The following is a 1,153,433-nucleotide window of genomic DNA, read 5'->3' as shown; positions in this document are numbered from 1 at the left end:
CTCTGCTGTTTTTATTGCCACCACCCCTGAAAAAAATCTTCTGAATGTAATTGATAATGGTGTGTCTGTTATAATGAAAAGTAGTTTATTATTATAAAATATTTTATAATAATAAACTACATATGCTTTGCACAATGAAGGCTACATTTTTAGTATGAATTATGAGAAATGTTTTAATAATATATGTCCAATGATTTTGGATTTTTTTTAGCAAAATCCATCACAAAGGTAATGAATTTCTGAGGCAAGCAAGAGTGCATCAGCCTATCCTGGATTCAGCTGTAGGTAATCTCATGGCACAGGCAATAGCAATCAACCAAACAGTTTATGTACCCCAAACAAAAAGAGGGTGCCCATTTTAAGCAAAGTCTCCAGAGCATGTCCAGGACAAACAAGAAGTAGGTTATAAAAATAGCAGAGGCTATGTTTGCCAAAAGAAAACCATCCCTAGATGAAAAAGCTTCAGTCATACACTGAAGCTCTTAGACACATCTGTGAGCACAGCTGTGTCAGTTTGAAAAGTCACATTAAAATAGGAAGGCCAAACATCAACTATTACAGGAGGATTCTAATAGCCAAATATTCTGAGGGGCTGTTCTTGTGTTTGAGATTTCAGGTAACATTTTGGGAATTGTCTTTTATAGACTTATGAAAAACACAAGGTTGCTCAAAAGGATAATCCTATATTGTAAGCATTTTTCCGTTTTCATATTTGAGAATGCTATTTGGAACTAAACTATGCATTCTACCACTGCAGTATTTAGCTATCTAGTCATTTTTCTAATTTGGATTTAATATGAATGTGACCTAACAGTGATTAGTATGCTTTGTTGTTAGAAAAAGTTCCAAAATAATTCAGTTAGATCAATATTTAATAGAAGCTTCCCTGAAAATCAATCTAGTTTACCAGTGGAAAAATGTTGAATAAATCATTTTACTTTGTTTCATTGTGAAATATATGTATAGGAATGTGTATACAATTATATGACTTATATGTAAAATCTAAAAAATATTTATGTAATATCTTATAATGAAATATAATTATTACAATCATGGAAATGCTGCTGCTGGATGCCCAAATTATACAAAACTGATGAGTGGGAATCCTTCAGGGTATCTCCTATATCCTTTTAAGATGTCCAATTCATTTTTTTTTTTTTTTTTTTTTTTTTGCAGTACGTGGGCCTCTCACTGTTGTGGCCTCTCCCGTTGCGGAGCACAGGCTCCGGATGCACAGGTTCAGTGGCCATGGCTCACGGGCCTAGCCGCTCCGTGGCATGTGGGATCTTCCCAGACCGGGGCACAAACCCGTGTCCCCTGCATCGGCAGGCGGACTCGCAATGACTGCGCCACCAGGGAAGCCCTCCAATTCATTTTTTTAAACACAACTTAAGACATCCAGACTCACCTTATATTTTCCCTGCCTCAAGCATGGAATTAGCCAGTAGCTCTGATTGTTTTTAGTGAAGAGTGATATATAGAAACCAAATAAGGGTGCCAGTTATACCCATTGCCACTAGCAGGAGATTGCTCCCTGAAATGTTCAGTGAACTCAGCTAGAAGTATACTTATACACACATACATATTTAAATATCATAAGTTAGTTCTGATATTTTCAATTCAATTTTAATATGATGTTTATGTTTATATTTTTATTCACTGAATAATACTATTTCTAACAGCATTAACAAATTTACTCATATACTTTATCCTTCCTACAACACAGGATTTTCAAATGTTAAAAATGGTTTTAAAATTACAGTATCATTATTTCTGTTAGCAATAACAACACTAAATGAAATTTCAAATATCTTTGCACTTTTTTTATAATTAGACAGTTTTTGGTCCTTTTAATTTGTTTAATTTGTTTTCACTATGTAAAACATTACATGATTCAGAAGCCAAAATTAATATAAAATGAGAGACTCCATATTCTCCCTTCAATCCCCCATACTGTGAACTCCCCACTCTCACTTTTTTTTTTTTTTTTTGCGGTTCGAGGGCCTCTCACTGTTGTGGCCTCTCCCATTGCGGAGCACAGGCTCCGGACGCGCAGGCTCAGCGGCCATGGCTCACAGGCCCAGTCGCTCCGCGGCATGTGGGATCTTCCCGGATGGGGGCACGAACCTGTGTCCCCTGCATCGGCAGGCGGACTCTCAACCACTGCGCCACCAGGGAAGCCCCACTCTCACTTTTTTAAAATAAATTTTTAATATTAAACCAGTTTTAGATTTATGAAATAAAGCCCAAAGATAGTAGAGAGTTCCCACGTGTCCTAAACCTAATATCCCTTACTGTAACACCTTACATTAGTATGACACATTTATTTCAATTAATTATTTCAATTAATATTTCAATTAACTACTAACTAAAGACCATAGTTTTTTCAGATGTTCTTTGATTTTTATCTAATTTCTTTTTCCTGTCCCAGGATCCTGTCCAGGACACTACATTATATTTAGATATTATATATCCTTTGGCTCCTCTTGACTGAGAAAGTCCTTCAGACTTTTCTTGCTTTTGATGACCTTGACAGTTTTGAGGAATACTGTTCAGATGTATTATATAATGTGTCCTGCAATTTGGATTTGTCTCTAATCCATTTTGAGTTTATTTTTGTATATGGTGTGAGAAAATGTTCTAATTTCATTCCTTTACATGTAGATGTCCAGTTTTCCCAATACCATTTATTGGAGAGACTGTCTTTTCCCCATTGTGTATATTCTTGCCTCCTTTGTCATGGATTAGTTGACCATATAAGTGTGTGTTCATTTTGGGACTTTTGTGTCGATTTTTGTGTCAGTACCATACTTCTTTGATTACTGTAGCTTTGTAGTATAGTTTGAAATCAGGGAGCATGATACCTGAAGTTTTGTTCTTTATCAAGATTGTTTTGGGTATTTGGGGTCTTTTTAGTTTCCATACAGATTTTTAAATTATTTGTTCTAGTTCTGTGAAAAATGCCATTAATATTTTGTTAGGGGTTGTATTGAATCTGTAGATTGCTTTGGGTAGTATTGGCATTTTAACAATATTAATTCTTCCAGTCCATGTTCCCAGAATATCTTTTGATCTGTTTGTGTCATCTTCATTTTCTTTCATCGGTGTCTTACAGTTTTCGGAGTGTAAGTTTTTACCTTCTTAGGTAGGTTTATTTTAAGTATTTTATTCTTGATGTGATTGTAAATGGGATTATTTTCTTAATTTCTCTTTTTGTTAGTTAATTGTTAGTCCATAGAAATGCAATAGATTTATGTATATTAATTTTGTATCCTGCAACTTTACCGAATTCATTGATGGGTTCTAGTAATTTTTTGGTGGTGTCTCTCGGATTTTCTTTGTAGAGAATCATGTCATCTGCAAACAGTGACAGTTTTACTTCTTCCTTTCCTATTTGGATTCCTTTTATTTCTTTTTCTTGTCTGATTACTGTGGCTTTGACTTCCAATACTATGTTGAATAAAAGTGGTGAGATTTTGCGTCCTTGTCATGTTCCTAATCTTAGAGGAAATGCTTTTAGCTTTTCATCATTGAACATGATATTAGCAGTGGAATTATTATATATTGGCCTTTACTATGTTGAGGTATGTTTCCTTTATACACATTTTGTGGGGAGTTTTTATCATAAATGAATGTTGAATTCTGTCAAAACCTTTCTCTGCATCTATTGAGATGATCATATAATTTTTATTCTTTAATTTGGTAATCACATTGATTGGTTTGCAGATATTGAACTGAACTTGCATCCTTGAGATAAATCCCATTTGATCTTGGTGTATTAACCTTTTCATGTATTGTTGAATTAGGTTTGCTAATATTTTGTTGAGGATTTTTGAATCTGCGTTCATCAGTGACATTGGTCTGTAATTTTACTTTCTTGTGATCTTTGTCTGATTTTGGACTTTTTGTTTTCTGGGAGATGTTTTTTCTTAACTAATGCAATTTCGTTACTGGCAATTGGTCTGTTCATATTTTTTATTTCTTCCTCACTCTGTCTTGGGAAATTGTACGTTTCTAGGAACTTGTTCATTTCTTGTCAGTTGCTCATTTTATTGGATTATCATTGTTCATAGTAATCTCTTACAATCTTTTGTATTTCTGTGGTGTCAGTTGTAACTTCTACTTTTTCTTTTATTGATTTGTGCCCTCACTCTTTTTTTTCTTGAGGAGTATGGCTACAGGTCTATCTGTTTTGTTTATCTTTTCCAAAAACTATCTTTTAGTTTCATTGATCTTTTCTAGTCTCTATTTCATTTATTTTTGCTCTGATTTTTATGATCTCTTTACTTCTACTAACATTAGGTTTTGTTTGTTCTGCTTTTTCTAGTACCTGGTTGGTGAGTCTGGGTCATGGGCCCTCTGGTGGGGTGGGGCCATGTGCCAGGGCTCCTAGGGTCTCAGTGGGTATTAATGCAGCAGCCTGCTGCTGGGCAGGTGGGTCCAGTCCCAGCACTAATAAGCTTTGGAGGGTTCCAAAATGGCGTTTACCAACACTAGTGTCCTCATGGCAGAATGAGCTCCCCAAAATGGCTGCTGCCAGTGTCTTATCCTCAGGGTGAGCTTCAGTTGCCTACTGCCTCTCTGAGAGGCTCTCCAAGATCAGCAGGTGGGTCTCACCCAGGTTCCTTTCAAATTACTGCTTCTGCCTTGGGTCTTAGAGTGTGTGAAATTTTGTGTGCACCCTTTAAGAACAGAATCTGTTTCCTACAGCTCTCTGGCTCTCTTGAAAGTAAGCCCCACTGGCCCTCAGAATCAAACGTTCTGAGGGCTTATCTTCTCAGTACATGACCTCCAGGTTGGGGAGCCCAATGTGGAGCTCAGATTCCTTGAGACTCGGGGAGAACCTGTGCAATTGTAACAGTCCTCCAATTTGTGGATTACTCACCTGTGGGTGTGAGTCTTGACGATCTTCTATCTCTGCCCCTCCTACCCATCTTGTCGTACTTTCTTCTTTATATCCTTAGTTGTAGAAGATCTTTTCTGCTAGTCTTCAAGTCTTCCTCATCAATAGTTGCTCTGCAAATAGTTGTAATTTTGGAGTACCCATGGGAGGAGGGTGAGCTCAGTGTCTTCCTATTCTGCCATTATGGTCACTCCTGTACATTACAGTATTTCTTTACATTGCACTTTGTGCACATTACAATACACTTACATGTTTATTTAGAGTCCTATAGGATGATATTTGGATTTACAATGGAATGGGTGCTTTTTCGATTAATCAGTAAAATGCATTACTGTTCAAATTTTTACTTTACTCATATTCAAAGGAAATTACATGTATATAGTATCTTCCTAACTAATATTTAGGATTCCTAAAGAGCAGCTATTGGTTTATTCTAGAGACATCATTTGAATTCAAATCTACCACTGTCTTTCTATAAAAAACAAGGCAAAACAAAAAAGCCCAAACAACAACAACAACAACAAAAACCTTGCAAAATATAACCATGGCTTATATATTGTCTTCTTTACGATGAGGAATAATGGGACAGCTGAAAATTGTCTCAGCCTCATGACAAAGATGGGAGATTACTTTATGGTTTCTAATTATACTAGCTAGAACAAACATGTGAATTGTCCCTGTAATATTCTAGCTTTTGCAGAGCCTATGCTTGCATCTTTTAAACACATTTCCATTGTTGTTGAGTAATTAAGTGCCCTTCATTTTGCATTTTTATTCCTGTGATATTTACATGACAATGGCAAAGTAAGATAGGACCAGAATAGCACAGTGATGTCCCAATATCAGTTCATTTTAAAAGAACAAGTACCTTATAGTTAAAGTAGGCAATAGCACTGGTTATTAATCCCCTTTCAACCCTTTTCATCCTGTTCCTGTGTCATTTGCCCTTTGGATATGACTAAAGAGGGAATTGGCAGATGGTCAGAGGGCAGGAGGAGAAAAAGTTCTATATTCCTCAGATTGCCTGTCACCAGTTAACAGTAGTTGTGCTGCTCCATCTACACCCAAGGCTCCTGTTGGGCAACCCCTCTGTTACAGCTGTAGCTCTCACAGGTTCTGGCGACCACTTACCCTCTCTGCTTCAGGCCTTGCAGCGGTAATGGCTTTATACTGTTGTATTTCTTTATGCTTCATGTTTTCTTGTTGATTCCCTTAACCTGACCTCCTGCTTTCTAAATAGTCCCCTCATTAAACTCTTTCAATAGCCATGCTCTCTACACCATTTGTTTCCTGTCCAGGTCCATGATTCATACAGTCATCTATTATGTACTGCATCCTACAAAAATGGTAAGGATGAGAATAAGTTATAGTTTTCCAACTGGCAAGTCTTTTTAAAATCATAAAAATGAGAATCAATTAATCTAGCCTCTCTTTCTAGTAGACTTGACACGTTCTTTTTTTTTTTTTTTTTGCGGTATGCAGGCCTTTCACTGTTGTGGCCTCTCCCACTGTGGAGCACAGGCTCCGGATGCACAGGTTCAGTGGCCATGGCTCACGGGCCTAGCCGCTCCATGGCATGTGGGATCTTCCTGGACCGGGGAACGAACCCGTGTCCCCTGCATCGGCAGGCGGACTCTCAACCACTGCACTACCAGGGAAGCCCACATTTTTCTTTTTAACAAACAATATCAACAAAAGACATTAGAAGTGATGACTTCTAAGGTGTATAATGCTGCTTTTATAAATTCAATATATTCTGGACTCTCTGTAGGTAGTAATCAATATTATTTTTTCTTAATTATTATTTTATTTCCTAGTCTTGGAATTAACTACTTTCTCTGTTCACCCTTTTGACCTTCCTTCCTTTGTATTTTTTTTTTTGTATTCATATTGTCGACTTTTCTTGTACGCCTATAGATTCTTGGGTTTCTGTTCATATTTAAGAGCAAGGCAGTTGAAAATTTGATGGAGGCTTTGGTTTACACAAATGGGCATTGTTAATTGGCAGGAATAACTAAGGGAGAAGTAGATAAACTATCCCATTAGTTGGGGAAATTTTAAATGATTGAAGCCAGGTATCTTTGAGTCAGGGCACCAATCCACACAGTAGTTGAACTACTTCATCAAACGGTATATTTAGTTATTGCTGTGTATTCTTATCTTAGGAAGAAGAGAAGATAAGCACTATGCTCAAGCCACTATCTAGGAACAATTTATATAACACCTATTAACATTATTTTAGGAATTGATAGGCTCAAAGGATATAATTCTAAAACTTGGATTTGGCCTAAAATGAGCCCATACTGTTTTCTTGTTGTTAAACCAAAATCTATTTTCTTACTGGAAACCAGCTTGTTCTCTAGTTTTTATAATACTGTTTCCATTAGTGGACCTACTATATCCCATATTCAAACACTTGAAGTTGTCCTTGGATCCTCATCTCTCTTCTAGAATTCAATTTAGTGATTTAGCTTGCATCCGTTCCTCATCTCTATTTCTCCTGGAGCCACCCTTTGCCTGGACTTCTATAAAGTTCTTTTTTTTTTTTTCTTTGCGGTACGCAGGCCTCTCACTGTTGTGGCCTCTCCCGTTGCGGAGCACAGGCTCCGGATGCGCAGGCTCAGCGGTCATGGCTCACGGGCCCAGCTGCTCCGTGGCATGTGGGATCTTCCTGGACCAGGGCACGAACCCGTGTCCCCTGCATCGGCAGGCGGACTCCCAACCACTGCGCCACCAGGGAAGCCCTATAAAGTTCTTTTAATAAATAAATTATACTCATCATGAATGTGTCCACACTTGAAGGAAGATAGTGTATATACTCTAGAGCCAGGTAGAACTGGGTTCAAATACTGGTTTAGTCACTCATTATCTGCATGAAATGAGGAACTTATCCTCTGTAAACTGCTATTTCCTCTTTTATGAAGTTGAGATAATCATAATTCCTACCATAAAAGGTTTTGGGGAAGATTAAACAAGATAAAGAACATAAAATACTTCATTCAGTGCCTGACACATAACAAGCACTAAAAATGTTATGTATGGTTATTTTTAATATCTGTCAAAATTTAAATATTATATTTAATCCAACATTCTTAACACATAAAAGAAGAACTATAGTTATTTCTTTCAAGTACTTTCTCTTTTCTATAGCAAACCCCTTCTAGATTCTTAATGACAAATCAATGACTTCTGGCATTTTGCTTTTTTAAACCACTTACAATCTATACCCTACTTGCAATCTAAAAATCACAGATTCCTATAATGACTTGTTGCATGTCCACCTCATACTGAGAAATCTTGACTTTCTTCAAATTGCCTGGATAATAAAGCTAAGATGTCTTAGCTAATATTCAGGGTGCTTTCCTATCTGGTCTCTACCTACTTTTGATACCCTGTTATTTCTGTATAGGAATGAACCATTCATTCCAGCAAAATTCATTTGTTTATTGTATGCAAGTATACTGTTATATATTCCTATCTTTTTTTCTGATCAAACGATCTAAATTATTCCTTGAATTCACAATTCCAGATTCAGTTCCTACTTTAAGTCTGAAATTTTGGTCCTTACTTTCTGCATCATAGTTTTTTCACATTTTTGACATGCTATGTAGTACTTATATTAATCTTTTTTATAAATATGAAAAATCTCTAAACATAAAGTCAGGCACCAGATATAGTTCACTATTATCAGTTAGTAGATGGTAAATAAGGAGAGGAAGGCTATTTGTAATAGAGTGTTTAAAAAGTATACCCCTTGGGCTCCCCTGTTGGCGCAGTGGTTGAGAGTCCGCCTGCCAATGCAGGGGACGCAGGTTCATGCCCCGGTCCGGGAAGATCCCACATGCCGTGGAGCAGCTGGGCCCATGAGCCATGGCTGCTGACCCTGTGCGTCCGGAGCCTGCACGTCCGGAGCCTGTGCTCTGCAACGGGAGAGGCCAGAACAGTGAGAGGCCCACGTACGACCAAAAAAAAAAAAAAAAAAAAGTATACCCCTTAAATGCAGCCAATCCAGTCGGCAAAATCTAGAATGAAGAATAACCCAAAATGCAGAAACAGTGTTATGCATACAGATGTTCAGGATGAGTTTGTTTACAATTGCAAAAATTTCAAAATAACCTAAATGTCTAACTATAAGTAGGCCATTAAAAACATCCCAGTGCATTCATTTGGTGAAGAAATATTAATATATATTGTTAAAAATTAAGTAGCAATCTGTCTGAAAAACAGGGAAATACTTCTCATATTCTTTACCACTTATTGAATACTTACCCTATGCCAGAGTTGGGTTAAGAGGTTATACATCCATTAATTTCATTCCCCCTATATCACCTGATGAGGTTGGTATTACTACTCTTTTGCTATTTACCTATTTACAGCACTGTAGCCACTACATTTGCAAATACTCTGGAAAGCTTGCTGACAGTATTCATAATAATCACAGGACCTGTCTATCAAACAAAATATGGAAAAGTAGAGCTCTACCACCATTTTGCATTTTGATCATTTTCGGAGGGTCTTGTCTTCATGGGTTTAGGCTGTTATAGTCATAGATAGAAGTAAGGTTGAGCTTCCATATCATTGCCAAGATAGGTGGCCTGGAGTCATTATCTTGTTATGGGTTCTAGCTTCCTCTAAGGGTAGTCATCCATCTGCAGAACAGATGATCTTCATAATGTTTACAAACTAAAACAGCATGGACATTGACCAATCAGAACAATGCCACAGCCAATGAGAAGGTATATCTGCACAAGTAAGCAGTAAGACTATACCTGTGCATACTGGGTGAATATCTGCCCTGTTGATAAGAAATTAGAGAGTTACTTATGCTATCCTGTGACCTTTCAGTCACACTTCACCAGCAAACCCAAAACCATTAGACTCATAGGAATCAACTTGTGCTTCCACAGATGGCTGAGCAAAGTTTTAATGAGATGCTTCTCTAACACATTGAAAGCAGTTTCCTCATGAAATGGCAATAACCAAGATAACGTAGGGTTTCCAAAAAGTTATACTGGGAAATCTGTACAGAGTTCTTAGTGATGTGGCAAAGATAATTACAGACTTCTAATTAACTACTTAATTGCTATGAATTAGTAAATCTCCCAGGTTGGATCACTTTTACTCAGTTTTGTAGTTGAAAAAATACATTCTCTTCGACGTTCTTCTTCTTCTTCTTTCAGTGTAATTAACTATTTCCTTGAACCACTGACCTTTCTAAGAGACACTTAATTATTGTTAATCCATAGCTCTTTTTTTTTAAAGGATTTTTTTTTATTTTTTGCTTTATAACAACTTTAATCACTTATACATATACATATGTTTCCATATCCCCTCCCTTTTGCGTCTCCCTCCCACCCTCCCTATCCCACCCCTCCAGGCGGTCACAAAGCACCGAGCTGATCTCCCTGTGCTATGCGGCTGCTTCCCACTAGCTATCTACCTTACGTTTGGTAGTGTATATATGTCCATGCCGCTCTTTCACTTTGTCACAGCTTACCCTTCCCCCTCCCCATATCCTCAAGTCCATTCTCTAGTAGGTCTGTGTCTTTATTCCTGTCTTACCCCTATGTTCTTCATGACATTTTTCTTTCTTAAATTCCATATATATGTGTTAGCATACGGTATTTGTCTTTCTCTTTCTGACTTACTTCACTCTGTATGACAGACTCTAGGTCTATCCACCTCATTACAAATAGCTCAATTTCATTTCTTTTTATGGCTGAGTAATATTCCATTGTATATATGTGCCACATCTTCTTTATCCATTCATCCGATGATGGGCACTTAGGTTGTTTCCATCTCCGGGCTATTGTTAATAGGGCTGCTATGAACATTTTGGTACATGTCTCTTTTTGAATTATGGTTTTCTCAGGGTATATGCCTAGTAGTGGGATTGCTGGGTCATATGGTAGTTCTATTTGTAGTTTTTTAAGGAACCTCCATACCGTTCTCCATAGTGGCTGTACCAATTCACATTCCCACCAGCAGTGCAAGAGTGTTCCCTTTTTCCACACCCTCTCCAGCATTTATTGTTTCTAGATTTTTTGATGATGGCCATTCTGACTGGTGTGAAATGATATCTCATCGTGGTTTTGATTTGCATTTCTCTAATGAGTAAAGATGTTGAGCATCCTTTCATGTGTTTGTTGGCAGTCTGTATATCTTCTGTGGAGAAATGTCTATTTAGGTCTTCTGCCCATTTTTGGATTGGGTTGTTTGTTTTTTTGTTATTGAGCTGCATGAGCTGCTTATAAATTTTGGAGATTAATCCTTTGTCAGTTGCTTCATTGGCAAATATTTTCTCCCATTCTGAGGGTTGTCTTTTGGTCTTGTTTATGGTTTCCTTTGCTGTGCAAAAGCTTTTAAGTTTCATTAGGTCCCATGTGTTTATTTTTGTCTTTATTTCCATTTCTCTAGGAGGTGGGTCAAAAAGGATCTTGCTGTGATTTATGTCATAGAGTGTTCTGCCTATGTTTTCCTATAAGAGTTTGATAGTGTCTGGCCTTACATTTAGGTCTTTAATCCATTTTGAGCTTATTTTTGTGTATGGTGTTAGGGAGTGATCTAATCTCATACTTTCACATGTCCCTATCCAGTTTTCCCAGCACCACTTATTGAAGAGACTGTCCTTTCTCCACTGTACATTCCTGCCTCCTTTATCAAAGATAAGGTGACCATATGTCCGTGTGTTTAACTCTGGGCTTTCTATCCTGTTCCATTGATCTATCTTTCTGTTTTTGTGCCAGTACCATACTGTCTTGATTACTGTAGCTTTGTAGTATAGTCTGAAGTCAGGGAGCCTGATTCCTCCAGCTCCATTTTTCGTTCTCAAGATTGCTTTGGCTATTCGGGGTCTTTTGTGTTTCCATACAAATTGTGAAATTTTTTGTTCTAGTTCTGTGAAAAATGCCAGTGGTAGTTTGATAGGGATTGCATTGAATCTGTAGATTGCTTTGGGTAGTAGAGTCATTTTCACAGTGTTGATTCTTCCAATCCAAGAACATGGTACATCTCTCCATCTATTTGTATCATCTTTAATTTCTTTCATCAGTGTCTTATAATTTTCTGCATACAGGTCTTTTGTGTCCTTAGGTAGGTTTATTCCTAGATATTTTATTCTTTTTGTTGCAATGGTAAATGGGAGTGTTTCCTTGATTTCACTTTCAGATTTTTCATCATTAGTATATAGGAATGCCAGAGATTTCTGTGCATTAATTTTGTATCCTGCAACTTTACCAAATTCATTGATTAGCTCTAGTAGTTTTCTGGTAGCATCTTTAGGATTCTCTATGTATATTATCATGTCATCTGCAAACAGTGACAGCTTTACTTCTTCTTTTCCAATTTGGATTCCTTTTATTTCCTTCTCTTCTCTGATTGCTGTGGCTAAAACTTCTAAAACTAGGTTGAATAAGAGTGGTGAGAGTGGGCAACCTTGTCTTGTTCCTGATCTTAGTGGAAATGGTTTCAGTTTTTCACCATTGAGAATGATGCTGGCTGTGGGTTTGTCATATATGGCCTGTATTATGTTGAGGAAAGTTCCCTCTATGCCTACTTTCTGCAGGGTTTTTATCATAAATGGGTGTTGAATTTTGTCGAAAGCTTTCTCTGCATCTATTGAGATGATCATATGGTTTTTCTCCTTCAATTTGTTAATATGGTGTATCACGTTGATTGATTTGCGTATATTGAAGAATCCTTGCATTCCTGGAATAAACCCCACTTGATCATGGTGTATGATCCTTTTAATGTGCTGTTGGATTCTGTTTGCTAGTATTTTGTTGAGGATTTTTGCATCTAGGTTCATCAGTGATATTGGCCTGTAGTTTTCTTTCTTTGTGACATCCTTGTCTGGTTTTGGTATCAAGGTGATGGTGGCCTCGTAGAATGAGTTTGGGAGTGTTCCTCCCTCTGCTATATTTTGGAAGAGTTTCAGAAGGATAGGTGTTAGCTCTTCTCTAAATGCTTGATAGAATTCGCCTGTGAAGCCATCTGGTCCTGGGCTTTTGTTTGTTGGAAGATTTTTTATCACAGTTTCAATTTCAGTGCTTGTGATTGGTCTGTTCATATTTTCTATTTCTTCCTGGTTCAGTCTCGGCAGGTTGTGCATTTCTAAGAATTTGTCCATTTCTTCCAGGTTGTCCATTTTATTGGCATAGAGTTGCCTATAGTAATCTCTCATGATCTTTTGTATTTCTGCAGTGTCAGTTGTTACTTCTCCTTTTTCATTTCTAATTCTATTGATTTGAGTCTTCTCCCTTTTTTTCTTGATGAGTCTGGCTAATGGTTTATCAATTTTGTTTATCTTCTCAAAGAACCAGCTTTTAGTTTTATTGATCTTTGCTATCGTTTCCTTCATTTCTTTTTCATTTATTTCTGATCTGATTTTTATGATTTCTTTCCTTCTGCTAACTTTGGGATGTTTTTGTTCTTCTTTCTCTAATTGCTTTAGGTACAAGGTTAGGTTGTTTATTCGAGATGTTTCCTGTTTCTTAAGGTGGGATTGTATTGCTATAAACTTCCCTCTTAGAACTGCTTTTGCTGCATCCCATAGTTTTTGGGTCGTCGTGTCTCCATTGTCATTTGTTTCTAGGTATTTTTTAATTTCCTCTTTGATTTCTTCAGTGATCACTTCGTTATTAAGTAGTGTATTGTTTAGCCTCCATGTGTTTGTATTTTTTACAGCTCTTTTCCTGTAATTGATATCTAGTCTCATAGCATTGTGGTCAGAAAAGATACTTGATACAATTTCAATTTTCTTAAATTTACAAGGCTTGATTTGTGACCCAAGATATGATCTATCCTGGAGAATGTTCCATGAGCACTTGAGAAAAATGTGTATTCTGTTGTTTTTGGATGGAATGTCCTATAAATATCAATTAAGTCCATCTTGTTTAATGTATCATTTAAAGCTTGTGTTTCCTTATTTATTTTCATTTTGGATGATCTGTCCATTGGTGAAAGTGGGGTGTTAAAGTCCCCTACTATGATTGTGTTACTGTCGATTTCTCCTTTTATGGCTGTTAGTATTTGCCTTATGTATTGAGGTGCTCCTATGTTGGGTGCATAAATATTTACAATTGTTATATCTTCTTCTTGGATCGATCCCTTGATCATTAGGTAGTGTCCTTCTTTGTCTCTTCTAGTAGTCTTTATTTTAAAGTCTATTTTGTCTGATATGAGAATTGCTACTCCAGCTTTCTTTTGATTTCCATTTGCATGGAATATCTTTTTCCATCCCCTTACTTTCAGTCTGTATGTGTCTCTAGGTCTGAAGTGGGTCTCTTGTAGACAGCATATATATGGGTCTTGTTTTTGTATCCATTCAGCCAATCTGTATCTTTTGGTGGGAGCATTTAGTCCATTTACATTTAAGGTAATTATCGATATGTATGTTCCTATTCCCATTTTCTTAATTGTTTTGGGTTTGTTATTGTAGGTCTTTTACTTCTGTTGTGTTTCTTGCCTAGAGAAGTTCCTTTAGCATTTGTTGTAAAGCTGGTTTGGTGGTGCTGAACTCTCTCAGCTTTTGCTTGTCTGTAAACGTTTTAATTTCTCCATCAAATCTGAATGAGATTCTTGCTGGGTAGAGTAATCTTGGTTGCAGGTTTTTCTCCTTCATCACTTTAATTATGTCCTGCCACTCCCTTCTGGCTTGTAGAGTTTCTGCTGAGAGGTCAGCTGTTATCCTGATGGGGATTCCCTTGTGTGTTATTTGTTGTTTTTGCCTTGCTGCTTTTAATATGATTTCTTTGTGTTTAATTTTTGACAGTTTGATTAATATGTGTCTTGGCGTATTTCTCCTTGGATTTATTCTGTATGGGACTCTCTGTGCCTCCTGGACTTGATTAACTATCTCCTTTCCCATATTGGGGAAGTTTTCAACTATAATCTCTTCAAATATTTTCTCAGTGCCTTTCTTTTTCTCTTCTTCTTCTGGAACCCCTATAATTCGAATGTTGGTGCGTTTAATGTTGTCCCAGAGGTCTCTGAGACTGTCCTCTGTTCTTTTCATTCTTTTTTCTTTATTTTGCTCTGCAGCAGTTATTTCCACTATTTTATCTTCCACCTCACTTATCCATTCTTCTGCCTCAGTTATTCTGCTATTGATCCCATCTAGAGTATTTTTTATTTCATGTATTGTGTTTTTAATCGATGCTTGATTCATCTTTAGTTCTTCTAGGTCCTTGTTAACTGTTTCTTGCATTTTGTCTATTCTATTTCCAAGATTTTGGATCTGGGAAATAGAATCTTGGATCATCTTTACCATCATTATTCTGAATTCTTTTTCAGGTAGACTGCCTATTACCTCTTCATTTGTTAGATCTGGTGGGTTTTTATCTTGCTCCTTCTCCTGCTGTGTGTTTTTCTGTCTTCTCATTTTGCTTATGTTACTGTGTTTGGGGTCTCCTTTTTGCAGGCTGCCGGTTCGTAGTTCCCGTTGTTTTTGGTGTCTGTCCCCAGTGGCTAAGGTTGGTTTAGTGGGTTGTGTAGGCTTCCTGGTGGAGGGGACTAGTGCCTGTGTTCTGGTGGATTAGGCTGGATCTTGTCTTTCTGGTGGGCAGGTCCACGTCTGGTGGTGTGTTTTGGGGTGTCTGCGGACTTTTTATGATTTTAGGCCACCTCTCTGCTAATGGGTGGCATTGTGTTCCTGTCTTGGTAGTTGTTTGGCATAGGGTGTCCAGCACTGTAGCTTGCTGGTCGTTGAGTGAAGCTGGGTGCTGGTGTTGAGATGGAGATCTCTGGAAGATTTTTGCCGTTTGATATTATGTGGAGCTGGGAGGTCTCTTGTGGACCAGTGTCCTGAAGTTGGCTCCCCCACCTCAGAGGCACAGCACTGACTCCGGGCTCCTCAATTTGGGATGATGTGTTGTCTATTCATGTATTCCACAGATGCAGGGTACATCAAGTTGATTGTGGAGCTTTAATCCGCTGCCTCTGAGGCTGCTGGGAGAGGTTTCCCTTTCTCTTCTTTGTTCTCACAGCTCCTGGGTCTCAGCTTTGGATTTGGCCCCGCCTCTGCGTGTAGGTCGCCGGAGGGCGTCTGTTCTTCGCTCAGACAGGACAGGGTTAAAGGAGCAGCCTCTTCGGGGACTCTGGCTCACTCAGGCCGGGCGGGAGGGGGGGGCACGGAGTGCGGGGCGAGCCTGCAGCGGCAGAGGTCGGCGTGACGTTGCACCAGCCCGAGGCGCGCTGTGCGTTCTCCCAGGGAAGCCGCCCCTGTATCCCGGGACCCCGGAAGGGCGGTGTGGACAGTGACCTGCGCTCGCACACAGGCTTCTTGGCGGCGGCAGCAGCAGCCCCAGCGTCCCACGCCCGTCACTGGGCTCCGCGCTTTCAGTCGCGACTCGCGCCCGTCTGTGGGGCCCCTTTAAGCAGCGCTCTTAATCCCCTCTCCTCGCGCACCAGGAAACCAAGAGGGAAGAAAAAGTCTCTTGCCTCTTCGGCAGCTCCAGAGTTTTCCCGGACTCCCTGCCGGCTAGCTGTGGCGCATTAGCCCCCTTCAGGCTGAGTTCTCGCCGCCAGCCCCAGTCCTCTCCCTGCGCTCTGACCGAAGCCCGAGCCTCAGCTTCCAGCGCCGCCGGGGCGAGCAGACAAGCCTCTCGGGCTGGTGAGTGCCGCTCGGCACCGATCCTCTGTGCGGGAATCTCTCCGCTTTGCCCTACCCAGGTATGTGGGGAGTTTCTTGCCTTTTGGGAGGTCTGGGGTCTTCTGCCAGCGTTCAGCAGGTGTTCTGTAGGAGTTGTTCCACGTGTAGCTGTATTTTTGGTGTATCCGTGGGGAGGAAGGTGATCTCCGCGTCTTACTCTTCCGCCATCTTACCCGGAAGTCTCCCATAGCTCTTATTTTTAATCATCCAAAAAATTAATGGCTTTAACAGCAGTAAAGCACCTTAGCTTAGAACTGGGTCTATGTAAATTATAGAACATTGAGTCACATGACTTTGGGACTAATAAGCCTATTTCTTAAATAGATAAGAAGCTATCCCAAACATCAATTACCAGGAAAAGGAAAGCATTAGCTAATATTTTATGATACATTCTTATTATGTGTTAATGCATTTCTATTCATCATCACTTTTTCATTATAAGATAAAGAAGTGCATTGTAATGAGACAGTTGAGTTTCACCTTTCATTCAGGCCGATGAGGGGGAAACATTAAGTATCTACTTCAAAACAATCCTTTTCACTTACTGGACTTATTCACAGAAGCTTGACACAAATACCTATTGACCCTTTCTGCTGATTGTAGAAATAAAGAATCATAGAGCAGAAATGAAATTTTAATTCAATGTGCTGATAGAGGAAACCAAGAAATTTTGTCATATTTAATATGTACCATATAGTGTATCTTATCACATAACTGTCCTTCCTTCATCTTGTACATGGGATAAAACATTCTGTTGACTTCCACTTTCTCCCACTGGTTACTCTTATTAATTATTGTACCAATCTGCTCATCTATTCTTATATGATTTTATTTGTTTTAAAATTATTTTTATTATTAATTTTTTAATTTTAAAGTAAATAATTTAAAATAATTAAGATATATTGATTTATTATTTTTATTATTTATTTATTTTATTTAATAATCCTGTTATCGCCTGGATTATCGTTTGTCCAAAGGGAAAATGATAGTTCCTAACCCATTATGAATGCTCTCAATGAAAATCCATCCCATAAACAATCCAAATGAGATAGACCCCTCTCGGACTCACTTTAATATGATGTAGCAGGGAGGGTATAGAGGCGACCAAAGTTGGAGAGGGGTCAAAGATAAATTGTGTCTGGGAAGACCAATCAGTTAAATAAAAATTAGGAAAGTCAATTAAATATGTTTAAGACTGATTAGTTTGTCGGTTTTTATATATATAGATATATATATAGATATATATATAGATATATAGATAGGTAGATATTAGCTGCTATGTTCTTAGGCAACATAGAGGAAATCAAAGGGGTTAAAGATGTGAGGGAAATATTAACATTCATCTTTACTCTCAGTGTGAACTTGGGAAAACCATTTGACTTCTTTAGACCTCAGTTTCATCAGTGATTATTTCTGCCCACCTAATAGTGTGGGTAATAAATAATGCATATATGTATGTATGTTTAGTAGAGTGCTCACCATCCAAAAGGAACTAAATAGATATTATCGGCCAGTCTGATCTAAGTTCTGAATTGAACTAGCTGCTTCTTTCTAAAAGCTACACTCCACACAACTTCAGGGTTCAAAAAATTCCCAGTGAGGCAGAGAGGAACAAAATATGTTGGATTTTTGGGTGAACCCTTTCCATCATGCCTCTAACAGAGCTCACCAACTCCCAGGTCTGCTGCAATGTGGCCTTAGCTACCACCTACTGGACTGAGCTGGCAGTCTTGCCCCACTGAATTAGTGTGCTGCCTGGCATTTACATTGAGCTGAGGGTTGGAGACTTCTCAAATATAAAGCTCCGTGACTTTCTCTGAGGGAGAAAGGTGCTTGGCATAGTCACAGCAGTGCCATAGGATGTTCTTTCCAAGGTACAGCTGCCTACATACTCTGCAGTAGCCTCGTTACCCAAGCCATGACCACCTCCCCCTCAAGTCAGCCTCAGCCTCAGCCGTGTAAAGTCAAGATAGAGGTCTGGTTTGTCAAGCCGCATGCGATATCCTCATGCTGAAGTCCCTGGGATTTAACAAATGTTAAGCTTATGCAAACCTGAGAAATATGATCTTGTTGTAGGTTCTAGGTTTTCCAGTTGCCTTGTAGTCCTCCATCTCCTGAGGTTTAGAGGTGCCATCAGGAGTAGAACTGTAGCCACATCCAAAATGCAGAGACCCTTCTCAACGCTGCCACCTAAGTGAGAGGGTTGACAGAAAGTCAGGACTGGTCATGGCCAAATTCTCCCTTTTTGTTCCAGGAAGCTCTAATAGGCCTGGAGGGAAGTGTTCTGTTTTCTGATCCTCTTGGGGGAATCAAAAAGGCCATAGGGATAAAAGAAAATCTTAAAGTTTTGGCGTCCTTTTTTATATTTCTAATGTGCAAAATAACTTTTAACTCCATAAGTTTCTATATTCAAAAAATTCATACACTATAGGCATGAAAGAATTATATAAAATCCTAGAATAAAATATGCATTAAACACAGTGTACGCTACAAATTCAGAAATTTTTACAATAGTTGCAGAAATTACCTTCTCGAATGAACATGTTCCTAAATAAGCTTATTATTGAAATAGCATTATAGGAAACACATAGACTTAGCCTATGTAAAAGCATATTTTTTTTCATAAGTTGAATACACTGTATATGGATGGCTTATAACCAATGAACTTTTGCATTCATTATTCAGAACTTCCACTTGAAAATAAATTTTAGTATCCTAAGACATTTTTTGGTTTTGTTTTTTAACATTTTAACTTCATTGCCCAAAATTTCTTATTAGGGTTAAAAGAGATTTTGGTATAATTTGATGGCATATATACATCTATGGTAGCTATAAACATACATACATATATATGATATTGCTGCCCTCAGTTAGCTTTAGGGAACAAGTCAGGATGACCATCTTTCTGTGTGTACCCTTATGCAATATATAAATAGTCACTGAAGTGTTGACATAGGTATGCATGTTCTAGAAAATGAAGACTAGGCAAGAATGAAGGAAACGTGTTTCTCTTCTATGACGTCTTCAAATGCACCCACATAAAGGTGTCTGACTGGGCAAATGCTATACCTATACATAAGGTACAACAGAAGCCTTCATTTACCCATTTCAGAAGAAGAACCTCATGGTACCACAAATTCTGGTCTCCAGTTTCACATATGAAATCTCATCCCATCCACTGGAAGTTAACTCAGTGAGGATAGGCACTGTCCTTTCCTTGTTCCCCAAGCATCCAATGCAGTGGTTAGTTAGGTGTTTAGCTAACCTCCCTTTGAAGATTGAATGGAAAAATCCTCATTCTCAGAAATTGTTCCTTAGGACAATCTGAGATCATCACATAGTGCCATGTGCTCTGCTAAGTGCTCTTTGGAGGTTCTTTTATTTAAGCCTTACAGTGATACTATGAGGAAGATATAATCCCCATTTTAAGGATGAAGAAACTGAGCTTAGAAATGCTAAGTGAAATATTAAGTAATGTATTCAAGCTTTCACATGTGGGGATGAATCTTAAACTTAAGTCTATCTGAATCTATGCTCTTATCTACTATTAAAGGCGACTTGGAAAAAGTGAAGGTAGAATTTCAGGGTGGATATGTCCTCGTGCATGCCTGCAAGGCTCCTTGCAGTTTGTGAAAGTGGGGAGGGGGTGGGGGGGGAAAGAAAGGACTCTGGATGGTGACTGGCTCTCCCAATGCCACCATGACCCAGTATGAAACATTCCAGTCAAGATTTCTCTTCTCTTGGATGTTGGAGGGGAAGAATCCCCCCACCGCCACCCCCTGCCAATGCCAAAGATGTCCATACCTTAATTCCTGGAACCTGAGAATATATTACATTATATGGCAAAGGAGAATTAAGTAGCAGATGGACTTAAGGTTGCTAATCAGTTGCCCTTGAAATGGGGTTATTGGCTATTATCCTGGATTATTGTAGTGGGTCCAATGTAATCACAGAGTCCTTTAAGGTGGAAGAAGGAGACGAAACAGTGAGAACCAGAGAGGTGGAAGTGTGAGTAGGTCTGGGACCCACGTTGCTGATTTTACACACAGAAGAGACCCAATCCTGCAGGTAGTCTGTAGAGGCTGTAATAGGCTAGGGATCGGATTCTCTTTTGGAGCCTGCAGAAGGAATACAGACCTGCTGACATCTTGATGTTAGCCCACTGACACCCATTTCATTTTGTTGACCTCCTGAACTGTAAGATAATAAACATGTATGGTTTTGAGCTAGTAAGTTTGTGGTAATTTGTTACAGCAGCAGTAGCAGGAGACTAATGCTAATACTAAAAGACGTCTTAGGGGCCTTAGAATGTATATTTTATAGTGGGGTGATCAGAGTTGCACCTTCCTGTTCTACGTTTACACAGGGGCATTCATCATTGCATTACCTATGTTGAGGAGGAAGAAATTCTCCTCTACCCTTTTTGGTTCTTCTGGCTGGTCTAAGAATTAAATTGATGTGAGACAGATTAACAGGAGAAAATCAAACCAAAGTCTAATAACATGTATACATGGGAGAGACTCAGAAAAACTGAGTAACTCCCCCAAATGGCTGAAACCCTCACCTTAAATATCATCTTCAGCCAAAGACAAAAGAGGATGTTTGGGAGTAGTTTGGGACTTCAAATGGGGAAGAAGGTAATTCACATGGAGATGGAAAAGCAAATGTTTGGTAAATAAATGTTTGCTGGGTTGGGCAGAGACAAAGGGACAGAGAGAGGAATTTTAACAGACTTTGCTAGGTTCCTCCCTGCCTACTTACTTAGTTCGTACCATAATTATATATGGTGGTAGCTCCCTTCCTGGAGTAGGTCCTCTATCTATTGACAGGTTCATATAAGCAGTTAGGGGGAAGGTCAAAGTTTTCTTCCTGAGTCTTTTGGGCCTTGATTGTTCTCAGCTCAAAATAATCAGCATGCCAAAGAGACACTTCGAGGTGGCAGGATTTTGTTCCCCTACAGCTAAAGGTTGTCTGACTCCAGGGGCCAACTCACATCCACGTATCCTGAGCACTATTAGTACCAGAATCAGCTCTGCCATCGGCTTAGCATAGAAGCTATTTTTTTTTTTTTTTTTTTTTTTTTTTTGCGGTACGCGGGCCTCTCACTGTTGTGGCCTCTCCCGTTGCGGAGCACAGGCTCCGGATGCGCAGGCCCAGCGGCCATGGCTCACGGGCCCAGCCGCTCCGCGGCATATGGGATCCTCCCAGACCGGGGCACGAACCCGTATCCCCTGCATCGGCAGGCGGACTCTCAACCACTGCGCCACCAGGGAGGCCCTAGAAGCTATTTTTGATGGACAGAAATTGTTTTCAGGTATGAAAAATGATTAAAAGCAAATCTGTTAGTCATTTTTGTCTGAACGCCTCCCTAAAATTGTTGTCAAATTAGTGTCAGAGGGTCACAATTTAGTTAATGAGACGTCAGGAGAGCATAGGTTTTTTGCTTGTGATTTTGACTATTGCACAACTGCAGTCGTAGTCTGAGTGTTGAAGGTGAGCCTAATTCTTTCTCTGTTACAGGTGGGGTACATTTTTGTGAGTCTGGTGTACAGAAAAAGTGTGCGTGTATGTGTAGAGGCAGGGGCAGGAATTTGATGTGGATTTTGATTGGGTCACAATTTCAAAAGCAAAATTTAAATACAAATGAATTACCAATACCAAAAAACGAAGATGCCAGAAATGGCCTATTCCGCCATTCATTATTTTCCCACTAGATGGCAGTGTAGTGTAAGCAAAAAGAAAACCAGGCTCCTTACCCTTGGCTTGGCTTGTTACTGGTAGCGATGCTTAATTGCTGTTTCAGGAGAAGAGGAAAAGCAGCCAGGTCAAGACAATCAACATAGAAGTGTAGGGCTAATCTAGACTGATTCCAGGGCAGTGGAGTCCTAGAAAGAGCATGGACTTTGTGGGTCTCAGCACCTGTAATTCCTAGCTGTAGGATCCCGGCAGATTACTTAACATCTCATGGCCTCAGTTTCCACATTTGTACAATGGGTGTGAATATTAATATCTTCCTTGTAGGGCTATTATAAAGAGAAAATGAAGTAATATAGTTAAAAATCTTAGGACATAATAGGCAGTCAATTACTAATTGTTCTTTCTCTCCCCTGCTTAGGGGAAAAAATGCGTTTAAATTTTGGATCTTAAGCTCATATAATCTCCAGGTATGGTTGTGAGAAGATGAAGGGTCTTGTAAAATAAGGAGAGAGGATTTATTCTTTACTCTGCTTCAGTTTGGCGAAAACTTTCCAAAAATCAATGCCATAACCTTTTCTTCATGCTCTCAAGTGCTGTAGCTCTATCTCATCTCGCCTTTACAGTTGAGGTTCATCTCCTGTGATAAGGTCTGTCAACTTTCCCTGAGGTCTACAAGGCTGGACTAACATTTCCTTCTTCCTGTGCCAGCAGCAGGTTGGCCTTTAATGTGTGGGGCTGCAAGAATGGTGTCCATATAAGCAGAATTGGATGGTGTAGTGAGTTGAATGGTGACTCCCAAAAGATATGTCTACCTGAAACCTGGGAATGTGACCTTAATTAGAAACAGGATCTTTGCAGATGTAATCAAGTTAAGGATCCTGAGATGGATCATCCTGGATTATCCAGGTGGGCCCTAAATCCAATGATAAGTGCCTTCAAAAAGGCAGAGGGAGATGTATGAGAGAGAGAGAGAGACAGAGAGAAGAAGGCCGTGTGAGATTTTATCGAACTAAGGTTGGTCCGCTCCGGTTTCAGGAAAGCATTTTTAAAGGCCAGGGGAGGGAGGGGAGTCGCGGCGTATGTGAGCGCAATTCTCTGATGGTTGATGATGAAGTAACAGGGTGGTGTCAGTCGTTAACATTATCAATTAACATTATCAATCCTGGGGGAGGGAGTTAACATTAGCATTCCTCAGGCTCTAGTAGGTCTGGGGGCTACTTGCTCATGGTCATCAAGTAGTTAATGTCTTCCATTTGGTGGGGGTTTTAGCATCTGTAAAACAACTCAGGAAACATGCATCAGATACTGTTATCTCTGTAATTCAGGGAGGAACTAAAGATTCTGTGACTGCCATATGGCTAATTTACTGCTTAAATTGTTGCCAGTTCTTCTGGCCCAACTGCCATTTTTGTCACTACATGTTCACAACCTTTTTTTTTTTTACACATCTTTATTGGAGTATAATTGCTTTACAATGGTGTGTTAGTTTCTGCTTTATAACAAAGTGAATCAGTTATACATATACATATGTTCCCATATCTCTTCACTCTTGCATCTCCCTCCCTCCCACCCTCCCTATCCCACCCCTCCAGGCTGTCACAAACCACCGAGCTGATCTCCCTGTGCTATGTGGCTGCTTCCCACTAGCTATCTATTTTACGTTTGGTAGTGTATATATGTCCATGCCACTCTCTCACTTTGTCACAGCTTACCCTTCCCCCTCCCCATATCCTCAAGGCCATTCTCTAGTAGGTCTGTGTCTTTATTCCATTTTACCCCCAGGTTCTTCATGACATTTTTTTTCTTAGATTCCATATATATGTGTTAGCACACGGTATTTGTTTTTCTCTTTCTGACTTACTTCACTCTGTGTGACAGACTCTAGGTCCATCCACCTCACTACAAATAACTCAATTTCGTTTCTTTTTATGGCTGAGTAATATTCCATTGTAGATATGTGCCACATCTTCTTTATCCATTCATCCGATGATGGACACTTAGGTTGCTTCCATGTCCTGGCTATTGTAAATAGAGCTGCAATGAACATTTTGGTACATGACTCTTTCTGAATTATGGTTTTCTCAGGGTATATGCCCAGTAGTGGGATTGCTGGGTCGTATGCTAATTCTATTTGTAGTTTTTTAAGGAACCTCCATACTGTTCTCCATAGTGGCTGTATCAGTTTGCATTCCCACCAACAGTGCAAGAATGTTTTTTCTCCACACCCTCTCTAGCATTTATTGTTTCTAGATTTTTTGATGATGACCATTCTGACCGATGTGAGATGGTATCTCATTGTAGTTTTGATTTACATTTCTCTAATGATTAATGATGTTGAGCATTCTTTCATGTGTTTGTTGGCAATTTGTATATCTTCTTTGGAAAAATGTCTATTTAGGTCTTCTGCCCATTTTTGGATTGGATTTGTCTTTTTGTTATTGAGCTGCATGAGCTGCTTGTAAATTTTGGAAATTAATCCTTTGTCATTTGCTTCATTTGCAAATATTTTCTCCCATTCTGAGGGTTGTCTTTTGGTCTTGTTTATGGTTTCCTTTGCTTTGCAAAAGCTTTGCAGTTTCATTAGGTCCCATTTGTTTATTTTTGTTTTTATTTCCATTTCTCTAGGAGGTGGGTCAAAAAGGATCTTGCTGTGATTTATGTCATAGAGTGTTCTGCCTATGTTTTCCTCTAAGAGTTTGATAGTGTCTGGCTTTACATTTAGGTTTTTAATCCATTTTGAGTTTATTTTTGTGTATGGTGTTAGGGAGTGTTCCAATTTCATTCTTTTACATGTAGCTGTCCAGTTTTCCCAGCACCACTTATTGAAGAGGCTGTCTTTTCTCCGTTGTATATTCTTGCCTTCTTTATCAAAGATAAGGTGACCATACGTGCATGGGTTTATCTCTGGGCTTTCTATCCTGTTCCATTGATCTATCTTTCTGTTTTTGTGCCAGTACCATACTGTATTGATTACTGTAGCTTTGTAGTATAGTCTGAAGTCAGGGAGCCTGATTCCTCCAGCTCCATTTTTCATTCTCAAGATTGCTTTGGCTATTCGGGGTCTTTTGTGTTTCCATACAAATTGTGAAATTTTTTGTTCTAGTTCTGTGAAAAATGCCAATGGTAGTTTGATAGGGATTGCATTGAATCTGTAGATTGCTTTGGGTAGTAGAGTCATTTTCACAATGTTGATTCTTCCAATCCAAGAACATGGTATATCTCTCCATCTGTTTGTATCACTTTTAATTTCTTCCATCAGTGTCTTATAATTTTCTGCATACAGGTCTTTTGTCTCCTTAGGTAGGTTTATTCCTAGATATTTTATTCTTTTTGTTGCAATGGTAAATGGGAGTGTTTTCTTAATTTCATTTTCAGATTTTTCATCATTAGTGTATAGGAATGCCAGAGATTTCTGTGCATTAATTTTGTATCCTGCTACTTTACCAAATTCATTGATTAGCTCTAGCAGTTTTCTGGTAGCATCTTTAAGATTCTCTATGTATAGTATCATGTCATCTGCAAACAGTGACAGCTTTACTTCTTCTTTTCCAATTTGGATTCCTTTTATTTCTTTTTCTTCTCTGATTGCTGTGGCTAAAACTTCCAAAACTATGTTGAATAATAGTGGTGAGAGTGGGCAACCTTGTCTTGTTCCTGATCTTAGTGGAAATGTTTTAAGTTTTCCACCATTGAGGACGATGTTGGCTGTGGGTTTGTCATATATGGCCTGTATTATGTTGAGGAAAGTTCCCTCTATGCCTACTTTCTGCAGGGTTTTTATCATAAATGGGTGTGGAATTTTGTCAAAAGCTCTTTCTGCATCTACTGAGATGACCATATGGTTTTTCTCCTTCAATTTGTCAATATGGTGTATCACGTTTATTGATTTGCATATATTGAAGAATCCTTGCATTCCTGGATTAAACCCCACTTGATCATGGTGTACGATCCTTTTAATGTGCTGTTGGATTCTGTTTTCTAGTATTTTGTTGAGGATTTTTGCATCTATGTTCATCAGTGATATTGGCATGTAGTTTTCTTTCTTTGTGACATCTTTGTCCGGCTTTGGTATCAGGGTGATGATGGCCTCGTAGAATGAGTTTGGGAGTGTTCTTCCGTCTGCTATATTTGGAAGAGTTTGAGAAAGATAGGTGTTAGCTCTTCTCTAAATGTTTGATAGAATTCGCCTGTGAAACCATCTGGTCCTGGGCTTTTGTTTGTTGGAAAATTTTTAATCACAGTTTCAATGCTTGTGATTTGTCTGTTCATATTTTCTATTTCTATTGGTTCAGTCTCGGCAGCTTGTGCTCTTCTAAGAATTTGTCCATTTCTTCCAGGTTGTCCATTTTATTGGCATAGAGTTGCTTGTAGTAATCTCTCCTGATCTTTTGTATTTCTGCAGTGTCAGTTGTTACTTCTCCTTTTTCATTTCTAATTCTGTTGATTTGAGTCTTCTCCCTTTTTTTTTGATGCATCTGGCTAATGGTTTATCAATTTTGTTTATCTTCTCAAAGAACCAACTTTTAATTTTATTGGTCTTTGCTATCGTTTCCTTCATTTCTTTTTCATTTATTTCTGATCTGAACTTTATGAGTTCTTTCCTTCTGCTAACTTTGGTGTTTTTTTGTTCTTCTTTCTCTAATTGCTTTAGTTGCAAGGTTAGGTTGTTTATTTGAGATGTTTGCCGTTTCTTAAGGTAGGACTGTATTGCTATAAACTGCCCTCTTACAACTGCTTTTGCTGCATCCCATAGGTTTTGGGTCATCATGTTTTCATTGTCATTTGTTTCTAGGTATTTTTTGATTTCCTCTTTGATTTCTTCAGTGATCTCTTGGTTATTAAGTAGTGTATTGTTTAGCCTCCATGTGTTTTATTTTTTACAGAAATTTTCCAGTAATTGATATCTAGTCTCATAGCATTGTGGTCAGAAAAGATACTTGATGCGATTTCCATTTTCTTAAATTTACCAAGGCTTGATTTGTGACCCAAGATATGATCTATCCTAGAGAATGTTCCATGAGCACTTGAGAAAAATATGTATTCTGTTGTTTTTGGATGGAATGTCCTATAAATATCAATTAAGTCCATCTTGTTTCATGTATTTTTAAAGCTTGTGTCTCCTTTTCATTTTGGATGGTCTGTCCATTGGTGAAAGTGGGGTGTTAAAGTCCCGTACTATGATTGTGTTACTGTTGTTTTCCCCTTTTATGGCTGTTAGTATTTGCCTTATGTATTGACATGCTCCTATGCTGGGTGCGTAAATATTTACAATTGTTATATCTTCTTCTTGGATCGATCCCTTGATCATTATGTAGTGTTCCTCTTTGTCTCTTGTAATAGTTTTTATTTTAAAGTCTATTTTGTCTGAAATGAGAATTGCTACTCCAGCTTTCTTTTGATTTCCATTTGCGTGTAATATCTTTTTCCATCCCCTCACTTTCAGTCTGTATGTGTCCCTAGGACTGAAGTGGGCCTCTTGTAGACAGCCTATATACGGGTCTTGCTTTTGTATCCATTCAGACAGTCTGTGTCTTTTGGTTGGAGCATTTAATCTATTTACATTTAGGTAATTATTGATATGTATGTTCCTATGACCATTTTCTTAATTCTTTTGGGTTTCTTTTTTTTTTTTTTTTTTTTTTTTTTTGCGGTATGCGGGCCTCTCACTGTTGTGGCCTCTCCCGTTGCGGAGCACAGGCTCCGGACGCGCAGGCTCAGCGGCCATGGCTCACAGGCCCAGCCGCTCCGCGGCATATGGGATCCTCCCGGACCGGGGCACGAACCCACATCCCCTGCATCGGCAGGCGGACTCTCAACCACTGCGCCACCAGGGAGGCCCCTGGGTTTCTTATTGTAGGTCTTTTCATTCTCTTGTGTTTCTTGCCTAGAGAAGTTCCTTTAGCATTTGTTGTAAAGCTGGTTTGGTGGTGCTGAACTCTCTCAGCTTTTGCTTGTCTGTAAAGATTTTAACTTCTCCATCAAATCTGAATGAGATCCTTGCTGGGTAGAGTAATCTTGTTTGCAGGTTTTTCTCCTTCATCACTTTAAATATGTCCTGCCAGTGCCTTCTGGCTTGCAGAGTTTCTGCTGAAAGATCAGCTGTTAACCTTATGGGGATTCCCTTGTGTGTTATTTGTTGTTTTTCCCTTGCTGTTTTTAATATGTTTTCTTTGTATTTAATTTTTGATAGTTTGATTAATATGTGCCTTGGCATGTTTTTCCTTGGATTTATCCTGTATGGGACTCTCTGTGCTTCCTGGACTTGATTAACTATTTCCTTTCCCATATTAGGGAAGTTTTCAACTATAATCTCTTCAAATATTTTCTCAGTCTCTTTCTTTTTCTCTTCTTCTTTTGGGACCCCTATAATTAGAATGTTGGTGTGTTTAATGTTGTCCCAGAGGTCTCTGAGACTGTCTTCAGTTGTTTTCATTCTTTTTTCTTTATTCTGCTCTGCAGTAGTTATTTCCACTATTTTGTCCTCCAGGTCACTTATCCGTTCTTCTGCCTCAGTTATTCTGCTATTGATCCCTTCTAGAGTATTTTTCATTTCATTTATTGTGTTGTTCATCATTGCTTGTTTCCTCTTTAGTTCTTCTAGGTCCTTGTTAAATGTTTCTTGCATTTTCTCTATTGTATTTCCAAGATTTTGGATCATGTTTACTATCATTACTCTGAATTCTTTTTCAGGTAGACCGCCTATTTCCTCTTCATTTGTTAGGTCTGGTGGGTATTTATCTTGCTCCTTCATCTGCTGTGTGCTTTTCTGTCTTCTCATTTTGCTTATCTAACTGTGTTTGGGGTCTCCTTTTCGCAGGCTGCAAGTTTGTAGTTCCCATTGTTTTTGGTGTCTGTCCCCAGTGGCTCAAGTTGTTGGTTCAGTGGGTTGTGTAGTCTTCCTGTTGGACGGGCCTAGTGCCTGTGTTCTGGTGGATGAGGCTGGATATTGTCTTTCTGGTGGGCAGGTCCATGTCTGGTGGTGTGCTTTGGGGTGTCTGTGGCCTTATTATGATTTCAGGCAGCCTTTCTGCTAATGGATGGGGCTGTGTTCCTGTCTTGGTAGTTGTTTGGCATAGGATGTCCAGCACTGTAGCTTGCTGGTCATTGAGTGAAGCTGGGTGTTGGTGTTGAGATGGAGATCTCTGGGAGATTTTCACTGTTTGGTATTACGTGGAGCTGGGAGGTCTCTTGTGGACCAGTGTCCTGAAGTTGGCTCTCCCACCTCAGTGGCACAGCAGTGGCTCCTGGCTGGAGCACCAAGAGCCTTTCATCCACACGGCTCAGAATACAAGGGAGAAAAAATAGAAAGAAAGAAAGAACGAGGATAAAATTAAGTTATTAAAATAAAAAATAATTATTATGAAAAAAATTTTTAAGTAAAAAAAAAAGGACAGACAGAATCCTAGGACAAATGGTGAAAGCAAAGCTATACAGACAAAATCTCACATAGAAGCAGACACATACACACTCACAAAAAGAGGAAAAGGGGAAAAAATAATCTATCTTGCTCCCAAAGTCCACCTCCTCAATTTGGGATGATTTGTTGTCTATTCAGGTATTCCACAGATGCAGGTACATCAAATTGATTGTGGATCTTTAATCCGCTGCTTCTGTGACTGTGGGAGAGATTTCCCTTTCTCTTCTTTGTTCACACAGCTCCCGGGGTTCACCTTTGGATTTGGCCCCGCCTCTGCGTGTAGGTCGCCTGAGGGCGTCTGTTCTTCTCTCAGACAGGACGGGGTTAAAGGAGCTGCTGATTCGGGGGCTCCGGCTCACTCAGGCTAGGGGGAGGGAGGGGTACGGAGTGCGGGGCGAGCCTGCGGAGGCAGAGGCTGGCGTGACGTTACACCAGCCAGAGGCTTGCCGTGCGTTCTCCCGGGGAAGTTGTCCCTGGATCATGGGACCCTGGCAGTGGCGGGCTGCACACGCTCCCGGGAGGGTCGGTGTGGACAGTGACCTGTGCTCGCACACAGGCTTCTTGGTGGCGGCAGCAGCAGCCTTAGCGTCTCATGCCCAACTCCTGGGTCTGTGCTGATGGCCACGGCTCGCGCCCTTCTCTGGAGCTCCTTTAAGTAGCACTCTTAATCCCCTCTCCTCGCGCACCAGGAAACAAAGAGGGAAGAAAAAGTCTCTTGCCTCTTCGGCAGGTCCAGACTTTTCCCCGGACTCCCTTCTGGCCAACCATGGTGCACTAACCCCCTGCAGGCTGTGTTCACTCAGCCAACCCCAGTCCTCTCCCTGCGCTTCGACCGAAGCCCAAGCCTCAGCTCCCAGCCCTGCCCGCCCCGGCGGCCAAGCAGACAACCCTCTCGGGCTGGTGAGTGCCGGTCGGCACAGATCCTCTGTGTGGGAATCTCTCTGCTTTGCCCTCCGCACCCCTGTTGCTGCGCTCTCTCTCCTCCGCGGCTCCAAAGCTTCCCCCCTCTGCCACCCGCAGTCTCCGCCCACGAAGAGGCTTCCTAGTGTGTGGAAACCTTTCCTCCTTCACGGCTCCCTCCCACTGGTGCAGGTCCCGTCCCTATTCTTTTGTCTCTGTTTATTCTTTTTTCTTTTGCCCTACCCAGGTACGTGGGGAGTTTCTTGCTTTTTGGGGGGTCTGAGGTCTTCTGTCAGCGTTCAGTAGGTGTTCTGTAGGAGTTGTTCCACGTGTAGATGTATTTCTGATGTATCTGTGGGGAGGAAGGTGATCTCTGCGTCTTACTCTTCCGCCATCTTCCTGGAGCTCCTCCTCACGTCCTTTCAGTCATTAATTCTTGAGCCAAACTTTTGTGACTCAGGGGAGGCCTGGGAAACTACAGCTTTTCACCTAACAAGAGGCAGGCAGAGGACATGGAGGGAGGGATCTGTCCCAGGAAGGCCCCATAGGGTCCTTCTCAGTTACAAGATGGAGGCAGAGATTGGGGTGATGCAGCCACAAACCAAGGAACAGCTGAAGTCGCCAGAGGCTGGACAAGGCAGGAAAGGAACCTTCCCTAGACTCTTCAGAGGAAGCACGGCTCTGCTGACACCTTGCTTTCAGACTTCTGGTCTCCACAACAGTGAGCAAATTAATTTCTGTCGTTGGAAGCCACCAAGTTTGTGTTAATTCATTATGGCAACCCTAGGAAATGAACACAGATTTATAGCAAGAAAATTCCTGTCTACAAATACATTTCCGCTGTTGTTAAAAAAATCTATTAACAAATTTATTCCTTTGGTTTAAATAGCAGCCTCTTTTAAAACAAAATTCATAAGGTCCCTTAGGAAAAGTAACATATTTCAGAGAATGAATTTTCACATTATGTCCTCTGTGAATGGAAAGCTTGGCTCTGCAGAAAAGCCATGAGTACTTGGAAGGAAGTGGTTCTAAAGAGGTGAAGGGAATTGGCTTTAAAAGACCTGCTTGACTTGCAAAGCCACTTCTCTGGCATTTGGCCCAGTGATTCCTCATTATTTCAATGGTTCTGAATGAGAGAAGCCAGGATTTGGAAAAATCTCAAGCAATATTACCATGTAAGAAGATCCCACTCTGTACTAATTGCAGTGTGCCCTTTGCTGCAAGATAAGGCCTCCATGAGGCCAGTGCAACATGCCCTCAGAACGGGCACCTGCCACTCCCAGACCATCATCCAGGTGCTCAGAATCTCAGAATTCATTGCACAAATGGCCCCCAAGCCCCTTTCCAAGGCCCACACAGCCTTCCTCTCTAGGTCTGCTCTCCCTAGGGTGGATCACACCATAGGCATGCACAGTCCTAGGCCTAGGGCGGTGAACATGAGAGGCCCTTCTCAGCACAGAATGGAGCCAGAAGTGGAGAGAAGAGGCTTACTGGGGCCCAGCGCCTATCTCTTTTTTTTTTTTTTTTTTTGTGGTACATGGGCCTCTCACTGCTGTGGCCTCTCCCGTTGCGGAGCACAGGCTCCGGATGCACAGGCCCAGCGACCATGGCTCATGGGCCCAGCCACTCCGCGGCATGTGGGATCCTCCCGGACCGGGACACGAACCCGTGTCCCCTGCATCGGCAGGCGGACTCTCAACCACTGCGCCACCAGGGAAGCCCAAGGACCTGTCTCTTTTGGCATCACCACATTATCAAGGAATCTGATCATTCTAAACTCAAACGTAGCCTTCCTGGTTATTGTAAAGGTATGCTTGTCAAGGTAGAAGGACTGAACATGTTTTATTAAACAGTTTGTTATCTTGGTCTATAAATTAAATATTTCGACACGTGGAATGTGGGCCTGCATTGATACTCTTTCCCGTGCCAGCAGAAGCCAGGGTTAGCCCTGACTCTGAGATGGGCAGGCTTTAAGAGCACTCTGGGAAGGCAGAGTAGGCAGCTAGCAGCAGTCCATAAAAGGCAGGGCATTCAAAACAGAATCATGGTGCTGGAAGTGCCACAAGGAAAAACAAAACAAAACAAAAAAGGAAAGGAATTGCTAGTAAAACCTAAGAATTGTACCAGGCATGCAAATAACTGCATGGTAGGAAGCAGATACAGTCTCCTCTGTCTCTCAGGTATTTGACTTTATAAAAGATTCTTAAAGGCTTTGAACTGTAGTTTCTTCAAATATAAAATTGGGATGATTAGACCTATGCCAGAAAGTATCTATGAGAATTCAGAAAAGAATAAACAAAAGCCATTGCTTTAATTGAGGACACATACTGAGTGCCATATAAATTGTAACTATCCTTATGATATTGATGATTTCTCTCATGATATCACTGGGGCTTGGTAGGATGAGACTTGGCATGTGACGCAGAGCTAGAATGGACACCCTGCTCCAAACATCATATATGAGGCAAACTCTGCTATCCACAATTGAGTTTTCTATGGACATCAACCTATGTATGGTGAAAGTCAGCTGCATAAGACAACATTGCAAAAGGGATTGCTTATCTGCTGTGCTCGCTGTAAGCCCCAGAGTCATAAGTGTGAGTCTTAAATGTGATTTTCAGTTTGGGTTAGCACAGATCAGATCTCTCTCTGACATAAGACAGGGAGAGTAATCATTGTTAATTTTTAATAATAGGGTACTTTATGAGAAAATAGATGGGCTCTTGAGAAATGAAAACTATATGTAGGTTATTAAGAAGTAACTTGAGAATAGTTACATATAGTAAACTAAAAATTATAAATGACACACTCTTACATTTCATTCTCTCTTTAGTCATATCTGGTGAATCTTTGGTCAGCTGGGAATGCTGATGGGCATGGCTTCTGGCTTGGTTTAGCTCAGAGTTCCTTACTTCTCTGAGCAGAACTTAATTTCCTTTGTGGGTTGCATCCCTCTGGGTCCCAGGCTGCTAAGATGATGGCATCCTTGTATCACAATGTTTATTGTAATTTCCGAGATATTTCCCCTCTATAGCTACAACCAGTGAAAGATTTTAAGTAACAAAGCCTTCACCAGGTGTTTCTAAGTGGCACTCTTTCTCCACTAGAGTCTGCAAAAAGCCAGCCTGCCTGCTGTGGGTTATTCAATGGCCAGGAGTGAATGGCCTCTTTTTCTGCTTTCTTGGGTCAGTGTCCTCATTCTCTCTCGGCCTCATGTATTTGCTCTGTGTTCTGCCCAGTTGACTCCATGTTGTTCTTAAAGCTGTGGCAGTGGGTAGGCTTTTAAGATCCATGAAACGTTGTTTTCTTTTGGTATGCAAGAGGAACTTTCCAATGAGATCATTACTAAATATTGATTCTCCACTCAGCAGAAACATAAATACCACTTTATTTCCTTTGTTAACACCATTAAATGTCCTCCCTGGCTATAGTCGTCCAAATTTTATGATGTTTATTATTTATTACCCAGTGGCCATTTGGCTGCTGAAGCACCCAGGATAGTGAAGAGTGAGAAAAAGAAGAGACTGGCCAATGTTCTATCACTAGGCATGAATACTGTAGCTTAGTGGTGATCGATGATTTCAATTCTAATTTTTAGGCACGATCCAGTAAGAACTTTCTTAGGAGCTTGTCAATAGCTTGATTAAAGATATTGTTAAATGTGGCAAGCTGGAAAAGGTAGCTAATACACAAAAAGTCAGAATCAGGAGACAAAAATATCTTGATGTTGGAATGATGAGGGGAAACCAAGAATGTCAAATGCAGGATGGATACGTGTAAATTCCTGCACTGAAGTTAGAAAACCTGCCATCCAGGTGCAGGATGGGGAGATGTGTCTTCACAGCTGGGCATTTACTAGAATTTCAGTCTCCCCGTCAGCATTAGAAGGTGGTGTGGTCTTTAAAGCACTATACACTCTGGTCTTTACCTTCCCGTCAGCCTCATATCTAATGACCTTTTCTCCCAATCCCACTCCCTTCACACAGGTAATGGGGAGGTAGATTTTAGCTCAATATAAGGAAGAATTTTCTAAGAGCAGAGCTGTCCAAAAATAGAATGAACTTTCTCCAGAAGCAGCCAATCCCCCCGGCAGTAACAGGGGTTCCAGCTGAGGCTTAATAACCTTTTGTAAGGTAATTGGAAAGGGGATTGAAACAGTGTAATTAAGAAAATAGACTTTGGAATAAAAAAGTTCAAAGGCTGTCTCTAAATAGATGAGTTATTTGGGGCAGAGTGGTGGTTTCTAGAGCTTGTTGGCCTCTTTTCAATACAGGTCTGCCACTTACTAGCTGTGTGACCTTGGCAGGTCATTAGAACTCTCCTGGTCTCAGTTATCTCATCTATAAAATGTAGACAAGAGTACCTCCTTTCCAAGGACTGTGCTCAGTGTTGTGTGAGGACTAAGAAGTCAACATAATGTAAAACTCTTGGAATATCATCTGGCATATAATAAGCACTTAAGATGTTAATAATGATTATTATTATTTAACTACTTAAACCTATGTTTTCTCATTGGTAAAAATAAAGATAATATTTATCTCATAGATTTCTTTTGAAAAAGAAGTGATGTATGATTAACATAATTCTTAACACACTGAACAGCTATGGTTATTAGTTTGATGAAATGTTTTGCAGTATATAATATCTAACATTTCTTATAAACCTGAGATTCTGTGATTAAATGACTCACCAATGGCCAGATAACAGGAATTTTCCCGGCATACTCTGTGGAGGCAGATGCCTGTAACTTGCGTATAGAAACAAAACAGTCCATCATTCCATCCAATACATGAATGATGAAAGAGGAAGAGAGGGGGAGAGAGAGAATATGAATGAATGAGGGAGAGGAAGAAAGAAAGAAAATGAAAAATCGAAGATTATAATCCTTATTCCCAATATTCCATGAAACAATATATGGACAAATTGGTACCAAAAGAGAGATTTAAAAAACTGCACTGGTATCATAATCTTTCTGATATGCAAGGTATTTATTTTTCCTCATTATCATTGTATGTTTATTGGGTTTGCAAAATATGCATTTTTTAGGCTGAAGGATGGAAACTGATTTTAAAATTCCAACATAATTTTTCAATTATATTCTAAAAACTATGAATTCCTTCTCAGTTTAATCACTTATACTGAACTGTCAGTATCAAGACACATGTGAATTGTGCTTCTCTGTGAAAAAATATTTTTAGTATATAGTTTTTGTCATTGTGGATTTAAAGTTATTTCTATCTTTTAACTTAGCTCTTCTATTCTGGCATTAAAAAGTTAGAATAGAAACACCCACTTTCATGGGTTGCAAGCTCCTATGAATTACAATTGAGCTCTTCCTCCAGCTGCTTTCAGTTGACAAAGGGAGTGTAAGATCTCATCCCAGATTCTAGTTTAATATACTCCAGCTGGGGTGGAGCAAGGGGGAGGAAATAAGAAGTGTGTCTACAAAATAGTTAAGTAACAGCACAAGCAGTTGGCTGTTTACAAGGTCGGCACTGTCAGTACTTTGGGGTTCAGAGATATCACTGGGCAGATGTGGGGAGGAGTTATCATTTTTAAGAGGTGCTTCTGCAGGGCAAGAGAAAATGCTGGCTCCTGACATCTGTGCTCTGTGTTAGTGGGCAAGATAACCTCCCAAAGCTTCTGCTGCTTCATCTACGGAATGTGCATAATGATGTCTCCCTCTTCTGTGGTGTAAGAACTAAAGATAATATACATATACAGTACACACACACATACACACACACACACACACACACAGGAATACTACTCAGCCATAAAAAAAGAATGAAATAATGCCACTTGCAGCAACACGGATGGACCTAGAGATTATCATACTAAGTGAAGTAAGCCAGATAGAGAAAGACAAATCCATATGCTATCACTTATATGTGGAATCTAAAATATGACACAAATGAACTTATTTATGAAACAGAAACAGGCTCACAGACATACAGAACAAACTTATGGTTACCAAAGTGGGAAAGGGGGTGGTGGAGGGATAAGTTAGGAGAATGGGATTAGCAGATACAAATTACTATATATAAAATAGGTAAACAACAAGGTCCTACTGTATAGCACAGGAAACTGTATTCAATATTTTGTAATAAACCATAATGGAAAAGAATATGAAAAAGAACATATATATAATTGTATATGTGATACACATATACATTTGAATCACTTTGCTGTACACCAGAAACTAACACAACATTGTAAATCAACTATACTTCAATTAAAGAAAAGGAACTAAAGACAATGTATGGATGATGCCTATCACATGAAAATAACCAATAACTATGAGTTTGGTATTTTTATCTTTGACATGCAGTGTGGCTAGGGTGCCAAAGGATAGGTAGAATTCAGACACATACCCAGAGGTTTGAGGGGAAAAGGAGTAAACAACAGGAGTAGAAGTTCCATGCTGACAGTCATGGGGTTGGGGAAATTTGGGACAAATATGTGCATCCCAGAAGAGAGGGCATTGAATCCCAAACTAGTTGTATTTTAAAAATATACATAATATAAGCAGGAGTGGATCTTTTTTTTTTTTAATCTTGAAGCTTATATAATTGGGTACCCTCATAAGAATTTTCATACAAAATTAGGTACGAAGTGAATGTGTATTTCAAGTGGGGAAATAAATCACAACATATAACAAATTTTTAAAGGCTGACAGATTTCAAAAACATTACAAAATTTAGGAAAATAACACAATGTGATTGTGAACCAAAAAGGATATATAGCAGTAAATTGGACTGAAGTGTATTCTCTAACTAAAATTCCTGTTATACAGATCCAAAATTGTCCCACTACTCCATCACCTCCTGACAGAAGGGGATGTGTCAACAGGGGAAGCCAAAGCAGAAAGACATGGTGGTCTAAATGGATTTGGATTAAAATATCTTACTTTTGCTAATTTTACAATAGCATATGACCACGTGAACATGGTGCTGGATTCCCTGCCAGGGAGTACCCTCAGCGTTACACCTCATTAACTTTGTGGCACATTCACCTCTGCCTAAGGAAAATGGGAAAACCACTGAAGTGAGTCATCAGGATTATCATTTAAGGAAGATGAATCTAGTGTTGTCATAGCTAGAAAAACAACTGAGTATGGAGAGAGCAACACTTAGAAGTCAAAAAGTGAGAGACATCAGGGAGAATATCAACACTTACTAGATGTCTGACAAGATACAGACGATGACAGAGAAGGAGGTGCCCAAAGTGACAGGAAGGTTGAGCTCCCATGACCGGGAGAATATACACTAGAGGGTTTAGCAAGGAAGCAGCTATTGCTTGTAAGAAAGTCTGTCCACTTTATATTGGCCATGGACCTCAGGAGGTAAGAACATCCAGTGGTTGAAGAAGAAGAAAAAAATGCCTTTTCTGGCCTGAATGACCACATCAAACATGGAAATAACATGACTAGTCATTCCAGTTCTTACTGTGGTTAGCAATCAGGAAAAGTATGCCATTCTCCTATGGCAGTACTATTTCCAGAGTCTAGGGCTACCCAACATAACCAAGACCCGGTTTTTAGAAGATCGCAAAGGAAAATACTCATAGCAAATAGAAGGTACAGTATTCTTGGCTACTGTGGGTATTCTTTGCCAGTCACTGAAAGAGAACTTTAGAAACTGGGATCCACCATGTGCAGAACTCCTTTTGCTCAGGTTAGAAGCCTTCTCCTTAAGTCTGTTCCTGAATCCCAATCCCAGCCATGATGGGGATGGAAGCTGATAGACAGCAAGAGAAAAAGTGTTTGCCCCTAGTGCCTCTGCTGAGCTAGCCCGTGCAGGAGCCTGGGTACTAGCCCCAGCTGGCTTCCGGGTGAGATGAAGAGTGAGCACCCAAATTAAGAGGGGGTAGCTGGCCAAACCCAGGTAAGATGACCACTCCAGCCATGGAAAGGAGAAGCAAGAAGGGGACCACATCCATGTGTTGTCTCTAGTAGGCAGCTGGACTCAATTTGCCATCTTCCTGGACAATGACTAACCTAGAGAATGATTCCAACTCCTTGGCAGCAAGTTTATTTTTTCATTTAATCCTCACATTCACTAACAGGCAAGCATTGTTATTCTACTTCACAGATGACCTAACAGGCTCCAAGGTCAGCTACTTTATCCAAGACTATGTAGCTACAAAGACAGCACCAAGCTAATCATAATTGTAAGTAGTTACGCTGTGTTAGCTCGGTTAATCATCACCACAGCCCTCTGAGGTGATGCTGTTATTACTAGCCCCTTTCCACAGGTGAGGCAGCTGAGGCATAGTGATGTCAGGTAGCTTGTCTGAGGTCACCAGCTTATGAGAGGTGAGGCTGGGATTTGAATAAATGCTTTAGGTTCCAGAACATACGATATTCACCATGTGCTATTCTGCCTCTCCAAGATTTCAAACTGTGACTTCTGATTCCACAGCCATCCTTCTTCAGCTCATTCCATCACCCTGTCCTTCGTTCACCTAAAGACAGGATAAATCTGTCCCAAGAATCAATAGGAGTGGTAGGAAGAGGAAGAAGCACTTGGAGGGAAGGTGATCCGTCCATTTTTGGAAATGTAAAATGGAGATGGGTGAATGTCCCCAAGGAAAAGGGGCCTGTAGGGATTTGTCCTAGAAATGCAGATCTGAGAGTCAGCAGCAGGAGGTAGTAGTCAGAGCCTTGAGATAGAATCTGCTCATGTATAATTATGTAATTAAAATAATGATACCTTAGAGTCATTTAGTATTTGATAATTTTCAAAACACTTTTCTATATATCATTACATTTAATCACCTGCAATGTTTTAAAATGTGATTCGGAACCTGCTGCATATTACAAAAATGTTTGAATATGTTTCTATTCCAGAGATAAAAGAACAGAATGATACAGGAGGGTGAGGAAAGCAGCATGTGTGGAACTCATGCTGTGTGCCAGGAAATGGGCAAAGTGTTTATGCCATTATCTTACTTAATCCAACAACAGATTAATGAGAGCAAATCATGTCCTCACTTTGCAGACAAGGAAACAAAGGCTCAGAACATTTAGGTCACTTGCCCAACATCACACAACTAGCAAGTGCTGGGCCAGGCTCTTTCAGGACTGTCATCTAGCAGATGACACTGCCCAAATATATATTCCCACTTTTGGTGCTTCATAGTGTTCATTTATGAAGTTCTCTTTGTTCTGGACACATATCATTCACACATTCATACAAAATAAATAGAATGAAGATTAGAAAATCTGTGTCAATACATCCCCCACCCATGACCACTAAAGTCCCTGCTTCAAGCCCAGTTCATCTGCTTGAAATTGTCTTCCACATGGACAGCCTTGTCTCTGGAATCAAGCAGTATCCCCATCGTTGCTATTTCTCATGTACCAAGACTTGCTGAATTAACACATTTTTATTTTCCTCTTCCTTTCCTCCCATATTCTTTACTGTCTGTTTCCCAGGATTTCTGTTGACCTTTAGAAGTCATCAGTTTTGACCGTGACACCTGCTATGTCTCCTGTAAGCTCAGTCCCCAGTTGACCAAGCCAGATTGTTGACCACTGTTGCTAAGAGATTTAGGGGTCAGGAAGATCACTCAAACAGCATGACATCATAGTAGATCCAGATAGAAAAAGACCATCATGCCAACTTTAATAAATGTGTTTGTTGGACCCAGTCTTCCCTGGGCCAAACCCTTTTCTGGGCAGTCTCTAGGCTACATGTTCAAAGCTACTTGTCAAGCACCTAGAGCAAGGAGTTCTGGGTAGGGGCAGTATGATATAGTGGTTAAGACTAACAGCTTTGGGGTGAATCTTGTGTTCAGATCCTGCCCCCATTCTTTACCTACCTTGTAAGTTTGAATCATGTTTTTTAAGATATTTGAGACTCAGATTCCCCATTTATAAAATTGAGGAATAATATCTACCTCAGGGTTGTTACATGAATGAATGAATGTGAAACACTTGTTGCCTATGAAGCACTCTGTGAGGCTGCAACCGCTACTATTACTTTTATCACTGAGAGTTACAGACATAAAATTTTTGAAAATTTATGGCCTGTTCGTAATGTTACTATAGCTGCCTAAGGAGCTAAGTGTGACATAGACCAGTGGTCCCCAAACTTGGCTGCATATTAGAATCACCTGGGGAACTTTTCAAAATTCAGATGCCCATCTCACCCTGGTTTAATCAGAATGTCTGGATAAAGGAACTAGGCATCCATAGTTTTCAAACATGCACAGGTGATTCCAATGTGCAGCAAAGTTTGGGAACCACTGATGTAGACAGAGTTGCTTTCAGTTCTTCCAACACCAATTTCAAGGACCAATGTCTCTCCATGCTCCCCTCCACAGCCCAGCAAGAAAGGGCAGTGACCCCGGCTCCACTGCTCTGGTCTGCCTTCTTCCCCTCCGTACATGTCCTCCATCAGTGGAACCATTGCTGAGCCTTCTTCAGTAAAATGGTGATGGCAGAAGAATGTGACATATTAAACAAAAAGCAGGTGGGGAGGTGTGGAGGCCACAAGTTCAGCAAAATCACAGATGAGGAATTTAGGGCTTTGGGGCTCCAAGATGATAAGAGCAGTTATTTAAATCCTAGTCTGTCCCTCTCTGGAGCCAGAGCCCTTTCAATGCCCCCAGGATAATTTCACTCCCACTTTTGCTCCTGCTAATGGCCTAAAATGGAAAAATGCAGAGGAACTAATGAATAGGGAAATTAAAGGCTCTAGAGAGGATATTTCTGTGGAGATTGTCAAAGAGAAAGCCAGACACTAGTTAGAAGTGTCGGGATAGCTTTTAATCTGTAGTAACTGTTGCAAAAGCAGAGTCCAGCATGAACCGAACCCAACTTCTGACTTGTGACTGGGTGTTTGAAGGGGAGGATGAAGGATTAGCAGGGGGTGAGGCGGGGCTCAGTAGAGTCAGTGGAAAATGACAACAAGCTAGAAGGGGCTGGTCCACGTGAAACCCAACTGGGTTTGCTAACTGGAGCTTCTTGAAGTTGGATTCCTGCAGTCCCACAGAGCCCAGGAGGCAGGGGCCAAATCTTCAGGTGTTGGCTGGAACAAACAGTAAATTCTTCAGCAGCCCTGAGTTTTCTTAGGCAGGCACTTTAATGGGAGCTAAGGTCACACTAGGGATGTGGCCTTGAGCTATTACAACCATGTTAGTGCTTGTTCAAGTCTTTATAGGCCAAGGTTGAGGTCTCATGGAGAAGACAGCTCAGAGGAGCCTAGCTGGCGTTTGGCCAAGGAGGGTCTTTGGCAAGACAGAGGATTGGTGAGTGTTGTTTCTTTCCTTTGATGCCTTTCTGCCATTCTGCACAAGTAAGGTTCAACATGTATGTAGCATGAGCTATGTAGCCCAAGCAAAACAAGGAGAAAGGGCCTGACACCTAATGAAAAAGGTTTGATGTCAGGACCTCCTCTTGTTCAGCACTGACTCAGACCCCTTGTTTTTCTCCGGTGTCTTCTCTGCTTCTTCTTATCAAACATATGGTTCCACTTGGCTTCTCTGCTCTTTTGGGGGAGAATATGCCAAAAGGAAAGTGGCAAATAGTCAAAGAAACTCTCACAGTAGTGATGGCCCTGGCCTTTGAGGTCTCAGCCCATTTGTCAAGATCCAGCAGCCCCAGGGCCACAGAAGCTGCACGTTGCCACGGCAACACAAGTACACTGACCTTTCCTGGACTCCTGGAAGTATTTTTTTTAGGATTGGAAAGGAAAAAATGCAGAAAAAGAAGAATGCAAGCCAGGTTATTCCGTAAACCACCACTACACATCCAGATGGGAAAAGCTATCACTTACTTAACCATTTGTTTTAAACATGCTATAGTCTGGTCAGTGCAAGTGCCATTCTCCTGAAACTGTGGCATGATGGAGAAGGATGTACGTGCTTGTACCAGACTCTGTGGGTGGCATTGCAGCTCTGCCACTTACTAGTTGGCTGACTTTGGTGATTGCTTCTCTCTGCATCAGCTTTCGATCTGTAAAATGGGATAATAAGCTTGTGATTATTATACAATTAATATGTATAAAGTAGTTAAAACAGTTCCTGACATATAATAAGCACCTTTAAGTATTTGTCATTGTTACCCCAAGGTTTCCAATACCCTTCCACTTGTGTTTCTCCCTGGCAAGAATTTACACTGTGAATTATGGATTTTTCTTGAAATTTATTTCTGTGACTCAGACCCACTTCTGTCTTCTGGTTTCCTCTCCTTCTCCATGTTCTTACTCTTTCCTCCTTCCCACTATCCACCCAAATTGGACTATCTCAACATTTTGTTCATGGCCATCTTTCTCTTGATTGCTATATGTTCCCTTCAAACAATTTCAGTTTCTCCCTGTAGCTTCTCTCATGATAGGGTAGGCAGGGTTTCTCTCTGTCCGTGCTTTCAGATGGAGCTTGAGATCTGGCCTTTTGCTTGGAACTTGTGTATTTATTTATTTAGTGGTTGATTAGCTTTGGCATCAGAAAGACTTTGTTGTTGTTGTTTGGGCTTTGATAGATGAACGGTATAATTAGCAAATCACTTAATTTCTCTAAGTCTTCATTTTTCTCCCAATAAAACAGGAGGTAATAATAATAGTTTCTAGTGCATAGAATAATTGTAAGCACTAAATGGATATTTTATAGCAGTTGCTTGGCAGAGTGCCTGGTGTACAGAACGTGCTCTAGGTATTCTGGTTGACTCCTCAAATCTCACGTGTCTAAAACCCAGATTATTGCCCACTTCTCACAAAACCAGCTCTTCTTCTAAATTTCTTAATACTCTTAATGATACTGTCATGTTCTTAGTCACCTGTTTTCATGAGTTGAGTCATCCTTGACTCTTCCCTGTTTTTCACTCCTCTGATGGGTCAGCAAATTCTGTTGACCTTCGCTATTCAGGTTCTTGCTAATATCTACACTCCCTCCCCCATTTTCATTGTCACTGTCCTATATCTTGTTTGGTGTAATTCAGTAGTCTCCTCAATTACCTCTTTGATTTCAGAGCCCCACTACCTATATTAGTATCAGCAATTGCTACTGGCAAAATCAGGACACGGAGTGTTAAAGGCCTGAACAGGATGAATGTGTGTGTGTGTGTGTGTGCGCGTGCACATGCGTGCACGCGTGCATGTGTGTGTTTACAGTTTTAACACTGAATGTTCTTTCTCTTTCCATTATGTCACAAACCCCACTACTTCCTTTACTCTTTTATTCTGTTTGGCGCTTGAAGATTTTTGGACTTGTAACATCTGTTAACCCACTTAATTCCAATCCTTTGATGATATAATAAGCAGAATTGCCCCAAAGTAACCCTGGCAGCTAGCTGGGACTTACGACCTCCATTGAAACTCAGCCTCCCATATGGTTTCCTCTTCCCACAGAGGATACAGCAACACCTCATAGGTCCCGAGGGCTCCAAATCCTGGTTATCTGCCTTCCCCAGACGCTTCCCATAAATAGCTGGCACCACAAATTCAGACTCAATGTGACTAGGCAATCTGAGCATTTACCCACTGTGATGCTTAATTTTATGTGTCAGCTTGACTGGGCCATGAGGTACCCAGATTAAAATTATTTCTGGGTGTGTCTATGAGGGTGCTTCCGACTGAGAAGAACATTTGAATCAGTGGACTCAGTAAAGCAAATGGCCCTCCCCAGTATGGAGGCATCACCCATTCTGTCAAGGGCCTGGAGAGAACAAAAAGGCAGAGAAAGTAGCAATCCATCCTTTTTGCTTCCTGCCTGATTGCTTGAGCTGGAGACATCAGTCTTCTCCTGCCCTTGGACCAGGATCACACCACTGATTTTCCTGGGTCTCCAGCTTGCAGATGGCAGATAATGGGACTTCTCAGCCTCCATAATCATGAGTCAATTCTTCATACTGAATCTTTATATATATCCTATGGATTCTGTTTCTCTGGAGAACCTGACTAATACATCCACTGATGAGCTAGTTTCCCATACTTATCCTGTAAGAAGTGAGAATAACAGAGGAAAGTAATCTGATGACTGGTGCATAGAAACTGGGCAAGTTCAGCACTGCCTTGACCCCAGTACAATTCTCTGAAGCATGAAAGGAGTACCAGGGACTCCCTGGCTTCTTTTCCCTTGCTTACCTTTGGCTTATTGAAGCTTCCCAACGACTCCTGTTCCTTAATCCATACCACGTGAAGCTGTGAACTTGGTCCTGAACCCGGATGTATTAGAGGAGAGAATGCAGAGGTGACCTAGCTTGCCACAGCTACCTTTTAGTCTATCATGTAGAGTTCATTATAACCCTGTGACCAGCTTTTCTCTCCAGATGTTTCCACCATTAGTCCTTCTGGTTGACCTTCTATGTACACTGAGGGACTTACCCTTTTAAATCACCAGCTTATGGCTCGCTGCCTCTACCCTTAGTAAGTTCCCACCCCACTCCTAACTCCTCCTACAGAAATCCTGCCCACGTTTCACCATCTGATTTAAAGGCTACCTTCTCTACAAAAGCTTCTCTTAGAGACTAGTTCAGGTAATCTGTCTTCCCTTATACATTCTTTTTCAGACCATCCTTGCGGGATATAACCCACACTGCCTTGGGTTGTAAATATTTGGACATACTTTTTTTTTTTGCGGTACGCGGGCCTCTCACTGTTGTGGCCTCTCCCGTTGTGGAGCACAGGCTCCGGACGCGCAGGCTCAGCGGCCATGGCTCACGGGCCCAGCCGCTCCGCGACATGTGGGATCTTCCCGGACCGGGGCACAAACCCGTGTCCCCTGTATCGACAGGCGGACTCTCAACCACTGCGCCACCAGGGAAGCCCTGGGCATACTTTTTTAAATCTCCTTATCCATCAGATATAGGACTGCTGGTGCTCCTCATTATACATCCCATAATCAGCACACACTGCTTTGCTTGAAGTATTCAGTAAATGTATGGTAAAACAGGACTTCTGTGTCATAGCATATATGAAGAAAAAGATGGGCCTTTGAAATGTTGGGGGCTTTCGAAACTAACACAGAGGTTTTCTTGAATTGTAAAGGCTGCACATGCCACTGCTTTACTGAATGCAAACTACAACTACAGCCTTTCCCTGCTATTCTGACTCACTGGAGATATGTCTTCCAGGTCTGAATGCCTGATAAGTACTCTGAAATTAGTTTTTATTTGTTGTCTTTCTTAGCTGTACACAGTGAATAGCCCTGATATTTTTATTTGATTGTGTTTGGCCTTTAAATTACTCTCAAGCAACTTGGCTGGATGTGGGACCTCATTTCCTAACCAGCCTACTTATCAATAAGCCAGCTGTTTTCTGAATATAGACCACCACACCTATTTTACTGTGTGACTGTCTTTTTTATTCAAATGTATTTCAAGTATGAGTGAATACTTGAGAGGAAATCTGCATGATAAAATACCTTTCATCTTATTTAAGTAAGGCTTTATCCAAAGGGTGTAAAACTTCTGGGTGTAATGTCAAAAGAATATAGGTGCTTGACATAAGCCCTACATCCTCTAAATATTGGCTTTTTTCTCCCACAAGATGTTCAGGATCCTTTAAAATAAATTTTTTAAATTTGTGATCTTTGGACTGATTTATTGTGGCCTAAAATAGGGATGAGTGGAAGGAAAGCAAAGCTATCTATACTTATGTTCTGACCAACAGCTAGTTTTTGACCAAAACCAAGTGGACATAACGTAACTAAAAATTGCAGAGGAACAACTTCCACTCCCAATCAAGAGTAGCAAGATTGAATTTCTCTCTATATGGACTGAATATATGTGTTTCACTAAAATTCATATGTTTAAGCCCTAACCCTCAATGTGATGGTATTAGGAGGTGGGACCTTCTTAAATGAGGTCATAAGAATAGAGACCCCCTGATGGGATTAATGTCTGTTGTAGGGCAGAGATATTGAATAATACTCTCCACACTGAGAAGGAACTTTAAGACTGAAAAAACGAAGTAGGCAACTCTGTAAAATGCAATTCTGAAATTTATTGTGGGTAACTCACATACAGGCAGGATCAGTTGGACTGCAATCTAGAAGCATTTACAGCTGTATTCTACACAACCAAAAGGGGTACAAGGGGATTTAAAAGGGCCAAAGCTAAAGACAGGATCTGACTACTAAGGGAGAATCATATTCACACCAGTGGGAACCAGGGGTTTTTCCTCCCCGGAGGTAGCCATCTGCATCAGCAAAAGGCATTCTTCCAGCTTTCATTTCAACTGAAGGCTCATTCCTTGTGAGTAGCTCAGTCATGCAGAAAGGGCAGGGGATAGGGCTGTGGGACCTAAGATGAAGCTGACAAAATGGAGTCAGTGAGGTTCAGCCACACAGTGTCCTTATAGAAAAAGGAAGAAGGACCAGAGCTTGCTTACTCTCTCTATCCCCACTATGTGAGAACAAAGCAAGGAGGCAGCTGTCTGCAAGCCAGGAAGAGTCCTCACCAAGAACTAAATACAGGGAATTCCCTGGTGGTCCAGTGGTTAGGACTCGGTGCTGTCACTGCTGGGGTTCCATCCCTGGTCAGGGAACTAAGATCCTGCAAGTCGTGTGGCACAGCCAAAAGAAAAAAACAAAAAACAAAAAACCTCTTGGCATCTTGATGTTAAACTATCCATCCTCCAGAGCTGTGAGAAATAAATGTCTCTTTTTGAAGCCATCCAATTTATGGTACAAAGCTAAGACACTCTCCTGTCTTAAACAACTAAAAAAGACAAAATATGTGAAGTGATACTTTTCAGATATTGAACAATAGAGAGTGCAGACCACAAAAGACCCTGAATAGCCAAAGTGATCTTGAGAAAGAAAAATGGAGCTAGTGGAATCAGGTGCCCTGACTTCAGACTATACTACAAAGCTACAGTCATCAAATCAGTTTGGCACTAGCACAAAAACAGACACATAGATCAATGGAACAGGATAGAAAGCCCAGAAATAAACTCACACACCTGTGGTCAATTAATCTGTGACAAAGAAGGCAAGAATATACAATGTAGAAAAGACAGTCTCTTAAATAAGTGGTGCTGAGAAAACTGGACAGCTACGTGTAAAAGAATGAAATTAGAACATTCTCTAAAACCATACACAAAAATAAACTCAAAATGGATTAAAGACCTAAATGTAAGACCAGACACTGTAAAACTTCTAGAGGAAAACATAGGAAGAACACTCTTTGACATAAATTGCAGCAGTAGCTTTTTGGATCTTTCTCCAAAGCAAAGGAAATAAAAGCAAAAATAAATGAATGGGGGACTTCCCTGGTGGTGCAGTGGTTAAGAATCTGCCTGTCAACACAGGGGACGTGGGTTCGATCCCTGGTCTGGGAAGATCCCACATGCCACAGACCAACTAAGCCCATGCTCCACAGCTACTGAGCCTGCACTCTAGAGCCTGCGAGCCACACTTAACTGACCCCACGTGCCCAGAACCCATGCTCCACAACAAGAGAAACCACCACAGTAAGAAGCCCACACACTGCAATGAAGAGTAGCCCACACTCGTCACAACTAGAGAAAGCCCACACACAGCAACAAAGACCCAACGCAGCCATAAATAAATAAATAAATAAATTATAAATAAATAAACTAATGGGACCTAATTAAACTTAAAGGCTTTTGCACAGCAAAGGAAACTAAACAAAATGTAAATACAACCTACAGAATGGGAGAAAATATGTGCAAACAATGGGACTGACAAGGGATTAAGCTCCAAAATATACAAGCAGCTCATACAGCTTAATAAAAAACAAACAACCCAGTCAAAAAATGGGCAGAAGATCTAAATAGACATTTCTCCAAAGAATACATACAGATGGACAATAGGCACATGAAAAGATGCTCAACATTTCTAATTATTAGAGAAATGCAAATCAAAACTACAATGAGGTATCACCTCACGCCAGTCAGAATGGCCATCATCAGAAAGTCTACAAATAATAAATTCTGAAAAGGATGTGGAGAAAAGGGAACTCTCCTCCACTGTTGGTGGGAATGTAAATTGGTACAGCCACTACGGAGAACAGTATGGAAGTTCCTTAAAAAGCTAAAAATAGAGCTACCACGTGATTCTGCAATCTCACTCCTGGGCATATATCTGAAGAAGACCATAATTTGAAAAGATACATGCACCCCAGTGTTCATTGCAGCACTATTTACCATAGCCAAGACATGGAAGCAACCTAAATAAAGATAAAGTATAAAGATGTGTTACATATACACAATGGAATATTACTCAGCCACAAAAAGAATGAAATAATGCCATTTGCAGCAACATGGATGGACCTAGAGATTATCATACCAAGAGAGTGCAGAACAATGATCCTTCAGAGAAAAGGTACCAACAAATATGAGTCCTATGATTGTCCCAGCCCACAGACTGGAGAGAATTTTCAGGCAATGATGTAGGAAGGGGAACCAAAATGGAGCCTGGCAGTCTTTCTGAGTTGAGGCAAACACATTTGAATTTCAGGTAGACCAAGACAACTAGAATTTATGGGGCAGAATACTAGAGACAAAATAGCTTCAGAGAGAGTTAGTTCTAAAGTTCTTCAGAGGCTTTTCCTTAGGTCTTTACCTAAGTACTGATTAGTACATGTGAAGGAACTAACAATACCAATCAAAGAATTATCAAAAAAGCAGCAGGAAGTATAATACTCAGAGCACATACAAGTCCAGAAATAGTTTGTTTCCAAGCAGCCAAAGTGGAAATATCTCCTAATATATGTGCCTCAAGAGGGGTCTTCAAAAGCCCCCAATTAAAGGCTATTTTATCCCCAACTAACACATTTAAAAGCAAGCCTCAAAAAGATAAAACAAGTGATTTAACTGCATCCCAGAACAGAGCTCCAAAATATTTAAAGAAATTGGAAAAAAAAATCAGACCCACCAACATAAAATTCACAACGTCTGGCATGCACTGATAATATCATGTATACCCTAACTCACTGGGGAAGGAAGAAACATACTACTTTTTGACTGAATGAAGAGAATGGCACTTGAGCTATCCTTTGCTAATATTTGATTGGTGAAGAGGATATGGTGGGGGAGGACTGAATTAGGTTTAACCTCCTTTACTTTCTGTCTCATAGTTTGTGGGAACCAATGCACAGCATGTGTTGTTTTAGCCTTGATTTGACATTGAACAATGCTAATATTTGCATCTTTGTCACTATCTCTGAATAATCTACAGAGAGGAAAAGAATATATAACTGCTTGGATTTCAGTGAACAACAGGGAAACAGTATACCCACTATTTATGCCGCTGATAAAATGCATTTTAAAAATGTCTCCTTTATATAGAATTTCTGAGTTTGGAAATTGCAAATAAATAAGATCTATTTATTGTGTTATTCTCTTATTTTGAGAAACAACATAATACAAACAAACTACAATGTTACAGCATTCAGTCTAAACCATTTAAAATCATTCAGCATGCTGTGAAGGAACTAGCAGATGATTTGAAGCCACACACATCCAGAGTTGGTTCTACAACTTATTAGTCCTATGACATGGACAATTTATTTAAACTCCCTGAGCCCCAATATATACCTTTATAAATTGGAGATAGTGACACCTAACAGAGTTATTGTGCAGGTTAAATGAAGTTATGCAAATAAAGAATCTCTCTCACTCAGTTCTTGGCACTCAGTAGGTGATCAACAAATGTTAGTCCTCTTTCCTTCCCTTCTTATATCATTCTTGCCTAAATATCTTAGTATAATTAAACATTTTCATCTAGTAATGAACAGATTCATAGTTTTATTCAATATTCAGAAAAACTAATTTGGTAACTTCCTAAGCAAGAGAGCAGCCTGAGATATATGGACACAGCAATCAGAAAAGAAAAAGAAATTAAAAGGAATCAAAAACAGAAAGGAAGAAGTAAAAGTGTCATTGTTTGCAGATGACACGTTGCTATACACAGACAATCCTAAAGATGCCACCAGAAAACTGCTTGAGCTCATCAACAAATTTGGTAAAGTTGCAGGATACAAAATTAATATAGAGAAATCTGTTGCAATTCTATACACCAACAACAAACTATCAGAAAGAGAAATTCAGGAAACAATCCCATTTGCTATCACAGTAAGATACCTAGGAATAAATCTACCTAAGGAGGTAAAAGCCCTGTACTCAGAAAACTGTAAGACACGGATGAAAGAAATTGAAGACAACACAAACAGATGGAAAGATATACCATGTTCTTGGATTGGAAGAATTACCATTGTTAAAGTTTTTTCACAGAACTAGAACAAATAATTGTAAAATTTGTATGGAAACACAAAAGACACTGAATAGCCAAAACAATGTTGAGAAAGAAGAATGGAGCTGGAGTATCACACTCCCTGACTTCAGAATACACTACAAAGCTACAGTAATCAAAACAGTATGGTACTGGCACAAAAAGAGGTACATAGATCAATGGAACAGAACAGAGAGCAGAAATAAACCCACACACCTATGGTCAATTAATCTATGACAAATGAGTCAAGAATATACAGTGGATAAAAGTCTCTTCAATAAGTGGTGCTGGGAAAACTGGACAGCTACATGTAAAAGAATGAAAATAGAATATTCTCTAACACCATGTACAAAAATAGACTCAAAATGAATTAAAGATCTAAGTGTAAGACCACATACCATAAAAATCCTAGAGAAGAACATAGGTAGAACACTCTTTAACATAAATTGCAGCGGTATCTTTTTGGATCTATCTCCTAAAGCAAAGGAAATAAAAGCAAAAATGAATTAATGGGGCCTAATTAAACTTAAAAGTTTTTGCACAGCAAAGAAAACCTTCAACAAACAAAAAGACAACCTACAGAATGGGAGAAAATATTTGTAAATGACTTGACTGATAAGGGATTAATATCCAACAAATATAAACAGTTCATACAACTCTACATCAAAAAAAATCTGATTTAAAAAAATGGGCAGAAGACTTGAATAGACATTTTTCCAAAATGGACATGCAGATGGCCAACAGGCACATGAAAAGATGCTCAACATCACTAATCATCAGGGAAATGCAAGTCAAAACCACAATGAGCTATCACTGCACACCTATCAGAATGGCCGTCATCAAAAAGAACACAAACAACATGTTGGCAAGGATGTGGAGAAAAGGGAACCCTCATGTACTGTTGGTGGGAATGTAAATTGGTGCAGCCACTGTGGAAAACAGCATGGAGGCATCTTAAAAATCTACAAATTGAACTACTGTATGATCCAGAAATTCCACTCCTGGGTATATATCTGAAAAAAACAAAAACACTAATTCAAAAAGATACATACACCTCAATCTTCAGAGCAACATTATTTATAACTGCCAGTATATGGAAGCAACCTAAGTGTCCATCAACAGATGAATGGATAAAGAAGATGTGTGTACACACACACACACACACAATGGAATACTATTCAGCCATAAAAAAAGAAATTTTGCCATTTGCAACAACATGGATGGACTTGGATGGTATTACACCAACTAAAATAAGTCAGACAGAGAAAGACAAATACTGTCTGATATCACTTATATGTGGAATCTAAAAACATAAACCACTGAATATAACACAAAAGAAACAGACTCACAGATACAGAGAACAAACTAGTGGTTACCAGTGGGGAGAAGGAAGAGGGGAGGGACAATATAGAGGTATAGGATTAAGAGGTACAAGCTGTCTTGTATAAAATAACGTACAAGGATATATTGTACAACACAGGGAATACAGCCAATATTTTTTTTTTTTTTTTTTTTTTCTGTACGCGGGCCTCTCACTGTTGTGGCCTCTCCCGTTGCGGAGCACAGGCTCCGGACGCACAGGCCCAGCGGCCATGGCTCACGGGCCCAGCCGCTCCGCGGCATATGGGATCCTCCCAGACCGGGGCACGAACCCGTATCCCCTGCATCGGCAGGCGGACTCTCAACCACTGCGCCACCAGGGAGGCCCCCAGCCAATATTTTATAATAGCTATAAATGGAATATGACTTTTAAAATTGTGAATCACTATATTGTATACATGTAACTTACATGATTTTGTACATCAGTTACACTTCTATTTAAAAAAGAAAAAAAAGAAAGAAGGGAAATTAAGGAGGAAAATTAATGAAGAAGGAGGAAGATAAGAAAATTTATAAGAACTAGAGGGAATCAGAAATGTTTAATTGAAGTATGAATGAAACAAGGTTGATACCTAGACACATCCTTGTGAAAGTTCAAAACACCAAAGATAAAGACAAGGTCTTAAATTTTTTGAGAAAATATCTCAATAGCAAATAAATGCTAGTTAAATTGGTATCAAACCTTTCCTTAAAAGTATTAGATGCTGGAATAGTAATTCAAAATTACTTTAAAAAAACTTAGACATGCATATCAAGCCCATATCAGTCAGAATAGGCTACATAATGGTGAGATAACAAATGATGCCATATGCTTAAGTTACAGGTTAAAGAGCTATGCTGTTCCACAATGTCTTCACCCCAGGATCCAGGTCTTTTTCTGGGTTATGGCTGTTCTGGGGAGCGGAAAAGCCAGTACAAAGAAGACTGACTAAAAGATGGAAGTGGCCTTATTCATCAAATATTACTACTTAAAAGTTGGAAGATTTCAGTGATGCTATAAAGAAAACATGATTTCTTTTAATCAGGAGAAGAGACACGGGACTTTTCCCTGGTGGTCCAGTGGTAAAGAATCCACCTTACAATGCAGGGGATGCGGGTTTGATCCCTGGTCAGGGAACGAACATCCCACATGCCGCAGGGCAATTAAGCCCGCGTGCCACAACTACTGAGCGCATGTGCCAAAACTAGTGAGCTCGCACACCTCAACTGGAGAGCCCGCGTGCCGCAAACTACAGAGCCCACGTGCTCTGGAGCCTGCGCGCCACAACTAGAGAAGAGAAAACCCGCCCGCCACAACTAGAGGGAAGCTCATGCACCACAAGAAAAGGTCCTGCATGCCTCAACAAAGATCGTGCGTGCCGCAACTAAGACCTGACGCAGCCAAAAATAACATGAATAAAATAAAAGATAAATCTTAAAAAAAAGAGAAGAAGCATGATTACAAACCATCAGACAAACAGAGATCTGTACAAGAAGGTCATGCTTGAAATATACAGCAAAGCAAAATGTGGCATGCTTTGAACATTGATAGAAAATTGTAAAAGATAGTTATTTTGATTAATGAGAGGCACATTATCTTTTCATCAACATATTCTACATGACGTTGAATTATATTTCTTTCTGTGGGTTCAAGCACACTACTTGGTTCTAAAATGAGTAGTATTTAGTCAAAATATTAATACTGTGTATTGGCATTCTGATTTTTAGAATCTCAAACTGTGAGATATCTGAATTTTGGTTTTATACTATAAAGTAAATTTCATAAGTCTTGAAACTCCAATAATGGTACAGGAGGAAAGAGGGTGTGGAGAGAGTAGAGTAGATTGTGTATGAATTTTCTTCTCTTTTTTAGGTTTAAAGTTGACGGAACAAAAATACTGGCCCAGGTATTTTATTTATACTTTAAGGAAGTGTGTAGAAGAACTAAAATAATCTCTCTCAAAACTTAGAATAAAGGGAAAGACTTGGTGGGTGGTGAACTGAATTTTTAGTCTTCAATAGCTGAATAAAAGATCACTATCCTAAGATGGTAAATCAAGCAATGGACTCATATCCATATTATTAAAATATGGTTAACCGCTAGAAATCTAAAAATGCAAATAGTTACAAGTGTGAGGTTAGCTGTGAGGTAAGTGAGAATAACAGTCATGTCATGGCTTTTTTCACTGCATTTTATACCATTATGTGTACGTATTGTTTTATAATGAAAATATTGATCAAATTCGACCAAATATGATAGAATTTAGACAATTTTAAAGTAGAAAGTGCCTGTAACCAATCATAATACTTACACGGCAAAGTTATATGAGGAGTAAATGGGTTACTGAATTCAGGAATGATTAGCACATAGTACCTACACATCCAGAAATTTATGTTGTATATCGTCTTTTCACAATTTATATGTGTCATCCTAGTTTTTCCATAGAACCTAGTTTTATTTATTTATTATAATCACTTTTTTTTTTTTGTGGTACGCGGACCTCTCACTGTTGTGGCCTCTTCCATTGCAGAGCACAGGCTCCGGACGCGCAGGCTCAGTGGCCATGGCTCACGGGCCCAGCCACTCCGTGGCATGTGGGATCTTCCCGGACCGGGGCACGAACCCGTGTCCCCTGCATCAGCAGGCAGACTCTCAACCACTGCGCCACCAGCGAAGCCCTATTATAATCACATTTATCTCCTCACAGGCCCTAAAGGAAACCATACTGCTTTTGACTATCATGTCTTTTGTTCACTTTTCTGAAACGATTGACAAGTTGATGTCCCATTTAACTAGAATATTCTTCTTATCATTCAACCATATGATAATTTTTTGGAGTACCCTTGAGGTGCCAGGCATCATTCTAGGGGCTGGTGATGGAGCCCATTTATATACAAAGGATATGCTGCCTTTGATGAGCTTACAGACCATCAAGGAGAAGGCAATTTCAGGACATTGTGGTAACTTCTAGGACAGAGGTAAAGGAATATATCTTAACAACACACAAAAGGGGTTTCCTGATCCAGCCAAGTGGAGTCTGAGAAGCATCCCAGAATAAATGATGTTTGAGTTGCTTTCGAACGGCTAGGAATTTGCGGTCAGTATAGGGTGAAGAGTTGGGTACAGCTTTCTAGGCAGAAGGAGTAGCAAGTGCAAATCATGGAGGCATCAAACCAAATGGGGTTTGGGGGTAACATTAAGTAGTCTGTAGCCTAATCCAGAAGTTTCATATGAGGGAATGGATGAGGATTAAGCCAGAGATGGCAATCGCTCAATCATGGCAGAGTTTATTCTGGCGCATTATTCTGGAGCCTCTGCTTCCTGGAATAATAACTGGATCTTACAGGCCAGAGTAATCACTCCCTACTCAAGCCTTTCTCTGCCACTTATTCAAGCTTTTATTCAGCTTGTCTTGCACTCATCAAAAATGTCATGCATTTCACTTTTCCTCTGCACGATTATATTCCAGGAGGCATAGACCGTGCTTCATTTGTATCTTCTCTTGAGGTTAGTATTGTTGTTGGTATACAGTGGCCCTAACTATATAGTTGTTGCATTAAAATGTTTAGGAACATATTTATTAAATACAGTGTGATCGATCTGTGACAGTCTGCTTCTTAGGATGTCAGCTAAACAGATAAACACAGTGTCATTGTAGATGTTTTCATTTCTTCCACATGAATTTTGGCACATCTGATTTTAGAATATTTCTCTTTTTTGGGTTGCTGAGATTGAATGAGAAATACAAATGAGATGCTACACTATTTTCTCAATTTATTTCTACACTCAAGACTTTCCTTAAGTTTAAAATGGAAATGCTCTCATCAGAATATGTCTACATATTCAAGAATAACATCACCATAAAATGAATGTTAAAAATAGCTTTTTGTTCTCTTGTCAGTCCAGACTGCCATAGTATTGTGGCATTTTTAGCAAAGTCTAGATCCTCATTTTCAAATGAGAGCTTGATTTTGTCATCTAAATTCTGGGCAGTGTATCAGTCAGACACCTCATTAAAGCCCAGCTTTACTAAAATAGAGGAAACAGCAACTCCTAGCATTGCTTCTATAATGTGCACTATCTATAACAAGCCCAACAAATAAAACTTGAATGGCTGTAGAGTAAGGAAATAACTGATTAGTGAGATGCATTATAATGAACTATGAGAAGTTAGAATATACCACCTGAATAATATAAAGCCAGAATGTTTTGTATATAATCACAAGGGAACCCTAGGAAAATACCATACTATTTCCAAATAATGTAAAACATTATTATTATTATTATTATTATTATTATCCCTATGGGAGAGCAGGTAATCAAAGCTATCCCTTTTACTTTTTTTTTTTTTTTTTTTTGCGGTACGCGGGCCCCTCACTGTCGTGGCCTCTCCCGTTGCGGAGCACAGGCTCCGGACGCGCAGGCTCAGCGGCCATGGCTCACGGGCCCAGCTGCTCCGCGGCATGTGGGATCTTCCTGGACCGGGGCATGAACCCGTGTCCCCTTCATCGGCAGGCGGACTCTCAACCACTGCGCCACCGGGGAAGCCCTCCCTTTTACTTTTGATTTAATTATCTCTTTTTATGCCATGGTAAATGAAACTATTGGGTTTTTTTAAATTTAATTTTATTTTTTATACGTAAATGAAACTATTGTTTATTTTATAATACAAAATAATCTTCCTCTACGACCGCATCTCTACTATCCAGACCATAGAAGAATATTCTAGTTAAATGGGACATCAACTTGTCAATCATTTCAGAAAAGGGAACAAAAGACATGATAGTCAAAAGCAGTATGGTTTCCTTTAGGGCCTGTGAGGAGATAAATGTGATTATAATAAAGAAATAAAACTAGGTTATATAACAAGTGCTTGGTAAATGTTGTTTGGTCCGAATTGAACTCCCAGATCCCCCATCTTCTTCTATGTATTTTAAAAAAGTTTTACTGAAGTATAGTTGATTTACAATGCTGTATTAATTGCTGCTGTACAGCAAAGCGATTCAGTTATACATATGTATTCTTTTTCATATTCCTTTCCGTCATGGGTTATCACAGGATATTGAATATAGTTCCCTGTGCTATACAGTAGGACCTCGTTGTTTATGCATCCTATATATGATAGTTTGCATCTGCTAGTCCCAAACTCTCAATCCAACCCTCCCTCCACCACCTTTTTCTGAGATGAAAGACAAGAAAGCCAAGTCAGAATAAATCCTCTTTTAAATTTTTTAAAAGATTTACCTCCCTGCTTCCCACCTTAACCTTTTCAGAGCTGCTTTGGGTCCACATCTATTAACTTTTCTAAGTGCCACATCATCTTCATACAGTTTCCTAAGTGGAATTGTAGCCTATCCCCACTACAAACCTCTTCCTTCTCAATTTTCTCTGAAGAAGTCCTCCAACTAGGCATTCACTGCAGTTATAAATTTGTGGTCACCAACCTTAATCAGACTGTCACTTCTACTGTGTTTCTGTACTCAACTCTGTCCCATTTTCTTTAATCTTCCAGCACTTACCTCTGTGGGACTCACAGCAGAAAATCTAGTCTTCTATTTCTTTGAGTAAACAAATGCTAACAGAAGCAAACTATTTCAACTTCTTATGAAAACCTCAAATCTCCCTGCCCCTAAACCCACCTGTTCTGCCTTGCCTTGTGTCAAAATGAAAGCAAAGTCCCTCCTCCAGTCTAAGGCCAGTCTTCCCTCTGGTACACTGATGCCTCCTCAGAACTGTCATTCATTTGATTATCTTCTTTCTTTTTGGTACCTTTAACCTCTCCTTCTCTACCAACTTGTACATACTATGTTTGCAATATGCTCCAGACTTCCTTGCTTAAAACAAACACACTTACCCAACTTTCACTCCTAGCTACTATGCTCTCTGTGCTCCCCTTCACAACCAAATCTTTTTTTTTTTTTTTTTTTTTTTGCAGTACGCAGGCCTCTCACTGTTGTGGCCTCTCCCGTTGCGGAGCACAGGCTCCAGACGTGCTGGCTCAGCAGCCATGGCTCACGGGCCTAGCCGCTCCGCGGCATGCGGGATCTTCCCGGACCGGGGCACGAACCCGTGTCTCCTGCATCGGCAGGCGGACTCTCAACCACTGTGCCACCAGGGAAGCCCCACAACCAAATCTTTTTGAAAGAGTTTTCTACACTGACTATTTTCAATTATTTAACTCTTGCTTATGCCTCAACCCATGGCAAACTAGCTTACCCTACTCTATGCAGAGACCACTTTACATCACCAGTAAGAGCCTTGTCACATTATTTAATCAAGCTCTTAGCTTCCTCTAGCTTTAACCTTCATAAACAACATCTTACCCTTTGACGCTGTGCAGAAAAGAGTTAACAAAACAGGTCTGACTGCTTATCCTTAGGAAGGCCTGTTTGCAAGGTTGGCCTTTGGGAAGCATCTGGGGAACTTGGATTTCAGGAGGGTTCCTACCACTCCCAGAACTAATATGAGTGGCTCCCTATACCTAAGCTGTCTGTGCAGACAACAGGATTTACGCTGAACACCTGCTTTCCTGCAGGGACCCTGGCATTTTGATATGCACCATGCAGAGGGTGCCTACCTTACCAGCCTCCAATAAAACCTCTGGCCGTGGAGTCTCTAATGAGCTACGCTGGTTGGCCGCATTTCACTAATGTGGTCACAACTTCTGGGGGAATTAGGCATGTCCTGTGTGACTGCTCGCAGGAGAGAACACTGGGAAGCTTGTGCCTAGTTTCCTTTGAATTTCATTCACGTGCCTTTTCCCTTTGCTGATTTTGTTTCATGTCCTTTCATTGTAATAAGTCATGGTCATGAGTACAGCTATATGCTGAGTCCTGTGAGTCCTTCTAGAGAATTATTAAACCTGGGGATGGTCTTGGGTGCTCCAACACAGATACATACCCCTTTTAAAAACTCTCTCCACCTCTGGAAACACACTTTTCTGGTTTTATTCCTGCCTCTCTGTCTCATTCTTAATTCACTTTTTAGATGCCCCTTTCTCTCCCAATCCATTAAATGTTACTATGCAGTGGGCTTTCTCTTTTGGAGATACTTCATTCACTACAGCACCATCAGTGACAGTTTTTAGGCCAATGATTCCCAAACTTGTATCTTCTCTCCAAGTCTCTCTTCTGAGTTCCAGTCTTTATATCTAACTGTCAAACATCTCCACTTTAGTGGCTCACAGATTTCTCAAATATGACGATTCCAACACTGTACACTTGCTTTCCTCTTCCAAGTCTTTCCTCTCCTTGGCTTTCCCACCTTAGCAGTGGCATCACCTCCCATATCCAAACCATTTACAAGTTCTCATGTTTCTACCTCTAAGCATTTCTTGAGTTCATCTACTTTTCTCTTAACACGCTAGCATTAATTGCTCCAAGGCACAGTCATGCTCCTAGCATACTTGTGTCTTTCCATTTCTGTTCTTGATCTCTAATCTTGTTATGGGCTGAACTGTATCCCCAAAATTCATATGTTGGAGTCCCAACCCCCAACATGACTGTATTTGGACATGAGGCCTTTAAGGAGATAATTAAAGTTAAATGAGGTCATAAGGCTGAGGTCCTAATCCAACAAGACTAGTGTTGTTATAAGAAGGGGAAGAGATACCAAAATTCTCCCTCTCTGCACATGCAGAAGGAAAGAAATGAGAGGACACAGCAAGAAGGTGGCCATCTACAAGCTAGAAAGAGAAGCCTCACCAGAACCCAACCCTTCTGACACTCTGGTCTTGGACTTCCAGCCTCCAGAACTGTGAGAAAATAAATGTCTGTTGTTTAAGCCCCCCAGTCTGTGGTATCTTGTTATAGCAGCCTGAGCTGTCTATTGGAAGTCAATTCCCCATACAGCAGTTAGAATAATCTTTACAAACCTAAAGCATAAAGGTAATATAGCAGGTCATGTAACTTTCTGTTTAAACTTTCAATAGCTTCTCATTGCTCTTCAAATGAAATCTAAAGCCTTACTGTTGCCTGAAAGTCATCTATGACCTGGTAAGCCTTCAACTTCACCTCCCGTCACTCTCCCTTCCTTTTACACTCCAACCACAGTGGCTGTCTTTCATTTCCTCATATTTCCCAACATATTTCTCTCCTCTGGCCTGTACATATATTGTTCCTTTACCTAGAATCTTCTTCATCCCACCCTTCATGTAGCTGCCTTCCTTCTTATCCTTCACTTATTAGCGTAAGTTATAATTCCTCAGAGAAATCTCCTACACCACCTTATCTAGGTGGGTTACCTGTTATTAATCACTACCACTATAAGAAGGTTTGTTTCTTCATTATACTGATAGCTGCATTACATATTTGTTTCTTTACTTATTTATTGTCCATTTCTCAACCTTCTTTGTAAATTTCACAAAGACAGGAAGTGTGTCTCTTCTCTCATACAAAGCTGGTTCCTGCTACAGTGCCTGCCACATAATAGACACTTAATAGGTATTTGTTAAAAAAGTGTGTGTATATATATATATATGCTTGTTTAAGCATATATAGGATAGATGAATGGGTGGAGAGCTATCTTAAATTTCAAACACAAAATCTAAATTCTTTAAAATAATTTATAAGACTCTCCACAACCTGGCTCCTAGTAACTAGTCAATGAGTGGCTGAACAAGAAAGCCTTGGTGTATGAATTGGACTCTGCTGAGAGGACACTGATCTGATCCATGGATATATTCACTGATAGATATTTTTTGAATAATTGTTTATGCTAGTTACTATGCTAGCTCCATCTCTCCCCCGTCTCCCTTTACCCTACTCTTATGTGCAAGTCATAGTGAACTCATTGTATTTCCACCAGGGTCAGTGCTCCCTTTCTCTTGCTTATCCTTCACACATACTATTCTTGCTGCCTAACACGCTTTCTACAGCCACTTTCACTTGGATCATCCTATTCATCCTTGTGGTTTTGGCTTTGATAAAAGAAAATTTCACATATTGAGATATAGGGAAGTCATTCTGGCTTATACATGAGTTAACTTGAATTTTATGCTAACTAAAACAGCCTGTTTGTGGCCTATCACACATACATTGTACATCTGCTTTAATTATTAGAGAAAAGCGCACACCAGAAGTAAAGAATGTCCATGTTAAAAATAAAGATGAGGGCTTCCCTGGTGGCGCAGTGGTTGAGAGTCCGCCTGCCGATGCAGGGGACATGGGTTTGTGCCCCGGTCCGGGAGGATCCCACATGCCGCGGAGCGGCTGGGCCCGTGAGCCATGGCCGCTGAGCCCGCACGTCCGGAGCCTGTGCTCCGCAACGGGAGAGGCCACAACAGTGAGAGGCCCGCTTACCGTGAAAAAAAAAAGATGAAATGCCCCTCTTCTTGGGACACCAATGCTGGTCCTCCTTCAATGATAAGACTCCCTTTCCAGATGCCAAGGTTGTACTGACTTGGTATGTATGTGCTGATCTTTTTTTGTTTTTTTTTTTGAAATCTTCAAGGAATGTATCCCTGACTTGTTTGATATTCTTTGTTATGAAAATATATAAAACTGTGCTGAAAACTCTGCTTCTCTGGAGCAGTTTCTAGGAGTTATCTGGAAAGCAGGTTTCCAGGCTAGTCCTCAGTTTGGCTCAACTAAAACTCTTTTCTATTCTTATTATTGATTATTAATTATTTTCATCAACAGCTTAAACATCAATTTTGAAAGGAAGGCTTTCTATGCTCCTAGATTAGTCAGGCCTCCTGCTGTAACTTTCCCCAGCCCCTTGAACTTTTCCATGCTGTAACTTTCCCCAGCCCCTTGACCTTTTCCATAACTCTCTTCTCACAGTGTCATTATTACTTGTCTTAACTGTCTGCCCTCCCCTTAGACCAACAGCTCTATGACATAATGGACTAGGACACACACTTGTGCCCTGCCAACCTCTAGGAGGTAGCACAGTGACTAGCAAAAACTGCCTGTGGGATTAGCTTGGTGTTCTCTAAGTTAGCAAAATTAGATTCCAACTCTAGGCTTTCTGGATCAACCATCCATCAACTGGTGGTTGTTAATATGAAGACCCTACTTACCAAATTAACTTCAGAACTAACAGGTTATAAAACTCTGCCATTAAACAACATGTCACAATGTTTTGTGATGGGGCAGGCTTTGTACCAAGGTACTTGACTCTCTACCCTTCATTCAGTCCTTCTTAAGTCAATGGTTCTGAAACCTTGGGTAATGAGTCAAACCCATTTCACCCGCCTTTAATAATCAAGGTCGTTTTAATTGTTGCCACAAAAGATTTGCATGTCTTCTGACCACTCAGAGCCTAAACAATAAGACGTTGCCTGAGTTGTTTTCCAGGAACTTGGAGTCAGCTGTGTCGAGTTCAAGCTGAGCTGGTTAAGACTGGATAGGACCAGTGACCCCTTAACTGGGCATGCGTGAGTGTCTGCTTGGTGACCTTTTGAATGTGCAGAGGCCTGTAGCTTAGTTACACCTGCGCAGAACAATGATTATCACACGTTTTTCCAATCACATTTCCCCATGCTCCCCACGCCTCAGACCACCCTGCTCCTTTATTCTTTATCCCATAAATACCCGAATCCCCTTGCCTTTGGGGAGGTAGATCTGAGGCTTGCTCTTCTGTCTCCTCACTTGGCTGCCTTGCAAATAAATCCTCTCTGCTGCCAACCTCGGTGTCTCAGCATTTTGGCTTGCTGTGCGTCAGGCAAAACGAACCTGGTTCAGTAACATTTCTACTTCAGAGGCAGTGATCCTTCAGCAACCAAGAGATTTTGTGAATGCTTAAATGAGCACAAAATGGAATAATCCCCATTTTTCTCTGTGTTTTAATTTCTTGGCTCCTTAAATAGGATTTAAATAAGCCCAGTGCTTCCCAGTGAAAGCAGGCTTCTGCTGGCTCTGGATTTTCACATATGATTGCAGTGTTAAAGAAGACTGGTTGGTACCCTTGTCCAAAGACAGACATTTTACTAGCAAACCAAGCATTGCATTGGTTCACTGAGGCTGGTTGGTGGAGACCAACATGCAGGAGTATAAGATCAAGAGGCAGAGACCTTGGTTACTGGGAACGTGTGGACTAGTACAACCTGCAAGACATCCACTGATTCACTGGATGCATTGGGTGAGTGGACCAAGCTGTGTGCCTTAGACTATTTCTTGACCTGTGACCTATCCTCAAATCGTTGTTGCTGACACATGTCTCATGTTCCATACCAGCCTTATCTTCCTCTGCTCCGTTTCTTCTACCTGTCCCACACGTCCTTTAGGCTCTCTTGTTTGACACAGAACCTTGATTACACTCTAGCAATGCTGCTTTCTTCATCTTCTAGCTAATTCCACTCTTTTAGTCCCTATTTTTTATTTTAAGTTTTGTATGATTTTAAAGGTTACTTTCCATTTACAGTTATTACAAAATATTGTCTATATCTGTACAGGATATTTTGAGCCTCTCTCACACCCAATAGTTTGTACCTCCCATGCCCTGACCCCTATGTTGCCCCTCTCCCTGACACTGGTTACCACTAGTTCTCTAGATCTGTGAGTCTGCTTATTTTAGGTCATATTCAACAGTTTGTTTTATTCTTTAGATTCCACATAAAAGCGACATAATACAGTATTTATCTTACCTGTCTGACTTATTTCACTTAGCTTAATGCCCTCCAAGTCCATCCATGTTGCTGCAAATGCAAACTTTAATTCTTTTTATGGCTGAGTAGTATTCCATTGTGTGTGTGTATATGTATATATATATATATATATGTATGTATGTATATATATATATCACATCTTTTTTTAACATCTTTATTGGAGTATAATTGCTTTACAATGTTGTCTTAGTTTCTGCTGTATAACAAAGTGAATCAGCTATATGCATATGTATATCCCCATATCCCCTCCCTCTTACGTCTCCCTCCCACCCTCCCTATCCCACTGCTCTAGATGGTCACAATGCACCGAGCCGATCTCCCTGTGCGATGCAGCTGCCTCCCACTAGCTAGCTATTTTACGTTTGGTAGTATCACATCTTCTTTATCCATTCATCTGTTGGTGGACACTTAGGTTGTTTTCACGTCTTAGAAACTGTAAATAATGCTGCTATGAACATTAGGGTACATGTATCTTTTCGAATTAGTGGTTTTGTTTTTTTCAGGTATATACCCAGGAGTGGAATTGCTGGGTCATATGGTAGTTCTAATTTTAGTTTTTTGAGAAACCTCCATACTGTTTTCCACAGTGGCTACACCAATTTACATTCCAACTAACAGTGTAGGAAGGTTCCCTTTTCTCCACATCCTTGCTAACATTTGTTATGTGTGTTTTTTTTAATTAATTAATTTATTTATTTATTTATTTTTGGCTGCATTGGGTCTTCGGTGCTACACGCCAGCTTTCTCTCGTTGTGGAGAGTGAGGGTTACTCTTCATTGCGGTGCACAGGCTTCTCATTGAGGTGGCTTCTGTTGTGGAGCATGGGCTCTAGGTATGCAGGCTTCAGTAGTTGTGGCAGGCAGGCTCAGTAGTTGTGGCGCCCAGGCTTAGTTGCTCCATGGCATGTGGTATCTTCCCAGACCAGGGCTCGAACCCATGTCCCCTGCATTGGCAGGTGGATTCTTAACCACTGCGCCACCAGGGAAGCCCCATGTGTGTTCTTTTTGATGATAGCCATTCTGACAGGCGTGAGGTGATATTCCATTGTGGTTTTGATTTGCATTTCCCTGATGATTAGCTATGTTGAGCATCTTTTCCTGTGCCTGTTGACCATCTGCATTTCCTCTTTGGAAAAATGTCTATTCAGTTTTTCTGCCCATTTTTTTAATTGGATTGTTTTTTTGATGTTGAGTTGTATGAGCTGTTTACATATGTTAGATATTAATGCCTTATTGGTCTTAACATTTGCAAATATTTTCTCCCATTCAGTAAGTTGTCTTTTCATTTTGTCGATGGTTTCCTTTGCTGTGCAAAAGCTTTTAAGTCTAATTAGGTCCCATTTGTTTATTTTTGCTTTTATTTCCTTTTGTACTCTGAGTAAAAGATGATTTATCATTTTACCTTATTATGTTTTAATACATCAAATATTGCAAGGGAGAGCAACACAATCTGAAGCAGCTTAAACAAACTAATAAAATAGAAGGCATTTATTGGCTTAGGAAGCTAGAAAGGATACCAAGATTTGAGGAAGAGCTGGAAGAACCAAGGCCTCACCCCACAGAATAACCCTGGGATTCAAATCCCATTTCTGGTTTTTGTTTTTAACCTTCACTTTGAAAATATCCCTCTAAGTGGATGGAAGACACCTTCCAACAGCTCCAGGTTCATACCACCAGTTTATTAATTCCTGTGCAAGGATGGCTTCATTTTCTCAGCATCTGCATATGCAAAAAAACCACAAAAAACAAAAGCTAAAAGTCAAAAAACAAAAAAGGAATGTCTATCTCTTGGACCAAATACTTGTTCAGTTAGAAGGTATATAAAAATTGGCCAGACTTAGAACATGTGCCCATTCCTATATCCTAAGGAAAGTAGATTAAGGAAGTGTGGTTCTCTGGAAGGAGTGGGAGAGACCTACATTGGGCACATCTGCTGATGTGCTGTAAGAATCCTCTGATAGTAAAGAGCTCATGGACTGACTCAGCCAATAACTAGCTGAGTGGCTCACCTTCCCTGTGTCTCAGTGTTCTCTTTTTCCATCCCACCCAGTAGATTTATTGCATTATGAGTGCAAGGACATAACAAACTATTAGAAAACTTTTTAGAATGCTGTACGTAATTAGGGGGTTGACATCTTCCAAATTTTGTGTGATAACTTTTAGCTTTTGATGGCCGTCATTTTTTTTTTTTCCTCTTTACCCTGGCAAATCCTGGCTTAGATGACTCCTGGGGTCATTTCACATCTGACCAATTTGAGTTTCAAAATAGGACAATTTCTGCTATGTTGTTGTAACAAAGTTGTATCATAGATGCATTAAGCCCCAAGTAGGCCTGGAGGATTGTCACTCTCTGCATGTCCCAGGAGAGGGCTGCAGATGTGTTCACCTGCCCTGGCTAGATAGTCTGCTGCCCGGTGGCTGTCTTGTAAGTTACTCTATCTTAAATCTGAGAGGTGCCCTGCATCCTGGAGGCTAGAGCATATCCTCAAATCAGACTAGGCATAGCAGTCATTATTCCACAAATCAAGTGCACTGAGACACCTACAGATACAAGATGACACAAACTGAAAGTTCAGGGTCATATCACTCAGGTGTCAAACCAGACAGCCAAGGAGGTTGAGAGAATATATTTCAGAACATGATCTTCCTGTTCCTATTCCTCACTTGTTCTGACACAATGATATCTCACTTTGAACTCAATCCATTTATCCACATCTGTATCTGAATTTCTTTTTTTTTTAAGGTTGCAAGCAGGAGGTGTAAACATGTTTCATTTGGCAACACAGCTCTTTCAAAGATACAGAGATATGAAGGGTAGCAAAGAACTTCAGTACTTCATCCAGATAATTTTTCAGGCTTCCAGCATTTCTAAGACCGGGAGGTAGGCAGGTCCTATGGCAAACTACAGAAATGTCTCAGAATTCTTCAGGGACCACACTATAGGCATATGTATTGCCTCATCTTTGCACCTATGATTTTATTTCCACAAGAGTGGAACTGATAGGCTCTTTGGCTACCATACAGAAGAGCAACGCTACTGAGTAGAATTTTGCCCCAATATATTTTACAGGCTGCCTTTCTTTCAAGCGCTAATCCATGACCTAATGAATTAAGACTAAGAGAAAAAGTTTGCGATTATACAATACATGAACCACAGTTATTCCTGCAACTTCTTTTCTGCAAAAGTAGCTGGGCTTATGGCAGGAACGTGAGGCTTCATTGTCTGGTGAACATCCTTTCCCTAATCTAGAAATTCAGACCTAATTTCCAAAGGGAATAGACCCAAGAATTTATGCATGAAATTCACTCCTTCTTTCACTCACTGAATGAATATCACTTAAACATTGCAGGTGCTGTTACACTCTGGAAATTGAAAGATAAATAAACCAGTGCCCTTAGATCTGGAGGAGCTTACAATTAAGTGAAAGAGACAGATATGTAAATTGTCATTGTAATTTAATATCCCAAGTTCTGTGAAAGATATACAAATAGAATGTTGTGGAAACACAGAAAGATGAGTTGAAAACCCTGGAGTCACTTCTAGAGGGACTAGAATACTCCAGTTATCCGTCTCCTAGAAGATTGCAAGAAGAGGAAGTAAAGGACTATTTAGAACTGTTGACTCCAAACTAAATCTTGAAATAAAGGTAATATTTTCTGCAGTTGAGTCCAACAATGATACATCCTGATATATAATGACAAGGATGACTATCTATCAGCTATCTATCCACCCATAAGCTGAGAAACCTGAGACAAAGAAGGCTCTTTTCAAAATTACCCAAGGACAGCAAGCATGTCTCAGGGTTTCTTCCACCAGATGCAGAATTGGAGACAAGTATTTGAAAATAAGCCACTTATTTGTGAGGTTCCAGGGAGCAGCAGTGGGACATGGAGGAACTAAGACAAGGACAGGAAGGAGGACAGTAGTAGATACACATCAAGCCAATTACCATTATAGTCATCGGGGGCCCAATCCCTCTGAGAAGCTCTAAAAAATCACTTTAGAATGTACCTCAGAGTTATCCCCCAAGGTAAAAAGTGTTTATTCTTCATTTTCCATCTTTCATTGTCTGAGATTCAGTCTCAGAAGCATAAACAACTATACACTCTGGCCCGCCTCTATTTTGAGCCAAGAGAAAGCCCTTACAGAGGAGAGTCCCAGGTGCCTACACTGGGACACCTTAGACATGGACTTGAATGTGACGCCAAAGTGTTATAGGTGAAAACCAATAGCATCTTCTATGTTAACTGAGATTGTCCCAGGCAAACTGGGACATATGGTCTCCCTACTGTTGGCCTCATATATTAGGAATATGTTTGTCTTTCCCTCCTTGAGCTGAATATGAACCTGAAGAGTTCAAAACAATTAAATTTGGGAGAAGTAAATAAAAACTTTCATTATTAGATTTCCACTAAGATCCTCTCCTGATACCTTGCTCATACAATCCACAACTATATAAAAACTCAGTGGCTTGCATTGCTGTGTTTCTTCATTCAATTACGTTTGCTCCATCTGTACTTGCTTGTGAAAATTCTCTAATTATCAAGCACACATTTAATTAAGCACCTTTTTAGTCACTTAGCATGAAGTTGTGAAAGTTGAAAAAGTGAGAGTCATATGAGATGAATAGCAAAAAGCATAATAGACCCACCTGTTCAAATTGGTGGGATAAAATGAGTGTGTAGAGTATTAAATATTCTGAGGAGCAACTTCCACTTTATTGTTTTGCAAAATGGCTCTTGAATCATCATTAATGTTCTTAGTAATTAATGAACACCAGATGGAATATGCATGACAGGACCACATCCATCAGGAGGTGTTTTCTCAGAGTTAAATGAGGCAGATCTTGGAAAGTTTTCTCCTCCCTTAGTCTTGGGTCAAGAAAGGTCCTTAGATACATTTTTACATACTTTGGAGGAAACCTAAATGCATGCCTTGGCCTCTCTGATACCCAGATATGAGACACTGCACTTTCCTGCCACCCATCTATTTCTAATACAGAATTCTGCGATCTGACTCCAAATGTCTTTAAGTAATTTTCCTTCTTTCCCACTAGGTAGAAAGAACAGTTTTGAGAAACTGCAAATGGGTAAAAGAGGAATAAAGCAAGCCATATCATTCCATGTGGCTAGATCATGAAATTGAATGAGCCAGTTTTTACTCCATGACTTAGGAAAGCAGGTGTACATCCACAGCTAAAGCATATTAGTATTAGTACTTCCAAATAGCAATAGAAACACAAGTTTTGAGGTTCTCTACGGTCCTGAAGGACAGGGTATCAGGGGCATCATCTAGTGAACTTCAACGTGCAGAGGACTGATTGAAGATGAGATATTGTGGGATTAGGTGGTAAATCAAGATGCAGTGACTATGCACCATAATACAAGAATGAGAAAATGATCTGTTCTTTAGACTTTTCTATAGTTTTTCTTTTATCTGAAACTTGGAGAAGTCTCAGAGAATAGAATGAACTCTTTAGTTCTAAAAATAAAACTTATTAGAAGAGTTTCTGAGGAATCTAGGTGGAAAAGAATCAGAGATGAAGCAAGGGAGGACGAGCTATAATGTAGGGAAGTTCTCCTAAGAAGTGAATAACACACAAATGTATATGGATAGCTTTGTTGATTATACTCCAGTTCCTGAGTTTGCTCCTTATCCAAACCAGTTAGAAATAGGTGCTATGTAAGTTGGAAATAGTGGTTAAAAATGAACAAATTTCTACCTTTCGAGAATAATGATATATTGAGCTGTTTCCTTGTTTGACCTTACCGTGCTCACTCTCAAATCTGGGCTCCTGGTCATGTAGTCCCCATTAATTGAATTATTGTTACCCATTATCTTTGCCCTTCCATCTATCTATATGATGGAACTACCTACCTTAAAGGCCCAACAAAAGTCTAACCATCTCTAGGAAGATTTTCTTTATCCTTCGAGTCCACTCTGATCTCTCCCTCTTCTGAAATATTTTGACTCTCATGATCTGTTCCACCCAACTCATGACTAAAATATAGTCTGTTCTATAATGCTTGCTATTACTTTATGTGAATAGCCATATATCTCCAACTAGACTATAGGTTCCTTGAGTCATGACTGTGATTTATACTTCTTCTGTATACCCATAGCACTGAACGTAGAACAACATGGATTCATGGACTGTTTGAGCTGAAATAGATTTAAGTTAAAGTCCTGTATTTAAGGATAAGGCAACTGAGACCCATAAAAGGAAAAATACTTTTCCAATGTCTTTTAAAGAGTAAGAGTGTCAAAACTTAGGTACAAAATTCTGACCCAAGTCTAATGCTTTTTCTTTTATACCAGATAGCCTCCAACATCTGATATGTATTGGGACAGAGTTAATTACTTTAAAGACCTGGAAATGCTTAGGGGCATTCTCCAAAACACAGGGATCGGAAGCCACCACTTCTTTTGTAGGCGGAGCATTTTTCAAAGTTGGCAAACTGCAGAGTTTCCATTGAAAGAACATTTAATCCATTTTGGTTGGAGCAGAGTGTTTTGGCTTTTCTCACCACTGTCTCTGCTTTTTGGTTCTATCTAATAATCAGCAAGAAGGAGAGTTAGTATCATTTAAAGTAAATCATCTGCATGACTATGAGAGCTTCTTTCTGTCTTCTCTAGCAGTTAGGAAGTCTGAATTTGGTGCCAAGTGACAAGTGGAAAAGGTCTAGCTCGAACTTAAGACTTCATCAGAACCCCGCCTGTCCCTTCCAGCTATAGATCACTCAGCATTTTCCCAGCAGCATATGAACTTTCTTCCAAACAAAAAGGAACAAACATGCAGTAAGAGAAGGAAGGAAGAGGGCAGACAAAAAGCAAAAGTGACAGAAAACACCAGACAGGTCTCTCTCTTGCAGAGATTATACTAACTGACCCCCATCCCAAACCTTAGCCACAGACAAGTATGTGGCAGCTGCCAGCCTGCAGACACAGGTGTGAGCTGCCAAAAAATGTACACTAGTTGGGTTTCTGAAAACCTGAAAGCAAAGACTAGCTTGATGGAGTTTTATAGGGACAGTGCACATTGAGCATAAGGACACAAGCTGCTTGAAAGTAGCAACGATGGGGATTTACAGAGCGCTCTGTGAAACTAACAATCAGTATACATTTCCCTTGAATCCTGAGCAAAATAGCTGAGCCTTAATCTTAGGGGAAAATGTTGGCCAAATAATTAGTCCTAGGCTTGGAAACGAAGTGTTGCTAATCAACTTACTGATTTTTAAATTTAGTTTGGACTAATTTTTTTTTCTCTCTGCTGGGCTAGGAAGCTATCAGAGCTGCCTTAAAATCCTCTCTCACATTTCATTCTCTTTTCAAATGCGTTCACAAAGTTGTATTATTCAAATGTGCCAATTTATAAAAATTAATTCACACAGGAGAGAAAACACCAGGTATCTTTTATGTTCTGAATATCTCAGAAAAATAATTGAGGCTGTACTGGACAACTAAAGCAAGTTAGAAAACATTTTATGCTTATGCCTCTTTGAAAACCACTCCTTCACCATACCTATGATTTTCTTTCTATTGTACTGAACCACAGTGGTTCCTGGAACCAAAGATAATAAAGGCATGTCCTACATGGTGTTGATTAATTATAAAATAGTTAGTTACTGAACTATATTTGTGTATGGTGTACACAGTTTATCACTGACTTATAGTACAGTTCACTACAAGTTAAAGCTGATATTTTTTCCAAGCTTCAAATGCTATTATATGTTTATAGCCAAATGTGATGATACTGTCGCAGTTCAGGGCCAGGACTAGGGAGAAATTCAGGAGACACTCTCAGAGCTGACACTGTATTTACACGACTGTCTGAGTGAGCACCTTCTTAAATTTTGCACCCTAGGAGTTTCACTGACCTCACCTTGGTTCCAGCCCTAGTTGCAAATTGTGTTCTTCACTCTTTGCTAATCAATGATCTGCCATATTATCTTGAACTGAGTATTGCAGTGTTGTCTTCCCTGATAGTCTCTCTTCTTATCACCTCTTTGTGTTCTAGTAAAGAATTTAGACCTATAAGTGTCTGATTAAATGGTACAAGGGATAGGCATGGATCAAAGGCCCAAAAGAGAGTATTGCACTAGAAGCTAAAATGCCAACTTCATGGTGAGTGAAAGAAATGGAGGAAACAGTGGTCAAATTCCAGAAAGTAATTGGGATGGGGGAAGAGTTTCGGAATTATTATTTTTTTGTAGACTTTTTTTTTTTTAATCTTTGAGATGTGCTGTGCTTTATTAATTGTGTTACTGAAATCCCATTGCACTTTATGTTTTCCTAGGTTGAATTTTGGAATTATAAGGAGCATTATAAATTTCTCCATCTAGGATTATTTACCAACAGTTATTTCAAGTGTAGCTAAAAGAAACTGTGGGTGGGAACATGTTCAAACATCAGGGGATTTGAAGAGAACAGAAGAAAAATTGCCAGTTTATGGATCTGGCAACCATCTCCTCAGAGACTAACCTATAGAAGCTCAGCATAGCCATGATTCAGCTATCTCTGGAGCTCACCATTTTGTGAGCGTCATTGACCTTGTTCCAGATATTTTGCTAGATATCCATCATAGATTATCTCTAATTTTCACAGCAACCCGTTTTACAGATGATAGTACTAAGTATCAGAGTGATTGGAGTAATTGTTTGCACCCATAAAGCTAGCAAGTGTCAGAACCTACATTTTAAGCCAAGTTCATCAAACTCCAAAGCCTTCGGTATAAACCAGTTTGTGTTACATGATTGTAAAATGTAAACAGACAAACACTACCATAATTAAAGAAGCCAGGATGATGTTATAATCCATTAGAATATATTGTGATTAGCGTTATGACTTGGGCAATATTTAAGCATCTCACCCTAAAACTGTTGCTGACACTTTGGCCTCTGCTCACTGGTGCTGAATAGAAATGCGGAGGCAGAGTTTTGGGTGAACTAGAAAGAAATAGCTTTATTGCTTTGCCAAGCAAAGGGAGCCACAGTGGGCTAATGCCCTCAAAACTGTGTGTCCCACCCTGGAGGGGGTAATGAGGAGACTTAGAGTGTTCAAGGAGCAGGGCCTGATCAGCTCGTGGGCATTCTTCTGATTGGTTGGAGGTGAGGTAATTGGGAGTCAGCATCATCAACCCTCTGGTTCCAACCGGTCTGGGGTCTGCATGCTTGTGGGCAGCACACATTAACTTCTCCCACCTGCTTGGGGTTTCAGTAGCTGCAAAACAGCTCAAAGGACGTGGCTCAGAATATTATCTATAGCCCTTAAGGAGGAACTAAAGGTCCTTGGCTTTGTTTAATGGCTAAAGTATTATTATTTTGTCTTCCTTGACTGTTTTCCTTTCTTTCTGCATTTTCTCATTTCTCTGATGAAATTTATTCTTTGACTAAAGTTTTTCTACAGACAGAAGGCAGGCAGAGGACATGGGTGGGGATCTATTCTGGGAAGGCCTCCTAGGGTCCTGCTCGGTTACAAAACCAGATCACTAGACTCTCTTTATTGGATGTATTCTCACTGGGTTTCCCAGTAGAAACACTGAACTACAGTGGAACACAGACTCAAACAGAAACATGTTTTTCTCATCTCAGTATGCAGAACTAAAGATCATCTTGCTTCCTCAGTGCTTTCTGGGTTAGTATAACCTTGCAAATAATCAGCTTCCCTATAAACTTTTAGCAAAGCGAATATCTCAGCCAACTGGCAATCACAGCAATGTTGTATGGGTTCAAGAAGATTAAAGTTCCTCATATTTTAGCATTATGAGCCTTAGTTATCAGTAGGAAAATTTTCATTTGCATTTGCTTTTCATGTATTTGAAGAGGAGCTGCTACATCTAGCGTTTACAGAGAGTGAAAAAAATAACGCTCTCCTTTACAAAGAACACATGTGCCTGACTCCATAGTTATTAAGATATATTTTTCTAAGTTGTTCCTTTCTGATTTGGAGGATACATTGAATAACTCCATCTATTCTCATACATGTATCACTATTTGTGTTAGAACAGGAAGTGTGTATGGGGGAGGGTGGGAATCTGTTAAACATCTTACATGTGACCTCCTGTTCAGCTCTTTACTTTGTTTTTCATTTCACAGTCACAAAATTTGATGATGCTCTATATTTTTCAGAACTTACAAGTGACAGAAATACAACTCAACATGGCTTAAGCAAAAAAAATGGTTTATAAAACAGGCTTATATAACCACAAATTCAGGGGCAGCATGACTACAGTCACAGGTGAATCTAGGGGCTCATATAATATCATCCAAATGCACTAATACTCTCCAACTCTGAAGTCTAAACAGTGTCATCTTGGTTCAGTTGTCCAGCAATCTCAAATCATATTAGCAAAATGTCTGCCAGCAGCTTCTGGCTTTTATCTGTATCTCATCAGCCCCAAGAGAAACCAAATTCATCTTTCAGAGTTACTTCATTGTGTCCCAGGATTGAGTCCACCTGGACCTCTTTGGGTCACATGACCAGCTCTGAGCAAGAAACAGTGACAAGGAGACTTTAGTGCCTGATTAGCCAGACCTGTGTTCTATTGCCTGTTTAGTGCTGAGGCAAGAAACTCTCTACAAGAAACACATGGGCTTACTTTGAGGGTTGGGTAGTTTCCCAGGGAAAATCAGGAATTCTCAGGGAATAGGGCGATGGGCGAAGCATAGGGTTGCTGGATAAAATGACAAGATTCTCATTTAAATTTGAATTTCAGACAAACAACGAATGTTTTTAGTATAGGTATGTCCCAAATATTGCCTAAGTTTTAGTATAAATAAGTCCCATGCAATATTTGAGACATTCTTACACTAAGAAATTATTCATGTTTCCTTGAAATTCAAATTTAAATGGATATCCTCTACTTTTAGTTGCTAAGTCTGGCAACCCTGAATAAGCAGAAACAGCAGAGGTCCACTACAGAGATCCTATTATTTACATTTTTCACATGAAAATATTTTAGCCCAGAGAAATTTCATAACAAGCCCCCAAATCATACACATATCACAGATCTTGACAGGATATTATCTCATGGCCACCTGGTTATAAAGCCCCTGTTTATTCTACTCCCAACCTTATTTATCCCAAACCCCTTACAATAAGAGGTACCAGGCACTCCCTGGAACTAAGGAACTAATCTTGGCATTGAGCTTAATAGTGCTTACCTGGGGTTCATTGAGATTAGCTCCTGACTCATCAACCCTAACTTCAGGAGGATCAGCAAACATTTGTAGCTTCACTTTTTTCTAAGAATTCAAATTAGCCAATATTGTATAAAACGTGCCTTTTCCCACTGGGTCCCTTGAAGAGAAAGATAATCTGGGAAGGAACACAGAGATTACACAGAAACTGACCTCCATCACACACAGCTTACTGATAAAGCCATAAAAAAGGGGTTTTTGTAGTGTTGGAGCCAAGAAGAGCTGACAACTTGGATTTTACAGAAGATCAGGAAGGTAAAAACCTAATAGAGGGCTTAAAGAGAAGAAAAATCTTGGGTCATTGGCTTTAAGTACATAAAGTAAACACCTAATTTTAGACTTAGTTTTATCACACCAGTGTTACCTGCTTTGCTGTCATTCAGGAAGAAAAATGCAACTGGTTCCATTTCATTTCCTGATATAGTAGATCCGTAGTTTTCTTTAACCACCTCACACAAATTGTATATTAAGGTTAAATGAACCTTTATTTTAACTACCGATCTTCTCACTGTGCTTACAAACGTCCCTCTGAAGACAAAGGACAAAGAATTGAGAATGTAGACAGGGAAAGAGCCAAGAGAATGCCTGCTTAAATGGATTTATTAGCTCATTCGGGTGAAGATTAGCCCCTGTCACTTACGGACACTCCGTCTAGATGAAACCAAAACAAGAGGTCACTTCAGACAAAATAGTAAGGAAGGTGTAGTAATGAAATCAGTAATTGGATTCGGTTAAGGAATAATAATTGGAGTCAGTTAATGATGACTGAACAGGTCATCCTGTTCAGTCCATCCGTGTTTCAAGAATTGAGATAGGCTGGTACCTGGAACCCTTTCCCAGAGTGCTTGCACCTGCACCTGGACAGATGTCTCCTCCAGCAACAGAATACAAAGAAACTAGAAGGGGCTAAAAGTAACTACACAAATATTATAACTACAGGCATGGGCGGGGGGGGGGGCGTCGGGGGGAGCAATTATGAACAAAAAGATACAAAAAGGGCACAAACTAACCGCCGCTTCTGAAGTCCTGGGAGCAAAAGCAGGGTACTCTGCACACGTAGCACCCCCAAGGGGGTGGGCAGACCACCTAAGCCACTCTCCAGCCCGACCCACCAGCCCACTTACCCTCACCCCATTTAAGGACCAGGGCACCCACTTCTTGTTTTTGCTCCCTCCTGCTGCCACACAAGCCCCAATAAAGCCTTGCCTGAATTCCTCCTGTGGTCTCCTATCAATTTCTATTGATTAAAGAGTCCAAGGACCCTAGTTGGTAACAGAACGATCCAGCACCACCAAGTTGACATAATCAGGAAGAAAACAATCATAACCATGACAACACCACCACTCTCAATGACGTAGACTCTAAATACTTGTATTAGCTTATTTAACATTTGCAACAATTACATGAGGTAGTTTTATTTTCACATTTTACAGATCAGGAGGCTGGGGTTGCAGGATTTGTAATGAAACTTGCTCAGTGGCAGAGCTGGGGTTTTAACACACAACTATTCAGTTTCAAAATCCATGCTGTTTACCACTGCACCATCCTGCATCTCTAGGTTGCAAAATAAGTATGAAAGCAAGGTCAGAAAAAGCTTTAAAAAATCTTTTAACAATGTTCGAAAGCATCTTTATTCACACACTGGCTACTCATCAAAATAGTGTAAGTAGATGACCTCTAAGATTCTTTTCAGGAAAATAATCAGGGAGTCTGTCTTAACTGTGGGACACAGAGCTTTTACCTGTGCTCTGATGCTCAGGGCTCTCATCTCAGGGCCTCACCTAGCACTTCCTTCCCTGTTTGGCACCTGAAGGTCCCAGCAGAATTCCCCCACCTGGAATGGGCACTGCGGCTCTTATTATGTGGAGAATCTTGGGTGGCTTTTTGTGGCTGACACCCCAAGCAGAAGGGGATGAGACACCCTCCTCAAACACCACATCCTGGGTCCTGTATTCTCAGCCCTGCTGCTCCTCTCTGCACCCCCTTTTATTTCCAGTCCAGGATGATCCACCAACTAGTTAATTTAAAAACTACTATTCTTCAGGATACAATTAAAGAACCATCCAGACATATATTTTGGAGGTAAAACTCATATAGGGGCTGGTATTCATTTTTCCTGATGCCCCCAAATTCCCAGCCTGACCCCCCACCACTTACTCAGCTGTTCAGACCACCAATCCTGATGGATTGGTCAGATAACTAATCACCTACAGCTGTGGGGTTGATAGGGTGCGTGTTAGGGTGAAAAATAAACCACAGCCATCTGGCTGAGGACTCACAACTTGTTTAACTCTCTGATCAGTTTTGTGCGTGGTTGTTACCTCTCAGATTAACTGTGCGCTCTTTAACAAGGACAATACGGAGTGACCTTAAACCCAGGAGAGTGAGTCCCCAATCCCAAGTGATGAGTACAGAAAGTTATATAAGGAGAACTGTTATTTTTTTCATACCTCAAGTCACACTTTCACATGTGGATGCCATTTCATGTTTATCCAAAGCCAACCTTAGCAAGGTTGAAGGAAAGAGCCTGTACTGGGAACTGAATCCAGAGACCCCTGTTATTATATTTGCTGCCACTACAAAGGGGGGGAATTTGGGGGGGAAAAAAAGCCTTTTAATCCCTTTAAGACTGATTACAGAATTGTAGAAGTTCTCTAGGACTTTGTCCAGATTGCTATGCTTTTATGATTCTATATAATCTAGTAAGAGGAATCTTTTTACCTAGAAGCATCTGAGTACTTGACTCAGTTCAGGCTGCTGTAACAGAATGCTGTGGTGCAATTGGGTGAGACCATGTCTCTGGTTTGCAGATGGCTGTGTTCTTGTTAGGACCTCATGGAGGCTGTGCGGAGGGGGTAGGTCTAGTCTCTTCTTTTTATGAAGGCATCACTCCCATCATAAAGGCCCCATTCTCATGGCCTAATCTAACCCTAATTATCCCCTAAAATCCTCATTTCCAGATACCTTCACACTGGCATCGGGGCTTCAACATATAAATTTTGGGGGGACACACATTTAGTCCATAACAATACTTTCTGTCAAAACATTATTATCATTATACTCATTAAAAAGTATTTAAGTGGGCTTCCCTGGTGGCACAGTGGTTGAGAGTCCGCCTGCCGATGCAGGGGACACGGGTTCGTGCCCCGGTCCAGGAAGATCCCACATGCTGCAGAGCGGCTGGACCCATGAGCCATGGCTGCTGAGCCTGTGCGTCCAGAGCCTGTGCTCCGCAACAGGAGAGGCCACAGCAGTGAGAGGCCCGCATACCGCAAGAAAAAAAAAAAAGTATTTAAGTGTCTGCTAATGTTTCTGTGCCTGCAAGAATTCCACAGACAGGGAACTTTCCTGGGTAATTCTTAAATAGTGCTTATTAAGCACTTGCTATGCTCCAAAAACTGTGCTAATACATGTTCTAATCTTTAAAATAACTCTTCAGGGTAAGCATTATTACTCCCTCTTTGCAGGTAAGAAGACTAAAGCTCAGTGAAGTTTGTAACTTACCTAAGGTTAAAAAAAGCTAATTGGTAGATGCAGTAAGATTTAACTCTAAAGAACCAGATTCTGCTTCTCAGCATAGGTATGAACAGAAAATTAGTATCCTTTCTGTATTACTGGGTTGATGAAAGTAATAAACAATCTAAAATAGGAATAGAAAAGATGTTTATTTGAGCCAAACTGAGGACTATAGCCCAGAAACTAGCTTCCCAGATTACTCTGAGAAACTGATGCAGAGAAGCATGGTTTTCAGCACAGTTTTATGTCTTGCCAGAAGAAAGAACAACATCAAACGAGTCAGGGATATATTCCTTCAAGGTTTCAAAAAAAACCAAAAACAAACAAACAACAGGTCAGCATGTACACAGCGAGTCAGTATGGCCTTGGCACCTGGGAAGGGAGTCTTATCATTGAAGGAGGAGCAGCATTGGCGTCCCAGGAAGGGAGGCATTTAATCTTTATTTTTAACACAATATTCTTTACTTCTGGTCTGTGTGCCCTTTAATAATTAAAGCAGATCTAAAATGTTCGATAGACCACAAACAGGCTGTTTTCATTAGCATAAAACTCAAGTTAACTCATGTATAAGCCGGAATGATTTCCCCATACCTCAATATGTGAAAATTTCTTTTATCAACTGCTAAGTGGAGTAAACTGGACAGAAAATGCAAGCGATGAAGGAATATCATGTCATTCCTCTGATGAAGTATAGCAGAGTCATTAAGGGATTGATAGTTCTGTAGCCAGGGTTCAAATTCTGCTTCTGTGTTATTAGGTTTGTGATCTTGAGTGTTACCATGTGTTTCTGATGTTCTGACATCTGAGACCCCTGAAGAGGCTGCCTCTCCCAGGCTTAGCCTATTTTTAGAAATATTAAAGGACTCACCTGGAAGTTCACCTTTTCCCTGCAAACCGACCAATCCAGAGCCTGTATCCTCAACAGCCTCCATTATGGGACTCCTACACACCAGGCCACTCTCCGCCTGCCTTAATCACCCCTACCGGACAGCTAAGGGCAGCCCTTACACCCTAGAGCCAGCTGAAATTGTTCAAACTAGCCAACCAATCCTAAGCCTGTTTACCCTGCCTCGCCCATTCCTTGTCCCAGAAGGAGAATAAAGGCTCTGCCCACGTCTTCCTCCTGCTACTTCTGCCTCCCGACCAACCCTGGTGCTTCTCTGTGTGGCCTTCCGTGGCGTGGCGTCGCGTCATCAGTGTGGTGTATCTCCTCCTCTCGGTAACCGTAAGAAGCTCTTTTTTAAATTACAGTCGTTTCCTGATCTGTTGGCTTTTCCATACCTGAAAGTTAATGAAATCTATGTTTTGAAACACCTTGGGAAATTCATTTAGCCTCTTTGAGCCTCAATGTTTTTCTTTTTCTGTGAAATTGTTGCTCCCAGGTTTCTATATGAAAATGTGCATGAAAGGCTCAGTACAGAGCCAGGCTTGTGGGAAGAATTCAACTGGTAGTATTGATATTATTCTTAATCAGATTATTAGTATTGTTACATAGTACGCCTCTGGAAAGCAGGGGCCAAATCTGGTTCACCTCTGCATGTATCTCTAGTAGCTGACAGAGAGAAAACACTCAAAAAAAGTTTGTTGAATTTTAAGTAAGTTAAGGTGTTTATTCTTCTCAGAGGTCCCTGTGACTGAAATTAAAGACCTAATTAAGCAACTCTGCCTTTACGAGCAGAGTGCTATGAATTAGCAGCACCTTTGCAGGATGGCTGAGCAAAACCGTTCGTTCTTGGGTATATGTATTTTAATTTATTTTCTAGGTAAACCCATGAACATAGCTAAACACACAAAAACAATAAAGTGACAGAACAGTTCTTCCACGTACACTTTTCTCAATCCTGCACTATACACTATTAAGAGTTTGGAATTCGGGATCTATCCTTTGAGGAAAATAATTTTTTTAAATGCAATAAATAATAAATGTTCTTCCCTCAGAGCATGGTGTCTGCCGGGGACGAATGATTGCCACCTTAAGTGGAAACAGCATGCATCCTTTATTAACAGGGCTCTTCTAAAACTGCTGCATCTTCCTTGTTTTATTCTGATTGTGAATTCCAGAGGCATAGCTTAGCAGGGAGTCCTGGTAAGTGAAGCGGAGCCACTCTCAGGAAGGCTTTGGACTCAAATGACAATTAGTGAGGAATGAGATGGTCTGAATTTCTGTCCCATATGTGCAGGCTCTGATCTGCCTCCAACATGGATTTCTTTGCTGTGCTGGGGAAACGTTATCCAGTGCGCCGAGCAGGAAGTGTTAAGAGCAGATACTGTTGTGTCTGGGCCATCATTTCTTGGAACCTAAATTCTCTATAATAATTTCAGAACTTATGGTGGCTATGGGGGAACAGGATATGAGAGAGAAAAAATGTGGTGCTGTGGGAAACTCCCCAATACCATCAGCGCTGATGCTGACTGACAAGGTGATTAAGCGGTAATAGCTCCAGAATGGCGCACGGATCCCCTTCTCTCCTTAATCTTGCCTCTCAGGTTGCCCTCTCTGTGGGCTGATGCGGATTGGTTTAAAAAGGAACATAAGTTCTCTTTTGCCAGGTCATAGAGTCTCCCTTCTTTTCTTGCTGTTTGTCTTTTCACTTGTGTTGCAACATTTAGCCCTTATTTCAATATATATTAGGGCAATAGACAAGTTTGGACCCATATCAAGAACACATACCTTCTTGAGAATTTATGATTTTTTAAAGTACTTCTAAACACTGATTTTACATGACCGAAATTGCTTTTTTTTCAACAATGGCTAACTATTAGGGTTGGCCTGGAAAAATAATCTATAAATAATATTAAAATCATTACTTACTGTGTGCTAGACACTGTGCCAAGTTTATTGCATTTATTACCTTTTATCATTACAAAAGTTCTCCAGGTTATACATACCCATGTTACAAACAAGGAAACTGAGACTCAGGTTCAGGTGGGCAGCAAAAGTCACTCAGGTATAAGTAGTGGCTTATAAACCCTACAACTTAGATATTTTTCTGTCTGCTCCATTTTGTGCTTCAAATCACTATCATTTTCAGTGAATTCCTAAAGTATGAAAAAAGCATTTATTTGGTTATTTAACATAGGCATTCACATTATTTGTGTCCTTGGGTAGATTAAGAAACAAGAAAAAAGGATAGATTTTCTGGTTGATTCAGATATGTCTAAGTCCATAGCATTTCTGAGGAAAGCTGATCTTTTCAGTCTTGTCTAGACTCCAAATTGTGTGTCTAACTGGATGCTTTTTGATTTCCTGTGGAAACTTTCTCAATTGTGAGGAGTCCCAGGAACGCACCAGGCCCCCTCCTGATGTCACAGTCCCCAAAGCTGAGCTAGGATGGCAGACATTACAGGATTTCATGAAGACCTGAGATTAGGTTGGCCTTTTGATGAGGCATTTAATTTGGAGTTTAGCTTTAGCACTCTTTCACACAGCAATTACTGCTGAGTGGTGGGTAATGCCTGGGGCCTAGGCCTTTAATCACCGGATGTTTGTTCTGTCTTGCTAGAGTGATTTCTTCAGTTTAGCATAGAAAACAATACAAATTATCAAACAAAGCTGCTAGAATGCCAGCGAACAAGCACTAAGATATAAGCTATGTCTGAAAAGTTTAATAAAAGTCGCCCACAAAAGGCTCATCCTAGGGATAAACAGGGAAATACAGAGGAAGGAGAGGGCTGAGTTTCTCCCTTCCCCCTGCCCAGGACCCAGGGAACCAAAGGGCAGCCAGCTTTCTGGTTTGTTCCCTCTGTTAGCACCCACATGAACCGAAGGCCATTGTGGCTGTGATATTTTTTTCCCCCATCTCTTTTTCTTTCCTTTGTTTTTGCTTCTCAAGTGTTCAGGGCTTAAAGCAGAGGGGGTTTGCTTGTTTTTTTCCCCCAACCTTATCAAAAAGTGTTAATGCTGAGAAACTGGAAACCTCTCAGGACTCATGCCCCTCTGTGGCTTCAGCTGTTCAGTGGTGACAATCCAAAAAGGCTACATACTGTACAATTCCAACTATATCGCATTCTAGAAAAGGCAAAAATACGGAGACAGTAAAATGATCAGTGGTTGCCAGGGTATGAGGGAAGAGAAGAGTATATAGGTGGAGCACAGAGGATTTTTAGGGCAGTAAAACTATCTGTATGATACTATAATGGTGGATATATGTCATTAAATATGTGTCAATACTCATAGAATATACAACTCCAAGAGTAAACCCTATTGTAACTATGGACTTGAGGTGATAATGATGGGGCAATGAAAGTTCATCAGCTGTAACAAATGTGCCACTCTGGTGTGGAATGGTGATAGCAGGGGAGCTTCGTGTGTGTGGAGAGGGGGACAGGGCGGATGGGGCATATATGAGAACTCTCGCTCTACTTTCCACTCCATTATGCTGTGAATCTAGAACTGCTCTAAAATATTAAAAATACACACAAAGATGACGTGTTAACAAAAATATAATGAGAGGTTTTTTTAATCAACAGTTGGATGTTATTTTCTAGATATCAAGATAGATGAATGATTTATAAATAGATGGATAAGATAAATAGATATAAGTACCTGTATAAAATTATAAAGTACGTGCTATTTTAATAACAAGGTATTGACTATTCTGGGCCTTTTGCCTCTCCATATATACTTTAGAACCAGTTTGAGATAGCTATAAAATAACACGCTGTTAATTTGACTGGGATTGCATTGAATCTGTAGCTCAAGCTGGGAAGAACTGACATCTTGACAATATTAAGTCTTCCTCTTCATGAACATGGAATATCTCTCTCTTTTTTAGTTCTTTGATTTTGTTCATTAGAATATTATAGTTTTCTTCATATAGATCTTGTATGTGTTTGGTTTAATTTATATCTTAAGTATTTCATTTTGAGGGGAGGTACTAATGTAAATGGTACTGTGTTTTTAATTTCAAATTCAACTTGTTCATTGCTAGGAAAGCAGTTGACTTCTGTACTCAAGCTTTGTATCCTGCAACCTTGGTATAATCACTTATTAGTTCCAGAAGATTTTTGGTCAGTTCTTTCAGGTTTTCTGCCTAGATGATCATGATATCCATAAATGAAGACAACTTTTTCTTCCTTCCTAATCTGTATCTCTTTTATTTCCCTTTCTTGTCTTATTGTATTGATTATGACTTCCAGTATGATATTGAAAAGGAGTGGTGAATGGGGACATCCTTGTCTTCTTCCTGATCTTAGTGGGAAAACATCTAGTTTCTCACCACTAAGTATGATGTTAACTATAGGGTTTTTGAAGATGTTCTTTATCAAATTGAGGAAGCTCCTATCTATTCCAAGTTTGTTAAGAGTTTTTATTATGAATGAGTGGATTTTGTCAAAGGCTTTTTTCTGCATCTGTTGATATGATCATGTAATGTTATTGATTTCCATATATTATATATTTTTTGGAATTGATACATTTACAGTCAATTTCTCTCTGACTGATTTAATCTTCACCCCACCCCTCCCAAAGATTGACTTTGCTTCTGTTATGAGGTTAGGCTAGGGCAGATTAATCCAGTCAGGAACTGAGCTAATTTGAAATTGGGTTTCTGTCTTTGAAAACTCCCTATTTCCATTTTACCTTTATTTCTAATGTGTGGCCCTCCTATTGTGTGGTCCTTTAAGTTTGGTTACAATTGGAAATCTGGAATACTTAACAAGGCTCTTTCTTCCTAGTGGTTCCTGAGCTCTAAGTTTTGTTGTTCATTCCTGTGAAATAGCCCAAATCCCTGCTCAGATTCTCAGTTTCTCTACCCTCTGCTCACATTCTCAAACTCTGTGCCACAACTTGGAACTAGCAAAGTTTAAAGTGAAAAAGTGGCACAAATATGGGCTTCACCTCTCTGGGATTCCCCTCACTCTATGCTTTTAGCCCTGGACTAACTTTTTGCTTTGTTTTTTTTTAAATCTCCAGTAGTGAATTTAAATATATTTAATAATATATTCATGTTTTTATTTCCTGAAGGAGAATTGGTCTGAATTGTTTGTCCATCAGTGCCAGAAATGGGATTTTTGTTCTTTGTTTTTGAAAGATATTTTAGCTAGGCAAAATTTTTTTGACTGTCTTTTTTCTCAGAACTTTGAAGTCATTGCTGTTGTCTCTGACAATGAGTAATGCTGGGAGAAATCTCAATCTAACCTTGACAATGGATTTGAGTTTTCTGCTTAGGTACCTAGCCTAGGTATCTAAAAATAACTTTTCTGTTCCTGACCTTTTACAGATTGCCTAGTGTATGTCTTTGTAAAAAGCTTTTAGGATACATTTTTCTTAAAAATGAAATAGAAATTTTTTGATATACAAATTTTTGTCTTTAGAAATTAAAGTATTCTTGCATTATATTTTTCCTATTTCTTGTAGTATTCTCTACCAGTTAACATTGTGGTATACTGTTGTCTGTTGAATTTCTTTAACTTATTTTTGCTATCTTTGTCTTTTTTATTTCTGTGTTTATATTGTTTTACATCTATGTCAGTAATTTGAATAACAGAAATATTCTGTTACTTTCTAATTTATTTAAATGCATAATGTTTTTGGTTTTCTTTCTCGTAACAATGGTTTTTGTACTAGTTCCCTTTTTATGCATCATTTTGTTTTAATATGTTGTCTTTTGAGTTCTTTTTGCACTAAGATTTTATAATTTGAAACAATGAGAGACATTTACTTCTAATCTTTGAATTATATTTTCATCTATCATGGATTTGTTTTCTATTATTTGCTTACACAGTGCATTTGTTAAGGTAATGCTAGCTGCCATAACAAAGAAATAAAAAATATCTAAAATGTTTCATATGCAATATAAGTTTATCTCTTATATGGGCATTCCTGGGAGTAGACAGCTCTGACAGGTTTCCTCCCAAGAACCCAAGCTCTTTCTCTGTTGTGGCTTTACCATTTTCAACAGATAATTTTCAGAGTCAACATATTTGTCTGTATCATGCTGGTAAAATGCAAACAACCATATTGTATCTAATGTGGAATTTTTGAATGGGCCAGTTCTTTCTTCCTTCTTCCTTTCACCCTCCCTTCTCTTTCTTTCTTCTTCTTTCATCCTTTCTTTTCCTTTTATTTTTTCTTTAGGCTAACCTAGTAGCCAAGGTTGCTTTATTTTCTATTTTGCTCCTTTTTGGGAGTCTGTATCTACACATTCTATTTCTTCTGATAAGTTGTGGTTAACTTTTAGACATGCCCCATAGAAGTATATCTTTGCTTTATTATTTTATTTTTATTTTTCATCATGAGCTATAGTGAGAGCTGAATATGTTGTATTATTTCCATTTTTCTGCAGCCTGAGGAAATGGCCAAGAAATGGGTAAAACTTAGCTGAGGTGGTGTGTATTCTTAGTTGGAATAGCTTTAATCTGTTCTCTCTCCTGAGACTTTCATAATGGAAATAATGAAGTAGTAACATTTATTACTGTGGCTAGGGTGAACTGGTTACACCATTCTGATGGGAATAGACCAGAGAGACTGGTTTTCCAGGATTCATTGCACTTAATCTAGGTGGGGGAGGGAGGGATGCACTATTTCCTTGGCAACATACCTTTATATAGCCCTCAGGCCTTTCCATCTCTACAAGAAGGTTAGTTCCCTACTTCACTTTTTTCAGTTACCTATTATAGGGATTTGCAGTCTTCTTTCCAGTATTCTTACCATTATAATCCAGAATTTCCAAAGTGTTCTCAAGTATGCAAGTTGTTCAGTTCCTCTGGATCCTTAGAAGCTAGAGTAAATATCCATTACCGTACAGTCACACAAAGCAAAATAAACATCACCTCATGTCCCCTGACTATAAACAGGGCAACAAATAATAGATTCCTGATAGATAAGAAGCCACCTTACTGTAAAAATAAATGTTCTACCTACATCTCTAATAAAGGAAAAGTGATTCCTATATCTTATTCCCTCTAATTAGGCTTTTAAATTATTTCCTTTTGCCAAAGCCACACAGAAAACTTAGGGCTCCCCTAAAGAAAAGATTGCCTTGGATAAATTGGATCTAGCCTGGCGTTAGGTGAGGGTTTCTACCTCAGAACTCCTTTTGGCAACACAAATAATATATTTAAGGGTAAGACAGTTATAGTCAATTTAGATTTATTAATGAAAAAAAAAAGAAACAACTTTTATGTTCCCAAATAGAGAAACAATTATGTAAACAATTGTAGTTCTCAATCATGGAAGGATTGTGATGCCTAAAAATGCTTAAATAGTTGTAAATGACATAGCAAAAACTGTGATAAAATGTCATACCAAGTTGTCAGCTCTGCAAAGTCAGATACATTGTCTGCTCTTCACCATTTTATCCCTATGCCTATTACAGTGTCTGGCTGTATAAATGGACTGGAGGAGCAAATAAATGAAAGGTCAGATCTGACTATAGTTGACGCTTGAACACGTGGGGGTGGTGGCACTGACCCCCACACAGTTAAAAATCTGCATATAACTTTAGAGTCAGCCCTCCATATCAAAGTTTCCACATCTGCAGATTCAACCACCCACAGACCCACAGATCATGTAGCACTACAGTACGTTTTTTTGTTTTTTGTTTTGGATTTGCTTTTGTGTATTGTGTTAACTTTTTCTGTGTAACACATTTCCCTAGAACTTTGTGGTAAAATTTATTATCACACACTTTCTGTGGGTCAGGAACCTGGGCATAGTTTAGCATGTGCCTCTGACTCAAGGTCTCTTAAGGGGTTGCAGACACACTGTCAGCTGGGCTGGAGGTCTTATCTGAAGACTTCACTGGTGAAAGATTCATTTCCAAGCTCACTCATGTTCTTGGTAGGATTCAGTTCCTTCCCGGTTGTTGTTGAACTGAGGGCCTCAGTTCCTCACTGGCTATTGGCCAGAGATGCCTTTAATTCCTTGACACATGGGCTCCTCCATTGGGTACAGTACGTATTTATTGAAAAAATCCACATATAAGCAGATCCATGTAGTTCAAACCCATGTTCAAGGTCAACTGTACTTTCCTGCAAGAAAAGGCCGATCAGGTGATAGGTGCTCAATGTAATCAATTCCAAGACACCACTTCCAAATAGAGGTACATATCTAAAGGACACTACCTAAGATACTACACAAATTAACTTTTTTTTTCTCCGAATGGAATTTGAAGTTTTTGAGTCTTAATGAATTCAGCCCATTTAAAAATCTCGAAAGAAATATACATCACATTGAAATTCTACCAAGTTCTAAGCAGCCACATTCTTTTTTTCTTAGCTCAGCTCCTAATTACTATAAAATTTTAACAAGCAGTTCACACATTCAACATTATGTGCTCTGCTCTTCAGATACCCCACATCCTTTAATCATCTCAGCACTGCCAGCTGTGTCAGCACAGAACCAGGGAGGAGTACCATAGCCAATGAGGAGTGGAGTGGCCCAGGGCTTCCTTCTTTCAAGCCTAGAGTAGCAGACAGGATGCAAAGTAAAGCACAGTCACAAAGCTTGGGTGCGTTTTTCAAAGACCAACTGAATATTTAATGAAAGGGGAAAGTTTTCATTAAGCTGAAGAATCAGAGAAACCAAAAAAGTCTGAGACATTTCTCTTTTAGAAGAGTCAGGAAATAGCAACTTTGAAATCAAAGAATGTTTAGCGTTTTTAATACATGGTCAGGTATTTTTAAAATACCGACTCTTCAAAGTTACCTGTAAGCGTACAAAGAAGGAGAACAGTATGACAGTTTTCATTTCTCAGCACTTCAAAGTTTATTCATCTGATCATCACAATTTTGTGAATTATTTGACTTATACTCAGTGAGCTAATAATTTATAAAAGAGATATGTTGTCCATTCATTCATTTATTTATTCATTCAGCAGATCAGTGTAGAGTTGCTTTCTAAGCACAGGAGAAAAATACACATCCAGACCATGTTGTGCACAGACAGACAAATGAACAGATAAGTAAGTGCAGTAAAATTCTGGCTGGCTATCAAGAAAAGACACATAGTTTGATCCCTACCTCATTCTGTGAAGTAAAGTAAATCCAAAATATTTGTGTGGCATTGCTTAAAATGCATCCAGAAAGACTCAGCTTAAATGTTTATGCCTCACCTTTTGAATGGTGGGAACAGATAAAAATAGTTAAGCAGGAAACATGCTATTATATGTAAAGACTTCAAGTTCTTCCAGCTTTTCTAGGGGCCAGCCAGCAGAGGGAGAAGAGTGTGATTACCTTTGTTTGCATACCAGCTCTGCTTCTTTCCAGCTGGGCGAACTTGGCTAAATTATTTAATTCCACATACCTCATCCTGAAATTTGAACAGTAATAGCACTTAGAAGGTTTGTGTGGGAATTACATCAAGTTAAGATACCTAAAGAACTTAGACTGTTTCCTGGCCCCTAAAAAGTGGTATATAAGTAAAGGCTATTATTACTCGAGATAACGTCATTTCATAAATGAAACACACAGTCTGAGCACAATAATGTAAAAACTATATATATTCATATATATAAGAAAAAGCACATATAAAACCATTTCTGAAGCATATAAATTCAACTGTTAACAATAATTAACTTTTGAGTGAAGACTAGGAGTGTGAGGAATTTTTTTTGACAATGAGAAGCTTTCCAATTGTCCCAGCAACATGTATTGAAAAGACTTATTTCCCCCACTGAATGTTCACGGCACTCTTGCTGAAAATAAGTTGACCACAGACACATGGGTTTATTTCTGGATTCTTGCTTCTAGTCCACTGATCTTTATGTCCTTATGTCAGTATCATACTGTCTTGATTACTCCAGCTTTGTAGTAAGTTTTGAAATGGGGAAGAGTGAGTCTTCCGATTTTGTTCTTTTTAAAGATTATTTTGGCTGCTCTGAATCACTTCCAATTCCATATGAATATTAAAATCAGCTTGACAGTTTCTTCAGAAATCATCTAAGATTCTAATAAGGATTACCTTGAATTTCTAGATCAATTTGAGGAATATTGTCGCCTTAATAATATTAAGTCTTCCAATCCATGAAATTGAGATGTTTTTTCCTTTTTATTTAGATCTTTAATTTCTATCAACATTATTTTGTATATATTGTGAGTATATATTGTGCACTTCTTTTGTTAAACTTATACCTGAGTATTCTTTGTAATGCTATTGTAAATGGAATTATTTTATTTGATTGTTCATTGCAAGTATATAAAAATCCAATGGCTTTTTTGTGTACTGATCTTGTATCCTGCAATCTAGTCAGACTCACTTATTAGTTCTAATAGTTTTCAAGTGGATTCCTTAAGAATTTCTGTGTATATAGTCATGTCATCTACAAGTAGATACAACTTTACTTCTTCCTTTCCAATTTAGACGCCATTTATTTCATGCCTAATTTTCCTGGCTTGAACCTCCATCACAGTGGAGGCAAGAGTGGACATCCTTGTCTAGTTCCTGGTCTTAGGAGGAAGAAACCAGTCTTTCACCATTTCGTATGATGACAGCTATATATTTTTCATAGATGCAGTGGATCAGGTTGAAGTTCCCTTCTATTCCTACTTTTCTGAATGTTTCTTTAATCATGAAAGAGGGTTGGGTTTTGTCAAATTCTTCTTCTGTGTTGATTGAGATGATCATGTGGGTTTTTTTGTTTGTTTATGCTTTTTTATTGATAATAGTGTGTTAATTTTCAAATGATAAATCAACCTTGCATTTCTGGGACAAATCCCACTTACTCATGGTGTATAATTCTTTTCATATGTTTCAATTTGGTTTGCTTGTATTTTGTTGAGGATTTTGATGTCCATATTCATGAGAAATTTATTTGTAATATTCTTTATCTGTTTTTGGAATCAGGGTAATATCAACCACATAAAACAAATTGAAGAGTGTTCCTTTCTATATTTTGGTATACTTCATGAAGCATTGGTATTAATTCTTTAAATGTTTGGTAAAATTCAGCCATGAAGCTATCTGTTCCTGGGCTTTAATTTGTTGATAATTTTTCAATTACTAATTGAATCTATTTAATTACTGTAGATTTACTTAGATTGTCTCTTTTTTCTTGCATCAGTTTTAGGAGTTTGTGGCTTTTTAGGGAATGTGTTCATTTCATCTTAATTATTTAAAAATAACTACAACTTTTCATAGTATTTAATTTTTTTGTGTTTCTGTAAGATCAGTCATAATATTCCCTCTTTCATTTCTAATACTAGTAATTTGAGTCTTCTGGGGTTTTTTCCTTAGTTAATTTAGCTAAACGTTTGTGAATTCTGTTGATCTTTTCAAAGAATCTGCTGTTGGTTTCATCATTTTTTTTTATATTTTGCTATTTTCTACTTCATTAACACCTACTCTAATCTTTAGTATTTACTTCTTTCAGCTTGGTTTAGATTTCTCTCTTTTTTTTTTTTTTGTTTTGATCAGTTGCTAAAGTGAAGGGTTATGCTATTAGGCTGAGATGTTTCTTATTTTTTAAAATAGAATTTCCCCTAAAGATTGCTTTAGCTGCGTCCCATAAGTGTTGGTATGTTGTGTCTTCACTTTCATTAATCTCAAAGTATCTTCTAACCTCTTTGTATTCCTGTGACCCTCTGGTTGTTTAGGAGTGTGTTTTTAAATTTCCACATTTTTTTTTTTTTTTTCTTTTTGCGGTATGCGGGCCTCTCACTGTTGTGGCCTCTCCCGTTGCGGAGCACAGGCTCCGGATGCGCAGGCCCAGTGGCCATGGCTCACGGGCCCAGCCGCTCTGTGGCATATGGGATCCTCCCAGACTGGGGCACGAACCCGTATCCCCTGCATCGGCAGGCGGACTCTCAACCACTGCGCCACCAGGGAGGCCCTCCACATATTTTTGATTGATCCAGTTTCCTTTCTGTTATTTCTAAATTATGCATATTTTACCACAAAACCAATAGACAAGATGGGATGAAATACTGAAAATATTCTATTAACTAAAAGACAACAGTAGTCAAATAGTGACATGTTAGACTTACACCCAATCATAGCAATAATTACATTAAATATAAATCAACAAAACACTTCAATTAAAAAGCAGAGATTATCAGATTAGATAAAAAGCAATATACAACTTTATGATGTTAGGTACTATAAATATAGATACTATAGGTATCATTGAATATAAAGACATTAAAAGTAAAGAACAAAAAATATATATTATGCAAATATCAAGCATAATACAGCCAGTATGACTGCACTAATATCAGACAAACTAAACTTCAAGACAAGGGATATAACCATGGAAAAATAAGGCAGTGTTGTAACTATAAAAGGGAAAATCCTTTATATAAACATGTATGCATTTAATAGAATTTCAAAATATATAAAGCCAAAAAAATAAAAGAACTAATAAGAAAATAAGCAAGTCCACAAATACCTTTGGATATTTTAACACTTCTTGCTAATTGATAGCAAAATCCAATAAATTATTAAGTGTACAGAAGATCTGAGTAACACTTGGATTTTTCTAAGGTTAGGTTTCCTGAGAAACAGACTCAGACAGATGTTAGTGCACAAAAATGTAATGAAGACTACTTTTGTAAACAACTTTAAAAAAGTGAAGCAGAATTGAACAGAGAACTAAACTGCTACAATATAAAATCAGGTATGGTCTTGGTGTAAGGATAGAGAAATATTACAGTCAGAAATGACTAATACATATACAGTTCAATAGGTAGCTGATGATGCCAGGATAACTCAATGAGAAAAGGATGGTCTTGCTGTCAAATGTGACTTGAAAATCTGTTTATCCATATAGAAGAAAATGAGCATAGATAAATATAGCATATTTTTATATCTGACAAAGGACTTTAGCATATCAAAACTATTATGAATCAATTTTAAGAAAATAAATTTAAAATGATAAGTCTTGAACAGGCACTTTTCAAAACATAAGAATGGCTTTAGGCACATATTGTTCAACTTTATTAGTTGTCAGGAAAATGCACACTGAAATCATAATGAAAAATGGAATCAAAATCAAAAAGAAATTTAATACATTACTTTTTAATTCTTGAAAAAGAAAATTAAAGATGAAATCTCAAATCAGAAATTGAAGCTAAGACACCATGGATGAAGTCATGGTTTAAAAAAAATTGAATTTTTAAAAATATAGAATTAAAATTAAATGATTGTAGAAATTATGGTCATGGTATAGAACATAAATTTTTATGTTTGATCATGAAAATATCATGCACATATTAGGATCAGAAGTGGGAAGAGAACATTAAACACTTTAATTTCATCAGCTTTTATATAAACGACGTTCTAGCTATTGTAGGTAAATTTTTGCTACAGATGTCAACTAGATGCTTATAGATATACAAGTAAAATACTTTCTGGTCAAAATTTTCAAAATAATAATTTTTCTATACATATATGAAATAACTGTAAATGTGATGAGGTAGCCCAAGGATGCATTTATGTTGAAGTACCATGCTCAAAATCATCATCAGGCTCAGTGATGAAAGGTGTGCCTTAGAGTCTGCAGAGGTTTCTCATGTACCTACATACGAACAAGTTCTGTCAATGAGAGAGCGTTTGTAAGTCCAATTTGTTCGTTAAGTCCAACAAAATTAGCCTAGGTACCCAACTAACACAATCAGCTATATAGTACTGTACTGTAATAGGTTCATAATACTTTTCACACAAATAATACATAAAAAACAAACAAAAAATAAAGAAAACATTTTAAATCTTACAGTACAGTACCTTGAAAAGTACAGTAGTACAGTACAACAGCTGGCATACAGGGGCTGGCATCGAGTGAACAGGCAAAAAGAGTTACTGACTGGAGGAGGGAGAGGAGATGGGAGATGGTAGAGCTGAAGGATCGTCAGCAATAGGAAATGGAGGGCAGGCTGCAATTTCACTCATGCCTGACATTGACAGTAAAGCACGTTCACATCTTTGAAAGTGTGGAACTTGAAGGTTCGTATGTAGGGGACTTACTGTATACGAAAAATGAATATTTAAATAAAGTAGTGAAACAAAGGTAGAAAAAAAATCCCCAGAAAGCTGAGATACCAACAACAAGGTTACAGGAGTATGTCACGTGTTTGAAATAAGCTTGGAACTGGCAGAAACTAAAGAATTTCTGCTAAACTCAGCAACATAAGTGTATGTGAATATTCTAAGAGTTTTGCCATCAGCAGTATAACTCGGCTCCAAACTCCCAATCGCTATATGCTTCTATTACAAGTTACATATTCCCTGAAGGAAAACGCTAATGGGCCCATCTTGGATCAGGATATTTGGCTGTGGACAAGAGGAGAGGGTGATATTAAGCAGACCTGGGCTAGTAGCACCCTCTCCAGTACTCTCAGAGAAGAGGAAATAGTTTTGAGCTAGGAAGACACACCAAGCTATGCATACTACATCAGATGTCCAGTTTTCTTTTATTATTTTCCATCTTTTATTCCCAATTTAGAACATTTGTTATTTCTTTTGTTGAAATTACCTTCTTGCATGTATCTCAGAAAAAGCCAGACAGGATTTTTTTTTTTTTTTTTTTTTTTTTTTTTTTTTTTTTTGCGGTACGCGGGCTTCTCACTGCTGTGGCCTCTCCCATTGCGGAGCGCAGGCTCCGGACCGGCAGGCTCAGCGGCCATGGCTCACAGGCCCAGCTGCTCCACGGCATGTGGGATCCTCCCGGACCGGGGCACGAACCCGTGTCTCCTGCATCAGCAGGTGGACTCTCAACCACTGAGCCACCAGGGAAGCCAGACAGAATTTATCTAGTTCCATGCAAGTCATGTTTCTCCAGTTGTTCTAATGGTGATAACAGTTTTCTTAAAACATTTATTTGAAGAATCATCTAGATCAATTAAATAAAAAACTAAAAATGAGACTTTTCACATTGTTTCTCTATGAGTCTTATATCATTAAATTAAAAAGCAGTTCTAGGCTTACATTGAGTAAGCCCAGTTTAGCTCTCAAATAATTACTAGGTAGGTCATGTGAAATTAATTTTTTAAAAGTTACATTATGAGGCAATTAATTTTATTTCAGTTACCTAGATTTGTCCGAAGAAATTCTTGAACCTTAATTATTTGCCACATACTGTCAAATTCAACAATTCTATAACATTAAATCAAGAAAGTAAACAACTTTAAAGATATACATATTAGGAGTAAAAATATTAATTGCAATTTATCAGTTTCTCATTGTTAATATTTCATTGCTGGCTTCATGAGGAAATTAGATTTAATAATCCATATAGTTTTCTCATGCTACCATTTATAAAAATGGTACAGTAGAAGGATCATTGGCTTTAGGACTAGACAAACTGAATTCACATCTTAATTCTCTTTTAGCAGGCATATAATTGTCTTCAATTTCCTTAACCACAGTGATCTGATTTGAGTCACATATAATAGAAAAATGATGTATAACATGATTTGTTATGAAATAAATTGATAATGAAAACATTAAGGCAGCACCTCACACATAGTGGTTGTTTCATAAATGGTTACACTTATAAGTTTTTCTTATAAGATATGAGAAGGAATGAACAGAGAAATGCTGACACATGGCTGAACATAAAGGATAGTGAATGAATCCTTGCTTAAGAAGGGGGAGGGGAGAGAATGAGAATGAATAGAGAGAATTTTATGATTAATATCAGGAGACATCAACAAAGGTATGGAATAGACAATCTTAAAAACAGCAAATGGAAAACAAGAAGAAAAGCTAATAGTTTTCTATTTCCAGAAACTGTATTCTTCTTCAAATATACAGAATCTGTGGCGCTTTAGAAATAACAAAATGCTCTTTGATAATTTTATCTACGTTCTGTGGTGATAAATAACCTTTCTTACTGCCCCTATGTCAGATAACTTAGACTAAGTATCAAATAACTCCCTAAATCTCAGTGACGTCAACAGAAGTTTCATTTTTGCTCAAGCTATATGTTCATTTGGGGTTAAATTTAACTCCTTTCTTCATTCTGGGACACAGGATGAAGGAATGGCCCCCATTTGGGACATTTCCAATCTCATGGCAGAGGAAGAAGGGAACAGTGACAGAAGGACATGATAGTTCCAAAAGCTTCTACTCATCAATAATACCCATCATTTCTGCTCACATTTATTGGGAAAAACAAGTTATGGATAAGACCAAAGTTAATAATTTGGGATATTTAGTCTTCCCACAGGAAAAGTAGAGAATATGTTGTGTAGTAATATGATAATCTAAAAGAGGCTCCATCCCTTTCTTCTCTTCCAAAAGATAAAACTTATGGATTAGATAAGTACTTAAATACTGCTATGGACGTAATTTGATACTTTGATTTTCGTTAGCAGTAGAATGCAGTATCCTTTCACTCTATGTCAGGTATATCCTAAACAAACAAGAATTCTCTCACATGTCTGGTGATGATCTCAAGATATATAAAGGGTTGAACACTGGCCTTTATCATGCTATCAAAATATTATCTTTAGCTGACATGAATTGTTATACTACCAAAATATTTAGAGAACTATTGAAACCCAATTCTAAGGAAAATTTCTGAAGTCTAAAACATGTAAGAGTTAGGGAAAAAAAAACTTTAGAAAGAAATAGAGAAAACTAGCCTTGTTAGTTCAGCAAGTTCATCGCTGACATCTACTGGATAGAAAATTAAGCAAAAAATTGAGTCAGCTTAGAACTGTTGTTCTGATTGGCATGTGTTGCATTAAAAAAAATTCTAGAATTGGCTATTAATTTTGGGGGGGACCCATCCAATTACACTTGGGAGTCACTCTTTTATGGTATTATGATAGTAGCTATGGCCAAACACCCCCCCCCATTTCACAGTAATAGTTTATTGAAAAATTTGACCAATCACTCTGTCAGTATACATTAAGCTTTCCTGTGTGCTATACATTGTGATATGCATGGGAGTGATCTCTAACAGCTTCCAGTATTAAGGTTACTCACTGTATTAGAAACTTGATTAGCTACCTATGTATAATGTTTCACCTTGCCTTATTGTCATGAATTCTGAAGGTTCTGAGATTTTACTCTTCTTGCAGACTAGCAAGTTAACCTGCCACAGTTTTATGGATGCTGGTAGATTACAGAGACTCCTGGTTCAGAAAAGGACTGTTTATTACTCATAGTGATAGTGATAGCTAGAGTAGTTCCCTTTTTTTTTCTTTTTGCATTGTGAGTCCAAATCCCAATTCCTATGTGGTTATGTGAAGAGGAACAGAAAGCACTTGTACATGTTTTACAGGAGAGAAACTGATTAGAACCCTAATATTTTGTAATAGAAACTAAGCATGCCTGTCCTTTGCTCCAGTGGGAAATGTTACTGTCATTATATTTGAGAGTAAGCATGTTTTCTCTTAGCTCTGGTGTGTGTGTGGGGGGGGACACTGTATTTTCAATGCTGTTCTCTCTACAAACATCTTTAAAAGGATCAGAATAAATGACTGTAAATTCCTCCTTTTATAAGACATGCAAAAATATGACAGGTCCCTGGAGAATTCTTTCCCAACAGTATCTGCTCCTCATTGGTACTCGTCTTCTGGTGAATTTCCCCATGAGTACACCACTGTTTTTCATGCTTATTGATCTGAACAATGTAGGCTGGGACCAAGTCCATTGACTTGCTTTATACGCCTTAGCTATTTACTGTAGTTACAGTTGATTTTATGTTTTTTTGTCTTTTAACCTTCATACTAGCTTTTTAAGTGGTCCATCCACTGTGCTTACCATATATTTGCCTTTAGTAGTAAGATTTTTTCTTTCATATATTTTCTTATTTCTAGTTATGGCTGTTTTTTGCTTAAAGAAGCCCTTTTAATATTTCTTGTAAGGCTGGTTTAGTGGTGATGAACTTCTTTAGGGTTTGCTTATCCTGGAATTCTCTCTCCAATTCTGAATGATAACCTGACCAGGCTGAGTATCCTAGATTGTAGCTTTTTTCCTTTCAGCACTTTAAATGTTATCATACTGAATGAAGGAGGTGGGAGAGCTGGGTGATATAGGTCAAGAGGATTAGGAGGTACAAACTACCAGTTATAAAATTATAAAATAAGTCACAGAGATGTAATGTACAGCTCTGGGAAAATAGTCAATAATATTATAATAGCTTTGTATGGTGTGTAATATATAAAAATATCACTATGTTTTACATCTGAAATTATTTGTTGTAAGTCAACTATACTTCAATAAAAGAAAAAGAATGCATCACCAGGACTCCAACTAGCAGGAGGCAGCCAATCTGCAATATTGACCATTCCCCACGGCTGGACTCAGCCAGCTGAATGAATTCCGTAAATCTTCAGGGTCTATTATAGAAATACAAGTGATTTTCTTAAAAATATGCATTGACCTTTCTACTTGGTCCAAAATCGTAATCCAGGTACAATAAAGGGCATCAGTGATTTCAAGTTTCATCTTGTCCCACAAAGAGGAAGTCTATGGCAATTCTATCCCATATCACAGTTCTGGCCATTGAGTTGTTGCTTACCTGAATGAATTTTAGAGCTGAGATGGTATTATTGATCATGTCAGCCAAGTTAAGGGCCAATTTCATACAATCTTTCCTAACTGTATATCTCCCATTATAAGAATAACTGCTCACAGGGTGTGTATAAATAATGAGCCATTTATCTCTCAAGAAATCTCCTGAGTAAGTAAGGGTGACCAAATTTGGGGGAGATTTCCACAGTCATCTGAAGGTTATATGGTCTACTGATAGTGTTTTCTTAAATACTTGAAGGTCTTCTGAGGTCATCGTGCTTTCAGGAGGGAGTCAAGTTAAAGCCTGACTTACACACAAGAAGCAAATGGACATGGTACCCTTGGGAATAAAGTGCTATTTACAGTTGTTGGTGCCCCCAAAGTAAAACCTCCATTGGTCAGGGTCACAGGTTAATAGGGCATCCAACATGGTCATTTGTTTAGTCGATAGATCTTAGGATCCTCAGCTCAGTTAAATGAGGACTTGTCTCAGTTATATTTGGAGGAACTGCTTGAGGGAAACTTGTCCCGTTTGTCTGTGCTACCAATTGGGAGGAATTAACCTCATGGGACTGAGAAAGGGCCTTAAGAATGGAGGTAGGAAAAAGATCCAGATGTGTTGACAGATGTACTAAATGGGAGATATAGGAGATGCTTTTTCCAATAGACTTCTCTGTGAGGTTAAGAAAGATGGTGATCAAATCATGGTCACAGATACCTGGTGGGGGATGGAGGATGGTACCTCAAGTGGTCAGTTCAAGTTAAAGCTCTTACAGCATTTTTGGAGGACAAAATCAGGAAACTTTCCTTTGTGAAAAGGCTCTAGAGGTAGTTCTGAAAAACAAAGATGGTTAACATTCCTCCCTTCTGGTGTCTGAGCCGTTTCTCGCTCAGCTCCCAGGATGTTGTTCTCTCTCCGCTGCCGCAAAATCAGTGTGCCCCATTTCATTATCAGTAACTTCACTTCTTTTTTTTATGATCATCCCCTACTCATAGCTAGACTTCTCATTGAGAAAGGCCATGTATGAGAAAAAAGGGCATTTTTACAAAATTACAGAAACCTATTATGTTCCCCAGTTTGGCCTGGATGGGCCACTACAGGGGGACTCAATGAGCAATGTAGTCAACCATTACCCTGATAAAGGACAATGTCAGTCCAACAAGAGAACTCAAGTGGTTGAACCAGAATTAAGCTTATGTCCTTTATGCCCCCTTTTGGTTGGGCTGCCATCCAAAGAGTAAACCAACCAAGCTGGCCTGGGCTTTCCCTTAGGGGAAGGTAAAAAGCTTCATGCCCAGGAATGGTAAGGGAGGAATCCTGAATTTTTAAAATAGGTTTGTATAACCTTCTACCCCATTGCTTTTGATCATTACCCAAGAAACAGCTGAAAGGAGATGATACTTTTCTGGGGATAGTTGCATTCAGTGTCCAAACTGCCTTACTCTAAGGTAGGTTGCAGCAGGAAGAAATGAGAAAGGTAGAAATAAAAGCTGACAAACAATTTCAGGGAATGATTTCTCAATGCACAATATCAGATATATGTGGATGGAAGGAAACATTGAAATTTCATCAAATATCTTGATAATCAACTCATTAAGTGATTTTTTGTGATAAAAAAACAATTAGACTGCAAATAATTTGGAAGACCAAATACATGACAAGGATTGGTTTCAAAGGACACAACTGTGGCCAGATACAGCTGATCATACAGGAACATCATAACAAAAAGTGTAAAGAGTAGTGAAATACCACTGTTAGCCTTCAGAAGGAGTCAAAGCTTTGATCTAGTCGAGCTATATGAGTGGGTAAGAGCTTTGCCTTGTCCAGTGTGGTTTCCCGTGCTACAAGACAAATGGGTCAACTTTTGTCATGAGTAACAAATCTGGCAAGTGGTGGTAACAGAAATGGTACATGGGACTTCCCTTGTGGCACAGTGGTTAAGAATCCACCTGCCAATGCAGGGGACACGGGTTCGAGCCCTGGTCCGGGGAGATCCTACATGCTGCGGAGCAACTAAGCCCATGTGCCACAACTACTGAGCCTGCACTCTAGAGCCTGTGAAGCACAACTACTGAGCCCACGTGCCACAACTACTGAAGCCCACGTGCCTGGAGACTGTGCTCCGCAACGAGAGAAGCCACTGCAATGAGAAGCCCACACACTGCAATGAAGAGTAGCCCCCGCTCGCCGCAACTAGAGAAAGCCCGTGCACAGCAACAAAGACCCAATGCAGCCAAAAATAAATAAATTAATAAATAAATTTATATATTAAAAAAGTGGTACATAAAAAATGGAGTCCTGGGCTTCCCTGGTGGCGCAGTGGTTGAGAGTCCGCCTGCCGATGCAGGGGACACGGGTTCGTGCCCCGGTCCAGGAAGATCCCACATGCCGCGGAGCGGCTGGGCCCGTGAGCCATGGCTGCTGGGCCTGTGCGTCCAGAGCCTGTGCTCCGCAGCGGGAGAGGCCACAACGGTGAGAGGCCCGCGTATCGCAAAAAAAAAAAAAAAAAAAAAAGGAGTCCTTGAAATTGTGCCCAGCCTATGATGGTGGCTGTGTTGCCCTATCTGGTATGATGCTGAATTCAGGCAGCAGTGATGGCAATCTGAATAGCACAAGCTCTAGCAGTCAGTCTTATCAAAGAATGGATCCTGACCATGGTCATTTACATGAGTAACCAAGATGGCCCCATGGGTTTCAGCTTAGGTGTGCCATCACACCAAAGACACACAGCCCAGGCAGTGTATTGAGAGCACAACTGGTGCAGTTGTGCTCTCAATACACTGCCTGGGCTGTGTGTCTTTGGTGTGATGGTTGCTTCAGACAGTGGAGTAAAGGATAAAGATTCCCCCAAAATGATAGTCGTCAGGTTAATGTAATGCCAAGTTGCTGCCCGGGACAGGCTTACCGATTCCATTTGGCAAGTGAGACTTGATGGGCCCTTTCACAACCTGTTAGCCATTGAGTCTAAACTGACCCATGCCAAGATGGGACTTTTGGGCTGGAGAGTCATTAAAGAGTCTAAACTGACCCATGCCAAAATGGGACTATCAGGCTGGAGAGTCATTAAAGCCGCCATAGGGCCAACATCAGTATCAGCAAGAACCCGATAGCAAGCCAGTAGCTGCTTTTCCTTAAGAATGTTCTTGGTAGCCATGGGAAGAAGTGGCAAGTCCACAACCCAAAGGAATGCCTGCAGATGGAGACTGTCTCTCTTTGCAAGGGGATCCAATCGACAGAATCACCAGTTACAGAGATTTGTAGCTTAAAGGGTCATTAGAGAAATCCAAGCAAGATGAATATAATGAAAGCTATACCCAGGCACAAACATAGCCAACCTGCTAAAATCTAGGGATTAAAAAGAAGTTCTTTAAAGAAGTAAGAGAAAAAGTGATACATTACATAAAGAATAATAACCGTAATAGCCAACTTCTTGTCAGAAAAAGGTCAGCAGAAAATGGAAGGGCATCTTTAAATTGCTGAAAGAAAAAAAATTCTTTATCTAGAAAAACTATCCTTCAAACCAGAGGTCAAAATAAAAACATTTTTAGATTTATAAAAAAAGTAGAGAATTCATCTCAAGCACATTGTGTTGTAAGAAATGCTAGAAAAAATCCTTCAGTCTAAAGGAAAATGATACCAGATGATAACTTGAATCTCCAGAAACAAAAATCATGGGAGACAGTAAATACAGATTACTATATGTATATATATCAATTTCTTCTCTTAATTAAAAACAACCATATATTTAAAACAAAAATTTAACACTGTATATGTTAATATATATGGATATGAATATATGATAGCACAAAAGGCAGGGTGTTAAATGAAAAAATTGTTACAAAGTTCTTATACTTTACACAAAATATATATTAATTTGAAGTAGATTGTGATAATGATTCACACTGTAACCCCTAGAGCAACCACTAAAAAAAGCAATGCAAGGAAGTATAGCAAAAAAGCCAAAAGATGACTCCAAATGGAATACTAAAAGTATATTTGTTTAACCTAAAACTGGAAAGGAAAGAAGGAACAGAGTGACAAACTGATGATCCAAATAGAAAAATATTAAATGGCAGATTTAACACATGCATATTAATATATAGGTGGGCATCAGCTCGGTGCTTTATGACCACCTAGAGGGGTGGGATAGGGAGGGCGGGAGGTACATGCAAGAGGGAGGAGATATGGGGATACATGTATACATATAGCTGATTCACTTTGTTATACAGCAGAAACTAAGACAACATTGTAAAGCAGTTATACTCCAATAAAGATGTTAAAAAATAATTTTTTTTTAAATGTGAAAGAACTTAAAGCAGAAATCAGACTGGATAAAAAGCAAGATGCAACTATTCTCACAAAGATGCATTTTAAATATAGAGTAATTTGTACTTGATATTCTCATTGACAATAGTCACACTATCTTAGCTAAACTTAAGTCTACAGTTTGCAAATATATAGGTAAAAAGTGTAGAGATTGAGAGAGTCAGACTGGAATTTATTATTGTTATTATTACAAGAGAGCAGTCCTAAGTCCTACAGAGAAAAACATGAAAATCTGAAAGACAAAAGAAGAAAAAACTGGATGGGGGACAAATTGGATACAAAATGGGATGAAAGTGTGAGAAATGACTTAGGACTTACTACAGAGGCATTTTGAAATTAACATTGAGCAGCGTTTTTTTGCCCAGTGATTTTAATGGTTAGCATAAAGAGTAAATATAGTTTTGTGCATTTGATTTCTTCTCCCTTTCCCCCCCTTTTGACCTCAATTAGTGACATATGTTCCAGAATGGGGAGAAGCTACTGTCTAAAGCCTTAAATTGTAAGAAATGGCAGAATTCAAGCAATTCATGACAGAAGAGAAATTAAGTTTCTACCAATTTTGTTCATAAAGGTGTTTTTTTTTCCCTCCTATCCCTCAGTTAAATTTCCCCTTCTAGTACTGTCAAAATGCTCAGCTATCTTTTTCTCCTTACTAATTCTTACATATGATCCTACATGTAATGGAAAAGCTTATCTTCCCCAGGAAGTAAAACTCCAGGTACATAATTTAGTCATAGTACAAAGAATCCATAGCATGTTCGCCATCTCAACTCAGTATAGAGACATGCACGTTATCACATTATGAGAATCCGAAGTGAATTCCATACATACAAACCTATTCAATTTCAGTATCTCTACCTTTTGAATAAATGATACCTAAAATCAAATCTGCTTTGGTTTTTCCATGAAGCAAAAATAGGATTCACCCTATAAATTCATCCTATAGGGTGAATCTTATTTTTGATCCTATTATAGGATTCATCCTGTAATCATTCTAGGAACCCGCCTGGAGGGTTGAATTGATTGGAGAGAATGTTGTGTTCATTACCCTTTATATTTGTTATTTTTTGGGCAAGTCTCATGGAGATGTTTTCTGAACAGATTTTTTGATTTTTTTTTTTTAGTGTCAGTGGTGCCCCTATGTTCAGATTAGTTTTATAAGCTCACAGCAGGATAAAAAATAGCCTCATGGGGAGAATATCCCTGAAGAAGAGACATTAATAATCCAAATAAACCCACTGTCCTGAAGAGATAAGATATGAAGAAATGAGTAGAAGTCTGAATGTAGATTGAACAAGAGACATCAGGTACACAAAAGACTATTCTAGGAAGGAAACTACCTAGTATTCTCCATTTGAATACACACAGTGTTAGACACTGATGTAGTGATTTACTAGAGCAAGCATTGCAAGGCTGATAAAGTTCCTGTATCTTCCAAAAGCACATACCCTAAGTCTTAAAACATATTGCATTACAAAGTCAGTTGAGAGAGCACCATATAAAGTAATTCTACAGTTTTCTTCCCTTCCCAGTCCTGCTGAGATGTCATCAGCTAAAGCAAGGAGACTTTGCATTCAATGGTAAATAGAAAATATTTTGGAATGTAAATCTGTTTCCATAGTGTTAAAAAGTACAGTCTTGGATAAAATATATATTTTTGGAGTAGTTAGTGATTTTGTGTCTTGGGCTATATTATTCATTTGTGTGGAGTGTACAGGACAGAAGCCTTTTTAGGACTGTGTTCTATACACACAACTGCTTACCTGTTCCATCCACTCAGGGCACCAGAGTTTTGACTCTAATTTTATAAGATGGTTTCCATTCAATCCCGTATCAAAACAGGGAGGGCTCTTTAATTTGGTAGTGTATGAGAGGACAAAAAAGGACAATAAGAACTACATAACATTTCATGTGCCTACATATAATGAACTCTAAAGTAATTCAATGGCTTTTGGTGTTTATTTGCTGTTCTAATTACCAGGGAGCTGATAATAATTTCTAACCATGTAATAGGGTCTAGTTCTGCTCTTCTCTGTGTTCTCTTTTTGGCTATGCTCAAAAAGAGAAGTCTGCTTCTTTCTTTAGGTTCTAATGCCTTATTTTGTTTTCACTTTTGCTCATGGGACAGCCTTTAGCGGTTGATTTCCATAGAAGCTGTATTTTACTCCCGTGCGTTCTGCTCAGTGCTAGCTTCCAATTTTTCATATTATCAAAAATAGCTGTGGGCTCTTGCAAGCTCCTCCCCTCTCCCTGAGGCCTGTGGCTGTGCTCTCTGTCATCTGTGTCCTCTCTGTGAGGTCAGTATTATCCTGGGTGCTGTTGAGATGGGAGGGGCATTTCAAAACCTCTTCAGTGGAGAAAGTCATTTTCTGCCCAGAGACTTTATAGAAAAGGCACTGCACTCTAGTTTAAGCCAATGTAATATGATGTTTCAAAATTGTGAGACTCTCTCTTGGTTGATACTGGGAAGTCTCCAGTACCTTGGAGGTGGTTGAGAGCTATAGGTATTTCCCTTACAGACTCACTGTGAGGTAGTAGGTTACAGTGAGAACAGATTCTGTTCTGCATATCAGGATTTGTTAGCAAGCGTGCACAAAAATAATCATGGAACATGTTCGGTAATATTGACGTGGTCCCAGGTCTCTGTCCATTTCACTGTTCCAACATCACCATATGTGATGACTAAAGGCAGATGTGACATCATTCTAGAGGCAGCACTGACTTAATGTTATAGTTGGGGCAGATGTCAAATTCTCTGATAGGTGATTATGATGGTTAATTTTGTATGTCAATTTGACTGGGCCATGGGGCGCCCAGATATTTGGTCAAACATTATTCTGAGTGTCTCTGTGAGGGTGTTTTTGGATGTGTTTAACACTTAAGTCAATAGACTGAGTAAAGCAGATTGCTCTCCCTAATGTGGGTGGGCCTCAGCCAATCAGTTGAAGGCCTGATGGAACAAAACAGCTGAAGTTCCCCCAAATAAGAGGGGAATTCCTTCTGCCTGAATGCCTCTGAGCTGAGACATGGGTTTTATCTTGACTTCTGACTCAGACTGAAACATCAGCTCTTCCTGGGTCTCAGACCTGCCTGCCTTCAAACTGGAGCTTTCACCATCAACTCTCCTACGTCCAGCTTGCCTCCTGCAAATCTTGGATCTTGTCAATCTCTGTAATTGCTTTAGCCTGTTCCTTATAACAACATAATCTCCTATTGGTTCTGTCTCTGGAGAATGCTAATATAGTGATAAAGTACAGGTCTCATTACAGAATCCTAAACCTAAGACAACATTCTGTAGGACTGGGTTTGCTGTCTCTTACTCTCTGTTCTTACGAAGGTGCTGGAGTGGGCCCTGCTGCCATGAGCAATAACTCTCCTCCACACTCATATTAAATGCCACTCAGTTCACTGATGAAAACACATTGTATCACCCAGTATGTTAACTTTGAAGGGCCCTGATGATAATTGGAGATAAAGACAGCTAAAGCCTCTGGACAGGAGAATACAGCATTATAGGCTGGTGTATTCCCAGTCAAGGTACTTTAAATGTTCACTCAGTGCCCCATAGTTATAGTAAAAATAACACACACACATATATTGTCTGTACTGAGGTATTTTAAAAGTACGTACAGACAGTATAACAAAATAGGCTTCTTATTGCCGGTACATGGGCAGCAGAACCCTTTCTACATAAGCTAGTAATTTCCTCTCAGCAGCGTAACTTGAGCCCCTCCTGTTTTATTCTACATCCTGTATTATGGGGCTTTGTGAGAAATACGGCATTTCATATTTTGTACAAGACCAAATCTTCAGATTCAGTTCTCTTATCAACTTTTAAGAGCATTTAGAGACAGGTGTCTTAATGTGACACATTCTCACAGGCTTGTATTCAGAATCTTAGCACACAGGTTTTTCTGAAGATAGGACATTTCATTGCCCAAGTATAAATGCATCTTGCATCATTTCACGGAAGCAAATTGCATGGCTTCTGGGTTCTTTTGAATACGTGAATTCACAGACACAAAACAGGTATTCACTCTATATTATCCCAGCCTCTCAGTTGGATAGCTCTTTCTTTAAAATGATTCCAGTTCCTACACACTTTCCTTCATATTCATATTCATTTCCTTGGAATAAGAAAATAATATACACTTCCCTATCTTTTTACAATGTTTTAAAAAAGAATACCTTAGGACATGGGGCTGGTGCTCACTACCCCCCTGTGAAACCCTGGCATATATGTGGGATTATCCAGGGACTAAAACCTCTTCTCTTTCGATAATAACCTTTGTACTTTAACATAGCCATTGCTGGTCACCTTCCAGTGTTGACTCAGCTTAGCAATGCCACCAACGCACTGATTATCGATAACCACTAGCTAACCCTGCTAACTGTGCTGGTTTTCAGCCTCAAATGCAGTGACCAATTTAAATTCCACATATATGAAAACTATGTGGAAATACCAAGCCAAAGGCGATATCAAATAAAATGTCTCTCCCATCAATTTGGTACTCAACACAAGAGAGCAACACATTGAGGGAACTTCTGCATCTAACCTGAGTGCTTCTGAGGAAACAGTTGGTTCCTTTCTCCTGGATCCTTCTCGAGTCTCATCAGGCCATCAGGAAAGCTTCAGCTCCATTTTGGGTTTTTCGGTATAACAACAACATACCCCTTAATTGAGCTCACAGCTTATAATTGGGGTAAAATATAGGCTGTTTCACTTGGATACAATCTGAAATGGAGGCATCGGGCCTGGTCCCCAGGTTCAGCCAACTAATGTGCAAAAATAGTTTTCACGATTCCTTAATAACAGGCCAATTAGCTAAAAGCAATAGGCCAGTGAGTTATTTGACCGAGTTACCCTGTTAATTGATTGAATTTAGCAGCCTGTTTAGTTAAAATAAGTAACCTGGAAATATCAAGTTAATTAAGCGGGGTCCTTTCTAGTATGTTAGAAACTACTAGCAATCTCTACGGCCTGATTGGATGGATTGTTATAGCACTTTCTAAATTCGATGAGGCAACCAGTGGGAGAGGAAACAGTGATTTCATGATTAATTTTGCTCTTGCATCCTCCTTCCCATCTCCAGAGTGATTTTGGAAGCCCCTGTGAAGTCCAGAGAAGCTGCTAGAGGCTGCAAATGTCAGATAGTTTTATTTTGGCAAGTTTTAGTTTTACTCCATGGACCTGAGTGCCTGGAGGGTATGGGAGGGTACAGGGCTGCAGCTTCTGACTGCCTTTGGGTCTCAGGTAGAAAAAGTATCTTGAAGCAAGATTTCAAGGGAAGAAAAAGAAGAGCATAGTGGAAGCTTATGTGGGTGACAGGGAAGAAGTACAGTGCAGAAGGCAAAGAACGTAATGACCTGGGGTGACTGGGCATCACCCCAGTCACCCCAAAAAGTGACACAGCTGAATTGGTTGGGAGGAATTAGAGCACCTGCATGGGCTGGGGCAGCAGAGTGAAGTGCCTATTTAATTATCAGACCAGGGGCTTCCCTGGTGGTGCAGTGGTTGAGGGTCCACCTGCCGATGCAGGGGACACGGGTTCGTGCCCTGGTCCGGGAAGATCCCACATGCCGCGGAGCGGCTGGGCCCGTGAGCCATGGCCGCTGAGCCTGCGCGTCCGGAGCCTGTGCTCCGCAATGGGAGAGGCCACAACAGTGAGAGGCCCGCGTACCGGGGAAAAAAAAATCAGATCAGTAGCTGCCTGTGCACTGCGATAAGGAAATGCAAATGTGACAGGGTTCAAGTAGGGGGGATAACGTACCATGTCTTCAACTGACAAGTTCTAATTGTCCTGTAGGGCTGGGAAAGGCTCAGCCTTCTAAGGAATGCACTTCTAAAAATACCAGGCAGAAACCTCAGGCCTTTCAGGCTGCTTAGATATCTGCGTGCCCTTTCAGTATCTCTCATTTAAGGGAGCACTCAGCCTTGCAGCGTTCAGCAGGTGGTAAAGCCACCGAAGGGGAGGAGCTGAACAAATGGGCGTACAGCAGGCTGAATTTCCAGGGCAGCATTTTGGAAGCCAGGGTTAAGACTGTTTTTGTTTTGTTTTGTTTTTCCTTAAAGCAGTGTTGGTAACTGTTCAGAAGAAAAGTTCTGGAGTCACGTGGATTCACATTCTAAGAGCTCTGCCACCTGCTCTGTGACCCTGAGTCGCTTATTTAATTTCTCTGCCTTGGTTTACTCAACCTGTAAAATGAGACTTATGTTGTTGGGAGGATAAAAGGGACGATGGGTATGGAGGGCTTCGAGGTACTTGGCACAAAAGGATTGATCAACCAATGTTCGCTGTGATCTCTCTTGGAGCCCACATCCTGTATGTGCCTCGGCTGAAAGAAAGCCTTTAGAATTCTATGCCTATCTATGAAACAGAAAGAGAATCATGGACACACAGAACAGACTGGTGGTTGCCAAGGGGGAGAGGGTTGGGGGAGGGATGGAGGGGGAGGCTGGGGTTAGCAGATGGATGCTTTTTTATATAGAATGGATAAACAAGGTCCTACTGTATAGCACAGGGAACTATATTCAATATCCTATGATAAACCATCATGGAAAAAAAATAGAATTCCATGCTTTCTCTTGACAATGAGAATGTGCATGGTGGCGTGGTCCCTTTCTGTGTGCCTTTTTAAGGGAGGGATTTGGGTGGTGATTAAAGGAAGGAAGCTGACAAAGAGACCTCCAGGGAATGGGGGTCTCCCTCAGAAGTCTGCTCAGAGGAGAGTGCCAGGCTCCCACACACAGACAGGATTGGGGGATTATTGCTGTTTTTGTTTTCTTTTCTTTCCACATTTAACTGAAGCAACAAAGCTTCTTCATGTCCATTCTCGGCATTTTCATCACATGCCTTTAGCTGGTCCCCGGTTTCACACTGGGATGGGTTGGTGGTGCTAAGCTATTTCCAAAAATCTGTTGGAAAACAGCTTTTGAAAGAAAAAGGCCAAGCACCTTATCCAGCTAAACTACATCACATACTGTGAGGAACCAAAACCTTTTGCTCAGTTAATGAAATAACAGTCTTTCACCTACAGCTTACATTGCCTTGTCAGTTCAATTTACCTTCTTGCCCATTTTCCCTTCAGAATGCAAGGCTTTCGGAACTGAGCTTCATTTCTTTTTGTGGAAGCACTTTTTATATTCATTTAGTTACTGTGTGACATTTTTCTGTCAGGAAGACCACATTTGCTGTCATGAAATGACCCTAACGTAATAAACCATGAATTATCTTTAAAACCTGGTAAAGGATTTTGAAGTTATAAACAAGTAATAAAATAATTTGCAGGCACTGTTATTTCCCCACCAGATTTCCCTAAAGAGGCTATTTTGTGGGCAAGATCGACTTATTATACAAATCATTGTAACGCTGGTTAATGGCTATTCCGATTTTCATTTACTTTACTTTCAAATTGAGAGAGAGCTGCGGGTGGAAGGTGTGAGGGAAAGTTCCAGTATCAGGTTCACTGAAGAATTAGAGAAATAATTTTAAAGTGAGTAAGCACTTTTAAGGTCTCACATCATGTTTAATGTAAGTATAAGAAATGGGGGAAGTTGCTTTGAATCTGGTATGGAATAAAATTTTAAATGTTCTTGTATATGCATACACATTGACACTTTATGACAGCAAGTGGTATGTCATGCTGTGAAAATTGCTAGGATCAAAGATGTACCAAGAGGACTTCTATTTTTCTTTTTTTTGCCAGTAATATGTGTTATCATTTTATAACAAAAGCTCTCTCCAAAGAACACTGACCAAGTGTGTGTGTAACACACACGTGTGTGTGTGTGTAGCTAGTTCACTGACACTGTTAGTCATTGTGTTTGCCTGCTAAACTATCTCCTCTTTTTATTTTCCAAAATTTCAGTACCAGAGGCATTTGGGACGGTGAGAGAGAGAGAGAGAGAGAGAATCAAATATTAACTGATTTTTCATAGTTGTGTATTTTAAAATGCATAAAATGGAAAAATAGATTAAAGAAGAAATGAAATGGAGGTGAGCAAGAAAAGATAAGAGAAAAAAGGCAAAGGAGAAAGGTAGAACAAGAGGGAAAGTAATGGGATATTGAAGAAAAAGAACTGGAAATCAGGGAAAGGAAGTGAAAAAGAAAGAACGAGGAGACACAAGTCTCTCAATTATCCACAAGTAAGAGGCTCAGAAATAGTTCCTTGAGGGAAGAACATCTTTATTAAAGAATGGGAGAAAAAGACAATAAGGAAATGACTACTGCCTGTCTCATGATTGAAGAGATAATGGGAAAAGGAAATCTTGCCAACCGTTTACTAAAAGGACAGAAAGCAGACCTGAAAACAGTTTTGAAAAATCATCATCTCTTATACTCCACCTCCTCAAGTACACATAATTTGCTGCCTTTTTATTTCATTTTCCCTGAGCCCTGTAACTATTAGGGGTTGAATTTGTTTGCCTGGCTTCCTGTCATCTAAACAAATTGGGGATTTATAGTCCACTCACACAAGAAGTCTGAAGCAAGGTACCTGCAGACATTGGTCCTGCTGCTAAAAGGTATCCACACCAGGTTTCTGTATCTCTCTTGGCTTTTCATGAATAGTTTTAAGATGACTATTGCAGCACCAGCTCTCAGTCTAGCACCAGGCAGGAGGGAAGGTGATGGCAAAGGGTAAAAGGGTGTGAATCCATTGCGACTATGCCCTTTAAAGAAACTTTTAAGGAAGATCTGTTAATTACTTGTACTTAGATCTAGTTGGTCAGAATTGCTCACTTGGCCATCACTGTTTGAGAGAGGGACAAGCTAAAGCAGGGGTTTTGGTTGTCTGTTTAAGCTTAGCCCTTTGTTGCTGCCCTTAAAATTGGGATGCCAGTAAAGAAGGAAGGAATGAAAGCTAGATAGACAGCTCTTTTCAAGCTACATACATTAAATATACTGATGTTAAAATAATAGATGGGGGCTTTCCTGGTGGCGCAGTGGCTGAGAGTCCGCCTGCCGATGCAGGGGACGCGGGTTCATGCCCCGGTCCAGGAGGATCCCACATGCCGCGGAGCGGCTGGGCCCGTGAGCCATGGCCGCTGAGCCTGCGCGTCCGGAGCCTGTGCTCCGCAATGCGAGAGGCTATAGCAGTGAGAGGCCCGCGTACCGCAAAAAAAAAAAAATAAATAAAATAGATGGGACTGGCCTTACCATTTTGTTGCTGATGATATAAAAGTATTGTATATTTCAGTGACTACTTATGTCTTAGAAAAAATGATTCATCCTAAAACAGAACTAAATGTTTACCAGTGGCTGCATTTTCTTTCCTTTTTAATATACTCCAGATAATCACTGGGTAAAGTTGAAAAATTGACTTAAATAAATGTAAAGGAATGAACTATCTACATGAATGAAATCAATAGGAATAAAAATTATGAAAGTACTTGTGTCCATGACATGGATGTCCACAAATCTTTGGAAACACTTGGGAATCATTTGTAAGCAAGATTCCTTATTTTAAAAATAATAACAAGCATGTTTGGCAGTTTCTAATTGGGTTTTATGATAAAATAAGTTAGGATTAGTTTGGCTGTATGAAATAAAAAAATAACAATGAGATAAAAACACGTAAAAGGAAGCTAATCCAGTCTCATCTGATGATTTCATGAATGACTCAGCCACCTCCTAGTTTTCTGTTCAAATATCTTCACTACAGGGCTTCTATTTTCAAGTTTGCTTCATGGACAAAGATGACTTCTAGGGTTAAGTCATCTTTATCTTCAATACAGACAATACACAAGTAGAAGGAAGGACAGAGAGGCTGTGGAGCTGAGTCAACTCCCCCCTAAGTAACTTTTGTGGATGTCCCATACCGCACCCTTGTATATGTCTTACGGGCTTTAATGTAGTCTCATGCCCACACCTTGTGGAAAAGAAGGCTGGAAAAAGTAGTAGAAGGTTGGTTATACTGTCACTCTAAATAAAAATTGAGTTGTGTTTTTATGGAAGAAGTAGAGAATGGATATTGGGTGGCAATTATCAGCATCTCTACTTCCAGCAGCTAGCAGGGTTCTTGACACACTGTGTACCTCAGTAAATAGGGCAGTGGCCACCCAGCCCAATGCATGCTTAGAAATAGCAACTTCATGGCATACATAATGCAACAATTACAGCAAAGCCAAAAGGTTTTGGTTGCTAACTGTAACATGTGTACCTCTGCAGCCTCTGCCCTGCTTGTGCTCATGTTCAGGCTAGTCTTAGCTTTTAGATAGCCGAACCCCCAAATCCCAAATATCCAACCTTGAAAGCTTTGCTAAATAATAAAGATATCAAGGAAACTTTGTGTGGGGAAAGAGATGTTGATCACTGCACATCATGCAGGAAATGTCCCTGGATGACACTTTAAACCACTTGGTCTTCCTTCATGGGTGTTTCCCTCTGGTAACATCTCCCCTCTCTTCCAATCCTTTCTTCAGAAGTTTCTCCTGCCTTCTGTTCAGGCCAAACTCTTACTCAAATTCCCAAAGCCTTCATATCTCATTTATGGTAACACCAACAGCCCGGAAGTCCTTCAAACAAGGACCAGTGTCCCTTATTTAATCTTATTATTAAACAGTTGTTAGCTAATAGATATGACAAGGTTCTGGATTCTTAGCAGAGTACAAATGTGTATAAAGCATGGTCACAGGGCTCCAGAAGTTTGAACTTTGGTATAATGTAGAATGTAAATTCCATGAGGACAAAGACTTGCTCTGCTTGGTTACCAGTCAGTGCTATGAGCATCAGTGAGAAAAATCGTGAACAAGGCTTTATTTCTAATGGGGCCCAACATACCTTTTCTGCAGCTAAGTATTCTCTCCTTGATGGCTTCTTTCAACGAACGTTATTCTGGAGTCATTTTTGCTCACGTTTTTCTGGTTGCTTTTGTAATTAACATTAGAGAAATTTGATTTATTTGTAACAGTAGAAGAAGGTGTGCTCCCCACAGGGCTAATAAACATAGCTATATTTATTACACTTTAATGTGTGCCAAGCACAGTGCTAGGTACCTTACAGACATAATTTCATTTCATCCTCTAAACAGTACATTGAGCTAAGTATTTTAAGCAGAGCATAACTAAAATACTTGAAGGAGACAGGGGTCTTGACTAAAATTTGGTAGTGTTTTCACCAATACAGAAAAAACTATAAATTGTGTTTCATAATTTATATGGATGTTGTTTTCTACTTTTGACGGTTTTATTATAATCTCAACGATTAAGATATTTCCTACCCAGCAATCCCTGACCTGCATTTTGGAGGTTGAGAGCAAGGTACCTGTCTCTGTTCTCTGTACCTGGACCACATATACCTTACCTAAGATAATTAACATATCTGTGAAGCATAGGTGAAGAAGCTGAAGCCTAGAGACATTAAATAACTTGCCCAAGGTTATGTAACTAGTAGCAGGACAGGGGTTTAAAGCAAGAAGTGATCAACCAGCAAGTTCATTCTCTTAATCATTATGCTATTCAGTTTTTTAGGTTCTTAATATTAGGGGGAGGCTTTCCCATAAACAAAGAATTAAACTTTTGGGGGTCAAACCTTGAATGACCAGATTACTCATTAAAAAGAGCATTCTGGTACATGTTTAATGACTGGCTGTCAAAGAAAGAAAACGAGCCCTGATTTTTAGCATTTGCCAATTCTGTGCCATAAATACCCCTCTCCTGGCTGATTTCAAGCAACCAAGGTGACAACATCCAAAGATGAGCTGGGAAAAGATGTACACAAGAGGCTCTTGTTAGCCAGTGTGAGCCCACATGTCACTGATCTATGATCATTAGTAACAATATCTGTGCTCTGCATTAACAATTAATTAGATCATTGACCAATCTGTGAACTAACAAAGGTAGTATGTTGTGTGGCAAAGGCTTAAACGGTTTAGCCAAGTCAGTCAGAATTGAATCCTGGCCACACTGCCAAATAGCTACGTGCCCATGTGATTGTGGGCAATTTACTCAACCTCTTGGAGCTTCAATTGCTTTATCTCTTACATGGAGGTAACACCACCTACCTCAGGAGATTTGGTGAGTTTTTAATGTAATAACATATGGAAATTGCCTGATACTGGGTGAGTGTCAAGTATATTTAGTTGCCTATATACTAACACTTATTTCTCTTCACTTATTTCATTGACAAGCACTAGTTGATTACTAAAAATAAAAGAATAATATTTACTGGCTTTATGAAATATTTTTGTTTTCTTAATCATATGAAATCTTATTTTACCTTTTATTTTCCAACTTTTCAAAGAGATGCTAATGTAAGAAGTATTTTACTTTCCTCTAATGCTACTATTAAACAACAAACAAAACAACACACAAAACTAGCACAGGTTAAATAGTGACTATTACCTTGGGCTCAGTAGGGAGTAGTGGGGTTTGCTCCATCTAAATAAAGCAGCAAATACTCAGATCCTGCCAATTATTCAATACTATGAGACAGGGGCTTCGCTGGTGGCGCAGTCGTTGAGAATCCGCCTGCCAATGCAGGGGACACAGGTTCAAGCCCTGGTCCAGGAAGATCCCACATGCCGCAGAGCAACTAAGCCTGTGTGCCACAACTACTGAGCCTGCACTCTAGAGCCCACGAGCCACAACTACTGAGCCCTCATGCTGCAGCTGCTGAAGCCCACACGCCTAGAGTCCGTGCTCCACAACAAGAGAAGCCACCGCAATGAGAAGCCCGTACACCGCAACGAAGAGTAGCCCCCCGCTCACGGCAGCTAGAGAAAGCCCATGCATAGCAACAAAGACCCAACACAGCCAAAAATAAAATAAATACATTTAAAGAAACTACTATGAGACAACGTGCAGGCTCAGTGTTGCCAGATCTTTCCATTTTGCTGAAGAACCAGGAATCAATCTTTTGGTGAAACCTCCTAATTTTTAAACATCTTCTTTTAAGACACTATAAAACCAGTACTCTGTAAACCAGCTCTGACAGATCAGCTACCAGTTTGTAGCTTCTGAATTAATGGATAAGGAGGGCTTGGGTAGTAGAAAAAGTGGAGAGAGAAGGCTGAACCAGGCAGAGAGGCAGGAATGATGAAGGGAGGGGCATACTCCAGGCAGAGTAGGGAGGCTGCCATGCTGGAGAGAAGCACTCTTGCGTAGATAAGCTTGGACCAGTACGTTTGGGAGAAATTGAGCCTAGTCTATCTAGTAGTCCAAGAAATAGGATTTTTCTTCCTTAAAAAAATGGAGAGGGCTTCCCTGGTGGCACAGTGGTTGAGAGTCCTCCTGCCGATGCAGGGGACACGGGTTCGTGCCTCGGTCCGGGAGGATCCCACGTGCCACAGAGCAGCTGGGCCCGTGCAGAGCCTGTGTTCTGCAACGGGAGAGGCCACAACAGTGAGAAGCCCTCATACCGCAAAAAAAAAAAAAAAAAAGATTTTTTTTTTTTGTCATGGAAAGTGATATAATTAAGCTGATAGTAGTTGGAGATGAATTCAAGAATGGGAAGCAGAACGTGTGTTTTCAGAGCCTCATCCTTGGTGCCAAACTTGGTGCCAAGTTTATATCTGGCTTAGCACTTTATAGTTCTGCTACAAATGGGGAAGATATTTTATCCCTCTGGGTCTCACAGTAATAAGACTGTTGTGAAGATTAAATGAATTACTGATTCTGAAGTGTTGAGGCAGTGCCTAACACATGGGAAGCATTCGAAACAAACTAAGCTCTTATTGTCAGTGTTCAAATAAAGGGAATGAGCAGCGCGAACATTAGTTAAGAGGTTGCTATAAATTGCAGGTGTAAATGGTTCGATGAAAGAAAGTCCTTTGTGGCCATAGATAGAGAAAGAAATGAAAGTGTACAAGTAAAGACAGTGTTTTTACATTTTTAAAAACATGGCTAGGGCTTCCCTGGTGGCGCAGTGGTTGAGAGTCCGCCTGCCGATGCAGGGGACACGGGTTCTTGCCCCGGTCTGGGAAGATCCCACATGCCGCAGAGCGGCTGGGCCCGTGAGCCATGGCTGCTGAGCCTGCGCATCCGGAGCCTGTGCTCCGCAACGGGAGAGGCCACAACAGTGAGAGGCCCGCGTACTGCAAAAAAAAAAAAAAAAAAAACATGGCTAATAAGAAAAATGTCCTACCTTGACAAATATAAGGACTTGTAAAGAAGGAATCTTATGATCATGGGAAGATGAGTTGAACTTGAGATGTGAGTAGAATTTGAGATAAAATATATATAATGTGCTATCAGCAGTTGTGTAGAGCAAGATAGATTGCACTTTAGATACGACACATTTACTGAAAAGGGAATGCTGTGCAGCACCTTGTGTTCAGTGCTTTAGAAGAAAACCACATATGTGAAATGCAATCTAAGTCCTTCATCAAATGATATGCATTTTATTTAACATGGCAAATTAGACAAGGACACACATGGCCATTCCACCAGTAAACGCTGAACAAATGGTGGCCACAAGTGCTCTGAGTGTTCACAGGACAGAAGGATAAAGTAAGTTGGAGATGGAGGAGTGTGGGGGACTAAGTCTTCCTATGGGATGTGTGACAACGTGGTGCAGAATCTGGAGGGAAGAAAGTAAGCTTGAGAAAAGATACACTGGGGAATATATAGGTACATTGGTTGGGGATCAAGAATCAGGTTAGTTTGGCTGGAATGTGGAGCTTTTTGGGTGTGTGTACACATTGTTGAAGCAGGAAAGATTGGTTAGAGGCCTATTAAAGAGGGTTGTACTGTCAGGATGAGGACTTCCCCCGTATAAGGTGAGGAGTTTGCACTGTGCATTTTGGCAATGCAATAATACAAGGAATCTCTGCTTTTGAAACATGGCCATTTGTCTATGGGACTGAGTCGACAGATGAGGCAAGTACATGAGGTACAATCTGCATGATTTTGTACTATCTGAGGGTACTTGGAGGAGGAGATTAGATATGCCTTTAAGAAAAGCAGCAAAGGGCTTCCCTGGTGGCGCAGTGGTTGAGAGTCCGCCTGCCGATGCAGGGAACGCGGGTTCGTGCCCCGGTCTGGGAGGATCCCACATGCCGCGGAGCGGCTGGGCCCGTGAGCCATGGCCGTTGAGCCTGCGCGTCCGGAGCCTGTGCTCCGCAACGGGAGAGGCCACAACAGTGAGAGGCCCACATACCGCAAAAAAAAAAAAAAAAAAAAAAAAAAAGAAAAGAAAAGCAGCAAAATTCTGCAAAGCAGCTGGTGCCCAGGAAAACATCTGTAATTCAGGAAAGAGAATGGGATTTAAATTGCAAATTTAATAATCACCTAGAAAGCATTGTTGAAAGCAGGAAGTAAACGAGATTTTCAAAGGAGCGTATTCAGAAAAAAAGAGATTCTGTGTTAAGAGCCTTGGGTGATACCCACTTGGAAGGAATGGGAAGAAGAAGAAAACTTAGTGAAAAGGACAGAGAAAAAGGGTCATTGAGGTGGAGGAAAAGCTGAGACAGGGCCCTGTTATGGAAAACAAAGATGCCAGACTGCTGGGCAGCAGACAGCCGAAATCATGCTTGGAGGTGAGTTCCTGGGGCACCTCCACTCTTCTCCCTCAAAGAAAAGAGGACCTGTGGAAAAAGGATAAGGGACCCCTGAGCTCAGCCAACTCTGCAGAAGTCCATAGTATTCCAAATTATAACTACAACTGCAATTGGATTTATTGGAAATTCATCTATGTGATATATGCCTATATAAATTAAACTTATTTAGATTTTATAAAGTTGCTTACTTTTAATGGAAATGTCTGGTTCTATGTAGACATATCTTGATAATGAAACTCCATAGCACTAAGGTAATAATTCCGTAGTTCAAGATCTATCAAACTTGGCACTAGTGACATTTTGGACTGGATATTTTGTGGTGTAGGACTGTCCTGGGACTTGTAGGATGTTTAGCAGTATCCCTAGCCTCTGCCCACTAGATGCTAGAAGCACCTCTCAACGGTTGTGACAACCCCAAATTTCTTCAGTAGCCAAATACCCTTTGGAGGGCAAGATTGCCCTCTTGCCCCTGCATTGGGAAGCACTGCTGTGGTGTAACTGTAGCCAAGGAAAGATTTTTCTTTTCTTTCTTTCCTTCTGCAAGGGGAGAGAAAACATACGTAGGCAATGAAGTTCTTGGAGTAGTAAAATTATAGTTACCATATTTGTGACATCAAGATCTTTATGTATATGACATAAACATAGACATAGACATATTCATATATTTGCAAAGAGAAAGTTATACTTTCGACCATGGAGAGGAAGAGGCTGAAGTTATAAAACCACAAAATAAATTATTATATCTAAATAGATATGCTAGAGGGTAGTATTTTCATTTAGTGGCAAATACAGTTAAACAGACATTCAGTTTGAAGCAAATAAAATCCTCCACGTATCTGGTGGCATCTTTATACTGATATAAGTTGCAGTGAGAAGCAATTTGTATAAATCACTATTATTCTAGAGAGAGATATATAGACCAAGTAAATCTAATGTGACAGATATTATAAATGTCATCATTATGGTTTCTCATTTCAATTCAAACAGTTCATAGACTTCTGATGGTATTAAATAGGGGATTGGAGCTTCTACTGTCAAAAAAGACAGTAGGCTTGTCACATAGCAACTTTGTTCAGGTTGAGCATTTTTACCTTTTTGTGGATAAAATGGGCTCCATTATATGGTCTTCAAAGCAAATACCTTAGATTCTCAGCCTATTCCTGATCCATCTGAAATAACAGATTAAGACAGAACAAGAAAGAAAATAATTCTAGTCAGTATGTAAACAATTTTTGATATCTATGTAAAACAATAGTGGATTTTATATTTTTCATATCAAAAATATTAAAATGCACGATACAGGGCCATATCAGTAGTTCACAGAGGTCTCAATTCTTATATTCAGAGAACATAAAACTGTCTTGTGCAGAAGTTGGCAGTTTCTTTTTACTCCCTCAAATGCAGTGGATGATGTAGAGCAGAATTTATGTGTCTATAAATGTAGGTTTGTAAGGCTATTTCATGAGAAATATTATTTCCCCTGAAGATCTTTCCTAAAACAGCAATATATGGCTATCTACTGGCTAGAGAGTCCATCTTCCATATTTGTGCATTTCTCATCTGCTGATTCAACCAACGGCAGATCCAAACGTGGTTGACTGAACTTGCAAATGCAAAACCAGTGGATACAGAGGGCTGAGGGTCAAGCGTATTCTTCGCACTATACCATTTTATGTAAGGGACTTGAGCATCAGGAGATTTTGGTATCCAGAGGGACTCCTGGAACCAATCCTCTGTGGATACAGAGGGAGAACTGTATATTCTTTTTTTTTTTTTTTTTTGGGGGGGGGAAGTTTAAGGAGTTTATTTTAGGATAATACAATTTAAAATATGTGACAGCATGATTTACTACTCTTTTTAAAAATTAACTGTAGTTGACTTACAATATTAGTTTCAGGTGTACAACATAGCGATTTGATATTTTTATACATTACAAAATAATCACTAGTGATTTAGTTACTCTGAGTCCAGTCACCACCTAGCAGCAAAGTTATTACATTAGTATTGACTACATTGCCTATGCTGTACATTATGTCACAGTGACTTATTTATTTTGTAACTGGAGGTTTGTATCTCTTAATCTCCTTAACCTATTTCACTTATCCCTCTGTGCCTCTCCCCTTTAGCAACCCCTAGTTTGTTCTCTGTATTTATGAGTCTGTTTGTTTTATTATGTTTGTTCAGTTGTTTTGTGGATTCCACATATAAGTGATATCATACAGTATTTGTCTTTCTCTGTCTGACTTATTTCATTAGCATAATGCCCTATAAGTCCATCCATCCCTTATTGGAAATATCATGTGCAAATATCTTCTTCCATTCAGTAGGTGGCCTTTTCATTTTGTTGATGGTTTCCTTTGCTGTGTAAAAGCTTTTAGTTGAATGTGGTTCCATTTGTTTATTTTTGCTTTTGTTGCCCTTGTCTGAGGAGACAGATCCACAAAGTACTGCTAAGACTGATGTCAAAGAGCATACTGCTTATGTTTTCTTCTAGGATTTAATGGTTTCAGATCTTACATTTGAGTCTTTAATCCATTTTGAGTTTATTTTTGTATACAGTGTAAGAAAGTGGTCTAGCTGCCATTTTTTTACATGTCCAGTTTCCCCATAAACATTTATAAAAGACTGTCTTTTCCCCATGGTATATTCCTGCCACCTTTGCCATAGATTAATTGACCATATAAACATGGGTTTCTTTCTGGGCTGTCTATTCTGTTTCATTGATCTATGTGTCTGTTTTTCTGCCAGTACCATCCTGCTTTGATTACTGTATCTTGGTAGTATAGTTTGAAATTAGGAAGCATGATACCTCTAGTTGTGTTCTTCTTTCTCAAGATTGTGTTGACTTTTCAGGGTCTTTCATAGTTCAGTACAAATTTTAAGTCTATTTGTTTTCATTCTGTGAAAAATCCCATGGGTATTTTGATAGGAGTTGCACTGAAACTGTACTTTGCTTTGGATAGTATGGACATTTTAACAATATTAATTCTTCTAATCCATGAACACATTACATCTTTCCATTTATTTGTGTCATTTTTAGTTTCTTTAACATCTTGTAGTTTTCAGAATACATGTCTTTCACCTACCTGGTTAAATTTATTCTTATGTATTTTATTCTTTTTGATGCAATTGTAAATGGGATTGTTTTCTCAATTTCTTATTCTGAGAGTTCATTATTAGTCTATAGAAATGAAACAGATTTCTTCACATTTATTTTGTATCCTGCAACTTCACTGAACTCATTTATTCTAATAGTTTTGGGGTGGAGTCTTTAGGGTGTTCTAGATATAGTATCATGTCATCTGAAAATGGTTGACAGTTTTACTTCTTCCCTTCCAAATTAAATGCCTTTTATTTCTTTTTCTTGTCTGTTTGCTATGACTGGACTTCTAATACTATTGTACATTGAATAAAAGTGATAAGAGTGGGCATCCTTGTCTTGTTCCTGATCTTAGAGGTAAAACGTTCAGTTTTTACTGCTGAGTATAATGTTAACTGTTGGCTTGTCATATATGGCCTTTATTATATTGAGGTATGTTCCCTCTATACCCACTTTGTTGAGAGGTTTTTTTTTTAAACCATAAATCGATGTTGAATTTTGTCAAATGCTTTTTTTGCGTCTATTGAGATGACTGATCATATGATTTTTATCCTTCATTTTGTTAATGTGGTATATCATATTGATTGATTTGTGGATATTGAACCATCCATGTATCCCTGGAATAAATCCCACATGATCATGGTTTATGTTCCTTTTAATGTATTGTTGCATTCAGTTTGCTAATACTTTGTTGAGAAGTTTTGCATCCATGTTCATTAAAGATATTGGACTGTAATTTTCTTCTTTTGTAGTGTCTTTGTCTGGTTTTGGTATTAGGTTAAGGCAGGTCTTGTAGAATAAGTTCAGAAGCTTTCCTTCCTCTTCAGTTTTTTGGAATAATTTGAGAAAAACAGATATTAACTTTTCTTTAAATGTTTGGTAGAATTCACCAGTGAAACTTTCTGGTCATGGGCTTTTATTTTGGGGGTAGTTTTTTGATTACTGAATCAATTTTACTGATAATTGGTCTGTTCAGATTTTTAAATTTCTTCCCGATTCAGTCTTGGAAGATTGTATGTTTCTAGGAATTTATTCATTTCTTCTACAAGGGCTATCCAATATTTTGATGTATAATTTGTATTTGTATTTTTGTGGTATTGATTGTAAATTCTTTCATTTCTGATTTTATTTATTTGAGCCCTCTCTTTTTTTCTTGATGAGTCAGACTAAAGGTTTGTCAATTTTGTCTTTACAGAGAATCAGCCCTTAGTTTCATTGATCTTTTCAATTTTTTTTAGACTTTATTTCATTTTTTTCTGCTCTAATTTTTTTTCTTTTACTAATTTTAAGCTTTGTTTTTTTCGTCTTTTTTTTAGTACATTTAGATATAAAGTTAGGTTGTTTATTTGAGATTTTGAGATTTTTCTTGTTTCTTGAGGTAGGCCTGTATTTCTATAAACTTCCCTCTTAGAACTGCTGTTCCTGCATCCCACTGATTTTGGAACATTATGTTTCCATTTTCACTTGTTTCCAGGTATTTTTGGATTTTCTCTTTGATTTATTTGTTGACACATTGGTTTTCAGTCACATGTTGTTTAGTCTCCACATGCTTATATTTTTTCCAGTTTCTTCCTATAATTCATTTCTAGCATACTGTTGTAGCCAGAAAAGATGACTAATATGACTTCAATCTTCTTAAATTTACTAAGACTTGTTTTGTGGCCTAGCACATGATCTATCCTGCAGAATGTTCTATGTGCATTTGATAAAAATGTGTATTCAAAATTTTGGGGTAGAATGTTTTGTAGATATCTATTAGGTCATCTAGTTTAATGGTGTCATTTAAGGCCAGTGTTTCCTTATTGATTTTCTGCCTGGATGATCTATCTATTCATGTAAATGGAGTATTAAAACCCCCTATGATCATTGTATTGGTGTCTGTTTCTCTCTTTAAGTCTATTAATATTTGCTTTATATATTTAGGTGCTTCTATGTTGAGTGTATATATACTTACAAATATTATGTCATCTTCTCCGATTGGCTCTTTTATCATTATGTAATGCTGTTTGTTCTTTGTTCTAGTCTTTGTTTTAAAGTCTATTTTGTCTGATATGCGTATTGCTACCCTGGTTTTTTTTTTTTTTAACATCTTTATTGGAGTATAATTGCTTTACAATGGTGTGTTAGTTTCTGCTTTATAACAAAGTGAATCAGTTATACATATACATATATTCCCATCTCTCTTCCCTCTTGCGTCTCCCTCCCTCCCACCCTCCCTATCCCACCCCTCTAGGTGGTCACAAACAACCGAGCTGATCTCCCTGTGCTATGTGGCTGCTTCCCACTAGCTATCTATTTTACGTTTGGTAGTGTATATATGTCCATGCCACTCTCTCACTTTGTCACAGCTTACCCTTCCCCCTCCCCATATCCTCAAGTCCATTCTCTAGTAGGTCTGTATCTTTATTCCCGTCTTACCCCTAGGTTCTTCATGACCTTTTTTTTTTCTTAGATTCCATATATATATGTGTTAGCATACGGTATTTGTTTTTCTCTTTCTGACTTACTTCACTCTGTATGACAGACTCTAGGCTCATCCACCTCACTACAAATATCTCAATTTCGTTTCTTTTTTTGGCACTACCCCAGTTTTTTTGTTGTTTTGTTTTGTTTCCATTTGCATGAAATATCTTTTCCCATCCTTTCACTTTTAGTCTTGGTGTGTTTTTAGATCAGAAGTGAGTCTCTTGTAGGAGGCCTATACAAGGGTCTCATTTTTAAAATCCATTCAGCTACCATATGTGTATGTATATATGTGTGTGTGTGTATATATTTTTTAATTGAAGTACAGTTGATTTATAATGTTGTGTTAACTTCTGCTCTACAGCAAAGTGATTCAGTTATACATATACATACATTCTTTTTTATATTCTTTTCCATTGTGGTTTATCTCAGGATATTGAATATAGTTCCCTGTTCTACACAGTAGGACCTTGTTGTTTATTCTATGTGTAATAGTTTGCATCTGCTAATCCCAAACTCCCAGTCCATCCCACCCCCACCCCCCACTTGGCAACCACAAGTCTGTTCTCTATGTCTGGAGCTCTGTTTCTGTTTTGTAGATAGATTCATTTTTGTCATATTTTAGGTTTCACATATAAGTGATATCATATTTGGCTTTCTCTTTCTGACTGACTTCACTTAGTATGATAATCTCTAGTTGCATTCATGTTGCTGCATATGGCATTATTTCGTTCTTTTTTATGGCTGAGTAGTATTCCATTGTATATATGTACCACATCTTCTTTATCCATTCATCTGTTGATGGACATTTAGGTTGTTTCCATGTCTTGGCTATTGTGAATAGTGCTGCTGTGAACATATGGGTGCATGTATCTTTTTGAATTTTAGTTTTGTCCAGGAGTGGGATTGTTGGATCATATGATAATTCTATTTTTAGTTTTCTGAGGAACCACCATACTGTTTTCCACAGTGGCTGTACCAACTTACATTCCCACCAACAGTATAGGAGGGTTCCCATTTCTCCACACCCTCTCCAGCATTTGTTATTTGTAAGCTTTTTAATAGTGGTCATTCTGACTGGTATGAGGTGGTACCTCATGGTTCTTTTGATTTCTCTAATAATTAGTGATGTTGAGCATCTTATCATATGCCTATTGGCCATCTGTATTTCTTCTCTGGATAAGTGTCTATATAGGTCTTCTGTTCATTTTTGAATTGGGTTGTTTTTTTGTTTCCAGCTTTCTAATTGCTGCCTCTGCACTTGGACTTGGAGTGAGTTTGTTCATGAGCCCTTTAAGAGCAGAATCTCAATTTACTACAGCCCTCTGGCTCTCCCAGACTGAAGCCCCATTGGATTTCAAAGCCAGTTATGGGAACTTATCTTCCTTGTGCCTATCCTCAGACCTGAGGTGTTTGATGTGGGGGTTCAAACCCCGTGCTCCTTGGGGAGGACCTCCATGGTTGTGTTGTCCCCTCCTGTTTGTAGGTCACCACACTGGGGTTTGGGTCCTGGCTAGATGGTGTCTCTGCTCCCTTTATCCATCTCAATGTGTTTTGTTCCTTTATATCCTTAATTGTAGAGGAGACGTTTGGCTACTCTTTAGGTTGTTCTCAGAGTGAGTTGCTCTATATATTGTGGCTTTTGTGTGTTTGTGGCAGGAGGTGAGCTTAGGATCTTCCTACTTAACCATCTTTTTTTTTAATTTAATTTTTATTTTTTATTGGAGTATAGTTGATTTACAATATTGTATTAGTTTCAAGTGTACAGAAGTGATTCAGTTATACCTATACATATATCAATTCTTTTTCAGATTCTTTTCCCATATATAGAATACTGAGTAGAGTTCCCTGTGCTATACAGTAAGTCCTTGTTGAATATTTATTTTATATATAGTAGTGTGTATATGTTAATTCCAAACTCCTATTTTATCCCCTGCCTCAACATTTCCCCTTTGGTAACCATAAGTTTGTTTTTGAAGTCTGTGAGTCTGTTTCTGTTTTGTAAATAAGTTCATTTGTATCATTTTTTTAGATTCCACATATATGATATCATATGATATTTGTCTTTCTCTGTGTAACTCACTTCACTTAGTATGATAATCTCTAGATCCATTCATGTTGCTGCAAATGGCATTATTTCACTTTCTTTATGGCTGAGTAATATTACTGGGTTGACAAAAAAATTCATTTAGTTTTAAGTAATAATAAAAGACATTTTTCATTTTCACAAAGAACTTTAATTGAACAGTGTAACCGAACAAACTTTCTGGCCAACCAAAGACATTGTATATATGTACCACATCTTTGTCCATTCCTCTGTTGATGGGCATTTAGGTTGCTTCTATGTCTTGGCTCTTGGGAATAGTGCTGGGATGAGCATAGAGGTGCATGTATCTTTTTGAATTATAGTTTTCTCTGGATATATGCCCAGGAGTAGGATTGCTGGGTCACACTGATAGTTCTATTTTTAGTTTTTTAAGAAACCTCCGTACTTTTCTCCATAGTGGTGGTGCCAGTTTACATTCTAACCAACATTGTAGGAGGGTTCCCTTTTCTCCACACCCTCTCCAGCATTTATTGTTTATAGACTTTTTGATGATGGCCATTCTGACCAGTGTGAGGTGATACCTCATTGTAGTTTTGATTTGCCTTTTTCTAATAATTAGCGATGTTGAACATCTTTTCATGCTATCTCACTGTCTTGATCCCATCTCTTAACCATGTAAGCTTAACAGCAAAATGCAGACTTTATTTTGAGAATATTTTCAGAATTATAAGTGTAATACTCATTATATGCATAAATATGTATTATATAATAGTCTTTATATGATTTATTTTATATCAAAATGCAGCAACATTAAAGATTATTCCTTTGACAGGGCAAGATACCCATGATATCCAAGAATCCTGAGTTTTATTCGATCTTATAGGCTGGATTGTGTCCCTCCCAAATTCATGTATGGAAGAAGCCCTAACCCCCCACTGTGACTCTATTTGGATATAGGGCCTATAAGGAATTAATTAAAGTTAAATGATGTCCTAAGGGTGATGCCCTAATTCAATATAATTAGTGTCCTTATAAGAGGAAGAGACATCAGGGTTGCACATGCTCAGAGAAATGGCCATGTGTGCACACAGTGAGAAGTTGCCATCTGGAAGCTGGGAAGAGAGCCCTCAGGAGAAACTTAATCTTTTGACACCTTGACCTTGGACTTCCAGCCTCCAGAAATGTGAGAAAAGTAAATTTTTGTTGTTGAAGACACTCAGTTTGTGATTGTGGTATTTTGTTATGGCAGTCGTAGCAGACAAATACACCAAAGAAGGGCACCTTTGCCTGAATTTCCCAAAAGTCCTATGCTCACTGCTACCATCTCTTAGACTTACAGGAACATACAGACTTTGAAAGATTCTGCCTCTTCAAACATCTCCAAAATTCCCTAGGAATGCATATGTTTATATCCACAACTGAGAATTTAGTGAGCCTTGCTATTCTTTCCCAGTAGAATAACAATGCATGTGTGCCTGTCAAGAGAGGATTCTACAAACCTTTGATTTAATGATGTTACCCAGGAAAATTTGGACTACTACCATCTTGTCCATTGCTCCACAAAGATAATCATATAAAATCTGACATAAATGCTGCTGTTCTTAACGGATTATCCTGGAAATTTCATTGCTGCCATGATATTCTAGATGTCAATTCTACAGAAGTGAATGGGGCTACTGCTACCACCTCTGTGGTATTTTTGGGACACAGATTTAAGAGCAGCAGGGGCAAAGCCCCTAGTCACATGAAGCTTGTAATATTGTGAGAGAAGCAGCAATTAAGTTATCTTGTAATTAAAATGAGAGAATTTTCATGTAACTGAAGTACCTAATCTTGGAAGTTGGGGAAGTTTTCTCTGAAGAAGCACCTTTAAGGCTGAGGCCAGAATGATGAATAGGGGTCAGCTACTTGAAGAGTTAACCAATGAAAAGAATTAATGAAGACTTGAGGAAGCACAGAGCTGGGGGAACCCAGGCAACAGAATACCCATATGCTAGACCATAGTGAGCATGCTCAATGGGGCTGGGTTGGCAGTGGGAGAAAAGACTGGTAATAATACACACTAGAGGAGGATGGGTAGAGCCCATGTGACATGATATCTTGGAAACCACTTTTTGTGTCTGGAAAAAAGTGAAATCTACTTTGTAATACTTCCAGGTGATTAATTTTACTACGCCAAGTAATCATAAAAGAAATTACCTTGAAGTGATGATTTACCATGTGTATTGGCAGTAACTGAGTGGTCAAGTGAGATTAATTCAATTAATTTCATTATGTGAGAGTATTTCTTTGGAGCTGGTGCAGAGACTACCTGTGTTGGATCTGTTGCTTGACATATATCTCTGTGGGAGGCATTTAAGGTGATGGAGACAGAGCTAGAGAGTGTGTTCACAGTATGTAAAAATTCTGACTCTTGATAAGAGTCTCCACTTGCCCAAAAATGAATGGGGTTGTCTCTTAGTTTGTGGCAGCCCCAGAAGCCAGCTGCCTGAAGACCTCTGAGACTAATTGTTTGCCAAACCAGAGTGTTGCCCAGACTCTGAGAATTGATATTGCTAGGGCCAGAACTCCACCTTTCTGCCATATGCTGTGTCTCCAGCAGGAAGGCAGAAGTGTGGGTTCCTTCTGCTGCATTAAATGCCTCAGTTAGTCTTAGATACGAGAACATTATCTTTTATGACAGGTCAACAGAGCTAGTAAGTTTATCCTCAGTTCACATTGTTAGTAGAGAAATACTCCTGCTTGCTTTAGAAATCATTTCTAAGTCAAAGTAGCTTTTGAAAGTCTTAAGCAGCAGGTGCCTCAGCCACAATCTGTTATAACGCAGCCTGATAATTTCAGCAAATGAGTCTTAAATGCAAATGGCTCAACAATGCCTTTAGCTTATAATTTATTTCTAAGACACTTACTGTTGTCTACTCCAGAGCTGTTGAAATTGTTTAAGCTAGAAAAATAGGGATGCCTTTAAAAATGAAAACTAAGTAATTAGGGATGGCCCTCACAATATCCCCTGGGTAATCACTGGATCCATAAAGCAAAGATAATTGGTGAAATAAGACTTTGTTTTAAGTATATGTCATTGTGGAACTAGTTGGTAGTCTCTAGAGTAAAGATTGGGACATTGTAGGTAAAAGAAATCTTGGTTTGCCCAAACTTTATTTTCACCTATTTCTCACTCAACCACTCACTGAATTCTTTTTTTTTTTAATCAATTGCTCCTGGGTCACATGCATGGCACAACCTAGCAACTTATTACTGAGCGCTGGCTGTACATCAGACATGTACTAGGGGCTGCCTGGGTATGACGGGGAAGATAAAGATAAATAAAAGCAACACTCTTTTTCCTTAGGAGAATAACACTTAATGGAAGACAGAGTAAGATGCATTAATAAATATAATACTGTGAAATGACAGGTACTAAAAGTGAAGAATGAAACGTGCCATCAGACCAGGGCTTTGGTGCCAGTTGATCATGAAATAAGGAAAATGTATAGAAATTTTTCATAAAGTTAAATATTTAATTGAAAGGACTTAATTCTAATGTAAATGTCCTTCCTGATTTTTTTGAGGTGAACATGATTCTTTATTTTATGAAAAGATGGTGGTATAGATGGTAACATGGGAAATTCTGTGATGGACTCAGTCTCTTTCCTTTAATGGATAAAGCAACTAAATATCTGAGATCCACTGTTTTGAGAGCTGAAGAGGAACCATTCTGTGCCTGTATTTAAGGATGTCTTCGGAAGGAGGTAGCTTTGAGGTGGGTCTGCCTTGAATGAACTACTCAGCATTCTATCTGATTTTGTTCTCTGCTGCCCACAATTCAAAACTAAAATGTTGTTGATAGAAGAAAAAATGTTGAACAGATCAATCTAGTCACCTTAGCATTCTGAAAATAGTGAAAATGTTCTTTACAATCAAGAGATGTAACTTATACATATTGTATTAGTAAAGTCTCTTTCATTAAAAGAAAAAGAAATCAGGTCAAGGAAAAATGTAAACACTAAATATAAAAACCCATAAGTATTCCCTAAAACTCAAAGTCAAGAGATAACTACAGCTGGGCCTCAACAACAACAGCAAAATTAAGCATAGCCACAACCACAACTACTAAGTTCACTTGTTCCAATTCAAGTTATGAACAGACACTAACCTGTTCTCTCAGTATAAATTCTATATTCCCAGGAGATCATCTGCTTAACTCAGCATGAAACAGTCAAATTAATTCCATCCTGGGATGAAGATGGAGAAATGGACACATGGGTTTCTGTAAAGTAATAATCATATGTCAGATACTCTCTTAAAAGCAGTACTTGTATCAATATTACTTAGTTACATTGAGGATCAGTATTGTATTTATTATTTAGTCCACCCAGCAATTCAGTGAGGAAGTATTATAATTATCATCCTCAATTTGGAGAAAGGTAACTAAGGCCCAGTAAGGTTAAGATCTTTGTTCAAGATCATATAACACTTAAGTAGAAGAGCTGGTATAAAAACTTATGTAACTTGGCTGTGGAGCCAGAGATTTTGTGACATAACTCCTAGGCTCTCATGCCTGTGGATGAGAAAGGAATTCCCTCAAAAATGGGGATCATTGTGAGCTGGAGAGTAAATATATGAGAGCTATTCTAACTGCAATCACTGAAGGATTCAATCATCCAAATGGCAGGAGGAGCTTTATTTTTTAAGACAGCTACAAATGGAAAGTTAATTTTTAGAATGTGCAGTTAGGATATGACCACAGATACAGCATATTATTAATCTTGTTCTCATTTTGATACAGTTATGTAAATATGTTCTACCTGACAGAGAAAAATCAATTACTCTGTATTAAAATAGGGGTAAGATAATTGTCATGCTGAATTCTTTCTTATTGAAATTACAATATTATATAATCTTAAAATTAAGAGAGAGAAGAACAACTTATGAATATTTTAGTATCCACACATTAATGAATACTGCTGCTTTGGACAGTAGAATATATCTTGACCATAACAGTTATAAATATCAAGTCATTTTAAGTTCCATGAGACAATGCAGGGTTATCATTGTGATAAAACACAACATCCAAGATGAGATGGGGATATAAATGTTATTTAAAAAGATAAGTTTGGGCTTCCCTTGTGACGCAGTGGTTGAGAGTCCGCCTGCCAATGCAGGGGACATGGGTTCGTGCCCCAGTCCAGGAGGATCTCGCATGCCATGGGGTGGCTGGGCCTGTGGGCCATGGCCGCTGGGCCTGTGTGTCTGGAGCCTGTGCTCCACGATGGGAGAGGCCATGGCGGTGAGAGGCCTGTGTACCGTGAAAAAAAAAAAAAAATTTGTGCAGTCCCTCCCATCAGGAAACTTGCACAAACCTCTTAGGTAGCCTCATCCACCAGAGGGCAGACAGAAGAAGCAAGAAGAACTACAGTCCTGCAGCCTGTGGATCAAAAATCACATTCAAGAAAGATAAGATGCAAAGGCAGAAGGCTAGGTACCAGATGAAGGAACAAGATAAAGCCCCAGAAAAACAACTAAATGAAGTGGAGATAGGCAACCTTCCAGAAAAAGAATTCAGAATAATGATAGTGAAGATGATCCAGGACCTCGGAAAAAGAATGGAGGCAAAGATTGAGAAGATGAAAGAAATGTTTAACAAAGACCTAGAAGAATTAACAATCACCTAGAAGAATTAAAGAACAAACAAACAGAGATGAACAATACAATAACTGAAATGAAAAATACACAAGAAGGAGTCAATAGCAAAATAAGTGAGGCAGAAGAACAGATAAGTGAACTGGAAGACAGAATGGTGGAATTCACTGCCACGGAAGAGAATAAACAAAAAAGAATGAAGAGAAATGAAGACAGCCTAAGAGACCTCTAGGACACATTAAATGCAACCACATTCGCATTATAGAGGTCCAAGAAGAAGAAGAGAGAGAGAAGGGACCCACGAAAATACTTGAAGAGATTATAGTTGAAAACTTCCCTAACATGGGAAAGGAAATAGCCACCCAAGTCCAAGAAGTGCAGAGAGTCCCAGGCAGGATAAACCCAAGAAGAAACACGCCTAGACACATAGTAATCAAACTGGCAAAAATTAAAGACAAGGAAAAATTATTGAAAGCAACAAGGGAAAAATGATGAATAATATAAAATGGAATTCCCATAAGATTAATAGGTGATTTCTCAGCAGAAACTATAAAACCCTGAAGGGAGTGGCATGATATATAGCTATATATATATATATATTTTGTGTGTGTGTGTGTGGGGGGGGGTACACGGGCCTCTCACTGTTGTGGCCTCTCCCATCATGGAGCACAGGCTCTGGACACGCAGGCTCAGTGGCCATGGCTCATGGGCCCAGCCGCTCTGTGTCATGTGGGATCTTCCCAGACCGGGGCACGAACCCGTGTCCCCTGCATCAGCAGGTGAACTCTCAACCACTGTGCCACCAGAGAAGCCCGGCATGATATATTTAAAGTGATGAAAGGGAAGAAGCTAAAACCAAGATTACTCTACCCAGCAAGGATCTCATGCAGATTTGATGGAGAAATCAAAAGCTTTTCAGACAAGCAAAAGGTAAGAAGATTCAGCACTGCCAAACCCGCTCTACAACAAATGCTAAAGGAACTTCTCTAAGTGGGAAACACAAGAGAAGAAAAGGACCTACAAAAACAAACACAAAACAATTAAGAAAATGGTAATAGGAACATACATATTGATAATTACCTTAAACATGAATGGATTAAATGCTCCAACCAAAAGACACAGCCTCACTGAATGGATACAAAAACAAGACCTATATATATATGCTATCTAAAGAAACTCACTTCAGACCTAGGGACACATACAGACTGAAAGTGAGGGGATGGAAAAAGATATTCCATGCAAATGGACATCAGAAGAAAGCTGGAGTAGCAATACTCATATCAGATAAAATAGACTTCAAAATAAAGAATGTTACAAGAGATAAGGACACTACATTATGATCAAGAGATCAATGCAAGAAGAACATATAACCATTATAAATATATATGTACCCAACATAGGAACATCTCAATACATAAGGAAACTGCTAACAGCTATAAAAGAGGAAATCGACAGTAACACACAAATAGTGGGAGACTTTAACAGCTCACCTACACCAATGGACAGATCATCATCCATACAGAAAATTAATAAAGAAACACAAGCTTTAAATGACACATGAGACCAGAAAGATATAATTGATATTTATTGGACATTCCATCCAAAAACAGCTGATTACACTTTCTTCTCAAGTGCACATGGAACATTCTCCAAGATAGATCACATCTTGGGTCACAAATCAAGCCTCAGTAAATTTAAGAAAATTGAAATCATATCACTCATGTTTTCTGACCACAGTGCTATGAGATTAGAAATCAATTAGAAGGAAAAAAATGTAAAAAACACCAACACATGGAGGCTAAACAATATGCTACTAAATAACCCAGAGATCACCGAAGAAGTCAAAGAGGAAGTCAAAAAATACCTAGAGACAAATGACAATGAAAACATGATGATCCAAAAGCTATTGGGTGCAGCAAAAGCAGTTCTAAGAGGGAAGTTTATAGCAATAAAGCCTACTTCAAGAAACAAGAAAAATCTCAAACAATCTAACCTTACACCTAAAGGAATGAGAGAAAGAAGAACAAACAAAACCCAAAGTTAGTAGAAGGAAAGAATTTATAAAGATCAGAGCAGAAATAAATGAAATAGAAACAAAGAAAACAATAGCAAAGATCAATAAAACTAAAAGCTGGTTTTTTGAGGAGATAAACAAAATTGATAACCATTAGCCAGACTCATCAAGAAAAAGAGGGAGAGGGCTCAAATCAATAAAATTAGAAATGAAAAAGGAGAAGTTACAACAGACACCACAGAAATACAAAGCATCCTAAGAGACTACTACAAGCAACTCTATGCCAATAAAATGGACAACCTGGAAGAAATGGACAAATTCTTAGAAAGGTATAGGCTTCCAAGATTGAACCAGGAAGAAATAGAATATATGAACAGACCAATCACAAGTAATGAAACTGTGATCAAAAATCTTCCAACAAACAAAGTCCAGGATCCAAAAGTCCAAAAAGTCCAGGCTTCACAGGTGAAATCTATCAAACATTTAGAGAAGAACTAACACCCATCCTTCTCAAACTCTTCCAAAAAATTGCAGAAGGAACACTTCCAAACTCATTCTATGAGGCCACCATCACCCTGATAACAAAACCAGACAAGATACTACAAAAAAGAAAATTACAGAACAATATCACTGATGAATATAGATGCAAATATCATCAACAAAATACTAGCAAACAGAATCCAACAACACATTAAAAGGATCATACACCATGATCAAGTGGGATTTATCCCAGGGATGCAAGGATTCTTCAATATACGCAAATCAATCAACGTGATACACCGTATTAACAGATAGAAGAAAAAAAACATATGAGCATCTCAATAGATGCAGAAAAAGCTTTTGACAATATTCAAAACCCATTTATGATAAAAACTCTCCAGGAAGTGGGCATAGAGGGAAACTACCTCAACATAATAAAGACCATATACAACAAACCCACAGCAAACATCATTCTCAATGGTAAAAAACTGAAAGTATTTCCTCTAAGATCAGGAACAAGACATGGATGGCCACTCTCACCACTATTATTCAACATAGTTTTGGAAGTTCTAGCCAAGGCAATCAGAGAAGAAAAAAAAGTAAAAGGAACACAAATTGGAAAAGAAGAAGTAAAACTGTCACTGTTTGCAGATGACACGGTACTATACATAGAGAATCCTAAAGATGCCACCAGAAAACTATTAGAGCTAATCAATGAATTTGGTAAAGTTTCAGGATACAATTTAATGCACAGAAATCTCTTGCATTTCTATACACTAATGATGAAAAATCTGAAAGAGTTGTTTAGGAAACACTCTCATTTACCATTGCAACAAAAAGAATAAAATACCTAGGAATAAAGCTACCTGTGGAGACAAAATACCTGTATGCAGAAAACTGTAAGACACTGATGAAAGAAATTAAAGATGATAAAAACAGATGGAGAGATATACCATGTTCTTGGATTGGAAGAATCAATATTGTGAAAATGACTATACTACCCAAAGCAATCTACAGATTCAATGCAATCCCTATCGGATTACCAATGGCATTTTTCACAGAACCTGAAAACAAAATATTAAAATTTGTGTAGAGACATAAAAGACCCCCAAGAGCCAAAGCAGTCTTGAGAGAAAAAAACGGAGCTGGAGGAATCAGACTCCCTGACTTCAGACTATACTAGAGCTACAGTAATAAAGATTGTATGGTAACTGGCACAAAAACAGAAATATAGATCAGTGGAACAAGATAGAAAGCCCAAAGATAAACCTGCGCACCTATGGTCAACTAATCTATGACAGAGGAGGCAAGGATTTACAATGTAGAAAAGATAGTCTCTTCAATAAGTGGTGCTGGGAGAACTGGACAGCTACATGTAAAAGAATGAAAGTAGAACACTCCATAGCACCATATAAAAGAATAAACTCAAAATGGATTAGAGGCCTAAATGCAAGACTGGATACTATAAAACTCTTAGAGGAAAACATAGGAAGAACACTCTTTGACATAAATCACAGCAAGATCTTTTTTGATCCACCTATAGAGTAATTGAAATAACAAAAATAAACAAATGGTAGCTAGTGAAACTTGTAAGCTTTTGCACAGCAAAGGAAACCATAAACAAGAGAAAAAGACAACCCTCAGAATGGGAGAAAATATTTGTAAATGAATAAATGGACAAATAATCTCCAAAATATATAAAGAGCTCATGCAGCTCAATATTAAGAAAAGAAACAACCCAATTAAAAAATGGGCAGAAGACCTAAACAGACATCCCCAAAGAAGACATACAGATGGCCAAGAGGCACATGAAAGGCTGTTCAACATCACTAATTATTAGAGAAATGCAAATCAAAACTACCATGAGGTATCACCTCACACCAGTTAGAATGGGCGTCATCAGAAAATCTACAAACACCAAATGCTGGAGAGGGTGTGGAGAACAGGGAACCGTCTTGCACTATTGGTGGGAATGTAAATTGATACAGCCACTATGGAGAATGGTATGGAGGTTCCTTAAAAAACTAAAAATAGAATTACCATATGACTCAGCAATCCCACTACTGGGCATATATCCAGAGAAAACCATAATTCAAAAAGACACATGCACCCCAGTGTTCATTGCAGCACTATTTACAATAGCCAGGTCGTGGAAGCAACCTAAATGCCCATGGACATACGAATGGATAAAGAAGTTGTGGTACATATATACAATGGAATATTACTCAGCCATAAAAAGGAATGAAATTGGGTCATTTGCAGAGACGTGGGTGGATCTAGAGATTGTCATACAGAGTGAAGTAAGTCAGAAAGAGAAAAACAAATATCGTATATTAACGTATATATGAGGAACCTAGAAAAATGTTACAGATGAACTGGTTTGCAGGGCAGAAATAGAGACGCAGATGTAAGAACAAACATATGGACACCAAGGAGGGAAGTGGTGGGCAGGGCATGTTGGTGGAATGAATTGGGAGACTGGGATTTACATATATACAGTAATATGTATAAAATGGGTAAGTAATAAGAACCTGCTGTATAAAAAAATTAATAAATTTCAAAAATCCAAAAAAAATTTAAAAACAATAAAAATAAAAAGATAAATTTGTGTATGTGTTTGTGTGTGTGTGTGTGTATGTGCGTGTGTATGGTAAATTTTCTTGATCCAGAAAAATAATATGATAAACTAGAATTTGCTCTGGAAAAACTATGATATATCTCAATGTCTTAAATGAATATGCAAGAAAAATTAATAAATAAACTGAAGGGTGGGAGAGGCCAATTATTCTTTTATATAAACATAAAAGTAGGTTGAAAATTAGATTAAATACACATAAATCATACAAAACAGCAATTTTTATTGTAAAATATTTGCCATAAAAAGCTGAAGAAGAATAAAAATATATTCATAAGGAAGAACAAATCAGGGTTAGAAAAGAGAAGAGTGGAATCCTCTATGTAATTATTAACTATTCAAATAAACATATATTGAGTATTTCAGATACAAGGTAACTGAATGGAAAATACAATTTCATTAAATTAATAGGTAAATGTTTTGATTTAAAAATTCTATCATGAAAATGCTATTTTTATAAATGTATTAAAAGTCTTGGGTAAACAAATAGTATGAAAAGTACACTTATTTTTAGTCAATCTAAAGTGAACATAAAGAGGTTTTTAACCCTTAGGAAGATGGAAATAGGAAAAAACAGCCCTATTTTTTCAGCCTAAAAAGGAGGTGGATTCCCCCTTTTCCTGTGTTGCAGGTCTAAAATCTAGGCCAGCTGATCCTACAGGTACTTCAGATTAGATGTGTCCCCAAATCATCTCATCATGTTTTTCCTCAAACAAGACGCACATAACTTTTCAGTTCATCTCCTTTTCATTTCCATAGCAACTTCCTCCTTGCCTCTATTACCCTGCCCCTGTTCCATGTTACTAAAATACAGATCAGAGTTGTGTTCTGCTTAAGTATATTGAATGGATCTCCAGGCCTTTGGGTAATTTGCACGCTGCTTATTATGCTATGGATAACTCTCTAGAATTCAACTCTTCTCTACTTCTCAAGAAATTCATTCTGTATTCCCACTTATATCTATGCTCCTATAATTCTGGTCTAATTATAGTTTCTAAATATTTCAGATATCCTATACCTCCATGGTATCCTGCCTCTGTTTTATTTGCCTGGAATGCCATTCCCCAGTCTATCCCAAAACTTAGTTCTAAATCCTTTGAGAAGACTTCTGATCATTCCAGGCAAATTTAGCATCTTTGGGCCTCTAATATATTCTGAACATGCTTTTTATAATGCTAAATATTTTATTGCTAAATGTTTTATTGTACCATACCATTCATGAGTCTTTCTTCCCCATAATAAACCATAAGTTTCTTGAGCATAGCATGCATATCTATTTCATCTTTCTGTCCCCCAACCCCTAATGTTGAGTAGGTGTGGTTACATACTAGTATCCTAGCAGTTGTGTCTACACAATGTCCTAGATAAACTAGAAAAGACAAAGACATTCTGGATTGTAATGATTTATGAGATTATATTATCTTTCTGAAGTCAGGACTATCAAAGGAGGTAGCAAACAGAACTCCCACGGCTATCTCAAAGGCATGTATTTTGACATACGTTTATATCAGAAAAAATATTTCTTCTCTCTTTTTAGTTATAATTTGCTTATGGATTTTGGCCTTTATATGTTAACAATGGCATCATTTTGAATAATGACAGTGCCTTTCCATTATTTGTCTTCTCTTACCACACGTGATAGGACGTTTAAAATAATATTGAATAGTAGGAGTCATACTGTGCACCCTTGAGTTACTCCTAATTTTCAGAAGAATACCTCTGACATCTCCATTAGCAATGATAAGTCATGTAGATGACTCAACGTTAGGCTACGGGTGTTCCCATTTATTGTTAGTTTGCTAGAAGTTGTTATCATTAATGAGTATTGAACTTAATCAAAAGCTTTTCTTAATTTTGAGATAATAGATTATTTCTGTTTAATTTCTAAATGTAGAAAGTTACACGTATAAATTCATTTTTAAATGTTCACCATCATTGTATTCTTGGGAAAAACTGATAGAGTCATGACATTTAAAAAAAATTTTATTTTGTATTGGAGTATAGTGGATTAACAATGTTGTGTTCGTTTCAGGTGTACAGCCAAGTGATTCAGTTATACATATACATGTATCTATTCTTCAAATTCTTTTCCATTTAGGTTATTACAGAATATTGAGCAGAGTTCCCTGTCCTATATAGTAGGTCCTTGATGGTTAATTTTTAAAATATAGTCATGTGTATATGTCAATCCCAAACTCCCAATTTATCCCTCCCTCCCCACCTTTCCCATTTGGTAACCATAAGTTTGTTTTCAAAGTCTGTGAGTCTATTTCTATTTTGTAAATTAAGTTCATTTGTATCATTTTTTTAGATACTGCATATAAGCAGTATCATATGATATTTGTCTTTCTCTGTCTGACTTACTTCACTTAGTATGATATTCTCCAGGTCCATCCGTGTTGCTACAGATGGCATTATTTCATTCCTTTTAATGGCTGAGTAATAGTCTATCATATGTATGTATCATATCTGCTTTATTCATTCATCTGTTGATGGACATTTAGGTTGCTTCTCTGTCTTGGCTGTTGTAAACAGTGCTGCAATGAACACTGGGTGCATGTACCTTTTGAACCATGGTTTTCTCCAGATATATGCCCAAGAGTTGGATTGCAGGGTCGTATGGTAGTTCTACTTTTAGTTTCTTAAGGAACCTCCACACTGTTCTCCATAGTATCTGTACCAATGTACATTCCCACCAACAGTGTAGGAGAGTTCCCTTCTCTCCACACTCTTATCAACATTTATTGTTTGTAGACTTTTATGATGGCCATTCTGACTGGTGTGAAGTGATATCTCATTGAACTTTTGATTTGCATTTCTCTAATAATTAGTGATGTTAAGCATTTTTCCATGTGCTCTTGGCCATCTGTATGTCTTCTTTGAAGAAATGTCTATTTAGGTCTTCTGTGCATTTTTTTTTTTTCCAGTACTCGGGACTCTCACTGTTGTGGCCTCTCCCATTGCGGAGCACAGGCTCCGGATGCGCAGGCTCAGTGGCCATGGCTCACAGGCCTAGCCTCTCTGCGGCATGTGGGATCTTCCTGGACCGGGGCACGAACCCGTGTCCCCTGCATCAGCAGGCGGACTCTCAAGCACTACGCCACCAGGGAAGCCCTTCTGTGCATTTTTTGATTGGGTTGTTTTTTGATATTGAGCTGCATGGGCTGTTTGTAGATTTTGGAGATTAATCTTTTGTCGGTCGCACCGTTTGCAAATATTTCCTCCCATTCTGTGGGTTGTCTTTTCATTTTGTTTATGGTTTCCTTTGGTGTGCAAAAGTTTTTGAGTTTAATTAGGTCCCATTTGTTTATTTTTGTTTTTATATTCATTACTCCAGGAAGTGGATCAAAAAAGATATTGCTGCGATTTATGTCAGAGTGTTTCCTGTAAGAGTTTTATAATATCCAGTCTTACATTTAGCTCTTGAACCCAGTTTGAGTTTATTTTTGTGTATGGTATTTAAAAATGTTCTAATTTCATTCTTTTACATGTAGCTGTCCAGTTTTCCCAGCACTACTTATTGAAGAGACTGTCTCTTCTCCATTGTATAGTCTTGCTTCCTTTGTCATAGATTAGTTGACCACAGGTGTGTGGATGTATTTCTGAGCTTTCTTTCTTATTCCATGATCTATATTTCTGTTTTTGTTCCAGTACTATGTTGTTTTGTTGACTGTAACTTTTTAGTATAGTCTGAAGTCAGGGAGTCTGATTCCTCCAGGTCCGTTTTTCTTGCTCAAGATTGCTTTGGCTATTGGGGGTCTTTTGTGTCTCCATACAAATTTTAAGATTTTGTTTTCTGGTTCTGTAAAAAATGCCATTGGTAATTTGATAGGGATGGCATCGAATCTGTAGATTTCCTTGGGTAGTATAGTCATTTTGACTATATTGATTCTTCCAATCCAAGAACATCTTATAACTTTCCATCTGTTTGTGTCATCTTTGACTTCTTTCATCAGTGTCTTACAGTTTTCTGGGTACAGGTCTTTTGCCTCCTTAGGTAGGTTTATTCCTAGGTATTTTATTCTTTTTGATGCAATGGTAAATTGAATTGTTTCCTTAATTTCTCTTTCTGGTCTTTCATTTTTAGTGTATAGAAACACAAGTGATTTCTGTGTATTAATTTTGTGTCCTGCATCTTTACCACATTCATTGATCAGCTCTAGTAGCTTTCTGGTAGCATCTGTAGGGTTTTCTATGTAAACAGTGACAGTTTTACTTCTTGTTTTCCAATTTGGATTCCTTTTATTTATTTTTCTTCTCTGATTGCCATGACTAGGACTTACAAACTTATGCTGCATAAAAGTGATGAGAATGGAAATCCTTGTCTTATTCCTGATCTTAGAGGAAATGCTTTCAGTTTTTCACCCTTGAGTATGATGTTAGCTGTAGGTTTTCATATATGGCCTTTATTATGTTGAGATGGGTTCCCTCTATGCTCACTTTCTGGAGGATTTTTTTTTTATCATAAATGGGTATTGACTTTTTTCAAAAGCATTTTCTGCATCTGTTGAGATGATCATATGGTTTTCATTTTTCAATTTGTTGATGTGGTGTATCACACTGATTGATTTGCAGATATTGAAAAATCTTTGCATCTCTGGGATAAATCCTGATCTAGTCATGACATATCTTTTTAAAGTAAATGTTTGGATTTGGTATGCTAATATTTTTAAAAAGATTTTTGCATCTATGGTCAAAGTTGGCCTGTAATTTTCATTTTACTTATTTTTGGTCTTTTATACTTTCTTTTAAGGCTTTAATACTTACATTTTCTATTGTTTATCTTGTATTTACACTACTGTTTATTAACTGTAAATGTGGTCATATTATTAGGGTTGTAGTTTTCTTTTTAAATGTGCCTAATTCTGTTGTTCTCATCTTTCCTTGTGTATCAGTTCTAACCTTCTATCTAAGAATGTAAGCACTATTGAGAATTTCTCCAAGATCTCACAAAAATATATAAATAGAAATATGAATATAAAATACATATTAATATGCATTCAAACATATAGAAGCTTTGGATGATTTTATAAAAATTGAATACCCTACACCATTTTCTTACATTTCAGCACTTTGCTTTATTCACTTGATACTTCACAGAAATATTGCCAAGTTAAATGATAACTCTAATTTCTTCTAATGGCTCATAATATCCACTATGTGCACATATCACTACTTATTAAACAGTCCTTACTGAAGGCCATTTACCTCTATTTTTTTTTTACTATGAAAAATGCTGCAATTAACATTATTGTATACATGTTGTTATGCACTGGTGGTCTAATTTCATGATTTCCTAGGAAATAGATTCCTGGAAACATGTAAATGTATATTTGATTCTTTCTCAGTAAACTTTTAATAACATACACCATACATACTGAATGGTGCACAAATCATAAATGCACAGCACATAGTTTAAGATACAGAAGATTAGTAGTACTCTATAGTTGAACATTACATAGACTCAGTATACACTCTCTTTTTTATTTCCTCTGGGTATTTGGGTTTTTTTCTTTTTAATTTAATTTTTTTTGCCTATCTTTAATATTTATTTTAACAAACATTTAAATGTATACATTTATTTGCAAATCTTTTAATGTGGAGCCAAGGCCTTTCCTTTGAGTAGGATCCAGTGATGGAGCTTCTCACTGTCTTTTAGGCATAAATAACACCCATGATACAATGTCAAAGATTCCCAGGTTTGTTTTCTTTAGTGAAGAGTGAAAATTTAAAGACACTTGTGAAGCAATATGAAAACAGAATCTGGAAGCTGCCCATATTTTATGATGTTCCCTAATCTTTTATAATTGACTCATCTTTATCCATCTGATAGTAATTTGTCTTTATGGAGTCTTTCCAAAGGTTTTCACGGAAATGATGGCTTTCTCTATTTTAGCACACACATTTCACCAGTTTTCATTCCATTTAATTAAATTATGCCAATCATAGTAACGAGAATACCACACATAAACAGATTTGGGAACAAAGTGCCTCTTGGTAAGCACTTAACTCAGTGATTGGACATCTTCCCCTTTATTTAATTTTTCTACAACAGGTTCTTATTAGTTATCTATTTTATACAAATTAGAGTATACATGTCAATCCCATTCTCCCAATTCATCACACCACCTCCAACCCCTGCCCCTTTACCCCCTTGGTGTCCATACATTTGTTCTCTACATCTGGGTCTCTATTTCTGCCCTGCAAACCAGTTCATCTGTACCATTATTCTAGGTTCCACATATGTGTGTTAATTTACGATATTTGTTTTTCTCTTTCTGACTTACTTCACTCTGTATGACAGTCTCTACATTCATCCACGTCTCTACAAATGACCCAATTTCATTCCTTTTTATAGCTGAGTAATATTCCATTGTATATATTTACCACATCTTATTTAATCCATTCATCTGTCGAAGGGGATTTAGGTTGCTTCCATGACCTGGCTGTTGTAAACAGTGCTGCAATGAACATTGGGGTGCATGTGTCTTTTTGAACTATGGTTTTCTCTGGGTATATGCCCAGTAGTGGGATTGCTGGGTTGTATGGTAGTTCTATTTTTAGTTTTTTAAGGAACCTCCATACCATTCTCCATAGTGGCTGTATCAATTTACATTCCCACCAATAGTGCAAGACGGTTCCCTTTTCTCCACACCCTCTCCAGCATTTGTTGTTTGTAGATTTTCTGATGATGCCCATTCTAACTGGTGTGAGGTGATACCTCATTGGAGTTTTGATTTGCATTTTTCTAATAATTAGTGATGTTCAGCAGCTTTTCATGGGCTTCTTGGCCGTCTGTATGTCTTCTTTGGATAAATGTCTATTTAGATCTTCTGCCCATTTTTGGATTGGGTTGTTTGTTTTTTTAATATTGAGCTGCATGAGCTGTTTATATATTTTGGAGATTAATCCTTTGTCCTTTGATTCATTTGCAAATAGTTTCTCCCATTCTGAGGGTTGTCTTTTCATTTAGTTTATGGTTTCCTTTGCTGTGCAAAAGTTTTTAGGTTTCATTAGGTCCCATTTGTTTATTTTTGTTTTTATTTCCATTACTCCAGGAGGTGGATCAAAAAAGATCTTGCTGTGATTTATGTCAAAGAGTGTTCTTCCTATGTTTTCCTCTAAGAGTTTTATAGGTCTGGTCTTACATTTAGGTCTCTAATCCATTTTGAGTTTATTTCTGTGTATGATGTTAGGGAGTGTTCTAATTTCATTCTTTTACATGTAGCTGTCCAGTTTTCCCAGCACCACTTATTGAAGAGACTGTCTTTTCTCCATTGTATATCCTTGCCTCCTCTGTCATAGCTTAGTTGACCATAGGTGTGTGGATTTATCTCTGGGCTTTCTATCCTGTTCCATTGATCTATATTTCTGTTTTTGTGCCATTACCGTATTGTGTTGATTACTATAGCTTTGTAGTTTAGTCTGAAGTCAGAGAGTCTGATTCCTCCAGCTCTGTATTTTCCTTCAAGGTTTCTTTGGCTATTTGGGCTCTTTTGTGTCTCCATACTAATTTTAAGATTTTTTTGTTTTAGTTCTGTGAAAAATGCCATTGGTAATTTGATAGGGATTGCATTGAATCTCTAGATTCCCTTGGGTAGTATAGTCATTTTCACAATATTGATTCTTCCAATCCAAGAACATGGTATATCTCTCCATCTGTTTGTGTCATCTTTGATTTCTTTCATCAGTGTCTTATACTTTTCTGAGTACAGGTCTCTTGCCTCCTTAGGTAGGTTTATTCCTAGGCATTTTATTCTTTTGTGGCAGTGGTGAATGGGAGTGTTTCCTTAATTTCTTTTTCTGACCTTCCATTGTTAGTGTATAGGAATGCAAAAGATTTCTGAGCATTAATTTTATATCCTGCTACTTTACCAAATTCATTGATTAGCTCTAGTAATTTTCTGGTGGCATCTTTAGGATTCTCTCTATATATTATCATGTCATCTGCAAACAGTTACAGTTTTACTTCTTGTTTCCAATTTGTATTCCTTTTATTTCTTTTTCATCTCTAATTGTCATGGCTAATACTTCCAAAACTGTGGTGAGAGTGAACATCCTTGTCTTATTCCTGATCTTAGAGTAAATGCTTTCAGTTTTTCACCCTTGAGAATGATGTTTGCTGTGGGTTTTTCATATATGGCCTTTATTGTGTTGAGGTAAGCTCCCGCTATGACCACTTTCTGGAGAATTTTTATCATAAATGCATTTTGAATTTTGTCAAATGCTTTTTCTGCATCTATTGAGATGATCATATGGTTTTTATTCTTCAATTTTTAATATGGTATATCACACTGATTGATTTGCATATTTTGAAGGGTGTTGAAAAATCCTTGCATCCCTGGGATAAATCCCACTTGATCATGGTGTATGATCCTTTTAATGTGTTGTTGGATTCTGTTTGCTAGTATTTTGTTGAGGATTTTTGTACCTATATTCATCAATGATATTGTTCTGTAATTTTCCTTTTTTGTAGTATCTTTGTCTAGTTTTGTTATCAGGGTGATGGTGGCCTCATAGAATGTGTTTGGGAGTGTTCCTTCCTCTGCAATTTTTTGGAAGAGTTTGAGAAGGATGGGTGTTAGCTCTTCTCTAAATGTTTGATGGAAATCACCTGTGAAGCCATCTTGTCCTGGTCTTTTGTTTGTTGGAAGATTGTTAAACACAGTTTCAATTTCATTACTTATGATTGATCAGTTCGTATTTTATATTTCTTCCTGGTTCAGTCTTGGAAGGTTATATCCTTCTAAGTGTTTGTCAGTTTCTTCCAGGTTGTCCATTTTATTGGCATAGAGTCTCTTAGGAGGCTTTGTATTTCTGCAGTGTCTGTTGTAAGTTCTCCTTTTTCATTTCTATTTTTATTGATTTGAGTCCTCTCCCTCTTTTTCTTGTTGAGTCGGGCTGAATGTTTATGAATTTTGTCTTCTCACAGAACCAGCTGTTAATTTTACTGATCTTTGCTATTGTTTTGTTTCTATTTCAGTTATTTTTGCTCTGATCTTTATGATTTCTTTCCTTCTAACTTTGGGTTTTGTTTGTTCTTTTTTTCTGGTTCCTTTAGGTATAAGTTTAGATTGTTTATTTGAGATTTTTCTTGTTTCTTGAGGTAGGATTGTACTCCTCTAAACTTCCCTCTTAGAATTGCTTCTACTGCATACCATAGCTTTTGGATCATCATGTATTTGTTGTCATTTGTCTCTAGGTATTTTTTGATTTCTTCTTTGATTTCTTCAGTGATGTCTTGCTTATTTAGTAACATATTGGCTAGCCTCTATGTGCCTCTGTTTTTTATGTTTTTTCCCATATAACTCATTTCTAATCTCATAGCATTGTGGTCAGTAAAGATATTTGGATATGAGTTCAGTTTTCTTAAATTTACTGAGGCTTGATTCGTGACCCGATATGGGATCTATCCTGGCAACTGTTCTATGTACACTTGAGAAGAATGTGTAATCTGCTGTTTTTGGATGGAATGTCCCATAAATATCAATTAGATCTCTCTGGTCTATTATGTCATTTAAAGCTTGTGTTTCCATATTAATTTTCTGCCTGGTTGATTTGTCCATTGGTGTAAGTAAGCTGTTAAAGTCCCCCACTATTATTGTGTTACTGTTAGTTTCCTCTTTTAGAGCTGTTAGCATTTGCCTTATGTATTGAGGCACTCCTATGTTGGGATGATAAATATTTATAAAATTGTTATATCTTTTCTTAGATTGATCCCTTAATCATTATGTAGTGTCCTTCCTTGTCTCTTGTAACATTCTTCATTTTAAAGTCTATTTTATCTGATATGAGTATTGCTACTCCAGCTTTCTTTTGATTTTCATTTGCATGGAATATCTTTTTCCATCCCCTCACTTTCAGTCTGTATTTGTCCCTAAATCTGAAGTGGGTCTCTTGTAGACAGTATATGTATGGGTCTTGGTTTTGTATCCATTCAGCAAGCCCATGTCTTTTGGTTGGAGCATTTAATCCATTCACGTTTAAGGTAATTATCGATATGTATGTTCCTATGACCATTTTCCTAATTGTTTTGTGTTTGTGTTTGTAGGTCCTTTTCTTCTCTTGTGTTTCCCACTTAGAGAAGTTCCTTCAGCATTTGCTGTAGAGCTGGTTTGGTGGTGCTGAATTCTCTTAGCTTTTGCTTGACTGTAAAGCTTTTGATTTCTCCATCGAATCTGAATGAGATCCATGCCGGGTAGAATAATCTTGGTTGTAGGTTCTTTATCACTTTAAATATATTATGCCACTCCTATCTGGCTTGTAGAGTTTCTGCTGAGAAATCAGCTGTTAACTGTTTGGGAGTTCCCTTGTATGTTATTTGTCATGTTTCCCTTGTTGCTTTTAATAATTTTTCTTTGTCTTTAATTTTTGTCAGTTTGATTACCATGTGTCTCGGCATGTTTCTCCTTGGGTTTATCCTGCCTGGTACTGTCTACCCTTCCTGGACTTGGGTGTCTATTTCCTTCCCTATGTTAGGGAAGTTTTCAATTATCATTCTTAAAATATTTTCTCAGGTCCTTTCTCTCTCTCTTCTCCTTCTGGGACCCCTATAATGCGAATGTTGTTGCGTTTAATGTTGTCCCAGAGGTCTCTTAAGCTGTCTTCATTTCATTTCATCCTTTTTTCTTTATTCTGTTCTGCAGCAGTGAAGTCCACTATTCTGTCTTCCAGGTCACTTATCTGTTTTTCTGCGTCAGTTATTCTACTGATTCCTTCTAGTGTATTTTTCATTTCAGTTATTATATTGTTCATCTCTGTTTGTTCTTTAATTCTTCTAGGTGTTTGTTCTTTAATTGTTCTAGGTCTCTATTAAATATTTCTTGCATCTTTTCGATCTTTGCCTCCATTCTTTTTCTGAGGTCCTGGATCATCTTCACAGTCATTATTCTGAATTCTTTTTCTGGAATGTTGCTTATCTCCACTTCATTTAATTGCTTTTCTGGGGTTTTATCTTGTTCCTTCATCTGATACATAGTCCTCTGCATTTTCATTTTGTCTATCTTTTTGTGAATGTGCTTTCCTTTCCACAGGCTGCAGGATTGTAGCTCTTCTTGCTTCTGCTGTGTGCCCTCTGGTGGATGAAGCTATCTAATTGGCTTGTGCAAGCTTCCTGATGGGAGGGACTGGTATTGGGTAGAGCTGGGTGTTGCTCTGTGGGGCAGGGCCCAGTAAAACTTTAATCTGCTTGTCTACTGATAGGTGGGGCTAAGTTCCTTCCCTGTTGGTTGTTGGGCCTGAGGCAACCCAGTACTGGAGCCCATAGGCTCTTTGGTGGGGCTAATGGTGGACTCCAGCAGGACTCATGCCAAGGAGTACTTCCCAGAACTTCTGCTGCCAGTGTCCTTGTCCCTGCGGTGAGCCACAGCTGCCCCCCGCCTCTCCAGGAGACCTTCCAACAGTAGAAGGGAGGTCTGATTCACTCTCCTGTGGGGTCACTGCTCCTTCCCCCTGAGTCCTGATGCACACATTGCTTTGTGTGTGGTCTCCAAGAGTGGAGTTTCTGTTTCCTCCAGTCCTGTCGAAGTCCTGTAATCAAATCCCACTAACCTTCAAAGTCTGATTCTCTGGGTATTCCTCCTCCCATTGCCAGACCCCCAGGTTGGGAAGTCTGATGTGGGGCTCAGAACCTTCACTCTAGTTGGTGGACTTCTGTGGTATAACTTTTCTACAGTTTGTGTGTCACCCACCCAGTGGTTATGGGGTTTGATTTTGTTGTGATTGTGCCCCTCCTACTGTCTCATTGTGGCTTCTCCTTTGTCTTTGGATGTGGGGTATATTTTTTGGTGAGGTCCAGTGTCTTCCTGTCAGTGACTGTTCAGCAGTTAGTTGTGATTCCAGTGCTCGCACAAGAGGGAGTGAGCTGATGTCCTTCTACTCTGCCATCTTGAACCAGTCTCTACACTCTTGTGTGTATAACTGCTTTTGCTTAATCTGTGTGTGAAATTAATCATTGTTGCAAGTAAAAATGTTTGCATCCTTCTCATTGTATGGCATTGATTGTGTTACCACATTTTATCCACTTCACAGTTTAACATTTGAGTTGTTTCTAGTTTAGGGTTATTAATAACAGTGAGGTTATACATTCCTCTACATATCTTTTGGTGCACATAGGTCCACACATACATATAAATGGAATCAATGAATCGCAGGATGTGCCTTTATTCCACTTCGTAGAAGTTTATCCAAACTCACTGTACCAGTGTACACTCCCAATTGTGTTGATAGTATATGAGAGATTTTATTATGCTACATTTTTACCAACATCTGGTACTATCCTTTTTTTAATTTTTATTTTTATTTTAGCCATTTGGCAAATGTGTAGTGATATCTATTTGTGGTTTTAATTTCAATGTGTTGAGGACTAATTAAATTTAGCACTTTTCCATTAATTGGCCATTTAGATATTCTCTTCTATAAATTGGTTTTTCAGGTCTTATTTTCCTGTTGTGTTGTCTTCCTTTTATGGACTCATAATAGTTTTTCATATATTCTGGATACATATATATCTTCTTCTTGTTTTACATTTTCTCTTTCTGTAATGGTGCCTTTTGATGAATAGATATTTTAAATTTTTATGTAGTTCATCTACCAATCTTTCATTTCATGGTTTATATTTCTATGTTCAGTATAAGAAATCTTTCCTAATCCCAAGCTTATTAAGATATTCTAACATATCTTCCTCCAGAAGTTTTATTGCTTTATCTATTACATTTTATAGCTCTTCTGGAATTGATTTTTGCATATGATGTGAGGTACGTGTCAAAATTAAATATTTTTCTATATGTATATCCAGTCGACTGAGCATCAATTATTGAAAAGACAGTTCTTTCCACACTGTATTACAGAGTCAATATTTAATCACTTGATATAAATCAAGTGATTATATATATAATATATATAGTATATATATAGTTTTTTATTTTTTATTTTATTCCTTTGATTTATTAGTCTGTCTTGCACCAACACCACATAGCCTTAATTGGGGGTAGCTTTATAATATGTTTTGATATCTGGTAATAAAATTCCTCCAACTTTGTTTTTCTCCTACAGATTTGTCTTGTTTATCCTTGGCCCGTTGCATTCTCACATATGTTTAAGAACCAGCTCATGATTCTCCACACACACACACATATTCTGAGATTTCGCTTAATTTATGGATCAATTTGGAGAGAATTGGTATCTTTACATCTCAAGATGGCAATTAATAAAGCTCCATTTACTTAGACAGGTCACCTTTAATTTAAGCATAGTGGAGAAAGGTGAAGGTTAAATCTTCAGGGACATAAGGTAAACATGCATCCGTTTTCTTCATCAGAATTAACTCTTCTCTTTTGTCCCCATACAAAGTCCCAACAGATAGCAATTCAGTCATACTTCTTTCTGAAATCTAAAACACTGCTCTTTGTTCTTTTTTGTGTGACTATCTATGACTTCATTGAGATAGCAAGAAAAATATACATTGCAGTTTTAATATCAGTTAAGTCATAGATAGTCGCAAAATCAATTGATCACCCTGTAACATTAAGAAAAAACAGATGGACTTTAAAAATATATACTTTTTATGCTACAGTAATGGACAGTATGGTACTGGCACAAAAACAGAAATACAGATCAATGGTACAGATTAGAAAGCCCAGAGATAAACCCATGCACATATGGTCTCCTTATCATTGATAAAGGAGGCAAGAATATACAGTGGAGAAAAGACAGCCTCTTCAATAAGTGGTGCTGGGAAAACTGGACAGCTACATGGAAAAGAATGAAATTAGAACACTCCCTAACACCATACACAAAAATAAACTCAAAATGGAGTAAAGACCTAATGTAAGGCCAGACACTATAAAACTCTTAGAGGAAAACATAGGCAGAACACTCTATGACATAAATCACAGCAAGAGCCTTTTTGACCCACCTCCTAGAGAAATGGATATAAAAACAAAAATAAACAAATGGGACCTAATGAAATTTAAAAGCTTTTGCACAGCAAAGGAAACCATAAACAAGACTGAAAGACAACCCTCCGAATGGGAGAAAATATTTGCAAATGAAGAAACTGACAAAGGATTAATCTCCAAAATATACATGCAGCTCAATATAAAAAAAAAACCCAATCCAAAAATGGACAGAAGACCTAAATAGATGTTTCTCCAAAGAAGATATACAGATTGCCAACAAACACATGAAAGGATGTTCAACATCACTAATTATTAGAGAAATGCAAATCAGAACTACAATGAGGTATCACCTCACACCGGTCAGAATGGCCATCATCAAAAAATCTAGAAACAATAAATGCTGGAGAGGGTGTGGAGAAAGGGCACCCACTTGCACTATTGGTGGGAATGTAAATTGATACAGCCACTATGGAGGTTCCTTAAAAAACTGAAAATAGAACTATCATACAACCCAGCAATCCCACTGCTGGGCATATACCCAGAGAAAACCATAATTCTAAAAGAGTTATGTGCCACAATGTTCATTGCAGCTCTGTTTACAATAGCCAGGACATGGAAGCAACCTAAGTGCCCATCAACAGATGAATGGATAAAGAAGATGTTGCACATATATACATTGGGATATTACTCAGCCATAAAAAGAAACGAAATTGAGTTATTTGTAGTGTAGTGAGGTAGATGGACATAGAGTCATACAGAGTGAAGTAAGTCTGAAGGAGAAAAATAAATACCGTATGCTAACACATATATATGCAGTCTAAAAAAAAAGGTTCTAAAAATCCTAGGGTCAGGACAAAAATAAAGATGCAGATGTAGAGACTGGACTTGAGGACATGGGGAGGGGGAAGGGTAAGCTGGGATGAAGTGAGAGAGTGGCATGGACATATATACACTACCAAATGTAAAACAGATAGCTAGTGGGAAGCAGCCACATAGCACAGGGAGATCAGCTCGGTGCTTTGTGACCATCTAGAGGGCTGAGATAGGGAGGGTGGGAGGGATACGCAAGAGGGAGGAGATATGGGGATATATGTATATGTATAGCTGTTTCACTTTGTTATAAAGCAGAAAGTAACACACCACTGTAAAACAATTATACTCCAATAAAGATTATATATATATATATATATATATATATATATATATAAACACACACACACTTTTTAAAGTCATCAGAGAGCTATGGGCACAAAGAAATCTAAATAAAATAATTTATAAAGATGGTAGCCCTTCAGAAATGAGCAAAGTCCATCAGCCTTCTTTATTTCCCAGTGCTGTTGCCAAGTGTATATAAACAACTGGATGGGAAAATAAGACTGTTCTATAATAGTCTTATGTTAAGGAGAAGAGATTCGCTGAGATTTTACTAGAAAATGGCTTACATGGCTGCTTACTGATTCTCCACATAAAGAATTTCTAGTGTTCCTAGAAAATTGCAGGCTGGTTGGAAAATAAAGAGAAGTTGCTTAATTTCTCTTTGATTAAATTTCAAAGCCCTGCTGGAAGCCAGGGCTTGATCTCACTATGGAGAACCAGAACACGAATCACATAAACTACTAATTAAATTGAAGTTATAAGCACCTAGCTGCATAACAAAGGAACAAAGCAAGTCCTTTCTGGAAGAATTTATTATCCACATGAGTCTCTACTGCTATTTTATACCCTAAGTACAGTGTATACACAAAAATCTAGAAGACATGAAAAGTAGCAGAATAGTGTGACTCAGAATAAAAAGTCAAAAGAAGCAGACCGTAGATGACACAAATGCAGGAAGTAGTAGGCTAAAAAATAAGAAAAAGATGGATGAAATGGTGTAAAGATGAAGAATTTCAGCAGAAAAAAAAAAACTAAAAAATTGTAAATTCTAGAACTGAAAAATGTTATATTTTAAATGAGTAATTCATTTGATTGGCTTAAAAGTAGGCTGGACACAAGAAAAAAAGGATTATTAACTTCAAAGAAGGTCATTTGGAATTATCTGAAGTGAACCACAGAAAAAGAAATAATAATTTATAAACAGGTTAGAAGCTCTTTAAGAGACTATAAAATGTTCTTAATTTATTAACAAATAATTAAAAAGTACAATTGTAAAGTGATATAATTTCAGCTCTCCAAAACATAAAATACTTAATAATTTTAAAGACCTATGTATAAGACCTATACATTGAAAATTGTTAAAAGAAATTAAAGATCTAAATAAATAGATTTACTAAGGTCATAGATTACAAGTCTGAGTATTAAGATGCCATTTCTCCTGAAGTTGATGTATAGATTCATATTTATCCCATCCCATTCCTATTCAAATTCTTTTTTAGAACTGGAAAGTTTATTTTTAATAAAAGAATTATAAAATTATCATATATAATTATACATTAATATATAATTAATGTAATAATTGTAGTGTATATGTTATACATTATATAATTATAAAACATAATACATATGTAAGTTTATAATGTATACATAAATACAGAGAAAGAAGAACCAAGGCAATCTTGAAAAAGAAAAATAAAGATGGAGGACTGACTTACCATATTTCAAGACTTAGAATAAAACTACGTTAATTGAGCCAATGAGATATTAGTAGAGACAGACAACCAGATCAAAGAAACCAAAAAGAGGGTCCCTGTAATTTATCTCTAATATCATAGCATTGTAGTCAGAAAAGATGCTTGATATGATTTCAATTTTCTTATATTTACTGAGGCTTGGTTTGTGCCCCAAGATGTGATCTATCCTGGAGAATGTTCCATGTGTACTTGAGAAGAAAGTGTTATCTGCTGTTTTTGGATGGAATGTCCAATAAATATCAATTAAATCTATCTGGTCTATTGTGTCATTTAAATCTTGTGTTTCCTTATTAATTTTCTGTTTGGTTGATCTGTCCATTGGTATAAGTGAGGTGTTAAACTCCCCCACTATTATTGTGTTACTGTCGATTTCCTCTTTTAGAGCTGTTAGCAGTTGCCTTATGTATTGAGGTGTTCCTATGTTGGGTGCATATATATTTGTAATTGTTATATCTTCTTCTTGGATTGATCCCTTGATCATTATGAGTGTCCTTCCTTGTCTCTTGTAACATTCTTTATTTTAAAGTCTATTTTATCTGATATGAGTATTGCTACTCCAGCTTTCTTTTGATTTCCATTTGCATGGAATATCTTTTTCCATCCCCTCACTTTCAGTCTGTATGTGTCCCTAGGTGTGAAGTGGGTCTCTTGTAGACAGTATTCAAATGGGTCTTGGTTTTGTATCCATTCAGTGAGGCTGTGTCTTTTGGTTGGAGCATTTAATCCATTCACGTTTAAGGTAATTATCGATATGTATGTTCCTATGACCATTTTCTTAATTGTTTTGGGTTTCTGTTTCTAGGTCCTTTTCTTCTCTTGTGTTTCCCACTTAGAGAAGTTTCTTTAGCATTTGTTGTAGAGCTGGTTTGGTGGTGCTGAATTCTCTTAGCTTTTGCTTGACTGTAAAGCTTTTGATTTCTCCGTTGAATCTGAATGAGATCCTTGCTGGGTAGAGTGATCTTGGTTGTAGGTTCTTCCCTTTCATCACTTTAAGTATATTGTGCCACTCCCTTCTGGCTTGTAGAGTTTCTTCTGATAAATCAGCTGTTAACCTTATGGGAGTTCCCTGTATGTTATTTGTCATTTTTCCCTTGCTGCTTTCAATAAATTTTCTTTGTCTTTATGTTTTGTCAATTTGATTACTATGTGTCTCTGCGTATTTCTCCTTGGATTTATCCTGCCTAGGAGTCTCTATGCTTCCTGGACTGGGCAGCTGTTTCCTTTCCCATGTTAAGGAAATTTTTGACTATTATCTCTTCAAATATTTTCTCGGGTACTTTCTCTCTCTCTCCTCCTTCTGGGATCCCTATAATGCGAACGTTGTTGCACTTAATGTTGTCCCAGAGGTCTCTTAGGCTGTCTTCATTTCTCTTCATTCTTTTTTCTTTATTCTGTTCCATGGCAGTGAATTCCACCATTCTGTCTTCCAGGTCACTTATCCGTTCTTCTGCCTTAGTTATTCTGCTACTGATTCCTTCTAGTTTTTTCTTTTTTTCAGTTATTGTATTGTTCATCTCTGTTTGTTTGTTCTTTAATTCTTCTAGGTGTTTGTTCTTTAATTGTTCTAGGTCTTTGTTAAACATTTCTTGCATCTTCTCGATATTTGCCTCCATTCTCTTTCTGCAGTTCTGGATCATCTTCCCTATCATTATTCTGAATTCTTTTTCTGGAAGGTTGCCTATCTCCACTTTATTTAGTTGTCTTTCTGGGGTTTTATCTTGTTCCTTTATCTGATACATAGCCCTTTGCCTTTTCATCTTGTCTATCTTTCTTGAATGTGGTTTTCCGTTCCCAGGCTGCAGTATTGTAATTCTTCTTCTTTCTGCTATCTGCCCTCTGGGGGATGAGGCTATCTAAGAGGCTTGTGCTAGCTTCCTGATGGGAGGGACTGGTGATAGTTAGAGCTGGGTTTTGCTCTGGTGGCCTGAGCTCAGTAAAACTTTAATCCACTTGTCTGCTGATGGGTGTGGCTGGGTTCCCTCCCTGTTGGTTGTTTGGCCTGAGGAGACCCAACACTGGAGCCTACCTTGTCTCTTTGGTGGGGCTAATGGCGGACTCTAGGAGGGCTTATGCCAAGGAGTACTTCCCAGAGCTTCTGCTGCCAGTTTCCTTGTCCTCATGGTGAGCCACAGCCACCCCCCCCCTCCCGCCTCTGCAGGAGACCCTCCAACACTAGCAGGTAGGTCTGGTTCAGTCTCCTATGGTGTGACTGCTCCTTCCCCTGGGCCCTGATGCACACACTAATTTGTGTGTGCCCTCCAAGAGTGAAGTCTCTGTTTCCTCCTGTCCTGTTGAAGTCCTGTAATCAAATCCCACTAGCCTTCAAAGTCTGATTCTCTGGGTATTCCTCCTCCCATTGCCAGACCCCCAGGTTGGGAAGCCTGACATGGGGCTCAGAACCTTCACTCCAGTGGGTAGACTTCTGTGGTATAAGTGTTCTCCATTTTGTGAGTCATCCACCCATTAGTTATGGGATTTGATTTTACTGTGATTGTGCCCCTCCTTCCATCTCATTGTGGCGTCTCCTTTGTATTTGGATGTAGGATATCTTTTCTGGTGAGTTCCAGTGTCTTCCAGTTGATGCCTGTTCAGCAGTTAGTTCTTTGTTCCCCTTCTGATGAGAGGTCTATTAGAAGCAATCAACCATCTAGTGCCTAGCTGGTTTCCTTGGAAATGGTGCCATTTGGATCTCAGTGTTGGTCTCTGTTATTAACAGGTTTTGCACACAATGAGTTTGAGCTTTGGTGAGAGAAATTTCAGGCTGCTGAGCTCTGTATAGCCTCTACCCCTCTATCAGGGGCTCATTGCACATGATCTCATTGAGCAAACATCAGAGTGCCTGCGAGAATGAATGTTGTGCATCTAATTATTGAGAGTGTCTGATGTGGATAACCTCTGGTGGGTATTTATGTAGAACATTTTTATACTCTGTGCCAAGATATACATCAACTTACTTCACTCTCAGACCTCACTGTCAACTTTTTTCAAGTCTGTAATTTATCAGCGAGCATATAGTGTCACCTAGGAATTGGTGTTAGTCTTTACCATGAGCCATCTCCATCTTATGTAAAGTGGAAAACCAACCCACTGGGAAGATACCCCATCACCACTCTCTTCCTCTTTTCTCCATTTCCACCTAGGACAGAACACTGTGTATGTACAATTAATAATGCAGATCTTTCCTTTTTTCCTTTTCCATTAACGGGTCTTACAGTATTTTCCGTGAGGCTGTAAGTTGGATGAGGAAGAGACAGTGAAACAGAAGGAGTAGGCACTGAAATCTGAAACACTTTGTACATTTTACCCACACACTCTGGATTGCTAGTGTTGGATTGTGTGCAATTTCCACTTTACAATGCAATGACTGCTGAAAATGTCCCAATTTTATGATTCGTAAATGTACAACACCAAGTACATAATAAGTGATTTAGATTGCATATATACTTGGTACCCTGTAGTCATGTATTCAGTTTTTCCTAGTGCCCAGTCAGCAGAGCAGAGGCTGCTTTCCAACTGGAGTATAGTTGTCAGATAAAGAAGGCCAGCAGGACATAACCCAGCTCCAGACTGTTCAGGGTCTGCACTGTGGTTCTTCTATGGGAGTTTGCTAGATGTTTTATTCAGCATCTCTCTAGCACAGATATTCCCAAAACAGTATGTCTACAAGTCCCAAGTCCCAAATGACAGGGCAGCATGCACTGCATTCTGTACTTGCTGCAGAGCCTTTTTGCTTCAAGGCCTCACTCAAAATCAGGAGGCTTTCAGTTAACACAGTAAACACCTTGAAACAGTGTGCTGGAATAAATGATAGTTATCTCCAAATTTAGAGTACCACTACCATTGGGTCTCTTTCTTCATTGGTGAGCCAGCAAAATACAGTCAGCCATCCTATCCACGGGCTCTGCTCTCACAGAATCCTCTGTGAGAAACCGTGCGGAACCCATGGATATGGAGGGCTGACTGCACTACACCATTTTATATAAGGGACTTGAGCATCCACAGATCTCGGTATCTGTGGGGATCCCGGAACCAATCTCCTGCCCATACCGATAGATGACTGTGTAGCAGGGTTTTTTTGGTGGTGGTGGTGGTTGGATTTTTGTTGCTGTTGTTTTGTGGTGTTGTTTTTATATTTTATAGAAGATTCTCCAGAGTATTACAGATCAGTGGGTCCAGAAGCCTCAATGTGGCAGGTCTCTAAATGTTCATGGGTATTTGGTGCCCACCTCTGGCACACATTTGTTAGTTCTTACTCATTAGGTTCAAAGAGGAAAATGTTATCAATATAAGGAGCCAGAATAATATTTTTTTGGCTATCAGGAAAATCAAGCTCCCTTTGGAATATATTATGGACAGAGAATAGGAGGGTTAGTATAGTTCAGTGACAAGATAATACTAGCATACTGTTGTCCAAAAGATGTGAGGACAAACAGCTTCTAACTAACTTTGCACATAGTAATAAGGGAAGAAATCATCAAGTTAATATCTGTATACTAGGTGCCAAGGAATGTGTTTTGTTCCTGAAAACTGCCACATTCACGAAGACCACTGTAATTGACATCATTGCCTCATTAAGTTTGTGCTGATGTACATTAGAAAACATGATGGCTTTTGCACTGTTCAGACAAGATAAAAGGGAATGAATGGCTCTCATTATGAGGGTCAGAAGATCATTTTTTGAGGACTGCTGACTTAGAACACCAGTTGGTTACCTGAACCAAAGAACAAGGGCTATTATGATAGGTAGGGTTCTCAAAATATGATGCCCAGACTAGAAGCATTGCTATCACTTAGAAACTTAGACATGCAGATTGATGGGCTCCATCAAAGCCCTACTGAGGCAGAGACTTTGGAGTTGGTACCCAGCAATCTGTGTTTTAACAAATCCTCCAGGTGACTCTGGTGTATGATAAGATTTGAAAACTACTGTTCTCTACTTCTTAAATCTATACCAAGTCTTAATTCTTGGACAGCGTAAATCATCACAGGATGTCTTTGAGCTTTTGAGATGGATTGGAGTCATCAGTCTACCTATCACCTGACCTCTGTAAGTCCCCTCTGTGATTTGTGAAACATATTAATATTTTCAGTACCTAGGGATTAGCATTAGTGACTAGCCAGTACCTAATTACATCCAGAAGGTCTGTGCATTTCTACTTGTGTAATGCACAGAAATAGTGGGAAATGGCCACAGGCATCCCTGGGTCAGGCTTGATCTATGAGTTTTAGTATACTGCTCTGGTTACATTGTAAGGTCTGCTTTTCTATCAAGGGATTCTAGGTCCCTTAAATTAGTTGAAGTCTGGGCATTTTATAAGAGGCCACATTTCTCTACTGTAGTTAGTCATATCTGTGCCACCAGACATAGATTCTTTCTCCCTATATATGTAAAGCACTGCCTTAATAAACTTTAATCTATTTTTTAATTGAAGTATAGTTGATTTACAATATTTGTTAGTTCCAGGTATACAGCAGAGTGATTCAATATTTTTACAGAATATATTCCATTATAGGTTATTACAAGATATTGGGTATAATCCCCTGTGCTGTACAGTAAATCCTTGCTGCTAATCTACTTTATGTATAGTAGTTTGTATCTGTTACTCCCATAGCCATACTTTGTCCACCCCGCCCTTTGGTAACCACAAGTTTGTTTTCTGTGTCTGTGAGTCTGTTTGATTTGTATATACATTCATTTGTATTGTTTTTTTAGTTTCCACACATAAATTATATCATATAGTATTTATCTTTATCTGACTTATTTCACTAAGCATAATATTCTCTAGATCCATACACATTGCTGAAATTGGCAATATTTCATTCTTTTTTTATGACTAATAATTTATGGAGATTTTATATATATATATAATCTCTACATCTTCTTAAGCCAATAACTTGTTGATGGGCACTTGAATTGCTTCTGTGTCTTGGCTATTGTAAATAGTGCTGCTATGAACATTGAAGTGCATGTATCTTTTTGGATTAGTGTTTTCATTTTTCCAGGATATACACCCAGGAGTGGAATTGCTGGATCATATGGTAGTTCTATTTTTAGTTTTTTTGAAGAAACTCCATACTCTTTTCCACAGTGGCTGCACCAATTTACATTCCCACCAACAATGTATGAGGTTCACTTTTCTCCACATCCTCTCCAACATTTGTTATTTGTAGACTTTGATTCTGACAGGTGTAAGGTGATATCTCATTGTGGTTTTGATTTGCATTTCTCTAATAAATAGCAACATTGAACATTTTTTTGTGTGTGCCTGTTAGTCATCTGCTTGTCTTCTCTGGAGAGATGTCTATTCAGGTCTTCTGCCCATTTTCTGATTGGGTTATTTTTTTGATACTGTGTTGTATGTATATGTTGGTTGCATTGTTTGCAAGTATTTTCTTTCATTCTGTAGGTTGTCTTTTTATTTTGTTGATGGTTTCCTTTGCTGTACAAAAGCTTTTAAGTTTAATTAGTTCTCATTAGTTTATTTTTGCTTTTATTTCTTTTGTCTTAGGAGACTGATCCAAGAAAATATTACTATGATTTATGTCAAAGAGTGTTCCACCTGTGTTCTCTTCTAGGAGTTTTATGGTTTCAGGTCTTACATTTAGGTCTTTAATCCATTTTGAGTTTATTTTTGTACATGGTGGGAGGGAATATTCTAATCTCATTGGTTTATAAGTGGCTGTCTAGCTTTCCCAGAACCACTTGTTGAAGGGACTGTCTTTTCTCCATTGTATAATCTTGCTTCCTGTGTCAATTAATTGACCTTAGGTGCACACGTATATTTCTGGGCTCTCTTCTGTTCCATTGATCTGTGTGTCTGCTTTTAGCCAATATCATGCTGTTTTGATTACTGTAGCTTTGTAATATAGTCTGAAGTCTGGGAGGGTTAAACCTCCAGCTTTTTTCTTTTTTCTCAGATTACTTTGGCAATCCAGGATCTTTCATGGGTCCATATACATTTCAGGATTATTTGTTCTAATTCTGTGAAAAATGTCCTGGGTATTTTGATAGGGATTATACTAAATCTGTAGATTGTTTTGGGTAGGTTGACCATTTTATTGATAATAATATTGATTTTTCCAATCCAAGAGCATGGGGTATCTTTCCATTTCTTTGAATCATCTTCATTTTCCTTCATCAGTATTTTATAGTTTTCAGAGTATAGGTCTTTCACCACCCTAGTTAAGTTTATTCCTAGGCTTTTTTATTCTTTTTGATGTAATTTTAAACAGGATTTTTAAAAACTTTCTCTTTCCTATAGTTCATTATTAGTGTATAGAAATGTAACAGATTTTTGTATGTTAATCTTTTTTTTTTTTTTGGTACGCAGGCCTCTCACTATTGTGGCCTCTCCCATTGCGGAGCACAGGCTCTGGACGTGAAGGCTCAGCGGCCATGGCTCACGGGCCTAGCCTCTCCGCGGCATGTGGGATTTTCCCAGACCAAGGCATGAACCCGTGTCCCCTGCGTCAGCAGGCGGACTCTCAACCACTGCGCCACCAGGGAAGCCCTGTATGTTAATCTTATATGCTGTAACTTTGCTGAATTCATTTATTAATTCTAATAGTTTTTAGGTAGAGATTTTAGTGTTCTCTATACACAGTATCATGTCGTCTGCAAAGAGTGACTGTTTTACCTCTTCCTTTTCAATTTGGATACAGTATTTCTTTTTCTTGCCTGATTGCTGGGGCTAGGACTTCCAAAAATATGTTAAATAGAAGCAGCAGGAATGGGTATCCTTGTTCCTGGTTTGGAGTGCTAAAGCCTGTTCAGGGCTTAAGGCAGCCCTGAGGGCTTAAGGAAGCCCTGAGGGTCAAGTTTGAGCAGGCTCTGTTCCCTTAGAGTGAATGTTTTTCCCCAAAGGAGGGGAGTGCTGAAATAAGTGAGGGTTGTGCACTCACTAAGGTTCAGCATGCTGCCTGTGCAGCTGTTCACTGCTCTGCTTTGATGAAGGCCAAGGTTGTGTCCCTTCCCCTGTTGTGGTTGTCCCAGATCTAGTACCAGACTGTGGCATAGGGTAGGTGAGGCTGACACATTTGCTAGGCTGGGGCTGGGGTTCGGGCCATCATGGCTGCAGGAATTGAAGGGGTGGCACTGCTATCAGAAGTTTGTGTTGCTTCTGTGGTGCTGATTGGGTATCAACACTGGCTGCTGCTGGCCCTCCTGGACCACACCCCAGGCCCCTGAGCCTCCTCTGCATCCCTGGATCAAGTCTTCTCCCAGGACCTGTCTGCCCCAGATCCCTCACCAAGCAGTGGTGTGGAGTGAGTAGAGCAGGGCTGTTCACCCAGCTTGGACTGGGGAGTGCAGCAAGGTGACAGCTGCCAGTGCAGAACTCTTTCTGCCCTGTCTACTTGCTAGATGGCACCCACACACTCCTTGCAAGTGGAATCTAGGCTTCTCCACCCCTTTTATCTACCCTTGTAGTTTTCCCAGCAACCAAGGGGGCTTGTCTCCTCTGCAGGGGACCCCAGGACTGGGACTCCCAGTTTGAGGCTCAACCTGCTGACTCCCCAGGGTGAGGATCTGCCCTTGCTGCCCTTCTTTTCCTTTCATATTCCTCCCAGGGTCACTGGTCCCAACATGATACCCCTTTTGTATCTACCTGGTTATGTGGAAATCTCGATTATATAGGAGTGCTGCTGGTTTCCAGTTAGTTTTCTGTAAGAATTGTTCTACATGTAGATGTATTTTTGATGAGTTTATGGGGAAAGGTGTGCTCCATGACCTCCCACTCCACCATCTTGGTCCGACTTCTCAATCTATTTTATTTCTAGGGAACTTGTGATCAATTAACAATCACCACAGACCCCTATGGGTCAGAATATTCTGATTATCACACTGTTCCTGTGAATTTTGGTGAATATTGTGCCAAAGTTTTGTTGCTGACTTTTCAGTATAACAACCTGCCCCTTCCCATGTAGAGTCTTATTATATTCTCTTTAAAAACAGGGATCTCAATTCCATTGCAGCATCCTCCAGCATTATCTCTGACCTGCAGAAGTTAGCTACCAGAGAACTTGTTCTGGAAGCTGGTGCTCTTTTGTCAATGTATTTCTTTTTAAATTTTTCTTTCAGTGTTTTTGAGATATAATTGACATATAACACTGTACAAGGTTAAGGTGTACAGTAAATGACTTGACTTACATATATTGTGAAATGATTACCACAATAAGTTTAGTTAACAGCCAACTGGGGGAGCCAGATGTCCACCCCGGGTTCTCTTTATCCCACCAGAGGAACTACCTGTAGGCTCAGGGGAGTCCTCTAGGTTTGGTGCTGTGCCAGCCTGGGGGAAGGGTGAGGTGGTCAGTGTGTAGCCATTATTGTTACCCTTCTAATGCTGTCCATCTCTGTCTCTGAGGTGCAGGATGTGCTTCAGCCACACCCCCATGTGCTAGGATTCTCAGTGTCCATAAATAGTTCTTAGTTGTTCTTGGAAGGGGAAGTGAGGTCAGGAACAACCTCTGACACCATCTTTGTGACATCACTCTCCCAATTTGCCAATGTATTTCTTTTTTTTTTTTTTTTTTTTTTTTTTTTTTTTTTTTTTTTTTTTTTGCGGTATGCGGGCCTCTCACTGTTGTGGCCTCTCCCGTTGCGGATCACAGGCTCCGGACGCGCAGGCCCAGCGGCCATGGCTCACGGGCCCAGCCGCTCCGCGGCACATGGGATCCTCCCAGACCGGGGCACGAACCCGTATCCCCTGCATCGGCAGGCGGACTCTCAACCACTGCGCCACCAGGGAGGCCCGCCAATGTATTTCTTAATGCATTTCTGAGCCTTCCATGAAGATAAACTTAGTGGGTGGCTGAGCAGCTTCAAAGTAGTTCCATTCAGACATCTCCATCTCCTTGAGCTTTTGTTCTCTTCTTCTAGAGTAGGTTTAATCCACCATTGAATCCAGGCTTAAATTAGCCAACCTAGATGTCTATTAATATGACTCCTAGATACTCAAGGTAACACATTAAATCATGAATTTGAGGTGACAATATAAACTCAGGTTAATAAAATCTTATATTGTTTTGCATTTTTGGTCTAACATCCCTAGAATCTACTCACATGAATGCTCCTCAGATTCCTGCCTAAACAAATTTGATGAATATTTTCATTTTTCTCACCAGGTCTATACTTGATATTGTGATCTAATTCTCCTATGAGCCTCTAGGAAGTAAGTAGTGATGATAATTGGTCCTGAGAAGAGTTGGCATCTTCTTTGATAACAACTTTCAAATGTTTCTATGGAGGGAGAAAGCTAGTTCCATTAAAAAAAAAAAAAAAAAGATGTGGAGAGGAGGTAGGTGTCTGTTTGGTAAAGGAGTCCTAGGGGTATTTGATGGTTTAAAGCAGCGGTCCCCAACCTTTTTGGCACCAGGGACCAGTTTCATGGAAGACAGTTTTTCCATGGATTGGGGGGATCAGGTGGTAATGTGAGCAATGGGAAGTGGCAGAGGAAGCTTCGCTCGCTCCCCTGCTACTCACCTCCTGCTGTGTGGTGGGGGTTGGGGACCCCTGGTTTAAAGTTCACAAGATTATTTTTGTCTGCTTAAATGCCCTGCCCCCATATCTCAGAGTCCCATGCTTATAATCAAGACTTGGGCTTATGTCTCAGCCATAATTGTCCGGATTCACCAGCTGGCATATAGGTGTTCTAATTTTTCACCTAAGTTCTAAATTGGCATTCAGGGCCTTTGATTTCTTTCTTTTCCTTGTTTGCACTCTCCTGCATCTTTTTAATCACTTTTGCCATCATAACAATGAAGAGTCATACATGATCTCTCAATGTGTTACATTTTATTTTCATTCCATGACACTTTACCACAAGTGTTAATCTGGGTATTTGTGAATCCATTACATTGTCATCAATTACTAGAGCAAGAAAGTAATTTGTGTTCTTCTTAAACATATGAGCAATGCAATACTAGAGTCCCGTTTCCTAGGGTCACTTGTACAAATTACTTGATCCCTCAGAATTTAAGCAGAAAAGAAGTATCTTACTCAGTTGATTAATTTGAGTTTAATAAAAATATTTTAAAGTAAGTGAGCAGGATTAAGGGAAACCAACAGTCACGAGCAAGTATCTCTCTTATGTCTGAAGGGGCAAAGGACAAGAGACAGAGGGAGTGGGAACCAGAACCAGGAGGGGGAATCTCTAGTCTTACGAGAGAGTCACTTGACAGAAGCTGTAGCCTTCACTAGAGGGATGTAATCAATCCATTGCAATCCAGCAGGGAGGTGGTTGGATGAATAAATACTCTCTATTTGCTCTCTGATCTCCTGCAGTTACCTCTTATTGGCTGATGTCTAACAGAATCCAGAGTTCAAGGGAGCCCATTATGCAGTCCATAAATTCAGTCTTCCAGAATTGGAGAAGAATTGAGAGTAGGTCTGGAGAAGTCATGGAAAACATCTAAGACAGACCCCCATTTATTTGAGTTTTCTTTATTGCCTCTAAATAAACTATTATCCTACAGAAAGGTCTTATATATCCTTTGTTGAATTTATTCCTAGGGATTTTGGAGGGGCTTACTCTTTAAAATGGCATTGTAAAAATTGCATTTCTAACTATATTTTTGTTGGTATAAGGAACTGCAGTGGACGTCGATATATTTTTGGTTTCAGGTGTACAACATAATGATTCGATATTTGTACGTATTACAAGATAATCACCATAATAAGTCTACTTGACATCTGCCACCATACATAGTTACAAATTTTTTTCTTATGATGGGAACATTTAAGATTTACTCTATTAGTAACTTTTAATTATACAATAATGTATTATTAACTATAGTCACCATGCTGTACATTACATCCCCAGGTCTTATTTATTTTACAACTCTAAGTTTTTACCTTTTGACCTCCTTCATGCATTTTACACACCCCCAAAACCCTACCTCTGACAACCACCAAACTATTCTCAGAAGCTATGAGCTTGTTTGTTTTACTTTGTTTTTAAGATTCCATATATAAGAGAGATCATTGGTATTTGTCCTCTGTCTGACTTATTTCACTTAGCATAATGCCCTCAAGGTCCACCCATGTTATTGCAAATGGCAAGATTTTATTCTTTTCTATGACCAAATAATATTCCATTACATAGTATACCATAATTTCTTTACCCATTCATTCATGGATGGACATCTAGGTTGTCTCCATTTCTTGGCTATTATAAATAATGCTACAATGAACATGGGGGTGCAGAGATGTTTTCAACTTAGTGTCTTCCTTTTCTTTGAATAAATGCCCAGTAGTGGATTGCTGGAATATGGTAGTTTTATTTTAAATATTTTGAGGAACCTCCATACTGTTTTCCATAGTGGCTGCATCAATTTACATTCCCACTGACAGTGCACAAGTGTTCCCTTTTATCCATGTCCTTGCAAACACTTGTTATTATTGTTTTATTGAAAATGGTTATTCTAGTGGGTATGTGATATCTCCTGGTTTTGATTTGCATTTCCTAGATGATTAGTGATGTTGAGTATCTTTTCACATACCTGTTGGCCATCTGTAGGTGATCTTTGGGAAAAAAGATCTATTCAGATGTTCTGCCTAATTTTTAATTGGATTTTGTTTTTTGTTTGTTATTCAGTTAAATCTATTCTTTATGTATTTGGATTAGCTCATTATCAGTTATATGATTTGCAAATATTTTGCCCCATTTGGTAGGTTGTCTTTACACTTTGTTGATGGCTTCCTTTGTTGTTCAGAAGCTTTTTAGTTTGATGTGGTCCCCCTTGTTTATTTTTGCTTCTATTTCTTTTGCTTTGATAAGAGATCCAAAAAAAAAAATCATCGGCAAGACCAATGTCAAGGAGCTTACTGCCTATATTTTCTTCTAGGAGTTTCATGGTTTTAGAGTTCCATGGCTACATTCAAGTCTTTAATCCATTTTGAGTTGATTTTTATGTAAGGTGTAAGATAGGGATCCAGTTTCATCATTTTGCATGTAGCTATCTGGTTTTCCCAACCCACTTATTGAAGAGACTTTCCCCATTGTATATTCTTGGCTCCTTTGTCATAAATTAATTTGCCATATAGGCATGGGTTTATTTCTGGTCCCATTGATCTATGTGTATGTTTTTATGCCAATATCATACTGTTGTGATTACTATAACTTGGTAATATAGTTTGAAATCAGGGAGCATGATGCCTCCAGCTTTGTTCTTCTTTATCAAGATCGCTTTGGTTTTTAGGGCCTTTTTTGGTTCCATACAAATTTTGAGATTGTTTGTTCTGTTTCTGTGGGTAATGCCATTGGAATTTTGATATGTATTGCATTGAATCTGTAGATTGCTTTGAGTAGTATGGGCAATTTAACAGTACTAATTTTTCCCATCTATGAGCACAGAATATCTTTCCACTTGCTTGTGTCTTCTTCAATTTCTTTCATTAATGTTTTATAGATTTCAGTATACAGGTCTTTTACCTCCTTAATTCAATTTATTCCTAGGTTTTTGTGTGTGTCTGTGTGTGATTGATTTGTGGGACATATGTTTGTCCATAATTTTTTTTAACATCTTTATTGGAGTATAATTGCTTTACAATGTTGTGTTAGTTTCTGCTGTATAACAAAGTGAATCAGCTATACATATACATATATCCCCATATCCCCTCCCTGTTGCATCTCCCTCCCACCCTCCCTATTCCACCCCTCTAGGTGGTCACAAAGCACTGAGCTGATCTCCCTGTGCTACATGGCTGCTTCCCACTAGCTATTCCTAGGTATTTTATTCTTTTTGATGCAGTTGTAAATGGGATTCTTAATTTGTTTTTCTGATTATTCCTTGTTAGTGTATTGAAATGCAGCTAATTTTTGTATATTGATTTTGTGTCCTGTAACTTTACTGAATTATTTTGTTAGTTCTAACAGTTATTTTGGTGGAGAGTTTAGGGCTTTTATATATATAATATATCATCCACAAATAATGAAAGTTTTAATTCTCTTTCCAATTTGGATGACTTTTATTTCTTTTTCTTGTCTAATTATTTTGGATAGAAATTCCAATATTATTTTGAATAAAACTGATGTGAGTGGGCATCCTTGTCTTGTTCCTGATCTTAAAGGAAAAGCTTTCAGCTTTTCACTGCTGATAATGAAATCATGCTAGCTGTAGCTTTGTTATATATGGCCTTTATTATGTTGAGTTATGTTCCCTCGATACCCAGTTTGTTGAGAGTTTTTGCATAAATGGATATTGAATTTTGACAAATGCTTTTCCTTCCTCTATTGAGATGATGATATAATTTTTTTATCCTTCATTTTGCTAATGTGGTGCATTACATTTATTGATTTTGTAGATGTTGAATCATCCTTGCATCTCTGGAATAAATCCCACTTGATCATACTGTGAATTTGGGTTGCTAATATTTTGTTGAGGATTTTTGTATCTATGTTAATCAGGGATATTGGACAGTAATTTTTTTCTTTTGAATTCCTTGTCTGATTTGATATGAGGGTAATGCTGGCCTTATAAAATGAGTTAGGAAGTGTTCCCTTCTCTTCTAATTTTTTGGAGACTTTGAGAAGAGGTGGTATTAATTCTTTGAATGCTTGGTAAAATTCACCAGTGAAGCCATCTTGTCTTGGACTTTTCTTTGTTGGGAGGTATTTGTTTACTGATTTACTCTCCTTACTAGTAATCAGTCTGTTCAAATTTTCTATTTCTTCGTGAATCAGTCTTGGTGGGTTGTATATGTTACTAGAAACTGATCCATTTCTTCTAGATGGTTGAATTTATTGACGTATAATTGTTCATAGTAGTCTCTTATCCTTTATATTTCTGTGGCATCAGTGATAACATCTGTTTCATTTCTGATTTTATTTATTTGGGCCCTCTTTTTTTCTCCATGAGTCTGGACAAAGGTTTGTTGATTTTGCTTATCTTTTCAAAGAACCAGCTCTTAGTTTCATTGATCTTTTCTATGTTTTTAATCTCAATTTTATTTATTTCTGCTCTGATCTTTATTATTTTCTTTCTTCTACAAACTTTGGTCTTTGTTCTTCTGTTTCCCTAAGGTGATTATTTGAGGTTTTTCATGTTTACTGATGTAATCATGTTTTCCTATAAACTTCCCTCTTAGAACTGCTTTTGATGCATTCCCTGTTTTGGTATGTTGTATTTCCATTATCATTTCTCTCAAGGTATTTTTTTAATTTCTCTTTTGATTTCTACTTTGACCCATTGGTTGTTTAGTAGCATGCTATTTAATCTTCACAATTTGTGAATTTTTTCAGTTTGCTTCTTGTAATTGATCTCTAGTTTCTTGCCATTGTGGTTGGAACAGATGTTTTATATGATTTCAGTCTCCTTAAATTCATTAAGACTTCTCTTGTGGCCTAATATATGATCTATCCTGGAGAATGCTCCATGTGCACTTGAAAAGAATGTGCTTTGGATGGAATGTTCTGTATACGTCAAGTTCATCTGGTCTAACCTGTCATTTAAGGCCAATGTTTCCTTATTGATTTTCTGTTTGGATGATCTAACCATTGATGTAAGTGGCACATTAAAGTCCTTTACTATTATTGTATTGCTGTCTGTTTCTCTCTTTAGGTCTGGTAAATTTTGCTTTATATATTTAGGTGCTCCTGTGCTGGGTGAATAAATATTGACAAATGTTATACAGTTGATCCTTGAACAATGCAGGGGTTAGTGGTGTTGACATCCCATGAAATCAGAAATTTGCATATAACTTTATAGTCAGCCACTTGTATAGATGGTTCCACATCTGTGAATTCAACCATGGATTGTGGAGTACTATAGTATTTTTTGAAAAAATCAACATAAAAATGGACCTTTGCAGCTCTCTCTCGCTCTCTCTCCTTCTCTGTCTCTCCCCCTTTCTCTCTCTCTCCCACCACCCCTCCCTCCCTCCCTCCCTCTCTCCTTTTGGGATCCCTATAGTGTGAATGTTAGTCTGCTTGATATTTTTTCATTAGTCTCTTAAGCTATCTTTACTTTTATTTTTAATCTTTTTTATTTTTTCTGCTCTGATTGGATGAGTTCAAATGCCATGTCTTCAAGTTCACTGATTCTTCTGCTTCATCTAGTCTGTTGTTGAACCCTTTTGGTGTAATTTTAGTTTGGTAGTTATATCCGTCAGCTCTGTGACTTCTATTTGACTTTCTTATATTTTCTGTCTCTTTGTTGAAGTTCTCACCATATTTATCTATTCTTCTCCTGAGTTCAGTGAGCATCCTTATGACCATTACTTTTAACTCTTTATCAGGTAAATTACTTATCTATGTTTCATTACATTTTTTTCTTTTGTTTCTTTCTGAGTTTTATCTTGTTATTTTGTTTGGAACATTTCCTTTGTTTCTTCATTTTACTTGACTCTTCGTGGTAGTTTCTATGTATTACATGAAACAGGTAACTCTCCCAGCCTTGAGGAAGTGGCCTTGTGTAGGAGATTAACCTTATTGTTCAACCCTTCCCTAGCTCTTGGTTATCTTTCAAACCTTTATGATTGTCCCAGCAGCCTATTTTATTTCTAATAGTTTCCAGTAGTTGAGTATTTGCCAGGACCTGTCAGTATCCCACAGGGCAGGATCTCAGTCAGCACCTAGATTCAGGCTGATGCAAGCCAGATCCTAAGGCAGCAGCTTTTAAAATGATCAAATATATATAGTCCTGTGGGACCACAAGTGTATGACTTACTGGTCACCAGAGCCAGGCCATCTGGAGTCATCACCTGGGTGTCAGTTGCAAAAATCCATGCTCCAAGCAGGTGTATAAACTCCTATCTGGGTGATACTGGGGAACTATAGCAAGGCAGAGGGAGAGTGCAAACATAGCATCCATTGGCCTACATTCCCTGAGAGCACCTCCACAGACCTCTCAGTGTGTGCCCAAACCTGAAGCCTGGCCCTCAGGCTGAAACTCCAGAACAAGCAAATAGGCTGCTTTCATAGAAAGACTTGGGGTGTGTTTCAGTCTGCTATCTGTGCAGTGCCCTGGGGGTGTAGCCTGCCAAGAACTGCAGGGGTGTTGCAGTCCCTGGGACCCAGTAATGCAAGCCACTTGACCACCAGAGCTAGGGGCTCAAGGGGTGTCCCCTGGGTGGCAGTCATAGAAACTGGGGTGCCAGATGCGTGTCAGAGCTCCCCTCTGAGAGACACTGGCGCTCAAGAGCACTACAGAGGGAGAGCACACATATAATGCTGACCCTCCAAGGTCTCTGGAAAGCATATACTCAGCCCTTAGATATGTGTTTAATTAGAATTCTGCTCCTCAGGCTGAAGCTATGATGAGAAACTAATAGGCCTCTTTCACAGAAAGATTGAGCTCCTGCGTCTATTGCCTTTTGCTGAGCCCTAGGAGTGGTTGCTCTTTAAGAATTATTTGTCGGTTGCTTATAGTCCTATGGGACCTGTGAGCATAAATCCCACTGGCCACCAGGGCCAGGTGATGTAGAGCTGTCCCCTGGTAGCAGCCACTAAAACTGGGGCACCAGACAAGGGTATAAATTCCTTTCTAGGGAATACTGGCAAGCTGGAGTAAGGCAGAGGGAGAGTGCAAAGATTGTCTCTACTGGCCTCTGTTTTCTGATAGCCCCTATGCATGCCCCTAGTTGTGTACCAAACCAGAAGCCTGACCCTCAGACCAAAGCTCCAGGATAAGCAGAAAGATTGGAAGTGTGTTTCATTCTGCTGTCTGTGCAGTGCCCTGGGGGTGGTAAACTGCCAAGAGCCATCCGTCCAATTGTTACAGTCCCACAGGACTGTCCCCCTGACCTCCAGAGCCAGGTGATCAAGGCACATGCCCAGGGTGGCCCCCACAAAAACCAGAGAACCACAGAAGAAACCAAGAGCACCAGACACATGTAAAACTTCCCCTCTGAGAGATACTGGCACACTGGAGTGTGACAGAGGGAGGGTGTGCAGGTGGTAACTGCTGGTTGGAGTGAGGCAGAGGGGGAGCATAAGGATAGTGCCGCTGGAAAGAAAAAAAAAGAGTGGAGACAGGAAGAGGGAGAGGGGAGCATAAAGATGCCACCCTCCAGGGAGTGAGGGGAAAAGCCTAGGTAGGGTTTTAGAAAAGAAAAAAAGATGGTAAGTGAAGATGGTGCCCACCAGCCCCTGACCCCAGAGATGATCCCATCAGCCCAGCAGACTTCTAGATGCCCACCCCTCAGGCTGATGCTTTAAGAGTAGCAAATGAGCTTCTTTCATATAAAGTCTGGGCAAGATCAGCTGTTTCCCTGGGGCAAGGGAGTACGAGTGTGTGAGCCCTTTAAAAGCCATTTCTCAGATTGCTATTGCCTTGTGGGTCTCATGGTCATGACCCCCAGTGGTTTTCAAAGCTAGATGTTTGGAGGCTCATATCTCAGGTGCAGGTCTTAAAAGTTGGGGTGCCCAATGTGGAACTCAAACCCTTCACTCTACAAGGAGAAGCTCCTGATGGAGGTCATTCATTACTCCAGGGGTGGGCTTTATGGCAAGATTGTGTCTCAGCTTCTCCTACCCACTTTATTGTGGGTTTTTTTGTAGTTCACTTGATGTGTAGTCATTGTTTAGCTAGTTTTTAGGTTTTTCTCAGAGGAAATTGTTCCATATGTAGCTGTAGATTCAGTGTGTCTGTGAGAGGAGGTGAGTTCAGGATCTTTCTATGTTGCCATCTTGAACCAATGACATCAATATTTTGATTTCCTATCTGTCTAACTTACTAAATTCTCTTACTTACAATTTTAAGTGTGTCTGTATATTCCTTTGCATTATCTATTGAGACAGCTGTTTATCTGTAAATAATTTTTTTTTCTGATTTCACAGTCTTTGTAATTTTTCCTCCCGTCTTTTTTGGTTTGTTTCTCACTGCCTTTTTGATCAGATCTTTATTCAAAATGAGCTGTCCAAAATGATTTGACCTTTATGGAATAAATAAATTTAAGTTTATGCAGCAGCCTTCTTCTGTGGATTTCTTTTCTGCTGGCTTTTCAGCTGGTGGTTTCTTGGTAGCAACAGCCTTTTTTTCTTTCCCTCCAAAGCTTTTAAACACCAACAGTCTTCTTTTCTTTCTACACTACCACTGGCTTCTTGCCTAGAACCCCCTTCTCATCTGATTTGGCTTCTAGTGCTGCCTTGTCTACCTGGACTTTGTGATTCTTGGCCTGTTGAGGAATGATGTTCCAGTGCATGGTTTTTGCATATGGGTTTAGCTTCAACATGATTCTCAGGTTTTTTTTTTTTTTTTTTTTTTTTTGCTGTACGCGGGCCTCTCACTGTTGTGGCCTCTCCCGTTGCGGAGCACAGGCTCCGGACGCACAGGCTCAGCGGCCATGGCTCACGGGCCCAGCCGCTCCGCGGCATATGGGATCCTCCCAGACCGGGGCACGAACCCGTATCCCCTGCATCGGCAGGCGGACTCTCAACCACTGCGCCACCAGGGAGGCCCGATTCTCAGGTTTTTAAGTGGATTCTTCTGTAGGAGTCTGTGATGAATCTTCTTGCGTGGTTCTTGGAAGGATCTTTGGATCTCTGGGCTTTTCAAGATTCTGTTAAGGTCTCTATTGAGCATTTTATGCATGGGAAGGTTGCAGTCATTCTTGAGGGAGGCAACTTCGCACCAAGTGCCATGCACATCACATCCTTTTGTGGAAAGTACTTTCAGTCCAAATGCAGAAACGTCCCACATGCCCACCAGGAGCAAGTTTCAACATGTTCACTTTGCTTATTTTAAGCAGAGTGATTGTAGGAATATTTCTGAAGTCCTTGATAATGCAGGGCCCCCTGTGCTGGATACAATTATAGCTTCTCATTTTGCTTTGCCAGCTCTCATTTGCTGAGAGGCATAGACCTTTTTGGTATCATTCCAGGCCCTAAGCTTCTTAAGAAGCAAGATAACCTCCTTGGTCTTCTGGTAGCCTTCAGCTTGATCTTCAGCCACCAAAGGAAGTTCAGAAACTTCCTCAGTATGATGACCTTTAGACAGGACCAGCACTGGCAAGGCTGAGACAGGGCACAGCAAATGGCACATCACTCCTGTGTTGTGTTCATTCTGTGGGTGCCAGTTGTGCCAGTGTTTTTGGTTGATGCCAACATGCAGCCCACAATACATATTTCCAAAAGCACCCTGGCCATAATCATGGGCTAAATACTACCTCATAAATAAAACTGTAGGTCACTTTGAAACTTTGTGGCATCCCTTCTGTTTTCTTTCTAAGACACACACCCTTATTGGACATCTCACTCTTCAAAGCAAGGAATGGACTTACTGGTTGTGGATTGTGGAGGTACCAGCAGCAAGGTCATGCTAGTCTAAAGAAGAGTGAATTTGTTGGCAATTCCAACCCAGAATTCTTGATGGCTATCTGGGGGACAGGTACCAACACTAGAACAAAAACAAACAAACATTTCTCAAAATTTGGGAACTGGACCAATGACCAGATGAAAAGCAAGCTGGATGTGCACGTGTTCTGGGATGGCTGCCTGAAGCCCAGAGGATTTCTGATGCATTGTCTTTACAGACAGGCATTGCTTGCTATGTGTATTGAGCTGGCATGAAAGTATAGCAGCAACTGGGACACACTGGCTTTTGTCTCTTAATCTGCAAGCCCATGGTTTTCTTCTAGTGGGCAGAATGGTGACAGTGTGATGATGATTTTCAGCTCATATGAAAAAGCTAATTCTTTATGGTAATATAAATCCATTAACCATGAGCTGAGCATAGCTGTGAAGAAAATTTGTCAGGTTAAGCAATTATAGCACCTTGGTAACACAATATTTGACAGAAACCACATTTCTGTTACATTAAGGCATCCAAGTTGATTTTTAAAGCATGACTTTCTCTTATTTTTTAAACTGTATTATTATAACATGTCACTTTTGAGCATCTAGCAATATACCATCCTGCCCTATTGCTCTTGAATTTGATATGAGTGATTGTCTGCCTTAACATGCTCACAGTAACACGTTCTTTGCTCCCCAGCCCCCAGGGAACAATATGTTTTAATTAACATATACATTATACAAATATCTGCTCATCTTGGCTTTCTGCATGAAAGGGATTGAAACTTATTCCACCAAAGAAGCAAAATCAACACACTCAAAGGCTGGGTACAGGTATATTAGCATTTCAGAGGCTCAAGTGTCATAACTGGTTTAACTAAACAAAACCATAATGTACATTTCAGAAAACTGCCAAGAAGGAAGATCAATTCTGTATTTGAATTGAATTCAAATAAATCCAGCACCATGTATCTGCACTCAGCATATCCCTACTAGGGTTTCTACAAATTATTTGCAATCAAAATCTTAAACTTGTTTGAAAAGAGACAAAACTGAAAGGTTTGTCCTTACAGAGTTATGGAAATATTTTGTGTCCTTAAGGGTGGTTAACGGTGACATGCTATTTTTCAATTTCTACCTTGGTATAATTATTAAAATTTTAAACTTTAATTATAAATATATTCATTTTGTTTGGGAGATGGACTAAATGAATAGATGGTATATAATGCCTAGAGTCAGATTGATCAATGGTAGTGAAGAAAGCATACCAAATATTAAGTCGTGTGTACATTTATATGTTTCTGCAAATTGATAGGAAATTGGTCTTTTAAAGGAAATCTAGGAAGCTAAGGAATTGGGATTACTATTTAGTACGTAAAAATAATTTTTCATCTATTCTAAATCTTAGGATGAGGCAAGATGCTGGTGTAGTGTTACGATATTTCAAAGATACAATGCAGATGAAAAGCTGACAAATTTAAGATCTGTTTAAAGAATAAAATCAACAAAACACAGTTTTTCAGGTTAAAAATAAATTTATAGGATTTCTTTTTTCCTTTTACTTCAGGTCTCTGTTTACTTGGCGCTCTAGTTTGTGTGAAACATTGTATCTTATTCTTCAGTTAAAATATAAAATATGATAAGTTTCTTTTAGAAATACTACAATTAGAGGCAATTATTCCACATGATGAAGACCACCAGAGCTGCAGCATTGCACAACTGCAGTTGGAATTGTTCCTATAGAAAACGGCAGCCCCACTGTGCAACTACTTGTGAATGGAGCTTGCCGGTGCTGAGCAATGCCCTGCAGCCTCCATGAGGGCTGTGAATGTTTCTCATCTTTTGTGTCAAGTACATCAAGAGGAGGACTTGAAACTCTTCACTAGTTTTCCACTCTCTGTCTCTCCCCCACTACTGACAGCTCTTTAAATTACCTGAGTATCTTCTCCATTCCCCTGGAGGTGATTAGCCTCATTGGCTTGTCCTGTTATTGTGTCCAAGGGAGATGCAATACAGAGCCCTTAAGAGAAGGGCTTCTTTTTCTGTTAAAGATAAAAGAATGGGAACAATAAACCAGGATTCTTCAGTGACCCTATGTAGAGCACAGCCACACGTTCTTGCTTGACATCACAGACAACTCTGTATGAAGAGATTTTAGTTTGCAACGTGATACCCAGCCATTCTTAACATTGGTTAGTTTAGGAGATTGCAGATCATAGCCTGTCTTGGTTTAAAGATTAATACCCTAAGTACTTGCAGGCCTATTCTAGTGGATTCGTTACAACTTATTGATGAAATCATGTTTCAAAGTACTTACCTCATCTGTAAAATGAGGATAGTTCTTTCTTGGCTAATGTAGTGACTCTACAATGTATTAATATATTAACTCTTGAATGGTCTCAGATCTCCTCTTGTTGGTCTTAAATTTGGTTCCCCCGAGGAAATGCGTACACACCTATGTATATGTGTGTGTGTGTGTATGTATATACACACATGTGTATCTATGTATACACATCTCTATATGTATTCTCAGACAATTTTAGTTATGAACAAACTTTCATAAGTTGTTTCTTGTGGCAATGGCTTTGGATCCTTTCAATTTATGATGTAATATTTAGTGATTGAAGATTTCTGTACATTTTTACCTCTTTTTTTTCAATATCTCTGCCACTTTTTGCTATCTTCTATCTGTGTTCCAATTGCATGTTTTGTGGTTTTGTTATATATAAGTACAATGATGTTAGCTAGGTATTAATCAGATATGTTTGGGTAAAGGGTCTGATAATAGAAAATTTGGGGGAAAGTGCATATTACTCCATTTTAAAGACACCCTCTATAAAAATAATGTCTGTACTGAACATATTTACTAGGGGTGAGTGATTACACACAAAAAGTCCTTTGACTGCTCCCCTTGTGCTTTTAAATATGCAGCAAATCAATAGTGTTTGATAGAAAGATATTTGGGAGATTTGAGAAATAAATTGAAGCTGTATTTTTAGTATCCAAAACAACAACAAAAAAATGAGGCTCAAGTGGTTATTTATCCCTGAAATGAAAAACAAGCCCATGGAAAATAAACATGCATATCTAAAACCCTAATGTATTCATGGCCCTTCAGAAACACAATTCTGATTGGCTGTGTATCAAAATCTCTTTGGGATTACATTCTCCAGATATTAAATTTATAAGGAAAACACTGCAAAATGCAGCACCTGTCAGATATGATGTGAACTACTAGCTTAAGGCAGTTAATATTTCTACGTTAGTTTGCACTCCATTTCTTTCGATGATGTCATTTCTTTAAGAAGCTGGGTTTTCATTGATTGTTCTGACAAAAAATAAATACTGAACAAAAATCAACATGGAATGGGAAGGAGGGTGGCAGCATCCAATCTGATGCCTTGATCTGATAAGTTCCAAGAGCTGGGGACTTCCCTGGTGGTGCCGTGGTTAAGAATCTGCCTGCCAGTGCAAGGGACATGTGTTTGATCCCTGGTCTGGGAAGATCCCACATGCCGTGGAGCAACTAAGCCTGTGCACCACGACTACTGAGCCTGTGCTTTAGAGCCTGTGAGCCACAACTGCTGAGTCCACATGCCACAACTACTGAAGACCACGTGCCTAGAGCCCGTACTCCGCAACAAAGAGAAGCCACTGCAATGAGAAGCCCGCGCACCGCAACAAAGAGTAGCCCCCGCTCGCCACAACTAGAGAAGTGCCTGCGTGCAGCAACAAAGACTCAATGCAGCCAAAAATAAATAACTAAATAAATTTATTAAATAAAAAAAAGTTACAGGAGCACAAATCCATTTAGTGTGTAACTGTGGCTATTTAAAAATGAAACATATTCTTTTTTCTTTTAATTTACATGTATTGTTTATTCAAAAGTTACTAAGTTGTTAAGACATACATTATTAAGTTGTCTGAACCTAACTACTTCATAAACAGAATGATTAGGTGTTGCTTTTGGCCTATCAAACGTCATGGAAATATTACTGAGACACTAAGTGTCTTGTAAACCAACGGAATCTGAGAACCTCTGAATTACAGTTTTGTTGTTTGACACTTGAAAACTTTGGATCTGTTGTTTTTCTTTGAAAATAATCAACAAAGGCCAAGTGATACTCTAGGAAGTTTTTTTTGGGGGGTGGGCGTATGATTTTTAGACTATAGCTAAATATTCCCCAGATCACTAGTCTCTAACTTCCAATGAATTGAAGTGGCGTTTTCTTATTTAGATAGTTTAGTAGCCTGTTCTACTTTCCACAACCCTCACTTCTGGTGTGAGACCGATGAGGCTGCTCCACGGTAGACATAGAAGTTCTTTACTAGGGGAACTCCTAGTGATTTGGTTCTGAGAAGCCCAGCCATAAGGAGGTGTAAATGGAAAACCATTTCACACTGCTCGATGAAGGAATTGTTACATCCAGGTTTGGGATTCATTCTTGGACCAACCTGAGAAAGTGAAAATTATTCTCACCTTGGTCCTCATTCCAAAGGGTATGAAAATTATCTTAACTCTACAGGGCAGCAATACGGAGCCAATTAGCAGCCACCTTTCCTCTACCTCATCAAAAAGTCTTCACTCTTCAGTGTTTAGCTCAAATTCCATTTTCTTCCTGAGCCTTGCCTTAATCCCCCAAATGAAGTTAGTCCAAGGCTTCCTTGGGTACTCATTTATATCCGTGTTCCTTATTGTTTATTTGTGCTTCCCCTAGTTTGTAAATTCATGAAAAATAAAATTATACTTAGGAAATCTTTGTCCAGTTGTCCTAATGAGCTTCATAATCTCAGCAGTAGCCACAGACTCAATGACTTTTTTTGTCTTTTGGAAAACAAGTATCATTAACAAATTATTATTGTCCATTGCAAGACTTCTTAACCTTCTGACACTCATATAAAATGATAATAATTCTATAACATATCAGGATAAATGGATAAGGGCATGACTGACTGAGGGGGAAGGCTCTGGTCACCCCCACTGTTGTGAGGCATTGATATCTCAGCGCACCTGTAACCCATGGATGGCACACCAGTGCACTCTGATATATTGATTGGTAAGCTGGGTTTTATTGTACTTTGGTTACAATAACATCTTTGTGTATTCTCAGAAGACAGCTTATAAACATTATAACAAATGTAATGTGTAAAACTTACAAAACTCCCATAAAATCTCTCTGTACCAAAATCATTGAGCTTGCTATTTAACGTTGTTATTGAAGTACTATGCAGAGCTTGCCAGTAAACCCATCTTTCCCTGGGGCTTTTGCCCACAGAGGGATGTTCTGGGGTAGAGTCATTGAACACTAGTCTTTTGAGATTCCATTACTGTAAACATTTCTCATTCATGGAGTATTTGCTGGACTAAGATCTGGAGTGTAAGTCAGGGAAGTAACACAGATGAATAGACCTGAGTCAATGCAGGGTAAGGAATGTAAAAAGTCATAAGACCATAGTAGTCTGGATCCATCATGTAACTCCACTGTTTAAAACCTTACAGTGACTGTCCCAAAATTTAGAATATAATCCAAATTCTTCACTACGATTTCCATGGTTGTATGCTGTACACTGCTTATTTCTCTAGCCTTTCAATCATTCTACAAATAGTCATTGAGTACCTACCATATTCCAATCACGTGGGATATGTATGTAAACAAAATTAAGATCTTCGCCCTCATGGTTTTAACATCTGAATGTAAAGAAAAAATAGACAATAAGCCATAAAATAAACATGTAAATAGAATTTTAGAGGTGATAGGGCTATGAGAAAAATAGCTGGGGAAGTTATAGGGGATTGAGAGTACCAACAGGAATGGGGTCAGCAATTTTTTGTGTGTGTAAAAGGCCAGATAATATTTTAGACTTTGCAGACTGTAGGGTCTCTGCTTATAACACAAAGACAGCTACAGATAATATGTCAATGAATGGGCATGGCTAAGCTCCAATAAAGCTTTACAAAAATAAGCAGTTGGCATGATTAAACTGATGGGCTGTAATTTGAAGACTCCTAGATTACAGTATTCAGTCACCACTCAGGAATGCATCATTGAGAAGGTACGATTTGGGCAAAGTTACTTTCTGTCCCATTGTCCTATACACTTTTAATCAGAACATTTATCATCACGTTAACATGTTTTACTAGGATGTTTGTTGGCAAGCTTTGTTTCTGTCTCTCCTAATGAGTATGTAAGTGCCATGAGAGCAGTGAGCTGATTTCCTTTTTGCTCAGCACCTAGAAGAGTGATGGCACATAGTAGATAGTCAACAAATATTTGTTAAGTGAATGAGTGCTGAGTGAATGTCATTCTAAAGAGAGCAGCCTATATTTAGTTCCAGCAAATTATAATCATGATAGATTGAGGTGTTTGTTACTAGATCTTCTGAGTTTGCAAGAGATGCTAGAGATCCAAATTTATATGTAAAATCTCTCAATTTCAAATGACTGCAACTTATAGAAAATATAAAAACATTTGCATGTCAAACTAAATATTTATGCAAATATTTATCCAGGACTTCTTCTGTATTCATTTATGGGGTGAATCAGTTGGTGTTTTTACTTGAGTATCTTTTCTACACTGTGTGGTATGAAAGGTGATTTAAGTGACTTGTGTAGGTCAATGGGTAGTTAGTAGCAGTATAAATTGCCCTCACTTCTTATGACTTCCTACCAAATATATTCTCTGCCGGTAAGAACTGCACATGTTAAAATCCCATAGATTTTGGTTTGTTATGTATTCCTTGTCATTTGTCTCTAGGTATTTTTTAATTTCCTCTTTGATTTCTTCACTGATCCATTGGTTGTTTAGTAACATATTGTTTAATCTCCACGTTTGTGTTTTGACAGTTTTATTTTTTCCTGTAATTTATTTCTAATCTCATAGCATTGTGGTTGGAAAAGATGCTTGATATAATTTCAATTTTCTTAAATTTATTGAGGCTTGATTTGTGGCCCAATATATATCCTGGAGAATATTCCATGTGTACTTGTGAAGAAAGTGTATGCTGCTGCTTTCAGATGGAATTCCCTGTAAATATCAGTTAAGTCCCTCTGGTCTAATCTGTCATTTAAGGCCTGTGTTTCCTTATTGATTTTCTGTCTGGATGATCTGTCCATTGGTGTAAGTGGGGTGTTAAAATCTCCCACCAGTATTGTGTTACCGTCATTTTCCCCTTTTATAGCTGTTAGTATTTGGCTTATATGTTGAGGTGCTCCTATGTGGGGTGCATATATATTTACAATTGTTATATCTTCTTGGATTGATCCCTAGATCATTATGAAGTGTCCTTCTTGTCTCTTGTAACAGTCTCTATTTTAAAGTCTTTTTTTCTGGTATGAGTATTACTACTCCAGCTTTCTTTTTTTTTTTTTTTTCGGTACGTGGGCCTCTCACTGTTGTGGCCTCTCCCATTGCGGAGCACAGGCTCCGGATGCACAGGCTCAGCGACCATGGCTCAAGGGCCCAGCCGCTCCGCAGCATATGGGATCCTCCCGGACCGGGGCACGAACCTGTATCCCCTGCATCGGGAGGCGGACTCTCAACCACTGCACCACCAGGGAGGCCCTCCAGCTTTCTTTTGATTTCCGTTTGCATGGAATATCTTTTTCCATCCCCTCACTTTAAGTCTGTATGTGTCCCTAGGTCTCAAGTGGGTCTTTTTTAGGCAGCATATATACGGGTCTTGTTTTTGTATCCATTCAGCCAGTCTATGTTTTTTGGTTAGAGCATTTAATCCATGTACATTTAAGGTAATTATTGATATGTATGTTCCTACTGACATTTTCTTAACTGTTTTGGGTTCGTTTTTGTAGGTCTTTTTTCTTCCCTTCCTCTTTTATCTTCTCCTGTGATTTGCTGACTAACTTTGGTGTTGTGTTTGGGTTGCTTTTTCTTTTGTGTGTGTGTATCTCTTGTAGTTTTTTGGTTTGCTATTCCCTTGAAGTTTTGATATAGCAGTCTATATATGTACAAGGTTGTTTTAAGCTGCTAGTCACTTTCCCACCTAGAGAAGTTCCTTTAGCATTTGTTGCAATGCTGGCTTAGTGGTGCTGAACTCTCTTAGCTTTTGCTTGTCTGTAAAGCTTTTAATTTCTTGGCTGAATCTGAATGAGAGCCTTGCTGGGTAGAGTATTCTTGGTTGTAGGTTTTTCCCTTTCATCATTTTAAATATATCATGCCACTCCCTTCTGACCTGCAGAGTTTCTGCTGAAAAAATCAACTGACAACATTATGGGATTCCCTTGTACATTATTTGTTGCTTTTAATATTTTTTCTTTGTCTTTAATATTTGTCAGTTAAATTAATATGTGTCTTGGCATGTTCCTCCTTGGGTTCATCCTGTATGGGACTCTGTGCTTCCTGGATTTGAGTGAGTGTTTCCTTTCCCACGTTAGGGAAGTTTTTGGCTGTAATATCTTCAAATATTTTCTCAGGCCCTTTCTCTTTCTCTTCTCCTTCTGGGACCCCTATAATGTGGATGTTGGTGCACTTAATATTGTCTCAGAGGTCTCTGAGATTGTCCTCATTTCTTTTCATTATTTTTTCTGTTTTCTGTTCTGTGGCAGTGATTTGCACCACTCCATCTTCCAGATCACTTATTCATTCTTCTGCCTCAGTTATTCTGCTATTGATTCCTTCTAGTGTATTTTTCATTTCAGTTATTGTATTGTTCATCTCTGTTTGTTCTTTAAATCTTCTAGCTCCTTGTTAAACATTTCTTGTATCTTTTTGATCTGCGTCTCCATTCTTTTTCTGAGATTTTGGATCATGTTTACCATCATTACTCTGAATTCTTTTTCAGGTAGATTGCCTATCTCCTCTTCATTTAGTTGTTCTTATGGGGTTTTATCGTGTTCCTTCATTTGCAGCATATTTCTCTGTCATCTCATTTTGTCTAACTTTCTGTGTTTGTGTTCTCCTTTCCACAGGCTGCAGGATCATAGTTCTTCTTGCTTCTGGTGTCTGCCCCCTGGTGGGTGAGGTTGGTCTAGGGGCTTGTGCAGGCTTCCTAGTGGGAGGGACTGGCACCTGTCCTCTCGTGGGTGGAGCTGTGTCTTGCCCTTCTGATGGGTGGGGCTCTGTCAAGGGTGTTTTTTGAGGTAGCTGTGAGCTCAGTATGACTTTAAGCAGTCTGTCTGCTGATAGGTGGGGCTGTGTTCCTGTCTTGCTGGCCTGGGCGTTCCAGCTCTGGAGCCTGTAGGCTGTTGTGTGGGGCCTGGTCTTGGTCCAAAATGGGGACCTCCAGGAGAGTTCACGCTGATCAATATTCTCTGGGGCCTCTGCCACCAGTGTCCTTGCCCCCACAGTGAGTTATGGCCAACTCCTGCCTCCCCAGCAGACCCTCCCAGACTCCTAGTCAGGTCTAGTGCCGGTTCATATGGACGTCTTGCTTTATGCTGGGTCCCAGTACACATGAGGTCTTGTGTGCACACTCTAAGGGTGGAGTCTCTGTTTCTCCCTGAGTGTGGAGCTCCTGCACTCAGGCCTCACTGGCCTTCAAAGCCAAATGCTCTGGGGGTTCTTCCTCCTGATGCCTGACCCTCAGACTGTCTTGGAGGGCTATTTTAATGTGGAAACATCCCTGTATAGTCTCTGTATGTTTAATATTTTTTGATGAAAGAGCTGTTTTATTTTGATTTATTTATTTATTTTTATTTTTAAAAATTTATTTATTTTACTTATTTTTGGCTGCACTGGGTCTTTGCTGCTGCACGCAGGCCTTCTCTAATTGCGGTGAGCGGGGGCTACTCTTCGTTTCAGTGAGCGGGCTTCTCGCTGCAGTGGCTTCTCTTGTTGCGGAGCACAGGCTCTAGGCACGCAGGCTTCAGGAGCTGTGATGCACGGGCTCAGTTGCTCCGCGGCACGTGGGATCCTCCCAGACAAGGGCTCAAACCCATGTCGCCTGCATTGGCAGGTGGATTCTCAACCACTGCACCACCAGGGAAGCCCAACAAGGGCTGTTTTTAGAATGGATGTCTGCTACCTCTTTTCTCAGCGTATGCTGGCCATTATCCCCTTGATAGGAGGTGTGACAATTGTAGTGGTGACCTAAGCCTGCAGTGGATATTAAGCGGGGCCTCCCCTTTGCTCAGTGACTGTTACTGCTCTGTCAGGGGCAGGGTCTACTCCCTCGTTGGTGGAGTAGAAGCCCCCAGATCTGTTTCTGAGCTGTGTTTCTGATCTGTGGTGTGAGCTAGGTGGGATTGGAGCGCTCCCACTGGGAGAGAAGCCACTGAGTTTTCCCCCTCTGGAGGTGTTCACCTGTGATTATACTCTGTTGTGTCACTTTTCACTCATTGTGCTGGCTCACAAATTACACTGTTGTTGGAACTGCTCTCAGCCCCACCTTAATCATGGGTATGAATTGATGAATTGGCCCTGGTGTCTCTCAGGCATTGTTTTCACCAGGTCACCAGCACAGATCCACCAAAGTCAGGTCCCAGAACTGCAGGAATTGTGTACGTGGACCTGGTGTGGGAGCTAGGGAGGCAACTCAGATTCTGGCCTGGTCCAATCCCTGCATATACATGCCCACAAAGCCCACAGCTGCTAAAGCTAGACCCCTCTCAGCTGCAGGAGCACTCATCCGTTCAGATACTCTACAAGCACTGAGTTTACAAAGCAGCATCAGGGGTGTATATTGGTGGTTTCTGCAGCCACAAGGAAAGATTTCAGCTCTTCTTCATTACATAGCCCCTGGTTTTCAGCTGTGGTTTCAGCCTCACCTCTGCCTGTGTTCCTCCCATGAGCATCTGCTTCTCTAGAGTATCTGCTTCCCTAGAGCATCTGCTTCTCTAGGCTGCCGTAGAGCACACACAGCTGCTCAGGCAGGTGGGGGCAGCAGCAGTGACGGGTGGGGGTGGAGGTGATGATGGGCAAGGCACATGAGCCCACTGGGCCTGGTGGGTCTGGAGGAGGCATTGGTGGGCAGGGCAGGTGAACCTGCTCAGGCACATGTCCCTCCTAGTGCCCACAGAGGCAGGTGCGTGGGGAAGGGGGCTGCAATGGCGGCCCTGCCTCTTATGCACCACTCAACAATGACACCCTGCTTCTATGGTGGCCTGGGTTTCTTCCACTAACATTCCCAGTTGTGGAGCTCCTTACTCCCATTCCTTCACTATGTCTCTTCACAGCCAACAGCTGTCCCCTTCCTGGGTCCACTCTCCAAACCCCATGTTCCAGCACCCAGCCCCACTTTGCACCAGCAGACATGACTCAGGGGCATGCAGGGTTGCAGCATGTACCATCTGTGTAGGTCTTATTCTGTCCTGCCTGCCACAGAACAGATGCTGTGCTCTCCTTTGAGCCCCCAAAGCTTCCTCTCTGTCCCAGTTCATCTCCCTGCCACTGAGGGGGCTTCCCTGAGAGGGGGAACCTCTCCTCTCCTTCAGCTCCCCACAACAGGGGTGCAGGTCCTGTCCCATTTCCTTTTTTCTTCTTTTCTTCCTTTCATCCTAGCAGGTTGAGTGGGGATCTTTCTTGTCCTTTTAGGTGTCCAAGGTCCTCTGCTAGTGTTCAGCAGGTGCTCTGTAAGAACTGTTCAATTTTTACATGTATTCTTGATGTAACTGTAGGGAGAGGCGAACTCCACGTCCTCCTATTCCACCATCTTGACTTTGCCCCCTAAAATCACATTATTAATCTTATACTTCTAAATGGTAACAGAACTATTAGTACATACTGGTAATTTTAGTTTTTCCCACATTTTTCTTTTTTTTTTCTTAATTGAGATAAAATTCACAGATAACATTAGGTTAACTTCAGGTATACAACATAATGATTCAATATATGTATATATTGCGAAGTGATCACTGCAATAAGTTTAGTTATTATCCTCTACCATATATAGTTACAAGTAATTTTCTTGTGATGAGAACTTTTTTTTTATACTGCAGGTTCTTATTAGTCATCATTTTTATACACATCAGTGTATACATGTCAATCCCAATCGCCCAATTCGTCACACCACCACCCCCATCCCCCCGTGGCTTTCACCCCTTGGTGTCTATATGTATGTTCTCTACATATCTGTGTCTCAATTTCTGCCCTGCAAACCGGTTCATCTGTAACATTTTTCTGGGTTCCACATATATGCATTAATATACAATATTTGTTTTTCTCTTTCTGACTTACTTCACTCTGTGTAACAGTCTCTAGATCCATCCATGTCTCAACAAATGACCCAATTTCGTTTCTTTTTATGGCTGGGTAATATTCCATTGTATATATGTACCACATCTTCTTTATCCATTCAACTGTCGATGGGCATTTAGGTTGCTTCTATGGCGTGGCTATTGTAAATAGTGCTGCAGTGAACATTGGGTTACATGTGTCTTTTTGAATTGTGGTTTTCTCTTGGTATATGCCCAGTAGTGGGAATGCTGGATCATATGGTAATTCTATTTTTAGTTTTTTAAGGAACTTCCATACTGTTCTCCATAGTGACTGTATCAGTTTACATTCCCACCAACAGTGCAAGAGGGTTCCCTTTTCTCTACACCCTCTCCAGCATTAGTTGGTTGTAGATTTTCTGATGAAGCCCATTCTAACTGGTGTGAGGTGATACCTCATTGTACTTTTGATTTGCATTTCTCTAATAATTAGTGATGTTGAGCATCTTTTCATGTGCCTCTTGGCCATCTGTATGTCTTCTTTGGAGAAACGACTATTTAGGTCTTCTGCCCATTTTTGGATTGGGTTGTTTGTTTTTTTTGATATTCAGCTGCATGAGCTATTTATATATTTTGGAGATTAATCCTTTGTCTGTTGATTCGTTTGCAAATATTTTCTCCCATTCTGAGGGTTGGCTTTTCATCTTGTTCATGGTTTCCTTTGCTGTGCAAAAGCTTTTAAGTTTCATTAGGTCCCATTAGTTTATTTTTGTTTTTATTTCCATTACTCTAGGAGATGGATCCTAAAAGATCTTGCTGTGATTTATGTCCAAGAGTGTTCTTCCTATGTTTTCCTCTAAGAGTTTTATAGTGTCCGGTGTTACATTTAGGTCTCTAATCCATTTTGAGTTTATTTTTGTGTATGCTGTTAGGGAGTGTTCTACTGTCATTATTTTACATGTAGCTGTCCAGTTTTCCCAGCACCACTTACTGAAGAGACTGTCTTTTCTCCATTGTATATCCTTGCCTCCTTTGTCATAGATTAGTTGACAATAGGTGTGTGGGTTTATCTCTGGGCTTTCTATCCTGTTCCATTGATCTATATTTCTGTTTTTGTGCCAGTACCATACTATCTTGATTACTGTAGTGCTGTAGTATAGTCTGAAGTCAGGGAGTCTGATTCCTCCAGCTCCTTTTTTTTTTCCCTCAAGACTGCTTCGGCTATTCAGGGTCTTTTGTGTCTCCATACAAATTTTAAGATTTTTTGTTCCAGTTCCATAAAAAATGCTACTGGCAATTTGATAGGGATTGCATTGAATCTGTAGATTGCTTTGTGTAGTATAGTCATTTTCACAATATTGATTCTTCCAATCCAAGAACATGGTATATCTCTCCATCTGTTGGTATCATCTTTAACTTCTTTCATCAGTGTCTTACAGTTTTCTGCATACAGATCTTTAGTCTCCCTAGGTAGGTTTATTCCTAGATATTTTATTCTTTTTGTTGCAATGGTAAATGGGAGTGTTTCCTTAATTTCTCTTTCAGATTTTTCATCATTAGTGTATAGGACTGCAAGAGATTTCTGTGCATTAATTTTGTATCCTGCAACTTTACCAAATTCATTGATTATCTCTAGTAGTTTTCTGGTGGCATTTTTAGGATTCTCTATGTATAGTATCATGTCATCTGCAAACAGTGACAGTTTTACTTCCTCTTTTCCAATTTGTATTCCTTTTATTTCTTTTTCTTCTTTGATTGCTATGGCTAGGACTTCCAAAACTATGTTGAATAATAGCAGTGACAGTGGACATCCTTGTCTTGTTCCTGATCGTAGAGGAAATGCTTTCAGTTTTTCACCATTGAGAATGATGTTTGCTATGGGTTTGTCGTATATGGCCTTTATTATGTTGAGGTAGGTTCCCTCTATGCCCACTTTCTGGACAGTTTTTATCATAAATAAAATGCTGAATTTTGTCAAAAGCTTTTTCTGCATCTATTGAGATGATCATATGGTTTTTATTCTTCAATTTGTTAATACGGTGTATCACATTGATTGACTTGTGTATAATGAAGACTCCTTGCATCCCTGGGATAAATCCCACTTGATCATGGTGTATGATCCTTTTAATGTGTTGCTGGATTCTGTTTGCTAGTATTTTGTTGAGGATTTTTGCATTTATATTCATCTGTGATATTGGTCTGTAATTTTCTTTTTTGTAGTATCTTTGTCTGGTTTTGGTATCAAGGTGATTGTGGCCTCATAGAATGAGTTTGGGAGTGTTCCTTCCTCTGCAATTTTTTGGAAGAGTTTGAGAAAGATGGGTGTTAGCTCTTCTCTAAATGTTTAATAGAATTCACCTGTGTAGCCATCTCGTCCTGGACTTTTGTTAGTTGGAAGATTTTTAATCACAGTTTCAATTTCATTACTTGTGATTGGTCTGTTCATATTTTCTATTTCTTCCTGGTTCAGTCTTGGAAGGTTATACCTTTCTAAGAATTTTTCCGTTTCTTCCAGGTTGTCCATTTATTGGCATAGAGTTGCTTGCTGTAGTCTCCTAGGATGCTTTGTATTTCTGAGATGTCTGCTGTAACTTCTCCTTTTTCATTTCTAATTTTATTGATTTGAGTCCTCTCCCTCTTTTTCCTGACGAGTCTGGCTAATGGTTTATCAATTTTGTTTATCTTCTCAGAGAACCACCTGTTAGTTTTACTGATGTTTGCTATTGTTTTCTTTGTTTCTATTTCATTGATTTCTGCTCTGATCTTTATGATTTCTTTCCTTCTGCTAACTTTGGGTTATGTTTGTTCTTCTTTCTCTAGTTCCTTTAGGTGTTAAGGTTAGATTATTTATTTGATATTTTTCTTGTTTATTTATTTATTTATTTATTTTATTTTTGGCTGTGTTGGGTCTTCATTTCTGTGCGAGGGCTTTCTCTAGTTGCGGCAAGCAGGGGCCACTCTTCATCTCGGTGCGTGGGCCTCTCTCTCACTGTCGCGGCCTCTCTTGTTGCGGAGCACAGGCTCCAGACGCGCGGACTCAGTAGCTGTGGCTCATGGGCTTAGCTGCTCCGTGGCATGTGGGATCTTCCCAGACCAGGGCTCGAACCCGTGTCCCCTCCATTGGCAGGCAGATTCTCAACCACTGCGCCACCAGGGAAGCCCTTTTCTTGTTTCTTGAGGTAGGCTTTATAGCTATTAACTTTCTTCTTAGAACTGCTTTTGCTGCATCCCATAGGTTTCATTTGTCTCTAGCTATTTTTTGATTTCTTCTTTGATTTCTTCAGTGATCTCTTGGTTATTTAGTAACTATTGTTTAGCCTCCGTGTGTGTGTGTTTTTTACCTTTTTTTCGTCTGTAATTCATTTCTAATCTCACAGTGTTGTGGTCAGAAAAGATGCTCGATATGATTTCAATTTTCTTAAATTTACTGAGGCTTGATTTGTGACCCAAAATGTGATCTATCCTGGAGAATGTTCTGTGCACACTTGAGAAGAAAGTGTAATCTGCTGTTTTTGGATGGAATGTCCTATAAATATCAATTAAATCTATCTGGTCTATTGTGTCATTTAAAGCTTCTGTTTCCTTATTTATTTTCATTTTGGATGATCTGTGTGTTGGTGTAAGTGAGGTGTTAAAGTCCCCCACTATTATTGTGTTATTGTCAATTTCCTCTTTTAGAGCTCTTAGCAGTTGCCTTATGTATTGAGGTGCTCCTATGTTGGGTGCATATATATTTATAATTGTTATATCTTCTTCTTGGATTGATCCCTTGATCATTATGTAGTGTCCTTCCTTGTTTCTTGTAACATTCTTTATTTTAAAGTCTATTTTATCTGATATGAGTATTGCTACTCCAGCTTTCTTTTGATTTCCATTTGCATGGAATATCTTTTTCCATCCCCTCACTTTCAGTCTGTATGTGTCCCTAGGTCTGAAGTGGGTCTCTTGTAGACAGCATATATATGGGTCTTGTTTTTGTATCCATTCAGCAAGCCTGTGTCTTTTTGTTGGAGCATTTAATCCATTCACATTTAAGGTACTTATTGATATGTATGTTCCTATGACGATTTTCTTAATTGTTTGGGGTTTGTTTTTGTAGGTCCTTTTCTTCTCTTGTGTTTCCCACTTAGAGAAGTTTCTTTAGCATTTGTTGTAGAGCTGGTTTGGTGGTGCTGAATTCTCTTAGCTTTTGCTTGTCTGTAAAGCTTTTGATTTCTCCATCGAATCTGAATGGGATCCTTGCTGGTTAGAGTAATCTTGGTTGTAGGTTATTCCATTTCATCACTTTAAGTATATCATGCCACTCCCTTCTGGCTTGTGGAGTTTCTTCTGAGAAATCAGCTGTTAACCTTATGGGAGTTCCCTTGTATGTTATTTGTTGTTTTTCCCTTGCTGCTTTCAGTAATTTTTCTTTGTCTTTAATTTGTCCCAAGTTTATTACTATGTGTCTCAGCATGTTTCTCCTTGGGTTTATCCTGTATGAGACTCTCTGCCCTTCCTGGACTTGGGTGGCTATTGCATTTCCCATGTTAAGGAAGTTTTCGACTATAATCTCTTCCAGTATTTTTCTCAGGTCCTTTCTCTCTCCTCCTTCTGGGACCCCTATAATGCAAATGTTGTTGCATTTAATGTTGTCCCAGAGGTCTCTTAGGCTGTCTTCATTTCTCTTCATTCTTTTTTCTTTATTCTGTTCTGCAGCAGTGAATTCCACCATTCTGTCTTCCAGATCACTTATCCGTTTTTCTGCCTCAGTTATTCTGCTATTGATTCTTTCTAGTGTAGTTTTCATTTCAGTTATTGTATTTGTTCATCTCTGTTTGTTCTTTAATTCTTCTAGGTCTTTGTTAAACATTTCTTGCATCTTCTCCATCTTTGCCTCTATTCTTTTCCTGAGGTTCTGGATCATCTTCACTATCATTATTCTGAATTCTTTTTCTGGAAGGTTGCCTATCTCCACTTCATTTAGTTGTTTTTCTGGGGTTTTATCTTGTTCCTTCATCTGGTACATAGCTCTCTACCTTTTCATCTTGTCTCTCTTTCTGTGAATGTCGTTTTTGTTCCACAGGCTGCAGGATTGTAGTTCTTCTTGCTTCTGCTTTCTGCCCTCTTGTGATGAGAACTTTTAATAATTTACTCTCTTAACAAATTTTAAGTATATAATACTATATTATTATTATTATTATTATTTTGCTGTACGCGCACCTCTCACTGCTGTGGCCTCTCCCGTTGCGGAGCACAGGCTCCGGACGCGCAGGCCCAGCGGCCATGGCTCACGGGCCCAGCCGCTCCACTGCATGTGGGATCTTCCCGGACCGGGGCATGAACCCATGTCTCCTGCATTGGCAGGCGGACTCCCAACCACTGAGCCACCAGGAAAGCCCTATAATACTATATTATTAACTATGGTTACCATGGTCTGGATTACATCTCTATGACTTATTTATTTTCTAACTGGAAGTTTGTAACTTTTGATGTTTTTACCCATTTTACTGACCCCTACAATCCCTACCTCCCAACTCTGGCAAACACCAAGCTGTTCTATATTTTTAAAGATTACACATATGAGATCATATGGCATTTGTCCTTCTCTGATTTATTTCACTTAGCAAAATGCCCTCAAGGTCTGCCCATGCTCTCATAAATAGCAGAATTTCCTTCTATTTTATGGCAGAATAATATTCCATTTTATAGATATCACATTTTCTTGATCCATTGATCTGTTGATGGAGGGAACAACTTAGGTTGTTTCCATGTCTTGTCTATTATAAATAGTACTGCAGTAAAAATGGGGTGCAGATAGCTTTTTGAGTTAGTGTCTCATTTCCTTCAGATAAATACCCAGCAATTGAATTTCTGGATCATATGGTAGTTCTATTTTTAATTTCTTGAAGAACCTCATACTCTTTTCCATAGTGGCTGCACCAGTTTACATTCCCACCAATAGTGCACAAGGGTTCCCTTTTTTTCCACATCCTTACTAACACTTGCTCTTTCTTGTCTTTTTAATAAAAGCCATTCTAATAGGTGTGAGATGATATGTCATTATGGTTTTGATTTGCATTTCCCTGTTGATTAGTGATATTGAGCATTTTTCATGTACCTGTATGTCTTCTTTGGAAAAAAAATTTTCAGATCCTCTCTACATTTTTTAATAGAATTGTTTGGATTTTTGCCATTGGGTTGTATGAATTCCTTAAATATTTTAGATATTAATTCCTTATCAGTTATGATTTGCAAATATTTTCTCCTATTTGGGAGATTGCTTTTTCATTTTGTTGATGGTTTCCTTTGATGTGCAGAAGCTTTGTAATTTGATACAGTTCCACTTGTTTCCTTTTGCTTTTGTTGCCTTTGCTTTTGATGTGAGATCCAAAAATATCACCAAGAGCAATGTCAAGAAGCTTATCACCTTTGTTTTCTCCTAGGAGTCTTATAGTTTCAGGTCTGTGTCCAAGTCTTTAATCCAATTTGAGTTAATTTTTGTGTATGATATAAAATAGGGGTTCAATTTAAATCTTTTGTATGTGGCTGTCCAGTTTTCCCAGCACCATTTATTGAAGAGACTATCCTTTTCCCCATTGTATATTTTTGGCTCCTTCATAATCAATTAATTGCCCATATGTGTGTGGGTTATTTCTGCGTTCTCTATTTGTTTCCATTGATGTATATGTCTATTCCATACCAATACCATACTTTTTTGATTACTAAAGCTTTGTAATATAGTTTGATATCAGCAAGTATGATGTCATCAGCTTCATTGTCCTTTCTCAAGATTCCTGTGGCTATTTGAGGTCTTTTGTCATTGCATAAAAGTTTTAGGATTGTTGTTCTATTTCTGTGAAAAATGCCATTGGAATTTTGATGGGAATTGCACTGAGTCTGTATATTTCTGCAGGTAGTATGCACAATCTAACAATATTCATTCTTCCAATCCATGAGCATGGAATATTTTTGCATTTATTTTTCTTCAATTTCTTTCATCAATGTCCTACATTATTCAGTGTAAATATCTTTCACTTCCTTGTTTAAATTTATTACTAGGTATTTTATTTTTTTTTGCAATTGTAAATTGGATTATTTTTTTAATGTCTCTTATAGTTTGTTATTAGGGTATGGAAACACAACCAATTTAAAAAATATATTCATACTGCATTCTCTAAGTTAACTTAATTTATTAATTCTAACAGTTTTTTGGTGTACTCTTTATGGTTTTCTATATATAATGTCATGTCATCTGTAAATAGTGAATTTTTATTTCTTCCTTTCCAATTTGGATGCCTTTTTTTTTTCCCCCTTCTTTTCCCCTAATTTCTCTGGATAGGACTTCCAATACTATGTTGAATAAAAGTGGCCAGAGTAGACATCCTTGTCTGTTCCTGATCATAGAGGGGAAGCTTTCAGTTTTTAATATTAAGTAAGATGTTAGCTGTGGCCTTCTCAAATATGTCTGTATTATGTTGAGGTACAATCCCTCTATACCCAGTTTTTTGAGAGTTTTTATCATAAATGGAGGTTGAATTTTGCCAAATGCTTTTTCTGCTTTTATTGAGATGATCATATGTATTTTTATCCTTTGTTTTGATAATGGGGTATATCACATTGATTGATTTATGGATGTTGAACCAAACTTGCATCCCTTGGATAAATCCACTTGATCATGGTGTATTATCCATTTTAATGTATTTGAAAATTCAGCTTGCTAATATTTTGTTGAGGATTTTTGCATTGCCATTAATCAGTGATATCTACCTGTAATTTTCTTTTCTTGTAGTGTTCTTGGTTTAGTACCAGGGTAATCCTGCCTCATCAAGTGAGTTTGGAAGTTTCTTCTCCTTTTCTATTTTTTGGAAGAGTTTGAGAAGGATTGGCATCAGTTCTTTAAATTTTTGATAGAATTCCCCAGATGAAGCCATTTGGTCCTGGACTTTAGTGTGTTGGGAGGATTTTGATTACTGATTCAATCTCCTTACTAGTAATTGGTCTGTTCAGATTTTCTGTTAACTGTTGTCTTTTAAGACTCCATTTCATTTATTTCCATTCTGACCTTTGTTATTTCCTTCCTTCTACTAACTTTGAGCTTTATTTGATCCTCTTTTCTGTTTCCTTGAGGTGTAAATTTAGGTTGTTTGAGCTCTTTCTTGTTTACTAATCTGGGTGTTTATTGCTATGAACTTCCCTCTTAGAACTGCTTTTGCTGAATCCCATAAGTTTGATATGTTGTATTTCCATTTTCATTTGTCTCAAGATACTTGTTTTTTTTTTGTTTTTTTTTGCGATACGCGGGCCTCTCACTGTCGCGGCCTCTCCTGTTGTGGAGCACAGGCTCTGGACACTCAGGCTGAGAGGCCATGGCCCAGCCACTCTGTGGCATGTGGGATCCTCCCAGACCGGGGCACGAACCCACGTACCCTGCATTGGCAGGGGACCCTTGGTTGTTGACCCTTTGGTTGTTGACCCTTTGGTTGTTCAGTATCATGTTGTTTAATTTCCACATATTTATGACTTTTCCAGTTTTCTCTATAATTGGTTTCTGTCAAAGACACCTGATATGATTTCAATCTATTTAAATTTATTAAGATTTATTTTGTGGCCTAATATCTGATTTATCCAGGAAAATGTTCCTTGTGTGCTTGAGAAGAATGTATATTCTGTTGCTTTTGGATGGAACGTTCTTTATATGCCTGTGATGTTCATCTGCTGTCATGCGTCATATAAGGCCAATGCTTCTGTATTGATTTTCTATTTGGATGACCTATATATTGATGTAAGTGGTGTATTAAAGTCCCCCTACTATTATTGTATTCTTCTTGATTTCTTACTTTGGGTCTTTAATATTTGCTTTATATATTTAGGTGCTCCTATGGTGGGTGCATAAATATTTACAAATGTATCCTCTTGTTGAATTGACATCATTATTATTGGACAATGACTTTATTTGTCTCTTCTTAGAGTTTTTTGCTTAAAATCTACTTTGTCTAATATAACTAAAGCTACCCTAGATCTCCTTTGGTTTTCATTTCTATGGAATATCTTTTCACTTTTAGTCTGTGTGTCCTAACATTTGAAGTGAGTCTCTTATAGGCAGCATATAGACAGGTTTTTAAAAAAAAAAATCCATATAGCCACTCTGTCTTTTGACTGGAGAATTTAGTCCATAGACATTAATGTAATTATTGATAGATATAGACTTATTGCCATTTTGTTAATTGTTTTCTGGCTGTTTTCTAATTCATTTGTTTCTTCTACTCTTGCTCTATTTCCTTGTGATTGGATGATTTCTCTAGTGGTATGCTGAAATTTCTTTCTCTGTAATATATCTGCTGTTGGTTTTTGCTCTGTGGTTAGCATGAGGCTTACATATAACAACTTATATTTATAACAGTCTATTTTAGTTCATATATCATCAATTTGAACACATTCTAGAGCTCTACATATTTACTCCTCCTCCCACATCTTATGTTTTTGAATTCACAATTTACATCCTTTTTATCTTGCATATCCATTAACAAACTGTTATATTTTTACTACTCTTGTCTTTTAACCTTCATACTACCTTTTTAAGTGATTAACTCACCAACTTTACCACATTAGATTATTAGATTATTCTCACTTTTACTATGTATTTGCCTCTACCAGTAAGATTTACATTTGCATACATTTTCCTGTTACTAATTAATGTCCTTTTCTTTCAGCTTAAGAAATTTCCTTAACATTTCTTGTAAGGCCTGTCTCGTGGCTTTTTGCTTCCAGACAGCTTTTGCTTGTCTGGAAATCCTTTATCTTTCTTTTAATTCTGAAGAACAACTTTGCTGGATAGAGTATTCTTTCTTGGCAGTTTTTTTCTTTCAGTACTTTGAATATATCATGCCGCTCCCTTCTGGCCTGCAAAGTTTCTGCTGAAAATTGCTGATATTCTTATGGGGTTCCTGTATGTAATGAATTGTTTTTCTTGTGTTGCTTTTAAGATTCTTCCTTGTCTTTAACTTCTGAAAATTTAAATATAATGTGTCCTGGTTTGGGTCTCTCTGTGTTCATCTTATTTGGAACACTCTGGACTTCCTGAATCTACACATCTGTTTCCTTCCTCAGGTTAGGGAAGTTTTCAGCCATTATTTATTTAAATAAGTTTTCTGCCCTTTTCTCCATCTCTTCTTTTGGAAATCCTATAATGAAAATATTGCTCCACTTAATTTTGTCCTGTAAGTCCCTTAGGCTGTCTTCACTCTTTTTCATTACTTTTCTTTTTGCTGCTCTGATTGAATAAATTTGTCTTTCTTGTTTTCAAGTTTGCTGATCTATTCTTCCACTTCATCTTATCCATTGTTGAACTCCTTTAGTCTATTTTCTAGTGCAGTTATTGTATTCATCAGCTCTGTGACTTCTGTTTATATGGTCTTATATTTTCTGTCTCTTGTTGGAACTCTCATTTTGTTCATGCATTCTCTTGACCTTGATAAGCATCTTTTTTTTTTTTTTTTTTCCGTACGCGGGCCTCTCACTGTTGTGGCCTCTCCCGTTGCGGAGCACAGGCTCCGGATGCGCAGGCTCAGCGGCCATGGCCCACGGGCCCAGCCGCTCCGCGGCATATGGGATCCTCCCAGACCGGGGCACGAACCCGTATCCCCTGCATCGGCAGGTGGACTCTCAACCACTGCGCCACCAGGGAGGCCCGATAAGCATCTTTATGATGATTATTTTGAACTCTTTATCAGGTAAATAATTTATCTCCCATTTCATTAAGGTCTTTTCTGAGGGGTTTTCTTGTTCTTTCATTTGGAACACATTGCTCTGTTTTTTCATTTTCTTTGACTCTCTTTGCTGGTTTCTATGGAGTAGATAAAACAGCCATCTCTCCCAGTCTTGAAAAAGTGGCTTTTTGTAGGACATGAACATTTGCATTCAAGCCTGACCTTTCTTGGTTCTCTCTCAAACCTCTTTGATTGTCCAATTAACCTACTTTGTTCTTAGTGGCTACCAGTAGTTGAGGGTTTGCCAAGACTCGTCAGGGTTCCAAATGAGAGGATTTCTGGTAACAACACCTAGATTCAGGCTGAATGGATGCTGGGTCCTCAGGCAGCCACTTTTAAACTCTGCAGATATACTTTTTTCCAGAAAAAGACTGGGAGATGGACATTTCTGTCTGTCCCTTCTGCACCTAGCCCTGGGGTAACAGACAGCTAAGAACTGTCTCTTTGTTTGCTATCATCATGTTGAGCCCATGAACGCAGGCTGCACTGGCCAGAGCCAGGCTCAAAGGATGTGTCCTCTAGGCAACAGCCACAAAAGCTGGGGTGCCAGACATGTGCACAAGCTCCTTTTTGGAGATACCAGTGACCTGGGGTGAGGTAGAGAGACAGCCCAAAGATAGCACTCACCAGCCTTTCTGGTTTCCAGAGAGGATTGCAGTTGGCTCCTAAATGTATGCCTGTGCCTCAGACGACAGCTATAAAGAAAAGCTAATAGTCCCCTTTCATGGAATGACTGGGCATTTCCGTCTGATGCCACCTTGCTGTCCCCTGGTTGGGGGGAAAGCTGGTTAAGTAATGTTTCTCTTATAGCCCTGAGGGACTAATAATGTATGGACTAATGTAAGCCCCACTGGCTACCAGAGTTAGATGTTCAGGATGCCCAGATGCCTGGGTGGCAGCTGTAAAAACTAGGGCACTAGATGTGTGAACAAGCTCCTTTCCAGGAGATGCTGGGGACCTGGGGTAAGACAGAAGGAGAGCTCCAAGATGGTTCCCACCAGCCTCCATGGCCTTTGAAGAGTATTTCAGTTAGCCTCTAGATGTGGATTAAATTAGATGCCTTCCCTTCAGGCCAAAGCTTTAAGATATGCAAAGAGGCCTCTTTCACAGAAATTCTGGACACTTTTCAGTTGGGTGCCTCTGTGCTGGGCCCTGGAAGGTGCCCACAATGAGTCCATGCAAGCTTTTTAAGAAGTTTCTTTGTTCACTGTGGCCTTGTGGGTCTTGTGGTCACAAGCCCAGTTGATTTTCAAAGCTAGATGTTTTGAACGCCTGTCTCTCAGGTGCAGGTCTTAAAAACTGGGGTGCCAAATGTGGGGTTCAAACATTTTACTTCTCAGAAGCTGGGGATTGTGTCTCCTGATGGAGGGTCACTGCACCAGGGGTGGGGCTTACGGAGAGAATGTGTCTCAGCCTCTCCTACCCATTTTGATGTGGGTTTTTTCTTGTGTGCCTGATGTGTAGGAGTCACTCGGCTAGTTTCTGGATTTCTTTTGGAGGACTGTTCCGTAGGAAGCTGTAGATTTGGCATGTCTGTGGGAGGAGGTGAGTTCAGAATTCTTCCGTGTTGCCATCTTGAACCAGACCCCCCTTTTACATTTATTGTTAATGTCTACCTTAGGAGGAAAATGATTTCATTATCTCACTCTGGGAGTCAAACAACTGAGGCAGAGACAATTTATCATCCTTGCATAGGCTCATACAGGCAGTAAAGGGCACAGCTAGGATTCGATCTCTGAAGCAGGATCTCTTGAATTATCATGAAGACTACTGAAGCTTTAGCTAAAGGGAACTAATAAAAGGACAATTCTAGGAGCTGTTTCCTCAACCACAGTATTGACATAAGCTATTCTCTTTTCATGTACTTTTTTCACTTAAAACCATGGTGCCATTGAAGAAAATCAATTAGTGTTAAAATGGTCAACACAAGTCTTGGTATAAGTAAAAACATCCTCTATCTTGCTCATCGTATCACATTTCTAACAAACAGTTCTATTTTCTCGGGCCTCTCAGTTCATTTATGTGTCAGTGTTTGCATTATTATTACAGCGGTTTGTTCTAATGTTAGCTAAGCTTTAAATATTCCTTCAAAGCTACTCTGTAATCATGCTTGGCTCCATTTCATAGTATAACCATTAGTGCTGAGAATGTGGGGTAAGAGTCCTTTTCTCTGTCAGCGATTTCAGCTGTCAACCTCTAAAACAGTGACGCAGGGAATCTGTTATTAAAGCTGTTTTCGTCAAAGCATGGGCTCTTCAGTAGGGAATAAGAAGTCTACAACAGTTAACATTTCAGTCTCTTGAGCACTTTATTTGTTATAAATACAAGTCAATACCACAAGATGGCACCGTCTTACTTTTCAACATCTACAATTACAAACATTGATCTTCATAAAATGGTTTCAGCTTTTTCATGTGTTGTTTTAGATATTATTGAAACCTTATAAAAGCAAGACTTGCTACAAACAGGATCAGCGTTCGATATATATTAAATGAGGTCAGATAATTAAATTCAAAAAAAGAATTTATAAATATTCAATAAGAAAATTGAAATTACAAAAGCAGCGTTTTTCATCATTAAACTGAATTACAACTGTGTGTGGTTAATGCTGTATGTACATGGCTAAGTTTTTGTTAAAATACAGTTTTAGTAATGAAATAATTTACCTCTTTCTCCAATATAACCACCTATTACTTCATTTGTACACCCTAACATTCAATACACATTTCATTCAAAACCACCTAGCTTTCATCTAGTCCAGCAATTACACACATTCCATTTGTTTTCAATAGATGCAACCCATGAAGTACCATCATCCCCCTGGCTACAAAACAAAATACAATTTGTAAAGGTAAAAACTCAGAGAATTGCTGAAATGGTAACCCATTCTCTCTATGTTCATGAAAATAGGCAATCCAATTTGAAAGTCTTTGAACCGATGTAAGCTCTAGAAAACTCAGTGTTGAAGTATGGGAAGAATAAGGATTTGCACTAACATAGTGCATAACAATGCAGTGTCAGGCGACTCATCATTTACAGTAAATGCCTTGATTGGACTTTCCTCCGGATTGTCGTCATGCTGCTAAGGATAAAGTTTATACTCGAGTCTGTGGGAATTCCATCATGTTTCCTTCTTCCCATTTCCAAGTAGGAAGAGAAGGGTTTTCAGGTTCCTTGGGAAAATCAAAGAATTAAACACTCACACCCACAAACAACTTGAAAGCAAAATGGCAGACAAAATAAGCCTTGACTCCATGTCCAAATGAAGTTGAGTCAATATTACTTTCACAATATTTGTATCCTGCCTCGTATAACGCATCATGAGATTCCTCAAAAAACTGAGAATTCTGAGAGCTACAAGAGAGAAAGCAGTTAAGGCAGTTGATGTCTACATTTGGATTTCCTTTTCAGGTTACATGTCTAAGTCTCCATCGTAGGCTAAGGTCAGAGGCTTCTGTTGGGGAGGTGTGCTTTGATGTGGTTTTGGCTTCTTGCTGTAAAGGGAAAAGAATTCCTGAGATAAAGTTCACAGAGCTCTGTTTCACCTGCCAAACACAATTGTGAGGTACAGAAATTCAAGTGGTTAGACAAAAGATTGATTTCTCTGGACTGGTGGGTTCCTTTTTGGAATATTGGTGTACTTTGACCCTTAAACCAGGAGAAGCCTTTGTTTTCTTTTTTCAGAATCTTAAAAATGGTTTAGTGGAAACAATGAATTTGGTAAAGGCTACTTTCCTTTGTTTATATGCAGTAATGCGAACATCTGTTGCTCACTAATTCCTGAACTACTATGACCTCCACAGCACAGATGTTTAACATCATAAGTAGCTAGAACAGCCAGACTCCCACGCCTTACTCTGCCCTTCTTTTCAAGTAAACACGCTTCTGCTCTGGCCTGAATCCTGACATCTAGCTGCCAAGTCACCAGAGCCTGTCAGGAAAATTTCACTGGTTCTGCACCAGGCAAAGCTATTCTCCCCGGTCTCTGTTCTCCTTGAGGTCAACAACGTTGCCAGATCAGGGAGGGCCGCCATTCCTTCTCACAGAGAGAGAAGCTGAACTTGAGTTACATTCCCAAATCACACAGTGATGCCCCAGATCTGGGCAAAACATGCTGCATTACGCTCTTAGATTCTCAGTATGCGTGAATCTCAGTTGATGAGTATTTATAGTTTGAATTCTACCACACAGTGCCCCACCTCCCTCCGTTCTGTCTCCCTTCCCTCCTCAGTGCCTTGGCTTTACTGTGACTTCAGAGCCCAGCTCTCTTCGGGTTGTCCTCACCAGCAGGGGAGCCATCAAGTGCCAAGCCCTGTGCTGAGGATTTACAGAAGGTATCTCAATACATCCCAGGACAGCACTGAGAGGGAGGCATTAGGATTACTGCTACTTGACAGAGAAGGACTAGAGAGGTTAGTTACCTTCCCTTACGTCACTGAGTGAGTGGCACAGCCTGGAATCTAAGTGCATCTAAAACACACAGGACAAATGCTTTTAACCCTTCAGTGCATCCTCCCTCTATCCAATTCATTAATTAGGCACTTGGTGGAAACAACTTTTTTGTCTGTATGTATTGATTTTTATACTTCGAGTGAATGTAAATTAAAAACAAACATTTCAGTGTGTACAACTGGCTGGCATTTCGAACACTGTGTTACAGTGTTGCATAACCATCACCCTAAAGGGAAACTGGTCCCACTACGCAGTCTCTCCCCGTTCTCTACTCTGTCCCTGGCAACCACATATCAACTTTCTGCCTCTGTAAATTTGCCTATTCTGGGTATTTCATATGGAATCATACTATATGTGTGGCCTTTTGGGTCTGGCATCTTTCACTTAATGGTTAAATTAGAGAATTGTTTGATATGTGAATTTTACCACAAAAAAAAAGATGTTTGATAACATGGCTGTAGGGAGAATCTCCTAGGTTAAAATACTCCGGTTCTAATTCAGGAGAAATTTTTTTTTTTGATGTTTGAAGCGATTTATAGATGCTACAGAGGTAAATTACAACTACAAGGAACCAGAGATCCTACTGTGTCCCTACCCGGCACCCAGCATGTAGCAGGTGCTCAGTGTATGACTTGCTGAGTGCTGGGCACTGGCTTCAGGCAAACACCTGCCTCTCAGCAGAGGGGAGGAAGAAATATGCTTTAAATTCTCTGCAGAGGCGTCCTCGGCCTATGATTTCCCATGTCCGTTCCGCTTCTCAAGAGCAGTTACTGCATAATTATCTGAGTAACATTCAACTTTATCTGTATTAACATATATGTATATTCCAGTGTCTCTAGTCATATTGCCAGGCCCAGGCTCCTTATCAGTTATCTACTTTATATATAGGAGTGTGTATATGCCAATCCCAATCTCCCAATTTATCCCCCTCTCTTTCCCCCCTGGTAGCCATAAGCTTGTTTTCTATATTTGTGACTATTTCTGTTTTGTAAATAAGTTCATTTGTACCATTTTTTAGATTCCTCATATGAGCAATATCATATATTTGTCTTTCTCTGTCATACTGAGCAAAGTAAATCAGACAATCTCTAGGTCCATCCATTTGCTGCAAATGGCATTATTTTGTTCTATTTGGCATTTGCTAAGGGCTGTTTGGCAGAGAAATGGGAAAGCTGAGTCCTGGGGCATGGGGAGGAGGGATAGAGATGGCTGGATCTTTACAGAGACAATAATATTTGGTTACCAAAAGGGATGGGGGGATGAGAGATAAATTAGGAGTTTACACACTACCCTATATGAAATAGGTAAACAACGAGGACCTACTGCATAGCACAGGTAACTCTCCTCAGTATCTTGTAATAATCTATAATGGAAAAGAATCTGAAAAAGAACTGGTGTGTGTGTGTGTGTGTGTGTGTGTGTATAACTGAATCACTTTGCTGTACACTTGAAACTAATACAACATTGTAAACTAAGTACACTTCAATAAAAAAATAAAATTCCAAAAGAAGAGACAATAATAAAGTTGACCAGCCTCTAGGACTGTGCCTGGAAAATTCTGCTCAAATATGAGACAGATTTTTATAGCAGTTTCTAGGTATGGAATTATTATGAACACTGTGTTCACCTCTAGGGAAAAAAGGGGGGTCCCAGTATCTAGGTCTTGGATTTTTGTGGCTTGTGGTGTGTGTTGGGATGGTTGTGATGAAGGCTTCATTTCATATGCATCTTTTCATACTGTGTAAGCTCTCAATAGACAGATACTAAAGTCACATCTATGAATGTGTGAGATCTGAGAACTTTTAGAGAGTTTAAAAGTTAGCAACCGCTGAATAAGGTGGTGATTTTGCTGGGGAGCTGTGGCTTTACAAAGCTTCCTGCCTGGTTAACAAGAGCCCTAAGAGGAAGAGCTGACTGGGAGGCTGCCCTCTGCACAGGCAGCAAATAGGAGACTTGTCCTTCGAAGTCCCTGCTGCCTTTCCTTTCTCCCTACCTGGTACTTTTAGGAAACTCATTTAGGAATCATTTTTTAAGTCACTTTCTCTCCTCAACTCTGGTATCGGGGAAGGTGTGACCACCTCACTCATACTAAATCAGGAGCCACCAATGCCTGGCCCGTGGGCCGCCGCCACCCCCGGGCATCCTGTACCCGTGGTGGACATCTCCCATCCATCACATTATTGTTTACTGCTGAGCCCAGGAATAGCCTCATAACTCTTCCTAACGGAGCACTCTTGACAGCCACCATCACTTTCAGAGTTGGCCCAAGGGAGAAAACCAGTATGCAACCCCGGCTGTAAGAGATCATTGATGGACACGTTTTAAAATCACCTCTTCCATGACCATTTGTGTTTTAGCAAAGGATAAACCCATTAAACCAGAAAAGTGAGCTCATTGTAAACGGGCAGGCAAGTGCTGGCACTTCTCAGCACTCTTGAAGTCAAGCCACAAGGACCCATCCCCAGACCAGAAGATATTAACAGGCAGCTACTCAGGAGGGCCGAGCCTCGGAACAAACTTTCAAATTTGAGAGCCCCTTTCCTGCGTTGTGCTGAGCAAGGTAGAATAGCTTCAGTTCTCCGAGTAATTTCCAGGCACTATGTCTAGATTACCTACAAGCTCACCCAGTGGTCGTCCCCACTAAATTACCTCATGAGTCTTTATTGCCAGGGGAGCTGGGCATCAGTAATATTATTTCAAAAACTCCAAATGCTAATGGCAGACGTGCAAACGGTCATATCTGAACGAAGCAGTCCTTGAGAAGACTATGTTTCTCTATTTTCTCAAAAACATGTCCAAGTGTTATCATAAATTTGCCTTCATCTAAAGTGTACACCTAACAACTGGCATATTTATTAGAGCAGCTCTCTTGTCCTAAGCTTTTTATTTTGGGGGAGAAAATATAAAATCTCCAAAACTGTCATCCTCTAACTCTTCTGTGAGCTATTGAATAGAAATAGATGGTGTGAAAATACCTATCTGGATTCTTTGGGTAGCTCCTATATAACAGTAAATGTTTTGATATCAATAGGTCTGTATCCAGGTCTGTAGCTTACTTTACTTGGGAAATGAAGAGCCCCTAAAAAAGGTGAAAGGTGTAGACACTACCTCGAGTCTGAAGAGTTTTTAGAATTACTCAAGGGAAAGAAACTACAGAGATTCAAAGTCCAGTGGAAAGAGAATATACATTTGGGGGTTAAGACAAACCTGGAGTTGATTTCACCAGGCTGATGGCCTTATGTAAGTTATTCAACTTTTCTGAGGATTACTTACTCCCCCCTTTAAAATGAAGGTGATATTAGCAACACCTCATTGGATTATTATGAAGACTGAATAAGGCAATCTATGAAAAGCACTTTGTTTGATGTATGAATATTAGATTTTTTTCCTGGCGGCCTGGGTGTGATCCCTGGTCAGGGAGCTTGATCCTACATGCAGCAACTAAAAAATCCCGCATGCCACAACTAAGACCTGGCACAGCTAAATAAATAAATAGGCCTATCAACACACCAGGGTATAGGGAAACAGTAGAGAATGAAGTTGAAAGAGTTCTCTGGGCTCAAATAGTGGGAGACTTTAATTGACTGGTAAGGCAGCCAGAACATGACTTTCATTTTGCTGTCAATGGGTGTCTGTCTGAGGAGGAAAGGGGCTGATCACTTAGCTATGTTTTAGGAAGATTAATCTGGCTACCGACTGCTGAAGGGAGCATTTGTAAAGAATCCAAATATAGCAGTAACTGCTACTTCCAACAGGGGATTATTAAGACTGGGCATTGAGGATGAAAAAAATAGGTATGAGAAATACTGTACATAAATAGTTATATAATTTGGCCAAAAAAAAGTAAGGGGCAATTCCATTGATCTTTTATAATAAAAATTTTCCAGAAGGTTGTTTGTCATCAGAACTCAGTGAGGTACCTAATTAATCCCCAGCACCTAGAATTATACAGAAAGGGCTGCAATAAATATTTATTGTTGAAGGAATGGATTAAGGGTAACACAATTTTAAGTTGAAGGAAATGGAGAAATGTAAAAGGGTGAAATTTATGACTTATTAAATTTTAATTTTTAATCTTTTAGATATTCTAGGGAAGAAGGAACCATAGAATCTAGAATTGGGGATGTGGCTATGAAGTAGAACACATCCAAGCTTTCACAGACTATTTAATAGACTAGCTGATTATCTTACACTGTATTGGGCCATTGCTTTGAGAGCACTGTCTCATCTGTCAACCCTTTATGTTCTTTGTTGCAATTTAAGACCTTTTCCTTCTTCTAATCTTTTTTAGTGGTGAATGCTTCCTATCACTCTCAACCTCATATAGGGCTTTCCACTTCACATTTGTTCACTAAGACAGGACCTAGACAATACTCACAAAACTTACCAATTCAAACATAATTGGTCAAATCATTTGATTTTAGGGTAAATGACTAACTGAAGGTGTTCCTTTTTGCTACAACACTGTGGAAATATTAGTTAGATAGAAATCCAACTTCTAGAAATTCAATTTCAGTCACTATAGGTGGCAGAAAAAATGAAAACCACTTTATTTTCTTCACTAACTTTCACTGACCAAGAGCAAAAATTTAAAAACCTGTGTAACCTTGGAAGTACAAGCTAGAAATACAAAGACTGGATTTGAATTGCAATTAAAACTTGGGTGAAAATTCTCAAGGAAATAGTTTGAGACAGATGATGAATATAAATATCTTGATTTAGAGAAAAAAAGGAACACTTTGATCTCATGAAAATTAAAATCCTTTGAAAATTATTCTTAGGAAGCTAATAAAATATTCTCAACACACTTGCAAACATTCAAATGTATTTACTTCTGTCTGGTTTCAAGACCAGCTCATCAAATAAAATATAGTCTATACAATAAGCTAATCATCATTTTCTGAGAATAACATATTTTTAGAAACTGGTCACTTACAAATTGGGGTTCCTGGAATGGATAGTCTGTTAAATTTTCTCTCATGGCTGATCAATGTAGATAAATAGCTGGCTCTACTATTCAAAATGTACTAATAGGTTGTTTGAACCAACAAGTCAATTTAACATAACTGGTCAAAATTGGTCAGTTTGAGAAGAAAATTTAAGAACTAGAATTATCTAGAGTGATGGTTCTCAGCCTTGCCTGGATATTAGAATTACCTGGGGGCACTTTTAATTATTCCTGCATGTGGTCAAGTTGTTCGGATGCTTAAATCAGACTCCCTGGGGCTAGAAATATCAGAAAGGGAATGTAAAAATACAATACCTTTTAAAATCGCACCCCCAAAATAAAATACTTAGGAATAAACCTGATCAAGGAGGTGAAAGACTTATATGCTGAGAACTATAAAACACTAATAAAGGAAATTGAGGAGGATTCAAAGAAATGGAAAGATATCCCATGCTCTTGGGTGGGAAGAATTAATATTGTTAAAATGGCCATACTACCTAAAGCAATATACAGATTTAATGTGATCCCTATCAAATTACCCATGACATTTTTCACAGAACTAGAATAATCCTAAAATTCATATGGAACCATAGAAGACCCAGAATTGCCAAAGTAATCCTGAAGAAAAGGAACAAAGCAGGAGGCATAACCCTCCCAGACTTTGGACAATACTAAAAAGCTACAGTAATCAAAACAGCATGGTATTGGCACAAAAACAGACATATGGATCAATGGAACAGAACAGAGAGCCCAGAAATAAAACCACACAACTACGGTCAATTAATCTTCAACAAAGAAGGCAAGAATATACAATAGGAAAAAGACAGTCTCTTCAGCAAGTGGTGTTGGGAAAGTTGGACAGCTGCATATAAATCAATGAAGTTAGTTAGAACATGCTCTCTCACCATACACAAAAATAAACTCAAAATGGCTTAAGACTTAACCATAAGACATGACACCATAAAACTACTAGAAGAGAGCATATGCAAAACATTCTCTGACATAAATCATACCAATGTTTTCTTAGGACAGCCTCCCAATGCAATAGAAATAAAAACAAAAATAAACAAATGGGATCTAATGGAACTTACAAGCTTTTTGCACAGCAAAGGAAACCATAAACAAAAGGAAAAGACAACCTATGGAATGGGAGAAAATATTTGCAAATGATGCAACCAACAATGGCTTAATTTCCAAAGTATACAAATAGCTCATATAGCTCAACAACAAAAAAACAACCCAATCAAAAAATGGGCAGAAGACCTAAATAGACATTTCTCTAAAGAAGATGTACAGATGGCCAATAGGCACATGAAAATATGCTCAACATTGCTAACTATTGGAGAAATGCAAATTGAAACTACAATGAGGTACTACCTCACACCGGTCAGGATTGCCATCATTAAAAACTCTACAAATAACAAATGTTGGAGAGAGTGTGGGGAAAAGGGAGCCCTCTTACACTGTTGGTGCAGCCACTGTGGAAAACAGTACGGAAAACTCTTTCTCAGAAAACTAAAAATAGAATTACCATACAATACAGCAATCCCACTCCTGGGCATATATCCAGACAAAATTCTAATTCAGAAAGATACATGCACCCCTATGTTCACAGCATCACTATTCATAGTAGCCAAGACAGGGAAACAACCTAAATGTCCATCAACAGAGGAATGGAAAAAGATGATGTGGTACACATATACAGTGGAATACTACTCATTCACAAAAGAGAATGAAATAATGCCATTTGCAGCAACATAGATGGATCTAGATATTATCATACTAAGTGAAGTAAGTCAGAAAGAGAAAGACAAATACCATATGCTATCTCTTATATGTGGAATCTAAAATATGATGCAAATTAGCCTATCTATGAAACAGAAACAGACTCATGGACATATAGAACAGCCTTGTGGTTGCCAAGGGGGAGGGGGTTGGGGGAGGGATGGAGTGGGAGGTTGGGGTGAGCTTTTATATACAGAATGGATAAACAACAAGGTCCTACTATATAGCACAGAGAACTATATTCAACATCCTGTGATAAACCATAATGGAAAAGAATATATGTATGTGTAACTGAATCAGTTTTCTGTACAGCAAAATTAACACAACACTAAATCAACTATACTTCAATAAGCAAAATTAAAAAAAAAAAGAATCTCTGGGACTAGGATTCAAATATCAGTCCCCAAGAGGTGCCAGGAAATGCCAGTGTGCCATCAAAGCTAAAAAGTACTGATCTAAATCAAAATTCTAAAATGGGAAAGCCCTGACTAATGACTTGCCTCTTATACCTTCTGATAGTATAAAGAATGTTATTTCAAACAAGGACAATAAAGATAGTGATTTCCCATTTCAACTATTCACCAATTCTACTGTTGATGATTATTTGTGAGTTCAAGGGTTCTGTTATAATGGCCAATGATCTTAAGTCTTCTTTTAGTACAACATGCCACCCATGAAAATATGGAATATTAACTTTTTACTAGTTAGTACTTACCAAACAAGGTAGGAAGTAAATACTAGGAAAATCATGATAAGAAAACCACCACCTGAAACGCCATAAACCCAGATTTTCACTCGGCCATCTGTTTAAAATAGAAAATAACAAGCTTATTAACAGAAGCTTTACTTCTTACCTAAATTAGTGTATTATTTATTTCTTAGCTGAATTCTGAGGTTTGTGTAAGTCAGAAGCATAGGTGGAAATACCCACATGTGACAGCTATAAATGTCAAAAAAAAAGGTGAAAATATAAAATGTAAGATAGTCTATCATTTCTTCACAATGCCAAACAAAGACCAGAAATCAGTACTTCATAAAATCTAACAACTGGCAGGATATTTTGATTTTCATTTATATATACTTCTAATACAAAAGTATTGCAAAACATATACATATGTGTACAAGTATATATTATTTTGCACTTATTATCTGCTGGAGTTAAAAAAATAGAACCAGTCTGATCTATTTTGTGGTTTTTACTGTGTGAGGTATACCCTGACTGTATGTATGGTGTGCGTGTGTGTGTATAAATTTGAGTTGTTTCTGGCAATCTCATGGTTTTTGCTGTGTTTTACATGAGCACATAGTTAACTAAACTTAGAATTGCACTGATAGTAGCAATGCCTTCGCATCTCAAAGGAACTATGTTCCTTTCTGAAAGATAAACACACAAAAGGTTCATTATACTACATGAAAGTAATTAACTGTGGGTCCAAAGAACGTATCAACATCTTATGCTAAAGACTTTCGTGAGATGAAAATCAAAATCTATTGTAAACAACACTTGTTTGGAAGAAAATCACAATTACTTTCAATTGTATTATGACTACCTATTACAATTTTTGCTTACAAGACACTTTCAAGCCTCAATCAGGTTTTAGAATGAGGTGTCAATGTAGTAATGATATATTTCTATGGTCATAAAACTTTTAACAAAGCTTTGATTCTTATCTCTTTGAAACACTAATGATGAAATCCCCTATTCTGATTTTTTTACATTGGCAATAAGAAAAAATAGTCTTTCCTGAGTGAGAATGCATCTGTCATCTTATTACCCCTAAACCTCACAGAGCTGAAGTATTGGAAGATACAGTGTTTTTCAATCCCTAGTACAGAGGTATGTGGTCCATGACCTTTAAGCCATGTTACTTAAGAAGAATCAATATAGCTTTTTATAATAGCATAATGGATAGGTGCAATGTTCAAACTATTAAAAAAAGATAATGTAGTGAAAAGTCAGTCTTCCTGCCACTCTCTCTGAGCTCCCTACCCAGCCACTACCACTGTAACCAGTTTGCTTGCAAACCATCTTATAGTTTTCTCTGCACATACAAGCAAATGAGTACAAACACAAAATACCTGCACTTTTTAAAAAAGACAGAAATGGTGTGTATCACTCACTTTGGTATTTCTTTTCTACGTCACAATATATATTGGACATATTTCCATGCTAGTTCATAAAGACAGGTCTATCTCATTCTTTTTGATACCTCTATGAGACACATTGCACAGTTGTATCTATTTTTGTTTTTCTGTTATTCTACTTATAGACATTTAGGCTATTTCCACTCATTTGCTATGTAATAAGCAGTCATATAATGAATATCATTTATATACTTCTCTTAGTATATGTGTGTATATTTGTACGATGAATTCCTAGGAGGAAAATTTTAGGTCAAAATGTATGATAGATTTTTGCCCCATTGCCCTCCAGAGAGGCTGCTCAAGTTTACAGTCTCATCATGAGAACCTAATGAAAGTTATTAACTCTCCCCAGACTAAATATATATTTTACATATATACTTACATACTATGTATACAATAGTGTATATATGAATATACATATATGTGTATTTATGTGTGTGTGTATCCGTATATATATACACACACACACATATGCACATACACGTATACTCACATACGTGCTATTGATGCTTTAGTGAGACCTCCAAAGGTTAAGGACCTCAAGTGTGGATTTGAACACTCATTTCCCTGGAACTTCACCCTAATTCTCTTCCTGAAATAGGGTCTACGAGCAGTGGGTGAACCTTGCTACATTTCATATCACGCTTCCCTCAAATTTAAGTCTATTGCTATGAATTAGCTAAATGTCACTAAACGTCACAAAATGAGTAAGATATTTTTGAATACCTATGGCATACCCAGACATACACAGGAATCAAAACTTGAGTAAGATATTGTGGTCATCCTTAAAAGTTAGTTAAGGAGTGTACATCTTGTTTCTTCCTCTAGATGTAGGGTCCTTTGTGCCTGGGCTCTAGTTTTGCTTCATTTAAGCATGTCATCAAGGCACTTTGGTATGGCCAACACCTAGGGTCTGGGAGGAAAGTTCCCAAGGTATATTTTGGCTGAGCTTTGTGTGTCTCTTCCCTCTCAGTGCTCCCTTCCCTCAGTCACTCACAGCATTTTGTTTTCTAGAAGAGGTACGTACAGTAGGCACAGAGAATTTTGCTTTCATTTTCTGCCCACATCACAGAGTGGGAAGTAGAGACCAGTGCTTTGTAAAGACCTTATTGGCCTGCCTTTCAAACCTTCCTGTCACTTACTGGTGGTGTGTCCTTGGTCAAATTAGTTTGCCAATTTTAGCATCCTAATCACTAAAATGGGGATAATGGCATCTCATTATGTGCAAGAACGTAATGAGTCATGCACCACAACCAGCATGGAACCAAAGGGTACACAGAAAGCATCTAAAAAATGTTCATTCTTGTCCTTAATACCCACTAATTTTTGAGTCCTGCAGGCCTGACAGTGTGCTAATACTCATGACAATCGTGCAGGGCAGGTGCCACTAGATTGATTCGTAGATGAGGAAACAGTTCCAGAGAGGTGAAGAAACTACAGTCAGTCACAAAATCAGTACCTTCTGAGCTATAATGCCAGTAAGGTCTGTTGGCCTCTGAAATTGATGCTCTTTACTATTTCACTGGTGTTTCTCAAACCAGATAGGGTCCCTGGACATTCCCCTAGGTACCTGCATGTTCCTGAGAATCTATTCCAATTTTTGCTTTTAATTTCAATTATATACACAAATTCACAGTTATAAAAATAAAGTCTTTGGCAGAGATAATTTACAATCCAAATATTTTTAAAGATAAATATTTTGGTTCCTTAACTCAGTGTCTCTTAAACTGGGATTGACAGACTTACCTTCAACCACCCCATGAGAACATTTTACACCACACAACACTCAAATTTGAGAAACCTTGAACTAGACCATGTTGCTTTTTTCCTTCTCTCCTCTTTTCCTTCTTCTCTCCATTCTTTCCATCATGAGCAGTGGTCACAATATGAACCCCAATCCCCCATAAGAGAATTTAAGTTTCTGACTTATAACCAATATGTACCTGGATCAAGGGGTTGAAGAGACCATCCTTTAAAAATATCACGTATTTTTGAATTCACAGGTCTGTTTTTCCCAGCAAGAGTTTTCACATCAGCTTTTTTGTCCTCTGAACCAGGTACTTTCATGCAGTAATCCAGGAAACCACTGGATCTCATGATCTCTGTATAGCCCTTCTCACAGCCGCAGACTCCACCCTATAGCACAAAAAAATGTTTGCGGTTACACAGTGAGCTGTGTAGGTGAAAAAAGAACGCTTTAACTGCTGGAGGCACTTAACATTCGCATGGTATGTCATGGCAATTTAGGGTTTTCCAGCACCAGACTTGCCAAAGAGGTGAAAATTTAATAAACAGTTCACCTTTTTGAATTCCAAAGTCAACCCTTAAATAAATCATCAGTTCTTTCTAGTGGTTTATAGTTCTTATACCTTCCAAATATGAAATCACAATTCTTTGTCAATAGTGGGCATTAACTACAACCTTTTCTCTCTTACAGAGATGTTTAAAGCATCTAATTAAAAATTAGCCTCAACTCTTCCCCCAGCTGTTTCAGATTCCTGCCCACTCACTCCAACCTGCCCTTGACACTGAGAAGCAAAGCAACAGGAATTATGTACATATCTTCTTTGAGTTTTGTGCTCTTTGAGGTCGATTTCTGCCTCTATCACTTTCTGCTATTGATCACTAACTAGTCGGAACTGCCTCTCCACTCAAAGGCTTAGTTCTTCACTCAGAGGAGACAGCCCAAGACTGTGGAGAAAAAAAGACTTCGCCAAAGGCACACGTCCAAGAGAGGGAGGAGAGAGAGAGATAGAAATATTGATATCTTGTAGTAATCTGAGTGTCACATCACATCATCACATTCCTAGTTGGCATCATGACAATATGACCTTCATATTTGTGGATTCCTGGTAATTTTCATGTACAATAAACCTCTCCAAGAAACTGATTATGATAAAGTATAACAGACAAGGATTTCTATCTGTCTCTGGAAGTGAAACTGAAAATAACTGCTCTTCCTTCCTTCAGCAAACATAAAAGCAATAGAAAAGAATAGAAAATAAGCATAAGATTATGAATCTCTATAACTCTGCTATTAGGGCTCCTCACATAAAACTATTTCTGGAATTTTCTGAACAGCCTTACATAGCCACTCACGTCAGTCCTTATGCATCAGCCAGGTTTACTTAGGTCATCAACTGTTGAACACATGATTTTGAGGAGCAACAGATACTAACACTAAAAATAGGGTACCACAATCTTCCACAAGAAGTAAAAGAGACTTCCCTGGTGGCGCAGTGGTTGAGAATCCGCCTGCCAATGCAGGGGACACGGGTTCGAGCCCTGGTCCAGGAAGATCCCACATGCCGCGGAGCAACTAAGCCAGTGTGCCACAAGTACTGAGCCCATGCACTGCAACTACTGAAGCCCACGCACCTAGAGCCCGTGCTCCGCAACCAGAGAAGACACCGTAATGAGAAGCCCACACACTGCAACAAAGAGTAGCCCCCACTCACCGCAACTAGAGAAAGCCCGCGTGCAACAACAAAGACCCAACACAGCCACACATACATACATACATACATACATAAATTTATTTTTAAAGTAAAGGTCGGAAAAGCATATAATTAATAAATGCCTACAGTTTAGGTAGCACTCATATTATTATGGTATTTCCAGTGGTTTTAATTGAAGACATTATTCAGTGTTTAATGGGGAGAACTAATTATGAAAAATTGGTATATGCTCAGCTATGAAAGCCATCTTTTCAAGATGCATCTCTGTTTAGTCTGAGTGAAAAGTTGTAATGGTAATTTTTTTTTTTTTTTTTTTTTTTTCGGTACATGGGCCTCTCACTGTTGTGGCCTCTCCCGCTGTGGAGCGCAGGCTCAGCGGCCATGGCTCACGGGCCCAGCCGCTCCACGGCATGTGGGATCTTCCCGGACCGGGGCACGAACCCGAGTTCCCCGCATCGGCAGGTGAACTCTCAACCACTGCGCCACCAGGGAAGCCCGGAAATTGTAATTTATGTTTTATTAAAGAGGGTATCCACAGAGTTGGGGGAAAGCCACACCTTCTATTTAGCAACAGCCTTAGCCCATGAAGTTGCTGCTGATCTCTTTTTTTCCAAACGGGAAGCTTAATCACTCACTCGTTTTTCTGTGGTAAAGAATTAACCTAGGGCTTAGAGATTTAGAGAATGGATTTAGAGAAAAAAGGACTGCTTTCTTGAACACATGCCCTGGAAAGAAATTCTTAATAGCTGTGATTACTCCTGCAAATGCCTCTCCGTGGTATCGTGGGCCCATGGAATTGCTACTTGGGCTGGAGGAGACTGGAAAACATCAGACAGCATACATATAACACAGCGATTACAATACTTGTCCAAGCCTCCAGCACATGACTCACCTGTGTACAGTAGGAGAAAGGTTTTCTGCAGGCCGGGTTACACTGCCGAATAGCAGCAGGGCGTGCCTGAGGGGAACAGCCTCCTACAAAGGAAATCCCACCATCATTTACAGATTTTTCTATGATGAATATTCATTTCTTTTCATCTCTGGCACTGGCTACCTTGTAACAGGATTATCTTTAAAAAATCTGTTTGCTGACAGTGTGGCCCAGTTTTATATGATTGATTACAGTACTCCAGGAAGGGCTGTTTGAGATGGGAAACTCTGCTACAGTAGAGAAGCTGTTTACAGTAGAGATTTTATACCTGCGCATTGGCAATGTGATTCTCTCATGTGGCCATGCTTGAGGGCAAAGCCTGTGTGTGTCAGGATCAGTAAAAGGACTGATGAAATCTCAAGTGAAGCTCAGGAGCAGAAAATATATAAGCGTGAAGATCTTTCTACATATTTTTTTTCCATCTCCCGCATACCCCAACTAGGCACTAGACCAATTCCCAATAACCAAACGGTAAAAGAATGCCACTAATCAATTCATGGGACCACAATATCAAACATTTTGGTAACATTTTAAATGTATTTCAACCAGAATACACACACACAGTCACATACATACTCCCACACCTATTTTTAACAGCAAATGTATACACTCCAGGAGGGATAGTCATAGATCTGACATAGTACTTGCAGGTCCTTATGAAATATTTTTGAGTAAATGGATGGAATAGTGTCTCTATAATCTGAAAATCACTTAATATTAGTCATGCCTTCCTGGATTCAAGGTACTAAGCAAAGGAGTCGGCATATTACTCAAGGGCAATATTTAAACTATATTTATATCCTACTGGTTGCATTTATAGATTCTAGCCTCTGCATTACTATAATTGTCAAGCAATTATAGTTTACGATTTTGTAACTAGCGAAAAGCTTTGGGCTTAAAGCTGTGTAGGGAATAGATCTACATTTACCCTAAGAATGAAACAGCTAAACTCTCACTGTTACTTGAAAAAATAAAACAAATAATCCTCACAGGAAAAACAAAACAAAACAGAACACCACCAGGATCCGGAATGAGCAGGTAGGTGTGAAATTGATCACGTGGGTGTTAGTGCTGCCAACACAGCCCCGTTGCTGCCAACAGAGTTTGGAGGGGGTGTTTTGCACTCAAACCAGGGATCGCCACCATGCAGTGTGTGAACCCCATGGGGAGAGGATCTCCTGGGAGTCGGGAAGAACATGTTAGAATTGTACAGTTTATCTAACATTTTAAATTTTAAGAATGAAATTAAGCTCAAATAATACTTAGCAGGTGACACTGGTAGCCGGAACTCATTCATCAGATGGCCCCGTGATGTACACTGGGCACAAGGTACTCCATACAGAGAATTTGATAGTGGAACCCTTACCAGTCCGTTAACTCTCAGCATATTGCAGCGTGTGATGCTTTCTGTGTTCCTGGTTAGGTAGATTTACAGTATATTAAGTTTTAACAGTAACTTACAAAATGGACGAGCAGCTTAAAATAAATTATTGTATGGAAAAGTTGTGGATTAAAGGGACAACCACTAATGCAAAAACAGGTAAACTAGAAAAAGGTGAAGCTAACAATCTTTCTACTCCAATAGAAAAATCAAAATTATCCTATTCTGATAAGCTCTTAGTCAGCCACAGTACTAAGTAAAAAGAATGACAATTTAATTTTCTTTGATAAGAAGGCATCAAAAAAAACGCCCTTTAAAATGATTGAGAAGACCATTTGTAGAATCAAATTGCATTCACTGTCATAAATGAAGACACCTTCCCTCAATCTATGGTCAGATATTAAATAACAATCATGACTAAAACATTGTTAAAAAGTGAAGCTTTCAGTACATGAACATAAGCATCTATAATTAACAGCAAAATGTTTTTTTACATCATTAATATATTTTAATTTTTATTATATCCTTATCAACCCTTTTAATTTCACTTTCTGTACATGTTTCATATCATGATACATTAGCACAGCAGTGAAGGATTTTAGAATATGTTGAGATCTGTTCTCAAATACTTTTTACTGAAAAGGTACATCTCTAAAAATTTTAGAGACCATTGTTTTAAACTAACATCTGTCTCTTTCAGTCTTTGTCTCTCAGATCATGATATTTAAGGAAATTTTATTGTGTTTCAGCTTATTTCTTTAAGTTGTCTGATATATGGGACTTCAAATAGAAGTGTTTGCTTTCTAAGATGCAAAGGTCTAACGGCAACTTGTCGTGAAGCTCATCTAAGGCCACTGCCCAGTCTTCCCTTGCTTATAATTTGTACGCTAATTCTTCTCACCACCAGCAACACTCAGAGATCTTTCTGAAGTGCCCACATGAATCTTAGGAATACCTGTGACGTTAATGCCATCTGAACGTTGGCACCATACAGTTCGTTCATTATTGTTCCAAAGACTTGCTTTCCATGTGTAGTGATAACATTTACCTCCTGCAAGTAAATATGATAACAGCGGTTCTATTATATGTCACATCAAAGCAGAATAAGCATTGATCAATCAACGCTAAGAGTTGAAAAGTGCTCTTGGTACCTGTACAAGGGCGTGTTTCTACAACCTGCTGGGGGCAACTGTCTTGGTTCTCAAAAGACTGAATTATAAATGTCCTTGACCTAGACTGACGACCCATAGTCTCGAAGCTTCTTCCATCGATGCAGGTCAGTTCACACGTGCTCCACTCTGACCATTCTGTTAAATGGCAGTCTCCTGGAGGATTGCGCAGCACAGAGCAGAGGAAAGAATGTGAAAACTGGCCCTTAACACCATTTACATGCACAGGTTCACAGTGAGATTTGTGTGGTGGTGCAGTGATGGGGTGGGTTCCAGAAACTATGCATTCCACACTGATACATTTTCTAATTAGAAAATACTAAGAATGAGGAAGTAATTTATGGTTTAATCTAGTTGAGCAAAAGAGCACCAAACACTAGACTGCCATTGTTTTGCTTCCAATCATGGCAGTTTTATCTACAGAACACTGTGACTACTAGTGATAGTAAATTTTTTAAAAGAAAGTGTAAAGATTACATCAACTCAGTTTTTAAAGAGCAGCATAACATCATAAAATAGATGTTCACAGAAATCATATAAAGGGAATAAGTCAGTTACTGAAGTGGAATATCTTTGAACTTAAAGAATGTTTAATAATCTAAACATACACACATTTATGTGTATACATTTATGTCTATATGTAGGTATGTGTTTTTACACACATATAACATGCCATGTTATAAGGATATATAAGGATATATTAAGCCACCTTAAACTCATAAGCTAAGCTGTGTTATTAGGATTAAAATAAATTCATAAATCTTCTGTAACTAATAATAACCTTCACGATTACATAGAACTTGCCTGTTTAACAGAGTGTTTCTGTGCACTTATAGCTTTACTTGTCCCCACCCATGTCATCACCCAGGGGTTCATCCACTCATGATTCCATCAATATTTTTTGAGCACTGGCCAATGTGCTAGGTGCTGTCAGGTCAGGTATTATTAACACATTTTCTAGATGGAGCAACCATTGCTCAAAGGGACCAGACTGTTTGTCCCAGGTAAAACACCAGTGAAGTGATACTGACAAGATTCTAACTTAGCTCTTAAATTTCCAAGTCCAGTGCTTTCCGCCCCCCCCACCCCCAGCCTACTTTGCCTCTGCTGAAGCTGTGAGGTATATTCCAAAGTGATAACCACAATGACAAATGAATTAAAGTTAATTAAAAACTTCAACTTGGACAAGAGAGAACTCAGGAAATTAATAGAAAAGAAATAAATAAAAAGGTCACCATGGAAGGCATTCCCGATCATTTAAAATTGCCTACCTGGGCAAGGCACAGAACATGGCTGCTTCAGGATGCTGTCTTGAAAGGGCATCTCTCCACACAGTGCATTGTCTACAGGTACAGTCCAGTGAGACATTGAACCATTGTGGACCACACAGGAGAGGCTGCGGATCTGGACTCCTTCCCCACAGTCTCCACCCTGTCAGAGGAAAGGATGCTGTCAGCATTACTCAAATCATGATCATCTCAAAGTTTTGGCTCCTGCCATCTCTTGCTCAAAAAAACCCTAGTTGCATATTTCGGCAGCTTCCTCCTCTTGAGAGTTATCTTTCAATTGTTGACAATAAGGCATCCCTGAGCAATTCTCCTAGAGCTGATAGAGCAACTAAAGTACAAATGCAAATCTATGCCTTGGAATTTATGCACTCAGCATATGACAATTCATTTTGGAACTCAGCCAGGATTGACTGAAAAAGAAAAACAATACCTAATTTGTCTAGGTGTATGTGATAAAATGGCCTAATCCATAATCACTCCCCCAAGAGAGCATGTACAGCCACAGAGCGTACATTTCTCTTTTGTTTTTCTTTTGTAGGGAATTCAGTACTTTCTCACATGGATTAGGTTTGGGTTTCCAGTAAAACGCTGATTTTCTCTATTGCTACGAGAAGTTGTTTTCCCAGAATGCCTTCTGTGCTGAATACTATTCTTTGAAGATATTTCATACAAGTCCCACTTATATTATTCTTGGTGATTAGGAAAAAAATTGTGCAGTGTCTCACAGAAACAGAAGCTTAGAATTGGAAGGCACTTAGTGGTTATCTAGTGCAACCATCTGCCTGATGAAAGATTTCCTACTGTAACATTTTTAGCAGATACTCATGAGATGAGTATTATCTCCTCAGTTTTAGTCAGGTGCTCATACTTCAAAAGAAGTCCACTGGCTATTTGGATAACTGTAGAGGGGTAGCTCTGTTCTTGCATAAATGCCTTAGAAAACAGAGCCTAAGACAAAGCTTCTATACTAAGGAGGTGAAATCCCGGGATAGCAAGAGTGAGGGCGAAAGAGCCATCGCAGGTATGGAGGAAAAGGAAATACAAGGTAGTGTGTTGTCAACTGGCCTATACTTCCGGGCAAACATAGCTGGTTTCTTGGTCAATCACAACATCTTCTAGACAGGCTATAGGGCCATCCATGAGGTGGGGAGGGAGGAAAAGGGAGAGGCATTACATGCCAGCTCCTCCTTGGATTCAGTCCTCATTGATCAACCTTCACCCCATGGAGTATTAACTCCTCTGTACTTCCAAGGTATGTTACTCAGCTCCCACTAAGTCCAGAAATTGGTGGAAGAGCTGGAGCTTTCATGACTACTACTGGTATGGATGGAGAGAGAGAAGGAGAGAGAGGATGACCCTCTGCACAGGCTCTGTTGCTGCAGATAAGGATGCTCCACGTTACAAGTCATTATTAGGTGACAGTCAGACAACTGGGCTCTGTACTGGGAAACTGAGTTTCAGCTCCTTCTTATTTCCCACCCCCCCCCACCCCAACAGAACCCAGAAACTGCATTGCTAGGCCTGGGAGCTTCTGTGGCCGTGGCAGCAGCAGGAGTGAAGAGGGACAGGGTGGGCAGTGAAAGCAGCCCTGACAGTGCTTCTGGGCATGCAGCAGGGGACCCAGGGGTTGATGGGCCTGCTGAGCACCAGCCAGGTCAAGGCCCTGCGGCAGCGGCTGCTGAGCATCAAGGGCAGGTTGTGGATGGACTGCCGGATGTGCAGGATGGTACAGAGTGGCTGCTGAGAAAAATTCTTTACAGAAGGAAGTTCAGATTCAAAGCCACACTGGCAGAAAGGAAAAGGTGAGACTTGGAGGAGACATTTCCTCTCCTCCTCCTGAGTTGTAGCAATGTAGGGCCTGATGAAACTGAGTAGACACACATATAGGAACCACCACCTCCTTTTCTAGAGCTGTCTTAACAAGAATTATGATTTGTTTATCTAACAATGGCAAGCCCCACACTGGATATATCAATACCTCATAACTGCTCTAATCATCTCTACGGTCATTGTGAAATTGTTTAAAACATGCACCCTAATTTTGAACCTAAGTGTACTTTTTTATGGAGAAGTAGAAGTTCAACACCAATTCACAGTATATTCATTCACACCAAATGTTCTGGTAAATGTTCACTCCCTGAAGTGGAAAATACCTAGTGTAAGTTAAATTTCTGTTTGGGGGAGGACTCTCTCTATCACTTATTATTCCAGATGATGGATCCATGGCAGAATTGTCTAAGGTGTATGTTTCGCTATAGAGTGTAAGAGTTCGTGAACTTGGAGTCTGAAGATACTGCAGCGTGTCTGAAATTTGAAGTTACTGCTCTCTGGAACCTCAGGCAAGAGGAGATGCAGTTGATTAGAGCTTTGTTTGACATTCCAGGAGATGGGGTGTGCAGAAATGACAGGAAACAAGTCTACATCAGGGATCACTTTAAAAACCAACACAAACAATAATACGCTCCTAGTATGTATCCATGATCAACCTTAATCTCATACCTTGACAACAACAGCTACTGTATGAAGAGAAATCAGCATCAGCATGATAGCTTCATGCATAAAGCAAGCATTCATTCAGTCTCACTCACGAGACCTCACACGCTAGGGCTTGAAAACAGAGCCAGGTTTCTTAGAGCCAGATGGTCAACAGCAAGGATTCTGTCACTGACTCTCTCCTGTCCAGATCATTAAGGGACTTTCTGTATACTCTGAATCGGCATCACCAGATGTGGATCAGCAGATGGTGCTAATAATCATAATCAGAGCTGTAATCAAACCTGTAACAACAACCTCAATTTATAGAGCTCTGAATTTATGTCAGATACTATGCTAAATATGAATTTGTCTATCCCTACCAAAATCCCCTAGCAAAACAGCTACTCCTGCTACCCTCCCCCCATGATATACATAAGAAAACAGAGGTTTGGAGAGTTTGAAAACTTGACAAAAAGTGCAGAGCGAGAAACTGGAAAAAATCTTGACCAAAATGAGGCCTGCTGCGCTCCAGAGTCTGAGCTCCTAAACAGGTTTTGCAGCATACGTGTGGATGCGTGTTATCAGCTGGGGAACTTGGAAAGAGTTAGGAAACCCTGAAAAAAAGTGAAGCCTGAGGATAAACATTTCCATTTGCAAATCTCTTTCCACATAAGATGGAGGCAGAATTGGCATATACACTGAGCCCTGTGCAAGGTCCTCTTATTAGGGTTTGGTATATTTGATGGCAATCAGCCACTTCAACATCTCTACCACCTCCAGTGAATGAGCTTTCAACCTGCATTTGGCAGGTCAGGATATATTACAGGACAAGGAGAAGCAGGACAGCTGTAAGAGAAGTGCGCTTCCTTTGTGTTTGGAGGCCCATGTGTATTTTAGTCAGTAATTCCCCAAACTCAGCTTACATAAATGTTTAAGAAAAGGCAACTCACTGAAAAGATACTGTGTTAATTTATCTCACAAAGCATTCACAAGTAGGCTTTGAAGAGCTACTCAAACTCAGGAAAAACTCAACTCAAATGTCATCAAGATTCACTTTCTCTTTTGCCTCTGCTTTTTTGTGTCACCTTTGTTCTTCTTGCTTCTAAGTGACTAACTTTACCTACAAGGTGGGAAAATGTGGCAGCTAAGAGTTCCTGAATATAGTATCTTTGAACAGCTTCAATTCCATTCCAAATTCTTGGGGAAGAATGCTGATTGGCCTCCTTTGGGTAAGGTGCCCACACAGGAATAATTACTACAGACTTGTTTTTTGAGAGCTTTGCCTGGATTGAGTCTAACAGTTGCCTCCCGACTGGAAGTGTCAGTGAGGGAATAACCTCATCTAGAAATCTGAGACACTTCTCAAATTTCTAGATACACCTGCTCTCGTGGTCTCCAGGGCCTCCGTGCCTGGGTATCTCCAATAGATGCCACAACGCCCCCTGTCTATCCCCACCAGCACTGCTACAGAGAATGTTCACAACCCACCACTCTGGCCCCTGTGGTTCTGGCTAAAGCTCAATACGTGACAGCAAAATGAAACATTACATTTGACATTTCCCGTTAATGTTCCTATGGGACAAATTGGCAGACATGTCTATTAAAAAAAAAAGGCTCCTGATACCTGAGAAGGTAAAAGGGAAAGTACAAAAGAACATGTGAGGTATAGTAGCAGTTGTATGGCTGGTAAGACATGGAGTGTGGAGTTTGTCTCCCATCCTTCCCCTCTTCTTCCTGTGTTTTCTCTCCCTTCCCCTGCAATGGGTTCCTGAATTCTTTGCATTTATATTCTCTACTTTCTCAACAATTATCAGGAGAAATCTTCCTTCCATTTTCTTAATTGTAATTCTAAGCAGCACTTAAAAAATTGTTGAAGGGGCTTCCCTGGTGGTGTAGCGGTTCAGAGTCCGCCTGCCGATGCACGGGACACGGGTTCGTGCCCCGGTCCGAGAAGATCCCACATGCCATGGAGCGGCTGGGCCCGTGAGCCATGGCCGCTGAGCCTGCGCGTCCGGAGCCTGTGCTCCACAACGGCAGAGGCCACAACAGTGAGAGGCCCGCGTACCGCAAAAAAAAAAAAAAAAAAAAAAAAAATTGCTGAAGGCTTAGGAAAGAGGGTTGTAGACACAGTATTCATATTTAAAGCTATTAGGTTACTATTTAATTAATTAGCATGGTTACCTTATTTTCTGTAAAAAGGAGACTGAACAAATGTACCACACATCTTTGTTCCTCTGGGACTTATTAAAATACATGGGCATTTAACTTCTGCAAGATAATAACGCTGCATGACAATGTCATCCTGACAGGAACACTAAACATCTCCATGAGAATACTCTGCAGATTTCTTAATGCATAATCAAAATTATTGTTACCTAATTAAAATCTGCTTTGGAATATGAACTGAAGGATAAACAAGTAAAATAAGAAAATAGAGAAAATCAACGTGCTTTTTCTTATACAAGAAGCCAGAGAGAAAAATGCTGTAGAGGATCTTTGCTGACCCAGCAAAAGTTCTGGGTATGTGATATATTATGATGTTACTAGGCATTTATATTTCAGGTCAATAAAAAGCAATCACTGAGGAAAATGTAGTAACCTTGGTTCGTGTAATAATGTTAAAATATAACTTACATACACTTTTGGTTTTCTGCCCACATGCAAGATTTTGTCTAAGCCTAAAAGTGTTTTTTTAGGAAATACAGTCTACAGCAAGCTGTGCATTTCCATAGCATCAGGGTTTTGCCTAATTGCATAATGCTTTGATATTTCCAACAAGCCAAGGAAATAGAGAATTTTTGAGGATGCCAAAGAGATTGGAAGTCCCCTGACCCAGCTTATTATAAATAGTGCCCAATGAACAGCTATTTATTTTCCTAGCAATATAACTCTGTGTGAGGTTAAGTCATTTGGTTCTTTTTTCCATGTTCTCCATTGCATAAAAATACACCTTGCCAGGCCCCTGGTAGTGTGAAATTTGTTCCATCAGCATATAGGTTTGACTAGACAAGTACTTTGGATATACTGAGAAGCATTTCTCTGTCATTCCATGACCTACCTCCAATTTACATGCAGACCAGTTGCTGAGGACCCAGCTGTAGCAGGGGGTCACTGGGCAGGTTTTCTGCTGGGTAAGCTCTGTGGGGCATGGCCGTCCTTCTCCTTGGGTTGGCATAATGATAAATCGAGTCCGGCTCATTCGACCTAAAATGATAAGGAAGATGTCAGCTTTTCCCTTAGAGTTTGGCTTGGAAAGGGAATTAAAGGACAGAATGTTGACTTACATACAAAAGCCTTCATTAAAACACACTGAACTTTGTCATGTCTAGGTTTCAGTTTTTCTGCCATTTTAATTTAGGTCTCTATGGAGACACAAGTTACCTAACGTCTGCATAACGCTTAAGGATCTAAAATTCTGTCTGTCTTCTACTTTAGCCAGCTTAAGTCCAAACTCTGTATTGTTGCCAAATAGACTGATCCCCATAGACACTGGCTGAATGTTAATTCAGTTAACAAATATTAATTTATTAAGCTTTAAATAATCCAAGCATCCTGCCTGTGCTAGGGATATAGTGATGAAAACGCCAGATGTACCTTCTACCTTCACAGACCTTATATTCCTTGCTAGGATTACAAATATTAAACAAAAATAGAGTTGTATCTTCTTTGTTAGTTTCTAAATCAGAAAGTAAGGTAAAAATTGCATATAATCCAAATTACCCTGGAAAATTCCCTAGGAAGGTGCCACCCTGAGGTTCCAATAGTGTCTCTCCATTAACTCAACATGCCCAATTTTCCTAGATTTTAGGACCAATTTCTTTCTTCACTGAGTACAAGATAAAATTGTTGACTTGTGTGAAGAAGCCATGTTGTTTGAAACACACGTGTTCAAATGCTGGTACTCCATTTCCTAATGAAAGGAAATTGGTTAATAAGAATAGCTCAAGAAAGAGTAGGGCTCCCATGTCATCTTATACCCCCTCCTAGGCATCAGGTCATAAGCTCATTAAGTGGAAGAGTGGATGGAATTTAAGTGTCTTTGTTTCTCTCTCTTCTCCCTCCTACTCCCTCTTGTCCTTACTCCTTTTTTACTGATGAGGTATGATGTGCATATAGTTTCATTACTATTAGCTATCTGTGAATTATCTGTGAATCCATGCCCTTCCATTGGTGTTATAAAGTTAATTATGTAATTGTATCTGTGATAAATGTTAAAGGAAAAACAGAAGGTTCCATGAGAGCATGTTATGGGGAGGCCGCCCAGTCTGGGAAGGAATCAGTTGAGCAGTTGAGCTTTAAGCAGAAATCTGAAGGAGCAGAACAGGTTTGAGGACCTGACAGGCCAGTGTGGCTGGACAGAAAGAGCTAGGAAGAGAATAGGTTGAGGGAATACTGTTAAAGCTATTAAAAGTGGGGTCTTTTAGTTGATGTCAAAGATTCTACATTTACCTCTTAAGAGAAATGGAAAGAGAGTAATGACTTCACTTCTGCATAGAATTCACTTGAAAACCTTGGCTAAGAATTCCCAGATGCCCTCAAGTTCAGGGAGAAGTAAGGGTAACTCACACCTTCAGTGAACTAGACCTCTTAGTGGCCACCAGAATATTATCAAAGATTTGGTGGTAAACTAATTCTCTCTGAGAAGACCCTTGAGGAAAACTAGGAAGTTCTAATCATTGGATTCTAAATTCCTTGAGGCCTGGGATTCTGTCCCTAACATGGTACTCCATATATATTAAGCACTAATTGAATATTTGTTTAATTCATATTTTCATAAATTGTCTATATGATATTATCTGGTATCTGAAAATGTGTGATGATATATCACCGTAATTATTTGGCAGATACCATGTGCTAAGAAATTTTCTAAATACTTTAAATGTACTGACTCACTGAATAATCATAACAACCCCGGAGGAAAATTCTATTATTTTTCCATATTATAGATAACATAGGCTTTGCAAATAACAGAATCTACCCATTCTGCCTCCTTGGGCCCTGGGAAGAACATGCTTTGGACAGATGTTCCTTCCCAGCATCACTCAAATCAAATCATACAGGTTGGACATCACCTTATTCATATGAAACATTGTCCCTGCTTTATGAACACATTTGGCTCAAGATTTCACATCAATTCTTGTTTAAATACTCTTCAGTTTTATGATAATCTTTGTTTATTCTCTTGAACTAAGTATCTATTACCCTAATGTCATTATCATTGCACTCTGTTCTCTGTCCATCTATGTAAGAATAATGACAATGTAGTATCACCTTTATCACAGCTAAAGAGGTTCTATTTCATTAAAACCAAATAACTTCAAGCTTGTTCTTAAATTGATGGCATACATCATGGCCATTACTTTAGGACTATTTTATTTATTTCCATTAAAGTGACAGATATTTTCTGCTGGACATCAAGGTGGGGGGAACCTAATGAAGTCAATGGAAAAAAAATGATGCTGTTACTTTTTGAAATAATGAAGTCTTACATCCACTCATTGAAAGCACATCCATACAATTTCTCTGCCTTTTGCTATCCAAACACCAAGATACAATTTTCAAACAATACCAACTTCTATCAAGAAGCATATAATACATGACTCTTTTTGAATTATGGTTTTCTCAGGGTATATGCCCAGTAACGGGATTGTTGGGTTATATGGTAGTTCTATTTGTAGTTTTTTAAGGAACCTCCATACTGTTCTCCATAGTGGCTGTATCAATTTACATTCCCACCAACAGTGCAAGAGGGTTCCCTTTTCTCCACACACTCTCCAGCATTTATTGTTTGTAGATTTTTTGATAATGGCCATTCTGACCGGTGTGAGGTGATACCTCATTGTAGTTTTGATTTGCATTTCTCTAATGATTAGTGATGTTGAGCATTCTTTCATGTGTTTGTTGGCAGTCTCTAGAGGGGTGGGATAGGGAGGGTGGGAGGGAGGGAGATGCAAGAGGGAAGAGATATGGGAACATATGTATATGTATAACTGATTCACTTTGTTATAAAGCAGAAACTAACACACCATTGTAAAGCAATTATACTCCAATAAAGATGTAAAAAAATAATAAAAAAGCATATAATAATTCTACATTTTGAAGTATATTATCATGTTTAATTGGCTAATATTAAAGTTCATAAGAAAAGTATTGCTAATGAAGGCATGAGGGTATAAAAGGTACCTACTGCACCTCAAGTTTCTTTGGGGTACTTGATATCTTTTAATAAGTTCCTTTTTCTAAGTCAGGGGTAATTCGGTTGTATAAATTAAATAATCAGAGAAAGTATCCCTTAAATTAGGCACTTTCCCCACAATTCCTGAAGTTGTAAATATAAAATCTAGCTACATGGAATACAGATGGTATAGACAAGGAGGCCCACCATTTCCAATGGTCCCTGGAATTCTAAGCATCACACTGCATGTAATATTCAACCTTGCACCTATCTCTCAGCAGTAATTATTCTATTATAAAAGGGACCTCTAACAACAGGAGACTTAAGGAATTGTTTTGTGATAGTGATTTTTCATGAGAGAGGGAAAGCAGGGGAGGATGTGGCCAAATGAAAGATATTTAAAAAATTATGATCTGATATAGAATATGAGAAAAAGAAAATTTTAAAATAGCTGATGAATGGCACAAAGAAACCTGGACTTGGCATCAAAATTCTCTAGTTGGAAACAGTTCTCTCAAATTAACAGCTAGTAAATGATGTGACTGTATGAAAGTACTTTAACTCCTCTGAGCATAAATTTCCTCTCCTGTAAAATAAAATTAAGTATACAGAGATTATCTGAGGATAATTCATGCTGGGGAAAATGCCACTTAACAATGAATGTATTTCAAATAGGAATTAAATTATTTTTAATAAATAATGAAAAATGTCTAAATGGGACTTTTTCTGCAACTAAAAAGTATGCAAGTGGGTTTATTTTATCTAATATCAACTACCATGCAGGTAATTGCAACTAGGCAGTTATTATTACGACAAAGAATAAATCAACCATTGATATTTTTTACATAATTTTATGATGACCCTATGAAAGTTTTATTCTTTTGTGACTGGCTTTTGCAGTTTGATCGTATAATCTTTGTTATTTGAGTCACTTTTCATCAATTTTCTCAAGAGCTCCGCTTAATCTTTGGTGTACAGATTGCTCCATTTTGTGCCCCTTTTTTTTGTGGGTAAACATTCCATTTGCAGCTAGAGATGGACCAACAAATACGTTGATGCAATGACAGGGCATGTGTGTTAATCCAGGGGACTCGTTGACTGGGGGACGGCTTTATAAGTGGTCAGTTCAACAGCGAATATTTTGGTAGTATGAGGGGTTCTGCTTCCTATAGATCTCACAGTTATGCTGATTCAGGTGAAGAATACTGAGATGATGAGGAATCCTTGGACTAATCTCATGTTGTATATGAATTTAAAAATACCATATATGAACTACCTTAACAACATAACTAAAATAGAGTAGGTGCTGGCTAAATCTTAATATTTTTAATCATTTATTTTGACAACTACTATTTCATATATCAATTCCTAGACCTGGCCCTGGAACAAACCTGTAATGGGTATATAAAGCATGCTACTTGTATTCTATTGGGCTTTTTAACATTAAATGCACACAGCTACGAAGTCCATAATGATTTAGCCTGGTCCCACCCAACCTCTTACACCCTAGCCTACACTCCTTCTGCCCTCAGAGTAAGAGTGAAGGTGGCTGCCATCCACATCCTCATGCTTCCAATTTAAGAATAAGAGAAATTTCTTGGACACTCTCCAGACAACTCTTGTTTGGTTTATGAATCTATTTGAAACCTGAATTCAATAGTTGATATAGACAATATGTTTAATGGGTAATACCAATGAGATATAGAAACTGATTCTCTTATTCATCTGCACTTCAGGCTATAAAAGAGAGAAAAGCACTAGCTCCAAAATGTTTCCCCTTGAATAAAGACCCAGATTACAGTAGGTTAAGTTTGCTAGCAATTCTCTCTGAAACGTTTCCTCCCCTCCCTTTAGGAATATTGGGAGCTCATTATAAGCAACAGTGATACTAGGCCTACTGTTAAATTAGCAATAATTTCTGGCATTGAAGGAAAAAGGATTGCATGGTAAGACTTCCAGAAGAAAATAGATAGTGGGGCACACTAGTTGTAACACACACACACACACACACACACACACACCCAAAGAAAGGCCAATACTGGTATCTGCATACAGGTTTAAAGCATATTGGACCAGATCACACTCCCATTGAACTCAGCAGCAGTCAGGCTTCACTGAGGCTCCACTGACAAAGGGGATGTGGGAAATTTTAAGCAGTAAAAAAAAACCCTCAAAACTCATTACATAGGGCTTCCCTGGTGGTGCAGTGGTTGGGAGTCCACCTGCCGATGCAGGGGATGCAGGTTCGTGCCCCGGTCCGGGAAGATCCCACATGCCACGGAGCGGCTGGGCCCGTGAGCCATGGCCACTGAGCCTGCAAGTCCAGAGCCTGTGCTCCGCGGCGGGAGAGGCCACAACAGTGAGAGGCCCGCGTACCGCAAAAGAACAAACAAACAAAAAAAACCCAACTCATTATATATTTGTCAATGTATACATTCATAAAAAAGAGATGGAGTCAAACACAATGGTTCTCTGTTCTGACCATACTTTCAGATCCAGGGAGCCAGCCACCAACACTGTTACAGTGATAGGCTCTACACAATGGTTCTTCTGTGGCCCTGACAGATGCTCATTGAATTAACTGAAAATCATGGTTTTGATAGCTCTGGACAATTTGAATACGACCCAGGCACACAATGCAAAGTACGTTTGAATGGGAAATTGGAAAAGGAAATATAAGAATAGAGCAATGAAGAACATACCTGTTTAATCTTAAATAGTTCATTAAATATCTGAGCAATTTATATGAACATACCTATAAACTCCAACGTACCGTAGCCATGTAAATACGAAGACAGTAGTATATGAAGTCACTTTGAGCTTATAGAATGTTATTTGAATATTACTATTACTGGTTTGCTTTCCACCTGGGAACTATTTTTTTTAACATGAGTTATATTTTCAAGGCATGTGCACAACCGTTGGCAGGGAATGGTCTTCCTGAGCTGACATCTGTAAGGGTTGGCCAACCTACACCACAAAGGATGATGTTCAGTGTCACTAACCTCAAAGTGATGATGGTCCTTCCTGATATGCACCAAAAAGTTAGGTTACTGAATAAAATGTTTCCACTTTTAAGTATTTGCTACTTTGAATTTATTCTTAAGCTTTTGGTGGCTGCTACCTAGTATGAGTCAGTTGAAAATACTAGCAGATTACAAAATAAATGAAAAAAGAAGCAAAGGGATACTAACAACCACCTTGTTAATAGCTGGTCAGGTCAATCTATTAATCAATTTTAATCACATATATCTCTGTGGTTAAGGCAATTTATTGTATAATACCTTTTGTCATTATAAAAGTATTCCTCATTATGGAGGGAGGGTGAATACAGTGTTCTAGGATATAGAGACGATATAGCATATTCTTGCTTAGTTCTGTTCCCTTCCTTATCCTGCTTTCTTTGCTTTTTTTCCCCTGAGAGCACCTGTTCTCCCCACCCGCCTCAAATCTATCACTTCAACAAGAATCCCAGTCTCATTTCATATGTGATAAACTGAAGCCCAGAGAAATTAAATAATTTGTGCAAAGTCACACAGCTAGAAGGATGGGAACAAAAAATTGGTTTTACTCCAAAAGCATCTGCTTTCCAACAAATCTCACCTGGTCCAAGTCAGGTATCAGATGCTATGCTGAGGTCATTAGGCCACTTGAACAAGTTTGAGAAGTACACTTAGGTCTCCCCTCTGCAATAAATGGGTTACCTGTATTCATACGTTTCATATTTTCCTTTAGAAGACACTACTTACAACTAGGGTATTAACACCGTACTCTGTGATAACTCTTTATTTGCTTTTGGGTACTTGTCAAGAGTAAATTTCTGAAAGCAGAAGGAAGTTAGATTGTCTATAAAATGCTCAGTTAATTTCATGCAGTTCTTTATGCTGGACATCTGTTTTTTACTTCTTTTAACACACATCATCTGGAATTTTTATCCAAGTTTATTTTTTAAGTGCCAAGTTTGTTGTAAATATACAACCTGGATTGACATGGATTGGGGATCAAGGTTATTTTCTAATATAACGGAGTGGAGAAAAACTATGATCTGGATCTGCAGCCTAAAGATAGATCTTCAGCATATGTTTGGCATTGCTGAAGAAGGAAGGTGCAGTAATGATTCTGCCTTCAGAGCTACAGTCCATGGGTTTCCCCTATGGAGGGACTCCTTGGTTGTCTAAAAATGGCTTCAGGCATCCAGACACATTTCATCCTAGAGAACACTCAAGTTAGGCAAGGCAAAGAGTCCATAAGTTTTTCAGAGTAAAATAGATGAGCCCCAGCCATGACCATCTATTTGGGGGTGGGGTTAGCGAAGTAAGGAAGTAACAAGACCACAGGTTTAGAGGTCAAGATAGACCATGGTATCACGGGAGTGAGATAGATCTTTTAAAGGCACAAGATTAGGCACCGTTGCCTTTGCTTGGAGATAGAGCTCCAAATTTCTCTGTGACAGTGCGTAAGCATTCTAGCTGCTTATTTTCAGTTCTATTCCCAACAATCACATTTCAGACCCATTAAGAGGTATCAAAACTTGACAGACCACTGTAAGTATACAGCAGAAATACCCCCAATGAGGCTCTCTCTGTGGGATGCAAGATGACAAAGTCACAGAGAGTGATTTTAGCAATCCTGGAGCTATCCTATCAGTCTCACACATTCCCTATCTGGAAGACTGGCTCCCTGCAGCTATATTCCAATTAGATGGAAGAGATAATAATATGCAACACTGCTAATTATGAGACAAGTATACATTTAGGAGGCTTAAAATTCAGAGAGACTTAAAGCCCTCACTGCACTTTGTGTTCCAATCTGAGATCCATTTCCTCTGCTTATTCTTAAATACACCTAAAAATTATGAGAATTTTTATAAAGTGACATAGCACCCAACCCAGGACCAAATACATAACATGAACATTTACATATACAGTGTCAGATGTAAAGGGGCACAGTGGAGAAAATGGGGCTTAGAAGACACCTGAACTTGGGTCCAAATCTTTCCTCTACAACTGACAAGCTGTGTGACCTTGAGCAGGTTACTTAATTGCCTGTCACCATACCTGTAAAGTTATGCCTATAATTTCATAGTACTCTTGTAAAGAGCTAAAATACTCCTGGTACCAATAATTGTGCCTTTGACCAATAGATATTAAAAAGTAATTATTCTAATATTTTATCTTTTTACTGATAAAAAATAGTGGAAGTGAATTCTGCAAAGCCTGGCTCAGTCTTACAACTGGCCATTGGAAAAGCCAGCTTTAAAACTGGATATTCTTCTCTAGTCTTTCTTTTTTTCCATTCTATAATTTAGCTGCTTGTTCTTTGTCATAGGAACTAATTACTTGATATAGTCAATAAGTTTGAGCTGTTATAACTATTGGACTGTGTGTGATCAAGGATATGACACTGATCATGTTTTATTCAGACACAAACTGAAGGTTACTGGCTTGCCTTTTAAAATCTTTAAACAAAAAGGAAAAGAAAAAAGCTGGAAAGCACAAACTTGTGGTGCTTTGGAGTTAATACAAAATTATTTTTTTCATTATGGACTAGAGTGGACAGAAAAATCAGATGCCATCTGTGAAACACAAGAGGCAGGCTGGATTACATAGTATAGAAAAATATTATAAACTCATACACCCTGAATTAAAAAATATGAAAGAGGAACAAATCATAATCTGGGATTAACAACCTTCTTGGAACGTTATCGCTTAAATAATAATTATGAATAATTCATGATATGCTAAATTTAGGGAGTTCTACATTCCACTGAACTGATGAAAATTCAACAGACAAAGATCATGACTAATCCAAATACTAAGCTCTTCTATTACATGCTTTGATCTTTGAAATCTATCTAAAAAGATCCCTTAGTGGAAGTCTAGAATCAGTCTCTCTTTAAGGTGAAATAAATTGGATTCAAGCTGTTCTAACCTTGAAATCTTTAACACAATTAGAAAGTATATGCCAAGCATCAGGTGTACATTAAAGAGACAACCCAGATGCTTGGAAATAAAAAAGAGCTCACTTCAAAGTTTCCCCTCAGACCAATGTAGTTCTGTGGGTTTGATGGGGAAGTGTGGCTATGGGGGAAGCATCCAGGACACCCAGCTTGCCAGGATTTGCCTCACAGCCCAGTGACTTCCTAAACGGAGACAACGGTGTGCATTTTGCTCTTGATAAAGAAGTCAGTGCAGGTGCTGAAGTCAGACTCCCGTGCAACTTGCTTGTGCACTTTCATGTGACTAAATAAACTCTGTCTCCTCTTGTGGTTCCTGCCTATTGCCATCACCACTTGGAAAAAAGAAAGCGGCTAGTACAAACGACAGCTGCGGGCCGCATAGCACAGGGAGATCAACTTGGTGCTCTGTGACCACCTAGAGGGGTGGGATAAGGAGGGTGGGAGGGAGACTCAAGAGGGAAGAGATATGGGGATATGTGTGTGTGTATAGCTGATTCACTTTGTTGTAAAGTGGAGGCTAACACACCATTGTAAAGCAATTATACTCCAATAAAGATGTTTAAAAAAAGAATAATAAAAGGTGGCAAACTTATATTAAAATAAACTGACTATGGAATAGCCCTAAATAAATATATTCTGAATTGGAAAAATAAAATAAAATAAAGTGATTATTGAAAAAAAAAGACAGCTGTGGGCACACCGTTTTAGAAGAGACAAGGCGCAGATGTTTTTCAATGGTAGTTTTCAACCTTTTCAGCACCAGAGTTTGGTCTCTTTTAAGAAACAAGTTCATCTGTGCCATATATTGCTGCATTTGATTATTTGCTGTTTGTTTTTCACTTTTAGCTTGTGCTGCATGAGGATTAAGGCATGATTTAAATGCAGAGTTGTCTCATTTTGGAAACAGTACTATCTGCCAGGGGGCTGGTGATCAGAAAAGAGCGGTGCTGGAAGATTGGAGCTGGAAGGCTGGAATATGGAAGGTATTGATAGTTTGAGGGAGGATAGGATAGGGTAGGGTAGGGTAGGGAAGGGTAGGATAGGATAGGATTGGATAGGATAGGATAGGATAGGACCACAAAGGCTGTCTCAGCAGTGTCCTGACGGTAGCTGCCTAAAAATTCAAGGAGGGTGTCCTATTCTTTGTACTGTTCATTTTATTTATTTTTTTAAAGATTAAGATTGGGCACAAATATAATTTTAAAACATTCCTTTTTATATTTTTGTTTGTAGTTCCTGATATAGAGCCTTGAATGCAACAGGTAGTCAAAAAATGCCTGTGAGATTGAACCCTGAGAAGCCCAGTAAAGAAAACACCAGTTACAAGAACTACGGCACCTTGTCATTCAATTCTGACATAAATATCACCTCCTCAGTGGGCTCTCTTCCCGCATCCCTCACTCCCTGTAAGACACTTGTTATTCTCCATCACATAACTTGTTTTTTGTTTCAACACAGCACTCATCAGTGTCTGTTACTTTTGTGTATATTCACTTGTCTATTTGCCATCTCCCTGTCTTGTCATCACCATCTAGTTTCCTACTAGAATGTTAGTTTTATGAAGTCAGGGGACTTTGTTTCCCTCGGATCTTATCCTTTCTATACATGGTGTATCCTCAGCTCCTGGGAGAATGCCTGGCTTTGGGAAACTTCCAGTGAGTATTTGTGAAATATGTGAGTAAACGTCTCTACAGCCCTGACTTCAAGAATAGAAGTCAAAATTGCAGGATCACCATATAATTTATTTTCTGCACTGCCACTTTTGACAATGAAAGAGTACACCAGTAGGTGTCAGGATAAGGATAATAGATGTAAACTTTATAAATCCTGGTTCAATAAATAAAGGAAAAATGGAATACATACACATTTAGATTCCTGGAAGATTTGCCAAATATCAGGATTATGGAATATTTTTTAAAAGGCATTATTACATCTTAATTCAGGAGATCAAGGCATCTAAAGGTCAAGAAAGGATTCTCAAGAACTTATCCTAGCAGACCCTTAGAAGCTAGCTAGAGGTGATTCATAAGTAGTGCTATTTATGTGCCAATGGAAACTATCAAATGACTTCCAAGTGCTTTACACAATTCGATTCCTCTATGTAGTTAACATCCCTTCCTTAGTCCTCTGTGCCTTAGGTCACACAATGACTTTCCTTAGGAAATTTTCGATCGTTTGTCTTGTTTATTATTCTAAGGATTAGAAGGAGTCTATGGATTAGAAAAGGTGAATTTAAGTTCAAACTCTAATTGCCTAGAAATCTCTAATAGTGGGATTCAGATTTGGAAAGTATTTTTCCTTGTTTGTTTTTGTTTTACAAGTAGACTAACAAGGTCTCATGAGTCCACAGCACTAACAGAACTGCTTGAAAAGTTAAAGTCATATTTTGTAATATTAAACTTACAATTGGGGGTCCTAGTTTCAAAGGTAGTGTATTAGCATAACATGGAGATCTGCTACATTTCACTGACTTTGTCCAGTGGCAGAATTAGGATATTTGGGGCAAAAATAATGATAAACAGATCTTCTGTCTCCTTGCATTGAACACATTCTTGAGTAATGATACTCAAGACTTGTGAGTTTAATTAGAGAGAGAGGAAAATAGCCACTGGCAGGGGTTGGCTGCCTTTGGGCTTATGATCCAGTCTGCAAGCTTTTCCCCTTCAAACTTTCCCCTATAGTCCAGAACCACCTGGGCAGTGACAAACGTTAACTGAGATTCCCCCCCATGTGCCAGGTACTGTGCTTCATGGGAACTAGAGGGATTCACCGATGACAAATCCAAACAAGGTCACTGACTCCTTAGACAGACATATTAAAATTGATTCAGGGACTTCGCTGGTGGTCCAGTGGGTAAGACTCCACATTCCCAATCCCTGGTTGGGGAACTAGATACCGCATGCATGCCGCAACAAAGATCCCGTGTGCCGTAAATATGACCCGGTGCAGACTAAATAAATAAATAAATATTTTTAAAAAATGCCATTTGAAACATTGTAAATGTTCATTGTAATATATCTATATTGACATGATGACAAAATAAAAATTATTAAAAAATTGATTCAATTTATACATAATTAAAGTATTAGAAGGTGATAGTGGGGATGATGGTGAGATATTCCACGGGAGGCAAGGAACCAAGGTGGAAGGAAGCATACACTCAAGATCGTGACTGAAATATACTATATCACAGCAGAGAGATCCAACATGATAGTGGAGGGTGATGGGGATAGAGAGGCAGGCATGGGGGAGATCCTGCAGGTCCTCGTGGACCATGCTCACAATACAGGACTTCAGCCCTTCTCTACTTTTCCATGCTACCCTTTACGGCTGTTCTCATAGCTGTAGGAGAGTCACACCTCCTAGCAGAGGCCCACGAGGACAAGACTGCAGTGCTTCTGGCTGTGGGATAACCAGAGTAGCTCACGCTGGACAGGAAAGCAACCAGTTATTCACATCACTAATGCAAATAACACCTCTAGTTTAATGAACTCATCTACATTTAATATTACCTATTTGTTTACTGTGTGTTGTCCCTCAACTAGATTGTAAGTGCCGTGAGAAGAGGGAAATTGTCTCCCCCCCCTCACTGCTTCATGTCCAACACATTGTACTATGACTGGCACATTAGTATTTGTTTAATGGATAAATGACTCTTAAGTCAATAGGAAAACAACTGTTTGGATTTGCATTTTCAAAATATTACTTAGACTGTGATTTTAATGTATGGACTTTGAGTGGGGCAAAAGGATGAGATGTGAGAGTGGACAATGAGAGGAACTGAGTCTATGGGATAATCTTTAAAAGATCCTAGGGAGTCTCTGATAACACTCTTTACTGCTGGTGCGTAGGAAGGTGGAGATGGAAATTAACACATAATAAACACCCATGCTGTGTCAGGTACTGTGCTAGATGCCTACATATACTTCATAGTATTTAATTCTCAAACCCCAAACAAAGCCTCTAACATGTGCATGAATTCCATTTTAGAGATGAAGATGCTGAGACTCAGATAGGGTAAGTTATTTGCCTAAGGAGCTGCAATTTGAAACTCGATTTACCCAACTTTAAAGTTGATGCCTAGCTGGAAACTATACATGCTGCCAATCAGAATATTTGAGAAACTAATATAGGCCAATCAGTCACTGAAATCTTGGTCGTAAGATTTGCCATTTGGTTTCCTGAGATGCTTTGAAGGCTCTCAATTGTGCAGGAAATGGCATGCTGTTATTTCTGGACATTGTGACTCCCAGATTTTCCTTTTGAGTGATGCTCTCTGTGGAAATAAATTTCAACTTCCTTAGCTATGTTTTTCTAAGGCATATACTGAGTACTGTTGTCAGCTCTGCCCTCTCCAGGATCTTAGAGTTGAGTTCACAGGTGAGCCCCTTTGCCTGCTACATCCTGCGTCTGCTCCTCAGACAATCCCAACTAAGGCAGAGAATTATGAATAGCCCCAGTATGCTCGTTTGTGAATAGCTTAGAAATGAGCCCATATCCTAGTTCCAGTGGTCCAGTCACAGAGCTTCTAAAAACCTTCCAAATATATTTGTTTGGTGATCAGATCCAGGTCTTTTAACCCCTTTCCCCATCAGATTCCATTATTCCTCCAACATGCAATTCTTCTTCCCTTTTCCTCCCCTACTTAGTGACTAACCATATAGCAGGATTTTCCCTAGGTCCCTATTCCAAATTTCTGACATTTACCTTGTGATAAGCTGTAACTCTTTTTCAGGATGAGAACCCTATCCTAAACCACAGCTCTGTGCTTTCCTGTTAAGCTCTCCTTGTTCTCTTTACATGGACACATGTTTTGGTCCCTACTTTAGCCTGATGGCTGGAGTGCCATCTATTGCTGCCATTTGCCTAGCTCCCGAGTAGCAGCTGCCTCCTGAATTCTTCGCCATTGTTCATTATTTACCCAGGAACTTATAGTATTAATAGCTATCTGTTCAGCAAAGATTTATACTCCCTTTCCTCCACAGGAACTGTTTCCTCCATAACACTGTTGCTAAGAAGCAACTGGCCATCCAGAAACTACATTTCCTACTCTGCTATCTTGCACTGAGCTGGAGAAGTGGAACCAAATTTCGTCCGGTGGAATATAGATAGTAGAGATATACACAACTTCCAATCTGGTCCATAAAAACCTCCACAGGACGAGCTGGATATCACCCTCCAGAGAAAACTGATTATGTTTAAGCAGTAGGGCCTCCATCAAGCTGTGTCCTTGGTTGACTTCGTGAAGCAGAAACTACCCCTTCCTTTATGTGAGTGAAAAATTAGTCTCTAACCTATGATATGAAGCCACTGTGACTGGGGGGGGGGGTTTACCTGATACAGGAACTAATTTTACTTATAGGATACATCTTCTTCTAAAAGCCACAGAGGCCAACATTTTTTGAATTGGTTGAACTTAGGACCTTTAAAATAAACACCGTCCCACGGGGTCAGCAGCCCCTCTGGGGTCTGCCACTGTTACTAGGCCAGTTCTTCACCCTCTGCCTCATTATAAAGGACTGATACTACTCAGCCATAAAAAAGAACGAAATAATGCCATTTGCAGCAACATGGATGCAACTAGAGATTATCATGCTAAGTGAAGTAAGTCAGACAGAGAAAGACAAATACCATCTGGAATCTAAAATATGGCACAAATGAACCTATCTATGAAACAGAAACAGACCTACAGACATAGAGAACAGACTTGTAGTTGGTTGCCAAGGGGGAGGGGTGTGAGGGAGGGAAGGTCTGGGAGTTTGGGATGAGCAGATGTAAACTAATATATAGGATGGATAAACAACAAGGTCCTACCGTGTAGCACGGGGAACTACAGTCAATATCCTGTGATAAACCATAATGGAAAAGAATATTAAAAAAAAAGAACGCCTCATATGTGTATAACTGAGTCACTTTGCTAACAGCAGAGATTGGCACGGTATTATAAATCTACTGTACTTCAACAACAAAAAAGAAACATTAAAAAATAAAAAAGGACTGATAGGAGACCAGGCTCGTTCCCTCTGCTCCCCTGGGTCAGCCTCATGTGATGTCCAGCTGGCCAACATGCCTTATCCCATGTGTCAAGCTATGGCATACAGAGAGATACTTAAAAACTAAATTGTCTGGTGGGAACCAACACAGGGAAGCCACATACCTCCATGGCCACAAGTCTGTGAGCACTCTGTCCAAGCCGTCCACCCCGAGAGCTGACAGTTGACCATGCATTCCACCAGGCAGTGAAGGCTCATCCTCTGGGGCTTCTCCAAGTTACGCTGCAGATGGGAAGGAAATATGATTGTACCGGAGAATTCACAGCAACATCAAATCAAATCACTATCCTTTTATGGGGTAATAATCTTTATTCTATGAGAATAATCTTTCTACATTTTTGTGGGGAAAAATATCCTGGCTTGTAGAAACTGATGGCAAGCCTAGAAAATGATGGCCCTTAATTCATGAAATAGAAACTTGTCAGCCCAAATTTTTTTTGATAAAATCCTCAACTTTAGAAGTAGATTGGAAGTTAAGGTACCAGGAAAGCAGGCAGTTATGTGACACAGAGATCTGTCCTGTCACTCAGCCAGCAAGGAACAAGGAGGATGCCTCACTGTTAAATTTAGGCTCCCTGCCCTCTGGATGGGCCAGTAGGACATAGCTCAAACTAATAGCTACCTAGGCTAAAAAAATAAACAGAAAAAGAATAAAACTCAAATCTACAAACCATCTAAAGTTTGTAAAAAAGACCAATTAGACTAAAAACAATCATGGTCTTAATCAAGGGAAAAGTTGATGATACTGTTTCTTTTCCTCTTATCCTCTCTGAAATACACATCTAGGCAAAATTACACATTTTCTAATGGCCAAGGTAGAAGAGGTCTTAGTGAAAGAATAAATCATCCAAGAAACACAGAAAGAATAATAAAAAATTCTGTTTTAGGAATCACACATTGTGTGATTGGGGAAATGCTAACACTCAATACAAGTTAAATATTAGCAATGTCCACAATGAGGTAAAATTAATGATTATAGAATGATTACTTGCTAAGTGGGTAAAATAGAAATGACCACATGGGATCTGTGATCCATTTGAGATATATAGGTATTCTAGGTAGGTTAATTTGGGACTTTAACATTCTTTAAATATTTGCTGGATATATGGGAATTTAGAAAGCAGAGAAACTGATTTTTCTATTAATGAATAGTTTATATTGCTCTTTGTATCAAAGGGAAAGATTTATTATGTACACTAAATGTAAGATTTTCACTTATTTGGAGTTGTAGATTGGTGATTTATTTGTCTTGAAGCAGACAACATCTTGAGAGGGAGATGAAATTAAACAAAATGTTAAAATAAATCACTGACACTTGGTAGACAGAACTCTGCCCTGTATTAGCCAGTCTCAGCATTTCATTAAATGGGATGTTCAATTTCAGATGGTCTAGTCTCAGGGGTGGTGTTGGTCCATGGTGATACTGTTGGTTTAAAGAGATGTTATGGAAATACTTAACAAGGTTAAATCAGGATCGGTGAGGAGGGTTTTGTTCTGATTTTAATTTCCACTTGTGGACTCTTCTTACTTAAGGAGAAATGGGACAACTTTTATTTTGCCGGTTTCCGTGGAAACCTGAGCTAACTGGCCCCACCTATTTACAATTATTCCAAAGATTGTTTTAGTGATTCTTTTTTTTTTTTTTTTGCAGTACACGGGCCTCTCACTGTTGTGGCCTCTCCCGTTGCGGAGCACAGGCTCCGGACGCGCAGGCTCAGCGGCCAAGGCTCACGGGCCTCTGCGGCATGTGGGATCCCCCCGGACCAGGGCAGGAACCCGCGTCCCCTGCATCGGCAGGCGGACTCTCAACCACTGCACCACCAGGGAAGCCCTGTTTTAGTGATTCTTATAATGGGACAGCATATGGTCATCTTTATTTCTATTAAACTGCCCCCATCGTGCATTTCACTTATACGTTGGGAAGGAAACGCTAACTTTTTGGAACAGGTTTGATTACAGTTTTTGTCCAAACTCCACAGATTTTGTCATAGGGAAAAAAAGGGAGCAATAAAATTACAAAAATTCAAAAGCCACTAATTTGAAACTTGGTAGGCAGGCATTTTGACTTACCTTGAGAAGAAAAATGCAACTGTGCGAATTACCTAGCAAACATTTGCTAAGCAAATTAGCAAAGTATTCTAATAGCAAGTGTCAGTATTCATCTTATATGCAAGGGACAGTGTTTCCTATTTAGGCAAATGAATCACACGCCCGATACAAAGAGTCATATTTAAATATTAGAGTCACCTGATGTCAATAGTTTGTTGGCAAATAAGTTCTTTAAAATAATGGAAAAAACTGTATTTTTAACGAATCCATTTCCCCAATGCAAAATGGCCTTTCCTGGTCATTTTAACTAAGTTCAAACTAGTGAGACATAACTGTATGATACTAGTACCTCTACTCTAACTGAACCTAAGCTGTGATGAGAAGAAATCAGACTGTCATTTATATCAAGCATTGTGGAGGTTGCAGACCAATATTAAAACAACAACAACAACAAACAAAGCCATGGGTGTGGGATACAAATATACACAACTCACCTGCTCGCATTGGTCCACACTAACAGGCTTGCCATCACTGCGCACACAGCTCAGAAGGCGGGTCCTGATGCCTTGCCCACAGGTTGCATTTTCATTCAGCTGGCACGTGCTCCACTCTACAGGCACAGGGTCACCACACTGAGTTTCAAAGTTATGACCATGTGAGCAAAGTACAACACACCTTTGATTCTCTGCATTGGTGGAGAAGGAGAGTGTGCACAGAATCCTAAAACCACTTTCAAGTGGCTTCTAAAAGCATCCTGCGATTCTTTTATTGAAAAACAATCAATCAGATCACCAAATAACAAAGTGAGCTACCTTCCCAAGTTTGGTTTCTTGAGGTCAAAAGCCAAATAATTTTTAGAAACCATCTCATAGTTGGCTGAGGTAGGAAAAGAGAAACACTAAGCATAAGAGCAAAGGAAAAGCAGTTTGGAATCATCTACTTGCTGGGGATAATTGAGAGAGGAAAAAAAACCAACAACAACCAGAAATGATGCTAGTCTTTGATGTAAACTTGAAGATGTTTTCAAGGAATACATATAATTTTCTAAATCATTTGGTATATTTGGTACAGTGGAGCCAAGAGAGGTACCCCAGAAGGGAAAGAGGGCAAGATATATGGACTATTTCAGGAACTCCATTTTAAGAAAATTATTCTCTCATGAGAGAAGTTTTTGTCAATTTGGCTAATTGTATTACAAACTGGATACCAGGAGTTAGAATAAACCATCCCATAACTAATTCTTTTTAAAAAATCTTATTTTGTTGTTGTGGGTAGAAAAAAAAAGATCCTAGATCATATACAGTAAGAACCTATCTAGGGAGATTTTTCATATTTGGTAGATGATCTAAGAGCTTAATAGGAAGAGCAAAGCCATGTATAGTAAAATCAGCATTTTAAAGACATGCTCTTCCAGTAAAGGAAATTTTACTGTATTTCTTAAAAAATTATTATGAAAACTAATGATCTGAAGGACCTTTAACTGAAGGAAAAGGGAAAATACACCAGGTCAATGTTCACCTATAAAGACAATCAGACAGCCCCATAGAATTCCCTAGGAGGTTCTCTACACGAGAAATCTTGGTAGTGCCGCTGTGTCCTCAGTGGGGAGTTAGTTTCAGGAAAAGGCTATTGTTTTGCCTCTGCAGGCATGTGGCCATTTGGTCATCAGTACTGAACTCGATGCTGAGACAACCGGTTCCACATTTCATGGCATTCTGTGTGTCTGCCGCTGCAGGGAATGGCAGGGAGCAGATCAATGTGACTACACAGTCCTTTGGTATCAGACACCGAGCCTGGTGGTGCCCAGGAGAAACCTGAGCTGTGTCTGAATGAGGAGGCTGTGGTGATTTTCAGTGCCTCTAAAACATCCCTATCCAGTCACCCCCACATTCATCCTTCGTGAGCCCCATAGAGCAAGTACATCACAAGCTTGAATTTCTTGAAATAACAAAACCCACGGACCAGCTCCATTCTATGACAGCTTGGTTCCTTGCTTCGTGGTTTTCAACCGTACCTGTTAGATTGTACTGGAACTGGAAGCAATTTTCATTGAGGAGGCAGGGCCGCACCTGTGAGTCTTCAGCGCACGTCCTTGAGCTCAGCGAGGGCCTCAGCAGATGGCGGGTTCTTCTCTGCGTTGTGTGTGGATCACACGACTATGAAAATCAAAGAGCAGGCAGAGTTAGAAAGGACCCTGTGTTTGTTGATAAATTCTATGTGCATATCTGTATACACGGAGACACACGTACAGCAGCCACAGGGTAGAGACTGTTGAGAGTATGAAACAGAATATTTAGAAAATAAAACCGTTATGGGATTCAACGTAAATAGTTTTTGGGGTTTTCACCTGACAGCTCTTTCTTGTTCTACATTACGATGAAGCCTACATTTCTATCTCCCATGTATAGTTAGGCACATGAGACTATTTTCATCCATTAAACACTATTCTAAAATTCGTCTGCCATGTAGCAAGAGATGAATGCATTTTGATGTTTCAATGAATGAAAAAAAGGAAGGTAATGTCCCTTGTGCCCTCAGATAGTCTAGCCCAATAGAAATAATCACACAGAACATTTTAATGAGAAAATCATTTAAAAAAAACCAGAGGGAATTATGAAATCAATATTGCTGATATACCAAAACTTTCCTCTTATTTGGGAGGCCCTCTGATCCACAGAAGATGAGCCACTGCATGCTGTTGCCCTTTCAGCAAAATAAATGTACAAATATGAACTTCAAAGATCTCCTGCAAAAATCAAAATCTACCCAGGGGTCTCACATGTCCTCTTAAAGCCTCAACTTATATGACATTCTCGAGCCAGGTAAAGCTACCTGCTACCTGTCATCCATCTGCTCTACTTACAGAGGGCCTTCAGAAGTTCCCCCCTACTGGAATAATCTCCTTTCAGGTGTCCTAAATCCTATACTATTTCTTCTTTAGAACACTAACCAAGGCTTCATCATTGACAGTCTTTCTCTTAAGAATGACAGATCCTTCTCTTCCTTCCTAAGCAACCCATGCTGAAGAGCACAGGCTTTGATTCTAAACATATACATATATGTTCCACCTGCCCTTATATGATCATTCTTTGTTTCTTTATTACTCCATCTCCTTTTCTTTATAAACTCTTTGAAGGCATGATGGATCATGATTTCTACTTCCCATATCACTCCCTGAAAATCTTGGTATACATTTTACCCACAGTGGTTGTTCAATAAACACCATTAAATATGGTCACAACATAATTCCAGACCCAGAAACCTCGGGCACATAGATGTTTAAGCCACAGGAAAAAGAAAAGTCTCTGAAGTGATGTCATCAAATCATCATTTCCATATTTGGGATGTTTTGTTTATTTTTTTATTCCTTTACCTTTTCAGATATTGTAGCAAGAACAACCTGTAAACTTAATTTTGGCTGTTAATCAAAATGATAATGTTGGATGGCACTGAAATATGCAGAAAAATGCCACGAAAGTCTCTTCTAATTTTAAATGTTTAGAGCCATTGAAACACATTTACTATCCTTGTGGCTTTATAGTTGAATCATCTGTCAATACTTTTAAAGTCATTTTATGTTTTAATTGTATCAAATTGTCTCTAGATGATCAAGAAGAGCCATTGAAATCAGGTAATTATTCTGAATTATCTGAAAAGGAATCGCATGCTAAATGCTTACAAATAATTTCTTATTAGTTCACCAATTTGTTTGTTCTCATGGGAAGGAATAATAATTTAAATGATTTACCAATGAAAGAAAATGAAAGTATCTTAAAAGATACTCCTGATTAGTGTTCTACTACTTTTCTACCTTATAAAAGTCAATTAATGTTTGAACCAAAGGAGCACGTGTAATGATTATGAACCTGCTTAGTCTAAATGATCAAATAAAGCAAAAGAGAAAAGAACATACACACACACAAACATGAACACACAATTGAGATTACTATGTAACCTTGAACAATTCACTTATATATTCTGTGTCTTAGTTCTTCATCTAGACCTGGGTGAGAAAGGAGTTTGAAGAAGACAGAGGCATAATTTGATAGTCTTGAAGAATACCTTCCCTCAGACCTCATAGCTTTTCAGTCTCTAAGTCTGCTGAATATGTTTTTAAGATGATACCCTCTCTCTGCCTGTCATTCATAGCCATGTAGACTTTAATTATCACTTTCTAGAAATTAATATACTGAAAACCAACACTGCAGCTAACTGTCTTACTAATGCTATCCATAGAAACAGGCAAAAAAGAGGCGCAGATGACTGAAATCCACAAACACAATCCAACCTAATCTCAGGTGATATTTGTACATTCCACCTTTTAAAATTGCCCTAGTGCTGCTAACAAGTCATAGATTGACTTATTGTGTTTCCTCACTCCTTTCTCTTCATTAGCTATTTATTGGAAGTTCATAAGATAATGGATAGGTCACTAGGGAGATGAGGGTGGGCTAAGAAAAAAAGAATGACAGAGGAGGCTTACACCCAGATGATTTCTTTATTGGATCAAGACTCTTCAAATATAAACTGGGATCTTTTCTCCCCTAGAGTATTTATACAAAGACATACTGTCAACTTCCTGAATAGAGAAGTGAGAAACTAATGTGTTGATAACTAACCGAAAGTCAACTTTGGACCAGTCTCATTATAAAGGACAAAGTTATATAGCTAAAGTTTATTTGCTAGGGAAGGAGATGACCAGTAAGAACCAGTAGAATCTGGTACATAAGCCCCTTTATGATACTAGATTTTTGAACTCAGAAAACCAGCACTTACCTTAAAGTTCAATCCTTCATTACGACACTGTGCCTTCACACCTTTTGTTCTCTCTAGCAACAAGGCCTTTACTCCTGGGCCTGACCTAAATATTTGTATTCATCTGTCAAAATTAAATCAGATATTCCCTCTGAGAGCCTCCACTGACTTCCTTGTACTCTTATAAATGGAATCACCACGTGTAGTAAACATGTCCACTGCACTAGTATTGATATGTGTGTATTCCTTCCAATGGGCTATTTGGAGAGCATGTGTCTTAATTTTCTTGGACATTGAGAGCCTTGTTCTGTGTCCGACATACAGTATATAAATCAAAAATATTTGGTGGTGTAGGATAATTTGGTTCTTTCTGGGCAATAAGATTGGATTTTTGTAAGCTGCCATTAGCAGACAAAAGGTCAACCCTCGGGCTTCCCTGGTGGCGCAGTGGTTGGGAGTCCGCCTGCCGAGGCAGGGGACGCGGGTTCATGCCCCGGTCCGGGAGGATCCCACATGCGGCGGAGCGGCTGGGCCCGTGGGCCATGGCCGCTGGGCCTGTGCGTCCGGAGCCTGTGCTCTGCAGTGGGAGAGGCCGCAGCAGTGAGAGGCCCGCGTACCGCAAAAAAAAAAAAACAGGTCAACCCTCGACTATGATCACACTGTCTAAATGTAATGGTTCCCCATAGGTCTGTATCTCTGATAAAATGAGAATATAATATTTTCTCTCCTTCCCATACTTTTTTTATAAAATCCAAATGGTATTTCCCAGAATAATAGTCTATCATTAAATTAATAAATTATACCAGTAAATGAGTTTTTAATTTACCCATATAAAATAACAGACAATTTAGATGATTTATCTTCAATAAATCCAACTAAGAATGTATAATTTGATATTTTTCTCACAACATTGAACTATTAACAATGACAGTTTAATAAAACTTGGCATAAATCCAGGTACCTGTGAATTGAAGTCACTCTGTAAATTTCTTGTCTTGAGATAAGCATGACTCCCCAAGGCCTGGCCTTGTCAGCGCCCATCAGATATTGAAACCCAAGGCCTTTACTCTGTTACAGGGTATCTATGATAATTCTGAGAGTGTCTCTCCCTCATTTAGCCAATTAGCCCCATTGTCAGTCAGTAGTTCTGCTTTCTCTCTTTCATGAGGCAAAAAAACCAAAACAACAACAACAAAAAAAACCATTGCAATGCTTTGTAAGGAAATTTTTGAATGAAACTAAACCCTGATTCTCAAAGGTTGATAAGAGAAAACCTCTAGGATAGAAAAATTGCCTGAAGAATGTTACTCATGCCTCTCTTGTTTAAAATATTTCTCAGAGATTGAGAAACTCATTACAGGCATAAAAAATAAACGTTCTTTGTATATCATAATGCAACAAAGAGAGCAAAGTCAAAACCATACAGACTATATGCTCAGTAAAATTAAGTGACAAGTTGTCTCCACAAACCTCAAACTATGAACAGGTGGGGACCAATGACCGAAGTTATGGAATCTGTGTGATATCAGCATCCAGCAGGAGAAAGAAGAAGGTAAAAATGGGGCATCTGACATACCCAAGAATACCAAACTGGAAGACTAAACCTGGGAGTAGGAGATTTTTACATTCTCCAAAAGCAGGTGAATATAAGGAATCCGTGGAGAGATCAGTAGGTGATTATCAGTTTGGGCAAAGTTTCTCCTTACAGTAGTACTTCCACAAGTAAATGAGAAAGGATGAAAGAATTGGAAGGTTGCCATTTAGCATTTCCTAAATGATAAAGAGTTTAGGCTTTGACCATCAATGATAGCCAAGCACATAAAAAGGGATAACCACACCCTGCGCGCCTCCTGAAAAAGAGCACATCTTCTATGAAGGAGTCTTGCCAAAGACCCGAATCTGATTAACTCTCTGCATCCAACTTCCAATTTACGGGAAATTCCAGGACAGAGGAACATGTTACACTTCACCACGGGGATGCAATATAAGAGACAGACTGGGAAATTCAATAGGAAAGGTGACCTGTTTCCTTACCAATAAATTGCTGGAAGAAAAAAAAGAAAGAAATGGAAGAAGCTAGATTAAAAGAGATTTAAAGACATACATAAAAACAAGCTTGAACTTAATGGCTAGCCCACACAGATTACAGATCTAAAGAAAAAGTAAGAAAAAAGATTATCATAGAAGTCTGTGCAGAGTTGCCTTTTGAGGGAAGTGAGGAGGTTATAACCTGTGAAGCTTTTTGTATGTCACTGGCAAGTTTCTATCTCCTAACCTGGGTGGCTACTTCAAGAGTGTTTACCTGATCATTAAACTGTACAATTTGTTTTACATGGTTTTCTGTATTTGTGTTAAAATTAGTATTTTAAAACATTTTAAAAAGTTATCTATCCTATCATCCTTGGAAAATTTAGGTTTCTTTTCATTATGGGATTTGATAGTCTCCTGATAGCAGTCTTTCCCGAAGTATGTCATTTTCTAGTGTGTTGTTAATAGGCGCCGAGAGAGAAGAGTTTCACAGTCAAATGCATTTAGGAAATATTGAGCTAAATAGTGCTAAACAAGGATCTTTGTAATAGATCTTTACTATGCTTTTACAGAGTCTTCTATTAAGGCATCAAAATCTATTCTCTCCTTTCTTCCAGGGCACAGGAGTAGACCATATATCCCAGCCTTCCTTGCAGGTGGGTGTGACCAGGTAACTGAGTTCTGACAAATGAAAGGTAAGTAGGAGGCTATGTGTGACACTCCACCTCTCACCCTAAAACCTCCCACATGCTTTCCTCCATGCTCTTCACCCTCTCCAGGGATCTGAAACAGTGATAACTGGAATGGCTTTGAAAGCCAAGCTTGAAGATGGCAGACACTCCATTAGCCTGGATCCCAGGATGACTGTGTGGGGCAGAGTGTCCTATCCCTACCAGGAAATCCCACTTAGGACTGTTTGCTGGGAGATAAATAAAATTTTATTCCATTTCAACAGTTAGAATTTGGGGTTGTTTTTTTGCAAATAATCTATTATTATACTATACATTGTGATTCTCTCAGAGTCTCAAACTTTTATGTATCCATTTAGCATTCCACATAACACATTTTGGGAAGCATGGACTTGCAGATTTGAAGATATAAATGAACAGGAAATTCTTCATAAATTACAAATTTATTAATTTATTATCTATATGAATCAATTGCTCTCCTTAAGAACTCTTCTAGTAAGGTTTCCTTTCACTATTTTTTTTTTTTTGGCCATGCCATGCAGCTGTGGGATCTTAGTTCCCTGACCAGGATAGAAGCCGGGCCCTCGGCAGTGAAAGTGCAGAGTCCTAACCACTGGACTGCCAGGGAATTCCCTCCATTTACTTTAAACAAATAGTTTTTGAGAAAACATTAAATGCAAGGCACTGTACCAATGAATAAAACATCATCTCAGGGAGGATTTTTCTTTTATGCTTTGGATTTCCAAGAGATCATGCCTTGTCTCCCCCATAGATTTACATTTTAAAAGAACATTTTAAGGTTTTAGAAGGAAATACAGTTTTTCATCTTCCCTATAAAACAAAGGTGTTTACTAAATTTGCCTCTGAGGAAGTTAAGTTTAATTTACTAATTTGTGTCTGTTGTAAGGTAAGGTAGCAGATGAGACCGATCTAGGTCATCTGAAGAGGTGGTTTTTGCAAACTTCAAGTTATGACATATTAGTGGGTTGTGAACACCCTATTAATAACTAATAATTTTATAGTGCTTACTATGTGCCGGTCACTGTTCTAAGTTCTCTAACTCATTTCATCCTCATAACAGCCTTGTAAGGTAGATATATTATTTTCCCCATTTTACTGATAGCACAGAATAGTTTAGTAATTTCATCAATATCACACAGCTAGAAAAGGGAAAAGCCAAGATTTCAACCCCATCAGTCCAATACTACAGTCCATGTGGACTATGTTCTCAGTTTAGTGGGTAAAAATCAGCACTTTTAAAACTGATAGAGCATAGCATGGAATATGTCTGTCATATACTCAGGGTGAGAATTATTTCATGAAACTGTTATTTCTGAGATATATATATATATATATATACATGTGTATATATATGTATATGTATACACACACACACACACATACATATATATATATATACAGAAGTAAGTGATGATGTATGTGATCATTTGTGATATAAAATGTATTTCTTACAGTGTGTCATGGTCGAAAATGTTTAAAAGCCACCAATCTAATAAAAAATGCTTATCAAAAGAACTTTTCGATTAAATAGACTGTCATGATCATTATTGCAAAACTGCTTTTTCCATTATGTAGGTATGTGGTTTTTATTTTGCAAGTATAAACTATTACTCTTTTTAAGAGGTGGATGTTCATCCTATTTTTCATTCTACAGTATTTCTATCAAAAAAACTCTTTTATTCTTTAAATACCAGGATTAATTTCAGGATAGAACAATTATTAAGTTTGTATCTATAAAACCCACATTTATTTTCAATTACATGGGATCAAAAGCACAAATGTGATTCTTAAATGTAAACCTGTAAGAAAAATGAATTTATTAAACATATCCTTTCCCATAGAAAATGGGTATGGGGGTAGGTTGATGCCTGTGCTCCATCTAGATAAATTGGACCTAACCAGAGGGAGAGCAAAGGGGATGCCTGAGCCAACTCTTCATGTATTAGAAGAGCACTTCCGTTCAGATTTATTCCCTTTCACAGGATTGTGACAGAATAAAAAGTGGAGTCAAAACTCAGAAAAAAACAAAAATCAAACAAACAAAACTCAGAAACCACTGTTCCCCATTTAGGCATGAGCTAATACACAGTGATCTTAGCCCTAAGGGTGTTCTCCCACAGTAAGGCACAAAGAACATTCCAGCACCTGTGATTTCACTCCTCTCGTCTAACGATCTGGGCATTCTCTTAACCTTAGCCAACCTCTTCTGCAGATACACCCAGTACTAGAGTAGTGGTTCTCCAAATGTAGTCCCAGTACTGTACCAGCTGCATCAACATCACCTGGGCACTTGTTATAAAGACAAATTATGGATCCCATCCCAGACCCAATGAATCAAAAACTCTGGGTGAGGGAACCCCCAGCAACACCAGGGGTGGGGTTCAGCAACGTGTGTTTTAAGAAGCCCTCCAGGTGATTCTGATATACTCTGTAGTTTGAAAGCCACTGTCTTTGAACCACTGTTTGAACTTTCTATGTATAACAAACTCCTAATTTTCCATACCCCAGCATCTTCCTCTAGTCTTTCCTATCCTTTTCAATGGCAACTCCAGCCATCCAGAGGCTCAGGTCAAAAACTCTGGAGTCAGCTTTGATTCTTATTTACCTTACACCTTATAACTATAGCCTGAGTAGATCCTTTCAGCTCTAACTTCAAAGTAAAATCCATGATCCAGCTGCTTCTCATCCTCTGCACCAATCCTACCCTGGTCAAAGTCACCATCACCTTTCACTTCGATTATAACAATAAGCTCCTATCTGATTCTGCCCTTCCCATTTGATGACTATGTTGAACTACGGCACCAGAATTATCCTTTTAAAATAATGCAAGTTAGATCATGTAACTCCTCTGTGCCACACTCTTCAGTGATTTCCCAACTTAGCCTGAAAACCAAGTCCTTTTCTCGGGCCTACAAAGTCCTGCCCAGTCTGGTGCAGCACTGCGTGTGAATGCTCATGGCCTTCTATGCTCCTTGTACATGGCTTCATAAACCACTTCCTAGTTGTTCCTGGACAGCTCCAAGCACTCTTTGTCTCAGGGCTTTTGTTCTTGCTGTTCCCTCTGCCTGCAATGCTCTTCCTCCCACACCTGCATGATTTGCCCCCTTACTTCCTTCAGGCCCCTGCACAAATGCTCCGCTACTTGAGAGGCTTTCTTTGACCAGGCTATATAAAAACATCAGCAACTCTTCCATATCACTCTTTGTTTCCCTATAGATTTTTTCTTCTCCATATCACTTACCACTACCTGATATGCTATATACTAACTTGGTGTTTTGTTTGTTTTTAATTATCTCTCTCCCTTGTATTAGAACGTAAGCTCTGTGAGGCCTGGAACTCTTAGAGGAAAACATAGGCAGAACACTCTTTGACATAAATTGCAGTAATATTTTTTGGATCCATATCCTTAAATAAAGGAAATAAAAATGAAAATAAACAAATGGGACCTGATGAAACTTAAAAGCTTTTGCACAGCAGAGGAAACTATTGACAAAATGAAAAGACAACCTACTGAATGGGAGAAAATATTTGCAAATGATATGACCAATAAGGCATTAATATTCAACATATGTAAACAGCTCATACAATTTAACATAAAAAAAACAAAAAAAAACCAATTAAAAAATGGGCAGAAGAACTGAATAGACATTTTGCCACAGAGGAAATGCAGATGGCCAACAGGCCTATGAAAAGATGCTCAACATCACTAATCATCATGGAAATGCAAATCAAAACCACAAGATATTCTCATTGATTACTGATATTTCCAGTACCTAGAATATGCCCAAGCCCATAAAAAATACTCAATAAATAGATTTCCACAAACAGTGTATGAGTGAGTGACAACCCACACCTTGCAAGGGCACTGTGGCCTTCTCATTGTCTCAAACAGAAAAAAACATTGACCACTTAGTCTCTCCAGGACTTTGGGATATTTAATGAGTCAAATGAAATTAATGAATGTAAGCATTCTGAGTTCTGGAAATTTTGGATTTTGCAAGTGCAGCGTACTCTTATTATTACTGTATTTTGCACAGGTCAAAAGCATACAACAAAGGAATATTTACTATGACATCATAGCAAACATGATCAGAAATTAAAATACTGTAAACTAAAATTACCGGTCAATCAGAAGGGCCACAGGTTGAATTCCTGGGTCCTACAATGATTGGCTCTGTTTCTTCTGATACTTTACCCTAGATTTGAGGGGTCCAAAGAGATATGCAAACCTATGTATAGCAGAATAGCCTCTTATAGCTTCTGCTTGTCTGTCGAGAGATTAAATGGATAATAACAATAGAGACTGAGACTATATTCTGGATGTGGCCCTATCCCCCAAATAATAGCAAAAGGCAACACTTATAGTATGAAGACACACCTAGCATTGTGGTGAACATTCCGTGAGATTATCTCCTTAAAACCCTTCAACCTCCCAATGATCTAGGTGTATTTTGAATATCCTTGTTTTTACAGATGATAACATTGAAGGTCAAAGAATAAAACAACTTTATAGTAGGTGCTCAAATCAGGATTTACATCTGGCAGGGCCCTTTGCCCCTCAGTCTCTTCAACTGTTCTGCTTGAGAAGTAGCAGTATTTGTGGACCATGTTGAGGTGGGGACAGTGGGTAAAACAATGCATCACAGTTTCACTGTGATTACTGTGGTTATACGATATGTGGTTGTTGTGACTGCTATTTATTTTAACCTGGAAAACATTTAGTATGGACAATGGTAATGAAAGATGGAAAGGAGAGAGAGAACAGACACAAGGAACTATGGCTTATAAACCAAGCAAAAAGCCAGGCAAATCACAGACTAAAGCATGGGAGAGTCAAGCTAAGGTTAGGACAATAAATAAGGCTTCCTGCCTGCCTTTGAGGAGCCTCTGGTTCATGAAAGATGTTCCCAGTCTAGAGGCTGGCTTGTCAGATTTAGGGAGTTAATTGGAAGGAGTGCCAGACACGTGTCTTAGTATAATGGGACTGACAAGAGCAGGGGCAGGAGCTACGATATCATCAAGATGATATAATGTTCCTGGTAAGGCTTTGCTGGACAATTGCAAAGAGGAAGTTAGGATGACACATAAATATCAGGAGATCTTTGCTTAGCTAAGATGTTTGGGTAAAAATTTTATAATGGTCAGGGACAACCCCACATAGTTCTTTCGGCTGGTATTTTATGACACCAAGGAGTTGTGAAGGTACATATTTATAATCCAATCAGAGGCCTTGGAACAGATGAGTGATGTATGGCATATCCAATCAGAGAATCCTACTGTCACCTATTTATATTATTGTTGGGGCTTGGGAATGAAGAAAAGAGAATGGCCTAAACACAAGCCAAAATACTTTCAAAGTCATGAAAGAGAAAGAAAGATGGAAGAGACTTAAAGAGATATGCTTAGTGAATGCAGTATGGTTTGGAGCCCATAATGAAAGGAATGTAAATGCTATAGAGGGCATTATTTTGACCATTGAGAACATGGGAATATGGCCTACAGATTAGCTATAAGTATTGTGTCAATGTTCTATTCCCTGAATTCCTTGACTATTCTGTGATTATGTTAGAAAATATCCTTGTACTTAGGAAATGCGTACTGAATTAACAATATTATGGGGTAAAGGGGCATGATGCCTTCCTCAAATGCTTAAATGGTTCAGAAATAATAATAGGTTGGGTATGTATGTACACATATACCATTATGTTTTCATGTGTGTGTGTTTGGGGAGCAGAGAGAGTTAATAAAGCTTAGGTGGCTAACTTAAAGATTGAGGTTATGAATTTTTTGTAAATTTGAAATATTTCTAAATAATTTTTGTTCAGTAAGAGAGAACTATAAATGGCACTGGCAGACCAATGTTCAGGAGACACTAATGAATGTCATAAATGAAGTTCAATTCATAGCCATCTCTATGGCACCCAGAGGATCCTAGGTGGCAACTCCTATTTGAATTGAGGGCAGATAAACTCCTAATCTCAATCTCAATCATTCTCCCTCTCCTTGCTTTCCTTCTCTCCTTCTCCTTCTTCCTTTTTAAAAAATTTTCCATGTGATGCTTACCTCTTTCTTTACTCTAAACCCCAATCATTCAAGGACCAAATAAAAAGACAAGCCAGACTAAGCAATAAACTGCACTGGGGCTCCTGGCCTATAATGGGCCCCAGGATGCCATCTGGAATGAGAATCCCAAGATAAAAGTTTTGGTCTCTGTCACCAGTGTAGGAGTGCCGGACCCCTCTTTCGACCCCAGAAAGACTGAATGAAAGTCAATTCTGTGATATTTTTGTGCCCCATTCCATTTCCAGTCCCCACCATAAACCAAAGAAAAGGGGTCCATCACTGCATCAATAGAACGTGTCAGGGATCTCATTCTCCACTTTTGCCTTTCCTCTCCCACAGAAGAGTACTGGGCCCCTTTCCTTTCAGACGAATCTTATTCTCTGGTAGCCAAAGTCATTTGATCTGCTAGAGGAAGAAGTGTTATTAAGTTCTGTACATGGGGCTGAAAACATAGAGGGCGCCCACATGGCACTCTGATCTGGGTTCATTCTTTCTAGTCATACCATTGCTCTAGGCTCTCACACACACTGAATCTTTTCTTGCTTTTTTCCCCTCCTTCCCCATCACTCCTCTCTTCTCCTTTGCCTAACTAAACCTTACCCATCTCTGAGGTTTCCTAAGAATGTTCTCTCCCTGGAAAACTTCCCTGATCCTCCCAGAGGTTAGAAAATGTGCCAACATATGCTCTCATTACACCCTTTGCTTTTTCCCTATTAACAGCTTCTACTCTGTTGAAATGAATTAGGAATTTTCTGCATTCCTCATTAGACTGGAGGCTCCCTGAGGACAAGGAATCTTCACTGCCACAGCCCCAATGCTTAACATAGCATTTATCACAGAGGAGGCACTTAATATTGGTATTCACATAATACTTACAATTTATTTTTGTACTTATATGCTAGACACTGTGCTAAATGAGTTACACATAGCAGTCACCACTCTAACTTCTGAGATGTGCATGCACTACTTTCCAACTATTTGACTTCCTGAGGTTAAATAACTTGCCTGAAGTGCCAGTACTAAGAAGGGAAACAAGGAGGAAAGAAAATACAGTGCAATGGGGATGTTTCTAAATCTCAGACTTATTTCCCACAATTGTTATTCAGCATTGCTATGTACCTAATGCTTGCCTTTCAACATGGAAATGAGGATCTCAAAAATAAGACATGCAACCAAATTGCATTTTATCTGGGCACCTCCTGGAATGGGGGAAAAATCTGTGGGAGGAGACTATGGTCTCCATAAAATCTGTAATTATAAACTAATTTTCAGGTTAAAAACACCCATAGTATTTCTACCTGCAAGTACTATTATTTTTCTCTATTACTACCATGTAGCGAATATAGTATTTTAAAACTTAAAAAAAACCCTGCAAATATGAAAACCTAAGGAATACTAATAGGATATGATGAATCTAATATAGTCAAACACATTACATCCTTCTTTAAGGAACCATAGTTCACTTGAAATTATTCATAGGGATTTTTCAAGGTAATATGTATATTGTAACCAAAATGGAAAGGAAGTTAAGACTTGGAGAGGAACACATAAATTTTAAAAAGCTGAAGTGTGTACAAAAATCAGCAAGAGACCTCTCTGTCCATTAAGACCCATCAGACATACCATTTTACAGAGAGGTTCCCTGGCAATCAATGCTGTAGTGCACCATAGGAGAAATTATTTTTTCACATTTTTTTCCCCATGTAACCAACCTGGGGGATTGAAACGATGCAAAGGAGGACTTGTAGGGTAACCCTCTGGTTCTATAAACACATGTTTAAAATTCAAAGTGAAAACCTGGCCTTTTCTTCTTGGACATGAAACATACATTTGGGATGGAATAGAAATCACAAGTAAAATGGAATACAGATCACCAACCTGAGTTCAAAACCATTAATACATAGTAGTTTCATAGGAAAGTTAATAAGCCATCATAATAATGAAATACCATTGACAGTGAAGACAGATGTCACATAGATCAAAGAGGAATTGAGTCATTTCAGAAAATTAAATTTTATATTTCACTATTTTAAAAAGTTGAAATAGTTGCTCTTTTCATACTTTTTGAAGAAAACTTTGTACCTACTTTCAGAAAGCTATGAGCAATTACAAATATTTATTATAAGTGAATTTGGGCTCTGCCTCTGATGTTTTTAAACGTTACTAATGCTTTTAAATATTACTAATTTTTGGTGTACTTGTAATGCCAATAAAATCATATTTGATACTCCAGAAAGCAGTTATTATACACACTTTTACAGACTAGTAAACAGAGCTTCAAAGAGTGTCAGCAGCCTGTCAAAGTGACACAACAGTAAAAGCAGAACAGAAATCATAATCTCAATATCCCCTCTTTGCTATCTTCCTGAATGTCAAGAACTGCATCAAGTACGTTTTTTTTAATTTGCTAACACCAACATATTCATTTATTAAACAAATTATTTTCATCAAGTACTATCTTTATATGCCTGTTTTATGAACAATGTTTTACCAATATTCATTCAATACCAAGAAGACTAATATTATTATTCTAACAGTGGCTAATTAGTCTTCATTCCCCCATTTTAAATTACATGGGTGACTAAAATCCTCCAAGTATACTTCAATTATCTGGATGCTCCTATATCAAAACTATCCTATAAAGAAAGATTTTTCAGAACCTATGTTAGCACATGGTGATTATGAAGCAGGCACTGGAAGAAGTCAATTTCCTTAAAAACCTGAAGTCATTGCCTCCAGAAATAAATAAATGTCATTTTCCTGTGTCTTTGTTTCTTCACTCATTGATTTACCCTATGTGTAATTCACAATGAAGTCAAGACAGTGAAATGAGATAAGATTGAGAGCACTTTGAAGAACAAAAAGCATTCTACAAATACAAAGTAGTGCTGTCTGCACTGCAACTGGGGGGCACTCAAGTGAGGGGGGAGCTCATTCTGGGCTGTGCAGAGAGAGAGCAGTTCAGCAAAGCATCATCTAAATGAAAACCAAGAGCTAGCAAGTTCCAACTCATCACCAATTACCTGAAGGTTGGAGCCACTCAATCAAGTGCCAACAGAAACAAATTGAAAATTGGTGGAGCACAAAACAGATGACAGACAGACCCTGGAATGTGAGTTAGTGAGCATGAGAAGGGCTGATGTCTGCTGAAGCAGTGTCTTTGGGGAGGGTAGACATACACGTGTGGTGTGGCACTAACAGACCCATTGCAAGGAATCTCTCTACTCCCTATTGCCAAAGACTCAGATATAAGCAATATTTTTTTCACATCTTTATTGGAGTATAATTGCTTTACAATGGTGTGTTAGTTTCTGCTTTATAACAAAGTGCATCAGTTATACATATACATATGTTCCCATATCTCTTCCCTCTTGCGTCTCCCTCCCTCCCAACCTCCCTATCCCACCCCTCTAGGTGGTCACAAACCACCTAGCTGATCTCCCTGTGCTATGGAGCTGCTTCCCACTAGCTATCTATTTTACGTTTGGTAGTGTATATATGTCCATGCCACTCTCTCACTTTGTCCCAGCTTACCCTTCCCCCTCCCCATATCCTCAAGTCCATGCTCTAGTAGGTCTGTGTCTTTATTCCCATCTTACCCCTAGGTTCTTCATGACCTTTTTTTTTTTTTTTCTTAGATTCCATATATATGTGTTAGCATATGGTAACTGAAACCATTTCCACTAAGATCAGGAACAAGACAAGGTTGCCCACTCTCACCACTATTATTCAACATAGTTTTGGAAGTTTTAGCCACAGCAATCAGAGAAGAAAAAGAAATAAAAGGAATCCAAATCGGAAAAGAAGTAAAGCTGTCACTGTTTGCAGATGACATGATACTATATATAGTGAATCCTAAAGATGCTACCAGAAAACTACTAGAGCTAATCAATGAATTTGGTAAAGTAGCAGGATACAGAATTAATGCACAGAAATCTCTGGCATCCTTATACACTAGTGATGAAAAATCTGAAAGTGAAATTAAGAAAACACTCCCACTTACCACTGCAACAAAAAGAACAAAATATCTAGGAATAAACCTACCTGAGACAAAAGACCTGTATGCAGAAAATTATAAGACACTGAGGAAAGAAATTAAAGATGATACAAGTAAATGGAGAGATATACCATGTTCTTGGACTGGAAGAATCAACATTGTGAAAATGACTCTACTACCCAAAGCAATCTACAGATTCAATGCAATCCCTATCAAAGTACCACTGGCATTTTTCAAAGAACTAGAACAAAAAATTTCACAATTTGTATGGAAACACAAATGACCTCGAATAGCCAAAGCAATCTTGAGAACGGAAAACGGAGCTGGAGGAATCAGGCTCCCTGACTTCGGACTATACTACAAAGCTACAGTAATCAAGACAGTATGGTACTGGCACAAAAACAGAAATATAGATCAGTGAAACAGGATAGAAAGCCCAGAGATAAACCCATGCACATATGGTCACCTTATCTTTGATAAAGGAGGCAAGAATATACAGTGGAGAAAAGACAGCCTCTTCAATAAGTGGTGCTGGGAAAACTGGACAGCTACATGTAAAAGTATGAAATTAGAACACTCCCTAACACCATACACAAAAACAGACCCACCTCCTAGAGAAATAGAAATAAAAACAGAAAGAAATAAGCAATACTTTTAAAGGATAATTTGCAGTGTATTCTGTCAAGAAGCCTGGTGTGTCTCTTAGCTGGGAGGCCCAATGCAACCAGAAAGAGGCAAAGGAAAGCAACAGAGGTAAACGTGGGAGGGAGCGGATCACTGCAAGTTTGGAAACTCAAGCACGTTAACAGAGGCACAGTTTCAGAGCATTCTACTGAATAGACATTATGAATTTTCATGAGAGTAGAAGAGCTTGCCATAGTTATGAACAAATAGGTCAAGTTGAAAGAACACAGATGCTGGCTTTTGAATTAGGCTCAATTTCAAATTCGGACTCTGCAACCTCAGGTATTATGAGTACAATTAGTTATTCTACTTCTGTATCTTTCACTTTCCTCCCTAATAAAAGGAGGCTATATTATGAGTACAATTAGTTATTCTACTTCTGTATCTTTCACTTTCCTCCCTAATAAAAGGAGGCTATATTATGAGTATTAAATGATATAATGCATACCAAATGCCTAGCACATGAAACACTTTTTATTCGCCCTTATTTACAAGAGTGATTCCAAGGATATAACTGAAATCAGTGGTCTATATTGTTTCCAAAGCTGAATGCCCATTTTACTTCTGACATGTCCTAAATTCTAACAAAATTGATGGCGTTCAGAGGAGACAAAATGTGTCTGCATTGGTTCCTATATGATAATGTGTGTGGAGGGGGAGGGAGGGGGAAGAAGGAGGTGGAGGGAGGAGAAGAAGAAAGGGGAGAAGAGAGAGCACAAAGGAAGCTTAAAGGCATTGAAAAATGGTTACCCCCTGTGACTACAAGCCTGCAGGGAATTCCCGAGTCTTCCAAGAAGGATGGCTTCGTAGGGAAAGGGCAAAAGGATACCTGAGTGATTGACCCAGTTGTGAACAGTGAGTCACTCCATATGCTTCTGGTGGATTCTTTCCTGTTATATATTAAACCCTCTAGCTTCTATTAAAAAGTAAAGCTTTATAAAAGCATTCAAAATGAATTTCTTTGAGCTAGATGTTTGTCGATATCATATGAGAAGGGAGAATATAAAAAACAAGAGAAAAGTCTCTAAGGTTTTCTTTGGAGGGTTGCAAATCATTGAATTATGAGTTACACAGATATTTACAAGCTTGGCCTAGGTAGAGTAGGCCAATAAATGCTGTGCAAGTGATTTATGGCACAACTGTTCTAACACATTAACAATAGCAGGAAATATATTTAATTTGTTCTCAGGGAGGCACATTTACATTATTCACAACAAGCCATTTACAGGGAAATGTGCAACCCTTAAACTAAGGTGAATGCATCTCTAGTGGGTTTTGAACAGTTATAATTGTCTAATAAATGCTTGTAACTTAACTTACTGTATAGCCAATGTAAATGTTCACTAGCTATCCTGTAAGCACTTTATTCTCTGAATTAGCAAACAGCTGTGGGACGCATGGCAGAATCTGTAATCTGATGAAGTTCTCTGAGTACTGAATGATAAAGAACCTACTTTCCCTGCTGAGATTTTGCTAAAGTGTGCAAAAGAAAACCATCTTTTATTCCTGATCCTATATTCTAGATTTGTCAGATGTAGCAGAATGATATATTTCAAGATTCTGAAGATCTCTAAGCATATTTGGCAACTGTCTGAAAATGTACCACATGGCAGACTACTATGGCATTGTACTGATTTGCATTCTACTGCACCAAGACAAAAAAGCATTAGGGGGCTTCCCTGGTGGCGCAGTAGTTGAGAGTCCGCCTGCCGATGCAGGGGACACGGGTTCGTGCCCCGGTCCGGGAAGATCCCACATGCCGCAGAGCGGCTGGGCCCGTGAGCCATGGCTGCTGAGCCTGTGCGTCCGGAGCCTGTGAGGCAGTGAGAGACTTGGGAAAAGGAAGCCCCGTGCTAAATCACCAGAGACTTTCATATGTCCTATCATTTTTTCTCTCAGGAACGCCTTGAGGTATAGTTACCTAAATAACTATGTTATAGATGTAAAAAGTGAGGACTGTATCGCTATAGATACTTTAATTACGATTTGAATAGTCAGTGTCTCACCAATAAACAGTATAGCCCTGATTTAAAGTAATTAACCTGTAACTGCCCAAACTGTGTACCCTTCTTAAGTTTCAACTGAGAATACTCAATGAAAAGAATGTTGCTCTTTTATAAATTTAGACAGCTAAGTTTTACAAAATGGAATTATATTGTGTGTTTGGAACATAATACATTTCACTGACTTTGTGTCTTGATGATGCTTGCAGTTTCTTTAACTATGTATTTTCTGTCTCTTGGCCACTGGTCACGTCATTCCTTGTCAACTATGCAAACGATTAAGTGAACTAGAAGCCAACTCTTCCTATGAGTCTGAGATAAATTTTATTTTATTATTATTATTTTAAAATTTACTTATTTATTTTTGGCTGCATTGGGTCTTCGTTGCTGCGTGTGAGCTTTCTCTAGTTGCGGCGAGCGGGGGCTACTCTTCGTTGAGGTGCGTGTGCTTCTCATTGCAGTGGCTTCTCTTGTTGCAGAGCACAGGCTCTAGGTGCATGGGCTTCAGTAGTTGTGGCACGAGGGCTCAGTAATTGTGGCTCGCAGGCTCTAGAGCTCAGGCTCAGTAACTGTGGCGCACGGGCTTAGTTGCTCTGCAGCATGTGGGATCTTCCCAGACCAGGGATAGAACCCGTGTCCCCTGCACTGGCAGGCAGATTCTTAACCACTGTGCCACCAGGGAAGTCCAGATTCCCAGATAAATTTTATTGCAGCCATATTATACCTACAAACAAGCACCATCTTTTATAAGACAATAGCTGTTTTCCCCTTCTTTTGCACACTGGACTTTCTTGGATTAGTAAATGACTTGAATAGCTCATACAGCTAATACATTTCAAATACAAAGACACCTGTGTTCAAGCCCTAAAAGACCACGCCCTGAGGCCTGATGGACATCTGAGAGTTCCATGGTCTAAGATTGTTTTAAGATCAGAGAATTATAACTCAATTTTATATGTGTTTGATAATACAGGCAGAATTCCAGTATTCTAAATGCCATTATGACAAAGATTGTATCCAACAATCTATTTCCCTGTACCATTCGACTGTCTACAGCAACAGTAATTTGTTGTGTTAATTACAACAATGCTCTATTGCAAAAAGTTGCCCAACTAAAATTTCAGCCCATTTCTTTCAAACCAGGGGTCATTCACAATGAGAATAAAGTGTAAGAAAATATATTAACTAAGTAATTCTCATTACTACCTCTCTGGAAAAGTAAAAGTCTGAGTTAGGGAAGAGCAGAGAAAAGGGCAAAGACTTCTTTATTTATTAATGAAAATGAAAGTGCTATATTGTATTTTATTAAAAATCTGCCTCAAAGTCTTTCACTAACCTCTTAATAGAAGAAAGAATCAGAATAAGTTAGTTTTGAAAATTGACTAGACCATAATTAGCTGTTGTACTCTGGCAATAACTACTTAGCTTTGTGTCCTCATATACGACATGGGCATGATCATATCTGTCCTAAGTTCCCCATAGTACGATCATATAAGTAAAGGTATGCAATTATAATAAATATATCACTGTGGTTTCCTCAGCACTCATCGACACATTCGGAAGAACTAGTTTTATTGTCTTGATATTTTTCTTTGGTGACTGTGTGTGTGTGTGTACGCATGTAGAATAATCAGAGGGAAAATACATATATATTATTGTGTCATAACATTTATCCTGTTTTTATAGCTCCTATATATCTTACTTTTTCAAAGTTGTGCTGAGATTTACTCTTAAACTACTCCTAACGTTAGGTACTTCCAATATACTAATCTCCATTCTACCAAATTTCAAAACCACACAACACATTACCTCATACTCATGATTTTGGAACGTGGACTACCAGAAATACTAGTTTCAAAGTTTTTTAACTTTTTTTGTGTGCAAAATACCATATAACAGCTTAAATATTTATGAAAGCAACAAACAAATGTTATATTCTTATATTCTATTGTTTTTACGGCAATGCACGTTCTGTAGCATCTCTGAAATTTATACATGCTCATCTTGCTTTTATGATTATTACCTCACTTCAAACCTTTATAAACAATGTCAAATATATAGTAATGGGGGAGTAAATGTACTGATCAAAACACTGTTACTGGACCATAGAAAATACCACACAGTGCTACCAATTGTGAAGAGAAATAAAGAAGAAGGTTCTTTAAGAAACTAAAAATAGAAGTATCATATGATCCAGCAATCCCACTCCTGGGCATATATCCAGAGAAAACCATAGTTCAAAAAGATACATGCACCCCTATGTTCATAGCAGCATTATTCACAATAGCCAAGACATGGAAGCACCCTAATTTTCCACTGACAGATGAATGGATAAAGAAGATGTGGTACATATATACAATGGAATATTACTTAGCCATAAAAAAGGATGAAATAATGCCATTTGCAGCAACATGGATGGACCTAGAGATTATCATACTAAGTAAGAGAAGTGAGTCAGGCAGAGAAAGACATATATCATAGGATATCACTCATATGTGAAATCTAATTTTAAAAAAGATACAAATAAACTTATTTACAGAACAGAAACAGACTTACAGATATTGAAAACAAACTTATGGTTACCAAAGGTGAAACATGGGTGGGGAGGGATGAATCAGGAGCTTTGGATTAACACACACACAACATTGTATACAAGATAGATAACCAGCAAGGACCTACTATATAACACAGTACTCATTATTCTGTGATAACCTATATGAGAAAAGAATCTGAAAAAAAAGAACGTATCTTTATGTATAACTGAATCATTTTGCTGTACACCTGAAACTAACACAACGTTGGAAATCAACTATACTCCAATAACATTTAAAAAGAAAAAAAAGAAAGAGGAAGAAGAATAATATGAAGAGGAAAAGGAAAGGAAGGAAGAGAAGGGGAAAGAAGAAGGGGGGGAGGGGAGAAGTCAGAAGAGGAGGAACAAGAGGAAAAGGGGGATGGGAAGGGAAGGAGAGAGAACAAAGAGAGAAGGAAGAAAAGAAGAAAAATAAAAGAAACTATACATGTTAGAAACTCATAGCACAATTCTAACATTAACTCAATTTGCATGCACTTTGATTAATGTGATTGAAGTCAGTTAATTTTATTTCAATGTAAGATAAGTACAAGTTGAGATACAGCTAGGAACTGTTTGATGCCTGATCAGAGTCTGTTTAACTATGAGGATAAGATTTTGGTTTCAGGAGCATTACCTGCTCATCTGAGCAATCAGAAAATGATGTCGGAACACAGCTAAATGAAGTGCCATTAAAGGAATATTTTTAATGGAAGTCTTTAAGAAGTGTGCAGTTTTCAAAACACATACTAATTCTATATGCTGGCAATTTAAAAATAATTCCTTAATTTGCCATGCAAAACCTTTGTTCTCTGTTCCCATTTAGATAAATCCCTGCAGTTTGTTAATAGCTACACCGTACTTGAGGTAAGACACATTCTGCCCTGTCCATGGAGGATGCTATATCATACAGTACGTATTCTTGCTTTTTGCCTGTATTTGATGACTTTATCATCTTTCTCAGCTTCTTAGGTTTACAATGATCTCATGACCCCACAATAAGATTTAAAGGCTGAAATATATTTGACTATTTTGTATTGTTCTCTGTTTTCGCCACTTGTACCATTATTCAATACTTAATCATTTGAATTTAAATATTAAATAGACATCTAATATAACCTTCCCCTAAAGGAGTTTGTAATAAATTACATTATTTTAAGAAGTTTTGTGTGACTAATACATCATTCATGATGGATCTATACCTATGTTCATTACCGTATGTGTAAATGTGTGTGTGTATGTGTATTTTTTAAATCAAATTCCTCATAAAGGACAATCAGCAAAAAGGGATATTAGCTTATATATAAAAGATCATTCATTGTGATCAAAGTGAAAGTTGAGTTCTCCGAAACCAAGCCAATATAGTAAATATTTACTTAAATTGTTCTGGATCAATATTTGAAAAAGTTTTAAGCTAAACTGATTTGGAAATATACAAACAAGACAACAAAAGTGTTAGGAATCAGAAAGCATTTTTATGTATTACATCACTCTCAGCCTTTTGAGCATGTGTGTGTCTTGGTTTTTAGGATGTGTCTCCTTTAGGGCTGCTTAGTTGGCCATATGCTATATATATGATATAAAGCATGCCAAGACTTATGAAATGCACCACAACAATCTTCTCATACTACTTTCCATGAGAAGATATGAACAGACTGACAAATAAAAGGAGCAGGTGTGACATTTTCATATCTTTTCATATCTCCTTTTAATTAAATATTGTCATTTGGAATAGATAAAGCAGTATAGGAAATGCATCAAAGAGGAGGATTTAGGTTTTGGAGACCATGATATATACTATGGTGATGAAATATAAGGAAAGGAGTCCATCTCATGAAGACTGGTAAGACTGTGTTTTCTACAGAAAAAACAGTGCTTTTAGCACTAGTGATTCTAGCATAGTAATGACATATAAGGTCAATTTTTGAAAATTAATGAACATCAATCAGCAGTCAACAATGGGAAAGTGAAAATAGCAATTTCATTTATAGTACTGAATAACAAAAAAATACAAAAACAGAAGCAATAAGTTAACATATGCAAGACGTCTATATTGAAAACTATAAAACATTGCTGAAAGGAACTAAAGAAGACCTTAAAATGGAGAGATATACCAGGTTCATGGATTGGAAGACTATTTTTAAGATATTAATCCTCTCCAAATTGATCTACAGATTCCATGCAATATCAATCAAAAGCACAGCAGCGTTGCTGGAAGAAATTGTTGATTCAATTTTAAAATTTATATGGAAATGCAAAAGACACAATAGGTATGACACTCTTGAAAATTTTAAAAATGGAAGATTTTAATTACCAGATTTTAATTCTTACTTTAAATCTATAGTAATTAAGACTGTGATATTGGTGTGTGGATACACAGATCAATGAAATAGAATAGATAGTCTAGAAATAGAAACATACATAACTGTCCACTTGATGGTATACAAAGAGAGGAAAAGAAGATCTCTTCAACAACTGATGCTGGAGAAATGAGCTATCTGTATGGATGAGGGAAGCATTCATTCTACGGTATATACTCTTAGTGCACTATTTAGATTACTTTGCATATTTTTAATAGTTCTGAGTACCCTTTGTCTCTGTTTCTGCATGCTTTGCTGCTAAGGACTTATAACCGAGACTCTCAGATGACTGCACTTGGACACTTATCCTACCTTTCTGAAACCTTAAGGAGAATCAAAAGTGCCTATAAGATTTAATACTCAACCCAAAAAGGCATCTTATAGTGGATGAATGACTAGTAGCAGGATACATGAACCTAGTTCTTTTGCCTCAAGAAGGGACAACTCTGTAGTGTAATTATGCTCCAGATCTACTTTCAAAATCAGGCTGAATCGTGGACTTCATTTGAAATGGCACCCTTGCTTGGCCTCTTTACCTTTTCAATTCTGCTTCGCCACTACCATATTGGTTTCTCCTTGGAATATTTCCTTAATAAATCATTTGTACTGAATTATTGGCTTAGGATCCAACTTTGGAAGAACCCAACCTGATACACACCTAAACCATGCTACACACATACAAAAAATTTTGAGGTGGGCCATAGATCTAAGTGTGAAAAGGAAACCTATAAACTTTTTAGAAAAAAATATAGGAGAATGCTTTTATGGCCCTGGGTTAGGCAACGATTTCTTAGGACAAAATAGATATGAAACATAAAATAAAACAATAAATTGGATGACATCAAACTAAAATCCTCTGCTAAAACAAAACAAAAACCCTATGGTAATGAAGGTAAAAAAGATAAACTAGAGATTGGGAGAAAATATAACATATCTATCTGACAAAGGATTTATATCCAGAATATATAAAGAACTTCTTTAAATCAATAATAAAAATAGGAGAGTGATGTCTGCAAGATGGTGAAACAGGTGGTTCCCAACTTCAATCCCCCTCATAGAAAGGCCGAATAGCAGCTATCCATAGACAAGATGCCTTTGTAAAAATCCCAGAACCTGGAACTAAGACTGAAGCAACCCCTTGGACTACAAAAACTGAGTAAAACAAACTACATTAGAAGGTAAGACAAATGATTTCACTTTGACTGCAATGCCCCAGCCCCATCTAAGCTGGCACACTGCTGCCTCCAGAGGGTCCCCCTGGGCCTACAGTTTCTCCAGTGGGAAAAAGAAAGCTCAAGGTGGGCATCTAGCTTCCCCAGTGTTGCAGGACACTTCCCAGAAGGCCCACTTAGGTCTTGCCTCATGGGGATCACTAGGAGAATAGGCAAGCTAGACCACTGTGGGTAACCTGGAGATAGAAAAGTGGGAGGGGGCTCACAGCAACCAGCACATAGATCTTGGCTGACTATGTTTCTGTTGCTGGTGGCACCCAATATACTCTGCCCATGTGCATAGCTGAGATGGTCGCTTTCTGTGGCCAGAGATCTCGATCTGCAGATCTGTCTGATTTGGGTCCCCAGAAAATGGGCCATCCTGGCCATGGACACCACTTTATAGCCCAATCTGGACAATGAAGCACATCAGCAGCCCTGCTCAACTACTAAGCATAGCCTCTAGTCCCACCTAACCAGGAAGCTTTGCCAGAGACCTCAGTCAGCCATGGAGTTCATCCAATGGCCAGCCTTAGCAGAGGACCAAGCCAGCAGCCCTAACAACTGTTAGGGAGAGCTTCCAGTCATGCCTGACCAGGGAGTCCAGCCAAAGACCCTGGGCAACCATGGAGGTTATCCTACAGCCCTGCTTAGGCAGAGAGCCAAGCCAGCAGCTTGGCCCAAATGCAAAGCATAACCTCCAGCCCTGCCTAAGCAGGGAGCCTGACAGTGATTATGGGCAGGCTTGTGACCCAGCCTACAGTACCATTCCACTTTGCAGCTCAGCATACCACCCCACCAAGAGAAAGAACCTGTCCTGTGGTCCTTCCCAATTGCTGAGCACAGCTTGTGGCCTCACCCAGGCAGGGAACACTGCCAGCAACACTGCCCAATTATGGAGTCTACCACATGGCATTGCCCTATCATAGAACACCACCTATGATCCTGTCCAACCAATGGTGATTGCTGAGCCCAGGTAGTGGCTCCATCTGATGCCAGAGCCCAACCAGCTGCCCAGCTTCACCAGTGAGCCCAGCCAGTGGTCCCATTTGAATGTGGAGCCTAGCCAGCACTCCCATGAGCTCAGAGCCTGGGCAATGGCCTGACCCAACTAGAGATCACAACAGCAAGTCTCATCTGTCTGCATACGTTACCAGATAACCCATCCAAAACACCAAACTGAGCTGACTGGTGAGGTCTTTCCTTGCTGAAGGGAAACTATAAAGCCTGGAAGAAGAGGCTGCTTCCTCAGATGCACAGATAACAATGCAAGGACATGAAGATCACAAAAATATAAGGTAAACATGACTATATATATATATATATATATATATATATATAAAGATCCAATAACTGATTCTAAATAAATGAAGATCTATGTACTGTCTGTGAAGAGTACAGAATGGTCTTCTTAAAATTTCAGTGAACATACAGACAGCTAAACAAATTTAGCAAACATTGCATGAACAAAATGAGAAGTTCAACAAAGATATAGAAACCATCAAAAGAACAAGCAGACAAACAAACCAAGAGCTGACATATACAATGACTGCACCAAAAAAATTCAACAGAGTTTTAACAGCAGACTTGACAAAGCAGAAGGAAAAATTAGTGAACTCAAAGACAAGTCATTTGACATTAACCAGACAGAGCAAAAAGAAAAAAAAAAAAGAATGAAAGAGTGAAAAAAGCCTTTGGTGCTTATGAGACAACATCAAACGAAACAATATATATGTTATGGGAATCCCAGAAGAAAAGGGAGAGAAAGGGATAGAAAGTCTATTTTAAAAATAATGGTAGGGCTTCCCTGGTGGCGCAGTGGTTGAGAGTCTGCCTGCTGATGCAGGGGACACGGGTTCATGCCCCGGTCTGGGAAGATCCCACATGCCGTGGAGCAGCTGGGCCCGTAAGCCATGGCCACTGGGCCTGTGCGTCCAGAGCGTGTGCTCTGCAACGGGAGAGGCCACAGCAGTAAGAAGCCCGTGTACCGCAAAATAAATAAATAAATAAATAATAATGGTAGAGGGCTTCCCTGGTGGTGCAGTGGTTGAGAGTCCGCCTGCCAATGCAGGGGACGTGGGTTCATGCCCTGGTCCGGGAGGATCTCACATGCCGCAGAGCGGCTGGGCCCGTGAGCTGTGGCCGCTGAGCCTGTGCGTCCAGAGCCTGTGCTCTGCAACGGGAGAGGCCACAACAGTGAGAGGCCTGCATACAGCAAAAAGAAGAAAAAAATAATAATGATAGAAAATTTTCCAAATGTGGGGAGAAAAATGAACATCCAGATTCATGAAGCCCCAAACCCCCAACAGGTTGAAACTAAAAAGAGTTAGAGCAAGACACATAAATAAATTGTCAAAAGTCAAATACAAAGAGAGAATTCTGCAATCACAACACAAAATATACATAAAAACATATGAATGTATAAAAATCACAAGTAAATATATAGTCAAGGTCAGATTCTCTAGTATGTATTGATGGTGCGTAAACTGAAATGGAGCAGGGCCCTATGGTCCTTCCCCCACCACGTCCTCTGCCTGCCTTTTGCCTGTGGAAAAACTTTAGCCAAAGAATAAGTTTAATCAGAGAAGTAAGAAGATGCTGAAGCAAAGGAAGGCAGTCAAACAAGACAAAATAATAATAGTTTAGTCATTAAGCCAAGTCAAGGACCTTTAGTTCCTCCTCAAGGGCTATAGATAGTATTCTGAGCCATATCCTGTGAGCTGTGTTATAGATACTGAAAGCCCCACCAGGTGGCAGGAGTTAACTACAGGATGACCAGGCTGTAGCCATAACATAAGCTGCCACCATTCCGAGAACTGGCCTCAAAAAATGGGAACAAACTGACCCTGGAACTGAAGATTAACTGTACCTAAAACAATCAAGATGACACTGATCAGACCACCAGATGACCAATTTCAAGAAGACTGTCAGAGTTCACTGTGCTGTTTCTGTATGTAGCCCCCTCCCTCGTCTATAAAAGCTCTTGCTCACAGATTGTCATTGTGGGGGAGTTGGCCTTTTGACAGGAGTCTGCCCTCCCCACCCCCAACCCAGGTTGCCAGCATCCAAAATAAATCAAACTTTCCTTTCCACCAACCTTGCCTCTTTATTGGATTCAGAGCAGTGAGAAGCCAGATCCCCACTTTTGGTAATAAAATCACTTTCAACTCTAGTTTAAAAGGTAAAATAAAGGTATTAAAAGTAACTATAATTACAAAAATTTGTTATTGTATATACAATATTAAAAAAGATGCCAATTGTGACAGCAATAGCCTAAAATGTGAGGTGGGGGAAGAAAAAGTATAGACTTTCTCTATACTATCAAAGTTAAGTTATCAGCTTAAAATAAGATATTACCACTATAAGGTATTTTATGCAAGTCCCATAGTAACCACAAAGGAAAACTCTGTAGCAGATACACAAAAGATTAAGATAAAGGAATTAAAGCATATCACCACAAAAACTTATCAAGCCACAAAAGAGGACAAGCAAGAGAGGAGGAAACTATGGAACTACCAAACAGAACACAATTAACAAAATGGCAATAAGACAACATATCGATAATTACTTGAAACATAAGTGGATTAAATTCTCTAATCAAAAAACAGAATGGTTTAATGGATTTTAAAAAAATCCAACAATATGCTGCCTACAAGAGACTCATTTTAGCTTTAAGGACACACAGAAGTTGAAAGTGAAAGGAGGGAAAAAGATTCCAAGCAAATGGAAATCAAAAGAGAGCAGTAGTGGCTATACTTATGGCAGGCAAAATAGACTTTAAGGTAAAAATAGTCACAAGAGACAAAGAAGGTCATTATATAAAGATAAATGGGTCAATTCATCAAGAAGATGTAACAATTGTTAAGTATGCACCCAACATTGGAGTGCCTGAATATATAAAGCAAATACCTACAGAACTAAAAAGAAAAATAAATAGCAAATAACAATAGTAGGGGACTTTAATACCCTATTATCAACAGTGGATAGATCATCCAGACAGATAATCAAAACGTAAACAGTGGATTTGAACAATGCCATAGACAAAATGGACCTAACAGGCATTTATGAACATTTCATTTAACAGCAGTAGAATACACATTATTATCGAGAGTACACAGAAAATTCTTTAGGAGAGATCATATGTTAGGCCGTAAAACAAGTCTTAACAAATTCAAATTACATCAAGTGTCTTTTCCTACCACAATAGTACGAAACTAAAAATCAATAACAGGAGAAAAGTTGGAAAATTCACACATACGTGGAAATGAAACAACACACTCCTGAATAACCAATCGGTCAAAGAAGAATCAAAAGGGAAATACAAAAATATTTTGAGACAAGTAAAAATGGAAACACAACCTACCAAAATTTATGGGATTCAACAAAAGCAGTTCTAAGAGGGAGGTTTATAACTATAAAAGGCTACATTAAGAGAAAAAAAGAAAAATCTCAAATAAATAACCCAACATTACACTCAAAGAACTACAGAAAGAATAGACTAAGCTCAAAGTTAGCAAAAGGAAGGAAATAATAAAGATGAGAGCAGAACTAAATGAAATAGAGAATATGAAAACAATAGAAAATATCAGCAAAGTTAAGACTTGGTTATTTTAAAAGATTTTAAAAATTACAAACATTTAGCTAGAATCACCAAGGAAAAAAGATAGAGGACTCAAATAAAATTAAAAATGAAAAAGAAGACATTACAACTAATACCAAAGAAATACAAAGGATCATAAAGGCCTACTATGAACAATTACATGTCAACAAATTAGACAACTTAGAAGAAATGGATAAATTCCTAGAAACATACAACCTACCGAGACTGAATAAGGAAGAAACAGAAACTCTGAACAGACCAAAAATCAGTAAAGAGATGGAATCAATAATCAGAAACCTCCCAATGCAGAAAACCCCAGGACTAGATGGCATCATCAGCAAATCCTATCAAATGTTTAAAGAAGAATTAATTCCAATCCTTCTCAAACTCTTCCAAAAAATAAAAGAGGAGGGAATACGTCCAAACTCATTTTACAAGGCCAGCATTACCCTGATAGCAAAATAGAGCACAAAAAAGAAACAATTAACAAAATATAAAGGCAACATATAGAATAGAATAAAATATTTGCAAACCATACACGTGATAAGTTTATTTGAAGAAAAACTCATACAACTCAATAGCAAAAATCAAATAATCCAATTAAAAAGGGCAAAGGACCCAACTAGACATTTTTCCAAAGATGACATACAGATGGCCAACAGGTACAGGAAAAGACGCTCAACATCTGTAGAGATGTTGCATCAGGAAAGTGCAAATCAAGATCACAATGAAATATCACTTCTTAACTGCCAGAATGGTTACCATCCAAAATACAAGAGATAACAACTGTTGGCAAGGATGTGGAGAATACAAGAGATAACAACTGTTGGCAAGGATGTGGAGAAAACCACTGTGCACTGTCATTGTGAATGTAAACTGGTACACCTATCATGGAAAATAGTATAGAGGTATCTCAAACAATTAAAAATAGTACTACTGGGCTTCCCTGGTGGCACAGTGGTTGAGAGTCTGCCTGCCGATGCAGGGGACACGGGTTCGTGCCCCAGTCCGGGAAGATCCCACATGCTGCGGAGCGGCTAGGCCTGTGAGCCATGGCCGCTGAGCCTGCGCATCTGGAGCCTGTGCTCCGCAACGGGAGAGGCCACAACAGTGAGAGGCCCGTGTACCGCAAAAAAAAATAAAATAAAAATAAAAATATAGTACTACCATAATATTCAGCAATCCCATATCTAGGTATATATCCAAAGGAAGTGAAAGTACTATCTTGAAGAGGTATCTGCACCTCAATTTTCATTGTAGCATTACTCATAATAGCCAAGACACAGAAACAGCCAAAGTGTCAGTCAACAAATGAATGGATAAAGAAAATGTGGCATATATATATGTACATATATAGACACACATATATAAATGTAATATTATTCAGCCTTTAAAAAGAAAATCCTGCCATTTGCCAACATGGATGAACCTTGAGGGCATTATGCTAAGTGAAATAAGTCATACAGAGAAAGAAAAATACTGTATGATCTCACTTATATGTGGAATCAAACATGTCAAATTCATAAAAACAGAGTTGAATAGTGGTTGCCGTGGACTAGGGAGTACGGAAAACGGTGAAATGTTGGTCACTTACAAGATGAATAAGTTCTGGGGATCTAACATATAGCATGATAACTATAGTTAACAATACTGTACTGTATACTTGAAATTTGCTAAGAGAGTAGATGTTAAACATTCTCACCACAAAACTTTTACAAAAGGCACTTATGTGAGTTGATGGATGTGTTAACTGACCTTATTGTGGAAATCATTTCACAATACATATGCGTATCAAAATATTACATTATATACCTTTAAACTTACACAATGATATGTGTTAATTATTTCTCAATAAATATGGGGGGGAGAAGAAAACCACCTCCCCTCCCGGCAAAATAAATCGATGCATTTAAAAAACAAACAGGTAAATGATTTGAACAGGCATTTTACAAATAAGATACCTAAATGGCCATAAGCCTATGAAAAGTTATTCAATATTATTAGTCATCAGGAAAATGCAAATTAAAATAACAATGAGATATTACTACAAACCCAATGGAATGTCTAAAATTTAAGAAGGAAAAGAAAAAGAGAAAAAACCCAAAACTCCAAACACAGGTGAGGTTGTATTAGAACTGAAACTTTCATATATTGCTGAAAGTAGTGTAAAACAGTTCTGTAACTTTGAAAATTGCCTGAACGTTTCTAATAATAAATATACTCCTATTTTATGACCTAGCTCTTTCACTCTTAAATATGCACTGAAGAGAAATGAGTGAATATATCCACAAAATGACTCAGAATGTTCACAGTAGCTATATTCATAATAGCCCTAAACTGAAAATGACCCAAATGCTCCCTAACAAGAGAATACGTAAATAAATGATGCCTACAATGAAATACTATTCAGCAACAAAAAAGGACAAACTACTGACCTTCTCAACAACACTCATAAATCTCAAAAACATTATACTGAGCAAAATAAGCTAGACACAAAAACATACTGTGTGATTCCATTTATATAATGTAAAAGACAAAATATTAAGCTAATGATTTCAGACATAAAAGAGTACATATTGCATTATTCCAACTATGTGAAGTTCAAGGCAGGCAAAAGGAATAGGTGTGAAACAAGTACAGAGAGTGACTAACTTGGGGCAGGGAACTATGCATATAAACTGAAAAGCAGCATTAAGGCACCTATAGGGTACTGAAATTAGCCTATATTTTGATGTGTTTGGTGCTTAATCAGATGTATAAAATGTAAAAACGCATCAAGTGGTAACCTTAAGATTTGTGCATTTTAATGTATTACATTTATACCTCATCAGAAGATTATTAAAAATTTCCTAGAATTGGAAAGGGAAAATGCAGATATAAAGACCTAAGCCATACAACAGTGGACCATAGAATAATGTAACACGGATAAAGAAGCATCTAGTAATAGGTGAAAATGAGAGGCAGTGTAGGAAAAATGGTTATAGGCTTAGAATACACTAAAACACTTGAACTTGAAATTTTGTTAAAATGAAGTAAAGAGAAACATGAGATTTCATTTCAACTTACTTGAGGTGATATAATTAAAACACAATTAAAGAGTAATGTGCTCTTAAAAGCAAGAATGGTCTAATAGGAAAAGAGAAAAAGATTAACATTTCCTATGTCAAAATCTACAAATAATATGTGATTATGTAAGATACAGAAACTGACAAAAAAATCATCTACCTATAATATCAGATTATATTGACAAAGATAGGAAGTTTTGGGAAGAAATAAAACAAGCTAAATATCTTTGATATACAGGGTTCATAATTTAATATTTTTCATAAGTTTAAAACAGAGATATATATTCAATATTGTTTATAAAAATGAAAGAAAGTAGTAATGTTAAATTATGCAAGTGCATAGAAAAATGAAAGCAAATGGAAACAGTCAAAACTTCAAGGATCCTTCTTTTAAAACATAAAACACAACAGATGCCAGTTTTAAAAATTAGAATAAATTTTAAACGGTCCTATGAAAAGCCAAAGAAAATGAACGTATACTTGTAATAGAAGTCTTTTTCAAAAGAAAATAGCATAGAAAAAATTGAGTGAAGATAACACAAATAAAAAGAAAGTAAAGTAGAAGGAAGACAAAATAGAATAAAAAGGCAAAGTTTTGATGAAAAAAGATCCATTGAAGCAAACATTTATGAAGTTGATTGTGCTAAATACCATGGTATCAAACTATAGAAATGAAACACAATTATAAAAGCAAGGAGAATCTGACAGAAATAGAATCATAATAGCATGCTCTAGTAGATCACTGTCAGTCTATAACTTTTCAAATAGCTAATGACAAATATGGACACAAGAATATTGAAAACTACAATAAATAAAGCTGAATTTTTCCATATATGTGCTTGCATCCTAAGAAAGGCAATAACTCATTTTTTTTCAAGCATAGCATATTCTTGAAAAAAGCATATGTCAATATTTGTTGACATCAACAAATACTGATCACACACAAGTCTCCTAAGCAAACCACATTTTTTTAAACATCTTTATTGGAGTATAATTGCTTTACAATGTTAGTTTCTGCTTTATAACAAAGTGGAATCAGCTATACATATACACATATCCCCATATCTCCTCCCTCTTGTGTCTCCCTTGCTCCCTCCCTATCCCACCCCTCTAGGTGGTCACAAAGCACTGAGCTGATCTCCCTGTGCTATGTGCCTGCTTCCCACTAGCTATCTATTTTACATTTGCAAACCACTTTTTTTTAATGGAAATAGAAATAAATAAAAAAAGATTAAATAAGTAGGAAAGCTTTTGAAATTTAAAAACGTAAACAGTTGTTTTACAAAGTATATGTAAGACACAGAACATTTGTATTTTGATGAGCTTTTTAGATAACATTGAAAATGAGAATACTTCATATCAAACTTAAGGTCAGAGCCAAACTCTTAATATTCCAGCTGGTCTCACCCTGCCCAATTCTATTATAAATAAATCCTATAATATCCTTGATATTAACATCCTTGAATGTTTTCATTACTACAAAATGCAGTATTAACACACATTAACAAGTGCTTTATTCTAGTTGGAAAAATATGCACCTTAACCCCCCCCCCAAATAGATTAAGTACAACAAACAAAAATAAACTAGAAAATATAAAGACTAGAATTGAGAAAAAAAAATCAAAACTAAAATAGACAAACTTCTGCCATATCTAACCAAAATAAATGAAGAGAAAAAAAATAAATGAAATGAAAATGAAAGGAGATACAATAACAGATACAGAAAGCCTCCTCCCCAAGGGAAATTTTAAAACTTATTGAAATATATGTATATGTATATTCTCACAATTAACTCAAGGGATAATATGGAGTGGAGACAAGCCCCCTTGGCTGGTTGGAGGACGACTGGGAATAAAAGAAGGGCTGTAAGAAGCCTGGACTCTGCTCATGAGGAATGTGTGGGGGCTGGCTAGCCCCCAAGGCAGGGTGGAGAGGGGTCTGCTTTAGCAGCTGCTGGTTTCCCTGGGCTGACTTGACACATGCCCCAACTTGAGTCAAATGGACACTCCAGCTCCACTCACTCCATGCTGTGACACTGGATTTGGGGTGGCCACAACCAGGGAAAGGACTTGACCATAGGACGCAGAGGCGACCCGATCCCAGGGAGAAGCCTGGGTGGGAGGCGGTGGCCATTGTTGGTGTTTACACAAGCAGTGCCTCAGCAGGAGCCCAGATCTCTGATGGCAGCTGCTCCACCACAGCTCACCTCCTGATATAAGCCAAGAGTCTACAGGGGCCCTGCCTACCCTGTGGAGCAGTTCCACAAAAGGGTAGGGGCAACAGAGGCTGGGGACAGTGATAAGCTCTGAGGGACAAAGTGGAGCCATGAGCACCTGTACAGGCAGTATATCTAACCTCTGTCTGCTGCTGACATGAGCCAAGAGCCTGCATGGGGCCCTCTTGCTTCAACACTCTGCACCTCTGAGGTAAGGGTCCTGGTACAGGGAGAGGGAAAAACATACACTTAAAGGGAAGAGAACCAGCTTGGGGCTGACCCTCAGAGCTTCTGCTCTAGAAACTTGGGATCAGACCCCACCCTTGACAGTGCAGTGATGACCATTGAGCAGAGGGGAAGTCCTGCCCAACATCTGGCACAAGCTCTAGCACCTACCCCCTACCAGGCAAAAGCTGCCAGCAGCCCTGAGGAAAGATGTGACTCGCATCCACATCAAATCCAGCTCTTCCACCAATGATACTGGGCACATGCAGTCTGTATAGGGGTGCTCCCACATAAGGACACCTTTCAAGACTGCTATATTCATTAAAGGCAGAGAAAGCTAAGCAAAATGAAAAGGCAGAGGAACTAGTCTCAACTGAAAGAGCAAGAGAAAACCCCTGAAAAAATATCTAATGATACAGAAATAAACATTTTACCAGATAAAGAATTCAAGGCATTGGTAATAAAAATGTTAACTAAATTAAGGAAAAGAACTGATGTACACAGTGAATATGTTAATAAGGAAGGAAATAGAAAATGTAAAAAAGACAAAATCATAAATGAAGAATTCAATAGCTGAAATAAAAAACACACAGGAAGGAATGAATAGCAGACTAAGCAATAAAGAAGAAGTCATAAAGTGACCTGGAAGCAGAATAATGGAAATCATCCAATCAGAACAACAAAAATAAAACAAATTAAAAAAATAAAAACAGGACTTTCCTGGTAGTGCACTGGTTAAGAATCTGCCTGCCAATGCAGGGGACACAGGGTCGATCCCTGGTCCAGAAATATCCCGCATGCAGCGGAGCAACTAGCCCGTGTGCCACAAATACTGAGCCTGCACTCTAGAGCCCACGAGCCACAACTACTGAGCCCGCATGCCACAACTACTGAAGCCGCATGCCTAGAGCCCGTACTCTGCAACAAAGAGAAGCTACTGCCATGAGAAGCCCACATACCACAGTGAAGAGTAGCCCCCACTCCCTGCAACTAGAGAAAGCCCACACACAGCAATGAAGACCCAACACAGCCAAAAATAAATAAATAAATTTATTAAAGGAAAATAAATTAAAAAAACAATTTAAGCAATCTATGAGATAACATTAAACATATCAAAATTCACATTATAGGGGTCCAGGAGAAGAGAGAGAGAAGGGGATCAAAAATGTATTTGAGGAAATTATGGCTGAGAACTTCCCAAAACTGAAGAAAATAGATATCTGGGTACAGGGAGCACAGATGGTCCCCAACAAGATGAACCAAAACAGACCCACACAGAGACATATCATAATTAAAATGGCAAAAGTTAAAGATAAAGAGAGAATTCTAAAGGTAGCAAGAAGAAAAACAAAGTGTCATATACAAGGGTATCCCCATAAAGTTATCAGCTGATTTCTCTACAGAAACTTTGGAGGCCAGAAAGGAGTGGCATGATATATTCAAAGTGCTGAAAGGGAAAATCCTGCACCTAGGGTACCCTACTCAGCAAGATGATCAGTTAGAATAGAAAGAGAGATAAAGAATATCTCAGACAAATAAAAACTAAGAGTTCATCGATCCTAACCTAGCCTAAAAGAAATGTTAGAAGGTCTTCCCTAAGTAGGAAAAAAGTAAGAATCTATAGGAAAGGGGAAATTCCACTAGGAAAGGCAAATTTATAGTAATTATTGAGGATCAACAACATAAATAAGCCATTATGAAGATTAAAAGACAAAAAAAGTTGTAAAAGCAACTATAACTACAAGAGACAGTTAAGGGATAAGCATGAAGATGTAAAACATGACATCAAAACCACAAAATGTGGGGGAGGGGAGTAAAAAATGTAGACCTTTTAGAATCTGTTTGAACTTAAATGATTATCAATTTGAAACAAGTAGATATAGTTAGAGGTCAATGTATATGAACTCCATGGTAACCACAACTCAAAACCTACAACAGTTAAACAAAAACTAAAAACAAAGGAACACAAACATATCGCTAAAGAAAACTATCAATCCACAAGGGAAGAAACAAAAAGAAGTCATGAACAGGAAGAGCTACAAAAACAACCAGAAAACAAGTAATGAAATGGCAAAAGTACATACCTATCAACAATTACTTTAAATGTCAATGGACTATATCTTCCAATCAAAAGACATAGGGTGGCTGATTGGATAAATAAAAAGGACCATTCAATATGCTGCCTACAAAAGACTCACTTTAGAGCTAAAGAAACAGACTGACTGAAAGTGAGGGGATAAAAAAATGAAAAGAAAAGAAAGCAGGGGTAGCAATACTCACATCAGACAAAACAGACTTTAAAACAAAGGCTATTACAAAAGACAAAGAAGGGCATTATATAATGATAAAGGGACAAATACATGAAGAGGGTATTATACTCATTAAAATATATGCACCAATTATGGGAGTACCTAGATATATAAAGCAAATAATAATAGTCATAAAAGGAGAAATTGACAATAATACAAAAAATAGAAAAATATTCGGGAATTTTAACACCACACTTACATGAATGGAGAGATCATCCAGACCGAAAAAAAAACCAAATAAAACAAACAAAAAAAAACAGCAATAGGACAACAGTGGTCTTAAATGACACATTAGACCATAGGACTTAATGGACATCTACAAGACATTACACCCAAAAACAACAGAATACACATTCTTTTCAAGTGCACATGGGATACTCTACAGAACACATGCTAAACCACAAAACATATCTCAACAAATTTAAGAGGATAGAAATTATATCAAGCCTTTTTCTGACAACAAAGTTATGAAACTAGAAATCAATTAGAGGAAGAAAAATGGGAAAATAACAAAAACATGGTGTCAAACAACATGCTACTAAAGAACCAATGCGTTAATGAAAAAAAAAAGAAGAAATCAGAAAATACCTCAAGACAAATGAAAATGGAAACACAATACTCCAAAATCTATGGGATGCAGCATAAGCAGTTCTAAGAAGGAAGTTTATAGCAATGCAGGCCTTCCTCAAGAAACAAGAAAAATCCCAAATAAACAACCTAACTTACACCTAAAAGGACTAGAAAAAGAACAAACAAATCCCAAAGTCGGCAGAAGGAAAAAAATAATAAAGATAAGAGAAGAAATAAAATAATGATTAAAAAAATAGAAAAGATCAGTGAAACCAAGAGCTGTTTTTTTTTTTTTTTTTAAAGATAAACAGTATTGATAAGCCTTTTGCCAGGCTCACCAAGAAGAAAAGAGAGGGGGACAAATAAACAAAATAAGAAATGAAAGAGAAGGAATGAAGAGTGATACCACAGAAATACAAAAAATCATAAGACAATACTACAAACAGTTATCATGTCAACAAATTGGACAACCTAGAAGAAATGGACAAATTTCAAGAAAGCTACAACCTGACAAGATTGAATCAAGAAGAAACAGATAATTTGAAGAGACTGATCACTAGTAATGAAAGTGAATACAAAAATTCCTAGCAAACAAAAGTCCAGGACCGACCAGAAGGCTCCACAGGGGGATTGTACTAAACATACAAAGAAGAAATAATACTTATCCTTCTCAAACTATTTCAAAAAAATTGAAGAGGCTGGAACATTCCCAAATTCATTCTACAAGGCTGTCCTTGCCATGATACCAAAACCAGACAAAGACACTACACACACAAAAAAAATTACAGGCCAATTATTCTGATGAATATAGATGCAAAAAATCCTCAACAAAATATTAGCAAAGCAAATCCAACAATACGTAAAAAGGATCAAGTGGGATTTATTTCAGAGTTATAAGGATGGATCAAGATTCACAAATCAACTAATGTGATACACTACATTAACAAAAGGAAGGATAAATATCACAAGATCATCTCAATAGATGCAGGAAAAGCATTTGACAAAATTCAATATTTATTCATGATAAAAACTCTCATCAAAGTTGGTATAGAGGGAATTTATCTCAACATAATAAAAGCCATTTATGACAAACACACGGCTAACATCATACTCAGCAGTGAAAAACTGAAAGCCTTTCCTCTAAATTCAGGAATAAGAGAAAGATACCCACTCTCACCTCTCCCCACCTCACCATTTAACATAGTATTGGAAATCCTAGACACAGCAACCATACAAGAAAAAAAAATAAATAAAAGGCATTCAAATTGGAAAAGAAGAAGTAAAACTGTCACTATTAGCAGATGACATGATACTTTTACAGAAAACTCTAAAATATCTACCCCAAAACTATTAAAATTAATAAATGAATTCAGCAAGCTTGCAGGATTCAATATTAATATACAGAAATTTGTTGCTTTTCTATATGCTAATAATGAACTATCAGAATTAGAAAGTAAAAAAAAAATCCCATTTAAAATCACATCAAAAAGAATATAATACCTATGAATAAACTTAACCAGGAGATGAAAGTCCTATACTCTGAAAACTATAAAACATTGATAAAGGAAGTTGAAGATGATATTAAGAAATGGAAAGATATCCTCTTGCTCTTGGATTGGAAGAATTAATATTATTAAAGTGGCTATACTACCCAAAGCAATCTACAGATTTAATGCAATGCCAATCAAAGTACCCATGACATTTTTTACAGAACTAGAACAAATAATCCTAAAATTCATATGGAATCACAAAAGACCTCTCATTGCCAAAATAATCTTGAGAAAGAAGAACAAAGCTGGAGGTATCACCCTCCCTGACTTCAGATTGTACTGCAAAGTTACAGGAATAAAAACATCATGGTGCTGGCACAAAAACATAGATCAATGGAATAAAATAGAGAGCCCAGAAATAAACCCATGCACCTACAGTCAATTAATCTACAGCAAAGGAGGCCAGAATATACAAGAGAGAAAAGACAATCTCTTCAATAAGTGGTGCTGGGAAAACTGGACAGCTACATATAAAACATGAGATTGGAACATTACCTCACACCACATACAAAAATAAACTCAAAATGGATTAAAGATCTAAATGTAAGACCTGAAACCATAAAACTCATAGAAGTGAACATAGGCAAGAACACTCTTTGACATAAATCATAGCAATATTTTTTTGGATGTATCTCCTAAAGCAAAAGAAATGAAAGCAAAAATAAACAAATGGGACAAACTGAAAAGTTTTTACATAACAGTGGAAACCATTGACAAAACAAAAAGACAACCTGTAGAATGGGAGAAAATACATGTAAATGATATGACCAACAAGGGGTTAATATCCAAAATATAAAAACAGTTCATAGAACACAATATCAACAAAACAAACCACCCAATCAAAAAAATGGGCAAAAGAACTGAATAGACATTTTTCCAAAGAAGACATACAGATGGCTAAGAGGCACATGAAAAGATTCTCAATGTCACTATTAGAGAAATGTGAATCAAAACCACAATGAGATATCACTTCACACCTGTCAGCATGGCTATCATCAAAATGTCTACAAATAACAAATGTTGGCAAGGATATGGAGAAAAGGAAACCCTTGTACACTGTTGGTGGGAACGTAAATTAGTGCAGCCACTATCAAAAACAGTAGGCAGGTTCCTCAAAAAACTAAAAATAGAACTACCATACGAACCACCAATCCTACTCCTGGTTATATATCCAGAAAAAAAAAAACCAACTAAAACAGTAATTCAAAAAGATGCATGCACCCCAATGTTCATATCAACACTATTTACAATATCCAAGATAAAGAAGCAACCCAAGTGTCCATCAACAGAGGAATGGATAAAGAAGATGTATTTTATATATACAATGAAATATTACTCAGCCATAAAAAAGAATGAAATTCTGCCATTTGTAGCAATGTGGATGAACCTAGAGAATATTATGCTTAAATAAGTCAGAGAAAGACAAATAATGTAAGATATCACTTACATATGGAATCTAAAAAATGATGCAAATGAATATACTTAGCAAAAGAAAAAAGACTCACAAATACAGAAGACAAACTAGTGGTTACCAATGGAGAGAGGGAAGTAGAGAGGGGCACGTTAGGGGTATGAGATTAAGAGATACAAACTACTATGTATAAAATAGATAAGTAATAAGGATATATGGTATAGTACAGGGAATTATAGCCATTATCTTACAATAACTTTCAATGGAGTATAATCTAGAAAAATACTGAATCACTATGCTGTACATCTGAAACTAATATAATGTGGTAAATCAACTAAACTTCTCTTTAAAAGAATGGCTCAAGCATCACATTATGATTGAAACCAGTAAAAAACTGAAATAATTTTTATTTGATTTTTAGCATTATTTAGAAAGTTCCTTCTAATAAAATATGTCCAGAAAAAAATGATGTAAATATCAAAAAGCTAGATAAAAAAGTTATTTGCAGATTATATGATTATATATAGGTTGTATGATTATATGATGAGGAAAACCTAAATACATGAACCAATAAAGAAAGCTACCAGAATTAATAAGAAAATTTAGAAAACATGCTGAATGCGATATATATATATATATATATATAAACATCCAATAGTTTAATTAGATATCAGATCAGAGCTCAAGAAACAAAATATTATCAGCAGTGCCTAAGCCCAGATCATGCTTTCTTCTAGTCACAAATCACTCTTAGACCTTGTGAATGTTACACTGTTCAATTTTTATTTTTTTTAATTAAAAAGAAATTTTTGTCTTCCATTTAAGTGTGTTGAAGTTTGTTCTGGCAGCCAGTAAAGTTACTGGTGGATCTCCTTGATCCTTCTAAGGTTTGTCTAAATTTCATTAGGGTAACTGTAGAGCAGACTTTACACTAGGGCTAATTTAGCCCTTCTTCTAGGGCATAACCCTTGTCAGGTCATTGTCAAATGGTCTGAGGGCTTGAAGAGGTATCTCTGAACTGACTCGGTAGAATTGAAATATCTCCCAGACTTATGTGACCTTCGGAATGTGTACACCTTGCAGCTTCCCAGGAGTCATTCTTTGTCTGAACTCAGGGAGCTTCACTCCATGCATGTGCAAATTAGTTTCAACCAAGGACTTAAAGGGACCCCTATATGGATATCTAGATTCCTTTCTTTGCCTAGCTCTACTCTCTTCAATAGGTTGCTCTTCAAATTTCAGCCTCCTCTACCTCTCAGACCTCTGATTTCTGCCGCTTCACTATATTCTTGTTGGGGTATCGTTCCTGGCACCATAATCCAGAAAATTCTCTATCCAGAAAGCCAGGGTGATTGTAAGGCTCACCTCATTTGGTTTTCTTCCCTTAGGATCATGGTTCCACGCTACCTATTGGCCAATGTCTAAAAACTGTTGTTTTATATATGTTGCTCTTCTTTTAGTTGTTTACAATGGGAGCATAAATTCAATCTAATCCAAATAAAACAACTGATATTCCATCCTTGCTAGTTCTCTGTCCTCTCCAATTCTCCTTGAACCTTACAATCATGCTGCTTTAATCATAAATGAGTTAATTAGTTTTTGACACTTTGTATGAGAGTCATGTTTTTAATTTTTTGAAAATCATCCTCCTACAAGGTGTAAAAAATACTGTGGTTTTTCTGTTGTCATTGTAATTAGTCTTATTTCTTAGGAAGATATATAAAAGTATTTATGGATGAAATGATACAAAGTGTGGGATATACTTTAAAGTCATTTATAGGAGAAGGGATAAGAACTGGGGAAGAAGAAATGAGTAAAATTGTCATATGTAGATAACTACTGAATCTGGGCAATCAATATTGAAGTTGGGTGATTAATTTATGGGGCTTATTACATATTTTTTTCTGAGAATTTATATTATAAAGTAGAGATAAAGACAGGTAGAGAGAGAGGGAGAGAGAAAGACAAGTATAGACAGAGACATTGAGAGCAATGGAACCCTTATTTTGTATTTCAAATTGGTGTTAGAGTCAGAAATTGTACTGCATAAAGAAGAATGATAACAAACATATTAAATTTTAAAAACTGGAGCACCTCAAAGACTGCTTTTATAGGACTGTCATTTGCTGTTAACCTGCATGAAATGAGATACCTTCTGTTATAGGACCTAATGTGGTTGTGGAAATAAGAATGGTTCTGAGTGATATGAAAGCTCACTGCACACAGGGGTGAAATACTCCACAAGTCCCTGAGTAATGAATTACTGGCTTCTGACAAGAGCCAGTATCAATTTAACAGAAGCAACCAGAATTTGCAATCCAGAATATAGAAAGTTATCATCTTTCTCCTCTGGCTTTCAGTTGTGAGTCAAAGGAAAGCACTGGGCAGCCTGAGGGTCGTGATCATTAGACATGCCCTCCAGAGACAAATAGAGGTTGTCATGTGCATGTTACAGACTGTGAGGAAAGGCTGATGAAGCACTTGGAGCTGAGGACTAGTTGTAAACATTGGGGTAAACTGCTTTCCTGGAAACATAACTTTCAGAGGTAATGCCAAGGTGCTGAAAGTGCTGAGTCATCAGCAATAGAATGTCCCTGTTGATAGCCCTTACCAAAAATAACACAGGAGCACCATGAAAAAAAAAAAAAAAGGTATTTTTCTTAACTTCAAACGCTTAATTCTGGAGCACTTATCAGAAAACTGGCATGCATTTCTCCTTCTCTTTTAAAGCAGTGTCTGTGTCTTTGCCTGCAGGAGTAATGGCAGTGTGTACATGCTGGTATATATCTGCACTGGCTTTCCTTAGTGTATGCTGCATAGATAAAGAATTAGAGAAAAGAGTAAAAGTATAGAAAAAATATGTATTTTGGAAGTACACTAAGACTATGATAGAATCTAGATTTGATGACACTTAAGCCCTATATAGTTTCTTTGCAAAGTTTCCCTTTGTGATCTTTCTCCAGAGGTTGTTCTGGTGATAATGCAAAGGTTTGAATCACTGTTTGATCATGAGGTTGCATTCGGACCACTGTTTAATGAGTCTCCAATTTCCACAGTGTGAGAGGATGCCCAGCTGTAGTTCTAGCCAGCCTTTGATGCATTCAGCTGGGAGTGAAAAACTGAAGCTCAAATACGTTTGCTAAACTTAAGTCATCTTTCTGGAGAGGGTTTGTGAAGGCTTCCTTCTGGAAAGTATACAGCAGCTTGGAAATTCATCTCCAAGACCCTCCTTGCTGCTTCTTATCAATACAATTGTTTAAGAAATTTCTTTGTCAAGCCTCCAAGGAGAATCATAAATAGGAACTCTTTAATACTCAATGGAGATTTTCTGTTGGGGTTGGTATCATAAATAAAGACAACCATGTATTCCTTCAGATGTGTCAGGGGCTGAGCAGTTTGTGAATTCAGAAATTTATAAACCTTTCCTGAAGATTCTGTGAATACTCATCAGCATAATTTTGAAGTATGAAGGATAAGGAATAAAAACTGGAAAAACATTAGGTAGATTAAAGAGGAATATTGGGTAATAAACAATGAACTATTAAATATATACATATATGTACTTATACATATATGTATATACATACACATGTGTACTTATACATGCATGCCTGTAGAGAGTGAACATTATTTCAAAAGGTTTTATATGTATAACTCCAGAAGCTTCCTTTCACATTAAAGCTTTCTACAGAAGTGAGCATATTGGAGTCAAAAAATATACATATATATTGATGTGTGTGTGTGTGTGTATCTTATGGGAACAAGAAAAAAACCAGAACATGAAAATAAGTGAAACACATAGTTTTCCATTTTCTTCAAATTCTGCTTTGAATTGTGTTTGTTTCTGCTTGATCCATTTACAGTCTCCAGTTCTTCCCAGGACAGTTAAAATGGTCCCATTACAATTTTTAATGCCTTTGTCTTGTTTCCTCTTCGTTATAGTTGGTGGTTGGCAGTTACTGTACGTGCAGCAACCCATCCATTCAGAGTTGTCATTCGGATGCCTTGCTTTTGAGGACCACTATTAAATTAGGCATAAGTTATTTTTCAGCAAAGAAGGTGACATTTTATTTCTGTAAGACCAAGTGTTAACTCATTTTGTGTGGGGGAAGGGATATTTCCCGTATGCCTTAGAAAATGTACAGCTGTCTTCTGTTTCCTGACATTATAAACAATGTAAGGGGGAACTGTGATTTGCTTCTTCTTCTTCTTCCTCCTTCTCCTCCCACCTCCTCTTTTTTTTTTTTAAACAAACTTGTATTAGGTAATACCCTGTGCTATTCATTTTATAGATATTATCTCTAATCCTTAAGCAATCTGGAAAAACAGCTGTAATTATCCTTATTTTTCTGATAAGGAACCTACAACTCAGAAGTACAAGTAACTTGGCTACAATCACATAGCCAGCAAGTATTTCAGGGCATTAGCTCGCACCCTCTGTCATGACTCCCTTCCTTTCCTTCTTTGGCAAACTATTCAAATGAAGTAGACTGTTAAATTTAGAAATATCTTCCTTCACAAATATAATAACCAAGTAAACCACAAAAGGAGACTACAAGTTTACAGGAAGTGTGGCTTCTATTTCTTTTGCAGTGGGTAGGAGGGTATATGGTCTCCTGTGCTTATCTAGTCACTGTGCCTCTTCCTGCTCTTTAAAAGCAAGAGGTTACTAATTTCTCTGAGACTCAGTTTCCTCATCTATACATTGTGGGGATAACAGTATCTATTTCATACTCACATTATGCAGATTAAGTGAAATAATAAAGTGCTAAGTACATTGTCTGGCAGGTGGAAAGCATCTATAAATATAAGCTAAGTTTCCACATAATGCTAGGTGCTTATTCAGTATTCAACAAAGCATGTTGTGTGACAGGAACTTACATAGTGTTGTAGGTCAATTATACTTCAAAAACAAACAAACTCATAGAGAAAGAGATCAGTTTTGTGGTTAGCAGAGGCGGGGGTGGGGGGAGAGGGAACTGGAGGAAGACAGTCAAGAGGTACAAACTTCCAGTTATAAGGTAAGTATGTACTAGGGATGTAATGTACAACATGATGCGTGTAATTAATATGGCTGTCTGTTACATGTGAAAGTTGTTAAGAGAGTAATCCTAAGAGTTCTCATCACAAGAGGAAATTTTTTTCTATTTCTTTAATTTTCTATGTATATGAGATGATGGATGTTCACTAAACATACTGCCGTAATCATTTCACAATGTATATAAGTCAAATCATTATGCTGTATACCCTAAACTTATACATTATACCTCAATCAACGTGGAAGAAAATAAATTTTAAAAGTGCCAGTTCCCCCAAAAATGAATAAGTAGAATTATGCAAAAAATTGTAATTCAAATGAGATTGAGAAAGAACATGACTTAGAGGTAATGACCAAGAGCCTTGTGAGTGGAAAGGTGTCTCCAGAATAGCAGAATCAGCATCCCCTGGAAAGTTGTTAGACATGGAAATTCATGGGAACCACCCCAGGCATGCTGACTCGGAATTTCCGGGCTGGGGCAGAGGATCTGTGTGAAAATCACGGACCCAGAGGTTAGAAAAGTCTATTTTTAGTTAGTTTATACAGTGCCTACCATCTTATTAGGGAGCACTTATTCAGTGTGACTACTGAATCCTTTGCTGCACCTATACAGTATGTATTTATAAAAGATACTGAGAGCTGTAAACGCCTCGATGCACTGATAGTCTGGTAGACATGTTTGGCCTCAGACGGTAGGACACATACAGGAATTCAAGAAATAGTTTTAATTAGTTAATTGGTTTTGCTGAGTTTCTTTTCATTAACTGCCAAATCGATTTACTTAACCATGTTTAAAAACATTATTAAGCTTATGTCACAATAAATAATGTTTTTATAGCTAAATCAAAATATAAATTTCAGAGCATTTTGTGGATATATAACAGAAACATATTTCTGTCTCAGAAATATTGGTGGGGTTTTTTGGAACTTATTTTTTTTGTTTGTTTATGCATTTGGCTCTAAAGAACTGTCCTGGGGAGAAAAAGAAGAAGAAAAAATAACAGTGAATTGGTTTCATTAACATATGTCACACTGCAGACTATCAAGGAGAACTTGGTAAAATAATGGCCAATATTTAGAATCCATGAATCCGCACAATTATACAATAATTGTTTCCTTTTTTCTCAGGAAATGCACATTGAAGTGCTAATTAAACTTCAGGCACGCAGATCCAGCTTGCTAACTTTGCTATAATCATGACCATGATCACCATCAAGCACCTCTTAAGTACCCATGATGTTGGGGCATTATGCCAAGATGCTGCAATTTATTAAAGTGATGCAATATATCTGGAGATAGAGAAAACAATCAGGCATGAGTCCTGATTACCTTTTTTTGTTTTCCCCATTCTAAAGTCTTTATTTACACTTGAGAGCAGTGTGCATCTGAGAAAGAACGAGGCCATTGTGGTCGGATAGACCTGAGCGACCATAGATAAGTGTTCTGACATCTTAGCAAAGTGTAGTTATGAAACTTCAGCACGGTGTCAGTTACATAAGATGTGCTCAATGACAGTATTGTTGTTGTTCTCAGAGCTATTATTATTACTATGTAACGAAGAAGGAATATAAGCAGTTTAAAAAACAACCTTCTCACTTCATGCTGACAGGCAAGTAACTGTCTGTGTCATCTTCCAGACACATGAAAGGAAGTTAAAATATTTTCTCTAGCTGCAATTTCTAAACACTCCAAAAATAAAGTGATTATGTTTAGAGAAGCAGACCTTAAAGAAAATTGCCTCCAAGAAACCTGAAGAAGCAAGCACAGAATGCCAGGACCATCACAACATTGTATAAAATGCTCCCAAGACAAATATGTTAGCTCAGTGGCCAGATACCTTGACTTAAGGGGGCAACGTTTTCATGGCAAAGTGATTACAACTTGATGGAGTCTTCTGTGAGCAAATTAGAAAAAAAGAAGTGAGGAAGATAAAGACCTCTCTAATTAATTAAACTTCTTCAGGTTGCTAATTCTTCTGCAAGTTGATTAATAAAGAGTATATGTTGCCACACTTTCTAAAGTGTGAATGTATGTCCTCACTCATGGAATAATCATACAGACAGCTCAAACAACTAGCTTTGTTCTTAAAATAAATGTTGCATCTTAAAGAGAAGTAATGAGTCTAAACCTACCTTAATTCTTCTAAGATAAGTGAGCCAAGAATTTGAGATCAAAGGCACTGGCTCCATCAGACAGAATACAGCTCATCCCCAGCTCCGTCACTTAGTAAATGTGAAACTTTGTGAAAGCTACTTAGCCTTTCTGAGAATCAGTTTCTTCAGTTGTCCAATGGGACTTGTAACAGTATGTACTTAGTAGGATTATTGCAAGAGCTAAAGGGAATCATTCTTACACATGCCTTGCACAAAATAAGTGCTCATGAAATGTGAACTTCCATTATATTCAAGTTATACACAAAATAAGTGACTTAGCGGGACGAGCATTCCACTCCTACAAATTATCCTTTATTGGTGCCTCTTTATCTTAATACTGTATTGTCCTATCCCCAAAGAACAAGGAAAATCTCTTTCAGGAATAGAATTATAGAAACATCAAAGAAAAATTTGCAATAATTAATAAGGAATCAACAATTAAAAACTGAAAATATAAGGTATTAACTAATTTCAAAAATATTTTCCAGGCAAAACATTCTCTGATGTAAATCATGCTGAAGTTTTATTAGGTTACTCTCTCAAGGCAATAGAAATTAAAACAAAAATAAACAAATGGGACCCAATCAAACTTACAAGCTTTTACACAGCAAAGGTAACCATAAACAAAGTGAAAAGACAACCTACAGAATGTGGAATGGGAGACAATATTTGCAAACAATGCAGCTGACAAGGGCTTAATTTCCAAAATATACTAATGGCTCATACAACTCAACAACAACAAAACAAACAACCTAATCAAAAAAATGGGCAGAAGACCTAGACATTTCTCCAAAGAAGACATACAGGCAGCAAATAGGCACATGAAAAGATGCTCAACACCACTAATTAATACAGAAATGAACATCAAAACTACAATGAGTTACCACCTCACACCGGTCAGAATGGCCAACATTAAAAAGTCTACAAATAACAAATGCTGGAGAGGGTGTGGAGGAAAGGGAGCTCACCTACACTGTTGGTGGGAATGTAAATTGGTGCAGCTACTGTGGAAAACAGTATGGAGGTTCCTCAAAAAACTAAAAATACAGAGTTGCCATATGATCCAAAAATCCCATTCCTGGGCATATACCCAGATAAAACTATAATTTGAAAAGATACATGCACCCCTATGTTCATAGCAGCACTATTTACAATAGCCAAGACATGGAAACAATCTATATGTCCATCAACAGAAGAATGGATAAAGAAGATATGGTATATATATACAATACAATATTACTCAGCCATCAAAAAGAATGAAATAATGCCATTTGTAGCAACATGGATGGACCTAGAGATGATCATACTAAGCAAAGTAAGTCAGAAAGAGAAAGACAAATACGATATGGTCACTTATATGTGGAATCTAAAATATGATACAAATCAACATATCTGTGAAACAAAAACAGATTCACAGATATAGAGAATAGACCTGTAGTTGCCAAGGGGGAGGGGGACTGGGGAGGGATTGATTAGGAGTTTGGGATTAGCAAAGGCAAACTGTTACATATAGGATGCATAAACCACAAGGTTCTACCGTATAGCATAGGGAAATATATTCAATATCCCGTGACAAACCATAATGGAAAAGAATATGAAAAAAATATATATATGTGTAACTGAGTCACTTTTCTGTACAGAAGAAATTAACACAACATTGTAAATCAACTACACTTCAATAAAATTAAAAAAAATATTTTCCATTTTCATACAAAGATTTTCCACAATCTCCCCATAAACTGTGAGTATCACCACTGAAATCAAAGTATCCTAATTCTTTCCTTCCCAACATTTGGAGCCATATAATATGTTCCTCATCCTCATTTTCTTTTTTAGCTTTTTAGGCAGAAAGGTTAAGTCTAAAATATCCAACGTTATCTTCTGAGATTATTAAGTTGAACCATGCTACTTGAAGAATATTTTGCCATACTCCTGTTATGCTTCCATTTTTTTTTGAAAAAAAAAGAGGAAAAAGGCAAGTGCTTTAGACTTTTAAAAAAGTGTGTTTTTTTTTTTGGTCAGCTTTGGAAGAAGAACATGGCAAAAGAACACCTCATTTTGGGAAAACAGCACAAGGCAAAAACAGATCATCACTAACGGAAGCTAAATCACACAGTGGAGTTAGGCTACTAAGATATATTGATTCTGCAAGGGCAAAAATGGATTAGAACCAACAGATTATAATGAGGATCATTTTGGTACCAAAGAAGCCCCTTTAACAATGGGCGTGCATTCGAATCCTAGTGTGATCATTACAGGCTCATTTTCCTTGTTCGTGTTCCCAGGATAAAGGCCTTAAAAGAAGCACTGGCATTTTAAATTGCTCAGTTTCACTTGCTGAAATTTTTTTTTCTTTCTTAGGCAAAATTATTTTCCCATGTTATGAGAAGAATGCTTTGGAGAGCAGCACTGTGAAAGTGCAGAGAACAAAAGTGATGGCAGCCCTGGAGGATTAGGCAATTGACAAGGGAAAAGAAATTACCTGTGGGCATTTGCTCCAAGGTCCCCACTCAGACATGACACATTCACTGGGACACAGAAGAGAGCAAGACTGGGTTTCTGAGGGAATTTCATCCTGGTTGCAAAGGCTGTTATCCACTGTTCCCCCTTCACCATCGGCAGCATTTACGCATCTGCAAAGCAAGATCACAAGATAGCTTGATCGCTTAAAACAGTGGGGAGTAAATTTAAAATAGCTGTGATGTGTCATAATTACTTACCCCTCAGAGATAGTTAAACATAAAATAAGACCAGCAGAGAAACCAGGAAAAAAAATCCTTTCTCAGCCAGTCCAGCTTTATTGAGTGATAACTCAGGGCAGAACCCTTTATTCGGCAAAGCAGAAGACAAGGGACAATTGTCATCTTTGAAGAACTCTCCATCTAAATAGAACTATCTACAATATATTTACTCAGGTCCCAGTACAGAGAGAATTATTTTTTTAATTGTAACAAATCTTGAAGACTCTCCTCTGAATAAATCCATCACTTTGATGGACCTTTCACAGTTCCCGTGACTCTCTTAGACCTTTCCTAGACTTCTCTTTCAGAGCATCTAAGCTTCCTTAGTTTTTGTTTAGTACAATTAAGGTCATAGCAAAGCAATGCAAAAAATAATTGAACATATTTTTCTTTCAGGTATTTTCTGCATTTCAGTAAGGAATTTTCGTATCATAAACCAAAGGGCAATTAGCAAGCATTTTCATGCAGCAATTGAGCACATGCTATATAGATGCACATATTATAATTGCTCTGAGATAAGTGCTGATTAAGATGAGATAAATAATCATGCTATTGATTTAATCAAATTAAAACCAAAGTGTTATACTACTATATACCCACCAGAATGGCTTAAATCAAAAACATGGAAAATATCAAGGGCTGGCAAGAATGTGGAGCAATTGTAGCTCTTCTCACTCTGCTGGCTGGAGCATAAATGCTTTGGCAAACTAGTTGGCAGTATCTGCTAAAACTAAACATATATATACTATGTAACTCAACAATTTCACTTCTATTTATATACACAAGAGAAATGTGTACAAATGTGGACCATCCCCCCAAAAAAAAACCTGCCTGAAAATGTTCATAGCACCACTATTTATAATCAACCAAACTAGAATCAACAGTAGAATATCTACAATATTTAGTCAGCCACAGTAAAATAGAGAAATATATTGTGATAAACTCATTGAATTAAATGCTATAAAGTAATGAGAATTCATAAACTACTGTTGCATGAAAGAGCATGAATGGAGCTCACAACCATAATGTTGAACAAAAGAAGCTGGACACAAAAGAGTATAGTCTGCATGGTTCCATTCATAGAAAGTTAAGAAATAGGCAGTACTCATCTATGGTGTCAGAAGACAGAATAGCAGTTATGCTTGGTGGACTGGTTGATACATAGGGGCCTAGGTAGTCCTGGTAATACTTTGTGTCTTGGCCTCTGGGTTGGTTACACAGGTGAGTTTATATTGTGAAAATTCATGGAGCTGCACCCTATGCTGTGGGCATTTCTCTGCATTTATATTATATCCCAATTAGAAGTTCATATTTAAATTATTTTCTCAAAAATGTTTAATAAAGACTTGCTATATATAAGCCTCTTTTGCTAGGTGTTGGGAAACAAAGATATTTATTAATAATGATTCATTTCATAAATATTTTGAGCGGTTTACTCTGCACCATGCCCTTACTTGGGTGCTGGGGTACAGAACTGAAAACAAACAAATAGGGACAAGATCCCTTCTTCTTCCAGTGATAATGATCAAAGTAAAGGTGAAAATGACAATGATGATGAGCTAAATGGTGCCATTTACTGATCTGGTAATTTCTGACACAAAGCCACAGCCAAGGAATAAGCATTTTAAGAGGGCTGCACTGGAGAGCTTTTGGTGCTCCCCAAATCATGCTATGCTGGAATGAATTATCCTATACATTCAGAGTTTCTTTTATACAAACATATTTTTTTTTGATTCAGGAAAACTGCAAAGTAGTATATCAGCTGGTGCAAAATAAAATAAACTTTATGAGGTGCTAAGTAATAAAATTTTAGATATTGTATAAAGCAGGTTAACAGAGAATGGTAAAAGGAGAGAAAATGTCATGCCTTCTAATATAGGGAGGCAAAGTACAGAGTCATCTATGGACTTGAATTTCTTTTGTGGTAATAGTCAATAGTGGAAGGAGGGACCATGAAATGGCTTTAATGTCTTTCCCTGGGCAAACTTAAAAGCTGAAAATTGCTTGCCTTCTTGCCTGCACACTCTCAACTGATGTTCTTTTATGAGTTCACTGAAAAAGAAGAAGTAATACTTCTGGACAATGGTGTCCAGTTGAACATATGCATTAGTCTTTGTTCACTCCCAATAAGCCACAAAGACAATAGTAAAGGAATTTATTACAAAAAGACTAACAAAACAAAACAAAGGAGGGAGGGTAAGGCAGTATCGTACAAGGACAAAGAACATGGGAGAGGACAAAGGCAACAACGGAAAACAGATGGGCTAGTGGTAACTGACATAGTACACCAAGAAAGCTGATTACTAAGCCTTCAAAGGAAAAGAAGGAAAGTAACTCCATTTACACATCAGAACACATGGAAAATTCAGGAATTCACCTTTGGAAATGTGAATGAAGGTGAGGTAGAAAAACTGGAGGATTTATTGAAAGTGTGTTTAAGAAGTACCTAAGCTCTCAAATCCCAATTCCCCAATTCCCAGAGCTAGGTGATGGCCCCAGCCCTGCCCCTGCAGGTAATTGAAGGTTTATTATCTGGAGAGGTTCACAAAACAGGTCTTTGGATTAGAGAACACATGGCCCAATTAAGGATGGGAACATCATATTGAAAACAGGGTTTAAGGAGAAGTTAACATATTGAAAAAAATGACTACTACCTTAGTGACTTAAACAATGCACATTTATTATTTTTCAGTTTTGTAGTATAGGAATCCAACGTGGAACTCACTAGGCTAACGTCAGTGCTCTGGCAGAGCTGCATTCCTTTCTGGAGGCTCTAGAGGAGAATCGTCTCCTTACCTCTTTCATGTTCTGGAAGCCACCCACATGCCTTGGGGCCATGGCCCCTTTCTCTGTTTTCAAAGTCAGCAGCCTTGTATCTCTCTGGGTCTTGCTTCTTTAGTCACATTTTCTGTTTTTCCTTTCCCATCTCCTCATCCACTTTTAAGGACACTGGTGAATAAAATGTTCCCATCCAGAGGATCCAGGACAATCTAATCTTTCCATCTCAAGATCTTTAACTTAATCACATCTGTGAAGAATCTTTTGCTATTTAAGGTAACATATTCACAGATTTCAGGGGTTAGAATGTGGATATCTTTGGGAGCCATCATTCTGTCTACCACATCAGCCTTTTTTCATTGGGTTTCCCAAATACTGATTGCTAGGATTATCTATTTCACATGTGATTTAAGAAGAGAGTCTTCTAGGGGTCCTGACAAGCAGAAGAGTAAAGACTTAAAAGACTGAAATTGAAGGTGTTCCCAAATGAAAATGCCCCTGTAGTTACATATCCTGCATCATCAATTTCCTTGCCATATCTCCCTTTGATCATCACCTTCATTTGCACTCAGGCTCATTACAAAACTGCTTTAAAGCATGTGTATATTTTCTATCTCCACGCCCTCCCTCCTCTTCCTCCATTATCACCTCTTGGACTTACTTTAATCACACTTTTACTATCATTCCAGAGAAAACTCATATCAAGATCATCAACAGAGTCCCCTTCGCCAAACTCAATAGCCAATTCTTATCTTAGTAAACCTCTCAGAACCATTTGAAACAACTGATTACTCTTTCTTTTTTGAAAAACTCTCATCTTCCCATTTTCTTGGTTTTCCTTCTAGTTGACTGGCTCTTTCCCAGTCTCATTTGTAAGATCTTTCCCTTTGCTCTAATCTATGAATATCTGTGTTCCCCAGGGTGAAATTTCTTTCTTTCTTATCAATATATATCAGATTTATAGCTGATGCCTAATTTATACCGCCATTACTCTCTGAACTCCAATCTGTCACTCCAAGCCTTCTCAGTTGGAAAGCTAATATCTCAAATTTATTGTGTTCAAAAGCTAGCTTTTGATTTTCTCTCTCAAATTTGCTTCTAATATTTCTCATCTCAACAAATGGCACCACCATTCTCATGATTGCTCAGGCCCTAAACCCTAGCAATCATCTGTGATACTTCTCTTTCTTCCACATTCTACAATCACTTTATAAGCAAATCCTTTCATCTGTACCTTCCAGATACAGTCCAAATGTGACCACCTCACCACCTTCACTTGTACAAAACCTGTCTAACCATCAGTCTCTCTCACCTGGAATTCTGGGATGTCATTCAAACCTTCATCCCTGCTGCTGCTTACATACCCCAAAATTCCTTCTCCATACTCCATCTAGCAAGGTCCTTTTCAAACGTAAATAAGAGCATGTCATTCACTCTGTCACAAACCTCCCATAGCTTCATGATGCTGTTAGAAAAATATACTTTAACCTTATTTTAGAAGACTATACAATTTGAGTACTGGCACCAGCCATATGGGACGTGGTGTAATCCATCTTGTTATAACAAGCCAAGAAGTTTCCTGCTTTGGAACTCCTTCCCCTTGGAATTCTCTTAATATAGATCTTTACATTCATTCAAGTCTCTCACATTTTTCAGGTCTCTGCTTAAATATTTTGCTGACCAGCCTCTCCAAAACAGAAGGCTCCATCACACCAATCCAATTTTACTTTTCTTCTTGGCATTTCATAGCAAAGACATTCCATTATATAGTATTTTATGCATTTATTTTTTTCTCTGCTGCTCTAAGTTCTTTGAGGACAGTAACTTGTTTTGTTCACTTTTGTATCCCCAGTGCCTGATACATAGAAGGCAAATATTCATAAATACTTTTTGAATTCATAAATGATTGCTGTCATGTATGAACCATGAAGATGTCCTCTAGTTTGGAGGTTTCACGAAAGATAAACGGATAAACTGTTTCATTCATTATAACACCATTTTATTAAGGCCAAAAATGGTTTGGAATGCAAGATGTCTGGAAAACCTGCTTCAGATATATATAAAGTGTGTAACACAGTGAGTTTGCATTAGTTAGCTAGGGCTGCCATAACAAAATATCACAGACTGAGTGGCTTAAACAACATGCATGTAAGGCTTGAGGCTGAAAGTCTGAGATCAATGTGTTGGCAGGGTTGGTTTCTTCTGAGGGCTCTCTCCTTTGACTTGTAGATAGCCACCTTCTACCTGTATTTTCACATGGTTTTTTCCTCTGTGTGTGTCTATGTCCTAATCTCCTCTTCTTATAAGGACATCAGTCAGATTGGATTAGAGCCTGCCCCAGTGATCTCATTTAACATTAATTACATCTTTAAAGACCCTGTCTCCAAATACAGCCACATTTTGAGGTACTGCGGGTTAGGACTTCAATACATAGATTTGGGTCGGGGAGGGGGGGGATACAATTCAGCCCATAACACATATCTAGTAGTTGTGTTATTTTTATTATATAAGGCTTCATCCATTTGAGCTGAGAGGTATGGCTTAAAGGCCCTCTTGTTCAAGTGTGTTTTTCCTCAATCAACCTGCCACAATTCTGCCACTAGCAATTTATTCTCTTAAAGCTTTCCTTTCTCTCCTGAGACTTTGCTTTAATACTGCTAAGAGGCCTGGCTGGGATGAGAGTGAGAAGTGCCACAGCTCATTTACACATATTACTTGATAAGCTAGCCTGGTCAATCATTTCTCAAAGCCATGAGAAAATAGGACGTAAGAGACACAGATTTACCATATGCTAACACATGTATATGGAATCTAAGGAAAAAAAAATGTCATGAAGAACCTAGGGGTAAGATGGGAATAAAGACACAGACCTACTAGAGAATGGACTTGAGGATATGGGGAGGGGGAAGGGTAAGCTGGGACAAAGTGAGAGAGTGGCATGGACATATATACACTACCAAACGTAAAATAGCTAGTGGGAAGCAGCCGCATAGAACAGGGAGATCAGCTCGGTGGTTTGTGACCACCTAGAGGGGTGGGATAGAAAGGGTGGGAGGGAGGGAGACGCAAGAGGGAAGAGATATGGGAACATATGTATATGTATAACTGATTCAGTTTGTTATAGCAGAAACTAACACACCACTGTAATGTAAGTATATTACAACAAAGATGTCAAAAAAAAAAAAAGACACAGATTTTGAAGAAAAAGAGGTAGATGCCCAAGTTTGGCAGCCTGAGCAACTAGCCCCCAGGGGAACAGGCAGTGAACAAAGGGAAGGAAAGATGATTTGTCTATTAGCCCTTTGCCTGGGTTGGTGATCAGGAGCACCTCTACAATTGTGCTAGCAGCTATTTATTCCAACATGCTTACCAGTGATTTTGCAACATTGGGACTAGGTTAAGACTCAGAATTGGTGGGTATTGAATTACTGAATCAAGTAAGTTCACTGGTGTTGAATAACAATAAACACATAGAAGTAAGCTCTGCCTTGGCAACTGACTTCATAGATAACTTGATAGGGAGTTACCTGCTTTGGGCACCGTGTGTCCACTTGAAATGGAACTTCCTAAATCTAGCAAAATGATACACTATGCTCATGCAACTGAACAGTTGACCACACTGGGTTTTCTTCTTGATTTTACATACTAAATCATTGTTTACGATTAATATTTTGGCTTTTGCTTATTCATTCTCTAACATTTATTGCCATTTTCCTCAGTTGGTAATAAAATTATCCTTCTTTCTTCCCAAATCATTTCTAAATAGACTTTTTCGATGAACTCAGGCCAGCTGTTTCCTTTGCACCACTGCTATATTTACCAAACAAAAATGTTAAACAAACTCCCTCAGTAAATAACTGAGCATTCACTAAATTCTTTCAGAGCTGTGTTCTTTTTATATTAAAATATATCATTACTGTTCATAGGTATTCTCATATTAGTTTCCAAGGCTAATAGTGGAAATTATTAAAGGCCTTAAATTGACCTTTCAATGTACTGACATCCAAAATTAAGATAATGCCCATCAATTTTACTAACACAGAGCAAAAGAGAGACATGGCATCACAGTCAGAATCACCTAATTTGTTAGCAGTGATGGCCATGTATCACTGCAGGGATGCGGGCGTGCTCCATGCAGTTGGTTTTTCCACTGATATCATTTGCAGGAAATGTTAAGGATTGTGGCTGCAATGCAGATGTAATCCCACAATATACATGGAAGCTCAAGGCACATATACTTCCAGGGATACTTAAAGATGACCAAAAGCCAGAGGATATTGTGTGAAAATCAGAGTGTACTTGGATAAGCAACACTGTTGTTTGTATAAAAATATATAAATTCCACTGCCACATTTCCCCAGTGTCTCCATTTCTACACACCTGATTTTCCTAGACTGCATTCCTCCTCCACAGCGCAGGGACCTCAGCTCATTGTGGATTTTGCATGGAGACCAGTGTTCTACAACCCAGGAATACTGATTGCACTCACTGTAACACGGGACTGCCTCATGCACCTGTCAAGAACAGGAAAGGAAAAGAAAATTATGTGGCACTATCCAAGTTATGGAAAAATAGCATATCTTTTAGTAAAGTCAGCTGAACAGAACCCAAGAACTATACTCTGGCCCCAATAGCCAAATTGCGTTCCTCAAAAGCAATATATATTTGGCTTCTCTGAAATTACTGACTTACCTAAAGAAACATACAGGGGAAATCAACTAGAATATGATGGCATGCCTTTGCAGAAGAGAACAAAGGACAGTCGTTACCTACTGCCAAGAACCAGAATTCCATTACCTTTTCATTTCCTCAAAGAGCTCACACAGCATCTATTATGATGGTCCAGCTCTCAATTATATGGTATACTGTATTCTCAGATGTACTTTACAATGTCAATTGACACAAATAGAGGTAAGGCAAATTTACTCTTGAATATAAGGTTCTTAGAATGCAAAAGGAAAGTGGTATTATTTGTGCCAGAAATTTATTTTTATGTCCTCAAATGATCAATGCTAATAGGCAATCATTTAGCCTTCTGGGCATTGTGGCTTATATGAATTTAGCGACGTGTAGGATGTTTTCAGAGCATAGCTAAAACACACAGACACACACACACGCAAGACAAACACACACATGTTAGAGGCTGTGCATGATTACTGACTGTGAATATATATAGATTTATAGTAGAAACAATAAATACAGTCAATGAATTCTTAGGTTACTTCCTATGCATTTATTTGTGATGATTTTCTCCTGAAATTTTATACCATTGGGTGGTCAATTGAGTTTGCCTCTTCAAGACTGAATTTAAAAGGCATTACTCCTCCATAGTGAACACAGCTTTCTCCCTTGGTAAGAAAAAAAATTGTTTTGTCATATGATATGTTACTCTAGATCACAAAGATGGCTCTAGTGTAGCATGCTGATGAGTAGTGATTCAACCTATTACCAAAATAGTTAATTAGTGCTTTTCATTTTAAACAAGAACTTAAGCCCCATGCCTTTCCTCCCCTTGCCTTTCCAATTCCATAAAATTGTAAATGATGACTAGGCTGTGCTATCCAAACAGAACCATTACTTGCAAGTTTCCACTAAATGCAAGGGAAAGCACTATGTAATGGGATAACCAGAAAACAAGACTGGAGCACTGTCAGCATGTGAGATGGAAATCAGATGAGAAAAGGTTATTGGCGAGACTACATCTTAGGAATCACAAATAATGTCAGAAACTATTTTTAACTGTGGGGTTCGATTTGGCTCTCTCATGTAGAGCGTACAACAATAAGGGAAACTGCAAAGTGAAAAATATGTGAGGGCAAAATGAAAGAAGATGGGAAAATAGAAGTGGAAATGGGTGTGAGGAAAGGAAGGAATTAAGTAATAAGAGAATCACATTTCATGCTGTGAATGCTGACAAGAATGGAATGAAAGGGTCAGAAGCAGTGCCTACATTAGAATAAGGAAGTAATAACTTGGAAAGGAAAAAAGTCTGCCCCCTAAAACTCATAGAGGTAAGAGAAAAAAATCTATAAAAATGAAAAGACGCGACCCAAATCTAAGAGACACCAGGGAACTAAGCTGATGACAGTTGAGGGTTTAGCTGACCCAGCTTCACCATGGAAATTAAGCTGTCACTGAATTTACAGGTTTGTTCTATAAACTCTTCAATATGTATCAGACAATTTAAAGAAAGCTTTTTGGCTTTCCTATGAGATATAAGAAAGTCTGCTAAAGCACTTTGCACAAATGGGGGAGATGAAGAAATTAATTAAAAAAGTAATTTTTCCCACAGCTCATGCATGAATCTGAGAGCAAGTGGATAGGATAGACTCTGAGATGGACCTATTTTTCTAAAGCTCTCAAAATACTAAGCAGAGCTTACACTTTCCCCCTCCCTCCCGTATAAAGCCCCAAGGTCAGATGGAAAATGAAAAACTGTTTAGTTGCATGTACCTTTGATATACACACTTGAACACCTGGTCATGTATTGGTTTACTGTTTTTATTCTCTATGCTCCAGTGATCTACATCTGTAGCAGAGTCACTAACCTCATCTCCAAGCTATTGGAAGGCAGGGGGCAGGTCTGTGTAGGGAGATGTTGACCCACCTTCTTGAATAATGGTGTAAAAACGGGACCTCTTGAAGAAGATTCTCCATCACATGGATTTACCTGATTTTTTCCACAATGTGTCTGCCATTTTAATATCGCTTATACTGTCACTTCTGGCTGACAAATCCCTACCTTCATTCAAAGTCCAAGGGAATCCCACCACTTCCACAAGGCCTTTCCCAGGACTCCAGTTGGCATGTCTTTGGTACTCAGTGAGACTTTCAGTTTTAAGCAGATTTGTAGCCAGATGATAATGTCAGGTGCCATGTGCAAGGCTGGGCCAGTGGTGGCCATTAGGGCCACATTGTGTGGAGCTTGGGGAGGAAACACATTCAATGAAGTCATCACCTTGACTCCTCTCTGTGTCTCCTATTCTCTCATCTACTTGAGCTTTTTTGCTAACTTTAGTCTTAATGTCTCCTTTGTACTGTAAATGATACTTAAAGAATATGCCAAGAGAAACACAATTTGAACCCTCTACTCATAAATACGCTTCTGGTTTTAACCAAAGTCAGACCCGGACTCTCAGTGTTTGTTTATATGACTACCTGAACAAAACTTGTGAGTCTTAGGAAGGCAAGGACTATGCTTCTACGATGTCTGCATTTTGTAAAACATTCGGAGGAGGGGGTGATGCCCAATCAGTATTTGTTGAATTGAAACAAATTTTTGAAGGGGCACAGATTGCTAAATGACCCTCACTTAATTTTCTAGAGAACGCAGGCTCATAAATGGAATGTATAAGGGGTGTTTTACAAAGCTCAAAGGACAATAAGAGGGAACAAAAATGAAACCCTTCCCTTTCCATTATGGGGCTTTGGTGAAGAATAGCCATCATTACATTAGCAAAAGGTGCTGCCTGACGATTTTTGTTATGGGAAAGAAAGGCTGTCCCTAAAGAATTGTGAGAGTTGTTTGTTTAGAGACCTTGTTCATCAGGCAAGGAATCTTACCTAGAGGATCAAAAACACCCACAAGAGGCAAAAAGGCAGCAGGCCGTCAAGAATAAAAATTTACTATCCAGATGCCCAATTTCTTCTCATGTCAGTCCTCTATGTTCTGGCTATTTCATATTGGTATTTGGTTGGTGCTTATTATACTTCCATAACGGAAATGTGTTAAAGCATGGACTTTATCAGGGAATCATGCGGAAATGTTCTGAAGGAGAAAAATGAGCCATGGGAAAGTTAAATGAAAATCATTTCTAAATGGCACAAATTAGGAAGAAAATAACAGGGTTTAACAGGGCCACCAATGCTAAGAAATGCCACTGAAAAATCTAAATCCTCTGAGAGAAGTAACATTTCATTCTCCTGGTAATGAGTCCTATCTAATACTTCTTTATTGGGATATTGTGGTTTTTGGGGTTTTTTTTAACATCTTTATTGGAGTAAAATTGCTTTACAATGCTGTGTTAGTTTCTGCTTTATAACAAAGTGAATCAGCTATACATATACATATATCCCCATATCTCCTCCCTCTTGCGTCTCCTTCCCACCTGTCTAGGTGGTCACAAAGCGCTGAGCTCATCTCCCTGTGCTATGCGGCTGCTTCCCACTAGCTATGTATTTATCTATTTTACACTTGGTAGTATATATAAGTCCATGCCACTTTCTCACTTCGTCCCAGCTTACCTTTCCCCCTCCCTGTGTCCTCAGGTCCATTCTTTATATCTGCGTCTTTATTCCTGTCTTGTTCCTAGGTTCTTCAGAACCATTTTTTTTTAGATTCCACATATATGTGTTAGCATATAGTATTTGTTTTTCTCTTTCTGACTTACTTCACTCTGTATGACAGACCCTAGGTCCATCCACCTCACCACAAATAACTCAATTTTGTTTCTTTTTATGGCTGAGTAATATTCCATTGTATATATGTGCCACATCTTCTTTATCCATTCATCTGTCGATGGACACTTAGGTTGCTTCCATGTCCTGGCTATTGTAAATAGAGCTGCAATGAGCATTGTGGTACATGACTCTTTTTGAATTATGGTTTTCTCAGGGCATATGCCCAGTAGTGGGATTGCTGGGTTATATGGTAGTTCTCTTTTTTGTTTTTTAAGGAACCTCCATACTGTTCTCCATAGTGGCTGTATCAATTTACATTCCCACCAACAGTGCAAGAGGGTTCCCTTTTCTCTACACCCTCTCTAGTGTTTATTATTTGAAGATTTTGTGATGATGGACATTCTGACTGGTGTGAGGTGATACCTCATTGTAGTTTTGATTTGCATTTCTCTAATGATTAGTGATGTTGAGCATTCTTTCATGTGTTTGTTGGCAATCTGTATATCTTCTTTGGAGAAATGTCTATTTAGGTCTTCTGCCCATTTTTGCATTGGGTTGTTTATTTGTTTTTTTTTTTTTTTGATATTGAGCTGCACGAGCTGCTTGTAAATTTTGGAGATTAATCCTTTGTCAGTTTCTTCATTTGCAAATATTCTCTCCCATTCTGAGGGTTGTCTTTTTTGTCTTGTTTATGTTTTCCTTTGCTGTGCAAAAGCTTTTAAGTTTCATTAGGTCCCAATTGTTTATTTTTGTTTTTATTTTCATTTCTCTAAGAGGTGGGTCAAAAAGGATCTTGCTGTGATTTATGTCACAGAGTGTTCTGCCTATGTTTTCCTCTAAGAGTTTTATAATGTCTGGCTTTACATTTAGTTCTTTAATCCATTTTGAGTTTATTTTTGTGTATGGTGTTAGGGAGTGTTCTAATTTCATTCTTCATGCCTGTGCCCATGGCAGACATTACTAGTCACGTATAGTGTTCTTTTTCAGCATTTTTTCCTACACTGAAGGCCAGGCAGCCACTACCAATGGATTGCAGTACATGTGTGCAATCCTGATCAATGTATATTAGAGAGAGTGGGCAGCTGGACCAGTAAGACATCCCTATGACTCCAGATGGGGGAAGGGGTGTATTGCTACAGACCCAAGGAAATAAAATTTTATAACATCAACTTAGGTTTCCACACCTTCCAAGAGAAATTAAGGAAACACTTCCATTTACCATTGCAACAAAAACAATAAAATACCTAGGAATAAATCTACCTAAGGAGATAAAAGACCTGTATGCAGAAAACTATAAGACACTGATGAAAGAAATTAAAGATAATACAAACAGATGGAGAGATATACCATGCTCTTGGATTGGAAGAAACAACATTGTGAAAATGACTGTACTACCCAAAGCAATCTACAGATTCAATGCAATCCCTATCAAACTACCAATGGCATTCTTCACAGAACTAGAACAAAAAATTTCACAATTTGTATGGAAACACAAAAGACCCCAAATAGCCAAAGCAGTCTTGAGAAAGAAAAACAGAGCTGGAGGAATCAGGCTCCCTGACTTCAGATTATACTACAAAGCTCCAGTAATCAAGACAGTATGGTACTGGCACAAAGATAGAAATACAGATCAGTGGAACAGGATAGAAAGCCCAGAGATAAACCCACACACATATGGTCACCTTATTTTTGATAAAGGAGGGAACTGTGTTTTTATAATTCTGTAGTTCCAGAGTCATATCATAAACTCATTCATTTAGTCAGTCTTTTAATATTTATTAAATAAGCCTTTGCTCACTGTAACTGAGCAACTTAATTAAGGACTGTTTTCTGAAATTACTCTCCACCTATGGACTGGTATAAACTTGGAAGCAGGGTCTCATTAGGGTTCAGCAGGTATCATTATTGTACATCAGAGTCTTAGGGTTCAAGGGCTCAAATAAAGCAAATAATCCAACAACCAAAATTAAAAAAAAAAAAGAAAGAAAGAAAGGAAAAGTCATGGCCCCCAATTTTCTACAGAATAAATTTTTGCTCCAGTGAAGCTGCCAGTCAAGACCCAGGTAGGAAACTTCAGGCTTGAGACCTCCATGCTGGGCACTGTGCTACTTGGAACTTGAACATGAGTTCAAAGGTCCAATTGGCGGCTTCCCTGGTGGCGCAGTGGTTGAGAGTCCGCCTGCCGATGCAGGGGATGTGGGTTTGTGCCCCAGTCCGGGAGGATCCCACATGCTGCGGAGCGGCTGGGCCCGTGAGCCATGGCCGCTGAGCCTGTGTGTCCGGAGCCTGTGCTCCGCATTTGGAGAGGCTACAACAGTGAGAGGCCCGCATACAGCAAAAAAAAAAAAAAAAAAAAAGGTCCAACTGGGACTAGAGATTCCTGCAAGTCACAGCCAGGGTCTGTCCCATTGGAATGTGAGAGGAAATGGTCTCTAGGAGTGGTAAGATCGGTAAAGCACTAGGGGCTTCCTTCTCCCACAAAAGGTTGTGAGTTCTCAGCCAAAAGTACAGAAATTTGCCTCTGATTAGGTCTACGATTCTCATCCCTTAATTCAAAGAACTTCCCTGCTAGTCCTTTTCTGCTGGTCTATACTTTCTTTCTTCCTCCAGAGCTTACGCTTTCCTTCCAGAAGGGTCCTCTAGGCTACACCTTCCTTCAACTTACCAAATTCTGTCCCTTTTCTTATTCAATCAGCCGTGAAGTTATGCTCTCCTCCATTACGACTTGTCTGACTGGCCGGAAATTATCACATTTACACAAATAATCTTTTGGTTCCATTTTTGTTCATCATGCATTTATAATTTGTTTGTGTACAATGTAGTGTGTACATTCAATGTTAAAATGTTCAGTCCTAATTCAACTGCAGCCGCATGCTTTACAATGAGCCCATCCATCACTAGTCCTTGGTCATCAGTGGTTACACAATAACACTCTGTGGATCTTTATGGCTTATACAAGACACTCCATGTCTTAGGTCTTGATCATCACAATCATTTGAGTTAGAAAATGTTGGTGTGATCCCTATTTACAGGTAAAAATGACTGAAATTTGAAGAAGCTAAGTTAGTCATTTATGGCTTATAAATGACGAAGCTGGTGCTTAAACTGAGATTATTTGAGAATCCAACCCTCGTGATACCAAGAGTTCACAGGCTCTGCCTGTTTAGCTTGTACAAGCACATCACCATGCTTCAAGAGCCAGTCAATATCTTTTCAATGATGAAGATAATGCTAACATTTATAAATTCCTGAAAAAGGAAAACCAAGAGCTGAATATTCAAAGATGTCTATACAGTAAATGATGCATATTACTTTATGTAGAAAATAATATTACCTAACCAATTCATTCCTAGTCTTTAGGTATGGAATCTCTTTTCACAATTTCAAAAATCCAAAAAATGTCTCAGAAAACTTGCAAATTTAAAGCAAGATTAGGCCTGTGTCTTTTGAATGGTTGCAACTCTTTGTGTGAAGATGATGGGTTAAAACAATATTCCACGAATGGTTTTAAATTGGTATCTGTGGGAAAATCATTATGCCTGTCATTTTGTGCTATGAGTTGCTCAGAAGGGCAGCACTTGGAGTCAGGATTTTCTGGAGATCTGGAGTCTGATGATCCATAATATAGGGTGTGGGTAACTGTCAGTTTTAGCCCAGACGTTCAAGTCTGAGGCCCTGGCTAACCTCCTCTTCCCAGATGTTTTCCCACACTACCTCCTTAGCTTCCTGAGAATTCTCTGAGCTTACCATCATCCCTGGTATGTAAGATTCACCATTGGTTTGTGTTATTTATTTATTTTATTCTTTTGGCTGCATTGGGCCTTCGTTGCAGCGAGCAGGGGCTTCTCACTGTGGTGACTTCTCTTGTGGCAGAGCACGGGCTCTAGGCACATGGGCTTTAGTAGTTGTGGCACATAGGCTCAGTAGTTGTGGTGCATGGGCTTAGTTGCTCCACGGCATGCAGGATCTTCCCGGACCAGGGCTCGAACCCGTGTTCCCTGCATTGGCAGGCGGATTCTTAACCACTTCACCACCCAGGAAGCCCTCACCATTGGTTTTAAACATGCATTATATATTTTCTTTTCAATTTTGATGTTAAAAAAAATCTAAAAATGAACTTAATAATGCTGAATGAGTTTTATTTGCAAGATTTATTGACAAAGTGTTGAACTTTAAAGCCAATGGGAAGTTTATTAAAATAATGACCATGGTAGTTTCATTCCCTATTTCCTAAGAATAGTGGTTTCCAAGCTTGCAGACCTGGAGAACTGTCGCATTGTTGCAAGGGGCCCATGAACGCATTCTCATTCCAAACTTTTTCTGTAGTCTCAATGAATAATATAATCTCATAAATGTTAGTCCCACCACTTGTCAAATGAAGGCAGGGAATGTGATTTAAAAGTTTTAATTTCATTTGAAGGAACTGCTGAATTTGAAATCACTCATTAGGAATTTTCTCAACCCAGGCTAACTAAGAGCACAAGGTCCTCATATCAGACACTCAGGGAACCACTGCCTTTACATGTAAAGAAGAGAATAAATAAACTGAAAAGGAGGCTATGCCCTACATTGTTTATATTTTGATAAGATGTTATACAGAGCAGACCTCTTTCTAAAAGTGAATATTGAAATAAAATTTTCCTGAGAAGTTCTAACCTCCAGATTCTTTACTTTTTATTTTCCAGTGGTCTATAATACTGAACTCCTTCCCTATGGTCTGAATATCACTGCTGACCTTTTAAGCACAGGGTCCTCATTATCAAGACCAACACCCAGGCACAGCTAAATTGTCTCTACCATCCATATAGTCTTATTTTCCTCCCCCCATGGCAGGGGGTGGCGGGATGGGAGATGGGAGAGCTGGGTACTGAGACTGAGTAAATGTGGCCTCAAGCCATGCGTGTACTTCTTTCCCTTCCTCATGCTTCCTTCCCATTCAAGGATGTCACACATGGGCCACCCATTACAGAGGGTATTTAAAAGAGGAGAATCAGGGCTTCCCTGGTGGCGCAGTGGTTGAGAGTCTGCCTGCCGATGCAGGGGACATGAGTTCGTGCCCCGGTCCGGGAAGATCCCACGTGCCATGGAGCGGCTGGGCCCGTGAGCCATCGCTACTGGGCCTGCGCGTCCGGAGCCTGTGCTCCGCAACAGGAGAGGCCGCAACAGTGAGGCCCGCGTACTGCAAAAAAAAAAAAAAAAAAGAGGAGAACCACAAAGCCCTCATCCAGAAGGCCATGGTTAAGCTCAGTAATCTGTGCTGAGGTAATGTAGATTATTCATAATGGTGAATAAGCAGAAATGCCTTAGTTTTTTTTACTGCATAGCATTATATTTCTCCTTTGGCAGATTTACATTTCTTATTTGTGACATTTAAGCAACTATAAAAATAAACCATGGTCTTAAAGTGGACTACGTGGTAAGGGACATCAGCAACAAGAGTTGTCATTGTGCAGATCCCATAAAGCACAGGATATTCTAAAGTGTGTGTGTGCACACACACAAGCACTAAACAGAATCCCTCTGTGCCTGGTATGGATACAGAACTGGCGGAGCATACTGACACAGGCAACTTGGGGCAAGTTGAACTATAAAGCCCACTCTCTGTACCACAGCAGTGTAAACAATCATAACCAATAGAAAGAGAGAGGGAAACTCACTCCAGAGCCTGGACTGCCTTCTCCAGTCCCCTGGGAGATGCTGCCCACTGCCATGCTGTGATATGAGAGCAGATGGAATTTTGTAGATCGCTCACAGTATACCAGGGACTACTGTCACAGTGGCCCTTTGGATTTTCATAGAACAGATTGCACTTATCAGTCAAGCTCAAGTGGGAAAAAACAAAAAAACAAAAAAAAAAACCCAAAAGCAATCCCATACCATCTATGATCGATACTTCCAGAAAACTCTGGAAGAGTCAAACACGTAACCCTTCAGAAAAGAGGTTATGGATGAATCTTGAGGATATTATGTAAAATAAGCCAATCGCATATGGATAAATACTGTATGAATATACATATATGAGGTATATCAGATAGTCAAACTCACTGAGGCAAAGAATAAGATGGTGGTTGTCAGGGGCCGCAGGGAGGGAAAAACAGGGAATTGCTAATCAATGGGCATAAAATTTCACATGAAAAGTTCTGGAGGTCTGCTGTACAGTACTGCCTATGGATAACAATACTGTATTATCCTCTTAAAATCTGTTAAGGGGGTAGGGCTATCTTATGTTAAGTGTTCTTACCACCATAAAATTAAAAAGAGTTACATGTCTCAGAGGGGGTTTTGGATTGTACCATGGAAACGTGACCAGTGAAAGAACCTTTCTGCTCTTAGCATCTATAAGATGCTGTCTAGGGGTCTAGTGTACAGATTAGGTAGATAGATAGAGAGACAGATACAGACAAAGTAAGTCTGGGTCAAGAATATGACCACCAGAAATCAGGTAAGAAAGGAAAACTTTCTTACTCTGTTGCAATACAAAAGAGAGTCTGAAACAGAGACTACTTTGGCTTCTGGCAGGTAACGAAAGTTTTACGAGTTATAGGTGTAAGGCAGTGCTAAAGCAGAGATTAGTGGATCTCAGTTCTCACAAACAGATGCCCAAAGGATAAGTCAGAAAGGTATATGGTATTGTTTGAGGTTTATCAAGAAAGGGAGGAGAAGGGATTTAAGCCCGAGACTTGCAACTCATTATGTAAGTGTCCAACACAAGTGAAGGCTTTGGGGAAAACCGTTACCTTCCTTTGCTGGGATAGGGTCTTGTATAGCTCTCACTCATTCTCAGCAGTTGAGAGCATCATGCTATCCTTACTCTAGGATACAGGCAATTGTCTCTGCACTCGAATGTAAGAAGCCTATTGGAGCATGCTTAGGAAATCAATGTAATTTGAGTTATAAAAAATGTACTTGTGTAAAGAAGCAGTATGATCTAAGTTGCACATTCCTTGGGCAAAGAAATCCTATGTTTCTGTGGCTGAACTATCAGATACAAATGGACAAGGATGGGTAGCCCTAGTTGGGATTAATCTATTATGACCTACTTCAGATGAGAGATTTGTCAATTAAGCAAACAAACCAAAATCTAAATCTAATTCTCACAAACTATACACAAGGCCATGATACATACAGGATGAAGCTTGAAGACTGCAGCCACCTGGGGTAAGAAAATGGGAAATTTGAAGAGGTAGAATTTAATTGGTAGATAATGGGCACGTGCCACTAAAACTTCTGAGATTTATATCAAGAGACATATTCCAAATGAAGTTTAGGACATGTAAGTCATCTTAAATGTGAGGAAGATGAGATGGGAATGTGTGAGAGCACTGAGAAAGGTGAAGTGGTCCCAATATGAGGTTACGGTTATGAAAAAATAATCATTATATCTACTATTTTCACAAAGCTTCCAACATAACAAGGAAGAAGAGATACCAAGATTTGGTGGTGAAAATGAAAGAGACAAGTAAAACCTTAATGCTACTTTTTGAACTCATTTAAGATTAGCATATTCTAGAACCTAGTGATGCATTAAAGTTTCCTCTTTTTTACCAACAGAATTGGAAGAAAAAAGACAAGGCACCAGCTTCCCCAGTGCCCTGAATTCCAGGGGGTATTGCTAATGAGCAGAGCGGCAGAAACTTGGATGTTTGCCAAGAAAACTTCTTCATAATGCTTTTACCATCTTATTTCATCTTATTTGGCTTAGTTGGGCTAAATCTGAGACCATGTGTGACCTGAAAAGCAATCTAGCCTTTGGGAGGTTTGCTCAGAACTTCCCAATATTCACAGTAGGCAAGCATAAAACTGGTTTCTAGGACCAAGTCCAAAAGGAAAGCCCCAAATTGGCAAGAAACGACTTTTCACATGTTTCCTATCATGCAGTGAGAACTCTGGGCCCACCATGTTACCGTCTCTTAATCATTGCAACAAACAAATCTTTCCTACTCTGAAATGCATTGGTTCTCATCTATCACTTGCTCCAAAGTCTATCAAGGAGTTAGAGAGAACAGAACAAAAGAAGGAGCCATCAAAAATGGCCTTTATTCTGCCTAGTAGAAGGAAAAATATAAGAATTGCAGTCTGCAAACTTCATTCCTAATTTGGCTAATTTCTAAATGCTCCTGCTATCACAAAAGGCAGGAGAGGAGAACAGTGTATTTTTCACCCAAGAAAAAAACAGATAATTATTATTTTCATATAGTTTGGGGCAAAAAAGAAAGAAAATAAAAAATATTATAAAGAGACTTTTTGCACAAAGATATTATGTGTCACACACACACACAAAGTAGTTTTTTTCTTCTGCAGATAAATGCATGAGGAAGCAGTTCTAAGGCTGCATTGTGCCCTAACAGTTCTCCCAGTTAAAATACAACGCCCGGCACAGCACAAAATGGCTTTTTAAAATATGAACTCTTAGCGTGAGTCCTTCCATAACAAACCTGAGGTGTCTAAGACAAAGTTAAAGTGAAACAGAGCCACAAGTGATGTTTTATAACCAAGGATGGCACAGCCTGACCTTTGCAGAAATGAGAGGCAAGATTGATTGGCTAATGGAATCCCTGCCATTCACTTACATGGTGATAAATTGCGATCCTGGCTCTGATTTCCACCCTAATTTCATCAGTTGGAGACTCTTATTAGGGACTAATTGAAAGCTGCTTCTTTACAGAATAAAGAGTATTTTGTTGGAAACAGGCTTCCCTTGAGGCAGAAAGTGAAGAAGAGACAAAGACTGATACAGACCTTTTAGGCCCTGCACAAGACAAAACCAGAAGATGACTGATTAAGGAAAATGCTAGTTTAAGGCAGACCTGTTCCTGACCTCCATTTTAGTAAATTTTGTTTTGACCAAAGGAAAGACACCTGATGGTAAAGTAGAAGTCATGTCTAACAAGCAAATATCACTATATACAACATAAATGATGAGCCTATTCCTGGGTACTTGCAAAACACAGTATGTATTTGAAAACCTTGACAAAGAAGTTCTTAAAATGTGTTATAGGATGATCAATTAACCCATTTACATAAAGTGGGCAATTTTCTACAAGCCTGGACTCAATAAAAAACTAAAACATGAATACATAGCATGTGTGCAACCAGTGACAGCTTTTCTGAGACATTTACTGAGAACTAAGATTTCCAGATACCATATTTTCTATAAACAATCCTTCCTCCACCTCCACCCCCCAAATAAGAGAACTTATGCACTGTGTCCCTGGGTTATACTCTGTGCTCAATAGATATATACTGGTATAAATATGAACAAATGACTACAGAAATATTCTAAGCATGTTCCTAAAAAATGTACATAGACCAAACCATGATGCTGGTATGACCTGGAGTTAAAAGTTGTGCCCTCTTTGTAATTAACTTTACAGGAACATTAGTATTATGTATCAATTATTCAAATCTAATTGCTTGTAACTGTACTCTGGTCCCAACATTTCAAAGCAGATATCCAAATGAATTCAGAGATTTCTATTTCTTAGATTTTATTATTTCAAAATTCTCTCATCTCTGATTTCATTTTTGATTTCTTTGAATATAGATGATAGTAATTGGACAGTGTAACCCCACTTCCCCATCCCAATCATGGATGCCTTGAATTAATTATGAAAAATACAAGCTCCTAAAAGGACTTTTTCTTTCCCTGAAGGCAGGTAATATTTGAGGCGTCCAGGACTCAACATGTCTGCTAACTAAAAGCAGACCCTGCTGGTATGAGGGAACCAGGCTCACAGCGACCACTGGATCTCTCTGAAGGCAGGGACCATCTCTTGCACATCTCTTATGTTGCACTTAGCATCTGACATGTGCAGGGCCCATAATAGGCTCACGATAACTGCATGTTGAACTGAATGCTAGGAAGTATAGGGCTTATGGTCCTAGATCTGAGCTGGCATCTCACTTGGCGTGTGTGTGTAGGTCTGTTAAAATAGTCTTCCTGGGGCTTCCCTGGTGGCGCAGTGGTTGAGAGTCCGCCTGCCGGTGCAGGGGACACGGGTTCGTGCCCCGGTCTGGGAAGATCCCACATGCTGTGGAGCGGCTGGGCCCGTGAGCCATGGCCACTGAGCCTGCGCGTCCGGAGCCTGTGCTCCACAACGGGAGAGGCCACAACAGTGAGAGGCCCGCGTACCGCAAAAAAAAAAAAAAAAAAAAAAAAAAAAATAGTCTTCCTTAGCAGGAACCACACTGCTTTGGATTGATGACATGGCATCCGCAGAGCAATTTAGGAGATGGGCAGCATCAAGTACTTTACTTGGATTGGATTCCTGTCCTCCATTATTGGATCCCTTGGTTGGATCCTATTAAGTTGATAATGAGTTCCTCTGTTGGGGTGGCTTTATTTCAGTGACGGGTGACGTGATCCTTTATACTGTGTTAAAGATTATCTGAGGTCTAGTCAGCATAGGAGTATGAAGAGAGCCATGAGAAAGGGGTTATGATTCAGGTTCCGCCATTGATTCCTGGCAGCTCACTTAAGGGTCTCTTGGGGTCTAGCTTTTCTCTTCATAACCTGACATTAATACTTATTCTCAAGAGAAGTACAGTAATGGTATATGAGCTTTAGAAAGTTTGAGAGAGTTCACTATAAGAAGTAATGTTTGTTTTGAGTAAGATTAGCACCGAGGCATGGAGTTGAAGAAATTTGGGGGCTGGAAGTAAACTGTATGATCATCTATTCCAACTGCATTATTTTCTTCATCAAAAATACACCTGCACTCTCATCTACATTAACCTAATTAACTTTGAATAGTTATTAACACTGCACCCTCAAAACTTGGGAGATGTGACATATTGAAAGAGACAAATGTCTTGGATTTTTATCCTTCCTCATCCTCCACATCACCTAATACATTAAAGAGAAAAAGAGATGCCCAATCAGTAACAGCTAAGCCAGCAAAACAACCTGGATCATTCTAGACATATTATTATTTCTGATAAAGATACAAAAGACTATTTACAATTCCATAGTCACATCAATTTTTGACATTTCTCTTGAGCATGAAATGATTCCTTCTAAAAAGGAAAAGTCTTTAATTTTATAGCTGAGACATAAAACGTGCCCTATGCTGAAAGTTTTAATTTAAAACTATTAACAATTTAGGGATCAGTTACTACATACAAGGTAGAGATTAAGGTATTGATTAGAAATAGAAAGAAAAGAGTATGAATATCATGAAAATTATTCTTCACTAAAGATAAATGTCATGTGATAACAACAGTTAAGGATCTTTTAACAGTTGGAGCTTTTAACAGTTGCAAGCAGACCTCGTGTACTTACTTTTTTGATAATGCTTTAATTCACCAGGGCTTTACTGATTTTCTACTGTGTAAAACCCAGAATCTCCTTAGACACTGGACAAAGAGCACACAAATTCTTTTCTCTTGTGTTGGTGTTGGAAAATTATGTCCATGGGTCAAATTTGGCTTACCACCTACTACTTTCCTTCTTTATTAAAAAAATGATATATAATTTATATCCCATAAAATTCACTGTTTTAAAGTATACAATTCTGTCACAAAGTTGTGCAACCATCATCATTATCTCTAACTTTATAATATTTTATTCACCTCAGAAAGAAACCCTTTATCTGTTAGCAGTCACTACCCATTCTCTCCTTCCCCGTCCCCCTGGCAACCAACCACTCATCTGCTTTTTGCCTCTATATGGATTAGCCTATTTGGACATTTCATATAAATGAAATCATAATACATGGCCTTTTGTGTCTTTTTACTTTGACTTAGCATAATTTTTTCATAGTTCATCCATGTCATAGCATGAATAAGTATTTCATTATTGTTTATGAATGAATAACATTCAATTTTATGGATATACCAGATTTGTTTATCCATTCTTCAAGTTGATTAACATTTGTGTTGTTTCCATCTTTTGGCTCTTATGAATAATGCTGCTATGGATATTTGTGTACAAGTATCTGTGTGGATATATATTTTCAGTTCTCTTGGTTATTTACCTAAGAGTGGAACTGTTGTGTCATGTGGAAACTATGTTTGCCTTTCTGAGGAACTGTCCATGAGTTTTCCAAAATAGCTACAACATTTTACATTTCCACCAACGATGCATGAGGGTTACAATGACTCTCTCTACATTCTTATCAACACTTATTATTGTCAGTTTTTTGTTTTGTTTTGTTTTGTTTTGTAAGGCCAGACACTACAAAACTCGTAGGGGAAAACATAGGCAGAACACTCTATGACATAAATCACAGCAAGATCTTTTTTGACCCACCTCCTAGAGTAATGGAAGTAAAACAAAAAATAAAAAAATGGGACCTAATGAAACTTAAAAGCCTTTGCACAGCAAAGGACACCATAAACAAGATGAAAAGACAACCCTCAGAGTGGGAGAAAATATTATCAGTTTTTTGATTATAGGCATCTTAGTGGGTGTGAAGTGACATCTCATTGCGGTTGCGTTTTGTACTTCCCTAATGAATACTGATGTTCAGCATTGAGCATCTTTTCATGTGCTTACTGGTCACTTGTATATCTTCTTTGGAGAAACGTCTATTCAAGTCCTGTGTCCATCGATTAATTAGGTTGTTTGTCTTCTTAATTTTGAGTCATAAGATTTCTTTATATATCCTGGATACTAAATCCTTATAAAATACATGATTTCCAAATATTTTCTCCCGCTCTGTGGGTTGTGTTTGCACTTTCTTGATTACGTCCTTTGAATTGCACAAGTTTTTTATTTTTTTGAAATCCAAATTACCTTTTTTCCCTTTGGTTACTTGAACTTCAGGTATCCCCTGCCTGATCTAAGATTACAAAGATTTATATTGGTGTTTTCTTTTAAGAGTTTTACAGTTTTAGCTATTACATTTGGTCTTTGATCTATTTTTAGTTAATTTTTGTATATGCTGTGAGAGTAGTACAGATTCATTCTCTGCATGTGGATATCCAGCTGTCGAAGCACCATTTGTTGAAGAGACTATTTTCTCTTCATTAAATTGCACTGACATCAGTGTTATGCTGAACAATAGCTTCACCATGTCCAAGTCCCTGAGGCTAGTGAAAGTTACTTTATATAGCAAAAGGGACTCTGCAGATGTGGCTAAGTATCTTGTGATAGAGAGATAATCCTGGATTATGAGGTGGTCAAGATGTAATTAAAAGGGTCCTTATAAGAGAATCACAGAATGGTCCAATACAGAGGGTGATATGAAAATGAAGCAGAGGTTAGACTGACGTAGCCATGAATACCAGCAGCCTCTAGAAACTGGAAGAGGAAAGAAACAGAATATCCCTTGGAGCTTCCAGTAGGAACTAGTCCTGCTGACACCTGTGAGACTTATTTTGGACTTTTCACCTCCTGCACTGTAAGACAATTTATGTTGTTTTAAATTTTATCACTAACTTTGTGGTAATTTCTTACAGCAGCAATAGGACACTAATGCAACATCTTCATCAAAAATCAACTATCATATCATGGTACATGTTTAGTATACAATATGATTATTTTAAAAGATGTAACAGATCCATATTTTCTGGCATAAAAAATGTCCAAGGTATACTGTTGAATGAAAAAATAGTCACAGAAAAATATATTATATAACATCCATATTAAAAAATATATACACACTTAAATATGTCCTGAATATAAATATCAGTAACTGTGATAAAACATTCTGAAGTGATAGCTATAAAACTTTAGGGACTCCTCCCCCCACCAAAAAAAATCAACTATCATAAATGTATGGTGTATTTCCAGATTCTTGGTTCTATTCCATTGATCTATAGGCCTGTCCTTATGTATAATACAATATACTGTTAATTACTGTAGCTTTGTAGTAAGTTTTGAAAATGTGAAGAGTACTCAAACTTTGTTCTAAGATCGTTTTGGCTATTCTGATCCCCTTGCACACTTTGTATGATTTCAAGCCACTTAAATTTACTGAGATTGTTACATGCCCTAACATAAGCCTATCCTGAAGAATGTTCCATGTGTAATTGAGAAAAACGTATATTCCAATATTATTGGCTACAGTGTTTTGTACTTATATGGTTTTCCTTTACCTTTACCAGTACTCTTTATTTCTTCATGTAGATTTGAATTACTGTCTAGTGTCCTTTCATTGTGACATGAAGTACTCCCTTTAGCATTTTGTGTAGGGCCAGTCTGCTAGCAATGAATTCTTTCTGCTTTAGTTTATTTGGGAGTTTTTAAAGTTTTCCTTCATTTTTGAAGAATGATTTTACTGGATATAGAATCCCTGGTTGAATCTTTTCTTCCCCTCCAAAATGTTGAATATGTCCTCCCACTGCCTTCTGGTATCTGATGAGAATTTAGCTGTTAATCCTGATATTGATGATCACGTGAATATGATGAGTCACTTCTCTCTTGTTGTTTCAAGATTCTCTTTGTGTTTGACAGTTTTTATTATGATGTACCTATGTGTAGATCTCTTTGACTTTATCCTACCTGGATTTGTTGAGTTTTTGAATGTGTAGATTAATGTTTTTTTCACCAAGTTTAGGAAGTTTTGACCCTTATTTCTTTAAAAATTCTTTCTGTTTCATCTTTCCTCTTTCCCTGGGACTCCCATCATGCATATGTCTGTATGCTTGTCAATGTCTCACAGATTTCTGAGGCTCTATACATTTCCCTTCATTATTTTATTTTTCTTTTCTTCAGGCTGGATAATCTCAATTGACATATCTTCCAATTAAATGATTCTTTTTTTCCACCTGCCCAGATATACTGTTTGGTCCCTCTAGTTAATTGTTTAATTTCAGTTTTTGTACTTTTAACCTTCAGATTATCTATTTGATTCTTCCTTATAATTTCTATTTTGTTATTGATATTCTCTATTTAGTTTGACATCATGCTTGTACCTTCCTTTAGTTCCTTAAATATATTTAATTAAAATAACCAATTCAAAATCTTTGTCTAATAAGACCAACTTCTCAGCCTCCTCAGAAACAGTTTCTATTGCCTGCTTGCTATGTATGGACCATACTTTTTCCTTTTCATGTCTCATATTTTTTGCTGAAAACTGAACACTTAAAATAACATAATATGGCAACTCTGGAGACCAGATTTCCCCCTCTCTCTAGTGTTTGTTGCCGTTACTATTTATTATTGCTACTGTTTGTTTGTTTAGTAGCTTTTTTGAAGTAATTATGAGAAGTCTGTGCTGTTTGTCATGTCTAATGATGTTTCTGTCTGACAGAGATTCCCTTTAATGGCTGGCACCAATAAATCTTCTAGTCTTTGCTGAGGGGCTCTATGTGTTGGGGCACACATTCAACACTCAGCTAGGCTATTTACAGCTTCACCTTTGTCCTCACTTTCTGCTTGCACAGAGACTCAAGGTTAGCCTGAGGAAAGAGGGTCTTGCCAGGGCTTTCCTAAATATGTGCGCTGCCCCATGCTTGTGCATGGCCTTTTACTTTCCAGGAATATATTGGAGTTTTTCAAAACCCCTAAGGACATCTCATCCCCTACCCTTTCCTTCTGAGCATTTTTTAAAAATTGAAGTATAACTAGCATATAGTATTATACTAGTTTCAGTTGTACAACATAGTGATTCAATGTCTATATATATTTCTAAATAACCACAGCAATAAGTCTAGTTACCATCAGTCACCATACAAAGTTAATACAATATTATTGACTATATTCCCCATGGTTTATATTATATCCCCATGACATTTGAGCATTTAGATGAAGCTTAGCCACAACAGGAGTTATGACATCATAAAAGTCTTTGGATTTGCTACCTAGCCCCCAATCAACAAAAGACTGGGTAGGTCTGGACTTGCACACTTTATACCCTCCCCAGTACATGGAATCCAAACTACTTAGCCATTTTATTTTTCCTTAGTCCTTGTAAAACTTTGCACATGAAAAAAATCTGGATTCTCCTGTGACTGACAAACTCACTTTAGCTGCACTTAGCTCCTGGTCCCTAAGGCAGCATAAACATTACTTTAGTCTACTACACAGGTAGCCTCTGAAAATATTACTGATTTTTTTTTTAATACTGATGTTTTTGTTCATTATATGACCAACAATATTTCAAATAAAATTGTGGTGGATGGAAATAGCATGTGGATTTATTAAAACTATAAAAGTAAAGAACCTGAGATTTATATGAGATATTGATGTAATCTTGAAAAAAGATTAACACCTTTAAAAAACAAGAAGAGACAGAGATTGAGAGAGAGAAAGCTACTGATATTCTGAAGACTATTTGTTAAGAATTTGGTGAGCCTAGAATCAGCATCTTGATAGGAGGCTACGTATGGAATTCTCAATACTAAGTCTGGAGCTACAGAGATCATGCACAATGCTATCTAATATTACTCTGAAAGTAGAAGGTTAATATCAGAAACCTTTTCAGTCTGGTATATTCTGCTGATTCTAAAATCTCAGAGCATTGTTTTCTTTATATCATAAAATAAGCCAGGCATGGCCAATTCAAGAAGATATAAATCCGTTTTCTGGATTTCTGAAATAGTCACTTTGCTGATGTAAAGGAATTTATTCAACAGCAACATATACGTAACTAACTCTCCTATGGGAGGATATTTTTCTTCCATGTGTGAACAATGTTTTGATCAGGATTTACAAAGAGAAAAAAAGCTGATTTGTGAAAGAAAACATCAAAGCTTCTTTTCACTAAATGAAAACAGTAAAGATCAAAACAGATTGCAACACCAACCTGAGCCTTTGTAGAAATCCATGTTGGCAGTGCATGACAAGCAAAAGGGAAAGAAAATTATATATGCATTAGTTGAGCTGCTATTATAATGCAAATTAGAAAAAAAGTAGAAATTCTTTCCCTTGGTTATTCAAAATTAACGGCTTACACTTTAGCTTGAATGTGAATGTTTCCCTCCCATTTTTCAAGCAAAATACCCCCTCTAAGTGGAAATCAAACATATGATCATGTGGAAAAATAAAGAACACGTGGATCTGAGAAGGTTGGGCAGATTTCCTCCAGCTGTCCTCTGGTTATGATAGCTGATTCCTAAGACCAAGGCTTAAGGAAATACAATAAAGCTCTGAAGCTTATCCCAAACTCCCTAAGAAGTAGCACAAGTATCACAGTCACAGCTTATTAATCATGGCAAAGAAAGTAAAGAAAAGAAAAAAATACATAAGACATTATTTTTGAAGGTTATAGCACACACAGACCAGACTAAATCTCAGAATATGGATTCCATGACACTTGGTTCTACTGCCCACTCACCCCCACCATGTATTTTTACTCCTCAATCTTACCACAATTATAATTTTTAATTTACTTAAGTGGTTATCTAATTACTGTCATCTCTACAAATAGACTGTATGCTCCCTGAGGGCAGGGCTAGTATCATTTTGTTGTTGTTCATCAGTGTATTCTCAATATTTATCCAGTGCTTGGCATTGAGTAGATACTTCAAAAATATTTGTGGGGGGGCTTCCCTGGTGGCGCAGTGGTTGAGAGTCCACCTGCTGATGCAGGGGACACGGGTTTGTGCCCTGGTCTGGGAAGATCCCACATGCCGCGGAGTGGCTGGGCCCGTGAGCCATGGCCGCTGAGCCTACGTGTCCGGAGCCTGTGCTCCGCAATGGGAGATGTCACAACAGTGAGAGGCCCGCGTACCGCCAAAAAAAAAAAAATTTTTTTTGGAAAGGTGAATGAATGAATGTAGTCCCAAGGCAATATAAATTATAAATATTTAGATTTATCTAAAAATTATAAACCAAATCAAAAATTCATGTTCAATTTGAATTCAAGTTTTACTCTTTTATGTAATAGATTGGAAATCTTAAATTTACAGAGTATTTCCACAGGAACTAGGTAGGGTAAATTGATCAAACATCCATTTACCTGCATCTTGGGAATTCTAATCACATTTAAATCAACCCACCATCATCACAATGTATAACTAATGATTGTTTACACCTAGAAGTCACTGAACCTAAAGGGCTTCACAAACTTAGCAGGAGGCCAGACTTAACTATCACTACTTCAAAAATATTATTAAAATTGATACATTTGCCAGCTATAAATTATATAGGTTAATCAAAAGAAGAATATCTTTGGCTTTAGGGATAGATATTAAAAGGCTTAAAAGTTCTTAAAGATAAGAAGCTCAGGAAAATCTCTGACCTGAGAAAATGTCTGTTTTCACGATAATAGCTAGATATAATTAACTCAGAGTTAAGTGCTCAATGAACAATGTTCGCAGGATTATTTTATTGCACATTAGTATCACATCTTATGGAAATGATTTATGGACTCTTTTAATATAACTGTCAAATCTTGATGACTATTGCCCATGGATGGACTTAAATCAATGAACCAGGAAACTTGGGTGTATTGCCTCTTTCACTCCTGTTTTTGTGTAGACCTCCTACACATTTTGGACTGTCCAGAACTTAGAGTTCTAGGTATACAGCTCCATGGTTCAGGGATTGCTAAAACTATTTAATTTCAGTTCACTGCACTTCTAGAGCAAATATGTACAAATATGTGTAAAAAAGCCAAACATATTACTAACATTAAAGGCCAAGAATTCTCTCCATGAATAATAGTAGGTAATTTCCTTGATACAGATGGTTAAATTTCTACAAGGAAATAAATAAAGGCAATCAAAAGTATCTCTTTTGTTATTCCCCAGGATACATACTGAAGAAGCTTTCCAAAGCACTGATAAACATGTTGGATATGGGAATCTGACTGTACTTTGAAGAACTAAGCTCTCCAGAAACTACATTTATTACTTTTCCTTTTTCTGCCTTTTAAAAAATCTTGGTGCCATAATTATTTAATTTCTGGTTAAAATGTATAAATTTTGGATAAAGATTAATCCTCTATCCTCCTGGCTCAAAAGTCTTTTGAGATATTTCAACTCCTTTACTTCTATATGCAGCTTCCATTTTTCTCTTTGGCTTTAGTCAAACTGCTTTTTGGCTATTTCTACTTTAAATACTACTATCATATAAATATACGTGCTTAAATAGACCCTGCTTAACGTTTCCTACTGGGCCTCCATTTCCACATGTCTAAATACTATTCTTTCTTTAAGATCAATTCAGGTCTTAATTTCTCTTACCTTAAATTTTCCCAAACCTGGGCTTCCATACTCCCCTAATTTCCTGAGGCTCAACAGATAGTTCCACAGATGTGGTTTTTTATACATATGTTCTATCTCCCTAGATGAAGTCCAGGTGTATTTTGAGACTGGGATCCATAGCATATCCATTAGACAAGTTCAGACCAATTCACTTGACTACTCAAAACACTGCAGGGCTCCTATCACACTTAGAAACATATCTGTGGTTCTCTTCCTCATGGCCCACTGAACTTTAAGTGATCCCACCCTGCCATTTGCCTAAAAGTATCTCCGACTTTTTCCCTGTAGCTCATTTTCTCCAGCCACACCACCCTTCATGCACATAAAATTTCCCCAGAAGTTATGCATTTATTTGGTATTTAGTGGATGGTGGTAAGAATGAATTAGGTATTATATACATTTTCCAATTAAAGATAGAAAAGTTGAACAACAGACACAACTCAAACATGCTTCCTCTTTCCTTAGAGCACCTGTTTTTTGCTGTCTCCTCAAAGACGAAATGAGAAAAAAAAATGCATTGTCCCAGAATCTCATCAATGTTATTTTTCAAAGAGTACAACTGCTAGTTGGTCATAATATGCCATTCTATGCCCACAATCACGTAAAAGGGATTGCTACACACTATTTAATAGCCTACAATGACTTCTAAAAAATAGATGTACTGCTGCTAGAACCCTGGTTCTCATTAATCCTTTGAAATCCTCCAAAAATAGGTAGGAAGGCAGAATAAGAAATGACTATTTCTATTTGATGGTACAGAAACTAAAAATGGAGGAATAAACCTGGATCAAAGGCAAAAGGGGAAATGGAAGGATTAGGAAAATAATCAGTGTTTCAAACTCTGTGGAAAATCAAAGTTGGAACAAAACAAGCTCGTTTGCTAACACCGTTAACTGTGTGTGTGTGTGTGTATGCATGCACACGCATGCCCATGGGCACATGTGCGAACATGTGTGCATGGCAGAGTTATTTAACATACACTTAAAAAATAAATTTATTTATTCATTATTTATTTATGGCTGTGTTGGGTCTTTGTTGCTGTGCGTGGGCTTTCTCTAGTTGCAGCGAGCGGGGGCTACTCTTCGTGGCGGTGTGCAGGCTTCTCATTGAGGCGGTTTCTCTTGTTGTGGAGCACAGGCTCTAGGCACTCGGGCTCCAGCAGTTGTGGCTCGTGGGCTCTAGAGAGCAGGCTCGGTAGTTGTGGTGCACGGGCTTCGCTGCTCCGCCACATGTGGGATCTTCCCGGCTCAGGGCTCGAACCCGTGTCCCCTGTATTGGCAGGCGGATTCTTAACCACTGTTCCACCAGGGAAGCCCTAACGTACACTTTTAAAATATTTGAATAAACAAGAGTGATATTGGAGAGAGAAAGCTCCTAAGATTGGAGCTGATAAATCAAGTGTTTAGTCAAAGTTTTCATTGTGATTCCATATAATAAGAGAACCAGTCAGGCAGTCAAACAAACAACATTATCAGAGGCAAATTGCTGGATCTAAGAGTCCTTTAATCAGATGCAACTTGCTGAAATCTCAATAACCTAGAAAGCCCAGTGGCAGCCAAGGCTAAGGGCATGCATGCTATGACTACATTAAGATAAATATATTAATCTATCTAGGGAATCATTACTTTCTTCTTTTGCAGAGAGCTATTTACATAACATTTGAAATATGCTGCTTTGCATATCACTGGACTAAGTTACTAAACAAAGCCTTTGTTGGAATGGGAGATCCAAAACAAACAAGGCAAAATCCAAAACAATAACAACAACAACTAATGCTCCCACAGCTTTGCTTAACTTCTTGCTATCTATCAGAATAGCAAGAATCTTTTTCTTAAAGTAGGGAGTTGAGATGAAGGATGGGTAATAGAGTTACTGGATTAAGGTAAGTCTGATAGCTATAAAGTAACATGACAGAGGAGTTTTTATTCATGTGCTTATAGAGAGGAGAGGTAGGTTTAACCAGTGTAGGAATAACAGGTTTTACTCTGTATTTTACTTATTTTCTATGAGACAAAATTCTGGACAGTCATGTTATAGGGAATTGGAACATTCCCAATACTAAAGGAATGAGTTAGGAATAACGCATTCTGAAGAAACTAAATTAGCAATAGGGAGTCATTTATACACAAAGCAATTTCATGAGTTAAAATAAAACAAATATATTTTGTCTTCTCCATCTAATATTTCTAAGCTACATTGTTAAAATTATGCTATGTCACTATGCATTTCTGTATCACTATGTATTTATATATAAATATTATGTATTGTGTCTATTACATAAGATATATTCAGTATTACATAGATATGTATATATACATAGATATATACCACAGATATACCAGATATCTATACCATATACCCATATCTATCTTATCTGAGCAAACAATGTGTGGGTCAGATACTCACTGCCCCATTTTTCTAACCCAAATATTTTAAGATGTATGAATTAAACTTTTAATATCAAAACCATGGCTTATCCACTATTTTGATTCATTATTTGTCATAAAACTTATTTGTCCTAATGACTGTGATTTTATTCCTACAGTCACTAACAAGATTATGGACTTGTTTTCATCATGATCAGTTATTATAAAATTTCTAGGGCTTCCCTGGTGGCGCAGTGGTTGAGGGTCTGCCTGCCGATGCAGGGGACACGGGTTCGTGCCCCGGTCTGGGAAGATCCCACATGCCGCGGAGCGGCTGGGCCCGTGAGCCATGGCCGCCGAGCCTGCGCGTCCGGAGCCTGTGCTCCGCAACGGGAGAGGCCACAACAGTGAGAGGCCCTCGTACCGCAAAAAAAAAAAAAAAAAAAAAAAAAATTTCTAAATCACTCATCATTAAAAAAGAAACCAGAAGTGAGATCATAAAACCCTGCAGATAAGAGCAGAGTCAGAATAAGAAACAGAAACGAGGATACAAGGAAAAAGCCAGCCATACTCTGTATCTGGAGACAAACTCTGAGGGATATGAAAAATGTATTTAGTCTAAATTCCATAACCAAGCAGTTCAATTGTTTATAGCAAAGCATTTAATTTCTTGCACCCTCTAATAAGAAAATCTTACCTCTGAGATGTTAATTTTTCCCCAAAGGCTGTGATCTCATCAAATTAAATCTAAATTAAATGTATTTTATATAGGAATTCAGTAAGTTGTAAAACAAATAGAATCAGAATAATCTAGAAAATTTCTATTTTTTCCTTAATCTAAAAGTTTTGCCTTTTCTATAATTAGATTATCTCTAGTTTCTTCAGTGATTAGTAATAGCAAAGATCTAAGAATTTCTCTGTTAGACACTAAGTCAGTAATAGCTTCATCTGTTTAGAAAAACATCCTTTACTGGCATTTGATATGCAGAGAAACTAGCAAAGTACATTTGATCAAGATGGTTCTAATGATACCCCAAGATGCAGATTCAAAATGGTCCTATAGTAATTGCATTCACCAAACATTTATTGACACCTACTGTGTTCTCAATATTGCTAAACAATTACCTTGGTAAATCAGAGCTTCTAAACTCACTTCTTGAAGATTCAACTCCAAAAATACAATTAAAATGAGTTCTTCCTTTCAAGTACACCTTGCTCTGTCAAATACACTCCCTCTGTTTATTTTATAAAAGTTAATCATCTCTATTTGGCTCTGAGCCCTAGATTAGGGCTCTTTTCTTTGCCCTAGATGAGGGCTCAAGAAAGCACTGCTTCACATTCTGTGAGCAAAATACCACAACCCACCCAAAGTCTCCATGTCACTCCAGGAAGACACTTTACCTACTGAGAATTTAAAATAATGCTAAATTAAGCATAAGATCCTAGGTAGTGGCAGAAAGCACACAAGCACTGAGGGGAAATAGTCACACAGGCTTCTTTTTCTTACATGCACCTTTAGCCCTTACACATAACTGCAGGGGTACAAAACTGCATGCAGATATAACTGCACCTGAAATTAGCTGACTGCAGGTGTTAACTGGTCAGTTGTACCCTCCCAAGTGAGTCTTTGGTTAATTATGCCAATTATTAGCTAATTATAGGTATAATTATATGAAGTTCCATGTAATTTTATTGCTTAAAAAACTCTACTGCAGAAACTCAGATATGAACATAAGCTTTCATAAAGTTTTTCATTAAGTGAGAGCGCTTCTGGGTTTGAAGTGCTTAAGAACTGAATTTCCCACTAACAGTTCTTAGTCTGGGGGCCTGCCTGTGTAGGCAATCATTGTTTACTTGAATCATACCCACAGGTTTGCCAGCAAAATGATATGGCAAGGGCATCCGTGACAGGAGATTTTCTTGGGCTCAGTGCCTAATGGGCTCTTGCCTAAGTGCCAACATTCATTGTAGAAAACATTAAACTCTGATAAGACTGCTTTACTGATCTTCAGAACCCAAGCAATGTAAATACTGTACAGTCCAGTGCTGTTGTCAGAAGAAAGCAGGGTATGTACCTCACCAGGTCAGGCCTTACTGCTGTGAGATAGAATGTCTATACTCCCCTAGTAGACTGGGCTTGCTCATTGTGATTTTATTTTCTGGCAGTGGAAACAATGAGGTTGCAATCTTTAAACCCACCTTTTAAGAATAAGATCCAGGCTACAAAAATGCTCAGTACTGGGACTCCCCTGGTGGCGCAGTCGTTGAGAATCCGCCCACCAATGCAGGGGACACAGGTTCGATCCCTGGTCTGGGAAGATCCCACATGCCTTGGAGCAACTAAGCCCTCGAGCCACAACTACTGAGCCTGCGTGCTGCAACCACTGAAGCTGGGGCGCCTAGAGCCTGTGCTCTGCAACGAGAGAAGCCACCGCAATGAGAAGCCTGCATACCGCAACAAAGAGTAGCCCCTGCTCGCCGCAACTAGAGAAAGCCCGTACGCAGCAACGAAGACCCAACGCAGCCAAAAATAAATAAAGTTAAAATGAAAAAAAAAATGCTCAGTACTGATAGAAAATCTAACCCAAATCTAACCCGGTTTGAGAATGGATAAATCTAGCTGGTTATACAGCAAAATTCAAAGACCAATGGTGCCTCTCCTCCTGTGTATTCTAATTCCATCTACTAAGCTCTTGCCATATTTCTTGTGGGACCATACCCTATCACTTATCACAATTCTAATCATAGGTCCTATTCTTGTTCCTATATGCTTTAGTCTACTCTGTGCTTTACAGAGCCCTGTTTGCTCTTTGCAGGCCTCCTGGAGTCCTGCTTCTGCATCCTGACCCCCAAAATCAGACCTATAATATCAATCACCAGGACTCTCCTTAATGCTGCCTTTGGACCTTCCAATTTTGCCCGCAGCGGTGTAACTCATCTTCCTGTGTGAGTAAATGAAAGAGCCTAGTGCTAAAACAGCATCATTAACCAACCAAGGCCAGCGATCAAGCTGACTTGAAGCTCTATCTTGTCATCATTGTAGGGGTCATCTGACAAGTCCAAGAAACACCACTTCTATTACAGTTCAGTCCCATTTCAGTTGTGCTCCAACAACACCGTTTTCAGGGACGACAATATAAATAGTGCACTTTGTCACTGAGAAACATGGTGAGGCCTGGCAGGTCTTTTAGCCACGTGCAGCAACATCCCCACGCAAATCTCACAAATGGCTTCACAGGTCGGATTGCAGCATCTTTGTGGTCAAAGAAAAAGCTGTACATCTGTGAAACATTCACAATCTCTGAAAAGGTATGCAGTCAAAAATATTTGTGAGACATTGCATTATATATGTATGTCACCTTTCTTTCATAATGTACATTTATATATCAGAAGTTCTGAGACTACCAGAGAGAAGCAGTTTTAAATTTGTTAAAATTCATGTTTTTCAAACTTATTTTAATACAGAATCCTTTTGGGAGCAGAATATCTGATAATAGCCTTTATCGCATCCCTGGGACATGCTCTGAAAAACATTGTTCAAAAGTTCCTTTTGTAAACATGGCTCACTCATTGTGGATCCCTAGAGCTTCTTCTTTTTTTTTTTTTTTTCTTTTTGCGGTATGCGGGCCTCTCACTGTTGTGGCCTCTCCCGTTGCGGAGCACAGGCTCCGGACGCGCAGGCCCAGCGGCCATGGCTCACGGGCCCAGCCGCTCCGCGGCATATGGGATCCTCCCAGACCGGGGCACGAACCCGTATCCCCTGCATCGGCAGGCGGACTCTCAACCACTGCGCCACCAGGGAGGCCCCCCTAGAGCTTCTTTACTCACAATTTAGTCAACAACTGACTACTGCAAAGGGTAGAAGAGATAGATGCATCTCTATACTAATTGCAAGAGCAAAGGTAGGATGCTAATTTTTTCCTACAGATTCGCACAACTTTTTTTTTCTTTTTTTTGCGGTACGCGGGCCTCTCACTGTTGTGGCCTCTCCCGTTGCGGAGCACAGGCTCTGGATGCGCAGGCTCAGCGGCCATGGCTCACGGGCCCAGCCACTCCACGGCATGTGGGATCCTCCCGGACCGGGGCACGAACCCGTGTCCCCTGCATCGGCAGGCGGACTCTCAACCACTGCACCACCAGGGAAACCCTCGCACAACTTTTAAGTTCTAATCCTTCCAGGTGCTCTACAGAACACACTGCATTACTAACAGTAACTTTTTCAGTTAACAGTCAATATTTAGAGGGAGTAGTAAAAAAAACTTTAAAAGGCTCCTTTCCGCTTAATTTTCCCATGCACTACTTAAAAGGCACTTTCTTCCCTTTTAATGTTAATTGACTGATCATCCACTTGTCACTCAAATTTCAGTTGCATGCAGGACACTTCTCTAAGGGCTGCCATGTAGTTATACGGCCACACTCTAAACCCACATGTCTCTATTCTCACCTCTCGTCTCAATCACAGCAAGAAAAGTGTGATATCTAAAGGGCAGTGTCATTCTCCTGAGGGTTAAAAACATCCCTCGCTAAAAGCTTCAACTTTCAATTTGAATTTCTGAAGTCTCCTATGGTTTCTCTCAGCACAGATGCACTGAAAATGAGAACAGACCTGTGGTTGCCAAGGGAGAGGGGAGGGAGAGGGATGCACAGGGAGTTTGGGGTTAGTAGATGCAAATTATTACATTTAGAATGGATAAACAACAAGGTCCTACCGTATAGCACAGGGAACTATATCCAGTCTCCTGGGATAAACCATACCAGAAAAGAATATAAAAAGTGAACGTATATATGTGTATAAATGAGTCACTTTGCTGTACAGCAGAAATTAGCACATCACTGTAAATCAACTATACTTCAGTAAAAGAAAATTGGGGGAAGGATTCTAAATTCCTTAAAAAAATTTTTTTTTTTAATTTTTGTCTGCATTGGGTCTTTGTTGCTGTGCGCGGGCTTTCTCTAGTTGCGGCGAGCATGGGCTACTGTTCGTTGTGGTGCGTGGGCCTCTCATTGCGGTGGCTTCCTTTGCTGCGGAGCATGGGCTCTAGGCGTGAGGGCTGCAGTAGCTGTGGCTCGCGGGCTCTAGAGCGCAGGGCTTAGTTGCTCTGCAGCATGTGGGATCTTCCCAGACCAGGGATCGAACCTGTGTCCCCTGCATTGGCAGCCGTATTCTTAACCACTGCACCACCAGGGGAGTCCCTATATTCCTTAAAATATCCAGACTCCTTGGATATTCTACATTACACTTGCCTGTTTTTTACTGCTTGTTTATTCTTCTCCTTCAAGGCTCTTCACCTTCTTTATGAGGCCTCCCTAAGCACAGTGAAATTATTTAGCCTTTATCTTTCAAACAACAGTTAGTCCCTTAGCACGTGCAGGCCTTATCTTGTTAGATAAACCTTAGGTGAAAGAGCTAATTCCCCAATTGCACTGAAAATCCTCACTTTGCCTGTATGTCATTGTATTTCTAATGCCTGCTACAATGAATCATTCATTCTGTCTTTCATTCATTTATTCAACACACATCTATAGAGGACCTCATTATATAATAGTGATCATATCTCAATTACTCATAGTCCAGTGGAGAAAATAAGGGAGGGGAGGTGACAGTCACGTGAAAACAAATAATTCATAAAAGTGAAAAGGGTCTTAGAAAGAAAAAGGACTATCTCTGTCAAAGTGGGGGAATCCTGAAAGATTTCACTTAACCTCTCTCACTAGAGATAAGTAGGAATTTGCTAAAGAGTGAAGGGAAAGATTTTTCAGGTGAAAATGATCCAAGTATGAAAATTTAATGACTAAAGATAATTGTATCCTCAAGGAATGCCAAGAATTTTTGGTGTGGCTGGAATGTAGAGGTTGGAGGAAGAACTAAGTGGTAGAAAGATGAGTCTGCAAAGTGCCAGACAGCTGAGAGCTTTCTGTGCCATCCCAAGCAATGTGACCTTTACCCTGTGGGCCAGTAGGTCTTGAACTTTGGCGTGTACTTCAGAAACTCCTAGGGATTCTAATGAAGGAGGTCTCCAGTGGAGTCGAGGAATATGTATTTGTAACATCTCTGGCGATCCAGATACAAGTTGTCCACAGATGACACCTTGAGAAAGGCCATGTGTGTGCAATAGGAAACCTAAGGGGGTTATGATACAGGCAATGTGGAGGCCAGATTACACTGGGGAGTTTAATTCTCCATTACTTCGAGGCTTTGGCATTAGATCAGGCAAGAGGTGTCAATTTTAATGATATTGATTATAAACAGATTTATTTAGTTAACTCCTTGCTACTATTCTTGCATAAGACAAGATTGTACATGAATGATCTACAAGTAAAGGCACTGAAATATCTTTTGTTTGATTCACAATATTCCAGCATCTATCACTCTTCTCTTGTTATACAATGTGCTATCCCACTGAAGCCTCATAAAAACCCTATGAGGTAGTCATTGCTGTGTCTGACAGATGAGAAAACAAGGGCTCAGGGAGTTGAAATGACACGCTCAGTGTTACACAATACATACATAATAGGAATGTGAATTAAAATCTATGTCTATCTGACTCCTTTTCCTAGCCATGTTGCCTTCCCAAATAACTGCAAAGTAACTTCCAAAGTATGCCATGAAATGCAACAGACATCAATTTTGTGCACGACAAAACTGCACATGAATTTGATATTACTAAAGGTTAAAAATGTAGGTATCCAGGGAATTCCCGGGTGGTCCAGCGGTTAGGACTCAGCACTTTCAACTGACGGGGCCTGCGTGTGATCCCTGGCCAGGGAACTAAGATCCCACAAGCTGCACAGCACGGCCGAAAAAAAAAAAAAAAAAAAAAAAAGAACAGGAAAGAAAAAATATAGGTATCCAATTAGCTTGTAACAGGATTGTCCTTACGGCAAATGGCAAAAACTTAAGCCCAAAGGGTTTAAGCAAAATGGGAATGCATTGATCCTTAGGGCTGAAAAGCCCATGGTAGACTCTAGGTATTACTTGATTCAGGGAACTAAAAAAATGACTCTAGAAAGCAGTTTCTCCCTCTGCATCTCTTGACTGCTTTTTGTTATCTCTGTGTCCAGTTCCACTGATCCTGGCAAGATGGCTTCCTCCAGAGCTCCAGCCTCAAATCCTCCAAAGTTCAAGTCTAATGGAATAGAGTGCATTTTTTCCCCAGCAATCTGTCAAAGGTCAATTGCAGTTCTTATTGGGTCACGTGTCCACCCCTCAGTCAACCCCACACCCAGGGCCACTCAGTGCTCTGATTCTCCATGTGGGAGTCTCCCGTTTACCTGTGGATCCAGCATAGAGTCAGTACCACCCAAACATCACAGACTACATGTGGGGGAAAATGGTTCTTCAAAGTAAAGTTGGGGTTTCAACCTGGGGACGGCAACACTAGCAAATATCCACCTCATTCAGCTAAAGAGAAGAGCAAGATAACTGACCACGGTTTTATATTTTTATGACAGAATCAATTAAACTCATTGATGAATTAGATAATACTTCCCTAGATTGGCCTATTTCCTTAGTATAACACACCACCAAAATAAATAAAACTTTATTTTAACAAAGAATATGTTTTTTTGTTTGTTTTTTTCACACACACTGTATTTTATTTTTACAAGAGATGAATCAACTGACACCAAGCAGTGTAAATGGATGACCACAACAAAAGCAACAATGATTGCAATTACCAAACACGAAACACACTCACACTGTGTCATAATATTGACATTCAGTCCAGGAATCTTCCACTGTAACAGCTCCTTTATATCAAAGAATATGTTTTAGATGGTCTCTACACACACACACACACACACACACACACACACACACACACACAGATTTCTACAAGACTCCACTGTTGATATGAATTGAATCCATAAATAAGATTACTCTGTAAACAACTGACTGAATTCTGTCATTTCGTTTTCAAAATAACCCACTGATCAAATGAATTCAAGCACTTAAAAAAAAACACTTTAATTTGTGTGCACACAGAGCTAACATCATTCCTCAGTCAAAATACATTGGTTCTTTTAATCCTTTAATCAATACTTCCTTCCAGCAATTCATATTTCTTTACTCCCTTTCCAAAACCATTCATTTCTCTAAAGAAAGTAGAAGGTTTTTACTGATCCATCTCTTTGGTGGTTTGTTTCAGATTGGAGAAGCAGTACAAAATTCCTGGCCGTTTTCCTGTTTGGTGATATTTTATGTACCTTTGAGTGTATGTGTTAATTTTCAACCTGCTAATTCTTCAAACCACCGTTCAAGCCTCTAAGACACCACTCCTCTATACTGATAGCCCCTTATTTCAAACATTTAGCCCAGTGGGTCCCCATTATTAAGTATTCATACCATCATAATAAAATTAATTACACAAATAAAAGTAATTTAATTAAACTAAAAAAAAATCAGTTTATTCCTGCATCAACTGAAAGCTCATTGAGGCCACAGCCCTGATTTTTCAGCCTCCAGTGTGGTGTCTTATAAATAATAATGGTTGGTTGAATGAATGAAGATATTATACGCAGTTATATGGTAACTGAGTATTTTGTATTTTCAAAAAGTTGAGTTTGCTCCATCCTCCTGGATGAAAAGGTTAGAAATGGAATATACCCAGGAGCCAGGAATTCTATTCTTGCAAGGCAGAGGCTGGTAGGGGACATAGGTCTATCCCTGCCTCTCTCTAGGCAGTAAGTGTATTGACACTGGGGAAAGGAGAGAGAAGTGAGTCAGAGAAAACAGGTCAAATAGCTTCCAGATTGGGAGGAATTGGCTCCGTGCAAATATCTGGAGCTGAAATGTCAGACAGAGCTGGCAAGCAAAGACCCAGGGGCAAGAGAGGAGATACTTACAGACTAAGGAGGAAAGGGGCTGGCGGGCACTCTGTGATGGGCTGGGTGAAGCTGGCTCTTATGTGATCCCTAAATCGGGATGTATGACTATATTATGAGCTAGAAACAGAGGGAGTCATTTGGTTACAGACACTTATCCAGCCCCCTCTGACTCATTAGATACTTATAAATGTGTGAACTCACCAGCAGTGCTTTACTCTTCAGCTTTGCTTGCCATTAGTTGCTCCTTTCCGACTGTAAGATTTCCATTTGTAAGCATGGCACATCATGAAATATTGGTATTAATGATATTTAAACACGTTAAATTGCACTATTATTTTTGCCAAGTGTGGCCCACATCGATCAACACAACAAATTACAAATGTGAAACACTACTTAGGCTGCATAATGACAGCATATTTTAAAATCTGTCCCTGAGTAGCAGAGAGGAGTTTCAGGAGAAGAGAGAAGAACTGTAACATGTCTGGGAAATGGATAAGTAAGTAACCTCTTCTTGCAAAAGGGTTTGCCTCATGCAATGTGTGCTCCAAAAGCATACCAGTAAGCTGCCTGCAAAGTGAAGAGACATTTGCTGCTATCAGAGCAGTGAAAGTTCCCACCCCAGCCATCATCTGGGGCGGTGGTTCTCTTTTGCAATGTTAAGTATTAGAACAAACTGAGATGTCTGGGGCCAGTCAGAGAGAGTGCTAGAAATTGTGCATGGTATGTATTTTATTGTCTCTTTAGCAGTTCATGCTCTGGAACTATCGACTGGAGAAAAATGCACAACCTAAAAATTGCCAGTTAGGGGAGCTTACAGAGGACTAGAGCCTGGGAGACAGCCTCTCAGATGCTCTGAGTAACTGCTCCAAAGAGGTAAGGGAAGAGTCAGGATACGTGGGAGTTCTGGGCTGGAAAAAACCAAAACAAAACATGTAGTCGAACATCAAAAGATTACTGCTAATCACGAAAACAGACATCTCAAGTTAATGATTTTAGCACTTTTCTATGTATGGGAAAATGCAAGAATCTGAGCTCAATGAAATTATTCCTTAGATATGCAACTTAACTTTCTAGGGCCAGTATCCAAAGCGCATAATAGGTCCAGTTTTCCTCTATCCTGAATTCCCCTAGGGCACACTGTGAAGGGGGGTAGCTGATGGCTCGATCCTTTACTGGAATGGCAGGCAACATTGCTTGTCCACAAAGCCATCCGTTGTAACAGTATTGCTCGAGTGAACAGAACAGGCATGAATGATCCCACTGCTCTTGGTACTTTGAACCTCCTAACCAAACAATAAATATTTATTTCATACTAAGTACCAAGGATGTGCCAAGCATATGGGAAATATAAATCAAACTCAATCCAAGGAACAAACAAAAAGTCACACCAACAACAAACCCACAAAACATTCAGTGCAAACTCCTCTCTGTCTTCAGTCCTGGTTGTTGTCACTCATGAAAAAGAGGAAGCAGCAAAACACCAAAAAATACTATCAATAATTCAAGTGAATAAAAGTTCTAGAGCAGTAATGATATTCAAAATACTTCAAGCTGTTTGGCTGTGTGACATAAGAAGAAATATATATTTAGTTTGTCCCCTGTCCCTGACCCAGAGCTCCTAAATCCTAAATCCCTTGGAGTTTCCTGGGTGATAAGAGCATCCTTTGTTCTAATGAGGCAACTCCTGATGGTCTCCCAGATAGCTTCAAGATGTGGACTGGTCACCAGGGAGACCAAGCCATGATTAGGAGCCTGGATTTTTCAGTCCCAACCTTTGACTTTCAAGGTGGAGAGAGGGGCTAGAGATTGAGTTAATCAACAATGACTTATGATTCAACCAACCATGCTTATGTAATGGAACGTCCATAAACTCTAAACAAAGGGGATTCAGAGAGCTTCTGGGTTGGGGAACACATCCATGTGCCAAAGGATGACACATCCCACCTCCAAGAAGAAGAAGCTCCTTCATACGGGACCCTTCAGGACCACATGCTAAGCACCTCTTCAACTGGCTGTTCATCTGTATCCTTTATAGTAATACCCTTCATAGTAAATCAGTGAATGTAATAAACAAATAAATGTTTCCCTGAGTTTTGTGAGGTGTTCTAGCAAATTATCAAACCTGAGTGGGGGAGGATTGTGGGAACCATTGACTTTATAGTCAAGTCAGACAGAGATGTGTGGCACCTTGGGGGCCCAATAGTTGTGACTGGCATCTGAAGTGAGGATAGTGAACCCTTAAGCCTGTGGGATCTGAAACTAACTCTGAGTAGTTAGTATCAGAACTGAATTTAGTTATAGGATATCCAGTTGGTGTCCAGAGAACATGTCTGTTCTAAGAGGATGGGCTGCCCCACTTAGGAACGACCTAAGATTGGAAGCTCACCTCAAACCACTGCACATGGACTTCACGACCTTATGAATGCATATTCTTTTTCTGCACACTCAATGCCTAAAAAGCAGAATCTAAGCTCTTTGTGAGTTGGCACTGTTTCTTATTCAACGTTTAATGCATGGCGCTTGACTCTCTAACATTGCTTTGGCAAACAGAAACAAGGAAACTGGAGGCACCTATTAAAACTGTAGATACTTCTGTTCTGGATTGTGTGGGAAGCTGAGGAGGCACATTGTGTTCCAGAATACCCTGGACCCAAAAATGGTAGTGAGCAGGAAAGAAAGCAAAATCTACCATGAGCTCTAACAAGCATGGGCCCCGTCGTGCTGCCCACCAAGCAGCAAATTCCAGTAGCCAATGGCAGGGATGGGGAGGAGGGGGTTCCACACAACAAACTCCTTCATGAGTTGGAAAATGTCTCTTAGGTGAACTGCACAGCCTCCCCAAGCAGGGCTGGGATTTTCCAGTGGCTTACCGTACCTCAAGGCATTCTTTTAAAATGAGCTTTTGATGTCAAATCTTTTTATATTTTGACAGGCTACAAAACTCAAAGCAGCAGGAATTTCCGTTTGTTGCTGTTGTTTGGGTTTCAAGGCAGTAAACACACATACAGTTTCACCCAGTAGACTGTAAATAGAGCTGGATGAAATCCAGACATTGATTAGTAGACTATTTTAATGGGGGAAGAAATCCATAAAGAAACTACCTTGATATAAAATTAAATCCCCTCAATGTATTTTTTAACTAAGAGGCACATGTTGAGAATGTATTTGTTCAAATGTGCTACAGCAGTGGTTTTCCACCATGGCTTCACATTTACAATATAAAGTAATCCTTAAAAAATGATGGTACCCTATGTCAAACAACTAGCAAGACAGGAACACAAACTACCCATTATCAGAGAGGCTGCCTAAAATCATAATAAGTTCACAGACACCCAAAACACACCACCGGACATGGTCCTGCCCACCAGAAAGACAAGAACCAGCCTCATCCACCAGAACACAGGCACCAGTCCCCTCCACCAGGAAGCCTACACAACTCACAGAACCAACATTACCCACTGGGGCAGACACCAAAAACAACAGGAACTATGAACCTGCAGCCTGTGAAAAGGAGATCCCAAACACAGTAAGTTAAGCAAAATGAAAAGACAGAGAAATACACAGCAGATGAAGGAGGAAGGTAAAAACCCACCAGAACAAACAAATGAAGAGGAAACAGGAAGTCCACCTGAAAAAGCCTTCAGAGTACTGACAGTAAAGATGATCCCAAATCCTGGAAATAGAATGGAGAAAATACAAGAAACATTTAACAAGGACCTAGAAAAACTAAAGTGCAAACAAACAATGATGAACAACACAATAAATGAAATTTAAAATTCTCTAGAAGGAATCAATAGCAGAATAACTGAGGCAGAAGAATGGGTAAGTGACCTGGAAAATAAAATAGTGGAAATAACTACCACAGGGCAGAATAAACAAAAAAGAATGAAAAGAATTGAGGACAGTCTCAGACCTCTGGGATAAAATTAAATGCACCAACAGTCGACTTATAGAAGAAGAAGAGAAAAGGAAAGGGACTGAGAAAATATTTGAAGAGATTATAATTGAAAACTTCCCTCATATGGGAAAGGAAATAGTCAATCAAGTCCAGGAAGCACAGAGAGAACCATACAGGATAAATCCAAGGAGAAACATACCAAGACACATATTAAGCAAACTATCAAAAATTAAATACAAAGAAAAATATTAAAAGCAACAAATAACATACAAGGGAATCCTCATAAGGTTAACAGCTGATCTTTCAGCAGAAACTCTGAAAGCCAGAAGGGATTGGCATGGCATATTTAAAGTGATGAAAGGGAAAAACCTACAACCAAGACTACTCTACCCAGCAAGGATCTCATTCAGATTCAACAGAGAAATTAAGACCTTTACAGAGAAGCAAAAGCTAAGAGAATTCAGCACCACCAAACCAGATTTACAACAAATTCTAAAGGAACTTCTCTAGGCAGGGAACAAAAGAGAAGGATAAGACCTACAATAACGAACCCAAAACAATTAAGAAAATGGTAATAGGAACATACATATCAATAACTACCTTAAACGTAAATGGATTAAATGCTCCAACCAAAAGACATAGACTGGTTGAATGGATACAAAAACTGCTGCCTACAAGAGACCCACTTCAGACCTAGGGACACACACAGACTGAAAGTGAGGGGATGGAAAAAGATATTCCATGCCAATGGAAATCAAAAGAAAGCTGGAGTAGCAATTCTCATATCAGACAAAATAGACTTTAAAATAAAGACTATTACAAAAGAGAAAGAAGGACATTAAAATAATGATCAAGGGGTCAATCCAAAACTAAGATATAACAATTGTAAATGTTTATGCACCCAATAGGAGCACTTCAATACATAAGGCAAATGCTAACAGCCATAAAAGGGGAAGTTGACACTCACACAATCATAGTAGGAGACATTAACTCCCCACTTTCACCAATGGACAGATCATCCAAAATAAAAATAAATAAGGGAACACAACCTATAAATGATACATTGAACAAAGTGGACTTAATTGATATTTATAGGACATTACATCCAAAAACAACAGAATACACTTTCTTCTCAAGTGCTCATGGAACATTCTCCAGGATACATCATACCTTGGGTCACAAATGAAACCTTGGTAAATTTAAGAAAATTGAAATCATATCAAGTATCCTTTCCGACCACAGCACTATGGGAATAGATATCAATTACAGGAAAAAAACTGTAAAAAATACAAACACATGGAGGCTAAATAATACACTACTAAATAACCAAGAGATCACTGAAGAAATCAAAGAGGGATCAAAAAATACCTAGAAGCAAATGACAATGAAAACACGATGACCGAAAACCTATGGGATGCAGCAAAAGCAGTTCTAAGAGGGAAGTTTATACCAATACAATCCTACCTTAAGCAACAAGAAAAATCTCAAATAAACAACCTAACCTTACACCTAAAGCAATCAGAGAAAGAAGAACAAAAAACCCCCCAAAGTTAGCAGAAGGAAAGAACTCATAAAGATCAGATCAGAAATAAATGAAAAAGAAATGAAGGAAACAATAGGAAAGATCAATAAAACTGAAAGCTGGTTCTTTGAGAAGATAAACACAATTGATAAACCATTAGCCAGACTCATGAAGAAAAAAAGGGAGAAGACTCAAATCAAATTACTTCAAGGAGAAGTAATAACTGACACTGCAGAAATACAAAGGACCATGAGAGATTATTACAAGCAACTATATGCCAATAAAATGGACAACCTGGAAGAAATGGACAAATTCTTAGAAAAGCACAACATTCTGAGACTGAACCAGGAAGAAACAGAAAATATAACAGACCAATCACAAGCACTGAAATTGAAACTGTGATTAAAAATCTTCCATCAAACAAAAGCTCAGGACCAGATGGCTTCACAGGTGAATTCTATCAAACATTTAAAGAAGAGCTAACACCTATCCTTCTTAAACTCTCTCAAAATATAGCAGAGGGAGGAACACTCCCAAACTCATTCTACGAGGCCACCACCACTCTGATACCAAAAGACAAAGATGTCACAAAAAAAGAAAACTACAGGTCAAAATCACTGATGAACATAGATGCAAAAATCCTCAACAAAATAGTAGCAAATAGAATCCAACAGCACATTAAAAGGATCATACACCATGATCAAGTGGGGTTAATCTCAGGAATGCAAGGATTCTTCAATATACTCAAATCAATCAATGTGATAAACCATATTAAACTGAAAGAGAAAAACTATATGATCATCTCAATAGATGCAGAAAAAGCTTTCAAAAAAATTCAACACCCATTTATGATAAAAACCCTCCACAAAGTAGGCAGTGAGGGAACTTACCTCAACATAATAAAGGCCATATATGACAAACCCACAGCTAACATCATTCTCAATGGTGAAAAACTGAAACCATTTCCACTAAGATCAGGAACAAGATAAGGTTGCTCACTCTCACCACTATTATTCAACCTAGTTTTGGAAGTTTTAGACACAGCAACCCGAGAAGAAAAAGAAATAAAAGGAATACAAACCGGAAAAGAAGAAGTAAAACTGTCACTGTTTGCAAATGACATGATACTATACAAAGAGAATCCTAAAGATGTTACCTGAGAACTACTAGAGGTAATCAATGAATTTGGTAAAGTAGCAGGATACAATATTAATACACAGAAATCTTTTGCATTCCTATACAGTAATGATGAAAAATCTGAAAGAGAAATTAAGGAAACACTCCCATTTACCACTGCAACAAAAAGAATAAAATACCTAGGAATAAACCTACCTAGGGAGACAAAATACCTGTATGTATACAACTATAAGACACTGATGAAAGAAATTAAAGGTGATACAAACAGATGGAGAGATATACCATGTTCTTGGATTGGGAGAATCAACCTTGTGAAAATGACTCTACTACCCAAAGCAATCTACAGATTCAATGCAATCCCTATCAAACTACCACTGGCATTTTTCACAGAACTAGAACAAAAAACTTTACAATTTGTATGTAAACACAAATGACGCTGAATAGCCAAAGCAACCTTGAGAAAGAAAAATGGAGTTGGAGGAATCAGGCTCCCTGAGCTCAGACTATACTACCAAGTTACAGTAATCAAGACAGTACAGCACTGGCACAAAAACAGAAATATCGATCAATGGAACAGGATAGAAAGCCCAGAGATAAACCCACGCACATATGGTCATCTTATCTTTGATAAAGGAGGCAAGAATATACAATGGAGAAAAGACAGCCTCTTCAATAAGTGGTGCTGGGAAAACTGGACAGGTACATATAGAAGAATGAAAGTAGAACACTCCCTAACACCATACACAAAAATAAGCTCAAAATGGATTAAAGACCTAAATGTAAGGCCAGACACTATAAAACTCTTAGGGGAAACATAGGCAGAACACTCTATGACATAAATCACAGCAAGATCTTTTTTGACCCACCTCCTTAGCAAACTGGAAATAAAAACAAAACTAAACAAATGGGACCTAATGAAACTTAAAAGCTTTTGCACAACAAAGGAAACTATAAACAAGACAAAAAGACAACCCTCAGAATGGGAGAAAATATTTGCAAATGAAGCAACTGACAAACGATTAATCTACAAAATACACAACCAGCTCATGCAGCTCAATATCAAAAAAACAAACAACCCAATCCAAAAATGGGCAGAAGACCTAAATAGACATTTCTCCAAAGAAGATATACAGATTGCCAACAGACGCAGGAAAGAATGCTCAACATCATAAATCATTAGAGAAATGCAAATCAAAACTACAATGAGGTATCATCTCACAACAGTCAGAATGGCCATCATCAAAAAAATCTATGAACAATAAATACTGGAAAGGGTATGGAGAGAAGGGAACCCTCTTGCTCTGTTGGTGAAGGTAAATTGATACAGCCACTATGGAGAACAGTATGGAGGGTCCTTAAAAAACTAAAAATAGAACTACCATATGACCCAGCAATCCCACTACTGGGCATATGGCCTGAGAAAACCATAATTCAAAAAGAGTCATGGAGGGGCTTCCCTGGTGGCGCAGTGGTTGAGAGTCCGCCTGCCGATGCAGGGAACACGGGTTCGTGCCCCGGTCCGGGAAGATCCCACATGCCGCGGAGCGGCTGGGTCCGTGAGCCGTGGCCGCTGAGCCTGCGCGTCCAGAGCCTGTGCTCCACAACGGGAGAGGCCACAACAGTGAGAGGTCCGCATACCACAAAAAAAAAAAAAAAAAAAAGAGTCATGTACCACAATGTTTATTGCAGCTCTATTTACAAGAGCCAGGACATGGAAGCAACCTAAGTGTCCATCGACTGATGAATGGATAAAGAAGATGTGGCTCATATATACAAAGGAATATTACTCAGCCATAAAAAGAAATGAAATTGAGTTATTTGTAGGGAGGTGGATGGACCCAGAGACTGTCATACAGAGTGAAGTTCGTCAGAAAGAGAAAAACAGTACTGTATGCTAACACATATATATATGGAATCTAAAAAAAAACAAAATGTTTCTGAAGAACCTAGGGGCAAGACAGGAATAAGGATGCAGACGTAGAGAATGGACTTGAGGACACGGGGAGGGGGAAGGGTAAGCTGGGACGAAGTGAGAGAGTGGCATGGACATATACACACTACCAAATGTAAAATAGATAGCTAGTTGGAAGCAGCCACATAGCACAGGGAGATCCGCTCAGTGTTTTGTGACCACCTAGAGGGGTGGGATATGGAGGGTGGGAGGGAGATGCAAGAGGGAGGAGATATGGGGCTATATGTATATGTACAGCTGATTCACTTTGTTATACAGCAGAAACTAGCACACTTTTGTAAAGCAATTATACTCCAATAGAGATGTTAATAAAAAAAAGAAAAAAATGATGATGCCTGAGTCCCACCCTTGAGCTTACAAAGAGATCTATAAGTAGAGATTGTAAGAACTGGGTCATGGGCTGACTCTAGCAGCATCATGGAATAACCATGGCTTGCTTAGACCATCTTGATAAACTCATTGGAGCTGAATGTATAATTGACTGGACACATTTGGGTTCTATAAGCATGAAGAAAGGAATGGAAAGAAGAACGGCTATTGGCAGTTAATCGTTGGGTGGGCAACCGACTGTGTCTGTCATATAATCTAAGTATCTCAATTGGTTCTTTGAAATTTTCATAGTGAGATGAGAAACTTACCAGAGCATAGTTTGAAAATAAAGTAGTTATCATATCAATTCTTCTAGTACCCTTCCTGTTCTGTGTGAGGGCACAAAGTAATTGACAGTGGCTCAGGAAACTATGGATTGGATTCAATAATTTCTAAGCTTCTTGTTACCTCTAAAAGCCCATGATTCAAGATACTACGGGAAATTCCAAATGTGAGAAGAGCCAGGGCTTTCTGGCATTGAAAATATGATGATCTCTTATGGAGATGTAACATGGACACATGGAAAATATTTGAAGACTACACTGACAAATGAAATTAATGTAGCAAAACTTGAACTCTGAATTAATGAAAGAAAAAGCGATTAAAATAACAAACACAACCTATAATAAGAGCACTGACTATCCTCACAGTCCATTTCTGTATCCGTGAGTCTGAAATGATATTTATAGCATTACATTGGCCTAAAGAAAGTACATCACTCCTTGCAGATTTTTAGATTGTGGCATTTACAATGTCAAACACTAATCCTCCAGCATATTCACTCAAAACACATGTCTGTTTAGTAACTGCTATGTGGAACATCCTCCACCATGTGCTAGGGATATTTAAAGATGAGTAAGATGTGATCCTTGCCATCAGACAGATAAACAACTAGTTTGAATGCAATCACCCAGCACAAATGGTAGTAACTGGCAGAGTATTAAATGCAGAAATGATCTATCTGGAGTAAATATATATTGTATCGCAACGAATAACTCTAAGTGCTCCATTCTGCTCTGCTGAGAGATTTCTAATCAAAATCTGCTTTGTTCTCATTCAAGCAGCAGGTGGGTTTACTACAAAACTTTGCCGTCATGAAGCTGGGTTTATAACGTCAATGAAATAACACAAAGGAATAGAAAGTGCAGAGCCAGAGGAGTTGCAACTAAGGTTTCTAACTGCTACGGAATTCCACTGTTACCCCATCCTTATTCTTTCCTCATTTATTAAAAAAAAAAGCCACTTGGAATTGCTTCCTTTCCCTCTCCTGAAAATCATTCAACAAACCATTCATCAAGTCATTCCTACATGGCCAGAAATATGCTAACCACAGAGAAGAAAAGTAAGCATGAAAGGCAGTCACAACACTGTGGAGTTTCTGGGTTGTTATCATTCTGCTTTTGCGGTAAAGAACTGACCTATGACAAACTGACCTATGTTACAAAAGAAACACACACAAACTTAGGAATTAAGCTTAGGTATTTTACACCTAGATGCTATTTATTCAGAGCATCCATGGGGATGCTGTGGTTATTGCACCAAGAGAGGGTTATCTGAGCTGGTCCAAACCTCAGAAGAAGATGGCCCAGCCTATACAGTCCTCAGGCTGAGTTCAGAAGAAAGGGACATTTATCTCCTTGTAGGAGGCAGTACAGGTTTACGGAGGGCAGGGCCAAGGAGGACTGGGACTGTGCTTTATAACCTCCCCAGGGTTGGGGGGTGAGGTGGGATTCAAGCACTGGGTATCTCATGCTCAAAAGTAACACAGGACATGGGCTGAGGTTACTTAACAGACCAGGGATACCTGCCAGGGATACATGCCTGCTCAGCCATGTGGATGTCCTATAACTGACAGGCCCTCCAATGCTCTGCCATTTGACACGGTGGCCACATGCTAAGGAGCACTTCCTGCTGTACGGGAAGCCAAATTGTCAGAGAAGTCTCAACAGCCAGGCCGATGCCAGCCTGGCATCCCTCTACTGTCCCTGATCTTCCAACAACAGCCTTGCCAGCTGGCATCTCCACCCCCTCCAACCATGCTCTGATCACAGACAACAAACAGGGCTGAGACACTAACAGCTCTATTCCCCTGTATCAGGACAGCCTTGCCGGTGAGGGATGAATGCATGGGCCAGGGAAGGGGTCCAAAGAGAGGGCAGAGAGGCAAGGGGTGAGTCTGACTGTGCCTTCCTCTGGGCTTCTTTTCCTTAGACAAGCCTGCATTGCACTTTGCATGACCCATTCTAATTTATCCCTTGAGTAGTCCCCCCTACCCATCAGAGTCCCAGCTTCTTGGTGACAGGGATGGTCTCACGGTGCTCAGTGGTCACAGCTCCTACCTCGCACGATGGCTGGGACAGAGTGAAAGTTCAATAAATATGTTTTGGGTTTTTTTGGTCAAGAATGATGCTGTGGTGATGAATTGAGATAGATTTCCTTCCAAACAAGGACTGTGACATTTCCATAAGGTGGGACCCTGAGATCCCAGGAACAGCTCCTCTTACCCAGAAATCCATACAAGTTACATGTCATTCCACACACTATGCCCAAATGCCTAATTGCCTCTAGAGCAATTTCACCCCTGTGCCAGCTATACTGCCAGGCAGCAGAAACAACCAACACCACCACAACCCCACTCCAGGTCAGATAAATGACTGGAAATCAGGGGTGCTAATATTTTACTTCTGTCTGACCACAGAGTTCACCCACAACAGTTCACTAGACATAATTTTCAAACAATTTGGAGATGTGTTCAAAGTCCAAGTGCTGATGATTTTTATGCACTAATCATGACTCATCGAGCATATTAAATTATCAAATGTAATTCTGTAGAAATTATATCACCCTCAAGCATTATGAAAGCAATAATATATAATTGCAATTTAATGTGAAGCATCGCCCTATTTACTGGTTTCCTAACATCAATACATATAGTGTGCTGAAGTATAAAGACACAAAGATGCTGAAGATAAAGTATCTTATACCAAAGAACAGCACATGACTGGACTGGTAAAAAGGAATCAAGCATTAAATGACCTTACCATTGTTCCAGGTGTTCCTGCTGTAACAGTGCCTACCTAGGAGCCTTCAGATGTAAAACACATCTAGTATTTACAGGCATCTTTCTCCTACACATTCAATGCTTTTACCAGAGAGTTGAAAATTAGTTTCAGTTCTGGATTCAGCTGTCTTCACATAAGCAGGGTAACTAGTTCACTTCCTTATACCAAATTTGCTCCTCTGTTAAATAGGGGTGCTTCAAATATATTAATTAGGATGATTATTTTATGTACAGAGTGTATAGTCTAGTGTCTGGCATATGGTTAGCTAGAATTCATAACAATTAGATTCTATTAGTTATAGAGTTTGTCCTCCTCATCATCATCTTTGATGAAACAGAACAAAAAAGCTGGACAAGACCTTAAGAGATTTAATTAATCCAAGCTCTCTTTTTTTCTCCAGAGAAGAGAAAGCACACTGTGTTAAACAATATCGTACACCAAAATCATCCAACAAAGCAGGGAGAAAAATGAAAATAGGAATGCAGCCTAACTCCAAGTCTTGAGCTTTTTCATACAACTGTTAAGTGACATGTTTTTAGGTTACTAAGGGCGTTGGAACAGGAGGTCTCTATCTGTTAGCATATCTTTTGCCAAGTTTCTGTGACAATGCTTCCCATACCTCAGGGCTCTCTGTCAGAAAGGAAATGGCAACAGGTATTGAAAACTTTTTATAGTTTTTTGCTAACATTCACTCATTCTTTGACGTGTGTTTCCTTTTAAACGTCTCAGTGACCAAGTAAAGTTATTGTTTCTACATTTTAAGTATTATAAACTGTTTCTAAGAAACCATTTTTAAAGAAGACTTGAAAGACATTATAAAAAGGTGTAAATGTATAAAAATAGGACCGCTAAAACTCCTACCTTATGACAGATGCTTTAGTTTTTGTTTCCTTTTAATCTGTGAGACATTTACCTATTACCTTTCAGCCCCAAACTTGTGCTTCTAGGTTGACCTTAAACCTGCTAGGGCTAGAAGCCTGCAAACTGCAATTTGCAGGGTTCCTTGCTAGCAAGTTTCTGGTTATATTCTGTCACTTAGAATTACTCCTGCCGAAGTGGAAATCAGTAAGAAGTCAGACATTCTGTTTCTGGCAGACAATCTCAGAAGTGGTAGCAACAGCAGCAGGATCAGCAGCCCAAGTTCCACTAATGAAGCATTTGAGAAGCAGGAGCTCCATCAAATGAAGAGACAACGGCTCCCGCTCACAGCTACCTGCTGCGGTTTCAGCAGCACCAAACGTGGCAGTTCTAACAATTTTGGGGTCAAGAATGCTCTTATGGGTATGGGCCTGCAGATGGTAGTGTCTACGTGACATCTGGGTAAGGTCTTCTCCTTTTACTTCTCCAGCTCTTCGGACTCTTTCATAAGCTTTTCTATTAAAAAAATCCTTCTCTGGCTTAAATATCAGATTGGTGTTGATTTCCTAACTGGACAATGATACTGGATTAAGATACACTTAATGTTTACAATGACTTTTACAAATTTAGAATGACTCTTCAAGTCCATATTTCTATCTCCACTTTACAGATGAAAAAATAATTCTTAGAAAATTTAAGTGATGTGCCCAGGGTGAGCTGGCTAACAAGTAAAAGAATTAGAATTGGAACTATAGTTTTACTGGGCTCAGACACCCTCATTATTCAATGTTAAGTACTACCTATTTAAGCAGGTTATGAACACTTTAAGTGTATTTTATTCTAATTTTCAAACAGTCCATAGTAAATTTTAAAAACTTGGAGTAAAGAAGAAATAAACATTGCCTTTTAAGTCTCCAAATGAACTGAGCAGCTCTCTGATCATTTCCCACGGACCTTTAATTGATGTGATATACAGTATAGTATATTTCATATACCTGTCATATATATCAGTAGTAAGGGAGGGTACAAGGTCAATTTTAAGGCATTTCATCAATTTTCAGTTGCTGTCCAGTGAGAAAACACTATCAATAATGAAAAGAGACCATCACCAGAGAAAGGGGGAGAAAAAGAGAAATACAGTGAGGTATAGAGGTTGAAAACAACTGAATTACTACTTTGAGACACATAAAAATTATATTTAACAAAGGTAAATGGAATGGTATAGTCAAGCTCTGTGTCTGACACAATTCATGTACCCTCTCAAAGCCTCTGGATATGACGTGTCTCCTAGTACTCAGGCTTTGTCCATAAAGACTCCCACCTTCCACCACTGCCCCATCTGCAAACTCTACTTGTTGCCTGGACAACCCCTAATTAAGCATTTGGTTCCAGAACACCCCTCACCATTCTTCCTCTAGATGTGTGCCAGTCTCTGTTTCCTAGGGTACCCTGAATAAGACAGAAGGCAAAGAAAATCATTCTTAATGAAAAATTTACCTATTTGAGTTAAATTACAATATCTTTGGTCAAATTCATACTACAAGATTCTTATTGGGTTTAGTATGTGACTATATACATTATAAGTTATTAAAAGTTTGAAGTTATCAATGTACACAATGTATTTGTGCCTACCTGCAATATTTGGATCATAGTTTTCTGACTATAAATTAAAGAATTTTATTTTCGCTTTTCTGCTCTATTTATCAAGTCTAGATTTTTATGTGAAGCTGAATCCTATACTCTCTATTTCCTCCCTCTCCAATTAAAACATCAATGCTATAGAGATGTCATGAATTTTTCAACAATTCTCTTTATTTTGCCCTTTCAGATACATGTTGCAGCAAAACCTCCTATCTTCCCCAAATTCTTTTTTTTTTTTTTTTAAACCCACATTTGTTTATTTATTTTTTGGCTGTGTTGGGTCTTCGTTTCTGTGTGAGGGCTTTCTCTAGTTGTGGCAAGTGGGGGCCACTCTTCATCGCAGTGCGCGGGCCTCTCGCTATCGCGGCCTCTTTTGTTGCGGAGCACAGGCTCCAGACGCGCAGGATCAGTAGTTGTGGCTCACGGGCCTAGATGCTCCATGGCATGTGGGATCTTCCCAGACCAGGGCTCGAACCCGTGTCCCCTGCATTAGCAGGCAGATTCTCAACCACTGTGCCACCAGGGAAGCCCATTCCCCAAATTCTTGACCTCAAAAAATTCATGCAGAATGGCAATGCAACCTACTGCATATTATTATTTCACTGGTTGACAGTACTAAGTATGGGGTGTTAGAGAAATAAACACCATTGTTAAAATTATGATGAATATGTCCCAATGGCTTAAAGAACCTTGAATTTTTCTATGTGGGAAAGCTTTAGGGAAATATCAGAAATCTATACTTTCACCCTTCTGAGGTTTTCAGTGGTGTTGCTTGGACATTTTCAGCTTTTTTTTTTGGTTAATTCAACCAATGTCAAAAGGTGAATAACAGTCTTTGAGAACTTCTGATATTATGTCAGGTTTGTTTCTCTAATATTATGAAAGAAGAGATTGCGTATGATGGTGATTATTCCAGAATGCCTGAATTTGAACTCTCTCTGTCATTTAGTAGCTGGGTGGTCTTAGGCAAGTCATTTATCCTGTTTGTGCTTAGTTTACTCATTGAAAATAAGGATAATAATAATACTCCCTCATAGGAGTGCTGTGAATATAAAATGAATTATTATAGGTAATGAATTTAGAATTGTGCCTGAATTAAGTTAATCTTTAGGAAGATTGGGATTGACATATATATACTAATATGTATAAAATAGATAACTAATGACAAACTGCTGTATAGCACAGGGAAATCCACTTCGCTGTGCAGTAGAAACTAATACAACACTGTAAAAAAAACTATACCCCAATAAAAATAAATAAATAAATAAATAAATAAATAATAAATTTAACCTTTAAATACATGACATCTTTTATCATAGGCTTTTCAAGGACCTTTAAAAGTCTCTCATGCTCTTTGAAAAGAAAATAAAACTTATGTACATACAGATTCTATGAATGATTTAAATAATCTATGGAAACATTTAACATAAAGTTAAAAAAATTTAAATTGGTCAAAATTATTAAAAATAATCATTTCAGGACATTGGAATATGACCAAAGGTAAGCAACTTGAGAATTGTTTATTTGTGAAACACTGCTAACTCATTCATAAGACTAGTGATTTTGTGGCCATAGTGCTGGACACATTTCCTTTCCCTCACCTCAGGTGGCACAATCCTGTAGCTTTACCAACTGGTGTTTGCAGACTCAGTTCAGGGCAGGTGGCAAAGCAATGAGAAATTTCAGTGAGGAACTTTGGAAGTGAGGAAGATATAGAAAGCCTGGAAAAATAAACTCTCCACACATCCCTGGCTTATTCTTAAACTATACATGCAAGTAGGACACACCAGGGATCCAAGTACAAACTGAACATCTGGGGAGAATTGAGCATTTGTCATGCCTTTGAGACCATTTGTCAAGCAGCACATAGTTCAGGTGACAGAGGATGGAAATCTTACTGGAGCATAACGTCTGCATATATCACTGGTTGACCATGAACTCTACAAGGGATCCAAGCTATCAAACACTGAGCAAACACATTAGAACTGTACACTGTAGGGCATACAGATATTGCAGCTTAAATCCAGGAAATCTAACTGCCTGTTAAAACAGCATAACAACCCTCAGAATAAAAGGACACTGACATAAAAGGAATGAAAACATATCATCTACATGGTTCAGCTTCTCACAAAGTAAATTACTAGACATGTAAAGAAACAGGAAAGTTACCAATGCCCAGGGAAAAAAGACAGTCAATAGAAATTGACTTGAAGTGAATTTAGCAGACAAAGACTTCAAATTAGGTATTCTAAATCTGCTCAAACTTAAGGAAAATATATACAAAGAACTAGTGGAAAATACATTCAAAATATGGAAATAATAATCAAAGAAATAAATCTGAGGACAGATCAATATCTCATTAAACAAACAGAGAGAAAAAGTGCTTAAGAGAAATGAACTAGAGTCTCAGAAATCTGTAATACAGTATCAAGCATTCCAACACTCATATAATTGGAGCCCCAGAAGATGGTGAAAGCAGGAAAGGGGATGAAAAATATTTTAGCACTGATGGCCAAAAAATTCCCAAATTGGTAAAAAATATTAACTTATGCACCCAGGAAACTCAACAAAACTCCAAGAGATTGCACCGACGTACATGATAGTCTACTGCTGATATAGACTATCATAAAATAAAGAGACTATCTTAAAAGTAGCAAGAGAAAAATGACAAATCACATACAAAGGAAAAACTATACAATCGATGGCAGAATTTTCTGCAGTGGAAGCTAGAGACATTGGGATGCTGTTCAAAGAGCTAAAAGAAATCAGAAAAAAAAATCAATGAAGAATTCTATATCCAGCAAAATCATTCTTAACTTCTTTAAGACTTAGACTTGTATAAAGCAGAATTTATATTATACTTGGGGGCTTAAAATAATACAGATGTAGCATACTTAACAGTGCAAGGATGGGGGAAATGGAGCTACACCTGTGCAAAGTTTCTATAATTTATTAGAAGTCAGTGTTATTTTATGTTAGATTATAATAAGCTAAAGATGGTATTAGAATCCCTAGAGCAATCACTTTAAAAAGTAAAGGAATACAGCTAAAAAGTCAATAGAGGGTGAAATTATTAATGTATATAAATGAGGATAGAAAGGAAAAAATAGAGGAATGAAAAATAAATGAAAGAAATAGAAAACAACTAGCCAACTACCATATGTAAATCCACCCATATCAATTATTATATTAAATGTGAATTTACTAAACATATAAAATGGCAGAGATTTTTAGACTGGATAAAAACCAAACTCCAACCATATAATGTCTCTAGGAAACATGCTTTAAATTCTAAGACATAAATAGGATAAAGGGTTAGAAAAAGTTAAACTAAATAAATAATAAATAGGAAAGAGATGGGATTGCTATACTAATACCAGACAAAACAGACTTCAAGAGAAGAAATATTAGAGAAAGTATTAGAGAAATACTAGAGAAAGGAATTTCATATTTAATGATAAAAGGAATAATAAATCATAAGCCTATAACAGTTACAAAAGTAGAAGTATCTAACCAGAGGAGTAATTGCAAAAGGGCAAGAGGGAAATTTAAGGGACAATGGAAATGTTCTAAAACTTGATTCTGGTAGTGGCCAAAACTCGTCTCACAGTATAGTTAGAATGGCTGGATTTTATTGTACATAAAGAAAGCTAAAGAAAATAAAGAAAAAATGGAAGAAACACACACACACACACACACACAGAGGAAGGTGACCTTAGACTACATAGGGCTGTCATAGGGGTTGCAAGTCTCTGGGCAATTATTTTTGATGGCACTCCTGTCTCCATAAATGAGTCCTCCAAAATCAATGTCAGCACTCTTCTGGAAGCCTGATCTCATATGATGCTGAAAAAGAAATATTGCTCTGGTTGGCAAGAATAATTCCCTCGCCAGGTTTTCCTTTAAGAACCAGAACTTGGCCATCATACACTAAGACAGTGGTGAGTCTTGGGAAAGCTTGGTTAACCCTGCACAGAACAGAGAGTCAAAGATTTCTCTGAGGCAGAAAACAAAACAAAACCCCAAGTAGTTCAGGTCTAGTTCTGGCTCAGGACCCCACCCAGACAGCACTGCTGATCCTGGATGATTCTAGGCTCAGGATATTTTCTATCAAGGAGGGCATTCCAAAAACTCAAAGTCCTTGAGAAGGTACAGAGGCCCTGCTTTCCCAGGTGTAAGGGCAGCACTGAGACTACACTTATGCACATAAATTCACTGAAACTAATTCACTTTCAAAATTATGTCTTTCAAACCACTGAAATCTAAACTCAGGTCAACTCAGCTTGTCACTTTTCAAATAATACTTTAGGCATCTTTTTATTTAACAAATACAGTGATGATCATATGCCAGTCAATATTTTAATTGTTTTGCAAATATTAACTTATGGTATTATAACAATCTCGTGAAGTAGATACTGTTTTTTCCCACTTTAAAGATGACAAAACTGATGCACAGAGAAGTTGAGTAACCTGTCCATATTTACACAGCCAGTTAGTGGGAACAGGATTTAATCCCAAGGAGCCTGGTTCCATAATACCTGCTCTTAATTACTATGGTATGTTAATTAAAGCCTATATATGCAGAAAACCTATTGTTTGGGGTAATGCTTTCAGCCCAAACCATCTTTCTAAAAAAATCTATTTCATGCAATATTTTTTTTTTAAAGGAGGGAAAGAAGGAAGGGAGGAGAAAAGAAAAGAAAATGGATCTGAACGTAGCAAGAAGCATTCAGGTTTGAAATTAATCTACTACTTGAAGAGAAATTATAACTTTTCAAGGAGCTTGGTTTCCATTTATTACCTATTTCAGGCCTTTATTAAAGTCAAGAGGGAGGAAGTGGGGATTTATGACTTCATGGAGGTTAAGCCACCTGCCCAAAGTGGCAAAATAGCTAGTAACAGAGCAGATCTGATTCTGACCCTACCAAGTTTATTCCATCAAACGGCACTCCAGAATTTTTAAATCACAAAACTCCGAAGTCAGGGGAATTTGTTGCTGAGGACTTTCTGGTATGATTTATATTCTGAAAATCCCAAATTTACAACGTGTAATTGATGTTTGACCTCCCCTGGGGCTGGCAATTCTTGGACTTCGTGTTGAGGTGGCCCTATTTCAGCGGTTTGAAGAGACGCCTGAAGGTAGGAACGTTACCTGCTGGCACTGGAGTGAGACCCATTTGTAACTTCCCTCCTACTGCTGTCTGTCACTGTAAGATGATGGTTGAGAAACAGGCCAGATTTTGGATGAATGAGAATACTCCATTCCTGGAGGGATTATCTATTTTCTTTACAAGGATATAATTATGCACTGTGCTGCACTCCCAAATACCTTCAAGCACCTCAAGTTTGCCAGCTGAGCTTCTACTGTTATTCTAAAGTAAACGCTACTTTCTTCAGAGAACACCAACTATGATTACGTGATTGTTATGTTTTGCACGCCTCTGGGAATGAGTGTGTTTGCTTAGTTTAAGGTTGCCAACTCACCTTTCTTTAAATGTGCTGTGCAGGACTCCTTTCTGATGCAGAGATTTTTACTATTTGCTGCCTCCTGAGCCCAAGAGTCCAGGCAACTCGCCACAGTTTCCAGGACATTCCCAGACAACAAAGGCTTCAAGTGCATTACCACTGAATTGGGTTTTCCTCAGGTCATCACAAAACTTGAAAGGACATTGTAAAAGAGATAGTTCTGGAGAGAAAGATGCCACTCTGAAGCTTTATTTGGTGGTAAATGCTAATGTATGAGTCTCCCTGTGGGCCTTCCTGACCCTCCCTCCTGAGTGTTTACTTTCCACTTCCCCTTTGTTCTCCACAAAGCAATGTTTGAAACTCAGAACTACCAGAAGTCAAAGGAAGGTAGATTCAGCCTTCTTAGAGAAATAAAAGGGTTATTTTAATTGACATTAACTGATATTTGTATAGAAGGAAGGATTCGCTTAAGTTTTCATCCAGGAGTATTAAAGAAATCAAGAGGAGGGGTAGAAAATGCTTATTCTGACTAGAAAGTAGTTCTCCCAAGGGCTAACAAACCTCTAGAGCAAATCCCCCCTTGAGTATAAGTGAAAATGCTTAGGATGAAGAGGCATCTAAGGGCTTTTTCTGCCCACAAGTCACTTCTGAAACAAAGCCCCTGGCTGTATTAACCACAGTTCTAGCTTCCGTAAATTTGATACTTCAACATCTAACCTACATGCATATGCTGGACATCTCTAGTTCTGGACAATCTGACAATATTCCAGAGCCACCTTGCCATGGCCTCTTGACTCCCTCATCCAGCCCCACCACTCCTCAGGAGGAATCCTTTTTCCTGGGGATGCCCTTTTCAAACACAAACCAATCAATCCAGAGCCCACATTCAACCATCTCCGTTATTGGGCTCTCACACTCTGGGCTACTATACACCTGCCCTCATCACCCTAGGGCCAGATATCAGACAACTAGAGACAGTGTCTATGTCCAAGAGCCTGCTGGAATCATTCAAGCCAGTCCATCCTAAGCATGCTTACCCTGCCTTGCCTGTTGCTCCCTGTGGAAATGACAATAAAGACCCTTGCCCACCATCCCCCCACCCCTTCCCTCTACCTCCTGCCAACCCTCGTGCTATCCAGTGTGGTTCCCCATGGTGTGATGTGCCCCCTCCTTTTGGGATCAGTGAAACCATCTTTCCCAAAGCAGTCATTTTCCTGATCTATAGGCCTTCTAGACATCCAATTTTCTATTCATTCACTGAGTGCTCTCTACCACTGAAACCCAATGGTGGGCCTTGAACCAGTGGATTAAGCAGTTCCTGGGGGCTAGTAAGAGCTGCAAATCTCAGTTGCCTCCAAAGACCTCCTAAAACAGAACCTGCACTGTAATGGAAATCCCTAACTGGTTTGTATGCTCATTAAAGTTTGAAAAGGACCACGTGTGGTAGTCATGAGAATGAGTCTCTCAGTACCCCAAGCTGCTGAACTCTGAAATCCTTCACTGTGTTTGCATGGAGGCCAAGCTTCCCATAGGCTGCTCCCAATCTATGACTGATTGCAACAGGAATACTATGCAGGCCCATTCTTGGGAAATGTGGGCCTCCCCTGACAGGTAAATTTGGCTCAAGGACTCTGGTGGCCTTGGTAAATTTTCCTTAGAATGGCATTCTAAGATGTTGGCCCCATCCTTCCTTCCTTCCCTCTATCCTTCACCCAGGGTCAGACCTGCATGGTGGTCCAATGGCTCTCTCAACACACTGCCATTCCTTCTCACTGCCATTGCCCCCAGTAAATTGCTTAAGACTTTAATTCTGTCTTGGAGTCTGCCGTTAGGATTAACACACAGGTGTATACCATTTCAAATGGTAGCTTTCCAGATCTTCAGAGGTTACAAAACTGACATAAAGAAAGAAACTGGTTGGAGTTGCAGTTACATGATTAAGGCGATATATATATATATCCCTAATGATGCCTCACTAACTATGCAACCGTCTTATATATCCCTTCCTGAGTTTATGATCCAAGATTGAATATTGGATACATGTTGGACCCAAGATGACTATGCAGAAACGAGCAAAACACCTTGTTGGGCCCAAGATGACTATGCAGAAATGAGCAAAAAATGAGCAAGATGACTATGCAGAAATGAGCAAAATATGTAGTAAGACTCCTACATATGAACAAGTTCCATTCCAAAAGTGTGTTCATAAGTACAATTTGTTTGGAAGTCCAACAAAGTTAGCCTAGGTACCCAACTAACACAATCGGCTATACAGTACTGTACTGTAATAGGTTTGTAATATTTTTCACACAAATAATACAAAATAAAATACAAAATAAAAAACAAACACAAAAAATAAAGAAAACATTTTTAATTTTACAGTACTGTACCTTGAAAAGTACAGTAGTACAGTACAACAGCTGGCATACAGGGGCTGGCATCAAGTGAACAGGTAAGAAGAGTTACTGACTGGAGGAAGGAGAGGAGGTGGGAGATGGCAGAGCTGAAGGTTCATTAGTAATAGGAGACAGAGGGCAAGCTGCAATTTCACTCAAGCCTGATGTTGATGGAACGCATGTTCGCATCTTTGAAAATCTGCAACTTGAAGGTTCGTATGTAGGGGACTTACTGTACCAAATCTGCAATGAGGATCTAATTTTTGTTTGACTCAATTGTATTTGTATTACATCAATAGCCATTTTAAGTAAAGAGAGTAATAAGTATCCTTGTTTAAAGAATAGGTGTACCATGGAGAACAGTATAGAGGTCCTTTAAAAAGTAAAAATAGAGCTACCATATGATCTGGCAATCCCAGGCCTAGAAATATATCTGGAGAAAACCATAATTCAAAAAGATACATGCACTTCAATATTCACTGCAGCACTATTTACAATAGCCAAGACATAGAGGCTACCTAAGTGTCCATCAACAGATGAATAGATAAAGAAGATGTGGTATATTTATACAATGAAATATTATTCAGCCATAAAAAAGAATGAAATAATGCCATTTACAGTAATATGGATGGACCTAGAGATTATCATACTAAATGAGGTAAGTCAGAGAAAGACAAATATCATATGATATCATTTATATGTGGAACCTAAAAACATGATACAAAGGAACTTATATACAAAACATAAATAGACTCACAGACATAGAAAACAAACTTATGGTTACCAAAGGGGAAGGGGGTGTTAAATTAGGAGTTTGGGATTAACATATGTACACTACTATAAATAAAATAGATAACCAACAAGGACCTACTGTATAGCACAGGGAACTATACTCAATAGTTTGTAATAACCTATAATGGAAAAGGATCTGAAAAAATTAGATATATGTATATGCATAACTGAATCACTTTGCTGTACACCTGAAACTAACACAACATTGTAAATCAACTATACTTCAATAAATAAATAAATTAATTAATTAACTAAAGGACAGGTGTTGGAGTTGCTGCAGTTATTTTGGGTTAGCTCATAAAGAAAAAAAATTAGTCTATGTGGATTAGATGAGAGGGAAATAATCCAACTCCAACCTTAGACCCTGAGCTCTCAGCAGCACAATAGGAGTTAAGGGAGAATGGCTAGGACATACTTAGATTAGACAGATGTAAGAAAGACTATCATCTTCTTAAAAACACACAGGGAAAGGCTTTTTCCTATTACACTGTATTCCATGTATGAACATATCTACTTCCCATGAATTTCTGAAGTATTCTAAGAATGCTATAAATTCAATTCATCATCCTGAACATAAACATTACAAACCATAACCCATGGAGTTAGAGATACTGTCCAGGGTTAAGACAGACCAGAAGTGGTCTTCAGAGTAAAAGTAATTTGAGGATAAGATATGGCTTAGCACCTTAAATGTGACAATCACTGTACTGAGTGAATCATCCATGGGATCTCATTTACTCTTTTGTATTCTCTATAAGTAGATGTCATCTCCATTTAACAGGAGAGGAAACCAGGCTTCACAGAGGTTATGTAACTTGAATAAGAATGATGCATCAAGCAAGTAAGTAATCTGGAATTTGAAAGCACTGAAGCCCAGTACTGTTTTTATTACTCTCCATCTGCATTGGTTAATATTCTTCCCATGAGAAAGGTATAAACATAAAATTAAAAAACTGTAGTGTCTACATGTACAACTTTGAAAATACTCTCATATGTCTCTGTCCCCTAACACATAGCATGTTTATTAGTACTGAATATGAAGACAAGCTTAAAATGGGGAATATCTCTGATTTTTAACCATATCATAGAAACTGAAGCAAGAGTGATGGTGACTGAAAAAAGGGCATGAGGAAACCTTTTTGGGGAGGAATGTTCTATATATGGATTGGGCTGGTAGAAGTATTTTGCATTTCAACTGGGGTGGCAGTTACACAAGTGTATATGTTGGCCACAACTCATTGAGCTGTACTGTACACTTAGGAATGAATTTCATGATATATAAATTAAATCTCTAAAGTTGATAATATGAGTAAAAAAAAAAAAAAGTCCCAGGGTTACAATAATGGTATGCTTACAGATTATATGTACTTTTTGGATACATGATTCTCTGCAAATAGCAATGACAGAATGAAAGTTTTACTTAAAAATATGCATTTTCCCCTGCTATTACTTTGAAAAGATTTCTTACTGTTTATGGCCTGCTATTATGGAAAATATATAATATATAATAATGACTATCGTCTTCTAAAAATGACACAGGGAAAAAAATTTTTCCAATTGCCTTGTATTTTATGAACATATAAACTTTGCATGATTTTCTTCAGTACTCTAAGAACATAAATTCTTCAGCCTGAAAATAAACATTCCAAACCATGATCAATGTACTCAGAGACATCATACAGGGCTGAGATTCACTAGAAGTAGTCTTCAAAGTAAGGGTAATTTGAGGACAAGTTGTGTCAGTGAAACCGAGCAGGACCGTGTGGGGCTCCTGGTACAGATCCTTTCTGTCCCCCATTTCCTGTTTGTAGGAAATGGGCTTCAGTCAGCCTCTGTGACCTTCCCTGAGTTCCAAAGGGCAGTTTCAAACAGCTGCTAATCAGGGAAGGGAAGGAATGCAGAAACAAGGGAGGAGCAGTCAAGAAACAATAGTGTGGCCTTTGGGCAGCGTCCTGGTTCCTCCTCAAGGGATGTATAGAACAGTATCTTTGAGCTCTTCTGCAGAACTCAGGCCCCAACCCAGGTGGAGGATGGCAACTTCAGGCTGAGCACAAGATTCCTGGAGCACCGCCTTGCTACCTCACCACCAGCCAGTGAGAAGAAAGTCACACATCCTGCAGCCCTCACCCCAGATATTGCCTATGAAAACTTTTCCCCATAAACCACTGGGGAGTTCAGGGTTTTTGAGCATAAGCCACCCATTCTCCTTGCTTGGCCCTTGGAATAACCCTTTCTCTGCTCCAGACGCTGATGTTTCGGTTTGTTCGGCCTCACAGTGCACACGGTACACCAATTTCATTTGGCAGCATCAGCTCTGGATTAAATACAGTGGGGTTGTCCCAAGGTGTAAAAATCCCAATTCATTTACATTTATCCAGCTAATATTTATTGCAGCCATGATGAAAATTTTAGCTTGGCAGTCAGCTGGTTTCACCACATTTTAGTCTTAATCCACATGAAAGGTAGTGCTTTGGAAGTGTTTACTTAGTGCCAAGGGTCAAGTTTAGCAAGAAGCTAGACTGTATTATTTTGCCCTTGAAGGTTTATTAACAGAATCAGTGCACTCCCTTTCAAATGTCAGAGTTGTTTCCTCTCTTTCTCTGGGTCTCTGTCTCTCCTTCTCTAGATGTATGTACATATGTACACTAATACATATACACAAATACATGTATGTATGTATGTATCTAGTTCTCTATCATTAGGATTTATGTTGCATAGTGAACTGCTAATCTGATTTATTCTCTGACTTAGTAAAAGAACTGCTAAAGTGCAAAATCATTATGATGAAAGAACATTAATATTGGAAGAATAATAAATACAAGGATCCTATCCTTAATGCACAGAACCTGACTTCATCATTATTGGTTTTATTAGCTAACATAGTTTCAGATTACACTAAAACGTTTCACTATGCATCATTCATTGGTTTATGAGTTTCTTGTATTTAGGATTAGGATAAACACTGAGAGCTGACAAATCAACACTTTTAGCTTATGCATTGATCATCAGTGCCCATTTAATCCTTTCCTATTTAAAATTACTCAATTCATTAGCCAAACCACAGTCACCAAGACACTTCCACTTGCATTCAGGGGAAACTCAATGTTCTTCATTGAGGGAGAGCCCAGTTTAGATTTCTATAACAATTTCCCTTACAATTAGCTGCTGATTTTAACTTATCTCTGCTCTTCTGTGGTTTCAGAGATGTTCATTTCCGTACTAACTCGCATTTAGAGGAGTAAAGCATAGGCAATTTTCTTGAAGAAATCTTGAGTGAAATGCAAATTACTTGAGTGATTCCCATAAGTTCAATCAAATTGTTAATGCACTGATGACCCTTTGTGTGTGTTTGGAGGGGGCAGTTAGGGTGCAGAGGATAGGGACCGTATGTCTCTTTTATTCTACTTTAAGGAAAGTTTCCCATCTCTGAAGCAACTGAAGAGGCATCAACCAATATGAGTAAAGCAAAATAAACAGAGGAATGGATTAATTTTCACAATGTCATAGAGTAAAACCCAATCAAAAACTTTTTTTTGAGATTAAGTATTTTGACCTCTGATAAAATACCTTTATCAAATGTATTTTCTTTTAAAAGATAGATGCAGAACACCTCCATGTAATACTGACGTGATCCTAACATTAGGAATAAATTCATTCAGCATCCCACACATAATGGGCTAGCATTTTATTAGATACTTTGTGGGGAGAGATATACCCACATATTCTATTGTAGGTGAACCAAATTCTGCCACCTCGAAGTGTCTCTTTGGCATGCTGATTATTTTCAGCTGAAAACAATCAAGGACAAAAAGACTCAGGAAGAAACTTTGACCTTCTCTCTAACTGCCTAAAGAATGTAGATAGAGGACCTGTTCCAGGAAGGGAGCTATCACCATAGATAAGATAGTATGAACTAGGTGTATAGACAGGGAGGAACCTAGGAAAGTCTGTCAAAATTCCTCTCTGTGTCCCATTATCTCTTCACGCCCCAGCAAACATTTGTTTAGGAAACATTTGCTTTTCCATCTCTATGTGAATTGCCTTCTTCCCCTTTGAAGTCCCAAATCACTACCCCCAACATCCTCTTTTGTCTTTAGCTGAAGATGGTATTTAAGGTGAAGGTTTCAGCCATTTTGGCAAGTTACTCAGTTTTCCTGGGTCTCTCCCATGTATATATGTTATTAAACTTTTGCTTGATTTTCTCCTGTTAATCTGTCTCATGTCAACTTAATTCTTAGACCAGCTAGAAGAACCTAGAAGGGTAAAGGAAATTTCTTCCTTTCCCTGACACTATTCTATCAAGAGAGGTATTTCTATTAGGAGAGGTAATCCGTCCCCCACCCCTTTGCTAGATTGTGGAATCTCTTCTTTGCAATATATGAATACCCTTCAATGTTGATTCCTGTTGCCCACTAAAAACTGTCACTTGCCATCTGGTTCTACAAGAATGAAGTCACTAGCCACTGAAGTTACTGACCTTCAACACACCCTGAAAGGAGTTCAGGGCAGAGATCAGGAATGAGGCACTCTGTGCTCTGGGAAAAACTGGCAGAACAGGCCTTCAGATAGTTAGATATTTTCAGAAGAAGATTTTATGAGCCCAATTTTTTGCATCTTCTCATATCTAGAAAGGCACTAAAATCATTAATGGAGACATCTGCTCCTCGTGACTGGCAGCAATCTTCTTGAGATTAGCAGCCAGCCTCTGCCAAAATGTGTACTTGACTGCATGTACCCCCTTCACCCAAATCACGTACATACTGACCTCCTCCCTTGCTTCTTTGGATCAGTTCCTCAGAGCTCTCTGAGATGCCATTACCTGGGCTATAGTCCTAATTTTGCCCCAAATAAAACTTAATTCACAAATCTCATGACGTGCATTTTTTTTTTCAGTTGACACTGTTTCCCTATATCAATGGTATCTAATTCCAAAAGGAAGGAGGTCTTAGTTCTATGACTTTAGAAAAGGGTGCTAGGTAAAGCCCTACAAGAACTGCCCTTTTAAAGTAAATGTCACAATTCAGGCAGTTGATTTTACTCTTGTGTGAGGCACTAGAATGTTTAATCTTACAAATCTAACAAAATTGGAAGATGTTCCTGTTTTTCTTTACTTTTTTTTTCTTCATAATATAAGAAGCCACAAAATCTATAAGGTCTGAAGGTTAAAGTCAATGCTCATTTTCAGTAATTCTTTCTTGTGTAACTGCCATGATCTAGGCTGTAGGTGAGGCTGCAACAAGGCACCAAGTGACAGACTTAGTGGATATATAGCATCCACTTCTCACGTGTGCTATAGTACTTAGAAATACCCCAAATATGTTTTATGAATGTGTGTATAAACAAAATGATACACATTACTATGAATGCTTGCTGAATGTCAGATTCCATGTTAGAAAATGTACAAACATATTTTGCTTAATCCTCATGGAAAACCTCGGAAATACATGATATGTATGCCTATTTTACAGATTTAAAGAATAGCTTCAGAGAGTGTAAGTGACTCTCAGGGTTGCACTGTTAGTAAGTGACTGAGCTGTAAAGCAAACAAAAGTGAGCCTGACTTAAAACTTAGATCTTTCTCATTTGCTTCCTTTGCTCTGTTGGTGAGTCAACTCTATAGGCCCTGGAAACTTGACAGAACTGTGGCACATATTGAGCTGAAATGAGAACGGAGTCATCAGACTAAATATGCACACCTACAATATCTAGATCTTTGCTATTGAGTCAAAAAGATGTGTCTCTCAATTACCCACATAATTGCTTTAATGTATAATTCCTATGGGAGATCTAAACATAGAGCCAAAGTTTATACTTTTGTTAGGTTGTTATGATATTATCTTATGCACTCACCTAAGTTTTGTTATTTAACATCCTTTTTTCTGAGATTTCAAAATGAATATCTTAATTAGGTCAGGATTTCACTAGTGAGTGATGAAAGAATGGGTTTTTCAAAGAACAGGGAGACTTTAATTGGAATTGAGAGTTTTTGTCTCAACTCTATGCTGAAACAGTGGGTGTCTTGAAATCTACATGCTTTTGTTAATTTTTCTCTATATTATCAGGGATTAGACACCACTCTAATTTTTTATTATCCTGATTTTCTTCATAAGCTGCCTTTTTTTCTTAGAAGATTTTACCCTCATCTTTTCCCCTAGGATTTGTATAGTTTCAATATCCTCCTCATTGATTCTAGATCATACTGTATTGCCTGATCTCTTGCAATGTACTCCTTCTCCGAGAATATCTGACAGTCTTCAAGGCGTGGAGCTACATCTAGCCACTTTCTTGTCATTCAGCTACAGTCACCGCATGGTACTTCTCAGTCAGTCAGTCCTCTCCTGGCCCAGCTCATGTTCCCCATTGCCGCTGTGCTCTGTTCGTGAGGCCACCTGAAGAAGCTTCAATTGTCATGGCTCATCGTGCAGCTGGAGAGAACACTATTATCCATTGATGGACATTGGTAAGAACTTAAGCAATTTAATACTTGTCATATGTAAATAACATTTGGAACATATGAAATCCCTTCGGTGCTGTTGGCTGGTAATCATTGCTACAAAATGTTGAAAGAACATAAGAAGATGAGATGGATCCTCCAATGCAAAATTGGGAATGAGTGTAAAATTAGAGAATTTGTGAGAAGATGATGAATGTTGCAATGAGGAAATTTTTTTGTTACTTATGCAAGCATTCATTAGAATATACTTGTGCCTTTGCCAGGCTGAAAATATCCATATGCTTTTCTCCCAATACATATTCAAAATTTCTCAAAATTCTGCAGGTTGGACAGGTCCCTGCAATCTCTATTTTACCTTATGTTTACAATAAACAATTGAGTCTAAAAGAGAAATTGGATCCTGGAATAGAATAGCTTGAAGTAGCAAATACTCTCTGGATCCTACTATTACATACATATAATTGGTCCCATTACACTAATTATTGAGATTTCCTGATCTTGCCTCATTTGCTCCCAACATACCTCCACATTTACCCCTCTCCTAGAAGAGGTTCCCCAACTACCCCCAAGTTTCCTATAGTTCTGAACAGGAGTCTGCAGATGCTTGTGAGTCAGACTCTCAATCATGATCATATGCAAGAGCTCCAGAACCTCCTTGCCCATATTCTGTGCCCAGGAAGTCACCAGAGGTAGGCTCAGTACTGCCCCTACTGGTGGTCATGGTCATGCTCACATCCATGTCAAATGTTCACTCTGTCTTGATCCCTCAGAGGTAGAACACCACTGTATTCTCGGCAGAACTGGGGAGTGTATCCCTTTCTCCAACATACCACAGCTCACTCTCATTTGGGCCCTGGGATAGTTTTGCTCTCTCCTAGAGTTTCACAAAGGCTACCATGAAGATCATTTTCTTCAGGTTATAATACTCATCTCTCTACCTTCTTACTCACATCTAATCCAGGTGGCCAATTCCTACCCTTTCCCTTTGTGTCTCCCTTTGTCTCTGAATGATTTCTATAGGTGACTACAAAATATCCAAAAAACCATTAAAAGCCTCCTTCTTCCACCTTTGACTTCTCTCCTCAAAAATAAAATACCCCCATAGAATATATCCAATGCAGGTCACTGGCCAGTAAACTTTATAAACTCTGAGCTTAGTTTGAGATTGGTAGGACATCTGTTCTAGATTATTCAACTTGAGAAGATACATACGATCACCTGGTCTGATGCTTTCATTTAAGGATAAGAGACTGAGATCTCAGAGGCATACCCAATGTCTTAGAGCTACTTGGTGATGAACTCAATTAAAATAATCCAAATCATGATAATAAACTCTGCACGTAAACCAAGATTTCACTCTCCCTTTACAGAGATGTGATATACTAAACTCAATAGTCTTAATTTTTTTTTTTTTTGAAGTGGACCACTTTTAAAGTCTTTATTGAATTTCTTACAATATTGCTTCTGTTTTGTGTTTTGGTTTTTTGGCCACAAGGCATGTGGGATCTTAGCTCCCTGACCAGGGATCAAACCTGCACCCCCTGCATTGGAAGGTGAAGTCTTAACCATTGGACCACCAGAGAAGTCCCTTAAATTATCTTTTTATTCCCTGTGCCTAACAAAATACCTTGGCATACAAGGAGTGGGATGGCTCAAAAAATACCAGTGGGGGGCTGCAATATAGGGGTGGGGGAGTGGGAGGTTCAAACTATTGGGTTTAAGATAGGATACAGGGATGTATTGTACAACACGGGGAATACAGCCAATATTTTGTAATAACTGTAAATGGAGTATAACCTTTAAAAATTATATTAAAATACATTAAAAAAGAATGAAATCACAATAAAAACTATGTTCTCAATGAAGTCAGAGAAGGTAGTATAATCTCTAAATTAATTTCATTTCATATTTACCTGAAAATATTTAACAAATCACAAGAAACATTAGCTATCATACTACCATTTTATATCTGGCTAAGTTCTTTATGCCTTAGATATTCAAATTGCAGTGGTAGTGAAGCCAGTATTCTATGGTACAGTGAGTTCTCCTATGGTGCTTAGCATCCAGGATTACAAGAAAAATAAATGACCATCGAATCTATACTCTCGACAGGAAGGTTACATTTTGTCTCATCTTGGTAGAAAATATTCCCTTGAGACTTTTGATCCTTAAAATGAAACCAGCTTTCCATGAAAACTAATATTAGTTTACTCTCTTAAAGTTGAACATGTGTGACTTTAAAAATGGGAGCCACTGAAGGAGTCACGAAACCTTCCTGCTATTTAATAATGCCTTTATTTCATAAGGGTAATTTTAGTCAGCAGCCTCTGGCAGTCGGAATTAAGTTATACTGCTGTTAGAGATTTTTTAAAGGAGTCAACAATTTTTCCTCATACTTCCAGGGGAAATTCTTCATTCAGGTAATTTTTTTTTTTTGCTATATTCTATCACAGAAAGATTATATGTGATTGGCACATTTGGAAATGAATCTAGTCTCAAAACAAGGCTAAAATAACCATGGTTAATAATATGTTGATCATGGGTATTGATACAGTTTACCAAAAAGTTGAAAAAACTTTTTTCAACTCAGGATCTCAGATTCTTTTGCCAGGAAGTTGAAAGAGAAACTAATTATATTAAAAGTAATTGTATCATCAATGTTAATAAACAGACCTTTAGGCAAGGGTTGGCTTGAATTAGTATTTCTTAACATTTTTTTTTTTAATGAACCTTTGAAGAACCAAATGAAAATTATGGCTACTTTCTGAAGGAAAAAAAAAGAATAAACAATCACATAGAATTTTTCCTACAATTTCAGGTGGTTCACTGATCCCAGAAGAACAGATAATTGGAACCTCTCAAGGGCAACCACTGAGTGTATTAATTTTTAAATCCTTAAGGTCAGGTACATTGCATACACTCAAAAATTGTGACTAGATTAAAAATTATCTTTATGAAAAAAATTAATGAGAAGTCACAACTCTATGTCTATAAATTATATCCAATTTTTAAAACTGTCCCTACTCAGAGTATTTACAACATAATAATAAGTAATTCTAATCACTTTAGAATTCTTCCAATTATAAGAGTTTATCTTATAAATAAGTGGATCAGAGATTTATGCTGCCAGAAAGATCAAATACTGCCCATGGTTGTTTAAAAGTACAGTTGAAAGAGAGAAGTTATTGATGTAATGGTAATTATAACTAGTAATAACTTAAAAGAGCTGGCTACATCAATGAAATCTGTATATAATAAAAGCTGGCCATATTTTTGGGACTGAAAAAAACTGTAAAACAAAGAGGACTCAAAGAGGTAAGAAATGGGCCTATGGGTGGGAGGGGACAAAATTTTGATAGGGAGCCTGATTAATACACCTAGACTTAAGTTTATCTTTAAAATGTAAGAGGAGACAGACCTAGATTAGCCAGAGTAGAAAGTGTACTGATTTGATTGTCAGGAGACCAACAAATCCGTTACTCTTTGGCTACAGAAGGAGACCTCAAGAAAGTCACCTAAGAGCATTGGGTCTGGAATCTATCCATTACTACTTGTAAAATGAGGGGGCTCATTACCTGAGCTTGAAAGTCTTTGGTAGTTTTAAAAATTAACTTTCCTTTTTTTTTTTTTTTTGGCCATGCTGTGCAGCTTGCGGGATCTTAGGGATCTTAGTTTCCCAACCAGGGATGGAACCTGGGTCCCCTGCAGTGGGAGCGCAGAATCCTAACCACTGGACTGCCAGGGAATTCCCCCAAATGAACTTTCTTTGACACCTCTTTACTTACAGAATTTCAAAGGATGGCTTAAACTACAACTCACCAATTTCTTTTGTACAAAAATTATTTAGGAAGCAAAATATATCTTAAGAAAAAAGTAGATACAAGGTAGGAAAAACATGCAGGAAGAGTAAAAAGCGTAGTGAGGAGGGATGGTCAAGTGCTGTTTAATAAATGCATATGCTTCCTAAGGAAGACGAGATTTCTATTTTGCTTTTATCTGCTAAACTAGATCCTTAAAAAGGGCAGGAAAATAAGTAGCAGATTGCATTCCCTGTCCAAATATCACATGATCATTTCTGGTTAGGGTACAGAATGAAACCAGAATGTATAGGATCTCAACTAAATAATATCCGCATTTTTTTTTCTGTACTTAACTTCCAGAAATAAAGACATATGAAGAAAAATTAGCAATAAGTACCAATTGATATTTTTAACAGAGTAAATTACAAGGAATATATTATAGTTGATACAACTTGCTTGCCTATATCTTATGAATTATCATCTACTGTGCTCTTAGGTACAAAATGATGATATTAAGGAAATATAGGGATACAATTATCAGAGAATATTCTATTCATTATATCCAGCATACATCAGATAATATTCTATTCATTACATCCAGCATAGTATTTAATAAGGCTATGAAGTAGAATAATAATTTGTAAGCTATTCAACAGTAGAGATTAAATTAGTACCTTTCTGTTAACCACAGCTTTAAAATATAATAATAGATGTCCTCTCCTCATGCATCTTGGTTAATCAAGAGGCAGGAAGATTGATTTCTCTCGGGAAAATGATATGCTATTCTTCAATTTACTTACTAGTAAAAATGTATAGTCAAAAACATCATGCATCAAATTTAATTACTAAGCAGATCATTCCATATAAAAAAGCGTAAAGTAATATGAAGTGTGAAGATTTAAGTTGAACTTTTAACACTATCATTTTCCAAAATGATGCAGAGAGTATAACATCCAATGGTAGGTAGATTTTCCTGAGTATTCGTATCACTCTTCTTAAAATACATCTTGATCAAAATGAAAAATTAAAAAATACTAAAGTAGGAGCAGGGGATAACACTTCCATTATGTTACTATTCTTTGCCTTTTAGAAAATTTCAGGTTTTAAAGGTTGTCAGCATATTGCCTTACATTTGTGTGGCTTTGTTCCTCTATGATCCAGAAACCAAAGGTAAAATTAGACTAATGAGCTGACCTTTACCACCAGCCATTTTATTATTTGAAGATGATAATGGATTTTCCTTATGGTGGAAGTTGTGAGCCAAGAGTGCCCTCACTTAACTTACTGTTCAGGCGTGTGAAGTGGTGATAGCAGTGGGGAGCAAGAGGAAGCAGCTCTTAGGACAACAGAAGCCAGGCATAGCTGCATCATGGTGTATTAGCCTCAGAATGTTCTCTGATTACATATAATAAAGTTAATCTCTTGCTGACATTTAACCTGCATCTTTGTGGCTAAAATAATAAGACCCATTCTACAAGCTGTTAGAGAAAGCAATTGTTAAAATTATAAAGGAAAGCCCTCTGTGAATTTGGCTCCTAGCTTCCTATAAATCTCTATCCAGAAAAACAAGAAAGATTCAAAGAATACTATGGATATAACATTAAGAAGAAGAAAAAAAAAAGAACTGCTGTCCAAAAATATCTTCCTTAGTTTATTGCCACAGTACTTAAAATTGCACCATTTCTAAGTGCTAATTTTTGTATTATTTACTAACTGCAAATTTATATCAGACACTATGCTTGGTACTTCAGATACATCATCTAATTTAATCATAGCAAGATTCCTGAAAAGTAGCCATTGTTAAACCTTTTTACAAAGGAAACTGAGGAATAAATGTGGCTGGAATGACTACTCAAGTGTTCTGGACTCCAAATCTCAAACTCTTTCCATTAAGCCCTTCTACCACCTCTTTACTTAGCTTGAATTGGGAATTTTTCTTTTGCAAGGCAAATTATACTGGGAAGATGACAATACTATGCCTATCAGCCACTTACTCAGTTATACTATAGTGTGACTTGTTTCATGTTAGATGATTTCCCCCCTAGAGTTGGTTTAGTTGATGTAAGAGTGGGAGCAGGGAGGTACCAAAATAGAGAGAGATGATAAGAGGCTCCTAGCAGGCACAGGGACACAATGGATATTTGGTAGATAGGAACACTGAATCCTGGAAAATAGCTGTAAGATGGAATCAAAAGGAAGTTTTAAAAATATTAATCATTTTGGTGTTAGCCAGCCCTACTTAACTAGGGTTAAAATCTGTTCTGAAAATTGGAAGATAAAGTCTTGTAGATAAGAAGAACAAAGAGTGTCACTCATCATCCTGTTATATAAAGGGTTGTTACAACCCTCTGAAGTTGTCCAATGACAGTGCACCCTGAGGGGAATTTGGGAGGGGAAAAACAGGATGATGGCTATAGGGGCCCCTACATAATGAAGATACATATCCAAGGAAGAATTTCAATGATCCCAGATTCTTACATCTTCCCATACATAGAAAAGCAGTAAAATCATTAACTTGAGTTATTTTTTCCTTTAGCAGCAATCTTTCACCAAGGTGTATCCTTGACAACATGTATTTCCCAGGGAAAATATTCATATATATATGTACTGGCTCCTCCCCTACCTCTTTGGGGCTACTGAGAGGCTGTTCCCAGTGCTATAGTCCTTAGTAAAGTCCCTGAATAAAACTTAACTCATAACTTTTACATGGTGCATTTTGCTTTCATTCAACAGTTTTGGAAACCATGAAGGGACCCAAAGCAGACTTTTCTCCCTCACTTGAACTCCACAAGGATCTGGAGCTTTGTTACCAGCAAGGGCCCCTTGAGCCCATTCACTATCTTGGTGAATATGTCATAGGCTGGCCTGACATTTTTCCTTGAATTGACTACTCTAACAGAGTTTGTTGGAATAAAAGTGAAAATACCATATGAAAGCTCTCAGCTCCAAAGGTGAGGGATACAGCTCCTCCTGGCTGGTTATGGCTTTCTCAGGCAACTGAGAAAATTACAGTAGTGGTAGAGGCAAGCCCTCACACTATGCAACAGTCCCACAGAGAAATCCACTCATTAATTTAAAGAAACTTGCTCATCCAGAAGCACATACATAAGGATTGGCCATCCAGTGTTCCAAGTGCCTGTGGTGGTTTTAGACTGCTAGAGGGGGAAACCAAGACATGTCAAAGAGCTGAAATGACTCTAGGGTGCCACCTAGAGGAGTGAAGCCCACAAACAGCACACCAGCCCACCACACAGTCTTCAACAGTAATTTTATCCTGACAAACTGACCCTGCAATGGAAAACAAAGCTTTCAAAACAGAAGAAAGAGGGATGCTAGAAAACTAACCTCCAACTAACACCCTGGCCTGGTTTATGTACATATAGAACTTATACTTGCAAGTACTTATTTAAATGGGGACTAAGAAAATCTTGCCCTTGAAATGGCCAAATGGGGGCACTTTTGACATTCCCAAACTGGAGAGAACAAAAGTCCTTCTAGGAGGATCTTGCATTTCTCTCCCTGTGCCTTTGAGATGTAAATATTCTACCAGGTCAGGGAAAACTTATCTAGATCATCTCCAATTCCAGAGATTAAGGGAAAAAAGGGAAAAGAGGTCTTTTTAAACTCAAGCAAGGAAACTTAACTTATTCCAACTGTTACTTATAAACTAGTGAGTTTTATATTGTAATACCTGATTCCTAATAAGTTTTAACATAAAGCTATGAGGTCTGTGGTTATGATTTTCTGCTTTTATATCTGTGTGTACATTATAGATATGTTATATCTCTACCTTCAGATGGTATTATCTACACTAATTTGTAAAAGAGCTCTATTTAATTAACTTAAAAGTTCTTATAGGGCTTCCCTGGTGGTGCAGTGGTTGAGAGTCTGCCTGCCGATGCAGGGGACACGGGTTCGTGCCCCGGTCCGGGAAGATCCCACATGCCGCGGAGCGGCTGGGCCCGTGAGCCATGGCCACTGAGCCTGCGCGTCCGGAGCCTGTGCTCCGCAACAGGAGAGGCCACAACAGTGAGAGGCCCGCATACCGCAAGAAAAAAAAAAAGTTCTTATAAATTAATTATTTCTAAATATAGTAGAAACTAACCCAAATGAACTTCAAGTTCACATGGTCTGGGAAATGTTCAGTATTAAATTAACGTGATATTAAAGTTTGTTGGTTTAATTAGTACAGATATGTTTTACTTCTATTGCACATAGGTTTACTAAAAGTCAAATAAGATCATATTATCTCTGTTACAAAATATATCAGCAAGAAAAATAGCCTGGGGTGATAGCTGACTTGGTCTAATGTCTCATGAAGTTTTCGTGGGTAATCTAAACATAATTGTTGGAAACAAGTGAAGTAAATAAATACAAATGGGGTAAGAGCTTTGAAGTGAATTTTTTTTTTTTTTTTTTTTCTTTTTGCGGTATGCGGGCCTCTCACTGTTGTGGCCGCTCCCGTTGCGGAGCACAGGCTCCGGACGCGCAGGCCCAGCGGCCATGGCTCACGGGCCCAGCCGCTCCGCGGCATATGGGATCCTCCCAGACCGGGGCACGAACCCGTATCCCCTGCATCGGCAGGCGGACTCTCAACCACTGCGCCACCAGGGAGGCCCTGAAGTGAATTTTTTAAGAATAATCATGCTTTATGATATTCTACTTCAAAATAGTTTCTTCAGATTTTTGGTAACTTGAAACTTTAGAGTTTTGCTAAATTAAGTTAAATGATAAAAAATTATTGACTATGTCATTTCCAAATAAGATAAAATACTGAACCACTAATTATGAAACAGGCTTCCTTTTACAGAGAAACTAAAGATATTAGTAAGTATGTTTGGTGCCACACTAAGAGATTTTCTATAAGAAAGCACATGTTTTTAGAAACTATAAACAGTATTTATAAGTTTGCCAATATATTGGGCTGGCCAAAAAGTTTGTTCAGGTTTTTCCGTAACATCTCCTGAACGAACTTTTTGGCCAACCCAAAGGCAATACAAATGTTAATGTAAAAGAGAGTTCATAATTGCTTACTTCATAGTTTTCACTAGAAAATAAGGTTTTTAAAGGTTAAGGCATCTAATTAAAATATATAATTAAAACCACTAAAATTAATAAGGAAAACATCTTTGTATGCACAGGAAAAGAAGGCATAAGGAATTGAAATGCATTTTGCTAAGGGAAAAGAAAGTACCTTTGTCCAAGAGAGAGGTTAAGAGAGAGAGATGGAGGAAGGGAGGGAGGGAAGGAAGGAGGATGGGGAGGGGGAGGGAGAGGGGGAGAGAGAGAGAGAGAGAGAAGAAAGTCATAGGACAAAATCTGAAGTTAAGGAATTTATAGAAGGTTATGGAAAAGAAATCCTGGGGAAAGAGTTTAATGGGTGGTCAGGCCTGGCTAAAAGTAGAATAAATTTAATTGAGTAGATAAATTTTTAATATTAAAGGTAAGGTAATACAAAATAGAATTAGGTTTTCTTTCTCTGTTAAGAGGACAAACTTCTCTTGAAATATTGATGTGCTTCTGATAACAGATTGTAAAGTTTCTTTACCTTTTAAGCAATCTTGTTATAACTATAAATATTTGCTTTTAGAATATTTTACTGTCACTTTGGTTAAGTGAATAAGTATTGTTTCACAGTGACCTATGATCCTATTTGACAAAGTGTTTTAAAACCTTTTGACAGCTTTGAAAAACTTCCTCAAATCATATTCTAAATGAAGTTCTTTTGATCTCTAGCTAACTTTGGGATGCTTCAGAGGGCCCATGAAACATCTCAAAGAGAGATATTAAACTAATTAGGCTTATTTGGTATGTTGAATTACATGGTAAACATTGTCAAATGAGTGATGATAAACCTTCTCAGGTTATACTGTACAGCTAAATGGTATTATAAAAATTATTAAAATTTGGATATTACTAACATATGTCCTGGTATGTTATCAGTCATATTTCTAGTTATTATCTTAAAATGTTGTATGTCACAGAAATAACCAAAATTCCTTGTCAATTATATTGTAATCAGATCTTTAACCATGCCATTTAAAGCCTTTTGTCATTTCTAGACAGGTATTATTTTACTCTAATACTTTTATAAAAATGGTTCATCTTCAAGAAGTTTCATAGAAAGGACTTTTTGACATGTATAGATTTCCAGAAACATTCAGATCACACCTCTGAACTGGGTAAGAAATTAGAGAATTCTAATGGAAAACCTGATGGCTTCATAAAACTGTTAACAGAAGATCAAGATTCACAAAAGTTAGTTACATAGGGCTGAATGATAATTTTTATGGCTTTCTGTCTGAAATATTCCCGGCTTTAGATCTTTGTTTTCAAGATATGAGAAAAACCTTTCTCCCTTGGGCTAAGTATAACTTACAGCAATTAGGTAGATTATACCTTTGTAAACAGAATTGAAACATTTACCTTTGCTCGCTACCTGATCCCTCCAGAATTTGGAGACTTTTAGTGGATATTCTTATTTTCATGGCAATACAGTTATTTGCATAAGTTCAGTAAGAATCTGTTCTCCTTATAACAGGACATAGTTGTTATATTACCATGGCTCTGACTAGAATGTCATATTTGAGACTATGCATAGAATCAGATATGACCAGACAGCTTCAAAGAACTAAGATAGACTTTATGAAGCAGTAAAGTCCCTTGGAAAAACAACCTAGTACTTTGCTTAAAGGTCTCCTAAGCAGCCTTATCAAGTGAATAAGGAAGGCTACTTCCTGGAAGGTGCAGAAATGTCAAGATATATTAGGGACCTCAAGAAGAGAGGAATCCACCCAAATCTGTATGTATTACAGGCAGAATGTGATGACAAGTCCTTGGCATGGCTTTCCTGGTCTTGAGAGGCCTTCTATAGTTCAATCTGAGATACCTTATGAAAAGGTCCACCAAAGTTAATTTAAAAGAGCTTATCTGATCAATTACAACTATGTAAATAATCAGGCCAAGTTTATTGAAGCCAGACTTATTTTGCAAACACAATAGTCTTAATTTGCCTATATTTGGTAAAAATGAGGGTAATTTTAGAGAGAAAAATTATGTTTCAGTGGATATTAAGTTCTAGTATTGTTAACTGTATTTGAGGTTTGGTGTTTACTACCTAAGACTCACTTCCTAGATGGTTCCTTGTTACTATTTTGCATTATTGTAAGGTTTAACTGAATTATTAAAAGGACATCCTAAGCTTGTTTCTGGAGCTTATCACTGTAATCTATCTTTGGATGAAGATCAGATGTCCTACAACCAGGAGATTATGTATACTGGAAAAGACACTGTTTAAAGGACTATCTCCAACCTAGATGGAAGGATGCTTATCAGGTACTCAACCAGCTCAAGTGCAGCAAAACTGAAAGAATTGACTTTTGGACTCACATTTCACACTTAAAAATACCAGAGTCACTTACAGAGAGGACTGTTGACCACAAACTCACCTTAAAACAATGCTCTAACAGAGAAGAAATGACACCTATGCCAAGACAAGAAGACAGCATCACAAGTAGACAACTATCTTAAAAGGCTAGACCTTACCCATATGATTATTCATAGTGTTTTCGTGAATTCTTGAACTTTTGCACAGGAATCAAATGTTTTACTGTCATAAGCACAATCTTAATGCAGATTTTATAAATCAGTCCAGTTGTTTTGTTTATGGTCAATTACCTACATCTAGTACTTCTGGTTTACCCTGGTGGATTTCTCTTCTCCAAGGCTCTGATGGGATGGCCCTTAGAAAATTTATTTTAGAAGAAAAAAGTGGTAGTTCTTTTCAGGCCACTACTGATATAACCCAATGGGATCCCCTCACTTTGCCAATCGATCATATTTGCTCTGACCCTGGCCCTAAATATGAATTTTCTTTCAAAGTTACTCAAGCTCAATGAGATCAGTGAACTGAACTTCACTCAAAGAATATAAATTCCTGATTATTAAGAGGGACCTTTCCTCAGTTACAGGGTAGATTTTTATGATTAACACCAGGTTATTGTCATTTAAGTTTAAAGTCCCCCTCTATGTTGGGAACAATTAAATTATACTAAAGATAATCAGCCTAATAGTACTTGGAAATTAGGCTGGGTGCCTTACGAAAAATGTCAACGTCTCATTTCCCTTAAAGAGAGCAATTGGTATGAAACAGACAGGATTAGGCAATCAGGAATTTACTGGGTCCTAATGGAACTCAGTAGGTTTGCAGCACCAATCTGTGGCCCTGGCTTCTATCAGGATGGATAAGAAGATGGTCCCTAGGATTATCTTGAGTCAAGATCACATGTATACCAGTTTGGACATGACTCCAGCAAATTTATCATCAGTACAAGTCCAATGGATCAAGAGATCTGTATTTCACTGGTATAATCATTTAGCAGCCATTTTTGTGCCCTTGGTAGGATTGGAAGATGTAATCGCCCACATGGAGGCCTTAACAAAATTCACCTAATGGGCCTTAAAAGATAGAATCAGGCTTTTAGCTTACTGAATTCTGAGGCTTCTATGATGATAAAAGAGGTATTACAAAATCACATGACCTTCAATATCCTTACAGCATCTCAAGGAAGTGCCTGCAACATAATTCAAAATGAATGCTGTCTTTTTATACCAGACGAATCCTCTAATATAAGACATTTTTAAATGAAAAATCAGATTTCTGCCTTAAGTGATCCACTTTCTAGTCTTGGTTATCTTTTAAAGAGCCAGTTTGATTCTGGAAACTCATGGTTTAAATCCATGTTTATGATCTTATTACTGTTACTTACTTATCCTGTTACTAGCTATATTACCTATATCCTGTCTATTTTATAAGATTGTTGTTTCTTGCATTACCCAATGTGTAACCAGATCTCCAACAAAATTAATGATTGTTAAACATCCTGAAGCAGTTTATCACATATATAGCTCTATATAAAGTTAAATGGAATAGTGCAACTCTAGATATGGGAAGAAGCAACAAGGGAATACATTTCCCGGATCATAATAGACTAGTAAAACAGATAACCCAGCGAATTTTGAGGTTATTAACAGGGCCTAATCCAAATATAGCACATGAAAGGCCTATCATTGAAATCCTGACTTGACCTAGGCATGAGCCTTCCTAGCACCGTGGGAAAACTGGTCATGAAATGCCTCCCAAACCTTTGTCAAATTTATGTCTAAAAGGGAGAAGCTCTAAACAAACGAAACAAAGAATGTCACTCATCATCCCGTTATACAAAGGGTTAAGTCACAGTCCACTGCAGTGGCCCACAAATAGTGCACCCTGAGGGGAATTCAGGAGGAGGAAAACAGGATGAAGCGTTCTGTGCTTGGATATATGGGCCCCTAGAGAGTTAAGATGTATATCTAAGGACAAATTTCAATGACCCTAATTCTTGCAGCTTCCCATAAATAGAAAAACACTAAAATCATTAACTTGAGATATCTGTTCTTTGTGATTACCAGTAATCTTTTCCCATGATGTATGCTTGACAACATGTATTTCCCAGCCTATATATATATATATATATATATATATATATATATATATATATATATGAATATATAAAAAATATTTTAAAAAATATATGTGTATGAGTGTGTGTGTGTATGGCTCCTCCCCTGTCTCTTTGGACAGTCTCCTTAGAGCTACTGAGAGGCTGTTTCCTGGGCTATAGTCCTCAGAAAGTCCTCAACAACACAACTCACAACTTTTATATTGTGCATTTTTATTTCAGTTGATAGTCTCATTTCCCTTCCATTGCAATACTGGGTATGTACTTGTATCCCAAAGTAGCAGAAAAGGAATTCAGGGTTAAATGTAAAACTATAAAGGATGGATACATTTGAAAATAGAGCTAATCAAGAAATTGCCCTTGTCTTCCTTATTGAAATGCAAAGATTAGCTCAGACCAAGACCAGATTAGAAGTAGTACTCTTAAAAAAAAAGAAAAAGAACAGCTTTAGATTTTGAAAAGATCAAACAGCACTGACTGCTTAATAAAGTCAGGTAATAATCACGGCACATAGAATACCGGAAACAATCTGGAAATTAATAGAGTTGTACACTAATCATCTAGGAATAACGTAATTCATGTCCTTCAAAGAATTTTCCCCCAACTTGTAACTTTTAAATAGTTTAGCTTTCTTTCAATTGACACTGAAGTTAGGAAAGGCAAAATCTTTCAAAAAGGAACTGGAATATAATTTCAACCAGTGTAGCATGAAACAGGTTTCAGCTCAAAGTTGTGCTGGCTTCCAGCAGGCTGGGGTGAATGAAGCTTGTCAACAGCTAAACCTATTGGCAGTCCTGCATCCAAACTTGTACTCATCTGACAGTAAAAAAATAGTCCATCTAGATAAAAATATTGAGGACAGGGGAATAAAAGTCAGCAATCAATAGATTGCTTGGTATTATGTAAATAGAACTGAGCAGTTCACTTGACTTTATACATTTCCTTTGGTTCCCAGCTGTTACTTAAGCCCAGATTAATGGACAAAGTCAGAAATATTGATAGTGCAATGAAAAAAGTTGGTCACACCTATAATTCCTGATAGTCTTTTTCAGTAGTTAATTCAGAAAAAAAAAAGATGAATGTGTTTTCTCTCTCTCTTCACCCTTCTCTCTTCTCTTTTCACTTTAAATCTGGATAAGGGTGAAAAAAATCACTATTTCTGGTGTGTGTGTATGGGCTGCATGTGTGTTTCCTTAATGATCAACTGAAAAGTTCATCTTTGTTTTGAGAGTTCCTAGTTTTGTTACACAGTGGGTTTTTTTTGCACATAGTAAGTACTCAAATTGAAAACAGCCTATCTGCTGGAGAATACATCCTTGTAATAATCTGGAACAATGTGTCTCTAACTTAAAAATACAGGGACACACAGAAAAACTCTGATCCTATGTTGACTGCAGCATTATTTACAATAGCCAAGATGTAGAAATAAGCTAAATGCCCATTGACAGATGAATGGATAAAGAAAATGCAGTATATACATATAATGGAATATTATTCAGCTTTAAAAAAGAAAGAAATCCTGCCATATGTGACAACGTGGATGAACCTTAAGGACATTATGCTAAGTGAAATAATCCAGTCACAGAAAGACAAATATGGTATGATTCCACTTGTATGAGGTCTTTAAAATAGTAAAACTCATAGAAGCAGATATTAGAATGGTCATTGCCAGTAACTGGAGGGAAGGGGAAATGGAGAGTTGCTATTCAACAAGCATAAAGTTTCAGCGATACAAGATGAATAAGTTCTAGAGATCTGCTCTATTACATTTTACATTGTGCCTTTAGCTAACAATACTGTCTTGTGCACTGAAAAATTTGCTAAGGGGGTAGATCTCATGTTAAGTGTTCTTACCACAATAAAACAAACAAAAAAAGAGAGTCAGCTGTCACTGTCACTAGTCTGTGGATCTCAAATTAAGATTTAAGGTAAACCATTTAATTAATTACTTGTTATTAGTGTGACTATAAACAGAAATGTGAAAAAGGTTCAACTAATCATATCACTTGTTTGCATATAAAGCATTTATTTGGATAATCCAGAATAAGTAATACCTAAATTTATTCTTTTCACAAGAATTATCTTTGTAATTAAAACAATCATAAATACATGCATGCACAGTTCTCGCCAACAATTTATGGGCTGTCTAGACTATGTCCATTTTCCTCTGGGGAAACTAGGACCCCAAAGGGATAAACTTTCATATAGAAGATTAGCATATTCATCACTTTCTCAACAACAGTGCTTCTGTTAGAATCTTGTGAGGGACCACAAAAATTTTTTTTTAATTTAAAAAGCTCTAGCATCCTATTAAAATCTTTAATTTACTTTAATTTCTAACATCATTAGGAATGAATTTTTTAAAATATGGTCTTGTGTATTTAAACTGTGAATTATCAACATGAAACAATTAAAATTTACACTTTGAATTCTATAACATCTAGCAAAAATAAATTTCTGAAAAGTCACTGTCCTATCAGTTACCAACTGCACTTAGTTGGTACTTAATGAGTATCTTTTGAATGTTCATAGATAAATGCTAATTAATGATGAAGAAATATACGCATTTTAGCTGTATTCACTTTACCACTCTTGATAACATCATCATCTATGCTAGCTTGGTGATTACTCTGATTTTATGTTCTGTTCCGTGGTGAAACTCAAATTACCATGGTTTCTTTGATGGGTTTTTCTAATGAATATCTATTGTTCTTGAGTTGCTCCTTTTTTCTACATGATAACCACACAGAAAAAAAAAAAAAGCCCTTCCATGGACTTCACAATCAGTGGTGTTTGTGTAGCAACTGGGGAAGAAGACAATGAAGGAAGGAGAGGTATTCTTTTCAAACTCTGAGTGGTTTGAGATATGATCAGTGATTTTAGGATGGCAACACACAAAAACATTCTATATTGAGGATGTATTTAGGAGATGTGTGTGTGTGTGTGTGTGTGTGTGTGTGCATGTACCTGTGTATACATCAGGAATAATACTGGGTTCCAATTCAGGATTTCCTTTTTATTTTTTTTTCATTAAAAAAAATTATTTATTGATTGAAGTATAGTTGATTTACAATATTTCAGATGTACAGCAAAGTGATTCAGTTATATATATATATTCCTTTTCAGATTCTTTTCCGTTATAGGTTATTACAAGATATTGAATATAATAGTTCCCTGTACTATACAGTAGGTTCTTGTTGTTTATCTATTTTACATACAGTAGTGTGTATTTGTTAATCCCATATTCCTAATTTATCCCTCCTCTCTCCTTTCCCCTTTGGTAACCATAAGTTTGTTTTCTATGTGAGTTTATTTCTGTTTTGTAAATAAGTTCATTTATATCATTTTTTTAGATTCCACATATAAGTGATATCATATGATATTTGTCTTTCTCTGTCTCACTTATTTCACTTGTATGAAAATCTCTAGGTCCATCCATATTACTGCAAATGGCACTACTTCTTTTTTTACAGCTGAGTAATATTCTATTGTGTGTGTGTGTGTGTGTGTACATATGCACCACATCTTCTTTACAGGATTTCCTTTTTTTTTAACAGCTTTATTGAGGTATAACTGATACAGAGTAAAAGTTGTGCATGTTTGATATACACAATTTGGTAAGTTTGGCATGTGCATGTTATGAGCTTGACATGTGCATTAACAACCCATGATATCATAAGCACAATCAAGGGAATAAACATATATATCACCTCCAAAAGCTTCCTTGTGTCCCTTTCTTTTTAAGAACCCTTAAGATGAGATCTACTCTCTTAAATTCTTAAGCGCACAACACTCTATTAACTATAGGCCCTATGTTAGGATTTCCTATTTTTAACCATTCAAATCATGATTAATCTGGATCATATCATCTACAGAGGGACTCAACCATGATTTTTAAAGCTATGGTAAAATTTTTCAAATATACATTTGATTTTAAATCAATGAATGCACTTCTTAAAACAAAAACAAAGCAACTTATGGTCACTAAGACTAAATTGGTAAACACTATTAAGAAAAAAAACCTAATTATATCTATTCTAGCTGTTATGGGATTGAATAGGTTAATATTTTCTTGAGAAGAGGCGATATATAAGACCAAATCATCAGTTGCTATGTCTTTTCTCTTTGTTAGCATTATAATTATACCCATTGTAAATTACGAGTAGGTCCAGTCCAAAACAGTCACACCCCCAAATCTACTTCTTGATAAATGTTTTGAAACTCAAAGTACTTCTTCTCGTAGAAGTTTATATATATATGGTATATAATATATATAGGTACAAATGCATTATAATATGTATGTGTATACATACATAGGTGAGAATACCTTACCTAGTTATTAAATATTATTTATTTCATAACATTCTTTAAGTATAAGAAGTTACTTCTGATTTTATTACAGAACTTACTCTCAGTTGAAATATTTCACCCTTTTAGTTGCACCTCAGTGTGTCCCGTATTGAGTATTTTCCTACACTTCAAATCTAAATATCCATCTATTGATTGGAAATCCGCACCTAACTACCTTAAGGAACCTCAAGCTAAGCATGTCTGGAAGTAATCACATCACATCCAGCCCTCAAGGTGTTCTCTGTCTATTAATATTGTTAGCATCTCACCATCCATCCAAGCTTGAAAGATGATTCTTCCTTAGCCCTCTCTGCCTCAAGTTCCAATCCATCAACATGTCTTATAAATTCTGTCTCTGAAATGATGCCATGAGCTATAACCAATTGTACCTGACATCTCACTGTTCCCCACCTACACCAGGGGCTGTGGGCATTTGTGTTTTCTCCTGCTCAGAAGGACTTCCTTCTGCTTTCTGTTTGTTAAAATCCTCCTACAGACTCAGCTCCAAGTCACTTCTATGGAACCTTCCCTAACTTCATTAACTAGAATTAATTGTTCCTCCCTCAGTGCTTCTGAAAATCCATCTATAAAAAAATAAAAGCAAATACACAGTAACTAGTGAAGCAATGCCGTGGGTAACTACCTTCAGGGCAAATGGTGGATCATATTCACTTCTGAGTGTCCTGCTTCTGACGCAGTGCCCAGCACATTCAGTGATCATTAAAGGCTTCAGCTGGGATTAGGGGCGTCTGCTCCCTTATGCACTGGGTCATTAGAGACAGGCATTAGCTAGGACTCTGGAGACAAGTTCCCCAGGGTCTCAGTCCTAGATCTACGACTTACTAGCTATGCAACTTCAGGCAGTAACTTAAACCTTTTTCCTTAGCTATAAAAACAGCATGATAGTAGTACCTTCTCCTCAGGGGATTAATCCAACAACTAAAACAGATGATAGAGTTAAAACGTTCTGCTTATTAGTTGGAATTCTTACTTTTATAATTCCGTGGAGCAGGAGAGCCACTAAAACACCAGAAAAAAATGACGGCTGGTGTAGAAGAGGGTAAAGGGATGAGGAGTGGTAGGTTCCAAGGCATCTTGTTGGGGACACTTCTCAGTTCCACGTAGGACAAAACATACTCTCATAGCTTTTACGCATGGCTTCTGTCACTTGATAACTCCCTATTCTTTCCCCCTCATTAAACTGTTTGTTAGAACCAGAGCACTCTGCATGTTTATATATCCAGAGGTCTGAAGTATATTTTATCTCTATTTCAGAGAACCTAGGCTGTTTCAGGCATAAGGATATACGCCAGCCTTATTTTTTTTCTCCCCACCCTTGTCAGTTCTTCCTGTTCTGGAGCAAGGGGAGAGTTTGGAACACGAAGTGGAAAAGGTGGTCTGAGAGTACAAGCTGAGGAGAGATAGCCCTAAATGGAGGCTGATGAGATACCCAAGTCAGGACCACCTAGACTAGCATTTCTCAAACTATGTTCCATGAATCTCCCATGATTACTCCATGGGGGTTCTATGATTAAATGAGATTGGGAAACATATCATCTCCACACTGTCACCTGGAGATTTACAGTGTATCAAAGTATATTAAAAGTTTTATAAATAAAAACTGTAAATAAACACATTTGGTTTTGTTCAATTCCGTGTTTCTGAAAATTATTTGGACATGAGAATTTACATAATCATCTCTACCCTTATTATTAATTTCTTAGTGAACATGCAGATTATAGATGAAAAGCTGCCCTATATTAATAACTAAAGTAGCCAACACGTTTATATGCAAAAATGAACCTTTGGGGGCTTCCCTGGTGGTACAGTGGTTGAGAGTCCACCTGCCGATGCAGGAGACACGGGTTTGTGCCCTGGTCCGGGAAGATCCCACATGCCGGGGAGCGGCTGGGCCCGTGAGCCATGGCCGCTGAGCCTGCGCGTCCGGAGCCTGTGCTCCGCAACGGGAGAGGCCACAACAGTGAGAGGCCCACGTACCGCAAAAAAAAAAAAAAAGAAAAGAAAAGAAAAAAAGAACCTTTGGCTAAGCATTTGTAGAATGCAGTTTCCACTAGCCCAAAGGAACCACAGCATCTAATTGTACAGGCACTGTGCCTGAGAGTCCTTGGATGTGTGAAGGGGCTCTGCTATTTATGTGATTTCTGATTTTTAATATCGTTGCTAACTCCAGATATTCTGAAAAACTCTTCATTTATAGGGTTGAGGGTTGGTAAACTACAGTCCACAGGCCCAATCCAGTCCACTGCCTGTTTGTGTAAAATTTTTTGTGGAATCCAGATATGTTCACTTGTCTACGTATTATTTATGGCTGCCTTTGTCATACATCAGCAGAGCTGAGTGGTCCTGGCAGAGATAACATGGCCTGCAAAGCCTAAAATATGCCTAAAATATTTACTAACTGGTCCTTTATAGAAGAACGTTGCTGACACTGATTTCTCAGATTATTTTTGATTTAGAATTAGACATCTTTCTAAAAATAATCTTACAGAATTTGTTGTCCACATTATTTCAATCTGGAAAATGTCTAGTTAATAATCTCCTCTAGTGCCAGGACAAAACCTTACAAGTGTCATAGAGGTAAAACTAAAACATCAAAAACTGGTATTTCTATATGAGCTGCAAAAGTCATGACATGAAGAAAGTCTCAGAGTTTTGAGAGGTAACTAACAGTTGGACATACAGTACTTCTGGGAGAATTTTTTTCCCAAAATTCTGACTTCACTTTTTTAAAAAATAAATTTATTTATTTATTTTTGGCTGCATTGGGTCTTTATTGCTGCGTGCAGGCTTTCCTCTAGTTGCAGCGAGTGGGGGCTACTTTTCGTTGCAGTGCACGGGGTTCTTATTGCAGTGGCTTCTCTTGTTGTGGAGCACGGGCTGTAGGCGTGCGGGCTTCAGTAGTTGTGGCATGTGGGCTCAGCAGTTGTGGCTCGTGGGCTCTAGAGCACAGGCTTAGTAGTTGTGGTGCATGGGCTTAGTTGCTCCGCGGCATGTGGGATCTTCCCGGACCAGGGCTCAAACCCATGTCCCCTGCACTGGCAGGCTGATTCTTAACCACTGAGCCACCAGGGAAGTCCTGACTTCATTTTTAAAACTTTATAAAGTTGTCTTTTTAAAAATCTAGATGCTTCCCACAGTCCTTCACATGGTTAAAATTTTAATACTGTTAATTCATTAATGCATGCACTTAAATGTAGCCTCTTCTGAACACTAATGGACATCTCTATTTGAATTATAATTAATTAGAAAGTTCTTGAAACATGCAATTTAGGTTAATCAAAAGTGAAAATTCTCACATTTTCTCAATAAAGAGAGAACTCCAGAGTAATTGCTCAGTATGTAGAACACTCTACATGTGAAGTTAATAAAATAATCCAATACTTAGAGCTAGTTTTTTGTTGAATTGCAGAATTTGATGAGAACTACGTGAATATTATGATAAATATCTTGTGTTGGTATTTTAAATTCGTGTAATATACTATAAATCAAAGTGAGTTTCTGAAAACTCTATAAGATAGCATGGGCACAGACTTTTTGTAAACATGGCGATGATAGCTATGATTTTAAACTGTAGATGAAAGAATATCCTGAGCTTATTCTTTTTAGAATTGCAAATGGTAGTCTAATCCTATATTCTTATCCCAAATGTTAAAGAACATTCCAGAAGTACTTCAAAAGTGATAAAGTCCAACAACCTTAACATTCGTTAAGGTTAAATACATAAGAACAAAGACTCCAACATGATGGATAGAAATACGTGTATAAAAGTAAATGACATCACTCAAGCACATTGAGGACACTGGCCTTTCTGAAAAGAGTTTCTTTCTTTCTTAAGAGTCCCTGAAAAAAGAATACCCAGTCCTGGTGAGGCTTACACTTGGACAGAATTACATAGAGCTAAGAGAAAAAGTGAGTAGAAATGGGAGATAAGCTTTTAGAATGACTTATTAACATTAGCAATGACAGCTATCATTTATTGAGGATTAATATAGCCACAGACTGTGGCATCTTTATATTATTTTTATGTGCTAATAATGTAAATACTATTATCACCGTTTATAATCAGGACACTGGGATCCTGAGAATTTAATCTTGCTGGAGATCAAACAATAAATAAATGACTACAAATTTTAAGACATGTTTACCAGACTCCAATGCCCAGTCCCTTCTAACTGTGTCCTAAGACACTAAAGAGAGGTTCTCTAATTAGAGCAGATCAAAAGATGGGCCAAGAAAATACAGCTAACACTTTAAAAAATCTTAATTGTCTAAGGTGTCTGTCTTTTGATCACAGTTTTGAACTAACGCCAAGCTTACAGGGGTATATAAAGGATACTTCAAGACTTCCCTGGTGGCGCCATGGTTAAGAATCTGCCTGCCAGTGCAGGGGACATAGGTTCGAGCCCTGGTCCGGGAAGATCCCACATGCCGCAGAGCAACTAAGCCTGTGCACCACAACTACTGAGCCTGCACTCTAGAGCCTGTGAGCTACAACTACTGAGCCCACACGCCGCAACTACTGAAGCCCGTGTGCTCTAGGGTCCGTGTGCTGCAACTACTGAAGCCCATGTGCCTAGAGCCCATGCTCCACAACAAGAGAAGCCACCAAAATGAGAAGCCTGCACACCGCAACAAAGACGAGCCCCTGCTCGCCACAAGTAGAGAAAGCCCATGTGCAGCAATGAAGACCCAACACAGCCAAAAAAAAAAAAAAAAGAAGTGTACTTCTTGAGAAATATCTGGCAGTCCCATACATCTTGGTCAAGTTCAGTTGACTTTGTAGTCTCTATCTTGGGAGGCTGGAGAAAGAAAGTGCCACCAGTAAAGCTAGAAAAAAAGAAAAAAAAAAAAAAGAAAAGCCTGACTTTGACAAGTAAACCTGAAGCCATTCCATTTCCTCCTTCCAGGTCTGATGACTTACATGAGGCCTGGAATAAGAAGAAAAGAATCCAAGGGGAAAGACTGATTGATGACTTACAAAAGTTTTTAAAAAGCTGAAAGTTACCAAAAACAAAAAAACAGAAGATCGAGGAGCAACTTAAGAGCAGTATTTACAGAGAGGAATTATAAATGACGTGGGAAGACTTTGTACTAACACAATGAAAACTTCAGTAGGAAGGATTTTGGTCATCAGTGAAAATAGCTTTCTGAAAGTGAGCAGCATAAGAATTGCAATGTCTTGGAAGAAGAGGTTAGGCAGCATTCTTAAAAAGAAAACCCTCAAGTTGTTTTATAATGGATTTAATATGACTAAGTGGGAAATCTAAGAGGAAAATGCAGTTTTCTCCTCCCTTATCTTTCAGAAGGTTCTACACTCATCCTTCTACTTTTAAGGTAGTAGTTTTCAAAGTGTGGTTTGTGGATACCTAGGGAGTGCTTGAGACACTTCCAGAGAGTCTATAGGTCAAAATTATTTTCATAATAACACAGATGTCATGCTTTAAAACTCTTAAGACATTTGTAACAATTCAAAAGCAATGGTGGGTAAAAATGAACCAAGGAGTGGCACAAAACTGTACTAGTTGTCACTGTATTCCTCACCACTACACACTGATTATACATCTTTATAATATTCTGCCTAATTTTAAATGCATGAAACACTTCTACTGCATACTGAAGTCTGCTGGTTCTGTTGAGAAATACACTTGTGAGACTGAGGCATAGGCTTAACTAGTTCCTTTGACCATAGAATAACACTTTTACTTAAAAGAATGTTTTGCAGACAAACTCTGGTTATATAGAGAGACTTAAATATTTAGCAGACAATTTCTCAAAAAATGGAGTCTGTCATTTTAAGTAAAACAGTAAAAAAAATTAAAATTTTGGAAAACTTGATTCTGTCACCATAAGCTTGGGAGCTTCCCAATACTTAAAGACTTTTCTGATAAGTGGTGATACTAATAAATACGAATTTTTGATACTATGTAGTAAAATAGGTCAACATTTCAGAATAACTCAATAGACAAATAAATTCCAAATGACCCATGCATGATGTTACAAAATCATGCATGGATTAAAGATTTATTCAAAGTGCCAGGTAGCCCAATGGATTTTAATGTAACAGAGTAGAAAAAGTGGATTGTTATGATTTCAGATTTCACACTGCTAAACTAAACTTCGAAAAAAACTACCACCTGTCAAGTTTGTGTATATTATCAAACACTATCCAAAGTTACCTTAAAAAGGTCTACTAAAATACTTTTCCTTTTTCTATCTGCATATCTGTGTAAGTCTGGAATTTCTTCATATACTTCACTAAAGCAACCTATTACAAAAGGCTGAATGCAGATTGAGAATTCAGCTAAATTCTGTGATGCCAGATATCAAAGAAATTTGCAAAAATCTAGAACAGTGCCTCTTTTTACAACTATTTGCTTTGAAATATATAGTTATTTTTAATAAATGTATTATTAATGTTAGCATGTAAGGGATTCATTTTAATTACTTCTAAATAAAGTAATACTTTTTCAGTATCTTACTTTAAATTTAGAGAACAGTAAACATAAGAACACACAACCCATATAAACAAAAGCTCTTTGAGACCCTCATTCTTTTTTGAGAGTCTAAAGCTTACTAAAACCAGAAAAGCTGAGAATCACTGGTTTAAGGGCACTTTCCTAAAAGGCATTTTAGATGAACCTCTCCTAATTTCTTTATTTCAACTGAAATAATTTAATAAGTGTTCCACACATCTCACACTCTGGCATCATAACAAGCAATTAATAATCGTTAGCAGCCACTATGTATCATAAGCAAGATACTACAGTCTAGGCAGGAAGAAGATTACTAAACCAAGGGCCTCAAACTCAAACACCTGCAGGCAAATACGAGGCATATGATATGAGTAATCTCCATTTGAAAACTAAGCCCTTTCCATTTTCTTGAAACTCTCTAAGTTATTTTTCTATCATTTATGTTGTTTTATGATAGAGACTTGAATTCCAAAATTAACGTTGTCATCTTAAAGGTATCCTAAGAAAGCAGTAGTGCAAGTCTCATGATAAATGGTCACTGACGGTACTGCCTTCTGGCTTTCCCCTCAGCACAGAGATAGCTTCTCTGCCCTCCTCCAGCTGTGCCCCTTCCGGATGGGTGAAGAACCTGCGGAGACAGGCCCCTGGCAGCCTGCTCTCTGCCTCCTTCTAGAGTCTGTTAGATCACATTCCACAAACCCTGGACCCCAGAATTCTCTGCCAAATGAGTCTGAGCTGCCTTCATGCCCCAGATCTGTCCCTCCTGAGGAGTGGGGCTGCATCCCCACGTGAGTATCCCTAGGCCTGGGCATGGGGTGTCTATCTGCAGCTTGTCCGAGGAAATAGGGTGTCTGGACAGAGTCGAGGCTGCCAGACCAGAAGCACAAACCACAGGCTGAAAATTGGATCTCCCAATGGCATCACATTCCACCTCAGAATTTTGAGAATCTCAAATTTGAACTTAGCCTTCTGGGCTGTGATGAAGGTATAGTGGGTAAGGTAGGATGATAAAACATGTTTTATAGAACAGTTTTCTGCCTTGGTTTGTAACTGAATTATGGAAACAGAGGAAATGTGGGTGTCTTTTTGTGTTCTCTCCCCAGCTCACAGATATTTAGAGATGAACCTGGCTATTGATGCTTGGCCTAGGTGTAGGGGAGCACTGTGGGGAGAGAGAAGGAAGGTAGTCATTATACTGATAGAGTCTGTTTAAAAAGGACAGGCATCCTCAGATTCACCTGAAATTGGCTAGATACTCTGATTTTAAAAAAGATTTTAGAAATCCAAATTTTAATGCAAATTTTTCTATTTTAAAAGTCTTGACAACTAATCAAAAATATTAACACCTGGTAGCAAACACTGAACAGTCCAAATAACACTCTGGCATCTAGAGCTTACCAACAGACCACCAGATTATAAAGTCTGGGCTTGAAGAAAGTTTGTAATATGGTGGAGTTTCCAAAGACTTTCTCTCAGAATCCTCACCAGACTCATGATTAATAATTATGTGACTAATAATAGCTACTACTTAGAGAATGCCCAGTACAAAGCCAGGCATTATATTAGGACCACTGAACACATTATCCCAACAGCATTCATACTTTCGAATGTTTTTTCATCTACGAAAAAATGTTTTGGAGTTCAGCCATCAATTTTCACCTAGCCAGTCTTCTTTATAATAAGTCTTATCAAGAAATCTGTTTATGCTTTTGCATGGCGACTTGACTGTAGCAAGGATAAAGTATGTGCATATAGGTTAGAACAATTTACTTGGTCTGTGGAGGGATTAAACTTTGGCACAAATTGTAATTAAGTGGATTAACCTGCTTCCCATATCGATTCCAAGCCTGTTATTCAGTAACAGATTCTGGGCAAGTGAAACCTGAACGCTTCTGAGCAAAAACTCTTCTGCTTCTATGCCAATAAAGTGTCATCTCTTGATTATGACTTCGTTTACAGCCTTTCCACAACTCCTTCAAATGGTATTCTGGATGGGCTATAAAGTAGTTAGTCAGAATAAATTAAAATTTGTACTTAGCACTAAAATGTAAATTAATTGTATGTTTTCTCCCAAATCTAACCATTTTAAACATCTGGTATATATATTTTAGTGATTCATTCACTCTAATGGTGATAATTTTAGCAAGTTGTTAAAACTGCTTTTCACTTCCCCATCATAGCAATCCAAGGGATGTAGCTAATGTGTCAGCACTGAAGCATCTCTTACAAACTCATTAGAAAAACAACTGGTCCACTTTGGTTCATCATAAAGTAAAATAGAGCAGAACGTTCTCATCTGCCCACTGCCAACCACACAATGAAACCACTGGCCTTACTGTGAAGAAAGCTTAAAGTTTTCACGAACCAAGGGCATTGAGCACAGAAAATTAATCTTTCCACTGTCATGTTTTATACTTTTGAATATCAATTTTCACCAGCTGTGATAGCTTCTTTTGTAGCATCTGCTAGAAAGTAGAAGAAATGTACAGCGACTGTACTTAAGCACAGCAATAGTTTTTTTGATGATTAAGGCCAACAGATTTATGGGAAATTCATGACTTGCAAAAGATACAAATTATATAAAGATTGAAAATGCTCATAACTTACTTTTAATTAAGTAATAAGCCAGAACAGATTTTTCTATAGTTTTGATGAATGTGCATTTCAAATGACAGGCAATAATTCAGGCAAAGACTATCATATATTGAGTTCAAGATGTCCATATTTCACTTTTACATTCCAAAGCTGTTTCAGTTCCTCTCTCTTAGTTCTTTCTATTCCTATTTAGCATTAAATAGCTAACTTGACCAATTGTTTCCCCAGAATTATTCATCATTTTAACTCAATTATTCTTCTGGTTTGATTTCCTAGATATAGAGGGCTTTAATGCCAATGCTTATAATTCCAAGGAGCAAAAAAACAGAATGCAGATAGGTCTATATTCAGGTCACCAAATATTACATTTTCATGGATTCTTTTCCCTTGACTTTACTGGAATTTGTCATTTGTTTCAGCTTCATATAGACATGGCTTCAGTGATTACACGTAGAAAAATCACCATTTTTTAAAAAGTGGACACAGCAATTCAGATTTTAACAAAAAGCTGCAATCTCTTTTAACCAAAAAGAGGAGAATGAACCATTCTGATATAGCAAAATGACTAAATTAAACTTTGCTTCTTACTCTAGATCCCAGGGCTTGATTCTGCTTGCCTAATTGCTAGTTCTGAGTGATAAATTCAAACACCATAATGAGTCCATAAGGGCAGTAAATAATAAGGCTAAAAATGGAATCTGAACATAAAGTATCTAAATAGTTTAGTTAGGACAGCTATAACAGAAATACCATAGACTGGGCGGCTTATAAACAACAGAGACTTATGTCTCACAGTTTTGGGGCTGGGAAGTCCAAGATCAAGGTGGTGGCAAGTTCAGTGTCTGGTGAGAGCCTACTTCCTGGTCCACAGACAGCCATCTCTTCTGTTTCCTCACTTGGAGAAAGGGTTTAGGGAGCTCTCTGGGGTGTCTTTTAAAAGGGCACTAATTCCATTCATGAGAGTTCCACCCTCATGATCTAATCACCTTCCAAAGGCCCCATCTCCAAATGCTATCACACTGGGAATTAGATTTCAAAATATGTATGCTGGGTAGAAACAAGCATTAAGACTACAGCACTCGGCCTATTCTCCAATGACTCATAATTTACTCAGAGCAAAGAATATTACACTTTCACCATATCAGAAATTCTACGCACATATAAAAAATCCATTTGCCTCTAAAGTATTTTTCTTTCCTTCTTTTTTTAATTGTTAGGGGAGCACATGGAATTTACTGACATGGTTGTGAGTGCTCAGTCCTTGGAAGAATTATGATGGCAGTAGAAAACAAGATGTTTACCTTCTAGCAGCCTAAAAGTCTCAGGAAGAACCAGGACAGACACACAAATAAGAGGAACGTTGCAGATAACTACATGGGTATGTACATATGAAACCATGCTCTAAGTGTCTGATGTCTCATTGTTTTGTATTTTCTAAGATCCCACCTGTACCTATTCTGAACGTATCATCCCTCAGGGTCTGTTAAAATGTTTTCAAGCAGCTATGTGTCTAAATCTAAATATATAAATCTCTTTAAATGAACAATTTCACTGTGATTTTTTTTCCATAAATATGAGCTCTTATTTCACCTTCATACAAAGTGATATTCAGCTCTACTTATTCCTGCCATCTGCTATTGTTACCCGCAAAACCAAACAGCGTTGCAACACTGAATAGTCTATAGAAGGTTTACTTGGATCGAAACACTCTGGAGAAATCCAAAGGAGTTATTAGACTTGGCTTCCTTCATTAGTGTTGTTGAGCCCTCCCCAGTACATGCATAATTCCAATATGACTTAAATTATTGATAAATAACCCAAGAAAATGTTGCATGGGCTACATAGAGTAGAGAAAAGAGGAGAGACACATGGTGTATGCATGTATTACTTATCTGATATTTAAGTCTGCTGGTTTATCATTTAGAGTGAGGCACTGGTAGGTTGGTTATGCTAAATAACTTGCAAAATGGAGCGATGTCCTTATCAAAAAAAAAGTGTCACGGAAGAGCCCTAGTTGAGGCAATTCATATCCTCATAGGGAAAGAATTAGGTCATATTTCTTAACACAGTAGACTTTCAGGTATTCAATTAAAAACACTACTTAGTTTTTCCACCTTGATATAAGGCTGAAAATGTTACTTAAAACTAATTATACTCATCAAATTGAATGCCAAAGAGAGTTAAAATTAAGAGTATATAGTGGACATTTAGGTTGCTTCCATTAGGAAAATATGTATGTATGTGCATAGATTATAAAGAAATAATTAGAAAGAAATAAGAATTGAGACTCTTGATATTCATTTCCATATATTTACTGTAACTATTTGAAGAGCATGAGGTTATCAATGCATTTTTATATACATAAAATTAATAAATTTTCCAAAATTAAAAAAAAAAGAGTATATAGTGGATATTTTCGTTCACTCTTCAACATGCATTCCACCCCAGGTGTTGTCTAGGAGAGAGCTCCCAGCTGGTACATGTTAGCATCTCAAGGAATAATCTGCATACCAGCAACTTTGCCACCACCTGGAAGCTTGTTAAAATTACAGTCTCTTTGTCTGTCCCCACAGACCTACTGAATCAGAGTCTGCATTTTAGCAAGCCGTTATGTAAGTCATATGCACATGAAAGTTCGAGAAGCAGGGTCCTACCATACCAGGGTCTCGTATGTGGATTTCAGGGGAGCCTGAGACATTGCTAGCACCATCCCATGGAGACTAGGGTTGCAGACCATTCACTCCTGACATAAGTAGCTTTGAATATATTTTCCACTTTGCCAGATGAATATTATAGTTTTATATGTGTCATGAAGTTTAGAAAAGTTTTGGTTGGAGAATACTTGTTTGAGCTAACAAGTTTATCCCATGACTCCTTCCAGAGATTAGTTTAGGAATGGACACAAAATCCAACTTCAGTCATTGAGGTGTGAGGTGAAGTCCTTCCTGGGAGTGGGAGAAGTTCTGGGAAAACCTTACTGTTCCTAAGATTCCCAAAACAGAGACACTCTCTTATACTTTTGGTCATTGCTGCACCAGGAGGCTATGCCTGACACTGCTGATTGTGCTAACATCCTGAGGTCCATCCTTCATTTTTCAGTTGGCTTCATGCCAACACTGATGATGGCAAAGCAGAGACTAAAAAAAACTATGTCCTTGATGACATTGCTGAGCCACAGAACCAACCAACCCTGGAGCCCACATGATCACTGTGTTTCTTGTTATATGAGGTAATGTATTTCCTTATTGTTTCAGCCAGTCTGGGTTGAGGTTTTGGTTAGCTGCAAATCATCCTGATAAAGAGGAGAAACAGGTAATTTTGCTGATTGAGACCAAACTGGTTTCATGTATTTTAAAAAAAGGCAAAGCATTTCTGATACTATGAGCATCTAGGGTCTGACCATTTATAATTTCAACCTACCCAATACCTCACTCAAGTTTCCGGGAACGCAAGTTCCCAATGGAAACTCTCAGAGGAGTGGCATTGAAATGAGCTTCAGTAACTCCTCCTGGCACATCACTCATTCTTAGAAGTGTTTGCTGAATGAATGAATAATGGCACAGATGCAGATAATTAAAGTTGTCTTCCAAAACATTTACAATTACCCTAAATTCAATTTTGTTTTTACCTCTTCTCTTTCTGAAAGCTACCAAAGCTCATTAATAAATTACTGTTGCTTAGAAGTCCCTGTGCACATCATACACTTACATAATTGTACCTGCCACATTACATTTTTATATGTCTCCCCGCAATGTCCCTAATTATACAGCATGAGGACATACATGTGAGATTTGTTGAATAACACAAAGAAAAATACATCCACTACCATATCATACCACTCCAAACCATGGATCCATGCAGTATATTTTTCCACCTTTTCAGGGGTATTTGCACAGCCACCAGGTAAGTTCCCTCATACAGGAAAAGGAAGTTGTTGGAGGCCTTATGATCAGTTAAATCATCTCCCAAAAGAGGTCACTTGCTCATGGTAAAGGCCATTTGCCTTTAGTGGGCAGAGAGGTGAGGGGGGAGGATGTTGCAGGATGAGGTCAGAGGGCCCCCTACTTGTTTTCCTAAGTGAATAACACAGGGATAGAGTGCATTCACATCACTGACATTTCTTATTGCACTTGTGTTCATTCGGATGGAAGAGGTGTTCCAATAGGAATGGAATGACAGACAGGCAGGGTCCCTGTTCTAGGTGGTAATTAGGTGTCAAGTCACCTCCCTGAGCTCCAGTTACCTCATTTGCAAGACGCTGCATTCAACAGTTCTCAGCCCTAGCTGCACATCAGAATTACCTGAGGATTTTAAAAAAGATTGTTGGATACCACCAGCAAAAATTCTGATTTAGTTGGTCTGGGTGGGGAGGTAGGGAATGTAACGCTTCTCTCTAGTAAATCAAATGGGCAGCCATGACTGAGAACTGGGAGACTAGATACTTTTAGGTTTCTTCCTAACCTGAACTATGACTGTCCTGGAACCCCTTAGTTGTGTTCCGTCAGATCCTCTTTTCTCATGCATGGAGAATGCCGCCTAAGAGTCTCACATGCCAGTCCCAGCCTGCTCTGCCTCCTCTTATATCTATTTTCAGGCCAACAAAACAGTATTTGGTAGTAGCCAGAGAGAAAGGGATATAATATGCTGTACAGCATCTAAAGGAAAAAAGGAGGATATATGTAGGGTGATTCTGAACCCCCTAAATTATCTTATTTCCAGCTCAGGAATCGGGACATGGTTTGGTCTCCGTACCCAGATTTCCTCTTTCCCATCGCTTTGGTCCAGTATCCACAAAGGGCATGGGACCAGTTGCAAGGGAGAACAGATGAGACTGCACAGCCAGATAATGATAAATCTATTTTTACCCCAAATGCAAACTACTCAAAATACACATTCTACCGGCCACTGGGCTGTAGTAAAGTACACTTTTATTGGAAAAAAGTCGACTTCTGGTTATGACATGGATTATACAGACTACATATAACCCCAGTTAAAAAAACAAAAAATACTAACCAAGCAACTTCAATGCATCTTGGTACTGTAAATCACAGAGGGATGACACTAGTAGTAACCTTTCACTGTGCCCTGGCTAAATTCCAACTGCCAGTATCTGGATCTCTGTGCCTATGAGCTTTTTCCAAAATAGAAGACTGCCTATGTTTAGCCCAAAGTGCATAGACTGATCATTCTTCTCAACGAGTGACTCTCAGAAATTTCCATACAAATAATCCAGTTTCCTGGCCCTTCGGGTCTGATCAAACCGTGTGTTTTGCACAGTTTCCCAGAGTTTAGGCTTCCACAAGCTTAGGCTTCAGTGGCCACTATGGTACTTGGCTTCGTAACACAGGTACCATATTGTTTCTTCCCTTCCCTGTGACACTTCTTCTTCTACCCTAATGGTGTGCCCTGCACTTGATAAACACAATTCTTTCTCTTAAATCCTATCTCAGGCTCTGCTTCTGGAAGAATCCAACCTAAGACAACACTATTGTCAGCTTTCAAGGTGCTCAACGAGAACTGGGCAGTATATCTGTTTTGGGGGTGGTGTGGAGAGACAGCCAAAAAATAAAAGCAAGAATAAATGAGGAAATCATATAGTAGGAAAAGTAGAGCTAAGTAAGGGTAAACGGAAGGAGTGAGGGTGGTGAGGGAGACAGAATGCAGTACAGATGGTCCCTGACTTTTGATTTTTTTGACTTTACAATGGTGCAAAAGTAATATGCATTCAGTGGAAACCACACGTCGAATTTGGAATTTTGACCTTTTCCTGGGCTAGCGATATATGGTTCATACTCTCTCGTGGTGCTGTACAGCGGCAGAGGGCAGCAGCCCCCAGTCAGCCAAGCGATCACGAGGGTAAACAACCAATACACTTACAACCATTCTGTTTTCTCCCTTTCGCTACAGAATTCAGTAAATTACATAAGATATTCAACACTTCATTATAAAATAAGCCTTGTGTTAGATGATTTTCCTCAACCGTAGGCTAATGTAAGTGTTCCAAGCACTTTTAAGGTAGTCGAGGCTAAGCTATGATGTTTGCTAAGGTAAATGTGTCGAATGTGTTTTCAACTTAAGATACTTTCAACTTATGATGGGTTTATTTGGACATAACCCCATCCTAAGTCGAAACAGGTGCTCAGGTAGGTCATATTTGGAAGCTAAATTTGAGCAAAGATTTAAAAGTTCAAAAATACACTTCTGCTAGTATCAAGTGTCCTTTCAAATAAACAAACTATAAAATTTTGGACCAACAATGACTTCCATATACTTGTGTTCCCTTGCTCCACAAACAGAGAAAAGAAAAAAGCAATTTTCACTGTGTTGTTGCCATTCTAGTTTATGACACGTGGTCCCTGCTGGCTCCCTTCTGACCAGTGCACTGGAGAGTCAGCTCAATTGACACTTCTTTCCTAAGATTGCTGTTCAAGCTAATTGCCTTCATTTCTAAGGGTGACAAGATCGGTGCCTATTAGCGTGGAAGCTGGCTGTGGACAATACTTCTGCTGTCTAGGGACACCCTGTGGAGGTAGACACTGCAATTGGTTCCATACTTGCTTTCAGCACAGATATCCCTTACCTTGTCCTCTAAGAGAAAGACTTTTCTTCAGGGAAGAAAGCAACAACTCCAATCTGCCTTGGGCAGTCTATATTTAAATGGTAAATGGGTCTGATTTTAATCCAGTGAAGAGGGAATTTGATGAGTAGCTTCTAGAGAAAGGGTGATAAAGTCAATCCAAGTATCTAATTTCATTAAAGAAGGGTGATTTGTAATTGAAAGGCAGTTTCTGTTAAAAGATATCATATTAGATATCAATCAGTTGATTTATAGGATCATCCTGAGAATGTGAAATTCTCACTCTTTATGAGAAAGGCTGTATGAGGGCTGATGAGGGGACAGAAACACAGAAGTGACCCTTTCCTCTTGACTCATCAGCAGCTTCCCTGGCCTCAGGGCCCTGCTGATTTGACCATGACTCTGAGCTCACAGAATGTGATTGGGACCAGATCATGAAATGTCTTATAAACTATATCATGTAGCTTGTGCTTTATGCTGAGGTAACAAGAAAGAGGCAGAGGAAGTATGATGGGTATGAGGGTTGTTTAGGAGAGACGTGAGAAGAGTCCAGCAAGAAGGTGATGCTCATACATTTGTTCTCTTTGGGAGGAGAGATATATGTGGGAGGAGACAGCAGTCACTGATGTGCTGTGATATGGGATGTGCTGAGATAAACATTTAATGCATCCCTATGGCTTTCACACCTCTTTTCATGCTGTCAGACAGGTCACATTTCAAGTCATTATCTAGAATTATGTACTAGCTATGTTTAGAAAGACCTGTGATAGTTTACAAGTTAAAATGAAATGCCAATTATCTACTGAAGTTGAATATATGCATAGCCTATGACCTAGGAATTCAACTCTTAGGTATGTATGCAACAGAAATGCACACATGTAAGCACCAAAGACACGTACAAGAATGGTTGCAGCAGGGTTATTTGTAATAACCCCAAATTGGAAACAACCCAAATGTCCATCCATTAATGAGAACAGATAAAATGTTGTATATATAATCTAATAATGTGATATATACAAGGACACAACATAAAGCAATGGAAATGAACAAAATACTGCTATACATCGCAACATGGATAAATCTCACAAACATCATGCAGAGGAGAAAAAGGCAGACACAAAAGAGTATAGTGCAGAATCCATTTATGTAAACTTTTTTTAAATGATAAAATGAATTTATCCTGTTAGAAGTCTGAAGAGTAGTTCTACTTGGTGAGAGGAAGGTGGTAGAGAAGGAGCTGGAGCTCAAAAGGAGGCACATGAGATACTGATAAAGTATTATTTCTTGATGTGGGTAGTAATTGAATGAGAAAATTCGATTTGTGAGAAGTCATACAGCTCTACCCATAATGATTTGTGTATCTTTCTGTTACACACCTTAATAAAGCCATTTATATCCAAAGAATCACAAGTTGATAGAAAATTAGTTATAAACATGTAAAAAGTTACATCTCTTTTTGCCACCAGGAAAAAAAAATGCAATGCCAAATAAGATATTTAGAAATAAAATAAAGCAGACTTCCCATACAGGAAGCAGTGACAGTAGCTTTTCCTATGCATATAAGCTGAGTGATTACAGCTAAAATATTTGACTTCAAATATTCCAGTAGCTAAATATGAAAAAAAAAGCAATCTGTATAACTTAGGTCTAAAAGGTAATATAGATGAAAACAAACCGAACTGGAAACAGAAATTATGTGTGAGAGACCAAGGAAACATAATCCTAACATTTATCAAGTACTTAACTATTTGCCAAACAGCACTATTTTCATTTTATATTAATTAATACAATAATCTTATAAGGTAGTTGTTATCGTTATACCCATTTGACAGAACATGAAACTGAGACTCAATAAGGTTAAATAATTTTCTCATGTTCTCACAGCTAAAAGATGGCAGGGTAGCATTTGACCTCAGACCTGAATGACTCTTAACCCATTATACACATCAGTGGGTAAAGTTGGTCAAGTAATTACACCCCTCTAAGCCTTAGTCTCCTCCTCTATAAAATGGGAGGTTCCTCCCAGATTTGCTTTGAGTAGCAAAGAACTAGTGGTTGTATTCACTGTTGATGTTAGAAAGGGCAGGTTCAGTCAACTGCAGAGAAATTCTTTTCCAGAGCTGACTTCAGCAAAAATGGTAGCCTCAGTGACAAGACTCTCAAATCAGCAGTGTTCCTCAATTTGCCTGATCAGAAAAAGGAGCAAAGACAAACCTTTGTTAACAAATACACTTTCCTGAACTTACTCTGTGCTGACCACAGTTTCCAGAGCAGGGGCCTGGGAAACTGTTTTTATACCAATTTTCCCCCCACCCATATGGTGATTTTTCTACTCTTACGATCAGTAAAGGTTATGAAGCAATACTCCATATTCCAAAAGATTTAGATAAGCTTCTCAGGGAGACTATTTTTATATGGACTCTTAAGTCATACAGAAAAATTAAATCACGATTCAACACGTGCTTTTCTGCAGGGATCTATCACAGGACCTAGTCAGGACCTAGGTAACTTGCTTTCTGGTAATTTAATAGTGGGATAAAGCTTGAAAAATCTAAAGGGTATAAACTTGCAATTAGTAGATAAATAAGTCCTGGAGATCTAACACACAGCACAGTGATTATAGTCAGCAATACTGTATTATAAATTTCCAAGCAGCTAAGAGACTATGTCTTAATTATTCTCACCACAAAAAGGAAATGATGATTATGTGATGTGAGAGGTGTTTTAACTAATGCTATGGTGGTATTCATATTACAATATATAAATGTATAAAAATCCACACATTGTACATCTTAAACATACACAGTGTTATATGGCAATTATATCTCAATAAAAAAAGATCTAGAGAATGAACATGCCATTTAGAACCTTTCTTTTAAAGGAGTCTTAAGCAAGTTATTTTTAGAAGGTGCTACACTCCCATCAATCCATGGTTTAACTTTCTAAATGCTTATGGTTAAAGTCAGAGCCCTGTTTTTTTAACGCATGAGATGAGGAAGGAAGATTCCATTTTGCATTTAAAGGTTAAAAGACAGGATTATTCAGGAAAGATCTGAAAAGTAGGTTCTGTCAATATTTTTTTCTAGAAAAGTACATAAACACTTCTACTTGAAATCCCTGGTTAAGAAGATAGTTTTGCAAAATTTCCAATACAGATGATGTGATTTCCTGCTGAGGCTGATGTTATCTAATATATTTCAGAACTTCAGGAGTTCAGAGGCTAGGGATAATATGAGGTATGACAGAACAGTGAAAGGGTTCCAAAGACAAAATTTGACAAAATTTGCCTGTTTCACAATTTTATAGCTGTCTCCTGCCAATCCTGGAAACCCTGCCTCGGGACAGCTTTAGGGAAATTTGCCAAGCCAGCTTAGTAGAGAACATTCTAGAGGTACATAGGAACCTCCTGCATAACAACTAAACATGAGTTTGAATATGTGCAGAGTAGCAACACCCAGTATAAAAAAACACAGTAAAAGACAAGAGAGAGTGGACAACAGGTAGAGGAAAATTGGTTCTCATGAGTGAGAACAGTTCTCAAGAAAAATGATCAAAGTTGCAAAAGATTTCAACAAGCATGAGGGGTAGTCCTATGATCAAGAATAGGGTATATGTAGACACAAGTGTGGCAGAGAAGAATCTCTTGAGAAGAAAACATAATTTTTTTGCTTGGAAATGGTGACAGGGCAGGAACAAAAAAGAAAAACTGCCTCTCCTGAAGGCTCTACGCAGCTCAGCTAGTGCAATGTCACAACTTGAGAACACAGTGTTTGGGTTGGCAGACAGGCATAAAGGGTATGAATGGATGAACACCAGCCTTTAGAAGTCATTTCACTCTGCCTCTGAGATGGGGTGTGGTGTATAATAATTTGCTATCATAATTAGTATGTTGGCGAGAAGTAAAACGTTTTAGGAGTATCTGCCTTTATTAAATCCTCCCAAGTAACCCTGAAGAATAAATCACTCTGCATCTCTTAATTTTATGACATATGATATTTCATAATTAAAACAAGTTCTTCTCAAAGGTGCAGTCACCAACCCCTACTTCCCGACACAAGAACGGTACACCTGAATGTACTTCATCATGGATAACTGTGGGCTTTCAGTATTAACGCTCAAGATGATGACTTCTTGCTCCATTACAGTCTGGAGCTCCTGCCAAAGTGCTAAGTCCAAAGTGAGTAGGACTCTGCCAGGAATGATTTGGACTAGGTTAGGATGAGTGGAAGTCGGGCAGGTCCAAAAGAAGAAAGAGGTTACAACTGGTTAAATCAAATTAAACTTTAAGTGAGCCATATTGTTCTGGGTAAACAAACATTCAGTTTGAATGACAGTTATCCTCTTTCCACATCCTAAAATGCTATTAATAATTAATGAAGCAGTATGAAAATGAGCATAAGATACTTCTCTATAGAAAATTTTCTCATCCAAAGCCACCTTATAAGGGAGAAATGATCTTGCAAAAATATACCTGTTTATCTTTGGAAAGAAAGTATTCTTTAAAATAGTATTACCCTTTCCTTCTGCTAACTTTGGCAGCTCATGCAGCTCAATAACAAAAAAAAAAAACAAACAACCCAAACCAAAAATGGGCAGAAGACCTAAATAGACATTTCTCCAAAGAAGATATACAGACTGCCAACAAACACATGAAAGAATGCTCAACATCATTAATCATTAGAGAAATGCAAATCAAAACTACAATGAGATATCATATCACACCAGTCAGAATGGCCATCATCAAAAAATCTAGAAACAATAAATGTTAGAGAGGGTGTGGAGAAAAGGGAACACTCTTGCACTGCTGGTGGGAATATGAATTGGTACAGCCACTATGGAGAACAGTATGGAGGTTCCTTAAAAAACTACAAATAGAACTACCATATGACCCAGCAATCCCACTACTGGGCATATACCCTGAGAAAACCATAATTCAAAAAGAGTCACGTACCAAAATGTTCATTGCAGCTCTATTTACAATAGCCCGCAGATGGAAACAACCTAAGGGTCCATCATTCAATGAATGGATAAAGAAGATGTGGCACAAAAATACAATGGAATATTACTCAGCCATAAAAAGAAATGAAATTGAGCTATTTGTACTGAGGTGGATGGACCTAGAGTCTGTCATACAGAGTGAAGTAAGTCAGAAAGAGAAAGACAAATACCGTATGCTAACACATATATATGGAATTTAAGAAAAAAAAATGTCATGAGGACCCTAGGGGTAAGACAGGAATAAAGACACAGACCTACTAGAGAATGGACTTGAGGATATGGGGAGGGGAAAGGGTAAGCTGTGACAAAGCGAGAGAGAGGCATGGACATATATACACTACCAAACGTAAGGTAGATAGCTAGTGGGAAGCAGCCACATAGCACAGGGAGATCAGCTCAGTGCTTTGTGACCACCTGGAGGGGTGGGATAGGGAGGGTGGGAGGGAGGGAGACACAAGAGGGAAGAGATATGGGAACATATGTATATGTATAACTGATTCACTTTGTTATAAAGCAGAAACTAACACACCATTGTAAAGCAATTATACTCCAATAAAGATGTAAAAATTAAAAAAGAATAGTATTACCCTGCTATGGAAAAGAAAAAGAGTTATACTCATTATTTCCAAATTCAGGCCACTTCTCTTTGTGGAGAAGACACACCTTTAAAATAGCAGGTGTTTCTAGAAAACCCATATATTTAATTTATATCCACTCATTCAGTTGCAAGCACAATCAAAACTCTTTCAAAATTGTGTTTAAATAGATGCATTTTTAAAAGTACAGAGAATGGATCTCACTGTCAGATTTTTATTCCAGCACATGGGACACACATATGTGCAACATAAGCAACACAGAATTTCCTGGCACTTCCTTGCCTTCAGTTGTGTAAAGAACTCATAAAGGGAAATGTAAGTCCAATGGAGCTTTAATGTCCCTATATTTAATCTTCTATTAAGCAGAACTCCACAAGAAAAAAGATAGCAAAAAGATACAGTACAAGTGCACTTAAATCTACTCACCACATTACAGACTATAAAAAATTAAAATACATTATGTATTTGATTATGCACAGCATAGTCAAGGATATCGGTCAACTGACCTGATAATTCAATAACCTATTTAGCAGTTTTCCAACTAGATAAAAGCTTTGGGTCAGCTGCATGCTCGAGCTATTTATCATCATAAATCTACTCAGCAGAAAGCCACCGAAGTACTGCTGTCACTTTGGCACTTCTGGAGAAAGAGCTATCATGTTGATAGGCTTTAGTTTAAAAGGGAGGTTTTTTTTATGAGAGATTATAAATACTGATTTCACAAACAGATTCAGAGCAGTTTATGAGCTTGTGTAGATAATACCAACCTTTTCATTTATATCACTGAGTCAGATTTTAGTGGGGATACAAACACCCAGGATTTTTCAGGCAAATCATGAAAAACTCTTTGAGCAGTAATAATGTGGAGGTTCTTTTTTCTTTCTTCTAGAAGAGCTCATGTTTTTTGACAATTCGAATGACAAATCGCAGCTTAAGAGACCAGAGTTCTAAAATATTTTTTCTTTCTATGGAGTTAGCCACACACTCATCCAGAGAGAAGGTTTCTTTTCAGCTAAAGCATCCAATGAATATAATTTGACAATCCACAGGATGGTGTACCAGGGGCTAGAATGAGTTACAAAAGTAGAAAGACAGCCTTTGCCCTCAGAAAGACCTCATGTTCTAAAGAGAAGCAAAGGAGGAGAATGATTAAGTACATGCAGGTATACTAACATTTACATAGCATATGCATAATATATATATATATACACATAAGAAAGTTCTTTCTTTTTTTTTTTTTTACAAACAGTATGTTAGACTCAATATGCCATATACTGAATTTTCCTCATGCACAGGTATTAAAGATATGTACCTCTCTTAGTGCTATAATTTGGTTACATTTTCTGTAAGCTCTTACGTATGGGTGAATGGATGAGAGAGGATTAATCTGGTTCCAAAAATAGAAAAATAAATCTAGACCTAAAAACCAATTGGAAAGGAGACCAATAACCTAAGGCCAGTAGTAAAACTGAACTTTAAAAAACAGCCTCAGTGGGTGTACCTCTCACTAGGTCATATTTCCAGCTTAGGGAAACAAATAGCGAGCCCTTCTAAAGAAGAATTGCTATAAATAATAGAAGCTGAGGAATATTTCCTAAATCATGAAGATTCCCGACAACCCAATTTATATTCAGATGAATTAAGAAAATATGGATAACTTCAACAATTTCAATATATAACACACACACACAAAGGGGATTCTACCATGTATACCATGTATAATGAAGTCCACAGATAGCTTTCCACAAATATACTTACAGGTAAAAGTGTGCTTTCTTTAGAAAAGAAAGGGCTCTGGGGACAATTTCCTTTAAGTTTAGGATTTTTTACAATAGCATTTTTCCTTGACATTCACAGACTTATAAGTGAGAAGGAGGGCTTATGATTCACTGTCTTGATCAATTAACTTATGTTAAAATATAAAGTATGGATTGGGGTGAAGTTTTCCAATTCTAGATACCTGAAACCTCTTTACGTCAGAATATATGCTACACTAAATTTGATTTCTGATAATTAAATCCCAGGATTCACTTCTGAGCATCACAACAAATGTCTTTGGAATGCTACAATTTCCTTCCCGAGCTCAAAAGCTAGAAACAGCTCCTGCAGACAAACCCACCCTCGCTTAGTTTTCACATATGGGATTTATCTAAATTACTCTTGAACTTGGGCTTAATTTTCAGCATGTACTACTTCTTAAGGTTACAAGTTTTATATGTCAATTAAGTGTTTAGAACAAGTTTTCTTTAAGTCATAACAGGCTTACAAGTACCCTTATCTTATGCATACTCTCAAATTTGATAGACACATTTCCATATATTTGCCTATACACACTGAGAATACAGTTTTAGCGTCTGTGCTCCAATGAAGTCCTTTTACTCACTTGATAATTTCCTGGTTCATAAAACTAGCATATTAAAATTAGTGTTTAACGCTAGTGCTATAAAGACTTAGGTTTCATTGGTGTTGAGGAGAGAGAAGAATTTTCATACATTATTTATAACTATAAATGCTTAGTAGTCATTTCCCTTTTTAAATGCCTGGAAAATCCCCTAGGGAAGGTCAAATAGCCTTCATACCTTCATATGAGTATTCATTTGAAAGTTCTTCTCCTGACCATCAACCTGTATTATTCCTTTCTTCATACTGAAGAGGCTTCTCTCCTCAGACTCTCTCTGCTCTGATTATTTCCCTCCTGTTTTCATTAATCATATCTCACTTTTCCTTTCCCCAAACCACTGTACTTGTGAAGTTTTTTTTGGCAACCTTTATGTTGATTTTACAATCCTCTGCATCATTTTTCCCCAATATGCTTTATATCTGCTTTGAAGGAAGAAACCAGGGTCATCACTTTATCCCATGTAACCTTAAAAAACAAGACTCGCCTAATACTATGCCCTGTCTTGGAACATAAATATTTTTTGCCAGTATGATAGTTTTTCATTTTCAGTGAGTTATGTGTCTTTTATCAAAATTTAGGAAAAAAACAGCTAGAGATGTCAGTCTTGAAATGACAAATGGTATCTACATACAAGCAGTACTAGATACGCTATTCAAATTAATTAACAACAGATGCGTGGATTTTCCTTACATTAAACAACCTGTATAGAAAGTCTAATCAAAATGGAGTTAAGAGGGCAGAAATGAATACAATAGAATTAGGAATAGAAGCCTGTGTAGCTATTTTCTTAAAAGTTTCGGAGTCACAAAGAATCTACAGACCCATATAAGACATAATTCACCCCTCTAAGAATAAAGAATTTTTAACAATCATCATCTTGTACTCCACCTATTGAATTGATTAAAATGTATATATCAGTCCTAATATAATAACAGTATGCAATCATGGGAGAAATTTTAGTTCTTTATTATAATTCTTAATTAAATCTTAGACTCCATTATGTAGGTAAGGCCAACTGAAATACTCTAATCAACTTTGATTGCTTAAGATGGCAATTTTATTAGATATCTACATGGAAGAGTATCCTTTAGGGTTCCATTTATGAAAACAGCTTTGATCTTGGGGGAAAAGGTAGAGAAATAGCTCTGAAGAGACATGAAGAGCTGTGGAAACATTGATAAGATTAGGAACAAAGAAAATTAGTATGAAGAGTTAGGTGCAGGAAAATTAGAACACCATTTTTGGAGTATGTGGATGAGACCACTAATTGTATCTATAGCCATAAAGTAATTGACATTCTCCCAACATTATCTCACACTCACTCACTCACACACACACACACACACACACACACCCCTTTCATAATATCATGATTAATCAAATGACATTTTAAGGTAATTTAAAAACCAATTGGATTTAATTTTTGTAAACATTATTATTTCTAATATTACCAAGTCATTCTTGGCATTGCCTAGAAGTGGGCAAGGCTTCTCTTCCTAATTCTATTATATTAATTTCTACCCTCTTATCCACTCTTCTGAACTTGTAATAACTTTTTGCGAGCTACTTATAACAAGATGATGACTTCAATTTCAACAGGAAATAATAAAGGAGATACTTTTTCAGCTTTGTATTTTTTGCTTCATGCACTTTACCTGATTCTTGAGATCCAATTTGGGACATGGGCGACCTCCATTGTACGGTTTTTCTTTCAGCCATTTGGATCGAATTCTCACTCCAACACAAGATGAACTGCAAGACCCCCAACTAGACCAATCACTTAACTTGCAATCAAATGGACAGGGGATGACACATTCTTCTTGAATATAACCTGAAAGAAAAAGATTTAAAAGAATGGAGGAAAGTCTGATCAAAATATACTAACCAAGCTTACTTTCTGTTTCTATTATCACAGACCAGACTGCCTAACAATACTGCTGCAGAGGTTTCAATAAACAGACAAAAGATTTCAGAGACAGATACATATGATTATTTCTGCATTCCAAATGTGTGCCATCTTTTTCCTTCATAGACAATTCTGGGATTGAGGAAGCAGGGAAAAGTGCACAGTAAGTCCTGCTTTCTGATAAAAAGAAATGAAGAAAGAAGAAATGAAGCAGCTCAGGGCTAATGGTGATACCATCTCCCTCCACTGGACCTACAATTCCCTGTCTGGGAATAGAGAGCATAAGAGAGTCAATCTTAGTGCCTGTGATTTGCAAGGCTTTCACAAAGATTCCTTTTTTTAAAATAAAGCAAGCTTATTATTTTTTTAATTGAAGAATAGTTGATTTACAATGTTGTACAGCCAAGTAACTGAGTTATACATATATGTGTGTGTATATATATATATATATATATATATATATATATACATTCTTTTTTTAATATTCTTTTCCATTATGGTTTATCTCAGGAGATTGGATACAGTTTCCTGTGCTATACAGTAGGACCTTGCTGTTTATCCATTCTGAATGTAATAGTTTGCATCTACCAACTGTAAATTCCCTGTACATCCCTCTCCCCCGACCCCTTGGCAACCACAGGTCTGATCTCTATGTCTGTGAGTCTGTTTCTGTATTGTAGATAGGCTAATTTGTGCCATATATTAGATTCCACATATAAGTGATACCATATGGTATTTGTCTTTCTCTGAGTTACTTCACTTAGTATGAAAATCTCTAGTTGCATCCATGTTGCTACAAATGGCATTATTTCATTCTTTTTTACGGCTGAGTTGTATTCTGTTGTATATATGTACCACATCTTGTTTATCCATTCATCTGTTGATGGACATTTAGCTTGTTTCCATGTCTTGGCTATTGTAAACAGTGCAGCGATGAACATTGGGGTGCACGTATCTTTTCGAAGTATGGATTTCTCCATATATATGCCCAGGAGTAGGATTGCTGGATCATACGGTAGTTCTATTTTTAGTTTTCTGAGGAACCTCCATACTGTTTTCCATAGTGACTGCACCAACTTACATTCCCACCAACAGTGTAGGAGGTTTCCCTTTCCTCCACACCCTTTCTAGCATTTGTTACTTGTAGACTTTTTAATGATGGTCATTCTGACCAGTGTGAAGTGGTACCTCATTATAGTTTTGATTTGCATTTCTCTAATCATTAGTGATGTTGAGCATATTTTTATGTGTCTACTGGCCATCTGTATGGCTTCTTTGGTTATCACAAAGAAAGATCTTGATTCTCACTTCTGTGTAGTGTGACTTAGATGTGGGAGGAGGACAAAGAGTGGACCACAGACTAGGAAGAGCAGGATATTATCAAAAGAAGAGGAATAGTGAAAGATGGTATATGAGATATTGGACTGGAATCAAGAGGTGTGGGTTGGGGCTTCCCTGGTGGCACAGTGGTTGGGAGTCCGCCTGCCAATGCAGGTGACACGGGTTCGTGCCCTGGTCTGGGAAGATCCCACATGCCACGGAGCGGCTGGGCCTGTGAGCCATGGCCACTGAGCCTGCGCGTCCGGAGCCTGTGCTCCACAACGGGACAGGCCACAACAGTGAGAGGCCTGCGTACCGCAAAAAAAAAAAAGAGGTGTGGGTTGAAATACAGATGCAGATGTTCTGGCTTTACTAGCTCTTGCTCCTGTCCTCAGCCCACTTCTTGCTACAGTCTTCCTCTGGATGATTAACTGTCACCTCCACCAATCACTACCAAACATGTATTTCCAATTCCCATCTCTTTACTAATTTCTATGCCACCTACTGATCCACTCTAACTGGGTGCCTAAATACCCCCAAATTCAACATATCTAAAACTGAGGCCACCAGTTTCCTCCTAAACCATTCTAATTCTCTTATATTCCTCACCTTAATTAACTGCAACATAGCTGACTCCTGTACGCTGGTGTATATGTGTGTATAATCTCTTCCCTTTGAGTTTGGGCAAGACCTGTGAATATGATAGGAAGTCAGCCCCATGATTAGGTTACGGTATGTGGCAAAGGGGAAGGGAATGCACAGATACTATTAACATGCCAAATCACTGATTGTGAGTTAATCAAAAGGGAGATGACCCTGGCTGGGCCTGAATTAATCAGGTAAAAACCCTTAAAAGAGTGACTGGGCCCTTTTTGTGGAGAAATAAACTCTCCTGCTGGCCTTGAAGAAGCAAACAGCCATGCCATAAAATGCCTATGGTGTGGCCACAGGGTAGGGGACTGCAAGCAGCCTCTAGGGCGTGAGGGCAGCCCTTGGCTGTTAGCTAGTAAGAAAACAGGGGTCTCAGCCTTATACGTGCATGAAGAGGAATTCTGCCAACAATTTCAAGGGAGATTGGAAGAGGAGCTTTCCCAAGTCACACCTCTGCTGAGACTTGACTCTTGGTTCATATCTTGGTTATAGCCTGGTGAGACTCTTAAGCAGAGAATTTAGAGAGGCCATGGCTGTACTCTTGACTCATGGAAACAGTGAGATAATAAATGTTTTGAATGACTAGGTCGACAGTAATTTGTTATGCAGCAATTTAAAACTAGCAAATTATCCAAAATAAAAAAAATCTCAGTTATCTTAGACCAGCCTTCATCATTTTACACATATATTAATAGGTGTAATAAGCTCTTATGCTGAAGCATCACAACTATGTCCCCTACTCTATAATTCTTTTGTTTGTCCCTGGTTCAAGATCATACTCTTTCTGGCCCAGAATACTGAAATATTCTCTCCACTAGTCTCCCTTTCTCCTAATCATTCTCTTTTGGTATCGGTTAGTCACTCTGAGGACGAAGTTACTTTTCTAAAATAAATAATAATTTACACTATCCCTTTTAAACCCTTTGCTGATTCTCCATTGCCTTGAAAATAAAGTGACAACCACTTTGCAAAAACTGTAAGGTTCTTTATAAGAGGCTCTAAACAAGGGTTTTCAACTTTGGCTGTAAAATATGTTCCCATTGCCCAGGATATACTATGGACTAATTCAACCAAATCTCAGAGGATGGGACCTAGGCAATGGTAGTTTTCAAAGATCCCCAGAGAATTCTAATGTGTAATCAAGTCCAAGAACCACCTCCCTAACTTGTTTTCCTCCTTCCCTTCCCCCTTCTATATCTTGAAACCTTTGCACATAGACTACTTCATCTTCTGCAATAATACTTATGCCTTTCCTCATGAAAAACTCTGCCCTTTCTCTATCCAGTTTAGCCTTCATTACTACAATTACTCTCTTGCCAGTAAAGTGGACCATCTGGCCCCACTGCTCCTTCTGCCATGCCGGTCTGGCAAAACTTCAGATGTAGATTGGTCCAGCTGTTTTCCTACTCTGTTCTGAATGCTGGACATCAAGTGCAGACTAAGGCACTGGTAATGCCACACACTGCCTGGTGATTCTTCTGAGCTTTCTTCTCACTCCCATTCCACATCACAGCTTTTTCAAACCTTCTCTACCTATCTTCAAACTTTTGAGATCTCACCTCTTCTTTCCCAGAAAAAAATAGAAAGAAATGAATAAGAAGAACTCCTTCAATTTCCTATGAATATATCTGTATGAATTTCCATATTCTTCCTCTATCTTCATATCACGATGGAAAAGGCACTCATTTTCTTATATAAGGCCCATTTTCACCACTTGCTATCTCTCCAAGCTCTCTCACTCTCTCTCATTTTATAGTTATATTTCTCTTACATTAATAGTAGAATGACTTTACAGTATCTAAATAATACTCATTGACAAGAGAGAGTACATCAAACACCTAAGTCATCAGGAAGGATCTTTCTAAGGTTGGAAAAAAAAAAAAGGTCTATTTGAGATTGTTAAAATTCTCTGTTGTTTACCATAGTTACAATTCTACAGTCTTTTCTAAGGAGGTTTGACAGTTAATTCAGTATTAGGTATATAATAAATGCTAACTATAGGATTAAATACAGGCCACAGGCATTAGTTTTACAGAGAAACTGAGTCACAAAATAATTCCATTTGCTACTGAATAAAAACAGCAGGACTAGTAATTAAGCAGAATTAACTCTCATGGTGTAAATGCTTCAAATATGAAATTTAAGAAGACTTCATATAAATAACTTGTAAATATCTAAGTGCCTATTTAGATCCTATTTCAAAGCAGATTTTGAATCAGATGGCCTTTTAATTTAAAGAGATTTTAAATCATTTTCATATATACTTGCATACCAATGGATTTTAATTAGAGAGCCTCTTAGCAATACTGTTTTCTTTTTATTCCCTATGATAAGACATAAACCCAGAGGATCTCTATGAAAGTCAAGGTCATAAATTCAGTGAGTATAAAATAATTCTGAAATTCAACAGGTCTAAGCAACAGTGACACTTATTTTTCAGAAAAGTTATTTCCATGCTAGAGTATACCGCAAAGGAAAGCCCATAGTGAGAACCATTAATAACTGCATATTCTTATACCTATCTCATAATGGAAGGGATCAGTTCTACTCACATACTTAATACTTACAACAGTTGGAAGCAGAGTATGACCAAATGTGACTACCTACAAGGTTAACCTCCCATAAGAGAACTCCAATTCCTGACTATGGAAACTTCACTAATGTTTTTAAAGCTCATTTATATAAAATATACCACAGACTAGTTGAACTGGCAACATTCAGAAATCTAAATCTAGTTGCAATGAAAGAAGCAATTTTCCTACTGAAAATATTTGATGCTATAATTTATATGCAGAATACACTGCTTGGACCACCATATTACTTAGCCTGGGGATGTTTTCATGTTCTATTTTAGTTATCTGTATGCATATGAAATTCAGTAGGAAGTAGTCATTACAGAATTATCAATAAAGAATGCATCCAACATAGTGATTCTGTAAGCCATATACATTGTACATAGTAGGTGTTCAAAAAGGATCTGTCGATATTATAGATGAAGATGAACTAAATAGAATCGATTAATAGAGTCTCTATGTTATAACTGGAGGAATTTATTGAATGACTTACACCCAATAGGGCTGAAGCCCAGGAACCTGGCTTCAGTCTATATAACTAACCCTCAAATATTGCTCTTTAGGTCGGTCCAATAGACGTAGGTGAAAACACTGCTCTCTTAACACACTGGTCTCATTGATAAAACCACTTCCCAGGATAGTACCTGCTGTGCATTTTTTTCTCTGGCATTCAAGTACTAACATCTCCCCTGCTCCTCCCCCTGCCCCCGTAAGATCTTGTTTTGGAAGATGTGAAAGGAAATATTGATGACATTATGCCTGAGGAAATAACCTAGGTTAATTTACTTATATTTTCTTACTGTATAAAGTAATGGCAAACATCCTCCTAGACAGTGAATGTTCTATTTACTGACACTTTGCTGAAATAATGAAAACATACTACCAAAAATAAAGTCAGGAAAAGATAAAGAAAATGCTGATCATCTCCTTCCCTAGTTCAAAGTGAAGATCTGGGAGAACTTTGTGAGTTAAAATGAGATCATGTCTTCATTTGTCAATATTTAAAGATTTATTATTTTAATTTATACATTTCAGTTCTACTATTTATCTAGTAACATGTACTATACTTAAAAGTATCCGATGTCTTAAGTCAGAGTGGTTTAAAGTAGATATCCTTTAGGAGAGGTGGGGAAAGTATGGGGGCAGATGTTTTAATCACAACAAAGAATTTGAGAAATTAGACCAATACTTTGCCATTGTTCTCAAGGGAAACACTAACTGTTAAACATTTATTTAAAATCTCAATCCATTAGTGTGTGGCTATGTAGCGCAAACTCAATAAGGTTCCCAGCTTGCTTTGGTGAATTCATATTTTGGCCTGGGAATACCCCTTATGAACAGCAGTTACATTCTTTCAGTGATACAGTCTTTCAAAGATGGGTCCAACCTTGTTTAGGCTTCTGTGGGGCCTGAGAGAGGAGAGCTAGAAAGCACCTTAGTTATTATTTCTCTTCCTTTAAAATTTTGAGTTATTAAAAGAATATTTTTGAAAATTCTCCCTACTCGTAGAAAAATACCTTTACTACATATACAAGAACACATCAGCAAAGACTCTCTAAAATTAACCATTATACAATGATGGTTATGGTATTGCAGATAACAAAATACCTTATTTGGGACCCACAACCTAATCAGATACCTGAATATAGCTGAATGAGAAGTTACACAAAGTTCAAATAGTAACATTAAGGAGGAAGTTTTCCTGGATTCCTTAAAACTCAAATATTTCACAGCATAATTATGTATTAAGGTTTATTACATCTACCAGAAAAAATCATCTAAGAGTCAACCAGTTTTCTTAATTAACAATATAATTTACTGGTGAACTTTTAGATGATGAGCTATTCAAAGTCATCAAGGCCAAAAGCTTCATTTTATAGACTGGTCAGAATTAGAAAGGGATCTTGAATCCAGACTTGACAGAGATACACAGCTCACTATCAAGTAGAAAATAATCATTATTATGACCTTAGAATGTTCTCTTTAGTGCTGGAGTGACAAAGTAGATAATCAACCCTGGCCTTAAAGAAATTCATATTTTGCTAGAGAGCAGTCTTATAAATAAGAAAAAAAAACATGGTATATAATAAATGACTTAAATTAAATGATACAAATAATATATACAAATTACACAACAACCTGAGGTAACAAATGGATTCTGGCTTCAATTTTCTAAGTATTTCATGTGAAAATATTTATTGGCAAATTTTTGCAGTAGACACAGGCTTTTGACTAATTGCTCAGCCTGGTTCACTTGCTCTAACTAAATGTATCAGAGTCAATTTAATCAATCAACCAAATCATATAAAGAACTGATCTTTTAAATGGAATTGTCCAGGCAATTTAATCAAGAAGGTATCTGCAGCTGTTCATATAGACAGAGTTTCAGCATTTACAGCCTCGTGTCTGGTTCCTCCAGGCAGACAAAAGAGATATTTTGCTCTTAGAAGATATTAAGGATGTAGGGACAAATGGGATGCTAGACACAGGATCATTTGAACCGTTCAATTAGGACTGCATGTATCAGTTTTTAGCATTACTGCAAATAAATGCTGTTAAAATTAAAGTGACTGAACGCTTTAACCACATAATAAACTTGGCATTTGAAACACTACAAAGATACAGATTGTTGACAACACAATATTACTGGGTAATTTGTAGAACTGTGGCTGCAAGAGCCTGTATTAAGTTCTCTCATGATATCTCCTTGCCCTGAGAAAATCTTGACTTAAATTACACCAGACATTTTATACTTTATATTTTCTTCCAAAGTTCTGAAAGCTGATCTCAGAGCATGTCTGAGTCAGTGCTATTCTCCTCACGTTGTCAGTGCTGTTCTCCAAATATTTTAGGTTTTGCTTCTGAACACGTGGTATGACTACATTTCCCTGCCCCTGGAAATTAGGTGTGATCTTCTTACTTGCTTTAGCCAGTGAAATGTGAGCAGAAGTGAAGTGTGTCACTTCTAGGTGGCAGCTTGAAGAGCCCGAGTGTAATTTGCTCCCCCTCTTTCTTTCTCTGTACCACAGGGTCCAAAAATGTTGCAGATAGTGGCTGCCCCATCCTGGAGTGAAGAAGAAACCCAGCCAATGCAGGATGGACATGGATACTGAATGATCTTGGTGGCTTTCAACAGCTGAGATTTTGAAGTTGTTTGTTTCATTTGTTCCCATAATACAACCTATCTTATGCTAATGCATCAACCTTGGTGTAGGAAAGAGTATCTTCAGAAGACAAAGTGAAAAGCCTCATGGAACAAATATTTAGAGTACTTTGAGAATCTGTATATAATGTCCTGAGAAAACAAGATTAAGCTATATAAGCAGTTAGCACAGTAGGAATGGCAGCACTATCCAATGAGAATGTGACTGCAAAAGTTGAACCTATAGATATATATTTCAGGAAAATGTATACTTTATTATTTAAAAAAAACTAGCGATATGAATTATAAATCAAGGTATGACCTTATGTGATCTGAAATAAAATATTAAACCTCAATTGTTCAGGTTACTCATGTGAAAATAAAAATGTATAATACGTGTCCTTTTTAACTCCCTTTAATACTGTAAGGTCAAAAATTATAAGAGGTAAGAGTTTGTGGAAAAATTAACATACAATATAAGTGGCATACTATATTTTACCACTACTAAAAGCTATATAACAAGGTAAAAATGCTTTTTCTTAGTCTGTTTTTCATGCTAGTGATTGATAGAAAATATAATTCTGTAAAGATGCTTAAGCAGAAAAATTATAAGGTAATAATTTTCAAATTTGGGTGCCATTTCTCATTCTAGATTATTTCCATGATAATTAAAGGCTAGGATAACATTGACAAAATGAGTGATTCTGTATTGGATCAGTAAATCAGTTGTGTTTTGAGTCCATCTCTGTCTTTCCAATTCTGCTGTGACCAGCCAAGGGCAGATGCTCATTATCTTTCACCTGGACTATTATAATGGCTCCTTAACTGGACTCCAGGTGTCCAGTCTCTTCTAATCCATTACATGTCCGATCAGCTGCCATATTAATGGCCCAAAAGTACAACTCTAAATAGATCATGGCCTAACTTAAAATAAATAATCTCTAAAGCATGGCAGAATTATGATAAAATGAAAGACATGCATAAGGCAATCTAGGCAGAGGGGATCCTACCAATTAAATTAAGAAGATGCACATGAACCCCAAATGTTCACAAGTCAACAGAGGAATCTTCTGTACAGGAATTGAGGTTGGGGAGAAGTAAAAAAATTGGCTGTCAGGTGGAGCCACATTGGGAGGTCATGCTGAAGGGCTCAGAAAGTTAAGAATTCTGATCATTAATTTAGGTGTGCTATTGGATTGAAGAAAAGACAACATGAGAACAGGGCACCTTCTCAAGAGATGACTGGAAAATTCACATGTAAAGTAACAAATGGCTAAGCCTTAGGCTAAAAGACCACTAAGTGTAACTTTATATATATATATATATATATATATATATATATATAATTTATAAATATATATAAATATAAAATATATAAATATTATATATAAATAGAGAGAAAGCCAACGCACAGAAATGAAGACCCAGAGAGAGGGGGAAGATGGCGGAAGAGTAAGACGCGGAGATCACCTTCCTTCCCACAGATACATCAGAAATACATCTACACGCGGAACAACTTGTACAGAACACCTACTGAACGCTGGCAGAAGACCTCAGACCTCCCAAAAGGCAAGAAACTCCCCACGTACCTGGGTAGGGCAAAAGAAAAAAGAAAAAACAGACAAAAGGATAGGGACGGGACCTGCACCAGTGGGAGGGAGCTGTGAAGGAGGAAAGGTTTCCACACACTAGAAGCCCCTTCGCGGGTGGAGACTGCGGGTGGCGGAGGGGGGAGCTTTCGAGCTGCGGAGAAGAGCACAGCAACAGGGGTGCAGAAGGTAAAGCGGAGAGATTTCCGCACAGAGGATCGGTGCCAACCAGCACTCACCAGCCTGAGAGGCTTCTCTGCTCACCAGCCGGGGCGGGCGGGGGGCTGGGAGCTGAGGCTCGGGCTTCGGTCGGAGCGCAGGGAGAGGACTGGGGTTGGCTGCGTGAACACATCCTGCAGGGGTTTAGTGTGCCACAGCTAGCTGGGAGGGAGTACGGGAAAAAGTCTGGAGCTGCCGAAGAGTCAAGAGACTTTTTCTTCCCTCTGTTTCCTGGTGAGCTAGGAGAAGGGATTAAGAGCACTGCTTAAAGGAGCTCCAGAGACGGGTGCGAGCCGCGGCTAATAGCGCGGACCACAGAGACGGGCATGAGACGCTAAGGCTGCTGCTGCCACCACCAAGAAGCCTGTGTGCGAGTACAGGACACTCTCCACACCTCCCTTCCGGGGAGCCTGTGCAGCCCGCCACTGCCAGGGTCCCGGGATCCAGGGACAACTTCCCCGGGAGAACGCACGGCGCGCCTCAGGCTGGTGCAGCGTCACGCTGGCCTCTGCCGCCGCAGGCTTGCCCCGCACTCCGTACCCCTCCCTCCCCCCTGCCCTGAGTGAGCCGGAGCCCTCGAATCAGCGGCTTCTTTAACCCCGTCCTGTCTGAGCGAAGAACAGATGCCCGCCGGCGACCTACACACACAGGCGGGGCCAAATCCAAAGCTGAGCCCCGGGAGCTGTGCAAACAAAGCACAGAAAGGGAAATCTCTCCCAGCAGCCTCAGGAGCAGCAGGTTACATCTCCACAATCAACATGATGTACCCTGCATCTGTGGAATACGTGAATAGACAATGAATCATCCAAATTGAGGAGGTGGACTTCGAGAGCAAGATTTATTTTTTCCCCTTTTCCTCTTTTTGTGAGTGTGTATGTGTATGCTTCTGTGTGAGATTTTGTCTGTATAGCTTTGCTTTCACCATTTATCCTAGGGTTCTCTCCGTCTGTTTTTTTTTGTTTTTTTTTTTTTACTTAAAAATTTTTTTTCTTATTTTTTTATTTTAATAACTTTATTTTATTTTACCTTACTCTATTTTATTTTCTTTTATCTTCTCTTTCTTTCTTTCTTTCTCTTTCTTTGTTTCTTTTTTCTTCCTTTCTTTCTTCCTTTCTTTCTACTTTTTCTCCCTTTTATTCTGAGCTGTGTGGATGAAAGGCTCTTGGTGCTGCAGCCAGGAGTCAGTGCTGTGCCTCTGACGTAGGAGAGCCAACTTCAGGACACTGGTCCACAAGAGACCTCCCAGCTCCACGTAATATCAAATGGCGAAAATCTCCAAGAGATCTCCATCTCAACACCAACACCCAGCTTCACTCAACGACCAGCAAGCTACAGTGCTGGACACCCTATGCCAAACAACTATCAAGACAGGAATACAACCTGACCCATTAGCTGAGAGGCTGCCTAAAATCATAATAAGGCCACAGACACCCCAAAACACACTACCAGACGTGGACCTGCCCACCAGAAAGACAAGATCCAGCCTCATCCACCAGAACACAGGCACTAGTCCCCTCCACCAGGAAGCCTACACAACCCACTGAACCAACTTTAGCCACTGGGGACAGACACCAAAAACAACGGGAACTACGAACCTGCAACCTTCAAAAACGAGACCCCAAACACAGTAAGATAAGCAAAATGAGAAGACAGAAAAACACAACGCAGATGAGGAAGCAAGATAAAAACCCACCAGACCTAACAAATGAAGAGGAAATGGGCAGTCTACCTGAAAAAGAATTCAGAATAATGATAGTAAAGATGATCCAAAATCTTGGAAATAGAATAGACAAAATGCAAGAAACGTTTAACAAGGACCTAGAAGAACTAAAGATGAAACAAGCAACAATGAACAACACAATAAATGAATTAAAAAATACTCTAGAAGGGATCAATAGCAGAATAAATGAGGCAGAGAAACGGATAAATGACCTGGAAGATAAAAGAGTGGAAATAACTACTGCAGAGCAGAATAAAGAAAAAACAATGAAAAGAACTGAGGACAGTCTCAGAGACCTCTGGGACAATATTAAATGCACCAACATCCGAATTATAGGGGTTCCTGAAGAAAAAGAGAAAAAGAGAGGGACTGAGAAAATATTTGAAGATATTATAGTTGAAAACTTCCCTAATATGGGAAAGAAAATAGTTAATCAAGTCCAGGAAGAACAGAGAGTCCCATACAGGAAAAATCCAAGGAGAAACACGCCAAGACACATACCAATCAAACTGTCAAAAATTAAACACAAAGAAAACATATTAAAACCAGCAAGGGAAAAACAACAAATAACACACAAGGGAATCCCCATAAGGTTAACAGCTGATCTTTCAGCAGAAACTCTGCAAGCCAGAAGGGACTGGCAGGACATATTTAAAGTGATGAAGGAGAAAAACCTGCAACCAAGATTACTCTACCCAGCAAGGATCTCATTCAGATTTGATGGAAAATTAAAACCTTTACAGACAAGTGAAAGCTGAGAGAGTTCAGCACCACCAAACCAGCTTTACAACATATGCTAAAGGAACTTCTCTAGGCAAGAAACACAACAGAAGGAAAATACCTACAACGAACCCAAGACAATTAAGGAAATGGGAATAGGAACATACATATCAATAATTACCTTAAATGTAGATGGATTAAACGCTCCCACCAAAAGACATAGACTGGCTGAATGGATACAAAAACAAGACCCATATATATGCTGTCTACAAGAGACCCACTTCAGACCTAGAGACACATACAGACTGAAAGGAAGGGGATGGAAAAAGATATTCAATGAAAATGGAAACCAAAAGAAAAATGGAGTAGCAATTCTCATATCAGACAAAATAGACTTTAAAATAAAGACTACTAGAAGAGACAAAGAAGGACACTACATAATGATCAAGGCATACATCCAAGAAGAAGATATAACAATTGTAAATATTTATGCACCCAACATAGGAGCACCTCAATACATAAGGCAAATACTAACAGCCGTAAAAGGGGAAATCGACAGTAACACATTCATAGTAGGGGACTTTAACACACCACTTTCACCAATGGACAGATCATCCAAAATGAAAATAAATAAGGAAACACAAGCTTTAAGTGATACATTAAACAAGATGGACTTAATTGATATTTATAGGACATTTCATCCGAAAACAACAGAATACACATTTTTCTCAAGTGCCCATGGAACATTCTCCAGGATAGATCATATCTTGGGTCACAAATCAAGCCTTGGTAAATTTAAGAAAACTGAAATCATATCAAGTATCTTTTCCGACCACAATGCTATGAGACTAGATATCAATTACAGGAAAAGCTTTTTAAAAAATACAAACACATGGAGGCTAAACAATACATTACTTAATAATGAAGTGATCACTGAAGAAATCAAAGAAGAAATAAAAAACACCTAGAAACAAATGATAATGGAGACATGATAACCCAAAACCTATGGGATGCAGCAAAAGCAGTTCTAAGAGGGAAGTTTATAGCAATACAATCCTACCTTAAGAAACAGGAAACATCTCAAATAAACAACCTAACCTTGCACCTAAAGCAATTAGAGAAAGAAGAACAGAAAAAGCCCAAAGTTTGCAGAAGGAAAGAATTCATAAAGATCAGATCAGAAATAAATGAAAAAGAAATGAAGGAAACAATAGCAAAGATCAATAAAACTAAAAGCTGGTTCTTTGAGAAGATAAACAAAATTGATAAGCCATTAGCCAGACTCATCAAGAAAAAAGGGAGAAGATTCAAATCAACAGAATTAGAAATGAAAAAGGAGAACAACTGACACTGCAGAAATACATGAGAGGTTACTACAAGCAACTCTATGCCAATAAAATGGAAACCTGGAAGAAATGGACAATTTCTTAGAAATGCACAACCTGCCAAGACTGCATCAGGAAGAAATCGAAACTATGAACAGACCAATCACAAGCACTGAAATTGAAACTGTGATTAAAAATCTTGCAACAAACAAAAGCCCAGGACCAGATGGCTTCACAGGCGATTTCTATCAAACACTCAGAGAAGAGCTAACACCTATCCTTCTCAAACTCTTCTAAAATATAGCAGAGGGAGGAACACTCCCAAACTCATTCTACGAGGCCACCATCACCCTGATACCAAAACCAGACAAGGATGTCACAAAGAAAGAAAACTACAGGCCAGTATCACTGATGAATATAGATGCAAAAATCCTCAACAAAATACTAGCAAACAGAATCCAACAGCACATTAAAAGGATCATACACCATGATCAAGTGGGGTTTATTCACGAAATGAAGGATTTTTCAATATATGCAAATCAATCAATGTGATACACCATATTAACAAATTGAAGGAGAAAAACAATATGGTCATCTCAATAGATGCAGAAAAATCTTTCGACAAAATTCAACACCCATTTATGATAAAAATCCTCCAGAAAGTAGGCATAGAGGGAACATTCCTCAACGTAATAAAGGCCATATATGACAAACCCACAGCCAACATCGTCCTCAATGGTGGAAAACTTAAAACATTTCCACGAAGATCAGGAACAAGACAAGGTTGCCCACTCTCACCGCTATTATTCAACATAGTTTTGGAAGTTTTAGCCACAGCAATCAGAGAAGAAAAGGAAACAAAAGGAATCCAAATCGGAAAAGAAGAATTTAAGCTGTCACTGTTTTCAGATGACATACTATACATAGAGAATCCTAAAGATGCTACCAGAAAACTACTAGAGCTAATCAATGAATTTGGTAAAGTAGCAGGATACAAAATTAATGCACAGAAGTCTCTTGCATTCCTATACACTAATGATGAGAAATCTGAAAGTGAAATTAAGAAAACACTACCATTTACCATTGCAACAAAAAGAATAAAATATCTAGGAATAAACCTACCTAAGGAGACAAAAGACCTGTATGCAAAAAATTATAAGACACTGATGAAAGAAATTAAAGATGATACAAATAGATGGAGAGATATACCACGTTCTTGGATTGGAAGAATCAACATTGTGAAAATGACTCTACTACCCAAAGCAATCTACAGATTCAATGCAATCCCTGTCAAACTACCACTGGCATTTTTCACAGAACTAGAACCAAAATTTCACAATTTTTATGGAAACACAAAAGACCCCGAATAGCCAAAGCAATCTTGAGAACGAAAAACGGAGCTGGAGGAATCAGGCTCCCTGACTTCAGACTATACTACAAAGCTACAGTAATCAAGACAGTGTGGTACTGGCACAAAAAAAGAAAGATAGATCAATGGAACAGGATAGAAAGCCCAGAGATAAACCCACGCACATATGGTCACCTTATCTTTGATAAAGGAGGCAGGAATGTACAGTGGATAAAGGATACTCTCTTCAATAAGTGGTGCTGGGAAAACTGGATAGGTATATGTAAAAGTATGAGATTAGATCACTCCCTAACACCATACACAAAAATAAGCTCAAAATGGGTTAAAGACCTAAATGTAAGGCCAGACACTATAAAACTCTTAGAGGAAAACATAGGCAGAACACTCTGTGACATAAATCACAGCAAGATCCTTTCTGACCCACCTCCTAGAGAAATGGAAATAAAAACAAACTAAACAAATGGGACCTAATGAAACTGCAAAGCTTTTGCACAGCAAAGGAAACCATAAACAAGACCAAAAGACAACCCTCAGAATGGGAGAAAATATTTGCAAATGAAGCAACTGACAAAGGATTCATCTCCAAAATTTACACGCAGCTCACGCAGCTCAATAACACAAAAACAAACAACCCAATCCAAAAATGGGCAGAACACCTAAATAGACATTTCTCCAAAGAAGATATACAGACTGCCAGCAAACACATGAAAGAATGCTCAACATCATTAATCATTAGAGAAATGCAAATCAAAACTACAATGATTATCATCTCACACCAGTCAGAATGGCCATCATCAAAAAATCTAGAAACAATAAATGCTGGAGAGGGTGTGGAGAAAAGGGAACACTCTTGCACTGCTGGTGGGAATGTGAATTGGTACAGCCACTATGGAGAACGGTATGGAGGTTCCTTAAAAAACTACAAACAGAACTATCATATGACCCAGGAATCCCACTACTGGGCATATAACCTGAGAAAACCATAATTCAAAAAGAGTCATGTACCAAAATGTTCATTGCAGCTCTATTTACAATAGCTAGGAGATGGAAACAACCTCATTGCAGCTCTATTTACAATAGCCAGGAGATGGAAACAACCTAAGTGTCCATCATTGGATGAATGGATAAAGAAGATCTGGCACATATATATAATGGAATATTACTCAGCCATAAAACAAAACGAAATTGAGCTATTTGTAATGAGGTGGATGTACCTAGAATCTGTCATACAGAGTGAAGTAAGTCAGAAAGAGAAAGACAAATACCATATGCTAACACATATATAAGGAATTTAAGGGAAAAAAAAGTCATGAAGAACCTAGGGGTAAGACAGGAATAAATATACAGAGCTACTAGAGAATGGACTTGAGGATATGGGGAGGGGGAAGGGTAAGCTGTGACAAAGTGAGAGAGTGGCATGGACATACAAACACTACCAAACGTAAAATAGATAGTGGAAAGCAGCCGCGTAACACAGGGAGATCAGCTCGGTGCTTTGTGACCACCTAGAGGGGTGGGATAGCTAGGGTGGGAGGGTGGGAGGGTGGGAGGGAGGGAGCTGCAAGAGGGAAGAGATATGGGAACATATGTATATGTATAACTGAGTCACTTTGTTATAAAGCAGAAACTAACACACCATTGTAAAGCAATTATACTCCAATAAAGATGTAAAGAAAAAATATATAAATATATATTAAATGTAATATATATTATTGTTAAAGCACATAATGAAACATGATATAATATTACTTATAATAACTAGCTCTGACATGTACGCATGGCTAATATACTGTCTAAATAAAATGGACTATTTAAATGACCAATGAAACAGCTCTTTAAATAGCAGCTTCATTTCCTCTTAAGACAGGTTTAATATAACTAATTCTAACAACCAGCATTGGCCAGTTTATGAGTAGATAGATACTTCTAAGTATCCCATGGGATTCAGAAATATATGCACTTAGAAGAAAAGTGTTTGTCCTTTTGCTCCATCTCAAAGGTCCCTAGAGGAAGCTCTGACCTGAATCCTGACATTATATATTGGAATAAAATGGATTTATTATCTACCTGCTTATTTACTTTCTTGTTTTTATATTTATTTTGAGATTAAAAGTTCAAAATTGGGGGATTTCATGTGAAAATAAAGATTTCTGGCTTCTCTTGGAAAGTGGAGGATCTGTGAACACTGGGTCCTCATTCTAGCCTGTCAACCATTTTCTAGAACCAAGAAGTCAGGCCTCTTCAGATAAAATATGCCTTTGCCGTCCACTGCAGTCTCTTAGATGATCACTTAAATTTCTAAACTAAGTATTTCTCCCCCAACTAAAGCAAAGCAAAAACCCAATTCATAATTCCAATATAAAGCGAGGCCTCTTGTATTGTAGGAAAAGGTGGAAGATACAGAGACCTGCCAGTCAGGGTTCCCCCTACTCATCACATGAAGGGAGCCAGGAGGAGTCTATCTAGAAAGCTCCACCTTAGAAGATGCCCATGCAAGAGACAGGTCCTGAAGTTTAAGCTTCATTGTGTGGATTGAGTTCTATTGCCATCAGTACCCTGAATATTACGAACACCAGCATTTAAACATAATTCCTAAAGGTGGCAACAAGAGATATCAAAAATACCTACAACAGCAAGAATACCTAGAAAGAGGTAGATGAAGGCATCCTCCATTCAGAGACAACCTCTTCCTCCTCCAACCTCCTCCTCAGAGACAACAAGCCCTGGAGCACAGAACAAAGCTCATCAAGTGATAAGGTGTGCATGGAACAAACTGCAGGATGAAACTCCAATTATTTTTTTTAAATATTAAATCTTGTCTTCTTGGTCAGTACATTAGTCCTTATACCTTACATTTTTATGTAGAAGCCATATTCTTTTTTTAAAACTTTTTATTTTATATTGGAGTATAGTTGATTAACAATGTTGTGTTAGCTTCAGGTGTACAGCAAAGTGACTCAGTTTTATTTATTTATTTATATTTTATTTTTTTGGCCACACCATGCATCATGCGGGATCTTAGTTCCCCAACCAGGGATCGAACCCATGCCCCCTGCATTGGGAGCACAGAGTCTTAACCACTGAACCACCAGAGAAGTCCCAAAACTCCAATTATTTTTTTTTTTTCTTTTTGCTGTATGCGGGCCTCTCACTGTTGTGGCCTCTCCCGCTGCGGAGCACAGGCTCCGGATGCGCAGGCCCAGCGGCCATGGCTCACAGGCCCAGCCGCTCCGCGGCACATGGGATCCTCCCAGACCGGGGCACGAACCCGCATCCCCTGCATCGGCAGGCGGACTCTCAACCACTGCGCCACCAGGGAGGCCCTCCAATTATTTTTTATTTGCTGGAATGTTGGGTCATCCAGACAATAATTTGTATTCGTGAACAACGAAATAAGTTGTTACTATAAATTCTGAATTATGGATTACATGACCAAGCAAATTTACCTCCAAAAGTTTGCTTTCACCAAAGAACTGCATCTTTCACTGAGCTAATGCACAAATCAATGTACTGGAATGAATTCACAGCACATTAACTCCTTGCAAGTTACTGTAAAAACCTTTGAAATATCGCCAAGGTGTAAAATTAAATAGGACTCCCAGCCTAGATTTATACTGCATGCTGCTGATAACGGTGAATTTGTTTCACTTACCAATAAATTTGTTTCCTAATGGATTGTGCATCAGCCAATCCAGAGATTTACATTTAGGCTTCTCTTGTCTTCTGTAGACAAACGGATAACTTATGATTTTATTTAATTATATTTAATGATATAACTGCTAAATGAACAAAAGAAGAGGGGAAGGGGAGATGTTTAATTTTAATTAATTTTAATTAATTTTCTGAAATTGAAATAGTCAACAATCTTCTAGCTAAAGTAATCATGTCAAGGAACTGTGGATAATTCCAATTCACAAAGAGAGAGGGCCTTTTAAATCAGGAAAAAGTCTCAAGAGTGACCAGAAGTATCTCTTGGACGAGAGAACAAAAAGCGACAGAAGAGAGTTTATTCATTTCCTGGGGCTGTCATAACAAATTGTCACAAACTTGGTGGCTTAAAACAGCAAAAAGTATTCCCTCATAGTTCTGGAGGTTGGAAGTATGAAATTAAGGTATTGGTAGGGTTGTGTTCCCTTCGAAGTCTATGGGAGAAAATCCTTCCTTGTCCTTCCAGTTTCTGGTGGCTCCTGACGTTCCTTGGCTTGTGGGAGCACACCTCCATCTGCTGTCTTCTCTTCACAAGGTTGTCTTCCCTGTGTGCCTCTGTGTCTCAAATCTCCCTCTCCTTTCTCTTAAAAGGACACTGGTCATTGGATTCAGAGCCCACCCTAAATCCAGGACGATCTCATGCTAAGTTCCCTAACTTAGTTATATCTGCAAACACCTTATTCGAAAATAAGGTCACATTCACAGGTACTGGAGGACTTTAACACATATTTTGGGGATAAAATTCAACGTACTAGAGAGAGGAATGAAGACTATGATAAGGAAGATGATATAACATATGGATGAGAATTTGGCCTTTGATATCATGTCTTCCTAGGCTCATACCCCATTTTAACAAGAGCTACCTAAATCCTCTAAGCTTCACTTTTATCATCTATAACAAAGATTGGCCAACTGTGGCTTTCAGGTTAAATCCAAATTGCCTCTTTTTGTAAATACAGTTTTGTTGGAATAAAGTCACAGTCATTTGTTTAAGCATTGTCTACGGCGACTTTTCCACTGAAACAGCAGAGGTCACTAGCTGTGACAGAGACAGTATGACCCACAAAGTTGAAAACATTTATCATCCGGACCTTCCTAAAAATGTTTGCAACCTCTGATTTATAAAGTGGTAATAGTAATAGTATCCGCTGCATAAGATTATTATGAGGATCAAATGAGAGCACCAAACAGTGCTGACCACACAGTGAGCACTCAGTTTCTATAAGATAGGAACAGTGCCATGGTGGATAACACCATGGGCTTAAAAAATGAGAAAGAATTAATTTCAAAATCAACCAGGACACTTACTATGAGTGGCTTTAATTTGCAGCTGTCACTGAACCCCTTCAAGCCTCAACTTTTCCATCTGCAAAATGGTGGTAATTATTACACCTACTTCAGAGAATTGCTTTGTGCATTAGAAGGTCTGGAACAAGGGGTTAACCATTGCTGCTGCTATTCTTATTTGCAAAGAAAAGGCATAACATCATCTTCAGTGCATCAAATGGGGATGGGCAGTAGGAAGATAGTCCCAGCTTGAGAAATCCCCTATAGGAGAAGATCCAACATCTTGAGTCTTCGCAAGAATGCTGCTTTCACATCAAGACCCAGACCTCTATTGCATAGAGGGATGGGGAGAGTGCGCATGTGAATTTTTGTCTATTTGTTGATCAAATAAATAGAATAGGTAATGATTATCTTTTGGTACATGTCAATAGTCCCATGCTAATTATAATAGGCATATTTAAAATACTGAACAAACAGAGCTTGAAGGTCACTAGAGACCGAGGCAACGTTAACAAGACTTTAAGGAAAAACACATTTTTTTTAAGGAAAAACACATATCATTACCATCTCCAGTCCTAACCAATCATGTTCCTCCTTCTGAGTTCCCCCTCCTACTCCTATATTAAAGTCCTATCTCTTGAAATGACTTAGAGGGACTTCCATAAACGGTTGCTTCCATGTCTCTCCATTACATTTGTACTCTGTACATTTACAATGTTCAACATGTGGTAATAATTTCAAAAAGTAGAGATATAATTCAGGAAACACGGAAAACAGCTTCTTTTGTTTTATTTCATGCTTTACACAACCATCTTAGCTTTATATGGATGTCTTTACAACCATCATCATATAAACAGAGACTATGGTTGTGTATCTTTAGAATATAACTCTGGTCCAGGAAAGTGCTGAATTATTCCATCTGGAGTTAAAATGCACTGCACTCATCCTTCTAATGCCCCAAAAGATGATTCAGAAAAAGAGATAAGATAAAATCCTCAAGTCTTATCATTTAAGAGAATTGAGATCATACCAGCTAAGGTATTTTAAGGTGTGAAGTTTTGTTTTGGAGCTGTTGGAAATAATCAGGTGAAACCATCCCATACCTAGATTAAGCAAAACTTCAGGGACACAATATACAGACCACACACCTAACAATTTGGCTCTAGCTCTGATTTCATATACGAGACTCAAAATCTGAGGGTTGTCAACAGTGCAATTCTAAATGTAGAGATACAGAAATGGAAAGCAAAGAGAAGAAAGAGTTGGAGGAAGAAAACATTTTTAGATTTCAAACGCTCTCAATTATTATCATTTTGGTATATTTCTGCTTATTTTGTTAACTTTCTCATTTTGTTTTTCTGGTAAATTATACTTACACTGTCTTACTAGCTACCTAATGATCATACTGTAGTGCAGGTGACATAATAGGGCTGTTCACATCATTAGTTGATTGGCTAAGACTGGAATGAAGCATGGATAATTTATTACTATTGGAAAAGAAATATAAAATGATAAATATGTGTAAAAGATAGAATACTATGCAGTGCCTTCAAAAGAATAAATCTACATACAGAAGAATGAACAGAGGTACTGAATATACTAATTGAGAGACACACTCTGGAACCATATTGCCTGGATGAGGAAACAAGCTCTGACATTCCTAGTTGAGCAAGCTTATAGAAGCTCCTTTACCTCTCTACTCCTTGATTTCCTTATCTGTAACATAGGAATAAAACTAATATCTAACTTAGACTGTTGATATAAGAATAAAAAGAGTCAATAGAGAACATTTAGAGACAGGTACAGCCTGCTGTAAATGTTCAATAAATGTTACCTATAATTATTTATCAGGGAAAAACCAAAGAAATAAAATAGCACTACCCTGTGATTCAGCAATCCCACTACCAGGTATATATTCAAAGAAATTAAATCAGTGTCTCAAAGAGCTATCTATACTCCCATGTTCACTGCCACATTATTCACAGTAGCTGAGATACGGAAACAATCTAAGTGTCTGTCCATGGATGAATAGATAAAGAAAATGTGGTATATACATACAATGAAACATCACTCAGCCTTATGAAGGAAATCCTGCCATTTGCGATAACATGGATGAACTTGGAAGACATTATGCTAACTGAAATAAGCCAGACACAGAAAGAAAAATACTGCATGATTTCACTCATATGGGGAATCTACAATAGTTGAACTCATAAAACCACAGAGTAGAATGGTGGTTGCCAGAGGTTGGGGGGTGTGGGAGCAATGGGGAGATGCTGAACAAAGGGTACAAAGTTTCATTTGTACAAGATGAATAAGTTCTGGAGATCTAACATACAGCATGGTAGTTAACAATACTGTATTATATACTTGAAATTTGCTAAGCGGGTAGACCTCAATTGCTCTTACCATACACACCAGAAATGGTAACTATGTAAGGTGAAGTACATGTTAACTCTCTCGATTATGGGGATTATTTCACAATGTAGATCAAAACATCAAGTAGTATACCTTAACTATATACGACTTTTATTTGTCAATTATATTCCAATAAAGGTGAAAAAAGAAGATGGATATATACTCTGAATATACATTAAAACACAAGCTAAATAATTATGTTTATACTTCAGGAATACAAAGGCTTTAATATAAGCAGATGCAGAGAGGATTGGAAGGTTATAAATTAAATATGAGGGAAGCTAATAGGATTGGAGATATAGAGTAATAGGGGAAATTATGAAACCAAATTAAAAATAAAAGAAGGATGTGCACGGACTGAAGATGAGAGCATGCAGCAGCTCAGTCTAGGCTGTGAAGAAAGACTCAGGAGACCAAAGGCACAGTCACAAGAATGAGAGAGTCATACCATGGGGAGCAGAAGCAAAGAGCAGAACCAGGAACCACCGTGTTCCCTCCCGAGACGGAGAAGGTTCTTTTTGCTCACTTAGCTCCCCATGTACCCAGCAACGGGCCCTAATACATGAAATTACTTCAGTCTGTCCTCATACTTTGTAAGTAAAAATAGCCTAATACTACATCTGTTTGATGGGTCACTCCACAGAGAAAATTTTCCTAGGACATACATGATAAAGTGCTTTAGTTCAACTTGAGACATAAAATACAAGGACATAGAAAACTATTACAATGACCTTCAAGATAACTGTTGTTATTTTTGTCCTGCTCAAACCCCAGAAGGGGACATGTTGTGGGACAGCAATGGGAAAAAACAGTGTACTTAAGATCCCTGTGCATGGTGACCCATTGTCCCACTCCTTTGTATCATGTCAAGAGTTTGAATAGGTTTTAAATATTTTAGTTTCTTCCAATGAGATACCATATTGAGAGTGAGCTGTGTGGGCCTTGAGATTTTATTGCTGTTAAACAGATGTTATAAAAAAGAAAAGAAGAGCCCCTGGCAGAGTGCCTGACACACAGCATACATTCAAAAAAGGTAAGATTTTAACCCTAACCTTCCCCAACTATGGCTCCAATATCCAAGAAAAACCTGTCAAGCTTGTAAAATTAATTGACTGCAACTTACATAGATGATATAAGTGGAAAGGAATATGACTACTGATGAGAAATCTGGAATGAAGTTCCTGGGACTTAATAGTCTTAGATATGAGGATAAGGAACTTTGTGGGGAGGGGTAGATACAGCTGGTATTAATAGTTTTCCTAGAAGAAGCCTTTGAGAAAGAAGAGGAAGAAGGACATAGAAAGTAAAGTGCTTGTAGTATAGATAATACTGAAGATCATAATTAAGTATTTTAGGCTAAGAAATAAAATGGACCTCTTGGCAAACAAGTACCAAGAGGGGAATTTAAAAATGTTTTGCAACTGACATGAACCATAGGGATTTAAGCCAAATTTGAAGGACAGGAAAAACAAATGGACAGGAAAAATTATAAAACTGAGAACAAGACTACAGTCAAGAGTAGGGGAGGTCCAAGTTCTTGTAAAGAAAATAACAGAGTAGGAACTGAAGAATAATAATTGTAGCCACTGCTATCTTTAGACCAACACACAGAATATGGAAAATAAATACAGGAAAACCAAGACTGGGGTTAAATCAAGGTAAGAAATATATTCTGAAGTTATATCCCCACATTTCTTGCTTGCCTACTGAATAGCATCATTACCTGAAAGGAACTATGAACTGTTAAGAGACCCATACTCAGTGGATGCAGCAACTTGGCCTGGGCTTCAATCCACTAAGGCATTACCTTGGCCCAGGGGGGCTAGGCCTAGCCCAAGGGGATAGAACTATAGGTGGTTAACATAAAGCTATGTCAGTGCCCAAATCTGACAAAAGTCCATAAGTCTACTATTAAAGAGCCTGTTAATACTTCAATATAGAAGTAGTGGGCATTGGACATCAAAATGAGCTCACTGAGGTCAATTCAGAGAAAGTGATCTAATTTATTTTTGATGGATTTAGGCTTCTCTAGACTAGTAAAGAAGAAGAAGGAGATGCTATAGGTAGAAAGTAACATACCAAAAAAAAAATCTGTCCTGACACCTTCATAAACAATTTTTTTTTTTTTTTTTTTTTTTTTTTTCCGTACGCGGGCCTCTCACTGTTGTGGCCTCTCCCGTTGCGGAGCACAGGCTCCGGATGCGCAGGCTCAGCGGCCATGGCTCACGGGCCCAGCCGCTCCGCGGCACATGGGATCCCCCCAGACCGGGGCACGAACCCGTAACCCCTGCATCGGCAGGCGGACTCTCAACCACTGCGCCACCAGGGAGGCCCCTTCATAAACAATTTTAAGGAGCTGGATGAACTTCTGTAGTTACCCAATGCTGATTAACAGATCAGGGCCATCAGGAGGGATGCTGAGAGGGAAATGCTTTGTTCTTTTTTGGTTAATATTTTGATAAACAACTTAGATAAAGACACAGATGGCATGCTTATCAAATTTGGGGATGATATAAAGCTGAGAGTTATAGTTAATACGTTGGATGTCAGAATCAAGGTTTAGAGAGCTTAATAAGTGGGAATAATGAACCACAACTACGACTATGAATGGCAACGTAGGGAAAAGCACGGTTCTGCATTATGGTATCCAACAGACAACTGAACACATATACTCAGAATAGGGGTTCAAAACTTTATAGTTGTTCCTGAAAAACAGACTTCAGGATTTTTTTTTAAATGCAAACTGAAAATACATCCTGGCTATTAATTAAATTTTAATGTAAATTTCATCTACCAAGAAGTATTTGAGATGGTTTACAAAACAAAACCTGACAAAAGTACTATTAAAATGGTCCAAAGAATGTGGAAAAATATAATACGATATTGGGAAAATTGCACTTTTATTTATTCAAAAGACATTATTTGAGCATGTACTCTGGCTGAAAGAGTGTTCTTTGCCTATTATACACTCATTCTTCACATTTTAGATCCTATTTTCTTCCCTAGAGTGGCCTTCTCTGATTCCCCAATTTAGGTGATGCTCCCTTTTACTATTCTATCACAGTACCCCAATCAAGTTTGTCATAGCACTTAGGACAAATTGAACTTAATATTCTGTGTCTATATTTTCTTAATCTTTCTCAAACACTAGACTGCAAGCTCATTGAAGGCAATGACCACATATTTAGTTTAACACTATGTAACCAAGGTGCAGCACAGTACTTGTTTGGAAGGTAAGACGTGTAAAGACATGTAAAGAGGTAAAGTCTAATATAAATCATGTTCTACATGAAAGTATGACTATATTTCTGTGAAAATACAGAATTGGTCTAGCAAAGTTAGGGAAGAGGCTCTTTGAAGAAATCAACTTGATTCCTGGCTCAAAAGATGAGCAGGAGTTCACTTTGAAAAGAAAAAGACACCTGACAAAGGAAGGAACATGGGCAAAGGAATGAAGTCATACAGGGACAGAAGGTGTGTAGGGAACAATGGGAGGAAGTCCAGTATGGATGCAGCATATGGTACATGAAACATGGGGTTGAAAGTGACACTGGGACATCTTGTTCCCTTAACTATCATTTAAGGTTTTATTGCCAAATGGAAACATACTGGAGAAAAATAAGCACAATAATGAAGGAACTAGAAATTGTACATGAGTCAGAGTACAAAGCACTCTGGATATTTAATCTGGAAAATAAAACATTTATATATTTATTAATATGTCATTACATATATTTTCAGATTTTGGGAATGTTCTTTGGTAGATAATATTTTAGATCTATTTTTAATTGAATAAAGTTAATTTGGAACCAATGAATGAAGGAAGTTGCATTTCGATTTAAAAAATAAAGATCTTTCACATTTTAGAGCTGTTCAGTTGACTGTTATAGTAATAAACTTCTAGTCAGTGAGAAGGTTTAATTCGAAGGAAGATGACTCTTCTACTACCATCTCAAAGAAAAATATTTCTTAGAGTTCTGTCTGGGGTCATCTCTTCCAACTGTCAACATCATTTGTATCATCGACCTTGCCACCTATAAGCTATTCTAAAATCTCTATTCCAAATCTGTAATTACAGAAGTTTCTCTCTTGACTTCAAATATTCTCAATTGTGTGGCGTTTTTTTTTTTTTACATCTCTAATAATTGTTCTGCTCAGTTCTCAAATTGTCCAAAACTGAGTGTTCTATTTTCTACTCTTGACTTTGTACCTTACCCTTGTTAATGTCACCATCCATCACTGACCCAGTTTTCAAAAGTTTTCCCAATTCTGCCCTGTTTCTCTACCTTTAATAAGTGTTACCCCTCCTGACTTTCAAATACTTTCTTCTCTCCCCATCCCCATGGACTCTGTCTTGTTTCATTCTCACAGGGGTCACTGCAACCCTCTTCTGATGATTTCTCTACCTTTCTCTTTTATCTAATCCAACTTCAACCCTGAAGCCAGAAATACCTTGCTAAAATAAACACAGAATCCTATCACAGCCCTGTTTAACAGCCTTACTTTCTAAAGCAGCAATGTCTTGACAGTTTGGGATTTGAAGAATCAGTGGGGGAGAGAAAGGTAGTTAGGACAAGGACTTCTGGGTTTCTCATACCCTCAGGCAGTCTTATCTATGAGGCAGCCTGCAGGGACTGTCCACTTCCAATAAGTATGTCCTAGGTATCGATACTTCATTCTTCTAATTGTCAAGATAATTTGCATTATATAGGCTACATTTTATTTATCCACTTATCAGTAGATGAAAATATGGGATGTTTCCACATTTCGGCTTCCATGAGTAATGCTGTGAAATATTTGTGGGTTTTATGTGAATACATGCTTTCACTTCTCTTGGGTGTGTATTTCATTACTGTTGGGTCATATGGCAACTCTATGTTTATCTTTTTAAGGAACTGCCAAACTTTTTCAAAGTAGTTCCATCATTTTACATTCCAACCAGCATGTATGAGGATTCCAATTTTTTCACATCTTCACCAACACATTGTCTTTTTGACTGTAGCCATCCTAGTGGATATGAAGTGATATATCATTATAGTTTTGATTTCCATTTCCCTAATGACTAATGATATTGAGCATCTTTTCAGGTGCTTATAAGTCATTTGTATCTCTTCTGTGGAGAAATGTCTACTTAAATCCTTTGATCATTTTTCAACTAGGTTGTCTTTCTTTTTGTTGACTTAGAAGATTTTATTCTGGATACAAGTCTCTTCTTATCAGATATATCATTTGCAAATATTTTCTTCCATTCTGTGAGTCTTTATACATTCTTGATGGTGTCTTTTGCGGTATATAAATTTTTAATTTGGTGGAAGTCCAACTTATCTATATTTTCTTTTGTCACTAGTGCTTTTGGTGTTGTATCTAAGACAACTTTGCCTAGCCCAAATCACAAAGATTTATTGCTGTTTTTCTTCTAAGAGTTTTATACTTTTAGTTACCACATTTAGGTCTATCAACCACTTTGTGTCAAATTTTTGTGCATGGTATAAGGGAGTGGCCAAACTTTGTTCATTTACATGTGGATATTTAGTTGTTCAAATATCATTTGTTGAAGAGAATATTCTTTCCCCATTGAAGAGTCTTGGCAGACTTCTTAAAAATCAGTTGAGCATAAATGTAAGGGGTTTATTCATGGACTTTCAATTCTGTTCCAATGATCTATATGTCTATCCTTATGTCACTGTGTTGATATCCACAGCTTTGTAGTAAGTTTTGAAATTGGAAAGTTAGTCCTCCAACTTTTTTTCTTTCAAGATGTTTAATTATTCTTGGTCTCTTGCATTTTCATATGAATTTTAATATCAGTTTGTCAATTTCTATTAAAAAGCCAGCTGGGATTTTGATAGGGATTGTGTTGAATTTGAGAAGTAGTGGCATTTTAACAATATTAAGTCTTCTGGCCCATGAATATGGTATATCTTTCCATTTATTTCTTCAATTTCTTTTAACAATGTTTTATAGTTTTTAGAGTACATACTTTTTACTTATCTTGTTGAAGTTATTCTTAATTATTTTTCTCCTTTTGTGCTATTATAAATGAAATTGTTTTAATTTCATTTTCTTATTATTTATTGCCAGTGTATAGAACTACAACTGGTTTGATATATTGATCTTTCACTTTTTCCAGCTTTGAGATATAAGTGATGGTATATTGATTTTGTACCCTGAAGATCTGATGAATATCTTTATAAGCTCTAATAGCTTTATAGGAAAATTCTTCAGGATTTTCTATCTACACGGTCATGTTATCTATTAAAAGATACAGTTTTACTTCTCTCTTTTTAATCTCGATGCTTTTTAATTTGTTTTTCTTGCTTAATTGCCCTCACTAGAACCTCCATTAGAGTGCTGATTAGAAGTTAAAAGTGGACATCCTTGTTTTATTCCTGATTTTAGGGAGTTTTTTTTCTCTTTTTTTTTTTAAGGCAATGTAGGCAGAGAATTACTTTGCACTTCATAAGATATCTAGTTGTTTGCCTCAAATGAAAAAAGAATAATAGATATTGATTTCTTGGAGAAAAACAGTTTAGACGTCCTGGTTATTTCTGATGTAGAATAAGCTATGCTACTTTTTATCTCAATTAGGTTAAAAGAACGTTGCACAAGGATTTCATCATGGGCCCACAGTTTCTCCAGAGGAAGATTACAACACACACTGCATTTTCTAGAAAGGTATTCCAATCAAATCCACAGATACTAGGCTATAAGGCCCTAGTCAAATCTTCTCTCATTGTCTACCTCTAGTCACCCAGAGAGAAACCTTTATTCCATATCTGGACATAATTCTGGATAAGAAATATAAGGTACATGAAACTGTTTGACTGGTTGATGTACTGAAATTTTTGTTTCATTTTAATTCCAAAAACTAAAGTATGCTCTGACTCAGAGACAGAAGACAATCTCAAATTTGGAAATCCCTAAGACAGTCCTGCATTAGACTATAGGTATCTCCAATGAGTATTACTTACTTATCTTTATACACTGTTATGTAGAAAAGAACATGATGAAAACCAGATGTTCCTTTGATGTTAAAAAGAATAAATGAATATATAAACAAATGAACCACTGTTTCCAATGTATCCTTTCATTAGGTGAGTTCTTGAAACATTTTCAGTAACAGAACCAACCCTCTCTTCAAATGAGATCTTATCACTAAATCTTTATCTCTAGTAATTATTAAATAGGTCAAAATTAAAACACAAAATGTAAGAAACAAATAAGGTAAAGTTAATATATGACCTGGAGACAAGGGTGTAGCCCATACCCTATTAAAAAAAAAGTGAAAAGAAATAAGGATTCCATATATTGTTCAAGGAAATAACCAAAAGCTGCATTTGTTTTCTTCACATTTTAGCTATTATGATATTTTGCCTAATAATTTTCCAGATGATGGTATCAACTGTTCACATATATCCCCTTGTGTAGACACTACACACATGAAGAAAAAAAAGAAGATAACACTACGTGAGTGTTTCTAACACTTGAGAGAAGTTTCCAATTCTTTTTCATTTGCACATCTTTATTTTTTATTTATTTATTTTTTTTTTTGGCGGTATGCAGGCCTCTCACTGTTGTGGCCTCTCCCATTGCGCAGCACAGGCTCCGGATGCGCAGGCTCAGCGGCCATGGCTCACGGGCCCAGCCACTCCGCGGCATGTGGGATCTTCCCGGACCAGGGCACGAACCCGTGTCCCCTGCATCGGCAGGCGGACTCTCAACCACTGCACCACCAGGGAAGCCCTGCACATCTTTAAAAGGTTTAGCTTCAAACATACAATAGCCTTAACATAATGTGGTATGCTAAATAATGGCTCCCCAAAATACCCGGGTTCTAATCTCTGGAACCTCTGAATGTTACCTTATATGTAAAAAGAGATTTTGCAATTGTGATTAAGTTAAGGATATTGAGATAGGAAGATTATCCTGGAATATCAGTGCAGGACAGGCAATCTTAAGTGTCCTTATAAGAGGGGGGGGGAGATTTGGCACAGAATTGACACCAAAGAAGGTAATATGACACTGAAGCAAGATGTTATGCCACTGGCTCATGGAAGAGGCCATGAGCCAAGGAATGCAGCTCTAGAATCTGGACAAAGGCCAGGAAACAGATTACCCTCTAGAGCTTTTGAAGGGAGTGAGACTACTACACCTTGATTTTGACCCAATGAAACTGATTTTGGACTTCTGACCTTTAGAAGTGTGAAAGAGTAAACAAGTTATTTTAAGCCACCAAGTTTGTGGTTTTGTTATAGCAGTCATAAAAAAATAAAAACTAATACATATATATATATGTACATGAAAATTCCTTACACAGAGCAAAGATTTATATTCTGTTTTGTTAACAATTATTGAGTATGTATGATGTGCTGACACTTTGCCAGATGTTTGTGATGACACAGTGATGAGCAGGACAGACTAGCTGTATAGTAGGTAAAATATGAGAAGCACTAGGATTGGGGACTTGCATCTAGGGGTTGGGGAAGAGCTGACTGGCAAGATTGCCTGGTGTTTCCCAGAAAAGGTGAAACCTAAGTTTCTAACCTAAGTCCTGAAAGGTTATTAGGAGTCTACTAGAGAATTAGGCTGTAAGGAGGAAAAATTAAAGTCATAGCAGAATTAATGTGTATAAGTAGAGGAGGCAAACATCCCATGAGAGAGAATGGTATGGATTGAGATATGCGAGATTCCAAGATGGCTGAGGCTCAGCACGGGAAAGAAGAAGGATGAAGTTTCAGGGATTAACAAAGGGTAGAATCATGAAGAGACTTGCCATACTAAGGGGCCTGGGCAGTTGGTCGACAGTGAGAGTGATCATCATATTGGCCTGTGGGAAAGATTCTTCTCACTGAAATGGGACAAAAGGGTGGTGGAAGGAAGGACTGAGTCCCCACTGCAGTGGATCTAATGGAAAGGTGAGAGAAGTCTAAGCAAGTAAGGGAGAGTCAGGGCTTCCCTGGTGGCGCAGTGATTGAGAGTCCGCCTGCTGATGCAGGGGACACGGGTTCATGCCCCGGTCTGGGAAGATCCCACATGCCACGGAGCGGATGGGCCTGTGAGCCATGGCTGCTGAACCTGCGCGTACGGAGCCTGTGCTCCGCAATGGGAAAGGCCACAACAGTGAGAGGCTCGTGTACCAAAAAAAAAAAAAAAAAAAAAAAGTAAGGGAGAGCCAGTGAGATGGAGAAACATGGATAGAGGAGAAAAGCATCTCTAAAGTAGTGATTTCATATGAATTTTTATAGCAACATTCACATGAAAAATGAAAAAGCAAAGGAAGCAAAAATCTCAACATGAAAAACAAAGAAACATATTCATCTTCTCAAACCTAAATTTCTTTGCCCCAGAGTAGGCACTATTATTCCTCAAGTGGTGATTTCAAGAGCTTTTCAACATCTCAAAAAACATACAGGTGTAGAAGATTTAGGAAACAAGTTACTTGGCAAAAATTGTGGATGACTAAAGAGTTTCTATTTCTTTCTGCAAGAAACATAATTATTCAGTCCCTCTGCCTGATAGATTCAAAAAGGAGAGCTCACAATAGTTTTAAAAGTTTGCCCTATCGTTGATACAAACAAGTCTTTGCCAGGACAGTTTATAAAAAGCTCTCTTAGCCAACTCAGTTAATAAAGATGTAAATTTCAGTCTCCTATCTTGGCCAAAATAAACTTGTCCATATGTAGTTGTGATAAATCTTTCAATAATACAAATTCAATACATACCCAGAAACTAAACTTTCTAAAGATATTAAGATTACATTCAAATTTTTGCCAGTAACTGCGAATACATGAAATATTATTCTTTAAATCACAAAGATTTTTTAGATTATTTTGCTTTGTCTGCTATCCATACCTCCTTATATATGACAGCAAATTACTGAAATTGCTGTACTAGAGTTAACCTGAAAATGCCAAGTTATTTCTGGATGAAATATTAATGATAATTAATTGCCTATCAAAATCAATCATAATTTACCTAATTTACCTAGAATCAGATATGAAATAGATTACATTTTCACTTTATAATCAGATGAGTTAAAGTTTTTTGTTTTTCTTTTTTTTTTTGCGGTACGTGGGACTCTCATTGTTGTGGCCTCTCCCGTCGTGGAGCACAGGCTCCGGACATGCACGGGGCATGAACCCGTGTCCCCTGCATCGGCAGGTGGACTCTCAAACACTGCGCCACCAGGGAAGCCCAGGTTAAAGTTTTATTCACATAGTTATCACTGGATCCCTAGGAAAATTGTTTTTCTGCATTTTTTCATTCTTTCAAAAACATTCCTTGTCCACTGGCTGCAGAGCAATTTCATTTCTTCTAATCCCAAACTGTATATAAAGGGCAAAATAGAACCAAATAATCTAGTGTTTGTCTGACCACTTCTCTATGGCTCTGTGTTTATTATACATAGCTATTCTACCCAAACATCTCTTAACACACACACACACACACACACACTGCAGAACTTTTATCTGGGCATGCGTGTTTGAGGCAGGAGGCAGATGGGCTCCAGGTTAGAATTTACAACCAGCATGTTGTTTACACTTCCAGATAGAAATAACAACAGGAGAAGATTGGTTCAAGATGGCGGAGTAGAAGAACATGCTCTCACTCCCTCTTTCGAGAACACCAGAATCACAACTAACTGCTGAACAATCATTGACAGGAAGACACTGGAAATCACCAAAAAAGATACCCCACATGCAAAGACAAATGAGAAGCCACAATGAGATGGTAGGAGGGGTGCTATCACAATAAAATCCAATCATATAACTGCTGGGTGGTTGACTCATAAACTGGAGAACACTTATACCACAGAAGTCCACCCACTGGAGTGAACGTTCGGAGCCACATGTCACGCTTCCCAACCGGGGGGCCGGGCAATGGGAGGAGGAATTCCTAGAGAATGAGACTTGGAAGGGTAACGGGATATGATTGCAGGACTTTGGCAGGACTCGGGGAAACAGAGACTCCATTCTTGGAGGGCACACACAAAGTAGTGTGTTCATCGGGACCCAGGGGAAGGAGCAGTGACCCTATAGGAGACTAAACCAGACCTACCTGCTAGTGTTGGAGGGTCTCCTGTAGAGGCGGGGGCAGCTGTGGCTCACCAAGGGACAAGGACACTGCAGCAGAAGTTCTCAGAAGTACTCCTTGGTGTGAGCCTTCCCAGAGTCTGCCATTACCCCCATGAAAAAGCCCTGGTAGGCTCCAGTGTTGGGTCACATCAGGCCAAACAACCAACAGGGAGGAAATCCAGCCCCACCTATCACCATACAAGCAGATTTAAGTTTTTTTTTTTTTTTAATTTAATTTAATTTTATTTTTTTGCTTTATAACAAATTGAATCAGTTATACATATACATATGTTTCCATATCCCCTCCCTTTTTGCGTCTCCCTCCCACCCTCCCTATCCCACCCCTCCAGGCGGTCACAAAGTACCGAGCTGATCTCCCTGTGCTATGCGGCTGCTTCCCACTAGCTATCTACCTCACGTTTGGTAGTGTATATATGTCCATGCCGCTCTTTCACTTTGTCACAGCTTACCCTTCCCCCTCCCCATATCCTCAAGTCCATTCTCTAGTAGGTCTGTGTCTTTATTCCTGTCTTACCCCTATGTTCTTCATGACATTTTTTTTTCTTAAATTCCATATATATGTGTTAGCATACAGTATTTGTCTTTCTCTTTCTGACTTACTTCGCTCTGTATGACAGACTCTAGGTCTATCCACCTCATTACAAATAGCTCAATTTCATTTCTTTTTATGGCTGAGTAATATTCCATTGTATATATGTGCCACATCTTCTTTACCCATTCATCCGATGATGGACACTTAGGTTGTTTCCATCTCCGGGCTATTGTAAATAGGGCTGCTATGAACATTTTGGTACATGTCTCTTTTTGAATTATGGTTTTCTCAGGGTATATGCCCAGTAGTGGGATTGCTGGGTCATATGGTAGTTCTATTTGTAGTTTTTTAAGGAACCTCCATACCGTTCTCCATAGCGGCTGTACCAATTCACATTCCCACCAGCAGTGCAAGAGTGTTCCCTTTTTTCCACACCCTCTCCAGCATTTATTGTTTCTAGATTTTTTGATGATGGCCATTCTGACTGGTGTGAGATGATATCTCATTGTAGTTTTGATTTGCATTTCTCTAATGAGTAAAGACGTTGAGCATCCTTTCATGTGTTTGTTGGCAGTCTGTATATCTTCTGTGGAGAAATGTCTATTTAGGTCTTCTGCCCATTTTTGGATTGGGTTGTTTGTTTTTTTGTTATTGAGCTGCATGAGCTGCTTATAAATTTTGGAGATTAATCCTTTGTCAGTTGCTTCATTTGCAAATATTTTCTCCCATTCTGAGGGTTGTCTTTTGGTCTTGTTTATGGTTTCCTTTGCTGTGCAAAAGCTTTTAAGTTTCATTAGGTCCCATGTGTTTATTTTTGTCTTTATTTCCATTTCTCTAGGAGGTGGGTCAAAAAGGATCTTGCTGTGATTTATGTCATAGAGTGTTCTGCCTATGCTTTCCTCTAAGAGTTTGATAGTGTCTGGCCTTACATTTAGTTCTTTAATCCATTTTGAGCTTATTTTTGTGTATGGTGTTAGGGAGTGATCTAATCTCATACTTTTACATGTCCCTATCCAGTTTTCCCAGCACCACTTATTGAAGAGACTGTCCTTTCTCCACTGTACATTCCTGCCTCCTTTATCAAAGATAAGGTGACCATATGTCCGTGGGTTTAACTCTGGGCTTTCTATCCTGTTCCATTGATCTATCTTTCTGTTTTTGTGCCAGTACCATACTGTCTTGATTACTGTAGCTTTGTAGTATAGTCTGAACTCAGGGAGCCTGATACCTCCAGCTCCATTTTTCGTTCTCAAGATTGCTTTGGCTATTCGGGGTCTTTTGTGTTTCCATACAAATTGTGAAATTTTTTGTTCTAGTTCTGTGAAAAATGCCAGTGGTAGTTTGATAGGGATTGCATTGAACCTGTAGATTGCTTTGGGTAGTAGAGCCATTTTCACAATGTTGATTCTTCCAATCCAAGAACATGGTACATCTCTCCATCTATTTGTATCATCTTTAATTTCTTTCATCAGTGTCTTATAATTTTCTGCATACAGGTCTTTTGTGTCCTTAGGTAGGTTTATTCCTAGATATTTTATTCTTTTTGTTGCAATGGTAAATGGGAGTGTTTCCTTGATTTCACTTTCAGATTTTTCATCATCAGTATATAGGAATGCCAGAGATTTCTGTGCATTAATTTTGTATCCTGCAACTTTACCAAATTCATTGATTAACTCTAGTAGTTTTCTGGTAGCATCTTTAGGATTCTCTAAGTATAGTATCATGTCATCTGCAAACAGTGACAGCTTTACTTCTTCTTTTCCAAATTGGATTCCTTTTATTTCCTTTTCTTCTCTGATTGCTGTGGCTAAAACTTCCAAAACTAGGTTGAATAAGAGTGGTGAGAGTGGGCAACCTTGTCTAGTTCCTGATCTTAGTGGAAATGGTTTCAGTTTTTCACCATTGAGGACGATGCTGGCTGTGGGTTTGTCATATATGGCCTTTATTATGTTGAGGAAAGTTCCCTCTATGCCTACTTTCTGCAGGGTTTTTATCATAAATGGGTGTTGAATTTTGTCGAAAGCTTTCTCTGCATCTATTGAGATGATCATATGGTTTTTCTCCTTCAATTTGTTAATATGGTGTATCACGTTGATTGATTTGCGTATATTGAAGAATCCTTGCATTCCTGGAATAAACCCAACTTGATCATGGTGTATGATCCTTTTAATGTGCTGTTGGATTCTGTTTGCTAGTATTTTGTTGAGGATTTTTGCATCTATGTTCATCAATGATATTGGCCTGTAGTTTTCTTTCTTTGTGACATCCTTGCCTGGTTTTGGTATCAAGGTGATGGTGGCCTCGTAGAATGAGTTTGGGAGTGTTCCTCCCTCTGCTATATTTTGGAAGAGTTTCAGAAGGATAGGTGTTAGCTCTTCTCTAAATGCTTGATAGAATTCGCCTGTGAAGCCATCTGGTCCTGGGCTTTTGTTTGTTGGAAGATTTTTTATCACAGTTTCAATTTCAGTGCTTGTGATTGGTCTGTACATATTTTCTATTTCTTCCTGATTCAGTCTTGGCAGGTTGTGCATTTCTAAGAATTTGTCCATTTCTTCCAGGTTGTCCATTTTATTGGCATAGAGTTGCTTATAGTAATCTCTCATGATCTTTTGTATTTCTGTAGTGTCAGTTGTTACTTCTCCTTTTTCATTTCTAATTCTATTGATTTGAGTCTTCTCCCTTTTTTTCTTGATGAGTCTGGCTAATGGTTTATCAATTTTGTTTATCTTCTCAAAGAACCAGCTTTTAGTTTTATTGATCTTTGCTATCGTTTCCTTCATTTCTTTTTCATTTATTTCTGATCTGATTTTTATGATTTCTTTCCTTCTGCTCACTTTGGGATGTTTTTGTTCTTCTTTCTCTAATTGCTTTAGGTGCAAGGTTAGGTTGTTTATTCGAGATGTTTCCTGTTTCTTAAGGTGGGATTGTATTGCTATAAACTTCCCTCTTAGAACTGCTTTTGCTGCATCCCATAGGTTTTGGGTCATCGTGTCTCCAGTGTCATTTGTTTCTAGGTATTTTTTAATTTCCTCTTTGATTTCTTCAGTGATCACTTCGTTATTAAGTAGTGTATTGTTTAGCCTCCATGTGTTTGTATTTTTTACAGCTCTTTTCCTGTAATTGATATCTAGTCTCATAGCATTGTGGTCGGAAAAGATACTTGATACAATTTCAATTTTCTTAAATTTACCAAGGCTTGATTTGTGACCCAAGATATGATCTATCCTGGAGAATGTTCCATGAGCACTTGAGAAAAATGTGTATTCTGTTGCTTTTGTATGGAATGTCCTATAAATATCAATTAAGTCCAGCTTGTTTAATGTATCATTTAAAGCTTGTGTTTCCTTATTTATTTTCATTTTGGATGATCTGTCCATTGGTGAAAGTGGGGTGTTAAAGTCCCCTACTATGAGTGTGTTACTGTCGATTTCTCCTTTTATGGCTGTTAGTATTTGCCTTATGTATTGAGGTGCTCCTATGTTTGGTGCATAAATATTTACAATTGTTATATCTTCTTCTTGGATCGATCCCTTGATCATTATGTAGTGTCCTTCTTTGTCTCTTCTAGTAGTCCTTATTTTAAAGTCTATTTTGTCTGATATGAGAATTGCTACTCCAGCTTTCTTTTGGTTTCCATTTGCATGGAATATCTTTTTCCATCCCCTTACTTTCAGTCTGTATGTGTCTCTAGGTCTGAAGTGGGTCTCTTGTAGACAGCATATAGATGGGTCTTGTTTTTGTATCCATTCAGCCACTCTGTGTCTTTTGGTGGGAGCATTTAGTCCATTTACATTTAAGGTAATTATCGATATGTATGTTCCTATTCCCATTTTCTTAATTGTTTTGGGTTCATTATTGTAGGTCTTTTACTTCTGTTGTGTTTCTTGCCTAGAGAAGTTCCTTTAGCATTTGTTGTAAAACTGGTTTGGTGGTGCTGAACTCTCCCAGCTTTTGCTTGTCTGTAAACGTTTTAATTTCTCCATCAAATCTGAATGAGATCCTTGCTGGGTAGAGTAATCTTGGTTGCAGGTTTTTCTCCTTCATCACTTTAATTATGTCCTGCCACTCCCTTCTGGCTTGTAGAGTTTCTGCTGAGAGATCAGCTGTTATCCTGATGGGGATTCCCTTGTGTGTTATTTGTTGTTTTTGCCTTGCTGCTTTTAATATGATTTCTTTGTGTTTAATTTTTGACAGTTTGATTAATATGTGTCTTGGCGTATTTCTCCTTGGATTTATTCTGTATGGGACTCTCTGTGCCTCCTGGACTTGATTAACTATTTCCTTTCCCATATTAGGGAAGTTTTCAACTATAATCTCTTCAAATATTTTCTCAGTCCCTTTCTTTTTCTCTTCTTCTTCTGGAACCCCTATAATTCGAATGTTGGTGCGTTTAATGTTGTCCCAGAGGTCTCTGAGACTGTCCTCTGTTCTTTTCATTCTTTTTTCTTTATTTTGCTCTGCAGCAGTTATTTCCACTATTTTATCTTCCAGGTCACTTATCCGTTCTTCTGCCTCAGTTATTCTGCTATTGATCCCATCTAGAGTATTTTTTATTTCATTTATTGTGTTTTTAATCGATGCTTGATTCATCTTTAGTTCTTCTAGGTCCTTGTTAACTGTTTCTTGCATTTTGTCTATTCTATTTCCAAGATTTTGTATCTGGGAAATAGAATCTTGGATCATCTTTAACATCATTATTCTGAATTCTTTTTCAGGTAGAGTGCCTATTACCTCTTCATTTGTTAGGTCTGGTGGGTTTTTATCTTGCTCCTTCTCCTGCTGTGTGTTTTTCTGTCTTCTCATTTTGCTTATGTTACTGTGTTTGGGGTCTCCTTTTTGCAGGCTGCAGGTTCGTAGTTCCCGTTGTTTTTGGTGTCTGTCCCCAGTGGCTAAGGTTGGTTTAGTGGGTTGTGTAGGCTTCCTGGTGGAGGGGACTAGTGCCTGTGTTCTGGTAGATGAGGCTGGATCTTGTCTTTCTGGTGGGCAGGTCCACGTCTGGTGGTGTGTTTTGGGGTGTCTGTGGACTTCTTATGATTTTAGGCCACCTCTCTGCTAATGGGTGGTGTTGTGTTCCTGTCTTGCTAGTTGTTTGGCTTAGGGTGTCCAGCACTGTAGCCTGCTGGTCGTTGAGTGAAGCTGGGTGCTGGTGTTGAGATGGAGATCTCTGGAAGATTTTTGCCGTTTGATATTATGTGGAGCTGGGAGGTCTCTTGTGGATCAGTGTCCTGAAGTTGGCTCTCCCACCTCAGAGGCACAGCACTGACTCCGGGCTCCTCAATTTGGGATGATGTGTTGTCTATTCATGTATTCCACAGATGCAGGGTACATCAAGTTGATTGTGGAGCTTTAATCCGCTGCTTCTGAGGCTGCTGGGAGAGGTTTCCCTTTCTCTTCTTTGTTCTCACAGCTCCTGGGTCTCAGCTTTGGATTTGGCCCCGCCTCTGCGTGTAGGTCGCCGGAGGGCGTCTGTTCTTCGCTCAGATAGGACAGGGTTAAAGGAGCAGCCTCTTCGGGGACTCTGGCTCACTCAGGCCGGGAGGGAGGGAGGGGCACGGAGTGCGGGGCGAGCCTGCAGCGGCAGAGGTCGGCGTGACGTTGCACCAGCCCGAGGCACACCGTGCGTTCTCCCAGGGAAGCCGCCCCTGGATCCCAGGACCCCGGCAGTGGCGGGCTGCACAGGCTCCCGGAAGGGCGGTGTGGGCAGTGACCTGCGCTCGCACACAGGCTTCTTGGCGGCGGCAGCAGCAGCCCCAGCGTCCCACGCCCGTCACTGGGCTCCGCGCTTTCAGTCGCGACTCGCGCCCGTCCGTGGAGCCCCTTTAAGCAGCGCTCTTAATCCCCTCTCCTCGCGCACCAGGAAACCAAGAGGGAAGAAAAAGTCTCTTGCCTCTTCGGCAGCTCCAGAGTTTTCACGGACTCCCTCCCGGCTAGCTGTGGCACATTAGCCCCCTTCAGGCTGAGTTCTCGCCGCCAGCCCCAGTCCTCTCCCTGCGCTCTGACCGAAGCCCGAGCCTCAGCTTCCAGCGCTGCGCGCCCCGGCGGGCGAGCAGACAAGCCTCTCGGGCTGGTGAGTGCCGCTCGGCACTGATCCTCTGTGTGGGGATCTCTCCGCTTTGCCCTACCCAGGTATGTGGGGGGTTTCTTGCCTTTTGGGAGGTCTGGGGTCTTCTGTCAGCGTTCAGTAGGTGTTCTGTAGGAGTTGTTCCACGTGTAGCTGTATTTCTGGTGTATCCGTGGGGAGGAAGGTGATCTCCGCGTCTTACTCTTCCGCCATCTTACCCGGAAGTCCCCAGATTTAAGTTTTACTGAGCTCCGCCCACCAGAGCAACAGCCAGCTCTACCCACCACCAGTCCCTCCCATCAGGAAACTTCCACAAGCCTCTTAGATAGCCTCAGCCACCAGAGGGCAGACAGCAGAAGCAAGAAGAAATACAATCCTGCAGCCTGTGGAACAAAAACTACATTCACAGAAAGATAGACAAGATGAAAAGGCAGAGGGCTATTTACCAGGTGAAGGAACAAGATAAAACCCCAGAAAAACAACTAAATGAAGTGGAGATAGGCAACCTTCCAGAAAAAGAATTCAGAATAATGATAGTGAAGATGATGCAGGACCTCGGAAAAAGAATGGAGGCAAAGATCGAGAAGCTGCAAGAAATGTTTAACAAAGATCTAAAAGAATTAAAGAAAAAACAAACAGAGACGAACAATAAAAAAAACTGAAATAAAAAATACACTAGAAGGAATCAATAGCAGAATAACTGAGGCAGAAGAACGGATAAGTCACCTGGAAGAAAGAATGGTGGAATTCACTGTCACCAAACAGAATAAAGAAAAAAGAATGAAAAGAAATGAAGACAGCCTAAGAGACCTCTGGGACAAAATTAAACGCAACAACATTCGCATTATAGGGGTCGCAGAAGAGGAGAGAGAGAGAAAGGACTGAAGAAAATATTTGAAGACATTATAGTCAAAAACTTCCCTAACATGGGAAAGGAAATAGCCACCCAAGTCCAGGAAGCGCAGCAAGTCCCATACAGGATAAATGCAATGAGAAACACGCTGAGGCACAGTGTAATCAAATTGGCAAAAATTAAAGACAAAGAAAAATTATTGAAAGCAACATGGGAAAAATGACAAATAACATACAAGGGAACTCCCATAAGGTTAACAGCTGATTTCTCAGCAGAAACTCTACAGGCCAGAAAGGAGTGGCATGATATACTTAATGTGATGAAAGGGAAGAACCTACAACCAAGATTACTCTACCCATCAAGGATCTCATTCAGATTTGATGGAGAAATCAAAAGCTTTACAGACAAGCAAAAGCTAAGAGAATTCAGCACCACCAAACCAGCTCTACAACAAATGCTAAAGGAACTTCTCTAAGTGGGAAACACGAGAAGAAAATGACCTACAAAAACAACCCAAAACAATTAAGAAAATGGTCATAGGAACATACATATCGATAATTACCTTAAACATGAATGGATTAAATGCTCCAACCAAAAGACACAGCCTCACTGAATGGATACAAAAACAAGACCCATATATATGCTGTCTACAAGAGACCCACTTCAGACCTAGGGACACATACAGACTGAAAGTGAGGGGATGGAAAAAGATATTCCATGCAAACGGAAATCAAAAGAAAGCTTGGGTAGCAATACTCATATCAGATAAAATAGACTTTAAAATAAAGAATGCTACAAGAGACAAGGATACTACATAATGATCAAGCGATCAATCCAAGAAGAAGATATAACAATTATAAATATATATGCACTCAACATAGGAGAATCTCAATACATAAGGCAACTGTTAACAGCTCTAAAACAGGAAATCAAAAGTAACACAATAGGGCCTCCCTGGTGGCGCAGTGGTTGAGAGCCCGCCTGCTGATGCAGGGGATGCGGGTTCGTGCCCCGGTCTGGGAGGATCCCATATGCCGCGGAGCGGCTGGGCCCGTGAGCCATGGCCGCTGGGCCTGCGCGTCCGGAGCCTGTGCTCCGCAACGGGAGAGGCCACAACAGTGAGAGGCCCGCATACCGCAAAAAGAAAAAAAAAAAAAAGTAACACAATAATAGTGAGGGACTTTAACACCTCACTTACTCCAATGGACAGATTGTCCAAACAGAAAATTAATACAGAAACACAAGCTTTAAGTGACACAATAGACCAGATAGATTTAATTGATATTTATCAGACATGCTATCCAAAAACAGTAGATTACCCTTTCTTCTCAAGTGCACACAGAACATTCTCCAGGATAGATCACATCTTGAGTCACAAATCAAGCCTCAGTAAAATTAAGAAAATTGAAATTATATCAAGCATCTTTTCTGACCACAATGCTATGAGATTAGAAATGAATTACAGGGAAAAAATGTAAAACACACAAAGGCATGGAGGCTAAACAATATGTTACTAAATAACCAAGAGATCACTGAAGAAATCAAAGAGGAAGTCAAAGAATACCTAGAGACAAATGACAATGAAAACACGATGATCAGAAACCTATGGGATGCACCAAAAGCAGTTCTAAGAGGGAAGTTTATAGTTATACAAGCCTACCTCAAGAAACAAGAAAAATCTCAAACAATCTAACGTTACACCTAAAGGAACTAAAGAAAGAACAAACAAAACCCAATGTTAGCAGAAGGAAAGAAATCATAAAGATCAGAGCAGAAATAAATGAAATACCAACACAGAAAACAATAGCAAAGATCAATAAAACTAAAAGCTGGTTCTTTGAGAATATAAACAAAATTGATAAACCATTAGCCAGACTCATCAACAAAAACAGGGACAGGACTCAAATCAGTAAAATTTGAAATGAAAAAGGAGAAGTTAGAGCAGACACCACAGAAATACAAAGCATCCTAAAAGACTACCTCAAGCAACTCTATGCCAAAAGAATGGACAACCTGGAAGAAATGGACAAATTCTTAGAAAGGTATAATCTTCCAAGACTGACCCAGGAAGAAATAAAAAATATGAACAGACCAATCATAAGTAAAGAAATTGAAACTGTGATTAAAAATGTTCCAACAAAAGTCCAGGACCAGAGGCTTCACAGGTGAATTCTATCAAACATTTAGAGAAGAGCTAACACCCATCCTTCTCAAACTCTTCCACAAATTGCAGAGGAAGGAACACTCCCAAACTCATTCTATGAGGCCACCATCAGCCTGATACCAAAACCAGACAAAGGTACTACAAAAAAGGAAAATTACAGACCCATACCACTGATGAATACAGATGCAAAAATCCTCAACAAAATACTAGCAAACAGAATCCAACAACACATTAAAAGTATCAGACAACATGATCAACTGGGATTTATCCCAGCGATGCAAGGATTCTTCAATATATGCAAATCAATCAATGTGATACACCATATTAACAAATTGAAGAATAAAAACCATATGATCATCTCAATAGATGCAGAAAAAGCTTTTGACAAAATTCAACACCCTTTTATGATAAAAACTCTCCAGAAAGTGGGCATAGAGGGAACCTACCTCAACAAAATAAAGGGCATATATGACAAACCCACAGCAAAAATCATTCTCAATGGTGAAAAACTGAAAGTATTTCCTCTAAGATCAGGAACAAGACAAGGATGTCCACTCTCACCACTATTATTCAACATAGATTTGGAAGTCCTAGCCATGGCAATCAGAGAAGAAAAAGAAATAAAATGAATACAAATTGGAAAAGAAGAAGTAAAACTGTCACTGTTTGCAGATGACATGATACTATACATAGAGAATCCTAAAGATGTCACCACAAAACTAGTAGAGTTAATCAATGAATTTGGTAAAGTAGCAGGATACAAAATTAATGTACAGAAATCTCTTGCATTCCTATACACTAATGATGAAAAATCTGAAAGAGAAATTAAGGAAACAGTCCCATTTACCACTGCAACAAAAAGAATAAAATATCTAGGAATAAAGCTATCTAAGGAGACAAAAGACCCGTATGCAGAAAACTATAAGACACTGATGAAAGAAATTAAAGATGATACCAACAGATGGAGAGATATACCATGTTCTTGGATTGGGAGAACCAATATTGTGAAAATGACTACACTACCCAAAGCAATCTACAGATTGAATGTAATGCCTATAAAATTACCAACGGCATTTTTTACAGAACAAAAAATCTTAAAATTTGTATGGAGACACAAAAGACACCGAATAGCCAAAGCAGTCTTGAGGGAAAAAAATGGAGCTGGAGGAATCAGATTCCCTGACTTCAGACTATACTACAAAGCTATAGTAATCAAGACAATATGGTACTGGCACAAAAACAGAAATATAGATAAATGGAGCAGGATAGAAAGCCCAGAGATAAACACATGCACCTATGGTCAACTAATCTATGACAGAGGAGGCAAGGATACACAATGGAGAAAAGACAATCTCTTCAATGAGTGGTGCTGGGAGAACTGGACAGCTACATGTAAAAGAATGAAATTAGAACACTCCCTAACACCATACACAAAAATAAACTCAAAATGGATTAGAGACCTAAATCTAAGACCGGACACTATAAAACTCTTAGAGGAAAACATTGAAAGAACACTTTTTGACATAAATCACAGCAAGATCTTTTTTGATCCACCTCCTAGAGTAATGGAAATAAAAACAAAAATAAACAAATGGGATCTAATGAAACTTAAAAGCTTTTGCACAGCAATTAAACCATAAACAACACAAAAAGACAACCCTCAGAATGGGAGAAAATATTTGCAAATGAATCATCAGACAAAGGATTAATCTCCAAAATATATAAACAGCTCATGTAGCTCAATATTAAAAAAACAAACAACCCAATCCAAAAAATGGGCAGGAGACCTAAATAGACATTTCTCCAAAGAAGACATACAGATGGCCAAGAAGCACATGAAAAGCTGCTCAACATCACTAATTATTAGAGAAATGCAAATCAAAACTACAGTGAGGTATCACCTCACACCAGTTAGAATAGGCATCATCAGAAAATCTACCACCAGTAAATGCTGGAGAGGGTGTGGAGAAAAGAGAACCCTCTTGCACTGTTGGTGGGAATGTAAATTGATACAGCCACTATGGAGGATAATATGGAGGTTCCTTAAAGAACTAAAAATAGAATTACCATATGACCCAGCAATCCCACTACTGGGCATATGCCCTGAGAAAACCATAATTCAAAAAGACACATGCACCCAATGTTCATTGCAGCACTATTTACAATAGCCAGGTCATGGAAACAACCTAAATGCCCATTGACAGACGAATGGATAAAGAAGTTGTGGTAAATATATACAATGGAATATTACTCAGCCTTAAAAAGGAACGAAATTGGGTCATTTGTAGAGACGTGGACACATCTAGAGACTGTCATACAGAGTGAAGTAATTCAGAAAGAGAAAAACAAGTATCGTATATTAACGCATATATGTGGAACCTGGAAAACGGTACAGATGAACCAATTTGCAGGGCAGAAACTGAGATACAGATGTAGAGAAGAAATGTATGGACACCAAGGGGGGAAAGCCGTGGGGGTGGTGGTGGTGTGATTAATTGGGAGATTGGGATTGACATGTATACACTGATGTGTATAAAATGGATGACTAATAAGAAAAAAATTAAATTAAAAAACAGGAACAGGGTAAATAGCTGGACTTTGCCTCCGGTGAACACTTCAAGATAATAGTAATGGCAGGGGCAGAGAGGTGAGTCTTGCCCAGACAAAAGATAAAGAGACCACATATTTCTCATTCTTAAGGTCAAAGAGACCTCCCCAACTACACATGTGCAGAAAGGCTCTTGGGGGTCAAAAAGGAGAGGGCACCACCCCATAATAGGTAATGCCAACCCTCCCATAGGCCTGTGGGCTATACTCTATCTTGGAAAAAAGTTGTGCACACATGTTGGGGAGGATCCTAGGGCAGGTCAGGTGTGGAAAAAGAAACAAGATAATTGGCCAAAGGTAAACAGAGACCCGGAAGAAGTGCCCTACATAAATGATTTAACTGCCTCTTTACTGCACTCTTCCTCATTAAGGGGGATGCCCACACCCTTTTCTCTCCGGGTGTGTATCTCTGCCTTGCTTCTGTCTTAAATAAACTGTTTCTCTGTGTGCTCTCCCACTTCTTGTTCTGTGTTTCTAATAATAAACTTTGTTCCTGTTTTTACAGTTTTTGCCTCCTTGAGAAAGGCATTTTTCAGTGGGGGCAAAAGCCAGGGGAACTTTGCTTCTTGCCTCTAGCCTCTGGTGGTCTAGTGACTAGGATTCCTGGTTTTCATCCAGACTACCCAGGTCCAATTCCTGGGCAGAGAATTAAGATCTCGATTCAAGCCACCACTTGAATCTGAGGTCATGTTGACTCTTGTCATATGTAAACTCATCTTTTCATTCATTCAGCCAATATATACTCAGAGCCTGTGATGGGCCAGACCCTGTGTTAGGCACCGGGGATGGAGAAATGAACCCGCTTCAGTACACCTGAACTGAAATGAGCCTGATTCAATAAACAATCAGGTTAGTAACAGAAATAGAAATATACATGGGGATTTAAAAATATAAAACTAAATATATTGATAACGAAAAGAACAGGACTCATGGGAATCCTCAAGAATGATCCTCTGACACACCCTGGGATAGGAAGTAGGAAAAATGCTTCCTGGACTAGGCATCACTTGGTCTTATCCCAAAGAAGGAGGAATCTCACGAAAGGAGGATAAAGAGCATGCCAAGCAGACTACATAGTCATGGAATTCCTTTGATGTTCTGTCAAGGAGCTGGTATGTGAAGAAGAGACCGGGAGAAACTGACAGCAGAGCACTGGCATGGCCACATTTGCCTTTTCCTGTGATGGCTGATGGCTCTTGGCATAATAAATATCAGTCGTTAAAACAAGATTGTAACATCTGCCACTGGGTGTAGTAGATCGCAAGAGAAAAGGAAAAATTTGAGAAATGCTTAGGAGGCACAATTATTAAGACCTGATGGTACAGTCATGTAGTCAAAAATACATTTTAAATACCTACTAACTTTCAGGTACCATTCTAGGTGCCATGGATACAGTTGGAAAAAAAAAACCTAAAAAGCAGTTCTTTCTTTCTCGGAATTTTACCATCCAATCATAGGAGAGAGATAGTATTTTTAAAATGTAAATGAATAATATTTTAGTTGGTGATTAAGTACTATGAAGAAAGATGAAAACTGGTAAGGGGAATAGGAAGTGATAAGGTAGATTGATTTATTAGAAGAGTTAGGCAAAGACTTACTATGAGCAGAGACCACAGTGAAGGGAGGGATGAAGGCAGGGAAAGGGAGAGAGAAGAATGAAGTGTGTTGAGGTGTGGGGTGCTTTTATGTACTATTCTTTGTCCAAAAAAATCACTGGGATAAGAGACATAGTTGGAAGTAATTCACCTCAAGTATCTTTATTTTGGCACATGCTATTCTGTTGACTGAATTAGGTAATCAGAGTCAACATCTGCCCCGTTGTCACACACAGTTGAGCACTACATGCAACACTTTAACATTAGACAGTGATGGAACGCAGTAGGAGTAAACAATTGCTGACAGGATATAGATACAAATTCTACTCTGAAGTTCTTTTGTTTGTTTTTTTAATGAAGCATAATTTTACTACTGGTCTCCTCAGTGATATTCCTAAAGACAAAGAGACCTGGCTAGTAGTATCTGTGGTTTGAACCTTCCATGAATTCCGTCAGCATAGATAATTCAGAATTTAGTGACTGTGTTGCCCACAGCTATATGTACCAGCAGGGGCCACCTAGGACACCTCAGCATGAGGAATAATTATCCTCATGAGGAAATTTCTCTGATATTATCTTGGGGAATCCCATTTGTGTCTTCCAAATGCAGATGGAAGACAAACCTATGTTGGAGCTTAAAAGGGCAAAGCATTTACTGTTCTTATTAGGAAAGCCAGATTGAAGTCGCTGCTCTCTGCTTCAGTTTGTCTGGGATGAAAATAGAATTCTTAATAGTGAGTTAGAGTACTCATGGATATTAAAAAAAACGTCTATTAGTGGCCATTAAACGTTTTCTTTTCCCTTGATAGATGGATATGTCTCTTATCCTTAGAAGTGACCCATTGGGAGTATTTTTATTTACTATTCTTAGAAATCTTTTTTTTTGAAAAATGTAATGTAAAAATATCTTAACACAAATATCATAAAAGTTACAAGTCTCTGGTAAATCTTGATCAATGCACTGTTTTCATTCAGTGAAAATCTTTTAGATTCTCTAACAGCTTTTGCTATTGTTCTGTAAATTGGTTCCATTTTCCATGCCTCCTCTTCCTTGAGGATATGTTCTTTTCTAACCTGAAATGATTATTTATAAATTAAACACCACATGCACACATATAAACCCTTGAAAATTTAGAGATGAATGATAGATAATATATTGTTTAAAAGATGACTGGCATTGGGAATAATCTTAATTCTATCTTTGAATTTTATCTTAACACTATATTTGCTCTATTACTGCCATCTTAAGTCTTACCTAAAATCACGTCTTACATTGACTATTGCAATAGTCTCCCAATGGCATCCTTGCTTCATTGAAGCCAATCTATACACACTAGTCAAAAGTAATTTTTTTAAACACCTAACTTGGATCACATCATCTACCACTCTTCCCACCTGATGACTTCACTTGAATTATATCCAGACTCCTTGCTTTATCCCACAAGATTCTGCCTACTTCTTCCACAGCATTTCAAAACAGCTCTCCTCATTCCTGAGGGCTTCCTTTGTGTTTTTTTGCCAGTACTTGTTTTCTGCCTTATATGCTCTGGACATGCTTATCCCACTAACTGAAATTAACTTGTATGTACTTTTCACATGGTTGTCATCTCACTCTTGGCATCTCAAATGTATGTCACTTTAGTGAGGACTTCCCTAAAGTCTCAAGATTTTCTGTTCAGCATCATAAGGGCTAATCAAGACTTGAAATTCCTTTATTAATTTGTTTTTTTTTTCTATCCTCCACCAGACAATAAGCTGCACAGGTCCCTGATTTCCCCATAATTGTATACCCAAATCATAGAAGAAGACTAGGTACATAGCAGGTGATCAGTATACAGGTTTTGATCAAATGACTAATAAACCAGTATGTAGGTGACATCAGCATCATGGTGGTGTCTCTCTTCTCTCTTCTCTTTCCTCTTTGTAACAACTAATTAGACATCTATTACCAAACAAAAGTGCTTCTGCATATTTCACAAAGGGATGTGGAGGTTTCTAGTCCACCTGTGCATCCAAAAATAAACAAGGGGGATCTCAGTGAGGGTTGCTGATACAAGGGAGTTGGCAAACTGGCCCCAGTCCCACTCACTGAGATTAGAAAAGAAAGAACCTGGAGAGTGCAAAACTGGGCAAATAACCATGGAGAAGAGAATGACTGGAAGTCCAGCCTGCCTAAAGGGAGATTCCAGAATTCCACTGGAGTGAGAAAGAGAAGAGTTTGGAAGCAGAGGAGAGGTACAAAATTTCCAAGGTGGCCTCCCCTCCCCACGGATGAACAACAAGGGGCTGGGCTTTTGGAAGCAGCACTGGCTACCTTTCTGGCAGAAGAGGTAGACAGTGGTGACCTCTTTCATAGAGGAGGTGATAACCACAAAGCAAAAATCTAGAGTAGATTCACAAAACATAAAAAGGGGGAGACAGAGCATACCACTATAGAAAACCACTGCTTTGCAAAGGTAGGGAGAAACAGGGGGAAGAAATAATGAACATACAAAACAACCAGAAGGCAGACAATAAGATGGCAGTAGTAAGCCCTTACATATCAATAATCACTCGAAATGTAAAGGGACTGAAGTCACCAATCAAAAGGCAAAGGGTGGCTGGGCGGATAAAAAACAACAGCAATGAAAACATACAGAAAACAAACAAAAAACAACCAAAACAGAAAAACAAGATCCAACTATATGCTGCCTACAAGAAACTTCTTTCAGTTCTAAAAACACACAGAGGCTCAAAGTGAAGAGACAGCAGATATTCCATGCAAGTGGAAACCAAAAGTAAGTGGGCATAGCCATACTTATCAAACAAAATAGACTTCAAGCCAAAAACTGTAACAAGACACAAAGAAGGTCATTTTATAATGATAAAGGGGTCAATATACATAGAAGATATAACAATCATGAATATATATACACACCCAACATTGGAGCACCTAAATATATTAAGCAAATACTAACAGATATGAAGGGAGAAATATACAACAATACAGTAATAGTAGGAGACTTCAATACCTCAGTGTCAGCAGTGGATAGATCATCCAGACAGAAAATCAACAAGGCAATGTGGGAATTGAACCATCCTTTAGACCAAATGGACTTAACAGACATATATAGAACATTCCAACCGAATATACATTCTTCTCACATGCACACAGGATATTAGATCATGATAGGACCAAGATAAATCTTAGCTAATTTGAGGAGACTGAAATACTATCTTTTCTGACCACAATGGTATAAAACTAGAAATCAACAAGAAAGCTGGAAAATCTATAAATATGTGGAAATGAAACAATACACTTCTGAAAACCAATGGATCAAAGAATCAAAAAGAAAAAAAATATCTTGAAGCAAATGAAAATGGAGAGAAAACATATCAAATCCTAGGGGATGCTGCAAAAAGCAGTTCTGAGAGGAAAGTTTATAGTGATAAATGGATGTATTAAGAAATTAGAAAGATCTCAAGTAAATAACTTTACACCTCCAGTACCCAGAAGGACAAATTAAGCCCAAAGTTAGCAGAAGAAAGGAAATACAGATTGGAGAGAAAACAAATGAAATAGAGACCAGAAAAACAATAGAAAGAATCAATGAAATTAAGAGCTGGATTTTTAAAAAGATAAAGTTGACAAACCTTTAGCTAGACTAAGGAAACAACAGAAGACTCAAAATTAGAAATAAAAGAGAAGACACTACAACTGATACTACAGAAATAAGAGAGTACTATAACCTGCTATATGCCAACAAATTAGATAACCCAGAAGAAATAGATAAATTTATAGAAACTTATAACCTACCAAGATTGAATCTGGAAGAACAGAAAATCTGAACAGACCAATAATGAGGAAGGAGACTGAAACAGTAACCAAAAATCTCCCAATACAGAAAACCATAGGACTAGACAGTTTCACCTGTGAATTCTACCAAACATTTAAAGAATAATTAATGCCAATCCTTCCCAAACTCTTCTAAAAAATTGAAGAGGAGGGAACACTTCCTAACTCATTCTACAAGGCCAGTATTACCCTAATACCAAAGCCAGATATAGCCACTATAAGAAAACTATAGACCAATATTACTAATAAATATAGATGCAAAATTTTTCAACAAAATATTAGCAAACTGAATTGAGCACACTAAAAGGATTATACACCATGAGCCTAGGATGCAAAGATGGTTCAAACTGATAAACATATTACATCACATTAATAGAATGAAAGAAAATAATCACATGATCATCACAATAGATACAGAAAAGGATTTGACAAAATATGACATCCTTCCATGATAAAAACCTCACAAGAGGTACTTCCCTGGTGATGCAGTGGTTAAGAATCCACCTGCCAGTGCAGGGGACACGGGTTTGAGCCCTGGTCCGGGAAGATCCCTTCCACATGCTGCAGAGCAGCTAAGCCCGTGTGCCACAACTACTGAGTCCGTGTGCCACAACTACTGAAGCCCGTGTGCCTAGAGCCCATGCTCCGCAACAAGAGAAGCCACTGCAATGAGAAGTCTGAGCACCACAACGAAGAGTAGCCCCCGCTTGCCACAACCAGAGAAAGCCCACGTGCAGCAGTGAAGACCTAACACAGCCAAAAATAAGCAAATAAATTTATTTAAAAAATAAACTCAAAAGATTGTGTATAGAAGGAACATACCTCAACATAACAAAAGCCGTCTATCACAAACCCAGAGCTAACGATATACTCAGTAAAAAAAATTGAAAGCTTTTCCTCTAAGATTAGGAACAAGACATGGTTGCCTACTCTTACCATTCTTATTCAATATAGTATCAGAAGTCTAGCTAGAGCAATTAGGCAAAACAAGAAAATAAAAGATACCCAAATCAGAATGGAAGAAGTACAGCTGTCACTATTTGCAGATGATATTATTTTGTATATAGATAGTTGCAAAGATTCAACTAAAATCTGTTGGAACTAATCAATGATTTCAGTAAAGTTGGAGGATATAAAAATCAAAATAAAGAAATCAGTGTTGTTTCTATTTGCTAATAATGAAATATCTGAAAAATAAAGAAAATTATACCATTCACAATAGCATCAAAAACAATAAAATACCTAGGAATAAATGTAACTGAGGAAGTGAAAGATCTGTACAATGAAAATTATGACTTCATTGAAAGAAACTGAAGAAGGCATAAGAAATGGAAAGACACCCTTTACTCATGGATAAGAATATTGTTAAAATGTCCATACTACCCAAAATCATATATAGATTCAACACAATCTCTATCAAAATTCCAGTGGCATTCTTCACAGAAATAGAAAAAAAAATCCTAAAATTTTTAAGGAACCACAAAGAACCCAAAATAGCCAAATAAATCCTGAGAAAGAACAAAACTGGAGGTATCACACTTCCTGATTTTAAACTATACTACAAAGCTACAGTAAGTAAAACAGTATGATACATGAATAAAAATAGACACAGACAAATGGAATATAGATTAGAGAGCCCAGAAGTAAACCCCCACATATTCAGTTAACTAATATTTGGTAAGGGAGCCAGGACCACCTGATGGAGAAGTGATCGTCTCTTCAAAAAATGGTGCTGGGCGCATAGCACAGGGAGATCAGCTTGGTGCTTTGTGACTACCTAGAAGGGTGGGAATAGGGAGGGTGGGAGGGAGGGAGATACAAGAGGGATGAGATATGGGGACACATGTATAACTGATTCACTTTGTTATAAAGCAGAAACTGACACACCATTGTAAATCAATTATACTCTAATAAAGATGTTAAAAAATAAAATGGTGCTGGGAAATCTGGATAAACACATGTAGAACAATGAAATTGGACCGTTATCTTAAACATCTCACAAATATTAACTTGAAATGGATAAAAGACTTAAACATAAGACCTGATACCATAAAACTCCTAGAAAAAAATGTAGAAAAGAAGCTCCTCAATAGTGGTCTTGGCATGATTTTCTGGATATGACACCAAAAGCATAAACAATAAAAGTAAAAGTCAACAAATAGAATCACAACAAACTTAAAAGATTTTGCACAGAAACAGAAACAACTAACATAATGAAAAGGCAACCTACAGAATGGGAGGAAATTTGCAAACCATATATTGGATAAGGGGTTAATATCCAAAAATATATAAAGAATCTTACACAACTTAATAACAAAAACCAAACAGCCCAGTTAAACACTAGGCAGAGAACCTAAATAGACTTTTTCCAAAGAAAACAACCAAATGGCCAAGAGGTACATGAAAAGATGCTCAACATCACTAATCATCAGGGAAATGCAAATCAAAACCATATGTGCTATCTCTTGACACCTTTTAGAACAGCAACAAGAAGACAAGAGATAATAAGTGTTAATGAGGATGTAGAGAAAGGGAATACTTGCACACTGTTGGTGAAAATGTAAATTGGTGCAGCTACTATGCAAAACAATATAGAGGTTCCTTAAAAAATTAATAGAACTACCATATGATCCAACAATTTCACTTCTGGGTATATACTCACAGGAAATAAAAACAGGGTATCAAATAAATGTATGCACTCCCACGTATATTACAGCACTATCCACAATAGCCGAGATTTAGAAACAATCTATGCACCAATAAACAGATGAATGGATTAAGAATTTGTAGTGTATACACATAATGGACTATTATTCAGCCATGAGAAAAACATCTTCCATTTGTGACAATCTGAATGGACCTTGAGGATATTACACTAAGTGAGATGAGTCAGAGAAAGAAAAATACCATGTTATATCACTTATACATGGAATCTAAAAAAGCCAAACTCACAAAAGCAGAGTAAAATGGTGGTTTCCAGGGGATGGGAACAGAGGGATAGAAAGGAATAGAATAGTTTGTTTAATGGTACAAACTTGGAATGAGTAGTAGATAAGTCCTAGAGATCTAATGCACAATACAGTGAATACGGACAACAATATTGTGTTATAATCAAACTTGCTGAGACTAGATTATTCCAACCATTAAAAATAAATGATAATTATATAATGTTATAGGTATTAATTATCACTACAATTACAATCATATTATAACCTATAAATGTCTTGAATTAATATGTTATAGCATTGCATAAATTCAAGGTATATATGTCAAATATATTTCAAGAAAAAAATTTAAACATAAATCATTATGTATATTAAGGTGGAAAACAAAGACCAGAGCAAACCAACTTTGGCCTCTGTAAAATGGGTCCATTACTTGCTTGTGATGTGTTTAATGTTTCTGAAAGTAAAATCCCTGAATGCAATTCTGTAGACTAACCTAGGAAGCAGAGCAATGATGACACTAATTAAAAATCGTTAAACCTTAAATTGCATTCCTATAATGATCCAGGTATATCCTAACTAAAACGAGCTGATACATCGGAAATAAAGAATAAGGATGAACTATGATTTACTTGTGTGTTAAAAGTGAATTCAATTTGCCATTTCTGGTATTATTAGGAAGCTTATTAGGATATAAGACCTTGATGACAGAGACAAAAATCTTTCATCTTTTTTCAGAGTTTGCCATTCCAGCATAAGTTCTCTCTATCCATACCTTCTGTAAAATCTCTAACTTCAGTTTCTTAAGGTAATTAAAAACCAAAAAATACAGCAGGAAATTCATAAGTTCCATTGTAATCATTAGTCTCAGCCTCTTCCATCAATGTTTACCCCAGGTGTATTTAATCATCATTCCTTTCTCTGTTCCCCATATCTTTTAAATTATCCCAATGTTCAAAAATAAATAAATAAAAATACAGTCTTCTCCTTAATTAACAACTCAAAAATTCTGCCAGATTGCCTAATTCCTTTTCTACAGTTTAGTCTATAAATTTGGGTATACTTACACACTGTACCATAAAACATTTAAAATTAACTTTTTCTTTGGTATTTTGTCAACATCCTCATAAGAAATTCAAGGACTGATTTCTTCTAGATATATGATCAGAGTACCAATAAACACTGTAAAATATATTCATTTGCATTGGGCTTCGGCTTAGAGGAAGAGCAACTGAGCTCACCGCCAGGAAACAAGCGGCAATAGGTGAAGTATAGAATGAGGTGAGTCAAAGATCCCAAACGATCACATTCCAGATAATCAGTGTGATATGGATATGTGCATTTCGTATGTCTATATTTTATGAGAGGTGGTGTGCTTTTGACAAAGAAGAACTGAAGTAATTACTAAGGAACGAGGCTACCAATTCTAGACCTGGGATGGCCCTCCTAGGCTGTATGTCAATGTTCTCATCTGTTACTCCCCACCCATCTCCTTACCAGAGCTGTTGCAGTGGGTGGGGTCAACAGGTCTTCCATTTTTATCAGAGCAGGCTATTGCTCGAAAACGCATGCCTTCTCCACATTCTTTGCTGTCTCCTTGTACCCGCAATCCTCTCTGAGGCTCCCTTCTGCCTTCAGGAAGAATGCAATCTGACCAATTTCCGTAAGGATGAGATGTAAACACATCACAAGGACATGGTTCTGTTTCCACTAGAGGGTACAGGTCAGCATCCTGGCATTTCTCCTTCTTCCTGCTTTTCCCTGTTCCAATGAGAGACATTGATGTATTAATTTCACATCTGCTGTTTTGTTAAAACTCGCTCACATTTTATTTAAAAGCTCTTAGACTATTAAGTCTTAAATAAAATAAAGCCCTTCTTTTTTACATTTTTTTTTAAACACAGAAGGAAATCCTAGGACAATGAAAGCAATTCCCACAGCAACTGTGAAATTTAAGTTAATTTGAAAAAAAGAGGTCTCATGTTGGAGAGAGGCAAAAAATACTTAGAAGATGTTTGCTACAGTGGCTCAACAGATAGAAAAGTCCTTGATGTATTTAATATTGGTTTCCCTATAATTTGTTCATAAAAAACAGATAGATTACCTTGTCTCCATTTTCCATGAAATTAATGGTTACCAGGGAAATGAACAAAATGGTGTAAGTATTAAGTCCTTCCCTTTTTTTCAAGTAATTTTTTAAAAGCAGTTTATTTATTCAAGGAACAAAATGATATCCTCCCAGACAATGGCCCTGGAGTGAGCCTGGGTGTCACTTGGTGTGTGGTGGACAAACTGGAACTTATTTTGGTTCCTGTTATCAGGCAGCTCACTAATGTTGACAGAAATAACAGATTGAAATAAATGCTCAATTCATTTTGGATAATTTAATCTGAGAAAAAGGTATGACTTGCACTTTGAGAGACCTTTTTAGGTTATGTATTTTATAATACGACCTTACCTTACCAATTGACTTTGACAGACCTTTTAGGTGTAATCCCAACTTTGAGTAATGACAAGGCAGAGTCATTTTTCAAAGCTGTGAGTACTTGATCATCATGTTTAATGGATCCCAAGATGGCCTGTAACTTGACTCAACTTTGCTACTAACATACTTCTCTAGATTTTTAAAAGTTCTCCTAGATCTAATAATTCCACTTTGTTTCCTTATTAATGGGTCATTAGTGAGAGCCTTGGATGGTTTTATATATATATAAAAAAATAGGCAACTTTATTAGTTTATCTCCAGTCCTTATGGCTGTTTTGGAAATGCTTGCAATAAGCTGAGGCACAGACTACTTTCTTATTGTCAGTTAGTTTACTTTACACACAGCGATTCTACTGTTGTCACCTGGACGATTGGCTTTATGACTTCTGTGATGCTTCTGGCCACAATAAATAAGGATTCCTGCAGGACCTGAAATGATCTTGTAGAAGCTTCGGCCATACCACTGTCCCTCTGGGAGGAAGTATTCACTTGCCTCTACCACTAGGGGCACTTCCTGAGAATAAGTTTGAGGATCAGAGCATCTATCACCACTGTGAGAATTTACTGCATGAGAGATACATCCATGGATGAGGAGGATGGGTGCCTTCTTCCCAGCATTCAACATGTAACCCAAGTCTCGGGTGCTTTTCAAATGTCCACAAAGGACCGTTGTCTCCATCTCTTATATTTCCTTTCTATTCTCAACACACTTAACCCTAGATTGAGTCTACCTATTCCCTAAAAGTACTTACTCTTGCCAAAGTAATAACGTCATGAACTATCTTTTACGTCTTATCTTTCAGACCTGATCATTCAACAATAGTTCTGAGTGTTGACTATGCCATGATTCTTGAAATATCTTTCCCAAGTTTCATCACATCTTACCTTTATGTCCCTCACCCCTACTCCACACCCTCACCATCTCTCTGGGCACACCTTTTTTGTTAGTTTGTTGAATTCTTCTCCCTCTGTACCTCTCTTAACTGATAGGTTTCCTCAGGGCACTGCTCTAGATTCTCTTTTCTGATCCTACACCTTCACCACCCAAAGAGTTTAAATCATCATCTATAACCTTTAAATCCCTAATTATTATCTTCAGCCCAGATTTCTTATTCAAGCTTCTGAGCCATAGACTGGAAATCTACACCTAAAGAACCAGTCAAACTCAATGGGGCAAAAGCTACACTCACCTTCTGACCATCAAAACCATTCTTTCTCCTGCATTTCCCAGTTCTACCAATATGACTGAGTCAAAAACTGGAGTGTCACATTTGAATCATTCTGTTGTGCTACCTGTATCTGTTTAACGACAAAGATCTATCATTTCAAATACCTAAATATCTCTTGAATCAGTCCGCTGTATCCATTCTGACTGATACCACCCATAGTTAGCCCTCCTCCAAATCTCCAGCTTAAATCACTATAATGGCACCTTCCAAGATCTTATTGCCACCATAACTCACTTCCTTCAATCTATTCCCTGCACTGCAGCCAGGACCAACTTACAAACCTGGAAATCTGATCACATGACTCATCTATTTAAAACTCTCCAGTGACTAACCACAGCTCATGGAATGAAGTCTAGACTCCCCACCTTGGTCATCAAGGTTCCATAGGATCTGGGTCTATTAGTGTTTGCCTCCGACTGTGTTGCATCACTCTGCCTCTGGCATGTTATAAGTAATACTGAGCACTTTTTAGTTCCTAGAAGCTACTCATTTAACTGCTGGCCTTTGCATGTTCTACTCCAGAAATTGTCACCAGTTCTACCTTCCCTCCATCTCCTAGCTAATGACTAAACTGATAGATCACTCCCTCCAGAAAGTTATCCTTGAATACACTCTTCATCTCAGTTCTAGAAGAGGTGTTCTTATGTACTTGTATAGCATGTGGTAGGCAGAATGATGGCTCTGCAAGGATTTTTTACATCCTAATCCCTGGAACATGTCAACACGCTAATTTGGATGGCAAAATGAACTTTGTAGATGTGACTAAGCTTGCGGATCTTGGGATAAGGAGATTATCTTACTGGGTTCAACATAATCACATGATCTTAAATTCAGAGAACCTTTCCTCGCTGAGTAACGAATCAGAGGCAAAATAACTATGAAAGAATGATCAAACAGATGTAATGTTTCTGAATTTCAAGACTTTGGAGGAAGGGGGCCATGAGCCAAGGAATATAAGCAGCGCCTAGAAGCTGGAAAAGAAAACATTTTCCCCTAAACCTTCCAGAAAAAAATGCTACCCTGCCAACATCTTGCTTATAGCCCCGTAAAATCTATGTCTGACTTCAGACCTATAGAACTGTAAGAGAATAAATTTGTTGTTTTAAGCTATCAAATTTGTGGCAATTTATTAAAGAAGCAATAATAAAAAACTAATACAGCACCCTATATAACAGCTATTGTAGCAGGTACTATACTGTGTGGTAACTGTCTGTAGCAAAACTCTATCTCTCATTAGACTGGAAGCTCTTAAATTAGGGTCATGTCTATCTACTCCCTTACAGTGTCCCCAAGGCCTAGCACATATAAATGGTAAATAAGAATTGTTCCTTGAATAGCTGAGCAAAGATTTTTTTTAAAAAGGAAAAAAAAAGGAAGGAAGGAAGAAATGAGAGAGAGAGAGAATAGGAATAAATAATAAAATGTTCATGTACAAAGTAAACAAAAGTTATTGGCAGAACAAGTATTTTGTACAAATATATGCTGCCTCTATATTTGTGATATCCTTCTTAATTACATGCCATCACTGTTTGAAGAAGGCTTTGAGCAAGTTAGTTAATGTAGAGATGGTTTTCACAATAAGAAACCAATTACCAGTGGTCCTTAACTTTGATTACATTCTAGTCATAATCAGTATTAAACCTTGGATTCAGAACCAGCCAGTACTTTAAAAATATTTAAAAAATCAATCTCTACTACAACTCTAAAGACATTTTTTCCTCTTAAGTCAGAGGGAAATTTGTAACTGATTCCACAAAAACACAAAACTACAATATTTAATAGGTATTAGTTACCCAGTTATTTTGAATATATAGATATATATGAATAACCTAGATAAATTATACTATTTGAAGGATTATTTACAGCATTGTGTAAACAACTGCTTTAATTATCACTAAATCTGAAACCTGTGATTATCTAGTTTGCATACAACAAACAAAACACCCAGATATTAAATTCAGGTTTCTGGTTAAAAAAATGGAAAAAGAAAACTAAACACCGTAGATGGTCCCCTATACAATGAGGATGCTTGTACTTGTGCCTGTACACTCTTCTGTGTGTGTCTGTGTTAGAGAATCATATTGCTTTACAGTCTAAGCCCATCCCTTTTTACTATCATTCATGTTAGAAATTGCTTATTAAGTTTAATACTAAATTACAGGGGAAAAACCAAAACACAAGCACTAGTATCACAATAAAAATAAAGCTTGAGAAGTGCAGATTTTTCACTACGTTTTTCTACCAATGATACTGCAAACAAAAAAAGAGTGAAGAGTATTTTGCTCTCCATCTATGTCTACAAAGATAAAGCCATTGAAGTTGCTGACTGACAGTGATCTCAGTGTTTCACACAGAGGAAATTAAAGACAATAACAGGATGCTCAGTGCTTGGACAGACAGACCCTTTGATAGTTAGATGCATTTCAGGAAGAATTTAAATAAACCCCGCTTCTTGTATCTTCCCATACACAGAAAAGCATTATGATCATTACCTTGAGATTGCTGTTCTTTGTGACTAGCTGTAAGTTTCTACCAAGATATATGCTGACTGCATGTATTCCCTAACAGCAATAAAATCACATATAAACTAGGCTTCCCTCCCTACCTCTCTGGAGCACTTCCTCACCTCAGAGCTATCTGAGAGGCTGTCTCCTGTGCTAGAGTCCTCAGTAAGACCCTGGATAAACCTTAACTCACAACTCTCATGTTGTGCATTTTTCCTTCAGTTGAATGTTTTGGTGACCACAAAGGGACCAAGAGCTGACTTCTCTCCTTTACCTGAACTCTACAAGTATCTGGAACCTTGGTCCCAACATGGGCCCCTTGTGCTTGTCCACTTCCTCGGGGAGTCCAGACAACTGGGTATGTCTCTCCTGGGTCTTGGATCTCACATCTTGATCGATGATTCTGAGTTTTATTTGGTGGTTGTTAAACTCCTTGCCATGAGGAGTAGGTTTTCCTTGAACTTAGGTTCAAGAAGAGGTAGCTGGGTTACCAAGTCGAAAGACACGGAAAAGTTTGCTCAGTTGAAAGATACTGAGTGGGTTACCCCTGCTGAGAGACAGCAGGAGGTTGCTCAGTTGAAAGACACCAAGTGGTCTGGACTAGGTGATTAGGTAGGGGGCTAGCCTGGTGTCTTTCTTGAATACCTTAACAGAGTATGTCTGAATAAAAGTGAAGATACCATGTGAGAGCTTTCAGCTCCGAAGATTAGGGATACAGCTCCTCCCAACCAGTTGCAGTTTTCTCAGTCAACTGGGAAATTTATGGGAGTGGCAGAGGCAAGCCCTCACACCGTTCAGTGTGAGTAACCCACTCATTAATTTAAAGAAATTTGCTCTTCGGACCCACACATAACATTGGCCAACCCGTGCTTCAGTCTCCATGGAGATTTTATATCGCCAGGGGGAGAAACTGAGACCTGTGAAAGCCCTGAGATGACTCTAGGGTGCCACCCAGAGGACTGAGGCTCACAAACAGCACATCAGCCCACTAGTCTTCAATAGTAATTTTATCCTGACAAACCAACACGAAAATGGGAAACAAAGCCTTCAAATCAGAAGTGGTGCCAGATAAACCTGGCAGGGTATGAGTCAGAGGTTTATGTTTATAAGGAGCTTATACATGCAAGTAGTTAATTGGGAAATGAAGGAAATGTCATCCTGAAAAAGGTCAAGATGGGACGCTCTTGACATTCCAAAACTGGCTTTTACATATGCAGTCAGAGGAAGCTGGCTTTATAAAACATCTTTTCAAAATTCTGACCCAAAGGGAACAGACGTCCTTCTAGGAGGAGCTTACAATTATCTCTCTGAGCCTTTGAGATGTAAATGTTTTACCAGGTCCTCTCAGGAAACTCTTATCTAGACTATCTCCAATTTCTGAGATTGAAAAAAAAAAAAAAGGGGGTGTGGGGGGGAGGGGAAGAAGCCTTTTAAAACCCAAGTGAGTTAACTTATTCCAACTGTTATCATAAACTAGCAAGTTTTATATTGTAATACCCGATTCATGACTTAAGTTTTAAAATGAGGCTATGCGATCTCTGATTGTACCTATTTATATTTATAGATATATGTTTCTACCTTTGGTGATGGTATTATCAAAATTAAACTGTAAAAAACAACTATTTAATTGGCTTAAAGAAAATTAAATGCTTGTATACATTCTCAGAAATACAATACAAATTAACCCAAGTGGTTTTTTTAAGATCACGATTGCCAACTGAAAAAAAAAAGCACAACCTGAGAGTTGTGAGTGGAGTTTTATTTTGGGCAAAATGAGGACTATAGCTCGGGAGACAGCATTTCAGATAGCTCTGAGAAACTGCTCCAAAGAGGTAATGGGGAAGGTCAGTATATATATGATTTTGGTGAAGGGGGCTACATGCAATCAAGTGCATATTTTTTTTACAGAAGGTTTCTGCTAGTCTCATGAAGGTCACTGCTAGTCACAAGGAGCAGATGTCACCATGAAGGATTTTAGTGCTTTTCTAGATATGAGGAGATACAAGAATTGGGTTCATAAAATCATCTCCTGAAAATATCTAACTATCTGAAGACCTGTTTTTCACAGAGCACACAATGCCTCATTCCTAATCTCCACCCTGAACACATTTCAGCGGGTGTTGAATGTCAGCAGCTACAGCAGCTCCTGATTTAATCCTTGTAGAGATAGATGCCAAGTGCCAATGGCAAATGCCAGTTTGTAGTTGACATGATCTACGATTAATTTTTACCCAATAAAAACAAGTTTGTTGGTTTAGCTAGAAGAGTCCTATCTTTAGAGTTAAGGACATTATATGTAAAAGTTATTGTATCCGTTTACTAAATGTCAAATAAGATGTTATCTCTAACAAAATTTGTCAGCAAGAAAACTAATGATATTTTCGTAAAGAAATTTAGATCCAAATGGGCTAAGACTTTTTTAGGTGAATGCTTTAAGAACAATTATGTCTTATTGTATGTCTACTTAAAAATAGTTTCTCCAGATCTTTTGGTAACTTGAAATTTTAGAGTTTCACTAAGTTAACTTAAATGATGGAAATTCATTGAATGTCTAGATCATTTCCAAATAATAGAAAATACTGGGAAATTAATTGCTAAGCAAGTCTAAATTTATCTGCTTTTGTCTTCCTATTTAAAAAAAAACCTAAAGATGTTTGGTTTATTGGTCACATGTCTTATACCACACTGAGGAAAAATTACTGTGAAAAAATGTGTTTCTAGAGGTAATGGAATATGTTCATAAGTTTGCCAATCAGGCATGCTCATGTGACAAACAGTTCATAACTGCTGACTTCTTGGTTTTTGCTAGAGATTGGGGTTTTTAAGGGTTGAGAATTCTGATTAATATGTGTAATTAGAATCACTAAAATAAATAAAACATCTTTGTATGCAAGAAAACTTCTTAAAAGGGTAAACAAAAAGGAAATGCATTCTGTTAAGGGAAAACAAAGTAATTTTGTCCTAAAGAGAGGTTAAGAGGAAAAGAAAAAAAGAGCAAGGGAAAGCATAGGACACAATCTGGAAGAAAAAAGGCAAATTACAGGGTTATGAAAAGAAATCCTGAGAAAGAATTTGATGTATGACCAGGGCTGGCAAAGATTAAAATGAACTTAATTGGCTGAAAGAATTCTAATATTAAAAATAAGCTGGTGCAAAAGTAGAATTTGAATTTCTCTCTGTTATGACCTCTAGCTAATGTTGGCATGTCTCCGACGGACCCTGAAACATCTCAAAGAAAGATATTAAACTAATTAGGTTTATTTGGTATATTAAATTACATGATTAACATTGTTAAATAAATGATGATAAACCTTAGGGAATATTGTATGAGTAAATGTTATCAATATAAATATTCTAGAAGTTCTAGGAAATTCCTAAAATTCAGATGTCCTACTATAATGTTATCATAGTCCAATTATCTTAAAATGTGTGTAACAGAAATAACCAAATTTCTTTGTCAATTGTAATCGTATCTTTAACCATGCCATTTTAAGTCTTTTGTCATGTATAGTTATTATTTTACTCTGTTGCTTTTATTAAAATTTTTCATCTTCAAGAAGAGTCACGGAGGACTTTTTTTTTTTTTGACAATTACAGGTTTCTGATAGCTTTCAGATTATACTGCTGAACTGGGTATGAAATTAAAGAATTCTAGTGAAAAATCTGATGACTTCATAAAATTGTTAACAGGAGATCAAGATCAACAAAACTTAATTGCATATGACTGAATGAACTGATGAATATGGTTATAATTTTTATGAACTTTTGTCTAAAATTACTGTTTATCTTTGTTTTCTTGATATAAGGAAATCTTTCCTCTTATACTATGACTAACACCAATTTGATAAGTTATAAATTTGTAAGCAGAATTGAAACATTTATCTTTTTCTCTCTTCCTGATCCCTCTAGAAGTGGAAACTCCTTATTCTTATTTTCATGGAAATATAGTTATTTGTAAAAGTTCAATAAAAATCTCTTCTCCGTTTGACAGGGCACAATGGCAACCCTGGTATATTAACATAGCTTTGACTGGAATGCCTTATTTGAGAATATGCATAGAATCAGATATAACAAGTCAGCTTTAAAGAACTAAGATGGACTTTATGGAGCCATAAAGCCCCTTAGAGAAACAGCCTAGTGCCTTATTTGCAGGGTTCCCAGCATCCTTATCAGGTGAATAAGAAAGGACCCTCAAGATATTTTGGGGACCTTGAGAAGGGAGGAATTCACCCAAACCTATACAGGTAAATCTGATGGCAAGTCCTAGGCATAATTTTCATGGACTTGAGAAGCCTTAATAAAGTTCAGTCAGGGACTGTTTATGACAAGCTTCAAAAAACAAATTTAAAAGAGCCTATATAATCAACTACTATACTTGGTACACTTATGTAAATCATCAGGCCGAGTTTATTGAAACCAGACTTATTTTGTAAACAAGTTAGTCTTAGTTTGGCTATATTTGGTGGAAATGAGGATGACTTTAGAGAAAAAATATGTTTCAGTAATATACGTTTATAGATATCAAGTTCTTGTGCTATTAATTATCTATAAGGTTTTGGTATTTACTGCCTGAAACTCACTTCCTAGATGGCTCCTGTTGCTATGTTCCATTATCACAAAAGTTTAAGTCACTTGTTAAAAGAACATTTTTAGCTTGTTTCTGAAGTTTATCACAGTAATCTATGTTTGGATAAAGATCGGATACCCTATGACTACAACCAGAAGAATATATACTGGAAAAAACGTCATTTAAAGGACTCTCTTCAGCTTAGATGGAAAGGCCCTTATCAGGTACTCTTAACTAGCTCATGCACAATAAGACTAAAGGGAATTGACTCTTAGATTCATATTTCCCATTTAAAAAGGGCCCTGCACTGGACTGGTCTATAGAGAGGATTGCTAACTTCAAACTCACCTTGACACAATGCTCAAACAGAAAAGAAACCATACCCACAGCAGGAAGAGATGAGGGCATCAGAAGCAGATAGCTATTCCAAGATGCCAGACTGGATCTTGATTTCTTGGATTTTTACAGGTGAACCAAATGTTTTTGTATCATGGGCACAATCCTATGCAACTTTTTAAAAATCTGTCTCATTTTTTGGTTTATGGTCAACTACCTACACCCAGTACTTCTGGTTCACCTTGGTGGATTTCTCTTCTCCAAGGATGTGATTGGATGGTACCTTAGAAAAGTTATTTTAACATAAATATGAATTTTCTATCAAAGTTACTCAAGCTCAATCAGAACAATGAGCTAAATTTAATTTAAAAAACATAACCTCCCACTTATCAGGAGGGACTCTTCCTCAGTTATGGAATGGATTTATACGGGTAACACCAGGCAACAGTCATTTAAGTTTAATGACTCTGTTGGGCTTGTAATAGAACATATTTAATGACTCACATAAAAACAATCAGATTTCTGCCTTAAACAATCTGCTCCCTAGTCTTGGTGATCTCAAGAACTGGTTTGATGCTGGAAGTTCATGGCATAAATCCTCACTATGACCTTATTAATACGTCTAGCTATAGAACTTGTATTCTGCTGATAAGATAGCTATAGATTTGGTAATGCAAGAATAAACAGCGTCTCCAACAAAAGCAGTAATGACTAAGAGATTTGAAATGTTTGATCGAATATATAGTTCTATATAGAATTAAAATGATTATAATACTGTAATTCTAGATATGGGAAGAAACAATCAGGGAGAATCATTTCCTGGACTGTAACAGACTAGTAAGACAGGTGGTCCAGAGACCTTTATGGTTACCATTAGAAGGGCCCAATTCAGTCATAGCACATTGAGTGGCCTATCAACGAAATCCTATGAAATCCTTGACGTAGGGCCCTAGGTCAAATTGGTCATGAAACGGCTCTCAAACTTTGGTTGCATTTATTACCAAAATGGGGGAACTTCCAACAAAAGAAGAGCAAAGAGTATGTCATTCTCCATCCAAGTCTACAAGGATTAACCCATTGCAGTCACTGACTGACCGTACACTCAGTGCTTCTAATAGAGGAAATTAAAGACAATAAAAGGATACTCTATGCTTTGAACAAACAGACCCTTAGATAGTCAGACGCACTTCAGGAAGAATTTTAATAAACTTCACTTCTTGCGTCTTCCAATACATAGAAAGCGCTATGATCATTACCTTGAGATTGCTGTTCTTTGTGACTAGCAGTAAGTTTCTACAAAGTTGTATGTTGACTGCATATATTTCTTAACAACAACAAAATCACATATAAACTAGCCTTCTCCCCTACCTCTTGGGAGCAGTCCCTCAGAGCTATCTGAGAGGCTGTCTCCGGGTCAACTGTTCTCAGTAAGCCCCTGGATAAACCTTAACTCACAACTCTCATGCTGGGCATTTTTCTTTCAGTTGACACTACTATATAATTCATTTGATTGATTTTAACAACTCATGTATTTCATGAAATTAGCCAGTTGTTTAGGTATCATCTAGATACTGAAACATACAAAGATCAATCAGCTAGGCAAAAGCATAGCAGTTAATAATTTAGAAAAGAAATTCTAAATATTAATGTAATTCTTAGGATAGAGTTTGCAAGGAAAAATATAACAGTTCTTCAGTATTTCCCTTAAAAGTATATGTTAAATAAAAGTCAAATTCATCAAAGTTTTGACAATTGATAACACAAACTGTACTGGTTGCAAAATGAATAAGTATCCTAGCATTTTCAATTATTTCATTCTCAGTTTACAGATACAAAACATCATTAGCAAACCTTCAAGACAAAGAAAAATATTGGCCATTAATTAAAAACTTTCTTTCCCTCTCAAGGAAATTCTCTCTCATCTCAAAGATATAGACAGAGTTGCTAGGATAATGGCTTCTGAAGGATTATGTAGGAACATGCAAACCAAGTTCCATTAAATTGCCCCTGAACTTGGAATTATTCCTGTCATATACATTCTATCCCATTATATTGTTAGAGAATAAGAAATTTGTTTTATCTTAGAAACATAAGCAATGTTGCATAAAATTATATATGAACAAATTTTTATAGCAGAAATATCAAAGTATAACATTTAATTTGATGTTTCTATTTGTGAGTATACATTTCACCTGTACTTACAAATGGGCTCCTGATTTGTGTGCAGAAATCCTGTTAAGCACTCTCATGGATTTTGTCAATCCATTAGAGTGAGTTAAATGTAAAACAATCTGGTATGCAGTGCTTTCAAACAAAGGTCTTGAAACTGAGAGAATTAGCACTTGAATTGCTCATGAGAAAAAATGGTCATCTGTGCTTAATTCTTCAATGTCAACACCTATTAACCCAATTATTATTTTGGCATTTTCCTTTGATTCTTCATTCCCTGAATTAAGTTTTCTGCAAATATGAAAAAACATTCAATGAAGAGACGTTCTGCCATATTTATCTAGATAAGAAGTAGGATAGGGGCTTTCCTGGTGGCGCAATGGTTGAGAGTCCGCCTGCTGATGCAGGGGACACGGGTTCGTGCCCCGGTCTGGGAAGATCCCACATGCCGTGGAGCGGCTGGGCCCGTGAGCCATGGCCGCTGAGCCTGCGCGTTTGGAGCCTGTGCTCCACAATGGGAGAGGCCACAACAGTGAGAGGCCCGCATACCACACACACACAAAAAAAGATAAAATAAAGAAGATATATATTACTACATCAATTATTTGTACATTATAGGCAAAAATTGCTCTAAGACCTTGATTAAACTACTCATTGCTTTAATTTCCATTAAATTTCAAGGATGTAAATAGAACCAATAATTAGCATATACCACAAAAGCAGAATCTATGTATGTAATTTGATTTGTTTTTTCTTTTTTTGGCTGCACTGGGTCTTCCTTGCTGCACACGGGCTTTCTCTATTGAGGTGAGCAGGGGCTACTCTTAGCTGCCGTGCACAGGCTTCTCATTCTGGTGGCTTCTCTTCTTGCAGAGCATGGGCTCTAGGTGCAAGGGCTTCAGTAGTTGCAGCACGTGGGCTCTAGGGCATGTGGGCTTCAGTAGTTGTGGCGTGTGGCTCTATAGTTGTGGCTTGTGGGCTCTAGAGTGCAGGCTCAGTAGTTGCGGCATGCAGGCTTAGTTGCTCCGTGGCACATGGGATCTTCCCAGACCAGGGATTGAACCTGTGTCCCCTGCACTGGCAGGTGGATTCTTAACCAGGGAAGTCCCTGTAGTTCAAATTTTGCCTTCCACTACTAAAATTTTAAAATATCAAGTTACTTATAAGGTAATGGCAAAAGCTAATGACATAGGTGAGATCTGCCTTTGATGTTCTTTACAAATCAAGAGACTGCTTTCAAGCTTGCTGAGATCCTGGCATGAAAAACACCAGAAACTCTGCCATTAACTACTCCAGGAAGTTGGTGGATATACTGCCATTTATGACTACAAAGATTATAAGCTGTATAGAGAAGAACTTCATAGCTTTGGAATGGTTCACATCTTTCATTTGTTTCATAAGTATTAATTGAGTATCTATTATGTGCCAAGCATTGGCACCGAGGATGCATAATGGTGGGGAGGGGAGGGGAGAGACCTGATACAATTTCCCATCCTTCTGGAACTTATATTCTCCTTGATTGGTTTCAGGAGAGCATCACTTGCCTGAAGCTAAAGAATGAAAAGCACACCCTACCTGTGAGCTGTCGCCGTCTACTTCGAGTTGTTTCACAATTCGTGGAGCAGGGCGTAAACTTGGACCAAGCAGTGAAGGTGCAGTCATCATGACAGGGTACTGTACATTCTTGCACAAGGGGAGGCATGCCATTTGTCTGCTTGAGGCATTCCGTCATTTCTGCTGACTGGTTATTACCAGAGATGCATGAGACAGCTAAAAAAAAACATGGATTCTTTTGTTATTATTTTAATTAAATCAAGCTGCTGCTGGTTCTTGGACGAAATAGCAGAATTCCCCAATGTTTGGAAAGTTTGGTTACCACTGTGATTGCAAAAGGTGTTCAACATAGCTAACCTTATTTCTTTCTGGAAATTAAACATTTATTGTTGTCAGTGGAGGTATTTGAGAATTTAATTGGTTTTATTATTAATCCAAAGCCAGCATTGACAGCAACCAAAATAACATTCAGTAATTTTCTGTATGTCCTGCCTGTGAGCATTTGATCTCTAGAGATGATACAAAACTAGAAAAGAGAATCTGTAAAAGAATAATAATAGGAGGTCCACCCACATCTCTACAAATGACCCAATTTCATTCCTGGATGGACCTAGAGTCTGTCATACAGAGTGAAGTAAGCCAGAAAGAGAAAAACAAATATTGTATATTAATGCATAATGGTACAGATGAACTGATTTGCAGGGCAGGAATAGAGAAGTAGACATATAGAGAATGGACATGTGGACACAGGAGGGGAAGGGGAGGGTGGAACAAATTGGGAGATTAGGATTGACATATATACACTATCATGCATAAAATAAATAGCTAGCAGGAACATCCTATAAAGCACAGGAAGCTCAGCTCGGTGCTATGTGATGGACCCACCTAGATGGGCAGGATGGTGGGGAAGGGTGGTGGGAAAGAAGTTCTAGAGGGAGGGGATATAGCTGATTCACTTTACTGTATAGCAGAAACTAACACAACGTTGTAAAGCAATTATACTCCAAAAAAAAAAATCAACAACTAGAAAAAAAAAGAGTAATAGGAGGACGAAAAAGGACAAAACCACCAAAAAATCATCTGAACTTTTCCTAGATTTGATTTTTGTTTACTTGTTTAAATGGCACTTATGTAAATGGCCCTATTTTTCACTTCAGTCAGTATTTTAAAAGGAATTTCTGCTTTCTACAAGTAAACTTTTTTTCCCTTGCTAACATTTCAGGATCAGTTAAAATTTTTAATTAAAAAAAAAATACAGGCATAATCTACCCAGATAATCCCCAATACAAATATCCTACCAGTTGCAGATGTTTCTCACATACTTTTTCAGCTGGAATGTCTCCAGTCATACCATGAACTGATAATCTCAAGATAAAACATTTTTGAGATTTTGCTTAATTTTTTGAGTCTTTGGACTAATGCCATTTATTTTATTAAGAATGAATGATATTTTTGTGCATCTTTTATTCACCCTAATTATGGACTCTAAGGATATATCTTTATTTTCTAGACCAGCATGCCTCAACCTTGGCACCACTGATGATTTAGATTGGATAATTTCATTTTGTGGGTACACAAGTGTGTCCTGTGCATTGTAAGATACTTAGCAGCATTCCTGGCCTCAACCCATTAGATGCCAATAGCACACACACCCTCCCAGTTTTGAAAACCAAAAATGACTTCACACATTGCCAAATGTCACCCCCTGTTGAAAACTACACTTCTCAACTGATTCCTAATCACGGATGTCTTTGAGAACATAGAGATCTGATGGCATAACTTCAGACCTACTAAATCAGCATCTCTGGGGGAGAAGTCCAGGAATATTTTTGTCTTTAAGTGTCCCAAGTGGTTCTGATCTAGCCTGTCCACTGACCACCCACTTTTAGCATGATGCCTTTGGACATGGTATTTGTTAATGGATATTTGCTGTGTTCATCATCCTAAAGAAACTATGGTTTAGGATCATTTTTATTACAGCTCTTTAAAATCTACCAAGTCACAAGGAATAAAGAGACCACAGCCTAGGAACAACATTGTTAAGAACTCTTTATATACACTTCTTTAACACAGGTTAAGTATACACAGGGGCTTTCAGTTGCCCATTTCTCTTATATTCTGAATTTGTTTCTTTATTCTGAGCACAGCAGAGAACAAGTCAATCTGAACACCATTTATCCAACTATCTATCTATCTATCTATCTATGTACTATGTACTGGTGAAAGCCAAACCTAGCTAATGCTTTAGGACAAAGGAATCAGCTAAGATGACAATGGATACACACAATACTTCCCAGTTTGTACATCTGCTCCATAGCAGGTGGGGCTATTCATTAATTTTGAACAGTTTTTGTTCCTGTTTTTATCCACATCCTAGGAACAAAATCCATTGCACATCAAACCAACATCACCTGCGTTTTCTTTGTTGGGACTATTATAGCCATTAATGATGAATAAAATAAGATACTTTAAGTAGTGTACAAGCAAATGTTACTTGAATTTCATGTTTAGATAACTAATTTGGAGTTAATTTAGGGGATTTTTATCATGCCAAGTTAATTTTTCTTTTCCAAGATGACAATGCACTGAATAATATGAAGAGGAATTTTAAATACTTTCAAAAAGTACTGCTATTTGAAAATTAAACCTCTATGAATATACAAATGAAGAGTTTTTCCAATAATAATACATTATTTTAAAATATTCACTTTCTAGGACTTCCCTCATGGTGCAGTGGTTAAGAATCCGTCTGCCAATGCAGGGGACACGGGTTCGAGCCCTGGTCCGGGAAGATTCCACATGCCGAGAAGCAACTAAGCCCATGTGCCACAGCTACTGAGCCTGCACTCTAGAGCCCCCGAGCCACAACTACTGAGCCCACGCACTGCAACTACTGAAGCCCGTGCACCTAGAGCCCATGCTCCGCAGCAAGAGAAGCCACTGCAATGAGAAGCCCGTGCCCCACAATGAAGAGTAGCCCCTGTTCGCCACAACTAGAGAAAGCCCATGCACAGCAACAAAGACCCAACACAGCCTAAAATAAATAAATTTATAAAATATTGACTTTCTATATTTCATTTCAATAAGTTTAAAATTTGAAAGCTATGATAAACATTCAATGATATTTTTAAGTTCTACAAACTGTCTAAATTAGAATACACTGGATTTATGAATCTCTATATTGAACTTTTTGCACAAGAAACTAAGAAAAATAGCTTTAGCATATGACAGAATTCACAGACACTGTTGTTAAGTGCCATGAATGCAAATTCCATCTCCAAACACCTGGGTGTTATGTGAACTGAGATGAGTTATTTAAATTGTTTATGCTTTGGTATCCTCATCTTTAAAATGAGTATTATAAGAGCACATAAACAAAGGGCTATGAGAATTCTCAAAGCAGTGTCTCACACCCACCAAGAGCCAAATAAAGGCTATTATTATTATCCTTTACATTTGTTTTAAATCAAGCAGGCTGATAGTTCTAGCAAGGATACATGCACACACTCTCGCTCACCACACCTCATTTCTTCCTTGGCCATCCTCAGATTAAGGTGAAGAAAAAACTGGGTGAATCTTCACCTGATTCTGTACTACACTTACAATCACCATTAGTCAACCGGTATACTAGATATGCCCTTAACACATTCAATGCATTAACAGAACTACGTAGCATAAATCAGACCCATCACTACTGCACAAAGTGACCCAGTAGTCTAATGGAGGCTTTGGAGGATTCTAAGGGCCACAGAATGCATTCAGAGTTATAGTATGAACTTGACCCACATTAGACTGAAGACCATTGCTCTAGGTTATCACTGATGATCAGCTCAGGGGTGAGTGACAATCGATATGATACATAGCATGCAATCATCAGTTTAGGCCAGGCATTATGGTTCTCAGATTTCTTCAAGTTCAAGATCCTAATTTACTTTCAAGTGTGAAAAGAACCACTAGAAATAAAAGCATGAACAAGTTGAATAAAACAATTTACTTCTTGGGAATGTTCTAGTATAAAAGGAATCATTTAGTAAACATTTATCAAATGATTGGGCATTGAATGATACTAGAGGGTAGGCAAAAAGTGAAGAAATAGCAGACGAGAAGTATGCAGGACTGGAAACCCAACAAAGGAAAGATGACAGATACATAAAAAGGAAATGAAAAGGGAAGACATTTAGAGTAAGTGGGGATAACTAGTAGCTAGAGGTACAACCCAATTCAGAGGCCCCTTCCACTGGGCAACTCATGGGCAAAGGATATTTTTAAAAATTTTTATCTTATATTGGAGCATAGTTGTGTTAGTTTCAAGTGTACAGCAAAGTGATTCAGTTATACATACATATGTATCTATTCAAAGGATATTTTTAAACTATGTTATTTTTAATCTACAATATAGTTCTGTGGGCAATATTAAGTGTGTATAGACTCCTTAAGTCAAATAATTTCTTTGAGGACTAAATCAGAGGTGGTAAGTAGAGTGTACTTATCAAATTGTGGGCCTTGGTGTTTAACAGAACTAAAGAGACTTTCTTTTTTTTTTTTTTTTTTTTACTGTTACCTTGGGCAAATTATGTAAATTCCACTAAAACAATTAACTCATCCATACAACGGGAATGATAACACCTACATCTTATGATAAATTGATGCAGATGAAGTGTTTAGCACAGAACTAAGCACTTGGTACCTCTGCCTGGAGAGTTTCTATTATTATGAGGAAGTCTATTGGAAATGAAATGTAAGACATGGCTGCAAAGAAGATTCCACCATCTCTTGCCTTGGCTCAGGAAGAATCTTCCAAATCCTACCAAACCCTCTTGACCCCTAAGAAATGTGACTGGAGTCTCCCTTAAATTATAATGTTGAAGTCAGTAGGCCCTTCCAAGGACTGCATGGCCCTCCCAAGGATATTGTGTTATATTTCCAAGTGATGCTCTTGCATTATGCTTAGTGTCTATAAAAATGGGGCTACAGTAAAAGCTACCACATAAGACCACAACTCCAGCAAGTCAGAAACTGGAATCTAAGGTCTGCTGGGAATTCTTTCCAGAAGCACCAAGATCAAAATCCCTAGTACTTAAAGAGTCTAATGAGAAAAGCGTGAGTATTTGCACAAAAGAGTGCTGGCCATATTTTCACCTCACTTACTGAGGTGGTCATATCCAACAAAAACAGGTGCCATGCCCCTCTGTGCTAATGCTGAATTCATGAGAATTTTAATATCTAAGTAATACTTAGGGGCATATATTGTAGCAACGCTTTTCAGATCATTAGGAGCATTTGAGCTTCATTACTGATCACAAGAAGAATAAACATAAGGCAGAAAAAATAGCTTATGCCCTGGGATCAGGAATAAACCTTCTTAAGGTCACTTTCTCTACCCCCATGGCAGACTAGACACTAGGCTGCTTATACACCTGGATCTTTATTACCTATACCTTCTTCCCTAATAGACCTTACTGAAATTGACCCATTTATTCATCCATCCATCCATCCAATCACTTGTTCACAAAATATAAGGAATTATGAATATTTATAGAAGTATTTTCTGTGTGTGTGTGCAGATATACATGTACATATAAACAATCTAGCTTTGGGGAGGCTATAGTAGTGGCAGTGACAGGCAGGTAGACAGATAATAGGAGCACAGTAATGTAGTTTCCCTAATGGCAATAACCAATGGGGAAATCCTGGTAAACAAGAGAAAAGTAGGTACTTCAGTCTTGAATGGAAAGGATGTGTTCAGGGCAGGCATGAAAAAATAGGCCATTACAGAGAATGGACCTGTCAGACACCTGCTATTTAGTTGAACTCTGAGTTCTGGGACTTTTGGATCACAGCACATCACTTGCAGGTCACAATCTAGAGAAAAGATGTCTCTTTTGATGTTTTTAAGTATTTAAAATACTGTACTATACTAGTGGGAAAGGTCTTTCCATCAGGCAAGGAAGAGGTATTCACTAGTGACCATTCCTGTCATATATTTCTACCTGGAATGAATCATTTAAGCAGAGTGGCAATTTGATGCTTAATTATATTTTATTTATTAAACTTGAAATACTGCTGTCTTCACTGGAGGAAAATTGTACTCCCAGGTAAAATTAGCTCACATAGCTGCAGAACAATCTCATTGTGCACTGTTTGAAGTTTAGCTATCTTAAGCTTTGGGCAGAAAGCTCTCAGAGTAGCTGCCTGGAACAGATGGGTATTCTCATTAAGGAATGATGGAGAAACAGGTGGTTGAGCTAAGCTATTGAGACAAGAGCTCTCAGACAAGAACAGTCATCTGGTAAGTGGATATGGTCGGGTGACCTGGAACCCTCCAAACATCTCTGTGATGCCTGAGGTCACATTTTCCTATTTACAGTGTCTAGCAATGTACATAACACATAGAATTGAGTTCAGCTTGATCTTTCTCTTAATCACCACACAGCCTGAGCCTTGGGAGAAAAAAATCACCAAAAAGGGGAAAAAGTTACTAATTGCTTTCTGCTGTTATCTGATTATTTTCAATTCTAGCAACATGAAAAGGAATGGCTTGGCAGGAAATGTAAAATTAGCAGAGAATTTAGCTAAAGAAATAAAGCAAGGACCTGTATGAATTCTCAGTGTGTCTCGTAGTTAATTTTTTGAAGACGCTGGCTGTCAATGTGGGACGGTTAGGCAGCCTTCTTAGGCGTTAATGGTGACTGAAATCAGCAGATTATTAACTACTACTAAATGGCTAGGCTTTCTGCCCCCTATCGCCTCTAAACTCTGATAGTCAGACATGGATAAGTTTGTCTTCTTTTCAATTATGGTCTGAAGAGGGCAGGGGTTGCTGGCCTTATAATAGGAAATGATAACGTTCTACCTGGAAAGACTAAGTAAGCGATGGAATCTGCTACTTCAGATCTATTCGCATTCCTCATCTTCACCAAGGACACCCACATTACTTCCCCAAAGTTGCTCCTGACCAGAGTTCAACTCTAACAGTTGACAAGGAAGAGTAGGAAGAATTTGTTTCAAGAGGTCATGATTTCCAGGAAATGAGGGTGACATGCTAGAAAAACAGAAGAGCTATCAGCTTGCTGTCCTGCAATCGTGAACTGCTTCAACCAGGTACAGAACCCAGTTTACATGCACATCAAGGAGAGGAGGGGAGGGGGCGGGCAGCCACTGCTCAGCTAACACAACATTCGGACAACGTGTTCTATAGGGCAGACCCTGCGCTGGTGGCCTGGGATACACAGATGAAAGAAACATGGAAATGAAAGTTCACTATGCCCAGGGTCCTGCAAGAGCATGGCTCTGGGGCCTCAGGCACTGCGCAGTCAGGAGCCTTCCTGGATGGAGGGGACGCATGAAGGGTGAGTAGGATGCACCTAGTGAAGACAGGAGCCTGGCACACCTTATGCCTGTGCAGAGGAACAAGCAATATAACAGGCCAGCTTCCCGCCCTTGCTATGCACGTTCTAAGACCCTTGACCTCTCCTTTGATAAGGCTCGTAACATTTGTAATGACATGTTCCATGTCTGTGTAGCAAGGTCCCTAATTTAATGATGCAATGCCAGGTTGCCCCTAACACATGTGGGGACCAGCATTGGAATACAAGAGGAGGTCACAAACCACAAGACTAAAGAGTTAGAAGTTATCTTTGAAATTTACAAACCTGTAATAGATCAGTTCTATTCTCCTACTTAACATGTATGTCTTCATGACTTGGAACATGAGGGTTCACTAAAAATCCTGGAATGACTTGGAGTTTCAGGCTGGAATGTGGCAGCACAGGGACTGTGGGCCCAGCCCTGGGTGTCTGGCCAGCCCTCTTCTCCTTTCACTCCCAGCTGCAGTCTACCCACAGAGGGACCATCTCACACTTGTGAGTGGGCACTACAGTCAATCCCCAAAAGCTCAATACACAAATCAGCCACCCCTGTCCACCCATCAGATCTAGGCTGTAGAGTCAGGCTCAGAGAAGAGGCCCCATAAGTTCTTGAAGCTGGTTCAGGGCCATTAGGGCAAGGAATTCCAAAGTCCTGACAGCTGAGCAGGGTTTAGATAAGGGGATGGATGGGGAAGCATGGGCTCCAGTAAGGCTCCTTGCCTGTGGGAAGGAACAGGCTAGAAGAAGGTCAGAGAAGGGCCCTCTAAGGCACAGAGGCCAGGGCAGGCCAGCTCTTGCCGAGTCTAAGGACAGAAATGCACTCCACTCCAATGATTTCATTATAGACTGATACAATCTTTCTTAAGAACTCCCTTCCTAGCAGGTAATCAGGAAAGGTACAAACGCCAATTAAAGCTCTCTCAGTTTTGGCCAATTTAATTAGCCTCCTTCCTATTTGAAATAATTATTTTTCAGGTAAATGTGCAGTTTTTCTTCCAGCCATTTCCCTTTCCCCCCTCCAGGATGGTATCTGGGTGCCTGGCGGCCAGCAAGGGTCTCAGATCTGCACGAAGAAGGGCCCTGCCAGCATCTGCAATAAGAGTGGCCCTCGTCCACCGGCTTGCTGCTCACCCTAGTGACATCCACCAGGAAAGTCTCGCTTCAGGGTGAAAATCTCACAAACCATTCCCTCTCGGCCTGATGAGGGGCTGTTGTCATCTAAGCTGATGAGAGCTCAGCCCACCTGGCTACCTCCTGGTGTGGCATATCTGGCTGGGGCCCCGTGATCAGTGCTCTGGGAGAGTCAGAGCAGGTTCTGCTGTGAAGCCTGACGGCACCAGCAGCTATCCCACCCTTCCCCGGGCATGAAGGCATTTCTGCAGACTCTCTGTAGCACGGGAAACCCAGGGAGCTTCTGGGGCGGCAACAAGGCCCTACTTCTGGAGTGGCGCCCCGTAGGGCATCTCTTCCCAGAGTTCTTTTTTTGTTACTGTTTTTTTTTATTGTGGTAAAAGTCATATAATATGAAACACACTATTTTAACCATATTTAACTGACAATTCAGTGGAACAAAGTACATTCACATTGTTGTGCAACTCTCACCATCATCCAACTCCTGAATTTGTCACCTTCCTAAACTGAAACTCTGTCTCCATTAAACACTAACTCCCCATTCCCCCTCCCCATCCCCTCACCCCCTGGCCCCTGGCATCTACGGGTGTACTTTCTGACTCTATGAATTTGACTATTCTAGGTACCTTGTATAAGTGGAATCCAACAGTATTTGTCTGCACCTAATGCGTACTGGAATGCATTTTTAAGGTTAACTCAATATATGTCCTGCAAACTAATTGTACCTTTTTCCTTCCTGTGCTATACAGTAGGCATTCACCAGCCATCTACTTCATACATGGTAGTGTACTTACATCAATCCCAGCCTCCCAATCCATCCCAGAGTTCTTCCCAGAGTTCTAAACAAGACACGTTGCAGAAAACCCTCAGCTTGCTTCTGTTTCCTTAGCCAAACTCTCACCTCTAAAACGTCGGCCCTGAGTCAGGGAAAACCATGACACACGTGTCTTCTGCTCTGCTTCCCTGCCCTGCAAGCCCCCCTTCTCTTTTACTACCAATCACCCACCTTGGCAAGAAGGAGGGCTTTTCCTTCTCCCTGTTTGAGAGACACATCCGCCTCCCATCTGAGGTGGCCTTTATCCTGTCCCTGTCTGCCTTTAATGGCAGACAGGAAGCAGAGATAGAAATCTGATTGGATTAAGGACACACATTTAAAAGCATTTAAAAAATATTGATGTGAAGCCTGCTATACACATGCTTCACCACCAGATCCTGAGGCCCTGGAGAGCTGAGCCTGAACTAACGTGTTTCCTGAAAAGGGAGCACACACATTAAGGCGCCCCTAAATACAGCAGGCAGATTCTCTGAAGCCCCACCATGAGGTAGGAGGCAGGGGTCACTGGGCAACCCGCCTCTGGAGAGCTAGGTGTCGGTGCTGAGGACTTAGATGCTCTCCTGCACAGCTCAATTGGTCCTTTACTTTCAGGAAAGATTTTTGTTTGTTTGTTTTGCAGTATGCGGGCCTCTCACTGTTGTGGCCTCTCCCGTTGCGGAGCACAGGCTCCGGACGCGCAGGTTCAGCGGCCATGGCTCACGGGCCCAGCCGCTCCACGGCATGTGGGATCTTCCCGGACCGGGGCACGAACGCACGTCCCCTGCATCGGCAGGCGGACTCTCAACCACTGCACCACCAGGGAAGCCCCGGAAAGATGTTTTTTAATGTTAATTTGTTTCCAGAGTATTACTGTTTTCTGTTGCCACTGTAACAAATTACCAAAACTTTAGCCGCTTAAAAGAACAGAAAATATTTTTCTTACAGTTCTAGGAGTCAGAAGCCCAAAATCAGTTTCCTCAGGCTAAAGTCAAGATGTCAGCAGGACTGGTTCCTCCTCGAGGCTCTGCGGAGAAACAGGCACCTTGCCCTTTTCAGCTTCAGTGGCTGCCTACATCCTTCACTCCTAGCCCCTTCCTCAAACTTCAAAGCCAAGAGTATGGCATGAGCACCGTCGCTTTTTCTCTGTCTCTTTGCTTCCGTCATCATACTGCTTCCTGCCTCCCTCTTATAGGGTCTTTTGTGATTGCATTGGACCCACCTGAGTAATCCAGCCTGTTCTCCCAACAAGATCGTTAACTTAATCAGTCACATCTGCAAGGTCCTCTTTGCATGTAAGGTAAGATATTCACAGGTTCTGGGGATTAGGGCCTGGTCATCTTGGGGGCTGTTAGCCAGCCTACAACATAGGGCAAAGGTATTTCCTCCCAGCTCTGAGGCACTGCATCATCCACTAGAGTAAGAACAAAGCCTACCTCATCGATTTCCAAAAATAAGAAGAAAAACAGAGTTGACACAATCGGGTTTATCATGCCTTCCCCAGTCATTGTTTTCACAACAGGTTGGTTTTGTTTTGTTTTAATTCTCTGGATTTTCAATCACCCTGCCCGGCTTCCCTCAGCCACTCAGGCTACCTTTAGAATTACTCTCCCCACCCTCTGTTGGGTATCCTCAGGGAAAAGAAACAGGCAGACTTATTTCTTATTCAAGACGAAGCATAAGTAAGAATGTACATCTATATCAAACAAAAGTGCATTCCAATGTCAAATACCAGGATTTGGGTGAGTCTGAGCCACGTGAAATGCAAAGCCACTTTCTCCCATCCAACTATAATGCTTCGATTGTTGGCTTCATGAGTGAATGAAGGGACAATCTCTGCAGAGAAGTATTGAAATTGAGAAGGGAGTGAGAACAGCTAGAAAGAATAGGAAGTTCTAGGTCCTGGAAAAGAAGGCTACATCTGTCTAAGCTCTCATTCACAGCAAGCGTGTCTTGTTGACCCTGCTCTGAACTGTCCACTGTGAATGATACAGTCCACCCCATGCTTGAGAGCCAAGAGCTAGCCAGGGTTGGGATGGACATCAATGCGGGCTTTCAGATGCTGTGTGGAATCGTCTTCCCAGCTTGCCTGTGCCTAGTTTACTCTGGCCTCAGGGAGAGGGAAGGGCTGCTCTAATCCTTCCCCTAGGTGGCCAGCACTGGTATGGGGCACGGCCAGGAGCCCTGGTAGCATAAGTGGGAACTGACAAGGAGGCCCCCTAGCATTGCATCTTCCAGGACAGAGACGGGGGTCACCCTGGCCTGACCAAGCCAACTTCACTCAAGAACCAGACCCAGGCCCTTCTCCTTCAGACATCAGTCACCTGAGCTCAATCTACCAGCCATTCCACTTATTGTAATTCTCCCAGTGGATGTCCTAGCAATTCCATTTCTGTGCCAACTGTATGCAGTAGAGAAGACATTTTCACTTGCTGTTATCCAAATGAGGCAATTTGGAATTAAAAGCCAGTTCTTGCCATATTCCAAGGGTTTTCATTTTCCCCTTGTATTTTTTCTCTGTGCAGAGCACAGTGGGTAAAAGCACAGTATTTGGAGATCCCATTCTTCAAAAACTACATTTGAATAAAATGTGTGCTTATTATTACATGCTAAATGACATAACATGCAACTTTTGAGTGGAACAGTGTGAGCTGTGGAAATTGAATTAAACAGTAAACCCTTAATTGCTTGTTAGGGTGCTTTAATTGACTCATGAGTACCATATGGGAAGCTGTGTGCCTGCAGGAGCCCAATTATAAGCTTGCTTATGGAAAGATACAACTCACTTTGCATGTTGGAAACATATTCCCTAGTTATTGTTGCCCTCTCAGGAAAAAAGAAAAGAATTTTCAAATAAATAAGAAATGCTTAATAAGCTAATAATGTAAACATAGTCCCTTGGTAACCTTGAAGCATTGTATTCAGGTTCTAATACAAGGTCAGGAAATGAACAGTTAAAAATGCCCATTCATTTTATTCTAAGGGATTTTTAAGTCCTGAGTCTCTCTGTGTTCACAGCTAACCAAGGAAATATACACAGGTAGGGCTCTTGGCTTCAAGGGATTTGTCCCCTAATTGAAAAACACTGGCAAGAATTAAACACTTCAGGAAAAAAGTGAACAAAATAAAATTACAAATGATTCATAAATTATATCAAAAACAAACAAACAAAAAAACAAACAAAAAGGATAGCTAATACAGGTGAGAGTAACAAAGGAGGAAGGGAGATCTTAAACTCTGACAGCGAATCTGCTGTGGCAGATTCCAGAAGGAAACGCTAGGACTTGTGGTCAAATTACCCAGCCATGGTTGGAAGCAAAGTGATCAGGATCATCTGTGGGCCTTGGGGAGTGGGAAACACAAGTCCAAGTAGACTACCAAGTAAAATCAGGAAATCAGAGTTTCCAGCCAAGCCGGGTGAGCACCTTCAAAAACTCGACTTGAGAAAGAGTAGTCATTAAGAATCCTAAATCCAAGGAAAAAAAGCATGAAAAAGTCCTTCTCTAGGACACAGGGTAGCCTGACAACTATGTCTGCATGCACACAAGTGGTCCTGGGGTACCTTTAGACCTCCAACGATCTCCATTAGCCACAATTAAACCATCCAAAATAAATATTTAAGTACAGAGAGCAGCTTGCTTGTTGATGAAGCTGCAAGGCTCTTAATTAATCTCCAACCACTCCCTCCCCTAAGCCAGACCAAAAAAATGTATACTCAGAACAGACAGGACAGGTTATGCAAACTCAGCTTTAAAAGTTCTCAGCCTCTCCTTCCATTTAAACTGCCTCTCTGAGTCCTTCCTCCTATAGAGAAATATTAAAACCTGTCTGGAAGAAAGCCATTTATAAATGCATATAAATCATCACATTCAGTAAGACAGTTGGCAGCCATCACTCTAAATTAAATCATGACAGTGAACAGGAAGGAGCCATCACCACAACCAAGCTTTTTATATACATCAGTGACTCTCCCCCTGATTTTGCAACACCTTAGAGTAGCTCCATTTATCTCAGTTGACTTTCTTTCATTAAAAATAATTCAATGGGGAATGACTGCTCATGGTAGAGTGCTTCTTTTGGGGGGTGATGAAAATGTGCTGGAATTAGATTGTGGTGATGCTTGCACAACTTTGTAGATACACTAAAAACTACCAAATTGTACACTTTAAAGAGTGAATTTTCTCTCAATGAAGCTACTAGAAAAACCTCATCATTTAAATATTCTGAATCTCAAATAAATCAATATAATTTTAGAAAAAGAGCTCGGAAGTCATATCACAAAATTGTCAATTAGATGCTGCATTTCCAGAAATACTGGGAATTAGAACTTTTTACCAGCCAGCCAAGAAATTATTCTCACAAAACTTATGCTCAACACCATTTATATTAACTTTCATAAACAATTAGTAATAAAGTTAAGATTTAATTATTAATGCAGTTCTTTTCTCATGTTTCTAACCTGCTAGGTTTTATTTTTAACTTTTTTCCTTCATTAAGAAAAAAAGACATTTGCCTGGACTTTCTGTGGTGCCATATTTACCAAGTTAGAATCCTGCCGAACTCTATTTGGAGGATATAATGTAACAGTTTAATAGAAGACAGAACTTCTGCCCTATGAGGGCTCATAATAAGCAACAGAATACTCAGCTTCCAGCAGGTGAGGAGAAAAGGCTCACTAAATATATCAATATATATGATATATAAATGTGTTTAGAATACACGACCATTGCATGGTGGTTAATTTCTCACCATGTGATAAAAATCTGTCAGGTAAGAAATCACCTCACTCCCCTTATAAACATGTGTTCTTTTTCTTTCCTTCCTTTCTTTCCTTCTTCTTCTTTCCTTCCTTCTATATCATGGGCTCATTAGAGGTGTAAACTAATGATGAGATGCTTTCTAGTGTTTCCAAGTCATTTTTCTCACAGCCACTAAAAAGACATCAGATGAGATTCCTTCAGAAATATCTTCCACATCTAAATTCTGTGTTCTTCTGTCACATGAAGCCCTCAAGTCAAACTGTATGAAAGTTTTTTGAAATTTCTTTCATATGTCTGGAAAAAATTCATACACACTTTGTTCTACAGAATATTGTCTATAAGTATGCAATATGCTAGAAGCTTTATGCTTCTCCGGTCCCTATTATATGTACATGTATAAGGGAAATGTATATTTGGCAGGTGTGAAAGAATGAATATGCTAATTCACACACTGCATGTGGAAAGTGGTTTATTCCATTTTTAAAGGAATATGGCAGTATTTACATAAGATTCACCTGTATCTCTGCAAACAGCTGTTGTGCAACCAACGACTAAATCAGGAGGAAAAATGGGCTGGGTATTTTTTAACAGTTGCTGTGGGTTTGACAGATGGATGGTGCTTCAGTTACCTGCTGCACTTCACAGAAAGGCACAGGGAAGAGTTGGGCCAAATCACTGCAGCAAATAATTATAGATTTAAAAAAAAATGGACTTCCTCTTGGAGCATAAGAGATAAGAGTCTTCAAAGCCTTTGTAAAACAGAAATTTTAACTATATCTGCCACGAAATAAGCTATCTTGATAATGAGTGCTGTATTATTACTCAGAAAGCTAAACTTCATGTCATATAATCATTCCAGTACCAGTAACTAAGTAACCAATGAGATGTGAAACTCGAATTTAGAAATAATTTGGTGTTCTCTATTGAAAAGCAACTTCAAACACCCAGGATATTAATTGTTGCATTGCTACAGAGAAACAATAAATCAGCCCCATACCCACATTTAAGAAACAATAAATCAGCCCCATACCCACATTTAAGAAACAATAAATCAGCCCCATATCCACATTTATCTCCCCCCCTTACTAAAGCATACTACATTTTCTTGTGGATCTGTTTACTTAAAACATCTAAGGAACTCTTCTTTTTCTACAAATGATTTCCTCTTTGTAGATCACTATGGGTACTCACGCTTTACATGGAACCATAATCACTGCCATTATAATAAATTGTCTGTCATGTACAAAGCTGATGTCATGTCAAGAAGACATTTGTTTTCATTTTCTTGTCTCCTTCTCCATAGACTCTGCCAAGATGCTGCTGAAATTATGTTTATCCATTCCCATTTCCTCTTTGGTCCTCTGGAGACCATGCATTTGCTACATCCTTTATGATAAGCAAATTTGTTACACTTTTTAATTCTGTTCTAGAATCTCAAACTTAATAAAACCTCATAATAAAAGTCTGAATAATGGCGTATTCAGAGGATCACATGCACTATATATATTCACTGGTCATACAATTTCGTTTCTCTCTCAAAACTTTTTGATGAAGAACAATTCACTTCCCCAAATATGTAGATGGATTCCTGAAAAGTTGTATGCAAGAAATATGAGGGAAATGAATCTATTTTAATGCAACAGGGAAGCCTGCTATGGAAAGGCTTTCTATCCAGAATAATGGTATTTAACCTCAAAGGTGCATTTTTCAATGTAAACAGTCAATATTGTGCTTACTGTGTGAAACTGAATTTGTTTAAAGTGATGTATATCTCAAAATCAAATGCCTCCAATTTCTTTTTCTTTTTTCTAGATTTTTTATTTTTGATGTGGGCCCTTTTCAAAGTCTTCATTGAATTTGTTACAACATTGCTTCTGTTCTATGTCTTGGTCCTTTGGCCGTGAGGCATGTGGGATCCCAGCTCCCCCACCAGGGATCGAACCTGCACCCCCCATATCTGAAGGCTTAGTCCCAACCACTGGACTGCCAGGGAAGTCCCTCCACTTTCTTATGTGTAATTTTTTACCAGCTAAAATTAGCTGAATTAAGGTTAAAACCATCTTCCAATGCCTTACCAGTTATGAGTGAAGCTGGGAACTTGATCTAATTTTACTTTTAAGCACTGAGAAATAATGAATCTTAATGTGACTAACAATATTCAATTCATACATTTAACTACTTTGAGGAAGTACTGGCCACCTGCGTGATTGTAATCAGATCTTCTCCTAATAACACATTTTACACATTTGTTTCAAATATTCACAGCACCCAAGTGAAACTTGCTTTACAGCCAGAGTTCATGCCAACAACCCAGACCCAAGAACAATCTGAAGAGGCAACATGACCAGTCAGGAGAATGAGTCTGGCTCTGGCTTTTCTTATAATAGCTGCATGACCCACTGGGCTAGGCTCATTGAGACTTAAGTGTATTTATATGCAAAATGAAGGAGATGGACCAGGATGAGCTGGGTCTCTTCCAGCTCTAATACTCCTTGATTATATCATGAGTACATGCATGTACAAAGCATTTTGTTGTGTATTGTTACCGTCCATGGTTCTACTGAGAACGTGCAAGATTAGCACAGCCAGCTGGTACTAAAGCATTTATGCATAATTGTTTTTATTTCACTTAGTGACATATTGTTAAGTACACACAGCATGCTAACATATGATAGGAAACATTCTACAATTTTGGTAAAAACAAATTCCATACTTCTTTTAAGAAGGCATTTTAGATAACAAATATAAATTAATTAGACTTCCAGGTAAAGATGGCAGAGTGGGAACTTGCATACACTTCTGATTCCTGCTAACCTTCATTAAAATTTTGTGAGTCCTTAACACACTAAAAGAATGGGACAGAACAGAATGGTGTCATGGTTCTGGAAGCTGTAAATCAGGGGACAAGAGGTAAAGGATTAAACAGACTGAAGAAAATATTAAATTCTAAAGTGTAAACTGCAAAAGCCAAAGATTAAGCTGTCTTACAGCACAGAATCTCTAGAAGTGGGGTTGAATGGGGGGAAACAGGGGTGTTTAAAAGAGCAGAAATTGCCCAGAGTGTTTATAAAGCAGTCAGATGCCCAGCTCACTCCTCATGACACACTGCAAGAATATTGACTCCCCTCCACCCAGCCCCTTTGCAAAAGACTGGAGGTTAAAATGACCATATCATAGGCTCACTGAACTGGAAGCAGCCAAAGACCTAGTTGAGAAGATTTATGATTACTTGATCTTGGTCATACTACACACTTAAACCTCTGACCTTCTTCCCTAACTCAGCTCCCAGAAACTGACAACTAAGTCTTCCTCCTCAAGGCACCCAACGTGGAAGTCTTCTTTAGGAAATACAAAGTACAAGAGGAAAGACCTAACTCTGTTGACATAAAAAGTTTCCCAACTGAACAGCCCAGCTGGATCATGCTATTCTTAAGCTAGCAGGGGCAGCCAAGTTCATGTAACTCGACTTTGCAACTTGTAAAGAGAAGCAGAAAAACAAGGATTATCAGGTATCTGAGGAAAATGTCAACATAAAAGACAGAGTAACCAATACAGACCATGAGATAAAAAGTTGAAACACATTGAAATCTTGTAAGGGGAAGAAAATTGAGAACAAAAGGACTAACACTAAAACTATATATATATAATATATATATATAATATTTCAACCATGACTCTGGAACTGAATAATCTGGAAGAGGAATATTGAGCAAATAAAGATCCTTTAGAAATTAAAACAAAGTAGCAAAAACTAAAAAAGAAACTCAACAGAGTGTAGGATTAAGTTGAGAAAATCTTTTTCAAAGGCAGAGTGAAAAGACAAACAGATGGAAACTAGGAGAGAAAAAGATTTAGAAAATCTATCCAGGAGGTCTAACATCTGAATTTTAGGAGTTCCAGAGCTAGAGAACAAAAAAAGTTTATGGGGAGAAATCATTAAAAAAATAGTTCATGAGAATGTAAAGGGTATATATTTCCATATTAAAAGGTAGTTCTGAATGCTTAATAAACACAATATAGATCTATTGAGGGTACATCTTAGTGAAATTTTCGAATAATGTAGACAAAGATCTCAAATGCTTCTAATGTCTCACCCCTACTAAAATCCAGAGGGAAAATATCTACAAAATTCTGTGTTTCTAGCTTAAAATTTTATACCTCATCTAATTATCATTCAAGTGTGAGAACAGAATGAAGGTGTTTTCAGACATTCATGGTTATGAAAACTTTACCTCCAAATCCTTTCTTAGGAAACTACAGAAGGATGAATTTCACTAGAAGAAGAGAGTAAATCAACAAAGAGCAGAAGACAGAATGAGAAGAGGGGATGATGTTGGAGAGAGGTCCCAGAATGGCAGATATGAATATAGCAATTGAGCTGAGATTGAATAGGTCAGAAAGATCCGTGAGAGTTTTTCTGAAATATGAGACTGATGGATCTGATCATCTTGAGAAGACATTTACTCAATCAGCAGAGTTTGCAGTTTTTTTCAGTGCTGAGAAGATGAAAAACAAAGTAAAGAAAAAAATCTAGAAAATGATTAACTCCAGGATTAATAAAATGTTACATGAAAAGAATGATTATCATAGTTCACTTACACATGTTAAGGCTTTCAAAAACACTGATACAGTTATGCTAATATAAACATTGAATATATTGATCTAATAAAATTACATAATTACTGTACGAGATAATGAGAATTGTGCCTGCCTAGTTAGGGCAGGGTGAGACAAGAGAGCTACATCCTTATAATTCATAGTGGGAAGGCAGTAGTTAATGCTTAAATTTGAAAATAGAAGAAGCCACAAACCAAACACAGTTTTTGGAGACATGATTCAAAAAACAACTTAATTAGCTAGAATAAATGACAGTAGTTGACTCTGGGGAGGGGCAAATGGAGGCAAACATCATAGATTATTTAAATTTTTTAGTCTTGTAGAACTATTTGACCCTTCAAATTAGGGACATGTATACATCTGATAAAAATAAAAATTAAAATGAATGAGGGAGTGATTAAAACAGACTAAATCTAACATTTAAAAATATTCTCACAAGTATATATAATAGTATATTGAATCAAATGTATAATATATTGGAATATGTATCATAAATACATACAAAGCCTTTCAATTTTCCTCCTGTGGCCAATATAATACAAGGGAGCATAATTCTATATTTTGGTACTCTAGTATTCCACCTATTTATTTCTTATCTTTCTCAACAAAACCAACAGAACAAAAAGTGGCAGGTTTCTTTTTTCTTCTGTCTTTGTGAAAAGAACAGAAACAGCTAGTCCTGCATTTCATTTATTAATGGCTTACTATGTGCCAGTTATTCTATTTAGCATTATGAAGTAAAAACACAAAAAAAGAAGTCTAGTCCTTGGCTTTTTTTTTTTTTTTTTTTTTTTTCTTTTTGCGGTATGCGGGCCTCTCACTGTTGTGGCCTCTCCCGTTGCGGAGCACAGGCTCCGGACGCGCAGGCCCAGCGGCCATGGCTCACGGGCCCAGCCGCTCCGCGGCACATGGGATCCTCCCAGACCGGGGCACGAACCCGTATCCCCTGCATCGGCAGGCGGACTCTCAACCACCGCGCCACCAGGGAGGCCCTAGTCCTTGGCTTTTGACAGCTTATGTGGTTGGTTGAAAAGGAGGTTGGTTAGATGGGTGATGTAATTTATTTTCAACCTCCAAAGGAGAAACTACTAGAACAGGATGCAGAGAAAACTGCTGATAACAGAAGTCAAACTGATAAAGATGATATGCAATGGTTATCAGCTCATAATGAGACAGGAACTAACAGGAACACCAGGGCTTCCAAGAGAGAATAGTTATTACTGATCTGTGAGGAAAGGTAAAGGTAGCTGTTTACTTATAAGTTTTTGGTTCACTTCCTTATTTAGAACTATTCTGCCTTTTTCAGGACATTCAACCCCCAGTGGCTACTGGCTTAAAAATCACATAATCTCAGGTTTTTTTTCCATGTTTCTATTTCTCCATTTCTAAGAAAGTAGCTTTAATTTCTGTATCTCTTTGATTTCACAAGTCACAAAGAAATAGTCCAGTGCAAATCCAAGACACTGGACATGAATTCTATTATTGAGGGCATGTCTACTCCTCCAACCTGCTGCTTGCTAAAGCAAATAATGCCAGAAATCAATGTGAGAGACTGCTGACCACAGTTAACAAAACCAAGTCGAAATAATCTGATTTTATTCTCAGCCAAGACAAACCCATTAGTGACTGTGAGGGATCTGCTTCTGTCCAAACTGTGCAACCTTTTGGTGAGAAGAGATGCAAATATACATTATCTGAAGTTGTTTCAAAATAACACAAAACAAAACCCAGGAAGGATAGTGGGCAAGTGCAACCCAAAACATCCAAGAAAATGGTCGTAAAAGAAACCAAGAAGACTCAGTAATCTATATCAAAGTGAGAATGAGTGTGAAAAATTCTAAGCAGAGTTAAAAGACTGCTATTTAAATATGATTGAAGATTCCAAATGTCATATTTGTCTTTCTCTCTCTGACTTACTTCATTTAATACAATAATCTCTAGTCCCTCCATGTTGCTGCAAATGGCATTATTTCATTCATTTGGGATTGACATATACACAGTACTATATATAAAATGAATAACCAACAAGGACCTACTGTATAGCACAGGGAACTATACTGAACATTTTGTAATAACCGATAAGGGAAAAGAGTCTGAAAAAATAGATACATATGTATGTATAGCTGAATCACTGTGCTGTACATCTGAAACTAACACATTGTAAATCAACTATACTTCAATAATAAACAAATAAAAAAAATACAATTGAAGATTCTGAAAATTACATGATGGGAGTTTTTTGTGGTCAGGATTTCAAACGCAAATAACATAATGAACCCATTTTCTGGGTAAGTAAGAATTAGGAATTAATGAACCAGGATAGAGCTAAAACACACAGTTTTCAATCTAATGGGTTGTTACGAAAATTTAGTTTCCTTTTAAGTTACTTTCCGAATGGTGGAAACTTTCATTACATCTGTTTTTTAACTGTGAAATGCTCTCGGCTCTATAATGTTCACTTCTGATTGTCTAAATTAGCACAGTAAAAGTATATCTCGAATGAAACCCACACATTTGAATAGGACATCATTGACAAAATGAGTTTGCGCTAAAATCAACTGGATTTGTATGTTACCATTTTACAAGCGATTGGATGGAAGCTAGCAGAAGAATCCAGTATTAATTTACCTAATACCCTCTTTACTTATAACTTAATTTTCATATGGCTAGGAGAAACCCAAAGGGTTAAATAAATTCCTAAATATACTGATCCACACTTTTTTTTATTATTATTTTAAGAGAAAAAAATGAGGGAGAAAAGAGGAGAAAAAATAGCTTAGTCTTTTGGTAAGGAATCTTAGCATAAAGTTTTCTAACTTTTTTGTAATCTGGAGATTTGGTTAACTTTCAGATAATTTTTATTTTATATATCCTAAATTCATCCCTCTTTAATTTTGGGAGATAGTTCCTTTTTCTTTCATTAACAGAGAAAGAAAACAATGAGCTCACATTCTCTGCATAATCTTCAGACACAGGAAAGCTTTTCTTCCTTCTCAATCATCCACCATCAAAGGAAAACGGCCTTGAGTCCTTTAGAACCTTTAACTACATAACCAACCCTTTCCAATATTTTCAGGCAGACACACTAAAAGGGTTATGTTATGGACTGAATATTTGTGTTCCCTAAAATTCAACATGAAGACCTAACCCCCAATATGATGGTATTTGGTGATGAGGTCTTTGGGGGATAACTGGGTTTAGATTAGGTCATAAGGATGCACCCTCATGATAGAATTAACGGCCTTAAAAGAAAAGGAAGAAAGAGAGAGATATCTCTCTACATGTCCACAACCAGGAAAGACCATGTGAGGACACAGGTAAAAGGCAGCCATCTGCACTCCAGAAAGAGACTTCTCACCAGACCCTGATCCTACTGGCATCCTGATCTTGTACTTCCAGTCTCCAGAACTGTGAGAAGATAAATTTCTGTTGTTTAAGCCACCCAGTCTGTGGCATTTTGTTATGACATCCTGAGTTGACTAATACAGGTTATAAATATTACAGAATTTTAAAGCTGGAAAGGTATTCAGAGATGACTCATACCAAGGATTAAAAATTGGTGGCCTTTTGAATTAGCCTATAGATTTGCTTAGTAGGTGCCCACAGAATTAAAAAATACCTAAAAACATACTTTAGGGGTGATAACTCTGTAATTTTACACAAGCCCCGTCATTGTCAATTGCATTGTCCCGCCCTAATAACACATTTGTGTTAACTTGATTTACGCTTGCGATTCTGGTTACTGCTGATCTTCTCCTTTTATACATGGGGAAAATAAAGTTCAGAGACGTAAGGTGACTGCCCAAGCTGAGACAAGTAATTAAAATGAAAAATAGGTCTAGGATCCAGATCTCTTGATAACCTATCTGTTTTTTTCTACAGAGCCTGCCTAAGGGATATATCAGTTAACCATAGCACAAGGATATGAGGCTAGCAAATAATCTGATTACCTGAAGCATGGATACCAGGGAAAAATATCAAACAAAAAGGAAAAATGAAAAGGTCATTTTTATAAAATTTTATCTATTCATCCATCCAGATGGATTAATTCTGAAATAGTACACGGTAACTTTGTAGATGAAAAATCATCACTTTGGTAGCAAAGAGGCAAAACCAAAATTCTCATACTCTATTCGTACTTTGAGTTCTGTTACTATTGACTTCAGAAAGAATTTAAAGTTCTTTTGGTAGGAAAATATCATAGAGATTATATCAAAGGAAATAACATAAAAAGTAAAAATAATTATGGAAATTCTATATTCCATTATTTTAATAGAGTAAGTAAATCTATTAAAATGTCTGCTTTTTAGTCTAATTACATTATGTAATTCCCCATGAAATACTAAAGAATTATTATAATTAGTAGTGAAAAACTTTCCCTTTCCAACACAACCTGTGTGCTACATCCCCTTATGATATTTCTTCCCTTCAAAATGTCCTACTGATATACAATCAGCAAGATAAAACTAGGCATTGATAGGACTTTCTTTCAAATCTTGCAAAGACCTGAAAAAGGCAAAAAATCAAAGACTCATTCCTAGCTAACAGGCCCTTGAACTCCTCTCACTGTAAATGTGTATATCAGTAAAAGTGAAATGTAACATTTGTATGATGTGATAGTTTACTAAGAAATGTCCATAGGTATTATTTTATTTGATCCCTCCCCAAATTCTGGGAGACAGATAAGGCAGGGAATTATCTCCATTCAGAGAAGAGGAAAATGAGGCTCAGAAATGCTAGACCTCATGTCCAACAGAGTCAGCCACAGATCCACATTTTCTGCAGCCTTACAATTCCACATTTCACATGTCAGGAGGTAATGTTTCTGAGGACATTGCTATATTCATGTGAACTTCAAAAAAGTTAACAGAATTCAACATATCCTTGTTGGGCAGGGTAACTTTTAGCATTATCTAAGCCTAAAAAATTTGCAGTTACTCACTTCACGTAGCCCTGCTAGACATATTTTAAGCCTGCTTTTATACTTCCTACTGGACTTCATGTTAAGAGTCCTATATTACAAGTGAATCACCTATTCATTAATTTATTCATTATTTCAATAAAAATAGTTTGAATGCCAACTGTCTTGGGGGCTTGTATGTGTTTGTGATTGTGGAGTCCGAGGGTTGTGGGGAGGATAGAAAGATAAATCTGGAACAAACCCCAGAGTCTACACAGGACCTTACAGTAGAGCAGGAGAGACATATCACACATACAACTCAAAAGAGTACCTGGCATATGGCTTGTTTTCCTAGAAGTTCATGGATCCCCAGAGGGGACTGAATGTTCTTCCAAGTGTCCAAGGTTACAATAGCCCATAGGTTATCATTCCTCTTTAAATGGTAGGTCTGGAGTAAATCCAGACCAGATAAAGGCCAGAGGCCTGTTGTAGCATCATGCACCTCTGTCCTACTGCCCACCTTCAATGAGAACCTATCTTGAAAGCACCCACCCGTCTCTTGGTGGCCTTCCTTGGTTGTGACAGAGTTTAAACTTCCACGTAATCCCTCTAGCTTTCACCTCTTTTTCCTCTGCTATGATGCCTTGACATTGACTCCCCTTTGCTTTCATTTAACTCGCATGCCATTTTTACGTAAAGCAGTTATTTTCTTTATCCTGGTGCTAAGCCCCATCAGGTCTCTCTTTTAAATACAACCTGTCAAAGTCCCAGTCCATCCCCCTCTGAAGGTCCCCCCACCTTTGGACAGAGTTGTGGCTGAAATGCCTGGAGGAATCCCCTTCTGAGGACCAGGAAGGATGCATACAATTCTGCCTGATGACATGGGGAAGAGGGAGATCCTACAGAGAAGGAATGGCATGGCTAATTAGCCCTCCTCTGATTAAAACCTTAAGTTTCTGTAGGAAATAAGACTATAAAAGTAAGTACATGCAAAATTGTGGAAGGCCCTGGATGCCCTATTAAGGGCTTTGGTCCCTACAGGTAATGGGAATCTGTGGAATTTATTTTGTCTACTTTCAGCAAAGGAATGTGTGTTTTAGGATATGAGATAAATGTCTGTAAGTAAAAACCTTCTTTGAAAATAGCTGCAGGCACCCAGAGAACCCACAAATCCATGAATTTACAACCAAAGACACCGATATAAATGGTTTACGAAAGCTGATCGTGTTAAGATGTCTGAAAAAAGTTACCAAAAACCCGTTGAAATAGTCACCCTCTGAATAAGTATTTACTAAGCACCTTCTAAATTCGAGATACTGCATTTGGTACCGAAGGTATCCGAAGTATAACATATGGCTTCTGCTCTCAATGGGTCTACAAGCAACTCCCGATAGCTCTCACTTCCCTCAAAGCTCTATGTGGTGACAAGTGACACCACAAGCAGAATGCTGGAAGTCACTAAAGCTGCCAGCAGGGCTGCACATCAGAGAGCTGTTCTCCAGAACATATTCCCTTTGTTTCCTGGGATGTTATCTTTCATAAACCAATAACATGTTTGGCACTGTTTAAGATAGTTTTCAAATTAATTTAGCATAGTTATATCCACTCTTAAATAAACATTTTTTTGTAGTTGTAGTAAGTTTACATCAAAATCATTTACTGACTGAAAATTAAATCAGACCTTAATTGTGACCAAAAATACTATCGCAGATGCTATTACATGAGATTGAAAGGTTAGGTCTATTTGAACCATTTCATAAAATAAGAGAAAGAGAAATAAAGTTCTCATTAGAATCTTGGCTAGCAATTTAAAAGATGTGTCTTTTCAGGAAACATGTCCTTGAGGAAATTTCAGTAGGAATCTCAGAATTCCTTTTAGGTTAAAAAAAAAAAAAAAAACTGACTAAAGAGACTTCTACCCTGCACAAGAATCTTGCTTTACTTGTTCTCTAATATTTGAAATAGGCAGCATCTCAGGACTGGTGCCCGAGGGCACAAATGCTCACTTATGCCAGGAAAACAAACATACAAAGAAAAAAACATTAAGAAAAAGAAAGTATCAGGGCAAAGGCACAAGAGAATAAATGGAGAAATACTTTGCTCTGAAATGTGAAAAAGTGGTAAGATTAAAATGCACACTTAGAAGGGAAGTATTTGAAGCACAGGCTAAAACCTCACTATCTGAAATATTCTAACAGGTGAATAGAGTGAGCTGCAGAGTGAATTATCATTATAGCTCTTCCAACAGTTACTACAGGGGCTACTGCACTTTCATAACTATTATCTGTCTCATCCTACAGCACTGTTGATCAATGTCTTGACATATGGAGATGAAAGATTAGAGAGTGGGGTAGCAGCATTGGAGCTGCACTAGTGCTCAAAAGAGAGACAAATTAGAATATATCAATTTTCTCCAAATATAGTTTTCAAACAGGAATTATTTCCAGTGGTTTCATTTAAAATATGTCCAGATGTCCTCAACACTAGCAAATGGAAATAGGAAGAAGAAAGAACTTACTAAACAACTACTAAGACATTGAAGGCCCAGTATTTTTTTTTGAGGATATACAATATTAAATAAGTTTCAGGTGTACAACATAGTGATTCATAATTTTTAAAGTTTATACTCTATTCATGGTTATCAAATATTGGCTATATTCTCTGTATTGTACTGTATGTCCTTATAGCTTATTATTTTTTTACATAGTAGTTTGTCTGTCTTAATTCTTTTGTCCTTCCCTCATTCCCTCTCCTGACTGGAAACCGCTAGTTTGTTCTCTATATCTGTGAGTCTGTTGCTTTTTTTTTCTAAACATCTTTATTGGAGTATAATTGCTTTACAATGGTGTATCAGTTTCTGCTGTATAACAAAGTGAATAAGCTATACATATACATATATCCCCATATCCCCTCCCTCTTACGTCTCCCTCCCACCCTCCCTATACCACCCCTCAAGGTGGTCACAAAGCACCGAGAGCTGATCTCCCTGTGCTATGCAGCTGCTTCCCACTAGCTATCTGTTTTACATTTGGTAGTGTGTATATGTCAGTGCTACTCTCTGTTTCTTTTTTCTTATATTCACTAGTGTTTTTTATTTTTTTTAGATTCCACATATAAGTGCTGTTATACAGTATTTTTTTCTAACCTATTTTACTTAGCATAATAAGTCCAAGTCCATCAAAGTTGCTGCAAATGCAAAATTTCATTCTTTGTAATGACTGAGTAGTATTCCATTGTGTGTGTGTGTGTGTGTGTACAAGTGGAAGAGGTAATATATATACACATACCACATATATATACACCACTTCTTCTTTATCCATTCATCTATTGATGAACACTGGTTGCTTCCATATCTTGGAAATTTTAAGTAATGCTGCTATGAATATTGGGGTGCAAGTATCTTTTTGAATTAATGTTTTCGAGGTTTTTTGTTTTTTGGGTTCTCTTTTTTTTTTGATAAATACCCAGTAGTGGAATTGCTGAGTCATATGGTAGTTATATTTTCAGTTTTTTGAGAAACTTCCATACTGTTTTCAATAGTGGCTGCACCAATTTACCTTCCCACCAACAGTGTCAAGGGTTCCCTTTTCTCTACATCCTCGCCAACATTTGTTATTTGTGGTCCTTTTAATGACAGCCATTCTGACAGGTGTGAGGTGATAGCTCACTGTGGTTATGATTTGCATTTCTTTGATGATTAATGAGGCTGAGCATCTTTTCATGTGCCTGTTGGCCATCTGTATATCTTCTTTGGAAAAATGTCTATTACAGTCTTCTGCCCATTTTTCAATCATGTTATTTGTTTTTTTGATGTTGAGTTCTATAAGCTGTTTGTATATTTTGGATATTAATCCTATTGATCATATCATTTGCAGATATTTTCTACCATTCAGTACGTTGTCTTTTTGTTTTGTCAATGGTTTCCTTTGCTGTGTAAAAGCTTTTAAGTTTAATTAGGTCCCATTTATTTATTTTTGCTTCTATTTCCTTTGCTTCAGGAGGCATATATCCAAAAAAAAATATTGCTACAATTATGTCAAAGAGTGTTCTGCCTACGTTTTCTTCTAGGAGTTTTATGGTTTCTGGTTTTACCTTTAGATCTTTAATCCATTTTGAGTTTAGTTTTGTATATGGTGTTAGAGAATGCTCTAATTCATTATTTTACATGTAGCTGTCCAGTTTTCCCAGTACCACTTACGGAAGGGGCTGTCTTGTTTCCATTGTATATTCTTGCCTCCTTTGTTTGGATTAATTGACTATGTGTGTGGGTTTATTTCTGGTCTCTGTATTCTGTTCCATTGATAGATGTGTCTGTTTTTGTGCCAGTACCATACTGTTTTGATTACTGTAACTTTGTAGTATAGTCTGAAGTCAGGGAGCATGATTCCCCCAGCTCTGTTCTTCATTCTGAAGATTCTGTTGGCTATTTGGGGTCTTTTGTGTATCCATACAAATTCTAAAATTATCTTTTCTAGTTCTGTGAAAAATGTCCTGGGTATTTTGATAGTGATTGCACTGAATCTGGGGATTGCTTGGGTAGTATGGTCATTTTAACAATATTAATTCTTCCAATCCATGAACACACTATATCTTTCCGTTTGTGTTGTCTTCAATTCCTTTCATCAATGTCCTATAGTTTTTGGATTTATAGGTCTTTTACCTCCTTCGGTGGGTTTATTCCTAGGTCTTTTATTTTGATTGTAAATGGGAATATTTCCTTAATTTCTCTTTCTGATAGTTTGCTGTTAGTGTATAGAAATGCATCAGATTTCTGTATATTAATTTTGTATCCTGCAAGTTTACCGAATTAATTGATGGGCTGCAGTAGTCTTCTGGTGGTGTCTTCAGGATTTTCTATGTATAGTATCATGTTATTTGCAAACAGTGACAGTTTTACTTCTTCTTTCCCAATTTAGATTGTTTTTGTTTCTTTTTCTTCTCTGATTGCTGTGGCTAGGATTTCCAACACCACCTTATTTTTATTTTTATTTTAAATTTATTTATTCATTTCTGGCTGCTTTGGGTCTTCATTGCTGCATGCGGGCTTTCTCTAGTTGCGGTGAGTGGGGGCTACTCTTCGTTGTGGTGCGTGGGCTTCTCATTGCGGTGGCTTCTCTTGTTGAGGAGCACGGGCTCTAGGCGCACGGGCTTCAGTAGTTGCAACACACAGGCTCAGTAGTTGTGGCTAGCAGGCTCTAGAGCACAGGCTCAGTAGTTGTGGTGCATGGGCTTAGTTGCTCCATAGCATGTGGGATCTTCCCGGACCAGGAATCAAACCCATGTTCCCTGCATTGGCAGGCAGATTCTTAACCACTATGCCACCAGGGAAGCCCTCCAACACCACTTTAAATAAAAGTGGCAAGAGTGGGCATTCTTGTCTTGTTCCTGAGCTTAGAGGAAACACTTTCAGCTTTTCACTGTTGAGTATGATGTTAACTGTGGGTTGTCATATATGGCCTTTCTTATGTTGAAGTATGTTCCCTCTATGCCCAATTTCTGGAGAATTTTTATCACAGATGGATGTTGAACTGCATCAAAGCTTTTTCTTCATCTACTGAGATGATCATATGGTTTTTAATCCTTCAATTTGTTAATGTGGTGTATCACATTGATTGATTTACAGACTTTGAAAAATTCTTGTATTCCTGGGATAAATCCCACTTGATCATACTGTATGAGTCTTTTGAGGTATTGTTTAATTTGGCTTGCTAATATTCTGTTGAGGATTTTTGCATCTATGCTAATCAATGATATTGGCCTCTAATTTTTTCTGTGTGTGTGATATCTTTTTCTGGTTTTGGTATCAGGGTGACACTGGCCTTGTAAAATGAGTTTGGAACCATTCCTTCCTTTCCAATTTTTTGGGAATAGTTTGAGGATAGGTGTTAACTCATCTCTCTATATTTGGAAGGATTCACCTGTGAAGTCATCTGGTCTTGGACTTTTGTTTGCTGGGAGTTTCTTTTTTAATTACTGATTCAATGTCATTACCAGTAATTGGTCTGTTCATATTTTCTATTTCTTCCTGGCTCAGTTTTGGGAGATTGTACATTTCTAAGAACTTTATATTTTTTCTAGGTTGTCCATTTATTTTGGCATATAATTGTTTGTAGCAGACAAGGGCTCAACATTTTGCTACATGTCTTAGGAAATTGCTGTCTAGTACTTGCAACAATCCTTTAGATAATATAGTGTTTGGTTTGTAGGCAAACAAACTAAAGCTCAGAAAATTCTATTATTTTTCCCCAAATCAAAACCTAGTAAGTGGAACTTCCAAGATGTATACCTATGGCCACCAAGCTTCACAGCATGTGGTCATTTGTTTCTAAATGGGGAAATAGATATTTTTGAAGTATAAGCACATTAAACAAAGTTTAATTGTCAATTTTTAAATATCATTTGTTTTCTCTTCACATTTTTTTAAGGGTTACTTGTCTTAATACCCAGTAAAATCTTTTCCTGGGCACTTACTAAATTTTACATTTAGTGAATCATGTACATATAATGTCAATAATATGTTTTGACAGTATAATTAAAAAACACATTTCTTAAAAACACATAATGTATTTGCAAGACAATTTTAACAATGTCTTCTACTCCAGAATAAAAGTGTGCGTGTTTGAGAGAGAAGTATTTGAAAGTACTGTAGCTTGAATAGTAGGCATTGACACTGTATCCATTACCTATTTCTACATACAAACTACCCGAAAACAATGGCTCACAACTATGGGTTGCATGGGAATTCTCCTGGTTTTGCCTGGGCTCACTCATGGGACTGCTTTCAGCTGGATGGTCAGCTAGAGGCTGAGCTGAGCTGTCACAAATGGGAGAGCTGGGCTTCTTTTCCATGTGATTTTGCACCCTGAAGGAATACAAGACTTCCTCAAGTGATGATGGTAGCTATCTAAGAGGGCAAGTCCAAGTGGGCAAGCTCTTACAAAATCTATGCTTCTGTCATCTTTACAGATATCCTATTAGCCACAGCAAGTCACATGCATAAGCACAGAATCATTGTTGGAGGGGACTATACCAAGGACATAGATTATTAGGCTATAAGACTCACTAGGAGCTATTAATGTAATACTCTACTACTGATACCTTTTTGGACTTGAAAATAGCTTTCCTTTGGCAGGGAAGCCTTGTTGTTCAGGATCATAAAGAAATGTCATCAGATGATTGCTGTTTGATGATTTAGGAGGAAAGGTGTCTAACCTCTAACGTTGATTCCTATAGAGATAAGAGGGGAAGTTTTAACCCATAAATTGCTGTATCATGTACTCAGTCCTGAATGGACACCGTAGGCCTGGTATAGCCCTCAGATGCAGATATGTGTGAGAAATAAAAGTATTGAGCATAAAGATATGCAAAACTGGTAACCCACTACAGTGCTCCCTTGGGTCAGAGTTCACCCTAGGGACTGCAGAACTGTCTTCACACTAAGAACCCCGGTGGCCCAGTGATACTCAGTGAGGATTCACATGACAGGATCACCACAGTAGACTAGCCTTCAACAGCAAGTCCCTGCATCACTGAGAAGCGATGCCTGCAGTGCTCTTCACGGATGCCCATTCTTTCCCTGTTTGGATGTGCATGACAGACTACCACCTCTATAATTTTCAGAAAAGAATAAGATAAAACAGATGGGCAAAGAGCATAGTTTTAACTTTACAGAGTGCTTACCATGTGCCAGGTACTATTCTAAACACTACAGTTGGATTCTATTATCATTTCCATTTTACAGAGAAGAAAATAGAGGCAACAAAAAAGTTATTTAACTTTCCAAGGTATTGTTATGGGGCAGAGCTAGGACTCAAAGCCTGGAAGTCTGACTCCAGAGCCTGGGCTCTGAACCACTGGTCATTCTGCCTTTGTAGGGGACCAATTAATTAAAAAATTAATCGTGTGACTATATTTGCAACTCTTTGGAAAGTCCATGCTGATTTTAAAAAGCATTCATGAATTGGGAATTGTCTATTAGTATGTTTTAACCTTAACCATACTTTTACTCCCTTCCCAGATACCTGTGTCTGAGCAAACATATATTTATTTTTCTTGATAGTGAACTGATATTTCTTACACTTTTCATCTTGTCTTGAGAAGATTTTACTTTTAGAAGAATATACTGGTGTTAAAATATATCCTTACAAAAGAAATCCTTTATTCTTATGTAAATCTTCCTGCTTATAAATGTGTCATTCAGTTCATGTAAAATAAATATCAATCATACAATATTACTTTTTTTGTAACACAACTTTCATGGACCATTCTGATCTTTGGGTCTTGCAGTATTTAAATGACCATCCACGTTTCAATGTTAGAGCTGATGGCAACTGGTTTATTTTTATTGCTTTGGCTCCAGCAAAAATAAAACCTACCCTAAGAACATGAGGCACTTAAAAAGCTTTAAAATTTGTGGCTCTTCTTAAAAAAACATAAATATTTGAGGTCTGAAATTCATTCATGATTACTCCTTCCACAAACCATCAAAAACTCGAATCATTCCAAATAAATCTATTAAAGATACTTACAGTGAGTGCTTACTAAATTTTTTTTTGGTTGTTTACTTTGCCATTTCCTTGCTAGACTGCAGTAGTCCCTTTTTATTCTTTTTATTTAACAGTTATTTCCAGTCTCTCATAACATCTGCTTGAAGCCTCACTGTTAATTTCAGGCAAAATGAAAATGCATTTAGAATATTCCCTTTTGATTAGATGATCAAGACACAGAAAAAATGACTGCTCAGATACCCAGAGGGACCTGAAATTCAAACATCAATCAAAATAGGACTGAGTTTATGAGCTGTTTTTTGAACAAAAACAGTCCCACCTTGATTCTAAATTTCACAGCTACCAAAAATATGCAAGATTACCATAGATTTCATAATAGAATATATAACCATAAAGGCAACTGCCAAACAACTCAGTCACAAGCAATGATAAAACCTGATGCAAAACTCTTAACTTGAGGCTATTTCCTATCTGCCAGATGTACCCTATGTTATTTAAAAGGAGAAAAGTATAAAACTAATTAATTATAGTAAAATCTATAACAGAAAGAATCTAAATGTAACAATATGTGATTTTTATATTGCTGAGCAGAGGATTTGAATATATGAGTATTAAAGAAAAATCCATCCATTTGGTCAAACTATGAATATGATTATAAGTTATTCGTTCTTCCCAACAGTCTACCTATAGGGTATTTAATCAATTTCCTTTTCCTCTTAAAAGAGAGACTTTTCAAAGGTAATGTGCCATGCATTACACAGTTATCAGAATTAAGATATCCAGAGTAAGGAGTTCTTTTCTGACTGTATTAATTATATTCATGCATTCAACATCCAAGATCTATGAAGCCGTGGGAATGGCAAAGGCAAGTAAGACACTACACCAGCCCTTAAGAAGCTCATCATCTCATGGGAAAGATAAATATATAAACAAATAACTATAATAACAATGTAACAAAATATTTCAGTGGAGAGATGCACATGGTTGTCTGGAAGCGGAAGGGAAAGAAATACTAGCTTTGCCTTTAGGACCAGCCATGTAGTTACAAACACGATTAGTCTGAGACAGAGAAGAAAGATCAGACATCAGACCCAGTTGGGGGGCTGGAAAAGCAGACCATATGGCTGGAAGATTGCCCTTCTCTAATAAAAAGTGACACAGAAATTGATTTAAATGTGTTGTATTTTATTTCTTGTAGCTACAGCCTACTAATTCTTCCAAAATATACTCTACCTCTTTTGCAACCATATGTGGAATCTCCTTCAGTATGTAAAATAAGGATTCTGAAAAGTTTGAAGGAAGGCTTCTATGTGGCTGAAGCCTCTGTTTCATTTGGCAGAAGTAAGTACATAAGATCCTTTCTATTCATATGTATTTTTTTCATATTTTTAGTTTCACATGATTCTTTTTTAAAATTTTTATTTTATATTATAGTTGTGAATGGATATATGTATATGTTTTCATATGTATTTACTTACAAGCCTTTATCTAGAAAAATGAAGAGGACGAATCCAGATGGATTCTTGCTGGTAAAGACTGCCAGGCCTGAAGACAAACTACCTCATCTACAATGGGCTCTAGGAAGTCTGGAAGAATAGACTCATCACTCCTGTGATTCTTTGGGGGAAATCCAGGCCCTTGTCCAGGATACAATACAGAGTCACCTCCTGCTCTGGACACACTCCAGCTTTCTAGGAAAAGGAGCCTGGTTGGTTAGGGCAGTGAAGGATACACAGGGAAGCCGGGATGCATAGACCACTCACTGTTCATAGCCAAACACTTGGCCTTGTGGAGAATTAGGACAAAGCTTCACCACCAACCAGATGCCAACAGCAACAGGAACCATCTAACAGTAACTCTGGTAACTGACAAGCTGCTAAACTCTCAGATGAGGTTGTTTGTGTCTCCCTAAGTTAGCATTCCACCGTTATCACTCAGTTTCTTCTGACCATTCTTCTAACTATCGGCATCTCCAGATACTCCTGACTTCCTTCCAACTCTGCATCTCTGTCTTTCCAAAAATGAGAGTCTGACATTAGTCACTGACTAACACAGAACATCTAAATTGAACAGAATTCCAGACCTAGGCCAATTAATAGGTACCTAGTCCTTTTTATGGATAACTCAACATTTCTATTGTATTGCAGGGGACAATGATTCTAGGAGACGTTAATCAGAGTTTATTCTGCCTTCAAAAGAGCTAGAGAAAATTCACACCAAATCTACCTGTTGGAAACTCACAATACAGACTTATATATTGAGGGCTCTAAAATGTTACAGTATAAAAAAAAACCTGTTTAACCCTATTGAATTGTTTAAGGAATCTCTTTTAAAGACAAGACCTTATTTTTGTCTTGAACACTTTTTATTGCTCTGAACATTTTAAAGCATTGCCACAAAGAGCTTAACCTTTAGTCTAGTTTGAGAAGCACTGCTTTAGTTGGCTTCAACTAGGATGCCGAGATCTGCTTCCATGAGTTGTGGGCAGAGGGTCAGAGACACATGACACATACTCAGCAATTTACATGTCAGGACCCACTGGTGGACATTTGCCTCAAACGAGGCCTGCAGTCATGGCAGGAATTTTGAATCCTGTCAATCCCACTCTAGGTAAACCCCATAAACCATGAGACAATGACTTTAAAAACAAGACTGGTTAAAAGAGTCTCTAAGGCTGAGAGGATTTTAAGTTAGTCAACACATGAGCCAGCTCAGGTTCCTGAAGTCCCAACAAAACCAAACTGTTTTTGAGTGGGAAGGGAAACAAGTTTTTGTCCCTCCTTAAAAAGAGACACATTCAAACATGTAGACTTTCAGAAGCAACTATGGTTCATCTCATATGATTCATCTGTCCATTAACTTCATTTGGATCAGGCAGGCAGATAAGAAAAGAGAACAGGGGCTCTGTTTTGTCCTGACTAGCATTCAGAATGCATCTTTCCCTTATAATTATATAAAAGGCTTTTTTTCCCCCTCTCTTTTCCTTTCCCTTTTTAGGTAAAGTGCTGCTTTGAAGGTAGAATAAATAATGCAACTCTTTGGTGCTTTGTGGTTTTTAGGGAGGATTAAAAGAAAACTATCAGTATTATTAAAGGGCCATCCTTCAAATAAACTTGCAGTTGGCAACATTTATCTCCATGCTTTCCCATCTCCTAGTTGTCTTAGCTACATCTGGGTCTTCCCTCTACCCGCCTTGTGTTCAGTGTCCTTATGCTGCAAGTCACCTAGAGTCCCATGCTGTTAATCTTCTACATTTTGTCTATTTCCTAACCTCTATCAAGACTCACTCATCTGATGCCTCATTCTATCAGAACTGTTTTCTATTTAGCTGGCAATCATCCCTAGTAAAAATGTCTGCTAAAGTGATAATCTACTCTGCTTAAGCACAGTTGGGTAGCCTTTAATTTTACCAACAAATAAACTGAAGCTTTAGAGGCCATGACTTGCCTGAAGTCTCAGAAACATTGTATGTGTCCTGCTGAAAATACAGTACTTCACTGGATGGCAGTTAAAATATATATATCACGAAAACAAACTTATGGTTACCAAAGGGGAAAGGGGGGGGGATAAATTAAGAGTTTGGTATTAACATATATACATTACTATATATAAAATAGATAAGCAACAAGGACCTACTATATAGCACAAGGAACTCTACTCAATATTTTGTAATAACCTATATAAGGGAAAATAATCTGAAAAAATGTATATAACTGAATCACTGTGCTGTACACCTGAAACTAACACAATATTGTAAATCAACTATACTTCAATACAGAAAAGAAAAAAAACAAAAAAATACCAAATATATGACTTTGATGTTCAATGTTAAGCATACCTTTCTAGTTAAGTTATTAAGTGACACCTAAACTCATACGATGTTCTGTCACTTGCCCTTTAAATGCTGGAGTTCCTCAGGGCTTGGTCTTGAGCTTTCATCTCTTCTCACTTAATATACTCTTTCTCTCTCTCTCTCTCTCTCTCTCTTTTAGACTAGCAGATCGCATCCAATCCGAAGGATTCAATTACCAATAGTGACACCACTGACTACCAGGTTTGAATCTGCAGCTCAGACCTTTCCATTTAGCCCTAGCTATCTACCAGGCATCTCCTCTGGGGTATTTTTTCAGGCTATGCAAACACAACATGTTCATAATTCTATTAATGATCTTCTCTGCATCTTGCTCCACTCTAAAGGTTAACTTACTAGTGGCCATCACCATCAATGCTGTCCTTGCTCAAGCTGGAAACCTGAGTGTTGTCCTGAATACTTCTCTCCTTTTTACTCCCCTATTCAATTAATCTTGGGTATTCTACTTTTTTTTTTTTTGTGCGGTACGCAGGCCTCTCACTGCTGTGGCCTCTCCCCTTGCAGAGCACAGGCTCCGGACGCGCAGGCTCAGCGGCCATGGCTCACGGGCCCAGTCACTCCGCGGCATGTGGGATCTTCCCGGACTGGGGCACGAACCCGTGTCCCCTGCATCGATAGGCGGACTCTCAACCACTGCGCCACCAGGGAAGCCCGGGTATTCTACCTTTTAAATCTCTGCAGCACATCCTTTTCTCTCCATCTCCCTGGCATCTTGATAATCAAAGCCACTCTCCTGTCTTTACTGGATTATGAAAGTAGCTTCTTACCTGGCCTCTCTCCCTCTAGCCTTCCTTCCTCCCAACTCATTCTCCACATTGCTGCCAGAGTAGTCTTTTTAAAACAGAAATCTAATCATGCCACTCGAGCCCAACACTCTACATTGGTTTCATTGCTTTCAGCACAAAGCCTAAGTACATTACTGTGCCTTACGTGCTTCTGTATGATCCTCCTTCCCTTCCCACTGATGTAGCTTTACTTCAAACACTCTAACTCTATTTCCATCTATAGTCACCATAGTTCTATTTCAATTATTCCAAATGAACTGAACAACGTCCTTACATACAAATTAACACATAACATTCCCTTTGTTGGAAATATCCTGTCTCCTCGACCAGTCAAGTTTCCTTTATCCAGGCTCAACATTATTAAACTCACTCATTTTACTCTGAATGTTTCATTTATAACACAGAATAATAATTGCTAAAAATATATTTGTTAGAGGGAGATCAGCTCGGTGCTTTGTGACCACCTAGAGGGGTGGGATAGTGAGGGTGGGAGGGAGATGCAAGAGGGAGGGGATATGGGGATATATGTATATGTATAACTGATTCACTTTGTTATACAGCAGAAACTAACACCATTGTAAAGCAATTATACTCCAATAAAGATGTTAAAAAAATAAATTAATTAATTTAAAAAAGGAAAAAAATATACATATATATTTGTTTAATACGTAATCACATCATTAAAAGACCTAGAAGGGTAATATTGCATGTGTCCTGTTCTCCATTCTATCCCTGGTACCTTGGTACATAGCAGGCTATCAAATAGTACTTCTTTTTGTAAATAATTAATAAGAAACACCTAATATTTAAGAGACCTTTTTAGTGACATTTGATAGCAATATCACTCTTTCCATGCCATAGTAGAAGCATGAGAAACTTAGTCTAGTAAAATTGATTAACAATTGCCACACCTTATGATTTATCTCAGAGTTAGCAGAGAAGATAGATACTTTTAAAAAGACATTTCTCGGGCTTCCCTGGTGGCGCAATGGTTGAGAGTCCGCCTGCCGGTGCAGGGGACACGGGTTCGTGCCCCGGTCTGGGAAGATCCCACATGCCGCGGAGCGGCTGGGCCCGTGAGCCATGGCCGCTGGGCCTGCGCATCCGGAGCCTGTGCTCCGCAACGGGAGAGGCCACAGCAGTGAGAGGCCCGCGTACCGCAAAAAAAAAAAAAAAAAAAAAAAAAGACATTTCTCCCTCCTAATCTCTGGTGTTTTTTTTTGATGTTATACCTTTAGCATATTTTAATTCTTGTTGGCTGATCAGTGAGCAAGATTTTGAAAAAGCATGGGCTCATTTTTAAAATGAGAGAATAGAAATTTGAAATAACTATCACAAGTAACTACCTGTGTATTCAAGAGTCAAAGAAAAATGGTCTCAATAAAATGTTGAACACAGCAGGCAATGGAAATAGCCTACTTTGAAACTGTAACTGGAAACAGAGTTTGCAATAACTATAAGTGGGTCAGACAATGTTGCCCCCATGGCATAAGTTTTTAAGGCAATTGAAAGATTCATGAATTAAAGATAGACCTCTCTAAAATATTACAAATCTACTGCTATCACCTGGCACATTACTTAACAAATTGCTAAGGATTTTCATGAACTCTGCACACGCCAGGCATGATTCTTACAAACAGCACTGGGGTACTGTGTCCCAGCTGGCTTTAATCAGCTGAAATGGAATGCAATCAGCATCACAAATTAATAATATTCCTTTTCATGGTTATTTTGTTCCATAAAGAATTGATAAATGGGTAAAAACGCTGTTAGAAAAAGTCACAAAATAATGTCTCCATACGAAACATAAGTTAGTTTGATTTGAAGATTCCCGTGATTGCTCATACATGATTTCCCAAAGCAATAGACTTGAATAGCTACTTCTGAAGCCATTTTCCATTTTGATCATAGAGTCAAATAGAGGGTTTTGCCACAGGACAAAATGTATCACCAGCCTTATCTAAATGTATACTAGACTGTGGAAATAGTTACACACACGCAATATAGTTACAAAAACACACAGGCAAACATATTCATATTCAGGAAATCACCATTTTAGATGGCCAGAAAACTATTATTTCATAATTATTTTATACTGTTATTGATTTTTCAAAACTTTTAGATTTATTATCACTTTTTAAAACCTCAAGAAAAGTAAAGAACAATATTTTGTAGCCAGGGATATTCTATTTACATGCACAAATCTCTAAACTTTCAAGACAAAAGGAATGAAAAACACAGCATTTAGATTCCAGTGCCTTGACTTTGACCTTAAGTTAAACTTTTGTGCTCCACCACTCCCTAAATAGAACTGGAAAGGTAAAAAGGAAAAAAAAAGGGGAAAAAAAGGCGTTCTTAGAGATAGGATAACAAACTATTCTACCCAGCTCATGAAATACGATCACTGTTTCAGATAGACACTTTGACTTAATGTGCATTGGCAGACGACTCAAAAATTATGACTGGGTTCTTATGTAACAAACGTACTCGCTGCAAAGCTTGAATTACTCATTTGTTTATCTCATAAAGCATAGGCTGGTGCAATATAAGGGGATTTCTAGCATACTCCATGGAGACATAATCTGTAACTGTTTAAAATGATAAAAGGCTAACAAAACAGATTGAACATGGCGTATCGAGGGCATATGATTAATAGCACTCAGGAAATCAAAAACTAGAGAAAATGTCAAGAAAAAGCATGAGTCTGAACATCTGGCCTTGCAGTTATGGATACTGTCACTAGGCATTCAGTGGCAAACAACTGCTTTTTAGTTTCTAAATCATGCTTGGCTTTTGACACCACTTTGTATAACCTGAAACCAGATCGTCTACAGCAACTGGATACAGCAATTGGATATCCATGAAATGTTGCACTTGTTTTTTTCACAGTATCTTTCTTCACACGACAGCCTTTAAGATGGATCAAATGCCTCCATCTAGACTTTTCCACAATGCTGAATTAACACAAACAAAATGATTAATGGTCCAGTTTAAGTGCAGCTACTGTGAAACTGTGGTCTAGATTCTCCAAGTAACGCCACTTTTTTTTCTTTTAAATGAATCTCCTACAACTCAACAACAAAAAGAACAAATCACTTGATTAAAAATGGGCAAAGGACTTGAAGAACCATTTCTCTAAAGAAGATGTATAAATGGACAACAAGAATATCAAAAGATGTTCAACATCACTAGTGATCAGGGAAATGTACATAAAAAACCACAATGAGATTCGCCTCACACCCATTAGGATGGCCACTATCAGAAAAACAAAACAAAGTGAAAACAAGGTTGGTGAGGTTGTAGAGAAACCAGAACCCTTGTGTACTCTTGGTAGGGATGTAAAATGGTACAGCCACTGTGGAAAACAGTAAGACGATTCCTCAGAAAGTTAAAAATAGAATTACCATATGATCTAGCAATCCCAAAGAATTGAAAATATATATCCAAAAGAATTGAAAGTAGGATCTTGAAGAGATTTTTTCATACCTACTTTCACTGTAGAATTATTCACAATAGCCACGCTGTAGAAACAACCTAAATGTTCATTGGCAGATGAATAAAGAAAATGTGGTATGCACACACAGTATTATTCAGCCTTAAAAAAAGAAGGAAATCCTGTCACATGCTGTAACATGAATGAACTTTGAGGACATTATGCTAAGAGAAATAAGTCAGTCACAAAAAGACAAACGTTACATGATTCCACTTCAGTGAGATTTCTAAAGTAGTCAAATATGGGAACAGAAAGTAGAATGGTGGTTGCCAGGGGCTGAGGGGAGTGGATGGGAGGAGTTGTTTTTGAATTTTGAATGGTATAACATTTCAGATTGGCAGGAAGAAAAAGTTCTAGAGATCAGCCGTACGACAATATACATATAGTTAATGCTTCTATACTGTGCACTTAAAAATGGTTAAGGTGCAAATTTTATGTTATGTGTTTTTTTACCACAGTAAAAAAAGAGGCCCTCAAAACAAAGGTAAAGGGTAATGGAAGGTACACAAGGCCGAGAAGCAGCTGACTGGACCTCAGCCTTACACAGAAACAAAGGGGCAAGTTCTCTGCCCCATTCTCCCCACCACACTAAGCATCCCAGACACTTCATCAAAGGGGGGTGGGGCACAGGTGTTCACTAAATTAAAAAAAAAAAGAATATATCTTTTTTAGCTTTCTTATACTGTTTCTTACTTTTTCCTTTTATCATTTATTTACTTATTTTGCATCAGCTGAATTGCTTACATCCCAGATTTAGTTCCTAATCTCACAGGCTATCAAGTCCATGATATCTGCACGTCCCCATCTTCCTCCTGCTCTAATCTAGGTTAACTGCTTTCTAGGCCTGATTCACTGCTGCATTCCCTTGTCTTTGTTTAACTGATCTTCTTGGTCACCGTCACTACTTCTTGGACCCCATATTCATTCATTCATTCCTTCATTTATTCATATTCTCTCTCTCTCACTCTTTCCCCCCTTTAAATTTTTATCTCTAATCTTGATTGCACATATCCTTAAGTATCTAAGTAGCATTGATTCTTATATTTCATTATTTTCCTAAATTATTTTTCTTGTTTCTGAGACCCATCTTTACTTTTCCTCAGAGAGGTCTGTGTCTAAAAAGTCTAATTTTTTTAAAGTTTTATTTTCTCTTCTCACATGAATAGAACAGTGGGGCTTGGCGTGACATTCTAGATGGCAAGTTGTTTTCCCTTAGTTCTCTAAGATATTGTTCCATTATCTTTGTGTAGCCAGAATGCTGAACCAAAAAAACCAATAATCACAATCTGCTTTATTCTACATGTGCTTCCTCAATCAACTTTTTTTTTGTAGGAGATTCTTCCATTCATTCAGTTTTCTTCCTTGCTTTGGTGATGGTGTCTTTCCTTAAATGTTTGAAGACTAACAGCTATTCGGATTAGTTTATAGTTTTCTATAAGACAACTGGATGTATCAGTACATACAGCCTATTTGAGGGTGGAGGTTAGGAAAGGCAAGAAATGGCTTCTTTGGTTTGTATTCACATTTGTTTTCAGAAGGAGGGAGTAGGGGGCTGAATATGTAGTCAAAGAAGACCCTGGGGTCAGTCTCTGCATGGGATACTCCCTATTCCACTTGGATATCACCAACTTGTCTTTCCCATATAAGCTACCACGTATCAGGCTCCATCTTATAACAAGTCTCCCCACCACTGCTGTTCGACCCAGGCTGGAGTAGGGAGATATGCAAGGGTCCACCCATTTCTCTTCTGTTAATGATATAACTACCCATTCTTTCATTTGCCCTTGGACCACCCCCATGCTCTTTATATCCACTCATTCCAGGCATGGTGCCCTCTTGCCTTTGAAACAGTTAATTCTTATGTAATCATTAGAGAAAAATGATTCTTCCCAACTTGTGATCTTTCCTCCACATGAAGGAAGCTTTGCTAGCTCTAACACTCCTGGTCTGTCCCACCCTTTTCAATATCCCTCTCCTAGAGGGGAGGAAATTGACTGAGGTATTCAGAATAATGTGGGCAAACCAAACCCAGTGCCTTCCTTTTTCTTCTCACCCCAAAATGGCTCTGCCTGTGGAAATCATGGGGTCCTCTCTGCTCAGCCATACTATGGATGCTACGAGGGCATCAACCACATTTTTCAGTGTAGGAAGGTCTGCCCCAGTCTGGTGTTTCCACAACTGGCTGGTAAGTCTGTTTCATTCTCATATTCAGAAACTCATTTGTCCCTAAGCCACATTCTCCAATATCAGTTTAACAAGTGAAATATTTAATTTCGAGTCTTAGCCCATTGACTCTTTTGTCAATTGATTCAGAACTCAAGGAGCAAAGAGGACCACTATTTATTAGGCACCTCAAAGCTGAACATGTGTATCTGAGACCATTGCTTTCATCATCTATCGAATCTTCCATTTTAGCAATTTCTGGTCCACCAAGGAGTCAATGTATTGCAAAAGAAAGAAGTTATGCATTAGTTAAATTACTTTTTCTATCATTTCTAAGGACTAAGTGTGGGAGTTGTGCACTATAGTATGTGCTCAGCTTAATATCTGGAAATATATCCCTTCTTATGAAAGAAATAAATATCTAGTCTAGTCCAGAGGTTTTCAACTGGGGGTTAACAGTGCTCCTCTAGGTAGAATTTAAAACTGAGGAGCATTGTGGCTGTCACAATAACGAGGTGGCATTTGGTATCTAGGGACAGAGAGGCTAAACATTTTGCATGTTCCATGTCAAAAGAATCCTATGACATAATCACTAAATCACCACCCTAGAGAAAAGAAAACTAGGGTATCAGAAGATTCAGCGACTTGCCAAATATCACCTGGTTGGTAAGTAAAGAAACTGGGATAGTCTCAGGTCTATCTGATATAGAAAAAAGCCCCATTATTTTCCTAAACTATTTCTCTTCTTTCTGAGGCACATCTTTCCATATTTTCAGAGCGGCCTGTGCCTAGAAAACATTACATGCTGCTTCCTCCACATGGTGGCCCCTTCTGCTAGAGTCGCATCACAATAATCACTTGGCTCAAAGCACTTGCCTTTATTCCTCTCACTGAGAGATCAATTTATTAACAATAACTGCCTAATAAATTTCCCCCAAACCTCAAACCACAAGTGGAGAGTCTTTCTTTCTTTTTATAATTCAATTTAGAAATGAGGGCATTCACTTTAATAACCCCAGTTCCCAATCCCTCCCTTCACAGCCCTGTGCTTTCCCTCTGCTTTATCCCTTCGCATATTCACAAGTACATCAAGAAAGACTTTCTCTGGCTATTTTTATTTTTCCTTCTTTCCCAGCACTCAGTAGAGCATTAAGGAACTTGTGCTCATTTGCTCTTCTCTAGTTATTTTTGCATCTACCACAATCACACCTGCTCCAGTGATTTCTGGATGCACTGGACGCCTGCCATCTGACAGGAACAGTTGTGCTTATTTGTTTGAGCAGAAGGACTGCATTGTTAATGGCACAGGACTCTGACTGATGACACCTTTCTTGGAGGACAAGGACCAGAGGTCAGTCCTTAATTTGTCTTAAAAAATTTTTATTCAGAAAAAAAAAAAAGTTTGTCCTTTGTCAGATTTTAAGAGAAGGTTCAGGCTGGTACTTCCTTATGTTACAGAGAAATAATTTGTAAGTTCCTTGACAGTGGAGACCTGTATTTATTATATATGCTACCTGTGACTACATACAACTAGTAAGTTACAGAATCACAAAAAGAATAAATTCCTGACGCTAAGGGACCTTAATAAAATCTCTAAAGAATAATTCGCATCCACAGACATGAGCTTTACTATTTTTTCTGTCCTCGACCCCATCCATCTGCCTCCATCAGTAAATGATTTCATGATGTGCAGTATACCTAGAGGCTCTGTAATTAACTAAACGATGAGGTTTTTGTGTGTCAGATTTAAAACCTCCTTCTCTGCAGCACTCAGGACCACATCCTAAGCAGAAGTTTGGTTTCAGTGAGGCAATATCAACTGTCATGTTAAATTACATCAACTATCATGTTAAATTAATATTGTTAATCAAAAATACATGGGAATTTTTTCTTGCATTTAACTTGTGTTACTTTACAATTCATAAGCCCTGTAAGCATAAAGAATATTTCTTAGTTTTATGTATTTAAACATAAAAATGATGCTAAAATTAAACTAATTTAAATCAAAACTAGGTATGTATAGTGGTTAGTCTCTAAGATGTCATCATCAATTTCTTCTCTCCATTTTGTGCAGGCCATTCCCCCATTGAGAGGAGGAGGCCAGGCCCCCAACTTCCCAAACTTGGCCTATAACTGCTCTCATCAACAGAATACAGCAGAAGTAATGATGTATGACTTCTGAGGCTAGGTTTTCCAGAGCCTTGTAGCTTCCACTTGAATCCCTTGGGACATTTGCCCTGGCAGAAACTACCTACCATGTAAGATGTCCACCTATTTTGAGACTGCCATAATATGAGGAAGCCTAACTAGCCATGTGAAGGAACGACATGGAGAAAGAAGTACCTGATGAGCCCCCATGTTTTCCAAATTCTTGGCCAGGCTTTAAACATGTAAGGACAGAGGTCTTCAGCAGTCTTAGCAGCTGTTTGACTGCAGCTATATGAGGGGTTCCAAGTGAAAAACACCTAACTCAGTCTATCCCCAGTAGCACAAAAAACAATAATATAATGTTGTTTTGAGCCACTGAGTTTTGGGTTTGTTACATAGCATTAAATAAGCAGAATGGTGTCCATATTTTTTTTCCTCTTTAGAAAAATGTTAATATGCGAAGCCAACTTGAATGAGCTCCCAATGGCCAAATTTGGAACAATTTGAACAACAAAATAATGATAGTAATGGATTATAACTCACTGACTAAAATAACTATCCCTGAGTCCATACTGTTATAAATAATTGAATAATTAAATTGATGGGGAAGAAGAGACAATTTTCCTGCCAGTGGTATTCAAATGAATAAATATAGTTAGAATGATGGAAAATCACCACTTGACAAATATTACATTTATAATTTTTGCTGATAAGAATCATTGATGGCTGCTAAAATCCACAGGCAAAAGAATGATGAGAAACAGGATATTTGTATAGCCTCAAAGTAACTTTCCACAAAAACACTATCACAGAGAAAAATAGCTACTTTACAGTGGAGAAACTTGCCAGATATCATATTAGCAAACTGCTCAAAATGAATCTATAATAAGACATGCTGATATCATGTAACTTTCATGCTATTCTTGCCAAAAACGTATAACCTCAATCTAGGCATGAGAAAAAAAATCAGACAAACCCAATCTGGGAAACACACTGTAAAAATAAATGATGATCTTCACAATTGTCAGTGTCACCAAAAAGACTGGCGAACTATCTCAGATGGTGGGAAATGAAAGATGCATGAAAACGAAATGCAATGTGGAATCCGGGATTGACTCTTAAACCAGAAAAACAAAAACAAACCAAAAAAAAGAAAGTCATGGGATAAGTGGTAAAATATGAGTAAGGTCTGAAGATTTCTAATAGTATTACATCTATACTACTTTCCTGTTTTAGATAACTATATTACTACTGTTATCATGTAAGATGTTAACAGCAGGGAAAGTTGGCAGACAAAAAAATCCATGTGTTACTTTGCAACCTTTTTGTAAGTCAAAATTATATTAAATGGAAAGTAAATATCAATACATCACAGGATTACATTGGAGGAAGATTGGGTGTGACCTCAAAGTTGCTTCATTTTATCCTTGAAGATGAGACATTTAAATGGTTATTTTAAAAGACATTAAAAAAATAATGGAGAACTTTAGTGTATGTAATGTTGTAATAAACAATTCAAAAAAAGTTGGTCTGTTACTCAAGGTTGACAGATACAATTGTGTGGACTTCTGTCCAAAAACACAGTTTCATAACTTAATTACCTGTCCTGTGGTCTCATTGCTGCATTTCAGGTTCCCAGCACAGAGAACAAGACCATGATGAGAGCTGCCATCTCGCAACTGTAATTGATCTGCTGATAGTTTTACATGTCTTGATTTTGGTTTGATATGCAACCCATTCTGGAGGTGGACATGGAAGGGAAGGAGGTGTGGGCTCTCTAACACCATCTTTGTAAAGAATTTTCCGATGCACAGGGTAGATCCTTGGCTGGCAACTGAATACGGCAAAACCCTGCCCCACTGGCCATAGCAGGTTGAACCAAGAGTTGAAAGTTGAAAACAAAACTTTTGTGGGTTGAAGTGGAGTCAGACAGAGGCTACCATCCAGTTCCAGAAGAGCTTCCACAGATTATAAAAGTAGAGGGTGGGAAGGAGGCAGATCACTTACTAGCTTTTCCTGCTTCAGCTCTTTATACTTCAGACTTGGCAGGCAGTTAGTTTTCTTAACATCAGACATAAATATTAAACTATTAATAGTCCCCAAATATTGAAAGTCACCTTGAATATTTTGGATGATCTAATCCTCGTGATTAACTGCTCTCCTGACACATTAGTATTGATAATTGAGAACTTTCTTTTACTGTCTCAAGAAAACAACACTTAACTTTTAATGACCAACAAACCTTAATACTTTATACTTTTTTTATACTCCTCTAATTAGTAAGAATCTGTGTTCTTTGAAAATTAAGGCTATTAAATAATACTCATTAACAGTTCACTAGTGGAATACCTTACCACCAGAATGAAGTCCCAAGTAGATCAAGAAAATATATAAATAAAAATAAAGCAGCAGAAAGAAACAAACTACTAAAAAGTTAAAAAGAAAAGAAAAACAATATGGGAACATATGTATATGTATAACTGATTCACTTTGTTATAAAGCAGAAACTAACACATCATTGTAAAGCAATTATACTCCAATAAAGATGTTTAAAAAAAGAAAACAAACAAACAAACAAACAAAAAACAATTCATTTCAAGCTTAACAGGGCAATATTCTTCACTTAAAACCCAAGAGGGCTTCCCTGGTGGTGCAGTGGTTGAGAATCTGCCTGCTAAAGCAGGGGACACGGGTTCGGGCCCTGGTCTGGGAAGATCTCACATGCCATGGAGCAACTAGGCCCGTGAGCCACAACTACTGAGCCTGCACGTCTGGAGCCTGTGCTCCGCAACAAGAGGCAGCGATAGTGAGAGGCCCGCGCAACACGATGAAGAGTGGCCTCTGCTTGCCACAACTAGAGAAAGCCCTTGCACAGAAATGAAGATGCAACACAGCAAAAATTGATTAATTAATTAATTAACTCATACCCCCAACATCTTCTTTAAAAAAAAAAAAAAACAAACCCAAGAAAGTTTCCTCTGAAGGTGTTACAGCTGAATCCTAATCACCATTCTCTGTGCAGGTAAAATCACCTAAAATCAATATTCTGGCCTTTCTTAGGCTTTTGTTATCTTCAAAAGCAGCATTTGGCCTATTTACACAAAGTGCACTGAAGGGCAATAACTACTCAAAATCACTTTACTACCCACTGTCCTTAATCTGGTTCTAATCTGTCCAACTAGTGTAATACATGTCAAGCATTATTTCTCTTCCAAAACTAATATTATCACCAACTGTTGCCGATTTATTTAGAGGTTGTGAGGATGGGTTACTCCCTTTGGCAGGAAAATTCAATGTGGATGAGAGAAAACTCTTTCCAAGAGGGGAGGATAAAAGAAAGGTTAAAATAAAACTCCTTCCAAGAGGAGAGAAAGAAAACAAGCAAGAATTGATGTATCAGCTGCTAATCTGTTCTGTGTTGTTCTATGAACACTTTACGGAAACAGCAGAAGGATGAAGATCAGAGACTGTTTCCAGAACCTATGGAGAGCACTCCCCCCTTGGCCATCTATGGCTCACAGCCAGTTCTCTGGTTACCTTATCTGTGAGCACTCAAAAAATCCCAACACTAAGCAGTTCTTGGCTTAAATAGGATGAAGAGGTAGTTTCTAATTTATGAATGGTTGTATTCTAAAGGTTCAAATGTTATGATGAACTCAATTTGAATCTCCAAATAACTACTGTATTTGCCTATATAAAGAAAAATTTCCTGGGATACATTATAGAGATCTAGTCAACCCAATTCTAAGCATATTCAACTGTCTTCTATAACATAATCTATATGGGAAAAACACACTCAGAAGTACATGTCTTTGGAAGGCCAGGGGTACATATCCTTGGCAGATGTACTGCTGGGTCAGTCACTGGCACTGACCTGCTGGGGCAGAGGTCAGAGGAGAGGGGGCCCGGGGGGATGAGGGGATGGAAGCGTTTGTGGGAGGCATGATGAGGAGTTAATACTGGGCTGAAGGGTCAGGAAGAATTTGGCACAAGACGTGGGGTATGACAGAAGGGCTTGGGTGTGGAATCAGGGTGTGGAGAAAAAGACAGTCAGGATTTATCCTCCCCCTTCCATCACCTCCCTTCTCTCTCCCCATCCACATCCTAGCTCTAGTGGAGCTGATGCTAGGCTGGATAAGCTGAGCAGGGAAGGAAAGATGGTGGAATAAAATGTATCAAATGTTCTTCTGGCTTTCTCTCCTCCTTCTTTGGCCACTAGCATTGAGGTAGAAAAGGGACGGTGTAGAATAAACTATGAATCAGATTTGGACTGCTGCCTGTTTGTAAATAAACAAAAAGGTCCTACTATATAGCACAGGGAACTATATTCAATATCTTGTAATAAACTATAATGGAAAAAATATGAAAAAGTATATATATACATATAACTGAATCACTTTGCTGGAAAGCAGAAATTAACAAAACACTGTAAATTAACTAACCTTCAATAAAATTTTTTAAAAAAGAAGAAATAAAGTTTGACTGGATTGCAGCCACACCCATATGTCCATGTATCATCTATGGTTGTTTCTTTGTTTAATAGCAAAGTTGAGTAGTTATGAGAGACATCATATGGTCCACAAAACCAAAAATATCTACCCTCTGGAGCTTCACAGAAAAAGTTTGCTGACTCCTAGTTCAGATCCATATTGAAGAATGGGTTGAGGTATGGATTAAGAAAAATCGTATTGAGAGAGAGCTTTTCCATCCTACCCTCTCTTCGCTGCCTCACGCCATAATCACTAGGCATGTCCTGATACAGGCTACTGTGACACTGGAATCACGCAAAAGAAGGAGATCAGGGATGATACGGAAGGAAACCAGGGAGACTAGGGGATCAGGAATAATAAAGGATGATAAGTGGTCCAAAGTGCAGAATTAAGGAGAGGAAGTATAGAGAAAGTACCTGGGAAATCAGAAGGAAATGAAGTATCTTTAGCTATCTGAGGAAAGCCACCTTTCTTACCAAAGGTTAAAAGGAGATTCCTTGGGATTCTCTTTTATCTAGTTGTCTATGCTATAAAATTTTGGATTTCATCTTCTTTCTGGCTCTCTTTTTAATCCACATGCAGATCTTATTTTCCCAACTAGGCAATATCTTCTTTATGTGCAAGAGCTATATGTCTTTTATGTCTTCCACGGTGTCTGGCACAGTCCAGGTACAGGCTGAGTAACATAATCAAGAGTGACTGATTGATGGGTTAGGTATAGAAGCTATTTAGTCATGTAGAACTGCTCAGAAACAAGAAAATACAAGATTTACTTTAGTCAGGTGAGCATCCCTGAAAATTCTCAGAATGTACTGATTAAAGTACTACTATTTTTACATATCTTCCCTTAATTTTCCTGAATTTCAAAAGTTGCAACTGGAAAATAAATGTATTTATATTAAAGATTTTTGTTTCTTATCCATTTTAGGAAATTGCATTCTGAAAAGGTTGTCATTTTATCATTATTATTTTTTTCTTTCAATGTTGGCTCTCCATTGCATGCTTGTTATGCCAACATTCATGAGACTCTGAGTGGTGTTTACATGCTGAAGAAAGACACTACAGAGACATTCCAATGACGAAAGAAAGCCAGTTAAAAGAGATCCAGATGTTAACAAAATCCAAAATTTTATAGCACAACTAGAAAAAAGTAGACAAAATCCATAACCTAGAATTTTTATAGCATAGACAACTAAAGAAAAGAGATCCAGAAATAATGTTCAATTCCTAATGTCTGATGGCTCAAAAGAACTTCAAAGAAATACCAATAAAAGACTGCATTTTTAGCATCATACTAACCATGCAGTTTGGCTAGCTTGCTATAAATTGCCCTTAAGGGAAAATAGAATGTTGATTAATACAATATTAACATAGAGCTAAATAAAATAGCAATGCATAATAGTAATGGCATAACATTCCTGGCAATAATTTTATTGAGACATTATCTAATTCAATCTTTACAATCACCATGTGTCACATTATTAGCCCTGTTGGAAACTGAGTCTATGAATGATTATGTAAGTTGACCAAAGTAAGTGCTCTGTAGTAAGTGCTAGAAGACATGAGGCATCATAGAAAGATGTTAGCAGTCTAGGGGACAGAGAAGTTTTCACCAGCTGAGGAGAGGATCTCAGGAAGAAGGGAGAGGTCTGCAAAGGACTGGAAGTGGAAGAGAGCAATATCTGTTCTAGGATCTGAGAGGGGACTGGTGTGGCTAGAGCATGGAGTCTGAGGGAGGAAAGGGTTTTCAGGCCTGGAAAAGGGCACTGACATTCAGGCCTTTGTTAACCAGGTTAAGGATTGTGCCTTTGTCCTAAGAGTAAAGGAAAAATCACTGAAAGGTTTTAGGCAAGCAAATGGTATCATTTAAGACACCACCTGGGCAGCAGAGGAGAGCATGGATTGAAATGCTCCTCTGAACTAGGGTAGTGGTGGTGGAGACAGGGAGCTCTTAGAAGGTAGATGTGTGAGAACTTGGTGCTGGGCTGGAGGTGAAGGGGGAGAGATGTCCAGGATGACCTCTAAACTGTCAGCATGGGCTACCTTCTTCTCCACTTGTATAACTGTTTCCTCAACTGCACAGACCCTCCCAATATTTCTCTGGGCAACTTATGGTGAATTGATGCCCTTGGTTTCTTTAGTCCTTGGATACATATGATTATGTGAACACCTAACTCATTCTATGGCTCACTAAACCCTTCTGTGTGAAGAGGATTTGGGAAGGTATGTTGGAGAACAGGAAAACTACTCAGGCATCCCTGGACAGTAACTTTCTAATGCCTCCTTTCAAAGGAAGAAATATAATCACTACTAGTATATATTCTGCTACTATGTTTTCTTTCTTTTTTCTTATTGAAGTATAGTTGATTTACAATGTGGTGTTTGTTTCAGGTATACAGCACAGTGATTCAGTTATATATATATATATATATATGTTCTTTTTTACATTCCTTTCCCTTATAGGTTATTATAAAATATTGAGTATAGTTCCCTGTGCTATACAGTAGGTCCTTATTGTTATTTATTTTATATATAGTAGTGTGTATATGTTAATCCCAAATTCCTAATTTATCCCTCCCCCCCTTTCCCCTTTGGTAAGCAAAAGTTTGTTTTCTATGTCTGTGGGTCTATTTCTGTTTTGTAAATAAGTTCATTTGTATGTTTTCTGTTTTCTTGATTCACATTTTAGATTGATAATAAAACAGATTTTGGTTTTGTTTGTCATAGTAAAATAAAAATAATGGGATAATTTTTTAAATGGGATAATTAACAGTGTCCTGTTTAACACTTAATTGTTTTTTATGAAATTTCAGAAGTGTTCTCCATGAAATTCAATACCGTCAAGCCTTAGAGTAAAAGGACAACCTGTTGCTACTGGAAACTGCCTACTGTATTTGTTCATGAACATTTTTCTGTATAATTTTTAGTAGAGAAACTCTTATGGGGTAAAATAAATTCAGTGAAAAAAATTAGATATTTTTTCAAACGTATTTTCTAAAATTATGTGTTTTCTTTATCTAATTGATTAGATCCATACATGTTTTCCTAAGAATAAGATGTCAAGTCTTATAGAAGCATGTCCCACTTATAAAGAGGAAGCAGTGAAAAATGCCAATTATTTCTAAATAGCTAACTAGAAAGCAAGAATCCCCATATGAATACGGGAAAGACATTGCAAGAACTTTGTAATTTTTTGCCTTAGTGTTGTCTTGAAAATTCATCCAGCTGAGAAAAAATGTCAACTTGGACTATGTGCTTTTCAAAATGTCAGCCTACCTTTCACAAAAAGGTCCCTGAAGAATAAATGGGGAAACTCCGAAGGCCACATCTGTAAAATCTGACAGCTTTTATTTAAAAGAAATAATGCCATTTAGCTATTGTGCTAGAAAGAAATACATGTTTAGGACTAGAAATTCGAATTATTTTCAATCAAACAATTCTGAAACTGTTGCTGGAAAACATCTTTTTACTATATTGAGCTCTACATATTTCAAAGTCAGAGCTCACTTAAAATTACATGCTATAAATCATGGTCTCACTCATGTTTATTGATCTATCTACAATAAGCTTGCAATAAATATTTAATGAGGGAGAAAGGTAGAGGAGAAGGGAAGGATATGGAGGGAGGAAGTACAAAGGGAGTAAAGAAACGTAAGAAGAGAAGAGGGTAGGTAGAAGGGAAGGAGAAATGGAGGAGGCTAGAGGTTGTGAAGAAGAAGAGAAAATGAAGAAGGAGGAGAGAGAGGCAATAGAAAGAAGAGGAGAAAGGCGTTATTGGAAAAGCATTGGCCAGAGGTCAGATTAACTAATCAGTAAGACAATGTGAGTTTCCCCTCCTTGGTATCATATGGTAAGTTAAAAAGAAAAGAAAAACACTATAATGAAGTACTTCTAATATTAACAAATCAAAACTAACCAGTTAAATCCTGAATCCACTGGTTAGTTGGTAGGGACCAACACTCTTGGGCAAGATCAATATGGAGGTCCCACTTGGATACACAGCAAGGTCCTGTTGTGTAGCACAGGGAACTATATTCAATATCCTGTGATAAACCATACTGGAAAAGAGTATGAAAAAGTATGTATAACTGAATCACTTTGCTGTACAGCAGAAATTAACACAACACTGTAAAGCAACTATACTTCTATAAAATTAATTAAAAAAAATAAGGTCCACAATATTCAGCATGTGTCACTGAATGTCTCAGGCTTGGCAGTGGCCTGGCCTGGCCAGACCCTTGACCTGGCCAGATTGCCCAGCTCTCTCTAATGCTTGCCTGCTCTTTAAAACAGGGACCTCAGACTTCTCTGGTGGTCCAGTGGTTAAGACTCTGCACTCCCAATGCAGGGGGCACAGGTTTGATCCCTGGTCAGGGAACTAAGATCCCACATGCCACCTGGTGCGGCCAAAAATATAAAAAAAGAAAGGTAAAGTAAGAACAAACATTAAAATACATACATACATACATACATAAAATGAAACAGGAACCTCAGTAGGAGACAGGCAAATCCTGCAAAAAGTACACTCAGCTTTCATTTGGAAATGACAAGTAACTTACTAGCCACTAAAGGAAGGAAGGATAACTTAGTCAAGAGAAATAAAACCACTAAATGTGTGGATAAATGTGTTTTCCAGGAAAGAATCAACAACTTAAGTGTCCTAGCGTTGACCCACAGAGAGATTTTATGCACTTGTTATATTCATATGTGAACATTTATCACAAAACACATTTCAGCATACCTGCTGTGTGTAGGAAACTGCTCTCCAGCTTACGCTCTCAGAAAGTCTAGTGTTTACAAAGAAAAAGGACACATATAGACATACAAGTTAACAGGTTGTCAAACAGCCTTTGAAACTACTATTTTTCAACTGCATATATCAAGGGTGGGGGTTGCATTCTTGTGACATCCTTATATTGATTTGTGCTGGTTTACTTGCTATTTTGTGAAGACTCAAGTTATTTTCACCTGTGTACATCTAGTTTCATCAAGTATTTTGTTTCCAAAGAAAGTTCATTCCAGTGTCTTCTATTTATTTTGGTATCTCCAAACAGCTCTGCATTTGATAGGCCTGAAATCAATGCCTTGGACTGACAACTTTTCTTACTAAAAAGGGCAGTACGGGAGAACCTGCAGGCATGATTTTGGGTGGATATTGTGATTAAAAAAAAATAATAGAGTACTGCTCCCTGTCAATCATTTGCCTACCACTTTTAGGAATCTAAGTGGCCTTGTATAATCTGCTATGGAGTTTCATTGGTTAAGTATACACTGAGCAACTACATGCCTGGCAAAGATGAAGCATGTTCACATATTGTTGAAATGCTGTTTTGATGTTTATGTATTACATATTCACTCTTCCCCTTCTCTTCCTGATGGAACCCTCATTTTCACTTGAGTATCTACTCCCCACCACTATGATCATGTGCCTCAATAGAAGTTAAGGCCCTCACCAGTGCCAAAGCTAGGCTTGAAGACTCTAAAGCTAATACTTCTGGAACTATTGATTGGATCAAGAACTCAAGCAAATCCGTTCTTGATGTTCCCTTATTAATAAGATTGGTTCTGGAATGGGCTTGCAACCCAAACCAAGTCAGTGATACATGAGGAAATTTCCAAGGGCTTCTAGGGAAAATGCTCCCTCTCACTTAGAGAGGACACTGGAAAGATATGTTTCCTCTCCTTTGGATGTCGTGGCAACATACGGATGTTAAATCTAGAATTGTATAGCATGTAGAAGCCACTAAATGAAGGCTGCAATGAACAGAGTCAACACAATCAGAAAAAAAAAAGAAGCAGACACAAATCTTGACATCTGGGTAGTAGGAGAACTTGAAGAGAGTTGGCAGCCAAAAACATCTTTCCAAATACAGTTATTGCATCTCATTCTATCAAACATAAGAAATAGGTATTATTCCCATTTTACAGATATTAAGCTTCAGTAACATGTGTCCAGTGCCAGACACTGCACTAAATTTTTTTGCAGATAATCTCATTAAGCTCTGAAGCAATCATTTGAAATTGTGTCTCCTCATTTTAAATATCATGAAACTGATGAAGGATATGTAATTCTACCATCAACAGGCAACTAATGCATGAAAAAAACTAGTGCAGGTCCGGTAAACCCCATCAACAGATTTCCTTCTGAAAAATCATTTTGTGGGGCACAGGGATTTTTAACCTGATTTCACTCCTGCCCTTGCTTTTCTCCAAAAAAAAAAAAAAAAAAAAAAAAAAAGCCATGAATGAAAAGCAAGCCAAAGTACAGGTTACCCGCTTGCTTTCTCTTCGGTTTAGAGATTTCCTTCTCCCTGCTCCAGATGTGGACTTCCTGTCTAAGACCAGCATTTTTTTTTTAAAAAGAAGAGGTGGGGAAGACAGCTAGAAATCAGAGATGATTTCTCATTAACCTGCAACATCTTGTCTAGTGACTAATTCTTTCTACAGCAACAAAATCCCTAACAGACCTCCCCACTTAATGCCAAAACCTATGGCAAAATTGCAAACTGGATTAGAAATAAAAACCACTGAATTTGAGTAAATCTGTCATATCATATAATAAAAACCAAACAGCCAAGTTGATGCAGTTAACTATGAAATGGAGTTGGCTGACCTCTCTTCATAAGGAAGAAGCCTGCACTGATCAAGTTGACTCAGGTCTGAGGCTTTCTTCCTCCTGGGAGAAAGCTCCTCAGAAAAGGGTCAGTCATATGGTTGATTTTGCTCTGACTCCATTTTAATTTGTCTTCTTGGTTCTTTCTTTGAACTAATCTCCTTCTGTTTTTATACTATTGATTTTATTAGTATTTCCCTTGGTTTATACAAAACAATAATTTTTGAATTTTTATTTTTCTACAGGAATACATATTTGTTTTCTTAAATTGTCCACTCTTAACAAAGGAAGATAAACTTTGCTTTATGAATCAATGAGTAAGTAGCAATCCCTCCAAAAAGTATGTCTGTTAGAAATCATGTCATTTAGTTCCTTATTAACTATAACCATTTTGAGGGTAGGAACTATAGGGGTGATTTTCTTTTTTTGTTATTTCAAAAGGTGTCTAATCAAAGCAATGAATGAGTGGGTTCTAAAATATTTAGTAATTTCTCATTGAATGGAATAAACATGATAGATTTCATTAATTATTGGCTGACTACATTTTTCTCCACAGGAATTTTTTTTTTTTTTTTTTGCAGTACGCAGGCCTCTCACTGTTGTGGCCTCTCCCGTTGCAGAGCACAGGCTCCGGATGCGCAGGCTCAGCGGCCATGGCTCACGGGCCCAGCCGCTCCGCGGCATGTGGGATCTTCCCGGACCGGGGCACAAACCCATGTCCTCTGCATCAGCAGGTGGACTCTCAACCACTGCGCCACCAGGGAAGCCCCTCTCCATAGGAATATTAATTCTAGCATTGTAAATACAACCATGCACACATAACTCATTAAGGATAAGATATAACATCATTAGTTTATATTTTTGTCCATTAAATGTACAAACATTTATTGAGCACCAATTGTGTGTCCAACTACTCAAGACTTCAGGGTTATAGATGTTAAAGGGTTTGATCTCTGCCTTAGGGTGTTTAGGTCACAAAGAAGTAATTACAAATTGCAAAACAGTGTGACAAGTAAAAGAAAAATAGCACTATGTGTCAACTTCCCAGTGTAACCTCTTACTGTTACTTCTGAAACACATTATATCCCTAAGAGTTTTGACAACAGGGGAAAAGATAACCTAAGTCTAAAATGATGATATCTCTTTGGGTCACTCACTGCTGTGAGTCTGAAAGAGTGATGTATTTTCCCATTTAAAATTCACTTACAAAATGATTATGACCTAGGGAAAACATGGAAATAAATGAAAGGCATTACTGCTGACAATACTGCAGCATTTTGCATTGCCAGGACTGGACCCTTTATTCTTGTCAAAAAGAATCTCATTCATCTTCCTAAATTTTCTTATGTCAAATGATGAATATTCATCTGTGAAATTTATGGAATTAATATCTTTAAAAATTACCAATTCACTGCAGTTTGTTTCCAATGTGGCTTGGAGACCAATTTGTCATCAAGTTTCCAGTCAAATTCATTCATATTAAGCAAGAGATGAAACACTCAGTCACTTAGTCACTATTACTTCACCAAAACAGCTTTCTTCACTCCCTCAATAGCTAATAAGTGTCAGAGAAGAGATTCCAGCCCAGAGCTCTGTGCAGCCAAAATTCTTTCCTTAATGCCACACACTACCTTCCAGCATAGTCAGTAAAGAAAAGACACTTTCATTGTTTTGATTGAAAATGAGAGGTACTTACAATATTTCAGTGGAGAGTGGGAGAGTGCTGGCAGGTTATTCTGTTAGGCAAGAAAAGAGGAAGACTTCATGGGAATACAAGCGGACACTTTGAACACCAAGCTCCCAGTGTGAGAAAGACACTAGGGTCCACAGCAACTAGAAGGTTAAGCTACTTGTTCCCTTGCTCATGGGCTGGATGGTGTTTCTATTACGCCATCTCTACCTCTACGTTAATATTTGTTCCACTCTACTCTCCCTGTCAGCTCTGCTCTGTTTTATTGATTGATTGATTGATTTGCTCTTCTATTTTGTAGATTATTTTTAATCCCATGGTTTCTGCTCACACAGTTTTTCCCATTCAAAATTTCATATTGAACATGAGCCATCATGGCCTTTTCGGCTTCATTATCATCACATTCCTTGAGATTCCACTAAACTATGTGTATAATTATGCGTTAACTGGCTTAGGTCAATGAGCTTTATCCAGGAGATGGGAACGTGAAGCCAAATTGTAACAACAGTGGTTGGGTAAGGGCTGCCCTTTCAGCAGGAGCTTTGGAATGACTCTCCTTTACAGAAGTTGAGTGTCAGCCAATACTACTGATGTGTTTGTGATAGAGGTAACAAAACATCCTCTTCTCTGTGTCCAACTCCCACACCAGCTACGACTAGGTTTCTGTACCTTCAAGACAACAAGGTGAAGTGCTGTGACATACAGAGATGTTCCAAGTCTGGAAATCAGAATGGATCAGAGGCTATTCTTGGAAATTTCTTATATCCATCTAAATTTATCACAACCATTCCTAAGACTATGGGTAATGTCTGATGACATCTCAACTCAAGGTCTAAGTGATTTTTTTTATCAGCTTTAGTCAAAGATTTACCAGCTAACACTCATGAAGTGAAAAAGAGCACAGTTCAGGATGCCAGCTCTGGAGTAAAACTGCACAAGATTGAATCCCGCTTCCACAATTTCTTAAGGAATGAGCCTGGCAAAATTAACTTCTCTGAGATTTAGTTTCCTCAAACATAAAGTGGATACAAAAATAGTACCCACCTAATAGGATTTCCTGAGCACTAAATACAACAATCCATATAGTTAGAACTGAAAAGTCACTTTAATTAGTTATTACTACATGCCAGGCTCCCTGCTACATGCTCTCCTATAATTGCATATTAATCATCGTAGCATCTCTACTGGGAAAGTGTTATCACCTGTCTTTGACAAGAGAAGGTGGTTCATCTGGGACTGGAATTAACGTTTTCACAGGAACTTCCAGTCCAGTGATTTGCAACTTTATAAAAGCATCTACTCAAAATCAAGATTAGGGTTGAAGTTATGATGCCACACCAGGGAGGAAAAGGGAACTGAGTTTTGGAATGAGCAAATGACTTTTTAAAGTTTCAAAATTATATTTCCACTGTGGTATTAACACTTGACAACTTTAATGCTCTACAACCTCAAAACCCTGCTTAATTCAACATATGAGGAGTAATGGCAACGCATAGGCAGCCACAATGCAGAAGACTGGAGTGCAGAAAAAGCATCTGCTTCTCCATAATGTCTCAATGAATCATTATGACAAACAGAAATAAAGCCAGTGCATCTCACTGTATAGCTGATCCTGCTTTTCTGCTCAAAAGGCACAGGAGTTCATTATTATGAACAGATGTGTTTAGATTGGACAAGAATTTATACTCCATGAAATTCAGCCTGGACTATGTGGTTGGTATATTTGTACTTCTTGGTGGTTGCTGAGAGTGAAGTTCACCATCCCTGAGTGTAGATTTGAATGACCTTGTGGGCTGGATTTTCCTATTGCCAACCACTTCACATACACTTCACTCCAGAAGAATCCACTTTATGCATTGCCATACTGCTTCACTCTTAAGGTGTCTGTAATTGGTTGGCTCAGTTGTCGATGTGCCAGACTGAAGAAGCTAGGAATATGGGTATCTTTCCCATCTGGGGTGTCAATTTTATTCAGTATCTCACCCCTTTCCCACACCTTATGATCAGATAAGAATACATGGATTCAGTAGCACAAACAAACTAGTACTATAGTAGCTCAGAGTGCGTATGCGTATCTTTATATACAAAGTACAAAGCACACAAACTCAATTATTAATTAATCCGTTCATTCAAAAGATACTTGTTCTAGATTTATCCTCTTCAATAAATGTGTTACTTACCATTTAGGTCGAGGCTACTCAAGGACGAATAAGAAACTTTTCCTTTTCTACACTGTACAGAATTTAGCCTCTAAGAGACACAATACTCTAAAACAATGGCCTAATATATAGAGAGTTTATATAGAGATATAAACTCAAAATGAGGGACAAATTCTTCATCTAATGTTTTTTCCTTAATCAAAGACTGATAAACATTACTGAAGTTACGACATTTCAAAATAGTTGTACTTTCCAATAAACTTGGATGATTCTTGTTGGAGAAAAAGGGCACATTTTTTCCTACTGTAAGTATTGTACAGTAAGCTAAAAATATTTAACAGCACTGTACTATGTAACAAAATACACCGATACCTATAGAAAAATATATGATATCAGAATATATGATGGGCTACAATGTAACATAATTATGATATATTTAGACTTGTATGCGATCATATGCATATGACAAGAACAAACAAAAAGGGGAAGTCTATATGGGAATCTATCAGTTAGGAATTATATTCAGCTGCAAATAACAGAAATCCAGCTATCGTGATTTGAACATATTAAATTCTCTTCCAATTTTATTCTCTCGTATGAAACAAATCCAGTGATAAGTGGTCCAAGATTGCTAGAGCACCTCCCCTAGGCTCTTTCTGTCTTTGTGCTCTATAATCCTTGGTGCATGCCCACCATCCTCAAGGGCACAAGATGGCAGCTGGAGCTCCAACGGTCTCATCCACAAGCCAGGCCAGAACAAGCTGAGTGGCAAGCTGAGTCAGCCCCATTTAAGAATATTTCCCAGAAGCGGTACCCAGTAATTTCTGCTTATCATTTACTTGCTAACTCTAGCTTTGAAGCTTCCTTGAGGAAGCCTGGGAAGCGATGCTTTTTTTTTTAAAGCTGGGAACCACTAAAAACGTCAAAATACGTTATTAGGGGAAAAGGAGAGAATTAAAACTGTGTAGACAACTAGAAGTCTCCACCATAGTGTCTGATGAAAAATCCAAACTGTTAAATAAGTGGAAAAAATGGCAGTAAGAGTAATGATGACATCTTTGTAGTGCTTTATACTTTATAAAGTGCTTTTGCAGTCCACACAATATTGAACATGAAGCAATTAAACAGCAATGACCCAGATTAAGCAGACTTGAGCATGCAGATGCTAAGATACAGAAAGTGTCACTGGGGGATTCCTAATGAGAAGTAATTCTTTCAGTCAAGAGCATTCTAAAGCACTCCTCTGTGGCCATCACAGACAAAGTGGCAGGTGAACACAGATACATCATCCTCAGGTGAGAATTACAGCTGTAGGTAGCAACATGCAGCCGTGTTCATTATCACATGGAAAAGGAAGTCAGCAGCCGGCAGAGAACACTGGAGGCAAGAAAAATCGTCCAGGGAAATGAACAGATGAGCACTCATTCCCTAAGCTTTGAACGAGGGCACAGTGAATAAGTACTCTGTATATGAGAAAAACAAGACTAGCACCCCTCTGAAGAGAGTAGTAAGAACCTTGAAGCTAGAGGCGGACATCACGAAAACAGGTCATTTGCAATAAAATGAAGGAGACCTAACAGCACTCCCAAAGACATGGAAGAAGAGTACAGAAAGGAACGTCTCCAAAATCCAGTGTGAGACACATTACGCTCAGCACCTTAGTGAGGATGAGCTGGCTCTCAGGACACACTACAAGTGCTTCACAGAAATATACACATACACAACTAGTAAGAACCAGCTGTATAAAAAAATAAAATAAAATTCAAAAAAAGAGAAATATACACATACAGAATAGTCACTTTAACAAAGCGTTTTTTTGTTTGGTTGGTTGGGTTTTTTTGCTTCAAAAAGCCCCAAGTTTAAGAACACTCTGTTCTTCATGTGATTATAGAGTAGAGAGAGATACCTTGTAGGAGGTATTATACTCTAACAGAGTAAAGGTTTTAGGGTCAGAAAGAGTAAGACAGATAGGCAACCTCCATTCCAAAATCCTGCTTAATGAGCCTTATTCCTAGGTTTGCTGAACATGACACCTTTCCAAATTTGATGCAATTCAATATTCATAACATCCTTTGAGAGAAACTCTTCCCATTTTAGAGATGGGCAAACTGAGGGATGGGAGGTTAGAAGGTTAAAATCAAGGTTACACAGCTACTAACTGTAGAGACAAAATTCAAATTCACATAATTAGATTCCAAACTCTATCCTGCTTCCACCAGAAAGGGATAGAGAAATGATGTAGGACCGTGGCTTTCCAAAGTTACTGTCACACAGCGTACACTCCCCTCCATCCTATTCTGTCAGCAGCCTGCTTTTTCCTTGGAGGGGGACTAGCTTTTAGTAAATGTGTTTGTGATACTCAACCCCATCTCACACCTCCTGGGGTGGGTACCAGTCTTAGGGCTGGCAAAGGAAAGTAATGGTGATTCGTTTGAAGACATGACCCCAAATCAGGGCATTAAGCCTCAATTTGCTGCATTCTTTGGAAAGGCAAAGTTCTCACTGTCCTATGGTTATTAAGTCTGAACCAGAGAGGTACTTCCTCATGGCTTGGGGCAGAAAGAGAATGTAAGAGAAAACTCAAGTCCTGATGACATCATTTGATTCCTCAAATTCACTCATGCTTGACACAAGATCTAGATTCTAGTTTTCAACTATGTGAGACAATAAATTCCTTTTTTATAATTAGTATAGTTTGCTATATTTTCTGTTATAATAAGTAAAACAATCTCAACTAATGAAGTTTATAAAATACAAAAACTATGATGTAACTATAGGATGTAATTAACATTGATTATTTAGAACTTAATCAGGAAATACTACATGTAACCTAGGATCAATACTTTTTATTTTTATTTATTTGTTTAAGCATTTCTGGCCCATCCTGACATAGATAGATAGACAGATAGACATATACACATATATATTTGTATATACATAAACACATGCTTATTATATACACATAATTTATTTTATATGTAAATTTATTACATATGCATTTATGAAATTTAATTACAGGCAGGCATAACTCATTTTATTGCATTTCACTTTATTGTGCTCCACAGATACTATGTTTTTTTTAAATTTTACTTTTTTTTTTATACAGCAGGTTTTTATTAGTCATCCATTTTATACACATCAGTGTATATATGTCAATCCTAATTGCCCAATTCATCACATCCCCACCCCCACCCTCACCCCGCCACTTTCCCCGCTTGGTGTCCATACGTTTGTTCTCTACATCTTTGTCTCTATTTCTGCCCTGCAAACTGGTTCATCTTTACCACTTTTCTAGGATCCACATATATGTATTAATATACGATATTTATTGTTCTCTTTCTGACTTACTTCACTCTGTACGACAGTCTCTAGATCCATCCACATCTCTACAAATGACCCAATTTTGTTCCTTTTTAAGGTTGAGTAATATTCCATTGTATATATGTACCACATCTTCTTTATCCATTCATCTGTCAATGGGCATTTAGGTTGCTTCTGTGACCTGGCTATTGTAAATAATGCTGCAGTGGTCATTGTGGTACATGACTTTTGGAATTATGGTTTTCTCTGGGTATATGCCCAGTAGAGGGATTGCTGAGTCATATGGTAATTTTATTTTTAGTTCTTTAAGGAACCTCCATACTATCCTCCATAGTGGCTGTATCAATTTACATTCCCACCATCAGGGCAAGGGGGTTCCCTTTTCTCCACAACCTCTCCAGCACTTATTGTTTGTAGATTTTCTGATGATGCCCATTCTAACGGGTGTGAGGTGATACCTCATTGTAGTTTTGATTTGCATTTCTCTAATAATAAGTCATGTTGAGCAGCTTTCATGTGCTTCTTGGCCATCTGTATGCCTTCTTTGGAGAAATGTCTATTTAGGACTTCTGCCCATATTTGGATTGGGTTGTTTGTTTTTTTAATATTGAGCTTCATGAGCTGTTTATATATTTTGGAGATTAATCCTTTGTCCAATGATTGGTTTGCAAATATTTTCTCCCATTCTGAGGGTTGTCTTTGTGTTGTTTATGGTTTAATTGCTGTGCAAAAACTTTTACGTTTCATTAGGTCCCATTTGTTTATTTTTGTTTTTATTTTCATTACTCTAGGAGATGGATCAAAAAAGATCTTGCTGTGATTTATGTCAAAGAGTATTCATCCTAAGTTTTCCTCTAAGACTTTTATAGTGTCTGGTCTTACATTTAGGTCTGTAATCCATTTTGAGTTCATTTTTGTGTATGGTGTTAGGGAGTGTTCCAATTTCATTCTTTTACATGTAGCTGTCCAGTTTTCCCAGCACCACTCGAAGAGACTATCCTTTCTCCATTGTATATCCTTGCCTCCTTTGTCATAGATTAGTTCACCATAGGTGCGTGGGTTTATCTCTGGGCTTTCTATCCTTTTTCATTGATCTATATTTCTGTTTTTGTGCCAGTACCATATTGTCTTGATTACTGTAGCTTTGTAGTATAGTCTGAAGTCAGGGAGTATGATTCCTCCAGCTCTGTTTTTTTTTTTTCCTCAAGACTGCTTTGGCTATTCGGGGTCTTTTGTGTCTCCATACAAATTTTAAGATTTTTTGTTCTAGTTCTGTAAAAAATGCCATTGGTTATTTGATAGGGATTGCCTTCAATCTGTAGATTGCTTAGGGTAGTATAGTCATTTTCATAATACTGAGCCTTCCAATACAAGAACATGGTATATTTCTCCATCTGTTGGTATCATCTTTAATTTCTTTCATCAGTATCTTATAGTTTTCTGCATACAGGTCTTTTCTCTCCCTAGGTAGGTTTATTCTTAGGTATTTTACTCTTTTTCTTGCAGTGGTAAATGGGAGTGTTTCCTTAATTCCTCTTTCAGATTTTTCATCATTAGTGTATAGGAATGCAAGATATTTCTGTGCATTAATTTTGTATCCTGCAACTTTACCAAATTCATTGACTAGCTCCAGTAGTTTTCTGGTGGCATGTTTAGGATTCTCTATGTATAGTATCATGTCATCTGCAAACAGTGACAGTTTTACTTCTTCTTTTCCAGTTTGTATTCCTTTTATTTCTTTTTCTTCTCTGATTGCCATGGCTAGGACTTGCAAAACTATGTTGAATAATAGTGGCGAGAGTTGATATCCTTGTCTTGTTCCTGAGCTTAGAGGAAATGCTTTCAGTTTTTCACTGTTGAGAGTGATGTTTGCTGTAGGGTTTGTCATATATGGCCTTTATTATGTTGAGGGAGGTTCCCTCTATGCCCACTTTCTGGAGAGTTTTTATCATAAATGGGTGTTGAATTTTGTCAAAAGCTTTTTTGCATCTACTGAGATGATCATACGGTTTTTATTCCTCAATTTGTTAATATGGTGTATCACATTGATTGATTTGCATATATTGAAGTATCCTTTCATCCCTGGGATAAATCCCACTTGATCATGGTATATGACCCTTTTAATGTGTTGTTGGATTCTGTTTGCTATTATTTTGTTGAGGATTTTTGCATCTATATTCATCAGTAATATTCATCTGTAATTTTCTTTTTTTGTAGTATTTTTGTGTGGTTTTGGTATCAGGGTGATGGTGGCCTCATAGAATGAGTTTGGGAGTGTTCCCTCCTCTGAAATTTTTTGGAAGAGTTTGAAAAGGATGGGAGTTAGCTCTCCTCTAAATGTTTGATAGAATTCACCTGTGAAGCCATCTGGTCTAGGACTTTTGTTTGTTGGAAGATTTTTAATCACAGTTTCAATTTCAGTGCTTGTGATTGGTCTATTCATATTTTCTATTTCTTCCTGGTTCAGTCTTGGAAGGTTATACCTTTCTAAGAATTTGTCCATTTCTTCCAGGTTGTCCATTCTTTTGGCATAGAGTTACTTGTCATAGTCTCTTAGGATGCTCTGTATTTCTGCGGTGTCTGTTGTAACTTCTCCTTTTTCATTTCTAATTTTACAGATTTGAGTCCTCTCCCTCTTTTTCTTGATGAGTCTGGTTAATGGGTTATCAATTTTGTTTATCTTCTCAAAGAACCAGCTTTTAGTTTTACTGATCTTTGCTATTGTTTCCTTTGTTTCTATTTCATTTATTTCTGCTCTGATCTTTATGATTTCTTTCCTTCTACTAACTTTGGGTTTTGTTTGTTCTTCTTTCTCTAGTTCCTTTAGGTGTAAGGTTAGATTGTTTATTTGAGAAGTTTCCTTGTTTCTTGAGGTAGGATTGTATTGCTATAAACTTCCCTCTTAGAACTGCTTTTGCTTCATCCCATAGGTTTTAGGTCATCGTGTTTTCATTGTCATTTGTCTCTAGGTATTTTTTGATTTCCTCTTTGATTTCTTCAGTGATCTCTTGGTTATTTAGTAACGTATTGTTTTGCCTCCATGTGTTTGTGGTTTTTACGCTTTTTCCCCTGTAATTGATTTCTAATCTCATAGCATTGTGTTCAGAAAAGATGCTTGATATGATTTCATTTTTCTTAAATTTACTGAGGCTTGATTTGTGACCCACGATGTGATCTATCCTGGAGAATGTTCTGTGTGCACTTGAGAAGAAAGTGTAATCTGCTGTTTTTTGGATGGAATGTCCGATAAATATCAATTAAACCTATCTGGTCTATTGTGTCATTTAAAGTTTTGTTTCCTTATTAATTTTCTGTTTGGATAGTCTGTCCATTTGTGTAAGTGAGGTGTTAAAGTCCCCCACTATTATTGTGTTACTTTCGATTTCCTCTTTTAGAGCTGTTAGCAGTTGCCTTATGTATTGAGATGCTCCTATGTTGAGTGCATATATATTTATATTTGTTATATCTTCTTCTTGGATTGATCGCTTGATCATTATGTAGTATCCTTCCTTGTCTCTTGTAACATTCTTTATTTTAAAGTCTATTTTATCTGATATGAGTATTGCTACTCCAGTTTTCTTTTGATTTCCATTTGCATGGAATACCTTTTTCCATCCCCTCACTTTCAGTCTGTATGTGTCCCTAGGTCTGAAGTGGGTCTCTTGTAGATAGCATATATATGGGTCTTGTTTTTGTATCCATTCAGTGAGCCTGTGTCTTTTGGTTGGAGCAATTAATCCATTCACGTTTAAGGTAATTATCGATATGTATGTTCCTATGACCATTTTGTTAATGTTTTGGGTTGTTTTTGTAGGTCCTTTTCGTCTCTTGTGTTTCCCACTTAGAGTAGTTCCTTTAGCATTTGTTGTAGAGCTGGTTTGGTGGTGCTGAATTCTCTTAGCTTTTGCTTGTCTGTAAAGCTTTTGATTTCTCTGTTGAATCTGAATGAGATCCTTGCTGGGTAGAGTAATCTTGGTTGTACGTTCTTCCCTTTCATCACTTTAAATATATCATGCCACCCCCTTCTGGTTTGTAGAGTTTCTGCTGAGAAATCAGCTGTTAACCTTATGGGAGTCCCTTGTATGTTATTTGTCATTTTTCTCTTGTTGCTTTCAATAATTTTTCTTTGTCTTTAATTTTTGTCAGTTTGATTACTATGTGTCTCAGTGTGTTTCTCCCTGGGTTTATCCTGCCTGGGAGTCTCTCTGCTTCGTGGACTTGGGTGGCTATTTCCTTTCCCATGTTAGGGAAGTTTTCAACTATAATCTTTCACAGCTATCTGAGAGGCTGCCTCCTGGGATAGAGTCCTCAGAAAATCCGCCAAATAAAACATAATTCTCAACCTTTGGGTTTTGCATTTTTTCAGTTGACATAGGGAAAGACAAAAAGCTAGTATAAAAATAGACAAATACATTTGAGAGGCAGTGTTTAAAAAGGAATATAATTGACTAAGAAATACTAGCAATCAAAGAAATAAAGTAGAAAAACAAGTTATCACATCCATTTTGATTGACAAATACTAAAAATCTTGACTAGACCTAGCATTAGCTAAAGGAGTGAAGAATAGGCACAGTCCTATGTTTCTATGTTGAGAGAATAAAATGATACAACATTTCTAGAAGCCAAATTGGAAATATTTAGTGAAATTTTAAAGATACATGTTCTCTCACTCAGCACTTCTAGAGGTAAATTCTAAAGTTAAAAGTGGACAAAGTTGTCGTGAGTTCTATTTCTAATAAACACCTTCACATTTGTCAGTCATAGGTTGGATACCACAAAGTGGAACATTCATGTAATCAGTAGCTTTGTATCAATAATAAAGGGACTCTTAGAAAGGTCTATTTGTATTAGGAAGTATTAAGAAGGAAAAAAGCAGGTATGTTTCCACATATATATGTATAAAAAGCTGTTTGGAATGTTGCTAACTAAAATGTAAATAGTGGTTTCCTCAGGCTGGTGAGATTTCTGGTGATTTTTATGATATTATTTTCCTACAGAATTCTGTGAAACAAGGGGAGTTTTTTTTCAAATATATATAACATTTTTATCATGATAAAGTAAATTTTATTTTGGAAACTAAGAAAATTATATAACTACATAAAACAAGCCAAAAAAAAAATAAGTGGCTTGTCTGAAACCTGTAACTTGACAACTATGTTTTAATGTGTGGTAATGGACAATTTAGGGCTAGGATACATCAAATACATGTAATGATTCTGAATGAAATCTAAAATAGGTCTTCTGAAATGTGGCATGTGATATCTAATGGTACTCCATCACTTAGAAAGCCTGTACATAACTTCAAAGTAGAAAATTGGTTTTGCTGGTTCTCTATTCCCAGATGAAAGAAGCCTAAAGAGAAAATAACCTGCTCTGGAACCTGGTCAGGAAACTGAGAGCCATTAAAATGAGTCATCACACACTGTTTGAAAAGGCTCGGTCTTTTCCTCCTGGTGATCTTTTCTGCTTGAAGCTCAAATAGAGCAGGGCCATCTTCATCACAACTGGAGCTGTGGCTTGAGTTTGTGTGAGTGTGACGTGTGCAACATTGTAGGGGTAAGTGGAAGAAACAAGAAGGTGTTAATTGAACACCTGGACGAAAGGATAATGGGGAGCCTCCATATTTTCCCCTATGGTGTATCACAAATGCTTATCAGATGAGACAGCAGGGACAGAATCGTAAAGAGCTTGTATGACAGGAAATATTACCCTACATGCATCCCTACATCCCTATGAAGAATTCTTACCTCCTGTTGGCAGGTGATAGCTGCTTCTGTGCATGAGCTCTAAGACTTCCTCTGTCAACAGAAAAAGTCCCCAGAGAGATATCCCTGCTGGTCAGATTTTGGAGTCCTCTGACTAACAAAGGCACCAAAGCCAAGAATGAGAAATCCTACAATACATGCTAATCCTACAGTTCATTCTGAGAAGAATTTAATTGATGTTTCTGCAACATATATCCAATGGATGCCTAACAGTGTCCAAACTGCACACAGAATAGTAATTTTCAGTGGTATATGACCACTGTTTTTACCTTTCATGAAGATATCTGGGTGGTCTCCTAGGAATGGAAGGCTGGTAGGATTTTTAGGGACACGTTTCACATTTGGCATTTGAGCTTCCCACGTGCACACTTTGATAAATAACACTGCTGTTTATCCAGAGCATTCTCATGATTTTTCTAACATTATGTCATCAGGAGGCAAGTGAACACCACCTTTGAATTCAGGATGAAGTAGAAATTGCTGCTGACTCAGAGTTTCCTCTTATTCCTGACTTGTCATCACACATTCCCAGAAAGTTTAGTGTCTCTTTTGTTCTTTACATGCCTATGGCCACCTCATGCTCCCTGTCATAGTGGGGTTCTGGAAGTTACCTTGACTGAAGGTGGTCTCTGCTAGGAGGGCTAAAAAAGGAGCCTCTCCCAGGTCTGCTGGGAGCACCAGCACCAAAGGTTATTAGTAGCAAAAAGTCAACTTGACCTATTCTTCCATTAAAAAACTGCATGTGTTGTTAAACATGAAAGAAGGGCTAATCCCCAAATAATCCTTCTCTTCCAAGGGAATATGCCAATTTGTAAAGCTGCTGCAGAAGGCCATGTTTCAAACTAGTCCTTCAAAGCAAATATAAATGAACAATGAAGAATCCCAAGACATATGAGGAAAACCAAGGCTTAAAGGCCAAGATGAAGAGATAATGCAGATTACAGAAGAGAATTTAAAACAATCCTCTTCTCAAAGATTTAAAAGGACCTTGCATCATTTATTTTAAAAGGCTGTTACTTGAAAATATTGTTGTTCTATGTATCATTTATCTATCTATCTATCTATCTATCTAATCTATCTAGCTACGTCTTTCTTATACTTTTTGAAAAAAGAAGCAAGCAGAAAATAAGAAAAAAATGAATTAAAAAAATGTGATTGATATTTACAAACAATAATGTTAACAATGTTAAAAATAGAATAGACATGGCTGAAAACCATACCAGAAATCTGGACGATATATATATATTTTTAATTCCAGGGGAAAAAGAAAGAGATAGACAATAAGAGAAAAATTAAGCTATAGAAGATAGAGATAGAAGTTATTCATCAGTCTAAAGATACGGAAAAAAGAATAGAAATTATTGACACCATAAAATAGAATTCTTTACTACAGAGATGCAAATCTTCAAATTTTGCCTACTAACTATAGAGAAAGACTACAATAACAATATCTTATTATAACAATAAGTAATATAGATGAGGATGAGAATAAAGATAATGGTGATGACAAACATATTGGCAAGTTCTGGTAAAGTTTTAGAAGTCCAGGGTAAAAAAAAAAAAGTTTGGAAAAAAAAAAGAATAAAAGGACACAAAACAGGCTACCTAAAAAGGCCTGTGATAGTTTTGAATCATGTCAACTTGGCTAGTTTCCCAGAAACTTGGCTCCTTTTCACAGAAAACCCTTACTGGTATATTTCAGGTTATACTGACCCATAAGGAAGATTTTTAGGGATTTGGAGGGAGAAAAAGAAGCTGTAGCCATTTTGTAGCTCTTATGCATTGTTGCTGATCTGCTGACTCGCTTCCTTGGCATGAAGCAGTAGCTAATCCTACAACTGTTCTACTTTCTGGGTCCTCTTTTAGCTTCTCCCACTCCTGGGCTAGGTTGTGTGTTTAACTCTGACAACAAACAAACAAACAAAAAACCCCAAAAAAACCTAGCTTCTGCAGGATACCCTCATGACTAAGGTCAGAGACAGACCAGAGTTTTAGTTCATCCTCCAAACAGTGCTGATGAGTTTAGGCTACTCATGATTTCTTCTTCCTGAGTACATAGCCTGTAGACTTCAAGCTTCAGTATCAGATTCTACAGAGACTTGCTTAACTAGTTTCCACAATTCTGTAAACCAAGTCCCTTAATAAATCCACATCCCCTACTGGTTCTGCTTTTTTGGTTGATCCCAGACTGATACAGTGAATGTGTGATTGGCATAAGATTTCTGACCTGCAACATGGGAAAAACTATTTCAAAGCCAGAGATCTTGTACTCACTCAAACTGTCACTTCAGTTTGAGGGGAAAATAAAATCATTTTTGAACACATAGGATCTCAGAAAATTTACCACCTCAGGACTCCCAAAAACTAAGCCAAGCAAAATTAAATATAAATCCAAGAGAAAAGGGACTTCCCCGGTGGAACAGTGGTTAAGAATCTGCCTGCCAATGCAGGGGACATGGGTTCGATCCCTGGTCCGGGAAGACCCCACATGCCGCAGAGCAACTAAGCCCGTGCGCTGCAACTACTGAGCCTGCGCTCTAGAGCCCATGAGCCACAACTACTGAGCCTACACACCATAACTACTGAAGCCCACGTGCCTAGAGCCCATGCTCCGCAACAAGAGAAGCCACTGCAATGACAAGCCCGCACACCTCAACAAAGAGTAGCCCCTGCTTGCCACAACTAGAGAAAGCCCCTCACAGCAATGAAGACCCAATGCAGCCAAAGATAAATAAATAAAATAAATAATTTTTTTAAAAATCCAAGAAAAAAGAAGTAGAACTAAATCTAAGTTCAAGCGTTAGTTTTATAATCATGTAATAGGTCCAGAAAGTTCCACGGATATGTGCTCAAGAAGACGGTATTCACCATTAAGTAGACTGTATAATCAAAATCCGAAAAGTACAGTTATGATACACAGTTGCTAAGAAAAATGCATAACATCATTTTTTAAACATGTAAACAAACAAAAAGGGAAATTTTAGGGGAAAGATGTCCTAAGGAGAGCCATGGTTCAGAGACAAAATAAGCTAAATGTGGTGTGACTTGAAGCAATTAACAGCACATACCAGAATTTTCTAGAAAAAACAACATCATACACATATCAGTGAAGAAACTGCAGAGATTTGGGGGCCTACTGAGAATATGAAGTTATGTGATTTATCATTTTATATAATTTATAAGTATTATAATAATTGTCTAACGATGTACTACTTCTTTCTCTTTAAAAATCTTGTATCACTTATACGAATTTTGCCTTTAAGTTAACTTTTCCTTATTTCTATTTCTAAAAATAGATTTATATCTGAAAATGTATTCTTGTTTTTAAAATAAATGTAAGATTCAGAGGCAAGGCTTCTACCTGCACTGAAATTATTGCATTTGCATTTTCTAAAATAATGCCTAGCACAGAGTACTTGATAGATATTTCCTGAATTAGTTAGTTAATTTTTAAAATTTAGGAAGATATAGTTTGCTGCTTAGACATCAGTGGCACATTCTAATTTTTAGGATACAATTGACTAAGTATTATTACTGAAAATAAACATAAGACCACTAAGAAACACACACGTAAGATTACAATAACTCCAACTTATTAATGTTTCTCAATTAAATAAAATTGCAAAGGTTGTTATACAGTATGAACTTGTATTTTTAAAGTGCCTCTCTGAGTGTGTGGCTATTTGCTCATACATTTCTGGAGAGATACACACCAATAATTACTTTTGAGTTTATTTGAGAGGTAAAATTGTGGATGGAGGAATGAAGGGTAAGGATTACATTTATAATATATTGTTTTTCTTTTCTTTTTTAATGGTTATAACTTCATTTTTTAATACATAAAAGAATAAAAAAGTAAAACTCATCCCTTCTTGCTTTTATTTAAGGACATCCTTCCAGCAAGTCTCTTCTCTTTGTCCTTACTGAGTTTCTCTCTCCACTGAATCATTCCCTTCATCTATTATGTTTCCAATATTAGAAACAAAATCAATGAACAAAGCCCCTTCTTTATTTCCAGCACATCAGAAGTTGTTACAAGGTTTTCATTTTACTTTATTTTCCAGGTCACTGTCTCCAGCTATCTCTTGACCCCCTGTAATCATGGTCTTGCTGTCTTCTCCACACCTCTGTGTAACTTTTCCTGTCAAGATCAACAAGGACTTCCACATTGCTACATTTTATGGACAATTCTCCAACCCACCTTACTTGTTCTTTCAGCAACATTTAGCCAATCAATCCTTCCTCCTCCTAAAATATTTCCTTCTCTTTGTGCTCAAGACTACACACTCTCCTGGTTTTCTCCTATACCCCTTGTCTCGTTTCCTGTCTCCTTTACTGGTTACTCCTCATTTCCCTAATCTCTTAGCCTTGGCTCAGTCCTTGGACTCTTCCCCAGCTACATGGAATCCCCAGGTGATCTCATCTAGTCCCATGGTTTAAATATCAACTATGTGCTCATGACTCTCAAAACTGTATCTCTAGTTATCCTTGGATAACCTTTCTCTCATAACATTTATCCAATCCTTTTTACAAACCCCCAACAACCCTGCTTGCAAAACATATTCAAAATCTGACCATTTGACCATTTCATACCTCTAATCATTGTGTCTCAGTCAAAATCATCACCCCCATTCCTCATATCATTCTAGTAGCCTTCCAATTGGATTCTTGCTTGGATTCTTCCACTTATAGTTTACTATCCACTCAACAGACATGTAAGTCAGATCATATCAGTCTTCTGCACGATGCCTTCAATGGCTGCCCATTTCATGCAGAATAAAAATCAAAAGTCCTTATAAAGCTGTTCACAATTTTTTCCCTCTCCTTCAACTTTCTGGCCTCCTCACTCCCTTTTCTCCTCCTAGGTTTTCTGCTCAACCTTCACTGTCTTTAGCTGTTCCTTGAATGCAACAGGTTCTTTACTATCTCTGGACTTTTGTATTTCCCTGATATAAGCATCATTCACTCCGTCCCCTCCTCCAAATCTTTGCTCAAATACCACTTTCTTAGCAAAAGCTTCCCTGATCAACATATTTAAAATTATATCATTTTTCTTCTGCGTTCATTATCCCTCTTTCCTGATTCATATTTCTCCAGCACTTATCACCATGCAACACACATAACATTCCTTTATTTTGCTGACAATCGATTTCTCTTCATGATAAATAAGTACCAGGAGGTAAGAGATTTTTTATTTTGCTTATTATTATAATCCACCATCTAGAACTGGTACTCATGATACAGTAGGTGTAAATACTTATTAATAAATAAAAAAATAAATAAGTGAATGAATTAATAAACAATAATGTCTGAAAGAGTCACAAGTAAGTATTGACAACTGGGGTCCACAGTCAGTTACTTGAGAGTCAGGAAGGGAAAAGCAAGAGCAGCAGATCCAAAGGAAGCTGAGGGCAGTTGGGTTAATGCCCATAATAAACATTAATGGGCCAGCTGTGATGCAATGCTGGGTGTAGTAATTTCTGTAAAGAGCCAGTGGGAGGGAGGCTTTTATATTGTTTTATGAATTATAAGAAAGGTTATAAATTACAATTATAAAAAGACTTTAATTCTTTTGTCAGTGATGAGAATTGCAATAAAACACTTCATATCTAGCACTGCTACCTGTACTATATTCTCCACACTCCCTCCAGTGTGGTTTGTAGAGCTTCAATGCTTTTTTCCCAGATATTCTCTGCTGTCTCTGTCCTCACTGGCCTGGTTGTCTTCTACTCTCCTTAGTCACTGCAAAAGCCTTTTCAATTTTTCTTCCCATACACATTTGTTCCATCATCTCTTACTTTTGCCATATTCCAGTATCAAATCAACCATCATCATAAGTATGAATGTTTCTTCTTGACTGATTTCACTTTTCCTTTTTCCAGATTGTGCCTTCAATTACTGTTATCCTCTCATGAATTCTTATAAATTTCCCATCTCTAGATTTTCAGGCAGTATATATTACATGTTGAGGACAACTTATTCCTTCTGTTCCACATAGAATTGTTAATAAATTTTGAAATTTCATTTTCCACATGGAAATGTCCTAATGAACAGCAGTTGGATAGGCACACGCACGTACGCACACGGACGCACACATACACACACACACACACACAAACTTATCCTATAATTCTGGACCAAGTTGTGTCACTAAGATAGATAAAATGCAGATGACATAAAATACCATTATTATTCAAAGAAAGGAAGGAGAGAAGGCAAGCTTCTAAATTTTCCTAACCTTGTATAATTACACAATAACTTACCCAGGTTAAGTTGGTCATTATAGCCTTTAAATGATATTGCAATAATAATTATGGGTATTTTGGCTGGAATAGTTTTTTTTTTTCTTTTGGTTTGGAAACATGAAGAAGGCAGGGGTGGGTAAGAAAAAGAAGCAATAAAAATAGAATTAAATTTGTAAATACTAAGTATGAGATTCATACGTGATTTCCCTTAGCACATAAAATGTAGAGGAACAATTTCATCCATGAAACAGACTTCTGAGAAATCATAATCAACCTTCATCTATTCCTATTCATTCCATAAAGTAGATAAAATATCTTTCATCAAGCACATAACAGAGAGAAATAGCAATGCTCCCGTAAGGAACATTGTTTAATACTCTATTGCCCAATTGAGAGAACAGAGGTAAAAGACCACATATAATATCATGTTTTATGGTAAAGACAATTTCTCAACAATATAACAAATCTATAGAGAAAGTTTAAAGATCATATCTATCATTCACTGCTGGCAAATCAATTTCCTATACTGAATAGAGAAAAACCCATGATATAATAGCAACAATTCAAAGTTAAAAATATCTAAAATGTTTATGTTTAATAGCCAGTTAAGCACAGAAGTTTAGATATTTTTAAAAGTGTATTGAGAATGTAATGTTGTTTTTCAATCAAAGATGTTTCCCAAAATCTTTCTATATCTTAATAAAGTGTCTGATAGTTGCACTAAAATTTTGCTGTTTGTAACCTTGCCTTCTGAGATTTCTTGATCTGAAAAATCTAAATGCAACATTTCAATAGCATAAAATAAGATCAATAGCTCTTGTAGCTCATCATATATTTATACATGTTTAAATAAAGACTACTACAAATTAGTTTAGTAAAATTGCACTAGAATATTGTCTGTGCTACAGAAGTTAGGCACTTTGGATTCAGTCCAAGAGTAGGAGAGGAGAAAATGATGTACATTACCAACTTCAAGGTCATGTAATGAGTCATGATGGAACTTGGCTTTAAATATTTAAATTGCCATACTTATGGAAACACCTTTTGGTGATAAATTTATTCCCTTTTAAATATCTGAGTATTTCTGGAATTTGTCGTTTTAAAAGAATTTCAAATATGACCAAGTTGAACTCAGTATGTTTACCTATAAAATATGTGGAAAGGCTTGGGGAAGGATGGTACAACAGTGGGGTCACCCTACCAGCTATTTTCTGAGATCCCCTCCAATGCTCACATCTATAATTCTTTGGAAAAGACAACAAATCTAAACAAAAGTGCGCAAATCTCAGCATTAAAATAATAATAATTCACTGGAGACAAAAACAGAAAAGGCAAAGCAGTACATGAGGCAAGTAATGTGCTTGCCAATTATAGGGAGGTAGATTTGAAGAAGATAGGTTTTTTTTTTATTTTTGTGTGTATGTGTGGTTTTTTTTGGGGGGGGAGCGGGTGTGGGCAGGAGTAGCTGAGTGCATTAGAGTGGCCCAAGAAACAAGCAAGGAAGTCACAACATCCACGAATTCCTAGTCACTGTGAAAGCAGCTCTTTTGCCCCTTGCCTGTTTGCCTATTTCTGTCCCCCTCTAACCTTGAAAGAACCTAATTAACCTGTTGATTCCCTAGATAAAAAGAAGAATGAAGAATTAAGCAGCTGAAGAATGACTAGCTCTCTACTCCCAACAGCCCCCTTGGTAATCCTGCAGACAGATCACGCGGCAAGATAACATCTGAAGAGAGAGTCAGCCAGCCTGCCTGCAATGGAGACTGATGCAGAACCCAACCTTCTGCCTCAGTGATTACTGAGATTCTTCCCCTTTTTTCCCCTTTAAAAACTGTCATGGCTAAGAAGAATTTTCAGAGTTGGTCTCAGGACATGAGTCCACCTTCTCCCCAGATTGCCAGCTTTTTTGATTAAAGCACATTTCCTTTCTATTGACACTTGCCTCTTGAATTATTGGCTTTTGAGCAGTGAGCAACCAAACTTAATTTTGGCAATAACAGGAGCTTGCCCCTAAGGACCAACTACTGGTGAAGGTTAATTTTGTGTGTCAACTTGACTGGGCCTCAGGTGCCCTGATATTTGGTCAAACATTACTCTGGGTGTGTATGTGAAGGTGTTTCTGGATGAGACTGATATTTGTACTGGTACACTGAGTAAAGCAGATTGCCCTCCCTGGTGTGAATACATTTCATCCAACCAGTTGAAAGCCTGAATAAAACAAAAAGACTGAGTAAGTGGGAATTTCTCCTACCTGATTGTTTGAGCTAGAACATTGTTTCTTTCTGGTTCTTCCTGGGTCTCAAGCTGCTGACATTCTCATGCAAATTTACACCATGGGTTCTTCTGGGTCTCCAGGTTGCCCACTGCAGATCATGGCTTTTCAGCCTCCATAATTATGTGAGTTAATTCCTTATAACCAATCATTCTTTCTCTCTCTCTTTTTCTTTCTCATTCTCTCTATTTTTCTCTCTGTCTCTGTTTCTGCCTATCTATATGGTTTTGTTTCCCCAGAGAAGTTTTTGGTTTGGTAAGCAAACCAAATGGAGGCCCAGGGGATAAGAGCTTTATTCTGCACCTGACAGGTCCTGCTTCTATGCATTTATTGCCAACGATCATGATGGTTAGGGAATTAGGGAGGTCCTTCAAAATATCTTCAATTTATCTGTGTATGTGCAGAGTATTTGCTTGTCAAAATTGTCATTTAGCATTCAATTGTAGTATTCGTGTTAATCATTGCTAAGTATGAGCTACACAAAATGATTTTAAATCCTCTCTGGCATCATAGGTTTAGAGTCTATGGCAGCTACATTACTCCCAATCACAAAATCTGAAAGGGACAAGGAATCCCTTCTACAGCATTCCTAAGAGATAATTACCTAGCATCAACAGCTCCATGAATGCTGCCTTATTAACTCACATGTTAGAGCCTCATATTGTGGAATATCTCTATTTCATAGAAAGTTCTGTGTTAGCTGGGTAGCAGACTGAGTCACTGCAACCAAGAAAGTAACACCAGATAATTTTTAAGAAATAGGTGAAAGAAAGAAAGATAATCTTTAAGTGTAATAATGGTAAAACTGAAGAAAATCAGTAAAAAATTCTAGTTAAACATAATATAAATAACAATAAATTTGCAAATAATATGGCATGAATTCCCTTCATAAGTCTAGGAGCTCATGGGTCAATAGAGAATGTTTGGAGGAAATTTGTTATAAGGAGTATATGAAGAAAAAAGTCATTTTCAACCGAAATGGATTTTTCCCCCAAAGAATCCTGATCCACTTACAACAGGAGGATAATGGTATTTGATTTTTGATGTTCTGGGTTAACATGCTATACAGTGGCTTACTCGTAGTCATAAAACATGTATCACCAAACAAAAACAAAAACAAATCAAAGGAAGAACTCAATCCTTAGTGAGTGAAAGAGGTCAGGTCATGAAGGACATGGATTTACATAGCTTAATCTCGCTTGGCCAACAGAAGATAACGTGTTTTGGGACTCCAGATATAATGGAAACAAATCAGTCACCAAGAACCTGACCATTTAAAGATGCACAAGACTGGAAATTCTACAAACTAAAAGGACGTTTTCATTTCACTATGGTAAGATGTTCTATTTAATACTGATAACGTTTTTCTTTGTCTGTTTGGCATTTGTGCTCTGTTTGAGGGGTGGGAACATGATATATAGCAAAGTTCAAAATCCCCAAGGGAATCATATAAAGAGAATAGATACAGAGGGAAAAAAAAGACAGGTGTACTGTATGTGTATATTACATATATTTTAGAGAAAATGGCAAAGAATCTGTCATTCCAATACAGTATTATAAACTAGATAAAACAGAAACATAAATATTTATTCAATTCACAGTTTGTGTCATTTATTCATATTATTTCTTTAGCATTTGTTGTTATGATATTGCTGGCTGTGCTAGTATTTTAATTGGTACAGATTTGTTGTTTTTCTTTAGTGACTCCGATGGGAAAATGTGCAGAAAATGGAGATAATTACAAGGTCACCTACGAAATTACAACTGAGAGGAGTGAGCAAATATCAGCAGTGATGCTAGGAGAAGAGGGGGGGAAAAGGAAACTTGAAAGTAGTATATTAATAATTAGTTAATATGGGTATGAGTTGTAGTTTTGAAAAACTTTTTCCATAACAAAAAGTAAAATGTCAGTATGAGTTAGAATTCCATGACAGTAAGAAAAGATAAGCAACAAATTATCAATTTTCTAGATATTTATTGGATACCTAGAATGTGCCAGACACAATGTACAGGGGATACAGAGATGAATAAAGCACAATTTGGCCCACTGCTAGGAGACAGATAAGTAAACCAACAATTACAACTAGCACTAAATGAACCTAAAAGAAGGATGCTATGGAAGAAGAGAATCTCCCATCCTGAAGATCACGGTAAAGAGTTTGAGCAAACAAAAGAGAATGGACAAACAATCCAGGGAAAATTCTGTGTTAAAATAACAAACAACCCAAGCAAAACAATGGGTGGAAGACCTAAACACACATTTCTTCAAAGAAGACATACAGATGGCCAAGAAGCACATGAAAAGCTGCTCAACATCACTAATTATTAGAGAAATGCAAATCAAAACTACCATGAGGTACCACCTCACACTGGTCAGAATGGCCATCATCAAAAAAAATCTATAAACAGCAAATGCTGGAGAGGGTGTGGAGAAAAGAGAACCCTCTTGCACTGTTGGTGGGAATGTAAATTGATACGGCCACTATGGAGAACAGTATGGAGGTTCCTTAAAAAACTACAAATAGAATTACCATATGACCCAGCAATCCCACTACTGGGCATATGCCCAGAGAAAACCATAACTCAAAAAGACACATGCACACCAATGTTCATTGCAGTACTATTTATAATAGCCAGGTCATGGAAGCAACCTAAATTCCCATCGACAGATGAATGGTTAAAGAAGATGTGGTACATATATATAATGGAATATTACTCAGCCATAAAAAGGAATGAAATTGGGTCATTTGCAGAGATGTGGATGGATCTAGAGACTGTCGTACAGAGTGAAGTAAGTCAGAAAGAGAACAAATATCGTATATTAACAGATATATGTGGAACCTAGAAAAATGGTACAGATGAACCGGTTTGCAGGGCAGAAATAGAGACACAGATGTAGAGAACAAACGTATGGACACCAAGTGGGGAAAGTGGCGGGGGCTGATGGTGGGATGAATTGGGAGATTGGGATTGACACGTATACACTCTGTATAAAATGGATAACTAATAAGAAACTGCTGTATAAAAAAATAAATTAAAAATTAAAAAAAAGAATTTAGCACTACTCCAGCTTAAAATGGATTTGTAATGAATTTACAGATATGCATGCAATTAATCAATTATTAACAATGAGCTCAAGTTGTAAGAAATATTATTTATATGCGAAGCATTCTGATTAGTCCTTTAAATGACAGGTTTTTTTTTTTTTTTTTTTTTTTTGCAGTACGGGGGGCCCCTCACTGTTGTGGCCTCTCCCGTTGCGGAGCACAGGCTCCGGATGCGCAGGCCCAACGGCCACAGCTCATGGGCCCAGCCACTCTGCAGCACATGGGATCCTCCCGGACCGGGGCACGAACCCGCGTCCCCTGCATCGGCAGGCGGACTCCCAACCACTGCGCCACCAGGGAAGCCCCAAATTAGATGTGTTTAATCATGAGGAAGTGAAGCTAACACTACACTTCTGGTGCTAGAAGCAGGATTTCTTGACCTCAGCACTACTGGTATGCCAGAGCTACATACATCAGTTGTACCTCATGCTCCCCAGTCATGACCATGAAAAATGTCTCCAGATGTTGGCAAATGTCCCACAGGGAGAAGATTGACTGATGGTGGAAAACAACTATTTTGTAGAAAGTGAGGCAACATCTTTTGTCCACTCTGCTATAGGTAAGGGACAAAATCCTCCCACTTTCACATGCATTCATGGAAAGACACCTACCTGATAACTATACAAGTTCAGTTCATGAACCTGACATCAGAGAATTAGCTTGTATGGTATTTTATCATCACCTTGGAATATTTCACTAGAAATATACTTTTGAAGGAATTTGTAAAATATACACACTATAGAGTAAAGCTGATACAGCCTCTACTCTCTAGGAGGCTAAACTCTCATAAGTTCCTTTTTCCATTACTTGATCTAAGCATAGATAAAATATTTTATAATAGTAATTTTAATGTCATAATTTCTGTTTCTCCCTTTACAGAATAAAACTATACATGCATTACAGGTACCTTTATTCATCATATTTGGCCAAAGTTCTGAACTTCCTATTCTAGTACACAGAGTAATAATTATTGAGCAAACATGTATTGAGCTACTACAATGTATATAGTATGGGGATATTTAGGAGCATCAGTGATATGAAGGTGAATACGGTACACTCTCTGCATTTTGGAAGTTAAAAGGTATAATAAGGGGGACATTCAGGGTATGATATAATTACAAAACATAAAGTATGGATGAGTAGGGAGTGTACACTGAGAAGTGCTTACTTGTAACTGGAAGAATGGAATTATTTGGAGAAGGAGCTAATATCTGAGATGGGACCAGGAGGAAGTACAGGATCTCAACAAGTGGAGGAAGGGAAATTTGAAATTGATGAGTGCCTTGTGGATCATGGTGGTACCTAGGCAATGGTTATGTGGTGGGGACTCTGAGAGACAACAGTGCGAGAAATGAAACAGAACAGGAGGTTAGGAGGATGTTTAGGTGAGTGTTAAGATCAGATGAGTTACTGTACACAGGTGGCCTTGGCTTTGGAACTTGAGAATGCATTTGTAAGAAATGTGCCTGGAAGCAAAGAGAACACATGGGAGGTTACTACGATACCCAAGAAGATATTAACAGTGGTCTAGAAAAAAGAGAAAAGACTATACAGGCCTAATGAAGATGGAACTGATGGGATTTGATGGCTGACACTCTGTTAGTGAATGGGTGAAGATGCAACTAATTGAGACTGAAAAACCAGGAAGAAAAATCCAGTTTCTGTAGGTAGAAAGTAGATTCATTTTTGGAAACAATGTTTCCAAAATATTTCTATAGCAGTAGACTGTCTATATGGTGATGAATGCTGAGCAGGTGAAAATTCTCATCTCGTTAAGAGAGATATTTTCCTTGAAATAAACATGTAGTGATCATCTCAAGAGCTTAAACCCTGGGAAGAGTTTGGGTTATCTGGGGAGACATTATGGATGGAGACGATAAAAGCAAGAGGAGAACTATGAAGAATGTGCCATGTAAAGTTTGGGTGAAGGAAGAGAAGCCAAGCTTGAAGACTGGGTTATAAGTACTCAAGAGAGGTGGAGATGATCCAGGAGAAAAATGGGACATGAGAGGTGAGGAGTCTCGTAAAGAAAGGTAGAGCCTTTGTGCTTTAAGGAAAAGATTACTGGATTTAAATTAAAAGATTATCTGTGACTACTGGGAAAGGGGTTTCTGTGGACATTGAGCTGTTTATAAAAGCTCTTTCATCTTTCCTCTTCACTGTCCCTGAATCTGTGCTCTGATATTTTCCTTTAGCGTCTAGAAGAAAGGAAAAAGGACTTTGTTCTTTCCACTCCTAAATTTACCTCTGCATTCAGATACATCCCCCGCTGTTTCTAGAATCTTGCTCACTCTAGTACTTTCTCCTTCTCTTAACAGCTTCAATATATTTCCCCCACTACCTACTTCTATCTGTTCTTCATATTTTTACAAGGTGGGCTTATCTTCATTCTTTGAACCCTGAGCTATAATGTTACTTCTTTCCTTCCTTTCTTTGGCAAATATTCTGTAAAGTCATCTACTCAAGTGTCTGTTTTCTTTCAGTCCTTGGTCTCGAAACTGATTTTTTTAATCTATAATTACTTGGCTAAGACTGGACTCTGAATATTCAGCTATAACCCCTTAACTGGTGAATCATTTCTTTCATCTTTATTTACACAACTATTTCTAAAACATTTGGCAACACCACATACATATTTTTTGAAAATTTCCATTCTGTGATTTTTATGATAATATACCCACGTTTCTCAATAGCATTAAGGTGTTAGTTGGTACTTTGTGAAAAATAGACTCTGTGGACAAATGGGTTTGGGAAAACTATGTGCTTAAAGAAAAAAGTAATAGATCTCTTCACTGCAGTCCTTTGAAGAGCCTTCAGTATGTTAATTCTACACTGAGAATTTCCAAGAGGAAGATCATTTGATCAGTCACAGAACTCTTTTTTAATGTAATCAATGGCTCTCTCTACTCATTTCCACCTATTTACTTTAATGAACCATATTTTGCAATATTTACATTCTACCTGGTTTCTAAATATTCCTATACTCCAAGCTTTGCAAAAGGAAAGGAGATTAACACATCCTCAGCAACTATAAACATTGGTAAAAACAGCAAGAAATTTAAATCGTTATTCCCATTGTAGATGGGAAAAATTGAGGCTCAGATGGGTTAAGCAGTTTGACCAAACCCATACAAATAGTGAGTGGCATAACCATGATTTGAGTCAGGGCCCTTCACATTCCAAAGTGAAGGAACATTGTTTTCATGACACCAGATTGCCTCTAGGTCTTAGGTCTCTACTCTTTCTCTGTGCTTTCTCCCAGGAAAAACTGGCATCAACTACAACTTTTAAGCAGATGATTTCAAAATATATGTTACTTTTCTAGAAATGATTATTCTTGTATATTGAAGAAAAACCACATGCCCAAAATGGCATCACTTATGCTAAAACCCATGATACCACACCTAGATTTAATAGTTAACTTAGATGCAGTTTCAATCTTCCCCAGAAATGTAATCTTAGTCAACTAGTCTGGAATTTTCTAGTCAGCACCCATGAGGTAATCTGTCCTGTGGGCCCTCTCCACTGCTTTGTGGAAGAAGAGGCAATCTACATGATGAAACCTTTGCCATTCCCTTCCCCCCAAAAAGAAGATGGCCTGGCATAAAAATAATTATTTTCTTTGTGTATAGCTCCCTTGTCTCACCTTTCTTCCCACATAAACCTTCCATTTTGCACAACCCCTCAGAGTGTCCTCCTAATTGCTAGATGGGATGTCACCCGATTCAAGAATCATCTAAGAAAGCTAATTAAATATTCAAATTTACTCAGTTGAGTTTTGTTTTTTAACCAATTGGTGGCAGCAAAGGGATCTGAAATGAACTTTTGATGGCATTTGGGGACAAGGAGAAACATAGGCGTGGTGCCCTGTGATCCTTCTGAGTTCACTGTCTTTCTCGCCATTTCCAAGGGCTGTTGGTGAGTTCCTCTTGGTTGAACTCCACATTTTTGCTTTCAAGTTCCTGATTTAATTGGCTTTTCAGAATATAATTCCCTGGGTGGAAAACCCTAGGTCTTAGCTCTGCCTCTGGATGCCACATTGTGGATGGCTGATAGTTTAGTCAGCAATTCTCTGCTTGAAATCCTTCCCCAGATTCCGTGCTGGGAACTGTTGGTGGCAGCTGCAGTTCTCCATTTGGGTGGAATCAGTCCATGGTCCCCATTCTTTGAGATCTGCCGGGTTTTCCTCAGTCCAAAGTTCCATGGGAACTGGTGATGGTTACCTTGGAGTTAGACTGAGTCTAATTTAAGAAGAGGACTGTGTCTGGGATCAGACTAGGTCTGACTTAAGAACCAGACTGGGTCTGACATTAGCTGGACTAAGTCCAGTGGGAAGCCTCAGGTAGATTTGTTTTTTCTAAAATAAATTTATTTATTTATTTAATTTAGTTTTGGCTGTGTTGGGTCTTCATTGCTGTGCACAGGCTTTCTCTAGTTGTGGCATGTGGGGGCTACTCTTCATTGCAGTGCACGGGCTTCTCATTGCATTGGCTTCTCTCGCTGCGGAGCATGGGCTCTAGGCGTGGGCTTCAGTAGTTGTGGCACATGGGCTCAGTAGTTGTGGCCCGTGGGCTCTGGAGCACAGGCTCAGTAGTTGTGGTGCCCGGGCTTAGTTGCTTCACAGCATGTGGGATCTTCCCATATCAGGGCTCGAACCTGCGCCCTCTGCATTGGCAGGTGGATTTTTAACCACTGCGCCACCAGGCGCCACCAGGGAAGTCCTCAGGTAGATATTACATAAAGGATAATTACTAATGAGAATATTGGAAGTAACTGGAAGCTGATTAGTGTGGCTCTGAGAAACCCAAAGTCTCTGAGAAACCTAAAAGAAATAGGATCTTTTTTACCCAAAGGGTGGAGCATGTCATTTTCCAACACACCTGCTTATTTTATGTTTAAGAACTACAGTCCTGGGACTTCCCTGGCGGTCCAGTTGTTAAGACTCCGTACTTCCGCTGCAGGGGGCATGGGTTTGATCAATCCCTGGTCTGGGAACTGGGGAACTAAGATCACATATGCTGTGTGGTGTGGCAAAAAGCAAAACAAAACAAAACAAAACAACAACAACAAAAAACCCCTACAATCCCAGGAGCTGCATATATTTTACAAAATGGCAAAGTTTTACTAAAAACCACCTAGAACATCATAAAGCAACTATACTCCAATAAAAATTAATTTTAAAAAATAAATAAAGAAAGAAAAGAATACACAGTTAAAAAAATTAAAATTAAAAAAAAAAAACACCTAGAATTAAAATGGCCATTATGGGGGAACATTCCAAATAGATAAAATCATTTAAAAAGTGTACTTAAAAGCAAGGATTATGGGGAGAAAAAAAAAACAAGGATTATGCAGAAGCCTCCAAAAGTTTTCAAAATTCCAAAATAGCTTCACTGAAAGATTAACTGCAAAAGGCTAATGAAAAATAAGAAATAAAAGGTGCCTAAAACAAAAGATGATAAGACTGACATCATTTCATTGGTTCCCCTCTATCCTCCTTTATTTGGGTATTATGCATTTTAAAATAAGACCACCTGAGACTACAGGAGATCCTATTTCAATATATTTTACTCTTAGATCAAAGGCTAATCTAAGGGTCATAGTTAATTTCTTAAACCCAGCAAGGATCCTCAAAAGTTTTTGTAAATGGATTACTTCCTAAAATTCATGAATAAATAAAAAGATGAAAAATAAAATGGGAGGCCACCAGTCTGACTGAACTTTGATCATGGCTGATTAACAGTGCCTGCCAAGAATTTTTTTTTTTTTTTTTTTGGCCTTCTTCTAAGGTAGATGTACCCAGATGGAAAGAAATATTCCAATAATACATGAATTGAGTGTGTCAGTCTTTTTGCCAATTCCAAAACCTCCCCTATTTATCTCCAGAGACTTGTAGATATTGGGACCTTAGAAACAGAAATGTCCTACAAATATGGCCTCCAAAACTCCATGTTGGAGGAGTCTTGAATACCTTCTCTGTGCCTTTGTGATATAGATTTTCTACCTCCATCTTCTCTAGGATTTAAGAACCATTCTTTGAAATGCAAATGTTTCTCACCAGAAGGGAAAAAAGGAAGCATTTGGAAATTGGGCCAAAGAGAAGTCTCACAAATCTTCTCAACAGATACTAGAAACTATAAGGTCTCTGGGTCTTTGTGTCTGTCTGTATGTCCATATATATGTATGTTGCAGATAGGTGGTATTTTTCTACCTCTAGATGGTATTACCAAAATTAATTTGTAATGAAGTTCTATTTAACCAGGTTGAAAGTCAAGCATTTGTAAGGACTATTTTAAAACTCTCATCAGAAATATAGAAACTAACCCAAATGATTATTTCAACTTCATGTGATCTAAGATCATCCTTAGTAAATAAAAGCCAGTTTACCTTTGTTGGTTTACTAAAACAGACATGTCTTTAGAGTTATCAGCATTAAATATAATAATTTTATTCTACCTAGGCTTACAAATTTGTCAGCAAGAAAAATAACTCAGTATGATGAAGTTTTCGTAGGTAATCTAAACCTAATTTGGGGGATCAAATGACTCAGATAGATGTAATTGGGATAATAGATATTAGAAAACTTTTTAGTAATAATTACATTTTACAGTATATGTACTTAAAAAACAGCTCCCAAAATGCTTTTTGTTAACTTAGAGTTTTGCTAGTTAAATGATGAGAATTCCTTGAGTATCTAGGGTACTTCCAAATAAGAAAAAAATAGTGAAACATTAATGAACACAGGTTTATCCACTTTGGGATTCTTATACAGAAATACTAAAGATAAATTTGGTTCTATTAGTAAACACGTTTAGTGCCATGCTAAGAAATTTAGATGTGTCTAGAGATTATAAAAAACATTTATTATTTTGTTAATATAAAAAGTGGTAGTTTAAGAGAAAGTCCATGATTCTTTACTTCCTAAATTCTCACTCTAAGGGTTAAGAATTCTAATGTAATTAAATCTACTAAAAACAAAAGAAGGAAACATCTCCTCATGCAAGAAAAGTAGGGTGTGTTTTTAACTAAGGAAAAGGATGAGAAATAAAGACACATTTGGGTTTTGGGAAATGAGAGTAATTTTGTTTAAACTAGAACTTCTGCACATAAAGGACAAACTAAAAGTATATAAAAGGTTGAAGAGAGAAAGAGAATTTTTCCTTGTGTAATCAGGCAAAAATTAAATTGTTATTATAAGAGGCTTTTAATTAAGCTTTAATATCAACAGTGTACTTATGCAAAACAACAGTGTACTTAATGCAAAAAGCTTTAATATCAACAGTGTACTTATGCAAAACTAGAACTTAATATTCTTTCAACTGCTAAATAGGTAACTATTGTTTCATATCTATCTGTAATCCTGTTTAGTCAAATGTCCAAATCTTTTGATATCTTTGACAAACTTCCCCAAAGCAAATTCTAAAAATAAAGTCTTTATGACCTGGAAGAAACTTTGGGATTTTTCCAGAGAACCCCTGGAACATTCCAAAAGATTTGTTAAGCTAATTAGGCTACTTGATATGTTAAAGTACATGGGAAACATTGTCAAATGAGAAGTTGTGATGTTGTGTCTGTTTAGGAATAGGTGAAATTATGTGAAATTCCTGGAAATCTGATATGTCCTGGCATAAACTGTTGTCAGTCATCAAAATTGATGCTCACATTAAGAGGACTGAACCTGAGAATCAGGAAAGTACCCTAGCTAACTTTCAAATAAAGGCAGCAACAAGAGAATCCATAAAGATTGTGGCACATGTGGATAAAGTCCATTCTACTTCTGCAAAAAATAACCTCTCATTGCCAGACTTTTGCCGTCCTGATGTCCTTGTGACATGGCAACAGTCTGCTCCTGAATCAGAGAGATTAAGATGGGTAAACAACGGCTGTAAATGAGACAGACAGCTGGGACCACGGGAAGAAAACCCAAGACAGCTGCTTGGTTATTCCTGGCTCTCTGGCAAACTCCAATTTAGGGCTTTGCATTTCTTCACCCATCATATTTTCATCCTTAGAGGCCTTAGACCTCCTCCTTCTGGACCCTTTGAACACATACAGTGGGATTTTTTTCAACTGCCACTTAGTATGAGTTGTCAGTATGTACTTATTGTATGTATATTTTCCAGAAGGGTTGAAGCCATCCCCTCTCATAAGGCTAGGGCCCTCACAGTGGCAAAAAATACTGTTAGAAAATGCTTCCCACTTGAGGTACACCTTCCACAATCTTCAGTGATCAAGACACCCCTTCACTGGGCAAATCATACCACTCTTAATGAAAACCTTGCAAACTTCTTGGAATTATCACTGTCCTTATCACCCTCAATCACCAGGCAAGATTGAGAGAACAAATGGAAAAACTGGATTCAAGCAGAAAAAGTATTACTTACATGGAACTACATAAACTGAGGAGGATGCTCTAATGTTTTGTTTTTCCAGATTTAAGGAGACCTTTTCTCTTAAGCTATCTATGACATACAGCAACTTGGTAAAGTATACCTTTGTGAACAAAGATGAAACATTTTCTTTTTCTCCTTACCTGATCCCTCCAGAATTCAGAAATGCTCAGTGAATATTCTTATTTTCATGACAATATATTTGTCTGCATAAGTTCAGTAAGAATCTATTCTCCTAGTAACAGGACGCAATTGGAAACAGTGGCTATATCACCATGGCTTTGACTGCAGTGTCATATTTGAGAGAGATGATCATAGACTCAGATATGACCAGCCAGCTTCAAGTAATTGCTTGGAAAAAATGAACCTGGTACTTTGCTTACAAGGTTTCAGCAAAGGTGTCTTAAAAAATAATTTATATGGTCAATCATTATTCTTGCTTCACTTACATAAATAACTAGGCCAAGTCATATATAAACAAATGAATTTTACTGTGATTATATTTGGTGAAAAATGGGGGTAATTGTAGAGAGAAAAATTATGTTTGCACCTGTGTAGATATTAGATTCTAGTCGTGTTAACTATCTGTGAGGTTCTGTTAGATACCTGCAAACTTGAATCTTGAATTCTTTTAGTTGCCTCAAATATCTGGCTATGACTCACCAAACTAATGTTTCCAATTTTCTCCTACACTTCTGATCTGGAATCACTAAGAACAAAGGCAGACCTAGAGCCCCACCAAGTACCTTGAAGGAAAGGACCTCACCAAGTACTCCTGACCACTGACATTGCTGCAAAGCTAGAAAGTATTGATACACATCTCACAGTTCAGGAAGACTCCACCTGACACCTGGTCCTATACAAATGCTGGAGACCACTGAATCAAACTGAGGAGTAGAGAAGTAGCTGACATGAATGTAGGTAGATTGCTTCTGCTCAAGATGCTAGATCAAGACCTCCTCCTTTAGCTAAACATGAAACGCTTTCTTCTTTTCTTTCTTTCCTTCATTCTGTCTTTGTCCTGGGAAGATAATGCTGTCATTTCTATCTTCCAGGCATTGCTAAGGGGGTGTGGGGGGGTAAACTCTAGAATTTAGGATGCCTCTTTATTGCAGGCTAGGATACTGTCTTTTCATATGTGCTAAAAACCTTACTGATCCCTGGCTTGAATGGGTAAACAAAGCAGTACCTGTGAATGAATCCATTCATCGTACCTCCTAACAGGAATGGGTTGTGCCCCGACAGGTCTTCTGTTTGTCTATGGTGGTTATCATTCTCCTTGGGCCTATGAATGCCTAGATGGCTGGCTCCAAGCTGGGCAATGCCTCTTAGGCTATCTAACTGTGTCCCTAATGGTTCCAGAAAGGGCCTACCAGGAGGCATTCATGCTTCAAGAACTGCTTCCTTTGGCAGGGCCCCACTTCCCTGGTTAGTAGTTAATACAAATGAGAGTATGATCAGGAACATTTCCTTAATGCTTGGAGACACTGCAGATTCCTTTACAAAGATACTAGCTGTTCAACAAAAACCCTTGGACTCTCACACCAAGCTTGTTTATGATAATAGGATAGCTCTTGATTATCTTCTGGCTGAGCAAGGAGGTGTCTGTGCTGCACTGTACTTGCTGTACCTGGACTGACACTGGGGAAGTTGAAACTCAGTTATGTAAAATCAATGAGTAAACCACTTGGCTTAAAAGGGTGTCTCCTAGAAAGCCCAGAGTTAAACGCACGGACATATGGTCACCTTATCTTTGATAAAGGAGGCAGGAATGTACATTGGAGAAAGGACAGTCTCTTCAATAAGTGGTGCTGGGAAAACTGGATAGGGACATGTAAAAGTATGAGATTAGATCACTCCCTAACACCATACACAAAAATAAGCTCAAAATGGATTAAAGACCTAAATGTAAGGCCAGACACTATCAAACTCTTAGAGGAAAACATAGGCAGAACACTCTATGACATAAATCACAGCAAGATCCTTTTTGACCCACCTCCTAGAGAAATGGAAATAAAGACAAAAATAAACACATGGGACCTAATGAAACTTCAAAGCTTTTGCACAGCAAAGGAAACCATAAACAAGACCAAAAGACAACCCTCAGAATGGGAGAAAATATTTGCAAATGAAGCAACTGACAAAGGATTAATCTCCAAAATTTATAAGCAGCTCATGCAGCTCAATAACAAAAAAACAAACAACCCAATCCAAAAATGGGCAGAAGACCTAAATAGACATTTCTCCACAGAAGATATACAGACTGCCAACAAACACATGAAAGGATGCTCAACATCTTTACTCATTAGAGAAATGCAAATCAAAACTACAATGAGATATCATCTCACACCAGTCAGAATGGCCATCATCAAAAAATCTAGAAACAATAAATGCTGGAGAGGGTGTGGAAAAAAGGGAACACTCTTGCACTGCTGGTGGGAATGTGAATTGGTACAGCCGCTATGGAGAACGGTATGGAGGTTCCTTAAAAAACTACAAATAGAACTACCATATGACCCAGCAATGCCACTACTGGGCATATACCCTGAGAAAACCATAATTCAAAAAGAGACATGTACCAAAATGTTCATAGCAGCCCTATTTACAATAGCCTGGAGATGGAAACAACCTAAGTGTCCATCATCGGATGAATGGGTAAAGAAGATGTGGCACATATATACAATGGAATATTACTCAGCCATAAAAAGAAATGAAATTGAGCTATTTGTAATGAGGTGGATGGACCTAGAGTCTGTCATACAGAGTGAAGTAAGTCAGAAAGAGAAAGACAAATACTGTATGCTGACACATATATATGGAATTTAAGAAAAAAAAATGTCATGAAGAACATAGGGGTAAGACAGGAATAAAGACACAGACCTACTAGAGAATGGACTTGAGGATATGGGGAGAGGGAAGGGTAAGCTGTGACAAAGTGAAAGAGCGGCATGGACATATATACACTACCAAACGTGAGGTAGATAGCTAGTGGGAAGCAGCCGCATAGCACAGGGAGATCAGCTCGGTACTTTGTGACCGCCTGGAGGGGTGGGATAGGGAGGGTGGGAGGGAGACGCAAAAGGGAGGGGATATGGAAACATATCTATATGTATAACTGATTAAATTTGTTATAAAGCAAAAAAATTAAAAAAATAAAAAAATAAAAAAATAAAAGGGTGTCTCCTTCAGCAGGGTCTTTCTTTGATTGATTTAGATCTTGGGGACCATGGCTCTGAAGTGCACTCTGAACACTGGGAACTATCCTGCTTATAATTATCATATTAGTCTCCCTGGTGCATTGTATGCTCTCAAAAGTTTCAGATGCTGGTTTGCAGCCACTGACCAGTAGGAAAATGATCTCCCTAAGATGAGAACATGAGAAAAGAAGCAACAAGAATGACCAACTTAAAAATTGTGGATCTGAATAAAAACCATATGATCATCTCAATAGATGCAGAAAAAACTTTGGACAAAATTCAACACCCATTTATGATAAAAACTCTCCAGAAAGTGGGCATAGAGGGAACCTACCTCAACATAATGAGGGCCATATACAACAAACCCACAGCAAACATCATTCTCAATGGTGAAAAACTGAAAGCATTTCCTCTGAGATCAGGAACAAGACAAGATGTTCGCTCTCACCACTATTATTCAACATAGTTTTGGAAGTCCTAGCCATGGCAATCAGAATACAAATTGGAAAAGAAGAAGTAAAACTGTCACTGTTTGCAGATGACATGATACTATACATAGAGAATCTTAAAGATGCCATCAGAAAACTACTAGAGCTAATCACTGAATTTGGTAAAGTTGCAGGATACAAAATTAACGCACAGAAATCTCTTGCATTCCTATACACTAACAATGAAAGATCAAAAAGAGAAATTAAGGAAACAATCCCATTCACCACTGCAACAGAAAGAATAAAATACCTAGGAATAAACCTACATAAGGAGGTAAAAGACCTGTACTCAGAAAACTATAAGACCCTGATGAAAGAAATCAAAGATGACACAAACAGATGGAGAGATATACCATGTTCTTAGATTGGAAGAATCAATATTGTGAAAATGACTATACTACCCAAAGCAATCTACAGATTCAATGCAATCTCTATCAAATTACCAATGGCATTTTTTATAGAACTAGAACAAAAAATCTTAAAATTTGTATGGAGACACAAAAGAACCCAAATAGCCAAAGCAGTCTTGAGGGAATAAAATGGAGCTGGAGGAATCAGACTCCCTGACTTCAGACTATACTACAAGGCTACAGTCATGAAGACTATATGGTACTGCACAAAAACAGAAATATAGATCAATGGAACAGGATAGAAAGCCCAGAGGTAAACCCACACACCTATGGTCAACAAATCTATGACAAAAAAGGCAAGGATATACAATGGAGAAAAGACAGTCTCTTCAATAAGTGGTGCTGGGAAAACTGGACAGCTACATGTAAAAGAATGAAATTAGAACACTCTCTAACACCATACACAAAAATAAACTCAAAATGGATTAAAGACCCAAATGTAAGACTGGCCACTATAAAACTCTTAAGAGGAAAACATAGGAAGAACATTCTTTAACATAAATCACAGCAAGTTCTTTTTTGACCCACCTCCTAGAGTAATGGAAGGAAAACCAAAAATAAACAAATGGGACTTAAAGAAACTTAAAAGCTTTTGCACAGCAAAGGAAACTACAAACAAGACAAAAAGACAACCCTCAGAATGGGAGAAAATATTTGCAAAGGAATCAATGGACAAAGGATTAATCTCCAAAATATATAAACAGCTCATGCAGCTCAATATTAAAAAAACAAACAACCCAATCACAAAATGAGCAGAAGACCTAAATAGACATTTCTCCAAAGAGGACATACAGATGGGCAAGAGGCACATGAAAGCTGTGCAACATCACTAATTATTAGAGAAATGCAAATCAAAACTACAATGAGGTATCACTTCACACCAGTTAGAATGGGCATCATCAGAAAATCTACAAACAATAAATGCTGGAGAGGGTGTGGAGAAAAGGGAACCCTCTTGCACTGTTGGTGGGAATGTAAATTGATACAACCACTATGGAAAACAGTATGGAGATTCCTTAAGAAAGTAAAAATAGAATTACCATATGACCTAGCAATCCCACTACTGGGCATATGCCCAGAGAAAACCATAATTGAAAAAGTGTCATGTACCACAATGATCATTGCAGCACTATTTACAATAGCCAGGAAATGGAAGCAACCTAAGTGTCGACTGACAGATGAATGGATAAAGAGGATGTGGGACATATATACAATGGAATATTACTCAGCCATAAAAAGGAATGAAATTGAGTTATTTGTAGTGAGGTGGATGGACCTAGAGTCTGTCATACAGAGTGAAGTAAGAAAGAGAAAAATAAACATCATATATTAATGCATATATGTGGAATCTAGAAAAATGGTACAGATGAACCGGTTTGCAAGGCAGAAATAGTCACAGATGTAGAGAACAAATATACGCACACCAAGGGGGGGAAGCGGGAGGGGGCTGTAGTGTTGTGAATTGGGAGATTTGGATTGACATATATACACTAACATGTATAAAATACATAACTAATTAAAAAAACAAGGTCCTACTGTATAGCACAGGGAACTATATTCAGTATTCTGTGATAAACCATAATGGAAAAGAATATGAAAAAGAATGTATATATATGTATAACTGAATCACTGTGCTGTACAACAGAAATTAACACATTGTAAATCAACTATACTTTGATTAAAAAAAAGACTGAATGCAAAAAAAAAAAAAGAAGAAAGAAAAGATATACACACCCCAATGTTCATAGCAACATTATTTGCAATAGCCCAGATATGGAAACAATCTAAGTGTCCATCAACAAATGAATGGATAAAGAAGATGTGGTACAAAAGGGGAAACATGGCAGGGAGGGATAAATTAGGAGCTCGGGGTTAATATACACACACTACCACATATAAAAGAAATAACCAACAAGGACCTACTATATAGCACAGGGAACTATACTCAATATTTTCCAATAACCTATATGGAAAATGAATCTGAAAAAGAATGAATATATGTGTATGTATAACTGAATCAATATGCTGTACACCTGAAACTAACACAACATTGTAAATTAACTATACTCCAATAAAATTTTTAAAAAAAGAAAAAAAAATTGTGGATCTGAAGTTTTGGCCTGTGAATATCACCAGGGTTTAGCAAAAACATCATGACCTATGATTATCCCACCAAAGATTGGCAAAGCTGCAAAGCAATAGCTGAGAGTAATGCTAACGCCTTAAATTTTGATCATATTTCTCAGTTAGGCTGATAGTCCGATCAAAAGGGGGTAATTGTTAAAGAGAAAAAACACAGTCCCCAAATGGTGTTACATGTGCAAACTTGGTAGCAAACATAGATTTAATACCTAACCTAATTGCAGTTCAACCTTCTCCAGAAATGTACCAGTCTAGAATTTGCTGGTCTGCACCAGTGAGGTACTTTGCCATACAGGCCCTCTGCAACCCCTGAGGAAGAAGGGAAAATATGCATGATCAACCTCAACATCACCTCCCTTCCCACAAAAAAGTAAGTCCTGGCTTCAAAATCCTTTCTTTTCTTTTGTTAATAGCTCCCTTACCCCATCCTTCTTCCTATATAAACCTTCCATTTTGTACAACCCCTTGGAGCATCCTTCTAGTTGCTAGATGGGATGCTGCCCGATTCATGAATCACCTAACAAAGCCAATTAGATTCTCAAATTTACTAGGTTGAATTTTTTAACAATACTCAAATATTGTATCTCTCTCTCTCTCTTCCCATTTTTATGTTGGTTATTTATGCCAATTATATCAATTTTTTTGTGACAATATTGTCCATTTTCATTGACCTAAAACCACTGAATCTTTCAAATTCATCACTATCCTTTACTCTGTATATACATGCAGCTAAACATTCTGATTTTTCCATAAAATGCCTTTTATGCATATTCCTTGTAATCCATTCCCAAAGTCGCTACTGTGGTACAGGCTTTCAAAACCCTTTGCAGTGTAATTACAAAGTCTTAGTGACTCCCAACCCAGTCTTCCTACTTTCAGTTCCTACTTTCAATATGTTATTAAGAGGTTAATCATCTTATAAATGTACTGAGTTTAATTGACTATAATAGATTTTTAATTCTCATTCTTCATGTGTCTGTGTTAAAAGATTGCTTTGTGTCCCACTATGTGAATTCTTCAAAACATGGTTGGCCTAAAAAAATCACCTGTTTTGCAACTTCTGAATCTACAGTCTGCCCTTGGTGTATGAAAGGCTTTGGTTCCAGGACCCTCATTCGGATACCAAAGTCCATGGATGCTCAAGTCCCTTATATAAAATGGCATAGTACAATCGGCCCTCTATATCCACTGGTTAAACCAATGCCTAATCTGTGGATTCAAACAACCATCATGACCTATGATTATCCCACCAAAGACTGGCAAAGCTGCAAAGCAATAGCTGAGAGTAATGCTAACGCCTTAAATTTTGAAATATGAATATGGATTGAAATTTGATCCGCAGTTGGTTGAATCCTTGGATATAAAACTCATAGAAATGGAGGGCCACCTGCATACTTACTGAAAAATATCTGCATATAAGTGGCCCCATGCAGTTCAAACCCATGTTGTTCAAGGGTCAGTTATATTCAAATCCAGAGCAAAGGTCTGTCTGAACTTTGATGCTCCTCTGTTAATATTTAGGGCTTCTCTAAAGTGGGGGGCTCCTACACGTCTTGCTGCTACTAGAAGAATGTTGAAGTTTCTGTTTTCTTTAGAAATGCAAATTAAAATGTAAAAACATAACTTCCTTTTGACACAATCCTAAGATTGCCCCTGGGCCAAACAGAAATGAATACCTTGACCTTAGTAACCTGAGAGCTAAGGGAAGCCAGGAGATTCACATCTATCTGAAGATACTGAATTCTCATTCTGAACAAGAGAAGGATAATCCTATTACATTTACACAGTTTGCAGTGGACTTTGAAATTCATATTAACATTCCTGAAGGAGAAGATAGTTCTGTAACTAAGAGCCATGCAGTCAGAAGAGAAAATTATTGCTCCTAGTTTAGCAAATAACTGCATTCCTCAAATGAAAAAAAAATACCCCCTTTCCATCCCCACTCCTCATTTCATCAGGGAAATACCTGCTGGTGATGTGGGTAGCGGGGAAGCGGACAGAGGAATTACTCTGTGCTTTGCATTATAACTTGCTATGTTAAAAACAGAGAGGCTGGCATGAGACAACATCTCTGAATCTTAGTTCACATTATGTTACTAAAGCATCATGCCTTAGGTCACTCACTTCCTTTAATATTTATTTCTAATTTATTGCCAATTTTTGAAAAATGTACAGATTTTACCTGCAGCAACCATGAAAGCCACGAAGCTAATCCTACCCTAAAACATGCAAAGGAGATGAAAAATAACTCTCAGAATCATTATTCACTTATTAAAATGCAATCTGTGCTATAAGTCCCACACTTTACTCTCTAAACCAACGCCTATGGTATTATAAAACATATTCTTTTGTTAAAATCTGAGGATATTTTCACTTAGAGAGTTGCCCTACATTGTTAATTTAATTTCTATACTCTAACCTGATCTTTCTTTTATTTTCACACTTTAAAAAATTATATTTAGAAGAGATTTTTTAAAGTTCCTTAAAATATTTATAATGAATCATTTTGGTATCAGGGACTGATTAATAATATAAATTAGCAAAGAACATTATGTCCTCCAATTGGTTTTTCTAATGTTGAAGTCAGAAATGGTTAGAAATCCCTCCAAGAATGGTACTTGATACAAAGAATAATGGGGTCTGATCTTTTTTTCCTATGAGATGAGCACTCAGTTATCAAAAATGAAAACATGAAAGTTATTGAAAATAGTGTTTCTCACTGCCTAGATTGTAAACCCTAGTACGTTGATTTGGGGTCACAAGTGGTGCCATGCACTCCCTTCTTGAAATAGACTGGAAAAGTATCACCAAATATATTCACTCATTTAAGAAACAGTTACAGGGCTTCCCTGGTGGCAGAGTGGATAAGAATCCGCCTGCCAAGGCGGCATACACGGGTTCGAGCCCTGGTCCAGGAAGATCCCACATGTGCAGAGCAACTAAGCCCGTGTGCCATAACTACTGGGCCTGTGCTCTAGAGCCTGCAAGCCACAACTACTGAGCTCGCGGGCCACAACTACTGAAGCCTGCATGCCTAGAACCCATGCTCCGCAACAAGAGAAGCCACCGCAGTTTGAAGCCCTTGCACTGCAATGAAGAGTAGCCCCTGTGTGCTGCAACTAGAGAAAGCCCGTGGCCTGCAACGAAGACCCAATGCAGCCATAAATAAATAAATAAATAGATAGATAGAAAGAAAGAAACAGTTACATCTATGGATGGAGTTCTGGAGGTAGCTAGAGTTACTCCTGATTCTCCTGGAAATGCCCACAGTTCATAGCTATGTAGCTCATTTTTGTTCAAATCTTGAAGCAAATGGAAGAAGTTACCTTTCCCGTCTCCCTCCCTCACCAAATATGGAGATGACAGTGACTGTCTTTGTCTTAGACTATTGTACAGTCATAGTTGAATCCTGTATGTTTGTTTTCCTCTCTGAATCCACTGAAATGACTTCTTGCTGGAACTATGTAGATGAATATGACAGAAAATAAACTTGTGCAACTTCTAAGGTTAAATGACTATGACTGCCTCCATGTGGAGAATAAAAAGTCCAATCATCCAGACTCTTAAAATGCAAGGATACTTGTAAACTTAACTTCTTCCTATTTCTAACTCCCTGCCTTTTAAAAATAAAAGTAATCCAGAACTTATTCTGAAAGTGGATGACTTTGCCCAATTTTTTTTTTTCTGGAAGAGCACCTTTTAAAGAGATCCCTTGATTAAGAGGTACAGACTGCCAGCTACAAAATAAATAAGTCATGGGGATGTAATGTACACATAGGGAATATAGTCAATAATATTGTAACAACTTTTTATGGTGATGGATGATAACTGGTCTTATTGCTGTGATCATTTCATAGTGAATAAAAATATCAAATCACTATGTTGTACACCTGAGACATACAATACTGTACATTAATTATAACTCAACTTAAAAAATAAAGCGATCCTTTGAATGAAAAGAAACACACAGATTCCATCAAAACTACTGTGGAAGAAGCCTATGCCTCTCACAATAACAAAAACCAATTTAAGGAAGAACAAAAAGATTTGACAGAAGATTTGAGATCGTCTTACTTTGGTCCACATAAACATTGTTCAGTGAGAACAAACCAAAAAAAGAATGCAGGTACTTCATGGAAGTCAAGGCAGCACAATTTTGATCTCCAGCACCTACTCTGTATCCATTACAGTGTCATAGATGTCAAGTCTCTCTGCTGTGATAGAGTATACGCATAAACTTTTGAATGAGAGGAAAGCACTATCCTAAAGAAAAATACTGGCAAGTCCATTAAGCCAGTTTTAAAGTAGTCACTGTGAGCAGCAAAACAAGAATCAGATCATATCCATAGACAAACTCACTCCCCCAGCATCCTCACTTTTTCTTGTTTTAGTACTGATATTCTACCCTATGAAGGACAGATACATCAAAGTATGTTGCAATATTTAAGTTTCTTCCTCTTATATTTTCATTTGCCATAGAAGCTGAGCTATCGTCCCTTCTTAATTCAGATAAAGCACAAGAAGCTGTGCAGAGAGAATACCCAGCTCTCCCTGAAGGACTGGACAGCTAGGACAATGGAACCCAAATTCTCATTTCCTTGAAGATGGTATAAATGCTTAGTGACAGCTGTAATTCTATCTGCCCTTCTGTGTTCTTTTCTTTTTCTTCTTTTTTGATTAGAAAAGTATTAAAGTATTATATAAATGTATTCTTACTGTAAGTCAATTAACCGGGTCAGCAATATAAACACAATGAGATAAAACAAGGAGCACTTCTGTTTGGGGCAGTTTAATGGCTTAGAAATCATAAAAGGCCCTTCTAATGAAAAAGAAAAAAAAAAACCACTGGATCAAATATATATCTTCTAAATGGATTGCTGGGCTGGCCCAGAGGAAAGGAACCCATAAAGCACAAAACAAAGTAAAAACTTGGGATGCAAGATAAGCAAGAGAGACAACCTTTATCCTCAGGGTTTCTATTAAATTTTGGAGAACCAAGTTTCCACTTTCATGACTTCAAGAACTGTTATGCAGAACCTCATAAAATACCCCATACTAGAAGTGATGACCACAAAGGCTGGCCCTCAGTATAAGGGTAGACTGGAAATAGACATGTCAAGTAACATGTCTTGGCAAGGCCACTTACATGTCTACAATTTAACATTGGGTAGTGAGAGGACCAAAATCTCTTGCGAGAATTTATAATCCCAAACTGGCCTGAATTCATGCCTCCCTCTCTGATTTAAAAAGTCCTGAAATAGAAATTTAAATGGAAAGTGTTTCCAGCTTGCTCGGGCTTCCATGGGACTGAAGGGTATAAAAGCTGCCTGACCAGAATGCCCAAGCAGGGGAGGAAGGGACTGAGGGTCTCCTAATTCCTTCTTCAGACTTTCCTTTGATCCTCCTGACTTCAGTATAGCCCCTTGCCTCCACCCTCCTCTGCCTGCTGTCCTAAGTCCACAACCTCTCTGGTTCTAACATCCACAGAGAATAAACCTCCAGGCTCCCACAAAAATAGCAATAGGTCGGAGCCTGACTCTGCAAGGTGAAGGGCTGGGTGTGAAGAGTGTTCACTGCTCTTTAGTCAGACTCTCAAAAGCTCCTGATTTTTCTCCCATCCCCTACACACGCACGTGCTCACACGTGCACACACAGCCTTGCCCACTTCCTTTTGCAGAGGTGGTGCCTTTCCAGAGTTGTCCAGGCCAAATCATCGTCTTTCTTCAGCCTCCACACCTTCAACTGCGCCAACACTTAGGTATGATCCTGCCCTGCAAAGTACGTTCCCTATATCTCCATCCACTTTCTACATCATACAGTATGATTGAGGTTACAGATGGCCCTAATTTACTTGAAGGTGAGTTTATTGCACTTCTTGTTTTTAGGAGCAGTTTTATAAAGGGGATCTCACTGAAGGTTACTTTTTTGTTACTCTTTCATGTTTTCCTTGCTGGTTTTGAAGTAATTTTAGAGAAAAGATGGGAGTAGAAATATCTTGGCTCCACTGTCTTAAAATTGGAGACCTATTCTACTGCTTTAAAAGTGTAAATTTCTCAACAAGTAAACACAAGGAATTCTCTAATGGTGGAGTCTAACTTGGGAAAAACTCAGGTATTTACTTTGCCTACTTTAAAGGACGATCTGGCTTCCAGCCAGAATCCATTTAAAATACTTCTAAGACAATAATTTACCGTTATAGGATAAGATTCCACATAGTTTAGGAGCAATGTCTCTGCAGAATGTACTAAATGGCTTTGAAGTGAAAACAAACCCTAATGATACTCCAGTATCACAGAGCATCAAAGTCCAGGTCACCATATAGAGTTAAGTTGTGCCCTGCACAAAGGTACCATTTTTAAAAGACTATTTATGTAGACTTTGCTGATCTAGATATTTTATAGCAACTTTGCAGCAGAAAGCAAGCCCAAGTCTTATAATAACAAGATTATATTATTATAATTTTCTGACATATGGAAGTAAAATGTTTTCAGGAAGTGCTCCCTTCTTGTAAATTACAGAATCACTGTATAGCCTCCTAGCAGCCCTGAATCAAACTACCTTGCAAATCAAATTTACATTTGCAAATGTTCCCACAGGGACATCATTTCCAAGGTGTAACTATTATGGACTGAATTCTAACCCCTAAAATTCATATGCTGGAGCCCTGACCCCAAATATTAATGTACTTGGAGAAAATAAAGACGGCCAGAAGCAGGCTGCTCTAATCTGGCAAGGCCAGCAATATACTCTCACTGTCCTTCCTCGGGGGCCTATCAACTTCTAGCCCTATTTCATATATTAGTTTGCAGGGATCTGATCACTTTTCCTTCAACAACATATCACATTGGCCTTTACATTGGTGACTATCTTTATGGGACCTAGTGAGCAAGAAGAAACAACTACTCTGGACTCATTGGTAAGACATCTTCATGTCAGAGAGTGGGAAATAAAAAAATTGAGAAAATTCAGTAGCCTTCGACCCCAGTGAAGTGTCTAAAGGTCCAGCGGTGTGAGGCATGTTGAGATATCCCTTCTAAGGAGAAGACAGGTTGCTACATCTGGCCCCTCCTACAACCAGAATAAAGACACAACATCTATCGTGCCTCTTCGGATTCCAGGCAACATAGTCCTCACTTGGGTGTGTATTTACTCTAGCCCATTTGCCAGGGGATCTGAAAAGCTGCTAGTTTTGAGTGGGATCCAGAAAAGAAAAGGCTCTGTAACAGCTCCAGACTGCTCTGTCACTTGGGCCACTGAATCCAGTAGATTCAATGGTGCTTGAACTGACAGTGGCAGACAGGGATGCTGCCTGGAGCCCTTGGCAGGTTCCTATAGATGAATTGCAGTTTAGGTCCTTAGGATTGTGGAGCAAAGCCCTGCCATCCTCTGCAGGTAGCTTTATTCCATTTGAGGGACAGCTACAGCCTTAGTAGAGGCTGCATGTTTAACCATGGGCTACCAGAGTTACCATGCAAACTGGATATTATCTGACCCATCAAACCACAAGGTAGGGCATACACGGCAGAACTCCATCATCAAATGGAAGTGGTATATGTGTAACTGAACCCGAGTAGGCCCTGAAGGCACAATAAGTTACATGAAGAAGTAGCCCAACTGCCCATAGTCCCCACTCCTGCTAAACTACCTTCTCTCTCCCAGCCTGCATGTATGTCCTCTTAGAGAGTCTCCCACAATCAGCTGACAGAGGAGAAGAAGACTTGGGACTGGTTTACGGATGATTCTGCATGATATGTGGGCACAACCCCTAAGTGGACAGCTGCAACACTATAGCCCTTTTCTGAGATACCCCTGGAATACAGAGGGGAAGGGAAGCCTTCCCAGTGAATAGAACTTCAAGCAGTAAACCTGGTTGTTCACTTTGCTTAGAAGGAGAAAAGGCCAGATGTGGGATTATGTACAGATCCACAGGCTGCGGCCAATGATTTTGCTGGATGGTCAAGGACTTGGAACCTGATTGGAAAATTGGTGACAAGGAAATTTAGGGAAGTGGTAAGTGGAAAGACTTTTCTGAATGGCCAAAAATGTGAACATATTTGGGTCCCATGTGAATGCTCCCTAAAATGTGACCTGGATTGAGGAGGATTTTAATAATCAAGTAGATAGGATGACCCATTCTGTGGATACCAGTCAGCCTCTGTCCTCAGCTACCCCTGCCATTGTCCAATGAGGTCATGCACAAAGTGGCCACGGTGGTAGGAAGGAAGGTTATGCACAGGCTCAGCGTCGTGGACTTCCATTTACCACGGGCGATCTGGCTACAACCACATCTGAGTGTCCAATCTGCCAGCAGCAGGGGCCAATGCTGAGTTCCCAGTATGGTGCCATTCCTCGTGGTGATCAGCCAGCTACACGGTGGCAGGTGGATTACATTGGACTATTTCCATCATGAAGGTGTAGTGTTCTGTTCTTACCAGAATAGGTTCTTACTCAAATAGGATAAGGATTTGCCTTTCCTGCACACGATGCTTCTAGCAAAATTACCTACCATCCATGGACTTACATAATGCCTTGTCCATAGTCATGGTATTCCACACAGCACTGCTTCCGATAAAAGAACTCACTTCACAGCAAGTGATGTGTGGCAATGGACCCATGCTCATTGAATTCATGGTCTTACCATGTTCCCCACCATCCTGAAGCAGCTGGCTTGATAAAATGGTGAAAAGGTCTTTTGAAGACTCATTTATAGTACCAATTAGGTGGCAATACCTAGCAGGGTGGGAAAAAGTTTTCCAGAAGCATCCAATAGATGGTGCTTTCCCTCCCATAGCCAGGATTCACAGGCCCAGGAGTCAAGGGTGGGAATGAGAATGGCACAACCTATTATTACCCATAGTGATCCACTAGTAAAATTTTTGCTTTCTTTCCCTCTGCAATCTTATGCTCTGCTACCCTATAAGCGCTTATTTCCAAAGGGAGGAATGCTTCCACTAAAAACACAGCAATGATTCCATTGAACTAGAAATTAAAACTGCCACCCACCACACTGGGCTTCTTATGCCTGTGAATCAACAAAGAAGGGAGTTACTGTGCTAGCTGGGATGACTGGTCCTGATTAATACAATAACCTATCCAGCAGGAAGAAAAACAATTCTCAATATGCCTTTTAGTTGAATTATGAGACCAGCGATATGCAGTTGGTCCTACAAGGTCTGACTTTGCTACATACATCCCTTTAGTAACAGAGTGGTCAGATTTTTAAGAATAAAGCATTTCTTCTCATTCTGCACTTTGGTCTGAGTGCTCCCTGGTTGCAAACTGTCTTTTTGGTGTGTGCACAATAAACTTTTACTAATTAAAAAAAAGAATAAATAAAATGAAAAAGAAGAATAAAGCACTTTTTATCAAACCTCATATCATTGGCATCTAGATTATGAATGAAACAAAACAGTGAGCAATCTGATGAGTTTCTGAGTGGTTTTCAGAGATTTCAAAATGCCACACCTTCTAGACATTGATGATAAAAGGCACTTTTACTCAGATCCAGAAGCCTATTCACAGCATCTTCCAGAAATTTTAATGGTTCCTTTCTATGTATATTACATATAAAACATACTCTAAGTATGTGTATAACGACCAGGTTTAAGTCATGATTATTATGATTAGTTAATTCATTCAACAAATATTTAATGAGCACCTAAAAAGTATAATATGTACTATTGGGTCCAATCTTGACACATCCTTCATTCCTTGACTAATATCCAACATTCATTGGCGTAGGCTAACGGCTGAGAACAGATATTTGCTTACATTGCATTAGTCCTTAGGTGCACTAGTTAGTTATGGTTAAAATATCAGCATTAACTAATGCCAAGCTTAAACTCAAACAGTAATAAATATAAATAATCCAATCCAACAAGATCACAACTTATTCAAATATAAAGAGGCAAGAGTTTATAAGAGCAACATAATTTTGAATTACATTTGAATAGAAAAACTTTTAAAATTCCCTTACCTCTTGTTTGCACCCCCTTTCCGCAGGTTTCACTGGTGCCCATTATTCCCTGCCTGACAGACTCTGGCACTAAGATACAGGGGCTCCATTTCTGTGGCCTCCACCTGTGATGACAAAGAATAGCAGACTAGAAATTTCACCATGACAAACATACAGAAGAAATATTTGAAATAGGTGAATTTGAAATCCAAAAACATAAAGGTAGTAATTCAATAAAAATGGATTTGAAACCAACGTCATAAAAGGGAGCTCTGGCACACACTAGGGATGGTAACAGTCCCTCTGCCCCAGATCCATGGTTAATGCAATAATTCCACTTTTTAAAATGTGGACATTTTGCACACAAAGTGGCCATAAAAAGCATTAGAAGCATAGAACAAATCTAGAAGGCTTAGCTCTTTACGAACTAAAAATTGTTTAAAGAAAAACAGTAAAAGAAAATAAAAGAGAGAAAATCCCTTTGTCCCATTGGAGCATTAGAGAATCAAGGTTTGAACACGTGAAAATTTTGGGTGCAAGCTTTCACACTTGATCTTCTGCTTCAAATTTTTCACAAGGTGTTTCCTAGGACTTTGGCGTAGCTCAAATGTCTCAATAGGTTATAGAGTAAAAGGGAGGTGGGGGGCCATGGGGACTTATCTTATGTGATAGTTCCTCTCAGGGAAGAGGAATGGATCTGTCTCTGAGGAATTACCAATATTTCTTCTCCACAGAGGAAACAGTATCTAAGGAATCCTTCTGGCTTTCCAGTGTGTGTTTCTTTTAAGGTGAACAAAACTCTACTTTTATGACCCACAGGACAGACTATGATTTAAGCCCTTAAACCTGTGTCTTCAGAATATTCCAAAAAACCCAAACTCTAAATGTAACCACAGATTCTCCTCTTTCACTAGGTATATTTTTACCCTTTTTCACATGGGCCAATACCTCTGATAAGAGATGTTACTTCAAAAAATAAAACAGAAACTTGAAGCAAAAATATTACTGACCAATCAGCACTTCAAGATGGCGGAAGAGTAAGACGCGGAGATCACCTTCCTCCCCACGGATACACCAGAAATACAGCTACACGTGGAACAACTCCTACAGAACACCTACTGAACGCTGGCAGAAGACCCCAGACCTCCCAAAAGGCAAGAAACTCCCCACATACCTGGGTAGGGCAAAGCGGAGAGATCCCTACACAGAGGATCGGTGCCGAGCGGCACTCACCAGCCCGAGAGGCTTGTCTGCTCGCCCGCCGGGGCAGTCGGCACTGGGAGCTGAGGCGCGGGCTCCGGTCAGAGCGCAGGGAGAGGACTGGGGCAGGCGGCGAGAACTCAGCCTGAAGGGGGCTAATGTGCCACAGCTAGCCGGGAGGGAGTCCGGGAAAACTCTGGAGCTGCCGAAAAGGCAAGAGACTTTTTCTTCCCTCTTGGTTTCCTGGTGCGCGAGGAGAGGGGATTAAGAGCGCTGCTTAAAGGGGCTCCACAGACGGGCGCGAGTCGCGACTGAAAGCGCGGAGCCCAGTGACAGGCGTGGGACGCTGGGGCTGCTGCTGCCGCCGCCAAGAAGCCTGTGTGCGAGCGCAGGTCACTGCCCACACCGCCCTTCCAGGAGCCTGTGCAGCCCGCCACTGCCGGGGTCCCGGGATCCAGGGGCGGCTTCCCTGGGAGAACGCACGGCGCGCCTCGGGCTGGTGCAACGTCACGCCGACCTCTGCCGCTGCAGGCCCGCCCCGCACTCCGTGCCCCTCCCTCCCTCCCGGCCTGAGTGAGCCAGAGTCCCCGAAGAGGCTGCTCCTTTAACCCTGTCCTGTCTGAGCGAAGAACAGACGCCCTCCGGCGACCTACACGCAGAGGCGGGGCCAAATCCAAAGCTGAGACCCAGGAGCTGTGAGAACAAAGAAGAGAAAGGGAAACCTCTCCCAGCAGCCTCAGAAGCAGCGGATTAAAGCTCCACAATCAACTTGATGTACCCTGCATCTGTGGAATACATGAATAGACAACACATCATCCCAAATTGAGGAGCCCGGAGTCAGTGCTGTGCCTCTGAGGTGGGAGAGCCAACTTCAGGACACTGGTCCACAAGAGACCTCCCAGCTCCACATAATATCAAACGGCGAAAATCTTCCAGAGATCTCCATCTCAACACCAGCACCCAGCTTCACTCAACGACCAGCAAGCTACAGTGCTGGACACCCTAAGCCAAACAACTAGCAAGACAGGAACACAACGCCACCCATTAGCAGAGAGGTGGCCTAAAATCATAAAAAGTCCACAGACACCCCAAAACACACCACCAGACGTGGACCTGCCCACCAGAAAGACAAGATCCAGCCTCATCCACCAGAACACAGGCACTAGTCCCCTCTACCAGGAAGCCTACACATCCCACTAAACCAACCTTAGCCACTGGGGACAGACACCAAAAACAACAGGAACTACGAACCTGCAGCCTGCAAAAAGGAGACCCCAAACACAGTAACATAAGCAAAATGAGAAGACAGAAAAACACACAGCAGGAGAAGGAGCAAGATAAAAACCCACCAGACCTAACAAATGAAGAGGTAATAGGCACTCTACCTGAAAAAGAATTCAGAATAATGATGGTAAAGATGATCCAAGATTCTATTTCCCAGATCCAAAATCTTGGAAATAGAATAGACAAAATGCAAGAAACAGTTAACAAGGACCTAGAAGAACTAAAGATGAATCAAGCATCGATTAAAAACACAATACATGAAATAAAAAATACTCTAGACGGGATCAATAGCAGAATAACTGAGGCAGAAGAACGGATAAGTGAGGTGGAAGATAAAATAGTGGAAATAACTGCTGCAGAGCAAAATAAAGAAAAAAGAATGAAAAGAACAGAGGACAGTCTCAGAGACCTCTGGGACAACATTAAACGCACCAACATTCGAATTATAGGGGTTCCAGAAGAAGAAGAGAAAAAGAAAGGGACTGAGAAAATATTTGAAGAGATTATAGTTGAAAACTTCCCTAATATGGGAAAGGAAATAGTTAATCAAGTCCAGGAGGCACAGAGAGTCCCATACAGAATAAATCCAAGGAGAAATACGCCAAGACACATATTAATCAAACTGTCAAAAATTAAACACAAAGAAATCATATTAAAAGCAGCAAGGCAAAAACAACAAATAACACACAAGGGAATCCCCATCAGGATAACAGCTGATCTCTCAGCAGAAACTCTACAAGCCAGAAGGGAGTGGCAGGACATAATTAAAGTGATGAAGGAGAAAAACCTGCAACCAAGATTACTCTACCCAGCAAGGATCTCATTCAGATTTGATGGAGAAATTAAAACGTTTACAGACAAGCAAAAGCTGAGAGAGTCCAGCACCACCAAACCAGCTTTACAACAAATGCTAAAGGAACTTCTCTAGGCAAGAAACACAACAGAAGGAAAAGACCTACAATAACGAACTCAAAACAATTAAGAAAATGGGAATAGGAACATACATATCGATAATTACCTTAAATGTAAATGGACTAAATGCTCCCACCAAAAGACACAGAGTGGCTGAATGGATACAAAAACAAGACCCATATATATGCTGTCTACAAGAGACCCACTTCAGACCTAGAGACACATACAGACTGAAAGTAAGGGGATGGAAAAAGATATTCCATGCAAATGGAAACCAAAAGAAAGCTGGAGTAGCAATTCTCATATCAGACAAAATAGACTTTAAAATAAAGACTACTAGAAGAGATAAAGAAGGACACTACATAATGATCAAGGGATCGATCCAAGAAGAAGATATAACAATTGTAAATATTTATGCACCCAACATAGGAGCACCTCAATACATAAGGAAAATACTAACAGCCATAAAAGGAGAAATCGACAGTAACACACTCATAGTAGGGGACTTTAACACCCCACTTTCACCAATGGACAGATCATCCAAAATGAAAATAAATAAGGAAACACAAGCTTTAAATGATACATTAAACAAGATGGACTTAATTGATATTTATAGGACATTCCATCCAAAAACAACAGAATACACATTTTTCTCAAGTGCTCATGGAACATTCTCCAGGATAGATCATATCTTGGGTCACAAATCAAGCCTTGGTAAATTTAAGAAAATTGAAATTGTTTCAAGTATCTTTTCCGACCACAATGCTATGAGACTAGATATCAATTACAGGAAAAGAGCTGTAAAAAATACAAACACATGGAGGCTAAACAATACACTACTTAATAACGAAGTGATCACTGAAGAAATCAAAGAGGAAATGAAAAAATACCTAGAAACAAATGACAATGGAGACACGACGACCCAAAACCTATGGGATGCAGCAAAAGCAGTTCTAAGAGGGAAGTTTATAGCAATACAATCCCACCTTAAGAAACAGGAAACATCTCGAATAAACAACCTAACCTTGCACCTAAAGCAATTAGAGAAAGAAGAACAAAAACATCCCAAAGTTAGCAGAAGGAAAGAAATCATAAAAATCAGATCAGAAATAAATGAAAAAGAAATGAAGGAAACGATAGCAAAGATCAATAAAACTAAAAGCTGGTTCTTTGAGAAGATAAACAAAATTGATAAACCATTAGCCAGACTCATCAAGAAAAAAAGGGAGAAGACTCAAATCAATAGAATTAGAAATGAAAAAGGAGAAGTAACAACTGACACTGCAGAAATACAAAAGATCATAAGAGATTACTATAAGCAACTCTATGCCAATAAAATGGACAACCTGGAAGAAATGGACAAATTCTTAGAAATGCACAACCTGCCAAGACTGAATCAGGAAGAAATAGAAAATATGAACAGACCAATCACAAGCACTGAAATTGAAACTGTGATAAAAAATCTTCCAACAAACAAAAGCCCAGGACCAGATGGCTTCACAGGCGAATTCTATCAAGCATTTAGAGAAGAGCTAACACCCATCCTTCTGAAACTCTTCCAAAGTATAGCAGAGGGAGGAACACTCCCAAATTCATTCTACGAGGCCACCATCACCTTGATACCAAAACCAGACAAGGATGTCACAAAGAAAGAAAACTACAGGCCAATATCACTGATGAACATAGATGCAAAAATCCTCAACAAAATACTAGCAAACAGAATCCAACAGCACATTAAAAGGATCATACACCATGATCAAGTGGGGTTTATTCCAGGAATGCAAGGATTCTTCAATATACGCAAATCAATCAACGTGATACACCATATTAACAAATTGAAGGAGAAAAACCATATGATCATCTCAATAGATACAGAGAAAGCTTTCGACAAAATTCAACACCCATTTATGATAAAAACCCTGCAGAAAGTAGGCATAGAGGGAACTTTCCTCAACATAATAAAGGCCATATATGACAAACCCACAGCCAGCATCGTCCTCAATGGTGAAAAACTGAAACCATTTCCACTAAGATCAGGAACAAGACAAGGTTGCCCACTCTCACCACTCTTATTCAACCTAGTTTTGGAAGTTTTAGCCACAGCAATCAGAGAAGAAAAGGAAATAAAAGGAATCCAAATTGGAAAAGAAGAAGTAAAGCTGTCACTATTTGCAGATGACATGATACTATACATAGAGAATCCTAAAGATGCTACCAGAAAACTACTAGAGTTAATCAATGAATTTGGTAAAGTTGCAGGATACAAAATTAATGCACAGAAATCTCTGGCATTCCTATATACTGATGATGAAAAATCTGAAAGTGAAATCAAGGAAACACTCCCATTTACCATTGCAACAAAAAGAATAAAATATCTAGGAATAAACCTACCTAAGGAGACAAAAGACCTGTATGCAGAAAATTATAAGACACTGATGAAAGAAATTAAAGATGATACAAATAGATGGAGAGATGTACCATGTTCTTGGATTGGAAGAATCAACATTGTGAAAATGACTCTACTACCCAAAGCAATCTACAGGTTCAATGCAATCCCTATCAAACTACCACTGGCATTTTTCACAGAACTAGAACAAAAAATTTCACAATTTGTATGGAAACACAAAAGACCCCGAATAGCCAAAGCAATCTTGAGAACGAAAAATGGAGCTGGAGGTATCAGGCTCCCTGACTTCAGACTATACTACAAAGCTAGAGTAATCAAGACAGTATGGTACTGGCACAAAAACAGAAAGATAGATCAGTGGAACAGGATAGAAAGCCCAGAGTTAAACCCACGGACATATGGTCACCTTATCTTTGATAAAGGAGGCAGGAATGTACAGTGGAGAAAGGACAGTCTCTTCAATAAGTGGTGCTGGGAAAACTGGATAGGGACATGTAAAAGTATGAGATTAGATCACTCCCTAACACCATACACAAAAATAAGCTCAAAATGGATTAAAGACCTAAATGTAAGGCCAGACACTATCAAACTCTTAGAGGAAAACATAGGCAGAACACTCTATGACATAAATCACAGCAAGATCCTTTTTGACCCACCTCCTAGAGAAATGGAAATAAAGACAAAAATAAACACATGGGACCTAATGAAACTTCAAAGCTTTTGCACAGCAAAGGAAACTATAAACAAGACCAAAAGACAACCCTCAGAATGGGAGAAAATATTTGCAAATGAAGCAACTGACAAAGGATTAATCTCCAAAATTTATAAGCAGCTCATGCAGCTCAATAACAAAAAAACAAACAACCCAATCCAAAAATGGGCAGAAGACCTAAATAGACATTTCTCCACAGAAGATATACAGACTGCCAACAAACACATGAAAGGATGCTCAACATCTTTACTCATTAGAGAAATGCAAATCAAAACTACCATGAGATATCATCTCACACCAGTCAGAATGGCCATCATCAAAAAATCTAGAAACAATAAATGCTGGAGAGGGTGTGGAAAAAAGGGAACACTCTTGCACTGCTGGTGGGAATGTGAATTGGTACAGCCGCTATGGAGAACGGTATGGAGGTTCCTTAAAAAACTACAAATAGAACTACCATATGACCCAGCAATCCCACTACTGGGCATATACCCTGAGGAAACCATAATTCAAAAAGAGACATGTACCAAAATGTTCATAGCAGCCCTATTTACAATAGCCCGGAGATGGAAACAACCTAAGTGTCCATCATCGGATGAATGGATAAAGAAGATGTGGCACATATATACAATGGAATATTACTCAGCCATAAAAAGAAATGAAATTGAGCTATTTGTAATGAGGTGGATAGACCTAGAGTCTGTCATACAGAGTGAAGTAAGTCAGAAAGAGAAAGACAAATACTGTATGCTGACACATATATATGGAATTTAAGAAAAAAAAATGTCATGAAGAACATAGGGGTAAGACAGGAATAAAGACACAGACCTACTAGAGAATGGACTTGAGGATATGGGGAGGGGGAAGGGTAAGCTGTGACAAAGTGAAAGAGCGGCATGGACATATATACACTACCAAACGTGAGGTAGATAGCTAGTGGGAAGCAGCCGCATAGCACAGGGAGATCAGCTCGATACTTTGTGACTGCCTGGAGGGGTGGGATAGGGAGGGTGGGAGGGAGACGCAAAAGGGAGGGGATATGGAAACATATGTATATGTATAACTGATTAAATTTGTTATAAAGCAAAAAAATAAAATAAAACAAAATTAAAAAAAAAATTAAAAAAAATAAAAATAAAAAAAAATATTACTGACCAGTTTTGCAAGATGAAACAATTCAGAGATCTGTTGCACATCAACATGCATGCAATTAACGCTACTACATTGTATACTTAAAAATGTTTAAGATGGCAATCTCTGCTGTACAGCAAAGTGACTCAGTTTTACACATATACACATTCTTTTTTTAATATTCTTTTCCATTATGGATTAGCAAAACATTGTAAATCAACTATACTTCAATTAAAAAAAAGTGAATTTAGCAAAAAAAAAAAAGTTTCAGATGGTAAGTTTTATGTTATGTGATTTTACCACAATAAAAAAGAAGTCTCAGCAAAAGAAAAAAATAATGTATATCAGAACATCGAGCAAACTTTCTTTGCTCAGGAAAAGTCACTTCAAAGGATTCTCTTACTCATGTGAACATAGATTCATACAGCGCGTGGAGATCACTTAACATAGCCCGGCTTTAATCTCTGCACTCACCACCACCTCTCCCCCATCTAGACTAGGTGAGTCTCAGGTGTCTTGAACAACTGGAGGTAAGTGAGGCAGTGGTGGTGTTAAGGGATAGATAACAGACCATCTTGCAGAATCAAGCAAAGTACATTAAAATATAAAAGTAAAAAATACACATCATTGAACTCATTCAAGTGGCCTCCATAATGAGAATAACCGAAGCGCTAGGGAGAAATCAGGAAACAGGTAAATAGAAAAACCTGTCACATTTAAAGAAATCACCTATTACTTTTAAGTAGTAGAAATTTACTTTGTAGATGCATAGACGCATTAAGCATAGTTCCAAAACACAGAAACTGAAATGGTAGGGGGTTTAATTTAGCTTTTCAACTAGGACATGTCATTCACTCAGATCCCTCAAGTTCACAAAAGACTTTCTAAAGTGAGACCAAGGAATACAATCTAGCTTAAGCATGCTAAATAAAAGGAAGACATGTCCAGGACTCTCTTGCTAGACTCTTAGTTTTAGAAGGATAAGCCTGGGCTCAGAGATGTTAAGTGACATGTCTGAGATCGCACTCGTCAGGGCAGGCCAGCTGTCAGTCCTAAAGCCCTCAATGTTCAGCCACAGACTCCTGGGGACACCCTACTGCCAATTCTATTCAGGGGCACATCGCCCATGCTGTCTTCCCTTTTGCTTATATCAGCCACTCCAAAATGTGCCTCAATTGCATAGATTATTTTGAATTAAAGTTACTTTAAAAATGGTTAATGTAAGAAGGACACTCTGACCTGCCCTTCCATCTCCCTGAAAGCAGGAAATAGATCTCTCCTGTGAAAGGTGCCCTCCCTACATCTGAAGGTAGAAGGACACCCTTATCCCAGAGATAGGGTATTCGGGGCTATATAAACAAACCTTGTTACTATTTAAACTTACTACCCCAAGCCCAAACTCTTTCATGTCAAGATTGAGCACCCAAAACCTACGTTTCTTCATCCTGTCAATTCTTCACAGATTTATTGTTGCTCTGTCTAAAAAGTATAAAAGTTGCCTGCTTTGGCCACTTCTAAGGTACAATTTCTATGGGACCTCCATGCATATGAATTAAAATTTGTTTCATTTTCTCCTGCTAATCTGTCTCATGTCAATTGTATTATTAGGCCAGCCACAAGAACTCAAGAAGCGTAGAGGGGGAAATTTCCCCTCTCCAACACTTACTAACTTAACATGGTGGGAAATGCTCAAACTTACAGAAAAATTTCTATAGGCATTTTGATTCTGTTTTAATTTGGTAAACATGAGAATGTCTCACCTTAATGGAATTAGAAAAAGAAGAATCAGAAGAAAATGATAAAGGTCTACATTAACTTGCCTCCCTAACAAACCAATGAGGGGAAAGCAAAATCTAAATTGGAAACATATTATGCAAAATTCAAGGATGTTTGACTAAGGGCATAGACTCACGCTGGTAACTTGGACACATGTTAAACGACGCATCAGGAGACATGATACAATCATCCCATCCATGTACAGTGGAACTGATTTCTGGGGAAAATGGCAGGAGGTCACTGATGGAAACTAGTTCAAATATGAGTGACTAAATTGAAGTGCAACACGAGAGTAAAGAGAGCGGACAATAGGAAGGAGAGCCCACTAACAGTTTCCAGGATTTTCTCTGATTATAATAGCACTGGGTTCATAAAATGTCTAAAAATATTTGATTTGGCTAATTTTTTCAATTGGCTACCTTCCCTGAGAGCTCTTCTTGCTGAGCTCAGAAGTCTCCATATTTATACGTGGTACAAAAGGAGGGATATTGACGGTGTTCCCACAATGGCCCTGTGGATAATGAGCAAAAATTGGTAGTCTGGGCTTGTTCCAGTGTTTATTCACATCCTCCCCAAACTGGTCATCGGATAGAAACAATGGGAGGAAAGGATGATGCAGTTGATCATAATTTGGACTTCTTCAATGACACTCTAAGCTTTAACAAGCGGGAGGTCTTCTTAAAAAACGAAACAAGGGGAATTCCCTGGTGGTCCAGTGGTTAGGACTCTGCAGTCTCACTGCCGAGGGCCCAGGTTCAATCCCTGGTCTGGGAACTAGGATCCCGCAAGCCGCATGGCCAAAACAAAAACAAAACCTATTTTTCTGAGTAGATTAGCCCTTGAATCCCATAGCTTTAAGATACAGTTTCTTGAATAATCAAGAGAAACACTAGACATGTTTGCTAAAGGCATTTTTTTTTTTTTGCAGTACGCGGGCCTCTCACTGTTGTGGTCTCTCCTGTTGCGGAGCACAGGCTCCGGACGCGCAGGCTCAGCGGCCACGGCTCACGGGCCCAGTCGCTCCGCTGCATGTGGGATCTTCCCGGACCAGGGCACGAACCGGTGTCCCCTGCATTGGCAGGTGGACTCGCAACCACTGCACCACCAGGGAAGCCCTCTAAAGGCATTTTTAAGTGTGCTGATAACAGCGCAATTTTTAAGACCATGGTCTTGTTTTCACAAATAAGTAAAACTCAACAGTGATTGAATTTAATCCAGAAGTACTTTAAAGCAGTGTTTCAATCCAATGTTAAAAGAATGGAAGTTTATGACTAAACACACAAACCTCAGGTATTGTTTTTATAAATAGTAATCACCAACTTGCCAAAGGGGCACATATAGGTAATATATCATTTTCTTCTTCTAAAAACAAAAATATCTCCATAGGTTAAACTTTTTTCTAAGATTTCTTAAAATGTGTATATGACAAAAATTGCAAACCACAACCATTTTTGAACTAAAATACACAATTATTATAGAAGTATACATTTGTTCTTATTTCTTGATTAAAGGCTTTAGGATGAGAACAATAGAATGAGGTAAGTTGTGAGTGTGTGTGTGTTTGCAAGTAAGGACCTCCTGAATCTCTCCGGATCCGGATCCTGAAAATTGACTGCCTGGGTGGCGGAGCTCCAGCAGCTCAGCTACAATCAAAACATGATTGTTTCTTTTTTTCCCCTGTTAATTAGACTTTCATATTCTTTACTCTTTCAAAATCTATTCTAGATAAGAGGGGAAAACAGTGAGATATCTGAAGATAAACAATGCTACTACCTCTTTGTATTTCTCACTACAAGTATTTCATATAATAACCATATATTATATGAAAGGAAATAGGTCATGACTTATTCTAAGGTCTAATGATTATTTAAAAGGGTAATTAATTACCGATATATGGGGCACAATGACACATCTTCACACTCTCGCTCTTCAAATAAGGTATCTGGGCATTCTTGGCCTCCGTTGGCTGCTTCTTGGATGATAATCCTGTATCGAGACTGTTTTATTGTGGCATTTCCTGAAGTAAAGAAAAAATAAAATTATAGTGCCCTTTTATGTGGATGCAGAAAAAAGTCCAGGGTTAGGGAGCAATTGAAAAAAGAAAAAAAAAAAAGAGAAGAAATAAGAACCTGTGGAAAGACTACTTGGGAAATGAGAATAACAAGCAAAGACCAGGGATTAATACACAATCTTACTTCTATGAGGAAGACACGTCACACTTAATAATTGTAATTTCAAATCTATATGTTCTAATATGTGAAGACTGTTTCCCACTGTCTTAATATATTTTAAATTAATCAGAATCTATATTACGTTTGGCATAAAAGTTCTATGGCATAATCTGAGAAACTCCAGAAATGCTCTTTAATCTCAAAACAACAGCTCAGGGGGATAATATTTTACTATTAGTAATTCACTCCCTCAGGGGGGACACTTCCTTCTTTAGGCTACTTTTTACTCTGCAAATACCCTTATTAAAATTAATACATTAGTAGCATATTTATTTATAGGTATTAGTTTATTTGATTTCTTATTCCTCATAACCTGAGATAATATGGGTATAACTGGAATTTAGAGAAGAGGCACTAAAATTATGACAGAACGAAACATAGACATATGTCTTGCTGGTGATTCTGCTGAGCTGCAGAAGTGGTAACAGGCGCCTCGATAAAAAGACAGCTGATGTTCACTTTAACATGGGAGGGCATTCATTTCATAATCTTTAGATGCCTTCTAGTCAACAGCAACTACCAAAATCAATGATGCTGCTTAGCAGCTATTTTAATTACCATGTGTAAGATATTGCACTTGATACGCAGATACAAATTCTTGAACTTACAATTAAACAGAAAGAAGAGGGGGGCAGATAGGTACGCAACTAGTTATGAGACGCTGTAGAGTAAAAAGCTTCAGACAGTGGTACAGTGTCAGGACAGTATAGAAGAAAATGTAATCATTTTTAACTCTGGAAATCTAAGGCAGCTCCTTGGAGAAGGCAGATTTTATTCTGGCACTTGAGGGCTAAGTAGAAAAAAAAATTTTTTTCAGAAAGAGAAAGACAAATACCGAATGATATCACTTTATGTGGAATATAAAATATGACACAAATGAACTTTTATGAAACAGAAACAGACTCACAGACATAGAGAAGAGATTTGTGGTTACTAAAGGGGGACTGGGGGGAGGGAAGGATTGGGAGTTTGGGATTAACAGATGTAAGCTCTTGTATATAGAATGGATAAACAAGGCCCTACTATATAGCATAGGGAACTATATTCAACATTCTGTGATAAACCGTAATGGAAAAGAATATATTAAAAAAAAAGAATGTATATATATGTACAACCAAATCACTTTGCTGTACAGCAGAAATTAACACAACCATATTTCAATTAAAAAAAGAAAAAAAAATTTTAAAGCCTGAAGCCATTTCAGGTCAAGGGAACAGTTTGAGAAAAGGCACTAAGATATGAGGGTGCATGGACTTTACAGAGAAAGACACATAATTGCATTCAGGAGGAAGATGTGTGTGTGTGTGTGTGTGTGTGTGTGTGTGTGTGTAAGGCTTGTGGGCCAGTGCTTCTAGGGGCTGGGGGAGAATCACAGAGAGGGTTATAAAGAATGGAGAGAAGGGGAAGCATAGGAGAAAACTGAAAAAAATTTTAGGTTTAAGACAGATAATGGGGACTTCCCTGGTGGCACAGTGGTTAAGAATCCACCTAGGGGACACAGGTTCAATCCCTGGTCTGGGAAGATCCCACATGCCAAGCAGCAACTAAACCCGTGAGCCACAACTACTGAAGCCCGTGTGCCTAGAGCCTGTGCTCCACAACAAGAGAAGCCACCGCAATGAGAAGCCCATGCACCACAATGAAGAGTAGCCCCTGCTCGCCACAGATAGAGAAAGCCCGCACACAGCAACAAAGACCCAACGCAGCCAAAAATAAATTAAAATAAATTAATAAAAAAAAGAACCTAGGAGACTTATACCAAAAAAAAAAAAAAGACAGATAATGGACATAACCATATAAAGAAGAAAATTTCTAGAAAGCCAGTACACTAAGTGGAGCAAAACAAAAGGACAAAAAAGGAGCTTTTATTAATATTATATATTCACATGGTTTCTAAAAAATTGTAGCACAAAAAGACTTACTATAGTGAGAAGCAACTGACCTATAACCCATTCCCTGTCCTCCTCCTCCCAGAACACTCTGAACTCTTTCTGTATTTAGTTCTTCTGTGGTTACCTCCAAATCTATAAATAATATGTTCATGTCATCGCTTCTCGTTTTATTAACTTTAGACATCTATTGATTTTCTGCTATAACTGATGAGTATTTACTCTGCACCATCTTTCAATTTTTTATAATTGTATCGCTATTTTTATGCCTCTCCCAGTTATTTAAAGGCTTTAAATAACCTGTATTTTTTTCCATCCCACTCCTCATTCCCGTCCTCCATCAGATCAGTCAGCAGGGTTCTAAAGAGTCTTCCTGGGTAGACGAGCTTCCTCGTCTATTGCCACCCACTTCCTGCTAAGTTAGGTCCTGGCTTCCCGTGCTGCATCGCCAGTTTCTCTGCTCTTCAGTCTTTGTCCACTGAATCTTTCATAAATGAGTTTAGATCTCTCACCCACTGGTGGTCCTCTCCTTTTGTTTTCGAAAAGGAACTGGGGCTTTTAAAATTCATTTCTACCACTTTAAGAGATTATGAAAAGGGGAGACCATCACACTTGTATATTTCATGATCCTGAACTGAGTTAAGGAGATGCATGGGGTCTTTTCCATTTACTTCAGTTTTTTGGCTCTTCTTTAACTTGCTTTGTACCAAGAGATCTGACTATAGAAGGTATGTATTAGTGGCCACCTTGTGCATTGGCTTCTGGTTGGCTTTGGCCCTAAGTGATTTGGGGCACATAGTGGAAGGAAAAAAAGTTGATAAAAGGAGGGAGAAGGAGAAAGAGAGAGAGAGAGACAGAGACAGAGAAAGAGACAGAGAGAAAGAGAGAGAGAGAGAGAGATATCAGGGTATTTATTCCTCCAGATCTTATCCTCTGAATCAACTCACAAAGCCACAGTTCCTAAGGAGTGGTGCTCTCCTGCAGCTACTTTCTGAGTTCTTCTAACTGCTCCTACCTGTATCAACTTTCAGGCTCCCAACTTTGCCTAGCAAGGTACTGTCAGTTTACATTAACCTCATCCACTCCTTTGTAAACACTTCCTTCATTGAATTTTCCCCAGTTACCCCATATGAGTGGGCCACCAATTTCCTGCCAAGACATGCTTATAAAGTCAAAGGAGAGTTGCTACTATTTGACAGAGAGGAATGGTATAAGTGGCCCCTTTTAAATGTAGTTAAAGCCCAGTGAGGACTATGGAAAAAGAAGCTTAAGAAGAAAGAAAAAGTGTAATTAAAACAGTTCTGTATAATAATATATTAATACAATCTATCTTAATTTGGGTGGGGACAATCCAGATAAATAATTGTGCCTTTAGGAAAAAGAAAAAGTCTCTTCCACCACTGTCAAATAATTCCAATTACACTGTACTTACTCTGAAAATTATTGTTTACCCTCAGTTGTATACATGAATATGTGTGTGTGTGTTTTGTCCAAGTGTTATCTTAGGAGACCGGAAATAAAGATTGAAGACAATAGGAAAAATTAAAGGGTTGACTTTACACCACATTGAGAGAGAGCATGGATCAATGCCTCTCCCTTCACAGGGCATGCACAAGCGTGAACACACACACACACCACACACAGTGAACACTCACACATAGAGGTATTCTATTTATGGTGTAATCCCAGATCAAATAATTCACAGTTTGGGAAAAATAGCTGCATTGATTATCATGCCCTGTAGATGTTCAGGTGAAGGCTGAGAAGGGTGGGTTCTATGGGCAAAACAAACTTTTAGAAATGAGCTCAGGTTTTTTAAAGAGAAAACTGATTGGCACTGTACAGCAATTAAGAAATATTTATGTGTCTTTGAAGAGAGAGAGAAACAAGGGAGGATCCTGATGAAGGGAAACGCCAACAGGATCTGGGAGACACCTGTTAAGAGTTTCTAAGTGAACGTGTGTCTGTTTCCTTTGCCTTGAACATTGGAATGGTCATATTCAGCATTCAGGTTTTTGCTTTGTTTTGTTTTGTTTTTTTAACATCTTTATTGGAGTATAATTGCTTTACAATGGTGTGTTAGTTTCTGCTTTATAACAAACTGAATCAGTTACACATATACATATATCTCCATATCCCCTCCCTCTTGCCTCTCCCTCCCTCCCACCCTCCCTATCCCACCCCTCTAGGTGGTCAAAAAACACCAAGCTGATCTCCCTGTGCTATGCGGCTGCTTCCCACTAGCTATCTATTTTACGTTTGGTAGTGTATATATGTCCATGCCACTCTCTCACTTTGTCACAGCTTACCTTCCACCTCCCCATATCCTCAAGTCCATTCTCTAGTAGGTCTGTGTCTTTATTCCTGTCTTACCCCTATGTTCTTCATGACAATTTTTTTCTTAGGTTCCATATATATGTGTTAGCATACTGTATTTGTTTTTCTCTTTCTGACTTACTTCACTCTGTATGAGAGACTCTAGGTCCATCCACCTCACTACAAATAACTCAATTTCGATTCTTTTTATGGCTGAGTAATATTCCATTGTATATATGTGCCACATCTTCTTTATCCATTCATCTGATGATGGACACTTAGGTTGTTTCCATCTCCGGGCTATTGAAAATAGAGCTGCAATGAACATTTTGGTACATGACTTTTTGAATTATGGTTTTCTCAGGGTATATGCCCAGTAGTGGGATTGCTGGGTCGTATGGTAGTTCTATGTGTAGTTTTTTAAGGAACCTCCATACTGTTCTCCATAGTGGCTGTATCAATTTACATTGCCACCAACAGTGCAAGAGTGTTCCCTTTTCTCCACACCCTCTCCAGCATTTACTATTTCTAGATTTTTTGATGATGGCCATTCTGACTGGTGTGAGATGATATCTCATTGTAGTTTTGATTTGCATTTCTCTAATGATTAATGACATTGAGCATTCTTTCATGTCTTTGCTGGCAATCTGAATATCTTCTTTGGAGAAATGTCTATTTAGGTCTTCTGCCCATTTTTGGATTGGGTTGTTCAATTTTTTGCTATTGAGCTGCATGAGCTGCTTGTAATTTTGGAGATTAATCCTTTGTCAGTTGCTTCATTAGCAAATATTTTCTCCCATTCTGAGGGTTGTCTTTTGGTCTTCTTTATGGTTTCCTTTGCTGTGCAAAAGCTCTTAAATTTCATTAGGTCCCATTTGTTTAGTTTTGTTTTTATTTCTATTTCTCCAGGAGGTGGGTCAAAAAGGATCTTGGTGTGATTTATGTCATAGAGTGTTCTGCCTGTTTTCCTCTAAGAGTTTGATAGTGTCTGGTCTTAATTTAGGTCTTTAATCCATTTTGAGTTTATTTTTCCGTATGGGGTCAGGGAGTGTTCCAATTTCATACTTTTACATGTACCTGTCCAGCTTTCCCAGCACCACTTATTGAAGAGGCTCTCTTTTCTCCACTGTATATTCTTGCCTCCTTTATCAAAGATAAGGTGACCATATGTGCGTGGGTTTATCTCTGGGCTTTCTATCCTGTTCCATTGATCTATATTTCTGTTTTAGTGCCAGTACCATACTATCTTGATTACTGTAGCACTGTAGTATAGTCTGACATCAGGGAGCCTGATTCCTCCAGCTCCATTTTTCGTTCTCAAGATTGCTTTGGCTATTCGGGGTCTTTTGTGCTTCCATACAAATTGTGAAAGTTTTTGTTCTACATCTGTGAAAAATGCCAGTGGTAGTTTGATAGGGATTGCATTGAATCTGTAGATTGCTTTGGATAGTAGAGTCATTTTCACAATGTTGATTTTTCCAATCCAAGAACATGGTATATCTCTCCATCTATTTGTATCATCTTTAATTTCTTTCATCAGTGTCTTATAATTTTCTGCATACAGGTCTTTTGTCTCCTTAGGTAGGTTTATTCCTAGATATTTTATTCTTTTTGTTGCAATGGTAAATGGGAGTGTTTCCTTGATTTAACTTTCAGATTTTTCATTAGTGTAGAGGAATGCAAGAGATTTCTGTGCATTAATGTTGTATCCTGGTACTTTACCAAATTCATTGATTAGCTCTAGTAGTTTTCTGGTAGCATCTTTAGGATTCTCTATGTATAGTATCATGTCATCTGCAAACAGTGACAGCTTTACTTCTTTTCTGATTTGGATTCCGTTTATTTCTTTTTCTTCTCTGATTGCTGTGGATAAAACTTTCAAAACTCTGTTGAATAATAATGGTGAGAGTGGGCAATGTTGTCTTGTTCCTGATCCTAGTGGAAATGGTTTCAATTTTTCACCACTGAGGATGATGTTGGCTGTGGGTTTGTCATATATGGCCTTTATTACGTTGAGGAAAGTTCCCTCTATGCCTAATTTCTGCAAGGTTTTTATCATGAATGTGTGTTGAATTTTGTCGAAAGCTTTCCCTGCATCTACTGAGATGATCATATGGTTTTTCTCCATCAGCTTGTTAATATGGTGTATCACATTTATTGATTTGCACATATTGAAGAATCCTTGCATTCCTGGAATAAACCCCACTTGATCATGGAGTATGATCCTTTTTATGTGCTGTTGAATTCTATTTGCTAGTATTTTGTTGAGGATTTTTGCATCTATATTCATCAGTGATATTGGCCTGTAGTTTTCTTTCTTTGTGACATCATTGTCTGGTTTTGGTATCAGGGTGATGGTGGCCTCAAAGAATGAGTTTGGCAGTATTCCTCCCTCTGCTATATTTTGGAAGAGTTTGAGAAGGATAGGTGTTAGCTCTTCTCTAAATGTTTGATAGAATTCACCTGTGAAGCCATCTGGTCCTGGGCTTTTGTTTGTTGGTAGATTTTTAATCACAATTTCAATTTCAGTGCTTGTGACTGGTCTGTTCATATTTTCTATTTCTTCCTGGCTCGGTTTCGGCAGGTTGTGTATTTCTAACAATTTGTCCATTTCTTCCAGGTTGTCCATTTTATTAGCATAGAGTTGCTGGTAGTAATCTCTCATGATCCTTTGTATTTCTGCAGTGTCAGTTGTTACTTCTCCTTTTTCATTTCTAATTCTATTGATTTGAGTCTTCTCCCATTTTCCTTCATGAGTCTGGCTAATGGTTTATCAATTTTGTTTATCTTCTCAAATAACCAGCTTTTAGTTTTATTGATCTTAGCTATCATTTCCTTCATTTCTTTTTTCATTTATTTCTGATCTGATTTGTATGATTTCTTTCCTTCTGCTAACTTTGGGGTTTTTTTGTTCTTCTTTCTCTGATTGCTGTAGGTGCAAGGTTAGGTTTATTTGAGATGTTTCCTGTTTCTTGATTTAGGATTATATTGGTATAAACTTCCCTCTTAGAACAGCTTTTGCTGCATCCCATAGGTTTTGGGTCATCGTGTCTTCAATGTCATTTGTTTCTAGGTATTTTTTGATTTCCTCTTTGATTTGTTCAGTGATCACTTCATTATTAAGTAGTGTATTGTTGAGCCTTCATGTGTTTGTATTTTTTACAGATCTTTTCCTGTAATTGATATCTAGTCTCATAGCGTTGTTGTCGGAAAAGATACTTGATACGATTTCAATTTTCTTAAATTTACCAAGGCTTGATTTGTGACCCAAGATATGATCTATCCTGGAGAACGTTCCATGAGCACTTGAGAAAAATGGGTATTCTGTTGTTTTTGGATGGAATGTCCTATAAATATCAATTAAGTCTATCTTGTTTAATGTATCATTTAAAGCTTGTGTTTCCTTTTTTATTTTCATTTTGGATGATCTGTCCATTGGTGAAAGTGGGGTGTTAAAGTCCCCTACTATGAGTGTGTTACTGTCAATTTCCCCTTTTATGGCTGTTAGTATTTGCCTTATGTATTGAGGTGCTCTTATGCTGGGTGTGCAAATATTTACAATTGTTATATCTTCTTCTTGGATCGATCCCTTGATCATTATGTAGTGTCCTTCTTTGTCTCTTCTAATAGTCTTTATTTTAAAGTCTATTTTGTCTGATATGAGAATTGCTACTCCAGCTTTCTTTTGATTTCTTTTCATTTCCATTTGCATGGAATATCTTTTTCCATCCCCACACATCAGTCTGTATGTGTCCCTAGGCCTGAAGTGGGTGTCTTGTAGACAGCATATATACGGGTCTTGTTTTTGTATCCACTCAGCCAGTCTGTGTCTTTTGGTAGGAGCATTTAATCCACTTACATTTAAGGTAATTATCGATATGTATGTTCCTATTCCCATTTTCTTAATTGTTTTGGGTTTGTTATTGTAGGTCTTTTCCTTTTGTTGTGTTTCTTGCCTAGAGAAGTTCCTTTAGCATTTGTTGTAAAGCTGGTTTGGTGGTGCTGAACTCTCTCAGCTTTTACTTGTCGGTAAAGGTTTTAATTTCTCCATCAAATCTGAATGAGATCCTTGCTGGGTAGAGTAATCTTGGTTGTAGGTTTTTCTCCTTCATCATTTTAAATATGTCCTGCCACTCCCTTCTGGCTTGCAGAGTTTCTGCTGAAAGATCAGCTGTTAATGTTATGGGGATTCCTTTGTGTGTTACTTGTTGTTTTTCCCTTGCTGCTTTTAATATGTTTTCTTTGTATGTAATTTTTGATACTTTGATTAATATGTGTCTTGGCATGTTTCTCCTTGGATTTATCCTGTATGGGACTCTCTGTGCTTCCTGGACTTGGTTAACTCTTTCCTTTCCCATATTAGGGAAGCTTTCAACTATAATCTCTTCAAATATTTTCTCAGTCCCTTTCTTTTTCTCCTTTTTCTGGGAACCCTATAATTCAAATGTTAGTGTGTTTAATGTTGTCCCAGAGGTCTCTGAGACTGTCCTCAGTTCTTCTCATTCTTTTTTCTTTATTCTGCTCTGCAGTAGTTATTTCCACTATTTTATCTTCCAGGTCACTTATGCGTTTTTCTGACTCAGTTATTCTGCTATTGACCCCTTCTAGAGTATTTTTAATTTCATTTATTGTGCTGTTCATCATTGCTTGTTTTCCTCTTTAGTACTTCTAGGTCCTTGTTAAATGTTTCTTGCATTTTGTCTATTCTATTTCCACAATTTTGACTCATCTTTACTATCATTATTCTGAATGCTTTTTCAGGTAGACTACCTATTTCCTCTTCATTTGTTAGGTCTGGTGGGTTTTTACCTTGCTCCTTCATCTGCTGTGTGTTTTTCTGTCTTCTGTTTTGCTTATCTTACTGTGTTTGGTGTCTCCTTTTTGCAGGCTGCAGGTTCGTAGTTCCCATTGTTTTTGGTGTCCGTCCCCAGTGGCTAAGGTTGGTTCAGTGGGTTGTGTAGGCTTCCTGGTGGACGAGACTAGTGCCTGTGTTCTGGTGGATAAGGCTGGATTCTGTCTTTCTGGTGGGCAGGTCCACGTCTGGTGGTGTGTTTTGAGGTGTCTGTGGCCTTAGTATGATTTTAGGCAGCCTCTTTGCTAATGGGTGGGGTTGTGTTCCTGTCTTGCTAGTTGTTTGGCACAGGGTGTTCAGCACTGTAGCTTGCTGGTCGTTGAATGAAGCTAGGTCTTGGTGTTGAGATGGAGATCTCTGGGAGATTTTCACCGTTTGATATTACATGGAGCTGGGAGGTCTCTTGTGGACCCGTGTCCTGAATTTGGCTCTCCCACCTCAGAGGCACAGCACTCACTCCTGGCTGGAGCACCAAGAGCCTTTCATCCACATAACTCAGAATAAAAGGGAAAATAAGGAAAGAAAGAAAGAGGATAAAATAAAATAAAATACAGTAAAATAAAATAAAGTTATTAAAATAAAAAACTATTAAGAAAAAAAAATTTTAAAGTAAAAAAAAAACAAACAAAAAAAACGGACAGACAGCTCCCTAGGACAAATGGTGGAAGCAAAGCTATACAGACAAAATCACACAGAGAAGCATACACACACACACTCACAAAAAGAGAAAAAGGGGAAAAAATAATATATCTTTGCTCCCAAAGCCCACCTCCTCAATTTGGGATGATTCGTTGTCTATTCAGGTATTCCACAGATGGCGTACATCAAGGTGATTGTGGAGCTTTAACCCGCTGATTCTGAGGCTGCTGGGAGAGATTTCCCTTTCTCTTCTTTGTTCGCACAGCTCCCGGGGTTCAGCTTTGGATTTGGACCCGCCTCTGCGTGTAGGTCCCCTGAGGGCGTCTGTTTTTCGCTCAGGTTTAAAGGAGCCGCTGATTCCGGGGCTCTGGTTCACTCAGGCCACCGGGAGGGAGGAGCACGGAGTGCGGGGCGAGCCTGCGGCGGCAGAGGCCAGCGTGACGTTGCAGCAGCGTGAGGCGCGCCATGTATTCTCCCGGGGAAGTTGTCCCTGGATCACGGGACCCTGCCAGTGGCGGGCTGCACAGGCTCCCCGGAAGGGAGGTGTGGAGAGTGACCTGTGCTCGCACACAGGCTTCTTGGTGGCGGCAGCAGCAACCTTAGTGTCCCACGCCCGTCTCTGGGGTCCGCGCTGTCAGCCGCGGCTCGTGCCCATCTATGGAGGTTCTTTAAAAGGCGCTCTTAATTCCCTCTCCTCGCACACCAAGAAACAAAGAGGCAAGAAAAAGTCTCTTGCCTCTTCGGCAGCTCCAGACTTTTCCCCGGACTCCCTCCCTGCGCTCCGACCGAAGCCCGAGCCTCAGCTCCCAGCCCCGCCCGCCTCAGCGGGTGAGCAGACAAGCCTCTCAGGCTGGTGAGTGCCGGTCGGCATGGATCCTCTGTGCGGGAATCTCTCCGCTTTGCCCTCCGCACCCCGTTGCTGCGCTCTCCTCCGTGGCCCTGAAGTTTTCCCCCTCCGCCACCTGCAGTCTCCGCCCGCGAAGGGGCTTCCTAGTGTGTGGAAACCTTTCCTCCTTCACGGCTCCCTCCCACTGGTGCAGGTCCCGTCCCTATCCTTTTGTCTCTGTTTATTTTTTCTTTTGCCCTACCCAGGTATGTGGGGGGGGGGGCGGTTCTTGCCTTTTGGAAGGTCTGAGGTCTTCTGCCAGCGTTCAGTAGGTGTTCTGTAGGAGTTGTTCCACGTATAGATGTATTTCTGATATATCTGTGGGGAGGAAGGTGATCTCCGCGTTTTACTCTTCCGCCATCTTCTCAAATCTCCCAGCATTCAGTTTTAAAGGGATTTTCCCCCTTGCTATGATGTAAAGTGCCTCAAATTATGACCAAACCTATAGCAGAGTTGGTTTCACACAACAGACATGGTTTAGCAGGTGTCATAGGAAACTCAAGGGCACGCAGCCTCTACACTTGTGATGAAGTAGCCAATATAGTCTTCTCACATCTGTATTGTTGTTTTAATTTTTTGGCTGCACTGCATGGCATGTGGCATCATAGTTCTCCGACCAGGGATCGAACCCATGCCCCCCGAATTGGAAGTGTGGATTCTTAACCACTAGGGAAGTCCACTAGGACCACCAGGGAAGTCCCTTCTCACACCTGTATTTTGAAACCAGCATGAGGGCAGCAGGTTTGTATCAATCAAAGTAGGACAATCATTCCAGAAATCTGAGAATTAATTAGCAAGAAAGGAAGTGGATGCCCATGATAGCACCCAACATCATGGTTTGAAGCAGACAAGAGAGGATGAGCAAAAGGCCAAGTAAAAGCTCTCAGGAAGCGATGTCAATGTCTCCCTTTCCTTTGAATACACAAGAAGGAAATGATTTCTGGGAAGTAATACAGAGAGGCAAAGACCATGGCTTTGCAGGTGGAAAACATTTGTATTACATATGTATCTAAAAAGTATTAGAAATTTCCTGGAATTATCATCTTAATCTATATCAGATCCACTTCTAGGCATTTTGCATATACTCTCTCATTTTATTATTACAACACTTTATGAGGTTGGTATTATTACTATTGTTATTTTTATTATTATCATTATTATTGTCACGATACCCATTTTGCAGATACGACAATAGAGGGTAGAAGAGGTAAATAATTTCCACAAAATCACCTACCTAGGATTAAAATCTCATTAAATAGACATCAAAACCCATGATTTTTCTATAAAAGAGACTTTATAGTAAGATGAAGAGAAAGAAAGGGGCATTCCAAGTAGAAGTTCACATCGCAGGTTCTTTGTTATTCCCAAGGGATACCTTTTCTTTTCTAATCGATTCTTCAACAGTACCCTGTTGGCAGAAGGCTTCAAGTATCAATAAAAGCAATGTTTGCAGGGCTTTGTGAGTGATGCTTTCAACCTCATTATGAAAAGTAACAATAAATTGAAGTGCCTGTTCGCAAACATAAACAGCCACTCAAGCATGATTACGTCAAATAAACAAGTAGTCTACATTCAATTTTAATTTATGCATATTTATCATTAATAAGTCATCAGGCATAATTCAACTTAAGTTATTAATTATAGTCAAACGAAGTTAACATTTAGAAAAGATGGCAACTTAAAGATCAAGAGCCATATTTCATAAAGGAAATATATAAGTGGGCTACAAACATTGAGGGATATTTATAGATTCTCTGTGAAGTCTTTCCCAGAAAGATGGTAGCCAAGGTGGAGGAAACGGTGCATAAAGAGTACCTCTGGGTGTTCACAGCCAGGTAAGCTGGAACACATTACACTGAATTGAAGAGTCATGGGTGTTGAGCCCTGATACCAGGGTTATTCAGTCAATGATTTGAAGTAAAGAACTGAACCTCTAAATTTCCAATTGATTTGAAATGTGAGAGGAGGGAGCAAGTAAATCCTGGCAGAGCTCAGTGAGTACAAGCACTGGCTGATAGGAAGGCACGGTTGGAGATTCTCCTAAAGGCAAGAGGGTGTGCAAAGTAGATACAGGATGGATAGTTAACAGCAATGCACAGAAGTTATTCCAACACCAATCTGCAGAATTCTGATGGTACATTTATAAAAAATGACCTCTCTGGCTTTCCCTTGTTTCTCAATTGTCTCAATTACTAATAGGTCTAATTACAATTGTCTCTAATTACTAATAGGATTTCAGTAACCCATTCTGCTTCTAGGCACCAATATCCTTCCAGGCTTATCGCCTTGTAACTCTTGATTCCCACCTGACACCCTTTTCTCCTCCCCACTTACACCTCCTGTTCAGCATTAAACAAACAAAACCAAAATTCTATTGATCATTCCTCTCTAATCAATCGATCTTGAAGCAAAAGGATGGCACCAGTGATATTTTAAGATCCACATAATGTAAACAACCACACATTAAATACTTCCTGGGGTGGAGTTACAACTCTAGTGCCTATTAGATTTCAGATAATTCCTTTAAACACGCTAAGCCTCAGCTTCCTTGGCTATAAAACAGGCCAAATATGTTTTTATTTCATATGATTTCTTTGAGGATTAAATGAGATACTGCATGTAAAGCATGTCCATGCTGTGTGGTACAGGGAGTCTTTTCCAGCATTGTAAAAGTTCATGAGAGAAGGTGAGAAGGAAGGTTTTGAAAAATAGTAGGAGAAAAGCTTCAATAGTTGAGGCTCTTTCTAATTAAAAGAAACATGTGAAAAAATGGTCTTCTATTCAGTTCTGGGTCGCATTCATGTTCTGAGCATCTAAAGATAGACCATGAGTGGCTTGAAATCCATCCACGTTTCTGGTAAATTAAACTCCAACTGCAAGGCAGTTAGCACCAGCCACCTTCTGATACCATTGGAGAGGGATGGGTAGGGTGAGCAAACATCCTGGCTGCTCAGGGTAGTCCGAGTTAATGCCTGTTAACCTGACTTAAATACTAATAGCTCATCTACTCACTTTCAGAAAGGCCTCGTTTTGTATAAAAAATTACATGATCACTCAGGAAAAGACCATCACTCCCATGTGAATGCAAGGAACACGCACATTTTGCTTCCCACTGCACCAAAGGGTGGCATTTCAAATGTGTGGAAAAAGCTGACTGCACTGCTGTTCTTAAAATTATCAATTCAGTCTGATCACTGGACCTTATTGCTTCTTGCCACAGAATTCTCCTTGAGATAGCAGTTCATGCAGCCCAAGAAAACTGTTTTGTGCCCCAAACACACTTGCTTATGAATCATTAAATTAAAAATTAAAGGGAAAGTAGAGTATAAAGCTTACCTCAAAAATCATCGACTAGAGCTACGATACGTGTTGTTATGATAGAAACATCACACATAGATGCTATGTAACTAAAGAGAACTGGCATTGAATCAAACTGTGCAAGAATATGAGGAGAAAACAAGTTTCACTTGGCAAAAATTCCAAATGGTCATTAAGAAGTCTGTTACCAAGTCGATTCTACAGACAAACAGAGATTAAAGTAGGATGTTAGGCAGCCAGAGTTTCTTGAACATCAAATTCTCTAAAAAGTAGATTCTATCTACTGATTCATTATACACAAGAGAATACCCCTTTCTAGCTTATTCACAACCATTTTTGAGATTCAGAGCTGATTTCCTTTTTAGAAAAAGTACCAAACCAGGATTCACCAACCCAACTCTCTCCCACTTAAATTTGGAGAAATACTGTGACTTCTGAGTTCTCAGAAAGAAACACTTACCACATACAGTGTTGTCACCACTGATAAATATTTATCAGGTATCTGCTATATATGGAGGAGACACATGTCAGTGCTGTGTGTTATACTGAAGTATACATACATGCATTATTAAATCTCCCCAGGGGAAGCCTCCTGCACTGTCGGTGGGAATGTAAACTTATACAGCCACTATGGAGAACAGTATGGAGGTTCCTTTAAAAACTAAAAATAGAACTACCATACGACCCAGCAATCCCACTACTGGGCATATACCCTGAGAAAACCATAATTCAAGAAGTCATGTACCACAATGATCACTGCAGCATTATTTACAATAGCCAGGACATGGAAGCAACCTAAGTGTCCATATACAGATGAATGGATAAAGAAGATGTGGCACATATATATAATGGAATATTACTCAGCCATAAAAAGGAATGAAATTGAGTTATTTGTAGTGAGGTGGATGGACCTAGAGTCTGTCATACAGAGTGAAGTAAGTCAGAAAGAGAAAAACAAATACCGTATGCTAAATGCACATATATGAAAACTAAAAAAGAGGTACTGATGAACCTAGTGGCAGGGTAGGAATAAAGTCACAGATGTAGAGAACCAACTTGAGGACACAGGGGGTAAGTGGAAGCTGGATAAAGTGAGAGAGTAGCACTGACATATATACACTACCAAATGTAAAATCGATGGCTAGTGGGAAGCAGCCGCATAGCACAGGGAGATCAACTCGACGCTTTGTGACAACCTAGAAGGATGGGATAGGGAGGGTGGGAGGGTGGGAGGGAGGTTCAAGAGGGAGGGGATATGGGGATATAGGTATACATATAGCTGATTCACTTTATTGTACAGCAGAAACTAACACAATATTATAAAGCAATTATACTCCAATAGAGATGTGGAAAAAAAAAATCTCCCCAGTGCAGCAGAAGTGAAACATGATGGATGGATAATAATGTAGAAGTTCTCTATAGTTTTATAAACATTCAGAAATGATAGTATAAACGTTGTATTTACTATCCAAAGGCCATCAATCTGGTATGTTCTCTCTTTGCTCAAGGAGGAATGGAGGGCTGAAGTGGTGAAAATGCAATGCCCTAGAACTATGAATAGGAAGTTTTCATCTGTGTCCTTCCTATCCATCTTGGTCTTCTATATATAGAGCAAATACATTAAGAGCAGCCTCCTCCCCCAGAACTCTCTCCCAGCTAAGACCTCCAAGTACTTCAAAATGAACACTGAGCTGTCTATATATGGATGAAGTCAAACAAAATTGCAAAGCTTTTCTGCTAAACTTCCCAGGAATGTAAAAAAAAAAAAAAAAAAAGGTTCCAGGATACTCATATACATCTTTCATTTTGAAATGTTGCCTGAAAAAATGTATTCTATATTCTTAAATTTTCATAATCATCATTCACTTTGCAACAGAGGCCAAATTCAATGGCTCTGGAAATAGACAAGTCCTCCAAGGCTGTGATTTCTAAGCCCAGCTCATTACCAAATTGCTGTATGACCTTGGGCACTGCACTTAATCTTTTAGAGCTTCAATTTTCTTGCTTGTCCTATGTGGGTAATACTGTTGAGCCAACTCACAGGACAGTTGTTAGGAATGCCTAATTGAGTGAGATTTAAAGCATTTTGTAAAAGGAGCAACTCATGTTTATATCTGAATAAACCATCAGAATGACAGTCAAGGCAAGTAAACATTTTCCATCTATGGCAGGCACGCACGGACGCCTAGGCAATAGTTCTAATTTCTAGGGACTACATCCAGTGTCCTCTACTTCCTATCCTCAACCACCAATGCACTTAAAACATCTCCAATTTGGAGCGCTAACCTTACAAATAGTGACTGGCCCTTCCTCTCTCTAAATATCGAAACTAACTCTTACACAGTTCATCTAGCTGTCAACTTAGTCCATGTGGTCCTTAACCCTGGCTGCATATTAGTATCTGAAAGGGTGCTTTTATAGACTCCTAATGCCCCTCAATCCAAACCATAAATCAGAATATCTCATGGGTGGAGCCCAAGCAACCATCTATTTAAAAAATCTCCAGGGCAGAGAACCATTGATTTAGCTCTTGGAGAGCTAGCACCTCATATTCGTCCAATATGTAAAATAGGAAAGATATTGCAGCATGCTTAACCAAGCAATAGAAAACAAATGAGCACCAGCTAAATCATTACTGCTCTCAGCACATTTAAAAAATGCAATCTGCCCTCTAGCTAAGTATGTCATAATGGGTATAATTGGACATGTGTGCTATAAAGGAGGAGGATTAACAACACTATAATGACGTGTTGCACTTGTCTTTTCTTTTTGCCAGTGTGTGAGGGAATGACAGAGATTTATTTTCCCCCCAACCTGACCCCTTTTCATTTTAGCAGATGAAATGTCTAGAGGCTGCCTGCCACAGGGCTACCTAATGTGTTCCACTCCATCAGCATTAAGACTAAACTACACTGCAACGCCATATTGCACTGTATACAGGCAGGCTTTTGGGGGGCACAGATGTCATCGAAGATACAAGCTCAAGATGTTGCCATCGTTATTAGGCATGGATCCAGATTTATATATTAGAAAAATACTTATAGATAAATACATGCTGCCCTATCCCATTAATGCTTTACACTTTCATGGGCATGAAAGGATGATATTCATGCCCAGTATTGTGCTGACAGCTAAAGGACAGAAGGGTTTCCAGGTCAAGCTCATGTTTCACAGCATAGTAAGAGCACAACTCAGGGGCACAAACTTCAGAGGCTTCAGAGATAGAAACTTCAGCTAGAAACTTCAGAACCTCAGATCCTCCAAACTTTTTACAAGAGTGAAATGTATCACTTGGCCATTTGCTGTATGGATGGAGTCTGCTATGTTGTAAATGCACCATCGCTCATGATGGCTCAACCACATAAATCCTGGTTTCTGCAACTTTTTGCAACACCCTTTCCAGGATGTGTCTACATGTAAAAATTAATTTACCTGAAATGTAACCTGTGGGGAGTCAATCACACATTAATATCAGTTATGATATTAAACTTTTTGGTTTGGGAATCGTGGTAGAACTAGTTAAAGAAAAATAAGTGTGAAGGCAAACCGACTGAAATAAAGTTTTTCATTCAACTATAAATATTAACACTAATTATCCCTTTTACGCATGAGGTACATGCTATCACTCGTCTTGCTGTTTTGTTTTGCAGTGTCAACCTAAAATCACTAGGTTTTGAAATTCCTTTTTTGGCTTAGTGTTGATGGAATAACACTAACTTTAGAATCAGGGAATCTAGAATCTCAGGTTTGTGAACTTGGGAAAATTACTTATCTCCTGGTGTCTCAAAGGGAAATAATTAGAATACCTTATTTGGGACTTTGAAGAAGAAGAATTAGATAAAGGGATGGATGTAAAGTTGTTAGTTCAGCGTTTGGCATCCGGTTAAGTACATAAAATTGTTAATTGGTAGACAGGTTAGTGTGGAGGATAGGGTAAGTGCATTTCCTCTCCCTTTTCATCCATATAACCCCTCAGCTTCCTTTGAGACCCAACAGAGGATCATCTCTTTCAAGTCTTTCCCACCCAACCCTCAGCCAAGGGGCCCTCCCGCCATGCTTCCTTCCCTGCTTCTACAAAATCCTCATTGCATCCTATTGTCTTCTTGTCTCTTTCTGCCTCCAAACAGCAAGCCTCCTCAGGTCTTGTTGTAGCATGTAAAACCTGGTGGACAACTAATGAATGATTGCTGAATAAATAAAAGGATGAATGAGTGACGGTCATGTCTGAATGAACATATAAACATCGACCAAATATTTATTTTCTTAAAAGGGAAGTTGGAGATATTAGTTTCTACCCATGAGGCAGAGAACATGTCTGGAGAAACTCTGCTGGCATAGAAAAAAATAGATTGCTGAAGAAGTTTGTTTTTTAATTCATTTGAAAATGTTTATCTTTTTAAATTTTGGAAATTTTCAAACATATTAAATTCACCCAATGTATCCATCCATCAGCTGCAATAATTACATGCCAAGCTTGTTTCATCTATACCCCTACCCACTCATTCACACCCAAATTATTTCAAAGAACATTCTGACATCATATAATGTCATCTGTAAATATTTCAGGATAGATTTATAAAAGATAAGGGCTCTTTTTTAAACAAAACCATAAGAACACTATCATACATAGAAATATTAATACCAATTACCCTAAAATACTTATAAACACCCAACTGTCATTGAGCTGCAATTTGGGTCCAGTTGTTAACTGGGTTACAATTGGCTGATATGTCCTATAGGAGCCTCCTCCTTTTCTTTTTGTTTCCTTTGCAATTCTCTTTGAAATGATTTAAAAATATTTTATGAATGCATTGTTTAAAAATTGGACATTAAGGAAAAATTTTGGAGTACTGGCTTTTGGGAAAATTTCTCCATTGCTGATGGTAAGAGCCTGGCTTTTAATGGATGTCATAAATCAGGGAACAAGAGACAAAGCCTGTGACCAGACTATTCTCCCCTACACACACACACACACACACACACACACGCGCGCGCGCACATGCACACGCACACGCACACACACAAAGCCTGAATCCCTTAGTGTGTGGACTAGGAAATCACCTGTTTTGACAGAGAGAAAAGGGGGGTGCTTGTCTGTCTTGGCCTTGATTCTACAAGGAATAGAAAAAAAAGAAGTCACCCAGAGATTTGCTAATCAGATGCCTACAATTAATATACGTGTGGAGCTGGAATCTTCACTATTCTATCTGGAAGAAGAATACATAAGACATAATTGTTCATAAGGTGTTCTGGATTATTCTGGAAGTGGAATACTGAAATCCTCTAGGGAGGAGATACTGTTCTAGAAATTGAGAATACAGCATAAGAAAAACATTATTCCTGTACTCATAGACTTTATATTCTAGTGGAGGGAGACAAATAAAAAATAAGTGTCAAATATTTAGTGTTTCATATGGCAATTAAATGATGTGCGAAAAGCCAAAAACAAAACAGAACAAAGCAAAATGTAGAAGGGAGTGCTAGGGAATGTGTGTGTGTGTTGGGGGTAATTTTAAACTTTAAAGCCTCAATGAAAAGGGAATATTTGAGCTGGAACATGAAGGAGATTGGGGGGGTGGTCATCTGTATAATATGTAAGGAAAGAGAAGTCTAGGCAGAGTGAATAATATTTGCAAAGGCCCAGAGTCAAATTCCAGAAAGAGCAAGGGAGGCAAGAGTGGCTAGATCACTGGGTATACTGGGGTGTAAAGGGAAGATAGAAAAGGTCAGTGCCTCCACATCATACATAAAATGAATTATTACAGACATATGTAAAATTTTCCAAAGGTAAAGATAGGGAAAAACTTTATGTCTTTGGGATAGGAAAAAATATCTTAAAACACAAAAATGAAAATCATAAAGTAAATGATTGGTAAATTTAACTACGTTGAAATTAAGTATTTCTGCTCACTGAATGACAAACCGTACCCTGAATGGTAATATTTGCATTACACGGAACCAAGTAAGCTTCACTCTCCAGAACACAATCTCCAAAATAATAAGAAAAAAGACCCAAGCACTTACCATGTTTCATTCACTTGCCAAGTGTTTTACATGAATCAACTTAATCCTCATAACAATCCTAAACCACAGTTACTCTCATCATTCCCATTTTTCAGGTCAGAGAATGGAGGCACCGAGAGGTTTGGTACCTTGTCCAAGGTGCCAGTAAAGTGATAGAGAAGATGTGAAACCCAAGCAGTCTGGGTCCTGAGCCTGTGTTCTTACCTGCTTTGCTTTGCTGTCACCCTCCCCCACTTTGTTCCAAATCCCTCTGCTCCTTAAACATTCTCAGCCACCTGCAAGGATTGCAATCCAATACAATGGTAATCCAATAATCTGGGTTAATGTCATAGTCACGGGATATGACAACTGTTCCCAGGAATCAAAACTCCAAGTCAGTCAGGATCCTTGGCCCCTAGAGGAAGCCGATGAGGGGCCAGGACCAGCATCATGAGCATATGATCCGTGCGGGTTCACACAGGCTCAGTGGGGCTCTTGGTTTAATGCTTTCCTGCAGCTAAAAAGTTTTAGTAATTTTTGAGCAAGGCACCCACGTTTTCATTTTGCATTGGGCCCTGCAAATTATATTGCTGGTCCCTGATAAGAACAGATGATGGTAATGTGGTGAATTAGTGAGAATCTCTTTGTCTTTGGGCTCATTTTACTCCTTGGAAGTATATACTCAGAGAGGTGACTAGGAAGGGTTTGCTCCATCCTGGAGTTGACAGTTGCTTACTGTGTGTTTCCTCTCTTAGCACTGAAATATCTTGAGCCAGAAAGGATTTACATAATAATCCAGTTACGTGAACTCCACAGGATGGGTGAAGAACTCAGTACACACCGGGTCATGAAGACATGCTATTAAACAATGTTGAGATATGGAAATTTATAGGCTTACCTACACATTTTATTTTTCTTCAAGAAAACAGATTCTCCTCATTTCTTGGCCAGATAATTGAACAGCCTCATACTTTTCCCAAAGGTTTCCAATGCTGTTTAACTTCATTATTTTCTGTACTATTTTTTTCCCCTAAAACACAACTCTGATTTTATCACACCCATGCTTAAAATTTAACTTGTCTATCAGAATTCCAGGTAATGTCCATACTTCCTAGAAAGGCACAAATCTCTTCATGAGCTGGCTCCTGCATGTCTCTGTAGCCCTATTTCTTATCACTCTCCCATATGAACTATGCAACTCAAGCATCACAAGCTACCTGTAACTCATTTAATTAAAATGGAATTTTGTGCTGCCAAGTCTCTTCACACACATCCCCTCTTCTATCTTTAAGATACTTGTAGTCCATGTTTACCTGGAAACTCCTGACCTACCAAATCTTGTCTCCTCTAACCACTTAGCTAAAGCAAGACACCCTCCTCCTGGCTACTTAATACCCTGTGCTCATTCTTGTTATAAAAGAATATGTTTACATACTTGAATCCCCTAATAAAAAGCCCCCCCGATTAAAGTAACCTCATTTTATTCATCTTAATGCCACTAGCAGTTGGCACAAAACTTGGTATAGTCAGCCCTATGCAAAGCTTCCCTGAATGAATGATACCTTCATCCACTATCATTCATTCAATAACCCTTTAGGCATTTACTTTGTGGCAGCATTTCAGTGTTTCTAAACAGTGAACAAGACAAAGAGCTTATGTGTTTCTAAACAGTGAACAAGACATAGAGCTTATGTTCTAGCTGGGAGACTGGGAAGTGCAGTGAGGAAACTAACACGGGGTGATGAACAAGAAAGAGAAAGGGAAGAAGGTGATTTCTAAGGTAGTCAGACAAAGACTCTCTGAGATATGGCATTTGAACTGAAAACAAAGCATTGATCAAAAGGCACCCATGCTAAAGGCTGGGAGAAGAACAATTTAGGGAGAAGGAATAGCAAATGAAAGTCTGAGCAAGATAGAGCAAGCTTGGTCAGAAAGGAGGCCAGGGAATTCCCTGGTGGTCCAGTGGTTAGGATTCCACGCTTTCACTTCTGAGGGTCTGGGTTCAATCCTTAGTTGAGGAACTAAGATCCAACAAGCTGCACTGCACGGCCAAAAAAAAATTTTTTTTTTTAAAGAAAGGAGGTGAGCATAACCACAGGAATTTAAACAGTGGAAGGTAGGGCCTGAGTTCACAAAGTCGCTTATTAGAAAGAGACGGTGAGGGTGGAGCTTCCTGATGATTTCAACCATGTGAGGGGAGATCCACTTCTACAGCCCTCATTGTCCCTGGACCATCTCTACCTCCCATACTTACGTCTCCTTTGGGAAGGATAAGTGGCCCCTAAATCATGACTTTGGGAGAAAGAAGTGTACAGACATGGCTCTTCTTTCTCTCACCTTCTCTTTCTTTGGGATACATCTGCTCGGAGGACTCACATATTCTGATCTGTTTTTAGCCAGGCTCATTCAAGTTTTTAGGTGTCCAACAGGGGCTGTGATCTGGTAGTTAAGTCTGTCTAATTCTAGGGTTGAGAATGAGCTAATATTTTGATCTCCCTCTGCTTTGACGAACTCAATTGTTACTGAATTTGGGAGGGGGAAAATAGGTGAGAAAAGATAGACCCCCCCTCAAAGTCTAAAACCCCATGTGAGCTTGTTGGTCATGTAAAATGTTATTTCATGTTCCATGCAATGTAATACAATATATATTTATTAAACTCTATTATTGTCCTGCTAGAAGAAAGTGTGTCTCTCTCTTTCTCCCTCTCTCTCTCATTTTCTCCTCACACATATGTGCACAAACACACACACACATACACACCACTAAGTATCTTCTGTTTATAAAATTAACAATTTTTATGGCTTGAGCTTGAGTACTCACAAATCCTACAACTTACCCAAGGAAGGCAAAGTATGAATCACAGGACAACATCGGTATTCTCAACTGAGCAACTATTGCTGAGGTAGCCTCTTCACATAGGATAAGAAAACCCTAGGAAGCAAGCTGACTTATAAAATCTGTAGTTCCAAGTTGACATATTAAGATCACAACATTTAACTCTACCTCTAACTCTAGGCTTTGTTTTAGTAATACAAATTAAATCATTCATAAATCTACCACCATGAGTCAAAAACCAATGAGTCAAAACCTCCTGAAACCATACTTTCATTGAAAGTCATATTAAAATTGGACCAAAGCCAAGGAAGTGAAAAATAATTAATTCATTCTTTTTAATTGTAGAAAACTATTTAATAAACTGAAAGTAACACTCCAGCTAAAGCAAAACTAATTTATTCTATTTCTTTGTAGAAAGTACACTGAAAGTCTAAAAATAAGCTTCTAATTAGAATGGGTACCTTGATTTCTGAAAGGCAACTCATTCACCTCTATAGGGAAATAAGGATTATATTGTGTTGCATTGTATTGTCTGAAGAGAATTCTAGAGATATGAGAAAGAAACCAGCCGGAAGTAAAGACATTTTGACAACAAAGAGCATTCACATTCAAGGAAACACAGACTTTTGCTAACAATAAATCATTATGAACATCCATGTGAGCCACAGGATTTACTTATGGTAATGTAGTTTGACTGTTGAATGAAGAGAAATAGTGTTTGAAAGCAACTTTTAGATGCAAAGTAGAAGGCATAACAGTGGATTCCAGGTGTAAAAGACAGAACCTCATGCATCAAATCTGCATTCGATTCTTTTGTTTGCTTTTTTATTGATTTGATTTTGTTTGGTATGTTAGCTTTTTTTTAAAAGACAGCCAAGACAATACTGTTTACGATAGACAATGGATAGGAACAATAGCATACGTATTTTGATATGAATTCAAGTACACGGAGACTCCATATTTTGTTTCTTTGAAGTAAAATTTCTGGCTCAGATCACACCCAGGGTGAGTGCCTTCTCCCTCCTCCCAGTTTCTGTTCTACATGAAGCTGTCATTCGACTGCATTTATAACCCCTGGAGCTTCATTTTCCTTTTCTAGATTTCTACTTAACTTACGACAGCTCTCTTCCTGAGCTGAAGCTCTGAAGTGAAAAGAGGATGATGTTTGTGGTGGAAGCAGGCGGGCAGGTTCTGCCACTCCTCTGCCTATAGTTCAGCACTGAAAAGAATGGACAGAAACCTAAGGAAGTGAAGGGAGTCAGGTTCTGAGTTCTCTCCCAAAGGGCTGAGCATGGGTGTCCTGGAGAGGCTGGTCTCAGCGGTGAACAATCAGTGTCCCTATCGGTTCCTGCTGCCTTCCAGCACCACTGTCCCCTTCCCCTTCCAGATGCCTCCTGACCTGAAGGGGGCTGATTAATCCACGGGCTGCTGTGGGATGGAAGGACCAATCTGATACAAACTGGGCCATCAGTCTCTCTTACTTGGTAAGCTGAATAAAGACCCTGAAGGGAAGGAAGCTTCTATGGGTGCTGGGTTCTTGACTTCCCTGGTGTTTTGTAGAGTAAGGACTAGAGGGCCATTCTTGGGCTCTATAACTGCTACTTATGAGAGCAGAGATTCAAAGGAAGCCTGTTAGAAGGGGCAGGACAGCAGGTGTACACAGAGAAGCAGAGATGGAAGAATCACACTGATTCTGACAGTTGAAGAGAGAACCCTCAGCTCCTGTTTGCATTTCTAGTTCTTATATGTCCATAAATTTTCTTTTTCTTATTTTTGGACATCTGTGAGATTTTCTGTTCTAACTTCCCAATAAGCCTCTTTTTACTTACTGTAGTTTTGAAAGCTTCATAGAAAAACCTTTGATTCTTGAAAACCAAAATAGACTTGATTAGAACAATATTGTAGAGGGAAGTTACACCTTTTTTAAAGAGTCCGTTGGCTCATAGTTAAATTAAATGTTTGTACAGGTCAGTGGTCCTCAAAGGTTAATGTTTCTTAAAATGACTAAGGCAGTTTGTTTAAAAATGCAGATTTGGAGGCCCCAATCCTGACTTCAAAATCAGAATCTCTTAGGGTTTTAACAAGCATTCCAGGTAATTCTGAGCTAGAATTCCATGGGCCACACTATTAGAAACCTGTTCAAACTATTCTAAGTTTTACCCCTTAAACAATCTAGGCCACTGAAAGACTGCACATGACCATAATTCTGCATTTTAACATTATACCCTTCAGTCATATATTAAAAAGGCTCTATGACTTTAATGCACTTCCTATAGACATATTGCCTCAGTTGATGACCTCAGTTAAAATGTGGAGTTCCAGTAGGAAATTACTTTTAGGCATTAGCAATCAAATAGCCTTTGCTTCCCTTAAGATACTCATATGACTTCATTGAAATATTAATAACCAAAAGAACAGACTGACTGCACAAAAGAATGACTGAATGAATGAATGAATACAAGGAATGGAATGTGTTTCCACTTTAACCACATTTGCAAGGAAACCAGAGACAGATTTGATTCCCGAAATCCCACATCTTCTATTGCCGCCATCATCACGTGTTACAAAAGATATTCAGTTGTAAAGGCAGATCACCTTTCCTTTTAGCAGTCTGTTAGGTTTGCTTAAGCACGTAAGTTCTAACTAGCATCCATTTATTTGACACAGATATACTGAATTCTATTCTGTTTTAAGTTTATTATGAGGCATTTTGGGAACGAAAACTGAAAAGGGTTTAGCTCTCAAGGACTTTGTGTCTCTTCAGAGGGACCCAAAACATGTTTACCAAGAGTGAGAATGCAAGCCATTCAGACAGCATTATGAGACTCAGGAGTGAGAAGTGGTTATTTCCAGCAGAAGGATCAGGACAAGTTCTCTGGAGAAAGTAGGGCTTTACATCTGGTAAGACGGGCAATGAGTAGAGATGAGGAGAAAGATACTCTAGGCAGAGTGGAATTCTGATTTTCCTTACTACCTTTTCTCATAGCTCCTTGAATTTCTACAGAGCGCATACTGTATTTTGTAACTGCATATTCATTTAGGCAATTATATATTCAATGCCTCCATCTTTCGTCACTAGACAGCCCTCACCACAGCAGAGGGCTGTGTGTGTTTTCCTCACCACTTTACACCTATACTTATAGTACTTATCACAGCATCTAGAACACAGTGATTGTTCAGCAAATATCTGCTACCAAATGAGTGGTTAAGAGCCTAGGATTCCTCGTGTTTTTGCCATTTATGCATTTTGCAATCATGGGACCCACAGCTAAGCCTCTATGTCCTCCTATGTAAGATGGGGTCATAATAGTCCTTTCCATATAGAGATGAGGTAACAAATAGGACAATGTATGTCAATAAATTATAGCTATTATCACTTTGATAGGAAGAGGCAGTGATATGAAGCAAAGTAGAAGTTCCAGGCTTTTAGCAATAAGAGTTTGAACTTGCCTGGCTTTTTTTTCCTGTAACTTTACAGGCTCATGAGGCAAAGCAGTGTAGCAAGTTTAATTTAAACTGAGTATTTGGACCTGGTCTTTGCTCCTGTGGGACGAGGTGGCCAGGAGTGCTTCCCTTGAAGATCACGTTGCTTCTTTTATGGAATAGGACTAACAGAACGGCTGTTCCTTTATCATGAAACTGCCCTGATGTTCAATGAGAGAGCACACGTGAAAGCTCCGTGTGACAGATCTGTGCTGTACAGAGCCTGTGCCTCAGGTTTGAGAGTACCTGGCTCTGAATCCTTGAATTGCTAGTAAACAAGCAAGATGAGCTGTGCCTCTGTGAAAACAGGGCTTGTTGTGGCATGAAAACAGGCAGTCCCTCAGGTCAGAGAAATCTGGATTCCATCCCTGGCTCTAGATCTACTGCCTGGGGCCATTGGAGGAAGCAAAGAAAAATCTCAGCTGGTGATACTGTGAACTCCAGGTCCCTGTAAATACACATCAATCTCTGGTCCAGAAAGAAGGGGGACTAGGGGGTAGGAGGAAGAGTGTGGACTGAGAAGGCGACCCGGTCAGCTATTAAGCGGACTAACGTTCTCTCTGAGTGAGGGGTGTAGGTAACGCCCATTAAGAGCCCCACCCTCTGAGCAGAAGCTCCCCTCCTAACCCAGTGGTGTTCTTCCATGTCCGGGTGGTCATAGGGCTCTAAATAAACTGTTCTAAAAATGTTTCTTTTTTGCCAAATCTGATTTTTTTGCCAAATCGAATCCACTGCATACTGTGGGGTTTTGGTTTTGTTTCCTTTTATTTTTATTTTTTTTGGCCTCGCAATGCGGCGTGGCATGAGGGATCTTAGCCACCCAACCAGGAATCAAACCCGAGGGCCCCTGCAGTGAAAGCCCGGAGTCTTAACCACTGGACCGCCAGGGAAGTCCCTGGGTTTTAAAAGAGATAGGCGGAAAGCGTCACATTTTAAGGGGAAATAAAACAAAAAGAAACAAACCAAAAAAATGGGAGGAAAAAAATTAAAAGAAATTAAGAGAATTTAATCTCTCTTTTTCCTATGTGTGAATGGAGGGAAAGTGTCTTTATACATTTTATCAGCAGAACTCCTTGGTTGAGAACTGTAATTTCTACAAGCCCAAGTGTTTGTCATTTCTCTTACTAAATGTTCAGGAATATTTATTTAGTACTGGGGCTATGTAGTGATCTCTAGACTTTAAATTATAGACTAAAGGGGGCACATCCTCCCCAATGGAGCCTATAAAAACAAAGGCACCTTGGACTTCCGGGTAAGATGGCGGAAGAGTAAGACGCGGAGATCACCTTCCTCCCCACGGATACACCAGAAATACAGCTACACGTGGAACAACTCCTACAGAACACCTACTGAACGCTGGCAGAAGACCCCAGACCTCCCAAAAGGCAAGAAACTCCCCACATACCTGGGTAGGGCAAAGCGGAGAGATCCGCACACAGAGGATCGGTGCCGAGCGGCACTCACCAGCCCGAGAGGCTTGTCTGCTCGCCCGCCGGGGCGCGCAGCGCTGGAAGCTGAGGCTCGGGCTTCGGTCAGAGCGCAGGGAGAGGACTGGGGCTGGCGGCGAGAACTCAGCCTGAAGGGGGCTAATGTGCCACAGCTAGCCGGGAGGGAGTCCGTGAAAACTCTGGAGCTGCCGAAGAGGCAAGAGACTTTTTCTTCCCTCTTGGTTTCCTGGTGCGCGAGGAGAGGGGATTAAGAGCGCTGCTTAAAGGGGCTCCACAGACGGGCGCGAGTCGTGACTGAAAGCGCGGAGCCCAGTGACGGGCGTGGGACGCTGGGGCTGCTGCTGCCGCCGCCAAGAAGCCTGTGTGCGAGCGCAGGTCACTGCCCACACCGCCCTTCCGGGAGCCTGTGCAGCCCGCCACTGCCGGGGTCCCGGGATCCAGGGGCGGCTTCCCTGGGAGAACGCACGGCGCGCCTCGGGCTGGTGCAACGTCACGCCGACCTCTGCCGCTGCAGGCTCGCCCCGCACTCCGTGCCCCTCCCTCCCTCCCGGCCTGAGTGAGCCAGAGTCCCCGAAGAGGCTGCTCCTTTAACCCTGTCCTATCTGAGCGAAGAGCAGACGCCCTCCGGCTACCTACACGCAGAGGCGGGGCCAAATCCAAAGCTGAGACCCAGGAGCTGTGAGAACAAAGAAGAGAAAGGGAAACCTCTCCCAGCAGCCTCAGAAGCAGCGGATTAAAGCTCCACAATCAACTTGATGTATCCTGCATCTGTGGAATACATGAATAGACAACACATCATCCCAAATTGAGGAGCCCGGAGTCAGTGCTGTGCCTCTGAGGTGGGAGAGCCAACTTCAGGACACTGGTCCACAAGAGACCTCCCACCTCCACATAATATCAAACGGCGAAAATCTTCCAGAGATCTCCATCTCAACACCAGCACCCAGCTTCACTCAACGACCAGCAGGCTACAGTGCTGGACACCCTGAGCCAAACAACTAGCAAGACAGGAACACAACGCCACCCATTAGCAGAGAGGTGGCCTAAAATCATAAAAAGTCCACAGACACCCCAAAACACACCACCAGACGTGGACCTGCCCACCAGAAAGACAAGATCCAGCCTCATCCACCAGAACACAGGCACTAGTCCCCTCCACCAGGAAGCCTACACAACCCACTAAACCAACCTTAGCCACTGGGGACAGACACCAAAAACAACAGGAACTACGAACCTGCAGCCTGCAAAAAGGAGACCCCAAACACAGTAACATAAGCAAAATGAGAAGACAGAAAAACACACAGCAGGAGAAGGAGCAAGATAAAAACCCACCAGACCTAACAAATGAAGAGGTAATAGGCACTCTACCTGAAAAAGAATTCAGAATAATGATGGTAAAGATGATCCAAGATTCTATTTCCCAGATCCAAAATCTTGGAAATAGAATAGACAAAATGCAAGAAACAGTTAACAAGGACCTAGAAGAACTAAAGATGAATCAAGCATCGATTAAAAACACAATAAATGAAATAAAAAATACTCTAGATGGGATCAATAGCAGAATAACTGAGGCAGAGGAACGGATAAGTGAGGTGGAAGATAAAATAGTGGAAATAACTGCTGCAGAGCAAAATAAAGAAAAAAGAATGAAAAGAACAGAGGACAGTCTCAGAGACCTCTGGGACAACATTAAACGCACCAACATTCGAATTATAGGGGTTCCAGAAGAAGAAGAGAAAAAGAAAGGGACTGAGAAAATATTTGAAGAGATTATAGTTGAAAACTTCCCTAATATGGGAAAGGAAATAGTTAATCAAGTCCAGGAGGCACAGAGAGTCCCATACAGAATAAATCCAAGGAGAAATACGCCAAGACACATATTAATCAAACTGTCAAAAATTAAACACAAAGAAATCATATTAAAAGCAGCAAGGCAAAAACAACAAATAACACACAAGGGAATCCCCATCAGGATAACAGCTGATCTCTCAGCAGAAACTCTACAAGCCAGAAGGGAGTGGCAGGACATACTTAAAGTGATGAAGGAGAAAAACCTGCAACCAAGATTACTCTACCCAGCAAGGATCTCATTCAGATTTGATGGAGAAATTAAAACGTTTACAGACAAGCAAAAGCTGAGAGAGTTCAGCACCACCAAACCAGCTTTACAACAAATGCTAAAGGAACTTCTCTAGGCAAGAAACACAACAGAAGGAATATACCTACAATAATGAACCCAAAACAATTAAGAAAATGGGAATAGGAACATACATATCGATAATTACCTTAAATGTAAATGGACTAAATGCTCCCACCAAAAGACACAGAGTGGCTGAATGGATACAAAAACAAGACCCATCTATATGCTGTCTACAAGAGACCCACTTCAGACCTAGAGACACATACAGACTGAAAGTAAGGGGATGGAAAAAGATATTCCATGCAAATGGAAACCAAAAGAAAGCTGGAGTAGCAATTCTCATATCAGACAAAATAGACTTTAAAATAAGGACTACTAGAAGAGACAAAGAAGGACACTACATAATGATCAAGGGATCGATCCAAGAAGAAGATATAACAATTGTAAATATTTATGCACCCAACATAGGAGCACCTCAATACATAAGGCAAATACTAACAGCCATAAAAGGAGAAATCGACAGTAACACACTCATAGTAGGGGACTTTAACACCCCACTTTCACCAATGGACAGATCATCCAAAATGAAAATAAATAAGGAAACACAAGCTTTAAATGATACATTAAACAAGATGGACTTAATTGATATTTATAGGACATTCCATCCAAAAACAACAGAATACACATTTTTCTCAAGTGCTCATGGAACATTCTCCAGGATAGATCATATCTTGGGTCACAAATCAAGCCTTGGTAAATTTAAGAAAATTGAAATTGTATCAAGCATCTTTTCCGACCACAATGCTATGAGACTAGATATCAATTACAGGAAAAGAGCTGTAAAAAATACAAACACATGGAGGCTAAACAATACACTACTTAATAACGAAGTGATCACTGAAGAAATCAAAGAGGAAATTAAAAAATACCTAGAAACAAATGACAATGGAGACACGACGACCCAAAACCTATGGGATGCAGCAAAAGCAGTTCTAAGAGGGAAGTTTATAGCAATACAATCCCACCTTAAGAAACAGGAAACATCTCGAATAAACAACCTAACCTTGCACCTAAAGCAATTAGAGAAAGAAGAACAAAAACATCCCAAAGTTAGCAGAAGGAAAGAAATCATAAAAATCAGATCAGAAATAAATGAAAAAGAAATGAAGGAAACGATAGCAAAGATCAATAAAACTAAAAGCTGGTTCTTTGAGAAGATAAACAAAATTGATAAACCATTAGCCAGACTCATCAAGAAAAAAAGGGAGAAGACTCAAATCAATAGAATTAGAAATGAAAAAGGAGAAGTAACAACTGACACTACAGAAATACAAAAGATCATGAGAGATTACTATAAGCAACTCTATGCCAATAAAATGGACAACCTGGAGGAAATGGACAAATTCTTAGAAATGCACAACCTGCCAAGACTGAATCAGGAAGAAATAGAAAATATGAACAGACCAATCACAAGCACTGAAATTGAAACTGTGATAAAAAATCTTCCAACAAACAAAAGCCCAGGACCAGATGGCTTCACAGGCGAATTCTATCAAGCATTTAGAGAAGAGCTAACACCTATCCTTCTGAAACTCTTCCAAAATATAGCAGAGGGAGGAACACTCCCAAACTCATTCTACGAGGCCACCATCACCTTGATACCAAAACCAGGCAAGGATGTCACAAAGAAAGAAAACTACAGGCCAATATCACTGATGAACATAGATGCAAAAATCCTCAACAAAATACTAGCAAACAGAATCCAACAGCACATTAAAAGGATCATACACCATGATCAAGTGGGGTTTATTCCAGGAATGCAAGGATTCTTCAATATACGCAAATCAATCAACGTGATACACCAAATTAACAAATTGAAGGAGAAAAACCATATGATCATCTCAATAGATGCAGAGAAAGCTTTCGACAAAATTCAACACCCATTTATGATAAAAACCCTGCAGAAAGTAGGCATAGAGGGAACTTTCCTCAACATAATAAAGGCCATATATGACAAACCCACAGCCAGCATCGTCCTCAATGGTGAAAAACTGAAACCATTTCCACTAAGATCAGGAACTAGACAAGGTTGCCCACTTTCACCACTCTTATTCAACCTAGTTTTGGAAGTTTTAGCCACAGCAATCAGAGAAGAAAAGGAAATAAAAGGAATCCAAATTGGAAAAGAAGAAGTAAAGCTGTCACTGTTTGCAGATGACATGATACTATACATAGAGAATCCTAAAGATGCTACCAGAAAACTACTAGAGTTAATCAATGAATTTGGTAAAGTTGCAGGATACAAAATTAATGCACAGAAATCTCTGGCATTCCTATATACTGATGATGAAAAATCTGAAAGTGAAATCAAGGAAACACTCCCATTTACCATTGCAACAAAAAGAATAAAATATCTAGGAATAAACCTACCTAAGGACACAAAAGACCTGTATGCAGAAAATTATAAGACACTGATGAAAGAAATTAAAGATGATACAAATAGATGGAGAGATGTACCATGTTCTTGGATTGGAAGAATCAACATTGTGAAAATGACTCTACTACCCAAAGCAATCTACAGGTTCAATGCAATCCCTATCAAACTACCACTGGCATTTTTCACAGAACTAGAACAAAAAATTTCACAATTTGTATGGAAACACAAAAGACCCCGAATAGCCAAAGCAATCTTGAGAACGAAAAATGGAGCTGGAGGAATCAGGCTCCCTGACTTCAGACTATACTACAAAGCTACAGTAATCAAGACAGTATGGTACTGGCACAAAAACAGAAAGATAGATCAATGGAACAGGATAGAAAGCCCAGAGTTAAACCCATGGACATATGGTCACCTTATCTTTGATAAAGGAGGCAGGAATGTACAGTGGAGAAAGGACAGCCTCTTCAATAAGTGGTGCTGGGAAAACTGGATAGGGACATGTAAAAGTATGAGATTAGATCACTCCCTAACACCATACACAAAAATAAGCTCAAAATGGATTAAAGACCTAAATGTAAGGCCAGACACTATCAAACTCTTAGAGGAACACATAGGCAGAACACTCTATGACATAAATCACAGCAAGATCCTTTTTGACCCACCTCCTAGAGAAATGGAAATAAAGACAAAAATAAACACATGGGACCTAATGAAACTTAAAAGCTTTTGCACAGCAAAGGAAACCATAAACAAGACCAAAAGACAACCCTCAGAATGGGAGAAAATATTTGCAAATGAAGCAACTGACAAAGGATTAATCTCCAAAATTTATAAGCAGCTCATGCAGCTCAATAACAAAAAAACAAACAACCCAATCCAAAAATGGGCAGAAGACCTAAATAGACATTTCTCCACAGAAGATATACAGACTGCCAACAAACACATGAAAGGATGCTCAACATCTTTACTCATTAGAGAAATGCAAATCAAAACTACAATGAGATATCATCTCACACCAGTCAGAATGGCCATCATCAAAAAATCTAGGAACAATAAATGCTGGAGAGGGTGTGGAAAAAAGGGAACACTCTTGCACTGCTGGTGGGAATGTGAATTGGTACAGCCGCTATGGAGAACGGTATGGAGGTTCCTTAAAAAACTACAAATAGAACTACCATATGACCCAGCAATCCCACTACTGGGCATATACCCTGAGAAAACCATAGTTCAAAAAGAGACATGTACCAAAATGTTCATAGCAGCCCTATTTACAATAGCCCGGAGATGGAAACAACCTAAGTGTCCATCATCGGATGAATGGATAAAGAAGATGTGGCACATATATACAATGGAATATTACTCAGCCATAAAAAGAAATGAAATTGAGCTATTTGTAATGAGGTGGATAGACCTAGAGTCTGTCATACAGAGTGAAGTAAGTCAGAAAGAGAAAGACAAATACTGTATGCTAACACATATATATGGAATTTAAGAAAAAAAAAATGTCATGAAGAACATAGGGGTAAGACAGGAATAAAGACACAGACCTACTAGAGAATGGACTTGAGGATATGGGGAGGGGGAAGGGTAAGCTGTGACAAAGTGAAAGAGCGGCATGGACATATATACACTACCAAACGTGAGGTAGATAGCTAGTGGGAAGCAGCCGCATAGCACAGGGAGGTCAGCTCGGTACTTTGTGACCGCCTGGAGGGGTGGGATAGGGAGGGTAGGAGGGAGACGCAAAAGGGAGGGGTTATGGAAACATATGTATATGTATAACTGATTAAATTTGTTATAAAAAAAAAAAAAAAAAAAAAAAAAACAAAGGCACCTATACTCTGTGTATTGGGGTTGTGGCTTGGGATGTATATGTAAGATACACATCTTATTTAGTTTTTCAAAAACACTTGGGAATAGAAAACATCCAAAATTTATAGAGGTTGTAACTTGGGAATAGAAAACATCCAAAATTTATTAGATTTAAATTTAAATCTGATTTAAATTTAAATCTTAGATTTAAATTAAGTCAGTTTCTCAAGGAAAGTCATTAGATGATTATATTGCCTTCAATACTACTTTGGGGGCTGGTGTTCCAGGCCCCAAATCTTCATTACTCAAACACAATAGACTCTTCATTCTTTTTTTTTTTTAAACAACTCCTAGGATTTTAAAAAATTAATTAATTTATTTATTTTTGGCTGAGTTGGGTCTTCGTTGCTGCACACGGGCTTTCTCTAGTTGTGGCGAGCGGGGGCTACTCTTAGTTGTGGTGCACGGGCTTCTCATTACGGTGGCTTCTCTTGTTGCAGAGCACAGGCTCTAGGTGGGCAGGCTTCAGTAGTTGTGGCGTGCAGGCTCAGTAGTTGTGGCTCGCGGGCTCTAGAGTGCAGGCTCAGTAGTTGCAGTGCAGAGGCTTAGTTGCTCCGCAGCATGTGGGATCTTCCTGGACCAGGGCTCAAACCCATGTCCCTGCTCTGGCAGGCAGATTCTTAACCACTGCACCACCAGGGAAGTCCCGACTCTTCATTCTTTGGGTATAAATTAGTACTCCATCCTCTATTTCCCAGGGGGAGAAAAGTATAGATGATGTGCCTTAGGTGGGAAGGAAGGGACCATATGCACTTGAAGGAGTAAGTAAAGAGAGAGGCTGATGCTAGTATGCCTTTGAGTGGGAGAAAGGTGATTTTTGACCTATTTGACATTCTGAATGACCAATACCTTTTCCTCTAATTGGCCTGGACGCACTGAACACTCTGTTAATGCTTTGATTTCATCTAAATGGAAGCAAAATCTTTAGGAATTAGAACTGGTAGTAGGAAAGATATGGAGTTCATTTAGTCATTCATTCAACAACAATTACTAAACACCCATCATGTGCCTTCTAGATTTTATAATCTAAGAAAAAATACAGACATGGAAACAAGTGCATTATACCAGCACATGGACAACTAGATAATGCAGGATAGCAACAAAATAAAAGACAAGTTCCCCAATCTTAAGGAACTTACATCATCATCATCATCATCATCATCAAAATTTCTGCCATGTGTCCTATTCTCATTTAATCCTATGAATTGGGTGCCAATATTATCTCATTTTAGAAAGGAGAAAACTGAAACACAACAAAGTTTAAAGTGTATCTAATGTGACTTGTACAGCAAAGATCAGATTTGAACCAAAGAAGTCTAACTTGAGGTGCCATGTTCTTAACCACCAAATAGTACACCACCTGGACATTAAAAAAACATTACTGTCTTTGACACTGGAAACTCAAGATGTAACTCCAGGAGGTTTGGTGCAGGAGCAAAGGATTCCACCAAATAAAGTTGCCTAGCAATTCCCAGCAGTAGTTTGCCTTCGGCCTTCCTATTACCATGACACTGCTCGCCAGCATGCCCCTTAGAGATGAAAGTTAAAGGAGCTCCCTCAGCCTTAAATTATTAAGACTGACAAATAATTAATCATTAGCTCCATGGTTCCTAGGAATTTACAGAAAGACCTATTTTGAATATGCCACATTTTGTCTACTGAAGTGTCTAATAACTTTACCTCTTACATATTTTTCCCTTCCATGGAAGTGATATACACATCTGGGAATCATTACAAAATTAGCCACTGGCAGTAAAAAGGGGGATAAGAGTAAAACAAGCAAAACAAGGGTGGCCATGAGCTGATGGTAATTTTTACTTGGTGATGGCTGCATAAGAGTGCATTCTATTAATCAGTAATATTTTATATTAGCATTATATTAATTTATGTAGATGTCTGAAATTTGTATTATTAAATGTTGAAAATATAAAGTGAGCTCCTTTAAAGGTAGCTTGAGAGAAATCTTGGAAAATCAGTACTGATTTGTGACTTTAAAGTAAAAACATTAAATGTGATAGTGATGAGATCAGTGGCCAAGATAATTAATTTCCAATACTGCCCAGGCAAACAATTATCAATGATAATTGATAAATGTATTTGAAGATACCCTGAAAGGATAAAGCACTAAATGAGCGTGTCTCATCCCTGCCCACGTATAAGAGTCACTTATGGTGAGTTTTAATACTGCAAAGGTCCCTTCAACGTGAAGAGATTCTAACATGGGATGAGGTGAGGCATCTGTGTATTGAAAAAACTCCATGGGGCTACCTCTACAATGAACAAACTGTAGCTATTATTAGGCAAACGGTATTGAGTAGTTATGCAGGTATTTGCGTTACAGGCTGAAGGAAGAATAGAGAAATTAGTAAGAACATCACCAAAGAATGGTTCTTGATCATTTGGCTAATTTTTTACTGGGACTTAAAAATTTGGAGAGTCCACAAGAGCGCCACAGCTTGATAGTTATTTGATTTGTTTCGAAGAATGTGGGACTACCATTAATCCTTTAAGGAGTGACTCAGATGAACAGGAATATGAAGACAGGAAGCAAGGCTAGCTACTAGCCAGAGATTGTTCATGGCTTGAGAATACTTTTAAGTTGTAAGGATTTTTAGATCATGAACACAGCCAGAACCAAATAAAACCTCATAGAACTCACCCATTACTAACACACAAATCACTCCTGGTACACTCTGCCCCTGGGAAAACACCTTGGCTTTCTGAGAGGTTTAGAATGGATTTGGTTTTGGATTCACATAATCAAGTGATTCCCTGGTCATACCAAAAACCTATTAAATCATAGTATCTTGGAGTAGGACCCATGCATTGGGATATTTAAGAAATCTCTAGGTGATTCCATTGTGCAGCCAAATTTAGGGACTAGATGTATAAGCTCTTCTCAACTTTGATGACTCAACCTGAAACCACAGGTGCAAAAGAGTTCCCCCAGCCTCATTAGTGGAGGTTGCCACCTACTCAGGTCCATCTTCTCTTGATCTCTCAGTTTAGGTTAAGCCACTTCACTCCACCCCACACCCCAATCTACCTGTGTCCCCACCTGTTGGTCTGTCCCTAGTCCACTCTTTTCACTTTATAACTTTAACTATGTCATTGCCTTGCTCAAAAATGTCTAACCCCACCTCTACCTGGAGCTTTGTAAACAACATACAGGTTATCACCTTGGAGCTTGTAGAAAGGTCTAATTCCAGGTCCTGTCCAGGTCTACTGAATTAGAACTTACATTTTAATTAGATCCCCCAGGGGCTTGTAAAAGCATTTAAGTTTGACAAGCACTGCTTTAAAACACTATTTCCCAAAGTATCTTTTGAAGGATGTTCTTGAGAACAGAGAATCTACTGCCTGGATTCAAAACCACACTCTTCTCTCTCTTCACAGGACATCTGTCCATTCAAAAAATATTAATTGAGTGACAACTATACCCTTTACTATGCTGGGTTTAGAGGATCTAGTGGTGAAGATGACAGAAGTGGTCCCTGCACTTGTGGTCGTACACTCTAGCAAAGGCAACATTAACAAGGAAGGATAAGTATGCAAGTGCCATGAAGGGGATGTTGAGGATGCTGTGGGATGACCTAGTTAGTGAGGTGCATGGGGAGGGTCTACTGTGGTCTAGGAGATGAACACAACGTTCCTGGGGAAAGGCTGCTATAGCAGGTCCCTGCTGATCTAGAGGTCAGAGGACCAAGTAGGAAGCGCAGCTGAACACAGCTCCAGCACCACACAGGGCAGGTGCAAAGGCTTGGAATGACGATAGAATTGCCTGCCCTATGCCTACCCCACACAAGGCACTGAGGGCTCTAAGTACTTTCCTTATATGTAGGTGTGGTTATTAACCCTGTTTCACAGATGAGGAAACTGAGGCACAGAGAGATTAAGTAATGCAGCCACTGTCACAGAGCTAACCTTGGGACTCAAAATCCTGGCCATCTGGCTCCAGCACCTCTGTTCTTAGCCATCATACTCTACCATGCTTGAGCCGGGAAGAATATGATGCATTCAAGAAGCTGAAAAACAGGCTGTATGCCCAGAGTTCAAGTAGCACTTGTTCATGGATCTATGATCCTTTTTTATCTTAAGGGAGGAAATACATCACCATTCAGTGGCAGCTTCTTACAACACAAATTTTGGGAAACATCTCATAATTATTGAGTAAGAATATCTAGTCATGGAGCTGAAAATCTGCATTTTAATAATGCTTCCAGGTGCTTCAGAATCAATAAAGTTTGAGAACCATAGATTTAGCGGTACCATTCCCTCTGATAATCTCCTCCCTATCATCATCTCCCCTAATTAACCCATAGTTATTTAAAAAAAATATTGGTCCCAAAGTATAAACTAAACACGAGGGTAAACAGTATTGAAGCGGAAAGTTGGAAGAAATCTGAAAACTGAATCAATGCTCCTCCAGGTCTGCTGGCTGCCAGGCGGTGAAAAGAATTATCTAGGCTTAAACAATTGGAGGTAAAAAGAGACCACAGAGGCTTAAAACTATTTTCATTACAATGCCAACCATTTAAATAACTAGTTGAATCCCTGGAAGTTGTAGTAAAATCTAAAATTGCTGGAAGAGCAATTATTTCACATGCCCTATGATTCCTCCATCCTTAGGCAGCACTAGGAGAAGATGCTCATGCAGCAGAGAGAATTTTATCGAATATAGAATGCATGCAATAGCAGTAGCTGAAGTAATCTCTGGCCACTGGGGCATATGGGCTCAATGGAACTAATATGCCTCCTTAAGTGTCAGGGGACCCTGATAGCTCTAACACCAATATCTGGCTGCCAGTAGGGTATTCTTTTTAATTCAGCCTTTTCCTTTCTTAAAACCATTTAACAGAAGAATTATGCTAATCTCTTATGAGGACGAAACTAAAAGAAATAGCTGAACTTCAATAAACCTCCATCATCATAGATTATTTTATCTTCTTGCATTTTCCCAATGTTTATCTTTAAGAGCTTGAATGTTTTGCAGGTACATTACTATTAAAATTTCAAAAGCCAACCTGCTAGATGCTAGCTTTCAAATGGTTCAGAATAGAGATCACAGCTTTTCTGTCCTACTCTGTCTGGAAATGACATTCCCCTGGCTACTCTACAAACCCTGTTTATCCAGATCAATTACTTTGAATTTACATTTAAGAAAATAAGTTTTGAAGCTCCTCTGGAAGAGATTGCTATCTCCACCCCTCAAAAGATCAGATAAATATTCCACTGTACTTTCAAAGCTCTTTGTATTCAACACATTTAGTTCTGATTCTATCCATAAGCAAAGTTCACTGGATGCTACTCGGTTAACACTGACAAAGGACAGTTGAAATGGCACAGTTAGAAAACCTTATGCAGGTGCCCCATCACTGAAATATAAGATACCAATGATGATAATCTCCAAGAGCTGTCACACCCCCTTGCCAATCACTGAGAGGTGGTTTAAAGTGGCAGGCAGATCTGTGTCAATATTGGCTATATTGTCATGTCACCGCCACGAAGATGTGTGAGCCAAAGAGCAACTAGGGGATCCTAGATGCACAGGGCTGGAATTTTCCGAGGAAAAGTGTTAGTAATCTCAATCTTTGTGGCAGGTTGTCTCTTCCCAGAACTGCATGCTTCCCTCTCGCTTCTTGCAGGAGGCTAGTGCAGAGATACAGTGAGAGCCAGGCCCTGCTTGAGAGGATGTGACAGCCAAGACAAGGCCAGGGAAGTGTGGATGAGACCCATTTTACTTTGAGCACTAGGGTCAATATTCTTCCATCCTTCCTTTTCCTGGATGTGCATTTTCTTGCTATGGCAGCAGTATGATCCATAGGACCAAGGCTAGGGTGTCAGACTAGGGGAAATGGACCAAGTTATTAAGTTTAGGTCTTAGGCCAGAACGGAGCTTTGGGACTAGGAGTTTTTGGATCTCCACATGGACTAGCTCCATCACGGGACTGAAATAAGTCTAGGGGAAAAGACCTGTTCTAAGAAAGGCAGTAGTTTTACAAAGGTTCTCCTGTGTGTTTATTAGTACTAAGCTATTAAGTATCCTGGATCACAGCACTCCAAATACACCCAGATGTATAAAGCATCACCGTTAAGAGTAAAGAAATAGAAATCATATATTGCCAATGTCTGTACCTGTTCAACATTTTTTAATGTATTGGCCCCTCTTCTTCCATAGGCTTATATTTATCAGTGATGTACGTATAGTGTTTAAGGCCCTACATTCTAATGAAGATGCCTGGAGTCAGGCTTAAGCACACAGGAGCCACAAAGGAACTGTGATGGTATTCATGCTTTATAAGGAACCACGTCTGAATGGCTGTTCAAAATGCCACAATAGGGTTAATAGAAGATGAGGACCCCTACAACGCACACCTGTAAAATAATGGCATGTAGTAGTTGAATATGTTTTCCCTACCAAATTTAATGGATCTGGAAATCCAAGACTTCATTTACAAATGTTACAAACTTTGCTCCCAGGGTGACCTGCAAATGGAAAAGAAGGGAGCCCCCGTACCACCATCTCTTGCTTATTTAGCAGTGGGAGAGGCATTCAGGAGATCAGAAAGGAAAGAAAACACTAAGAAAATAGCATCCACCTACCTGGTTGGCACAGCCTTGGGCAGGGCGTCCACTCACTGAAGGCGGTCACAAGACAGTCTTTTTTGCACGGGAGCAGGCAAGGGCGTACTGTTTCCGGCCGAGTAGATTCTGGACATCTGCCAATGTGAAGAGACCAGATCAATATTTCCTGGAGAAGGTAAGTGGTTTAGCCTAGAACCATAGGATTTCAGAACTGAAAACACTGAAAACCTGTTGTTCCTTTGATAGATGTGGAAAGAAAGACCCAGGAGGAGAAGCTACTTGCCCAAGGGCTCAGAGCCAGAGGCAGAGCACGAAACAGACTTCATCTCTCCTGATCCAGAGACCAAAATCTTTTTCACTAGACCAGGAAAGGAATAACAATTGCTGAAACCAATGAAAGACAAATGCTAAGTGAGTTTCTCCCCATTGCATGAATTCAAATAGCATTTGATTTTTTTCAGAGTGGACAAATCTGATATATTTTTTAAAAAGTGTTTTATCCAGGGTAATACATCAATTCAGTGATATTGTACAAGGCAACATATGGATATACTGGGAAACAAAAAACAGTGAAAACCATTGAAAATACTATACATATTTGATAATTAACATGATTTTAGAATATTGAAGTAATTGGCAATTGTCTTTTTAGAACATGTAAATTGATGAGTTAGAATAAGCAAGACATGAGAATAGTATGTTTGTTTGCAAATAACAAACACACTAACAAGCATTAACAAGAGAAACATTTCAATTCTGCTATTTTGCTGATAATGTAATGTTCAGACTTGGGAGGAATGTAGTCAGTGGATTCATAATCACTTGGAAGAACTAAAGTCTCAGAAAATGGCAAGCAAGTTTTTGTTTCTATTTGCATGCTTATTTGCTTATTTTTATGAGTACAGGGGGCTAAAATCTACATTTATTATCTTATAAAACAGTGATATGCTAAGAGGAAAAACAGGAAAGCACTCTGCAACTTATATTTGCATTTTAAAATTCTGATTCCTATAAATTTCTTATAAAGCACAGAGATGCAGTGTGTATAAAGCCTGATAGCATGAACTTTGGTATTGGATAGTCAGTGGTGAGTGAAGTGATTTGCCCACATTCTTTCATTTATTCCTAAGGACCACAGTGAAAGGCATTATAATCTTCATTTTCAGATGATAAACTGAGGTGCTGAAAGAATAAGTAATGGATCCAAAGTCACATGGATTAAATAAATTAAATTATTAGTAATTTAATAAAGTATTGATTATCAATAAATTAATTATTAGTGGCATTATTAATCATCCTTAATGCACACAAAAAACTGTCTATCAAATAGATCAATTCAATGAATCTAAAAATAGAAAGAAAAAAGAGTGTCTTTAGAGGAAATAGCATTATTTAAAAAAGATATTCTGGTAAGGAAAATTTATGTCATACTTTAGTAGAACTAGCAAAAAACATTAAACTCATTCCCAGGTCCTTTATTCGTACCCTGAAAGCTCCTAAAATTAAATTGAACTGCTATTTATTCTATCCCCTCTCCAATCTCTCCTGGTATCTAGCTGGAAATGAAAGTACAACGTGAGGAATGTCATTTTCCTCTGTGCTCAGCGGGGCAGCAGGGCTTGGGGGTGCGGGGACCCAGCCAGGACACACTCACTCAGACATCCACAAATAGCTCAGAAATGCTTGCGGTGCTGGTTTGGCTTCAGGCTTTCTGGGAGGGTGGCTTATTCTGCAGGGACTTTGTTCACTTCAATTAGCAGTAGGTGTTAATCTCTTTTTTTTTTTTTAATGTTTTAGATATACCTTTATTGAGGTATAATTAATACAGAAAGAACTGCATAATTTGATGAGTTTGGACATATGCAAACACCTGTGATACCATCTCCACAATCAAGGTAATAGACATATCCAACACCTCCCAAAGTGTTCTTGTGTCTCTTGGTTTCTGTTTTTATTTTTTTGTGTGTGTGGTGTTAATCTCTTTTGGGGAACTGATATTGCCTACTTTTTAATTTATACTTTATTAACAGCACTCACAATAAATATTCACTGGGCATAATGTCAACTCTTCGTGACATGGTGCCCTTTCTCTATCTGTGTTCTTCTTCTAGGTCCACAAGTGAGAAACAGTATCATACCCTCAGTGGGAAAGGTCAAGCTCAGGTTACACTGCATTTATAGAGGCCATGAACTGAGGGCTTTCCTGAAATGTGATTCCTGGTCTGATAGGTGCCAAATACACTCTTAGGAGTGAAACTGTCTTTTTGTTCATTTCTTTTCCCAATAATGTTGACCTTTTCCTTAGAGGTTTAACTTCCTCCTCCCTTCTATTTACATGCCCTCTACCTCTCCCAGGATCATCACATTTTTTTTTTCTTTTTTGTTTTTTTTTTATGATACAATTAAAATATATTTGCATGCAATCTCTCAAAATTACATTTCTTTTTTGTATATAGTCCTATCTATACTCTTGAGATAATGTACATATCAATAAAAGATAAATTAAAAAATGAGAATCAGAACTGTAGGGTTAAAATTGGTTTGAAAAGTCATTTACCCCAACCTCTCATCTGAGTTTTCTTTTTTTTTAATTTTTGAATTTATTTTTTTATACAGCAGGTTCTTATTAGTCACCAATTTTATACACATCAGTGTATACATGTCAATCCCAATCACCCAATTCATCACACCACCATCCCCACCCCATTGCGGTTATCCCCCCTTGGTGTCCATACGTTTGTTCTCCACATCTGTGTCTCAACTTCTGCCCTGCAAACCAGTTCATCTGTACCATTTTTCTAGGTTCCACATACATGAGTTAATATACAATATTTGTTTTTCTCTTTCTGACTTACTTCACTTTGTATGAGAGTCTCTAGATCCATCCATGTGTCAACAAATGACCCAATTTCGTTCCTTTTAATGGCTGAGTAATATTCCATTGTATATATGTACCACAACTTCTCTATCCATTTGTCTGTCAATGGGCATTTAGGTTGCTTCCATGACCTGGCTATTGTAAATAGTGTTGCAATGAACATTAGGGTGCATGTGTCTTTTTGAATTATGGTTTTCTTTGGGTATATGCCCAGTAGTGGGATTGCTGGATCATATGGTAATTCTATTTTTAGTTTTTTAAGGAACCTCCATACTGTTCTCCATAGTGGCTGTATCAATTTACATTCCCACCAACAGTGCAAGAGGGTTCCCTTTTCTCCACACCCTCTCCAGCATTTGCTGTGTGTAGATTTTCTGATGATGCCCATTCTAACGGGTGTGAGGTGATACCTCATTGTTGTCCCGGAGGTCTCTTATGCTGTCTTCATTTCTTTTCATTCTTTTTTCTTTATTCTGTTCTGCAGCACTGAATTCCACCATTCTGCCTTCCAGGTCACTTATCCGTTCTTCTGCCTCAGCTATTCTGCCATTGATTCCTTTTAGTGTAGTTTTCATTTTAGTTATTGTATTGTATTGTTCACCTCTGTTTGTTTGTTCTTTAATTCTTCTAGGTCTTTGTTAAACATTTCTTGCATCTTCTTGATCTTTGCCTCCATTGTTTTTCCGAGGTCCTGGATCATCTTCACTATCATTATTCTGAACTCTTTTTCTGGAAGGTTGCCTATTTCCACTTCATTTAATTGTTTTTCTGGGGTTTTATCTTGTTCCTTCATCTGGTGCATAGCCCTCTGCCTTTTCATCTTGTCTATCTTTCTGTGAATGTGGTTTTTGTTCCACAGGCTGCAGGATTGTAGTTCTTCTTGCTTCTGCTGCCTGCCCTCTGGTGGATGAGGCTATCTAAGAGGCTTGTGGGTTTCCTGATGGGAGGGACTGGTGGTGGGTAGAGCTGTTGCTCTGGTGGGCAGAGCTCAGTAAAACTTTAATTCCCTTGACTGCTGATGGGTGGGGCTGGGCTCCCTCCCTGTTGGTTGTTTGGCCTGAGGCGACCCAACACTGGAGCCTACCTGGGCTCTTTGGTGGAGCTAATGGCGGACTCTGGGAGGGCTCATGCCAAGGAGTACTTCCCAGAACTTCTGCTGCTAGTGTCCTTGTCCTCGCAGTGAACCACAGTCATCCCTTGCCTCTGCAGTAGACCCTCCAACACTAGCAGGTAGGTCTGGTTCAGTCTCCTATGGGGTCACTGATCCTTCCCCTGGGTCCCGATGTGCACACTACTTTGTGTGTGCCCTCCAAGAGTGGAGTCTCTGTTTCCCCGAGTCCTGTCGAAGTCCTGCAATCAAATCCCACTAGGCTTCGAAGTCTCATTCTCTAGGAATTCCTCTTCCCATTGCCGGACCCCCAGGTTGGGAAGCCCGATGTGGGGCTCAGAACCTTCACTCCAGTGGGTGGACTTCTGTGGTATAAGTGTTCTGCAGTTTGTGAGTCACCCACCCAGCAGTTATGGGATTTGATTTTACTGTGATTGCACCCCTCCTACCGTCTCATTGTGGCTTCTCCTTTGTCTTTAGATGTGGGGTATCTTTTTTGGTGAGTTCCAGTGTCTTCCTGTTGATGATTGTCCAGCAGCTAGTTGTGATTCTGGTGCTCTCGCAAGAGGGAGTGAGAACACATCCTTCTACTCCACCATCTTGGTTCGGATCATCACATTTCTAATTTTCATAAATTTACTCTTAATCTTCAAAAATACTCTCCTTGATTATTAGCAACTTATGTGTCCTCCACTTCTAAACATTATAATGTTTAGTTTCTGTATTGTTTATTGTCACTGACTAAAAAAAAAAAAGCTTTTGTTATCTTCTGCGTTGCTGGTTTTCTGTGTGTGTGTGTGTGTGTTTGTGCATGTGTGCATGCACATGGGCGTGCATTATACATACACTATCTTTGAATGCCTTGATGGTAGAATTCCATCTCATACCATATCTTAAAAATACCAGATCTTAATGCTGTGTAAGTATTTAGTAACAGTAAGTGAATGATTGACAAGTATTCTATGCTGGTGGAGCCTGAATACAAATCTCTGGGAATATTAGGCAAATTTATCCAGCCATTTTCAAAATAAAATTGAAGCTTTAAAAACCAGGGTAACATACGGATTCATGTTTTAGTGAGTAAACACAGTATGGCTTCTTGCCTTTTGTCATAATTTATACTTCCTGCTCTCGTGCAACACTGTGATTCTAGATTGGCAATACTCTTGTTAAAGGGTGAATACACTTCATTTCAACAGATATATTTTCCTGGACTTGCACTGGAGTATTTCATAATGACTGCCTCTTGTCACGTTGTAGGTTTTAGTTCCTGTGCTGAAATGCATCAAACTGAGCTACAAAGATCTGCCATTTCTCAGTTATGTGTCCATAATCATGAGGCAGACACTGTGCTCCATCTCCAGGAGCAGTCCTCCAACCCAGGGACTGACGGACCATTTCAACCTGCCAACTTTTTAAACATTAAATGTGTAAATGGAGCTTGCCATGACTATATCTCACCAAATGTCCAGCGTTTTCCCATGAAAGGCAGAAAGTGTTTTACAGGACCTTTGGGTGGCTTTGAGCTGTGTGATTTAAATCTTTATTATTATTTTTTTTTGCACACTGCAACTGAAAAAATAAACATTGGATAGTGAAACAAAACCAAACAAAATCCCCCAAATATCCCAACAAGCTCTCACTACTGTTTGAGTTGCGCCCTAGCTAGTCCTCATTTTCTGATATGATCAGTTCTATTACTCATGCTATGGTAACATTCTCACCTATACAATCATGTGGAAACCAGAACACCAACCCTGGGAAGCAAGAACTTGCAAAGAATTCTGTGCATCCCCGTGCAGTGGGTTTAGAGATAAAACATATTACGATAGCCCATCCAATCCATGGAGACATGCTTCTTTTTTCTACTGTGAAGGCCGCTCTTTCTTTAGGATATTTTCTTTTTCTTTCCTCTTTCTATTGCCATTACCCTCACCCCAAGGATTTCACAAATGGCAGGGAAATTTTTTCCACTGCAATAGCTTTCACATAAAAAAGAGCAAAAGCATATTATTCTGAATGGGCCAGGCAAAGGATACTTTCTCTTGCTGATAATCTCACTATTTCACTATGTGCTTCACTGGACACTAGGTATTATTTTCTTAGCTCAATTAATCTCATTAAGCTCAAGAATTTTAATTAACTTTACTTAAGTCAATGCAGGCTCCTCTTGTTTAGCAGGATCCTTTGGAGACATACAGTAAGAATTAAAACTAGGTTGTTAAGTCTCCAGCCTCATTAAAAGTGCAAAAAGTAATCAGCAATGTCTTTCTGTGTGTGTGTGTGTGTGTGTGTGTTAGGGAAAACATCTGTACAATTCATTTTTCTATGTTGGAAAACCAAGTAAAACTGGAGGTTATTCACTGTAATAATATTTTAGTCTTACTTATGTAGATTATCAAACAAAAGCATATGCATTTGTGCTTCCCTGGTGGCACAGTGGTTGAGAGTCCACCTGCTGATGCAGGGGACACGGGTTCGTGCCCCGGTCCGGGAAGATCCCACATGCCACAGAGCGGCTGGGCCCGTGAGCCATGGCCACTGAGTCTGCGCGTCCGGAGCCTGTGCTCTGCAACGGGAGAGGCCACAACAGTGAGAGGCCCGCGTACCGGGGGGAAAAAAAAAAAAAAAAAAGCATATGCATTTGTGAATTATGCTTTAAACTATAAACTTTTGGCCCTGTGGTTTTTCTGGTCACAAAATATTATTAAGTTAACATCTGTATAAGCTGATGGGCTCAGAGACTTTAATAAAAAATTGTCATTCAATATAATCATGAGGCTAGACGAGGAGGTAGAGGGCTATTTGAACACACAACCCGTCCCCTCATGTCCAAATAGCCTTTAAAGTGTGATGATAATGTATTTGGTAGTTGTCAGTCTCAATTCTAATGCTTCTTTACTAAGAAAAAAAAATTACATTCATATCAAGTGGATTTTTCCTGTTGTAGTTCGGAGGTAAAAGTTTTGTGGAAGGGAGAAGATCAGACTTCAGGAATGCTAAATTTTCTCATCACTCTAAAGAATAATAACTTGCTGCGTTTCACATAACATTTATTCCTATACCTAAGCTATATTTATTTCTATTTGTATATTCAAGCTAATATTTCATGCATCTTTTTTTAAGCAGTTGAAAATTTACATCATAAAAATGAACATTATCAGGGTTGCCGTCCTTCTCAAGATAAAAGTTCTCTTATCTGCATAATATCTTTATAAGCCTTTTAGGATTGTACCATAACCCCATGAATTAGATTGTCACCTGATCCAAGTGATATGCAAACATTATTGTCCATGTTTGGCTATATCAGTCCATTGACCCAGTCAGTCCACATGGTATTATGGACACCAGGTAAGTTGAAACACACAAGTGATATAAATTGATGCTCCAAAAATATCACAAGCAATTTAGAGTTGGATGCTAAAGCAGAAATAACATTTATGAGTTAATAAGAGCAGAAGGTCATACGTATGATCTGTTCATTACTCTTCAAGGCAATCCCCTTTGCCAAACTTTATCATGGTAGATAAAATATTTTTTCTTAAAGCAAAGGATAAACATCAGCTTCTCAAACTTCTGCAATTCATATCCATTCCCTGTCAAACCCTTTTACTTTCCTACACACAGGTCTAATTAATTCATGACTTCTTAAAATGTTTATGGACAATAGCTACATGCCAGATACTGTTCTAAAATCTGCAGTGGCAACAATGAAGACTATCCATCCCCAGCCCTCTGGAAGCCACATTTAGGAGGAGAAAAAGAGGAAGTCTTACTGACTGTGCTTCACTTCAAGTCATAGTCATCTTCCCTTGCATTTTCATAGCCACCTGCTCATCAAATGCTCCAAAACCAGCAGTATCTGGCCAGTCTGCCCTATATCTGCCGTTAGCAGTTCATTTCCTTAACTGAGCTTCTATGACTTTCCTTACACACAGCTGAAGTGGCTTCCATGGCAGTGTGGATAAGGCCCAGAGCCCATCATCATGGGGCCCCCAAGATGAAATTAATCAGGTGTTTGAGTTGCCCATGAGAGCAACACAAATTGGACTTAATTAGGCAGAAGAGCAAATGTAGTTGCCTATGTTGCCAGGAAAGGCAGGAGTGCACTTAGGGGGGCTGGGACAAGGGCTTGATGCTGCCAGGATTTGTTCTGCTTCAGTTTCTGCCTCTTTCTGAGCATCAGCTTTACTCTCTCCTCCTGGTTTTTCCACCAGGCATGACCGTGGCTATGGCAACTCTCCATCCATATACTTAGAACATCATGAAGAGAAAGAAGAGAGGGTTTCATTTTCCCAACTTAGAGATTCCTGGGAAACAGCTCTAAGTTGCCTAGTTTGTGACACTAGACCAAAGCTTGCACCAACCCATCCTGGTGACCCACAACTACTGTTGCTGGAGTAGGGGTCTTTCATCACTTGAAGGGAACTAGTTCAAACATGGCCACTTGGAAATCTCTATGGACAGGCCAGTTACCCAGTCTCTGTATATAACTTAGGTGCCTTACATTTTCTTTTCCATGAGCCTTCCTGCATGGACTTGAGGAAGTGTTATGTCTTCTCATTTGGTCTATGTGGGAGAAGAAACTCCCACAGCTGCGTTCTCCAGGAAAATTACTCTTTTTCCTCTATCTCTTGCAATTGTTCCTGACCCTTTTTGACATCTATATCCTAGTCCTCATGTCCAAATTCTCCTACAGTTTTTAAAAAATTTACATCTCCATGTGCAGAGTATAGCAGGTATGAGATTGTAAACCTACTTGAGGGCATGGATTAGTCTATTCAAAATGTCTATATGGATTTATTGCTCACTGCAGACAAGGTCAATGAGATCTAAAGAACAGTACAACACGGCCCCATATTTTCAAAGTGCATGACCTACCTTCTTGTGGACCTAGTCTTTATGTGATTGAAAAAGAGCCCAAAATATTGATATCAGCTCTAGAAAGTTTGATTACTCAAGCAGATTCAATATTTGTGGGCATATATTTACTGTTCTCCATTAATTAATGCATAAGTAACAAATAAGTGTCTACCTTTGGTTGAGGCACATTTTTTAGTCTTTAAGAGTCAAATAAAACAAAACAAAACAAAAATCTCTTACTCTAGCACAGACTGAGACATATTCAGTGCATGAAAAATGTTTCTGACTAAAAATACTCAACTATGCAATAGTCCTATGCCCTTTCAATTAATTATTGATAATACCTTTTTGTCATCACTTGTCCCACATGACTCTTGACACAGAAGACCCTCCGCATCTGAATGCCCACACCACACGTAGCTTCTCCATTCCAGCCAATGGTTGCATTAAGGGCAGTTACCAATGTGTCTTCAGAACAGGGGCCCCAAGCTGACGTCTCCCAGTAGAGTTGCATACAGGAATGGTCATTGCACGAACGATATTCTTGGAGGGCCTGACTATGGGGGCATGGTTTTCCACCTGCAAAAATCAAAATAAAAAAAATACAGAATTGTTGCTGTTATTACCATGTTGCTGTTGCTGTTGTTACTGCCATTCTTATTTTTTGTTGTTTTTACTGTTTTAATGGTCTAGAAAGACAGCATTTTGATACAATCTTCCAAAGGCCTGGGCCACCGCGCCCCATTTCTGACGCTATGGTCATGGTTCTTTTATCCTGAGGACAATACGTTGCACCTTTCTCTCCTCAATAACAGGCAATGGTATGCCAATTAGATTTTTTAAATCAATTGATTCTACTCTCACCTCTGTGTCATGTATCTGAGATAAACTCCAAAGAAATCTGCTTTTATCTTAATATGATTATGTGTACATAAATTAGTCAGTTAGATATAATAGCCCATGACCTTGAAGTGATATAAGATCAAACACAAACACTCACATACACACATTACCTACATATGGTCTCTCTTTCCTAAGACAGTATTATTTTTCTCAGAGAACCACTTTAAGACATCCATCCTCCCTCAAGCAGTGCATTTTACTGCAGTTTGAGAAATCCAGAAATCTCTCTTAAAGTTTGGCAGAAGAGAGCCCATCCTTAAACTCTGAAATAATATCTGACAATGTGTTATACAATGGCAGGGAGACCAGACAAATGTGCAGCCTTATACTCTTGGGTGAGTCAGACAATCAGATTTCATTACTATCTTTTCTTTCACAATTTTATATCCATGTCAAAACTGGTATTTATCTAAAGTATTGATGTTTTTCCTACTCTCCCACACTACAATGTTTTATTCAGTGGGCCAAATGCTCGGGAAGATTTGTGACCTTAGTTTTGTTATTCTTGCTATTATGTTCCCCATTATATTGACTTTTTTCTCCTGCCAGAAATATAACAGACAAGAAGGGGAGGCCACTGCACTTTAAGAATATGAAAATTTTCATTCCTCTTGACCCTGGCCCCATTTCTTAGGACCACAGACAGAATCTTGTCTAAAAAGAAGTCCCTCAAAGCCAGTGGCCATATTGCTCTGCTGTCCCAGCTGAGCTGTCGGCAGACGAAGCCAAGGGAGGGCCTGAAAGAAATGAAATGACGTATGTGTCTGGGGACAGAGACCATTGCTTTAAATGACAGGAACAGCTGCTCCTCTAATTTGTTCTGAAGTCACCCATTTATATCCCCATAGCACACTTTAGCTTCTTGAAAGCCATTTTCACAGGCTTCATCTTTTTCCCTCTCACCACATGCCAGCCTGACAGAGCAGGAAATGAGGACATACAGATCAGGTAGTCTGCCATGTTAGTGGCAGCTCCCAGTCAAGAAGCCATGTCTCTTGGTTCCGAATTTAGAACTCGTTTTACCAGACATATTCCAATTATGTTCCCAATGGCATGAGCAATCTGAAGCTGGATGTGTATCAACCAAGCCTTGTTTCCTTCCCTAAAAAAGTATAATGAAAACTGACATCCACCTGATTGCCATGGCCTGTACATAGTATGGGCTAAAACAAGTCATATACATATGGGAACCCAGCAGAGATAAACTAGAGGATTAGGGAGAAAAGGCATGCATGGAAAGCAAACTGTTCATTTGGATTTAGGGAACAGAAACCCTTCCTATTACTCACCTTCTCCAGCCAACGCCAGGATAGTCCTTGACCTGGTCTGTTTCCCATCGGAGTTTTTATTTGAACAAGACTGGGAGCAAGATGACCACTCTGTCCACTCGCTTACCACACAATCCATCCGGCAGGGAATTTCACACACCATCTGTTCAGGAGGAGGAGATGCTGGGCAGAGAGTCCCTGATACATCTTCTCCTGTAGTCAACCAGAGCAAGACAGATGTCCATTACTGTAAAATCGAGGCCAGTCCCAGGAAAATTTAGGTTCATTGCTTCCTCTACTACTTCAGTTTAGCTTAGAAGACTTCACCTGGTGTCCCTAAAACAATAACGTGCAAAAAACTGATTTTTTTTCAGCCATTCATAATATTTATTTCAAGAAAAACTGTCAGGAGATAATTTGGCATTTAGAAAGGTAGATACAGTATCAAAACCGCCATTTGTCATCCTTCCCAGGGACGAGTGGGCTTCCTTCAGGAACAATTTAGCCATGGATGGCTGGAGACAGACAGGATTGACATGCTATGGACACCACGTGTAACAGGTACATGTATTTCTGCAAAATGGGAGTCAAGGAGCCTTTTGGCCTCAAAACCACAATTTATGTTGAGCAATCTATTCAGCAGCCCCCCACAAATTATCAGTCTAATTTTTTATTGGGTGCTTTCACCTCCAAGTATGTAACCTTAAGTGAGATTATCACACAGTGATACTTTTATTCTGTTTGTGCACAGTGGTAAATGTGCACAATGGAAATGAATCTGTGGCTAAAATTATATAATGTGTTGAGATAAAAGTTGAAAGCAAGTCCAAAATTTTCCCTAATCTATTCCCTCTTTAAATGATGTGATGAATTAGTCCAACCAAAACACACACACTCACACACACACACACACACACACACGTATATATGATAATGGGGGTTGGAGTTTTACAGTTATCAACAACAGACAAGACTAAGGGGATCATTCCTACGTTGCTTTTCCATATCTCAAATGATTACAATGAATTTTTTCTAAGCTCTCTTTTAGGTTACTTATTCACCATTTTTAGAATTCAAATATTCTTCTTTATAGATAACAATTCAACTCTTACTATGCTCCCCCCCATTCACAGTCACCTCATAAATACAGAAGACATGAAAAATAGTAAAACCATTTATGGTTTGAAGTAACAACATGAAATGTGGAATGGCAACTCTAGGAGAGAGGTAGTTTTGTCTTTGTGACTTTATGCCCATGGAATTCTCCTGTCATAATCTGTCTGACACAAAAAATAACTAATATTTATGCAGTATCTCACTTATGCCAGGCACTGTCCTTATAAGATGCTCTTATAGACAGGGTTGACCCATCTTCTTTAATAGATGAGGAGTCAGTGGCTCTGGAAGGAAAACTTGCTCAGGGTCACACAGGCCTGAGTTGGGAAGCAAATGAAAACTTTCTGACTCCAAAAATTCTGGTTTCCCCATTAGACATATTGTATCTAATTCCAAGAGATGGATATTCCTTTGCAGAGGAAGTAAATAAAACAAGCTGACAGTGAGCAAGACTGACTGGAGGAGAAGCTAGTGCCCTCCTAAGATCTGCATTCATATTTGTAAATGAGGCCAGGCTCATTGCCCTTGAGGTACAAATAAAACTTTTCAAGCATATTATGAGAAGTAATGTAGATTCTAGCAGATAATCGAGCTGAAAGACCAGTTCCAATCACTCTCTTTTCAGTCTCAATCTATATTCAGGTTGAGTCCACACTGTATGGTACATGCAAACATGCACACGGACGTACATGGATGCACGCGTGCGTGCACACACACACACATACACACACCCAATACAGCTTAGGAGGAGTGCTTTCCCAAGTACAGAAGTAGGCAGGTCAAACTAAACATACAAACTACATCTAATCAAAATTCAATTTCCACATCTGTGAATATTATGAGGATAATTTTTTATAGAAAAACACTTTAAAGCAGTGTCTTGCAAAGAACATTTTGATGAATAAGAGATATTTGAAGAGTTCTTACTTTAAACAGTGGGGGGAAAGCTGAGACGTCCTAGGTTAAAATAGCAAAATTGGTCTCACCACTGGAGACTAGTGTGTGTTGAAAATGCCAATTGCCATGTAAACTTCCTTCGATGGAAATGGTATGTAGTATTTTTCATCCTTATTTGACCAAAGGCCATCCTTTTTTAGGGAGCACCTCTCCCAGAAATGGTATTTTTATTAACATCTTTTGAGAAAACCCTGCCTTCAAGAGTTACAAAATTATCAACTACTATTTGATGAGCATATACCATGTCCAAGGCATATAATGGGATAAATATAAGTGAAGATACTACAATTTATCCCCCTAGAACTCATGATTCATAACAGAGATGAGCTATAAATACATAAAGATAAAACTTAGTCCAAAAGTAAATGTCAAGTTGTAAATGTGTGTTTTAAATAAAGAAGTGCTGTAGTGATTTAGGGAAGAGATGGACCTCTGGGGAACTAGTCTGAGAACAGAAGGCTTTCAACAAGGAGAAAGAGACAGGGTGACAACTGGTGGCAATCAGGGAGGGCATGCCAGTCAATGCAACTGTCAACAAAGGTACAATGATGGGAAAATACAAGGTATGTGAAAGACAGTTAATCCTGAATCTGCCTGAGGAGAAGAGGAAGCCCATGTTGGAAGAGTTGTTTGACATCAAATTCTGAATAACTTAGACTGACACACCAATTTTGTTCTATTTCTGGCTTCCTTCAATTCCCAAATGCTCAGGTTTCCCATGACCTAAATTTAACTTCCTCCCCAGTCATCCATCATTCAGCACCCTTAGTATTCACTTCTGGTGCTGGGATGCCTTTTAAAACCTAAGCTTTCCCATAAACTGATATATCCATTTTCACGGTGCAGTGAAATGTCAATACTCCCACCAACACTTTGATAGCTTGTCGATATGGACTAATTTGGAAATGTGAGCAATCAGGTAAGTTATTCTTTAGCGAAGCCAAGTTAATAGTCATGGGCAGGCTCTTCAATTCTTGTGTGAGCTATTTTATAAGAAATCTTGCCAAAGAAAAGCTGCACGATGGGATCCTAGTCACAGGTGGCCTATCCAGACACAGTTAAGTATCTGAAGGTGGGAGAGGTCAGGAAGATGGCGGAAGAGTAAGACGTGGAGATCACCTTCCTCCCCACAGATACATCAGAAATTCATCTACACGTGGAACAACTCCTACAGAACACCTACTGAACGCTGGCACAAGACCTCAGACCTCCCAAAAGGCAAGAAACTCCCCACGTACCTGGGTAGGGCAAAAGAAACAAGAATAAACAGAGACAAAAGGATAGGGACAGGACCTGCACCAGTGGGAGGGAGCCATGAAGGATGAAAGGTTTCCACACACTAGGAAGCCCCTTCGCGGGTGGAGACTGTGGGTGGCGGAGGGGGAAAGCTTCTGAGTCACGGAGGAGAGCGCAGCAACAGGGGTGTGGAGGGCAAAGCAGAGAGATTCCCGCACAGAGGATCGGTGCGGACCGGCACTCACCAGCCCGAGAGGCTTGTCTGCTCGGCCGCCAGGGAGGGCGGAGCTGGGAGCTGAGGCTCGGGTTTTGGGTTTCAGTCGGAGCGCGGGGAGAGGACTGGGGTCGGCGGCAGGAAGAGAGCCTGAAGGGGTTAGTGCACCACGGCTAGCCCGGAGGGAGTCCGGGGAAAAAGTCTGGAGCTGCCAAAGAGGCAAGAGACTTTTTCTTCCCTTTTGTTTCCTGGTGTGCGAGGAGAGGGCATTAAGAGCGCTGCTTAAAGAAGCTCCAGAGACGGGCGCGAGCCGCGGCTAAAAGTGCGGACCCCAGAGACGGGCGTGAGACGCTGGGGCTGCTGCTGCTGCCGCCGCCAAGAGGCCTGTGTGCGAGCGCAGGTCACTGTCCACGTCCCCCTTCCGGGGAGCCTGTGCAGCCCGCCACTGCTGGGGTCCCGGGATCCAGGGACGGCTTCCCCGGGAGAGAGCACGGCACGCCTCGGGCTGGTGCAACATCACGCCGGCCTCTGCCGCCGCAGGCTCGCCCCGCACTCCGTACCCCTCCCTCCCCCCAGCCTGAGTGAGCCAGAGCCCCCGAAGCAGCTGCTCCTTTAATCCCGTCCTATCTGAGCGAAGAACAGACGCCCTCCAGCGACCTACATGCACAGGCGGGGCCAAATCCAAAGCTGAGACCCGGGAGCTGTGAGAACAAAGAAGAGAAAGGGAAATCTCTCCCAGCAGCCTCAGAAGCAGCGGATTAAAGCTCCACGATCAACTTGATGTACCCTGCATCTGTGGAATACATGAATAGACAACGAATCATCCCAAATTGAGGAGGTGGACTTGGAGAACAAGATTTACGATTTTTTTCCCCTTGTTCTCTTTTTGTGAAAGTGTATGTGTATGCTTCTGTGTGAGATTTTGTCTATATAGTTTTGCTTCCACCATTTGTCCCAGGGTTCTATCTGTCCATTTTTTGTTTGTTTGTTTTTAATTTTTAATTTTTTTAATAATTACTTTTTTATTTTAATAATGCTATTATATTTTATCATACTTTATTCTATTTTACTTTATCTTCTCTCTTTCGCTTTTTCCTACCTTCCGTCCTTCCTCCCTCCCTCCCTCCGCCCTCCCTCCCTTCTTTCTTTCCTCCCTCCCTTTCTTTCTTGCTTTCTTTTTCTTTCTTTCTTTCTTTCATCTTCTACTAATTCTTTCTTTCCACTTTTTCTCCTTTTTATTCTAAGCCCAGTGGATGAAAGGCTCTTGGTACTGCAGCCAGGAGTCAGTGCTGTGCCTCTGAGGTGGGAGAGCCAACTTCAGGACACTGGGCCACAAGACACCTCCCAGCTCCACATAATATCAAACGGCGAAAATCTCCCAGAGATTTTCATCTCAACACCAGCACCCAGCTTCACTCAATGACCAGCAAGCTATAGTGCTGGCCACCCTATGCCAAGCAACTAGCAAGACAGGAACACAGCCCCACCCATTAGCAGAGAGTCTGCCTAAAAATATAATAAGGCCACAGACACCCCAAAACACACCACCAGACGTGGACCTGTCCACCAGAAAGACAAGATCCACCCTCATCCACCAAAACACAGGCACTAGTCCCCTCCACCAGGAAGCCTACACAACCCACTGGAGCAACCTTAGCCACTGGGGACAGACACCAAAAACAACGGGAACTACAAACTGGCAGCCTGCAAAAAAGAGACCCCAAACACAGTAAGATAAGCAAAATGAGAAGACAGAAAAACACACAGCAGGTGAAGGAGCAAGATAAAAACCCACCAGACCTAACAAATGAAGAGGAAATAGGCAGTCTACCTGAAAAAGAATTCAGAATAATGATAGTAAAGATGATCCAAAATCTTGGAAATAGAATAGACAAAATGCAAGAAACAGTTAACAAGGACATAGAAGAACTAAAGATGAATCAAGCAACGATTAAAAACACAATAAATGAAATGAAAAATACTGTAGATGGGATCAATAGCAGAATAACTGAGGCAGAAGAACGGGTAAGTGACGTGGAAGATAAAATAGTGGAAATAACTGCTGCAGAGCAGAATAAAGAAAAATGAATGAAAAGAACTGAGGACAGTCTCAGAGACCTCTGGGACAACATTAAATACACCAATATTCAAATTATAGGGGTTCCAGAAGAAGAAGAGAAAAAGAAAGGGACTGAGAAAATATTTGAAGAGATTATAGTTGAAAACTTCCCTAATATGGGAAAGGAAACAGTTAATCAAGTCCAGGAGGCATAGAGAGTCCCATACAGAATAAATCCAAGGAGAAATACACCAAGACACATATTAATCAAACTGTCAAAAATTAAACACAAAGAAAACATATTAAAACCAGCAAGGGAAAAACAACAAATAACACACAACGGAATCCCCATCAGGTTAACAGCTGATCTCTCAGCAGAAACTCTACAAGCCAGAAGGGAGTGGCAGGACATATTTAAAGTGATGAAGGAGAAAAACCTGCAACCAAGATTACTCTACCCAGCAAGGATCTCATTCAGATTTGATGGAGAAATTAAAACCTTTACAGATAAGCAAGAGCTGAGAGAGTTCAGCACCACCAAACTAGCTTTACAACAAATGGTAAAGGAACTTCTCTAGGCAAGAAACACAACAGAAGGAAAATTCCTACAACAACGAACCCAAAACAATTAAGGAAATGGGAATAGGAACATATATATTGATAATTACCTTAATTGTAAATGGACTAAATGCTCCCACCAAAAGACACAGATTGGCTGAATGGATACAAAAACAAGACCCATATATATGCTGTCTACAAGAGACCCACTTCAGACCTAGAGACACATACAGATTGAAAGAAAGGGGATGGAAAAAGATATTCCATGCAAATGGAAATCAAAAGAAAGCTAGAGTAGCAATTCTTATATCAAACAAAATTGACTTTAAAATAAAGACTATTAGAAGAGACAAAGAAGGACACTACATAATGATCAAGGGATCGATCTAAGAAGAAGATATAACAATTGTAAATATTTATGCACCCAACATAGGAGCACCTCAATACATAAGGCATATAGTAACAGCCATAAAAGGGGAAATCGACAGTAACACACTCATAGTAGGGGACTTCAACACCCCACTTTCACCAATGGACAGATCATCCAAAATGAAAGTAAATAAGGAAACACAAGCTTTAAATGATACATTAAACAAGATGGACTTAATTGATATTTATAGGGTATTCCATCCAAAAACAACAGAATACACATTTTTCTCAAGTGCTCATGGAACATTCTCCAGGATAGATCATATCTTGGGTCACAAATCAAGCCCTGATAAATTTAAGAAAATTGAAATTGTATCAAGTATCTTTTCCGACCACAATGCTATGAGACTAGACATCAATTACAGGAAAAGATCTGTAAAAAAAATACAAACACATGGAGGCTAAACAATACACTACTTAATAACGAAGTGATCACTGAAGAAATCAAAGAGGAAATAAAAAAATACCTAGAAGCAAATGACAATGGAGACATGACGACCCAAAACCTATGGGACGCAGCAAAAGCAGTTCTAAGGGGGAAGTTTATAGCAATACAATCCCACCTAAAGAAACAGGAAACATGTCGAGTAAACAACCTGACCCTGCACCTAAAGCAATTAGAGAAAGAAGAACAAAAATCCCCCAAAGTTAGCAGAAGGAAAGAAATCATATAGATCAGATCAGAAATAAATGAAAAAGAAATGAAGGATACGATAGCAAAGATCAATAAAACTAAAAGCTGGTTCTTTGAGAAGATAAACAAAATTGATAAACCATTAGCCAGACTCATCAAGAAAAAAAGGGAGAAAACTCAAATCAATAGAATTAGAAATGAAAAAGGAGAAATAACAATTGACACTGCAGAAATACAAAAGATCATGAGAGATTACTACAAGCAACTCTACGCCAATAAAATGGACAACCTGGAAGAAATGGACAAATTCTTAGAAATGCACAACGTGCCAAGACTGAATCAGGAAGAAATAGAAAATATGAATAGACCAATCACAAGCACTGAAATTGAAACTGTGATAAAAAAATCTTCCAACAAACAAAAGCCCAGGACCAGATGGCTTCACAGGCGAATTCTATCAAACTTTTAGAGAAGAGCTAACACCTATCCTTCTCAAACTCTTCCAAAACATAGCAGAGGGTGGAACACTCCCAAACTCATTCTACGAGGCCACCATCACCTTGATACCAAAACCAGGCAAGGATGTCACAAAGAAAGAAAACTACAGGCCAGTATCACAGATGAACATAGATGCAAAAATCCTCAACAAAATACTAGCACACAGAATCCAACAGCACATTAAAAGGATCATACACCATGATCAAGTGGGGTTTATTCCAAGAATGCAAAGATTCTTCAATATACGCAAATCAATCAATGTGATACACCATATTAACAAATTGAAGGAGAAAAACCATATGATCATTTCAATAGATGCAGAGAAAGCTTTCGACAAAATTCAACACCCATTTATGATAAAAACCCTGCAGAAAGTAGGCATAGAGGGAACTTTCCTCAATATAATAAAGGCCATATATGACAAACCCACAGCCAGCATCGTCCTCAATGGTTAAAAATTGAAACCATTTCCACTAAGATCAGGAACAAGACAAGGCTGCCCAGTCTCACCACTCTTATTCAACCTAGTTTTGGAAGTTTTAGCCACAGCAATCAGAGAAGAAAAGGAAATAAAAGGAATCCAAATTGGAAAAGAAGAAGTAAACCTGTCACTGTTTGCAGAAGACATGGTACTATACATAGAGAATCCTAAAGATGCTACCAGAAAACTACTAAGGCTAATCAATGAATTTGGTAAAGTAGCAGGATACAAAATTAATGCACAGAAATCTGGCATTCCTGTACACTAATGATGAAAAATCTGAAAGTGAAATCAAGAAAACACTCCCATTTACCATTGCAACAAAAAGAATAAAATATCTAGGAATAAACCTACCTAAGGAGACAAAAGACCTGTATGCAGAAAATTATAAGACACTGATGAAAGAAATTAAAGATGATACAACTAGATGGAGAGATATACCATGCTCCTGGATTGGAAGAATCAATATTGTGAAAATGACTCTACTACCCAAAGCAATCTCCAGATTCAATGCAATCCCTCTCAAACTACAACTGGCATTTTTCACAGAACTAGAACAAAAAATTTCACAATTTGTATGGAAACACAAAAGACCCCGAATAGCCATAGCAATCTTGAGAACGAAAAACGGAGCTGGAGGAATCAGGCTCCCTGACTTCAGACTATACTACAAAGCTACAGTAATCAAGACAGTGTGGTACTGGCACAAAAAAAGAAAGATAGATCAATGGAACAGGATAGAAAGCCCAGAGATAAACCCACACACATATGGTCAACTTATCTTTGATAAAGGAGGCAGGAATGTACAGTGGAGAAAGGACAGCCTCTTCAATAAGTGGTGCTGGGAAAACTGGACAGGGACATGTAAAAGTATGAGATTAGATCACTCCCTAACACCATACACAAAAGTAAGCTCAAAATGGATTAAAGACCTAAATGTAAGGCCAGAAACTATCAAATTCTTAGAGGAAAACATAGGCAGAACACTCTATGACATAAATCACACCACAATCCTTTTGGACCCACCTCGTAGAGAAATGGAAATAAAAATAAAAATAAACAAATGGGACCTAATGAAACTTCAAAGCTTTTGCACAGCAAAGGAAACCATAAACAAGACAAAAAGACAACCCTCAGAATGGGAGAAAATATTTGCAAATGAAGCAATTGACAAAGGATTAATCTCCAAAATTTACAAGCAGCTCATGCAGCTCAATAGCAAAAAAACAAACACCCCAATCCAAAAATGGGCAGAAGACCTAAATAGACATTTCTCCAGAGAAGATATAGAGACTGCCAACAAACACATGAAAGAATGCTCAACATCATTAATCATTAGAGAAATGCAAATCAAAACTACAATGAGATATCATCTCACACCATTCAGAATGGCCATCATCAAAAAATCTACAAACGATAAATGCTGGAGAGGGTGTGGAGAAAAGGGAACACTCTTGCACTGCTGGTGGGAATGTGAATTGGTACAGCCACTATGGAGAACTGTATGGAGGTTCCTTAAAAAACTACAAATAGAACTACCATATGACCCAGCAATCCCACTACTAGGCATATACCCTGAGAAAACCATAATTCAAAAAGAGACATGTACCAAAATGTTCATTGCAGCTCTATTCACAATAGCCCAGAGATGGAAACAACCTAAGTGTCCATCATCGGATGAATGGATAAAGAAGATGTGGCACATATATACAATGGAATATTACTCAGCCATAAAAGGAAACGAAATTGAGCTATTTGTAATGAGGTGGATAGACCTAGAGTCTTTCATACAGAGTGAAGTAAGTCAGAAAGAGAAAGACAAATACAGTATGCTAACACATATATATATGGAATTTAAGAAAAAAAATGTAATGAAGAACCTAGGGGTAAAACAGGAATAAAGACACAGACCTACTTGAGAATGGACTTGAGGATTTGGGAAGGGGGAAGGGTAAGCTGTGACAAAGCGAGAGAGAGGCATGGACATATATACACTACCAAACGTAAGGTAGATAGATAGTGGGAAGCAGCCGTATAGCACAGAGAGATCAGCTCGGTGCTTTGTGACCGCCTGGAGGGGTGGGATAGGGAGGGTGGGAGGGAGGGAGACCCAAGAGGGAAGAGATATGGGAACAGATGTATATGTATGACTGATTCATTTTGTTATAAAGCAGAAACTAATAAAGAAAAAAAAAGAAAAAAAGTATCTGAAGGTGAAGCCCAGCACCACTTATCCTCTTGAGCATATCACTTAACTTCTTTGAATCTGTTATCTCATCTGCAATTATGAAATAATAACACTTTTGAAAGCTAGTCTAAGGTTCAGAAATCACTTATACAACAAACACAGCAGGGTGTCCAACAACAGAGGGAGGACTCAATATAGAGGAACCTTTAAAACCTTTTTAAATGTTGTTTGGGGCTTCCCTGGTGGCGCAGTGGTTAAGAATCCACCTGCCAATGCAGGGGACACCGGTTCGGGCCCTGGTCCGGGAAGATCCCACATGCTGCGGAGCAACTAAGCCCATGTGCCACAACTACTGAGCCTGCGCTCTACAGCCTGCAAGCCACAACTACTGAGCCTGCGTGCTGCAACTACTGAAGCCTCCGCGCCTAGAGCCCATGCTCCACAACAAGAGAAGCCACTGCAATGAGAAGGCTGTGCACCACAACGAAGAGTAGCCCCTGCTCAACGCAACTGGAGAATGCCCACGTGCAGCAACGAAGACCCAACACAGAGAAAGAAAGGAAGGAAGGAAGGAAGGAAGATAGGAAGGAAGGAAGGAAAGAAAGAAAGAAAGAAAATGTTGTTTGCAAAGATGTACACCACCAAAACCCAATGGCATTCTTGATCTAAAAAACCTAGATACTTATGCCATAACCATGGAAAGCACTTGCTTTACTGTGCATATATGGGTACATATAACCACCAATAACTTCACAGATGAGTTCACATAATATATAAAGACTGCTTATAATTATCCAGATCATTTTATTTATATGTGGCTCATCTAAACCATTTAAGAGCGAAAAATAAAGCACTTGAGCTTGAATAACCTCATCTGCCCATCTACATTGGTAATAATGATCTTCCTATCACACGGAGAGAACTCATTTCAAAAGAAGCGCATTTATACTTTCTTGTTTTCATTTTCATGGATGGATCAATGAGACCAACTGAAATCTCAGGCAAGTGTGGAAAATAAAGCAGCATGTGGGACAGAAACTTAGTCATTAAAAGTGATTTTCACAAGCTCTTAAAATCTAATATTACGAAAAATTGAGTATATTTAAGAGGGAAATTGAATTCATCTTTCAAGGAGACTCTAAAATTATTCCCAGTTCTCATCACACTCCCTGGATCAATAATGACAAACTCCACATTCTCTCCTCATAGACTAGACTTATTTAAACCAGTTGTGATTCTGAAAATATGGGATATGGTGCTGCTCCAACCTTGTCACTCACGATTTTTTAATAATTTAATATGGTGAAGTCCACATTACATAAAACTAAACATTTTATTTTTATTATTATTATGTTTTGGCAGCGAGGCATATGGGATCTTAGTTCCCCGGCTAGATATCGAACCCGTGCCCCCTGCAGTGGAAGTGCGGAGTCCTAACCACTGGACTGTCAGGGAAGTCCAAAGTTAACCATTTTAGAGTAAACACTTCAGCGGCATTTAGTAAATCACGATGTTTTGGCAACTACCACCTCTATCTAGTTTCAAAACGTTTCATTACTCCAAAGTAAAACCCTTTACCCATTAAGCAGTTTCTCCCCATTACTTCCTCCCTCAGACCCTGGCAGCCACCAATTACTGTTCTATCTCTACAGCTTTATCTATTCTGAATAGTTTATGTCAGTGGAATCATATAAGTTGTGATTTTTTGCATCTGGGCTCTTTCACTTAGCATAATATTCTGGAGGCTCATGCATGTTGTAGTATATATCACTACTTCATTCCATTTTATGATGGAATAATGTTCCATTGTATATATATACCAAGAGTTGTTTATCCATTCATCCAAACTCATACTTGTTTGAGGCCCTGAGTTCAATTATTTTCAGTATATACCTAGGGATGGAATTCCAGAGTCATAGTCATCACTCAGTTTTGTCTCAGTTTGTCAGTTTGTCTGTGATTCTGGAGACCTTGGCGTAGATGACCAGACTAGGGCCTGGCCCTAGTTCATACTACTGTCTCATGCTTGCCAATTCCCGGCTAAAAACAACAGCGCTTAGATGAGAGAAAGAAAGATTCTTTTCTTTTTTTAAGAAGTATAGTTTATTTACAATGTTGTGGAAGTTTAGGTACAGCAAAGTGATTCAATTATATATATATATATATATATATATATATATATATATATATATATATATATATATACACACACACACACATATATTCTTTTATGGATTCTTTTCCATTATAGGTTATTACAAGATATTGAATATAGCTCCCTGTGCTATACAGTAGGTCCTTGTTATCTATTTTATATATAGTAGTGTGTATCTGTTAATACCCAACTCCTAATTTATCCCTCCCCCTGCCTTTTCCCTTTTGGTACCCATAAGTGTGTTTTCTATGTCTGTGAGCCTATTTCTGTTTTGTAAATAAGTTCATTTGTATCATTTTTTTTTTAGATTCCAAATATAACTGATATCATATGACATCTCTCTTTCTCTGTCTGACTCACTTCACTTAGTATGATCATCTCTAGGTCCACCTGAGAGAAACCTTGAACATATGAATAAACTCAGGATTCCCTAAAAAATGCTTCTTTTTCTGGTTCAAATGTATACGGTACTTAAAGTATAAATAGCTCATGACAGACTCTCTTTGGCTACTGGTCAAGCAACCATGTAAATTTAACACTAATGTAGCTTTCAGATTGTGGGCTTTCCACATCAACTAATGTTTAAACCATACCTATGCTATATACTATATCCTGTGGCTTTCTTTGTTTTATAATCCTAAGGAACTAGAATTTAATATTATGAGCTTCCATCTCTCTTTTGTAGTGATAAACAGCTATAATTCTTAGTTTTCTAACCTATACTGTAAGTGTCCAAAATTAGGAAAGTTATAGACAAAATAGAAAGGGAAGCCCAGATATCCACAAATCTACAGTCATATTTTTAAAGTAGACCAGCATTTTATCATTATACACACTTCAAACTACCTTATCTTCCAAAAATAATGCAATTTGGGTACTTTGTCGATATTTCTCTTGTGTGTTATTACACTCTATATGAAAAATAATGAAGTAGTTATCAGAAATACATGTCATAAAATTTTATGTCCTATTTAAATCCCAGAAAAGAATGCCAATAAACGATGATTAAACACCTGCCAACAGCTGAGTAAGATGTCAACGGATGGTACATAGCAAATTTACTGGAATTCATATGCACTTAATTCCATTTTTTAAATTTAAATATCTCCCTAAATGCAAGTAGCTTCTGGCCACTTCTGGACTGGGACCCCAATCAGCTAAGGAAATGTTTATATTTCAAACCAATAAAATATGAGAGAAAGCTAAGGGCTAAACAGAAGCCATGTGCAACTATGCAATGCCAGCAATTCAATTAATGTTTCTGGTTGCTGATTTTACCATTTGAAGTGTATTTGTCTATCTAGTTTGCACATATAGGAAGGCAAATTTTTAAAATCTGATGTTACGTATTATCATATTTATAATAACAGAAACAACAACTGCAATAACAAAATGGCATCAGCATGTGATGTTTGGGAAAGCACAGAGTGGGCTATACTCTGAGCAAACCATATTGTCTACTGAATATCCATATTGACATCATTAGTTAGGTACTATGGTCACACCTAAAGTACAGAGAGGTTAAAAATACTTGCTCAAGAGTCACATGGGCTTCCCTGGTGGCGCAGTGGTTGAGAGTCCGCCTGCCTATGCAGGGGACACGGGTTCGTGCCCCGGGCCAGGAAGATCCCACATGCCGCGGAGCGTTTGGGCCCGTAAGCCATGGCCGCTGAGCCTGCGCGTCCGGAGCCTGTGCTCCACAACGGGAGAGGCCACAACAGTGAGAGGCCCGCGTACCGAAAGAAAAAAAAAAAAAGAGTCACATGGCTTGTACGTGTCTGAGCTAGAACTAGAAAACATACCTGTTAGACATTACAAGCTATATTCTTAACTGTTTTGCTGTATTGCATCCTGGTTCATATCTCACATATGTCTTTCTCATTACATTACTTTTAGCTGATGCCAAACCACAAAGAAGGTATTCCATACAATTCACTGGCAGCTAGCCAGTAAATTTAGTATTGGAAAAAATAAGCCGAAAGGAGTGAGCAGTCACTTGATTATCTAGGAACTGCATCATAAGATGAGGCAGAATAGGGCAATACTTTTCAAAAATAGAAAAGATAAGCAGATGAAGAAGAGTTCAGAATGGAGAGATGGAAGATTAAGATAGAATGCCAGACCAAATAGGAACAGGTATGGACTTTCAGCAAAAACAGTACAATGTATGAGTAGATAAATGACACAAACACAAGCAAAAAATATAATAATGCTGTAAGGATGCTCACAAAGTGAAAAACAACAAAACTCTAAGAGTTGATAAAAGGAAAAAAAAAGGGAGAACATAAGTGCAAAGGCTAAAATAAACATAGTGGAAAATTCAAATAAATGTTAAAAGGAAAAGACTTTAGGAAAGCAGTAACAGCTAAAAATAAGAAAACAATATTTCCAAGTGAAAGATGTTTACAAAAGCCAGAAGTTAGCTGAAATTGCACCTAATGCAGATGAGTTGTTTGTTCAGAAGCCTAACTGACCAGCTATATGAAGATCCTCAGCATACAGGAATATAATAGCAGCTCACACTTGGATCACTTAGAATGTACCCAGCATAATGTTACATTTTACACCTATTTATTAACTCATTTAAATATCAACAGTAGTAAACAAAAATGCATCAATAATAGTAAACATGTATATTGTACATAATAGATGTTAGTGATTAAGTGAATTACATATATCAACTCACTTAGACGTCACAACAAAACTATGAGGTAAGAATTACCATTATGTTCATTATCTAGATGAGAATATTGAGTCTTAGATAAATTAAAATTACCTGCCCAAAGCCAAACACAGGTAAAATGCTGGAGCTTGAATTTGGACCTGGGCAACATGGCTCTAGAGTCCATTTCTTAAATACAATGCTTTATTGACATGCATTGCTTTTACTCACTGTCAGGACAATATATGTACCCGGCTACACAAAACCCGATCTAGCGGAGAGTCAAGTGTAAAGCATCCCAACACCTTAGCTCATGAATCCTGTGTGTTACTCAGGGTGAGAGAAGATGCAAAATGGCAGAAACAGTATATGATTTAGGAGCAAACTACAATTGCTCAAAAAAAAAAAATCCAGGTAAAATCTAATAAAATGTCTCAGTGGGGAAATGTCACATTTTCTTGGTCTCAGTCACACATTCCAGGGGGAAGTAACCACTATTTTATGTGTGTGGGAAAGATCTGAAAATTACGCACTTGGGTTTACAAAAAAATAACTATGTAGTTCTGTTTTTGACACCTAGCAAAATGGGACCTTGAAAAAAAAATTCTTTTTTTCTAACAATGACATCAATTTGCTCACAAGCCCTAATTTCTGGTTGGTAGCCAGGGCCAGATGGGAGTTGGGGAAGGAGGTGGGGAACAGAAATATACCCATTTAAAGTAACTTAGCACCTCATGATCAAACTAAATCTTTTCAAAGTTAACTCGGTCTAAGTTTCTCAACATTTCTCCCTCTCCTTTTGTCCCTTCTCTTTGGGTGGCAGCTGAGTATAAGAGGAATGTCTGTTTCAAAGTTGCACATTCTCCTTTGAATTCAGCTGGTTCCCTACTGAGTTATTTCCATCGACTTGGTCTTTGCGTATCATTACCTAGTCTCTGAAGGTGCATCTGCATCCTCTGCTAATTTCTAGGGTCCCTGTCACAGCTTCTGATTTTCTAATCCACACACTTTATACTCACCTAGACCTGACTCCAAGCTAGTCTCAGTTTCCTGGGGCAGTCAACACCTCCACTTCCCATGGTGGGGCATGATTTCAGGATCGCCCCCAGGTTATAAATAAACTGGGGAGACCAGGTTGGGAGGGTGATGAGCAGCTGGCTTACACCCACTCTGTGCCTCAACACACCACATCGCTGTTTCACTACAGCAACACCATCACTTTATGTTGGGATGCAAGGAACCCTGTGTGCAGAGGCTCTTCCTACAGTCTCAAACCTGGGAACGAGGCACCGGCCCCTCTGCTTTTGCTTTCCCTTTAACCTATCTGAAATGTCCATAGTTTTCATTTCCTCAGCCCAATATTTCATGTGCAGAATGAGATGAGGCCAAGGACCCTCATGTCCATGTACCTCTTCTCAACATCCTCCCGAGATTCCTCCTTTCTGATCCAGAAAACTGGCCAATGCAGGATTCAGGCTTATGCTAAATCTGTATTCTGAGTCTTCTGGCCTCTCTTTTGATATCTGGAGGGAGCTCTTTGGAATTTACAAAACACTTTTCTTTCATATGCCTGGCTCTTGCATACAAAAGCCTGGTTTTCAGGATTATTGTCTCCGAAAAGAGCTTCAAGATTTCATTTTGGGGCACTGACTTGTTCTGTCTGTTTGCATTTGAGATATAATAATCCTAACTTTTTTGGACACAGTAGGTAGCTCAGAAATTTGGTGAGGTTGCACCGGGGTGGGGTGGTGATAGGGTGGGGAGGTCCTGTCCGAGAAGGCACAGAAGCAGACACCAAAAGAAAAGCACACTGATATATCTCAGAACAAAATTTGAGGACATCTGCTTAGTGTGGAAAGCTTGCTTCTCATGAGAATTTTATAGAGACTGTGTATAATTTTTTTAATTTATTATTATTATTATTATTTTTTGTGGTACACGGGCCTCTCACTGTTGTGGCCTCTCCCGTTGCAGAGCACAGGCTCCGGACGCGCAGACTCAGTGGCCATGGCTCACGGGCCCAGCCGCTCCATGGCATGTGGGATCTTCCCAGACCGGGGCACGAACCTGTGTCCCCTGCAACGGCAGGCGGACTCTCAACCACTGCGCCACCAGGGAAGCCCTTTGTATAATTTTTTAAAAGATGAATGCAGAATGACAATAATGGAATAAATGCCCTTAGTAACGCAAGACATGCTTCTTCAAAAGGGAAAATCTTGGAGTAAATAAACAGCGCGTTATAAAGGGCAGACTATTTGATGAGGAGTTGCGACATCTGAATTTCAGTTCTGCCTTGAATACTTACCAAAATGTGACCCTAGAAAATGGTTAAGCATTTTTAGGCTTCAGATGCCTTGTGTAAGTAGGAGGTGGGGCACTGCTATCATCCTTGATTATATTATCAGGTCTGATGATAGATCAAAGAGGCTAATGTAAAATAATACTTTGGAAATTGCAAAGCACCATTTATATATAATGTAGCTTTTAATTACTGGTGAAAATGGGGCTAAAGGACATTCCAAGTAGGAAAATGATTTGAGTCAAAGATACTATCTTTCTTCTCCATCCCAATTTTGTCTTAGCTAGAGAAATGAGGAACTGAAATGATTATAAAGGCAGAAATAATATTACTCATTTCATCTATCCACTTGTCTAGCTATATATCTAGTTATTAAGAAAAAGGATTTGGACCAGCTTGAATATGTGGTATACCTTTAGAAAGCACTTCAAGTTGTCTAAAAGTTTTCAAATGTTTGAAAATCAATATTTTTAAGTTAAACTGGGGAAGTCAACAGAGTAAACTGACATATCAGTAAAGCATGATCATTTCTCTCTGTAATTAACCTAAAGGAACATAAGTTTAATGCCTATAAGTGGGAAATATATTATGATTTATTTAACTACTTCACTTTAATTGCACAATTAAGATGTTTTCAATTTCTCTGTGATAAGTAATACTGCAAAGGACATTCTTCACTATATCATTGACTGCTTTCCTAAGAATAAATTTCTAGAAATGGAAAAACAAAGTGCAGGAATGTGAACGTCATTAATGTCCATGCATGAAAAATACTGCCAGTTTGCTTTTTTTCTATTATTTATCATCACCCTTCGTTTTTAAATGTATATACAATAAAATTCACTCTTTGTGCTATACAGTGTTATAGGTTTTGACAAAATGCATAGAGCCTTTCCTCCACTACCAAAACCAAGAGACAAAACAATTATATCACCACAAAAATTTCCTTGTGATGCCCCTTTGGTGTCAACCCCTGCCCCCAATCTTAATGCCCAGGAAACGCTGATCTGTTCTCTGTCCCTATAGTTTTGCTTTTGTCCCCAGAATGTCATAAAAATGGAATTACACAGCATGTAGCTTTTGTAGCAAAGTACATTTGAGATGGATGCATCCCCATTGCTGCATGTATGAAGAATAATTCACTCTTTTTTGTTGCTAAGTAGTATTCCACTGCATGGAGATAGCACGTTTTGTTTATCGATTCTGCTGAAGGACATGTGGGTTGTTTCCACAGTTTGGTGATTATGAATAAAGCTGATATACAGGGTCTTGTGTCAATACAAATTTCCATTTCTTTGGGGTAAATGGTTAGGAGGATAATTGTCGGGTCATATGTAAGTGTAGATTGTATAAGACACTGTCAAACTGTCTTCCAAAGTGGCCATACCATTCTTCATTTGATCAACAATGTATGGACTCTCTGGGTGCTCTGCCTCCTTATCAGCACTTGACATGACAACTTCTTTGTTGCTTGTTTAATTTTCATCATTCTTACAGCAGTAGAGTGGTAATGCACTGTAAATTTGGTTTGCATTTTCCACATCACTAATGACGTTGAACATCCATTTATGTCCTTATATGCCATTTCTACATCTTCATTGGTAAAGTGTCTATTCAAATCTTTGACTCATTTTTTAAATTGGATTGGGTTATGGATTGAATGTTTGTATCACTCCAAAATTCATATATTGAAGTTCCAACCCCCAATGTGATGGTATTTGGAGGTGGGGCCTTTGGGAGGTGATTAGTTTTTGATGAGGTCATGAGAGTGGGACTCTCAAGAGATTAGTATCCTTATGAGACAATGAAGAAAGCGCACACAGCAAGAAAGTGGCTGTCTACAAGCCAAGAAGCAGGCCCTCACCAGACATCAATCTGTCTGACATCAACTTTGATTTTGGACTTCAAGGACCGTTCAAAATAAATGTCAGTTTTTAAGTCACCCAGTCTATGGTATTTTGTTACAGAAGCCAGAGTTAAGACAGGTTGTTGGTTCTCATATTGTTGTTTTGAGAGTTCTGTATATATTCTGGATACAAGTTCTTCATCAGACTTGCGATATGCAATTATATGCTCACTGTCTGTGGTTCTTCTTTTCATTTTCTTAACAGTATCTCTTGCAAAGCAAAGTTTTTCATTTTTAACTAAACTTTTAACTTAAGTCCCATTTGTCAACTTTTTCTTTATGGGCTGTGCTGTGATGCCATATCCAGTTTGCTTTTTTTTTTTTTTTTTTTTTTTTTTTTTCCTTTTTGCGGTATGCGGGCCTCTCACTGTTGTGGCCTCCCCCGTTGCGGAGCACAGGCTCCGGATGCGCAGGCCCAGCGGCCATGGCTCACGGGCCCAGCCGCTCCGCGGCATATGGGATCCTCCCAGACCGGGGCACGAACCCGTATCCCCTGCATCGGCAGGCGGACTCTCAACCACTGCGCCACCAGGGAGGCCCCCAGTTTGCTTTTTAAAAGACAAATTTTCAGGAAGGAACAGAAAGTGGATCGTCTGCTGCAAACAATGAGTTGAAACTTACATATTAGGACCTAAAAGTTCATAATTTTGTATATAGTGACCTCTCTAACTAGTGTATCCTAGTATCTAATGTTAATGTAAGTTTTTCAAATATGGTGTGAAAGCCTAGTTTTTCCTTGGAAATTATTTACTGATGTAACAGCTGAGAGTCCAGCATTATAACATACTGACAATATGTGTGATGCAATGATAATTAGCTTCTGGGTAAAACCCTTGTGTAGTATCCAAGCAGTATAATGCACAATCTATGAAGATGGGACTTTGTCTTTTATAAAACTGCATCAAACATCTGGCACAATGTCTGGTATGTAATAGACCTCAACAAATTTTGGCTGAAGGAATGAATGAGAAGGGAAAGATATTTAGTCTATTTAAGGTATGAGCTGTAGCTTATGCTTTTGTAGCATGCATCCCAACCCCAGTGGAGTATGCACTGAGATACCTGTGATGAATCCATATGGGGATGTCAGGCATGAACTGGGAAGTAGGTCAGATTTCTAACCCCAACATTAACTGAGAGATAGTACAGCATAACGGATTCTGGAGTCAGACTGCCTGGGTTCCAATCCTACCTCTGACACTTATTTCCTAATACTTAACTGCTCTGTGCCTCAGTGTCCTCATCTGTACAATGAGGAGTTCTATTTCATAGGCGACTGTGCTGAAAAGAGTACCTTTTTCCTAGCACTCCTATTCTCCTAGGTTATTGTAAAGATACAATCAGATGATATATGTAAAGTCCTAAGATGGGAGTCTGCAACATAGTAGTTAATATTATAGTTATATAATTGTGGTAGTAAGGTACTGAAAGTTACAGACCATGGCAAACTATTTTCATCCCAACAATTTTTTTTTTGCGGTACATGGGCCTCTCACCATTGTGGCCTCTCCCGTTGTGGAGCACAGGCTCCGGACACGCAGGCTCAGTGGCCATGGCTCACGGGCCCAGCCGCTCTGCGGCACGTGGGACCTCCCAAACCGGGGCACGAACCCACGTCCCCTGCATCGGCAGGTGGACTCTCAACCACTGCGCCAACAGGGAAGCCCCCCAACAATTTTTTAAGCTCAAGCCTCTAGGAAGCTTGTCTTTGAACAAAGCACAAGAAAATAAGCTTGCCTTTTTCTTGAGTTGGTACATCCTCTTCATTTCTGTCTAAATCACATGCCTGCAACTGTGGGAACTATAATATTGCCAGTTCTTCCCTTCAGACTGCACTGTTTGAGAGCCAAGAAGAATATGTAGAGTTCACCAGCATCTTCTAAGGATTTGTGTACTGGGGAAGAATTCTACAAAAGCATAACTTTTTAAAGCAATCAAATAACCCCGATTGTGTCATTCTCAGGGGACAACCATACTATTTCCTTTTAAAAGTGTTGTTGATGCCTTTTTTCTATGCCTGATCCTCTGGCTATTAAACTGTTCCTATGCAATTTTGCAGAACATGGCAGGGGTCCTAATGATTACTTTTTGTACCACGTTAAAGAAGTATAATAAAAACACCAAACCACAGATCTACATTGAAGGTTTGCAATGTTGAACTAGTGGAGAATCATGCTTGAATATCATTTTCTTATTGAAATGTTGCAAACTAATTAAGACTCTAAAATCATGATTGGATACTACTTTTACAATTTGTTTCACAAACTTATTTCAGATACAGGATTACAGTACCACAGACCAGAGAACACATGAACTGATTCTCAGAATATGTTTCATCATCCAGCAGAATTTGAGATAAAAACAGAAAACAAATAGCTTTTAAAAACTTAGTTTGGTCTTTAATAAACCAGACTGATGAAAAAAATAAAATCTCCAAATGAAAATTAGGTAGGCAATAATTAGAAAAATTATTGGTGAAAGATATAATGGTGAAAGAATGAACACTGAAGGTTTATTAAAGTTCTTATTCAAGTCAAGCTGATATCAGGTGGAAATCTGTATGCATAATAAGTAAAAATGTTTTCACCTAAATTAATTAAATGGTTGGTATGAGGTCCAAGAATATATCGATTTCCACTATAATAATTTTTACCTACTATACCTCACTAGTATTGTCTTAAGACTGATATTGATGTCTTCCAGCAAATGAATGAATTCTAAAGTAGAATAAACCCTATCTTTATTTGTCTATCTTCCCCAAACTGATCTACAATTATGATAATTCAATTGGCACTGCCGTTTTTCCAGCCAATCTCAAGTAGCCTCAAAAAATCAATAAATAAACTTAAGTAAAGTTTAAAAGATTAAAATAAAATGTATGCTGAGAGACTTCAAACTACAAGGTGCAAAGTCAAGCAAATATTTCAAACCTCACTTTATACCATTGCCAAGTTTGCCTCGATACTTCATCAGAGTAATTGTAACATTTGATTCAAGCTGTACGCTCAGAGTAATAAAAGATAAATACAGACATTTGAAATCTGTGTACTCCTTTTTCTTCTGCACTGAGCCCAAGAAGAAATATGTTCTTATTTCATGAAATAAATATTATTTTATTGGATGTCTGCTTTACTTAAGAGGTCAAATCCTTAATTACATCATTAATAATTATGTTGACATTTACTGCCTGCAAGGCATGGTTTCTTTGGAAGCAATTTAAGAACACTAGATATTTCAGATCATTTATCTTATTCTAACTGGCCCACTGGTTAGAAGAATAATTTTCTAATCCTTCCAGGCAGTTAACATAGCACTTAGTAGGTTATTTGTAAATAGGCACTTTTTCCTGAGACGTAATAAATGGAAAGAAACGTCTGCTTAATAAATTTAAGGTTGCATAACATCTTAAGTATTTAGCCCATTACACTGATTGCTTGGCCAGAGAAAACGATGTGTCTTATATATTTCTGAATGCCCAGTGCTTAGAACAGTACCTCGTTCATAATAAATATTCAATAAATGCTAACTGAACTAAAGTGTAATTGAGCTGAACAGATCTTTTAGAGTCTGAGACATTTCTGGCACCCATAGGGGTAGCACAAACTGAGGAAATTTTTAAATGCCTAGGAATGTACCAACACAAATATACCTGATCAAGGTCCTACTGCTATGAGTAAAAACATTGATTTAGAAGCAGAAAGGCCTGGGTTTCAATTCTAGCCTGTCCTTAATAGTTGGGTGTCACTGGGTAAGTTATTTCAATTCTCTATATTGGCTTCCTTATCTAAATACACAAAAAACGATTCCTACCAATACATCACAGAGTTATGTGATAATTAAATGAGTTACGATTAAAGTAACAGGTGCACAATAAGTGTTCAGCATGTCTTGGTGGTGACGGTGATGATCATGACAATGACAATGATGATGACATATGTCTACAAACTTTTATTAATGCCTTTAGATTTTGCATAAATTCACTGTAGATACAAGTGAATGTGTGAAAGGCTATTCTAGCACAGGGGAGGAGTTAGGAAGGATGTCGAAAATAATAAATACACCAAAAGGCATTTATGCAAAGATATGCAAGGCACCGCCTGATCTGTCAGTTTGCTTGCTTAGGCAGTGGGTTTACCTATCCATGGTTTTTATCTTGTTTGGGGTAATATTCCATTAGCATACATTTCCTCAGGGGGAGATGCTGATAAACAATGCTGACTGGCAAGAGGAACGTGTCAAAAGGAAAAGTGTGCAACAGGAGTTACATTTAGGTAATCAAAAATAACTGAAAGTGCCAAGGGGGAAGATAGCAGAATATTCAAAAAAGAGTCAAATTCCCATTATATATACCTCTCAGAAGATACAGGAGCAAACTTGCTCCGAGGCAATCAGGGGAGGTACCTCAGTGCTACTGAGCATCCTTAAAATAGGAACACTGGCATTGGCCGCCTGAGCATCTGATGCGTTACTCTGCTTACCTGGCGTCCTGTGATTTTCCTATCTAGTTTGCGCAGATCAGCCAAAGCTCAGGAAACCACATTTTCTTTCCCGGTGAAATTTCACAAACTGTGAAAGCTTAATCACCAGTCTGTTTTATACAGCAAGCAAAAGCCTGGCTGACTTATGAGATCTGCACTAGGCATATCAAACCCATCCTTGGACATCTGGGTACCACGGGGCACTTGTGTTCAACTCAGAAGTAATTATACATTGTTTACCATCAGGCTTAACAGAGGTTCCAGTAATGTCATACATATGGAATTTCAGCAACATAGAAAGGAAAATCTATTCTATTTCCCTCATTAATTGCTTTACCTGAAATCTCAAGTCTGTAGGGAATAATTTTGACCCACTCTTCCAAACTGAGATGTGTAAATGGAAGAGGAATATGTGTGATAATTTGCCTCAAAAATCCCCAAAGTTAGAGAAAGAAATATTGTTTCTCTAACTTAGAAAATGCTCTTCAATTCTCTTCATTATTCAGTTATTATAATGGAAGAGGATATCCTGACAACTGATTTTGGCAGAAATTGTTATACTTATGTGTGCAAAGGAATAAGTATGTAAATGGAGAAAAATATAAAACTTTCAATGTTAATCTATATTTTAATACCCAAGCATATCTTGACAAACTTTCAAATACAGAATGCATGAAATCCATAAAATATATATGAACAAGACTGCATTACTGTTTCTAATTTATTTTCCCCCTCAACAAAATTCAGCCTTCGAATTCTTATTTATTATGTCTTTTATTCAACTGAGTACCCAGGCAAAAAATACAATAAAGCTTTGCTAATTTCATAAAATACTGAAACTGCAAATAGAATTTCACTATCTTTATGTACTCCTGGGCCTATCTCACAGCTTAATCTAAAAACCTAGTTAAGGAAGGCATGATTTCTTAAACCCTTATCCTGATAAATTACTTTCAGCACCTCAGAGAAGAAATTTTCAAACAAAACTCAGAAATAACATTTCCACTTGTTCAAAAGAAGTCAAAGAGCTAATTCACAAAGATCAAGAGATTTAAAAAGACAACAAATGTGGCCAATGTCTTGACACAATCCTTCCAAAGCAAGTATGTCTCCTACCCTCTTGCAAGGTCTAGAACTGAATCAAAATCTTGCAAGAAAGTGAAAACTACTTCTAGGTGGTTATCTTTATTAGGTCAACATTTTAAAACTTACTGTACTGCCCTAATTTCCTAATCTATATACCTCCTTCTGCTGAAGGCATATGGCACTCTCCAGGCCACGATTCTCCTCCGTACATTACAGAAAACAAAAGCTTTATTCCAAACGACTCCTCTCTCTATAAGGACTTTGACTATCGGTTTTAAGAATTTGTATAGGGCTTCCCTGGTGGCGCAGTGGTTGAGAGTCCGCCTGCCGATGCAGGGGACACGGGTTCGTGCCCCAGTCTGGGAAGATCCCACATGCCGCGGAGCGGCTGGGCCCGTGAGCCATGGCCGCTGAGCCTGCGGGTCCGGAGCCTGTGCTCCGCAACGGGAGAGGCCACAACAGTGAGAAGCCCGCGTATCGCAAAAAAAAAAAAAAAAAAAAAAAAAAAAAAAAGAATTTGTATAACCTTCCTCGGAATCTGCGGTGCCTGTAGAAGAAGTTGAGAGCAGTCTCTGTTAAAATGCTTACATCTCTCTTTACCTTCTACCAAAGGCATGACTTTTTTTTTTTTTTTTTGGCAGTACGCGGGCCTCTCACTGCTGTGGCCTCTCCCGTTGCGGAGCACAGGCTCCGGACGCACAGGCTCAGTGGCCATGGCTCACGGGTCCAGCCGCTCCACGGCATGTGGGATCTTCCCGGACCGGGGCACGAACCTGCGTCCCCTGAATCGGCAGGTGGACTCTCAATCACTGCGCCACAGGGAAGCCCAGGCATGACTTTTAAAACTTGAATATTCATTATAAACCATGCTAGAGATTCTTATTAGAGTTCATATTCTTATCTTAATAGGTCCATTTCCATTTGTTCCCTAGTCCTTAATGTCAGCAACCTTATATGCTAAACACAGGAAAGATGGTAAACAGAAGGAAAATCCAGATTAAAAGTATATAAATAGACATAGTAACAATGTTAAGTGTTTCTTATTTCCCAAAAAGAAAAATGGCTTATATGGGAAAAGCACATATACTACCATTAATACATAAAGTCTATGGGATAGGTTATCATCTAGAATCAGAGCTTTCAACTTACTAGTTTATTTCTTTTTCTCCCACTTGAGACATACTGGCATGTAAATTCTCATAATAAAGTTCAACATTATTACCATTATTCTTATTCTTATTCTTACATGAGACTCTGAATTTTACTACAAAGGAAACATTTTTAAAAGTCTTCTAGTTTTCATTGTTAGATTATTGTCAGTATTCTTTCCTCTTTCTCAATTATGTTAACTTGATTCTCTATATATTCTAGGGAGTAAAATATAATCATCCTATTAAAAACAAAGGTTTATGTCATAATCTAAAGGGCATGTGTATTATAATATATAATATACAGGTGTTTCCTTACGTGTGTATCTTACACATCCACATTTATGTCAATCATAATAACTGTGCACAATGAGAATAACTTTTTTTAAAGCTATGTTTGTATATCATTTGTTTAATTGAGACACTATACTTTGATGGCAAGTGTGAGCAAATAAAACTGGCTGAGGTCTTTGGTTTAACTTTGGTCTTTAACTTTTCCTTCTTTATTTGAAAAGAAGATGAGACTTTTGTGCATACTTTTAGAGGTTAAAAAGGCAATCTTATTTCATTCTAAACAGTGCAGAATTTAATTTTATACACATTAAAATATAAACAGAACTTGAATTCATGACTTCAGTATATTAAAACTCCACCCTAATGCAATAAAAATTTTAATTGCATAAAATATAGAATTGCATTTTTGTGAGGTTAAAGGAATGCCTGGGATGAGCCTGAGTAGTCAGCTGGGTGTTCCTGGATCTGACTGTGATCCAGTCCCACCTGCCATTTGTCACCACCTGGTGGTTGGTGGTTTAAATGAGAACGGGAACAATTCCAGGTCCTAAGACTGGCTGAGATTTCCAGGATCAAGATCAAGATTACAAAATGAGTTTGTCGGTATTGGTTTTATCAGCTCAATTTGGCTAAGGAGAATACTGGGGATGAAGGGGGCAACTCTCTGCTTGTCCACTTGAATTTTGTTTCAGCATTAGTAGATAATGATATATGTTATGTATAATAATTAATAGTATGATATGGCATATATAATGGCAGATAATCACATAGATAATCAATAGATCATCTGTTACCATATATGCCATACCATGCTATTATATGTGATCATCTGCTATCATATATGCCATATCATACTATTAATTGCATTATGGTATAATATAATTATATTATATACTATATATAAGCTAATATTAACTTAAGGTTATAACCTAAAAATATTGTATCATATATTATCTTTATATTATATAGATTAGACAAATAGTATCAACTAAGATCAAAGGTATTATATATTATATGTACCATATATTATATATTATACTCTATGTTATAATTATATATATATAATTATCTGCTAATTTAGTAAAAAAATTTGAGTGGAGAGAGTTGGTGTTATGTAATACCAGATATACTTAAGATGTGTCAGATATATACAGTATCTGATAACTGATATCTATCTATCTGCATCTATATATATCATTGGAATATAAATTTTAAAAGTAGTCACAGAAAATTTTGACAGAGATTATGTGCTCTGTCAAAGAAAAACCAGAGATGGACAGTAGTCAAAGCAGTAAAAACAGATTCTATTCAGGAATCTTGCAACTGGGGAAAAGAGACCTCAGTATAGAACTGGGCTCAATTCTGAACACAATAAGGAAAGGGGGGGCTTTATAGCCAATGAGCAGAGCAGTGAGTTGGTGGATGGAAAATTACTAAGAGGGTGATATAATCCTTGCTAAAATGACCTAAGAGGATTCTTGCTGAAGCCTGGCCAGGATGATCAGATATCACCTGGGGGTGATAAAGGATGAGGAATTTGGTCAGGTATTGAGGGTGATCAGATATCAAGGTTGGGGCTTCTCTCTAACCTGAGTTAGCAGGATTCTTCTAAAACTGGACACTACAAGGACAGAGATGAAAGCCCAAGGTGTGGCCTAGTTGAGGAGAGGGTTCAGAGGAGTTTGACTGAAGTTTGGTCAAGGAGAGAATCTTTGTCAGTGCCAAGTATGCTAATATTTCTCAGTGTATTTTGAAATAACTCACAGCCTTCTTCAAATGCAAGTTTTCAAAGATACTACATATCTGATAAGGTTTCCCTGTAACTTTTTTTTAGCATAGAGATACTAGCTTATAGAATTTAGGACAACTTCTGTTTAGGCAGATTCAATAAATCTGGGCATGAGTTGAACTACATTCCTGTCCTTGAAATTTTATTCAGGTACCAACTATCAAGAAAAGTATTCTAGTTATTATTTTGATTCCTAAGCCATAATTTTATATAATTTGCTCTTCTTTCCCAGGCCTTCTCCTCCTAGCATTTTAGTTTTGTCCCTGGAGCTGTCCTCAAGACTTAGTGCATCATTTTACATATTAAACATACTCAGAACTCATCGTATAAATGCTTTATGTTCATGACTGACTAGAGATTGCCTTCAGCTACATAGTTTCTGAACTAAAAGTCACAGGACAAAAATGACACTCTTTGTGTAGTAAAGAAAATGCCAACTTTACAATGGGGCCTGCCTTAAAGCACTTGGTATTACCGTATCAGCTCTCAATACCGTCCACTTTCAAAGCCACTGGCCTCAGTTCAGACCATGTTTTAATTTGCCTTAAAATTATACTACATACTATTTCTCTTGGGCACATTTTCAATTACCCAGTTTGACAAAATTTCTTGACAAATCAAATTAGCTCTGAATAATTTTCAAGCATTCTCAAATCTTTCCAAATATGGGTAAAGAGTTTCCTTGTGAAGGCTTTTTATACTTCTCACATGAATAGCTGATTCCGTACCATTTCAATGGCTCTGAAATGCTAGTGGAGACACAGCCTTTGAAAATAAAACCAAAAGTTCATTCATGACAAATGAATCCAGGAAAAGACATCTACAAAACTATGGTATCTGCCAAAAACAAACAAAAGGTAAAAACTGACCAGAATCAAAGGGTAGTAAATTCAAAATCCAAAAGTCACGTAGTTTTATACAAAATATAGCTTTTAAAGATATGTAATGAAAGAAATATTTAACAAAATTGTTGACTTTTCAAGCACATATTAGAAAGCATCATTACAAATACTATTGTGGTTTTACATTTGTGTGATTTTTTTTAAATGCTTGGATTAATGTTAGAATGCCCCTTTCCTTTATTAAGCTCCAAGATGAGTCTATTCCTATTTTTCTCAGCATGGTATCCTCACTCCCATCATTGAACCTAGCACAGAATATGAACTTAATAAATACATCTTCAACGAATGAATGTAGGTCTAACAGGAAAGACTGATTTATTTTCCCCCCACCTTTATTGAGGTATAATCGAGATAAACATTGTGTTAGTTTAAGGTGTACAATGGGATGATTTGATACACATGTATACTACAAAGCGATCACCACAATATGGTCAGTTAACACATCCTTCAGCTTATATAATCACCATTTTTTTCTGTTTGGTGGTGGTAAGAACATGTAAGACTTACTATCATAAACACTACGATACACAGAAGATAACTGACAAGAGCTTGCTGTATAGCACAGGAAGGCCTATTTGGTGCTCCGTAATGACCTCTATGGGAATGGAGTCTAGAAGAGAGGGGATATATGCATATCTACGGCTGAGTCACTGTGCTGCACAGCAGAAACGGACACAGCATGGTCAATCAACTCTACTCCAATAAAAATAATTAACAAGATAAAGACTGACTCTCTTAGCAACTTGAAAATATACAATAGAGTGTTGTTAACTGTAGCCACCATGCTGCACATTAAGTCACCAGAACTTATTCATGTTATAACTGAAAGTCTGTACCCTTTGACCAACATCTCCTCACTTCTCCCACCCTCCAGCCCCTGTCAACCACCATTCTACTCTATGCTACTGTGCGCTTGGTTTTTCTAGAATCCACATATAAGTGAAATCATACTGTATTTGCCTTTCTCTTATTTCACTTAGCATAATAACCTCAAAATCTATCAGTGTTGTCACAGATGGCAGGATTTCCTTCCTTTTGTGGTTAAAATAATATTTCATTGTATGAATATACCACATTTTCTTTCTCTGTCAGTAGACAGGTTGTTTCCATGTCTCGACTATTGTGAGTAATGCTGCAATGAACATGGGAGTGCAGATATCTCTTTGAGATAGTAGCTTAATTTCTTTTGGATATATACCCAGAAGAGGGATCTTATGGTAGTTCTACTTCGAATTTTTTGAGAAGTCTTCATACTGCTTGTCAATATTGGCTGTACCAATTTACATTCCCACCAACAGTGGATAGGGTTCCCATTTCTCCACATCCTCACTGATACTTGTTATCTCTTGTCTTTTAGATGTTAGCCATTTTATCAGGTGTGGGGTGATATGTCCTTGTGGTTTTAATTTACACTTTCCTGATAATTAGTGAAGTTGAGCATCTTTTCATGTATCTGTTGGCCATTTGTATGTCTTCTTTGGAAAAATGTCTATTTAAGTTCTTCATCCATTTTTCAGTTGGGCTATTTGATTTTTGTTTATTTGTTTGTTTTTGTTATTGAGTTGTGTGAATTTCTAATATATCTTGGATATTAACCTCATGTCAGATATAAGGTTTGCAAATATTTTATCCCATTCCATATGTTGCCTTTTCATTTTGTTGACTGTTTCTTTTGCTGGGCAGCAACATTTTGGTTTCATGTAGTCTCTCACTTGTTGATTTTTGCTTTTGTTGCTTGTGCTTTTTTTGTGATATTCAAAAAAATCACTGCTAAGACCCACATCAGAGAGCTTCTTCCCTATGTTTTCTTCTAGTTTTATAGTTTCAGGTCTTACTTTTAAGTCCTTAATCCACGTTGAGTAACTTTTTGTAAGTGGTATAAGATAAGAATCCTGTTTCCTTCTGTCATGTGTGAATATCCAGTTTTCCCAACACCATTTATTGAAAAGACTCTTTTCCTCATTGAGTCTACTTGGGTTTCTTGTCAAATACTAGTTGACCATATATGGGCTTATTTCTTGGCTCTCGATTCTGTTCCCTTGTTCTACGTGTCTGTTTTCATGCTAGTATCATACTGTTTTGATTATTAGAGCTTTGTAATATAGTTTGAAATCAGGAAGTGTGATACCTTCATCATTGTTGTTTCTCAAGATTGTTTTGGCTACTTGAGGTCTCGTTTGGTTCCCTACAAATTTTAGGATCATTTTTCCAATGAAATTTTGCTAGGTATTACATTAAATCTATAGGTGGCTTTGGGTAGTATGGACATTTTAATAATATTAACTCTTCTGATCCACAAACACAGGATATCTTTTCATTTTTTTCATCAATGTCTTAATAAATATTTCATTTTTGTTTGTTTGTTTTTTTGTTTTTTTTAAATTTTCATTTTATTTTTGGCTGCATTGGATCTTCATTGGCTGTGCATGGGCTTTCTCTAGTTGCAGCAAGGGGGGGCTACTCTTCATAGTAGAGTAGTAGTGCAGGGGCTTCTCATTGCGGTAGCTTCTCTTGTTGTGGAGCACGGGCCCTACAGCCTACTGTGGGCTTCAGTAGTTGCGGCATGCGGGTTTAGCTGCTCTGAGGCATGTGGGATCTTCCCAGACCAGGGAGCAAACCTGTGCCCCCTGCATTGGCAGGAGGATTCTTAACCACCACGCCACCAGGGAAGTCCCCATCAATGTCTTATAGTTTCAGTGTATGGATCTTTCTCCTCCTTGGTTAAATTTATTCCTAAGTATTTTACTGTTTTTGATGTTGTTTAAACAAAATTTTTTTTCTTTATTTCTTTTTCAGATAGTTCATTGTTAGTGTATAGGAATAGAACTGACTTTTGTTTGTTGATTTTGTATCCTGAAACTCCACTGATTTTGTGCGTTATTCCTAAGAATTTTTTTTTTTTTGGTGGAGTCTTTACGATTTTCTACCTATAAGAGCATGTCATCTGCAGAAAGAGACAGTTTTACTTTTTCTTTTCCAATTTGGATGCCTTAAGGCTGCTTTTCAATCCTCGATTTTCTTTTTGTTATCTGATAATAGGCAGGTACTCATGTAAATTCCATGAAAAACTCTTTGAAATAATAACCATTATTTCAATGACAAAAATAACAACAACAACAAATAACTTCATGGAGCATTTAACTGTCTATTAGTTAATTTCCCACATTGTGAGTTATATAATCATCACCATAGGTATTAGTAGAGATCTTAGCACTAGTCATATTTTCACAAGGAATCTGAGGTAAAAGAGGATTAACTGGGTTGCACCAAGTCAGCTAATGCATGGTAGAGCCATATCTCAAACATCTTTCTACTAATATCATTTATAAATTCTATGCTAAAAGTTCATCTAAATAATTAAGATAAGTAATTATAATATTAAAATACATGGTTTGAAATAAAAATTACATAATGTACATATGCTTCCCAAGTAATTTAGTGTTTTGCATTATTTTTTATATAAAATGCTGGCTTTATTGAGAAAATTTTGAGTTGGAGATACTAAGACCACAGTTATGACATAAACTTGTATGCGTGTATGTGTCTCTGTGTGTGTTGTGAATGTAGGATGGGTAGAGTCTGGGTGAAGTCACAGACAGGCAAGATGGGTTAATAGTTTTATATGGGCTATGTCCCATTGTTCACTGTCAAATTTTATGAACAAAAATATCAAACAGTTGGACCATAAAATACACTTTCTCATGGCCAGTATCTATTTCTGTTTATGCAAATCTCACCTCCTGAGCGAATGTGAAGGATATTTGAGATCACTTGCTACCTTTGAAACATTAAATGCCTGGGAAGTACCTTGCCATATAATAGGTTCTCAATGAATGTTCACCTTCACAAGCTGCTGAACTCCAGACAAAAATAGAAAAAAAATAAGCCAAAAAATACAGCTAAGAAAGAATAGCTAATATTCCTGCAATCAACAGGATCAAAGTTTGAAAGAAACAACTATAATATGAATAAATTCTCTTTTCTCTCCCAAATGAATTATTCTAAAAACACTTCAAAATAAATGAAAGATAGATAAAGAGTTCAAAAGCTGTATGACTTCCCAAAGCCTGATGTACCTAAAAGGCTAAGTTCTATCTTCTGAAATAACTATTTTAAAACTCTAACTAGAACATAATCTCATTAAATGACATAATACAAAAGTGAACATAAAAACTGTACAAGAGAAACATTAAACCCTTTTCAGAAGAAGTTAATGTTTATTACCATAGTCTTTGATATACCTCTCACCTCTAGGTTAAATGCTGTGTAAATGTAGTGCTGTGCACCAAACTAAGTCAGCCTAGTAATTTCTTATAAAATTCCCCCACTCATAGTTTATAAAGTTTGGCAATGACTTACAGGTATTTTAGAAAGAGATTTATCCTTGAATGTTTTCAATGTTTAAACTTGAAAAGAACAGAGGTTCCTACCCGACTATAACAGCAAATACTTGAATCCGCTTCAGTAGGTAATTTAAAATAAATGCATATATTTTAACATCACTTTACAGAGTGCTTCATTTCCTCATATATCTCTGCACCAATTATGCAAATATCTTCCAACTACATGTGGCAGAACTTGTTAATATTGTATGTCTACATGCTTAGGCATGAGCTACTTATGCTTATTGATTACTTAGTGGTAACAGCTACTTAAATGTCAAAAAGTGGAAGCTTGATCTACTATGAGGAACTTAGATGACGCAGCATCATTGAGTAAAAATACACAACATGCTGTCTTAGTTTGCTCGGGCTGCCATAACAAAATAGCACAGCCTGGGTGGCTTTAAACAACAGAAATGCATTTTCTCACAGTTCTGGAGGCTGGAAGTCCAAGTCAAGGTGTCAGCAGTTTGAGTTTCTTCCGAGGCCTCTCTCCTCATCTGGAGAATGGCGGCCTCCTCACTGTGTCCTCACATGGTTTTTTCTCTGTGTATGCACCTCCCCGGTGTCACTCTGTGCACCTGAATTTCCTCTTCGTATATGGATTCTGGTCACATTAGATTAGGGCCCTAACTCTAACTGCCTCATTTTAACTTAATCACTTCTTTGAAGGTCCTGGCTCCAAATAGAATCACATTCTGAGGTCCTGAGGGTTTGGACTTCAACATATGAGTTTTGAGGGGACACAATTCAGACCATAACACACACCAAGTAACTGTAACTCTCAGGTTTCTTAAATTCAGATAATATTTGGTAACTTGCTCTCTACCTCCATGTACTTAGAATTGTCGGTACATTAAATAATTATTTGGGCATTATTGTAGGGATTTAATCATTTGCAGAATCCAGCAGTACCTAGTTCCTGTTCTTACATTTAAATGTGAAACAAGTAAGTTTCCAGATATGACCAGATTTTTAAAACAGGTAAAAGGTATAGCAGTAATTACATTACTTCCAGGAAAGTAATGTAGTCACAATTGCACTAGAAATAATTTAATTACTGCTGTACCTCATAACTGTGTCTGACCACAAATCAGGCACAATGTGGGAACTAGTAATAGTCACTAGTGAAGAGATTAAACTCAGTCCATTCACTCACACATGTATTTTTTCTTATCTATTTATTTTTTATGAAAGAAAACTTCCTGTGCCAGAGTTACAGACTCAAGAAGAATTAAAGCCTAATTCAGACTCCAGTGGAGTCAGCCATGTAGGTAAAGACCTATTTGATCAGTGTTATACGTATTTGAGAACAGCAAGGATGGCACATAGGAGGTCATGATCGATCACATGTGCCGAGGTCAGAGAAGGCTTCACCGAAGTGGTGGCAAAGGGACTGAGGCTTGAATGAACAGGAAGTCACTGAACTCCAGGAAGAAAGCACGTAGCCCAGGTTTCTGTCTTTGTGTGCTTGTCCCATCCCCGACTTCTTGAGTCCCCACCCACCACTGTGTATAAAATATTCAATGCCATCTCATAACATCTAAAGCCATAATGGCTGCCCATCCTACTGCTCACTTCATTTGTCCTTTTTTCTCTTTCCACCCGTTTTCATGTTGCATGATTTGTTGATGTTTTTCTTCTTGTAAATGATTTGCCAAAAGGTGAAGAGCCAAACACTATGTAGAAATTTGTCATCACCTGCTGCTTCATATGCATTAATTCATAGATCTTGATTAACTGAGGGTTCTTTATAATATGTATCCATTCTAGGGCAGTGGGGTTTGGTAGAAAAGTGATGTAGTAAAATGAGCCAAGCTTTGGACCAGAAAGACCTAGATTTGAGCAATAACATCATCCATTTCTAATCTTCTGGGCTTGAGCAAATAATTTCAATTTGCTGAGCTCAACTTTCTCATTTGTAGTAAAAAAAAAAATGTTGATTATAAACTCTACTTGGTTTAGTTGTTAACATATGAAAGCACCAAAACACAGTAGGTACCCCACTAGTAGATGCATTACCATCATCTTCCTCCTCTTTTACACCTTGCTTTATCTCTTCATTCCTTCTGACACTGTCCTAAATTACCTATTTAAATATCTCTTTCTTTCTAATATCAGCATCCTCTTTCCCTCTAAACTTTCCTTTCTAGAAAAAGTGATAACTTTCCTCAAGCATCACCTGATCCACTCCCACCCCTTCTGTGAACAGTAGACACTTCTGCTCTAATTAGATCAAATCCTTGTTTATCTAATTGCTTTTATTTCTCTCAATATATTAATTTGTATTCACAGCTCCAACCATGAAATTGCATCTATTACTCTTCTCCCATTCAATTTCAAGTACTGGGTCTCTGAAAACCCATGAATAGTGACTGCCTAATAAAGTTAAACAAAATGTATCCCTGCCCTTACTCTGATACATTACCACAAAACATACCTCTTCCTCCTACCCAGAATGCCTCCTGCACAGAACTTTCCAAGAGTTTATTTTGTTCCAAACATGAGCCCTGTTCAATTCTTCAATAGAGAACAGTGATTCTCAGCCCTGTTTGCATATTAGAATCACCTGGGAATTTTTAAAATATATATTGATGCTAGGGTTCAAACCAAATTCAATTAAATCAGTGTGTTCGAGGATGCAGCGCACTGATTTTTTTTTAAAAGCTCAGCAGGTAATTCAAGTGTGCCAACAGGGATGAGAACCTCTGAGTGGCAACTGGCTACATAGGACTGTATCTTTGGGGCTTTGAATACTTTCATTTATGCTTATCCTATCTCCTTCATCAATTTTATTGTTGAATGCAAAGACCATTTCCCTGTTAATTTTGCCCAGGTACTAGATGCATGTCCTTAGGCAAGTCATCTAACCTCCGATAACCACAGTGTCCTGATTCTCAGAACTTAATGGGGCCTCCTACTGCCAGGGGGTGTCAAGAATTAAATGAAAGTGCAGTTGTAAGGTAAATATAGAGTATTCAACACCTGCTTAAGAATCACCCACTAAAAATAAAATGCCCTGCCTCCAAAATCACCCTCCCCAATCCGCCCCCTTTAAAAAAAAAAGGAAATATGAAAGACATGCAGATGGAAAAAAAGCAAAAGGAGACTCTTTGCTGAAAATATAAACTACTTTCTTTGTCAGAAGAGGCACAGATTTGGGACCTCCCTGGTGGTCCAGTGGTTAAGACTTCACCTTCCAATGCAGAAGGTGCTGGTTCAAACCCTGGTCAGGGAGCTAAGATCCCAGATGGCTCGCAGCCAAAAAACCAAAACATAAAACAGAAGCAATATTATAACAAATTCAATAAAGACTTTAAAAATGGTCCACATCAAAAACATCTTAAAAAAAAAGAAGAGGCGCAGATTTGTATTGTAAATGAAGTTCAGTAATATAAGAAAATAAGTTAGTAAATGCTATTAATGTGGACAAATGTGCTGACAACAATCTGCTGCTGACATTATTCTTAACACAAGGATAAATAATGTATTAGAAGAGCAAATAGGGTCTGAATTAATGCAAACTACTATAAAATAAATGTACAGCTGTTGCTGAATCACTTCCCTGGGATTTAAGATGCACATAATGTTAAAAGTTAAAATATTTAAATTCAAAAGTAGCGCTCTCCAGGACCCTAGAACCTGAAAATATGGAACCATTTCTATCTGTCTGCATTTTTGCAAAAAGGAACAAATTTGGAACTTCCAGAGTTGAGAGTGATGGTCAAAGTCATCCAAAACCATAATGCTGTAGAGGTCTCATATCTACTGAACTCAGAGATAACAGTGAGAAACAGCATTTGCCTCTATTTTACTATAACCAAACAAACAAGAACTAAAAATTACATAATTAAAAAACAGAATAAGTATCAAAGGACCGGGTTTAACTATCCAATTTCTTTAATTTCCTGAGAAAGTTTTCAGTAAGTGGTCCATCATTACTTGAATTTTTCCAGTGGCAATAAACTTAAAATCTTCCTGATATTGACTGAAAAGATTTCTTACAAATTCCATTCATTTGTGGTAGAGGAATCTTTGTGATTCTCTGGAGTCCCATCGAGACCAAACAGAACACGTTTAACACATGTTCTACATGGCAGACTTTTAGATGCCTGATGACAACTTTTACAAATCCCAGGAATCTTCTCTCAAAAACTTATGGTTTTCCACTGTCAACACTCTATTCAGCAATAAAACTGGCATTAGAAAAATGGTACCCTGTGGCATCCTGCCATCTTCCTTCCATTGGGATTTGGACCATAGGGGGATCTGAACCTGGTTTACGCAGAGACAACAAAGAAACTGATGACAGTAGTGGATCAAAGACCCTATTTTAGATCATCCACTTGTGGTGTACCCTGACCTTCTCACTTCTTATAGAGTAATTGGGCATTATATTCAGATCCACTATTCCGTGATGATGATGATTTTTGTCATGCGTTAGTGATGACCCTTGACTCCAGTTTTTGTTAATCATTTCACAGTCTTACAAATGCCAATGTTTTAGTGGTTTTTTCTTTTTAGTAAATCCGCTATAATTCTCTATAAAATCACTACATCATGAACTATGAAAACTGCTACATATCATAACTCACACTTTTCAAGTATAACTTCTTAAGATTTTCAGTTGATTCTTGATTTCCTGATATACCTCATGTAGGTAATATGCCTGAACAAAGCCACATTTATACTAAATAAATGTATGTGTATGCAAATAAAAAATGTATATATATTTCTAAAAGAAAGTCTCATTTTTGAAATGGTTTCCTTTGAAAAAAACATCAACTGTAGAATGTCAGTTATAATTTCTCTTTTACCTCAGATCTCAATCACACATAGACAACTGAACACTAGAGCCGCTGACATGCAAAAGGTTGCTAATAAAAATTCACAGCTGATATTGCAGCACAAAAAATAAGGAAATCTGAAGAACACAGCACCAAGGGAAAATAAGATGCACCATGGGCCTCCTGACCATTATCAGGCATTTTCTACTGCAAGTCAAGTAAAAAAGCTGGAGAGCCAATGTCTCTCTTTGTCTCTTCATTAGAATTTGGGTGTATTCATATCTTAAGTTTATTTAGGGAAAGAGTAAAGCAACTTTTTAAAAATGGACTTTTCTTTGAAAAAAAAGTTGCAACTTTAACAGATTGGAATGTTATTTTCATGCTGCCCATCCCAGGTGCCATGTAACAGACTGTCTTTTACTTAGAAACCTCAGAGGACTCAACAGCACACCTCTTATCTGTCATTCTATTCCAATTATCATCACATCAATACTCAGAAAAAACATTTGATGTTAATTCCCTTGTTCTAAATTGTTCCTTTTCCCTTGAAATTGTCTATGTTAATCTTTCTTTTACACACTTCTATTTCTCATTTAACGGCCTCCATGCTCCCACCAGACTCTATTTTCTGAAGTTCGAAGACCTTACTTTTTAAAACACACACACACACACACACACACACACACACACACACACACACACACTTACTCCTTGTTGATATGATTTAAAGTTCCCAGTGTCAAGAAGGCAAACAGATGACCAAGAAGCACTTGAAAAGATGCTCAACATCACTAATTATTAGAGAAATGCAAATCAAAACTACAATGAGGTATCATCTCACACCAGTGAGAATGGCTATCATCAAAACAAATCTACAAAAGTGAGAGAGAGAGTGTGGCATGGACATATATGCACTACCAAAGATAAAATAGATAGCTAGTGGGAAGCAGCCACATAGCACAGGGAGATCAGCTAGGTGGTTTGTGACCACCTAGAGGGGTGGGATAGGGAGGATGGCAGGGAGAGAGACGTAAGAGGGAAGAGATACGGGAACATATGTATATGTATAACTGATTCACTTTGTTATAAAGCAGAAACTAACACACCATTGTAAAGCAATTATACTCCAATAAAGATGTTAAAAAAAATCTATAAACAATAAATGCTGGAGAGGGTGTGGAGAAAAGGGAAGCCTCCTACACTGTTGGTGGGAATGTAAATTAGTACAGCCATTATGGAGAACAGAATGGAGATTCCTTAAAAAACTAAAAATAGAACTACCATATGACCAAGCAATCCCACTACTGGGTATATACCCTGAGAAAACCATAATTCGAAAGGATACATGCACCCCAATATTCACTGAAGTGCTATTTACAATAGCCAGGGTGAGGAAGCAACCTAAACGCCCATCAACAGAGGAATGGATAAAGAAGATGTGGTACATATATACAACGGAGTATTACACAGCCACAAAAAAGAATGAAATAATGCCATTTTCAGTGATATGGATGGACCTAGAGATTGTCATACTGACTGAAGTAAGTCAGACAGAAAAAGACAAATATCATATGATATCACTTATATGTGGAATCTAAAAAATGTTACAAATGAACCTATTTATAAAACAGAAGTTGAGTCACAGATGTAGAAAACAAACTTGTGGTTACCAAGCAGGAAAGGCGAGGGGAGGGATAAACTGGGAGATTGGGATTGACATATACACACTACTATATATAGAATACATAACTAATAAGACCTACTGAATAGCACAGGGAACTCTATTCAGTTCTCTATAATGATCTATATGGGAATAGAACCTAAAAAAGAGTGGATATATGTGTATGTATAACTGACTCACTTTGCTGTAGAGCAGAAACTAACACTGTAAATCAAATATACTTCAGTTAAAAAAAAATTAAAGTTCCTAGTGCTATTATCAGATATATCAGTTCTTAAATGTCTTAAGCAACCTGTATACCTACTAATAAATTACACTTTTAATTACTAACAAATTAATTAAAAATCTTTTAGTTCTTCCCTCATCTCATCTCTCAGTGCAAAAGAAAGATGGAGTATTGGGCTATAACAGGAAGCATGACCAAGGTCCAGTACACTTGTAAAGTAATTAAATTATTTATTAACAAATAAAATTAGATACTATTTATTTTCCATTCCACTACTGAGAACCAGAGAAATGTACCTTATTAAAATTTGAATGATCTGTCTTTACTCCCTTACACTCATACCACTGTCAGAAAATTGAATGTAATTATTATTTTCCTATCCAAGCAAGAAGAAATCAGGAAACAGCTTTATTTCAGGCATTTAAAATATTAATACCAATAAGGAAGACAGGAGTTCTTGTTCTGTTCACTGCTTGTTACCTTAGATCAGGGAATACCTTATTCAAGAATTAGGAACAGTTATTTTTCTTTCTAGAGAACAAAGTTAATTCAGGAAAAAAGTGGGAAGAGTTCCAATTTTTAAAAAAGTTTACATAAGGGCTTCCCTGGTGGCACAGTGGTTGAGAGTCCGCCTGCCTATGCAGGGGACACGGGTTCGTGCCCCAGTCCGGGAAGATCCCACATGCCACGGAGTGGCTGGGCCCGTGAGCCATGGCCACTGAGCCTGTGCGCCTGGAGCCTGTGCTCCACAACGGGAGAGGCCACAACAGTGAGAGGCCCGTGTACGGCAAAAAAAAAAAAAAAAAAAGGTTTACATAAGACTTCTGTTTTGGGCTATGATGGAATAGCTCAATATACACCAACAATCACACAGAGAACAAAGTAGAAAAGTCAAATAAAATACTGTTTGTCTATGTGTCTACCAATCCATTGAGTGACTGCCATAGAACTGCTGAGTCATAGAGAAATCTGCAGGTCAGGATTTCAAAAAGATGGAAGCACAGGGACTAGACTAGAATCTGCAATCTCTGCCCTTAGCACATTTGACAATTCTTGGAGTGAACTTGGGCTAAATTCATGCAGTCATAAACATAAGAAGCCCTGTGCAGCCTGTATTAGTTTCCTAGGGCTGCTGTAACAAGTGACTATAAACTTGGTGCTTAAGAAAACAGAGATCTAGTCTCTCATGGTTCTGAAGGCTGGAAGTCCAAAATCAAGGTATCAGTGGTGCTGATCTCTCTACAGAAGCTGTAGGGGAGAATTTGTTCCTTTATTTTTCTAGCGACCGGTAGGCAGCTTTTGCCAGTCCCTGGCTTACAGTCACAAAAGAACCTGCTTCTGTCTTTTTACTTCACCTTTTCTCTGTGTTTTCTCCAGTGTCTTCTCTTCTGTCTTATAAGGATACTTGGAATGACATTTGGGGCTCACCTGAGATAATCCAGGATTATCTCTTCATCTAAAGATCCTAAAACTTAATCATACTTGTAAACATCTTTTTTCCAAATAAAGTAACATCCATAGGTTCCAGGGATTTGATGCAGGTATCCTTCTGGGAGGCACTGTTTGGCCTACCATAAACCCAAGGAAGAAAATAAAAAGAAAATCATACATGAGCTCATTGGGAAAAGCAGAACCATTAAAAGAAAATTGTAATAAATTTGTTATATGGAAACAAAAAACTTCTCTTCAGAAGACACTGTGATGAATGTGAAATTGCACAGTACACAATGGAGGAAACGATTGTGTGAAACAAAGAACCCATAATCAGAATATGTTGATAACCAAGTATTCTTAGAGATTAACAAGAAAAAGGCAGAGTGACCACCAGGAAAATGGACAAAGACCTGAAAAGGAATTTCACAGAATAGGTATACAAGTGGCTGACAAAGATATGAAAAGTCATCTTTTGCATTTAATACAAATTAAACCACACATGAGACACAGCTACTCTCCCACCTAAGTGGCTAAAAGGAAAAAACCAATGGCACCAAAAGTGACACAGGTGTGTAGAACCTAGCATTCTCCACTGATGCTGGGGTCCCAAGTGGTACAGCCACATTGGAAAACTGTCAGGCAGCTTTGACTAAAAGTGAATATATATGAACACCATATGACAATAACAATTCTGCACTGATCTTTTAATGCAACAAAGTCACTCATAGAAATGACTGTCGACATAGAATGGATAAATAAATCTATCATAGCCAAAGGATGGAATGCTTTTTAGTAATGAAAGACAATAAACTATGTGTATATTTGTCAGTAATATTCAACATGGATGAATCTTACAAACACAATGTGGACTGAAAATACGTTATTTCTGCATAAAGTTCAAAAACAGGCAAAACTAGAGAATGATGTTAAAGTCAAAATATTAGTTACCTTGGAGAGTGTATATAACTGAGATGGGCATAAAGAGGTATTCTGGGGCCTTAGGAATGTTCTATTTCTTAACATGAGTACTGTGTAGATATGGGATTATATTTTAAGACTTCATACAGGGAACAGCAATTTATACTGATTTCCATATATATATTATCATTTATAAAAATTTACTTTAAAAATAAATAGGATAAACTCATTTAAAAAAATCAGTTCCTAAAAAACCAAGAAAGAATAAAACTGTGAAGAGTAGCCTAAACCAACTTGAACACTCAATTTAAAGTTTCTACATAAATTTTATGTATATTATGCCACAACAGCATAGGTTCAAATGGAAATTTCAATTAAAACTGATGATTTAGTTACCTCACTAATTCTTCAAGCACATATACACACTAATTCTTCAAGCACATATACATGTCATACCCAAATTAGGGCGGGACTGAGTAAAATATACAGGAATATACAAGATGAAAAAGGCACTTCCATGATCTTGAATATTTTATAGCCATCACAGAGAAAAGATATATATGTCTGAAATATCTAAGGGAGAATGCAGTGGTACAGATGTAACAATTTGAGTGAAAGGAAAATCATTAAAGATTTTAAAATATTCAAGTTTCCAATGTTCCTTGTAGGAGTAAAAGAGGGTAATTATGTGAAGATTCTGCAACAGTCAGGTCAGATTTTGAGGCTATTTCTTCCCAAATATCAGTTATGTCTCTAGAAATATTTGGCCACCAGCACTGTTTTCTCATTAATCACTCTAGACACCTGGCCATTGGAAAATATTTTACACTAGCTTCATATTTCTCATTTTCTGTATAAAACCTATTTCCAAGTAAAGTTCAAAAGTGTAATGCAAGATTCTCATATTTGCATATTTCCTTTAGTTAAGCAGAACATAAAGAGGAATTTTCAAAAATCTGAGATAGGGAAACAAATTACCCTCACTTATCAAAAGGAAAGATGCAATGTGGTATGTTTATTTTCAAAATTCTTTTAGGGATATTCATCACAGAATGATTTTTTTTCCTTCACTGCATGAAATGAGGACTAGAATTAGCTTTCACAATCCTTTTGGGATGCTCACCACTGAAACCAAATATTTAGGACTCTCAGAGATCAACTAAAAGGAATTAGCCAATAAGTCTGCATTTTAATCCATGACAAATATAAACATATATTTATAGGTATGTATGTGGAAATATTTTTTAAAAACATTAAGTTAATATGCCAAATCTTATCAATCACTGGGGCTAGAGGGAGGGGGTGACTGGGGAAGGGGCTTTGATAAGGGCAACATGCGTTTTCAATGTTATATACAGTCTTATTTTTAAAGTATTTATAATGTGCATAAATCTGTATATTGCATATTCTTAAAGTTTTAAAAGATTAGGCACATCATATTCTCTTTCAATATATTTTCTAGGGCAGAAAGAGAAATGAAAATGAAAGCCTGAGAAAAGCATTGTTCTTAAGGCATGTTCACCATTGCCAGTGAAGAGCTAGACATAGAAGGTTCTGGAATATAACTCACTTGCAGAATGGCAGGGTACAGCTGTTACTCATCCAATCACACTGCAGGTCAAACAAGACTCTGCTGGGGATGATGCATAACTCACCTCTGCCCCCAGTTGGAATGGTGAGGGACCTTAGAATCATCCATTCTTCCCACTGTTCATTTCAAATAAATGCAAACCTAGGACATTCAAACTCCCCTACTCAAAATTCTTAAGTGAAACCATAGATATCTCCTCCAGAGGTATCCTAATATTCAAATAATAAGGGTAAAAAAATAACAGTAAAGTAATTTAAATTCTTCATCTAGAAAACAAAAATGCCTTCCAAAAGATTTTTCATGTATAACTGCTCAGTTACCAATCTATCTCAGAGTAAAAGTTTGTTTTGAGAGATATAACCATTTAATGAGAGTCCATGGAAATCAGGAGTTAATCAAGATATGTGTTCCCATTATTTGTATAAAGCCCCTCCCTTCAGCCTTTTTCTATATACATTTTTACCACTCAAAGAGTACATACACAGTGGAGGGGAAGGGGGAGCACTGTCCCTCAGATGTTGCAGGCTAGCGGAGGAGACCCTGAGTCTCTTTTCCTCAGAAGGTTAAGTGGTAGCAGTAGTAGCAACGGCAGCAGAATGGTCTTGTAAGTGTAGCTTCTAAAAGCTTGGGAGGAACTGCAGAGGAAAAGTAAATTTTTCCCTATACTCTCAGTGAGCCGATTTTAGTTAAATAGAAGTCATCCCTCTCCAAGTGTCCAAGCCTCCCTTCAGAGGTTTAGGGATGTTGATACAGGTTACACCACTGAAAGATTACAAGGAGAAAATACCACTTCTCATATTCTCCTTCCAGAATCAGGGGAGAGGGACAGGCAGCAGAGAGAGGAATCCCAGAAGGAGAAAAACAAATGAGGATGAGAGAAATCCACTCATCCCGTTGATTTCTGTACCCATAATGCCTCTGAAGAATTTCTGATAAATGACCACGTAGACTCATTAGTATTTCTGCTTCACTTTTTCCCCTTTGGTAAAGAAGGAAAAGTAGGAACTAAATAATTGAAGAGCAGGCAAGCAGAAAGATGGAATATAAACAGAGGCATGAAGGATGTACGTGGTAGTCCTTGGACATAAACCTGAACTTACCCACTGCCCGACCCCTCCTCCCTCACACCCACCCCATGCATGTGTCTACACGCGTGCCTCAGTGTGTGTTGCATAGGAAATGTCCCAGGTCATTTGATTTGATACAGGACTCAGTGGACTATCAATGACCCTGTAGATATGATCTTACTCTCATTAATATAATGGGAACCTCCTACACTAAAGGGAATCATGCATTCTCAGCTTTTACAGTGTGTACTAAACTCTCTGAAAAAATGTCAATGCCCTAAGATTATGGCAAGGTAATGCTGAGGCTGTTTCAGGGATGTTCCTATGTACCCTGTAGCCGAGAACAAAGATTCCTCCTGCCCCTCCTAACTAGAGCATTTCTGAGCTGCCAACTGTGCTCTATGCATCCCCAATTCATCTTCATAAAAGGACTTACTCGGACGTCACCTATTCAAACCTTCAATAGCTCCCCTTTCCATAATGTCCAAATTTCTCTCTATATATAGTCTGGTATCTCTGTTTACCCTGCCAAATGCTTTTTAACTGACACATATTTTGGTCAATTAATATTTTTTATTTTTTAATTGGGGTATAGTTGTTTTATAATGTTATGTTAGTTTCCACTGTACAGCGAAGTGGAGTTCCCTGTGCCATACAGCAAGTTCTCATTAGTTAGTATATGTATGTCAGTACCAATCTCCCAGTTCATCCCACTCCCTCTTTCCCCCGCTGGTGTCCATATGTTTGTTCTCTACCTCTGTGTCTCTATTTCTGCCTTGCAAACAGGTTCATCTGTACCATTTTTCTAGATTCCATATATATGTGTTAGTACACGATATTTATTTTTCTCTTTCTGACTTACTTCACTCTGTATGACAGTCCCTAGGTCCATTCACGTCTCTACAAATGACCCTATTTCATTCCATTTTATGGGTGAGTAATATTTCATTATATGTATGTACCACATCTTCTTTATCCATTTGTCTGTCAATGGGCATTTAGGTTGCTTCCATGACCTGGCTACTGTAAATAGTACTGCAATGAACATTGGGGTTCATGTGTCTTTTTGAGTTCATTTAATCTTTTATTTTTAAATTTTTACATGATTTCATACTACTACAGACTGTGCCCCTAAACTCATGTGCTAAAGCCCAATCCCCAATGTGATGGTATCTGAAGGTGGGGCTTTGGAGAGGTGATTAGGTCATGAGGGTGGAACCCTTATGAATAGGATTAGCACTCTTATGAAAGAGCTCCCTGGCCCCTTCTTGTATGTCATAGACAGTGAGAAAATGGCTGTTTATGAACTAGGAAGCCAGCCCTCAGCAGACCCCCAATCTGCTGGTGCCTTGATCTTGGACTTCCCAGTCTGTCTGTAGTATTCTGTTATAGCAGCCTGAATGGACTAAGACACAGACTTACATAAAATTTACAAGAATAAACCAAAGTATTCCTGCCAACCATTCAACAAGGCTGCCTGAAGGTTATATTTTACTATACACTAAACTGGATTATTTTTCTCTCTCTCCCTGCATTTCCAACCTCTTCCTTCCTCCCTCTCTCTCTTCTGCATTTCATAAACAATGTAACTTAACATTGAAAATAATATCCTCATCTAATTTCCAGGCCTTTTTGAGATTTTGTTACCTATACTAATAATGCAAATCCAAATTCATACCATATTTTGCATTCAGTTATTATGACTCTTTTTCTCCTTTAATCTGAAAGAATTCCTCAGTCTTTTTCTGTATTTCATTACTGATCTTTCTGAGGTTATTTGCAGAATGCTTTAAATTTGTGTTTGTCTCAAGTTTCTTCTTGATTCCATTAGATAATCCCTCAGGATTAGATTCAGGGTACACAGCTTTGGCAGGCAGGGATACCATAGAAGTGATGCTGAGTTCTTCCCAGGGTATCATAACAGGAGGGGCACGCTGTCCATTAGCCTCATTACTGCTGATATTTGACTGTTTAAAGTGATATCTGCCAGTTCTTTTCATGTGTAAGGTTACCATTTTACCCTTTGTAATTAAAATGTATTTTGTGGGCATAGACCTTCAGATTATGTAAATATCCCTTGCCTCCTCAAATATTCATCCACTAGTCTCAAAATCCATCGATATTCTTGCCTGACTAAATTATTATTATGATGGTTTCAAATGTGATTTTCAAATTCCATCATTCATCGTATACTTATTTGTTAGCTCTTTTCTGCAAGGAAGAGTTTTCCCTTCTCCTCATTCATTCATTCATTCAATCAATCAAAGCAGATTTATACTTTATCCAGTAGATTCTAATACTTAACTATAATTTATTTGAAGTTCCAATCGTCCAAGATTTGTCTAGTAGAAACCACTTCAAAATGGCCCCTGCATTCTTTTGCAGTAACCTTACCATTCTTTGAGTATTTTCTTCCTTTTGGCACAAAAAGATGTTCCAGTCTCATCTTGTCCTTTTCCTAACCCAATCCCAGAATCAGCTGCTTTTCCAAGGAGCCCAGGGTCATTTTAGTGGAGAATGACATTTAGAAACCAAAATCTTGGATCTAGGAGTATTCATTGCTACTGAGGTATCACTGCTTCTAGACCCTCTTCAGGAAAAGTTGAAAAATCAATGTATGTTTACATACAGACACATACATATACACATGCACACATATACATATATGCATGCATTCCTTTATATACAGTGCTTTTTCCAGTTTTTAAATAAACACTTTATATTTATAGAAAAGTTGTGAATATATTTAGTACAAAGAGTTCCCATATATTCCACATCCCACTTCCCATATTATTTACATCTTACCTTGGTATGATATATTTATCACAACTTAATGAACAAATATTGATACCTTACTATTTAGTAAATTCCATACTTTTCCAGACTTCCTTATTTTTTTATCTAATGACTTTTTGTTATCCAGAATCCCATCCAAGGTACCACATTACATTTAGTCATTATGTCTCCTTTAGTGCCTGTTGGCTATGACAGTTTTTCACCTTTTCTGTCTTTTTGATAACCTTGACAGTTTTGATGAGTATCAGTCAGGTATGTTATAGAATATTTTCAGTTGGGGATTTTCTGATTTATTTTCATGGTTGGACAGAGGTTATGGATCTTGGTGGAGAAGACAGAGATAAAGTTCATTCTGATTACCTCGTACCAAGGGCATATACTGTCAAGATGATTTAACACTGTTGTTAACCACGGCCTCTTGGTGGAAGAACTGAAGTCAGGTTAGTCTGGCTTCTCCACTGAGAAGTTATTATTTTCCCCCCATACTACAATCTGGAAGAAAATCCACATGTGCAGCCACATGTAAAGGTTGGGAAGTTATACTATACACACTTGAGGGTGGAGTATCTAGATAAATTATTTGGAATTCTTCTACATGTGAAGTTTGTTTCTTCTTCCCTGTCTATCGATTGATCTAGTCAATCCTTTATTTATATCAGTATAGACTAACGGATATTTATTTTATATTTTGAGTTATAATGCATACTACTTTATGTTCTTGCTCAAATTGTTGCAGCTTTGGCCACTGGGAGCCATTTCAGGTACGTCTGTGTCCCTTTGACATACCCACGTCACTGTGTGTGTATATGTGCATGTGTGCATGTGTGTAAAAAATGTTTAGCACTTCCTCATTTTTTTTTTTTTTGCATTACAAGATACTGCAGGCTCATTACACCTCAATCTTAGGTCTTATTATTCTTCTTTTCTCCAAGAATCGTTGGTTCCTTTTATTGGAGAATGGTATTAGAAACCAGTGTCTGGATTCTAGGTGTGCTTATTGCTACTGTGATGTCATTGCTTCTAAGCCCTTTCAGCTGACAGAGTAAGGAAATGTATGTTTATATAGAGCAACCCATGTAGACAGACATATCTATATATATTTCTGTACATATCCATCTGTAGCTACATTAAGCAAAACTGAATTCATCCTGATGTCTCAAACCTATTACCACCTGGATCATTCTAGACTTTTTCTCTTCTTTATCTGCAACCTTCCATTCCAACAGTGAGAAACCTGGCTCCCATCATCCACCATCTATTTATTTAATTCTTCAGTTCCAGTACACATGTATAATGGTTTCAGAGTTGTTAACGTACACCCCTCCATGTGGGAAACAATCTAATCACCTGGAGTTGCTTACGTATAGTTCCTTTTGCCCTTACTCTTATACTTTCCAGTCATTTCCAAAGTTACTTAGGTAACTGCCCACACTCTTCAGTGAAGTAATTTCATACAGTTTAACACAGATGGATTATTTTGTCACAGTATGAATTCCATCCTAGGATCCTAAATTATTTTTAAAAATAATTTTCCTTACGGCTTTCCTGAAGATTTTCTCTTTATCTTTGGTTTTCTAAAGTTTCAATAAGATATACCTAGGTGTTTTTGATGCTGTTTTTGGTATTTATCCTATTCTTGAGCTTCCTAAACTGCTCCATTTTCCCCTTCTTTTCTGTCTGTCAATTACAACATGTTATACCTTTTGAAACTGTCCCATGGATCTTTCATGTTCTATTCTATCTTTTTCATTCTATTTTCATTTCATTTTGGGACCTTTCTATTGATCTGTATTCCAGTTAACTGATTCTTTCCTCACTGTGTCCAGTCTATGGATGGAACCATCAAAGGGCTCATTCTTTCTGTTACAGTAATTTTTATTTCCAGCACATCCTTTGATTGTTTCTTACATTACTCATCTATTTTTGCATGTTGCTACTTTTTCCACTAGAGCCCTTAACATTTCAATTATTATTTTAAATTCCCTCTCGATAATTCCAACATCTATGTCACATGTGAGTCTGGTTCTAATGATTGTATTTTCTTTTCAGAGTGTGTTTTTTTTCTTGCTTTTGGCATGCCTTGTGATTTTTTGTTGAAAGTTGGACATGCTGTACCAGGTGGTAAGAACTGAGGTAAACAGAACTTTATTGTGTGGATTTATGCTAATCTGAATAAAAGGTGTGCTGTGTTTAATTTTGCTTCTAAGTATAAATATCAAAGGCTTCCAAATTCTTTAGTGACCTTGTTTTTGTCTTCCCTCTTGACTTTGGCTTGCTTATATATTCCTGCTTGGAGAGGGTCTGTGCTTTGCAGCATTTTCAGCTGTAATCTACTGTTATTATAATGGAGCCCTGGTGGTGGGTGCTGATGTCCAAGAAAGGAGGAGCATTCTACAATCTCACGATTAAACCTCAGTCTTTTAGTGGTCTTGTGTCTTGGGACTGTGACTTTAACAGTATTTCTATGATACTATACCTTTTTCTGTCCCCTATTCTGATCTCTGGCTGCCGCAATCTTAATGAATTCTCCCTGTTGACTTAATCCCACCCCCACTTAAATGAGAGGAGAGCTGGAGGAGGGAAGATTCCCTTTTCCTGGCTAGGATAAAGCTTTAGTCTTGAGCTCTGGTAAAGTACTTTCTCAGGAAGAGTAGGCGTTTGTGATGGAGGAAACTTGGCATATTCCACAATTGTTACTCTTCCTCTCCCCCTGCCAGTGCCAGAAGGGGATTCTCTGATATCTTCAACATAAAAACCTGATGGGGTTCCTGAAGGGAGAGCCCATAAAAGTGTGGGCCCAGCCCTCAAGACTGAAGCTCCAAGGAGTTGCTCATTAGCCCACATTCCACCTCTAATAATTAGTCAAAATTACTATTTATGTGTTCCTATTTGTTTACAGTTCCAGCTGTTTCTGCTCAATATACACAGATCTCAGGTGCTGTATTTCTGTGGATGCACCTGTCTCTCCAGATGTTAGAATGACATTTTGCTGAAACCTTAGTTCTCTAATGGTTCCAAAAAACTAGTTGATTTTCAGTTTTTCCAGCTTGTCCTTGTTTTAAATATGGAAGCAAAGACTTTCAAGATCTTTACATGTTAGAATTGAAGCTGAAAGTCTCTATCGCATTTTTATCTATCTATACCTATCTATGTATCTATGTATCCACCTATCTATCTATCTATCTATCTATCTATCTATCTATCTATCTATCATTTACCACATAGTGAAGGCCATAATTTCATAGTGATATTGTCAATTCTAAACCAAAACCAGGGTTTATTCCATGATTTCCCAGGTTTGAAACTCATTTCTCCAACAGTGCAAAACCTGGCTCACAGAATGAATAAAAAGTAGTTTCGGAATTGCTAAACCATACCTCTGCAAAGAAAACTTTTAACTAGACAATTAGAGTTCAATATGTCTTTACAGTTATTTAGTTTTCTGGGGTTTTTTTTTTTTTGTCTTTTGATCAAAAGCATATGATCCAAATACTCTGTTTGAAAGTTACTTGAGTTAGTTCTTCTCCCCCCTGCCCCCACTCCACTTCATTGTGACTATGTTTATTCATTTTAAACAGAGTTCAGTTCATTCATTTCAATTTGTTTTTGCTTTAACTCCACCTCCCACTTAGTCTTATGAACTTTATTTCTTTTTTATTATTTTTCTATTTTTAATATGTGAAACATTGACATGGTTCTAAAAATCAGGTCTGTAAAAAAGATGTATTCACAAATGTGTCATTCTGTATCTACCACCACCACCCCCAATTCCTTCTACCCTTTCCACTCAATTCCTACTCACACACTGTAGGTAAACAATCTTAATCTCTGGGTTTCTTTTCTATGTTTCTTACACAAAAGGTAGCATAGTACAGTAATTTTTTTGTACTCTGTGTCTTTAATTTAACAATATGTCCTAGAAATTAGTCTATATCAGTTCATGAAACCTTCCTCATTCTTTGTTTACAGCTGCATATGACTTCAGTATGTGGATATATCTTAGTTTATTGACCATTGTCCATTCAACACCTCTCCTATGTATGGGCATTTTGATTTTTCCAGAATTTTTCAATCACAAGTAATGCCACAATGAATAACCTTGTGATGTATTTTTTTTTTTTTTTGTACTGTGGGAGGTGCATTTTCTAGGTAAATACCTGTAAGTGGGAATGCCAAACCAAAGTATAAAAGCATATATAATTTCAATAGGTATTTCCAAATTTCACTTCATAAGGGTCAATACTAATTTTTATTCTAACCAGCAATATGTAGAAATGCCTGTTTCCCCACAGTTTCCCCAAGAGACTGTGTTATAATTTTTTTTAACACATGACAATCTGATAAGTGAGATATCACATCTCAGTGTAGTTTTCAGTTGCACCTTCATGAGTGAAGGTGTATTTTTATAGGTATAAAGGTCATTGATATATGTGTTTTTTGTGAATTGTCTATCATGCTTTTTCAAAATTTTATATTGATGTTCTTACCTTTTCCCCTCATTTTTAGAAGAATTCATTATATAGAAGGAGTGTTGACCTTTTAGCTATGATATACAAAGTAAGCAATGACAAGGAAAAAATAACTTCAATCAGAAGAGATTTAAAAAACACCACAAGAAACTACTTCAGTTAACTTTCATGAAAATAAATTTGAAAATCAAATGAAATGCATAATTTCCTAGAGAAACACCATTTACCAATATTCACTTCATTAAATATAGAAAGCTGAAACAGATAAATTTTCCTAGAATAAACAGAGAATGTGATCATAGAACCACACCACACGAGGCCCACATAGTTTCACAAAGGAATTCTTTCAACCTTCAAAAACCATAGTCCTCATGCTCTATACTGTACACTGTTAAAGAAAAGAGCATTGATAACTTAACCTAATAAAGACTATTTAAAATGATACAGAATATAAAAATATGCCTAAATATGCCTAAATGTTAATGTAAATATTCTAAATAAAATATTAGTGAACACAATTATAATAATATGATTATTATTAATAATATCATACCAAGAAAATAATATACCATGGCCAAGTGGGACTTATCCAAGGAAAGCAAGGTTGGTTCAACATTATTCCTAATTTATATAACACACCATTTGACAAAATTCCACATGCATTCCCAATTAAAAAATATATAAGAAAATAAGAAACTGATGGATACATTCTTAAAATATATTTACTGTAGTCCTAAAGCCAGCATCTTTCTTAATTGGGAGACACTAAATATACCTCTACTAAGATTAGGTAAGAGCAAAATTTCTCACTGTCTCTATCACTATTCATCATGTATTAATCAATGAATTTAGACAACAGAAATTAATCACTTGGATAAAACCTGAACTAATGTAAAATAATATTTTTGTACAGATATAGTTATGTATTTGGAAAACCCTGGGGAATCGGTGGTAAAATTAACCCAAATAGCAAAATAATTTAATAAATAGCAAGCTATAAAATTAACATAAATCAATAGTCTTCAGTTACACAAATAATACTTAATTAGAAGACACAAAGAGAGGAAAATACACCATTTACAATAGCAACAAAAGGATGAAATATTTAGGAATCACTTTAGTATGAAATTTACAAAACCTAGGTAAGGAAAATATTAAAACAGTCCTGAAAAACACAAAGGTTGAATAGGTAAAGACACCCTCGCTCTCTGACAGGAAGAATCAACATTAAAGATGGAACTTCTCCCTAGGTTAATTTATAAAGTTAATGCAATCCAAATAAAAATACGAACACACTTCTTTCTCCCTGAGGAATATTATCTTTCCAGGACCACCTGGTCAGATCAGGCATGCACTTTTAAGTCTCTTCCCAAAAGTGAGAGCTCTGAACTGGAGTGCATTATTTTAATATTTTCATATGTAGGGTGATTTTTCTCTTTCTCGTGGTGACTTTAGGTCAATTTTAGGTCTGCTGTTGGCTCGCCTGTTCTCTCTTTCCTACAGTGCACCCCTCTCTCCCCAACCTCAGATACCCTTGTACTCCCTGAAGGCAGGGGTGCTGAAGACAGTCCAATGGATTTGGTGGTAATTCTTCTACTTGATGTAATTGTAAGTTTGGTTCTTCTCTGTCTTCTAGTTATACTTACGTTGTGAATTGGGTGTAGTTTTATTTGTTACTCTCACTATTCCCTACTGTTTTCGGAGGAGAGGTTGGGAATATCGATTTTACGTGGCCTGCATTGACTTGGCTAGTACCTCATTTAATCTTTACAGGAATACTGTGAGATTAGACTGTCAACTCAATTTCCAGATAAGAAAGCTGAAACTGAAAATTCACACTCTCATCCAGTGTCAAAGAGCTAAAGAGATAAGGAGCTAAAAAGTATAGAGTCTGGAGTATTATTTAGGAGGCACAAGTTTATTTCTATGATTTGCCATCTAGGTCTAAGAGAAGACTGATGCTTCAAGACATGCAGGTCAGAAGTTTTGTGTGCATCCCCTATCCTAGGGCTTCTGGCTTTCATAACCCAGTTTATATAACTAGCATCCCTTAAAAAACAAATTCTTAATTTTATAAGATTCTGCTCTTTCTGTTTACAGAAAGTCCAATGGCACGCTTATTATTGGGGGTATCAACAAGGTAGGACCCACTACTGCCAAAAGCAACTGCAGCATTCTTTCCCTTCAAAATCTGGGTCTACTGCTTCGAGAGGCTTTCTTATCAATCAGATTTGTTCTGTCACTTCTTGTTTCCACCTTCACAGTCCTCTCCAAAATAAGTTAACATACAGTCACATACAACCCAGCTTATACGTATACATTAACACTCAAGGGTGTGCATGTACGCAGGCACACACACACACACACACACATACACACACAACTACTGGTGTGGCATGGTACTCACCAGGTTGCTGGACTGTGAAGTCTGGTAAGTCTTTGGAAAAGGGCTGGGCTATGGAGGGGTATAGTACCCCATCCACCTAGGAGTAGGTGGATGAGCAACCATTTACCAAGGGTGCTAAACTACTTTAATATTTCCACAACTAGTACATACCCTCTGAATATCACCCAAGCAAACACATACAAACACACATACACTCACATACATACACACACACTGACAAGCTTTCCTTTGTAGGTTATGGAAAAACACATCAAGATCAGACTTCAAGATAACATGTCCAATAACTTAGCTTAATATAAAAACCTCATTAAGCATTTTCTATGGCTCCCCTTCCTTTGTCCCAGGTTTTCCAAAGGTTAAGGTGAACAAGGTTAAGGTTTCCTTTTAAGGAGAAATAGTCTTCTTTTTTATACAGTTATTTAATTAACAAGCCTTTTTAATTTCAAAATATATATGACATGAATAAAGCATGCAGTTATAGCAAGAAGCACAAAGGTGGTGTGCAACTGACAGGAGTTTAGAAAATAAGCACGGATTTTTCTTATTCATATGACAATTGGAAACTCTCACTATTCTGGAAAAATGCCAAATGATTTTCTGCTTCCAAGCTTTGCTTTCACAATTCTTTCTACTTAGAATTTTCTGTCCATCTCCCAGTTTTCTCCTCCAGTATATCACACCAATGCTCTGAGTCTCATTTCAAATGCCACCTTATCCAGAAAGCTCCTCTAACCCCAATCACTGTGGTCATAAAAGATATCTGTGATTGATACCAACAGCACTTTCACTACTTTTCCCTTATGAGTTTTTCCCTGCTTATACCATTTCTGAATGCATCTTGTTCGCCTCCTTTACTATAAAATGCTTAGTGACTATTTTACACATCTTCCCAAATCCTAGAACTCATATACATGCCCTCACCCTGTTCTGTTGAATAAACACATGCTGTATAATAGCATATTCTTTGTGATATGCCTGTGATCAAACTGGAATAAACTTACACAGTCACAGGACTCTGTGTAAGAAGGAGGACCCCACCTCCTTCTTTTCTCCCACTCTGAGGTTAACTCCCCAATCCCAATAACAACACAGGAGATAAAAACTCACAAAACACAAGTGGTAACAGCAGTAATTCTTCCTCTAACAACTCATCCTAAGGAAAGCACATTCAGTTATACACATATTCATCTCAGCATTGTTTATAATAACCCCAAAATGGAAACATCCCAAATATCTAACAATGGGTGAGTCTTAGATAAATCATGGTACATTTATCCTGTGATATACAATGAAGCTATCAAAAAATGATGTAGAAAACCATATACATGATACATAAAGTGCTCATAACACAGTGGCAGGACGTTATTCAGTATATATACTATAATCTATATCTGCAGAACTAGGGCTGTAAGACTGCACCCACGCTGCAATGGGAGGAATCGGGGTCCCCAACCAAATGGGGGACCAGAGACAGCATCTCACAGGAGACAACACCTAAACTGAGATGATGGATTGAGTGATGATGGGAGGGCAGTGATGGGGGAGTGGTATAGAACAAACTCCAGGAAGATGCAATGGTGTGAATAAAATCCCAGAGGCAAGAAGAAGCCTAAGTTTGGGGAACCCCATGTAGTTTACTAAACATGCACAGACACCTGGTAAAAAAAACAGCAGAAGTATGATAAGCACAAGGTTCCCTATTTCTGTGCTAGGCTGGATGAAAGCAGAGGCAAGTCCTTATCCCAACCTAAGCCGCAGACTTAGTTCCCAGCTGAGCCTTGAGGCTGCAACAAAGGAACAATGAAAAAACAAGTGATAATGAGAGAATTCATGTAAATATTTGAAAATTAATTATATCTGGACTATAAAAAACCACAATGATATTTTGTAATAACAAACTAATGTGGAGAGGATGAAGTTGAGGAGGAAATCGTAAATCCTGCCTCTAATGGACAATGTCTTTTATTGAATAAATACTTGCCAGGCCAGTAGTGAAGGGCACTAGGGCGGCAAAATACATGCTTTTAAACCTGCTTCCCATTCTTGAGAAGACTGATTTCATCTGCCAAGGTTATCACCAGCATCTCTGCAGGCTGAGCAAACCCTCATTAAAAGAGTAGCCCCTCCTGGTCCCCAAGACCTTTTGTAAGGTCAATAGCACACTGCAGTGGGCACCTTGGCTTGCATGATCCCCTCTCAGCAGCGGAGTGGCTTTGAAATGCAGCAGCTCTCAACCCTGGCTTAGCCCCTCGATAAGCGGTCTGCCCCAAGGAGACATACAGCAATTCGCTGCCAGCTAACAGCGGGCAGCTCTCTCCCAGAGGACCAGTGATAGCAGATGGGACATGTGCCCACTGACTCTCCATGGGAGGGAAAAGGTGCAATCCCTTAAAATCCCTGAAAAAAAGTCGACCATTTTCAGAAATGTGATTTCCTGACACTGTGAACGGCAACTCTTTTCCTCTATGAATTCAAGTGGTAGATATGCACATGTGCTTTAACCGGCCCTGGGGAGCCTTGTCCAGTATTTAGTGCTGAAGTTGTCACTCCGACTCATGAAAGTCCAGGAAAGGATAACCAGAAAAGCCATGCAGTACAAAAATCAAATCGGGGCCACAAACACCCAAGGAGACTTTTGCCAAGTGTCGTCAAAGTCAATGGGTTCAGAAAAAGAGCAAGCTCCCTTGCTGCAGGAGGGTCTGGCAGAATCTTCGTCACCATGGCAACCCCACACTCCTCACCCTCCTTGGAGATGGCTGGGAGCAGATGTTCTGATGTTGATACCTCATCATATGCTGCCCCAACTCAGGCAACTTGCTCCAGTTCTTTAAGCAATTTAAACACAGAAGAATTGGAAACTGGTAATATAACAATTGATATGAACTGTAATATATTAAATGCCTGATATGTCCCAGATTCTGAATAACATATGACATGGACACTGTCTCACGTAACCCTCACCTCGAGCCTTCAGATTTCATGAAACCACTCCATGCTATTGATGACGGGAAATACTGAAGACACAAAAAGGGCAAATTCCCTAGTGGGTCAAAGCTAGAACAAGGCTTCAACCATCCAGACCTTCACAGTCTTAATTGTGGGCTACTCCCCTCTTATGAATCAACAAATTTTCCTGGCAACCTGGACTGACCTTCCACACATAGGTGACCTCATGCAAGTTGCTGGAAATGTTTAAGAGCTGAATGAGATGATGTCTAAAACACCTTCTATAGTTGAAACTCCCTGATTCATTTGAGCCTTACCATATGCAAGGCAAGGCAGGCAATTTAGAATCATTAAGACAGTCTCTATTTTCGAGAAGTATGTATTATAGGAAAGAAGCTCAAATTAAAATGTACAGTTGAGCAATTAAATGTAAAGCTGTGTAGTAATAACTACACAGAAATAGGAGAAGTAGGGGAAGAAATAAGGAAGTAGTCAATTAAGGTAACGTAGTCAGAGCAGGCTCCACCTGCAATGCAGAGAAAGGTACCATGACCAGTAGAGAAAGGGAGTCGATTGACCAGAAGACCCAAGTGAAGAATCAGGAGGTTCCTGTGGATGGAGCAGACTTGAACCTGCAAGCGCCATGAGAAAGGGCAGGGCCTACAGTGGACACCATGATGGGTATGGACAGCACAGGACCTCAGCTGGAGACTATGTTACATGGCCCATTTATGTACAGTCGTCTTGTTGGTTTTAATTTTCTGATTATTTCCCTTAAAGGTTCTTAGCAACAAACATGAAAATTCTTAGGTGGGGAGAAACCAGATTCCATGTCAAGAATTTTGAGAACCTCCCTTCTGGTGAAAAGAGCTGGCCCCCAGATTTCACAAAGCTAGCAGGTGACTCTGCATAATACAGTAGCAATAGGGGAAGCAGCGAGAACTGAACATGTTGTGGAGGAAGGTCAAAGAGGAAGATGAGATGGGAACTAGCTGCCAAAGGAGAGAATGAGTTGAAGAGAAATGGTGACTAATGTGGTGGGGCTGAGCTTGGGAAGATTACTATGTGTCCAAACCAGGACACTTCGGAGACTGAAAAGGGGTGAGATGTGTGATTATGGAAGGACGATGGAATAAACTGGGTTTACTGAGCAAATCAGGGTGGACGGTCACTCTATGCAAAACCCTTCTTCTGTCCTTCCTACTCCCAAATGCTTGGGTGTAACTAGTATCTTTCAGGGAAAACAGTTCAGTTCTGCCTTCAGATTATCACACTGCAAAAAACAGCAGAACAGAAAACAGGCTGCTCCCAAGGACTGCAAAGCACTGGGTAACTTGGTCAGCTCTGGAAGTTAGATGCCAGCAATCCCCAAAATGTCATCCCTGGGAACACTATTCTACAAAGTGTCAGTATGCACACAACAAATAAAGTGTTTAATGCTCCAACAATTTTAGGAAACTCCCAAGGAAACACAATTAAGTAGGTTTCTTCAAAGGTGTTCTTCTTGGAACCCTTTCTATGGCAATGTGCATTATGAGTTTCCATAAGAGAGATAATGTGTGCAGCATTTTCCACTTTTATTTAATCAGAAAATTAATTTTTCCAGCTTGCTCATTGGAAAACCCTAAAACTAATGTCCCATGGTACATAATTTGGAAAATACTCTGTATAAGGGATAAGTTAGATTTCCAGATATAATATCTACCCACGATGTCCCAACTCATAAAATCAGGAACATCAAAGTAGCTCTGCTTTGAGAAATGGAATATCCATTTGTTGATAAATGGAGTGGGAGAAAGAAGACTTGGCAGGCTGCTAGGTGACTGGATTCCAATCTCAACTCTACCACCTCTTTGAAAAATCAAGCTTTTTTGGATCCCAATATAATGGCAGGATTGAATTCAACATCTAAGAGTATTTCAGTTCATAAATCTTATGATCTCTATGTGCCAATCTAGCATTCCTTTAACTCGTCAAACAAATCCTGAGTGCCTAACATGTGTCAGGTACTGTACTAAGTTTTTAAAGCTACAGGATGAGCAATGAGACCTACTTTGCAGTGTCTGGAGCTGGTATCTTTATGCCGTGGTGATTCCCCATGGAAAGCAAACAAATTGCTTTTTTAAATTGGGCATAAAAACCATAGATCTTAAATAAATTCACTGTTAGGAAAGGGTGTGGATGGAGGGTACCATTGAAAGAAAATTAAATATAGTTAAAATCAATTACCCAAATTGAAAAACATTGAACCATATATAGAAACATACATCAAAGGAAATGCCAGTTGAACATTCTACTCTAATCAGCACAAGATATTATTTCATGCAAAATAAATACTAATATGCTTCTCAGCTCAGACCCCTCTCTCAGGATTCTCATGCTTGGCCTGGGGTGGCAGCGGTGCTGGTTGTTACTCTGGCACTTATTTCAGGCCTCCCAAATCATATCTCCAAATCTTGGACTTCTAGCCTCTCAAAAACTGAGGGATCAGGAATATGCTTGCTGAGCTGTGCACTGGCCTGTCACATTTATTCAAGATTATTAACACCCTTTCATTTAAAAAAAAATTATTGTATTGATGTAGAGTTGATTTTACTGTACAGGAAAGTGGTTCACATATATATGCTCTTTTTCATATTATTTTCCATTATGGTTTATTACAGGGTAATGAATATAGTTCCCTGTGCTATACGGTAGGACCTTGCTGTTTATCCGTCCTATATATAATGGTTTGCATAATACCCTTTCAGAGCAGAACTTCAGACAAATTCAAGTAATCTAGATTCCAAAACACTCCCTGCCCTCTAAACTATAAAAAGGTAGTGCTGCTCTTCTTGAGCTTTGTGTAAAACTGGCACACATGGTCTGTTTGGTGGGTCACTGTGTACAGTGCACAAATCTCCTGAGCAACAGACACTTCATCCCTTCCTGACATGCATCCACACTCTGGTTGGTTCACACACCCACCATCCATCTTAATCCTTGAGAAGACAACCCGCCATTCCCCGATGCCTGCCTCTCTCTTCACAAAGCAGTTTGGAAGAGCAGTAGCTACTCAGTATGAAAGATTAGGCAATGGACTACATTTTCACAGACACAAAAATGCCTTCAAATGTCATCCATTAGTGAAAGAATCAGATTATGGCATAGGATAAAGAGAGTGTGGGCTGGGCTTCCCTATCTCTTAAACCACTTGGTTTTTCTGAGCAAAGGTTTTATAAAGCACCAGGGATAAAACTTCACAGCTAGTTCTGTGGCTAGAAAGTCCCCACAGATTTTCTTCCTTAACAAGCATTGGTTTCATTTCATTTTTAATATGTTGATTGTATTATGGGGAGTTTATTCTTTTCCGAGTTGGCATTTGCCATTCCTGGGGTTCTTTTGGGGGGATATTCTAACATTTGATCAAGCAGGTCCTTTTTGTTCTCCAGAATGTAATTCTACACTATTTGTTGTAGTACATTAGTCACTGGGGAAATGACGAAATAAAACAGAAAGCTAAAAGGTGGTCATCTGTGACTATAAATAAGTACATATAATTAAAGAGAGAGTACAGAACTCTTCCCAATAATTTCACTTGGGGTGAGTGAAATGAAGCCTCATATCCCAAAAAACCTATCATCACCTCCAACCATATTTCAAATTAGTTTTGGCCCATCTATGCCTTATGAATAGATTTCTAGAACAGTGGACACTATTATTTTTCCTTACCTGTGGCTCCCTAATTTTTTTCCCTTCTCTTCCCAAAAATATGGTCTAGGGAATCAGGATTTTAGATGTAGCTAGGTATAGATATAGATTTATAGATATAGGTATAGACATAGGTGATATAGACATAGATGGATATAGAGATGTGGATTTTTAAACATTTCCCCTAGATTACATAAGGAATATAAATATTAGTCAATGTCTCATGTATATTTCATTATTTAGTAATAGCTGTCTCAACTCTGTTTTCCTATATAGAATCCCAGGACTCAGTAGCCAGACCTTGGAAACATACCAGTTCAGGAGTAAGAAGGCAGCACAAGCATTATGCCTGTGACCTCAGACAAGTTACTTAACCTCTCCTGTCTTCAATCTCCGCTGTTGTAAAATAAGGGTAAGCCACAAATTCCTGACTACCACACAGGGCTGTCCTGAAGGGTGAAATGAAATAACGTAAGTGAAAGAAAGGGTTTTGTAAAGTGCAAAGTACTCTATAAATGGAAGGTACCATTATCTTTCATCAAAACTGCGGGAAAACATATGCATTTTTCATCCTTATTGCATACCATAAACAAATTTGAACTCTAAAAATGAAATCAGCCCAAAGTATACTGTTAGAAATGACAATGAGTCATTTTTCAACAAGAAAGAAATTGATTTTCCATAGATGCTCTTTCCTGTTGCATGTAAAGTTCCAGATCCGTCAATGCCTAGGTCCCCTGTTTTGACCTGAGTATAATTATGGCTGATCACATCGTCACTTGGCTCCATTTACTATCAGAGCTTGAGGCCACTAAGTTTCCTCCCTATTACCACAGGAATATGACAGGATTTATAGTAAACTGTTCTGTTACCAAGGCATTTACTTTAATTAATTTAAAAAACAAAAATAATTCTTTTCAAGAATACGATCTAAGCCTGAAGCTTCAGCTAAGCATATACCTTCCAGTTTAAAAGTTCTATATCTTTTACGATCGTCCTTTTTTTTTTTTTTTTTTTTTTTTTGCGGTACGCAGGCCTCTCACTGTTGTGGCCTCTCCCATTGCGGGGCACAGGCTCTGGACGCGCAGGCTCAGCGGCCATGGCTCACGGGCCCAGCCGCTCCGTGGCATGTGGCATCTTCCCGGACTGGGGCACGAACCCGTGTCCCCTGCATCGGCAGGCAGACTCTCAACCACTGCGCCACCTGGGAAGCCCCACAATTGTCCTTTTTAAGTTATGCTTTCAAACATCTAAATTGAAGATTACCAGACACCCTACTTTTGCAGACAAGATCCACTTCTAGAAAAATCAAAATAGCTGCCAGATCCTCCATTAAGCCTTTTTATTATTTTATTTAGTCCCCCAAACCAGCTACATTGTACCAGTTTATTATTGGTTTTTAATAATAGAACTATGGTCATGTGAGATGTTAACAATGGGGGAAGTGGGTAACAGATATAAGGGAACTCTTTGTACTGTTTTTGCAACTCCTCAATTTTTCTGTAAGTCTAAAATTGGTTCAAAATAACAGGCAAAAAATAAAATAAAAAATCTCACAAAATAGCATCCTATTCCCATGAGTATGGATACTAGGCCTCAGAGAGTAATCATTTGCCTAAAGTCAATTATCATTTCCATTACCTTATGCTACCAATTCATTCTATAAAGTATTTAAGGCAGTTTGCTTACACAAAATACAAGTTAATAATTGTAATAAAAAAGATAGCTAACATTTTTGTAGCAGTAACCACATGCCAGAAACTGTTTTGGAACTTGACATAGATCAAATCAATACCTATATCAACCCTATGATGTAGGTCCCATTCTAATTTCTACTGCACACGAGAAAATGGAGATGCCAAGGAGATTGGTAACTTGCTCAAGGTCACATATCTAGCAAGTAGGGAAATGAGGATGATACCCAGGATACAGGACGACATTCAAATGGCAGGGAAGAAAGGCAGAAACTAAGAGAGCAAACATGAAGTGAATCAGGAGGGAGGCAATATGGGTGCTGGGTCAACAGTACAGTTTTCTGAGTACATTCAACAAAAGCCGACCATATGATCAGGTCGTATCTAGGACCAGCCAGCATTCTTCTAGGGATCCTCATACGGGATGCTGATACATATAATTTAAAGGACCTAACTCTCATAGCTTTTGAGGAAATGACAATGAGTTTTGTGGGGAAGAGTCTTATAACCTGACACACTACAGGTAAATGATGTCAGAGATTCTGTAAAAACAATTTGTAGGCTGTCAATATTATATGCTCCAGGCACATAGCTCTCCTCTTCCCTGACTTAATTCAGGGAAAGATTTCAGAATATCTGGACTAATATTGTTTCTCTCGGCTGCATTTGTGAGAAGTATTGGATGGAAGTGATTCTGAGATTGTGCTCCTAAAGTTCAGGGTTCTACTTCTCTCAATAAACACACTCCCACTTGCCTTACTATTCTTCTAAACAGGAAGACACACTTCCCCTCACATCATTCTCCCACCCTCCCAGAACATCCTATAACATGAGGAACCTTATTTACATATCAGGAAACTGGCCCTTCTAGATAAGTAAAATTCTTATTTACCTGAAATCTAAAATTTTAACTTGCAGCATGATCTTATTTTAGCAGGTGCTTTGAATTGCAATTCATTCAAAATATGTTGCAACATTCCTTGTCTTAATTTTTATTAAGTATTTAAAGTCAATGAATTAATTAAAATTCATTATTTAATTAAGCATAACCTTTTCCTGGTGACTTTGGAAGGCCTCTGGGCATCTCCCTGTCCGTAGTCTTCCATCAGGAGAAATTCTCCTGGGGGCGACTGGAAATATGTGAGGCCTGATATGGGCTGACACAGTGGTTAGAGAACACAACTGGCATTTTATGGGGAGAAATGGAGATGCTATTTATCCTCAAGTACAGGAAAATTAAGAATAATACAGAACTCTCCTGTCCAAAATAGTAATGAAAGATCGACAGAGCAACCCTCTCTTGCAGAATAGTGAGGAGATTCCCACCACAGTAACCCTGAGAGGAGGTCTCCAGCCTCTGTATAAATGTCTTCAGTAACAGTGAACCTGTTATTCTAATCACCATTGCTAGATACCTGTGGGACGTGTATTCAGCTGTTTAGCCAAAATTTGTCATCTTTTCATTTCTACCTATTTCTTTTTGGAATAATGTGTCATCGAGAAATTATATGCTCTTCTCAATGAATCACGATCAAAGTATATTTTAATAAATGTTGATGTAACCTGAAAAACCACTCTTTTTCAGTGTGTAGAAATTGTTTACTTTTTACCAAACTCCCTAAAACTTCATGACACCATGTTATTAGTGGTTCTGTTACTGCCTCTGTGTAATTCCTCTACTATGAAGCAGTGAAAAGCTGGTTGTCCCTGAAGAGCTGTCTTCTACTTTCTCCTTTATAGTTTCGCATATCTCCTTTTTCAGAGAATCTGCTTCTCTCTGTACTCTCAGTCTAGTCTGATGAATAAATTCTACTCTGCTTAGTTGTCTGAATACAATCAGGATTAGAACTAAAGTTACCAGGGAAAACCAGATAACTAAGTCCTATATATCAAACTCCAAGACAATTTGTGCCAGATGAAAACAGGAAACGTGTGTCGGCTTTATGTTTTCATTGTATCCAGTGATCTCTCTCTTGCTGTTAGCTCACACCAGGGGAGAGAGTCAATATGCTTAGTGTGCATATAGAAATGGGTTTCATGTTGTGGACCTACACCAGTCAGCCGGCAGTGGTTGCCTTTACTGCTGCCTTGAGAATGAATTTCAGCCCAAGCCTCACTTAACAAAAAATAACATCTTAACCAATGAAAATTACTGGGTGGGTCTGAGACGTGGCAACGTCAGTGTTGTTGGTACATGTGATATGTATTTGCTGACACTGAAACGGTAGAACAACTACTGGTTAGGAATCCTAGGTCTGGAATTCAAAATTCTGGTGTTAGAACTGACTGGTTGAGTAACACTGGGCTATCAACATCTCTGGGCTAAAACATCCTCATCAATAAAATTGAAATAATAATTATAATGCCCAATTGGGCTGCTGTGCAAATCAACTGAAGTAACTAAGTTCTATAAATATTTATTGAGTACATTCTACTATGCCAGACGCTCTGGCATCATGCCAAGAATAACACAAGGAACGAGTCAAGGTCCCTGTACTTGAGAAGTTAAGAAGCAAATGGGAAAAACCGATAAGTAAGCAGATAATTTCTTTTTTTATTTATTTTTTATTTATTTTATTTATTTTTATTTTGGGCTGCATTGTGTCTTTGTTGCTGTGCGCAGGCTTTCTCTAGTTGTGGCGAGCGGGGGCTACTCTTGGTTGTGGTGTGTGGGCTTCTCATTGCAGTGGCTTCTCTTGTTGCGGAGCACGGTCTCTAGGAGCACAGGCTTCAGTAGTTGTGGCTCATGGGCTCAGTAGTTGTGGCTCGCGGGCTCTAGAGCGCAGGCTCAGTAGTTGTGGCGCATGGGCTTAGCTGCTCCGCGGCATGTGGGATCTTCCCAGACCAGGGCTTGAACCCATGTCCCCTGCATTAGCAGGCAGATTCTTAACCACTGTGCCACCAAGGAAGCCCAGATAATTTCAATATAATGTAGTAAAGACATTGATAACTGAATCACAAAGTGTTAACGAGAACACAGAAGACAGTCACCCCATCAAGTAGGATGATTTCTGCAACAGCTGATACAAACTCTGATAGAAACTGGCTTTATAATAAGGAAATCTATTGACTAACATTACAGCCAGGGCTCAGACTGTTGATTCAGCAGCTCAACAATGTCTTCCAGGACTCAGAGTATCTTTACATCTCTACCCTACTGTACGCAGCAGTGCCTTCATCCTGAAGCCAGACCATACAATGGATCGTGGCAGCAAGTGAAATACCTTGCCTTAGTCATGTCCCTCTTCTCACATCTCATTGGTCCAAACAGATTTAAATTGACACATTTCTGAACCAATCATCTATAAAGGAAATGGAATTATCATAATTGACTGTGACAAGAATCTGAGGTAGATGGTAACTATAATATTCACTTGAGGTTCTAGACCAGCTTAAAGAGGTGTAGTGGGAGTGGAGAGATGGTTTCCTGTAAGACATCAGTTGAAGTTGTTAAAGGATGAGTAAGAATTAGCCAAAGGAAGAAGAAGTGGATGAGCATCTCAGACAGGGGAATAACATGATCATGACTGTGGAGGCAAATTACCATGGAGGTAACAGATAGAGGCAGCACTTATGGTGAGCTATGGATTTCCTAGATGCTTGTTGTTGACTGAAATCTACCAATGCAGTAAGAGAACTATCATGGTCTTAAGATATTCCTAAATTAACTTTCAAACTACTTTTTTCTTTAGTTTATGTTTCTTTGATACAAAATGTATGATTTCTCTAAACATTTTTTTATTTCTACTTCTTAGATATCTCTCCACAGAAAATTATGTCATTGTTTGGGCATAGCACACAACTCACTAAGTGCATACAACTCACTAAGTATGGAATGAACAACACAGCACAAAGGGTTATACACTATGAATTCTTAATTTTGAATCATCAATCAGTTAAAGTATATGTATAAGTTATCTTAATTTAGAAATGCAAAACGTTCTTAAGTAAAATGTTCTTCTAATTGGTTTTGTGTGGGGTGGATTAGCCTATCCAGGAAAGTTTTGCTTCATTATATTTTCCTGAAAACACTCAAATGGGTACAGACAGCACAGGTTATCCTCTGATTGCATTTACTAATTGAGTCATATTGGCTATCTTACCAGTGGAAATTACTCCATCATACTAGAAGTGTGTTTTAATCCATATTCTTTACTTTTCCTATGTCTACATAGAGGAGAAAGTAGAGAGATGGTATGTCAGGAGTAACCAGTCAAAGGCCATTTGAAACAGCCATATACCACTTTAAAATGCATTTCAGAATGACAAAGCAAAATTATATCTCTGTGACTAATGTTATAACTAATCCCTGTTAGTAAAACTAGTGGAATACACAATGCAATAGGGAAACTCAGAGCATGTCCAGAAAGTTGAAAGTAATGGGAAGGGTGACAATCTCACATTAATTCCCACTGAAAGGTCGGGATGACCATTTAATCATGTGAACTACATTTTGAAGTATCAGTACAATTTAAGATTTATTTTCCTTTTTGAATCATAAGGAATGGGAACAGAAAGTAGACTGCCTAGTGAGAATTTCAGAAGAGAGGGAAAAAGGAGACAGTCTTTCTATGAGAGACTTAGGCACACTCAGGAAGCAATTTACTCTAAGCTATTTCTAAGTATTATAAATCTGGAGAAATCAGACTGTATTTAGTCTGATTATAGAATACTGCTGGGTAGTGATGTGAATACAGTCATTTCTTTAGGCATCTCAGCAAAAGAGAAAAGAGACAAAAGCTATCTTGCCATGTCTAGGTAGGTAGGTAACAGAGTGGAAAGAGGATATAATTTAAAATACAATACCTGTTTATCGACATACAGTAAACATATTTAAAACTACATTGCGGTTCCTCTCTCTTTACCATTTAAATTGATTCACCAGCTTACATCTACTCCCCACCTTCCCGTCAAACAGGGATGGCAAAAGTCTGATGAGAATGAGTCTATTTTTCTCTTTTGGATCCCCTCATTGCCAAACATTATTAAAGTTTCACCTTTAATTTCACTGCAAGACATCTAAATGAAAGGGAATGACGAACTTGGCTACAGGAACTCTCAAATTTGTTCTCCTTTACAGTCTGATTCCTGTAGTGTGAATAGCAGCCTGATCTTATTGGCACTTTCAACTGCAATGTCAGGTTCATTTCAAAATTTAATACAACGTATTTGTCATCACCACACTTCCTTCGGTAAGGACACTGACACCAAACTGCTATCAGTTGGTGGTCGGAGAAAGATAGCTTGCTGAAAATGAAAATTCTCTCCTCTAAGCCTAAATAACTCATCTCACATATTATTTGTCTTCTGTTTCTGCAAGAGTACACTATTGCTTTCCACTATTTGATCTTCTAGTAATCCATCTAGGTAACAATAAAGAAATAAAAGAATATTTACTCACTGCTTCCTTCTGGAAAGACAGTAATCTGTTTCATGGATTTCAAGAATAATTTCCCCAGCAGGAAAGAAGAAATGACAGATTAGAATCAATACCACTGCTGATTATGATGAAGTGTAAGATATGCCTTTCACTGTTCTAGCCTACCTCCATTATGTACTAATGTGATGAGGCTGCCCACAGGCCCCCTTCTGCCTAGAACAGTGTTTCACAAATTATGGTCCCTGGACCAGCATCGTCAGCATCCCTTGGGAACTTGTTAGAAATATCAGTTCTTGAGCCCCATCTCAGAGGTACTGAGTCAGAAACTCTGGAGTGCAGGGTGGGTGGCAGACTTTTGTGCTTTTATAACCTCTCTGAGTGATTCTGATACATACCATCATTTTAGAACCACTGCTCTAGAAGAGAGGAGATAAAGCCACATGTCCCCCCAACACCAATAAGTCTGTTAACATCCGAAAAAGTCTGATTGTCTCATTGTTATTCGGAAACATTCCAATACCCTCTGGAATCACTACAAAATGAAAATATGAATAACCTAGTCCTCCCCTGAGAGTCATAAAATGACTCGACTGTTGGAAAACAAGACTCAGGAGGATGGTATAAGTTACTAGCATTGCCTAACTGGGAAAGAAATAGGATTCAACAGTGTTGTTTTGTTTTGTTTTGTTTTTTGTTTTTTTATGTTTTCAAACGGAGGAAAGAAGCAGTATATTGAAGCCCTTCAGATATTACCCAGCAATTGATAAATAGTCAGAGTTTCTCAAAATATTGAATGAAATCTCATAAGAGACTGTATCATTTCTTCCTTGTAAGGTGATTTTGAAATGTCATCATCACTATGGTATGATTTGAATTGAACCCTGTATCTCCTACAATAGTGGATCCACTAAGTATCTTTCCAAGCATCCTTGTCTTAGTTTGAGATGTACCATAACCAAACTCTGTGATAAAGATTTATGGGCACGTATTTATTGTATTTATTGGGGAATAATGCCAGGGAACCAGTGCAAGAGTAGGGGAGTGAGACAGGAAAGGGAAGGAGGCAGATAAAGTGTGTATAATTTAAAAAATCAGACCATCAGTAAGTGGCGTTTCATCTCACTGGGAACTCTATGACACAGCATAGAATATATACCTCAAGGTTATTCCATCTGAGGGACAAGGGAGTTGGTATTTATACATCAACTCTCAATCACTGCTTGAAGGTTGATCCCTGGCATTGTTAACTCCCTGGCACTTGTAACTGCATAAATGGGCAAAGAAGGCTTCAGTGACTGAAGAAATTCCTTAGGCAAAGAGATGCAGGTGGTGTCAGTTGAATTTCTGGCTGACGTGCACAGAAATGGTAAATTGCCAATAGGATCTGGGCAGGACACAGTAGTTCTTGCTAAGTCTGAGTACTCTAAAAAGCCATTTCTCTGAATTTACATTGCTAATATAAAATGCATGTCCATGTTCATTCCCCTCTCTTGTGAATTCCTCTGAACACCTGGCAGCATAGGGCAAAGATTCCCAAACCTTAGGCAAAGGTTAAGTGTTTTGTTGTGTTTTTTTTTTAACTAAAAATAGAAACAAAAAATTAAGAGATTAAGAAGAAAATGATGGCTACTTTTTAAAAAATAAAATCCCAATTACTATTATCGTTTCCAAAATGCACATCTTAATAAACTGTATACTTATTTGAATGAAGCTGCCATTATTCAAAACTTTTAGAAGACCCATATTTGAAATTTAATTTAGAGGCACTGTATTCTCTATCATGGCTCTCATTGTGTGGTGTCCCTTAAATAGGTTGATTTATTGCAGGAATATACTTGAATGGCAAATACATCAAATACCTGATGAATAACCTATCCCTTGTTCTTCCTAAAATACAAGAAAATAAATACTGTGCTGAAACAGTAGTTAGAAAGTCTTGTTAAAAAAAGAAAAATATATACAGAGAAGTAAAGTAGTATTCATTGACCAACATGAGATACAACATAATCAAAAGGTTTAAAAAATAATGAGTTGAAAACACAACAGGGGTTCTATTTATTGTTCTGGTGAATCACAAAATATTCCAATCAACAATTTCCCATATGAATGGAGTCTGACCTTATTCTCATAGGTCAGCCCAAGAACATTTCTTGAGATATAAAGAAAACAAAACTTCCAACTCCAATCACAGACTTAAAAACATGTTTAAACATTTTAATCCAACTCAGGTAAATGATTATTCTAGCATGCTTTCCACCAATTAAATTCATCCCAGAAAAGGCACTTATGGTTGTTAAGGATTGCAAACAAATGCTATTTTAACTAAGATTAAAGATCACATTTTTGGATTGTTCAAGGTTAATGATACAAGGCAAGAACTCAAAAAAAAAAAGGCCTCTAAAAGGAAAAGCCAAGTCCCCCTTAATGATGGAAAATCATTCCTCATGCTTTCTGTGCAGATATATATATCACTTAAGGAAAATATTTGCATGGAGAAGGTCAGTGGAACTGTGAAAATAATAAACCTTGCATGCAAGGGAGTGGTGAAGAGGTACCAGAGAACTCTTAACTCCTTGTACCTGTCAGCGTGTGAACCTTGTTCTTCCTGATGTATTACACTCTTCTCCAGCATAGGTATTAGCTTTCTACAAGTGCAGAATGTACACTGCATTATCTCTGAATAAAGATGCTTGATGAAATATACAGACACTTTTTAAAGACAGCTTATTTGGTAACTTATGGAGCAAAATATGTGGCGAGTACTCAGGGTCCGACCACACCAGTGGGCAGTCTGGTGTTTATCCGATGACTCTGTGGTGTCTACCCACTTTGCATCCTGGAGACATGAACAGTGATAAATAGTGGTCACCTGCCAGCCACTGGGAATGCTGTCCACTGCCCTGGCATTATGGGGATCTTCCCAACCTGCTCTGGGAAGATGTCACCTGATGCTAAACCTTCATCTATTGCCAGTGAAACCTAGCAACAATAAACCAGTTACATGTCAGAGAAACAAAGTTGAAAACAGTGAATTAACTTGAAAATCTAAGGGAAAAATATGTCAGCATGCAGTTTGGATCACACTCCATTTACTTTCAAATGCCCACCTTTTTACTGAAGTATAATTGATTTAATATGTTGTGTTAGTTTCCAGTGTACAGCAAAGTGATTCAGTTACACATATATATGTATGTATGTAACTGAATGTGCTATACAGTAGGACCTTGTTGTTTATCTATTTTACATATAGTAGTGTTATCTGTTAATCCCAAACTCCTAATTTATCCTTCCCTCCCTCCCCCCTCCCTCCCCTTTCCCCTTTAGTAACCATAAATTTGTTTTCTCTGTCTGTGAGTCTATTTCTGTCTCATTAGTAAGTTCTTTTGTATATTTTTTTTTAGATTTCACATATAAGTGATATCATATGATATTTGTCTTCCTTTGTTTGACTTACTTCACTTAGTATGATAATCTCTAGGATTGGAAGAATCAATATTGCTAAAATGACCATACCACCCAAGGCAATCTAAAGATTCAATGCAATCTCTATCAAATTACCAATGGCAGTTTTTGCAGAACTAGAACAAAACAATTTTAAACTTCTGTAGAGCTGGAGAGGGTGTGGAGAAAAGGGAACCCTCTTGCACTGTATGGAGTTTGGAGGTTCCTTAAAAAACTACAAATAGAACTACCATATGACCCAGCAATCCCACTACTGGGCATATACCCTGAGAAAACCATAATTCAAAAAGAGTCATGTACCACAATGTTCATTGCAGCACTATTTACAATAGCCAGGACATGGAAGCAACCTAAGTGTCCATCAACAGATGAATGGATAAAGAAAATGTGGCACATATATACAATGGAATATTACTCAGCCATAAAAAGAAAACGAAATTGAGTTATTTGTAGTGAGGTGGATGGACCTAGAGTCTGTCACACAGAGCGAAGTAAGACAGAAAGAGGAAAACAAATACCGTATGCTAACACATATGTATGGAATCAAAAAAAAAAAATGGTCACAAAGAACCTAGGGGCAGGACAGGAATAAAGATGCAGATGTACAGAATGGACTTGAGGACACAGGGAGGGGGAAGGGTAAGCTGGGACCAAGTGAGAGAGTGGCATGGACATATATACACTACCAAACGTAAAATAGATAGCTAGTGGGAAGCAGCCGCATAGCACCGGGAGATCAGCTCAGTGCTTTGTGACCACCTAGAGGGGTGGGATAGGGAGGGTGGGAAGGAGATGCAAAAGGGAGGGGATATGGGGATATATGTATATGTATAGCTGATTCACTTTGTTATAAAGCAGAAACTAACATACCACTGTAAAGCAATTATACTCCAATAAAGATGTTTTTAAAAATTTTTTAAAGTTTTTTTCCTCAAAAAAAAAATTTCTATAGAAACTCAAATGCCCCCTTTGAAATGTAGGAAACCTACTTGTCAATGAGACAAGAAAAACCTATATGTACTCTATATTTAGTAGACTTCTTTTGACCCAAACTAATGATTAGATGTGCAGAGGAGAAAAATCAAAGCTAATTCACCAATCAAAGTACTGGAAATCAGATTCCAAACCAGAATACTCATTCATGTAATTTATAATACAATTTTCTTAATGAAAATAAACATTAATAACAGATTATTTGCTACAATCACAGGCTGGGTGAGAAATAGCAACTTTAGTGAGACTGATTGAAGAGTATCACTAATAAATCAAATAGAGAATGGGTCAAAGTACTATATATCTACAGAGATAGCTGTAGAAATTCATAGACGACTACTTGAATTTTAAGTAGTCTGAAGTAGATCACATTCTTAAACTAACCCACAAGATTTACATGTATCAAAACTGCTATTTCCAATTCAGGGGACGCAGGCTTGATCCCCGGTCAGGGAACCAAGATCCCACATGCCGTGGGGCAACTAAGCCCGCATGCCACAACTACTGAGCTCACGCACCTCAACTAGAGAGCCCATATGCTGCAAACTACAGAGCCCACATGCTCTGGAGCCCACGTGCCACAACTACAGAGCCCATGCGCCTTGGAGCCCACATGCTACAACTAGAGAGAGAAAACCCACACGCCACAACTAGATAGAAGCCCATGAGCCACAATGAAAGATCCTCCATGCTGCAACTAAGACCTGACGCAGCCAAAAAAATAAAGAAAATAAATAAATATATATATATATATATTTTAAAGAGTCATACAGAATCTTGATCGCGGCTATGCGAGAAACTCTTGGTTCCGCTATCTGAATCGGTTGTAGACATTTTGCAAGGATACTGAATGTTCCTTTTGGCATAAGGGATACCTGGAGTGAGTCAATATGGACAAGCCTTTAAATAAAGGACATAGCAAGTAACCTTGGAAATTATAGCAAGCCTCAAGTCCAATTAGATCTAATATGAGTTTGTTTGATTTTTTTAATTAAAAAACATTTATTTCTTTTGGTCTCATCCATTTATGGATGAATAAACTCTGGAATAAAAGGCCTATGAAACAATTAGTAAATTCAGAGTGATGAAAAGGAAAGTACCAAAAGTTACAAGAAAAAATCACAGGAGATTCATTAAATAGATCTCAGTCCTTTTTTTCTCACCAAGCATTTAAATGTGTCAACAGTTCTGTCAATTCCTATAACTAAGGAAATGCTATGATGATATGTAGAGGGTCAAACGGGAGCATTTCTCGGGCAAACTTTGATCATCAATCATCCACAACCTCACTGAAGCTGAACTTCAAAAAGTGCAACCAGATCACATTTTCAATTTTCCACTGGACAAAAGACTGCTTCAGTCATCAGGAGGCCAGTATGGTTCTTGTAACCACAGCTGTGGCTGTTATCCCACAAAACCCACAAAGACTTCATGAAACTGATCTGAACCAGTAGTAATTCCTACTTATGCCATAAAAATTGAGAGGGTAGGTCAATGCTGAAAATTAGTTATTTCACACGAATAGCAATAAAACTGTAGAATTTCTATAAAATGGTAGAGTTGACAGCTCTGTAAAAAAGTGTTCTACGTTCAATCACAACATGTGTGTATGTTGGGGGGGGTTATTTCCCCACCCTACACTAAGCAAATTCTCCAGTACCAGCTGGTTATCCTACTATTCAACTCAATTCTGACACTGTCTATCTGGAGGTAGCATCCTATTCCACAGGGAAAGGGCTCAGTCCCATAAGGCCGCACTCCGCTTAAGACACCGATCTCAAGCCCCGGTTACCTGTGCTTCTGACCAACTGGCTACAAATTGGGGGTTCCAATGATCTCCTCCAACTCAGGACACCAGTCACAAGTCCAAGTTGTTCCCTGTAGTTCTGACCAACTGGCTATAAATCAGAAGTTCCCATGACCCCCTTCTTGAGTTTCATTAATTTGCTAGAGAGGCTCACAGAACTCAGGAAATCCACTTTGCTTACTAGATAACCAGTTTATTATAATAGGATAAAACTTGGGAACAATCCGATGGAAGACACGCACAGGGCAAGGTATGGAAAAGGGCAAGGAGCCTCCCTGTGCTGCTCTTCCCAAATCTCCATGCATTTACCAACCCGGAAGCTCTCAGAACAATGTCCTTTGGGTTTTTATGGAGGCTTCATTACGTAGGCATGATTGATGAACTCACTAGCCATTAGCGGTTGATTCGGCCTCCTGTCCCTCCTCCTCCCCCAATATCGGGGGTAGGATTGAAAGTTCCAGCCCTCTATTCACAGTTGGTTCCTGTGCAACCAGCCCCACCTTTAGGTACTTTCCAAAAGTCATCTCATTCATATAAACCCAGTTGCGGTAGAAAGGGGCTTGATGTGAATAACAAGACACCAATTTCACCTTCATGGAAGTCATTTCAGGAACAGAGGGCCAGAGACCAAATATTATAACAAAACCTACTCCCACTGTTCTTACTCCTCAGGAAATTCCAGTGGTTTTAGAAGCTGTGTGCCAGAACATGGACCAAATATATATTTCTAACTATAAATCAGAATCTCACACTCTGCAATACTGTAGAAGGGACAGTACACATTGTGAAAGAAGTCCCTGGCCCTGTGGCCATAGTATGACAGCCTTGTAAAGTCTCCAGTTCCTGCTATGGGATGACAAAGCCTTACAGTCATTTGTCATTGGGTCTCAACCAAACAAATGATTTTGTTTCCACAGCTGGAGGTTGGGAAGACGAACTAATATGGTTATTCTAATCCTCATTATTATTTTCATTTCATTTATTTCATTTTTTAAAAGAATGCTCTTTGCACAAATCCCCCAGGACAGAGAACAGTAATAAATGTGCATTACAACTAAATAAGCTCATAGCTTATTTTGAATGGTTATGTGCCAGACACTTCACTAATCACTTTTATGTAAGTAATTTAATTCTCACAAGTTGAGAATTTTTTTTACAGCTGAAGGAAAGGATGCCTCCACAGTTAAATAATTTTCTTGATATTATCTAGCAGAAGAGTAGCAGACTGGAAATTCCAACCTGTCTGACACTAGAGCCCAGGTTTTAAACATCTATACTACTTTTCTTGAATTCAAAAAAGTGATCTTATGAGCTGCTGGTAATAAATTTCACCCATGTCACCACAATTCAAAAATTATTCAGTAATATTAGAAGCCACTGTGTTAACTATTTTAGTCAAAAAGGACTGTAGCTAATATAATCTGGTGTGGCCCTACTTAATTAAACAACTACCTGGCTTCATGAGGTAATCAATTACATCACCTGATAAAACGTATATTTGTCTAAGTAAGGTAATGATTTAAAAAAATGAAGGAACAATGGATGGAGGGAGAGAGGGAGGGATAAAAAGAAGAGGGAAGAAGGAAAGAAAGAAGGAAGTGTTGGGGGGGTGGGGAAGGAGAGAGACGGGGTGGGGAGAGAGAAGGGGAGAGAGGAAGGAAGGGAACAGGAAATGCATTGCTGAATGTCAACCCTGTGTGGATGGTAATATCCATTCTGAATCCACTTTGAAATTTCCTTCTGTTCTATAGATTTCTTTACTCCCTAAGTCAAAACATTTCACTCCACACACCAAGAGCATTATAAATTATGACTTCTCACGGCAGAACTGATTAACAGACATACTCGATACTCTTCCAAAAGACCGATTTTTTTTAACTCTATTTAAATGTCACTTTTCTCACCTCCATGTGACTTACATATTTTCTAAATCACCCTTCATTTCACACAACCATCACACCGGAAGCTTGGTGATGAAGGAAAGACACCACTGTTAATAGTTTTGTAAATCTTGACAACTTACATTTTAAAACGGTTCTTTGGAAATGTAAGCATTATGTCTAGAACTGATTCTAATCTAATGTTATAGAATTGAAAAGATACAGCTTAGTACTTTTTTTTTTCTTTTTAACTTGGAGGGAGCTGCAGCCCTGGAATCTTTACAAGGCAGTATTTGTTAATAATATATAAAAGCATGTTACATATCAACATCAATAAAGGCAAATCAAACTTGTTTTGTACTGATAAGTTGAAGACTCTCCAGCCAATTTCTGTATTCTGTTTGTCTTAATGAATTAAAAACTCCAGAGAATGCTCTGGGTTCACTGTATTATATTTAGGTATAATCAGACAGTGTTCTTTTGTCATGGAGTACTTGGCCCTGTATTAAGTCAAAGCAGCTTACTTTGCAGCAATAGGTCACTTGACTTAAACGTGACTATTCAAGAATAGGAAAGACTGTGTTTCTCTCCCTGGGGAAGATGGCCTGAGAGTGGTGACATGTTATTTGGCAAATATTACTTAATAACCCTCATGTTTCTTTGAGTCATACCTTGCTCATTCTGGCAGACAGCCTTCAGGATGCGATGTCCGGGGCCACACTTGCCACGATCAGGGATACAGATCCCTTCAGATGTCAGCCACTGATAACACACTGGATCCTCACAAGGAACAGATTCTACCAGGTGAGGGCAGTGCCCTGCAGGCCCTGTGGACTCCATGAGGACGTGGCGCTGTCTCATTCTAAATCCTAAAATGAGAAAGAATAAAAGGTTCATGGGATTCCATCCTGATCCAGCAAAGGAAAAGAAGCAGCAGCTAGGAAACTGATGAAACTTTTATTTGTGTACCTACAGCTAACTCTAAAGCATGTATTATTATTTTTGTTTGTTTGTTTGCTTGCGGTACGCGGGCCTCTCACTGTTGTGGCCTCTCCCGTTGCGGAGCACAGGCTCCAGACGTGCAGGCCCAGTGGCCATGGCTCACGGGCCCAGCCATTCCGCGGCATGTGCAATCTTCCCGGACCGGGGAACGAACCTGTGTCCCCTGCATCGGCAGGCAGACTCTCAACCACTGTGCCACCAGGGAAGCCCCATGTATTATTTTTATGTGTTTTATTTTATGGGAAATGGGGAGATGAGAAGAGGAAAGGAAAGACAAAAGGGAAAAGAAATGGAACAGAAAATCTGTTTTCTAAGAGTTTACAATTTAGGAGTTAGAGTGGCCAGGCATAATCAAATGGAGTAATAAATAGCATATGTCCAATGGTAACAGTAAACCAGAACAAATAAATGAAGACTCACAGAAATAACCTAAACATAGATAAATCCCCATTTTCTTTTTGTTGTTGTTTTTGACACTCTTGTTACTCTGTATTAAGCTGAAATACATCTATGCTTTGACATATCCCAGGTCACTGTTTCAGGCACTGAGATCTCCCTGTATCATTCCCCTGAGATTTCCAGGTCAGCCTGCTCTGTGAAGACAGGATATCTTTGGGCTGCACTCGCCACCCTGGCTAGACATGGGTCCCTGGACAATTACTCAGTTTTTAAAAATGTACTGTGGGACTAGGCCCAAAGTTATACCATAATAAGGACGTGAATGGGTCTTACATGCTACAAGCCTACAGAGTCACAAACTCAATGTCACAGGAGTCAAGCAGGTACAAATTGAAGGATATGGGTCGACCACAAGACTGTAGGGAGTGGTGCGGTCTGTGGTAAAACAGAAGATGTGTGCTTGCTTTAAAGTGTTTGACTATTATTCAGTTTCCATTGACTGTTACCACAAGGAAATGTGAACCCTATGTTGTCAAATCTTCCAATTTTGACTAAGAAGCCAGAAATGCAAGTTATGTTTGTTTTTTATATGACATCTCTCTATTTTTAAATGATGGGAATTAATTTACATTTTAAAAAGCCACGTAAGCTTTAAAAAGTGACTGAGAATGAGATGCAACCCTTTTGTTTGTGAGTTTTCCATCTCTGGCCCTCAGGACATATCACTTCTAAAAACTAGGCCTACCTTCCATGGATCTCATATTTTACCGTCCATCCTTTAATTCTCCAAATTCAGTCAACGGATTTAATTCCTTTAATTCTTTTTTTTTTAACAAAACCAATCTTATTACATAATAGCATCTTAAGAAATGACCATTTATTCCTTGGGACAGGTAAAAATAAATAAATAAATAAGAGATTTTTAGGAAGATAGCATGAGACCACTGAATTCACAGCAGAAGACTGTGGTACCCCACCACTCTTCCCACAAGAGGAGGGGAGAGAGATAAGTTTGGGAGCATGAGAGTAACAAAGCCAGGTGTATCCCTCTCAGTTTGCTAGGGACATGCCTATTTCCCAAAAAATAGTAGTGAGACAAAAAGAATACAAGGCTCAAGGTGTAGTTGGCAAAAGACTGGCTCCTCTTAAGTAGCCAAGGATGGAACAAATGGACACGTGGTTTTAGGCCACAAGATGGAGCTGAGCTCCCTTAGAATACTGCAGGGCTGGGCAAGTATTTTAGATACAAAGTTGTAAGGGCTTTATGGGGTTTTTTTTTTGGTTCAGGGTTAACCCATGAGCTCCTTTTAAAAGACAGACTCTTACTTTATGGATTGACCACCTGTGGGAAGGCATCATTCGGCCAGTCAGAGAACATATCCTCATGGCATTGAAAATATTAAGGTCAGAAGCAATTAAAACAATAGATGGCTTCTGCTGCGCTTCATACCTCCAAGTTTATGTCATTCATTAGTCAAAATAAAACCTGCAGGAAAATTCAGCTCCTTTCCAGGGCCACCTTGAGAAGAGCGGCAGGAAACATACAGAGCTCTAAACTACACTCGATGGCCATCAAACTACAATGACCTCTGAGCCCTCACTGCCACACAGCATGGATGACCTTTATTCTTACATGTAATGTCCATATGCTGCTTATTTATTGTCTTATGCTTGTGCTTGCTTAGTTTATATCTTTGATCAAGACACGGCACGGGTCTCCATAGTTTACAATGTTTGACAACCGGCTCAGAAACTTAGCAGTCTTTACGGAGGGATGCTGGGTGTCCTATTACCTAGAGCTTAACACCAGTGAGGGGCAGGTGCAGTTTTCCTCTATAAATCAAGTTGCATCTATCTCGCCATAAATCTGTAGATTACAGCTCCTCAGTCAATAAATTCTTTCAGTCACTCATTTGTGCTGCCCTTGTCCTGACTCTAACTAGGATCACATCAAAGCACAAGCTCAGCATAAACAAAAACCTTGGATTCTGTTGTTAGCACTTAACTTTAATCACACACTGGTGTTCATGGCTGCAATAGACATCAGGCTTCCTCTGGGTACTTCTGTTCTGAGAGATACGCAACTGCCAAGTCCACAGTGGCTGGGCCCAGCCAACCATTTACCTTCATTCACTGAATTCCATACTAATCAGATAGTACCATTCAGTAAACATTAACTGCCATATGTAGATCACTATAATATACTGTGGGAAGCCACAGGAGGAACAGAAAACATAAATCTATTCTTCACAGAGCATACAGTCCAACAAGTCAAAAAGCACATATGTTAACTAAGCATCCAACCTATACCAAGACTGTGATAGCCACTTTACTTCTATTACCCCAAATTAATAAATCCCCTAAACAATTTCATAAGTTACTATTCTCATTTTACATACATGAAAACTAATACTAGATGATAATTTATTACTTCTCCTAAGTCACGTAACTGATTAAATGGATATGTGTGAGGGATAAATTAGGAGGTTGGTATTAACGTATACACACTACTGTATATAAAATAGATAACCAGCAAGGACCTACTGTATAGAACAGGGAACTATACTCAATATTTTGTAATACCTATAAGGGAACAGAATCTGAAGAATACACACACACACACACACACACACATATATATGCATATATGTACATATGTATACATATATGCATACATACACATACATATATATAACTGCATATATACATATATACGTATAACTGTGCTGTACACCTGAAACAAAGTATTGTAAATCAACTATACTTCAATTACAAAAATGGATATGTAGGAAATTCAGCTGAGGTCTTCCTGAGTTGTTACCTCTTCACAAGAAAGAATTCAATTCAGCTCTTGTGTATGACGTGTTCTAGCCCCACTTAGAACAGTGAATCTGACAGGTACAATGGATCATTTCCTTAAAATAAAGCTGTGCAGATTACATATCAGAACTTTAGGTACTGAGTAGCAAGAAGGAGTTCTAATAATCACTTCATGACCACAGATTCAGTTCAACTTTAGTGAAACTATATTTGCACGGTTCTTCTCTATGAACCCAAGAATTTAGTATATATTCTACTATTTTAGTGCATATGCTACTGAGGATAATTAAAAAAGGATGATTTGTGGGTTGGGGAAAGAAAAGGAAATAAGTGCCAGTGGCAGAAGAGAGGTCAATGTTTTTTAATTGAAGCCATAGAAAACTTAAAGGAGGCTCAGGAGGGTCAATCCAGGTCTAAGGACCTATATCTTCACATGAATTATAGTGGCCCAAAAGTGTCCACGTGAGCTTCTACAAAGCCACCAATGCCAACACTTGTCTCTACACTAACTCTGTTGGGACAGGCTTGAAGAAACATCCAGCAGGTTGACCAAGGATAACAGAAGCTTATTCTCTCTTAGAGCATTCCAGTTGCCCCTCACCTCTGCAGCCTTCGACGCTGGTTAACAACTCTGAGTCAAAGAACCTGAGCAGATGGAATCTTTGATTCTAGCTCTTTAGAAATCAACAACCATTCCTGCAAGGGTAACGTCTTATAGTATTGTTCTAAGTTGACACCTTCTTATGAATACAGAAAATAAGAAGCAGAAGATCATGAGCATGAGAACCCTCAATGCTCAGGATGAGGAAGAGGCGTAGCCCAACACCAGACCCAGCACACACAGGCATGGAACAAAGAAAAAAGAAAAAAACCAAACTGTCCTACAGGGCTTCCCTGGTGGCGCAGTGGCTGAGAGTCCGCCTGCTGATGCAGGGGACACGGGTTCGTGCCCCAGTCTGGGAAGATCCCACATGCCGCAGAGCGGCTGGGCCCGTGAGCAATGGCCGCTGAGCCTGCATATCCGGAGCCTGTGCTCCACAACGGGAGAGGCCACAACAGTGAGAGGCCCGTGTACCACAAAAAAAAACAAACCACACACACACACACACACACACACACACACACACACAAATCAACTGTCTTACATGTGATCTGTGACAAAGCAAAATTATTTCATAGACTTCTCATTAATGGTGGATCTTTCTAGCAGGCATGGATGAAAATGGAAATTTTCCCCATCATTGTTATATAAGATCTAAAACATGTCAGTATTTTCCTAGTTTAGGGTGTCATCTAAATTGATTTGTTTCAGAGCATAAAAGACTATGTTCATAGATGGTCATGGCTTCTCAGTTTCACAATGTCTTTTCCTATGGGGATATTTAGACCTTATGTGCTATAATGGGGGTAGGGGCAAGGGATACTATACTGAGGGAGGGTAGGATTCCCTGAAGTCCTAACACACAAGCAGTTACCTATTGTAACGCCATATCGGGAAGCCTCCATCAAATTTCTCTTAAGAACAACTTCTGTAGGCAAGGTTGCCTTTCTAGAATATATCTGAAAAGGGACAAGGATGCCATACAAATATATGTCTATGTATCAAAAAGAATTTTTATAAATGCACTATACCTATGGGTAGAGTTCGTTCATCAGCAAGTTTTCAGGTTATTTCTCTTTCATGTATCTCTAATTATAACTCACTGGGAGAGTATCAAAGATAAAGCAACGAATGATAAAAACTGATCCAATTTAAATTCCTCTGAAAGGTGTCCTAGCTTCACTTGACAAGTACCGACCTGCCGAACACCCATCCCCTTGTCTGCCTGTCACAGACCTGACGGAAGGAGCAAAGGCTGTGTACACGGCAGATTTTCTAATGTACTTTGAATGGCTGACGGCCACAAACCTCAGATGATTCCTGTTTGAAGGGTGGCTGCCTAAAAATAACAGCCACATGAAGATAATTTCTATAGTAACTAATTTCTTCTATTAGATAATAAAACATTTCATGCTTTCCCATCCTCTTCTACTATATATTTTTAAATGTGAACAAAAGGGACCATACCAAAGCAATAACACGTGACTGGGAAAAAGACGAGTGAGGAGAAAAAGTCATTACCTCCAACTTTACACATTTATTTCTTGCCATGGTGGTTTGCCTGTTTTTCCTCCTCAAATCCTCCACCATCCATACATAAAGAGGAGTATAAAGTATCCAGGAAAATATGACTATCCTAGATTCCTGCTAGGAGGTTCGCTGCATTTCTTTAGGGTAGGCAATTCAAATATGAAACTAAACAATTCAGTTATATCCCAGAGTTGTGTGATGTTTAATGCATTAACCAGTGTACTCCAGCCTCCGTGGAATTCTCAACTACATTTAGTTTGTGCCAGTCAGAGACTCTGGCAGAACCCATGGTAGGACCATGGGACAGACCTAGATTGAGAGGATCCTGGACCTCATGCTCACGAGTCAATGGAAATAACAAGATGACTTAGCCTCATCATAACACGCCTGGGGAAATAACAAGATGACTTAGCCTCATCATAACACGCTTGGACTCCTTGTAGGCACAGAATCATTTCCCTGGAGGGAGAACTCTATTTTTTATTCTTCCCAAGAGGGATGACAGGCAGGTGGTCCTGGCAGGTTTTAGTAAGACCTTACAAATAAAAATTCTTTCTACTCTAGGGAGACATTTATAAAACTACAAACTCCCAGACCTGAATAACAATCACTGCAGCTTATACTCTCTCCCGTCTGTGATTACTTAGTTCCTAGGGCAGGTCACTTAGCCTCAGTAATTCTCACCAATCCCAACATGTCCCTAAGCTCTGCAGGTGGCTGGTAAAACTACCACCTTCAGATAAATAAGTTCTACTGTCTCTACCCTTTCCTTCAAGCCCCAAAGGCTAAGCCTTTCTTTGAAAAATTTATTGTTGAAGGCAAAAAACACACTTCCCAGATACCTGGTGCACTCAAGCTGTTCTTGGAATACCCTCCCCTTCTCATACAACTGCAATCTACTTTTGCTCTCTCTCCAAAGATGATGCACTGGAGCTAAGGTGAATCCCATGCCTCACGCCATATCTCCTACATCAGGCTCAGTGATTCGCTCTCATGGATAATGGTTCCCACTGGCCTATGGGCAGAGGACTTCTCTGCTAACCTCAGTGTTGGACTTGTGCCTTGATCCAAACTTCTTTAGACTTATGGAGGAAATCATTAAGGAAGCCAGTGTTAGAAGGAACGGTGGACTAAGAAGACAGGAACGCAAGTTCTTAGTGCTGGCCTGGCCATTATTAAATCACTATGGGATTTAGCATAATTTCTTTACTTCTCCACACTTTAGTTTTGACATTTTAGGAAGTGTTGGATCCTTGCTGAAACTAAATGCTGATACAAAGTTGGGCAGTATATTAGTTTCCTTGGGTGGCCAAAACAAAGTACCACAAACTGAGTAACGTAAAACAACAGAAATCTGCCTCATAATTCTGGAGGCTAGAAGTCCCAAATCAAGGTGTCAGTAGAGCCATGCTCCCTCTGAATGCTCTAGGGAAGGACTGTTTTCCTGCCTCTCTCCTAGCTTCTAGTAGTTATTGGCCTATAGAAGCCTCACTCTAATGTCTGCCTCTGCCTTCACATGGCCTTCTCCTTGCCTTCTGTGTCTTTGTATCTTCATAAGGCACTCTCCTCTGTGTGTAGCCATGTGCAGATTTTCCTCTTTGTATAAGGATATCAGTCATTACAATAAGGCCTAGCCCAATCCAATACGACCTCGTCTCAACCTGATTACATTCTCAATAACTCTATTTGCAAATAAGGGCATATTCACATGTCCAAGGGGTTAGTATTGAACATATCTTTTTGGAGGACACAATTTAACCCACAACAGGTGAAGTCTAATGAACGATGTACCAGGGTTCCTTTGTCAGAGTTGACTTATGCAAGAGGGGGAGAGAAGCCAATGATGAAGTAGTTTGGCATAAAAGCATCTTGGGAAAATGGAGTGAATGAAAGCGTCAGAATGTTGTGAGTTTCCCAGATGAGTTCCATGGACCTGTTCTGAGTTACGTGCAAGAGGAAGACAGAAATAAAGTTGAAAGTGCAGTTTTTCACAAAGGGTTTTGTGAAAAGTTGGCTCAAGTGACCAAAACTGCAACACAGAATTGGGAAAAAGAAGCATTTTCTGAATTGTTACAGAGACTCTATGGGCCAGAACAAAGAGGACAAAGCATTTAATAAACATCTATTACGTTTGACCCCTGCATTGCTTCTATCTTCTTGCAGGATCAGGACCTCATATTTCCTTAAGGGAGTTGCTCCTGCCCCACTCTCAGCTTGTGAGGCTTGGATGGAGTTGTCCCTCCAGTGGTGGCCACATGCCTAGGACCTGGCTGGTTCAGCCCCACATCCCACAATCAGAGCGTTTGGGTCAGAGAGGAACACATGACACAAAGCAGCCAGTGAGATTCAATTCCAGGACTCTTCCTGAAATTATTAAGGAAGACACTTCTTGCTACTTCGTTTACCATCGAAAATAAAAATTACCTTATGTGTGTATGCGTGGTGAGAACTTTTAAGATTTAATCTCTTAGCAACTTTTAAGTATAAATACAGTATTGTTAACCATGCTATACATTAGATGCTGTACATTAGATCCTAAGAACTTATTCATCTTGCAACTGGAAGTTTGTACACTTTGATCAACATCTCCCCATTTTTCCCACCACCTAGCCCCTGGCAACCACCATTCTACTCTCTATTACTATGAGTTTGGGTTTTTTAGAATCTACATAAAAGTGAGATTATACAGTATTTGTCTCTCTCTGTCTAACTTATTCCACTTGTATAATGCCCTCAAGCTTCCTCAATATTGTCACAAATGGCAGGATTTCCTTCTTTTTTATGGCCGAAAAATATTTATATATATATATATATACGTTCTATATATATGATATAAATATGATATATATGTGAGATATATACATACATATATATATATATATATATATATATATATAACATTTTCTTTATCCATTAATCTGTCTTTGGGCATTTTGTCTGGTTCCATATGTTGACTACTGTGAGTAATGTGTCAATGAACACAAGGGTACAGAGAGAGAAAAATATTAAAAGTCCTTACCACAAAAAAAGGTAACTCTGTGAGGTGATGGATATGTTACCTAACCTCACTGCAGTAATCATATATATATATGATTACATATCAAATCATCATATATATATCAAATCATCATCATATATATCAAATCATCATGTTGTGTACCTTAAAATTACACAATGTTATATGTCAGTTATATCTCAATACAGATGATAAAAATTAATTAACCATAAAAATAAGATATTATCCTTTATAAGATGTTATGTTGATTTTATTACAATGTGCTAGAGAAAAAAAACCCTCCACATAAAATGTGCTTATTGATTTTGTGACACAATTAGATCTAGAAACCAAAACGTGTGAAAAGAATGGATCTAAGAATCAAGGAAACAAACTTTTAATCTTTATTCTCTAATTTGTGATCTGCAGACCATGTTGACGTTAACTGACCTCTGAAAGTTTCTATGAAATTGAAAGGCTTTTAAAATCTGCCCCAGTAAAATCATAAATGGATTTTAAGCATTGAGCTTAGATAATTAGGATGATATAGGGCTAATTTTTTGTTTTGTTTTAAATCAAACATCAACTGCATAAAATAAGGTTTGAATGTAATATTGCCTCTTAAGCAATAAAAGACAATTATTTATATCACTGAAGGGATTTAGAACAACATCTAATACTTGAATTTTTGTTAACAAATTCTAAGAAATAGATGTTTCAAATCAGAGTGTCTCAAATAGTTACAGAATTTTGTTGATGCCTTGTTACCCACCTGTCAAGGACACAAATAATCACTAAAAGACATATGTTAACCAAAACTAAATCTACCAACAAGAAGGATATATAATAAAAGTTTAGTGGTTGAAAAAAAGAAGAGAAAGAAAATTAATGCCTGGTCTTTGCTCCATGGAGAGGACCTGCCTTAAACTGAACCTAATAATGGGAAAAGTAGAAGCAAGAGATGGAGAAATAGATTATAAATAGAAAGAGAAAAGAATAGAAAATTGCAGAAACAGGAGATTATAAAGATGAAGATAAAGAATGAAACTGTGCTCTGTTGACCTCTTGATACTATGGGATGCCACCCTACCTTCCCTTCTATTTTTAGCTAGATGAGCTAATAAGTTCCCTTATTTTGGCTTATACCAGTTGGAATTGGGCTTCTGTCACTTATAACCAAAAGTGTCCCAGTGAATATAGGGCCCACTTGGCCTGGTGTGGGTTCTCCAGCTTTGAAAGCAAAGGAAGACAACACTCAATGCAGTAACTTTGTGCCAGCAGGGACAGCCATGGCCACAGTGGCTGCGGGAGCCTAAGTCCAGCCTCAAATGATGTTCTAGACAGAGACCTTAAAACAGAGACACACACATCAAACATAAGAGGACTGGTCTAATAACAGGTAAGTCACCCTGGGGAGCCTCACATACAACTACAAGAGACTTGCATAGTCCAGTTATACACGTGTGGACCACAAGACAAAAAAATCGTGAGTGTTAGAATTAATGGGAAATTATTTGTACCTATAAGCTAAAGAGGCTTGGGGGGCATTCTGGTTACGTGTCTAATACAGGAGTAGCATGAGCTTTCCAATAGACCCCCATATTCTATTGAGATTCAGATTTCTATTGTTTGACAAAAGACTTAAATTTAGTCTTTCTGTCATAGATGCAATACACATACTCCTCTTCTACCTTAGAACAAAAGAGACAGAATAAAGAGAAAAGCCAAGGGACATGGGTATGTGAACCTGGGCATGCCCATGTGTGCCTGTGAGCCCTCTGGGAAGTGCTGAAATGTGAGTTTTCAAATGGAGGTACAATTAAGCTGAGAGCATCAGTATTGTAGCATCAAGCACTTGGCCATGTGCTCTTCTTTTGCATGGGATAACTGGAAGGATTAGTGCTTAGCAAACACAACCTAACTTGTGGAATGTGCTTGGATCTCATTTCTCTAAGTAAAATGAATATTTCCTTTTAGCACTGCCACTGAGGAACACAGTATCAATAAAAACTGAAGGATCAATAAAAGAGAAGTCAAGATGCCACTAAAAATGTACATTTGAAGATGCAGATGTGTATATAACAGCAAACCAAAGAAAACAGCACTGCTCAGACCTACAATTTTTTTTAACATCTTTTCTGGAGCATGTATATGTATGTATATATTTTTTTTCACTACAGCTCCCATCAAGGGCTTTTCTTTTCTTTTTTTTTAAAATGGGTTTTTTTTTGATTATTTAAATTTCTTTATTTTATCCATTGTATCTGTCTCTTGGCCACTGAAGAGTTTTGTGGGTTTTTTTTTTTAACATCTTTAGTGGAGTATAATTACTTTACAATGTTGTGTTAGTTTCTGTGGTATAACAAAGTGAATCAGCTATACATATACCTATATCCCCACATCTCCCTCCCACCCTCCCTAACCCACCCCTCTAGGTGTACACAAAGCACCAAGCTGATCTCCCTGTGCTATGTGGCTGCTTCCCACTAGCTATTTATTTTACATTTGGTAGTGTATATATGTCAATGCCACTCTCTCACTTCGTCCCAGCTTACCCTTCCCCCTCCCCATGTCCTCAAGTCCATTCTCTACTTCTGCTTCTTTATTCCTGTCCTACCCCGTAGGTTCTTCAGAACCTTTTTTTTTTTTTAGATTCCATATATACGTGTTAGCATACGGTATTTGTTTTTCTCTTTCTGACTTACTTCACTCTGTATGACCTCACTACAAATAACTCAATTTGTTTCTTTTTCTGGCTGAGTAATATTCCATTGTATATATGTGCCACATCTTCTTTATCCATTAATCTGTTGATGAACACTTAGGTTGCTTCCATGTCTTGGCTATTGTAAATAGTGCTGCAATGAACATTGTGGTACATGACTCTTTTTGAATTATGGTTTCCTCAGGGTATATGCCCAGTAGTGGGATTGCTGGGTAGTATGGTAGCTGTGTTTTTAGCTTTTTAAGGAAACTCCATACTGTTCTCCATAGTGGCTGTATCAATTTACATTCCCACCAACAGTGCAAGAGGAGTCTCTTTTCTCCACACCCTCTCCAGCATTTATTGTTCCTAGATTTTTTGATGATGGCCATTCTGAGTGGTGTAAGGTGATACCTCACTGTAGATTTGACTTGCATTTCTCTAATGATTAGTGATGTTGAACATCCTTTCATGTGTTTGTTGGCAATCTATATATCTTCTTTGGAGAAATGTCTATTTAGGTCTTCTGCCCATTTTTGGATTGGGTTGTTTCTTTTTTTGATATTGAGCTCCATGATCGGCTTGTATATTTTGGAGTTTAATCCTTTGTCAGTTGCTTCATTTGCAAATATTTTCGCCCATTCTGAGGGTTGTCTTTTTGTCTTGTTTATGGCTTCCTTTGCTGTGCAAAAGCTTTTAAGTTTCATTAGGTCCCATTTGTTTATTTTTGTTTTTATTTCCATTTCTCTAGGAGGTGGGTCAAAAAGAATCTTGCTGTAATTTATGTCACAGAGTGTTCTGCCTATATTTTCCTCTAAGGGTTTTATAATGTCTGGCCTTACACTTAGGTCTTTAATGTATTTTGAGGGGTTTTTTGTGTATGGTGTTAGGGAGTGCTCTAATTTCATTCTTTTACATGTAGCTGTCCAGTTTCCCTAGCACCACTTATTGAAGAGGCTGTCTTTTCTCCCTTGTATATTCTTGCCTCCTTTATCAAGGATAAGATGACCTTATGTGCGTGGGTTTATCACTGGGCTTTCTATCCCGTTCCATTGATCTATCTTTCTGTTTTGTGCCACTACCATACTGTCTTGATTACTGTAGCTTGGTAGTATAGTCTGAAGTCAGGGAGCCTGATTCCTCCAGCTCCGTTTTTCTTTCTCAAGATCGCTTTGGTTATTCGGGGTCTTTTGTGTTTCCATACAAATTGTGAAATGTTTTGTTCTAGTTCTGTGAAAAATGCCAGTGGTAGTTTGATAGGGATTGCATTGAATCTGTAGGTTGCTTTGGGTAGTATAAGCAGTTTCACAATGTTGATTCTTCCAATCCAAGAACATGGTATATATCTCCATCTGTTTGTATCACCTTTAATTTCTTTCATCAGTGTCTCACAGTCTTCTGCATACAGGTTTTTTGTTTCCTTAGGTAGGTTTATTCCTAGGTATTTTATTCTTTTTGTTGCAGTGGTAAATGGGAATGTTTCCTTAATTTCTCTTTCAGAATTTTCATCACTAGTGTATAGGAATGCAAGTGATTTCTGTGCATTAATTTTGTATCCTGCAACTTTACCAAATTCATTGATTAGCTCTAGTAGTTTTCTGGGAACATCTTTAGGGTTCTCTATGTATAGTATCATGTCATCTGCAAACAGTGACAGTATTACTTCTTCTTTTCCGATTTGGATTCCTTTTATTTACTTTTCTTCTCTAATTGTGTGGCTAAAACTTCCAAAACTATGTTGAATAATAGTGGTGAGAGTGGACAACCTTGTCTTGTTCCTGATCTTAGAGGAAATGGTTTCAGTTTTTCACCACTGAGAACAATGTTGGATGTGGGTTTGTCATACATGGCCTTTATTATGTTGAGGTAAGCTCCCTCAATGCCTACTTTCTGGAGGGTTTTTATCATAAATGGGTGTTGAATTTTGTTGAAAGCTTTTTCTGCATCTTTTGAGGTTATCATATGGTTTTTATTCTTCAGTTTGTTAATATGGTGTATCACATTGATTGATTTGCATATATTGAAGAATCCTTGCATTCCTGGGATAAACCCCACTTGAACAGGTTGTATGATCCTTTTAATGTGCTGTTGGATTCTGTTTGCTAGTATTTTGTTGAGGATTTTTGCATCTATGTTCATCAGAGATTTTGGCCTGTAATTTTCTTTTTTTGTGACATCTTTGTGTGGTTTTAGTATCAGGGTGATGGCAGCCTTGTAGAATGAGTTTGGGAGTGTTGCTCCCTCTGCTATATTCTGGAAGAGTTTGAGAAGGATAGGTGTTAGCTCTTCTCTAAATGTTTGATAGAGTTCGCCTGTGAAGCCATCTGGTCCTGGGCTTTTATTTGTTGAAAGATTTTTAATCACAGTTTCAATTTCAGTGCTTGTGATTGGTCTGTTTATATTTTGTTTGTTCCTGGTTCAGTCTCAGAAGGTTGTGCTTTTCTAAGAATTTGTCCATTTCTTCCAGGTTGTCTATTTTATTGGCATATAGTTGCTTATAGTAATCTCTCATGATCCTTTGTATTTCTGTAGTGTCAGTTGTTACTTCTCCTTTTTCATTTCTAATTCTATTGATATGAGTCTTCTCCCTTTTTTTCTTGATGAGTCTAATGGTTTATCAATTTTGTTTATCTTCTCAAAAACCAGCTTTTAGTTTTATTGATCTTAGCTATGGTTTCTTTCATTTCTTTTTCATTTATTTCTGATCTGATTTGTATGATTTCTTTCCTTCTGCTAACTTTGGGGTTTTTTTTTTTTGGTTCTTCTTTCTCTAATTGCTTTAGGTGTAAGGTTAAGTTGTTTATTTGAGATTTTTCTTGTTTCTTAAGGTAGCATTGTATTGCTATAAACTTCCCCCTTAGAACTGCTTTTGCTGCATCCCATAGGTTTTGGGTTGTCATGTTTTCATTGTCATTTGTTTCTAGGTATTTTTTGATTTCTCTTTGATTTCTTCAGTGATCTCTTGGTTATTTAGTAGTGTATTGTTTAGCCTCCATGTGTTTGTATTTTTTACAGTTTTATTCCTGTAATTGATATCTAGTCTCATAGAGTTACAAATATAAACAAGCACACAAAGGTTGAAGATTTCACTTTAAGCCTGAGGACAACATCAAAAGAAAACAACACACATAAATGCCCCTCATGAAAATTTGAAGTATAACATCAAATTCCGCATGTGATTCAGCCTTTGGGAATCTGAAAATAATAAAGAGATATGCAAAACCGTTGTTTCTTGATATGATTACAGAAATCATATCTAATTTCTACAGTATAACCATTACTTGTAAAAAATCATTAATTTATGGTTAGGTTATATTTGATCCGGTCCAAAACATCCATAAGACATTTGGTGCATGGCAAAAGCTACTTGAAATTTGGTCTTAATCAAATCATGTGGCATGGGATAAATATGCTCATGGATATTTTGGACAGGACCAAATATGAAGGACGTTTTGGTGTGGAACAAATGTCTTATGGACATTTTGGTCAGGACCAAATATTTTGTGGGGTTAAATTATACCATTTTTCAGTAATAGTCACTCACCAGCTACGAGCTTAATTGGAAGGTCAACCAAGGTAGGATTCTGTGTCAACAGAAATGTCTCCAATATTTCCTTAATAACTGAATGGTGTCAGACTTGAGCTGGTTATCTACATTTTACAAACAAATATTGTCCTAAGCAGACTTAAGGGGCTATTTAGTGACCACAATAAATAGCGTGCACTGGAAGGAAGTGAAGCACACACAGACAAGGCACTCACCTTTTCTTCCCTGAGGATCGTGGCAGTTTTCATGGACGCACAAGCCCCAGGCTGACCAGGAAGATACTATACAGTCTGTAGAGCAAGGGATATTGCAGAGCTGAGAAGCTGAAGGGGCAGGTCCCAAACATAATGTCTTTTCCACGGGTCTAGAGACTGAATGGATGGAAAAAAAAAAATGGCCTGAGTCACATCCTCTGAACATCCCTAGAATTTTTCCCATCTTTATTTGTGTGCCTGCCTTGCTCACATCAGCTTTATGGTTAAACAGATTATATGCAAACAAAATATCAACACTCTTCCAATATGTACTACTTAGCTGCACATTATTAGCAGTTGGGGTGAGGAAAGGCAAGAAAAGACAGTGACAAAGGGCATGAATTTGAGTTTCCTGTTTGACAGAGTATTCCCTGGGAATCCAAGAGAGGACTGGAAACCTAGATAAAAATTATCTAGAGTTATGAAGTTTAAGAAAATTAAGTGGCTTTGTGAAGTTCCAAGATGAGTCTATCTCGGGCTTCCCTGGTGGCACAGTGGTTCAGAGTCCGCCTGTCGATGCAGGGGACACGGGTTCGTGCCCCGGTCCAGGAAGATCCCACGTGCTGCGGAGCAGCTGGGCCCGTGAGCAATGGCCGCTGAGCCTGTGCATCCGGAGCCTGTGCTCCACAGCGGGAGAGGCCACAACAGTGAGAGGCCTGCGTACCACAAAAAAAAAAAAAAAAAGATGAGTCTATCTCGACTATACAAATGACTGGGTTGTTGTGAAAAATTCAAAATTGAACCCCGAGGTGGGGTGTTTAGCGTAACCAATCTTCTGCTATTACTCCCCTGAGGGGTGGACCTCTCGAAGACATGGAGGAAAAATGGATTTTAGAAGAAGAAGAAAAATCAGGATCTGCAGTGGCAGAATTAGCCCCTGGAAGTCAGTTTCATTAGGTGTAAGTCAGTTTCATTAGGTGTATGAACAACCTAACATTACACCTAAAAAAACTTGTGCCCAGAGGCACAAGGAGTGTCTGCGGAGCCACAGGAAATGCCAACTAGGACTTTCCAGCTCTTCCTGGTATGCATCTGCGCCCGGAGAATGCCCAGAACTGGGTCAAGGTAGGAGGCAGTAATCATCTGTCCAACAGTGGTGCTCATCAAGTGTCCTCCCTATGCAGACCCATGCTGAGAATCATGAAAATACACAGATGAAGAAGAAGATGGGCTCCTGATTCTCATGGAGATTATAACATAATAGGAGCTAGGATAGCAATACCCCAAAATGACCCAATAAAAGAACAGCCAAATGCCTGACGACACTTGCATAGAGTGATCCCACACTAAGTGGGTTTCAGAGCAATTCAGAGTTTGTGAGCCAATGGTTTAAGACCAGATGGTTTTATCTTATGGGTTGCCTTGCACTATGATTGAAATATTTCCTATATGTCACTTCCATCTGTTAAGCAGATCAGAAGTGCTTCAAGATGGAGACTGGTATGAGACAATAGGGAAGTAAATCGCCCCATCTACTTTGCTTCCTCACTCTTTACATAAGATGTGAATTGAATCAGATACAGATCGAACTAAATCACAGCTGTGACCAGCAGAACTTTGAATGTAAACCAAAGCAAGAGCAAAATCACAAAAATACTGTCATGAAGATGTTTTAACCATCGGGGAAAGAAGTGGAGCGGCTTGAGGTGTTTATGAGGGTGAATGGGAAAAACAAAAGGTTGCAAAGGAAAATGATAATAACGGTTTGTTTGCAACTAATTCTTTTACAGTTTACCAAAAGGATTTGACCTGACTTAAAATAAAAGACAGGAACAAAGCAAGATTGCTAACGTAAATGTCAAAGATTGCAAGCCATGTGGAAGAGACAGGCAAGGGAAGAGAGAGCAGATATTGGTGGAAAGTAAAGGGGTTTCCTGGGAAGGCTGAGGAGAGGTGATGATCAGAGATTGTGCTGAAGATAACAACAGCTGGGTGGGGAGGTTGGAGTGACCAGGACTGTGCATGTACATATGACACTGATGGACCAGGGGTAAAGAAGAACCTGTGAGATGGGGGAGGGGTTTGCAATTCCTTCCCCAGGAGTGAGTAAAAGACCAACAAGCAGCTATTCACTGAGTACATCATGCATTCATTCCAAAACCACTGAGTACCCGTTTAAATCAGGCCGTATTGGATGGTGTCTGCTTTCAAGGAACTCTCAGTCGAGAAGGGTAAGTCAAGTAGCATTTTAACAAGATTGATGGAAAGAGATGCTTTAGAGTATTGTATAAATAGAAAGCTGCACAGCCAGAGGTCTTAAGGCAGAAGTGTGTTTCGGTCCAGCCCCATGCTTGGTAAGCATGTGTTCTCACAAACTCAAACTTTAGTTCCAAAAACAAAACCTAAGTAATGATGGAAAAGGAAGTGGGGGCACATAAACTGATTACTCTAGCTGTTTAATAAACATTTATAGTGCATGCCAGGCACTGTTTATAAACATCAATAATTTATCCTGCATAACTTTGAGATATATACTATTATTTCTCCTACTTTAAAATGGGGAAACTGAGACACAGCTTACTCACTTGCTCACATTCCCAATTAGCAAGCAGTGGAGCCAGGATTTGGAACAAGGTGGTCTGGTTCCAGAATCTGTGCTGTGAACCACTGCTCTATGTGGCATCATTGGTCATTCAACCTACATTGCTAAGTACTTACCATGAGTTAACATTGTATTAGGTGCTGAAGCTAGATTAGTAGTGAAACAGACAAGGTCACTTGTCCTCATGTAGCCTCTTTTTCAGTGTGAGTTGGTACTAAGCATTCATGAGTCCATGAGCCTCAACAATAAGACTAGAAAGCCATTATTGCTGCTTCTCTTTCCTTTGCCATGGCTGTCTCCCTGTAACACCAGACAGAACTTAAGTGTCTGATGATCAATGCTGAGAAGGTACGCCAAACATCTCAGCTCCAAGACCCAGCAGACACTTGCTGCCACAATCTCTGAACTTGAGGTTGGACCCTGCAGTTGAAACTGGTCAATCCACCAGCGTAATACCTAGGCTCACAGCAGGTCTGAACTGAATCTCATTAGAAACGCCAGAATGGCTTAACTGTCCAGAAGGCAGTTAAGCCTTAGTGTTGGTATTTCAATTGGAAAGAGACTGGGGAACTTCACATGAAGCTGCATTTGTCAAGGACAATGTTTTTACAGATATTATGTTTATTTGGCTTATTTTTGGAGGGCTGCTGATGATTACTGGGAGGTGAGGGGGTAAGTCTCCTAAGGTCCCCTTTGATAAATACTTAACTGTCAGTCAATTGACTGTTGGACATTAGGGCTAATGGTACTAAGATATGAAATTAGGGAGAGACATGGTATGCTGGTGAGGAATGGGGGAATTTCCCTGGAGGCTACTAAGCGACATAATTGGAGGCTCAGGGGTGGGAGTGAGGCCATTTGTCAGAGCACTCATGCCTCTTCAGCACCTGCTGCTTTGAAAGACAGTAGATCTTAATCCATGTCAATAAATTCTTCCAGTCTCAGGGACATGTCTAAGATGCTTCATTTAGGCATTGAATCAATGGGCTTGGGTGAACTTTTCTCTATTTCAGCCCCCCTGGGATACATTTGTTCTAGGAATAAATCATGAGTAAGTCACGAAGCACTTACCAGCTTCAGATCACTTAGGTAGTCAATTCCCCAAGAAAAGTGAACACAGGATATCGCTATGCCTATTGACTCTTAGAGTTAGAAGGGGAGCTTTAGAGCTAATTTAGTTTAATTCAGCAATTTTACTGAAAAACTGAATTCCAAAGACCTTAGGTGGTTTCTCCAAGTTCACTCAGCCAGTCCAAGGCAAAGCAAGACCTGAGCCTTGTCCCTGGTGGCTGACTCACCTCCACCTGTTCCTCTTGGTTTTCCTTCCATGGAACGAAGGCATCAGACAGAATAGATGAGGTCATTTGTACCAAGCATATTTTGTTTATGAATCACAGTGACTACAATGGAGGCAACCAGTGACACGACAGATCCAAGATATTCATGAAGGTTGCAGGCTGTTTAACCCTTTAAACAAAATCCAAATTCCTCTCCTACTTTATTGCCACTTCAATACTCCTTCAAGCTCCATCCCACACCTCCCTGACGAAGCAGAAGGTAGTGAGACCAAAATGTGCTCCACGTTAAACAACTGTTCTTTTATTTGTAGCTGTTCATGATGTAATAAAATTATCCTGGGAGGTGGGTGGGGTAGGGGGGCATACCTGAACCACCTCAAATTGGAGGTTTACTCAAGTTTACTCTCTACTGAGCCCTCAATTCTTCTTGACCAAACTCCAGCCATGATGTCTGTGGGAAGAGGAGCTGCTTTTCTAGTCACCTGAAATCCTTTCTCTAGATATACTAACTAAAACAACTCTATTTCTGTTTGCTAATAATTGTCTGCTCTAATGCAATGGATCCCTGCTGCAATCAGTGTACCTATTCAGTGAAGGTTTACGCTGGTCCAACTTTCTCCAGCTGCCTTAGACCATGTCACCTTGACACCTTCTGCCATTCCTGTGTTGACCAATTGCCTGACTAGGTAAGCAATTACCCAAGGTTTTATAGGCTATTTAGGTTTTGTAGGCTGCAATGTTAGTCCCTATAAAGACCTCTCATGGCCACAAAGTGTTAAAGAGACAAAGTAACTTTTAACTCGGATCAATTGATATCACTACATAGCAGTAGCTTTCTAAAGCTAGGGAATATTTTACGGTCTGATAAGTGATTGTACATATGCAGTAGTCATTAATGCTTTGAATATTTCAGTGCCTAACCTGGAATTTTTCATTTGCAATAAGAAATTATTAAATTGACCTGCCTTACAAGAAATGTGCAAGTCTACTACTAATGATTGCAAAGTCACCTTAAATAATGAATTACTCCATGAACAGAATGCTAATTAACAAAGGGGGTGGGAATATGCTGGAGTTGATATATTTAATGTTAAAGAAAAAACTGTTTTTAATTCTAGAAATGTGCATAGTTCATGATTTTCTTTAAGGACAAAGTGATTTTAGATGAACATACAAATTCAATCAAAATGATTTGTAATTAAGAAGAAAAATGCCTGTTGTTATCATTAGCATGTGACCACCACTGTAAAGAAAAATGAGGGCCTTCACACTTCCTTCTTTGAAACTAAATCAAGCTCTGATCCAAACTAATTTGAATCAACACAGAAATAAGTTGACAAAGATTCAATAAGAGTATATTACCCCCCCACCCCTACTGCTGGCCATTTTGTAAGATCTAAATTTCAATGCTATTTAATGACTCAAAAAGAAATTAAACGGAAATTGCATCATCATCATAATTAGTTAATTATAATTAATAACTAGGTACCCTCTGTATTTTATTTTAAAAATGAGTAATGTTTGCTTAGAGTAAAAAATGTTATCACAGGAGCCAATGGCATTTTCTTGTTTTTTAATATGTCTATTATCAGATGAAACATCAAATGAGTCTTTAAAAATTTAGCAAGTGTTTCAGGCAATTCTGCCATGGCATAATGGAACTCAGCTTTCCCTCAGAACAGAAAGAAAGATCTTGATCATGGGCAAGAAATTAGTCAAACATATTGATTTTTTTCCAGTACTTTCAGGGAGGTAGAGATGAAAAGAAAGTAAAGGTGATGCTACTTCCTGGGAACTCTTAAAACCTGGATGATTTTGCCTGCTTTCTATCTTAGGGGTACCTGAGTACCCCTGCATTCTATCTTCAGTTGATTTTACATAAGATATTTGATTTGCAGAAAGACATCAGCCTTCACAAAGAACTTAGACCAAAAAGTTATATTCACTTCAATTTTCCAAATCAAACGCAGGCCCTGTCAATCCCAAAGGGAATTCTCACTCAAAACTCAGAACCCCCTCATTCCACAGGGTGTCCAGGGAATCATAATATAAACAACAATTGCTCAGAATTAATTCAAAAATAATGAAAGAGCCTACTTATGTAAAAATGCTGCTTTCTAAATGGTTTTTGAGAAACAGTATTGCCTCTGGCATATTCACTTAGGGAGCATACTGACTTGGCAGAAATTCAATCCACCTAACTGCTAAAATAAATAGGCTTCTACAAACTGAAGGAGTCAAACGGTTGAAGGGGAAAGATAAATAATATTACAGTTTTAACCAGAAAGCTATTTTCCTTAAAGAAGCTTCATGTATTATTTCAATTGCCTTTTGCCACTGGGATTTGCAAAATAATGCATCATTCTTTTAACTTAGTGGTTAGAATAAAAGCAAATATGTCTTCTAGCACTTATAGGCAGCTTAAAGAATTAAATCACATCTCATCCTATTATATCTAATAAAGCTTAATTTTAGCCATATTGTGACTCTCTTGGCAAAGTACTGTGCAATACAGTTTGGCAGGAGGATGTATGTACCATAAATATAATATCTAAAAATAATTATTTCTAATTGGAGGAATTATGTGAAATTTGGCCACCTGTCAAAAATTTTTCCAAATTTCATTCATTTCACATAGTGAATTAGAAAATACCTACCAACTAGTGATTTTCTTAATGCTACAGAGTAACAACATGATAAGTAAAGATGGAAAACAATATTCAGAATAAAAATGGACAAAATAAATGAAGTATGTATTCCAGTTTAGAAAGTAATTAGATCAATATCCAACAATTACAAAATTAGGGAAGAAATACAGTAGGCTTCAGACCTATATTCATGTATTTCTTTATGATATATTCTCTCCTCTGTACCTCTTTTTTAAATTAATTTTATTGGAGTATATTTGATTTAGAATGTCACGTTAGTTTCTGCTGTACAGCAAAGTGAATCAGTTAAACACACACACATATATATCTTCACTCTTTTGTAGATTCTTTTCCAATGTAGTCATTACAGAGTACTGAGTAGAGTTCCCTGTGCTATACTGTAGGTTCTTATTAGTTATCTATTTTATATATAGTAGTGTGTATATGTCAATCCCAATCTCCCAGTTTATCCTTCCCCCCACTCCTTTGCCCCTTGGTAACCATAAGTTTGCTTTCTACAGCTGTGATTCTGTTTCTGTTTTGTAAATAAGTTCGTTTGTACAATATTTTTAGATTCCACATATAAGTGATATCATATGATATTTGTCTTTCTCTGACTTACTTCACTCAGTATGACAATCACTAGATCCATCCATGTCACTCCAAATGGCATTATTTTATTCTTTTTTATGGCTAATATTCCATTGTATATACGTACCACATCTTCTTTTGAGGATTTCTTTCTGATCGTTTCTCAGACTAGTAATAATTAATTAGGAAAATGAATAAGTGAACACTATGTCCCCTTCTAAAAAATTCTTAAAGAGAAATAAAATGAAAAAAATAGGTTTAAAAATATCAGTATTAAAGGCCAAACCTCAGGAAAGGTAGGTGTTTTAGAGGAAAATGAGGAGCAAGGTGGGTGTTTTTGATGTGATTCTGAAACGTACTTAAAATTATTACTAAAGGTTTGATGGAGAGGATGAAACTAAATTATAATGACTATTTTCATCTTAAAATTTAAGATTAAAGGGACTTCCGTGGTGGCGCAGTGGTTAAGAATCCGCCTGCCAATGCAGGGGACACGGGTTCGAGCCCTGGTCCAGGAATATCCCGGAGCAACAATATGCCGGGGAGCAACTAAGCCCATGCACCACAACTACTGAGCCTGTCTTCTAGAGCCCGTGAGTCACAACTGCTGAGCCCACATGCCACAACTACTGAAGCCCATGCACCTAGAGCCTGTGCTCTGCAACAAGAGAAGCCACAGCAAAGAGAAGCCTGTCCACCACAACAAAGAGTAGCCCCCGCTCACTGCAACTAGAGAAAGCCTGTGTGCAGCAACGAAGACCCAATGCAGCCAAAAATAAAATAAAAATAAATAAATACATTTATAAAAAATAAAATCTAAGATTAAAGTCATTCCTAAGTTATTACAATGAGTTCACAATAAGCAGCCCACCCCTAGATTTTCTTAAAGAGCAAAGGATGACCAAAGAAGCCATTAAGGCAGCTTGGAACTTGGAGAAGGAGGGCTGTAAAGCTCACCCTCCACTGGGTACACATAGCATCACTAGCCCAATTCTTTTTCCTTATCAACCATATCCAACCCATCAACTGAGGAAAAACAGAGGTGACCGTAAAACATCCCTAAGTCCATTGGGCAAGAATTGGAAAGAAAAAGGATATTTTAAAAATACAAAAAACAAACAAACAAAAAAAAACATGGTTGAGATAGAAATGTGTCAGAGAGCAGGGACAGGGAAAGGGACACGGAAAAGTAAGATCTGGTAAGAAAGGTCAGAAGGTGGCAAAAGAAAGCAGACCTAAGTCTCCCAGACTTCAGTACCGGTCACAGGATGCCCTGTTACTCCATCAGCAAGAAGGGCCTTCATCTGATTTAGAAGGTCTGATTTAGGTGGATACAGAAGGTGGATGTTTCAACCCGGGAATAATTCAATGGAAATTTTAAATAATGGTAATAAGAAGGGGAAATCCATGTTCTCTGAGGTGACACGGTCCTCCAAGAACATCACAAACTCCAACTTAAAGCCATTCCTAAGGGGCCACAAAAGGGGAAATATGTGGTGATTATTTTAGAGATCCAAGAAAGAACTATTGCTCTCTAAAACAAATATGCACACCATCCTGTTTTTAAAGGGAGGGAAAGAAAAGGGCCCACTATACCTGATAGCCTTGTTAGCATACACTGCTTTAAATTTGCAAATTGTTTTAGACTGAACAAGTTAATTTGACTTCAAAGGAAGGCTCATGGGATTCAGCAGGTTCCTAAGTAGTGAGAGGAATGAGACACTGCCTAAAACATTTATAAATGCAGAATAGTTCATTCTTTTGTACGAGAAATTGCATTATACATTTTTAGAAGTAACACAAAAATTACAAACCAAAACCCCTGCATTGCAAAACTGGTTGAAAGTTCTTTTCCTCCCAGGCCTATTCATACATTACAAGTCCTACTTTCTATAGCTCTTCACTATGTCAAGGCCAATATTATAAAGTAGTAGCTTCCCACTTGGATAAACCAGTGGGTTCTAAGGTAGATCCAACTCAGAAGAACTGGGTCAGGATTGGAAAGGGGGTAGCAGAGAGTACAGTAAGGACTTAATATCTTCGAAAATCTTTATGATTAGCAGGTCAGGGAGTCAATGTTCTGAATAATTTATTGAGTATGATTTTGAAAAGCCAATTGGCCTAATATCAATACTACCATTAAAATCCATTAAACTGAAAGTCTACCACTACCTGTGTAAATTGGGCAAATTGTTTAGCAATTGATCTTCTGTAAAATAAAGAGACTATCTAATGTTTCTCACTTTTGTCATGTTATCTCCTCCCCAAGGAGCATTTGTAAACATTTTTTCCCTTATTTTCCCTTTTTCCTCTATAACATTTTCACATCACAAATATACTGTGTGTAAGTAAGTTTTATATACATACACTTTATATGTAAAAAGTGTAAGATTTTTTTTTCACCCCAAGAATCTTTTTTTGTCCCCTTGGGGGCAATATCATCCCCTTTGGAAATGCATGGACTAGACCACATATTGACCTTAAGTTTGTAGACTAAGCAGTCTACAAGTATATTCTGGTTCAATTAGCAAAATATTCTATGAGACAAGTACTACTAGTATCTCCAGTTTCCAGTGAGACAATTTAAATTTTAAAATTCTGCCCCAGCTTCTATAATTAGCAAAAGGACCTGAACCCAGCCAGTGTGATTCTGGTTTTTCCTTTTCTTCACCATGTTAGACTCTTCCAGCTCAAGGCTCTAAAATTCTTGAATTCAGTGCACATTTTCATGGCTGTTGGTTGGAATCTATCTTTTTAATTTGACTACAGTGCTTCTCAATACCTGTGTTTTGCTTGAAGTTGGAACCTACATGCTGATTTTTTTTTTGTAATAATCAGGAGATAATACATTAACTAATACGATATGCTATTCCCTGGCAGAATTCTGATGCATACAGAGAATACAGACATTTAAAACAGCTGAAATGCTGTAGAATTTTACAAATTTTGTCTTTTGTTTAGACAGTAGTCAAGTTATTAAAAAGCTGTCTTGAGAAGTTGCATACTCCATTTTTTTGTACATTTAAATATATCATCAGAGCAAAACAGGTTATAATATCAAAAGGACAGTGATTTGTGTTTTAAAATATTATAGTTGCTTTCTATGAAGTCTTAATTTGAGAGAAAAAGCAATAAAAATAATGAGATAACAATTATTTAATTTAAAAACACAATTAGATGATTTTATATTAAAAGCACTGTGGATGTACTCATAGCTTATTTAAATACAAATAAACATTAATTCTGAAAGTGTTCCTACGTATTTTTAAAAGGGAGGGTGAACTGAATTTTCCAAAGTAATATAGATTTTTTTATATCATAAAATGAGATACAGCTGCACGCAACAATTTTTTTTTTTAATGTTTGTATATCTTAATTGAGGCTCTCTAACAAATACTGTTTTCTTCAATCTGGTGAAGTTCAAAGGTAAGACATGTTTATCATGACTATTTTTTTGGTGGAGGGGACCCTGAAAGAACAGTAAGCATGATTGCTCAGAAAAGTTTCAGACCTTTGGCAGCTAGAGATCTTTAAAGTAGAATAGGCAACTTGACGTGAAAGTCAGCCTTCAGGAGCTTCCTATGCAGCATTACAGAGAATAATGAGTCACCTCACCTGAGGACAAAAGTGTTACTCATCCAGAACAATCTTGCATCCATTCTGGCCAAACAGAATCCAAACAGGACACAGACTCCTAACACTACCATTCCTGCTCTCCAACATATTTCTTATCGTGAGAACAAAGACAGGACCACATCTTCCAGGCCACCAGACAATAACCAACTTTGTCCTCTCTACTTAACACTGACTGCCAACTGCAACAACAGATTCCACAAGAACAGCCATTCTATCTGACCTGCTCACCACTGTAATTCCAGCCCCTCCAACACTGACAAGCAGATAGTTGGCATGCAACAAATTTTGAATAAATATACCAATGAATTAATGTGGTTATATGAATTTCAGTTCTAACCCAGATATTAAATAAAAAGGAATTAGTAGCAAATATTTGATGAACATCTGAAAGAGTATGAAGGTACCCAAAGAATCCTGATATACAGGGTTCTATATAGGGTTATACAGGTTGAGTCAAACAAGGGGTCAAGTAGGAGCTGAAATCCAGCCTGTGTTCCTCCTGCCAAACTACACTCTGTGGTTTATGCCCAGACGGTATCTCTTTCTAATACTTCTACCCAGAGGGGGAGACTTTTTCTAATTCACACAATAACACAGTTTCACACAATAATGCCTATGACCCTGCTTATGTATCAACTTAAAGAATAAGAAGTTATCTGTAGAATCAGGTTGGTTTAAAAGTTCCCCCTGCAAATTAGAAGGAAGCCTTATGGTCATAAATTACAATGAGTTGTTTTGTAATCGAAAACTTTGAAAAAAATAGAAAATCATCAGAGATATTAAAAAAAAACCCTAAAACACACGTAGCTTAAAAAAATAAATTCAGGTGACTGATCAAGAAAAGAAATATGAGATGAGTCCACACCAGTGAAAACACAGGAGATGGAAGAGCTAATCAGTAACAGATTCTTAGGGTCTGAGATTAGCCAGTGTAGATTTTAGAAAAAAGATACTAAGACACGGAGTGAAACATGGCTAGTGGAACAAAGAATGAGGTTAATAGAGGCATGCATCAAAAGTCAGAATGTTACATTTATTTGTTAATGACTCCAAAGTCCAAAAATTTAAATAGAAGCAGTGTGCAAGTGTCCACATTAGGCCACTCACCTTTTGTAAACCCTTAGCAATAAGCAGTGTCATGTTAAAAGGAGACTATATTCATCACAAAAGGAAATATTCTGGAAGTAGAAAGTACCTACTTAACACAAATCACTGTCAAATAAGACAGGCCAACTGAGCTGAAATTGCAATAAAATGGAGAACCACTAAATCCCCCTTCCCATCTCCCACCCTGATTCTTCAAGGCAAAACAGTTATTAACACCCACCCCTTTTTCTAGGCATTGCTACAAAGTGCCAGAGAAGAGACCGCAAAATCCCGTACCTTGTTAACCTTATAGTTTGAGCAGATGAACTAGATTTACACATAAAAACTAGGGGCTATTACAAAACAGGTATGTAATTAGGCATCCATGTGCCTAGTACCAGTTGTACATAAGGTAGGTATTCCCAGAAGAAAAAAGATCAGGGAATGAGAAATTCTGAAAAAGGTGCAATAACCTGAGCACAATTGTCAAGTTGGTCTGCCAGGCCCTCTCATTTTTTTTCTTTTTTTTCCTGGTGTCTCATTTTTTAAGGTTCCAAGTATGTAGGACCCTCTTGCTTCCTTTTGGCCAATTATACACATCTTGGTGGGATGCAAGCCTGGGCTTCTCAACACTCTGAAGTTACTCTCTACACTCCATATTAAATTTCCACTCTCACCATATAACTGGTCCCATTTTGCATGTTGTAACCTGATGCTAGAGGACATCAGAGGGAAAAAAAAGTCTTATAAAATGAAATTGTACTTACAAATGAATATGCAAAAATCCAAATGATAATCATCCCCAAATATTCTTTTTTCTACTATGTCCATGGTACTGTGAATTTTACCCAGAAATGCATTAAAATATTAAAAGAAGCTGCAAATTTAATTCAGCAGCACATTAAAACATTAAAAGAATTTGAGGGCTTCCCTGGTGGTACAGTGGTTGAGAGTCCGCTTGGCGATGCAGGGGACACGGGTTCGTGCCCAGGTCCGGGAAGATCCCACAGGCCGCGGAGCAGCTGGGCCCATGAGCCATGGCCGCTGAGCCTGCGCTCTGCAATGGGAGAGGCCACAACAGTGAGAGGCCCGTGTACCGCAAAAAAAAAAAAAACATTAAAAGAATTTGAAAATTAAGAGTGAATGTTTTGCCCTAAAAATGCAAAGATGGTTCAACATTTGTATATCTGTTAATTTAACTTACTACATGAACACTTCAGGGAGGAAACTCAAAAACTCATTTCAGTAAATATATATGTATATATACATGTGTATGTATAATGATATAATACATGGTATAATATGGTATAATATATATGATATAATAAATTATTTATATATAAATTTATTTATTTATATATAAATCTATTTACATATAAATTCCATAGCCATGAATAATCAAATATACAAATCCCCCCAAAAAATAAACAAACTCCCTTACTTAATAAATGCCATCTAATATAAATCACAACCAAATCATATTTAGAAGTGAAAAACTCTAGATATTTAAGTCAGAAACAAGGCAGGGATACCAGCTAACATGTAATGACATACCACTGTATGAGATTTCCTAACCAATGCAATAAAATTTTAAAAGACACAAGTGTTATAAATATTAAATGAAAAGAGATAAACATTATCATTTATATATGATTACTGCCTAGATAATTTTAAGAACATCAAATAAAAATCTCTAAGAATTTATAAGACTGCATAACAAAGTTTTACATACTGTCTTTAATTTCTTAGTCTTCCATTATGTTTATTTTTTAAAGCTACTTAGTACATTTTGTAACAATTCTCTCCCTGCTAATAAAAAATATTGATAGCATATTGTTTATCAAAGTATGAAGCGTCATATGTAAAACAACTATATGATAGAAAGTTTATAATAGTTTAAATAAACCTCTAGCTATATCTATATCTTGAACTATATTAAAACCTAAGTTCACTGTATCCACTACCCAAGCTCTTAGCAGACAAAGGTTTAAACAAAGAACATTAAACATAAGTTATAGGCTGTAAACAGTGAGCACCAATAGTTGGTGGGGGGGAGTAGCCTGCCCCATGGGAAGAGTATTTTATCACTCATATGGTTAAGAATCATAGGTTCATGGTTATACATATTGTTTACTTTTAATTTTGAAGTAATTATAGATTCACAGGAAGTTAACAGATAATAATAATAAATTAAACGTGCATGGACGTCCTGTATACCTGTCACCAAGTTTCCTCCATGGTAACTTCTTGAATAATTGGAATAAAATATCAAAACCAGGAAATGGACATTGGTACAATCTACAGTTTTATGTACACTCAGTTTGTGTGTGGGTGTGTGTATGTGTGTAGTTCTTTGTAATTTTATCACCTGTGTAGATTCACATAACCTGCACCACAATCAAGACACAGAACGGCTCCATCACCACAAGGATCTCTGTGTGATCCCTTTATAGCCACACCCACCCCCGCCTATCACTAACTCACCTGGCATCTATTAATCTGTTCTCTGTGTTTTCTGACTGGGTTTATCATTGCTTATAAGTTCTCTACAGAAGATGCATACTTTATTTATTGCCTGCTGCAGGCTTACCACGCACCAGTGGGCCTGGCAGAGAAGCCTGGCATCTCATCTCATGTGACTAAATCCCAGACACTTGTCTTGGCCGGCTTGTCTCTGCATCATCTGGCCCTGGGCCCAGACTCACCTCCTGCCTGTCTCCCCTGATTCACACTCCTCTGTGTGAGAGGCTCTTTGCTACATCAGGGAACATTCCAAGTACAGGGCCACCGTAGAGCTTTGCACTTTTTTCTTCTGCCTGGAACACTTTTTCGTGAGAGCTAGTCTCACTCCCTTCTTTTACTTAAGTCTCTGCTCAAATATCACCTCTTGAGAAAGAATTTTTCTGACATCCCTATTTAAAGAAATACATAGTCTTACCCATATATTCATCATTTTCTTTTTTCTTAGTCTGCTTTATTTTTCTTCATAGCGTCTAGCATCTTTCACCCTCTGATATGTATTTTTTTGCCAAATTATCCATTATCTCTCTCTTCCCATCAGAATATAAATATCACAAAAAGGACTTTGACTACTTGTTTACAGCTCTATTACAAGTGTCTAAAACAGTTCCTACATATAGTGGATAATTAATAAATATTTGTTAAATAAATACTCTCTAATGATCACGGAGATGAACTTTAAATGGCAAGACCGCAATTCTCTCTTATCCAGTTCGCAAAAATTAAAAACAAATGAAAACATTTAGTACTGGCAAGAATATGAAGAAACTGGCATGCTTGGACATTGTTAATGAATTTAAAATGGCACAACAGTTTTAGAAGGAAGTTTGGCAGGATTTATCAAATTTGAAATCCCCAAATCCAACAATTCCTCCTCTAGGAATCTTATTAAAATATTGACATTTCACATTTCAACAAAGCTAGATGTATGGCTAGATGTTTTTCTAAACACTATTTGTTATCTCAAGAAAAGGTTTAAATGTCCTCCTAATGGAAAATGGTTAAATTAACTAAGATTGCACCATGAATATTATGCAATTGTTACTAGGAGGAATCTCTATATATTTACTATCATGGTAAAATCAAGTGACAAAAGCCAAGTTGTAGAGAATTATGCCAGGTATAATTCTTCTATGTGATAAGGAAAAAATAGATCTGAACGCACATTTAGATATACCTGTGTTTGCGTGTGTTTGTGTGTGTGTGTTCTATACATACAAAATTAGACCAGGAAGTATTTGTGCCAATTCATTTACAATAACCATCATTGAGATTACTGGAGCAGGCTTGAGGGAAATGTTTTAACTTTTTGTGCTATATATTTCCTATACACATTTTTGTATTAACGCATTTATTTTATAAATAAAATCTGATGAGAACAAGTAAAAATTAAATGGAATGTCATCTCATTAAGTTACTTCAGATTAAAGTACGCTTGACAAATAATGTCATATGGTGTTTGACACAATGTGTTAGCCTTTCAATGAAGAGACTTGTTTAAACACAGTTCATAAGCCAAAGGAATAAATTGCTAATGGCAGAATTTCAGCAAGAATATTTCTACTATGGAGGGCTTCCTAGAGCATCCCCCAAGGGATCATGAAGGCAAATGCAATACCTGCATCAATCAAAGGATAGTAGGGAGGAATGTCTAACTCTCCTTTTATTCACCACCCAAAATCATGGCTTATTGTCTGGCAAACTACTCCAGGGCTTGGCATGGAGCCTTCAGGATTCCATAACTGGAATGTAAATGCCTGCAAATAGATAGTTCCTTAACCTTCTTAATACTAGGTGCCTACTGTGATTGGGCCATCTCCTGGCTCTGCTGGTGGTCCCATTGCAGCACTGTTCCATGGGTGGATTCATCTCTGTATCACACAGGTTCAATACTATATCCAAATTGCCTCAAAAATGTGTTCCCTTAGATCTAGAATAGCAGATCCTCTCCTTACTTAGCTTTTCCAACACAAAAATTAGCAGAATTTCTCAGATGATCTGCTAGGAGACTAACTGCAGTCTAGTTAACATTGCTTGAAAATAATTCTACACACATACCCTACCCTCAAACAGCAACATGTCCATATGGTGGGCGCTGAATATTAACACAGTGGTTGACTCTCCATGAATAATTATAGGGTATGCTTCAAGCTGAAAATGAAAGGAAAGAAAGAAAAAGAACAATATAAAGCTGTAAAGTGGAATAGATGGAGGACAGAAGGTTGAATAGGATAGAAAAAAGCAGCAGTGGAAGATATGCTCAGTAATACACAGGAGTAAATACCTCAGAAGAGTTTAAAAGAATACAGTAATACCACCCTACAGAATGAACTAGAATTATAACAAGATGAGGTAAATAGGGTACGGTAAGTAACACCATGACTTGCTAGGTTAGAGCATTCAACTAGAGAATCACACACAATTATCTCCAAAAAACCCCTGATTTTATATTAAAAAGGAGGTAGGAAAATAATTCAAATTTGTAAAACTGACAGAATATAGTGGTTTCACATGCATTTTCTCACTAAATGTCACAGCTATGCTCACCTGGTGGAAATCAATGAATCTAAACATATGGCATGTAGCTCAGGGGAGGCACAAAAAAGAGATGAAGAAAAGTAACCTTTGGAGAGGATGGGGAACCTAGCCAGTCTGCTAAAGGACACGGACATTGTTATTCTAGACAGAAAATCCATCACAACCCTTCCCCAACTGGTAAAAGATTCCAACTTACAAAAGAAGATATACAATGAGAACATGAAAAATCAGTCAACATCATTAGTCACCAGGAAATGCAAATTAAAACCAGAGGGAGATACCCACCTACCAAAACAGTCAAAAGTAAAAAGACTGAAAACATCAAATGTTGGTAAAGATATAAAGCAATCAGAACCTCGTATTTACACACAGCTGAAAGGTGTGTAAAATAGTATAATCTATTTGGAAAAAAAAAAACGATTTGGAGAGTTTTTTTTAAATAAAATTATACCTACCCTATTGCCCAGCAAGTCCATCTCTGGGTATTTACCCAAGAAAAATGAAAGAATTTGTTCACCAAAAAGCCTTGGACAAGAATCTTTATGGTGGCTTTATAAACAATGGTGAAAAACAATCCTGATGCCAATCAACAGGAGGATGGATAAACTGTGCTATATTCATTCAATGGAATATTACACTGCAGAATGAGGATAACATGGATGAGATTCAGAAATATCATGAGGAGTGAACAACAACACAAAAAGGTACATGATATATGATTCCATTTATATGAAAGCCTAGCACTGTATAAACTAAATGCAAGTTATAGACAGATGAATGTTGCTTCTGGGGGTGGTTGGGCTTGGAAGTGAAACGGGACTGATGGTATGAACTAAAATGCCACCTGCCGTATCAGTAAACAAAGGATGCTGCAGCCATTGAGCCACCACATTACAGCCAGCCCAACGGTGAGCCCTGAGGGAACTCAGGATAGAAACAGGAGGCCCCCCATCTAGCAGTCAACTGCTGCAGCCACCCCTATGGTACACCCTGAGGAGACTCAGGATGAGAAGGCACAGGATACTGACTCCATACATCTAAGGTGCATACCAAAGGAATGAGTTCAGTGAGCCCGGACTCTTGTATCTTCTCATACATGGAAAAGCAATAAATTCCTTAACTTGAGATATCTGGTTTTCTTTTATTAACAGTAATCTTTTGATGTTCTGACTACCTAGTCTTTTGTTGCAAAAACTCCTACGTATCCTGCCTTGCCTCTTCAGAACAGTTTCTCAGTGTTATCTGAGATGCTGTGACCCGGGCTTGAAGTCCTCAGAATGTCTGTGGAATAAAACATAACTCTCAACTTTTAGGTTGTGCATTTTTTTTTTCAGTTGACACTGGGAAGGGGCAGAAGGGAACTTTCTAGGGTAATGGAAATGCTGGTACCTAGAGATGCATTCATTAAAACATACACTTATGATGTGAACACTTTACTGTATGTAAAATGTATGCATGGAAAATAAAACAATTAAAAATCACAGAGGTATATTAAAGCAAAATGAGAATTTTTTTTTTTTTTTTTTTGGCAGTACGCAGGCCTCTCACTGTTGTGGCCTCTCCCGTTGCGGAGCACAGGCTCCGGACGTGCAGGCTCAGCGGCCATGGCTCACGGGCCCAGCCGCTCCGCGGCATGTGGGATCTTCGCAGACCGGGGCACGAACCTGTGTCCCCTGCATCAGCAGGCGGACTCTCAACCACTGTGCCACCAGGGAAGCCCCTATGGTAAAATGAGAATTTTAACTGTGCAAAAATTTTATGAAAATCTCATTCAACCAAAAGCAGAACTTCTAGAAAAATCTATGGACAGTACATTCATAGTGGAAGTTGTAAAGAAAGTAGGGAAAGGAGCTGCTATCCCAGAACAAAGTCTGACCAATGAGAGGCTATCTTTGGCAGTGTAGACATGACAAGAGCACTGGCAGAAAGCAATCTGAATGGGATTAACTGAGATTCCGTCCCCTACAGTCCTATTTAGTGGCAGTATATAGACACTATTTTTCTAACCCTCAAACTTTTGATTCGCTAAACATAGTATGGTTAACATAAAAAGGAGTGAATTGTCCTAAAGCAGGAGAAGAAGGAGAAGGAGGAGGAGGGTCTGAGTTTAAAGAAGAAAAAAAGATAAAGAAGCCACCAGAGGGGCTTCCCTGGTGGCGCAGTGGTCGAGAGTGTGCCTGCCGATGCAGGGGACACAGGTTCGTGCCCCGGTCCGGGAAGATCCCACATGCTGCGGAGCGGCTAGGCCCGTGAGCCATGGCCACTGAGCCTGCGCGTCCAGAGCCTGTGCTCCGCAACGGGAGAGGCCACAACAGTGAGAGGCCCGTGTACTGCAAAAAAAAAAAAAAAAAAAAAAAGAAGCCACCAGAGAATAAGAATTTGGAGGATAAAATTGAGGCAGAACACTGTGCCTAATGGCCCAATGAGAAATGCTACTGAGTTGAAGAGTATGATGTAGGATATGTCTCTTCATTTTTTTCTTCCTTCAAATCTTCAGGAAAACATCCATTTCTCATTAAATCATTGTTTCATTGGAGCTCTATTTGGAGACTGCGTTCAGAGACTAAGCCTTGTTCCAAGACGGAGATGGGTCAATTGGGAACCAGCCATGGATGGTCCTGCTGCACCCTGGTTTCCCTTCAAGTTCCTTAAGAGTTTGTGACAGACACAGGAGCTGAGCTAGACTTGCACCCAGAATTCAGAAGTGGAAGTTCCAAAAGCCGTGGGCTAAATCTCATAAGATGGAATACATTTTATGGTGTAGGCTCACCCTGAAAGGAATTCTGACCCCCCAAATTACAAGAACACCATAGAAGATTTGACAGAATAAAGCTCCAAGGGGGCTTGTGGGGCTACATAGGAACTCTCCGATGAGCACACATTGTAAAGACTTGCACAAATTTAAAAAGAAGGAAACACAGCCAAGACCATATGTTAGTGACTTTAGCATGGCATTATAATAATGTTATAAGGGCTACAGCTTGGAATAAATTGGGCCTGTAAAAATGCTAAAGAATGCAAAAGAGGGCAAGGGGCACTTTAAAAGTTTTATGGTAAAAAAAAAAATGACTGGATGACTTTTCAGCTTGGCAAATAGAATAATGAGACATAAGGGGAAGAATAGCAATGATAGTTTAATAGTTAACATTTACTTTTCTCAGTGCCAGGTACAGAGCTAATAAGCATTTTATGTTTACTGTTTTATATGATGCTTATAACAGCCCTGTGTAACCAGAGCTATTATTAATTGGTCTTATTTTAGGTTTGGAGAAAACAGGTTCTTAGAGGGTAATAAGTGACTTTGTCTAGGTCACACAGCTTGCAGGGGACATGGACTGAGTCTGAACACAACATTCGGAGTCCAGAGCCTGCCCTTTTAGGCACCATGCAGTAGTGCACCTTTCAAATTAGCATTATTGCTGTTATTACTGAAATCTTTGTCTCCAGGTGAAAAAGGTAGAAACATCTTGGTTAAGAAGGGATCAAAAATCTACAGTAGACAAAGAGATCCTGTAGCCTCTCAAAATAAAATTAACCTCCTGCTCCAGGTAAATTACAGTCCGGAATAGATGGAACTTATATAACCAATGTCTCAACTACTGCTGAGATGGGAGAGAAGGGCCCACAGGTTTGCTGTTTCCCTTTGGTTTGCAAACCAAATCATCCAGGTCCTCGCCCCACACAGCTGTGGAAGGCCTGGACCTGGGAATGGGTCTGAGGATTTCCCCAGAGTGCAAGATCACTTCCTGGGGCAGATCCCATTTCCCCTCTGGACCGCTGGGCCAGTTGACCCAGGTGCCTCTGTGGCCTTGGTTCCACCACTGCAGGTGTAGGTCCAAAATCCCCCCTACTTCCCCAGCAACCTTAATCCCCACAGGCATGGTCAACAGGCAGCCTCTGTTACTAACCTGTAAGTTAATCAACACCACCAAAGGCTTAAGGATACCATAGGGAAACTACATCTATCCATAAAAAGCAATTTGCACCTCAGTGTCAGAGTTTAGTGGCCACACCCCATCACAGGGAACCATCTTGTCTGGCCTTTCCTTCCCAAACGCCAGGCCCACTGCTCCCATTCCTTGAGGACTTGCTTACCTCAGAGGGCCCCCTGCCCTGGAGCAGTGGTTAAGAACACAAGCTCCAGAGTCAGACTCTAGATCAAATCTTGGCCCTGCCATTGTGACTTCAGGCTAGTTACTGCCAGCGTAGAGCCTTCTTTCTTATGGGTATAATGGGGAATAATAATGACTCATCTAAAGCATTGATATAGCACTTATGTCTCATAGCAGTGTCATGTACAAAGCAAGCATCAACAAATACTAGTTATTTGTATTATTCCCAGGTTCTGAGATATCCAACTCTCTATACCTTGAGCTGTATGACCCAATATGGTACCCAGAAGCCACATAGCCACATGTAGTTAATGAGCACTTGAAATGTGGCTAATCCAAGAGATGTGCTATAAGTACAAAATACATACATTTAATACAAAAAATAATTTAATAATAATTAATTTAATAATAATTTTAAAATATCTCAGTTATTGTTATACTGATTGCATGTTGAAATAATAATGTTTTAGATATGTTAAGCTAGATAAAGTATACTACTAAAATTAATTTAACCTATTTCTTCTGACTTTTTTTCTTTTTTAATGTGACTCCTAGAAAAATTACTGTGTGACTCATATTTGTGACTCACATTAGATTTCTACTGGATAGCGCTGTTCTAAGTGTGGTCCATGGAGCAAAAGCATAGGCATCTCCTGGGAGTTTAGAAACGCAGGATCCCAATCCCAGCCCAGACCTACTGACTCATGATCTGCATTTTAAAAGATCGCCAGGTAATTTGCACATTCATTAACATCTGAGAAGCACTATTCCAGAGGGAAAACCAGTTAGCCTTCTATATTGTCTGCATGGCAGGGAGGGGAATCCCTTTTTACTCTGTTAGAGAAAGAAACTGGGGCCCCATCTGCCCAACTTCTTTTTTCAGACTCCACATAACTAGATGACCCATTAAAATTCCTATACTCCCCACTTTCAGCCAGGGAACTCTGTCCCTTTAGGCTGCTTTAAGATAAATTATTTAGGGCCTTACTACATAAGAAATTTTAGACATGGAAGTGGAGGGAGAAAACAAACCAATTCTGAACAGGGAAAGAGGGTAGATTCGACAGGGTATTCAGTGTGATATAATCCCAGGCCAAATTCAAAGGTTTATTTTTAAAGAGACAAGTAACCACACAGAAAGGAAATCATACTTCATTATGAAATGATTAGAGTTCATTAAGCATCCTTTATGATGAAAGAATATGAAAATATGACCCTCGAAGATAAAGTTGAAGACGGGAATGTTTGGTATAGAGAGAAAAAATGTAGGGAGTTTAGTGTGGCTAGCTTTAAATTATGAAGGGGTTTCATATACAAAATAGATCAATTTTAGGTAGCTCCTAAGCACAGAGCTGGGAGAAATGGATGGAAATTAACAAGAAGCAATTCAACATAAGAGAAGTCTATGCAATAATTGGAACTTTATATAGTGATAAATTAGTTATCACTAGCATGCAATCTCAAACTAAACTGAGGGACGCTTCAAAAGGAAATCACCATGTCAGAGAAAGGTGTGCACCAGACAATCAATCCAGCCCCTTTCAAACTGCAAACACTATGATTCCACTATCTCAGTAAAGATAACAGGAATGGTCACTACCACACTGCTAAGGTTATACTTTGACTTCTAGCCTTCACCTACATAAAGAGAGAAGGGGGCTTCCCTGGTGGCACAGTGGTTGAGAGTCCGCCTGCCGATGCAGGGGACACGGGTTCGTGCCCCGGTCTGGGAAGATCCCACATGCCGTGGAGCGGCTGGGCCCGTGTGCCATGGCTGCTGAGCCGGCGCATCCGGAGCCTGTGCTCCGCAACGGGAGAGGCCACAACAGTGAGAGGCCCGCATACGGCAAAAAAAAAAAAAAAGAGAGAGAGAGAGAGAAGGGTTAGTCTAGAGCTGAGAGACAGTCACTTAATATTAGGCAGTTAATAAATGTATTGCTACTATGTTACATGAACACAAGTAATAAAGTTTCCTGGTCTATTCCAATACTCTCCAATTAAAAGGAAACATTTCCAAGGACAGATGTGTACATGGCTTCTCTGAAAACGGAGGTGGGTTTGAGGTAGGAGTGGGGAGACCAGTAATTATGGAGATCATAAATGATGATACAGGGCAACCCTCTGAGCAAGTAGGGTAAGGCTACATATACTGTTAAAATATGTGAAGGAATTAGCCGTGCAACGTGTCTTTTCAGTGACTGTCTCATCCAGGCGCTTGAAATCAACCTCACTTGCCCATATCCACAATTAGTTATGGGCCTCACCCACCTGTCAGTTCCATCCCCCAGCCCCTTGCTCTCTCCTCTATCTCTCCAATGCTACCCCCTCCCAAGGTGGCTCTTACTTGAGTTATGCAGGACCTCCTTTTCGCCCCCGCCCCGGCCTCAACAATCCTCTGGAAAAACATCAAAACATATTCTGGTATATCCTCTAACATCAAATGTCAAGTACACTTGAATAAAAATTTCTTTCAAGTCCTACATTTTCCCCAAAATGCTCACCCATATTCTCATTTGGAAATGATCATGAGGCACTCAGAAACAGATCTATTTCATAACTTCCCCACCCCATGATAAAAATGGTCAAAAGATATGTAAAAAATGCTTGTAATTATAAATGGAATGAGGAAACTGCCGTGGAAAGCTGAGTTTAAAAGTATTATATAATGTTCAAAATAGGACGGGAAGAAAAAGAGAATAAAGCTCCTTTAAGAAGCCTTCTTTCTGACATAAAAAGAAGAAAAAAACACATTTACTGTGACAACAGGGTCTAAATTATACTGTATAAGGTTTCCCCCCCTACAAAGAATAAAAGAGAAAGCCAGAGAAAGTCTTACTAAATTAAGATTCATAGACTGATGCCTGTTATATAGCCACCATGTCTTTTAAGCTTTAAGTCTACCTCGAGCCATTTGGAAACTGAGTACAAAGATAATCATCTTCATCTTTATAACAGGTTGCAGATTTTCAAGGATTTTTGACACAGTATTATCACAATAGAAGTTTTCTGCAGGGTCATAAAGAAAAGCCACGTAGCTTCTATAAGATGTAAGAAGAACCAGGAAACAGAAACCCATAAAATCCTAGCTAAAAAACAATTAGAGTTAGCAAATCATTCAAAGCTTTGATGCTAAAGCTGCAAACTCCACACTGAGCCTCGACATCTAAAGTTATCATTGGAACAAGTTCTTATGGGAGCTCTGTAATTCCTGGGGCTGCTTTCCAGACCCCAGAACTTGAATAGTTGCCAAATTTAGCTGGAAAGAAAGTATTAGACTAGTGAGTGTGAAGAAAAAAATCAGTGTAAGTTAGTATAGATGGTGCATATTTTGTAAGCACATTAACTTTTAGGCCAGGGTAATAGGTGAAAAAAGTGGGCAATGAATAGAAGTCTAAGACACTGGGCTTACCCTTAGGTCTACAACGAACCAATGCTGAGGATGAGGCAAGTTCAACTACTGCAGGTCTCAATTTGCATATTTAGGATAAAAATATTAAATTGTGTCAATGTTCCCTAACCTTCCTCTTGTATAAGAATCACCTGTTTGGGCTTCCCTGGTGGCACAGTGGTTGAGAGTCCGCCTGCCGATGCAGGGGACACGGGTTCGTGTCCCGGTCCGGGAAGATCCCACATGCAGCGGAGGGGCTGGGCCTGTGAGCCATGGCCGCTGAGCCTGCGCGTCCGGAGCCTGTGCTCCGCAACGGGAGAGGCCACAACAGTGAGAGGCCCGCGTACCGCAAAAAAAAAAAAAAAAAAAAAGAATCACCCGTTTTATCACTTGAAAAAGTTACAAATTTCTAGACCCACTGAAGCAGAATGTCAGGGGAGGAGCTGAGAAACATATACATTTGACAAGTACCATAGGCCATTCATATCACCAGGTTTGTTGATAATTACTGCTTAAATGTTACCTAATTTTCCTCTCAATTAGTTCCAAGATTCCATTTCTTTAACTCTTGCTTCAAATAATAGTTTCTCATAGCCTAAACATATAAATGTGGAAAAGTACTCTTAAATCAACAACTAACTACATAGTTTATTTAAATGAAGTTATCAGTCTTAAAAATGATAGATGTGGTTTTCAAGCTTTATCTGGTCTAAAGAATACGAAATGAGTCTCACCAATTTCATAGTATATCCTAACTAGAAAAAAGAAAATTGCAGGTGTAGAATTTTGGGGAAATGATGTAACTGTAGTGTCTCCAATCAATTCTATTTCAGGGAAAGGAGACTATACAGGTAACTAGAAAAAGATAATTACATATAAACAAATTTTCTTCAGAATGTAACTAATTTTTTTTCATTTGTATTTCCCACTAGTATTTAATATACCTATGAGGTGAGAATGAATACATTCTATCATCTTTAATTTATAAAAGGATAAATTGAAGCCAGAATTGAGTAACCCATCTGCCTAAGGCTAAGTATCATCATCAGTGGTACAGACGGGATTAGAATTCTATATACTTCATTCTCAGTTCAGTGTTTCTTTCCACATGATTCCATTTTATCGAAGTGTAATAACTATTATTTCAATTTCATGTACATCTGAAAATGCCCACAATAAAATCTTCTATTTTTTTTTAAAGTTTGCTACCTTGAGATTAATAGGTGGCAAGTTATACATACAAACCTTTCGTTGTCTGGAGTAGAATTTCCAAAATATTAGCTCTACCAACCAACAATTTGGCAGAATCATTTAAAATTTCACATCTCAAAAACTTCTGCAGGAGAAGCCAATCTGTTACATATTTGTTTCTCTACCCTTAATAAATTCTTCTTAGAGCTTGCTGGATAAAGGTGCACATCAATAGCCCAATACTTTTACAGTTTCTGTTTGATTCAGGGAAATAGAACACATTTCCCAGAAGTCTGGATGCTGTAATTTTCAAAATAGAGAGGACATTTTCTAAATAGAAGTATCTGTTGATTGTGTGTGTTTTTTACTGTAATAATTGCCTTTTATGAACTAACACCACAAGATAGGATACTGTAAAATGAGGTTGCTTTTAGCCAATCAAAGATTTTGGAGACATGGGGCATTCTATGGTTTCATATAGTGAAGATACTAGGTCTTGATTATATTCGGAAAACCAGCAGATCACTCACTATATACAATTTGTTACATTTTTCGTTTTAAGGGATATATTAACCAATGTGTATGCATGTGTGTTGTTGTTTTGTAGGGACAGTTTCTCCATGGATCTGTCATATTTCTGCATATCTTATGATCAGAGATAATGACAGATTTTTTTCCAGACTATATTTTAAAGCATGCTTATAGAGAGAACAGCCTTGGAAGAGAAGGATAAAGTCACACTCCAGGGCAAAGGTTGTACAGGTTTGCTTCCAGCTCATTATGAAGGACTGGGCTCTCTAAGGCTCAATGTCTCTCTCCCCTTACACAACTCACTATGCATGCAGGCATCACAGGCCCCTGTGTGTTGCACTATGGGAACTGGGGCTCCAGAAACCAGTACCAATTATGACATTCTGGCAACTCACATGGCTGTGAGTAACAAATGCTCTTTGTCTCTGACCAAGGGGTCTAATGTCTTCTGTCAGTATCTATGAAAAGATTGCAGGCAAACTTGTTTTCTGGCAAGTAGAATAATATCTGAGACCCTTTACTCTTCTTGAGATGTGTGTCAGCTATTCACATTTGAGTTTACTAATAGCTCTTGCTACAATGACTTTGCACAATTTCTTTAGAACTGTTTGTCTTTCAATTCCCTGTTTACATAATAAGAAATCCTGGAGAGTCATTTTATGACTGGTCATTTCAATTAAATAACTGAACAGCCCTGGGGAACATTTTGAAAAAGTCAAAACTTTTGTTATATGTTCTATTTATTATACCATTCCAAAATTCGCACATCTACTGATTTTTCTGTGCCAAACTGTTGCAACAGAATGCTTAAGTCATGGTCTGTGGACTTCATCCAGTCAACTGGGATTCTCTGAATGGGATGTTTACATACCCAACTCCCAATTTCTAGGGAAGTACGAAATCTGTTAGCAGTCGATTCTGAAGGCACTCGTAGAGAACTCACAGATTAGTGCCATGTTATTGGTGACTGACTAATCTCAAGAAGATATTAACTGACACGGAGCTTCAGGAGTGACCTTTCCTATCCACATCATACCAGATGCAGGGCAGTGAAGTATCTGGCCAGTGCCTGAGTCACGCCCTTTCCAGAGAGAAGTGATCACATAATCTTATTAGCGAAAGAAACTTTGCTGTTGGATCATATTCTAAGTTCCTCATTCTACAGATGAAAAAGCTGAACTATTTGCATTTTAATAGAAACTTTAAAAGACTTACTCCTTTCCTCTTCTGGGTTGCTTGCTTTTTAATTTTGCATTTGAAAAATACTTTTTACACACCTGGAATATAATATTCTTTATATTATACCTACATAATTCTTTTTTTTTTTTTTTTTTTTTTTTTTTGCGGTACGCAGGCCTCTCACTGCTGTGGCCTCTCCGGTTGCGTGGAGCACAGGCTCCGGACGCGCAGGCTCAGCGGCCATGGCTCACGGGCCCAGCCACTCCGCGGCACGTGGGATCCTCCTGGACCGGGGCACGAACCCGTGTCCCCTGAATCGGCAGGCGGACTCTCAACCACTGTGCCACCAGGGAGGCCGCATAATTCATTTTTATGTTTCTCCAAATTGGCTTTGACCTCCTGATAGTCAAGGTTGATTTGTGCATCCCTCCATCTCTAATATTTGATACACTGTGTCACCAACGGCAGGGCCCCGATAAATGTGCGAATACACAAGAAAGCAAAGCTTTTACTGTCTGAAAAAGAACAAATAACACTTTGTACTCATTGAGTGCTCAGTATATATCAGGTACTGGGCTATGATTTTTTTCTCCTTTAAATATGGATCATCTCATTTTCTCCTGACAACTCCACTGTCATCTCCATTTTATTTTATTTTTATTCATGTATTTATTTTTAGCTGCGCCGCACGGCACGTGGGGTCTTGGTTTCCTGACCAGGGATCGAACCCTCACCCCCTGCACTGGAAGCACAGAGTCTTAACCACCGGACCACCAGGGAAGTCCTGTGTTATCTCCATCTTACAGAGGAGAAGCCTGAAGGCTTAGAGAGGCTATGTGACCCGTCCAACATTATATCGGTAGGAAACAGGGGAGCTGGTGCTCAAACATGGCAATCCCAACTTCAGCACCTAAATTCTTAATTATAAGCTAATTGGACCTCTGTCCCCCCTAACATCATACTACATACCCATATATTCACAAGGACCACCCTCTCGTTTAATTTTAGTAAACCACAAGTATTTCTCAGTAGAGAAAGGGTTTGAGTAGGCAGAATAATGTCTAAATCTTACTCCCTACGACCTGTGATACATTATGTTACATGGCAAAGGGGAATTAAGTTGGTGTAGAATTGAGATTCCTCATCAACTGACTTTGAGATGGAGAGATTATTCTAGATTATCCAGGTGGGACCAATGTGATCACAAGAATCCTTATAAGTGGATGAGGGAGGAATAAGGGTCATAGAAAGACATCTGAAGATGTTGCCAGGTAGCTCTGAAGACAGAGGAAGGAGTCATGAGCCAAGAAATAAGGGGGTCATCCTGAAGCTTGGAAAAGTGAGGTATGGATTGTCCCTTAGAGTCTCCAGAAGGAAGACAGCTCTGCTCACATCTTGATTTTAGCCCAGTGAGACCCATTTCACACTTCCGACCTCCAGAACTGTTAGATCATCAATTTGTGTTGTCTTAAGTCATTAAGTTTATTACAGCATCAATAGGAAATTAATACAGGGGTAATTAATTAATAGAAAAGAATACCTGTGGCAGAGACAGCGAGCTGCCCCTCAAAGATCTGTGTTTCTCTTCCAAAGTGTACAGCCATTGCTAGGAAATGGCTGCTTAGCCAGGGGATTCCCCCTTCCCTCACTCTTCTTCATTGAAACAGGGACACAATGACTAGTCTCTTAAATGTACTGTGCAAGAGTATCAGCTCTGAATCAAGATGTTTAAGATCTGGGTCCATGATTCTCCTGTTCTTTGCTGCCTAGGTGACCACGTGATGCTAGCATCTAGCCGCAAGATGGAAACTCAAGCACGGAAAGGTCAACTAACTTGCTCAATGCCACACCATGTGGCTGCAAAAGAAGGAGTGGAAGGGAGGGTGTTGAGGCTGGAGAGGTTTGCCAGGGCCAGATCATACATCGCTATGTGAGAGATGTTATGAAGTTTTAATTCAGAGGGGGTCACTGAAGTCATTTTGCATGGGAGCAATAGACTCAGATAAGCTTTCTTGTAAAGTTGCTTCAGCTGGAGTGTGGAAAAGGAAAATAATAATAGCTCATAGTTATTCAGTGCTTATTGTATAAGGCTCTGTTCTAAGTGATGTGTAAGGGTGTGTGTTCATTTAGTTTTCAAGGTACTCTATGAGCTAGGAATGATCATCATCCCCACACAGCTTGTAAGTGACAGAGTGAGAATGTGGACAGAGGTAGTGTTTCTGCAGAGACCATGTGCTAAACCACATTAAATATGCCCCACTCTATTTATATGGGGGTAAGAGTAGAAGGAGGGAAATAAGTCAGGAAACTATTACAGTAGTTCAAATGAGAAATAATGCTAGAAGGGAGATAGAAATAAATAGAATAAACAACAACAACAAAAAAATAGTAGAGTTGTAACCAAGCAGGACCCTGTGGGGCTTCCCAGAACAGTCCTGTCCCCGTTATCCTCTGCTTTAGCTCCTGTGTGGAGTACCTAGATAACAGTATCTGATGCATGTTTCCTGAGCTGCTTTACAGATGCTAAAACCCCACCGAATGGAAGAAATTAACTACTTGATGACCATGAGCACATAGTCCCCGACCTACTGGCACCTGAGGATTGATACCATTAACCCCTGTGTCACTGCCCTGTTACCTCGCCATCAACCAATTGGAAAATTATGCACAAGCTGATCACATGCCCTGGGACTCCCCTCACTCACCTTGTCTTTAAAAATGCTTTGCTGAAAGCGAGAGAGAGGCATGGACATATATACACTACCAAACGTAAAATAGGTAGCTAGTGGGAAGCAGCCACATAGCACAGGGAGATCAGCTCGGTGGTTTGTGACCACCTAGAGGGGCGGGATAGGGAGGGTGGGAGGGAGGGAGGGAGACGCAAGAGGGAAAAGATATGGGAACTTATGTATATGTATAAATGATTCACTTTGTTATAAAGCAGAAACTAACACACCATTGTGAAGCAATTATACTCCAATAAAGATGTAAAAAAAAAAAAAAAAAGCTTTGCTGAAAGCCATAGAGGAGTTCAGACTTTTTGAGCGCTAGCTGTCCCACATACCCTGTACAGCGCCTTATAATAAATGCTGCACTTTCCTTCACCACAACCCAGCATCAGTAGATTGGCTTTACCACATGTGGGCGAGTGGATCCAAGTTTTGGTTCGATAACAGAACTAACAAAATTTGGTGACAGACTGAGTGTGGGCAAAGAGGTGAATGACAGTGAAATGCCAAGGATATTGCCCAGGTTTTTAGCATGAACATTTGGCAGCAGGAGAGACAATATCCTGAAGTTTGGAACCCTGGGAAAGAATCTGATATGGGGTTGGGCAGGACAATAAAAAGTACAATGTGGCGGGCCTCCCTGGTGGCGCAGTGGTTGAGAGTCCGCCTGCCGATGCAGGGGATACGGGTTCGTGCCCCGGTCTGGGAGGATCCCATATGCCGCGGAGCGGCTGGGCCCGTGAGCCATGGCCGCTGGGCCTGCGCGTCCGGAGCCTGTGCTCCGCAACGGGAGAGGCCACAACAGTGAGAGGCCCGCATACAGCAAAAAGAAAAAAAAAAAAAAAAAAAAAAAAGTACAATGTGGGAACACTGCATTTAAAATGCTATAGCTTATTCAAAAAGAAATATCTGGGTTCAGTACTGAGCTTCGAGCCTAAAAGAACTGGGACAACTCAGGTACATTTCATCAACAGTTTGGAATAAAATCAAAGTCTTAGAAAAGCAGACCTTGAAAGAATAAAATGAACTACAATTATATTCCACATGGAGACACAGAGAATCTTAAAATTAGAAGGGGTATCACAATTCAGCTGTTTTTTCAGCTTTTCTCTTGACATGGAAATTTTTTTTTTTAAAGCAAAGGGTCTTTTATTTATTTATCTATCTATCTATCTATCTATCTATTTATTTATTTATGGCTGCATTGGGTCTTCGTTGCTGCGCACAGGCTCTCTCTAGTTGCGGCGAGCAGGGCCTACTCTTTGTTGCGGTGCACAGGCTTCTCATTGCACTGGCTTCTTTTGTTGTGGAGCACGACTCCAGGCACGCGGGCTTCAGTAGTTGTGGCTTGAGGGCTCAGTAGTTGTGGTGTCTGGGCTTAGTTGCTCCGCGGCATGTAGGATCTTCCCAGACCAGGGATTGAATCTGTGTCCCCTGCACTGGCAGGCAAATTCTTAACTACTGCTCCACCAGGGAATTTCCTTGACATGGAAGTTGATTCTTCTCTCCATTATTGAGAAAATGGCCAGAAAACACAAAGAGTAATTTAACCATTCTTAGACACACAGAGATCTTACTAAGTGACTCTTTCCTCTTGAGGAGAGAACCTGGTGTGAAGTTCAAACTAGAGCATGGAAAAATGCTAATGACTAAAATAAATTGGTGAGAAAGTTGTGAAACTTTCCTGCAGGAAGAGCTGGACAATAAGTGGATATTTCTTCTATGTCCTACTTGCATTCACATATTCAACAAGGCTGGACAAATAGATTCGGAAGGGATAACTTTGTTTCAGAAATTGCACTGCCAAGAGGAACCTAATTACCTCTTGGCCTGGTGTTCAAGAAAAATCTAATCCAGCTGACAAAATGAAGTTTAGTGAGACACCCAACTAAAGATTGTAAATGCACTAGTCTCAGCAGATTTTTTCCAAATGCAATCTTCGACTCTGAAAAGAACTTAACTGTTCGTTAATGAAGTGCAGGTGTATGTGAACGATCGCAAAGAAGAGAAGAGCTGTTCCAATGTGAAAAGAAAAGCCTGAAACTGAATGGTAAGACTAGATGCAGGGGTTTGTTTTCATTTGTTCAAGAAATACCTACTGAGGGCTTCCCTGGTGGCACAGTGGTTGAGAGTCCTCCTGCCAATGCAGGGGACACAGGTTTGTGCCCTGGTCCAGGAAGATCCCACATACCACGGAGCGGCTGGGCCCGTGAGCCATGGCTTTATGCCAGATGAAAAGAAGAGGGAAAGGATGAGGAACAGGAAGAAATGAAAAAAGAAAATTGGATGATACATAAAAGAAGAGGAAGGAAAATGAGGGTGAGAGAGGAAAAAAAGAGAAGGAAAATGAAAGAGAAAAAAGAAGAGCTTTTACAGCTGCCACCATCTTTCAGGCTCATACTATGTCTCATCTAGATTATTATAATAAATCCTTAAAAATAGCATCTCTCATTCTTTCTTTCAATACATACTCATTGAGTTTTGTGTCGCTGAGCCCTCTAGAAAGTAGAGCTTATGATGAGAATTAAGGTGTTAATATTTTATCTGGGAACTTCCTGGCAGTCCAGTGGATAGGACTAGGTGCTTCCACTGCAGGGTGCATGGGTTCAATCCCTGGTCGGGGAACTAAGACTCCACATGCCACAGGGCACAGCCCAAAAAACCCCACTTTCTTTGCAAGTTGCAAGGCAAGGAGGCAGTGACAGGGGAAAAAACACCAGGAGTAAAGCAAGGAAAATATGAAGCAATGCTATGCAATGTGTTTTGCTGGCTACCATTTTATTGGTTTGGCCAAAAAGTTCATTCGGGTTTTTCCATAAGATGGTATGAAAAACCTGAACGAACTTTTTGGCCAACCCAATACAATAAAACACAAAGGTATATAGGCCAGATTTGTGTATTTGGAAAACCGGATTTCTCTGGAAGGATTAAAAAGAAGATATTGGAATAATATACAGGTGCACTGGGAATAGCCTGGCTCCCTCCAAAATCACGTTTCCCTTGAGTGACATTTCACTCCTCAAGGAGCTAAGTCTCCTACCCTTTCAGGTTGTATCTCCCAGGTTGAACTACCGGCCCCTCAGCTGCTACTCAGGAAGCCAGATCCCAGGCACTACAATATGCTGTTTTATCCAAGTCTGAAAATGGACTGAGAACCACGTCCTTGTAGAGCATTGGCCAAGAGAAAGAAAGACAAAGGTGGTAAAAGAAACATGAGAAGGGGCAAAGCTTGAATTCAGTTCAAGCATCTTTTATTTACCAGATACTGTGCTAAATGCTGGGAAAATAACAGTGAACAACACAGATGAAGTCCCCAACGTCACAGACCTTGCACAGTAGCCTGGTTAACAGTGCACACAAGCAGTGCAATTACAATGCAGTGAAATAATGTGACTGGGGAGCAGAAAGCCTATGTCATCTCAAAGGATTCCCAGAGGAAACAATTTCTAAGAAGTAGAGGTTATCCAGGTGATAGGTCAGAGCTATGGAGAAGTTCATGAGGGTGAAGGGGAATGAGGGAAGCCTTAGGATCATGGTCAGTGGTCAGACAGAGACTAGCTCCAAAGGTCTAGAATGTTAAAAAAAAAAAAAAAAAGTTTAGTATTGTTGGAGCTCAGAGTGTCGCACAGGGACAGAGAGGGTAATACTTCAAGTTCTAGCATCTCATGACCATTATAAGGCCAAAGACCACAGCCTAGAGTTCTGTCTCTACCCTAAAGCCATGGCCCTTACCTTCATCCATTCCATATCCATGTCCAACTTGATTACTGGTTTTACTCTAAATATGTTCTATGACTTTCCACTTCTGTGTCTTTACTCACATGGTTTGCTTCACCTGGGATTCTGTCCCCTTCATATGAACCCCTGTCTAAAGCATGCCCTTCTGCTAAGGCCCATGTAAAAGCTTTCTTCTTAACAAACATACCCTATCGCCCTCACATCTCACTGGTTTAGCCTCCCCTTCCTTAAAATTCTTATTTTCTCTTAAGGCACTTATTTCTGTAGTTATTTGTTTGTCTCATCTCCCCTCCTAGACTGTTAAAGATCAAAAACTGATAGACATAAATAATTTGAAATCATTTGTGGTTTCCATGATCTCTCTTCTCTGGGGAACAACAAAGGGGGCAATATTTAACTCTAAAAATTATTCAAAAATCAACTACCTAGTGTATTGAGCCAAGACCACTGGGTAAAACCACAGTTTCAGTCCAAGCTGGCCCAGTGACTGTCTTTGTTTTCTCTCCTTTACCTTCCTCCTCAATCTTTCTGCAAGTGATGGACCATTTCCATCACTTCATGACCCTCATATCTTCTATTTAATATGATTTCATTCCAGGGCGTCTGGACCACCTGGCCTTGGCATGGAATGCTGATCTCCACATAGGAGATCATTTTGGTTTTGTCAACAGTAAAACAATTTCTTCCAAAAAGCAAAAAAATAAATAAAAATAACAAAACTCAGTATTTCACTCTCAATTGAAGAGATTTCCATTTTGAATTCCATAGCATTAAAAATTTGCCCTTTACATGATAGATGCTGGCACTTGGAAATATAAAGAAGGACCCCAGCATGTCTTTCAAGGGCTTTACAGCTTAATGAGTAACAAAGACAATCAGAATGGCCAGATATCAGGTAAAAGTGATGTGTTGTTACAGGAGTATGGTCTTAGTGCAATTTTAAGATTAGAAAAGCTAAACTATTACTGGTAAAACCACTGGAAAAATCCAAACTCACATCTAGTTCTAGGTTCTTGACGATCTGCCTCCTCTGTGATGCCACATACTCTGGTTTCAGTAGTACACTGTACTGAATTATCAATTCAGTTGTGCTAATTCTGAATAAATATATAACATATTAAACAAAAAAGAACAAGTGTTCTTCCTTTTTAGGTCAAATTAAGCAGGGCTCACATGTTGTAAAAAAGACCCATTTTTCCACAAGTTTATTCTTCCCCCCAAGGAGTAACTTCTATTCAATGGTAGACTTTCTCCCCAAATATCCTGCATCTATCATTTGTCAAGGGAAGTTCTCTCCCGCTCTTATTTCAATCATGTGAATTAAACCCTGAGATAAATTTAAAAAAATTTTTAATGTCAAGAACAGGCTAATGAATGCTTAAAGTAGGCACTCTTCAATATTTTCACTAAGTACAGTAATTCAGTAAACATTTGCTATATCATACTAAGATAAGACTGTTACACTTGATTTAAAAAATCACTAAACTGAGATACAAATGCAATAAAACAGAACCACTAGAAACTAATTCCAATTTAGATACCAGGTGACCTAATTCCCTCTAAGTATTTAATGTTCCTTTCCTTTTAAACTTTTATCAGCTTTCACACTTTTGGAGAGAATATTTGAATTATATTCGTATATACTCTATATATTCCTAATAATTAAGTATGTTTCCAAGGTAGAAATATTACAGGCCAATAGTCTTCTATCTCTTGGTCTCATGTGAACTGCCATCCAATATCCTGCTATTAATTAGCAAAGATTACTTCATCCAGTTATCTGTGATTCTCTGTTACTATAAAACAAGAGAAAATGCTGTAACCCCACTGAAGCAGTCTCATTTCTCCTCTAAGGGTTGACGCTAAGGGAATTTCTAAGCATATTATTTTCCTGACACTATTCTCACACCCAAGTGAGCTTACTGACTTTTAAACCAATTTCTAAAGACAGGTAAAGGACATTTCTAGACCCTCAAATGATGGTGGAATACCTCCTTCAATAGGCCCTTAAGAAATCTGTTCATCTGTTCATAAGGTAAATTAGTTTATTTCATATCCCAAAAAGTTCTTGCATATGTTTTTGCAAAATAAGTTTGCAAATAGGACATGACCATTCACGAGAATTCTCTTAGCACACTGACATTTGTACTTTTTAATCCTTTACCCCTATATTGCCCCTCCCCCTTACTCTCTCCCCACTGTTAAACACTAGTTTGTTCTCTGTATCTGTGAGTCTGTTTATGTTTTGTTATATTCATCCATTTGTTTTATAGTTTACATTCCACATATAACATCATGCAGTGTTTGTCTTTCTCTGTCTGACTTATTTCACTAAGCATAATACCCTCCAAATCCATCCATGTTGTTGCAAATAGAAAAATTTTGTTCTTTTTTATGGCTGAATAGTATTCCATTGTATATATGTATATACCACATCTTCTTTATCCACTCATGTAATTGATGGATGTTTTGGTTGCTTCCATACATTGACTATTATAAATAATGCACTATGAACATTGGAGCACATGTATGTTTTCGAATTAGTGTTTTTGTTTTCTTCAGATATATACCCAGGAGTGAAACTGCTGGATCATATGGTAGTTCTATTTTTATTTTTTTGAGAAACCTCAATACTGTTTTCCACGGAGGTTGCACCAATTTACATTCCCACCAAGAGTGTACGAGGGTCCCCTTTTCTCTACATCCTAGTCAATATTTGTTATTTGTGGTCTTTTTGACTATGTTCATTCTGACAGGTACGAGGTGATATCTCATTGTGGTTTTGATTTGCATTTCTCTGATGATTAATGATGTTGAGCATCTTTCCATGTACCTGTTGGCCATCTGTATGTCTTCTTTGAAAAAAGTCTGTTCAGATCTTCTGCCTTTTCAACTGGGTTGTTTGTTTTTTTGATACTGTGTTTTATGAGCTGTTTGTATATTTTGGGTATTAACCCCTTACTGGTCACATCATTTGCAGATATTTTCTCCCATTCAGTACACTGTCTTTTTATTTCATTGATGGTTTCCTTTGCTGTGCAAAAGCTTTTAAGTTTAATTAGATCCCATTTGTTTGTTTTTTTAATTTTTTGCCTTAGAAGACAGACCCCCCAAAAATATTGCTATGATTTATGTCAAAGAGTGTTCTGTCTATATTTTTTTTCTAAGAGTCTTATGGTTTCCAGTCTTTCATTTAGGTCTTTAATTCCTTTTGGGTTTATTTTTGAGTATGGTGTTAGAGAATGTTCTAATTTCATTCTTTTATATATAGCTGTCCAGTTTTCCCAGCACCACTTGTTGAAGATATTGACCTTTCTCCAATGTATATTCTTGCCTCCTTTGTTGTAGATTAATTTACCATAAGTGTGTGGGTTTACTTCTGGACTCTCAATTCTGTTCCATTGATCTATGTGTCAGTTTCTGTGCCAATACTACGTTTTGATGACTGTATCTTTGTAGTCTGAATTCACGGACTGTGATATCTCCAGTTCTGTTTTTCTTTCTTAAGATTATTTGGCTATTCTTTTGTGCTTCCATATACATTTTTAAATTATTTGTTCTACCTCTGTGAAAAATGCCACTAGTATTTTAATAGGGATTGCACTGAGTAGTATGGTCATTTCAACAATATTAATTATTCCAATCCATGAGCACAGAGCATCTTTCCATATGTTTGTGTTGTCTTCAGTTTCTTTTATTAGTGTCTTATAATTTTGCAAGTACAGTTCTTTTACCTCCTTAGTTAGGTTTATTCCTAGGTATTTGATTATTTTTGATGTGATTGTAAATGGGGTTATTTGGTTAATTTCTCTTTCCAATAGTTTGTTGTTAGGGTATAGAAATGCAACAGATTTCTGTATATTAATTTTGAATGCTACAAATTTACTGAACTCATTGATGAACTCCAGAGATTTTTTTAAGTTATCCTTAGGATTTTCTATGTATAATATCACATCAACTGCAAACAGTTATAGGTTTACTTCTTCCTTTCCAATTTGGATTCCTTTTATTTCTTTTTCTTATCTGATTGCTGTGGCTAGGACTTCAAATATTATGTTGAATACAACTGTTGAGAGTGGGCATCTTTGTCTTGTTCCTGATCTTAGATGAAATGCTTTCCTACCACTGAGCATGATGTTAGCTGTGGGCTTATCATATATAGCCGTTATTATGTTCCTTCTGTATCTACTTTGTGGAGAATTTTTATCATAAATGGATGCTGAATTTTTTCAAAAGCTTCTTCTGCATCTATTGAGATAATCATGATTTTTATTCTTTGAACTATTAATGTAGTTTATCATATTAATTGATTTGTGGATATTGAACCACAAATGTGGTTAATGTACTGTTGAATTCTAACTGCTAAAATTTTGTTGAGGATATGTGCATCTATGTTCATCAGTATACTGGCCCATAATTTTTTTTTTTTGTAGTGTCTTTGGTTTTGGCATCAGGGTGATGTTGGTCTCACAGAATGAGTTCAGAAGCATTACTTCCTTCTGAATTTTTTAGAGTATTTTGAGAAGGATGAGTGTTAACTCTTCTCTAAGTATTTGGCAGAATATACCTGTGAAGCCATCTGGTCCTGGACTTTTGTTTGTAGGGATTTTTTTAAATTACTGATTCAATTTCATTACTGGTAATTCATCTGTTCATATTTTCTATTTCTTCCTGGTTCAGTCTTGGGGGACTGTACATTTCTAGGGATTTGTCCACTTCTTCTAGGTTGTCTATTTTATTGACATATTGTTCAGAGTAATCACTTATGATCTTTTGTATTCCTGTGGTGTCAGTCTCATTTTTTGCTTTTTCCTTTTTGATTTATTGATTTGGGTCATCTCCTTTTTTGACTTGATGAAGCTGTATAAGGGTTTATCAATTTTGTTTATCTTTTCAAAGAACCAGCTCTTAGTTTCATTTGTCTTTATATTGGTTTTTTTTTAAGCCTCTATTTCATTTATTTCTGTTCTGATATTTATAATTTCTTTCCTGCTACTAACTTTGGGTTTTGTTTTTCCTTCTTTTTCTAGTTCTTTTAGGTATAAGGTTAGGTTGTTCATTTGAGATTTTTATTTCCCAAGGTAGGCTTGTATTGCCACAATTTCCCTCTAAGAACTGCTTTTGCTGTGTCCCATAGATTTTGGGTCACTGGGTTTTTGTTTGTTTATTTTCATTTGTTTCCAGGTATTTTTTATTTCTTCTTTTATTTCTTCAGTGGCTGTTTAGTAGCATATTGTTTAGCTTCCATGTGTTTATGTTTTTTTGAATTTTTTTTTCTTGTAGGTGATTTATAGAGTCATAGCTTTGCAGTCAGGAAAGATGCTTGATATGCTTTCAATGTTCTTTAATTTAATGAGACGTGTTTTATAGCCTAGCAGGTGATCTATCCTGGAAAGTGCTCCATGTGCACTTGAAAAGAATGTTTATTCTGCTGCTTTTGGATTGCATGCTGTATATATCTATTAATAACTATTAAGTCCATTGGTCTAATGTGTTATTTAAGGCCTGTGTTTCCTTACTGATTTTCTGTCTGGATGATCTGTCCATTGATGTAATTGGGATGTTACAGTCCCTTACTATTATTGTGTTACTGTCAATTTCTCCCTTTATGTCTGTTAATGTTTGCTTTATGTATTCAGGTGGTCCTATGTTGCCTGCATATACATTTATAATTGTTACATATTCTTCCTGGATTGATCCTTTAATCATTATGTAACATCCTTCTTAGAGATTAGCTTTTAAATGTTATTTAACTTCCTTATTTCCTGTGCTCCTCTCATACCACTTCACATGCCACTACTGAATACAAACATCTCCGTTTATTTCCATATGTTCTCCCTGTCTCCACTTAGAACATGATTTCATGTTGATCCTCCAAACTCTCTTGAAGCATTATCTCCATTATGAAGATTACTCTCAGGCATAATTAAATGGTTTTAACTATGTCATATATATATATGGCCTATATATTACAAACATATGTATATATATAAAATGTAACACACTACTGAAGACACATTACCTAAGACATTATAGCATAATTGTTAGTACAATTGTTGTCACAATTAAAAGCCTGTATTAATGAGGCATCTTTACAGTTCCAGTGTCTAGGACAGACCCTAAAATATAGCTAGCACATAACAAATTATTTTTGAAAAAAAAAGTTATGTGTGATGGTCATCCACTTTTTACTCACCAAACCAACATACTTAAAACTAGGACATGTTCCCTTATCTTATCATGTACTGTCTTAATGCCAACTCTGGGCCCAGCATTACAGAGACATAGGACTTTCAAGAACTATCTTACTGGTGCGGAGTGGTTAACTAACACAATTAACAATTCAAAGCTAAATGGTGTGCATTCTAAAGTAGCTGTGTCCATTTAATGCCAAATACTGAATTTAAAACATGGTGCTTAACTGCACCAATATCTTTTCCCAATTTTTATTTAGTTTTTAGGTTTTTGTTTTGTTTTGTTTTCATCACCATATAAATACACTGCATCTCTAAGCCATTTCATCCCACATTTGTTAATATGCCAATCTCTAGGCCACACTATCATGAATGGAATAAAATTTTCCCTGTCTTTATTAGATTTTTGTAAGTGCATTCCTTCTTTCAATGTTTTACCATCCGAGAAACATCCCTTGAATGCAGGCTGAGTGGTTTTAATTTCACCTGACAAAAGGGCAAGAAGAAAATGGTCTCACCAAATCCAAGCTTTTAGATTTATAGGTAAGCATCATTCTTGCTGGTGCTTCTGAACTATAAAAGAGAAATACAATTCTCTCTACAACAATAACTGGTAAACAGAATCATAAATACTCTGCTACATTTTCATTCACAATCTATTGGCCTGTCTACTATTACTAGTAACACTTCTCATATCGATTATTATAGCATTATTTTGGCTGCAGTTAAAACACCACATGGGGCTTCCCTGGTGGCGCAGTGGTTGAGAGTCCGCCTGCCGATGCAGGGGATACGGGTTCGTGCCCCGATCCCGGAAGATCCCACATGCCGCGGAGCGGCTGGGCCCGCGAGCCATGGCCGCGGAGCCTGTGTGTCCGGAGCCTGTGCTCCGCAACGGGAGAGGCCACAGCAGTGAGAGGCCCGCGTACAGCAAAAAAAAAAAAAAAAAAAAAAAAACACCACATGGACAGTGAACAGCAGAACCAGGTAAATATGCCATAGATGTTACTATACTATTCTGACAAACACCCTGAACTGAGGTCAAATGGAGAATTGGCTATCAACAAGAATAAGTTGGCAACAGAACTGCACGGAAGTCCCATTCAGCCTCAGCATCCAGCAGGAAACTCTGAGGCCCTTGGGAGAGAATTAGCACTCTTTTCTGGGTTTTATTGTTGTTGTTGTTGTTTTTACTCTGGTATCTAGATATTCTATTACATTTTATTTCATGAGAGATCCATGGAAATTAACCTTATTTTTTCCCTAAGATTGTGGGTTCCTCTAAGATCAGGTTCTTGGAATGCAGAGTAATTAATTCACAGTAGATGGTGGGATTTTCAAGGAAGAAAAGTCAAGCAATTCCACTTCAGAGAGTGAACAGAGTATCCTGGAGCCAAAGGAAAACTTAACCTTGTGGAAAAGTCAATTATGACTGAGAAAAGAGTTTCCAAAATCAATGCTATTAAAATCCCCTCTCCCTTCCAAATCTAACAATAATTTTAAAATCCCAAAACAAAAAAGCAGATCTTTATAAAAACTGAAATGCAAAAAGTGTCATCAATTTTGGCCTTTGTTACTGCATTAGCAGAAAGGTTAGAAATATTTAAACTCTGCCTCTTTAATTGGGCAAACACTCTTTGGTCCCTTATAACTGCAATTCAATTGTTCTCTTGAACAATTTGACTTGAGCCAGGAAGAAATTTTCATGTTGCCAGATTTGTCAAGGTATATCCACAAATAATAACAGCAGGAAATTAAAGCATTTATAAGAAAGGAAAGTAATGGCTAAATAACCTTTCTGGTTCACTTCCAAACAAGAGCAAAATCAAACCTTTGTAATGATTACAAAGATAAGTAGTAATCTTTACCATGCCTTTAATGTCATGTGGCTGTTCTGTATTTTCCAATGCAGCAATAGTTTGACTACTGTATTCAAATTGCTACAAGAGTACATTGTTGCGTTATATACATCCATGTGTATGTATCTTGTCCCCACATCTAAATGCCCCCTGAGAACTGGGTTACCAGGCTTTGGCTTTCTAAGGGCTTTCTGTTTCCATGTGTACCAAAGTATTAATTTGGAAGTATGCCTGGCCTAAGATTTTTTCCTCTTTTATAGATGCTTGAAGCACACTGTACCAGGGCTTAATAGGCTGCTAAATCTGCACTTAACACCCCTCCTCTATTTAACATCCCCCAACATGTAGCATACGACTTCCAATGCTAGAACACCATCCTTCCACTTCCCTCCTAATTGCAAATTTCCTGCCCAGCATGTTTCCATTAAGAAAGCTGGAAAGATTAAGGTTGAAGAAACTTTAGAAATAGGTGATCGATAAGAAAGCTATTTTTACTAAAGAAACTTTAGGAAGATGAAGATGTCAATAGAAGATTAAATGTTGAAGCTGAAAATTGATCATAATATATCAATTCTACAAAATTCTTATATATGTGTTGACCCCTGAAGATCCTAGTACTGTAGACAACAGTAAAAGGGAAGAAGGAGAAAGTAAAATAGAAAGATCACCAAGGTCTGAAAGAATAATCTGAAGCTTTTTATCTAAATTTGTTCTTCCAAATTCAGAGGAGTAAGCACAGTCATGTTCTATGCTGGAAGAGAAAGTGTGTGAATTGTCACTTTCCAAAGGTGACATTAGAGAAGGAATAAAATTTAACTACTAATTTTTAAATAACTCTAGCCCTATAAATTTGACACTGTAACTTCAATTGTTGAAGCAAATGCTAAGGTATCTGTAAAGATGATCCTTCTATGAGTCATGAGCTGAATCATCCAAGGCTATGGTCATGGCCTCTGAAATGATGAGAGGCCATGTCACAAAAAAAAAAAAAAAAAAAAAAAAAAAAGGCACCTGGTATGAAAAGCTTTACAGGATGAAATGGATATATTTCTACAATAAGAAATCTCACATCTTCTCTATCTAACCAAGTCCTACAGCAGAGAATGTACATGCACACTCAAGGAAACATTTTCACCTTGACCACTTCTATAGAGGGCACTGTTGGGTTCCCTAATGTGCCTGGAACAGGCCACATATTTTTCTAGAGTGGAAGCATTACTGCACACTCTTAGCTTTTCAATCCATTGGCTTAAATAAATCTGGGCCAGGTTTTCAGTCCTTATATGTTATCACTATCCTAAACTCTGAAACAAATGGATTGTATTATACATGCCTAATAGAGAGGATACCATGGAGAAAGTTGTTTTTCCCCCTCCTTTTCCTTCTTCTTAGTTTCATATTATCTAAAACCTGGCAATAAATGAATGGATCCTTGATATCTGAAAGTGATATGTCTGTAGAACTTCCCACACTCACAAATTCACAAAAAACTTCTCGTATAGAAAAAAAAAAAGAATGCTACTAACTCTTCACCAACTGACTCACTCCAGCGTACCAGCCCCTTAGCCTGTAGCAGTCATTTCTACTAGAGATCTTAGGTATATTTTCTCATTTAATTTTCACAAAGATCCTTTGAGACTGATATTATTAGCAGTACTATTTTGACTATTCCAAACTACTTCAAGTAACAGAACTTATGGATGGCTTGTAAAGAGTCAACAAAACATTAAATTTGTGAATATTGATGGTCCATTATATCAAGGAGAATATGAGAAGATGGTGTTGGTGTTGATTTCCCTTCCAATCAGCAGCAGAATCTGTCCCCAGAACTGGCTGCCTACCTTCCTTGGCCCTCTGTGCCGTGGATGCTGGTGTGCTCTGGGCACAGTACACCTCCCGGGTCTGGATCCCACCTCCACAAACGGGTCCTGTCACATGCCAGTGGGGGTCTTGCTGCTCGAGGAGGAGAGAGACTTGGCATTCTTTCCATTCAGAGGTCCTCCAGGAATACCTGTTTGGTTTGATTTGTTTAAAAGAAGAAGAAGAAGTAAGGAAAATACAAAATTCTACAGGAAACTTAAGTCATCGACATCAAATGTACATAATCATCTCTCTTTCTAGTACCAAATCTTTGCCTACGGATAAAGATGTTTACCAGCTTTGAATACTAAATCCCTTTTATTTCCTATAGCAAAATCACAGCAGCCTATCATGCTTATAGCACAGGTCCAGAGGAGCAAAGGAAGGAAATATGGATAAACAGTAGATATGTCTCAGCCTTAAAGCTCTAAGAGAGTACAGAATCAAGGAAAGGAGCTGGAAACCAATTGAGCCTAATTCATAGCAGGTAAACTTGTCTTGGGGTTTCATTTTACAAACTTCTAGATGACTGTGTGAAAGTTGGCCTTTCTTTTTTAATTAGTAGGCCAGTGTATGAATGTCTGAACATATTAGTTTAAATGGACAGAGATTACCTCCAATTTTTCAACCTTATTGATATAGGTATTTCTATCAGTTTGACTCCACTAAGATAGGGGTATACATATTAAAAATGAGTTCACAATGTGCCAGTATATTTAATTGACAAGTACTTTTTTTTTTTTTTTTTACATATACAGACATGCCATGGTTATACTGATTTAGAATATGTCTTCCAGGTTTACAACTGGTTAAGATACACACTGATAGACACACACATGCACACACACAAATAAAAGGAAAAAACACAGTGAAGTTTGTACATAACTTACAGAAAACACAACCACCATAACAACACTACACTCATACCTGGAGAATGATTTCAGACAGAATTTCCTTTTGTGGCTTATTATAGCATTCCTCAAGCCCACAGCATTAACATAACCCTAAAGCATTCCCATAAATACCAGAAGACTCATTAGCTTCTGAACAGTAAACCAAACCTAAGAACATTCTCATATCCGCTGTCCCATTTCAGATTTAAGGAAAGTTTTCTCAGTTATGTGATTGTTTAAAAGAAAAAGTAGCAATAAAAATAAACATGTGTCACCAAGGCCCTGGCCTTACAGAAACCAGAGTAAAAATGAAATCAAGTAACAGATATCAAAATCAGGAAGCAAATCTCTAAGAAACCTAAGAGTGAGCAAAGCCTCTCACAATGAGTGTCATCATTCTAAAAAGCTTGAAAGCTGAGGATCATCAGTCTTGTGAAAAGCCCATTGTAGAAAAAGAATTTGGACAATCCTGTGGGGTTTGTTGTAATAATTCTTCTACCTCTGCCTCACTATTTGATCTTCACAGGGTTTTCCAAGTGAAACTCAGTCACTGGGCTGGGCAAGAGTCTGAAATGTAGAGTTCAGGTCCTGTTTATTACTAGGGGAATATAGACAATAATATGTTTCTAATTCCTGGGCATGAGATCGAGAAAAGTCCAGGTCTTCCCAGAGATGGTCCTTCTCCAGAGGTGATGCTCCAAAGCCCTTTCTCCTCACTAGACAGAGTTGTCACCCTTGGCTTCATGGTGACCCAGGCAGAAGGCTTGTCTCTTGTGTCCCTGAGTCTCAGGGCACAGGTAGCTCGCTTGCCTCTGGACTCCAGGGCAAGGCATAGTGAGGTAGGGGTGGGTTATTGGATGGTTATCACATTCTCATTTCAAACCCTCTTCCTCCAATGATTCCCTAAAAGGAGAGCTCTCTGTCTATTAAGGAGGTCAGATATAGCCCTGACTCCAAGACTCCTATGATATAGTGAGCACATAGGTAGGCAAAAAGGGGCAGTGCGGTATAGACAGCAAGCATGCTTTCGAGTCAAATCAACATGGTTTGAATCTGAGCCTTGCCACTTACTAGTCATGTGACTTTCACTGAGTTCTATTTTGTAAAATAGGGATAATAATACCAAATGTGAATCAAGGAGTATAATAAATGTTCAATAAATGTTAATTCCCTTTTTTCTTGTGTCCTACACCTGCCTTTTGTCCCCTGCTGACACAGAAAACACACACACACACACCCCAACACTGTACTTATAAGAACTTAATTGATTTCATCCAAAGTCCTACTATTAAGGATCCAGGAATGCCATGGTCTAACTTTTAAGAACCAAAGTTCAGCAAAGAGCATAAAAGAAACTTAGAGAGTTTAGAATTATAGCAAGTCACAGTAATTTGTTCACTTATTTGAAAGGAATGGGCCATGCTATATAAATTGCTTTTTCAATTAATTTATCATGACACTATAAGAATTAGAAATGGAGGAATTTTGGAAGTCATTATGGACAAAAATGAAACGGAAAATTTAATGACTATATATATATATATATATATATATATATATATATATATATTTATATATATAGTCTTATATATAATGTAACAAAAACCCTGTTGGTAGCTCATTAACCAAAAACACCCAAATTTTATTCATTGGCAAACAACGAATTGTCTAAACATATAGAAGACATTTATCACTACTGCTATTGTTTACTACCTCAGAGAAAATACCAACCCAGAAAGAGGCAAAGGAAAAAACACACCAGTGAAGGGCTTCTAAATTCCTGTTTAAAATGCAGGTCCTTTCATAGTCTGTCGTTTTTTTCTTCATTTTTTTCAAATGCACTATCTATGTTTAATCACAAATCACCCAGAAGCCATGAAAACTGAACAGTCTGAATTCCACCAACCTGGGAGAGTGTCTCTATGATCTGACAGAATAAGAAATCAAAGGAGACCGCTCAGCTAAACGTTGCTTGTTATCTCCTTTAGTAGGGATAGTCCTCCAGGCTCAGGACAACTTGGCTTTCTGACTGCCAGGGGCATTCTCTTTAATGGCTAAGTCCATGTCAAAGATCAGGCCTTTCCACCCTCTCTCTCCCAACTCTGATGCCTTTCAACCCAGCCTCACTTTGTCCTTCTGCTTAGGAGGGAAAGAGGGGGTATTTCAAAGGCCAGCGTCCTGCCTTTTGTGGGTGAGCAGCATTTTGAAACCAAGTGTAGAAATGCCTCAAGTAAACGGCCATGACATGAAAACAATTAGTTGATCCTCATAGCCCCTTACGAACATGACCTAGGATCCCTTTGTCTTGTCACACACCCCAGCTGAACAGGATAGACAAAGCGTTCATTTCTTCAGGCTTCTAGGGTATCATGACAAATCCCCCAAGTAATAATAACATCCAAAATGTTCTGCATGCTTACTCAGTACCAGGCACTGCACTAACAAATCTAGGTGCATGACTTCATATAATCCTCCCAACAAGCCTATGAAAAAAATATCATTTCCTCTTTTACAGATGGGAGAATTGGCATAAAGAATAAGACATTTTCCAAGGTCACCTAATTAAGTAAGTGAAAGAGCAGGATGCAAAGACAAGTATACCTGATTCTAAAGCACATCTTCTTAATGAAATGATTCTCTGGTAGATTAAAATGGTGAATGGTAAACTCATGAAATTTGGTCTGTGGATATAAAAAGCAAGTCTGTAGATGACAAGTAGCTATCTGCCCAGCCATGATGAGGACAAATAAATGTTGGTCTTGGTCTGAGGAATTGTTTTCTGGGATGAAGCAAAAAATATATCATCAGTTGATGACAATGATACTGTCACTGACAACTGACCAGTAATATTTTACAGTGCCAGTATAATATTCCTTCCAGTCTCAAACACAAAGACAGTTTGAGAATATCACACAGCCACTCACTTTATAATTCAAACGCTGTGGTCACATAGGGTCAGATTTTAGCACTTTCAGGAGATAAGTACAAGTTAAAAAGAGAAACAAAATATAAGCCAAATAAAAGAATCTCTAATTGTAAAAATGCAAATTTCCGGGCTTCCCTGGTGGCACAGTGGTTGAGAGTGTGCCTGCTGATGCAGGGGACACGGGTTCGTGCCCCGGTCCGGGAAGATCTCATATGCCGTGGAGCGGCTGGGCCCGTGAGCTGTGGCCGCTGAGCCTGCGCATCCAGAGCCTGTGCTCCGCAACGGGAGAGGCCACAACAGTGAGAGGCCCGCGTACCGCAAAAAAAAAAAAAGCAAATTTCCACCAAATGGTGCAATGACACTTTTTTTGAAGAGTAATGCTTTTTCAAGGCCCTGAAGTCAAATTCTCCATTTTGCTCCCTGGTCACTGTGAATGTTAGGTAAACCTGCCATCATCTGTTCATGTAAAAATGACTCCAATGTCCCCACTATTAGTGAGAGAGAACACTGTCAGCCACTCATATACTGAATACACAGGGGAAACAACTTGTGAAAGAAAATCTCAGTTAATGTAAAGGTATGTATGAGAGATGGATGGCAGAAGGAACCAGAAAGCAGGACTCCCTAACTCCGTAGGAACAAAAATAAGCCTGCCCAAGAGTAAGCAAAAATCATTTACTCAACCATGTGTTCATTCCTCCTTTCTTTCAAGAACTAATTCTTGAGCTCCAACTGTGTGCCAAGTATGATTTCTGACAACAGAAATGCATAGCAGTGAGCAGGACAAAGTCCCTGACCTTGGGAAGATGACCTTCTAGTGGGGCAGATAGACAGAAATGAACCAATACATAACACGGCATCAGTAACATGTCCATCAGAGAGAAATGGAGGAGGAGAGCTATTTCAGTGCCATGACCAGGAAAGTCTTCAGAATCCGGAATAAAATGAAACAGTGGGCAAAAGAAAGGGTGGACAAGGAGAATTCTAGACAGAAAGAAGAGCATGTTCAAAGGTCCCAGGGAAGGACAGTGCTTGGCACTTTCAAGGAAAGCACAGAGGCCAGTGTGGTTGGGATAGGCAGCTCAAGGCAGGAGGGAGAGGGAGTGAGAGACGGGCAGGGGCCAGGCTACAGAGAGCCTGGTGGGCTGAGGAAGGGCTGTGAGTGTTACTCCAAATGTGCTAGGAAACCACTGCCAAGTGTTGAGGAAGGCAATCATATCACGATGAGGTTTAAATTTTTAAGAATCATCCTGGCCACTGATTAAAGAATAGACTATAGGGGAGTGGGAGAAGGGAGACGAATTTGGAGGCCTTTGCCAGTCCAGGAGACATGATGGTAGGGCTTTAATTGGGGCAGTCACAGTGAATGTGATGAGAAGTGATCAGATTCTGGATACAATGTGAAGGTGGAGACAGCCTTCTAATGGATTAGACGTGGATAGGAGATAAAGAGAGAAGTGAAGAATGATTCCAGGGGCAGGAGGGGAAGATGGCGGAAGAGTAAGACACGGAGATCACCTTCCTCCCCACAGACACACCAGAAATACATCTACACGTGAAACAACTCCTACAGAACACCTACTGAACGCTGGCAGAAGACCTCAGACCTCCCAAAAGGCAAGGAACTCCCCACGTACCTGGGTAGGGCAAAAGAAAAAAGAATAAACAGAGACAAAAGAATAGGGACAGGATCTGCACCAGTGGGAGGGAGCCGTGAAGGAGGAAAGGTTTCCACACACTAGGAAGCCCCTTCGCGGGTGGAGACTGTGGGTGGCGGAGGGGGAAAGCTTTGGAGTCGCGGAGGAGAGCGCAGCCACAGGGGTGCGGAGAGCAAAGCGGTGAGATTCCCGCACAGAGGATCGGTGCCGACCCGCACTCACCAGCCCGAGAGGCTTATCTGCTCACCTGCCAGGGCGGGCGGGGCTGGGAGCTGAGGCTCGGGTTTCGGGTTTTGGTCGGACCTGCCGAAGAGGCAAGAGACTTTTTCTTCCCTCTTTGTTTCCTGCTGCGTGAGGAGAGGGGATTAAGAGCGCCGCTTAAAGGAGCTACAGAGAGGGGCGCGAGCCGCGGCTAAAAGCGCGGATCCCAGAGACGGGCGTGGGACGCTGAGGCTGCTGATGCCGCCGCCAAGAAGCCTGTGTGAGAGCACAGGTCACTGTCCACACCGCCACTCCCGGGAGCCTGTGCAGCCCGCCACTGCCAGGGTACCGGGATCCAGGGACAACTTACCCGGGAGAACGCAGCACGTCGCGCCTCAGGCTGGTGGAACGTCACGCCGGCCTCTGCCGCTGCTCACTCGCCCCGCCCTCCGTGCCCCCCCCCCAGCCCTGAGTGAGCCAGAGCCCCCGAATCAGTGGCTCCTTTAACCCCGTCCTGTCTGAGTGAAGAACAAACGCCCTCCAGCGACCTACATGCACAGGCGGGGCCAAATCCAAAGCTGAGACCCGGGAGCTGTGAGAACAAAGAAGAGAAAGGGAAATCTCTCCCAGCAGCCTCAGAAGCAGTGGATTAAAGCTCCACAAGCAACTTGATGTACCCTGCATCTGTGGAATACATGAATAGACAACGAATCATCCCAAATTGAGGAGGTGGACTTTGAAAGCCAGATTTATGATTTTTTCCCCTTTTCCTCTTTCTGTGAGTGTATATGTGTATGCTTCTGTGTGAGATTTTGTCTGTATAGCTTTGCTTTCACCATTTGTCCCAGGGTTCTATCCGTCCGTTTTTTTTTCCTTAATACTTATTTTTTATTTTAATAACTTTATTATATTTTATCATACTTTCTTTTATTTTACCCTATCTTCTTTCTTTCTTTCCTTCCTTCCTTCCCTCCTTCCTTCCCTCATTCCTCCCTCCCTCCCTCCCTCTTTCATTCTTTTTCCTTCCTTCCTTTTCTTTCTTTCTTTCTTTCTACTTCTACTAATTCTTTCTTTCTACTTTTTCTCATTTTTATTCTGAGCCGAGTGGATGAAAGACTCTTGGTGCTGCAGCCAGGAGTCAGTGCTGTGCCTCTGACGTGGGAGAGCCAACTTCAGGACACTGGTCCACAAGAGACCTCCCAGCGCCACATAATATCAAACGGTGAAAATCTCCCAGAGATCTCCATCTCAACACCAGCACCCAGCTTCACTCAACGACCAGCAAGCTACAATGCTGGACACGCTATGCAAAACAACTAGCAAGACAGGAACACAACCCCACCCATTAGCAGAGAGGCTGCCTAAAATCATAATAAGTCCACAGACACCCCAAAACACACCACCAGACGTGGACCTGCCCACCAGAAATACAAGATCCACCTTCATCCACCAGAACACAGGCACTAGTCCCCTCCACCAGGAAGCCTACGCAACCCACTGAACCAACCTTAACCACTGGGGACAGACACCAAAAACAACGGGAAGTATGAACCTGCAGCCTGCAAAAAGGAGACCCCAAACACAGTAAGATAAGCAAAATGAGAAGACAGAAAAACACACAGCAGGTGAAGGAGCAAGATAAAAACCCACCAGACCTAACAAATGAAGAGGAAATAGGCAGTCTACCTGAAAAAGAATTCAGAATAATGATAGTAAAGATGATCCAAAATCTTGGAAATAGAATAGACAAAATGCAAGAAACATTTAACAAGGACCTAGAAGAACTAAAAATGAAACAAGCAATGATGAACAACACAATAAATGAAATTAAAAATGCTCTAGATGGGATCAATAGCAGAATAACTGAGGCAGAAGAACGGATAAGTGACCTGGAAGATAAAATAGTGGAAATAACTGCTCCAGAGCAGAATAAAGAAAAAAGAATGAAAAGAACTGAGGACAGTCTCAGAGACCTCTGGGACAACATTAAATGCACCAACATTTGAATTATAGGGGTTCCAGAAGAAGAAGAGAAAAAGAAAGGGACTGAGAAAATATTTGAAGAGATTATAGTTGAAAACTTCCCCAATATGGGAAAGGAAATAGTTAATCAAGTCCAGGAGGCACAGAGAGTCCCATACAGGATAAATCCAAGGAGAATTCCTCCAATACACATATTAATCAAACTGTCAAAAATTAAATACAAATAAAACATATTAAAAGCAGCAAGGGAAAAACAACAAATAACACACAAGGGAATCCCCATAAGGTTAACAGCTGATCTTTCAGCAGAAACTCTGCAAGCCAGAAGGGACTGGCAGGACATATTTAAAGTGATGAAGGAGGAAAACCTGCAACCAAGATTACTCTACACAGCAAGGATCTCATTCAGGTTTGATGGAGAAATTAAAACGTTTACAGACAAGCAAAAGCTGAGAGAGTTCAGCACCACCAAACCAGCTTTACAACAAATGCTAAAGGAACTTCTCTAGGCAAGAAACACAACAGAAGGAAAAGACCTACAATAACAAACCCAAAACAATTAAGAAAATGGGAATAGGAACATGCATATTGATAATTACCTTAAATGTAAATGGATTAAATGCTCCCACCAAAAGACACAGATTGGCTAAATGGATACAAAAACAAGACCCATATATATATGCTGTCTACACGAGACCCACTTCAGACCTAGAGACATATACAGAGTGAAAGTAAGGGGATGGAAAAAGATATTCCATGCAAATGGAAACCAAAAGAAAGCTGGAGTAGCAATTCTCATATCAGACAAAATAGACTTTAAAATAAAGACTATTAGAAGAGACAAAGAGGGACACTACATAATGGTCAAGGGATCGATCCAAGAAGAAGATATAACAATTGTAAATATTTACACACCCAACATAGAGGATCTCAGTACATAAGGCAAATACTAACAGCCATAAAAGGGGAAATCGACAGTAACATATTCATAGTAGGGGACTTTAACACCCCACTTTCACCAATGGACAGATCATCCAAAATGAAAATAAATAAGGAAACACAAGCTTTACATGATACGTTAAACAAGATGGACTTAACTGATATTTATAGGACATTCCATCCAAAAACAACAGAATACAATTTCTTCTCAAGTTCTCATGGAACATTCTCCAGGATAGATCATATCTTGGGTCACAAATCAAGCCTTGGTAAATTTAAGAAAATTGAAATTATATCAAGTATCTTTTCCGACCACAGTGCTATGAGACTAGATATCAATTACAGGAAAAGATCTGTAAAAAATACAAATACATGGAGGCTAAACAATACACAGCTTAGTAACGAAGTGATCACTGAAGAAATCAAAAAGTAAATCAAAAAATACCAAGAAACAAAATGACAATGGAGACACGATGACCCAAAACCTATGGGATGCAGCAAAAGCAGTTCTAAGAGGGAAGTTTATAGCAATACAATCCTACCTTAAGAAAGAGGAAACATCTCGAATAAACAACCTAACCTTGTACCTAAAGCAATTAGAGAAAGAAGAACAACAAAACCCCAAAGTTAGCAGAAGGAAAAAAATCATAAAAATCAGATCAAAAATAAATGAAAAAGAAATGAAGGAAACGATAGCAAAGATCAATAAAACTAAAAGCTGGTTCTTTGAGAAGATAAACAAAATTGATAAACCATTAGCCAGACTCATGAAGGAAAATGGGAGAAGACTCAAACCAATAGAATTAGAAATGAAAAAGGAGCAGTAACAACTGACACTGAAGAAATACAAAAGATCATAAGAGATTACTACAAGCAACTCTATGCCAATAAAATGGACAACTTGGAAGAAATGGATAAATTCTTAGAAATGCACAACCTGCCAAGACTGAATCAGGAAGAAATAGAAAATATGAACAGACCAATCACAAGCACTGAAATTGAAACTGTGGTTAAAAATTTTGCAACAAACAAAAGCCCAGGACCAGATGGCTTCACAGGTGAATTCTATCAAATATTTAGAGAAGAGCTAACACCTATCCTTCTCAAACTCTTCCAAAATATAGCAGAGGGAGGAACACTCCCAAACTCATTCTACGAGGACACCATCACCCTGATACCAAAACCAGACAAGGATGTCACAAAGAAAGAAAACTACAGGCCAATATCACTGATGAACATAGAGGTAAATATCCTCAACAAAATACTAGCAAACAGAATCCAACAACACATTAAAAGGATCATACACCATCATCAAGTGGGGTTTATTCCAGGAATACAAGGATTCTTCAATATACGCAAATCAATCAACATGATACACCACATTAACAAACTGAAGGAGAAAAACCATATGATCATCTCAATAGATGCAAAGAAAGCTTTTGACAAAATTCAACACCCATTTATAATAAAAACCCTGCAGAAAGTAGGCATAGAGGGAACTTTCCTCAATATAATAAAGGCCATATATGACAAACCCACAGCCAACATCGTCCTCAATGGTGAAAAACTGAAAGCATTTCCACTAAGAACAGGAACAAGACAAGGTTGACCACTCTCACCACTCTTATTCAACATAGTTTTAGAAGTTTTAGACACAGCAATCAGAGAAGAAAAGTAAATAAAAGGAATCCAAATCGGAAAAGAAGAAGTAAAACTGTCACTGTTTGCAGATGACATGATACTATACATAGAGAATCCTAAAGATGCTACCAGAAAACTACTAGAGCTAATCAATGAATTTGGTAAAGTAGCAGGATACAAAATTAATGCACAGAAATCTCTGGCATTCTTATATACTAATGATGAAAAATCTGCAAGTGAAATTAAGGAAACACTCCCATTTACCACTGCAACAAAAAGAATAAAATATCTAGGAATAAAACTGCCTAAGGAGACAAAAGACCTGTACGCAGAAAATTATAAGACACCGATGAAAGAAATTAAAGATGTTACAAATAAATGGAGAGATATACCATGTTCTTGGATTGGAAGAATCAACATTGTGAAAATGACTCTACTACCCAAAGCAATCTACAGATTCAATGCAATCCCTATTAAACTACCACTGGCATTTTTCACAGAAATACAACAAAAATTTCACAATTTGTATGGACACACAAAAGACCCCGAATATCCAAAGCAATCTTGTGAATGAAAAACGGAGCTGGAGGAATCAGACTCCCTGACTTCAGACTATACTACCAAGCTACAGTAATCAAGACAGTATGGTACTAGCAAAAAAACAGAAAGATAGATCAATGGAACAGGATAGAAAGCCCAGAGATAAATCCATGCACATATGGTCACCTTATCTTTGATAAAGGAGGCAGGAATGTACAGTGGAGAAAGGACAGCCTCTTCAATAAGTGGTGCTGGGAAAACTGGACAGGGACATGTAAAAGTATGAGATTAGATCACTCCCTAACACCATACACAAAAGTAAGCTCAAAATGGATTAAGGACCTAAATGTAAGGCCAGAAACTATCAAATTCTTAGAGGAAAACATAGGCAGAACACTCTATGACATAAATCACAGCAAGATCCTTTTTGACCCACCTCCTAGAGAAATGATAATAAAATCAAAAATAAGCACATGGGACCAAATGAAACTTCAAAGCTTTTGCACAGCAAAGGAAACCATAAATAAGACAAAAAGACAACCCTCAGAATGGGAGAAAATATTTGCAAATGAAGCAACTGACAAAGGATTTAGCTCCAAAATTTACAAGCAGCTCATGCAGCTCAATAACAAAAAACCAAACAACCCAATCCAAAAATGGGCAGAACACCTAAATAGACATTTCTCCAAAGAAGATATAGAGATTGCCAACAAACACAAGAAAGAATGCTCAACATCATTAATCATTAGAAAAATGAAAATCAAAACTACAATGAGATATCATCTCACACCAGTCAGAATGGCCATCATCAAAAAATCTAGAAACAATAAATGCTAGAGAGGGTGTGGAGAAAAGGGAACACTCTTGCACTGCTGGTGGGAATGTGAATTGGTACAGCCGCTATGGAGAACGGTATGGAGGTTCCTTAAAAAACTACAGATAGAACTACCATATGACCCAGCAATCCCACTACTAGGCATATACCCTGAGAAAACCATAATTCAAAAAGAGTCATGTACCAAAATGTTCATAGCAGCCCTATTTACAATAGCCTGGAGATGGAAACAACCTAAGTGTCCATCATCGGATGAATGGATAAAGAAGATGTGGCACATATATACAATGGAACATTACTCAGCCATAAAAAGAAATGAAACTGAGCTATTTGTAATGAGGTGGATAGACCTAGAGTCTGTCATACAGAATGAATTAAGTCAGAAAGAGAAAGACAAATACCATATGCTAACACATATATATGGAATTTAAGGGAAAAAATGTCATGAAGAACCTAGGTGTAAAACAACAATAAAGACACAGACCTACTTGAGAATGGACTTGAGGATATGGGAAGGGGGAAGGGTATGCTATGACAAAGCGAGAGAGAGGCATGGACATATATACACTACCAAACGTAAGGTAGATAGCTAGTGGGAGGCAGCCGCATAGCACAGGGAGATCAGCTCGGTGCTTTGTGACCGCCTGGAGGGCTGGGATAGGGAGGGTGGGAGGGAGGGAGATGCAAGAGGGAAGGGATGTGGGAACAGATGTATATGTATAACTGATTCACTTTGTTATAAAGCAGAAACTAACACACCATTGTAAAGCAATTATACTCCAATAAAGTTGTAAAAACAAACAAACAAAAAGAATGATTCTAAATTGCTTTTGTCCCAAGTACTAGCAGCACAATTGCTTGGCACTGAATTCTTACCTGAGACAGCCCAGGAAAGGGGACAAGATCTCAGACATCAGGGCGACCATGTATTATAACTGTGAAATTCAGTTTTTCTTCATTTACCTTCTAGAATCTGCTTTCTGAAGCTTTCTCCCACACCTGGAACTCACTGTCCAATTTCTTCATATGTACCCCATAATTTAAGTCTATTCTTAGGAAATGAATAAATGTATTCACAAGATACATATTCAAAGTTAATATTAAACATTTTATCATTCTAAAAAGGTATACGCAGTTTAAAAGAAGAAACCAAGATTAAACTAAAGAAAGAAATTTCTAATGGTGGGAATACATATTCCCATGAAGAGATAGAGGAGACAAATTCTGAATTAGGAAAAGCTACTCGAGGGCCAGAAATTCAATCGCCCAGATAGCCAGCTTGTCTTCCTGAGAGTGATGTTGTCTAACCTAAGGAATCCTGTATTCAGACCTCTCCAATTGATGGGGGGAGGGCAGAAGGAATAAGGAATGAATGCATTGTTCTGAAGCAAGGAATAGATATATCCTAAATTAGCAAAGCCAAAATTAGAAAAGTAGGCACATTTAGTGACTATTTTTAAAAGACTTCCATCCTACTAAGGTGACATAAAGTAATTCTAAAAGCAGTAGGATGGCAGGACCATCAGAGTTTTATAGCAACCCCTGCCCTTTAGAATGCATGCTTTGTCACTTTCAGAATACTTAGAATTGCTTACAAAATGTGAATTTCTTTTCTCCTTCTTCTAAAGGCTTAGATTTAAAGCAAAGCAACATGGAATAGAATCTTAAGTGATTTAATGATGACAGACTGAAAGAATAATTGCATTAGTGAATGGTCCTGTTTTGACTAAGCACATATAGATTTGCAAACACTCTTGGAATTGAAACCCTAGTGCAAGGTATTCAAATTAAATGTGTGTATATTAAAAATCAGTGTACTGCAGCAAGACTAATTTATGATAATATCTGTTGTCCTTTTAAAGTTGTAAATTCATTTAGAAAAGAATTAACTTGTCATTTTTTGCTGAACAGACGACCAAAATAAAGGGAGCCAATCAAGCTTTATACATCTTACGCTCTAGTAATCTTTTATTGAACAGAGTGGGACTATTGATTATGGAAAGCTACTCTGAAGTGCAAAGCTCTCTGGCAGATGGCTTTGCTAGCCAAACTCCACATATGTATTATTAAGAGATTTCTATCACTACGCACAGCACTTAGTAGTACATTAACTTTCTTACACTAACGGGGAACAGATCTTCCATCCAGGAGAGCTGAAAGTGGCACAATGGGAACTCATGGAACAATATGCACCAGTAAAAGCTGGACTCAGTAAAAAGGCATCAGTCTCCTTCTGCTGAAACAATTTACAGATTCTTTGAAACTGTCGTTTCTTTCCTGAAACAGATTCTCCTGAGGGTTCCAGGTCATGACTCCTTTACTCCTCAAGTCCTGCAAAGAGCTGCTTAATTAAAACAATTTTTAAAAAAAGCTTCCTTAAAGAACCCATTAATTCATTTAACAACCATTTATTGAGCTTCTATTATGTGCAGGGTGTTAGGTGCTGTGGTAGACGATCAATTGAAAAGATACATTAAAGATGGTAGGTGACGTGTGTGCCATTCTTTTCCAGAAGGCAAACTTACATATTCAGATTGTGATCTCATTACTCATCCTTCTCGAAGCTACTCTTATAACCAATGAAGACAGAAACTTCTTATCTGGAAAACCAGACACACTTAGCAAAAGCAAGGCAGCCATTGGGGACCAAGTCACATCAAGCTCTGTGTGTTTATTCCTTCCCTGGGTAGGCATCATTATGTAATCTCCTTGATGATGCCAATTTTAGATGCTCTTTATAAGAAATGACTTTGAATCCTTCACACACATAATATAATAAGTATCAGCCTGGAATAAAGTACCCTGTGCATAATATTGTTCTGGATCTGCCCCACATTTAATGATTCATCCATTGTCTGCTGAGCATTTACTCTGAGCCAGGCCCTTTTATAGGTGCTACCCGCTCTAAAGTAGGGGATAAAAATGCATTAACAAAAAATCCAGATACATATGTTTGGAATGATGTGCGGGAACATTACTAACTATGAAACACTCTTAAAGAACATGGGTATCAGTTCAAGATGTTCTAGTTTTTGTTTATCTTTTTGTTTTTTGCAGTACGTGGGCCTCTCACTGTTGTGGCCTCTCCCGTTGCGGAGCACAGGCTCTGGACGCACAGGCTCAGCGGCCATGGCTCACGGGCCCAGCCGCTCCATGGCACGTGGGATCTTCCCGGACCGGGGCACGAACCCATGTCCCCTGCATCGGCAGGCGGACCCTCAACCACTGCGCCACCACGGAAGCCCAAGATGTTCTAGTTTTTAATGAGTATATTACACAGGATTCCGAAGATGAATAAACTAAGTGAACACAGACTAAAATCTCCTGAATTCTCCAGCAATTAGCACAGCGACAGTCTGAAGCAGGTGTTGAACAAACATCTCTTCAAGACATGTTAACCCTGTTCCAGCACTCACTTCGTTCCAATGGGCAGAGGAAGCCAACTACCAAGCCAAGTTTTACTCACCATCCCTTCTGCTGGCACCATTCCTGGCTTCAACACTCATCTAAAAAATCCATCAACTAATCCCCAGAGTTTTCTCAAGGAAAACTTGAGAAAATTTTAGATTTTAGAAAATCTAAAATCAGGTTCAGTGCCTTAAAGAGACGATAGGAAAAAACAGGCTGGTCACAGGGGGTTGTTTTAGAAGCACATCAAAGTGGGATGCAGGAGACCCAGATAGACCTCTCAGTATGAGTCTGCACAGACAGACCTTTTGCGAAGAATCTCTAGTTCACCCATAGTAAACTCATACATACCAGAGATAAGGAGGGACAAATTATGAGACCCCATCTATTCAGTGCCAGACTGGAGTGTTGAAGCAATGTTTAGGAAATTGGCTTTTCTGTGCAGTAATATCACACAGTCTATGTAATACAATCAGCCATGCAGCTTCTGCCTTGAGATCATCTTTAAAGTTTTACTCTATGTTGGTCTTTATAACAGCAGTGTCTTATATTCAATTTTAAACTCTAAATGATCATTTAAGAAGTAGAACAGACATTTTGGTGTGAAAGCCTCCTGGTGAGGTGGTAGAAGTTGCTGGTAGGTCATCTGAGGTGACCAAGAAAGATGTTGACATTTTTCAGTATTCTTGTGTGTTACAGTGTCTTCAGCCAAAACAGGCTCTCAGCTTAAGCACGAAGGATCTGGAGTCATAGCTGTTCCAGCATCAAGTCATGTTTCAGCTACCTGTGTCCGCTGCCTTTCCTTATGTTATCTAGTAAACAGGGCCACCTTATCACTTATGGTCTTAGAATGCTTTTCACCTCCCTCTTATTTGAGATGTAGGATCTAATACTTTAGATGTTAATTGGGACAAAAGAAATAACCCAAGTGCCAAGGCATCTTATAAAGCACATATCTTTCAGTGTTTTGAGGCAGAGAGTAACATAATGCCTAAAGCCATGATGACAATGATAAGAGGTAAACACACCAATAGAAAAGGTAGCCAGTGACAAGCAGATTTGTCCCATATCTCTCATTTCTATCCCAACCCCATAATGTACAGCATGATTTCTTAGTGTTATGTTGGAGGGAGGGAGCACAAAATTTCAAGTAGACTGTATAATACTGAAGAAAGGGGTTTCATGGAGTCTACATATATCTTGGTCAAAAATAGCATACTTTTGAGACGAGCTTAAGGCTACACAATGCTAACTCCCTTATACAGTTGACCCTTGAACAATGTGGGGTTAGGGGTGATAATCCTCCATGCAGTCAGAAAATCTGCTATAACTGATAGTCACCCTTTGCATCCATGGTTCTGCGTCTATGGATTCAACCAACCTCAGATCATGCGGTGCTGTAGCATTTACTATTCAAAACTATCCACCTCTAAGAGTACCTGTGCAGTTCAAACCCCTGCTGTTCAAGGACCAACTATAGTTCTAAAATTTCCCAAGTTAGCTTAACATAGGCTGGTCTCTGTCTCCTTTCAGGTTAACTTATGCTAGCTGCCCTGAGGTGCTTCCAAAGTGTTCAGTCTCAGGGAGCTCTTCGAGAAGGGGTTCCTCATGGTCACATTTCCTTTCATGGAATCATGCCTTAGGGATTGGCACACATAGTGTTCATAGTGAAAATGCTGATCAGTGGAGTCCAGCTGGTGAGATGAGTAGCCCCCAAGCTATGCAACTAAAAACCGTTGTGAGGGCCTCCCTGGTGGCGCAGTGGTTGAGAGTCCGCCTGCCGATGCAGGGGATACGGGTTCGTGCCCCGGTCTGGGAGGATCCCATATGCCGCGGAGCGGCTGGGCCCATGAGCCGTGGCTGCTGGGCCTGCGCATCCGGGGCCTGTGCTCCGCAACGGGAGAGGCCACAACAGTGAGAGGCCCGCATACCGCAAAAAGAAAAAAAAAAAAAAAAAAAAAAAAACCGTTGTGAGCACTATGAACATGTAGGAACCAGAGCACATATCTAGCTTATCTCTTTTTGGAATATTCTTCCTCTAATTACCTGAAAGGCTAATTTCCTCACTTCCTTCAAGTCCTCCCCCCAGATCCTGCTAGTTCAAATGAGGCTTCTCTAAGGACACTCTCTTTAATTCTGTAACCTGAGCTGATCCCCCATCACAGCACCCCAGAAGCCTCTATCTTTACCCTGCTCCAATGCTTCATTTTTTCCATATCTTGTACACAAAGTATATAGTTTATTTTATTTATTTTATTTATTTGGTATATCTTCACTAAAATTTAGGTCCCACAAGGGGGAGGGAACTTTGTCTAATGTGTTCTCTGAGGTATTGGAAACAATTAACGTACTGCTTGGTACATAGGAAGAGCTCAGAGTATATTTATTGAGAAAAGGAACACATCTCCTATAGCAAATATGGTGGAAGGGTAAAAGCCAAACAGCATTCTAAGAGAGGACATTTGCCTGCTGGGGAGAAGGATGGTGAATTAAATTGCTTGATGCATATGAAGTGCTCATGAATTCTGGGAAAGGAAAAATGGACATTTTTGTTCCCTCAGAGATTTTTGTTTCCATTTCCCTTGTTCACAATGAATTTTAATCACTGGTGTCCAAGTAGAAACAAAAGTTAGCACACGGCCTTTATGCTTTCCTGTGGTAGAGGCCAAAGCTCGGATTTCAGACAAATAAGAATGTCAGCCAATGTTAATTTTGTTGCTATTATTTATACATGCTCTTTTCCACCACAAAGTGGGATCATTAGTTAACACATCAGTCTCCCTGGGAAACACTGGTTGGTATTCAGTGAATTTTCAAAGACTCCTATTTCCTACAAATTCACTATTTGAGAAGGTTTTTAGAAAATGTCATACTCAGTAACATTTCCAAACAGCAGAACTAGAGGCCCAGGTTCATCTCCAATGAACCTTGTCAGGCTCTGTTTTCAGATGTTAAGGTTCAATCAAATGAAAAATACAGAAATTAATCTTGGGTACATCTTGAAGTATTACCATTCCACGGTATATTCTTGGAAAAAAATGATACATATGAATACATGTATATGTGTGTCTATACCCTTATCTGGGTGTGTGTCTTCACTATGATTATCATTAGGGTCAGTGTGATGTATTGGAAAGAGCACTGACCTTGAAGTCAAATGGACTTCAATTTGAATCCGAACAGTATCGATATACATCCCTCTTACTCTCAAAAATGTTCTATTTGGATAATACATTCTATGTTATTCTAAATAATCTTTATAAAATCTCTGATATAGTTATTGGCCAACAGTAGATGCTCAATAAAAGGTAGTCGTTCTTTAACAAAAGGTTATCCAACTCAACTTTCTCAACATCATCAAGGAGGAACCACTCTGATGATTCCAACAGAATCGTAATAGTTATTAATAAAGAAAAGAGAAGAAAAAAAATAGGGGGATGTCTATAAATCAAAAAACTGTTAAAAATATCAGGAAGAGGTCATGCCATTCCATGAAAGGAATGAAGAAAACAGGCGCCAAGGTCAAGGTCATCATTAAACCCAGATTCTATTCCTAGCAGCCTAACGTTGAGAACCCTCCTAAATAAGGCCTCCATGGGGGAAAAAAAGTCTCCAAATCACCCAGAAGAAATAACTGTCTACTCCATTAAATTGCTACTGTATGCCTTCCAAGGAAAGGAGGGATTCTCTTACTGGAGGAAATGAAACCAAAACCCACCTGCAAAGAGCAACAATAAGAGTCAGTATTCGTGTAGTGCCTCATGTGCTGAGCACTGGGACAGACAGTGCTAGTCTGTAGCTGTTCAACCTTCAACACAGGCAGTATAATTAGACACTTTTACTGAAGAGGAAAATGTCTTAGAGAAGTTGTATAGCTTGTCCAAGGGCACACACTTTAAGTGTGATGGCGATGCAATTCTAACCCAAAGCCTATCCAAGTTCAAAAGGGACAGAGACCTCAGGTTTTCTTTCCAATCCCATGTTTTGCCCCAAATTAGTATCTTGAAAGATTGGACACAAACTCAATACAATTAGGGAGGATTCTGTGACAACAGGTTAATCTGTCAAGGATTGTGAACTACATCTGCTTTCTCTGCTTTTCAGGCAAGAAATGATGTAAATCTAAGGAGTCATTTTAGTAAAAAATGAACAATCAATACGTAAGGAGTATGTTGAATCGACCCTGATTTCAGTGGTGAGGTGGAGGAAGTGAATGACTATGAATGTGTAAACAGGAACTTGTTCCTCTATACCCACCCCCAACCTCAACCTTTGCCCCGCCCATACATGGTTTATTTCAGGTTTAAGGAATAACCAGGCCCATCAACAACACCAGCTGAGTTTGTAACCCACTTACCCTTCACATATCCCCAGATGATTAATTTCTACAAGAAGTTATTTTTTGCCTCATTTTATTTTTCACAGAGGGAGTGATCTGAAATCTCAGAGACTATAGAAAAGTTCCATCTAAAATAGCTATTTAAATCTAAAATACAGATTTCAGATATAGTTCAGGGCAGCTGTCCAGCAGGAATTATTACAAATTCATACCCAACAGACTTCTAAACAGCCAGCCCCAGTGATTTCTGTCATTATCAGACTGATCCCACTGTAAGCCAACAACCAGAGGAAAACGCACTGGAGGTCTTCACCAAGGGCTACACAATCAGGCAAAATATAACCAATATCAAGATATTAAATTTAGCTACTAATTTATGTCAACCTTTCTCAGCATTCTCTGGTTCCCTAGGGACTCTGAAATAGAAACAATGCCCAGAGCAGCAGTGACTTTCAGAGAAAGAGCATCCTTAGAATCAGGCAGCTATCACTCATTAACTATGTAATCTCAGAAGTTATTTAATCTCTCTGAGCATCAATAGCCTTATTTGCAAAATGAAGATGCTTATGAATGGCATCTTAGGTTGTAATAAAAATTAGGTGTGACATGTCAGGTAATGATAACTAATGGTTATTAAGCATTTATGATATGCCAGGTGCTGGATGAAGTAAGTACTGCTAGTAGAAAAGTAAACTGAGGCACTAGATTTAAGTCACTTGCCAAAATTCACATAAATTAGAAAGTCATAACAATCACATAATTAGAAATAGGATTGGAGCCCAGGCAATCAACATGACCCACGTTCTTACCCCCCTAGGCTTTACTGCCTAATATGAAACTCTGCACTGAGTCATAAGTCACAGCTACAGTTGTTGTTAACCTCTCTATACCACATAAAATGAGATTATATAGAACAACTGAACACTCATGCCAAAGAATACACAATACCTGGGACATGAATGCAAAAGTTCTCCTTCAACAATGCAGGCCTCTTTCTCGAGAAGTTCAGGGCAGTCCTCTCCGCCTCCAACAGCAACGTGCTTCACGTTCCGGCTCCTGCTTCTAAATCCTGGCGAGAGGCTCCCTGAACGGCACGTCTTGGAGCAGGGGCTCCAGGAGGACCACTCGGTGGTTTCGCAGTCTTTTGGCATGATGCAGGACTGGATGGTCACAGGCAAGGAATCTTGCATGCAAAGGCTGAAGGAAAAGAAACAGAAAACTGTAGGCCATAGACTAAATGGGTACAACCAACATTATGAAGTGCCTATTCTGGATGAAAAGAAAAAACCTGAAATCTGGGATAGCGTTCAAGTAGGAGAATTTTTTTTAATGTTAGAGGCATTATGATAAAATATTGAAGGACATACATTTTAAGAATGAACGCTCTGTTTCATCTGAAACTGTGAAGTTATTTCACTCTCGCAAGACACATGTGTAAGGTGAGTCCACATTGTACCTTGTCCAAAGCATCATCAGAAATAACGGAGGTTCTTCTCATGCGCTTTCACCTCTGATACAGCCTAGAGTTACCCATCGTTCAGTGGTTCCTAGGTGTCACACACTGTACTGTACTTCACAGGCACTTTCTTACAACAGTCTCTTGAGTATACATAATTATTATGTCCATTTGTAGATGACAATACTTAAGGTCAGGAGGGCTAAATCATTTGTCTAAGGTCAAAGAAAGGTAAATGTAAGCTTTCGAGTATTATTCTGTCCATTCTTTTAAATACTAAGCAATTAAAAAATACATAAATGTGGTATTATGTTTCCCCATACTGTTAGGCTCTGTGCATCAATTTCCTCATCTGCAAAACTGAAGTGCTTTCAAATACTAACAATGTAATTGGAAAACAGATAAATAAAAAGATAGCATGATAATGTGACGAACTCAACATAAAAGCACTTACTTACAATGATGAGGAGAAAAACTGATGAGGCAGTGATAGACCACCTGGGAAAGCTGGGGGCAGGGGTTAGGCAGGTTCTAAGACAGAAGGACACCTGAGCTGCATTTTAAAAGATTAATGGGAACTTCTCAGGCACGGAATGAAGACTATTTTAACTCAAGGAAGTAGCATATTTGAAGCCCTGAGATAAAATTTGTGGGTATACGAACCAGTGGTATGCTAGAGCTGGATTTACTGTTTAACAAGGACCAACTGTAAAATTTTCAGGAATTTTGCAAGCCCGTTGATTTCATGTAAGTAGCTTAAAATTAGCCATGGTGGAAGTATTTACACTATAGAAAACAGCAAATGTCATAAATCAAGTCCCTTTACCCTACCCTGACCCCTTCAACCCCCAAAACTGGTGGTCAAATATTCACAAGCACACCAATGGGGGAAAGTAAAAGCCAACTTGTCAATTGTCATAAATGTGTCCATTTATGACACATAAAGTTCAAAGAGGAATGTGGATAAATATTAGGTATGTAGTTCTTCAAAAGGGATTTCTGGAAAGGCTAAGGAATTTGGATTTAATTGAGCATTAAATAATTTTAAAGGGAGAAAATCAGACTCATGTAGGGAGACAATATTTTGAGTATTATTGGCATTTTTTTCTTTTTTTCACTTTGTTGTTGTTAGTATTTCCTTTATTCAGTCAAAGGCATCCATTACTTTGGGGAAGAAAAGGATAATTTTGACAGGAATGTAAATCAAAGAAAGGGTCAATGTTCAAACACTGACTTCCAAAATTGAGCCTATGAAACTTGGTGGAATAATACACAGGGTTTGGCAATAGTTCCTTTGTATGTGTTTAAAAAGAGAGAAGTATTAAAATGTTTCCAAGTTTCTGACTTGGGAAAGTATGTAGATTAAGGGAGCCACCAACAGAAATGGATTATAGTAGAGAGTGTGCAGGGGAGAATGAAATATGTTCATATTTGGCCACAGTGATGAGTAAAATATAGTGAGATTTCCATACTGATATTCATCATGAAGCCATAGAGGATTAGTATGGCTTTCAAATTTCACAATGATATAAGATAAACCTTTGGTCCAATATTTTTTAAAAGTCTATTCAGATCATATTATCCTCTTCAAAATGAAAAAAAGCAATGTATACCTCATTACCATCACTCACTCCAATTAGATATTTGGGGGGCCTGGGATCAAGACAAAGTAGGAAGAACCTCGCTTGAAAATGCCCCACATAAATCATAATGTATCATCATTGTACAATGTGGAGGAAAGAGGGAAGGCCCATCTATTTTTTGGTTTATGATATAACAGAAAGCTGTTAATCAACAAGTTTCGAGGTTTTGGCATTTCAGAAATTATTATTGGCTGAGTTATGCCCCTCTCAAATTCATATGTCAAAGTCCTAACCTCCAGTGCTTCAGAATGTATCTGTACGTGAAGATAGTCTTTTAAATGTGGTCACTAGGGGTGGCTCCTAATCCAGTATGACTGGTGTCCTTATAAGAAGAGATTAGGACACAGACACACACAGAGGAAGAGTATGAGAAGGCTTGGAGAGAAGACAATGATCTACAAGCCAAAGAGAGGCCTTAGAAGAAACCAACCCTGCTGACACTTGATCCAGCCTCCAGAACTGTGACAAAGTTAATTTCTGTTAAGTTACAGTCATGGTACTTTGTTAAGGTAGCCCTGGCAAACAAAAACAGAACTTTAATAAAGTTTTTAATTTGTGTATGTTTTTAGATAAGGAGTTTTAATTTCTCAGAAGGATTTTCTTCTTCCTTTCCTAAAGAAGATCCCATACTATACAGTTCTCTGTCTACAGAAGTAGTGGTTTGGTTCTTACCATTTCCTAGCTGTCACTCTCATCTTTCCCGAACTGACTTTTCCTATTGGACCAGAAGAAGGGGTAGGATTCCAACAGTACAAGTACTTGCATGGAGTTGCAGGGATTAATCAAGGCTTTTGTAATTTTGAAAAGGGCTCCTAATTCTTGGAATTAGGAAGGGCATATGTTGCACTGATTACATATTTACTTATTTTTAAAGTTATTTTTATTAACTTGCCTCCTTGGTTAAAAAAATAATAATAATAAAAGGTATGACATAGGGCCCTGGTCTAATGTGATCACTGAGATTTCTTTTTACCGAAATAGTGGAATAAGCACTAAATGGTGAATCCGAAATATGTGTCCTGAAATTTGCATCACAATGCATTAGCAGGACGTTAGTCTCATGGCTACTTAGTTTCATTATTTGCAGGAAAAAAAAAAAGAAGAAAATGTGATCTGCTTAGCTCCCCAGAGTTACCGTACCCTTCAGTTCAAGTAGAATCACCTTATAAACTAAAGTCCAAAACAAACATTCCTGCCTATACACAGAATTGGGACTCAATCTTTCCACAGAAGGTGGTATGCCTTTTTAATAAAACAGACATATAGTGTTGATTTATCTTAAAAAAAAAGAGAAGCTACGATAATTAAACCTCCTTGAGATTTATAGAGTACGTTATCATTTGTAAATTACTTCACAAGTATTCAACTGTAAAGGAAATCTTTGAAACCAAAAATAACTCTAGCTATTGTTACCTCCTCTGGAAATGGAAGGAAATCTCTTTACATACAAAATAAGGACAGAGCTCTTAAAAGATAAAAATCAACAGAAAAATACCCTCATTTCATTAACACTTCAATTACCACTTTAAAATAGTATTAAATATCTCAAACATTCAGAAAAGTAATGTAATAAACACTCCCATACTTTACTAGCAAAGGCTAACATTTACTTCAGATTTCATTAAATAAATAAAAAATTATAAATTCAGGTGAATTCCCTGTGTCTTTTGCAATCCCAGTTCCATCTCTCTTTCCCAGACACAGCCCCTATCCTGGAATCGATTTTTATTATGCTCCACCACATTTTTATACTTTAACTAAATATGTACATCTTCATAAATAGCATTCATTGTCTTGCATGTTTTTACAAGTTTTACTTAAATATTATTTTGTTATACATATTACTGTGGAAATTATTTTCCTCACTTAATATTATGACTTCTAGATCTATCCATGTTGATAAATGCAGATAATGTACATTCATTTTTATTAGTGAGTAATATCCCCATGTGAATACAGGGCAATTTATGTATTCATTTTACCATTAGTACACCTTTTGGTTGTGCTTAATTTCTTATGATTCCACAGGATTATGTATTAAACCCTCTTTTACATGTCTCTATGTTGTTACACATGTGTGAGAGATTTCCTGTGTATTTTCGCCTGGAGTTAGACCATAAATAGTCATGTAGACAAATATAATAGGTATTGTGGTATTTTTCCTTTCCTACATGCTCAAAATTCTTGGTTTTAACAGACTTATTTTTCCAAAATATTGAGAAAGTGCACTTCCTTTTCCAGGTAACCACTGAGCTTTATTCATATTTTTGTCAGATAATTAGTGATTACTCAGATTTCCTATCTGATGAATTAATCATTCATATTGTTTGTCCATTATGGTAGGTGGACTAATGGTGCCCCCAAAATATCCACATCCTAATCCCTGAAAGCTGTGAATATGTTACCTTACGTGCCAACATAAACTTTGCAGATGTGACTGTTAAGGATTTTGAGAGGAAGAGATGATCCTGGATTATTCAGGTGGGCCCAATGTAATTATAAGGGTCTGTCTGAGAGGGAGGCAAAGGGGCCACAGACAGAGAAGTAGATATGATAACAGAATCAGAGGCTGGGATAATACATGACCCAAGGAATGTGGGCAGCCTCTAGAAACTGAAAAATGCAAGAAAACAGATTCCCCCCTAGAACCTCCAGGAAAAGAAAAAAAACAAAAACAAAAAAACCCACAGAATAATGTCTTCAAGATTTCTTAACTTTTAGGCTTCTGACCTCCAAAACTATAAGCTAATACATTTGCATTATTTTAAGCCTCTTAGTTTGCTGTAATTTGTTACAGAACCTGTAGGAAACTAATACGTCTATCTTTCCATTCGGCTGCCTTTTTCTTAATGAATTTCATAAGTACACACAAACAGATGATGATGACAGTAAACAGATATATGGAGAGAAATACATATTCTTTATAGTAACCTGTTGTTTTCTCTATATGCTACAAATAACTTTTCCCATAACTTTACTTTTAATTTTGTTTATAGTGTCTTTTGTGGTACATAACATTTTAGTTTGTTTTTCAGTCTTTCCCTTTATAGTTTGTGCTTTTTGACCACAAACAAGATTTTTTCCCCATCCCAATGCCATAAGTTGTGCTCTCATATTTTTTCTTCTAGAAAAGTTTTATATTTCCAATTTGATATTTAGCTCATCAGTCAATTTGATATATATTTTCATGTACTGCATTTTATATGAAGGACCTCCTATTTTGGAAACATCAACATTAAACACATTTGTCCTTCTTGTTTAATCTATATAATTCTGATTTTTTCCCCTATTTTCAGTATTCTTTTCTTTCAAAGAGATTTCCTCAAAATTATCTTCAAACTTTTTATTAATTATTTTGCAAACATATTTTGCAAATTTTTAATGTCCAATATGTCTTTCTTATTTCCTTATTTATTTTTAATATTACCCTGCTTTTATTTCATGAATGAATATTTAATATCTTTGACAATATTAAATGTAACCTTTTTTTTACTTTCATGATCCTTTGCTCTTATGGATTAGAATGAATGAAGTATCACAAGCACAGATTGGAAGCTCTTTGATCACAGGTGGGTCTCATCAAATGGTAAACATTTCTGTTGGCTGATTATGTGGAACTCAGACCATTTTATTGGAGACCCTCAAATGCTGGTCTCCATCAGTCTTTATTCTTTAGTTCACCTTTTTCCCAAGATAAGAATTCTACTATCTCTTGCACTATGTGTATAGAGCTGGCTGTCAGCTTTATGAAAACTGATTGGAGAAAGAGCTGTCAGGACACTCACAAACTATGGATGGATTTTCACTTAACCTGCATGTTCACAGGATGATGTTTCACATACTATGTTCTGCAGGTAAGGGAGTAATTTTTAGGCACACTGAACACATTTTTCATCAGAGCTGCTTACTACTAACTATAATTCTTAAACCTTCCAAGAAGCTTGTACTAGAACAGAATACACTATGCTGTGGTAACAAATAAACCTTGAAATCTCAATGGTTTAACAAAATAAGTGTTCATTTTCCCTTCACAAAGACTTTGATGCAGGTTATTCAGCCCTCTTAGAAGGCTCTTTTCTACATGAAGACTTAAGGACCCAGTTTGTATCCATCTTAAAAATTCACCAGCTAGAATACATGGCTTCCAAGTTCACCATTAGGTAGAAAGGTAGAGAGAGCAGGAGAATGGGCCAAAGTGATTTATGATTTTACCCTAGATATGGCTTATGTTACTTCTGTCCACATTGCATCGGTCAGATCTCAGTCAAATGGTTCCAATATAAGTGCAAAGAGGACAGTGAAATATCTTTATATGTGCTGTGAAAGAGGCAAAAATGTGATAGGCAAATGGGTTTGTGTCCAGTACAGCTGTGTCATGTAAACTGATTTGCTTCTTGCAGGTCTTCCAACTGAAGGGGAACATTCAGCTTTTTCTACTCTGCTAGGTAAACTACCACTCATTCATCTACTTTCCAGCTCCCAAAATTCATTGACATTTCTTTTTAGCTATTATATCCTTTCCTATTATATTTGTCCTTGAGAGTTCATGCCTTTTTTATTCCTTTACTGTTATTTAAGTGGGGTTCCAGAATACAGCAGTAATAAATGATTATGTTCAGTTGCCACCTTTAACCAGAAACCTAAAAAGTTCTTTGACAAAAAGCTTTGTGAAAGCACATAATGATCTAATCCATAAATAAACAAATTCCTACAGAGCTGAATCTGCCCTAGGCATGGAAAAAAATACTGGTTAGAAGTAATTAAAAATGGATGAGTAAAGTTTTAAATTGTGAAAGAATTTTCATTTCTATTATACTTGTTCTAAATTATTATAATATTTGTTTATAGAATTTAGTACTTGCAAAATGTGCTTTACAGTTAAAAAGTTATTTTTATAGAAGTAAAATTGCAACTAACTAAGAAAGTACTTTAGCAACCTTTATAAAACTGTGGGTCATTCAAAAGTACAGTTATTCCAACTATTTAGCAAAAATACTGCTATCCACATGGTAGCAGCTTACCCAAATTATAGCATAATAACAAGGGAACAGTTGCCTCTAGAGCTTACGTATTCTAACTTAGAGAATGATTGCAAGATCACACCATGAAAATAACACCAGGGAATAAAATGTGAATGGTGAAATGAAGAGAAAAGAACCAGAACCTAGATAGGCTTAAAAGAGAATACATTTGGGAAATCAGATATAATATATGCTATTTATTTAAATGATTTTGACTGCAAAGTGGTAGCATTTTTCTGCCGTAAGTCAACCTAATAGGAATTTCTGAGAAAAACAAGAATAATAACTTGAAGAAGGAAAACATGCACATACCAAGGTTTACGTGAAATCCCTGGCTGCTTTAGAAACTAGACTAAAAGTAAGCTGCCTACTATATATATGATTCAGCAAGTGAAGACATTTGAAAAAAAGGTGAGTTTTAAAATTTTTTTCTGGAAGACAATTTTGAAAATTTAAGAAATAATTTCAAATTACCAAGAAAAATATTAAGGATTACTGAGAAATTTTAGCTGGAGGATTGAGTTTCCTTTTCTAAACTCCCTTCGTGGACAAAGTAGCCTGAGGTAATTTATGTCTTATTTGACAAAAAATATTTATATTACGTTAGAATTTATAACTAATGGGGGCCTCTGATTGAGATATACAAACTTTTTCCTTCTATTTCTCAATAAAATAAAACTGAGCTATTAAAATGCCCCTTGGGACTTCCCTGGTGGTCCAATAGTATATCCGCCTTCTAATGCAGCAGATGCAGGTTCAATCCCTGGTCGTGGAACTAGGATCCCACATGCTGCAGGGCAACTAAGCCCGCATGCCACAACTACTGAGCCTGTGCACCTCATCTAGAGAGCCCACGTACCACAAACTATAGAGCCCATGCGTTCTGGAGCCCGCACGCCACAACTAGAGAGAAGCCCAAGTGCTGCAACAAAGAGACCGTGCACCGCAATGAAAGATCCCACATGCCACAACTGAGACGCGACACAGACAAAAAAATAAAGAAAATAAATAAATATTAAAAAAAATAAAATGCCTTTTAATGTCTTATTTTGATTTATACCATTTTAAATTGTTCAAGAGATAATAAACCTAAAATCATGCACTAAAGCTAAAATAGCAATATGAAATTATACTTCAAATATGCTGTTCAGTTGCTCCTGTAGGATAGAGAGATTTTTCTATGGATAAAGAGATAAGAGCACAGATATACTGACATATTACATTCTTGAGAAGAAATATCCTTGAGAGTGATATTATATCAAAATGGAATTCTTTTAGTATTGTGCTCATTTCCTGTTACCAGAAAACATTGTTCAACAGAGATTTAAAATGCAGTATAAGTCTCAGAATAAAGGGGATTCTATCTTCTCCACATTTCTTAGAGTACTAAGAATGATATGTTGATACATATTTGTGAATGCTTAGAGATGAAAGCAATATCAGCAATCATTTGAAGGTCTTAGCTGCTACCTTCAATTTATAGAGAAGTACACTGATGCCCAAAAATGTTATGTGACTTTCTAATGGGCACACAGCAAAAAAAAAAAAAAAATACAGAATGGCCAAGACTAAAATTAAATTTCTCTGTCTTTTAGGCCAAAATTATGTTTACAGTTAATCCATGTGAGAGCTCTTCTTGTTAGAGACTCAAATTTACCAAACCTGAAAGTTGCATTAAAAAAAAAAAAGCCTATCTTGACTTTCAGGTTTGGAGAACATTGGCAGTTGCCTGACTCTGAATTTCTCCTACCACCATTACCTCCCCAAAAATAATAAGAGTAAAACAAACCACACATTACCCTTCTGTTCACCATTACTGGATAAAGAGAACACACACACACATACACACACACATACACCTCTTCAGATCACAAGTAAGTAGAAAAACATTCTAACAGACTACTCACTGACCTCCTTCAGATGCAATTTACTGGGTGTGGAAAGTAGAGGAGAGGCATCCTAAAAGAGTCTTATAAAAATTACTGCAGAAATTATCATACTAAGTGAAGTAAGCCAGACAGAGAAAGACAAATATCATATGATATTGCTTATATGTGGAATCTAAATAAAAAGGATACAAATGAGCTTATATACAATACAGAAATACACTCACAGACATAAAAAAAAACTTATAGTTACCAAAGTGGAAAGGGGCGGGGAGGGATAAATTAGGAGTCTGGGATTAACAGATACACACTACTATATATAAAATAGATAAACAACAAGGATATAGCACAGGGAACTATACTCAATATTTTGTAATAAACTATAAAGGAAAAGAATCTGAAAAATATATATATATACATATGTATAACTGAATCACTTTTCCATACACCTAAAACTAACACAACATTGTAAATTAACTATACTTCAATTAAAAAACAAAAAAAAAGACTACAGAGGAGTTAAACACTTAGATGAACCACAGACGAATCTTTTCCAGAAAAAGTAAGTTAACCAAACTTCAAAACACACAGTACAGGTCAGAAATTAGTAGTCCTAGCACACATACAGAGGAGGGCCTTGAAAGTGTGCAGGACTGGAAGTGGCAGTCTTGGAGAAGCATACCTTTGGAGGATAATCATATATAGAGAGGATGGCTGGTAGTCCATAGAGATGACACAGTGGAGGGAAGGAAGGAAATAGTGGAGGAAATTAAGAATCCTATACAAACAAAGGTGAAATAAGACACACCTGGGACTTCCCTGGTGGTCCAGTAGTTAAGACGTCTCCTTCCAATGCAGCGGGTGCACATTTGATCCCTGGTCAGGGAGCTAAGATCCCACATGCCTTGTGGCCAAAAAACCAATACATAAAACAAGCAATATTGTAACAAATTCAATAAAGACTTTAAAAAAATGGTCCACATTAAAAAAGGCACACCAATCTTTCCCCACCACCACTACAAGCAATAATGTCCATAAATGGCACGTCACAAAACATGGCAGTACTCACAGAAGAGGACGATTTTGAAATAGGAACTGTGTTCAAGAAATGAATGAAAACAGAAATAAAGCAGATTACATCCATTCAAACTTACAACAAAAAATCAGAAAGTGTGAAAGATTTTCTGCTGGTAAGAAATTTCCTCTAAACAACCAGGAACAAAGTACTGATAGAAAAATACTGTCTTTCAACAGGTGAAACTGCAGTAAATATCCTCAAATAAACATTGACAGATATTAAAAAAAAAACCTAACTTGAATCAGAAATACAAAAACTAAGACCATAATGGATTTAAAACAAGACATAAAATGAGAATTCACTGAACTCGGGAAGAACACAGAAGGAAAAAAATCATTTAAAAATGAATACCGAAAAAAAAAAGAATACCGAATTACAAGATGCCCAAGAAAGAACAAATTCAAATGAAAACATAATATAGGGTACTGAAGGAAAGTAGGTGGGAAAGAACAAAGAGAAATAAGATGAAATAAAGAAGTAAAATGGGTCAGAGAAAGTAGGAACATAGGCAGAGATGTCCAACACACATATTAGATATATTTGGGAAAAAAGAAGTCAATACACCAGAAAAAGCTAATGTTTACAAATATAGCCCCCCAATAAACCTTCCCAAAAATAAAAGAAGATTGGAATCAATACATTTAAAGGACCCATCAGGTACCCTGGAAATCTGACCCAGAACAATCAACTCCAAGACACATACTAGTAAAACCATTAAACTTTAAAGATAAACAATCAGGTTTTCAGGCAAAAAGATGAAATAACTTACAACTACCAAAAAATTAACTGGCAACAGACTTCTCAAAAACAACATGTAAATCAAGGCTACACTGGAGTAGCAATTTTCAAGAAAAGTCAAGAGAAAATGTGAACTAAGAATATTATATCCTGCTAAGCAGTTCTTCAAATAGTTTTTAATCTACCAAATTCAGGAAATACTGTACACTGTGACCTTACATAGGAATCTACTGGATGTTGAGCTTCAATCAACCAAAGACAACTTGTAAAGCTGTGGCAAAAGAACTGACCTTAAGTATTTCATATATATAACTGTAAAGCTAAGACTACAATGAGAGTGGGATCATGGGTAGAATAATATATAAACACTACATGTTCTGACAAGTAGAAAGAATTCACCTAAAAGATGAAAGGATAAGAGAGAGAAAAAAATGGGAAGATAAAATAAAATTAAAGGTCTTAGTTGGGAGTCATTTAAAACTGATATAACACATAATAATAAATTAGATTAGAAAAATGGGAGTGAAGAGCACTATAAAAAGTTTTAACACAAAGATAAACCCTAAAATTAGAATGCACCAAAAAAGACTTAAAAGTAAAAGCTATACACCAAACAAAAATACAGTAAATATGATATTATATATACCACAACTCAATCTAAGATAATATGACAAAATGTGATGAAACATAAGTCCACAAATGTGAATAAACTTAATTCATTTATTATAAGAAATTTAATGTTTACATTGACTCAGGAAGCAAAACCCAACTCCACACTGATGCTGAATATGAGACATACCTAAAGTGTGATGATTAAAAAGGCTAAATATAAAGGGATAGAAAAATATTTTTCAGGAAATTGAAAACAGTAAGAATGCACATGTTGTAGTACTAATATCAGGCAAAGTAAAATTAGTCAAAAAGATTAGAAGAAACAAATAAGGATACTTTATAATGCTAAAAAGCTACATTCCACAGTAAAGATATAGCACCAAATTATACCAACAGCCATGTATAGAAAAAATATAGAAGATACAGGAGAAAAAGAAACACACTAATAATAGGAGAAGTTAACAACCATTTTCAATATAAGTCAGGCTTGGCAGACAAAATATAAGGAAAGATATAAAAAACCTACAAGGTATAATCAATAAGTACAAATACATCAAACAATTCACAACAGTAACAGAGAATATACCTTGTTCTTAAGTGAACATAGAGCATTCATAAAGACTGATAACAGATTATAACACAAAGAAAACATCAGTAGGTTCTATAATGTAGAAGTATTATAAACAGCAATCTGCTTACAATGCAAATAACTAGGAATTAAAAATAAACAAAAAGCCCTTCCTATCTGGAAATTAAAATATCTTGCATCAAACACATCTTGGGTGAAAGAGGGAAAACAAAGAGAATCTATAAAAATTTTTTAATAAAATGATGATAAATAAAAACACTATATGTTCAGAATCTATGGGATCCATTTAAAGCAGATATCAGAGGAAAATTGATAACCCTAAACATGCATGTCAATATGAATAAAGATAAATTAATTAAACACCCTATCTAAAAACCTAGAAAAAGAACTAAAATAAACACAAAGTAAACATAAAGAAGTAAATAATGTAGATAACATAAAAACAATAAAGTAAAATCCTGTTTTTTTGTGTGTTTTTTTCTGGTAAACCAAATAAACAAACCATTATTTTAAACAAAACTCAAGAGAGAAAGCACACATATATAAAAATTAAAAATGACACAGGATAAATAACTCTTTGTACAGGATATAAACCAACCGATATAAATAAATTTGAACATCTGGAGGAATAAGTCTTTTCTCTTAAGAATATAGTCTATCAAAATTACTCCTAGTATGAACAGATTAGTCTCCATAGAAAAAAATAGAGAAAGTTTTCAAAGAAATACCTCACAACAAAGCATCAGGTCCAGCTGGATTCACAAAGAAATTCTACCAAACTTTTAGTGACCAAATGGTCCAAAAGCTATATTAATTGTTTAGAACATAAAAAATCAAGGAAAACTTCCACATCATTTTTATAAAGCAAGTATTATAATATCTCAATGAGATAAAAAGAGCAAAGAAAGAAAGAAAATGACAAACTGGAGTATATATTACAAATGAAAAAATGGTTCAGTATTCAAAAATATATTGATATAATTCACCATACCAATAGGTTCAAAGAAAAATATCATATGATCATCTGCAATGACACTCAAAAAGCCTTTGACAGAATTCAATATTAATTCCTAACACAAACTCTTAACAAAAACAGAAATGGATGGATACAGCCTGAATACGATTAATTACACACACACACACACACACACTTGTGACAGGGAGAATACCACTCCCCCAAAAGGTCCATACTTTAATTCTCAGAACCTAAAGGTATTTTGCATATGTGATTAATTAAGAATCTTCAAACGGGAAAATGACCCTGGATTATCTTGGTGGCCCCAGTGTACTCTCTAGGTTCCTTATAAGTGAAAAAGCTGTGCAAGAGAGTGTGGGTCAGGGAAATCCTTCAGACAAGATCTGAAGAAACTACACTGCCAGCCAGAGAACACAAGCAGTCTTTAGAAGCTGGAAAAGGCAAGCAACCAGATTCTCCACTAGAGCCTCCAGAATAAAGCAGCCTGCTGAGAACTTAATTTTATTCCAGTGAGACCCATTCCAGACTTCTGACCTCCAGAACTGTGAAATAATAAAGGTGTTGTTTTAAGCCACTAAGTTTGTGATAATTTGTTATAGCAGTAATAAAAACTAACAGATACCTCAATCTTAAAACCAGAATCTTACTTAATGGGGAAATTCTGGAGGCATTCTCAATGAGATTTGAAAAAGGGAAGAATGCTCACTGTCTTCACTACTATTTAATATTTTTCTGAATTCAATACACTAGACTAGAGAAAACAATGAGAGTCATGATATTAGAACAGAAGATCTAAAACTCTCTGTGTTTACTGATAACATGATATTATATTTGAAATTGACTAAAAAATAAATGATAAAAAAGACTTAAATAAAAGAATTCAGCAAGCTACAAACTATAAAATTAGTGTATATAAATCAATAGCATTTTCTGTTAACTACTTAGTGAATACAACAGATGACAAAACATCTACAGTAGCAACAAAAATATAAAATACTTAAAAAAAAAACTTAAGAGTTGTTCAAAATCCTTATAAACAAAACTATAAAACACTAATAGACACAAAAATAGATTTGAGGGACTTCCCTGGTGGTCCAGTGGTAAAGAATCTGCCTTCCAATAGAGGGGATGTGGATTTGATCCCTGGTCAGGGAACTAAGATCCCACATGCCACAGGGCAACTAAGCCTGTGTGCCATAGCTACTGAGCTCACACGCCTCAACTAGAGAGCCTACGTGCTGCAAACTACAGAGTCCACATGCTCTGGAACTCGCGCCACAACTAGAGAAGACAAAACCCACACGCCACAACTAGAAAGAAGCCCGTGCGCCACAACAAAAGATCCCACATGCCTCAATGAAGATCCCTCATGCTGCAACTAAGACCCGATGCAGCCAAAAAATAAAATTAAAATAAATAAATAAATAAATCTTTAAAAAATTGATTTGATACAAATGAAAAGACAACCCTTGCTTTTAATTACAATCTTTCAACATCAAATGTTAGTTCTTTGTACTATCAAAAATTAAATTAACAAAGCAAATCCCATTTACAATTGTATAAACAAGAATAAAATAACTAGGAAAAATTTTAACCAAGGAGGTGAAAGACCTGTATAATGTACTGTTAGACATTAATAAAAGAAATTGAAGAAGACATAAATAAATGAAAAGATAGTCCATGCTCATGGATTGGAAGAATTAATATTATTAAAAAGTCCATACCACCCAAAACAATCTATAGATTCAATTCAATCTCTATCAAAATTCCAACAGTATTTTTCACAGAAATAGAACAAACTATCCTAAAATTTATATGAAACCACAGAGGACTCCAAATAGCCAAAGCAATACTGAGAAAGAAGAACAAAGTTGGAGGCATCATGTTTCCTGATTTTTAACTATATTACACAAATATTGTAAGCAAAACAGTATGGTACTTGCAGAAAAACCGATGCACGGATCAATGGAACAGAATGGAGAGCCCAGAAATAAACCTCCACCTATATTATAAAAAGGGAGAGCCCAGAAATAAAATTACATCTATATGGTCAATTAATTTACAACAAAGGAGCCAAGAATATACAGTGGGGAAAGGACAGTCTCTTCAATAAATGGTGGTGGGAAAACTGGACAGCACCTTGCAAAAGAGTGAAACTGGACCACTTTCTTACACCATATACAAAAATCAACTCAAAATGAATTAAAGATTTGAATGTAAAACTTGAAACCATAAAACTCCTAGGGGGGAAAAAAACCATAGGAGTTGACACAAGTCTTGACCATGACTTTTGAATTTGACACCAAAAACAAAAATAAACATGTTGGACTACATCAAACTAAAAAGCTTCTGCACAGAAAAGTAAACCATCAACAAAATGAAAAGGCAACCTACTGAATGGGAAACAATATTTACAAACCATATATTTAATAAGGGGTTAATAGCCAAAATATATAAAGAACACATGCAACTCAATAGCAAAAAAACAAGCAATCCAAATAAAAAATAGGCAGAAAATCTGAATGGATATTTTTCCAAAGGAGGCATACAGATGGCCAACAGGTACATGCCAACAGGTACACGGAAAGCCACTCAACATCAGTAATCATTAGAGAAATGCAAATCAAAACCACAATAAGATATCACCTCACACCTGTCAGAATGGCTGTCATCAAAAAGACAGAATAACAAATGTTGTCAAGGATGTGGAGAAAAGTGAACTTTTGTGCACTGTTGGTGGGAATGTAAATTTGGTGCAGTCACTATGGAAAGCAGTATGGAGGTTTCTCAAAAAATTAAAAGTAGGACTATCATATAATCCAGCAATTCTACTTCTGTGTATCTATCTATATTTTATATTTTATGTATAATATAATATGCTACATATATATAATGGAATATTATTCAGTCATAAAAAGAATGAAATCTTGCCATTTGTAACAATATGGGTGGTCCTTGAAGGCAATATGCTAAGTAAAATAAGTCAGAGAAAGACAAATACCATATGATCTCACATATATGTGGAATCTAAAGCAAAACAAAACAAAAAACCAAACTCATAGATACAGAGAACAGATTGGTGGTTACCAGAGGTGGAAAGTGAGGGGAGAAATGGGTGAAGGAAGGTATAAACATCCAGTTTTAAAATAAATAAGAATGGGGATATAATGTACAACATGGTGACTATAGTTAATAATAGTACTGTACTGAGTATTTGAAAGTTGCTAAGAGAGATCTTAAAACTTCCCATCACAAGAAAAAATATTTCTGTAACAATGTACAGTGATGGATGTTAACAAAACTTATTGTGATTATTTTTTAATATACACAGATATTGAATCATTATATTGTATACCTGAAACTAATATAATGTTATATGTCAAATATATTTTAGTATTTAAAAATAAAGGGACATATATTATTAAAAAATGTTAGTTCTTCCTATGTTAATTTATAAATGTAATATAATCACAAGAAAAATTCCAATGAGCTAGTTTTATTGAGCTAGACAAATTGATCATAAATTTTATAAGGAATGATTATCTTTCAAGTAAACTAGGAAATACAGAAAAAGAATAGTTATAAGGAAGGATTACCCAATCAGGTATTAAATTATGTTAGCAAAGCCCCTCTAATTACAATAGTGAGGGACTGGCTCATAAATAGACAAACAGAATAGAAGTCCAGTAAGAGACCCAACTATATATAGATATCTAATACACGATAAAGATGGTATCTCAATTACAGGGTCAAAGAGAGAGCCTTTTTTTATAAATGGCACTGGAACACTGGAAAGACTTTTGGGAAAAGATAAAATTAGATCCATTCCCCACACTATATATAAGAACACAGTGTAAATTGATCAAACATTCAAATATAAAAACAAAATTAGGCACACACTAGGAGAAACCATGTTATATTTAAACTGGATGTGTAAAAGAACATGACTAAATTTCCAAATGCAATAAATTAAATAGAGAGACCAATATGACTATTAAGAAAAATTTTTTAAACTTTTGCATAATAAATATTACCATAAGCAATGTCAAAATCCAAATTGCCAATGAAGAGACAATGTGAGAACACATATCCCAGATACAAGGCTAATATCCCTAACTACAAAGACTGGGAAATGAGAGCTGAGACAAAACTTCCTATAGAAATATAGGCAAACAACACAAATAGGCTATTAGCAAAATGATCCAGAAATATGGTCCCTGAATACATGGGCAAATGTTCAAATCCACATATATTAAGAGAAATGCAATTATGATACCATTTCTCATATTTCAGATGGTAAAAAATTTCAAAAGCTTGACAATACACTCTTTTTATAAATTTGTTGATGGAAATGTAAGATGGCATCACTCCCACGAAGGAGAATCTGACAATATCTAACAAAACTTGTATTTATTTAACCTTTTACCCAGCAATCACACTTCTAGGAATTTATCCTGAAGACACACCTGCAACAATATCAAAATATATGATCCAGAGTTTATTTACTGAAGAATCATTTGTAATTGAAAAATACTGGAAACTACCAAGATGGCCAAGCACAGGAGTTTGGTCAAATAAGTTATGGTGTACAGTCAGCAAAGTACTATGCAAATGTAAAAAAAAAAAAAATGAAGAAGACCTTTAATAACTGATGTGGAGCAATTTCCAGGAAATAATATTAAGTTTAAAAAAATGCCAAAGAGATTAGATAGTATGCTCTCCTTTTTGTAAGAAAGAAGAGAAAGTATAAAGAAACACAAGGAGGATAAACTAGAAAACAAGAAAGTGCATTATCTACAAGAGGTAGAAGACATAGGATGACAGTATTGAGGATGGAGTAACACTTCTCTGAATTTAACTTTATGTATACATTTGGCTTTAGAAACATGCTAAAATTAAATATATTTTTAATTAAAATATATATTAAATATATTTTTTAATTAAATCAATAAAGATGAGGAGGGAAAAAAATCTAAAACTTAAGGAAAACTGGAAAAAAGAACAAAAAGTCCTCTATTCCCATTCCCACCAACACAACAAAAGCAACAAAATATTCTCTACTGTTTTCAAAGAACAACGTATGAAAATAACGTTTTTGTTTGGGGTCTGCATGTGTTTGTGTCTGGGGAGTTATAAGAATAGAAAATTTCTTTCCAAATCTACTACGGTGGTAGAGATAAAAAGCAAACAAAGTAATAATGATATTTGAGCTTTAGGAATGATGCTTCTTTTATGGTTTTAAAATTTACTATATTTCAGGATTTCCTTTCAGGGGAAATCATAGAGTATTCAACTATAGTGGTCTGAGAATTTAAGGTATGTTTAACATGTACCAAATGATCACAGTGCTTAAAAGATTGTCCATGTTCCCCTATATTAAAAGTAAAATCCATTCGTCTGAATTTTATTCAGCCAAACAATAAATAGGAATCATTTTCCTACTCATATAAACAGATTGCCTAGTCTACAGCTAAGAATTCCTAACTCAGATGTCCTCCTCTTTAAAAAAATAAATAAATAAATAAATAAACAGTGAAACAAAACAAAAAACTGAATAGAGAAGACTACTTCATTTCATTAAGTTAAGGCGTGGTAAAAGTTCAATAACAGAATCACTCATTATCTGAGAAAAAGAATGGCTGTAGGACAGCTATTTTAAAATGTAATAATGGAACCTCAGAGAAAGTCCTGTCAAAATAAAAGAAAAAATAGGATATGCAATGAGACAATTAATAGATCTTTAAACCCAAGAGGCAAATCAATAATGAGGGAGCACAGTGGCACCAAGAGTAATACAAACTGCCTACCACATTGCAAATAGAACTGTGAAGGGAAAATTGCTGGAGGTGATTATCAAAAGTTACAGTAATCAATGAGAGAGCTCCTATAGGGCATCAGTTAAAGCTCTGTGGTGTCCTAGATGAAGAAAGTGACTTTCCAGCAAGGCACAAGCAGGAGCTTGCATTATGGAAGTAAAGACGAGGTCCTCCTATTCTAAATGCTAGGACAACCAGCCATCGCCATAATCAAAACAGAGGAAGCAAAATGACATTTGTCCCTACAGTATCACAGAGTCTACCAAAAGGAAAGCGATCTAAAGGTGCATACAGGTACAGAGTAAAAGGAATCTGTACTTGAGGATAATTTTTACCTATTAAGGGAAACAAAGTTCATCCTAGAAGTCAACAGTTACACAAAAATGACAATGTTTTCTTGAATGAATGAGACCAACAAAAAGAAAAATATATACTTTTTAGAGTTGGATTTGAGCCTTTTTAGCAAAATCCTGTGGACTGTTCACATAGTTCATCAGGTTTGATAGAAATAAGACAATATTGTCAACAACTCAACCACACAGTTGTCAAGGATAACGTTTCTGTTTATTGCAGTGGAAGGTCGAGGAACAGAAATGTCCCCACTGAACACCATATTTTCCTAGTAACTCTAGTAACACCATATTTCCCTAGTTTGTGAGTCATTTTATAATTCTTTGATGGCTGAATGGAATGAATAGTATAGATTTCATGGGATAATGGTCTTAAAAAGTTGCTTCAGCTCGACATGCTGCCTAGTACTCAAAAGAGAACAGGGTGACTTCTGGCTCCCATTTCAGCATGTAAGCAGCTTAGAAGGTATCACTTCAGTCCTCACAACAAGACTGGACAAACTGAAAATCAACAACGTTTCTTAGATCTATCAGAGAATTGTAGTCATAGGGCAGAAAACTGCTCCAGAAATTGGAGAGACAAAGGTAGATAAAGAGTATCACAAATTACTATTGGAGGAGCAGCCCAGGAGCAGAAACTGCCACTGGAGCCAGTGGCAGGGTAGGAAAACTTGAACTGAAATTGACAAATTACTGGTGGCTCAGTATGGACAAGTTTTTAGTTAAAATCTCCGGGGGATGGGGGGCAGTCCTGTTAAAGACTCCACATTTTCACGAGTTTCACCTCCAGAAGTCCTACCAGGTTATCACAGTGAAGACAAATACCTCTTCATGTTTCCAGCAGGGGAAGGGAAACCTAGCCATTTTGAAATACACCCAGAGAATTCTTAAAAAGGTCTGCCCTCAAAGGAAACTAGTTTACCAAAGCCTAACCAACTGGGATTTTACCAGAGCCTAATGGACCTGGGGGGAGGAAAATACTCAACTCCAGCCCCCGTAGCCTTCCTGTTTTATCTAAGTGGGGAGGACAAACTGAGAAGTATTTGTGAAGACCTTATCGTAGGGGCACATGTTCAATAAAAGATTGAGACCTAGTCACAGGACTATAAAACACTTCCCCTCTCCTCAAAATTTGACATATCATCAGTAAGTCTCTTGCATAATAAAAGGAGATTAAAACAGAAATAACTGTATGTCCCAGACTTTATTTAGGAATAATTCTCTAAGTAATCCCCCCAAAAAAGGAAGGAAAAGGAAAATAAAAACAAGGACACCAGAAGAAAATTTTAGCCTTTAACACCAGTAGCAGTAGCAAACATAGCCTAACTCCTAGCTAGATAAATACAAAACCTCACACTAAAAGCCTATTTATATCCATTCCTTATACCCAATACATCATATCCAGCTTTCAACAAAAGATTACAAGGCATACTAAAAGACAAAACACAGTTTGAAAAGACGTAGGAAGCATCCAATTCAGAATCAGATATAGCACAAATTTTGGCATTACCATGCTGGGAATTTAAGACAACGATGATTAATATGCTGAAGGCTCTCTAATGTAAAAAATAGACAATATGCAACCAAAGATGGGTATTATGAGCATAGAGAGAAAAATTCTATGAAAGAATCAAAAGGAAATGATAGAAATCAAAAACACTGAAACAAAAATGAAGAATGTCCCTCAATAGACTGGACAGAGCCAAAGAATCACTGAGCTTGAAAAAACATCAAAAGAAACCTCTAAAACTAATATAAGGAAAAAAGAAGAATGAAAAAGATATAACAGAATATCCAAGAACTAAAGGACAATTACAAATGGTTTCATATGCATGTAATGGGAATACCAGAAGGAAAAAAAAGAAGAGAGAAAGGAACAGAAGAATTGCTTGAAGTAATCATGAGTGAAACTTTTCCAAAATTAATGACAAACAACCAAATCACACATCCAGGATACTCAGGGAACACCATGCATAGGATAAAGAGATTTTTTTAAAAAATCAACACTGGGTATACTATATTCAAACTGCAGGAAATTAAACACAAAGAAAAATCTTGAAAGAAGCTGGAGGTGAGGATGGAAGGTGGAGAAACATCTTACCTAGAGAGAAACAAGGATAAAATTACATCAGAATTTTTTAACATCTTTATTGGAGTATAATTGCTTTACAATGTTGTGTTATCATCAGATTCTTTTTTCAGAAACCATTCCAGCAAAATGAGTGGAGTATTGAAAGAAAAAAATACTGCCTACCTAAATTTGATATCTAGTAGAATTATTTTTCAAATTTGAGAAATAAAGACTTTCTGAAACAAAAACTGAGGGGATTTGTCACCAAGAGACCTGCCTTACAAGAAATGTTAAAAGAAGTTCTTCAGAGAAAAGAAAATAATACAGCTCATGATGACATATTTAAGATCATTTAAAAATAAAAATGGAGTAACTATGGTTCAGGCATCCAAAATGGAGCCAGGGGGCTATTATGGATATGGTTTCAGACATATTTCTGCATCACTGAGAACCTGAATCTTCTGAAGTGTATCAAACTCAAGGACACCACCAACCATTTTCAAAACAACATCTGCTAGAAACTGCCAGCTGCAACCTTATGGTCTCAAGGTCTCCCCTTGTAAAATATGCAACCATTTTAGGACCCCAAATAACCCTTGCTTATCAAGCACCCTTAGTTCTTGACAGCTCCAATCCTAATTTTGACAAACAATTATGTAACTTTGTGGTTTTACCTCCATTTTGTAGTCCAGTGGAACATATTTCAAGTACTTCTTGAATATGTGCCTCCCAGGCTATAGTCCTCAGCTTGGCTTGAATAAAACTCTCTTCTGGGGCTTCCCTGGTGGCGCAGTGGTTGGGAGTCCGCCTGCCGATGCAGGGGACACGGGTTCGTGCCCCAGTCCGGGAGGATCCCACATGCCGCGGAGCCTGCGCGTCTGGAGCCTGTGCTCCGCGGCAGGAGAGGCCACGGCAGTGAGAGGTCCGCATACCACAAAAAAAAATAATAATAATAATAATAAAAAACTCTCTTCTGTTCCTTACTATAGATTGTTTACTGATTATTTGTGTTGACACTCAGAAACTTGGATCTACATAAAGAAGGACGGTTTGAAAAGGAATACATGAAGGTAAAATAAAATATTTTATTTTTCTTATTCATAATTAATAGATAATTGGTTCAAAATTATAACAACAATGTATTTGGTGGTTATACGTTATGGGTAAGTGAAATTAATGACAACAGTGTCTTAAGGGATGGGAAAAAGGGATGGGGAATACTCTATAAGGTACTTGCACAATGTGTGACGTGGTATAGTGTTATCTGAAAGCTACTTGGATTAGTTGTAAATTTACATTGCAGACTCTAGGGCAACCACTGAGAATGGTAAAAAAAAACCATAGCTGATATTCTAAAAGAGGAAACAAATGGCATAATATGAAATGATCAATTAAAATTAGAGAAATGGAAAAACAGGAAATTAAAAAGTGGAACAAAGAACAAGGGCAGTGAACAAAAAAATAACAAATATGGTAGATATTAATCCAAATATAGCAATAATCATTTTAAATGTCAATGATATAAATATAGCAATTAAAGGACTGAGACTGTCAGACTGTCAGGGTGGATAAATAAACACAATCCAACTGTTATCTATAAGAAACTTACTTTAAGTATAAATATGCAGACAGATTAAATGTAAAGGCATAGAGAAAAATATATCATATTATCAGTAATCAAAGGACCCTGGAATAGTTATATTAATTCCAGACAAAGCATATGTAAGAGCAAGGAAAATTATCAGGAATAAAGAGAGGCATTACATAACCATAAAGGGGTCAATTTTCCAGGAAGATATAGCAATCCTTGATATGCATGCACCTATCAATACAGCATCAAAACATGTGAGGCAAAAGCTGATAGAACTGCAAAAAAAGAATAGATGAATCTGCTATTATAGTTGGAGACTTCAACACCCCTCTATCAGTAATGGACAGATACAGTAGGCAGAAAGTTAGTAAGAACATAGTTGAACTGAACAGCACCACCAATCAACGGAATATCATTGACATTTATAGAATACTTCATCCAACAATAGCAGAATACACATTCTTCTCAAGATGATACAGAACATTCACCAAGACAGACCACATTTCTGGGTTGTAAAACACACCTTAACAAACCTAAAAGAATAGAAATTATACAAAATATGCTCTCAAGACACAACGGAATTAAACTACAAATCAAAAACAGAAAGATGGCTGGGGAACCCCCAAATACTAGAGGACTAAACAGAACATTTCTAAATAATACATAGGCAAAGAAAAAATCTCAAGAGAAATTAAACACTTTGAATTAAATCAGAATGAAAATGTAACTTATTAAAATTTATGGGATGCGGTAAAAGCAGTGCTTAGAGGGAAATTTACAGCACTGAATTCACATATTCAAAAAGAAGAATTATCTAAAATCAGTAACCTAAACTTCCACCATAGAATACTAGAAGAAGATCAAATTAAATTCAAAGTAAGCCCAATGAAAATTAGACTTGAAAGCAATAAAATTAGAAACAGAAAATCAATAGAGAAAATAACTGAAACCAAAAGCTGGTTCTTTGAAAAGTTCAATAAAATCGATAAACCTTTAGAGAGGTTAACTAAGGAAAAGGAGGGATGGGGGAGAGGGAGGAGAGAAAGAGAGAGTGGGAGAGAGAAAAAGATATATAGATATAGATATAGGTATAGATATAGATATATATAGAGAGAGGGAGAGAGGGAGAGAGGGAGAAAACACAAAGCACTAATATCAGTAATGAAAGAGAGGTCATCACTACCACTAATAATCCCCATGGACCCCAAGGATAATAAAAATAATATTATGAAAAAGTCTATACCCACAAATTTGTTAACTTAGATGAATGGACCAATTCCTTAAAAGAAACAGTCTCCTAAAACTCACCCAAGAAGAAATCTATAATCTGAATAGATCTATTATCTATTAAAGAAATTTAATCAATAATTAATAACCTACTGAAGCAGAAAACATCAGGCCCAGATGGTTTTAATTCTACCAAAAATTCAAGGAAAAAATAATATTAATTCTTGACAATCTATTTCTAAAAATCAAAGCAGAGAAAATATTTCCCAACTCATTATATGAGGCCAGCATTATCCTAACACTAAACCTAGACAAAGACCTTAAGAAAAAAGACTAAGTCCAATATCTCTCATGAACATGTATGCAAAAATTCTCAAGAAACTATTAGCAAATAATGTCCAACAATGTATAAAAAAATTAGCAAATAATATCTAACAGTATACTTGGCTATACATATCATATAGCCAAGTATAATTTATTCCAGGTATGCAAAGAGGGTTCAACATTTGACAATCAATTAATGTAATCTATCCTATTAACAGACTAAGTAAAAAAATATATATAATCATACCTATATATGCAGAAAAAGCACTTGACAAAAACCAACACCTATGATGATAATTCTCAGCAAACTGGAAATAGAGGAGGACTTCTCCAACTTGATAAAGAATATCTACAAAAACCTACAGTTAGCATCATACTTAATGGTGAGAAACCAGATGCTGTCCTGCTAAGATCAGGAGTAAGGCAAGAATGTTCCTTCTCACTACTCCTACTGGACAGCATACTGGAAGTCCTAGATAATGCAATAAGGCAAGAAAAGGAAATGAAAGGTGTACTTACTGGAAAGGAAGATATAAAACTGTCTTTTTTGCAAAGTATATGCTTGTCTACATAGATAATTCCAAAGAATCAACAAGAGCAATAATAACCAAAAAGAAAAAAAAAACCCTCCTGGAACAAATAAGAAATTATAACAAGGTTGTAGGATACAAGGTTAATATACAAAACTTAACTGCTTTCTTGTATAACAACAATGAATAATTAGAATTTGAAAATAAAAACACAATACATTTATGTTAGCACCAATAATATGTAAAATCCTTGTCAGTCTAACAAAATATATACAAGACCTATATGAGAAAAAGTACAAAACTCTGATGAAAGAAATCAAAGAAGTTTTAAATATATGGAGAAATATTCCATGTACCTGAATAGAAAGACTCAATATCATCAAGATGTTAGTTCTTCCCATTGTTTATACATTATAAGCATTTCCAGTCAAAATCCAGGCAAATTATTCTGTAAATATCTACAAACTGATTCTAAAGTTTATATAGAAAGGCAAAAGCTCCAGAACACTCAAGACAATATTAAATACAAAGAAATTCAGAGGACTGACACTACTCAACTTCAAGACTTACTATAAAGCTTCAGTATTTAAGACAGTGTGTTATCGGCAAAGAATAGATAAATAGAAGAATGGAATAAAGATACAGGGCCCAGAAGTAGATCCACACAAATACAGTCAACTGATGTTCAACAAAGAAGCAAAGGCGATTCGATGAAGAAAAGATAGTCTTTTTAACAAATGGTGCTAAAACAACTTGACATTCGTATGTAGAAAAATGAATCCAGACACAGACCACAAGATTTTCACAAAAGTTAACTCAAAATGGATCACAGGCCTAAATGTAAAATGCAAAACTAAAACTTCTGGAAGATAACATAGGAGAAAATCTGGTTGACATTGGGTTTGGTAATGTTTTTTCCCATATAACACCAAAGAATGATCCATGGAAGAAATATTGACAAATTGGAATTCATTAAGATAAAAGACTACATCTTTTTTTTTAACATCTATATTAGAGTATAATTGCTTTACAATGGTGTGTTAGGTTCTGCATTATAACAAAGTAAATCAATTATACATATACATATGTCCCCATATTTCTTACCTCTTGCATCTCCCTCCCTCCCACCCACCCTATCCCACCCCTCTAGGTGGTCACAAAGCACCGAGCTGAACTCCCTGTGCTATGTGGCTTCTTCCCACTAGCTATCTATTCTACATTTGGTAGTGTATATATGTCCATGACACTCTCTCACTTTGTTCCAGCTTACCCTTCCCCCTCCCCGTATCCTCAAGTCCATACTCTAGTAGGACTGCATCTTTATTCCCGTCTTGCCCCTAGGTTCTTCTGAACATTTTTTTCTCTTTTTTTAGATTCCATATATATGTGTTAGCATACGGTATTTGTTTATCTCTTTCTGACTTACTTCACTCTGCATGACAGTCTCTAGGTCCATCCACCTCACTACAAATAACTCAGTCTCGTTCCTTTTTATGGCTGAGTAATATTCCACTGTATATATGTGCCACATCTTCTTTATCCATTCATCTGTTGATGGACACTTAGGTTGCTTCCATGTCCTGGCTATTGTAAACAGAGCTACAATGAACATTTTGGTACATGACTCTTTTTGAATTATGGTTTTCTCAGGGTATATGCCCAGTAGTGGGATTGCTGGGTCATATGGTAGTTCTATTTTTAGTTTTTTAAGGAACCTCCATACTATTCTCCATAGTGGCTGTATCAATTTACATTCCCACCAACAGTGCAAGAGGGTTCCCTTTTCTCCACACCCTCTCCAGCATTTATTGTTTGTAGATTTTTTGATGATGGCCATTCTGACTGGTGTGAGATGATATCTCATTGTAGCTTTGATTTGCGTTTCTCTAATGATTAATGATGTTGAGCACTCTTTCATGAGTTTTTTGGCAATCTGTATATCTTCTTTGGAGAAATGTCTATTTAGGTCTTCTGCTCATTTTTGGATTGGGTTGTTTGTTTTTTTGATACTGGGCTGCATGAGTTGCCTGTATGTTTTGGAGATTAATCCTTTGTCAGTTGCTTCATTTGCAAATATTTTCTCCCATTCTGAGGGTTGTCTTTTTGTCTTGTTTATGGTTTCCTTTGTTGTGCAAAAGCTTTGAAGTTTCATTAGGTCCCATTTGTTTGTTTTTGTTTTTATTTCCATTTCTCTAGGAGGTGGGTCCAAAAGGATCTTGCTGTGATTTATGTCATACAGTGTTCTGCCTATGTTTCCCTCTAAGAGTTTGATGGTTTCTGGCCTTACATTTAGGTATTTAATCCATTTTGAGTTTATTTTTGTGTATGGTGTTAGGGAGTGTTCTAATTTCATTCTTTTACATGTAGCTGTCCAGTTTTCCCAGCACCACTTATTGAAAAGGCTATCTTTTCCACACTGTATATTCTTGCCTCCTTTATCAAAGATAAGGTGACTGTATGTGCGTGGGTTTATCTCTGGGCTTTCTATCCTGTTCCATTGATCTATCTTTCTGTTTTTGTGCCAGTACCACACTGTCTTGATTACTGTAGCTTTGTAGTATAGTCTGAAGTCAGGGAGCCTCCAGCTCCATTTTTTGTTCTCAAGATTGCTTTGGCTATTCAGGGTCTTTTGTGTTTCCATACAAATTGTGAAATTTTTTGTTCTAGTCTGTGAAAAATGCCAGTGGTAGTTTGATAGGGATTGCATTGAATCTGTAGATTGCTTTGGGTAGTAGAGTCATTTTCACAATGTTGATTCTTCCAATCCAAGAACATGGTATATCTCTCCATCTATTTGTATCATCTTTAATTACTTTCATCAGTGTCTTATAATTTTCTGAATACAGGTCTTTTGTCTCCTTAGGTAGGTTTATTCCTAGATATTTTATTCTTTTTGTTGCAATGGTAAATGGGAGTGTTTTCTTAATTTCACTTTAAGATTTTTCATCATTAGTGTATAAGAATGCAAGAGATTTCTGTGCATTAATTTTGTATCCTGCTACCTTACCAAATTCATTGATTAGCTCTATTAGTTAAAAACTTACTTCTCTGTGAAAGACACTGTTAAGAGAATGAAAAGACAGGTCAAAGACTAGAAGAAAATATTTTTGAAATACATATCTGATTAAGGACTGGTGTCCAAAATATATAAAGAACTCTAAATTCAACAATAAATAAATAAATAAATAAAAATAGACAAAAGATCTGAACAGACACCTCACCAAGGAAGAGAAAGATGGAAAATAAGCATATGAAAAGATGCTAAACATCATATGTTATTAAGGAACTGCAAATTAAAACAAGGTACTACTACACACCTATTAAAATAGCTAAAATCCAAAACACTGATAACATCAAATGTTGGTCAGGGGGGTTAAGCAAAAGGAATTCCCATGATACAGCCACTTTTCAAGAGACTGGAATTTCTTACAAAACTGAACATAAATTTATCATAATATCCAGGAATACTGCCCACTGGTACTTAGGCAAATCAGTTGAAAATTACATTCACATAAAAATCTGCACCTGAATGTTTACAGCAGCTTTATTTATAATTGCTGAAACTTGGAAGTGACAGTAAAATGCTCATTGGTTTCCAGGGGTTTGGGGAGAGGAAAGGTGGGATAAGTAGAAGCAGCACAGGAGATTCTTAGGGCAGTGAAACTATTGTGTATGATATAGTACAGGTGGATACATGCCATTATACATTTGTCCAAATCCACTGAATGTACAACACAAAACATGAAGTCTAATGTAAACTATGGGCTACAGTAATGTATCAGTATTGGCTCATCCATTGTATCAAATATATTACACAACTTGTACTAATGCAAGATGTGTGTATGAAACTGTGTATGTGTGGAGAGGGAGTGATGAGGAGATACATGGGAGCTCTAGATCTGCTGTTCAATTTTTCTGTAAACCTAAAATCACTCTAAAAAATAAAGTCTTTTAATTTATTGATAAAAAATAGAACATGGTAAAAAAAAAGTAAACTATAGACTGAAAACATTCGTGTAATATCCAATATAGGATATTAAGAAACAATGTTTGTACAGAATCACACATACGTATTCAAACAATAACACCCAAATCATCTGCTTAATCTTTTTGGCTTCACAGAGGCAGTCAATGAAAGGCAGAAAATCACTCTTCAATGGACTTGCCAACTTACATCATATAAATCAGAAAGAAGCAAAAAAGATAAAATATGCTCATTTCTGAAGTCGAATAGGCAAAAAAAAACCCAAAACAATCATCACATTACTTTGTTCTGAAATAGCAGAGGTAGTCCTTTGAGCCAGCTGTGGATCCTAGGAAAACAGTAACTGATGTTAATGATTAATTCTAGCAATGAGTATTTAATTATTTGGTAATTACAGTACTACTGAAAGGCATCTTAATTTGGAAGAAATTTGGTAATATATCAGTGAATTCATTTAAGACCTTCCAGGAGAAAAGTAAACAGATACTACTTTTAACATATTTCTATGATTTACATCAAGATATGACCATGTAAAGTAAAACAATAACAAATAATTTTGAAGCCTAAACTATTGTGTTGTTTTTTTTTTTTTTTTTTTGGTACGTGGGCCTCTCACTGTTGTGGCCTCACCTGCTACAGAGCACAGGCTCCAGATGTGCAGGCTCAGTGGCCATGGCTCATGGGCCCAGCTGCTCCGCAGCATGTGGGATCCTCCCAGACCGGGGCACGAACCCGTGTCCCCTGCATCAGCAGGTGGACTCTCAACCACTACACCAGCAGGGAAGCCCTAATCTATTGTTTTTAAAACTTTTAGTCCATTCCCTCTATAGGTTTATAATTCTAATTATTGCTGTGCAAGTTAATATTTTTAATCAAATCAATGCCAAAGAAAACATTCTTGGATTAACTTATTGGTATTATCACTACTATAAAATATCTACAATTCAGATGTAAAAGAACCTGCTTAATCATCAAAAAAAGTAAACAAACCAAAAAAAATTTTTTTATGTAAACATGAAGAACAATAAATATTTACATAATTTATATCCCAAATTTGAGAGTGAACTTGAATTTTTATCATTATAAGAAATGGTTTAGTCTTTTATTACTGTAGTAACAAAAGACCAATTTTTGCATTTTTCACAGAACTAGAACAAAAAACTTCACAATTTGTATGGAAACACAAAAGACCCCGAATAGCCAAAGCAATCTTGAGAACAAAAAACGGAGCTGGAGGCTCCCTGACTTCAGACTATACTACAAAGCTACAGTAATCAAGACAGTATGGTACTGGCACAAAAACAGAAAGATAGATCAATGGAACAGGATAGAAAGCCCAGAGATGATAAAGGAGGCAGGAATGTACAGTGGAGAAAGGACAGCCTTTTCAATAAGTGGTGCTGGGAAAACTGGACAGGTACATGTAAAAGTATGAGATTAGAACACTCCCTAACACCATTCACAAAAATAAGCTCAAAATGGATTAAAGACCTAAGTGTAAGGCCAGAAACCATCAAACTCTTAGAGGAAAACATAGGCAGAACACTGTATGACATAAATCACAGCAAGATCTTTTTGGACCCACCTCCTAAAGAAATGGAAAAAAAAAAAACAAAAATAAACAAATGGGACCTAATGAAACTTCAAAGCTTTTGCACAGCAAAGGAAACCATAAACAAGACCAAAAGACAACCCTCAGAATGGGAGAAAATATTTGCATGAAGCAACTGACAAAGGATATATCTCCAAAACTTATAAGCAGCTCAATAACAAAAAAACAAACAACCCAATCCAAAAATGGGCAGAAGACCTAAATAGACATTTCTCCAAAGAAGATATAGAGACTGGCAACAAACACATGAAAGAATGCTCAACATCATTAATCATTAGAGAAATGCAAATCAAAACTACAATGAGATATCATCTCACACCAGTCAGAATGGCCATCATCAAAAAATCTACAAACAATAAATGCTGGAGAGGGTGTGGAGAAAAGGGAACACTCTTACACTGCTGGTGGGAATATGAATTGGTACAGCCACTATGGAGAATAGTATGGAGGTTCCTTAAAAAACTACAAATAGAACTACCATATGACCCAGCAATCCCACTACTGGACATATACCCAGAGAAAACCATAATTCAAAAAGAGTCATGTACCACAATGTTCATTGCAACTCTATTTACAATAGCCCGGAGATGGAAACAACCTAAGTGTCCATCATCAGATGAATGGATAAAGAAGATGTGGCACATATATACAATGGAATATTACTCAGCCATAAAAAGAAATGAAATTGAGCTAGTTGTAATGAGGTGGATGGACCTAGAGTCTGTCATACAGAGTGAAGTAAGTCAGAAAGAGAAAGACAAATACCGTATGCTAACACATATATATGGAATTTAAGAAAAAAAATGTCATGAAGAACCTAGGGGTAAGACAGGAATAAAGACACAGACCTACTAGAGAATTGACTTGAGGATATGGGGTGGGGGAAGAGTTAGCTGTGACAAAGCAAGAGAGTGGCATGGACACATATACACTACCAAACGTATAGTGGATTGCTGGTGGGAAGAAGCCGCATAGCACAGGGAGATGGGCTCGGTGCTTTGTGGCCGCCTGGAGGGGTGGGATGGGGAGGGTGGGAGGGAGGGAGACGCAAGAGGGAAGAGATATCGGAACGTATGTATATGTATAGCTGATTCACTTTGTTATAGAGCAGAAACTGGCACACCATTGTAAAGCAATTATAGTCCAATAAATAAGTAAAAAAATAAAATAAAAAGTCCTTTCTATGAAAAATGGAGACTAATTTTTTATGGAAGGAAAGATTCTTTCAATTCTATAGTGCTTTACAATTTTCAAAAATTTTACACATATGATTTCATATAATCCCATAATAACCCCGTTTTTCCCCTACCCCTCTATTGCCCCTACCCCTTCCTTCTCCCCCACTGGTAACCACTAGTTTGCCTTCCATATGTATGTGTCTGCTTCTTTTTGTTTTATTCACTAGTTCGTTGTATATTTTACATCCCACATATAAGTGGTACCATATGGTATTTATTTTTGTCTGACTTATCTCATTTAGCATAATGCCCTCTGAATCCATCCACGTTGCTACAAATGGCAGAATTTCATTCTTTTTTATGGCTGAGCTATATTCCATTATATATATACATACCACACCTTTGTTATCAATTCATTTGTTGATGGATAGTTACGGCACAAGATCTATTTTTTTAACTGACATATTGATAAAATAGATATGTGAAAATAGATGACTTATCCTATATGGTTGAACTACTACACTAATTACACCAGATTTCAGAGCGCTGGTGGCCTAGACTCTAAAATACTTATACTTGAAATTGAAAACTTCTCAAATGAAACTTTAAAAAAATCAAATCGCAAACCTGATTACAATTTTGCTGTTGTAGAAAATCATAAAGAAATCTTATAAAATTACACTGTAAAATATTTAAGTGAATCAAAGATATAAACACTGAAGTCCTCCTACCTTAACGTAGCATTTTTTCCGTCACTTCTTGTACACCAAACCTGGCGGGTTTGATAACCTATCTCTATGTCGCAGGACTTGGAATGGTGATGTGCCTTGTAACTTTGATGTCTAAAGGTGACCAGCTCCTTCGAATCAGAGCTAAAATCCAGAACAGTTCTTCCACTTAGGTTAAGTTCTTTGAGAAGAGGCAGTCGACATTTACTCCACGGTCCAACCTTAAGGCTAAACATATATTCCTCTGCCCCAAGAGGACAGGAAATGGGAGCATCACAGGCTCTTGACTCAGTCAGGTTGGGACACTGCAACCCTCCATAGAGAGGGGGGGCAATGGCTGAGCGAGTTCTATGCTGTAACTGCTTCCCACATCCCTTGCTACACCTGGACCACTGTGAGAACTCAGAGACCACGCAATCCCGCGGGCAAGGGATGAGACAAGCTTGTTCCATGGGGGGCTGAGGGGCAAAGTGTTCACATATCTCATTCACAGCCACGGTTCTATTCAGCTTCTGAACACAACGCACCGTCCGGTGCTGAAGCCCATGCTGGGCTGTCACGCACTCTGTAGCCCGAGGTCTGGCTTGCCCCAGGGCGGGAGGAACAAGCACACAGTGGTGCCAGTCAGAAACCTCCCACTGGAAGAGGTCTCTGTGCCAGTCACAGACTCGGAAGCAGCTTCTTTCCTTCGGAGGCCTATTGTTCTCATCACAGTTAGACAGGTGACTCGTCCACCCGTCAAAATGGAAACACCAAAGAGCACGACTCTGGATTCCTCCTGGCCCACAGTCTCCTGTACACCTTCCCCAGGGGCCTGTAGGCAGAAAGACAAGGGTATCAGTTACTCCAAGATTCCACACCACCATCCACACAAAAACAGGTCAATCTGCACACCTCCTGACACAACCAGTGTGAAATTATGAATTATGATGAAAAATATAATTGAGTGGCTAAAAATATGGATTCTAACTCAGTTGGCCCTTCTTGAAATCCCCATTCCGTCTCTTACAGCAGTATCAACTTGGATGAATTACTTCAACTTTCTAAGCCTTAGTTTCCTACATAAGAGAGATGATAATAAAAGCACTGACTTGTAAAGATGTTCTGAGGATCAGTGACATAATGTGATGGGAAGTAGACAATACACATTTAATAAATGATTTGTCTCATTATAATTATTATGTTCCAAAGCCTATATACCTAACTCAATATTAATACTTTCTCATTAGGCAGAGTTTCATCTAAAAGAAAAGCCCTAAATCCAGGATTTTAATAAACTAGGATTTTACATGTTTCCAATCCTTCAGCTCACACCTTAAGTAGCTCAGAAGAGAAATACATTTTTAAAAATAGCTTGCAAATCATCCTAAATATATTTTCATTTTCTAAATAGCTCTCCTCAGTTCTGGTTTTTGCTTGCAGAGTGAACTGCGTGAAAAAGAAAAATCTGATATGGGGGGGGCGGGGTGTGGGGAGAAGGTAAGTTAATAAAAGAAGCAGCAGTACTGAATTGTCTCTGGAAATTCTTCCCCGACAATTCTTGAAATATACCTGTTGGGTAAAGCTTCCAATGTTAGCTTGTAATACGCCAAATCTTTTCATTAGTGAATTAGTTTTGTGAGAGAGGGTTCAAAAAATGGACAGATGAAAGAGCTACCCACTGATTTTTTTTTTTTTTTTTTTTTGCATCTAATCTATAGACATACCAGCTGGCCTCATCCAGAAGGCTGATCATCTATCTTTCCACGAGGACAGCAAGTAATCACATTTTGTGTCAATGGAAAAAAAAAAAGTTTCCTCCCTTTTGCTTTACTTAAAAATGTAATATGAGCCTGAAAAAAGTGTATCAGCTTAACCATGTTACCTTTAACCCTTTACTAGGTTTGTGATCATCATAAAGGCATTTCACAGCCTGAGAAACATTTTAACTTACATAGGCGAGAGAAAGAAGGTGCAGTCTTTCTTTCCTTCCCCAAATCTGATCAAACCCCAAATGCCACTTAATTACTTCCTGGACTGTATTTTCATGCACATCCAGTACATTTCTAGGAGCAATAAATGTGTACACAGGCACGTGCATTTAGGAAGAGACGTGCCTCCCCAGAGAAGCAGATATTTGCACTTGGGGCCACATGCTGCAGTGAGGATCTCTCACTTTAGCAGGACAACAGTTTTGGGGTTCTAATGTACACAGTCCTCCTGGTTCTTCCTCCCAGCCCTGTTCTGGGTGTGCAAACCTGCTGTTCTAGGCAATGCCATGTTAGGTACAGTGCTGATGATTTCTGTCTCCTTTCAGTGACCCCACGCTACAGTCTCCTCTTGATGAAATGGACAGAGCAGTTTTACTGGATTAAGTCAGCCTATAGCCACCAAAATGCCCTTGGGTTTGCTCACACTCTTCCCTAGGTGAGTTATCCCAGCACTGCCCACTCAGGGTACAGTAAGTGCACATGGAAAGTGCAGCTTTCAGCACAGGATGATTCAATCAACCATCCTTAAGTCTGATGATTTCCTCTTCAATCACCCACAGTTTAGTACTCTGCAAAATGAGAAGTTCATTGTTACATGACAGCTATTTGCAGGCTCCACATGTCTAGATGTTCTGGAGCAGTTTCAGGTCCAGTATGCCATTCTTTATCCAAATCTCAGACCATGCATGCAAATGTTTATTATTACCAAAAACAAAACCAGGTTATTCAGTAAAGGACTATTTCAAAAAATACATGGCTGCAGCAAACTTTAAAAATCTAAAATCAGTCTTGACTTATCTAGGAGTTTGGGATTAATATATACACACTACTATATATAAAATAGATAACCAATAAGGACTGACTGTACAGCATGGGGCACTGTGGTCAATATTTTATAATAATCTATAAGGGAAAAGAATCTGAGAAAGAATATGTATATAAATAATATATATTCAGTATGTATGTATGTGTGTATATATATATATATATATATATATATATATATATATATATATAACTGAACCACTTTGCTGTATACCTGGAACTAACACACTGTAAATCAACTATACTTCAATTAAAAAAAATAAAATAAAACCAGTCTTGAATGATACAAATAGTTATTAGTTAAAATGAAAACAAAGCTTTTTTGTAAAGCACTAGGTTTTAAAATATAGGCTGTCAGTTTCTCTCTGTTTAGGTAACAAATACACGCAACTCTCTACTTAGGATTTGTTCACATAAATTAAATAATATAAGACCAAGAACGTGGAGCCCCTTCTAACCAATCTTGAAAAACTAACATTAAATTTAATCAATCTAGAACATCTTACAAAGTGATCCTATTCTTACTTTTAAAACATCTGATTAGCACATTTTCTTATTATTAATATTCTGTTTTCTTCTTCTAAGTTTTTGCCTACTTTCAAAATAGTTAAGGTAGCTCTTTTTTATTTGAAATCATTATTATTTTAAACTGTATAAATTACTATTCTTCTCTCAGCTTTCATATCTCCATCTGTACAGAATTTCACCAAACAGCCAATTTTTTTTTCTAGATCAATGGAAGACAAAATATAACTATTAAGAAATAATTACTACCATTTGTTAAAGGCTAGCAGTGGTGTGCTGGGCTTGGCTGCTACCAGGGGACTGTTAAGTATTCAGGAACTTTACCAGGTGGTTGTTAAATCATTCATGATTTAAAATCAGCCATGGTGGGAGTATTTACACCACATTACGAATCAAGTCACATCAAGGCTTTTTTTTTTTAAACAGAGAGACAGCTGGTTTATAGTACACCAGTGGTGATTTCCCAGGTGCCTCCCTCCCTTCCTTCCTTCTTTCCTTATAACAATCCCATGAGGTGGGGCTAGTTTGCTCATTTTATCAGTTGTGGAAAATGAAACTCAGAAGTTACAATGCACACCCAAGGTTACACAGCTAGTGCATGCTAGGCTAGAATGGGACTCCAGATCTGTGGGACCCCAAGCATGGGCTCTTGGCCTGCATTTGAAAAGCATCTTTTCTAGGGTGTGCATTGGTATGTGTGATCCTACGATCACAAGGCAGATCCATTTGTTCGCTTAGCTATGATCTCTCCTATTTGTTTGTTAATATTCCTTTGGATATGAGTAGAACAAGTCATCAAGGCGGTGTGTGCGCCATGATTTCCCCCTCTTGACCCTAGAAATTTAGGGCAGCAGCTCTTGCATAGTAAGACACATGTGTGTTTATAAATATTAGTCAGTGCATTTAGGAAGGCACAGTCAAGGGAGAATAGTTTTTCTGCATGTTAAAGCGAACCCTGCAGACAACTGAAAAACGTGAATAACAGGCAAACGTAAAGTGAATTGGGTATGCTTGGAATGAATGAAAGACAAATTGTAAACAAGACGTCCAAGATACAGAAAAGACCTCTCAGCAATTGACCTATAACAATTTGCATTTCTCAGGCATGGAGAGAAAATGTGTTCCAGGATTTATTCAGTTGTGTTTGGATATGAACTTTAAACACACACACACACACACACACACGAAAATCACACAGCCCTGAGGGATTTTGCCATTTCAAAAAACATGCATATTGAAGTAATAAAATGTGACCTGCAGTTTGAAAAATCTTAAATCCCTTGTCCAAGTTCAGAAATAGAAGAGCCAATTAAAATTTTGAGCAGTTGCATGGAGAGAAAGAATATCACTTTTAAGCTTGACATATATATAAAACATATGGTTATATTCAGAATATATATCTGAGATAAATAACCTAAAGAGACAAATAAGAAGCCTATGTGTAAACAGCAATCACTTTATACTTCTTAATTGGAAATAAGCCTCAAGTAATACAAATAAAACAAAATTTTCATTTCTCTAGGAGATGAACCCTAAAAGATATTGCTGTGTTTTATGTTAAAAAGTGTTCTGCTTATGTTTTCCTCTAAGAGTTTTATAGTATCCGGTCTTACATTTAGGCCTTTAATCCATCTTGAGTTTGAAGTTTCCTTAAAAAACTAAAAACAGAGCTACCATATATGATCCAGCAATCCCACTGCTGGGCATATATATGGAGAAATCCATACTTCGAAAAGATACATGCACCCCAATGTTCATTGCAGCACTGTTTACAATAGCCAAGACATGGAAACAGCCTAAATGTCCATCAACAGATGAATGGATAAAGAAAATGTGGTACCTATATGCAATGGAATACTACTCAGCCATAAGAAAGAATGAAATAATGCCATTTGCAGCAACACAGATGGACCTAGAGATTATCATACTAAGTGAAGTAAGTCAGACAGAGAAAGACAAATATCATATGATATCAATTATATGTGGAATCTAAAAGATGATACAAATGAACTTATTTACAAAACAGAAACAGACTCACAGACGTAGAAAACAAACTTATGGTTACCAAAGGGGTAAGGGGGGTAGGGGGAGGAATAAATTAGGAGGTTGGGATTAACATATACAACTATATGTAAAATACATAAACAACAAGGACTACTGTATAGCACAGGGAACTCTACTCAATACTCTGTAATAACCTATATGGGAAAAGAATCTGAAAAAGAATAGATATATGTATATGTATAACTGAAACCCTTTGCTGTACACCTGAAACTAACACAACATTGTAAATCAACTATACTCCAATATAAAATAAAAATTTAAAACAAAAAAAAGAAAAAATTTAGAACAATTAAAGGATAAAAGTTTAATTATATACGTAATGGGGCTTTAAATTAACACTTGAAAACATTTCAATGGTATAATAGGAATAGTAATTTTAAACTTGTTTATGTGCACAAAGATTATGTAAAAACACCATCCACCTGCAACTCACTATCCTTTCTATGAGATAAGCACAGCTACTCTGGAATAAACTGTGCAGTATATTAAGTCACATCAGTTTTAATTAATATGTTAAGATTTTGGTTTAATAAATATTTTGGACACAGAAGGGTAGCATCGGTGAATTCTCAGGTTATATTCACCTTTAAAACTGTGTGGTTCCTCTTTTTTGCCTGTGTTTTGAAGAAAATGCAAATCTGTGAATGCTCTAATGTAATATTCCTCTAGAAGCAGAAAAGTGCTGGCAAACTGTATTCTCTTAATTAAGTTATCCTTAAGTGGAGTAGTTAGATGAATGTATCACCCAAACTAAATCATCACAGGTAAGGCAGCCCGCTGGATGCCTGAATTTTAGGTATAGTAATCAGTAAGAAGCCTGCCACAAAGAAAAAAGAGTAATCCAGAGAATGGGGAATAAACACATTCCCAGGAGCTTTCACACAGTACTTGCCACTGTTTGAGGCAGCAACCCTGATTTAATACCATTCATGCAATAGGAAGAGATGTTTGTTTTATTGTTAATTTTTTTCAACCACAGCTTTTATTACCCTGACATTGCTTTATATTTAACTTGGGCAAGAGTACTGAGGAATGACATGAATGACAAAACCGAGCATTAGAGCCCTAAACAAATTACTGGTGGATAATTACTATGCCAAAGCACTCAGAAGCCTCAGCATTATAAAAAGTGACATAAAACAGCGCTGATCTACTTGTAAGATGACTCACCTCCGAGAAATGGCTTGAAATTTCTGTCATAATTTTCACATCTCAAAAAGCTTTCACCCTGATCATGGAGGAATTAAAGTAATATCTCCATTACATAGTGGACAATTATCTAGGAAATCACACTTTCTAAAATACATCAAAGAACCCAAGGGATGAAAACAAAAGTGGCCAGCAAGCATTCATTCAGTGAAACAACCATTATTCTTTACCTGCTAGTTGATAAGCAGTGTGTTAGACTCTGGGAATATAAAAATGAATGAGATATTAAACACGTGTCACGAGAACTGTGCACTAAATATAATGCCAACATGCTCATGAAGAGGACATCTGGCCACTCCCTCAGGCCTAGCTACACTTAGTTTGTTCACATTATTAACAACCTTAATTTGGTTTCCCAGAGCTCATTAGATAGAAAGCAGCAAAGCAGAAGTTGAGAGGGACCACTGGAGGCAGGTACACTGGTGAAAGACAGAAGAGATGATAGTTCCTGAGTCTACATTTCAAAATCTATCATGATAATTAATAACGTCCACTAGCAGGGGATGTATAAAGCCACCCAACACTTTCTAACCTCTCAGAGCAAACCCACTTATTAGATATATCCATTTGTGAGTTATGCCTCTGATAGAAACAGACACACAACATAAAAAATGGAGAAACAAAAAAATATTTAATGGGAAGGAATTTAAACCCTAATACATTTCATTTATTTCTTCTTTATTTTATTTTTTAAAATATTTTATTGGAGTATGGTTGATTTATAATGTTGTGTTAGTTTCAGGTGTACAGCAAAGTGAATCAGTTATACAAATACATATATCCACTCTTTTTTAGATTCTTTTCCCATGTAGGCTATTACAGAGTATTGAGTAGAGTCACCTGTGCTATACGGTAGGTCCTTATTAGTTATGTATTTTATATGTAATAGTGTGTATATGTCAATCTCAATCTTCTAATTTATCCCTCTTCCCCATTACCCCCGGTAAGTTTAAGTATATCTCTGTTTTGCAGATAAATTCATTTGTACCCCTCTTCTAGATTCCACATATAAGCAATATCATATGATATTTGTCTTTCTCTGTCTGAGATACTTCACTCAGTATAACAATCTCTAGGTCCACCCATGTTGCTACAAATGGCATTATTTCATTCTTTTTTATGGCTGAGTAATATTCCATTGTATATATGTACCACATCGTCTTTAATTCTTCTGTTGTAAAAACAACAAACACATGAAAGTTTAACAATATGTTACTAAGTAACCAATGGATCACTAAAGAAATCAAAGAGGAAATCAAAAAATACCTAGAGACAAATGACAACAAAAACACAACGATCTGAAACCTATGGGAAAAAGCAGTTCTAAGAGGGAAGTTTAAGCAATACAATCTTACCTCGAGAAACAAGAAAAATCTCAAACAACCTAACCTTATACCTAAAGCAACTAGAGAACGAAGAACAAACAAAACCCAAAGTTAGTAGAAGGAAAGAAATCATAAAGATAAGAGCAGAAATAAATGAATAGAGACAAAGAAAACAATAGCAAAGATCAATGAAACTAAAAGCTGGTTCTCTTAGAGAAGATACAATTGATAATCCTGTAGCCAGACTCATCAAGAAAAATAGGCAGAGGACTCAAATCAATAAAATTAGAATTGAAAAAGACGTTACAGTGTACACCACAGAAATACAAAGGATCATAAGAGACTACTACAGGCAACTATATGTCAATAAAATGGACAACCTAGAAGAAATGGACAAATTCTTAGAAAGGTACAACCTTCCAAGACTGAACCAGGAAGAAATGGAAAATACGAACAGACCAATCACAAGCACTGAAATTAAAACTGTGATTAAAAATCTTCCAACAGGGCCTCCCTGGTGGCGCAGTGGTTGAGAGTCCGCCTGCCGATGCAGGGGATACGGGTTCGTGCCCCGGTCTGGGAGGATCCCATATGCCGCGGAGCGGCTGGGCCCGTGAGCCATGGCCGCTGGGCCTGCGCATCCGGAGCCTGTGCTCCGCAACGGGGGAGGCCACAACAGTGAGAGGCCCGCATACCGCAAAAAAAAAGAAAAAAAAAAAAATCTTCCAACAAACAAAAGTCCAGGACCAGATGGCTTCACAGGCAAATTCTATCAAATATTTAGAGAAGAGTTAACACCTGCTTATCTGAAATTCTTCCAAAAAATTGCAGAGGAAGGAACACTCCCAACCTCACTCTATGAGGCCACCATCACCCTGATACCAAAACCAGACAAAAATATCACACAAAAAAGAAAATTACAGGCCAATGTCACTGATGAACATAGATGCAAAAATCCCCAACAAAAAACTAGCAAACTGAATCCAACAACACATTAAAAGGATCATACACCATGATCAAGTGGGATTTATCCCAGGGATGCAAGGATTTTTCAACATCCACAAATCAACCAATGTGATACATCATATTAACAAACTGAAGAATAAAAACCACATGATCATCTCAGTAGATGCAGAAAAAGCTTTTGACAAAATTCAACACCCATTTATGATGAAAACTCTCCAGAAAGTGGGCATAGAGGGAACCTACCTCAACATAATAAAGGCCATATACGACAAACCCACAGCAAACATCATTCTCAATGGTGAAAAACTGAAAGCGTTTCCTCTAAGATGAGGAACAAGACAAGCATGTCTGCTCTTGCCACTATTATTCAACATAGTTTTGGAAGTCCTAGCCACGGCAATCAGAGAAGAAAAAGAAATAAAAGGAATCCAAATTGGAAAAGAAGAAGTAAAACTGCCACTGTTTGCAGATGACATATAATACTACACATAGAAAACCCTAAAGACGCTACCAGAAAACTACTAGAGCTCATCAATGAATTTGGTAAAGTTGCAGAATACAAAATTAATAAACAGAAATCTCTTGCATTCCTATACACTAACAATGAAAGATCAGAAAGAGAAATCAAAGAAACTGTCCCATTTACTATCGCATCAAAAAGAATATCATTTAAGAAATTCCACTGCACTTTTTACAGTAATAAAAAAAATCCCTTATTAATACTAAAACTATTTTCAAGATACATATGTGTGGCCCGAAAAATAAGTGTGCTAAAGAGTTCTAACAATTATCTTCAGAAAAATTTAACAGCAACAGTTAAGAGCTACCAAACATTATTTTCGTAAGTATAAAGATACACTTTTGATGACAATTCATGATTCCAAGTTCAAGACCACCACAGAGTATCTGGACTGAATATTTATACTTCCAGTAAGCATACGTACTGCTGCTAACATCCCAAGCTCTTTTTGCATGATTGTGTTTTGTTTAACACCTAACAGCATGTTCTAAGTCTATTTCATCACTGTGGACAGATACCTCTGTCACTTATCATTAATGATTATAAATTATTAGTTGCCAGTGGCTAGAACATCCATTAAAAGAACCCTGACAGCAGAGCAGATTAGAAATACATCTGAATGGCTAATCAGCTAATGCAAACACCACAGAGACAGAAAACCACCTTTTAAAAACTATTTATCAATATTTCTGGTTTCTAAAAATTCTGAATCCTAAAAGGGCATCTCAAACCTCATATACTTCATTGCACCTTGACACAGAGTGGGTCTTTTCAGATTACTCAAATCTACAGCCTCCTAACCAGCTAGATTTTGGGAATGGGAAGGAAATCTTATAGCCCACAGTTTTTGGAGGAGGAAAATGAAGTCCCAACAAATTCAAGGACTTGCTCAAGGTCACACAGTCATTTGGAGCAGAAATGGAGCTGACAATTGCCTTCCAGAGGCCCAATCCAGTGATCTTTCCAGTATATCACACTGGCTTCCACTATAACACTCTACAAATGTAAGGGAAGAAAAAGCGCTCCATCAGTGGTTGTAATCCAAGGTGTAGGGGAGGGGAGGGAGGAAAAAGAGAACAAACAAATGGAAATTACATAAAAACACACATTGCACAAGCAACAAACTGTCCGTGAATGCTGAGGGAATTTAGTCTCCTAGATTAGCACCTAGGAGCAGACAGCTGTTCCCAGGGGCCCTTCACAATTGATTATGTGAAATGGGATCCTTCCTGCCTCTGCATGCTTGAGAACACGGACAAAGCTACTGTTCAGGTACATCCAGCAAGGCTCAGGGGTTCAGCACACAAAGAAAGCTTCAGGCACCAATAAGAATGGTGTGTCCCTAGAATAAATATAGCAATAATAGTAACAGCTGTCATTTTTGAAATACCTACTATCTTCCCAAAACCATACGCATATTATTGATATTGTTGTGCTTTGCTAGATGAAATCATGAAAGCCTGGGGTCAAAGAGCTTTCTCAAGGTAAACTGCTCAGGTACCCTGACACTGAACTCTCCACTTCTATCGACTCCAAATCTTTCCCACAATAATTGCAATTTAGAAGCCATATCTCTTGAGCCAATGAAGCCTTGCAATGCCCATTGGGTAAAATATATTTAGGAGGGGATCTGTCCTGAGTGCAGCTGGTGTGAGGGGCTCGGGGTCCTGCCCTTCCTTACCTGCCTAAAGCCCCTCAGCCCTGCCTCAGTCCCAGCTCAATGGCCTGGCTCCCTGATGGCCCCGGAACTCCTGGGGCTCTGATACCTTTCAAGGGATATTGATGGGGTGTTCTCATCCTAGCTCCATTCAACTTTGACTTTACTTACAACAAATGCTCCAGCTAAGCCCTCTCGATTCCCTGGAGAAGCAGAAGAAAATCATTTAGTCAGCTGTTTTTTATTGGTTCAGCAGGAAAGGCAGTGAAGAGTAAGCCAGACACGGAGTGAATCTCACCCACTGTTTGTCTGAAGGACTTTCTCCCTTTCCTTGTTGACCACTAGGCAGTGATGACCCTTCAGGGGGGACCAGAAATCTGTTTGCTTTATACCACAAAGACAGCAAAGTGGAGCAGGTGCTTGGGATGCTGAAATTTTTAGGCTGTGTCTCTGCCCAAAAGACAAGAATCAAGTATTATTTCCACAGTGAATAATCAATATGTGTTGGGCTTGACGAAGGAGGCCTTGCTTACTGTTGTCTATTAGAGGTTCACAGGAAAGGCAGCAGTGTTGGCACTATACACACAGGCTTTAAAAGTACATAAAGCAAAAGGGCTGGATGGCATCCAAACATTTTATTTACCATTAAGCAACTCAAGAGTTAATTTTGCCTAGGATGAAAATTACGCCAGAGCACACTTGAGATAATATTCTTTCTCAGTAAGTTCAATGTTCTAATGGTTCCATGGAGTCTATCTGCTTCTTAACATGTAATCCCTCTTTCTAAAAGCAGATCTTCATCTGGCTGATGAGTGAGAGAGAACAAAACATAAGCTGCATTTGGGTGGACAGAACATCTAATGCATCTAATTTTTTTCAAAGGAATAACTACTTCTGTTTTGAACCAGTAATTTTAAGACTATTCGAGCTCTACTCTTGTCACCTGGAAAATAATTTCCAAGTAACTGCATTTGAAAAAATATTTCAGAAACTGCAGTACCATGGCATAATCACAGTATTTTTTTCTATCTGGAAACGACTGGAAACATCTCTTTATGCTGTATAGTCTAATAATTATACTGAAGATTCTACAAAGGCTTTACAAAGATCAAACCCAATCAATTACTCAGCAGCTTTATCTCTTCAACATCAATCCAATCTGTCCATGCTTCTTCATCCCTACTGTTACCACCCTCGGCAAAGTTATCATCTTTTCTTACATGAATAAGAGGAGTAGCCTCCTGTCTGGCCTTCAGAATCCACTGCCTCACCCCACTCCCTGCCGCCAATACTTTCTCCTTATTACAGATATATATCTTTTAATAATTCAAATCTGTACCACTTTTGGTGCAGTGTGTTGTCTATATATCATTTCCATGCTCAAAGCCCATCGGCAGCTCCCTATTCCTCTCAGAATAAATAAAACCAAATTCTTTTTTTTTTTTTGTGGTACACGGGCCTCTCACTGTTGTGGCCTCTCCCGTTGTGGAGCACAGGCTCTGGACGCTCAGGCACAGCGGCCATGGCTCACAGGCCCAGCTGCTCCGCGGCACGTGGGATCTTCCCGGACCGGGGCACGAACCCGTGTCCCCTGCATCGGCAGGCGGACTCTCAACCACTGCACCACCAGGGAAGCCCCCCCAAATTCTTAATATGGCATACAAGTGCCTGCCTGATCGGGGCCCAGCCTTTCCCCTTAGTACCCAATCGCCTGAGTCACCCACATTCACTCACTGCTCTCCCATGATGTTGGCCCTCTTCCAATTCCTCTGATGCTCCAAGCTCCCTCCCAAACCTGGGCAACCACATGTACTGTCTTTTAAGCCAAATCCCATGCTCCACTCCCTACATCCCAACTCAATTTCTACTCACTCTTCACTTTCTTAGGGAACTCTTTCCTATTCTCTGACTGTACCTTACTCTTATACATAGCATTCATCACTCTTGCAATTGCAAATCCAACGGTATGGTTCATTGTTTAATATGTGTCTCTCTCACTTGATTCTAAACTCCATGATGGCAGAAATGTGCCGGACCTGTTCACCACTCTATTCCCAGCACTAACCCAGAGCTTGGCACATGGTAAGCATCCCATCAATACCACACATTATTGAAGCTAGAACAAACAGCATAGTAGGAAGCAGAATCATGTCTTCATATAATTAGCAGTATTGTCACCACTGAAAACTCATCACACCAATGGGTTGATGGTTTTACCCAAATGAGGAAAAAGTTAAACAGTCTTCTCTGTGTTTCCTTAGCTTATGCTTAAAAGAAGAAACTTCCAACATAATGCCCAATGGAATTCTTAAATACTGTTTTTTACAAAACTCCACTTGTGATATCCATTACTCTTTGTTGCAACTCTCTGGACTCCTTATTGTCAGGCTCCATAAAGGCCATGAACTCAGGGATGGAGTGTCCAATCTTCTTATGGTGGTTAGCATGTTAAATGTACTGAAATACACATGTCTACAGAAATACCTTTGATCTTAGTCATAGCTCTAATCAGAATATACTAATTGCTTCAGGAACATCACTGAACAAGATGCTATTGTCTTTTTTTTCTTAGAGGATTCAAATAAATAAGAATTACATATCAGATCTTATCATCCCAGCCTACAACTCACATCTTAAAAAGTGGCAGGAGGCAGAATTATCACGATGGTCACAGACTTGTTAAAATAACAGCAATAGCACTGTGGCAGACGCTATGCCCGACACTTTATAACAATCATGTCACACAGTCCTCAAAGCAGCCTTGCAAAATAGGCTAATTTAAGAAAAACTTCTGGATGCCCTAAGTTCCCTGGTTATTTTCAGGAAAATCGGTAGAAGGAATAAAAAGAGAGTGAATATGATCTTTTCAGAGTTTGTTGACACGATAACATTCTCATGCACCCAGGAAAACACCTAAGAAGGGAAGGGTCTGGAAGGCCCACGTTAAGACTGTTAACTTGGACCACTCCTCAGCCTGAAGAGGAAGCCACAGAAGCAAAGAGAAACCTAAGAATCTGGCCAGGATTAGGTTCCCAGCTGGAACCTTGAAGATTCTGTGGAAATATCTTCATGTTCACATCCTAGTGGGGCTTTGAGTGGTACTATTATTCTGAAGGGTAAAGTTTAGGTCAGAGACCCAGTACCCACATTTGTATGGGGTTGAGGGATGGGAGAACCATGTTTAAAGGGTATGTTTCATTGACGGAAACACAGAGATTTATTAGAAGGAAAATATTTTTGAAAATGAACGTAGCCCAACTAGCGTCTGGCTTTTGTGTTGCCAGAAGTCTAGTCCATTACGGTTCTGTTGGACGTTCCTGAAGAAAGGTTTCCCTTCCCCTGCCACGTGCCTCCTGGCTCAAAAATAAAAGCTTCCCCTGACCCTTCTCCTGTCTGGAAAAAAACTGATAAGAATGGAGATACTGATGTTAGTGAGAGAGAGATAGAGAGAGCCTGTATTTTGCTTCCCCAGAAAGGAAATGGCAGCCGTGGGTGTCCAGGCAGAGCAGGTCAAGGCCACTGGTCACCTCCTAGAGATCCAGGGCTCAGCACAGTGGGGAAGCAACACAAAGGACCAGGTGCAGCACAGAAGTTCTAGAGAGAGTTCCCAGCCCACCTATCAGGAATAAGGGCCTTCTAAGTGGTGACCAGCATGAAGTGATGGCTGAGGAATAGGTGGATCTCCCAGACAAAAGAGAAAGGACCCTGGTGGTAGAAGGGTTCAAAACAATCAAACTAAGCTAAAGATGAACGAAAAATAGTATATTTCTTGCACACCTAAATTTTGGGGGGGTGTTTCACTAATTTATTCTGGAGAAATCTTGAAAGAAAGTAGAAATATAATGCCATAAAAATGCATATAGTCAATAAGGCAGAAGCAGGAGGGTAGAGAGGTAAAGCGTAATGCCCACCAGGACTGGCCACTGGTGTTGTCCAACTGGAGACACCCCCCCACCTGCCATTACCCATTCTAAGGCCAATGCTTAATTCTAGGCAAAATGAGATTGAGGAACAAAATGAGAATAAATCACCAAAGAGCAGATAAAGCTGATTCATTTCTGAGCTGGTATAAAATCAGTACAAAGAACTTGAAGACTTGGCTGCATAAATACTAAACAAGAAATTCTGGAATAGACATTGTCCTCCTTGGAAGAAGGTGGGATCTCAAGAAAACCTCCCTTTGAGGAGAAGGTTGCTGCTGGCAAAACTGGCAGCCTGAGTTTTCAAGAGATAGGGCGCGTCAGACATTCTTATAAGTGGCCATGGATCGGCATGAACTGAAGAAGGCCTACCTGGGTTCATGATCTACTCGGTCCACATAGTGGTGCACCTAAAGTTTTTAGCTGAGATGGGTACCCAGTATAATAATCACCACCACATATAATAATTAAAGGGAATCAGAGAAGTAATAATAAATACATCCCCTACCAGCGCAAGGGCTGACAGCCCCACAGGACATTCAAGCCCTTCGCTCAATAGCGCACTGAGAAAATCCAACCTCATGACCCTTTTCTAACTGGGTGAGCACAGGGCAGTGGCTTGCAGCCTGTGTCAACTCCTTTTAGTCCCTCCACCTCTCCACTCACGCATGATTGGAATGTCCCAGTGTGCTTTGTGGGAATTCAACTTACACTGAAAGTGAATTGAAGAAATGTCATTTGAGATATAGGGGTAGTTTACATTCACATAATGAAAATAATAATTATTATAAGGTAATAATCACTTGATAGACGTAGTATTTACACAGATGATTGAGAAGAGAAAAAAAAAATCACTGGATTTTAACTGTTCCTGGGGACAAGTAAGTACTGTGCTGCCTCCCTGCGTTTCCTGTATCATCAGATTCCCACTCAAGATCACACATCATCATTCAGGGATTCCTAAAATGTTTTCAGTGGAACAACGGCATCCTCTGAGATCAGTAGGCAGGGACAGGCTCTGTTATTAAATAAATTTGGGAACAATGCAGAGTTAAACCAAACTTAAGGTTTTCTTTTTTGTAGGACTCCTCCAGTGTATGTAAGAGCTTTTAATATACATGGTGAATCCCCAAGAATTTATCCCTAGTGTGTAATGTTCACAAATTTCTTTGCCTACCTCACTCTTTTTTGAGACAAACAAAAAGAAAATATTTTGTATGTGTGATGTTTTGCTCTTGTTAGATGAGGTAGTTGATCATATTTTATAACCTTAACAAGTCGAGATAACATGAAATAAAAACTTTTATAATTTCAATTTCAGGATCCATATCCTACATCAAGGTTGAAATGCAACTTCCTATTCAAAGACTAGCACTTACATCCCTCCCAGGATAAGAACACACAAAACCACATAGCAAAGAACACATCAGAGGTCTAAGATCTGCCACCTGTCTACAAAGAAGGAGACAGATGTAAATCACACAGCAGAGACTGCAGATTTGTTAGGCATTAGTTGAGTGATTTAAAAAGTCTAAGACACAAGACCAAAGCACATGGAATAGTGACAAGGCTTAATGCTGGATAGGCACAAACCAATTCAGAGCAATCATTGAACATGTCACTAATTTACAGCCCAATAAAATGATCTAGCATACAGTACCCACCATCTAGGTTTAGATTTTCTATATCATTTCAGACATAGCTTGTGTTATGCTGGTTTTACTTCAGGATATGACAAGGTGTACTTTATAGGCTATGCATTAGTGAATTATAGCAATGTAATCATCGATTCCAAGTTTAGAACACAACTTACTGACTCTGTATGCCATGCTAGGAGTATTACATGAATCCAATATTCTGCAATAATACATAATAAGCAGGACTGGTTTATACATATTTATATAATTATATTAGCGTTTTATTATATTAAATATATAGTACATATGATATTAATATTGTTAATACATTATATACATTTTAGCCAATTCAATTTCTTATGCATGCTATATTTTATATATGTCATTACATATATTATGTACTATACAAAATATATAAATATAACATGTTACATAACCATAGATATAGTATGTATGAGTTTGTGTGTATGTGTAAATATATATATATATATACACACACATGCACATATGTATATTGCCCACTTAATCTGTTAAGCTCTTAGTATATTTCATTAGTACATCTCAATACCCACCCCTAATATGTATCACCTCAATTAGAGACAGTCCTGCTTATCTGCAACTCCCAAGCCCATCCCACCACCAATAACCTCAAGAAGTCTTTTTCTGCTTCTCTCCTTCTACACAAACAAATGGGTAACTATCCCCCTTAGTTAAAATTCTGTGCTTATGAATACAAACATCAGAGCACTGATATTCAACATGTGAGAAACTTGAGTTCTCTCTCCATACAGAGACCACACAGAAAGTGATGAAACATAGGTATTTCTGAATCATGCCCAAAATGATTAAATTACATTCACTGTCATTTTAGAGTGAACTATACTCTGTTATATCCTTGTTCTCCAAAAATCAATACATAATTCATGGTCTAGATGGGGCAATTTAATGTGAACCATACAATTCTACTCCCTGGGCACTGGCTTACTGTAACACGCTATTAGAACTCTTTATCCCCCTTGTGATTTCAGAGAATTAGTCTGAGCACCTCGTAATTCCTATCCTGATGAAACACATTATCAAAAGCCTATACCACTTGGAAGTAATTGAAGTCCACACTTCCTAATCCACATTAAGATTTATTTGAGGTTTTTTTTTTTTTTTTCTTACTCTGTTCAAGACAGATGTAGTCTCAGCATGAATCCCTGTCTTTTACCTTTTTCCAGCTGGACAACATAAACCATGGGATATGTTGAGCAAGGGATCTACTAGGTCCCAGAAAGGGATCACATGACCTCTTTGTTCACCTAGGGGAAGGGAAGAATCAAAATTAGCTTTCATACTTAGTCTAGGGTCGGGGACGCTGGTGACCCAATAGCTCCTGTATGCCTTTCTACTGGAACACATTTTCAGCACCATCCAACCTTTGGAATTCTCATTTAACAGTCCCTTTGGGAGTGAAACACCCCGACTCCTCTTTGACATGCTTCTTTCTTGTGACAATCACAAAAAACAATGAAGGTAGAGCATCACTCACAATGTGGCCAGATCTTTTGCTCTACTACAGGGGTGACTGCAGATATGAACATTTTGTCTGTGGTCTGGAAGCCTGGCCAGGAAATCAGCACCTTCCTTTACCACCTGGGCCTGCTAAAAGGACAGAAACACAGTAGAGTAGGTGGGGCTCTGTTCACAGCACCCCAACAAACTAGCCTTAAATGCTTACATTAATTTATTCTTCTAATAATCTCAAGTGAGGAGTCAAGGACCTCAACTACTTTAAACTAGGAAGAAACAGGTTTGTGGGAAGTGCTTCGTAGCTATACAGACTTTAGTCCAAATCTTATTTTGCTGTTCAGCACTCTGTGACCTTGAGCAGTGCTTTTACCCTCAACCTTCAATCATTGCAACCTGTAGGCGTGTGCGAACAGAGACAAAGTACGTAAAGTTCCTAATGCAGTGCCTGGCACAAAGTGAGCCCTGAATGAACAACAGGTCCCTGCAGGAGGTGCTGTCTGTTACCAGGCACTTGTCCTACACAAGTGTTGATCCCAAGTTTGCCATTTGACACTTGGGGTCAGATAATTCTATGTTGTGGAGGGTTGTCCTGTGCATTGTAAGATGGTTAGAAGCATCCTTGGCCTCCACGCATTAAATGGCACTAGCACCCCTCCACCCCCAGTTGTGACAGTCACAAATGTCCCCAAACGTTGCCAAACGTACCCTTGGGAGAAAAACTGCCCCGACTGAAAATTGCTGATCTACACTATATCATTCATTCCTAATAAAAATCCTGGGAAGTGGGTGACTCATCCATTCTACAAAGAAGCTATATTACCTGTGTGGGACCCGGGCAGTACTAAGGGGGCAATCCAGGAGAGTAAGCCAAGAGCCTGAACTCCACCCCTGTGTTCCACATCTATAAAATGGGCATTTTTAAAGAAGAAGAATAGAAGTGCCACTGATGTGTATTCAGCATTCTACGTCCAACTTCTGGCTGCCCAAAGCCAGAATGTTTATATGATTGCACATTTCATCTCTCCTCCGCTTTTATTAACTTTCAATAAGCAAATTTTCAGAGCCACCCTCCCCATATACTTCAGTGCTACTTTTATTAAGGTCCATTTTACCCTCCTCCTCTTCTGCTCTAGAAAACAACCCGGACTTGGGAATCAAACAGACTGGATCTGAACAGCAGCTCCTCCACTTTCTAGCTATGTGACTGAGGGCAGGTAACTTAATTTCACCTTTGTATCCTACATAAAAAGCACACCAGATTTTGCAGACTTTCCAGTTGAGTGCACAGCCAGCTCTCCAGGGCGGCCTGCTATGCAGAGCATGGGTAAAAGGTACAAAATTGCAGTTGTGGAGCAAAACCCTGCCCTCAACCCTCTTCTGCAGGGCCCTCACCACAGGTGGTGTGATTCTTTCCCCCTCATTAAATGTACTCTGCCTACCCACAAGCTCTAAAACATTAATTGTATCTTCCCCAGAGACACACAAATTAAAAATAATCCAACTTCCTCAACAAATTGAATACTAGTCAAACGTAACCCAACTGCCCCGTTTACTCTATGACAAAGAGACTGTGGAAATGGACCTGGCAATAGTGCCTGTTAGCAGCCAAAGGCAGTGGTGGCTCTTTTCCAAGGAAAGGGGCCAGGGTCATCAGCAGTGGGAACTGTCCATGAGCAGGGAGTGAAGACCTGCTGCCCAGCACAGAGGAATGATTCCTTTTCATCAGGTGCACTTGAACTTGACCCTTTAGCTTTCAACCCTTACCTGTAGTGATTTTGAATGAGGAGGTTTTAATATGATGCTTAAAAATCTCAAAGAGAAAATGTCAAATATTTCAATCATCTTCCACTCCTAGAACTTCAAAACTCATGAAACATTCTTAGAAAGGACATTTTTAAAGACACACAGCCCCTTAAATTCCAGACTGGGTGATAACTATATGAACATTTTGAGCCCCAAATGTAGAGTGAAATGAAAAACTATGGGTCAGAGTTCCATCTTGTGTTAAAATTTTACAAGGTTAAAAAAAAAAATCCTGAGTGATTCTCCAAAGGAAGAGACCAACAAAACATTTTTATTTTTCTTAAGCATTAAATAAGATGAAAATCTTAACACAAAAATAAGAACATTTGTGATTATCCTTCTCATAGGTGATATGACCAATGCGGATTCTGCTTTATACATTATTACTGATTTAAAACATCCACCTTAACATCCCTAAAGTTATTTGTAATGTTCTCTGAATACCCTTTTCCATACTTTAAGAATGCAGCTAATACAAATTGCACTGTTTATACTACCTTGTCACACAATTGGAAACATGTGAGCATGAAGGAAAAAGCAATCCTTAGATACAACTTGTTAGTACAGAAATTACTTCAGCCAGATAAACCCATATTTATCTTCTTAAGAGATGAAGAGAGGAGGGAAAAAAGCAAAATCATGATTTCAGGCCCCCCAGGTCAAGATTTGTTGGGAAATAAAAACAAGACTTTCTCTCGGACACAGAATGTGAAAAATGGAAACAGCAGACTATAGTTACATGGAAAAACAAATTAGATTCATAAAGGTCCATTCCTTTAGCACAAAAGTACAATATTCATAGTATATATATATATAATATATATATACAATTGTCCCTCGCTATCCACAGGGGATGGGTTCCAGATTCCCTATGGATACCAAAATCTATGGATGCTCAAGTCCCTTATATAAAATGGTGTAATATTTGCATATAACCTATGCACATCCTCTTGTATACTTTAAATCATCTCTAGATTATTTATAACACCTAATACAATGTAAATGCTATGTAAATGGTTGCCAGCATGTGGAAAAATCAAGTTTTGCTTTTTGGAACTTTCTGGAACTTTTTTCAAATATTTTCAGTCCAAGTTTGGTTGAATCTACAGATGTAGAACCTCAGATAAAGAGGGCCAACTGTGTGTGTGTGTGTGTGTGTGTGTGTGTATTCAGTTCAAAATACATGCACTCCATTTTTATATGGCCCTTCATAGTCCAAGTAAAAGAATCTAGTGTCCATTTATATTTAGATTATTTTACTATATATGCATAAAATATTTTAAGAGTTGAAACAGTACCCACCTATATAAAATATTCAATTCAGTATTATGTGCTATAAATAGTATTGTTAGTATTTAAGTAGTATAAATAGCACTGTAATACTAGTTACTACTGTAGTATTACAGTACTATTCATAGTACTCACATATACAAACTTAATTCAATTCAGTATTAAGCAAATGCTATGCAGAAAACATAGGTAACAAAATTATACCAGAAATATCAAAAATTGGTACATAAGAGGTCATTTCTGCCCTAAGATTGCTTAGAATTCCACAGAGAAAGAAAACTTAACTCCAACCAATGTACAAAGACTTTAGAAACCTTGAATCAGAAAATTATTTTACTCAGAAAACGGGATGTCTCATGCACAATTGAGTGTGATAATTACACTTTCTTCTCAAAGATGGATGTGAAAAATGGGAATGATGTGGGCACTTCATTCTAAAGGGTCTTGATATTTTCAATCAAATGGAGAGAAGCAGAGAGAAAAGTTCAGTCCAGCCACTGTGAGACAGATGAGGAATCCAGTAGGGATGAGTAATTGTCCCTCTAAACCTGCTGGTTGGTATTACACTACACAAATAGTTAAAGGTACTGCATCCGTGATAGAGATACCCTTTCAATGATATTCCAGTCCTTTGCTAAGTCGCTCTGGGAATGGAATGCACACACCATTCTGATTTAATACTTACAGAATGTTCTTCTACAGACACTATTCAGCAGTTGGAGGTATTTCAAAATAACCTCATTTAAGCAAAAGTCTACCATGACAGGTGTGTCTTCTTATGTTTGTGAAAACCATAGTCAGAGAGTTGTAATAGTTCCTTCAAGTACAATGAAGTGAATAAGCACTCTTTGGCAACATTGGTAATGATAATACATTTCCATCATTCACAGTCCCTCATAAGTTGGATAGTGTAACTGAGAAGGAGAAATGAGTATTTCTCTGAAAAAATTGCAAATATAATATTTACCATGTTGGTGACATAAAACAAAGGTGTAACCAAAAGGTGATGTGTGCTGACACTTCATTAAAAACTCTGTGGACATTTGTATACAGCTATTAAGCAGGAACATCAGGAAATAAAGATCACCTTTTTCAAAAAAGAAATCATAAGGTAGTTCTATCAAACATTTTTAAGTGAATAGTGAGTATTTCATGTGAATTGGTGAAAATAACTAAAAATTGCAGCATTCTTGATAGACTTAAAAATACTTAAATTCCACATGAAAAAAACCTCTGAATCATTTAACTATTTTTTTCCTGAAGGTAGCTAGTCATTTGTTTTAAGTGTTTGTACATTTTGAGTATATGGAAGCACATTTTATGTACTTCAGAGTACTGCTGATGTAGTAAGTAGTATATCATCAAACCACTGCGGCAGCAATTCTAAGGTCAAAGCTATTGCTTTTGGATTTGATACATTTTGTGTGTGATTTATGGACTAATTTTAAGGAAAATATGTAGGCTATATGTCCCAAAAAGCACTTGATGGTATTATAACAATAAAACATTATAGTAACATTATAGTTATGGGATGCCCTTCATCTAGGCATATCAAAGGCCTTTCCTGACATTAGTTAATCCTTGCAATACCCTCAGAGGCAAGGAAGTATACCTGCATCACCTTTTTTTAGAACATAAAGAGCACTGGGGATTTTCACAAATCTACCTAGGTTTAGAAATACTCTTAATCATTCACGCCTTTATTCATTCATTCTAATACAATGAACTTCAGACAATGTGCTACGACCTGGGGATAGAATGGTGTGGAAAAACTAGGAGCACCATCCTTGTGCTCCATCTTGGAACTTACTGTGAAATATGTGAATTGTTTCATTTATGGGAAACAAAACAACACAGTACCTTTTCTCTTATCTAGGATTTTACCCTTACAATCTGAAAACACACCTCTCAACAATATCTTCTAGCAGCAAAGAACTAAGCTTCCAAGTTGTGAAAATGTATTACAAACAGGAGTGCTCCTCCTACCACAAATCTTTCTGAGAATTCACTTTACATGTATCCCTTACCCACATTGGTCAATGGAATTATAAGCAAGAGAGTCAAAGCTAAATTAAGCTAAATGAGTTTCAGATTCACATGAACTGGGAAATATTCAGTATTAAATTAATACCTGGTATTAATATTTGTTTGCTGATCTAATTAACATAGACATGTCTTTAGAGTCATCAACATTAACTATAACACTTTCACTGCACCTAAGTTTGATAGAAGTTAAATGAAATCTTGTTATATCCGTTGCAAATTTGTCAGCATGAAAAATAACTTAATATGATGAAATTTTAAAGTATATGTAAACGAGATAAGAGCAAGAGAGACCTTCAAGATGGCAGAGGAGTAAGACGTGGAGATCACCTTCCTCCCCACAAATACATCAAAAATACATCTACATGTGGAACAACTGCTGAATGCTGGCAGAATACCTCAGACTTCCCAGAAGGCAAGAAAATCCCAATGTACCTGGGTAGGGCAAAAGAAAAAAGAAAAAACAAAGACAAAAGAATAGGGATGGGACCTGAACCTCTGAAAGGGAGCTGTGAAGGAGGAAAAGTTTCCATATACTAGGGAGCCCCTTCATTGGCAGGGACAGGAGGTAGGTGGGGGTGAGCCCTTTACTGGTGGGGATGGGAAGTAGGTAGGGGGGAAGCTTCAGATCCATGGAGGACAGTGCAGCAACAGGCATGCAGAGGGCAAAGCAGTGAGATTCCCACACAGAGGATCAGTGCCAACCAGCACTCACCAACCTGAGATGCTTGTCTGCTCACCCGCCAGGGTGGGTGTGGGCTGGGAGCTGAGGCTAGGGCTTCAGAAGTCAGACCCCAGGGAGAGGACTGGAGTTGGCTGAGTGAAGACAGCCTGAAGGGGGCTAGTGCACCATAGCTAGCCAGGAGGGAGTCCAGGAAAAAGTCTGGACTTGACAGAGAGGCAAGAGACCATTGTTTTGGGGTGCACAAGGAGAGGGGATTCCTGCTCCATGTGCCCACAGAAGGCAGAGCACCACCTAAGAGAGCTCCAGAGACGGGCACGAGGTGCAGCTATCAAGTCGGACCCCAGAGACGGGTATGAACCACTAATGCTGCAATCGTTGTCACCAAGAATCATGTGTGCAAGTGCAGGTCACTACCCATAGCTCCCCAGGAGCCTGTGGAGCACACCACTGTCAGGGTCCTGTGTTCCAATGACAAATTTCCCAGGAGAACACATGGCATGCCTCAGAATGTTGCAATGTCAGGCCAGCCTCTGCTGCCAGAGGCTCAACCTGCATTCCAATTATGACGTCCATACCCCCCCACCCTTGGTCTGAGTGAGCAAGAGAGCATTAATCAGTTGCTGCTTTAACCCCCTCCTATCTTGGCGGGGAACAAATGCGTGAGGGCAGCCTACATGCAGAGGCAGGGCCAAATCCAAAGCTGAACACCAGGTGTTGTGTAAACCAAGAAGAGAAAGGGAAATTTATCCATGCAGCCTCAGGAGCAATAGATTAAAACCCCAGAATCAACTTGATAAACCCTGCATCTTGGGAATACCTGAATAGACAATAAATGTTCCCAAAGTTGAGGCGGTGGACTTTGGGAGCAACTGTAAATTTGGGGTTTGCTTTCTGTGTCTGATTTGTTTTTGGTTTTATGTTTATCTAGTTTAGTTTTTAGTGCTTGTTATCACTGGTGGATTTGTTTATTGGTTTTGTTGCTCTCTTCCTTTATTTTATTTTATATTTTAGTTTAGTTTTTTCCTTTTTTCTCTTTTTGTGTGTTTGTAGGTATACATTTCTTTATATGATATTGTCTAGTTTAGTTTGGCTTTTATCATTTCTCCTAGGGTTCAGTCTGTTCAGTTTTTTGTTGTTTTCTTTTTTCCGTTTTTATTAGTCTCTAGGTGTATGCTTCATTCTGTGATTTTCTCTGTTTAGTTTTGCTTTCACCATTGGGTTTGGGATTCTAATTGTTCATTCTTCTTTTTCTTCCTTTTCTTCATAGCTGCGTGGCTGGCAGGTTCTTCGTGCTCTGGCTGGGTATTGGGCCTGGGCCTCTGAGGTGGGAGAGCCGAGTCCAGGAATTGGACATCAAGAAACCTCCCGGCCCCACGTAATGTCAATCAGCAAGAGATATCACAGAGATCTCTGTCTCAACACTAAGACCCAGCATCACCCAATGGCCAGCAAGCCTCAGAGAAGGAAACCCTATGCCAAACAACTAGCAAGACAGGAACACTACCCCATCCATTGGCAGAGAGGCTCTCTAAAGTCATACTAAGTTCACAGACACCCCAAAACACACCACCGGAAGCAGCCCTGCCCAAGAGAAGGACAAGATCCACCCCATCAACCACAACACAGGCACCAGTCCCCTCCACCAGGAAGCCTAAGCAAGCCAATGAACCAACCTCAACCACTTGGGTAAGACACCAAAAATAAAGGGAACTATGAATGTGCAGCCTGTGAAAAGCAGACCCCAAACACAGTAAGTAAAACAAAATGAGAAGACAGAGAAATATGCAGCAGAAGAAGGAGCAAGGTAAAAACCCACCAGACCTAACCAATGAAGAGGAAATATGCAGTCTGCCTGAAAAAGAATTCAGAGTAATGATAGTAAAGATGATCCAAAATCTTGGAAACAAAATGGAGAATATGCAAGAAACATTTAACAAAGACATAGAAGAATTAAAGACCAAACAGACAATGATAAAATGCACAATAAACTAAATTAAAAATACTCTACAAGGAATCAGTAGCAGAATAACTGAGGCAAAAGAATGCATAAGTGACCTGGAAGATAAAATAATGGAAATAACTGCTGCAGAGCAGAATAAAGAAAAAAGAATGAAAAGAATTGAGGACAGTCTCAGAGGCCTCTGGGATGACATTAAATGAACCAACATTCGAATTATAGGTGTCCCAGAACAAGAAGAGAAAAAAAAAAAGTGACTGAGAAAATATTTGAAGAGATTATAGTTGAAAACTTCCCTAATATGGGAAAGGAAATAGTCAATCAAGTACAGGAAGCACAGACAGTATCATACAGGATAAATCCCAGAAGAAACATGCCAAGACACATATTAATCAAATTTTCAAAAATTAAATACAACGAAAAAATATTAAAAGCAGCAAGGGAAAAGCAACAAATAACACACAAGGGAATCCCCATAAGGTTAATGGCTGATCTTTCAGCAGAAACTCTGCAAGCCAGAAGGGAGTGGCAGGACATATTTAAAGTAATGAAAGGGAAAAACCTACAACCAAGATTACTCTAACACAGCAAGGATCTCATTCATATTCGATGGAGAAATTAAAATCTTTACAGACAAGCAAAAGCTAAGAGAATTCAGCACCACCAAAAGAGCTTTACAACAAATGCTAAAGGAACTTCTCTAGGCAGGAAACAGAAGAGAAGGAAAAAACCTACAAAAATAAACCCAAAACAATTAAGAAAATGGTAATAGGAACATACATATCAATAATTACCTTAAATGTAAATGGATTAAATGCTCCAACCAAAAGCCACAGACTGGCTGAATGGATACAAAAACAAGACCCATATATATGCGGTCTACAAGAGATCCACTTCAGACCTAGGAACACATACAGACTGAAAGTGAGGGGATGGAAAAAGATATTCCATGCAAATGGAAATCAAAAGAAAGCTGGAGTAGCAATTCTCATATCAGACAAAATAGACTTTAAAATAAAGACTACGACAACTGACGAAGAAGGACACTACATAATGATCAAGGGATCAATCCAAGAAGAAGATATAACAATTGTAAATATTTATGCACCCAACAAATGAGCTCCTCAATACATAAGGTAAATGCTAACAGCCATAAAAGGGGAAATCAACAGTAACACAATAATAGTAGGGGACTTTAACACCCCACTTTCACCAATGGAAAGATCATTCAGAATGAAAATAAATACGGAAACACAAGCTTTAAATGACACGTTAGACCAAATGGACTTAATTGATATATATAGGACATTCCATCCCAAAACAACAAAATACACTTTCTTCTCAAGTGCTCATGGAATAGTTTCCAGTATAAATCATATCTCAGGTCACAAATCAAGCCTCAGTAAACTTAAGAAAACTGAAATCGTACCAAGTATCTTTTCTGACCACAACGCGATGAGACTAGATACTGATTACAGGAAAAAAAGTGTAAAAAAATACAAACACATGGAGTCTAAACAATATGCCACTAAATAACCAAGAGATCACTGAAGAAATCAAAGAGGAAATCAGAAAATACCTAGAAACAAATGACAATGAAAACATGATGACCCAAAACCTATGGGATGCAGCAAAAGCAGGTCTAAGAGGGAAGTTTATAGCAAAACAATCCTACCTCAAGAAACAAGAAAACTCAACTAAACAACCTAACCTTACAGTTAAAGCAATTAGAGAAAGAAGAACAAAAAAATCCCCAAAGTTAGCAGAAGGAAAGAAATCATAAAGATCAGGTCAGAAATAAATGAAAAAGAAATGAAGGAAACAATAACAAAGATCAATAAAACTAAAAGCTGGTTCTTTGAGACGAAAGACAAAATTGATAAACCATTACCCAGACTCATCAAGAAAAAGGAAGAGAAGACTCAAATCAACAGAATAACAAGTGAAAAAGGAGAAGTAACAAACGACACTGCAGAAATACAAAAGATCATGAGAGACTACTACCAGCAACTCTGTGCCAATAAAATGGACAACCTGGAAGAAATGGACAAATTCCTAGAAAGTACAACCTTCCAAGACTGAACAAGGAAGAAATAGAAAATATAAACAGACCAATCACAAGCACTGAAATTGAAACTGTGATTAAAAATCTTTCAACAAACAAAAGCCCAGGACAAGATGGCTTCACAGGAGAATTCTGTAAAACACTTACAGAGAGCTAACACCTATCCTTCTCAAACTCTTCCAAAATATAGCAGAGGGAGGAACACTCCCAAACTCATTCTACGAGGCTGCCATAACCCTGATACTAAAAGCAGATAAAGATGTAACAAAAAAAGAAAACTACAGGCCAAAATCTCTGATGAACATAGATGCAAAAATCTTCAACAAAATATAGCAAACAAAATCCAACAACACATTAAAAGACTCAGACACCATGATCAAGTGAGATTTATCCTAAGGATGCAAGGATTCTTCAATACATGCAAATCAATCAATGTGATACACCATATTAACAAACTGAAGGAGAAAAACCATATGATAATCTCAAAAGATGCAGAAAAAGCTTTCAACAAAATTCAACCCCCATTTATGATAAAAACCCTCCAGAAAGTAGGCATTGAGGGAGCCTACCTCAACATAATAAAGACCATATATGACAAACACACATCCAACATCGTTCTCAATGGTGAAAAACTGAAACCATTTCCTCTAAGATCAGGGAAAAGACAAGGTTGCCCACTCTCACCACTATTATTCAACATAGTTTTGGAAGTTTTAGCCACAACAGTCAGAGAACAAAAAGAAACAAAAGGAATCCAAATCGGAAAAGAAGAAGTAAAACTGTCACTGTTTGCAGATGACATGATACTATACACAGAGAATCCTAAAGATGCTCCCAGACAACTGCTAGAGCTAATCAATGAATTTGGGAAAGTAGTAGGATATAAAATTAATGCACAGAAATCTCTTGCATTCCTATACACTAATGATGAAAATTCTGAAACAGAAATTAAGGGAACACTCCCATTTACAACACTCCCAATTGCAACAAAAAGAATAAAATACCTAGGAAAAAACATACCTAAGGAGATAAAAGACCTGTATGCAGAAACGATAGGACACTGATGAAAGAAATTAAAGGTGATACAAACAGATGGAGAGATATACCATGTTTTTGGACTCAAAAAATCATCACTGTAAAGATGACTATATTATGCAAAGCAATCTACAGATTCAATGTAATCCCTATCAAACTACCAATGGCATTTTTCACAGAACTAGGACAAAAAATTATACAATTTGTATGGAAACACAAAAGACCCCGAATAGCCAAAGCAATTTTGAGAAAGAGAAACAGAGCTGGAGGAATCAGGCTCCCTGACCTCAGAGTATACTACCAAGCAACAGTAATCAAGACAGTATAGTACTGGCACAAAAACAGAAATATAGATCAATGGAAAAAGACAGAAAGCCCAGAAATAAACCTACACACATATGGTCATCTTATCTTTGATAAAGGAGGCAAGAATATATAATGGGGAAGACAGCCTCTTCAATAAGTGGTGCTGGGAAAACTGGACAGCTACATGTAAAAGAATGAAATCAGAACACTCCCTAACACCATACACATAAATAAATTCAAAATGGATTAAAGACCTAAATGTAAGGCCAGACACTATAAAAGTCTTAGAGGCAAAAAAGCAGAACATTCTATGACATAAATCACAGCAAGATCCTTTTTGACCCACCTCCTAGAGAAATGGAAATAAAGACAAAAATAAACAAATGGGACCTAATGAAACTTCAAAGCTTTTGCACAGCAATGGAAACCATAAACAAGACCAAAAGACAACCCTCAGAATGGGAGAAAATATTTGCAAATGAAGCAACTGACAACAGATTAATCTCCAAAATATGCGAGTAGCGCATGCAACTCAATATCAAAAAAACAAACAACCCAATCCAAAAATGTGCAGAAGACATAAATAGACATTTCTCCAAAGAAGGTATACAGACTGCCAACAAACACATGAAAGGATGCTCAACATCACTAATCATTAGAGAAATGCAAATCAAAATCACAATGAGATATCACCTCACACTATTCAGAATGGCCATGATCAAAAAATCTACAAACAGCAAATGCTGGAGAGGGTGTGGAGAAAAGGGAACACTCTTGCACTGTTGGTGGGAATGTAATTTGATACAGCCACTGTGGAGAACAGTATGGAGGTTCCTTAAAAAACTAAAACTAGAACTACCATATGACCCAGCAATCCCACTACTGAGAATATACCCTGAGAAAACCATAATTCAAAAAGAGTCATGTACCACAATATTCATTGCAGCTCTATTTATAATAGGCAGGACATGGGAATAACCTAAGTGTCCATCAACAGATGAATGGATAAAGATGATGTGGCACATATATACAATGGAATATTACTCAGCAATAAAACGAAACAAAATTGAGTTATCTGTCGTGAGGTGGATGGACCTGGAGTCTGTCATACAGAGTGAAGTAAGTCAGAAAGAGAAAAACAAATACTGTATGCTAACACATATATATGGAATGTTAAAAAAATGAAATAGTTCTGAAGAATCTAGTGGCAGGACAAGAATAAAGAAGCAGTCGTAGAGAATGGACTTGATGACACGGGGAGGGGGAAGGGTAAGCTGGGACAAAGTGAGAGAGTGGCATGGACATATATACATGACCAAATGTAAAACAGATACTGCAAAGCAGCCGCATAGCACAGAGAGATCAGCTCGGTGCTTTGTGTCCACCTAGAATGGTGGGATAGGGAGGGTGGGCAGGAGATGCAAGAGGGAGGAGATATGGGGATATATGTATATTTATAGCTGATTCACTTTGTTATAAAGTGGAAGCTATCGCACCGTTGTAAAGCAGTTATACTCCAATAAAGATGTTTAAATAAAAAATGGATTAAAGACCTAAATGTGTGCTTCCCTGGTGACGCAGTGGTTGAGAGTCCGCCTGCTGATGCAGGGGACACGGGTTTGTGCCCCGGTCTGGGAAGATCCCACATGCCGCGGAGCGGCTGGGCCCGTGAGCCATGGCCACTGAGCCTGCGCGTCCGGAGCCTGTGCTCCGCAATGGGAGAGGCCACAACAGTGAGAGGCCCGTGTACCGAAAAAAAAAAAATTTAAAGAAGGGTAATAGAAAGATGGGAAAAGGGTGAAATATCTTTAGAAACAAAAGACCTAAGTGTAAGGCCAGACACTATAAGACTCTTAGAGGAAAACATAGGCAGAACACTCTATGACATAAATCACAGCAAGATCCTTTTTGACCCACCTCCTAGAGTAATGGAAATAAAAATAAACAAATGGGACCTAATGAAGCTTCAAAGCTTTTGCACAGCAAAGGAAACCATAAACAAGACAAAAAGACAACCCTCAGCATGGGGGAAAATATTTGCAAATGAAGCAACTGACAGAGGATTAATCTCCAAAATATACAAGCAGCTCATGCAGCTCAATATCAAAAAAATAAACAACCCAATCCAAATTGTGCAGAAGACATAAATAGACATTTTTGCAAAGAAGATATGCAGATTGCCAACAAACACATGAAAGGATGCTCAACACCAGTAATCATTAGAGAAATGCAAATTAGAACCACAATGAGACATCACCTCACACTGGTCAGAATGGCCATCATCCAAAAATCTACAAACAACAAATGCTGGAGAGGGTGTGGAGAAAAGGGAACACTCTTGCACTGTTGGTGGGAATGTAAATTGATACAGCCACTATGGAGAACAGTATGGAGGTTCCTTAAAAAATTAAAAATACAACTACCATATGACCCAGCAATCCCACCACTGGGAATATACCCTGAGGAAATCATAATTCAAAAAGAGTCATGTACCACAATGTTCATTGCAGCTCTATTTACAATAGCCAGGACTTGGAAGCACCCTAAGTGTCCACTGACAGATGAATGGATAAAGATGATGTGGCACACATATACAATGGAATATTACTCAGCCATAAAAAGAAATGAAATTGAGATATTTGTAATGAGGTGGATGGACCTAGAGTCTGTCACACAGAGTGATGTAAGTCAGAAAGAGAAAAATAAATACTGTATGCTGACACATATATATGGAACCTAAAAAAAAAAAATGGTTCTGATGAACCTAGTGGTAGGACAGGAATAAAGAAGCAGATCTAGAGAATGGACTTGAGGACACTGGGAGGGGGAAGTGTAAGCTTGGATGAAGTGAGAGAGTAGCATGGACATATATACACTACCAAATGTAAAATAGATAGCTAGTGGGAAGCAGCTGCATAGCATAGGGAGATCGGAGCTCGGTGCTTTGTGACCACCTAGAGGGGTGGGATACGGAGAGAGGTAGGGAGACCCAAGAGGGAGGGGATATGAGGACATATGTATGCATACAGCTGATTCACTTTGTTATACAGCAGAAACTAACACAAGAGTATAACTCAATTATACTCCGATAAAGATGTTAAAAAAAAAACAAAACGAGATAAGAGCTTTTAGGTAAAAACAGGCAAATATCGTATATTAACACATATGTGGAATCTGAAAAAACAGTATAGACGATCTTATTTACAAAGCAGAAATAGAGTCACAGATGTAGAGAACAAACTTATGGATACCCAGGCGAGGGGGATGAATTGGGAGATTGGGATTGACATATATACACTATTGATACTATGTATAAAATAGATAACTAAACAGAACCTACTGTATAGTACAGGCAACTCTACTCAGTGCTCTCTGGTGACCTAAATGGGAAGGAAATCCAAAAAAGAGGGGATATATGAATATGTGTAGCTGATTCACCTTGCTGTACAGTAGAAACTAACACAAGATTGTAAAGCAACTATACTGCAATAAAAAATTTTTTAAATAAATAAATCTAGCTTTGATTTTTTTAAAAAAAAATAAAATTAGAAAAGAAAGCGATATAGTTAAATGGCTTTTAGAAGCAGGCACATCAACAGAAAAGATAACACAGACAGCCTAATGATAAGAAAAGAGACCCACGTACTCCCCCAAAAAAGCCAATAATAGAGCTCAAAGTTCACACTGTTCTGAGGCCAATTAGCATCAGGAGCTGAAGTCTTTGAGTCATGCTTTCTTGATGATGCTATAGTAGGTTGTTTGCAAGAAAGCCCCCCACATTTTCAACCCTCCCTATATCTATACCTTATGCGATATGACTCTGCAGCAATTCCATCAAGATGTGGCATTTACTTCTTCACCCCCTGAAACTGAGCTAACCTCGTGACTTACTTTGGTCAAAAGAATGCAGTGGCAGTGATTCTGTCAGTTCTGACAGAGGTCTCAAGAGGCCTTGTGGACCCCTGCTTCCTGAGCACTCCTGCCACTGTCATGTGAACAAGCGTGGACTGGCCTGCTGGTGGATGAGACACCACATGGAGCAGAAATGAATCATACCAGTTATGACTATCTTAGGTCAGCCAGCTTCTAGCAGACCCTCCCACTGACTAGAGATGCAAGAGCAAGTCCAGTCCAGATCAGCTGGGTCCAGCTCAGATAAGAAGAACCACCTAGCTGATCTGTGGATACAAATAATAAAATTATTGCTTTAGGCCACTGGATTTTGGGGTGTTTGTTACCAAGTAATAACTAACTAATGTAACTGAATTTCAGCAAATATTATCTGTTCCATAATGATGAACTTGAACCACTAGAAAAAATATTAAATTCTACCCTGATCCTCTGTTGAATAAGGCAAAGACACATGAACACATTTTAGAGATATTTCCATCTGAAATGGCCGTGAAAAAAACATAAAGGGAAAAAATCCAAAACCTCTTAATAACTCCAATTATCCAGTGTAGTTTATTCATGAGGTACCATATAATCTCAATTTTGCTAGACATGAAAATCAGAATTATAAAAATGACAAATTAGAGGGTACTAGACATATTATATGATATTTTCATGCTTTGTAAACGATCTGTTACATGGCTCCAATATGCATTTAAACTCTAATCTAACTTTTTGAAAAATCTACCTTTCAAGCAAATTTTCAGAAACACATCATATGATACAAAGAACACTTTATTTTCTGGACTCCATGCCAACCAGGGCCTGCCTGGAGGAACTTTTGTGCCAAATTTGTGAAAAGCTAATTTGACTAAGTATCCTAATATATTCTAGGGGGGTCATGAGGCTATTCTAAGAGAAGTGGGGCATTGGCGAGCATCTGCTGGAGATGCCTTTTTCTTTGGGGGAAGACCTGGGATAGACAGAAAATATTATGATTTAAGTCACCAGCTGGGAACTACTCAATCATTATGTAATAGGGAAGAGCAAATCTGACTCCATGTTGGATCTGTTTCTTTTCCTTTAACCTTTCTGCTCTGCGGCCTGTGCTTAGTCATGCTGGCTCTGCACCTTCTGTAAAAGAATGTTGCCTGTAGCCTGAGATATACAAGATAACCTTTTCTCAGGGCTCTGACCTTTAAGAGTCCATTCATACAGAGATAAAAAATGGCAGAACAGAGAATAACATTTGTCTTGTTGGAGGTTTAGAGCAACATGGTGACCTGACATACACGAACAACTACAAGAACAAAGGATTTAGGCACCAAGAAGTTTTCAAGAACCAACCACCCTCCTCCCCTTTTTTAGTACAAAAGAAGCCTGAATTCTGACTGGGTTAAGACAGTTTTGGGGGGCACTAGTCTGCCATCTTCTTGGTCTGCTGGCTTTCTGAACGAAGTCATTATTCCTTGTCCCAACAACTCATCTCCCAATTTATTAGCCTGTCGTGTAGCAAGCAGAATGAGTTTGGACTCGGCAACACTTATAGACTCAAAAAGTACTTCCTGAGCACCTATTATGTATCTGGTACAGTGTTAGACACTAATATATACAGAGATGACTAAGACAGCTCCTATCCTTGAGGAAATGTGATGTCTTTAAAGAGACCAACAAGTCTGAGTCAGGGATCTAAGTGTCAAACAAAAGACCTGCAGTCAAATATCAACACACAACAAAAGATACTTTTTAACCTCATGCCTCAACTCATCAGTGTGCTCTTGCAATGCTGTGTTAAGAAGGTTTCTGAGATCCTATCCCAGCTCATTAAAAAACATGCAACGGTTGGTCAATAATGTAATATACGGGTAAGAGAATGTGATGTGGCGACACAGGTAATTTTAAAGCAAATATAATTAACAAATATATTGTATTATTCTCCTTTCTGAGTACATTAAATGAGGTACTACTATGAGCTAGGTGTTGTGCTAGTCACTGGGAATATGCTGGTGAATAAAACTTACATGTCCCTGCCTTCACGGAGATTACAGTCTAGTGTCATCCTTGTCATACTGCCTCTAGGGCAAGGTGTGGCAAAATGCAAGGGCTTCAGTAAAAATAAGAGACTACTCAGACCACTTTCCATAGAGAATTGGTAATGGTATGTAAATATTTTTTGCTGCTTTAAAATTTCATGCTAGTTTTTTATGGTATGCCAGTAGTAGGGGCATGAATATTTAAAATTAATACAATAATAGTAATGACAAGAACTATAACCTAGTGTTTATGGAAAACTTACTTTGTGTCAAGTGCTTAAAATATGTTATCACTAAATGTTCACAACACACCAATCATCCCCATGTGGGAAGCTGGGACCTAGCAAGGTTAAAGTATCTCTTCAAGGTCACCCAGCTCCTGAATTGCAGGGATCAGATTTACATGCACAACTTTCTGATTCACAGCCCAGACTCTTAATCAGTAGGCCATGCTATCTTGAATGACATATTCTTGACATATGCTGGTTAAACCTAATATAATATTACATATCTAATCTAATACTAATGATGAAGAGTTCCAAAGGAATGACCCCAACACCCACATGCATATTAAAATATGTTTTCCTAAGCTCTTCAGCAAGCTGTGAGATCTCCTTTCTCTAAGAATCCTGCATGCCCCTCTCCTGGAGTATTTATTGTGGTTTGTATACAATACAGATATTTGTGTATTTGTGTTTATACCACCAACCCTTCTCTACATGCATACACTCATGCCGCCCTGCACACACACACACACATACATGCACACATACACAGTTATCTTGATACACTAAACCCTTAAGGGCAGGATCTGCTTCTCATATGCTAACATATGCCCCATGGGGGTGTAGCACAGTCTTATACAGAGCACAAATATTTGACCAATATGAGTTGAATTAAGGCACAACCCTTTCCACCTTAGCTAATATCATCTTTCAGCCAGCAACAGGCTGCCTCAAAGTTGTAATAAATCAGTCTCTACAAGTCTGTGCTCCATGGCACACTAGCCTTATGAGGAGTTCTACATAAACAGGATACCATGATCAAATATCTTTGGGAATCTCAACATAGTGATAGACCGCCTCTCTTGGAGATTAGCAATGCAGGTTAGCATATTAAGGGCACCAAGAAATCCCACAATAAACTGTTTTATACTAAGTAACATTTTGATGGACCTCTTGGTTCACATAACACAGAGGAACAGAACGTGATAATGACTCTAGAAGGATGATCGAGAGATCAAAAATATCAGAAGATTCTGTTTTGCCGTCGTGTAACTAGGGAAAATTCATTCTTCCTCAATTTTACTTTTTGAGCTATCCTCAGGAGATGTAGATTTTGCCATATTATGACAAGTTTTACAGACCTTCTAGACTAGGTTTAGAGACCTCTTTAGCTCATCACTGTAAGCCCAATGTCAAGCACAGTGAGTGGATGTAGATGTTAAGTGTTAAACATTTACTGAATAATTGAAAGTTTGGCTGTTTTCTCATTTCCTGAATATGTTGCATAAAGTGTGGCAAAGATAATATAATATCAGTATCCTGGAACCAAAATGATCACTTCCCCCTTTACACGGTATCTTTTCTTAAGGCAGCTGATTTGTGGGGTAACTTGTCAATAATTTAAATTTCCCATGAAAATTTATCTACAAGCCATTTCCTCCATACCCAGTTAAAGGATAACGGGGATCCCTGCCATTTGTTATATAATTTCATCACATGACTACCTAAATACTATAGAGTGACACATGCATGGGTGCCATTGGTTATATAATTTTATCAGTGTGACAGTTTAAGTACTGTACAGTTAATATATGCTCCTGTTGAAGGCTCTCAATTTGCTTCAGATTAGAATACAATACTCGAAATTTTTGAATCCAAAACAGTGAACTGTTTTAACATCAAACTCCTGCTTAGGTCCAAAAACAACCATTTTAATAATGGACTCTGTTTTAATTCTACTTAATACTTAATTCTATTTAATTCTAGTGAAATGCTGTCCAGTTATCCTCAAATTTTCAAGATATGGTACTTGGGATAGATGTATACATATATAATAACAGAAATAATAATAATATTACCTAATATTACCAAGTGCTTACTATGTGCTGGGAATGATGCTGAGTGATATATATACCTTATCTAGTTTGACCCTCACTTTATGAGGTAGACAGTATGATTTTACTCTTTGGTGATGGGAAAATTGAAGCAACTATCTTGAGTTTACAATAAATGCCAGAGTCAGGATTATGAACCCCAGAGTCCAATTTGTAAATCACAGTCATTCCTTCTACAAATAATTAATGAGTACCTACTCTAATCAAGACATTGCTCTGTATCCTGGGAATAAACAATAAACCAATAAACAAACAGAAAGTCCCTGGGCTTCTAGAGCTTACACTTTAATCAAGATAGACAGAAACTTAAGCATAGGCATGTATGTGGCAAAGATGGCTGAAAGTCCACCAAAACATTTATTGTCTCTTTCATAGAACGTGTTTGTCCCTGGGAAGCAGTTGTTCAGCCAGAATTAAAATCTCAGCTCCTCTTGCATATAGATATGGCCATGTGACTATTTCTTGCCAACTGAATGTGAGCTAAAGAGACTTGTGTTCCTTTTCAACAAAGGCTTCAAGGAATCAGGTATGGGGTGCAATCCCCACTTCTCTTTTTTGTTCTGTGATCTGAATGAAGACAATAATAATAATGAAGTCCTGAGAAATAAAGGAGCTTTCACAGGGAATCTGCTTGAGTTTCTAAACCACTACTTGGAGGAAAGATGCTTGCCAACCAGAAAGACATAACCTGGACTGCTCTGTGAGTGATAATAGCCATCTATGGGCTAAGGCATTACAATGTGAGGTCTGTTTGTTAAAGCAGCTAGCACCATCCTAAAGAATATAGAACGTGGTGCTTTGATTTAGGTGCTGCCATGAAAATAAACTAAATATGTGGCATTGATTTAATGGTCAAGCACTGAGTGGCATGGAACAGATATCATAGGCTAGAAATATGAAGATCCACAATACACAGTTACAAAATACTTGAGAACACTGTTGCCTACAACAGCTGGGAAGGCTGACCAAGCATCTACTTAGCCTACAGCTCCAAGGAGCATTACTTCTGAGTATTAGTTTGTATTGGGTTATAGTTACTGCTTTTTCCAATGTACTATAAAAAACTAATAAGCTCAGGGAAAAGGTGTCTGCTTAGTTAACAGAAACTAAAGGACTTGCTGGGATGGAGACACAAATGATCAATGACCATAAATATGAGAAGATGAAAATAAAAAACAAGGACAAATGCTTATTAAAAATTCTAATTTAAACAAATAGACTCCACTAGAAACAAAAATATGATTATGAGTATTGCTTCCCAACATATACATATTGTTTCAGGAGGCTGCCATAAGGCCAAGGGTGAGAGGCATGGGTTTGAGGAAGCAAAGAACCAAAGCAGTTTTAAAAAGCATATATAGGAAAAAACCATGGATAGGGAAACAGACACACAACGCTGATCAAAAGCAAATAGATTTAAAGACTAATAAGTTTTGAGGGAACTTTATTGCCAAAGAAACCATGAGTCTGGTCTTTAAAAAGCCTTGGATTCTCAAATCCTTAAAGCAATCCTTGGTCTCCCAAAGGTCTCCCATGAGTAAGAAGCAAGTTGCAAAAATTGCACCGACTCTAAGGAAGACCAACTCCCAAAGCTCACTGCAGATGTGACCAGGGAAGAAACTGAGCAAGGAAGAGCTTCTGAGAAGGCAAAGCAAAGAACCACAGAGAACAATGGAGAAGGGAGTTCCTCCTAAATGCAATCTAGGTTCTAACCAGGTAACTTGCTTCACTGGAAAAGCAGAGTCTTCAAAATCCCTGTCCCAAAGATTCTGTCATTGTTCTGGACTATTGACTCTGTGTGCTTCTCAATCTTCCCTTTACTGAATGGGACTTGTGGTGTACATATATTGTCCCTGTTCTACCATTTATTTAGGGATGGGAGAATAATAGCTCATCTTTCAATTAAGTCATCAGAACATGAGGAACCATATCAGGACCTGATGGAAAGAACTGAGCATGACTCAGAGATTCTGGATGTTGAGATGGATGTAGTATCTGAAAGGGGTCTTTGGGTTGTCTGGCTTGGAGAGTACATGAGTTATGCTCTAGGTGGAAAGAAAAAAAAACAAAAAGGCCATGCAAAGAAATTTATGTTCAGAGGAGCAGATGTGGCAGACATGTCAAATTGCCAACAAAATCTGCTTCTCTCCTTCCACAGTATATTTTTTGGTGGTGAGCAGCTTGCCAGTTAGGAACTCAATGTCATCACCTCCACCGCCTTGCAAGTAGGTAAGGCCATGTGACTAGTTATCACCAAAATAATCTGAACAGAAGTGATATGGGCCAGTTCTGGGCCAACCATTTTAGGAAGTGAGCATGCTTCCCACACACTCATTTTCTCCTTCTGCTGACTTCAGGCTCGGGAGAATTAGCAGAGCTACAAGATGAGAGGCATCTGGGTCCCTGAAGCCTCACGGGAAGGAGAATGGTCAGCCAAACAGGAACACTTACCTTCAACTATTACATGAGCAATAAATTAACTTCTGTAGTGTTAGAACTAGGATATTATTGGGGAATCTCTTTGTTACTACCACTTAGCCTACCCTAAATAATTTACCATCCACACATAAGATTCCAAAGAGTGAAGTTCTAGGAACAAAACAAAACAAAACAGGGTGATGGATAGAACTATATCCCAATTAGTTGGGGCGACTTACTGAAACACAAAGATTAGAGAAGGTCTCTCTGAAGAAGTTACATTTTAGTTGAAAAAGGAATAGTCTGGCAATATCTATGGGACAAGCATTTGGGGAAAAAATTATACCACATAAAACTTTTAAGGTAAAAACCAATTTTATGGTTTTAAGGAGGAACAAAAAGGCCAGCGTGGAAGACACATAGAGAGAAAAGGGAGCGAGACAGGGCTAGCTGGTATTTGGGTCTTACTGGCTTGGTGAGAAGATTAGATAGATTTTAAGTCTAACAGGAAACTTTTGGAAGGTTTTAAGCTGAAGGATGACATAAATGATGTAGTTCATCCCTTTGGCTGCATGGAGAACGGCTTTAGGGAGACAAGAGGGAAGGATGAGATCAGACAGGAGGCTACCGCAGGACTAGGCCTGGGGGGATGGTGGTGTTGATGGTGCTATGTAGCAGGTCGGGCTATATCTTGAAGCTAGAGCTTAAATAGCTTGAATATGGATATTGTGGGTGAAGAAAATATCCATAGATTTGATATTATGGATGAAGAAAAAATGAAAAGCCAATGATACTTATATTTTTGACCTGAAAAGCTAAGTGGATGGTGGTGTTCTTTACTGAGATCTGAAACATTGAGGGAATATCAGTTGATTAGGTATGAGAAAAGTAGAAATTGTGTGTGTATTTTTATCAGAGTGCCTGACACAGGTTATGTATTAAATATCAACTTTGAATACAAATATGCTAATACATGCTTTTTTTTTGCTTTCAGGTCACCCTATTATAATAAGAGAGGGCTGCTTACTTTTGGAGGTTTTAAATAAATATATCACATCTCCCTTCTCCTCCTAAATTTGAAATCGGCTGAAAAAAATCCAGGGAACAACTGTATGGAGATCTAAATATCACTTGTATAAAGGATGATGCTGATTAGAGAATACAAATTTAGACCCTCAACTAAGTACCCTTACTAATTCTAAGCCCCACTTCCTTCCCTGTCACAGGCAGCTCTGAACAAAAGCATGCTGACACTGTAGGGAAGTCCATAAACACAGAACCTGGAACACACTGTCAATGCATGCTTTCTGAGAAACAAGCCCAGAAGGGCCTGAGCCACACATACTTAGATTATTCCCCCAAATCCACCTCCAGTCAGTAAAGTCTGTCCTGAGAAGAGAGTGAGGCAATAGATCAGGAGTTCAGGAATGCTACCTACACAGAAATACAGAGAGAAGGGAAAGGAGTTTCTCTCTTAAAACAAAGACAAATAAGTGAATGTTACTGATGTCTGGAAAACATCCATACAGGATACAATGGGGACAAAAGAAGGGAATTTTCAATAGATGGATGTCATTTCAAAGATGAATGAACATGTCCTCAATGGCCTTTGCCTTTACACTTTCAAACCCAGTTCTTGGAACTCAGGAATAGATTGAAGCAAAATTGAGATTTTACCTTATTTCAGGTAGTAAAAGAAGAAGAAAAAAAAAAAACTGGAAGAGAGAAAAAAAGAAAATTGTCCATTAGTTGGATTTGGAGTCAAATTCTGTTTTCCTATTTTCCAATCTCATATTACATGGGTGGCTCCTACCCAGAAGGAAAAATTGCCTCCAGCTTAAAAAATGCCAGCTCATGTTCCATCACTGCCATCACATCTCCCATGCTCCTGATGATTTACTGACAAAACTGATAATTCCATCTGAAGACTTTGTTCCTCGGCCTTTTATCTTATTCTTTCTTGACTAACCATCTTCCCTGAGGGATTAAAGAGTAAAACTACTAAAAAACAGTGCACGCAGAGGAAGGAAATATGCTGCACAAAATGCTGTTCTTGGCCACCAGGCTAGCTCAAAGCTCCTTACTTCCCTTTACATTTAGGTTTAATCTGTGGACTGAAAAGGCATTGCTCTGAGGTGCCTTCCCCACACTTCCCAGGCTCTGCTGTGCGTTGGGGGGTACCACATTTCACAGATTCCCTTCCCGATGTAGGACCACCCACTGTAAGGCACCTGTAGAAGACCAGAGATGCAGAAGGAAGGGGGAAACTCTGGCAGCTACTGGACTTCTTCCAGAGTTTGGTCCCACAGGACAGCTGTTCTCTCTGTAGTCCCAACCCTGAATGGCAGCTCCCAATACGGCACTGGTTCCCACCAGGTGGTCTCTGAGAACATAAAGCTTATGTAACTTCATGACACACAGTGTCTAAAATATTTACCTGCTGGCCTTTCGCAGAACATGTCTGCTGACTCCTGCAGTAAATAAAACAAGGCCCTCTGTCGAGAGGCCCAGGTAGGCTCTGTGATCCAATTAGTCTAGACCAGCATTGTCCAGTAAAAACATGGTGTAAGCCACCTTGTAATTTTACATTTTCTAGTAGCCACATTCCAAAAAAGAAACAGGTTAAATCAATTACAAAAATACACCTTATCTAACCCGATGTATCCTATAATTGTTTCAACATGTTATTAATATAAAAAACTGTTGAGATATTTTACATTATTTTTAGTAGTGAGTCTACAAAATTCAGGGTGGATTGTATACTTAAGCACATTTCATTTTGGATGCTCAATTTTCCTGACAAATACTTGATCTCTATGGAGATTTCATAAAATTTACAGTTGAAAAAGTAGATTCACACTACACACCTAGCAGAATGGATAAAACAAAAAATAGTGACAACACTAAATGCTGGCCAAGATGCAGAGAAACTGGCTCACTCATACAATGCTGGTAGAAATGCAAAATGGTACGGTGACCCTGAAAACAATTTGGCAATTTCTTAGAAAACTAACATGCACCTATACCATGATATGGCCTTGCACTCCTGGGTATTTATCCCAGTTAAATAAAAACATGTTCACACAAAAACCAGTATGCAAATGTTTGTGATAGCTTTAGTCATAACAGCCTGAAACTGGAAAAACTGCAGATGTCTTTCAGCAGGTCAATGGTTATGCAAACAGTGATGCAATCAAACCATGAACTATTATCAATGAAAAGGAGCTAACTATTGAAACATGGAACAATATGGGTAACTCTCAAATGAATTAAGTGAAAGAACCCAGGCTTGAAAAGATGCTTAGTATATGACTCCACTTCTCCAGGGTCAGGGCTGGGGGAGGTGTGGAGAGATGTGGGTGCGACTAGAAAAGTATAAAAGGGCACATGAGGGACCCCTGTGGTGATGGAAGTGCTCTGAATCTACATCACTGCCAATATCCTGCTTATGGATCTGGTGCTACAATTTTGCAAGATGTTATCATTGGAGAAACTGGGTAAAGGAGATGGGATTTCTCTGCCCTATTTCTTACACTTGCATGTAAATCTACAAAATAAAAAGTTTAATTTTAATAAAAGTAGATGACATAACCGAGGCTCTGCAATAACTGAAAATCTTTCAATAATTCAAATATCACTCTTTACATTTTAAAAATTAATTAAACTTAAAAAACTTTAAAAAATTCAATCTTTAGTCACTCTAGCCACATTAGCCACAATAGCCACACATGTAGCTGGTGGCCAAAGTATTACACAGAGTGACTCCAGATCCTCTTTTTGGGCTAGAATGGCTAAAAACAGAGCCATTAGAGAGGAAAATGGCCACACAATACTACTCCCAGAAAGCACGCTTCCTACAAAGAAACACACATTTCTGCTCTAAATACTCTGCAGTTCCAAAAGAGGTAATGAAACCTTCATGGTATTAAAAAAACTAACCAGTGTGACAAACTGCTTATAGAGAGGCATTGTTCTCTAGACAGTTCCTCAGCCAACTAACAGGATGTTCTCTCCTAGACAAGATGTGCCTTTCCTCCTTAAACTCACATGTTTGAAAAAAATGAATAAGATAAATAAAAGTGAATTATTTTAGATTACAGCTTTCCCCAGCAACCCCTATTTCTGCATCAACAATGGAGTTTAGCATGATGAGCGCTGATGACACATGTTTACAAGAAGCTGGCACTCAGCTCAGAAGTTCCCTGTCTTTGACAAGCTGACAGATGACATTGGAAGATGAAATGTAATTGTGACTCCTCCAAGCACTGGCTGCCCACCACGCAGAAGGACCATGGGAAATGGGGGGGATGGTCTCTGTTAATGGAACGCTAGAGAGGGATGTGCAGGGTTCAGGGGCTCTGCTCTCCTTGGTGACCACTGTGGTTAGATTCTCCAGGAAATAATGGGGAGCCTGGCACAGCTTCATGTGCTGTTCTGCTTATGTGTGTTCCCAATGGTGGGGCCTTGGGTGACGTACGTGCCTTTTAAATGGACAGTAACAGATAACGCTGCGAGAAAAGCACCAGGAACAATGGTCTAAAGGGACTGCAGCAGGTGATCAGTTCTGGAAAGAAGTCAACAGACCCTCATTCTATTGAGCAAGATCCCCCACCATCTGGACCTTTCTGCCTGCTGGCTTTATGTGCCTCCACCCTCCACTCATGTTGGTTTACTTGCTTCCTTCCTTCAGAATCCTGCCTGGTTGACTCCTGTAGCTTTGCTCAGGCTGTCCCTCTGCGTACACCAGTTCCCTTTATTTAAAAAAAAAATTTTTTTTTGTCTTTATTTTTTTTAAATTGAAGTATAGCTGATTTATGATTTACAATGTTGTGTTAGTTTCAGATATACAGGAAAGTATTCATATATATATATATATATATATATATATATATATATATACACACACACACACACATATGTATAAATCTATTCTTTGTCAGATGCTTTTCCCTTATAGGTTATTACAAAATACTGAGTGGAGTTCCCTGTGCTATATAGTAGGTCCTTGTTGGTTATCTATTTTATATACAGTAGTGTATATATGTTAACCCCAAACTCCTATTTTATCCCTCCCCGCCCTTTCCCCTTTGGTAACCATAAGTTTGTTTTTTGTGTCTGTGAGTCTACTGCTATTTTGTACATGAGTTCAGTTGTATCTTTGCTTAGATTCCACATGTAAGTGATACATGATATTTGCCTTTCTCTGTCTGACTTACTTAGTATCATAATCTCTAGTTCCATCCATGTTGCTGCAAATGGCATTATTTCATTCTTTTCTATGGCTGAGTAATATTCCATTGTATAAATATACCATACTGTTATTCATTCATCCATCGATGGACACTTGCTTCCATGTCTTGGTCATTGTGAAGAGTGCTGCTATGACCAGCACTATTACCAGGTGGAAAGGGCCTGGCCAAACGCATGGCATGGGGGTGGGAAGATGCAGGGAGATATAGTCTACCCCGAGAAAATGCATGTGCAAAGGCAAAGAATTAGAAAAGTCCACAGAGGGTTGCAAAATAATTCAGCAGCATGCTAGAAACACTGTCAAGGACAGGTTATAAGGGCTTGCCTTGTCACACACAGGAGAGGCAAGGTATTCTGTGGGTAACAAAGCCACAAAAAAGGATTTTTCAGCAGAAGCCGATCAGAACACATAGGCATGCCTTTAATTTATTCATCAAGTATATATCGAGTACCAAGTATTGTGCTGAAATTGGAGACATAAAGAAGAATTTTCAGTTCAGTGGTGGAAAGAACCAAATAAATCAACAATTAGAGAAAAACAGGGTAACTCCTGGACAGACGTGTGGGCAGGATGATACACAGCACAGAGGACTGGGCACTGGTTAGAATGGCAGGAGGTAACAAGTGTCGGGAATGGCTCCCTGGAGAAGATGTCACACTGGGGGTGGCTGGAGGATGGACTGGAAGGTGTTAGATGGGGGATACAATGAGGGAATTGAAACTGTAATGAGAATATATTTGAGAGCTATTTCATAAAAATTATTAAAATATTTAGTGGTTTTCTGGAGGGGGGCAGGGACAGGACAAAAATAGAGAGAAGAATAGAGCTTGTGACTAAAATCTTTAGTCCACTGAGGTTATGGGAAGGCAAAGTATTGGGAACAGAAAAAGCAGTAAGTTTGCAGAGAAAAGAGTCTGCATTCAGTATTGTACACAATAAGAGAAAACTGTCAATAATTCACAAACAGGACAAACAAAAAGAGAATCGAATAGAAAAAAATATTGGAAAGAATAAATGGAAAGTCAGATAACAATAACGTCATACTTATGCTAATTTATGTTATGCTAATTTTTAATACTAATTATTGCATTATTTAGCAATAATGGTAAATATTGAGCCATCTCACTTATCCAAATAGTACATGTTTGAGCTTACTAAAATAATAAATACTATTTTACTTGCTTTCTTGCTCTATAGGCTAAGTCTCTTGCACAGTGCAACATGAATTCCCTGCAACTTTGTAACCTGAACTTTTAAGTATACAATGGAGTCTTCTAGAAGCTATATTTTGTTTGATGACAGCATCACCCTGAGAGTATAAATGAGTGCTTATGCATCCTTGTGTGTTTCCAAAATTTTTCAATGTTTAGAGTATAGCTATATACATTTCCAGAGACGAACTCAGCTTGTTTTCAGTACTACTGCTGTGCTCTTATGACGTTTCTTTGGTTCTACCTGCTATCATCTTTGTAACCTCATTACCTACCAATAAATCATTGTTTTGAAATCTTAAAAATGTTCTTCTGCCTACACGGAAACACAATAAGAGGTAAGTATACTGTGTTGCCTTATTTTACAATATTTTTAAATATTTTTTGAAATTTTTCCAAAGCTTAAAATTTTGTGTGCTATAATTTGAATTTAATAATATTTTATTCTAAAGTGAAATAAAATGCATTTATAATGCATTTTCCTTACATTTTAAGGACAGATTGCTGTTTTTTTTAAAAAAGAGAACTCTAAAGACTCACTTTCTCAATGCACAGCAACAGAGATCTACATCTAAAGATGTTGAAAAAGATCAGAGTTCTTGACTGAAGAAAGGGGAGAATCTACTCCAAAGAAAGTTAGGATGAAAATAAAACAGAAAATCTCTTCGGCCTCATAGATGTTAATAATTTCTCTTGTTGAGTCTCACACACCAGAAACTTTGGAAATATATTTATAATGGTGCAAGCTAAAATGCAGCATTAATTTTTAATCCACTTCTCAGGATTTAAAGAAAAAGGAATTGGATATACCTTTCTGGTGAGATATTTAGAAGTTAAACATGGTTTTCTGCAGCTTTTCAAACTAGAAGTGAAAAAGCCACAGAAGCATCTTACGGGGTAAGACGTCGCATCGCATCCAGTGGAGAAGGGCCCACAACACCCGAGGGACTAATAAGGCCTGTACAATTGACAGAACATAAGGGATGCCCTGAAGTCAAAAGTTTAAGAACCAGAAATCTACACTTCAGCTGCCTCCTCTGCTTTGCTCTTCCACTTGACAGTCTGATGCACACATCAGCATCTGCCCCTTCCAGCCCAAAGGTTGCCCCTCTAACACTGAGATAACACCAGGCCCCTGTGATAACGGAGGACGAGGGTACCAGAGCTGACGTGCATGTCCTGCCTCGGTTCACATCATACAAGCCAGCCGTTTGCCCACACTCTCCCGCTCCTGCATAAGAGTTGGCCATCCTGGTCCTCCTGTTCTCTCAAAGGTATGTGTCTCTCTTCTAAGCTCTTCCCCAAATTGGTTCCATCCCTGCTAATAATTAAATTTTTCTTACAAAAAGAGACAGACAGAAAACACACAGAGCCTTCTCTTTCAACTCCAGTTCTGCCTCAAGTTACTATTACATGTTTTTGGTTTTCTCTCGGTTAATAACAGTGGATACATACTACAAGTCCACAATCTCTCATCCACATGCTAACAGTACAGAAAGCTGTGAAAATAAATGATTTTGCAACTCATTTGAGGGCCACACCTGATCTTCAAATTTGGCAGTAAAATCTGATAGAAAGTGCCACCTGAAGTGAACAGTCATATCCTGCTGTGGAAACATCACTCTGGTTGGTTGATACAGTGCACTGGGTGAGGGGATTGTAACATAAAGTGTACATGCACTCTATTACATTTTCACAACATCTGTATTTTGAAAAACATCTGGCCCCAAGCATCTTGGGGAAAGGATTGTAAGCATGCACTATCTTTCATATCAATCTCAAGATTTAGGAGCAATTGCAAAAGTATTTACACTCTGTCTTTGATTAATGCAGAGGCTGATATGAAACACCAGTGGTTTCTGATTTAAGAAGCCCATCTATAGGACTGTGGTCTAATTCACATGGCAGGATGACATGAAGGTACATTAACATGTCTAGACACTCTTCACATACCACTTAATATTCTCAGAGGATCTCTCCTTGTGCAAGTACAGACAGTTGTCTTAATGAAATAAACCTTGGTGATTCCCATGAGAATCCACAGATATAAAGAGAGAAATAACTATGGCCATTCTCCCTGCCAGGAGCCTTCCAGATCAGTTTTCCCAGAAAGGTGGGTGGAGTAGTGACAGCGTTTCACACTCAGATGTCAATGTTTGTCCAACTTAGCATGGAGGTGAGTAAGAGTATATGCACCATCATTCCAAACAGAGGTCAAAATTGAAGCTCTCTAAAAGATGTAGTTTGAGAGAGATGGTGACATTTGTCAAAAATGTCTCCCAAAGTCTACTGGATACTATATTCTTCTATACCCTGAAACTCTCATATTTGTTGTTATTCTTTTACTTTAGAAAATAAAATTAGGGCTACCTGCTTGCAAAAAGCTGCTGGTAAAAATTCATTCTTATTATTAGGTGGTTAGGAAAGCTCTCAAGGGTCTCTTTTATCTAATTCTTCATTCAACAAATCTTTATCAGTCTTTGGAAGGGAAACAGCAGCAGAGGTAATACTGCAGGCTCTGAGGTATGTCTGGCTGAGGAGGAATCCTCTTCAGTGACTTTAGGACATGACTTAACCTTTCTGAGCCTGTATCCTCACATATGAGATTATTACCTACCTCAAAGTGTTCTTGTGAGGATGACATGTGATTTTCTACGTAAAGCATTTAGCAGAGTGTCTGACACATAGTAAGCATTCAACAAACGCTACAGTAGCAGAATATGAACACTTGGGCTCCTGTATTATGCAGATTTAATTCCTTTGTTTTACCATTCACTGCTGTGCTAGAAGAAAGGAACACAAATATTTCCACTTCTCTTCATTTGCCAGGAGGTTTTGATGATTAAGCCCTCCCTGATCTCAAGGGAAGGGGAACTGATTGTTGTGCTGCTAGTTTCAATTCTGAACTTTATAGGACACTGAAGTCTACTTTGGAAAGAAAAAAGAGAGTGGCTGGTGTTAGGGAAGAGATAAAGAGTCAGAGAAGCAGGAGGCACAGAGAGGTTTCCTGAAATTAGAAAGAAACTTTAAAGTACAGGTAATGGTACAGAGAGGTCTTGGATTCTAGAATAATAAGGGCTCAGCTCTTATGACACTGACTGTACCCAGGGAGGCAAAAATTACCTTCAAGGAACGAAATACGGCATGACAAAGGAAGAATGAAGTTCATATGGAATTTCATATGAAATATGGTATGTCAAGGGAGGTGGCTGGGAAGGCCTTGAGGTATCCATCCTCACCAATGATTTCCAGTGCCATTCATGACACTAAAGCACCAGAAAGCTGCAGAAACAATGGCTGTCTCAGCAGTAACCTCTGCGGACACATGAGAGATAAGGGAGAACTAGAAAATTTCCAATATTATGACACAACCAAGTCTAACCAAGTTGAATTTCCTAATAGTCCACCAGAGTAACTCAGAGTTAAAAAATATGTTGACTCATAGCAATAAATAAAGGCCACATTTCTTGGATACCTGGTTCTTAGAATGAGACTGACATCCTCTACTTCAGTTATCATCATTATGACGCTGTACTCCTATCTGTGATAGATGCTGGGTATACAAGAGTGAGCAAGAGATATGGTCACTGCCCGCGGGAGTTCACAGTTTAATAAGGGAAACAGATACTTTAAAAGTAATTTTAATAAGCAGTGGTGATATGACAGATGAAGTAGGAGATAAAAGTGGATTCAAGGGAACAGAATCAAGCCCAGGAGTAAGAAAAGGCCTCTCTGAGGGAGTGCAGATAAAACTGAGCCTGGAAATGTGAGGAGTTAGGCAGGTGAAGTGCTCCAGGCTGAGAGAACGGTGTGGTCAAAGCTCCAGAGACAAGAAGTAAGAGCATGATGTAGGTAAGGAAATAGAAGATATCTAGTTAGACTACAGCACAGAAAGCAAGGAGAAAATGGCTTGAGATGAGGTCTGAGGGAGGCAGAGGTCTGATCATGGGGGGCCAACCTCTCTGAATGACTGTGATGAACTGACCAGGGCAGTTCCCGGTTGGGTCAGGGCAGCCCTTGTTGTCATGACCATGAAAATCAGGTAAGGCCCTGAGGGAGCAGATGAGGGAGAGGCAGATGCTAAGCAGCCTGGATGGGGAGCAGTAAAGGGGGACCAGAGAAGCCTGAGCAAAGCATCAAAGAGCTGGATGTGGTGGCAGTGTATAAGTATTTGTGTGGTATGTTTTCCTGTAAATTAATGAGGGCGTGAAATGGAAATTAATTAGGGAATATACTCTCCCTTACTGGATAGAGAACATTTCCAGTCCAGGGTACTGATATGAACTGAATGTTTTTGACCTCCCTAAAATTCCTATGTTGAAACCCTAATCCTCAATGTGATAATATTAGGAAGAGGGATGTGGGGAGGGAATTAGGGTTAGATGAGGTCATAAGGATGGGGACTTCATGATGGGATTAGTGCCCTTAAAGGAAGAGACCAGTAAGCATTCTCTCTCTCCCTCTCCCTCTCTCTGGCTCTGTCTCTCTCACCCTTTCCCCACACCCCCCATCCCCCCTTGCCATGGGAGGATATAGCCAGAAGGCAGCCATTCGTCAGCCAGGAAGCTGGCCCTCACCAGAACTCAAACACACTGGCTTCTTGATCTCAGACTTCCCAGCCTCCAGAGCTGTAAGGAATAAAACCCTGTTGTTTAAGCCACTCCATCTATGGGTATTTTGTTATAGCAGCCTGAGCGGACTAAGACAGGCATTTACATTTTCATGGACCAAATAAAAGTACTCCAGGGCTGAAAATCCTTGAAAACCCTAAGCTGAGGGAATGACTGGCTTTAAGTAAGCAGGCATGGCTCTAAGCTTTGTGGAAAAACAACAAAGAGAGCTGTGAATCCTGGCCTGCAGGAGTGGAGACATATCCTAAGCAAAGGGTCCAGCTGGACGCAGGCACAGCAGCACCACAGTAAGGACCACCATCACTCAACTGTCTGATCCCAAGACCACTCACAGCACATCTATCCTGCAAAATTATTTGCAGCCACACTAACCTGTGCTGATGGAAACCAGGACCACAAAAGTAGTTGCAGTGACACGTGAATATTGAGCACAGGGCTTGAATCCTGACTCAGCCACATCCGAGCTGCATGGCTCTGGGTGAGTTACTAGGTTCTTTGAGCTTCACTTTTCTCATTAGGAAAACAGAGGAAATAATTTCTTTCAAGCCTCCGTGGCTGGCAGAAACCCAGTCAACCAGCCCAAGCAAAAGAAGATGACTGTTTTCAGAATGAGGATTATGGCATGGAACCTGCTGGCAGGACATGCAGTCAGGTCTCCCCAGGGAAGGGAAGCAGAAACCAGAAAGCTGGTGGAAAGCAATTACTCTTTCAAAGTCTCTGATTCCTGACCACTGCTTTACTTTCTCCTCTACATCCTCTGCTTCCCCAACAGGAAACTGATGAACTGTGGCTTTCCATGACCCCCGGGTTAACATTTAGTTACTAGAAGAGGCTGACTAGTTTCTGTGAATCGTAATTTCTAATTCCCAGGAGAGCACCTGAGTGCCCAGCTCTGTCCTAGGGGCAGCAAGTCACACACACGCCAGCCTGGCCCCCAGAGCCCTCTCAGAGGGAGATGGAGAGTCGGGCTGGGGAAAGATCTTAAAGAAGGTTCTGTGAAATGACAAGTACCCCAAGGGGGGATCCTCTAAATGGAAACCTCACAAAAGGTTGTGGTTAGGATTTATTTAATTGTTCCATGTGGATCAGCTAGCACATAAAATAATCTGTAGGTTATAACCTAGCCCCTTACTGTACCCTCACAATGAATTTAGTAAATATTTGTTTTATACAGAAGGATCCTGAATGGCTAAAATGAATCTGAGTGGGTATGGCCTTCTTCACCACATGGGCATTTCACAGGTAAGTCTAGACCACAGACAGTTTATATCCAGTTGTTATATTTGGAAATAATATGATTCACTTGACAATTTAAAAGAATTTATTTATGAGAAGTCTGAGATAGGGCTGTGTCTCAGAAATCCCTACACAGTCTGTGAAATGTACACCTGAAAGCAGAGGGATGGCTATCAATCACGACATAAGTGGAAGAAACACATCAGGAGACATGAAGTGCTAGCAGGTGATGTTAGAAAGCCGTGGTTGTCCTACACTTCTAAAATGGCATTACAAAGACCTTGAATTTGGTTTTTCAATGTTCAATAATTACCTGAATGCCACATAAGTACTGAATTTACTGAACAAACTGATACACTCTGAATAACAAGTTGTGTTCAGACAGAGAAAGAATGTACAGGCTTTTCTTCCAGGGAATCTATGTACCTTCGCTTCAAAAGTTAATCCAAACCATCAACTTCTGGAAAGACACATGTGCGATTTACCTGAATGGATGACCCTTTCCATATATTCCCTTCAAAGGACCTTATTACCTTGTTACCAATAATGATCTACTTCAGGGTCCTAAATGGTTACATAACCATCTTTTGCATAAAGAGCTAAATTAGGTGGAGCCTTGCTGCTGAGGTGGAAGACCATTACTTACAGTGTCTGACTCTCCAAACTCTAGATCACCCTGGGTTAACATCTTCCTTCAGAACAAGTAGTTCTATAAGCTCAGTCCCTCCAATATCAGTTACTGAGCCTCCACTGGCATTAGAAGTTAGTTTTACAAAAAATAATTTTCCAAAATGCTTGATTGTTATAAAGACAATACCAGTGATGTTATCTATCACTTCTCCAGGTTAAAGATGGGGTTGTTGGTGGAGGTTTTTTCTAGATGCTCATGAAGATGCACAGGTGACTAAGGCACGGTCCTTTCAAAGAATTCATAATCTAGTTGAGATTAAAAGATGTAAACCTTTCAATAAACAACAGTGGGCTCAGCTAATGGATGAAGATGGGAATGATCAAATAGACAAGCTTCAGAACAGGAATTCGGAAGTAGAAGAGGGGGAACAGGCTACAGTGCATAGAGGAGGCTTTACGCAGGAGGTCAAGTTCTAGCTGAGTCTTAAAGGATGGGCAGGATCCAAATGATGGGAGAAGAGAAAGGAGCCTGTGGTGCTGCACAAGCAAACACGAGTGGGGCAGCAAAAGCCCTTGTATACAGTGCCTCCAGCTACTGTATATAGGAGGCACTATATACAACAGTTGGAAAGACTGAGAACATCCCTAAAAGGGAGCCGTTTTCAGCTGAGGCTGACTCTGGTCCTCAGGGGACATTTGGCAATGTCTGCAGACATTTTCGATTGTTACAACTAGAGAGAGGGCTCTAGTGGGTACAGGTCAGAGATACTGCTGAACAACCTAGAATATACCCAACAGCCACCCACAGCAAAGAATTATCTGGCTCCAAATGTCAAGAGTGCCAAGGCTGAGAAACCTTGCTAGAAGAAGAGATTAAAAAGGATTTGAAGTGGCTCACTGAAGTTGCCTTCTTTATACCAACAGAGACAAAAATAATGGGGTGGGGGGCGGTGGTTAGGAAACAAATAGTATATAAATTTACTTCTAAATTTAGAGGTAAAGCTTCCTTATAGAGGGCCTCCTAGGCAGACTGGCTGATTAAGGCCACAAGTTTGATTCACTCTGTGCTCAAAATCTCCATTTCAAACTGGTAAGATCTACCCCCAACCCCATTTCCTACTGTTAGTCTCAAGGGGAACCAGGTGAGAGAACAGGAATATTTCAGCATCACTATTAGGAAGATGAATCAAAGTACAAGTTCTCCTAATGAAAGGCTAATAGCATCACCCTGATGATAATATTAATTATGATAATGATAAAAATTACAATGTTAATTACTTCCTGAGAAGCCTTCCCTTGCCACTCTCTATAAAACAGTTCCCTCCATTGCTCTCATCTCATCTTGCTATATTTTTTTCATAGCACTTACCCATTTACAACTATCAGAAGTTAGGGAGATAGGTAAGCAGTTAGGTAGGTAAGTAGAGAGATGATTAACAGAGGTTTCAGTTCTTATTGACTGCATGACCCACTAGAATGCAAGCTCCATGAAGGCAGGCACTTTCATCTATTCCCTGCTATATGTATTTTTGGATTTAGAGAGTGCCCCAACTTAGCTTTGAAAAGCAGGTGCTCATTAAACATCTATTGAATGAATAAATGACAATTACTAACATTTTTACAGCATATGCTATTACAAAGCATTTTCATGCCTTTATTTCAGGAAAAACATGTACTGGCATTGTGACCCAAACTCTGGTGAATGAGAGAGATCTGAGCCCACCCCTTACACACCTTACAGCCCAGCAAGAGTGCAAGCAAAGGAAAAAATAATTATAACCAAGTGATGAGTATTCCAATATGGAATGCTGAGAGTGAGAGGGAAGCGCATAGCAGAGACCCAAACCAGGGTCAGAGGAGGTAGATCCCACTGTTCTTTTAATTTTATCAGTGAGAAAACAGCAGGTCAGAGAACTTAGCAGAATTATCCCAAGTCATGTAGTTGAAAGGTGAAGATGAGATTCTTATAACTACATACTGACCCCTTAGATATGAAGATTCATACAGTGTTACTATAACTGAAGTAGGAGCGTTATCTTTGCTCTGCCAATATCTAGTTTCTTCCACCTCTGCTGGCTGTGAGGGTGTGTATGCATGGCTCTGTATCTGATTGTAATGTGTTCCACCACTTCTCAAGTCAAAATGAGCTGGAGATGTCTACACAGGGACATGACTCACTGTCAGCAGTCTGCCGGCATTTGCACAGCTACAAGTCCTCAAGCAGAGACTTGAGGGAATGGGAGGGCAGTGGGGGCCAATAGGGAAAGTCACCCAAATTTACTGAGAGTTAGATAACAGAATTGGTTGGAAAATTGGAGCTGCCTTTCCACTCTGACATGACTAAATAATATTTTCAGAGCCATTCAAACCCAGAACAAACTTCTGCATTCACCGGTAGAGATGTTATCGTTTCATGATGTGTCAATAACTGCACTTATTGCTTCAGAAAATATTTACTAAATGTCAACCATGTGCCAGCTCATGTGCCATGAGCTGGTCCTCATCTGGAGACATTTTTGATTGTCGTGACTGGTAGGCGGGGTGTGCTGGCACCTAGTCAATAGAGGCCAGATATGGCACTAAACAATCTACAATGCATGAAACAGCCCTGCATCAAAGAATGATCTGGATCAAAGTGTCAACAGTGCCAAGCTTGAGAAACCCTGATGTAGACCTTAAAGATCAAAAGAAAGAATCCTCACACTCAAGGACTCAAGGCATGCAAATAATGCCAACCCAACACACTAAGCCCTATAACAGATAATACCTAAGATGCCTGAGAAGCACTAGAGAAGCAGCACCTATATCCACAGTCCTGAGAGTCACAAGAGGAAATCGTGGTTCTCTACCCTTGCTCTCAGATACTCAACATTGTTCCTATGTCATAATTAATCTGGGTCTTAAATTCTGGTGCCAGATATCACATCAAATCTTAAGGAAGTTACTCCCAATGACTTTTAACTTATTCTGATTCTTCACTGTCTGCAGAAGAAAAAAGCCCCATGTGACATTTCAGGTTTAGAGACTGTCAGAAGCATTTTAATGTCAACCTTTAAGAACAGACCACACTGATGTTTCAAATAACAGAAATTACACTGTAGTTTGCATGTGAACGTGGAACAAAGGACTTAGTTCAAAAATGAATGAATGAAAGGAGACCACTTTAAGGTCACTTATATCTCCAGTGGTTAAAAACAGGTGTAAGGCATGAACTATCACTATGACCTTCACAAACAACAATATCTTTACTATGGCACTCCTCATTTAAGTGAAACAAAATGTTCTACAAATTGTATAAGATAAGCTTTTGTAGAAAATTTGGGTTCTATCTATCGTTTTACTTTGAACAGACACACACACACACACACACACACACACAGAGAAAGCAACCACATCAAACAAAAGAGTATACTCAAATCTAATCTTATGCCAAGAGGCCATACTTCATCTGATGAACTAAAGCAATACACCAAGCATTTTTGATTCTCAAATAGGTCATAAATTCAGTTTTATTAACAGCTAACAGAGACATTTTACAAATTGACATCTAAAGATGCAATGTGCCCTAAGGGTTGAGTAATTTGTTCCATAGTTTTCCCTTAAAGTTGATTTCCATCTTACTTTTTATTTAACTATTTTTTTCCAAAATGGGTTTCTTAAAATAATGTGTTTCTACATGTTCAACTCACTGTCAAAAGGACATTCTCATTAAGACGTGTTTCCACCCACTCCTCTATCATGACATCATTTAACAGTGCCCTGCAAAGGGTAGAGAATTTAGAAAGGACTTTCCACTCTGGGTTGCAAATAGAAATTTTGGCCAAAGGGTATTTTCCTGATCCAGTCCAATCTAGGATACAGTCTTTTTCTGATAATACAATACTTATTCATGCCTTTGCTGATAGAATGGATTAAAGAGGAAACCATTAAGCCTCATAGACTTGACGTCATATAAAACTTACCTGGATAGCTGAATCCTCTAAGTAATTACTGCTGAAACCAAGCCAACTAACATCAGTTATGCTCAGAAAAGTAGTCCACATATCACTCTATATTTTACAATGGATATTTGTTTCATAGATATTTAAAGAACTAGTGATAACATCAATTGACCTGGATTTAAAGTGCTATTTAGGTGATTAATAGTTAAATAAAAAGACTTCTGGCTTCATGAATTCAACATATAGAGTTCTTTGTCCAACTTTTTCACTGGCAATATGATCCCTATAGAAACATTATTGCAGTGTTTGCCTTAATTTCTTCTTTTTTATGTTACCACCAAAACGGCACAAGAGTGTCTTTGTAATTCTTATCTAACTAGGTTGTACCTCTGCAACAATTAATGGTCTGAGTTTAGAATTCAAGGTCTGACTGGGCTACAGATTTCATTTCTCTCTCACTGATGCAAATTTTACAAGCCATCTTCCATCACCTTGTATTTTTTTCGTGAGTTGTTTATTCTCTGATATAGAAACATATTAAATGAGGCACCTCTAATCTTTGCTAGACAGCCACTGCTTCCAATTCTCCATCAGGCGGGCATCTGTCTTTTTTGGATGTTACTGTGATTCAAATCCACAGGAAACTTAATTGCTAAAATGCTTCATAGTGTAATTTAAACATTCCTGTGATAATTAGTATACCTTTTAGTGGTCTAAGTTTTCTCAAACCTAATTTACGCTGCCCACAAAGTGACTTTCCCTCAATGTGACATATGTCTGACAACTACAGCTTCTTTCACTACTGCCCCCTTTTTTTTTTTTTTTTTTTTTTTTTTTTTTTTTTTTGTGCGCTATGCGGGCCTCTCACTGTTGTGGCCTCTCCCGTTGCGAAGCACAGGCTCTGGACGCGCAGGCCCAGCAGCCATGGCTCACGGGCCCAGCCGCTCCACGGCACGTGGGATCTTCCCAGACTGGGGCACGAACCCATGTCCCCTGCACCGGCAGGCGGACTCTCAACCACTGCACCACCAGGGAAGCCCACTACTGCCCCTTTTTATAACAGGAATGTTTACCATCTTAGAACTGAGACAGCCTACACATTCACACTCAGGAATGTCTGTCTGCATGCAAATTTTCACTATCAGTCATATGCAATGATGTGACACAGAAAATAAATTTTAAGCTACCCGAATAGATTTAAGTGTAATACCTTCAAAACTAAGAGGACACTAAGATTAACTTGCTTCTCATCTACACAGCTAGGAAGAAAATGTTTTGTACAATATGGATTTGAGTAAAATTTACATTTTTATCATGGAAAATTTTCTTTAAATTATCTACATTATAGTCTTTGACATCACAGTTTCATAGCGGCTGTGAGTGCAGGTTCAAAAATATTCGAATCTATTATGAGAAATATTTGATAACTATAGAACTATAGAGAACACTAAGACTAGATGACTTGGAATTTGAAAAATGTAAAATGGTCAATAAATATGAAATGAGACACATGATATTTAATTAATTCATATCTGTTACAGGGTTAACCTGGGCTGAGATAAATATTTCATTATTTAGTTACGTCCTGCTGATGTCTAAAAGGACTTGAGAGACTTGGTTACATTTTCTCTTTCAGTATTAGCAGCAGAGGGTGGACAGGAAGTATAGCAGGGATGTGTCAAACAAACCAGTAGGATGAAGATGACAAGAAGCATTCTTTAACTTTCATTACACAGATTCCAGGCCATGTCACAGTCAAATGCGTATGTTTCACACAAACAGCCCATATTTATCCCTTAGAACAACTCAGATGGCACATTTTTTGAGACAGTTCTCATTGCTTTTGTATTTAAAGGTGTGAAAATGGTTCTCTATTCAATGTTGTTATTAGCTCAGGTCTTTCTTCTTAACAATTTGAAAAAGATGTAAATTCTATGATTTATTTTAAATGTGTACACACACACACATAGAATCTCAAATGAGTTCTCTCCCCAATCTGGTAACACCTAAAATTATATAATCAACACTTTATTTGATTTAGTGTAATTCTAAGGCAGAGACAAAAAAAATCTTTTAAAGGTGAAACAAGCTTCAGTTAACAATATAACACAACTGTGCTATTTGAAACATATACAAAAGAATCTAGAAAAATAAGCTTTTTCTTCCTCTTTGTATAACGAAAAGCTTAGATTGTGGGTTCATTTTTCTCTACACTAGAAGCCAAATTAATTGGCTAACTTGAAATTCATGAAACTTGGCAACTGCAGAAATCATTATGATACAGAGTTGCCAACAGTACAGGTGTACAATTACTTCTGCTCAGATATCTCAATTTCTTCCTACAATCATGCCAGCACAAGCAGCCTGGTCTCCAAGCATTCTAACATCTCACAGCTCAACTGATGTGAAAAGTCACAAGGTGACTACAAAGTAAAGGATGGGCAGCTTCACTGATGGCCAAGCAGAGCTACTGCCCTGGGGAGAGAAGATAGCGGATGATATTTTCTGGCTCATACCCTACTTTTCTTTTCCTTGGGGAATTCAAACATAAAACAACCGACATGCCTTGGCAGGCTTCAGAACCTTTCAACTCCACCAGCTGACTTGTTCATAAACATTTGCTGGCTCAAGAGGAAAATGGTAAAATAAGTTGGCCAAGTACTAAAATCATATTTTCATTTAAAAAGGCTGAAAACATTCCAGCTCTCCTGGTCTGTATCAAATAGTGCTTTAAGGGATTGGCAAAAGAGTTTCTTCTGATATATAATATACATATTTCAGAGGATTTTCTGAGCAGTAACATGTATTTGTTTAGTAAGACTGTTTATTTTGTAAAAGTATTTTATAAAAGTTAAGAAGAGTTATAAAATGCACTCACGCATGAGGAAACGGTACTTTTATATTATATCCAACCTCAAAAAAAGAATAGGATGATTTAATTATTTATAGATATTTAGAAGCGATCTAAGGAAGTTGGAATACATTTTACAAAAAAATTCAGTGAATTCATGAATATATTTCAAATCATTTTAAAAACCTAACAAAATGAAGACTGTGTACTCTTGAGAGTAAGTATTCACAAGGAAATAGGAAATTTTACGCAAATAGTTGGCTTCAATAAAATGGCCATGTAGCTGGCTGATTATTTTAAACAGAATTTGAAATTGTATCAACATCATCACAATACTTCTCCAAAAGAAGGCTGTTGGGATTTTAAAAGCAGATTTCTTCATAGTTTGGTACAGAGCCATAATCTTCCAGAAAGACAAATTATCTGAGTCAGACATGCAATTTTCCCCTTCATGGGGAAAGCCTGTTCCTTTGTATTTCACTGTCTTTTTTTTTTAATCCATCATAGGTGGCACTTTGAAAGACTTTAGTAACCTCCACGAACCCATCAGTAAACAATCGTTCCCTTAAGAATAATGTGATTTACAGAATAAAGAGCTATAGTCACATGACCTTATAGCGATTCTTCTACAATGATGAGTATATGTGCGTGCGTGGGTGTGTGTGTGTGTGTGTGTGTGTGTGTGTGTGTGTGTCGGATCAGGGGAAGGAGGATAAAGGTGGATGAAGGTCAGCAGCCCAATCTATGAATGTGTAAACGTGCACACTTCTAATTTTACACAAAGCCGTCTTTGAACCCTCAACATAATGACATGTTTTCTTTTGACTGATGGAAAAATAATTCCCTCCATAATTATTAATTAATGTTGAGTTTTCAGAGACTTCCCATTTTTTCACAACCAAGACATGAAGGCAGAGTTGTAACTGCACCAAATGCACCATTACATTAAGGAGGCACTGGTGAGGGTGGGGAGGGGAAGGGTGTGTTTTTAGGCATCAATGGAAAAGAACAGACCAGGTAGGGTTTTGTGACTAGAGTTCATAAAATCTATACAATATGTTTAACACCAAGAAGTAATGTAGCCTAGAAAAACAATTTAATGCTGTAAAGTCAGATAAATGGCAGAGTTGAATCTTAGTTTTACCACAAGTATTGGTCAACTATGGACATACTGCTTGACTCTTTGCGACTCTTTTCCCTTGTCTGTAAGATGGAAGTGATAACACTCCACCCAGAATTAGCCGTGATGACTGATGAACTGATAAACGCAAAGGAAGGCCTAAGACAGAGTAGGTACAGATTAAACAGGGGATTATAAGGAGTCTTTCTATGTGAAGAAGGTTGTCCAGAGAAGGTACCAGGTTGGCCAGAAAGTTCTTTTGGATTTTTCCATAAGATCTTACAGAAAAACCCAAACGAACTTTTTGGCTAACCTAATATACTTTATATGAAAGTCAGAGCCTTTCCAGTCCTTCAAAGGAAAAGACACTTTCACTTAATGAGTTTGCATCCCAACAGTTGCCATGTCTTGCCTTATATTTCCTTTTGATACCAAATAGGAGATGTTGGGTCACTGGCTTCAAGAATTTGAGCAACTCTTCTATTCTTAGACCCTATTTTCTCTTTAATCCACTCTTTGATTTCTGTTAAAGGCAGGAAAACACAGTAACCTGCTCCCTCTCTCCCATCCAAAGTAGTAAATCACGCCTTTTCTCATTCCTGGAATGGTCTTCCCACTTTCCTTAGCAAAACTTTCAACCTTCCTTTTTCAATATTGTTTTAAAAGAGCAGGACTCCAAGACAATCAAATTATATCTTGGAGTTTTGTATGTTATGCATTTATAAGAAGTAATGTCTGGACGCTTCCAGTTCATCAACACAGAAAATCAGCATCTAGTTCAACTCTTTCCATTAGGCACAATACCATATAGTTGTTAACTGATTTACAAAGGAGTAAATAGATTTCCCAGTGAAAAATGTCAAACACTTCAAAAGGTCATGAAGCAACTGCAGTCAGCTAGATAAAAGACTTGAGTTAGACATGGAGGGTTAATTTATTCAGACTCCGTATAAATAAACAAAGCTTAATGATGTCAACCATACTCGACACGCTGCTATTGGTTTTTGCTGCCCACCTGCTAAAAAAAAGAGCCATTAACTACCTACCTTTTATCTTCTAACTGAAATCTAGTTATGATATAAGAAATATAAGAAAAGATAGCTGAGCACAAAATGGAAAGTTAGTATGAATCAAATAACTATAATTTTAAAAGTAATGAGAATGTGGGAAGGGGAAGGAACTGAGGCCAAAAAAAAAAAGAGGGAAAAAAATGAAAAGAAATGGGAACAAGGATATGGAATCAAATATATGGAAATTAAGGCAGAAAACAGAAAATAAAACTGGTAGAGTGAGCTAGACAACATTTAGGAATATTTACCAACATTTAGTGAACCTTCTAGAGAATTCAATTTGGGTTAGATATTATGGAGGATGATGGAAGACAAAAATCACAGAGGTATAGTTCCTGATTTCCAAGAATTTACAAAATAACTGAGAAGGGGGAAAGGCACATGCATGATGGGTCTGTGTGTGCTGAGATAGAGCAGGTGCAAGGAAAGGGCATGGAATTTTAGAGATACCCAGGTCCTGTTCTGACACTGATGGTTCTCATGATCTGGGACAGCCCAAGTCAGCCACTCTAGACCACAGTTTTCTCACCTATAACATGAGAAGATTTGACTGCATGATCTCAAAGATACTTAGAATAGTCTATGATTCCAGTTAACTGAGGAGGCATACCCCATAATCGAGATGTAAAAAATTCTTGAAAGAACGCAATTCTGAGAAGAAACTTAAAGAAGGCAGTGGGGGGACTGGATTATTGATAAAGTGCCAAAGAGGAAGTTGCAAAGGAAAAGTTATGTACAAAACCCCAAAGCTAGAAATGAGAATCATATGTGAAAGGCAAAACGCATACCTGGTTGGCTGCCATGTGGACTCAGTCAGAAATAACAGTAATGAGATGGGGGAAAAAGGGAGGGTCTTAGAGACCAGAAGCTTGAGTGAAGACAGGGCAACCTCAGAAAATACATAGGTATAAAATAATGAAGAGAGTATCTGATGAATGAGAAAAATATTTTTAAAGGCAAAAAAAAATGTTTGAACAAAGGGAGCAAAGAAATTGAGGTGCAATTAGAAGTCAGAAAAGTAGAAAAATAGCTTTGGATTGATAAATAGGAGAGAAAAGTAAGTAGGTGTGAGAAAATGAATGAGCAGGTAGTTTAGTGAAAGTGGATTCAAGTTAGAAGGTAGATAAATGGTCAAAGATTTGAGCATTATTTCTGAATTGCAGCCTTTAGTGTTGCATCAAAATGGGCATTTCAGGGTCGTTGAAGCAGCCAAGAGAGTTTGGCTTCTGCAAACATTTTAACTGCCAAACTCGAAGCACCTCCAAGCAGCACAAGTGTGGAAGAGGGAGTGAAATTGTTGGAGAATTCCGCTGAAATACTTTCTTCCTCCTGAGCTCAAAAGCAATTCATTGGTCTAAAATTGGACTTCTAGAAATAGGAAATGCAATGCAATCCAAACAATAATTATTATCTTAGCTAACATTTATTGAACCCTTCCATGAACCAGGAACCATGCTGTGTTTTAAAGGCATCATCTCATTCAGTGCTTCCCATAGAAGGAGAGAAAAAGACGTAGGTGGCCAGAAATTGTGATTCTAGCCTGCTTACCCTATCCTCATTTACATATGAAATTCAACACTCCTAGTAAGCAAGACTATTAAAAAGTCAGGCGCTGAGGGCAAAACTGTACTCTTCGTCAGTTGTCACCACACCAGGGAAGAACAGGTAGAAGTATCATTACCACCTCACACAGGAGAGTCCAAATGAAACCACGGCATTAGAAAGAAGTCAGGGAAATATCAAACGTGAAAAGGACTGCAGTGCATGAAAGTTAAATGAGGCAATCTAATAGAACACATGCTCTTAAAACCTCCAGCCTCCCGTTTTCATTCTGTAATGTAAACATAATATTACTACCTGGAGGGCGGATGAGAAACAGCTGAGGACAGTTTAGAGGAGTAAAATAAGGGAACATCACTCACATTTATAATTAACTACATCGTTTCTGTAACTACTATGGGAACCACTCAAAATGCAATGGCTTGAGGTTTCCTTCTAGTAACTAAAAATTAAAAAATAAAATAAGAACATCAGCAAAGGTACGCCTGGTAGTTCTCTAATTAATGATCAAAAGTGCATTTACTTTGCCCAATTTCACATTTTTATGTAAAGTCTTATTTGATTGTAATTAGCACAGACTAGAAAACTTAATTAGGACCAGTCATTCTTTAATGCAATCAGAATCCCAGAAGAACAATATCAACAGATTATTTTATTCATATTAGTGATGTAAACTTGTAAAATATAGAGCCAATTAACCTATAACAATGCTTCCAAAATAAAAAATAAAAATAAATTATGGTGCATTACCAAGCAGTTTAATGAGTACACTAGGAACATAATAACAGAGTTAATAATCAAACCTCACAAGATCGAGTCTCCTTCTTAAGTACTAAAGACAGCAGTTACAACTGTGAAGCATGTTAAAATATGCTACCTCTCGGGGCTTCCCTGGTGGCGCAGTGGTTGAGAGTCCGCCTGCCGACGCAGGGGACACGGGTTCGTGCCCCAGTCCGGGAAGATCCCACATGCAGCGGAGCAGCTGGGCCCGTGAGCCATGGCCGCTGAGCCTGCACGTCCGGAGCCTGTGCTCCGCAACGGGAGAGGCCACAACAGTGAGAGGCCCGCATACCACAAAAAAAAAGATATATATATGCTACCTCTCAGTGAGATTAAGCATTAAAAGACTTTCTGAGACACTGAAGGTTCTATGATGTCAACACAGCTCCCAAGCTAAATTCTGAGAGATAGGAGTTCCACAATTTCTAGATCACATAACAAAATTCAATTACAGTCTCCGTAAGTTTTGAAAAGTTCAGCTTAGGGGAAAAAGTAAAGGTGATGGAACCTTAGTAAACATTTCTGCTTTGCAAGCTTCGGGAGCATAAGCAGCAACTGTATTCCCCTTGTCCATTACATCCTAACCCTGTAAGATTCCGTTTTCAGCCTCATGAAATGGTTTCAAACCCCTCTAGAGAGAAAAAAATATCTGCAGTGAGACATTCCTGTTGCAGTTTCTGAAAAGACAGTCAATAGAATCTGTCTTAACATAGAACTCTCTAATGAAATTTCTCCAATGGAATTGGAATCCACCCTAAAAAGTCTGGAATATTTCACACAATTCGATTTGGAACTCCAACTGTTCTCCGACCGTTCCCCAAAAGTGCCAAAGTGAGCATGTTAGCTCACGATGGATCCTCTTGACTGAGCCTTGAAGCAAAACTTGAAAAATACAAATTGGCATACAACTTCCACTGAACCAAAATTACTTCCCAGCTGGGCTTTAGTCAGACATTAAGGGGGAGGTGCAATATTTGAAATATGTAATCTAAACAGTATGCTCATATTTCTTAAATATTGTGAGTTTCCCCTCACAACACTGCAGATTCATAGCAGCTTGCTACTGAGGCAGATGCCAAAATCATATGCTAGGAGGGGAGGGGAACAGACTTTTAGACTTGGAGAATTAACTGATCCCTTACCTGCTGTCATAATTTGTCAGTATTTCTAGGGTATGTTCAGCCAAGTTCATATTGATGTGCCAAAAGGATAAAACAAAACCACCACGATTCAACAGGTAACAAAATCTCTGACTTCATCTATCATCCTCCACACTTTCAGCCAGAACCTTCCTAGTGTTCCAGAACCTTCCTAGTTCTTTTTTTTTAGTCAACACACAAGTTCATCACACTCAGCCTTTTATTAAACACGGCTTAGTAGAGCTGATTAAAAGGGTTCACCAGGAATTTCTAAAAGATTGTATACATTTATCTGGGACAGTCATGTGGCTTTAGCTTTAGTTACCAAGATCTAGTTAATCTCCTTTGTGCCCAGAAGGGTAGGCTGACATCGTAAGACATGGGTGCTGCCTTTATGGGGCTTATAATCTATCCTGAGGAAACAGTAAACTCTCATAATACTATTGACAATTCTTGAGGCAAAATATAACGAGTCCCTAAATTAAAAATGCAGAAAACAGATAATGAAAAGAAGGAAGGGATGGGATGTGTGCCTAAGACTTCAACAGGAAGGAGGGTCTTGAACCAAATCTTCCCCCACGCTTAAGCTTTGGACGAAAGGAAAGCAGGTATGTATATGCTTGTGTAATGGGAATTATTTCAAGGAACATAAAACAGATGATGATGAGAAGGAATGCCACTAATTCCTTTTCTACCCACCAACAAGTGTGCTTTTAAGCTTCTCAAAGTTGTCACGTATGTTTTTGCTTCTTGCAACAACTTTAGACTCAGAACTTGAGAACCTGAAACCCAAACGTCCCATCCTCCTGAAAGGAACCACAAAGTGTCCTATGTAGTAAATGAAAGCAGGTTTGTACATGGATGCCAGGAGGCCATTCTCTACTCTAGCCAGCAAAGACTATCTCACTCTCAAAAGGGTGTTCATGTAATCCAACACTCCACATAACTTGCTACATAAAAAAGCTTTATGTTTAAAGTCAAATTCCTCAACACACTTTACAAGGATCTTCCAGCCTCTGCCATTAGGAGTGCTTCTCCCTTTCCTCCTACAGATGGGATGTAGAGAAAAGATTCTTAGATACTTCACTGGGAGTTATGGGTTGAAATTTATACATGTCACACTCAGATGTTACAGGAAAACATATTCCTACTCCATTAAAAGCAAGGAGAACAAAAAAACTTGAATTTTCTAATGAAGGTGTCTTCATCTTTTCTTTTCCTTTTTCTACATTGTTTTATATTTTTTTATGAGATGATCAGTCAGGTGCGGCCATAAGAGGAGACAGAGAAGAGGCTCAGGGAAAAACAAAGCCTACTATATTCACAGGTCCCAGAGAGACAGTCACATCAGGCCATGAGGGGAGCACCCGGGCGGGAGCACCAAGGTGGTGGGCAGCAGAGAGCGTGAGGAACTGTGAGCAAGTGGCTTGATCAGGAGTCAGGGGGGTCCATGCTGGCGTGTTTGAATGTCACTCCATCAAAGTCAGAGGAGGGTAGGAAGAAGAACTTGCAGCAAGGGGCCACCTTATCACACTGGGGCACCTGATCACCGGGCTGGGGTGCTCACAGTCTGTTTGCGGGATGTTAAGGCAGCAGGAAAATACTTTTTTTTTTTTTGGCCACGTCACGAGGCATGTGGGATCTTAGTTCCCTGACCAGGGATCGAACCCCTGCCCCTGCAGTGGAAGAGTGGAGTCTTAACCAGTGGACCACCAGGGAAGTACCAATATGACGTTTTAAAGGCAACCATGTAGGTCTTTTAGTCTCTTTCTGTTGATAAGATTATTTTAGGCAGTGAACTCTGTCTTTTATGGATAAATTACAGGGCTTTAGGGTTTCTAATGCATCCTCTTCCCAAAATGGCATCTTAAGGGAAGCAGGAAGCTTAGGTGATGCCATGGTGATTAAATGAGGTACTTGAGTTTTGCATGGGTCTTTGGTCAGTGTCTTCACCTAGGCTACGCCATCCTGAGTACTTGCAAAGTTGTCTGCTAAGATGTGACTGCTGAATTCCTGGCTTTTTTTCTTAGTTCAGTCCAGGACACTTCTCCACCCACTTTACCCCTTGCTCTTCCAAGGGAACCCTTTATGTCTAAGCATGTCCTGCAGCTCAACTGTTGGCTTAAGCTATGTATCCTGCAGCCTGGGGTGTACATACCAGGCTTTGAGCTCAGCCTCCTTCCCCAAGCCCAAAAGGTCACCAGGGAACATCCGAATTACTTCTAGGAAATAAAGCAATCACGTTAGGCAAGGAGTCACTAACTCAGACCCTCTCTGTGACTAAGCATTTTTATTTTGCTGTGACTGGAGGGGGGAAGCTAGGACATAGTATCAGGTCACTTGTTTCTACTACTTCTCCTCTGGTCTTCTACTCTCATAGATTCAAGGGCTTCATCACATCCTCTGCCACCTGCTTCCTATTTTCCAAAGTGGCTGGAGCAGAAAACCAATGTATGGAGGCAATAAAAAAACTACATTGGTTTTATATTTTCAAAAATATTATCCCCATTGAGTCTAGGATATGACAACGTGCACTCAACATCAAGCCCATAACTTGTATATTTTATACTTTGAGCCCCAATTAAACAAATTGCTCAAGCATGGGGATTTTGTCTTATATTTGTACTCTAGCTTTACAAGAATAAAGGAAATGTCAATAAAACAATTTTATAAGTAGGATTTTTACTAAAGCAGAGGAGAAAAAGTGGGATAAGGAAGAGATAAAAGAGAAGAGATGGGGAGGAAGAAAAGAGAAGCAGACTCCCACACCAGGAAGATTCTCAGCTTATTACAGATTCAGCACAGTCCATTTTACTCCTCAACTTTATAATAAGCCCTGATGCTTATTAGGACTCATTGGTGGTACTGGAAGAAGATATTGAATCCAGAGTTACCGACTACATTACTAGACTATTTTTCTCAGGCTGAAGAATAGAATACTATTATAGATTTTCAACAATAATTATTTAAGAAAAAATAATTTCCATTACTACTTAGAAAATGCATTCAACAAAGATAACCCACTCCCCTATCACTCTAGTCTGTGAAAGTTTAATCATAAATGTTTCCAATTCAGTCCAACATTAGAGAGAGTACAGTATATCATTAGTAAAGTTAAAAGACAGCTCTCTCAATCATTTATTTACACTTCTATACATCTGTTAGATGTATTTGTTTTGGCATCTAACACACTCTTTCAAAAGGTGGCCCATGAATACTGACTGATTAATGATGAAATTATGTTACTAAAAGAACCAATCTGTGGTCTTAGTGTGTTTCTAAATCACATGTTAAAAACACAGCCTGATTCATTTGTTAGTAAGTAAAATAGTCTCAGTGTCATTTCCAATTACCTATTGAATGGTGAAGTAACTGTTTCCTGTCTGCTAACCTTGTGCACAGACAGATCAGGGAAAATAAGATGCTCTAGCAGCATCTCTGCAGAGGTGTTTCATACATTAAAAATTTTAATACATTAAAAATTAGTGTAACTTAAAATAACACTATCACACTTTAAAATTTTATGTTGCTGTTCAAAGATACAAAATGTTATATGAAATGGAGAAAACAAACAAAGCTGATTTCTTAAAACCTTTAGGAGAAAAATCAGTTGGTAGATCTAAAATGAGGGCTCAAAAAAAAAGTTGACGCAATATGGCATGTAGAATTTTACCTTCAACCAGTTTTTTTTTCCTTCAATTTCCTCACTAAAATGAGAAGGACAAAAGCAGGTAACAACCACCTTTCTTTCTCAGTGAGATGCTTGAGATTTGGGGTCCTTAAGATGATGAAGTCAGGACAAGTCATTATTTGCCAATCATCTTCTTTTCCCAAGTATGGGGAAAACGATGGCTTGCATATTGATTCACATCACACTTCCCCAAAAAATGCCCCTTTAAATGGGGTCATTCCATTTCAAGAAACAGAAACATACTCAAGACTAGTATGAATTAAAAATAGGTGTTTACTGGAAGAATTAGGAAATAGAACAGAAGTATAGGCAAGAAGAAGAGCTTGATCTCAGAGGAGCAAGAGATGAGGAAGCATTGTTACTCTCTCCATTCTCAGGGATGCTGGTTCCTGCTTCTCTCTGTGATTTTGGCTTTACTACTTACAATCTATCCGTCTCCCCTTCTCCACCTCCAACTCCCTCCCAGCTTTTGATGCTTTGGTGACATATCACATTCAAGAGCCACTGGCAAACAGCCATTTCCCCTCTGGTCGCAGTCCCCACCACAGTTTGCTCTGAGACAGCCATCCTCAGACATGAAGTCCTGGGTTAGGGAGAACCGACCCTCCGCCTCTACTCCAGGGCCAAGTTTTGAAATGCTTGAGATGTCTGTTGATGGCTTAACACATTGCTCTGAAAAATCTACCTAACCCACTGGAAAGACTCCAGGAGGCAAACGGGTCATGGGAGTAATGCAGTCAGGTTAGGTCAGGCACCATGAAAAGTACAAGCTCTACCGACAGTCCCCAAATCGAGCAACATTTATCAACCTATATTCCAAACAGGAATATCACACATAAATACAAATTAATGCCTAGTTCCCTACTTTCTGGAAAATGTAAACAATTTTGGCTGCTTAGAAAATCATATGTATAGGGTTGCATGCGTACTTTAAGAAGTATGTACTGTATATGAGCCTTGGTGCTTAATGTGTATTATTTCTATAATCTGGAGCAAGTTGTTTAAATTCTAGGTCTTTGTGTACAGCTATAAATAGAGGGGTGTATTTTCCCTTTTCCAAAATGGTTCCTTAACACCATACAAGATGGTTGTTGGAACCAAGTGAGATAACAAAGGGAAAATATCTATCTCAGGACTCAGCACCCAGGAACTCTCAATATATGCTGTTTCTATTCTCAAGCTACGATCCAAAATCCTTACAAGCCTCTCCATGCCTTCCTCTCTCTCACAAAATGAGCAGTGTAACCCTCTTACCTTATGCCAGACCTATCGAGTTATGGATTTCCCTCCAAATCTGCCTACACACCAAGAAACCCCTCTTGCAAAAATATTTTCTGATAAAGGCAAGGAGTCAGTGATGTGGCAATGGCAGAGTTGGCCTTGAAGTGGAAACATGATTGAAATGGCAGGAGTATATGGAAAATAGTTATCTTTATATCCTCCCTACTCATCCTCTCAGAAAATATACTTAGTTCATTGTTTTCAGTAATATGTATGCATATATTTATACACATATAGAAATATATATATATATATATATATATATATATATATATATATATATATTCATCATGAGCACAAAGATGATTCTCTCTCCCTTCCCTCCCGCCCTCCCTCCCTCTCTCTGTCTGTCTTATACAAACACACACACACACCTCTTCCACATTCAGCAGTGGAAGTCATCTAGTATTCATACTTCTCTCTGCATCAGAGGCCTCCAGCTAAATTTGGCCTGCATGTTGAATTTGTTCAGAAAATGTGTTTTATCTGAGCTTCACAGTGTTTTCAATGTTTATGAATTACCTACTCATTTAAAACTTTCAACAATGTCACATGAGCATCCATACACCTACTATGGAAAGTTCAGTTGATCCAAAACCACTGGGACCACATCTCCACAGGGCAACCTGTCCGCTTTAGACAGAGCTCAAGTTCTTCATTTTACAAAAGATGCCACCACTCACGTTATATTCTTGACCATGAGGATAAGTGTTACCTACTATCTGTCATATTACGCCTGGCTCGCTTTCTCACTCACTTTACCTTCATGGCCATTAGGGGCGCTTGCTTTTGTGCACCCTGGACTATGCTTTTATATCCATTTCAGGATATAAGTGTCTTATTCAGATTTTAGACTCCAGGGGGAAAGGAGCACATTGGTTTGACTTGCTTTTTATATTGCCTAAAAGTGTCATATTCAAATGGAGATGCCTACTACATGTGTGACATTATGACAGTGACACAAGCTCTAGTTGATTTGTTCTTATATTCAGCTGAAATATCTAAAGCATCCTCTTAGTTACAAAGGCCTAGTCTGACAACCCTTGATTATGCATGGTCTGCTTCTCCAGTTTATGAATCATTCAAGTAGCTTTGTTTCTTCTCATTTTGCCCACTGCCTGATTGTCCCAGAGTATTTCTTCCAGGGAGAGAGCATAAATAGAAAGATGAAGGAATTCAAATCTCTTGATTAGACTATAGATAAGGGGAAAAGACAGAAGTAATGGCTTAAAAAGAGAGCCAAGATTTTAGGAGTTAACTTTGTTCTACTCAGTTTTTCAGATAATCTAAAATTGGACCAACCAGGTGTAGTAGGGGCTGTCAATGGCCCCTGAGTTTTCCTGGGGCCATTCTGTGTGCTGGGAGTAGGCTGACTGCCAATTGCCAGTGGCTGACCTTTGTTTCTGGAATGATGGAAAGGTGGGTTGCCCAGATGTGCTACTGCATGGCAGGCCAGAAGTGCTAAGGAGTTAATACTCCCGGGGCAGGGCCGTCTTCAATCAATGTCTTGAGATTCGATGTACTGTATGTTTTGCATCGTTTTCCAGACACCCATTGCAATGTTGGTTTAATAGCTCACCTTTATTGGCTGCCTTCCTTTTCCTGCATCACTTCCTCTCTCCCCATAGGCTTTTCCTGCACCTCCCAAGTAAATTACATTTCCTCAATCCTGATCTCTGGATCTGCTGATGGAAGAACCCATAATAGAACATGTACATCAGAAATAGCTAAACTACCAAGAAACAAACAAGTAAATCGGTTCCCATGATTTCCACAGAATCAAAATGACACTTTAAGATGGAAATGCCTTCAGATCCGTTACAGCCTTCCGTCAGTGAAAGTTTTGCTAGGGAACAAATTTTATGTGCCATACTTTAGTCATTTAAGTAAGGTCTTGGTAACTTGAGAAGGAAGATTATTGTGAAACAGACACTTGAGTCAAGGTTTTTATCTCGGTTGATCTAAAATGACTTTATTGCTGTATCAATCAACTAAATGATCTTTTCTAAGTCTGAAATAAAATTATATATTGGTGTGTTGGGCAAGAGAGACAACGAGGATAAAATTCTAATTTGTAGGGCTTCCCTGGTGGCGCAGTGGTTGAGAGTCCGCCTGCCAATGCAGGGGACTCGGGTTCGTGTCCCGGTCCGGGAAGATCCCACATGCCGCGGAGTGACTGGGCCCGTGAGCCATGGCCGCTGAGCCTGCGCGTCCGAAAGTTTTAATTTGTTTGCCTCACCAGAACCCAACACCACACTTGGGCCATTAGAACTGCTCACAAAAAAAATTTAGCATTTGAGTTAAAATGCTAAATTATATATCTAGTACTTTCTGATGAGGTAAAAATTATAGCCTTTCTATTGAATCTCATAATTGTTCAGACTCATTATATTTAACAGATAACCATCTTTCTTTTTTATTTTTTTTGGTATCCAACTGTGCCAACAGAGATGCTGTGACAGTTTTGGTGTCTTTTCCATGTCTGAATCTCCTGTTTTACCTGCCAATTTGTGTTACAAAAATCACCTCATCTGTCAGGTTATGCATTGTTTCACTTCTGAGTATTTTACCTTTAACAGAATTTTAATTTGTGAAAATGTGCAATCCTCAAAAGAAATGCCATCGGCTGGGCACTGTGGCAGGCCTTAAACGGTATCTTTCCATCTCAAACAGGGAATGAGAGGGGGAAGGGCAAACTGCAAATACCTCCCGCTTCCTCAATCGAGTGCATTTAACGTAAAAAGCTGTTGTGAACTTGTCCACAGTTACAGGAAATGCCCTATGAAATAAGACCATTCCCCCCATGTTTTGCAAAGACCTCCATCACAAGTAATTAGCGTCAATGACAGTGCCTCGCGCCCCACGCTCCGACGCAGCCCATCTGCTGACTGTCCTGTAAAGCCCTAAGACAGGCTCAGGTTCATCTGCTCCCTGCCTGGCGTTTGCCCCTGACTGTTCTGTCCATCTGCTGTCTTCATCATCACTCTGACCTTTTAAAGTCCTGTCGATTTGCTGACTCTCCGCCAACCTTGCTCAGGCATTTTGATCACCTTGGGTTGGCACAATGATCGACTCTGCCAGCTTGTCCTATTAGCTCAGGCCTCTTTTTTCCACTGACCCATCCATCTGACCCTCACATCACAGAATACTAAAATGAGTATATTTTTTGAGCATAGAAACCAGGGTAGACCTTAGGGGAAGGAGCAATCAATGACACACCTGGAGTCCTGAGTTCTACTCTTGGCTCCATCATTATTTAGATGTATAAACTCAGACAAATCACTGATTTTCCTCTTGACCTCAGCTGCCTCAATTCCAGAATAAGGAGCTTGCACTATATTATCTCTAAGAACATTTCTGATCAATGACTCAAAGTCATCCTCACTGTAATTTAGCCAATTCCATGAAGACTATTTAAGAAAAAAAAAGGAAATAAAGCAGAAGGTGTGTCACTAATGGATGCACAAAGAATGAAGAGAGGATGCATCATGTAAAGAATCAACATGTGAGACTACCAGAAGGCATTATGATCCTAATAAAAGTCACTGCCATTATCACCTCCAAATGGATCTCCCAGCTTCCTCACATGAGACAGATTCCATTTTACACCCAGCCCTTAGTGTAATCTGGATTAAGTGTTATTAATCAGATCACATCACTACCCCTCTTCCCTCTGCCCCATGGCTTCCTATTTAACTTAGAATAAATTCCAAATGCCATGGGTCCCAGCCTCTCAGATCTCATTTTGGATCACTCTCTCCCTTCTCAAGTCGCAGCCACACCAATCTTGCTTTGGTCTTTCAAACACAACACGCTCATGCCCTGCTACTTCTGGCAATCACTATGCTCTCTGCTTGGAATGCCCATCTAGCAAATCTTCTTTTGGCTGGCTCCCTGTGTGACTCCAGTCTAACCTAAAATGTCCATTTCCTTGTAGAAGTTTCTCCTGATCCCCTATTTATATTAGCTCCACCATCTTGCATCACCAATCATGCCTCCTCTAACACCCTGCTTTGATTACTTTCTATCATCGACCTCTGTCTGAATTTACCTTATTTATTTGTTTATTATTTCTCTCCCCTTACTAAAACATAAACTTTTGGAGAACAACTTTTGGGAAACTTCTGGGAAAAGTTTTTTTCTTATTCTTATTCTGTCTATCATCCAGAATAGAACAATGCTCACAATGACAAATTCTTGTTCAATGGATGAATAAGAGAAGGGAGAGTTACTGGGATATTAAAGCCTTCTTGGAGATTTGGAAGACTTGATTTTGACTATAGCAGGAGTGGAACAGACTTTGAATGGAAAATAAAGAATAGGGCATCCTTGCTTCCAAATCTGCCAGAGAGAGTTGAGAAGCTTCTTTAAAAAGTAGTTTGAGATGGTTTGGTCCTTTCTCTGGCCAGAGTGTGACCTTGGGTGATTTTGGGGAAGATTGGCGTCCACTGACATGGAGTAACCTGGCTCAGTGTGTGGGAAGCTTCCAGCAAAGAATGTCCTTGGTGTGGCTACAGGTGAGAGAACTCTGAAAATATTTCCATTTTCCAGGGAAACTTGTCTATAACCTTGAGAAACCTCTCACGGATTTCCACATTTGAGCTTGTGAATTTTTCCTCACAAATTCATATTAAGTATTGTTTTCTTCCACTGCCCAAGGCCATTTCTTGTACAACAGGTAAAAATCAAAAGACTTACAAAATTCAGACTGCAATACCTGAGCTCATAGCTAGCATCCCTACCTCACCTCTGAGGCCAGAGACACCAAAATCCAACCTAAAATCTTCCTGGTCTATCTCGTTCTCCTTAAAGTAAAGCCTTTGTCAAATCTATAGAAATCTAAAGTATATTAGTGGTTGCCTATAGCTGAATGGAAAAGGGGATTAACTAAAAAAGGGCACCAGGGATCTTATTGGAGTGGTGCATGTGTTCTAAAACTGGATTTTCATGACAGCTGGGCAACGCAGTACATTTGCCAAAAATTATTAAATTGAATGCTTAAAAATGGGTGAATTTTATGGAATGTAAATTAGATCTCAATAAAGTTTTGTTGCTGTTGTTTTTTAATTAAAGCTTTGGTCTTAATCAGCTGAGTTCCCCCGGCTTTCAGTTTCAAGGGGGACAATATTTCTACTCCATGTAAAAATGATTTTTTTTCTCGTTTCTTCTCTCATCTGAATCTAAGGACCACTTAGATTAGTCACTTGATAAGATTGCCAGAAGAGGTAGTTTCTGCTCCAAAAATAATGTGTTATTTCTACTTTAACACTTTTTGGCAAACAGAAAGTAAAATCTTGCACACATTCATGATCAAATCCAAAAGGACATAATTACTAGGTTATGTGAAATGTTTAGGGAACAATCCAAACTGAGTTAAAATGACACCAGTCTGGAGCTAAAGTCAGAAGCCTGCGTTGTGCGATGAAAGGCTGGTGGAAACGATGAGCTTCCACACCTTTCTTGCTATCCCCTTCCCAACTTGATGTTTCCAGTCTCCACGGCTGCCTCATCCCTCTCTCCATGTAGTGAAGATGAGGTCATCATTTCTCATTTAAAGCCATCCTCACATGTTCATTTCTTGTTTCCCAATCCATTTATAGCTACCCTTTGATTCAGTTTTCACTCTATATTTTTTACATTTTTAAAAGTAGCCCTTTCATCAGGTAATAAATAAATGAATAGTTCTGGTGGTTCCCACCAGCTTACTGTCCCAAAATGGACACACCGATCTTTGATTCTGTAGCAATCATAGCCACCTGCCCTGGCTAAATGACTTTGCAAAATCAAAAGAAGGGCTCTCTTTTAATTGCTCTCTAGCATATATTCTGAATGCCAGATGGGACAGATCTATAGATACGGTTCATACTGACATGTGACTTGAACCACTGTGAATCTAAATGTTCTCATTGGAGAAATGGAGGTATTGGTAACTACCTTTCTGTAGTGATGACAGGTAGTAAGACAACACCATGATGCCGTCACAAGTAGGTGGTGAATTCGGCAGGGGGTAGGGTACTAACTGAGTCAACACTTTTGCCGTCACCAATACCTCTGGACTCTGGGGTGGCACCAAGTTACTCCCCAAACCCACTAGACAAACCTTTAGTTTGTCAAAACAGCATTAGATCTATTTCCAAAATTATAAGCAGTCTTCAGAATCATACTTTCTTACCAGTGGAAGCTGACAAAGTGACAGAAATAAACTTTCTGGGATGATGGTTTACAAAGGTACTCTTGCTGCGTTGGCAGGAATGGTTACCTACCCTGTGATTCATGTTCTCAGATAACATACACTGAACTGACTCTGAACAACACCAGTGCTGCTGACATCTCCTTAGGAAACCCAGGAGAAGCATTCCAACTACCCCTACATTTAGAAGCCCGTGTTTTTTGTGTCTACATACCTGCTCATTCCACATCTTTTTCAGCTAGATCATTCTGTAGGATGTGATGGGCAGATAATACCTATTGAAGTGGAAGAATATGGACCTCATACATCACACTTATTGTCCAGCTGATACTTCACCAAAGACCTCCTTGTTAGTGCTTATGGAGTCTTTTCTTTAAAAAAAAGCTTACTTTCAAGGCTTTCATATCCTGTTTTCCTGTCTGAAGATAACTACCCTAAGGGCAGAAACTATGCTTACACTCTGCACCTTGCAAAACACATCAGCTTGCACACTGAGTGCCCAAAGAATCTTCATTGATGTGAGGTGTCTGGACTGTCCAGAGACTTTCCATTCCACTTGGCTGCACTACGTACTAAGCACATTCATGAAGTCCAGGTTAGCAAACAGCAGGTTCCTGAAAGCAGGGACTTATCACATTATATTTACCATATCATGTGTATCATGCTATTTCTTCCATCTAACACAGGACATATATTTGCCATAGCTTTCGGTTTTTTTAATCGAAGTATAGTTGATTTACAATGTTTCAGGTGTACAGCAAAGTGATTCATATATATACATATACTTTTTTTCTTTTTCAGATTCTTTTCCATTATAAGTTATTACATGATACTGAATATAGCTCCCTGTGTATACAGTAGGTCCTTGTTGGTTATCTATTTTATATACAGTAGTGTGTATCTATTAATCCCTCTCCCATTCCCCCTTTGGTAACCATAAATTTGTTTTCTATGTCTGTGAGTCTATTTCTGTTTTGTAAATAAGTTCCTTTGTATCATTTTTTTAACATCTTTATTGGAGTATAATTGCTTTACAATGGTGTATCAGTTTCTGCTGTATAACAAAGTGAATCAGCTATATGTATACATATATTTCCACATCCCCTCCCTCTTGTGTCTCCCTCCCACCCTCCCTATCCCACCCCTCTCGGTGGTCACAGAGCACCGAGCTGATCTCCCTGTGCTATGCGGCTGCTTCCCACTAGGTAGCTATTTTACATTTAGTAGTGTATATATGTCCATGCCACTCCCTCACTTCGTCCCAGCTTACCCTTCCCCCTCCCCGTGTCCTCAAGTCCATTCTCTGCCTCTGCATCTTTATTCCTGTCCTGCCCCTAGATTCTTCAGAATCATTTTTTTTCTTTTTTAGATTCCATATATATGTGTTAGCATACAGTATTTGTCTTTCTCTTTCTGACTTACTTCACTCTGTATGACAGACTCTAGGTCCATCCACCTCACTACAAATAACTCAATTTCATTTCTTTTTATGGCTGAGTAATATTCCATTGTATATATGTGCCACATCTTCTTTATCCATTCATCTGTTGATGGGCACTTAGGTTGCTTCCATGTCCTGGCAATTGTAAATAGAGCTGCAGTGAACATTGTGGTACCTGACTCTTTCTGAATTATGGTTTCCTCAGGGTATATGCCCAGTAGTGGGATTGCTGGGTCGTACAGTAGTTCTATTTTTAGTTTTTTAAGAAACCTCCATACTGTTCTCCATAGTGGCTGTATCAATTTACATTCCCAACAACAGTACAAGATGGTTCCCCTTTCTCCATACCCTCTCCAGCATTTACTGTTTGTAGATTTTTTGATGATGGCCACTCTGACCGGTGTGAGGTGATACCTCATTGTAGTTTTGTATCATTTTTTTTAGATTCCACATATAAGTGAAATCTTTTAGACAAACAGTTCACACTATGTGACACTCAGTGGTTGGTGTGTCTATCCCCTAACTAGGTCGTGATCTCCTTGAGAACACAATGGAGTCACACTCATCTTGGTATCCCAAAAACCTCACCCAGTGCCCCCAGCATAACAGCTCTTGAGAGCTCCATCAGAGCCAGGCATTGTGATAGGCACCAACAACAAATGAGTAAAACAAAGTCTTCAATGTCATGGAGCTCACTGACCAATAAGAAAGAGAGTTAGTGAACAAATGATCATAAGACACCACGTGAGGCTCAGGTGGCCTGCAAACTTGAGTGGGCAAAGATCAGAGGAGTCAGGTAAGATTTTCCAGATAAGCTGACAAAGAAGAGGAGATGTGTTGCACAAAAAGAAAAAAACTCACGTAGATGATTTAAATTATAAATGCTATATCTAAGGTGTAAGGTGTATCCTCACCACTAAGTAAGTACACACGGCGGGACCCATATCGACAGAAAGCACTGCCTTCTTCTTGCCCAATACTCAGCTCTTTCTCTTCTTCTCAGCATCCTGTGCTGGGTGGGTAAAACTAGAACCCTCAGCTCCTGCACCTGTCACCATGTTTAAGTTTAAGGTCACCAGTAGAGCAACTTCTTGGCCTGTGTGGTTTTAGCACTTGTTTGCAGACAAACACCTTGCTCTCATTTCTGTTTAGAGCGGGCGTGCACTGGTGTCTTTGAACAACACTACAAAACACCTGGAAGTCCTCCCACAGGAAGAAATTTTACCCAGACCCTCGATCAAGTCTCTAGAAGTCATTTCATAAGATGCACTACAGAGAAGGTTATTTAAAAATCAACAATTTGGATTTATGTTAAAGAGACTTCTTTGTTATAATAGATATGGCAAATAAAATCTGCTAAGTTTATTTTTCAGTTTAGTATTAATTTTTTCCATATACAAAATCTCCTTTGGGGGTTATAAGAAGAAAATTGATATTTTAAGGTTTAATATAAAAATTATTTTGGAAGCTCATTCTATGGATTTCATCCAAAAAGAGGTCTAATATACCATGATTTTTCTCTAAATAGACACTTTAACATTCTAAGTATGTATGTATTCCCAGTAGGAAGATAATTTTTAAAGAAAAATATATTTAATCACATCCCCTTCATGTCTAATAAGACTAGAATTCATTTCTTCATTCTCTCCTTGTTTTGAGTATACCAAGTTTAAAAGTACACAGCTACCTTTCATGGAACTAACTATGAAGACAAAGGAGCACATACTAGCTGAGGTAACTGCCCATCTTAGACAAGTTTGGGAAACATTTTAAAAACATACACAACTGGGCTTCCCTGGTGGCGCAGTGGTTGAGAGTCCGCCTGCCGATGCAGGGGACATGGGTTCGTGACCCGGTCTGGGAAGATCCCACATGCCACGGAGTGGCTGGGCCCGTGAGCCATGGCTGCTGAGCCTGCGTGTCCAGAGCCTGTGCTCCGCAACAGGAGAGGCTGCAACAGTGAGAGGCCCGCGTACCGCAAAAAAAAAACATCTGGCAATAGTAGCCAACTCTTAAGCAATTCGATCACTGTCTGTGCCATTTTGCTTGACTACCAAGCTGTATAAATTTAGTTATTTTGATCATCCTGACAAGTCATACACATCGTGCAACAATCTGATCAACTGCTCAGTAATTAACATTTTTAATGTCAAGACTAAATAAAGTGATAAGCTGTCTACTCAGGGGTAACCTGGAAATATGGTCTTTTAAACCCCAGAATATAAGTTCCATTTATTTACCAATTTTCTCTACCCAAGCCCACATCTTCTGTGCTCTGCTTTGTGATCTTGGGGCTGGAAGTCTCAGACCTACATACATTTCTCAGATTCCCTTGACAGCTGCCTTCTGGTTAGCTTCTGTCACTAGGAGACTCTGATGGAAGATGAGAAAGATGGGAAGGAGAAAAGGAGAGCTAAGGCTTTGTTTCCAATTCCTATCAGTACTCTTCCAGCAGCAGTGTATAGCTCTAACTTTCCCTTCCTTTGGCATCTAAGGAGCAGCCCCATGGCACACCTGAAGGACGAAGACCAGCCTTGCAGAACTCTCCCAAAGGTCTTAGCCTACTGGATGGTGCTTCTCAGAGTTACCAGTCCTGGCTCCATGGTGGCCACTCCTTGAGCTATTTAGGTTCTCATAGCATTGCATCTTCCCTTTGTTATCCCAGACAAAGAAGTGATAGCTATTCCTACAATTACAGTTACCAGTTTCTGGGTTATCACTTTGTCTGCTTGATACACTCTCAGTTTCCCAATACCTATACTAAAGTCATTCTGTTTTAAATGCCTATAGTATTTTCTATTTCTTGAATGGAACCTGATTGACATACTATATAATGAATTTTGAAAGAACAAACATTTAATGTATAAGACCAAATGAGGCACACAATTTGTTTCAAACTTAACGTCTGCCACAAGACCTGTGTGGATTTGGGAAAATTCCATAACCTCTAAGCCTCTGTTCACTCATATAAATTAAATATAATAGCAATACCTATTTAAGAGGTTATTATTTGTTTTGGTGAGGTTAAAAGAAATGATGATGAAGGTTCATCCTTCACAGTTTCTGGCATGTGAAAAACATCCAATAGATGTTTATATTATTATTATCATTATTACTATTCACCAAATGAAACATTTTACCCAGTGTTGCCAGGTGATTGTGCATATTTGCAAAACATACCTAGAAAAAAAACCCATAAAATTGATTTCTAAGAAACCATAATTCTAAAACTATGATATTCTGTACCACCCCTTATACAAAGCATCACAGGAGAATGGTCTCCCTTAATTCTTTTAAGATCAACAATGAAATCTTTATTCGAAATAAACTTCAGTATCTCTAGTTCCTTAATCACTAAATTTTACCTAAGAAAGTTAAATTCACCCTTTTACATATATTTCAATATAAAATGTAAAGTATAAAACTTTTTATAAAAGTAAAATGGTACGTTTTGACACAAACCATATAAAAGCATTTTTGGATCCTAAGAATACCAAAATATTACAGAAATAGAAATACACAATGCAAGGAGCAAATAATTTTCAATAGCAGGATAAAAATAAATGTCATACGTTCAGATGAACATTCATTAAACTCTTACATAAACCATAACGAGAAAAAGAGCATAATCTGAATCATTACTTAAGCACTTCCATTTCATCTACCTTTCATTAAAGATAAAATCCTTTTGAAATTGGTCTCTATACAGAACAGTATCTCACAATACTTTAATTTTAAAATACCGTTTCCCTAACCAGTACAAGTCACTAAGGAATAAAATATCTGCTTTCATCAAAACCCCACATACTAACTTTTACCCCCAGAATGCCAGAGTTCAAAAATATTACCCTAAATATTAAAACTCAAGGGTGTTACTCTAATGAACCTAATTATGGAAAATACCAGATGCAATAATGTGCTAAAAAAACCAGCAATTTGAAACAATTACAACAGCTTGCTACAGATGGTATAGCAGTGCACTCACTGTATTCGTCAAGTTTGGTTTTGATCAGAAAAGTAAACTGAAAACACGTTTCTACTGGTACAATAATAGAATGAATATGTTGAAGACTTGGAAATCTGTTTTCACAAATAATTTTTGAAAATGATGAATTGTGCTTGTTCTGTAATGACAAATACTGATTTTTAAAAACGCCATTATAAAGAAGCGTTTATAAAGAAGAATAAATAAAAACAAAGCTATTTAATCTTTAAATTCAATCTATTTGCCAAAATAGGATGTAAAAGTAGAAACTAAGTATTCCACCTGGAAATGAAAGACCCATTCATATTGATAGAAAACAAATGTGAGGGGTATAAAAATGGACAAGACATTAATCCCACATTTGAAAGGAGAGTTAGGTCGCTTAAGGAAGCACATAGAATTCTGAATGGCCAGTACAGACAAGACATTGTCTGCGCCTCTAGAAAAATGAGAAGACTGGTTACAATATAAAGGAAAGAAGAAAGAAGCCATATCCCCCTGTTATAACTTTTGCACTTCCTAAGATTCCTTGCCTTGAGGCATGGTGTTCAGACTGTGAGTGACAGGGAAGGCAAGACTGGAGATGAAAGAAGATATGAAGAGGAAAGTAATGGGTGTAAGAAATTACATAATTTATAATCTTGATTAAATTTACACCAATGACATATTAAATGTTTTTAAATCATGATTTTTTTGGAGGGGGAGGGTAATGATCTCCCTGAATTCAGTGATTTTCACACTTGCATATTAACTATATCACTGGAAGAATTTTCAAAATAAAACCATGTCTATGAAGCTGCCTCACCCCAAAAAGAAGTTCTGATGCAGCTGTTCTGGGGTGCAGCCCAAGTAGTGAGATATTATAAAATCTCTGCAGGTGATTCAAATGTGCTTCAGCACTTGAGACCCAGTTTTAACCCTTTAGGACTTCCTCCCTAGTAATAACTTGCCTCAAACCTAGGTTTACTTAATGTCTATAAGTATGTCTAAAGTATTTTAAATGAACTAAGTCTCATGCTTCATGATCCCTTCATGATTTGCAATAGCAAAAGTTTTCAACAACCTAAATACTTTTCAATAGCGGGCTGATTAAATGTTATGGGGAACTAAGTAATGGAAGGTTATGCTGTTACTTAAAATTATGGTATTAGGTCTTTATTATTTTACTTTTTAAAATAGCATTTTATCAAATGCATGTACATTGTTTAAACACCAAATAACACTGAAAGACATAATGAAGTATTAAAAAAAAAAAAAACCCAAAACCCTGTTGCTACTCACTCTGCCTGTTTCCCAGAGTAACTACTTTGAAATTATTTTTACTGCTGATACTGATCACCGGATTTCTAAATAATATACTTATACTTCTATATCTTAATTCATCAAATTGGACATCATGTACTAACTTCCACAGTAGATAAGAACATGGCTCTCACTACTTCTGAATACTTCCTATCCCAGCCAAGTTCAGCATTATGCTGGTTACCTATCCAACATTTACCCTTGGTCTAAGACTCTAAGCCCGTCATGGTGGTCCATTCTCCTTGACAGTGATAGGGTTTTAGGTGCAGACATACAACTAATCCTGTCATAGTGACTTGGGAAGGTTCTGGGGAGTTACTGGGAAAGGTTTCCTAGATCCTAAGAAAGAGATTTCAGCAGGGATGATCCTCTTTCTGTTTCTGGACTGTTGTGTACAGTGATAAACAATGATTACATTTGCTTTTCTATGCAATAATTTTCTTGGAATTTAAAATATGTCACATTTTTTCATTCGCTTAGTTTTGTGCCTATAGCTTTTTCTTGTTATACCATACATAAGTCATTCAAGATAATTTCTCCCATGAAAGAACATGTCTGGTGTGACCATGTAATTTAATTTCCTACCTGGGACACTTCTGAGGGCGAAAGTATGAATTATCAATGATTATGCCAGAACAATAAGTATAAATCAGGATTGTACTGAGAAAAGCAAGACAGTCTCCATAAATATACCTAATAATCTATCAATGCATTTTTAATTAAGGAGCTCCCTCCTTGTGTTCTCCTTTCTCCAGCTACAAACTAAACCAGCTACTTTTTAGGCCTAAGAGCCATAGTTCTGTAACTTCCCATCACAGACTTACTGGAAATTCCCTCTGTCTTACTCCTTCTTGTTTTAGATATTCTGTACATGGTTCTTGAGTTTTTCTCTTCATTTAGGTAGAGAATATTCCAGTAGTTTCTGCTTCCGTGGATTACTCCAATGTTTTGTTGGAACGCATCATTAAGTAGCTTCCTGAAAAAAGTTAATTTTTGAAATATGGAAGTATGAAAGTCTCTTTATTCTATATTTAAGTATAATTATCTGGCTAGAATTTTAAAAGCTTTAATATATTACATTATAGCTTCCAATCTTACTAGCCTGAAACCCAAAGTAATTTTATTCTCAGTTCTCAGTATATAAGCTTTTTTTCATTCTTTTTCTCCAAAAAATTTTAGGATGTTTTATTTCTGATATTGTTTTTCGTTATTTGTACTTTGGAGTAGGTTTGCTTCATTTTTTTTTTTTTTTTTAAGATGTTGGGGGTAGGAGTTTATTAATTAATTTATTTATTTTTGCTGTGTTGGGTCTTCGTCTCTGTGCGAGGGCTTTCTCTAGTTGTGGCAAGCGGGGTCCACTCTTCATCGCAGTGCGCGGGCCTCTCACTATCGCGGCCTCTCCCGTTGCGGAGCACAGGCTCCAGACACGCAGGCTCAGCAGCCGTGGCTCACGGGCCTAGCCACTCCGCGGCATGTGGGATCCTCCCAGCCCAGGGCTCGAACCCATGTCCCCTGCACTAGCAGGCAGATTCTCAACCACTGCACCACCAGGGAAGCCCTAGGTTTGCTTAATTTAACTTACTGAGCTGGACCTTGATAGGACCTTTCAATCTAGTTACTGATATAATTTGATTCTGGGAAATTTCTTGTGTTATATCATTATTTTATCACTTATTTTTTAAGTTCTGTATTTCTGAAATTATTATGTGTCAAGTGTTAGACCTCTAAAGTTGAATTTCTAATGGTTTTATATTTTCCTTTTGTTTTAGCTCTTTCTTACACTTTTCCTTTTCTTTCTTTTTGTGTTGTTTTGTTTATTTGGTGCTGAACATTCTTCAACTTTATCTTCTAAGATTTTATTTGATTTTTTTGTTTGTTTTTGTTTTTTCCAGTTTTAGTGAGAAATAACTGACATACATCACTGTATAAGTTTAAGGCATACAGGATGATGAGTTGCTTTACATATATTGTGAAATGATTACCACGATAGGTTCAGCTAACATCTATCATCTCATATACAATAAAAAGAAAAGAAAGAAGAAAGAAAAAAATTTTCTCCTTGTGATTAGGACTCTCGGAATTACTCTCTTAACAATTTTCCAATATATCATTCAGCCATGTTAACTATAATCATCATGCTGTACATTACATCCCTAGTACTTATTTATCTTATAACTGGACCTTTTGACTGCCTTCCTCTAATTTCCCCTCCCTCCCCTCCACCTCTGGTAACAAGAAGTCTGATCTCTTTTTCTGTGTTTTGGTTCTTGGTATTTTTTTTTGGATTTCACATATAAGAGAGATCATAGGGTATTTGTATTTCTCTGTCTAATTTCAGTTAGCATAATGCCTTTAAGGTCCTTCCATGTTGTTGTAAATGGTAGGATTTCCTCATTTTATATAGCTGAATAATATTCACATATATATGCACACATACATACACCACAAATTCTTCATTCATTCATCCATGGAAAGATACTTTGCTTGTTTTCATGTCTTGGCTATTGTAAGTAATGCTGCTCTCTATGTACATGGGGGTGCAGATAAATCTGAGTTAGCATTTCCATTTCCTTTGGATATATATCCAGAATTAGAATTGCTGGATCATATGATAGTTCTATTTTTAACTTATTGAAGATCCTCTATACTGCTTTTCTATAGTGGTTGTACCACTATGGAAATCCCACTAAGAGTGTATAAGGGTTCCATCTTCTCACATCCATACCAGCATTTGTTATCCCCTGTCTTTTTCATGATGGTCATTTTAACAAGAGTAAGGTGATAGATCATTGTGGTTTTAATTTGCATTTCCCTAATGAGCAGTGATGCTGAGCATCTTTTCACCTACCTGTTGGCCTTTCGTATATCTTCTTTGGGAAAATGTCTATTCAGGTCCTTGCCCATTTTTTAAATCAGATTATTTGCTGTTGTTATTGCTATTGAGTTCCATAAGTTCTTATTATTTTTTGAATATTAACCCCTTATCAGATATAAGGTTTGAAAATATTTTTCCCATTCCATAGGTTGTCTTTTCACTTAGTTGATGGTTTCCCTTTGCTGTAAGGAAGCTTTTTAGTTTGATGTAGTCCCCCTTGTTTATTTTTTATTTTATTGCTTGTATCATATCTAAAAAATCATTACCAAGACTCAACAAGGAGTTTTTCCCTATGCTTTCTTCTAGGAGTTTTATGGTTTCAAGTCTTACATTAAGTCTTTAATCCATTTTGAGTTAATTTTTGTGAGTGGCATAAGATATGGGTCTAATTTCATTCTTTTACATGTGAATATCCAATTATTCCAGCACCATTTATTGAAGAGACTGTCTTTTCTCCATTGAGTATTCTTGGCTCCCTTGTCAAATATTCGTTAACTGTATATACTTAGGTTTATTTCTGGGCTCTTGATTTTGTTCCATTGGTCTTCCTGTCAGTTTTTAAGTAGAACCATACTGTTTTAATGACTATAGCTTTATAGTATAGCTTGAAATCAGAAAGTGTGATACCTTCTGCTTTGTTCTTTCTCAGGACTTCTTTGGCTACTCAAGGTCTTTTGTGGTTCCATATAAATTTTAGGACTGCTTTTTTTTTTACTTCTGTAAAAAAGTGCCATTGGAATCTTGATAAGGATTGCATTAAGTCCACAGACAGTTTTTGGAAGTATTGCCATTTTAACAGTATCAATTCTTTTAATCCATGAACGTAGGACACATTTCCATTTATTTGCATCTTCTTCAATTTTTTGCATCAGAGTGTTATTGTTTTTAAAATAGAGATCTTTCACCTCCTTGTTTAAATTTATCTCTAAGTATTTTATTGTTCTTGATGCTATTGTAAATGGGATTAATTCCTTTATTTCTTTTTCATAAAATTTGTTGTGAGTAAATAGAAATGCTACTGATTTTATATGTTAATTTTGTATCCTTCAACTTTATTGAATTCAGTGATAGATTTTAAAAGTTTTTTGGTTGGGCTTCCCTGGTGGCTCAGTGGTTAAGAATCTGCCTGCCAATGCAGGGGACATGGGTTCAAGTCCTGGTCCAGGAAGATCCCACATACCATGGAGCAACTAAGCCCGTGTGCCACAACTACAGAGCCTGCGCTCTAGAGCCTGTGAGCCACAACTACCGAGCCCGCAAGCCACAACTACTGAAGCCTGCATGCCTAGAACCCATGCTACAAAACAAGAGAAGCCACTGCAATGAGAAGCCCGTGTACCACAACAAAGAGTAGCCCCCACTCACCACAACCAGAGAAAGCTCATGCACAGCAGCAAAGACCCAACACAGCCAAAAATAATAAAATAAATAAATTTTAAAAAAACAATGTAACACTGAAGTCAAGAGATTTATTTTAAGAAAAACAGTTTTTTTGTTGAGTCTTTAGAATTTTCTATATATAAAATCATGTAATCTGCAAATAGAGAAAATTTTACTTGTTCCTTTCAAATTCTGATACTTTTATTTCTTTTTTATCCCTGATGGCTGTAACTAGGACTTCCAGTACAATGTTGAATAGGAGTGGTCAGAGTGGGCACCTTTGTCTTGTTCCTGATCTTAGAAGAAAACCTTTCAACCTTTCACCATTGAGTATGACATTAGCTAACAGCTTGTCATATAAGGGCTTTCTTATGTTGAGATATGTTCCTCTATGTCTAATTTGTTAACAGTTTTTATCATGAATGGATGTTAAATTTTGTCAAGTGCTTTTTCTGTGTCTCCTGAGAGAACATGATTCTTTTCTTTCATTCTATTAGCGTGATGTATCACACTGATTAATTTGGGTATGTTTGAACGATTGTTTGCATCCCACTTTATCATGGTGAACAATCCTTTCAATGTGTTGCTGAATTTGGTTTGCTAGTATTTTACTGAGAACTTTTGCTTCTATATTCATCAGGGAAAGTGGCTTGTAGTTTCCTTTTCTAGTAGTATCATTTTCTGGTTTTGGTATCAGGATAATGTTAACCTTGTAAAATGAGTTTGGGATTGTTCCCTCCTCTTGATTTTTTTTTTTTTTGCTGCAGTACACGGGCCTCTCACTGTTGTGGCCTCTCCCGTTGCGCGGCACAGGCTCCGGATGCGCAGGCTCAGTGGCCACGGCTCATGGGCCCAGCTGCTCTGCAGCATGTGGGATCTTCCCAGACCGGGGCACGAACTCGTGTCCTCTGCATTGGCAGGTGGACTCTCAACCACTGCGCCACCAGGGAAGCCCCCTCCTCTTGATTTTTTGAAAGAGTTTGAGAAGGATTAGTGTTAATTCTTTAAATATTTGGTAAAATTCACTAGTTAAGCAATCTAGTCCTGGGCTTTTCTTTTTTTTTTTTTTTTTTTTCGGTATGCAGGCCTTTTACTGTTGTGGCCTCTCCCGTTACAGAGCACAGGCTGCAACGTGCAGGCTTAGCTGCCATGGCTCACGGGCCTAGCTGCTCCATGGCATATAGGATCTTCCCTGACCGGGGCACGAACCCAAGTCCCCTACATTGGCAGGTGGACTCTCAACCACTGGGCCATCAGGGAAGCCCCTGGGCTTTTCTTTGTTGGGAGATTTTTGATTACGGATTCACTCTCCTTACTAGTAATCGGTCTATTCAGATTTCCTATTTCTTCCTTCCTGATTCATTCTTGTTAAGTTGTATGTTTCTAAGAATTTTTCCATTTCTACTAGGCTGTCCAGTTTATTGGCATATAGTTGTTCATAGTAGCCTCTTGGGATCCTTTGTATTTCTATGGTATCAGTTATAATGTCTCCTTTTTTGTTTACAATTTTGTTAATTGGGTTACTCTCCTTTTTGCCTTGGATAGTCTAGCTAGGATGTTTTCAAATTTGTTTATCTTATCAAAGAACCAACTCTTAGTTTGATTAATCTTTTGTTTTTCTGTTCTCTTTGTGCTTCCATTTTCATTTGTCTCAAGAAACTTTTTAATTTTCCATTTAATTTCTTCTTTGATCCATTCATTGTTGAGGAGAGTGTTGTTTAATTTCCATGTATTTGTGAAGTTTTCCAGTTTTCCTCCTGTTATTGATCTCTAGTTTTACATCACTGTGGTCAGAGAAGATACTTGGAATGATTTCAATCCTCTTGAATTTGCTAAGACTTCTTTTGTGGCCTAACATATGATCTATCTTAGAAGATCACTTCTAAGATAGATCACTTAGAGAAGAGTGTGTATTCCCTTATTATTAAATAGAATGTTCTGCACATGTCAGTCAGGTCCATTCTGTTTATATTATTGTTCAAATATGCTGTTTCCTTATTAATTCTCAGTCTGGATAATCTATCCATTGTTGAGAGTGGAGTATCAAAGTCCTCAACTGTTATTGTGTTACTGTTTATTTCTCTTTTTATCTCTTCATATTTGCTTTATATATTTAGGTACTCCAATGCTGGGCACATAAATATGTAAAACTGTTTTAACTCCTTGATAGATTTGTCATTATGTAATGACCTTCATTCTCTCTTTTTACCATTTTTACTTTAAAATCTATTTTCTCTGATATAAATATAGCTACCTCTGCTTATTTGGGGTTACCATTTACTTGAAATAACTTTCTCCATCCCTTCAATCTAAGTCTATGTGTGTCTTTAAGGCTGAAGTGAGTCTCTTGTAGGCAGCATATCATTTGATATTAGTTTTTATAATCCATTCAGCCATTCTATGTCTTTTGATTAGATAATTTAATCGATTTACAATTAAACTATTGATAATTATTGATAGGTAAAGACTTACTCTTGCCCTTTTGTTAATTGTTTTCTGGTTGTTTGGTAGATCTATTGTTCCCTGTTTCTTATCCTGCTCTCTTTTTTGTATGTTTTGGTATCAGCATGCTTTGACTTCTTTATAATTTTCTTTTGTGTAATTGTTACAGGTTTTTCCCTTGAGGTTACCATCAAACTTAGATAAAATATGTTAAAATTATAACACTGTATTTTAAGCTGGTGACAGTTTAATTTCAACAGAATTCCTAAACTTCACACTTTTACTTCTCCACCCCATCACAATTTAGGTTACTGCCATTATAATTTACATATTTTGATATTGTGTAACTAATAACAGATTATTGTGGCTATGGTTCCTTTTAACTTTTTAAATACAACTTTTAAAGGTTACACTCCATTTAGAGTTATTACAAAATATTTGCTACATTCCTCATGTTTTACAATACATCCTTGTAGCCTATCTTATACCCAATGGTTTGTGCCTCCCACTCTCTGACCCCTATATTGCCCTTCCCCCCCAACTGGTAACCACTAGTTCATTCTCTATATCTCTGAATCTGCTTTTTTGTTATATTCACTAGTTTGTTGTATTTTTTTTTAGATTCCACCTATAAGCAGTATCATACAGCATTTTTCTTTCTCTGACTTATTTCACTTAGCATAATGCCCTCCAACTCCATTCATGTTGCTGCAAATGGCAAAATTTTATTCTTTTTATGGCTGAGTAGTATTCCATTGTGTGTGTGTGTGTGTGTGTGTGTATACACATACACACCACATCTTCTTTATCCATTCATCTGTTGATGAACAAATCTTGGCAATTGTAAATTGGTTGCTTCCATATCTTGGCAATTGTAAATAGTGCTGTTATAAACACTGAAGTACACGTATCTTTTCAAATTAGTGTTTTTGTTTTTGTTTTTTTTAAAATATATACCCAGGAATAGAATTGCTTGGTCACATGGTAGTCCTATTTTTAGTTCTTTGAGAAACATCTATTCTGTTTTTCCCAGTGGCTGTACCAACTGACGTTCCCACCAATAGGGTAAGAGTGTTCCCTTTTCTCCACATCCTGCTGACATTTGTTATTGGTAGACTTTTTGATAATAGTCATTCTGACAGTCATGAGGTGGTATCTCATTGTGGTTTTGATTTGCATTTCCCTGATGATCAGTGATGTTGAATGTTATTTCACCTGTCTGTTGGCCATCTACATTTCCTCTTTGGAAAAATGTCTCTTCAGTTCTCCTGCCTATTTTTTAATTAGATTGTTTGTTTTTTTGATGTTGAGTTATATGAGATATTTATATATGTTGGATATTAATCCCTTATTGGTCATATTATTTGTAAATATTTTTTTGCCTTTTAAACTAGAGTTGTAAGTGAATTATGCACCACAATTATCAAATTAAGAATCTAATTTTGACTATGTATTTACCATTAGCAGTGAGTTTTAGGCTATCTTTTTATGTTTTTATGATGTTAATTAGTATCCATTTACTTCCATTCAAATAACTCCCTTTAGCATTTCTTGTAAGGCTAGTGGTAATGAGCTCCCTCAGCTTTTATTTGTTTGGGAGTCTTTATTCCTCTTATTTCTGAAGGACAGCTTTGCCATGTATAGTATTTTTGGTTGACAGTAGTTGTCTTTCAATATCTTGAATATGTCATCCCGTTCTCTCCTAGATTGAAATGTTTCCATTGAGAAATTCACTGATAGTCTCATGGGGATTCCTTTGTATGTAACTTCTCTCTTTTCTCTTTCTGCTTTTAAAATTCTTTCTTTGTCCTTGACTTTTGACAATTTAATTTTATATTTCTCAGTGGAGCTCTATTCAAGTTCAATCTGTTTGAGGTCTTTAAGGCCTCACAGATCTGTATGTTCACTTTTCTCCCCAGGTTTAGGAAGTTCTCAGCCATTACTGCCTTAAATATACTATCTATCACTTTCTCTTCTCTTTCTGGAATTCCAAAAACGTGAATATTATTTCTTTTCATTGCGTCCCATAGGTGTCATAAGATTTCTTCACTTTCTCACTCTTTTTTTCTTTTTGCTCTTTTACTGGAAAATTTCTCATATCCTTTCCTCTGGGTCACTGATTCTTTCTACTGTATGGTGAAGTCTTCTTTTGAAACTCTTATTGCATTATTCTGTTCCATTATTTTCAACTCTAGGACTTCTGCATTCTTTTTTTATGGTTTGTATTGCTTTGTTGAACTTGTTTGTTCATGCATTGCTTTCCTAATTTTGTTTAGTTGTCTCAGTCTTCTTGTAGTTCAATAAACTTCAAGAGAATTATTCTGAATCCCTTGTATGAACGTGGGTAGGTTGCTTTTTCTTTAAGAACAGTTATTAGGGTTTTATTAGTTTCCTTTGGTGGTATCATATTAACCTGTTTTTTTGTGTTCCTTTATTCCTTACATTGGTATCTGTGCATTTGTGTAATTAGGTTCCTCTTCCAAACTTTGCAGGTTTGTTTTGGCAAAGACAGATCTTCACCAGTTAGCTCAGTTGGGTTTCTGGGTGTGTCTACTGGTAACGTCCATGGGCAGATGGGGCCTACTATTGTGATCTATTTTGGGGTGAGGCAACTGTTCAATCTCTGTGGTCAGGGATGGGGGGTGTGCCACTGGTTAAGAATAGTTGGATAGGACTGCTGGCCTGGTTCCCTATCAAAGTGAGGATGGGATTCACAGCTGCCAGAATTCTCTGGTCAAACTTATTAGATCATCAGGACTGGGTACTATATTCAGTAGTAGATGGGGCTATGAATTAGCTTCCCTCCCTGTCAGGGCAACAGGATAGGACCTAGGTCCTACATGGTTCCTTGTTTGGGGATCTTATTCAGGCAAAAATGTGCACTGAATTCCCTGGTCAGGTGAGGCCATCACTTTTCCTCTCCAGACACACAAAGCCACAAGCTGTGCTTTCTGTTCAAGTGTCACTGTAAGCAGGGCTATTAGATGGGCTACATAGCTTCCCATGTGCTCTGATTAGGTCCCCTTGTCAGGCAGACTGGAGACTGTATTCAGCAATGAGCAGGGCTATGGATTAGTTTTCTTGTCTGGGCACAGTGAGACAAGCAGCACCAAAGCTGGTAAAGCCCTTTGTTTGTGCCTTACATCAAGTCAACCTGTACTCCAAGTTCCCTGGCTGAACAGGACCATTGGCTTTGCTCTGCAAACTATCAGTTCTGCCTGCCCTTCTCTCAGCTCAAGCAACACTGATCACAGAGATTCCAGATATTCTTGCCAGCCCTTCTGGTCACATGGTGGGGGGCAGGAGCCACACTGAGTGGGGCTATATCTCAGCTCCCCTGCCTGGGTGAGAAGGGGAAGACCCACTCCAGGTAACTCTCAATTTCCCAACAGGTTCTGCTGTTGGAAGGGGCCAGGAGCTACCTTCAGCCGTGGCTATGAATCAATCCCTGCTTATGCATAGCAGGGCAACTCTCTGCCCAGTACTACCTTTGCTCTGGGGGCAATCAGCTCTACCTGCTCACTTCTCGGATCAAGGATTAGTGGGCTACACAGCTTTCAGGTGTTTCCACCAGGCCCTCTGGTTAAATGTGGTCAGGAGACATTCCCCACAGCAGATGGGGCTGTAACTCAGCTCCTTGCTCCTTGCCTGGGCATGGACAAACCAGGCCTAGGGCCACCAAAATAACTCATTTGAGGATCCAAATAAGGCAAATCTGCACCCCATCAAGATCCCTAGTCAGAGTGCACCACCCACTTAGTTCTGCAGATGAGCCAACCACAGGTTGGGATGACTACTTGGGTACTGCAGGGATAAACTCATTTGCCAAGATCCACCTGCTGATTGTTGCAAGCTCTTCCTTCCTTCTCCATCATCATCAGATTCTCAGTAGTTGACTTCCTCAGGTTTCCCTGAGGGGCGAGATCAGAGTAAGGGCTCCCACAAAGCAACCTACAATGCTGGGAGTCTCTGGTTGTCTTTTTGGGGTTCTCCTTTCCCACTGGAGGAAGCAGAAACTCAAGGGAGACCTCTCCAGGTAGTGCTGTGCTGGCCTGGGGGAGGGGTAGTGGGTCAATGTGTAGCTGCTTCACTTACTCTTCTAGTGCAGCCTCTCTTGGTCCCTGTGGTACAGCTGCACGTAGAATATGGTACCTCCATATACTATGATTCTCCCAGTGGGATCTTCTTCTTAAATAGTTGTTAGTTGTAATTCTTATGAGGGGAACAAAGTCAGGAACGCCATACTGATGACATCACTATCTGATTTTTTTTCTTTACTGTATTTTCTTTTTAATTTTCTAAAACAAACTGATATTCTGAGTGTTTTTTTTTTAGTGTCCTGATCTTGTGTCATGGATTCAATATGTTCTCTTATTTCTCTCAAGTTATTAATTTTAAAAAATATTTTGTGTCCTGCATTGCCTCTACTTCCTTCCAGTTCCTATTGTGGATGTGTGATTGTCTTCTTGTTCTAGATTATGACTTTCACATTGCAGGTTTCCCTCACATGTATGGTGATCCTTGGATATTCAATAATATTGCACATGAAATACTGAAAAGCTGATTGGAAGCTTGTCAACCAGTGGGCTTCACTTAAGGTGATTAGGTGGTAGCTTTTTGTTAGGGGGTACTTGGTTCCCCAAATATTGGTATTTCTAGGACTTTCCTCTAAGTTTATCCAGTTTTTTATAAAGAAAAATCCTCTATGTCCTGCCTGATGTGTTCTGGGAGCAACAGCACAGCAAATGAGGGCTGGAAGTCTCCGTTTATTCCTTCCTTTATACTTTCACTATTTTCACAAAATATTTTTGAAAAAATTACTCATAATTACATAATTTTTATAAACTCATGTTAAGAAAGAAAAAGAAAAAGGATGAATTGATGATGAAATAAATTTAAAAAATATTTTTGAGATTCTACAATATGTAAAGCATAATGTTTCATGTGCTCTGAAATTCAAAAATTATTAAGATTTAAACATTTGCTCCAAAACAGTTTGCAACCTACTGGAGAGAGACACTAGCATAACTAACTAACTAACTAACTAACTAACTAACTAACTAACTAACTTACTTACTTACTTAATTTATTTATTTTAACATCTTTACTGGAGTATAATTGCATCAGCTATACATACACATATATCCCCATATCTCTTCCCTCTTGTGTCTCCCTCCCACCCTCCCTATCCCACCCCTCTAGGTGGTCACAAAGCACTGAGCTGATCTCCCTGTGCTATACAGCTGCTTCCCACTAGCTATCTACCTTACGTTTGGTAGTGTATATATGTCCATGCCACTCTCTCAGTTTGGCCCAGCTTACCCTTCCCCCTCCCCATGTCATCAAATCCATTCTCTAGTAAGTCTGCGTCTTTATTGCAGTCCTTCTCCTAGTTTCTTCATGACCATTTACTTTTTTTTTTTTTTAGATTCCATATATATGTGTTAGCATACGGTATTTCTTTTTCTCCTTCTGACTTACATCACTCTGTATGACAGACTCTAGGTCCATCCACCTCAGTACAAATATCTCAATTTCATTTCTTTTTATGGCTGAGTAATATTCCATTGTATATATGTGCCACATCTTCTTTATCCATTCAACTGTCGATGGACACTTAGGTTGCTTCCATGTCCTGGCTATTGTAAATAGAGCTGCAATGAACACTGTGGTACCTGAATTATGGTTTTCTCAGGGTATAGGCCCAGTAGTGGGATTGCTGGGTCATATGGTAGTTGTATTTTTAGTTCTTTAAGGAACCTCCATTCTGTTCTCCATAGTGGCTGTATCAATTTACATTCCCACCAACAGTGCAAGAGGGTTCCCTTTTCTCCAAACCCTCTCCAGCATTTATTATTTGTAGATTTTTTTATCATGGCCATTCTGAGTGGTGTGAGGTGATACCTCATTGTAGTTTTGATTTGCACTTCTCTAATGATTAGTGATGTTGAGCATCCTTTCATGTGTTTGTTGGCAATCTGTATATCTTCTTTGGAGAAATGTCTATTTAGGTCTTCTGCCCATTTTTCGATTGGTTTTTTGTTTTTTGGTTTTTTTTTGATGTTGAGCTGCTTGAGCTGCTTGTAAATTTTGGAGATTAATCCTTTGCCAGCTGCTTCATTTGCAAATATTTTCTACCATGCTGAGGGTTGTCTTTTCATCTTGTTTATAGTTTCCTTTGCTGTGCAAGAGCTTTTAAGTTTCATTAGGTCCCATTTGTTTAGTTTTGTTTTTATTTCCATTTCTCTAGGAGGTGGGTCAAAAAGGATCTTGCTGTGATTTATGTCATAGAGTGTTCTGCCTATGTTTTCCTCTAAGAGTTTGATAGTGTCTGGCCTTACATTTAGGTCTTTAATCCATTTTGAGCTTATTTTTGTGTATGGTGTTAGGGAGTTCTAATTTCTTTCTTTTACATGTAGCTGTCCAGTTTTCCCAGCACCACTTATTAAAGAGGTTGTCTTTTCTCCATTGTATATTTTTGCCTCCTTTATCAAAGATAAGGTGACCATATGTGCGTGGGTTTATCTCTGGGCTTTCTATCCTGTTCCATTGATCTATATGTCTGTTTTTGTGCCAGTACTATACTGTCTTGATTACTGTAGCTTTGTAGTATAGCCTGAAGTCCAGGAGCCTGATTCCTCCAGCTCCATTTTTCGTTCTCAAGACTGCTTTGGCTATTCAGGGTCTTTTGTGTTTCCATACAAACTGTGAAATTTTTTGTTCTAATTCTGTGAAAAATGCCATTGGTAGTTTCATAGGGATTGCATTGAATCTGTAGATTGCTTTGGGTAGTGTAGTCATTTTCACAATGTTGATTCTTCCAATCCAAGAACATGATATATCTCTCCATCTGTTTGTATCACCTTTAATTTCTTTCATCAGTGTCTTATAGTTTTCTGCATACAGGTCTTTTGTCTCCTTAGGCAGGTTTATTCCTAGGTATTTTATTCTTTTTGTTGCAGTGGTAATTGGGAGTGTTTCCTTAATTTCACTTTCAGATTTTTCATCTTTAGTGTATAGGAATGCAAGAGATTTCTGTGCATTAATTTTGTATCCAGCTACTTTACTAAATTCATTGATTACCTCTAGTAGTTTTCTGGTGGCATCTTTAGGATACTCTATGTATAGTATCATGTCATCTGCAAACAGTGACAGCTTTACTTCTTCTTTTCCGATTTGGATTCCTTTTATTTCTTTTTATTCTCTGATTGCTATGGCTAAAACTTCCAAAGCTATGTTGAATAATAGTGGTGAGAGTGGACAACCTTGTCTTGTTCCTGATCTTAGAGGAAATGGTTTCAGTTTTTCACCATTGAGAATGATGTTGGCTGTGGGTTTGTCATATATGGCCTTTATTATGTTGAGGTAACTTCCTTCTATGCCTACTTTCTGAAGGGTTTTTATCATAAATGGGTGTTGAATGTTTTGAAAGCTTTTTCTGCATCTTTTGAGATGATCATACAGTTTTTCCCCTTCAGCTTGTTAATATGGTGAATCACATTGATTGATTTGCATATATTGAAGAATCCTTGCATTCCTGGGATAAACCTCACTTGATCATGGTGTATGATCTTTTTAATGTGTTGTTGGATTTTGTTTGCTAGTATTTTGTTGAGGATTTTTGCATCTATGTTCATCAGTGATATTGGCCTGTAGTTTTCTTTCTTTGTGACATCTTTGTCTGGTTTTGGTATTAGGGTGATGGTGGCCTCGTAGAATGAGTGTGGGAGTGTTCCTCCCTCTGCTATATTTTGAAAGACTTTAAGAAGCATAACTAACTTTAAAACAAGGTCTGTTTTGTGGTATTCCAAAGAGGTAAATCCAGCAATAGAGGTGTTCCCTAACCAGTGCTGAGAGTTAAAATGAAGCAGTGGAAGAGTAGAGCAGACATATCTCATTCAAAGGACCTGGAAAGGTTTTGAGAATGAGCTAGACTTTTGAATTCTCATGTGTGCAGAGTAACATGTCATGTACTTTTCATATTTAAACCATACAAGCTATTGTTTTAGAAACCATAAGTCTGGTTACAAAATGTGAGATAGATGAGAGTAGAAAGAAACTAGAGGGCAAACCATAAGAGAAAAGGTTATTTCCTTCAACTTAACAGCTTAAAGACAAACCAAAGATGGAATAAAGAACTGAATATTAAAAGTTTTCAGAAAATAATATGGGAAATATCTGCATAAGCTCAATATAGGAAAGAATTTCTTAAACAAGATTCTAAACGTGCTAACTATAAATGACTGATAACTTTGTCTACATTAAATTTAAGAACTTCTGTTTGTAAAAGACAACACAGAGAAATTAAAATATATAGCAGGAAAACACATCTGCATTATCTATAACCAACAGAGGGCATAACCCAGGGACATAAGGAATCCCTTACAAATCAGTAAGAAATCAAGAGAAAACAAAATAGATAAGTGGGCAAAAAAATTTGAATAGGTATTTAACAAAAAGAAAATCCAAATGGACAATAAACATGAAAAGATCCTCAACTTTACCAGTAATCACAAAAATGTAAATTAAAACTACAAAGAGAAGACTTTAAACACATATACATTCACACACATACATACACACAAATAAAAACAAAAAAATTTTAAAGCCTGATTATACCACATATAATTAGGGTATGGAATAATACAGATACCCATGTGATGCTAAAACAAATGTAAACTGATTTCCTTACTTTGTAAAAAAGCTTGTCATTAATAGTAGATTAAAGATATACATGCCTATATATCCAACAAAAACTCTAATTCAAAAAGATACATGCAGCCCAATGTTCAGAGCAGCACTATTTACAATAGCCAACACATGGAAGCAACCTAAATGTTCATTAACAGATGAATGGAAAAAGAAGAAGTATACACACACACACACACACACACACACACAATGGAATATTCCTCCACCATAAGAAAGAATGAAATAATGCCATTTGCAGCAACATGGATGGACATAGAGATTATCATACTAAGTAAAGTAAGTCAGAGAAAGATAAATATCATATGATATTACTTATATGTGGAATCTAAAAGAGGATACAAATAAACTTATTTAAAAAACAGAAACAGACTCACAGATATGGAAAACAAACTTATGGTGACCAGAGGGTAAAGGGGGTGGGGGATGTATTAGGAGTTGGAGATTAGCAGATGCAAACTACTATGTATAAAATCGATAAACAACAAGATCCTACTGTATCACACTGGGAACTATATTCAATACTTGTAATAAGCCATAATGGAAAAGAAAAAAAAAGATATACATGCCCAGCAAATCCATCCCAAATGCAAATTCCACAGAAACTCATGCACATCCATATTATGACATGTTTATAAAATGTTCCGAGCAGCATTATTTGCAATGGTAAAAAATGGAAACAACCCAAATGCTCATTAATAATAGAATGAAAAAACAAATTGTAGAATATTCTTTCAATAGAATGATATAGCAATAAAAACATGCAGCGGTATGGCACTATGTGGATGAATCTCAGAGAGGAATGAAAGAAGCAAATCACAGAAGATCCACATACAATATAATCTAATTTACATAAAGTTTACATAAAGTTGAAAACTGAGTTATTTTCTTTAGGGAAGCATTCATCCATCAGTGGTAACTCTAAAGAAAAGAAATGGAAACATTATTACAAACATCAGGGAAAATGCTTCCCTCTGGCTGATGAGGATGAGCACATGAGGGTACAGGAAATATATTACTTCTTGGCCTGGGTTGCTGCATCATGGCTCATTTCACAATTATTCTATGAACTTATATTTACATGTATTTTCTCTAAGAATATCAACCAACAAAAAATAAAATAAATTCATAAAGCTTCTGAATACATGAATAAGGCAAAAGACTTGGAGAAAGAAAAAATCAAAAGTAGAGAGATAGGTTATTGTAACAACTCAGGAGAAGACCTGAGGTCTTGAACAATGACAGAAGAGGGGGAAGGAATGGGTCTGAGAGTTATCACAATAGAGACAGAAGTAATAGGATTTGGTGAATGATTAGATACAATAACAAGGAGAAATAGAAGAAATGAAGATATCTTCAAGATGTTATTCAGGTGACTAGTAGGATAAATACACCATTTAGTACAGAAAGGCAATAAAGTAAGGTGAGGTGAGAAAGTACAGGAGAAAGGTGGTGAAGATGACAGGAACTGCTTGGGCAGTTTTTTTTTAATAAATTCATTCATTCATTCATTCATTTATTTTTGGCTGCATTGGGTCTTCGTTGTTGCATGCGGGCTTTCTCTAGTTGTGGTAAGCAGGGGCTACTCTTCATCATGGTACGTGGGTTTCTCATTGTGGTGGTTTTTCTTGTTGGGGGAGCATGGGCTCTAGGCATGCAGGCTTCAGTAGTTGTGGCACGTGGGCTCAATAGTTGTGGCTCACGGGCTTTGGAGTGCAGGCTCAGCAGTTGTAGCACACGGGCTTAGTTGCTCCGCGGCATGTGGGATACTCCCAGACCAGGGCTTGAACCCGTGTCCCCTGCACTGGCAGGCGGATTCTTAACCACTGTACCACCAGCCAAGTCCCTGCTTGGCTATTTTGAGTTTAACTCCCTCTCTGTGACACTGTAGAGATACCCAATAGGCTTGAAATACTCGTTTAGAATATAATTCTATTGCAATCATTTCTTTCAAGCCAGCCAGGAAATATTTTTTTGAGTAACTCCCATTTACAAGGTACCATGCTGAGAACTGTTAAGGACAAATAAAACATAAGCATCATTTTCTTCCCCAGGAGGCTTATACATTAGCCAAGGACATGGGACATGTATAATGGGAATGGCAGCTAAATAAAAGGCAAGGATAAATGAGTTACAGAGATGATGAGTGACAGAGACTTTAGTAGTGGAGGAGGAAGTATGGATGTTTGGGTAGATACGTAGATACATACATACATACATACATACATACATACATACATACATACATAGGAGAGAGAAAGGAAATCATTTACAACTAGTTTTTTGGTTTTTTTTTTTTTTGATCTGTGTCTTGGAAGATGAATAGAGCTTAGAAAGAAGAAAAAAGTCTTTCCAGACAGAGATGCGCTAAATAATATATTCAGAGGACGCTAAACAGACCAGTCTGGGAAGAATTAGAGGAATGGCAAAGACAACATGAGAATGGTAGAATGGAGACAGATTTTTTTCATTAGCTGAAGAGGAGATAAGAAAACAAACAGGAGATAAAGAACACAGGTCAGAGATCATGGTACTGCAGTAGTCAAGACAAAAAGATATAAAGACCGGAGCTAAAAATGAAAGTGAAGGAACTGTCTTGAGAAATGTTGTTTAGGAAGAATTAATATAAAATTGATGGAGGGGGGAGACAAAAGCTACAGCCACCTCTGAGGTTTGAAGTCTAGACAGCAAGATCCTTGAGACCACTGTGAAAAAGAAGGTAGGCAGGATGGGGAGACTCTGGAGAGGGACAAGAGCTCAATTTTAAGCACTGGGAAGATAATGAGACAGAAGCTGATTAATCAAGCAAAAAAAGCCCAATATGGTCTCGGAAAATTAAAGCATCTACTCAGGAAAAAAAGCTAGCTCAGCAGAATCAAGATGTGTGCACAGAAAAATGAAAGCTGAATCTAGAGAAGTAAGAAGATCTCTAATGAACTTATTGAAAAATCATGTATTAAGTACCAACCACATGTGGTATATCATAAAAGGAACTTTGAGTTAAGAAGGCAGAAAAAGCATTATAGGAAGAAAGTAAAAGAAATTCGCAAATTTAACAAGTGAGAAGAAAAAAACATTTAAAAATTACCATGATTAGCAACTCCCCACTCCTCCAGCCCTAGCCCCCAGCAACCACAGGTATAAAGTTTTAATTATGCAAGCTAAACAGTTTCTAGAGACCTGTTGTACAACACTGTGCCTACAGTTAACAGTACTATATTTACACTTAAAAACCCATTAAGGGGGACTTCCCTGGTGGTCCAGTGGTAAAGAAACCAACTTACAATGCAGGGGATGTGGGATCGATCCCTGGTTGGGGAATTAAGATCTCACATGCCACAGGGCAGCTAAGCCCGCGCTCCATAACTATGGAGCTCGTGCGTCTCAAGTAGAGCCCACATGCTGCAAACTACAGAGCCTACATGCCCTGGAGACTGCACACCACAACTAGAGAAGAGAAAACCCGCACACCACAACTAGAGAGAAGCCCGCACACCAAAACGAATGATCCCACATGCCTCAATGAAGATCCCACGTGCCACAACTAAGACCTGACGCAGCCAAAAATAAATAAAATAAATAATAAATAAATCTTTAAAAAAGAAAGAAATCCATTAAGGGAGTAGATTTCATGTTAAGTGTTCTTATCACAGTAAAAATTTTTTAAGATATGTCCCAAGAAAATAAAAGTCAAAAGCAAAAAAACAAAAAACCAAAAACAGCTTATCTCAGCTGGACAGGAAAATAAGTGACTGAAGGAAGACTAATACAGCCAAATACAACAGAGATGTCAAGGAGGAATGGATAGAGAAGGGACCTTTAAAATGCCACCGACAATCAGAAAGTCATTGGTGAACTTCAGGAAAGCAGTTTCATTGACGTGAAGTGGATAGAAGCCATACTGAGAGGGGAGAGTTCTGCACTGGTCCCCGCTACCCAGAGCACTTTCCTCATGGCTGCTCCTTCATCTGCCTCAGATCTTTGCCCAAATGCCATCTTCTGAGTGAAACCTTCCCTAATCCTCCTATTTGAAACTGTATCCCTTCAGCACTCCTTTTCCATCCCCATGCTCTGTTTTCATCACAGCACTTATCACCATGCATGTTATTACTTATATTTGTTTATTTCCATCTCATCTGATATCAACTCCATGAGAGCAGGGATTCATGTCTAGTGTTTATCACTCCTGGGCCTAGAACAGTGCCTGTACAGAGGATGTCCTGAAAACTAATTTGAGAAAGTGTATCAAGACGAAGGTGTAGTAACTGTGTTACATGAAAAGCCAGGTAACACGAGGACAGAGAATGGACACTAGGATTTTGGAAGATGACCTAAACAAGGGCAATTTCAAATGAGCAGTGTAAAAAAATACCAGGCTGCAATGGGTAAAATTATTAATGGATGGGGGGAAGTAAACACAGGAAGTATAAACAACCCTCCTAAGGAGGTCTGCTATATAGAGAAGAGAAAGGAGATGATAGCTAGAGAGATGTTTTTGTTTTTGTTTTTGTTTTTGTTTTGTTTGGAGATGGGCGATGTTATAGAATATTTGTATAAGGATGAGAATGTTCAAGTAAAGAAGAAAAAGTTTAATAATGTAAAAGAAAAGAGATAGTTAATAAAGTGATACCCTTGCAAAGTCAAGAGAGGGCAGATTCTGGTGCACACAGTTGGGAACGGCACCCTAGCCAGAAGGAGAAACAATTACCCCATTGGGAAAGGCAGCAAGGTCTAGCCTGGATGCAAGTTGACCAAAGATGAGGATATACTCTTCTGATTCTTTTCTTAGTAAAAGGAGAATTGAGTCTGCTGAAGATTTAAGAAGATATGAAAAAAAAGAAGATATGAAACAGTTGTCTTGAGCGTGAGAAAGTGAATCTACTAAGGAGATGTATAGAATTCTTAGGTATTATTGAATGCCAATGGGAATTTCGGGGTATGGAATTTTAAGTGAGAACACTGAGCAACAAAATTGTGGATTCTTTCCCAGCTATGTTCAGTTGCACAGGTATAACTGTAGAGCGGATAAAGGGTTGGGTTTAACCACCGTGACTAGCAATGTTTTCTACCAAATGATAACATAGTGATGCATACAGTTGTAACCTAAATAAAGAGCAGAGCTCCCTGTAGCCTAGTCTCACCATTTTAGTACATTAACCCACACATACATAAAGTCTAGTAATCAAAAGGAATTATTTATTCAGACCTCTCCAAGAACACTTGAGAAGATCCAATTCATAACATACAAACACCATGTCCTAATTCTGTTCACTAACTGTCTCACCCAGGGATACCCTTGATACTTTCCACCACAATTTATTCACAACTCTCCCAACCAAAACTTCTGTGACACTCGGTTGGCACCAGCTCTTCTCTTTCATCTTAATTTCCTTTTTCTGTTGTCTTCATTCCTTTCTACTTCTCTCGAGCAAATCCTGAGCCTTTCCAACAAACTGTCTACCTTTCCTTCTCTTATTCTTCCCTACTAATTATTGTGATAGACAAAATAAATGGAGGGGTGGGGTGGGAAAGATGTAAGAGAGCATGCAGGCCATATAGGCCAATCCAAACTTTTCCATGAAGAGTAGGGACAGGAAAGCAATGGTAAAAATTCATACATTCATCCCTGTTACATAGCTTTAATTATGTAATTCTTGTGCCAAAGAGCATTGTTTTGAACTCTTGTCTCCATTTCTGGAATATCATACTCAAAAGCAGTAACATAATCTCTGTTTGCCATTCCATCAGAACTTCTACTTTGACCCTTTGTTGAAACAAACAACAAATAAGCACAACAACAACAAAAAACTGGGCTTCAAAATAAACATTTTATGATCAAAATTGAAGTATTCGTTTTTAAGTTCCTTTGTTCAAACTGTATGTATGTTTTTTAGTTTGACTGAAGTAGAGTTGATTTACAATGTTTTGTTAATTTCTGCTGTACAGTAAAGTAATTCAGTTCGATATATATATTTTCTCATGTATGTATGTTTCACAAATGGCAAAAAATACCCTCACAAACTTATTTCCATAAGAAAAGTAATAGATCACTTCTCTTTATTAAATTTCTCAGCAAAAATATATAGTCCTGTAACATCATTTTACTGAGAATTTTTCCTCAAATGTCTTGTGAGTATTTCTACAGTGAAGTCTTAGGAAAGTTTCTCTAGCCCAGAGCAACCCCTATCTCCTCCCTTTCTTCTATTCAACCATCCCCAGAGACCCTCTTTGCTGTGTCTTCAGGGGCTGACATGACGGGCACTACTTTAGAGGTGCTGCCCTTGTCCTTTCATTCAAGACTCACTGTGGAGTAGGGTAGAGCCATCCCAGCTCTCCACAAATCTGCTGCTTCTAAAGGCAAGGGCTTATTCAACTTTTAGGATTTTGATTGCCATCTACTGTGAAGAAACACACAATAGGTTTTAACAATGTAGACGGTGTATTTGTTTCCTATTGCTGCTGTAACAAATTATCACAAGTTGGTGGCTTAAGATAACGCAAATTTATTATCTTACAATTCTGGAGGCCAGAAGTCTAAAATGGGTCTCACTGGGCTAACAATCAAGGTGTCCTTGGGGCGATGCTCCTTCTGGAGGCTCTAGAGAAGAATCCACGTCCTTGCCTTTTGCAACTTCTAGAGGCTGCCTATGTTCTTTGGTCACAGCCTTCTTCCATCTTCAAAGCCAGCAATGGCCGGTCTAGCCTTTCTCATGGGGCATCACGCTGATACTCACTCTTCTGTTTCTCTTTCACACATAAAGACCCTGGTGATTACATCAGGCCCATCCAGAAAATCCAGGATAATCTCCCCATCTCAAGTTCAACTGATTAGGAAACTTAGTTCCATCTACAACTTTAATTCCATTTGCTACGTAACATAACATGTGCCAGGTTCTAGGTGGGCCAAGAGGCCATTATTCTGCCTACCACAGATATAAAGATTACAAAATCTAAGAAATCTTTTTAAGTTCTCAAATTCATTTCCTTTAGTTCTCAATTCCCTTGCGGACATAGTAAGTAACTGGAAGTCATCTAAGGCTTCTATGCTCTTCCATTATTAGAGAAAATAGAGCTTACCACAATGCCCTGTTCATGAATAGCCCACATGGATTTCCCTCCTCTGTGATCATTTATCTTTCTTAAATATAAAGCTAAAGAATCAATAAATCCACAATAATAAATGCCTACTGGTTTCAGCTGGACATACATATGCTGGAAGGCCTCCATAGTAAATGGTACAAATCCTGCCAGGAATGATCCATTCTGGGCATTCCCTCTTAGTTTAACTATTAACATTGAAAAATATATGCCTAAATACCAACAACACCTATAAGTCAATATGACAGCTTTCCATCAGAAGCAGAAATCTTAATTTGTAACTGGGAACTTTCCAGAACTACTGGACTCATATTTTCAAGCAAGTCATTGCCCCCCACTGCCCAGGAAGCCCACTCACCCTCCATTCTTTTATTTGTTGGACTGTAAGTAACAGTGGCAGCTCCAAAATTTCTCCATACAAACAAGATAGGAGATGTGTTGGCTAGGGAAGCCCTGGCATTAAGGGCTGTGCACTAAAGCTGCTCTTTGAAGGCGATTATCAGAAAGGACAGTGAAATATCCATTTCTAAGAATGGAGAGAAGCTGAAGAAGCTCATGGGAAGACTAAAGGCATTCGCATCCCAAAGCCTTCCTTTTGTTACCAGCAAGGATGGACAATCCATGGAAACTTACATTTGAAAGAGACCTTAGAGACCATTCCAGTCTGGGTCCCAATCCCCTGAACTCCCTCCTCTGAGCCTATGAGACATGGGTCATCCATCTGCTGCAGTATCACCGCAAACACCACCTAGAACTCACTAGCTCAGAATGGTGAGCATTTCAGCTCTGAGTTCTAAATCTGGGCAATTTAAATTCTGAATCAGGTAATCCTTACTCCAGTCCCGTGTCCTAGCCCTTTCCAGAAATTTGATTTCTGATTCCTGTCTCTGAAGTCTCCCTCCAGAGTTTCTATTCCTTGTCAGTCCTCAACTCCAGTTGGAGATAAATGTCAGAATTATTTCAAGCCCAGAAGCATCCCTAACTATCTCTGCAATATATATATATATGGGAGGATTCATAGAAGCAGGAACACCTCCCTCTTTTTATATGTGTGTTCTATTTCTGGCCACCCAGATTTCAGGTCGGAAAACATTTGGCCGAGGAGCAGTAATGGCTTTAAGTGACTTGAAGTTCAGCCCACCCAGCTGAAACACCAACAAGGAAACTCAAGATGATTCCTCTGATCAGATAAAAGGTGTTATTTGAAAAAGTGCATGAAATGAGTGTTCTGACAACCAGGGAATTTCAAGAGAATGTGGGAAGTAGTGGGTTTCTCCAAAACCTGTGTTTAGGGGCAAAGTGATGCAGTAAATTCAGAGAATGAGAAGTTCCATAACAAGAAGAGACAAGACATCACAATGCAGTTCAGTAATTCACTTCGACAAATGCTGTGAATTGGACTGAAAAGTACTGAGCTGCTGTTCCAAGGAGAGAGTAGGAACTTACCTGTCTCAATTTCTGCTTTCCTGAGCAACCTCAACTATTAGTCTGGGAAGAAAGCTGGACCATCAGACAAAGCAGCAGGAAATGATGACATCATCATGACTGAAGCAAATAAGTTGAAACTGTCTCGTATCAAAGTAGCTCTTGACTCTCAGACGTGCTAAGGATGCCGAGATAGTGTCTAATCTCTTACGTTTCCTTGCACCTCTGCCCCTGATACCACTTGAAACCAATTCCACTTCTGACAGAATGTACCACAATCCCAGGATGGAGGGAATCCTAAAAGTCAGCTGCACTGTCCCTCCCTACCACCTCCTCGCCACCTTGAGGCTCGTCTGTCTGAAACCCACTCTGGAGGGAAATTCAGCCGACTTTGGGGCAGTTCTGACTAGGAGACTGCTAAGAAACCTACCTCTAAGATATTAGGCCCAGCTTTGCTCTCCAATGCTTGCCCAGAATATACTGACTCACTCTCCCATATAAGTGCCATTAGAATATTTAATGACAATTATGTCACCTGAGTCTTCATTCCTCTAAGGCAAACATCTCCAATTTCCTCAGAATACTGACAGATCCTCTCTCCTTTGTTCTCCCTTTCCTCTGAGCCCTATACTTTCGTCAATCTCCGTCAAGCACAAAGCCAAAAACAACCACCTGATTCCTCAGATGTGGGATAACAATCCCAGAATGAAAGGTGACCATTACCTCCCTACTGAGTGAAACCAATATATATATCTGAATCAAGGTGTCCAAATTAACTATTTTGGCCAGTACACCAAACTGTTAAATCATATTGTTCTTGCAATCAACTAAAACCACTGAATTATTTTCATAGTGCTGCTGATAAACCAAACATCTTTTTTTTTTTTTTTTTGCGGTACGCGGGCCTCTCACCGTTGTGGCCTCTCCCATTGCAGAGCACAGGCTCCGGACGCACAGGCTCAGCGGCCATGGCTCACGGGCCTAGCCACTCTGCGGCATGTGGGATCTTCCCAGACCGGGGCACGAACCCGTGTCCCCTGCATCGGCAGGCGGATTCTCAACCACTGCACCACCAGGGAAGCCCAAACCAAACATCTTTATCCTATGCTCATGCAGTCTGCAGCTTATTTGAAGGACATAACTCTAGATCTTTACCTAAAGAAATTCTTAGAGCTACTTTTGCTTTTAGTTTTTAAAAGATGGAGCTTCCAGTATTTGCATTTTGATAAACTCGAAAATATCTTTCTTCCATCTCCTCATTCATTACTTCTGCATTTGAACTTGTTTCCATAAAGTAAATTAATTCAGATGGAAAGAAATATTAATTTGTTTTGGTAAATGCATTAAAAATGCTGTAATTAATAAGAAAAACAAGCGTGACAAATCTTAATACTGTGTACCATTGTAAAAAATTAGAACTGTTAAATTTCACCTTGTTACGCAAAATAATTATTCTACTTATTGGAGACCTTTGCATATTCTGATTTAGGTATGCAAAATATTAATCATCACTTTCAGCTTTGTGTCCAACTCATAAATATCTCCATTAATGGCTAATTTCAAGACGCTGAGAGAAATACTGGCCAGATTTAAACTATTAACAGCCCTAAGGCACACTGTTAGCAACTAGTATTGGTTAATATGGCAGCTTTAATTCTCACAATTTGAGTACAACCTTTCAATTTGTCAAGAGTCCCTCTAGCTTTGGACTATCATTCAGCTTAAGTTTTTCACACTTTACCCACAGGTGATGAGCTATGGCATCATGTGAAATACTGAAATGTACATGACCACATTCACTCAGATGTAGAGTGTTTTCATCCAAATACAAAACACAAAACTCAGGAGGCTCTTTGCAATATAACAATAAAGAAAATGAAATGCTTTGGTCAGACCCATGAAACTATTTATCAGGACTCTGCTAAAGTTTCTGGAAGAAAATATTAATAATAATGATAACTGAACCAGTCAAGGTAAAATAGATTGTATTGGCTCATATAACTGAAAAGTCTACAATAGCCACAGCAAGATTCTGGGTTCATAGGGTACCATAAGGACCTAGTTCCTCTCCATCTCTCAGCTCTGCTCTCCTCCATGCTGGCTTCACAAGACCTCTCGGAATCAATTCCTGGTTGAAAAAGCATGTCTCTTTGTGGCAACACCAGCCCAAGGTCTGGGAATAACTAAATGAACCAACATAGGAACTAAATGACACTGATTGGCCAGACCAACTCACATGCTCCCCTCTGGATTCAGGAGGGAAGCCCTTCCTGAATACAACCTGAGGGAGGCAGTGGGAATTTGAACTACTGTAACCAGAGGAAGGGGCAATGGATGTTGGATGGGCCTAAACTTCAAATGGCTACTACGTTAAGTCTAATTAAAATCTTACAGTACACTCACCACAGGAGAACAGTTTGCCAGATAAAACAGAGAGGTGGATTGCTATCAGTGAGACCAATAGGCAAAGTTGCAATGTTTCCAGGCGCAAAGAGCTGAGAGATCTCTTTCAGATTTGCAAACCATATAACCACATTTTCCATTTTAGCCAGCATAAGTTTCATTCTCACTCAGGGCCAAACTGGCAGTGTATGATGCCAAAGGATTGATTTTGCTGACATGCAGTTAAAAACCAGTCATATCTGCTTTGCAAAGTACCTTTGAGATCAAAGGTTTAGCTCAGAATTCATGCGGCTGGCTCCCTTATGTATAAAAAATTTAGGGTGAATTTAATCTTACTCCATGCCTGATTTTTTTTTATTAAATTTCTACTGCCTGAGAGTAAGAACCTTAACTTTTTTATGTGCAAGAAAACGTGTAGTTTTTATACTCCTCTTTTCTACAGATGAAATGCCCTCACTTTTGTCCTTCTTTTATATTCACATCCTTCATATACAACACTCTAAGAAATTTCTGTAGATTTTAAAATCTAAAAAAATTTGATTAAAAAAACCCTCACATCCTAAAACTAATTAATACCAAAAAAAAAAAAAAAGTCAGGCAACTACAGCTTTATAGGAACTCTGAAGACTCATTCCGTGAGTGGATTTCCAGAGGTGGTATATCTATTTCTCTGAGAGCTTCCTTTTTAAGGAGCATGGGAAGCTATCATTAACACATAGGAAGAATCTATACAGAGTAGATTATGTTAGTCATATCAAATCCAGTTCTCTTCTGGAGTGAGGCTAATTTAGCTAGGTGATTTTCTAAATTAAGTTACAGTTGGCTGTTATAGGCTAAAACTTACTCAGTTAAAGATCAGAGCAAACAATAGTTCTCGAAATTTCCTTTTATACATCAGCTCTATCAAGGTGACCCAATACATTCTAGCTGTTTGAAATTCACCTTAAATTGCACACAATTCTATCACTAAGTCTTTGGTTACAAAAAAGGTCAGAGTTACCCAATTTGGGACTCAGGTTCACCAGTGGGCCATCCTCATTTCCACACCATTAGGTTGACTGGTCCTCCCTTCACTCTCCAAAATAGTCTTCCAGGGTCCCTCTGCTAAAAATCAATATGAATCTGTGGACTTGAAGGATAATAACAACTAAGAAAGCAAGATTACAATCTATTGATAAAAAACAAAATGGTTTAACTCTAGAACCTATTCAAACACAAAAAGAAATTACTACAGACAACCATATGCAAATGCTCAATGAAAAACAAAAAATCTGGATACTGTAGGCTAAAGGCTGAGAACCCAGAAATGCATTCCTTTACAGTCTACTAGAAGAGGCAAGAGAAAAAACTATAAGACAAAGAATAGGAAAGCTTTTATGTGATGTCTTAAAAACAAGGCAGAGACACTAACTGGTCAATAGTTCAAATGAAGAGGAAAATCACTACGAGACGAGAAGACCAAGGAAGATTGCAAAACACATTACCTTTTTTCACCTGGCTACCCTTTGATGGATTTCTTTAAATCTCAGTTGAAATATGACCTCTTCAGGGAACTTTCCTGACTCCCAGGGCAGATTCGTCTCCCACACCCATTAAACTCTTTCAGTAGCCCATTTTTCTCTTTTGGAGCACATTTCACAATCAAGGCTTCATAATGAATGGAGTAATGCTTTCTTAAAAATATCTGATTACTCTACTGCAAACTCAGTGACTGCAGGGATCATGCTTATTTTCCCAGCACTTACTTGGCTGTGTCAATAAATAATCCACTAGGCAATTTTTGAGTGAATAACTGAATGAACCATCTAACTCTCATTCCCTAGAATACAATTCTAGAATAAAATACTGAAATGTATCACTATTTAGATGACTGGGTGAGGCTGTATTTCTGACACATTTGTCACTAAGCAAATATCTTACATCTCTTCCATTCCAGCTCTCGCAACGTGGACAATTTTGACAACTCTCAGTCCCTTAGAAAACAGTGAGCATAGTAAACAAGATAACTTCCATGAAATTCTCAGAGGAGAATAAAAAAGCTATTTAAGGATTAGGAATTATTGGTGCTTTCACAATAGATGCTTATTTGTGTTTTAGGATTGAGGAGATTAATTTATGAGGAAAGTGATGTTTGGCTAATGCAAGAAAATGGTGAAGTGGCTCTGGGGGTCATTTCTCTTCTGCTATGATGCTCCATTTAAACCTGACCCATGTGATCCCTCACTAATGAATTGCATACATTTGTGCCTAAGTGGCATAATAACAAAATAACTCTAGAAATAATATCTACATGTACCAGAAAAGCTTAAGTATAAGGATATACAATTCTTTCTTACTGCTTCTCTGCTTGAGTCCCTTATTACTTGGGTAGTAAATACTGTAACCTAATATGGAGAGAAGTTCCCAAAACTGAAAATAGTTGTTCTTTAAAATAGCTTAATGTGTTCTTTGAAACCAGTAATCGGATTAAGCAGCAGAGTTTTAAATGAGTTATTTAGCCTGTAGGTCTAATAAAGAAGTTTGTCTTTCCTACAAAATTAATCTAAGAGTGAATTTTCCTCCTTACAAAGGGCCTTCGACTATCCATTCCTTTTTTCTCAAAGTACAAGTTAAAAACTGTTAAGTGAAAGATTTTAACCATGTTTATATTACTGTTTTTTCTCTATATACTTCTCCTTTATTTTTGTAATGTTCTGCCACTTTTTATTGGATGAGTAATAAATAAAGTCTCTTGCCATGTTACCAACACAATATCACATATTAATTTATTTACCTTGGTCTTTATTTTTTTCCTAAGGAATTTATACCTTTAGCCAAATGACATGATTTATCTAATATGGTTTGGTTAAAGTTATAAATTACCATAAACATTTGCTTTGGAAGAATCCATATGAAACTGTAATTCTAAGCGATTTATGAAATTTTTATTCCCACTAATAGCAAATTTCAGATATACACAAAGGAAAAGGTAACCCACTATCTTAATGTTCTACACGGGTATCTCTAGAGAGTCAAACTTCATAGGATGTCCAAGGTCAAAGGTGAAATGGGCTCAAAGTCTTCACAGTATTTGATTCGAGAGAATATGATCAAGACAACAAAAGAATAACACCTTTTTGTTATTTATATTCAACATAAAATTCATGAAGAATTTTAGATTCTTTGAAGAACCTCTTTAGAGGTGCCAGTAAATCATGCATTTGACAAAGTAATTCACAAAGAGGAAAAATATTAAAACGGATTTGGGTCTCTTAGATGATTTACTGTCTTACTCAGATGCAAAACACTCCAAAGATTAATCCTTTGCCACTGAACAAGACTGAACTTAAATCATCTCAGAGATTTCTAGGAAAGGAGAGTCAATAACTAACAAGGAAACAATACACTCAACTAAGAAAGTCTTCTGCCCGGACCATGTCTCTCAGTGCATATGTTATGTATTTTATGGAAACTGAGAAATGGAAGCTACAGTACATTACTCATATTCAAGTGCAGGAAAACCTCATTAAAATAATTAATCTGAAGAAGAACAATTTAAATCCCCAAATTATTTCCATATCATGATCCACTGAAATATATTTAGTTAATGGGATTTAAATGAGTTCATTATAAGTGCTATTTTTTTCCTGGCCTCTCTTTATTTAAAACGTATTAGATATATATTTTTTTAAATCTTGATGATAAGTTACCTGCATTGCAATGGCAGCGAGAAGCTGATTTATGATTTAGGTTGAAATTGTGATAGTTCTTTTTTCTGACCATCAAGGAACAATGATAATACTGGCAACTACCCTATCTGAAATATTTGAATTCAAAAACCCACCAACACTATCAAACCATCCTCTCTAGTAAAACACTATCATGTAGCTCTGGAAGTTACTGCCTGTGCTGTCTTAGATTCTACTACAATGCTGATAAGACTTAGTTTACAAGGAAAAGGAAGATGTTCATATCAACAGAGAGCTGATGGTGTCATCATTCACAAAGGCAGGACTCTCAGGTGTGGGGCAGAGGTGACAAGAGCCCATTTGGGATACATCAATGTGACGTGCCTGCAGGACATCCCCATGCAAGTTGGAACATGGCAGGGAGAGACATATTTGTGAATGGTCTAAACTGGGGTGCCCAGTTTCCAAGACAGAAATAAATGACAGAGCAAACTGCATCAATTATTACAGGCAAAGTCACAATCATATAAAAAGTGATCTATAGAAATCCCTCATGATTTATGCAAATTAACAGATTACAGAAGTTCAGTCTGATACATATGAATATGCACCTTAGAATCAATGATGAAAGTAGGATGTCCCTTCTTTTGTTCCTTCATCTAATGGGAGATGACCCGGGACAAGACAAACAGAAGAGAAAGAGAAAAACCAAAATAATCTGCAAACTGGATAATCTCTGATCAGGGTGGGCTGTTATCACAAATCCTTAGATTTAACCTGTCTCTCCTTCAGGAAGTCACACTTATAACAGAGTAACTTAAATGGAAACAACCCCTGACGGGCATTTGATGTATTTTTCTTTGTTATAAAAGGTAGCATTGTTTATGAAGGCATTCCAACAAATTTGAAAAATCATTTGAAATATGATTCCCTTACCCGTGTGCTTAAGGGATTTTTTTAAAGGTGAAAGAATTATTTAATATATCAGAGACTACATATCATGAGAAGAAAAATAATCTCAATAATTCTTCAAAAATCTCAATTAACCAAATATTTCTAACTACCCATCACATCTGTGCCATTTCTCACCTCTCCAATTTTGCCTTTCAATGTGGTAATAACTGAAAATACAACAATAAATAGAAAACAAAAAAGCTTCCAATATTTTCCCTGGTTGAAGACTTTCTCTCAGCTGTATACGATCACAGATGTTAAGATCATATAAAAAAAGACCTATTTGAGGGTTAGCTTTTCAGACCCCATTTATTATACACAAGGAAGGATTTCCTGGCTAGGATAGTAGTTATACACATTACTATATGCAATCCCTTTTTGCAGAAAAACAAAAGCTCTGGGTCACCAGTGAGTACTCTGGGGTGAGATGGCAGTGGCAGTCAGTGCGGGTAGTGGGGAGGGAGTACTACATAATTTAAATTCTCTTGTCTGGAGATCCCTTTAATAAATGCTGCCCCTTCACAAGAGGGCTGAACAGAGTTAGGGGTGTAATTTGTGTCTGTGAAACAAAATGAAGGGGAACAAACGGTCCAGATGTGAGACGGTGAGAGGCATCTATATTATATTAATGTTATAACAGAGAGATAATATGCTATGATGGTTCCATAAAGAAAAAGATCATTGCTGTTGGTCAGAGAGAAAGGAAGTCTTCATGGAAGAGAGAGAGATGAGCTAAGGCTCAAGAAATAGCTGGTGATAAGGAAAGTGTACACCATATTCATGCTAATAGGAAAGATACAACTTGGCAAGAATGGTATTAGAAAATCACAGGGCAAAAGGTAATAAAGTCGTAAAGGCCAGCATGCCAGGTGAAAGTGAAGGGGATGCTTAACTATAGGTAATGGGGCAGGGAGGGGGAGAGAGTTAAAAATCCCAGTAGCATGATAACATATGAGCAACTGTGTCTGGGGAAGATGAATCAAATATTTTCCATGATAGAACTGATTGATAAAGAACATATACACACAACGGAGAAAAATCTGGAGGCTGCTGCTAGGGTGGCAGCAATAGGAATGCAAAGGTAATCTGGAGAAATTTTTAAACTAACATGGAAATGAATTGCACTTGGGAGACAAATGAGGGAACTGAGTCAAGGCAACTTGCAGTTAAAGGAATGCAAGCTCAGATAACCAGACAAATTATGAAGCCAATGAAAGGGATAAGAAATTCATTTTTATTGGAACCTGCTGAAAGGAAGCAACTCAGGAAAGATGCCAGGGAATCTAGTTTTGCAAGGCCAGGTGGATGAGTGGCTGGTAGTGAATCAAGGAATGGCTAAGAAGTCATGTAAGATCCTTTTCATTGCTATGGTCAAGGCACATAGATGTATCTTGATTTCTATAGCACTGTGGGTTGTATTATTTTCCTTTTCCCCCCATTAATTCTCTAGTGATTAGAGTCTGCATGAGAACAAAATTTCTATTTTGGCAACCACCTCTGTTATGCCACACAAAGTCAGATTGGTTTATTCATCAAATTACTCTATTACAGACACGGACACAATGAGGGCTTCATCAATTTGGGTCTTCATTTCATTTTTTCTTTTCAAAAGCTCTGTCCACTCATTGCAGCATCAAATAACAACCCTCCCAGTGATGCGCCGTGGAACAGAAAGGGAAAATGTGTTTCAATACAGTCTAATCCCTGCTGTAACAAAAGCAGAGAACATTATCTGTGACTCCAAACTAAAGGAAAAGAACATCTATTTCAGATCCTATGCACTACAAGTGCTTGAATAAAAGCCAAACACATGAAGAATATGTATGCATGTGGGTATAGTATACATATGGAATAAATTAAAATATTGTATGTGAGGGGAAATGGGGTAAGGCCAGTACAGATATTAAGGTTTAAGTGGGGTTTTTCTTTGGTTTGTTTCAAGTTGAACAGAAAGAAAAGGTATTGTTTTCTTTTTAATTAATTTTTATTGGAGTATAGTTGCTTTACAGTGTTGTGTTAGTTTCTACTGTACAGCAAAGGTAAGTGAATGTATACACATATCCCCTCTTTTTTGGATTTCCTTCCCATTTAGGTAAGTGTTTTAAATGAACGAAAAGAAGACATTTCTGACTGCCTTTCGCCACTGAAGCATAAACTTGAACTGAACTATGCCTTTATCTTCCTTCAGCTCCTCAGTTCTGGGTTCAGCATATTTCCCTTCCTTCTCCAACCCTGCCTTAGCATTCTTGGTTATTCAGTGACTCAGGCTTATTTTCCTTCTTTTCAAGACCGGCTCCTCTTAAAATCCCACATGCAGCTGTTTAGAAAGGATGGGTGTTTCATTCTCTCCTAGCACTGTCTCTCCGGTTATCCCCAGACCATGCATCCTCATCAGCATCCCTTCAGTGTAGGCAAAATGCAGATTCCAAAGCACAGCTCGAGTCTAATGGAGTTGGACTTCTCACCCCTTCCTGTACCTCATACTTTTAGGTGAACTTCTTTCCCCTCTCGAAATTCCCTTGTATTTTTCCCTTACCCCAACTCAAACTGCATCAAGTTGGGTAGGAGTGGAGTATTTCTTGATACAAACCTTACCCATATGGGATGCACCTACCTAAGGCCATCTCTTAACTATGGCAAGTATTTTATTTACTCAATCACAAAATCAAGCGAGCACTCGACTCAACTATTTCTTTAATAGTTAAACTCAAGATCTCTTCAATTGCTAGTGAGGTCCTAGCTTTTTCCAGACAAGAAGTATCCACCATGGGTCCAAGAAGCAGATCTCTTTCATCATAACAAAATGTAGATGACTTAAAGACTAATTTGGGCAACTGTGTCAAGCAGATGAGTGAACAGAGATGACAGTTAACATTAATTTGTGCTTTGAGATAAAAATCAACAAACATTTACTGAATATCAATTCCATATAAGGAACCATTAAATACTCTGTAGGATACTTATAGATCAAGCATCCAGTAACTAATTTGGGAAAATAATGCCAATATACAAACGATTAAATAAGATTTCAGTTTAAAACTGCAGAAGGTTTGGCACAAAACTGTATAAAATATGCCTGCCAACTGGAGCAATCCAAGCTCAGAGAAGACATAATTTATTTCACCCTGAGCTGTCAGCAAAGGTTTTACAGAGTAGATGAGATGTGAACTAGGATTAATTGGGTCTACACAGGTAGAAAAGAGAGGGACAGGGTTTAGCAAGGTGGGGGAACGAGATGATGGGACAAAAAGACAGAAATGGCAAAGCAAAAACCATTTACTGGCAAAATGGAGTAAACCAGAGGGGCTGGAGTAGAAATTCTAATCAGAGAAAATGCAAGAGAAAGGCTCAAAACTGAGGAAAGAAAGGAAATAGATTAGTGGTTGCCTATAACAGGCTGGGTAGTATAGGGAATGGCTGCTAATAGATATGGAGCTTCTTTAGGGGAGTGACAAGAACTTTAAATCTAGAATACAATTTTATAACAAATATTATAAATGGTCAAGTATTATGGTACAAGAATGCTATCTCAATAAAGCTGTTTTTAAAAAAAAAGGGAAGGAAGATGGTCTTGACCATCATTATCATTAAAGGATCTTCAAAGTTATCTCTTATATAATTATTCCAAAATCTAACAAATATCTCTGCATATACCAAAAAATGTGTGACCCTCAGTGTTCCTTAACTCTACTCCCTGGCAATCTTCACAGAGTATAACCTTCCTTCTCTTCCCCACGTTCTTATTTATTCCAAAGTATGGACTTGGCTAGCATTCATCACAGCTTTGGGAAGAGCAAATTATATTAGTTACATCTGATTTTCTCATATTGCAGAAATGACACTGAGTTCACAGTGTATCTCAATAGTCTGCTTTTAGCCCATGGGATTTTTCCATCAAGTTACAAACATGTGTCCCTAAATTCATTCATTCTTTTGCTATACAAACAGCTTAAAGTGGCTAGTGATTGGTGGATCCTAGGATATATTCAATATATTTCATCTAGCTCTATCCTCTACATTAAAAAGAACAAAAGTGACACAATAAAAATAGCTTAACTACATTGTTATTAGTATGTGCTAAACACTTTCTATAGATTCTCCTCATCAGATCCTCACCACAATGCCATGATACAGGTTTAAGGACCCCCATCATGTAGATGAAAAAATTGAGGCTCAGAAAAGTATGGTAATTTTCCCAACCACTAGGAGGTAGTTCAAGAAGGTCCATCTGACACAAAGGCTATGAAGAAAAGTTCCAAAGGGAGAAAGAGTAGAGTTGTGCATGAGTACAAACATTAGCTGAAGTTAGAACATAGACAAGAAGGTAGTTTTACATCTGAATCACTGCTCAAAAATCTTTGGATGATTTAAGTCTGAAAATGAACCCCTAATTGTCTTTTGACATATGAGCCTATTATCACAATCATAGTCTGCATAAATACTGCAATTTTATCTTGAAAGAATATAAACATCTTCTACATTCATCTTAATTTTAAGTTTCTTGAAAGTTCTAGAAATAATGAATTGTAAGTGAGTATTAGCCTGTCTATTCACTAGCTAAAATTATCATGTGCTTTAAGAATAAAAATCAAAATACATATGATTTAGCATTTTTATAGAATGGACTGGTAGAAATTTTGAGCTAGGCTAAAATGATTATAATTTAACATGCACCCAGAAAAAAAAAAAGGGAAATTACATGTTAAAATACTAAAATGGCTTAGGTATGCCTAATTTCTTTTTGCTATACTATATTTTCTAAAGTTAATGCTGACCAATAATCTCTTTTTATTAAAAATGAATTTTCCCTGGTACATATACAACTGTTGTCTGTCTTCATCTACAGAAGATGCTAAGATCCCTGCATCTTACTGGACAAATAAAAATTCTGTGGGTGTACAAGCTCATTTGGCAATAATTTGTTTATGTGAAGATAAAGCAGTGAAGTTATCCATGTTTAAGTGTAAAACAATGAAAGATATAAATGTATTTTTACTGGAAATGAGAGAGTGTTCCAGAGTTCTGCACAATCCATTAACTACTATACCTAAACAAAGTCTTTATAAATGTTATGTTTCTCATTTTATGATTTTATAGCTAATGTGTTTTCAGCCAAGAATAATGTGGTGATTAGAAGAGAGTTCAATACAGATATGTGGCAATGCAGTAAGTATAGAGGTTAATGAATTTCTCAGTGACTAGAAAACAATTATTGATCACCAATTTTTGGAAAGCTTTAAATCGAAATTTTTACTACGAAAAGATACTAAAAAAAATTCAAAGGAGCTAGATAAAAGGTTTTGAAACTAATAAGATATTGATTTTTCTAACTTTGTATGCAAATTTGTGGAGTTAATAGCCCCTAATTTAATTAGACTAATGCCTTTTGCATGGACTGGCTTGTAGAGAAAGGCTACCCGACAAACTGTCTGAATTTGTGAACTGATGCATCTCCAAAGAGGGGAAAATTAATACACCTCTAGTTTGGGAACCTCAATTAATAGCATAACCTAAATAGCTATAGATTTGGAAGATCCATGTAGTTTTATACCTGTTTCTTATTTACTTGCCACTTGAGGTCAGTAGAAAAGATTAGGAATTGGTTTAAAATTTGATCAGTTAGGTCCACTACCAATTAGGTTAATACAATTCAGCATTAGAATATGAAAGAAGGATGGACAGTCCATTTCTATGATAATGCTAAATGACTGGGGGTGGGGATGGATAGGGGAAGCAGAGAAAAAAGGGGAGAGACAGAGAGAAAGATATTGATTATAGAAATGAGACTCATGTAATTAACATCTATCAATAATAAAAAATCCAGGAGTCTCTTCACAAATTAAGAATTTTTTTACAACGGCTACTAGGTAGCAGTCACAGTAGATCTGAATTTAGCTTTTTTGTTTTCTGAGTCTAACCTATTTAAGAATGTATAAAATGGGGGGAGGGATAAATTAGGAGTTTGGGATTAACATATACACAACTATTATACATAAAATAGATAACCAACAAGGACTTACCATATAGCACAGGGAACTATACTCAATATTTTGTAGTAATCTATAAGGGAAAAAATCTGAAAAAGAATATATATACATATATATATATATATATATATATATATATATATATGAATCACTGTGCTAACATAACATTGTATATCAACTATACTTCAATTAGAAAAAACAAGGCATGGGAAAAAAAATAAAGTCTATCTTTGTCAAAAAAATGTATTAAAGAAACAATAAAGTAGTTGAGTGCTAAATATAAATAAAATAGGCAAGCTATAAATGAAGTAATTACCCCCTGAATAAAGTCTGCTATTAAGATACTACCTGAGTGACAGAAACCAGATTCACAAATATTACTTTTCCCTTCTTTTAATCATTCACAGCGCCACCAACGCTTTATCTACACCCCAGTCAGCCCTACTGCCTGTGGTGTCCTCCAAGCTTCTCTGGGACATTACCACCCCCTGGTGGCCAGAAAGGGGAACTACTAATCCCTCTTGCTCACTTACCACCGTGTTTCTCCCCCAACTCTAAGTATTCACATTGTACCTTCACTGTTTCTATATCTTCCAAGAAATTCCACCTCAAGGAATCAATGTTCAGATTCACTCATATATCCAAGTATCCATTTCTTCAACTTCTATATCTATTCCAACTTTTAGTAAATTCTTTAGGAAAATAACTTTCTACCTTTCTCCTTACCCTTCTATCTCACTCTTTGATCTCCATAATGAGCTAAAAATGGATCAATGAGTTTAGGGTTCAGGTAAATCATCACTAATAAGTGTATTACTTCTGGTGGTAGGACTTTAGAAAATTATAACAAAGAGACATAAATGGGATATAACTATATCAAGAAAAAAGTTACAAATGTAACTGAAATAAACATCAGAATTAGTACTCTCTACATCAAATGTAATCTTTAAAAATCTTAGAGCCAGTAAATCTACATTAAGTGTAATTGAAAAAAAAGCAGGATTATTACTGTCATTAAATAATTTGAAAAGTGTCTAAAATGTCATTTGAAAACTCCACTACTGTTTCCCGCACCTAGTAAAACCTTTTAACTAAATATACCTATATACTATAAGTGTTATATATTAAAAGCTAGTCCTATTTTAATTTTGCTGCTTTTTGTTTTGGGCAACAACACACTCTGCTTTTTTTTACTATTAACATGGAATATTTTATACACTATGAAATGAATAATATAGACTTTTATTGGCTAGTGTTTGACTCAACACTCTGTGACACTTTTTCTAGACATAAAAGCTTTCCATGTTTCATACCACCGAGAGTCACATGGACGTGGAGAAGAAAATATCACCTTCCTACAGCACAGAGCAGAACTACAATGACTGTGTTTGGTGTGAATACACCCTAGAATCATAAAAGGAAGACCAGGAAAGTGCAATTAATTAGTATTTAGTTCGAACAGACTCTCCACCACCATGACGATAGGCAGTCTCATAAAGAAAAAGGTATGATGGTTTGGAACTAAACTTAGGCTTCAATTCTCAATCTATCATGTAAGTAGCTATTTAACCTTGACCAAACGGCTAGGTTTTCTGAACAATGATTTCCTCATCTGCAAAATGTGGCTGTAAGCACCTGAAACTAACACAACATTGTAAATCAACTATACTTCAACTTTTTTAAAAATGTGGCTTGTAAGGCTTATATTCCTAGGGCTGTACTAATGTTTGCATGTGCATGTGCACACATACTTATACACATGCATACATGCAAACACAGACACACACACGTATTTCCCTCCAACCCCTTAATTACTGATCTTCTCACTACATCTTTCTGCATTGGCTTCACTTTCTCAGATTTGCTCTCCCATGAAGCTGTAACAATACTGGCAGACAGATCTGGTCTTATATCTTTATGGCTTCATGGCCAGAGAGAAATAGGACTTTTCCTAACTAGAATAACCTGAAAAAAATCTGGGAAAGCACTCTTATTGGCCCACAATGGGTTAAATATTCATGGCTAGACAAATTACCCTACCCCAGGGAATGCACTCATATACTGAACCAGCTTGAGCAGGACTTAAGGGGCACTAGGTCTCAGCCCACAGAGGCTGGGCGGGCCTCCTGTGCAGATATAGATGCTGGTCTATATGAAGACCATGTTAGCATCTTGATTCCTCATTTTCTAGTATTAATATACTCTTTCATTTTTAAACTAATTACTCACTATTCACTCCTCAAATAATTCTATCCGTCTGAATGACTGCAGTAGTTTTCTAGCTGGGTACCACTTCTAGATTCATCTTCCCACCACTGTCCTTTCAGATAACTTTCAAGTTCAAGAACCAACAATGGTTTTGTGTGGCCTGTCATAAAAGATCAAACCTCTGCCACATAGCCTTAAAGCCCCTTCAGTGTCTGGCTGTCCCTTATCCAGCCATCCTTATCTGCCATCCTTATTCATTAAGAGGAACTGTTCTTCTCAAACACTTTATATTCCCTGTCATGTCACAATCATTCTCCCCCAGGCCTCTGATTATGCTAATCTCATTAACTAAACTCGTCTACTCTTGCAGTTCCAAATCCCACTCATCTATTACAAACAAATGTTCCAATTTTGTCCTGTTTTTATATGCAACTCATACTGATCCTGCCCGCCCTTGAATTCTTACAGCATCCAAATGGATTCAATTATATAACAATTTATTACTTCCTATTTGTTTTGCCATCTCTCCGTTTAGGTTATAGGTGCTTAGAGAGGACAGACATATCTCAGAGTTACCTTCCTCTAAGATACCTTCCTTAGAGACACTGTCCTCACAGTGCCAGGCATAATGGGCACCACCAACAAATACGTGATTTTCATGCCCTTTGCAAACAAGAGAACTTCAATACCCTAAATAGTTAACCCTAGGATAAAAACAAACAGAATTGCCCTGTGATTAAACTCATCTGTCTCATTTCTCTGTAGCTGTCATGAAAATGCTATGTTTCTAATTCAACATTTAAGTCCAATTCTGCTGCTAGATAAAGGTCATCTTCATATAGGTCATATGATATCGGGGGAGTCAGAAACTGGAAATTTGCGCATGTTTACAACTGTTTCATCACATGCAACTCTCCCACAGGGGAGACCCAGTACTCTGGTACACAAATAGGTCAGTAGTCTGCCATGTGGACATCAGCAACCATCTCATAAATACATCTGAAAAGTTTATCTCCTGAATCTTAAGTAGCCAATTCATCCTTGCATCAAGCTGATAAGAAAAACACCAGTTCTTCATGTCTTAACTGCTGTCAGTGGTTGCTATTTTCTGAAGGAGTGATGAAAACTTTCCAACTGAGTTGCTTCTTACACTGCCATTTCTCTTTTTTTTTAACTTATGAATTCAAAGAACGTAAAATTTACTAGAAATTAGATACAAACACCTGACATCCTGAAGCAAAGAGATCAGACCAACGACCTTGTAGAAAAACAAGATGTACGTACTGATTTATTTAACTAGAAAGCCACAGAAATGGGGAGTCAAGTTGGGAAGGGATCAGGAAAGTAAGCAACTGCTGATTTACAGTGATAAGTATTTCAAACCCAAATTGAATAAACTAAAGCAACCATCTGTTTTATAAACAGAAATTATTAATTTTTAGTAAATCTTCTGATGGGGCACTATTTTTGGCAGAGCATTAATTTATAAGAAACAGAACAACAGGCAGTCCAGCACATTTCATAAAGGATAACTACATTTCCCAGTTATCCATCTGGGTCTTCTTCATTTCAGCAGTTTAATTAAAACTCAATGGTATTACCAATCTGTTACATTTTTCATGTTGATGGTTATTACATTTACAGTGCAGCAGGAGTACAAATTAAAGTGAGAAGATGATAAATCTCATCTCCAAATTTCATTTCTGTTTTTCTAGTAACTAATACTCTGGTAATATTTTTTAGCTCACTCATGTTTATAGAACAATTCCCATTATTTTTTATGATTAAAATAAAGGGAAAAAAAGAGATGCGTGATTTTTTCCACAGCTTTTTTCTTTTTGTATACATTATATTTTCTCACTCTTCTATCAACCCATTCTGCAGATCTATTTGAGTTGGGCGCCTCGAAAACTGTAATAAACTTGTTTTATGACTTTCTTTTTAAAAACATTTGGGTTTTTTCATGAATGAATCTTTTAATATTAGACTTACTCAAATTGAAATAAGAAGCGTACCATTCAATTATGAATTCTGGGGATGTAAATTCTTATGTAAAATATGGTTATTTTCTGTTTAAATCCTTAACATAAACAAATGATTACCTTTTCATATCAAGAATGCCTCTTCAAACCTATATACCATTAAATATATATTCTTTGAGTTATACCAGAGATATCATCATACACTCTTGTTTATAGATGATTGGAAATTGGTTTAAGATAATGCCAAACATAGGATGCAGTGGGTTATACTGAAAAAAAAAGTGCTATACAAATGCTTTCAAAATATTAAACTCTATACAACTATATGCAAAGTTGTAAAAAATCAGATTGAGGCTGACTTTCAGAAGCATATATACAAAATACCTCTCCCACCTCCCTCCCTCCTGATCTCCAGACCTGGAGAGGATGCACATGATAAGAATGGATATAATCCAATGTGTCTCGATAGACAATCAAAAGGGCTTTAACTCGGTGACCACCCGTTAAGAAACAATTTTTTTGAAATAACTGGTGTCAAAAACTGATCTGGAAAATCTCCACTCCTGTCAACATTCTTGCATTCCTAAGCATTGGTTGTTCACTGTCAATGTCTGCCATCAGTCAGTCTTGAATACCTACAGTCTCCTAGTTTGGACCAAGGTGGATTTCATTCCCTGGAAGCAAAATTTACTTGATTCAGTCAACCTTTCCCAGAAGGAAACACCCACTCCTCAGAAATGCTAATGAAATGCCCTGCAGTTTGACAAACATAAGCCCTTTGAGGCTTACACAGATAAAGGTAGCTTTATCTGCTCTGCAGTTTGAACAAGGGCTCCATCCCTGAAGCCAGTTATTTAATAGGGATCCCATAACTTTATCTAAATGTCAAAACATGTATGTTCTAGTACAGTGACAGGAGAAGAAAATCTGCTTGTTAGTATTCCAGATGTCAATTTGCCTGAAACTCCAACCACCTTAGGCAACATAAAAATAAAAAGACAACTCCCCTGGAAGTCAGCATACCTGGGTGCCCCACTATGGTAGGCCTATTCTCACCAAGTGTGAATGTGTGTGAGGTGGGTGATCAGGGTAGAGCTCACACAGCAGGTAATGTTTTGGCTGGTCTTAAAGATTAAAACAAGTTAATTATGTAGTGATAAGACAATCGGAAAATGAAGTCAAAACAGAAGTGAGAAATTGGAATGAAGGAGAAGGGTGGGAGGGAATAGGAGGTGGAAGAGAAAAGAAAGAGAGGGCGAGAGGGAGGGTCAAAAAAAAAATGACAAAGAAGAGAACTGTATTTTCCTGGAAGGACAAGAAGTTCCATACTGCTCAAAATCGTATGTGATGAAAGACAGAATATAAAACTGAGGCAGAAGACACATTATAAGGAGTATAATACTGTACATATTGTTGTACAAAAGAATTCAAGTTTTATCCTAAAACTGGTAGAGAATTACTAAAGGATTTTAAACAGGGAATTGTTAGAAACAGGTTTTCATTTTATGAAGATAACCTTGAACGAATTCAAAAGTTAGAGACAAGGAGGCCATTTAAGAATGACAGGATAGCAACACATTTGAGAAACAAGGAGAAATAATGGGAATATTTAAGGCACAGAGAAGGGTAAGGGACTTAGTGAGTGGTGGGCTGAGATGAGTAATTGTCTATTAATACTGCCAGCATGACTGAGAAGATCTCACAGAAATTCATAGAAATGGCAAGTGGAAGGGACAGAAGAGGCCCTTAGAGTTGCTGAGAACAGGTGCTGATGAACAACAGTTTGGACCAGCTGAGTAAGAGATGACTGCAGCACCCAGGGAGATCTGCAGGCCACAAACATGTCTGGATTTCAGAAGAAATTTGGAAATGTGTGTATGTATCTCCCATGTATATACTCTGTATCCCATATGAGTATTAAAAATGTAGATGTGCTTTCGAGTGCAAGAGCTCAAGTAGAGTGAGCACAGATAAAAGAGAGGTGAAGGCAAATCCCTGAGGAACAAAGACACTAAAGGGCAAGTAAAGGAAATGAGCCTATCAAGAAGAAAAAAGGAAGGGTTAGGGTTGTAGGAAGAAAACAAGTAAAATGTTTTCAAGAGAGGAAACAATTTCCAGGAAGAAGATACTCCAACAGTGTCAAATGCATTAAGAGATTTCAAGGAAGGTTGACCAACATGTCTGTTTGATGATCTTTACAATCCCAACTTTATAGGGAGGTATTATCATTATTGTTGGTATCCTTCCTTTAAATGAAGAAAATAAAGGCCCTAAAGGTTTATGTAACTTGTCCAATATCACAAAACAAGTGACTGTTAGAGAATTTTGAATCCACACTGTTCTTGTTGTATCCAAGCTCACAACCTTTCACAGCCTTTCACAATTTGACTGTAGAAATTCCAGGAGTAAATAGAGATAAATTAAGGTAAATTGAGAGGAGCAATTTTTAAGAGATGAAGAGAAAGCCAGACAGAGAGACAGAGCCGATATAGAGTAGGACTACTTATTGGTGCAAGTTAATGGAAAGAGACCATCAGGATAAAGAATCCAGGGGAAGGGATGAAACCAGAGTAGTAGAGGGATCTACCTGCCTCAGATGTGGGAGAAAGGGGGGAATAACATACACATAAGCAAATGCAGTGCCAAGAAGACTGTAAAAGTCGACAGATAATTGGTCTAAACTTTTTTCTTATTGTTTGTTTGTTTTCTTGGTGAAGTTGATCAAGAAGCTATTTGCAGAGGGGAAGGTGACTGAGACTATTAAAAGAAACTTAACATTCTGTCTACTATTCCTAAATTATTTTACTCTTTTAAAGGAGTATTGTCATATTCCTTTCCTTCTCTAATAATGGCAACAAATACATGTGTTGTGTGTTTTGGAGGGAGGAGAAATCAAGAAAATTGTGTCATCAAATTTTTAAAAAATGTGTAAATAGTAAAGAGATTGAAATAGTAATCAAAAACTCCCAGTAAAGAAAAATCCCAGGATAAGATGGCTTCCCTAGAAAATTCAACTAAACATTTAAAGAAGAATTAACACCAATCCTCCTCAAATTCTTCCAAATAATTGAAGAAGAGAGAACATTTCCAAACTCATTCTATGAGGCCAGTTACTCTGATATCAACATTAGCCAAAGACACAATAGGAAAAGAAAACACACATCAATATCCTTGATGAATATTAATGCAAAAGTCCTCAATAAAATACTAGCAAAGCTAACTCAAAAGCAATTAAAGGACTAAACACCATATCAAGTGGGATTTATACATGGAATACAAGGAGAGTTCAACATACAAAAATCAATCAGTATTTAGCAAAATGAGGCACAAAAACCAATCGATTATCTCAAATGGTGTGGAAAAAGTATTTGACAAAATTCAACATCCCTTTATTATAAAAACACTCAACAAACTAGGAATAGAAGGAAACTATTTCAACATAACAAATCCATATATAAAAAGCCCACAACTAACATCATACTTGATGGTGAAAGACTGAAAACTTTTCTTCTTAAATCAGGAACAAGGCCAGGATGCTCACTCTCACCACTATTATTCAACATAATACTAGCAGTTCTAGCCAGAGCAATTAGGTAAGAAAATAAATAAATAAAAGGCATCCAAAGGGCCTCCCTGGTGGCGCAGTGGTTGAGAGTCCGCCTGCCGATGCAGGGGATACGGGTTCGTGCCCCGGTCTGGGAGGATCCCATATGCCGCGGAGCGGCTGGGCCCGTGAGCCATGGCCGCTGGGCCTGCGCATCCGGAGCCTGTGCTCCGCAACAGGGGAGGCCACAACAGTGAGAGGCCCGCATACCGCAAAAAAAAAAAAAAAAAAAAGGCATCCAAAGTGAGAAAGCAGTGAGATTATCTCATTCACAGACAATATGATCCATATGTAGAAAACTCAAAAGATTCCACCAGAAAAATAAAGCTGTTACAACTATGAAACAATTTCAGCAAAGTTATAGGATACAAATCAACACACAAAATTTAGTTGTGTTTCTATATGCTAACGAAGACCAATCTGAAAAGGAAATTAAGAAAACAATCCTATTTGCTATAGGACATCATAAAGGATAAAATACTTAGGAATACCCCTAAACAAGGAGGTGAAAGATGTGTACACTGAAAACTACAAAACATTGTTCAAAGCACTCAAGGATGGTACAAATTAATGGAAAGATATCCCATGCCCATGGATTGGAAGACTTAATATTGTTAAAATGTCCATACTACCCAAAGCAATCTATAGATTCAATGCAATCCCTATGAAAATCCTAATGACTTATTTTATAGAAATATAAAAAACAACCTAAAATCCACATGGAATCTCAAGGGACCCAAAATAGCAAAACAACCTTAAAGAAAACAACAAAGTTGGAGGCCCCACACTTCCTGATTTCAAAACATAGCACACAAAGCAGCAGTAATTAAGACAGTATAAGACGGCCAAAAGACAGATATTTGGACAAATGGAACAGAATAGAGAGCCTAGAAATAAACTCCTGCATATATGTCCAGATGACTTTCCACAAGCCAAGACTACACAATGGGGAAAGGACAGTCTGTTCAAAAAATGGTGCTGGGAAAACTGGATATCCACATGCAAAAAATTAAGTTGGACCCTTACCATATAACCATATACAAAACTTAACTCAAAATGGATCGAAGAACTAAATGCAAGCACTAAAACTGTAAAACTCCTAGAAGAAAACATAGGAAGAAAGCCTCAGGACATTAGATTTGACAGCGATTTCTTGGATATTACATCAAAAGCACAGTCAACAAAAGCAAAAATAGACAAATGGGACTATGTCAAACTGAAAAACTTCTGTGCATCAAAGGAAACAATAGAGTGAAAAGGCAACCAACCTACAGAATAGCAAAAATATTTACAAATTATATCTCTGATAAAAGGTTAATATCCAAAGTATATAAGGAACTTCTACAACTCAACAACAACAAAACAAATTTGATTTGATTTAAAAATGGGCAAAGGGCTTGAATAGATAATTCTAAAAAAAATTATGTATGAATGGCCAACAAACATATGAAACGATGCTCAACATCACTAATCATAAGAGAAATGCAAATCAAAACTACAATGAGATATCAGCTCACATCCATCAGTATGGCTACTATCGGAAGAACAAAAAATAGCAAGTGTTGGCTAGGATGTGGAGAAATTGGAACCCTTGTGCACTGTTGGTGGGAATGTAAAATGGAGCAGCCATCATGGAAAAGAGTATGGGGGTTCCTCAAAAAATTAAAAATAGAATTACTATATGATCCAGCAATCCCACTCCTTGATATATATCCAAAGGAATTCAAAGCAGGAACTTGAAGAGATATCTGCATATTTGTGTTTATCACAGAATTATTCACAATAGCCAAGAGTTGGAAGCAACCCAAATGTCTATCAGCAGATGAACAGATAAAGAACATGTGCTATATACACACAATGGAATAGTATGCAGCCTTATGTAAGAAGGAAATCTTGTCATATGCTGCAACATGGATAAACTTCACAGACATTTTACTAAGCAAAATAAACCAGTCACAAAAGATAAATACTGTATGATTCCACTCATACAAAATAACTAAAGTAGTGAAAACCATAGAAACAGACAATAGAAAGGTGGCAGGTTGCCAGGGGCTGAAGGGAAGAGATTGGGTAATTACTGTTTATTGGGTATAGAGTTTCAGTGTTGCAAATGAAAAGGTTCTGGAGATCTGTTGTACAACAACGTGAATATACTCAACTCCACTCAACTGGACACTTAAAACTGGTTAAGATGGTAAATATTATAGTATGTGTTTTTTACCCCAATAAAAAAAATTAGAAAACAAAACAACCATGGGTCCATGCGAACATATAGAGGAATGGCAATTAGGGTGAAAGAAGGGTTATAGGGCAGCAATGTTCTCTGATGTGCAAATAAGGGGGTTAAAAGTTTGGCTTTGGTGTCCTACTGGAAGGGTGGGCTATGGCTAGCTTGATAAAAACAGAAACTAGTCATGGAAAATAGGGTAGTACATGGTTTTATTTTAGAAAAATATATAATTCTGTCAAGGTTATCTACTTTAAAAGTTAAATATAGCAAACAACAGTTCATCAATCAAGTACAGCAAACAGAATGTATATCTCATCTCTATATTTCCAGCTCACTGGAGAAATTGAAAATGGAAACATATAGAGATAAGGAAGCTTATTACATTTTTTAGGTATAATTTCTGGTTGATAGGCTGAAAAGATTATCAACTGGAAATTACATCATGGTCAAATAAGTGGATATTTGCCTCCAAAATAATGTGGCTTGTTAGATACACCTCCCTTCTCCTTTCCACTACCTTCAGAGAGCTGGAATTGGCAAGATTTTTAGCCTAGAGAAATTGACTAAGGGGAGGAGAGAGTAGGAAGGGCATGGTCCCCATAGAATCTGGTGGGGAAAGAAGGGCTGAACTTACGATATATAATTATATAACATATTATAATACTGTATGCCATCTATCCCGTCTGGTCTGCGAATTGCTGCAGTAGCCATCCACTCTGAGTTCACACAGTGGACCAGGCAGCCAAGTGGGAATTAAGGAAAAGTGGATGCCAGACACAGTCACCTTGGACTTGGCTGCTCAGGTCCATCAGAGGCGGGGGGCAGGTACCTGAGAACCAAGAGGACAGGCAGTGAAGGAGAAATTAAAGAATATTGCAGAAAACAACCAGGTCCTACTGTATAGCACAGAGAACTACATTCAGTATCCTATGATGGGATTCCCTGGTGGTGCAGTGGTTGAGAATCCACCTGCCAGTGCAGGGGACACGGGTTCGAGCCCTGGTCCAGGAAGATCCCACACGCTGCAGAGCAACTAAGCCCGTGTGCTGAGCCTGCTCTCTAGAGCCCGCAAGCCACAACTACTGAGCCTTCGAGCCACAGCTAGTGAGCCCATGTGCCTAGAGCCCCTGCTCCACAAGAGAAGCCACTGCAATGAGAAGCCCATGCACCACAACGAAGAGTAGCCCCCGCTCGCTGCAAGTAAAGAAAGCCTATGCGCAGCAACGAAGACCCAACACAGCCAAAAATAAAATAAAATAAATAAATTTATTTTAAAAAATCCTATGATAAACCAAAATGGAAAAGAATATAAAAAAGGAATGTGTATATATGTATAACTGAATCACTTTGCTGTACAGCAGAAATTAACACATTGTAAATCAACTATACTTCAACTAAAAAAAAGAAGAAGATTGCAGAGACCACTGGGGCCTTTTATTCTTTTGCTAAGGTGTATGAAAGCATACCTGAGATTAGGTAATAAAAATAAAAAGAAATGAATTCTAAAAAGCACAAAAGCAAACCCAGGCTCCAATTCCTCCAGCCTATGTTTACAGCTTGAGAAGCTTCTAAGTATAGTAGCCATTTCCCTGCAAAGTGACAGCCAATCAGAAATATAAGGGACATCTGAGTTCTCCCAGAGTAGGGACAGGGTGCAAATTGGCCCAAAGGCTCTATTGACTAAAACCACAGTGCTCTGTTTTGTAAATAATGGTTTGCAAAAACAGAGGCTTTAGGGCCTCCCTGGTGGCGCAGTGGTTGAGAGTCCGCCTGCCGATGCAGGGGATACGGGTTCGTGCCCCGGTCTGGGAGGATCCCATATGCCGCGGAGCGGCTGGGCCCGTGAGCCATGGCCGCTGGGCCTGTGCGTCCGGAGCCTGTGCTCCGCAACGGGAGAGGCCACAACAGTGAGAGGCCCGCGTACAGCAAAAAAAAAAAAAAAAAAAAAAAAAAAAACAGAGGCTTTATGAATTCCATTATCTAATGATTTTCCATTAACATGCTAATTAATTCTATAATTAAGAAAACATGAAGAACCTTAAAAGCCTAGAAAATCAAGGAAATGCTGAACTGAAATTGCCATCCAGTCCTTAAGACAGTACTGACAGTAGTTAGTAACATCTGGAACAAATTCCAAGCATTTTACCTTCATTATCAAACTGTGCTTTCCACCTTCCTTAGCTTAGTACTCTTACCTGGCCTATTGTCTGACCTTACAAGAGAAATAAAATCCAGTTCATGCTATATATAAAAGTAGCCTTGCACGTAAGTAGAGTAAGATGCCAGCGGATATGGTGTTCTTTGTGGGTCTGCAGAATGAAATGTTCCCTGAACTTCAATGTGGACAAGTCTGCCGGCCACAGGTGTAGACGGAGTCCTCTGAGTTAAGATGCACATTTAGAATAAACCTATTGGGAGGGAAGCATTCTTATGAGAAAGAAATGATATGATAAACAATCATTAACATAATTTGATCTGGGTCATCAGAATGAAGCAAGCCAGGCTCCTAAAAAAAGCACACTGCTGAAGGTTAAAAGAAGTGTAGACAAGAAAGGGAGGGGGAACCATGCAAGGGAAATTGCCTCCTTTGGTCCTCAGGAGGCTAGTCCTAATTATCTGGAAATAACCAAGAATCCATATTGGCAGAAGGAACAAGATACACCACGGTATTACTATTTTAAGCAACTATTCCTTTTGTGGTGGTTTTACGTGACTGCCATCTTTAGTCAAGGGTTTTAAGAGAGTAAAAAGGACTGAAGCTATCGAATTTCCAATTATTTACTCCTGCTGTCCTAAACCGCATGCATTTTTAAGGACTTCATCATTTGGGAAATTGTCTTGCTCTGGGGCTTAGGAAGCACTACTTCGAAGGACTAGAACTAAAGCTACTTTTTAAAGGAGTTCTACATTGAGTGCTTAACGAGGAAGACCCAAGGTAGAAAAGCCTCAGTGAGGAGAATGTCAAGTCCTGTCAGCACTACACTCACGGTACTCATTCCCCAGGCCTCCAGGTGTTAAAAGGAGCTGTGTACTTTATTCGCCCAGGCCAGAGGACCAGTACAGTATATGTACTAAGAAAGGGAAGAGATCAATTTGAAGAAACTAACGTCCCTTTAAACTCCATTGGCTGAGTCTAGATAATTTTCTTAAATGGGGCAGCCAATTGAACATTGCACTTCTGGAAATTCACTAAAGAAGCCAGGTTCCCCATCTGGTCCCAGCTGCTCGAATTCAGAATCCATCACAGAGGAGAGAAACAAAGCTCTGTTGTTATCCTTTTCACTGCGAGGAGTGTGAGTCATAAACCCTTTAGCAGTGGGTCTACAACTATGAGATATGTAACTTCAGGGATGCTATCACGTGCCACAGTCTACCCCAATGTCTTTATTACACGCAATCAGGAAAAAGTAAGGACAGGCTCAAGGAACAGGTCTTATGCAGACAAGGATAAGAATAGATAGAAGGTAGCAACTATATTTAGCAAGTAATTCAACAAGAGGAAAGGGGAGATGGATTTAGTTCCCTTTTACTTTTCTATTTCCAACTTACTGAAACCAGAGTGGGGAAATGAACATGAGAGAGACCTGGGCTTTGATTCTTTGCTAAAGTAGGATTATGTGAGTATCAAAGATGATGTACTAGAAATCAGATGACTTTGGTTGTGGTGTGACCTTCAGCAACTGGATTTTGTTTCTAGACTCAGAGTTCTTCACCTACAAATTAAAGGAATTATAGAAGAAAAACCTCTGTGCTCTGTTTCATTTTCCAAACAATCCATGACTAAATACATTTATAATCAAACTAAACTTACAAGTGAAAAAAAAAAAAAGAACTTTTCAGAGTCTATGAAAATGACTGGAGTTTACAGATTCAAGTTTCTTCAGACTACAACTAGTAATACTGTTTTGGAACTGCAATTAGTGTTCCAGAAATTTCTTCCATCCAAGCCTAAACCATTGTATTTCAGTGAAAGGATGCTAAGCTTTTGGATATTGTACTTGAGTCTTTATGCCAAAGTAATCGCTCAAGGCACATTTGAATTTTTATGACTCTAATGATGTCAGTTCACAAGATGGACTATTTCCCTTGGAAAACAGAGAGTCCTCCAGGTGACAGAACAGACGGAGGGCCAACTTTTACTTATGGCTCAGGTTACACAGACGCTGCACCTTAAATAAGTTATACGATGTGATCATACTTGGGCCTCATCTGTGGGAACAGACTGAACTGAAACCAAATATGCCTCAATCTGTATAGTAATCACTGCTCAATAGCAGAGACACAGTGGAAAGTCCATTAGGCTAGCCAGAGTCTGGAGGCTCATGCTACTTAAGTACTGAGCAGATGATCGATTCTGGTTAAAATGCCTAGTTCCAAAAAAACAAAAAAAACAAAAAAAAAAACAGCCTAGTTCCACCCCACTCCCAGCTGAGAGCTCAGTAAAGCTTACTGGCTGCCTCAATTAAACAAGAGCTGGCTTTGGGAAGCCATAGATAAAACCAAGCAGCCGTCAGCCTCTGACATTCCCCCATGAAAGAACCCAATAAGGTATGCTATTTCAATAAGCTAAATAATATCTATAGACACCGTGGCAACGTGAATCTACTTCCATTTACTACGGGGAACTAGGAGAATAGGAATAAAGTGGGGAATGGTAATACTACCATTCCAAACTGAAGAGTTCATATAAATTCAAAAGTTGTGCTCCAAAGTTTGAGAATGGGTACTTTCATCGTTTGGAAAAAACCAAAGCATGGTTGAAAATGTTCCTCATGAAAGTAATTGATGGTTTATCCAAATTGCCTCCTGTATGAGACTGCTACCAGTGTTAATTTGAGTGCTATTTTTCTAGGTATTTCTACAAATTTTCTTTTTAGAGCCTCATAATAATGCTGACTGTAACATAGGCTAGATAACTCTAAGTATCCATTTTATCATTAGGAGCCCTGAGGTTTAATTCCAAGAAGTGCAATGCCATGACTGGAGAATGAAACCATTGATTCATGACCAGCAGCATCAGGATTCAGGTCCTTTTCCACTATAAAGTGCTAAGTGCGGGCTTCCCTGGTGGCGCAGTGGTTGAGAGTCTGCCTGCCGATGCAGGGGACACGGGTTCGTGCCCTGGTCTGGGAAGATCTCACATGCCGCAGAGCGGCTGGGTGTGTGAGCCATGGCCGCTGAGCCTGTGCGTCTGGAGCCTGTGCTCCACAACAGGAGAGGCCACAACAGTGAGAGGCCTGCGTACCGCAAAAAAAAAAAAAAGTGCTAAGTGCTATCTGCCTTCTGCATCCCTACCAATGAGTGTGCAGCATGGCCAGATGCAGCCTCCACATAGACGAACTCTGGATCAAAAAGGAGGCAAGGGGAGGTGAGAGACTGCAGAAAAACCACATCTGCTGGAAGCTGCACTTCATGCCCAGTGAGAAGAAATGGGGACCAAGCATTTTCTAGATCACATGCTTGGACTACTGTAAGAGGCACTATGGGATGGTGGGAAGTAGGCAGGAGTTGCAGAGATCCAAGTTCAAAGCTGAGTTCTGTTGCTCATGAGCTGTGTGACTTGGAGCAAATTTCTGAACTTCTTGATGCCTGGCTCTTCTCACCTATAATACAGGATATCTAGTCTACCTGGCATGGTAGGTCTTCCATAAATAGCACCTTTCTTACCACGCCTGCTGCTTGCAGCCACCAAGTCCTTTCAAGGCCATGAAGTTCAGTTTGAACCAACAGACCTGTTATTCTCCTTGCCCATCATGAGTAGAGGCTAGTACATGCTCTTCCCATCCAATTCCCTACAGGCCACAGACAATCAAAACAACCCTACATCTAACAAGCACACTGAAATCTGCTCTCCAGCACTTTTCTTTTGGCAGCTAGTAGATTTTTTAAAAAATAAAATAAAAAGCCTGCCATGTCTGGTCTCCTTCTTCCCTTTAGCAAAGATTAGACCAAAAAGAAAGCAATTTAGGGCCTCCCTGGTGGCGCAGTGGTTGAGAGTCCGCCTGCCGATGCAGGGGATACGGGTTCGTGCCCCGGTCTGGGAGGATCCCATGTGCCGCGGAGCGGCTGGGCCCGTGAGCCGTGGCCACTGGGCCTGTGCGTCCGGAGCCTGTGCTCCGCAACGGGAGAGGCCACAACAGTGAGAGGCCCGTGTACAGCAAAAAAAAAAAAAAAAAAAAAAAGAAAGCAATTTAACAATCATTAGGCAAAGTAGGAGTGGCTCTTTATCTCTTTTTATACCAGAAGAGAAAGAGATGGTTGGTTATTTCTGCAATCATTATAAAATGTGCTTCAAGTACACACACTTGACACAAACCTGGAAATGAAGGGTCATGTTGAGCAGAAATTTCTTTTTTTTTTTTGCTATATTTAACTGTAGCTATTATTATAACCATTCGCAAATATTAAGCACTTATTATATAAGGCATTAGTTTAGGACTCAGGCTCTGGAATCGAAGTGGGTTTGAAACCTGGCACCACCACTGACTTGCTGTGTGACCTTGGGCTGAGTGGTTAACCTCTCTGTACTTCGGTCTCCAGCTCAACAAAATCAAAATACTACTACACCAACCACAACCCGCGTGAGGCAAAAGAATATAAAAATCCATGCAAAGCAATTGGAAGAGTGCCTGACTCTTAAGAAAAAGTAGTAAATGTTAGCAATTGTGCTTAGTTATTACTGAGTGAACCTCATAGGTCTTGAGAGAAATGTGATAAATAAAGACTGGTTGGGCTAGTTAAACTCCTGAGAGCTTGACATAGCATTTTATAATAAAGTCAATGAAAAACTCTCCCATACTCATGTTGCCTGCTGCTACCACAGGAGAGACAACATCCTATCACCACCTGATACAGGACACACAGCAATTTATGAGAAAGCCTTCTCTCTGGCTCTGGACCGAGTGCCCTGATTATTTCTACACTGTGCAAAACTAACCATTGCACTTTGCTTCGAAAAAGATTTCTTTAAGTCTCGTAACTCAGTTCCGAGCACAGTTTGACCCCCCTGTGAATGTTTCCTCAATACTGAAATGTCTTAAAAAAGACTGGTACCTCACCCTATTGCATGGATGTGGTTTCCCTATACCTCTCTGAGATCCCACCCTACAGATAAAACCCTCTTCTTCTGGGGGCATTTTACTGTACAAGCAGTCCAACTCCCATCTAAGATAACCCAGAAAACATATTTGTGTTCCTTCTGGCTAAAATGCAATTATTTTTATCTTGAATTGTTCTAGCACAAAATGGCATCTTAAAAATTTCATTGTATTTACCTTATCTACCTCCTTATCTTTGTTTCAATAATGTTACTAATAATATAGCTCAAATTATATAACTATAAGGTAACTGTCATCAGATAGACACTGATCACAACAGCTCACATAACTCATTTTCATCTGCATAATAATGTCATAAGGTCATAATAATAGTTATATAATATTAACTATAATATAATATATTGTATTATAGTTGTATGATATATTATATAATATCATATAACTATTATTATGACCTTGTCAAAGGTGATAAAACTCAGACAGAGAGAATGTAAGTGGCTCAGGATCATAGAGCCAGAAAGCAGAGAGCCAGAAGCACACATACCACTATATTAAAGTTGAATTCCTCCCTTCCTTTCTGCCTTACACCATCCATCCGCCCTTTTATCTATCTGCCCATCTCCTCCTCCAGCTATCAACCAATCAGTAGAGGGGAAAGAAGGAATTAAAGCATTTTCTTAGAAAGGAATTTGGAATTTAACTAATTCAAATATATCAGTAGGATTTGGTGGTTGTAAAGTGCTCACTTGCAGTAGGCTCAGCATGGCATGCATTATTAAAGAAACTGCTTTAAATGAGTGTCAATTTTTCGAAACGTAAAGACTGCCTCTATTCAAGAAACCCAGCAGACTTGAAGGGATGCATACAATATAACTATACAGCAGCCACATTACTAAGCTATGAACATTATATCTGAAAGGAAAGAGATAATCAACAATTATTCTTTTCTTTCAGTAAGAAGAAAGCTAGGTAGGAGTATGTCTAAACTATCTTTCCTTCCTTAATGAAACTGTTATTGATTTTTCATCCTACTGAATCACTGCCTTGAAGCAATTTCTTTTACCTGCAGGTTCTCACATTTAATTTGGGTGTATGCTTAAGGGAGAGTTTATCAATAAAAGCTCCAGAGGAATGCCAAAAGGTTTGTATTAGGAAGAAACAGTGAAAGCAATTCTATGAATTTTGTTAAACATAAAGATGATCAAAGAATTACTAATGAATGGCATTTAAAGAGCAATTTCAATGTGAATCTGGGTCATATCAACATAGTTATCACTCTGAATGTTCTCAGTGGGTATAAACATTAAAAATTTCCATGCACAAAACATAAATTTGATACTGTTAGAGGAAAGGGCAAATATATTTGTTCACCAACAGCTGGGCTTCAAGCTGACCAAATTAATATCTCCCCACATTCTTTCAGCATCATCCCTTATTATGTACCTGTTACTGAACAAAGCATGATCTATGTATTATCTCATTTGATCTTATAATTCAGGTACCATCAACCACAATATTATGCACAAAGATACTAAGGCACAGAGAATTTAAGAAATTTGCCCCAAATTATATAATTACCAAATGGCAGAGCCAGCATTCAACCTCATGTTTGTGTGTTTCCAGAACCCACATTCATAACTCCAGGAACAGTTTGTATACACAAAGTACTTTGATTCTCTACCATGTACCAAAAAACCTCTGAATAAATAAATATTTTCATAACATTCATCAATGCTTCAGGACCATGAATTTTTTTAGACTTAATGAAGCTATATTTGCACAATGTGACCAACCACAAAACCCATGTGCAATGTTAGAAAATGCTCTTGGGGTTCAACCTACTTTAGATTCTCAAACATATGCTGGAACCATCAAATCCCACACGGAGATGACTAAGTCCCTCTCAGAACACTGCCCCTTATCCCTAAAAGTGTGCCACCTTCTAGAATGACCCCACAACAGAAAGGACTAGTTGCAGGACCACCTGCATGGTGACTTTTCTCCGCCCCTCCTCTCTGAACTCTCCCCTCATTCTCTCCTGCTTCCTCTCCTGCCCCACACCTCTTGCTAAACTATACTCAGTTCTAAATGTTTATAGGTCAAGTTGTTTTCTCCCTCCTGGATTAATTTCTCCAGAGACAGATGACACACTATTTGAGTTCTCTTTCCCTGGGAAGCTGTTCCAGGAGTCCCCAAACCAGCCCTGATCTTGAAAGGAGCTCAAACCAAGGAAGATACCTCCCCAAAGACCCCAGAGGGGCCCTAGCAGTCAATATGAATCTGAGAACATGACTGTCTTCTCTGCCTGCCAACAACTCCTTCCTATGCCATTCTACTCTCAAGGTTCACAGCAAGTCATTCCATTATGCCAGTAATTTGTGCTCCCCCCCCCAAGGAAATCATGCAGGAAAATGAAAGTGACAATAGCCAAGACCAAAACAAAACAATCAGTAACAACAGAGAAGGACTTAAGTTGTTTGCCGTATTACAAATACTAAAGTATCACATACAATACATTCAGATTTATTCATTTTGAACGTTGATGGAGCATGTTCTCAAAACCTCCATTAACAATGCCATCCACCTTTCCCCTTTATTTCCTATATGGTTTTTGACTATATGTTAGACACAACCTGACTAGTATTCAGGGTTTCATAGATCAATAGAAGCTCAAACTGGATTTTCCAAAGTCTCGTATGTATTTTGTCATGCATTCATTCTTCTATTCACTACACATTCATTAAGCTCAAAACTGAACAATAACACTGGGGTGCATGTATCTTTTTGAATTATGGTTTTCTCCAGATATACGCCCAGGAGTGGGGTTGCAGGATCATGTAGCAGCTCTAGTTTAAATTTTTTAAGGAACCTCCATACTGTTTTCCATAGTGGCTGTATCAATTTACATTCCTACCAACAGTGTGGGAGTGTTCCCTTCTCTCCACACCCTCTCCAGCATTTATTGTTTGTAGATTTTTGGTGCAAACGAACTTATTTACAAAACAGAAATAGAGTCACAGAAGTAGAAAAAAAATTATGGTTACCAAGGGGGGTGTAGGGATAAATTGGGAGATTGGAATTGACATATTCACACATATTCACACTACTATATATAAAACAGATAACTAGTAAGGACCTACTGTATAGCACAGGGAACTCTACCCAATACTCTGTAATGACCTATATGGGAAAATAATCTAAAAAAGAGTGGATATATGTACATGTATAACTGATTCACTTTCCTGTACACCTGAAACTAACACATTGTAAATCAACTATACTCCAATACAAATTTTAAAAAAAAGAATATTCTACTTCAAATTCCAACTCTACTACTCATCTGTTTCCTCAGATGTCATACAGAGATAATAATCTCATAGGATATTTGTGAGGATTCAATGAGATAAAGCATGTAAGAGCAACCAGGGATGTAATAACTGGTCAATCAATATAAATAGTATCACTGCTATTACTTCTAGTACATTTTGTGGGAATTTTTATAAGATTTTTCTTATATGTGATTAATTTTGTGCATGACACAGTATCTTGTGTAGCTCTAGAGATTTTTAAATGAGCCTAGGAAGCAAATTTTGGCAGCTCTACTCAACATTTCTCTGCAAAAAAAAAAATTAAAACTATTAAAAAAACATGAAGTGTTTTAAGTCAAAGCTGTCTCATAAATTCTCTGAAAAGATTAAATGAAAACTGAATCACTCAATTTTTGAGAACTTTAAGATACAAAATTTTCAGGCAAATATAAAAACTTCAGAAAAATGTTTTTTCATCAGATATAGCTGCCTATGTCAAATTTCCTCTACTATTAGTGTCACGCCTATCACCTAAAATACTGCACCAAAGGAGAAGTGCCACTGCTTAATGCTGGTGACATTTATTCTTCAGCTTGAGAAGGCAAAACAAAAACCTCCAAACTGAAATATCTGTAGGCCAGTGAAATACAGCAGTTGTCTTTTCAAAAGAAAGAGAAAAAAGACAATGTTTCATTATTTGAGACCGTAATTATTACTTCAGCTTCTCTTAAACAAAAGTTCTCAGGTTTTAAGGAGTTGATTTTCACTACTATAGCAAATTGACCAAACAGTTCATGAAAGTAAACTGTCAATTACTTCTAGGTGAACAAAGTATTAAGATAATAATAGCTTTTATTACTTAAAAATTAAAATTATCCCATGGCCCTTGTTTATCATATTTTCATTTTATCATTTTCTTGTTTTGTTTTGTATTTTCTCTCTTGGTTATCAAATATTGCTTTGAGGCAGTGCGCACAGCGGTCCCCCGGATCTGTCTCTTGCTTCAACGGTGTTTGGACGGAACAGACCCAGGGACGCCCTTTGCTCCAGCCTCCGACCACCCTCCAACTTTTTTTCCAGTTGCAACCTTCGGAGTCAGACCCTCAGCTATCCTCAGGACCAGCCAACACCATTTTTTGAGCTTAACTTCTTATCAACCATGAGCTCCCAGATTCGTCAGAATTATTCCACCGAGGTGGAGGCCGCCGTCACCCGTCTGGTCAACATACATCTGTGGGCCTCCTACACCTCCCTCTCTCTGGGCTTCCGATGTGGCTCTCTCTCCGATGTGGCTCTGGAAGGCGTGGGCCACTCATTCCGCGAATGGACCGAAGAGAAGCACGAGGGCGCCGAGTGTCTCTTGAAAATGCAAAACCAGGGCAGCGGCCGCGCCCTCTTCCAGGACGTGCAGAAGCCATCTCCCGATGAGTGGGGTAAAACCCAGGACGCTATGGAAGCCACCATTAACATGGAGAAGAACCGGAACCAGGACCTTCTGGATCTGCGTGCCCTGGGTTCTGCCTGCACAGAACCCCACCTCTGCGACTTCCTGGAGAGCCACCTCCTAGATGAGGAGGTGAAACTCATCAAGAAGATGGGTGACCACCTGACCAACCTCCACAGGCTGGTCCCCAGGCTGGGCTGGGCGAGTGTCTCTTTGAAAGGCTCACCCTCAAGTATGACTAGGAACTTTTGGAGCCCAGCGGCCTTTGAGGAGCCCCTCTAGCGTCAGGGCTTCTGCCTGAAGCCCGTCTCTGCAGCCACTGGGCAGCTTTCTAACCACCCTGGACCCCTCTCCCAAGCCTTGGACCAAATGGAAACAATAAAGCTTTTTGCAGAAAAAAAAAAAATTCTGATATAATGTAGGTGAGCAAGTGTATTGAAATGCACCAGCCTGTACAGATTTGAAAATAAAAAAACTAAATTTTCATTTAAAAATTTAAAAACAGTATTTCCTATCTTTGTAGCTGATTTAGTGAATAAAATCTGAAGACTACTTAATTCTACATCAATGTTTCCATTTTTGTCCATTTTTAATCAAAGATATAATGAAACCTTTTTCACATTTCTTACCTTGAAAATTTCTTCATGTGTTTAATTTTGCATATAAATGAAATCATCACAGTATTTGTCTTTGTCTGACTTATTTCACTTGGCATAATTCCCTCAAGGTCCATCCATGTTGTCTCAAATGGCAGGATTTCCTTTTTTATGGCTGAGTAGTATTCCTGTGTGTGTGTGTGTGTGTGTGTGTGTGTGTGTGTGTAAAACACATTTTCCTTATTCATTCTGCTGTCAATAGAAACTTAGGTTGTTTCTATGTCTTGACTATTGTAAATAATACTGTATAATACTGCAGTGAACATGGGGGCTCAGATATCTCTCAGGACAGTGATTTCATTTCCTTTGGCTATATACCCAGAAGTAGGATAGCTGGATCATATGGTAGTTCTATTTTTAATTCTTTGTGAAACCTCCATGCTGTTTTCCATCATGGCTGTATGATGACTCCCAAAATTTCAGGTTTATTTTATGTGACATCACCCCCACCTCCAATAAATCCTCCTTTTCTAGTACGAAACACACTGCAAGTACAAGAAAATCAAGGTGTGCACTTTCCCCACCCATACACCTTCCTCAACCCTTTCCCTCCCTCTCCTTCACTCTCCCCCTCTCTCTTTCTCTCTCTCTCTATACACACACATATATACATGTATAAGTATATATACACAATATATATAAATACACATACACATTCTTTTTCTTTCTACCCAATGTTCAGAACACACTTTGGAATACTAGAAATTTTTAACTTAGGAGGCTCTCATAGGGTATCTGCCTGCAACTGAACACAAAGAGTTCATCCCTAACCTCAGATTCCCCTGAAAATCCATCCCAAACAAGGGAAATAAGATGAGCAAGGGAATAAAGAGTATTTTAAAGACCTCTATTAAGAAATGGAGAGGAAATGAGAAAAGGGATCACAAAAAGCAGAGCAGAGGAAGTGGGGGAGACCAGTAAATGAGCTAGAATGCTGAGACTGGGTTCTCCCACCAGCGACTGAGAACCTCAGTTTATACTCGCAGGAAAATGCCACAGCTTGACTCTGCTGGTGGCTGGGAGTGTCTCCCACTGGTATGCAACATTCAGAGCCGCCTGCATGCCTCCCTACCCTCCCTGATGTAAAGAGGTTTTTCACGCCAGCCCCAAATGTCCTCTTCTATCAGACTCTCACTGTTTTTCTGTCTTTGCAAGAGACTACATGCTCCCTCAATTTTAGATAATCCATAATAATAATCTGTCTCAATGTATAATGAGGAATTTGCCTCAAATTGGTTATCATTGGTATATCTACCTACAACAAAAAGTGATACATTATTCCTGATATATGCTTTTTCATTACATACCAGAACATTCTATGGAAACTTGGGAAAGAGAATAGGTACCATCAGGATTAGGAAGGATGACTATAAACCTAGATATTAATTTAGGGCCAATGAAATGGTCTTTCTAATACATACAATAATTTGTGCAAAGCACTTAGCATACTGCCTAGTATACAGATGATGACAGCTCTTTTCTACTGTTCAAAGAAATATTTCTCATACAATCTTTGTATTCTCATAATGCTTTTGACATATCTCTATTGGCTTTTCTTTCTGCAATTGTCTGCTTATGTGCTATGCCACCAACTAGATGGTAAACTCCCTGAGAGCGAAGAAAAGGAAATCACCATTGTATCCTCAGGGCCTAGAATATGGTAAGCACCATGGCAACTGCCTCATAAATATCTGACAGCCAACTGAAGGAATGAAGGTAGAGTTCTGCAAACTTCACTACCAATTAAGTAGGATGATAATAAGAGCACCCAACCACTTATCTGAAAAGCTGGATTTTGATTCCTTCTCTACCAATGATTTCCTGCAATGTCCTAAGCAATCCACATGGAATTGGAGACAAAGACTTACCTACACATTCCCTAGGGTTGCTATGAGGATCACATTAGATAAATATGAGGAGGAAGGCCAAGGAGTCCATCACAGTCACCTCCCCTCCCACAGATTCAGTTTTCTTAGTTGAAAAAAATAGAAGGCGGTACCAGCTCCAGCATTGTATGAGTCTCAGGAATCCCTCGACCAACTACACTAAAGAAGTCCTCAGATGAATGAAAACAAAAAAATTAAATCAAATGAAACACACATTTGCTGGAAGCAAGAATTTTTTTTCTTTTCTCTCAGCTTGTGCTAATTCCTTTGTCCAAATTATTTCATTTGTTCCAAAATTACCTCCCAGTGAGATCCAAGGGCCAATAATTGAAGGTTCTTGGAGGTCTCCAGACCCCTCACTGCTTCTTTCCAACTGGGATGCGCCATCATTGCCTCAGCACCAGCTGCCCCACCCCTGGGAGGCCATAGATGGCCCCGGCCAAAGAGCAGGAAGCCTCAGCCAGGTGCCACCATGGTTTTCCCATGGCAACAGTTCAACTCTAGCTCAATTTTACCTCCTAATTTGTGCTAAATGTTTTAGTACATTATCCAATTTCATGTTTTAAAACAGCTTTCTGGGGTACATATGAATAACCCAGTTTGAAAGAATACGGTAGAGGCCATAATAAATGCTACGTAAGTGTTTATCAAGTGAATGAGGGAAGGAATACAGAGCTAAGTAGAAGACTGAGGCTAGGGGAGGGGGAGGATGCTCAAGTAGGCTAAACTCACACACTAGTAAGAACAAAGCTCTGACACAAACCAGTTTCATCCAACCTCCAAATGCCTTTGTGCTGGCCTAAACTGTAATGTCGGCCATTCTTGGCATTGATTTTAAGACGAAGTTTCCATTTATTTATAAAATAGAAATAGACTCACAGGCAGAAAATAAACTTATGGTTACCAAAGGGGACAGCAGTGGAGGGTGTGGGGCGTAGAGGTGGGGAGATAAATTATAGAGTCTGGGATTAACAGACACACACTACTATAAATAAAATAGATAAACAACAAGGACCTAATGTATAGCACAGGGAGCTATACTCAATATCTTCTAATAACCTATAATGGAAAAGAATCTGAAAAAGAACACATATATAGATAGATAGATAGATATAGATATAACTGAATCACTTTGCTGTATACTTGAAACTAACACAACATTGTAAACTTTTTCTCCTTTTTTCTTTTTTTAAATTTTTATTGGAATATAGTTGATTTACAATGTTGTGTTAGTTTCAGGTGTACAGCAAAGCCACTATAAATTAACTATGCTTCCATTTAAAAAAAAGAAACCAAAAAAATAAAATGAAGTTTCTCCCACATAAATATTGTGAAGTAGCTGCTCTCTTCATCCAGTTCCAGAGCTGCCAACTCTGGTCCAGATTCTCAGGTGCTCCTCCTCTGTCTAATGATGGGAGAGGAATCCTGACCTTCTGACAAGCCATTCTGAACATCTCTGCTATATTTTTTCATCTGTCTTTTCTCCTGAGAACTCCCAGCTGAATTCATTGATTTTTAGCTTCCACTTTTAATGACCTCCTACTATTTAGACTATAGAATGTGGCATGGGTACCACTAAAGTCCACCATCTGCCCCCTTATAGGCAGGCTCTGGTCTTTCCATCATTGGCTTATGTGGAAGAGGGAAGTGAACTGTACCTGAAATGGGGCGCGGAGGATGGACTGAGAGGCCCCATGTCCCATTCTGTCCCTGTTGCTCCAAGCTGTCTTCCTGGCCCTCAGCTTGCTCACCTGTTATTGAGAAGGCCAGGTCTGATGATCTCAAGGTCCCTTCCAGCTCTAAAATTCTATGAAAGTATTTGCTTAAATATATGTTTCATAATGATCCAAATAATCACAGTAACCTTTGAAACTACTAAAAACTAAATTGTACATTAGCTGACCTCTGGTGTCAGTACTGACATCGGTGTTCAGGCTGCTAATTTAATCATCCTACAATGTGGTCCCTAATCATCGAATAAATTAAGTATATCCTGCATTTGTCCTTTCCTCCATTTTTTAAGCTCTAGATTCTTTATCGGTGCCCCAATTTCCATTATAAGACAAGTGAACTCATCCCAGGTTAAAAGGCACCAATAAATTCAAAAAAAAAGCACCACTTTTAGGTCAACATGAGGGTATCAGATATCAATGACATATACTCCACATCTGTTCACTAATTCATCCTGAACACTGTTTCAACATACCATCAAATCTGATTTTGGTTCTTGGGTTCTGTAATAATTAAATCATTCTCCTGCTCTAAAAGCTGGCTCATCTATTTCAAAATCAATCAAGGACAAATCAGAGAGTCCAACAAAGATGGAATAAGAGATGGCAAATCCTACCTTTGAATGCATCCGTGGCTTTAATATTGAACACAAAATGATTTTCAAAAACACTTTAAAAAAAGTATCCTTGATTTGTGAAACTCCTGTTAAGGATGTTCATTTTTCTTGAGTATTACAAATGAAACTCCCTGGGGAGAATCTCTCCTTGTCAAAGTTCACCCTAATGGAAATGTCTTCAAAATATCAAAAGGACTTAAAGAGCTAAAGCGACTTCCTCAATAAATTTTAAAAATTTAACCTAAGTGCTGAGGAGTGTTTAAATATCTGTGAACTTCTTCTCAAACATTCCCTTTCCAGTCGTCTTGTTACCATCCTTTCCTGACCTCATTGTCTGTTTCAGAATGCAGTGATTAAGAAGAACTTTTGTATTCTCAGAAAAAAGTCCTAGAGCTTTAAAAGAAAAAACGTGAGAAGCACCGAGTAAGGGATATATTCTTAAAACATCCAAAGTTTTGCATCAATATAACTTAGAAGGAAATTCTTGGTGTTCTTTCAGGATGGGTCTTCAAGGGCCATGGTCTATTTGCTCCATGTTGCAATCAGTCAATGGCAGCCCCTCCTACTAAAAACAGGAGCCTGTCTTGCTCCACTCTTTAACTTTCACAGCATAGCACTTGGCATAGAGTAACGCCCAAGAACTATCTACTGCATGAATAAAACCTTAGCATTCAAGCATAAAGGCAGGAAAAAGAACCTAAGACATTTCAGATAAAAACTTCTTTATTAAAACCATCAGCAAATCCAAGGAATGAGAACACTTTCCTGATTTACAGAAGCACTGAGTAAAAGTTCTTATGATGGTCTTCAAAGTATCACGAATTTATACAATCCTCTCAACTCCATGCCTTATGAGAGAGACTTGTATATAAGAGACACTTTCCAAAAGAAGTATGCATGTGTTTTATTTATTCAGGGATGCACACCCACTCATTTACAGACTCAGAAACAAAACTCATTAAGTTTAAGCTCCATGCTAAAATCACAGCTGTACATTTTTATCTTTATTTCATCAAAATTTGAACCCACCAATTTTGATGGATGTTTTATTTTTCTCTTAAAAATTAAGTTTTCAGTCACTTCTAAATTGTCGTAAAATATTTATTTTAAAAATTACAGAGTGCATGAAAATGAAAGGGAGTGGTATGTAAAAGATATATTTAAGATGAAAAGTGTTCCTTGAAAATATGAAGTATCAAATAGATGTAAACTGATAAAGTATTAGATAAATAGACCCTTTTTTTGTTTGTTTTTTATAAAATGTAATAAAAGGTTTTTCTCAGTGGTCACACTGCTATAATATTGAAGATGTTTTCCACACTAAAATATAGAAAGGTTGTGTTGTGCAGTGGTGTGTGTGTGTGTGCCTGTGTGTGTTCTAAATTAAGTCATGGTTCTGAAGCAACCCTGATGCTACTGATCAATAACAACATGCAACTCAAAGGCACCCCTAGGGTAAAGGAGCCAAAGGAAACTTTCCAACTGTCACAAATAGCTTGTTACAAAGACAGAGGATGGTAGCAAGAACAGATACACTCACATAGGTGTGCACTAGGTTATGAGCAAGACTCAATATTTTATAGACCCAGTGGATAAGTATCATTGGTTTAGAAATCCTATTCTCAGCACTGGTGGGACACCATGTAAGGGTACAACTCTCCACTGCAGAGATGTCAGATCTTCATTCATGGCGTTCCGATTGGATTCTCTTTGAACATATGCCCTTTCAAGTGAAATTAATCAATCTCTTTATCACTCTCACTGCATCTGGAGCCATAATCATTACCCAACTGCTGAGAAAGAAATGAAACAACTAATTGCACAGGGAGTAGAGCTTAGTGTTCAGACCGGGAAAGTTTTTATTAAGTTCTAACTCGAAAAGTAATTTTTCATGACCAGCCATAGCAGACATGCTATGTGCAGGAGACTGCACCACCAAAGCAGCCAGCTAAGTATCCACAGGCATGTTATCGACATGAACTTATACTTTGTTTAAAGTATTCCACGACTGAATCTTAAATATCTTACAACACTTTACATGTGGTATTCTGGGTAGGAATATGAGAATCCTCTGACTCTCTGAACTTAACATAAATGCTGGTAAGCATCAAACACATGAATATCTAGTTATTGGTAATCCTCAAATTTCCCCACCAGCAATTTTAGGAACCCCGCCTACAACTTTAACATAAACCCAATGAAATGCAACGAACAAGATTCTCACCTACTTGCTACTTTTTGAACTTTTTAAAACCTCCCACTATTTCAGGATACTAAATATAGCTGTGATTCACTGGAAACTATAGGCGTCTTCTGAACAAAACCAGTTTATGTTAACTGAAATACACTGTCCAATTGATTTACCTTATAAAACTGGACATGTGTTCCCAGAAGAAAAGTTACAGTGTCAGAATACAGTTTTAAAATCACATTTAAGAAGGCAATAAACATCTTTGCACCATGCAGTTGAAATGATAAATAGTAGTTACTTGAAGCATATAATAATACACAATGGAGATAAATATTAAAACAAAAACAAGACACTTAACTCCCAAGAGGCTAGAATTATAGCGTACCAGGCATAGACTGCAGGATTGATCTTTAAACAGAGTTTTAAGAAACAGAAAAACAATACATCTTTTCCATTCAAACCAAGTACTCTCAAAAATATAAGCTAAAAGATACTGGCCAAGTTCTCCTATGTCTTAATAGTCTCTTCATTTAACTAAGGGTATTTTTCGTGACATCGTCCATTGGTACTTTAAAGGATGTTTTCTCTATTCATTTGTTTGCAGGAAAAAAGACTCTTGCCATGATAAGGTGCTAGGAGAGGCCTTCTGGACAAGAGAGGTAGCAGAGATCATTAAAAGGCTCAGTTCCCCCCTATTATACCCTAACACTACAAGCTTCTGTTAGGCAGGAAGTACTGCAAATAAATTTTACTCTTACATTTAATATCCAGGAAGTCCAAAAAATTCTACATAGCTCTCTAGTATCATCAACTTTAAATCAGGGAGTAGCTTAATCATCAAATAATAAGCTTAACAACCAATCACGGCACATACAAGATCTGTATTAAAAATACTGTATAGCACAGGGAACTCTGCTCGATATTCTGTAATAACCTAAATGGGAAAAGAATTTGAGAAAGAATAGATACATGTATATGTACAACTGAATCACTTAGTTATACACCTAAAACTAACACAACATTGTTAATCAACTATGCTCCAATATAAAATAAAATTCTTTAAAAATATAAATAAATTGTATTTCTTTGTACTACCAGTGAATAATCTTAAAATGAAATTAAAAGAACAACTTCATTCAAGATGAATAAAATGCTTAAGAATAAATTTAACAATAGAAGTATAAGGTTTATCCACTAAAAATTACAAAATATTACTAGGGGAAATCAAAGAAATGGAGTGACATTCCATGTTCATAAACCGAAGACACAATATTGCTAAGATAGCAATTCTTTCTAAACTGAACTATAGATTTGGCATAATCCCTATCAAAAGTCCATCAGGCTTTTATGCAGAAGTTGACAAACTGATCCTAAAATGGAAACAGAAATGCAAAAGACTCAAAATAGCAAAAGGAATTTTTAAATGAAACAAAGTTGGAGAACTTCCCAGTTATAAAATGTATTATAAAGTTATCAAGATAAGCTACAGTTAGCAAGACTGTGTAGTAATGGCATGAAGATAGACATTTAGATCAATGGAACAGAGCTCAAGGTCCAGAAATAAACCCTTATATTTATGGTCAATTGATTTTCACAAAGATGCCAAGGCAATTCAATGAGGAAAGTATAGTCTTCTCAATAAACAATGCTGATACAATTGGATATCCATATCCAAAACAAACAAAAAAAGAACTTAAACCCTTACCCACACCATACAAAAAAGAATTTCAAAATGTATCACAGACCTAAATGTAACAGTTAAAACTACAAAAATTTTAGAAGACAGAGGAGAAAATTCTTTGACAACCTGAATAAGGCAAAGATTTCTTAGCTATAAGACCAAAAGTACAATCCATAAATGAAAAAAATATTGATAAATTGGACTTTAAAATTCAAAACGTTTGCACTTCAAAGACACCACTAAAAACTGAAAAGGCAAGCCACAGACTGGAAGAAAATATTTGCAAACCCCATATCCAATAAAGGGCTTGTATCTAGAACATAAAAAGAACTCTTGAAACTCAATAACAAGAAGATAACCAATGCAATTTAAAAATGCAAGAAGGAATGGAGTAGACATTTCACCAAAGAAAATATACAAATAGCTAATAAATACATGAAAGGATACCATAATTAGTCATTAATGAAATGCCAATCAAAACTACAATGAGATACTATTTCATACTCACTAAAACAAATTTAATTGAAAACACAGACAAAACACATGTTAGCAAGAAATATGGCAAAACAGGAACCCTCTTATATTGCTGGTGGGAATATAAAAGCTATGGCCACTCTGGAAAGCAGTTTGCAATTTCTTTAAAAATTAAGCATCTATTTGCTATATAACTCAGCAATTCCACTCCCAAGAAAAATGAAAATGTCCACACCAAGACTTGCACACATATATTCACATCAGCATTATCCATCATAGCCAAAAAAATGGAAACAAGCCAAATGTCCATTGACTTGTGAATGGATTAAAAAAATGCTATATCAATATGATAGAATATGATACTATTCAGCAATATAAAGGAATGAAATATTGATATATGCTATAATACAGTATATATCAATGAAGTTCAAAAACATTATCCTAAGTGAAAGAAGCCAGTCACAAAAGACAACTTCCTGTATGATTCCATTTATAGGCAATATCCAGAAAAGGCAAATTCATAGAGAAAGAAACTAGATCAGTGGTTGCCTAGGGCTGGGGGTGGGAATGGGGATTAACTGTAAATAGGTGGTCATGATGGTTGTATATTGGTAAATGTAGTAAAAATAATTAAAATATACACTTTAAATGGGTAAATTTGGGTATATAAATTATACTTCAATAAAGTTGTTAAAAAGAATCATTCTTTCATGGTAATAATTACTGTATTATAACAGCATAGAATGCTGTAAAGAGAAGCCACCACTTGGCATAAAACATTTGTTTATCTGGATCATCAACCACCAAAATGATAACCAATTAACATGAAATCTAAGGAAACATAAAAAGTGGTATTTTTTTTGGCTCACAATCCCCTCTGTTGAGAATGGCAACACCATTAACAGTTCTAAGTTCAAAGTTTCAAACAAGGAAAACCAAAGACCTTTGCATAATGAAAATTTCACTAAAATTTGAAAGGGCACTGGGCTAGTGTTGGTTCTATCACTTAATATCTATGGTATTCAAACTTGGTTTCTTCCTGACCATTCCCAAAACATCTCAGGCTATTGTCAGGATGAGGTAAGATAAAAGAGAAGGTATTATAATAAAATAATTTTTGACCTTATCATCAAATATAAAGGTGTTGCTCACATTCTTGGTTTTTCTCATTCCAAATTTGAAGATGGAGGAAGTCAACCATATGGACCCATCTAAGTTCAATCGCAGGTTTGGTCAAATGGGCTACACATTCTTGGCTTTTAAGTAAGCTTTGAGACTGCATTCTGCCTGGTAATTGTATTGGATAGAATCTCCAGCTCTTGCTTTGAAAACAATAAAAGCATTCTATAAATGGAAACGTCAGGGGACAATATTATTGGAGATCCAATATTTGAAGCAGCTAAGGAAGGCCAATAGAAATAAGCAATAAAATGGAAATTTTAAAAACACTTATTTTAGAAGATAAACTTTAAAGTGAAGTAAAAGAATATCAGATGACCTTTTGAGAGAAATAATATTCCTTATACTTGCATGTCTATATATCTAAACTAAATTGTGTTCTACATGTCAGGCGGTGGGAGGGACAGGAAATAATCTCTTACAGTAGCATCCATTAAATAGCAATAAAAAGGTAGCATTAATTGAGTACTTAATATGACTTTGATCATGTAATACTTTGAGTATAGAAAATGTACTTTGAGTATGTAATACAGAATATGAACTATGCTTTACATAGACTTTCTCATTTATTCCCATTTTAGTGATGAGAAAGCAAAGGCGTAATGTTGAGGTCACACACCTTGGCTTAGTACCCAGACAGTCTGACTTTGGTACCTGTGATCTGAACCACCCCAGCACCCTACCTAATGTGTGCTGTCAGCATCTCTATTGTTTACAGGTTCTCTACAAATACAGCTAAGTAATTAAGACTCAAAACGGTAGTCTAAAAAGATTTAAAAGGAAGCCATTCCTTTTCAACATAGTGAGTATACTTAGCAATAAAAATCCTTGAACAGCTGCATTCAATTTAAAAAAATTATTAACCCTGAGGAAAAATCCACACAAAAAAACATACCCATATGTTATTCTTACCAGTTTCATTCATGAAGTGCATCCATGAATGAAATTCACCGTTGGGTGATAAAACTACTTCTTTCCACAGTAGCTTATTGTTTTCCTCATTTGGGGGAAAAATGATCAAGGTAAGAGGGTAGTAATATCACAGATTGCCTACAGGAACCACAGTCTGGCTACCATAGTAATTCCAAAGAATAAAAGAAACAAAAGGATGAGATGGTTAATTCATATGCATATATTTGCTATGAAAATATGCTTTAACAGTACATAGTATTAAAGAGAGTAGTAAATATGAATGGTGTTAAACATACATTTTGAAAATATTTCTCTGAGTAAGTCTCAGATATTACCTGTGGCACTAATGTCTGTAGCACAGATGTCACCTGTGGCCGTAAAGTTGGGGGAACTTTGTTGATATATCAAAATAACTGCACGAATTGAGTAAATCCATAACCAACCCACAAGAAGCTAGGCTTTTTCTCCTTTTTTAGTTCCAATCAACACTGCCTGTGATTCATGGTAATAAGATGATGGCCATGAAGATGTTCATAAAATAAGCTTTTAAGGTTGATTTATGAATTTGTAATACTGTCTTTTGGTCTTTAATTCATATTTCAATCCCACTTTGATAGGTCTGACTAGTTTTCATCTTTGACTTTCATACTTCTTTGCATAGAATCCTCTGTCTTCTTAGTTATGAAAAAATGAAACATCTTAAATATCAAAATTTCACCATGAAAGAAAAAGTTGAAGGAAGATAATTTCCAGGTGGCCATAAAGGAATTGTTCCATTGATAATCTGACCTCCAAGGAGAAATCTTCTCCCTATAAATCCCCAATCCAACAGCTCAGTCTGACACCAATCATACAGAGCCAATGAACATTTAGATTAAATTAAAACCAATTTTTAACCTGGGAAAAGTTTGGTTGGCCAGTGAATTTTATTATAAAACAGATTTTGTAGTACATGCTCAAAGAGAATAACTGAGTCAATCACCACAAAAATGAACATTCAACATCCTTTCTATTCCAGAATAAATAGCCTAAAACAGAAGTGACAGAAAGGTTAGAAGACTTCCCATTAACTTGGGGGACATGACACTTGTATGTATTTTCACTCCTTCCTAATACTCCCTTGAAATGACAGTAAAGGTATTAAAAGATAGAAGTCAATAAGGGCCAAAAATATAGAACTAGAGGTGGAGAATAGATAGCAATGAATTTTGGAACATGGGGAACAGGTAGAGGAGCAGTAAGCAACTTGAAAGTGTAAAGGAAGCTGAAGATTCTGCCTACAGAAGAATATGGTAACAACAACAGAAAAAACTAATTTGTACTTGCAGAACTCTGAGAAAGTTTGTGTCCTAAAGGCCCTAGAAAAAAGTAATAAGGCTTATGGCTTGAAATGGGGGATAATTAAAAGCCTGTAAATGGAATTAATTAGCCCCTCAGATCCCTTCCTCTGTCCCTTCTTCAATATTTGCAGGAAAACAGGCAACAAAATTCAACTCCTCAGGAAGATTTTTTTTTTTTTTTTTTTTTTTTTTGCGGTATGCGGGCCTCTCACTGTTGTGGCCTCTCCTGTTGCAGAGCACAGGCTCCGGACGCGCAGGCTCAGTGGCCATGGCTCATGGGCCCAGCCGCTCCGCGACATGTGGGATCTTCCCTGACCGGGGCATGAACCCATGTCCCCTGCATCGGCAGGAGGACTCTCAACCACTGCACCACCAGGGAAGCCCTCTCAGGAAGATATTTTTGAGGAGAGCACACAAAGTGAAAGACAGTGATGAGGTATCATATTCAAAAGAGAGGAATTAAGTGAAATGCTGAGGACTAAATGTTAAGCCACTTCTGCTAAGATTCTGCCTTTATTCTTTTATCAGTAACCCAGTGTAGGCAGGGTTCATTTCAGGAAACACTATGATAGTAAATTTCATGTGTCAACTTGACTGGACTACAGAGTGCCTGTAGTCCAGAGCGTCTGATGTTTGGCTAAACATTATTATGGGTGTATCTGTGAGGGTCCTTCCAGATGAGATTAGCATTTCAATCAGTAGACCGAGTAAAGCAGATGGCCCTCCCCAGTGTGGGTGGGGATCATCCAATCTGTTTGAGGTCTCAATAGGATAAAAAGACAGAGGAAAAAATAACTCACTCTCTGCCTGACTGTTTGAACTGAAACATTGCTCCTCTCCTGCACTGGGACTAGGACTTACATTATCAGTTTCCCTGGTTCTCAGGCCTTTGGGCTTAGACTGGAACTACACCAATGGCTTTTCTGGGACTCTAGACTTCTCAGCCTCCATAATTGCGTGAGCCAATTCCTTATAATAAATCTCTCTCTCTCTCAATTCCTGACTAATCCAAACACTGAATAGTCCCTGTTATGAAGACTGATAATCATGACTGAACCTATTTTCCCTTCTTACATGGCTGTCCAAGTACAAACTACATTTCCCATCATCCCTTGTGGCTAGCAGTGACCATGTGACTACATTCTCACCAATGGAGTGTGACCAGAAATGATGGGTCATGGCAAATTTAAAACATACATCTGCAAATTCTTTGCTACTCCTCCAATCAAAAGATGAAATCTAGGCCCCCTCCTTAGAGGCACCCTTGCAACCAATAGAATGCAGCAGAAGTGACCATGCATGGCTCCTATGCTACATTAGAAAAAGACATGCAACTCCTTCCTGTTTCTCTTTGGAAGCTTGTTCTGAGAGTCTTCAGATATCACGTAAGAATTCCCACCAAGCTGAGGTCTCCATATAGAGAAAGCATGTGGACACAACCACACACAGAGAGAGAAAGAGATACCTCAAGGGTCCCAGTCATTCCATCCTCAGCTGTTTGAGTCTTCCCAGTCCAGGTACCAGATATGTTGATGAAGAAGCCTTCCAGATGAGCCAGCCTCTGCCCCCATCTGAACACCATGGTACAAGAGACCCCAAGGAAGAACACCCAGCTGGGCCCATCCACTCCCAGATGTGAAAGCCAAAATGAAGACTGTTATTGCTTGAAGCCACTTTTGGAGTGGACTGTTACACAGCTACAGAGAATTGGAACATATATGGAACTTCTATGTCACTTGTTGAAATATCTTTTTTTTTTTTTTTTTTTTTTTTTTTTTTTTTGCTGTACGCGGGCCTCTCACTGTTGTGGCCTCTCCCGTTGCGGAGCACAGGCTCCGGACGCACAGGCTCAGCAGCCATGGCTCACGGGCCCAGCCGCTCCGCGGCATATGGGATCCTCCCAGACCGGGGCACGAACCCGTATCCCCTGCATCGGCAGGCGGACTCTCAACCACTGCGCCACCAGGGAGGCCCGAAATATCTTTTTTGAGATTTTAGCTCTGTGCTCTTTTCATCACTAAAATATGGAAATGCCTGTGATCCAGCTTGGGTGGGCAAAGAAGAATAATGTCCTTCCATAAGAAGGAAGAAAACTTTGTGGCTGAATGACCACATGGAGCAGAACCACTGGACAATCTGGACCACCATGAGACCGTCTCATGAGTGAGATAGGAGCTGCTATTATTTTTAAACCATGTACTTGGGTACATATTTTTTATAGCAGTTTAGCCCTCACCTTAAATAATATCCATAATAAGCCCTGGATAAAAGATCTTCAGGTACTGAAGGATATAGATTTTTTGAGAAACCCATCCTCCAATAAAAAAAGCCAGTTCACCACTCAGTAGAGCCTGAAAGAGAAGCCCAAACAGCTGAGTTACGTACATAGAATGTCAATCAGCTTTTAAGGTCTCACCCCCAATAATCAGAAACACTAAAGAAATAGTCAATGATCAGCAGACATTAGAAGAAAACTCCCCATATCACAGGACATGATCAAACAAATAAATGAATAAAAGAGTAACAGATTTAGAGGAAGCATAAATGGTACAGAGAATGAAAAGGAAAAGGTTAAATTATTATTAACATCCTCTCAATGAAAACACACTGCATCTGTAAAACAAGATGCAATTTTAAAAATTACAGGGTGGAGTTAAGACGGCAGACTAGGAGGACATGGAATTCGCATCTCTGCACAACTAGGGCACCTACCAGGCACCAGAGGGGGACCACGTCCACCTAAGGGGATGGAAGGAACCCCCAGTGACTGGGTAGGGCATGGGGTGTAGGGGGGGAATGAGGGGGGAAGAGAAGTGGAGGCAGGATGGGACCAGCCCCTGAGGGGTGGCTGGGGGAGGGGAAGGGATCCCACTCCCAAAGGGGGAAATTGGGGGGCCACTGGGAGGGCAGATTAAAAGTGAGTGTGGCCAGGTTTCCCCTGCCCACTTGGGCTCCTGGGAGCCTGCTGAGATGCCAGGCCTGATCCTCTGCCCACTGAGGCCACTCCAGCCATTTGGCTCCTGAGGGAATGGAAGTGGGGGGAAGGGGGAGCCAAAGTAAAGGCCAGACCTACAGGACTGGCAAGCCTGAAGGGCAGCTGGGGGAGGGGAGGAGTTCATACATCCAGTGGGACCCAGCCACTGTTAGGGGTCCAGCGGCAACGGGGGAGACTCTGGGGGAGACAGGGGTTGGGTGGGAGTGGAAGAACAGAAGGGAACGCAGCCAGTGCTTTCCCTGTCCACTTAGGCACTGGGGAGGCTGTTGGGCTCCTGGGCGTAATCCTCTGCCCTCAGAGCCTCCCTCCTGCCATGCAGAGCCCAAGCCCCGCCCCTATACCCCCAGCCAGAGCCCCACCTCTACATTCGGAGACCCCCTCTGAGACTCCCTCCCACTGCGCTGGGCCTAAATCCCACCCACACACCCTCATCCAGGGCCTTACCACCAAACTCCCGAACTCCACACTCCAGAGGCTCCTCTTTGGACATGGTGCTTTTCCCCTTCTGCACAGGTTCTAAGCAGAGGCCCTGCCCCATGCGTGAATGTCGCCCCGCCTAGGCCCCACCCTCAAGGTCTTTTCTGGCTGTGCCTAGGCACCCTCTCATGCTCAAATGTCACCCCCGAGGCCTAGGCACCACCCGACCCTAAAGCTCACCCCTGCCTAAGTTCCACCCCGACCCAAACTCCACACCCCATAGCCAAGGCTTTCTTTTTTTTTTTCTTTTTTCTTCTTTTAGAATGGGGTTCTGTCTTACCTTGTTGTTCTTGGTTCATTTATATTTTATTTTTTCTAATAAATCTCTTATTTTTCTAATTTTATTTTCTTCTTTCTACTTTGTTATTGTTCTGCTCCTTTTGGCTTCTTCTCCCCTCCCTTTTTTTTTTCTTTTTTTCAGTTGTGGTTTTGTTTTACATTGTTGCAGTTTTTTCAATTACATTTTTATTTTTCCTAATCTTTTTATCTTTCTAATTGTATTTTATTTTTTATTCTTTGTAATTGTACTGCTCCTTTTTTTCTTTTTTTATTTTTCTGCCATGCCACACAGCTTGCAGGATCTCGGTTCCCAGCTGGTGGTTGAGCCCAAGCTCCAGTGGTGGGAGCACTGAGTCCAAACCGCTGGACTAAGATAGAACCTCAGACTCCAGGGAATATTAATCAGAGTGAGGCATCCCAGAGGTGTTCATCTCGGCACCAAGACCCAGCTATACCCAGCTGCCTGCAAACTCCAGTGCTGGATGCCTCAGACCAAACAACCAGTAAGACAGGAATACAGCCCCCCAACTTCAAGAAAAAAAAAAAGAAATGACAAAAAAATGTTACAGAAAAAGGAGCAAGGTAAAAACCTACAAGACCAAATAAATGAAGATGAAATAGGCAACCTACCTGAAAAAGAATTCAGAGTAATAACAGTAAAGATAATCCAAAATCTCAGAAACAGAGTGGAGAAAACACAAGAAAAATTTAACACTGATCATGAAGAACCAAAGAGTAAACACACAGTGATGAACAACACAAGAACTGAAATTAAAAACACTCTAGAAGGAACCAATAGCAGAATAACTGAGGCAGAAACATGGATAAGTGAGTTGGAAGATAAAATAGTGGAAATACTGCCAGGGAGCAGAATAAAGAAAAAAGAATGAAAAGAATTGAGGACAAAGTCAGAGACCTCTGGGACAACATTAAATGCACCAACATTAGAATTACAGGGGTCCCAGAAGAAGAAGAGAAAAAGAAAGGGTCTGAGAAAATATTTAAAGAGATTATAGTTGAAAACTTCCCTAACATGGGAACGGAAATAGTCAATCAAGTCCAGGAAGTGCGGAGAGTCCCATATAGGATAAACTGAAAGAGAAACATGCTGAGACACATATTAATCAAACTATCAAAAATTACATACAAGAAAAAATATTAAAAGCAACAAGGGGAAAGCAACAAATAACATACAAGTGAATCCCCATAAGGTTAACAGCTGATCTTTCAGCAGAAACACTGCAAGCCAGAAGGAAGTGGCAGGACATATTTAAAGTGCTGAAAGGGAAAACCTACAAGCAAGATTATTCTACCCTGCAAGGATTTCATTCAGATTCGATGGAGAAATCAAAAGCTTTACAGACAAGCAAAAGCTAAGAGAATTCAGCACCACAAAACCATCTCTACAACAAATGCTAAAGGAACTTCTCTAAGCAGGAAACACAAGAGATGAAAAAGACCCACATAAACAACCCAAATCAATTAAGAAAATGGTAATAGGAACATACATATTGATAATCACCTTGAATGTAAATGGATTAAATGCTCCAACCAAAAGACACAGACTGGCTGAATGGATACAAACACAAGACCTGTATATATGCTGTCTACAAGAAACCTACTTTAGACTTAGGGACACATACAGACTGAAAGTGAGGGGGATGGAAAAAGATGCTCCATGCAAATGGAAATCACAAGAAAGCTGGAGTAGCAATACTCATATCATTTAAAATAGACTTTAAAATAAAGAATGTTACAAGAGATAAAGAAGGACATTACATAATGATCAAGGGATCAATCCAAGAAGCAAACATAACAATTTTAAACATTTATGCACCCAACATAGGAGCACTTCAATACATAAGGCAAAGGCTAACTGCCATAAAAGGGGAAATTGACAGTAACACAGTAATACTACGGGACTTTAACACCCCACTTACACCAATAGACAGATCATCCAGACAGAAAATAAATAAGGAAACACAAGCTTTAAATGACACAAAAGACCAGATAGACTTAATTGATATTTTTGGGACATTCCACCTGAAAGCAGAAGAATACACCTTCTCTTCAAGTGTGCACAGAACGTTCTCCAGAATAGATCACATCTTGGGTCACAAATCAAGCCCTGGAAAGTTTAAGAAAACTGAATTCTTATCAAGTATCTTTTCCGACCACAACACTATGAGATTAGATAACAATTACAGGAAAAAAAATAGTAAACAACACAAATAGATGGAGGCTAAACAGTGTGCTGCTAAACAACCAAGAGATCACTGAAGAAATAAAAAAACTAAAAAAATACCTAGAAACAAATGACAATGAAAACACAATGATCCAAAACCTATGGGACACAGCAAAAGCACTTCTAAGAGGGAAGTTCATAGCAATTCAACCTCATCTCAAGAAACAAGAAAAATTTCAAATAAACAATCTAACCTTACACCTAAAGCAACTAGGAAAAGAAGAACAAAGAAAACTCAAAGTTAGTAGAAGGAAAGAATCATAAAGATCAGAGCAGAAATAAATGAAATAGAAACAAAGAAAAGAAGAGCAAAGATCAATAAAAATTGGTTCTTTGAAAAGATAAACAAAATTGATAAACCTTTAGCCAGATTCATCAAGAAAAAAGGGAGAGGACTCAAATCAATAAAAATAGAAGTGAAAAAGGAGAGATTACAACTGACACTGCAGAAATACAAAAGATCATAAGAGACTACTACAAGCAACTCTATACCAATAAAATGGACAATCTGGAAGAAATGGACAAATTCTTGGAAAAGCACAACCTTCCAAGATCGAACCAGGAAGATTTAGAAAATATAAACAGACAAATCACAGGTAATAAAATTGAAACTGTAATTAAAAATCTTCCAACAAACAGAAGTCCAAGACCAGATGGTTTCACAGGCAAATTCTATCAAACATTTAGAGAAGGGTTAACACCTATCCTCTCAAACTCTTCCAAAAAACTGCAGAAGGAGGAACACTCCCAAACTCATTCTACGAGGCCACTGCCACCCTGATACCAAAACCAGACAAAGATATCACAAAAAAAGAAAATTATAGACCAATTTCACTGATGAACATAGATGGAAAAATACTCAACAAACTACTAGCAAACAGAATCCAACAACACATTAAAAGGATCATACACCATGATCAAGTGGGATTTATCCCAGGGATGCAAGGATTCTTCAATATACACAAATCAATCAATGTGATACACCATATTAACAAATTGAAGAATAAAAACCATATGATCATCTCAATAGATGCAGAAAAAGCTTTTGACAAAATTCAACATCAGTTTATGATAAAAACTCTCCAGAAAGTGGGCACAGAGGAAACGTACCTCAACATAATAAAAGCCATATACGACAAACCCAAGGCAAACATCATTCTCAATGGTGAAAAACTGAAAGCATTTCCTCTAAGATCAGGAATAAAACAAGGATGTCCACTCTTGCCACTATTATTCAGCATAGTATTGGAAGTCCTAGCCACAGCAATCAGAGAAAAAAAAGAAATAAAAGGAATCCAAATTGGAAAAGAAGTAAAACTGTCACTGTTTGCTGATGACATGATACTATACATAGAGCATCCTAAAGATGCCACCAGAAAACTACTAGAATTAATCAATGAATTTGGTAAGGTTGCAGGATACAAAATTAATGCACAGAAATCTCTTACATTCCAATACACTAAAAACAAAAGATCAAAAAGAGAAATTAAGGAAACAATCCCATTTACCATCGCAACAAAAAGAATAAAATACCTAGGAGTAAACCTACCTAAGGAAGCAAAAGATCTGTACTTGGAAAACTATAAAACACTGATGAAAGAAATCAAAAATGACATAAACAGAGAGATATACCATGCTCCTGGATTAGAAGAATCAATATTGTGAAAATGACTATACTACCCAAAGCAATCTACAGGTTCAGTGCAATCCCTATCAAATTACCAATGGCATTTTTCATAGAACTAGAACAAGAAATGTTACAATTTGTATGGGAACACAAAAGACCACGAAGAGCCAAAGCAATCTTAAGAAAGAAAAACGGACCTGGAGGAATGAGGCTCCCTGACTTCAGACTATACTACAAAGCTACCATAATCAAAACAATATGGTACTGGCAGAAAAACAGAAATATAGATCAATGGAACAGGATAGAAAGCCCAGAAATAAATCCACACACATATGGTCACCTTATCTTTGACAAAGGAGGCAAGAATATACAATGGAGAAAAGACAGCCTCTTCAGTAAGTGGTGCTGGGGAAAATGGACAGATACATGTAAAAGAATGATATTAGAACACTCCCTAACAGCATACACAAAAATAAACTCAAAATGGATTAAAGACCTAAATGTAAGACCCACACTATAAAACTCTTAGAGGAAAACATAGGCAGACCACTCTATGACATAAATCACATCAAGATCCTTTTTGACCCACCTCCTAGAGAAATGGAAATAAAAACAAAAATAAACAAATGGGACCTAATGAAACTTCAAAGCTTTTGCACAGCAAAGGAAACCATAAACAAGATGAAAAGACAACCCTCAAAATGGGAGAAAATATTTGCAAATGAATCAATGGACAAAATGATTAATCTCCAAAATATACAAGCAGATCATGCAGCTCAATATCACAAAAACAAACAAAAATGGGCAGAAGACCTAAATAGACATTTCTCCAAAGCAGGCATACAGATGGCCAACAAATACATGAAAAGATGCTCAACATCACTAAACATCAGAGAATTGCAAATCAAAACCACAATGAGGTATCACCGCACACTGGTCAGAATGGCCATCATCAAAAAATCTACAAACACTAAATGCTGGAGAGGGTGTGGAGAAAAAGGAGCCCTCCTGCATTGTTGGTGGGAATATAAATTGATACAGCTACTATGGAGAACAGTATGGAGCTTCCTTAAAAAACTACCATATGACCCAGCAATCCCACTACTGGGCATATACCCTGAGAAAACCATAATTCAAAAATACATGTACCACAATGTTCATTGCAGCACTATTTACAAGAGCCAGGACATGTAAGCAACCTAAATGTCCAACAGCAGATGAAGGGATAAAGAAGATGTGGCACATATATACAATGGAATATTACTCAGCCATAAAAAGGGATGAAACTGAGTTATTTGTAGTGAGGTGGATGGACCGAGAATGTGCCATACAGAGTGAAGTAAGTCAGAAAGAGAAAAACAAATACCGTTTCTAATGCATATATATGGAATGTAAAAAAGCGGTACTGATGAACCTACTGGCAGGGCAGGAATAAAGACACAGACGTAGAGAACAGACTTGAGGGCACAGGGGGAAAGGGAAAGCTGAGATGAAGTGAGAGAGTAGCATTGACATATCTACACCACCAAATGTAAAATGGATGGCTAGTGGGAAACTGCTGCATAGCACAAGGAGATCAACTCAATGTTTTGTGATAACCTGGAGGAATGGGATAGGGAGGGTGGGAGGGAGGCCCAAGAGGGAGGGGATACAGAGATATATGTATACATATAGCTGATCCACTTTGTTGTACAGCAGAAACTAACACAACATTGTAAAGCATTTATAATCTAATAAAGATGTGAAAAAATTAAAAATTAAAAAATTAAAAATTATAGAATAAGATATCTTAGAAATTTAAAATGTGCTGGCTGAAATAAAATATATTCAATGGAAGGGTTGAAAGATGAAATACAATAAATATTTTAGAAATTAGAATAAAAATGCAAACAGAAGAAAAAACAGTGGAAATATCTAAAATTTGAAGATCAATTAGAGAGGTAAAACATCTGTCTAAGGAGTTTCAGAAGTAAGAGAGACAACAGAGGTAGAAAATCATATAAAAAATAAATCTCAGAACTGCAGAGCATGAGCATATTGCTAAAATATTCTCCTAATGGCCAGTAAAATAAAGGAGAAAGGACTCACCCCAAAGTACATAATTATGAAATTTCAGAACTTCATGGATAAAAAGAAGATTAAGAAAGAGGAAAAGATACAAGCAGGTAACATACAGAGATGAGATCAGAATGACAAAAACTTCTTAGCAACAATACTGGAGGCTGGAATACGTAGAGCAGAGCCTTCAAAATTCTGAGGGAAAAGTGCTTTTTAACCTTGAACTCCACACCCAAGCTATCAGTCAAGTATATGACAAGCAGAGACCCTTCCAGACATGAAAAATGACTTCCATTGTACCCTATTTTATCAGTTTTAGAAAATAAAGCAACAAAGGCAAGGAAGAGAACTGGTACTGGAACTGGGAACAAGGGGTTCAAGATGAGAAACTGTGCAGCAGTCCACACTGAATCAGGAGGGCAGAGGGCTGTGGAAATATCTCCCCCCAAAAAACATAATAGAATGTTTTGAACAGTGCTTAAATGTTTCAAAAAATTAATATCGGGGACTTCCCTGGTGGTCCATTGGTTTAGAATCCGCCTTCCAATGCAGGGGACACGAGTTCAATTCCTGGTCGGGGAACTAAGATCCCACATGCCGCGGGGCAACTAAGCATGTGAGCTGCAACTACAGAGACCACGTGCTCTGGAGCCCATGCTGCCACAACTAGAGAGAAGCCCATGCACCACAACAAAGAGCCCGCACCCTGCATCAAAATATCCCACATACCACAGCGAAGGTCCCATGTGCTGCAACTAAGACCCAATGCAGCCAAAAATAAAACTAAATAAATAAATATTTTTAAAAAGATGCTCCACATCGCTAAAAGAAAAAAAAAATTAATATGGGTATGTAAGCTGGAGCATCAGGAGGAAAGCAGCAGTAGACTTGAAGAAGGAAAAGCAAAAGAAAAGATGAGACAATTTTTACTTTCTGTATAAAACAAAAAGCTGAAAAAAAAGGAGGCGGAAGTATGGTACACTGTTCGACTCAGCAGAGAACAGTATCTATGTAGAAATAATAATACAATCACTGTTCATTGATCTAAGTATTTTGATATAACTACTTTCAAGGGAGGCAATAAGGAGGGAAAGGGGTAGGTAGATTAGAGATAAATCTTCAGCTGACATAGGAGAAAATCAATAGGAAATATTCAACACAAATCAAGAAATATAAATAATGAGTATATTACTTAGAAATATGGAGGCAAACATCAGGATAAACAGTAGAAAGAGTTGAAACTGGCTGCCTCTGAGGAAATTAAATGGAAGACAACATGCAACTGTAATATCTCATCATGAGAATTGAGGTAATAGTTAAATTTCTTACTATGTGTACCTATTTCCTTTCATACAAATTGTGTTCAACATCTTTTCCAGAGATGATCAAAAATGGTACTGGAACCAAGGAACAAGAAAATACAGATCATTAATTTTCATATTTACTGATTTATAAGGTTGACTTTGGTTTTCATCATTTCATATCCTCTCTTCAATATATATTGGGTTGGCCAAAAAGTTCATTCAGATTTTTCCATACCATCTTATGGGAAAATCCGAACGAACTTTTTGACCAACCCAATATTTCAAGTTCTAGAATCACATGTATCATATGTTCTATTTCTTCAACTCTTCACTTCTCAACTCCCCTAAATACACACACACACACACACACACAAGACAGTGCCCCTCATTCTACAAGTACTTAATGTGCTGGGGATGTTTTATGCAACATTTATTTGGGTACTGGGAATATATCAGTGAATAAAATCAACAACATCTCTCTCCTCAGGGAGCCTCCATTATAGTAATATTTAGAAAAAAATCGGAGTAATTTATTTCAAATTATTTAGGTAATATAGACTTTTTCTGGCTTATTGGGAACATTACCAAATTAGTACTTGTGGCCTCCAAGGAAAAATGATTAGAAGTTTTAGCAGTGAATCCCATGCTATACATTTCTATGCTTTTTGATATCACGGAAATAACACCATTGAGAATTTATTATACACATAGCTCTAAGATAAATTAATAGCCATAGATGTAATTTAAATGATTCCAATTTAATAAAATTCTCAGAAGAAATATTTTACGAACTTCTAGCACATATTCAAAAAATTAGCTTTATCCTAAGAACATCGTATTGTCTCTAAGATTCCTAAACTTAAATATACATATAAATATATATATAAAATATCATTTTTCCTTAAAGTCTTTTCAACTCTGAAAACGTTATTATTTAAGCTATAATTAAATATTAACCTAAGTAAGATCCTTTTTTCTTACCCAACATCATTTTCATAGTCTCGTTTTTTTCTTTCAGAAAGATTAATTTTAACTTATCTACTTAGTTCTTAGAACATAGGTCATTATTCTCACCCTTTTTATTCAGCAGGAAGGATCTACTGAAATTAAAACTTTCCAAGAGTCTGTCATATAGAAAGTTTTAGAGCTAAAAAGTCAGCGAAATTACCTATGACCATTCACTAATAAAGTATATATAGCTGTCAAATTGACCTCACCTCTTGTGAGTCTAAAGGAAAAAAGTATGCAAAAACTGTATAACATAAAAGCAAGAATATTTCAAACATCAAATAATTATATAATAATGATAAAAATAATAGCTAACATTTATGAGTAGCTACAATCACTAAGTTTTTCAATATATTTGTTTTACTTTGATTTTCAAACCAGTCCTCTTAAGCTATTTACTGCCCTCATTTCCAATAGATAAATAGGGCTCAGAGAGGTTAAATAACTTTCTCTTTTCTGGATGCTTAGGACTTGAATGTGAGTCCACCTATGTACAAAGTATACAAAGTATGCTTTTTCTAGTATACGGAGTGACCTCTGAGGATGACTTAAGGCTATTAAAAGAACCTCTCACAAAAAGACAAATATGGATTTTTTTTCTTTCAGACCTCATTATTCACAGCAAATTGTTTTCCATTCTTTTTATAAATACTTGTAAAATGTAATTTGGAATGGTGAAAATGTTCTGGAAGTAGACAATGGTAAAGTTTCCAACACACTGTGCATATACTAAATGTCAATGAATTGTATACTTTAAAATGGTTAAAATGGTAAAGTTTATGTTATGTGTATTTTACCACCATAATTTTTTTAAATGTCATTTGGCCCAAAGGAAGTAAATTAGAAACTTATCCTTTATATACACAGGATCACAAACTTCAAGGTCGCCTCTTCAATTCTAAGGCTATACATTTAAATTCTACCTCACTGCTAGGAACTTCCAAACTTATATCTGTAGCAGAGACCTGACTCCTGAATTCAGACCCAACTCCCTGGTCAACATCTCCATGTGAATTTCTAACAGACTTAAAAATTGAACATGTCCAATACCAAGTTACTCATATTCCCTCCACGCCAGCTCCTTCCCAGTAGCCCAGGTTAAATGATGGCAACTCCACTCTCCTGGTTGCTCAGGGCAAATCCTCAGTATCGCCTTTGTATCTCTCTCCCTCCCCCTCCCCACACCAGTAAATCATAATGGTTTTACCTCAAAACAATGTCTCTCAATTTGGGCAGTATTGACATTTTGGGCAGGATAATTCTTTATTGTGCGAGCTGTCCTCTACATTTTAGAGTGTTTAGCAGCATCCCTGGCTTCTACTCACAGATGTAGCTAGCACAACCCAGTTGTGACAACCAGTTGTGACATTCCCAAATGTCCCCTGCTGTGCACAATCTCCCCGGTAGAAAACCATGGCCTTAAATATATCCGACCTTCAACCCCTTCTCACCACCTCCTCTGCCATGACCTTCATTCAAGCTATTATCATCACTCGTCCTTATTTCTATAGTAGCCTCCCAGCTGGTTTCCCTGTGACCACTTGCTCAACTGACCACCCAAGATAATCCTATTAAAATATTATCTAAAAAAAAAAAAAGATCACTTCACTCTCTAAAAACTCCCCCATGTCTTTCTATCTCGCCCAAGAGTAAAAGCCAAAATTGTATTCCAACCTATGAAGACGTACCTGATTTGGGCCTGATTACCCCTCTGATCTGACCTCCTATCACTGCCCCCCATGTTCACTCTGCTCCAGCATGGTGGGCTCTTCTCTGGTCCTCAAACATGTCACAGCCACGCCTGCCTCAGGGCCTTTTGCTCTTGTGGTTCCCCCCATCTGGGATATTCCCTGATATCCCCATGGCTGGCTCCCTCACTTCCTTCAGGTCTTTACTCAAATTCCCTTCCTCAGTGAGGCAGCCCATAGCCCACCCACTTCAAATGTCAGTCTCTCAGATATCACTTATGTGTGGAATCTTAAAAAATGATACAAATGAACTTATTTACGAAACAAAAACAGACTTACCGAGATAGAAAACAAACTTATGGTTACCAAAGGGGAAAGGTGGGCAGGGGGATAAATGAAGAATTTGGGAGTAATATACACATACTACTATATATAAAATAGATAAACAAGGCCCTACTGTATAGCACAGGGAACTATACTCAATATTTTGTAATAACCTCTATGGGAAAAGAATCTGAAAAAGAATATATATATAACTGAATCAGTTTGCTGTACAATTGAAACTAATACACTATAAGTCAACTATACTTCGATAAAAAAATAAATTAAAAAACTACAATGAGAAAAAAACTCTTAGTCTGTCACCTATCACTGCATATCCTTCCTCCTTGCCTTATCTTTCCTCCTAAGCACTCATCACCATCCAACACACTCTCTATTTAACTTCTTGATCGTGTTTATTAGCCTGTTCATGAGGATCAAGGATTTGTCAGTTTTATTCTTAACTTATCTCATGTATTTGTAATAGTGCCTCAAACACAATAAGGTCTCAACAAGGATCAGAGGAATGAATGAACCTCTTAGGACCAGTATTGAGAAATATTTTAAGAGACCACTAGTTATTGTGGCTTCAGAGGCCATGATCTGTTCATCTCTACAAAGCATGCAGACATGAATAGCTATGTGCTTACTTAAAACAACAAGCAGCATCACTCCTTATCTGATACGCTTGCTGACATGATCCTTCTTTCTTGGCATGGATGTCCAATTGCCCAACACTAAATATAGATCAACAGATCTCATCACAATGATGACAGGCATTCAACAGCCTTGGCAGATCAATGACCCCACAGCCTACATCTCATCAGACTCTCACGCAGTAGAGAAATCCTTAGCAACATAACGTATCACTCACTTATTATTCATCAATCCATTGTTTTTCCAAAGCCAGGACTCACTTAGAAATGCTTCTAATTTGGATGAGGTTGACTAACATCTAACCTATGGATTCAGGGGAAAAACAATAGATACCAGCAAAGAGCTTAAGTGATTGGTGCCACAATCTAAATCCAGAGAATGGTTTCCAGGTTTCTAAAATAAGGTATATCTATCTGGGTCTCCAGGGAAATCTATTCAAATTCCAGATTACACTGGACCTGAGTTGTTGGATTTGATAATATACTACAAAAAAATGCAGTTAATTTCAACTGCAATCAAGCTTTTTTTTAAATGCAAATGAGAAATAATAAATCATGCATAAGTAGGTACAGATTCTAAGATGTTGAGGTTGTCTTTGAAGGTGATGACCCAGAATGCTCTGGGGCATATGACTCCTCAAATTGATTTACTGCCTTTAAAATAATGTTGCATTCATGTCAGTACTATTTATAATAGCAAAAAATGAAAAGCCAATGAAATGCCAGGCAATAGGGAAAGAAAAGATAAACCAATAGGGCACTGTTTAAATAAATTATTAAACAAAAGTACAAAAGAAAACTATGCAACCATTAAAAGATGAAACTGACCCATGTGCACTAATGTGTAATATTCATCAAGACATCATTATATGATAAAAGCAACCTGGAGAAGATGATTCTGCCAAGTATGATTCTGATTGTTTGAAACAGTGTTTGTGTCAATGTACCAACAGGTATGTAAAAATTAGATATTTTCAGATCCACATTCTCCACCATTCCACACTTGGCTTCCTGCCCAGGAGGCAGGTCTGTATGGAGGCATTGATGGGTTCCCTTCCCTTGCCTTGTGGCTTCTGGTTGGATTCAGCCAATGAGATCCCTGGCAGAAGATGTAAGGACAAGGGCCATTCATCACCTTGAGCCTCTTCCCAACTTTTCTCTGCACGTTGTTTATACCCCTCTAAAGGCCACAGCATCTCTCAAGCACCCTCTCCATAAAAAAGTTTTCTCTCTAGATTCTGGAAACTACTTCCTTCCTTTGCCCCTGCAGACCCAGTGTCATAAAGACTGATACCTGCTCAGGGGCACTCCACAATTCCTGGTAGCTGATCTTAAACCTTGTTGATACTTTCCTACTTCTGTAAATAGTTCTTTTATTAAACTCTTCTCAATGACCTACTTCGCATGTACCATTTCTTTTTTTGGCAGAACCCTAACTAATAATTATAGTAAAACTTATGTGTGTGTGTGTATTTTGTGTGATTTATATACACAACTATGCATAGAGATGTACTTACATGTGCAAGGAATGTTTCTGAAGGATATATAAGAAAAGGGAGAGTGGAACACATGGCCTAGACTTTGGCTTTTAATTTTATATCTCCGAAATTTTGTCAACTTTTAAAATGTCTGATCACATACAAGTAATAAATTTGTAATTGAGAAATGAAACCATATGGGAAAAAATATGTTATTACCTTTTTGATGGCACACTAATGAGGGAAAGAAGTAACGAATACCAGAGAAAGTGAGAGTGATGACATCGATATTCATTTTGAACAGTGCAAAACATCTGATGGGAAGGATCCTCACTTCTGAAACTTAAGTGTGACAGCTATCAAAGTGTCCATCCCCACTGTAGAGTGGGTCTGTACCAGCTTGTTCCATTGACCTACTTTTAGAAAAGCAGGCCTATTTTTAAAATTTCCCTCAAAATAAGCCCATTTTCTTTTAAATTTATTTACTTTTTAAATTTATTTATTTTTGGCCGCGTTGGGGCTTTGTTGCTGCACGCAGGCTTTCTCTAGTTCCAGCGAGCAGGGGCTACTCTTCGTTGCGGAAACCCATTTTCTTAATGCATCCCATTCACATTTCAGATTTGCTACTTTCCATCTTAATTGCACTTTTTTGAGAACTTTAGACAGGAGTACAGTCATATAAATGTGCTTATTTAGATCTGATAAAATGTTTACTCTTTTCTGATTAAAATAAAATAGCCTCATTCACATAAATGCAATCTTGACTTTTAGAACTATTTCCAAACTTCCTAAAACTGTGAGGTAAAAAATGAAAATCATTAATGTGGTATTAGAGCTCACAATTAAATTAATTTATAGGGGCTTTAATGCAATTAAATTTCCTCCAGACTGTATCCCTAATGGTGCTGGGGTTTTACTTAATATACTTTAAAGCATAATTCACTTTCATTTTTGCAAAACCATTTAAATATTGCAAATATCACTATTATACATATTTCCATGATGACATAATATGTTTGCAGTCTATCTAATTTACGGATGATGAGACTAAAGTGAAAACTCTCCGAGGACCATAGATCTTCTACAACATCACATTTTCCAGTTCTAAGATATTAGGTGTATAAGTTATCTATATTTGCAAGAATGGACTCTTGAAACAGTAATACATATTTTAAATGATCTGATTGTGAAACTTTAAGAAAATTAAAATCTAGGGCAAAGAAAAACATCAGTGATACAAACAGCCAAGATATTTGGGGTTCATAATTTAAGCTGATAAAGTATTAGCCTTTAAAATTAAACAGATCTTTCCCAAAGCCACATTAAGGAAATATCTAGAAAAGAACATAAGTTATATGCAAGTCTCCAAACCTCAACTCAACTTATTCATATACTTATGTACGAGGTAGCTAAGGATCTCAGAACACATTAAGGCAACTGTAAAATTATAACTAATGGGCAAAGCTGTTAGGATAATTTTTCATGCCCCAAAACTTAGATATACAGAATCTATGCTAGAAAACATTCAATAATAAATAGCTAACTAGTTTGTACCCTAAGAGAAAGAGACATATATTAGTGGCCCAAAGCATTTTTAGCTGAGGATATCAGCTAAATTCAGATGCCATTTTCGCTACAAATGTGCTGCACAGCAGTGATATATTTGACAAAGGAGAAGCAGATGTAACTATGGAAATCATCCCTTTAACTGACAACAACATGAAAATTCAGAAGGATAACAAGCATCATGGATGGAGGTGACAATTATGCAGGAACAAGCATCAAATGTATTGTAAAGAAGAAGAATCTAGTTTTTCCCTCTCTGGAGATTTCCCACTACTCCACAAATAAGCAGTACAAGGATGGAAAGAATAGTCTTCTCATTAACGAAAATGGGACAAAGGGAGAGCCAGGACATCCCTACCTGGTTTCCAGATGAACTGATTATCCTTTTTGCCTTCCAAATGAGCTGCATGGGACAGCAAGAAAGAAAGTAATAGAAATAGCTTCCTCATGCCCCTCCATAACCAGCGAATGACAGCCAGATTACACTTTGGAAACATTCTTCAGATTTTCAGCCTCTTGGCTCGCCTATTCCTAAAAGAAAAAAAGAACATCACATAAGTTTCTTCTGTAAAGAAATTACAAAAACTCACTTGGACTGCTAGAACCTTTAGCATAATGGCATTACAAATGTACCATGACCATAAAGAACGTTTACAAAATATTAACATTTTAAGGTCAGACGTGCATTAGCCCATGCTTTCAATCCTTACCCATGAAAGGTGTTATCAATTCTAGGGGTTCTACAGTCCCCCAATCAGTTTACTTTTGCTTTTAAGAGCAGGGTTGGCAGATACCTGGTTCATTCCCTCCTTCTACTCAGCCAAATTCCTGAGGAGCTCACGATTTTTGGAAGAAGATCTATACATACAGCAAAGTCCAAATAGGGCAATGAACATTCTAACAATGGTACTAAGAGAGTGACAGAGAAAGAATGAGGAAAAGGCAATCAGTTCTTCTGTGGTGAGGAAAAAAACAAGAGGGAAATCTCCACAAGGTAATATTTGAGAGGAGCCAGGGGAAAAGGGCTTGAAGGTGCCAGGAAGGGCATTTCAGGCCAAGAGAACTAGGTGCTGAAATGCATTTTGTGTTTGGGGACTGGGGAGTGGGCAAGTGGCTACAGTGAAGGACACATGGGAGAGGGAGGAATGGACAGAGTTGAGATTTAGAACATAGGTTGGGAAGCAAATTATAAAAAGCCTTGAATGTCATGTGAGAGATGTGGGCTTCATTCTGTAAATAATAACAATAAGAATCACAGGAGAGCAAATGACTTAAATAACTGACATCAGTGAACATAATGTTCATAACATGATTACAGAGAAATTGAGGCCAGTTATGAAACTAGAGAAATAGTCCATGCAAGTACTGATGAATGAGAGAATCAGGAGAAGTCTGAAAGGTAGTGCAGAGGCTGGGTTTAAAGGATTTGGTTAACAACTGGGTGGGATGTATGAGAAAGAGAGAATAGAAAAGACAGATTCCAGACCAATGGGACCCCTCTACCAAAAATGAGAAATGAGAAGAGGGGAAGGTTTAAAAAGGAAGATAAAGAGAATTTTCTTTAGAAAATATTAAGTTTGATGTGCCTACAGGACATCCAGGTAGTTGCCCAAAAGAGAATAGGAAAATTCTACATGGAATTAAAGAGATCTGGGGTAACCTGCCACAATACATGTATTAGAAAAATACATTAAGACAGATAAGTGTAGGGCAATAAAAGGATGAAACAGTAAGAAAGGATGTCAAGGGTAGAAACCTTTCCCCCTAAATATTTACCAAAGAATTGCTAAAAGTGGGTAGCAAGTCTGACTGTGAACTTCCTAGGGACCAAAAAAAAAAAAAAAAAAGTGGCTACTATAGCCCTCATATATGTAGGAGTAAAGTATATATTCTTTTTTTTTTATTGTTTTAGGAGAAGCCATTCCCCTGCTTCCAAGCACTGGTGGAATTTTACCCCAAGAGTTCTCATCAATACAGATGCTGTGCTGAGCAATGCACTCAACACATCACCTCATCTATAAAATAGACAACAGCAATGTGTGGTCAGTGGGGTCTTGGGCTCTTCTAGAACACTCCAAGGGTACAGTGGCAAAGTACAAATCAGTGAAAATAATTCTACGAGGAATCAACCAATAGAGTTCAATTACACAGCTCTCTGATGTCCTGCCTTGGTCCAGGGATGAAGATAATATTTGGATAAGCAACCGAATGCTTTCCTTCAAATTTCTGCATTGCATGCCAATATCGAAAAGAGTGGAATGCTCCAGCTGAAATTAAACAGAGCTCCCCTGTTTGACTGTTTGTCCCTATGAGTGGCCTGTTAGACCATTCCATGGAACCTTTGGGGCACTACTGGACCCAATTCATAAACCTCTGGACTAGATGCAAACTGTACCCCCTTATATGAGACATCTTTGTGTATACACACACACACACACACACACACACCCTAGACAATGGGTATTTCACTTTGCTAATGGCAAATCCACATGCTTAACAAGCAACACAACAGTGAATGGTTTGGGAACTGTATCATGATATTTTAAAGTCTACACACACACACACACACACACACACATGTGAATAGGTGATTAATTCTTCATAATATAGATTTGCTACAAAACTTTAGTACGGACATTTTTTAGAAGGCACCATTGCCATGAATTCCATTAAGGCACCTGAAAAACATCAAAATACTGCCCCCATAAAACAAGGTAACTTTCTAGTGAATCCTACAAATCAAGTGAGTTGAAAAATATACCCCTGGGGAAGCAAGTGAACTGGCCTTCTGTATAATGATGGATTAAGTCATTGTAATGTTAGAGAACTTTTGATAAAAACGATGATTTGCATTTTGGGGGTAGTTTACCTAAGGCTATTACTATTAATAAGTTAGGTAACCAACAGGACCAGCTATCTACTGAGGCCACTTCTTTTGTGATGGGAAATGACCAGGGTACGGAAGATGACTCTGTTCATTCTCATTACTGGGAGACATAGTTTCAGCATATCTAAAAGCGTATTCATGTCATTACAATGCAAGCCAAAGATATGGAGGACCAGAAGCATGTTTGTTAGACTCTAAATGGCCATAGGTGGGAACCCAAAAAGAGATTTAAAAGGAGTTCCAGCGAGACTGTATGTGAGCTGGATTTATTAGCCAATAATTTATACATAAATATTTTGAATTTTGCATCAATTTTGGGTTTCAATTGCAAGACCTGAACACACATTGCTGTGAGCCCTGGTCTTCTTTCAGGCTCCCTCCCTGGTACAGAGCCCTGTATTGACTCTGCAAAGGGACCCACTGGCTTTAAGGGTCCTCTTGTGTTCACCAAAGCCAGTGGAAGATCCATAAGCAGAGTGGCTTGGGGTGCCTACTGGACACCTGCAGTCACCATTATCTCCTGGCTATCACTAATTAACAAGGATAGGGACAGTACAGACATAGAGAACAGACTTCTGGTTGCCAAGGGGGAGGCGGGTGGGGGAGGGAAGGATTGGGAGTTTGGGATTAGCAGATGCAAACTATTATATATAGAATGGATAAACAACAAGGTCCTACTGCATAGCACAGGGAACTCTACTCAATATCCTGTGATAAACCATAAAGGAAAAGAATATGAAAAATAATATATATATGTATAATTGACTCACTTTGTTGTACAGCAGAAATTAACACATTATAAATCAACTATACGGCAATAATTTTTTTAAAAAAACAAGGATAGTGACAGTAGAAACCTAAGACTAATCTTGACCAAAAAAAAAAAAAAATTCTGAAATAGAGCTCTTAGAGAATTCACCAAAACACCTGAGTTCAAGATGCCACAGCAATCTTACACCTAAAAACACCCACACATTTTTAGTATCTGTATTACCTATAATCCTATACCTCATTACCTCTCTTTTCCCAAGAAGCGTGAGGACAGAAGATGGGAAACTAGATTTGATGAAGCTTCCACCATTCGCCATGCTGCAAGCTTTACATCCACTAGTAAATGGAGAATCTCTGTTGAGTTGATGGAACGTGCAGGATGGAATTTGAACATAGGTATGTCTTACTCCACTAAAGTATGCTGCCTTGCTTCCCTCTAAAGACCTGAAACTCACTAAATTATTCCTCAGAAGACATCGGGAGTCATTCTTGTAACTATTACTTGAATAAGCCACACAAGAGTTCACGATAAACAAAATAAGAGGAAACAAGAAACAATTAGAGCTGCCACTCCTCTGTTAGTAAAACACAAATGGAAAAATGCTGTGACTATGATGAAAAAATATATTATGCAGGAAGCATGTGCTACCCACGATGGCATGAATAATTTATCTCAGGAAGATCGTTGAGTGTCCAAATCAACTTATTTACTCTATATCTTAGCATCCAAAATGTATTTGCAAGGTTAGCTCTAAACTGATGAATATTAAGAGAAATAAAAAAACAGTTTCTCCTTTTAGCCTCAGTTTTCTAATCATTTAAAGGCCATTCAAACTATGAAAAATGTGCCTTACACTTCATATGCATTTCAATTTCCCTTAAATGTAATCTTATTGCTGAAGTCCTTGAATATCTAAAAAGGTACAAAACGTAAAAAGAAAATAAAAACTGTTCCAATTTGCTTGCAGCCTGAGGGAACAGCAATGAGGAGGAGAAAAGCAAACTTGAACGTGCATATCCTGATAGCGCCATCTCATGGCAACTGTGCAGAGACAATGGTTCAATAAAGATGGCCGAGTAACAGGGGCTGGAGGGGAGGACGCCCACTGTTAGGACCGACTCAACTGACCAGGATGGGGACTCCAACCAGTTGCCTAATTCAAGTTAACTAACACTGCTGGAGAAATCACAGAAGCATTTGTTTTTTCTCAGCGATTTGCCTAATTTCTGATTGCAATACAGTGCACTGCATTCCATCCCTCATAATCTGTCAATATACAAAACACTGACCTGAGCACTTCACTGAACTCTCACCACAGCCTTATGAATTATTCACATTATCCCCCACTTTAAAGATGAGGAAACTGAGGCATGGAGGGGTAAGTGACAAGCCCAAGGTCACAGAGGTAGTAAGTTGTTCGCAATCGATCTCAGTGACCCTCCTCTGAAAGGAGAGAGACTTATAATGTGCCCCATACCAAAGCAAGTAATTTTGCATAGCCCTGAAAATGTAGATCCTTTCTAACCCTGTGTAGGGTCTCTCAGCAGCTTGTGCAAGGCAATTTACATCTCATTTCACCTAATCCTCACATAATACTATGAGCAATTATTCTTATTTTTCAGATGTAGAAGAAACTGGTCATTGAGGATGTTAAATAATTATCCCAAGGTCACCTCAGCTAGAAAACATCAAAGCTGGATTAAAAACGGCCTGAGCCCACAGCCCTTATCTGCTTACAGCATCACACGTGGTGACCCTGGCTGATCCCCCAGCCTGGGAGCCTCAGGGTCCCACCTACAAAATGAGGAGGGCCATCATCCCATAGCCCTTAGGGGGTAAGGATGCAATCAAATAATGGAGAGAAAGTTCTGAGGTGAGTGCCTGCCAGAGAGAGAGCACTCACTGAAGTTTTACTGTTCCTATTGTCAGGATTCATTCACAATTCAGAAAAACCCTGACTCTGGCAACATTTCAGAGAAGTTGGCCCTTTGGCCCTGCGCCAAAGGACTGAGGGATGATTTTTTTTCAACCTCCCAATCTTACGACTTCGTGCCATATTTTTGAAGAGCTAAAAGCACTCTGTAGCAAGAGCCCCATTAAGGATTCACACTGACCCTGTGAAGGAGAAAGCAGGTATTATCATCCCTATGTTATGAGAGGGTAACCTCTGGCCTTGCAATGACAAGATGTTTAGTAACTTCCTCAAACCTTTTAACTGCCAACCTCTTCTTCCATGTACCTCACTGCGGAATCCTAAATTACATCAAATACAGGCATGGGAGGCCTGCAAGCGTACCATAAAATATACAATGAGTTTGGGTTTATGGTATTAATAATTGCCATAGGTTTGTTTCACATAACAAAGCCACAGAAAATTTTGCAAGAAGTCCACACAAATATTTTACCTATCTCTGAACAAACTTTTTCCACAAGACATACTGACAGAAAGAGGGCTTGAAACCAGTTTTCCAAGCCTTCTAAACCAACTTGGCAGCTGTGGCAGACATCACTATATTCTGTCTTCTAGAACTACAATTTTTTTTTAACGTCATTACTGGAGTATAATTGCTTTACAATGTTGTGTTAGTTTCTGCTGTATAACAAAGTGTAACAGCTATATGCATACACATATCCCCATATCCCCTCCCTCTTGAGCCTCCCTCCCACCCTCCCTATCTCACCCCTCTAGGTGGTCACAAAGCACCGAGCTGATCTCCCTGTGCTATGTGGCTGCTTCCCACTAGCTATCTATTTTACATTTCGTAGTGTATATATGTCCATGCCACTCTCTCACTTCATCCCAGCTTACCCTTCCCCTCTCCCCGTGTCCTCAACTCCATTCTCTAGGTCTCTGTCTTTATTCCTGTCTTACCCCTAGGTTCATCTTTTGTTTTTTTTCTTTAGATTCCATATATATGTGTTAGCATATGGTATTTGTTTTCCTCTTTCTGACTTACTTCACTCTGTATGACAGACTCTAGGTCCATCCACCTCACTACAAATAACTCAATTTCATCTCTTTTTATGGCTGAGTAATATTCCATTGTATATATGTGCCACATCTTATTTATCCATTCATCTGTTGGTGGGCACTTAGGTTGCTTCCATGTCCAGGTTATTGTAAATAGAGCTGCAATGAATATTGTGGTACCTGACTCTTTTTGAATTATGGTTTGTTCAGGGTATATGCTCAGTAGTGGGATTGCTGGGTCGTATGGTAGTTCTATTTTTAGTTTTTAAGGAACCTCCATATTGTTCTCCATAGTGGTTGTATCAATTTACATTCCCACCAACAGTGCAAGAGGGTTCCCTTTTCTCCACACCCTCTCCAGCATTTATTGTTTGTAGATTTTTTGATGATGGTCGTTCTGACCAGTGAGAGGTGATACCTCATTGTAGTTTTGATTTGCACTTCTCTAATGATTAGTGATGTTGATCATCCTTTCATGTGTTTGTTGGCAATCTGTATATCTTCTTTGGAGAAATGTCTATATAGGTCTTCTGCCCATTTTTTGATTGGGTTGTTTTTTTGATATTGAGCTGCATGGGCTGCTTGTATATTTTGGAGATTAATCCTTTGTCAGTTGCTTCATTTGCAAATATTTTCTCCCATTCTCAGGGTTGTTTTTCATCTTGTTTATGGTTTCCTTTGCTGTGCAAAATCTTTTAAGTTTCATTAGGTCCCAACTGTTTATTTTTGTTTTTATTTCCATTTCTCTAGGAGGTGGGTCAAAAAGGATCTTGCTGTGATTTATGACATAGAGTGTTCTGCCTGTGTCTTCCCCTAAGACTTTTATAGTGTCTGGCCTTACATTTAGCTCTTTAATCCATTTTGAGTTTATTTTTGTGTATGGTGTTAGGGAGTGTTCTAATTTCATTCTTTTACATGCAGCTGTCCATTTTTCCCAGCACCACTCACTGAAGAGGCTGTCTTTTTTCCGTTATATATTCTTGCCTCCTTTATTAAAGATAAGGTGACCATATGTGTGTCGGTTTATCTCTGGGCTTTCTATCCTGTTCCATTGATCTATATTTCTGTTTTTGTACCAGTACTATACTGTCTGGATTACTGTAGCTTGGTAGTATAGTCTGAGGTCAGGGAACCTGATTCCTCCAGCCCTGTTTCTCTTTCTTAAGTTTGCTTTGGCTACTCAGGGTCTTTTGTGTTTCCATACAAATTGTGAAATTTTTTGTTCTAGTTCTGTTGAAAATGCCATTGGTAGTTTGATAGGGATTGCACTGAATCTGTAGATTGCTTTGGGTAGTGTCGTCATTTTCACAATGTTGATTCTTCCATTCCAAGAACATGGTATATCTCTCCACCTTTAATTTCTTTCATCAGTGTCTTATAGTTTTCTGCATACAGACGGGTCTTTTGTCTCCTTAGGTAGGTTTATTCCTGGGTATTTTATTCTTTTTGTTGCAGTGGTAAATGGGACTGGTTCCTTAGTTTCTCTTTCAGATTTTTCATCATTAATGTATAGGAATGTAAGAGATTTCTGTGCATTAATTTTGTATCCTGCTACTTTACCAAATTCATTGATTAGCTCTAGTAGAGTAGAGCTCTTAGCTCTTCCGGGTAGAGTCTTTAGGATTCTCTATGTATAGTATCATGTCATATGCATACAGTGACAGTTTTACCTCTTCTTTTCCGATTTGGATTTCTTTTATTTCTTTTTTTCTCTGATTGCTGTGGGTAAAACTTCCCTTGATCATTATGTAGTATCCTTCTTTGTCTCTTGTAATAGTCTTTATTTTAAAGTCTATTTTGTCTGATATGAGAATTGCTACTCCAGCTTTTTTTTTTAATAGATTCATTTTTTTAAATTTTCATTTATTTTTGGCAATGTTGAGTCTTTCTTGCTGTGTGCGGGCTTTCTCTAGTTGCAGCAAGCTGGGGCTACTCTTCATTGCAGTGCGTGGGCTTCTCATTGCGGTGGCTTCTCTTGTTGTGGAGCACAGGCTCTAGGTGTGCCGACCTCAGTAGCTGTGGCACGAGGGCTCAGCAGTTGTGGCTCGTGGGCTCCAGAGCACAAGCTCAGTAGTTGTGGTGCACAGGCTTAGTTGCTCCGTGGCATGTGGGATCTTCCCAGACCAGGGCTCGAACCCATGTGCCCTGCATTGGCAGGCAGATTCCCCACCACTGTGCCACCAGGGAAGCCCCTCCAGCTTTCTTTTGATTTCCATTTGCATGGAATATCTTTTCCCATCCTCTCACTTTCAGTCTGTATGTGTCCCTAGGTCTGAAGTGGATCTCTTGTAGGCAGCATATATACTAGTCTTGTTTATGTATCCATTCAGCCAGTCTATGTCTTTTGGTTGGAGCATTTAATCCATTTACATTAAGGTAATTATCGATATGTATGTTCCTATTACCATTTTCTTAATTGTTTCGGGTTTGTTTTTGTAGGTCTTTTCCTTCTCTTGTGTTTCCTGCCTAGAGAAGTTCCTTTAGCATTTGTTGTAAAGCTGGTTTGGTGGTGCTGAATTCTCTTAACTTTTGCTTGTCTGTAAAGGTTTTAATTTCTCCATTGAATCTGAATGAGATCCTTGCTGGGTAGAGGAATCTTGGTTGTATGTTTTTCCCTTTCATCACTTTAAATATGTCCTGCCACTCCCTTCTGGCTTGCAGAGTTTCTGCTGAAAGATCAGCTGTTAACCTTATGGGGATTCCCTTGTATGTTATTTGTTGTTTTTCCCTTGCTGCTTTTAATATTTTTTCTTTGTATTTAATTTTTGATAGTTTGATTAATATGTGTCTTGGCGTGTTTCTCCTTGGATTTATCCTGTATGGGACTCTGTGTTTCCTGGACTCGACTGACTATTTCCTTTCCCATGTTTGGGAAGTTTTCAACTCTAATCTCTTCAAATGTTTTCTCAGACCCTTTCTTTTTCTCTTCTTCTTTGGGACTCCAATAATTCAAATGTTGGTGCATTTAATATTGCCCCAGAGGTCTCTGAGACTGTCCTCAATTCTTTTCATTCTTTTTTCTTTTTTCTGCTCTGCAGTAGTTATTTCCACTATTTTATCTTCCAGGTCACTTATCCATTCTTCTGCCTCAGTTATTCTGTTATTGATTCCTTCTAGAGAATTTTTCATTCCATTTATTGTGTTGTTCATCATTGTTTGTTTGCTCTTTAGCTCTTCTAGGTCCTTGCTAAACATTTCTTGTATTTTCTCCATTCTATTTCCAAGATTTTGGATCATCTTTACTATCATTATTCTGAATTCTTTTTCAGGTAGACTGCCTATTTCTCTTCATTTGTTTGGTCTGGTGGGTTTTTACCTTGCTCCTTCATCTGCTGCATATTTCTCTGTCTTCTCATTTTGCTTAACTTACTGTGTTTGGGGTCTCCTTTTCACAGGCTGCAGGTTCGTAGTGCCTGCTGGTTTTGGTGTCTGCCCCCAGTGAGTAAGGTTGGTTCAGTGGCTTGTGTAGGCTTCCTCATGGAGGGGACTGGTGCCTGTGTTCTGGTGGATGAGGCTGGATCTTGTCTTTCTGGTGGGCAGGACCGTGTCCAGTTGTGTTTTGTGGTGTTTTTCAACTTATTATGATTTTAGGCAGCCTCTCTGCTAATGGGTGGGGTTATGTTCCTGTCTTGATAGTTGTTTGGCATGGGGTGTCCAGCATTGTAGCTTGCTGGTCATTGAGTGGGGCTGGGTCTTAGCATTGAGACGGAGGTCTCTGGGAGAGATCTTGCTGATTGATATTTCCTGGGGCCGGGAGGTCTCTGGTGGTCCAGTGTCCTGAACTTCGCTCTCCCACCTCACAGGCTCAGGCCTGACACCCATCCGGAGCACCCAGACCCTGTCAGCCACACAGTATGGGAGCATCTATAGACCTCAACCCTCATGCCAATCTTTCCACTTGGATTCCACTCCAGGGGCACAAAGCAAACAAACTGGGCTCTCACAGAGTGCAGTAACTTGTGGTGCATCACACAGTCAACATTCATGTTTCCTGCAAAGGTTCATCTCGGTCATGGCACCACCGTGTGAAGATTCCCTCAAGATACTCAGTCTTGGTCAGACAGGCTGGGACCTGGGACCTGGGACCTTTTGCTGCAGTGCTTGCATGTGGACCTAGAAATCCAATTTTTTAAAGAATGTCCACTGGCTATTTTAAGGAAAAAATCATATTTGCAAATTTCCTTGTAGCACAGTGGCCGCATGACACAGTTCTGGCCAATGATTTGCAGATACAAGTGTCAAGAAGAGGATGGAATTGTTCTCCAATAAAAATATAAAACCCCCCCAAAGTATGAAAGTATGGTTCTTTGCCTTTGGCCCTTTTTCCCATGATCCCTGCCTGGAGCACAGATATTAATGCCTGGAGGTGGCAGAGCCATCTGAAGGCCATGGGGTGAATGCCACCCACTAAGAATGATGGAGTGGGAGGCAGATGAAATCTGAGACTCAGACGCCATCATGGAGCTACAGCAACTGTCCTAGATCGTCAACTTCTGGACTTTCTGACGTGTGAGAAAAATAAACTTTTGTTTTAAGGCACTTTTTTGTGTGTTTTCTGTTACACGAGCTGAAAGCAACTCCAACACCTATGGTATCCACGTCCCTGGATGCAGAGTGTCTATTTACAGACATACCTATTTGTGTGAGTATGCCTGTCTCTATGACTTCTACAGATTGAAACACAACTTCTCACATGGTTCAAGCAACACAATGAACCTCTCTGGAAACCTGAATGAAGATGTCCCTGTTTCTAAGCAGGTGAGGTTGGTTTATTCCCCAAGTTGGCTTCTTTAGGTAATATGTGCATTATTCAAAGAAAAGTAGCCACATCTATTGTCATGTTTCATAAGTGTCATCACAGTGAAGAAAGGGGCACTTCAGGTATGATGAACTATTTGTAAGAGAGAAAGATAATCATTACTGTGGCAAGCTGCCTCAGATTTTCCAATAACAAATCCACCCATAGAGACATAGTCTAAAATAAGAACATATTTCTGGAGCTACCTTCTATGCAGTTGCCAAGCCCTCCCTGGTTCAGAGGGTATTAGGACATGTTCTTGTAATTTTAGAACCAACTCATTATCACCTGACGGAAAAGCATCTTGATACCTCATGGAATCATGTCCTCATGACTGAATCCCTGGTTGTTGCTCAAATCTTCCACGACTCCCTCCTTAATGACTTTTTTCACTTGGGACAGAGCAAACCAAATCTCATTTTTTTACTTCCCAGTGGCCCCTTCTTCTCAGCCTCCTTTTCTAGTATTTCCTCTCATTTTGACCTCTAAATGGACATACCTCTAACTTTGTCCTCAAACTCCTTTTCTTCTCTAACTTTGATCATTCCTCAAGGGATCTCATTTAGTCCCCCCAGCTTTAAATACTGTGCTTAATGATTCCCATTTCTCCATATCCACTCCCATACCTCCAGTCCTGACTTCTTTCCTGAACTCACACACTCAACTTACCAGTGAATATCGCCACTTGGATGTCTGAGAGCAACTCACACAGAACACACATAATGGAGCTCATGATTCTCCTATGTCGTCCACAGCCCATTCTCCCCTTGGTGTCCCCATCTCCATTAAGGCATCACACTGCCCTAGACCAGAAGCCCAGGAGTCCTCCTAAAATCCTTTCTTTTTCTCACATTTGAAAACCAATCCATCAGCCAAACTAGTTGGCAACACCTTCCTAATCTATCCAGCATCAAACCACTTCCCATCCTCTTCCTTAGTGCCAAGCTGCCATCATTTCTCACCTGGGCTACTGTACCTGTCTCCTACCTGGTTTTCCTGTCTTCACTTTTGGTTGCTTCTATGTGTGCTCCAAAGAAAATCCAGGATAATCTTTAGGAAAGAAAAATATACTTCCCTCCTTAAAATGCTCTCATGGCTTCCATCATAGCATAAAATTTAAAGATTCTGCTGGTTGGACTTTTGCTTCCTCTCCTTCTGACCATTCTCTATTCATTCCTGTAGCCCATAACCCAGACACATTGGCCCCTTTCTTGCTCCTCAAGGATATACCTTCTCAAGGCCCTTGTACTACTGTTCATTAGGTATCCACCATACAACTTGCATTCTCAGTTCATTAACCTCAAAGGCCTTCCCAAACCAATCTGTTCAGCACAGTTGCAATCACTCTGCCCCTTGAGGTTTGTTTGTTGTTTGTTTCTTTGTAACACTTAGAAAAGATCAATACTTCACAATCTAGTGTATGTCGGTTTATTTGTTTACTTTCCTCTCCTCTAGTATCATCTAAATAGTTTATCTTGTTCAGTGTTATACACCCAGCACCTAGTATATTGCCTGGAAAACAGTAAATGTTCAATAAATATTTGCTAAACAAGTGAATAGATTATGGAGTCTACACGTGTAAATTTTTTCCTAGTTAAATTTTCTTGATCTCGGACCACAATCCTGATGAAGAGCCTTTTCCATGCAATGGGAGACAGATGGATAGACAAGCCCATATTTCCACATTGGTTTGAATTTCTGAATTATCTTCCCTGTGCTCAGTAAAGTTAATTTGGGTAATTTGTGAAACCCTAAAACTCATGTGGGCAATGGTAAATAGCTGAAAAATTCTTTCCACTTTACAAATAAATTACAGACATTCCACTGTACCACCCCCAAAAGTTATCAAGGATAGAAAAAGTTCTATACTGTCTAAACTTTTTAAATTCTCAAGTGAAGGGCTTTTTTTTTTTAGAGTAGGAAAAAATAAAAGTTAATAGATTGATAGAAATAATATGAAAAAAAATCATAAGGGAGTCACTAAAGAAAAAATAAAATCTATGACATCTCCTGTTTGGAGAAGCTTAGGTTAATAAAAAGAAAATGCATTCAATTTGAAAGCATTACATTCTAGAAGAGTAATAAAATTAGTACAATCACTTCTGTACATAGTTTAGGAAATAAAATAGGCATCTAATGGTATTAGCCTATAGTAGTCCAGCCTTCTTGAAGATGCAGGGAAGAATTTGATAACCTCTTTTTACCAAATTTTACAAGCAGATAAACAAGTGTGTGTGTGTGTATATATATGTTTTATATGTATGAGTGCAGACAGAGAGTAATTTTATGTGGGCTTATATTTAACAGTTACTCTAAAGAGTTTTACAAGAATTCAGGAGAATTTGAACGTGTGAACAAGATATAATTCTCTTCTCAAATGTTATTGACCTTTGAAATTAAAAAAATACTTAATTACTCATTAATATTTCCTGCAGTATAAGATCCTAAATATTTAATGTCAGGAGAGTTATCCAGTTAAACTATAAATATAGCTTTGTGTTATCTTGATTAATTATGCATCTACTATTGCAAAGGAACTTTTTGAAATATGTATCCACAGTTGACATAAAAATAATAACATGTTTATAAGCTTATAAAATTTTCTAGCAGTTTCTTCTATTATCTTTTATAAGTGTTCATTTATTATGGTTGGGCATTGACCATTAACAACTTGCTCATCACATTCAGGAGATTTGACAGAATTTATTTTTCATCCTGTCTCATCTCATTCTTCTCAAAAGAATGGAGTGATAGCTGAAAGAGAACATTCCAAACAAAGTTGAAAAGCAAATGGTGTTTTTAGATTCTTCGTTTACAGCATAAACTAAAAGGAAAGTTGCAAGAACATGCTTGACCAATGGAAAACAGACTATATTCTTTCTACCAGCATCTCCAAAGGTTTTCTACTGTTTCTAGACATTTCAAACAGATCAACAAAGCCTGAAGGCACTTGTTTTGAAATATATTTCATTTACCACTATCATACATTAAAAAAATGCAGTACATACATTTGACCAATATTATCTACCCCCAATTTCACAGAAACAGGCAGAAATTGATGATACTAAGTAAAAAGTACTTCACGAGGGCTTCCCTGGTGGTGCAGTGGTTGAGAGCCTGCCTGCCGATGCGGGGATGCGGGTTCGTGCCCCGGTCCGGGAAGATCCCACATGCTGCGGAGAGGCTGGACCCGTGAGCCATGGCCGCTGAGCCTGCGCGTCTGGAGCCTGTGCTCCGCAACGGGAGAGGCCACAACAGTGAGAGGCCCGCGTACCGCAAAAAAAAAAAAAAAAAAAAAGTACTTAACGAACTATATCACACTATTAACGTGTGTGTATGTACACATACACACACACACACACACACACACACACACACACTTTTAAAATAGTAAAATGATCAAAAGGCAAAACCAAAATTTTCAAAGAGTGATTTCTCTCAGAGAAAAAAGAAAAGTTCACTGGATACCCTGGCAATTTGCCACTGGAAATTTTACATTTAGAAATTTAATTACAAACTTAGATAAGTGGATTATAATGAAAGATATCTCTAGCAAGGGAGCCCAGACAGAGGCATCATGAATGCATTAAAGAAAACACCAGAGAGAGAACTTTCCATCAGCAGAAAGACTTTAATTGAACAGCAGTAGGATGTATCTCTTCTGTGAAATGATATTTCTGTTACCTGCAGTTCATTAAAACTATTTACTATATATTTTTTGAAACCATCCACTCTAGAAGGTATGTTTAAACTGTTCACTCTCAGTTATGAGGGCAGAAAACTGTGGGTATGGAGAAGCAAAAAGATCCATTGGTAAAATGTCGGAATGAAAAATCATCTCTTTGCATGTTGTCCTTGGTCAATTGAGCCTGAAGTGGTTCCACACTGCATGGGGACCCATGGGCTTCAGGAGAAGGCAAATGAGCCAGCAGTGACCACCAAAGCATCCAGTGAATGTTAGCAGTGGTTCATTAGGGACAACCAAGAGGATGGCTCAGATCAGTGTTAATAACATCACTTGTCCACACTTTTATTTTTGGCATGAATTCAAGTATTTACTTGGAGTACTAGGTTGTTAAAGACATGCATTTTCTTTTTTTTTTTAAATTTTTCATTGCAAAGAAGGTCATTTCCAGAACGCTGTACATATTATTAACATTTTTTTTCTTTTCCTTTTTGATGTTGGGGGTAGGAGTTTATCAATTAATCAATTCATTTTCTTCGCTGTGTTGCTCTCCAGCTGTGGCAAGCGGGGGCCACTCCGCACCGCGGTGCGCGGGCCTCCCGGTGCGCGGGCCTCCCACCATCGCGGCCCCTCCCGCTGCAGAGTACAGGCTCCAGACTCGCACGCCCAGCAGCCGCGGCCCACGGGCCCAGCCGCCCCACGGCACGTGGAATCCTCCCAGACCAGGGCTCGAACCCACGTCCCCCGAATCAGCAGGTAGACTCCCAACCACTGCGCCACCAGGGAAGCCCAAAGACATGCATTTTCAAAAGCCTCAACAATATTCCTGTGGCTTCTGCAGTGTCCAACCAAAAGTTTTTTCCTCGAGGTCAGGGGTCATATTTTCTTCATTCTGTATTCCTAGCTTGTAGCCCAATATCTAGACCCAGTAGGTATACAGCAAATGTCAAATAAATGAAGGGATGCATGAAGTGAACAGGTACAACAGGATGCATTCTATTCTAATAAAATTATAATGAACAAAAAAAATTGGGCTCAGAAAGCCAGTAACCTCAAACACAGACAAAAAAATTATTCTAATTATGCTTCCCCCCAACCAATGCAAAATTCTATTCTTCCTGACTTTCTTAGATATCTAATGTTTACTCTTCACCCTATCAACATTACACCTTTTCTAACACACACTTTCCAGACTGTTGCCAATTCCACAGTTGGAATGAGGTACAATGGTGGAGGATCTCTATGGCCCCAAGGAGGAAAACTTTTCTGAGTGTAATAGTACATGGAAAACAAGTAACAAGTAAACATTAATTAAAGAATAGGTAAAGTTCTTAAAATAAAATGATTCATATCTCTTGGACTAGCAGTCTTGTTGAACTGTCAGATGCCTTATAATTTCTAGAAATAATGACTCACTTTTCCAGAGTTAAGAATGAATTTCAGGAAGCCTTCAAAGGACCTGGATCTTTAATATACTTTAATATAATATGTTTTAGTACAGTATATTTTATTAAAACTCAAAATATAACTTCCAACACTTCTGCTATATTTTCTATATCAGAGCATCAGATATTAACAGCAACACAGACATGACCTCTTGTCAGTTAGGGGAGGAGGAATACTGCTTAGAAATCTGAGGTCCGGAAGAGACGTCTGTGGGAACAAAAGTTACAGTCTGAGAGAGAGAAACCTCTTAAAATCATTCAAATGAAAATGATACAATCTAAATGCATTAATTCAAACACAAGGTGAGCTTATGAAAAACTAGGTAAATGACAAGAATGAGACTAAAACAGGCATTCTCACAAATGTCTAAAAAAGAAATCTCTTTCTGCCCTGTTGGCTACATCACTGGAAAAGTGACACTCACACCCACTCCACAGGTATTTATAATATTTTGGGGGAAGCAGAGGTAAAGTTCATCATCCAAGCTGATCAAATCATATTCAGGTAGAACTGTATATTAATAAGACAAGAAGTAACATAATATGTCACCTGTGGGTCATCTGTATCACTTTGTTCTGCGACCACAGGTGTACTTTAATCCACCACCTACTTTAGAACTTCCCACTGTCACAGGGTGTGGGTGCTGACTAAGCCAAGGGGAGATGATTCACTCCAACAAATCTTTGCCATTGTTTTAAAAAAGTAGACTGATATTTACAGGGATCAATAGTCTTACGAGAAGAACACCACTTTAAACTGCTGATGTCAGCTTCCAGTGATGATATCAGTTCTCAACTGATGATGTCATAGTCCCTTGACAGTTTCCAATACATGCCACTGGTTTTCTATACACCTGCTCCTCCTCTTCCTCTAGAGAAACTTTTCTTGCATATTCTAGCTCACAAACACAAGAGGAAATGGATGTTGAAGTCAATGCTGAAACATGTAAAAGAATATTGATAGCACTGACACAAACAATTAAAGGGTCAGTGAATTAAAAGGATGCTAGAAGAGATTTCTCTAACTCAAAGTTTCTCAAATATTCTTAGCAGTAATTCGATATTTTCAGTGACAGGGAATTAATTCAATGCCCTACAAAGCAACCCATTCCATTTTGGGATAGCGCCAATTACTAGGACATGTGCCTCAACCCAGAATAGCTGTTCTCCTTTCTTTATCTAAAGGTTTTGATCTTAACTCTTCCCTTTGCAGTTATAGCTAAAGGATATCTCATCTGTCTTCCACAGGACAAAACTTCAGTTTTCCTCTTTTCTAGGCTAAATATGTCCAGCTCTTTCAACTATTCCCCATTATTCTTGGTTTCCACATCCTTCACCTATATGACCCCTCTCTCCAGACATTCCTCCAAAAGGTGAAGGTCAGTTCTCTGGAGAAGGACAGGGCTGTGAGCCATCAGTGCTCAGAATCACAGTAGCTGGCCAGGTAAAGGGGATTTGGATGGGGCAACAACTGGCCCAGAAATAATCCTAAATACAGGGAGGAAAAAAAAAATTGTGCACAGAAGTATTCATATCAGGGATTATTATTAACATTAATTAGAAACATGGTTAATGTTAATTAGGAAGACAGTAACCTAAATGTCTACTCTAAAGAAATGATTAACTTTGCTATATCTACTCAAAGGAGTACTGTGTAGCCATATCACACTGTTACAAAGAGTACAAAAATATGGAAAATGTGCATATGTTAAGTTTTTTTAAACTTCAATATTTATTATATTTGACTAAAATGAGGGAAAAATTTATGCATGACATTTTTTTGGAAAAAAAATTATACGAAGAATGTTAGTTGTATTTAAGTGGCAGAAATAGGAAAGATTTTATTCTTCTTTGTCTCCTTACTCAAGCTTAAAAAAATTTAATTAGGATATGCAATTCAGACTACCTTCATTTTACAGGTTTTTGAAAGAAAACCTGGAGAATACTCTGTGCGTACCCAACACCAAATGTGGCACAACGGAGCATATATTGAGTGCTTAGTAAGCATCTGGTGCCTGTTGGAAGAAGCCAAGTCAGTCAGGCCATTTTACTGCACTGTGTGGATTTTGGCAATTTGTCAGCGAAACTATGTTTTTCCCAGGAAGAAAAATAATCTGCTGCAAAAGAAACGTTAATGACTATTTTTAAAACAGTGTTGTCTCCCTGCATAGCCATTCTTCTTCAAGTAGCAAAGCGTGGGTGCACTTCTCCCCTCCTCTGTGCTCCACAAAGAGCATCTAAACACAGAGTTAGCATCAACTTTTTAATGGAAATGCCTGGAGCAAGACAGGAAGCAGACCCTTGGGTTTTATGGTCCCACAGAAATAATCAAGGCTTGTTGCAGGATAACTTTTATACCTTTTATCATGAAAATTAAAATAAATGTAAACGATTTGCCTCTTTCATGAAGGTAATCTCAGTTTGATTTATTTGTGTCGAAGCTGATCCCAGGCTCAATAATGAAAGCTTAAAATCAAACAGAGATCAAAATGTCTACCTCTTCTGCTTTCCTTTCCCATTCTTCATAGTTGCAGCCAGCCATGGGACCCCCTTCCTAGTCCCCTAAGCCAACCCAAATACATTGTAATATCCTCTTCTCCCAACATTCTCTGCTCCAGTTGGCTGGCCATTCAGAGAACTGAGGCCAAATTCTACCAGTGTTAGTCACTTCCCCCAGCCAGCTACCAGCTGATTTCATTTAATATTATATGAATTCTAGCACAAAAGCATCTGGGTGGTCCCTTGAACGCTGTTAAAATCTGACACACACGTAACTCCGTGATGTTATGTCTCAGCAACACAGTGAACAGAATCCCATGGTTCTACTCCTACGTTAACATGATATTTCATAGCAAATATTGCCATCATAAAATATTTAATAAATACCAGAATGCAGAGACAAAGGAGAGTGCTGGGCTCAGGTGAAACCAAGAAGGGGTGCATATGGCCCCTCCTTCTAGGATGTTCACCAAGGAATTGCAATTACTGGACATATAATAACTAAAAATTTAATTAACTAAACAAAGTAGCTTACGGAAGTAGCAATTTCCCATTACAGACCCTGAGCATTCTAAGTGTCCCTAGAATGACTTCAAGGAGGAGAATTTGACAGATAGGTAGATATTAAACAAGGTTGAAACATGTGACAATATATGGAATTTCAAGCAAGCGAATGGCATGAAGTCAAGTACTCGTATTGGGGATAAAGCTTTAGAAGACTGACCACAAGGTAAACGGTCTGAAATGTGAAAGCTTCTGATTTTACTCAATAGGAAATGGTGAAGTGATCAAGTGTTTCTCCAACAGAAGACAATTTAAAACTGTACTTTAGGATATAACTGACAGCAACATATAGGGCAGATTAAAGAAGACAGACTCAAGTAGAAGACTAGGGCAGTAACTTACACGTGAAGACCTGCTGGAGATATAGAGTGACCCCTGTGGAAATAGAAAAATGGAAAGGCAGCAAGAGATGAGACAAAGAAAGTGCAGACTAGAAGAAAAAAAGAAATAGTCAAAGATAACAATGAGGTCTCAAGATGAGAAACAGAGTTGGAAGGAGAAGTTGGTTAAGGAAAGTGATGACAAGCTTTGCTTTGTCACACGTTAACATAATGAAGTAACATTCAAGTAACAGTATCTATTGGAGAGCTGGAGAAATGGAATTGAGAGGGGTCAAAGTTAGAGAGATGATTTAGAAAATCAGGCTCATTAAAGTTGGTAGTTAAGTCCATGAAAGTAGAAAATCAGGCCAGCTCTCAAAGTGAGAGAATGCAGTACAGAAAAAGCAGGAAGCTAACGGCTAAGCCTAGTAGTCTGCTCATACTTGGGAGGAAGAAGCAGTTTTTACTCATGTTGTCTCTTCTGGGTAAAATTCTCTTTTCTACTTGATGGCTTTATGAACTTTTCTGCAGCACAAAGGGCTAGAACAAATGGCACCTCATCTCTGGGATCTTCTCCAGCACATCTGGGCAGAATCACTCACTCCCTAATTTATGATCCCAAAGTATGCTGTACAATAATCCTTTATACATCTCTTTCATCCATTAGACTGTGAACTCCACCATGATATTCTGCCTTATCATGTTTTATATTCCTAGCACAGTGCCTAGCACAGAGAGACAATTAATCAATGCTTAGTAAATGTTCACTGCCTAGCAAAGTTGAGGAAAAATGACCTGACAGGTAGGAGGAGACATAAAGCAGCAAAATTCTGTGGAATAATAGTAATAATACCTGGACCTAATTTAGATGATGGGATTTTGGACATTGAGCTGATTCTGTAAGATGAGACTTTGGGGGACCAAGATAGGGGGTAATGCATTTTGCATGTGGGGACATAGGTAAGACTGTGGAAGCCAGCCTCCAAAATGGTCTCCTACAATTCTCACCTCCTGGTATTCACACCTTGAATAGTCCCCCTCCCACACTAAATAGGAAATTGTGAATGTGAAGGAGGGCAACCTCCTCGGCTAGGCCATAAAAGAGATTGCAGCTTTTGCCTTACTCTCTCTTGATCATTCATCTGGGGAACACCAAGTGCCATGTCATGAGGACATTCCAGAAACCCTACTGAGAGTCCAGGTGGCAAGGAACTGAGTCCTCCTGCCAACAATCAGCACCAATGTACAGTAAGTCCCCTACATACAAATGAGTTCCGTTCTGAGAGCACATACATAAGTCCAATTTGTTTGTAAGTCCAACAAAGTTAGCCTAGGTACCCAACTAACACAATCAGTTATATAGTACTGTACTGTGATAGGTTTATAACACTTTTCACACAAATAATACATAAAAAAGCACAAAATTTATTAAAGAAAACATTTTTAATCTTACAGTACAATAGTACAGTACAGCAGCTGGCATACAGGGGCACGTTCGCATCATTGATAGTCCGCAGCTTGAAGGTTCATATGTAGAGAACTTACTGTACCAGGCATGTGTGTAAGTCCCCTTGGAAGCTACTCATCCAGCCCCCTTCAAGCCTTCAGATGACTAAAGCCCCAGCTGATGTCCTGACTGCAACCTCATGAAAGACCCTGGGCCAGATTCCTGAGTTACACAGACTGTGGGAGATAACAAATATTAATAGTTGTTTTAAACTTACTAAATTTTGGAGAAATTTGTTACACAACAATAAATGGTTAATACAGTTAGGTTCTATTTTTCTAGATCTCTCCCCCAAAAGAACGAAGAAAAGGGAAAGTCAACGGCAATGACTTTTATAGAAGAGACACTTTATTATTCTGCTGATGGATCAAAGACTGCAAAGTAGAGTGAACCTGACTCAAAACTAGAAGTCCTCATTCTGTTACTGGCTTACTCTGTGACTCTGGTCAAGTCCCTTCATCTTTCTGAACCTCCTTTTCCACCTGTCCTGCAAAATGAGAATAATAAAACCTAATGAACAGGTTTATTGTGGGGTTGTCTTCAATGAGATAAAATTCCTTGAGCACCTGTCCTCATAAGATCTAACACAAAACAGATGCTCAATAAATGAGTTGAATAAAAATCTAAAGACAATTCAAAGAGAAACCAGATTAACAGGCTGAGAGAAAAGTGGAAAAAAACATTATAGGAGATGAACCACAAAATAATGAGGTTCTAAAATTAGACTTCTGTCTCCCACAAAACATTTCTATGCCAAATCTTGCCTCCTACATGTGTCAGAACAGGTCCATCTCACTTCTCTAGTAAATCCCTCTCATGCTACCCAAATCATTAACCTTTGGGCACATCTCCTAATTCAAAATAATTTCATTCTCTCAAAACATATTTAGTGAGTGTCCACTGTATACAAGTATTGTTCTTGGTGCTAGGGATACAGCAGTAAACAAAATAAACTTAAAGCAGATAAGGTGAGTTATGGGGATATCTGGAAAACAGTGTTCTAGGCAAAAGGAACAGTAAGTGCTAAACTCCTGAGCCATGGAAGCCAGTGAAGTTGGAATGAAGTAAGAAAGAGGAGAAATAGAGGAAATGATGCTAGAAAAGCAACAGAGTGAGTACAGGACCTCAACAGAATACTGTAATCAATGTGGCTTTTACTATGAGTGGAGTGGGAATATACTGGAGTGTTTTGAACAGAAGAATGTCACAATGTGACTTACATTTTAGCAGGATCTCTCTAGTGGTTGTGCTGGGAATAGGCTGCAGGAGGGAAAACTAGAGAAAGAGGGGAACTGGATATGAGGCAGTTATGAGCAAAGGTGGTAAGAATTAGCCAAGTTCTAGAAATATCCTGAAGGCGGTACCAACGAGATTTGCTGGTGGATTAGATGTGAGTAATGGAGAAGAATCAAGGATGACTCCAAGATTTTGGACATGAGCAACTGAAAGAATGACTTGTGACTAACAGAGACAGAAGGCTGGGAGGTGAGGGGAGCAGATGTGAGGCAGGAGGGATGTCGGAGTTCAGCTTCAGATGTTAAGATTGAAATGCTTATAGAAATGACAATTAGGAAATCATATCCATGAATCTATGGTTCAGGGGAGAGACCTGAGCTAGTGACATTTGGAAGGCATTACAAAAAGTGTGAGGTTGGATGACATCACCAAGGTAACAGGAGTGCGGAGTGGAGAACAGGGATGGCACCAGGTCCACCATCAACAATAACGTACTCCCTCCACTCACACCTCCAACTCTTCTATGTTCTCTCTCATCCTACTTCCCTGGCCTCCCAAGGTCCTGCCCTCCACTCCTCAAATACAGCATGAGGCATCTTCTCCAATCCACTCCAGTATTAAACTGGGCTCCATACTGAACTCCTCCAGTTCCAGTTTCTGGCATGATTGGTTTCTCTCACTTGTCTCTTCATCCACTGATCAACAATGGGAGAACTGATGGTCAATCCCTGTCGTCATTCCCACCACGGTTCAACTAATGTGCTGGAATTCTCCCTTCCCTTCTTTCCTGACACGTTTAGTTCTGGGCTTCTCTTTTGGGGTCATACCACTCCTTTTAAGAAAACTACCAAACAGTTTGTAAGAAAGCTGTTTCCAAGGAACACTAAAAACCTCCTGTGGCTGCATATACTTGATCACTCAGTCTTCTCTCTCGGATGCCACCCATAGGCAGGTTTGCATTCACAACCACCCCAACCTTCCAATCAGTCCCTTTCTTTCTCATTTTACTTGGTGACTGCCACTCACCCTTCCTTCAAGATCACCTCTAGGGACTTTGTAAATTCTTTTCTCCATGGATATGGTTGCACCTTCCTCTGTTGATTGCTGTAGTGGCCGTCTATTAGCATATCTATACAGTGTTTGTTAAACTTCGCTGACTTTAGTCCATCTTCTGCACCAAATCCAATAATGTAAATGGAGAATTTTTAATTTGAGTTAAAATGGCTTTTAAAATAGGCCCATGCATAATCCTTATCTCCTGACAAAAATTATACACAAGCATGTGACAGCCTCCTTTCAGACACTTTAAAATAGGTCATGTTTTCTCCTTTTGAAAATGATGAAATCATAGTTCATCAAGATAAAGTGACTTGTCTAAAGCTGTGCTTCATAGTTAGGACTGATGGCTCCTAGTTTAGTAACCTGTTAACACATCACGGTTAAAGAAATAACAAGTTGATTAATAACAGGTGTCAACAGTAAGACACTACTAATTTCAGAGGACATTAGTTTGTTGATATATGTAGCTGAAACTATCTCACATTTCTTCCCATGCATGTGAAAGAAACTGGAATTGTCAGCCCAACCCAAGTTTCCAGGGAGGTCATAAGAATGCAGACTTCAAATTGTATCTCTGCTCCCGTAATTTGTCCTTCCCTGCTGTCACTCCCATTACGGTTCAATTAACAGCAGAAGCTGGGAGCGACTTGATGAACATCTGTCACATCCACCTGGAAATAATTCAATAAGAGCTCACTATGGGACACCCTAAGTTTTGTTTTTTTCCATTTTCACAGTGGGTGGCAAGAGTAATTCAGATAATGGAAGGGGAAAGGATATTCCATCACCTGGAAATATTAGGTCAATTCCCCAGTGTAGCATTCCAACACATATTGAAAAGGAATATAAAAATAATAACACAAATGGATTGGACTCATGAAGCTACATGATCACGATGGCATCACTGTTTTAGATCATATAAATAAAATATAGTGTTAGCAGAAGCTGCTGTCAAAGTATCACTATCTAAAAAGTGTGTACTGTATAAAAGAACATATTTTTGACATATTACCTAAGCATTTCATGGGATCCCCAAGGATGATCTGGAAATGGACAAAAAACCGAAGTACCATTAGCCTTATATTGTGTGGAATAAATAGACAATGACAATAGCAATTTAAGATAAATCTGGAATGCAACACACGTCTGCATGCCTGAAATTCCCAAATTAAACCCAGTTATCATTGGACAGACCTACAGATTCTTTTTTTAATGTTCATTATTTGTTAATTTCTTCAAACTAGATATTTTCAATGCCCCAAAGAAAGTATTCCAAAAACATAGTAAAAATGTGCTGCCCAAGCTTAAAGAGCTATTTATTTAATAATCATCACTTTTAAATTGTTTTTAATTAGCATATCTAAATAACAAATCTCTTTTCACTTAAATTGTTAATTATTTTCCTCAAATGCTGTGCTCAGTTATGTTTTTAAGACATCTGTTTGTAATGCTACTCCCATCCAGAATAAAAAGCTGTGATACCAGGCTTAGGAAAAAAGGTTACAGAAACTACATGTATTTCAGAATAAAAAAAGAAGACAGCCAGTGAATAAATATAATCGCCTTCAAGCAATACAATGGGTAATAGACAAGGGAGGCAAACCAGTATTCTCTACAGATGCTAGAACAGCAAGAAATGGGCTTAAACTGCAGGTGCAGGAGACAGGATTTAGCTTAGACAGAGGAAAGATGATACATTATGTTCAACAATGGAGAACGATTATTATGAAAGATAAAACTCCATTTTTTCCCTCAAATGATTGTAAAACTGTTTGATTATTGTGTGAGGTTTTGACAGTCATATGAATTTAGCAACCATATCTGGTGGACTGCAAATCACTCCTCCAGATATACCATTCTGCCTCCATCTGATAATTTTGCTAACAAATTTCACATAGCTGTAGGAACATTTCACAGACATTGACTAGGAGAGATCCAAGTGCAAAATTAACCCCAGGGAAGAAACACACACAGGATGCCTAGAAGAACTTGAAAAAGGGACATCTGCTTTAACACTTTCGGGGTTAGGGAAAGAGAAGCACAAGTGTCTGCCACTTTCAGGCACGTACTGCTGTATCTAGTGGAAATGAAAGCACGGACTTGCCGTGGGCACGTGAACCCCGTGGGATCAGAGCACTTCCACCCCGCAGCCTGAGCCCAGGGAGGACATGCCAAAGGTCTCACGGACAGCCCGACTCTGACAATTCAAGAACTTGTCGTTTTGTTTGTTGTTAAACATTTAAACTTGGTCACATAATTGTGTGAACTCATATCTCCAAAGTGGTAGCAATTTAAAATCAATATAGCCAGTTTAAATTTTAATTTAATGCTTATACATCAAATGATCTTTCATAGAGGATGAGCCACATTTCTGGTGATGGATGAAATGAATCCGCTCAAAATAGAGTAATATCACATCAAGAAACCAATTTTGGTCTCTATTCTAAAAAAATGAAAATTAAGCATGTGAAAAATGTAGTTTCTGAAATCTTGGGTGCTCTCTCTCTCTCTCTCTCTCTCTCTCTGTCTCTCTCTCTCGCGCGCGCACGCTGAAAGGAAGTATTAAAACGAAGATTTAAGGAAAACAATTCACAGGAATTCTGAACACTACTCAAATCTGAAGCTCATTATAATTGAGTGATCTATCTCTTGAAGAGATAAGTAAATTGACCTAAGCTCAAGAGAGGATTTAACACTGACATTAAAAGTCATTTTACAGAAAATTTGAAAAAGAACCATGACACAGCATGCAATAATAAGAGCCTTTAGGTGAAATGTAACAAGCAAGAGCTGGCCTCAGTCTATAAAAAAGGTAATTGGGGTGGGCTTTGAAAGATCCCATAACCTCCCCTTATATTTAAACCCTCCCAACTCCCTAAATGTCAAGATGTGTCTCATTCCATCTTAGTAATGTGGGAACAACTCATTCTTTCATTCAACAGCTATTTATTACAAGTCTACAACACGCCAGTGACTGTCCTAAGACCACAAGTGCCGGCCCTCCAGTGACATGGAGGAAATTAAGAAGTAAATCAATACTTACACAAACGTCTTTCTGAGAGCGATGCGTGCTATGAAGGAAATAAAACAGGGCGGTATAATACAAAGCAGGAGTATGCAACCCAATCAAAAAATGGGCAGAAGACCTAAATAGACATTTTTCCAAAGAAAACATACAGATGGCCAAGAGGCACGTGAAAAGATGCTCAACATCATGAGGGAAGGGATGTGGAAACAGATGTATATGTATGACTGATTCACTTTGTTATAAAGCAGAAACTAATTAAAAAAAAAAAAAATAAATAAATAAATAAATAAATAAAAAAGATGCTCAACATCACTAATTATTAGAGAAATGCAAATCGAAACTACAAAAAGATATCACCTCACGCCACTCAGAATGGCCATCATCAAAAATTCTACAAACAATACATACTGGAGAGGGTGTGGAGAAAAGGGAACCCTCCTACACTGTTAGTGGGAATGTAAATTGGTACAGCCACTATGGAGAACAGTATGGAGGTTCCTTGAAAAACTAAAAATAGAGCTACTATATGATCCAGCAATCCCACTCCGGGGCAGATATCTGGAGTAAACCATGGTTCAAAAAGATACATGCACCCCAATGTTCACTGCAGTGCTGTTTACAATAGCCAGGACATGGAAGCAACCTAAATGTCCATTGACAGATAAAGGGATAAAGAAGATGTGGTACATATATATAATGGAATATTACCCAGCCATTAAAAAGAATGAAATAATGCCATATGCAGCAATGTGGATGAACCTGGAGATTATCAAACTAAGTGAAGTAAGTCAGACAGAGAAAAACAAATATCATATGATATCACTTACATGCAGAATCTAAAAAAATTGATACATATGAACTTATTTACAAAAGAGAAACAGACTCACAGACTTAGAAAACAAACTTACAGTGACCAAAGGAGAAAGGTGGGGGAAGAGATAAATTGGGAGTTTGGGATTGACATATACACACTATTATATTAAAAATAGATAACCAACAAGGACCTACTGTATAGCACAGGAAATTCTGCTCAATATTTTACAATAACTTAAATGGGAAAAGAATTTGAAAAAGAATAGATACATGTATATGTATAACTGAATCCCTTTGCTATACACCTGAAACTAACACAACATTGTTAATCAACTACACTCCAATATAAAATTTTAAAAAAATGTTAAGAAAAAATGGGCCTCCCTGGTGGCGCAGTGGTTGAGAGTCCGCCTGCCGATGCAGGGGATACGGGTTCGTGCCCCGGTCTGGGAGGATCCCATATGCCGCGGAGCGGCTGGGCCCGTGAGCCATGGCCGCTGGGCCTGCGCATCCGGAGCCTGTGCTCCGCAACGGGAGAGGCCACAACAGTGAGAGGCCCGCATACCGCAAAAAGAAAAAAAAAAAAAAAAAAAAAAAATGTTAAGAAAAAAAATAAAGAGGGAGAAAATGAGGAAGGTCTGAGGCAAAGAGAGGGACACTTTAAGTGTATTTCAATGTTTTATAGCTTTTAAAAGAGAGAAATCTGAAAGATATATGACAAAACATATGTATTCATATGTATTCATATGAATATGTTCATATTCAGTGGTGGGAACATAATCTCTTTTATTAGTTTCTCTGTTTCTTTTTTATTTTAATTGTGCTAAAATACACAGAACATAAATTTACCATCTTAATAAAAAAAAAAAAAAGAGCAGGAGTATGGACCTGGCTGGTATATAGGAAAAGCTTCCTTGAGAAGGTGCTGTTTGAGCTGAGACTTGAACAGTAAGAAGGAATCAGCCATGTGAAGATCTTGGGAAGGGGCAGGAGTTAATGCAGACGAAGGTAAGAGTTACTGCAAGGCCACACAAAGGGAGTGAGCCTGGAGTATTTGAGGGGAAAGAGGCTGGATTATAATGAATGAGGGAAAGAGTGATAAGAAAGGAAGTAGGGGAAATAAGTAGATGCCAGGTCATCTAGGGCTTTTTAAGTCCTAGTAAACAGTTTGGATTTTTTTTCTAAGATAATAGGGAGCCTTTTAAGATTTTAAGCAGTGGGGACATGGGGTGATATGATCTGATGGAAAAATGTTTTGGAAAATAAGATGCTCAAATTTTAGTCAAGATGTACTCACTCTTCACTCTATACATAGAAATAACATCCAAATAGGAAAAATATATATACATAAACATACAGAAAGTCAAAGAGATATATCTCTATAGACAAGCAGTGAGTAAACTAAAACCATAAGTGTCCTGCGTTCCATGTTTGGTAGTCACAGAAATAGACAAAAACTCATCTTCTGATACAGAAAGGAAACTAAAAATGCTTTATATAATAAAGGAGACAGAGGTGAAGCTAATTACTTGAAGCCAGTGTCTTGGAAGGGGGTTCTCATATTTGGAAAAGAGATTAAAATAATAAAAATCCTTTCATTAAAAGAATACAAATCCTTGCTGACCATCATTAGAGATTCTAGCAACCAGGAATTGAACCAACACACCCACCATGGTTGGATCTCCCACATCTCCAATGTCACCAGGAGTCACGAGCACAAAATGCACCTTAAAACCCTGGGCAGAGAGGGGTAAGTAAAGAAAGAAAGGAAAAACTATGGAACTACTTCTCTCTAGCTGCCTCTCCTTTCACTTCCTCACTTCCCAAGTTCCCCTCTCATCTTTCCTTCCTTTTTCCCTTCCAGTCTTGGGGAACAGAGCTTTGGTGGAAGCAGGGCAATGAGGGAAGGTGAGTGCTGTGCTGAGCCCATAGTGAGGTGCATGGAGAAAACAGAGAAGGTGCATCAACAGAGCCAGGTGGGGTGGTTGGGAAATGGGTTAACTGGGCAAATATGTTCACTGAGCAAAGAAGGAAATATATCAAAGATAATGGGAGCCATTTCTCACTGTCTGAGGACTTACAAATACAGAAAGAGGGAAGACTAAAAACAACCCTGAGGTCTTCGATTAGAATTGGGAGTATTAAAAGATGTGGTATGTATACACACACACACACACACACAATGGAATATTACTCAGCCATAAAAAAGAATGAAATAACGCCATTTACAGCAACATGGATGCAACTAGAGATTATCATACTAAGTGAAGAAAGTCAGAAAAAGACAGATACCATATGATATCACTTATATGTGGAATCTAAAATATGACACAAATGAACCTAGCTACGAAACAGAAACAGACTCACAGACATAGAGAACAGACTTGTGGTTGGCAAGGGGGGTGGAGGGAGAGGGATGGACTGAAGATGTGTGGTTGGTGGATGCAAACTGTTACATTTAGAATGGATAAACAACAAGGTCTTACTGTTGAGCACAGGGAACTATATCCAATCTCCTGGGATAAACCATAATGAAAAAGGATATAAAAAAAGAACGTATATATGTGTGTAACTGAGTCACTCTGCTGTACAGCAGAGATTGGTACAACATTGCAAATCAATCATACTTCAATTTTAAAAAGTGAGGGCTTCCCTGGTGGCGCAGTGGTTGAGAGTCCGCCTGCCGATGCAGGGGACACGGGTTCGTGCCCCGATCCCGGAAGATCCCACATGCCGCGGAGCGGCTGGGCCCGCGAGCCATGGCCGCGGAGCCTGTGTGTCCGGAGCCTGTGCTCCGCAACGGGAGAGGCCACAGCAGTGAGAGGCCCGCGTACAGCAAAAAAAAAAAAAAAAAATGTGAGAAGAAAAAGAACTGGCAATATTAGTATGAACTCATAGAATTCTTAATAAATAAAGTGTGTATGTATAACTCTACATATATAATTATAGACATAGGTACATGTTTGATTGTAATGTATACATACATATATATTTATTATGTCCATTTTTCCTAGCTCTGTTTCCTAAGAGGAAATGACACTCTTCTTAAGAGCAAATGACACCCAGTCATCCTAAGAGCAATGACATTCCAGTAACAGTGAGTATAGAGAGCTTCCCAATCTCGTCTTGAAATACCACCCTCCAGAAAAAATAGTTGATTCCAGGCTGGGTCAGGAAAAGTACAAAATAACAAGATGAGCCTAGAACATCCTGTTATGCCAGAAAGTAAGGAAGTACTGAAAGAATGAGGGGGATATGTCCAAAGGACATAAACCAGCTTGAAGAGCTATCATAGGACAATCTGGGACAATTTGAGCGAAAAAGAAAAAGAAAAAAAGTTCATGAGAGAATAGGATTATTTATACCTTGTTGAATAAAATAAGAACCCATCCTTGCTCATAAGTAAAATAAATGAATAGATAAATGGCAGAAAAGGGACAATTCTTTCCTCACAGCAAAAATGCTAATCTGCAAATGTAAAAAGAATGAGAGAACTCGATAATCAGCATTTGGCAGTCATGACAGTAGTAGCTCAAGCAGGAGTATCAGTGAATGTCAAGCCTGATCAGTGGAGGTCTGGCATAATATAGCAGTATCTCCCCTAATCGATTAGACAAAAAGGGGAAATGGTGGTTACAGAAGTAATAAACATGACAGCCACCACCTTGACCCTGCAATCAAGTTAGCATCAACAGTGGTTTGGTGGGTTTACATTATGTGTCTCCTGATCTTATGCACTGAGAAGAACATGGAATCATTTCTACAGTATAGAATGCATAGCCTGCCAAGAATGCATAGCCTCAGGGTCATCATGGGAAAACACTGTTAAGGATCATCCTCCAGAACTGAGGCATGTACTTTTTAAGACTCTCGAGGAACATATGAGATGGGAAAAGATGGAGGAAGTGTGCTAGACAGAAGGAGCCTATTGAGATCTGACAACCAATGCAATACACGATCCTGGATTGCATCTGGACCACATAGAAAAGAGAGACATTCATGGAACAGATGGTGAAATTTGAGCGAGGTCAGGAGGCTGGATAATAGTGTTATTTACATCAGTGTGTATTTCCTCATTAGGAGGGGTATAAAGTGGTCACATAAGATTATGACTTCATTTCTGGGAGGCATACACAGGGTATTTAGGGATGATGGGCATTATGTCAGAAAAAAGACCACACACACACACACACACACACACACACACAGAGATGGTGGGGGGGATGGGAGAAATACAGCAAAATGTTAACAATTAGGGAAACTTAGTTAAGGGGATACAAGCATTCCTCTACTGTTCTTTTAACTGTTCTGTTGATTTGAAACAGTTTCCAAAATTTTTAATTATCTATAAAATTTTCTAACCAAAATGCCAAAAAACATGAAGAAATTTAATGGTAAGAAGACAAGCCAGTATCTCAACAAATAGAACATGAATTAACTCTAGATAAAATTAATTTTGTGTAGAACTATAAAAATAAAGTTATCCTGGATGCTCTTTTATAAAATAAAAACAACTTTTAGTAAAAAGAGGGAATAAATCATCAAAGACAAGCATAAATTACATTAAAAGATACCAAATAAGAAAGAATACAATTGAAACCATGGATATTTGATTCATTTTATACAGCTGATATAATAAATGACCACACCTTTAGCAGCTTCAAAACAACAACTGTTATCATCTCACAGTTTCTTTGGGTCAGAAATCTGGGCACAGTGTGGCTCAACTGGTTCCTTGGTTCCAGGTCTCACAGGACCAAAAGCAAGGTGTCAGCAGGCTGAGTTCCTTTCTGGAAGCTCCAGGGAAGGATCCACCTTAAACTCATTCAGGTTGTTGACAGAACTTAGTTCTTTGCACTAAGACTGTAGGTCCCTGTTTCCTTGTCATCTGGCAGCTCAGGTCCACCCTTAGCTCCTATAGGCTTCTCTCTCTTCTGTGTCTATGTCCCCCTACACCGCAGAACCATTCTCAGTCCTGGACTCTCTCTGACCCCTTCTGTTACATCTCTTCAGCCTTCCTCTTCTGTCACAGCACTCTGTTTTAAGCCACAGAAAGTTCCCTGCTTTTAAGGGTTCATGAGATTAGATTGAACCTCTTGGATAATTCAGCATCATCTTCCTATTTTAAGGACCGTAATATTAATTAAATCTACAAAGTTCCATATAATGTATCCACAGGGATTACGGTGTGAGCAACTTTCAGAAGCTATTGTTCTACTATGACAGAAATTTAAAAATATAGTGATTGCAGTCTGCATTATTGGTCTCAATTCTTCATCTTTCCGTGTGGTTATACCTTTTGTCATTGACTTTGGAACTCCTCCCATAAAAGCAGAATACATCTCCACCTCCTCTGACTTTGGCCCAGGCAACAAAGATTACTTTGTCCATTACAAAGAGGCAGAAATGATGCAAGACTGAGTCTTAAGAAATTTTGAGTGTTTTCATTTGCCCTCTTGTACCTCTAAAATCATCATGAAAAGAGCATCCCTCTCTGCACCCCTGGTTCAAGGAAGATGACAGACACATGCAAAACAGCCAACCCAAATGAGCCCAGCCAAGATGAGCTGATTTCCAACTGATCCACAGATGTGTAAGCAGTATACGAGATCGTTGTTTCAAGCCACTGAATTGGAAGATGATTTGAAGGAACAATAGCTAACAATATGATGCGATAAATGCTAGCCTACACAGAGTCAAAGAAAAATAATAATCTGAAAGTATTATAAGAATTCACCCAGAATCCATACAAAGACAAAGAAGAAAATAGCAACAACAAGGAAGCTAAGAGACATGGAGAGTAAAATGAAGGCCTACCTAACATGCAACTGATATCTGCAGAAGAAAGAATAAAAGACGTGATGGACAAGAATACTTACAGGGATAACAAATGAGAACTTTACATAATTTAGGAAAGACATGAATCTTCAGATCAAAAGAATATGTTTAGTCCAAGCAAGAAAATTAAAGATAAATTTATATCTGGATATATCATAGAAAAACAACAGAATATAACAAATTTTAAAAGACTATAAATTTTCAGAATGAAAAGAAAGATGATCTATAATGGAACAATTACTCTGAACAGCAGAGTTCTCATCAACAATTTTTAGAAATGAAGCAATATCTTTAAATGGTTGAGGAAAAATCAATTTAAATCTCTAACTTTATAACCAGACAAATAATCACTCCTGAGTCAATATAGTTTTAGACATACAAGTACAAGAAAAAAAATTTTAACTATTAAAGAATACACTTCTGAAAGAAAAAAAAGTGAAAATAAAGAGGATATGTAGGATATAAATAATAATGAGCACAAAATATTGATGAGAGTGCATTAGTAAATTTAAAATGTAATTAAACATTAGCTATAACATAATTCTTTTTTATGCTTCAAAATTGTTAAAACCGTCCTTTACCCATTGCCAAACAAATGAAAGAAATGTTCAACATCACTAATTAGGAAAACGAAAATTAAAACCACATTAACATACCATTTTATATTTCCCAGACTGAAAAGAAATTGTATCTGATATTATAGTCTTATAATAAAGAACTCACATACTGCTAGTGATAGAGTCCACTGGTACAATGTTTTTGGAAAACTAGCATTATCCAGGAAATTCAAAGATGCATCACCCCTTTATCCCTGCAATTCCACCTCTAGTTATCTTATTTGCCTTACCTTTCTTTAGCATATTAGAGAAACCTTTCAAAGGTACTCAAGGAGAAAAATGTACAACAATCCTCACTGTATCATTGTTTTTAATAGCAAAATATGGAAACAACCTAAATAGCCAGTCAGAGGAGAATGGATAAATGATCTTTAGTGTACTCATACAATACAGCATTAAACAGTTGTGACAATCGATGAACGAAAATGACATTTATCAATATAGATAAATCTCCAAATACGTAAGGTTGAGTGGAAAAGCAAGTTGCTGAATGATAATATAAAGCATGAAAACATTCATGTAAAGTTTAAAAACATCAAACAGTACAATATATTTCTATAAAGGCATATATACGCAGCAATAGTACCAAAATACCTATTGGAATTATAAACACCAAATAAAGGCTAGTACTTAACTCAGCAGAGGGGTGAAAAAGAATGGGTTTGAAACAACATAAGAGGTTTCCAGTGTATAAAAAAAAAAATTTTTTTTAAAGAATATTAGAAAAACTTCTGACGCAAATACAGAAAATTACTAAGATTTGATAAAGCTGGGTGGTATATACACAAATGTTATATTATTTGCTTTACCTTTCTGTATTTCTCTAATATTCTGTAACAAAAAATACCTGAACTTTTTTTTTCTAAAGACCATTCAGCTTATTTCAGTAGAGAATGAAATGCAATCTGGGAGGGTGTTTTAGTGTATTAGCCCTCACAAGGGAGGACGCATCTGCAGAAGACGACTGGAGAACAAGGCTGCATTTATACTTATGAAACACTAATGGAAAAATAGCAGGCTCTCCAGCCCCAGCATAGTTTACTAGGGAGGCAGGGTGGGGACAGGGCTTCCCTATACTCCACAAATCTCTCCAGCAAGAAGATTTCCTGTTCTGCCCAGGGGTAGGTCTGACCACAGTTAGGTGAGCCAAGCACAACAGTCATCAACTTGAATAAACATTTAAGGGAAGACCATTTCAAGGCTCGGGGAAACACAGTGAATTTAGGATCCAGAAAGACTTGGGTTCAAATACTGTTCCCCAAATTATTTAGGTAGGTCCCTTACTCTTTCTTGAGGCTTCAGAATTCTCATTCTCAAAAGGAGGTTAACATTACTTCATTTACAGGGTATAGTGAGAAATAAATGAACTCACATATATACAATATACAGCATCCAGTAGGCACTCAACATGTCAGAATCTTAAGCTTCATTCAAGCAATTCTGATTTTAACAAAGACAAAATGCTTCAGAAACCAGAGGTATCATTTGTGGAAAACATGTGTTTTGTAATGAAGAACATGCAAGTCTTTACAACCTAAGATATCAAACTACATATGTCTTTGAATAAAGTCACGTGACCTTTCTTAGTATCAATCTCCTCACCTGGGAAATAGAAATAAAAAAATTTAACTTACAAAAGTATTGGGAGACCCCATACATTAAAGTGCTAGGCATAAAAAGGCACTCAGTCACAGTCACACAATAAACAGTAGTTGCTGTTTAGTAGAAAAATTTCCGAAGCAAATATGAAAAATTTTGCTGTTGTTGTCAAATGTTATCATTCTCTAAAACCAGAGGAGAGAGGAAAAGAGAAGAGGAGAAGAAATTGGGAATTTGTGATCACAGAGTAAGAATTTAATTATGAATTTTGAAACCACTAAAAATCCTGTTCAATCTAATGTATCTCTGAACAAACGTTCAAGAGAATAAGGACATTTCATCCTCAACAAAACTTTGCATAACTAAAATCCCTACAGCTTTCTCCAAATGCCTGGCAGACTTACTCCTTGGCAAAAATGAATAAAAAAGATCTAATAAATGCTCAGGTCTTAAGTCTTCATTGCTCTCAACAAATACATTCAGAGGAGCATAATAAAATCTAAAATTAAGATTTTTCAAATGAGAAGCATACTTGAAAAAGTTATTAGAATTTATATAGTACACCTAAGTAAGCATCTGTCTTCTTATTACATGTTCTTTTGCTCATTTTCAAGTCTCAGGAACCATCCAAAACTGTAGGTTATATATCTTGGTCCTCAAAGTATGGTCTCTGCACTAGCAGCACCTGGAAACTTGTTAGAAATGCTAATTCTAGGGCCTCATCCCAGGCCTACTGAATCAAAACCCACAGAGGTTGGTCCAGCAATCTGTGTTTCACAAGCCTTGCAGGTGATGGGGATACAGGCTACAGTTTGAGAAGCCCTGGGTTACGTCATAGGAGAGCCCAGGTTCCAGATCTCAAGAATAGCCCAGTGTTAGTTGTAGTGCCCTGACCACACCTGCCAGAGGCATGCTATGCAAGGAATTCATACATTGGCCTGCAGCCTGAATTAGAAGACCTCTGAGAGCCCTTACATCCTTGATGCTTTAAATAATGGTCTCTGTACTTGCAGAAAGTTCTTCAAAGCATAGAGGAGGAGAGTCCACATGATGAACTTTTAGGTCCCTTCCACCCCAAAATTCCATGATAGATGACCCAGGATGTCATGGGAAGAACTTCTGAATGCACACTGCAATCTTAGCAAATGTCTTACTGTAAGAAGAGATGAGTCAGGTGGAAATGGGCTCTGTGGTTTAGGATTCCACATGTTTTGCTTCTAAGGTATTCACTCAAACTAAATAAAAGGCTGAAGTGGAGAAAGAACCTGCCAGTATCTGAAGTAAAAATCAAAGCTATAGACAAGAATCTCAAAAGCCAAAGATCTGCTGGCATGCCCTTGGACATGGTTTTGAAGGGTGGGACTTAGGTAGAGCCGTATGTGGGCACTGACAGAGACCCTATCAAGTTCAAGTATTCTGAGCCCCTCTTGAGAATCAGCAGACAATCACATACATACATCTCTTACTCAGGCTTACTATGGAGAAATCTCTTAAAGGAACAATAATACACTGTATATGAAAAACACACAGTTTACCATTTCAAAGTTAACAATAAATCCAGATATAAATTTACCTTTTTCCAAACTGACCACTAAAGACTTTCTCTGAAAGGCATGGTGCCCCTCCCATCCCCTTTGCCTAGGAAACAAACATCCCAGACGGCCCAAAATACTCTTTCCCCTCTCAGCCTATAGTCTCACTCAACAGAAGGAGGCTTCTTGACTCTAAGACTGCCTTGCAGAGAGTTATAAATGGAACTAAACTCAAACAATCCTCAATATATATTCATTTCCATCATGGAAGATCCACTCTCAGATTCTACTGGCCAAATTCGACTTTCTTATTCTGGGCTTATTCTTGGTTCTCCATGAGTTTATTAGCATACTGGCACCTTAGCCAGCCCCAGAGTATCTTTTAAATAGGGTAGCAGCCTTCCTTGCCAGAAGGTTTATTCCAAATCAAAATGATTTCATTTATCCACATTAACATGTGTTCACGATACATCTTCATTCCCACCTTAAATTCAGCAATAAAAGTCTTCCGTGGCTGGGAAGGTGGGGAGTGTGGAGCACAGAGGGAAACTGTGTCAGATGAAAACTTTTCAAATGTGTCTCCTGGGGGCAGAACTAAGCTTCACATAAACTCTAAATAACCCATGTGCTTACATATGGATCCAGTAGGATCTATCAAAATTGAAATCTCAACTTTTCGCCATTATTTTTATTACTGATATTTACTGCACATCAATAGAGTCCTAGGAAAGAGAGTTGCTAGTAAATTCTAATGCTGTGCTAAAGTTAATATGGAAATTTGTGTATCATAAAACCCATACAGTGCTTCAACGCGTGATTTTCTTTTCCGAATACCAAGCTTAGGTCATATTCTCCCTGAATTCTACATCACAGCAGTAAAAAAGTTATATCCTAGTCGGGCAATTTTTAATGTATAATTATAATGATGTCTTTGTTGCTTGTACTCTGGATGAATTACCACGTAAGGTTAAAGTGGAATCACCAAGTGCTGCTTTTTTTTTTTTTTTTTTGCGGTACACAGGCCTCTCACTGTTGTGGCCTCTCCCGTTGCAGAGCACAGGCTCCGGACGCACAGGCTCAGCGGCCATGGCTCACGGGCCCAGCCACTCTGCGGCATGACCGGGGCACAAACCCGTGTCCCCTGCATCGGCAGGCGGACTCTCAACCACTGCGCCACCAGGGAAGCCCTCACCAAGTGCTTTTTAATAAAACAAGGGTATCTATAAACAATTCTCAGGTTGATTATTTAGCCTCAGCTTCATAACTAAAGAAAATCAGGCAGGTACTGGGGTGTTGCTCCTGCTTCTTGAAATACATAAATTTTATTATCAAATCACCATAGCAGAAAGTGTTTTCATTTCTGTAATGAACAAAATGATTGCCTTCCCTAGTTATGGTTCCTTTCCCACATGACACTAAGCATAAAAGAGAATCCTAAGAGTGGCTTTCAGACATTTGTCTCAGTACCTGGTGTCTCCTTGGTCACCATATTTAGATCCCTATCAGAAGAGGCAATGCCTTGGTAAGGCCACTTCTCCAAGCTCAGATTGCTATGGATGTGGCTAGCCATGGCAACAGGGGCCTCATTTTATCAGGAAGGCTTTCCACTCTCGATTCGACCCCTGGTGGTAAGCATGCATCATGAATAAAAACAGAAAATCTCTAGTTGATCTCAAGAATCTAACGAGTGTTCTCAGGGCCAAGATGAGGGTCAGACATCTGACCACCTCCTGTGTTCACCAGAGTGCCCTCCTCAGGCCACCCACTGCGACCAGTAACGGCAATGGTCCAAACACACCTTCTATGTATACAATATATCCTAGAGTTTTATAATGTCCCAAGAAATCAGTAGGAACTTTCCATTTAAGCTCCCAAATGTTCGGGAATAACTTTTGATGATACCTCCTTTCCTCAACATAGCTATAAAATATTACTTGCATTTTTAGCATAGTTATCTTCTTTAGCATGATAAATTCATGCTCACAGACCACCTAAATCTACTCTGGAAGAAACAGAAAAAGCACACCTTGTCTCTGTGTACTACCACACAATTCCTTTCCTATACCAAAGTTCATAATAATTCCATTATGTAATGTCTTACCATCGTGCCTTTCTGATTTTCTTTCTAATATGAAATCCCAGAAAATAAAAAGAATTTGTATTTAAACAATGGCTTTTTCTACCTGGCTCAATGATGCTTTTGTGATTAAAGGTTTTTATGGGGCAAGAAAAAAAATGAGTCAGTATACAAAATCTTGTAAGACAGCTTATTTAAAATCTGCACGCCTCTTTCTGCCATACTGTGAAATATGTTTCCCCAGAGGCTGCAAAGTGTAAAAGAAAAACCTCTTTCTCTTACCGTGGCTCCACTCCGCCCCTGGAGCAGAATTTAGGACCCAGGACAGGTCCTAAATTCTTGCACTACCTCTTGCACTAAGCATGAGAACTCCCACTATTACACCTTCAACTGAGCCCTTCATGTCTTCCAGAATCCCCCCTTCACAGCCACCCACCTATCCAACCACACACTCCTTTCTTCTCCTCCATGATGATGGGCCCAAGGTCCCAAAGCTCAGAGGACTTGCCCTTTTCTGGTACTTCTCTAACTTGTAAAGAGAACTACGATCTGGTTTCCCCTCCCAGATCTACAACGTGTCCTTTTCTCCCTCTGTCCTGGATCGTGTTTGAGGTTTGAATTGCTAACTATGTCTGTGTCCAAGTTCAAGTTATCTAGAAGCAGATGCTGAAATGGAGTTTGGGATACAAGATAATTATGAGGTATCAACACCTGTGAAAGGAAGAAGGAGGAAGCAGAATTGGGACCAGGGAGAAGTCAAAGTGCCCTTCAGACTTGACAAAGTCTCCAACCCATGTTGGAGTTGTGGAGAGAATATTGCTCTTAGGGTTGTGCCACCTCCAACTCAGATTACTGGGCCCTTACACATTTTCTAACTCAGGCAGCAGATGTGGGCTGCCCAAGTTGGGTGTAACAGCAGGCCAGCTGGCTCTCTGTAGCTGAGACAAACTGAAAGAGCTGACAGTTTAAAACTGTCTACTGACCACCCTTCCTGCAGCTAGCTGTTGCCTAAGGAAGGGCCCACCTTCACGCTGGTCTCAGCGCTCATCACCTGTTTGCACTCAGATTCAATCTTGACCCTTCTCTGACAAACTACCTTTCACAAGTTTCCAACCCCCTTATTAGGTTCCAACAGGAGGTGATTAGAGAGCAGGAGGAAAGGAGAAGCCAGGGTACTTCTTGCCCTGTCTCTCTGTTTGGCCTCTCCTCCCTGGTTCCAGCTCCTGCTGAAAAATCCCACCCTCTGGAGATCCAGCATCCAATAGGCAGGTCAACCACAATCCCAGCCTCTACCAAGTGGGCTCAGCTCCTGGGCTTCAGCAACACCTCTCCCTCCCCATGTTTCTCCAGACTCAGGAATGGCAGTCACTTCCTAGTTGCCACATTGTCCACTGTTTGGCTTCTTTGGCTCTTCCATCACCTATGTTACCAAACCCCTATGTTAAATTCTCTCTGTTGGAAATACCAAGAATGATTTTTGTCTGCCTGACTGGACCCTAATACAACTTTCTCAGAAACAAAACCATATACAGAAGCCCTACATCTTAAAAAAAGATAAAAGTTATGGACCTCTGGCCAAAGGGTGTGGGGAACACTGTGCTCTCTGTTCCAGACAGCCCTTGGGCCTCTCAGAGTACAGTCTGCAATCCATGATGGATGATCCTCAATTACTACTTTACACATTGCCATCATGCAACTGGAGTAAACTAGAGCTCAGAAGGGACCCCTGTGCTCCTAGGAGAACAAGTATCCCAGAACCACCCAACTACATGACAATACAGCAGATAAGCAGCCACCTCAAAACTGTCAGGGCGCCCTATTTTGGACTCCTCCTCACCTGCCCAGTACAGAAAAATAGGCTTACTGACACATGTGCCTTTTATCTGCAAACCAGGGGATAAGTTACTGCACATGGATCATCTTTAGATATCAAAAATAACAGATACTTGACTCCATTATAGCACTGTGTTTGCCATTGGTTCTTCATACGTCTGTCTCTTCTACTGGAGTATGGCAATAATTCTGTCTTTTCTATCAAAAGTCACCCATAAGGAAGCACATGGCATATTGTCAATTCTCCTTAATTTTCCCTTGAGTGTTAAAATTTTTTATTTAATTTTTTTCCATTTTTATGATTTACCTATGCAGTGAGATGGTTATGATGCAAGAGAAAAGAACAACAGGACATTCATAAATATGATTCCATTATGAGGATAAGCATATTAACGTAAGTATCAGAGATAACTTTAGACAAATCTAGGATTCCTCTTGGGAAATGTATGTAAGAAACGTAATATTTAAGCAGACTTGATAAAATTCTAGCTTTCCCCCAACAGGCACCAGTAACTATAACAATGGGACATTGTCTGACTTCAAATGAATGACTACCCTTGACAATAGAGGTATAAACAGTGCTTTAGCTCTGTTCAGATATATGAAAGAAAAGAAAGCAATGTCTTAGTAGGAACCAAAGGAAAAAGCAAAAAGAAAGAAACCACTGGTATGAGTGAACAGTTACTTTGCTCAAATTCAAAATTACAATAACATTTTTTTGGAAAGGGAGACCATGCCAACAACTACCTGATTAGAGTTCATTATTCAGGGGGAAAAAGAACACTTACTGAACAATTATAGTACATGAAGAATTGTGTTTGATGCTCTCACATATATTTTCTTGTACAATCCCTAAAATAAGCCTGTGGAATATCACCCCACTTCATGGAGAAAGAAACAGAGACCTGTAAAGATTAAATTACTTGGCCAAAGTCAAGTAGTGAAGTGATGGGATCAAAGCCAAAGCAATCTGATGTCAAATCCCCATATTTCTCCATCCCCACTGTACTGGGATTTGGGTGAAATTATTGCTCCCTTAGTGAAAACATTTTGTTTATTATTCTCAGAAATGTTTTCCCAAAGAGAACAGAAATCTACTCTGCACTCCACTTTCAAAAGTCAATTTTAGGAATAAAGCTCACCTTTTATTCTTCTGATAATCCAGAGGCAGAAACTGGGGGTTGCATTTATGGCATTTTTTCCCCTGAAATCACCTCACTAAATAATTGTTCTAATTATTGCCTTCTTGCTAAGATAATATCTGTTAAATGCATGCCTATTTATGAACTGGTATTCATCCACTTATTAGAATTAACCTATCTTTGACCCTCATAATGGGGCCAGATTAACATAGTTGAGATTAATGAGTCAATTATTTTTGGACAAGGTACAAAGAATACAAACTGTTTCACACTGACAGTACCTCATGGTATTCTTTACTTCCTGTGTAGCTTTTGACACCCATAAAACAACCCCATGCAGCTTTTTTTCCCCCTGACTTAACAATGATAAACACTGATATTTTCCCCAAAACACAGAAATCATCTGGATGAAAAAGGCACAAGAGTGCAAGCTATTCTTTAAAAGCAATTGTCTTTAAATCCTTTTATTTGACAAATTCATGCTTCCACAGACTACCCTGCCTCAGAGTGTCATTTTTATAATTCAATTAGCCTGCTAGGAGGACTTACATTCCATTATTGGTGAAGCAGGAGACACTGACAAATTAGAAATAGACTAACATGGGAAAACACTAGAAATCTCCAGATTCGTTGAGAAAAACTGTCTCATGAGATTCCAGATAAATGTGCTTATACAAACTGATCCTGTCATTTCTTCAGGCAAAATCTAAAAATCTTTATTTTCTTCGTAGAGGGTTAGGGTCCATACAGTTGCAAGAGTCAAGAAAGATTTCATTGTGCTTTTTTAAAATTTATTTTCTCCATTTTTAATTTTATTGACAGGTTTCCAAACCTATCAGTATCTACTGATGATTTTCAAATATGTTTCTCTGTCTCTGATTACTAGTCTGAGACCTAGACTCATGTATTCAAGCACCTAGAAGATATCCCCAGCTCAAATTCCCCCTCACCCCAATTGAAAGTTCACCAAGAACAATAAAGCCAAGACTTGGTTTTTTGTGTAGCAAGACCCTGAACGACCATTTTTCCTGTTCCTGTTTTTAGATATTTTCTCATTTATATAATGAATGCTCATTTCCTTTAAAATAGATAATAAATATACAAATTTATAATATTTATTAATATACAAATTCATAATATTTTTAAGCAGATTATGAAGTAAGACTGGGTTCAAATCTTGGCTCTGACACTTGTAGTTTGTGACTTTGGCCAAGGCATCGAACACTTTGGAGCTCTGGTTCCTGGTATGTAAAACGGGGGATGGTGACGGTTCTTATCTCATAGGGCTATTAAAGACTTAACTAAGTGTAAGGAACACCAAGGGCATGGCACACAGCATGTGCTTAATAAATGCCAGCTGCATGGATGATAGTTTAGAAAGCTCTTCTTGCTGTTTTCCCTGTTCTTTGGTAATACCACCAACTGTCTAATCATACACCAAAAACTCTGGAGTCATTCCATATTTTCCCTCTCATTTTCCACATCCTGTCCTAACCTCCTGTCCTGTCACTTTACATACTGTATGCCTCTTGTCTCTATCTTTTTCCCTTTTCCCCTGTAGTCTTTTGCCACTTGCTACCTGGATTCCCAGCAGGCTCACTCCCCGAGAGGAAATTCTCCAGGCAACACCCAGAACAAATTCTCTGGAACTCAGTCAAACCAAATCCTTCCTATGTTTAAAATTCTCCAGTGGCCCCCATTTTTTAGGATAAAGTTCAAACTCCTTTGCAAGACATCCGAGGCCATTGGTGATCTGACCCTACTGACTTTGACAACCTCATTTCTTGCCAGTTTCTCAAAATTCCTATGCCCCAAACATATAAATCTATTTAGAGTCCCTGAAACTGACCATGTTTGCCTCATTGCCTCTGCTTACACAGTTCCCCTTCTGCCTGTCTGCCAAGATTTTCTTCAACCTCCAACTCAGTGGTAAACTCTCCAGAGAGCCTTTCCTGCCCTGCCCTGCAACTACCCAACAGAAGTGGCCTCACCCCTTTCTGTACTCTGTATGTCTTCTTATAGCTGTGCTATCAATCTGACTTGTACTTATTCTTTTATCTGCCTGTTTTCTTTACTAAACTGCATTCTCCTTAAAGCTAAAATCCATGTCATTTCAATTTAATATCCCCAGAATCATAATACAGTATCACACATATAGCACTCAATAAATGCTTACTGAATAAAGGTTAATCTATACTAGCTACTGAAGATTTAGTTGCTTCAATTTAAGCAGAATATTGAATATCTTTTAAATACTTTGTAACTAATCCTTGATAAATGAAAAATGTTCAAAATTCTAGGTTAAAAGATGTTACTGTGATTTTTAAAAAACGCTTATTGAACACACGTCCTTGAAATAAGACATGTACATAAGACATATATGTAAAAGATGTCATTTTAAAGCCCACCAACTCTACTCAGGTATATGCATCTTTCCAGATCTGTTTGATTTCTTTGCTGCTTACCATGAAATTAGCAATAAACAACATAAACAGGTGAGATCTACATGCTCATCAGGTGCCACAGAACCAGAAGGAAAAGGGGATTACAAAACATTTTAATGCAGTGATATCATCAATACATTAAAGAGAGGCTTTGATCATTTCTTTGAAAATCTTTTCCCTTTGCACCTCTCACTTTTAAGGTCAAGTGTCTCCTGAGAAGAGGAGGGAGGGTTCTGCCTGGAGGAAGAAGATCAATGCTGGATGCGGAGTCTCCCGCTTAAGTTAATGAGTCCACAATGAGACAATAATTACAAGGTCAAGGTTTTCTAGCAAAACTAAAAAGCCTAGGTTTTCTCTATTACAATTAGAAACTCCCCATTTATATAAGAAACGTAAACCTGTTGAATTCAGATCACGGAGTTTTACAATAAGCCATAGAGTTCTGGGGATGGAGGATGTGATCCCAGGGAAGCTTGCACCTGACCAGAAGCAGAAGGAATAATTCTTCCCCTGGTTCTCCTTAGGAGCAACTATGGAGAGAGAGGGAGAAGCAACAGATGAAAGGAGCATCCTCCCAGCCAGGAGTGACCCTCAGGCAGTGGGGAGGGGGTAGAAATCCTCAAGTTGAGAAGGAAACTTCACTGTAAGGGCAGCCTGATCTTTGCTCCTCCAAGCAGAGTCTAGGAAAATCTGCCAGCTCCTTTGTCCAATATGGCATGGGGGAAACACAGTAGTGTCTCAAAGGTGATTTAGAAATGGATGACAAAGGCTTGGAAGTGGGTCAGCATGTTCTCTCGCTGACTCTGGACGTTCAGCCTGGTGAGGCTAAGCAGCGGAGAGGTCCTGGCCTCCTCCCTGCCGCTCAGGGCTCTCCAGGAGCTGAGACAATAAAGGAACCTGAAGAGACCTTTACATATAGACAAGGCTGGTGAAGACCTCAGGCAGGAAATGGAGATTCTTTTAACCAAAAAAACCCCAACAGACTTCAGCAGCAGTGCCCCAACCCCCAAATGTAGGGCAGGCCTGTCAAACCCCTGCAGGCACAATGCCAGATGGCCAGGGCCAAATAGCCACAGCCCATCAGACTCCAAAACAGGCCCAGAAACCAGGGTGCCAGTCTCACAAGCCTCTCTTGCCACGTGGACCCGATCCTGGGAAGGAGGAAGAGGAGAGCAGAGAAACTCAGGAAAAAAATTTTTACCTGCAAAAAATTAAATGACCAAAATAGGGCAACCCCCTCCACCTTTTTTTAATGAAAAGAGACTGGTATGCCCTAAATTAACAGGTTTATGTTTCCCCAAACTCTGGCACCTGGTGGAGGGAGGCTGACAAGCAAGATGAGATCAATTATAGAAAATACAAAAACTACATTTATTACACAGCTTCACTTGTATTAGCTTAAATACTGACTCTGCTATATATGTAAATGATAAAAGGCCACTGTGCCTCTGAGCCCCAAATACCACCCTTCTTCATTAGGAATGATCAAGCAAACTGGTCCCCCTCCTTCCCTCTATATCCAAATCACAACCCAAGAAAGCAGATCCTAAAAAAAACCCCAGAATCACAACCAGATCACCAAACAAACAAAGACTGACAAATGTGATTACTTGATGAGCAATGATTTGATCACCAAAAAACTTGTTTACACAATTCTTTCATACCCAAACTAATAGTAACAGCAAGTACCCTATCTGAGCCTTAACTATAAACTAGGAGCTCTACCTACATGATTTTATTTATTCTTTACCACAAACAAATCAGTGTGGTGTCATTACCCCCAGTTTAAAATAAGGAATGAGATCAGGGGAAGTGAATTAAATTGTCCAAAATCTGCAAAGTCAGTAATTAGACAGCCAGCATTAAACTCAGGTCTGTTTCTTTCCAAGTCCTGTGCCTGGACCCATGACGCTTTTTTTTTTTACTGCCTCTTAAATCAGACGCTCCTCTATTCTAAAGGGACCAGAACGTCGTTGAGTATTCCTAGCAACACAGGCTGGGATATAAAGAGACAGTTTAAATCATCACAAGATGAAAATTAGATGGGTAAGGATATCAAGGAAGAAAGATTAACATAATTATATCATTTATTCATTCATTCATCACATGCTGGAGACACAGTGACAGAGACACACTGTGCCATGTCCAAAGGGAGTATCCATACTTTCCGAGGAGACAGACAGTGAGCAAACAAGTGAAATAGGCAATGTGACTTCAGGTAATGAGAAGTGCTATAAAATATTTAGCAATGACGAAGAGTGACAGGATCACTATTTTAACTAAAGTAGTCGAGAACAGAGTTCTGAATGAGATGAGGAAGGAAGCCCTGCAGGCATCTGGGGGAAGAGAAAGGAGGGCTGAATGAGGGCAGGGAGTAAGCCATGCCTATAACTGCGAGAAGCAGGTTGCAGGCAGACAGAAATGAGGCCCTGAGACAAAGCGAGAGAGAGGCATGGACATATATACACTACCAAACGTAAGGTAGATAGCTAGTGGGAAGCAGCCGCATAGCACAGGGAGATCAGCTCGGTGCTTTGTGACCGACTGGAGGGGTGGGATAGGGAGGGTGGGAGGGAGGGAGACGCAAGAGGGAAGGGATGTGGGAACAGATGTATATGTATGACTGATTCACTCTGTTATAAAGCAGAAACTAATAAATAAATAAATAAATAAAGTCACTTGCCAAGTAAAAAAAACAACAAAAAAAGCTGGTGGCCAGAAGGGAGACCAGTAAAGCTAAAGAAGAGTGAATGACGTGGGGCAGAAGAGAAGCAGGAGAAAATGAGTAAAGAGCCAGAAGCAATGGCCAGACCATAGCCGACCTTGCAGGCCAGGATAAGGACTTAAGATTTCATTCTCAGTAGGACAGGAAGCCTTCGGAAGAGAGGGGGTGGCAGATTCATTTTATATTTTCAATGGTTCCCTATGAATATAGACGGTGGCCACCACCAGGTTAAGAGTGGACACAAATCTTTTGAGAAGATGAAGTTAGTCCAATCTAGGAAAATATCAGTTGAACTGCTATGATGTATTATGTGATACATGTGGGATATACCTTGAAAGTATAATGACAGGACTTTGAATTGAATGTGAAATGAACAATGAGATTGAATGTGAAATGAACAATGAGAATGAGAAAGTTCAAGACTAATCCCTATGTTTTTTGGCCTGAGGAACTGGGTAAATGGTAATGCCATGCACTGAGATGGGAAAGACAGAAGAGAAGCAAGATGGGCAGGAATCAATAGTTATTATTTCAGACACACTAGACTTGAGATGATTTTAGACATCCAAGGGGAGATGTACAGCAGACAATGGACACAAAAGTCTGAATCTCATGAGCTACTGGGGCTAGAAATAAAAATATGGACATCTTTAGCATATAGATGGCATTTAAAGCTATAGGATTGGATGAAACCACCTAAGGAATAGGAGTAGTTACATAAAAGGAGTGGTCCAAGAGCTGAGTCCTGGAGCACTTCAACACTTTGAGGCCAACAAAGGATGAGGTTGCAGAGGGGGATCGAGGAAAAGTGATGGGGAAAGAACAGCCAGCAAAGTGCTGAAATCCCTGGGAGGATATTAGGCTGCAAGGTGGTTTTGCTGATTGTCATAATGCATATAAAACGTTAATGTACATAAACTAATGAATCTCAACCCTGCTAACCATGCACACACACACACACACACCTCCTGACAGTGAAGATGGAAAAGGGTTCCTCAATTCTCTCTTCTCAACTCTGGCAAAAGTTGAGTATGTACCAACTCAAAAAAGGAGACCAAATTAATATCTTTGTCCAATTTGTAGCTGTAGCTCAGCATCAGTGAAATTCTCATTTGTGATTACACCTATGGGATGTTTGTACAGCAGCACACATACACGTTTTTTGAATAAATATGTTTTAAATAATGTAATAACATTTCCAAAATGGCCTACACTGTTTTGACTAGCAATTTCTTCAGCTCTGAAATTAACTTCAAATTCTTTATTTTCATATTTGAAAACAGACACCCGCTGAATGCTCTTCCCACATGCAATGAGTTCCTTTTTAATAATGCAGTCTGCTATTTTCTGAAACAAAGATTAAAGAGTATAGTCAGAAACTTCCTAAATAACTTTGATGAGATTAGTTTAATTTCTTCCCTATTTATATCCAACCTTGTTGCATTAATGATTTAAAACATTTTACTGCAGCACAAAATACAGAAGGTAACATAAATTTGTCAGGAGCCACCAAGGTCCTCTTCTCTTAATCAATCTTGGAATCAAAGCAAATCTTGGAGTCAAAGCAATTCAGATAGAATGCATTTGCATCTACACTCACAGATATCAAACCTACAATCCCCAATCCTAAACACCTCCAGCACAAAATTCTGAGAATTCCACTAATATTTCACACAGTCAATCTACATGCATTCCTTTGGGAAATAATGCTAATGACAAAGCAAGAAAGCAAAAACAAGCATAATTGCACTCACTCTTGCCTAGATATATGGGGCTTTTTAAAGGCATGATGTCTACCACTTGGAAGACTCTACTACTAATTTTAAACTGGAACAATGTCTGTGAAACAACATTCAAAAGCCAGCTCTCAGCTTGGCAAGGAAGAGGAAACAGTCATAACCACTGAGCTACACATCTGTGCCTGTTCCATGGCAGAGAGACTGAGCAAGAACAACCCAGGGTGACAGTCAAAACAGCCACCAAGAGGAGCTGGCAAGGAGCAGGGTCCTTGGTGGCCTCTATGGCACTAGATAGTAATCCTTTAGCTCTTGGATTATGAGAAACTTCAGCAGGCAGGGGCAGTAACTTTTACCAACCACTAGGGAAATATTTCATTATTTTAATAACCAGTGTGGTCACAGGGCTGTGCACTAGCTACATGTTAGTCATGAGAACAACTGCTCAGCAGGAAAAAGTTTTGATATCAGTTATGGCTACATTATTGAACTCTGAAATTCCAGTAATAAATCTCAAAAATATTTTGGGAGAATTTGGAGGCTATGCCATACATTTTGGACAAGCACTGAAAATTACGGTGAATATTTTTAGTATTTTAATTTTAGTGAATTTGATCATTTTTATGAATTCAAGTGATTATCCGTGTCTCAACAAACTTTTCTTCCACCTGAGCCCAAGCCCCTTTCATTCCCTTGTCTTAATCAAAGGCTGGCTGAGTGAGTGGACACATGAGGGGAAAAAAAAAAGGATGTTTAATGATAGTCTAAATTATTCCACTGTCCTTTTGCACTTTGCCTGAGTGAAAAACACTCCATTCTATGAACCAGGTTCTAAATCAGCACTTTTTAGAAACGTGGCTCTGAATATATAAACGTAAAATCGCAAAGTAGGATATTTCTAACAATATTCTTTACAGAGTCCTTTAAATTATGAGACCCGCACTTGACCCTTCATAGTTATCCAGCCAAGATTAGTTCTAATTATTGTCTTAAATCTAAAAAGGAAAAAGATGGGTCATTGAAGTACCAAACAGCTAACTGCTTTAAAAAAGGAGAGAGAGAGAGAGAAAGAGGGAGAGAGAGAGAGACAGAGAGAGAGAGAGAGAAGTCTATCGAAAATAATCAAGATCCATGCACCTAACTGCCCTTTACTTTTAAGCTCGGAGGCTTAATTTCTACCTGTATGATAATCATCCATCACAGAGTCCATTAACAGATTATTCAAAGAGTGATGATTTTATCTGGAAAATCCACAAATTCTTACCTAGCTACCAATACTCTCAACAGACGGCAAAGACGAAAGCAAGATTCAAGTTATATCTAGAGGACACTGGGCAGGCCCCAAAAGACAGTGGTGGAAGAAAGAGTACATCCCAAGTCTTCTACTTAATGGGCAAGTTATTTAAATTCCTGAGTTGCAGTATCTCAACTATAAATTGAAGAGACCAATACTATAAGGATCTAGCATACTGCCTGCTACATGCTAGATGCAAGACAAATGATAGCTGTCTTTGCAAAAGATTATATGAATGGTTGGAGACTGTGATGACCAGTGACACACTGGCTGGGCCATCAGGGACAATATCCATCCACTTTGATCAAACTGGTAATACAAAGAACTTTAAGCATGGTTCCATCCTCGAAACACCTTAAATCCCTTTGAGAAAGCAGAGCATTTACAAGAAAATTAAGACAAAATATATTTGTTAAGTGCTAAATGAGCAGAGCAGACAGTTATTGTAGGAGTCTTCCAAAAAGAAGAAAACTCAGTGTTCTGGGCAACATGGGAGAAGGCCCACAAAGAAGGGCTGTGTTGGACTTTGAGGAAGAATAAGCCTTTCCTTAAATGGATTAGGGCAGAAGAGGCAGATGGTATACTGGTCATCTGCCTATACAAAGAAGCATACTACCAAGTGGTGATATCTGATAAAGCCTCAAATTCTCCTAAAGCCTCCAAAACAATTTGTCTCTAACTAATGAACCTTTCTCCTAGGTACACTGACTTTTGGCAGGTCCACCAAGAGTTGATGTCCATGGATTACTGATCAAGTCTTTACTACTAGGCAAAATATTGTAATAGATTATATCTTTACCACAGAGAAATACCTTTATCATCTACTTTGGGGGACACCTCTTTATAAGGAACTTCAAAGCATGTCTGTATCCACTTATGGGCTAACTGTTATACCAAAGGCATGGTGGAAATGTGTAGGGAAAAGCCCAAAGGCTCTGAAGCCTTCACATTGGAGCTCAAACTTGGCTATCCAAGAGCTATAAGACCTTTGCTTGTTGATTTAATACTTCGGTTTCCTCATTAATAAACAGAATATAAATATCTGCCTATCTATAAGGTTAGTTTATTGTAAGGGTGAAATAAAAAGATGAATGAAAACCTAGAAGAAATGGACAAATTCCTAGAAATGTACAATCTTCCAAGACTGAGCCAGGAAGAAATAGAAAATATGAACAGATAAACTACCAGCACTGAAACTGAATCAGTAATAAAATAAACTCCCCAAAAACCAAAGTCCAGAAACAGATAATATCTCAGGTGAATTCTACCAAACATTTAGAGAAGAGTTAACATTTATCCTTCTCAAACTATTCCAAAATTTGCAGAGCAAAGAATGCTTCCAACTCATTCTATGAGGCCAGCATCACCATGATACCAAAATCAGACAAAGATATAAGAAAAAATGAAAATTACAGGCCAATATCAATGATGAACATAGATCCTCAACAAAATATTACCAAACCAAATTCAACAAGACTTAAAAAGATCATACACTGTGATGAATTGGGATTTATCCCAGGGGTGTATGGATTTTTTCAATATCCACAAATCAATCAATGTGATATATCACATTACCAAATTGAAGACTAAAAATCATATGATTGTCTTAATAGATGCAGAAAAAGCTGTTGACAAAATTCAACATCCGTTTATGATAAAAAAAAAAAAAACTCCAGAAAGTGGGTATAGAGGGAACATACCTCAACATAATAAAGGTCATATATGACAGGCCTGCATCATACTCAATGGTGAAAAGCTGAAAGCATTTCCTCTAAGATCAGGAACAAGACAAGGATGTTTACTCTTGTCACTTTTATTCAACATAGTATCAGAAGTCCTAGATATAGCAATTACACAAGAAAAAGAAATAAAAGGAAAACTTGGAAAGGAAGAAGTAAAACTGTCACTGTTTGCAGATGACATGATACTATACATAGAAAATCCTAAAGCCACCATCAAAAAACTGCTAGCGCTCATCAATGAATTCAGAAAAGTTGCAGGATACAAAAGTAATATACAGAAATCTGTTGCATTTCTATACACTAACAACAAACTATCAGAAAGAGAAATTAATAAAACAATCCCATTTACAATCACATCAAAAAGAATAAAATATCTAGGAATAAACCTACCTAAGGAGATAAAAGACCTGTACTAGGAAAACTATAAGATACTGATGAAAGAAATTGAAGATGACACACACAGATGAAAAGATATACCTTGTTCACAGAGTAGAAGGATTAATATTGTTAAAATGACCATACTACCCAAGGCAATCTACAGATTCAATGCAATCCCTTTCAAATTACCAAGGGCATTTTTCACAGAACTAGAAGAAATAATTTTAAAATTTGTAAGGAAATACAAAAGACCCTGAATAGCCAAAACAATCTTGAGAAACAGAACAGAGCTGGAGGCATCACACTCCCTGACTTCAGACTATACTACAAAGACACAGTCATCAAAACAGTATGGTACTGGCACAGAAACAGACACATAGATCAATGGAACAGAATTGAGAGCCCTGAAGTCAACCCACACACTTATGGTAAATTAATCTATGACAAAGAAGGCAAGAATATACATTGGAGAAAGGACAGTATCTTCAATAAGTGGTGCTGGGAAAACTGGACAGCTACATGTAAAAGAATGAAATTAGAACATTCTCTAACACTGTACACAAAAATAAACTCAAAATGGATTAATGACCTAAATGTAAGACTGCAAACCATAAAACTCTTATAAGAAAATATAGGCAGAACACTCTCTGACATAACTCATACCAATATTTTTTTTGTATCTGTCTTCTAAGGCAAAAAATAAAAATAAAAGCAAAAATAAACAAATGGGATCTAATTAAATTTAAAAGCTTTTGCACAGCAAAGGAAACCACCAACAAAGCAAAAAGACAACATACCAAATGGGAGAAAATATTTGCTAAGGATGCAACTGACAAGGGATTAATATCCAAAATATACAAACAGCTCACACAACTCAACATAAAAAAAACCAATCAAAAAATGGACAGAAAACCTGAATATACACTTTTCCAAGAAGATGGCCAAGAGGTACATGAAAAAATGCTCAACATCGTTAATCATCAGAGAAATGCAAATTGAAACCACAAGAGCTATCACTTCACACCTGTCAGAATGGCTATCAGCAAAAAGAACACAAATAACAAATGTTGGCAAGGATGTGGAGAAAAGGGAACCCTTGTACACTGTTCATAGGAATATAAACTGGGACAATCACTGCAGAAAACAGTAAGGAGGTTTCTCAAAAAGCAAAAGATAGAGCTACCATATGACCCAGTAATTCCACTCCTGGGTATATATCCAAAAAGCCCCACTAATTCAAAAAGATACATGCACCCCAATGTTCACAGCAGCATTATTTAAAATTGCCAAGATATGTAAGCAACCTAAGTGTCCACCAACATATGAATGGATAAAGAAGATGCAGTATATATACACAATGGAATACTACTCAGCCATAAAAAGAATGGAATTTCCTATTTGAAACAACATGGATGGACTTGTAGGGTATTATGCTTAGTGAAATAAGTCAGACAGAGAAAGACAAATACTACATGATATCACTTATATGTTGAATATAAAAAATAAAACAAACTAGTGAATATAACAAAAAAGAAACAGACTCACAGATACAGAGAACTATTGGTTACCAGTTGGGAAAGTTAAGGGGGGAAGGGCAAGATAGGGGTAGGAGATTAAGAGACATAAACTACTATGTAATAAAATAAATAAGCTACAAGGATATATTGTACAGCACAGGGAATATAGTGAATATTTTATAACCATAAATGGAGTATAACCTTTAAAAATTGTAAATCATTATGTTGTACACTTGAAACTTACATAATATTGTACATCAAAAATATTATAAAAATATTAGTTACTAAATATGTACATATATTATTTTAATCTTTAGTTAAGATCCTTATTTCTTCTTAATGTAAAGATACTATTAGGAAATATCATTTTGAGTTGCCTCTGATGAAAAGAGGATCAGAAAAAAAATCCATTGGCAAAGTGAACACAGCTGGAAAGGATTATTCTGCAGGCCTAGAGCACCATCCAAATATGGCAAACTAGGAAATAGGGGGCACAGTTCCAAAAGATTGTGAGAAGAAAAGCCAAATAGTTTTATTGATGGCAGTTACCAGCTGATGATTGTTTCGTGTATTTATAATTGATCCACATATGTCATCTTCTGTTAAGTAATGTGACTCCTTCCTTTTCTAAAACAATCTAAAAATGAATCAATGGGTATTTATGTATCATATGCCACAAGATCTAACTCCTAATTTCAAGAGATGTACAATCAAGATAGAGTAAAAAATTATCAAGCATTAAACTCAGAGCAATTCTGGACAGGGTGTAAATAAGGAAGAAATCATGTATCGTACTAAATGCAATAACAATAATACAACCAATGAAATACATTTGGAAAAAATAAGCCACTGTCCATTTGAATAATCTAAGTAAAATATGTAGAAAGGAAAGAGGTTTTAGAACCTGGAAGAAAATGAGTAACTGAAAAGTCTGAAAGGGTAAAGAGAAGAAAAAAATTTGCATTCACGGTTAACTTTGACAGTGGAGAAAGAAAACATTGCAGTATCTTACTGGAATTCTATTTCCAAATACTTTAAGGTTAGCGAAACTCAAAACACCTTAATGCACTGTCTGTGTAAGCTGAATAATAAAGGCAGACACAAAGAACCCCCAAGAGGAAGTAAAAATGAAATCTGAATACTTGAAAAAACATATTCAGAAGATCACTGAGGGCCGAACTTATTTGTTTGGTTAAGTTCCCCATTTTATTCATTTACAATGGAAAAAAAATGTTCATTACAGTATGCAGCTAGTTTTCCATCTTTTAACTTAATATACTAAAACAGTTTTACGTAAAACGTTTCATTTGTCAAACGCCAAACATCTGCACCCTTGATTACAGCCCTGCTATTGAGACTCTGGTTTTTCAGGTACCATATGTCACAGTATTTCACTTCAGCTCAATCTTTGCTTACGCACACGGAGAGGGAGGGAGGGAGGGAGGGAGTGTGTGTGTGTGTGTGTGTGTGTGTGTGTGTGTGTGTGTGTGAAAGAAAAAGGCATCTGGTACCTAGAAAAAGAAAAGCAGAAGGCCTGGTAGGAAAAGCAACGAGATTTGTGTGTGAACAGAAACCAAGCCACACACACAAACACTCACAGTCACCGACAATGACACCCTGTGGGGTCACAACTTAAAGCTTGTATGATAAATATATTTTTAAAAGATAAAAGGAGGCAAGAGAGAAGAGGACTTTTTAAAGGAATATTTTAATGTATAATTATTCTATAAATAAAAAGTGGCAAAGCGTAAGGAAAATAGATATAACGTATATGCTTCCAACAAAAATAAATTCTAGACAAAGTTTTCACCTAATATATGATCCATCCCTCTTTCACCTGGCTTCACCCACACACCAATATTTTCCCCCGTGATCTTCCTGGCTTTCCCAGGCCTGATTAATTTAGATTCCCAGCATGTGTGCCTCATCCTATTAATAAGGGCTTAATCTTTCTTCTCGAAATTTAAATGATGCAATCCAGCAAAGAACAACTGGCCTGGAGTCACAGGACCCAAGTTATGGCCACAGCTTTTCCTCTAATTAGTTATGCAACCTGGTCCAATTTACTGCACACCTGCCTCGGGTAAAGCGAGAGCGGCTCCTCTTCAGTATCAGTCTCCTGACCTGAAAGGTGAAGAGTGGAAGCCTGCCCTCTCTCAGGTTCCATAAAGCTCCCACAGATAAGGGGGTGCAAATCAGTGACCCTACTTCCACCCCTTATCTGTCCCCACAAGCTCCATGTCTGAGGGTGGCTGGAGGAGAAAGACAAGAAAAGAGGTTCCATGTGCAAAAGATTATGGTTGAACTTCCACATACAAGAAACAAAGGTAAACCAATCCCCAAGTCTTGGCTCAAAGCCTGCTTTGTGCTCAGAATCATTGGGGGCACTCTGGAGGACCTTTTTTAAAGCATAAGATATGTTCCTTGTCCTCAGAGACAATTTGTCCTTCAGAAATTACTATCTAGTTAGAAGAAAACTGTAACATACATTTTAAAAAGAGAACAATGGAAGACTCACACTTAAGTGATGAATACTTAAGGGAGAACTTCATGGTATGAATAGCTAACAAAGACTTCATAGAGGTCTATGTGAAATAAGATTTTGCTCATTTAACAAATATTTACTGAGTGCACACTCTGTGTCAGGTGCAAAAACAGGCATAGTTTCTACTCTCATGGAGCTTATAATCTAGTAGGAAACAGTCATCAATAGAAAGGCCCATGCTGCAATGTGAGATAAAAGGGGGAAGGAATATAGTAAGGAAACTCAGAGGTCACTTCCCAGAAGCGACACTAATGCTAAAATCTAAGGACAAAATGGCATTAACCAGGTGAAGCAGAGAGGCAAGGATATTTCAGACTGCGGATACAGCACGGGCAAAGGCCCTGTGGTAAGTAGGTGCTTGACATATCTGAGGACCTGAAAGGCCATTGAGCCAGCGTACAGAGAGCATGGAACACAAATGATGCTTGGGAGGAAGTCAAGACCAGGCATGCTGGGTCCTGTAGGCCAGGTTAGCAGTTTCACTCTGAGATGAGAACATCTTCAGGTGGACATGTCTGGCTGCTGCTGTGTGGGGAAAGGAATGGAACAAGACAAGAGTAGATATGGGGAGGTGTTTAAGAGACAACTTCAACAGAGCAGATGAGAAATGATAATAACACTCTGGACCAGCTTGGTGGCCATGGGGATGGAAGAGATAAAGACAACTAAATTTGCTGATGAAGTGGATATGGGGGTTTGAAAAATAGAAGTGGTCAGGGGAAGCTCCTGGGTTTCTGATGTGCCTAACAGAACAAATGATAGTGTCATTAACTGAGAAGGGAACACAGAAAAGGCTATTTTGAGGAGAAGATGGTAAGTGCCAAATGCTATTGAGAGGTTAACTATTACAAGATGAGAACTCTGAATTTAGAGAACTGAGGGTTCCTGGAGAACTTAGCCATTTTTTTGTTGTTGTTTGCAGATAACATGGTTTCTTATGTTTTTGCTTTTTTATTGAAGTACAGTTAATTTACAATGCTGTGTTAATTTCAGGTATACAGAAAAGTGATTTGGTTATTTCAGTTATAGATAGATATTCTTTTTCATATATACTCTTATATACACATTCTTTTTCATATTCTTTTCCATGATCCGTTATTACAAGATATTGAATATATACATATACTATATTCTATATTCAAGACCTTAGCCATTTTCAGTGGCGTGAGAGGTCAGGTGACAGGTGGATTGAGGAGCTGGAGATCAGGAAGTACAGCGAATAGAGCATAAGTATCTGCCCATCTTCCCTCAGCTGTTAGCATCTTCATGGCTCCTATGTCCACTCATACAACACACAAGAACAAAGTACACACACATCTCAGATACTTCCTAGAAATTGGTACTCTCTCCCCTGAGTAATTAGAAAGGTAAGAAATGGGCTAAGTTCAATTCTTGTAATCTGAAATAAAACAAGGCATGAAATGATCTAATTCTTTTATCCCCTAGCTACCCTCCTCTCTTTCTCGTTCTTTCTGTCTCTCTTGCCTTCTCTCTCTCTCTCTCTCTCTCTCTCTCTCACACACACACACACACACACACATACACACACACCTTTCAGTGTAACTGTCTCTAAATATCTCATATCTTTCTACTGACAACTGTGGGCTACATCTTTGTAAGTATCAAAGTATCAACTCAAGAAAGTTGCCCGTGTCTTCTGCTAAAGAAAGTAGCCAATGACACATTCAGCACTGGAAGAGCTTCTGCTTGGTTTTTCATCCAGCATCTGAGGCTGTGAGGTCCTTTCCGGCACTCACCCCCCTACTGTCAATCTGCACGAAACTGCGGCAACATGCTAACAACAGAGGCTAGCCATCCGAGGGACATTCTTTCCTTAAATAAGACTTTGCTTTTATCCTCTGGTATATAGATGAACTGTCATCATTAACCTGGTCTAGGGAACTAAAGTTTCTCTCCCGTTGCTGCTTAAGGCCATACGTGCTTCTTGTTCTCTTTGTTCTACATGTTTTAAAAATACCTATTCATCTTTTTTTCCAGAATGTTGACCCACATAGGTCGGGACAATAGGATACCATATGTATGAGTTTTCTAAATATCTTGGATATTATAACACTCTTTATTATGCTGAGCAGTCCAAGTCAGTGAGAGACCCCTAGAGAAATTGGGTCAGAAATCCTGTAAAGGTCTGGAGCTGACCTAACATTGCCAGAGGGATTGGTGACTTCTCATGATTCTCTTTGCTGTGGTTTGACTATAATGTCAAATCTGTTTGTTAATCACAGAAACTGTGTTAATTACATCACTACTTAGCATGTTTTCTTTTCCTGCACTTGTTCTGGTTTTCTAATACTAGAATTCTACTTATCAGCACATGCCCTTTGATAGGAAAAGTCAGAAACTCTATTGTCAAAGAGACAGATATAAGTATATAAATTAACCAAGTAATCAATAAGTCTACTCAGAGTTAGATACGGTGCTCAAAGTTATTGCTAAAATACATCAGATCACTCCTGTTCTATCACTGGATGTGTAGAGATGGAGGCATCGTCCAGTGCAGAGAAAATAAGGAGGAGGATAGTGTGCCTTGGGAACCACCAGGAAAGCATCACTGCTAAGAAATTCCTCTTCCACTTCCTCCTTGCATCTGAAGCTCCATCACCTCTCTTTTTGGTAGTTTTCAAGACTATTATAATGCAAACAAACACATTTATCCAGGCATCATGAGGGAAGAATTTAACAGCCAATTTCGCTAGGACAAAAGGCTCCCCTTACCTTCCACAGGAGGTAAGAAGGGACAGTGTGACTTGGAAAGGAAGAGGAAGAAAGAGGCTGAAATCAGAAAGCACCATCGGAGCCTTGCCCAGTGTTTGTTGGACCAGAACTATAGGAGTTACTTAGTAATCAAACAGCTCTTGAACAGCAATCAACAATGAAAGAGACCATGGGCTTGGCACTGAGCATGATGCTTTGGGAAAGAGGACGGGTCAGATTTATCTCCTTCAGAATGTTTGGGAGTTCCAGTTTATTTGGGAACTACAACAAATGTACAAAGCAATTTTAAACCACAGAAGACAATATATTCTCTCAATTCTAACGCTGGGGCTTTGGCTTCTTAACCTGAGGAAATTTAGAAAATAGAGCCTCTTTATTTCATGTCTAAAACGTCTTATTTCATTTCCTTAAACCTATTCCACTGCAGTACATTTAAATAATTACGAACGACTTTATATTTCAGAAAGTCTGCTTCAGAGTATATAATTTCATAAGTGAAAGGATGAGACTAACACTCCTTCTTCAATCTGTGCATGACATTGGAGAACCCATGGTAGGCAGAATAATGCCCCCTGCCCCACTGCCAACGTGTCCATGTCTTAATCCCCAGCATCTGTCAATATGGTATCTTACATTGCAAAGACACCGCAGCTGTCAGGATTTTGAGATGGGGAGACTGTCCTGGGTTATCAAGGTGGACTCAATCTAATCATAGGAGTCTTTAAAAGCAAAGAACCTTCGCCGGATGGGTTAAAGAGATGAGAGGGAAGAAGGAGGGAGATTGGAAACATCAGAGACTGGACTGTTGTTGCTGGATTTGAAGCTAGAGGAAGGGGTATGAACCAAGGAATGCAGGCAGCCTCTGGAAGCTGGAAGGCACAAGGAAAAAGATTCTCCCCTGGAGCCTCCAGGAAGGAACATAGGCCTGCCTACACCATGATTTTTGCCCAGTGAGACCCGTGTCAGACTTTTGACCTAAAGATCAGTATGATAATAAATTTGTTCAATAAATTTAAGCCATTAGGTTTGTGATAATTTGTTATAGCAGCAATAGAAAACTAACTTGTTTTCCTCTATATTCTGAAATCTGCAAAATAGGGACAATTACCTTTTCATTTTTCTTTTAAACGGCTATAAAATTAAGAAGAAAATATTAAAGATTGTTAAAGAAAAGAGCCTGAGTAGGAAGAAATAGCACTGAAAATTTTCTTCATTGCACCTCCTTTTCCTAAATTTTACAAGACCCAGTCAATCAGAAAATAAACCAGAAACCTAATATACCTTAACAGTTTCATGGCATCCCCAGGTAATCAGAGGCAATCTTTCATATTGATCACAGTATAAAACTAGTTGAGTTATAGAGACATATCTTATCAGTTCTTTGGCAAATATAAAGCCTCCCTTGGAAAAATACAGTAATGAAATATTCTCAAAGTCAGTATGCAGATCTCCAATTGCTAGGCAAGTTAACGAGATGCATAGCTAGGGACTTAGCATGCATCTGGAGCACTGGTGCTGCATAAGAAACACAGCTGATTCTGATCTCACCAGCTTATCCATTTTTTACAGAAACATCTATCAGCAAAGAGAAGACACTCCATGTATTAAAAGTTTTTACATTCACCCTGTGCTCCACCCTGAGCTATCAGAAACAGGACAGCGGGCCATGTATTAGAGTTTGCAAACCTAATAAAATATTTTGCAAGTAACATACTTAGTTAGTCAAACATGATTATATTTGGCACATTCAAAATACTAAAGCCTAGCCACACAAAATGTTTGTCAATATGCCAGGAACAGCCCTTTGAAAGAAGTAACTTCAGGGTTTATACATTAGATGGGCCCCAAAAAATGAGCTTCCAAGTTAACAGAAAATCGTTTTGCAGATATGAACAAAAAAAGGATCTTATCCTCATATAATAATAAATAATCAGAAGGTGCTTATAAGTAACAAAAGAGTACAAATTCCACAATTAATATTTATATAATTTTTAAAAAAGAAAAGCCAAGGGGACTTCCGGGTAAGATGGCGGAAGAGTAAGACGCGGAGATCACCTTCCTCCCCACGGATACACCAGAAATACAGCTACACGTGGAACAACTCCTACAGAACACCTACTGAACGCTGGCAGAAGACCCCAGACCTCCCAAAAGGCAAGAAACTCCGCACATACCTGGGTAGGGCAAAGCGGAGAGATCCCCACACAGAGGATCGGTGCCGAGCGGCACTCACCAGCCCGAGAGGCTTGTCTGCTCGCCCGCCGGGGCGCGCAGCGCTGGAAGCTGAGGCTCGGGCTTCTGTCAGAGCGCAGAGAGAGGACTGGGGCTGGCGGCGAGAACTCAGCGTGAAGGGGGCTAATGTGCCACAGCTAGCCGGCAGGGAGTCCGGGAAAACTCTGGAGCTGCCAAAGAGGCAAGAGACTTTTTCTTCCCTCTTGGTTTCCTGGTGCGCGAGGAGAGGGGATTAAGAGCGCTGCTTAAAGGGGCTCCACAGACGGGCGCGAGTCGCGACTGAAAGCGCGGAGCCCAGTGACGGGCGTGGGACGCTGGGGCTGCTGCTGCCGCCGCCAAGAAGCCTGTGTGCGAGCGCAGGTCACTGCCCACACCGCCCTTCCGGGAGCCTGTGCAGCCCGCCACTGCCGGGGTCCCGGGATCCAGGGGCGGCTTCCCTGGGAGAACGCACGGCGCGCCTCGGGCTGGTGCAACGTCACGCCGACCTCTGCAGCTGCAGGCTCGCCCCGCACTCCATGCCCCTCCCTCCCGCCCGGCCTGAGTGAGCAAGAGTCCCCGAAGCGGCTGCTCCTTTAACCCTGTCCTGTCTGAGCGAAGAACAGACGCCCTCCGGCGACCTACACGCAGAGGCAGGGCCAAATCCAAAGCTTAGACCCAGGAGCTGTGAGAACAAAGAAGAGAAAGGAAACCTCTCCCAGCAGCCTCAGAAGCAGCGGATTAAAGCTCCACAATCAACTTGATGTACCCTGCATCTGTGGAATACATGAATAGACAACACATCATCCCAAATTGAGGAGCCCGGAGTCAGTGCTGTGCCTCTGAGGTGGGAGAGCCAACTTCAGGACACTGGTCCACAAGAGACCTCCCAGCTCCACATAATATCAAACGGCAAAAATCTTCCAGAGATCTCCATCTCAACACCAGCACCCAGCTTCACTCAACGACCAGCAAGCTACAGTGCTGGACACCCTATGCCAAACAACTAGCAAGACAGGAACACAACGCCACCCATTAGCAGAGAGGTGGCCTAAAATCATAAAAAGTCCGCAGACACCCCAAAACACACCACCAGACGTGGACCTGCCCACCAGAAAGACAAGATCCAGCCTCATCCACCAGAACACAGGCACTAGTCCCCTCCACCAGGAAGCCTACACAACCCACTAAACCAACCTTAGCCACTGGGGACAGACACCAAAAACAACGGGAACTACGAACCGGCAGCCTGCAAAAAGGAGACCCCAAACACAGTAACATAAGCAAAATGAGAAGACAGAAAAACACACAGCAGGAGAAGGAGCAAGATAAAAACCCACCAGATCTAACAAATGAAGAGGTAATAGGCAGTCTACCTGAAAAAGAATTCAGAATAATGATGGTAAAGATGATCCAAGATTCTATTTCCAAGATCCAAAATCTTGGAAATAGAATAGACAAAATGCAAGAAACAGTTAACAAGGACCTAGAAGAACTAAAGATGAATCAAGCATCGATTAAAAACACAATACATGAAATAAAAAATACTCTAGACGGGATCAATAGCAGAATAACTGAGGCAGAAGAACGGATAAGTGAGGTGGAAGATAAAATAGTGGAAATAACTGCTGCAGAGCAAAATAAAGAAAAAAGAATGAAAAGAAGAGAGGACAGTCTCGGAGACCTCTGGGACAACATTAAATGCACCAACATTCGAATTATAGGGGTTCCAGAAGAAGAAGAGAAAAAGAAAGGGACTGAGAAAATATTTGAAGAGATTATAGTTGAAAACTTCCCTAATATGGGAAAGGAAATAGTTAATCAAGTCCAGGAGGCACAGAGAGTCCCATACAGAATAAATCCAAGGAGAAATACGCCAAGACACATATTAATCAAACTGTCAAAAATTAAACACAAAGAAATCATATTAAAAGCAGCAAGGCAAAAACAACAAATCACACACAAGGGAATCCCCATCAGGATAACAGCTGATCTCTCAGCAGAAACTCTACAAGCCAGAAGGGAGTGGCAGGACATAATTAAAGTGATGAAGGAGAAAAACCTGCAACCAAGATTACTCTACCCAGCAAGGATCTCATTCAGATTTGATGGAGAAATTAAAACGTTTACAGACAAGCAAAAGCTGAGAGAGTTCAGCACCACCAAACCAGCTTTACAACAAATGCTAAAGGAACTTCTCTAGGCAAGAAACACAACAGAAGGAAAAGACCTACAATAATGAACCCAAAACAATTAAGAAAATGGGAATAGGAACATACATATCAATAATTACCTTAAATGTAAATGGACTAAATGCTCCCACCAAAAGACACAGATTGGCTGAATGGATACAAAAACAAGACCCATCTATATGCTGTCTACAAGAGACCCACTTCAGACCTAGAGACACATACAGACTGAAAGTAAGGGGATGGAAAAAGATATTCCATGCAAATGGAAATCAAAAGAAAGCTGGAGTAGCAATTCTCATATCAGACAAAATAGACTTTAAAATAAAGACTACTAGAAGAGACAAAGAAGGACACTACCTAATGATCAAGGGATCGATCCAAGAAGAAGATATAACAATTGTAAATATTTATGCACCCAACATAGGAGCACCTCAATACATAAGGCAAATACTAACAGCGATAAAAGGAGAAATCGACAGTAACACAATCATAGTAGGGGACTTTAACACCCCACTTTCACCAATGGACAGATCATCCAAAATGAAAATAAATAAGGAAACACAAGCTTTAAATGATACATTAAACAAGATGGACTTAATTGATATTTATAGGACATTCCATCCAAAAACAACAGAATACACATTTTTCTCAAGTGCTCATGGAACATTCTCCAGGATAGATCATATCTTGGGTCACAAATCAAGCCTTGGTAAATTTAAGAAAATTGAAATTGTATCAAGTATCTTTTCCGACCACAATGCTATGAGACTAGATATCAATTACAGGAAAAGAGCTGTAAAAAATACAAACACATGGAGGCTAAACAATACACTACTGAATAACGAAGTGATCACTGAAGAAATCAAAGAGGAAATTAAAAAATACCTAGAAACAAATGACAATGGAGACACGACGACCCAAAACCTATGGGATGCAGCAAAAGCAGTTCTAAGAGGGAAGTTTATAGCAATACAATCCCATCTTAAGAAACAGGAAACATCTCGAATAAACAACCTAACCTTGTACCTAAAGCAATTAGAGAAAGAAGAACAAAAACATCCCAAAGTTAGCAGAAGGAAAGAAATCATAAAAATCAGATCAGAAATAAATAAAAAAGAAATGAAGGAAACGATAGCAAAGATCAATAAAACTAAAAGCTGGTTCTTTGAGAAGATAAACAAAATTGATAAACAATTAGCCAGACTCATCAAGAAAAAAAGGGAGAAGACTCAAATCAATAGAATTAGAAGTGAAAAAGGAGAAGTAACAACTGACACTGCAGAAATACAAAAGATCATGAGAGATTACTATAAGCAACTCTTTGCCAATAAAATGGACAACCTGGAAGAAATGGACAAATTCTTAGAAATGCACAACCTGCCGAGACTGAACCAGGAAGAAATAGAAAATATGAACAGACCAATCACAAGCACTGAAATTGAAACTGTGATAAAAAATCTTCCAACAAACAAAAGCCCAGGACCAGATGGCTTCACAGGCGAATTCTATCAAGCATTTAGAGAAGAGCTAACACCTATCCTTCTGAAACTCTTCCAAAATATAGCAGAGGGAGGAACACTCCCAAACTCATTCTACGAGGCCACCATCACCTTGATACCAAAACCAGACAAGGATGTCACAAAGAAAGAAAACTACAGGCCAATATCACTGATGAACATAGATGCAAAAATCCTCAACAAAATACTAGCAAACAGAATCCAACAGCACATTAAAAGGATCATACACCATGATCAAGTGGGGTTTATTCCAGGAATGCAAGGATTCTTCAATATACGCAAATCAATCAACGTGATACACCATATTAACAAATTGAAGGAGAAAAACCATATGATCATCTCAATAGATGCAGAGAAAGCTTTCGACAAAATTCAACACCCATTTATGATAAAAACCCTGCAGAAAGTAGGCATAGAGGGAACTTTCCTCAACATAATAAAGGCCATATATGACAAACCCACAGCCAGCATCGTCCTCAATGGTGAAAAACTGAAACCATTTCCACTAAGATCAGGAACAAGACAAGGTTGCCCACTCTCACCACTCTTATTCAACCTAGTTTTGGAAGTTTTAGCCACAGCAATCAGAGAAGAAAAGGAAATAAAAGGAATCCAAATCGGAAAAGAAGAAGTAAAGCTGTCACTGTTTGCAGATGACATGATACTATACATAGAGAATCCTAAAGATGCTACCAGAAAACTACTAGAGTTAATCAATGAATTTGGTCAAGTTGCAGGATACAAAATTAATGCACAGAAATCTCTGGCATTCCTATATACTAATGATGAAAAATCTGAAAGTGAAATCAAGGAAACACTCCCATTTACCATTGCAACAAAAAGAATAAAATATCTAGGAATAAACCTACCTAAGGAGACAAAAGACCTGTATGCAGAAAATTATAAGACACTGATGAAAGAAATTAAAGAGGATACAAATAGATGGAGAGATGTACCATGTTCTTGGATTGGAAGAATCAACATTGTGAAAATGACTCTACTACCCAAAGCAATCTACAGATTCAATGCAATCCCTATCAAACTACCACTGGCATTTTTCACAGAACTAGAACAAAAAATTTCACAATTTGTATGGAAACACAAAAGACCCCGAATAGCCAAAGCAATCTTGAGAACGAAAAATGGAGCTGGAGGAATCAGGCTCCCTGACTTCAGACTATACTACAAAGCTACAGTAATCAAGACAGTATGGTACTGGCACAAAAACAGAAAGATAGATCAATGGAACAGGATAGAAAGCCCAGAGATAAACCCACGGACATATGGTCACCTTATCTTTGATAAAGGAGGCAGGAATGTACAGTGGAGAAAGGACAGTCTCTTCAATAAGTGGTGCTGGGAAAACTGGATAGGGACATGTAAAAGTATGAGATTAGATCACTCCCTAACACCATACACAAAAATAAGCTCAAAATGGATTAAAGACCTAAATGTAAGGCCAGACATTATCAAACTCTTAGAGGAAAACATAGGCAGAACACTCTATGACATAAATCACAGCAAGATCCTTTTTGACCCACCTCCTAGAGAAATGGAAATAAAGACAAAAATAAACACATGGGACCTAATGAAACTTCAAAGCTTTTGCACAGCAAAGGAAACCATAAACAAGACCAAAAGACAACCCTCAGAATGGGAGAAAATATTTGCAAATGAAGCAACTGACAAAGGATTAATCTCCAAAATTTATAAGCAGCTCATGCAGCTCAATAGCAAAAAAACAAACAACCCAATCCAAAAATGGGCAGAAGACCTAAATAGACATTTCTCCACAGAAGATATACAGACTGCCAACAAACACATGAAAGGATGCTCAACATCTTTACTCATTAGAGAAATGCAAATCAAAACTACAATGAGATATCATCTCACACCAGTCAGAATGGCCATCATCAAAAAAACCTAGAAACAATAAATGCTGGAGAGGGTGTGGAGAAAAGGGAACACTCTTGCACTGCTGGTGGGAATGTGAATTGGTACAGCCGCTATGGAGAACGGTATGGAGGTTCCTTAAAAAACTACAAATAGAACTACCATATGACCCAGCAATTCCACTACTAGGCATATACCCTGAGAAAACCATAATTCAAAAAGAGACATGTAACAAAATGTTCATAGCAGCCCTATTTACAATAGCCCGGAGATGGAAACAACCTAAGTGTCCATCATCGGATGAATGGATAAAGAAGATGTGGCACATATATACAATGGAATATTACTCAGCCATAAAAAGAAATGAAATTGAGCTATTTGTAATGAGGTGGATAGACCTAGAGTCTGTCATACAGAGTGAAGTAAGTCAGAAAGAGAAAGACAAATACTGTATGCTGACACATATATATGGAATTTAAGAAAAAAAAATGTCATGAAGAACATAGGGGTAAGACAGGAATAAAGACACAGACCTACTAGAGAATGGACTTGAGGATATGGGGAGGGGGAAGGGTAAGCTGTGACAAAGTGAAAGAGCGGCATGGACATATATACACTACCAAACGTAAGGTAGATAGCTAGTGGGAAGCAGCCGCATAGCACAGGGAGATCAGCTCGGTGCTTTGTGACCGCCTGGAGGGGTGGGAGGGAGACGCAAAAGGGAGGGGATATGGAAACATATGTATATGTATAACTGATTAAATTTGTTATAAAGCAAAAAATTAAAAAAAAAAAAAAAAAAAAAAGAAAAGCCAAGAAGGGACAAATCATGTCAAAAGCAACTATCTCTATTCAAGTCTTTGCTACTACTTTGTATCTTTGGGAAAGTTTCTTATCACCTTGGTTTCCTCATGTGTAATAGTATTTTTAAAGCATTAAATAGCATTTAATACCTCTTTAAAAAGGATTTAAAATAGTCTCTGAATTTGGGGATCTGCTCCCTATTCCTCTCCTCACTCCATTTCTCCTGTCGCACCACTGCACCAGATACCTGGCTCTTCCGACAACCCTGGAGTGTTTCTGCGTGAAACCTTCTCATTTACATTGTGGCATCAAAATCCACATGCATGGATTAGTTGCACTCTGGTAAATAGCAGCACCAGCACAATGATTAAAGCCTATATTCCTATCTTCCCTGGTACCCTGGTGCAGGGGTGGGGTGGACAGGTGATGGGTAGAGGGTACCTCATGAAACAGTCCCTCTGGCATCCTCAGCCTAAACAGGGCCCCAAGGGACCACCTTTACTTGGCTATTCCCTCTGAGGAGCTTCTGTCTTCAAACCATACCTCACCACCACCTCGCTCCCAGTAAAACAGCGTAGTTTCCTTCACTCAATAGAAAAAAAGAGGACCGAGCTCTGCACATTGATGTGAAAATTAGAGGAGATAATAGACACAAAATGTTCAGTACAATGTCTGAGCCTTAGTACCCACTCAACACATATTAACAATTATTTTCATCAATTATGACCATCATCATCATGGTAGGAACATCTTGCCACAAAATCTGCTAGAGAATCCAGTCAACAGACCACAGTTCATCAGATCCATGTTTTCTATATCTTGGTCAATTTTCTAATGCTAATAGGAATAATTCAAAAGAAGAGACTTACCCAGATGCCCTTTGTTAATTTGGTAAAGAACCACAGAGAAATTTCCTTGGGAAATAAAATGTTAGAAGCAACTACACAATAGTAGAATCTAAACTTTAAGGAAAGCAGGAGAAAAATCAGGAAGAAAAATGAACTTTAGAAAATTTTGCCCAAGTAATAAATTGGCTCAGATGAGATCTTTGTGGAGAATAAAGAGCAAATGGGAATGTCCTGAAAAAGTAAAAGTTAGGCCAGGTTTTACGTAGAAAGAAGTAAATGTGTGAAGACACAGGTTTAGAAAATGAAAAAAAAAAAAAAAGACGTTACTGGCAAAAGACATAGAGGACCTTACAAAGCAAAACAGAGACATGGGAGGAAAGGTTAACTGATAATTGTAAGGAAGCCATCTGGTGTTTTCAAGTAAACTTCCTAAAAGATGTATCATCTGCTTTCTGCTAAGCAAAGCAAGTACCATCTGACACAAGAATAAAGAAAATGAAACCAAATTTGAGAAAGAAAGTACTAAAATGTACTTTAGCAGCTGGCTACCTTCAAATCAGCAGAGCCTTAATGGCCCACATTGGAGGATAGCTGAGGAATTTCCAAATGTTATTATGAAGAGCCCCATTCTCCTTGGTTATCCATTATCTCTGCCTTCTCATACTGAAATATCCTACACAGCAATGCACCTCTTCCAGATGATATACATTAAATAATCAACCAACGGAAAGCATGCAGTGTGCCTATCATTCTGAATACTACCCAAGTCATAAAAGGAGATGCTTATTGATAATTCGGCCTTGTAATTACAGCCCTAACTTTTTCAAGGAAAGGCCCCTAACAATACTCCATAAAATAAATTAGAATTCACACGTTTACTTAGAACAATTTAATTAATATGTATGGCTAAATCCAGTTAACTCTCTAGGGCAATTAGGACATCAGAATTACCTGGGGTGCTTTTAAAAATATTACAGTCCCCACTCCACCCACTGAGTCATGATGCCTGGAGATAGGTGTCTCCCGTTTAAAACCTCTCCATGGTGATGTTTACACACACTAAAACATGTGTCCTGGGCCTTCTTCCCCTAGCTCCTTCCAAGGGGTACTTCCTCCCTTCTTTTATTTGGCATAGTTATGCATATTTTAAGACAGGGCCTAGGAGCAACAGACTATGAATCAATCAGAGCTAGAGTCAAAACCTCACTATAGAAAGTAATAGCCAAGTGACCTCTTGAAGTCTCAGGTTTTGTTTTTTTTTTTAATTTTTATTTTCTATTGGAGCATAGTTGATTAACAATGTTGTGTTAGTTTCAGGTGTTCAGCAAAGTGATTCAGTTATACATATATCTATTCTTTTTCATATTATTCTCCCATTTAGGTTATTACAGAATATTGAGCAGTGTTCCCTGTGCTATACAGTGGGTCCTTGCTGGTTATCTATTTTAAATATAGCAGTGCGTACATGTCAATCCCAAACTCCCAGTCTATCCCTCCCCCCAACCCTTCCCCTCTAGTAACTGTAAGTTCATTCTCTAAATCTGTGAGTCTGTTTCTGTTTTGTAAATACATCCATTTGTATCATTTTTTTCTTTATCTGTAAAGTGGGAGCAATAAAGCCTATTTCTCAAATTTGCTCTGTTGGTCTGAGGACTAGTTGACTGCAAATGTTAACACGCTTGAAGGAGTGTTTGGCCCTCCTCCATCCTTCAGTGAAGGCCCATTAGTAAACCCCAGGGTGGTAGCGGCAACCAGTCAGTCTCCAGGAAGGCCTATGACAGCTTCTAGAAGGACAGGATGCCCTTTTGTGTTTCAGTACACATACCTATGCAAAAAGCCTAAGGTATCCTTTGCTGAAACTAAATCATCCTCAGGTGGTTTTGGTGGAGGCATGTCTGGATGGGTTCTCAGAGCCACAGTTCTCATAACCCTGACCGATCCCCTCATCAAGGATGGCAACGCACTGGTCTCTATATCATTTGGAGAAATACAAGAGGAAAGAGGGTTGGACTTCTTCTTTATAACTCCCAACTATTCCTCCAGTGATGCCCTTTTTACTTAGTCCTGTCCAGCATGAATATGGTTCATTCTCCCTCTTCAAAGGGTCTTGAAATTAAGTGATGTGCCTTGTTCCGTGATCCAGAGCCAAGCCATCACATTATATGGCTAGTCATTCATGTCCTGATATAATGTGTTGTGTTCTCTGTAGACAGCACATGTTTATTGATTTCCTACCAGGGCCCATGCACACTGCTAGGCTGTGCCCTGCTAAAGTCTGCAAGAAACCAGGCAGATTCATAGTCACGGGTGGGCTGTAGCAGGTATCACTGTAGACGTTAGAAAAGATGTGAAGACTCCCCTACAGGTCACTGAGTTTGGAGCCAGGACAGAGCACACAATTGCCTGTGCTGAGAAAACCAGTGCAGGAGAAATTCATAGGTGACCACAGTCAAAGAGAGCAAGGAGGCATGAAAGAAGTCATGGCCATGTACCTCCAGAAGCAGCCAGAGAGGCAAGTGATAAGAAAAGAGACCTCCTCCACCTGGTCCAGGTGCTCTGCTTGTCAGTCACAGAAAAGGACCCCAACCCTGACCCCACAGGACACTCTCACTCCTACACCCACCCAGCCAGCAGCTGCTGAGGAGTCTGGGTTGGAGGAGAGAGGGAGGAAGGGGAGAGAATTCAGTCCGTGGGAGCCAGTCCCAGCAGACACATTCTAGGGAAGCCAGAACCAGGGAGCTCTGAACTATTACACGGAATGGAGTTTAGAGTTTCAAACTAATTATACATGAACATCAAGTATGACAAAATTATCAACAGGGACTGAGAAGCCACTAACTGGCAACTCTACATTTTCTCTCAGCAAATACACAGAATATGGGTGATTAAAAAATCAAGCTGATATAAATTACTGGGAAAAAATGTTCCAGGTAAATACATCACTTAGTAAAGACTGTCCAGTCATACCTGCCACATTTCCTTTCTTTTTTAAAAATTTTTAATTAAAAAAAGTCAAACTTACAGAAAAGTTGCAAGAGTATTAGATGAACCACATGAAATTGGCACTTTCGTAGATCAAATATGGCCAAATATTGGTTATATCATACAGGTCTACCTAATAGTATTCTTGTAATTTATCTGTAAGTTTTTTTAATACAGTGAATTTTCATTTACCCTTCACCTAAATTCTCTAATTGCTAACGTTTAGTTCCATTTGTTTTTTTGCTAGATAGATAGCTATAGGTATAGCTATACAGATATTTAGATATATATATATGGACAGATAGTGCTAAAATTTTTGAAAGTTGCAGACTCCATGATGATTTACCCCTAAGTACTTCAGTGCATTTCACAAGAACAAGAACTGTATCTTATATAATCACAGTATAATTATCAAATTCAGGAATGAGACGTTGATATGTATGCTATTGGTACCTAATATACAGCTCATACTCAAATTCTTCCAACTGTCCCAATAATAACCTATATAGCATTGTTTTCTAATCCAGAATCACACACTGCATTTGACTGCCATGTCTCGAGTTTCCTTTAATCCAGAAAGTTTCTCAGCCTTTCTTTGATCATTTTAATAATGGCATTTTTTTGAGAACACAAGCCAGGTGTTTTATAGAACGTTCCTCCTGTTGGATTTGTCTGATGTTTTCCTATGCTTCCTTGCAGCTGTGGCAAGATGACAGAGTGATGCTGGGTCTTTCTCAGTGCATCACATTAGGAGGCCCGTGATGTCAATTCATCCGATTGTGTGTGATACTGACTTTGATCACATGGTTAACATAGTGATTCCACCATACAAGTTACCATTTTCCCTTTAGAAGTAACAAGTCATATCTGAAGAAATCAGCTACTATTTTACAACCAGTTCAAAAATATTTATTGAGCACCCACCCTATCCAGACACAAATCTCTTCCTTCAAGGATCTCACATTTCAGTGGAGGTGGGGGAATGTGATGATATACAAATAATTAAGGATTTAATATTCTAGAAGGCATTTGAAGGGGGACTTATGGAAGAACATGTGTGCTTCCATTTTAAATAGAGAGTCAGGGATAGCCTCTTTGAGGAAGTGACAATTAAGTACAGGCTTGAAGGGGTAAGGACCAGAGCCAAGGGGAAGATAAGAGCTTTCCAGACAGAAGGACAAGCAAATGCAAATGGCCTGAGATACTGGGTATGTTTCAAAGACATCAAAGAGCCAATCAGGCTGGAATAGAAAGAGCTGAATAAGGAGAATAACAGAGTTTTCTCAGGATTCTTCCCATTACAGCTGACCAAAACACTCCCTTAAACACACGGAAGTAAGAGGAAAGGGAACAAAGGGACTGTATTAGCCAATATAATTTTGACATTCATGGTAGAGCTCCTTTCAGCCACAGCTGGACTGGGGGCTTAAGTGAGGAGCTCAGGAGGCTGTCTCTCTCCAGGTCTTGCCTCTGATTTCTTCTCCCCAAGTGGTGGCTCAGATGGCCATTCCACATCCAGCCTTTCATCATACTCATTTAGTTATCCCAGGGGGAAGGGAGTGCCTCCTCCCCAGCAGATTGAAGACAAGTCCTGAGAGCAATGTCCATTGACCTTGCTTGCCTCATGTTCCATTCCGGAGTAAATCCCTAAGGGATGGGGGCGGAGGGAAAGGAGGAGGGGGAGGGTGTTAGGATTGACAAGGTCTGCATCCCAGATCCACCCCCAGAGCCTGAGAAAGAGGTCAATCCCACCCTAGGACACAGTGAGAGAATGAGCGAGTAGCAATTCTCTCCAAAGCAAGATTAAGGTCCTAATTCTCAAGAAATGAAGAAGGTGTACTGAGCAGGACAAACAACAGATGTGTACTACTAGTGCATTTACACAATTATACTTTGTCTCCTTAAAAAATAATAATAATCTTGACTTTCAAAGCCTCTGATAAATGAGAATTCGACAGAGATTTTTTGCCCATTATGTTTTTCTCAAGGACACTAGCTTAGATCCTTCTGCTCCCAGTGTTGACACTGGAGGATTGAGAAGAAATAAGCAAAACACAGTATTCAACACATAGTTTCCCAGTGGTTTTCATGTTCATTAAATCTGCTTTCACCCGTGCATAAACACCTAATTTTCTACTGGGATGCCAAGATATCGGAGCATAAAAGTCCGACAGCACCTAAAATGACAATTCTCCTTTATAACAGCATCGTTTTATTAGAGCTATAAGCAGCCAAATCCAGTCTCCTAAAAATCAACTTATTCGAAAGCCAATGGACATTGCTAAATGAAAAAAGAATTAGAAATGAGGAATCAATGACTTTTTTTATATCATTGGCCTTAACCCACATGTGAAACAATTTCACATAGAGGCTGAAAAACTAAATTAAAACATAAATTCTGTTTTAAGCTAAAAGAAGCAAGGGACTGTAGTCATTTCCTAACTCATTCCGGGTGCTCCATAAGGCTGAACACAATTCAATTCTTTTCCAAAAAAAAACAAAGCCTTTTTTTAAAATGAATTTGAGAAGTAACACCAAACAAGACCTTAATATTTCTAAAAGTTCTACTTATAAAGGGAAGCATTCAAAACTGCAGATTAATCCAGGTGTATTCACCCAAAGTAGGTCCTGATAGGATCACTGTCCTATCATTTTTCTTACTAGTGTTGTTTTTTGGCTCAGATAAGAACGAACCAACAAAAGAGACTTTTATGTGCAGCCTCACACACAGTGGGAAAAGTTGAAGATGTTCACTCCTAGGATTTACTCTAACCTCTCTGTTGTCTAAATGCAAAGTGAGAGATTCATCTTACACACTTTTAGAATGAATAGGCCAGTTCAGCAATATGACCAAATACAAAATATACCCCAAATCATTGTTTTCTTAAAATACCAACAGTAAGTCTATGGAAAATAATGGAATAAAGATTCTCATTCATCATACCAACAGATAAATGGATCTTTGGGTATAATATTTATGAGAAATGTGCCAGTCCTATATTAAAACATTGTAAAACTTTTCTCAGACATATGGATGTAGATATAAAAATAAATAAATAAATGAACAAACATGGCATTCACCTACATTCTCAGTAAAATATGTAAATTTGTATAGCCTTTCTGGAGGGCAATTTGCATTACATATTAAGTCTTACAAATATGTATACCTTTTAACCCAAGGAACCCTGTGCAAAAATCTATTCTAAGGAAATTATCAGAAATGTAACCAAAGATGAAGGTTGTTTATCTTGGTGTTATTTATAATAGCAAAACAAAACAAAATCCAAAATTTTAAGAATAGAGAATTGATTAAACTATGTCTCATTCATGCAACGGAACCCTATGCAGTTACTAAAATCATAGTTTTATCTTATTTCAAGAATATGAACTAGACTTAAATAATATACTATTACAGCAGGATGCCAAATTGAAGAGGCAGAATATTCTCCATTTCATAAGATGTCTGTATGTAATAGACACCTAAGATTATAAAAATACCTTCCAAGCTTCTCAAATTCCCATATCTCCAAGCATCAGTATGATAATCTCTCCCATAAAAGGCAATCAGTTGTAATGAAATAATGTTAAGGACCTCTTCACTCAATTCAATATGTGAATAACCTCTAAAGATTCCAGGACAGAGAAATGCTTTCTTCATGTTCCAAATAATCCCAGGCCAAATTCTGACATCCCTCCCCTGATCCTCTCTCCCCACTAGAAGAACAAAGTCACTTTCAAATGCCCTGGATTTTCCAACTAAACTCATAACCTAATTTGTTTCCATCTTTTTTTAAACAGTGTTTTCCAAATTTGGGTCATTTGCTTCCTAAGTTCACAATATTATCAAAATTACAAATTATCTGTTACTCTCTATTTCTTCTTTATATTGGCTCGTGTTTTATGTAAATATTTTGGTCACACATCAGCCATGAAATTAAGGATTTGATATTGTAATTATTTTTTCTAATATATCTTAAAATAAATACCTTGATCAAAGGAAAAAAAGCATCTAACAAACTCTCTCACACACTTACATCATTGCTGTCTATTCCAATAGGAAACATAAGAGAAACACCAACTCCACGGATGCCGATAGGTGACCTGGGTATAGTTCAACCAAGTTTAAGCAATGTCTTAATCCAAATTAGTGTCTCTTAGGGCACCAAGTCAAGAGTCATGGAAAGTTAGCCAGGGAGCAACTTTTAGGACAGGCCACAAATTTAACATCCTCTGCCTGACCTACTCAAATCAATTCTCCCTCTCGATCAACGAATCCTACGCTTCTTCTCTCCAAAATCCAATAAGCAATACCATTTATTCAGGAAATAAAAGATCTGTTTAAAGCAATACAGATATACTTTCCTATAACTTGCCTGAAATCAAGAGTTGGCAAACGTTTTCTGTAAAGAGCCATATAGTAAATATTTTTGAGTTTGTAGACCATACAGTCTAGTACAACTACTCAACTCTGTCATTTTCATGCAAAATAGCCACAGGTATGTAAATGAGCGAGCTCAGTGCGGTTGTGTAACCATAAAACTTTATTCATAGACACTAAAATTTGAATATGATATAATTTCAAGTCATGAAGTATTATCCTTTTTTAAAATTTTTTCCCAACCCTCGAGAAGTATAAAAACTTCCTAAGCTCAGGAGCCATACAAAAGCAGGCAGCAGGCTAGATCTGGTCAACAGGTCAGAGCTTGCTAACCTCTGCTTTAGACCATCAGGGTTGGCAATCTTAACTGTTTATACAAACTGATGGATGTAAAAGTCCAGTGTTTGTCATAATTTTTCCTGAAGATTTGTTTTTGCATAGTCAGAAAATTATTTATCAACATGTATTTTATCCAAAAAAACATATTTTTTAAAAAACACTTCTAAGAAAAACTTCAATTGGTGTCATTTTATTACGTATATAGTACATAATTACTATATACGTAATGAGTAAGAGACCTTTAACTTTTCTACTTCTTCCCATTAAAGGCCTGCTTTCATTTTATTTGGGAATTTAGGCATCTTCATCCAGGAAGAGAAAAATGTATGCAGTTTATGTAATTGTTCTTCAATAATTACTCCAAGGAAATTCTGACCCAGTTCAAATATCAAAGAAAAATAGAAGTCAAAGTTCCCGACTTGTGGTTCTGGAGACTGTGTGCAACAGAACGCTGAGAGACACACAGAATGATGAGAGCCTGCAGCAGCCCAAGTCAGGAAACCAGAGGCCACCAGGTCCTGCGCTGTCACACACCAGCTAAGGGACAAGTCACCATGTCACTGCGCTGAGACACAGATCTCCATCTGTCAAATGGGGATCACTTCCCTCACAAAAGTTTTCTGAGAATCAAAGGAGAAAAGCCCTCTGTCAAATGAGGAGGATAATACTAAAATAATGAAATCTCAAAGAGAAATTTGGTAGAGTCGGAAGCATAGAAATGAGCTGCTCAGATTCATTAAGTAAATGTAACAAGCAATCTCACTTCGAAGAATATGTCCATCATTTCACCCCACAACCCAAAGATCACTCTGTGGACCTCCCTTAAAAAACGTGACAGAGGGCTTCCCTGGTGGCGCAGTGGTTGAGAGTCCGCCTGCTGATGCAGGGGACGCGGGTTCGTGCCCCGGTCCGGGAAGATCCCACATGCCGTGGAGCGGCTGGGCCCGTGAGCCATGGCCGCTGAGCCTGCGCGTCTGGAGCCTGTGCTCCACAACGGGAGAGGCCACAACAGTGAGAGGCCCGGGTACCGCAAAAAAAAAAAGTGACAGACTATCACTTGAATTCAATCATGGCATTTTCATCAATATTATTCTTAATTTTGCAGTTGACGTTCAAAGTTGTATGAGTTTAAACTTGAAATCAAGAGTTAAAGACCTGCAGCTGTCTCCAAACTAATATTGTAAACACAGTCAAGCCGTTTGTCAATTACGCGTGTGTGTTTAAGTCATTTCAAAGAACAGTGGCTCCATTTTTCCTTCTCTTGGAAATGAGAAGCATCCATCATTAACTTGCCAACCAACGTGAGCTTTGCAGTCACACTGTGGGTCTAATCCAAGGGGTTTAAAGCTCAGCGGTCTCCAGTAAGTCACAGCAGGTCTGAGGGCAGGTTAAATGGCTTTAATTAAGAATAAGAATAAAAAAGAAAGATCATTTGACACATAGGTTAATATTTTTCCTTCAAAACTGATGTAGGCATACTGGGACAAAATCATTGCCTATTCATCAAAATGAAGCCAGTATGAGACCTCAGAAAGGATATTAATTAAAGAGAGGAAAAGTAATTAAACATTAGAAAAAGGTGGTAGATAAGACATGCTTTTACCCAACCATATTATTTTTTTATCTTGTAAACCAACGGATTTAATAATAGCTGGGGAATTTCACTTACTGCTGGCTGAATGCCAACTGGTGTAGCTCATTTGCATCATCAGATATGTGTGAACAGATTCATATTCACCCAGTAAAGACTGCTTGCATGAACTTTCAAAAATAATGTACTTTTAAAGCAAAGTTTACTATAGTCCAAAACACTTTGGTATCCTCAATTAGAAGATTTGAGGACTGTCACTTATTAGCAGGATTACTTAGAAAGCTCATGGTGGTGACATCAAGCTGAAAGGTGCGCGAGGCTGAATTCCACTCTCCTGCCTCTGTGTGTGTGATGGACGACAAATTGCTTAGTTCCAAACTTGTCTCTTCATCTAAGAAAGGAAGATACTGATGCCTACTTCTTTGAGTTGCACTGATGAGTAAATAGGAAAATGTATGTAAAGTATTCAGCACTGTGCCTGGCACATAGAAACTTCTCCACAAATAGTAATTATTATTTTTATTATTAATGCATTATCATTTTGCTCAGCGTCTAAGTTTCAGCTTACAGCTACTTCAACATTTTATCAGAATCATATAAACTACAGCATGGAAACATGCTTTTTACTTTACAAAGAGCCAAACATACATAATATACTATTGTAAACTATCAAGCTTTAGGTCAACTTAGTGCTGTAATTTTTTTAGATTCTTTTCAGATAATTCACTGCACATGCCATCAAAAGTTTTCATGACAATCAATATACAAATAACATGGGAAGGTGTTGGCCAGTTAAACAAGAAAAAAAATCACCAGTTTTAGGCCGAAATAACCGAATGTGCTCAAAGTGTGATCCAGCGAATTCTGAAGGGCTCCAGAATAAGCTTTCAAATTATTGATATTTAAAAATTCAAGCTATACTTTATTTAGAATGAATTCATCACTTACTCATTATTCAAAAGATCCTCAAAGGTTTGGAAAAGATTGCTCTAACCGAGTATTTTGCTGTATATTGCACTTAATAATTCCTTTTATGTTCGTTTAGATAAGAGCTGAAACTAAACTCTCAACTGCAAAGCAGTCTCAGCTCTGCACAGGGAGGGACACCTCAGGCCTTAGGATAAATGCACAGTAGATAGCAGGTAAATTGCCGAGTGAAGTAGGAGAGAAACGAAGGTGAGGACTCACACCTTTCCTACTTTGGAGCTTTGCCTTCTGCCTTCTTGGGATAGCTCATGATCTAGACTACAGAACACTCAGCAATTACCACTGGGTCACTTCTTTAGATTATATATATAGTAATTCCATAGTTCACAAGAATTATTTATTTTTTATGAAAATTTCTTTTCCTCAGCTCTTTTTTAGCTCATTTAGCTTATCGTTATTGTTAAAGCAAAAAGGTGGGGTATTCATATACTGGGGTGGAGCTTAATTAAGAATGAGCATTTCAGTGGCTGAAACCAGCCTTTTTTTTTTTTAATCTTATGCTACTGTCTGTATTTTATAAAACTTTAAGGAAGTATTTTAATTTACTTAGAGTGTTTTTTACAAAAGAAACTGGTATCAGTAGCTGTTTGAGGAGAGGAAAGCTGAGGCACTGGAGATTCTATTTGGGAAGGACTTACTTTTTGCTGCATACATTTTGGTACTGTTTTGGAGGAAAATGGCATATTAACTTTAAGAAAATATTAGTGCATAGAGTTAATGCATGGATTGGAATACAATGCTCTCCAAGATTCCTTTCATTCTTGAAGTCTAGGATTCTAAATTCCTATTGTGTGTTCAGATAGCCATTCTATAACTAAAGCAAGTAGAGCAAAACCAGTCTCTGCTACTGAGGGATTTATATTCTCAAAAGGTTGGGCACTGGTATATATATGCCAAGGAGAACATGAGAAATATACTGCCATTATCTAGAAAAGCCTGGCTATCTTTTGTAGATCAAGTTTTCTAGACAGTCTTTTAAAAAATAACTTTTTTTGTTTTGTTTTGTTCATTGAAATTCTGGGTGTTTTTTTTTAATTGAAGTATAGCTGATTTACAACATTGTGTTAGTTTCAGGTGTACAGCAAAGTGATTCGGTTATATATATATATATATATATATATTCATATATATGTACATATATACTCTTTTTCAGATTCTTTTCCATGATAGGTTATTACAAGATATTGAATTTAGTTCCTGGTGCTATACAGTAAGCCCTTATTGTTTTGAATCCAGCCTTTAGACATGGTTTACTTTGTCTGAACAATGTTTAGCATCTTCTGGAATTAGTTTCCATCATTTAAAAATTAGGAGATTTTACATAAGACCTGCCAATTTCTGGCTTCTGTTGAAATGTCTCCTAATGGCAACTGCACTTACACGTGGTGACCATCGGCCCAAGCTCAGTAGTGGCTGTCCTCTTCTGAAGGCTGTGTGCTCTCCAAGTTCCCACAGTCCTCTCTATTCACTGATGGGCCATCCCTAATTTCAGTGGGTATTGGATTTGGGGTCCTCTGCTCTACAGAATAAACTCTTCCAAAACTGTGCTTTGCAGTTGAGAGCTTAGTCCCAACTCCTATGTAACCTAACATAAAATGAGTTATGGATAGATCCTGCTGACAGGCTACATGCCACATTCACCAGCATTCAGCCTGTTGTTTTAGAAAGAAGTTGATGGATAGAAACCACCTCTACAGAGGGGACCTGAGGAGGAAATGAGACTCACCAGAAGCCTCTACCATGGCGGGGGGAACGGGGGGGACCTGCATCTCCAGTGTCTACTGAGGTGATTCCCATCACCCCATGTTCAGTGCAGGGGCACAAGTCAAGCGTGATACTCCCATAAAGAAATTCAAACCCTCCATGCCAGGAGCACTGCTGACTCAAGGGTTACAACATCATCATCACTGCATTTTTTTTAAGTTATTTATTTTAATTATTTATTTTTGTCTGCATTAGGCCTTCGCTGCCGTGTGCAGGCTTTCTCTAGTTGAGGCGAGCGGGGGCTACTCTTCGTTGCGGCGCGCGGGCTTCTCATTGCGGTGGCTTCTCTTGTTGCAGAGCATGGGCTCTAGGCGTGTAGGTTCCAGTAGTTGCAGTATGCAGGCTCAGTAGTTGTGGCACACGGGCTTAGTTGCTCTGCGGCATGTGGGATCTTCCCGGACCAGGGCTCGAACCCGTGTCCCCTGCATTGGCAGGCGGATTCTTAACCACTACGCCACCAGGAAAGTCCCTACATTTTATATCTTTATCTTTCAAATAGGTTTGGTGCCAATGCATGGTCCACAAGGCACATGCCTCAAGGATCAGACCATGTTGACCTGAGTGAAAATGGCATACAAACCAGCTAAAGGATATAGAGCTGAAGGACGCAGCTAAACATCCACTTGCCGTGCCCACTGTGCTGCCAGAAAAGCCATAGGAGTGAAGATCCCTTTCATAAGGAAACCCAACGTAAGCACCACCCAACAACCAGCTTGAGTAAGACATTCCCAGGGAAACCCCGCCACTTCAGCAGCTACAGAACACGTGATGTACCTTCTTTGGTTGCATTTTTGGACAAGACATATCTTCAGACCACTTCCACAGTGGGGAGCATGAGACTAACTACCAGACGCAGCTTGGAACCTGGCAGAGGTATCTAAGGCTCTCTCCTTCTATACTTGGTGACCGCTTTTATAGTAGTGCAGAGACATTTTTAAAAAGATATCACTTCTGTCTGCTCACAGAGAGAAGCCTGAAATAAATGACTGGGGTCTGTTTTCCCTCTTCTGTGGCAGGAGCAATTGCTTTGAAAGACTACTCTCTGGAAAATTCAAAGTTCAGCTGAACTCTTCTGTAGCTGCTCTGCTTTCCAGGAAGAGCTTTCAAGGGCCATGAACTCAGGCAGCAGCACATGACAGCACAAGTCAAAACGAAAAGAGAAAGGCTCTTGTCACACCCCTCTCCTCTACACATTAACTACCCAGAATCTCCTACACTAAATCCAACCACTTCTTGCCCTAACCATAGGTGACACACATCCTGCCTTTGCATGAATTATAAAAAGGCACCTCTTCCCCTCTGGGGAGGAAGAATTATAGAAAGAGTGTTCCTCTCCCCCTCTTGGCTGATGAATTATGAAGTGAAAGGCTTAACAAGTGGAATGCAGCTGGACTGCCAGCTCAACCCACCAACTCTGCTGGTACCTTGGGCAGTGCACCAACTACACAACTGTGCCGGCTGGCATTTTTCTCCTTACTGCCATCAGCGCCACCCAAGACCAAGCACCAGAATATTGTATTCAGACTCCGGCAGCAGCCTCAAAGCTGATCTCCCTTGCTTCCCCAGAGGATTCTCCACACAACAGGCCAGGGAGACTTTAAACTTTTAAATCACATCACAGCATTCCCATGCTCAGAATCCTCTTCAGAAGTCTATTCTCATTCAGAATGAAACCATGACCAGAGTCTGCAACTTTGCTATTCATAGTAGGATCCATGGACCAGCACCCAGAAGCCTATTAGAAATGAAAGGTCTCAGGTCCTGCTCCAGAACTACTGAATCAGAGTCTGCATTACAAGAGGTGCCCAGGTGATGCTCAGGCCCATTAAAATTTATGAAGTACTGGTCTACCAAATCCAACACGACCCAGTCCTGCCCTCTCTCCAACTTTATGTCCCCCCACTCTTGCTCACTCAACTCCAGCCACAAAAATCACTGCTCCTCAAAAATGGCAAGAGCCCTGCCACTTCCAGGCATCTGCTCCCATTCTTCTCTTTGCCTGAAATGTTCATCCCTCTGGACATCCACCTAGCTGACTCCCTCATCACTTCCAGATCCCTGCTCCCCGTCATCTTCTCAGTGAGCCTTTCCCTGATCACTCCCCTTCTCCTGAAAACTCCAGTGTTCTCTGAAGTCCTAGACCCTGCTTTAGACTGATCGTTGTATTTATCACTACCTTATATTGCATTATGTTATATTACACATGAAAAGTTCTTCTCCCCCACAAATATAAGCTCCGCAACTACAAGGGCCTTGTCAGTTTTTGTTCACTGCTTTATCCCCAAGGGCCAACATACAGTAGGTAATCCATAAATATTTGATGAACAAGTGAATATATGAAACTAGTGCTTCTAATGAACAGTGGATTAGGCAAGTATCCAAACTTGTTTTTACAGACATTAAAAAAGGTAACTTAGGCACCTCTGACTTCTAAGAGAAAACGAGCTATAGTTGGCAAGTAACACAGTCAAACCTCCAGCACAAGGACACAGATTTTTGTTTGTTTGTTTGTTTGTTTTTTGCAGTATGCGGGCCTCTCACTGCTGTGGCCTCTCCCACTGTGGAGCACAGGCTCCGGACGCACAGGCTCAGCGGCCATGGCTCACGGGCCCAGCCGCTCCGCGGCATGTGGGATCCTCCTGGACCGGGGCACGAACCCGCGTCCCCTGCATCAGTAGGCGGACTCCCAACCACTGCGCCACCAGGGAAGCCCAAGGACACAGATTTTTAAAAGACCAGATGGCCCTAGGTAGCATTAACTGTGGCCAGAAGCTATAGAATAATTCAAAATAGGAAATACATGTGTTTAAATGTACATATTTCTAGGGATGAAAAGAATTGGTAATACCAAGCACTACTGAGGATATAAAGCAAGAGGAACACTTATTTACTGCTGGTGGGAATGTAAAATTGTACAGTCACTGGAAGTCACACACCTAGGTATTTACCCACCTGATTTAAAAAGCGTATGTACATACAAAAACCTGCACACAAAAGTTTATAGTGGTTGCCTTAATAATCAAAACTAGAAGCAACCATGTTGTCTTTCAACAGGTGAAGGGATGTACAAAGAACGGTACATCCGTACTATAGATGATACTATGGACTGATGAAAGGAACAAGTGATTAATCCACACAACAACACAGATAAATCCTAAATGTGCACTGCTCGATGAAAGAAGCCAGTCTGGGAAGGCTACATATTGTATGATTTCATTTATAGAACATTCTGGAGGAGGCAAAAGTATAGACAGAAAACAGATTGGTGATTGCCAGGGGTCTTGTGGGGATGAGGCAGGAGACTTGAACAAGTGCAGCTCAGGGGATTTGGGGCGGTAGTGAAACTATTCTGTATGATACTGTAATAGTGAATACATGACACGACACATTTTTTGAAACTCATATAATTTTACAATACAAAGAATGAATCGTAATGCACGTAAAATAAGAAAAAATATCAATCAGGAGGGCAAGATAGCCCAAGATGGAATGCAAATTGTGACAAAAGGATCTAACTCTATTCCAAATGTATGACATAACATCACTGAAAGGAGTAGGGAAAAAGAGGTGCTGACTTAACGTAACTTTGGAAATGACTGGAAACTGTAAGACTATAGACAAAAGGAACTGCCCACAATTGTGTACTTTAGTTGATAAAGTTGTTTCTCAAGAGGATACAAGTTAACAATTCAGAAGGCACTGTACATGTGTACCTGAACTGGAAAAGTAAGTAAATGAATGACTGATGGTGGAAGCCAAGTTTCTCACTACTGCAGTTGGAGATTACGGCCAACCAAGGGGAGAAGGCTAGAATAAAATACGTGGTAATTGGAATTGGTGATACCAGTAGGAAGTCATGTTAAACTTAATACAGACACTTTATACATCCATATATTTCCTAGGTCTATCCACTGAGAGGGTCTAGAAGCAAAGAACACATCTAGTGCACTGATCTTAGGGGGTTTTTTTAAAGATTTTTTTTGATGCAGATCACTTTTTAAAGTCTTTATTGAACTCGTTACAGTATTGCTTCTGTTTTATATTTTGGTTTTTTGGCCAAGATGCAGGTGGAGTCTTAGCTCCCTGACCAGGGATCAAACCCGCACCCCCCACATTAGAAGGCGAAGTCTTAACCACTGGACTGGCAGGGAAGTCCCCAGATCTTAGTTTCTAATACTATTCTCCAATAAAAGAAAAAAAGGTTTCTTGGAGAAATGGCTGGTTCTAGGACTGGAACGGGAAATAATACAAGATGAGCCGGAAACATCATACGGCCAGAAAGTAAAGATGTGCTCAAAAAAACCCCAAAATGCTGGGGGTATGTCAAAGGGATACAGGAACCAACTGAAAGAACATTCAATAGCCAAAACTAGAATAATGTGAGCAACAAAATAAATAGGGTAGGACTGCATTATAACCCAAAGTATGATAAATGTCATGAGTCCATGCTGATAGGAGCTGTTGGATAAATAAATAAATAAATAGGGAGGTAGGAAACAAATCTCCTGTACAGAAAAATTCCAAATAACTTATGTAAATATATTTCCCCTCAAGGAGGTGGAGCACAACTTCCCATGCTTTAAGTTTGGGTTATACTAAGTGACTTGCTTCCAAAGAGCAAAGGATAGAAAAGGAGGAAATAAAAAGTAACCGGACAAACATGACCTCAGCCAGCTGATCAAGGTTAAAAGGTTAACATCAACGATGATGAGTCATGTTGATAGTACATACCCTTGATATGTTAAGAATACTTCATCTATGTGGTCTTCCTCCCACAAATCCATAACCCCAATTAATCATGAGAAAAATAACAGGCAACCCCAAATAAAAGGACATTCCACAAAATTCCTGACCACTAACTCCTCAAAACTGCCAAGGTCATTAAATCCATGGAAAATCTGAGAAACTATCATAGCCGAGAGGAATCTAAGGAGACATGACAACAACATGTGATGACAACTACATCTTGGACATGACAACAACATGACAACAACATCTTGGGTGGGATCCTGGAACCTAAAAGAAAATTAGGGAACAACTAATGAAATCAGAATAAAGTATAGAATTTCATTAATAATAGATCAGTATTTGTTCATCAGTTGTAATAAATGTCCCAAAGTGATATAAGATGTCACAAAGGGGGGAAATTGGACGCTGGGGATACAGGGACTCTCTTACTATATTTACATCTTTTCTGTAAATCTAAAACTTAAAGTTTATTTAAAAAAATGAAGACAATACTGAATATAACATATTTATGTGTCCTCTTGCCAAGCTGCCATCTCTCATTATCATTTATTAAGTCTTCTATAGATACGCACACCATACTGTACTTGGTAGTTTGCATACATCATCCTACGTAGTCTCATAACAGCCCTCGGAGCCTAGTATTATTCTAGCATTTTACAGATGGAAAAATAAAGATGATACAAAGTGCCCAGGGCCATGCAACTAGGAAGTGGGGCAGATGGCATTCAAACCTATGTTTTCCTGACTCCAGAGTCCACAATCCGTCCACTACACCATTCTGACTCCGTAATACAATTCCTAAAACTTCTAAAATACCATGGACTGGAAAAGGCAAAAAAACAAAAAAGGAGGTTTAATTCCACTATCCTAAAGAAGTAGCTCCGACATTATGACCTCTAAGAGGGAAAGAGTCAACTTTGGCAATGGCCTGGCCAAGTTACATTTGGTCATATTTACCAGAAGCCAGCACTACCCCTTGCCTGAATCTCCCTGGGGTTCCCACCTGCTAAGTGGGCATGAGCATTAAATGACAGCAGCAGTCCCTGGAAGACATAGATGGTACACCCAAAGTGGGTAATATGAGGAGAGTTCAGTAAGGTATTATTTGGCCGGGTGTGGAGAAGCCACGAGGAATAGTGCAGTGGCCCAGAGCGAGCAACAGCAGAGCTGTTACCAGCCCCCAACCTGAGAGGACCAGAGGACACAGCAGTTAACAGCCTGAGAGAAAGAGCCAGGTGAGGAAGGCCACCGGACAGAAGCTACAGACCCTGCAGGCAGGGGGTCAGGGGAATAAAGGCTCCACTCTTGATGTGGAGACAAGGGAACCCTCCTACACTGTTGGTGAGAATGTAAATTGGTGCGGCCACTATGGAGAACGGTATGGAGGTTCCTCAAAAAACTAAAAATAGAACTACCATATGATCCAGCAATCCCACTCCTGGGCATATATCTGTACAAAACTATAATTCAAAAAGATACATGCACCCCTATGTTCATAGCAGCACTATTCACAGTAGCCAAGACATGGAAACAACCCAAATGTCCATCAACAGATGAATGCATAGAGAAGATGTGGTACATACAGTGGACTGCCATAAAAATTTTTTTTTAAAAAATTTAAAATTAAATTAAAAAATTAAATTTAAAATTTAATTCTTCCATTTACAGCAGCATGGATGGGCCTAGAGATTATCATACCTAAGTGAAGTTAAGTCAGAAGGAGAAGGACAAATACCATATACCACTTATATGTGGAATCTAAAATATGACACAAATGAACTTATCTATGAAACAGAAACAGACACACAGACATAGAGAACAGAATTGTGGTTGCCAAGGGGGAGGGTGGGTGGAGGAGGGATGGATTGGGAGTTTGGGGTTAGCAGATGCAAACTATTATACATAGAATAGATAAACAACAAGGTTCTACTGTATAGCACAGGGAAATATATTCAATATCCTGTGATAAACCATAATGGAAAAGAAATGTATGTGTGTGTACGTTTATTTATACATATATATATATATATATATATATGAATCACTTTGCTGTACAGCAGAAATTAACACATTGTATATCAACTATACTTCAATAAAATAAATTAAAAAATAAAAAAGCTCCACTATTACCTTTCTCCCACCCTAGGTGCCCCCTACTGGCCAACCCCAATCAAAATCCAATGGTCAATGGAGCTTGAAGATACATGCCACTTGGAGCTCTCAGCAGGATAATCTAAAGGGGAAAATGGATCTGAAGGGACAAATAGCAGCTCTTCAACACACAAAGGAAACTGGTTAGCTGTTGTAACTACACACAACTACAAGTGACTCTGATTGTGTTTGACTCAGGGAGGTCTGTTCTCACTGCCACAATTTTAGAGTTAGTTAGAGGCTGTCTCCATTCAGACTCCCAAAACAGATCACCTTTCCCATCTCCCTGGTCAGGACACAAAAATGCTCTCTTAATGTACTATATTTTCCTCTAACGTAAAAAGATTGAAGTTTGATCACTGTTTAACTGCCACTCTATAGGAGTCTATTCCAACAGAAGGTCTAGCAGTTGAAAGGAACTGATAAGAAACAGTGATTATTAATTGATCAATTCTCCCAAGAACAATAAGATAAGGAATGTACTGAATCACTTGTACTTGCAGTATTTTTCTAGGGAAAAGAAAGAAAGAACAGCCATGCCCTGAGTTCTTGAAGTTTTAGCTCAGTTTACCAGTCTGCTACGTGGATATCACACATTTCTAACTGAAGTTTGTTTAGCCACCAGCCCAAAAAGGCCCAACTCCTGGACCATCGGTCCAAAATGCTGGCCCTGACCCCAAGGAATTCACGCTGATCACTATCCGGAAGCAGCATGACCCCTCAGTCTTAATAATTAAGCAAGTTTTCTTTAAAAGAAAGTACCCAAACAGAAACTACTTTATAGGTAATTCTTTTAAAATACCCAAACAGAAAAAGCAACTTCAAGAAAAAGGGATGCAAATAACTAATTTGCTCCAGGTTGTCTGCAGGAAGGATGATCCATAGCCTCTTCTTCAATACAATCTGAAGCTTTCATAGAATAATGCCCAAGATATTAACACCCTGGTTGACTAACTTACCAAGCACCATAACATTACTGAAACACCCCAAGCTAAACTTTGATAATCATACTGATCTTCATGGCCTTAAATTCAATAAAGAATCAGCTCTATTCTCCCCAGCATTGATATATTTAAGGATAAATCTCAAATGAAAAAGATATGTGTGTGTGTGTGTACATTGGTACACCATTTATAACACTGGTGCTAATGGACAAAGGGGTGAACTAACATTGAGCGTCAAGCTTTACATATACATTAATTCATTATATCCTTTCTATAACTCTATAAGGAAAATCTTTGCAGCTGAGGAAACTGAGCATAGGAAGGTAAATTCCTGAAGACCACACAGATACAAGTGGCCAAACCAGTATTCACGGAGCAAGCTCTTTCCAATGCACCACATTCTTCAGAGATCATACTGTTCTAAGCTTTATAGAGAGCACATAATCTCATTTTTTATTCTATATTAAACATCCAGGTAAAAAATTATATCTGTATTTTCTATCAAAAAGCCACTGCTGACCTTTAATTTTCATAATACCCGAAGTCTTCTAATGTGGTCCTATGTAAAGTACTTCTTTTAGAATTTTGTGTTGGTTTTTAAAATTGATGTGTTCCCTCCTTCCTGATAACAAGAATTTTTCAACCATCATAATATGCCTCCCAGCCTTGACTGCCAGGAAAACCAGCGCCAAAATTAAGACTCAATCACAATAGCTTGATTAGGTTTATGGTAGAGAATTTGCTTTTTCTTCCTTCTTTTTATGGTTTTGAGTGTTCATGATATAAATTTACTGTATGCTTAACGAAAATTCAGGCAGAACAAATCAACAAGTCTTTTACATATATATGTATGCATATTCCAGGAAATATGATTTGATCCAAGATATATCTAAATTCATGAAGTAGGAATCCATTAATATCAAGGATGTTCCTATACAGTATATCAAATGTTTTTTTAAATGAGCATCTTTTCGGGCTTCCCTGGTGGCACAGTGGTTGAGAGTCCGCCTGTCGATGCAGGGGACACGGGTTCGTGCCCCGGTCCGGGAGGATCCCACATGCCGTGGAGCGGCTGGGCCCGTGAACCATGGCCGCTGAGCCTGCGCGTCTGGAGCCTGTGCTCCGCAACGGGAGAGGCCACAACAGTGAGAGACCCGCATACCGCAAAAAAAAAAAAAAAAAAAAGAGCATCTTTTCCTTAATCTGAACTATGACTAATAATTTTTTATGAGCTTAGATTTACTCTCTGAAAAATAATAGAGTTCAATCTGTTGTTAGCTATTAGCTCTGTTTGTTGCAGGAGAAATATTTCCTAGCATGTCCCTCATTAGGTGATAATAAAGACCTAAATAATAATAATGGTGTTAATAATTTATTTGGTTATACAGCAAGTGTCCCTCTAAGTGAAGAGGAAGGTCTCACATTTCTAAACCACTCTGTGGCAGTTCAGCAGGTGAATTAAATATTTAGCAAGCTGCTTAATATTTCATTGTAGACAAATCATAGTGGGTTTTAACCACCCTTGGGTACAAAAGCAGTGATCAACTGCCCCATGTATACCTAAATTTAATTGATAAATTGTTTTAAAAGGCATTACAGTCAACAGTACACAAGAAGGGATGCCTGAAGGACCACAACACTGGGTTATCATAAAGCAATTATAGCAGTTTGCTGATGGAAGATTTTGTTATCCTCTCAGGAGAAACAATCTGAGGACAGGTAGATTTCACTCCTGCTCTGTACATTTCTGAAATCAAGTGAAACTATGTCCCCTGCTCCTGTTACAAAGTCGGTACTTCAGCCAAAATATTCTGGCTCCCTTGCTACTACATAGCTTTCCCCTTTGCCTTCACTGAACATATATTGCTAAAATCTACTTGGAAATGAAAGGAAGTTAATTCTCCAAGGATCCATGGGATTGTGTTGCCTCTGGCTGTTCTCACTTCCTTTCCCACCCCGTACATATCTGTCAGCTTTGAAAATCTCTCGTGATGGTAATTGGCAATTTACCCTATTAATGTTCCCCTTATATTTAAAGTTTTTCTCATTACCAGCTGCCTCTTATTCTGTCCCTTATAATGGGGAAGAATAATCCATCTCTACCCAAGTCAGTAGGACTCGGGGAGGTTTACACGGAATTGCTTATTAAACAGTTATTAACTGTTCGGAAACCACACATGGATTTGTGTTATTGTAACAGCCACTCATTTCCATACAAGCAGCTCCCTAAATATGCAGAAGCCATTTCTCTACAATAACAGTTTAACCACACGTTGACATTATGCAAGCAGAATGAAATAATGCTCCAGTTTAAGACACTCTCATTTCCTTCTCTGAAGTCCCCTCTTAGTTTCTGCCCTCCATATCACAGCATGTGCTGAAAATTACTGCCTTCATTTATCCATTCAAAGCTGCACAATCACACCCCAGCACTCAGACACAACCCCACTCACTGCCTTGCCAAGTGCATTACAATACCATTCAAACCATCCTCCTCGGTTATACTTGTTAGAGCCTCTTTAATGGGCCCTTCTTTTGCTTCCCTGCCATTTTTCTTCTCCTAATGTAGAGACTAACCAGAGAACATTGAAACAGAGAGAGAAAGGGGTAAAAATAAACTGTGTGAAGTATATTTGAAGAGGTGGTCTTAACTACCTCGGGCTGAGGTCAAAACAAGCTCTTCTAAGAGGCTTGATGATGAACCAGACTAGGCCCACTGTCTCTATTTCTTAAAATGGGTTCATCCAATGCTATCTCAAATGATTCCAGACACAACCAAGTCTGCAGAATGTAAACTGACCTCTGAGGGAACTCAGGTTTTCTCATCTGTAAAATGAGAAATCTGAACTGAAAAAATTTCAAGATTTCCTTCAGTTGAGTCCAGAGATACCCACACACATATGGTCACCAAATCTATGACAAAGGAGGCAAGAATATGCAATGCAGAAAAGACAGTCTCTTCAATAAGTGGTACTGGGGAAACTGGACAGCTACATGTAAAAGAATGAAATTAGAACATTCTCTAACACCATACACAAAAATAAACTCAAAATGGAATAAAGACCTATATGTAAGACCAGATACTGTAAAACTCTTAGAGGAAAACACAGGCAGAAAACTCTTTGACATAAATCACAGCAAGATCTTTTTTGATCCACCTCCTAGAATAATGAAAATAAAAACAAAAATAAACAAATGGGACCTAATGAAACTTAAAAGCTTTTGCACAGCAAAGGAAACCATAAACAAATGAAAAGACAACCCACAGAATGGGAGAAAATACTTGCAAATGAAGTAACCGACAAGGGATTAATCTCCAAAACATACAAACAGCTCATACAGCTCAATATCAAAAAAACAAACAATCCAATCAAAAAATGGGTGGAAGATCTATACAGACACTTCTCCAAAGAGACATACAGATAGCCAAAAAGCACACGAGAAGATGCTAAACAGCACTAATTATTAGAGAAATGCAAATCAAAACTACGAGATATCACCTCACACCTGTCAGAATAGCCATCATCAAAAAATCTACAAACAATAAATACTGGAGAGGGTGTGGAGAAAAGGGAACCCCCCTACACTGCTGGCAGGAATGTAAATTGGTACAGCCACTATGGAGAACGGTATGGAGGTTGCTTGAAAAACTAAAAATAGAGCTACCTTATGATCCAGCAATCCCACTCCCAGGCATATATCTGGAGAAACCATAATTCGAAAAGACACATGCACCCCAATGTTCATTAGAGCACTAAATACAATAGCCAGGACATGGAAGCAACCTAAGTGTCCATCAATGGATGAATGGATAAAGAAGATGCAGTACATATATACAATGGAATATTACTCAGCCATAAAAAAGAATGAAATAATGCCATTTGCAACAACATGGACAGGGACCTAGAGACTGTCATACTGAGTGAAGTAAGTCAGACAGAGAAAGACAAGTATCATATGATATCACTTAGATGTGGAATCTAAAAAAATGGTACAAATGAACTTATTTACAAAATAGAAATAGAGTCACAGATGTAGAAAACAAACTTATGGTTACCAAGGAGGTAAGGGGGGTGGGGGAGGGATAAACTGGGATTGACATATACACACTACTATATATAAAATAGATAGCTAATAAGAACCTACTGTATAGCACAGGGAACTCTACTCAATACTCTGTAATGACCTATATGGGAAAAGAGTCTAAGAAAGAGTGGATATATGTATATGTATAACTGATTCACTTTGCTGTACAACAAAAACTAACACAACATTGTAAATCAACTATATTCCAATAAAAATTAATTTTAAAAATACCAAAAAATATACAGTTATTTGTGTCCCTGTTTCTCCAGTGGTCATGGCAGATTGCACTGCAAGTTGCATCATTTGCCAGAATAAAGGTCTCTCCCTTCCAAGGGATAAATTATACTGCAGAGCAGAGACATGTAAACCATAAGGATTTAGGACCATTCCTAGAATGGATGACATATGTACAAAGGATGAGGGAGAACTAGGAGAAGACACTCCAGGTCTACCTGGGAAAGTCAGGAAAGGCTTCATGGATGAGGTGGCTCTAGATGTGTTTTAAGGGATGAGTAGGAGTTTACATGGCAGACAAACAGGATGAGCACATGATAAGCCCAGGGAACCACACAGGCCACAAAATGAAAGTCTGCAAGATCCTAGGTTATTCTGGACACTACAGAAGTTCTGTGCTCTCTAGAAGCAAGAAAGTTCAGGAGAAGAAAATCCAGAGAGTTGATCTCTCTTGCTCCCTCTCTCTGAGAATCCCTCTCTCAACATCTCTCTCTCTCTTTTTCTCTCTCTCAGTCTGTCCTTCGCTCCTTCCCTCCCTCCTCCTCTCTCTTCTCTTGTTCTCTCATTCAGCTCCTATACAGTCTTAGCCCATCATCCCAAATGTTAAGATGGAAAACATGAGAAAATTGCAAAAGCCTACACAAATCTGCATCTACTTGAAAAATAGCTCATCTTGTAAACATTTTATTTCTCACATACAACTGCGGCAGGTTTGATACAAGTTAAACAATATACTACTCTTAACAGATTCACTTAGCTGTGTGATTAACAGATGAACACACCCATCTTCCCCTTGATTACAGGTTTGAAGTTTTCTATTCTTATTTGAAAGCAACGAGTCATATAATATTACAATCCACTTTGCAGGGAAGATATCACAAAATTATCACCTACTGATAGATATTGAATATACGCCACAGAGAAGTGAAATAAGCCAGGAGATGGTGGACATAGGTTTCAAACCCAGGCAGTCTAACCCAAGAGCTTATCCTCCTTAATAGGATGTTTAGCTACCTCCCAAAGGAGGAGGTGGTCACACAAAAAAATTTATTGTAAAAAAAGTTGAAACGGATGCAAATATAATGATGGACAAAATTGTGGTGGTCTGTGAGTTGACGAATATTTTTAAGGATATACTACATAAAAGATTATAGAACCTAACTTAATCTGAGAAATGATGTGGGAGTTCAGATACAAACAGGTCAGGATTTCCTTAAAGTATAGAATATAAAACTGTTTTTTCAAAAGAATCCAAATTTCTATAGACCAACCTCATCAGAATATCTTTTAGAGTGGACACATGCCGCAAAGAAAACTCTACACATTTTAAAAAGCTTTCTCCTTTCAAATTACCACTTTCAAGTATTAGTTACATGGTTATTGTATTTACATAATGATTCAATCATGTCCATGTTATTGAGAGCAGAAGTAAAATCAAAGTGACCCATCTTGAGATCCAGAACAGTGGAACCACTGTTGTACGTATAGACATGTATTACTTAAGAACGAGCCTCTTAAGAATAACTTACTTGAGGATGTAGAAATTTATGTTGATCCCATTGAAAAGGCAATATTCTAATCTCTGAAAGTTCTATATTTCTGCCAAAGTAACACTAATCCAAAAGAAGTACTCCAAAGTGACAAAAAGACTATGTATAATATACAAATAAAGATATGCTTGGGCATCTATGTGTTTGTGGGGGGGCGTGTGTGTGTGCACACGCATACACACACATGTAGAGTCAAACACTCTTAGCAATTAACAAGTGACTTAGTTGGTGCAGCCACTGTGGAAAACAGTATGGAGCTTCCTCAGAAAACTAAAAATAGAATTACCATATGATACAGCAATCCCACTCCTGGGCATATATCTGGACAAAACTATAATTCAAAAAGATACATGCACCCCTATGTTCATAGCAGCACTATTCACAATAGCCAAGACATGGAAAAAACCTAAATGTCCACTGACAGAGGAATGGATAAAGAAGATGTGGTACACGTATACCATGGAAAACTACTCAGCCATAAAAAAGAATGAAATAATGTCTTTTGCAGCATCATGGATGGGCCTAGAGATTATCATAGTAAGTGAAGTTAAATCAAAAAGAGAAAGACAACTACCATATGATATCACTTACATGTGTAATCTAAAATATGTCACAAATGAACCTAGCTATGAAACAAACAGAATCATGGACGTAGAGAACAGACTGGTGGTTGCCAAGGGGGAGGGGGTTGGGGGGAGGGATGGAGCGGGAGGTTGGAGTTAGCAGATGTGAGCTTTTATATTTATTATAGAATGGATAAACAACACGGTCCTACTGTATAGCACAGGGGACTATATTCAATACCCTATGATAAACCATAACGGAAAAAGAATACTAAAAAACAAGAATGTATATATGTATAACTGAATCACTTTGCTGTACAGCAATAATTAACACAACACTGTAAATCAAAAAATGACCTTCAAAAATGTGACTTTGAACTCTGAAAAATCAAATGCTGATTGGCTGAAAAGGAGGTAATGACTTACAATATATCGGAAATGACCTAAATTAAATTATAGACATGCTTGAAACACAGGTCAGTGAATTTGAAGGTGAAATCGGGTTGCAAAAAAAGCAATCTATGGGAACTATTGATGAACGAGTAAGGGATTCTTTTTTTGCCACTGAAATGAAACAAAAAGGATCCAGTTAATGGCTCCAACTGTTTAAAAAAGAAACACTTCTAACGTTTGTAGAACTTAAGTGTTAAAATTATCTGCTCAATCTCCTAAAACACCTCCAAAATGTATTTTGTACTACGAAATTGGATGATTACAGTGTAGGTTAGTAATGACATTATAGTAAAATCCCAGGGCCAGCCAATGTCTTTCTTGCTATATAAAAATAAATCATTTTTCTTCCTGAGCTAACAGATAAGTGCTAACAACTATCCTACATGGCAAGTTTAGATGCAAAATATTGCTTTTGTTTAGTAAAGAAGAGTAGGAAAAGGAATTCCTTCATCAAGTAAGACAGCATTAAGTTTGCAAAAGGGAATTTTAGATGAACCCCCAAAATGTACAGATTCACACTGAAAGTAGCAATATGAAAATCTACTAGGGCAAGATGTCCAAAACTTGCAAGTGAATTTCTGGGTAAGGCCTAAAGGAAGTCAGGAAATGAGTAAAGACTACAAAACCAAGAGGAAAACATTACCAACTACTTCTACTGTCTATTTGATCAATGTTTACAGGTGTTTGAGTTTTAAGAGGAAATGGGCTAGGTAAACTGCAAACAAATAATTACTTTTTTACATAAGTTCAACAGAGAGTGGTATAGACAGTGTGGCCTTGGTCAGTACTGATTTTGCAAGAGAGTAAGAATGTTTACTGGCCAGTTTGGTTGTTACTGATTTGGTTTTGGTTTTGGTTTTGGTACAGTGTTGACAGCATGTCAGTGGTTCCCAGCCTGGAACAGTACCACCTCTCCATGGGATCTTTTGGAAATGTGTATAGACATTTTTGGTTGGCTGAAGGTAGAAACTAGCATTTGTAAGACAGGGAAGGGGACAAGGATGCTATATGTTCTATATGCAGAATGGTCTTACATAAGGAAGGACTATGCCGCCCAAAATGCTGTAAGTGACCCCATGAAAATATACTGGGATATTTCCCTACCCACCACATCCCCTCCCTTCAAATGCATTCTGGGGTGTCTAAAGCAATCCCTAGACTGGCAACCTTGCAAAGAGACCCCAGAACTGGATGCACAGTTTTCAAGGAGCTGTTCCCAAGTGGTTAGCAGCCAATCAAACTAGGCGACAATCAAGAGAAGGTCAGGCATACTTTGATGTGTAAAATAAGGGTTGTGAACATGCAAGATTTAAGCAATTCAGCCCCTGAATCCTGTTTTTCTAATGAAGGAGGGAAGACAGTCAAACTGAAGCAACTGATTTGAAAAGTATAATCTTAAGAGTCTAATGTACTATATCAACCAATAGCTATCCTTGAGCCTCAGGTAGGGGCTCAAGAAATGATATTCCAAGTAGGAAATAGAGAAAAGAGCATAGGAGAGAGAAAAAATAAACTTAATGGAATGCATAATTCTTCTAGGTTCTTTTAACTGTAGTAATGATAGCCCTTTAAGTTCTCTGAGAATCATCTTACATGTCAGTGTTTGCAAGGATGTGGCTTGCCTCATGTATAATCGCCTCCAAGGAAGACGAAACTTGCCAGGCCATTTGGTCCAGGTATGCAAAATACCCCATGTGAAAGTTCTAGTTTTAAATAACTGTAAGTGTTTGCATACTGTAGAGAGTACTTGGAGACAACATTTTCTTTGTGAAAAGGTGCTCATGCTTTGAAACCAGCATCAGTTGATATCATCAGGCTACACACGTTATATGAATGCTAAGACTGAAAGGGAAGGATGAATAAAATGCAAACCATAAAATGTCCCCCCTAAACGTTCAGAAAATGGAAGTGCCTACACTCAATAAAAATGATTATAATGTGTGCAGAATTGCATTGCTTTCCATCTGACCGGTCTCAAAAAGATCATGAACAATCATTATGTGTAATCAACGGCCTATTTATCTGCAACACATGAACAAGCCCATTTCAAATAAGCCCTGCTCCATCGTCTTGACTCTGACGTTTCATCTGCACTAGTGAGACTCCTCTGAGCAGACGTCTGCTCTGAGTTTGTTCATTCTGATGAGGTGACCTATGGAAAGACTTATGTCCTCTCCAATTGTTTTTAAGTCTGTTAATTCAAAATGCAGAGAGGTTATATAATTAATGTGTGTGTTTTGGTGACTCATGGCCTTGAGAGAGCTAGAAAAATGTGGTCATTTAAATATTTCCCGACTTGGGGTTGGAAAGAAGTTGGTCTAAACCAACCTGTGGAGACTGGAATAATTTCCCAGAAAGAAAATTTCTCACCCTCTCTCAATACCCTGCTCCAGGATCTGAATTTAGTGATTCACATGCGTACTACTCTATTTTTCTTCAAAGGCTCCTAAGTGAACAAAAATTGGATTTCTACCAAAAACGTCCCAGACACTTCACTTATTAATAATTATTCTTGCTCTTCTTTTTGACAAAAACAAATGAATTTTCACTTCTCTTTTTTGCAGGTCATCAAATACAGTATCTTAATATCTTGGCCAGTAAAACTGACAATGGTGTATTCTGTCAAACACTTCCAAAATTTAAGTAGGGTATCTTCATAAATGCCCCAGATAGAGAAGCACAGAAAATTCTGTTTATAATTTTCAATTACTGTTAAATAAAAGCCCAATCTTAAAAATGGAAGCTCTTTAAGGAAAAAGACAACACGACTTCAGTCTTGGGAGAATTTATATTGTGACATGCCTGTAACTTCATAAAGAGTCTCTTTCCAAATCTCAACAAATACTAACTTCAGAGGAACTCAAAAATCCCAGAATTGATTAGAAGCACAAATATAAAAATACTGGGGACTATTTCAGCTTTATAATTTAGTAATTAATCAGTGAAGATCTTGAATTAGATTTTATAACTAAATGACTCTCTACTGTCACCTACAGGTAGTACCCAACTCTTATAATCCACTCTTAAACGACTGCAACGAGACTTTTGTACAAGTAAACTAGCTTCCAAAAAGAACCTCTCAGAGTTGTGTGAATTAGACAGCCATCCAGTCTACTGTTGAAGTTCCACAGTTCCCAGCAGGGATCCGTGTTATGTCCAAATTTACAGACCTTTCCAGGAAGAACCTACTAGAATCATAGGAAAACAAAAGCGAAAGTGTCCTTAAACACCAGTTCATGCCCCTTCTCAGGCTGAGCCAGGGTCTACATCAGGTTCCCTAACATCTTCCTGCCATGTTCTCTGCACTCCCTTTAACTTTACTCCCTCACAAATGATATTTCCTGACTTGTGCTGTTAGGATGGTTGTAAAGGTCATGGCTACCTGTTGAGGTCCTGCTGAAACTACTAAAAAAAGAAGTATAAATTTCAAAAGCATATTTTCAAAGACATCAGAAAGCTGTGGGAGCAATGAAGTCTAGATGAACTAAAATTACAGATCCAGAAGAACACTTTCTAGGTAAGAAGAAGGTAAATGAGGGTAAGATATTTTGTGTGTATGTATTCAGTAAGCAAATGAGGCAGATAATCAAGAGGGAAAAAAACGACAGAAGCAGATTCACAAATGATCCAGGTATTAGAGTTAGCATATAAGAACTTTAAAAAATGTACGTGATAAAAATAATCATTCAAGATGAACTATATAATGCCATGGAAGCTTACTGAAATCTCTAAGGTAACCACAAAAAAACACAACTATGCATAGAAAGATTGGATGAGAAAAAATAGAATAATAAAATTCTTGTTTAATCCACAAAAAGGCAGGAAAAACAGAGCAACAAATAGAAAGTAAAAAGCAAGATGGTAGATGTGAACTCATTTATGCCATTAACTGTATTACATATTACATATTTATTACATAAACAGATGAATAATCAAAGACAAATTGTGAGAATAGATAAAAAATAGCAATAGCTAACTATATGCTGGTGTGTTAAGCAGATAATAGCTCCTGCAAATACGTCCATGTTCTTTGTTACTTTACATGGCAAAAGGGACTTGGCAAATATGATTAAGTTAAGGATCTTAAAATAGGAAGATTATCCTGGATTATCCAGGTGACCCAGTGTAATCACAACTGTCTTTACAAGTGAAAAAGGGATTCAGGAGAGTCAGCATCAGAGTGATGCAATGCAAGAAATGCAATCGCTGGCCTTAAATATGGAAGGGGACCATGAGCCAAGGTATGTGGGCAGCCTCTAGAAGCTGGAAAAGGCAGGAAAATGGATTTTCCCCTAGAGATTCCAGCAGGAACGCAGGCCTACCGACACCTTGATTTTAGCCCAGTGAGACCCATTTTGGATTTGCAACTACCAAAACTGTAAAAAAATTCATTTGGGCTAGTTAGGTCAACACGTATATGGTAACTTGTTACAGCAGCAATAGGAAACTAATATAATTGGTTATAAGAGAAACATCTCAAATATAAGGATATAGATAAGTCAAAAGTAAAGAATGAAAAAAGATATATCAAGCAAATACTAACCAAAGAAGTCAGGTGTGCCTCTATGAATACTAGACAAAGCAGACTCTTTACAATAAGATTTACTACACATAAATGAGGATATTTCATAAATATAAAATTGTCAGTAAAACTAGAAGACATGGCAATCCTAAATTTTTAAACTCGAGGGGAAAAAAATGGAACTAGACAAATCTGCTATCATCATTGGAGATTTTAACAGCCTTCCCTCAAGAGCTGAAAGAACAGCAGACAAAAAATTGGTAAGGGTGTAAAAGATATGAACAATACAATTAACTAAACTGATCTAATGAAAGGTATACAGAGAAATGCCCATCAGCTGCAGAATACACATTCTTTTCAAATGCACAGAGAACACTTCCAAAGTAGATCATACACTAGGTCATAAAGCAAAACTTGACAAATCCCAAGGGACTGAATCATATAAACAATGTGCTTTGATTCCCAAGAAAATTAATTTAGAAATAAAAAGAAGATACCTAGAACAATCCACCTTGAAAACTGAGTAAAACACTTCTAAATATGAAAAAGTAGAAATTATAAACTATTTTAAGTAAATGAAAATGTAATTTATAAAACTTATACAATACAGCTAAAGCAGTGCTTGTAAGGAAATTTTAGCTACATGCATACATTAGAAACGTATAAAGGTAGAAAATCAATTATCTAAGCTTCTGTCTCAAGAAAAAGAACAAAAAATTAAAATTGAACAAAGTACAAGGAAATATAAAGATAAGACATAAACTAATGAAACAGAAAGCAGATATATAGAATTCAATATAGTCCAAAAGTTGCTTCCCGTACAAGATTTGAAAATTGATATACATTTAGCAAGACAGAACAAGGATAAAAGAAAAAATACAAAGTTCACTTACCAGGAATTAATGAGGGGCATCACTACAGACAAAAAGATAATGAGAGAATATTATGAACAAATTTATGGCAATAAATTTGTCAACCTAGATGAAAAGGACAAATTCACTGGGAAGTACAAATTACTAAAATGTATGGAAACATAAATGAATACCTGAATTCATAATTAAAAACCTTTCCACAAAAGCTCAGAAGGCTTTACTGAGGAATGCCTTCAAACATCTAAGAAAGAAACAATACCAAATTTAAACATACTCCTTTATGGAAAAAATAAAGTGGAATTACTTTCCAATCTATTTTATGTGACTAGGATAATCCTGATATTGAAACTCAAGAAGAATATTACAAGAAAAGGAATTAGAGATTGTCATCCCTCATGAACATGGATACAAAAATTCTGAACAAAATTTTAGCAAATTAAATGCGGCAATATATAAAATGAAGATACAACATAATCAAACAGGTTTATTCCACAAGTGCAAATTGGTTTAATATTTAAAAGTCAATCAATGGAACATGAATAATAAAAGACAAAATTCCTGAACAGTACTATATCAAAAATAAATAATTTCCTCTTCAAAAGACACTATTAAGGAAAGGAAAAGATAAACTACACGCTGGGAAAATGGAAAAATTTTGTGATATATATATATATAATATATATATATGTATATAATATATATATATAAATTTCAAAAACATTCTGGTGAGAGAAAGAAGCCTAACACAAAAGATATGTTTGTGTGATTCCACATATATAAAAATTCAAGGATAGGTAGTGTAACTATAAAGACAGAAGAAAGATCAGTGGTTGCTTGGGTGTGGAATGGGGATTTATTGAAAATAAACACAGAGGAAATTCTTAAAAAGGACATTATTTTTAGGAAATTTTGGGTTCAAAGCAAATCTTAAAGGAAATACAGAGATGTCCCATATAGCCCCGCCCCCATTCCCCCCCCCACGCACTGCCTTCTCCGCTAGCAGCATCCCACCCCACAAAGATACGTTTGTTCCAATGGGTGAGCCTGTGTTGACAAGTCATGATCACCCCAAGTCCATAGTTTACATTAGCGTTCGCTCTTGGTGTTGTATATTCTATGGGCTTTTGACAAATGTATGATGACATGATCCACCGTGACAGTACGGTACACAACAGTTTCACTGCCTTAAAAATCCTCTGTGCTCCATCTATTCATCCCTCTGACCCCCTAACTCCTGGCAACCACTTATCTTTTTATCATCTCCACAGTTTTGCCTTTTCCAGAATGTCACAGAGTTGGAATCATACAGCCTTCATAGCTTGGCTTCTTTCACTGAATAATAGGCATTTAAAGCGCCTCACAGAAGAATTTTTGAGGGACGATGGAAGTGTTCTAACCCTAGACTGTTGACACAGAAAGATGCTCAACACCACCAGCCATCAAGAAAATACAAACCCAAAGTATGAGATACTACTTCACACCCACTAGGATCAAAAAGACAGACAATAACAAAGGATGGTAAGGAGGCGGAAACATTAAAACCTTGTATACTCTGGTGGGAATGCAAAATGGTGCTCTGAAAAACAGTCTGGTCATTCAAAACGTTGTACAACACAGTTACCCTATGATCAAGCAATTCCACGCCTAGGAATACCCAAGGGAAATTAAAACAGCCTCACACAAAGACTTGTACATGCATGTTCATAGCACTACTCATAACAGCTAAAAAGCAGAAACACTTAAAGGACTATTAGCTGATGAATAAAATGTGGTATATCCATGCAATGGAATATTATGGGACAATAGAAAGAAATGAATACTGATAAATACTGATGAACATGGGTGAACCTTGAAAACATTATGCTAAGTGACAGAAATCCATCACAAAAGATCACATACTGTATGATTCTATTTGTATGAAATTTCCAGAATAGAACAATTTATAGCGAAAGAACATAGATTAGAACAGCCAAGGGCTGGAACAGGCAGGCAGGGGGAAGGGGGAGGAGTTAAAGAAACCAAGGAGTGACTGTTAATGGAAATGGGGTTTCTTTGGGGGTGATGAAAATGTTCTAACATTTAAGGTGGTGATGATTACACAGTTCTGTTAATGTTCCAAAAACCACTGAATTGTACACTTTAAATAGGTGAATTGTATGGTATGTTAATTGCACTTCAGTAAGATTATTAAAAAAAAAAATCTAAGCCCGCTGTTTTGATGCAGTTATGAAAACAAATGGCTTATGGAGATGGTTACATAACTATACCTTAACAGCTTTCTTTGTCCAAAAGCAATGTCTATTGGCACAAAGAGATGCAGGTTTTTTGCAGGGAGATGGGTGCCTAGGAGTGCTATATCTTCTGATTCACTAATTTTGTTTCTCTAAGACCCTCTTAAAATCTCCAATCCAGGTGGTACTTTCCTTTTTGCAAGTGAATATTCTCTATGTGTTTATCTATCCTCCTGTTTCCCTTCTCCTTTTTTCTCAGTTTCCTCTACTGGACTTGGGTGTTTCTCTAATTTGAGGTCAATTGAAGTTTGTAGTGTCCTGGGTCTCTCAGTTATGCTGTGGTTTTATTTGCTCTCTTTCTTGATCTGTATTCTTTCTTGGGAAGATGTGTGGATAGATCTGGATTTAGAAAGACCCCATTATCCAATGGGAACTTAGAAGCCCTACGTAGCATTTTTACTACTACCGATATGCTATCATAGTGTGGATAGTGTAAATTACAGTCCTGGAAATCTCCAAGGACTTTCATCTTTTTAGAGAGAAAATGTTTTAACCCAGACAACAGGAAACAAGATACAAGACAATATGTAATTGAAAGCTCTATTAGCTACAGAAATTGTACACGTTATAGAAACTTGAAATAAAAGTGGAGATAACTGTGACAAATTATTGATAAAAGCTTCATAAAGAAGGCAGGATTTTATTTTAACTTTAATGAACAAATAAGATTTGTTATAGAATTGAAGTCTGGATATGATAACAATATCTAGTTTCAATACAAGTAACTAGATATTTTTTTTTTTTTTTTTTTTTTTTTTTTTTGCTGTACGCGGGCCTCTCACTGTTGTGGCCTCTCCCATTGCGGAGCACAGGCTCCGGACACGCAGGCTCAGCGGCCATGGCTCACAGGCCCAGCCGCGCCGCGGCATGCGGGATCTTCCTGGACTGGGGCACGAACCCGTGTCCCCTGCATCGGCAGGCGGACTCTCAACCACTGCGCCACCAAGGAAGCTCTATTTTAGTATTTTGAGATATTAAATAGGTTTTATTTTCCTCCACATTTTCTTTATTATCTATTCTTTCCCCCATTCAGTCCGTGAGGTTTATTACCTATGGGGAAACATAATTCATCAAAAATGGGGTGGGGGGAGTTGAATTTCAATACACAGGCATGCGTGCACACACACACACACACACGCGCGCACACACACACACACACACATACACACTAAACTAGGAAAGGTTCCCAGGCACTAGGAGGCGACAGAGAGTTAGACAGGAAGCAACAGTGAGCTTACAATTTGGTAAGGCTTGGAGAACAAAGCCCCTTCCCTTCCCTAGGCCCAGGTAAATCTCTAGATAGGTTTGGGAAATAAAAGAGCCTAGGATACCTCTCCAGAAGGCTCCACTCCTTTTGTCACTGAAACTGCAGGTCCCCGTGTTTACATAATGTCACATGCTATAAGAACTAGGAATAAAAAAGCTATATGTTCTTCATTCTCTAAACTATCCCCTAGACAAAGCTTTTATAATGTCCATCTTAACTTTGTTTCTGTTCAGATTCAGAAGCCAATTTTGAAAGTAGTATGTTTTTGTAATGTTTTACTCATCTTTCCCTACTTCCCCATAATTGAATGAACTACTCTCTCCTCTATAACATTCCCATTATGTCATTTATCAAGCTATATTCCTTGATTATTTTTTAAGGTTTCTATCTCCTTTATTAGGTTGTAAACCTCTTGAGGGCAGGGATCTCTTAATCTTTGTATCAGCAACTTAGCATAGCACACAGAAGGTACTCAGTGAATTGAACAGAAACTATTTATTCAAATTAAAACTAAGTAGTGATCATCAATTCTTTAGGATTGGGAAATCTGTGCTCACCTTCTTTTTTATGTTAAAAAGATTACTTTTTGCTGAGGATTGAAGTGTAGAAGGAAATGGCCTGCAAGCAATTTCAAAAACTCTAAAAACTTTAAAAACCAAATTGTTATCTGTTTAATTATTAAATCTTGGCAATGATATCCCATTAAATAGTGATTTTAAACATCCTTACACCTCTAAGAACCTAATTGTGCACTGAATATGCAAATCTAGAGGTCATTTTATTTAATACATACCTCCTAATCAGCTGCATACTAATAAGTTAATCTGAAGGCTAAATTTCAATTATGAATTAGAGACCCTCATCTCTGTTTCCTGATTGCCTAAATTATCTATATCCAGAAACTTCCAATATGTAGCAAAATGATCTGCTGAAAAGTACATTGTTTTGAAGATCAACTTAATTCAGCCAGGTGAGGTGAAAAGTGATGTGCCTCTAATTCTTAATTTTTATGTAACTCTCCTTATACAACACAACCATCTATAAGCACCTAGTAGGTAACTGAGCTAACTTAAGGCACACTGCACAAGTCTGGATGCTGAAACGGAGCCATAAAACTTAAGATCCCTGAGGTTTGTAATATAGGCCAACACTTCAGCAGGAGTATTTATCCTGTTCTGAGAAATTAAGTTGAATTGAAAGGAGAATGGTTTTCCCTCTCAATTCATAGCTCTCACAGTTTATTCTGAGCATGTTTTCTCCAAAGGAAAAGAAAAATTCAAGTATAAAGGAATTTTTTTTCCTAAGCTGAGTATGACATACATCAGCTGACATTTATACTTCAGTTGAAAATTAATTTGTGTGACTCTAAAAGCAACAGATTGTGTTATTTCACAATGTGACAATGTAATTCAAATAACTAGAAAAATAATTTAAAAGTCCCAGCTCACTTTCAGTGAATTGTTCCAACAGATCACCAGTGCAAACCACAGAATAGAACAATGTTCCAATCAAAGATTCTTTCTCATTCTTGCAATCAATTGAGGTTTGTGGTGTTAGGCATGACTCTAATATCTTAAGGTGTCTCCCAATGGGCACCTTAACCCCATTCTGGTTTGGCAACTCACTCCACTGAATCACAGAGCTGAAAAGAAAATCCAGATACCTTCAAGTCAACTATGCAAAGCAGTTCACCATCTTTAAAATTCTCATCCATACCCTCCAGATGGTATCAGCACAATCCTGTATTATATTCATGCATCTCATTCTTTGTGGCAGTCAGTTGAGGCTAAGTTATGCTGCAGTAACAAACAAACCAAAATTTTATTGGCTTCCAATTGCAAACATGGTTCCTTTCTCAAATACACTACATATTCTTCACAGATCTAAAAGCCAGCTTGGAAGAGCAGCTGCTATCTGGGACATGCCAGTCCCAGGGCAGAGGGAGAAAAGGGCATTGGAGAGACTGCAGAGTGGTTTCTACAATGTCTGCTTGGAAACAGCACTTATAACTTATTGTCACATTTCATTGGTCAAAGCATACCACCTGGCCAAGCTATGGACAGGAGGCAACTAAACAGGGGACAGCGATATGCTTCTAATAATACAATCAATAGTAAGGTAATAATCCAATCATATAAGGTACCATACCTCTTAAAACCACCAATCTTTATATTTCCCAAGGAAAACTTCAGATACTACTCTAACTCTCCGAGAGACTTTGATCTTATCATACAAGGGGACAAACAGACCAGCCAAGTTGGTGCCTTTTCTAAACTTACACTCTAGGCACCTTTTACAAAGCAGCCTGTTCCTAAAAACTAACTCTTGAAACTCTTTAAGAATCCAATTCCATCTAATCCTCCCAGCTACCTTAGAAGTAGTCAGTATGCCAGAGCACAGGGTAACCTACTCCCGGCAAACAGAAAAGAATAATTTACATTTGGAGAGCTGAAAAGAGAGGGCTTATGAAGAAATTGTCAGAGTTCATAGAATTCTGATACTTAATCAAAAGGATACTCTACAGATATAAAGGGAAAAGTATCCCAACTTAAGACTTTCTTGAAAGAAAACTCATCCAACTTCAATTTTAGAAACGTCTCAGATTTCATTTTTTAGGTGCCTTAAATTTGTTAAATAACATTAGATTATGGATTTCAACCCTTTCTAAACTTTCACCCTCTTCTTACATTGATCCCAGGCATAAACTCAAAATCAACCATTGTTAAAGTCACCCTATGCTTTCTTCCAAATTTTAGGTATAATTCTTGATATTTCTAGCAATCCTGTGTGTCTTGGCCACCAAGATATGTCTCACCCAAAGACTACTAAGATCTGGCCTCCTTCCTAACCTGAACAGGGAAAAGCTGATGTAGCTACATTTTTTTAAGATCTGCCAAACCAATCTCCATCCCTATAGCATACCTAGCCATTTCTTTTGATTTACAATATCTTCGTTCATTATAACTGGTGCTGAAACTATTAGCTGAATGGTTGATGAGGAATTAGATACTTAAATAATGCCAAAATAACCAAATACACATTACTTGCTAGACAGAGGGGGAAACATATAACTGCAAAATGGAAGGATCCGAGAGTCATCACCCTAATCTTGCCATTAACTGTAGTATCACTAAGATTATTTCTTCTGATATAATGCAATCTGAAGCACCACCAATGAAGCAAAGTTAAACAAATAAACACTTTAGACAAAACGTCCAGTTCACAAAAACTGAAGAACAAGCTAAACAACACCTTAAGAAGCAATCAGGCAAACCCATAAGGTAAGACATTTCACAGGACAACTGGAACTGGACAGGTTCTTCAAAAGCCAGTGACATTTAAAAATGTTCTTAGTTGAAAGAAACATAAGAGACATAACAAACAGAAGTAATATGTGGTTCTCTTTTGGGTGCTCATTGAGATAATCAGCAGTGAAAAACATCTGGGGAACAACAAGGTAGGCTAGAACACTCTTTGGTTCTAGATGAGATGAAAATTCATAACTTAACATATGCAAATATGTATATATACAGAGAAAAAGAGAGAAGTCAAAGTAAAAATACACTCAAGTGTTCAAACTAGTCACTTCTGCGTGTTGGAATACGGTGAATTTTTTCTTATTTTTGCTTGTAAGCATTGCTTAATTTTCTACAACACACGTGTACTGCTTCTGTAATAATACAAGACTTTTTCTAGGCTTTGCCTCACCGTAGTTAAATGAGTTAACACTTTGAGTTATAGCCTTGAGATGGCTTTCTGATTCTATTTGATCCTTGTGTATCTACTTCACTTAAACCTTTCTCTGTCTCTAAACTATGGAGGAAGGGGGAAGAGGAGGGGAAAGGACTAAAAGTTTTTGACTGGTCACTGGGCCTTGCACTCGACCTAAGCTATCACATTTAATCTTCATAATAACCATCAAGCTGAGTATTATAACTCTTCTTTTACAGGTGAGGAAACAGGCTTCCAAGAGTTACACAACCTACTTTAAGAAAGTATAATGGGTATTATCTAAAGCACCCTCACCCCAGCTTTATTGCATTTCTTGGCTGTGACCTTAAGGCCTTTCCTCCAATCCCAAGGACTTCTACCGAATGGCTCACTGCCTAAAGGGGAAGTCAAAAGAGAATCAGGACACAGAAATCTCAAGCTCTGGGATGTTTAGGCTTAAATCTGGCCTTATATATGTGTTTGAAAAAGAGCAGAAACCTTTAAAGAGAAACAAAAGAGTTAGATACAGTTCGGATTTCTAAGAAAGGGGGTGGAGGGGAACAATCAGACCCCCTCAGAGTCTGGTCCTGCTTTTCTCTGAGACATTGGGAAATGGGAAGTGACCCTGTAGCCCGATATCTTACTGTTCCCATGCTGCCATGGCCCAGAAGACCAGGCAGTGATGAGCAAGGGGCGAAGCAGAGGAGATAGACTGCCTTAGCAAGGCCTCTGTGTGACCTGATGAAGCAGGGGGAGCAGGCAAACATGACCCTCACCACCAAGAGGGCAAGAGTGGGACATGCAGGGCAAGGCAGCAGGCCTGAAGGGCCTCCCCCAGTGAGAGAGGATGCTATGCAGAGGGCAGGATGGACCTAATGAAGGCAGAGGAGGTAGGAGCTGGGATATTCTGCAGAGGCCAGCATGAGGAAGGCCTGACAATGCCCAATACCAGCAAAGGCTTCACATCCCAGAGGATGCCAGCTTGGACCATGCCAGACCCCCAAGGGCCACATACCTCTCCCATAATAAGTGCCATACAGGGGAGAAAGGTGAGACAATACCCGAAATTGAATGACGGAAAAAAAAAAAAAAAAAAAAAAAACAGATGTAATGAAGTTAACCCACAATCCTGCCACTAGACTGAAAAGCATTCTGAAAATAGAGATTGTCACGCAAGAGAAAAATAAGCACTCAAGTATGTGGCTTTAAAATGTTATAACTAGTATAATAATTTATCTCCGATTACAGAGCCAGTGGATATCAGTATAACTTGCCTTGTAAATTGCACTCCACAGTGCTACCAACAAAGGCTAACAAATATTTCATCACGAGGACAATTTTGTAGACTAACAATAAAAATAATCCTGCATATAATGCCTTTGAAATGAAGAACAAAATGTTAGTTCTGAAACAGAACTATAGAACATATAGAAATTCAATAATTTTTTGAAATTTAAGATACATTTATTAAATTGCATTTTTTATTTCAATATTACTTCCTCCTCATAAGGAGGTGTTAGTCAATGACTTTAAAAGCCTCTTATTTGCACATTTTTTATTCCTTTCGTATATTTTACAAAAACAAAGAATGGAGCCTACAGAGTAAGTATAGTATAGTCTTTTCACTGGCCTGAGCCCTTTAATATCTTACCAAAAAAGAAAAAAACTGCGCCTAGCCATTTCTGCAGTATATATAGCATTGTTGTTCTAAATGATACAAGGAATGAACCAAATAAAAAGGCAGCCCAAACAAAAAGAATGTTCTCAGTCTAAGGGAGAATCTGTGCTCAAAATCATTATTTGTAAAAGCTCCATTTTGATTACTTTTGCTTTGCCCTGGAGAATACTTTAATATTCAACTGGAAATATAATTTCTGGAGGACGATATTGCCTATAAACTGCGAGGACAATAAGAAAGACAGGGTAAAGGTGAGAAGCGCTGCCTTGCTACCATGACTTGAAGTCAGAGAGAGAGATTTCAATTATTAAAGAATATTTTTCATTATGACTCATTAGGGAAGAAGTTTCATGATGACACACATTGTTTCCCTCTGGTTTGCTGGATCTATGTGACCCACACCTCACACTTTTGATATCAATAATCCATTAACCAGTAAGTTTTCTCAAGAAAACTCTAACAGAAGTCCTAACTCTTATGAATTTCTCTTACCAAATTAACGAAGGCGGCTTTCTCGGAGGGATCCATAAGGTAGCACTGATGCCACTGAGCAATCTGTTGAAAAGCAGGCAACGAACAGTGGGCCACCTTGATCATTTGCCCCATTGCTCTTTGCCTTAGCCCTGCCCTGCTCTGTGGGGCAGGGACCTGATTCCTGCAAACCGCATTCCCACCCTCCCTTGCCAACAGGATTCTGGTCAAGTTCTTCCAGTGGGAGGATCTGGCAGGAGACTGGGGGTGGGAGGACAGGAGAAACTGGGTGTTTTTTAGCCCCTCACTCTCTCTACTCAGGGCAGCATTTTCATCATGGCCGTGACTCCTTTGTGGTGCCACATCCCTCTGGTTAGCTCTGCCCCTGGGCTCTGGTAAGACCACCTCCTCTGCTGGTCTCTCCACTGAGCAGCAGCTTCCTGCCATAGCTAAGCTCTGAGTTGCCTCACCATCCTGTTTACTTATATTTTTTTTAATTTTTATTTTTGGCCGCGCTGCGTGGCATGCAGAATCTTAGTTCCCTGACCAGGGATCAAACCTGTGCCCCCTGCAGTGGAAGTACAGAGTCTTAACCACTGGACCACCAGGGAATTCCCCCATTTACTTATTTTTTTTAACAAAAATTGTGAGTATTTAAGGTGTACAGCATAATGATTTGTTATACATACACAGAGTAAAATGATTACTATAGTCAGGCTAATTAACATATCCCCCTCAGAGTTACCCATGTGTGTGTATACACGTGGGAGAACACCTGAAATCTACTTTCCTAGCAAATTTCCAGTATTCAGTATGGCGTTATTAACTATAGTCATCATGCTGTACATTAGACCTCTAGACTTATTTATCCAACAAAACTATAGCTTTATACCCTGTGAACAACATCTCCCCACTTCCTCCACCTCCCTGCCCTTTGTAACCACCATTCTACTCTCAGCTTCTATGTATTTAACTATTTTAGATTCCATGTATAAGTGAGATCACGCAGGGTCTTTTTCTACCTATGTCTGGTTTATCTCACTTAGCATAATATCTTCCAGGTTCTTCCATGTTGGCAGAATCCTCTTTTAAGGCTGAATAATATTCCATTGTATGTGTGTGTATGTCACAATTTCTTTACCCACTCATCCATTGACAGGCATGTTATTTTTTAGCCCTCTAAAACGGCTTTTGAACAAGTACCCATTTAAGGTCTCTCCACTGAATAACTTGGCTTGAGCTGTTTTCCCAGCTCAATTCTGCCTGATACAATGACCATGTGGAACATTAATAAAGAAACCATCCCAAGATTTTGCTCTCTAGGAAGAAAAACACACTAAGCCATAGTCAGCCATAAACCCTTCACTCAGAGGGTACACAGCAGGCATAAGAGTCCTGAGAAAAGGAAGATGAGAGGGAAGTATAACCGAGCAGGACCCTATGGGGCCTTCCTGGGACAGACCCCTTCCCCATATGCTCTGCTGTAGCTCCGCTTGGAAGTACCCAGATAATAACATCTCATGCATAGTTCCCAAAATTTTCAGATGCTAAAAACCACCACTAAATGGAAGAAATTAACTACTTGATGAGCACCTAGCCCCCAAACCTATTGGCACTTAAGGACTGCTCATGTTAACCCCTGTGACACCGCCCTGTGACCTCACCATCAACCAATCAGAAAATTGTGCAGGAGCTGATCACAGACCCTGGGACACCCGTCCCTCACCTGGCCTTTAAAAATGCCTTGCTGAAACCCTTCAGGGAGCTCAGGTCTTTCTGAGCACGAGCCACCGACCATTTTGGTCTGTTTGGCCTCACTGGGCTTCAGGCACACGAACTTTCATTCGGTAACAAAAGGAGACAGAAAGATTCTTCCCTTTGCCAAGTGCCTACCACTAGCCAGGCAACATGCTGGATGATGGGGCTACAAAAATGAGGGAAAGCAAACAAAGCTCAGCATCCTAGTCTCTAGTCTAATGGGGAACATGGGCATTTGTGAAAGATCACACAAACAAATGTAAACTGACAACAGTGTACGCTCAGTTCTGCTATGACACTTGTTTTGAAAAGGTGAAATTGACATATGCGGGAACAATTCGAGCAGAACGGGCTTTTGTGTTTGCTTATGCAGGGATTTCATCTGTGAGACACACTGGATGAACATGCGAAAATCTGCACCCAGGGCTTCCCTGGTGGCGCAGTGGTTGAGAGTCTGCCTGCCGATGCAGGGACACGGGTTCGTGCCCCAGTCCGGGAAGATCCCACATGCCACGGAGCGGCTGGGCCCATGGGCCATGGCCGCTGAGCCTGCGCGTCCGGAGCCTGTGCTCCGCAACTGGAGAGGCCACAACAGTGAGAGGCCCGTGTATCGGGAAAAAAAAAAAAAAAAAATCTGCACCCAGCTGAAGAGAACCAGGTAGGAGTACACAAACAGAGAACAGACTACTTCCCGGGACCTGAGCTCACCAGGAGCCACACTTTCCCAAGGATTTCAGACAACCCTCCGCCCACCACTTCACAACGCACAAGCAGCAGCCTTCTGAAGGCCACTTCCACGAGTAAACTTCAGGTCTTTTTCAAGGTACATTACCATATTTATGGAAGTCATTGTGCATTTCTTTTTTTCTTTTTTTCTTTTTTTTTTTGTGGTACACAGGCCTCTCACTGTTGTGGCCTCTCCCGTTGCAGAGCACAGGCTCCAGACGCACAGGCTCAGCGGCCATGGCTCACGGGCCCAGCTGCTCCACGGCATGTGGGATCCTCCCGGACCGGGGCATGAACCCGTGTCCCCTGCATCGGCAGGCGGACTCTCAACCACTGCGCCACCAGGGAAGCCCCGTTGTGCATTTCTTAATGATTTTACATGTGCAAAAGCTTACTACCATTTTGGATTAGTTTCCGGTCTTTTTTCAGGTGTCACTGGGGAGGTTTTTGTTTTGGTTTTTATTTATTTATTTTATTTATTTATTTTTGGCTGCACTGGGTCTTCGTTGCTGCGCGTGGGCTTTCCTCTAGTTGCGGCGAGTGGTGGCTACTCTTCATTGCAATGCACGGGCTTCTCACTGCGGTGGCTTCTCTTGTTGCGGAGCACAGGCTCTAGGTGTACGGGCTTCAGTAGTTGTCGCACGCGGGCTTCAGGAGTTGTGGTTCAAGGGCTCTAGAGTGCAGGCTCAGTAGTTGTGGCGCACGAGCTTAGTTGCTCTGCGGCATGTGGGATCTTGCCGGACCAGGGATCAAACCCGTGTCCCCTGCATTGGCAGGAGGATTCTTAACCACTGCTCCACCAGGGAAGCCCACTGGGGAGGTTTTTGATTGTTGTGACCCTACCTCATTTTCCCATAAACCCTATGGTTTTTATTGTGCCATTTTTCACAGCATGGTGATTTTTTTAAATGTATATGTTGCATTATAACAGAACTGACTATATTTTGAAAGTAAGGGCAATGGTGCTCTGAAAGCATGAACCAGAAAGAGAAAGGGGGGCCAGGGTCAGGGCCACCATCCCTATGGGCAAGAGGGAACAAGGCATAGTACAGGGAACTGAGAAAGCCTGGGGCAGAGTAACTGGAAAACAGATAGCAGTGTGGGCTGGGAGGAGGCTAGAGAGCTAAAGTGGGAAGCAGGGGGGTATGTGGAGCCTGCCAGGGCAGGAAGTGGTGAGGGTGTAACCGACCAGGACCCTAGGAGGCCTTCCCAGAATAGACCCCTACCCGTGTCCTCCACCTGCCTCCTGTCTGTAGAAAAACTTTAGTCAAAGAATAAATTTAATCAGAGAAGTGAGAAAATGAAGAAAGAAAGGAAAACAGTCAAGCAAGGCAAAATAATAATACTTTAGCCATTAAACAAAGCCAAGGACCTTTAGTTCCTTCTCAAGGGCTATAGATAATATTCTGAGCCACGTCCTTTGAGCTGTTTTGCAGCTACTGAAACCCCCAGCAGGTGGGAGAAGTTAACTGCATGCGGCCCACAAGCACGCAGACCCCAGACCGGTTGGAACCAGAGGGTTGGTGATGCTGACTCCCAATTACCTCACCTCCAACCAATCAGAAGAACGCCCACAAGCTGATCAGGCCCTGCTCCTTGAACACTCTAAGTCTCCTCACTGCCCCCTCCAGGGTGGGACATGCAATTCTGAGGGCATTAGCCCGCTGTGGCCCCCTTTGCCTGGCAAAGCAATAAAGCTATTTCTTTCTAGTTCACCCAAGACTCTGTCTCTGAGATTTAATCTGGCACCGGTGTACAGAGGCTGAATTTCAGCAACAAGAGGCCAAAATGGACTAGCAGGACAGAGCTGGGCACCCAGACAAGTCTCCAAAGGAAGTGGTAAGTAGACCAAATATAAGGCAAGGCCCCGTTCTCTCAATGATAAAATGCAAACTGGTTTGGGGCCACCTTGAAATACACATACACACACACCCACACACTTTTTGGTGTATATATATTACATTGAAAACATCTACTTGTACAAATTTAACTCATTGACTATTACACAAGCACATTTAAAAACCAGGTGACAGGGGCTTCCCTGGTGGCGTGGTGGTTGAGAGTCCGCCTGTCGATGCAGGGGACACGGGTTCGTGCCCCGGTCCGGGGGGGGTCCCAAATGCCGCGGGGCAGCTGGGCCCGTGAGCCATGGCCGCTGAGCCTGCGCGTCCGGAGCCTGTGCTCCGCAGCGGGAGAGGCCACGGTGGTGGGAGGCCCGCGTGCCACAGAGGAAAAAGGAAAAAAAAAAAGAGAGAGAGAAGCCACCGCAATGAGAAGCCCACACGCAGCAACGAAGACCCAACGCAGCCAAAAATAAATAAATTAAAAAAAAAAACAGGTGACATGAAATCACACAGTTGATTTTAAAAGATGGCTTTTTACACTTACACATTTCATGAAGCATTTTACTCATACACTGTATGCACCTTCACATCCTTTTTATGCACTAGTGACATCAATGTTTACCTTCACGAGGGCTCCCCCGCTTCTAACTAGTTAGCTCTTTAATTATAGGTGGAAATATGGACCTGTTTGACACTTCTCGGGGCTCAGGAACTTTGGGGAGCCCTAACAAACTGCCACCTGGTTTGTTCAGTGAAGAGTTTGAAAAGTACTAAATGCCTGGTAGATTTAAACACTGGTCCAAAGAGATCAGATTTTGGATAAAGAATCTAAAAGCTGTGCTTAAATACTTATTTGAAAATTTACGGTTTGAAAGAGAAGCTTACCTGAAGGACTTCATAGGTGATTCTCACTACTCGAAAGGAATAATTTGGAGAGGGGGGAGTTCTTTACACACAATGAAAATGAAAGGCGAGTCAAAGGTAGACACTAGAGAATGGTCAGCCTTGGGGCAAAGTGGAATCTGCTCACCCTGCAGAGAGGAAATAAATTCAGCAGGGGTGGGATGGAAGGGCATGCAGAGATAAGAGAAGGCCAAACATTCACACACCGCAAAAAAACATATCCGTGTGGGACAGTCAGTCTGCAACCCTCTCCAGTCCACACCTCTTTCAACTCGGGCCTTTAAATTTTACCCAGATTCAGACCAGACTCCTTTGCTCTTCCACCGTTTCTGTCCATTGTACTCAGTACACAACCTTCTTCAGCACCTCTGACGTCAATTCCTCCACAAAACTAACCCTCTGGCCCCCAAATAACCAAAGGACTGGTTATCTGCATCCATAACCAGTCTGTCTACTTTCTCCCATTGGGTTGCTATAGACTGAATCAATCTTCATGCATGCATATCTATTCCTGTTTATAGCAAAATCCTATTATACGTCTAAAACCCCAGAAAATGTAAATAAACAGAATTTATAGTGCCATTCAATGGTAATTGATTTTCTTAGTGTTTCTGGGAGTACTCCAAGTTCCTAAAGGAACTCTAAATCATCAATGTGAGATTAACCTACATTCAATGAAGTTTCCAAGTGGTTTTTTTCCCCCTTATTCTAATATGATTCATTTAAGAAACGCTTAACTTAGCTCCTACTCTACACATAGTAATGGGCTCAGCATAATGGAGAGAATCCAAATGTAATACAAGGTTTGGGACCTTAAAGCAGTTATAATACTCACATGAAAAGTCAGAACATAAATTAAGCTACAAATATAACTGTATTTATATTAATGCCACTCACTAACAAAGACACTTTTCTTTCTGCTCTAATGTGTTCCTGAGAAATTGGGTCATAAGTCAGATTATATTTCCCAAAGTAAAAACATTACAAATTATAACGTATAAATTATAATAGAAGTTGTTTGATCAAAGACGTGGCATTTAAAAGAATGTATGTATGTACATACATACATACACACACACACACATCCAATATCCTGTCACAAAACAAACAAAAATGGCAAGAAACACTGGCAGCCATTTAACATAATATGTGTCACCAAAATGGGATAATAATTATGTAGAAATTATACAGTGAGATCCAACGTACTCAAGTGTACACATAGCACAAAAATAAGCCTCTAATGTAAACTCTAATTTATCATAAATTTTACTTAATGCCATAATGCCAGCTCTGATAAACACAAGCATATCATTGACTATAGTTTTCCTTGACTTGTTGGATTTGAAAGAGTACTTCGGGGATGGCTTGATGGCCTGAGTCTTTTTTAAAAATTAGCTGATGCCTTCTTTTTCTCTAGATAAATTTCCCTGCAGTACATCTGAGCTCTCAGATTTCCTCACTGATCTTAGAGCTGACGTAAAGGACCAAGGCAGGTATCTAATAAACGTCTGCTCCTGATGGCTAGAGTGGCATTAGTGCATCCTTTTCTCTTTTAAAAGGACTGACCTAACATTTATCCCCTTCAATCTCTTCTCTCTTGAATTTTCTTAAAGGGACAGTTTCTGAACAAAAAGAAAAAAAAAAAGAGGAAAAGGTAAATATGGAATAAACCTAGCGTCTGCAAACAGGTATCTAAGAATTTCATGGGGAAACCCTACCCACCAGCAGTTGTTAGTTAGGGGACCGAGGTTTACTTTCAAAGATGATTTCAATGGTAATGCTGTCAACCAGAGTACTCTACAAGCAGACACTTCATTCTCCCTACACTCTGGATCAGTAAGTTTGGTGCTCGTAAGGGCATCTGTGACTGAACACATGTTCATCTTTATGCATTCCTTAAAACTTTGACACTTTTAACTTCTTTAAAATTCCCCAGCAAGAGAAACATGTCTGTGTACTAAGCAATATTTCCCCTCAACCCCTGTAGAGTTAATACGGTATCTTCCATAAAGGATTGTTATGTTTTCTACTAATAAATCCTAATTAAATTTCCTGCTACTTACCCATGTCTTCCTCAATTTCCAAAGGCTAATATTCCAATCTCAACTTTATTTTGAAGCTATTCTTTTGGGCAAAGTGTCATACATTTCAATCTTTTCCAGTTTACATTCAGTCCAAAATTACCCATTTTGTTTCTCTAAATCTCCAGTAGTTATTTTGGCAGCTTTAAAACAGAGAATCAAAATGGTAGGATCATGGGAATGTTACCAGTCCATTCTTGGCTTCTCTAATACACTAAGATTCTTCTTTTAATCATCACAATAAAATGAGTCCGGAAAAAGTCCATTGGATTTGACAGCTAGGAAGCCATTCGTAACTTTGACAAGAACTATTTCATTTGGAACAGTGGGGACAAAATCCAGGCTGGGTGATTTGAGGAGTAAATGCACGGCGAAGACAGCAAGCAAATTCTACTAGCTTCAGAAGACAGAATTGGCAGGAAAGGCAAGATATAAGGAGGTAACTGGAAAAGGAGTCAACAGTAGATTTTGCTTTAAATTCGAAAGACTTGGGCATATGAACTTCTCATAGTATTATATTACACAGAGCATTAAATTTCACTATGTCAACCACTGCTTCATAGTGCTCCCATTTGTTTTTCTTCTTGTTCATTGTTTTTCTAAATCTGAGAGAATGCGTAATCTGTTTGGGTTCCACAGATTTCTCCCTCCTTTGCAACTGGCTTAACCTTTAGAACCAGCAGTATGCTTTCTTTCCCAAGGCTTTTCCTCTACCCCCTTCTAACAGTCTCATTTGTTGGTTTCAATGGAATGGTATTTCTAAACACATGTCTAGTCCCAACAGGTAAGAGCGTCAATTCCCTTTCAGGTGAATTGTTTTCCTCCTCTTCCCTCTTTTCCTGTCATTTCTCATCTTGGATTTGTTATCACTTTCTTATCGTTTAAAAATGTGTATGTTTTCTTTGGGGTGGAGGGGTGTGTATGCATGGTCACATGTGCACCCTACCAAATTTCCATCATCCTATGTTCACTTCCTAAACCTTCACAGCATAAATGATTTCATACTATTTTCAGCATCTCTTAGCTTTCAGTTCTTGGGACTGACTACTTTGCTATTCCGAATGCCTTTTATCTTGTAGCCATTTACCAAACATCTATGCTTGCCAACCTTGTTGCCAAATCAATGGATAATTCTGTCCCTGTGTACATTTCCCCATCATGCCCAACACATGCCAACACAAAACTGTTTACCTTAGATTATAAGGATTTGGGTCTCACTTTATTTAGACTGTGAGCATCACAAGTTTTCAAAACACAGAGTTTGAGAATGAGATCAAGTTCTCTGCAGACCAGTAAACCAGGGATAAGCCATTCTGCCCCCATTCCCAGGCTGCAGGGGAGTTTAATGGTTACTTTTGTTGTTTTTAATGAATCTTGAAGAGGTTTCTTAAGCCATAGACTTCAAAATGCTACATGAAATAAGACTTCATATTAAAGAGAATATAAATATCCAGTCTAAAGACTAGCATATGTGATCCAGAATCAGAAACAAAGTTGGAAAAACTATAAGAAAAACAAATAGGGTGACAGGGAACCCAATTTATTACTTCTCATGCTGAATCTACTCATCTATAAAACCCCACAGATGCAATTTTTATCTTTGAGGTACTTTCCTTTTTTTTCTCCTACCTCCACATGAATTCCATGAAAATTCCTTAAGCAGATGGCCAATTCTTGGGTATGGCTGTACATTCCACTGGGCCAAGGAAGTGCATTGCATACCGTAGAAACACAATGTTCCTTATTGGTGAATATTTTCTTTTCTTTTTTCTTTTTTTTAAAAAATAAGTATTGAATTTTTTTTAATTTTTATTTTATATTGGGGTTTAGTTGATTTACAATGTTGTGTTAGTTTCAGGTGTATGGCAAAGTGATTCAGTTACACATATACATATATCCATTCTTTTTCAGATTCTTTTCCCATATAGGTTATTACAGAATATTGAGTAGAGTTCCCTGTGCTATAGACTAGGTCCTTTTTGATTATCTATTTTATATATAGTAGTGTATATATATTAATCCCAAACTCCTAATTTATCCTTCCCCCTCCGACCTTTCCCTTTTGGTAACCATAAGTTTGTTTTCTATGACTGTGAGTCTATTTTGGGTTAATATTTTCCTTGAGGAACCAGGTAGGTTGAGAAGAATTATTTAAATCTATCAACATGTACTGAAGCCCTTGCAGGCAAAATGATAAAGAAATGTCTTTCTGATGATCTGATGTCTTCATGTTTGCATCAACTTTTCTGTAACTGATTAAATAGCCACACTAGCAAAGCAGCATATTCTGTGCACTTGATGGGATAGTCAAAGGGGGGCTCTACCTCTGTAGGTTACATAGACTTGCTAACTTTTAGCTGATTCCTTTTGTTCACAAATACTAAGTGGTCTCCTGGTATTACTTAGACCTATATTCTTCACCAGTCATTGAAAACCCTATGCAGGCACATGTAAACACATTTTTACCCAACCTCTTTTGTGCATACTTCCAAGAATTACGTAACATGATTGAATGTCAAGGTTCTTCATCCTCAGAACACAATAGCATCTTTTTTCGTATACTGAAAGAGACTGTGACTGAGGTTAAATCATGATACGACCCTGGAATGCTGAAACAAGAGGCCCCACACTTCCATCAGGTTAAGACCATCTTTTTCAAGTGCAGCAGAGCTGTTAGAAGTCACCAACTGGATTCAGCAGAGCAGATCCAGCTAGAGGAGTAGCAAAGGAATTGGGATTAGACTTGATTTGTCTTCATTATTTAAAATGAGACTTTTATAGAAATGGTCCCAATATAAATAGGGCATTATAGCTATACTTTAATTCACAATATAAAGAAAATTAATGTACGACTTTCATTTAATCCCGCATACACCTGTTGCAGTTATTCTCGGCAAGGTGCTGAAAATACAAATATGAGTAAGATGCATTCTCTGCATTTATGTAGCTCATACTTAGTAAGAGAGCTAGACGTATATAAATAAGGTAATTTGGCTTTGCCAAGGGCAAAGGACATGTGTGTCACATCTCACCAGTTAGACTTCAAATTCCTGGAAATCGAGGCTGTTCTCCTCTATTTGCTTTTATCCACTCTGTGCCATGGACACAGCAGGTGCTCAATAAATACGCTGAGTTTATTCATATAGCTCACAAACAAATGCATGTTGCATTTTCCACTGGTTTGTCTTGCTGTGTAAAGACTGCTTAGTTAAAAAAAAAAAAAGATGTGCTGCACGGGGCATATATTATGTCCACAAGCATTATGTTTTAATTCCACCAGCTCTATAATCCAAATGAAATATCTAATATTCATGCACATAAAATTAGATGACATATCCTTAGAGTCTGTCTCCACAAGGAAATTCTTCCCTATGAAGTTTAGAATTTTTCTTTCTTTCCAATTGCAGCCTTGTTCTTAATATTTTTCTTTTAATAAACAACTCGAGTCAGAATTAAGCTACCCATAAAATATGCTCCCCCCGCAAAAGAGACTTGGAATTATTAAAACATTTCACACTCTCATGTGCAGCCGAATAGAAGTTGCAATAACAGAGGAAACACAAGACTTGTTTCTATATGTGCCATGCAATGAAAGGCATGTCACATTCTGATTTTTCAATTGAAGCATGCCACAGCCCAGAGGGTCGGTTACTGTCAGAAATTCAACTTAAGAAAAGCCCTTCAGATCGCTGAGAAGAATGCTACCTGCCAAGCCATGCATCAAACCTACCCGAAATTACTATGATTTGATCAGAAATATCACTTTGGTGGGCCACATGTCATTTTTGACTTCAGGAATCATAAGAATGTAGTAAAAGAGGACTGGGAAACACACATCAAGTGTAAATGAGAAAAATTGGTTAAGTTCACTTCTTTGTTAAAGGTGATTTTCTCCCTTCTCATTCTTACTAGAGATAAGGAGATCCTTGACTATGCCCATTTCATACGCATCAGGCTACACAGATACACTAGCAAACCAATAAAAGCAAAAAAAAAATTAATAATAAACAGCAAAAGAAACTGGGATTGTTTAGCCTGGACACAAGAAAGGAGAGGTGACTTAATCATGCATATGAATAGTTGTAAAGTTGAAGCAACCCAGCTATGCTCCATTGTCACGAGTGAAAGGCATATGGGATTTACTTTTTGACAGATGAAATACAGAGAAATCTTCCTACCTTATAGGTTTTAAAAGTAAACAGGTTCCTGAGAGAAGTCACGGAAGTGTTTTAAGTTAGTTTTTTTGAAGAGGTGATTCATGCTGGCATTTAACGGCAAAATCAATAACGAGCTGAATGGCCTCACATATGCAGACCGGTGGTGTGTGCCTTGGAAGGAAACTTGGCCGCCAACAGACAGCGGTAGAGTGGGACTGTTCATAGCATGAGCTCTAGTCATGTCCCATATGGCAGCCCCAGCCAAGTGTGGCTACTGAGCACTGGAAACGCGGCTAGTTGAGATGTGCTTATAAGTGCAAATTACAGACTGGATTTCAAAGGCTTGGTACAACCAAGATCTAAAACATCTCATTAATAATTTTCTTGTAATTGATATATTTTGAAATAATATTCTAAATATAGTAAGTTAATAAAATACATTATTAAATTAAACTTCGATCCTTCTTTTTTTCCTTTTTAACGTGGCTACTAGAAAATGTATGATTGCATGTGGGAACTGTTTTTGTGGTTTGCATTCCATTTCTATCGAAAAGTGCTGCTCTAGAATCAGACTGCCCAAGTGCAGATTCTGACCTGGAGCAAGTCACTTACTGTTTATGCATCTATAAGATGGGAATAATGATAAAACAATCAACTCTAAGATTTTTTAGAGGATTTCATAAATTAATACATGTAGAACAGTATCTGGCATATAGTATCTATTGCCAACTGAAAATTGTCACTTGCCATCTGCCTCTACAAGGATTAGGTCACTAGCCACTGTAGCCATGGACCTTCAACACACCCCGAAAGGAGTTCAGGGTGGAGATCAGGAATGAGGTACTCTGTGCTCTGGGAAAAACTGGCAGAACAGGGCTTCAGATAGTTAGACCTTTTCAAGAGAAGATTTTATAAGCCCAAATTCTTGCATCTCCTCATATCTAGAAAAGCACTAAAATCATTAACAGTGACATCTGCTTCTCGTGACCAGCAGCAAGCCTCTGTCAAAACGTGTGCTTGGGCTTCCCTGGTGGCGCAGTGGTTGAGAGTTTGCCTGCCGATGAGGGGACACGGGTTCGTGCCCCAGTCCGGGAAGATCCCACATGCCGCGGAGCGGCTGGACTCGTGAGCCATGGCCGCTGAGCCTGCGCGTCCGGAACCTGTGCTCCGCAATGGGAGAGGCCACAACAGTGAGAGGCCCGCGTACCGCCAAAAAAAAAAAAAAAAAAAAGTGTGCTTGACTGCAGGTACCCCCTTTCAGTAAAACCATATATAACACTGACCTTCCCCCACTACCTCTTTGGAGCTGGTACCTCAGAGCTATCTGAGACACTGTCTCTTGGGCTATAGTCCTCATTTTGCCCCAAATAAAACTTAACTCACAACTCTCATGTGGTGTTTTTTTTTTTTCAGTCAACAGTATATACTCAATAAATCTGTTATTAATATCCCATGCATATGTCCTCTCTGCAGAATATGGTGACATGTAGGTGCTAGTCCTCTGTTTGAAAACCCCCAAAGATAGGGAACCCACATTTTCTTGAGACAGCCTATGTCATTCCTGGACTTCTCTGAACGTGAAAAAGTTCATTGCAACTTCGAATCTTCTGAGCTTCTTTATATACGATTGTGCCAGAGGCAGAGAGAAACTGGTCATATTTCAACACTGTATTTCTACAGAAATTGCTGAAAGACTTTGGTATTGGAAATGGGGATACTGTACATTCCCATGGAAGTTCATGTCAAGAGACCTCATGCTGACCCAGCAAAACCCTTTTAAGAAACAGATCATCAAAAATGTGATTCATCATACATGCTTCACCAAAGAACCACCCTTCCCTTCTTAGCAAAGTTGTCCCTTTTGACCAATTACACTTTGCTGTTGGAAACTGGAGAAAAGAGGACACCTGACCAGATGGCTCAGCCCAATCACGAGAGTGACCAAGGCCACTGCCAATCTACCTACACTCACATCTGAAGACTTGTTTTCCCCTTTTTCCTGCTCTTTGTGCTAATTTCAAAAGTTAATGCTTTGCATATTTGCATACTCAGCACAACCATTCTGTCTTAATGATAAACCATTAATGAAAAGGAACATGATGTGGCTTTCCTAAGCATGCCTGGATTTTCAGAATCTTCCATGTTTCCTCAGGAAGCCCTCATTTTCATATACGAATGTTTCAAGCTCTTTACAATTCTAAGATACCATAATCTTCACGCATAGGATCTGCACCAAATGAAACTGCAGCCTTTTCCTTTTTCCTAAGGACATGTCTACCTTCACATAGAGGTGACTCAGCAGTACTCTTCCTGTCAGTCGTCTCCATCCATCATATGTGTAGGCTCTGGCAGCAGGTGAGTGTGAGTGATTGTGTGTGAGTGTGTGTGTATGCACTTTTGCATTCCCGTAGAGGTTAAGATCAAACTTGCTGACCCAAACATCGGGCTCTAGGGCAGTCTAGTGTATCAGAAGCAAAATGGGTCTTGCAGACCAAAAGACTGGGATGCGAATCTTGGCCCTGTGGTTTACCAGCTGCCCTGGCCTTACACCATGTGCCAAAGGTCCCTCAGCCTCCCTTTCCTAGTATGAAAAATGAGGCTAAATAACAGACACCACTTTGCAACATTATTATGAAGTTTAAACATGCTGATTCTAATGCACCTAGCCTGGTATGCAGCATGTCACAGATAGGCAATAATTAGCAGTCACTCTTGTTGCCCTCCCAGATACTGTTAAGCCTTGCCCCAGAGATCCTCAAAGGGCTATTGTCACCCTGCTCTCCATCACTCTCTCCTCTCTAACATGTTCTAGAACCCTCAGTAGAGAGTGGTGCCCTTTCTCTTTCAAGTCCTTTACTAGCAGAACTGCACAAGTAGATGCTAATAAGAAAATAGATTCAATCAAACATTAAAATAAGAATTTACCACCTGAGTTGTTTGGACAGAAAGAGGGCTTTGTGAATTGGCATAATCAGAGAAAGCTCGGTGGAAGTATAATTAAAACTGGGTCTTGACTAATAGGTAAAATCTGGATAACTGGGAGCTGGTGGTGGAAAAAGCAACATCTGGGGCCTTTGGAAATCACGGTGGGTCTTATGGGTGACTTAAGGGAGACAGACCTGAGAGCACAAGGTGGGTAATAGAAAATTAATGGCCGGCAAGAGTCTATGTGATGTAGGACCCGGATCACTGTTCACAAAAGAAGCATAACTTAAGCTGTGTTTTTCAGGGCCCATTTAGCACTGTTTCATTTTAGCTAGAAGAGATCCAGAAGAAAGCACCAAAGAATTCTCCTTATAGAGTCTGCAAGGTCGTCACCATCCCTTTCCTCTCCCTGATTGGCCGGAAGATATTCCAGCTCATGGAATGGGTTAATTCTGGTGAAATGAAGCCCCATTAACAAGACAGTCACAAAAATGAATGGAAGTCGATACAAAATAAATTAAATCTGAAGACCAGAAATGGAGATGGAAAAAATAATTACTTTTTCCCCCAAAAGAAAAAAGCCTTGTTGAACTACTCCCACATACATATATTTTAATTAAGTGGTGTGAGACAGCTGTGGGGTAGAAGGTTGTACAGCTGTAGCAGAGGACCTGGGTTAGAAATCTGGCTCCGCCCTTTACCAAGAGTCTGAGTTAGTATGCCTAGTTCTGTTTGGTGGAGGCCCGGGGGACACATTAAATGGAAGGTAGAGTGGCTTCATAGGAATTGATAACTAAAAGGGGTCTAGGTACTTTGGGATCTTTGGTCATAGAAGTATGTGCAAATAATAATAGTTAAGTGTTTTTAACAGATATAAATGTTAGACATATAAGAATGAAAATATACACTTAAACAGATTTCACGTTCAACTACTTGATAATGCCAATGGTTGCATTTATTCATGTTATGAGTAAACATATCAAGGGATGATACCAGAAATATTTACCAAGTGGTAGGGCTCAAGCACCAACCAATCAGAACAGGCTCTAGCAACACCCCTGGGGCGGGTGTTGCCAAAACAGGCCCTCTTGCCAAAATAAGTCATGACTGTCTCAGTGGCTATAACAATAGATGATCTAAGAGGTGTCAGGGGAGTGGCCATAGGACCAAGGTGGTAGTAGGGCCTTCAGGGGGCTTAGACCAGCACCTGTTTACCTACTGGTACAAAAGTATTTCAATATTTTACAACCAGTAAAATATTTAGCTGTATCAGTAGCCAAATCACCCAGAATATGTCAAAGTAAGCACAAAAGGCAGAAATCAATAGAGGAGTGCCCAGGAGCCAACTCTACAAGGAGAGATTACTGCAAGCCTTAGACTTACTATAATTTAAATCTTTCATTTATGTGTAGTACATGCTATGGTTTTAAAAATAACCACCTGAAAAAAGATAAATTCAAATCTGCGTTACTCCAAAACTACAGTCTAGGACCAAGGCAATGGTGCCTGACTGCCATGAAGCTGAGAGCTTTTTCCAACATTGTGATCTTTCAGTAAGTAATGAGCTGTTCACTAACGTAACACTAGAGCACAAATCTGCAGTGAACCCTCATGCAGACAAGTGGAACGCAGCAAAGAGCTGCTCTCCAGTCAAGGCAGGGAAGGACCATTTGTGCATTAGTTACTTAGGATTCTGTTTTTAGCTGCAGCATATTTAATTACAAGAGGCTCATAATTAAAATATGCCTAGAAAGGCAAAATCAGAAGCAAGCATCATGTCCCTTGCTGCAAAATACCCAAGTTCAACAGTGATAGCCTTTATTCCACATAGAGAATATTTCCACATTCTCACTGATCCTCACATCTAGGTCAATGACCAACCTTTTCTGATAGAAAGACCTCTTCTTTTTTTTTTTTATTTCAAAAAAGTCTACAGACTCCTACATCACAGGAAAAAAAATTGCAAAATTACCTAATGGCCAAAAATGAGGATGAATAGCTTTCAAATGCACTGTGTTTTTTTCATCACAAGAGCATATACATACTCTTGAAATACAGTAGTTCTTATATGTGCTGGATGACTTAATTGTTCCACTTATAAACCGAGCTTGGGTTGAACCCTCCCTCCCTGCAATAAGCCTGAGCCCTGACCAGCAGTGGAACTCTATTCTATAGCATCTCCAATATCGGTTTCAAAAGTCAGCCAAAAGACATGGAGTAAGTGGATTTCACTAATATTCTATTTTCCCCTTCAAATGGATTGCTTGATCTAGTAGCTAGAGAATGCTCATAATCAATCATGGGTGGATTACAAGGGATGGAAATAACTAAGTATCTACATTTTGTTTACCTGGCCCACTCCAGACAACATGGCTCTGGATGAAAGTGTAATCCTAGGATTCAAGAACCGTGATCCCTATTTCCTCCTCAGTCAGAGGCTACATACAAGCTGAAGGGAATTGCACCTAATCCTCTCTGGCTTGCTTTCATCAATAGCTACTGTTAGCTCTTATGAATAACCATCCATGAAAATGCTAGTCAAAACATCAACAAAATAATCCCAACTAATGGAAAACTTTAAAGGGTGAATACAATGTTTATCATCTTGGAACAAGGCTGCCGCAGCCTTCACATCTGCAAAACACTGATCCCCCTCGAACTCACAATTTCTAAAATTTCTAGAATTAAAAGTGGAGTTTAAAATCCTCTACTTTCACAGGTTTAACGTGTTAATTATCACTTCGATATTAATCCTGTTACCAGTGCTAAATTAAGGACCTGTGTTATATTTGGGAAGCTACCTGGTGTTAAAGGGAATGCAGCTGCTTCTTTCATAGTTATATCCTGGGAAAAAATGTCTTCTTTTAAAAACATAAAGCACTTATGTGCAATTCATAGTCAAAGAATCCAAAAGGATATCTAAGTAGCTTATGTCAATAGTTTCTGATACTGAAATACCCTTTAGTTAGTCAAAAACCCAGCCTTTATTCTTCACCTGGAGAGTGTCTCTGGAGCTGTGCTGTTTAATGGTGCTGTGTTTTTCTCCGCCAAGTAGAATACTTGTCACTACTTAGAATCTTCTAATCTGTTTGTCTTGATCATGTGCTTAACATATTGTATCATTTGTCATTTGGGCTCTTAACTCAACAGGACCAGTCAACTCTTCTTTATCATTCTATTCAGAGTTTTGAAACGATGTTATTACTTTGCTGCCTAATCTTTATAAAGGTGTGCAGAACAGCAAAACTGCAGTTTGAGTAAGATTTTTTTCTTTGAAGGAATCGAATGCAGCTTCAGTTTGTGAAATAAAGTTAAAATGAGTTACATGCCTTGGAATTTTATTGTTCTTGTTTGGACACTCCTCTTCCACCCACTTAGTTCCTATCTTTTTATTCTGCTTATCCAGTCTGTTAGTTAAGGACAAACTCTTTTAAAACAAATATTAATGAAAGAATTATTCCTTTAGAAACAGGATCTGCAGCAAGTAGACGAGGTCCTTAACAGCCTTTCTGATGAAGCATTGAGTACATTTTAGCAGTACCATTTTTCTCTAATTCTTTACCTTGTTTTTCTCAAAAGGCACACTCAGCACAGAAGAGAAAGGTACCTTTGGCTGCCAATTTATTAATGTCAATCCTCAAAAGTGGAGGCTGTGTTTATACTGCTTTTATCATCGGTAATTATTGTCTGCCCATCTCACAGTCTTTCTATTTCTTAGCCCTTCAACTATTTAACAAGCAGCAACTTTTATTAAAAATAATGGGGGGTGGGTGCTGAGGACTAAGGAACACTGTAAAGATAATTTTTCAAGTATTGATTTAAATATTAAGGTAGTTATAAAGTAAGCCCACTTGTTATAGACCCTCAAAATGGACTAACAAAGTCTATCAGCAGTAGGCAGTCCTTCTGTAGACTACATATCTCCAAGACCTCATCATGGGTTACTTTTAAGTCTTCAGAACCCTACATGGTTTGTAGGTGTTCAGAGCCACTGTAACTGTTTGTGCTAATGAACAAGAGTATCCCACATTTTTTAAGTCAACAATTGTATCTGCATATGTTGTTACAGGGTCAAGAGAATTATCTTCATAATTATTTTTCACTTAAATTTGCATGCAGAAGAGTTTCCAGTCCCCAACTCCCAGCAGAAGTCTTCCAATCTACCCAGTTGGCTCATCTACCCACAGAAAGTAGAGAACTGGCTATATTAAGTTTAAAAAGAAGACTGCTGGTATTAATGGCATCACGGTTAAAAACAGCAGTGCATCAAAGTGAAGCCTCACGACAGGTACTTTATATAGCTTTCAACCGACAAATATATGAGCTTTTCCCTTACCACTGGATAGGACTTCTTGATTTGGTTAGGAATATCCTAAGTGGCTTTCATGAAGCCTTAACCAATAGCTGTAATACAGTCCAGAAAGCAAAAAGGCTTCCCTGGAGAGCACTACCTCCCAGTTACCCAAGAAACCATTACTGTCCTCGGAGACATCCAAAGATTGCCTGGCAAAAGGAAACTCCAGATGCACAAGTGCACGTGTACACACACACACACACACACACACACACACACACACACCCCACAACCTGGCTGGCATGCACCCTGCCTGCATGGCTTACCATTTCCATGATAACACAGCACCCACAGGTGCACTCCTGAAAAACACCAAGAAGGCTCCTCCAGCCAGGTTGTCATTTACAAGAGCACAAATGCACTGTAAAGGCGGGAGACGGCAGACTACCAGCAGACCACCCTGGCAAGGAACAGAGCACCAAATAACCCTGGCGTCTCCCATAGAACATGCCGAAGTACCATGATCTTAGTCAATTCCACCTTGACCAAAAGGAACTGAATTACAATAGCTCTTAAGGGATGCTCAGAATAATTCCAAGAAAAAGTACCATTAGATCACCCACCCTTCCCAGAAATAAAGTTTTTTTCCCTTGTATTTAAGAGATTGAGAGAGCTTAACGCCCCCTCCCCAAACACACCCCCCCCAAGCTTTCCAAATTCAAGACTCAAACTACGTGGACTGCAAAAAGCGGAGGGCTCTTTGCATATTCAAATAACTTTCATACTACAGGAGGTGTTGGAAGGGAAAGGTGACAGGAGCATATGGGTGATGCTTTAGAAATTTACGCGTGTCGTCTTCTTTGCCCCTCACTCTCAAGCCCAGTTCCCAGTTTTCTCTTGATAAACCGTGTGATGTCACGCCAGACCCACAAGACCCATTCTCCCCAGCTGGCCCCTCGCCCCCTGCAGGGACAGTGGAAGTGTTAACTGTTGCTGCAGCCTCCTGACACTCCGCTGATAAATCAGAGGAAGCTGCAAAACTTCTTGGCTTGCTCGGCTATCCTCCTGGGGCACTGAACGCCCACGCGCAGATTTCGCAGTCAGCCTTGCGAAAGGGAACCCTCAGTCAACCTGTTTGCAAAGCCCGCAGAACTCCCCGCCCTCCGATCCTGGGGCTCCCCGCGCAGGACTGGGGGCCCTTGGCTCCCTTCATCAGTACCCCCCAAAGCAAGCTGGAAGTGGAGGCAACAGAGCTCCTGCCGCCCCATTCCCACGCCTCGGTCCTGTTGCCTGCGGTCTGCGCCCAAGTCTCTTCATGGGGTACCTTCGCCTTCCCAAACCTGGGGTCTCTACACGCTGCGCCCCTGGCAGCTCGCCCTTCCCGCAGCCTTAAGGCAGAGGAGTCCGGGAAGCTCCGCCTGCAAGTTCCAGTGTCTGGCCGGGAGAAGGGGAGAAGGAGCCTGCCCGGGGAGGAAAAAGCAAAGTCTGTGCCCGTGGCGCGCTCCCCGCCCCGGGCCGCTGGCACCTCGAGAACCGGGTGCCTGGCACCCCCAGCTCGGGGCGCAGTGCGGCCACACTCACCCGCCTTGCCCAAGCCGCCGCCGCCTTCGCCGGCACAGCCTCCGGGAGCCGCCGAGCCCCGAGCTTCCCAAGCGCAAGAAAGATGGTGGTGTGTGTCGGGAGACCACCCATTCCAGCGTCTGGCTCCTCGGCGGCGACTCTGGCTCCTCAGCACAGAAGGAAGAGGAGGAGGAAGGCACGGCGCAGTCGAACGCCATCTGCTGTACACCTCAGCGCTGCCATTGGCCGCCTGGTGCGTCCCCGGGAGCCTCGGGGCGCGGGCCGCCGGGAGCCACCTTGCGCCTCGCCGCTCGCGGCAGCTGCTCCCCACCTCCCCTTCCTTCTTCCTCCTCCCCTTCCCCCGGCGGGCGCACCCGCCCGACCCTTCGCTCAGCCCGCACCTCCAGACGAGAGTCACGGGCGCGCTGGCCTCAAGCCCGCCTCCTCCGCTCCCCGAGACTGTTTTCCGCAACTTTGAATCTTCGGGGTGCAGGTGCGGGCCGGGAGAAGGGACTCGCCTGCCGGCCTGAGCCCAGGGTACCCAAGCCTCGGCTCGCCGCGGACAGGGGCGAGCGCTTTGCACTTCGGGGATCTAAGAAGTGATAGGGGAGAAGGAGGCAGAGAAAGTGGGGGTGATTTACTCCCCGTTTATAACCCCAAACACCTCCCCAACACTCACACGCACGCGCGCGCGTAAACACCCACACACACACTCACAGGCAGAGCCATCCCGCCCGCCCGGCCCGATAGCCTGGCGTTCCTCTGCAGACCCCGGGCACGAGAGAGCTTCAGTGTTACAGGGGGAAAGACAAAGAAGATCCTAGCGGGACATGTGCAGAAGAGAATAAAGGGAAAATTGGGGGTGACTCCGGGGGAGCGCCTCGAGCTGGGTCCTTACCTACCTGGACATCCCTCCCTGGAGGGGCTCCCAGAGGCTCTCAGCCCACCCAGACCAGAGCCTGGGAAAACCCCTAGCTCCGGCCTCTTTTTTGAAGGGTTTGTGTCCTGGGGCTTGGGAGGCAGGGAGAGGGGTGTGCTGTCCTATGGGGTGGAGCGTCTATGACAACTGGGTGGTGGGTTATGGTGGCCGGGTAGAAGGTGAGAGTCAAGTCTGCCCAGGTGAGGCAGGGGTGCAGAGAACACGTGGGCAGGCTGGAGCAGCCACAGCTCTGAGAGTCCTCCCCTTACTCCCTGACACTCTTCCAAACCCTCCTAGTTTTTGACACCTTTGATCTAGGGAACTTCTTAGGCTCGTGCAGAGAGATGAAGTTTCTTCAACAGGGAAAAAAACATGAGGACTACTTATTGCCAATTACAGGATATTTTGCCTGTCATATCTCTTTAAATGTGTGAACCCAGCAACAGCAGGGATTGTATCTTTTCCATTTTATCCAATGCTTGGCACACCATGGGTGCTTAAAAAGAAGCAAAACAATCCTGAGAAAATTAAAGCTTGATGTCATAGCACAAATTAGACTTAAGAGATAAACAGAGCACCTAGGGTTGTCAAAGGGAGTAAAAAGAATGCAAGTGCCATTGGAAAGGGAAACGTGAATATGATGATGAAGGTTCTGATCCATCTTCCTGTGGGACTGGAGTCTGTAAGTGGGAAAGGGAACACGCCTTACTTAATATTTTAAACAGCAACAGCTACTCTCCCAGTGAACACTGGCATCACACTCTGGGTTGTGCCTTTCTTTCTGACATCACTGTCTTAAATCAGCGGCCATCCAGATCCTAGAATATTTCCCCAAATCCAAGACCATGATTTATTACTCCCCAGAAATAAAATGCCAATCCTGTGAGCCTGGGGAAAGAGAAACGGGTCTATTATGTTTTATCGTAATCTCAATATATACAAATCAATAGCCAACGAGTCTCATTTAAGTAACTTCAGGAACAACAGTCAAGGAAAAACATTTCTGTTTTCCTGAACTGTTACATCCTGGCTTCCCAGATTTCAGTCTTTCCAGAGTCAACTCAGCATTTTCAGACCACATCCCATGCACGCATCCATATGGTAGAAAGATCTGTGTTTGCAATCCTTGTGGAAAGAGGCCATCAAGGACCCACTTCTGAGTATGTCATTTATGCATGTTTTTATAGTTATGTATTCTCCTCCCTCTTCACAGGCAGCGATATGTATGTTTTTCTTTTAGGCTAGCAATTTGATTTCAGTGTGCATTTTAATTTAATATAGCTAGCCCATTCTCATTAACCCCTTGTTCTATGTCAGTGATCACTATGGTAATCCCAAGAATATTTTGATTCTTAAGGCACAATGTTCACCCTCTGATGCACTATATGCATTTGGTCTCCTGGTTTTTGACCACAATATAAGAGATAATACCTGTATGGCAATCATGTCTTATCCACTGGGCTTCTTAATCAAAAATAAGCAATTCATAAGAATAAAATCTAAATTATTTCCAAAATACAAAGAGCGATGAATTTCAAGCATTGCTAACTTTTGTTAGCTTACTGACTCCTTCAGACTACAAAATAGTCACTTTTTATTCAGGCACTATGCCAACAGCAGGTATCTCGGTATAGTTAAATACTATAAGGTGCCTAAACTTTCTCTAACATTATTCAACTGCATACAAACCTGGTAGAAGGAAAAAGCAACCAGTTCTAGCTCATATTCTCAATTTATATTTTAAACACACATTTTACTAATATGAGTTTCTTGCCAAAATAGTCAGCTTTTGGTCCTTAACGAAAGCACATCCCCTCAAAATCTAGATTAGGTTAGAAACATTAGAAGGTTAATCTAGGGAGGGAAAGATGTTTTCAGTGAAGATTGGGGGGTGGGGTTTGGAGGGAATGACCAAAGAATGGATTTGGAAAAAGGTAGCCTTGAAAAACAGGTGTCATGATTATGTGTAAGGAATAGATCAATATTCCAACAAGGAAAATAAACTGGAGATTATACATTCCCAGAGCTCCACAAACACAGATGCCAAAGGCTCCAATCCCCTTCGGGCTTCCAGGGAGGATGAAATGAAACAAAAGAACAGGAGAAGAGGAGAGGAGGTAGGAGGAGAAGGTCTCTTGGGACCAAGTCCCTGGTGAGAACCAAGGGGGAGCCACAGAGGAAAGCAACCCGATCCTATCCAAATATCGTTGGAGTCCATTTTCAGGTTTGTGTGTATTTCTCATTGTTTTTTTCTGAACACTATCTTCTCCGTACAGTCTAATAAGCTTGGATGGGAAAGTGCTGTGTAAATAGAATAGACAAGCATTGACATTAAACAAATAAGGGATAAAGAAGACACCTAGATAAAGCAGCCCAATTTTAAATCAGAGAAAGAAAGGCAAGCCTGAGCCAGTATCTTGGGCTCACCGCCCAGGAAGTCGCTGCCCAGGTCTACATTAGCCCATCTATGGAAGCAATGAATTGTGTCAAATGTTCAGTCACCTTGGGAGGCAAAACCAGAAGGGGAAAGGGGAGGAACCAGGATTGTCTTCTTTACACAATTCATCCAGGCCAATTCCAGGTTAGATGTTCTATGGCAAATCTGGACATTTTTTTCTGCCAAAAAAAAGCATTTCATCTTGGCATACAAATGTACATTCTGAGCTGGGTCCAGTAATTTGATTTTGATGTGTCAATATCTTAAAATACAATGTAAAGATAATGAATTGAAAAGCAATGGAGTGGAACTCCACTGGCTTCTGGCCCGGCTCAGTCCCTCAGAGGCGCCACCTTCCCAGTAGACACTGAGCATTCACAAACCTAGTTAGCCCTGAGACATGAGCTTCAGTCATTCATTCAGCAAGATATTTGTTGAGTGTCTACTATGTCTCTGGCACTGTACATGTTGGTTGTTCAGTGATACAGTGGGCTGAGTCCTTCCCCTCATAGAGTTTACAATCTAATAGGGACATCAGACAATAAACAAAAAGGCACACAAATGGTTATAAACATATAAAATGGGACTTCCCTGCTGGTCCAGTGGTTAAGACTCCATGCTTCCACTGCGGGGGCACAGGTTCAATCCCTGGTCCCCTGGTCGGGGAACTAAGATCGCAAATGCCACACAGAGTGGCCAAAGAATAAAAAAAAAATGAAATGAAAGAAACAAGTTTTGTGAAAAAGGATGCAGTAGAGGGGAATAGAAAGGAAGGATGAGGCTCAGGTGGGATCTCTCAGAGGAAACGATGTTTAGTCTGACACCCAAGGGTTAATAAGAGGTAAACAACATTTATTGAAATTTTTCTAGATATGAGACATGAGCTAAGTCCTTTACATGTACTATTTAATCCTCATAACTAGCCCATAAGGTAGGCCCTGTGATCACGTTCATTTTACAGTAGAGACAGAGAGTTTAAGCAATTTATATTCAAAGACACATGGCTGATGAGCAGAAAAGCTAGAATTTGGCCAGGCAGGCTGTACTGTGTACATTTTTAACCCCTAAGATACACTGCATCTCATGTAAGTAGATATCAGCCAAGAGGGGAGAAAAGGGAGATACCATGACCAAAGACCCTGTGGCTTGAAGAGCTTGGCACACACAGAACTCATTAGGACCTAAAAGAGCTGCAGACTAGTGAGCTTGGGGGAGAATCTCATGACACGGGGCAGAGGGGCAGGGTGACAACAAAGCTTGCTGGTCCTGTAAGCCAGTGGACAGTCTTAACTCTGTGAGTGATATGATCTGATTTAGCCCTTTAAAAGATCACATGCATTCTTTGCAGAGACAAAGCAGCAAGAGTGGAACAGTCATCCAGTCAAAAGATGGGGGTGGCTTAATGGAAATGGAGAGAACAGCACAGGCAGAGGGGTATTTGAAAGGCCTGTCCATCTCTTCACTTCTGCTCTGCCTTCCCACCTCTCCCCAAGGCTGGCATCCAATCGTTTACCTCAGGATCCAAAATCCTAAATTATTTACCTCAGTCATTGGACCCTGGGTCTGTTTTCTTGTTACATGTCTGTAGCGTGGATGGGATGAATAGCAATGACTGCCCCCTGTTTGGCCAGCTCTGGGACCTTTGCTTCTGAGCCCTGTCCTAGAATCCTCCCTCTGTGCCCAGTGCCATCTGAATTCTCTATTTTGCTGCTCAGCCTCCAGTAATATTTATTGACCAAGAGATCTAGGGTGTGATGGATGATCCCCTCTTCCCCACAGCTCTCTAACATCACCAAGCCAAAGCCATATCAGAGAGGCAGTCACTCAGTCTACACTAAACAAGAGAACATGGGCAGGCAACCTCCATATATATAAGAAATGACTCTCATTAACTTGGAAATAATAAAACCCCTGGAGTGACAACTTGGATCATATTCAAAATGACTTGGTTTGTAAAGACCAGGTGTTATGTAGACTAAAGCTTGTTATTATCCAAAGATTTGGCAACCCTAATCTCTTCTACTGGGCACAAAGCCACACAATACTCACAGGCCTAACTCTGATGAGATGGGCAAGAGAGCCTCTATCTTCTATTTTGCTGTTTTCCAAGGACACCAGCCTATCTGATGGGCAGCAGGTCCCTTTACAGGTAGAAAGGATAGAAAACATTGGAAAATGACAATATAGCCAACAGATTGCAAGCTCGTGTTCATGAGTGTGGTATATGGTGTGGAACAAAGAGAAGAGGTTTTTCTCATTTCTTACTCATTTAACCTATAATACCCAATTACCTAGGAAACAAAAAATCTCCAATACATAGGATGTTGAAAAACTTTATACAACAGAAACTTCATAACCAAAACTTTCTAGCATATTCGTCTTAGATTCTAGTTACGCTATTTTCCTTGGTGCCACCTCATTGATTCTCCACTCTCTCCATATTAGGTGTTATCTTCCTGAAATACTCTTTGTCATATCACTTTGCTTCCCAGGAACCTACTACTCTCTTCATCTTGTCACTTAGTCCCTTCATAAATATCAGCTCCAAACTGGATGTCCATTGACAGAGGAATGGATAAAGAAGATGTGGCAATATAGACAATGGAATATTGCTCAGCCATAAAAAGAAACGAAACTGAGTTATTTGTAATGAGGTGGATGGACCCAGAGTCTGTCATACAGAGTGAAGTACGTCAGAAAGAGAAAAACAAATACCGTATGCTAACACATATATATGGAATGTAAAAGAATGGTTCTGATGAACCTAGTGGCAGGGCAGGAATAAAGATGCAGATGTAGAGAATGGACTTGACAAGGGTCGGGGGGGACGAAGTGAGAGAGTGGCATGGACACATATACACCAGCAAATGTCAAAGAGCTAGCTAGTGGGAAGCAGCCGCATAGCACAGGGACATCAGCTCGGTGCTCTGTGACCACCTAGAGGGGTGAGATAGGGAAGGTGGGAGGGAGGCTCAAGAGGGAGGAGATATGGGGATATATGTATATGTATAGCTGATTCACTTTGTTGTACAGCAGAAACTAACACAACAGTGTAAAGCAATTATACTCCAATAAAGATGTAAATAAAAATATAAATAAATAAGCGTCAGCTCCTCAGAGAAGCCTTCCCTGACCCTCCACTATAGAAAGAAAATGGCGTGTTCCATTTCTCTGTATCTCCTTATCCTGCCTTACTTTGCTTCATAGCATTTATCACAATCTGGAATTTTGCTACATAGTTGTTTCAATATTTATTATCTATCTTCTCATCAAGAATGTAAGCCCCATAAGGTCAGGGCCTAGGCACACACCCCCTACTTAACAACAGTGCCTGGCACATGGTGGGTACTCAATAGATATTTCATGAATGAAAGAATAAATGAGTGCCATAAACTACGTTTGCTGACTTTTGAAATCCTTCCCACTCTCGCTCTACCCTACCTTTCCAACCATGTTTCCTGCCCCTGTCCAATAACACCCGTCCCTCTGGTTTCAGGGGTCTCCTCACTTGCCCCTTCACAGTCTATGAAGCTCTGATTCAAGACCTCTCCATGTCTCCCTCCCCAGCCTTGCAGGTCTGACCTCCCCTAAGAAATGTTCCTAGATCTAATTTCATTTCACATTTATCTATTTCTTCCCTTTACCAAACTCTTATAATGCTCACTGTCTGTGCCATTCAGTTTTTCAATTAACTGTACACCATCTCATACTGTTCTCTAATGCTTTCATAAGCCATTAGCCTAGTCCTCTCAACTGCATTGTTCTTCCTTAAGGGTAGAGGTTCAGACAGATACTCCCTTTCTTCTCTTCAATGTAGAACTTCTGGTATACTGCAGGCACTCAGTAAGTACTTAGGCTTCCTTTGGTCATGTGATGTTAAGAGAAGCACTTATCACCTTATGTTTGTGACAACCAGGACCCTTATCACCTTACGTTTGTGGGAGGTGATCTTGCCAGGTGCCAGGCAAGACTGTTCATTCACTGAACAAACAGTGACTGAGAATCTGCTTTGTGGTAGATACCACTGTAAGTGCTGGGAAGTCTTGAAGGAGATGATCATCTGAGGAAACAGACCCTTAAACTGCAATAGAACAAGCTTTAGAGGCAACACATGGATATGGTGGAAACCTCCAGGAGTAGCATGTAACCTAGGGTTGGGTGAGTCAGGAACAGCTTCCCAGGTTGGATCTATCTGGCCCCAAATCAGAGCCACAGGAGAAAGAAAAGAAAAATTCCTCAGATTTTGTGACCTGCTGGCTTGAAATAATTTACAACTGTAGCATTTTTATAGTGTGCTATGCTCCATTCATGACTTCATTTTAAAAAATCACAGCACAGGCTCTCTCTCACAACCAACAATCTAGGGAAAACATAACTGCCATTGCAATGTCCATACATGCTACAAAATCACTGCTCCTTCTGCACAAATACTCGGGATTTGAACTCTAAGATGCCATTTTTACAGCTCATTTCTTCTCTTAGCTTCCTAGATACCACATAATCCTGGCTTTCCTCTTTCACCTAACTCCTGTGTGTTAGAGCATATTAAAGTTCCAGACTGGGCTCCCTTTTCCTCTCCAACTACACTTTCTCCTAAGTGAATATGTCCACTCCCATGATTTCAGATAGTTATCTTTCTACCCTTTTTTTGTGTGTGTGTGTGTGGCTGCATTGGGTCTTCGCTGCTGCACGTGGGCTTTTCTCTAGTTGCAGCGAGCAGGGGGCTACTCTTTGTTGCGGTGCGCGGGCTTCTCATTGCGGTGGCTTCTCTTGTCGCACAGCATGGGCTCTAGGCATGCAAGCTTCAGTTGTAGCACACAGCTCTAGAGTACAGGCTCAGTAGTTGTGGCGCACAGGCTTAGTTGTTATGTGGCATGTGGGATCTTCCCGGACCAGGGCTCAAATCCGTGTCCCCTGCATTGGCAGGCGGATTCTCAACCACTGCACCACCAGGGAAGTTCCTCAGGAAGTTACCTTTTTACTGAAAGTGCCTAAATCTATTCCTCTGGCTATAGTAGTCAGTATATGCTAAGTTGTGCTACAGTAACATATGAACTCCCAAACCTCAGTAGCTTAACACAAAAAGGTTTATATCTCATCCTGTACGACCAACATGGGTTAGCAGAGGAAACAGTGACTCTGCTTCACATAACCCACTCAGGGACCCAGGCTGAAAAGGGCTCTCCATCTGGAACATTGCTGATTGCTATAGTAGCAGAAGGAGTGGTCAGAGAGAACTTCAAATTCCCTGTTCTGTGCTTCAGTCCAAAGTGACATAGCCCATTGGTTAGACTAATCACATGACCCTCACCAAAATACAAAGTGGTTGAAAATATAGAAAAGCACACAGATATACAGTGAGGAATAACTCTCTCTGCCACACATACAGTGGGCATCCTTGGTCCTCCAACTCCATAAACAAATGCTTATTTGCCATCTTTATTGGCATCACCTGTGTACTTTGAACTGAATATTGATTCTTTTTCCTTCCAAACCTGTGTACTTCACATTGAACATTTATTTTCCTCCCCAAAACTTCCTGCCTTCCAGTCTTCCTTGTCTTAGTATATAGCACCATTAAGTTGTTCAACCCCAAGCTCTAAGAATCACCTCTCATTCCTTCTTTCTCTCACTTTACTCACACGGAAATAACTAGTTCTGTTATTTCTATCCCCAAAATAAATTCTGCATGCATCTGCTTCTTTCCACCTCCACTGCCCCCATGCTGATCTAAGCCACTACAGTCTTTCATGTTGGTGATAGCAGCAGCTTCCTAACTGACCTCTTTTCTTACACTTTATCCTTATACAATCCATCTTCTGCAGAGCAGCGTGATCTTTTTCAGTGGTACATTGATAAAATCTTTTCCCTGCTTAAAACCTTCCAATGATTTACCAATACACCTAGGATAAATTCCAAATTCCTTGTGTCTGACTCCTATCGATACTGAGCAGGACCCTGTAGGGCTCCTGGGCACAAAAGCCATCTGTGTTCTCGGTTTCTTGATTACAGTAATAGGCTTCATTCAGCCCCCATGACCTTCCCTGAGTTCCAACAAGCAGGTTCAAACAGCTGCTAATCACGGAAGGGAGGGGAAAGGGAGAAAAGGGAGGAGCAGTCAAAAGAAACAATAGTGCAGCCTTGGGGCAGGGTCCTGGTTGCCCCTCAAGAGATATACAGAACAATACCTTTGAGCTGTTTTGCAGATACTGAAACCCCCACCAGGTGGGAGAAGTTAATGGTATGCTGCCCACAAGCACTTAGACCCCAGACCTGCTGGACCCAAAAGATTGATGAATCTGACTCCCAATTAACTCACCACCTACCAATCAGAAAAAATGTTCACGAATTGATCACGTCCTCTTTGAACCATTGCTATAAAACTTCTCACTACTCCCTACAGGTTGGGACACACGGTTTTGAGGGCATTAGCCCACTGAGGCCCCCATTGCCTGGCAAAGCAATAAAGCTATTTTTTTCTACTTCACCCAAAACTCTGTCGCTGAGAATTAATACGGTGTCAGGGTACAGAGGCCAGATTTGGCTTCCTATGCTTCTCTGAGAAGTCATCTCCTACTTCTCTCCTCTGCTGACACTAAACTGCAGCCTGGCATGCCCAGTCAGTGCTGCCTTAGGGCCTTTGAGCTAACTGTGCCTGGAATGCTGAGCCCCATCCCCCACCAGATTTGCATGTGGCTGCCTCCCTGACATCATTCAGATCTCAAAGTCAATATCATTTCTTCAGAGAGGGCTTTCTGGACACCCAAATAAAGTAGCTGCCAGTTACTCTCTGTCACATCCCCCCTACTTGGCTCTTTGCATAGTCCTTGGGACTATTTGGTATTTTGCCATTTCTGTATTTGTTTGCCCATGGAATGTAGGCTCTCTTATAGCCACACTTTGTCTACCTGTTCACTCTTGTACTTCTCAGTGCCTAGAGGAACAGTGCCAGGCACACAGAGTAAACGCTCAATAGACATGAACTAAAGAAATGCATTTGTCACTCACTTAGAAAAACTTGGGTGCCACTGCGCATTCTCATCTTTATCTCATCTTGGTTTCTTTTCCATATATCCTTGTAAGGCAAAAGACTCAGACTGAAATCCTTATTTTCAACTGATGAAGACAAATCTAAAGAAATGAAACAGTGAAGTGATCATCCACGGGTTGGTGATTTGCAGTCTTCTCCTTGCCAATCAGAAGGAAGAAGTTAACTAAAGAGGCAGCTACTTGTCACATCTAGAGGTTCTTTTGACCCCAGTGATTAAGATGATGTGCCTGATGTGGTGAACTTTTATATTATGTTGCCAGAGAACTGGGAAAATAGCCCTTTGTCACACTGAGTTCTCAGTTTTGATGATGGCTGTCACTGTTCTGGAAGGAAATGACTCACCCAAGATGGGCGGAGGGGGAGTTGGGGCAGTGATGGGACAGGAGACAGGACTAATCTGAGGGTCTGTTTCCAAGTCCACTGGAATAAATAGAAAGTGAAGGTGCCATAATACACAGGCACATGTTGATACCAGACAGTATATAACTTTGGTCCAATTTCTAAAGCCTTCAAGGAAGGAAAGCCCTATGTGTCCCTTAGCAATTTCCTCTCCCTATACTGAGGTTGCCCAGAGACTAAAGGCAGTTTATCTTCCAATGTTTGTTCTATCCAGCTTCACAAAAAGGTCAGGACAGGTGTAGCTGGGGGTCATATAAAGGAAGCCCTTCACAGTCTATCAACCTTCATCTAGCACTGCTTTCCCTGCATATATTCTCACATCTTGGTTCTGAGTTTGCTCCCAATCCTCCCCATCGCTAACTCCTTGATTTGGCTTCCTGTACCTGGTCCATCTCTCAAGTGGTAAATGGCTTCAGTTGTTTGAGGACAACATCCTACCCAGTCTGGTCTGACCTCAGTGTCCTTATTTGTCAAAGAAGACTCCCACTTTCGGTCATCGATTACAGCTACAACTTTCTCAGCAAGATAGCTGTTATGGATGGAATGTTTGTGTCCCCCTAAAATTTATAGGTTGAAGCCCTAAATGCCAATGTGATGATATTTGGAGATGTAGCCTTTGGGAGGTAAGTGGGTTTAGATGACATCATAAGAGTGGGGTTCCCACTATGGGATTAGTGCCCTTACAAGAAGAAACAAAAGAGCTCACTTGCTCTCAATCTCCTTGCACTCTCTCTCTCCCTCTCCCCCTCTTTGTCTCACTCTCTGTCTCACCTTCTCCCCCTCTGTATCTCTCTCTCTCCCTCTCTTTCTCTGCCATGTGAGAACACAGCAAGAAGGTGGCCATCTGCAAGCCAGGAAGAGAGCTCCACCAGAACCTGGTCATGCTGACACCCTGATCTCAGACTTCTAGCCTCCAGAACTTTGAGAAATAAATGTGTGTTCTTTAAGCCACCCAGACTATTGTATTTTGTTATAGCAGCTTGAGCTAAGACAATAGTTATTCACCTCTCTTAAAAGACTGTACATTTCCCCCGAAACATGTTCTATTAACTCATAACCTTTAGAGTCAGTTGGGGAGGGAGGGTTCTTCTCTATTTCCAGTCTAAATTTCTCAGGACATAATTAGACCTCATACCAAAATGGAGATTTTGACCTCATTGAAAAAAAATTCTTCTTATTTCATTCCTATAAGAGAACTTTTTCAATCTTTACAGAACCTTATTTCAATGGTATTTGATCTATCCTGATTATACAAATGATTAGCCTTTTGGTGATCTAACCAATGACATTTAAAAGGCTTGAATTATGAAATCACAAATCTTTTGAGCTGAAAGATGCCTCAGAGAAAATAAGAGTCCGATCCCTGTATTTAAAAGATAAGGAAAGTTGAGACCCAGATAGCTGAGGTGTCCTGTACAAGGTCACACAGCTTGTCAAGAAATGGAAGGGAAGAAAACATGTGAGATGGCCTTCTTACCATTCTACCTGTAGTTGAAGAAAAGTTTTTAAAAGATAAAAAGGGAGAGAAATGGCTTTAGGGTCTTAAAAAAACGCTGATGCCATCCCAATGTATTTTATCACGCTTCAAGGATGGTATGTCATTAACATCGAGAAACCCTTCAGAACGTAAGAATGTTGGCGAATCATAATTTTGAAAACAGGGGTTAATTCCCAGATCACTGGGGTGAAGGGGCATGGGAAGTAGTGGGAGGAGAGGTCTTAAGAAAACCAACCTAAATCATGGTCCTTGGAACCAACTGCTCCTGTTTCTCTCCTATTGGGAGTCTTTTGTAAGAGAAAACTGGAAATGTTCAGCTGCACACAGATTGCTTTATTTAGCAGACAATCTCAGAAAAACAACATGTTCTCTTGTGATCTGAGGCTTGATTATCTAATTTTCTCTTTGTGGTGCCCCTCCACCAGCAACCACCTGCTAAACAGCCAGAACAGACATGACGACTCTGTTAATAGTCCTTGGTGCTCTGGTTTCTCAGTTGCCACGCTCTCCCCTGGACCTTCCATTCACTCCCATGTCTCCATCTGGAGAGGCCCCAATTCAATCTCCAGGTCTTTCCCTTGAACTTTAGATTCATTTCTAATGCCCCAAGGTGTATCTCTACCTTGATGTGACCGGGCACCTTAAACTCAACAAGTCTAAAACAAAATCCATGACTCTCTTCTCCATGACCCCAAATCCGTCTCTTTCATAGCCTATCTAACCTGCCTAGGTTAATGGTGTCACCAGGCACTCAGCTGCCTAAACTGAACCCTCAGAAGCATCCCTGACTCTTTCTTCTACCTCACCCACCACATCCAGCTCATCACTAGTCTCTCCTGCCTACCTCTTAGGCATCCCTAGACTCTGTCTCCTATACTCTATCCCCTCATCATCTGCCCAAAGTCCAGACTCCATCACCTTTTGCCTAGACTGTTACAAGGAACTTCTAGTAAGATAATAATCTTATTTTCCCTACCTTGCACAAATCCAATACACTCTTGCTAAAAACCCTTCTATGGCTCCCTATTACCTAAAGAATAAATTCCAAATTCTTTAACATAAAAAAGGTGACTTTAAATTTACTTACGTTAAACTTAGATATACTGAGCCTTAATATTCCATCCAGAAACTTTTACCCATTAGTAATGGATCTGTTCTCAAGAGCTGAATGTGGCAGAAGAATCGACCTAAGCCTTCATTCACAGAGAAGACTACGTATTGTGGTTGAAAGAATGGGCACAAAAAGCAGATGGAACTGGATGAAGTCCTGAATCCACCATGAATCATCATTGAGACCTATGTCTTTATCTGTTAAATGGGGATGATAATAGTACATCATCATGGGAATTACATGAAATGTGTGCAATGTGCCTAACAACAAAACTATCAATAAAGTGCATATATTATTATTAATATCATTATTATTAACATAACAACTCCTTAAATGTTTTAGGATAATTATGATAGGCCCCTCATTATTCTCTTCTTTAACCTAAACGTTCCCACTTCTTACTGTCAATTTCAAAATCATATCTTTTTGAGAATGGTTAACTCCTGTGGACCATTAAGAAACTAACCAAGACTTTATCATAAGACTTCAAAATAAACAGGAACTCATCCTTCCTAACAGTTTAAAGGTAATTAATAAATACAAAGTCTCTTTTACCAAAGGTGTTTTCTCTTTTAATCATTACAATTCTAAAGGATTAAACACCGTTTTATGTTAGTATACACTTTCGTTTCCTAATTGGGGCTTTCAAGGAAATTTTAGAGTGTCTATTTCAGACCACAAATTAGTCTCTCCTTTCTAAAAATGCACCTTCCTGGTTTTGGTCAGAGATTATTGGCAGGAAGTTAGGGAAAGCCCTTCTGTGGCTTCCTAGAGCAGCGCTATCAATCTAACACTTTTCACGAACACTGAATTATAGTTGTTTTAATAAGTAAAAGAGGGTAGTTGATAGAGCAGCAAAGTGGTCTTCTCTTGCTATGAAAATGAAAACAGAGAGCAAACACACTAGTCTATTAAAGTAAGATAAGTATTCCCAAGAAGTCAAGATATTGTTAGAGATGTTTTCAAAGTGTCAACAGATAATAAGATTGGGCAGTGAGCCACTGATACCCAAGAAGAATATACTTATTTGTTTCTTATGTGAATTAAATGATTCTTCAACCAAAAGTATCAGGGAATTTCCATTTAACACATTCAGAGTGTTGTTACTGTCATCTAGAGTGTGAATATTGAGGACTTTTTTTTTTTTTAAGTAGCATCATGAGAAAAAGCCCTGAAGTCTAAAATACCTCAGTCCCAATGTTGGCCCATCACTTAACTAGCCCTGTTATCTTGAACAAGATACTTAATCTCCCTAGATCTTCATTTATTCAACTCTAAAATGAAGAAGGGGAAATAAGAACATAAATCGGTTTGGAAAGAGGACCAAGTCAAGATAATTCATATCATGTGCCAAACACAGAGCCTAGCACACAGTAAGTACTCAACAACTGTTGGCCACACATGACTAGGTTTGGATAACAAAACTGCTGTGAATCTCATTTCATTTTTGTTTAGAGATCTAATGCAGTGACACCAAGTGAAAAATTCAGTCAACAGTTTTAAATTTTATCTCTTCATCCATTTGTTTTCGATTAATAAAAAATCAAATACCAGTAGGCTTTTTCCTATGGAAATGACCAGCCATTCTATCATCATGGAGAAATGCCCTAAGTGAATATTTCCTTTGATACACTGTATTTCTAGTTCCATAAACTTAGCTGCTTCATAGAGACCTGTAAACACTAAAGAAATTTTACTCTCTAAAGTTCTCTGCAAGGTCAGGTAGTAGCAAAAGATTAAGAAAAAATAATCCAAGTATCGTGATTGAGAATATTCTTCAAAGTAAAGTGTTGATAATGAAAGGAAAGACTCTTCCTAAAACCCCACCAAGCAGACAGGTGGCTTAAATTAGGTGCTAAATACAGGAAAATGGATAACTGAATCCAGCCATATCCCTGTCAATCTGGAAAATATTATTATATTTATTACAAGCAGAAGACATGTAGGCAGCAAGTTCTGAGAGAAGGTTAGGGACTTCAGGACAAATATCCAAATCTCAGAATTCTGTGGATTCAGTGGTAATTAGGTTAGATATCATTCTGCTGGATGTCAGATACAGAGGCATGCTATACCCCACCCCCATTGCTACATGGTGTTCAAGGGGCATTAATTAGTTGGTTAATACAGCATCATGATTAACTAAATCACATCAATACAAAATGCCGAGATATATGTTTAATGAGCTGGGTTTTTTTCCAGAATTAAACTAGATAAGTAAATAAACTACACTGACTTAACACAAGAATATGTCAAATTTATTTTCTTTTGATTGATCAAGGTGGTTCACAGTAAATTAGCATCCTCTAATGAAAAGGCTAGTGCAGAGAAAATGTTGATAATAATATCTGCTAACATATATTAATTTCTAGATATACACATGCATAGAGTTCTTTTAAATTGTTTATTGAAATATAATTGACATACAATATTATGTTAGTTTCAGATGTACAACACTGTGATTCGACATTTATATACATTACAAATTCATCACCAGGATAAGTATAATAACCATCTATCACCATACAAATTTATTGCACTATTATTGACTATATTTGCTATGCTATACATTAGATCCCTATGACTTATTTAATTTATAACTGGAAGTTTGTACCACTTCAATCCCCTTCGGCTATTTTTCCCAACCTCCCCACCCCCTCTCTCCTCTGGCATCACCAGTTCTCTGTATCTATGAGTCTGTTTCTGTGTTTTTTGTTTTTTAGATCCCCCATATAAATAAAATCACGTGGTATTTGTCTTTCTCTGTCTGACTTATTTCACTAAGTACAATACCCTCTGGGTTCATCTGGGTTGTAAAAATGGCAAATTTTCATTCTCTTTTATGGCTAATGTTCCATTGCATATATATCCCACATCTTCTTTATCCATTTGTCTATCGATAGAAACTTAGGTTTCTTCCATATCTTGGCAATTGTAAATACTGCTGCTATGAACATAGGCGTGCATTGATCTTTCTGAATTAGTGTTTTTGTTTCCTTCAGATAAACACCCAAAAGTGGAGTTGCCAGATCATATGGTGGCTCTACTTTTACTTTTTTGAGAAACCTCCATACTGTTTTCCAGTAGATGTACAACTTTACATTCCCACCAACAGTATAGGAGGGTTCCCTTTTCTCCACATCCTCACCAACATTTGTTATTTGTTGTCTTTTTGATGACAGCCATTCTGACAGGTGTGAGGTGAATATCTCACTGTGGTTTGGATTTACATTTCCCTGATGATTAGTCATTTTGAGCATCTTTTCATGTGTCTACTGGTCATCCAAATGTCTTCCTTGGAAAAATATCTATTCAGTGCTTCTGCTCATTTTTTTTTTTCTTTTTTTGCGGTACGCGGGCCTCTCACTGTTGTGGCCTCTCCCGTTGCAGAGCACAGGCTCCGGACGCGCAGGCTCAGCGGCCATGGCTCACGGGCCTAGCCACTCCGCGGCATGTGGGATCTTCCCGGACCGGGGCACGAACCCGTGTCCCCTGCATCGGCAGGCAGACTCTCAACGACTGCGCCACCAGGGAAGCCCTGCTCATTTTTTTTAACTGGATTTTTTGGTTTTTAAAAATATTGAGTTGTGTGAGTTCTTTATATATTTTGGATATTAACCCCTTAAAGGATATATCATTTGCAAATATCTTCTCCCATTCAGTAGGCTGCCTTTTCATTTTGTTGTTAGTTTCCTTTGTTATGCAAAAGTTTTTAGTCTGATGTGACCCCATTTGTTTATTTTTACTTTTGTTTTCCTTGTCTGAGAAGACACATCCAAAAAAACATTGCTAAGACTGATGTCAAAGAGTGTACTGCCTATGTTTTCTTCTGAGAGTTTTATGGCTTCAAGTCTTACATTTAAGTCTTTAATTCATTTTGAGTTTATTTTTGTATATGGTGTAAGAAAGTGGTCTAGTTTCATTCTTTTGCATGTAGCTGTCCAGTTTTCCCAACGCCATTTATTGAAGAGACTGTCTCTTCTCCACTCTATATTCTTGCCTCTTTTATCATAGATTAATTGACCACATAAGTGTTGGTTAATTTCTCGGCTCTCTATTCTGTTCTATTGATCTATGTGTCTGTTTTTGTGGCAGTACCATACTGTTTTGATTACTGTAACTTTGTAGGATACTCTGGAATCAGGAAGCATGATATCTCTAGCTTTGTTCTTTCCCAAGATTGCTTTGACTATTCAGGGTCTTTTGCAGTTCCATGCCAATTTTAGGATATTTGTTCTAGTTCTTTGGAAAATGCCATTGGTATTTGGATAGGGACTTGATGAAACTGTAGATTTCTTTGGATAGTATAGACATTTTACAGTATTAATTCTTCCATTCTACACATACATATAGTTCTAAGCACTTCAGGGATATTTAATCATTTAAACCTTCCAGCAAATCTACAACTACCTAAATAGATACTATTATCATCTCCATTTGATAGAGGAAAAATCTGAGGCACAGAAAAGTTAAGTAAAGTACCCGTGGCCACTTACCCAGTAGGTTGGTGAGCCAGAATTTCAGTACAAGCCTTCTAATCCAGAGCCCTTAATAATAACCTCTATACCAGTGATCCTCAATCAGGGGTGATTTTACCCCCGAGGGTATTTGACAATGTCTGAAGATAGTTTTGACTGTCATGACTGGAAGGGGAGAACTCTACTGGCATCTAGTGGGCAGAAGCCAGGGATGTTGCTAAACATCCTATAATGTACAGGACAGCCACCCCCGGCAACCCCCCCCCCGCCCCTTACCAAACAAAGAAGGAGCCGGCACAAACTATCACTAGTGTAGAGGCTGAAGAACGCTGCTCTGTATTATACTGCCTCTGGGATCAGTTATACCCTTGCTACGAAAAATGTGGTCTGCTGGTCAGCAGCACTGCATCACCTAGGAGCTTGTGAGAAAAGCCCACCCCAGATCTATTGAATTAGAATCTGCATTTTAGTAAGAGTCCCCAGGTGATTCATCGGTTCCTTGAAGTTTGACAGGCAGTG

General features: G+C 38.5%; 1 protein-coding gene and 2 pseudogenes across 3 annotated transcripts; 1 reads left to right on the top strand and 2 right to left on the bottom strand.

The window, feature by feature from the left end:
* Positions 1-171,954: 171,954 nt before the first annotated feature.
* Positions 171,955-172,750, bottom strand: LOC309809367 (large ribosomal subunit protein uL4-like; annotated as a pseudogene). Its single transcript has one exon. The product of its transcript is annotated as a large ribosomal subunit protein uL4-like (transcript).
* A 24,339-nt stretch (positions 172,751-197,089) lies between these two features.
* THSD7B (thrombospondin type 1 domain containing 7B) lies at positions 197,090-1,004,892 on the bottom strand (the record flags this gene model as incomplete). The annotated part of the gene is made up of 27 exons (XM_082630042.1): positions 197,090-199,165; positions 207,572-207,659; positions 210,945-211,137; positions 213,352-213,434; positions 215,727-215,822; positions 215,923-216,096; positions 217,212-217,371; positions 222,763-222,908; positions 237,996-238,113; positions 240,435-240,550; positions 241,955-242,096; positions 291,942-292,092; positions 299,359-299,492; positions 406,199-406,374; positions 461,676-461,939; positions 475,044-475,238; positions 579,841-579,944; positions 591,129-591,258; positions 632,198-632,313; positions 641,373-641,607; positions 643,221-643,412; positions 720,570-720,767; positions 735,712-735,867; positions 779,372-779,541; positions 799,702-799,950; positions 832,168-832,978; positions 1,004,754-1,004,892. The coding sequence occupies 27 exons, from the start codon at positions 1,004,890-1,004,892 to the stop codon at positions 199,084-199,086; spliced, it is 4,818 nt and encodes a 1,605-aa protein (XP_082486168.1). The 3' UTR covers positions 197,090-199,083.
* On the top strand, positions 973,566-974,269 carry LOC309809740 (ferritin light chain-like; annotated as a pseudogene). The gene has a single exon. The product of its transcript is annotated as a ferritin light chain-like (transcript).
* Positions 1,004,893-1,153,433: the final 148,541 nt, after the last annotated feature.

Source organism: Mesoplodon mirus (assembly GCF_964341445.2).
Source record: "Mesoplodon mirus genome assembly, chromosome: 8".
Classification (NCBI taxonomy): Eukaryota; Metazoa; Chordata; class Mammalia; order Artiodactyla; family Ziphiidae; genus Mesoplodon; species Mesoplodon mirus.
The sequence above is the reverse complement of the archived record's forward strand: the minus strand, read 5'-3'. Positions and strand labels throughout refer to the sequence as shown.